Source organism: Lutra lutra, chromosome 1 (genome assembly GCF_902655055.1).
Source record: "Lutra lutra chromosome 1, mLutLut1.2, whole genome shotgun sequence".
In the NCBI taxonomy this organism is placed as follows: domain Eukaryota; kingdom Metazoa; phylum Chordata; class Mammalia; order Carnivora; family Mustelidae; genus Lutra; species Lutra lutra.
The window spans coordinates 198523263-199676695 of record NC_062278.1 but is presented as its reverse complement, the minus strand read 5'-3'; the positions used below and the strand labels follow the sequence as shown (position 1 = coordinate 199676695).

General features: G+C 41.3%; 2 protein-coding genes and 1 long non-coding RNA gene across 4 annotated transcripts; all 3 read right to left on the bottom strand.

The window, feature by feature from the left end:
• Positions 1-167853: 167853 nt before the first annotated feature.
• On the bottom strand, positions 167854-190388 carry WNT5A (Wnt family member 5A). 2 transcript variants are annotated; one of them, XM_047691689.1, is made up of 5 exons: positions 188902-190388; positions 182805-182938; positions 181338-181588; positions 176625-176917; positions 167854-172676 (listed from the first exon to the last, which is right to left on the bottom strand). In XM_047691689.1, exons 1-5 carry the CDS (start codon positions 188905-188907, stop codon positions 172218-172220), a joined length of 1143 nt encoding a protein of 380 aa, XP_047547645.1. In that variant the 5' UTR covers positions 188908-190388; the 3' UTR covers positions 167854-172217. The 2 variants fall into 2 exon arrangements, with proteins under 2 accessions (XP_047547645.1, XP_047547652.1); XM_047691696.1 differs by lacking the exon at positions 188902-190388 and adding an exon at positions 183347-183416.
• A 21034-nt stretch (positions 190389-211422) lies between these two features.
• On the bottom strand, positions 211423-1149183 carry ERC2 (ELKS/RAB6-interacting/CAST family member 2). Its single transcript, XM_047691669.1, has 21 exons — positions 1149050-1149183; positions 1147326-1147400; positions 1146967-1147134; positions 1117141-1117934; positions 973195-973611; positions 870280-870354; positions 841056-841211; positions 823865-824032; positions 760927-761094; positions 711707-711844; positions 705773-705913; positions 702474-702614; positions 698403-698438; positions 687373-687566; positions 681492-681503; positions 649114-649249; positions 577359-577519; positions 428565-428712; positions 426958-427086; positions 394128-394262; positions 211423-213822 (listed from the first exon to the last, which is right to left on the bottom strand). Exons 4-21 carry the CDS (start codon positions 1117795-1117797, stop codon positions 213580-213582), a joined length of 3255 nt encoding a protein of 1084 aa, XP_047547625.1. The 5' UTR covers positions 1117798-1117934; positions 1146967-1147134; positions 1147326-1147400; positions 1149050-1149183; the 3' UTR covers positions 211423-213579.
• LOC125078666 (uncharacterized) lies at positions 1110756-1112002 on the bottom strand. Its single transcript, XR_007120951.1, has 3 exons — positions 1111835-1112002; positions 1111487-1111578; positions 1110756-1110928 (listed from the first exon to the last, which is right to left on the bottom strand). It is a non-coding gene; the product is annotated as an uncharacterized LOC125078666 (long non-coding RNA).
• Positions 1149184-1153433: the final 4250 nt, after the last annotated feature.

The following is a 1153433-nucleotide window of genomic DNA, read 5'->3' as shown; positions in this document are numbered from 1 at the left end:
CTCATATCAGGGAGATCATATGATAGTTGTCTTTCTCCGATTGACTTATTTCGCTAAGCATGATACCCTCTAGTTCCATCCACGTCGTCCCAAATGGCAAGATTTCATTTCTTTTGATGGCTGCATAGTATTCCATTGTGTATATATACCACATCTTCTTTATCCATTCGTCTGTTGATGGACATCTAGGTTCTTTCCATAGTTTGGCTATTGTAGACATTGCTGCTATAAACATTCGGGTGCACGTGCCCCTTCGGATCACTATGTTTGTATCTTTAGGGTAAATACCCAGCAGTGCAATTGCTGGGTCATAGGGTAGTTCTATTTTCAACATTTTGAGGAACCTCCATGCTGTTTTCCAGAGTGGTTGCACCAGCTTGCATTCCCACCAACAGTGTAGGAGGGTTCCCCTTTCTCTGCATCCTCGCCAGCATCTGTCATTTCCTGACTTGTTAATTTTAGCCATTCTGACTGGTGTGAGGTGATATCTCATGGTGGTTTTGAGTTGTATTTCCCTGATGCCGAGTGATATGGAGCACTTTTTCATGTGTCTGTTGGCCATCTGGATGTCTTCTTTGCAGAAATGTCTGTTCCTGTCCTCTGCCCATTTCTTGATTGGATTATTTGTTCTTTGGGTGTTGAGTTTGCTAAGTTCTTTATAGATTTTGGACACTAGCCCTTTATCTGATATGTCATTTGCAAATATCTTCTCCCATTCTGTCAGTTGTCTTTTGGTTTTGTTAACTGTTTCCTTTGCTGTGCAGAAGCTTTTGATCTTGATAAAATCCCAAAAGTTCATTTTTGCCCTTGCTTCCCTTGCCTTTGGTGATGTTCCTAGGAAGATGTTGCTGCGGCTGACGTCGAAGAGGTTGCTGCCTGTGTTTTCCTCGAGGATTTTGATGGATTCCTTTCTCACATTGAGATCCTTCATCCATTTTGAGTCTATTTTCGTGTGTGGTGTAAGGAAATGATCCAATTTCATTTTTCCGCATGTGGCTGTCCAATTTTCCCAACACCATTTATTGAAGAGGCTGTCTTTTTTCCATTGGACATTCTTTCCTCCTTTGTCGAAGATGAGTTGACCATAGAGTTGAGGGTCCATTTCTGGGCTCTCTATTCTGTTCCATTGATCTATGTGTCTGTTTTTGTGCCAGTACCATGCTGTCTTGATGATGACAGCTTTGTAATAGAGCTTGAAGTCCGGAATTGTGATGCCACCAACTTTGGCTTTCTTTTTCAATATTCCTTTGGCTATTCGAGGTCTTTTCTGGTTCCATATAAATTTTAGGATTATTTGTTCCATTTCTTTGAAAAAAATGGATGGTATTTTGATAGGAATTGCATTAAATGTGTAGATTGCTTTAGGTAGCATAGACATTTTCACAATATTTATTCTTCCAATCCAGGAGCATGGAACATTTTTCCATTTCTTTGTGTCTTCCTCAATTTCTTTCATGAGTACTTTATAGTTTTCTGAGTATAGATTCTTAGTCTCTTTGGTTAGGTTTATTCCTAGGTATCTTATAGTTTTGGGTGCAATTGTAAATGGGATGGACTCCTTAATTTCTCTTTCTTCTGTCTTGTTGTTGGTGTAGAGAAATGCAACTGATTTCTGTGCATTGATTTTATATCCTGACACTTTACTGAATTCCTGTACAAGTTCTAGCAGTTTTGGAGTGGAGTCTTTTGGGTTTTCCACATAGAGTATCATATCATCTGCGAAGAGTGATAGTTTGACTTCTTCTTTGCCGATTTGGATGCCTTTAATTTCCTTTTGTTGTCTGATTGCTGAGGCTAGGACTTCTAGTACTATGTTGAATAGCAGTGGTGATAACGGACATCCCTGCCGTGTTCCTGACCTTAGCGGAAAAGCTTTCAGTTTTTCTCCATTGAGAATGATATTTGCAGTGGGTTTTTCATAGATGGCTTTGATAATATTGAGGTATGTGCCGTCTATCCCTACACTTTGAAGAGTTTTGATCAGGAAGGGATGCTGTACTTTGTCAAATGCTTTTTCAGCATCTATGGAGAGTATCATATCGTTCTTGTTCTTTCTTTTATTAATGTGTTGTATCACATTGATTGATTTGTGGATGTTGAACCAGCCTTGCAGCCCTGGAATAAATCCCACTTGGTCGTGGTGAATAATCCTTTTAACGTACTGTTGAATCCTATTGGCTAGTATTTTGGCGAGAATTTTTGCATCTGTGTTCATCAAGGATATTGGTCTGTAGTTCTCTTTTTTGTTGGGATCCTTGTCTGGTTTTGGGATCAAGGTGATGCTGGCCTCATAAAATGAGTTTGGAAGTTTTCCTTCTATTGCTATTTTTTGGAACAGTTTCAGGAGAATAGGAATTAGTTCTTCTTTAAATGTTTGGTAGAATTCCCCCGGGAAGCCGTCTGGCCCTGGGCTTTTGTTTGTTTGGAGATTTTTGATGACTGTTTCAATCTCCTTACTGGTTATGGGTCTGTTCAGGCTTTCTATTTCTTCCTGGTTCAGTTGTGGTAGTTTATATGTCTCTAGGAATGCATCCATTTCTTCCAGATTGTCAAATTTGTTGGCGTAGAGTTGCTCATAGTATGTTCTTATAATTGTCTGTATTTCTTTGGTGTTCGTTGTGATCTCTCCTCTTTCATTCATGATTTTATTTATTTGGGTCCTCTCTCTTTTCTTTTTGATAAGTCTGGCCAGGGGTTTATCAATCTTATTAATTCTTTCAAAGAACCAGCTCCTAGTTTCGTTGATTTGTTCTATTGTTTTTTTGGTTTCTATTTCATTGATTTCTGCTCTGATCTTTATGATTTCTCTTCTCCTGCTGGGTTTAGGGTTTCTTTCTTGTTCTTTCTCCAGCTCCTTTAGGTGTAGGGTTAGGTTGTGTACCTGAGACCTTTCTTGTTTCTTGAGAAAGGCTTGTACCGCTATATATTTTCCTCTCAGGACTGCCTTTGTTGTGTCCCACAGATTCTGAACTGTTGTGTTTTCATTATCATTTGTTTCCATAATTTTTTTCAATTCTTCTTTGATTTCCTGGTTGACCCATTCATTCTTTAGAAGGATGCTGTTTAGTCTCCATGTATTTGGGTTCTTTCCAAATTTCCTCTTGTTATTGAGTTCTAGCTTTAGAGCATTGTGGTCTGAAAATATGCAGGGAATGATCCCAATCTTTTGATACCGGTTGAGACTTGATTTAGGACCAAGAATGTGATCTATTCTGGAGAACGTTCCATGTGCACTAGAGAAGAATGTGTATTCTGTTGCTTTGGGATGAAATGTTCTGAATATATCTGTGATGTCCATCTGGTCCAGTGTGTCATTTAAGGCCTTGATTTCCTTGTTGATCTTTTGCTTGGATGATCTGTCCATTTCAGTGAGGGGAGTGTTAAAATCCCCTACTATGATTGTATTCTTGTCGATGTGTTTCTTTGATTTTGTTATTAATTGGTTTATATAGTTGGCTGCTCCCACGTTAGGGGCATAGATATTTAAAATTGTTACATCTTCTTGTTGGACAGTTCCTTTGAGTATGATATAGTGTCCTTCCTCATCTCTTATTATAATCTTTGGCTTAAAATCTAATTGATCTGATATAAGGATTGCCACTCCTGCTTTCTTCTGATGTCCATTAGCATGGTAAATTCTTTTCCACCCCCTCACTTTAAACCTGGAGGTGTCTTCGGGTGTAAGATGAGTTTCTTGTAGGCAACATATAGATGGTTTTTGTTTTTTTATCCATTCTGATACCCTGTGTCTTTTGATTGGGGCATTTAGCCCATTAACATTCAGGGTAAGTATTGAGAGATATGAATTTAGTGCCATTGTATTGCCTGTAAGGTGACTGTTATTGTATATTGTCTCTGTTTCTTTCTGATCTACTACTTTGAGGGTCTCTCTTTGCTAAGAGGACCCCTTTCAATATTTCCTGTAGAGCTGGTTTGGTGTTTGCAAATTCTTTCAGTTTTTGTTTGTCCTGGAAGCTTTTAATCTCTCCGTCTATTTTCAATGATAGCCTAGCTGGATATAGTATTCTTGGCTGCATGTTTTTCTCATTTAGTACTCTGAATATATCATGCCAGCTCTTTCTGGCCTGCCAGGTCTCTGTGGATAAGTCTGCTGCCAATCTAATATTTTTACCATTGTACGTTACAGACTTCTTTTCCCGGGCTGCTTTCAGGATCTTTTCTTTGTCACTAAGACTTGTCAATTTTACTATTAGGTGACGGGGTGTAGACCTATTCTTATTGATTTTGAGGGGGGTTCTCTGCACCTCCTGGATTTTGATGCTTGTTCCCTTTGCCATATTGGGGAAATTCTCTCCAATAATTCTCTCCAATATACCTTCTGCTCCCCTCTCTGTTTCCTCTTCTTCTGGAATCCCAATTATTCTAATGTTGTTTCGTCTTATGGTGTCACTTATCTCTCGAATTCTCCCCTCGTGGTCCAGTAGCTGTTTGTCCCTCTTTTGCTCAGCTTCTTTATTCTCTGTCATTTGGTCTTCTATATCGCTAATTCTTTCTTCTGCCTCATTTATCCTAGCAGTGAGAGCCTCCATTTTTTATTGCACCTCATTAATAGCTTTTTTGATTTCAACTTGGTTAGATTTTAGTTCTTTTATTTCTCCAGAAAGGGCTTTTATATCTCCCGAGAGGGTTGCTTTAATATCTTCCATGCCTTTTTCAAGCCCGGCTAGAAACTTGAGAATCATCATTCTGAACTCTATATCTGACATATTACCAATGTCTGTATTGATTAGGTCCCTAGCCTTTGGTACTGCCTCTTGTTCTTTTTTTTGTGGTGAATTTTTCCGCCTTGTCATTTTGTCCAGATAAGAGTTTATGAAGGAGCAAGTAAAATACTAAAAGGGTGGCAACAACCCCAGGAAAATATGCTTTAGCCAAATCAGAAGAGATCCTGAATTGTGAGGGGGGAGAAAGGGGATAAAAAGGGGTTCAGAAAGAAAGAAAAAAAAAACTATTAAAAAAAAGAAAGCCAATAAAGAAATAAATATAAAAAGAGGAAAATATATATATATATTAGATAAACTATTTAAAAAACGTTAAAAAAAAAGAAAATGGTAAAAGTTAAAAAAAATTTAGCAGAAGAAGAGAAAAAGAAAAAAAAATTGAAAAAGAAAAAAAAATTAAATTAACTGCAAGGCTAAAAAATCATGGGGAGAAAGCCATGAGTTCCGTGCTTTGCTTTCTTCTCCTCTGGAATTCCGCCGTTCTCCTTGGTAGGTGAACTTGGTCCTGGCTGGGTTTCCCGTAGATCTTCTGGGGGAGGGGCCCGTTGTAGTGATTCTCAAGCGTCTTTGCCCCAGGCGGAGTTGCACCGCCCTTACCCCGGGCCGCGCTGAGTCATCCGCTCGGGTTCGCTTTCGGGAGCTTTTGTTCCCTGAGCGCTTTCCGTAGAGTCCGGAGGACGGGAATAAAGATGGCGGCCTCCCGGTCTCCGGCCCGGAGGAGCCGAGAGCCCGGGGCCCCACTCCTCAGTGTGCCCTCAGAGAACAGTGCCAAATGACTCTCGTCACCCTGGCCTCCGGCCGCGCTCCGAGCTGACCGAGCCTGCGACCGGTTCAAGGCAACCCTGAGCTGAGAGTCACTCCTCGGCTCTGTCTCTGCAGCCGGCTTCCCCGTTCTAATACCGGTAAGCTCTGCGACACTGAGACACCCCCGATCCTTCTGCGACCCTGCGGGACCTGAGGCCGCGCTTACCCCGCCTGGGCTTCACCCCAGTTAAGCCTCTGGAGCGATGTCCCTCAGCAGAACAGACTTTTAAAAGTCCTGATTTTGCTCCGTTGCTCCGCCGCTCGCCGGGAGCCGGCCCCTCCCCCCGCGGTCTATCTTCCCGTCGCTTTGGATTCACTTCTCCGCCAGTCCTACCTTGCAGAAAGTGGTTGATTTTCTGTTTCTGGAATTGCTGTTCTTCTTCTCTTCAATCTCCCGTTGGATTTGTAGGTGTTTGCAATCTTTAGATAAGCTATTTAGCTGATCTCCCGCTACCCGAAGTAGTCTCAGCCTGCTACTTCTCCGCCATCTTGACTCCTCTAAATTGCATAATTTTGACTGAAGTCCTGTCTAAAGTGGGGCAGATAATCAAAAAGACACACTCCATGACTTGCAGATACCCTACTTTATCTAGCTCAATCTACACTGGGGTACTTCAGCTTCTTCTATAACATTCTATTAAAAATGCAGCCCTCCCGGCATTCCTCAAGGAGCTAGAATTACAATAACACTAGCGAGAGCAAATAGCATGGGCAGAGCCTCTACTTTGTGCCTCATGCTATGCCAAACCCTTCACAGAGACACTGTCTTACTCCATTCTCTCTCAACCTCTGAGGCTCACGCTCCCATTATCCTCATTTTCTAGATGAGAAAAACTGACACCAAAGGTTAAGCCTCCTGCCCAAGTTCTGATGGCTGGTATGTGTTGGGTCTGTGATTCTCACTCTACTGGTAACCCACATCTCACTGCCTCTAGGAATGACCATGGGGAGCCCAAGTAAAGCCCTACCAATTCAGGGAAGATTTTTCATTCTACATCTGAGTCTTTCCCAGGGACTTAATCAGGGCCTGGGTGGACTCATAACCTGTAGAAGTGGCTGGGAGGATAGTGAACTGTTCATTCTCAGACATCTTATTGACTTGGTTCCCATTAAGAAGGGATTCTCATTAGGGAAATCTGGAAGAACAAATATTTTCCTAAAAACATTTCCTTCCCCACAGCACTCCAAGAAACAGACCAAATGTCCTCAGGCTAGGGTTGGATTGCAGTAACTAAGGCTTCTAAACAGACATTCACTGCACTTTTTCCCTAAGGGACAAATTAAGAATTTACTGATGCTTCCCCTCATTAGTGTTTCAGTCAATGGAACGCGATTTTGTCATTAATATTCCGGTGGGAATTTTCCAGAGTGATTAAGGAAGACAAATCCATAAACCCCAATCAATGACTGCTCTCAGGTCAGGAAAGGCACAAAGTCTTGGGGTACATTTCTCATCTCCTCTAGATACAGCAGTGTGGGGACCCAGAGTGTCTGTCAACTATCCCTGCCACTATGCGCTCATTAACTCATTTGTTCCTTCTCCCTCACCCGTCATATTACAGACACCCAGAATGGGCCAGGCCCTGTTTCAGGTACCAGGGAGGCAGCAGTGGATAAGCCATAAAGGGTTCCTCCCCTCTCAGGGTTCATAAGGGCATTGTAGGAGACAGACAGACAATACACAATGACCAATGTTACTAAAAATAATTTCAAATGGTGCAATGTCCTCAAAGAGATAAGAAGGGATTTTCAGAGGAACTCTGAGGACCTCTACAACAATCTATACCCCCAACTAGAACATTCCTTAGAATAAACTCCAATAAGGCCATGCAAAGCCCATAAATTATGAAGAGGAGAGGCCATCCTCCTCTTAAAAGTGGGTCGCACGCTGTAGGATTCATTATCCATGGCTTCATACTGGCTCTTTTCCACCCCGACCCAAAAGGAAGAAAGCTTCCATCTGGCCTGGCATTTTTAAAAAATGATGCAGTCGTGAAGAATGAGAAGACAAAAAATAATAAACTCCAAAACTTGCCTTGAGAATGTTTTACCAACAGGATGTGTCATAAATACAAAATGGCAAAGAAAGATATTCCAGGATTTGTCCTTTGTCCTTTGTTAGCGAGACAGATAATGAGTTACCATCAGGGAATTTTGTTTTCTCATTTAAACATAAGCTACATATAACTTCCATACTTCTGTGAAAAGGAACCCTATAAATCACAAGTTATTGTTTCCTAGAAACTGGGATTATACAAGGGAGAGCCAAACAAAACCCTTTGTCTCATGAGCTTGCAACTTTTTAATTAAATACCACTTTAAACTCACACATGCATAAGCCAAATGTTCTCAATCCATTCTGCCCTTCCAGCCTGGTGTCCGAGCTCCACTTTCCATCACTAATGCTGTGGTGGGCTTAGGATCCTTGCATTTATGTGTTTCTATTTTTTTCTATATAAATTTAGATGAACTTAGGAACTCAGATCACAGGACAGGGACTAGTTCTTAGCGTTTTGTTTTTTTTTTTTATAGTCTTCATGACCAAGGACCAGGTTACATATATAAGACTATGAACAAGGAAGGGAAGGAGGTAGAGAAGGGGAAGGAGGAAAGGAAGAAAGGAAGGAGGAAGGGAGGGAGTGAAACAGAAAGAAGAACAAGGGAAAAAGAAGGAAGGAAGAAGGAAGAAGATTCCTTAGCATGTAAGAGGCTTGTAAACCAAAAACACTTCATCCGATCCCTCCAGATCATCGAGGCAGAATCTGATTGGTTTTTCAGCAACATCTCTATTTCCTTCATCTATGGCGTGCTTCTAAACTGCATTTCCCAATTTCCCAACATGAAGACACATGGCTAATTCCCCACAGAATGCAGGCAGAAGGGATGTACGTTACTGCTAGGAATGGCCCCTAATGTCCCCTGCTCTGTTCCTCATGTGTTCTCCCTTCTCCTACTGGCTACAGGCCAAGGCTCAAGTGGAGGTCTCCGAGGCCCTGGAAAGTGGTAGAGCCACACATGAAGGCCCCTGGGTCCCCAAATGACTGCGTGGAGCACAGTGCTCCCTTCACGTGGGACTGGGACATGAGAAAGAAAGGTAGAGGACACCAAGGTATGAGGGTTGTCGCCATATAGCTAGCCAGCCCTGAACAATACATCCCAGTCTTAGTCTGCCTGGGCTGCTGTCACAAAATACCAGAGACTGGGTAGCTTAAGAAACAAAAACATTTATTTCTCACAGTTCTGGAGGCTGAGAATCCAAGATCAAGATGCTGACAGATTTGCTGTCTGATGAGAACACACTTTCTGGTTCACCGGGTGGTCTTCTTGCTTTGTCCTCACTTGGCAGAGAGATGAGGGAGCTCACGGAGTCTCTTTTTTAAGTTCACTGACTTTTTTAAGTTCACTGATCCCCCCCCATTCATAAAGCCCTATTCACCTCCCAAAGACCCCACCTCCAAACCATCATTGAGAATTAGGACTTCAACATATGAATTTGAGGAGGGGTACAAACATCCAGTCTTTAACAATTCCTCTGCTCCATTGTTCTGTCCGTGAAGGTGACAGTAAGAAACTCTGTGGATAAGTCCTCTCTTATACTATTCTCAAACCTTTATGCCACACTCCAGACATCCCTAACCTCACATCCAGAGGACGTCCCTGAACGTGAGACCTGATCCAATGACTCAAGTAAGAAATGGATATTTCTAGCCAGTTGGCAACCTACCCTACCCTACAATTCCTATTTTTTAAAAGGCCTTCAGGAGTGAGTCCATGATGAGAAGTCAAGACAAAAAAGAGTGTTCTAAATCAGGGGTCAGCATTTTTTTTTTTCCTGTAAAGGGCCAGTAGTGAAGATTTTAGGCTCTAAGCGTCTCTGTTGCAGCTCCATAGGACTGTCTCAGCCGCACAAAAGCCATCACAATGAGACCAACACAGTGAATGGGAGCAGTTATGTTTCACTTGGCTGTGATTTACAAAAATGCAGATTTGGCCCATGGGCTGTAGCTTCCTGACCTCTGCTCCAAATCATTCCTACATTTTCACTAAATAGGCCACACGTAAATGCCAGTACTGGTTCCAATTCCCATGTCATTGGTTTATATTTATTTGTTTGTTTTAAACATCATGCCTTGGGGCACCTGTGTACGTCATTGGGTTAAATAAAGCCTCTGCCTTCGGCTCAGGTCATGATCTCAGGGTCCTGGGATCAAGCCCCGCATCGGGCTCTCTGCTCAGCAGGGAGCCTGCTTCCCCCCCCCCCTCTCTGCCTGCCTTTCTGCCTACTTGTGATCTCTTGCTCTGTCAAATAAATAAATAAAATCTTAAAAAATAAATAAATAAACATCATGCCTTGAGTAGTATCAGTTATGACAAACTCAGATGAAGTCGTAAACACCATTTAATTTTCTCTACCCCAGAACGTCACTGTTCCTGGCACAAGGTAGCATGCAGTCAGTTTTCGTTCCTTTCTACTTTCCATAAAGTTTGCCCTTGAAGGTTAGACATGAAGTCAGATCTGAATTTAAGTCCAATCTCTTAGTCTGTGGCTTTGGTCAAGTCCCTTTTCTTTGTAAGCCTTGCTCTCCAAATCTGTAAAATGAGGAAAATAATATATTACTCGCAGGATGCTTCGGAGGGAAAACCAAATAGAATAATGTATATATTTTGTGAAATATAAAGGCCAGTACAGAGGTAAAAGACAATTATTATATAAGCTGCCTCTCCCTTCCTGGATTCCAGATTTACTTTCTTCCCACCTGAAATGTGCGTTGTTTTTTGTTTGTTCATTTTTTCCTGACAAATCCCAAGGAGGTCCACTAAATTTCCATTTAGCCTAGGCCAGGAGGCTGTTGGGATGGGGGCGGGGGGTGAACAGACCAGCTCCACCTGTGTTCTGATTGCTGTCAGAAACCTGAGCCTTCTTTATAGGCACTAACTGGATCCAGAGAAGGCAGCTCTAGCTGCCAGAAAGGGTTGCTGCTTTGAAAAGATAAAATGCAACAAAGATCTTTTTGTAACGGGCATTCTCAGTATGGTTTGACCGGCCAATGACACAAAGCACTTGGCCTTGGATCCAGTGATATTTGAAATGAGCTGGGAATTGAGGTCCTATTCCCATCCAAAGAGTATTACCCTTAGTAGTCCATGGCTAAGACTTTCGAAGTGTAAAAATCAAGATTTCTTTTCATCATGCATTAAAGTGGTAAAAAAAAAATTGTGAATAGGATATTTATCCTGTTGTTGCAAATTTTCATTGTCTGCCCAATTCGGCTAGAAGTTGTCACGTGTATAAAACTCCACACTCTAGAGTAAGTCTTAGTCTTCCCTGCCACAGGCAACTGTATACCATCTAAGAATAGTGCACATTACCACTCTCAAAGGAACAAAATGCTTTTTGGCTTCACTGATGATTCTTGCCCTAAAACTTGAAGGAAAAAAGAAACTTGAAGGAAAACATTATATTTGATTCTTGTTAACTAGTCAATATACTCCAACAGTGTCTAGAACAGTGCCTGACAAGAGAAAGACTTCAAGACAGATTGGCCAACAGATCAAGCCCTACAAGCTGGAGGCTGTCTTGTAACTGATAAGGAAGGCATGGAAAATATCCAACACTGTGCCATACCCCCCCACCTGTGTTCATGGCAGACATCAATAATTACTCAAAACGGCTTTTTCCTGATGAACCAAAACAGAACAACAGTAACATCTCGACCATGACAGCCATTCTGCATTCTGCGTAGTCATGAGTCCAGGATGATGTACGCTCTGTTTGTACTTTGCCTCTTTCTGAAATAGGTCTTCCCACAATCTTAGCAAATCTTAGTGAACTGATCCACTCAAGACCCCAACTGAAAACCTGGTAGCATCCTTAAAAATCCACCAATGTCTACTCAATCAACCAATCCTACACACTCTAATGCCTAAAGCCAATTTTGAATTGCTTCTGTTTATTAGTTCTATCATCATGGACCTGCGCCATTTTTGGTCTCAACTATTTCAACAGCTTTTAATGTTCCCTTACTTCTCCATCAATCTGATTCTCCAGATCATAACCAAACTGCTACCTCCTTTGAGAGGTCTTCCTGTTTTACTCACTCCGCCACCTTTTCTGTCAACTTGATGCTCTGTTCTCTAACTTTCCTCTTTCTCTGAAGACTTGGACTTATGGGGAGTTTCATACACATGGAAGTTGCAACTTTGGGTAAAAAAAGGAAACATCCATGAAAACAGTACTATAGTAATTTCCTAGGAATTATCATGTTTCACAATGTTATTTTATTTTTGTTTTTATGCCATTTCTCTAAACCAATGTGCAATAAGTTCTACTGAGAGTGGGGACAGTGTTTGCCTTGTCAGTGCTAGAGAAAAACAAGACACCACACACACACACACACACACACACCAAATATACCTTCACTTTGTGTGGTAATAAATTCTAAACCATATTGATAGACACCCTTTTTGGCATCTACCTTTCCCAGGAAATCCACATACCTGCAGAATGGACACCCCAAACATAAGAGTAGACCAGATCTCCAAGTCTGAACCATGGGACACTGTCCATGCTCACCATCTGAGCTTGTTATCTGCCATTAACTGCCTTACCCAAGATACCTTGAGGGAAAAGAGCATCCTGGGACTTGAAAATTTTCAAATCTAGCAACTGATACTAGTGGCTGCTCCATAATTATGTTTTGAATCTGTGAAAGGACAGAGCCAGGTAGTGACCCAGACCTCCAACTTTTGTTTATTGGGTGGCCTGGGTTTGGTTTAGGCTCCCAGAATCTAATAAGGGGACACCCAGAAAGATGAAATTAAATCCCTAAATGTCTATTCATTCAATAACCCTAAGATAATTTCTAATAAAATTAGAAACAAAGAACAATTGTGAAGGGTCTTTGTCTGTCCAACCCCCTCCTCAGAGAGCCTCCAGGGGTAGTTTTCAGAGCTTTGGATGAGGTTTGGCCCTCATAAGTCCCATTGTTTGTGGTTCCATTGGAAAAGTGAGTCTCTCCTCCCACAGCCTCCATGAAAGTCTTTGAAAATGGCACTCAGTGAGGGCAATCCTTGCAGAGGAACTTTGCCCTTAGGGGAAAGTTCCAGATGACAGGTCATAAATTTAGAAGGCCCTGGTCTCAGAAGGCATCCTGAGTGATTTCACTGAAGTACAGAAGGAAAAGGTTGTTTTAAAACTGTTCTACCAGAGGGTTCAGAAAGGAAAAGTCTGTGCAGGAATAGAGGCCATTTTACTTCCTAAACTATCCACATGTTTTCCAGTTCCCCAAGTCACATATCTATTTGTATCAGTAAAGAGGATATTTACCTACCCACTTAACAGGTAGGCAGACTGAGTCTGTCTGTTGCTGAGCACTGTGTGTGTGTATATATATATATATATACACACACAAGGTATATATATATACCTTGGGGGAGCGGGGGATGCCCAATATCCCAGGCCATGTACTCTAATATCTCTTCATACTTAAAGAATATGACCTTGACTGGGGCACGTGGGTGGCTCAGTAGGTTAAGCATCTGACTCTTGGTTTCAGCTCAGGTCATGATCTTGGGTTCCTGAGAATAAGCCTTGCATGGGTCTCCATACTTAGCTTGGAGTCTGCTTGTCTCTCTCCCTCTGCTCCCCCATCCCCAAGCATTCATGCTCTCTCTCCCTCTCATAAATAAATAAAATCTTAAAAAAAAATATGACCTTGACTGACATCAAAAGTGCTCAGTCTGAATAAATGGAGACCTCTTGTCTTAGATAAATTAGATGCATTTCAGAGTGAGGGGTGATTAAGTGAAGGCCCCCATAACAGAGGGAAATAGTGAGCTCAGGTACTTTGGATAATTTTCATGAATTCTCCTCTAATTGACAATTGCATTGATCTGTTCTATATTTAAGGCAGAGAACTAATTTGACTTCCCTTTGGGTCTGGTGGGGAGATATAGCGAAGGTACAAATAAGCTTACTTGTTTAACTTCCTTCCTCATTGTACCCTTACTTTATTTTCAGCATTCAGGACACTGCCTGACATAGAGTAAACACTCAAAAATATTTGTTAAATTGCTATTAATGAATGTGATCCATTTACCACCTCACTTTGGCCTCGGACATCCTCTGACATTCTCAGATTCCTATCACTGTTCTAAAATAGATGATTTTTTTTTAAAGCAATATGTCAACCATCATAACCATCATTTCTGCCATTGAAGGGAAATGTTGCTTGAGACCACCCTCGGTCACAACCCCAAGATATCCCGTGGTCCCTCTGAGGCACACTGTGCAGAGATTGGAAATCACAAGCACCCCCATGCCTGGTCTAAAAGGATGAGGGTTCAAACAGCTGAGTATACAACCCGTGGACCAGATCCCAGTGAAGTCACTACTTTGGGGTCCCAGGACTGTCATCACTGTCCTCACAAGTCCGCACTGCTGGATTCTCGTGTGGACACCTTGCACCTGCAGCATCTGGCTTATGGCTGAGTCGACTAAAACAGACAGAATTCAAAGCTTGGCTGTGGGAATGAACTTCTCTGAAGCTCAGTGTCTTTGACTGTGAAATGGGAGAGGCTAGAACTACCTCGGAATGCAAGACAGCAAATTGTGATGTGCACATAAGTCACCTGGAGATCTTGCTATGATGTGGGTTCAGACCCACTGAGTCTGGGACAGGGCCTGAGATCCTGTATTTCTACCAAGCTCCCAGGTGATATGTGCATATGCTGCTGTCCCAGGACCACACTCAGGGTAGCGATGTCATAAGTCATTCAGTGAGATAACAAGAGAACCAAAAGGAGATCATTATTAACATTCATGAGCATTACAAAGACAATTATTCAGAATTATTATCAGAAGGGGCAGTTGGGTGAAAACCCATGAAGTTACCACCAGCAAGGTTTAAATGAGACTGTTTCTGGCCCTTCATCCTTTTAGGCAAGTTTGGCGATCACGTGTGAAATCTCCTTCAAGACCCTCCTCGTGAGCCCTAATGTTACTACAGAAGTCAAGGGCACAGTGAGAAGATATTTTATTACCCATGTATTTATGTATGGGTTTTTGGGGTTTTAAAACTGGCAATTAAAACCTTGTAAATTTGTATTATCAACAAAATAAATGTAGACGGGTTAGTTACTCATTGCTAATAAATTTGATCATTCATTTATAAAACGAATGTTCACCCAAGAATCACAGAGCACTCTATAAATATCGCTCCACTAAGCCACAAACCACCTCGACAAGGAAGGCACACAGCACCCCTGAGGGGTTAAACAAACCCTCCCAGGCCTGGGGGAGGGGAGGGCTGCCTGAATTCCAGCCCCCTTGTCTTCTGGCTGCACTCAGGTTCTGCTTCTGCCCCACAGGGGCCCACTCTTTGAAGCATGATATCCGTTTGGAAGCATTTCAAATCAGCCTGCCTGGAGGCTCCATCCCCAGATAGCCCGAGGAACCTGTCTGTGTGAGTCAGAGAAAACCCTATTCTCTCATTGGCCAGGCTGAAGAGGACTTTCCTTATCATGTGCCCCGGGCAGTTCAGCTACTGTGGAGAACTCACTCCCTGACCAAATGGCCCAAGGATGGAAGAAATGAAACAAAGCTGTTTCATCCCCCTCCCCCCATCTCCCAGTGCAATATCCCCACATCCGGCCAGCGGTCCTCCTCACTTCTCTCCTATCAAAGAACTCAGTAAACCCTTTTGTCAGCCAGTCCTGGTGCCCTCGATAGAGCTGGGCTATGGTGTTTGGCAACACGGCTGTGAATTCCAGCCCCACAGCTGAGCGGGACCACGGATCTCATGTTCTTTGGGCCATGCATTGGGATTTTATGGCCTATGTCATCTGGTGGCTTGTAAGGATGTCCAGAAATGATGTGTGAAAAGCACCTGGCTTGGTTGGGCCTTTGGAAGTGGAATTTATCACTGATCGGCCGGCAGCATGATGCTGGCCACAGACAAGCACCAGGAGCAGAATCTCAGGCCGGATCAGGAATGACTTTCAGGAACCCCAAGCAATAAAAAAGATGTGGCATTCTGTTGACCCCTACACACACACACACACACACACACACACACACGTGCCCATATACATCCTCATAGCCACACCCATCCATCCACACACGCACACACACACACGAATACACACGTCAGCCCTGGGCATCACTCACACATGCCCTCTTCTCGCTTATGGTCACAGACCCTCCCCCCCATACACACAGACACATCATACAAAACAAACTCAGTCCCCAAACCCATATTATGCCAAAATTTCAGTATCATTTTCTGATGTCAAAATCCTAGAGAAACACATAAAAACGGACCTTCTCTCTCTGTGGTCTATCTGCTTCTTCTGTGGAGAGGGGGCACTGGCAGGGTGGCCCCCCTTTTGCTGATGCTCGAAGCAGGGCGTAGCCACCTGGGGGGCCATCCGGCTCTACTAGGTATCACCTCTGGCTTTCTCTTCCCTAGTCTCCACCAGACCGTCTTCCTGAAACACTCGCCTGCTGTCAGCCTTAAGAATGCGGATCCTGTGCAGAGAAAGGGGAACCCTCCTACACTGTTGGTGGGAATGCAAGCTGGTGCAACCACTCTGGAAAACAGCATGGAGGTTCCTCAAAATGTTGAAAATAGAACTACCCTATGACCCAGCAATTGCACTGCTGGGTATTTACCCTAAAGATACAAACATAGTGATCGGAAGGGGCACGTGCACCCGAATGTTTATAGCAGCAATGTCTACAATAGCCAAACTATGGAAAGAACCTAGATGTCCATCAACAGACGAATGGATAAAGAAGATGTGGTATATATACACAATGGAATACTATGCAGCCATCAAAAGAAATGAAATCTTGCCATTTGCGACGACGTGGATGGAACTAGAGGGTATCATGCTTAGCGAAATAAGTCAATCGGAGAAAGACAACTATCATATGATCTCCCTGATATGAGGGAGAGGAGATGCAACATGGGGGGTTAAGGGGGTAGGAGAAGAGTAAATGAAACAAGATGGGATTGGGAGAGAGACAAACCATAAGTGACTCTTAATCTCACAAAACAAACTGAGGGTTGATGGGGGGAGGGGGGTTGGGAGAGGGGGGGTGGGGTTATGGATATTGGGGAGGGTATGTGCTATGGTGAGTGCTGTGAAGTGTGTAAACCTGGCGATTCGCAGACCTGTACCCCTGGGGATAAAAATATATGTTTATAAAAAATAAAATTTAAAATAGTAAAAAAAATAATAATAAATAAAGAATGCGGATCCTGAGCCTTGCTCTGTTGGGAAGAGGAGGCAAACCTCTGCTCCCCCGAAGTCTGATCACATGAATCCATAGTGCGTGTGTTCAGCCCTGGTCGACTTTTCTGCCGCCCTCAGTCCACCTTTGCCTGCGCCCCTGAAGCATCCATGTGCCCTTCAATATACACGAGGCCTCACGGATGGCAGGGTAGAAGGTCATCCTCACTCATCATCTCTTTGGTTACCTACTGACCTCTTCTTAACTGCTGGCCATCCCTGTGTTCTCTCTCTGGATTCAGTCTCGAGAGACAGCAGGACTCATCCTTCCATAAGGAGCTTGATTCCAGCCTTGCATAGAGCCAGGACTTTCGTGAGAACTAGGACTGTTCCATTCCTCACCACTGCCTTGAGGGGATCAACATGAAGAACCAGAGAATTTCTGAGCAGAGAACCAAAAGTAGAAGAACATGTAGGATATTAAGCTTGCTGAAACTTGTCCAGAGAGGGAAGAGGATCTCGAAGCTATTTAATGGATCTTTCTATGAAAGGATTCCTGGCTTGCCCTGAGCTTGGAATGAATCATCTCCACGGAAGGCTCGAAGACAGTCATTGCTCGGGCTACCTGCCCATGGAGGCTCTTGGAGAGAGCAAGTGTCTGTTCTAAGAAACGCTCAGAGACATGTCACCAGTCTGATTTCGGCTTGCTTGTGACCAGCCTGCGTCAGCCTTCCAGCCAAGGACAGAGGCCGATGATTACCGGAAACAGACCTACTAGGCTTAAACTGTTTTCAGTGTTAATGCTTCATAGAGAGCTGCTGGCAGTTGGCAATTCCAGATCCATATTTAATTTCTTCACGGAGGCCACTGTCTATATATTTTCCTTAGGAGAATAAAGGTTGCCTACCAACACACCTTATGTTGTGAACTTCAATTAAGTTTTTGCTTTTTTTTTTTTTTTTTTTTGGTCTATGACTTCCAATACAAAAGTTACCCAAAAGCCAGTTATTTCTGTCTTGGTAGGCATGGTTAAAAACTGTTATGTGTTTCTTTTGTTTAATTCAAAGGACATAGGTCAATGTTTTCTGTTCTTGCCTTTTCACCTCTGGAACTTGGCTTACACCATTCCTTTCCTTTTCGAAAAACAAATTTTATTTTTATTTATTTATTTGAGAGAGGGAGAGAGCACAAATGGAGGAGGGGCAGAAGGAGAGGGGGAAGCAGGCTTCCCGCTGAGCAGGGAGCCCAATGCGGGGCTTGATCCCAGGACCCCAATGCGGGGCTTGATCCCAGGACCCCGGGATCATGACCTGAGCCGAAGGCAGATGCTTCACTGACTGACCCATCCAGGCACCCCTCACAACATTCCTTTCACCTAGAATATCCTTCCTGCATATCCCAGATCTATTTCATACTTTAAGGCACATTTGAGACTCTCACCCTTTCAGGCTCCAATGCCCATTCTCAGGTCTTTGCTGATGTCTCTCCCAGGTGTGCACCCCTTCACCCGAGAAACTGTAAATGCTACTCATTCAGTTTTCAGAAGGCAAGGCATCTTGGCAAGTCAGGCTAGGGTTCTTTTCCATGTTGTTATTAACAGTTTTATTGCATGTAATTTGCATACCATAAAAGCTGCCTTTTTTAAGAGAACAATTCAGTAGATTTGGTGCATACATGGTTGTCCAAACATTATCATAAGCTGATTTTAGAAGCTTCCTATTTCCCCACAAAGAAACCCCAAGGACAGAATGCATTGGCCGTCATGCCCATCTGCTCATCCCAGAACCCTTGGCAACAAGTTACTCTACTTTCATCTCCATGGATTTGCCTGTTCTGGACATCCCATGTAAGCATCCCTGTGTAATACTTGATCTTTTGTGACGGGCTTCTTCTATTCTCAAGTTCATCCATTTGGTAACATGTACCAGCACCTCTTTTTAATCTTTTGTATGAATATGCCTCCTTTTTTTTTTACCCACTAATAGTTGATGGACATTTGGGTTGTTTCCTTTATGGCTTATCTGAATAATGCTGCTGCAAACATTCGTGTGCACATTTTTTTACATGGACGTGTGTAGACACCTAGGAATGGAATTTCCGGGTCACAGGCTAACTTCATGTTGAACATTTTTGGGAACTGCCAACCTGTTTTCCAAAATGGCGGCACCCTTTTACATTCCTACCAGCAATGTAAAAGGGTTTCGGTCTCTGTACATCCTTGTCAACACTGGCCATTGTCTTCTTAATGAGCAGCCTTGCACCCTTCATCTGAAGCTTTATTTCAGAAATGTTTGAGGAAAGTAAGGGTATCTGGAAAACTTATTATTACCAGGCATTTTTTCCCAAAAGACTCTCCCTATACCTCTGACTCCTGAGCAGGCACGGAACGTGGAAAGAAAGATGCCTCCGATGATTTCCTTCTCAGCACTGAGATCTGCAAATGGTACGCCTTTGGTACATTATTGTCCCACACTTGGTCATAGATGGTAATAAAATGAAGATGGTGTTTTCATTATTCATTAAAATGAAAAGAAACGTGTATGTGTAAACATGTCTAGAAGCTCACATGGAATGCAGGAGGCACTTGAGAAAGTTCATTTTGAGTGTTTCTCCCTGAAGTCTTATGGTTTTGTGGTCTTGCCTCTCCACCAACAGACGAAAGGAGACCCCTTGATTAATTTTGGTAAATATTCCATCTGCATGACAAGAATGGGTGTTCTCTGTTGAGGACAAAGGTAACAGATACACATACATCAAGCATGTTCAATGTATAAGTCAAATTCAATTGATCTTTTTCACTTTTTGATCTCCCTGATTAGTTTCTGAAGAAGTGGTGAACCGTTTCCCACACCAAGTGTTCACTCATCCATTTCTCCTCATGTATCTCTCATATCTTCACGGCAGAGATTCCTGTCTAGCCCTCTCCTAGGTGCTCTGGTGCATTCTCTGGACTTTCCTCACAGGTTGAGAGCAAAATAACGTGGGTCTTGGGAAGCAATGGAGGACCGCTGTGAAAGGATGCTTCCAAGACCCACGAATCTGAGTTCAAATCTTGGCATCAGCGCTTCCCAGTTTGTAAACGTGGGGAGCTACCTTCACCTCCCTGAGCCTCAGGTTTGTGTCTATTAAATGGGGAGATTAGAGTGGCTTCTGTTCTGGAAAGCCGGGGAAGATCCATGAGGATAAGGCATGGAGAGCACTTTGCACTGAGCCAGGAACAGGAACGTGGTACGTTTTTAGTAAATGGCCACGTTTTGTTGACAACGACAAACAACGGCAGCAAGGGCAACTGCCAACCTTCCTGGGATGCCGAACATATTCTGGGCACCAAGCCAAGGGCCTCGGCTGCATCGGCCCCTTTCACCCCCACAGCAAATATAGGATGGCAGGCTGATCACCAGCATTTCACAGATGAGGTCACCGGGGTACAAAGGAAGGAGACAGCTGGCCCAAGGTCACCGGCAAGCCTCCACCATGGGAGCCTGGGCTCCTCTTCTGATGATAACGTGGGTCAAGGAACTGACAAAAAGACAAACCACAGAAGGGACTATTTGTCCCACATCCCTTCCTGTGGCCTTCCAGCAGTGCCCCACAGCACCAGGCTACTCTCTGGGTGGCTACTGCGGTTCTTCCTTTGTGTCTGGGAAAGAAGAGAGCTCGATGGGATCCAGCTGCCAGCTCACTGCACCCTGACTTGTGTGTATCCAGAGCAGCTCCTGTGCCTAGGACGACAGAGCCCTTATTAGCCTCCTTGTTTTGAGCATAGTCACCAACATCTGAGAAAAAGCTGTTATGGAAAACCGAATAAACCTTTCAAATGTGTGCCATTAAAAGACACTGTTGGGCCACATGTATGCCCAGGACTTTTTCAAAAGTTAACCCTCTTGGATGCTAGCCCCGGTTCCCCAGTGCAAAATCTTTTTTAGAAACAAATAGACAATACACAAATCCAGTACCACTGTAAAAGAAGAGAAAAACCTCAAACAGTAAATAAGTATGATGAATAAATTGAGAAACTTGCTCATTATGCCCTACCTCCACTCCAAACCCACATCTCTTTTCAGCAGTAACCGCCATGGATGGGTTGGTTGGTCTCCTCCCAAGCTCTTCCCTTTGTATTTGGAGGCACGTCTATGTGCTCATAACCACGCTTCATTTTGGAAAAATATTTTCTTTCTGTACAAATGGTGTTACATTTGTTTGCAAAATAACTTTCTTTGCTTTATTCCCTCAACAATAGGTTGGGGAAATCTCTCTGAGTCTGTGCACACATGTAATGACATCATTCTCACTAACTACCAAAGAGTTTCCCATGGTGTGGCCCCGCCATGAATTACCAAACCTTGTCTTCCTTGGACATTTGGGTCATCACGGTGGGAGCACTCTGAAATGGTCCCCAGTGATCTGGTATTTATGTCTCTGTAATTGTCTTGCTTTGACGGTGGGCTGGTCTGTCGATTTGCTTCTAATCAATAGAATAAAGCAAAGGAGAAGTGATGTCACATCTGTGATTAGGAGAGATTGTCAGCTGACTCTTGCTAGCAGACTCTTTTGCTGGCTTATAGAGAGGCCTGGATGGCAAGGAACTAAGGGCAGCCTCTGGCCACCAGCCCACAAGTAACACAACCCTGCCAAAAACCACGTGATTTGGAAGCAGATCCTTCCTTACTGGAGTCACAGATAAGTCTCCAGTACTGGCCAATACCTTAATTGCAGCCTGTGAGAGACCCCTGAGCTGAGGGCCAGCTAAGCCGTGCCTGGACTCCAGATCCACAGAAAGTGAGATACTGAAAGTGTGTTGTTTTGAGCCACTAAATTTTATATCTAGAGATAGATAATTGGCACGGTTTTTAATTGCCTTCTATCACAAACAATACTAGAACAAATGTTCTGCATATAATTAGTGGCGTATTCTAGGATCAAGTCCTAGACCTGAGGTTGCTCCAAGGGTAAAGATATCCAGCACAGACAAATGCACTAAATTAGCTTCTAAAAAGACTTAGCAAACAGAATGAACATCTCTACTTCTCTGCATGCCCTTGACAAAGCATTGGTTGTTTAAATAATAGCAGTCCGAGAAAATCAGTATTACATTGCTTTGATTGGATTTTCCTGATTATTAGTCAGGGTGAGCATCTTTTTTTAATAAATTCATTGGCTATTGTTTTCCCCTTCCTCTGAGACTTACATCTTGATATCCTTTGCTTTAATCCTATTTCAATTCAACAACTGGAACTGGGGATATGAATATTGCATCTGGAGACCCACAGTTACATCTGCCTCACTGTGGATGTTCGTGCCAATCACCCAAATCTGGTGTCTTCACTGTATCGTCACTACTCTGTCCCTTGCGACTAACTCATAAGCAATTCTTGGGAAGATTCTTTGAGACCGTTCAAATATCCTGCTCCTCATCAAAATATCCCTGTAGACTTAGTGGTGTCCTTTGATGGCTCTTGAATGAACAAAACTTTATTACAGTGGATGCAAAGTAATGATTTCCCAACTCCCACCAGCCCCCATTCAGCCTTCTTTTGTAGATAAGATCTCCTCTCCTCCCCCGTTTACTTATTTATTTGTAGTACAGACCCACTGTTTCCTGTTTTTCTCAATGGTTTATAATTCATTACTGTCCTTAATTATTTTAGTGCCCAAATTTTCCCAGATTTGGCCAATGGAACCCCTTCAAGTTGGCAATGATCCCCTTGCAATATGCCTGCCTTTTTTCTTCGTTGTTGTTGTTCCTTTACTTTCCAGCACTACAAAATGTTCCAGGCTCATCTTGCACAAACCTGCTCCAGCCTCAGAAGTAGCCATGTCTTTGAACAACCCTGGTTTCTTTGAGTGGGCAAAGGTCTTAGAGACCAAGGTTGGGGTACCAAGAACACTTATTACAGTAGACCCATTTTAAGTGCAGTTTGGTGAGCTGTGATGATTGTATGAACTCTCATACCTACCACCAAAACCAAGATATAGTTTCCTTTACTCCTCAAAGTCCCCTGTCTTGCGTGCTTTTACACAATTTCCTCTGTCCCAAATGCCCCATTGTCTCTCCATCGCCCGTTCTGCAAAACCCAGATCAAACAGTCTTTTCTTCTTAGAATTTTGTTCAGCTTCCCCAGCGAAGATTCCTCATTCCCTCTTCTTTGTTCTCATAGAACAGAGAGGAAAAGTGCTCCCTCAGCAGCCAGAGGGCTCTAGTAAAGATGGATTCTTTTGATAGCTCCATGTCCTCGGGAGAGCTAACCAACTTCTCTCTGTCCATTGTTTTCCCATCTGTAAAATGGGTCACCTTGGAACCATTCCCACATCCACCATATGCAGTCCTGTCAGCTTGACCTTTAAAGTATCTCTCAGATCTTGCCCTTCTGTACATTTCCACAGCCACCATTCTAGTACTTCTTTTCAACAGTATCTACATTGGTATTTAGTCTTCCATTATAATGCATTCTAAGATAATGCATTATAATGGATAATGCATTCTCTACAATGTAGCAAATGGCACTATGCCCCTCCAGGTGCTACACATTCCAATCACTTCACATGGCTTGCAAGGGCCTTCTGGGGCAACCTCCTTTGGCTATTCACATTCCACCTTCTCCTGACTTGCTTTCAGTGATCTCATGCAGCTCTCTGCATTCCCTCCTGCTCCCTTCTGCAGGAATACTCTCCCCATCTCACCCGATTAGTTCTCTTCACCCTTCAGATGGTTACAGAGAAGCTTCCTTCAACTTCTCCAAGAGGCCAAACCTCACCCCACCCCCCGCAGTGGGTGCACTCTTCTAGCTCTGTGTCACTTTCTTCGCAGCACTTACCACAGCTATCCCATCTCATTGATATTTTGTGGTATTTTTTGATGAATGTCCATCTCCCTGACTGGAATCAAATATAATCACGGGCACTGTGCCTCTCCTCGGATTGACACTCAGTGGGTATCCATTGACAGAACGAATACCCTGTTGGGTTGATGTAAAGGAAATAACATGTGGGACAGCCGAAACACAGAGCCACATATGCAAAAACACTCAGTATTGGCGGTGCGTTGAGCTGTTGTCTTACCATTTTCTAGACTGAGTTCCTGTTTCGATGCCTGTTCTTTTCTCCCATTCCAAAATGCCTGGAAGGTGGGGACTAAGTCATAGTCCTCTTGTGTCTCCAGCCCTTGGTTCAGCATCTGTGCTTAGGAAGGGCTCCCTAAGTGTGTGGTGAGTCTATGAGAGGTTAAATAGATGAATGAAGTTGTTTAACCTCCAGTTGCTTCTATTTTCCCATGGGGAAAGCTGAAACTACAAGCACCCAACTCATGGGTTAGTCATGAGGATTTTGCTTTGTTGATACCTGCGAAGTACTTGAACAGTATTTGGCAAATTTTTAAGTTCTCTGCTTGTTAATGGAATATATGCAAACACACAAGGCACCAGCCAAATGCAAAGATTTTGAGTTATCAGACCCATCACAGAAAAGTTGTGTGGAGAAAAGGGGAGTTTGAGGGGAACATTTCTCTCTATACACATAAGACAGTGTATGTCTCTGTTTAAGAAAACCCTAAAAAGCTCATCCCTGACTTCTTTTCTTAAACTCATGTCACATTTTCCTCTTACACATTTTTAAGATAGAGTGAATTTTAAGATAGAATGAAATAGAATGAATTTTTCCTGGTTTTCCACTGTTCTTTCACTCCTGTTCATTTAATCAAACCTAAATTGGACTATGAAACATTCAAAGCAAATCAAAGCAAATCATATCTGAAAACTCTGTTTGGACCTTTTCCTCCCAGTTATTTAAGATTATTAGTTTCGACCACGTAAGTGGATTTTTTTTTTTTTTTGCCTTCTCTGAAAAGAATTCTACAGTATTAAGTACAGCCCCTTCTCAAAACCTCGATGTACATGAAAACAAAACTCTATTAATTCTCTGACTTTTAATAAAAATTTGATAAACTCCACATCTTACCAACAAACCTAGTGGCTGGCAGTAGAACAAGTTTGTCACGCTGGCCATTTAGCACCGTGACAGCCAGTGCCTGAGTCACTTATGTCCAAGATGCTTGTCCTTGACGGTACAATGCTCCTTAATGAGTCAAGCATAAGGCAATGAGAAGCCATCAGTGACTCTCTGCTCAGAGTGATCCTTCTAGTTCTGAGTGAGAAATTAAAAAACGGCAGCTGTCTCTTTAGTATTCAGTTCACAGTTGTGAAGCCATCAACGTTTTCCATTTAAACTTTATTGGTGTGAATCCCCTCTTGGAAATTAAATCATGCTTTCAGTTCCTTACATCCCAGAACATAATCCTTTCCCTTCAGAAGTAAATAGGGCTTTTTCTGCACGGCTTGTCAAAGCGAAAAATCCTTTTTTTTAGGGCCAGCATTCATCAGTTGTGCTTGTCTTTTACTCTGACTGAAAAAGAAAATGGCCCAGTCTTCCAACTGGCTATTCTCTGGTTGCCTTAATTCACGGAACGCCAAGAAGGGAAAAATTGGTAGGTTCAACAGTGTTGGACAAGGATAAACAGAATCATATCACATTAACTGTAATTTAGAGCATTTCAACACATCCCTACTTCTGCCAAAGCCAGCAGGATCAGCCCCTATTGGAAAGAAAAAAGAAGAAAAAGAAGAAGAAGAATGGGGTGGGGCTGGAGGTAACATAGAGAATCTGAATTTCTATTTTCTAAGCTGGACTTTGAGAATTAAAGACCCATCAGCACTTTCTTGAATGTTTTGCTCATTCATGCTACAAAAATAAATATCACAAAATATTTTCTGGACTCAGCCTCATCTGTTGCTAAATCCAAAGGCAACATGCTTCCAAACAGATTCACTGAGGCTCATTTCACAAGGACAGACGTTGTCAGGTTGGCAGGCGGCCACTGGAAGAGTCACTGAAATCCAATTCAAAATGATGTACTCTGCATGAAAATGCCCATTTATGAGCATTCAAAAGGATGGAGAATTTCTCAGGAAGATGACAGCAATGACAAGTTCTAGGACCGACCAGGGTTGCCTGGAGATGATTACCTCCAAATACACACGCACTCCCAAAGCTTTGCTGGAGAGCCTTCTAAAGGCTGGGATTGTTTGTGTTCAGATGAAATCTCTGTAGATGAAGCTATTTATTGCAGGCGGAGTAAAGACATATATGCAACAGGGGCTTCGTGGAATTTGTAGCGAAAGTACCCACAGTGGGGTCGAGCTCGTGAATCCTAACCAACTGACTTAGAACACCAGGATCTAGGGATGAAGTGACCCCTTTTCTAACACGAGTGCTCCCCGAAAATGCTCAGGAAAAGAACATCTGGAAGTTACGATCTCTCTAGAGAATCCCAGGAAACACCGATACCATTTTGTCCAGCGCATGACCCAGGAACAATCTTTCTAGCTTAAACTATGGCTACATTATGGATATGCAATTTAACAACTCAACCCGAAATATTAAATTTTTTTAAAAAATTGTCTCTCTCTCCAAGAAGATTGAAAGGATCTCTATGAGGGCAGGGACCTGACCTCATTTACTTCTGACTGCCCAGAGCCTAAACAACCATCCTCAGAAATACCATGTGGTCAAAATGTATGTAGGTACCTACTCCTTTCAGAGTCTGTTCAGGAATTTTATTTGTTACTATTGAACTGGTAAGTGAGATAGATAGCTCCGTAGATTTTAAGAGGAACTTGTGCGAGAGGACAATGTTCAGTAATTAAGAAAAGCCTATTCAGCAATGTCATTTCTCTGCATCTTCTCTCTGCATTGTGAGAAGACAACCAACAAAATATTTAGGGGTGGTAATTTCTTAGGTATTCCCACCTGTATTGAACACCAGCTGGTAGAGGCAAAGTTTGAGAATCATCAGCCTCTGATATTGTTAAGAACATGGGTTTTAGAATGGGGTTATTTGGTCTATTCAGGTTGTCAATTTCTTTCTTTCTTTCTTTCTTTCTTTCTTTCTTTCTTTCTTTCTTTCTTTCTTTTTAAGATTCTATTTATTTATTTGACAGAGGGAGACATGGCAAGAGAGGGAACACAAGCAGGGGGAGTGGGAGAGGGAGAAGCAGGCTTCTCGCTGAGCAGGGAGCCCAATGCAGGGCTCAATCCCAGAACTCTGGGATCATGACTTGAGCTGAAGACAGTTGCTTAATGACTGAGCCACCCAGGCAGCCTCAGGTTGTCAATTTCTTCCTGTTTTAGTCTTGGTGGTTTAAATAGAGTTACCATGATCCAGCAATTGCCCTACTGGGTATTTACCCCAAAGATACAGATGTAGTGAAAAGAAGGGCCATATATGCCCTATTGTTCATAGCAGCAACGTCCACAAGAGTCAAACTGTGGAAGGAGACAAGATGCCCTTCAACAGAAGAATGGATTAAAAAAATGTGGTCCATATATACAATGGAATATTTCTCAGCCATTAGAAAGGATGAATACCCAATATTTGCATCAACCTGGATAGAGCTGGGAGAGATTATGCTAAGGGAAATAAGTCAAACAAAGAAATTTTTATTTGTGGAACATAAGGAATAGCATGGAGGACATTAGGAGAAGGAAGTGGGAAGTGAAGGCGGTGGGGGGGAATCAGAGGGAGAGATGAACCATGAGAGCCTATGGACTCTGGGAAGCAAACTGAGAGTTTTAGAGGGGAGGGGTATGAGGGGATGGGTGAGCCCAGTAATGGATATTAAGGAGGGTACAGATTGCATGGAGCACTGAGTATTATACGCAAACAATGAATCATGGAACACTATATCAGAAACTACTGATGGACTGTATGATGACTAACATCATGTAATAAAATAAAAAATAATTTAAAAATTTCTAGAAAAAAATTTTAAAAAAAAGAAGGGGGTTATTTTATCTATCAGGTCAGATTAGGAAATCTGGTCCCCAGCTTGACTGATTCATGTCAATGAACAACCACAGAATGAAAGCATCCCATGAAGTGATTCCACATAGTTACGCAATGTCCCAAAGCCAGAGACTTTATGGATTCATCCCCGCCTCCATATGGAGCTCAGCATAGCTTTGTATTTAGAGGGTGGAGGCATCATTCATTCATTTGACAAATAGTCTCTCAGGGCATTTCTGTGTGCCAGGTTCTGTCCTGGGCCCTGAGAAGACAGTGGGAATGAGATCAAGTCCCTGCCCTCACGGAAATTATTTCTTTCTTGTAGAAGAGAAAGATAGTCTTTTTTGAAGAATATAACAGAAAGCCAGTTAGCGACAGGAGCTATGAAGAAAAACACAGTAAGATGAGGGGAAGGTGCCGGTGATAGGGAAGGCTTCCCTGGGGAGGGAGCATTTGAACAAATTCTGAAACTTAGTATAGGCATGTGTTATGTGATAATAGGGGCCACGGACATCTGATAAGATCCCAGAGGGCTTTTTGGTCTGAGGCAGCGTCACACAATGATAATCAGATGAGAACCGTCCATTGTGCAACCATGCTTGAGTGCTGAAAATAATTGGAAACATCTTGTTTCTTCCACCAGGCTGGCAGAAATTTAGTGAGGTACCCAGAAAAGGGAAGGGTGTGAGGACACACAAGTAAGGAAAATTCTCAGATCTGTGCCTGCCTAGTCATAACGAAAAGCGATGGGCAAGTTACTCCATGAGACCCAAGTATATATTTGCAGGAAGTCTCTACCACCCTTAACTCCTAAGTATTATTTTTGGGGTTATTTTTCATACTCAACATAAAAAAGAGAGACAGTAGGTGTTTCAGCGAGAAGAGCATCAACACTGGGCAGGGCAGAGAGATGACAGGCAAAGCCTTGATTCTGTAAACTTCCAGTCATGCCACCTTCCCCCATTGTTTCATGAGCCAATCTGCACACTTGGAAAATGGGCACAGCCACGCTTGGTTTGTTGGGTCGTGGCCCTGTTTATAAGGGCCTAGCCCATCCTGCTACTAGTGGCGGATGGATAGCAATGCCCACAAAATTATATAGAAAATCGGAAAGCAAGAATACTGCCCTTAAAAACCCAGAAATAGCATCTGAGGAAAATTTCCTTTACCCTGCCCCAAATTACTATCTCTAAATCCTAATCCATCAACACGACGCCCACCATGCAGTCTACTCGTGGTTTAGGTGTATATCATACAGCTGCTTTTAGGTATATCCTCTCTACTTGTATTTCAGAAATGAATGTCTGTGCACGTAACCTCTGGACACTGTCAAGCTTCTGGATTGTCAGAGAAAACCAACTCAAACCAACCGGAGACTGATTCCAACCTGAATTAATAACATCAACATCCACAGGTTATTTTAAGAAGTTTAACCTTTTATACACCAAGCTCATCATTAGAACAAGTCCAACCTCATGCTACCTAGAGGAGAATGAACTTAATCAGCACATATACATGGGTGGAAAACAAGTGTTTTTTCAGTAAAACATTCATCCTCGATGTGTCCATCTTGATGTTCATCCCACCAAGTGGTATATCCTGAAGTTTTGCCATGAGCCAGGCACTGGTTTACATGGCTGGGTTTTGGTGATAAACCAGATCACTCAGTTGCTGACTGCCTAGAATGTTCTAGCACAGAAGATAAACACAATTAAGAAATAAATTTCCAAGCAATTTGAGGTATTCCTCGGTGTTATGAAGAAATCGTATCCGGGAGAAGAGAGAACAAGAGAAAGCCCAGTGGAGGTAGGTTGGGTATTCAACAGGCTGGTGCCCTGGGAGCCAAGGCCCAGGAGCAATGAGGGAATGAGTGGTGTTAAGATCTGGAGGAAGTTGGGTGCCTGGGTGGCTCAGTCTTTAAGGCTCTGCCTTTGGCTTGGGTCATGATCCCAGGGTCCTGGGATCAAGACCTGCATCTGGCTCCCTGCTCAGCGGGAAGCCTGCTTTTCCCTCTCCCACTTATCCTGCTTTTGTTCCCTCTCTCCCTGTCTATCTCTTTGTGTCAAATAAATAAATAAAATCTTTAAAAAAAAAAATCTGGAGGAAGCTCATTCTGGGCAGAGGGAGCAGCAGGAGCCAAGGCTCTGAGGAGAGAATGAACTAGACATTTTCCAAGTAAACAAAGCCATTGAGGCTGGAGCCCTGAGCAAGGGGAAAGGGTGGGGAATGAGATTCAAGAGGGAGGCAGGACCGTGTCACTGAGGGTCTCATAGGTTATGCTAAGGATCTCATAATTGATTCTCAGTAGGAGTGGAAACCTTTGGATTTTATGTTTGTTTCTTTGTTTTCTCATAAGGGAGGGATTTTGATCAGAATTCCTTTTTGAAAATGTCTCTCTTCACTACGGGAGACACACAGTCTGTGTTCTGTGTGTCCTGCTGCAGAAGGTGGCAGGGTCTGGAGGAGTGCTGAAGGGAGAAGGGAGAAGAGAGAAGAGAAAAAACAAAACCCAGAGTGACCCATGAGGAACTTACTGCTCTGGTACCCTTGAAAGAAACGTCAGGGACTTAGGGCAGAGAAGTACTAGAGGGTCATGAGGAGCAATCCCATTAGGGATTTCAAAATCTCTATTTTAAAACAGAGAACAGAACCTCCCAGTAAAGACCTAAGGGTATGAGGAAAAGAGAGCTATCAGGGACAATGTCTGTTGTTTGCAGCCTGAGCACCTGGGTACATTAATGGAGATGGGGAGCCAGGGAAAGGAGCAGATCTGAAGAGGAAATCAGGAGTTCCTTTTAGAACATATGAATTTGAAATTCTCTTCACACGTCGAGATAGAGACACTGAGCAGCCATACAGAGGGGAGAGAAATATCCATGATTTGTTGCTGACGGGTTCAGTGTTTAAAATTCCAGGAATAAAAACTCAGCAAATATGCCTTTCTCACCCCTTAACCTTTGGGAAATAACTTCATTTTTTTTTTTCTCAAGAAGTAGTTTCTTACCGACCTGACTAATTGAATATACCTAGAAATGATACACTCCATAACTATTGAATACAGATACTTTTTAAAGTATATATAGAACATTCACCAAAACAGACCATATGTTGGAGCAAAAAGGAAATCTCCAAAAATTTCAAAGGGGTATGTTTTTCACCTTGGTGAAATTAAATCAGAAATAAAAAATGGAAAGAAAACTAGAAAAACTCCAAATGCTTGGAAATTAAACAATGTGATTCTGTACAACCTCAGAGTTGAGGAAGCAATTAATATGAAAATTAGAAAACATTTTGAACTGAACAATAATGAAATATGACATATCAAAAGTGCGTGGGATATAGCTCAAGAAGTGTGTAGAAGCAAATTTGTAGCCTAAAAAACATATATTGGAAAAGAACAGTGAAAATAGATTGTCTAAGCTTCCATTCAATAAAGAGATTAACAATTTAAACTCAAAGTAAAAGAAAGGAAGCAACGCAAGAGAGAGCAGAACACAAAGAAACAGACAAAGACACACGGAAACTAACAAAGCCAACATTATCCTTTGAAAAGATAATTTGATAAATAAGCCTTTGCTCCATTGGCAAAACTGGTCAAGAAAAGAAAAGAGATGGGGCGCCTGGGTGGCTCAGTGGGTTAGGCCGCTGCCTTCGGCTCGGGTCATGATCTCAGTGTCCTGGGATCGAGCCCCACATCGGGCTCTCTGCTCAGCAGGGAGCCTGCTTCCTCCTCTCTCTCTGCCTGCCTCTCTGCCTGCTTGTGATCTCTCTCTGTCAAATAAATAAATAAAATCTTAAAAAAAAAAAAAAAGAAAAGAGAAAAAAACACACATTACCAATACCAGGATTTTAAAAGGCCACATTACTGCAGATTATGCAGACATTAAAAGATCATGCCAGTTAATTAAACAACTGCGATGTAATGGATAAATCACTTGTAACAACTTATTGAAACTAACACAAGAAGAAATAAGAAATCTGCTTAAAGAAATTAAAGCTTTAACTAAAAACCTTCCTACGAAGAAAACTCCCAGCTCAGATGTTTGCATGGGTGAAGTCTTCCAAACACGTAAGAAGAAATAATATCAAGTTCGTGTAAACCCTTTCTGAGTTACCAGAAAGGGAGCATTTTTAAACTCATTTTATAAGGTCAGCATAACCCAGACACCAAGATGTGACAAAGCCATTACAAAAGAAAGGGACAGACCAATCCCTCTCATAAACAAATAATAATAGTAATTTCTTTTAAAAAGCACATTTTTCTTAACATCTTCCTTGGTTTCATGTATTTTTTTTTGTTCAGTCAGACTAACTCGTAAGTACATTTGAGACACCTTTGATGGCTCTAGGAACCACTTTAGACTGGAGTTTTGCATTAAAAAGTAGGTGCCTAGGGGCACCTGGGTGGCTCAGTGGGTTAAGCTTCTGCCTTCCGCCCAGGTCATGATCTCAGGGTCCTGGAATGCAGCCCTGCATCAAATAGAGCTATCTGCTCAGCGGGGAGCCTATTTCCCCTCTCTCTCTGCCTGCCTCTCTGCCTGCCTCTCTACCTACTTGTGATCTCTCTCTCTCTCTCTCTGTCAAACAAATAAATTTAAAAAAAAAAAAAAAGAGTAGGTGCCTATAGTTTACCTGATATCCCCAAAGATATATTTGTGTCCGTAGGACAAAATGAATCCTAATTCCTCTTTCTAGATAGAACCCATCTTTTGGTCCTTTTAAAAGAAAATAATTCAAATTAAGAGAGTAAAATGACATCAGGTCAGCTCACCGAAACTCATTTGCATGACAGATACCTGCTAGCAAAGGATGCTAAAGGTGAGCTCTCTCCCCCCTCCCTCCCCACCCCCACTCCCCCATGTGTGTTTCTGATGAGTTGCATTTGAAAACAAGCGCCTAATCACATACCGGGAAGTACTCACATACGAAAGGCTTTTGTAAACTTGGCACTAATCATAGTGAGGAAGAGCTGTGATTTTTCTTAGACAACATAGAGCAACAAACCACCTCGAGTCATTTCTGTATAATAAACTAGTAGATAAAAAGATAATAGCTTAATGTTTTCTTGCCTATAAAGATTCCGAAGATCTTCGTATGCCATCTTATTACTTTCGGTACCCCTGAAATAGGCTCCCCTTGATGTGGCCGTGTTGGAGCGTGAACCAGTCAGGCTAAACTCTCAGCGGTGTACTTAAATAACCAAATTGGCGGATTTAGTCTATTGACTTGATCAACTGTTTCATACGTGCTTATAAACCCGTCAGCTGTGGTGGCCACAGGGCAATGGTACCCCATCAGCCACACGAGCATCACGTGGGAGCTCGTTAAAATACAAATTCTCCAACTCAGCTCAGACCCATTAAATCAGAAACCGAATCAGAAACACAGCCATCCCGGCTCTAACAAGCTTCTGACACGTCCTCAAGTCTGAGGACCACTAAGAGAACCACTGGGGACCCCAGAGTCATCAACTTCTTTAAGTCCTCCCTTCCTACCTTCCTATTCATACACAACTCCTTCCCTAAGACACCGTTTTCAAAGAAACAAAAGGGAAAAGTTCATGGGGGAAAAAAAGCGTACAGTAACTTGAAGTCTCTGTTGATAGGAGATCAATAATTGTGCCATTTTGGCGACAGCATAGATAAAATTGTGTATGGATTTAGGCACGATCTCTCTAGCTTTAATTCCATCCCTCTCTCACTCAAGAGCACGTATCTGAATAGCAAGTTGGTGTGAGGGACAGCGGGGTCCACCGTGACGATCTACAGATGGGGAGAACAGGAGGTGGTTGCAAGACTGGGTGGGCTCTGGGGCCTGAAATTCACCTCCTCCTATTGGTTGTGAAACCTTGGGGATGTCTCTTAACCTTTCTGTGCCTCCATGTCCTTACCTGTAAAACACAGATAATAATTGTTTCTATCGCATGGGGTTGTAAGGATTAAATGAGAGACTATGTATCTTAGGATAGGGCTCAACACAAAGCAAGTCCTCATCCTCAGTAAATGCTAGTAGTCACGGTTAGTGCTGACACTATTAGATCCAACAAAAGTAATCCTTGCGTAAATCTCATTTTGACTGATGGATCAGACTGAGCTCTTTGGACAGCAGGGGACAGAAACTCAGCTAGATTCGGCAAAAAGAGAGAAATGTGCTGGTTTGTGAACGTCATGGAAATGGTGGAATGAGTTGGCCCCAAGGATGCCTGCACCCAGGGACCCCGATTCAGCCAGGACCCTGTCTGTCTCCCTCCCCTCTCTGCTTCTCTGTGTCTCACCTTCATTCTCAACACTGCCTTCTTTCCCAGGGCAGGGAATGCTGTCACCAAGTGCTTCACAGCTCACCATTTTGTGACCAGAGATGATTGGGCTCAAGCACTCCAAGGGGATGACCATGACCCAGCCTGGGTCATTACCCTTCTCGGAACCAAGTCCTCCTTCCCATTCCACCCACCAGAGTCGGCAGCTTATCGACCCACAATGCATCTTGCTGAGGATTTATATCCCCTTCAGGTAAGCCAGGAGCAGACTTCCTGAGACATCTGGCTTGAGAGAAGTAACCAACCATTTTATTCTCTCTTCCTGTTGTTGCTGTCATTCTGACCATTTCACAATCTGGTCCTTGATGACTGTCCCGTCTTTCATGGCTTTTGTTGAGTTTGACCCCAGGCTGAAAATGGGATGTGTGTTTATTTTACCTGACAAAGTACCCATAGCTAAGGCTTGGCATGCTCGAGTGCTGTACTTTCTCCCCCTCCAGATGGGGCTGTATTTAACTGTCTGGGTCCAACCTAAGGTGAGGAAAAGATATATTAAGTTTGCACACATGTTATTCCCCTACACCCGCCCACATCCCTTCAGCTCCCCACATTTCATATGCGACCACCTTTTGGGAGAGGTGTGTGTGTGTGTGTGTGTACACACCGTCGCATTACAATTCTCATTTTGCAAAGTTTATGCAAAAACCAAACACCTGGGTTCAGAGTTTCCTAAAGGAGTCATCTGAAGTAGGCGCTTTATGCCAAAATGTCACAAAGATTTATGTGCTTTCATTTGTGCATTAAATTGAGGACAGGTGGGAGAATGCTCAAGCCTGAGAAAAACTGATAGCTCGTTTCTCCCTTAGAAGAGAGATGGCTGCTAGGACTACTGCTGGATTAGATAAAATAGATACAGACTTTGTGTAAGAAAAAAAAGAAGAAAGAAAGAAAGAAGGAAGGAAGGAGAGAAAGAAAGAGGGGGGAGGAAGAAGAAAAGAAAGAAAGAAAGAAAGAAAGAAAGAAAGAAAGAAAGAAAGAAAGAGAGAGAGAGACAAGAAAAAAGGGAGGGCTCATGTTTGAAAAGCTATATTTCAGCATCAAAATAATTCCCTCTGCGATCATGTTTCTCACAAATGGGAACCCTGGACCAGGATCCCAAGTTGAGTCCTGCCCCCAATTCAAACAGAACGGGCAATCCCTTACCCAAACAGCCAAGAAAATGGCCCGGCCTCCATCCACGCTTGCAGAGAAAGGGTCCCTGGAACGGAGGCAAATGGCGGCCTCAAAACATTCCATTTGAATGGCTTGCAACAGAGTCAGTTACACATATGTAACCACTCATTTTTTAATTTGATTCTTGTTTCAAACACCTTTTCAGGACCCAATACATCTCAAGATGTCATCACTTGATAGGTCGCTACTCTATGCCTAGCCTTGAAACAAGTGATTCGACTTGCTGAGTGTTTGCCTGGATTTGAAACGAGAGTGTGAATTTGCATTTTAGAAAGGGAACACTATTTGGGTAACAGTCAAGCCAGACTTTTTCACAAAGGGAAATGAGAGCCGCTCTTGGAAAGCCTGGTGGTCAGCTTCCCCTGGGAGAGGACACTGCCTGTCCCTGGGAGGGGACATTGCTTGTCCCTGGAATGACCCGGAGGCCTTTGGGATAGATCAAAATGACCTTGTGCACTCGATCCCTTGAGGTCCAAACTGAGCTTCTGAACCAAATATCCATCAAACCGTTGACTGGTTTCTGCAGCAAGAACTTTCTACTTGGAGATGAGAGCTGTGTCCACACTGAGGGGCCAAGAACTTACAGTTAGTCCCTGTTTTTGTATGACTTCACTCAATTACATGGCTACAAATGAAATTTGAATCCTCCCAGTGATTTCTGATCTTTTCTTGTGTGGGCAATTACTACAATTCTAGTGATCTGTCATTTAAAATGACCGCTAAATATAATAACCAGATAGTAAAAAATACTCAATAAGCAACAGGGCAAGCTTTCAGAGAAAATACTCTATGACTCCCAGACATTTTTGGTAGAAGTTTATTCAGCAGTTCAGCTTGTGATGTGTGTGTTCGTGGGGGGAGGGGGTGTGGATAGCTATGACTGCCGAAGGGAGGTAGAGAAAGGAAGACATTTTATAAATTAGAGATAAATGGTGTTAATAGTTCAATAAGATAAATGCTTGTCTTTTAAAGCTGAATTTCAGAAGAAATTGCAACATGGGAACTGACATAACATTTTTTTATGACAGAAAAACACAGTCTTGCAGATTGGAGAGAGGTAGATGAAAGCCTGAACAATATTGGAACGATGCTCTATTTAACTTCTAGAACATTACATTTCTTCTTGTTTTACTTTGAAGCTAAAGGTTTTTTTTAAGATTTTATTTATTTATTTGATAGACAGAAATTACAAGTAGTCAGAGAGGCAGGCAGAGAGAGAGGAGGAAGTAGGCTCCCCTCTTAGCAGAGAGCCTGATGTGGGGCTCGATCCTAGGACCCTGGATCATGACCTGGGCTAAAGGCAGAGGCTTTAACCCACCGAGCCACCCAGGCGCCCTGAAGCTAAAGTTTTGATTAAAATTCCACTGTTTGGTGAGAATAGTCCAAGGTTATTTAACAAGTTAAAAACAAATTAACAATTTGATTCCCTATCTTTTAAAAAAGCATGCCTTGAAAGAGAGCCGGACCTTAAATTTTCACAGCTCTTCGTAACAATGGATCCTAACCATTTTTGAGAGCCACAATCCAAACATACAAATAATTGCTTACATCTATGGACCACTTTATTTGTTTGTTTGTTTGCTTGTTTGTTTTAGAGAGAAGCGTGTGCACAAGAGGGGGAGCCGAGGGAGAGGGAGAGAGAGAATCTTATGCCGGCTCCACACTCAATCCCATGACCCTGAGTTGGTGACCTGAGCTGAAATCAAGAGTTGGTTGCTTACCTGACTGACCCACCCAGGCACCCCCATCTATGGACTACTTAAAGCCCAGTGCTAGACACAGTACACAGCTATGGAGTCAAATTACCACCCTAGCTCTGTTCTTTCTGATACTTGCTTGCCCAGTAGGGATCCATGGACCATGCACTGATGCCAGTGCTGGACATTGAGCAGAGTGATGGAGTCCAGGTCCCACCCCCAGCTCTGCACTTTGCACCTTCATTTACAGTCTCTCTCACTTGATTCAAATAACAGTCCTTGGAGGATCTTATCCCTCAAGCCCAGGTCATGCGTACCTCAAAGAGAGTCTGTGGAGGGGACTGAGAATCCAGAACTGACCACTGCCAACTAGTCCAGAGGGTCTTACTTTCTCTGCTGACTTTGGGTCTCTAGCCTCACCTTCCCAGCTAGGACCATAGTTAAGGCTTCACTATGTCTTGTTTGGGGGGCTGATTGGGCAGAGTGTGAAATACTTATATTTTTCTAAGAGGAAATAGGGTTGTTTAGGTTCCCAGTTTATATCTCCACAATGCCTAGTGGGTCAAGAGTGTTAGTCCTTTACCTCCGCACATCCCAAAAACTCCATGAGACAATTCACTGTGACTCCTTTGGGTGTGAATCTCTTCTTGCCATGGTAACACCAGAAACACACTGTCCCACATCTCTGGAGCGAGTAACTCCTCTATTTCCCTGTCATTGACAATGAGCCCCACCGTGACTTAAAATAATAAAAAGAAGAGCTAACAATTAGTACTGACTTTGTGCCAGGCACTTGACACACATTGACTTAGCTCACCCTTACAACAATCCTATTAGGTAAGTGCTATGATCCTTCAACTTTTACCACTGGGGAACCTAGGTGCAGAGAGGGCTTTTCTAGTTTGTTTATGATCAAAGCCAGGAAACATTGGAACCAGGACTCAAATCTCAGCTCTTGGTCCAAGTTCTGACCACTTGACTCTACTTAGCGATGAGGAAAGAAAACGCGCACATTTACAAATAAACATACATATATGAGGGTTATTGACCAATGTTTTTATTTATTTATTTTTTACTGATGTGAATATGTAGTCAGGAAGACTGGGCATACCCCATTCAGGTGATGGGACATGGAGTCTGAGAAGAAAGCTATGAGGTGTAGGGGTGAGGAGAGTGAGAAGGTGCGATGGACTCGGCATGGAGGAAAGCCATGGAAAGTCAACCTCTCTTCTTTGTCTAGCACCAACCTAGCAGGGAGTTGCGGAGTCACATAAGGAGGAGGGTCTGGGTGGAAGTCAAGGGGTAGTTCCAGAGGATAAGGATCGAGAAGATGAAAGGGAAATGCCACGTGATTCCACTGAACTGTAGCCAAAAACCCAGCATAGCTCACACCCCATGTCCACAGTTCACTGGGAAACAAGTTGGAGGCTGTCCCTGTGTACATACTTATGACCTATTGTTATTCTGTCTGCATGCCTGTGTCATACTGTGTACAGTAAAGCTTACATTAGGGGGGACTTGTTTCTACAGTCAGCAAAGCAAAACTCACCGAGAGTTGACCTTTCCCTGTGCATCCTTCAAACTGTTCATGGAGTAGAACATGCAGATAGCTCTGTCGGTGAGGACAACGTAGCCAGTTTACCCACCAGTAAGGAAAGCGGTTTGTGGTCCTTCCTTGAAGCACGCCAGAAAGTAGTTGGCTTGAATTTAAGGGCCATGTTGTTCCAACAATATAAATTTTTAAGTAGCAGAATCACCTTCACCAGAGGCTGATGCTTACACTAAAAGGTGTACTATGGAACCAGGACAGAAAAAGGAAACATCAGGTTCTTATTTCCTAACTCATGCCCACCTAAGGCATAGCCCAACTGAAGGGGATGAGCCCCAGAATTGATCTGGGTGGGCGTGGTTTCATTCGACTAAGTTAAGCAAGTATAGGAGAGATTCCTCTGATAGCTTCATAGGCAAGGCTGGTGCTTAGTCGTTACTCACTGGTGTGCTGACTTGGCCGGTGGAAGTTCCAACTGGTCAGTGCCTAGGGTGCCTTGCTCTACCAGTTTGAAGTTTTGACTCACCCTCTCTTATAGCATATATGTCCCCCCACATTAACGTGTACCTCCATGTCCTTGCATCTCCATCCCTAAGGCCTAGACTGTATGTCTGGTACTCCCTAGCTTTAAGGCAGGCTTCCTTGCTTCTCTCCAACTGGGCATTACCTCTCCTTCCTTTTACTTCTGTCCTTTTGCCATTTCTTCCACTCCGCCTTTTATAATAGGTAATTAGAGATCTGATATCCCATCTAGATGAGCTCATGGATCCTTAGTGACCCCTTTTCCAAGACCATTAGAGGGTTGCCTTTTACAAAATCAGTGTTCAATAAGTCTTTCTTAGCCAATAAAATATTAATGAATGGTTCCATTTATGTATATGGACCAGAGAGAACCATGGCAAAAAGAATGAATTTAAGTGTGAAAACATCGATTATATTAGCACAAAACATATGACCTTCTGAAGCTTTAATGTGACCAAACCACTCTTGTCTGTGTCCCCCAGTCTCTCTTTCTAATCCCCTAATCCCAGCTGCCACTATTGGAAGGAAAGGTAGAATAGAAAACCACTGAATGACAAAGGAATTAGGGAACTTGGAATTTGGGATCTATCTTAGAGAGATGGGAGGTGTTAAGTCAAGACATCATCTACCGACGAGTTTTTCTCTTAAGAGAAAAGCCTATACAAAATGTCCTACTTTCTCTGTCTTCCTCTCTGCCCACTTCCTCACCATCTAGTTTCTCCCTAACTTACTAATTTCCTAATTATTCTACTACCCTATCAGGAAATAACTTCTTCCCATGGCCCCACTGTGGAGCCATGGAGGGAGTATAATTCTGGTACCACCATCCATCATGGAAGTCAAAGAGCCAGAGCCAGACCCACCTTTCATGGATCCATCATAGACAGGGCAAGGTTCTCCCCTGATGCCTTCAAACTTGGCCTCAGAACTCAAGGGCAAAAGGTCAGACAGTGGAATAGAACCCTGTTTGATCAGGCTGACCTGGCTTTGCTTTCCGTCCTGCTCCTATCTTTCTGGCACTTCCACCAGTCCTTGGCATCCGCCCACTTTTCCAGCTTCTCATCCCGCTCCCTGTGAGCTCCCCAGTACTCCCTAATAAATTCCCCAAGGCTTCAAGTCACCAAAATCTGTTTCCATTGCTAGCAACCATTACTTCTAACCAAGAAGGTGCTTCAGGAAGAAATGTTCTGTACGTGCTCTGATTCCACACGCCAGCAGCCACTACTGCAGGCAAGAGCATCGGGCAGTTCACTAGCCTTGTGAGTCACAAAAAACAACTTCTGCAGGTGATGAGAGGTACTTTCTGTGTAAACGTGCCCACAGGCCAGCCTGGATCTAGCTGTCCCTCGACATCGCTTGCCTGTTTTGTGGGGTGTCTCCTTGCAAACAGTTGAAAGGCTGACTCAAATGAAAATACCCCACGGACTCACACACACACCAGCTACTTCTGTTTTGTCAAAGATGGGGTTTTCACATCATGTTGTCATGGGCCAATCTATTCACTAGAGATAATCAGTTTCTTTCTGTAATGAACCTGACCTTCTCACTCAATCCCCTTGGGAAAGCCCCATTACTATTACTTAACTACCTTTAGGGGGATATTGAAAATGACTCCATTCAATTGGCTCTAACTGGTTAAAGTAGCCAAATCAAAGCTTCAGAGTTCCAACCCAAATATTTCTTTTTTGGTTCTTATACACATAATTACATATGATTTACAGTGACGCACGAAATTTCCGGAAATCAAAGCAGGAGTCTTTGTTCAAAATTTCACCCAATCCAGAAAAAATATACCCAAGCAACAGAAGACATGTCACGAACATGGGACACATGAGGTTGGAAAATTTTTGCAGGGTACATTTTCACTATCCCCTGAAATCCCATAAAGAGCAGGAAGGTGAGATCCCAGTAGTGCCTGGGGGCAGTGGTGGTTGGGGTGGGGGGCGTAGAATAAAGTTCACAGAGGGTCCAAAACCTTTTGTGTTGCTCTGATAACTTCCTCCCAGTGATCCAGTGATTAGAAATATTTCCCTACCAGCATGAAGCTATCTGCAGAAGGGCAAGGTCAGAGCGAGGCTTGTGTGTGAAGGTGGCAGGGGGAGGACCCAACCATGAGAGGGTCTTAGAGAAATCTTCCAGGTAAGCAGTGTGCTGGAAAACATATTGTAGCTACACTGTAAAACCAGATGGCCGCATACTTACCAAAAGGCTGGGGGATTTGCAGCTCAGGACTTGGCCAGTAGGGAAAATGGGAAGGTAGGAGTATTATGTTGGCTCATGAAGAAGGTTAAGCAACCAAATCTTAAACTGCTTATCTGAGCTGAACTTGTGAACTGCTGAGGTTTGCCCATCCTGGGTAATAATAGCTGTGCTCAATTATCAGCTCGAAATAGCAGCCATCGTGGAAAGGGAACTGGGCCAAGACACTGACAGGGGTTTTGCAACCCCAATGGTGAAATCAGCTTCAGTCAGTTGGCCCTGGGCATGTTCTTCCCCATCATCACCCTCGCAAAAAGAGAGAGAGAGAGAGAGAGAGAGAAGATGCCCATTCCAACCATGGACAGATTGGCTTCTTTGAGTCAAGTGGGAGCCCTGTTCTAGAAGGAAATGCTCACAGCCCATATCCCAATTTAAGTAGACAAGCAAGTGGCCTCTGCCTTTGATGTAGAACCTACAAGGTTCCTTGTCCTTGGGTTCATGCATATCTCCTCAGCCCACTTCACACGTCTCTTCCTCTCACATCTCTGGTATACCTGTCGCTCAGCCTTCTACCACTTCCCAGACCTTACTCTCATTACCCCCTTGACCTCTTTGTGTTTGCTGATGCCCGCCTGGCATGCTGTTTCGCATAACCAACTCTTCTCTCAGCTCTCAATTGGTAAGTCAACCTCCATGGGGAACAGTTCTGTGGAGACCCTCTTGAGTAGTTCCCACCCTGTTATCTTCTAGAGCAGAGTCATCCAAGGATGGCCTGAGTGTCCAATCTGGTGGCTCACCTTGTTTCCTAAAGTTTTCTTGGTACCTAGCCACACATTCCTTTACATAGAGTCTGCAGCTGGTTTCATGCCACAATGACAGAGCTGGGCAGTTGTGACAGAGACCACATGGCCTGTGAGCCAAAAATACTTACTACCTAGTTCTTGGTAAAAATTCTTGGTAAAAGTTCAGTAAAAGTTCTTGGTGGAAGTTTCCTGACCCCTTGTCCATAGATTTAACATATAATTATTTTCTCTCTATTTATTTGTTATTTTCTCAACTCAAATCTGTCAGTCCCGGTAGGCAGGCTCTTGCCTTCTTATCTCTAACACCTGGCACGTCACTGGACACAAAGACTGCACACAACACTAAAACGAAGCAGGAATTACTCTTCCTATTTTCAAGATGGAAACACTGAGTGTGAAAGGGAGAAAATGTATCTGGATTGGAGGGGCTCTCCTTTGAGTGGCCTTTTCCTTTTTCTCTGAAAAGTAAAGGCCAGTGACCGGAGTCTCTTGAGAAAAAGAAATGAACCTTGAGACTCTCTTATCCAAATTCTGACTGAGCTAAAGATATACTTTCCATGTTGTACGTTCACCTCTCCTCAGCCAACCTCGCCCCTATAATCTCGGACATAGTGAGTTGACCTTATGAGGTTTTTCTCCATTCTTTTGGGATCCCTTTAAATCACTTTGGCTTGAGTGACACTCGGCAAGTTTTCATGAATGAGACAGAGGAAAACTGTGCCCGAATCACCTGACTAATCAGAGTATATATGTTTTTTTTGTTTTTTGTTTTTTTTTTTTGCTTATGCCACCATAAGCCCTTTTTATTAATGTATTTAGTCAATTTGGGGATTTTTATTAGATATTCATGTTTCTAAGTCTTCATCCTAAGGATAAGGCCAGCAGGAATTTGCTTCCAAAGCAACTTACTGTTGCTACCTTTTAATAACTGAAGGTTTTAATGTGGTGATTTATCCTTAAGCCTCTTGATAATCCCAGCAACCTCTAGGTGTCAGAAAATAGAAGGCAACCCTCCCTCATTTTGCCCTGTATCCAAGACATAGCGTTCATAGAGTCTAGCTAGACTAAAGGCCATTTCAAAACAGGAGAAATAAGACGTGGGCAAACCAAGGATCCCACATAAATCCTTCTGTGGAACCAGGAAATGAGCATCTAGCTGAAAAATGTGCCTGTTTTTCTCTCTCCACACCCCTTCCTACCATCTTAATGTTACTTTAAGATTTAGCCCTAAATAAGTGAAGCATGGGGTAGAGCCACAAAATACAGGCGGCGAAAAATCTTTACTGGAGTGCCCCAACAAAGCTAATCCCTCTAATGCTGATGATGGCCCCATTTTTGTCGCCAGCCTCTCAAAGCCTGACAGAGATGGGGAGGGAGTGGGAACAAACTCCCAGAGCAAATAAAGACCCCTCTTGGGTGTAAAAAATCAGCATCCCCAGGCACTTCTGAAGCCCCAACCCCAGGCAAGCTGGGAGAGACAGTGTACATTTTTCAGACGGGGTACTGCCCTCACAGGCAGTCAGAGCAGAGCCATCCGTTGCCAGAAACCATTCATCAGACTCTGTAGAAAAGGCTGTCAGCTTGGCCTACAGGCCTCAAGCCAGTCTGTCAGGATCTAGGCTAACAGCCAGAGTGTCAGGGGCTGCGGCTGGTAGCCAACCAGAACTTTGATGTCTAAGGGTTGGCCAGCTGGTATGGGAGCCTGGCCGATGGGTTCTCTGAAGCCATATGCTCTGCTCGGAGGTCATGAGTTCTGAGAGCAAGCTGGCCGTTAAGAGGATCTCCAATAAAGACGGAGGTAGGCATTTTCTATTCTTTTTTCAAAAAATTGTTCAAATTATTTCAGTATTTGTTTTGATTTAAATTTCCATTACACATGCTTTTCATTATGCAACTCAATTAGTATATAAAAGATTTTTCTGTTTAAGATGTTTAAATGAACATAATTGTTCAATTTGGAAAGATTACAATGCTTTTATTTAATTAACACTGCAATAAATACATCGCTCTGTAATGAACCCCATACTTTTAGGCCATTAACCATTCAATAAATTTGCAATATGGAAGGTTCTGTATGGAGAAGAAGATAAATAAAGAAATATAAATGAATGCACGACAGCTATGATGGTAAGCAGCAAATTACAGCTTTTTGCTTCTCATCCACCAGAGTTGTACCTTGATTACAAACATATGTCAGTGTAATAAACAGCATACATTTCAATTACTATTTTGAACATGAGGTACACTGGACGTTACAGGAAAAATTCCACACCATTGGCGTGGGCTGTACTCCATGGCATCTTCCCAACAAGAAGCTCTTTCGGAATTTGTCCAAAGGCTCATTGGTCGTTTGCCTTATCAAACTGGGCCCGGGCCCTGCCACACCGCAAGTAATCTATGTCTGGCAGGCAGCCTCTCAGAACCAGCTGGCTCTACGATGATCAAAAAATAAAAGCCGCGTCCCTCACGTGGATGTTCCTGCACAGGACCATTACCTACAGCTTCCCAACCGCTACAGGTCTTGGTAGGTCTTGATGTGGCCAAGGGCACGTCTTCTATGGCCAAGGGCTTCCAGGCCCTGCCTTCTCTTGCCTTCTCCCCGTCTCATACCAGCTTTAGTGAAAAGACAGACTTTTCCATGTGTACCACCCTCTGCCCTCTCTAAACCCCCATCTGCTCCTTCTAACACAGCCCTGCAAGGTCAGCATACAGTAGCAGGTGCTAGGAAGCCCAGAGTTCAGGTGAACCCACTGAAACTTAGAGAATTTAAGTATTAGCAGAGAGTCAGAGAGCCAAGATCAGGAAACCTAAGTTTGTCTCCTACCCAATGCACATGACTAGCATGGGTAGCTATAATATTCATAGCAGCAATAGCTAAAACAAAGTGTTAACACTGAAAATAAGGTCTGATATGGAGTGAGTATTATGTATGTACCAGGGATTATTACGTTGCATTTTATAGATGGAGAAACCAAAGCTTGGATGGTGGGGATCCTGCTTCAAGGTCACAGGGAGAAAAGGGCAACATCAAGCCCAAGCTCTCCAGCTCCCCCGAGGGTTCCTTTTCCAAGGGCTACCTGGGAAGGTCTCCAAAAGCCATCCTTTTGTTCTTAGCACCCTTGTCTCTGCTCTCCTTCATTCCATCCCTGTGGTTTGAGCCTCCTGCAGGGAAATCTCAGAAGGATCACAAGCAGGAGCTCCTCTTTCACCCTCTTCTCCATAGACCTCTGGAAAGGAGGCACCCATCAGCCAGGCGATACCTCCCTTGGTAGCCAGCCGGCCACATTTGGCTCACAAGGGCTTTCAAAAACAGGGGCCAGAGTGCATGTGTCTTTGGAGCCAGGCCTGGTTTTAAGCTCTACCTCTGCTATTTTACTAGCTGTGTAACCAACCACATTAGTTATCCTCTCTGTGCCTCATTTTCCCCAATTCACCCTACTTTCACATAGCTATCATGAGATACAGATCAGAGGACCAAATTTACCTGCACTGGCTTAGTACATAGCGAACAGTAAATGCTTAGTACCTAGCAAATAAAAAAGGCTTAGTAGAAGACTTGGGTCCATGTTACAGGTTTACAAAAGTGTGAGCAATTCAGTGGCTCACTCAACAAATACTTACTGAGCACCTATTATTTCTAGATACTGCTCTGGGCATTTGGGGTAGACAGGTGAAGCTCCCCCTCCAACATGTACTTTGCAGTGCATGCATATATATATACATATATATATATGTATGTATATATATAATATTTCAAGTTGTGACACAAATAAGGAGACGTGAAGGAACTGGCTGATGAGAGGGAAGTGTGGGCCATTCAAGGAGGCCACAGATAACCAAGTCCTGAATGAAGATGCAGTGGGGGTTCAAATCTGGACTTCCACCTCACCTCCCTAGTGTTCCAGTCTGACCAGATTTGTACAATCCAGAATACGAACATTCACAGGACCTTCTGGGTGAGAGGCACCAGGAGAGGCAGAAAACTGGCCTCTGGGCTTAAGCTAGCTTAAGTGGTGGCCTTTTTCTAGACTCTAGAACATTCCAGGACCCAGATCTCTTCTGAGAAGACGAGCATGGCATATGAGGGAGGGGACCGATGGAGCCATGGGACAGATAGGGCAAGAGGACCACTGGCCAGGGATGGAACCCAGATTTGCCTACAGAAGCATGAACTTCTTGCTGAGTCTCTACGTCTCTATATGGAAAATGGGAATACTAGTCTGTACCCCATAACAAGTTAGTGGAATGGTTTTAAATGACGTGTGTAATAGAAACCCAGCAAATCAAATGTGCCACGCTTAGCCGCTGTCGATCCAAGGTGCAGAGTATGTGATGATCGCTATCCTACACTTTCACTTCAACATTTCTGTACATTGGAATCTTTCCCTAAATAAAATATTAGAAACGATATGAAGAAAAACAATACATGCAAGGTACCTGGAGAAAAGGAGACATTAGATTGTTATTATTTTGATTTTTTTTTTCATTTGGAAATAAAGCCTCAGTTCCCACATGGCACCAAGCTCTGCGTTAGAACTGAAATGAAAACAGACCTTCTTTGTCTTTGAGGAATTCATCCCCTCCTGTACTCTTAACCATCACCATTCATGTCTCTTTATATTATTCCTGGACCTGATTCCCTATTTTTTCTTCAATTTTATCATTATCACCTTGTATGTGTTTATGGCTTAAGCCACAAATAATTTGAAGAACCAACCAGGGTATAACTATATGGGTAGAAGGACAGACGAAGGGATGGACAGGTCATTCTAAGGAAAACCTGAGACTTTGCCCAGAAACCCAAGTCGTTGATCAATTAAAAACAAAGTCTGCCTTTGGCTCAGGTCATGATCCCACAGTCCTGGGATCGAGTCCAGCATCAGGCTCCCTGCTCAGCGGGGAGTCTGCTTCTCCCTCTCTCTCTGCCTGCCACTCCCTCTGTTTTTCTCACTCTGTCAAATAAATAAAATCTTAAAAAAAAAAAAAAGAGAGAGAGAGAGAGAGAGAAAACAAAGTGGGATAACTCATTATTTCAGTTGCTGAGCTGAGCTTCCCTTTGCTGGCAGGTCCACCAGCCCTTGAGGATTCCAGCACCTGTTCCTCTGGTAACAGAACCCACCTCCTTGGCCACGTGACTGAGCCAATGACTCAGGCTGAGCCAATCATATTATACCACCATTCCAGCCACATGACCCAAGTCAGGCTAGAGACCTTACCTAGGATTTCCTCCCTGCTCATAGACCTGTTAGGATGTTAACACAGGAAAATAAGACCATATCTTCCCATCCCTCCTTCTTCCAAATTGCCTGAAGGAGGAAGTCAACTCACAGAGTGGGGGAAAAAAGGAATCACATAGTTCCAGGTGCCCTTGGCTCCAGTAATCTCTGAGGCCAGCTAGCTCCATTCACGTCCATTCACAGCGAGTCTCCTGCGCCTGGACCGATAGACTCCTCTTCCACTCTGCCAGTGGGCATGCCTGTCTCTCATCTTCTCTCAATGGAATTCTTCCTGGTAATTAAACCTGGAAGCCTCCAGAGTGCCTGGGCCTATGTTAGAATCCACTGAGTTTAAGGAAATCATTTTCATTCTAGTTGTGATGGTGCTGGGAGGCAGCAAGAGAGCAAGTTATGAATTGAATTGTTAGAATAGGTCAAGAATTCTTAAGCTAGGGGCACCTGGGTGGCTCAGTGGATTAAAGCCTCTGCCTTCAGCTCAGGTCATGGTCTCAGGGTCCTGGCATTGAGCCCCACATCGGGCTCTCTGCTCAGCAGGGAGCCTGCTTCCCCCTCTCTCTCTGCCTGCCTCTCTGCCTACTTGTGATCTCTGTCTGTCAAATAAATAAATAAAATCCTTTTAGAATCCACCAAGTTTAAGGAAACTATTTTCATTCCAGTTGTGATGGTGCTGGGAGGCAGCAAGAGAGTGAGTTATGAATTGGATTGTTAGAATAAGCCAAGATTTCTTAAGCTAGTCCCAAAAAGCACTAGCCATAAAGTAAAAACATTGATAATCTGGATTTCATTGAAATGAAGAACTTTTATTTATCCAAAGACACCATCAAAACAGTGAAGATCCTGGGAAATATATACAAAATAGAGAAACCTAACAGAGGACTTATATCCAGAATATAAAAATAATGCCTACAAATCAATAAGAATAAGTCCATGAACATAATAGAAAAGGTGGGGGGTAACAGTTGAACAGGGATTTCACAGAAAAGCACACCCAAATGGCCAATAAGCATACTACGGAGTTCAACATCATTACTCTTTAGGAAATTGCAAAATAAAACCCCTAGGAGATATTATTACCAACCTACAAGAATGGCTTAAGATAAAAGCCTGAAAATACCAAGTATTAGTGATGATACAGAAAAGTAAAATTCATACCGTGCTGAGAAAACATAAACTGATAACCTATTTTAGAAGAAAAAATATTTAGCTATGTGTTGACTAAATCTAAATCTATGTGTTTAGCTATGTGTTTACTAAATCTATGTTTACTAAATCTAAAACTAATCTAGGACTTGACAATTCCACTCCTGGGTATACATGCAAGAGAAATAAAAATTTACGTACACCAAAGGACATATAAAAGAATATTCACAGCTGCTTTATTTGTAATTGTCCCAAACTGGAGACAGCTTAAATATTTATCAAGAGGAGAATGGATAAACAGTCCTATATTCATATAATAGAATGCTACATAGCGATAAAAAAAAAAGAAAAGAATGCTTCTCGTACACACAACAACATCGGTAAATCTTAGACACTGTGTTGGCAAAAACTAAGCACAAAAGGATACATACTGCATGACTCCATTTGTGTGACGTTCAAGATCAAGCAAACCTGATCAATGGTGACAGAGCTAAAAGAGATACCACGTTACTAGGAATAGTACTGACTGGGAATGGGCCCAGAGGAACCCCGGGGTGCTGGAAGTGTTCTGTATGTCATCATGGAGGTGTAAAAAATGTATACATCAGTAAAAATTCATGGAGTTACACCTCTAGGCACATGACTGGAGCCTATCTACTACTAAAGGAGGAGAAAATTAGGAGGTATGCTATTTTAAGGCCTAATTTTAATGTCTTCCAAGGAAACCCCTTTATAAGCAGGGTAGGACTCACGTATTGGAGGTACAGTGCTGGGGGCGGGGGTCTTACCTGGATGTGTTCTCTCTCCCACAAATCATCACGCACTTCATTCTCGTGTAATGCTTTTGAAGGGCAATTCAGGTCTCTTAGATCATTTGAAATGGCAGCCCTGGGGCACCTGGGTGGCTCAGTGGGTTGAGCCTCTGCCTTCGGCTCAGGTCATGATCTCAGGGTCCTGGGATCGAGCCCCGCATCGGGCTCTCTGCTTAGCAGGGAGCCTGCTTCCTCCTCTCTCTCTGCCTGCTTGTGATCTCTCTCTGTCAACTAAATAAATGGAATCTTTAAAAAAAAAAAAATTAAAAAAAAAAAAAGAAAGAAATGGCAGCCCTAAGTAACAGACAGGACAGGTCTTTTAGTGCCTATTAGAGAGTTGTGGAAGCTGCTGGAAAGACTGGCAAGGGTATGGGAACTGTCCTGACTTGGAGAAACCAAAAGATTGGAACCAAAATATCACGACAAACAATTCAGATGCTGCTCCCTCGTTCTCATGCTCTCTCCCTCTCCCTCCCTCTCTCTCTCTCTCTCTCCCCATCTCTTCTTTCTCTTGTGTGCTTTCTCCCTTCACTATTTTTCCCCTTCCCCGTTCTCTCATCTCTCCTTCTCCTTGCTTTTGTTTTCCTTTCCCTTCATTGTACTCCTTTCCTCCCTTTCTTACTCTAGCTTACCATGAATCTACCACTGTCTACTGCAGACTAAAACTTCATTCAGAGCTTCCCGGGTCCCGTGCCAGCTCTCAGTTCTGTGTTTCCTCACTTGTAGCATCTTGGCATGGAACACACTCATAACCTCTTCCCAAAGCCATCCTGCAGCAGAAATCTATCATTCCATTCCTGGCATCTGTTACCCCCTTTCTGGGAAGAGCACACCACCACTTCTCCTTGAGGAAGCCATATTTTCTCTGGTCTCCGTCTGTCCCTTTCCTTCTCATTCTCCATGGACCTGCACACATCTGGCCAGTAAGAACATTCTGGCCCCCAAACTGCAGTGACTGATTCATAGATGGGCACACGGCCCAAGCCACGCCAACGAGACCCATCCTAGGACGATTTATGCTGGGTTGTGAAGCCAGTGGATGAGTCTAGACCTTTCTGGGATCATCTTTGCCATCAAAGGGGATACATAGCTTGAGAAAGAAACCAACACAGTGGTAAGCAGAACCGACAGGTTATGAAGGATTACTACCCACTTTGAGCACCCCATCCACTCATGACTGAAGTTAGACTACTCTTAGTCTTCTGAACTCTAAAAGCCAAAAATGACCTTCTAGGATGAAACCACCTTAAAGTGGGATAGTCGATTCATCTATAGCTATCTCTAATTTTATTCTTCTTCCTAGATGTGTCTTTGCCTTGAGAATTTGCAGTTTCTCTAAAGAAGCAGAATCTTATTCTCCCACCCCTTGCCCACAGTCATATTCCTAGAAAGTGTGAGAGCCGAGATGTAAAGTCAGGTCTTCTGGTTTTAAGACCCTTGCTCTCACCCGCTGAGTCATGGGAGCAGCAGTTGGGTTGGTGACCGCCGGATCCTCCTGGAAAGCCAAACCCCATGGCAACGGGAATCCCTGGGAAGTTTCATCAATATTTTCTTAACAACCCTACCTGCACATGAGAACAAGAAAACATCAAAAACTAAGGGGTTTTTTTTTAATTTTTTTATTTTTTAACACACCAGGAAGTCTAGACACCTGCTTTTGTATATTTTCTGGAGGGGGAAAAAATAGACTCATTGTATGAAATTTATTTCAGCCATTTGGGGAGGTTTTCGTAAAGATGGGTTGCGTTTGTGATTCAGCGGTGAGACATAAATGTTTAACACAGGGTCTTCCTCCTCACCCGCTCTTCCCCTACGGATGCTTTGAATAATGCAAAGTCTGTTTTAAGCTCTGCTGATTTACTCAAGAAAAGGATCAGCATATTTTGAAATATCGGTCATACGGTCTGGGGCGGACGGGAGCATTAAAACACAGGGTAAAACTCAACAAGCTACTTCCTGTCAGCTGCTTCGCAAGACTTCATGGGCTCATAACACTTAATAAAAAAACATGAGCTGTAAATAATACGTGATTTCAACTGCATTTTTCATCAAATGAACTAGACGTTTGTGAGACAGTTCTGTCCTCAGTGAGGAGCCCATAAACTCGTGGGCGTGAGACATTCCTTTCCTGCCCCTTCCTTGAGGACCGACTCTGTGATAGGTGCTTTACTGTCAACCTAATTCACACGAAGGAACTCAAACTCAAACAGCCTCCCCAAAAAAGGCGATTTCTTGTGGCTCCAGCTAATGGACAGTTTGTACTTCTGTCTATGAGCCAGACTGTCTTACTATCCGTGGTTCCTGAGGAGGTCAGTTCTATGAGGACAGAAACGCATCAGCTCATTTACTTCTAAGTCCTCAGTGTCTAAAACAGGGCCTGGCATAAAGTGGGTGCTCATTAATTACCAGACGGATGGATGAATGGGTAAGTAGACAGACAGGAAGCTAAATCTTAGGGAGGTCAACCAGCAAGGAAGTGGCAAAACCAGACTTGGAACCCAAGTCTGCTGCAACGTCTCCCATTCACCAAGCGTACAGCTGGGTAAAGGGAGAAGGCACCAGCTGCCATCTTCATCTCTAGTTCCATGACTCTCCGCCAGCGGCCTTTCTCTAAAAGTCACACCACGTGTCCGTGGGCAGAAGAACCTGGGCCAGGCCATGGAAACGCAGCCAACTACCTCCTCGGGCCCTCCCAGGACCTGTGCGTTGGGGGCAAGAGGGCATAGCAGAGGGCAACCTTGCTCACAAGCCTTCTGAATGACCCTGATGCTGAAGAACCAGAGGGCAGGGCCCAGCCAGGGCTTGTGTGGAAGGGCCAAAGTCACAGGGGGACAAAGTGACTGACATGAAGCGGAAGTCTGAGGCTTCATGGGAAGGCGTGGGGAACTGTCCACATTCTCCACATCAGCCCGCGATGCCTCGTTTAGGGAGGCCCCCAAGGGTTTACCAGGAAGGTGGAGGGGGGCAGAACAGACTGGGGAAAATAAACCTGGAGGAGGAGGAAGACGGGGAAGCAACTCGGGCTGGAATCATTTTGTTTTATGAATAGTTTATGAGCCGTATCAGGAGTCACACTAACGGGCGAGGGCTGGAATGTTTTCTGACTTTAAAGTGAAAGCCGCCCACCAGGCCAGGAGTGTGGGAGAGGCAAAATATGAAAAACATGGAGGCCCCTCTCGGCACTGCCCTGCTATCTTGTAAAACACAGATCTTGGGGTTGCACACACTAGCAATGTGTCTCTCTCTTTCCATGTTGAAACCGCCTTGGAGCTCTTCACAACCACTGTGCTCAGCTAAATGTTTTCAGGTGGCTTATCTCTGCGCTGGGAACCGTGTCACGGGGTGGACCCTGGGGCTGAAGAGAGATCTGGAAAAGGGCCCATGGGGTGCCCACCTCCACACCAACTTCTTTCTGTACTTGGAATTATGCCTTGTTCACCATGGGGCAAGGAGTTTCACCCAGGGGGAGGCAATCTCGCTGGCAAGGGGAAGAACACACAAGGAGCCTCAGAAAGGAATCTTTATTTGTCCAAATCTGCTCAGTGCCATTAACAGCTCCCTCTCCACCCACAGGCAAAGCCACAGGCGCCCCATAAACTGACCCCTCCATCCAGGGCCTCAGGGAAGGCCTCCTCCTTGCCTTCCCCAAGCCCTGGGCTCTATCTCTCACAGGATGGAGCCCACACCCCCCAGCTGACCCCCAGGTCTGGGTTGTTCCTGTGCTCTCCCCCACCCCTGGAACTTATTCCAGAACCATCCCTCGGTTCTCCAGGCCATGTCCAGGATTCCCCTTTGTCCCATTTCCCACAGTCAGAGCCTGCGCCCGACTGGCTTCTGGACCCAAGCCAGGGTCGGGCTTTAGGCCCCTTTCTTGCCTGACGAACTCAGACATTCGTCAGCAAGAAAATGTAAGGGGCATATCTGTCATTTTCAGCCTCCACCCTGTGACACACTGCCCTCTCCTCTTCCATTCATGGCTCTGAAAATCTGGCTCACCAGGACCTCCCACTCTCAAACCTCTCTCCGTGTCTTGACCCTCAGCAGAAACGCCAGTGGATGTTTCTTCCCGATGAGGTTGTCTCTCAGTCTGACTTGAAAGTCTTGCCCTCCCCAGAAAGTTCAGGCAGTTACTCTGAGGGGCATTCTTGGTGTCCCTCCAATTCTGCATGCTCTGCCCCCGGACATATCATTTTGGGGTTTTGTTTGTTTGTTTGCTTGTCTTTCCTGTAAGATGAAGGTAGTATATCGAGCTGGGAAGACTCTGGTCTTCTCAGTTAATTCTGGGATGCTGTTTGCACAAAATCCCTTTAGGAAACAGATATTAGGATCTTAGTGAGGATATTAAACATGGTTTTGGGCAGGAAAGTCATAGATATCGAATCCTGCCCACTTACTTGCTTCATTCATTTACTATTCGAAATTAATGCCTGCCTGCCATGTGCCACGTCCCATTCACATAACAAAATAGCAGCAAAAAAACAAAACACAAAAAACAGATGAGGTAAAAGTTCCCATTGAGCTCAGAGCTTAGTGAGGGGAGAGAAACACGAAGTGAGTACACAAATAAATGATTATAATCATACAGGAAAGTAACAAGCCCATGAAGATATTACTGGCATTGAACGTGAAAGGCAAAGGTAGAAGGATGAAGAGGGGCAGGGTGGGTTGGGAGGGGGTTACGTATAACCCCAGAGAGCAAAGCAAGGAGAACCAACCCTACCTTCTGGAATCTTTCGTCCCCAAACCCAATACAGACTCCTAGGGAGTTAGTCCAAGCTCTGGGGAAAACACCCTTTCCCTAAACAGGGCTGCTCTGAATGGACAAACAACATTTTATTGGAAAAGATTAAAACCCAGGCACTGATGTTGGCTTTTTAGTGGAAGGAGAGAAAGAGCTCAGTTTCCAAAAAAACAAAGGACTGAGGAACTGAATGAGAGAGGGTGTGTGGGTGTGAAGGTCTACATCATTGGCCTCCCCCATGTGGAAGCTGCTGGATGGTGAGAGGGGGCCCTTCCCAACCTTCCCAGCTGTAGGCCTGGACAGGGGGACTACCCAAAGCAGCTGTTGGGCACCTTCCTAAGGTGGGAAACAATACCTCCCCCTAGAAGCCAACAGATGGACAGATGCCAGCAGGAGGGTGCTGCCATAGCGGGAGTTTTGGAATTTGGGGATATCCTCAAACCTCTTACTCTCTTCCAGTTTGCTTCCTAATTTGGGTTACCATGGAGGTGGTCATACGCTGCATGGTGGGGTTGCAGTGAAGCGGTAGACGGCAGGGAAATGTGAAAATGGCTTGAGTCAAGGGCCTGGCCTCAGGTAAGGGAGGCTGAAGGGTTGTTAGACTTCTATTTCCATGTTGGGCTCGTATTTCTGTGTGTGTGTTAGGGGCACAATCTGTGCCCCTAATGAAAACTTCATTGCAAAAGCCAAACTGTGTTCTAGAAAGGGCTCAATGAAGATAAACCTGTTAGAGAGGGAGCAGAGAGATTTACAATGAACTTTCTAGAAAAGAAGAGATGGTAAAGCTATGTTAGGAAGGAGGAGACACAATGGAAGCAGAAGAAAAAAAAAGAGATGCTAAGAGCAAGAGGCAGTAGGATTTCAAATTAGGGTGATCTAGGACTGAGAGGAAGTAATCCAAGGATTTACTCATCAAAGCAGTCGCTGTGATATCCATAATGACAGCCTGTGGCATCCGTTTAACCTTTACTGGGTACTAGGTGCTAGGTACCACACTAAAGATTTCACACACATCAAATCATGTCATGCTGATGACAATCCTTGAAGAGAGGTATTGTGATTTTCAAGATGCTTCTAGAAGGGAAAACGGACTTGGAGATAATTTGAGTACCTCTCCCGAGATCACACATGTAATAACCAGCACGACATTTCCAAATCTGGACCTCTGGCTTTGGAGCAGCAGAAGAGCCACGACCCCCACCCCCAGCAGGATCCGGTGAGCACATACAGAGAATCACCGAAGGGCCTGACGGACCGGAGATTCCCAGGCCCCCCCGCCAGACATACGGAACCATAGCCTGCTGTGTGTGGAGCCTGGAAACCTGCATTTCAAAAGCCCCGTGTATGATCATTAAGCCCACTCTGGTTTTGAGAAGGAACAGATTCTGGTGGGTAGGATGGGTTGGTTGGAACAGAGGCAATTTGTGGTTCCTAAGAATCCAAGAGATGGAAGTTACCAAGATCATGTAAAACAAAAACAAAAACAAACAAACAAACAAACAAACAAAAAACAATCAGATGAGGGACAAGAGTAACACTGGAGAGGTCTGGAAGGATCCATTTACCCGACAGGGCTAATGGATGTTCTCTTGGGCATGACAAGGTTAGACAAAGACTATCCTCAGAGACCTGCTCCACAGCTAGAAGGCAGGATGGTGGTGGGGAAGGATCTGTGTACACAGAAAGGCCAAAGACACCGACTTTTCAGAACTAAGGTCACACATGCAGCAGAGTTCAGTTTCAGGGAGCAGGAGACAGAAGAATGGAGACAGGGCTAGGGACTCTGAAGGTTACTCCTGTTCCTCTCATCCTCCTTGGCCACAGTCGAAGGCTGCCACCATCATGGTGTGGAAGAAAGAGCAGAGCTCCATTTCTCAGGAGGAGAGGCCCGAAAGTTTTCTGTGGTCAAAGGAAGTCTGAAGAATTCCTTTGAGAGAGGCAACCTACTGACAGGGCCTCCTAGTTTCCAGCATTTTCCTGTTCCCAGGATCTCATGCTAGAGGGGTCTTGGCCCCGGATCAGCCTCTGGGAGCCCTGTACAATGTTCTTTGTGCCATCGGCTGCATCAAAGGAATGAACCTCCACCGTGTGACCCGTAGTGTGAAGGCAGGAGGTGCAGTCAGGGCAACAAGGGAGCGGGCTTTCATCTTCCTACGGAGGGGCTGCCTTTGCTCTGCTCCTGCTTGCCTTGCTGGGGGCTTTGGATAGAATCATTGCGGGGGAGGGGTCACAGCCAGTGGCTGTTAGGCTCCAGTGTGCGGACACTAGGGAACAGACATGAGGCAACAGGCCCTCAGGTCTTTGAAGGCAAGAGGTTGGAGGATGGACAGTTCCCTCCCTGGGCTGGGGGCTGGTGGGAGAAGCAGGACCCACAGACCCTCACCTCCACCTTCTCTCAGTCTCACCAAGTGAGGAGGGAACATCTGGGTTTAAAGAAGAAACATTTTGTGGCTTTGGCCAAGGGCAAACATTGACCCTTGGCCAGGACAGAACTCGCCAAATGGTAGAGCTCGTCCGGCCAGAGCACTTCAGCTCCTCACTGCCACGTGGACACGTACCCCCAGGCATACTCATGCACCCTGCCCTCGAGGGGCACATCTCATGACCCAGGCCCACTGTACCCAGGACAAGAAGACAGGGAAATGCAGACTCATAAGTGAGACAGGATGCTTGTGGGGGGGATGGAGCGAGGGCCGGGTCACCTGGCAGGCACCACACTGTGGTCTGAGCATCTGGTGGCACAACCTAACGAGGGAGCAGATTTGCCCAGAGGTGGCCCCAGCTCCCCAGTGGCCACAGTCCAGCTGCCAGGCACCAACCGACAAGAAGCCCACCAGCTCTCCAAGTTTCTCTGTGAAAATGCCTCAGCCCATAATCGAGCTCAAATATGTGTCCGTTTGGATTCAGTTAACCCCTGGGGCAACACGGGGTGCCTAGCCGGCCTCTTCAGAGGCAGCCCCCTCATCGTCATGGGGGGCTCTAAGTTCCTGTCTATCTAAGAGGCTGAAACCGTCTTTAGAAATAACTCTGTGTGTGTGTGTGTGTGTGTGTGTGTGTGTGTGTGTGTGTGTGTGTGTGTGACAGAGAGAGGTGGGGGGGGAGAGACAGAGGCAAAGAGAGAAACCACGCTGAAGGATGGACACCCACCACACTGACCTTTCCAGAAGTGGCCCACACTCAGACAAACCCAGCACAGCAAATGAAATCCAACCCAGGCGTTTCCAAGGAGAGCAGTGCATGTGGTCACCACAGAAACAAGGCTGCACACAGCAGAGGTAATCCTCTGCACATAGCACACCTGCAACTTTTCCACAGCATGTGTTGTTTGGTTTTGCACACCCACCCCCAATGAGCATTTGAATTAATATAAACATTTCTTAGCTGGTCTTTATGGCAACAGCGGCAATATGGCAGGAGTGACACACTCAGACAAAGCCTGGATAATGCCTTCTTTGTGTCGTCCTTCCCAGTGGAGCAGGGCCAGCGAGGCCGTCCGAGAAGGTTCGGGGGTGGTCTGCCAGTTCCTCAGCGGCCTGGACTTGTGGAAGACGGGGGCCAAGGACAGCAGTGTGTGCAATGACTCTGTGTCTAACACCAGAAAGAGGAGCTTCAGTGTGAGGGGAATGTGAGGATGGCCAGAAAGAACACTGCTTTTGCCAAAAGTGATGCATTCACATAGAACCAGGAAAGGTGGCAGGAGAGAGGATATGGGGGAGTTGGGGGGGTGGAGTGGGCAGAGCTGCTGTGGAAGTAGGGAGGCTGGAAACTCAGAAGAAAAGCAAAACAGTTTTCATCAGTAGGAATGGGGAGGAAAAGTCAGTATCAGAACATACAAGCCTAGTGATAACCAGCGTGTGAGGTTTTGCCGTGGCTGGTAGGGGCAGAAATCTCCCCAGCAAGGGAGGGAAGTGGCAGAGATAAGATGGCAGAACTGAAATGTCTGTGAATGTTGATGACGGCTCAGTTACCTCTATGCCCGAACACCTCCCTTTTATCACACTGTCCATCACTTGCTTCTCACTGAAGGTGCTGGCAATACCCAGGGAATCCCATAGACATGTAATCTGTCCTCTCTCTCCTCTCTCTCTCCTTCCTTCCCTCTCCGTCTCGACAATGAGGAAGCTTTACTGAAGTCCATATATATTTCAGGGGATACAAAACAACAAAAAAGGAAACTGCCGTCCAGGATCCCAAGTTAGGCCTTCCATTGCACTATCAGCCTGCAGCAAATACATAAATAATTTAATAGGATTCCTCCATTCACATACCACAGACAATGGAAAACTGCCAGAGCTTGCCAGCGATCCAGGGATCTCATAGAAAAGTCAGGTAGTCAACAAGTCGGGAGGCATGAGAGAAGAGAATTCCTATCGCATAGAGACGCCTTTCTCAAATTTGTATGGATATACTTGGAAGAATCAAAAGGCCAGGGAGCATCACAAAAGGTCAGATTGTCAAATGGTGTGATAAGCCCTATAATTTCAGCAAAAAGTACGGAAGAGCTGGGAACATGGCATAGAAGTGTGTGTCTCCCAGGCAAGGGTGTTGGAGAGGGTAGTAGTCAGCCAAGGGTTCCCAGGGAAGTGCGCTGCACCTTAGTCTTAAAGGATAAGTTCGGTTTACCCAGTAAAGAGGGTCTGTGTGCAGTTTTGACACAGCAGGGAACTGTTCTAGGTGGAAGGGAAATGGCACAGCCAAAGGCTCGGAGGCTGGGAAGGATACAATATATTGATGGAACGGACGGTGGTTCAGCAGAGGGGATGATACTTAGGAGGCAGTAGCAATCATAAGAGACAAATGCACAGGCCATGTCACAAAGGACCCCATCAGCTATTGTAAGGTGTTTGGGTCTGGTCCTAAGAGAAGGAAACTACTTCTCTCACTTCACTGGTGGGGTAGAGACCAGAGATGTTCCAACTGGGCTGCCCATGTGGCCTCCTAGAGAAGGTAGCAAAGCTAGAGGGAAGGTGGAATTAGCTAAAATCATGGTTTCCTCTGTTTTTTTCACACTGGAAACTTCAAGCCAAAGAGAACCAGACTAATAGCCTGCAGGGCTGTGAGGTCATGGGCATTTCCCCCACCCCATCTCATTTGGCAGCCTCTTGGGAGAAGGAAAGCACTTATGCTAGAGAGGAAGAATGGGCCCCTAGGCAGTCCATGTGGAAGCCGTCCTGTGCAATAACGTGGCATACCAGGATGGCACGGCTGAAGATGGGTTTAATCAATGGAGTGATGGAAGCATCCAGGCAGGCTCTGTGTGATCTCACTTTGGAAGGTACCAGCAGGGAGCAATGCTGAGGGTCAGTGTGAACGGATGGGCTCAATCTCTTCACTCCCATTCCCTTCACTGGCTCAGCACCAGGCTGCTAAGGACTCAGTAGGAGGTCATGGTGAAGAGCAAGGTTCATCTTCAACATGTGCTGTACCATTACCAAGCCCTGGGCCACAAGTGAGAAATGCTAGCTCAAAATCTGGAGTTCAGGAAATCTGGATTATCATGGCAGCATTACCCCTTGCAAACTCCATGAACCTGGCCCATTGACTCCATCTTAACTCAGCATCTCCACCCGTGAAGGGCATTTTTTCATCATACTACTTCAAAGAGATATGTATGGAGAGGGTCAAATTAGATAGCACATATGAAATGCTTAGCATAGGGCCCGGCTCAGCCAACACTCAGTAAGAGACAGATAACTACCACCGCTCCTGTTATTAGCAGTCGCCATTTTAGTGCTAAGTCAGTATTCAGGTCTTCCTAAGTGTAGGGAGACCCACCTTACCAACAGATGCTCGGCTGCGCAAGCAAATGCCGATGCGAACCATCCCACACTTTGCTTGAGAGCTGGGAAAGCCACATCAAAACCACACAGCGGTCATGTCAGCAATCCCTACCAGTAGGAAGCTGTGACGTTGTCAAAGACTGAGTTAAGTTTTCACTTTCTGACTGGCAGTGGTGGTATTAGAGTACAACGTGAAACAGAGTTGTGTGAAGTAGTCAAACACAGAAAATGTCTCTTCACACACCCATGCCAACCATGCATTGTGATGAATGGCAGACTGAAAATGAGCCACACAGAGAGTTAGTTGGCGGTTTGGGGTTGGGGGGGGGGTGTCTTCCCAAAAGCATCAGCAACAAGTACTTTTCACACAACTCAGCACCCGGTGAGATCTTTATGGTGCTGGGAATCCACAGATGATGTGTGTCATGAGGCAAGAGCAAAGATCAGGCTTTTATAGGCTGGCTTCCCGCTTGTTTATGGTGTTGTACAAATGTGAGCTGCTGAGAAGCTAAAATCATGATGCAGTCCACCTAAGAATCAGACACCTGGGACTGCCACGGAGACAGCATCCATTAGAAATACTGCAAGAGGGAAAGATGAGTAAGACACAGCCCAGTGTTTTCGTGCAGATAGCCCCTTACAACTTCATGTCTGGCTTTACCAAACTGGGATCGCGCCATGCTTACTTTTTGGTGTCATGCCTTTTCTACCTAAAAAGATATTTTGGAGAGCTTATATATCAATAAAGATGCAACTATCTCCTCATTTTAGAGGTGCATAAGGTTTTATTGTAGGGTGCATGTAACTTTTGCCTCAACATAAATTACTACCCAGCATTTTAGTCAGGATGGGTATAAATTATGCTGCAGTAACAAACAATTCCAAAGAGCTAGTGGTTTATAAGAGTCAATAATCATAGATTGTGACATTTTACCAACATGAACTTGAGAAAGATTATAGTAATTTATAACCCCAAAGGTGATTCAGGAAAGCTACCCATTTCCCCCACACTTCCATCCTTTAGAAAGGAAGAGCACAAAACCTGGTCAATGAAAAGCATGTACTTGGCAAAGGCATTTAGTTGATGCCTTACCCTCAGCCTCATGTCCTACTTTCTTCCCACCCAAAGAATCCCAGATGTTTCTCTAAAGAAAGCCTCTACGCAGACACCAATCTGTCTGCTAATTATACTGTGTCATGTTGCTTCCAGTCTTGAGGTCAAGAATGATTCCCAGGAGGGCCCTCTTCCTGGCAGGATGCAGACTCTCCAACTCCATCCCCCCCACCAAGCAAATGTGTGCTTCTAGCCAGCAAGATATTTATTTTCATAGCTTTGTCATTAGCTCTGTGCAAAGCTCTGAGTGGGGAAGATGACATGAAGAAGAGGGAAAGATGACAGAACATTCTTTAGAAGCCATCTCCTTTTGCATTCTGAAGTTTTAATCACTGCTGATGACTTTTATCTCCAATGAAATGGTCTCAGTTCCAAAAAGAGATGCTCCTAGCTTCACTTGACCTGTTTATGGCCATGAGAAGATAGGCAGGAACTGGGCTACTGAAGACCCATAAGAAAATGATTTTGCTAGCAGATAGTTATCTATCCACACAAGCCCTGGGAATGTCCTAACCACAGTGACATTTTCCAGGAACCAGAGAGACATAGGCTTATGTTTTCCAGGGTTGAGACAACTGGTGAGCCTCCAATGTGTTTCTTCCAATCATTAGCAAAGCTCGCCTTACAGGGACCAGCAGGAGGCCTGCTACCTATGACTTGCCTCCACCCCCACCTCCAGATGGCTTTCACCTTCCCATTTATAGTTATAGTGCATAGGTTTGCATCCCGATTTATCAGTATCCAAGGAGCATAGACTCAGAAAAACTAGAGTTTCAACCTTAGCTGTTCTGCTTCCTAATGGTGAACTCAGTGAGTTGTTCTTCCCAAGTCTCACCTTGTAAAACATGGATGTTGGCATCTCTCCTGTTGATTAAATGAGGCTATGATATAAAACTCACACAGTACCAGACACACAGTAAAACATTCAGCTATCACCACAGTGTCCTAAGATCTACGTCTACTGTCTCCATTCTAAGCCTGGCCTCCTAACATAATTCGTCTACCTCTGCTCTCATCTCTTGAATTCCACGATGGAAAGATCTTTCATTCACATCATTCATTCAGTAACTCAATCTTATTTTGCGGGAGTGCATCTAGCCTACTGGTTAGTTCTAGCACCTGATAGACCCAGTTTGGTGTATTGGTCCTGCCAGTTATCTAACGTAGAACCTTGGGAAAGCTACTGAAATTACTGAGACCCACCTCTCTTTCCTCACCTAAAAACAGGAGAAAGAAGATCTACCCCATCAGGAAGTGGTTCTAAAATTTGAGTTTGAATAAAACCCATCAGGAAGCTTGTTTAAATGAAGATTTCTGGGAAAGATCTGAGGTACAGCTAGATAACCTTATCTGCAATCAAGCCTCCATGGGATGCACTATCATATTTTGAGAAGCTTGCTGTGAAGAGAAAATCAGAAGCTTCAAGGGCTCAGTCCAGGGCTTTGCACACAGTAGGTGCTCTTACTATTAGTTATAGCATTCAACAGACTTCTGGACCAATCAAAAAATGTGTGGAGCCCCTTGTATGTTCTAGGCACTACAGAAGGTATTATAATGCATCAATAACCCAGAGAGATGCTGTCCTGCCAGCAAGTCTAGAAGGGGAGACAGACACTGGACAAATATTCTAGGTATCACAAAAAGAGAAATATGGGGCACCCTAAATTACTGGGGAAATGATTCAGACATTTCTCTTCCCCCACTGCCTCCCATCCCAATCTTTTAAGATCACCTTCCTAGAGTACAGACACTGGTGTGTTGAGCCAGCTCACACCAGCTAGGAAGAGCCCACTGCTAATATATTTTTTTAATTTTGTGAGCTCAGTGACCTCTCATTGAAAATTGCCCATGTTGGAATTACTGATGCCATGGAAATCCAGAAAGGTTACAAATTAGGGCTCTCCCTCTGACCCCAAAAGGCAGTTGTTGTCTGATACCTAGCACACCACTGCACACTGGTCCTCTTACCATGGCTTCTCTTTCCTTCGCCTTCTCCCACAGTGCTTACACTGGTTTGATCCCCACCCCTCCAGATGCAACTGAGTGGCTCAGAACCACCCAGATGAAATCTTATGCCGTGGTTAGAGTCTTTCCCTGGAGAGTGGTTGAGTGCCAGGTCACCAATCCTGCTGGCAAGGATGTGTGTCTTCATAATGAATTCCACCTGCTGGGCACGCCCTATGCTTCTTGGTGGATCATGGAGGGCAATTTCCCCTCAAGTAACCATGATACCTAATGGAGTTCTTCTCATCGTTCCTCTAAAGGTCCACTCCTTATCCTCCTCCGCCACTGCACTCTCCTGGATCTCAGAACAGGCTGTTTCTAGGAGTCCCTTCCACAGGGTGGGGACATTCAGGTGATATCACCCGCCAGGTATCTCCCCACAGTCTGGGAGGGAGGAGGGGCTGACCCCGGCAGGCCCCTACAGAAGGTCCTCTGATCAGAGCACTGGCTGGCCCGACCACAACGGGAAATTCTTTTCTCTTGTACAGAACATTCTCTCCTCCCCAGATTCCCTCTGATAGAAACTCTAAAGGAGAAATGCCAGGCCATAGAATTTAAACAGAAGGGCTTTAGACAATTTATCTCACACTTCAGCAACTTTGCAGTTTATATTTGTAAACCTCACTTATTTACTTGTCCTGTTTTCGTTAAAGTAAACTCATTTGGAGCCACCACATAAAAGGGTTTTGTTTACGTGGCCCCTGCTTTCAGTTTAGATTCCTGGTTTAGTCTATTAAAATGAGTTCCATTTTATTCTCCCAAAGAATAAGGAAACTCTAAATAAAGTTCTGAGCTTCCCAGACACGGATAACAGGCCCGAGATTTTGTCCAAAAGGCTCAGAGCGTGGCAAGAGAAGGGTGGGGAGGCAGAGAAGGAATTTGTGGGAGGCCCAGGCCTGGAGTCTACAGATCAGGCTTGCCTGGGTGCTGGAGTTTGAGGCTCGAGGCTTGCCAAAGCTTTCTGGCCTGAAAACCATGATAGGGTTCTCTCAGGACGGAGCTGAGAGCTGGTAACTCATGTCGGCTCAGTGGGGCTCACAGGAGGGTTCCCCAAGTCTCACTTTCCCCTTGTTATCTTATATTCAAGGCCCTGAAAGTCAGCACATCACCTTGTGTTTGTGGAAAGCCTCCACCCACTTGCCACACAGGAAACGGTCTTATTACCTACAGAGACAGCTCAAGAAGGCATATTGGCATTCTGTCACACATCTCATGTGTGTGTGTGTGTGTGTGTGTGTGTGTGTGTAGGGTGTTTCTTTCTGGAGCCCTCCAGGCAGAAATCACCACCATGGGAATTATCCACTGACAAGAGCGACAGTTGGAAAGACACTCATCCACTCATCCATTTTTTCCTCCTCTTCTGGCTCATTTATGTTTCTGGATGGTAGGAAAAGTCACCTCCTAGCAAAAGATTGAAGCAGGAGAGACTTGAGAACCATGAGAACTTTCTTACAGATATGAGACTCCTCCACAGAGTCTGTGGGCCACCCTCTCCCTGACACCCTCTTTTCTACCTTCCAGGCGGTGACTGAGCACAACTCAGGGATGAGGGTCTCTGTGCAAAGGGGCTGGGGAAAGGTTTCGCCCTGCCAGCAGTGCCTTGAGGGGAAGCCAGAGAACTCAAGGGTAGCAATCAGTAGGGAAACAATGACAGTGTGAGGAAACTCGTCTGTGACATTCGGGATGAGAGTTAGCATGAATCGGATACATCTGAAGACCCTGAAAGGGGAAGGTCAGGGGAACACTGTCCAGTTTAAAAGCACGTGCAACACAGTGTCACGTATGTCAAAAACACAAAGCCTCAATTTCAACGGCATTATGCTGGGTGAAAAAAACAAAAGAAATAAGATCAAATACCAGGCGCCTGGGTTGCCCAGTGGGTTAAAGCCTCTGCCTTCGGCTTAGGTCATGATCTCAGGGTCCTGGGATCGAGCCCCGCATCGGGCTCTCTGCTCAGCAGGGAGCCTGCTTCTCCTTCTCTCTCTGCCTACTTGTGATCTCTGTCTGTCAAATAAATAAATACATAAAAAAGATCAAATACTACATGATTCTATTTATACAACATTCTCCAAATGACGGAATCATAGCAATGGAGAAAAGCTTAGTGGTTGGCAGGGATTAGGAAACAGAAGAGGGTGAGGAGGTGTGACTTTAAAGGGGGAGGTGATGGAACAATTAGAATAATTTATGGATGGAATAATTCTGTATCTTGATTAGGGTGGTGGCTACACCAATCTACCTGTGATGAAATGGCAGAGAACTATACACGCTCGTTTTACCAACGTAATTTCTTGGTTTTGATACGGTAGTATAATTACATCAGATGTACCCACTGGAGAAAACTGGGGGAAGTCTCAAGACAATACCATATATTTCCATAGATACATTTGGAAGTAAATGAAAACAAACCAACAAAAATGCTCCAAAAACTGAAAGGATATATATCATACTGATTGCTGTGGTCACTGCCAAAACGAACCTATTTTAGATTAAGGGCTGCTCACATGGCTGTTTAGCCTGAAACATTAGAATATTTCCCCAACAGTACGCATTTGGGTATTGTTTTTGGAATTTAAAAAAGCATCGTTAACTTTGTAGAGTCAGCCAAAATGAACAAGTATTGATTGGCATTTGCTATGCACCCGACATTACGGGAGCAGCAGTGAGAAGACCCTGTCCCCATGGAAGGATGGTCCAGCCATGAAAACAGCCATGAAACAGATGGTCACACAGGTGATGCCTGCCAGGATTAAGAGGCATCCAGAGCAGTGAAGGTGTGGCACAAGGACTCACCTCCGTAACCTTCACGACCTCCCTGCGTCCAGCTGCTACTCACTTCTCCACTCATCAAATGTCCAGTATGCCTTTCTGGATTACCCTGCAGAGACAGAGATGAACAACTAAAGCTTCTGACCTTAGTTACAGAAGGCCCAGCCAAGAGACTGACCATTTACAAGTCTGGGCAATGCATCTGCTGTGGGGCGAGGCTTCTCCAAGATGAGAGAAAAATGGGCTGAACCCCGGCAACCTGCTAGAATGAACAGAACGAGACAGTCTTTTGCTGGAGCTGGGCCAAAAGGACCAATTATCAACCTTTCTGGGATTCTGTGAACCAGTGGGTCAACACATTCAATGATTAAAAATTAAATTATAAACATAATCAACTTACATTTAAAACAAACATAATAAATACTCAAGAGCTATCACTTCCTAGTTATTTTACTACATTTGGCCATTATCCATACTCGAGGTTCTTTTTTTTTTTTTAAGGTTTTATTTATTTATTTGACAGGCAGATCACAAGCAGGCAGAGAGGCAGGCAGAGAGAGAAGAGGAAGCAGGCTTCCCACTGAGCAGAGAGCCGGACTCGGGGCTCAATCCCAGGACCCTGAGATCATGACCCAAGCTGAAGGCAGGGGCTTTAACCGACTGAGCCACCCAGGCGCCCCAGTACTCGAGGTTCTTAACAGTTTGGGGGTATCTATACAGTGAAAGTACATGTACCAGTATTCTACTGAACATCTCTTCCCAACTCTCTGTCCAGTGATGTCTTGCCGGTAGCCTGAAATCAGCCGTGGTCAGGGTACTGATGTCATAGAAATTAACAAATGCTACAAAGCAGGTCTCCCTCTCTACACCATCCCTTAACCCCCAGAGAGTTGGTTGTTAAACATTTCCCAGCACAGCACTGGACCAAGGGCTAGTCCTGCAAAGGGTACCTTGGTCATTACTAGTGAAAATGTTCCTGTAGTTTTAGGTCTTCCCCTTTCTTCCCTGACCACAGGGCCAGGAGCTCAGCAGATGCTCAAGAGCTCATTAAGGGGCAGAGTAAAGGCAAGGTAGGACACCAAATGTTTCTGTGATGCTTTCTGGTCCCTTTACACCACTCCTAGTGTTTCTTTGGCAAGTGATATCCTTTTATTTTTCTTTATTTTGTCCAAGGGGTGAGGGGAGACATAACTTCTCTAAGACCCTATGGCAGGCCTCTCGTAATGTGATGCAGACCTTACAAACCCTGATGTTGACACAGCCACAAAAGAAGCCCATGGCCTGTGCAGGAATTCCCACCTGAGCAGCCGGTGACACCCAGGATTAGCACCACAGGTCAGTCCAATTCACGGCTTTGTCTTATCTTCCAATACAGATCCTCCGCCACCACTCCCAGCCCCTCCGCCTTTCTGTGTATAAACCCTCTGCCCTCCACCCACCATTTGGGGCCTAAGACGGGTGCTCTCTTCCATTGCTTATGGATCTCACACTGCCCACTTCTCAGGATCCCTGACGCTCCCCCGTGAAATCCCTCTCGATTAATACAATGATTTTCAAACTTGACTGCATTCAGATTTCCCATGGTGGCCCCCATGAAACAGATAAGGACTGAGTTGCTCTAGTTGAAATGGAGTTTGGGTGAGCGGGCTGTCTGTACAGACTCCACAACATGAAGGGTGCCCCTTGGAGTCGTGTGATTCAGTGGTTAACTTGGGTGCCTGGGTTCCCCTGCATCCTTGCCATCCTGCTTCTCCCTATCTCTGAGAACCCTTCAAGGGGCTCCCCAGAGCTCCGTGTGGGGATACCTTTCTTTTCTTTCTTTTGACTGCTCAGCATACCCTTCCCCATCTTCCGGATTCAGCGCTTTGATTGTGTTTGGGGAAACCACCTTGGTTTTTCTTTCAGTTTCACATGATTTAATGTGGCCAGACTGGCAACCAAGGCCCTAGGAATGGGATCATCAGAGACAATGAGAGGTTCGACTCTAAAACTTCTGTGGGGATTGTTGAAAAGAGGCATTATTTCCACAGGGCCTGTGAGAAAGTTTGGTGTAGCCAGAAGTTGCTGGCAGCCATCTTGTCTGAGAATGAAATCAACACGGAGCAAAACAGAGCTGAGGGAAAGTTTGAATCTCAGAGACATCTTTCAAGCATTTGGACCCAGCTATGCCTGAAAGTCTGAAGCTAGAAACTCCTATACTTTTTTAGTTATATGAGCCAGCAAATCCTCCCTTTTTGGCCTGAACCAGTTTGAGTTGGTTTTCTACACAGTTTGAAACCTGATGCCTTCTAATTAGCCTTGTTGGCATTACCTTGGACAACCAACAATTTCTGATAGAGTTTTGGAAAAATATTGAAAATAGCTCAAAGGAGATCCTGTTTAACCCAAGGGCCTGAGAATGCACACATTTATTTCCATGGCCTCCTTCCCAGCTGAACCCTTCTAAAATGGCCATCAAAGATGAAAGGGGCCATCAAGGATGCAAGGAGCCACCAACCTGCAGGACCATGAGAACAAGATATCAAAGATAAACAAGAGATGTCAACAGAATTGAATGGCAGGAGCTTCCAGATTGAAAGGGTCACCTAGTGCCCAAAACATTGAGTAAAAGAAACATTCACACTCAGATAAAGAGAAGGGCCTAAAAGCTGTCAGAGAGAGAAAAAAAAACAGACAGCTCATGTCTGAGCTGTCAAACAGAATGGCAAATACTGATAGAATAGAATACTCGTGGATTTATTTTTACTAAAACTAGGAAGTAAAACCAGTGACTTAGAGTGGTTTCAGAAACTCTCTGTGGCCCAGTTTTATCATCAGTAAATTGGTGATGAAACAGCATAGAGTAAAGGAAATTACGTCCATGAAGGTCAAGCAGCGTAGCAAGGGTTCAATAAAGCAATGGGTAGGGAGCTCCTTTAATTCCTGATCAAAACTCAGCTTGGTCAGGATACCACCAAAGTAGCCTGTTCCCCTCTGGGAGGGCCCCAGGACTCCAGCTATAAACCAGAACAGCTCAGAAATCTCCTCCTTGATGGAATGAGAATCTAGACCCTCCCACAGAAGGTACCAGACCTTGGGTTGGGCCCAGGTGAAAAGCCCAATTGTGCAATCCTGCCTCATTCCTCAGATGTCTCAGCTGTCCGCATCCCTCGGGGCAGGTTACGGGGAGAATCTTCTAGAGCTCTAACGGCCCTTGGCCCTCCGGAGCCCCTCCTCACAGACCGTGGTTTGAGATGGACAGCCAGCTGCTCTCACCCATGGCGTGGCTGTCAGCACTTGTTCCCGATCACCACCCAGAACTCCTGCTCCACAACGACCCTGCATAATATGTTCCCACCTCCAACACTGTCACTACATTTGTTCCTCTGCATGGGCAGCTTGCTGCCAGCCTCTCCCAATCCACCTTTCACATGTCACACTGCTTTTCATTCCCAAAACACACATCTCACCTTAGCATCTTCTGAATGCTAATCTCCCCATTTCAAAGGCAATAAAATCCCAGCCCCCAGCCTGCCATGTTGCCCCACAGGATGCCCTCTGATATCCCCACTCCAACCACACGGGACTCACCTCCCCTCATGAAACATCTCCAGCTCACTCCCAACAGCAAATCTTTGCTCAAGACGTTGCCCCTTCCTGGAGGACTTTTCCCTCCTATCCCAACGCCCCACAGTGCTTTGCATGTACACCCACCAGGCTTCCTCTGAGTCCACACTTTATGCAAGTTAAGACCAGAAGAAAAGAGTGACCATAGCGCATTTAAGCCTAAATCCCTGGGAACACTCAGCACAGAGGTGAGCATTTAACATCAGTCCCAGAGACTAGTGTTAAGTTAGTAATGTCCAAAGTGGGCTAATAACATTCTGAGCATCTTGAGGCTCTTCGCCTTGTGGTCAGGGCTTGGTATGGTCTCCATTAGCCAGAGTCACTGGGGAGAAGATGCTTTGTTAATTATGTATGAATTGCTATTAGTCACATTGTCTCTCTTGTAGTTAAAGCTTTGTCTCATTTATTTTTTTTCACATGAAAAGCATCATGTCACACTCCCTACATTGGGAACACCAACCATCTAGAGACAGGGAAATTTGGTGAATCAGAAGGTCCTTAAATGTAGGTCGGGTGGGGGTTGGGTGCTCATTCCTTTTGACTAGTGGTAGCTCTTATTAATGGAATTCATTCTGAGCAACTTCCCCCTCCCCATCTTATCACCACCATCTTGCTTACTGCGGGTGGGACAAGTGACTGGCATTTAGGAACATCAAGAGTGGCAACCACTCCCTTCTCATTCACATGTCACAGAACTGGGGCTCACATTATTTGGATCTATTTTTTCAAATTTGCATTCCTCTCTCCCACTCCTTCCTTCCAGAATCTCCAAAGTGAACTGGAGATGACCTGAGCCAAGACAGAAATGAACCAATACCTGCTTTGTAAGTTTTCTTTTAAAGATAACCAACATTATTCATCCCTGCCCAGAGCAAAATTATTAATAATAAGATATGAAAAACAATCACAATTGAATCCCAGTGCAAAGATCTAGAAGACCCATTAAAGACCAAGGTGAGACCCAAGTTCAAGAAACTCAGTAGGAGGAGAAATCAGCAAAACCCCCTGACTTTATCATGGGTATGTAACATGTGTGTACATTTGCTCTCCCTCTGAAATACACCTGGACCCCAGTTCCAGTTCCTTCAAGGCAGAGTGCTGTTCATTTCAGCAGACATTTCCAGGCTCCTTGGCCCTGCAGGGACAAGCCTTGGCAAAGAACCAAGAGGCCTGTGCTCAGGGTGGCTGTAGGGGCGACCCCGTGGCTGCAAAGGGCTGTGGCACACAGGAACTAGACTCTTATCACCTGAGGGGCTCCTGGACTGCAGCAAACAGAAGGGTCTGTCAATGTGTTTGACACTCATCAAGGAATGTGGCCCACTGAAGAATTCTCCACACTGACAAGACCCTGCCAATATCACCACCAGTCTAGGTTCAGCGAGAAAGAGAACACAGAGACAAGATGCCCTCCCTCAGATGCTGGCAAGATAAGCAGTGCATGTGAGGGTCCCAAAAGGCTTCGGCCTAATTCATGCCATGGCCAGGTGTGGTTTAAGACTTGAGTGCTACTGGAAGGTTTGCTGGGTCCCTCCAGGGGCCCCATCTCACCGATTTCCTTGCCTAGCTCACCCAGCATGGTTTCAGCAGCTGCCTTATGCCATTGGATGCTCCAGGGGAGCCAGAGGGACTATCTCCCAATCACTCATATAGGCGTCCGCCAGGCAACAACATCAAAGATGTGGATGAACCACCCTTCACCTTTAAGTGCTCACGCTTGGATGTGTTTCTAACATCTTAGGTGCCCAGGGACTGGTGCTGAGGGAGAGGTGTCAGGTCAGAGCTGGGAAAAGCAGCTTGTCCCCTTGCCAAGCCATCAACTCTAACCCTATCAAGGCAAGAGGAGAGACCATCCCTCGAGTACACAGGTCTCAAACTTTGGAAGAATCAGAATCACCCGTGGGGGCAGGGGACAGAGGTTGTTCCTACCTGCTGGTGCCCCCACCCCCAGAATTTTTGTTTCAGGAGGGATAGAGGAAGGGAGTGCCGAAAGGTGCATTTCTGACAAATTCCCCAGCAATGCTGGAGCTTCTGGTCCAAGATGACACTGAGAATCACTCCAGAGACAACAGGCTGGTTTGGGTCAGCAGCCAATGATGGGTCCAGTGATCCATCACTAAGTGTTCTGGGGGGCGGGGGTCAGAAGTCAATGTAAAGAACATCACAGTTTCAAAGGCAGGGTCTCTCAAAGCGGTGGGGTACCAACTCCATCTAAAAGAAGTTCGCACTTCATTCAGTCCTCTTGTGCCCTGCCTCATTTCTGCTAATCATACCCGGGTGCTAGTTTGTATCTCAAGGTTCAAACTTGGCATGAAATATCCCCAGTATGTCCTGATTTAAAAGCTATAAATTAAGTCATACATGCTTTGTGCCAGACACTTTTATGCATTATTTTATTGAATTACTCACAGCAACACTCTCTAGTAATAACAGTAATATCTAATATTTAAATAGCACTATTTAAAGCCAGGAAACGCTTCTAAATGCTTTAGATCAGGGTCGGCAAACTGCTACCTGTGGACCAAATCTGGTCTATCATCTGTTCTAATAAATAAAGTTTTACTGGAACACAGCCATGCACATTGGTCTTTGTATTGTCCGTGAGTGTTTTTCTGCCAAAATAGTAGAACTGAATAGTTGTAACAGATACCATATCCCACAAAATCTAACATATTTACTCTCTGGCCCTTTACAGGAGAAGTTTGCTTAAACTTGCTCTAGATATATTAACTTACTTAATTCTTGGGACAACACTATCTATAAATGCTGTTTTTTTATTGTGGTCAATATGCATAATATAAAATTTACCATTTTAATTTTTTTTCTTTTTAAGAGAGAGAGAATGCATCCACGAGTGGTGGTGGGGGTTGAGGCAGAGGCAGAGGGCGAGAGGGAATCCCAAGCAGGCCCATACCCAGTACAGAGCCCAATGCCAGGCTCGATCTCAGGACCCTGAGCTCATGATCTGAGCAGAAACCAAGAGTCAAACACTTAACCCCCTGAGCCACCCAAGCATCCCCCATTTTAACTCTTTTTAAGAGTACATTTCAGTGGCATTAAGCACATTTACATTGACATGCAGTCATCACCATCACTTATCTCCAGAACAGTTTTCATCTTCCCACACTGAAATTCTTGGACTCATTAAACAATAACTTCCTCCACCCCCACACTCCAGGCCCATGGAACCACCACTCTACTTTCTGTCTCTGTGATCTTGACTACACCAGGTGCTTCCTATAAGTGTAATCTTACAGTATTTGTCCTTTTGCTCCTAGTTTATTTTACTTAGTATGCCTTGGAAATCTATCCCTGTTGTAGTATGTGCCATAATCTCATTCCTTTTTACAGCTGAATAATGTTCCATCGTGTGTATACCCCATTTCATTTATCCCTTCATCTGTTCATGGGCACTGGGTCATTTCCACCTCTGGCTATTGTGTATTCTCAACATTCACACAGCTGCTCTGAACCTAGGTGTACAAATAACTGTTTGAATCTCTGCTTTTGATTTTTTGGGGTTTGTACCCAGAAGTGGAATTGCTGGATCATATGATAATGCTATGTTTAATTTTATGAAGAACCACAATGCTGTCTTCCACAGCAGCAGTACCGTTTCACATCAGCGATGCACAAGTGTTCCAATTTCTCCACAGCCTTGACGATACTCATTGTTTTTTTGTTTTTACTTGTTTAAAGTAATAGCCATCCTAATGGATATCTCACTGTGGTTCTGATTTACATTTCCCTAATGGACAGTAAGGAGCATCTTTTCATGTGCATATTGGCCATGTGCATATCTTTTTTGGAGAAAAATTTATTCAAGTCTATTATTCATTTTTTAATTGGGTTGATGATTTTTTTGTTGTTGAGTGGTAGGAGTTCTTTATATATTCTGGATATAAATTCTTTGTCAGATATATGATTTTCAAATATTTTCCCCATTCCATCAGTTGTCCTTTCACTCGGTTGATTGTGTCCTTTGATGCACAGGAGCTTTTTATTTTGATGAAATTCAATTTATCTATTTTTTTTCTTCTATTGCCTGTGTTTTGGTGTCATATCCAAGAAATCATAGCAAATCCAATATCATAAAGCTTTTCTTCAGAGTTTTTTTTTTTTAATGACCACCATGATTTACCCAGTACTCCTAGTAATAGTTAAGAGACTTTTTAAAGATTTTATTTATTTATTCAACAGAGAGAGAGATCACAAGTAGGCAGAGAGGCAGGTGGAGGGTGGGGGGAAGGAGGCTCCCTGATGAGCAGAGAGCCCGACTCAGGGCTCGATCCCAGGACCCTGAGATCATGACCCGAGCCGAAGGCAGCAGCCCAATCCACTGAGCCACCTAGGCGCCCCTTCAAAGAGTTTCATAATTCTAGTTTTCAGGTTTGGGTCTCTGATCCATGTTGTCTTAATTTTTATGTAAAGCAAGTGTCCAACTCCATTCTTTTGCATGTGGAGATCCAATGTACACAACATATTTTGTTGAAAAGCTGTCCTTTCCCATACTGAATGATTTTGGCACCTTGTGAAAACCCATATCTAAGAGCTTATTGGGGGGCTCTCTATTCTATTCTGTTAGTCTTTATGTCTTTATGCTGTACTATAATCTTTCGATCACTGTAGCTTTGTAGGAAGGTTTGAAATCAGGTAGTCTGAGACCTCTAACTCTGTTCTTTTTTAAAGACTATTTTGGCTATTTGGAATCCCTTGAGATTCAATTTGAATTTTAGGATGGATTTTTTGACTTTTGCAAAAAATATCATTGAGATTTTGATGAGGATCGCATCGAATCTATAGATCACTTTAGGGAGTACTGACATCTGACACATAGTAAGTCTCCTAATCCATGATACAGTATGTCTTTCCAGTTACTTGTGTATTAATTTCTTTCAGCAGTGTTTTATAGTTTTCAGTATACAGTTTGTCTTGGGCCTCCTTGATTAAGTTTATCCTTAACTAATTTTCAATGCTATTAGAAATAGACTATTTCCTTAATTCCCTTTTCAGATTGTTCACTGTTAATGTACAGTTGTGCGATTGATGTTTGTGTGTTAACTATGCTAAAATTAAGTGCTATTTTCATCCCCATTTTATAAGTAGGAAAATTGTACCACAAAGAGGTGAAGTAATCTGCCTAAGTCACACAGCCAGTAAGTGAAGGAGCCAGGGTTCCAACCCAGCTATTCTGTTTCCAGAACCTCTTCTCTTCACCATTACTCTCAACTGCCTCTTCTGAAAAAGTAAGTAGTATCTTGGCTAAGGTTTCACTTGGAGTAAGTGGCAAATCCAGAATTTGGACTCAAATCTGATTCCACAACTTTGGTGGTAGGGTAATAGCATTCTGACAGTCTTAGGATACCCAACCACAAATCCATCAATTAAATAACTTGGTTACTCAGTGTGGGGAAAATTCAAATTTTGAGGGTTGTTGTTTTTTTTTTTTTTAATAAATTGGGTACATGGAAGAGATGAATGAATTCAGCTAAAGAGCAGCCTGGATGGTACACTAGAAAAGAGGTGAGCTCTGCCCTGATTTTCCTCCAGATAGTCTCAGACGCTTCATTTGGTTTAGATGATACGTTTTGTGGCGGCTCTATCTCTGGATAGTACATTTCCTCAACTGGTCAGAATTTTAAGTTGAATTTTAAAAGGCAAGAAAGGTAAGGTAACAACCTGAACAAATTTCTGCTGACTCTTCCCAGTGTTTATTGTATGCCTCTCTCCTCTAAAGAGCATGGTGGAGTTGGTTGTTTAATGAGGAATTTCCCACTCTGAACTACAAGGTGAAGATTCAAAATCCTTCACCTACAAGGTGAAGATCCTGTAAGAATCCCAGGAGGGACTTCCAGCCTCAAGTGCCAAATAAAATGACACCAAGTGGCCTTGTTTGAATCTGTGGGACTCCCAAGCTGTCCAAGGGTTGGTCATTGTACCTTACAAAGGAATGCCGTGGACACATCCCAAAGACCTTGGGCAGCACTGCTAAAAGGCAATGAACTTGAACTAAATAAGCCTCCTCATTGGCTGCTGCTGCTATTAATGTTGTAAAAGATTCTGCCCAATGGCTTTGGGCCTGAGTAAATGTTGGCTTGGCTGACCTGGTCCACTAAAGTGAATTGGGTATGACTAAGGTGCATGGATGCCAGCCCTTCCATTAACAGGGAAGGCATGCAGGGGCAGCAGAGAGGGTCAGCATACCAAGGAGCAAACAAAGATTCCTTTGGGAAGGGTGAATTACAGGGAGGAGTAGAAGACAGAGAAGACAAACCTTGATGTTCTTGGGGGATGGGCTGCTTAACCAGTCCATGCTGATGACAATGTGGCCTGAGGCCAGAGCCTTTGATGCCCCTAAGCAGGTACATGGACAAAACTATAACATCCATAAGCCTCTGCCTTATGCTCTATAAAATGGGATTCGTAGATCACTTTGCTCCTAATAACTGTAAGGAATTGTCATAAGGATCAAATAATAGGAGACAGGAGAAAAGGAAAAAAAAAAAAAAAAAAGAAAGAAAATCTTTACAGGTAAATTCCCTATAGGAATCTAAGGTATAATCTTAGAGCATAGGTTGGGCTGCTGAAGACAGTGGCAGGAATCAAAGGGGACTTTGGCTTTAAGAACAATGCTTTAACTTTGTGTGGAGGTGGCAGACTCATCTATATTTTCTGTATATTTCAAAGGCATGCAAACATGTACTATAGACACAAATCCCTATATTCAGATAGAGTTCCAGCTCAGATGCCAACACACAGCCCTGTTGTCTTCCCCACTGACCCATTCAAACCCCCGTTGTGGAGTTGATTCTTTCCCACCTCCTGGAAAAAGCCTAGAGATGGGCTCATCGGTTTTCTGGCTGGGGACTCCAAAATGTCCTCTGATCACTTATGGTTTCAGAAGTGGTGTCACTTTGATAAATAATGTACAGTTCCATAATACAGTCACAATTCCACTTAGAGCTCAGGAGGCCTCAGGCTAGACCTCTAATGGGGGAAGAATCGTGCAGATTCTTCATGTCCTTGTTCTGCTCAGAACTTCCTGTCCCCCCGTGGCTGGATTTCCTTTTTTTTTTTCCTAAAGATTTTATTTATTTATTTATTTATTTATTTATTTATTTATTTGGCAGACGGAGATCACAAGTAGGCAGAGAAGCGGGCAGAGAGTGAGGAGGAAGCAGGCTTCCTGCTGAGCAGAGAGCCCGACGTGGGGCTCGGACCCAGGGCCCTGGGATCATGACCTGAGGTGAAGGCAGAGGCTTTAACCCACTGAGCCACCCAGGTGCCCCCAGTGGCTGGATTTTTGACTCCTCCAAGCCTGGGTGGTGATAAGGAGAGAGAGAAGGCAAGAAAGGTGCTTCTGTATCGATATCAGCGCAATGTGACATTGGTTTTCTCGGGCATTGGCACATGTTGGAAGCCAGACCTTCGCTGGGTGGTCTGATTTGCTGGGTGAGCCCACCGTTGCTGGAGCTCTCTTCCCCAGTTCCTTCATGCAAGCCAGGGTCTCCCCACTGGCTGCTCCACTCTTCCCCAAATCCCTGGTGTCCAGGCTCCATACCCCAAAATCTCCAGATGAGCTGTGCAAACCCATGGGGTGGTGGACTTCAACCTCACTCCTGTCTTGCCCATACCAAGGGGTGGAGACTGGGAGTAGGTAAGAATCACAACATGCTCAAACCCTCTCCAAAGGATGTTCTCCCCCAATTTCCCTCTCAGCTTCTCCAATTTTATACCCTCCACTGAGGGGTTAAAGATTGCAAAACCCATCCTCACCTGCCCAATCCGTCTGTCCCTCATGGACAACCTGGTAGACTTTTTTCCTAAGTATTATAAGATATTAAAAGGCAACTCTTTGGGGCGCCTGGGTGGCTCGGTGGGTTAAGCCGCTGCCTTCGGCTCAGGTCATGATCCCAGGTCCTGGGTTCGAGCCCCACATCGGGCTTTCTGCTCAGCAGGGAGCCTGCTTCCTCCTCTCTCTCTGCCTGCCTCTCTGCTTACTTGTGATTTCTCTCTGTCAAATAAATAAATAAAATCTTTAAAAAAAAAAAAAAAAGGCAACTCTTTGGGGCGCCTGGGTGGCTCAGTGGGTTAAAGACTCTGCCTTCGGCTCAGGTCATGATTCCGGGGCCCTGGGATCGAGCCCCACATTGGGTTCTCTGCTCATCAGGGAGCCTGCTTCCCTTCCTCTCTCTCTGCCTGCCTCTCTGCCTACTTGTGATCTCTGTCTGTCAAATAAATAATTAAAATCTTAAAAAAAAAAAAAAAGGCAACTCTTTGCCCATTGTCTGCAGGGGCCCCAGGACAACAGGCATTAAAGACTTTTGGGCTCTTCGCTGAGTAAGACAGACAATTCTCAAAACACCATGTTGTAGAAAAAAATGACTAGAAGCAACTATGCTCCATGTCATTCCAGGGGCTGGAACTAGGGATAACATTTCGTCTTATGTTTCTCTGTATTTTTAAAATGTTAATTTGAAAAAGAAAATAATAAAAGATGAAAGTAAAATTAAGAGGAAAAATTCTAGAAAACGGGGAGAATGCAGGAAACTAACAAAGAAAGAAAGGGAGGAGAGAGGCAAGAGGGGTCAGGAAAGGTGGGTAAAAAGGAGAAAAAGCAGCAGCCAGGGCAGAAAATAGATGCCAGAACAGACACTGCTATCTTCCTTATAAGCACTCCTGTGCTTTTGAAGTGATGTCAGCCTCAAGGCACTGGGGTGGCTCAGTCCCTTAAACGTACCGCTCATGGTTTCAAGTTCAGGTCCTGATCTCAGGGTCCTGAGATGGAGCCCCACAGTGGGCTCCAGCCGGGTATGGAGTCTGGTTAGGATTCTCTCCCCCTGTTTTTCTCCCCCACTGCCACCCTTCCCCACCCCATGCATGCATTCTCTCTAAAAATTATATATATATATATATATATATATATATATATAGAGAGAGAGAGAGAGAGAGAGAGAGAGAGAGAGAACTAAATAAATAAATAAACAAAGTGATGTCAGCCTCCGTGTGGGAAATGCACACATTCATTTAGAGGCAGTATTGTACACACACAGCCCTTGGGAAGGGATAAGAAGGCAGGTTAGAACAAACCATCGGATGCTTTTGGGTGAACCCACTGATCTGTCTTTGCATGAAGCCTAGGGACAGGACAGTTCTGCTGACCGGAAGGAACTCAGAATGGTGATCAATCCGACAGGACTGGTGTGACATCGGTATTCCGCACAGGCCATGATGGAGGAGATGCGGGGAAGTAAAGTTGGAGTAGCTATGTAAACAAGACTGCCGAGACCACCTAAAAGCTCTTCAAGTTGCATTAATTCAACATCATCCATTTGAACAATGTGCTAATCTCCGAAAATCTTCTCGTGAAAGCAGGTGTTGGCTATGCTTTTACTCTAGCTGGAAAAGGCAAGAAAACTCCAAGTATTTTCTCTTTAATTCTAATACTTGGACTTGCCACTATCCGAGACGGGATAGCAGGGATCAGGCCTGCGTGCAGAAAGATGCCATTGGAATGGTTTTAAGCAGAGGAGGTACGTGTGGGATATTCTGATCCACTCTTTCCTCTTCTCCATCTTGTTCCGTACCCCTGGAGAGGGACCTCTACAGAATTTGTCCCCTGGGCCTTTCTGCTGTCTACACTTGAGTTGGGTTTAGTGAGTGGAAGGTGCCGGAAGGATATGGAAAAAGGAGAGAGAGAGATTACGGTATTTATTCATCGTTCATTCATTCATTCTACTGAAGGCCACCTCTCCTGGAATTATGTGTCCTTTCCTACAGCCATGCAGGTCTTGCCGGGGTCTGGTAATTGCCCCTTCTACTTGACCCTTCAGCTCAGACCGGCCACAGAAGACACAGGGCTCAAGGATGGGCAGATTTGGGGAGATTAGTCCAGGAGGGAGATGGTGATGGTTTGGTCTAGGGTGTAGTGTAGAGAAGTAGATCAGTTATGAAAACATTAAGGAGATTAACCGTATCCAACGTATGGTCATGGATTGAACATGAGGGTTAACAAGAAAACTACTAGGTTGTAGGTCTGAGAAATCTGATGGACAACGGGGCCATTTGCACTGGTAAAGAAAACTCAGACTCCATCATTTCTTTCATAGAAACTCACTTTGTGAGTTACTCCGTTGGAGATGGAGGCTCATCTATAAGGAAAGATCCTAATTTTCTTTTTGCCATTCACTATGAGACCGCAGAGGAAGCAGGAGTCAGGACCTCGGGGAGGAGAGCGTTTTAGGGGCTGCAGCTCAGTATGGTTGAAAGAGCCATTTCCACATCACGCATTTGAATAGTGAGTTATCCTCTGCCTCTGCCCAAAAGTCACAGACTGTTTCTCTTACAACACCTAATGAAGACAGATTAGGCAAAACAGCTTAAAAACTTAACTTCTTCTATCTCTCTTAAGTACCAGAAAAATTGAATGTGAGATTTATAATTACTGTGCGTTGTTTTTTTTTTTTGAGAAAGAAAAATCTCATACGCAAAGAACATTTTCATAAATCATGTCTATGATTAAAAAAATATGGTTCGAACAGACACAACTCTGTTTTACCCTGCATCTGTTTCACATACACAAATGTGTCAGGTTTACATAAACCACACTGATACAGATGAAAAATAAGGGAAGAACAAGATAAAAATAGCTCTTACGGTATCAGTCACACATCTTTTATTATTATAATATAGGATACCGTTGCAATCAATCACACTGTTAGATTGCACTGACTAGTGACCTGAAAGCCCATCAAGGAAGAGCTAGCCAACGTTCAGGAATCAATTCTGAACTTCAGCTTGAAAACAAAACAAAACAAAACAAAACAAAAATCTCCTAGATCATCTGTTTGGGTTTCTGGTGACAATATCGGAGATAGTGAAATGAAACCTTCTCATCCCCCTCTCCACCCACCCCTGTTGTCAGGTCCTGGTCTCAGATTCATTTCTTTCGCAGGAGATGCTCCCAGGGCACAGTGGGAAGGGAAACTGACACGCTGCTGCCCCTTTTCAGACACTTCCATCCACAGATCACGCATAACCGCCACCACCCAACCAGCCACTAGGAGCTTCCCAGGCCTAAGAGATAACACTGCAGATTTGCACTTTGCTCAACCCCCTCTCCTACTGTCCCTGACTAGCAGAGCAGACACACAGCTGGAAAACTCAACTCACTTTTTTTCCGTCAACTCAAACATTTAACGTCTATACTACAATTATAAAAATTGCTGAGATCTCCGGGGAGGATTTTTTTTTTTTTAATGCATGTAAACTTGACCCTAGTAAGTAAAACTCTGCTTTCTCATTCATTGACTAAAGCATACTTTTTTCTCACAAACTTTTACTACTTGAGTTTCTCTCAATGCTTTAGCTTTCCTTTCTGTACCCTCAGTGGCTCTCGTCTTAAAGCCTATTGATCTATAAGCAGATACTTTATTGTTCTGCCAGAGGCAATTCTATTTAAGGATAAGGATTCTATTAAGGATAAGCGGCAATTCTATTTAATGTCTGGTGCAAACATTTACCCCAGATATAATATTTAACCAATTTTAACCTTTAAATCTTAAGGTTGCTTAAAATTCTACTTTCACTTTGATATCCCATTTTAAGACATTTGGTATTTTCTACAGGTGTATCAGATTATTTTTTTTTTTCATTCCTCAAGAGAGACCAAGAGTAAACGTGTAGACAGTCTCTCTGTTTTAGGTGTTATATTTATTTCGAGCTCTGTGTTTGCCAGCTGCCCACTGAATTTTCATGACAGGCATGTGACATCTCCCAGGCAAGAAAGGATGAACATTTGAACTCTCCCGTTACCTCTGACTTGATCACATCTACCCAAGATACGTTGAATAAGAAATAGAAACAATCCCATAGAGAAATCCACAGATAGAAAACAAGAAGTCTCCTTCTGGAAAATGCTCTCCCCTCATCCTCTCTAAGAACTGACTCAAGATATGGCTGCTGCAGAGAAAAGTCCCTCCTGACTGAGTGGGTGCTTGGCTTCCTATTAGTACTGGAGGACTCGTCCCCCTATCAGGAGGCCCAATGACAAGCTCCCAGAGACAAGACACTCTGTGCTGTGCCCTTTAGGGATCCTCTCTCAGGACCGAATAAACATGTGGTGGTTAACTGGCAGAGATTTTACGATGGTTTCCCCCCTCTTAATACCTGTTCATCCATGAGAAATGTGGATCATAAATACAAGTAAAAAATAAAAAATGAACACTGAATCCCATGACCTACTGACAGTTAACACATGGGGTGTATTTTGTTTCTGTCTTTTTTCAATGCTTAAACTGCTTCTGTCATGGTGGTATTTTAACACAGTTGTGACTGTCCTCCGGGTACTCTCTTATATCCTCAATTTTCCGATCGGGAACATTTTCGTGCAATAAAATCCAACAAAGTAAATTTTTTCCTCTGCACCACAATGTATCTGTTGTGATGTAACTACACAGGGTCTAATTTGAATTCAGAGCTACACCATCTGCTTCTACAATACCAAGGAAAGGTCTCCATTCACAATGGAGCAAGACAGGCTGATGGGTTACAAATTTAAATCCATTTCATCAAGTCTTCTCCTACTTGTATACCTACTACCATCCCAGTGCTCCTCTGGGCAAACAGGGAAGTCTTCAGTTTCAGTCGTTCTGAGTTTCTTTCTGTTCCCCAAATATAGCATACTCCTAACTCCTAGCTTCCAGGCTTTTGCACAGTCTGTTCCCTCCGTTGGAAATGCTCTTCACTTTTTTGACCCTCCCACCTTCACTGCAACCCCAGTGGAACCTAATAATTTCCTGTTTAACTTTCAGGCCTCAAAAAAATGTCCTCTCCATCTAAGACGGGAATGACTTCTTTCCCATGTACCGCCCACCATTGGCACCTTACACACTAACTATAACAGACCACATTCCAGTCTTCCCTGCCAGGGAAAGGCCCATCTTGTCCAAGAAGAAAAGGATCATCCTTTTCTTGCCCATCACAAGAGTTTTTGTACGGTGCGTCTACACGGTGAGCAATCAGTAAAGCCACTCTGAATCAGTAAATGAAAGCACCATAAATAAAACCATAAAGTTGAAAATTTTTCAAACTCATCTTGCTTATCTAAGATAGCATAGTCAAAGTACCTAAGATATCAAGAGATTCTTCCTAGGCTCCTCTTTTACCATTGTTCCTTCCTTGTAAAGCCAGATGGAAATTGATCACTTGGCAACTAGATCCACAATGACCCACTCCCTAAGAAATTTCACCATCATCTGGACTTTCCCCTCCTGACACCAAGGCCTAGAAGATATGAAAAATATGGACTCACCCAAAAGGAAAAGGTTATCCTCTCTAAGAACTCATGGCTGAGTATCAGGATAATGATCTTCAACTCTGCTATGAAGAAATATTTACAGGCAGCCCCTTCAAAATCACAAAATCTCCTTTGCCAGACATTCCTGGTCAGGGAGGGAACAGGAGAATCTCTTTCCTTCAGGGCTTTTAAAGTCTTTCAGTTCTGAAATATAAGGCTTACAAAATTTTAATTTCATCCCCAAATTCCTAATCCCTGGGATGCAGACCCACTAGGCTGATTCTTCATGGCTAGTGCTGCCCATCAGTGAGATCTTAAGCAGCTCCAGGTAAGGCTGCTGCCTCCATTAGAACCATGGATGTTGTACTTGGACGGGAAGCTCTGGGAAGAGTTCAGTAAGGAAATAACCACACCTCTAATTCCTCAGACCCACAATGATCCACTTGGCAGAAGGACACCTACATGGGGAATTAAAAAAGGAAAACTTTCCAATAGTCTGCGAAATTTATGAAAACCTAGCTCAGTCCAAAATGGCCTCTTAAATATAGTGACACACTTTGGTACACACACACACACACACACACACACACACATAATCCCTCAAGCAAAGAGTAGAAAATGACAAAATGATGAGTTCTTCCGATTTGGTTATTTTTACAAAAGGTCTTACAAAAATGTAAAACTTAAATCCCATTCCATTAAACTTATCAGGAGTTACCTTTACAAAAAGGAAGAAAATTATAATAAATTGGTAATGTCCCAGAAGACCTTCTTTTTTTTTTAAAGATTTTATTTATTTATTTGTCAGAGAGAGAGAGAGAGCACAGGCAGACAGAGGCAGAGGGAGAAGCAGGCTCCCTGCTGAGCAAGGAGCCCAGTGTAGGACTTGATCCCAGAACCCTGGGATCATGACCTGAGCCGAAGGCAGCCACTTAACCGACTGAGCCACCCAGGTGTCCTCCCAGAAGACCTTCTGTACTCAGATGGTTGCTACCCCTCGGTATGGTATCCAATATGAGAAGCAGGAAAAGCATAAAAATGGAGCCAGGGCTTGGGCCCTATCCACTTAAAGGAAATACAAACATCATTAGATTCTTAATTCCATGTAATTCATTAATTCTCAATTATGCATGCCACAAAATGCCTTGACCTTCCATATTGGCAAAGTTAATGCCCCACCACTGAAGATACCCAGTATGCATAATGATTTTCTCTTAACCTATAAGATAACTTTAATCCCAGGAAAGGAAGTACCATGGGCTGATTATCTGTGCCTCCGGCCCAAATTCCTACATTGAAACCCTACCCCTCCCCCAGTAGCCATATTTGGAGATGGCACCTCTAAGGAAGTCATTAAGGTTAAATGTAATAGGATTAGTGTCCTTATAAGAGGAGCTATCAGAGCTTGCTGATGTTTGCCCTGTCATGCTCTCTCTCTTTGTAGGCATGCATGGAAGAAAGGCCATGTGAGCCTTCAGGAACAAGGCCGCAGTCAACAAACCAGGAAGAGAGCTCTTACTAGAAACAATTTGCCAGCACCTTGATCATGGGCTTCCAGTCTCCAAGACTCTGAGAAAATTACTGTGTTGTTTAATCTCCCCAGTCTGGTATTTTCTTGTATTAGACTAACAAAAGAGGGAATACATCAATGAAATCATGAATGACACCACAATTAATCCCTCCTTCTCGTTTTCCTCCCCCTCCTCCCATGACCTCTCATTGGGGTCATTTGTATACTCAAACCATAGCTCTAGTCCCAGGAGCTCATGGCATGGCAGTGCTGCCGGGCAGTTAGGAACCTAGCCCTTCAAATGAGCAAACACAGATTTGAATCCCAGCTCCACCATTTGTTACCTGTGTGATGTTTAGAAAGCCACCTCACTTCCCTGGGTCTTGGCTTTCTTACTGGCAAGAGAATGGTGTCGTTAAGAACAGTACCTGCCCATGAAGATTGCTGACAGTGTTGAGTGAGATAACGTCTATGAAAGGCCAGAGTTATAATTCAGCTTCCAAACAGTGTCTTTGTCGAGAAAGCCTCTTCTTGGAAAATGCTAACCTATGGACACTGGGGAGAACAGATTTGTCTTAGCCACCTGATGTTCTCCCCCAAATTTGAAGTGGTGACATTTCCAGGCAAAAGACCTGGTGATACTTTACTGGGCTGGAATAGAACAGACCTGAGCATGGGTTCTCTGGGGATGACAAATCAGGAATAAAAAGAAACATTGTAAGGAGTTATAAACAAACAAGTCTGCTGTCAATGGGCCATGAACTCAGTGAGGACAGGGGCTAGATTTGTTTTGCTCATCACTGTTTATGCAATGGCTAATGTAGAATGTAGCACAAACAGGACTTGGTCAAGATTTGTTGAACAAAGGGGGGAAAGGAGAAGCAAGTGGTTACTGACCAAATGCCAACTGGCAAGTGAGGGTCCCATCATGGGTAGTCTTGGCAATGCCACCAGTGGAAAAGGCAAGGTTCAATGTCACCTTAATTCAGCATCGCGGGTTGACACTGATGGCGATGAATGGTCTTGTTTATTAGATTCTTCTTCTTTGTGCTGACTGGGTGTGTGAAAAATAAAGTAACAAGGACTTTAATAAATAAACTCACTGCAAGTTTCAAAACTGACCATGACCTAGCATAATTGTCACTCTGTGTGTTTTCACTTGCAATCATTTCAACTGGCTGATGCCTAAATAAAGGAGAACAAATATCTGGCACCCAAATGTTTCCTGAGCACGCAGCAGATACTTCTAATCAATCATGACGTTTTTCTCCCTTGGCTTGGTCTCAGGTTATTTCTCAACATGGCACTCCAGAGAGCCCCTGGCAGTCACCGGAGTTGGCCTTCTGAGGTGGACCCATTCTGTCTCTGCTCTACACGGGTTTCCTTTGACATCATGATGATAGCCCTTCGCAACCTTCCCTCCCCAGCACCCACTCCTCCTCCTATGAAAACATCCTAATTTTCATTTGAGGACCCGCCTCTCTTTTACTTCTAATTTATCAGCATCCGGGGACACGTGACTCCACCCTTGGATCCGGGTCACACACATGACCAGATGGTTCCCTCCATTCCCCTGGCCACAGCAATTGGTTCAGGGTTAAATAAGGAAGATTTGGGTGTTCTGCTACTTACAATCAAGAGAATCAGACTTAAAGCAACGCCCATCCTGATACATTCCTCCAACTCTTCAACGTTGTGGATCTCTAGTAAAGAACCCCCAAGGCCCACCACTTGGCCAACCTTGCCATGTCCTGCTGAGGGAAATATACAGGGTACCATCACTTCTCTGGAACCAGGGCAAACACCAGTAATGCAACAAAAGTCTTGATAAAAGAGCTAGATAGGGCCTTACAGGGACTGAAGACCTGGGGCTTAGACTTTCTCTCCATCCTCCTTGCCATGTGAATGTCCCCAGTCCTGGGATGCTCGCCATCTTCTTGAAGTATCATTTCCACATCTGTCAGCTCTGATGACTCAAAATTCTTCAGTGACTAGAACTTTCGGTGACGAGGGTAGAGCTAACCTTGAACTCTTCATTCTGAACCACACCCCACAACAAACACTGTTTGCCCACTTACTTGTCCACTCATCCAGCTCTTCCTATATTCAGTAAATATTTCTCAGTACTTTGCACACATGAGGCACAAGTCCAGACAGTTGGGAGAAAGCAGTGAAGAAAACAGAAAGAAGCCCTGACTCAGAGCTTACGTTCTAGAGATTTTATTTAATGATCTGTCAGAGAGAGAGCACGCACATGCAGGGGGAGTGGCAGATGGAGGGAGAAGCAGGCTCCCCGCTAATCAAGGAGTCCCATGCGGGACTCGATCCCAGGTGGAACTCACATTCTAGAGAAAGAAGATAAGGGATCCACAATAAATCTGACCACTAGGAAATGACAAGTACCACAGGAGAAAACAGAGTAGGTTAAGAGTGACCAAAGGCTTGGTTTTACCACCATAAATGATGGTCAAGGTGGGCCTGCCTGGCAACAGGACACTGGGCTCTGACTCGAAGGAGGCCAGCGGTGACACATGCAGAAAGCTAGGGGTCCTGTGACTAGTTTTTTTTTTTTTTTAAGATTTTATTTATTTATTTGACAGACAGAGATCACAAGTAGGCAGAGAGACAGGCAGAGAGAGAGGAGGAAGCAGGCTCCCCGCTGAGCAGAGAGCCCGATGCGGGGCTCGATCCCAGGACTCTGAGATCATGACCTGAGCCGAAGGCAGAGGCTTAACCCTCTGAGCCACCCAGGCGCCCTGTGACTAGTTTATTAAAGTTCTTTCCAACTCTCCAACTTCTGAGCTACCTACTCTGTCTCCAACCAACAGTACTTGTTGGTAGCTCAGGGCTGTATCTCTACACAAAACAGTTCAACTGAATTTCCTTTTCTTTTTTGTTTATTTTAAGTGTTTGGGTGGTGAAGGGTGGAGAGCTGTCCAATTTTGGCAGCGAGAAGTTGAGTAATGTTGGTGGGAGGTGGTCCGACCTCACAGTTTGCTCGCACACCCCCCCCCACCCCAGGGGGGGCATTGAATCCATAAATGTCTGGGAACCTGAGTCAGGACTCTGACAAATGCATGAGCCACAGCAACACCTGACAGGGATTTTTCTTCTCCTTCACAACAGCTGGAGATGCTGCCTCTGCCAGGACCCGAGACTGGCTGACCCTGGTGTCCTGAGCCTGCAGAGCAGCCGGGGAAGGTGGCCTTCTTGGCCCGGGGGCTGCCACAGACTGGGGGTGCTGTGAGTCGGCCGCCCTTCCCATCTGTGTTTGGGCTTTCTCGTTCCTGACCTGTCCTCCCACCAACCCTCCCACTTGACTGAGATTTATGTGCTGGCGTCACGCTCACCCTGGATTCGTTGAGGAAAACATAAAACAAATCCCAAGGATTTGGGAGGGAGGGGCCCACCACCGGTTACTGTGAGGAAAGTCAGAGGCAGCCACACAAGACCTCCCCCAGCTCAAGATGCGCCTTGATGTTGGAGCCCAAATCCCTTCGCTCCCAAAGCCGGCCAGGCTGCCTGCCTGAGCCTAGTCCTGGGGCGGCTCTGGAGTGCTTCCCAGTGAGAGGCTAACCGGGGGCACTGTGCATCCCTCCCAGGTGACACCCTCCATCTGTCCCCGGAGAGTCGGGGCAGGGCTACCAGCTCGGGATGGGGTGGGGTGGGCAGAAGCGGGAGAGGCGCTACCAGGGGTCAGGGCTGGACCTCCAGACTCAAGGAGGGGAGGTTAACATCAGTCCCCCTTCTTTCTGTGAGAGCTTGGGCAAGTTCCCACATCTGCACTAACTCACCTGTGACTGGGGCAATGACCGTACCAAGTGTATCTCGGTACAGAGACAGCGAATGATCTAAAGCTTACCGAGTCCTTCGTGCCATTCTTGGCATATAAATGGCACTAAAAATGTCAGCTACCAGCATTATCGTTGATATTATTGATACACACACACACACACACACACACTGTCTGGAACCTGCAGGCTCTCCCCATCTCTGAAAGTTTTTCTCAAGAGCAGTCCCCCTGGAAATATGGTGAACAGAATCCTCCATTTTATTACTTTATCCTCTATTCAATGACTTCAAGGGGAGAAGCAATTTGTACAACTGTGCTGCCTGCCATTTCTTTATGGAGCCTATAAACCACGCACATGGGCACCAGCCCAAAGCCAGGGAGAGATCAGGCTGTAAAAACAAAATCTTGAATGGTCATATTCCTCTCGTCTTCCAAAGTATGACCCGGCCCTCACTTCAGCACCAAGGACACACAGACTCTTTAACCAAGATCAGTGGGAAGCATCTGTCCCATCAAGAGATAAATCACAGAGGACCACGCTCAGTCAGACACACATAGACACAAACGTTCACACAAATGCGCACACAGAGACACGCACTCATGCAGATGCACACACAGACAACACGCACAAATGTTCACACCAACACACACACATACACATTCACATAAACAAACACAACTCACAAATCTAAACACTTAACATGTAAATACTTAACAACTCATCTCCAACTGAATCATCATTTTGATTAGGAAATTATCCCCATTTTACACATGCAGAAACTGTAACTCTGTAAAATCAAGCAACTGCATGATGTGCAGTTGAACTCAGCTTTGCCTGTTTCTGAAGTTCATGCTCTCTTACACATGACACAGTCTCTGTACAAATATTTAGCACACATTGTCCTAGCTACCTTTCAGAATCCGCTAAAAATTGCCAGTTCAAGCCTGGTTTGTGGTCTAGCTTCAGATGGAGGGTAAAGGCAGGAAAATGTTGGGTGGACCAGAGATTCTTTTTTTTTTTTTTTTAAGATTTTTATTTATCTATTTGACAGACAGAAATCACAAGTAGACAGAGAGGCAGACAGAGAGAGAGAGGAGGAAGCAGGCTTCCCGCTGAGCAGAGAGCCCGATGCGGGGCTCAATCCCAGGACCCTGAGATCGTGACCCAAGCTGAAGGCAGAGGCCTTAACCCACTGAGCCACCCAGGCGCCCCTGGACCAGAGATTCTTGACTAGGAGTGATTTTGTCTTCTAGGAGACACTTAGAGGCATTTTTATTTGTCCCAACTAAGGCAGGAGATGCTACCAGCATCCAGTAAGTAGAAGCCAGGGACAGGGTTGAACATCCTATGCTGCCCACGGCTGAGAATTACTCCATCTCAAACGTCATTAGTGCTGACAGTGACAGAAAGTGACAGACAGACGCCATCTTGTCTGCAAGTTAGGTCCGGAGCTCTCCTGTGCAAACTCCTAGCTGGGCTCAGCTTACAGTCACTCTCACATCCATAATTGGTTGGTCACTTTGTTCTGAGTTTTGGCATTCTCCATAAATTTTCAGACCCATATTATTTCTTTATTTTCTGTTAAGAAAATCTTTCAAGTAATTACTCTCTTTCTCTTTCTCTTTCATAAGGTAAAACTAGAATCTTTGCTGGGATGAGTAGCTCCATAGTTCAGTCATTGTTGATACCCATCCCAAAGCCTACTGACTTTCTGCAAGAAAGAGTATGTTAATCCCAACCAAGAAAAATAGCATTTAGGGACTATAAACCACCTTTTGCTACTAAAAACGTATCCTTCCTTTTTTACTGGTTTGAATCATTTTCTCCAATTAATTTCCATCCATGTGAACACTCAAAATAGGCCAGGGGATCCTCTCCCAACCAGAATGATATTTAAGTAGCCCTATAAAGTCTGTAGATCATCTAAGGCTAATACTAGATAAAAGTAAAACAATTATTTTATCAGGGTTCTTCAGAGAAGGAGAATGAATAGGATATAGATAGATGGACATAGAGATAGAGATGAAGATTTAGTATAGGAATTGCATCACACAATTATGGAAGCTGAAAAGTCCTGGGACCTGTTGTCTGCCAGCTTGACAACCAGGAAAGCTGGTAGTATAATTGAGTCCAAATCCAAAGGCCTGAGAATCAGGGGCTGATGATAAGAATCCCAGTCTGAGTCTGAAGGCAAGAGAACCAAGAAAGCAGATGTCTAAGGGCAGGAGAAAGTGGATATTCCAGCTCAAGCAAAGAGAAAATTTGCCTTTCTGCTACCTGTTTGTTCTATGAATGCCTCCATGGATTAGATGATGCCCACCCACATCGATAAGGGTGATCTTATCTTCCTTATTCAGTCCACCGATTTAGAGGCTTACCTCTTGCAGACATACCCAGGAATAATGTTTTACCAGCTACCAGGGAACCCCTTAACACAGTCAAGTTGGCACATAAAACTAACCATCACAGCAAAGAATCACTGACAAAATTCATAGGAACGAGAGTCACATCTACCTTTGATTACAATATAGGGATACCTTGATCAAAACATATCATAACTCTCTAAGTCCTCATTTGATTGAGTCATGAAACTGAAACTCTCTAAGTCCTCATTTGATTGAGTCATCAAACTGAAAGCACCAAGGAAGAATGACTTTAGATATGCCTGGATCCAGGTACTCAGAAAGCATCATGGTGGTTGGGTAGGAGGCATCACCAGGATCTATTGTCTCTCAATTTAACTGCCCTACTTCCTCTGAGTTGGTTCCATTCTCACAAAGACTTTGTCCTAATGGTAACAAGATGGGCACTCCAGCTTCTTCCTATGTCCTTGTAGGTTCTAGTCCAGTGGAAAATAGGATATGCCCCTTCTCTGGCATTCCAAACAAATTTGTTGTGTTTCTGATTGAATCATAAGTCCATTCAATTCACTGAAGCCACAGGAACGTAACACACCACTTGGCTAGGGCCCCTCAGTGTTGTCAGATCAGGTGATGGGGAAAAGAAGGTAGATAATGCCGTCCAAAACCAGATTAACCACTTAAAAGCAAAATCAATATTTTCCAGTCAATAAAGGCTTGATCCTGAAGAATCAAGCACCTGATAGGAGTCCTTACTGTGACATTTTGGCCCTGCCTTGACAGAATGTCTCTGAGCAGGGCACTTGTCCTCTCTGAAGAGACTCCAAAGTAGCATCCACTTCAGAATGCTTTCCTCTATGGATGCCTTCAAAGGTTGCTTCAGGGTGTGTACTTCAAGCCAGTTAGAGACCAAATATTCCACCAAACACAGCAAATGAAGAAAAATAGGACAACGACCAGCAGGATTTTACTGTGGCTTTACGTCATTTTTGGTAGTTACAAACAATCCAGCAAGTCACTTAGGATAATCCACTTGGTTTATAAATTTCATGGTGGCATAAACTGTTCATCTGAGTAGGTTGTGACTGATACCCTTTAACACCAAAAGGGTACTATGCTATGGAAAGCAGGCTAAAGAAGAAGTCCTTCGGTGTCTGACAAAGACAGATAGGAAGAAGGAACAGAGACTAACATGCTTACCAGGCTAGACAGGCTTATCTTTCCCTCAAGAGGGAAAATCATTTACTGGTGCTCAAATTGGGTAGAGGGTGGAAGTGTTATCAATATTATGATAAAAGTATATTCTTTGCTCCAAGCATGAAGCCCGTAATTGTTGATTTCATCCTCTGATGTGACCAATTATGGAAACATATATGGGTAGTAACTCAGTTGGGCTCTTGGCATTACCTACCAGAGGAGCTGGTTAGAAGTACCTGGGTATCTATTAGGCAAGTGGGATAAGCATGAAGTGGGATCTATCGAGGCTGTAATTGTGTTACCACACAGAGTCTGTTTCTCTTGGCCAACCTATTGTCTCTAGGTCTACAGCTGAAAAGACATGGTCTTCCCCTGGAGAATGATGGGGCTTAAAACAGTAAAGCCCATGGTTTCTCCCAATGGAGGCACAGTACTCAATAGTTAAAAGCCGTAACACATGACCACATTTGCATGGTCCTCTGAGCTGAAGAGGAATTAATCAAAAGACAAGAAAGTATTCTGAATAGAGTCAAGAGATAAAAAGATGTACAATAAGCACAAAGGTTAAGACACACAGAAGATGGGGCACCGGGGTGGCTCAGTTGGTTTAGCATCTGCTTTTGGCTTAGGTCACAATCCCAAGGTCCTGGAAATGAGCCCAGTGTCAGGCTCCCTGCTCAGCAGGAAGTCTGCTTCTCCCTCTCCCTCCCTCCCTGCTTGTGTTCTCTCTCTTTCAAATAAATAAATAAAGTATGTAAAAATAAATAAATAAATAACCTTATTTAAAAAAACAAAAAACAAACAAACAAACAAACAAAAAAAACCACACAGAAGATGATGTAAAAAGTTTAACATAAATCTAATCCAAGTTCTGGAAGGTGATAAAACAGAGGCAAAGTACTATCAAAGAGATAACATTATCCATTTTCAGATTCAGTATTCGCCATAGATGCATGATAGTGAAACTGCTGAAAACTAGAGAAAACCAAACGATCTTAAAAGGAGGTGATGATAAAACACAGATCACCTATTAAAGAGTTAGCCTTTGGAATGGGCGGCTGACTTCCCACCCACAAGTGTTCCCAGAGGAGCAGAGTATCTTAAGTGGATGGAGAGAATTACCCAGCGAAATTCTCAATAATGGTGTTAAAATAAAAACACAAACAAAAACTGAGGATTTATCCAAAAAACAGTAACCTCCAAAATATCTTTAAAACTCTAATTCTGAAGGATGTACATCAGACCCAAGAAAAATTATCCCAGACAAAAATGAGATATAAGTGGTAAAAAGCGAGCAAAGGCATTGGGAAATGTGTGGGCTAATCTAATGATTGTATAAAGTGATAAGACAAAGGACAAATGGGATGGAGCAAACAAAAATAATACCTGAAATAATAACACTGACCAACAGTAGTAACAGAACTCCAGCTGGAATAGTAATTACAGATAAGAACAGTCGGAAGGAGGGTGATCTGGGAGTGAAAGTATCCTAAATTTTGAAGACTGTTCTGGAGGAGGGGAAACGTGTTAACTAAATTTGGACTTTGTTAAGCTAAGTGAGCTTATTAAAACTTCTAGCATAACTACTAAAAGAATAAGCATAAAACATTCATCCACCAAAGAGGAAACAGAGAAAAACAGAATAAGAAAACACAATCCTAAAGAAGGCAGAACAGGGGGAAAAAGAATCAGAGGAAACAGGACAAAACCAAAGCTCATGATGAGATAGAAGAAATGAAGTTAAATATATCAGCATTCACAATGAACAGAAATGGATTCATATCTCCACATAAAGGCAAAAACTGCCCATCAGAGCTGGAACCAAAGAAGTTCAATTAAATGCTATAGATAAAAATAAAAATTAACAGACCTGCAAGAAACAAATCCACCAATATAACAGAAATTGTTTCGACACATCTCTCTCAATAATGGACAAGTCAAGCAGACCAGGACGTCATTACAAATTGAAAAAGGCAATTAGAAATCCCGATTTCATGGGTCAGTTGGAGAATCATACACCCTGTTCAAGCATAAAAACTGGCCACCTATTATGCTGCAGATCTGACCTTGGAAAAAACAGAAACTTGACACCATCTATGCCATGTTCTCGGGCCAATATGCAATTAAGTGAGAAAATGTAGGGGGCTAAGGATAATTAGAAAAACTGCATATAATTTGGAAAATTTTTTAAAAACCAAACAACTAATATATCAAAAGAATAATAATGGAAATTAGAAAATACTTAAACCCATGTGAGGCAGCTAAAGCAGTATCACAGGGGAATTATACTTTCCCTTTTTTTTTTAAGATTTCATTTATTTATTTGACAAAGAAAGAAAGACAGTGAGGGAGGGAATACAAGCAGGGGGAGTGGGAGAGAGAGAGAAGACGACTCCCTGCTGTGCAAGAAGCCCAATGCAGGGCTTGATCCCAGGACCCTGGGATCATGACCTGAGCTGAAGGCAGACACTTAACAACTGAGCCACCCAGGTGCCCCAGTATAATTGAATTATACTTTCAAAGCTCTATTTAGAAATAAGATACAGCCTCCAAATTAATGAACTAAGCACCCGATGGACATATTCCGGAGGGAAGATATCAAGATAAAAACAAAGAAAACAGAAGGAAAGCAATAGTAAAGATGAAAGCAAAAATTAATAAAATTAAAAACCAACACCAAGAATAAAGACCATCAAACCCAAAAATTGGTGTTCCGAGATAACTGATAAGTAGAATATTATTGTTAATGTTAATCAATAAAAATGAAGATAAATGCAAATAAAATTAAGAGTGAAAGAAAAGATATTACTAAAGATGCTGCAGGGATATTAATAGTAAGTAATAGGTTATTATGGACAGCTTTATGCTAATAAACTTATAAATTTTGGTAGAATGGATATATTCCTAGAAAAATACCTATCAAAATATCTAGAAAAAGTCCTATCAAAATTGACTCAAGAAAGAAAAAAAGTAGGAATACTCCTATAATTGTTTGAAAAATTAAATAAAAAACTTGAAATGTCACCAAAAAGAAAATGCTGGACCCAGATGGTTTTATAGGCATGTTCTACCAAACAGATAGGAACAGATAATTCCATATTTACACAAACTCTTCCAGAGCATTATTTTTATTAAGCCAACTTAACTTTGATTCCAAACAAGATAAGGACAGTACAACAGACCAATTTCTCTCATGAGCATATGTGAAAAATATAAATGAAAATTGGCAAGTCAAATTCAGGAGCTTGTAAAAATAATAAGACATTATTACCAACTTGGGTTTGGTCAAGATATATAAACTTAGTTTAATACAGAAAATAAATGAATGCAATCATCATATGAAAAAAATTAGAAAAAAACCGCACAATTATTGTAGTAAATGCAAAAAAAAAAAAGAAAGAAAGAAAAGACTTTCCATAAAATTCAACTCAGCCAAATGAACCTATAACAAAACTACCAGAAATAAGATGTATAAGGGTTCCTGGATGGCTCTGTTGGTTAAGCGTCTAACTGTTGATTCCAGCTCAGGTCATGATCTCAGGGTCCTGAGATCCCCTCCACATTAGGCTCGGTGATCAGCACAGTCAGCTTGTCCCTCTCCCTCCCCCTGCTTGCTCTCTCTCTTCCTCTCTCTTAAATAAATAAAATCTTTAAAAAAAAATAGAAGATTTGTATGACAAAAGCTGAAAGTATTCTATCTAAGAATATTTTTAGAAATATAGAATAACTTTATTGCTTCAGTAAGAAAAGCATTTTTTTTGAACTTTTAAATTTTTTTTTAAATTTTATTCTTTATAAACATATATTTTTATCCCCAGGGGTACAGGTCTGTGAATCGCCAGGTTTACACACTTCACAGCACTCACCATAGCACATACCCTCCCCAATGTCCATAACCCCACCCCCCCTCTTCCAACCCCCCTCCCCCCATCAACCCTCAGTTTGTTTTGTGAGATTAAGAGTCACTTATGGTTTGTTTCCCTCCCAATCCCATCTTGTTTCATTTACTCTTCTCCTACCCCCTCAACCCCCCATGTTGCATCTCCTCTCCCTCATATCACGGAGATCATATAATAGTTGTCTTTCTCCGATTGACTTATTTCGCTAAGCATGATACCCTCTAGTTCCATCCATGTCGTCGCAAATGGCAAGATTTCATTTCTTTTGATGGCTGCATAGTATTCCATTGTGTATATATACCACATCTTCTTTATCCATTCGTCTGTTGATGGACATCTAGGTTCTTTCCATAGTTTGGCTATTGTAGACATTGCTGCTATAAACATTCGGGTGCACGTGCCCCTTCGGATCACTATGTTTGTATCTTTAGGGTAAATACCCAGCAGTGCAATTGCAGGGTCATAGGGTAGTTCTATTTTCAACATTTTGAGGAACCTCCATGCTGTTTTCCAGAGTGGTTGCACCAGCTTGCATTCCCACCAACAGTGTAGGAGGGTTCCCCTTTCTCCGCATCCTCGCCAGCATCTGTCATTTCCTGACTTGTTAATTTTAGCCATTCTGACTGGTGTGAGGTGGTATCTCATTGTGGTTTTGATTTGTATTTCCCTGATGCCGAGTGATATGGAGCACTTTTTCATGTGTCTGTTGGCCATCTGGATGTCTTCTTTGCAGAAATGTCTGTTCATGTCCTCTGCCCATTTCTTGATTGGATTATTTGTTCTTTGGGTGTTGAGTTTGCTAAGTTCTTTATAGATTTTGGACACTAGCCCTTTATCTGATATGTCATTTGCAAATATCTTCTCCCATTCTGTCAGTTGTCTTTTGGTTTTGTTAACTGTTTCCTTTGCTGTGCAAAAGCTTTTGATCTTGATAAAATCCCAATAGTTCATTTTTTGCCCTTGCTTCCCTTGCCTTTGGCGATGTTCCTAGGAAGATGTTGCTGTGGCTGAGGTCGAAGAGGTTGCTGCCTGTGTTCTCCTCAAGGATTTTGATGGATTCCTTTCTCACATTGAGGTCCTTCATCCATTTTGAGTCTATTTTCGTGTGTGGTGTAAGGAAATGATCCAATTTCATTTTTCTGCATGTGGCTGTCCAATTTTCCCAACACCATTATTGAAGAGGCTGTCTTTTTTCCATTGGACATTCTTTCCTGCTTTGTCGAAGATTAGTTGACCATAGAGTTGAGGGTCTATTTCTGGGCTCTCTCTTTTGTTCCATTGATCTATGTGTCTGTTTTTGTGCCAGTACCATGCTGTCTTGATGACAACAGCTTTGTAATAGAGCTTGAAGTCCGGAATTGTGATGCCACCAACTTTGGCTTTCTTTTTCAATATTCCTTTGGCTATTCGAGGTCTTTTCTGGTTCCATATAAATTTTAGGATTATTTGTTCCATTTCTTTGAAAAAAATGGATGGTACTTTGATAGGAATTGCATTAAATGTGTAGATTGCTTTAGGTAGCATAGACATTTTCACAATATTTATTCTTCCAATCCAGGAGCATGGAACATTTTTCCATTTCTTTGTGTCTTCCTCAATTTCTTTCATGAGTACTTTATAGTTTTCCGAGTATAGATTCTTAATCTCTTTGGATAGGTTTATTCCTAGGTATCTTATAGTTTTGGGTGCAATTGTAAATGGGATGGACTCCTTAATTTCTCTTTCTTCTGTTTTGTTGTTGGTGTAGAGAAATGCAACTGATTTCTCTGCATTGATTTTATATCCTGACACTTTACTGAATTCCTGTATAAGTTCTAGCAGTTTTGGAGTGGAGTCTTTTGGGTTTTCCACATATAGTATCATATCATCTGCGAAGAGTGATAGTTTGACTTCTTTGCCGATTTGGATGCCTTTAATTTCCTTTTGTTGTCTGATTGCTGAGGCTAGGACTTCTAGTACTATGTTGAATAGCAGTGGTGATAACGGACATCCCTGCCGTGTTCCTGACCTTAGCGGAAAAGCTTTCAGTTTTTCTCCATTGAGAATGATATCTGCGGTGGGTTTTTCATAGATGGCTTTGATAATAATGAGGTATGTGCCCTCTATCCCTACACTTTGAAGAGTTTTGATCAGGAAGGGATGCTGTACTTTGTCAAATGCTTTTTCAGCATCTATGGAGAGTATCATATGGTTCTTGTTCTTTCTTTTATTAATGTGTTGTATCACATTGATTGATTTGCGGATGTTGGACCAACCTTGCAGCCCTAGAATAAATCCCTCTTGGTCATGGTGAATAATCCTTTTAATGTACTGTTGAATCCTATTGGCTAGTATTTTGGTGAGAATTTTTGCATCTGTGTTCATCAAGGATATTGGTCTATAGTTCTCTTTTTTGATGGGATCCTTGTCTGGTTTTGGGATCAAGGTGATGCTGGCCTCATAAAATGAGTTTGGAAGTTTCCCTTCCATTTCTATTTTTTGGAACAGTTTCAGGAGAATAGGAAATAGTTCTTCTTTAAATGTTTGGTAGAATTCCCCCGGGAAGCCGTCTGGCCCTGGGCTTTTGTTTGTTTGGAGATTTTTGATGACTGTTTCAATCTCCTTACTGGTTATGGGTCTGTTCAGGCTTTCTATTTCTTCCTGGTTCAGTGGTGGTAGTTTATATGTCTCTAGGAATGCATCCATTTCTTCCAGATTGACAAATTTGTTGGCGTAGAGTTGCTCATAGTGTGTTCTTATAATTGTCTGTATTTCTTTGGTGTTGGTTGTGATCTCTCCTCTTTCATTCATGATTTTATTTATTTGGGTCCTTTCTCTTTTCTTTTTTGATAAGTCTGGCCAGGGGTTTATCAATCTTATTAATTCTTTCAAAGAACCAGCTCCTAGTTTCATTGATTTGTTCTATTGGGTTTTTTTTTTTTGTTTCTATTTCATTGATTTCTGCTCTGATCTTTATGATTTCTCTTCTCCTGCTGGGTTTAGGGTTTCTTTCTTGTTCTTTCTCCAGCTCCTTTAGGTGTAGGGTTAGGTTGTGTACCTGAGACCTTTCTTGTTTCTTGAGAAAGGCTTGTACCGCTATATATTTTCCTCTCAGGACTGCCTTTGTTGTGTCCCACAGATTTTGAACTGTTGTGTTTTCATTATCATTTGTTTCCATGATTTTTTTCAATTCTTCTTTAATTTCCTGGTTGACCGATTCATTCTTTAGAAGGATGCTGTTTAGTCTCCATGTATTTGGGTTCTTTCCAAATTTCCTCTTGTGATTGAGTTCTAGCATTAGAGCATTGTGGTCTGAAAATATGCAGGGAATGATCCCAATCTTTTGATACCGGTTGAGACCTGATTTAGGACCGAGGATGTGATCTATTCTGGAGAATGTTCCATGTGCACTAGAGAAGAATGTGTATTCTGTTGCTTTGGGATGAAATGTTCTAAATATATCTGTGATGTCCATCTGGTCCAATGTGTCATTTAAGGCCTTTATTTCCTTGTTGATCTCTTGCTTGGATGATCTGTCCATTTCAGTGAGGGGAGTGTTAAAGTCCCCTACTATTATTGTATTATTGTGGATGTGTTTCTTTGATTTTGTTATTAATTGGTTTATATAGTTGGCTGCTCCCACGTTAGGGGCATAGATATTTAAAATTGTTAGATCTTCTTGTTGGACAGATCCTTTGAGTATGATATAGTGTCCTTCCTCATCTCTTATTATAGTCTTTGGCTTAAAATCTAATTGATCTGATATAAGGATTGCCACTCCTGCTTTCTTCTGATGTCCATTAGCATGGTAAATTCTTTTCCACCCCCTCACCTTAAATCTGGAGGTGTCTTCGTGTTTAAAATGAGTTTCTTGTAGGCAACATATAGATGGGTTTTGTTTTTTTATCCATTCTGATACCCTGTGTCTTTTGATTGGGGCATTTAGCCCATTAACATTCAGGGTAACTATTGAGAGATATGAATTTAGTGCCATTGTATTGCCTGTAAGGTGACTGTTATTGTATATTGTTTCTGTTCCTTTCTGATCTACTACTTTTAGGGTCTCTCTTTGCTTAGAGGACCCCTTTCAATATTTCCTGTAGAGCTGGTTTGGTGTTTGCAAACTCTTTCAGTTTTTGTTTGTCCTGGAAGCTTTTAATCTCTCCTTCTATTTTCAATGATAGCCTAGCTGGATATAGTATTCTTGGCTGCATGTTTTTCTCGTTTAGTGCTCTGAATATATCATGCCAGCTCTTTCTGGCCTGCCAGGTCTCTGTGGATAAGTCTGCTGCCAATCTAATATTTTTACCATTGTACGTTACAGACTTCTTTTCCCGGGCTGCTTTCAGGATCTTCTCTTTGTCACTAAGACTTGTAAATTTTACTATTAGGTGACGGGGTGTGGGCCTATTCTTATTGATTTTGAGGGGGGTTCTCTGCACCTCCTGGATTTTGATGCTTGTTCCCTTTGCCATATTGGGGAAATTCTCTCCAATAATTCTCTCCAACATACCTTCTGCTCCCCTCTCTGTTTCCTCTTCTTCTGGAATCCCAATTATTCTAATGTTGTTTCATCTTATGGTGTCACTTATCTCTCGAATTCTCCCCTCGTGGTCCAGTAGCTGTTTGTCCCTCTTTTGCTCAGCTTCTTTATTCTCTGTCGTTTGGTCTTCTATATCGCTAATTCTTTCTTCTGCCTCATTTATCCTAGCAGTGAGAGCCTCCATTTTTGATTGCACCTCATTAATAGCTTTTTTGATTTCAACTTGGTTAGATTTTAGTTCTTTTATTTCTCCAGAAAGGGCTTTTATATCTCCCGAGAGGGTTTCTCTAATATCTTCCATGCCTTTTTCGAGCCCGGCTAGAACCTTGAGAATCGTCATTCTGAACTCTGGATCTGACATATTACCAATGTCTGTATTGATTAGGTCCCTAGCCTTTGGTACTGCCTCTTGTTCTTTTTTTTGTGGTGAATTTTTCCGCCTTGTCATTTTGTCCAGATTAGAGTATATGAAGGAGCAAGTAAAATACTAAAAGGGTGGCAACAACCCCAGGAAAATATGCTTTAGCCAAATCAGAAGAGATCCGAAATCGTGAGGGGGAAGAAAGGGGATAAAAAGAGGTTCAGAAAAAAAAAAAAGAAAGAAAGAAAAGAAACAATTAAAAAAAGAAAACCAATAAGGAAAAAATATAAAAAGGGAAATATATATATTTATTTATATTTATATTTATATTTGTTTATAATATTTATATTTATATTAAATATTATATTAAATATTATTAAATATTTATAATATTTATATATATTATTTATATATATATATATTAGATAAACTAGTTAAAAAACGTTAAAAAAGAAAAGGGTAAAAGTCAAAAAAAATTTAGCAGAAGAAGAGAAAAAAATATTGAAAAAGAAAAAAAATTAAATTAACTGCAAGGCTAAAAAATCATGGGGAGAAAGCCATGAGTTCCGTGCTTTGCTTTCTCCTCCTCTGGAATTCCGCTGCTCTCCTTGGTATTGAAACTGCACTCCTTGGTAGGTGAACTTGGTCCTGGCTGGGTTTCTCGTTGATCTTCTGGGGGAGGGGCCTGTTGTAGTGATTCTCAAGTGTCTTTGCCCCAGGCAGAGTTGCACCACCCTTAGCCGGGGTGGTCTGAGTAATCTGCTCGGGTTTGCTTTCGGGAGCTTTTGTTCCCTGAGCGCTTTCCGTAGAGTTCCGGAGGATGGGAATGAAGATGGCGGCCTCCCAGTCTCAGGCCTGGCGGAGCCGAGATCCCGGGGCCCAACTCCTCAGTGCGCCCTCCGAGAACAGCGCCCAATTACTCCTGTCACCCTGGCCTCCTGCCGCGCTCCGAGCTGACCAAGCCTGCGACCGGTTCAAGGTAACCCCGAGCTGAGAGCTTACTCCTCGGCTCTGTCTGTGTAGCCGGCTTCCCTGTTCTAATACCTGTAAGCTCTGCGACACTCAGACACCCCTGATCCTTCTGTGACCCTGCGGGACCTGAGGCCACGCTGACCCTGCGTGGGCTTTACCTCGGTTAAGCCTCTGGAGCGATGTCCCTCAGCGGAACAGAATTTTAAAAGTCCTGACTTTGTGCTCCGTTGCTCCGCCACTCACCGGGAACCAGCCCCTCCCCCCGCGGTCTATCTTCCCGTCGCTTTGGATTCACTTCTCCGCCAGTCCTATCTTTCAGAGAGTGGTTGATTTTCTGTTTCTAGAATTGCTGTTCTTCTTCTCTTCGATCTCCCGTTGGATTTGTAGGTGTTTGCAATCTTTAGATAAGCTATCTAGCTGATCTCCCACTACCTGAAGTAGTCTCAGCCTGCTACTTCTCCGCCATCTTGACTCCTCCCTCAAGAAAAGCATTTTTAAAGTAAGACATAATAGGGGCACGTGGATGACTCAGATGGTTAAGTGTCTGCCTTTGGTTCAGGTCATGATCTCAGGGTCCTGGGATGGAGCCCCATGTTGGGCTCCTACTTCAGCAGGGAGTCTGCTTCTCCCCCTTACCCTGCTCATCCTCTCTATGTATATCTCTCTCTCAAATGAATAAATAAAATCTTTTAAAAAATAAAATAAGACATAATAATAACAAACAATAAAGGAAGGATTGAAAACTGACAATTTAAAAATAGAAATCTTTTTCATAAGAAACAACAAACTGAGGGAAGATATTTGAACCTGTAACCAACAGAGGATTAGTAGCAAGGATAAGGGATTCCTATATATTCATGATAAAACATCATTACTCAAGAGAAAAAATTCATAAACAGATATTCAATAAGGAGGAAGTAAACAGACCATATACATATTAAAAGTTGATCCAACTCAATTAGCAATTGTGTAAATGTGAGTTAAAACTATATTGAGAATATTACACAACCATAAAAAAGGATGAGCTCTTGCCATTTGTGAGAACATGGATGGACATACAGAGTATTATCCTGAGTGAAATGAGTCAGAGAAAGACAAGTACCATGTAATTTCACTTATATGTAGAATCTTAAAACAAACACAAACAGACTCTTAAATATAGAAAACAAACTGGGAAGTGGATGAGTGGGGTTGGGGGCGATAGATAAAGGGGATTAAGAGGTACAAACTTCCAGGTATAAAATAAGTAAGCCATGAAGATGAAAAGCACAGCATAGAAAATACATTTCCTAACATCGTATGCTGGCAGATGGTGACTACACTTAATGTGGTGAGCTCTGAGTCATGTATAGAATTGTCAGGTTACTATGTTGTATACCTGAAACTAATATCATATTGTATGTTAATTATGCCTCAATTAAAAAATAGTTAAAAACACACAGAGATATAATTTCAGACTGGGAATAATTACAAAGTCTCACAGTACCTGACGTAGGCAAGGATGTGGAGATATGGGAGTTGCCATCCATTACATGGTTGGCATCTAAAATGTCCATCCACCATAGAGTAGGCAGATAAATGGGGCTCATTTCTACAATGGATGGCATCTAACATTTAAAACAAACTCTTGCCTGATGTATAGAACTGCAATCAGGGAAGAATCAAGAGAGAACTTGGGGGCGCCTAGGTGGTTCAGTCATTGGGCATCTGCCTTCAGCTTCAGTCATGATCCCAGGGTCCTGGGATCAAGCCCCGGATTGAGCTCCCTGCTTGACAGGAAGCCTGCTTTTCCCTCTCCCACTGCCCCTACTTTGTGTTCCCTCTCTTGCTATGTCTCTCCCTCTGTCAAAAAAATAAAATCTTTTTTTAAAAAAAAGAGAGAAAGAGCTTGGAAAGTACTCGAAATGTTTGTTTGTTTTTAATTACTGTGGGTGGTAGACACTTTTTTTTAAAGATTTTACTTATTTATTTATTTGAGAGAGAGAGAGAGAGAGAGTAAGAGAGCACAAGCAGGAGGTAGGAGGGGCAGAGGAAGAGGGAGAAGCAGACTCTCCGCTGAGCAGGGAGCCCGATGCGAGACTTGATCCCAGGACTCTGGGATCTCAACCTGAGCCAAAGGCAGAAGCTTAACTGACTGAGCCACCCAGGTGCCCCTTATTATTCTTCTTTAACTATGTAAAAGCATTTTGAAAATGTTTATATATATGACATATTTTATAATTCAAAGAGCATTTAATAGCATTAGTCTTTTTTTCAACTTTAGAAAGACTCTAAAAAGAAACAAGATATTTTGTAAGGAGTGTTTTAAATCCACCAGCAGTACTGTGTTCTTTGAATAAATGCTGTAATTTCCAATGAAATAAAGAACAGCATAGAGATTATATCACTCTTATGTAATCTTTTTTTTTTTTTTTAAGATTTTTGCATTTATTTGAGAGGGAGAGAGAGAGCATGAGTGGAAGGGGCAGAGGGAGAGGAAATATCCAGCAGACCCCACACTAAGCACTAAGAGCCCCCTAGTGGGGGGCTGGATCCCACTAAGGGCTAGATCTCACAACCCTGAGACCACGACCTGAGCTGAAACCAAGAGTCAGACGCTTAACCAACTACCCCATCCAGGCGCCCCATTAGTATGCAATATTCTTTATGCTACAGCCAATGCAACTGGAGGATAACATTAACCAAAAAGTAAACACATTAGAAAGGAGGAGCATAGCTATTATATTTGGCAAGTTATTTTTTTAACATGGAAAATCCAAGAGAATCAGTTAAAAACCAAAACCTCAGGGTGGCTGGTGTGCAGTCTGTAGAGCGACCAACTTCTGGTTTCCTCAGGTCATGATATCAGGGTCATGAGATCAAGACCCATGTGGGGCTCCACACTCAGCATGGAGTCTGCTTAGGACTCTCTCCCCTGTTCTCTCTGCCCCTCCCCCCCTCAAATAAATAAATAAATCTTTTTACAAAAACTAATAAAACCAGAAAGAGGATTGAATAAGTTACTCTTGGCCAAAATAAACATAGGAGAGTAAATAAATTTTATGCAATGTCGTATTTTTTAAATATCAGGAAAATATCAGATTAAAAATAATTCTTAGAGGGTGGTGGGGTTATGGACATTGGGGGAAGGTATGTGCTATGGTGAGTCCTGTGAAGTGTGTAAACCTAGTGATTCAAAGACCTGTGCCCCAGGGCTAATAATACATTATATGTCAATTAAAATTTTTTTAAAAATTCTTAAGAACACAAGATACATAAAAATAAATGAGATGTATTTAGGACTTACCTAACTAAAACAGTAGAATTTTACTGGAGTACAAAATAAAGACAGATAAATTAAGAGCTATGCCATAGATACCCCAGATGGGAAGACATGATATATCAATTTTCTTCAAAACTAGCCCATAAAATAATTTTTAAAAAATTAAAAATTGACATATAAATAAATGCCGTCTCATTGTTCTGGGACTTGACAAAATGTTCTAAAATTAGTCTGAAGAATAATTGGTGAAAATTGCAAGAAAAATATTTTTTAAAAGAACAGTAATGCTGGGGCACCTGGGTGGCTCAGTGGGTTAAAGCCTCTGCCTTCGGCTCAGGTCATGGTCCCAGTGTCCTGGGATCGAGCCCCACATCGGGCTCTGTGCTCTGCAGGGAGCCTGCTTCCCCCTCTCTCTCTATCTGTCTGCCTCTCTGCCTACTTGTGATCTCTGTCTGTCAAATAAATAAAATCTTTAATAAAAAAAAAAAAGAACAGTAATGCTCTAGCAGAGATGTATCAAACTCCTGGATATTAAAATACATCATAAAGCTTTGGTGACTAAAGCAATATGACATTTATTCAGGTACAAGGATAGCATAACAGGACGTATAAAAGAATAGGAACAATACCAATGCCCGTGGACATAAGCCCATCTAATAAATTATGTGACAGTAGTACACTGAAATATTATCTGAACATTAAAAACTTAAATAAAAGCTCATCTACATCTAGATACTTCTCATTAAATTGCAGGACACCAGAACAGAGAGAAAGTCTTAGAAGCAGGTAAGGAGAAGGCTATATTATGAACAAAAAGACAGCCCATTAGCTGGCAGGAAACTTCTCAAAAACAACAGTATCGGTCAGGAGAAGATGGTCTAATATACCAAAAATAGTGAGTAAAAATAAATAGCCAAGAATATTTTCCTTGCTAAATGACCATTCAACAGTGATAGCAAAGGATAAAATGAATGGACTTCCACACAAATTCTTCGAGAACTTGCCGCTAAAAGTTCCTTGCGGAAAGAACTATCAGAAAGAAGGGGTCCGAACCCCCTGGGGGAGGGGGAGGAGACAGATGTGGTGAGCAAACTGGAAAAATCTCAAGCGAGACTGGGGTCCAGAAATAAGAATCACTAATTTTGTAGGCTAAAAAGGGTGAGACGAAAACATGAGACTACAAGAATATATAATCAAAGAGGGGCAACGAGAGCTAACACATTACATATGCTTCAATTATAAGTTAAAATTACAATCATGAAAATAGTTTATGGAGCCTTTAAAAGAGAGAAAAGAAATATATCTTATGGAATGAAAAATACTTTATGGGGTCTTTAAAAGAGAGAAAAGAAATACATACAACATGCAAACCAGAGAAGGGATAAAAGAAGGACTGTAAATGAAAGAAATCAAACAATTCAAAACCAAAAAAAAAAAAAAAAAAATGGAAAGGAGGGGAAAACAGAAGGAATAAACAAGGTGAAGAAAAGACCCAGACATGCATATGTCCTACTCCTGTTTCAGGAGTAGAAGGATATGGATGGAGCATTTCTCTTGGTTAAGAAAGCACCAGACAAAAATTTTAAGCATACTATTCTAAGGAGCTAGTAAAGAGCAGTGAGAAGCCTTGAATCACCCAACTGCAGAAAGAAAAGAGGCTTCAAAAGTGGGGAGAGCATCAGTGTCCGTCTGGGTGCAGATGGACAGGAGTGGGCTTCCGCCATGAACACAGATGACATGCGCAGATAAGAAGAAATGAGCCGAACCTGAAATGCAAGCATTGACTGGCAGGCTGGATCCCAAAGCAGAGCAAATGACCTGTGGCAACAACTCTCGCCCCTCTCCCATACCCTCAAATTGTGCCAAGAAAGCATCAATACAGGAGGAAGAAGAGAACACAGGAACACAGTTCAACACTCTTGCTGGAGGTGAAATGAAAAACACAAAATGTGAAACGACAGCCCAACCTCCTCCTAGCTCAAGACTCAAAAATTCATAAAGGGGGTGATTTGATATGATGCGAAGGATGCTTTGCCTCTGGGCTTTCTCTCTCCCAGATTCCAATCTAATCATGAGAAAAACATGAAACAAATCCCAGAGGAGGGGTATTCCACCAACAGCCCGACCAGTCCTCAACCAGTACTCCTCACAACAGGCAATGTCAGAGAAACTGCCATGGATGATAGAAGACACAAGAGACATGGTGACTTGCAGCATCATGTGGGATCTCAGATGGGATCCTGGATCTGAGAGAGGACGTGAGCAGAAAAACTGGTGCTGTCTGAATAAAGTCGACTTCAGGTCATAGTGATATACCAGCACTGGTTTCTCAGTTGTGGCAAATCCATAACAGTAATGTAAAATGTTCCTACACAGGGGGGTGCCTGGGTGGCTCAGTCAGTTAAGCATCTCCCTTCAGCTCAGGACATGATCTCTATGTCCTGGGGTGGAGTCCCACATCGGGCTCCCGGCTCAGCAGGGGGTCTGTTTCTCCCTCTCCCTCTCCCTTTCCCCCTGCTCATGCTCTATCTCTCTGTCTCAAATGAACAAATAAAATCTTAAAAAAAAAAAATGTTCCTACACAAGAAAGCTGCGTGACAGATGTGCTGAAGATCTTTGCACGATCCTTCCAACTTTTCTGTAAATCTAAAAGTATTCTAAAATAAAAAAGCTATTCTTAAAAAAAGAAAAAAGACCCAACCATTTATAAAGTACAAAACACTTATAAAAAAAATTAACAGAGGAGACACAAAACTGGCCTATGGAAAACTAAAACAATACAGCTCACAAAAAATTTTTAGAACACCAAACTAAATGGAGAGATACACCATGTTCATGGATTGGAAGTCTTCATATTATGAAGATGTCATCTCTCGCCCAAATAGATCAGCTGATTTGATGTAATCCCAACCTAAACTCAGCATGCTTTTTTGTAGAAATTGGTAGACTGATTTTAAAATTTAAAAGAACAGTCAAATGGTGAGTGCTGTGAAGTGTGTAAACCTGGTGATTCACAGACCTATATCCCTGGGGCTAATAACACATTATATATTAATTAAAAAATAAAAATAAATGTAATAAAAAATAAAATAAGATAAAAGAAGAGCCAAAACTACTCTGGTAAAAAGGAACAAAGTTGGCAGACATACACGACCTGATTTCAAAACCTTCTAGTAAGTGAGAGCAAACAAGACACTGTGATGAGGGCATGTCTACACAGACGTGGAAATAGAACAGAAATAGGCATGTATACATATGGCATATGGATTCACCCCACAGGAGTCAAAGTGAATCACCAGGTAAAGGATAGTCTTTTCAACAAATGGTACTGAAACACCTGGATGGTTATCTGTATCTTTTTTTAAATTAGCATCTACCCCAATGTCATACCACAAACAAAAATTAATTAGGGACGCCTGGGTGACTGAGTCAGTTCAGCATCTGCTTTCAGCTCAGGTCATAATCCCAGGGTCCTGGGATCGAGCCCTGCATCAGGCTCCCTGCTCAGCAGGGAGTCTACTTCTCCCTCAGCTCCCTCTGCCACTCGACCTGCTTGTGCTGTCTCGCACACACGCTCTCCCTCTCTCTGTCAAATGAATAAATAAAACCTTTTTAAAAAATTAATCCACAATGGCTCACAGATCTAATTCTAAGGGCTGAAACTATAAAAAATTAATTTAGGAAACAACTTTTTACGAGTGTAGGGTAGGTAAAGATTTCTTCATTAGGTAAAAAGAAATGACTGAGAAAAACTGATAAAATGGAATTTATAAAAATCGGAAACATCTGCTCTTTAAAAATTATCAGTGAGACAAGCAAAAGAATAGACAACATCTAGGGGAAAACATTCACAATGTACACATCTATCAAAGTATTTGTATCCAAAACAAAGAGAACACAGTAACATTCAGTAATAATAAGATTATCGATCCAATAAAAATGGGTAAAAAATTTAAACACAATTTATAAAAGTGTAAAAACATATAACTTATACAAATAGCCAATTAGGACACAAATTAGTATCTTAGGTCATCAACATTGTGTGTCAACTACACTCAAAAATTTTTTAATCCATAGGCACTATAGAAATTCAAATTAAAACCACAATAAGATATCACCACCTACTCCAGAATGGCTAAAATTTTTTAAATTGATAATATTCACTCTTGTCAAGAACATTGAAAAACTAGAGCTCCAGATATATACCCATAATGGTTATATATCCACCCAATGAAATGTTACTCATCGAGAAAAAGGATCTAACTTCCATGCATACAACAATGGGCAAAGATCCCAGAAGTACTATTTTTTTGCAAAAGAAGCAAACACAAAAGAGTACATATGATAGGATTTCATGTATGTGAACTTATGTGTGGAACAGAAATCAGAACAGTGGTCACTTCTGGTAGGAAAAGGATTGTATACACAGGAGGATAAGGAAATTTTCTGGGGTTAGGGAGCTCTTCTAGATCTCTATTTGGAATGTAGATTACATGGAGTATAGATTACATATAGATTAAAACTCATCCATCTTGGGGCACCTGGGTGGCTCAGTGGGTTAAGCTTTTGCCTTCGGCTCAGGTCATGATCTCAGGGTCCTGGGATCGAGCCCCGCATTGAGCTCTCTGCTCAGAAGGGAGCATGCTTTCCCCTCTCTCTCTCTGCCTGACTCTCTGCCCCCTTGTGATCTCTCTCTCTCTCTCTCTCTTTGTCAAATAAGTAAATAAAATCTTTAAAAAAAAAAAAACTTCATCCGTCTCCAGATGTTGTAAGCAGTCATCTTGGGCCTGTTAGCATTTGTAAGTCCCTACACGGTACAGAGCATAACCTATGCACTAGAACCTAAAGAGTGTCTTAGGACATTTGGGCTGCTGTAACATAAGAACACAGACGGGGTCATCTGTAAACAAGAGAAATTTATTTCACGGTTCTGGAGTCAGGACGTCTGAGATCAGGGTGCCAGCCTCATTGGTTGAGGGTCCTCTTCTGGGTCACAGACTTCCCGCTGTATCCTCAAATGGAGGACGGGTTGGAGGGGTCTCTCTGGGGCCTCCTGCATAAAGGCCCTAATCACCTTCATGAAGGCTCATGACCTCCCAAAGGGCCTGTCTCCTAATATCATCACCTTAGGAACTGGGATTTTGACATAGGAATTTGGGGGTGACACAAACATTCAGACCATAGCAGATGGGATCTTCTGACATTTCCTTTCTTTTTTTTTTTTTTTTTGAACTGTGAACGGTTTATTGGGGGGATACCAGGAGAGACAAAGCACAGGGGACAGCTGACATTTCCTTTCAAATCTCTGCCCGCACTTGACTAATACTCAGCTTGCATTCACTTATCCCACACCTCTTTCTGGAGGGCTGGGTACTGTTCTAGGTGCTACGAATACCACACGGAACAAAGGAGCTGGAGATTCCTGCTGTCGCGGAAGCACGTTCTATGAAGACAGAGATGAACGCAACAACTTCAGACCATGAAAAACGCACACATGGGAACCTAGTGAAAGCTTTCAGGGTGACTTGGTGGGAGGGATGCCCCTTAGCGAACGAAGTTGGGGAGTCAGAGACTCTCTTGGTTCGAGCACATGAAGGCACTTTGTGTTCTCATCTGTCACCTCTTTTCCCAACCACACAGCCCAGAAGCCCAGCTCCCAGAGCATTATGTTCCTTAGTTCTTGGTTTATAAGAGCAGCCTTCTACTAGTGTTTAAGAACATGAAACCTCTATTTCTTTCTCTTGCTTATTCACCTAACACCTCCTACACGTCCCATGGGGAGCTGGCACGAGGGGATCTGAGCCCTCCTGCTACTTCACCTGAGGGAAAAAGTAAATGAGATATTAGAAATCACCCCATAGGCTCCACTAGTGAACTGGAAGGCGGCAACCCTTCCCTCCAGGCTCTTTACTTCCTCTTGTCTAAAAGTTGTCATCATCACATAATCATTCCTTTTTTTTTTTTTAGAATAGCACTCTATAGATATCTGACAGAAAATGGAAATAATGAATATCCAAATATACATTTATGCTATAAATGGCATCTCTTAGAAGTGGAACTTCTGTGCAGTACACAATCTTCACAGCCGTATGTAGTGACCTTATGAAAAAAATTCATATAGTCCTAGGGGAAAAGCACTGATATGGGTGCTGGTTCCAGATCTGACCTCATTTTCTCTACGATTTTGGAGTTCTAAATTGACCAAAGCTAATCACGCTCAAGTATTAGATTTTCAGCAGATAACTGCCATCGATTAAATATGGATGAGGGCTAGCCCGACCCCATGACCTTACTACAGAGCACCGATTTCAGCTTACCTCTGCCCCACTGGAAGACCTTTTATAAATAAGCATTAATTGGGAAAGGTTGCACAAAACAGTTCAGTAACCTGCACTCTAAGGTTGATGTAATCCCAGCCCTGGGACTTTTCAGCCACAATGACCAGAGCTTGCGTGAAAGGTTGACTCAAAGCAGATGTTCCAATAGTCTAGAGTCAAGTTGGTGTTGCCTGTAGAGTCAGCCTCACACAAACAATGATGAGCAATCTCATGGAAGGTCAGGCCTCATGGTCCAGCCCCACAAGGAAAGGCTCCAGGAGGGTATTTACAGTCTGTTTAATGTGATAATAAGAAGTTGTCCCTAGTATTTTACAACCAATCCATACATATTGACTACACTAATTTCACCAGTGAGAACCCATTTCTAACACCCATGATGCTAGTGGACAAGCCCCTCATTTCACCAAGGAAAACCCATCTCTCGCATGCTTTATGAAAATCCTTGGAGCCCATGACATGGAGAGAGGAGCTAAAGACAGGCAAATGGACTTTCTGATCAGAATGTTGGTTCACAAATCCTGGAGTACGACTTCCATCTAGGCAATCGGCTGCCTGAGGGTGTGACAATTAATAACACATTCTTTTTTTTTTTTTTAAGATTTTAATTTATTTATTTGACAGACAGAGATCACAAGTAGGCAGAGAGAGAGGAGGAAGCAGGTTCCCCGCCAAGCAGAGAGCCCGATGCGGGGCTCGATCCCAGGACCCCGGGACCATGACCTGAGCCAAAGGCAGAGGCTTTAACTCACTGAGCCACCCAGGCACCCCTTAATAATACATTCTTAAGATCCCACTGCCTAACGTGCATTTAAAATACAGACATCCCCACCATGAGAACACCACCTAACATGCTTTGCCTGTTTCCCCATTCAGTTCACCTCATTAAACACATGCTGTGGGAGAGACTAGACATCATTCTGCCCTAAGGAGCTTGAAAGTCTAGATCTTAGAAGGCAAGTAAATACCATTTCCTATTGCCAACCCATTAGTAGGAGCTATTTAAAGGAATGTCTCAAGAAGAAAAGCTCAGCGAGATAAGATTTTAGGGTTAACTAATAATATTTATTGGGCATGAAATGGAAAATGGCCATACATATTTAAGGGGTATTCCCACACTAGATGTTCCATGATGAAAAGGAGACAGTCTCACCAACCTCTCCAGATATTTACAATAACAAACTACATTAATTAATTCTTGAACTACATTGGAAAACGTCTTAAGAAACGCTGTCAACTTGAGGCATCATTACTACCAGAAGGAGCTGCCAATTCAAGTGGGAAGATGGTACCACACACTCACTTTTAGGGATTTCAAGCACACGAGAGATGAAAAGGGAGAAATAAAAGAGTGGCGAGCTTTACTACGGCAATTTCCTATGAAGAAATGTTAGTACATACCAGGCTATGCCAACATGGCTTCCACTTAGCTTCTCTGAGATGCCAAGAAAGCATCTGGTGGGCAAGACCCCAGCCATTCTCGGCACAAGGCACCCATTCTGCAGTGAAACCACACCATGGGCTTGGGTACCAATGATCTGAGTCAAACCTTAATGGCTAGCACAAGCTCCCCACAGAACTGCAAACCCCCTTTGGAACAAGGGCAGCATTTTACAGAGGCACAGCCAATACCATCAGTTCTGCTAAAACACAGCACAGGCATTCCTAAAAATCACCACACGATGCAAAATTATGCAATAAAAAAACCCACAGGGCCTTTGGGGGAAAAGGTGTTGGAACACAACACTCAAAATCTTCATCGGTGACCCTTTTTTTTTTTTTTAAGAGAGGAACAACATAAAAATGGTAGTACATTTGCTACAGTGTGTTAAACAGTTGAGAAGTACATAGTACTACAATAAATACACCAGTCTACCTGGCATTTCCTTGTGGAAAGTGGTGGGGTAAGGGTTACAGCTTGTGAGTGGTTATTGTGCAGTGGAGAAAGCAGGTTGCTTGTTGAAGTTGAACCAAGACCTGTGGTACTACGTGTAGATTCCCATGGTGTGGTTCACAGCACATGTGGTGACCCTCGGAGGATGGTGAGGGTTTGAGGTGTGTGCATTTGTGTGTTCCTACGTGTCTTTGTTCCGCTTCCCGGGCTCACCAAGTGTTCATCCTGGACAAAATTCAACATATTCAAACATAAAATTTGTATCATGCTCAAATTGCTGCTAATATTTCAATCTGATTGGAACAAATGTGAATTTATAAAAGAAGCATCATCTAGAACTGACAGACTCAAAGTCTCACCCAGAGTGCAAAGGGACTAATTAGTCACAGTTGTCACTGACTGAGAACTTAGTGAGCTCTCAGGCAAATTTTCTTAGTCCAGCATCACAACCAGCTCACAGAAAGGGTAATATTTACAAATAAGGAAACCCGGAGCTCAGAAATTAAACTATTTGCCCCACATTATTCTTGCTATCAGTGGCAAAGACAAGGTTTGAACTGAGTTGGCAAGAGTACAATGCCCATGCTCTTCTCTGTGTCTATTACTGCCTCCCCCAGAGATGATTACATGTGAGGAATAATTTCTTCAGTCATCGATTCACCTTAGCACACCTGCCTACCACAAAATTGTACTATAGCTATCTATTTTAAGTGATAGAAAGATCAGACTAAGAACTAGGAATTGGGACTAGGTTCTTATCTAAGCTCTTGGCCTCACCCCTGAGGGTGGATGGTTTAGCTCAGCACGGAACTATGACGTTAACAAAACCCAAGGACACCACTGCAAGAGCACCACAAAGCCATGGGAGGCGCTTAGGCCGTGCGGGACCTGTCTTCAACAGCGGCACCATGTGGTAGCAAAAGGTAACTGCAGATGCGGCTGTGTAGGATAGCAACAAGAAAGCAACGTAGAAAGCAATGAATCACAGAACACTACATCAAAAACTAATGACGTACTCTATTGTGAATAACATAACATAATAAAAAAATATTTTAAGGAAAAAAATAAATAAATGGACAGGATCAAGTTAACTGGTCCAGTCAATCTGTATCATTAAGCCACATGAATGACCAATAATAAAAAAAAAATCAATTGTGTCTGCCCTGAAAAAAAAAAGAAAGAAGAAGAAAAGGACAAGAAAATTTACCTAAGGCAGCTGTCTCAAAGCTAACCTGTTTGATGCTCCCATTAACACAATCCTGTGTGTCAGGACAGTTATATCAAAATCATACAATGAATAATACTGTGGTGACTTTGGCAAGTCACAACAGAATTTGGAAACTGCTGCTCCTCAAAAGGGTCACCATCAAATGGCATCTTATAGAAAGTGCAAAGGCACAGGGTCAAGCTGATAGGTATACGCAGAAGGCAGACCTGTCTTTGTATGTTGGCTACATCTCTTCAGAGCTGGGTCATCTTGGGCAAATTATTTGGCCTCTCCACGCCTCATCTTATCTGCAAAAGTGACATAATGAGGTGACAAACAATGAGTATAAAATCCTTAAATCAGGTGCTTAATAGCTTTTGCTATTAAGGTATAGCTTTTGCATCAGCCATATTCATCACTGCCATGATGACCACATCATCAGGCAAAAAGGGATCCCAATCCGTCTTGCTTGGGGAATGTTGTCAGAACTCTCTATGCAAATAAGAAACTGGATAAAGCGGGGAGGAGGCAATATGGAGAATTTTCACTGGTATAAAAATACTAGTTTTAAAATGCAGTCCCATCCTTTTCATGGGTGCTTGCTTTCTGAAAACCCTTACTCTACTTCCTCAACTTTGAGAAAACCAAGTGCCACCCAAATACAGAGAGCCAATTCCAAAATGACTCAAAGAACCACGGGAATCAGGAAAAATAAGTTAGCTGCAGTCTTGAAAAAACTTTAAAGCAGCAATTATGGCCTGTTCAGTCATATCCTGTCCCTTGTATTATAAAAAAACAAAGTACTCTTAGGGGACTAAGGAGCTCTGGTTTGCAGTGAAGTCAATCCAGTATTACTCATTTTGACCAAGATAAGTCTTCCCAAATGTACATTTTTTTTTAATGTAAAAGGGTACACAGAATTCAACTCACCATCTCCAAGGTATGTAACAGATTTCCCAATTTTCAGGTTGCTGTAAGTTAGTGAGACAATTCAAGAGAACCAACACGGTCATAAGAAAATATATCCTTGGTGAAGAACATGGCATCGCCCTCCTTAGGAATCGGCCACCACTCTGCCACTCAGCAGCTTCCGTTCTGCATTTGAGGAGCTCCTTAGGTCAACTATTACTTGAGACATGACCAATCAGATCTCATTCTTCTGGCCAGAAGGACTGGCTCAAGGATCAACAAAAAATCCAGTCAGTCAGCGGGACCCAATGAGACCTGGGTCAGCATTGTTGGGATAGAAACCAGAAGTCTTTTCCCTATTCTACTGGAAGCAGAAGGATGGGGACAATGATTCTCCTAGCTACTTTGCCACTAGGAGAGGCATCCCTTCTGAGACTGGACCTCGGTCAGAGAGCAGAGGATGAAAGAAGGAAAAAACAGGATCCTGGTGGCATCATTAGAATATGTAGATCTATCCGTGCCCGCAGCTAGACACTCTCATAGAATACATTTACATATGACCTTAAATCTGTTTCTCACTTATCCCCTAACCTGGGCCAGGCCCACCTCCCTCTAGTAGAGCTTCCTATGTGGAATGCCTTCATTATTCCTCCTCATCTGCTTAAATCTAAACTTCTTTTATAAGGCCAAGAATCCTGTCTCAGCAAAGTCTCCCCCCAACCATTCCAGCCCTATCCAATGCTCCCCACTCTGAGTTGCCAAGCACTGGCCACTGGCCCCATTTCCTACAACATGACATGCCCACATCCTCTGTTATGCTGGAATCATATCAGGGGCCACAGAGACCCTCCCAGAACCTAGCTCAGTTCCTTATACATAGGCATTCTTGGAAAGTATTTGACTAATGAAGCTAATACAAATGAGTTTCTGGAACCCAGAGAGTGGCATTTAGTAAAAAGAGTATTTTCTTTTCACACACATGGAAAAAAGATTAGAACACTCTCTTTCTTTTATAGACTCCACATCCTTTGTCATTTTTATCAAGAACCTCCCTCTACAGCAGTGCCAACTGTGATGAACAGGTGATACTTTCTATGTTTATGGGAAGTCCCCGGTGTGATATTTTAGTCCATCTTTGTCACAAGGTCATGAGCTTATCCCATGACAAGCCCCACTCTAGAAATGAGAAAGCCAAAGCTCAGAGACACAGGTGACTTGTGTGAGGTCACAAGATTACCCAGCAACAGAGCCAGGACCTGAACCCCGGCAGCCTGATCCAAGGTGTTTGCAGTCTCTGCATTGCACCAACTTGACAGTGGCAGCCTGCCATGAACCTGTGCTGTGACCACATCCTGCGAGTGCTGGCTGGTGCATCTCGCTACATGTTCCACAGGTAGATCGTCCATAATCCCTAAGAATGATAGCACAATAATTGTTGTCAGTTCGATGGAATTATCTTTTAAAACATTTCAGAATTATAGAGATTTGGGCTAATTTTAAGATAACTCCTATTAAAGGACTGCATCAGCAAGTACAATGATGACTCTCCTGTAAATGGCCATGTCACTAATGTCCTGTCCATTACTTCCATGTGTGCTGCCTGGGACGTGTATTAAATCTAGGGTCCAATAATAAAGATGAGAAGCCTCCTTCATAACACAATCGTCTTTTTACACAGAGCCACATAGATGTCTGATAAAATCAGATCTAATGTTCCCTGTAAAGATGTGCCCAGAGATTTACCAGGGAACTGCAGAGCCCTGTAAGGGAGGAAAGGAATGGAATCAGTACTGGTTTGGGGACGGCCATCACTGGGGCCAGATCTGTGAGCTGATGCACCCCTGCCGATGTGGACCATTCAGCACACTCTCCTCATCATTGTTAGAGCCCCTGAGGCTAGCTCTTCTGGGTCTGCAGTTTAGACTTGGAACTCCGAGCATAACCCAGGGGACGTGCACACATAGACACTCAGCTTCAGAGACTGCAAGTACGACTATTCGGCAGAAGGTGTTTTTGTTTTGTTTTGTTTTGTTTTCACCATTCCTTAAAAAAAAAAAAAAAAAAAAAGGCTACTTCATGGTTCCTACCAGCTTGCCAGTGGGTACATGTCCTGGGTAACAAAGGGTTGAGATGGCTCTATGTATGACTGGTCTAGGCTCTATACCTGAGAGGGTATAAAGAAGAGGAGAGAAGCTGAGAGAGGGAGGGACTCATTGAAGTGAGCATGATCCTGGCATTCAGATATATATTTCATAAAGACTAGTCTCTAGAGGCAAGGCTAGTCCCCTCCAGTGCTCAACCAAAGAAACGGTCCTCTGCCCAACACTGAAAGTAATGATGACTACTGTTTATTTGTGCCTTACATGCATCTTTTAGGACCTAACTCCTATGTCATATATGACTCTACTCACTTGGGTAGAAAACCTATCCAATAGTCAGCAACGAGGAGGCAGCTCCCATGACAGCATACTATCTTCTGGCTCTCGGTATGTTCAGCACCTCACCCGTGACCATCTACCCATCCTCTATGCTATAGGAGTAATCCAACTGGTGGACAGAGTTCTTCAAAGAAGGGAATGGATCATCTTGAATTCCCTAGAACTTAAGTTCCCCAGAACTAGATAATTGCTTGGCCCATGGACTAAAGAAGGAGTGGAATTTGGGGGCAGAGGGGAAAGGAGAGTGACCCAGCTGACCATCAAAGCCATACTGAAGAGTCTGAGATTCAGTTCCTACAAAAATGTCTACTGTAAGAATTGTCACTGGCTCACTGAAAATTTCCACAAATAACCTTACAGGGACCCTAAAGAATTCCCCACACATTGTTCTCTCTGACATCATCTTCAAAGGTTTATGGGTATTCATAAAAAAAATCATTTCACAGAAATACACAAGAACATACAAAACTCACATATGTGAAAAAGGCAAGCACATTTCTAAAAATGTCAAGAGGAGATATCTCCAAGTTAAAGGATTGTGGATGATTTTTATTTCCTTTTATGGTGCTTTCCTCCTTCCCCACCTTAAACTATGTTTCACATTTATAACTTTAAAAAATAAATTCTTTAATCAAGGCATATAATGATTAAACAATGATAAAATTTCTTAGACATTAATAGAGCAATACAATTAATACAAAACTTGGAAATAATGGCACTGACTAACTCTATATAAACACGGCAGCTCATAGGATTGAAGGAAAAGCTGACCAACAAGGCCTCAGAAAGTCCAGGGCTGGAAGCTGCTTAGGGATCTAGGCAGCAGAAATGACTTAACACTTCAGTCCCTTTCAGTCTCTTTCAATCTCTTGGCTCCAGCATCAAATCCTAGGAAAGACAATTTATGGATCTATCTTAGACCACATGATCACTTCCTTCTCTCTTGAAGGTCACCTAAACTGACTGTCCCAGTATGACTCCATATGGTAGGGGAGGAGGAGCTCCCCAAAGAAAAACAAGGTGCTATTAGGAAAGGAAAGGTCTATGGAAGCAAAGAAGTACAAACAACCAGCATTCATCTTAACAAAGATACTGAATGTCTACTGGGTACATAGTAGGTACCATCCACCCAGCTAAACACTCTTGGCATAGGGGCGCCTGGGTGGCTCAGTGGTTTAAGCCTCTGCCTTCAGCTCAGATCATGATTTCATGGTCCTGGGATTGAGTCCCGTATCAGGCTCTCTGCTCAGCAGGGAGCCTGCTTTCCCCTCTCTGTCTGCCTGCTGCTCTGCCTACTTGTGATCTCTCTCTCTCTCTGTGTCAAGTAAATAAATAAAATCTTTTAAAAAAACACTCTTGGCATAGATTGCAGTACTTAATAATAATAGGTAGACTCCATGATTATTCTCGACTTACAGCTGAGGAAGCTGAGGTTGGAAAAGATTGCATAGCTGATTTATGTAACACAGGTGAGTGGGAGGGTTAGGATTAGCCCCAATCCAATGAACTCTGAATCCCACACTCTCAGCCACTGTACTTATAATGCAGCCAAACCTCCCCATTATTGCCCTGTTATCCGTGCTAAATATTCCACTCCTTCGTTCCATAGGCTAAGTGATTATCTGGTTCTGGGGAACTTAGGTTGGAATGTCAAAGACGTCAAGCATAGTCAACTCAAACACCATCACCACACCATGCCTCATTAAATAGCTACCCCTGGGAAGCAGGGATAATACCTTTCAATATGGGAAGGGCTAAACACTCCCGAGAAGTGTGTTGAAAAGGCATGAAGAAATCATCTCAGGAATCACACCAGATTTCACCTCTATTCTGTTATCAGAAAGAGAGTGAGGCCATGAAATGTGACTGCCAGAGTCCATGGAAACCCTAAACACGTCTCCCTGAGTGCTTCTCCTTCTGGGTCTGGCCTGGGTGTAGTTCATGGAAAGACAATTTGTCTGTTTCTAATCCACTTACATTTAATTTATTAAAACGTTTCTGGCCAGGGTTATTTGAGTCCCAAAAAGCATTATGGGTCTATTTTACAAGACTTTAAAAAAATCTATTTCCTTTGAACAAAGAAGTTCTATTTGCCTCAAGTGGTTTGACCAAAACCGCAAAAAAAAGTAAAATTGCTTCTAAATTCAGAAGTAAAGATACTTAAGCCCATTCTAAACTCCATAAACACTCTTGTCTCAGGCACTTGAACACACTCAGACTGTCTAACCTCATGGGGGTCATCTGGACCCCTCAAATGTTGACTACCAAACAAACAAGAGGTAGCATGATCCAAGAGGGGTTTACAGCACTGGCTTTAAAGAACTGGCCACTTGCTAGCTGTATGGCCTCCACTCATCCAATCCTCATTTTTCTGGGCCTTGGTGTTCCCTTCTCTTAAACATAAAGAGTGCTTATGCTCTTCATCCACAGGCTTTCCAAGGATCAAGAGAGAAAATATACGTAAAGACTTCACCACGTATAAAGGGTCATCTTCATTATTACCATCGCTACAAACTCTACAATGAGAAAGTAGAAATAATCATACTGGTATGGCCAGTGGCTTAACCAAAACAAAGATGATGAATTCTCCAAGTTCATAGCAAAGATCGGCCATGCCAAAAAGATTTGCTCAAAGATCTCCATTTACAGATGTCAGCAAAACTCAACACTCAGGGTGTAGCCCGTGGGCCCATCGCTATGGCAATGGATTGACATGAGAGCATGCGTTTGTGTGTTCAAGTGTCTAAAATAGTCACAGCATAAATTGTGAACAAATTATCCAAATAAATCTGACTCCTGCCCCTCAAGCCCAGCAATAAATATGTGCTGGGCACCGTTTACACAGAACCTTTCCTTGAATTTGATCATGATGTAATTTTTATTGCAGGCTCAAATAGGGAAGGTTAATGATAGAGCAAATGTGAAGGGAAAGAAGCTAATTTGGGTGAAACATTAACTTGTTCAACTTTCAGACCGCAGCAGAAACTATGACGGTTAATTTCACGTCTTTTTGCGGAGCGATGCACGGAACTGTAATGGTTTGAAAATGAACTAGCAAATGAAGAATTAAGTCCTCCAAATACTCAGAAACAATTTGTTCATTTTATTAAAAATGTATAGCAACATATATTATTCATGGACTCAAGTGACATATTTTCCCGTCAGGAAAACCAAATTGCAAGAATTACATTTGTTTCCCAATGTATTCTATGGGACAGAGCCAAGAAGCAAGCTTATGGGTAGGAAACTTCATATCCAGAGGAGATTTTCCACATGTCACTGCTGGTTGAAAGCAGCTCCCCAAAGAGGCGACGTCTGCTCCCGGGGATCACGAAGGGCCATAGTAATGCCAAAGGGGATTTTTATTAAGAAGATTCTCCCTTGTCAACTTTTCTGAAGGTTTATGCTCGTCAAAGGATCTGGAACTGAGACCAGTTGGTGAGGGCAGAGCCGTCCATGATATTTATTCTTAAGAGTTGGAATGTGGATAACCAAAGGTAAACCAGGAATCCCTTCCTCGAGGAATATCTCCCCTTCCACCCAACGCTCTAAACCAGGGCCACTGGGCTTTTTCTGAGAAGGTTGGATAATTAGTATTTTAGTCTTTATGGGCCAAGAACCAGATAGAGGATACACTAGAGTTACCTCACAACCATTTTAAATGGCATCATTTGAGGGACACCTGGGTGGCTCAGTGGGTTAAACGTTTGCCTTTGGCTCAGGTCATGATTCCAGAGTCCTGGGATGGAGCCCCACATCGGGCTCCCTGCTCAGGGGGAAGCCTGCTTCTCCCTCTTCCTCTCCCTCCATGTTCTCTCTCAAATAAATTTTTAAAAACAAAATCAAATAAATAAATAAATGGCGCCATTTGAAATATAAAAATCATTCTTAGTTTATAGGCCATACAAAAACAGATACCTGGCCAGATTCGGCTCATGGGTCGTAGTTTGCTAATCTCAAAGTGAGTTAATAGGCATGTTTTAAAATCTGAACCTCTGAGGCAACTTAATAAGGTAGCATAATGTTTTGAAATAGTGCATTATTCTTTTTTTTTCCCCCCTCCCCACTCTTCCCTCAGCCTTTTCTCTATTCAGGTAAGGCCACCCTGAGTTCATTGCCTCAGGACAAGGTAAGAAATAAACAAAGATCTCTTCCTGGCTTTTGAAGTCCAAAAACCTGTCTTTAGTTCTCCCCCACATGGGGAGATGAGAGAAAGACCCTTGTTTAACAACAGATGGAGACGAGGAGGGGAGCCCCAGTGGCAGAGCTCCTCACCGGAGCACAATTAGAGGCCTCAGTGGTGGACGATGAGGGCAGAGAACAAGCCCAAGCATGGATACTTGGGTGTGTGGCAAGCAGTGTGTCGTCAGAAAGGGCACCAAGCACTAGCATTTCCGCCCTATCCCAGCCTGAGTGCCCCAGAGCGCACTGGCTAATGTGTAGCATCTGGGAATAGGTGAATGCTGGGCCCCAGAGATTGAGTAGAGGCCCAGAAAATTAACAGGACATCAAAGAAAAGGTAACTTCTCAGTGAGGCCAGCAAAGCAAGCTCAGACAACCTCACAGAATACCCTCTACTCCAGCAGGGCACACTCCCAGCAGACAGAGCCCCCATCCTTGGAGAAGAGCAAGGAGGACACGGAACCAGTGGCCGGAAAAGAAACAGTTGGGTGGGAAGGGATCTTGGACCTGGAAATAGGGATGACTCAGCCATAAGCTCTCCAGAGGCAGACCCATGCTCAGACTCTCCATGAGGGACACACACCGGGGTGACAGGATGCCGGTGGAAGGGTGGCAGTTGAAGACCAGAAGATGGGCTGACACCAGTAGGTGCCAGCACAGAGACGTGAGCAAGGAGAGACCATATGGGACTACCTGTGCCTTGCCTGCTGTTGCCCCCAGAACTTGTCATGGCTCCAAGGGGAGAAGAGGAAACTATGTTGTTGCCATTGAAAATAGAAGTGGTTTGACTCAGAAACTGAGTATAGGTGATGGCTGTTCATAGTCATCCCTGGCATAGGATGGATGGTGGCAGACCCAACACATTTGTCCTAGTCCTGGGCAGTGACGTGATCTCTGAGGTGGTTTCTAATTCAGAAAGTCAGCAGTTTTTCAAAATGCTTGATACCCAGAAGTTGTTCCAGAAACTTCTCTTAAGAAACATTTTCTGAGTTCAACTCACTTTGCCAAAAACCAGCTAGGATCAGAGAGGCGAAGGGGCCAGCCCTGGCCCAGCAGGGAGACCAAGCAGACCTGCACACTTGCTTGTCCAGGCTGAAAACTCACAGCGAAGTGGGAAGAGGACTGGACGTGGAGTCTACTTCTCTAAAGCTGCGCATCCCCAGGCCTCTCTGGGCCTCTCTGGGCCTCACTGTGCTTCTGTGATACTCAGCCCCAGAGAACCTCGGGAGGATCAGAAAACGGAGGTTGCACTCATCACACAGCAGGCACTCAGTAATTACCCATTTTCCCCACTTCTTACTCAGGGGATTGCATTTGCCAACAAAATGGCAGTCTACAGAAAAATCCTTTCTTGCCAGGGAGGTCTGGGTGGCTCAGTCAGTTAAGCATCTGTCTTGGGCTCAGGTCACAGTCCTTAGGTCCTGGGATCGAGCCCCGCATGGGGCTCCTTGCTCAGTGGGGAGTCTGCTTCTCCCTCTCCCTCTGCCCCTACCCCCAACTCGTGCTCTCTTTCTCTCTCACTCTCAAATAAATCAAATCTTTAAAAAAAAGAAAAATTCTTTCTCTCTGAATATGAAAATCACTTGTCCTCAGAAAAATTCTTTTTTTTTCTTTTAAAGATTTTATTTATTTATTTGACAGACAGAGATCACAAGTAGGCAGAGAAGCAGGCAGAGAGAGAGGAGGAAGCAGGCTCCCCGCTGAGCAGAGAGCCCGATGCAGGCCTTGATCCCAGGACCCTGGGATCATGACCTGAGCCGAAAGCAGAGGCTTTAACCCACTGAGCCACCCAGGCGCCCCAGAAAAATTCTTTTTAGGCATTCAAAGTACAGAAATTTCACAGACAGTACTTTTTTTTTTTTTAAAGCTGATTTGACCTTCACGTCAGAATTACACAGGGAGCTTCCGAGGAAAGCAGATTGCCAGATGCGGCCATAGACCTAATGAATCAGAATCTTTGGGTGTAAGAGCTGGGACACTATGTTATCATGATTCTGACACCCACTAGCACCCAAGACCAACATTTTAGGAGGCACTTATAACCTCTCCTTATGCCCCAAACTACAAGGTTCATCCTCGCCACCTCCGAGGGGGCCTTCCCTATCCACGCTATTTAACACAGCGTCCCTACCCCCCATCCTGGCCTCCTCATCTTCCTCCCTCATTTCATCTCCCTAACGCTTTCCATGTATCTTGCCATTCATGTATTTTCCTCATCTGTCTTGTCCTACTCTCTGCTCCCCACATCCTGAATGTCAATTCCACAAGGGCAGGTCTCTTCTGGTTCACTGCCCCATCCCCAGAGCAGAGACCAGCAGCTGACTCACAGCGAGCCCTCAGTAACTACTAGGACAGTAGTTCCTCCTATAGCCCATATTATCATTGGAGCTCAGAGGACCCCAAAAGGGAAGATCAAAGGTACGAGAACGTTCGTCTGTGTAAGGTTGCATAATGACATGGTTGAAAACACACCATTCTATAAATTATAAGTACTGATCCAGTGATTTTCAAGATAAGAAAGAAGCAGATAATCCTCTCCAAGGTCTCCTCCACCTTGACAATTTTCTCAATGAAATGGTTAATCTATACTCTGGTTTTCAGCTGCTTGGTTGGGTGAGGGTTGAGACATGTCCTAAATCCAGGAGCAAGGGAAGACCTGTGATTCCCCCTTCTTGGGCCACTCACAATGTCCTCAGGGTCTCCCTGCCTCCCAGCAAGGTGCACTGCTGTGCTGGTCTGCCTGCTTCCTGGTCCATGCTCTTCGCAGCCAAGACTGAGCCCGGCACCCCCTTCCCTAGCCTCCAAAAAAAAATGAGGGTGTGGTTCCAAGCATCTGGAGAGGAGGGGGGAGACTGTTATTTAGCAAAAGAGACACATCATTATTTTCTTGCGCTAGGATCATGTTTCATTTAGCTGACTTCCCTCTACATTTAAACAGCATCCCCCAGGCAAATAATACAATTAAGCAAATGGAGAGGAGATTTAGTAACAATAAATTCCATAGAAGTGGTCATTCTTTTGCATGCAGTTTTAAAGGGAGCAGAGCATTTAGAAGGCTCAATCACCCTGAATCTCATGGGCTCAAATATTATATAGAAACTGCTAGTAAAAGCTGATGAGGATTTGAAGCAGACAAACACACACACACACACACATGTACACAGACACACAGAAACACACTCATGCCTTAGACATACTTTCTTCTTCTTTTTTTTTTTTTTACAGTCCAATAACTAAAAGACAATTATAAAAATAAGCTTAGGATACACATAGAAGAATGCAGGAGGCCAAAATGGAAACAAACTATGGAATAAAATTGATCTGAGAACCGATCAGGGAGGGAGAAGAGGCTGGGACTAGAGCTCTGTGTTAGAGCAGAAGAGGGATTCAACTGGGAACCAGGAGACCTGAATCATCCTATCAGCTCCACCAGGCACATTCTGGATAATTTTAGGCAAGACAATGGCTTCCGTAAGTTCCTACTTCTCTCCATCTGGAACAAGCGGCTCCAAGCCCCCCTTGCCCAGCTATTTACTTACAACTTTCATTTAAGTCAACTCTCCTTTATGTGTATATGGTCACACGCTGGGGAAGGAAATGAGTATTTATTATGCTATTTGTTGCATTTTGCCACAACTTGTACGCATCTCAAAATAAACATATTTACTTGGAAAGAAAATTATTTCACTAATATAAAAAGAAAGCTAGAATTACTGGTCTTAAAATAGAAGGTTAATAATGAAAATAAGTACAATGGACTCCTGCTTTTACTCAGGACAGGCTAGTTTGCTTCAGACCAGCCCCTTTGCCAAGAACAACTAAAAAATCTGGATAAAATACATAAGATGTAAAAATAAAAACAAAGAACTTCTGTTTGAAGGCATTGGGGAGATACTAAAGCAGCTAGGACCTGAAGAGCCAAGAGCCCAGAGAGAAGGAAAACATATTGAAGTCCCTCCAGTATTACCCATCCCCGGCTGCCCTCCAGCCGTTTGCAGATTTGTACATTTCATGGGCCCCAGAGGCTCAAAAGTCAACAGTCAGTCTCATGATAACAAAAACTGAAGCAGAGGATCCACCAAAGAGAGGAGCCCTGGTAAACATTCCAAACTTCCAACTGGAGCAATGCAAGTGTTTCACACTCAGAGGTGAATGTGAAATGGAAATAGCTCAGTCCTTACAAAGACTAAAATCCCATTTTGAGCCAGCTCAAATCCAGATGAAACAAGATAACCTACCAAGGCTCAAAACACCAGACAGAAGCAAAAGAAACTGTAATTCTTTGGAAGAAGGTAATACAAACCAAAGCTTCAAATGGGTTCTCCAATGTGTCATGTTCTATATCCAGCATTGACCAAAAATTACCAGGCATGCCAGGAGACATAACCAAATAACTAAAACCCGGGGGAGGAGAAAAACAGACCTATGTGTGAGCCACAGAGAGTTATCAGACACAGACTTCAAAACATCCATAATTAGTAAGTTCAAGAAACCAAAGGGTAAGATGGAAAATTTCACAAGAACTAGAATCTTTACAAAAGGAAAATGCAACTCTAGAATTGAAATATACAGTCACCAAAAAATAAGAACTCACTAGATTGGGTTAATGGCAGATTAGACAATGCAGAAGTAACCAATAAACAGAAGAAAGGTATTCCATCCCATTAATCATCAGAGAAATGTAAATCCACAAACCAAAACCACAGTAAGATATAACCACCCGCCTACAAGAATGCTTGAAACTGTGTATCTAAAGGAAAGGAATATCTCTGCAAAAGAATGTTCATAGCTACCTATAACTACCAACCCCAAAACTGGAAACATAGTCCATGCACCATAAAATGGCTAATAACTTGTAATGGATTAATACAATGGAATAATACACAGCTATGAAAAAGAATTCATGTTACATAAACAACACAGATGAAACTTGGAAATATAATAAGGCCCCAAAGAAGAAAAAACACAAAAGAATGTATACTGAATAATTTCAGTTACATAAATTTCAAAACTGGAAAAGTTCCTCTAAGCTATTAGAAGTCAAAACAGCAGTCTTCTTTCTTGGAGGTTGGTGCAGGGGAGACACTTATGGAAAAGGGACGTCTTCGATATTTCTACTACTTTGTGTCTTAAGCTGAGTGGGGGTTACATACATATGTTCACCTTGCCAAAGATCATCGACCTGTATTCTTAGGTGTCCTTTTCTGTACAAATGTATATATCAATAAATAAGGTTTTTTAAATAAATCAAACATATAAGAGAATATCTACAATCAACCTAAAGCTTTTCTGAATTATTTGAATCGAGTGTTAGAGTCATTTGGTGCACTACACTAATATGAGTCCAAAGAAATAAGTGAGTCCACAAATAAATACACTTTTGGAATAAATAGATACAGTTAGTGAATTCAAAACTACATTATTAAATTCTAGTGAGATCCTGTTGCTGGCTGAGCTCAAGGCCTGATCTCTCTCGGTTAAATGTATAAATAAGGATGTGTTCAAGAAGTACTTGAGATTTACCACCAAGCAGAGATGCCTCTTGATATATAATGAAATAGGATTGAAAAGGAAATTGCTTTTTCAGAACGTGATATGGTAACATCCATTACTATGTATCATCTGAAACTCTGCCCCTAAGCACCAGGGGCCTCCCCTCAACACTGTGGAATACATTGGCTTATTTGATCTCAAGAGTTCCTTCCTGGATGGCCATCTGTGACTTGCTGATAGGAGCCTGCATACTCACTGAATGCTAAGAATGACACTAAACTCAAAAATGGTTTCAAAGAAAAAAGTGGAATCAAGTCCTTTGGTTACAAAACTTATGAAAGTAGGTAGATGTCTATCTATACCTCTGGTGATTATCATGACCCACCACCCCCCACATGTAACAGGCCTGAACTTGAGAGGCGGGAACTCCATTCTGGGTGGGGGTTGGGGTTCCTCTCCTGCCCCACATCTGGGCTATCAGCAAAGCCATCAGCTCCACTTTCAAAGTATACCTGTAATCCAACCACTTCTTACCATCCTCTGAGTTATCAAGTCACCTCCACCCCTCACCTGGTGGCCTCCTAACTGATCTCTCCACTTTTACCTTCGTCCTCCTTCAACTTGTTGTCAACACAGCAGCCAGAGTGTTTTTGTCAACCCCCAAAGTCAGACCTTAGCACTCCTCTGCTCAAACCCTCCCATTTCCTGTAGAACAGAAGCCAATATCCTTGCTCTTGACCTGACAGCTCATTGCCTCCCTGATATCACCTGCTATTGTTCTTGCCCAAGTCCCTCTGACCCAGTCTCAGGGGTCTCACTGGTGATCTTCAGCCATGCTCAACATGCTCCTGCCTCAGGGCCTTAGCACTGTGCCTGGGACACTCTTTGGTAGATACCCCTGGCTTACTCCCTCACCCCTTCAATCTTTAATCAAATTTCCCCTAACCAACAAATCCTACTCTCACCTTCTCATGCAAACTTACACTCCCCTCCATTCTCCCAGTCCCTGTGCCCTGCTTTCTTTCCTGTTCAACATTCATCACAATCTAATATTCTATGTGTTTATCAACTTAAACCTTATTGGGAGTTGGTTGTCCCACCTCTTTATACCATGAGATTTCTCAGTAAGCAAAGCAGACTGTGAGACCCATGAACTTGAAAAGACACGCACCCCCTTCTAGCTTCAGAGTGGGAACTGTGCCATTGGTCATGGTTACAAAGCCCCTTTCTTTCCCTCTTATTGGGCTGATAAAGCCAGAAGGAGAGTCAAGCTGCTGACAAGACGCTACTGTTTATCCTTTAAACCATGACATTCTGCCCAATCCCACCCTTCCAATTCCAGAGGTCTCCCTGATTCACGGGGGTGGGGGACTGTGGGAGGAGGGAAGGAAGCCTCCACTCTGTCACCCCCTCCACTCTGTCACCCCCTCAGGGAGGGGGACTGCAGCTGTTCATTCAGCAAATATTTATCAATCACTGTTTATGCACCAGTGAACTACGTGCCAAGAACACAGAAGAATCCGGCAGATTCAAGATGCCGACAGAATCCGGCATCGCCTTTGCCCAAGTGAAACTCACGGTCCCGAGAGCAGAGAGGAAGTGACCCTCTCCACAGTCTGATCCAACCTACAGAGCCATGATGGGCACGACAGATGTCACGTGGCTGCCAGCAATGTGTAGGTAACAATCTCTGATCTCTATCCACATTTGCAGTCATTTTGTCTTTATTTGTAATTGAGAGTGGCTGGAAGGTTGTGCCTATGATGATACCATCACACTCTGATATGTTCCTTAACGCAGAGGAAATGCAGTATAGGAAGCTAAACGTAAGTGTAGGGTGTCCATGGAGTGGGGAGGCCATGCGCAAGGTCATGGCAGGGTGCAGACAGGAAACATGAAGGTGAAGATGGGAAACAAGTCGAGAACCTCTGCTAAAAAATTCTTTCCTTCAGTTTATACCTGGTTTAAATTTATGAGTGGCTAATGACAGCTCTTACTGCTGGACCCTGGGACACTCAGGCACAGTAACAGGCACTTGGATTCATTTGATTCACTTAATCTTGACTACAATAAGGGATGTAGATACTAATTTTCCTTTTAGTTGTGTTGAAATGTAATTAATACACACCACTGTAGAAATTTAAGGTGTAAAGCATAATGACTTGACCCATATATATTGCAAAAATGATTACCATAAATTCATTTATCAGCTCATAGAGATGCTTTTTTCTTCGTGATGAGAACTTTCAGGATGTACCCTCTGGTCACCTTCTAAATATAGCACAGGGCAGTGTTAGTGGCTATCATCACATTGTGCATAACACTCCCAGTTGTCTACACTCCAGTTTTCTCAGACCACCTGCCTCCTATTCCCCGCCCCCCACCTATGGCCTCTGGTAACCACAAATCTGATCTTTCTATGAGTTTGTTTGTTTGTTTGTTCGTTTGTTTGTTTTTCCCCATATAACTGAAATCATACAGTGTTTGCCTTTCTCTCCAGCATAATGCCCTCAAGGTCCCCCAGTGATATAGCAAATGGCGGGCTCTCCTTTTTTATGGATGAGTAGTGTTCCAAAGTGTAGGTATTATTGAACCCCAATTTTCGGATGCAGAAGATGGCATTGGGGTTTCTGTTAAATACATTAACCCAAGGTCATTTCGACAGTAACAGGTGAATTTGGAATTCAAACCCAGATTTGTCCAATTCCAAACCTTTGCCTAAAGTCCTCCCGGCACACAACTTGCCAATCAAGCTATAAATCTTCGGAATCAAACTTCCCTTTGAAGATAGCTTTGATGCATTTACGAGCCCATTTTCTGCAACCAAGAACTAAGTAAAATAAGTCATGTAAAGTGGGTAGCTCAGGATCTAACCCAGAGTAAGAGCTGATGATAGGTAAGTTATCATCAGCATTGCCTATCACATTTGTCCTTCTTTCCTTCCTTCTTTCCTTCCTTCCAGCTACCATCTAGTAGCCTACTCATGAGTCTTCTGGTTGCCTGGACAGTTCTGCGGAATGAGGCTGGACTCAGCTAACCTTGCTCCTGTGTTAGCGTGTGAGTCAACTGGGGACTGGCTGGTCTGGGCCAGCCTCAGTCATATGTTTAGAGCTTGGCTGGGATTCACTTTGAGGTGACAAGCCTCAAGCTTGCCTGGGCTTGTGCACATGGTGGCAGGAGTTTTATAAAAGCAGGAATACAAGCATGTCAGGCTGCTGAAGGCCCAGGCTCATGAGCAGTGTTCCATCACTTCTATTCCAATATAAGTCAGAAGGCCAACCAGATTCAAGGAGTGGGGAAACAGACTCCTCCCCCTTAATGGGCGGAGCCCAAAAAAATCACACTTCCAAGACTGCCTCACGTTGACGTGTCCTGACAGTTCTCCCGGTAGACTAACAGACCGGCCCAGGCCAAAGAACTTGCTGCCAACACACCAGTTCCCATATTCGAGTTCAATCTACCTATTGTTTAACGCCAGCCATTCTTAGTTCTCCTCTGATTTACGTTGGCAACATTCTTTTCCCTTTAAAATGGGGACCTACCCACAATATCTTTTCCTCATGGGGTCTAGTAACTATGAACGAGTGAGGCATCCAGAACTCCACTAAGTAGCACTAAAGTTCTTCCCATGTCAAAAGCCCCCATTAAAAGAACTCCGCAGAGCCGCAGACTCATCCATAACCCCGTGCCTTTAGAGCTACCATGAACCTGGCCCAAATCTACCTCCCGCTGCTGGTCCATGTGTAGCCTCCTCCGGGTCCAGCCGCCAATGGCTCCCACAACCCACCATACGATTGTATGTGCTCCTTACTTTTGAACATACTGTTCCTGCTGCCTGAAATAAATGTCCTAAGCCCTCTTCTCCAGTTGGTGCACCCCCATTAATCCTTTATCACCCGGATTATGTCTCATTTTCATGCATGCGATCATTCAACAAATATGTACTGGCCTGCCAGGCCCAGGATGCTTATGGGAATTGAAAACAGACTCACCCCCTCCTTCTCATGGAACTTATGGTCACTCCGCTGTGAAGCCACCCAACTTGTAAGTTCCTGCCTCTGCTCTGTACCCACAAGCACGCACACGCGCGCATGTGTGTGTACATATGCATAGGTATGATTGTATCTATGTGTGTGCGTGCACATACACACACATGTGAACCAACACACATGCCTTTTATACCACAGAATGCATTGGGCTCTGAGGCTTTGTTGGTGAATTTTTCTCTTCCATAAGACGGTGAGCTCTTTACAGTCAGGGATCATACCTCATTATTCTATCATTATGATTAGATCACCCAGTACTTTCCTCTGTCAAGATTCAAAGAAACAGGGCACCTGGGTGGCTCAGTGGGTTAAGCCTCTGCCTTCGGCTCAGGTCATAATCTCAGGGTCCTGGGATCGAGTCCTGCATCGGGCTCTGCTCCACAGGGAGCCTGCTTCCTCCTCTCTCTCTCTCTCTCTCTCTCTCTGCCTGCCTCTCTGCCTACTTGTGATCTCTCTGTCAAATAAATAAATAAATAATTTTAAAAAAAAAAGATTCAAAGAAACATTTGTTGAATAGACGAATGAATGAATGTCAGAAGGAAAAGGTGCTTTTAGAGGGAGGGTTAGCCTCCTTCCTTCCTCTTGCAAATGAGAAACTAAAACCCTGGCAGGTGACACATTTACGGAATCTGTACTGCCTTTACACATGGAGCAATGGGGTCCCCCATCTTTGGGGTTAAACGAAAGGGGACTGTTTTACTGTTTTACATTTTAAACACGTGTATGGATTTAAGGGAGTTGATTTTGCATTGTATAAAATTTTTCGTTGGCCAAAATACAATGTATCATAAGTGACTTAAAAACAAAGAAAAAAGTGATTTAAAAAATTGGGTTTTCAAACCAGATAGCTCTGAAATGAAATTCCACCACTGTCTGACTTTGGGCCAGTTTTTTCTCTACTGGGTCTCACTTTACTCACCATACAATAGAGCTGCCCATTAGTACCTGCCCTGGACATGTCGGGAAGATTTTAAGATTTTGAAAGCACAGAACTTCATCCTCATAAAATGTGCACTATGTGAAAGCTATTCTTTTTTTAATTATTTTGCAACTAATTTGAATGATACCTGGAAAGACAGCATTAGTGAAATGTTTAGAGTTTCAAGTGTAACCATAATTATATTCCAGGGGTCTCCAGAAGTGTTGTTATCTTAAATCGGTCACAGCAAACCTCTCTAAAGTTACAGAAATCTTGGGTGTCTTTTTGTCAGAAATTTCAGATTCAGTATTGTTTTTTGCCACAGGATTTACCTGCAGGAATTAAAGCATTAGCAAGCAAGGTCCCTGAGCACAAGAAAACGAGTGCATTCCAATGTCTAATGGCAAGCCCAATATCGCAAAGAGAGTGATTCAGATGCTGTTACTGAACTAGTAGAACCTGCTTTTGATGGCCAGAAGATGTTCATTTCCTGAGGCTTGGTTAGTATACAGAATAGTCCTTTTTTCCATGCATCAAAATAGAAATGTAAAGGTTAGCACACTATGGCTAAGAGTGGTTTTAAACAATATTTTATGGCATCTGAAAGCAACCCTTTTATCTTTTACATCTTCACTTTTTATTGTCTGGGCTTTTATGAGCTGTGTGCTTGAACTAGACCCAAATCCTGGGTGCCACACTCAAAATCATATGGTACATCTGTTTCTCTGACTGAGGATGTCGGGGGTTCCGCGTGTCGAAATCTTCCCCCCACGCTGAAATCAACACATTCATGTTCAATGGAAGAAAAGGAAAATGTGACCTCTACTCTCTCTCTGGAAAAGGACAGTTTTGTTCACATTCCATGGGGGCATAGGACAGGGCATAGCCCGAATTACCAGAACGACACTTGACATCCTATTTACTGTTGAGAGCTTCCTATCCAGGCATTTCTTTCCCCCGGAATCTTCAGTGCTGGTAGAGCACCAGAGCCTTGGCATTACCAAAGAGGTCTCCAGAGCATTTTGTGTGTGGACCTTGACCTTGGCTGGTACTCTCTGGACAAAAGGAAATGCATGCTCTATCATCATTTCAGAAATCAAGCAAATACCTTTTAGCCTTTTTCCAAATATAGGATAGAGTTTTTAAATGCAAACATGATTATTTTAAATGAATAGAAAGTCAGGAGAGACTAGTGTATTGAAGCCATGGTAGGAGTCCTCCTGTTCTCTGTGGAACTAAGTGAATTTTGTCTGGCAAGCATAGTTTTCCCTCCCTTGAGGAATTTGTTTAGGAATTTGTAAAGGAATTTGGTTGTAATGGGGCGCCTGGGTGGCTCAGTGGGTTAAAGCTGCTGCCTTCAGCTCAGGTCATGATCCCAGGGTCCTGGGATCGAGCCCTGCATCGGGCTCTCTGCTCAGCAGGGAGTCTGCTTCCCTTCCTCTCTCTCTGCCTGCCTCTCTGCCTACTTGTGATCTCTATCTGTCAAATAAATAAATAAAATCTTTAGAAAAAATAAAAAATAAAAAAAAATATCGTGCCAAAATTAACTGAACGCCATCACCTGTATCCCAAGCCTTCCTGTTTCACGATGTCATCCAGAACTCACCCAAACCATGTACCAGAATGGCCGGGGGAAATGTGAGAAACAAGTTGGGGGATCCAAATGGAACCACCGAGAACAGAGTAGTTGGCCTACAGGGCACACTGAAAGCTGTGGTTGGAAATTATACTGGAAAGGTCTGCTAGGGTGAGACGAGGAAAGGTTCTGAATGTCAAGTTTAAAAAAAGGTCTAGAGTTCACCCTCGACACAATAGGAGGCCATTGAAGTTTCTGAGCAGATCGGTTTCTGGAGCTCACAGGTGCTAGCTAGGCGGCTCCTGCCCCTGGTAACCTTCCCGAGTGCCCTCACGCTCACCTGCCGTTAGTGAGAGAAAGCCCGACCCCAGTTTTTTTTTTTTTTATTTTATTTATTTGTTTGGCAGACAGATCACAAGTAGGCAGAAGGGCAGGCAGAGAGAGAGAGAGAGAGGAGGAAGCAGGCTCCCTGCAGAGCAGGGAGCCCGATGCGGGGCTCGATCCCAGGACCCTGGGACCATGACCCGAGCCGAAGGTAGAGGCTTTAACCCACTGAGCCACCTAGGTGCCCCCCGACCCCAGTTTTTAAACACTGTTCCTGAGGTGGCCGAGCATGTTGCCCAGCACATACCTGCTGGAGATTTTCGGGTTCTCCTGCGATCAAGCCTATCACATGCCCTGTAGCCATTTTCCGCCTTCTGCTGTGTAGAGCCCAATACCCTGAGGGCTTTCCAGATCTGGGTGGTTTATCCTTACTCCTACCGTTCTGTAGTTTGTAGGAATACCTTGGATTGGGGGTGGGGGTTGGGGAGTTCCTTTGTGGGTAAATGTTGACCATTTGTTTATGGCTTTGTGACCCAGCTGTCCTTTTTGTACGTGGGAATTTGGAGAGATTTTAAAAAGGTGCATCCGCTGCTCTGTTCCCAGAACCTAGAACTAGGTTTGGTTTGGGTTTTGGGTAGAAATCAAGGACATGGGCTAATTCCACACTGGTTTGACCTGGAACAGTGTGGGGTAATAAGAATATACAGGATGGTAAGATGGAATCTTTTAAAAACAAAATTGAAAAGAAGGAGCTCAGGCCTGTAGATGGGCATGAGAAGGGTAGTCCCTGAGGAAGAACAGGGAGGCCTGTGAGGGCTCTGGGCTTCCTTGAAAGATGCATACTGGGAGCTACCATCTGATCTAGTCCGGTCAGGATCTCGCCAAGGGTGGTAAGGGACAGGGTTGTCTCTTCCGGGGCTAAAGTCTCCTCAGGACTTCCCCACATATCCAGGTAAGGGTTCAGATTCAGCTCTGATGGCCACTTCGTGGGGAGGAGGCCAACGCATGAAGACAAATGACGTGAGAAAAGACGCAAACAAATGGAAGCTGAAAAGGATTAGCTTTGCTCCTTGGGAAATGAATTCTGCAAGGTGCCACTGGGCGAGGGGGTGGGACTGAACGGGATGGGGGGCCTGTATGGGAACGTCTGGAGGGGGTCCCTTCCCCGTCATGGAAGGAAGTATTTCCTCCCTTCAGGGAGATAAATGTCTCTCCTCATTTGTGAGATATATGCCGAGAACCCTCATTCAGGCCCTGAAACGAAGCTGGGCTGCTTCAAACCTTCCTTGCTATCTGTGACAAAAGCCTTTCCGGATGTGAAACAAGGCCCTCTCTTTCCCTTGTTCATGTGGCACAAAGTCCAGGGGCATTTTCAAAACCTGACAATAGGGGAGAAGTCCTGGAGCACCACGCCAGCTGTGCGAGCGACTCTCCCATTCATAACTCTGACCCGTGAGACAGAAAGGCAGCCACGGGGAGGTACAATAATGCAAAGCAGACCAGAACTAGGGCCTCGCGGCAGGCCACACACACGTACCACAGGGTAGAACCCACCGGACCTGCAGATGTGCCTTAAACCCCGGCGGGGAGGCTCATTTGAGGCAAAGCAACAGTGGGTCAGGGGACTTTTTTAGTCAGTGCCCGACACGAGACACCTTCCGGGCTGTAGTCACATCCAATCCTGGCAAAGTCATTAACAAAGGACCACGGATTGTTCCTCGTTCAACCCCACTCTCCCACTCTCCCCTCAGGAACATCTCTTCCCTGACCTAAAGCCTTGAGGGGAGATCAGAGCACGCACTTCCAAAACAGGGACTTGGGGCCTCTTTATTTTTCTGAGCCTAAGCTTCCTTATCTATAAAATGGGGAGGATACTTAGCTTATTTCTATAAACATAAGCACGATCTCTCCATACAGAGGGAGACCGCACAACTCTGTTGATGTACGTTACTCCCAATGTTTGCCGGTTGCCCCGGCTCCCTGTCCAATAAGCACCTCCTTTCACCCTCATAACATCCCCATTTGGATGATAAATTCTTTGGCCACTCTATCTATAAAGTTCCTAACACAAAACCTGGCCAGGAAAAGGCAGGCAGGCTTTCCTTAACCCAAATGTGCTTTCAGAGAAATTTAGTCACAATGAGGTGTAAATGTTTGACAATATTTAAATATTAGCCCTGATAGAAATCTTAAATTAAAAACCTCTCCTGTGGCAGAATCTCAGGTAGCCGTTAAGGGGGGTGGAAAGATGCTAGGGGAGGAGCCGGCCTGGGGGCCATTGTACCTCCCGTGCAGAAGACTGACCCCCAGTGGCCATTCTGAGCTTCGTGACTCTTCTCAGGCCTTACCTGTCACCCCCCAGCTCCACCACCAAAAATACCTAGCAAAAACGGCTAGGCTTCATCAGAGGTAGGGGGTCTGAGCCTAAATAAAGGTTCTATCTGTCAGACGAGAACTTTCTCCTCCAGCTGGTTCAAAGGCTTCTCTCTCAACAAGGATTGCTGATTCTCTGTCTACCTTTGGACCAGCAAGAGGACACAATGCACCACAACCTGAGAGCCACCAGGAAGCAGGTATCTGACCCTGGAGAGCGAGGGATTATTAGGGGTGAGGGACACTGGAAGGACACGGAGCATTACAAAACAAACCTATTCTTCTATATTAAATTAAAAATGTACCCCATAGCTATCCGGTTCAGTCATTAAACAAACATATGAAAGCCTATTATGCACCAAATGGGGGCGGGGAAGGGTAGTCCCCAACCACTCAGCAAGATGGCCAGGAGCCTAAGAACATGGGAGGGGGGTGCAGAAGAGGAAAGGCGCACGTGGGAACCACAGTGCAACTCCTTGACCAGTGGCAGATGCTGCAGCCAGTTTAAAACAAACCCACCCAGAATCTTCTTTTTCCATTGAAGAAACAGGTATATGTTTAAATAATATATTTTCATTGTTTAAAAAATTGGCAAATGACATCCGTTAAGAGGGGAGCAATTTTAAATTCAATCCCGTCAGGTAAATACAACCACTGTGGACTTTCGGTGGTTTCTCTGATCAACATTTTCTTCTGTCCTTAGTTACCTTCGTTCCTTCCTTTTGTGTAAATTTTGCTCCTTCTTTTTGTGACCCCATGGGAGATACCATTTTGAACATTTCTTCTGATCACAAAAGAACATAGATTGTAAGAAAGGTGAGAAACACCCTCATGCCAGAGGATGAAATAAATCAAATACAATTTGCCGACCACGGACAACTATTAGTGAGGCACGGAAGTTCATCTAATCAATTTAAAACTACAAACACACCATTTTGCTGATGAGGGGAACCAAGAAAATAATGTCCTTAATGCTTTGGACATTTATCCCCTTAATAGAGTCTTTGAAAGCCACAATGAGTGAAATTTCTTCTATAAATATGATTTCTAATGTCTGTATCGCATACCATCAATGAACCAAAATAAAAAATAATTTTATTTCATCCCCTGCCTAGACATGGAGGTCTTGTGTGTATCTTTAGTTTTTTTGTAATTTGCAGTTTGCTCATTAATAATTCTTTGCCAAATAAATGTCCACCGTGTGCTAGAAATGGTTCCAGGTTCTGATGATACTAGGAACATGACTGACAAAGGCCTCTGTTTACTTTAAATAGATTTTTCTATAGATACCTTGGATTATTTCCATACAGTACACTTCTAGAAGCAGAAACACTGGACTGAAGAATCATACACACTGAATGCTTGCTCCCAAAAGAAAAACAGAAAAGTGCTTTCTCCTCTCACAAATAATGACTTTCTAGCAGCTTTTGAGCTCGGGAGAAAGGTGACCATTTGTAGGAAGCCTGAAAGAGAAGTTTTAGGAGGCATGCACTTAAAATCTACCAGAGATGAAGGAAAAGCTCCTTATTAGTCAGAAAGTACTAAAATGGAAGATGTGGCCAAGCACCCAACTCCAGAGTCAGACTACTTTAATCCTATTTCTACCACCCATGAGTGAGTGGCTCTGGGAAGGTGTTCTTAGCCTTCCCGTGCCTCAGTTTCCTTCCCATGCCTCAGTTTCCTCATCTTTAAAATGGGAGTAACAACAACACATGCCTCAAAGGGGCATCCTGGTGATTACAGGAGTTAAACACACAGAAAGCACTTAGAATATTGCCTGCCGTGAATTAAGTACTTGTGCGATCTTTTTCCCATAAAGTCTAATCTATAGCACTCTCCACAGCACAACTATTAGGGAAAGCCCAGTCAAGCTAGTTCTCCAATTCCTGAAGATTTTAACTTGCTGATCCAGAAAAATTGTGAAGGAATATAAAAAATGAGGTGTGAACCCCAAAAAAGCTCCAGTTTTGGTCTTCCTTCTATCAATTTCTCTACAGCCCAGGTCCTCATGCAGATCCCAAGGCATCACCAAGCCCTTCTTGGGCCCGAGACCACAGAACATTCTCTATATCCTCAGTCTGAACAGGACCTTCTTTCCACAGACACCAAGAACCACAGACCTCAGTGGGAGAAATGACCTGCCTGGGCTCTCGTCCTGAAGAAAGGCTCTCAACAGAATTGTCTAAAGCTCACAGTGCCGTTGGCTCACAGGAAAGTGCCAGGATCTGGAGAGACTTGGCATTTTGAGTCATGCAACAAATTACCCAAAGAAGGCAGATTTCGACAAGAGCGATATAGCCGACTGTGAATTCTGACATCCGTCCGTTGGTGATTAATGACATCAGGGAAAACAAGCCAGCAGGCACCCATGTTAAGAGAGAAAGCTATTTTAAACATCCCCCATTCTAATTAAATATTTCTTCTTATAACACTTGCAACCTAAAAATAGGTTTGATCTGTCCATTGGGGGGCATTTCATGTTGACAGCAGAAGTTTAATTAGATTGCCTCAAGCAGGAATGTTATTCTCTGAGGTTTTGGATACTGGTGTTAACTCCGGGACTGAAGGCTCAGGGGCAGGTGTGTATGGTGCCTGCTAAAGTAGAAGACAGTAGTTTCTATAAAATCCTGACAGCAGAGGGGGTGGGAAAGAAAGGCGCATTTACACCTGGTGTATAAGGCCTTTAAGAACCCAGCAATGGGTGATCATGACTATACTGAACCATTTTACATAGAAAGAGTTTCATATGCTTAGGCTCCCGTTCAACAGAGAAGCTCCAAGAATGTACCTGGCATGAATGCCTGATGGAACAGAAGACACCATTCCCCCCAAGGCATCATTTTGACTGAATTCATGTCAATTTAGTCAACCTACTGGTAGGCAGCTTGTTAAACTACTGGTCGCTTGGTAACTGGACTGTTGATGTATGTAAGCAACACACCATTGACAAACAGGGAGCACATCTCCAAAGTTTCACTGCTCAAAACATTCTAACATCCTTGGTGTCTATGCAGTGATCCATTCATCCAGCCAGTTCCTACAGAACATCCCTGAGGAGCACACAAGTGGTGTCTAAGCCAGAGTCCCCATCCTAATGTTGACCAAGGAAACAGTATGCAAATCTCAACAGTTAGAAGCAAAACCATTGAGTCTGGAACTTTGGATACATATAGCTATGCTGTCTCACCAATGGTGACCACACACTCATCCTTATTCTTTTTTATGCTCCACAATTTGGCAGGTAGAACCTGGTATCTCAGGGTTGCTGGGGGGAGAGGTGGTTATTACTAAAAAGATTGAACATCTTTTCCAAATACGTGTTGGCTAGTTGAACTTATTTTGTGAGTCATCTGCTTATCTCCTTCACCTGTTTCTCTATTCACATCCTTATGTATACAAGCCTACATATTCTCTACCAAGTTTTCAATTGCTTTTCTGTCCGTGATTAGATCGTTTTACACATTAATGAACTTGAAGCCTGCTTAACATCACTGATCATCAAGGAAATGCAAATCAAAACCTCAAAGAGCTAGCATCTCACACCTGTCAGATGGGCTCTTATTAAAAAGACAAGAGAGAAACTCCAGTGAGGATATGGTGAGACGGGAACTGTCTAGCATTGATGGTGGGAAAATACACTGGGCACAACCACTCTGGAAGACAGCATGGAGGATTATATTGAAGACACCTGTCATCTCATGTTCACTAAAGTGTTATTCACAATACTTAGGGTACATGTTCACCAATGCATGAACAGATCAAGAAAATGTGATGTGTATATACAATGGAGTATTATTCAGCCTTTAAAAAAGAGAAATCCTGTCATTCGTGACCACATGGAAGAACATGGAGGGCATTATGCTAAGTGAAATAAGCCAGACAAAGACAAATGCTACATGTGAAATTTCACCTCTCTGTTAATAATAATAATAAATAAAAAAGGTTCAACTCAGAAACAGAGTAGAAAATTGCTCACCAGGGGCTGGCCGGTAAGGAGAAATAAGGAGAGGCTGGTAAAAGGATACAAACTTTCATTATAAGAGGAACAAGGTCAAAGGATAAAATGTACAACGTGACCACTACAGTTGGCAATACTGTATTATATAATTCAAATATTCAAATATGCTACAAAAGAATTTAAGTGTTCTCACCAAAAAAAGGGGGGTAAATTAAAAAAATTTAAATAAATTAATCCGTTGTCAGCAAATAACTCTATAAAGTTGAGGTTTCTCATGATTCTAACAGATTGGGGTTGGGGACTGGGCTGATGGTTTTTTAACTCCTAGTGATTGTCTTTATATTTATGTTTCTGCTTTCAGTGACATGTTTAGAGACATTCGCATACCCAAAATTATGTATTTTAAATGTTCATCCATCTTTTCTCCTCGATTAAATCTTTAACTCATCCAGGATTTTGATATGAGGTGAGAGGTAGAATGTAGTTATATTTTCCCCCAGATCCAACCAGCTGCCTGAGTTTTCTTTATACTTTCCAAACGTTTCCAAGTGGTGTCCAGAGGCACAGCCCAAACGGGGCCTCGTTCAGCCGTCCAAAGCATCAAATGACCGCCAATGGAATGACCACAAGGCAATAAACAGGTTCCATCAAAAATTATGGAGGAGAGAGCCAAATATTTTCCCTCTGAGAGTATTATTAAGAAAAGTATTTTGTCTCAAAGCTATAGCAGGGGGGACAAATGCTATTAGGAAAAAATCGGAGAAATATTTATTCTGAGCCAGTGGTCAAGGTGAAGATTAAGAGAGACAAATGATACCAACGCCAGATGGGATTGACAATGGATTCTCATTTTCAAAGATCAAGAACAACTTTCTTCATCAAAACAGAGAGAGGTTAATTTGTTGAGCTATTAACTCCCTGTGCCAGGACAAAATGCCTATGACCTCTCAATGGGTTAGAATTCGGACAGCCTGGCTCGGTTGTCAATTTGGATGACTCTTGCTTGACTAACTTGGAAGAATCTCCGAGCCTAGAAAACACAGACCATGGGTGGTCCATTTTTGTCTTGGCTAGAGGTAGGAGGATGGATGTGATGTCCAGAAATTGCTGCTGAAAGGTCTTCAGATGCCTCTCTCTGTGGTTGTCCTTTTTTTGTTCCTCGTTCCTTTAATCCTTGTATTCAGAAACGGGATGGTTCCATGTTTGAGATATGTCTGATCAGCCCCAGATACAGCCTTCTCTGCCCTCCTTTATCCCTCCACTATTTAGTGAGCATGTTCTACGTCCCAGGAACTGGTACGAAGTTGGGACACTGTGAAGGACAAGGCACACCGGCCGCTGACCTCACAGGGCTTACATCCTAGAATAGGAGCCGGCAAACTCCAGTCTGTAGGCCAAAATCCAACCCACTGCGTATTCCTGTAAGGTCCAAGAGCCAGGAATGGTTTCTGTGTTTTTAAACACCTTTTTTTTTTTTTTTTCATCAAAAGGAGAATATTTCCTGACACATAAAAATATGAATTTCAAATGTCTGTGTCCACACTGGAACACAGCTCCATCCATTCCCTTTCACGGTGCCTCCCCGGGCCCTCTCACGTTAACACGGCAGAGATGAATCAGTGTGACAGAGACCGTATGGCCGCAGAGCTTAAAATATGTTTTATCTCACCCTTTACTGAAGAGGTTTGCTCTTTGGAAGGCAGACTAAACAGGAAAATAAGATGATTACAGACTAAGGAAGATTCTGGAGGACATGGTCAGGGTGAGACTCATGGAGGCCGTTGCAGCAGGGGTCAGGGAAGGCACCACGTAGAGATGGACTCCTCCCCCTGTGGGGGACAAACAAGCAGCTAATGAGGGGCCACGGGGACCAGAGTTCCAGGCTGTTGAAATGGCAAGTACAGAGCCACTGCGGTGGGAAGGGTCCGGGAAGGGTGTGAGCTGAGGCACGCGGGAATGTGCAGGGGACAGGCTGGGAGCAGAGGGGAGGCGGGGTGGGAGAACGCCCATCACCCAGGAGCAGGGCTGGAACCATGGGGAGCCCCGACCACCTCAGGGGCTCAGGAAAGGAATGAAGGGGGCTCACCCCTGAGAGGTGGCGTGGAAATGCAGATTCCAGATAGAACCAAGGCCCCTGTTGGAGGCAGAGCCCATCAAACTGAGCACTGACTGGCCTGGTTGTGGGGAAAGGGCAGAGGCGAGGGTCCAGATGGACCTCTGGCTTGTACCAGGCAGGCAATGGTGCCATTCCTGAGAGGGCAGGGATGGGGGAGTTAGTTTGCCAAGGAGTTGAGGGGGACATCGAGAACTCATCTTTAAAATGTTCAAGGAGGGGCACCTGGGTGGCTCAGTGGATTAAAGCCTCTGCCTTCAGCTCCAGTCATGATCTCAGGATCGAGCCTCATATTGGGCTCTCTGCTCAGCAGGGAGCCTACTTCCCCCTCTCTCTCTCTGCCTGCTCTTCTCTCTGTCAAACAAATAAAAATAAAATCTTTTAAAAAATAAACAAATAAAATAAAATAAAATGTTCAAGGAAAGGGTGCCTGGGTGGCTCAGTTGGTTAAGCAACTGCCTTCAGTGCGGGTCATGATCCCAGAGTCGTGGGATGGAGTCCCGCATCAGGCTCCCAGCTCCATGGGGAGTCTGCTTCTCCCTCTGACCTTCTCCCCTCTCATGCTCTCTCTCACTGTCTCGCTCTCTCAAATAAATAAATAAAATCTTCCAAAAGTAAAATAAAATGTTCAAGGAAAGATGTCACACAGGGGTTGAAATTAAGGATCTTGATGTCTGGGAAGAGGCAGCCAATGGAGACAGGAATCTGACGAAGTCTCTGAAGCCGTGTGTTTTACAAGACTCACCCTGAAGAGCCTACCCATGAACTGGCCACGTCTCTGCCCACAGGCCACGGGACTTCTGTGGCGACCAGCAGCCAGATGGTCTAAGTAGGTCCTCCCTTCCAACCAGAGGAATGCTCTGTGCGGATCCATTTGAGCATCTGACAAGCACTGATGAGCACCTCTTAGTCCCATTATCTCAAGTCACACATGTCTGTCACTACCTACAGTCCCCTGGCATGAGGCAGGATTCCTGGAGGGGGAGGACTAGTTTTCATTACAAGAGGTCACCACACCTCGTTATCCAGGGCTCATGAAAAATGTTTCCTACTCCGCTGGAAGCAACTCCGGGCCTGTGAAAACTCACCTCCTGTTTTCAGCAGAAGGGCTCAGCTTGGAAATGCCTGGGTAGTTAGGCAGACAAGGCTCCGGGCTTCTGGGAGCGTTGGGACTTCTTTGGGTCACTGAAAAAAAAACGATTAGCAAGGTCACGTCTCAGGCACCACTGGCACTGGCTCTCCACCTCCTTGGCAAGCCCCATCTTGTAAGTGTGCAAGCATAAAATTACCCAATTTGTACCCTGGAGATCCCCTCCACACTATTTCAGGCTGGGAGTGCCTCCCCAAGTCAGTTTTGTACCAGTGACTACGGGCTCCCAAGGTCCGGTGCAGGTCCAAGGCATTAAATCCCCTCCCCCACTCGGTGGCACTCAGTGAAGACATTCCAAGTACCAGGAAAACCTTCAAGTGCTGGTCTCGACAAAATTCAAGGCTTTACGCGCTGCTGGGGAAACACCACTGGCTCAAAATAAGAAGCTGGGGTTCCTGCGTTGCTGCTTCTAGCAGCAGGCTGGTTGGGCACAGAGCATCCCCTCTCTGGTCTCAGGCACCTCCCCTGTAACAGGAAGGAGTGTATTCCCTATTTCAGAGACATCTGATGAGCGCCGGGACCTGGGGATACAGACGTGGATAGACAGGTGCCCGCCATCAAGGAGACTAGAGTCTAGGTCGGATCCTTGCTCCCGGCGGCACGGACGCCCAAACCACAGCCATGGTCAGCAGTTTACACGCTACACTTGGTGCTCTCAGTGCTAAGCCCCTGACCTGAATGACCTCATTTCCCTCAGCAATCCCATGAAGGGGGCATGTTCCTACCCCCATTTTAACAGATGGGAAACTGAGGTCTAGAGAGAGGAAGGAACTTGCCCAGCAAGGTCACATACACAGCAGGTTAGAGGCAAAGCCAAGACTCAATGCCAAGCAGGGGAGATTCCAGTGCGTTTGCTCCTTCAACATTTGGGGGCTTCTCGGTCAGGTGTGCCTTCCCAGGGAGGGTTCATCTCACCATTTCAGCACCAGCTTTCAGCCAGCCCGGGACTGGAGGACCCCCGGCTGCTCTATCAGTTCTCAAGCTGCTGTGCTCTCCTGCCTTCTTGGATCTGTGGCTCTCAGCTTCCCGAGAAGTAGCTCAAGATGTCCAGTACAGGAGGACCCTCAGATGCCATCAGGGCAAATCCTCTCCTTCTTACAGGCAGGAGAAACTGGGGCAGGGAGCCCGGAATGACTCGGTCAAAGTCTCTCCATGAACGAGCAGGAGAGCTATGGCTGGACCTCTGTGGAGCCCAATGTCAGGGTCACTCTCTTCTCCACTACCACTCTCAGGCTTTGTCTTGCCCTTTAATGCGGGAGACAGCTGGGGCTCAGATGAAGGAATTGGGTTAACCAAGGTCCCCCAGCCAGAAAGTGGCAACATGAGGACTGCGAGCCATTTGTTCCTGAAGGCAGCATGGAGACTGGCTGAGAGCAGGGGCTTCAGAAGCGGTGGGAATTGGGATTGTCTCTTCCTAGCTATGTGACTTAGGCAGTTGAGCAGACATCCCCTCACTAGAGTGACCCCCTCATCAGTGTGTTGTGAGGATAAGCGAGACTGACACACACAAAGGGTTAACCACAGTGCCTGGGAAACCGCAGCCCTCACAAATGTTTATTGAGCACCTACTCCATACCAGACCCAATTCCAACTACTTTTATTTTTCCTAACAACCTACTGCATAGGTCTTATCATCCCCCTCTTCAGATGGGCAAACTGCTTACTTTGAATCCTGGTGAAGTCAGGATTCAAGCCTGTGCAGTTTGGCTCCAGGGGCTGGAATTCCCCATTAAGCTCTTCTCCTGTCTGCACCCACTTTCCTTATTATAGTAAAATGGGGCTCAGGAAGGCAGGAGGCAGTGTTCGCAGGGTTGACAGGAGACTGAATGCATCCCAGCCCGGGAGGTCTCAGCAGCCCAGAGGGAGAAAAGGCCTGGGTCCCCATTCCACAGTCTCCATTCAGGGGATCCCACTCAGGGAAAAAGTTGGTTGGCCGATCTTTGTGGATGGCCAATATCTGGGGAGATCCCTGCTTTGGCAGAGCATGGATCAAAAGACTTGTGCCCAGCCTGGGTTTTCTCTGCCCAGTGGTGGGCCAGGTTAGGAGGGGTCCACCCTGTTCACCCAAAGTGACAGCTAAGTGCCCGGAAACTACAAACCAGATCATGTACAGCAACCAAGCTCATCTGCCATGTCTTCTTCATTTGGCTTCCTTCTAGTGGCTTTTCCCTTCTTCAGAAGTAGATTATGCTATGGTGGTTCTTCTAGGACATTCCACCCTTGTTGCTGATTTGCTCAGGCTCTTAGCTAATCGGTGCACATTAGAGAACTAATAGAGAAGAGAACCATGGGAGGGTCTTCTCTTTCCCACTGAAACACACTTGCAGCCCATTTCCCTAAAAAGGAAGAAAGGGGCACAAATGATAGCTCTGTACTTTTCTGACTTGATTTCTCCCTTCCAGTGTCCTTACTGAGAGTGAAGTAATCCGCTTGAGTAACTGCTCCCATGACTCCGATCTCACCATCACGGGGCGTGCACGAGAACCACCCAGATACCCACTCGTGCAGAATGCACAGAAGCAGACAGACGGTGGAGATCACCTGAATCACACAGGAGCTTGGACCCAGTAATCCCCCGGGGTGATGCCAGTGCGAAGATGCTCTTCCCACCACCACCACCACCACATCATCTGAAGTGGGTAGGATGAGATAAGCATCCCTCTCATGGGTAAGGAATTTGCCAATAATAAGAGTCAGGCCCTGCAACCGTACATATAAGTCATTGAATCCCTACAACAATCATGTGAGGCGGGTAAGAGTATGCTTCTATCACAGGGATGAGTGAGCTAAGTCACAGAGAAGTTGAGTGACTGATCTGAGGTCACACAGGTAGATTATAGCAGAGCCTAGGCCAACAGGCTCCAAGCAGCGCAGCCTCTCTAAGGTAGTCCAGAAAGATAGTGACCTACCCACAAGATATGAAGCCGTGGCTCAGAATCCAGCCTGTGATCTTATCAACCAAGCACACTGGGTTCAGCACTCAGAGTCTGCTGATCTGATGCATGCACTGCACCAGATGGCAAACACCCTTTCCACCAATGTGCCACCAAAGTGCATGCTATCTCTTCTTCCAGACCTGGGAGCCCTCCTGTTCTTAAGCTTGGTACACACATACCTGCCCTTACACCTGGATCACCCCTACTTTCCCTCTGAAACTAAACTGAACCTTCCCTGAACCCTTGACTCCACATCTGACTTTGTGCCCCTACGGCATGTACACATATCAAACTCAGCCCCCCTCACCTCTGCACATATCATGGTAATGCTGGGTGGGGACAGGCCTATGTTGTCCTCTTCCAGACTGTCAGCTACAGGAGGGAGGAGGTAACTCTATCCTTGCCATGTCACAACATCTCAGTCAAGCTCAAGAGTAACTAGAATTTAAGGGTTAGATGGAACTTGTCTCTGTCCTAGCATACCCTAGGCAGAGGATTCATTCAGTCTTCTTTCAGCTCCTCTAGGGTACCATGCTCTCCCTCACCACTGGACCTTTGCACATGCTATGCCTATGTCCTAAACACTCTCTAATACCCTCCTTTTTCATCTTGTCTCCTGTCTCCTAGTCTGGGTCAGGTTGACTTGTTTTAAGCTCTCATAGTCCCAGGCCCTTTTTTACCTTTAAAGGAGTAGTTCCCCAAGTGTGATCCCTGAACCCCTAGGAGGTTTCCAAGACCCTTTTGGGAAGTCTGTGAGATCAAAACTATTTTTGTAAATCACTAAGCACTAATAAATACAGTATAACTAAAACTAATATATTACATGTCCCTTATATGTCAATCAAAAAATAGAATACAAAGTAAATCATAGGAGATGCTCAATAGTCAGAAAAGGAGCAAACCTCTTACTGATGGGTCTGAGGGTCAGAGCACATGCCTTAGACAAAACTCACCATGCCAACACCAATTCTAAATGCCACACATGGGAGGGGGCTGTGGAAGGCTCCTCCTTAGGGAGATAAGGAGAAGAGAAGGAATACTGGCAGCCCTTCCCCAGGGACAGGGTGCCCACTGGCCAAAAACCTTGGGCCCGACACAGTGCTATAAATGCATAACTTCCCACTTGGCTCTGCATTTTTCCAGTTTCTTGCAAACACATCTGGAACATATTAGAAAGGGGTCAGACTGGTTTGGAAAATGTTTGGGTAACTCTGGACATGGGAGGTGGAGCTGGAAACCTGTAGGAAAGAACATGACCCCCAGAGAGAGTTCATGGCTATGGCCAGAGAGCTAGGGCCTGCCAGGCAAGGACAAGCTCCCTGGGCCTCCCCGACTCCTGCCCTACTCTTCTGGAGGCCTGGGATTCCACCCCCTCAGAGACCCCCTTTCATACTTGCTTTGGTCAGGAGACATCCCTCCACACCCCCCACCACCATCCTTCCCCTGTTGCCTCTCCTGACCCAAACCACAGACTCAACCCAGGCCCTGCTCCATGAATAATAACAGCAGTGACAGTAATAGTAACCCATAAATTATTTCCAGTCTACTGAGCCCTCGTGTTCCAGGTAGAGTTTTACATACATCCTCTCATTTTATCCTTTGAACAAACCCTCAAGTGACACGTATTCCTGTTCCTAATTCATAGAGAAAGAAACGGAGGGGCAGAAAGGTGACCTAACTCCCCCACAGGCATAAAGCTTAAAATCTAGCCCAGAATGATCCATCACCAAAGCTTGTAACACACAATATCCACAGCCCACCGATATTTCAGGAACATAAAAGAATCTGTGTAGAAACCGATTCCTTTTTTCTCCCAAATCAAGGAGATGCGGAGGAGTTAAGAGGAGTTTAAAAGCAGGGGCAAAGTTCCCATCCATGGCACCCGTTCACCTGTACCAACTAGACGAGCTCCTGTCTTAAATTCCCTCCGCTGCAGCTCTCCAATCAAATCTTCCCATCAAATTCAATTCCCAGGGGCGCCTGGGCGGCTCAGTGAGTTAAAAAGCCTCTGCCTTCGGCTCAGGTCATGATCCCAGGGTCCTGGGATAGAGCCCTGCATAGGGCTCTCTGTTCGGCAGGGAGCCTGCTTCCCTTCCTCTCTCTCTGCCTACCTCTCTGCCTACTTGTGATCTCTCTCTGTCAAATAAATAAATAAAGTCTTAAAAAAAAAATTTAATTCCCAGCACTAGCCTCACAAGCTTGACCCAACGTCAGCTGCTACAGCAAACTCAGAAACCCCCTTGCTCAGCCCACCCCACTTCTCAGAAGACAAGACTGCTTCAGAATTGAGAGAGGTTAATTTTCTAAAACACTTCTTCATTTGGGCTCTCCCTGAGAAATCCAGGGTTAATGTTTAACTCTGGGCTTGCCGTGGAGTCCAATCCACAGGCTCGACAGAGCAGAGAGAACGGAGGCTAGCAGGGGCACATCCCCTGCTCACGGCTCCCGGGCCAAGGACACCACAGCCCTGCCGCTGGGCGCTGCCTCCAGGGATAGTGGCAAAGGAAACAAAACAGACCCCAGAGAAAAGCCACAACTACAGTCCACGTCACACAAACCTGTTCTAGGTCCAGAGCTGCACTGTCCCATGTAAGCCCTCCACACCCCTGCCCCACCCCGTGTCTCCCGGGACCAAGGCAAATAATCAAGACTTCCTGCATGAAATACACTTTGGATCTTGAAGACTTCTCATGAAGGCAAATGATCTCAGTAACAACGGCCAGATTGATTTCATGTGGAAATGATAAATATATTTTTGACATATTGGGTTAAACATATTATCAGAATTAATTTCACCTCTTTCCTTTTGCTGTTTTTATAGGCTATTGGTCAATTTCAAATTACATAGGCAGTTGGCCTCCCATTTCTATTTGACAGCACAGAATAGACACCCTGGACACAACCGTGCCTGGTGCTTCTTCCTCCCCCTCCCACCCCAGGGCTCAGTCACCGGCTGCACCTTCCTCCTCTCTAACGCCTGCCCCTCCCTTGCTCCGGAGCTCCCCAGGGCTCCCCGTGACGGTTCACAACAACCTAAAGTCCCTCTCCCCAGCCTTTCAGGCAGCCCTGGTGGATGCACTGGCCCTGTGCTGACCTCAGCTAATGCCCCTGAAGCCATCTCCACCCTCTTTCATCCCTTCCACCTTCCTGGCATGCTGCCCGCACAGGGCCGAGAACAACCCCCTCCTGCCCCCACTCCTCATGGTCTTTTACCTTAGAAGTTTGCACGTAATTACTCCTTCCCTCCTCTTTAATGAGCTCCTGGCTCCCAGGGTGCAACAAGGAACATGGGCCCAGACTTGCCCTCCTTCTGCGGCTGGTGGCGGCCCAGCCGCACCCCACTTGGCCCTAGTACTAATGCCCAACAGGTGGGGGCCTCCTGAGCCCAGCCCGTCACTCGTGCTGCACACCTGCCGGGCACTGACACCCAGGCAGAGGGACGGGGACTGGATGCTCCCTGCTCCCAAAGCTTCTCCTCGGGAGCTCCCTTGCTGGCAACCATTTCCCCACTTGCCCTTTCTTCAACTACTTAGGCTCCTCCTCTTCCGGGAAGCTCTCCTCCCACCACCCCAGGCGTCCTTCCCTTCAGCCCAGCAATGCCCACTCTTCCGGCTTTTAGCAACTCCGGAAGCACTCACCACCCTGGCGGAAGGAAACCCCTACTGTCTACGGTCAGACGTTCATCCAGCCCCCGCACCTGTAGCTTTTAATCCTTGCAGCAATTCCATGTCACAATAATCAGCCCAATTTACAGATGAGAAAACCGAGTGATAGAGGGATATTGGGAGTGATAGAGGAGATTGCTCAGGATCAGGCCCAGCCAGGATCTGAAGCCAAGAAATGAGGCTGGGGCGCCTGGGTGGCTCAGTGGGTTAAAGCCTCTGCCTTTGGCTCAGGTCATGGTCCCAGGGTCCTGGGATCGAGCCCTGCATCAGGCTCTTTGCTCAGCAGGGAGCCTGCTTCTGCCCCTCTCTGCCTGCTTCTCTCCCTACTTGTGATCTCTCTCTGTCAAATAAAATCTTAAAAAGAAGAAGAAGAAGAAGTCAGGCTGTAAACTTCTGTGTTCTCTGGTGTTGTCAGAAGAGCACAGACAGACCAAGGTTTGAACGCCAACTTCGTCATTTTCAAGGTCCATGGTGTTGTGCAAGCTTCTTAGTCCCTCTCTGCATCAGTTTCCTCATTTATAAAACAGCAGGGATTATCTCAGAGCTGCCGTGAGAATTAAGTTGAGGAGGGATTGCATTTAAAACAATCCCAGTGAGGAACTTGGCTGGCTCAGTTGGTAGAGCACATGACTCTTGATCTCAGGGTTGTGAGTCCAAGCCCCACGTTGGGCGTAGAGATGACTTAGATATAAAATCTTTTCTAAAAAATGAAATAAATGAGGGGCGCCTGGGTGGCTCAGTGGGTTAAAACCTCTGCCTACGGCTCAGGTCATGATCTCGGGGTCCTGGGATCGAGCCCTGCATGGGGCTCTCTGCTCAGCAGGGAGCCTGCTTCCCCCTCTCTCTCTGCCTGCCTCTCTGCCTACTTGTGATCTCTGTCTATCAAATAAACAAATAAAAATCTTTTTTTAAAAAATTAAATAAATGACACAATGCTAAAAAATGATCAGTGGTGGTGATGCCATTGCTGAAAAGGGATGCAAGCCAGGGAGTGTAGACCGCCTCTAGAACTGGAAAGAGAAGGAACAGACTCTCCCATCAAAGCCCCGGGGGAAAACAACCCTGCCGCCTTTGATTTGAGCCCATGAGACCCACTGCCGGGCTTCTATTCCAACCTGCAGAACTCTAAGAGAATATATGTGAGTTGTTTTGGGACAGTTAAGAACACAAACAGTGCCTACAAGTTCCACATAGTAAGTGCTCAATACGCTTACGTTATTGGTATTAATGAGGACCCAATCTTGTTCTCCACTAGCCTGGGAGCTCCTGGACTATGAGACATGCAGCATGGGCCATTCTTGGTCTCCCTGCCCTAGTCTGTAGTGATGGTCTTGAGGGTGCCATGATAATGAGAGTGAGAGGGAGGGTGGCCGGAAGGACAAAAGTGTTGTGGGCTGATTATTTGTAACTCCCATTCCTATATTGAAACCCTAAGCCCCAACATGATGGGGAGGTAATCAGGGTTAGATGGGTGCAGGAGGGTGGGGCCCTCCTGATGGGATTAGCAAGTCTCTCCTTCTCTGCCTGCCCTCCCTGTCCTGTGAGGACACAGTGAGAAGGTAGTGGTCTACAAGTCAGGAAGAGAGCCCTCCCCAGAAAATGACCATGTGGACACCCTGATCTCACCCATTCAGCCTCCAGAATTATGAGAAAATAAACTCCTATTGTTCCAGCCACAGGTCTCTGTTATTTTGTCATGGCAGCCTGAGCAGACTGAGACAGGAGGTCAGTCCGCTTTCACTCCATGTTTCAAAAAAGCCCAGAAGACGAGAAATGACACAGCCCAGCCTCACAGGAATCTCCAGAGCTCAGTGCTTCATGGCACAGAGGCCCCCATAGCCAGCACAGGAAGACAGTCTTCTCTCCACATCTCTTGGACCTTTCAACCAAGAAAAGAACTGGGCTAGAATAGCCCAAGTGTGAGAAACAAGCCCAGGGGCTTTCATCTGGACACCGGCCAGGTGGGGTGTTTTCTCAGAGCTCTTCACATCGTGTGGGTCCACACCACACTTTAAAATGCAACCACCGGGGTGCTGGGTGGCTCAGTGGGTTAAGCATCTGCCTTTGGCTCAGGTCATGATCTCGGGGTCATAGGATCGAGCCCCACATCGGGCTCTCTGCTCAGCAAGAAGCCTGCTTCTCTTTCTCTGCCTGCCTCTCTGCCCATTTTTTATCTCTGTCAAATAAATAAATGAAGTCTTTTATAAATAAATAAATAAATAAATAAATAAATAAATAAATAAATAAGTGCATGCATGCAACCACCATGATACAATTCCTTCTCCTGATCTCAAAAGGAACAGTGCACATTGCAGACAAGTTTTTAGGTGTAAAAAAGAAAATGGGTGTCATTTCTACTATCCAGAGAAAACACACTATTAATATTTTGTGCATCCCCCCCCACCAATCTTTTTAGGGCCTGTATAAAGAGGGAGACCTCTAAGATTCTCCCACAGCTGAGCTCGGGCTACAGATATGCTTCCGTAACCTTCCTTTCCCTTTCAATCTTAGATCAGAATTATTTTCCCTTCTCACTAAAATTTCTTTGTACACCATTTCATCATCGGGTGGAACCATAATTTATGTAACCATTTCCCTACTGTTAGACGTTGAGGTGGTTTCTAACAGCACACCACCATAAATAATGCCATGAGGCACAAGCCACTACATAAATTTTTATTCACTAACCTACCCTGACCACGTCCTTATGATGGATTGCTGGACGCAAGATGGCAGAGACTGCCCACATGAGCTGCTTTATGACTCGTGACCCACCCTGTGTGGCAGAAGTATGAGAGAGTCTGCCTCACCACATCCTCACCAGCATTGAGTATTATTCCTTTTCAATATTTCAATCACGTACTCGAATATCTGTTTGTGCAGTTCTTTAAATACTAGTGAGAAAGAATCAGCACAGGTTTGATAATTTGGCTCTAGAGGGAAAAAAAAAAAAAAAAAACAGGTCCAGGAATGTTCTACTGAATTTGACACCAGCTGGAATTAGACATTTGTTTCAAGAAATGCAATATTAGGGGCACCTGGGTGGCTGGCTCAGTGGGTTAAGCCTCTGCCTTCAGCTCAGGTCATGATCTCAGGGTCCTGGGATCGAGCCCCGCATCGGGCTCTCGGCTCAGCAGGGAGCCTGCTTCCCCCTCTCCCTCTGCCTGCCTCTCTGCCTGCTTGTGATCTCTCTGTCAGGTAAATAAATAAAATCTTTTAAATAAATAAAAAAGAAATGCAATATTACAATATTTAACCACACTTTGTGATTCTGACTCATGGGTAGCAAAATAACCAAAGCGGAGGTTTGAACAGCCTGGCTTTGGGAACAGACAAGCAGACGGGGAGGCAAATACCAATATTTATGGAGTGCTTTCCAGGAACCTGTTCTTAATATGTAATGCGATACTAAAACTTAAATTCTATGAAGCAACATTATTTCTAGCTCTAAAGACAGGGAGAGACTGAGACCCAGAGAGCGTTTGTGGGTGACCCAGATGACTCAAGCAGTAGCGGGGTATGGGGATTCCAACGCAAGCCTGTTCGCCCTCGGGGCAACCTTGTTCTTTCCACTCGCCCTTCTGGGCTGCGGTACAACCCATGGGCCACTTAATCTGAAGGTCAGCTCTCTCATTCAGGATGAAATACCCACGCCACCTGCTAATTTTACTAGATTCTCCAGCAAACTGTTTCCCATAGAGTAGGAGGGAAAGCCTCATTTATCATTACCCAAATTATCATTGACTGAAAACAGCCATGAATCACAAACAACATTATACATCGGTATGTATTGCATTCCTAAAAATGTATATGAAAGTTGAATGTAAAAAAAAGAGAGAGGAGAGAGACTCCAAAAAGAAAGTATATGTCTTATCAAGGAATTATATTCAAGGAGAGCTAAAAACAAAACAAAAATCCATAGTCTGGGGCTGTGAGCGGCCTACAATAGTCACCCGGGTCGGGCTTAGATGTGGGCATGCTTACTGCCCATACGCCAACACATACAAGACACTAGGTCGCAGGAAATAAAAATCCATTTCTCTGAAATAATTATGTACTGGCACACCTGAGTGTATTCTGAAGTTGCATTCGGATGATGGAAAACTCAGGGCACCTGGGTCTAGTTCAGCAGAGAATCTGCTTCACCTTCTCCCTCTGTCTTCCCCACTCCCCTACCCTAAGCCTCCCCCACCCCCACTCTCTTGTTCTCAAATAAATAAATAAATCTTTTTTTAAAAAAAAAGATGGAAAACTCTGATTTTTAGTTTTGGGAAGAGGAGCTTAATGATGGTTTTCTAGAAGGGGCAGTGCAGATCCCAAGGAAAACAGAACAGGAGTCTGCTGGCACTAATGCTTTTTGCCAACAATTTTGAAAAACTGGGCAAGAAAAGAATTGATTATCCATCTTTCTCTTGATAAAGTGAGCTTTCTCAAGCTATATCCCTTTCAAGAATACCAGACGGGGAGCATAGATATATTCCTGGCCGTAAACGGTTAGCCGGGGGACTTGGAAAGCAAGTGCCTTGTATTTCAGGCTGGGTCTTGCCTTTTCATTGTGAACCAAGCCTGTCTGTCTGTCTGCCAGCCTTTTCCCCTTCCTTCCTTCTCTCCTTCCTTTGACTTCTTTATTATGAATTACAAATAGAAATACAGCATTTCGCTCCAAAGCCCCAGATCTTCAACGCAATTTATAAGCTCTTCATGACCCCAAGCTGACCTTTTCAATCCAGTCGACCACCATCACTGCATTTTTGGTCTTCTTGTCACATGGGCCATCTTTCTGGTTCTCAGAGATGCTATTCCACCCCAGGACCTTTGCATGTGTGTTTTTTTTTAATGCCTGGTATGCTCTCCCCTGACTTCACTCCTCTCAGCCCTGCCTTTGCCAATGTCCTTCCTACTCACTAATCAAGCCTCAGTTTAAGATTCAGCTCAATTTCCATTTCTTTGAAGGAAAGCTTCCCTGATTCCCTAGACTTGGTCCAGCTCTTCATTATAAACTCTCAGAGCACCCGAAGTCCTCCGTGTCAGTTACTAACTGACTATATATAATAAATATATGCACTATATATAATAAATATATGCACTTCTGCATTTATTTGTGGGATAGTTTCCTTGTTGTTCTGATTATCTGGTGAATGTTGTAAGACAGAGAATACCCTGGCTCGTCCCTGATGCCTCAGTATCTAGCACTGAGCTTGTCTGTATGCATTTTGCCAAATACAAGGGATCGATAAAGAATTCTGATTTTAGGGGCGCCTGGGTGGCTCAGTGGGTTAAAGCCTCTGCCTTCGGCTCAGGTCGTGGTCCCAAGGTCCTGGGATCAAGTCCCACATGGGGCTCCCTGCTCAGCGGGGAGCCTGCTTCCTCCTCTCTCTCTCCCTGCCTCTCTGCCTACTTGTGATCTCTCTGTCCAATAAATAAATAAAATCTTTAAAAAAAAAAAAAGAATTCTGATTTTATACTCAGGAATACTCCCATTCAAGATTGCTGGTCAAGTGAAGACATTTTCAACAACATGAAAACTGAGGCAATTCTCAGCATCTCACTGTGGAACTTCTAAAGGCTTCCATCACTAAGGAAAATGAGACACTAAGTCAGTCACTAAGGAAAATGAGTTCAGATCACAGAAGGTCTAAGCGACAAGATGTTGGCAAATAAGTTAGGAAATCTATGGGCCACCTGGATGATTCGGTCAGTTATCTTGGGGTCTTGGGATTGGCCCCACACCGGGCTTCACACTCAGTGGGGAGTTTGCTTGAGATTTTCTCCCTCTCTCTCCTCTGCCCTGCTCTCCCCTGGCTCATGTGCTCTCTCTCTCTCTCTCTCTCCTATCTCTAAAATAAATAGATACATTTTTTTAAAATCTACATACACATTGACCATGTAAAATAATAATTACGAATGTCTACTTTTGGATATTAAAACAACCAATATACTGGTCAAACAAGCATTTACATTAGGAGGAATGCAACTGGAATTAAAATAATCCAGGAACCTCTCCTTGTTTGAGAAGAGAATGGAGGCACTGATTAACATTAGGTTCTATTAAGTATAAGTGTTGAGGCATCTAGGGTATCCACATTTAAAAATTAGATGGACAATATAGCTTCCAAAACAAAAAAGGAAGAAAAATGGAATGAGGGAAAGGAAATAAAAAGTGTCCAAAAGAAGAGAAAGGAAGATAAAAGAAATAAAAAGTAGGGCGCAAAGCTCAAAATCTATCAAGGATCAGAAGCAATGTAATGAATAAGACTTTTTAATTAAAAGTTAGAGATATAAGAAGATGAAAAAAAATTAAAGACTAAAAAAAGTCCCAACTCTAGATGTTTAAAAGAAACATTCACAACCTAAAGACATCGAATAGTTGAATAGAAGGAACGAAAGAGCAAAATACCAACCCAAAAAAAGACAATGGTAGCCATATTAATGTCCAACCCAGGAGATCTGGAGGTTCAAAGCATTGCTAGCTTCAAAGATACTATATAATAAGGAAAGCCTCTTTTTTGCAGAAAGATACTAAGTGAAGAATCTTAAATGAAATTAACACCTTCAAGTCATTGGGAAAATGCAGTCATTGAAAGGGGGCACTCTCTCCAAACAAGGGGGCACCCGTCCATTGGCTAAGGATGCATCACTATGCTAGGGGCATGGGAACCCCCATACCACCTGCCTCAAGCAGAGAGACCTCCCCAAGCTCACCAGGGCTTCATTTCCCTCCACCACTGGCCAAGTGATCCGACTCCTGCTACTGTCCAGCACAGGTCCTCAAGTGACACGCTGAATTCCACATACCTAAATGCCACGTAGCTTACGTGTCAGTGGTCACCCCTCCTTCTTCCAGCCCCAGGGCAGAAACCTAAAGGGACCCAAGTGCTCTGTGCCAGAGAACTCCCTTCTGATTCTCCCTCACCTCCAGACTTTACCATGTAAGTCTGAGCTGAATTTTTTCGTCATTCATTCATTCATCCTATACGTTTGCACACATACCAGGTGCCGGGCAGTGTCTGAGGTACCCAGGAGAAATTCTTGAGAGTTCCCGTCTCACTCAGTAGCTGGCCTAAAAAATCCTGCTCCTGTCACCGCGTGGGGAGGGAGGTGTGTAATACCAAGTACCAGATTTCTGGGCCATCTTCTACCTTTGGAAACCGAAACTGTCCCAGCTTCAAGCACACAGGTGGCCCTCAGTTACCCTTTCCCTCAGTTCCCAAGAGGTCATTTCAAACATGTCAATCCTTATTTCACCTCTCCATTGCTTTTTTAAATGACCTTTAGGGGCATCTGGGTAGCTCAATCAGTTAAGCCTCTGCCTTCAGCTCAGGTCATGATCCCAGGGTCCTGGGATGGAGCCCCGCATCGGCTCCCTGCTCGGCGGGGCATCGGCTTCTCCCTCCCCTTCTGCCCCTCTTCCCTCCTTGTGTGCTTACTCTCTCTCTCTCTCTCAAATACATAAAATCTTTTTTTAAATGATTTTTTAAATTATTTAATTATTGCCAAAATTTATTTAGTTAATTATTTATTTAATTAATTGCCAAAAATTAATGTCCATCAGAAAAACTATAACCTAAAGATTAATAAAATTAAAAAACTGATTCTGCCATTTAGGCATAATTACTGTGAATGATCTTTCGTGTACTCTGTTCAGACTGTTTTCTCTCTCTCTCTCTCTCTCTCATACACACACACACACATCTTTTTGCCCACTGATTTCCATTACGAAGGAATATTTCGTCTCAGGGCAAAAAGACAGTGAAGACCGTTGCATATCACAATGCCCTTAATAATCACATGTTCCCAGGATTAACTACAAGTTCTTCATTGGTAATTGACAAAATCAACAGCACACCAAATAGTAAGAGAAATACCTTTGAGCAGTGCCCCCCGCAAAAGTAGAAAATTGAGATTTTTGTATTAGTTTTCTATAAACCCAGCACAGACAGCCTCGGCACCTGCTAGGCAACACAAGAGAAAACACTGACAATGGCACGGCTCCTGCAGGAGACGAGTCTGTACTCTCTGAACACCTCCAAATCCTCCCCCTCTTTGTAAAAATTGTGGCACGGACCCTTAACAAGAGATATACCCTCTTCACAATGTTTGTGTGTGCAGCGTGGCGTTGTGAACTATAGCCATAATGTTCTACAGGGGAGCTCAGATGTACTCATCCTGCGTGACTGAGACTTTATAGTGGTTGAACAACCCCCTGCCTCCCCTTCCTCCAACCTCTGGCAACTGCTCCTCTACTCTTGGTTTCTATGAATTTGACTACTTTGGACCCCCCATGGAAGTGGGATCGTGCACTATTTGTCCTTCCGTGACTGGCTTATTTCACTTAGAATCATATCCTTCCGTTCCATCCTTCCTGTCACGCCTGGCAGGATGTCCCTTTTTTAAGGATGAATAATATCCCACTATGTATGTATATATGCCTCATTGTCTGCATCCATTCTTCTGTTGATGGACATTGAGGTGGTGTACTGTCTTGGCTGTTGTGAGTGCAGATATCTCTTCGAGGTCTTGATTTCAATTATTTTAGAAATAAACCCAGAAGCTGGATCATATGACAATCCTAGGAACCTCCACGAGTCAGGCTTGAGCCAAGGAGTTGCTGCTGGGCTGATGGGACAATGGGCTACCAGGTGGGCCCATCGGATCCTCCAGCTCCAAACCCCAAATCCAATCGGACAGATTCCCAGCAGGACAGATCACCGGGAAAGCTGGGAGCACAGGTTTCCAGATGGCTACTCCAGGTCACTTGAGGAGCCTAGAAAAATACAGCTTCTCCAGACTCACTCCGAGCCGAATGCATCTGAAGATCCAAAGGCCAGGCCTAGAATCTGTATTTTATGAATTTCCTTGCTGATGTCGGAGCTTTGTCAAATTTGGAAAGCACACCAGAGGGCCAAGTCATGACTTTTCTTGGATTCCAGGAGACATCTCAACCTCTTCCGTCAAGCTTGGGTCAGGTTGTTGGATTAGGTGATGGCACCGCAGAGACCACTAACTGACAGGGCCCGGAGCCGCCGCCGGCGCTCTGAGCACCTGCCAAATTACGACGCTCCGTTTTTATGTTCTGCATCAGCATCTGCCTCTCTCCGGTGTCTTTTCCCACATCTGGGCATTATACACACAAGGAAAAAGGTCCACAGGACAAAGCAGCTGATCTGTGAGTTACAAATTCTAAATTCTAGGGAGACTGCTCTCTGTAAGATGATTTTTCTGACTTAAATCACACTCCTGTTGGCCACAGGGGCTTGTGCTAAAGACAGTGGGGACCACTCTTTCTCCTGCAGGGGCACCTGGAGGCTCTGGTGAGTGCATTTGTGGCTCTGGACCAGCGCTTCTAAGAGACCTTTCCTCCACGGTAGGAAGTCCTATGGCCGCGCTGTCATTTTGGATAGGTGGCTATTGAGTACTTGAAATGTGGCTCGTGGAAGAACTGGGTTATTTTATTTTAATTAATTTACATTTAAAGAGCCACAGACGGCTCCGAGCTCCTGTTTTGGATAGCGCCCACTAAGGCTGGCAGGGAACACCAACTTTGTTTTACAGACCCGTACTCAGAGAGGGAAAATGACACGCCTGAGGTCACCGAGTGAGACAGGGTGAGGATTCAAACCCAAATTCAATCCGTGATACCTGAACTGCTTTGCCACACACATACACACACGCGCACACACGCACACAAAGTGTGTAAGTGCTGATAGGGCATCAAATAAAGCTGAACATCCCGCTTCTGAGATATCAGCTCTGTTTTAGTTACAAAGCCAAAACAAAAAGGAAAGCCACGAAGCAGGACACACACTATCAATCCGCCTCACCATGTAGACAGTCCAGCCAGGGGATTTGGCTGTCTCCGCCGCCAGTGCTGGCTCGAGAGCGGCCTTGTGGTCGAGCATGTTTTACTGCGTGCCCAAAACTCCAAGATAGCTGGGCCTCCCAGCACAAAAGTGATGGCCGGGGGCGCGGGGAAGGGGGCCCAGAGGCAGTGCCGCAGCTCCCAGGGTGAACACCACGTCTGACAGGTCACATTCGGGCCACTGCACGGATAGGGACGGGGCCCCACCGCCCTGGAAAGCGTCCCCGGCTGCCTCCTCTGCTCACCGCGCCCCAGGAAAACGCGGTTCTAGCAGTTACGGTCAGCCATTTAAATCACATTACCCTGTAAGTGGATATACAAATTGTCAGCCCTAATGAAATTTAGGAGGAAGCGGTGGGAGGGGTGAAAACACTCAGAACTGGTTTCTTGGTTTTCGGACCCAGATTCAAGTGGTTTACACTCCTCGCTGGAAACGTGCTTGGAGTGAGGTTTCTCTGCCAGCTCTCGGGGGCTCTCCCGGGGAAGCCAGGGTTGAGTCTTCTCCACACACCACCACCACCCCCCGCCCCGGTTCGCCCTGAAACTGCACCGCGAGGCCGAGCCCCTTGCACACACGGAGCTCCTGCCGGCAGGAGAGGGCCTTCTTCTTCTCTGCACCCCACCAAAGGCCTGGCGCTCGGAGGCATCCGGGAAATGTGGAATGAAAGAGGCCGAGCAGACAGCCCCCATGCACAGCCTGAATCGTGAGAGTCAGAGAGGCCCTCGGAAAGGAAATCCACCGGGCGATGCCAGAAATGCCTCCGCAGAGACTGCGGGGGCGGCGCGGGCGGAGAGGAGGCCCCTTTTCAGTGTCTTCTCGGGGAACACTCGGACTCCCGAGACCGTGCGCTGAGCAGCGAATAGGATTAACTAATGAATTATCTGCCACTAAATAATCGATCAGGCTTCTCTCTCCGGGGCGGACAGGAGAGCTAGTGGAGGGAGATAATAATATGATGGCTTCCATTTATGGAGTGGTTACCCCGCGTGCCTGACACCACGCAAGCACTTGGCCCCGTAATCCTCCCCAAACCCCTGCTCAGTGGATGCCGTCTGCCCTCTTTACAGACGAGGAAATGAAAGCTCAGAAACTTGCCTAAGACTGTGCAGGTGTTTCTGATTCTACCACTCACAGTGTTTTCCTACCCTCCCCGCCCCCACCCCATGCGGGTGAGGCACCTGGAGGATGCTGTGAGCCTGCGGGTGTGTCCTGGAGGGAGATGGGCCAAAGAGAAGCTTTCCCTACCTCGCAGGTCTGCGGGGCCCAAGCAGCCTGGGCCAGGTTTCATTTGCATTTCTTCTATTCCCAAACATCAGGTCTTGAAGTCCTGTTCTCCACCTTGGCACTATTTCCTGGGACAAAGACATTGCTCTGCAGGAAATCAGATTCACTTCCTCGTGTGACCCCTTCCAAACCGAGGTGCATGTGTCAGGGAGTGAAGCCCAGAGAAGGAAAGGAATGTGCCCAAAGTCACACAGTAAAGCAGTGGCCAGCATGGGACCAGAGTCCAGACATTGGAAGTTTTGCTGTGGCGCCCTGCCTAAAACCCAGGTCCAGGATTCTCCCAGCGCTGGTGCACGCACAAAGGGAAACTTTGCCTGACACCCCCCAAGACACAAGAATGAGACCTCTGAGATGGGCTCAACTTGAAACCTAGCACAAGTGACTCTGGGTCTGGAACAAAATGTTAGATTTCTAGCGTGCCTAACTTTCCCTCCTTCTCTTCCCAGCAACGCTGGGGGGCGGAGAGACCTGGCTTTGCTTCTTATCAGCACTATAGATTGGGAAACATATGTGATCTGCTGAAGCTTCTCTTGCTCCTATAAAATAGAGACAGAAACCCTTCTTTGTGTCAGATGCTGAGAGCTCAAACAAAATAATATAAGTAGAAATATTATGTGTTTAATAAATGGGAGCAGTTGCTGATAAATCTGGGCCGTGAATTACAAAATCTTCTTATGCCCACTTTGTAGACAAGAAGACTGAGGCCCAGAGGAAGCTCAGCAGCTTGCCCAGGGGGGCACAGTTTGCTACCCACAGGAAGTGAAGTGGGGCGAAGGGTGTGCCTCGGATTCCAAAGTCTGGGCTGCTCTTTCCAGCCTCAGACTCTTGCTCCGTAAAGAGGAGGTAAGTCCCCACCCTGCTCATGTCATAGTCTCTCCTAAGACATGGGAACACATTCTGCAGAGTTTCCCATGGATGGGGGAGGACTCGGCATGTCTGAGCTGAGGCTAAGCCCATCCTCTGACTCCCCACCCTCTGCTTCCCCAGCCTGAACCTGATCAAGAAACCTTCAGGAGCCCCCTCCCAGTGCCTTGAAGGGAGGGCCCTACAATTTGCTGAATCAGGGAGGCTCATGAGTCATTGAAAGCCAGCAATGGAACGTGGCTGCTTTCTCCCCAAGCCAGTGATCACCACCACCATCATCCCTACTATAACCCGAGTGCCTTCTTGGTACCTAGCCATCCTCACCAAAATTGTATAACCCTATCATACCTTCATGTTACCCATAAGAATACCGAATGAAGCTCAGAGAGGCAAGTAACTGGCCCAAGGACACACAGCTGAGAAAAGCAAAGCTTGGAGCCAGGCTTTCTGAACCCCAAATTCTTCATCCTCCCCTTTGCACCTATGGTGGATTTCTAGGGGTGAGAGAAGGGTATCCTCCTGCAGGTGCTATCACAGGAGAGAGGGGAGATAGACCACCACTCGAACACTCTGGAATCTTGACCCATGGGAGAGACTGATTGCAAAGCTATGGCAGCAGCTAAGATTCTATACAGAACCCCTTTGCAATGTGACGTCGCCACTGCTCTCATCCAGAGGGAGAGTCTAGCTTCTCCACCTTGTGAACACGGGACTCTCCTTGGGATGCTTTGACTCACATAATACTGCAGAAGGGAGACAATGCAACTTCTGAATTCAGGTCTCAAGGAGCCTTGAAGCTTCTTTTCTCACGTTCATGGAATGTGGTACCACAGCGTGAAGGAGCTCAGGCCAGCCTCCCTGAAGCTAAGAGAACACGTCAAGAGAAAAGCCCGGGCAGCAGTCAGAATCAAGCACTGACCTGTGAGTGAGGCCTTGTAGGACTATCCAGCCCCTAGCTGACCTGCCAGGCCCCAAGTAAGGGCGGAGGAACCCCAGCTAACCCAGTCCAAACTGTTGACCCACAAGATCACAAGTCATTCAGCAATAAAGTAATAAAGGGAATGACTTGATTGCTCCTGGCCTCAGTTTTCACATCTGTAAAATGGGGATGACATTCATATCTGTATTTGATGAGCTTATTATGAAGAATGAAGGAGATGAAGCCCATGAATCGAATCTTGGACTGAGTGTGGCAAGGAGTTAACAGCGTCACCATCAAGGGTCACCACTGATATGCACAGCTAGGTCCTGGTGTCTGAGGCATGTTTCATGAGGGGATCCCTTTTGTGGGTGGAGAGAGTATGTACGTAGAGGGCAGCCCTGGGACAAGAGTGTGAGGTAGAACTTACAGCAGGTCACACTAGTGGAACAGAAGTTGGCAAATATGTGGCTAGAATCTTCTCGGTTACAGGGACTTGAAAGCCATCCCAAACTGGGCTAGAAGCCCAGGATTGCAGGGTTTTGAGCCAAGGCGATGCAATACCAAAATGTCCCCAAGATCGTGAAGTCCTTCAGACTCCAAGATCTAAGGAACCGAGGAGGCAGATGTCTCCTCAGGGTCATTAAAGGTCAGTTCTGACCAAGCCCTACCCCTGCCGAATATCTTCCCATGATTCCCCATCCCTCTAAGGAAGATATCTAGGCCCTGGCTAACTACAGTGTGAGCTGCGGTGCACCCCAACCCTCACCATCCCCCTTCCCCTTGACAAGCTGGCATACCCCTCAAATCACAGTTCCTTGGATGGACCACATCTTCTCCTACCCCCGGGCATTTGCACAAGCAGTCCTCTCCTTCTTGAATGCTGTTACCCATGCTTTTCCCACTTAACCTAGATAGCCCCTACTTGCCTTTAAAAGCTTAGCTAAAACATCACTTTCTCTAGGACGCACCCTTGAAATCCATGTCCGGGTTTGGCTCTCCCCCGGGCCCCTTCTGGCACCCCCATCCTTCCCTGATCTCATGTCATTTTGACCACCTGTTACTCAGGGAGGACTGGACCATGTTTGCTTTGCTCACCGCTGTAACCTGTCACCTAAATCCATGCCAGCATACGTAAGTGTTCCTTAAATATCCCTTCCTACTAAGTAAGTGATAATGCAGTAAATGAGTTGGAAGGTCCTTAGAGATAAAACAGCAACAAAAAGGAAATCAGAGGCTCAGCAAAGGGAAGAGATTTGCCCCAAATTACACACAAAGCTATGTCAGAAGCAGGAAAAGGCCCCACCTTTACTGAACGAGGCCAATTTTCTTAGATGGCCGGGAGGAACCCTGGTTGATGGAGGGAGGAGCCCTCCTTGATAATGAACGTGGATGAGTCAGGACCTGTCTGAGCTTCCCAGGGGATGGTGTTCTCCAGGTGAAACTGCATGCTTCTCAGGAGCCGGTGTCCTCTGGATGAGAAGATGTGCAAGGGACCTTCCCAATCTGTGACCCTTCCACCCAGGGACCCCCACTGTTTCTGAGGACTTGGTGACTGACCTGGGTTCTGACTGCAGGAACGTGACAGGTGGACCGAAGTACCAAGAGAAGCAGCCTGCTGGGTAGCATAACTACTTGCTGTATCAAATTCCAAGATGCCTGTCCATTCATAGAAGTTTACAATTTAGTCATGTAACAGTGCGAGGAGGGAGTTCCTGGTGAGTGCATGGCTTTCTTCCCTGGGGTGTAGGGGTCAAGGACCTGGCTTGCTCTGGCTCCATCAACCCCTAGCACGTCAGAGCCCGCTGCCCCCCACCGGTGGAAGGGAGAGATGCCACGGAAGAACTCATCCAGCTTCTCAAAAACTCCGCACTCCAAAACCAACAGATGCCACCTCTGTTCACGTTCCATGGCTAGAAACTAGCCCTTTGGCCGGACCTCGCTGCAAGAGGACATGGGCAATGCAGTCTTTGGAGGGGCAGCCCTCTGGCAGGATCAGTTCCACATCAGGAAAGGAAGAGCATGAATTGTGGGTGGATAGTCGGCTCTTGGGTCAGCCTCAAGTTCTCTAAACTTCCATTTCTTCATCTAGAAGATGAAGACAACAGCATTACCTCAGAAAATTCTTGAAAAATGTTACTGAAATGAGTGAAAGATAAAATGCTTAGCAAGTGCTGGGTACAGAATAAGTGCCTACCCCATTTTTTTTTTTTTTAACCATCAGAAAATAGATTTCTCCAAAGGGGATGATCAGAGGACATCCGGACCCCTTTTTGGCTTCCTTCACCTCCTCTGCTTTATACACCTTCCTCTCTCCCTTTCTGTCCTTCTCTGTTCCCCTTCCTTTCTTCCTTTTCTGCACCTCTGTAGTCTCTCTGTGTCTCTAGACTCCCCTCTTTGCCTCTCTGAGCACATCCTTTCCTTCCTATCGAGCCACACTGAGCAGCAGATGGGCTGTCACTCGGGACCAGCCTCCAAAGACACAAGGACCAGACCCCAGCTCTCTAGACACGGCACAAGGCAGCCATGGACCACAGGCCAGGCAGCTCTGGACTCAACAGCACCTGCCAGAAAGGGGAGCCCTCGGTCCCAGTGCTTCCCATCTCCCCCACGGGTTGGGAGCAGGAGCTCAATGAGCAGAAATCAAAACCTCCGACCAACTCCGAGTTAAGCAGCAGGTTTCTTTCCTGCTGTTCTTTGATTTCAGCATTGCCGATGCACCAGAAAGAACATCATCTGTCCCTCAGTGGGTAGTAATCGGTCGCCCGTCATCTTCCAAACTTGTTTGGTCCTGACACGCTTCTGTTGAGCATCTCCTGGGTCTTTGAGTGATAGAAGGTTCCTTAGAAATTGCAGCTCGAGATCAAAGAATAGAACACGCATGTGTGAAGCTACTGGGGGCAGGCTGGTTAGAACAATTTAGCTGATAATTTATTGTCTTTGTTTTTGATGCTAATCCCCCCTCTTAAGTTGCTACTACTTGGGGGGCTTTGGAGGTGGCCTTCCGCAGGTTCTATCACGTAATTTCAGTATCCACCTCATTGCTCTTATGCCCAGGTTTTAGCTGAGGACACTAAGGTCAGAGATTCAAGAATGGTGTTGGGGCTAAAACTTGAGAATGGGTGTGGATTTCATTCACTCATTAAATAGTTTTTTAGCTCCTGGGGCGCCTGGGTGCCTCAGTGGGTTAAGCCTCCGCCTTCGGCTCAGGTCATGATCTCAGGGCCCTGGGGTCGAGCCCCGCATCGGGCTCTCTGCTCACCTGGGAGCCTGCTTCCCCCCTCTCTGCCTGCCCTTCTGCCTACTTGTGATCTCTCTCTCTCTCTCTCTCTCTGTGTCAAATAAGTAATAAATAAAATCTTAAAAAAATAGTTTTTGAGCTCCTGTGATTTGACCAGAGGTGAAACTTTTTTATTTCTTTGCTTAACCTCATTGGCTAACTTATAAATCCAGATCTTTTCAGTTGAGACCAATGGGTTTCAACCAGAGTGAATTTGCCACCCCTCTCCCTGAGAGCATTCGGTAATGTCTGGAGACATACTTGGTTGTTAGCGATGGGAAGGTGCTATTGGCATCTTGCGGAGAGAGCCCTTGGGATACCGCTAATCGTGCTGTTATGCGTAAAAAAGCCCCTTGCAGCCAAGAATTGGCCGGCCCCACGTGTCAACCTTGGTAAGGCTGCAAAACTCTTGAGTTGAAAAACGCACCTTTAAAAACGATCCCAAGTGCGAGAACCTGCAGGGGTCAGTTAGGCGACGTACGTGGCTGGAGAACTGGATGTGCCCAGCCTGTATCAAAAGGGCAGCGTCTGCTCGGCTCCGGCCAGTTGCTGCTACAGGGGGCTGGTGGTAGGCAGGTGACCAGCTCTTCTCATTTCTCAAGCCAGAAATCTAAATTTGAATGTGCAAATACTCATCTTGTTGGCAACTAATTTGAGCCATTTTTTAAAATATTTTGCCAAACAAAGCACATCTGAAAACGTAGTGTAGACAGTGGGCCACAAGTTTGCAGCCTCCCCAAACACCAAGCGAGAGTGCTTTCCTAGCGCCACACTGACCACTGTTGGGACTGTTCAGCAGAACTGGCTCACACTTCTTGGGTTTAGTCTTCAGACTTATTCTATCCTTCCTAGCAAGCATTTAGTGAGCACCTACTATGTACTAGAACCTTCTCTGAACACTCCAAACATGTTGACTCGTTTCATCTTTACAAAACTCTAAGATGTGGGTATATAATACTGCCTCTCATTTTAAAGATAAGGGGTCAGGGACACAGAGAAGTTATACAAATTCCCCGAGGTAACACAGCAAACGTTGGTACCAGGATCTGAAATCCAAACAATCTATGTTCTTAATGGCTAAGCCAGGCTGCCCTATGGAAGAGGCTGCATCTCCATTTCTACTCAGGAAAACTTGCAAGGGACTTGTCTGACTCATGAGTCAATTCAGGTAAGTGAGTGAACAGTCCCCCATCATACTATACTCCTCAAGTGCTCGGGACGTCAGTCCCTCCAACTAAAGCTGTGGTTCTCAACTGGGGGTGATTTTGCTCCCTGGGGCACATTCTGCAATGTCTGGAGACATTTTGGTTGTCATGAATTATGGGGCGGGGGAGAGGGGTTCCTGCCGGCATCTAGTGATTAGAGGCCAGGGATGCTAGCTAAACCCCCATCACACAGGAGAGACTACCGCAATAAAGAATTCACCCAGCCCCAAAAGCCAACAGTGCTAAGGTTTTGAACACACGGCTCACAGCCGTGCCGCATGGAAAAGCAACCAGCAGAATGTTTCAGGTGATCCAGTCTCTTTATTTTGAACACTATTTTCGCTCTCTCCTCAAATCCTAGTCTTCCTTCTCTTGCCCTGGAATTTTGCCATAATCCCATGTCACTGCGCTCACCTCCGACGATAAGTAATAATGTCCTAACATGACACTTCTAGGTGAGCAGCAGCAGCAGAATGAATTAAGAACAGGCAAAACAAAAATGAGCGTTAAAATACAAAGTGAACCCTCAAATTTCAACCAAACTATCACACACATGCGTGAAACGAAGTTTCTTTTCCTGGATACCCTAAGCCATCATCATGCTCTGTGCCCGCGTGCAACTCTGATGGCCACGGACACCATCTCTGCTAAACACACACGTGACTGCACCGATTTCATAAAATGATTTTAATAGAAAAGTACAAGGTATGAACAAAAATAAATAATCTTTATCTCATGTCTAGCCCAGCAAATTGTACATTGTATATAAAACTGATCTAAGTGGTAATTTTCCTTGTTTCTTTTCTGCTTTTGAAACACTGAGACAGCATTTGAATGAAATCTTCTATATTCAAATCGATACATTATTTGCATTAAAAAAAATCATACCAACCTTTAATCATTCTACATCCATTTTTTAAAGTTGGCTAACAAGATGATGTTGCACTAAAATAAAATATCATCCAATCATCAGGTTTAAGTGTAAAGTTTGTGCAAACAGGTAAATTAGAAGATGCATTTCCTAAGTTTTAATTCCTACACTGCCAAATGTTTCCTGTATTAAAAACTCATTTCATCATCTTCCTTTCAAAACATGACCTCTGGTTTTCCCCATTCCATAGAGAGAAAGGAGGCTAAAAAATACTTTAAAAAAATAAATATTTTAAAAGTATACTTTACAGTGATAATGCGGTATCTTCAACCTGTGCCTTGGTGTGTATCTGCATTACATATAGGCTTCAAGTTATAAGTACCTTTTCTATCTTTCTCCATCTATATTATGCACCACTCAGTCTTTGGGGACAGTTTTTGCTAATGACCTCTTGGAGCCAGTCACTACCAGCCTCTCATTTGGAGCCCTTATCCTACTACGGTATCACATTTGATAATTCCGGTGGCTTGAATAACGTTTTTGCAAAAACAAATTGAAAACTGGTATTGGCAAAATCATAGGAGAAAAGGGTTTCAGGGAGGCTAATAAACCAGTCTCAGGAGGTCAGCAGCTCGAAGAACCAAACAGATAAACCGGACTGAAACTTAAAACAGTTTTCCTTTTCCTTGAGCCCATAATTACTATTTTGAACATGACTCTGTTTGCCGCTGCCCATATATAAATTTTTTGTTAATTTCCCTGTATTGGGAAGATCTTGAATGCACTCCAGGATGAGAAGGGAAAATATGCTGACGTTCCTAAGTGAAGTATATGTTTTTGCAATAAAGAACACTGGTCAATATACAACTGAGGAAAAACTGAAACAGATGTGAGTCCTAGAACCACAAGCGTTTGAATTTACCCAGAAATGCTATTTTAAACACTCTATATGTTGGTCTACTGTTTTTTTGTGGAATAATGCATTCTTGGCATCCTTAAAAGGTTTCAATATGTTACAAGGTTATCCGGAAAGAAAAAAGCAAAGGGCTAACATATCCATCTGTGCGGCGCTGGCCAGATTGCGGGGTACGTTTTCAGAAAGTACGAGAATTATTAATTGCACTTAACACAACGAACCTTTAGTTTCCCATGAGTTCCATCCTCTGCAGACTGAGACTTGCTTTTCATAGAACTACTTTCAAAGGCGCTCCGTCCCTAGTAACTTCAAACAGAGAGGTGCAACAGAGGCGGTGGTAAACACAAACTTTTGGGTGAAAATACTGGTTATGGATAAAAGCATGTGCCTTCTGCATTCTTCTCCGAGATGTTACAACAGCAACACGCTCTAAAACAATTAAGTTACATGCATAATGCTCAAAGAATGTGAGCGATCCTATAACCAGCTTTAAGCCATCTGCTTGACTTTTCTTTTTTTTTCTTGAGGAACATATATAGGAAAGAGAATTCCCCTTTTGTTCCATTACATATAGAAATCTTTTGAAGCTTCCAAAGTTTGGCTTTGGTAAAACTCTGTACTCTTCTATTATTCTGATGTGTAGTCATTCTAAACTATCCCTCATGGTTTCTCAAAAAAAACTTCCACATGAAGTATCTGAAAGACAATTGAAACCACTTACCAATATACAAGTAACGTTTTATTTTTATATTCTATCTTCCATTTGGCATAAGCCTTTCGATGTTTGTTTTTTAAACCAGTGAAATATACAAATCACGCAAGACAGAAATATGTACATTAGAAGTACAGAATAAAGGCCATAGAAGATATACATAATATCTGAATGACAAGTAGAATATCTTACATTAAATAGTTTCTTTTAAAAACTAGGATTGTTAAACTCAACTCTCTTCATAAACATGAATCACTAAAAAGGAACAAAATCTGGTTTAGCAAATAAAAAAATTACTTCATGGTTTTTGTATAATAAAAACCAAAAAAGTGACATTTTAAACTAATTAGTGCTTTATAATTTCAAGATCTTTTGCTTGCAATTCACTGCAACTGAGGGGACGAGAATATCTTCGTGCAATAAATTAAAGAGCCACAGGTGGCGGAGGTCATTGTGAAGGTCACTGAGCCTAGAAGGGTTGCAGGAGATGGGTGTCTTTCCAAATTTATAAAATAGCATAAGTCTGAAATAAGAACACATTTGATGGCACTTTTAGGAAAGAGGTGTCCTTTGCTTTAAAGAAAAAAAATTTTTTTTCTAATTAGCTATGTATGCCATGAGCTTAATTTTCCTTATGGACTCAAACAGGTGCTATTAGGCACCAGTTTCCACTCCGCAAATTGAACCGCGGCAACACAAACGTGGACAATGCTTCTGAGTTTTGAATCTCTCTTCATTTCCACATCCATGGCAAACGAATAATGCCCTTTCAGGAAAGTGTACAGAGATGGAGGTTGGAGAGAAGGGGTTGGCGCAAGGCTGATAAAAGGAATTTTCAAACCAACATGCATTTCGCAGTAAGACCTTCCAGATTCCTCAGAAACAAGGCTGTTTTGTGATGCTCCCTCCAGGTGTGATCGATCGCATCAGGGCCGCAGCCCAAGCTCAACCTGGAAAACTTTTGGAAAAATCCCCATTGGATTGCAATGAAGAGTAACAATGCTCTAGACGGAGAAATCACCTCAGAATAAACTGTAAGTAACTGGCTGCACTGAGATATATTTATATATAGATGTGTGTGTGCATATATATATGTTATGTACAAAAAACTTTTGAGATATCAGGCACCATTAAACCACACCCCCCCCCTTATAAATGCAACTGTTCAAGTACACTAGGAACAGCCTTAAGGTACACCTGCAGTATAATAGGAAAAGCTGGAGTGGATAGTTGACACGCAGGATCACAAGAGTGAAACGCTTGCAACACCTCTGGGAACTCCATTAGCCGTGTAAGGTCATTAAAACCTATAAAACGACTGCTCCTCAAAAATAAAAGTTTGAGGGGGAAAAAATTCCCTAAGTAGCAAACCGTTTCCCAAGTGGAGCTTGTCATGTTTCATTTCCTGTCCCACAATCAAAGGGACCTACTGGAGCTGCCTTTTGGCCAGCATCACATCAAACCAAGGCCAAGAGGAATCAGAGAGGACCTGGGGTTGAGCGGGAGGGCCGATGTCACGGTTTCCCCCTCACGCAGGATTTCCGCTCTGGGGCAGGGCTGATCTGCACCCAGTTCAGTTACCCTGTTGTTTGGGCTGAGGATCTGTGAATGGAATTCGTTTATTATTTTCATCATTATCATTTATTAACCAAGCATCCCTAAGAAAATTACAGTGTAGTTTTTTTGTTGTTGTTTTTTTTTTTTTATTCAGGCCAACCTCCCCACCTCTCTCCAAACGAAAAGGCTAGTACCCAGAATCATTCGGGGATCCTTTTCCAATCTGATAACCTAATTCCTGTAACAGCGTCAGATCAGGATCTTGATATGGGTTTTTTTTAAGGCTTTTAACTTCTGGAGCTTTCCTGCCTGTTCCCCAAGTTTCAGTAGCTACTGGTACAGAACCCTGTGCAGATTGAACATTTGAGGAAAAGGAGACAAATGATACATCTTGGAGGGATGAGAGATTTTTGCTGTTACTTTTTAAATTACCAGTTTGAAAATGTTTCCAACTGGCAGCCCCTAGGGAAGGGGTGGGTCTCATTTCGTGTTTGTTTCTCTCAAGACCCTTCCTCGTTCCCTAGAGCACTGACAATCCATTTTGGTCACAGAAGCTGAATCATGCATAGAGCTGTACCACCCCCTTCCAGCTGGTTGCTACCTGTCCTATATTTGACCCCACAGTTGAGAAAAAGAAAACATCTTTCCTTTCCCTTCTAGATGTGCACACAACTAAGGGTACTTGTAATCTCCCCTCATCCTATACCATCAAAAGAAGTCTTGTCTTACCTTTCCAAAGATGCACAAAATAAATATTTGTCTTGGTTCCCACCCCCCCATTATTGTCAAATAATAATTATAATATTAATAATAAACCACAGAGTTCTTAGATGGGAACAGAAAAAAAATGCTTCCGGTTGCAATGCTGGGGGGAGGGGGGGAATAAAACAATATTAAAAGAGAAACCAGAATCACTGTACGTTCTATAAATAAGTGGGTCCGGGAGCAGGGCTGGGTGACGCGCGGGCAGCGGGCACCCGCTATTTGCACACGAACTGGTCCACGATCTCCGTGCATTTCTTGCACTTGACGTAGCAGCACCAGTGGAACTTGCAGTGGCAGCGCTCCGTCTGCACGGTCTTGAACTGGTCGTAGCCGCGGCCGCAGCACATGAGCTCGCAGCCGTCCATGCCCTCCGACGTCTTGTTGCACAGGCGGCCCTGCGTGCCCAGCGAGCCCGTGCTCTCGTTGCGCACGCAGTAGTCGGGGCTGGGGTCGATGTAGACCAGGTCCTGCGTGGTGGGCGAGTTGAAGCGGCTGTTGACCTGCACCAGCTTGCCTCGGCTGTTGAGGCGCATGGCCGCGGCGCTGTCGTACTTCTCCTTCAGGGCGTCGCCCACCTTGCGGAAGTCGGCCAGCTGCAGCCAGCACGTCTTGAGGCTACAGGAGCCCGACACCCCGTGGCACTTGCAGGCCACATCGGCCAGGTTGTACACCGTCTGTGGGGAGAGAGGACAGTCAGCGCACCCACTCGCAGAGGAGCCTAGAGCACAGCGGCGAAGGGGTGTGTTCCCAAAGCTCCCCCCGTCATTTTCCCCCCAGGGAGCAGTAGCCACCAGCTCCCCCAGGGCCCGGCCTAGTTCCTCCTTCTCCTCCTGTGCTACCAGAAGGCAGGTGTTGCCTTCTTCTTTTTTTTTTTTTTTTAAGATTTTTTATTTCTTCATGTAACAGAGAGATCACAAGTAGGCAGAGAGGCGGGGGGGGGGGGGGGGCAGTCTCCCCGCTGTGCAGAGAACCCGATGTGGGGCTCGATCCCAGGACCCTAAGACCATGACCCGATTGGAAGGCAGAGGATTAACCCACTGAGCCACCCTGGCGCCCAGGTGTTGCCTTCTTTAAAAAAATCTACAAAATAAATGGGCTCTTAGCCTCTCATTAGTATACCTCACCGGAAGCAACAACCAGCTTTTAAATGGTAACAGGAAAACACTCCAGTTGCTTCCTTTTTCCCCAAGGAAAATGTCTTGAACACTGATCCCAGAGACTATCCATAATTCCTGCTTTCCTCACCTGGTTAAATCCCCTCTGCCAGCCTATGAGGGCAAGGCTAGTATCTGACCCATCTCACAGAGAGGAAAAGTGAGCTCCATAGAGTTACCCAGGAAGGGAGGGCTGCCAGGATTTGAACCCAGGTGGTTGGGCTCCAAGCTCATGCTCAGTGACTTGCCCATGGGCACCCAGCTGCTAAGTAGGAGGGCGGGGTGCAGGGGCAGCCCCGTGTGATCAGCGTTCAAATCTCAGTCACTATTATTATTAGTGTCCCAGGCACTATCATCAGAGACTTTATACTATTTATCTCATTAAAGCCTCCCAAATAACATTATAATGGATTAGATGATGGTACAGGGCACAGAGAGGGTAAGTGTTCCGCACAGGCCACACAGCTGGAATGTGGGGAACCAGGTCTGGATCTCAGGCATTCTCACTCCTGTGTCCTGCACAGTTCCTAACCCTTCCCCACACTGTCTAAGAAAGAGCACCCACACCGGACCTAGGCAGATGTGAGCTTTGCCCTAACTGTGCCCTGGCATTGAGGCAACTGGCTGTACCTCTCAGAGCCTCCTCTTTCTATCTGGGAAGGGGAACTGTAATGGTACAAACCTTGCAATATTGTTGTAAGGATAAAATGAGGGGATGCAAGGAAAGTGTTACATGGCATATGGGATGCAATCAGTGAATCTGCTCTTTCTCCAGGGTGATGAGCCCAAGGCATCCGGGTGCTGGTCCTGGGCTCTCACTGGGTCACCTTGGCCTCCCAGTAGCAGCGTCCACTGTCCTGGCCTCACAGCACCGTGCCCAGCAGTCTGGGAGGCGGTGGCTGCCTATTTATAGTCCCCACTGCTCACAGCTCCGGTGCCAGTCACCCTTCACAGTTGGAGTGGTGCCGGCAAGCTGCAGGAAGCCTGTCAAGAACCTGGAGGCTGGAGGGAGCTAGAAGGCGCCTTACACCCAGAACAGCTCCCTTCATCCTCTAAGGATTCATAAAGGGCTTTTTTTAAAAGGGGGGCCAGAGGGCAAAATGTACTCCCTTGGCAAAAGAGATTCAGGCACTCAGCTAAGGTGTAGAAAAGTTTTGCAAATGTATTTAACCTTTGCTCCCCTTTGAGGAAAATAAAAAGCTAATGCCCCCCAGGCGATTCTAATATGATTTCCTGGCACAGGGTCCAAATCTCTTCCTCCCTTACCCCACTGTCCTGGAGGAAAACTGTCTTCTCTGCAACCTCATCTGCCAGGATCCAAGCGCAGCTCACTGCTCCACTTATAAAACCTACCAAAAGAACTCACTCTCTATTTAAAAATGTAGATGGTAAATGACATTCTAATATTAAAGGTGCTTTTCCAACTCCCCAAAACCTCCTCTTTCCACTTGGAAATCCCTTGACCTTCTCTTCTTGGTTGCTAAGCCTCTGATCGTTTCTCTTCATGAGAGAAGTCAAAGAAGTCCCCTCCATGGATGAAAGTACCCAATATGGGCACAATAGGCCCGGAAGAGTCAACCACATCTCTCTCTTGGAGGTGCGTCTGGTCTGAGGCCCTGGGCACTGCTGTTTGCTCAGAGTACTGGGATGTGCCCCCTGTGAAGACAGGGGCAAGCTTTATGGGCTCCCACAGGGAGTGGGGCTGACATGCCCATGATGTGGCCTTGGTCAGCTCCAGAGGGGAGAGACAGCAATGGGAGGCTTGAGAAAGAAGCTCTGAAACTGTAAAGTGACCCCTTACAGCACCACAGGCAAAAATCTACGGAGTTTAGTCCTTTCTGAGCACCTCCACATTTTTAACATCAATGTGAGAAGCTAGGTTAGCTGGAATTATCTAGATAATCTTTGACTTCTCTGTTCCCCATTTCATAACATCTAACAATTAAGTTATGATTTATCAAGCACTCACTAAAGGCGGATGCTAAACTCAGCCCTTGGACTGAACCCTGTGAAGCTATTGTTTTACGGGTCAGAGAGAGTGAAGCACTGGTAACTTCGTATGAACCTACCCCTGTATGATCCCACTTAGTCCTCATATAATCCCACGCGATAGTTCATGCCATGACCTTCCAAAAGATGTGCAAATGAGGAAACTGAGACTCATACATGGGAAGGAACAGAACTGGGTCTTAACCTAGACTTCTTTAATTCTGCAATCGATAGCCCTTTACCCCCTGAGCTGTGACGCATGAGTTTAATAAAAACGTGCCTGGGCTTGTATCTCAATCCATCAATTTTTCCCCCATGGCCATGAAGTGGTTCTCTAGGGCCTCAGTTTCCCAAGCTTTAAAAATGAGGGTGTGTGGTTAGAGGGTTCTAAGACTCCTCCCAGTCCTCTATATTTTACTCTGTGATTATCTTCCCTTTTCCTCACCCCAAAATACAGAAGAGTGAAATCTCTGACCAGAAAGTTCCTGGCACCTACCTTGGGTTCTGTGAAAAAATAATGACCCTGGTTTTCAATGCCGCCAAAGTTAAGGAAAGTTTCACCCCTTCATTTTAAAGCAGCCATAAAGTGCCATGTGTTTAACCGCAGGAAAAAAAGGGTCTTTTTAACTGTTGTGGAGAAGCGTCCCACCAGGGGAAGGAAAGAGTGGACCCAGAAGGCTGGTGAGGGCTTGCAAAGCTGGTCTCTCTGGGCCCTTCTGAGTGGCTCTCTCTTCTATCCAGAACCACCCTCGAGTGGCCTGATGGGCAGACCTATAAAAGTCCACACTCCTAAAAATGCCGTCTTTTTCCTAGAAAAACCTTTTAAACAGAACAAAACAAAATAAAACCCTCAATCCGTCAGGCCTGCTATCTAATGCCATGAGGAGAGGCAAGGAGAAAGCAAGTGAGGGAAAAGCCAAGTCCTGGAAGCTGAGCTGAGGGCTTTCTCCACTGGGCACCTCCCGGGATAAAGAACTCCCTCTCCCAAATTTAAGCCCAACCACAAACATGTTCCAAGGAGGAGGGAGAGCTTTATTCACATTTTTATTTCTGAGCTGGGCTGGCCAATGGCCCTGGGGACTAATTAAAAAGGCAGAGAAAGCTCTTTTTTTTTCTCCGGCGACTGCGACTGCAGAAGCACCTTTGCTGGAGGGGGCCAGGGCGGGATGATTCACCTCCAGGAGGCCTTTCTGGGGCGTGCACCCCTCTCCAGAGGGGCCTGGGTGTAGGTGGGGAGGGAAGAAGGGAAGGAGGCGGACAGGGGAGCAGCGAGGGGCAGAGTCAGAAAGGGAAAGAAGGGGCTGGATGCCGGGAGAGCGACCGAGGAGCAGGTACACCTGGAGGGCGGTGCAGGGCGGCACCGAGGGCCGGAGGGTCAGCGGCCGAGCCTGGGGACCCCAGCGGGACGGGAGCGGGCGGCGGGGGTGGGGGGGGGTGGGGGGGCGTGGCGGGCTGGGGGCGGGGGCGGGGGGGACTCACCCTGCGGCCGGCCTCGTTGTTGTGCAAGTTCATGAGGATGCGCGCGCTCTCGTACGAGCCCTTGGCGTGGATGCGCTCCCGCTCGCGCGCGTCCACGAACTCCTTGGCGAAGCGGTAGCCGTAGTCGATGTTGTCCCCGCAGCCGCCCCACAGCCAGTCCCGCGGCAGGTCCTTGGGGCGCGCGGCGCGGCTGCAGCCGCAGGTGGACAGCTCGCCCTCGCGGCACGCGCGGCTCATGGCGTTCACCACCCCCGCGGCGCTCACCGCGTACGTGAAGGCCGTCTCGCGGCTGCCTGCGGGCGGGACGCGGGGGTCACCCGGCGCCTGCCGGCGGCCGGGCTCCGAGGGCCCGGGGAGCCCCACCCACCCCACCCACCCAGCGGCCCTGGACAGAGGGGCCGGGGGCGCCCCAGCCCTAACACCCACACCCCCGGGGCCGGCCCCCACCCCCAGGGGAGGAGGCAGGACAACCGCCCAACACGCGGCCGCGGCAAGTGACAGGAGCAGCAGACCCCTGACACCTTTACTCTTGACACTGAAGCGGCCACTGCGCTCAGGCAGCGCTGGACTGGTTTTCCCTCCAGCCCCTGAAAATCCTGGAAACTTACTTCCCAAAACGCACGTGAAAGAAGTCATTGAGGGAGAACAGAACGTGGGGAGACCTCCTTACGCTTATGTTAAGGTCTGGTGTCATTTTCATCTTGAGTTACCTCAGGCGGGAGCACAGAATTTGCTAGGCTTAGAGCCTCTGAAAGTCTCTGGCCCTGGAACCCAGAGGCTGCAGCAGCCCTACTCCGGGGGGCCCGGCTCCCCCTGTTCCATCAGGAGGCACAGGGTGCCTGTCTCAGGCTCTTGACATCCCCAGAGGACATTTCTAAACCTGTTCCTAGAGTATTAGAGTGAAAGTTGCCCCTTCTTCAATCCCAAGCTGATGGGCCTGATACTTCTCCTTCCAGAAGATGGAGGTCTACTTCTAACAGCCTGCTATCATTTATGCTACTTCTGCAAACCAACCCCCCCACCCACAGCCTTAGCCTCAGAGCATTAGAATAAATAGCAAGAAGGAAGAAACCACAATCTGAGGGGAAAGGAAAAGTCTTCCTCTTCCTGAAACCCTGTACAACACTGATAGAGAAGTCCCATTCATTGGGAGGAAAGTGGAGGCGATCATAGACTACCTCAACTCCCACTTGTACATGGAGACGTTTCTACGTGTAACAAGAAGCCACTTAATAGAAATGTGGTACCAGAGAGAAAGGGTTAACGCTTTGCCCGCTGAAGCTGGGGCTGAGGGGGTGTACTGGGAGGTAGGGGGCTCACTTTCTTCAACTATAAAATAAGTATTTAACTAGATGCCTGGGCAGAAAAAAAGGCCACTTTTGGTGCTGAAATCCCTGTACCAGAGTAAGTTTTTCTGACACTTAAAGAGCTTCCTAACAATCTTTGGTGGTGGTGGGGGGGGGGGGGGTAATAGCAGCAGAACAGCTGACAACAGGACTCCACCCCAACCAGAAGGGTCCGTCTGAGGAGGACAGCTATATCATTCCAGGATCCCACAGGCTGCCCTCTTCGGGACTCGATCTCTACACTCAATCCACAGACATGTGTGATTCCTCCTTCCAGGAATAGCGAAGGTTCCCAGCTACCACAGACCTTCCCTCCCACAATTTGAAAAAAATGAATAATTTGAGGAGCGTGTTGGTGGTTGGCAGGAGGATACAGAAAGTTCCTAAGGGGTGTTCCGTGTATCTAACTCAGATGAGAGAGGCAGGGCACATCAGGGAGTGGAGAGAAAGGAGGAGAGCAGACAGATTCTGGGGAGTTATTTGAGGATTAATACTGATAGTACAGAAAAATTTGTGGCCCCAGATGGGAGATCTGTAGAGTAAGGCAGCCGCTAGAAGAAGAGAGATAAAGAGTCCTGTGGAGATAGAAGAACATGAGGTACTGTCTTTCCAGGAGACAGCGCATAAAAGGGCTTTCGTACAAAACACAATAATGCTGCTTTTTTCATGGGTCTACCTTGAGCATTTCCTTTTTTTTTTTTTTTTTTTTTTTTTTTTGCCCTGGCACCCAAACCTGGTCAGAATCTCTTTAGCTCATTGGTCACTGCAAGGAAAAATGTCAGTTTGAAAAGTGCTCTTTGGCTAATAGGCTATGGACACAGCTATCCCAGATGGAACACTGCGGGTTCAGTTCGGGTTCCCTCCCTGTGAAATCTACCTCTCTTCAGACCCTCACACCCCTTAAAAATGGAGCCTTTCTTATGTATCTTTTCACAGTGTGGAGACAAAGAAGAGACGGAGACAAAAGCTGAAGGAAAGGATAGCGTGATGAAAAATGAGAAAGTTTCCGAAATGAGGAGTGGGCCCTTCACTGGCCAATTGTATACAGCGCCTCCCAGGCAACTAGCACCCTAGAAAAATGAGTCAAAGAGGGATGGAAGTGGCAGCCTGAGTTTCTCAGACACTGGCCCCATCACAGGGTCAGATTCTCACGGATTGCTCCCCATGTCCCTGGTTGTACTTAGTGCTCTGGAGTGAGTACATACACACACACCCCTTGCAACATCAAAGGTGCCTTAAATTTTCCCTTAGCTCCTTCTCTTCAAACAGACTCATAAATAAGAAAGTGAAAGCCAAGTAAATTTCCCACTGTTAGGGTTGGGTCCATGTTCCCCTTCCACAAAAATCTATTCTGGTTTTTCTTCCCTCCATCTCTTTTTTAAATAAATAGAAGAGAGGGCCCCTATTCCTCCGGAAGCCCAGCAGCAGCTTCCTGCCATAAGACCCCAGGAACCTGGGGGACTTTTGGCAAAGGAGGATGGGGTGGGCTCTCAGATGCCCAGGACGTGGGTAAACTTGACGCTAGTATCTTAGCAGGGTGCCCCAGGAGGAAGTTCGATTCCCACCCACTCGCTACCAACCCAGATGGGAGTACCACACAGCTGAGGACCAGACAGGGTATTTGCAAGGGACAATTAACTATAAGCCTTTGTACCAAAGGTTCTGCTTGTTCCCTGAGGAGGCAGGCTCTTTGAATCTTGGACCACATTTTAAATAAATCTCCAGCAGAACTCATATCCACTTAGCAAATGATAACTTATTCTGAACGTTTTGGCCCAACACAGGCTACATAGGAAGAAGAGGAGAGGATCTTAAATCAAAGGCCTGTTCCAGTGATGACACAGAAAAACCATTCCAATGGCTGTTTTGCTTCCTGGTTACCCATCAAAAATGTATGGCTTGAGCAAACTCATATACACGCAGAAAAGTGCTCCCAGAGTTTGACAGGGAGGCAGTGTAGGGGGAATACATAAGGCCAACGTGAGAAGGGAAAGCTGACAACTTACCATTCTGATACGTTGTGAGCTTGCTCACAACAAGGCAATGCAGAAGGGAATCTCCACCACCCCAGTTTACTATACAGGGCACTCCACGTTCAGGGCAGGCTCCTGTGTTCCTGCCGCTTAACTCCTGAATTCGGATCCCAGTATGCACATTAGCACATTTTAATCATTAACAGGAAGGACAAAGCCCTATGAAACTGCAGGCTGAGAGTTGCAGACCATTTTGCCATTCAATCAGAGGAATGGCTTCCAGTCCTGTATTATTTTAGTATATGAAGTCGCTTGGCTTCTTGGCTCAAACATCCACTGACAACTCTTTTTTGTTCTCAATGAATGCACTTTTCAGGGTTTTTATAAAAGCATTTTATCCATCCGTGACGGATATTAAGCCAACTTTTTTTTATCTTCAGTCCGTCTAAACAGTTAATTGCTTTGATAAATGGCTTCTTATTTTAGGAATCACCGCGGTCATATTAATTATAAGGGCTTGTTTGCATAATACTAAAAGGACCTAAAATATTCACACTAGAAAACACACACAGGATCCCATCTGTCAGATAGTATCCTATGCTATTAAACCAAACCAGAAGCAGACAGAGTTTCCAAATTCTTTGCCTTTGGCCCCATTTTAACGCCACCTCCTCCCTGCATGCACTACCAAGTTCAAGGATACGTTTAACCTAAAGAATCTGACTGTGAGCAATACATTTAAGACTTTTTTTTAAGTCTCTAGGTTGGGATCCGAAGCATGTGCTTGTATGTCAATAGCCAAAATCACAATGTAAATGGGACCACTTCTAATTAAAATTCTTTCTGGGCCTAAAAATAAAGCTTTTAACATATATATCTCTATAGCCTCAGGAAACATCTATATTAGGAAAATTAAAACCTTATTCGCTCCCAACGTAGCCAGCATTCGAAAGATGACAGTATTTAGTTTGATGCGTGGGCCATTTGAATTGTGGCTTAAGAGACTTCTAACCGTTAAAAGAGTTTTGAAGTTTAAAAGGATATAAATGACTCATCTTTCCTCACCTCCTTTTGAGAAACTGAAATAAGCGTTCTGCTTCTCTTCCAAACAGAAGGCATTTTAGAAAAAAGTGCAGTGTTCAGAAAAACGAAGGTGTCTCTGATGCTTCCCTTCTGATTTAACTAAAGAAGCCCCCAGACTTATTATCATCAAGGTGTGGGAACAGGAATTAAGGCCAGGCGCAGTAGTGAGGAAGATTCTGGAAGACTGCCCCCCACCCTGCGCTCATCCAGCTGGAAGACTCCCTCCTTAGCAAGCTCCTAAGTGCTGGTGGAAGCCCGTCTGCAGGAGAGGGCTTAATCTGCATTTAACCAGCTGTTGCACAGTGTCCTACCTATCTGCATGACCCGGCCGAACACAGAGGTGTTGTCCACGGTGCTGCAGTTCCAACGCCGATGCCGGAACTGATACTGGCACTCTTTGATGCCCGTCTTCGCGCCTTCTCCGATGTACTGCATGTGGTCTTGGTACAAGTGGCACAGTTTCTTCTGTCCTTGAGAAAGTCCTGCCAGCTGGCTGCAGAGAGGCTGTGCTCCTATGATATATACTTCTGACATCTGAACAGGGTTATTCATACCTAGCGACCTAGAAGGGGTGGGGGGAGATGTGCATTCAAGATTTACGTGAACTCTCGAGGTAGGCCCCCTGAAAGCATGTCAGCGAGACAGAGTTTTCAGCACACAGATGCTTTTTCTCTCCTGCTTGTCCTCATGACAAAGTAGGAGAAAGGCTTCATAAAACTTCTCTGTTTAAACTGCGCTCAGAAAACGGAGGTATTGTACAATCCCCACCCCGCCATCTGGCTCCTCAGTTAGGTTTTCACTCCCTTCCTTGCCCCGGTTGCCATCTACCTGAACCCACATTTCCGAAATGGGGGAGATGGCGGTTCGGGGGACGGGCCTCTGATATAAGAGAAAGGGGACTCCCTTTGCCCCACAAATTGGACGGATCTGCCTTGAAAACGTATGCATGTGAAAGCAGACAAAATTAGACACGGGGAAGAGGAGAGAGGAGCTCCTTCTGACTGGTTGAAAGAATTGGGACACAAGTAGAGAGACTGAAGAAAATTCACCAGTTTCTGGACATTTTAAAAGGGCCCCTTAAGTGATTGTAAAAGACCCAAGACAGGGTATCCAGTGAACACAAGTCATGTTTGACAGTCAGAAGAAATGCTGTTCATTTAAAGGGAAAAAATATCCAGAACTCCGTCAAAAATAATCCTTTGGATACACTGCAGTCTATCTACAAGGCCCCTAACCAGAGAGAAACGCTCGTTTAAGGACATTTGACTACTTCATGTTCACCTCCTTTTGATCAAATTTCTAGCCCCAGTACTTCCCCACTTGGAGTGCAGCTGTCTTCCTAGAACACTCTGCCTGCCTCAGACCCTGAAGGTTAATAACCTCGAGTGACAGAAAATAAAAGCTGGAACTCGCTTTTACTACCTAGAGGTGGCAAAAGTAAATTTTATAGATAGGCTTACAATTATTAGAGAAGTGAATTTTGGTGCCCTTTTATTACATGATGTACTACAAGCAGACATCTGAACAAGGGCCTCACAGAAAAAGGGGGTAGATTTATAGGGTCCCATTCCCTACGGAGCTAAAGATTAAGCTTGACGATATTAACAAGTTAGAAGAAAATTCTGATTTCCAGATATACACACAAAATATATTATACACATATGTATCACATAAAGGCACTCAGACTCACGATTCAGCTTTAAATACTGCAGCATCGTACCCACGAATCTTAGAAAAAAGAAAATCAAACAAAGAATATGTACTTAGAAGGAACTTACCACCAAGAATTGGCTTCTATTACAACCTGGGCGAAGGAGAAAAATATGGCCAAAGCCATTAGGAAGAACTTGGAAGACATCGCACTTCCAGCCGTCCCCAAAGCAACTCCTGGGTTTAATATTCCAATCGACTTCTGGAGAGGGAAGAAAGGAGCAGATGTTTATTGCCTCTCAGATAATTTTCAAGCATACAAGTTTAAACAACGGAAGCATCCGGGGTCTCTTAAGTTTACTGTTGATTGACTGCGCTTCTCCTCCGTGAGTTTTTTGATGGCAAGATATAGGCCGTTTCTTTTTCCAAATTAATCCACCCACGCAACCTCACCAGGAAATCTGATTTCGCTGGGATCCTGCGTGCGGGGCACGCCAGCGATTACAAACATGTCTCAATGCTGTTGAGTCAAAGCCCCGGTGCCAAGCGCTGCCTCTTTCCTGCTCGTTCGCTTCCCGCACCCCCTCGCTCCCCTCTAGTCCGCGCTGTGCTGGGTCCCTCCTCGGGAATTCACTCGGGAACCCGCAGCCACCCTCGTCCGCTCTCCGACCTGGGCCGAGCAACAAGTGGAGCCGGAATTAATTCCATGGGCGAGAGGAGCGCGAAGGCTAGTGGAGCACGCCGCCGGCGGCTGCGGAGGAGGCGGGGTGGCCGGCGCGGGGGTGGGGGTGGGGGTGGGGGCAGGACGCGGGAGGGAAGGGCAGGGGGTGGGGGGCGAGGCCCCGGGGAGCCGCGTGCGCGAGAGTGCCCAGCTGGGAAATGCAGTTCGGAATTAACAGCGTATGTTTCCTAATCAGTTTACAGGCCGCTTTGGGGGAAGCCACTTCCAGGGGGGGCGGGGGGAGGGCATCCTGGGTTTCCTTAGGACACTGTTCAACTAGATTGGAGTGGGGAGGAGATGGGGGGCACTGGGGATAACGGGGAGAGAGACCTGCTCTCTCAACCCAGGAAACAGGAAAACAGTGCCCCCTCCCCTGCCTGCGGCCTCCTCTTGCCACTCTGCGCACCCCCGAGAAGAGGAGAAGGGATAGCACCCCTGAGGCAAATAGGGGGTCTGTCCTGGGAGAGGATCCCTTCCCTGCCCTCCCACAAATTCTGATTTTTCATTTCACTCTTTCTCCTGTCCCCCTTCGGTCCCCACTCCTGACAGCTGCCACGGAGAAAGAGGAAAGGAAACCAAGGGGGACTCCAGTTTTCTTTGGTCTTGGTCTGGGCTTGTCGGCCACTTCGCCACCACGGCCCTATGAGCCTGGCCTTAGAACACCTCCGGCCACCCTCCAGCCCAATTCAGACTCGGTTCGGGAAGTCCCGAACGGTGAAAGTGCAGGGCGAGGCCACCGTGGGTGCGAGTGAGCCCTCGGCGGGGCCAGAGATGCGCCGGCTCCCACGCCTCGGCTGAGCCCCTGGATTCCAGGCAGCAGAGAGGGCCCCGGCGGCGAAGGTTCCCGTTGTGAAGAATTTCGGGGGCAGGGGGCGGCCCTGGGAGCTTTCGCGGCCGTTCCCCCACCCCCCACTGGTGACTTGTCCACCTGTAGGCGGCGGGGGCGCGAGACAGTGGCCCGTGTGGGCGGGAGGAGCGGGTTCCCAAAATCCCCTTTTACGTTTCTGTTAAGTGTAACCCGGCTGCGCTGCACCGCCGGCAGCCCGGAGGGAGCCCCTTCCTCGGGAAAGGAAAGGTGAGCCTTTTCCAGGCGGCCGAAGGGCCTGGAAAGTGCGCCGTCAAAGGGACAGAGGGGACCTAGGCAGCCTTGGAAAAGCGAGGGGGCCCAGGAGCGTGCCACAGCTTTTCTGTGCCCGCCGTCCTTTTGACCAGACAGCTCGGGGCTTCTCCAAGAGGAAACGCTTATGTGGTCCCCCAAGCCCGCTAACCAGGGCTCTGAGCCCTTGGCCCACTCATTCTCCAAACGCGGCAAAGCTAGGGGCGCATCCCGGAGAACAGAAACCTGGGGTTTCCCCAGCTGAAGATAGAGAAGGCTCGGTCTCGCTCCCCACCCCCGTCCGAAGTGTCAAGTTTCCTCCAGGGGAGGGGGTGGGCTGCGAGGTCTGCCTTCGCGCGCGGCCCAGGCTGCAAAATCGACTCCCCCCACCCCTCCGCGGCCAAGGCCGCGCACGCACACACACACTCACAACACACCCATGCACATTCACACACTCAAACGCGTTCAATAGACACACACGCACCGACGTGCTTCCGAGACGCGGGCGGAGATGGCTGCTGGCCGCGCGCACTTTCCGAGCTTCCCGACGGGCGGGGCACGCGGGGCGGGGCGCGGGCAGCAGAGAAATTGATAACAGATTCGGCGGATTACAGCGGATCTCTTTGTTAGAGGCGAAGCCACACAACCGAACCGACTTTGGGCCCGATGACCCTAGGGAGAGTCCGCCCATTCCTAACTGGGAGTGGGTCACTGGGTCTCTGAAACTCGGGTCTCCCCAGCTCCAGATTAGGGGTAGGCCAGAGGTGTCCCAAAGGGGAACAGCCAGGAGAGCCCTGAGAGTCGCATCTCCACTTAACCCCGCGTGCTTGCCCGGAAACACTTGGCCCTCTTCCCGCTCCAATCCCCGTGCAACCCAAAAAAAGGCCCCACAAGTTTGAAGGACTGAAAGAACCCACAGCGAACTCACTAATAAATACATCGACTCTGAAGGGTAAACACCCCTGCCTGTTTACCAAGAGATCTGATCCCAAAAGACAGTACGAAATGAGACCTCTCCAGAGACGGTCACACCGGGGGTAAAACAAAAGTTCTGGGCAGAGACTGAGTTTACTAAAGAACGGGCTAAATGTTTTCGAACACTTTCAGAGCCACGAGAAGCCCGCTTATGTAAGGTCCTCAGAATCTGTTCCTAGCAAGCGATGGGGTGGAGGGCCGCGGGCGCTTGAGAGTTTCTAGCGCAGGGGAGGGGTGAGGTGGAGGGAGGACATTAGTGCTCCCCAGTTTCCAAAGCCAGAGCAGCTCAACGCAGTGATGCTTATTCTGTCTCTCCTCCGAAGCCTCTGCATTGTTCCTAAACCACCTTTATCCACTGGGGTGCGGGCTGGGGGTGATGAGAGGTGGGAGACAGGAAACCATCACTCTGGTTAGGTGAGGTTCCCAAGCCACAGAGCGGGTCTGAGCCAGCGTCCAGCACCCAAGTCCTCAGCTCTGCGGCCCCTAAAGAGAAATTCTGCAAAGGCAGGAAGAAGATTCTCGAACCTCACCCATGGGCGCTACCTCATTCGGTCTGGGCATCCCCTTCCACTAGGTTTTTTGAGTCTAGGTTCCCCCAAGTCTGGGAGAATGGAAATGAAGGGGGAGACCAGCTAGAAGTCAGAAGCAAGTTTGACCTGGGCTCGAGGTGGCTAAAAAGATAGGAAACTCCAAGAATCCCTGCTCTTGGTAGGAAATAAACTTTGTTTTCCCCACTGCGATCTCTTCCTAAAAGAAACAGAAAATTGTGGGAGATAAAAGACTGCAACCACAAAGTTGGGACGCCCTGCCCCAGGAAGTGCCCAGAGAGAAGAGGGAGCCAAGGGGCCTGAGCCTGGTGAGGCTGCCGGGAGGTCCGCTTTAAAGGGGGTGCGGAGGAGGACGTAGAGCTCCCCTAAGCCTCTGGCCTGGGCTCAGAGGGATCGAGGCAGCCCCTCACCGCCTTGTTGTGTCCACAGCACTACGTGTGTTGTGTGTGTGTTTGGGGTGGGGGAAGCCCTAGAGAGAAGGTGGAGGGAGCTCCTTGCGCCCAGTGATCAGTGCAAGGACTGCCCCGGCTCTGGACTGAACAGCAGGTCCGAGATCAAGGAGGCTCCAAAGGAAGAGCGGTGGCCAAGCCCGGCTGTTCCCGGTCTCCCCACTTCCATCCCAGGACGAGTCTCTTCAGACTTCAATACTTTCTCTCCTCTCTCTCTCTCTCTCTCTCACACACACACACATCACTTACACCTTTTCACACAGGTTAACCTCCAAGCACAGGCTCTCGACTTTATCCAGAGGAAGAGCAGAATGAAGGAGAAAGAAAATTAAAGATCAGTTGAACCCCCACCCTTCAGGGGCAGTTTCAACTCCGGTTTTTAATAGACGAAGAAATTGAGGCCGAGAAAGAGAAAGCAACACTTGTCCCCCACAGAGCAGGGGTGGGAGCGCCCAGGCCGTACCCTAGGCCTCCTAGGGCGACGCTCCTGTTCCTGCGCCCCGGGGACGAGGTAAACCCTTCCTCCTGTCTCCGAAGTCCCGTTTGCTGGATCGGACCCCTGGCCCCATCTGTACTGCGGCGGCTACGCAGAGCAGTTTGTTCTCTGGGGGCCTCTGAGGGGCCCTCGAGAGAGAGGTGGACCTGGTGGTCGGGAAGGACGAGCGGAGCCCGAGGTGGGAGGCAGAGGCGAGCAGCTGACTGCCCACCCCAAGGAGCAGACTCCCAGGCGTCCTACCTCGAGGCAGCCAACAGGGGGCAGCCGGCACCGCACTGCGAGGGTGAAAAGGCAGCGGGAAGAGCTGAGCTCGGTGCGCGCGATGCTAACCCGTTGTGCACCGGGGCGCTCCGGTGGGGAAAGGGAAAGGCCAGGGACTCTCGGGCCAGTCCTCCTGGGGGAGGGTCATCCTTTGTGGAGCCCGGCGGGACTAAGGCTCGCTAGTAAGCCCAAGACTGGAGAACAGCTGACCCTTTACTCCCCTCGCTCCCCACACACAGGGCACGGATCTACACACTCGGACACAGTTTACAAGGCGACTCCACAACTTGCGCGCTTTCAGCCTTGCCCCCACGAAACTCCCCTGGCAGAGGCTGTCTAGAAACGAAATCTCCATATCAGGCTGGGGCAGCAGCGAATCTTGGCGGGAGGGCAGGGGCTGAGGAGATGCGATCCCACCCCCGGCTCCAAGGGACTTCCAAACAGAGGGTTGTCCATTTAAAAACGGGAGAGGAGAAGGGGCCCCGACGCCAAACTGGAATTGGAGAGTAAAACAAGGCCCCAGGGGGCTCCAGATTTCGGGTTCTTTTTAAAACTTTTTTGGGAGGGCGAGCAGGAATTTGTTTGCTTTAGGAAACATCTTAATTCTAATCCCAACCTTGTTTTCTAGAAAAGTAAAATGGGAGAGGATCAAGAAAAGTGGAAATTAAGGATCGAAGCTTGGAGCACAGACAGAGGAGAAGTTGTTTGGAAAATAACAAGTTCTATTGCAGGAAGAAATGTTAACTTTTCGCAAAAGTGAACTCCCGGTGACCCTCGGAGTGTGTGACTCGGCTTTAACATACAACTGACAATTAAAACAAACAAGAGTTCACAAACTGCCCCCCTCCCGCTCTCCCAAAGCGGAGGCCCAAATGTTTCCAAAGGACACGGCAGATTCCGCGCAGGGGGCCAGGGCGCGCTCTCTCAGAGGACGGGATTAGAGCCACCACTGCCAACACTCCCCGCCCCCATCACCCCGGCAAAGTGCCGGAGCTCACCCTGTGGCGGCTAATAATGCTAATAACGCGACCCGGCTCCCACGCCGGGGTGCGCGCTGGCCCCCCACTAGGCACTCTTAAAGGCACACGGGCCTGCAGCGCTGAGATTCCCTGGCCCGGACGAGCCTGCAACCTGGCCTCCCGCAACAGAGGACGAGGGGAGAGGGGGCGGTGCACTGCTCTGGGGTGTAGGCTCCTAGTCCTGCCGTCGGGTCTCCCAACCAAGGAGTCCTCCTCCCCTTTCCGAGCCCCGGCCACACACCCTCTTGGTGCCCGCGCAGTGGGCGCTTCGTAAATATTTGTTGAATTGAATCATTATCCTGTTACTGAAATATACATAGTAAATTACACTGATGTTTCTTAGGGCAAGAACAAAGTCTTCGGTGAACCGCTCTCAGTTCTTCTGCCCTGGCTCTTCCTCACTTTTCCTCCAAAGTCCAAAAGGTTTGCAGAACTTTTGGTGGGACAAGAAGTCTCCCGGGAGACAGAGGCAGTGCGCGAGGGTGGGCGAAGGGGTAGGGGTGCCTGCCAGCTACGCCGGAGTTCTAGCTTCTGGAGGCAGTAGAAGAAACGGAAGGATAGGAAGAGGCATGTATGCGGGGGAGGGGGGTCAGTTAACTTCCAAAAGAAAAAAAGTGAAGAAAAAAAGTGGCGAGCGTCAACAGCGCACAGAACACCTACCTTCATGGCGAGGGGGAGGGGACGCGGCCGCGGGGAGGAAGTCGCCACCAGAGCAAGGGCAGCCGAGGAATCCGAGCGGAGCGGCTGGGTTAAGCCTGGGGGGACGATCCCGCGCAGAGCTTCGGGCTCCTCTTGGGCGCGTCCGGCAGGCGCAGGAAATCGGTGGCGAAGCGGTCACTGGCGCCCGAGTCCGAGGGCCCGAGCCGAAGCAGCGCCGGGATGCGCCCGGGAACCGAGGGGGCGCCGAAGCCCGCCGGCCGGCAGCAGGGGCAAAGCCGAGTCGGCGCGCAGCAAGGGAGCCGCGGGTCCGGCGAGGGCGTGCAGGCGACTGTTCCTCGGCGAGGCGCTCCCTCTCCAACGTCCATCAGCGACGGCGGTAATTAGGGCTTTCCAACCCCAAATGTGGGCGTGATTGTGCAAAAGACTTTACAACAAATTAAAAAAAAAAAATTCTTCACAAGAGGGTGAAAAAAATGCCCCACTACTCAACTCTGGCCCGGGGCGGGGGCGGGGGCGATCCGCGCGCCCAGGTGCCCCCAGTTCATTCACACCACGGATTCTGCAAACTCCCGGCGGCTCACGCCTCCTGATCTCCAGCTCCTCCTCTCCAAGTCTGTGGCCGAAACGTCTGCTTCCAGGCGCTGATCCTGTGGCCGCGAGTGAGTGTGTGGACGTCTGTGTACACACACAGACACACACCCACCCCCCACCCACCCACACACTGAAGCTTTGGGGCCACAGAACAATCAGGCGCGCATGGCTTTTTCTCCGGGAGATGCCGCTGAAAATGCACAAGTCGCCATCCGGACTACAAGAGTCAGCGCCAACTTTTGTCCTTTCATTTTAGGGTTTGGCAAAAAGGGGGCGCAAAATGGGTAAAAGTCGTCCCTCGAACGCTCTGCGCGGCGGTTTCGGGGGCGATGAGCGATTGTCCCGGGGGAGACACTGGCTCCCCCCTCCCCTCTTTCTCTCTTCGGGTTAATCCCCGTCTTTCCCCCGCCTTCCCTAGGGGAAGAGCGAAGAGGGGCGAGGGCACCGCGGGCGTGCGGCTGGGGAGGGGCGAGGGCCAGGGGCTCCGCGGCGGCCCTTCAGCTCTGGCGGTCCATGGCCGGCGCAGCTGCCCACCTCCTCGTTTGGCGCCGAGGCCCGAGGGGCGAGCGGGCGAGCAGGCGGGCGGTCGGGGGCACCGCGCGGCGGCGGCGGCGGCGGCGGGAGGAGCTCGCTCGGCGGCGGCCGCACCGAACCGGACTCTGGGCGGCGGAGGCGGAGGCGGCGCCTTGGAGCTCGCAGCAACCTTCCACGCGATCCTGCGCCCCGCAGCCAGACTGACCCGCCGCAGGGACCGCGACCCCCCCCCCACCCACCCCCGGCCCTCCTAGCCAACTGCCTCACTCTCTCTCCCTCTCTCCGGACTCCTCTTTCCCCTGCTGTTCTTAGAGGGGGGAAAATTTTTTTTTTAAGTTGTAGAACCAAAGGCGGCTGGAAAGAGAGAGGGAAGGGGGGAGAAAAGAAAGAAAAAAACTCAACTTCGCCTATGCGCATGCGTGGTGAGGCCGGCCTATGACAAACTCCACAGGATTTTAAAGCCGTACCACGGCTGGGGTGCAGGGGGGTGGAATACGCTCCCTGCTCGAGCCCCCTTCTCTGGGCTCCCCATCCCCCAGGCATCTGCTGAAAGAGAGAGGTCCACTCTGCAGCGGCTGCCTGCCGATCTTCCAAAGCCGCCGACCCTCCGGAGGATGAACCCCAACTTCCCGGTCTGAACTCCTTGGCTCGCGGGTCCCGGGACGCTCCCACTGGGTCTGCAGGGGGCCTGCGGCCCCAGCACGGAACCTCTGGGAGGACCTCCTCCCCATTATTACCCCGGGGGAGGGTCCCTAAGCCCAGAGGCTGGAGAACAGGGTAGACGCGCCCATCCTGCATCGCCCCAGTATAGTAGATTGGGGACTGGGGCGCGCGATTCAGCCTCTAGCTGCGACCCAGCGCACCCGGATGCGACGTGTGGTGCTGCCCGGTGGATCTAGGTGGTTGCCCTCAGGTGAGAAGCTTGCGAAGTTCGGCAAAACCGGATTCCAGACACTGGAACTTTTGGACACTTACAGACACCTGTGGTCGTCCCTGCAGGGACGCGGTTGGTGGATGTGTGCCCCCAAACCATGCCTCCCAGTGGACCAGTTCTTGTTCTCAGTCCTCCCCATCCTCTAGACATCCCAGGTGGAAGACACACACACACACACACACACGCGCGCGCGCGCGATTCAATTTCCACCATCCAGCAGCATGCATTTGACCTTAAGGCATAAACTCCGCAGCCTGGGTTCTTGGGGGGGGGGGGGGCTGTTCTGTTTTGTTCTTCCATCCCTGACTCCCACCTTGGCTGACCACTACATCGCGCTGGGAAAGACTGCTGAGACTCTGTCCCACCCTCTGCAGCCCCTTCCTGGACCTTACTTCTCTCTGCTGACAGGAATCCTCCCCAGCCCTGGCCTCGTTTGGCCACCCGCACCAAAATGGCTGTGTGGGCTTCCCAGGAACTGCAAGAGATGCCCTTTCTCCCTCCGGCCCTGCTTTCTTTAGCCAGGGCTTCAGGAAGCCTTAAGGAGGGGGAGCCCAAGGTCATCAAAGCTCCTCTCGAGACATCTCCCGTTCATCTCCCGAGTTCCGCGTCCCCTTACATTCTTTAGGCCTTGCCCACTTAACAATAATGACCTGTGGGCATTTTCCAGTTTTCCGATCTAGTCTGAGATCTGCCATTTCCAGGGGAGGGTCTGAACATGAGAGGTCTGTGCTGGGAGAACCGCCCCTTGGCAAGCCCTCCCTGGTTCCCTCTCTCCCTTTTTGCTTTTGACTTGCGTCTGTCTCAGGGCCGGCAACCCAGATGCCCAGAGGCACTGGGCAGTTTCAGGACAGGAGTTCAAGAATAGAGCTCTCAAAGGGTACTGAAACCCCTCCATACCCGAGTGACCCTGAGTCCCTTTAGATGCTCTTACTGCTAAAACAGAAGGTCTAGTCACTTGCTCTCACCCCTACAGCCTGTCCAGAAACCCTGGCTACCCAACACAAACTTTTTTCTAAAATTTGCCGAATTCTGAATTATCTGGATTATTGCTACTTTTCTGCACTTGCCTTTGCTTATGTAGACATAGCCCCAATCGTTTTTATTTCCTGCTTTGCTTCTTTTCTCTAGAAGAAGGTGGTGTTAGGTAGTGGTTGAGGGAAGACTGAATTTCCAACCCTCCTGGGTTACTTTGTAGCTGTCAGGTCTTGGACAAGTCATTTAGCCTCTTGGGGCTTCAAAATCTTCTTCAATACACATATAAACTCACAAACAAACAAAGCACAGAGAAATACAATGACCTGTGGCAGGGGTGCTGTGAAAAGGAAACAGATGACCTTGAAAATCAGGCAGGAGGCAAGAATGAACAGGGGGGTCATGGAGTACTCAGCGTGGGTCACTTGCCAGGCAGTGAGTTGTTGGTTATCTCCCCAGATTTCACTGGCGCCCTTTGCAAATTAAATCATTATATGCCCCCCCCCCCAATTTTATAATTCCAAAAAATCCCCAAACTGCTGACATACGGATCCGGCCCCAAAGATTTCAGAGAGGGGACTGTGAATTTTCTCTGAAGATACTAATAACGGATGTGGTGAGATCTCACCCCACAACGATGCAGGAAGCTCCCTAACAGCGTCTTCCATGGCTAGAACACCAGCACTCAGGACAGGCCTTGGCAACTAGTAGGTGCTCAAAAATATCTGTTGAATGACCAGATGAGTGCGTGGATGAAAGGATTATTTCCATAGAAAGATGCCAAGGGGAACCAACTGGAAATCCACTTTGAGTCCTCAGCCTGAGCTGCTTCTCTGGAAAACCAGGCTGGGTTGCAAGAGCCGGTCCACCCTGGTGTTGATGGAATTGGCCAGGAGAAGAAGGGACACTGACGCCTCCCCATCGGTTAAGGAGGCGGAGCCCGAGGTTCTCAAGGGTTCCTGTTCAACAGACCCCTTGCAAACCGTGTGCATGTGCGCATGCGCGCTCAGATTGAGTCGTCTGCAGACACACCGTGGAAGGCATCGCGGAGTTTCACTCATTAGAAATGCTTTTGAGTCCATGGAACCAATAACTCAATATTCTTGGCTGCTCTCCCAACAAGATTATTTCACAAAACAGAGTGCAAGATGAGGAATTTATGAACGATCGCATCCCTGGGCCGCCTTTCCCAGTGGGAGAAAGCAGAGCCTGGGTTGTCATTCTGGGAAAATCTACCCCCCTTTTATGCCCGGCAAATAATATTTTATGGCCCCGGGTTTATGGTGGTGTTTTAATGATCCACCGTAGAAAGCGGTTTTCTCTCCAGTTGCTAGAATTTGTTAAGAAGGGCTGGAGGCCATAAAAGAGGGATGGGCCCCAGGGACAAACAGGCTCCATCTTCTGAAATAAACTAATAAAGGCCCCCGAGATGTTTACTCCTTCACCTCAGAGTCAAGACCAGCCGGGCTGCCCGCGAGGGGCCCACAGATGGGCACTAAACAGGACAAAGAGGCCGGAAGGGGGTTGGGGCTTCCTCACCACTGCGTGGCCATAGTCAAAGTAATTCCGGCAGGTCGTGAGGCCACCGGCCGCTGGGCTGGGGAGGACAGGGCCTCCCTTGCAGGCCGAGGACATTTTTGGACACCGGCCTGACTCAAGCTTTCCCTCTTTATTTTTTACCATCAGTGGTGCTTTGGGGGGGGGGGGGTTCTGAATGGATGTCTTTCTTTTTTTCTCTCTTTCTCCTTTCTGTGTTAGTTTTAAGGGACATCAGGGTCAAAAAGCCTCGAGTCTGCCTCCCAGCTCTACCTCTTGCTGACTGAGTGGTTGCTTCCCCTTCTGAGCCCTCCTTTTCTCATCTGTACAGTGGAACAGATTAGGGATGTTCTAACAATTGAGATAATGTTCCAGAGGCCTTGGTCCAGCCTCTGCCCACGGCAATAAGTGTTGTGATTATTTCAACACTAGGAATGTCTGTCTCTGGGTGCCAGAGTCAAATCTGGAGTCAAATAAGTTGCCTGAGGAGGGTAGGGGCAGGGGTCCAGGAAAAGAAGAGAAAGGTGGGAGGCAGTTATAGGATTATCTGCAGTGTCTGCGTGATACGATTCAGTAAGTAGGAGGCTGAGAAGTGCCTGATCTGATCATGACTAATGAGTAGTAGTAACGATTGCTGGTAACTTTGCTGTCCTTACTATGAGCCCGATGCCAGCCTGTTTGAACAACATTCATTGACGTGTTTCATTCTTACTACTTCATGAGGTAAATCCTTCACTATCTGCATGATAGGGAGATAAGGAGAAGTTCGAAGAGGTCACAATTTCTATAAACTCAAGCTGTTTTAGTGTCCCAACCCCAGGGTATGAACCCTGATAATCTGACTCGTAACAGAGGCTTAATGACCATCCTCTATCTACCTCTAGAGAAAGACAAAACTCATTTTCAAAAGGGGTCTTCCTGTTTCCTCAACTTGTGCCCACACTTTTCTCCCGGGCCTGTCCCACACAAAGCTTACTTTAGGTGGGAAGAGTCTTTCCCGAAAGCTTGGGAGTTTACTCCAGTAATACCGAACACGAAGTCCGGCAGAATCGGCCACACCAACCAGCCTGGTTGACATCCCATTCGACAGAGCTGTCGAAGATTTGTCCTTCCTTCCTTACCTGGCTTGCAGGGAAGCCCTCACTCCACCACCACCATCAGGAGCCAAGGCCTCCGCACTCAGCAAACCGCCTTGAATTCTGAGCTCCTGTGGGACAGCGTCCTTTGACTTCCCAGGCCTCTGAAGAGGTGGGTCTGGGGCTCCTCCCGTATTATCCCTGACATCATGGTCCATCTCTCTGGAGCACAGCTCAGATTTTATCCCCCTACCTCAAGTCTTTCAGCGACTCCCTCAGTTACCAGATAAAGTCTAAACTAGCCCCCTCCTGCCTGCAAGGCTCATGAGAATGAACCCTGTGCATTTGTTGTTCCCTCAGCCTGAAAATCTGTTCCTCTGACCAGGGCACTTCCCCCCTGTTCAGGTCACCACCTCCGCGTCCATATTAACTTCATGGAACCCCTGCTCCCCCTGCCGATGAGCCTTGTATGATGGTCTTTCATCCTGATCTAAAATTACCTGATTCCGTTTGCATGTACATTTATTTACTTTCTGCTTTCCCTTCGCTACAACGTCCACTCCAGGAGAGCAGGGGTCCTGTCTCTGTGGCTCAGTCCTCTAACCTCTAGTAACTGGCACGGAGAAAGTGCTCGATAAATGAACAAAAGATCATACCCTTAGCCATGTAACTGCTAAGTGAGAGAGCTTGAACCCCGGTAACCTGACTTTAAATAGCAGGGGCTTAACCACCATACTTTATCTACCTATGAAGAAAGGGAAACTGTTTTTTTTAAAGTGTCTCCCGGGTTCCCTGAATGTGCCCACACTTTTTCCTGGCCTCTCCCACAAAAGGCTTACCTTAAGTGGAAAGAGTCTGATAAGAGAAATAGTTTTCCTCTGAAGAAAGACAGTTTTCTATTTCTCTCCCTTCTTGTCATACTGATTTTTCTGAAAAGTTTTCTCTTAACTGGCATTTTTTTTTCATAAAATACAGCTGGCATACTCAATCTCGTTATCCATCCCACATGTGTTCACTGTGGGTCCCTGCATCTAGATACTGGGTTTAGAAAACAGAGTAAACATTTCTGGGGAGACACAAGTCCAGTTACTAACATGACAGAAGCGGACTTTCTCATTTGAGAGAGAGGAAAAAATGCTGGAATTTTCATTTTGTCTTATTCTGCTTATTTATTGTCCACAATTTTTTAGGCATAATTGGGCCTAAATCTGTGTGTTAGGATTTGGGAATCTGATTTAGTATTCTCATTATTATTTTTGTTCCCAAACAAGGCATTATCTAGTCACACTCCTGGGTATAGAATAGCATGTCTGTAAGCTCTTTAGCTAAGTTCCTTTCGCTGAAATGGGGATCTAGAAAAATATAATTATTTTTCAAAATTTTTCGGACTTAGGCATGCTGTGAAACTGACTGGCAGACAAAATCTCATTGGACAACATCTAGATAATGAGCAGATTTTGTTCTTTGTTTTTAAGATTTTATTTATTTGAGAGAGAGAGAGAGAGAGAGAGCACACATGTAAGCACAAGCAAGGGGGAGGGGCAGATGGAGAGGGAGAAGCAGACTCCCCACTGAGAGGGAGCCCAACGTGGGGATGATCCCAGGACCTGGGATCGTGACCAGAGCTGAAGGCAGACGCTTAACCAACTGAGCCACCCAGGTGTCCCAAGCGGATTTGGTCCTAACTAGATGCTAATATAGATCAAATCTTTCCTTTCCAGATGAGAAGCAAAGATCAGCCTTCCTTTCATGACAACCTGGAAAGCCTACCATGAGGACACAATTGGGTGACTGTTAAAAACAGATTTTGCCCAAAGAAGAAAATACATCCTGGCATCTCAAAACTATCTAACAATATGAACATCTCTCTTTGTTAATTTCAGCTATGTGACACTTGCCATTTTACTATCAAACCTAATGGTGGAGAAAAATTTTAAAGGAGAGATATGTTAAACAAAATGCCTAATTACAAAAGACGGAGTCTCACCATTGTTACTTGTCTTCCTGACCCCAGACTCTGCACAAACCATCTAGGAAACTGAGGGCATTTTTAACTTTTCAGGACTGTTCTGACTTACAGTCCACATCTTATTGCATTTTAACTGGAGTGACTCTAATATGATTTTCTTCTTCCATGCAAATATTCTCGACCTCCTTAAAAGAGACCGCAAATAATTCTAAAGAGCAGAATTAAATCCCAAGTCCTTTTAATTTTGTATACTTTGCCAGTATAATCTTCCATGCTTAATAAAGTGACACTGTTTTGACTTCCCAAATCTGTCTCAATAAATCAGTGAATTTCAGATAAAAGTTTCTTTACTCAGTTTAATCCTTAATTCAGTGATCTATAAGTGTCCATGAAGGTCAAGTGACAATTCATTGACTTTAAAACGCATGAGAAACACTCCCAGGGCAAAAGATCCCAATGCCGCTGAATGTATTTAAAGTAAGTGGTTTTGACTTAAGCAAAGATTTCTACTTAACCCAGAAGAAAAGCAGTCACTCCTTAGAAATACCACAGATTCAGGGAACTGAAATGAATAATGGCAAAGGATTAAATTCACCTATTCCAGCCTGTACATATATCTACTGAGTATATACAGGAACATGATGGCTCGACTCACATGTTGTCCATGGACGACCCCCTTCTTCTCAACCCAGGAGCACAATCCTCTCCGTCATGCACATATGTCATAACAGAGATTAGTGGGTCCATAAGCACCATCCCTCCCTGGTTCTGCTTGTTCAATTCAAGAATGCTTGAAAAGATCTCTTTGCCACTTGGAAATGGAATTCAGTCCATATTGATAGCAGGATCTATTTCAAAATTCAACAACAGAAAATAAAAGATCATAAATTTAGAGTCAGTTTGTTGGGATGAAATTACAGCTACAGAACACAAACCGAAGAGCAGCTTACCACATGCCTACGGAATGAATTCATTCATTTGCATTCAATATGCATGAATTCATTCATTAATTCATTCACTCGGTTCACTCCTTGAACACATATCCACGGATTGTCTACTATGGACCATCCGTCATTCGTTTAATAAGCATTTATGGCACACCGTAATCAATTCATTTATCAAATTAGTATTGTATGTGCCAGGTCATGTTGGTTTGTCCAGTGTAGCCAACAGATGATTACTGGGCCCTAAGTGTTAGACCTTTGTAACTTCTAGAAAAAAGGCTCAAATGAATGGGTGAGATGGAAGCCCACACAATGTGTAAACATATCCTGGATGATATTGTCACTTGGGCGATGTCGTTGGGCCTGTGGCTTCTTAGTGTGCGGGAATAAGGCTTAGAGGGCTTAAGAACCAAGTTCAACGTGAGGAATCCCTCCTTGTGCTAGCTGGCCACCCTAGACATCCCAAGGCGGTCCAGCGGGAGAGAGCGGTTGATCCCGGTCTAGCGGGTCGCCCCCAGGAGACAAACGCTCTGTAGCCACGTCATTGCCAGGGCTCCCAAACATTGTCTTCTCCTAGGAGGCTTGAAGAGCCGAGGCATATGGCCTGGGTGGGGGAGGCTGGTTTGAAATCAGGTAAACTTGTAACCAAAATCTCTTCCAGAATCTTGACTACCCCGCAGACACAGAACCTGCCTGCTTCCCTCCCAAAGCACTCACTCTAGTCTGTGTCGAGCATCTTCTAATGCATCTTCTAATGCATAATAGCATCAAACTTGCCTGGATAATAGCAAGGGCTGTTATGGTCCTGAGGTCACAGACAGGGAAAGTAAGCTTGGAGAGGACACAGAGCCAGGATTTAAACTCAAGCCCTGATTCCTCAGGGCAAAAGCAGAAAGTAGAGCTGGAAAAAGAGGCAAGAAAGAGGGAGGAAATCAGAGGAGAGGGAGGTGGGAAGGATGAGAGACAGGGATGAAGAAGAAAATGAGGCCAAAAGGTGCTGAGTCAATTCTCCCAGAAGCAGAGAGAAAGGATTATATCTGCTCTCTGTTCTTTGTCTACAGAGGATTAGCCTCAGGATACCAAACCCCCATATGCAAATCAAAATTCTGATCACAGCATGTTGCCATAGACCCCAGGAATCAGTCACAAGGCCAAAGTTGACTGTTTCTTTTTCCGAGCCGTCTCATAATGGTACATTCTTCCGTTGGCTTCCAGACGTCACTGTTCGTGATAGAGAGGTTTCACTCGGGCCGTAAAACAATGTCCATACCTTTGAACGGGATCACCCACCCAGGGGTTTGATTCCCAGGGGGCTCATCATTTTCTTCCTCTTTTGGCAAACTTTCCCCCAGTTACCTACTGTGCACCGGGGATCATGCTAAGCATCGGTGTTGCGGAAATGAATGAGCCACGGTCCCTGTTCTCAAGGGCTCACGGTAAAGCCGGATATCCAGGCTCCTGCGATAGTGATGCCGAACGTAATGTTTATTCATGCGACACAATAAGGTATCTGGGAGACAGAACAAGGAGAAACGGCAGGCGTAACACTAAAGAGAGGAGACAAGGACTGTGTCCACAGATAGAGCACCTAATCTGGATGCTTAGACCTTTTGTCTGTCCCACACTGACTTCTCCTTCTCTGACTTCTCCTGATTCTCCTTTAAGGATTCACCTCTACTCTCCTTGGAGGCCAGAGGAGTCCACCCTCAAACTCAAGGTACGGCCCGGGCACATGACTCAAACATGGCCCAGCCGAGAAGGGTCATGTGACACAGCTGAGACCAATGGGAGATGGACTGTGTTTTGGCAACAATGCAGTAGGGGAACTGACCTTCCCTGGAGGTTGTGACCCAGGTTGGCTCTACCTGTGTTTTCGGGGGAGGAGTTGGGAGGTCCCCCATGACACAAACAGCGTGGAAAATGAAGACAACAAAGAAGTAAGCAGAACCCAGACATGGAGGAAAAACTAAGACATTAGCCTGAGCTGGTTGGAGCCTTTGGATGCTGTTGTGCCTGAGGTCCTATTACCTTCCTGACTTTTCCTTCATGAAATCATTTTAAGTTGGGTTGTATCACTCGTAATTCAAAAAGTTCTGACGATACAATAATGTTTGGTTGTTTTAGGGAAATACACGTTTGAGTGAAAAAGGCAAAGTCAATTTTACGGTTAAATGCCAAACACACATTCCATTCACTGCTGGGTTTAGACCAGCCCTCCGGAGCCTACAGGAGACTTGACCCGACACCATCCTCTGGCTTCTTTGAGACAGAGCAAGTTGTCAGCCTGGAAAAACCACAGGGGGTCACCGCTAATGTATGGACAGTGTGGACTGGGAGGTGAATGAGTCTATGAACCAGGCAGAAATCTTGGGAGCGCTTTGAGGATAAGCCAATGAGGTCCAAGCCAGGAAGAGAGCATGTGAGGGGTTTCTCTTGAGACAGAACACTGCAGCTGAGTGATGGATGATACAGTCTGTGACCTATATCTACATCTCTGGGACATCTGGCTTTGACATCCTTGGCACAATCATTGCGGAAGTCAGCAACTGCCTTTTATTTATTTTTTTTTAAAGATTTTATTTATTTGACAGAAAGAGTGAGACACAGGGAGAGAGGAAGCACAAGCAGGAGGAGTGGGAGAGGGAGAAGCAGTCTCCCCTTCGAACAGGGAGCCGATGTGGGGCTCGATCCCAGGACCCTGGGATCCTGACCTGAGCCGAAGGCAGACACCCAACAACTGAGCCACCCAGGTGCCCAGCAACTGTCCTGGTCTCTCTGATGCTACTTCATTTGGAAACATAAATTAATTGGTTTAAATAAGCTAAATCCATTGAGGTTTGATTTAGGGTCTTAAAATCGAAATACATGGGGGGTAGAAAGGACTTTAGTTCCCCTATGTCCATTAGGAATAAGATTTTAGATACCTACTTTCTCCGTGTGGATTCGTCAATATAGTCCACCAAAAAAATGCTTTTTGCACCTGGCACTGTCCTGCCAGCAGGGCTGAACTGCTGGGTCCGAATCAGATAAGGTTCTATGCCCTCGGGGAGCCTACACATCTTCCCTGCCTACAAGCCCATCGTCTTCTATGGTAGTGAGTCGATTCGCTCATTCAGTCAGTCAACAGTTTTCCTCTTTGTGTACGTTTGCACACCATACACAGCAGAGATAAAGCTCAGATAGCAGGGTGTTCCAGGAAAGAGCTCTTCTTTAAGGGGAACTAACTGTTTGATTAATAGAGAACTAAAAAGTCACCTCCTAGACTCCCGCTACACTTCTAAACCTCCCCTTCTTACTACCTGTGTTCAAACTGGAGAATCTACGATTTGCTTCTTCCGTAAATGCGGTTGGATGACACTGTCGGACACAATCCTCAAAGAGTCAGGCATGATGGTGCAGTGGTTAGCGCCCCCCTGTGCGGTGCCGTGACCCTGAGTTCAGGTGGCTGCTGAGTACTTGGAAGACAGCTAGTCCTAATTAAGTCAGGCTGTAAGTGCGAGATGCAAACGCCTTTCAAAGCCTTATTATGAAAGCAGAAAAAGGTGGTAAATTTTCTTATTAATAATCTTTACATTGGGGTGCCTGGGGGTCTCAGTCAGTTTAGCTCCTGACTCTTGGTTTGACTCAGGTCAGGATCTCAGGGTTGCAAGATCGAGCCCCTGGTGGGACTCCGTTCTCGGTGCAGAGCCTTTTTGAGATTCTCTCTCTCCCTCCCCCTCTTCCCCTCCAGCTGTGAGCACTTGCTTTCTCTCTGTCTCCGTCTCTCTATCTCTCTCAAAAATAAATAAATAAATCTTTGAAAAAATGATCTGTATATTGACTGTGTTGAAATGATAGTATTTTCAGACATTTTAGATTAAAGACATATCATTGAAATTCATTTCTCCTGCTTCTGTTTTCCTTTTTGGAAACATATGGCTACTAGCAAATTTTGAAATGACCTACAGGGCTCACGATGTTTTCCGTCAAACAGCAGTGGGTCAGAGGAGGACTCTGGAGTCAGAGGGAAGATTAAAATCTGGCTTCTCTGTTTAATAACTGTGTGGCACTGAATAACTTACCCTTATTGGGCCTCAGGCTCCCCCCTCTGTAAAAGGGATTTTTGACAGGCCCCACCTTGTGACCATGATGCAAGAAAGGAGATGCGTTGTGTCCGCACTGGGCCTGGCACCGAGCTGCTTTTTAGCAAATGCTACCTATTCTGAGCTAACCCTCCAGCGTCCCCCCAGGGAAGTTGGGGGACCAAGCTAGATGGGTAGCAAAATATACGATGGGGATTTGGGTAAGTCTTGACAGAGTTGTTCCCTTTTGATTTGTCATTTTCCCAAATCTAGAGTTTGCTTGTAAAATGACGGTATTAATGGATAGCAGCGGCCGGCTGGCTGAAGAAAGACTAGTTCTCCTGGTCGTTCTTTGTGACCCCAGAGGGTACGTGCAGTGACTGTGACACATACTGTTAATTTAGGTGGTTTTTCCTGCGAGCCGACCTTGTGCTAAGCATGTTATCTGTCGGTTGTGCTCCCAACAGCCAGCCCAGAAGCACAGGAGGGCCAAGACATTTGCTCAGGGTCCCCCGGCCAGGAATTGGCAGAGACAGGACTCGACCTATGTCCGTCTGACCCCAAAAGTCAATCTACGTATTGACCGGAGCAGACACATTCTGGGTTATTCCCTGTGGCCGTGAAATTGCAGAGGCTTCCTCAAAGCCTCACAGACTGTTTAGATAGAGGAGCAAATGAGGTTTGCCACAGGAGTTCCAGATTGTTGCCTCAACAAAAGGGAATCAGAGATTTTATAGGAATGAGAAACTGTGCTTTTGAAAGGTGTCCATTTTTTTCATTAGAAGGCAGCAGAGAACCATCTGCAGTCAGGACCCCGTTCAAGACAGTCCTTCCCATCCATGGCTCGAAAAATAGGACCAGCCAGAAACAAGGAAGTAGTAGAACTTTGCCTCTGGAGAATTTTCCGGGACCTTACAAACATGACCCCATTAATCCACTCCATACCCGGATGAGATAGGTAGTTGCGAGTTATTACTATACTCACTTTCAAGATAGAAAACCTGAAGCCAAGAGAGATTAAGCAGTTAGTCCAAGGTCAAGTAGTGAGCTAGACCGACCTGGAAATGAAAAATTATCTTCTAAAATTCCACTCAAATACAAGAACCGATTGGCCAGTTCCTACGATGTGCTGATACCCACTTAGATGCCCTTGCACAGAATGACAGGCTTTTGCCTGAGGTATCTGCATCTGCCTTTGGCCAAATTTGTATGGATTGGTTTAATATCAGTGTCCAAACTGACATCAGATTTTTCCAAAATAATTGGCTGAAGGCAAATACAGCTCCCAGCTCCAAATGTGGTATCCATTTTACCTAGCTCTGTTACATTTAATCACACCTACACAGCTTTTGGAACATAAAGGGAGAATTGTTCTACAAAGAAGTCCTTCTTGTGTTTTCTTTTTCTTTAGAGATAATCTGTAGCACATAAAAAGGTTCTGCAGTTTTACTGTGATGTCTACCCTGGGGAACGGGGAGCATACACTGTCTCCAAATTGTACAAAATCTGGAATCCAGTGTGGCTCACCTTTGAGCTTACTGTCACTCTTCGGTTCAATACCCCTTACTCTTTCAGCTGTGTACCTCTGACAGTAGGTAAAGTTCCATGAACCAAAGTCACGCATGGGCTGGGGAAAGAGGAGACATTCAGGGGAGCTCGGAAAAATCTTTGCTGTGAGCTGACATTGCAAAGGCAGCCCCACGGAGAAAGGGTCCCCTGGAGACAGCACTGGTCGTGATTCCTTGTGTCCAATTTTGCAAAAGGCTCTGCCCTCTGAATGTAATTTAAAAGCAACCATTCTGTTATCAGTTTTGACCGGTCTGGGGCAATGTGAGACATCAATGCACCTGTTGCTGTCAGAAGGAAAACAAGGCCCTGTTTCATGAACTGGGGAGGAGGTCGTCTACATGTTTGGAAATGACAACAGGCTGTGCTGAGCTTGCTGGTGAAGAATTCACAGTGGTTGCTTTGGGATGTGTTGGATTTCAGTTTCTTGGACCAGCCAAATGAGGCACTTAGAGAAATTCCTCTTCCATGACTTCCTAATTTTCCAAATCCAGGAGATGCGGGATTGGTCATCCTAGGAAATTCCAGTTTGGTCTCCCGAGCTGTCCAACTTGTTCAACCTTTCCCGACCCCTTTGCTTCCGTGCTGATGTGGACAGCTCCTTTGAAGATGGAACTCCATCTAAAGCCAGCTTGTTATCTTGCTAATAATGCACAGATACTGCGGGGGCGGTAGAGGGGGGAGGTAATAGCATCATTTACAAACAACCACACTATAAAAGGAACTAAGAAAGCCAGGGCATTATCAAAGGAATGCTGAAAACCAAGGCCACAGATTTTGGCCAGAGGCCAAGGTCCTTATTCCTCACCAACCTACGACTAATCCTAGAGCCCTACCTCTTCTTCCAGCTGTGTGCAGCATCTTGCGGGGAAGGAGAAGTGGTCTCTTCCAGTGGTGCTACCTTGCAATTACTCCTTGTTCGGTCTTCCTCAAGAGGCCCATGTTTCCTATCATATAAATTGGGCAGATCTTTTCTGTATTTTAAAAACCCAGGGTTTTATTGTCCCAAACCCTTGCTCTTGACTTGAGTTCATGTGTTTTGTGGAAGTACAAGTGGTAATTACACAAGTCTTTCCTGCCCTGTTATTGACAACAGTCACCAGGAGAATTTAGAGCCCCCAATCTCCAGATCTGGGAGCTGGTTATTAAATAAGGTCGAGGGAAACCCTGATGTGGCAAATGGGATCTGAACGAGGACCTGCTTGGCAGTAATTCCTGCGAGAGAATGGCTGAGAGTTAGGGACCAACAATTTTATTTCATTAAATATTTTTATCATTTCTGACAATATTGCTACTACTAAGAGTTACCATTCCCATTCATTAAGAATCTATTACGTGGCTGGGGCACCTGGGTGGCTCAGTGGGTTAAGGCCTCTGCCTTCACTCGGGTCATGATCCCGGGGACCTGGGATTGAGCCCCACGTCGGGCTCTCTGCTCAGCAGGGAGCCTGCTTCCCCCTCTCTCTGCCTGCCTCTCTGCCTACTTGTGATCTCTCTCTGTCAAATAAATAAATAAAATCTTAAAAAAAAAAAAAGAATCTATTACGTGGCTGGCATTGTGTTAAGTGCCTGTTTGATCCTTGTTAAAAAGAAGAAAAAAAAAACCCTTCTAGGGGAGGCGCCTGGGGGACTCAGTCGTTAAGAGTGTGCCTTCGGCTCAGGTCATGATCTCAGGGTCCTGGGATCGAGCCCTGCATCAGGTTTCCTGCTCAGCAGGGAGCCTGCTTCTCCCTCTTGCCTCCCTCTGCTTGTGTCCCCTCTCTCAATGTCTCTCTCTCTGTCAAATGAATAAATAATATCTTTAAAAAACAAAACAGAACAAAACAAAACAAAAAAACCCAAAAACCCTTCTGGGAATGTATTACCCTCTTAGGATGAGAAAACACAGAGAAGCTAAGGAAGTAGCCCAGGGTCACTTCTTGGGATGTAGTGGAGGCAGGGTTTCACATTCCCAGAGCCTGCAAGCCCAAATAGGTCCAGGGGTCAGGCAGGCAACACCCCGGGGTATGGCTGGCCAGGTGTAGCCGTTCGGAGAGGAATGAGGACAATGGAGAAACGGAACTATGATTAAGCCTTCACCAAGCTCCCAGCATCCCAGAAAACCTTTTTTGTGCCTTACCGTTTACTTACTCCCAAAGGTTAGCCAGTTATCTTGACTCCTAACCCCGTAGATGAATTTTGTCTGTTTCTGTGCTTCGTATGAATGAAATCACACAGCCTGTTTGCTTGTGTCCTTCTGCTTTCATCTAATATTCTGTGACATTCATCTGTGTTGTGGCATGTAGCAATACTTCCTTCCCAATGACTGGTGTTTTCAAATCTATTGCTCGGTCCAGTCATCCAAATACTTTCCAGCTCAGCAGGTAATGAGGAAGACCTCCTTCTCTGAATATGGGTTCTGAACATTGACACAAGTCACTCTAAGACTTTATAGACTTTCATGTTTAAAACATTTTTTCCTAAACATTTTCTCATTTATGGTCTCCTTTTCTCATATCCCTTCGGGCAATTAAGAGATGTATCATTCCCACTGATGAGATCCGGAAACAGAGGGTGTACCACTCACTTCCATGACTGCATTCACGTGGCAACTTAGATTTTGGTGGAAATGTTGATTGGTTGCACATCTGAGGCTGAACACACATCCTGTGGCTCCTCTCTGGGTCAAAGCTCTATTCGAAAGAAAAATAAACCAGTCTCTAACGTCATTTCATTTCGCTGTACGTCCTACTCCCCTGTGCATTTGATGTTTGCCTCCTGTCTTATTTGAAAATTTGCATTCCCTTTGTGATGAAGAGAACATGAGAGCTTCCTCCAGGGAGAGGGATTTAGGTTCTAGGATCTCACTTGCAACCTTGGAAGTGCTCCAGAATGGATGAACACCAAGAACGTGAAACCAAGAGAGGGAGAGTAAGATGTTATTTGAGTCCCTGGAACAAGCCACATCTGAAATCCACTACCTCTAAACTGTTGGTTGCATGAGGCACTTGTGTGTGTGTGTATATCTATATTTGTTTTTACTAAAGTTATCTTGTGTTCATTTTTGTTGTTGTTCTTTATTTTGGGGGGGGATACTTGCAAAAGAAAAAAAAATCCTAACTAATGCCTTTATTTGAATAAACATTCATATTTCTCCTCCCCACCAGCCACACTGCCTTTATCCAGTGAGTTGCAGGTATGCAGAAATGGAGGTTTTGTCTTGGATGTATGCAAGGATTTTCTCCTGAGTCCTCTTCATGTGGAATCACAGCAGTTGGCACAGACAACATCTGTTTTTAAACTAGAGTACACCAGGCTTTGCCTTAACCCGGGGAAAGGGTCTTCTCTGCCCACATGGATCATTTCTGCTATGCATGCCTAAGCCAGTCAACAGGGGAACAAGGCGAGAGAAGGCAGAGGTACTTTCAAATAGAAGAAAAAAAACGGTCCAAAGGGTGAAGCTGCTGCTTCAATAATTTTGGTCCAAAAGGCTTTTGGAGCTGTTTTCTTCTCTAGCCCGTGTGTCCTCTGCACTGCGAGCAGCGTATTCTGAGACAGAGATCTGATCATCTCTGGATGTCTGCATTTGAAAGTCTGTCACAAAGAGGCGGGTAAAACGTAACTACAGCGGAGAAACCTGCCAAGCACGACCTCACCCAGGTGATCAAGGTCAACATCGAGAGTGAGAAGTCATGTTGATCATAGGTACCGATGTGGTGAGAGTGGCATTTTTCCTCGGTGGTCTTCCTCCTAAAACCCATACCCCTGGTCTGATCCTGAGGGGAAAAAAAAAATCCCAGGAGAGGGGGCAACCCGCAATATTTATCTGACCCACACTCCTCAAAACTGTCAAGGTCTTTATCAAACGTAAGAAGAGTGTGAGAAACGCATGGCCAAGAGGTGCCCAAGGAGACCTGACATGAAATGAAATGCCCTGTCTGGATTGCGATCCTGGAACAGGAGAAGGACATCAGGAAAAACTAAGGAAATTGGAATGCAGCACAGACTTTAGTGAATAGAATGACAGAGATATTTTGTTAATACCATTATATGCATGTTGGTTCAATTAGTGCACAAGTATACTGTACTAATATAGTATGTTAATAATAGAAAAACTATTTTTTGTTTGTTTGTGGGAAGGAAGTTTATATGGGAACTCACGATACTATCTGCTCAAGGTTTCTGTAAACCTGAGACTGTTCTAAAAAATACAATCTATTGGGCTCCTGGGTGGCTCAGTTGGTTGGGCGACTGCCTTCGGCTTGGGTCATGATCCTGGAGTCCCAGGATCGAGTCCCACATTGGGGGGGGGGGGAGTCCATGCTCAGTCCATGCTCAGGGGAGTCTGCTTCTTCTTCTGGACCTCCCCCCTCTCATGCTCTCTCTCTCTCATTCTCTCTCTCTCTCTCAAATAAATAAAAATAAAAAAAAATTTTTAAATCTACTAAAAATGATGTTTATCTTAAAAAATCCATTACTGGATTACTTTTTTTTTTTTAAGATTTTATTTATTTATTTGACAGAGAGAGAAGTCACAAGTAGGCAGAGCAGTAGGCAGAGAAAGAGGGGGAAGCAGGCTTCCTGCTGAGCAGAGAGCCCAATGCTGGGCTCCATCCCAGGACCCTGAGATCATGACCTGAGCCAAAGGCATAGGCTTAACCCACTGAGCCATCCAGGTGCCCCCCATTACTGGATTTCTGTTGCAGCAGGAGGGTTTCCTAAAATTCAGAGCTCAAAAGGGTCCTTGAAATGATTACAGTGGTCCACCCACAACATCTTGAGTAACCATGAGCCACACAGTTAAATATGCCTTCATTGATCGTTTTTCAGTCCTTCTGATTAGTAACAAAGAGGAACTCTTGGTTTAGCCCCGGAAACACTTCTCCAACCATTGCCTAGCTCCCTTTTTAACAAAGAAAGGGAAAGTCCAAGGCTCAGAACTTCATTTTCATTATTTTTACTGTTCTTCGATTTGGTGAGGCCCATGAATAGAAAATGATCCTACTTTTGCCTTTATGATAATGGCATTTTTTCTTATTTATTTATTTATAAGTTTTTTTAAAAAAGATTTTATTTATTTATTTGACAGAGAGAGAGATCACAAGTAGGCAGGGAGGCAGGCAGAGAGAGAGGAGGAAGAAGGCTCCTCGCGGAGCAGAGAGCCCTATGTGGGGCTCGATCCCAGGACCCTGGGATCATGACCTGAGCCGAAGGCAGAGGCTTAACCCACTGAGCCACCCAGGTGCCCCATATACTTATTTAGATAGAAAAGCAAGACCACTTAAATTTAAGAATTACTATATAATTCTTATTATACTATACTATATAATACTTATATATAATAATACTATATAATATATAGAATATATATAATAATACTATGTAATACTTATAATTACTATATAAGAATTACTGTATAAGACCTACTGTCTTCAGCTATAGCAAGGGTCAGGGGAGTGGTATTTACATGACTGAAGTTGAGACCCCATGTACTAGTCTATACTCTTCAGTGTTGTGCTCAAGGCCCTCTCCCAGCTGGGGACACCTGTCCACTGTCTTGTCACCAGATCCCCCACCATGCAAACCCAAAAGCTCCTAGGTCAAGGGTGGTGATGCCCAGACACTTGGGGCATAGAAGAAGTAGAGAGGCCCCTGGATAGCAGGTGTAAATCCAATGTACTGTCGGGGCTCTTTTTTCCCACAAGGCTTGATTTCCACTGGGATCCACAGCCTCGCTGAGTGGCCATCTGTTCTCTCCCAGTATTGGCCAACTGAGGCATTCTTGAAGAACCCAATTCCTTCAGGTCTTTGTGAGCCGAATAGCCACCCTGGAGCCCAAGTTTGCAACACAGATGAACTGGCAGGTGGGAGCGATTAGGATCTGCATCCCGGCCGGTACGTCCCTGGGGCTTGATGCATCCCTGGAACCAAGGGGCTCGCTGAGTGTTGGGTTCAAAGCCCAGCACTACCACATACAATCAGTGGGACCCTGGGTGAGGTATCTAAGCTCCCTGGGCCTCCCCTTCCTTGTCTGAGGAGAATGATGTTTCCTGCCTCAGGAAACGGATTACTGGGAGGACAAGTACACATGGGCATGGCATTTAGCAACAATGCCATGCATGTTAGTCTGAGTGCCCTGGCCCGGTTCCTAGCAAATGCTCAATCACACCCAATTATTTTGATCTGTGTTCATTTACTAGTAGTACAATCATTATTGTGGAGTAGCACTTCGAAGAATTAGAACAGCTCTCCAGTTTTTTGTAAGAGCCATTCACAGATACAGGCAGGGCAGAATTTTAAGGTCCAAGCCTCATGTATACCCAAATGACGTCATACGTTATCGGTGGAACTAACGTGCGGATTGACCCTCAGAGGAGTCCAGCGGTGCGTGGGGTAGTACCTTTCTTAGCAAAAGGAGTGTTTTGTGAGGAAAGAAGCAAAGGCTGCATCTGGCTGGCTCGGTTTACATAATCAAGCTTGAATGCAAGCCGGCTGCTTCAGGAAGTTCTACGAAGGAAGAAATTCTTGTCCAAAGAAAGCTCTTTTTCTACAAAAAGGCAACATAATGAAAAGGGCACGACTGCAGACTGTTCCAAAATGCTCCAGACTGGGAGAATTTCACACATAGTGGCCATGAGCCCGTAAAGCAAATGGTATGTCCCCTATGTCATTAGGGGCCAACTGGGGGGACATTCTGTCCCATCCTCTCCTCCCCAGAGAATCTCTGGAGATATATATTTCTGTTTTGGAGCCTTGGGGACAGTCTTGGTTTGCAGTGAACTTACCATACATGCTGGAATCAGTCGCGTTCTAACTGGGCCTGTTTTCCCATCTGCAAAATGAGACTATTGGACACAGGGCATCTAACATACTTTCCAGCTTTGATAATTAATTACTGTTTGATTTCAATAAGGGTAAGATTTGGTAGTTCATTTCTTGGAATACAATTCAAACCTTTAAAGAAATCAGGAGCTGGTTCCCCACCATGATCCCAGTTGGGCTGTGAAGGCTGGTGAGCCCTTACATGGATGATTTGTGTGTTTTTCTGGATGATTTTGTGTGTGCAACCAAGGGTATCCAGGGCTAACTATTATTGCTGCCTGCCCAGCTTTCTTGTCCCTCTCTTCTAGAATAAAGCCCAATTTTTCCCTTTGGAGAGTGCCCTGCCCATATCAGTGAGGCTGTCAATCACTGGGCCTCTCTCTCCCAACTCCCTTGAATAAGGTAATTGGAAGTGTGATCCAAAAAGGACAGTAAGATTCCCTTTAGGGAGCTAATGTGGATGCTTGAAAGGAGAGGGTCCCTGCCCTTCAACCCCAGAATGCTCAAAGCTATTGGGAGTCATCTTTGCCACCAAGTAGAAAGAACCCAGCAGGAACTGATGTCAACCCATGGAAAGTTAAGAGGAAACGGGAAAAAGAGAAAGGGAGGGAGGAAGGAGAGGAAGAAAGGGAAAGAGAAAAGGTGGGAAGGAGGAGAGGAGGGAGGGATAGAAGAGAGAAGCAGGGGGAGATTGAGAGAGAGAAAAAAAACAAAGGGGATGGGATGGTAGGAAGGAAGGAAGAAGGGAGATCCCGCCAATGACTTAATCTCTTAATATGAACCTCTGGATTCAGCTACGTGTCAAGGGAAATTTGTGCCTTGCTCACTCCTGTGAAGTGAGTATACAACTTCCCTCAGCCATCCTTTTTTCTGCAAGACCTTAGGTTCCTCAAATGAACACCCATGGCCCCAAAAAGATTAGAAACCACCACAATCGGAACATTTATTAGAGATGGAATGAACTCACTTCAGAAAGAAACAAAGTTTATTTGATGAATATAAATAAGGCGATCAGCACAAAGTACTCCTCATACACATGATAACAAAGTTATGAACTGTACATACCTTGTATGCTGTTGTACTTCTACTAGACACGAGGTTACAATGACCGGCTAATACATGCCCACTGGTAGTTTCTGAGGGTTCCTTAGTTTTATGTATTGTTTTCATATCGAAGTCCATAATCACATGGTCAATATTCACAACCTACATGCCACTCACTTGGAGAAAAATTACAAGAAGCACTATCAAACAAGGGTCTCCGGGAATTAGATACACTGACCCCTGGTAGCATTCAAACGCCACTCTACACAAACACATCTCAAAGAGAGCCTATGTCAACACATTTGAGGTCTCATCATAAACACTGTTTAAAAAGTAAATTGAAACCCACTTTCAAATGAAAGTTGACACGCTGTTAACGTGCATACTGGATACACAAAAATCATTAAATACAAAATCGAGACTGTACATCAAAACCAAATGGGGTATAAAGTACAAGCCTGTTTTTGCACAGAGCAAGAAGACCAACTTCTCCTAAATGTTAGCCTCCACTTTTTTTTTCCAACCTCATTATGATTAGAGGGGTACCTGCTAACGTTTGCGCAAAGGAAATATCTCCCCAACATCACAGTGTTTGTTGTAAACCCAGAGACTATTTTTGTGAAAAAGGGAATTTTTTTGGTAACCCCCAAAACATCAGAGAATATTACACGAAATGGGAAAATGTGCTATGTCAGATGGAATTTAATTTTTAAGGGACTAAGTAATATGCCCCCATAATGGTGAGATTGATAATACTTTAACCCAACAAAAGTGGGGCCAAAAAATGCCCCCCCTAAACAACAGCTGTGATAAAATTGGCACATACTGAGAAATAGCTAAATATATGTGGTTGGTTGCTTTTTCTATTTCGAGGACCCTAGTTTCCCTAGTGGGTTTCCTACTCCTACTTCAAGTATTCAGTTGCAGAGTTCAGGTCAGGATCTGGCTGCAGGAGGCAGGGAGGACCGCCTTTTTGAGGACACCTAAATTGTTCACGGGGACACGCTTACGTGGCCTGGGTTTTCAGTGCGACATTATGTCAAAATGTGCTATAAACGTTTGCAAAGAACTCTGCTCTCTTCTCCAGTCGAGATCCTAAAACCCTTTGATAGTTAAAGGACAAACTTTTAAACATGAATGTATTTGGATTGTTTATGCAACATGAAAGCTTTACGTAGTTCGCTATACTTACTGACGACAAGAACAAAGCCAGAAGCAAGAAACCTGCTTGGATATATTACTTCTAACGCACCAAGGATGAACAGTGCAACCCAGACACAGTTTCATCTTCCCCGACAAATAAGGTGTCTGTCTTTTAAATATCTCTATGGCTCACGGGAGAGGTCTGGAGTTCATTGCACCAACATTTTGAAAAGTGATAATAACAACTAAATTCAATGCAAGACTTCAGGAGCATCTGTGTGGAATCCTTCCCACAGCAGCAAAGAAAGACAACTGTATTTATTAAGGCCACTCATGCTTAACTTCACTGTTTATCCTCGTAAGAATGCAGATTTTCATCTCCCACTTGCGTACCTGTGGAAGGCCTTCTTCCATTGACGAGAAAGTGGATCAATGCGAGAGTTGCACATGTTTGCCAGACTGGTTGTGAGTTTTATGCAGTTAAAACAACCTTCCTTATTTTTTCATTTTCAGAGAAAGCAGTAGGAGTTAAATCCTCCTTAGTACCATGTCACTGTATGGAAAAGACCTCCAAATTTGGTCTCTTTCCCTGGCATGTGCTTTACATAATGACTCTGTACCCACACATGTGTTGTGTAGAGCTATATACAGATACACAGCTTTTGTGATTATTCCTCATTCATCAATGTTTTCATGTTTGTTGCTGAAAATGCTTTGGAATCCATGTTGGAGACATTAAAAAAAAATGAGAAATGACCCTTCATTTCCAGAAGATCTAAGCTTACACTCGTTGCACAGCATTTGGATCTGGAAATGTGAATGAGTCCCAGCTTCTCCATGGAGACCTATGCGTATGGGAATGGTAAGAGCCTGAGGCTCGGGTACGTCCCCGCCACAGGGATGTGTGGGCCGCACAGAATAGAAGGGTGCGGGTGCCTCAGGCTTTTGCCACTCTCCAGCACAGAAACAGGGTAGATAGGATCATGAATGATCGATTTGGACATGCCATGCTTTGTCAGAGACACACACCATGTTCTCATAAGGCGATTTCTTGGCAAGTATTAGTGGTTTAAAAAATTGATTTCATTTCCAACCTGGCCCAGAGGTAACTACTGGTTACACCATCAAAATGTGGTTCTTCAAACAGCGGATTAAAGAAATAGAGGAGGGTAAAGGCTCACCATTTTTGGTGTTTTGGTTTCTTCGTCAAACACTCCATGCATCTTGGTGTACAAACACTGCCAACACCACTCACTCACAGAATTTACACTTTTTGATAATCTGATGCCTTAGGAATGACCACTTCGACTGAACCAGCAGCAGAACCGGAGATGAAGCGAGTGGTCCAAAAGAAGCTGAAGCCACAGTTAAAATCCCACGGAGTTCAAGTTTATCCCACGATGTTTAAGGAACATAAATAAAATGTATCAAAGAATGACATTCAGAAGAGATGATCACATTTTGAACACCCAAATCCTGACCCCCCACCCCAAAAACGGAGGATCTGTCATGTTCCCCCTCCTCCTCGTTCTTCCTGCCCAACATATCTGAATCCATGAGAAATGACATGAGACGATAAAGGAAATATCAAGTCGAACAGAACTGTGCACCATAATGAAAATGAAAAGTTCCTCTTCGGTCCCGATGCGTGTTCCAGGTGGTGATGGCCAGTGACGTGAGCCACGCTGCAAGAGATTATCAGAACATTGCTGCAGAGCTGCATTTCCCCTTTAGTTAGCTCTTCTGATAGCTGTAACAAGAAAGCACAACATTTAGCAGGGAAAGCAACTGCCACTGAAGAGGAGATTACAGATAGAGCCAGATAGAGCTGATAGGGCCAGCCTTCCCATACCCCATCCCCGCATGGACCCTCTACTACTCGCTTTGGCTGGGGTTAGTTGGCATGGGGAGGACGTACAGAGGAAGGACAGAGTGAACACTAAGTTAAATTATGTCCTGTAAACACCTTTGAGAAGAGGCCTCTTTCAAAAGATGTCGCATACAGGTGTAGAGGTCTCTTGATAGGCAACAAGAAAGTGAAAGGAAATAGACCAAAATGTTCCAGGGATCACTTCTACATGATCAGAGTACATGTTCAGGGCTTTTCTTTCCACGCTTTTCAACAATGAGTAAGGTTCTTTTTTTTTTTTTTTTTAAGATTTTATTTATTTATTTGAAAGAGAGAGAGAAAGAGAGAGAGAGAGAGGAGAAAAGTCAGCAGGAGAAGCAGACTCCCTGCCGAGCAGGGAGCCTTATGTGGGACTCGATCCTGCGACTCCAGGATCATGACCTGAGCTATGAGTAAGGTTCCTAAACTATTTTTAACTTCACGTTATAGACACTAGAGAGTTAAGGATGGTCAGGACACCAGAAAACTTAACATTTGCTTCCAAACCAGCTGAGACCAATAGGTTCGAAGAATACTGACTTAGCCATTTCCACGGCTAGGTGTGATGCAGAGGAATGGGAAACAGGGACTCAGAGACTGGCACACAGATGTTCACAACAGCGTTGTTAACAATAACCAACAGGGAGAAAAAAACCCACCAGGCATCTATAACCAAAAGGAATGGATAAACAAATGTGGTATATACATACAGTGGAATATTACTCAGCTCTAAAAAGAAATGAAGTTCTGATTCATGTCACAATATGAATGACACTAGAAGACATCATAGCAGCGAAATCAGTGAAAGGAGCCAGACAGCAAAGGACAGACATTGTATGATTCCACTTACATGAAATATCTCAAAGAGATAAATTTGTGGATGCAGAAAATAGATTAGAGGACTGCCAGGGGCTGGAGGGGAGGAGGAATGGGGAGCTACTGCTTAGTGGGTATAATTAAGTGATCTTTTGGGATAGTGAGAAAGTTCTAGAAATGGACAGTAGGGGTTGTACAACCCTGTATAGGCACTGAATGCATCTGAATTATGCTTAAGTTGTACACTTAAATGGTTAAAATGGCGCATTTTAATGTATGTTTTGCTACAGGGAAAACATTTTTAAAAAGGATATTGAATAGAAAAGAACAAAACAAAGTTGGCCTCCCCCCTTCCCCCCTGCAGACAAAGACGTGCGTGCTTGACCCTAAACATAAATGCACACATCCGCATGCATCATGCTCTGGGGCACAGAGAAGCAGGAGCACCCCATGCTTCCTCACGGCCCCATCAAGAGGGCCTGGGGTGGAACACAAGTGCAGCCTGGGAAGAATCAGTAAAATGGGTGCGAAGAGAGGCCTGGCCCAGAGGACCTTCAGAAGATGACTGGCTCCCCCCACCGATGCTCATTATCATTCACATATGGCCTTTGAATACTCGGGGAGTTTCCGGGCACAGGGCAATAGAGCAGCTCTCTGGGGAATATGGCAGTGAGAGGAAAGATCAAACACACACACACACACACACACACACACACACACACACACGTGTGAAGCACCTTTTGTATAGAGCCTGCGCTGTCTGAATTGGTGGTCGATGCACAGAATTTCTCGAGCCACACTGACTAATGAGGGCGCTGGAGACCCCGTGTCCGTACAGGTAGGCGGTTACTCCCAACCCTGGTTAAACAGTAGGAACGAAATATGGCTTGGATGAACTCTGCTAATTCATACTCTGAGGAGTTTGGTGTAACCCTTCTGGTTAAGAAACTTGAATCGGGGCAAAAAAAAAAAAAAAAATGACTTTTGCAGAGCCAGAAAGCTAGGGAGTTCCTCGAGCAGATCATATTACTTATTCTGGCACATAAAATCTCTGCAAACTTCGTATGAAAATTGTAAGTCAGAGCACGCTTTCTGCTTCATGAGCTGTGCATAGCTCTAATTCTTTTGTGCATTAAGCATTTCTTAATCATCCTTTTAAGGGGCTGACCAATATATTAAAAGGCCACATGATTAAAAGGTAAAGAGAAACCCAAAGTAGTACTAAAATGCACCGGTCATATTTTACAGATGGGGAAACGAGTGAAAAATAATTACAGTGAATGCCTGATGTCCTTGATGTTTTTCCAAGATAAAGTAGCAAAGAACAATCATTTATTCAGTTGAGAGAAAGATTTCCAGCTGGGTAGCAGGTCACTAGGCAGAATATAGTGCCTCACTAGGGCTGTGCGCGGCTTTGGGGCAAGGTTTGCGCTGTGGAAGAGAGAACACTCAGAAACGGTTTGCCGCTCCTTCCACTGGACAATCCATTCACCGGGAGGCGGACATGGCTTTAGAGAAAGACTCAGACGACAGTTCCCAGCAGTTAGAAATGCAGATGATCCCTTCCTGGGGGGAAAATAAGCCTGTGCTTAAAAAAAAAACGAAAAACAAGAATAAGGCAATCCAGGCAGCCCCCCACGGTGGGATAATCTCTGGCCATTCTCGCCTCACCCGGAGGGTCACAGCTGCCCACTCTGTTTCCGAGCATCTTCTCCTGAAGCACCCGACTCGGGGTGCTCACCGGTGCCCCCGACAGCCTTGTTTCTAAGGACATCACCTCCATCTTGGGTTCCCTGCGTGCAACCTGCATTCACCATCCCACTGCCCTCAGGAGGGAGGAAGGAAGCTAGCCGTGCCAGCCGCTCTCTCTCCAGCCCCACACACCCCGCTCCACCTGTGCTGGACTTGCTTCTGCAATCCGAAGCTCTCCTTTCTCCTCGCCTCACAGCCCTGCCTGTCTGATGAGTATTTACACCAACCCTCCATGCGCCTGATGCCCGCTCCCTCTCTGGTCTCAGTTTAGGTGTCACTTCCTCCCTGGAAGCCTTGCCTGATCCTGCTGAGTGTGGGATGTAGCACAAGAAGTCTCATGCACACTTCACTGTCCCCTTGTGGTGATGTGTCTGGACTTTAACTATCCAGCATGACAGTCACCGGCCACATGTGGGTACCTTGAAATGTGCTGGTTCAAACTGAGATGTGCTCTAAGTGTGAAATATATACCAGATGTTGAAGATTAAGTAAGGAATTATTTTTTTATATTGATTTTAAATGATTACAAATTAATATATTGAATTTTAGATTCAGTATGAATTTAGGTTTTTTTAATTTTCCTCTGAGTTTATCTAATTTTTAAGTGTTTCTCAAAATTCCAGTTAACATACAGTGTGATATTGGTTAGTATGAATTTCATTTTGTTAATCTTGATTTCATATTAAAATATGAATATTATTATTAAATATTATTAAATATTATTAAAATAATACTTTGGACATACTGGATTAAGTTAAATAGAGTACTACAATTAATTTCTCCTGTTTCTTATTACTATTTTTTTTTAGATTTTATTTATTTATTTGTGAGAGAAAGAAAGAACACACAGTCACAGGGGGATCAGCAGGCAGAGGGAGAAGCTGAGAAAGGTTCTGCTGAGAAAGGAGCCCCATGCGGACTCGATCCTAGGACCCTGGGATCATGACCTGAGCTGAAGGTAGCAGCTTAATCGACTGAGCCACCCAGGCCTCCCTCTTATTACTATTTTTAATGTGGCCACAAGAAAACTGAAAACTCCTGAAGTGGCTTCCTTTATATTTCTATCTGAATAACCCTGGTCTGGGCTGTAAGATCTAGGAGGGAGGGGCCAGGCGGGTCTTGCTCATTTATCATCCCCTGTCCTTTGCACAGTTTGTGGAACAAATTGATTCACTCATGCATCCACAGGTATGAGAGGGCATCCAGAGTAGGCAGAATCCCACCCCGTACCAAGATTTCCTGCTCTGATCCCTAAGACCAAGACTATGAACGTCTCTCCCCATGATTATGCCAGCTTGCAGATGTCACTGGCCGCTGGTAGCTGGCTTTAAGTTAATGAAGAGGGACGATCTGAGGGGACCTAATGTAATCGCAGGAGCTTTCAATAGCAGAGGCTTTTTCTCTCGCGAGTAGTGGGAGAGAAAGGGAAACTTCAAACATAATTGGGGTTTGCTGTGCTGAGATGGAGGGGAATCATGGGACAAGGACTGAGAGTGTCCCACATAGTCAAAATGCAGCCCGCACTGACAGCCAGCGAGAAAACGGGGCCCTCAGTCCTACAACCACAAGGAACAGAATCTGCCGGCAACTTGGATGAACTTGGAGGTGGGTGCTTCCCCAGGGCCTCCGGTCAGCGTTGTCCAGCTTGGTCAACACCTTGACTTTGGCCTCATGAGACCCTAAGGGGAGAACCCAGAGGAGCGCGACTTGGCTTCTGGTGTATAGAAACTGTGGGATAATAAATGGGTGCTGTTTTCGTCACTGAGTTTGTGTTAATTTGTTGTGCATGGATAGGAAACGAACACGGCTTCTCTCTGTGGCAGGCGGTGTGCCTGGTGCTGAGGGCATAGTAGTAACAGAGACTGACAGAATCTGTACCCTCATGAAGCCTGTATTTTTAGGAGTAAGACAGCCAATGAACAGATACACAAATAGATAAGAGAATAAGGATTATTATTATTTTTTTAATCTGTGGCTCAAAGGAAATGAACAGGGATCTGTGTGCAGGCCTCCTTAAGACTTACTGATCAGGGGTGCCTGGGTGGCTCAGTGGGTTAAGGCCTCTGCCTTCGGCTCAGGTCATGGTCCCAGGGTCCTGGGATTGAGTCCCGCATCGGGCTCTCTGCTCAGCAGGGAGCCTGCTTCCTCCTCTCTCTCTGCCTGCCTCTCTGCCTACTTGTGATCTCTATCTGTCAAATAAATAAATAAAATCTTAAAAAAAAAAAAAGACTTACTGATCATATGACAATTATGATATTTTTCTTAACATGGAACGATGTCCATAATTTTCCAGCAAAGAAAGCAGATTTCAATTCTTCATATGTAGTTCAATCGTATTTTTTACAGCAACACACTCATAAACACTTGCAAATGCCTATACCAGAATATTGTTAATAATGATCTCTGGGTGGTGGTTTAAAAGTTTCTTTAGAAACTTTGTTGTTGCTGCCCTTCTTAGATTTTTTTAAACCAAAGAATGTGTAACTAGTCTCATAGTAGAAGTCTATTTCCATTGTGAAAAGTCCTGACTTGGCTCTGAGGAGGGAACCGAGCCTGCAGTTGGTACGCCCGGGTTGGGGGGGGGGCTTCGGGGGTGGGGTGGGGGGCCTGCAGGGGTGGGGTGGGCAGGCTGAGGCCAGCAGTGAGATTCCGGCCCAGGACAAGCGCCCCCAGGAGACCAGGCTATAAACGTGTGGTGTCTCACAAATATTCCTTCAGACTGTTTTTCTTTGGAATAAAGACACCTGCCCGATTATGACTTTCTTCTCCTGCCCTTTCAGTAGTGATTTGCAGAAACTGGCTGGGAGAAAGGGGTCTTTGGTAAACACGGAGGGGTTAAAGGGGAAACTGTTTAATAACAGTAGTAAAACGCAGGCTATTTTTGACATCTGGGTTAATGTCCATTACGCTCCATGTGCTTTCCAAATGTGTGCTGTGCCCCCAGGTACAAAAACAGACACCCATTCACCAGGGCTTTGGACGCCCCTGACATTGCTCACGGTGCCCACGTAACAGCAAGCCTCACAAGCTCATTAACAGCTGCCCTAAGACAAGAGATGTTCATGGCGGGGGTGGGGCGGAGGTGGGGGGGGTGGGGGGGGGCAGCAGGCATCCTGCAGAATCACTCCACTAAGTAATTCTGCTCACAGGAAAACCCAATAGAGTCGTTTCTGCTCAAAAACAGAAGAAAAAATTCTATAACTACATCTGTGTTATTACTTAACATCTTTTAAAACGGGGCGGAATGGGTTTCCCGTTTTTCTCATGAAGATTTATTTATTATTGTTGTGATCAAAGTGGCAACAAATTATGTTAAATCATTTAATTTTCTTGATAGGAGCAACCACCTTGAAGCCATAATTCAAAAATATGAGTGGAGAGCAACATTTTACCTTGCAAGTGGCCTCCTACAGCTCCACAGGGCAATAAAATGTAACACTTGAGAGCCCGAAGGGCTGGGGGTAGGGGGGGTGGGGGGGGTGGGGGGGGTGGGGGGGGTGGGGGGGTGGGGGGGGTGGGCCCAGCCAGCCAGCCAGCGCTCAGCTCAGAATTGCAAACTGCTGTTCCGGATGGTGGAGCTTTCTGGACGGGGCAACAGAGAGACTCTGGATTTGGATTTCAACTTCTGGTTGTGTGTGCTGAGTACAACTCACCCACAGCGTTTTAAAGAAAGGAAATCAAATGCACGGTAGCATAAACTGCTAGGTCTCCTTAGGACTTATTTCTGTAGTTATTATTGTAGTCAGAATTACTCATAGCTAATGTTTGGTGCACGCCATCTGCCGTGGAGCCCTGTGATTTTGCTCCAACGATATCAAACTCGAGAACTCCATGGTTCTAACTGGTGTGACAGCCCCTGAAACGGATGAGGAAACTGAGGCCTCCAGGGACTGAATGCTTTAGGTCAAATTCCCACCTCCTGGGGTCTGACTTGAACCCATATCTTTTCGCTTTTAGAGCCCATTCTCTTTACTATGATGGCAGAATTTTCTAGACCTTGGTCCTTTGTTTTCCACCTTCCCAATTTTTGTAGTCTTCATAACACCTGTCACGTTTAATTGATACTTTTCCTTAAAATTGTTTCTTTTCTAAAAATTTAAATGTCCCTTTTAAGAAAGATTTGTTTTTATGTAAGCGCTTGTTTGTATCATTCTAACAAATAAGGCTTATGATTGAAAATAAAAAAAAAAAGATTTATTTTAATGCTGTAATGGAGTCAGTATTTGTCTAATACGCCTTATAAGAATTGCCTAGCTGTTAAAACTAAAGTGTCCAGGAAGCACCTAAAGCTTTCTTCTCGGGGATATGCAGGGCCCTGCCTGTGCCTAGCCCAGTCTCAGAGACCATTCCCACCGCCTAGCAGCGGCCTCCTGCTGGTGGCACCTGGCTCGGGTCATCGGGCTCACTCATTCTCATCCCCAGGGCCACCAGCCATTCTCAGCACCGCCTTAGTTGAAATTTTAGGCCGGGCTAGGATGGGCCAGCTTTTCTCTTCTCTTTTCAAGGGCAGACAGCAGCAGAAGGGAAGGTCAGAAAACTGCCACTCAACACCAGCATTAGGCACTCTGTGTAATTTTTAAAACATTGATTGAATAGAAATGTGCTTTTAGTTGCAAGTTTCCTTACGATAATACTTCCTCAGCCTGAGGCAGTGCCCGTAAGCCAAAGGGCTTTGTTACTTTACTCCAGGATTTCCTGATGTGATACCAGGGACACTTGGGGCTAAGTCATTCTTTGTAGTGCGGATGCTTTCCACTATGGCCTCTATTCCTCGACTCCTCCGACTCTCCTAGGTAGGACCATCAGAAATGGCTCCCAATATTGCCAATTAGCCTCTGGGAGGGCGGTGGAGGCGGGGGGGGGGGGGGGGACACAAAATCCCTCCCCCTAGATGAGGACCCTGGGAGAATCCATTGTTTTTGTATTTAATGGGTTAACTGTGCTGTTTACGTACAATTATATTTTTGGTAAGTCACGTATCGCATACGTGCATCTACCAACGCATACAAGATGCAAACATTTTTGCAGAAATAAACATCTATTCCAAGATGCCCCATATTATTTCAGACACGGTGGCACAGATTTAGAAGTCCCGTGGAAGAAGGTACAACCTAAGTAATACAAATAATGAAAATGTACAACTTATCTGACATAAAGTAGAAATGCCACAATCCTGAGATAGCGAGACACCTAAGTCACTCGCTGAGCTAAGTGAAAAGGTAAAATCTAGTTTAAATTTATAGCATTCCTTCCGTGTCCCTCTAGGAGTTTGGCACCTTGCCAGGGTTCCTTGTTAAAAATTTGTTAAACGTGTTTGGCATTAATGCAAACACAAAGTGGTCATTTGTTACAAATTCTATTGGAATGCATTCATTTAAGGCAATGAAGTAGTTACTAGAAAAGAAAAAAAAATGTTCATTAAGTAACATTTTAAAAATACAATGATGTATGCAGTGTGCAGCTACGGGCGCCCGGGCGGCTGTACGGTCGCTGACAGAGTAACCGCACATTGTGTTTGGTTTGAAATTGGAATCTTTTAAACATAAGTGATAGAACAAAAACTGGTTTTGTTTGTTGTCAAAACCGATGTTAGTCTTTCTTTCCTGAACTAGTTAAAATAACCAGAAGTTTGGCATACGATTTCTAACATCTCAAATCAGCGAAACGTCTAGGTTAAAATAATGCTTTGGGAATCTCTGGGAGTGCCGAGAGTGACATCGGAGACAGGGACTGTTTCAACAAACAGAACCCCCGGGGCCGGGCCCCTGGAGAGAGGGGCGAATGCCCGAGTCATCCCGGAGAAGCCCGCATGGGGAGGTCCACTACCTCCGTGCTTCCCGCCTGTCTGAGGTTATTAGGTTACCTGGAGAGGGAAAACCATCGGCTTTCATCACGGAGACGATGGAATCCTATGAGCAAATATCCTACGCCTTGTGTCCACCTTCCTATCCCACCCTGAGCTGCTCACACAAAGGAGTTAGTGCCAAGTAACGGTGACTCCCTAACTCTCCCAAGAAAGCGCTCTGAAGCTCAGCTCTGGGAGAGAGGGGTTATTTGTCACCACAGGACATTTGGCCCTGTGACATGGCTGGCTGTGGATGTCCGCGTAGAGCACGCCATCTCAGAGTCCCCGGATACTTGCCAGAGCCAGTCCGAAAGGTGAATAGAAAATTCCCACTTCACAAGAGTGTTCAGAAATTATTCACTGCTTTTTTTCCCTTCCCTCTCTCTCTCTTCCTCTGACGTGTTTGCTGCCAGGGAAAGTGTCCAGATAATAAAATCCCAGTGGTCTGGAGAGTCACGAGCCCAAATCCCCATGTCCCCCAAACCTCTCTTTAGGTTGGCCTCCCTTGTGGTCTGAGTTTGGTGTTAGCGAGTCTGCCCTTGAAGGGCATGGATCCAGGGTATCTTGTCCCTAAATTCTTGAAATCTTCTCCTAGATCAAGAGTAAACTTAGACAAAATGTAGCATCCTGCGTGTGGCCTGGAGAAGTTTGCCTTTCTCTTCCCAAGTGCCTCAAAGGACCAAGAACCATCAGGTCTAAGAACAGGGAGAAAATACTTACTTCCAGAAGTCACAAGAGTACCTGATACAAACGGTAAGACACTCGCTCTGAGTACTACTACAGAGCACTTCTTGGTTTCATACCATTCGGCGGGTCCTCTTACAGAGAAAGAATACACAAATAGTCCCCAGCATTAGGGTCTCTCCCAGGGGTTCTGGAAAAGTCTTTCTGCTCAAGTCCCATTAGCTTCATGATAAATTCCTCTGCCTGCAATTAAAACTTGTTTCTGAGATGGCATTTTCAAATTCAATGGAGAATAAAGCAAAACATGTTTTCAAATCCCCTACTGATAAGAATTCAGAACTTGCCCTACCCAACCCAGCAGACAACAGGGAAATGTCTCTTCAGCCTGGGTGCTGAGAAGGCGGTCCTGGGCAGGAAGGAGGCGCTCCTCCTAGAAAGAGGAAACGCCAAGGCCTTCTGCAGAATTTGAAACATGAAGGAACAATTTGATATCCCAAGTTTGCCGATGAGAAGTGGCTCAGATGACAAGCGTTTACAACAGGATCTTCATAGAGCCAATAATGGCAATTAGTCCCCAGAATTTGAAGCCTCGCTTCCCGCCTCGCTGAGGTGGAATGCCATTTACTCTTGGGCTGGCGACTAATTAGGGGTCTCTTTTGAAGATCAAGGTTTTGTGATCCCTGCTTCTTAATAACATGGTTTGCCTGTCGGCCACCTGGGTCCAGGCGAGACCTCCCTTTCCCCCTCCCCAAACAGCAGGCACAGCCTCAGGCCAGGAGCAAGTGTGGGCAGGAAAACACAGACCCAGCCGGTTGAGCAATTTAACCTCTTCCCCGCCGAGGGCCTGCCCACAGCCCAGGGCTTGATTCCCCCACGCTTGGAAACAGAGAGCTCGGACCTCACCTCGTTTCTCAGAGCGGAAAGGCTGCAGGCGTGCAGAGAAACCCCCCTTCGTGGTGCAAACACTAGGCAGCGCGCTTTCTGGCGCAGGAAGAGAGGCAGGAAGACTCCACTTTTCCAAATGAGTGGTAAATCAAGAGGCCCTTTGCATTCGCTTCAGGCAGAGCTATTTCCAGAATGGATTCTAGAAGTGACTGGCACAAAGGAGGCTGGAGGTCGAGGACCATCAAGTGCACCTTCTGGAGCTCGAATCTAACCAGTCATCAGGCCCAAGAGGCTGAGGGGTCTGCATCAGCAGAGCTCTTGCCAGGGTCCCCATGGCCTTGCCATGCGCTCGCGGGCTGTCAGCTTCGCTCTTTAGTGGGAGAAGCAACACTGCAGGAAAAGTAAGCTGCAAAGAATTAAACTTGTAACAACTTGGGCAAAGCTCTGGAAGCAAGCAGGACTGGTCCTCGGGCTGTTGACACACTCTGGCCTGGGTTGGTTGTGGTCACTAAACCCATTAGCGTTCCGATGTGGCAACAGCTAATGCAGCAAGTTCAATGTGTTTTTGTTTAATTTCTAATGCTGGGTGCACGCTGGCAACATCGGCCGCCGAAGGCAGTCAACCCCACTGCCATAGACACAGTCGTCATTGTCGCTGATCTGAAATTCATATTTTCAATAATTTTTTTTGGCAGATAGGGGCTGAATGGCGTTTTGCATTTGATTAACTGTGCTTTAATTTCAACTTTCTTCAAACTTTTCTGTGTTTTCAAAGCAACCACCAAATCAGAGTTTTCCTGCAACAAAAGGTACTAGCTTTTCATGGGGGTGGGGAAGAACTTTGTGGTAGGTGGAGAGGAAAAGAGGAAATGTATAAAGCCAAGCCAGCAACCAGCTGAGCGAAGGTGGACCTTTTAGAGATATGCAGGGGCTCTGAGGGCCCTCAGAGACCTAATCCACAGCCACCTGCAAATAAGGGACTAGACAAAAAGCTACCTCATTTTAGTCGGCAGAATTGAAAGGGATATGGTCGGCAGAGTTGTGTCTCTTAAATGAGACATGAAGGCAGATTCAGCTTGAATTTGAATTGGTCTTCAAATTATGCTTATGAAAAGTATGAGACTCTTTCCATCCCTCCCTCCCTCCCTCCCTCCCTCCATTCCTTCATTCCTTCTCTCCCTCCTACAATTTTTTAAAGCATCTATCAGGAGCCATGTTAAGTCCTGGGGACATGTGGCCAAACGAGATAGATGCTGACTTCAGGGAAGGCACAACTAGTGAGCATGTCAGACATTACGTTAAAAAAATAATTAAAATGAACATACGATTAACTACTTAAAAATTCGGTAAGTACCAAGGAAGAGAATGACTTCCCAAATTCACTGAGCACAGTCACTTTCGTTCAATGGCATCCGGTCCTTACACTGCTGGAGAGTTTGCAATTATTAGTCCATTACACCGCTCCAGAAACAGGAGCAGAGAGGTAAAGTCACACACTTCAGTGTGTAACAGCTAGTCAGTGGTGGGGCTATGGTGCCATTTGCACACTGAGACATCCAACCCCAATTTAGAGGAGCACATCGGGTCTGGTCTGTCGGGAGGGCTGGAGAGACTCCAGCCTTCCAAGGAAGTAACGTCACTAGTGGGTTCAAACACCAGCTGGAAGGGAATAGCTACTTCTCCCTCTCTTTCTCATCTTCTTCTTCACTGTGCTAACAGTGAAGTCTGTGGATTTCTATGCATTCCTAGGTTCATCCAGACTTTCTGCCCTTTCAACTTGGTGCTTTTTGTCTCTCACCAAGAGCTCATCTACGGGCTCCTTCAAAAGCCTCCACTTCAGAAGACCGAGGTGCATGCATCCTCCTTCCCCTCCAAGAGCTTGCATCATGGCCTTCCAGCGTCATGGCACTGGGGATGATTAATCACTTTTAAATATGAAAAAAATTAATATGTCCGAAGCATTCTTCTCCACTGTCGAATGTTTTGCTTTAACGTAGCTCCAGAATGGCTCCCTTTCCCAGCAGTTCCAAAGCAATACATTTTCAGTTGGAAACTCAACTGCAGAAATCCCATCCAGAAGCCCCAAGCCATATATCTTAACATCTTAATTTCATTTAGGAGGAATGCAGTGATTGATCATTTATCATTCTGAGATTGAGTGAACTATCTAGAGGATTCCAATCTATTGCTTCTATGCAACTGATGGGATATTCACATGTCTTCTGTCTGCATGAGGGCTTCGGGGTCCAAGCTGTCTTTGAAGGAGTGGAATGCTAAAAAGATTATTGAGGGAGGGTCTGCCTTTACCGGCAAAGTATAACTCTAAGGCTTTACTTCTTCCAAATTAGAGCCTCCCCCAGTGATAGCCAGGATGTCTGCTGCTGAGTTACTCCCACTCCTCCATCCCCATACAGGGAATCTTGCCTTCCTGACCTTATCCTTTGATAGGTAACTTTGAGAGGCCTGGGGAAAACCTTCCCATGAAATCCATTGGCAATGGTGGGACTTGACTTCTTTTCCAAGAGATTTCTATTTAACCTAAAGCTGCTTTGTCACAAAGGCATTTTTACTGTGGCATAAACAAAATGGCACCTTGCCGGGGCGTCTGGGCCGGGCCATTGGCATCACAGCTGCTATGCTGGCTTCCACTCAGGGTACCATGATAATTTCTTCATGTTGGGTAGGGATGCTTGGTCAGCAGGGAAATGGCCAGAATGTTATAGAACAAGATTTCTAGAGTGTTTATAGGACCACTAATCTTGCGCTAGATGTGTGGGCAGGAGCAGGCAATGAAAACACGGTCCTTAAGCCTCAGCATGTGTTCTATAGTGGTGGATCCCAACTGAGAACCTACTATGAGTTTCACACGGTGTTGGTTTTAAGAAATACACACAGAACATGATGCCTCCAAAACTGCAACCCTTCTCTGCATGCACACGCAGAGTTTGCTCAGGAAGCCCACTGCTCAATAGACAGTTGCTCAAAGGGAAATGATGATGTCTATGCCCAACAAGGAAAGCAGAGGCGATTTCTGAGGAAATCCAAGGCCGGTCACATTTGCACAGCATTTGAAAAGAGACAGGCTCTCTGGTTTGAATTTACATTTAAAAGTGGTACCACCTCACACCAGTTAGAATGGCAAGAATTAACCAAACAGGAAACAACAAATGTTGACGCGGATGTGGAGAAAGGGGAATCCTCTTCCACTGTTGGTGGGAATGCAAGCTGGTGCAGCTACTTTGGAAAACAGTGTGGAGGTTCCTCAAAAAATTAAAAATAGAGCTACTCTGCGACCCAGAAATTGCACTGCTGGGTATTTACCCCAAAGATACAGATGCAGTGAAAAGAAGGAGAACATGCACCCCAATGTTCATAGCAGCAATGTCTGCAGTAGCTAAACTGTGCAAAGAGCTGAGATGCCATTCAATAGACGAATGGATAAAGAAGATGTGGTCCATATATACACCAGAATATTACTTAGCCATCAGAAAGGATGAACACCCACCATTTGCATCAACATGGAGGGAACTGGAGGGGATTATGCTGAGTGAAATAAGTCAAGCAGAGAAAGACAATTATCCTATGGTTTCACTCATGTGTGGAACATGAGGAATAGCAGGGAGGACCGTAAGGGAAGGGAGGGAAATCCAAAGAGGGAGAAACCAGACAGGGAGATGAACCATGAGGGACTATGGACTCTGGGAAACAGTCTGAGGGATTCAGAGGGGAGCGGGGTTGGGAGAAGGGGTAAAAGGGTGGTGGGTACTGAGGAGGGCACGTGCTGTGATGAGCACTGGGTGTTACACTTAACTAATGAATCACTGAACACTCGTCAAAAACTAATTATGTACTATACAGTGGTTAGCTGAACAGAATAAAAAAAAAGAAATAGAAAAATATTAAAAAGATTAAATAGAAATATCTGTCTGCCCTTCCAGGTGTGCACGTAATCCAAGGCCCAGCCCTCGGTCTCCCACCTCCAGCAACTGCTCAGGGAGTCAGGGAACTCTAGAAGGCCACCGGGACTGATGGGCTCTGGGTAATGGAGAACTAGTAAATAAGGGGCCCCTCAGGCAGACCCATGCTCGCACCTATTAGGAGGCTCCTAGCTATCACAAATATTTCCAACTTAGATGTGGAAGGGCCCTGAGAGGCAATTCCTGTGCTGCTTTTGTCGCTGGTCACTTTGAAGATTAAAGAGGGAAAAAAGCATTTTCATAACATAGGAACTGGCTGGAAATTTCCCTATTAAATCCCACGGTCCTGTCAGGCAGAGGCTGGGTTTAACTCTTCCAAGACAGGCCTGGCAGCCAGAGCGAGGGCTAGGGAATGTCTTGAGGAAGAACCAGGCCAGAAGTCAAGGAGGTGCAGCACAAAAAAAGTGGATATAGTCTGCACAAACGACACTGGAAGGCTCTAGGGGCATCTTTGGAGTCGCTTCCAGAGACCACACAGCATGCCTCCAAAGTACTCAAGCGGTCCCCGTGTGACCCAGGGGTACGTACACCAGAGGCCTTGGCTTTGCTACAGAGACTAATTGCCCGAGGATCCCGTCCTGTGGGATGTGGCAGACCCCTGTAAAAACACGCAGACCTCCTGCCGGGCCGCGCCCAGCTGTGCAGACAGATTCGGGGGCAGAAGGAGCCACAGCGCTGGGTCCCCATTCAGGGCTTTTGCACCTACAACCCCCTCCTCCTGGAGCACCGTCCCATCACCCTTTACCTGAAGGGGCCTTCTGCTTGTCCTCAGATGTTGGCTTAAACGCCACTTCTTCCGGCGGGGCCTTCCCTGACTCTTGTTCCTGGTCACATCCCCTTGCCAAACCCCCCTCCACATTCTCTCCCTCCTCCCCTCTACACGCTCCTGTCTCGGAACAAGCTGGAGTCCTGCTTTTGTGCTAGCATTTGACTCTCCTCTGACTGCAGCCCTCGCTGCCTTCATGAGGACAGGCCGGGGATGCCTTGCTCACCGCGGTATTTCTTACAGGCCTGCCACACAGTGGGTGCTCCACAAACATGGACGTGGATTAAGGGGACAGGGGAAGCCGTCATTGATAACCAATAAGTACCGAATGCTCGCTATGTGCCAGCAATATTCCTAAATGCTTTACAGCGGGGATTTTCAACTCATTCTTGTTTGGGGTCAGATAATTCTTTGTTATGGGGACTGTCCTACACTTGTGCGATGTTGAGCAGCAACCCCAGCCCCTCCCCACTGGATGCCGGTGGCACACGCACCCCTCCCCGAGTCATGACAATCAAAACTGTTTCCAGACATTGCCAAATGCTTCTAGGGCAGGCAAGCCTCCCCCCAACCCCCCTGCTGAGAAGAACTGATGTACACAGATTAACACGCTCCTGTGCACACCCACCCATGAACTGGAACTGTTCTTTACCTCGTGTCAGAGTTAAGAAAACGGGCCCAGAGTGGGTAAGGAACTTGGTCCAAACCTCACATCAGGAGCAGGAAGCTACACCGGGCCCCGGGCGGTTCGGTTTCTCCCCCTGAAGAGGTGCTGGAATGAAAAAGGGCTGGCTCCAGGCCACGCGGGGAAAGAGGTGGCCAGTGAAGGTCCTGGTCTTTCTCGTCTTTGCTCAGTGAGCTTCCTGGCCATGGTCCTGGGCTGCAATTTCAGATTGTCCCACGCCAGGGCCCTTTACCAGGGTTGGGCTGGGTTTCTGGAAGGACTCCTCGTAGATAGGAAGTGGTTACACATCTTCTGCTCACTGACTGCTTCTCTTTCCTGGGTCAGTGGCCAGGGATGCCCAGGCCCTCTGGGAACAAGGCTGTCAGAAACTAGCAAGATGAGGCCAAGGGTACCTCACTCTTAGGCATGCAGAAGGCTCAGTGGAATGTTACTGGGAAGGCGGGCCTCAGATCCAAGCCTGTCTGCAACTCACCGTGGCGGGTCCTTAAGCCCTGGACCACGGTTCAGCCAAACTTGGTAGCAATTCTAATGTGGGGACCGCTTACCTTTCTGTACCTGCTCAGGTGACTCCATTTGTGGACCCTTGGTCTCTCAGCCAAGAATGGAGAAGGAGGATGACAATGTCCACCTCAGAGGGTTACCATGAGACAGGGCCAAACAGAAGCTCTGCACACGTGAACTACCTATCACTTTTTCCCCTTTTTAGTTTGGCTGCCCTCAGGTAAATCACTTAGCCTCTCTGAGCTTCAGCAGTTTTTTTCAGTTTTGTTTTTCACTTACAAAGTGAAGATAATAATCCTAACTTTTCCAGGTGGTTGAGAGGATGAAATAAAATGAGTTTGTTTATAAAACCCCTACACCCGTCCCTGACACATAGTAGATGTCCAATTACCAGTACTTCTTTTCACCTCCTCCTCTACATTCACCCATAAAGAGTAAAGAGATGGGCATCAGGACCAGTTTGATCAAGAGGCTGAAAGTTCCAGCATGGGGTGTTCATGCCTAAGTTATTCATGGGCTGGACAAGGGCCTTGTCACCTTCATGAAAGGAACTATGCAGAACAAAGAAGGAGCACATCACAGGGGTCCGGAAGGAACAGTGCTAGACGAACCCAGAGCATCTCCCAAACTACAAATTCCATGCCTCCAACCTACGGCACCCCTGGCAGCCAGCCTCGTTGGCAGCTCACCCTTTCTCTTTGGGCCCTTCCTGTTGGCACAGCCGACCTGCTTTCCAAAGCTTCGGTAGGACTTTTTTTCATGTCTCCAGCTGGGAGATACACTTTGAAGGATATTTCTGTGGCAGGTACAAACCTGGACAGGAAGCCTCAGGAAGAAATCCTAAATTAATTATATGTCAACATTTAAGCCACAAGAAGGAGCAGTTGTCATAAATTTGGGGGAGGTTAGAATCCAATTTTAGTTGTAAATGCGAGCGAGCTCACTGACTCACTTGTGAACTGGTGCCAACAAAATGATATATTTTACATTCTTTCGCAGCTTGCTTTGGCTAAACCCAATGAAGAGAAGGGTGGGGGGCAGACTGCAGTTCTTGTTCTTCACCAGGCCGATACGGTCAATCATGCAGAAGAACTACACCCCGCATGTGCCAAAGCAGAAGACATAAGCTCAGTTTATCCACTTTTTCGGTTGCCTTCCACCCTCATTGAGAAAGGAAATGGGGCTGAAAAGTCAAAAGAAGGTCTTAAGTACTGGGGTCACCTTGAGCATGGCCCAAGACTTGACATTCCTGACAACAAATCAGGATGCCCCCCAGGAGTCTTGTCCAATTTCTTCAGCCCTCCAAACCCTGGCATGATAATGTCTTCTGAAACGTCATTTCTCTGAGCATTGGTCACTAGTTAAATTTGGTGTCGGGTAGTCATTGGAAGAAAGGTAGCAAAGTCTCTCCAGTCTTCATAAAATTAAGAAGGTGGGAGTTTCGGGGTTGGTGACCAAGTGGAGATTTGGGGAGAGTGACATGCCTGTGGAGGCTATGGGAGCTTGGAGCCTTTTCCTTCTGCCTTGCCCTACTCATCTCTTCCATCTGGCTGTTCTTGAGTTATTTCCTTTTATAATATCCCTGTCATCTACTTCAAAAGAACAGGAAGAAGAAAGAGAATGAGGAGAAGGAGGAGGAGCTGGGAGAGGGAGGCAGTGGCAGTGGAAGTTAGGCTAGGCTACTGTTATGGGTTCTACTTTCTGCTGACTTTCTCATTCATTCATTCAATTGGTTCTTCCAGTAGCATTTATTTTTGCTGAGCTAAGACTGGGGATATGGTGGGGAGTCGGACATGGACCTTGATCTTAAAGCTGGGCAGCCAAGTCAGAGCCTTAGGTGAAGAAGGAGACAAAGGCAAGACAATGTGATGTGTGAGCTAATGTGGGTAGGTAGGAAGGGTGCCCCAGGAGCCCGGGAGGCACCGGATACAGTCAAGGAGGGTCCACAATGACCCTTAGAGATGACTTCCATGTTGAGACTTGAGGAATAATAAGTAGGACTTAGCCAGAGAAGGAGGACAGAGAGGAGTTCTCTGATTACAGGAGAAACCTATGGAAAGGCCTAATAGAAAGCCAGACCAAGGCCCCCTCAGAAGTGTAAGCACTAAGGACAGCTGAACACAGAATGTGAAGGGAGAAGGGTGCTGACAGAGCAGTGAGGAAAGCAAGGCCGGCCACACAAGGCTTTTGGCTACACTGAGGAGACTGGATGATTCCCTCAGGGCAGTGGGATACCATGGAAGGGGTGTGATCTGGCCAGATGTGTGGTTGAGGAGCGTCCCTTTGGGGCAATGTAGAGGCTGGGTAGAGGCAGCTGGCGAGGCTGTGGAGAGGGCTTAAGGGACAGACAACTCCATGGGTGGTAGTGTGGGCAGAACTGTGCCCCCTAAAAGCAGACATCCAAGTCCTAACCCCTAGTACCGGTGAATGTGACCTTATTTGGCAACGGGGTCTTGGTAGAAGGAATCAAATTAAGAGGAGGTTAAACTGAATTAGGGTGGGCCTTAGTCCAATGTCTGGTGTCGTTAGAAAAGGTGGGAAATGTGGACACAGAGACACAGAAAACCCACACAGGGAGAACACCCTGGGAGGATGGAAGCAAAGACTGGAGGGATGGCATCTTCAAATTAAAGAATACCAAAGATTACCAGCAACCACCAGAAGCTAGAAAGAGACAAGGAAGGATCCTCCTCTAGAGCATGGCCTTATGCACACCTTGATCTTGGACTTCTGGACTCCGAAAACATCAGAGAAGACGTTTCTGCCGTTTTAAGCCACCCAGTTCATAGCACTTCGCCATACAGCAGCTCCAGCAGACAAACCCAGGAGTCGTCATGGAGTCTTGCTGTGCTGCTCCCAGGCGTGTGCTGAGCCACCCGCGCCCATCTGGGAGAGGGTCGTCTGAGATCCGAGAAACCTCTATCCTTCACGCTGGCTCCCTCTGACCTGGTTGAGCAAGCAGCGCTTCGTGGACTGCGAGGGGCCTCTCCCAAGCGTGGCCATCCGTGAGAGAGTTAGCACCGAAAGTCAATATTTGTCCCTAGGCAACAGTTGTGTTTGCGCTATGAAAGCCTCACCGGGTTTTTTCGGAGATTTCAGTCCGTGTGGTCTTTAGGCCGTGAGGTAACCTTGTCCTGAAGAAACCCCTGAAGACGAGCCAGGAGGGATGGGAGTCCCAAACAGCGGGCTTTGGCAGGAGCAGCTCAGGAAGCGTGAGGGGACTGGTCCCAGGGCCAGGGGCTTCGGGGGGCCGCAGCACACAATCGCTGTGTTTGTGCTATTAGCAGGACTGACTTCCTCCTGCGGCTCGGCGGAGCCTCCCCAGCCCCCCCGCCTAGTCCCGATCAGCTGTTCCCAGCTGGAAGTTCCCAGGGACACCAGCTGACACAGCTGATGGGACCGTGGGCTAGGCCGCAGGAGTACACGTGTCCCCACATCTCCTGCACAAGGAGACGACTTGCTACCCTGGTTCTGCCTGGGTAGGGTTGGGGGTTAGAAAGCAGCAACAGGCCCCTCAGGGCCTAGTACAGGGCCAGTCACTAGAGGGGTCTTCATAAATGCACATGCACATACACGCAGACCATGGGCTTTTGATCCAACAGAATCTGAGCTCCATCCTGGCCTGGCCCGGGGTTACTTGTGCAAACTTGAACACAGAATTATACTTTTCTGGGCCTCAATGGCCTTGTCTGTGAGATGGAGACACTAAAAATACAGAGGCGTGGAGAGGATTAAGTGAGATCATACATGTGAGTGCTTAGTAGAGGGCCTGACAGTAATAAGGGCTCCTAAACGTTAGCCATCACAATCACGACTGTTCTTCATGCCATCACGTGCCAATGTAACAAGAGTGTTGATATTCGCCAGTTCGAGACTTAGGGGAAAAGGTAGGGGGAGAGAAGAGAGGGTCAAAAAACCTCATGAGAATTCTGTTTGCAAATTCCTTCTATTGCTTTGATCACTATTGGCTGCCATGACAGCTCTATGACATAGGTCAAGGGTTGTCATCTCCACTTCTGATAAGAGAATCTGAAGTTCATGGCAGTTCAGTAACTCAGGCAAATGCTTTCTAGTGATAAGTGGCAGAACAAGACCAGGACCCCGAAGTTTTCCCACCACATCTTGACAGGGCACAGAGGCACTTGATGACCCCTCCTGGAATGAATGAATGAATGAATGAGAGATCCAGTTGGAAAATAATCACAGGTGGGGAAACAGGGGCAGAAAAAGGCAGGATGGAAGCATCTGGAGACCTGCTAGGGTACTCATCTCCCCTTCTCCAACCTCTGTCCCGACACCTCTGCCAATTCTCAAACCCTAGGATGGGTAAAAGGAGGAATGAGAAGCTACTGACTAGCAGTCCTTTAATTTCCTGAGCCTCAGTTTCCCCATCTGTCCGGTGGAGATGACAGCACCCCCACGGTCTTGTTTGGAGGCTCCAGTGGCACATATGAAAGGGCTCTGTGAGCAGCACCGGTATTTAAAAGGATGAAGCAAAATATGATGGCAGATTGGAAGAGAGAACCGGAAGGAAGTGGCCCAAGATAAAAATGCATTAATATTAACCAACAGGTTCCTTCAGAACAACAAAGCAATAAAACAATAATTTTAGAGAAACAAAACCCAGCCTAGGAAAAGTCTGCCAGAGGGAGCGGAAATGAAGGCACAACCAAGTGGCCCTTGGCTTACCTATCTGGAAAACACAAGATGAAAAAGATTCTTTGTAAACCAATATTTGAAAAAGCCCCACTGGGCTTTCTGCCTGCACAGACTGCCTATTATCTTGGCAAAGGATGAAAACAAGGGAATTCTTATTTAAAATGAGCATGAAACAAATTCAGGTTCATGTTATCGGTATCATCTGGAGCTACCATTTACTGAATACCTACTATGTGCTGGGCACTGTGCCAGGAACTGTGCCTAGATGCTAGCTTCAGAAGAAAACTGTTTAGCACTCTTACAAAGCAGACATAGTATTCCATCATTCACATATTCATCTATTTTCACAAGTTTATTTGTCACACAGATATGTCTGGAGTGTCCTTTATGTGCCAGACATAATACTGTCTGTTTCAAATAGAATGAGAAACAGGGGCCAGTCGCTTTCTGTAAGTCAAGGCTTCTCAGTGACACCACTTCTGACTTTTTGGGCCAACGCTTTTTGTTTGATAATTCTTTGGGCAGAGGGTGGGGAGGGGGCACTGTCCTGTGAATTGTATGCCGTTCAGCAGCATCACTGGGCTCTCCTCATAGAGGTGTCTCCATCTGACAAAAACATCTCCAGAACATGCCAAATGTACCCTAGCAGGTGAAGAGTACGATTGCTCCCAGTTTAGAACCACAGCCTAAATAACATGCTGGAGGGACTCCCAGAGAGTCTAAGTCCAAGGCTGAAGCGTTAGTAAGGGAGCTGTATTAAGCAAAAACCAGAGCTGATCTTTGCCGACCTTGACTTTGTTGCTGCATGCTGAGATCCTGGAGGTAGGGTTTTCCAAGCCAGAGCCGCTGTGACCTTGTTTACTAACAATGCACATCTACCTTTGGATTCTTTGGCTTTTCTTTCTCTGTCTGCCACATTGTATCAGTCACAGACATTTAGTTTCTGAACGTTGGAGGAGACTCTAGGTAACCAATGTGCTGAACCCAAGACATCCCTGAGCATCGTTACCAACATAAGCCAGTTCTCCAGTGAGCCCCTGGCTGGACCTTTGGAGCAAAGTTCGTGTTTCAGCTCCTTAAACAGCAACTCTGTGGGGGTGCACAGAAAGTCTCAGGAGAGAATTGGGATTATTATATTCCCAAAATATCTTGAGATTTTTAAACTTCAAAGTTGTATCTCAGTTTCAAGAGTAGCCTAACCTTTGCAAGGGTTACTCTGCAAATAGACCCAAGATAAAGAATTCCCTGGAAGAATGTCTGCCAGGATCCTAAGCCTACATTCATATCTAATTTATAATCGTGCTGAAAAAAACAGTTTCCTTTTTCAAGGAGCTCAGATTACCCCTAGTTTGGCATTGTGCACAAGAGTGACAGGTGCAATTTATGTGAATAATCACTGCAATCAGCTGCCCTTAAGAAGGAACCAAGGACATGCCATTCAGAGGGAGAAACTGCTGAGTCACACCGTCAACCATCGCCCCCCAAAATGGTGCCAAAGCCATTGGTTACTACTGACCCAACTGAGAGGACACTGCTGAAGCAATATAGTCGTCTGTTGTGATCTAAGTTCCCCATCCTGGGCAACCACGGCTCTGGTTCCAACTCGGCCAGCAAAGCATCCTGTCCTGTGGAGCAAGACCTCTCCCTTCACTGAGTCTCAGGTTCCTCATCTGTAAAATGACGTCACTGGACCACATGAGACAAAGGATTCCCCTGGCTTTATCAGTCAATGACTTTCTTCTCCACTGTAGTTGTGGTCTATGTATAGGCTGGGAGGTCCTCTGGGAAGGAGCCAAGAGATGATGCCTTTGATAATCATAGCTCCCAGCCAAGCAGGGCTTGAATGAATGACTCAGTGAATGAGTGTGGGTGTGGTTTTCCTGCAGCCGGAGTGCTGAGCCTCCCCCCACCATCATGTGCGATCCCAAACCAAGGATAACTCACTTTGGGACAGAAGCGATTTTCAGGTTTAGGAAAACCATGGTGTGGACCAGGGGTTGGCAAGATAGTAAAGGGACAGAGTCAATACTTGAGGCCTTGCGGGCCTTATGGTGTCTGTCACAACTACTCCCTTCTGCAATTGTGGCATGAGAGCGGCCATGGACAATAAGTAAATGAATGGGTGTGGCCATGATCCAATAAAACAAATATAGGTGGTGGGCTGGATTTGACCAGGGGCTGGCGTTGCCCTCCTCCCCCACCCCACGCGGCCAACCAACTCACACGTGTCCGCTCTGTCTCCAGCAGCCCCCTGGCTCTCTGGGCCTGGAGAGCCGCACAGCCACTTCCTGACTTAGCTGGTATCACAGCAGCCCCATCCCTCCCTCCGCTCATCTTCCTGTAGTCAGAGCCGACAAAAATCTTGTGAGAGCCAAGCGTTCAGCTGAGGAGCAGAGATCTCCAAGATGATTGGCATCAAAGCCACACCGTCTCCCTGCATTAGGCTGGGACCTCAAGAGCAGGGAAATGAGACGGAAGGGAGGGATGGAAATGCAGCACCCATGCATGGGAACTTGGCTCGTCTTCCCTGGAAAATCAAGTCCAAGTGTTAAAAGAGTTACGATGCCCAATTATCGCAGGCAGCAGTGGGAGGAGGAGTGGGCCTTGCTCCCACCAGAACACCTTTCCGGCTCACACATGAGCACAGTTTGGATTCTAACAGGACTATGAAGGAATAGTTTGATCGTGAGGTCATCACATGGGGCTCCAGAGCCCAACTGACCTTTTGAAGTCTGCTCAGGGAACCTCATTATGTTGCATTTTTGAGTGATCCCTTCTCTGATTTTTCCAAGTCCCTTTGCCCCTGCATTCCTTTGATTAGATTTTTGCCTCGATAGAGAGGCACAGGATGAGGGGAGGGAGAGCTGTGGAGGGAACTAGGAGGAAAGACCTGATTATTAAGTGAATAATCTCCCCGGGGGCCTTGGCCTGCTACTCCGTGGGCTGGGCTTGCTGGCGAGGATGTCTTTAAGGAGCAGTAATTCTCCAGAAGGCAAGACTCCCATGGCTTACCAACACAATTTGGAATGAATTGATGCAACCCTCGAGTGGCAAGCAGGAGCCCTTGCCAAAGCACACGCAAAGTTTCCCGGCTTGTAAAGCAGTCACTGGGAGTAGCTTCTAGAGAAAGGAAGCTGATCCCGCCCCGTGACAAGGCACCCCTTCCTTGCCCCTTGAACATTAATGTGTTTGCTCAGCCCACTGTCTGCCCCTGATGTGCCTTTGTGTCCTTGCTGCCATTTTTCATCGTAATGACTCCCGACTTCCTGCTAGCAGAATGTCAGAGCCCAGAGAGGTCCCCGAAGACTCTCGGTTCCCTTTAAGCAGATGATAAAGGGTGGCTTGGTGTATAACCGTGCACAAATCACCGATACTCAGGATCTAGTCAGGAAAGGAGGTGATTCTCCCTCTGATTTCAATCTGCCGACGGGAACTCGCAGCCAGGCCCAGGCTTCCAGCTCAGCGATGGACACGACTTCCCTGGCCTGGCTGCCTTTCTTAGAACGCCGGGCTTTCCCGGGACCACCCCTGACATTCATAGGGCACGATCCCCCCTCTTGTCTCTCTAGCTTCAGCATATTTGAAGTCACCAAGCAAACCCGGGGTGCTTCTCTCTGTTTGAATGAGAGGCTTGGAAATTTCACAGTCATTCATCGTGGTTGTAAAAGGTCAGCAAATACAACCCAGGGAACTGTCCTCTAGGCTTCAACCTTTCTGTGCGGACACTGCATGTCCCAGGCTGCTGCTTAACAAGACTCTGGGGCCATACAAGACCTTTGCTTGGATCATATCATTCCCTCCACAGGAGTTCTAGAAACTTTTTTTTTTTTTTTTTTTTGGTATGGTTTAAAGTAGTGAGGACCATTTCAAAGTAACTGTGACTTGGGAGAAGCCCCCATATGAATGGAAAGACCACAGGGCTAACTTGTGGTCCTGCCTGGACCTGTGTGCTTGTCCCAGCTTTGACACTGACACACAAAGGTGACCTGGATTAAGTCACTCAACTTTTCAGCACTTTGATCAGGGCCCCTGAGCTGTACAGGTCTCTCCCTCTGACCTATGGACCAACACGGGATGATTACTTTCCCTTTATCAACACAAACCTCACCAGCACTAGGGGCTCCTAGGCGTGTGCCGGGCATGGGCGATACTGGGGTACAAAACTCATCCCTGCCCTCAGACAGTCAGGCAGACAAACCTCTCTAATATGTCAAGTGTGTCATCACGAGGACAATACCTACTACGCACAAACCAGGTGTCGAGTGTAATTTCTAAGGCCCATTATATGTATTAATTCATCAATTCGCCCCAAGTGCTTCTATTTAAAAATTTGTATTTTATTTAAATTCAATTAATTAACGTAAGGTGTATTATTAGTTTCTGAGGCAGAGTTCAAGGACTCATCAGTTGCACGTAACACTCAGTGCTCCCCAAGTGTCTTTTAAGGACATACTCTTCTCCGAATTTGAGAGGTGAGAACACCACGGACCTAACAGGTCAAGACAATCGCTCAGGGTCACAAAGGTACTAAAAGAAGGAGACGGCAGGAGCCTAGCCTGACCCAAGGGCCTTTTCAAGCTGCATGTCCACCGCAGGGCTATAGACGCGCTGTGGGGCTCCTTCCTCCTTTGTGCTGCGCTCCCAGTGAAGCAAGTCACCTTTTCATTTATTCCAAAACCTTTTAATGAACCTGTGGGAGGAACCTGACCCTATGCTAGGTGCTGGCGTTAGGTGGTAGCTGAGAAAGCTGCTTTCCCCGGGCTCAGTGTGGAGCAGGAGAGACCTCCTCCCCCAACACCTACAATCCTTCCTCACTGGTTAAGACCCTTCGTCCCTAGACCCCTGGGGCACAAGTCACAGAATGTCTCCCCAGCTGACTGAACTCGCTAAACCTCGGAGATAAGAGTCAATGCTGGAGGAGCTCAGCACATTTTTCACCGAACATGGCATTGTCTCAGTCAGCAAAAGATCTGTCTCTCAGGGGACACTGTGAGATCTGGCAGGCGCATCACAGGCAGGAGCGGCCAAGGTGACACAGAAGCTTTCCGGGCCTCGAGGCTGAGCACACAGAGAAGCTCAGTGCTTTGGTGATCCTGGAGGCCGGGCCATGGGGGTGGGCAGAGGGAGAAGCGTGGGACTGGAGATTATAACCGGGGCTCATGACTCCTCCCATGCTCCCTCATTTCCATCTCCCCTCCATATCCTTACAATAACGGCAAGATCCGCATTAATCCTATTAGGACCCACCATTTGTCCAGCGCCCTGTGCCAGGCTGGGGGCTAAGCACACGACTTGGGAGTTTGGCATTTGGTCTGCCCTGCCACGCTGTACGGTGGGTGATGATAGCCCAACGCCGGCCCTCCTCTCTGCATGGCCTCTACTGTTGGAGCTGTGGGGTTTGAACCCCAGCTCTGCTGCTTACTGGTCTGGTGCCTGGGGCAAGTTGTATTATATCCCAAGACCCAGTTCCTTCCACTGTTAGAGCGTTAAGAGGAAGGCCTTACTGGTTATAGGGAAGGCTTTGGTAAGAACATGTACTAAAAGGACGTGTCACAGGGCCTGGCACAAAGCAGTAGCTCAATAAACAGTAGCAAGTATTTTAGTTTCCTTCAAATTCTGACTCTTATTCTTAGAGTCAGGCAAGTCAGCACCAAACAATGACATGAGGTCCCTCGGTCCTTTCAGAATGGGGACCCAGACCGAACTGTGTGGTCCTCATGGCTTTGGAAAGAAAACAGGTAAGCAACATGGAAGACAAGGGTGGAGAGGTGCGGTGTCCCCACAGAACAGTACTGCAGTGCAGCACCTGGAACAGCCTGGGGGCATGTGTGGGTGTAACTCCCCACAGGGGGTGTGCAGACCTCAGTATCTCTCCTGCGTGACGTCGGCATGTTATTTCGGTGACTCAGCTTCGTTTCCTCACTATGCTTCACAACCGGGCTGACGCACATTCCCTCTCATCTTGCCTGACTGGGTGTTCCACTGGGCCCTGCTTCTAAATGAACTATCCCCTGGAATATCTGAAAGCAGGAAACTACAAAAATAGAAGGGTACCCTCCACCAGCCTTCCCGGAATCTACGACACGCCGGCCTTCCAGATTCACAGACGGACAGCAGCACAGGTGCAACTCCAGCAGGCTGGGGAAGACTACTTTCAGGAAGAAAGGCAGGGAGCAGGGGGAGGAGAAAGTGGAAGTCTAAGCCACGAGGGAGGAGTGACATGGAGCAAAAGACTTATCCCCAGGACACAAGCGTTTGGGGAAACTGAGTGTCCTGTGACTGGGATGAGCCACGGGTAGCAGAAGGACAATAGAAAGGGAGGGACTAAAATCAATGCCAGGCTCACATGTGCGATGGGGCTGTCGATACCCGCTCCCTGCCCCAGGACCTGGGGTGTGACCATCTCCTCCCGTCCAACGTGGACCTTCTTCCATCCCCAGTCATCAAAACAAAGCAGTAGTTCTCAGTCCCAAATTCCAGTTTGTTGTCCCCAGTACAGCCAGTGTGAACCTGCTGGAACATAAAAGTGACAAGGCTCTCCCTTGTGTAAGAGCCTTCAGGAACTCCCTGTTGGCTTTTGGGGAAAAGGAAGGTGACCATTCACCTCTTCTGGCTTCCTTTGTCCCAACTGCTGCCGCATTCTGATCTAGCTCCCTTCCTGTTACCTCACCGACAAACTCACCCTTCAGATCTCAGCTTAGACAGAAGCTCCTCCCTCAGGAAGCCTTCCAGGAGCCCCTGCTCTGAGTAAAAGGACCCTCCCCCTCATTCCCAAGGCCCCTGCACCCACCACCCGCTCCTTCCTGGTACTTGTTGCACACGCACACATCCATCCTCCCTGTCCTGGTCTTCCCGGATACATGGCGGGCTCCGTGGGGACAGAGAACTTGTGCCCAACAAATGTTTGTTGATCCACTTAGCTGACGAAGTTGGGCCTGGAGTAGTCTTATAGAATGCAAATGTATCAATCTCTGAATTGAAGTCATAAATTAACAGATTGTGAAATGTAAAAATGGAAACTTTCAAAGAGTTCAACAGTAATGAATCTGAACTTCCTACCATGGAGGGCCCAGCCTAAACACGGGTTGGGGGGGCAACGGCTGAGGTGGGGGAGGTCCCTAATATCCAATTCGGTTATGGAGAGACACTGCTTGAAGGGGGGCAGGCCCTAGGTCGCCCTCAGTAACATACTGATGGCCTCCCAGCCCCCTCTGTCAAGCCTCCACTCTGCCCTACAGGAAGGGACTGTGGAACCTCAAGCTTTTGCCTTCAAATTAGAGGCATCTAAACCTCCAGCTTAAGAACTTTTGCCACATGTAATTATTGACCTGAGACATAAGTCACCTTCAAAAACTCTGCGCTGACAGAGGGCAAAAGAAAAGCGTCTAGAATATCAAAAGGTAGAGGGTCCAGATTAAAAAGGGAGATGCAGGGAGGGCTTTTCCCAACTTGTAGCCTTTAATTGACTCCAGTCTCTGCCAAGCACCCTGGCCTCCTTTGTCAGCATGCTGGGAGGTGGGATGGGTTCCCCTGACACCGGAAACGGGTGGCCAGCAGCCACATTTCCCGGAGGAGTCTCCCCTTGCTGCCACGCTGGGTGCCACAGGCCATCAATGTCTGCAAGGGACAAGTATGCTAAAAGAACAGTCTTAGTAGCCAGGCTTGGAGCACAGAGGCGGAGGACTGTTCTGCCTGCCGTTCCTACCCCCACCCCATGGGACAGACTCCAGAAAACCTCTGGAATATCAAAAGGTGAGGTGCCAGGCTTGAGACCTGACAAAGTCTGGGCCAAAGGTAGGCAGGCTGGCTGGCGTTTTTTAATTCAAAGGTCAGTTGAGGAAATTTCATAGTCAGCTCATTCCTCTGGGTCCAGGCTTACCAATCTGTGAAGTGGTTCTAGAAATCTTGCTGTGCCTCTGCCCCCCCCATTCCCACCTTAGAGCAGAGGCACAGTTTTAGTAAAACAAGGCTCCCCTCTTGTCACAAAGGATGCGTGTGTCAGCCTCAAGTTCAGTGTGAACGCAGCTTTGCACCGTCCCAACATAAAGCGGTCATAGGCTGCCTTGGAAAAAAAGCTCAAAAAAGACAAACCAGAGTAATTCCCACAGAAAGCTTTAGAAACCAAAGTCCCGCTTATTCTTCATGGAGAACACAGGGAATGAGGACACATATTTCAGCCTCTTATTTTTTTTTTTTCATGTTTCATTAGCATTTTACTTTTCTGCAAAGAAGTCCAAAAATGAACCAAAGGGCTTTTGAACCACCAAGGAAGGCTGTGCCTTCTGGTATCTCAGGACACTGCACCCCTGCCCCCAGCCCCTGCCAGACTGGGGATGAGCCCCATCACCTTGCATTTGTCTCTCTGGTAGGCATGTGGGAGGCAGAAAGGAGGAGATGCTCTGTAGGACTGGCCTATCCAGGCCTTTGAGTTCAGTTAGGATTAAAAACTGATATCAAAAGGAATGTCAAGCAAAGAAATCTAAATATTTCAAACCTGGTTAGTGGCTACAGACAGCCCATCATCTCCTTGTCTTTGGGTTTCTGTCCTTCGCTTTTTCTTTTTCTCTGAATTCCCCACCAACCCGTGGGACTTTGCCGGGTAAAACCCAGCTCTCCTCTGGTTGCTGGGCTGTGCTTATTAAATGGGGATGAATGTCAATGTCACCCAGCTCATTAATAATTGATTTCCAGCCCTGTCTCTATTTGCAGAGCAGAAGCCACTTACAGAGTCTATTATTCCAACTCTGTGTGTGGGTCACAGGGCCAAAGAGGTTCCAGCAGGGGTAACCTTTGTTGACAGCCATCACTATGGCAACTCCACACATCTCCAGCCTCAGCCTTGATGCCCAAAAAGGTACCGTGTCTTGCCCTGCACTGGGGACTGGGCTGGAGTTTGCTGAGCTCAAACACTATATGAGCAACTCTGCTGGCAAAATGGGATTTTTCCGTTTTAATTTTTGGTCTTTGTCGAACAGCATCACATTCTTTAACCACCCTTTTCGGAATCTGGAATCTGGCTTGGAAAAGGGCATTTTTGAATTAAAAAAAACAAAACTCTGCTTTTCTTTCTGTCTCCTCAGGCAAAAAATAAAGACAAAGTAAATCCCCTCTGGTTGCTTTTAGGTCATTTTAAGTCAATGAAACCTATATAATCCCAGAATAACCGATTGTTTCTTTTCCTCCTTACCAAAGACAGCGAGCTTAGACCAGAAGAATTACTGTTTTGCTTTTAACTACCTATTAATATTTTGTCCTACCAGCCACGCTTCCTCTATCCCTCTGCCCCTCCTTTGGAGATTCCCCCCCCCCCCGCTCCCCGTAAATTAATGTTTAACAATTAAATGAAGCCAACGGAAAGTTTTTGAAAGATCCACACAATTACGGATTGGGTGGGCAAGCAGAGCCTTTAATTTAAGTGGGAAATGTTTCCCAAATTATGGCCTGAGACCTCACAGCTAATTACATAATTTTCTGCATCTGAAAAAACATAAGCTGAGAAAATGCAAACAGAATCACACTGATAATGAGAGAGGAAAAACCTGGAAGTGGGTCCACCTATTATCCTAGAAAACAGAGCTACTAGGTATACCCAGGAAGAGCCCACGAAAGCATCCCAGCACTGGACTTGCACATGGTTTGAGACGTCGTGTCCCCTGTTTGTCAAGCTGAGCCACGGTTTTTGACTCAAAAAGAACAGCGTGGCCAAATGTGTTGGAGAAATAGTATCTATTCCGTCTGTGCTTGGAGATTTTTCTAAGGCACATTTTCATACTGAAGGCTCTACTAAGTCCCTCAAGGAAACAACATATTTAACCTTGTTTTGTCCAGAATTGGCCAAATTCACGTGATTTTCTAAAAGAATCTTTACTTAAGGAATGTTTATTGAAGCAAGTGAAAGATATTTTAAAAAGCCATTTTAAATAAATAATGCTGATTTAATACATCTTGGGGGGAATTTTTTTTTTTTTAAATAAATGTTTTATGGTCCCATGAACGTGTGTTTCTCAGAACAGACTTTGGGGGCGCCTGGGTGGCTTAGTCGTTAAGCAGCTGCCTTCGGCTCAGGTCATGATCCAGGGATCCAGCGATCAAGCCCCCATGTCAGTCTCCCTGTTCATGGGGGAGCCTGCTTCTCCCTCTCCCTCTGCCTGCTGCTTCCCCTTCTTGTGCTCTCTTTCTCTCATTCAAATAAATAAATAAAATCTTAAAAGGAAAGAAAGAAAGAAAGGAAGCAAGGAAGGAAGGAAGAACGAAAAGAATACACTTTGGGAAATGCTAATCGAATCCCATACCTCATAAACAAAGATACAGAGTCCCAGGAAAGGGTTTGCTCGAGGTCCCAAGGGTGTCTTAGGGCGTTCTTAGAAGAAAAGGACAGTGGATCACTGTATTCCCAGGCCAATGTCCTGTGGATTAAAGGTGCCCTACCTTGGAGGTGAGAATACAGCATGGAGACACAGACTGGATGGCCTTCAAGTCCATGATCAGGATAAGCCAATGCACTTCTCTGTGACGTCTCCCAAGAATCACACTTTTAAGTGACAACTCAGAATGCATTTGGGGAACTGGTGCATTGGGAGACTGGGGGACCTGTTCTTTGGAGGAGGTGGCCACTGAGCATTCCTGTGAATCACTTCACACTTTGCTCTTCTGCTCTGGCTGATGATAGCTTGGTATAGTAGGAATGCTCCAGACCAAGAGCTAGAAGACTAGGCTGGTGCTATTTCAGAGGGATCTTTGCTACAAAATGTGCACACTGGGGTGTCTGTGGTTGGGGGCAGTGGTAGGGGTCAGAGGTAGCCTCTCTTCACTTGGGGGCAGAGAATATAAGATTTCATGAAAGCTGGGCCACTGACTTCATGTTTGAGCTCAGGACATGCCTCCTTATCGGAGGTCTGAGAATCTCCATCTGTAAAATGAGGGAGGGGAACCCCAGTAGTATCTTGAAGTCCCCTCCCAGCTTTCACATTCTTTACCCTATGCTCCCTCCTGGGAGGGAGTGACACTCAAAGCCACATTCACACAATGACTGTATCATGAATAGCCGCTTTTAAAGTCAAAATCCTCTTCTCTGGGAAAGAATCTTCTTTGTTCTTTCAAAAAGCAAGGTCAGTTCAGACCAGCACCCCACAGAACAAATGCTTATGCAAAGCTTGTGCCATTTCTGGGAGGCACCTGGGGTAGTCTTGTGAGGGTTGGCTGTCCTTACTCCCTAGGGCCGGCAAGATCCCAGAGAACAGCTTCTCTTGTCTGGCTCCCACCCCCTAAGGAGGTACAGATGCGCAGAAGCCAACAAGTATATATATATATATATATATATATATATATACACACACACACACACATATATATATATGAAGTTTTCTTTGGAAGAGAATTTCAGAAACTCCGAAAACTGAGGTCCCATGTTTGGGTTCAGCTCAGGTCTTCCTCTTGATCAAAAGTCTCCATTCCTGAAATGCTATCTGAGTGAAAACAACTTCATTCAGGATATCAAGCCGTGAAGTCATCAAGTTTTGAAAAAGATCAGCCTCCCAGACCACCATCTGTTATGCAAGCTATATGCAATGTACAAAGTTGCTAATTTTTTTGGCCAGGACTTCAAATTCCATGCTTTTAAAAATTAAGATGACAAACAACTTATTTTTACAAAGACCTTGAGCCAGCCAAAAACAGTCCGGCTCCCCCTCAGGTCCCAGAAAAAACACAGTTTTGACAAGAGCTCTTAGATTGTCAAGTCATGCCACTGGTGTTTGCTGGGGTTTGGACCCCATGTCTTAGCTGACAAGAGCCCTGGGGATGGTGGTCCTAGAGGAAAAGTCATCAGCTTTCCATTGTAAATAAAGGCAAGGAATGGTCGTTCCCATTCTTAACCCTTATCTGGCACACACATCTGACTATCTCTGGTAAGGAAAAGTTCACAGGACAGTTCAATGATTTATCGAGAGCAGCTTTCAGGATCTTTATATTACTTTCTCCAACATAAAAACTGGCCATTTCTCAGCACATAACATCCACAGAATCCAGAAATTGTGCAGCTTAGTGTCTCTGCAAAATGGGTTATCTAGAAAGCCACACAAGAACTGTCGTTAGATTCTAGGTAATAGCACAAACAGGAATGTTTTTGTGCTGCCTGGTTCCAGAGATGTTGAAAATAGTCAAGTCAATGTGCTAATAAGTCATTGTTATTTGAGTCAACTCAGCCCCCCACACACTAAGTTGAGGAACAGATTTGAAAGAGCTTTAAGGTCTTCCTCACTTTCCAAGCGACCCTTTACTGGACATCTATTTTCCAAGCACTGTGAACAACAATGACACATAAGGTACCACCTATAATCTTCCTCGAAATCCTGCATGATTAATAGTATGAAACCCGTTTGTAGTTGGGGGAAGTTGAGACTCAGAAAACCTCATAATTTTTCCAAGATCATGGGGTTTGTATATGATGAAGCCAGAGTTTGAACTCAAGTTTGCCAAGCCAGGTTCTTTCCCTCATCTCCTGTAGAAGACGGCAATTCTGATTCTTTGAGTAAAGCTGTCATGATGGTCACCTTTCCCTTTGCCACCCTGACCCCCAAATTCTAAGACAATGGAAGGTTGTACTAAAAGAGAACATTGTCCAAGATGGCAAATATGTGTCATCTAGAGGGTTGATTGAGATAAGCCAGTCCTGGCTGCCTGGAAAGCTGTATTTACTATGTATTTACTCTGGACCCATGAGAAGAAAGCTGGGAAGCATCACAGTGTCTAGTCATGGGAGAGGAAAAGTGTGGTATATTTGTGTATTTTCTGACTCTGGGCTGTAGGATGCTATCATAACCAAAATTCATCTCTCTCTTTCTCTGTATCTCTCTCTTTTTCTCCCCTTCCTTGCTTTCTCTCATGCTTTGAATAAGCAACCCTTAGTGTGACTCCATGACATATGCCACCAAATTTCAGTCCCCCAGGAACTTACTCCTGCAGTGAAATAGCCAAGAACAGAAAAAAGAAAATGGCAGGGATGCCTGGGAGGCTCAGTAGGTTAAGCATCTGCCTTCTGCTCAGGTCATGATCCCATGGAGTCCAGTGTTGGACTCCCTGCTGAGCAGGGAATCTACCTCCTTCTCCCCCTCTGCCCCTCCTCTCTGCTCATGCTCACCCTCTCTGAAATAAATAAAATCTTAAAAAAAAAAAAAAAAGAAAGAAAAAGAAAAAGATGGCACACATCTACTTTCATGGAAAAATGAAGAGTCCTCAGTGTCCCCCAAACCATTTCCCCTTTTGCCCCTTCTCATTAATAGCAGGTCTGGGTCACTTCTTTCATCAAATTTTTGTCAGCTTCAGGGTGACCCACAGTTTGCCAAATAGCAGATTAGGTAGCTCTTGCCTGACACCAACAGGAATGTTCAAAGTCTTCTCCAAATCTTCTAATGGATTCCACTACGGCTAGTGCTTCTATTTCTTTGGCCTCCTACTTCCACCCAGAAAGTCATCTGGTTTTCCTACAAAATCATATCTAATCACTCTCAGTTTCCACCCCTCAGGGGAGGGGAACCTCTGTGGAGATCCCTCCTGGGCTCTGGCTGCTGGGTGGTCTCCTAGGTCCCATATCTGCTCAGAGCTTCTGCAGCCCCAGTATCCCTCTGCCAGCCCCAGAGGACCCATTCTCCTGGCCTGCCTTCCTGCCTTCCTGCGCCTGCTGTGTTTAATCTGTCCTTCCATCCGTCCCTGAACTCCACTGGACCTCTTCTCTGGGAGGATTGGGAGAGCAGGGCTGAAAAAACACAGGGCTGTTGAGGAGTTGTCTGGGAGGGGAGCGGCAGTGATGGGCTGTCCACGCGTAAGCAGTCAAACATCTGAACTTGGAGGGAGAGCTTCAGGGAGACAGAGCTTCTATCAGCCAGTAATATCGAGGGCCAGAGCTTAGACTAATAGGAAGAAATAAAAAATGGGAATGTTTCGGCTGGACATCAAGAAAAACATCCTGATGAAAAGGGAAGGCTCCCACGTGGGGGCTGTTCTCAGAAAGATGAGTGAGCGGCCAGGTCACTGCTGTGCTCCCCCAGCTCGGCTCCGGCAAGGTTATAAACAAGGCCGTGCTGCCTCGGGTGGGTTGGAGCCTGGCCCCCTTCCAGTTTGCCTTCCCGTGGAGAAGCTCCCGGAGGTGGGGCATGTAGATGAGGCAGCCGATGGTCAACCTGGGTCGTAAGAATCAAGAAGGCACTTAAGCTATGCCATGACCATGGGAGTTTGGGAAAGTAGTTAGCTGGTCTGGAGGAAATGGGACAGCTTGAAACTCCTCCCTCCTGCTTGTGTTGTCTCTGCATGGCACTAGTTTCTCTCTGCTGACCCTCTTCCTCTGGTTCCTTAGGATTTCTTTGTCCTTGCAACTTCTGGTTGCGTGTCATGGCGGGCCTGTCCTCTCTCACCTTGCCAGCCTTGAGGCCTTGCCTCTCTCAGCTAACCAACGCTACCTCTCCACATTGTTCAATTCAGCTTCCCGAGAACAAGAACCCGGCTGACCCGTTTCATCAGTTCCCGAAAGGCCAGGTCACAGGTCACCTTTTGGGCAACAAAGTTGGCTCTTATGTGTTCAGGTGCCTGATCTTTATCCAGTCAGCGGTGGCTGGAGCCGGGCTGGGCAGCTGGGGCCTTCACATGGCCATCTCTATAGCGGAGCTAAGGACTGGCAGAGGTTTCTTTAAAAGTGATGTGAGCCCCAGACCTGTCTGGGTCCTTCCCTCTCCCCTCTGTCAAGCACATAACTCCGTCTTGCAAACTCCATGTTTCAGCCTCCGAGTTAGAGCGCGACCCCCTCCTGAGCAACAAGTGCCTCCTGCTTGGGTTGGGTGAGTGCTCAGCAGATGGAAAAAAGACGACCTTCCCATTCACACATATGGCCCAGCGACTGGCTACCAGGTTTACTGGGCCTCCACAAGGGCCTTTTATCAGTGACTGATGTGCCATTTGTTCCCCCTCCTCCCCAACTCCGCCCCTTCCAGTTTTACCATACCCAGCCCCTTTGCTTCTGGCTGTGAAGAGGCCAACCCCTCCCCACCTGTGATGTCCCCCATTGCCCCTTCCCTCCTATCAATGGAGTGGGGAAGAGAGGGGCATCCTTCCATGAATTGGCCCCTAGGGGGTTATTTGTTTTCCTCTCACTTATCAGCGTCATTTAGGATAAATCTGAATTCCAAAATATTTGCCAAATGCCGGCTCCTTGCTTGCTACTCCTTGGATGTGCTGAAGAATTCGGCCTCACATGGGGCAGCTTAAAGGCAAGGGACTACTTCTGAGACCCTTACCAGGCCTGGGGTGGGAGTGGGGTGGAGAGAGACAACCCAACAATCAGCATCACTCAACACAACAATCTACAAATCCCCATAGTGTGCCAGACCCAGTTACGGCTGTCACCTCACCGGCTCCCCGAACGATCCTGTGAGAGAGGACTCAGGATCTCCATTCAACAGATGAGAAGACATGGTTAACGACTGTGCCCAAGGCCTGGTGACTGGTGCCAGACGTGAGATGCCTGGACACCCATGGACTGAGAGGCGAATTTTGAAAGGCCCCTCCCTTTGGGGTTGTCCGGGTAAGATGACCACCAGTCAGCAGAGAAGAGCCCCTGCTTTTCTCCTAGGCCACGTCGCACCCTCACTTGTACCGTTGGTTGTCATTTTTCTGGCTCTATGAGAGCTTTCACCAAAGGACTTCTTTCCCATTTCATCAGTCATCAAGCCCTGCTGCTTTTTTCTTTAGAATGTCACTGGGAAGTGGCGCCTCTTGCCCATCCTCACTGCCACTGCTGCCACGTCCCTCTCCCAGATTCCTGCCCTGGGCTCCCCGCCTCCAGTCCTGGCCCCTCCTTAGCCACACTCCAATGGCCAAATGGCAGCCAAAGGGCTCCTCCTAAGAGTTAACTCAATTGTGTGACCCCACTGGGGAGGGACTAGAAGGATGAGTGGTGACAAACAGCAAGCAGAGCACCCCGGGCACCCTGGTGTCCTCCTGAACTTCTGCAGAGCTGTGGAAGGCTCTGGGCTGCCGTGCCTGGGATCGGGGGGTAGGTCACAGAGCACATCGGGTCTGAGGCTCTGAGAAGCAGTTTGCCTTCTCAGGGGGAGCTCCTCGGGACAGTCTGCTGCAGTTGGGGACTTTCTTCCCCTAGAAGCGCTCAGTATCAGCAAATCTCTCCGCTCCAGGAAAGAGTTTCTGACTCTGGGGCATGCAGGAGAACCGGATAAAGTGCTGGATGAAGAGGAAAGATTCAAAGGAAGAAAAAACGGGGGTGGGGTGGGGGGTTGGCAAGCTGTGCTCACACCTGCCGCGCCGAGGTCCGGCCCCTGGGCTAGGTCCTCTTGCCCAGAGCTCCGTGGCAGGGCTCTAGTGCGGCGGGACAGCCAGGAGCCCCCACTGTTTCTGGAGGGATTCGAAGGGCAAGGGACTTAGAGAAGCCCATTCAGGGGGCCCCGCGTTCTGCCACCCTGTCCTCCAGGGCCCTCCTTAGCCTCTCTGCACTCACTGGCTCAGAGCTCACACGGGGCACTCAGTAATTCTTTCCTAAGTGAGTAGATAGAAGGAAGGTTCAGCAGGAAGGGAGGACCCGGTGGCCAGGAGCCAGGCGGTACCACCCTGTAAGCAGGTAAGGGGTTGGTTAGGAAGAGTTTCAGACAGGTGTCAGGGGTCCAGACCCCTGGCTCTACTGTTCATTAATATAATGAAAATACGAATAACCACGGAGCCAGGTGCCGTGCAAGGCACTCCACGGTGGTCTCCCTTCCAGACATCCTGGCCTCACTGCTGTTCCTGCAGACCAGCCTTACTCCCACCTCAGGGCCTTGCCCTCCCTGTGCCTCTGCCAGGAATGCTCTTCCTTCATCTCTGTCTAGTTGTTGCTCCAAGTCCCATTCCAGGGAGAGCTTCCTTGGTCACCCTATTAACCCCGTTCCTCAGCCCTACTCCCTACCCCTTCTGAGCTGTGTTTTTCTCCAAGCTATTTACGTCATCTTCTGACACATGGCATCATTTCCTTATTTATCATGTTTATTGTCTCTCTTCCACTGGAATCTAGGTCCCACGAGGGCAGGGATTTTAGCCTACTTTTAGTGTAACATTGTTCACGGCTTCGTCTCCAAGGCCAAGCAAGCACGTGTCTGGCACGTGGAACTTGCTTGATAAACATTTGTTGAATGACTCTGAACCATTACAATGACCCTAATCAAATGACCCTAAACAATGACCCTAATCCAAACTAGGCATTTTGGCTCTTCCCATTTCATTGCTGAGCAAATTGAGGCTCAGCGAGGGTGGGGAACTGGCTAAGGGCCGACAGCCAGGGTGGGGTGAGGGTGGAAAATGTGTGTGTGTGTGTGTGTGTGTGCGCGTGCACGCGCGCCCCTGGGTGTCTCTGATACTGAGCAGTTTCCTCCCCACCCCATGTCTGTCACTTCCAACTGAGGTGGAAAACGAGGACTCTGTGTCTGATGACTTCTGAGGCTCTCCCTCCTGAGTTCTGTAAGTCAGTTTAAGTCCATAACTATTGTCTCAGAGGAGGTGGAGCCGCAGGGGTCTGGAGCGCTCTCTTTGGAGTGAGAGCTTGAGTACTGCTTTTCCCACTCAGCCCTGGGACCTTGGGGCTCTTCTCAACATCTGAGCCTCTGCCTTCCCTGCTACAAAATGGGGATGATGACAATGCCTCTCTACAGGGGCATCAGGGAGCCCGCGTGCACGTCAAGGGCTCCTCGGTGCCTGGTCCACTGTTAATCGTGGCCATTCCGCTGACAATCAGGACCTTTCCCCCCATTACCCCGGCCCTGCTTCCATCCGGGTCCCCCACCCCTGAACCTCCTGGGTGGGGAAGCTCCCCTGACTCATGTTATCCTCTAGATCAGCCAGGACCTATGGTTCCGCCTCAGAGAGGCGGGGTAGGGCCCAGCGAGCCGTGTTTGCAGCCCAGCAAATGTTCCTGGAGCCTTGTTTTTTGTTCTGTGGCGGGGCCATTTGTTTTTATAGCTTATCGTTTCTGCAGGGGGGCTTTGAAAGGCTGCCATTGCTCAGTGGATGTTTCCGGTTCGCCTCCATCAAGCCACATTTAATGAAAACCAGTTTAAGGTCTTCTTTCTCATAAAATGTCTCATTGTTGCTCCGGCAGCTCCTCTTTGGAAATAATGAAGATGAACGCTCCCTCCATAGGGGTAGCACACAAAACCCCGGGCCGCAGGAGAGCTTTGCTCAGTCCCCGAGAAGTTTCGGAGACTGGAAGAGAAAAACAAGCCAGCGCAGCCTCTCCTGAGGAGGAGGAGTAGAAGCAGAGGCCTGGGAATTCGGAATGCTGTGGGTGGAGGAAATGGAACCTGGGTTCCTTGTCCCCTTGAAAGGAATTTTTGCCGCGGAAGGGGGCTTTCTACATGCCCTTCAACAAAGGCTTGCGGCCCAGAGAAGTGCCTTTTCTGCCAGGGGACCTCCTTCAGGCTTGCCAGGCCTAGGCCAGGGTCAGGGGTGCCTGATGAGGATCTGATGGTCTGCAGTCAGGGGTGAGGGTGAGGGGAGGGGTGGGGGGAAGGGAACAGCTTGTGGCCAGTGTCACCGACAGCAGGAGGCTTCCTTGGAATACAAAACACAAGGGTTTTAGATGTGAGTGCCTGAATGCCCAGGGGTCCGTGGTTACACTGATGGGAACCCCCAACGTCCTCTCCACACACACCACACAGGGTGGGTCCTACAGAGAGGAATAATGCTCTTCTGAAGAAAAATGCCACTGGATTTCCCCCTTCAGGATACCTTTGTGGTAATAAAACATCCTGGAAATCTTCTACCAATTGATTATTTTGTCAATTGTTGCAGGGGATAATAGAGTTAAATATAGTCGATCGACCTGGGTCCTTTGCAAAAGGGACTTTCCCCTCTATGTGTGTTTGCATGCTTACTCCTTACTGACACCTCACGCCACCTGCCTCGCTTGCTCTCACCGAAGCCTTCCTCCTCCAGGCAGGAAGGAGAGCAGAAGTGGCCACGCAGGAGACTTCCTTGTGGACTTGGCTGCCCTGCGTCAGCAAGGAGGTGATGTGAGGCATGAGCAGGGTAGCCAATCCTCTCTCGCTACCCATGCTTGCCCCTACAAGCTGTGTGTCCTCTGAGAGGTCACCTGCCTCTCCAGGACTCAGTTTTCCCATTTCGAAAGGAGGAGGTTGGTTTCAAGGAGGGGGTCACAATTGTACAGTGTTTACTTGGGCCCCAGGCCAGCTGCAGTCCCATGGCGTGAGCGGAAGGGAGGGAGGCAGACTGGGGATCCTTGCCCCGACTCGACTTGGGGCAGCCACCATTCCATTCCAGCCGGGGTTGTTTTTCAGAAATGGAGATCCTCAGCAGCCGGATTCTCCATTTCTCAAGAGAAACCAGAACGCTTGGTTTTTATGTGAACCACCAAATTCTTAAATCTTGGCAACAAAATCAGATGTTTAAGACAGTGTGCATGCAGGTTAAAAAAAAAAAAAAATCGATTTGTTGATCCCTAAAGTAACCCCTGGTTTAAAACTCTATGGTCCATACTTATTTATGACAGAAGAGCGGAGTGCGCGTAAAACAGAGAAGCGCCTGGCTGCCCCAGACAGGAGCCGGGGCCCGGATGCAGCGCTGACTCACAGCCCTGAATACCAACGGCCCTCCATCCCTTCGCCTACGAACTGGGAGAAGATCCCAGCGCCGTGTGAGGATTCAGTGAGGTCCCTTTTGCAAAGGGGTACATTGAGGGAGGGTAGAGTGCCATGCCCTGGTTATTCTCATCATGTAAAAATTCTTCTCACCACTGGGGACCCTGAGGCCCAAAACCTGGAACTAAGCTGTCTCACATCTCTGAGGCTGCTCTCCCGAAGCAAATGCCTGAGACGATATGGAAACCAGATGCGGAGCAAACACCGCCTTACCTTTTTTTCCCCCCCCTCAATACTTTTGTAACTTTTTAAAGTCATTCCACGTTCGTGAGCTCTGATATCCCCGAACTCACAGCTGCCCGGCCAGGCTGTCAGTTCAGGGATTATTATGATCCAGATGGGGAAACTGAGGCTCAGAGAGAAGAACGACTGGGTCATGGTCCCAGAGAATGTGAGTGGCATGAGATGGAGTCCCTGTGGGCTGTTGCCTGCTGGCAATCCTTTCTGGGTGGCCAGCTGCTTGCAAAGCATAGCACAAGTTTCCAGACATAGGCTTAATGCTGAGGGCCCTGCCCGCAGCCAGTGTCAGGACAGCCGGAGCATCTTGGTCAGTCCCATTTTCAGTGGCAGTTCTAAGGACACTACAAGTGGCAGCTGCTTCTAGCCACTATCACTCCTGCCCAGGGAAAGGCGGCAGTTGCCCATGGAGCTCCCTTTGTGGCTTCACCACCCCCACAAAACCATGAAGTCCAGGGTCATCTTTGCAGGAATGCTTGCCTCTTCTCTCCCTCTTCAAGGCCTGTGCACTACCTGTTCCCCCTTGGCGCCAGCATCATTGCCCCCCCGGGCCCTTTCCTCCAGGAAGCCCCTTTCCAGTTCATATTCCTTTGCTCTCAGGGAATTGTGGTTCTTTACTTCAAAGCCTTTATCTCAATTTGTGATTGTATGTTCTATACGTTCAGAACTGTGATGATCTCATTTAGTTCCATCTCCTCCAGTGAAGTCAGTGTGAGGGCAGAGATCTCATCTCTTTGCATTCAATGTCATTGACTCCAACACCAGAGATGGTAAACAGGAAGTATTTGTTCAGCGCATAAACAGATATGTGAAGTACGTGATACCCACCATTTCATGTAATTCCCTCTAAACTCCATGAAGTAGATATTAGGAAGAGTCCCTTGTGGTAGGTGGGGAAACAGAATCTGAGAAGGTCAGTGACTCACCCAAGGTCACACAGTTAACAAGAGATGGAGCCTGGATTCAGGCACAGGTCTGCCATATTTCCAAATTTTCAAAAATACACTAAGAAAATAATTGAGTGAACCTCTCTATTAGTAAATGTTCTCCAGAGAAACAAAACCAACAGGGTATGTGTGTGTGTGTGTGTGTGTGTGTGTGTGTGTGAATGTGTGCTCATGCATGTGTATGGAATGAGAAAGAGAGGTGGGAGAGAGAGATTGATTTTAAGGAATTAGCTCAATCAATTCTGGAAGTTTGGTAATTTTACAGTCTGATGGGAAATGCCAGCAGGCTGGAGACTCAGGGAAGAGTTGCAGTTCAAGTCCAAAGGCAGTATGCTGGCAGAATTCCTTCCTGCTCAGTGGAGATCAGTGTTGCTTCTGGAAGGCCTTCAACTGATTAGATGAGGCCCACCTACATTATGGAGGGCAAGTTGCTTTACTCAAAGTCCACAGATTTAACTATTAATCTCATCCAAATAACACCCTCATAGAAACATCCAGAGTAATGTTTGAAAATCCCCGGGCACTATGGCCCAGCCAAGTCAACACACAAAATCAGATGTTACCACCTCCATATACCCATCACTCAGATTCAACAATGATCAAGAAGTTGCTACTTCGGGGCACCTGGATGGCTCAGTCGGTTAAGTGTCAATTTTGGCTCCGGTCATGATCCCAGGGTCCTGGGATCAAGCCCCACCTCGGGCTCCCTGCTCTGTGGTAAGTGTGCTTTTCCCTCTGCCCGTCACCCTGCTTGTGTTCTCTATTTCTCTCTCTCAAATAAACTAATAAAAATCTTTTAAAAAAAGGAAGTTGCTACCCTGCTTTAACTAACCTCCTTTCTCCATTTTTCTCTGTTGGTGAAGTGTTTTGAAACATACCCCTGGCCCCATATTTTCATATACCAACCTACTTTTGAACTCAAGACTACCAACCACAACACATGCTCTTAATTCCCCATATCTCTAAGAGCAGACTCCTGTCCCCCACTTGGAGAAACACAAGCTCTCAAAATGCAGAGAGGGGGCTTCCAGTGCTCAGGGCCCAGCCTCCACTGCCTGAAGGGGAGGTCTGATTTGTGGGACAACTTTCATGGTCTCAGTGAGACATTTCCTCTGCGCTCCAGCAAGTCGGCATCTAAGGTGACCTGCTCCAGGGTGGGGGTGGGGCCAGCCGCAAGGCTTGCAGCTTCCACTTCAGAAAATCACTCTCCGTTTTTCCACAGCCATACTTTTGTTTTCATTTTCATGTTGCGCCTGCCTGCTCCCTGTCTGTTTATTGCTCTCTTCTCTCTCTTCCTCCCTGGGCTCCTCCCCCTCATTCTCCATCTCTGCCTTTGAGGGGTCTGCATTTTTGCACACTAGAGAAAGGGACCCATTTAATCTACCATATTTACAAGCTTTGTAAACAAGGTACAGTGAAATCATGGAAAAAAATGCATTTTATGTGAACAAGTTCATTATACGACTTTGTTCTATTAAAATTGCCTGGTATAACTAACCTCATCCTGTGAATTTGAAAGATAAAAAAATAAAGAGAGAGAGAGAGAGAAACAAAAGGACCCCTAAAAATGCCCCAGTCGGCATTTACGTCCCATAATTTCAAATCAAAATTCATATCATTTCTGTGTTTCAAAACACTCGAATGGAGTTTTCCTCTAAGCAAAAGGCACTCACTTAATGTGGCCTTCCAATAATTTTCCCTTAAAATATTATTTTTTAGTTGTCCAAATGGATTTAGGAACTAGGATTTAAAAACAGACCAACTGAATAAATTCTCTTTTTGACGGCTGAATAATTTGTAATCATTCTACTTTAGTGTCATTTTTTTTTTTTTTTGGCTTTTGTAACTTAATAATTTTGTGTTGTTATGATTGTGGGGCTTCCAGATTTTTCCATTTTTTTCTTGTGATGATAATAACAGCCAGTGTATTAAAATGTACCAAGCACTCTGCCAAACACCCTAGATTAATAATTTTAATTCTCACAAAAGCCCCACCAGGACCGGAAGTTTTCGTAGTGTTAAGTGACTGGTTCAGGGTCACCGCGAGGAAATGACAATCCTGAGACAATCCTGAGACTGAAACCTCACAGCCAAATCTCTGCATCATTTAAAGTCTAATTTTCTAAGTTAAAAAAAAAAAAAAAAAGACAGGAGACCAAGAAATACTAATAGTAATAGAATTGTCTTTAACAGGTAGAGACATGGGTGACTTTTAATTTCTTCTTTAAACTTCATTACAACTTTCAGCTTTTCTATAATGAATCATGGAATAGTGCTTATATAACTGTTTTGTGGGGGAAGTAATGTAAAACCTGCCTAGCCTTATCTCAGGAAGACTGAATGTCTTTTATGAAGTGTTTAAATACACCGGAGAGTGTCCGAATACAAAATTTGCTTGATACTTTGTATACTGGGATAGAATGCAGAGTTCCCAGAGGACCTTGGCTGTGCGGGCTGTTCAGCTCCTCCTCTGTGATTATGTGGGCGAGCTTCTCCCCTTCTCCAGCCTTATTTGCCTCATCTGTAAAATGGGACCAGTAGATTGAAATGCTTTTAAGGGCCCTTCTGGCCCTTAAAACTCATATGCAAACTCATATGATCGCTTTGATTGCTTATGAAATAATCTAGATGGCCTCTTTGTCACCAAATATTCAAAGACACTGCTTGACGGGAGCTCATGATATCCTTAAGAACATAGAAAGGGCTCTCAGGCATTTTCTGTCCTTTTATTAGGGCTTTTAAGACACAGGTGCAGAAAAGGTCTGAAGAGATTAGTAGCCAGGCTGTAGATGGCCTCTTAGGGACTGTGACAGGAGACACAGGCCTGTTTTCAGAACATACCAAATGGATGATACCCTCTCCTAGGATATGGCGTGTCTCAGGCTGCTATGATCAGCCCTTTTTTCTTCCGTTCCTGAAGGCACAGACTTGGAATTGATATCAAGGACAAAGCAAAGCCACCTGGAAATTGCATGGCTGTGATTTTTTTTCTCTGCTGCTTCCCAGGGACTGGGTTTCCATGTATGCGCCCCACATTACAAGCCACCCTTGTTTTCAACCAAGAGTTAGGGCTGAGACCAAGGGCCTGGCCAGCCTCATCTCTGAGCACCTGGGTTCTCGAGGCAGGCAAACATCACTCCGCCCGGGGCCTCTAGAGAGGCCACAGCTGCTCTGTCTGTCTTAAGCCTGCAGCTCACACATGTCCCTGGAAAGGAAGGGAGGGAGCCTTGGGCTACGTGGAGGTGAAGCCCAAAGCCAGCCCAGAGCCCTGGCTCCCAGACAGAAACTCCACCAGTGATTCTGAGGATCCCATTTCCCACCACCACAGCCAGCCACCATAGGGAAGGCGGCACCAGGCGCCTTGGAAAAGAAATCAAAATGCAGGCACAAAAAAATAGGAATAATCCTAATAATCTGAGACCTGCCGCCCTTGCTAACAGGACCATAAAGGGCATTTGTTTCTAATTAAACACCAAAACCCTAAACCTTTCAACTCTGCATCCACAACTACTGTAAATGTTTATGAAAAACGGGAAATTCTCGTTTAATTCAAACCATGCCAGAAATGCGTTTTCGTTGTCTCAACGGGTGGAGAAATCCTATCGGCCCCAGCTTGAGCACATCTGAGCTTTAAATTAAGAAAGGCAACAGTTCTGGGAGCACAGGGAAGTCCTGGGGAGGACCCGTGCGAGGCAGCCAAGGCCCTCATCACAGTCAGCTTTTCAAAGGACCCTGGAGCAAAAGCCGAAGTGTCTTCCAGAAAGAGAAATGGGTACCAGAGGTGCAGGGGAGGGTCACAGACACCTCAAAAATGGATCAACCTGCCCAGAGAAATGGTTACAAGTGAAAGCACTAAAATCAGACAACCTGGGTCAACTTCTTACCACCCGGGTGCCCCGGGGCAAAGTTGGTCAACTTTCTGAGACTTGGGCTCGTCACAGATCCCCATGACAATGAAATGAGAGGAAGTGCTAGGCATGGCAGCTAGCAAATGCCTGGTCCCTGCCCCCAGAGAAGCAGCATTCATGGGGTTCTTAGGTCCACCCAGCTCCGGAGGATCTCTGGGCAACGCTTCCCTACCCTCATCAGTAAACCCTCGGAGTTACTGAAATCGTAGCCCTCACTGAGCTAGAGCAGAGGTTTCAGCAAGAGACAGCAACCCTTGCAACAATACTAACACAGCTCGGCCCCAGGACTCGTGGAACCTCTCGAATGCCTCTCCCCCAGATCCCACGATGGAGATCATATCCCCACACAGATAACCCCACGGGGCTGCAGAAATTCCCAGAACGGGAGGAATCTCTGCCTTCTTAATCAGAGGATGAACGTCCTCCCTTGGAGACAAACATTTCGTTTTGGCTGGGAGAGCAGGAAAGAAGCCTTGGGGACTTGCTTAACTGCATTTCCTAACGTTTCATCCAGCCTTAAAAATTGGGGGATTTCCTCTGCAGGTCTTTGGGGAGAAGGGTTAGGACCTCAAATCTGGGGCTGAGTCATCCTTTCTCTCAGTATGGATACTCCCACTCTAACAGCGTCAGCAGTAGCTTTCCAAAAGCAGGGAGGGTCACCCTCCCACATGACTGCCCTTTAGGCAGGACAGAGGAGGCATGGGGTGTTGTCCCACAGGGTCCAGCTACCCTACCTCCGGAAAGGTAGCCCAAATTCCTATGTCCTCCACTTCTGTCCACAGGGTCCACCCCAGGCCCAGCCATAGAGCACGTGACTCAGCTTGGCCAATCACACTTTCACATCCCCTGGCCACTGGGTCTCAAGTGGATCCAATGAGGTATATCAAGAGTTTTGCGGGACTATTAGAAGAAAGGTACCTTCTCTTTGCCAACAGACCTGAACCTGGAAGGATGACAGATGGTAGCCCTTGTGTTACCAAGTGGAGCCTGAGGAAGTAACCAACCCACACAGAAGTACAGAGACAGGGTGGAGAGAAATCAGGTCCTTATCCTATATATCATTTTAGCCCCTGGGGCCCACCATGCCTGAAGGTAGGATCTCAATCTTCCAATTCCACAAGCCAATACTTTCTCTCATTAGCTTATGTAAGTTTGAGCTGCTTTGTCAAAAGACAGCAGCATCCAGCAAGGACTTCCTGAAAGCCTACCGTGTGCCTGGATCTGGGCTGGGTACACTACAGGATACCGGGACTCAAATACACGCAGAGATCTGGAGTTGACGGTTTCTTAGGAGAGAATGAGACATGAGCTTGAGTGACAGTAATAGTAAAAAACCGCTGTGACAAATGCTGCAAAAGGGGGACATAAAATCCTGATGACATATGAGGAGTGAGGAGAGCCCAAGGGCCAGGAGGAGGTTTATAGAGATGGCATTTTAGCACCATTTTGAAAAGAGTCACACTGACAAGCAGAATTTGAGGTGGAAAGCAGTAAATAGGACCCCCTGGTAGAGGCGACAGTGTGAGCCACGTTGTGGGACACATGTTTTAGAATGAGGGACAAGGACTGGGGAAAACACTGGGCAGACCCCTGGAATTCTGTGGGGGCGTGACCAGGAAACCGCTCCCGCTCCCTCTGCTGCCCCCCCCACCCTTCTGATATCTTCTCCCCGCTCTGAATGGTCTGCCATCCCCAATTTGTGTAACAGCTCTCAGCCTGCAAAGAAATCTAGCTTTTGTTTATTCGGCTTATTCAGGCTCCTCTGGCGGGAATCCTTGATTTACTGAGTAGTTGCCATGTGAGCTCTACTATCCCCGAAAGTTAGCCAGTTCACTTTGCACTCCCCAAAAGGCCGCTTCCAGCATCAAGCCATGCAACGTGGGCAGGAAACCCACTTGGGAGAAGCCTGGGAGGAACACTCCAGTCAACGCCTTTGCAGGGTCTGGCTCTTGCCAACCTCTTCTCACAGGCCACCAGCCCTTTCGCTTTCCACATTCCCCATGGCCTCCAGCCACAGAGCCTTTGCATACACTGTTCCCTCCGCCTAGAACACCATACCCCTACCTAATCAACTCCAACTTATCCTTCAGATCATGACTCAATTGCCCTTTCAGCATAAAAACCCTCCTGGACTCCCAGGGCTCTACTCCTAGAATATGGGTTGAGGGCCAGCATTCCAGAGTCAAAATGTCCGGCTTTGACTTTGGCTCCAGCGCCTCTGAAGTGTGTGATGTTTTCATGCCTCTGTTTTCTCATTTGTAATGTCGATATCATAATGGAGAGGCTCAATAACACCAGTAATGTTAGCACATAGACACACGAGCCATTGTCCTATAACCTCAAAGCACCACATCTTTCTGCCTCCTGAGTCTTCACTGATGTACTTTAATGTATTCACGTGATCTTCTGATTGGCATCCGTCATTGCCAATTGACTGAAAGACCCCCGGGGCAGGGGTGATGTCTGGGTTTGCCCATTGTTCTATCTCTAGCACTTAGTACACTCCCTGGCACAAAGTAGGTACTTAATAAACATTTCAGGAATGCAGGGATGAATAAAAGGATAGAGGCAGAAAAAAGTAAGACCTCAAATATTCTCACCGTTTGCAGGAACTCTGATCTAAAGATGTCCCTCCAAGTAATTCAGGAGCAAGATCTTGAAGTTGCAAACATCTGTGGTTTCAAAGATGAAGAAAACAGATTCCAGAAGATGCTCCGGCCACTGAATTCCGCTTTAGCTATTCATTTCCTCCTTAAAGAAGGATACGAGGCCCAGAGTAAGCACAGCCAGCCAACCAGATGCAACACTCTGAAGTCAGCAGAAGCCTGTCTGATGTGCATCAAATGACTATAATTCCTCTTCTAGCATCCCTAACGGTTCCAGGGAAGTTTCTGCATTTGTGACCTTTGGCCCGGATTTTAAATAATATTATGCTTTCCTCTGCAATGCTATTGTCTGAGAGTTTACATATTTGGGGTATGTTTTTAATATGTGTCTCATACCATATAATGGGCCAAACTCTCCTCCGAGATCCATGCTAGATCTCCAAAGTATGGAATACGTTAGAGATTGAGGGGTAAACGGCAGTTGCAATGCCAAACTTTTGATCCCTCATTTTTCTGTGGCCCTCCAGAAAGGACGGCTCAGTTGCGAATCACCAAACGTGGGCTTGAGGTTTGCGGTAGGGACATTCAGCATTTCTCTCTGCAAAACTCCTCAAATCAGCCCTAAAGAAAGCTTGAAAGAGGTGGATGTGAAGGCTGAGTACTAATGGGAACGGAGGTGGGACAGCCAGACACGGGAGCCTCGCCTCTGCACTGAGCAAGTCATGCAGCTCTGTCTGGGTGCTGGTTTCCCTGGAGCAGGGCTCCTGATGCCTCGCTCCCTTCATCCCACTCACCTGAGCCAGCCTGGCAGCATTCACTTGATATGTCTCTCAACTGGTCTGAACCACAGAGATGTTTTCCTTCCCGGACTGTGGACCCTTCTGAAAGTTTTTCTGCATATTTCTTCCTTCCCCCAAAGAAATGGTTCTCCAACTCTGAAGTTATGATTCCATGAAGCAACAATGGAGTGTAGTTCTGAGCCACAATCCTCCCTTCACAATGGCTACTTACAAGGAGAAAGTGCTAGAGGAACAAAAAATGCAGGTATACACCCAAAACTCACACCCCTCACACCGGGACTGAATTCACACCCCTAAAATCCGCCCTCCCACATCTCACCAGCCTGAACCCCCACCCTTCTTGGGGGTCTTAGCTCAGTACCTCATTTTAGGTCTGAATATCTACTTGTTCAGCAACGAAGTTGCTGGAAATCTATGCTAGAAACCGAACTCGCCTCCTCAAATAAATTTGTGTCCTTGAGTGACCCAGCCAGTGAAATGAGGCTGGGTGGAACTCTCCGATGGTTGGGGCCTGAGCACGGCTAGGTTTTCAGGGTACAACCTAGATCCCTGCAAAACTCCACCAAAGAGACCTCAGAGGACAACACCCTCGGTCTATTCATCAACGTCCTCCTTGCCCTTGGCCTCTCTCCATTGGAGAAGGTGAACAAAGAGAGAACAAAAGAGATTAATCTCTTTTTAATCCTTCCCTCTGAGCGGGGGCCTGACCCCGGGCTTTGGCCTGTTTCAGCTTCATCCCGGGCAAGGCCATATTTCACACCAAATCATTAGTTTCTAGCGGAACAAGGCACCACCCATGGGGTATGGATGGCTTCCTATCTCGCAGGAGCCCACAGGGGCTGCTCAGACATGATCTCATCCATCCCCACCCTCCAGAGCAAGGTGGGGGTAAGGAACATTCTCTTGGCTCTGCTGCTGAAGGAACTCTAGCTCGGAGGTGAGGTGCCTCTCTCCAGCTGTGCCTGACCAGAGGTGATGCCCACGCCAGCCCTCCTTAGCTCCAGGCAAATCCCCCGCAGCCCGGCTCTTCCTGGGTAGGACAGCACAGTGGTGACGAAATCTATACCACAAAGCAAGTCCAGGTAAATGAATGGCCATGGCTGTGTTCCAGCAAAACTTTATTTCCCCAGACAAGCAGTGTTTGCTCTGTGGGACACAGTTTGCCAACCTCTGTCTTAGTGTAAGGCCTGACAGAGCTTCCTGCTCAAGAAATTATCTTAGAATGTCAGATTGGAGCAGGGTTCCTCAACCTCAGCACTGCTGACATTTTGGGTCCCATCAGGGTTGGGTGGGGGGTGTGCTGTCCTGTCCACTGTCTAGCAGCACCCGTGCCCTCCAGCCATTAGATGTCAGTCACACCACCCCTAAGTCATGACAATCAAAAATGTCCCCAGACATTGTCAAATATCCTCTGAGGAGCAAAACTGCTCAGAAGTTGAAAAGTACTAGGTTGGAGGGAACGTAAAGAGATTGTGACATTTGTGTCCCCTCCACTGTTGTCCTGGCCCAGGGTTACCCAGCCTCAGTTTGCACACCTGCCAACAGGGACACGTGAGGCTCTCAACCTCTTTGGTTCAGATGACGTAAAGGAGCACCCTATCTCTTGCTTCCTGGGCATTCCCATGAGCCCCGCTCGCACCTGCCTGCTTCACAGGCATCATCGCAATAACGGCATCATGTGGGCACTGCCTTACTCCCACAGGAGAGGAAAGCTAGATGGGACCTAGATCATATAGCCAACAAGTTCAGAGGCCGAGACACAAATCCATAGCCCATCTGCCCATGCCGTCAGCCCCTGAATCATTCCCATGCTGATGTCAGCTCTCTTCATCTGCCTTCCTCCCTCAGACTTTCTGACACTGGCCGGTCAGCCCAGAATGGAGACTTTCCCCTCTGTGTCTGGGCAGGGCAGTGTAGAGACTAGAGCTAGACTCCTCCAGGTCCACACTTAGTGGCCGCCTCTCAGCCGTGCCCCATCCTCCTACAGCCTCATGTTCCTTGTCAGAGCAGTGGGGATGATAACAGCACCATCTTCAAAAGGCTGCTGGGAGACCAGAAAGATAATGTAGAGGAAAGGCCTGGCAAAGTTTGAAGGCCTAAAGAAACATCAGTATTTAACTGTGACTGGGGCCAATGGTCCTTCTCCATAGGGGTGGCCGCTGCTTCCAGACTGGCTCCCTCTCTTGCTTCCTTCTAAGTTTGTAGGTTTCATTTTGGGGTCTGGACCCCAAGCCCTTCTCGGAGGTTCTCTTGGCCCCCTCTGGAGCATGGCAATTCATCAGATCCTAGGTCCCCTTGTGCCACTCTCTTCACCCAGAGCACCTACGTTTTTATTTTTGTAAATATTGAGCCTCGGCTCAAGACGCTTTTCGTAAAATGGGCTCAGCTGCAAAATAGAGCTAAAAATCATCACTCGAGGGCTGTTTTCTAAGTGTGACTCTTGAATGAGCACATCAGCATTAGGCTTTCCTGAGAGATTGTCAGATATGCTGAAGGTCAGGTCTTAGCCCAGACTTACTGTCTCAGAATCTGCATTTTCACCATATCCCTCCGAGAAACTAGGCCAGGTAAGTCTGAGTAGCTCTGCTCTAGGGATCCTCTGATGCCGAAGTTCCCATTGTTGCACCTTCCTGGGAGCTCCTGCCCTGAAAAAGGGGCGCAGCTTTGGCTAAGTCTATTCAGAACTGCAGTTACAAAATCCTTTGAGAATGCAGAGCTTTCTGTAAAATGCATCGGGGATTGGATCCACGGTGAGTTACTGCATGGAGTAAAGATGGCCTCAGAAGTGAGTTCGTTTTTTCACCTCTTAAATCTGCTCCAGTCTGTGACTGCTTTGACCAGTGGGGTATGGCAGAAGTGATGCTATCGCCCAGCCTCTGCAAGGACTCCCAGCTTCTGACTTGGTCTCCTAGAGCCCTAAGCCACCATGTAAAGAACAGGACTACCTAGATGGAGATCCCACAGGGAAGGCTCTGAGAGGATGTATATGCACAAGAGAGGCCCAGTTGAGCCCAACCTGCAGTCATGCCCAAAAGGCATCCAGCATGTGACTGAAGCCTTCTTGAACTCTCCGGGCCAGCCCAGGCCAACCCAGCAAACCCACCTGCGGAATATCATCAGGTCACATGGAACCAAACTGTCCAGCTTGGCCCTGGTGGAATTCCTGACCCACAGAATTGTGAGACATAAGAAAGTGAGTATTTCAGCCACTAAGTTTTGGTGTAGTTTGCCATACAACAGGAAATAACTGGAATGATTTCAAAGGAAAATCTGTCATTTTGGTTAAAAGTCTTACCAAAGTCAGGTTAGAGATAGGATCAAGTGGGGACCAAATGATCAGAAACCCACTCTTGTGGCAGAGTGCTGAGGTCACTGTCTTGGCAGACTATCAGGCTATTAGCCCCTCGCCTCCCTCTTCTGAGCGCACTGAATCTTATCTCACAGCAACACTCCTGCACCAAAGGAGGGATGGTGATCCAGACCTCCTCCCCAGGGCTTGGGATGCAAATCTGGGAGATTGGCTCATCCACATTATCAGTGGCTGAAGGCAAATATAGTCTCATCAGAAGGTTTAGATGATGTCAGCATGTTCCCAGTAGAAAGTTCACCAAGCTATTGCTTCTTCACTTAAAAAAAAAAAAAAAAAAAGAAAAAATGAGAGAAAGAAACTCTCGGCTAGAAATCAGACACCCTAGGATTTAGAACCGGCTCTGTTACTTTGAACCATCACTGTAAACTTGGAAGGTGACGGGCTTTGCAACCTTGGGCAAAATCCTTTGTATCCCCGGTTTTCAATATTCCTGTATATCCATTATGGTTCTGTATATGTTTTCACCCACAGTTCTTAGAAGTTCAAGGATGATCCTAAGAGACTCCACGTGTCCAGGGGGTTAGCAGAGGTAAGAAGGACACCTCAGCAAACTGAGTGCTGGGTCCTCCAGCTGCATTTCAACCAGAGGAATTTATTGAAATTTGGCAGAACTCTCAATTTGAAAATGAAAACAAAAAAACATTCCTGAACACCACCCGTCTTCAAATTTGTAAGGCACCTTCTAGTACTCTCATCCCTGAATTCTCTATTCCTAATTTTGAGGGGGAGTGGATGTGGCAGTCTGTACATTGATTTCCCCCACTGCATACTTCAGAAAGGTAGGCATGGTGAGTCACTCTTTGTCTTGTTGCCTGGTATTCACCCCCCCTTCTTTTACTAATAGCACCCCAAATTCCTTGGGGAAATCACCCCTCCTCTACTCTCAGTCTAGGCCCATCTTAGTGGGAGCACATGACCAGACATGGTCAGTCAAAATGCAGTGTCCTCTTGGCCAAGACATACTGTTCAGTGATAGATGAGCACAGGTCCCAAACCAGTCCAATGAGAGTCTGTCCTGTCAGAAAAAGTGGCCATCCCTTTACGGAGTTGTAGAATGCCAGGTGGGAGGTCACATTAGTTATCTTGCCACCTCTGTGTGAAAGCCAGCCAAAGAATGACTCCAAACCAGAGGAGAGCAGAGCCAAGAGATGGAGTGAGACAGTATCCGGATGATATCATATAAGCTTCTGGATCCAGCTGAACCTGAGGTCAAAAGATCCAGCTGAACCCCTGGACCTTTTAGTTATTTAAGCTGAAAATTCCTCCTTCCCCCTTACTTTTTTTTTTTCTCTTTAAAGATTTCATTTATGTATTTGATAGAGAGAGATAGCGAGAGGGAACACAAGCATGGGGAGTGAAAGAGGGAGAAGCAGGCCTCCCGCTGAGCAAGGAGCCAGATGTAGGGCCTGATCCCAGGTCCCTGGGATCTGGCAAAGGCAGACGCTTAATGACTGAGCCACCCACACGCCCCTCCCCCTTTCTTTTCATTAAGCCAATCTGAGTTAGGTATTCGTCTCTGAAACCAAGAGTTTTGGTTCACAGAATAGGGGTAAATATAGCTTACTTGAGTCTGGAGATGTCACATGAGAAAAATCTAAGTGTTTTGCATACCCTGACTGCAGAGAAAGCAACCTTCCAGGTTAGTGGCCTGAGAGTTTGTGCAACACCAAAGAACACCAAGCTCGCCCAACACAGTCACCCTCCCATCCCTTTTTGTATTTCTTTCCAGCTGCACCTTCTTTTACGGAGCTTATCTTTCTCCGGCCAAGACATCCAAAATGACATGCTATTGGAAGACATTTCTGCCTATGCTAATACCTGTGTTTAAATTTTTTTGTTGTGGTTTTAAAAAAAAATGATCATGATGTGATAGTAAATGAATGTTGGCAAATTACCAGCTGACAGGCGTAAAATTTTATGAACATGCACATTCCAAAGGAATGTGGAAATAAGCCATCCACTGTAGTCCAGTTTGGCAGAAATATTACAAAAATATAAGTTTGGCATATATTGTAATTCATTTAAAGATGCTTAAAAGCCCATCCATCAACCTTGCATGGAAGGTCAAAGAAACACATGAATCCCAAATAAACAATAACTGATGTACAAGGGAAAGACCTGAATATCTGCCCCGAATACCAGAGAAAACGCACACGTGCGGAAAAGATGGTGGTGAGATTTGAAAGGCTGAGCTTCTAAAACCTTCATCAATGTTTAAAAAAATAATAATCGCTTCTTAGCAATATGTAAGGTGGTCTGTTTCCCCTGAATGGCCATCTGAATTCTGCTCCTCAGAGAGAATTTTGCTAATGGACTGATGGGTATATACCCTTCAACCCTTTACATGTCGTGCTTCAAGGACCATGTCTAAAAGGAACAGAAAGAGCACAATAGATTGCTCTTGCATATCCTGCATCCAGACTTGCTCTATGTCATCAGAAACCCAGAGGGCCTGCCCGACCCCTTCCCAATCCTCAGATGTGCTCCTGACCTGGATCTGGCCAGTCAGATTATTCGTGGTCATAGTGATTGGCTCAAGGATGGCAAGTTCCCCATCTGAGTCTTCCATAAGATCTGATAAGTGAACATATGAGTGAGAGAGAGAAAGAGAGAGAGAGACCCATGATTTTCCTCCAGGATCCTGGGGAGAAAGGACCATGGGATGTGGAGAAATTGCTACTTTATCCCCAGCCTTTTGTAGAAGAAGGGAATGAGGCCAACATGCTGAGAGAAGGAGAGAAGAGAGATAAATTCAAGAGAGGTGGGAGAGATAGATAGCTAGATGGATGAATAGAGAGAGTGTGTGTGAGAGAGAGGTAAATAGATAGATAGATAGATAGATAGATAGATAGATAGATAGGAAGACGGAGGCAGAGAGATATGATACAAAACCACCACCCCTGCCTGGACTTCTAGTAACATTAGCCAATAAATATTCTTTTCCGTTTTGGCCAGTTTGAGCTGGGCTCTGCTACTTGGAACTGAACTAATTTTGACTGATACAGTTAGCCACAATATTTGCAGCATAATCAAGACCATAAAAGAAATTGAACAAAGGACAAGGATGACATGATTATTACTTCAAAGAAACTCACCATTTAATTGTGTTCAGTTTGGTAATGGTTTGCTAAACATCTATTCCATTCCAAAGCCTGTAACGAGAGGCTGGGTGATCCTAAGATGACTAGGACATAAGCTTCACCCTAAAGGATCTCCCTGCTGAGCCAAGCAGTGGCTTTCTTCTTGGTATTTTGGAGACGGGGAGATATGTGGCTATTTGGAACCAGGAAGGCACCATTCAGCACTTGAATAAGGTGGACAAAATCCGGGGAGAGACAGAAAGTTTGTACGATATGGACTCAGAAGTCCAGTTAGAGTGTTTAGGCACAGTGGAAAATTGTGAAAGGAAGATGCTTCTCTGATGTCCTCCAAACCTCCCATTCTAAGTGGCCTATTTTTTTTTTTCACATTTTAACTATTTGTGAAACTGGCTTATGAGTTGCTGAAGTATTCAAGATGTAGCTTTCCCAGTGGTCATGTGGGAACAATACCTAAGTTGCAGAATTCCTGTGACAGAAATACTGCTAGTTGTCTATCTTACTTTTTGTCAGCCATTCATCTTAGTCACAGGCTCTCTGACTTTTAAATGGGCCTCTCTTGCAGCTGTGTGACCATTTGTCTAAATTCTGACTGATGAAATGTAAGCAGACGGGTTACCTGCAATTTCTAGGCTGTGTCCTTTTTCAGTCCTGTTGCCTAGAATACAGCCATGAAGGCTGGAGCTTTGGCAGCCATTTTGAATTAGAAGGCAGAAACCATGTCCTAGGACAGGGATTAGCAAATGTTTTCCTTTCAGGGTCAGGTAGCAAGTGCTCTTGGCTTTGCAGGCCATATGTTCTCTGGGGCAGCTACTCAACTCTGCTGTAGTGCAGAAGCAGGCACAGACAACACATAAATGAATGATCATGGCTGTGTTCCAATAACACTTTATTTACAAAAACAGGCAATGGGCTGTAGGCCACAGTTTGCTAGGATAGAAGAGCAGCAAGTTAAAAAACAAAACAAAACAGGGTTCCTAATGACATCATGGCACCCATTCCCCAGAACATGGACTGCCTCCTCCCAGACTTATTTTATATGAGGAAAAAAAAAAAATCGTGATTTTTTTTTTTTTTTAGAATTTCTGTCATTTGAAGCCAAATGTAATTCCAACAAAAATAGTTGTTTAGGAATGAATAAACGGTGCATGTGAAATAGCCAGAGTACACATTAAAGACAAGTGCTTATAGCATCAAATGGGTATTTCATAACAACAACCAGATAGCTGTGCTCAAAAAAGCTTTAACCACCTGCAAGTTGAGGACCTGGTGGCCAACAGATCTGAAATCAGCAGGGACTAGAGGGAAAGAGTCTACTCCACAGGCAGAGTGTATGGATGAACCCTTCCTGACCTTGGCCATGCACCCCTGCTCTGCCTGGGGCCCAGGATCCCACTCTCCTCTGCACAGTCCTCTAATTCTCCTGCACTGGTATTCCTTCCCACCTCTGAGATGTTCCCATCAGGACAACAATAAACCACTCAGAAAAAGAAAACATGCTAACCTTTATTGACTATAATAAAAAAGATGACGGCCTAGGCCCATGTAAGCTGACTTGGGTTAGAGTGCCCAGGCTTGGCCATAAGTCACCTTCTGGCAACTTGAAACCACATGAAGCACAGTGTTGAAAACTTGCTGAATCATTTGTCACTCACTTTTAAAGTAAAATACTTTCTGAAATAATCATTTGATTTCAGCCTCCAAACTGTGGGCAGCACTGAACTGAATATAAATACTCTCTCTTCACGGGCACATCCAATAGCAACTGAAATCAAGGCCAGTCAAAAGACTTTTGCTGTCAAGTTTCAAATCCATAAATACACTACTCTCAAATTCCAAATTTCTTCTTCCTTATGCCTCAAGTGAACTTATTACATCCAGTGGGGATGCAGAGGTCTCTAAGCCTGGGGGATAAAAAATGTCCTGGCTACTGAGTTTTCTGGCTCTGGATTTGAGTAAATTTAACTTTCATGCTATGAGATGAGATCTACTCATTGAATGTCCTACTGTGTGTCAAGAGCATCTACTATATTCCGACTGTGTGGGTTCAAATCCTGGCTTCACCACTTAGCAACTGTAAGACTTCAGGCAAAGGTGTAACCTCTCATCTGTAAAATGGGTTACATGAAGAATTAAATTCATTCATTCATCATGAAAAAATTTTTTGAGCACCTACTATGTGCTGGGCACTGTTAGATGTGCAGGGAACAAAGTAAACAATGCCATGCATATATTTATGCCTGATGCGAAGTAATTATTCAATTAATTCTCATTGTCATTATGTTGATCATTCATATAAAAAATACAAATGTATGTACATTAGACCGCATTCTAGGTGCTGAAACTCCAGAAGGAAATGAGAGTCCATCTTCTTATAGCACTTAAAGGCAGGCAATATGTAAGTATACAAACAAGATCCTTTACTATGGTTATAGTTGCCATGAAAACTACTAGCTTGGGTTATATGCTGGAGAGTAATCAATGATGTTGTGGACAGGGGAGGTTAGGGGAAGATTGCTTGAACCACCATCTGCAGATCTGGGAAAAAGCACTCCGGGAAATAAAGTGGGTCTGTGTAAAGGCCCTGAGGCCAGAAGGGGCTTGATGTGCATGAGAAATAGATAGAAGACCAATTAAGCAACGGGAAGAGTGGGATAAAGTTCAGGAGGAGAGGTGGGCAAGTCCCTCATTGTATGGGACTTTGAAGCCCTGCTAAGTCTTTCAGATTTTATCCAAATGAAACTAGATCCTTTGGAGGGTTTTAAGGGAGTGCTTAATCTGATTTTCATTTTAAGGCTTGATCCTTTTGAATGTGTAGAGACTAGGGTGGAAGCCGGATGATGGGGGAGGCTGCTGAGGTCCAGCCAGGAGATGATGGGCTGCATGGTGAGATAGTAAGAAATGACATAGTAGGGCCACCATGTTGGCTACATTTGGTGAGAGAGAAGGAAGAGATGACGATTATCCCCAGATTTTCAGAAGGAGGTCTAGAGCTGGAATGAGGGTGAGAAGATACTGTGAAGAATTACCACTGGGGATAGAGACAGCAGTCTGGAGGCCTGCTTTAGGCCTCAGAGTCATCACCCATGGATGGGAGATGAAGCCAGAGGGATGGATGAGGTCACCCCAGTGATTAGTGGAGCAACAGACAGCAGCCTGGAAAATTTCCTTCCGGCCTTGTCCCTCACAACTGTTTTATTGCTATCTGGTGAGTTTCACTTCTGGTGATGGCTTCCCTCTTTGGGCCCTTCTAATCTGTTTCTTTTTAGAAGGTGTCTGTGTTCAGTGGTTTTTCATTTCTTTCTCTGGACTAATTTTATTGCTCATAGCCCTCTCTTCAGCTGCCTTGGCAGGGAGATGCTGTATATTAAAATAGTTATTATTTTATTTTATAGCTCAGTTGAATCTATATTCAACTCATTATAAGTGTACTGGGTCCCACTAGCCAAATACATTTCATAATGGTAAGTTCTTATTGAGAGAGAAATCTCATGTTTTCTTGGTATCTCCCAAAAGGCTGCCCCTAAATTGTGATGAATCGTATGTGGGTATACCATACTCCTGGTTCAACTTGGCAATATTTATAATGCTGGGGCCCATGTGGTCTAAGGTCAGAGTGGCAAGGAGGTGGGAGAAGAATTATACAACATCTCAAAATTAACATTTCCCAAACCAACTACTGATCATCATCAATTCATTCACTTCCATAATCTTCCCTATTCCAGATGGTGGCAACTCCACTTTTGCAGCCTCTCGGGCTGAAATGCTAGCACCATCTTTGACTTCTGTCTTTCACACTCCATATCCAATCCTTCAGCAAATACTGTCATTTCTTCCTTTGAAACCTATCAAAAATCTAACCATTTCTTTTTACCATCGTCACCATCTTGGTCCAAATCCTCAGTATCTCTTTTCTGGATTATTTTACCAGCCTTCGTGGCCCTTGCCTCCTCCTGTCTATTCTCAAGTGGGCCAGAGAATTCTCATGAAAATAAAGTCAGATTATGATATACATCTGCCCAAAACCTTCCAATGACTTCCCCTCTCACTCACAGCAAAATCAAGTCCTCACTGTGGCCTATGAGGCCTTACATGGTCTCTCTGACTCCTCCCCTGCTGCTTTCCCAGTGCTCACCATACTCATGTCAAGTGTCATGAACACAGGTCATACACATTCTACTTCAGGGCCTTTGAATGTACTTTTCTGACAACCAGGAATGTTCTTCCCCCAGATATAAGCAAAGGGTACTCTCTTACCTCTTTTAGGACTTCACTCAAATAGGACTTCCCCACTGAGGCCTTTCCAAGCATCTTTATCTAAAATTTCAATAACTTGGCCAGAATATGCCATGTTATACCACAGGAACAAACAAACTGAAATCACAGTGGCTTTACACAGCCAAGTTTATTCCTTTCTCGTGCTATGTGTCTACTGTGGGTCAGCAAGGGGTCCTGCTTGCAGTCTTTCCTTGGGCTCCATCTCGGCACATGCTCCCACAGCCAGGAAGGCAAGAGGAGAGAGCAAGGTGAATGACACATGGCTCTAAAATCTTCTGTCCAGAAGTAACACACATAACCTCTGTTCCTATTTCATTACCCAGAGCAAGACACAAGATCAAGTCTGACTTCAGGAGGAGAGGAGGTAAAATCCTGCCTTGTGCCCAGAGTGAGATTGGGGAAGGGCCCAAATGACCACCCCAGTCCAGAAGAGCAGAGTAAAACCCCCTTCATCTGTCTCTACTTCTCCTTCCCTGCAGCTTTCCTAGTTCCTCCCATCCCTTCACTCCCAAATCTCCTTCAAAAAATTCTCCTTCCTTCTTTAAGGAATGCCCCTCTCCAGCCTTAACTCCTCCCTGAACATAGACACATATCATTCCCCAGATGCTGTATCACAGAAGCCAAGCCCAGTTCTGCAAAGCCAGCCTCCAGAGAGGGTAAAGTCGGTGGGGGTACCTCGGCTGGCAAAGCCAGAACATTTTCAGCAGGCCGACTGAAGGGCAAGGCTGGAAAAGCTCCCAAAGTGATGAAGCTTTGTCCAGTAGCTCAGGGCATGGCACTCTGCCCATTAGACAGAGCACAGCGCTGGCTGATTTTCACGGGGCTGACACCAAGATTTTAGTGATCAGAGGAAGATCCAGCCTTTTGGCATTCTGTGCTTAAAAAAAAAAATGTTAGATTTAGACTATATTTAAAAATGTATGGAATCCATGAGGGCTAACACGACTCTTTGGCTAGCCGTCCCTGACAACTCCTTTCAATACAGATTTAGTATGTCAATAATTTTGTGAATACTTAAATCTCCATTCATCATTTCAATGATTTCTTTACTGAGTATCTACTGTGTGTCAGGCGCATAGTAAGCAAGACAGAGCTCCTTGCCCTCAAGGAGATTAGATTCCTCTGAGGGGCAACAGACAGTGAACGGGATATATGAGTAGTTGATGTGGTACCGGAAGGTATAAAGTGACATGGGGGGAAGTTGAGGTGGCACAGAGGAAGGGGGCTCTGGAATGTGGCTGCAGGTAGATCCCTGCTCCGGCAAACACAGTCACTCTGCAAGGAAGGTCATGCGAGATTCTGGTAAACTGTCAGGTCACCTGTAGCCCCTGCAAGCAGAATGGAAAGCTAGTGTCGCAGAGACACTGTGGGTGGCTCTCATCACCCACTGGTCTGGGGACCATTGCTTCTTTTCCTCCTCTTCTTTGTAGAGTGATGAAAATGGAATGGGTTCTCCATTTTCCTCACCTTTCACTCATCTCTCACTGGGACCATTTCAGGAACTTCTGGGTAATGTGATTGAGGGAGAGGAGCGAAAAGTTGCCTCTGGACCCACTTCAAGGAAATGTCACTGAAACCCCAGAATTCATCCCACTTCAGTGAGCAGGTACCCCTGTCTCCAAGGAGCTGAGTTGGCAGCAAGTTTCCAACCTAGCTGATTAAACAAATACAAGAGAAGACCACATTTGGCAGCAACAAAGGATTAAAAAAATCCCTCCATGATTATCTTGGGCCAAATCTGAAGGAGGAATCTGCATTCATCCTGATAACACGTTAAAGTTCAGTGGCTGAAAACTGCAGAACAAGTTGGGTCTCGGTGTGGAAGGGGCAGGGAAGGAGCACGCACTCACTAGCTCTGCCAATGAGGAGGAAAAAAATTTTAACGAGGGCAAGATAAGAGCCAGACGTGTGGAAATATTTCTCTTTGAGGATATTCTTTGTACCAATTACTCTTCAAAGATATCACGTTAGCGTTTTTGGCACAACTTGACAATTAAATTAGACGAATGGTTTTCAATGTTTTCGCATCTGATGTGCCTGAAACTCTTCTTAACGCTAACATTTTCAGCCGGTCACACACATTCTTAAAACTTTGGCAACTCACATAAACACTGATTTCAATTAAGTCAAGAATTCAACAACATTTCACTATTTGTCTTTTTAAAAAAATGACATGACAAGTAATTAATTGGGCCTGATTATCATTTTGTGGTGTCTGAAGTTTAGGGATAGAAAGAAACATAGGCAATAAATTTCTGCTTTTAGATGATGACTTCCAAGATGGCTTCATTACTTATATTCATGGACTCTCCTTTCCTCCCAAGGATTAAAGGTGCCTTGAATCACACCCTCCCCTGTTCAATTTCATGGTCCCAAATGGTTCTTGTCCTGGTTGGCTGTCATTATCAGTTGCCCAGGAGAGGAGGAGAATGCTGTTCTGGACACTGGGAAGGAGCAGAGTAACAGTGTGGTCAGAATATGAACCTCAGCCAAAGGAGAAGCAAACTCCAGGTCTTATATCTAGGGTTATGGTTTCCCACTTGCTGATGTGACAATGTAACTTGACGAGATAATGACTTCCAGGTTGGTTCCAAATGGTCTGGGATTGGAAGGTGAATGTGGATGGAGGGCTGGGGAGAGCCGCAGCAGCCAGATAATGCATAGATCGAAAGAGGTGGCCATTCCGCAGGACATCTCTCCCCGGAGTTCAAAGAGTCCTGATGATCTTCTCTAGCTGGTTGCTGACATCCCAGGAGAAGCACAGATGGCCGATGGCCAGATAGGCCAGTAGGACTGGCACGTGATAAGGAAGTTCGAGGAAAACTCCGAAACCTTGCAGCTTCCTTTTCTTCTCCGTTCTTCTCTCACTTCCGGTCTTTCCCCTTATACTGGTCATTTTTTTTTTTCTCTACTTTTGAGATGCACCAATGTTTAATCGGTTTAGAAGATTTTGATCAACATCACTAATGAGAAGTGGTGTGCCCTTTCCATACCCATTCTCTGTGTGGAGAGCTCTTTTAGGCCATCAGGGATATTCTGAAAAATCCCACAGAAACCTGCTCTTTCCCTAATTTATCTCTCAATGCGTTTTGTAACGAATAATCTGATGTCCTCTTCCTTGCTGGATAGAAAATTCCATGAGGACAGGAGTTGGGTCTGTTTTGTGTATCATGTACCTCCCCCCAACCCTAACTGTATCCAGCATGTCTTTATTCTGATGTCTTGACGTTGGGAGCCTTACGGATCTTTAGGGAGACTGATCATCTGAGGGTTCAGCCAGTTCTTAGAGATAGCACATGACTTGCATAGCTTTCCTACGTAAACCAATCAACCAAAGCCCAGGCCCCCCAACTACCTCCTTTACCAGGTACTCACAAGGCTCTTTAACACTCCAGGCTAATATTCCTCTGCCCTAATCACCCCTGGGCCAGGTACATCCACCGCCTCCCCACCCAGGAACTGCCAAAGTTATTCAAACTAGTCAATCCTAAGCCTGTTTACTCTCCCTTCTCTTTTTTTTCCCCCAGCAGAAACCATAATAAAGGTTCTAGCCCACTTTCCCCTTATCTTCTCTGCCTCCTGACTGACCCCGCTGCTTTCCTGTGTGGCCCTCAGTGGCATGGCGTGCCTCCTCTTCTGATCTGTTGGTCTCCCCATACCTGAATAGTAGAACCTCTACTGTCGAACACTAGCGCAGTACCCAGCACACGACAGATGTTCAATCACTATTTGTGGAAGACTGACCGACTAAGTGGATGGCTCTCGCAGCCATGTCTCCAAACTTCAAAGTCCCCAAAAAACTCCCTGTCCATTGTTTCCTCAACCTTCTCCTTTCCTCGCACCAGCTCACTGCCTTGGCCAAAATTCGGGTGGTCCCTCCCACCCCATGGAGTGCGTTCTTCCTGCCACCAGCAGGGTTAGTGTGGCCCAACAAGGCAAGCCTGATGGTGTTGCTGAAGGGAGAGTGGGTTGGGACATTGTAGGGGCTTTTCTTGGCTGCCTGTCATGATGAGATATTCCAGCTAGCAAGGAGAACAAAGACAACAGCCAGGAGCCTCATCTTTTATGGTTCTGTCCTGGCAACATTTCAGGAACAGTCCTGGACTGGGGGCCAGCCAGGCTTTGTTGCCTTCCTTACGCGCACCACGGCCACTGGTCCTCCAGCTAGAGGAGCACCACTGCAGGAGGCATGGGGATCTGAAAGTGAGCACACGGTGGTGGAGGGGACACCATCCCCAACATTAGCCTTCCTTGGGCCCATCCCCAGCATCTCCCATAAACACCTAGGCTGGCATCAGAAAGAAACAACTGAAGTTACCCATGCTGAGATAATAACAGTGGAAAAAAAAAATTTTTTTTTTGTCTCCTGGGGATATTTGGAAGCTTCTATAAAATAATAAGTAATATTTATTGAGCAGTTACTACATGCTGGGCACCATGCTGGGCAATTTCTATGTGAGAGAGCCACACCTCACAGTAACCCTGCAAAGGGGTATCACTGTCTCCATTTCTGGATGGGAACATGGAGTTTGAGGTAAAGGGACTTGCCCACAGTCACACAGTGAAAGTGGGGCCAGACTTAGACTTGAGCATACCTAGCTTCAAAATCTCTCCACTACCCCACATGGCGTCCTTCAAACAGTCAAATTCTGTTAAGCATTCAAAAGCCTCAGCTGGGTGACTGACAACTCAAGGCCTCAGTTTCTCTCTCTCTGCTGTGAAGAGGTCTCTCCAGATAATCTCAGGAAAGGCTTTCTATGCTTTATTATTTTGACTCAACAAGTGATACTTCCAAGCAGTGCAGATGTCCTCTGGGAGCTAAGGAGACTGTGGGCATCTGAAGCCGTTGATACAGGCTTTGCGACCTTAAGCAAGTTGCTCAACTTCTCTGAGACACAGAGAAGGGAACAAAATGGTCCTGAAGCAGGTTTGACTCCAAACCCCCAAGCTCTTTCCAAGAATTCTCTACCTGTACCACTTCCTTCCTCACCAGTATTCCTGTGTCAAAGCAAATATTTCTGGAATGTGATAGAATTACAGGACACGACACATAAAAGTGTGGGTAAGGAATGAGCTTTGATGTTGGGCAGACTGAATTTTACTGACACTGCTTACTAGGAAATATTTAGCTTTCTCTGTGACTCAATTCTCTTATCTGCAAAATGGTCACCGACAGGTCATGGTTCCATAGACTTATCTGAGACTTGCCCGAGATGATGCATTTTGCATGAAGCTGGGCAGCAGAAGCATTTAGTAAGTCTTAGCCATTAATGTGATCACTGAACTTTATGATTTACTCAATTCTTTGCCTGCCTCCCACATCTGGAATGGTGATGTGAAGAGCAATAGATGGGAGGGCAGTCAGGACAAGGGGGGGCCATAGCCGCCATCCGGGTAGCGAGCTGGCAGGCAGCACCAAGAGGCAACACGACAGCTAGCTGGCGGCATTCTATGAAAGGGAAGGCTGGGGTAGCCCGACAACCCACTGGGCTACCCCTTGTGTGAGGAGTAATTGTTCCTCACAGTCTTTACTTCCTCTATTTGCAGTCAGTGTCTATCCGTCCTCTGCTTGCCAGAGTCAGTGGCCTGGACCTGCTTGGGTCCATAGGTCCCCGCCCCATCTTTACTTCGCATGCATGCAAAGTTCAGGCACCCAGGAAGCCTGCCACAGGCCATCAGCCTCAGTAATGGTGGTTCTGTCCACAGACTTTTTGGCGCGAGGAAGAGCCCTGAATTTCCAGTCCTAAAATGCATAATTTTCCTACCTTTAAGGTTTTCCGAAATGAGAACAGAGTTTACATTGGATGAATGCATTTGATGTAGTGTTTCTCCTCATCACCCAAGAGCTGTTGGTAAATGGGAGGGGTGTTCTAGAATTGAGGGAATACAATCATTTGTCCTCGCATTCTGTACAGAGATTAAAATACCATCCTGCTAGGGCTGGTAGTAGTAATTATAATAATTATCATTGCTATTAACAGCAGTTACTTTGTGTTGAGCTCTTACAAAGGCCCAGGACTTTGCATGTACTGTTTTCTGTCCTTATAAATAGCGCTCCGAAGAGTAGCTTCTGTTATCCCATTTGACCGATGAGGGAACTATGGTCCACAGAGGACCTCTAACTCTCTGAAGCAAAGTGACTCTCTCAAGGCTTCAATGCTGTACAGCCAAAGGGCCCAGATTTAAACCCAGGCCCAAATGGCTCCCAAATTCCTCCTCTATCATCTATGCTTTTTGGTAGTGTTTCTCTCTCAAATCCCCAATGAAATCTTCGATAGGAAGTTCCTTTGCCAAAGTCCCTTGACAACATATTGCAATAAAGCAAAATTTTCTCTCCCAAGTCATTGGGCCAATGTATGAACCTAAGTAAAACAAGGTAGAGAACAGACCATCTTTTGGGTGAGGTGCACTATGCTACTGGATATGTCCAAGAGGAGGAAGATGCTCCATGATGGGTGTGTCAAGGAGAATTCCTGTGGCCTTGGTCTGTCACCCATTGCTATGCAACCTGGAGTGAATCACTGTGCCTCTCTGAGCCTCCACTGCATATACTGTGCATATGTGCAATGAGCACAGGAGTCGTTTAGAGTCATTTGAGGATTCAGGATGTTCATGGGGTGACACTCACAGGAGAGCTCAAATGATGCTGACTTTGTTACCATGACTGTGATCATCAAGTCTGGTCCCTCAAGCTCCAAAGTCCCATAATTCTCTCCAGACAGTCAGATAGAGATTAACTATATTACCAGTCCCTACCAGACATAGGTCAGAATGGGTCCTTATGTTTCCCCGGCCAGTTTGAAAGCCCTAGCAGACTCCCACCACCACACAAGCACCACCTTGTCTGTGACAGAGAAGCCATATACCAAAGGAGTGGTAACTTTTGGGGCCCTCTTCTGAACTATTGGCTCATAAAAAGTCAATAAATGGAAGGGCATTTTAGAATTGTGAAAATATACTCATTTATCCCTCAAAAATTGGTACACCTAAAATCCTTCAAGGGAGATTATGTCCTCATCCATATGTATATTTATATAGCTAATTTTACAGATGAGGAAACTGAGGCCCAGAGAGGTGAAGGGGTATGCCAAAGGGCAATGATGCAGCAGGACCAGAATCCAGGTCTGCTGGGCTCCAAGCACTGGTCCTTTGGCATTTTCTATGTCACCACCCTGTATCTCAATCTCCAGAGCAGACACAGGAGATGGACTTCCCCTCTCGAGCTCTCAGTCAAGATGATATGTAGTGAAATAAGGGTCCCATCTTGTTGGCCTTCCTGCTGGCTGACAGCTCTTTTAGTCAGTCACCTTATAGCTTCAGCTGATGGCCTCGTCCTGGTTTCCTGTCCCACTGAACCATGTTGTAAAAGTACAGCTTCGAAGTGGTGACAAGCATAGTCCCACAGCATGACGGGATGCTCAGGAAGAGAATGTTCTTGGGGCTGATATCACACCCTCAGGGCCCCCTGGCCTTTTCTGACTCTGATTCAGAGTCCCTAGACCATGGCTCTGGTCTCTCTGTCCAGAAGAGGGACTTGTCACACTTGGTCCTAGACATTTCAGGTGATAAAAGATCAAAAGGCAAGCCAAAGCTTGTGGCTTGCCAACAGGCCATTGTCTGCCTGGTCTCCAGATCTGTCCTCCAGCCTCAGAGACCAGCAAGCATCCCCTCTCTACCCAGCCACCTTCTCTTTCACAACTGCTTAAAAAAAAAAAAAAAAAAAAATCCCCTCTTGCTCTTAATTGCATGCTGTGTGTTCAGATTTCCTGAAGTTCATGAACTGCTGTGAAATTTAAGACAAGTCTGCATTCCCACTGCTTTGCTACTTTTTAATTCTAAATTCCACCCACCTCCCTAGGAAAAAGGAAAAAAAAAAAAAAAAAAAAGCCAAGCTGAGTCAAAGAAAATTTATGCCAGTTGAAAGGAGAAGGCCAGCCCCAAATAATTCTACTAATAAAAGGGCAGTGAGAGACAGGGTAAAAATAATAAGGTTATATCCTCATAAAGTTCCTTTATTTGTGATTCCCAAGGCACTTGGGGAGCACTAGCTCATCGGGGCAGGGTCCCAAATGTAGCATCTCCTCCCAGTGGTTGCCTCCATCACTCCGGGGGTTCCGTAAACACGGGATTGTAGCACTTGAGAGCCTTCGAGGTGGGTTGGTGGGAAGTGCAGACCAGAAAAATTTTATAGCAGGAGAAAGAGGTGCCAAAAACCCTAAAGACTTCCCCATAGTCACCCGATGAATCAGGCTGAACCCCAAACAGAGCCCAGGCACGCACTGTTCTCCAGGCCTTGGAGAGGAACCCACTGGGCGGCGGCCACAGGTCATTAAGAGATGCTTTGCAATAAAAAAACCATGTCCCAGAGGCTTCATGGGGCCTCCACAGTCCTGTGAAAGAGGGAGAGCACCCCTCCTAAGCCATGGAGTGAAAGGAAACAGAAGAGATTGCACAGGACATCAAGCCTGAGTTAGGAGATCCAACATGCAGAGCAGAGCTTTCCCAAGGCAAGCACTACTCGGGCCCTACTATGTGCGAGACACTGGAGATGGGGAAATGAAGGAGACATGGTTGCCTCATGGAGTTCATCATCGCCCAGTGGTGGCTCCCCTGGGTAAGCAGCAGGCTCCAAACAAAGAAGCCCGTGGTGATGCTGTAGCAGACATAAAGGTGGTCTGCCCACTTAGGGCCATCCTCCTCTAAGCCTGTCTATCTCCTGTCTGACTCCTGCAGTGGTGTCCCCACTGGGTTACCGCAACCAGAGGGTGAGCACAACACAGTCAACCCCCACCCCCCCATCAAAGTCCTCCATGGCTGCTCCCAGCTAGTGAGCCCAAATCTACACTGCATAGCTTCTAGGCCCTGCCTCTCTCCCAGACCTCCTCTCCTGCCATTTCCTTCCTACTTAATTATTCCCGGAACACTGCCCCACAGCCTTCGTCCCTGCTTCTCTCTGCTCCAGAACAGCTCGTGCCTGAGCTCCTCCCACGGTCAGCACCCTTGCCATCCTTCACGGGTCTGCTCACCTGTGTCCTCCTCAGAAAGGCCTTCACCCAGATTCTACAAAGTAGCCTGCATAAGTCCCTCCCCATCATGTAACCTTGGTTTACTTCCTTCAAAGCAGTTGTCTCTTTCTGAAATGAGACACAAGTTGTCTCTATGTATTTGTTCACATAACATATGGCCAATCTTCCTGTACTACTTAGCCAGGTAACAAAGCACCCCAAAACTCAGTGGCTTAAAATAGCGACCACTTACTCTTACTCATGAGTTTACAGGTCAACTGGATGATTCATCTGGTCCTGTTTAGGCTCACCCATGTGTCTACGTGGGGTTATTAGAGGGCTCTGCTGATTTTAGCTGGGCTATCTCACATGTTCGGAGGTTGGCGGGCTATGACCTAGTATAGGCTGGTCTTGGCTGGGACAACTACACTCTCCTATACATGGCCTCTTACACACCCGAAACAAGCATGGGCTTGTTTTCATGTGGCTAGGCAGAGCTCCAAGAGGGAGGGAGGGAGGGAGGGAGGGAAGTCAGGAGAGAGAGAAGGAGTTCACAAGGCCTCTGAAGGCTTAGGCTCAGAACTGGCATGCTGTCATTTCCACCACACTTTGATCGCTAAAGAAAGTCTCAAGACTAGTCCAGGTTCAAGAGAAGGTGAAACAGAATTCCACTTCTTTATGGGAGGAGCTGCAAAGCCACATTGCAGAGGGTATAGATACACGGATTCTGAAGAACTAGGGACATTTTGGCAGTCAATCTACCACATTCTCCTTCTACAGTGTAAGTTCCACAGGAGGAAGGACCTCAATGAACACTCGCTATATACCACACACAGAATTAACCACCCCCTTGCAGAGTGTACATAATTCACAATCTGTGTTTGGCATGCTCATCGATTTTTTTTAAAAAGTGGCACAAACCCCTTTATAACACTGGATTCTGGGAAAGGGTTATATTCTGGCCTAGACAAGCTACAACAGGCATCTGCTGTATGGAGCTGTTCTACACTGGGAGACATATCTGCCCCATGGGATACCCAAATCCACGTAATAACAGGTCATGTTATAATGAGGTTTCGCTGCACATGCCTGCTCTCCATTTAGACAGCAGGCCCTGCTGCCAGGTCTTCCTCCAGCTGCTGGCTTCAGACCTCTCTTTCCAGAAGGATAAGAACTACCTGTCAAAATGCAAAGCTCTAACAATGAAATATACAGCGCATGCTGTGGGAAAGCCCTCGCTTTACTTCCACAGGCTGCAGCTGGTGTGCACGGCTGAAATGATTCATTCCTCCTCCCAGCAAAACAAGTCCGTTTACAGGGTCTCCTAAACAGAACACATCCTCAACCTTTCACATGCTCTACACTCAGCTCATGATTTAACCACCTTTTCGCTGAAGAGCGGCAGACTCAGCGCTGAAGCGGGAGGCTCCTTCCTGCATTGCTCACTGCTCCAAGGCAATATACTGTTACATTTCTAGGAAATCAGAATGTCTTCTAAACCTTGCTTCAAGTATCTACACATTCCATGCTAAGCTGCAATGCTTAATTTAATATCTCCACAGCAGTGGTTGGGGTTTCAACCATAGATCCCACCGCCTCAGGGACGTAGGAAGAAAACTCAAAACGTGATATAATAATTTGGAAATGATTGTGCATTTGAGATGAGGCAAAAAGACCAAAAAGCAAGAGAGGTTTTCACCACAATTGCTAAGAGTGGATGTGAATGCTGCTTGATAGCAACATCAACGGCATCTTTTTTCTTGGGGAAGTTTGAATCCTAGAGTGTTCCATTTGGGGAGGGGGCAGTGCTGCTGTCACTGGACTCAGAGAGTCCAAAGGGAAGAAGGGATTTCAGTCACAAAAGGATTAATAGCATTTCAGTGTCAGGGAAATATAGAAGAAAAGACAGAGGATGGAGACCAAAAGAGGCTGAGTTCATTTCCTTTGGAAATCGCTCCCTGGATTGGGGGTCCTCAGACTGTTAGCTACTCCCACGAGAGCCTTGAAATCTCTTCTCCAAATCAAAGGTGCTAATTGCTTTCATAAGGGTGCTGGCTAGAGCAGAACCCAGGAGCTTGGTGAATGTGATTTTCTTATTTCTCTGGGCCTGAGGAATGCTTCAGTTTGGGAAGATAGGCCTCTTGATTCACTAAAGATAATTCTGATCCCTGAGATGCTGGTTTGCCTCAAACCTGCCCAGACAATAGTGGTCCATTGGTTCATTAAATATGGATTGAATACCCCTAATGTGTGCCATACACTCTTCTAGGCAGAGCAAACAAAATAGCCTATATGCTTGCCTGTAGGGGGCTCATAAACAAAATCTATGGTGAAACACAACAGTATGTTTGATGAAGGTAAGTACCAGATAAACCAGGGAAGGGTTTGTTTGTTTGTTTTTAAATTGGGTGGTCAGATGAGGTTTCATTGAGTAGGTGACATTTGAATAAGGACTTGAATGAGGTGGTATGTGAACCATGTGGCTATCTGGGGGAAGAGAATTACAGGCAGAGAGAATAAGCTGTGCAAAGATCCTGTGGCAGTAGGTCCCTGGCTTGTTGGAGAAGTCTCTATGAGGTCAGTGGTGGAGAGGAGTGATGGCAGTATGAAAGGGATACATTGTAAAGAGGCCTTTTGTAGCACCAGTTTAAGGATGCGTTCCTCTAACTGGGAGGCAGGTCTGCATGATTCCTATCAGCCCTCAAAGGAGTCAACTTCAGGATGAGCAGGGTAAAGGGGAAACAAAGGTACTAACAGTCTTTCTCTTTTCAATACTTGAGCCATAGTTCTCCCACTGCCCCTTCCTTTAGGAAGAAAGTAAGTGTGGGAAAAGAAATAGCACTGTAAAAGTAGATGTATAACAGTATCATTTAGTCCTGCCATGGGCAAAAAGGTGAGATGTTTAGGGTCATCCTTCAGGGTGAGTCTATAGCCTGTGTAATCACTGAAGGCTGATTAACCCAGGGAAGTTACCCAGAGGTGGGGACTTTAGATGTATAAGCAGAAGTCTTGCATGACAGGAAAGATGGCAAGGTTGGACAAAGGACATTCAATGCTTGTATCCAGCACTTGTTTCCAAGTGAAAGTCAAGATGACAGCAGACACAACAGGGTTCCCGGCATCCTTACTTCATGGGGAGGCTTCAGATGGTACCTGTGACCCTTCTGAGATGGAGACATCTTCTATATGTTGTGTGCTCTTTCCTGGGAAAAGGGTCCAGGGATTCTCAGAAATTTTCATGACCTCCTCCAAAATGAAGAACCACTGACTTGGCATAGAGCAACCTCGGTTTACTTCTAGGTCAGTAGATGATCCCCCAGGAGAACTCTGTGATCAGGGAGAGCTGAGCCAACGTCTTCAGATTATAGGGGTCTTCATTCAGGGTCATGGGCAGCTCCATTTTGAACTTAATACCCAAGAACTTGGATAGTCGCATGCATGCTGTCCCCTCCATACTCCCAAATCCAACTGTCCTAAACACTGTCCAGTCATCCAACTGAACACAGGCTCTCACTCCCCTCCTGGCTCTACAAATGCTGTTCCCACTGCTTGAAACACTCTTCTCTGCTTTTAATATTAGCCAACTGTCACATCACTCAAGTCTCAGCTAAAATACATCTCCTGTGGGAGGCAACTAGACGACATGATGAACCCACATAGCATCCTACATGTCTTCCATCATATCCCATCAGAGCTTATTGTGAGCTCTGGTTTTATAGAAGCTTTCTCTGCTAGAACATAAGCTCTGTGAGGGCAGGAGAGGGGGTTCTCTCCCTCTGCAGAGAGCCCTGGATCTAGTAGGCACCCAGTGGATATTTCTAGATGAATGGATGGATAGGTATGCTGATCAATTACTCTTCTCAGAGAGGCCAGTTCTTCTGGACACTAACTTGCTCCCCTCCCCAACCAGTGGCCAGGCTCCATAGAATAGTCTACCACAGCCTTCAAATGCCTGTTCTTACAGACCTGGGTAGTTATACCCAAAAGAAGGCTATCAATCTTTTGAGGTATATATATATATATATATATATATTTTTTTTTTTTTTTTCTTAAGAAAGGGGTAGAGGGGGAGAGGCAGAGGCAGAGGGAAAGAGAGAATCCTAAGCAGGCTCCACACCCAGCATGGAGTCCAAGGAGTGGCTCGATCTCACAACCCTGAAATCATGACCTGAGCTGAAGTCAAGAGTCAGACACTTTACTGACTGAGCCATCCAGACACCCCGGAGGCAGAATCTTTTTTTTTTTTTTTTTTAAATTACTGGTCTAGCTCAAAAACTGAATTTTGCCCAGTTGGTTGATTCCCATTTCAGGTGAGTTTTTTTTTTTTTTTTTAATTAACATATAATGTATTCTTTGTTTCAGGGCTACAGATCTGTGAATCATCCATCTTATACAATTCACAGCACTCATTCAGGTGAGTTTTTAAGCAAGCCAAACTACCGACTGCCTTGTCCCACATCAGTCTTCACAATTCCATGGGGTGGTCCCTCTGCAGGGCTCCACACCAAGCCTTCTCTTATCTGAAGAAGTCAATGCAGAGCCTGACTTTGAGAGCATTTGTTAGAACAGACAGGATGACCTAGGTAGCCTGAGTTCAAATTTATACTTTATCACAAACCAGTTAAGGGCCATCCCTGGGCCTCAGTTTCCCCACCCTTAATTGACTCAGTGCACTGCATGGTGGTTAAGAGTAGAGGGCTTCGGAGGCGAAGCCCTGAGTTTGAATTCTGCCTCGACACTTGCCAGCTAAGTGACGTTTCACAGGTTACCTTTATGGGCTTCAGTTTTATCATCTGGCAAAGTGGAACTAAGAAAGGTTTATTTGCCAAAATATCAACCAAGACTCAACATAGTAAGTACTAACTAGGTACTGTACCGATATCATTATTGTATTACCCTCCTAGCTGTTGTTATGCTATATAGAGTGGAACATAATTGGTACAGCTACTCCTATTGCTAAGCCAGAGGAAGAGGGCTGGAGCCCTTTAGTCGGGCCTACCCAGTCTTTAGAGTCAAAGCAAAATGCTACATTCTTACCCACGAAAAGCTGGACTTTTAGTCTCTTTACCTTAGTGAATATGAATCTAGAGAAATCACATGTGAAGTCAGGCATCTGTTAACTACTGGCTAGTTTCCAATTCATTCATTCATTCATTCATTCAGGGAAGAAGGCAAGAAGTCACCAGGCGATATCAGCTTCCCTAATAGTTAACTGAGCATGGTTCCAAGTCAGCAACTGTGTGGTACTGTGCTGGTGTCAGACAACATGGGCCGGTGGAAACTGGGAGCCATGTGAAATCCTGGCTCTTCTGAGTATCCAAGGACTCACTGAGCTGCTTCTCGCACTGTGGCTGCTTCTCGCACTGTGGCCCTCAAAGGGCAGCAGACGGCCAAGTGGGAGTCGTTGCCAGCAAATCCAACCATACTCCCATTCTCTAGCCCCCCCATCCCAATATAGGCACAGGGATCAGGAGTCCAACCTCTCAAGATCTTCCGGGCTAGAATCTTGACCTCTCCACATATTAGTTATGCAACTCTGCGAGTCACTTAGCCTCCCCAAGCCTTAGTCTTCTTACATGGAAAAGTGTAATAAGCACTGTATCAACCTCAGAGTGACTGCAAGGATTACAGAAGAAAATCCAGGGAAAGCGCCTCTTCTCCCTTGCCTGGCACAAGGAAAGCACTCAGCAGACAGTGGTTCTTAGTAGCAGTCACAGGAGCCTCAGAGACCCCACCGTGTAGCCCACCACAGCAGAGGTCACGCCCTGGAGCCAGATGACTAGGGTTTGAAGTCTAGGCCCTGTCCCTAGTGGGGACAGGGTCCCCTTGAGTACCCTCCCCGTAAGTACTTGCGCCACTGGGGCAAGGTAGTTAACCTCTCACAGACTCAGCTTCCCCATCTGCAAAGTGGAATCAGTAACAGCACCGACCTCCAGGAGCTTTGATAAGGACTCAGTGAGTTAATGGGCAGGAAGCCCTCTGAGCCAGGCCTGCTTTCTATCAATGCTCACTAAAGACGGCTGTGATTACTACTAGCTGGTCATGCCAGGTGTTCTGGGCTTGGTTCCTGGCTCTCCCCCGGCCTCGCTGAGACTCAAAGGAAAGGCAATTCTCATTTACTTGAGGTTTTAAAAACCACACCTTTCTTACCTTCCCGATGAATACGAAGACCCTGAGGCCCCGGGCAGATGTTGTTTGCAGAGGCCCGAAACTGCCACATGTCACTTAAACGGATGATTTCTGCCCCTACTCTTAACAGTATCCCATCCTGGTGAGTAGAAGCAGCCATGGCCCATCTCTCTCTGCCAAAGCTGGCTTTTTCAGGAGATCCCCCAAAGTGGAGTGGGGATCGATGGACATGTGAGGGAAGGATGATGTAAGACAGAGTGTGGCAATTCCTTCCTGAACGAGAAAGACTGACAGGAGGAACTCCACCGGCCGACTGGAGTCACTTGGGCGTTCCCACCCCAAGAGGTTGGTGTCCAAACGAATGGCTTGTCTCAAGCTGAGCAGAGGCCCGGATTTTATCACCCAGTCAGTGGACAACGAGAACCAGACTTGTCTACAAAATGCTTGGGGAGTTACAAATCCAAATACGGTCTTGTCTTTGCTATTTCGGGAGCCTGATGTGTGTCAGTCCCTTTGGTGGGGAGGGGCTCAGGCAAGAACTAGGGTCTTTGGTGCTGGCTGTGCTTCTGCCCGGGTCCCTGAGATTCGGTTATTCGAGGTGACCCCATTTCCTGCAACGTTGAAGGGCTGTCATCTACTCGGTTTAGGTTCTCTAGTTTGTTTGGAGATAAAGGGCCCCCAGTGCGGTCTGTTTGTGCTGTCAACCGGACAGCAGCTGGCAGGATGAAGGAACAGCTTTAGAACTCAGCTTCTAGAAAGAAGATGGGATTGGGAGGGAGACAAACCATAAAAGACTCAATCTCAAAAAACAGACTGAGGGTTGCTGGGGGAACGGGGGACGGGAGAGGGTGGTGGGGATATGGACACTGGGGAAGGTATGTGCTATGATGAGTGCTGTGAAATGTGTAAACCTGGCAATTCACAGACCTGTACCCCTGGGGATAAAAATACGTTATATGTTTATTAAAATAATTAATTAATTAAAAAAAAAAACTCCGTTTCTAAAAAGAGTCTTCATTGGGTCTCCAGTTTCTCCTGTGTTATGGCTCAGGGTTTTTGGTCCTCAAGTGGCCCCTTAAATGGCTAGGCTTACCATCGCTGAACTGGGGCTCCATTCAGCCAAATGCTCCTCCACCAAGCACCTCGACCGTTTAGGACCTTAAATCCAACCAAGGGTCCAGTTATTAAATTTGGAAGAAAATGCCTAGCATACCTGTCTTCTTCCTATAACTGCTAGAGCTCTAGACTTCAAAAAAATGAGATCTTTGTTACAGGGTATTGCTCCAAGATAATAAGTAAGATTTCCACTTGAATTCCCTTGTTAGAGTCAGAGCTCCCTGGGGACTTCACCCTGGAAGATAACGAAACCCCAAACTGTATCAGTACATCTAACTTATCCCCAGTCATCCAGGCCAAGGGTAGGGCTACTGAGGGGCCTCTGTGGGTTTGAAGTTTTTTTGACCCCAGTCTTTCCTTTGTGGCCATGTGAACCACCTTCTTGATTATTAAGAACACAGAATGACCTAGAAAAATCCACAGGTTTCATGGAAATGAAAGATCCACAAACAAACACAGCTGGTTTCAGCTTTGATGCTGATAAACAAAGCAAGGCAGAGCAGAACCGCAGAACGAAAATCAAAAAACCAGACTGAAAACAAGAAAAGAAAATCCTTCTTCTCAGCCTGTAGACATGGGAGGGAGGCCCAAGACAAAACCAAGAGGGGGTTGATACTTCCCAAAAGAAAGCAGATTGGGTGGATGGGACCCTATTCTAAAATAGGAGAATAATATGTTTATAAGAGGGAAAAGCAGATGCCCACAAGCTCTCCTCAGATGCGAGAGGATGACACTGGGATTTAAATGCCCAGAGAATCTCTAGAAAGCCATGTGTGGACGGGCTCTTGGACGATGGGTCTTTCCCTGCATTTTCAATATTAATTCCAAGCCCTTGTAGGCCAGCATGAAGGTGGATTCCAGCCGTGATGCTTAGATAAATGCTTTTCATAGATCCCACTGTACTCTGGGAAAAGATTTATAATTATAGTGTAACTTCGTGTTACTGCATTTGACCATCACCACCAAAAACGCATTACGAAAAGCATCTTACCAGGAGATATCCCCATTCTGTGCTCACAAACAGAAACAGTTGGTGACCTATTTAGCTGTTAGTAATTTTTTTAAGTGCATTTAAAACAAATTTGGTTCTAACTGCTCTCAAAAAAATTGTATATTTTTAACCAAAACTGAAAATTATACTTAAAACACCTAAATACCTACCATCTAGTGGAGTAAATAAATCTTAACATTTTGCCACATTCCTTTCAAATCTTTTTTTCTTTAATTTAAGCCCCTTTCCTTGATCCCCCCCTTCCCTCTTCTGAAGTAAATACTGAAGTAGGAGAGTGTTATTCTAGTACATGTTTGTTAAATGTTTAATACTGTGTGTGCTACATATTCATTCATTAATAAATGTAGAATAAATCTGCAACTTTAAAAGTTTTCAATGTTATCGTACCACATTTATCACTTTCAAACATGCTGCTTTCAGTCAACATTATGTTTTTGCAATTTATCCACATTAATGTAATTGGTTCGAGGCATTTTAATGTCGTGATGTATGCTACGGCATGACATACCAAAATTCTACTGATGCATATTTGGATTGTGTCCAGCTTTTTGCCATTACAGAGCTTCAATTATGCTAATTGCACATGTCCTCTTGTGTGGAGATCCAAGCAGTTCCCAAGGGTCTATACCTACAGGTCGAATTGCTATGTCCTAGTGAATGTCTGACCTAAACTTGACTAGATAGTGCCGAGTTGCGCTCCAAAATGATTGTAAAATCCACATCAGCAGTCGGGGCAATGTCCTTTCCCTGTGGTGCAGGGTATTATCTACCTTGTCTGCTGAGCTGGTGATAATACTATTCGCTGATTTCTCCTGCCAGGCGTTGGGCTAAGCTATTCACACATATTATTCCATTAACTATCCCACGTAATCCTAGCAACGATCTTATAAAACAGGTTTTATCAATCCCATTTCACAGACAGGAATCAGAGGCCGGGAGAGGGAAACCACTTAGGGTCACCTGAAGCAGCGAGTGGTGGGCTGGTAATAATAACCAGCTGTGTCTGGCTCCAGAGCTCTTAAAAAGTAAATATCATTGCCTTCAAAAGTGCAAAAACACCCTTTTTCACTGAGCAGACACATGACTTGAAGCCACAGAGACAATAAAGTTCCCCAAGTGCTAAAACATTGGTACACATCCCTAGGCTGAACCCAGAGCTCCTGATGCCTTACTCTCCAACCTGAAGCTGGCACAAAGGTCAAGGTGGTTTCCTTGGCAGTTTTCCCCAAGGAATCAGCAGAAGGTTCCAAGCTGGGTGGCATCAAGGGCCGACATCCTTGCTTCCGGGCCCGGCTGTAATGGTGTTCACAGACCCCAGCCCCTCCTCCCAGGAGCAGCTCTCCAGCCCCAGACCCCTCACCATCAATCAGGGCTCTGTGGAGCACCTCAGTCATTCGGAGCATTTGGAGCATTCTTCCAAGAGAGGGAACAACCTCATAAAGCCTCCGCAATTGAATCAGAACAAATGGATCCTAAAGATGGCTTTCGACTCAGGCCCCAGTAAGCCGACGGAATGTTAAAAAGACACATGAACCTCAGAAGTGAAAGCAGAGAGTGCGAGGGAAATCCCCTTGGCCTGATGAATCAATTCCAGAAAAACCCTTTCACCTGGTCCCCATCCATCAGCACCAGAGTCCGGAGATGGGAAATGGTGGCTCTCACTCTTAGCACCCCTGTGTTACAGTTATCCATACTCTGAGTGTGGTCAAAGAAAACCAAGCCTGGGACAGAGACCAGGAAACTCTGACTTACGAAGAGTGTACAGCAAAAAAGAAGTGGGTTTCTCCCTTTCCACAGGAGATCCAGGGATGCTGAGCCCCTGCTCAGATTCCTATGGAGCAGACACTATTCTCTGATGCTTTTAGTTCACAGAAAGGCACTGCTGGGTCATAAGGGTAGTTTCAAGTTCATCCCGGCTGCAGGAGTAGTGCCCACTGGCCATGTAGCCTTTCCAGAATGCTGTAGGAAGACCATGGTGGACAGGCCAACCAAACCCAGTGCCTGTACCATCACCATGGCTCAGGCATATGGCAGGGGACTCTTAGGGGACAACTGGATCCCAATACGGAGGAAGGGAAGAGCAAAACCGAGACACAGGCTTTGAGGGCAGCCGGACCTGAGGTTGAATTCACCTATTAACTGTGTGACTTGAGCAAGCAATTTGACTTCTTTGAGACTCCGTTTCCTCAGCTTTAGAGAGGGAGGTAAAATCACCAAACTCAGCAGGCTACTGGAATGATTTTTTTTTTAAATGTGTCCAGGGCACATAGCGCAATGCCCGGCACATGGTTAAGACTTCTACTTGCAATTATAATGACCCTATTTTATAAATTAGAAGTAAGCACCCTTCTTCAAGACAACTGACTGCCATCTGATAAAAATCCTTCCACAGATCTGCGAGGACTGTGCAGTGAACGGTGCCCCCAGAGGTGTGCAATGGACAGCTCGCACCACACCATAAGCGCTGGTTTTGCAAATGGTAAGCACTAAATAAGCAGCAACGAATACTTACCAGTAAGAATAAAAATACCATCACCCAAGGACTCCATGAGGAGTCTTTCAGATGGCACTGAAGCAGGTTATACATGAGTTCCCAGGACCCCAGGAAGTGTGCAGAGCTCATGGATTTGAGGAGGGGTCGTGCGCAGAGAGCAGTGGGAGGCGGTCAGGCAACAGTCCCAGCAGGAGACGAGCAAGTGGAGGCTTCAGATCGCTCAGGTCAAGCCCGAGAGGCGAGCCTCATCAGTCACGGGCAAGTTGAAGGTCTGACAGGCATAAGGTCATCCAGAGCGCAGACTACCTCCCAGAGCGGCACTGGGAGCATCTGGGGGCAATACTACGCTAGAGGAAAAGCCCATGAGCTGCGTTGGACACTGGAGGAGCTCCACCCCCTCTTGCTCACCCATCTCGGCTCCCAGAAACCCTTGTTCTCCCAATAGCCTTGGCGAGGGGGGGGGCTGTCTCATGTTTTCAAAGTACCTTGAAATATATCACTTTATTGGTTGGTTGGTTGGTTTACTAGTTAAAATTTTAAGACCATATAGTTTTTTTGTTTTTAAAAGACAACAATTTCGCTCAAAAAATGGGCCAAGGACACAAATGGGCAGTTCTTAGGACAAAAATGACCCATGAACAAATGGACATAAAATCTGAGAGGAAAAATTTTAAAACGAGACAGTTTTCTTCTCATCAGACCAGAGGGGAAAAAACAAAGACTGATAATATCCAAAGCTGTTAGGATTACGGGACAATGGATGCCTTCCCATCCTACCAGTGTGTGTAGAAGGTCCTTTTGAACATTGTGGAAACCAATCTGGAAGTCTTCATTAAAATTTAAAGGCCCTCTGGCCCAGAAGTCACCCTTCTAGGCGTTGATTCTACCAAAGTAAAAGCGCTAGAACATATAGGAAAGTACACAGTAAGTCTGTAGCAGCCTTCTCGGTAGTACCAAACCCCCCACCAAACAAAAACAACTGGAAACAACCTATTGCCCAACAGAAGGTTATAACCAAATGACTACAGTTTTTCTATGGTGTGAACATTGGGGTGCACTAAACACAGAAGGTAGATTTATTTATACTGAGCTGAAAGGATGCACTTGATAAGCTATCAAGTAAATTGCCAGTTGCAGGTTAAAATTTATGTAAATATGCATGTATATATGTAAATAGGGATATGTGCTATAAACTTAGGGGGAAAAATGGGGAGGACATACACTAAACTATGAACGGTGGTAGCATCTGGGGGGTGTGATGACATTGCCAAAAGTCGGTGGGTGCAGAACACTGACTGACTTCCTACTTTGTATCCTTGCATCTTGAAGGGATAGCATTGTGAAGATTTTCACTTGAGCATAGCTAATTATATAACAGTTGGGAAATACTAACAAGAATTTTTTAAATTTCTGCTCTTTGTTTCTCCTCTTCCTCAGGGTTGTGTTATATTACGAATGACTGCACAGGGGCACCTTTGAGGGACCCGCCACTGGGAGTGGGTGCAGGAGACTCCGGTGCAGAAAGTCTAGTAGAGACTTCTCAGACATCAGGGACAGAACGGCACCCTGAAGCTGGTTCATATTAATTGAAATCAAGTTTTCACCCTTTGTGTTCCAGGTGCAGACACTGAGATCCAGGGTGCAGGCAGGGCCTGGAAGATGCTGTTAACTCACACAGGCCAAAAGCTATTTACAGAGGGAATGAGCACTCAAAACACAAGCATGTGTGTGGTTCTGTTTGAAAAAGCAACTGACCAAGGCCCAAAGCAAACATCCACAACGGTAAACAAACAAGTCTTGCATAGGTCCTAGGGGTCTCTCCAGCCAGGTTCACTGCCCACTGCCGACTTCCTTCTCTTTGCCAGACCTTCTGACAAGCACCTTGTCTCCTTTACCCTCGTCCTTAGCACATCCTGTGAGGCAAGTGTGACTTACCCCATTTTACCAGTGAGGAAACTGAGGCTCAGAAAAGAAAACTCAGTTGCATCAGGTCACTCAGCACACAAGTGGCCGAGGCATATTTTAAACCCAACCATGTCTGTCTAAATGCTCTGACATGTAGCTTCTAAAGAAAAAACGACTCCCCCCCGCCACCCCCACCAAAGGCCTTTCTGTGAGAAACATTTGCGGAAAAGAGCGGTGCCCCCAAAGATGCTAGCCCGAAGCGGGATTGGTGACGGGCAATCCTAGGGTTCTAGGTGACCTAGCAAAACGGGAAGGATAGCCAGGCCAGATGCAGCCTTCCTGGAGCTTATGGGGAGCTCGCTGGTGAGTCCTGCTCGCACACAGGCTGCCTGCTGCCTGAGCAAAGAGAACAAAAGCCGCTCTTGCTGACTCAGTAGCTCGGGCCACTGTGGGCATGTCCCGGAGCCCAGGCACAAGCTCTGCTCATTCCATTTTTCTCATCTGTTGAAAAGTACGTGATCAGTAAGCTTTTGTTTTGAAAATAAACACCCTCTTGGATTCCACACTCTCTAGGCCAATCCCTTCAGCCTTTTATTGATGATTCCATCTCTCCCATCTGCCCTCTCCTTCTGAAGAGATATTTTTCTTTTATTCTTTTGGGATTTGGCTGACAATTGATTTCTCCATGCTGGTGGAGTCGTGGGGAAAGGTAGAGAAAGATCTTATTTGTGTGTATGTGGTGGGGGGAGGGTAGAAAGAGTGGGTGAGAAGGAGGCTCTGCTTCTTTGTTTAGATCCCATTTTCATCTCTCTTTGCCTCCACCTCAGCTTCTTGTTTGTAATGACAAAATGTATGCTTGTGTATATATTTATTTTAACAGCAAGAATGAAAAATGACTAATCACCTTGGATCAGATTACTGAAGGGATAGGGGCTAATTTTCTATAAGCCAAACCAATAGATGTAAGACATGGAGGTAGTTAAATCTGAGCCTCCACCCAGCTCTGCTGAAAGTATTTCCTTTTGCCTGCCTACAAGTGGTGGCTGACAATTCTATTATTAGAGAGTCACTCCTGGGGCTGATACTGTGCTTGTTAAAATGCATGTCAGAATAGTAGTCCCTCACATTTGCATAGAATGATGGGGTGTTTGGAGATCTTTTGTATCTTCCTCTAATTAACCTAGTCAAATTCTATAAGCCCCTACTGGATGGCAGGTGCTAGATAACATGCTAATGTTGCAATGGCAGACAAGAATGGCCTGCCATCCTGTGCTCCAGGAGGGTACAAGAACAGGTTAACCAACTAGACCTGGGACTACACTCCATGCTCTTGACTCCTGGTCCCGTGTTCCTTCCATTTGACTACCTGTCACACTAATGCCTGGGTGGGATGAGATACTACACCTTTGCAATCTTGGTGGAAATCAGTCCACCAGTTCATTTCTATGCGATAATCATCTGGGCATGGACGGAGGAAAAGGGAAGGCCCCATGGTGGGGAGTGGGGATACTGAGGGCCACCTGTGGGATTCCAGGGTGCTTATGGTACCCAGAAGATCCTAGGAACAGAAACTAGGGTGAGAATAGTATAGGAAGATCCAGAGACACACACCTCTTCCCCTCCACAGGGCTCCCTGGCAAATCTTTTCATGATCACTGGTTGACTTCCCACCCATTTCAGAGAGTGGTTCTTTTAAAACTCTCCCCAGCTCCCTATGCCTGCAGAGATCTCTGACTCTCTTTGGAGACCTTACCTTCTTTTAAGAGAAAGTCAAGGTCATTCAACATAAGTCTCCCAGGTTATACTTTTTCTCTCCTATTGCTATCCCCTGAGTGCTCACTGGAGATGTGGGAGGTGGTTCTATTGGCCAATGAATTCTTGCTTCTACTTCTCCCATTTCCTGTAGGACCAAATGCCTGAATCCTCCTGCATTTGTATCTTCACACTCAGCTTCCTCTGGCTCCCTCCTCTTGGTCTAACAAATAAAGCCTGATTCTCCCTTACCACCCCCTCCCCCCAAAGTCTGTCTACTATACAACCTCCTCTTTCTTTAATTTCTATTTCATTTCTTTAATTTCACCTCGTCACCTCCTAGATATTCCTTTACTTTTCTTCTTTCACCATCTCAGTGATTTTGTGTCCAGTGCCAACTCTGAATGTCCAATGCCCAAAGAAATGGTCTTGCCTAGCCTTCCTCATCCTCACTATTTCCCTTATATTAAAAAATACTGAACTTTTCCCTCAACCTGGAACTGTCCCCCTACCCTGCTTCTGTGATACTATACTCAGATTCTGTCCCAACGTCACTATACACCCTTCATTTTCTCCTGCACTGCCTTCTCTGAGTTCCACCCTCATGTATCCCAATGGCCACAGAAAGACAAGCTGGCAAAGAGATGACCAAGAAATGCTCAAGGAGACCAAAGAAGAACTCCAAAACATCCAAGGTCACAGAAGCCAAGGAACGAACAAGGAAGGAAATGGATACCGACAGCATCAAATTACTCAGGGTAACATTTCTTGGCTTTTTCTAAGACAAATCCAGGTCTGAAAACAGAATTGCATGAATGAAATAGGCTTCTGTGGTTTGCAGTCTATAGTAGGATTTTATTCAGAAAAGACCTTCTAGTGACTGGAAGTTCCCAAGTAGAAGGTGGGGGACCATGGGTCAGGTGGGTCAGTGTTAGACAACTCTATCTTTTCTCAGAGTCTTTGATTATGTGATACTTTCCCTCAGACTTTTTCAGGGGACTTCTTACATCCAATTATGACTACCAACCACTGCCATCATCATCATCTCCACCATTATCACCACCATCATCAAATCCTTATCACAACCACCACTACTGCCACCATCATCTTTATTATTATTCTCCCCACCACCATTAGCATCAACATTATCAAATATCACTGAATGGTCCCCTGAATGGTTTTGTGCTGAGGACTTCACATACATTCTCTTATTTAATGACCATATCAACTCTGAAAAATCAATTATTTCAGTTTTATAGAGGAGAAATCCCAAGCTCAGGAAGGTTCAGTAACTCATCCATTATTACACAGTTAGTATGTCCTAGGAGGAGAATTTAAAGGCTAATCTGCCTGATTCATGCCAGGCTCCCTCTCTTGAAATGGAAAGAAGACAAACCTGCCAGTGACATATTCAACAAGCTAATACAGAAGAGGGAGTTCTTTTTAAAAATAAGCAAGTAACTTTGCTGTAAGTTGCAAACATGTTGATTCCAGGAAAGTTAACATTCTCAGGCCCTGGTCATATTAAGACAAGTCTGTCTTTCAACACACACATTTTCCAGCTTGTTAAATTGAGATGACTCTACATTTGTTCATAGAGTTTGGCATCTTCTGCAAAAAAATGTTGAAAATCTAATGGAATGATCAGAAGATAAAAGCTCTCTCTTTTCTTATTTGCTTAGAAGGACCCGGCAGTTTAAAATGTTTTCTCTACTAATATACACAAGAGAGTTTATTAATCCAAAATCAAGATATCTGTTTAAATGTAGAGCAAAGGATTGAGGTCAAAAAGACATAGATACAACTTGCTTATCTTTAACAGGATACATTGAAACTAAATAGTGGTTTAATAGCATCTTTCCAACATTTTGTCTCCTAATGGGCTTTGCAGGATTATTTTACATTGCAATTTTTCCTGTCCAATACCAAAGTTCTTCAAAGTTTCTATTCCCATCCCTCACCCTTTCGGAAGATAGCAGGAGAAGGAGAGGGGGAGGTGAAAAAAAGCCCTCTTGCACATCCTTTTCCAAAAATCTTTGGCTGAACAAAGACTTTCCCATTTAAGAGCAGGTGACAGTAAGATCTCTCCCATAGGCAGCACATTAAGACTCTCTGTAGAAGTAAACAAATCTGTTATGATGAAAGCCGGACATTCCTCAGGACCAGGATCTAATGAAAATGTCAGTGTTTTATGCAGTTTAAAAACTGACAATTCAACAGTTTTACAGGAGCTATTTAATGTTTATCATCACTTACAAGAGCTCAAATGCAGACAAGGAGAAGGGCAACAGAAGAAACCAAGTAACTCCTTGCTTAGAAGCTGCTATGTTACCCATAACCCATGAGGGTTTTACAGTTTGTCAAGTACCAGAACCCTCCGGCACTAGGGCACAGGTCTTGGCAAAGGTAGGCTGGAAATCCACACTCTAAGATATAATCATCACAGCGACCATGCTCTGCACTTTCATTTACACCCTTCCCCATTAAAGCCTCAGCCACTGGGGAGTCAGGATACCAGAGAAAGCTGTTAAACCAACACAAGGCAATGCATTAAGAGTCTCTGAATGTTTGCCAAATTCTGCCTTAGATACTATTCAAATCACTGAGAGAAGAGAAATAGAATATGTAACTTCAAAACTAGTAGGAGGGAATGTAGAAAGAAATAAAGAAAGCACAGTCAATTCAAACAGGGCAGTAGGGGAGAGAAAAGGAAGAAGAAGAAGAAGAAAAGAGCACCTATAATAACAGAACATACAAAAAAGAAGACAAAGTTAAGTCAGGTAGATTAGTCACAATAAATATAAATAGCTTAAATTCACCCACCAATGGCAGAGACCCCAGATTAAAAAAAAAAAAATCAGCTTTATAGTGCTTATAAAATGGACCAGTGTCACCCAAAAGCTGAAAATAAAAAGACAGAAAAAGCCTACACTCCCACAAATTAACCAAAAGGATGTTGCATTAGCAATATTATCAGACAACATAGTAAGTGAGTAAGTGTATTAATAGTGATAAAGGGGGTTGTTAATGACAACAAGAACAAACCATCAGGAAGTTATAACATTAGATAAAGAAATTAAATACATTTAAGATCATAGCCTAGAGACACCTGGGTGGCTCAGTCGGTTAAGCGTTTGCCTTTGGCTTAGGTCATGATCCCAGGGTCCTGGGATCAAGTCCTGCATTGCCCTCCTTGCTCAGCAAGGAACCTGCTTCTCTCTCTGCCTGCTGCTCCCCCTGCTTGTGCTCTCTCTCTTATTTGCTCTTGATCTATCTCTGGCAAATAAATAAGTAAAATCTTTTTTAAAAAAAGATCATAGCCTAGCAATAGATAAAACAAAAACAAATAGAATTACTAAGAGAAATGACCAAATCTGTAATCATCAGGAGTATCTGAATGCTTATCTCTTAGAAAATGAGCAGCTGAACAGCTAAAACATTAATAGAGGTATACAAGATTTCAGTTACATAATTTATAAGCTTTGTCTAAAAAACATACAAAGAATATGAATTCAGAGAGAAAATATACATTCTTTTCAAATACACATGGAATGTTTACATAAAATTGAGCATGTACTTGGCCATTAAAAAAAATCTCAACAAATCCCAAAAAGTGATATCACATGCTTGACATCTGAACTTCCCTGTTGAAAGAATATGAAATTTTAGAACCCTACACATCAAGGCTGTTTCACCCAATTCTTTGCGTAGAATTTTTTTTTCTCATTTTCCAAGGCCTTTCTTGCTTTCACCTCCTCACAGAAGCCTTCTCTGATTAAGCTAGAGTAGTGCCTTCCATCCCCTGTCACTCTAGTATATCGCTCTACTATATTTTCTTCATGCTGTTAACTGGCCTTTGAAATCACTTTATTTGTTTGTTTACTGGTTTACTGTCTCTCCCCACCCCAGCCCTCCAACTAAAATGGACTGCATTTGCAATCTCTGGCTTCTGGAATGGAGCCGGATACATAGTAGGCACTCAGTAAACACAGGCTGGGGTCAGCATGCCTTGGCAGCCTGCAGTGCTCATAGTGTCTCATACAGTACAGATCTCTCCCCTAGAACAGATCACATTACATTAGAATTATTTGCATGACTGTCTCAGTAAGAGATAGTGAGCTTGTCATCGTATCTGTGTACATAACTGATGCCAAATAAATGGTTGTTAAATGAACTATGACCTCCCTTGTGTGCCAGAAGAAGTCTGAAACCTTGAGAAGCCAAGTGACCTGTTTAAAGCCACATTTTGTGCCTGATTCTTGACTGTGAGCATCACTCTGATCCCCTCCAAGTGACCTCTGTACCACACCCTATCATGTGTTGAGGCCACAAATGAGGACAAAGGAGAAAAGTTGGAAATACCTTTTTTCAACAAACTTGGAGTTTCTGTTACTATTACACAGATACTAGCCTTTGCCAATTCTATTACAATTGACTCAAATCATTTCTTACAATAACTACATATCTCTACAAGGACTGGATTTTCTGATTTAACAAGGGATAGATCTTAAAATAATGGCTTGTTGACTCAAGATCAATGGTGTGGCTGAATTATCAGCCAGGCAGTTAAAGAAAGAGGAAATACTGTGTGACCTTGGGCACATCATTTAGTGGATCTAAGCCCAAGTTTCCATATCTATGAAATGGTCATAATATCATTACTTAAATCATAGGTTGCTCTGAAGACTAAAGTAATTCAACAAAGCACTGAACATCTAGTATGTGTCCCAGCGTGCTCAATAAATGTTCCAAAGATTTCAGACCCTTGTGAGTCACCTTGATTACTTGGCATTAGTGGTTTGAGAGTTTTGCTCAAGAAACTGGTTTTTGATAATCTGCCTTTCGGAGCTCTTCCAGAGATGTAAGACTTTTGCAGAATGGGTCTTAAGGTTCTTTTGAATCTTGTTAATTCCATTTCTTATTGTGAGAGCTGAGCTAGAAAAGTCCCGGCCAATGCCACATGTATTGGTTGAATGGCCCTTTTACTGAAGATTTCAGGAAGATGAGGCTGCTAGAGGGGCAGCCAAAGCGACAGCATTGGTTAACAAAGGGGCATATTGTCTGGCACATTCTTCTCTGACCTAACTCTCCTCCTGCCTCAGAAGGAACTGTTCTAGAATGGAAAATTCCCACCATGAACATCTGCTTGCCAGATCTGCTCCAACACTGTAGACACTGGTAAAAGCCATCAGACATTAAGGATTTTCCCTTGGATTGGGAGCTACTTGACCAAGGGCACAGCCAAACTTCAAATTTATCATGGAAGACAGGGACAGCATAATTGAGATGAGCATTCCTTTTAAAGATTAAAAAAAAAAATTACATAGCCCTCCACCTGAGTAATTTTTTTCCTCTTATTTTTTGATTCAAAAAACACTGGTGACAAAAAGCTACTAGGAACTCAGTAAATTTGTAAGTGAATTATTTTAGAAGTCACAGTAGTCTCTAGACGTATGTCAGAAATCGTCACTTGTATATTTACGAAGCATTCTATTCTGGTCCAGGGTTGCTTATGCGTGTGTGCCAGGAGGAGGGGTCGAGGGATGAGTTCTCCTGAGGGGCTTTAGTCCAGGGAGACTATAGTTCACGGACGGGAAATGTAGAATTTGTTCCCTTGAAACCAGGGTTTTTAAACCTCAGCACTATTGATATTTCAGGCTGAAAAATTCTTGGTTGTCGAGGCTGTTCTCTGCATTGTGGGATATCTTGCATGGCCCCTGGCCTCCACTCACTAGATACCAATACAGCACCCTTCTCCCACCTAACCTGAGCTGTGATAACCAAAAATGCCCCCTGGGGGACAAAAGTGCCCCCGACTGGAAACCACTGCTTTCAACTCTCTCCACATACTAGCTCTCTCTAATGAAAGTAGCTTATTGAGGCAAAGCTCTGCTATAGAGGAAGAAGACTGAATACGGGGTAAACACTTTTCTTTGGAATACTCACACTTAATATGTATGAGATTTGGTTAGGCTGAGGATAGTAATGATTTTATCTAATTATTTCGTACCTCAGAGTCAATCTTGCAAGTGGAGTCTTGGAGATAAAAAGAGCCCTGGACTGGAGGAAACCAGAGTTCTCTTCCCACCTCCACTGGGAGCCAGCTCTGTGACCTTTGGCAAATCACATCCTTCTCTGGGCCTCAGTTTCCCCGGAAGTCCAACACCTCATACGGGGCACTGAGGCAGAGGGCCACAGCTAGGATGGAAAATAGAAGGGGGTTCTACCACCCACCACCCACTAAGAATGCAATAATGGACCCACCGTTGACATCAGAAGCAGCTAAGACCTGAATCACCATTGCAGAAAATACCGTCAGTGAAACAAAACATAAATTTGCCAGGTTATCCCAGAATATAGAGATGTAACCCAGGAGGGACAAGATGAGGGACATGGGCCTTAGATAGTGAAGAGCCTGAGGCTAGCAGATGCTCCAGAAGAAAAGGCTAAAACTAAGAAAAGAATCAATACATGTATGCAGATGTAGCAGGCTAAAAGGGCTTAGTAAACACCAGGAATATATAAAGGAAGCAAAGAGTAGACATAGGTTAGCAAAATTATTGGCTTGTTTGTATAAAGAAAAAACAATCCACAAGCATCTCGTAAGAAAATAACAGGCTGCCTTTAAGAAACACACATCAGGCCGGCCTCGGGAACCACTAGACACAGCGGGACCTCCCACGTGTATGCATAAGACAAGGCAAACATTCGTGTCCACCATCTTCCCCACCCAAGTCCCAATTTTTGTTGATATATCTGGGATTTCAAACTAAAACATTTTTGGTTTTGGCATTATATCTCTTTTCTTTCAAGAGCCACTTTGGACACGTGTGCTCTGGCTTTGAATCCATGTTTATGACAGTGGTCTGGGATGCTCAAGATTAATTCAGAAAGGGGACAGGGGCTTCCAAGGGTGCTGATGGGAGCAGAACATCTGTCAAGAGAGCAGGTGGGCTGTGCACGGGTCATGCTGTGGGCTCTCCAAAGGTGTCCACATGGACCCGGCACCAAAGCCCCACCCAGCCCAGAGCAAATGAGTCAGAATCCTGAGGTGGGGCCTGGGTAAGTGGCCACTGCATTCTGACGAGAAGCTCAGGTTGGGGGGTGAGCCACTGACATTGGCCCAATAGGCCCTGCCACGTTGTGACCTTTGGCAAATCACATCCTTCTCTGGGCCTCAGTTTCCCCAGAAATCTAACTCTTCATATGGGGCACTGAGGCAGAGGGCCACAGCTAGGATGGAAAATGGAAGGGGGTTCTACCCCCCACCACCCACTAAGAATGCAGTAATGGACCCGCTGTTGCTGCCCTTCATGTTGCTGCCCACCTCGAGGCCCTCTTCCGCATGTCCTAATCAGGGTTGTAAACTGTGCTGCCAGGAGCCAGGGAGGTAGCATGGAGGAGGGATGCGAGCCTGGTATAAGCAAGATATCAATGGCCGGTAAACCAAATAGGGCAGGCTGGGATGCCGGCGCAGGATGGGGGTGGGGGTGGGTTTCTGTAGCCATCTGTGGGACTATGGCCCAGGGCAGCCAGATCATCCGATTTTTTCCCCCAATCCAGAATGCTGGATTATATGTGATATTTGCAGGTTTGGGGGGAACCCTGTGTGGGTCAGCCCAACTGCCACCTGAACAGAATTGACTCATAGGCTCTGCTTGGGACCCCAGCCTCAAATTATTCAGGTCTTCAGAAACGGTCCCTTCTTTCCACCAAAGAAAACATCTGTCTCCTCAGAAACAGGCTAATAAGCCTTTTTCGGCAAGTAGAAACTCAGATGCCCCCAAATAAGTGTCTTCATTAATTTGATAATTTTTTTTTAAAGCCACTCAGACCACCCTGAAGTTTAACCGCTCTCTGTCATTTCGTGCTCCCAGGCTTTGTGTCAGAGCTCATGCCATGAGCTCCCTCCTATGGGAGAGTCCGGTCTCTCTGAAGAGCCGCAGATGTGCTCAGAGCCTGGTACGCCGCACTGTCACTCCCAAATGACAGGAGAGGGATGCACAGCTGCAAAATTCAGGAGGACAAGAACGCAAAAGTATTGAGAACCCAGAGTTGGCTTAGTACTCCCTCTGTAATAACCAGTATCGACTGTGGGCTTACCGTGCCCCGGGCATCATGTTCCAGCCACATAGTTAATGAACAAATGAATGAATCAGGTGTCTCTTTTATTTCACACTGCTCAAATCGAGTTTCAGCATTGCAAGGTATTTGGATCAGCAGAATCTCTTCTCTCATTTGTCAATTAGTTCAGAAAGCCAGATCCATGCAAAGTCAGCATGTTGGGCGTGTCACACACACACACACACACACACACACCAGACAGAAACCTGCCCTCAAACTGACCGAAATATCTCCCTTAAAGCCACCCAAGAATCTTCCAGAGTATTATAAATGTCCCCTAGAGGCAGCTTTCCTTTCAAGGAGGAGACCAACAGAGGCTGCCCCAAAAGGAGGGGGTCTCAGAGAGACACTGGAAGGGCTGGAGGCCAGGTGCTGCTGTCAGGTTTAGGCACAGTGGTGTGAGTACTGTCACTGCACACTTGGTGATGTCTCTCCTCCTTTCAGGAGGAAGAGCTCCTCCCCTGGGGCTCACTCTTGCAGACAATCTTTGGGTATTTTCACCCATGTCATTGCTCAGAAGATTCTCTGCTGTGGCAGTCTCTGTGGGCAGAATCCCAGCTAGGATGGGAGGTGGTACCATGTCCTCAGGGACACTCCCCCAACCCTCCTGCGCCACCTCCCCTCTCAACGTGCCACCAACCTAGACACCTACCCAAATAAACACCTGGTCATCCTTTGGTTCTCAGCTTCAAACTCGGGTACAAGGGGCGCCTGGGTGGCTCAGTGGGTTAAACCTCTGCCTTCGGCTCAGGTCATGATCCCAGGGTCCTGGGATCGAGCCCTGCATCAGGCCCTCTGCTCAGCGGGGAGCCTGCTTCCTCCCCTCTTTCTGCCTGCCTCTCTGCCTACTTGTAATTTCTGTCTGTTGGGTAAATAAATAAAATCTTAAAAAAAAAAAAAAAGCAGCAGGGACATTTCCTTGGAAACAAACTCGGGTACAAAGAGAAGGCCTCCCAAGGCTAACCAAGAGGGAACCTGCTTCCCTGCTCTCTGCTCTCCTCGCTCTCTTATCCTGCAGAGCACCTTTCAAAGTGTGAAAACACGCCTTTATTTGAGTAGTTATTTGCTGAAGTCTTCTGGCCTCCAGGCCAAGGGCTCCGGAAGGACAGGGACAGGCTGTGTCTGTCTTGTTCACACGTGCATTGTCAGCCATCTGTGGTAGCCCCGTTTTGCCTTCTAAGCCAGGAAGGGCTTCCTGGTGGGCTGGAGTACTTTTGTGGTAGGAGACTTTCCTCTGCTCCGTGGGAGAATGCCACAAGCCAGGTGAGGCCATAAGGCAGCCAGGAGCCCTTTCCACCTCCTCCCCTCCTTGAGGACTCCTGCAAATCCACCTTCCCCTCCTCTGCTGAAGAGCTCAAATGGGAGGTTTTGTAAAAAGCAAGTAACACGCCAAACCAGAAATGCTACGCTTATACGAGTCCGTTACTGTGAAATAGTTGCAGGTCATCAAAACAAAATCAACACGAAAAGCAAAACTAAAAAAATCATTGCCCTAGTTCCTCACTCTGAGTCCCAAATCTTTAAAAACCCCTTTGCCTCAAATTCAAATAAGTTTTTTTAAACAAATCATATTTAAAATACATCTTTCCCCTCTCTCATTATAAAGAGAATCATAAGAGAGCACTATTTTTCACATTCAATAAAAATCCAACCTGCTGCTTTGTTCTGAAATCACATGGTGCACTGACTACACCAAAGATCAAAATTGGCATTTGCAGATAACTTTTTACAAAGACAAAACCTAACAATCATGTCTTTTTACAAAGACAAAACCTAACGATCGTGGTCACCTTCCTTCCTAAATGAGAAGCCAGCAAGATTCCTGCCTGGGCTCCAGAATGTTCTGGTACCATCCAGATGATTTCACACTCAGCACCTTGAACCTCCAGCCATGTTTCTTCAGTTCTCAGTGGTTGGCTATGCCCGCTGGGCCAACTCTCAGACAGAGACATCATTCCAAATACATAACGCTAAGACCAAAGTAAACTACATTTAATGTTTCTTTAATGAATCAGCAACTCCTTTCAGACTTAGCTACACTACAGGATGAGGCTGCTAACCTTATCATGTGAATATATTACCACATCGATACATACAAATATCAATATATTAATATATTAGCCAAGAGGGACATTGTATCATATGAAAAAATACTTCAGTGACCAAGCCTATTACTGAGCCTTTGCAATTTTCTGTCTTCCTTCCCCTTCTCCTACCTTCCTGCTGACGTCACACTCAGCAGGTGTGTTTGAGGATTAGAAAGAGGGCCAGTGTGGTGTGGCAGAGCACCAGAGCAAGGAGGGACTGGCACCAGATGAGGCTGAGCAGGAAGGCAGGGGATGGCGCATGCTGGGCCTTGCAGGTCTTGGCCAAGCATCTAGGTTTATTCCAAGCACAAAGGGAACTGCCTGGAGGCACTTAGGAAGTAAGTGTATGATATAATTTACAGTTTATAAAGATCATTCTGCCAAACTGTCTGATGAATTTATGCCTTGTGCCCAAAATGGATCACAAGCTCCTGGCTGACAAGGCTAAAGGTTTTCTCCTATTAATGACCTCACCTCACATACGCACAGAAGTTTTAAACCGAAAGTTCTTAGACTTTTGTGTGCAGCAGAATCACCAGGAAGTACATTCAAACCCAGCTTGCTGGATGGACCCCACCTGTTTCTGATTGAGTAGGTCCCTGTAGGGCCTGAGAATCTGCATTTCTAGCAAGTTCCCAGGTGACAGATGCTGGAAAGCAGGTTGTAGGCAGGGTACCTGGAGGGCCAGTGCTTAAATCTATATGCCGAATAAATCCGTCAGTGAAGGGCCATGAAAATATTTTTTTCAGACAAAGCAATAGAAACAATTAGTGGTTTGAGTCTGACCTAAAATGGCAACCATTTGTTCTAATTTGTCTTTTTCTGCTCTTAAATTGTTCCCCTTTACCACCTTATGCAATGATAACCAGACAACTAAGCCCTGTGTGCAGAAGTATTCTGAAAGGACATAAATTATTGTGATTATACAAGATGAGACACTTCAGAGACATCACCAAGTTTAATTACAAATCAAATGTCATTCAAAAAAAATTTTTTTAAGGAAAGTATGTGATTTATTTGTGTAGGCAGTAATTATCTGCCTCCATCCAGAAAGGATATGAGGTGGCAAGACATCTGTTGGTGCAATTCCAAAACTGAACTTTTTCTTGGAATTCAGGCACAAAACTCACTATGGCCCATCCCTACCTGATTCCAAGCACACAGCACTGGCGAACACACCTACCATAAGAGGTTGTTCAAACGCTCTTTCTTGAAGGAAACCCCCAAAGATACCAACTGAGGTGCTTATTATGCTAAAGCAGAAATGTAACTGAAGAATAAAAACTAAATAGAGCCCCAGAACCAACTGAGAGAGAATATGCTTTAGACCTAGGGAGTGTGCCCAGGCCACTGTGGAGGAAGCACTCTGGGGCTCTGAGGGTTACTTTTGCCTGCTATATGTGACACCACGGTTTCCACAGGCAAATGTCCATTCACCCAGAAATTGTTACCATGGCCCAATCAACAACAGGCAGACAAATTTAGGAGGTTTAGGTCCTTAATAGGAAGCCCTTTTGCCCAAGGCCTATAAAAGGTCAGAGGTTCATGTTCTGCCTAGGGGAAAAGCTAGTGAGACAGCCCCCAGGCTGTGAAAGGCTATACTTAAACACTGAGGGGTGGTCTCAATGCCAGCTCATTTCTTTGGTAGTTATTCAGGATCTCATGGTCTAAGAGGATGGGGGAGGGGGATTAAAACATCAAAAGCCATAGAATCAAAACGAGAAAGGCTGTCGAAAATCAAAGACCTTGAAAAGCAAATAATAAATAGTCATGAAATAGGAACCAATGAATGAACCCTATTCTTTGTCCACATTGCAAGACACAAACAACATGAAGCTGGTCCAAGAATTCACATCATGTGGATGATGAGCCTGGATTCTTGTTCTAAGCTGGGCTAATCATGGAACCGTCTGGCTGTGATTTCAATACAAAAATAGCCACCTGTATGTGCTAGCAAAATAGAAAGTATGTGTGAGCCCCCAAATCCAAGATCATCGCATAGGTTTCTTATTGAAACCCAGCTCCCCGTGGTGTTTGCAATTACCCACCTCCAAAAGGGTAAAAGTAAACATTGGACCTGCTCTGGTGTCAAACTGCCAGCGGATCCTCCCCGCTGTCTCCCTCCTCCTCTTCTTCTTTACAGACAGGTAAAGTTGGATCTCTTGAAGGAACTGGGGGCTCCCACTCTAGGCAAAGGTTGGACAGGTGATCAATGTACAGCATGAGATTTGACTGTGCCTCCGTGCCTCCGACAGAGCTGGATCATCTGGGGCAATGAAAATTATAAGCAACAAGAAAGCGGTATTAACAGCAAGGGTAGGGAAGCCCAGGCGTCCCACAGCACAATTCTCTAGGACACTCAGCAACCATTCTTCTCCTCATTCAGTCATTCTGGGCACACTCATCAAGCACGGTGCCAGGCTCTGGGGATACAGGGGTGACAAATATCAACACAAGCCTTGCCCTCATGGAGCTTATGGCTTTTTAGGACAACGACACAAGCAATTAAAGGACAGTGGATAAAGGAACCTAGAGGGTGCCGGGGAGCATAAAGCAAAGGCAGGCAAACAAGATTGGGGTGGGGAGGAGTGGTCATGGAAAGCTTCCTGGGAGAAGTGACATTTAACACTGAGCCTAGAGGACCCACGGAGTTAGCCAGACAAGACTATGGTGTGTCAGCATGTGCAAGATTCTGAGATGAGAAAGCATGGCTGATCTGAGGAGCTGTTCTCATCACACGGTGCTTCCCCAAACCCCACAATGCAGTCATGATTTGACCTCTTCTGGTGGTATGTCAGGAAAGAACCTAGAAAGTAGTTTGTTTTATAAGATGATAGGAAAAAAAAAAAAACCAATAATGCAGAGTTGAACTGCTACAGAATAGACTCAACTGCATCTGTCTGTTCTCTACCCACCAGCATCACAGGCGAGTGAGATGCCATACTTAGGACTGTCAAAACAAGGTGCCGGACTGAAATTTGGCATCACCAAAGTGGGAGCCCCACGGCCTCTTCCCTTCCCTTGGGCGCTGTCATTTTGCCCTTTCCTTTCCTCCAAGTTGCTGGGAAATCTCAGAGGGAACACTTTGCTCCTCTTACCCTGGCTGTTGTGATGTCTGAAAGGCTGCCATAGAAATGATGCCTCCCACTTGCCTAACACAAGTAAGGAAAACCGGATAGCGTCTGAAGCCAGTCTTGGCAGGGGGCTCCATGCAGGAAAACAAAACAAAACAAACAAACAAACAAAAAAACCCCTGTGAAAGCCCCAGTATCTTGTGTGTTGCCCAGCATTCTAGCTGCTTTTGCATTATGAAAGAGACCATTGTAAGGGATGGTTTAAGACAGGGCCATAAGCACGTGGTCATTTTACCAAAATGCACAGTCCGAAGTAGCTTTCCTTTGTATTTTCCTATTAGCATATAATTCAAAACCTGCAAACAACATCTCTGAGCACAAGAACAAAACCCTCACTTTTAAAAAGCAGAGCAAGCAGCTATTTTAGAGACAAAGAAAGGATGTCTTTTTAATCTATGACAACACAAATTTGTTTAGGTTTTCCCTCCACTAAGTAAGTAAGCAATTAGGTTTTTTCCAATAAAAATATCCCTGTGCATGAGCAAACACCAGAGGCAATCATATAATTACCCTGCCCAATCACATTCAATTGCTGACAGTTGAGTTCCCACTGCTCATTAACTTCAGATCGCAATGAGGTCTTTACGGAAGCCCTTTCCCGTCTCTTTACAAAGGTTCCTATGATGCTGTAAGTGGCCCCAACACTACCTCATTGCAGGATAATCATCCCAAAATGGCCGGGGCCAAGGCCAGCCTACTCTGACTTCCCCTCTGAAAAAATAAAAAGAGAAATTTGAAGAAACACTGGCTTGAACACCCTTGCTTCATTTGGGGATCTCACCTCTAAATATAATAGTAACCTTTCACCCCCACACTTTAAGTGCCATAATTATATAATTAAAACCAATTATGTCATTTAACAGAGAGACTTTTTCAAGATCCACGGCAAGCCAATTACCTCAATCATTGACCTCAGAAGATTTCCCACACTGACCTGTAACAATGGGGATTGGGATAAATTTAGACACTGGCTTCTGAATGCTGGCATAGACCAGCTGGTTGGTTTGTAGCTGGTCTCCTAGACTCTAGAAGCTGAAATGAATCCATTCGAATCTAATGCCACCACCACTACTTGTTTGCACAAACTTTCCAAAATCTCAAAGTTGATTTTTCACAACCACCCTAATGGTATTATTACTTCCATGTTGTGGATGGGATAAAGGAGGCAGGGAGGGTTATGGAATTATCTCGAGTAATACAGCTAGTTAATGGCAAAAACAGGACATTAAAGGCAAGGGCAGGGCAAGGACCTGAAGCTTCCACCCCAGAATCCAAAGCCTCAGTGCAGCAAGTAGTGTGTGTGTGTGTGTGTGTGTGTGTGTGTGTGTGTGTGTGTGTTTACTCTCCTGGACGTCCAACCCTCCTATTTTGATTATCTTACCCCAATTTCCCTTTGATGCAATACATCTATCCACCTACAGCTCACATGCATCATACCAGGCTCAGCTCTAGCTCAGGAGTGTGCTAGAACCTTGGCCTCAGCCAGTCAGCTCCCAGAACTTCCCTAGCCTTCACTGGCTCAGGGATGAGCACGTGACCCAATAAAAGCCAATGAGACACACTGAGGCTTTGCCGAGGATCTTGGGAGAGAGACTCACTCCTCTTTATTGGGCTTGTCTATGGGAGGAGGTACCGTCTGGCAGTGGAGCAGCCATCTAGCTATCACTGAAGGAGTGAGGGAGGCAGGAGATGTAAAGAGAGAAAATGGGTCCAGGAAACATCCCTGGAATCCCTTCAGGTTGAGAATGGTTGCATTTGAAACATGGGGTAGTTCATTCAATAGCACATTAGAGAAAATATGAAGAATGCCACCACTTACAGCTTGGGTAGGCTTGATTACAAGGATGGAATTAATTGACCGTGGCTCTGAGCAGCAGTTCTGCCTCCCGCTCACAACACAGTTAAATGCCTCTTATTTTTAAGTTATTTAAAAAACATACCATTTTATGGGCAGGAGGAAGCACTTTAATCTGCAAAATGATTTTTATCATAAACTAAACATCCTTGTAACTTTTTGGTCCTATGCTTTGGTCTGAGTTGTCTCTTCTTAGAGCTGAGACAGCTGTTGGAGCTGAGAAGACCTGCCTTGACCTTGCTCTTTGCCCTGCTCAGTGGTACCCTTGTGTTCTCTAATTCCTGGATCTGTGTGGGATGTAGGAATACAGGACACTTGCACTCATGAAAATGGAGCATTTTTCTTTCTTTCTTTCCTTTTTTTTCCCCTCTTGTCCCAGGCCTTGAGGGAAAAGAATAAAAGACCCAGAATTCCTCTAATGCAGGCTTTTCTACTTTGGTATTATTGAAATTTGGGGACAGATCGTTCTTTGTCGTTGGGACTGCTCTATGCATTATAGGCTATGTAGCAGAGTCATCTGGATGCCAGTAGGCATCCTTTCTCTCTCCCCACAAACTGGGACAACCAGAATTGTCTCTTGACATTGTGAAACATCTAGGGGTTGTGGTCAAGATTACCTCCATTTGAGAACCCCTGCTTTCATAGAACATTTGAGATATTTATTGGATTTCCTCACAGCATCTCTGAAAATATAATTCCTTGCAATAGTATGATGTCTTCTACTTAAAGTGTGAGGAATGAGGGAACCACTGCACTCCTAGAAATTTCCACGAGCCTGTAAAATACCAGCTGAGGAGAGCTGACTAAACAAAAAGACCTAAGATAGCAGTATCCTCTGCTATCAGGGCCATGAAACCACAGGAGATACTGACCCATTATGGACCAAGGTGGGGAAAATTGTATTAAATAGAAATTATTTTGGAGTGCCTGGGAAGCTCAGTCAGCTAAGCATCTGCCTTCATGATCTTGGGTCCTGGGATGGAGCCCCACATCAGCCTCCCTGCTCAGCAAGGAGCCTGCTTTTCCCCCTCCCTCTGTCTGCTGCTCCTCTTACTTGTACTCTCTCTCTCTGTCAAGTAAATAAATAAAATCTTAAAAAAAAAAAAGAAAGAAATTTTTTTACCTAAAGACCAAAATGATGTGGAGGAGAAAATTAGAAATGAAGAACAGACATCTACAGGATGAGTTCCAAAGTAGGTATCTGGCTTCTCATTCCCACAGGAAAAAAAATGAACAATCTTAAGATTGTTGCTGGGTTTCCTGAATTCAGCTTCAGCCAAAAAGGTGGAAAAGTTTGGGCTCAAACAGAAATGATCTCTCCAACAAAGGCCTAAAACTCACTCTGCAGAGAAAAAGTCCAAAATGGCCAAGCCTTACTTCTTTGGACAAATGTGGGCAAAGACATTTAAAATAAGAAAAATTGATTGATTCATATAATATTTTTTAAAGGAAGGGAATTTACTGACTTTCTTTCAAATGTCGGCAGTAACTAAGAATGGACTGGCAGAGGTCCTTCCTTTAGGATTGATCTGAATGAAAAGTAAGATAAAACTTATTTAATTAACATATGCATTGCTAACCGTTGAAGAAGGGATTTGAATTGATTTGTCCTCTCAAGAGCTAATTGGTTGTAACTTCACACAGGCAGCTAGAGGATGCCAGCCCCACTCCACAGCAGTGGGGTTCCAATGAGGTTTTGCTTCAAGGCACAGATTTCTGTGAACTTTAAAGTACTGACTTCTGTCCAGAGAACTGGGGTTGGTGTATGACTGGTCTTTGATGGGGTTTTGTTGGGTGAAAATGTTTGGATTCTAGCAATTTCTCTCACTGGAAGTTCTAATGCCATGGGGGATAGAGAAGCGTATCAGGGGGTTTAGATGATCAGATCTTGGACATTCCTGCTTCCTCAGTTCCCAGGCAGCCTCCTCCTCCACCTCTCACCATGCTCCAGCTGTCCCATTCTTCTGGCCCCTCATTCTCTAGTTGCCCTCTACTTCTCTCCTGCAACCAGTGAAACCTGATGGCTAGGGTGTAACCCTGTCTCAAATGGAGGAAGAGCAAGAATAAAGGAGTCCCCAGGCGCCTTGGCCCTCCCTCTGTGCTTTTAGGCTTATTGTTTTTGTTTTGATAAAGAGGTAAGATCAACAATAATGGAAAAAATAGAAGTATTTGTCTGGAGGTTCTAGCAGAAGTCTACAAGGGACTCTGACAAGCTATATAAAGAACTATCTTCATAGAATTTAGTAATTAAATCTCCAGGAGCTAGTCCTCAACTCTTGATACATAAAGTCAGGGCACATTCTTCGCATGGATAAGTATCCCCACCCCAGCCCCTCTTTACTGAAATCATTCATCTTGGCCTACCTGTGTTTCTCAGAATACCTGGGAATGTCAACAGAGATAAAAGAGAAGAGTAGCCCACTCCCAATTCTAGCTGGCATTAAAACCACAGGATGAGTCTTGTGGATCTTGACGGAGGTGCTTCCTGACTAAGTTTACACACTGTCCTTTGAGCATTTTGTTGGTACCAAAGGCTTTAGTCAAGGTGAAAGCACAGGTCCGCTTGAGCAGGCATGTGCCTGTTTCCTAAAACAAGCGAAAACCAAGGCTCTACATATACCCTAAGACAAGGTATGCCTTCCCCATGTCCTCCTCAGCATGAAGTATGAAGCAGGCACTCTCACTGGGATGGCAGGTATAATAGGTCACTGTCACCCTCATAGTCAATGATTGAACAAGACTTCTAACAGCAGCAACTCCTCGTTTTAGCCAGGGATGAACCTTACTCCAAATGTCAAGAAAAGGATCTTAACAGTGTGCAGAATCCAGGTTAAGGTAGGAATTGAGCCTCAGTATATCTAGAAATTTTATACAAAATTTGATCTAGGTGCTTTCATACATTATTCTGAGGAGTGATTTAAGGGTTTTTTAAAATCATATTCTTATATTAGTTTGAAACTCAGGATGAAAAATTAAACAATTGTTATAAAGTCCTCCCTTATTTAAAAAAACAACAACAGTTTTCTGAGGTATAATTTACATACCATCAAGTTCACCAATTTTCAGTGTCAATTTCAAATATTTTGATTAAATGTGTGGAGTTGGGCAACCATCACCACAAACCAGTTTTAGAACATTTCCATCACCTCAGAGAGACCCTGCGCTTTTTTATGGTGAATTTCCTTTAATTTCTGCAACAAAAGTTCTGGAGTTGAAAGAAGGCTCTTTGCTTATCTGAAGAGCTGCTTCATTTTTCTCCTTTCTCAGGAGTTCTTCTAAAGCATAAGTTGTTGTTTATCTGAAATTCAAATATAACCAGGCTACGCTGTATTTTCACTTGTGAAATCTGACGACACTAAGCCAGGATCAAAGCAAATTAAGCAAGTGAATCTTTGTTCATATCTAGAAATAAATGTACTTTTCTAGAGCACTGTAAATAAAAACGCATTATTTTATTTACTTTGAGCCATCTAGGTTCAAATATGGCTAGAACCTAGTGCCAGTTAGAATCCAGGCTAAGAACTATGGCTACAGAAACACCATAAAGAATTCAGGCCCCAACTGCCATTTCATGCTATTTCACAAGGAAGCCTGGGACCTCAAGCATCCAAGTGGTTTATGTGCTACATTTGCCAAGAAAGGTTAAAAAAGTGAATGTAATTGTTAATCTTGCAACTTGCAATCAGAAATGTGACTGTTAGGGGTGCAGATGATAAGTAAATCATTCTTAATTCTTTTGAGGTTCACAAACCCCTTTGAGAGAATCTGACAGAAGTTATGGGCCTTCTCCATAGAAACATTCATGCCCTTTTGCAATTGGAAGCGGTGCACAGAGTGGGTTCATAGATTCTGTGACAATGCTCATGGACATTTCAAGGGTCCAAGAATGCCAGAAAGGTGTGGGCAAGTTGACTAAAGCCATCCTGAAGTGTTTGCTAGGCCTCTTCTTTTCCTCCCACTTGTATAGGAAGGGGAGACGTTGGGGTGTTGATAAATGAACTGGTTAGGGCAAGAAGACACAACCAGGTTGCTCTCAGACATCAATGGTGAGAATTGTAGCATCAATTCAAGGTTCATTGTCAGTAAAATGGGCAGATTGGCTTGTTTTCATATTATATCCCACAGATCTAATTGATAGTTATCTGAGAAGGACATTCTTAGATCCTGGAGCACCGCACAAGATTTTGGCATTTTAAAAAAATGTTTTAAAACCATTGGACTATAGGGGCACCCGGGGGCTCAGTTGGTTTAGCGTCCAACTCTTGGTTTTGGCTAGGTCATGATCTTGCAGTCATGAGATCAAGCCTGTGATGGGCTCTGCACTGAGTGTGGAGTCTGCTTGAGATTCTCTCTCTCCCTCCCCCTCTGCCTCACCCTGCTCCACGTGGGCACTCTTTCCCTCTCTCTCTCAGAAAACCAAAACCAAAACCAAAACAAACAAAAAACTGACTGGACAATATGGTCATCAAAATTATCAAAGTTCCAAGTCATCTGATATCTGATTTTAGAAGCTACAGAGTAGAGGTCAGGAGACAGTTAAGGAAGACTGGGAATTCTTTTTTTTTTTTTTTTTTTTTTTTAAAGTCCATCGGAAAAAGGCAGTTGGCAGGTTTAGGAGAGAAAGACATCTCAGCCCTTACCCCTCCTCAGTTCTGCAACATGTCTCTCCTTTTTTGTGCTTCTCTCCCTTCTGTCACATGGAAAACCAAGAAACTGCCCAGATTTCCTTTGGTAAAATTAAAAAAAAATTTTTTTTCCCCAATTACATGAACTTAATCAATTTTTCTTTGGGTAACAAAGATAGCCAACAACCTATTATATCATCGTATAATGTCCCTAACCATAATTGGAGCTCAAATGGATAAAGGACATGTGTGGTTTAGAAACAGTATCTTTTTTGTGCCTTAGAGCACCTACAAAATATTAGCGCCCCCATTTTTCAAAAGAGAATACTGAGGGGAAAAAAGTGTCTTACACAATTCACCCAGCTAGCCAACAACAAAAAAAGATTTCAAGTCCCAACATCTACATGAGCGACCACCTTACTATGTTAAAAGATTAATTATATAACCTATGACTTAAAAAGAAATACAGACTTCACTCATTTATTTTCTCTCAAAAACAATAGACCATTTTAGGGAAGCTTATTATCATGCCCAATGATATGAACCATAAAACTGTTCTGAATGTTTATTTCATACTTATTGACATCTATGAAGCAGATCTATCACATGCATGCTTATCATCTCAAAGAAAAATACATTATTTCGTTTTGGGGTTTTATCTTATCCATTCTTGGTCCCTGAAACAGCACAAGAAATGTGTACACTCTGTTCTTATTTGTTGTCATAAGATACTAGCGGCATGCTGGGAAGTAATGTTCTACACTTTGTGTTAAGACTTCTCTTTTTTAAACAGAGCTTGTGTAAATCACAGACAAAGTTGACAAATTTCACGGCTTAGTCATGGCTAGCATATCAGATTTCATGGTTTGACAGAGATTAACAAGAAAATCATATTAGAGTTACAACTATTAGTAGATTCTTAGATATTTGGTAAAGAAACTCTGAGCTCTCCAAACTGCATTGCCCACTGCACGCCACCGCCGTCCCCCCTCCTCTGGCTGCAGAGCTCCCAGGATTCCAGGGATCCACCAAGTCACCTCTGGGCTACAGCAGGGGTGAGCTGATGCCTAATGGGCTCCAGAGAAAGGGCTAGCGGCTTGGAATAAAGCAAGCGATTTACGACCCAATTCATAAGAGTGCCGGGAGAAACAAACATGCCGTGTTAGTAAATGACACAGGCATTTACTCGCATCGTATGCACTAAGGAGAGGAATGAATGATCATAGTCGTTGAAACGAAGATATTTTAGGTAAAAATTAAGTTTTCACATCTTTACGAGGGGGCAGTTCAGCAGAGGCCTTGTTAAAAGTGGTGGCGTGTAAGCAGAGACTTCAAAAAGCCTGCTGCCTGCAAGCCATTTGGCCCACGGGCTCTGCATATCCTCTTTCTTTGGGGTAAGAGCCCAACTAGCTCGTCAACTTTGCATAAAAGACAGCCAATTTGTCAGCCATTTGCTTTAATTCTCTTTCCTAGTCTTCTAACGATAAACTCCATACACCTTCTGGTCTTCAATATCACATAGCTGACTGGAGGATGGAAATTCACTTGAGTCTCAGTCCAGTTTCCTTCCCAGGCGATCCTCCTGGGTCTTATAGGATGTCCTTAATCAGAACCACATTACTCGGCTAGAGGAAGTCCTTGCACAGACGCTGGCAAGACACTAGGGCAAATTAGTTTCAGAACACGGAAGGTCAGATTGGGAATAAAAGCTGCAGTCATCTATTGTGTTTTCTTTAGTTGAGAAAATGAAGGCAGGGTGCCTGACTCGTAAGAGACCAAGATTTGGATAAGCAGAAGCCACTCAGGAAAGCAGTTCCCTGGACTGCAGAGCACAATAGTCAGTTGTGGAAAGGCAAAGTCCTCAAACATTCCAGATATTCTGGACAGAAGCAAGGATTTTCCTCATTTTCTCCAGATAGGTTTTTATATTTCAGGATCACCCTAGATCGGTAAAATAACACCAGCTAAGGTATTACAAGTTTCGTCAAGAAATAACTGCCAACGAAGCATGTGTGTGCACGTGTATGTACACATCTCTACATATATTACATGTATTATGTGTCTTGGATGAATAAAGCATATTTTAATAATAGTCATAACAGCTGCTATTTATTGTGCTCTTACGTGACAGGTACTATGCTAAGCAGTTTCCATGAATTATTTCTTTTACTCTCTCAACAAAGTAACGTGGAAGGGGCTATCTTTGTCCCTAATTTACAGTTTTAAAACAAACAAAACAAAACTGGGATCAGAGGGGATTCCAGCCACAAGGTTAGTCACAGAGCCCTACGTTGATCCTAAGGCTGCCTGACTCCTAAGCCTGGGTTTTTAACCACCTCAGGATGCTCAGCCCTGCAAATTCTCATCACTTTCATTGAGATGAGTGCCCAAGCTGACTCTGAAAAAAATACAAATTTCCTGGGAAGCAGGGACAGGGGTTGTATTACTTCATGAGCCATGAGGGCGAAAGAGTTCTGCCTGCAAGGCTCCGGGCAGATGGAGGGGAGCAGGGTGAGAAGAGGGAGAAGTCATTGCAAAAGCCTAAGACCTGGCTTCTCCATTGTTTCGCCCAGGACCAGCCTCCCCGGAGAGACGCAGAGAACCAGAAGGACCAGGAGGCTTAATGGAAATCTGTCCCTCATCCAGTTTCAAACTAGTAGCCTTCCCTTGTCATGAATGGGCTTGTGCTAGAGATTTGGGGCAAATAGCATTTCTAGTGTGCTTCTACCTTAACTCACACCACGGGGGCAGCTAACAATTACAAAAGGAATGAACTTTTTCATCAAACGCCCTTCCATAAAACCATTTCCCAGGAAATGTAACACAGCATGGAGCTAGCCGACTGCAATTTTCCACCAACAATGAGCATCGTGGGGGCACAGGTACTATATTTAAACGATTTTCCTCTAGCTTTTTGGCAAGGCTCTCTCTCAAGGAGACTTAGTTGGGCCGAGGTCTCATTCCCCTCCGGCCAGCGGGATCGGAATGTTTAATACGACCCTGTCTCTTCAACACCCATGTGTAAAATGCCAATAAACAAGCCGGCAAAGACCTGCAGTTCTAATTGCCTTTTAACTCCGCCAAGATGATAAACTCCCAGAGCAAGGAAGGCAAGACTCCCAGGGATTTAACAAGTTTATCTGCCTGCCACTTGAACATTTTCTGTCTGCCTACACTTCAGTGAATTCACCAATAAAAGGATAAAAGGGCCCCGAACCTCAGACCCCTCAATGGTCAAGAAGCTGCAGATTCAAAACGTATGGAAGTAAAAATCGACTGGTTAACTGAGTTTTGTTTTATGTGTTTGTGAGATCTGGAGCAAGGAAGGTGGGACCACTTGCTCATTTCTTGCACCGGCCGCTTCCCTTTTATTGACCAAGGCCTACAAATCTTCACCTACAACAAAGAAAACTGTCCTCATAAGGAAACTGGGAAAGGCGACTCTCTCAGAAACTTCCTACATTCAAGTTACAGGACTGTACCCACAGGGGAAAAGCCAGACGGGCATTGTCTCTGCCCCGTCACTCCCACAAGCACATTCTTCAGCTCTCCCTCCCTACATGGACTTTCAAGTTTAGCATTTTAGCTGTTTTGCTGGGTTTGCACCCTACCACCCAGAAGAAAAATTCTCACAACTCAGTACCAGTTAGAGATAAATCAGAAAAGCAAAGTAAAACAAAACCGAAAGATTGGCGGGGGGCAGGGTGGGGGAGTGGGGTCCCTACAGCAAGGAGGTGCCATTCAAGACATTAAAGTGCTGTGAGGGGTGCCTGGCTGGCTCAGTCCACGGAGCGGGTGACTCTTGATCTTGGGGTTGTGAGTTGGAGACCCACATTGGGTGCAGAGAATACTTAAAATCTTTAAAAAATAAAAGTAGGGTGAAAGGACATAGACTCTCTAGAAAGCCACGTCACAGTATGTATCCATGTAGATGTGCAACTTCCCTTTCAGGAATTTAGCCTAAAGAAATTATTAGACAAGTGCATAAAGATGAAGCTGAAGGAACTATGGCATTCTAATAGGAAATATTTAAATAGAACTAAATGTTCATTGTTAAGGACTGGTTAAATAATAAAAAACTCTGTACTCTGAAGCTATGACAATGATGCTGTAAGTATAATCTATTAATGTGGAAACGTGTCTAGCACACAAAGTTAAGTTCAAATAGCAAGTTATAAAAACATTTGTTACATGGTTTTTTGAAAAGGCGAGATATCAAAAAAAAAAAAAAAAAAAGACTGGGAAGGCACATAGCTCACCAAAATGTTAGCATTTCTGGATGATGGAATTCTTTTGCAAAGACTTTTGAATTATTTGAAATCTTTAATAATAAAAATGCACTGCCTTTAAAATCGGTTTTAAAGTATGAAAGCTACACAGTAAAATATCCCACCACCACTACCACCTGATCAATAGGAAGACAGTCACATCTGAAATAACTTATGGAAAGACCCAGCTTTCCGTTCTCAAGGAGACACGAGCAGAGAATATTAAAGGATTTGGTCTTCATTTATCAGCACATGTAATGGTTGTTCAAGTGTATTCTTCAATGAGATGAGAATGAATGGCAAACCACAAGTGGGCTCAAAACCCCAGAGGGCCTATTTCTCAGGGGGCCCATGCCTGTCCCGTCAGGGTACAAACACTGAGAGCTCCTCTATTAAGCAGACCTGCTCCACTCAATAAAACAACAGCAGCTCTAGAGCAGGGTGCTTGCCACATGAAAAATCTGAAGCACTATTTTCCTATTAAAATCTCATCCATGTTTTTCCTATTGGAACCTGGAAACTGGACAAATTCTGGAGGAATCCAAAGGAATTTCTTTAGAAAAGAATTCTGTTAACTTCTGTTAACACCAAAAGCTCCCCAAGCACTACACAAAGCAAATGCTAGATTGCATTATGCTGAAATGTAAAAGCAGGGGTTCAAACCCAAAATGATGTGTCCTTCGCACCAGGCTTTGTGTATATTGCAGCTCACGCGTTTGTACACTTATCCTCGTACATTTCTGCATCTCCCCTTCTTTATAATTTCATAATCAGTTCCAGATTTCCTATTTCTTCCACGTTGTAAGGCATGGAATTTTGGATTTGGAAGATGCGAGGTTTAAAGGTATAGAAGTACAGTGGAAAGTATGATAAAAATAAAACCAAAATTGAAGTTTTGTTTCATACCTCCGAGAAGTAACGAATTGGATGTGTGTCTCAGAGCCCATTTGAACCCTAGAAGCAGAACATGGACACAGGCAGAACTTTCATGTGCAAACTGGACCCTTTGATTGAGACATGTCCTTGCTAATGGATGAAGTTCTGGGAAGCAAAAAGAGTTCCTCCGTGCTGTACTACACTCGTGATAAGTATGTCTGCCAAAGCACTGTAATGCTACTCTCAAAATTCAGAACTCTGTCCCTAATAAACAGAGGAAACTGAAAGATCAGGTTAATCTAGGATAAACTTCATCTCTAGAGTTCAAAGACAACTGGCCTCTCTATGGGTCCTAATCGGAGGCTTCTTTGAAGGATCGTTCTCAAATTCATTAAAGAATTTTCACTGACTTCACAGACTTTGGCATTAAATAGATAACTTGAGCTCTTCATTGCCCTGCAAAATGACTGTTCACCTTTGAAGCTCTGCAAATTGGGATTAAGTTGGCTGTTTGCCTTTTACCTCAAAGATGACTCCAGTCTACTGATCACTGAGTCCAGGGCAATCACCTGGTTGAACAATGATATCAAATTTTTCCCTCCAATGTGTCTTTTTAAAAACACACATCCTCTTGTGGGTTGGTTTTGTTCTGAATTTTGCTTCAGATGTAATAGTATTGCTTGCTATCAATGCCTTCTCTTCATCCAAAACATCAGGAAATACATCGTGTTTTAAAAACCCAAGTTTCACTTTCAACTAACTTGAAAGACGGGTGGAGCTTTTAGATGCATAAGTTCATTTTAAAATTCTTCCTGGAATTTCACCTACTCACATGCTATACTGGCCCAGGCGTCTCATCTGATCCTGGTGCGCCCTTCGGTGCAGCATTTACTAGCTTTTCACAATGACTCTGCACATTCCAAGGAGGGCTCAGCATAAACACATACACCAACCAGCCTTCAGCTCCCACCTCTAACCCCACCGTCTGCTTCCTGTACACCCCGTAATCGAAAACATCTCTTCTTCGCAGGTATACGGTTTTGGATTTGTCACGGTGAACGCGAGACTTTACAAGGCCAATAAAATGACAGCTGCACAGAGGGGACGGGGTGGCTTTTACGGACTCTGAAACACCACTGCCTTTAACTCCCAGGGATCAGGAACTTGAAAGCACTCCGATTCACTTAGCTCTGTGTTTGTCATAAAGTTAAGGCTAATCAGATTTCGCCCAACTTGCAGCCCTATCTTAAATCCCCAAGCTTCTCCTATGCAAACTTAACTGATGGAAGATGTGATTATGCCTTCTCAGGTCATAAATTCTAGATATTTATAACATAACTGTTGTCATTTAGGTCAATTAAGATGCTTTTACTGGCTCAGAACATCTACCTATGGGGCTTGTCCAATACCCTGACAGTGGTTTATGACCCTTAGGGTGATTTTATCTCCTAAGGATATGAAAGATGGCTGCATGTGAAAATGTTCAGGAGACTCTGGAAGAATTTTCCCCGTACTGTGATCATACCCATTGCCATTCTGTTCCTGGAAGCTCAGACCCCCTGCTTATCCATAAAACCACTCTCTGACTCTAAAACTTCCCCTAGAGTTGGTTTCTTTGATCACCTTTTCTCCCCCAAAAGACCCGAGAGGGGAGATAACACCTCCAGAGACACTCTATGATAAAACTCCCAAGTGGTGGGCTGGCCAAATTGGGAAATGCCAGACTTTTCTAGATGCATAAAATGTCCCCGAAGACTCGTGGGTTTTACTTTGCACATGCGGCCAACTGTTCCCTCATGAAAGGCAAAATTGGGTGACAACAAAGAAAGAATGGAACATATTTGTGGATTTCATGTATATAGGTATCAGCTTCTTCTTTTACCTTGGGGAGTATCACCTATCTCCCATTATCATCCCCTTGCTGTTTCTTCTTTCAGCAAGGCCCCTGGGCATCCACTATATTTCAGGCACTGTACTAGGTGACGCAGAGATCGAGAGACTCCCAGGCTCGCTGGAGACACAGGCACATTAGAACACAAAGTGTTAATAGGTCAATGCACAGCAAATTCTGGAAAGCACTGAGAAGTGCCATTTCCACTTTTGGAATGGAGGGAGATGGTCAGGGAAAGTTCTTTGGGAAAAAGAATTCCTTGTCTGAGGCTTAGAAAATGCAGGCAGATATCTAAGACCAAATGAGGGGAGAAGGGAGAGCCTTGCCAGCAGGGAAAGTATAAGCCAAGACACAGATTCGAGGAGGGCCTAGGATGTGTGAGAATGCCAATCGGGCTGGTGTTCTAGAGCATCGCATGCCCAACAGGCAGTGGTGACAGCTGAGACTAGGAAGCAAAACCAGGACAAGCCCCTGTGGGGTTTGTGTTCACAATACATAGCGATCACCTTTCTTGTTCCAAGGAGACCTGGTACAACAGCGCCCTTTCCCCCAAACTAGCTGGACGTAGTTGATTAAGAACCATGTCTTCTCCTTACCCAAATCTCTTTTCTCCACCAGCATTAACGGCTGTCATTGTAAAGTCCCCCAGTCTCATTTGACAGAGTTAACTCTTTAAAACTCTAGTCACACCTCCCTTGGTGGAAAGCACTCTGCTTTTGACTACCACACCAACTTCTGTTTGTAGAAGCCAGGGAAGACATCCAAAATTCTACCTGGTAAACATCTCCTAAGTGCTGACTCCATGACAAGACACTGCCCCGTGGATTATCCAGAAGCGTGGTTCAGGAGGCGATACCTCAGCATGCAGTGTGATTTTGACGTACACAGCAACACACCCTGGATCTTAGAATTTAAAGATTTTTTATTGGTATGACTTTTTCCTTGCATTTTTGATGATGATAATTTGGTTGGATTTGGCAAAAAAAAAACCAAAAAAAACAAAACCAAAACCCATAAATAAATAAATAAATGCCAAAGCACAACATCTACTAGGCAAAAGGAGAGCCCTAATGTGAAAAATATGCTACAGCAACAGCATTTGCAAGTTTGTAGTATGGGAAAATGCAAGCTCCCAGCAATTTCCCCAAATTAGCTGCTTAAACGTACTACAGAGACCCAAGGTCAGAAATGACAGTCCGACCTAGGCAGTCACAGATTTCTCTAAACCAAATTGTACTTCATTTTCAAGAGTCTTATGGAAGTTTTTGCTGCTGTTAAAATGTTAAAATACTTTCTGTTTGTTTGTTTATATTCTACTTTGTCCCCCAAAAGGATTAAAGCATCTAATACCAATTAGAAAAGGCTCTTATTACTGGAGAAGGGGAGTGAGGGCTTAAGTTACATCTGCCATGCAAAGGTCAGGTTGGCTCCAAGTGGGATTGGACAGTGCTGATATACTCGGAATACTTCTCTAACGCAGAATATTCTGATTTAACACACAATCTGCAGCTGCTGGGTGACAGGGGAGGGAAGGACCTGAGAACCCAGTTCTAGAGGGAGTCTGGGAACCGTGAGCCTCATTAGCTGCATAAAATCCCAGATAAAAAGTTCACAATCTCATTTGTTCTCTATGCCTGGATGTGTGTTTATATGTAGTTGACCCGTCAGACAGCCTAAGACGCACAGTGCTGCGTGGAGACCCTGCTTCTCTGCCTGGTTTGCTTTATGATTTCACCATCTGGGTAAGTGATCTAATCTCTCTGTCCTTCAGTTTCTTCATCTGAAAATGGAGCTACGACTTTACTTCAGAGGATTATTGTGAAGAATAAGAATTAATACATGTAAACATGGCCTGGTGCATATTAAATTCTCAATAAATGTTAGCTACAATTCTTATTTCCTAGTCCTTCGTTAAGCACAGACAGAACAACAGAAATAAACACCATTGCTTTGTCATAAGGAACTTATGGTCTAGCTGGAGACAAGATGGCCAGAGGGGAAAAATGATCCAGAGAAGGGAATCCTGGGGAAAACTGAGTGAGGACACTCTAAGAGCCCCAGGAGGTAAGGAAAAAGAATGATAATGACATTTTCAAAATTTTGGGGGAGGCTTAAAGGGTTAATCTAGGCCAATCCAATAAGCAGGCTTCAGACGGAAAGGAGGGCATTTTGGACAATGGCAAACAATATTCAAGAAGACATGGAAAGAAAAATGAATGCTATATATTTTTAGAAGAGGAAAAAATATCTCATTATCTGGGAGTGGTGGAAAATTCATAAAAACTTCCCCGGGGGACCCCTTGGGAGGAATATGAGACTGGGTAGAGGTAGTTGAACTTAATGTGGTTGGAAACAAGAGGAACTGCCAATCTGTCATCATGGGAGGGACACAGAGAAAATGTTTCAGGAAGGTGAACCTGGCTGAGGCCCTCAGGTTGAGTGGGCTGGTTAAGTTCTGAGTCAGGGAGGCCACCAAGAGGCCACCACAGGGGTGAGGTCCTGTGGGCCACACCAGAGTGCTGAGAGGACAGAAGGAAGTGGAGGATGAGAAAGGCCCTCTGGTCAGTGACTAAACACCTAGACATGAGTTCTAAATGCAGAGGATGCAGAGTTCCATAGGATGGGTTTGAGGCCCAGCTCTGCCATGCAGCGGCCCTGAGCCCAGGGCACCGACTCCGTAAGTTTAGCTTCCTTCCTTGCGAAATGGAAGCAAAAATGCTTACTTCATATGGATGAAAAGCTAAGGTCCACTTAGCATGACACCTGGCTCCTTCCAAAGTGGTAAAAATAATAATAATAACCAATTATTTGGTGTTGGTGTGCTAAAGAAGGAATTAAAAATGAAAGGCAAGAAAACAGAGGTTCTACACTTGGTTCCTAAGCCATTGAAGAAGACACAGGCCTGGCTGCCAGTCTGGTTCACTCTTCAGGAGACCTCATTAACATTTAACATCAGCCTTTACTACCTCAGAAACAAATAGAGGTTTCAATATGAATGGAGACTCCTGTATTGTATCCCCTTTATTATGTACCTAACTCATTTCCATCTCACCATGGAAACCAAGTCTTGCCAAAAATATCAGACCAAAGAAAAATAGTGATAACTTTGCTTCATTTAAAAGAAATAGCTTAAGATTAAAAAAAAAAAAAGGTAAGTATTTTGTACTTTATTTCATAAGAGGGAGGAAAAAAAGATGACACATTGTACCAGTGATTACCTGCCCATTTTAAGCCCTGTCAGCAGCACAAAGACTTGAAGCAAAGCTAAATCCAGGCGCATTATTCCTTTAAGCCCCTGTGATAACTCAAGGGGACTGAAAGGCATGTCTGTGTTTCTACAGGAGGCTTGTGGTGGGTTCAGAAACTTTTAAAGAAGTGCCCTATTATCTCAGGTAGGTGTGTTCTGAAGAATTTAAAATGAATGTACTTTTGTTTTAGTTCCCAAGAAATGTTCCTCATCCACCTAACTTTTCCATAAGTCCATCTTGCACAATGCAAATTGCAGAGGTAAGATGTGCTTGACCTAATAAGTCTGGAATGAACAGCTAAGGAAGTGGGTAACACCAGGAAATTCTTCATCAGCATGCCTTTTTGACCCTTGCAGAACTGTCCTTGATGGCCCCGAGCTTTGCTTCCTTGTTGGGCTGTGGGGTATTTGCCCACAAAGTTTTGAGAAAAGCTACAAAATCAAAGGGGATCAGGCAAAGTGACCTGCTGTTCACCAGTGCCGATGGGCAGCTCTGCAGGTCACCAGAGTAAGGACTTTAGACCCTTCAAGAAATCAGCAGGAGAGAAATGATAGAGTAACTTGCCTAGGTCTGCTAAAGCATACATTCCCTGAAGAATGGACCCGCCAATCCACACACTCTTCTAGACTATGAAATGCAGGAAAAAATTATCCTTTCTTCCATCTTTTGCACATGCAACTAACTCATATTATGACACAAATGAACTTCTACGACTCAACCTCAGCCGGCTTCCTTACTGAATACAGCCCAGGTCAGTGTTTGCTTTGATTACAGAAGGAAATAAATGGCTTCTCAAGGTCCTTTGGATAAGGTGGCATTGGGGGCGCCTGGGTGGCTCAGTGGGTTGAGCCGCTGCCTTCAGCTCAGGTCATGATCTCAGGGTCCTGGGATAGAATCCCGCATCGGGCTCTCTGCTCAGCAGGGAGCCTGCTTCCCTCTCTCTCTCTCTCTCTGCCTGCCTCTCTGTCTACTTGTGATCTCTCTCTGTCAAATAAACAAATAAAATCTTAAAAAAAAAAAAAAGGGTGGCATTGGGAAAGTAACCTCGACCAGATACGTAGTACAGAAGAATTGCTCCTGCTGACCAAAGACATAAAACCAAAAGAGAAATACTTCTGGCTGCCGCAGAAGCTCCACAAGCATGCATGACTTGTTATCTGTGCAGAAGAACAGTGCGTACAGTCTCCCAGACCTGCAGTTCTGTTCAACACCTGAGAACCATGCGGCTCTGGGTAAGTAACAATATCCCTGGGTCGCCGTTCCTAGCCTTTAAAAGGAAGCCAATAGCTACCTACTTCACAGGACATCATACATGTCAACTGGACTAATGCATATGAAGCATTTAGATTATGCCTGGCATGTGGGAATCATTTTATAATTATGAGCTATCACTACTAATGTAAAATCAAGAAATTCACAACTTCTACCTTCACTGGACAATGTTATTATTTAGAGCTATGAGTAAATTCTTTTCAGTGGAGAAATCATCCCTAAATGAGATAGGAATCAGTCATAATTTGGCTTCAGTTCCATGATACTACTGAGTGAACAGTTTCTCTAGAAATTTCCCTTTTCTCTGAGTCTATTTTAACAATCATCATTTGCATAGCAAATCAGACTCATCATAGAGGTGATCTAATACTGTCACTTTAATACTTGGAAGCTGTAAATGTGTAGACAAGATTAGTGGGAGGACAGGTGATTTAGAATCTGGAATCATGGGGCCATGGGACTGTCTAGGCCCTTGGAAACTTTTTAGTTTAACCGCTTCAGGGTAGAGACACCAAGAAGAAAAATGTCTTGCCTTGAGCCACAGATCATGGAAAGGACGGAGGAAGGACTAACATCCTCAATCCAGGACTATGGTCACTGCTGCTTTTAATTCAAGAGATTAGCTGTTCCTTGGAGTTTTAGTAGAACTTGACTGTAAAATTATCTTGACCTGATTTGATGAGGAGAAAGAAGGTGTGGTCATATTTTAGCTATGGGTTTAGGTCCTTCAGTGGTTACTGATATATCCAGGCTTACTTCTCTCTTATTTGGAGTCGGTTTTGGAAATGTTTATTTTTTTCAGGAAATTTTTTAATTGTACCTGGTTTATAAAATACATTGGCACTAAGTTAACTATAAGCCCTTTTATAATAATAAAAAGAGTCCCTTACTCTATCTGTAGTTATGTCCTCATGTTTCTTCCTAACGAAGCATTTTGTATCATCTCTCCTTTCTCCTTCTTATTTGCCCTGGACTAAGGTTAGACTATAGAAGAGATGTCCGCCTGAACTTTGTCCCACAATGGAAATCTTCCGTGATGTGTTTTATACAATATGGAAAGACCTGCACTACCCCACACTGTAGCGCGAGCCACTAGCTCCATGTGGTTATTGAGCCCTTGAAATGGGACTAGTGTGACTGAGGAAGTGAATTTAAAATTTTATTTAAATTTAATTCATTTAAATAGCCACTAGTGTGGCTAGTGATTACCATATTGGACAACATATATATTATATAAAATTCAAAGATTCAGCTTTTGTTTTTGTGAATCATTTCTTGTTATTATTATTGTTTTCTATTTTATTTACTTGTGCCTTTGGCTTTTTTAAGAAACTTTTTGTTTACTCCTTTTTTTTTTTTTTTTTACTCTGATTGTTTTTATGAAGACTAGTCATAGCCAAGAAACAGGCTTATGCAGGGTTCTACTGAGGCCTGAATTCCTTCCTCCCTTGATTCAAGTCCCAGAGGCTTAGTAGGAAAGGTCTGCGAAAAAGTGATTGAAGAGAGAACATGAAAAGCTGAAGGCCTCTCAGATGAAAGCCAAGCCAGAAACCTGGCTGTTAAGAATATTTTCTCTCCTCCGAAAAATGAATTAGTTGAATCCAATGTGACACTCAAAGGAAAATCAAAATGCTTGAAGAGCAGGTTGTGGACTTGAACTCCCATGTAACTGGATTCCTCCTTGGGACTTACAGCTCTGACACATGATATTCTGTAGAGAGTGTCCTGTTAGCCTTACTGAAATCTGGACACCATGGGCCTTTTTTATATGGAGCATTTTTAAGATAAATGGAGTTGAGAACTGGGAGCTAAGTTTCCAGGGATTTCTGCCATTTGGGACTATGAAGTAGGGGTAGAAGCAGCAGGAACAAGAAGCAGATGAACTACTGTAAAGGGACAAAAAGAAATCTTCTTTTGCCTAGAGAGAGTTAGTCTCCAGGCTTGAAGATGAGAACCACCCTCCATAAAATAAGAATTCATTACACTTCTCGTCCCCCAGGCCTCGCTGCACTTTGAGCCAACATGCAATATGTATCAGAGAGCTCAACATCAGAAGGGATGCCAGGGCGGTGAGGTGATGGGGAGGTCGAGTCTCCCAGAGATGATCAGAAGCCACTGAGTGAGTGGTGAACTCTGGAAGGCTAGGCTGCTTCTGCTTTGATGCCTGGGGTGGGGGAAGGAGAGAGGTTTACCCCAAAGGGACTCTAAAATGCCAGAAATAGAGAGAATGACCCCGAAACATTGAGACTTATGGTGAATTGGAGAGCACTTTAGGTAAAGTTAGCCTATGATTTTGAATTTTCCTGGTGATTTTACTAGAGTTATTCAACGTTTCTTATAATATTCCTTGTTTCTTATGACTTTTAGATTGTACTGTAATGGAAAAAAAAATTCAAAGTGCACAAAACAGGAGAATGTGATAAGGAGGGCAGGAAGGGACTTCTGATGATGTGGTCAGGGAGGGCCTCTTCTAGCTGTAGCAGCTAAGCTGAGATCTGTGTGATGAGAAGGAGTTAGTCTTGCAAAGATTCAGGGGAATGGGTTCCAGACACAGGAGACAATAGGTTCGGAGGTCCTGGTGTAGAAATAAACTTGAGATATTGGAGGGCAGAAGGAAAACCAGGCTCCAGGACCACAGTAAACCAGGGCATGTTGATGAGAGGGATGTGGGAGAGGTGCATAAGGGCCAAGGCAGAGGGGCTCCTGAGAGTCAGAGTAAGGGCTCTGGACTAATTAAGGTTCATGAAATATTTGAGACTACTTGCCTAAAGCATCCTGTCAGTGAAAGCAGTTTCTATACTTCCATACTGACTCTCAAAGCACAGTAGACCCTGATGAGGGTGTGTTTTCCCCAAAGAAAGGGTAGATTACATTGGTGCATTTTGCTCAATGAGTTGGGCAAGAAACCAAGGTCTTCCAAGAGCTTTCCATGTGTCTCTGACCATTAAAGCCACTACTGTAGGGGCTTCACAGAGTTCAGGGGCCTCCTGGTGGGCACACAGTCAACTCGGGTAGGCCCAAACCCCTTGGCAACCATTCCTGCTTCCGCCTCTGGGTTTTACACAAAGATTTTTTTTTTCCTTCTGCCACTGGGAAAAGTACATAAAAATAGGTGTGCCACTTGAAAATTAAACAGACAGTAAATACCCAGGGCAGCTGGGCTGTGATCTAGATAACACCAGCGAATCTAAGAGTGGGAAGTCACGTAACATAAGAATAAGAAAGAAAGAAAGAATCATGGCAGTAATGATCGGTTTGGAAAAAAAAAAAAATAGATGGAAAGAATTTGGAAGGTAACAACTTCCAGATGGTCCTGGTGGTGAAGATAGCTATATATAGAGAAAGAGGGGCTAATTAGTTCCTGGGCCGAGGCCCCAGTTTCTGTTAAGTGAGTGATTGTTTCGTGGTGGTTTAGTTCAATGCTAGGGGACACACACCACATCGCGAGTAAATTAAGTATTTGGGTTTTTTCCCAAGCAGTGGGAATTGCCTAACCTTAATACAATTAATTAAGACTCAATGAATGTTTAATTTAGTTCTGGTGCTTGTACCAGGGACACAATGGGCTCTTTGTTTTGGCCAAGACTCCTAAATATTGGAAAAAGAGAGGCAGGCTGAAAGAGAGCAAGAGTTAGTCAATAGCTTTCTCCCAAATGCTCAGATGCACAAGTTGGTTTCCAAATGTAACAGCCAATTCAATGAAACCCAAGAGATTGCCCTAGAAGGAGGCTGTGGACCTTCCAGGAGAAAAGAAAAAATATCACCTCACGCCTCCGGGTTGGCATCAGAAGTTACAAGCTAGTTTTTCAAACACCCTCTCCAAAACTCTCAATCTGCCAACTAAATGGACCATCTTTACAGTGCATGCCCAACTAAATTCTCACTTGGTTTCTTCCTACTTTCAAGTCAGGAGCCCTCGGCAGTGAAAAGAAGGCTTGAGAAAATTTAGGAGCTAGGAAGAGTGGTTGGAAAGCTGACTGCTTCCAGAAGACTATGACCAAATGGACCACTTTTGGGGGGCTACCAATCACCACCTGACAGGCATCTAGACAAATGTGGGGCTTTTTATCATTATTGAATTGACACGCGTGGCTCCTAAGAGAATTCCATGAAGAATAACAATAACAACAATAACAATAACAAGGGCTTCCGTTTACCGCGTGTCTACAGTGTGTCAGCCCCATGTGTGGTGTTCCATGTAGATTATCTCATTCAGCTTTCACAATAACAAGTGGTCAGTGTTCTTATCATCCCCAATGGAACATGTGCAGGAGCTGAAGCTTTGAGATATTAAGTCCTTGCTCAAGGTCGCATAGCTAGCAAATGAAGGAACACGGATTACAACCAAGGATGCGTGACCCTCCAGCCTCCACTAACTCTTGCTCACCGCTGATACTGTGCTGAGGCACTCTCTAGGTGAACTCCTGTTGGATGGATGAGCTAGAGGGACTGCCAAACAGCAAGCTCTTGCGAGGCACAACAGCAGAGGAAGGTTCAACATTTTAGCGAGAGAACAAATGTGTACTCTGTGCCCATTTACACACCAACTTGCAGAGCTGGCAAATGGTGAGAACTACCAGTAAGTCCATAAAACAATGACTTCCCATCCCAGTCAAGTCAGACAGAAGAACTAACTGGTTCAGGAATAGAAGAAGCAAGGAGGCCCAAGGCAGAGATGACTATGAGGCTCAAGCCATTTTTTTTCCTTGAATCTGGTCCTTTTCACTTTTAATCCATTGCTGGAAGGCTGTCAGGCTCTGGGAGACAGGGTGAGATGAAAGTAAGGAGGCAAGGATTATTGGCCCAAATTCCCATCTCTCTATTCTCTTAAGTCTGGTTTTGGTGGAAGCCCAAGGGTTGGCCCAAAGACATCTAGTTTGGCCATGGATTAATTATCCTTCACTTTTACCTTATCCTATAGGAACTTTAGCAGCCTGAGATGATTGTAGTCCTAAACTAAAACTTTAATTGCTCAGAAAATGTAATTCATCTAAACTATCACTACATTATAAAACTTAGAGCAGGTAGATAGGGATAAATTAAGGATCATTTAGACCAAGATCACCTCGCTCCCAATTATCGACTGACCTATAGCCAAGATCCTTAATCTAATTCTGTGGAAGAAGGGGAGGAAAGAAAAGATGGTTCGCTAGCTAAGTTTCTAAGAGCTTAAATGATTTATGGAGCATTACCAGGCTAGTGGCAAAACCAGGACAAGAACACAAGCACGCAAATAGTACATGGCCCTCCCATTATATCATCCTGCCACTATTTTTTCCTGGGTTTCTATAAGTTGTCCATGTATGCATCCATTCAATTGAGAAAATCCTTATTACCTACTATCTGCTGGGCACTGGGAAGTGCAAAGATGAGTAACTCCCCTCTTTTGTGGGCTTTTGTACGATTTAAGATAAGTAACTGGTGTTTAGAACTGTGCTCAGCCTACCATTCAATAAATATTTCCTAAAGAGATGCATAAAAGCACCCAGATAACATAATACTGGGCAGACTGTAAGGAGCTAGAAATATCCCAACAGTGGGAAGAAACACCTGGTGCAAAGAAGGCATTCCACAATATTTGTTGAATGAACAAACGGATGAATAAGTAAATGAAACAGAGCTGAGTCCAGCATAATCAGCATACTGAGGCTTTACGAACACTAGGTAGTAGGGTCTATGGAGAAATTACTCCCTCACATGACCTTTTCTAAGGGGTCTTGTGTTAGTTCAGCACATACCCAGATCCCTGGACTCTGGACTCTTACAGGACTCTGAAAGACTTTCCTTAGAATCCAGCTCTGCCACCTATTCATCAGATGTCCACCGACAAGTCAGCACTTATATCCTCTCTGATTCTTGCTCTCTAGGAGGGCAAAGCAGGAAAACCTGTCTTGTTAGGCTGCTGGGAAGATTAGAACTTGGTACAGTAAAATTCTCAAGAAATACAAGCAGTGCCTACCAGAAATGCCTATCAGTCTTCGTTAAAAGCTTTTTTCTACTACACCCCTGCATCCAGGTATCTGCGTGCACTTGCTGTTTACTAAGCATTATCTTAGTGCCCTAGAAATATTAATGCATTCAATCCTCACGACAACGCTGAGGGTCAGGTTTTATTATCTCTCACCTCACATACAAAGAAAACAAGGAGCAGAGAGGTCAAATGACTAGCCAAAGCCACACAGCTAGAAAGCGGACAAACTGGGATTCCCAGGGAGGCCTGGCCCCAGACTACGGGCACTTGGCCCCCATGTGATGTCACTTGCCAAGAGTGGAAGGACGCCCACTTGCTGTCTCCTGAAAACGTGATAGTCTTTCCACCACTAGCCCTGCATGGCTCAAAACTCAGGGACAGTAATTTTTAGGAGACTTGTACCTTTTACTTAAGAAAAAAAAAAAGGGATCATCTGAAAGGTCATGCCAGCTTGGCAAGATGTAGCCCTGAACTCACTTGGCGGAGGAATGATGTGGCTGACGTGGCTCACTGAGGCAAATAGCACCAGGACACCGGTGACTAGATGCTCACCACCTAGAGCTCCTGTGGTACCATCAGACTGTGACAATATGGTTTCCCCTACACAACACAGCTGGCTTGGTCTGGGACATCAATTTGATGCCAGAAGCACAAGATGTCCAGACAACTCTGGTGGCATTTCTCTCTTTGGAAGATTCCATCACTGCCTCATGCATCATCGTCTGAATTCTGTTCTATATACTCTAATTCTTCACCTTCCTAATCATATTTATAGCAATAATCAAAATAATAGTCCTTATTCTTTAGCACTACAAGCCAAACATTTCACCTATATCATTTAACCTTGTAACAACCCCATTATTAGGTGTTGCTGTCCACATTTTAAAATGCTGTGCAGGGAGTTTCCTTTATTTCTCAACTCATCCATTTGCCTCGCGTTGTTATAAGGCAGGCCTGTGCCAGGCACTGAGGTTATGAAAACCAGCAAAACCCAACCTGCTCCTGATTTCATGGAGGTAATCCACTAAATTCAACAAATCGTGATAACGTGACAAGAAAAAGATACCATGGGCTATGAGACCTTAGAGTGAAGGGACCTGCCCAGGCTTTGTCCAGGGAAAACTTTCCTGGGGAAGCAGAGGAAGGGCATGAGTTGTAATTAATTGGATCAAGGGGGTAGGAATAGGGTGGTAGATATTATTTTTTTTGGGGGGGGGTGGTCGATATTATTATAAAATAATTTTGAAGGGTTAATGCATTACTGATTTTTTTTTTTTTTGGTCATTGTGTGATTTCTCACCCATAAATAGTAAAATTCTTGTCCTGAGAGAGTCATGGGGCTGTGTCCTATACAAAGGACAGGCCAGAATGGCATTGTGGAAAGACTGACCTGCCTGTACTCCTGGAAAGATTAGCTTGTTAACCATGGCCAAGGCAGCAAAGGAACCAGCCCTTGAAGGTCTCATGATTCTTTTTATTGCCAAGCCTGCGTGCATGTTCTTCCCATTGTCTGGATCATTCCATGCCATACCACCCCAAAGATGCCAAGCCCGGGAGTGGAGGGTCTCAGATGGGAAAGGTTACACGTTCTGCTCACCTTCCATGTGGTCTGATAGAGGTTCTATTTATGTTCCAGGAACAGGGGACCTGCCCCTCCAAAGAATCCCCTTCAGATGTGGTAAGTTTTCAGCACTTAATATAGCCAAGATCTCTGTATTAGAACAGTTTGGCACAAAAGGGTCTGGTTCCTTCTTCTACCCAAGTATGTGGTTTTTACAGGAGATTTGAAGGGGTGGTTAGGAATTCCGGTCATGGAATCCTCCAGACACAAAGATGGTTTATAAGAATCTGCTTATGCTGGGGCACCTGGGTGGCTCAGTCATTAAGCGTTTGCCTTTGGCTCAGGTCATGATCCCAGGATCCTGGGATCGAGCCCTACATGGGGCTCCCTGCTCAGTGGGAACCCTGCTTCTCCCTCTCCCACTCTCCCTGCTTGTATTCCCTCTCTTGCTGTCTCACTGTCAAATAAATAAACAAAATCTTAAAAAAAAAAAAAAAGAATCTGCTCATGCTGTAAGTTAACTGACAAGAGCTGAAGTAATTGATTTTTTTTAGAATATTGCATTTTATGTATCCATGCATTCTCTCAGGACGCCCAATCCAGACTGCCTGGAAGCTACTTGGGATGTATGTACACCATACACCCACGCTCCTACTATTTATTGGGACCAGCTTGCTCCATTTCTGTGATCCTGCCTGTATTCTACCTATTAAAGAGTGTCGGACCCGGCTGTAACATAATCCTGGCTGAGATTCACATGCAAGATGTAATCTTGACAAGCCATTTGGAATCTCTTCTAAAAAAATGTAAAAGCCAGCATTCTTCCAAAGAAATGAATCAGTCTGATAAAAACGTCTACAGGAGAAGCCTAATCAGTTCATATGGGAACTTGTCAGTAGACCCTTTACTTGGACTGTGAGATTAAACCATCTTCATAAATTGTCATTAGAAGCAGGCAGGGTCCCTTCAGCTAAAATGCTCTTCTTTTATTTCCATTTAGAAACTCTAAGGTTGCATTTCCCCAGTGGAGACACCAGCAAAAGCGACATCTAGAATGAGCACTGAAAAGATAACAAAATCTGACTTTTGCTCATGAATATGGTCCCTTTCTAACCTGATAAAGCAGGATGCCAGCTCTCTGCTCTCCCTTAGCCATTTAGAGTTCTGAAAGGAAAAACCTGCCTCACTTTACTATTTCTTTTCCCTAAACATCCTTTTTTGACCTCTTATCCAGATAATCACCCACTGATTATTTTAGAGGTATGCTAATATTTAGATGAATCCTCCAAGATGCCTTGGGTTGGAAAAGGAAATGCTTTATGTCATTTTAATGTTTATCAACATTAGTGGTGAAATCATATCATTACATGGGAAAACATTTTCAGATGATTTTTTTTTTATATTATCTAAAGTAATTAGTGTGTGAGTTAAGAACAAGGCGCAAAGCAGAACCATCTCAAAAGAGGCTCTGCCAAGTAAGTAGCAACTTCATTCACCCATCTCATTAAACTGCAAGAGTTTCTGTAGGAGATTTTTTTAAAATAAATTCTTCTCAACATTAATACCTTTTCCCCCCTCTCACAGTAATCCATACTAAGAGGAGAGAATAAGGACAAATGTTATTCTAATCCTGGTTCTGCCTCTTGCTGGCTGAATGATGTTGGAAAAGTCATTCAGCTTTCCCCAGCCTCCATTTCACCATCTGCAAAATGGGATAATAATATGACTGACTCACACAGCTATTACAAGGATTAAGCATACCATCTGGGACACTGTGAGCCTAGCATAATATTTAGAGCACTTTAGATGATGGGTAATTATTTGTTCATTGAATGAATGAATGAATGAATGGATCAGTCAATGAACCTATTTCTACCAAAACTGCAATGTTCTAAGTCAGGGGTTGGTAGATTTTTCCTGCAAGAGCTAGAGAAGAAATATTTTAGGCATTGGAGGCCTAGTGGCCTCTGTCATGACTACTGAGCTCTGTGTTGTGGCAGAATCCAGCCATACACCGTAAAGAAATGAATATGGCGTGTGCCAATAAAACTTTATTTGCAAATACAGGCAGGAGACTGGATTTGAACCACAAACCATACATTGCAGACCCATGTTCTAAAAGCCTAGCCTGCTAATGACAAACCAGACTGACTCTCAAAATAAGTGCTCAGTCATGATTTATAACTTCAGCGTTAGATTAAGTTCTTTGAAGGCACATTAAGAGGAAGTAAGTCAGTCCCTCCCAGCTTCATTGCAAATATTTGCTGCAGCCTGTCACACCCCTCCCACCACTGGCAGGACCCATTGTGGTCCCACAGGTATGCCGGGGCCCTTCTTTCCAGCTGGTGGACTCACTCATCCTCTAAACCAGCCTATTTTACCCAGTTCCTCCTTGAGACCAGGCTTCTAGTGACACCCTGGTAGGCCAAAGGCCCTCCTGGAATGCATCCCTTCTTTTCCTACTCAAACCAATGACAAATCTTCTTCTTACAAAATCCTCAGACACAGAGATAGGAACCTCCTTGTCCATGTCCAAGAAAAGAAATGGAAATGTCCTTCCTTCTCACACTCTAGTAATCTCAGGAGTATAGAATCATGTCGCAGATGATGGAAAGCCATGGGCCAGGATGAGTGAGGGCTTTGTTGAGATAATGTTTCTCTGCACGGAAAGCCTACTGTGTTCAAGGCTTTGCCTAGAACGTCTCCCTGCCCCCACCTCCTCCACCCCTTGCCCCCAGGGTTCAGAAGAAGTAGAGCTCAGAGAGCACAGAGGACTTGCCCAAAGACACAGCCTGGAGAAGAAACTGGCCCCTAAGTTGCTCTGACCCAGGTCTGACTGACTCAAAAGACCAAATTATGGAAATCCACTCTTTGCTTCTGGGTACATATGGCAACTCTAATCTACTGAGTACCCATGGGAGCCAGGCTTTCAAATTCAGCACAATTTGCAAGCATTTTACTTACTGATGTTCTCACTTTTTTCTTTTTCTTTTTCTTTTCTTTTTTTTTTTTTTTTTGACATCTCCCCAACTAGATTATAAAATCCAAAGAACCAATCTGTACCTCCGGCACAGTCCCTGGCACACTAGAGGTGATTACATATGTGAAGAATTAATTAAGAAAGAAGAATAATGAAGATATTAGACAGTAGTAATTGTCTATGGGTCAGGCATCGGGCTAAGAATTTGACATACATCATCTCAATGACCACTCCTATTCCATAAGTGGTTCCCCATTTTATTGATGATAAAACTAAGGTTCTGAAAGGTTAACCCTTCTAGGCTAAGGTCAGAAAGCTAACAAATGGCAGAAGCAATAAGTGAACCCAATTCTGTTAGGCTTTTAACCCAGATTCTCCTTCCTCCGTTCAGTTTCCCCACACAATGATCGCCCTTGTCCCAACTCAGACAGTGAGTCCGTTGGCTCAGGGCCCTGTTCCTTCCACAACAAAAAGTCATCTTTTCTCTTTCTCCCTGACCATGTTTGTTCCTAGTGTCTGGAAATTGCTCTCACCTATAAAACCAGGATAATTTTCCATTGTCAACATACATCCCAACCTCCTCCATGGGGTTTTTGTGAGAAATAACTCCATTTGCAGCCATTAATTAAGCTGTTAAAAGTACAAGTAGCTTTTTCTCCATTTTTACATGGCTTCTCAAATGGTTAATGCTGATTTCTTTCTTGGTGCAAACACAAGGAGCTCATAACTTTTCAATGGATTATGAAAGTTATTCCCCCAGGGGCTCGGCAAGGCAGTCATCGCTGGGCATAGCTTTGACATGACGTCAGTGAATTTAGTCCTTCCCATGCTAATGGTGGTTCTTAATAATATTATTGGAATTATTATTACCTTCAATTAAAAGGTTGGCCATGAATGGCTTACTACTTCAGAGAGATTCCCCAAAGAATCACATTAGAGTTTGCCGTCTTTTTGCCAAAGGGTACCATAAGAACAGGAACTAGAGTCCTTGCCCATCCCCCACATAAATACATTAATTAATAAATACACAGTATTCAAATATTTTATGTTTTTGGCTGCTTACCAGGTTTTAAATTGACTTCCTTAAAGGTGGATAGGGCTGGCTAATCAGTACCACTTTGTTTCAAAAACTAAAAGAAAATAAAAAAAACCTGAACATTTTTTTCCCCCATTTTTACTCACCAAATTACATTAGAATAGTATTAACAGTGCAGCTACAGCCTTCACAAAATGGCCCATCTCTTTCTTATTTTGACAGAGACTAGGCAGCACAGGGGCTGGTTTCAAAGCAACATAAGGAATGGTCCCTGGAAAAAGTAATTCCTATTACATCTCTCTTCACAATACCTGGAGAAAGGCCTTCAAAGCCAGGTGAGTTGCTCATTGGATTCAGGGTCAGTGAGCTGCCTGACTCTGCAGGTGAGAGCTGCAGGTAGTTCTTAAGGAAAAAACTGGAACATGTAAGTTCAGTCAAAAGAGGGCTTTGGCTGTGCCCAGAATCTGATGCTCAATCACCATGGAAATATGTCATCCACCTCTGGGGAAACTAGGTCCAGGTGCTAGGACAGAAACACTACCTTCCTCTTCAGAAGTAGTGTTAGCATGTACCTAGACCAAATGGAGAGAGGGGTGCCTGGGTGGCTCAGTGGGTTAAGGCTCTGCCTTCGGCTTGGGTCGTGATCTCGGGGTCCTGGGATCAGGCCCCGCATCGGGCTCTCTGCTCAGCAGGGAGCCTACATCCCCCTCTCCCTGCCTCTCTGCCTACTTGTGATATCTCTCTCTCTCAAATAAATAAATAAAATCTTAAAAAAAAAAACAAAAACAAATGGAGAGAGATGAGAACTATCTCAAAGGTAAGAGGATGATTCCTGGGGTCCCAGATGCAGAATTTCATGGGAGGGATCTCTGAAATCATGAAAAACAGTGAATTCATACCCAGGAGAGGAGGAAATCTAGGGTTCCCACAGACAGGAGAGAAAGCATAAGCTGGGACCAGAAAAAAAGAAGACACTGGGACATAATATCTGGTCAACAATGGACACATGCATTTATGTTAAATAAATAAATGATAGGGAGAGACCTAACATTCTGCTTGGCCTGAAAAGCTCTGTCAGCTTAAATCTATAGCAGCCAAGAAAGAATATCTGTGTAGCACCTAGGTTAATTTCAATATGTATATTCAAGAATACGCTTCCTTGCTTTTAACCCAACCAAACCGAAGCCTATCAACTTGCATGAATTTATGGTACTTTTGTTCCTGTGGGGTGGGTGTGTGTGTGTGTGGTGTGTGTATGAATGTGTTTAATCTTTGTTTCTAATAAAATTACTTACTTAACCCCCTGGGCTGCTTATGAGTTTATCAAGGGCAGGAAGCAGATGTTTTCACACTTGGACCCAGGGTGAGAGAGAAGAGGTGGTATATCATTCAGATGAGGAGGCAGACCACAGAAGGCCAGAGCCTTAAAGAAAGCCGCGTCAAATGGAGAGGGAGCAACTTTAGGAGGGCTGCCTGGGAAGCCCATGCTGCCTGATACTGGAAGATGTCACAACTTATGAGTCCTGTGTCTGCCTTTTACCTCCCTTGGAGAAGAAATCCATGGCTGTGCTGGGGCAGCCAGGACTTGGCTTTGATTCTCTGTCTGCCTCCTTGGTAACAAACTTGGCCTCCCTGCTTCCTTGACAGCCTGTTCCTCGTCCATCTGTCTTTGTCAATGAATGAGATTCCAGGTTTTTCAACAAGGCTCCCATTCCAGGAATGGCCATGCAGCCTGATTCTGTTCTGGACATATATTATTACTTTTTCTGCCATATCTTTCTAGAGATCCTACCTTATGCATAGCCCTGGAAGGAGGAGCTCCACAAAGAGCTTGATCTGCCCTAACTTGCTAGGGTTGACTGTACCAAGCAAGGAGTTCTGCTTCAGGCACATCCATTGAGAAGGATAGCCAGGGACCTGTAGCTTGTGGCCTAGTTCTGAGATTGACTAATGAGCTGCTTCCCCTATGGATTGAGAAAGAGGGATTCCAATGGACTGAGTCAGTCCATGAAAAGACTGTGGGGACATGCAAACTATGGGGAGAGTACCAAGAAGTTAGAGGAAGTTCCGTGAGAGGGGACAGTACTGATGAGAAAGTAGATAGCTATCCTGAGTTTCCACTCTCCAGATCTAGTCCTGTGTGCTTGGCTCCACTGCCAGCCCTTCAGCTCTGTGACAGTCTCTTGCAGGTATTCAATACATCCCCTGGTTTTCTCCAATACATCTCCTGAAGGTTTTCAATACATCCCCTGCACCAGATGCTCTTTTTGCCTGCTCATTACTCAGTACAGTTTCCTTTTGTAGCAGTATCTTGACTTTTTTTTTTCCCCCTTCAGGGAAATACACTTCACACATTGTAAGACTTCAGGGGAAGGAACATAACATAGGTCTAACCAATCCAAAATATCCTATTTTTTAGCCACACAGTGGTATGTTCATGGAGGGGAATGTGGCAAAAACTGGTGGGATGCGTTTCATCTTGGGACTTTGGCTGTAACTATTAAGAGAGTGAGGTTTCCATGCTTCTGGGGGCATCTATATTATTATGTAAACATCTGGGGCTGTTAGCAGATGTTTTTCTATCTTATGGTGAATCCTTTGGTGGAAGTCTGCTAATGAATGAAATATCTCTAGGGGAAACAGAGCCAAGAGATAGTGAGAGACAGAGTCCTAATGATTTTTTTCTTGACCCCCTGGATCCATCCATACCTGAAGATATTGTACCTTGACTTTTCAGATATAAGGGCCAATATATTCCTTTCTTCCCTTTTAAAAACTAGTTTGAATTGATACAAGATTATTGACTACCACATATTCCTTTTAGATTCAGATAGCCTGGATAGGTCACTCTTCTTTGCAGCATAGGAACCTTGCTTCTTAATCCTGTCCCCTTTTTCCTTCCACTACTTACCTTATCAGGAAAAGCTGTTAAAAGAAGAGCAGAAATTTCTACCTTCCATTAGCTTGGTGACTTTGCAAACTCTATATTCACTATATAGCCATCTTTTCCACCCACTTTTCCGTTCCATTAAGTTTTTCAGTTTGATGTTATCTATACTGTAATTAAAATTTTTAAAAAAGTTTCTCAAATTGACTCAAGTAGTCTTAAGTGTCTTCTGAGAGCACAAGAGGATCATGAGGGACACTTTATACTGAAGAACAGAAGTAGCACCTATCACGCCCATCAAATTTTATTGGCCAGAACCCAGCTGCATGTTGGAGAAATAGCACTGGTGATTAGCCACTTTCTGCTGCACTAAAACACCACTGGCCCAGTATTTGTTGAATGAAAAAATAATGAGCAATGTGTAGAGTTAGGATTTGCAGATGACTCGGAGATTCCTTCCTACACTATCTGGAAAAAAGAAAACACATGGAACCTGAAAAGTCATATTCCACTGTTATGCACAAGTGTGAACTTTCTCTCTCCTGAGAGGAGCCTCCTGAGTTCTATCTCTCTACACATTCACCTCAATTTTTTCTCTGGCTCTCATGCTTTCCACAGAACAGAAGATTAATGGATTAACATTGTTTTCTACCCTGTGTGCACTCCATGAAGTTATATTGCTCCATTCCTCTTCCATCCCGAAGTGTGCCACATAGCCCATCAGATGAGGTGAAGAAGAGAGAGAGGGGGTGTTTGCTTGCTAAATTCACATCGCATATGGATTTAGAAGGACCCAGCAGTTCAGAAATAGATGAGGGTCAATATTTTCCTTGCCTGGAGAAGAATGATATTTTTATACTGAAAGTCACATACATACAGGTGTGTGTATGTGCCTAAAGAAGAAATAATTACGAAATCTTGTTACCATTTCACTTACCTGGGCTTAAGTTTTCAACAGCAAGTGTGGCATAGAGATTTACTCTTGAAAATTTAGAGAGAGTCGTTGCTCAGATTTAAGAAATCTCTCTGCAGAGCTGGTCCGCCTGTGCTTATTGGTGGGCACAATATCCCGATACCATGAAAGTTGGTCAGCAAGTGCACACACTAAGCAAGAGGTTCTTTTTATTACAGGTACAATGCGGGTCTGACTGACAAAGGTTTTTGGCTTTCCCCCTCCATCGATGGATGTCTTTCATTACAGATTAAGCCTTTGAGGTTTTTGGCTTTTATTTAATAATACCGTATTTATCCCCAAAGTAATACTTGCTCTAACGATGGCCTTCTTGTGAAGTTAAATTTTTAACTTCTCCTTAAATTTTTGTTAGGTCAACACAGAAGTCAAAATTATATGTATATTATGCAATAAACTATTTTTCAATAGGATCAAGGTGTTTTGTTTAAAGGAGTGTTATCAGAGAGACATCACAGAGAATTGCCAAAGTAAAACTTAAGATTAGCAATTATCATAGTCTTAGAATACATTTTTTTAAAAATAAAAAGCCAGGCTAACGTTGCCTCAAATACTTTCTTGATGACTGAGATTTTTCAAAATCTTATTTTTGACTCAAGGTAATCATGAGCTTCAATTATCATGATGTAGATACAAAATTCTGGCAAATATAATGTTATATAAAAGAGCCTCTAATGCCTCCTTTACGGATTCTGTTTTCAGGGGACTTATTATCATATCACTGAGTTGAATTTTATGGGATTTTGAAGGAGTTTGCATGCAAATTCCTTATCAGTGCTTCAATCTTGGGCAAATGACTCAATCTCTCTATGCTCCAGTTTCTTCCCCTGTAAAGTGAGGATAACAATAATTCCTACTGCATAGGACTGTTGCAAAGATTAAGCAAGTTGATACACATAAAACACTTAATAGAGGATCTGGCACAGGGTCAACTTTATGGCTATGATTATTTTCTCATTACTTTTCTTTTTTTTTTTTTAAAGGTTTTATTTATTTATTTGACAGAGATCACAAGTAGGCAGAGAGGCAGGCAGAGAGAGAGAGAGAGAGGTGGAGGCAGGCTCCCCGCGGGGCAGAGAGCCCGATGCGGAGCTCGATCCCAGGACCCCGGGATCATGACCTGAACTGATGGCAGAGGCTTAACCCACTGAGCCACCCAGGCGCCCCTATTTTCTCATTACTTTTCAACACACTCCTGGACAAGTGTATCTCTGTAGAAATTGGTGGCTCCCATTTGTAGTAAAATTAGGCTGTAGTCAGCATCTAATGTTGAAGATAAAATATTTAGAGAAAAATAAGAATGAAATTTTAAATAAATTGAGACTCTGAATTATTAATGCAAAGCAGTCTTCACCATAAACATTATGGATCTGGGTTTCAGGATACATAGAAAAAATAATGAGAGCCAAACTCACAAATGCCTCCAGACTTTGGGATGCTAGGGTGGGCTAACAAGTGACCGTGGAGATACAATGATAAAGGAATCTGTAGGGCCAGGATGAAGGAAGTCAAAGAGATGCCAAAAGTAGGTCAGGGTGGGAGAGGCCAGTGTGGGCCTACATGTAGGCTCAGGTCTGGACTAGCCAACCTGAGTGGGAGCATCAATGAGCTGCCCACAGTTGGCTGATCTTGGCAGGTCATTTAAGTCCCCAGTACCTCCACTTTACCACCTGTAAAAATGAGAGGAATAATAACACCTCCTGTTTCTTCAATTTAAAATGAAAAGAAAGAGAGAGAGACAGGCAGACAGACAGAGAGAATGGGTAGCACTTCCCAAATTAGTAGTTAGAATATGTAACTGTTCTACGACAAACACGCATTTCTTGTGCAGTAAAGAAAATACTTTGTAAAACTTACTTATTCAGGAAAAAGATAGTATAAAATGTGAACACATAGAATTGCCTAATGTTATAGAAAAGGTCAGGGTTTAGGCCTTAGAAAACTCTGGTGTTTGAAACGCAAGACCAGTCCCTTATTATGACCTTGAGTGAGTTACCAAACTTTTATTAAAACTCAGTTTTTCCATATGTTAAAATTAGGACAATATCATATCCAATAGGATCACTGTCAGAATTCAAAAGATGAAAATACATAACGTGTTCTGGCACTTAGTAGGTGTGTACGTGTGTGTGTGTGTGTCTCTGTGTGTGAGATAAGTAAATAATATATGACTGGGGGGAGCCTAGGTGGCTCAGTCAATTGGGCGTCCAACTCTTGATTGTGGCTCAGGTCATGATCTGAGGGTTGTGGGATTGATTGCACTGGGTGTGGAGCCTGCTTAAGATTTTCTTTCTCCCTCCCTCTCCCTCTGCCCACCCCCTTCCCTCTCTGAAATAAATAAATAAATACATAAATACATAAATACTTAAATAAATAAATAAGAAAGATTGGGAGACCTCGTATCTATGGACAGACATCAAGAAGGTAGGTGATCCCCTTGAAATTTATTTTGTGCATGTGCATTTTCTAGAAAGAGAATCCTCAGTTATTATGTTTTCCATCCAAGGGGTCCATGACCTTGAAAACCTTAAGCATCCCTGTGTAAATAAAGAGTTAAACTGGTAGATACTTTGTTCCCATGTTACCCACTGCCCCTAATTCAGAGTGCATAAGCAGTGGTCACCTAGAGAAAATCTCCCCCATGCAAATATACCAGGTTCTCCTTACTGGAGAAAAACTGGGATCTGGAGGAGACTGCCTCTTTGGCAGGGACCAAAATTTCATAGTAAATAGTGGGGAAGAGATTTGGGACTTTATCTTTAAAAACGAGGCTAAAATTTTTAAAATGACTTCATATATCTTATTTTTGATAAAGTTTAGTTTGCAATATCAACAACTTGCTAGTTCTTACAAAGAACACAGAATGAAATGTGTGGATTTATTTGGCCCATTTATTTTCCTAACCAGGTTGTATGAGTGCATGATGTGACCTCCTTCACTCCCATGAGCAGAGTTATTAGGAGGGTGGCATTCACAAATATATCTGAGACTTTACCATTTTCCCAAGGATGGATTATAAGCCTCCAACATCCAGTCACTCACTGTGAAGCCCCTGGGCTGTGATCATGCTTATTGACTTTTCCTCTTTTTAACTGATAACACATTATCTTCATTGATTAATAAATTTGCATGTGACACAAACTTGGTTTCCAACATCACTTTCATCAACTTGATAAAATCTTGGGTCTTTTGAAAAGTTAGCTATTTCAATTTCCAGGTGATATAGACTCTATTTTCACTGTACTCCTGGCTGCTAGATAATCCAGAAAAGACAGACATCTAAGGAGCTGACTCAACACAGTGGGAGGCCCCGGCATTATGGGGGGAAGATGTCTGAGTGAGCCTAATTTGATAAGTGGTCAATTAATTCACAAATGTTTTAATGTTATGGTAACTTTGGCTTTCCTACCCTCAGTAAGTGACTTTTTAGATAAAGGGAACCCAAGGAAAACCCTTGTAAAGTTAGTACAAACTGGTAGCGGGTTGGTGAGGGGACAAGAGGGCCCTTGCAATGCATTCTCCCATAAAAGCCATGTTGTGTATAGTGGCTGGCGAGGGGGAAAGAATGCATTTCAGGCAAGTGTATGTTAAATAAGCCCCTTCAAGGGCCAGTCCATGAACTCCAGTCTAGTGGAAAATGAGGCCCACATTCCAAACCAATTTCACAACCAGCCCCCCTTTTTTAATAACAACTCATTTTTACGTAGGGGGTTACTTATTCTGCAATTCTGTAATAGTGAATTTTTGCTTATTGTGTTTCTGGAAAACAAGGTGTGCCTGTGTTTCCTTCTCACATATCAGTTTGCAGAAAGTAATTGGCCTGCAATTTTTAACCCAGCCCCTGCATGCATTCCTTTCTGCATTGTTCCAGTTTGTCATGTCTGTGTTGTCACCTGAGAGCTGATCTTCCTTGACTGAAGTCTATTCGAGAAGCATCATTACCTTTCAAGGTGTCTGGTGCAAAGATGGGCTGTTTTGACTGAACTAGCAAAACATATACAGAGCATCTTTTCCAAAAGTACTCTTATGTTACTTCCCAAAGAAAATCAGTTTGTAAAATAAAACCAGTGGAATTTAGACTCAAGCCTTTGCTTCTTTTTTTGGGGGGCGGGGGGAGAGTTACTTTATAAATATAACTTGAAGAATAATAATATTAATATTTGCTCCTTTTTCCACCAAAGTCTTATGATGTGCCAGATGCTATGTTAGGTATTTCATATACACAATCTATTTTAATCCTTAAATTAATCCTCCCTGCATGTTTTTTTTTTCCTCTGTAGAAAGGAAGTTTCATACAGGGAAGTATTTTCCTCTTTTTGTTTATTGTTGCATTCCCTGGTGCCTAGAACAATGCCTGGAATAGGGCGGGCACCAACCCATATTTGCCAAATAATGAATGGATCCCTATTTTCAGACAGGGAAACTGAGGCACAGCGAAGCCAATTATAAGCAATTTGCCTAAGGTCACAGAGGTAGTAATTGACAAATGGTATTTCAAACAAAATCTAATACAAAATCTACAATCTGAAGCGATACGCTCTCTCCCTCATCTGACACATGCATGCACCGTCACCTAGTCACACCCACCAACACACAAGGACACACACACACACACACACACACACACACACACACACAGGCTGCCCCAGTCCATCTGCCTCCCGGCAAACCATTGGCCAATTGCTGAAAGACAAAACCCATCCCCCCACCCCAAATCCATCTCCAACAAAAGTCCTCCGTGGGCTCTTCTGTCGGCAATTCTCACTAGTATTTGGTGACCTCCTTGCCCAGTTCTCATTGCCTGGGCCACAACCCCTCCCTCCCCAGAAGACTCCTTAATTATAACCACCACACAGTCTATACCATCCGGGAGAGAGGCTGTTTGGCAGCAGCTGCGAAAGCTGAACTAAGTTATTTGCGGATTAATCCGCTGCTGAATGTAGTCTTACAAGTATGGCTTTGGGGGAAAAAAAGATAAAAGGAGCTAATGCCGTTTGTATAAATGTGAACTTACATACAACACAGATGCAGGCACACCCACAAGTACGGGACTAAAAGTTAAAATACGATTATCAAAGGATAAGAAGGACTTACAACTGTAATGTAAAACATTAAGAAATATGTCCTGGCTTTCTGTGTTCTGCCGGGATACAAGTGAGCTCTGAGCCAAGGAGGGTAGGGAAAAAGAGAGAGAGCAAATTGAAATATCTTTAGGTAGACTTAAATATAGCTTCGGAGATTATAATTCAGATCAAGGCTAGAGCTCCGTTTCAACATTCCTTGACTGCTGGTAGTATAACAGCGGCCTGCAGATTGGGAGGTACGTCTGCTTGGGGAAGGGATGCTTATCTGATCTCAGCCCATCTTTCTTCATGTTTCAATCCCAGAACAGCTGCCCTCCTCTTGGTGAGAAACTCAGCAGCGGCGGCCTAAAACCCAACAGGCTGGAAGCCCAGCTGACTGCAATCCAGATGAGGCTGCCTTACCTCGGGTGGGTGTGCCCACTGCTGAATGGAGCAGACGCGGCTGCTGGTGGGAGATCTCGGGGGGCTGCTGGCAGGCAGCTGCCACGCCCCACAATAAGGCAGTGCCCCCTAGTCCCCTGGTGGGAGGAGGTGGCAGGACAGACAGCAACAACGTGGCCTTGAGAAGGTGGTAGCTCCAAAAGCTGTGTCCCCTCTGTGGCCAATTTCCTGAAGCTGGGAATGGGTGGGGTGTCCCTTCCACTATGCTCATTCATTCACTCACTCACTCACTCATTCATTCACTCACTCGTTCGTTCATCCACCTTCCATTCATTCAGATATTAAGAAAGCAATGCAGTACAACAATCATATGTACAGACTTGGGGGGCAGATTTGGGTGAGACTTCCAGACTTCACATGCGCTGGCTGTGAGACTCTGGGGGAGTTACCTGACCAAGCTTCAGGATCCTCACCTGTACTGTAGAAACAATAACAGAGCCACACCTCATAGGGCTCCTTCCTGCCAGGAGACTGTGAGTTAGTGCATATAAAGCTCTTTACATAACACTTGGAGCATAGTAAGTACTCAATAAATAGCAAATCTTAGGATGAGGATGACTGTCATGTCAGAACCATTAGAGGTGTGTCACACAATGGTACCCCTTGCATGGTTGTGGATGAGCAGAAAAACTTAACACGTGAACAACAAGATAAAATGTAAAAAGTTAAAAAGTCCCTAGGGAAAGTTCCAGAGAAAGTCCCACAGAGGAAGAGACATCACTGGACTTAGAGTCTATCTACCAAAAGTGGTTTTCACTGTCCCACTGCCTCAGCATCAGAGCTGTGGCCACTGTGATCTGGGCATCGGGCAGAGAAGTAAGGGGCTGGAGCACATAAAGGGCTCCCAGCAAGTCCCAAGGAGAGAAGCTGTATCCGCTGCCATGCTCCTTTGGAGACAGCCTTTGTGGGTCCCTGGGGGACAGCAGAGGTGGGGAAAGAGGGGTGGAGGGGCACACACCACAGAGACAATGAACGACCCGTTGCTCTGTGTCTTTCTTGAACGAGGCTGAGCAAGGACATAATGGAGGCTCCCTTTCATCTCTAATGTCTCAGAACCTCAGGCTCATCTGACAGATGGGTCCCCTGACAGCATCCTGAGGAGCACAAGTTCTATGAGATGTCCTCCCCAAAATTCCAGGGCCACATACATAAATGCATTTGGGACATGCATCAGACCATACCTCCCTGTTAGAGTCTGCTGGAGCTCATTAGCAGAGTCAAGGTTCTGAGAAGTCCTACAACATTCTGCTTAGCTGAGTTTAGTTCAAAATTATTCAAAATAGTTATTTAATAGAACCTATGTCCCCATCCTCTCATTTCATATATAAAGAAGGAGTGCAGGCCCACGGTGAAGAAGAGACTTTCTCAAGGTCACACCACTCAGTCGGTCAGGGCAGAGCTAAACTTGAACTCAAGCTTTGGTGAACAGCTCTTTGCCTTCCTCCTCCTTTCTCCAGGGAGCCAGGACAGCCCTGGTGTGTGCCACTGCTCCTTGGAGTAGGTGGTGACAGTGCTGACACTCCTGTCAAGCACAAGTCATTCAAAGTGACGGCCCTGGAGCACACTGCTAAAAACAAACCCCAAAAGCCCCCTCTGAAATGTCTAACGGGGAACAGATTTGCAAGCCCAGTCCCTGGAAGACATGCTAGAGGGTGAGGAGGCAGGGGAGAAGCACAGCAGCGCATCCCAGCTTCTGGGTGTGTGCCCAGGCCTTCCACTGCCTCAGCCGGCCACACACACTGAGTCCGAGACTTCGTTTCCTCACTGTGAAACAAAGAGGTGGCTTTCAGTTCTGTCGATTTATGAGCCTAGAGAAGAAAGGCTTGGTAGAATCCAGGTGGACTCCTTGGCATTCTGAGGAGCCCCACATCCCATGGCAACTCTCACCCCACCTTGGTGATACGCTTCTCTGCCTCCTCATACAGCACAGAACTCCTGCTCCAAACCCTCCCAGGGCTCTCTAGTTCTCCTGGGAGGACAGTCAGTCTACTTCCACTAGCCTGCAAGACTGCAGATGAGCTACTGCCTGCCTCTCAGAAGTTCTCTCACTGCCTTCCCTTCCTCTCTTCCTCACCTTCACCCTGGCTTTCCCTGGCTGGCCTCCTCCCAGTTCCCCAGCCTGGAGGGTCCCCTGTCCCCATCAGCCTTCTGGACAACTGCATCTGAGGCAGCAGCCTCCCCCTCAGGCTTTTTTACCACATTACCTCATTTCCTTCTTTGTACCTGTCACTACCTGAAATCATCTTAGGTATTCATTCAATTACTTGCTTAATTTTGACTCCTCCCAAGAGAATGTAAAATGCTTGAGGGCAGAGCAGTGCTGTTTACGGCTCTATCATTACTGCTTGTTTACCTGGCACAAAGACTGGCAAAACGTAGGTACTCAGTAAACTTCAATGAAGTGAATGAATGAATGAATGAATGAATGAATGCTTTGCCAAGAAACAGTTTGCCTAAGACACAGGTCAAACAAAACCGTCTGAGTCATCAGGCAGAATTGAAAAGCCACCTGCTTTTGTTTTCCCAGAGCCCTTTTCGCCTGCCTCTCAGAGGACAGTGAATGAAACTCTGTCATCACACCTAGAGGGCACACATCTGCTTTCAGGGCAGGGACCTGTATGTGCTGTCCTGCAGGTCCTAGGCCTGCACTGGAGGCCAGTCCCCTGCAGGTCCTCCACAGTGCTTAGAGAATCAATGAATTGTTCTTCTAGAACCCAAACATCTCTGTACTGGCACAATCAGGGATTTGCTTCCTCTCCAGGAAAGATAAGCCACAGGAGTTTTAAAGCCTACATTTAAACTGTTTACATCTCCGTGTCCATGTGTGTCCCCCAGGAGAAAGATCATCTGGAAGCCAGGTGGTTTAGCGGGAAGAGCGTTCGGTGGGAGCCTTGCGTCTTGGGTTCTATTCTCAGGCCTTGCTGAGGCATCACGAGTCGGCCTTTTCACCTCTCTGAAACCTTGCTACCTCGTTGTTACAGTCAAGGGGTTGAAAAACCTGGAACCTGAATACTCCCCAGCCTTTCCTTGTCTTGACTTTGTGGTTCAGTCTCCATACTCTCCCTCTAACAGTCCGTACATACAATGTGATAAGAATTGTGTCTGATGTTTGGCCAAACGAGTATTTTGCTAAGAAAAATGTTATGGTCAAACAGACAAACCAAACCAAACCAAAACAACTGAGAGTCATTCGCTGTGCTCTAACTAGTGCTTTAATTCAGGCTGCATCTGCCACGCCCCAGCTTGTACCAAATGAGGGGATTTGCATATCTGTTAAAGGTTCAGGACTTTTCACAGATTGCAAAAAAGTCAGAATCACAGCAGCTCCAAACCCTACTGCATTTCGTTTTACCCAGCCTTGCAGATTAGCTTCAAAGCCTGCTTGGTCAGCAAACATTTCTGCTGGCCTGGAAAAGCTCTTCAGTTCTTCCCAATCATTCCCTACCAGCCCTGGGACACAGAGTGATGAGGAGTGGGGATAAGCCATTTTCCATTCCTGTGAACATTTCAGGGCCCGAAGCCTGCCTTCTTTCAGATTCCATGGGCCTTTGCTAATTTGTATGACAGCTTCAATGTAAATAGGACACATCTGCATGGGTTAAAAAAATAGCCACTCATTGCAAAGGGCAGTGCACTGTGTTTATTTATTATCTACAACTGGAAATCAGGTTCTGTTTCTGGTCTAGAACAGCTGATGGTTTGCGACAACCTGCAAGGCATTCTGGAATAATTTTAGTCAACTATTGACTTTAAAAACCATTTTATACTCATTTTATTTTCCACAATTCTTTCTCAACTACCCAGCTGGGAGAAGAAAATGAGCATCTATAAAGGCAAGTATTTACTGTGTATATCTCATGTATCTCAGGAGGCATACACACCTGACAGATGTCAGCTGTCTGCTGGTGATCATGCTGCTCTTCCTATTATTAATAACCCCTATTTACTGAGCAAGTACTTAGTGCCAAGTTAGGCCTTCTCGGGCCTTCTCTCCGCTAGTCCTCAACCACCTTAGGAAGTGCATGTCATCATTTTGCTCTAAGAAAAGGAGAAAACTGAAGCACAGAGAGAGTTAAGCATACTAAGACTGTATGCTGGAAAGCACTGGAATTGCTCTTAATCAACTTAGCACCTTGTGGTAGCCTCACACTTAGTTACCAAGCTGGGCTACCACTCAAGGAATACATGCAAGTCGAAAGTTAGACCCGGGCACACGGGTAAAGGAGTTCATTCAAAAAAACGTACCTTCAAACTCAGGTTTGAAAACGACTTCTTTAGTTTTAGTTTAGAAGGACCTCTTTAGTTTTACTCAGACAGTCAATTATCTCTTGAAATCGAATACACTTTACACACACACATCACATATATATGTACACATCCAAAATTGCTATTTCTGTAGTTAATTTTTTCATGAATTATTCTATTGTTCACTTTAATTCTATTGAATTCAACAGACAAGATAATAAAAGATTATGCTTACTGGTAAGAATGATAATAGAGTAGCAAGTAACATTTCAGGTTATTTACCAGAGTCTGAAAATTTAGGAAGAAATCTGAGATGTCATCTTGAAAATTGTAACAAATCATTGTAATCTGTCAGGAGAGCACAACGAAGAAATGACAAAGATTCTACTGATGTGGAAAGGTGTCCAGAGTACATGAAGTGCAAAACAGGGAGTTACACAATAATTTATATAATGCAAGCTCATTTCTTATGAAAATGCATGTGTGTGTGTGTGTGCATAAGTCTAGAAGAATCTCTGGTAAGATACAGAAGGGGTGGATTGGGATGTTGAAGAGGAAACTTCTACTTTTCATTTCAAGCATCTCTAGTCTAACTTTTTGTATGCATGTATTTTTAATTTGAATAGAAATCAAGATGACATTTAAAAGCACTCCCAGCCAGCTGACACGGGCAGCCCAGGTCACTGGTGCGCTCTACATTGTGATTCTGCCATCGAGGCCACATCTGCTCTCCTGAGTCATCCGCCCATTAGCCTCACTTGGTCTTGGAAAGCCCACCTCATCTCAGGGTACCAGGGTTGGCTAACCCACCGAAAATAGCTCAAGCATCTTTCTGTGTGATTTGCAACTATTTAGGTCTCCCTCTTTTTCTTCCTTTTCCTGGCTACCTATTCCTATGGCCTCACCCTCTGCATGCAGCAAGGACAAGGTAACCAGGATCTGTTGGCACCCCAGACAAGGGTGCTGAACTTAGTCTTCTTGATGAGTAAGGCTTACTCCAAGCCAGCTGGTCAAGAGGAGACCAAGAGAAACGAATAGGCTTTAGCCCCTCCAGCCAAGCAGCCCCCCACACTCACATACCCCTTTGCCCCGCCCTACCCAGGTGGCCTGCCTATGCTAAGCTCTCAAACTGGTGAGAAAAACTCACACGCTTGGTTTTTCAGAAGGCATGCTGCCCGGCTTATCTGCAGGACACACTTCGGGTGCTGGGTGGCAGCACCTGCCAATCAGATGGCTTTGCCCATGAGCCTACTTCCCCGGAGCTTTGAGAATGCGGTTTCCAATCTGACTTTCATGTTTTGGGGCTGAAGTTTCAAGGACGCATCTGGACAAAATATGCTTTCCATGTAGGCCAATTTATTTATTTATTGCTTATGACATTGTACTTGGCAGCTAAGGAGATATAAAACAATTTGAGCCACTCTGCAGAAAACGGTTGCAGAGTTGCCACTGGAGACCCCGGTGGAAGATAATGGAGGAGAATGGAATCTTGCAGATCTTTCTGTAATTGACAGGCAGAGCCTCGAGAGGCAAGCGTGGCCAGCGGGCATTCCTGTTAGGAGCTCACTTACATCTCTTTCCAGCCTCAACTCCTACTTTGGCACAAGCAGGAGACCAGAGGCATGTGTTGGAAGCTTCATCTGACAGAACAAATGCAGGCAGTATGAAGGCTTTTGCCATCCACCCCTCATCACGGGGGTAGACAGAATGTTTTGAAGTGTCTTTTGAACACTTGCTAATGCAGTGGCTAATGTTGACTACTTCCTTCTGCCCTTCCTCTGCTGACACTGTCTGTGTCCAACTGCTTACCCTAGCCTGCCTTTGACTGAGGAGTTCTAGAGCTCCCAAGGTCCTCCCTACACAGGCTTGTCACAGGGGAGGAGTATGAAGGTACTGTTGCCCTGGGGAAGCAGCCCTAGGCCACTGACTGCTGGGAAGCAGTGTATACATACCCCCAGCTCCCTCTTCCTCCCTCCCAGGCATGTGACCCTAAGGCCTGTGTCCTACACTGGCTCCCAGAGGTCCCTTGCACAATCAAGCTCCAGTTACCAGTTACCCATAGTGGTGACCCCCTTTGTGGGCTGCCTTCTCATTCCTATCCTACTCCTCCATTGCCCTGTTGATGTTTTCCAGGATTTGTTTCTTCCTCTCTCTCTCTCTCTCTCCATCACTTACTCTGCTTTCCTCATATCCCAAACATCATCATACCAGCTTAGCACTTCTTTTTCCAGAACTGAGACTCATTGGGTCAACTGAGACTCATCTGGGTCCTGTGCCCATTCGTGAACCAATCACTGCAACCCAAGTGATAGCTCCCTCCCAGTGATCAAGTCTGGAGGCAGAGAATTCTGAGTAGCTGACTTGAGTCATGTGCCCATTCCCAACACAGTGTGGGCTACTGGTATCAGAAAGGAAGGAGACAGATTATGGGCAGAGGACAGCAGTAGACAGTAGCCATACACCACTACCAGGCACTGAACACATTTCACATACTTGCTCGTGAAAAATCGTTTTCCTCTAACACAGTTATAGGAATAAGAAGAGGACTGAAAAGCCATCACCATGGAAGGGGATCTGAGTAACCCTGACTTGTCACAGGTGTTTAACCAAGAAAATGGTGCAAAGTCCCAAATCCACAGGCTTTTTCCAAGGTCCAGTCCCAGCCAGCTGACTGGCAGCCCTGACACGACAGGTCAAAGCCAATTGTCAGGACACCTGTCAGGTATAACAGCACCTCAGGGCATATGGGGGTGGGCAGATAATAGCTGACCCTTCTCCAAGCCACAGAGCAGCATGCGCCCACCACCTTCAACAGAAAAGCCATTCTTCCCTACAGCAACAAGGACATGGGAAAGTAAGTGAACATGTGAAACCGTGTATCATTTTCTGTTTATTAGGGGCTGGGACTTTGTTTTCTTAAAAACGTTAGTTCTGTCAGCATTTTCAAAACAACCAACAGGAGTCAGCTGCTCTGAAAGCCCCCAGATGCCCATCCACAGGGGTGCTCTTGGCTGCCCCATGCAGCGCGGAAAGATGTGCTTCCTGGCTGATCCCCCTCCTCCCCAGGCCTTCCATGAGTTACAAATTATAACCCCATCTCACCTCTGCAGACCACAGCTCTGGTGTGTCAGGCCAGACTGATATTTGGATGATGATTTAGCCAAGTCAGGCCTGGCTGTCATCCTAGACTCCCTCTACTCCACAACCCAATACAGTTGACTCTTGCTCCCAGATAGCTCTGGAATCCAGCTGCCTCTCTCTGTCTCTAATCCCGCCCTTCCTTTATATATACCACACTTCCCTAGCCTCCAACGGCATCGCTGTATTCACTCCCTTTCCTCCATCCATTCTTGGTAATGCCACCAGAGGGATCCTTCTAAAGCATCCACATCTGATCATGTCCCCAATCAGCTTTTTCTTTCAATGATTTCCATGTTCCCTTATAATAAAGTTCAAACTCCTTAAATAGTAGAAAGCCTTTCTGACCTCAGTCCTTACTGTATCTTCAGCCTCAACCTTTGCCATTCCGCCTCTTAGCCTTCTCTACTCCAGATATGTTCATGAACATATATGTATGTTTCTAGATTAGATCTACATTATGATATTCCTCTGATCTGGGACATTCTCCCCTACCCCATATTGTCCTGGCTAACTCTAACTTTTCCTTTAGGACCCAGTTTAGAGGCCACTATTTCCGGTTTCTGAAGGCGTCTGGTACCTTCTCCATCTCAGGATTTGTTTCACCGGTCCACAGTTGCTTGCTTATCCATTCTCCTTTCTCTAGCCTGGAAGAGTCAATGAACTTGGAATTTGTCTTATTCATCACTGTGCCCTCAGCTTCCAATGCAAACCGGCACACGATAAAAGCGTAGTTCATATTTGTTAAGTACTGGAATATGTGACCGAATCAATGCAAGGGGTCTTGCGTGCTCAGACTTTCCACTGGTTGAATTTGAGGTCACACTTTCTGTACAGACAACTGAGATCACTTTGGCATACTGCCCGCCCCCTCAGATAAAATGTCAGTTATGTCCCACATTTGTTTCACTTAATAGTCCTTTGGCTCTTGATGGTATGGTCAAGGTATTAAAATGTGTCCATCATAACTTTCACCCCTAGAATGGAGTGCCTGATGTGGGGAAGAGAGCACAGTCTTTGACACAATCTAGAGCAAGTGGACCTCCAAGGGTCTGAAGTGAAATGCTTCGGCCTGAAGAGCCCGGGTGTGGAGCGTGGACAGGAGTTCCTATTTCCTTGATCATCCAACTTGGATTTTTTCTTCCTTGCTCAGCATCTGATAGTGTAGTATTCCGAGGGCATTAAAACAAGGTCAAGAAGGCATTCAGGAATGTAACTGTTTGGCAAGAGTTTAAATATTAGTGATTTTGCCCAAGGAGGCATATAATTGCAGGGTGGTGGTGGTATGCTGTGAGACACAGTGTTCACATGCACACACTAGGGCATGAGGGCCCATGGATACAGGTTTGAGTCCTGGCCCTACCATTTATAAGCCGTGTGATTCCTGCCCAGGTAGCTAGCCTCTCAGATGCCCAGTTAGCTCATCTATAAAACAGAGATAATAACAAAATACCAATCTTTGCAATTTGTAAAGAAGAAAGTAGGGAATGCATATAAAACACCTAGCACAGCACCTATCTTATGTAAACATTTAGAAAATGTGAGCTAGGATGCTAGGAAGTAAGAAACATCAGCCTGACCTATGGGTCTATTTCTGCTACATCTAATACACTGACATTGGCCCAGCCCCTGTATTCATTCTCTATTGTTGTCTATGACAAAGTACTATATATTTAGCAGATTAAAAAATCCACCTGACATCTGTCTGCTCTGAGTCTCCCAAGACCAAAATCAAGGTGTGGGTATAACTGCTGTCTTCTCTGGGGGTCTGGCATTAACCTACTTCCAAGCCCATTCAAGTCATTGGCAGTATACAGTTCCACAGGATACTTTCCTTGGTGACGATCCGCTAGGAGTCATTCTTAGCTTCTAGAAGACTCAAGCATTCTATAGCTTGTGGAACAGTTCCTCTCTCTTCAAAACCTCTCCTCACACTTAGAATCACTCTGACCTCTCTCTCTGCCCCACCTCTTTGTCCTCTTCTCTATTATACTGTATCTGTCTGATTCTTTTGCTTTCTTCTACTACTTACTTTTAAGGGCCCATATCATTGCTTTGGGTCCATTTGGATAACCCAGGATACATTCCCTGCTTCAAGATCTGATGATAAGTAACCTTACTTCCATCTGCAAAGCCCCTTCACCCAGTGTCTGGATTAGTTTTTGATTGAATAATGAGGGATAGGAGTCTGGGGGAGAAGTCTTTGGGTTCTGCTTACCCTGTTAGTTTTACTTTAAAATCTGCTACAAAATCCATGTCAGCACAGCACACTCCCTGGGTGTTTAGTTTTGGCTGTTTTGTGCAGCTGGCTCAGCTGGGAACAAAAACATGAAAAAGTTCTTTTCAAAAAGAATAGCCCACCTTCTTTCCCGAGAGAGTAACTGCTCTGTTCAATATGGAGTTTTAAATTCATTTATTAGGGAAACTCCCTTTATTCTTCTTGTTTCCACTTTCTGCCTAATAATATCCATACTATTTTAAGGTATTTAAATATTGCAGCTCTAAGGTTTTTTTAATCTAGGAGGCTCAACTTTGGCTTTCAAATGTCAACCAGCAGTGTCCAAACATAGAAGACTCTTGGGCAATTCTGAATTAATTCAAACAAGACAGCATGGGCTGAGAAACTTGAGATTCAGGTTGGAAGGTATTTGCCAATTGACCACTGATTCCATTCTCATTAGTTTACCAGACCCATTTGATGTAGAAAATTAAAATTCTGGGCCTCAGAAATACTAACAAATATGTCCTAAGATATAGACACAAAATCGTTTACTGCAGCCTTGTTTGTCATAACAAACATGGCAAACAATCTAAATACCCACCAAATGTGACTGGATCAATAAATATTAGCAGGAGAATTCCATGGACTATTCCTATAGCTAACAGAAAAGAATAGAGGTAGATTCATATGTACTTAAATGGAAGGCTTACCAAGACATACTGTTAGGTGAAAACTGCAAACCAGAGAAGAATCTGTATGATATGATCCAATTTGTGTTAGAAATGAACTTTGTAAATGTATATATACTTTGCAAATGTACATGAAGGGCATAGCTACCAATTAATTGGTGTATACTGCTTCTGGGGACAAGTGTGGAGTTGGGGGATAGAAGGAAAGGGGCATTGAGGTTTTAAGCTGTTTACCTTAGTATAGCTTAAATCTTTTACAATGATAATTGAATCATGAATTAGTTGTAGACTAAGAACATGGGGCAAACTGTACCAGGTTGGACATACCACAGAGGAGTAAGGGCATGTGGGACTTCTACAAATGTGACTCGAGACATGATCTTATTTGAAAGTGTTCCAGAACTCAAAGGGGTAGGCTAAAATGAATGACTTCCAGCTGAAAATCCCATGCTTATTAATTGCTGCAGTAGAGCCAAGACTAAACTAGGCTGGACAAGAGAGGACAGTTTCTAGATAATGCTGTGGCTTTCCACAGACCTGGCACATAGTAGGTGCTCAATAGAGACTTGAAGAACACAACAAATGGCACTATTCAATTTGGGGAAGTATGGTGCCCGCTTTGGATTAAGGCAAGCGTACTAAAATTGTAGTAGACATATATGTAATATTCAAGCCAATCTCAAGAATGGATGGGCAGAAGGCAAATGATTCCGTTATAGAATACAGGCAAGGAAGATCTGGACTATAGGCAATCCTGATGTATTTTAAAATAGAAAGAGACAAACAAAGAAGCCCCTGAAAAACCAGATTCCAACCCTATGCAGCCCCCCAGGAGAAAGTTCTTTTTTTTTTTTAAGATTTTATTTATTTATTTGATAGACAGAGATCACAAGTAGGCAGAGAGGCAGGCAGAGAGAGAGGAAAGGAAGTAGGCTCCCTGCTGGGCAGAGAGCCCAAAGTGGGGCTTGATCCCAGGACCCTGGGATCCTGACCTGAGCGGAAGGCAGAGGCTTTAACCCACTGAGCCACCCAGGTGCCCACAGGAGAAAAGTTCTTAAGGCGCAGGTTAGAGGAGCCAGAGAAGAAAAAAAGGGACTCAGAGGAGGAGGAAGTTCTCCACAGTTCCTATCCCTTCATCTGTGGGATTTAGAGGCTGGAATAAATGATTGCTCACCTCCCTTCCAGCAGCAACCTTCCCGTAATCTGTAAATGGCTGTTCTGATGGCCAAGTAGCCTTGAAGGAGTTGGAATCAGTTCCTTCAGCTTCAAAGGAATAGAGGCTTGGGTTTGCTTGTCAAATGTCAGGGTAAACCTAAGCCCAGCCCCCACCTTCTCTACAGATCTCCTGTCAGGGGCTAAGCTGCCAGAGTCAATGTGGCCCCTTCATTTTAAAGGGCCAATTGGGAAGGGAGGCACATTGTGGCGAAATGTTACCCCAATGTCCTCAAGCATAAAACTGTATTATTTTTAGCTCTTAAAATGCCTTTTTTTTTTAAACCCACATTCTTTTTATTCTATTATGGTCATAACATCACTTTGACTTGACCATCATTAAATAAGTGACTAAATAAGTCCATAAAGTGAACACGAGTAACACATTGGCTCTTGGACTCGAAACCGGGGAATTCAGGAACCCCGTTTCTGGAGATGGATGCATCCTCTTTGCTGCTGTTGGCCTGTTTCTGCCAACCACTGAACAATATTTCGTAGTGTGACTATCCTGCGAGCCATCAACTTGTTTCTAAATTGTACCAGATGCTCATGCACTAGCTCAGCCTCATGTTTCCATCACATTTTTTATGTTTTGATGATGTACACTCTTGCCACTCAAAGTGTGGTCCACACACCAGCAGCATTAACACTGCCTGGGTGCAGAGTTGCCAGATAAAATATAGGAAATTCAAATTTAACTGGGTACCCGGCTTTTTTTTTCCCCCTCTACATCTGGCCACCCTACCTGAGAGCCTGTTACAAATGCAGACTCTCAGGCTCCACCCAGAACTGCGGAATCGGAATCTGCATTTAATAAGATTCTGGGTGGTTGTAAAATCCAGGAGGCACTAGTCTACTTGGCTCCTACAATTTTAACCTTTTTACTTTTAGGTCCTGCTGGCAAATTCTGATCTCACATCTGCATCAAATGCAGATGAAAAGAATAATCCGTCAACAAGGTTGGTTTGTGTGTCTCCCTCATTGGACAGTTTTGGAATGTGTTCTGTTTGCAAATGTGTGCATTTTTCAACCTGCGCATACAGGGCACCCCACTTTCAACTACTGATCAGCCAGAGCTGGTCCTGCAGGCTGAGTCCCATCACTCCAGAGGAGACGCCAGGCTATGTTAATTGCTTGCTGGGTGGTGGGGAGGAGGGGAGGGGTTACCATCTCGCCTTTGATCAGGAGGGAGAAGTAATGGTTTTACTTACATCCTGCTTTCCCTCTGCACAGGCTGAGAGCCCCAGGATCCATTTCAGGCTCTCTCTTTCTTCCTAGTATTCTGTTACTGCCTACATACCGCGGCCCAGGGCTTCAGGGGGGAAAACCAAACGCTCTTTGTGGTATAGCCACATGACAGGCTTCAAAATGGAAACAATATTTAAGTTAAACCTGGAAGATCAAGTTTGCTCAAATCTTGCAACACAGGGAGCTTTTGAATACTTCAGCAGCAGGTCTGTGTTTGATGGGGAGAGGCGAGCAGGGATGGAGAAGTAAGGCCCTGTTAACAGACAATGAATACACATGGGAACCAACAGTCCCTTTTATTCTTGATAAGTAACGAGGATAACAATAATGCCCCTAGACAGAATCTCCAGAGTTTCAAGGTGTCTTTCTAGCCACTCTCTTCCTCAGCCTGTAGAATAATATTTTAGGGAAGGGGTGAAGGTGTAGAATGTACCCATCATTAGCCCCATAGGACAGAGAATGTACGACCAAGTAAACAAATTTTAAAAGTCAAAAAAACCAAGACACTTCCCTTAAGTAGCACATTTCTCGACTCTTAAAATAGTTCTTTCCCCCTGTTGATTTATTTGGTCATCCCAAACTACTTGGACTTCAGTAATCCCACATAGGATTTCAGAACTGGAAGAAACCTTACAAAGATTCATGGAATCCTGGTATGGGTTGAATCTTGTGCCTTCAAAATTTGTATGTTTAAGTCCTAACCCCGAGTAACTCAGAATGTGACTGCATTTGAAAATAGGGTCATTGCAGATATAATTAGTTAAGGTGAGGATATACTGGAACCCAAATCCAACATGACTGCCATCCTTATGAAAAGAATATTGGACACGGACGAACCCACTCAGGGAGCTAGCCATGTGAAGATGGTGGGGGAGGTCTGGCGATGCATCTCCGAGCCAAGGAATGCCACAGGTGTCCAATAAACCAATAGAAACTGAAGAAGAGTCATGGGATAGAGTCTGTGTCACAGCCCTCAGAAGGGACCAACCCTGATGACACCCTGACTTCCAGTTTCCAGAACTGTGGAACCATCCATTTCTCTTGTTTAAGCCACCTTGTTAGAGCAGCCCTAACAGGATAGTACAGATCCTAGGGTGGAAGGTGCAATCTTGGCAATAATGCTGATGTCAGGCAGGGGGTAGAGGGCTTCATGTGCATCATCCCATCAAATCTGGGAGGTAAGGACTAGAAATGAGGAGGCTAAGGCTTGGAGAGGCTGAGCTGCTCAATTGAGATGACACAGCTAGCACATGGCCATGCTGAATCAACACTTGGGCAGTCTTGAGTCCAGACCCTCTTCTCTCAACCATTAAACAACACAGCCTCAGGTGGAGTGGCCAGAACAACGGATTCACATCTAATAAGCCCTTCCAGTAAGCACAACAGGCACTTTTAGGAACTCATAATACCACTGTGAGGTAAAAATGAACACTGTCTATGTTTCACAGAGGAGGAAGTAGAAACAATGAGGTTAAAGGGCTAGCCCAAGGTCACATAGCTCATTGGTAGTGGAGCTGAGGTTTGAACCAGGTCTGAGAACTCTAGAGAAGCCTAGAGAGCTTATATTTGCTGGGTCTCAGTGGCAGGTATGTGTCCCTTTCCAAATTACCATCTCCTCCCATGTCTCAGATACATGCCAACCTTCTGTCTTTCTACCCATCTTGCACATCCTGTGATTCCCTTTTTCTATATCTTAATGCACACACAAGGACATTTTCAGAGAGTTCATTTCTCTTCCCTAGCTCTACAAGAGAACTCTTTTTCTTCCAAGTAGTCCAGAAGATGGCTTCATAGCTATGAAGTCTATGACATCGCTTCAGTCTATGGGTCAAACCCTGGTAATATTCTTAAGTCAATTCCAGGAATTCTCCTGGGCCACACATGTAAAGTGCATCTAGATGCAGAGCAGTGGTTCTCAGCCAAAGGCAATCTTGCCCCTGAGTGGGAACATCTGCAAACTCTAGAGTCCTTTTTGGTTGTCACAGCTGGGGTGCAGGGATGCTACTGGCATCTAGCACGTAGAGACCAGGGCTGCTGCTAAACATTCTACAAGGCACAGCTGCACAACAAGGAAGGATTTGCACCAAATGTCAATACTGCTGGGCTGGAGAAATCCTGACATTGCGTGTGCCTTCCAGAGGCAAATGGCCCATGTACAAATTCCAACTCGTTCAACAAATTCAGCTTCCTCATTTTACAACCTGGGACAATTTTCCTAACTTTCTAGGGTCCACTGTTCTTATCTTCAGAATGAGACAAATAAGAGTACCCACGTTACAGGTTTGTTTGGGTCAGGGGAGGAGGGTGCCTGGGTTAGTCCATGACAATACCCTCAGTCAAGTGCCTGGTACAGTGTAAGTGCTCAGGAGAGCCATCCTTATTATTTCCAAAGCTGGAAGTTAGGTGTCTGTGGGGCTTCCGTAGCTGCTGCTCAAATGTGCTATTCTGCAATTTTAGCTGAGATGGGCAGTCTTGTACTTATGAATGCCTGACCCAGGCACTTACCATATGTGGCAAGGTGCAACATAGAAGGAAGTTTGTTTCGAAAGCAAAATCGGGCAGAATAGACAATTTTGGCCATCCCTCTCTAAAACCTTTAAAAGTATTCAGAAATTCCCTTTGAAATCTTCTCAAAGGTCTCCATTTATCTATATAAGTATCATTTACATCACTTTGACAACACAACAGACACTAAATGGTTTAATGGATTTAATCCTTGAAACATCCCCATGAGATGGGCACTGCCTTTCCTGGCTCTTGGAGGCAGTAAACAAAACCACTTCTGAAGTATCAGGACCTAAGATCAATCACTGCCTTATTAAGTTTTCATTCAATATTATTGTTTGTTCTACCACATTATGGCTATTGTCTCCTGGTAGGCTCCCCAATCCTCAGCACAAGCACAGGAATTTAAGCAACATGACATTAGGCTTTTGGGGGTCAGCACCCAGCAAGCACACTGTTTAACATATACAATAGGTTTTCCCTGCTATCTGGAAGTTTCTTATGAAAGCTTTCCTAAGCCAAAATGGTATAAAGAAGTAATTACCCTCAATTTTGCAGAAAAATTTTTAGCATTCCCAGACCCCCAAAAATAACCACTCTTAAGTTTTTCTGATACCTTAAGATACATCTTGCAAACAGAGGCACAAAATAAATCAAGACAGATGCTCACAGACCCAAGTCAAAACTAAGGTGACCTGACACTGGGATGCTGAGTATGGTTCCTGGGGAAGGAGCTGGTGGCCTCCTCTTACTGCACGGGGTACGTGTTGACTCTATAAGGGCTTCCTACAAAACAAATGCTAAATGTTACTTTTGCTTTTTCTATAAAAGTGAAAATACTTCTTGGATTTCTTTTGGTTAGTGAAAACAGGTAGTAATGTAAGTCTTTTGCAAAAGCAAAGTGGTGAAATGCAAACTTTTGAAAAGTGGGGGATACCTGTATCTATTATGTATAATCATGATTTGATTTCCCCACCGTGAGTCAGATGACTTACAAACGTCCGGAACTTTACCCACCTGGGTAGAGACTTCTATATGTGGTTTAAAGAACTCGGTCTGAACAGCCCCATGCTATATGGTGACTGGTGTGGTGGTGGATGACAGAACAATGGGGTTCCAGCCTGGGCTCTGCACCTCCCAGATGTGTGACCTCAGAGGTCTCTGGAAAATGGGGCAACATGAGACCAACATGTTGGGGTTGAAGACTAACCGGAGTTGCACTAAAAGGAGATGTTTGATAATGGCTGCTCTCCACCTCTGAACAAATTCTGCCATCGTCATGACTTGGATTCCATGCCTTACTCACTCCCTACTCTGTGGGACCAGTTAACTAACAATGACCCCACACTTCAATGTTGTTGTGTTATTTCCTTTAGGTCCTTCACGTGTCACCCCTCTCTGCCTCCAGCCCTGGTGTTCAGGGCACATCACACAGCCCTTTATGTCCACTAACTGAATTGTCCATGTTAATCTAATTCTACATGGACTCGATGGCAATACAGACCACACAATGTGGAGCTGCCCTGTGCTAAACTACAGATTCCTTGAGTTCTTCTTATAACCTGCCATTGACAGAGACTTAAGAATATGGCTTCCTTGGGTAAAATCACTCAAAGAGAGCAGGAACCTTATTTGTGCTGTTTCTGTTCTATCACACACAGTAGGTGCTTACTAAATATACGTTGAACTCATTGCTAAACAGGTGAGTATTAGTTAAGTGCTACCTAATGTGGTATGTGGCATTTTTCCTCCCAGTATCTAGTTTCATTTCTTTTCAAATAATCTGAATAATTTGTAGGCAGGAGCACGAGAGCTTAGTTGCTAATCTCATCAACAAAGAATCATCCATAGAGGAGACATGCCTTTGGCCTTGGTTGTTGGCATTTCAGATGTAATTACATTTTTCACCCTAAAATTTCCCAACAAGATTAAGAGTCACACACAAAGTCTTCTTAACCCTCTGCTCAGAAGTTTGCAAAGGAGTTCTGCCCACTTTTCATGGGATTTCTGAAAGATGCCAGCTGCTGGCAACCATGAAACATGAAACACAAAGGACCTATAATCTCCTGGAACATACCCTGCTTACACAATTCCTTGCAAGCCTCTCGAAGAACATACCACAACCTGCAAGCATGTACTTGCTTTCCTGCAGGCAAAAAAGATGCAACATGGCCTTTCCCAACAGGCTGTTTCCAATATTTCCTTTATCTATTCTGGATCAGCCAAGATAAGAGAGTGCAAACCTCTAGGAAAAAAGGCAGCTCTAGCATTTTCTTTGTAATTTCACTTGCTTTATAGTCTCTGTTGGAATGTCTCCTGAAATGTCCCATCATGGTAGTATTTCTTGTAACGACTGAAAAGTTTTAAGCTTCTTCATGAATCTGATTCCAATTGGCTACTCACTCCACTAGCTTTTTGGGACTGTATATTGAGGGCTTTTGCATTTGCAGGAACATATTTTTGTTGTTGCCAAGGCTGTTGGCTTGGCCCTAGGAAAATTACATCCAGTCGTTCTAGGCAAGGGACTTTTGGTCTAAAGCATGAAGATCCCAGGGAGACGGGTTCCATCCACTCCTTTGGTATTGTGTGCTGACGCCGAGTGATCACAGTGGTCAGACTGGTTCTCAGCACCCAAGCTGATTCAGGATGCATTCATTGAGTAAACATTTAAATCTTTACAACACATAGCAGATACTTGATACATAATTACAGAAATATGGAAGCTGCCACACTGTAAGTGGTGATCAGTGAGGAAGACATCAGAGGAGGGGGTGGTGGGGAAAAATTAAAAAAAAAAATACTCTTAAACGGGGCACCTGGGTGGCTCAGTGGGTTGGGCCGCTGCCTTCGGCTCAGGTCATGATCTCAGAGTCCTGGGATCGAGCCCCGCATCAAGCTCTCTGCTCGGCGGGGAGCCTGCTTCCTCCTCTCTCTTTGCCTGCCTCTCTGCCTACTTGTGATCTCTCTGTCAAATAAATAAATAAAAATCTTAAAAAAAAAAAAAAAAGCAAAACAAAACAAAAACGAGGGCTAGTATTCACTGAGTGCTTACTATGTACCAGCACTGGGCTAGTTAGCATTTTACATCATTGTCTCATTTGATCTTCATGAGAACTCCACAAGGAAGGAAAATAAAACCGTATTTTCCCCGTTTTCCAGATGAGGACAGTGAGGCTCAGAGAGATTAAATATTGGGCTGCAGGCCATATGGCTGTGTTGGGGCAGATCTGGGACACAGAGCTCCATGTCTGTTCCATGAACTTCTATGTGTGCCAGATGGACAGTTAATTCAATTCAAGGGGAGGAAAAAGAGGAGGAAGAGGAGGTGATAGAAGGTATGAGCAAAAGGAAGGGAAGAAGTGGTCAATGAAGAAAACTTCTGATATGGAGGGGGGAAATGGCAGAGCCCTTGCTGGCTAAATCACTCTTCTCAGAAGAGCAGGCCCACCTTCTCTTTCCCACGAGAGGGCTGGGCAGGGAGCTTGAAGACTGGAGTGGAGATCTGAAAGGGTCTGGGAAGACCTGAAATGAAGAAACCTATTTAATTCTGTTTAGTCTAGTTTTGTTCAAACTTAGTTGAACATAACATGTTTTTATTATAATTTTTAAAAATAGTGTCTCTTACTATCCAATGGCATCAATGCTCTAAGGAAAAATCCGTAGGGAATTGCTACTACGGGGGAAGGAGCTGGTGACCAAGAGCCGACTTTCTTACTCGGTAAAACAGGCACAGTGCTACCTGCCTGCTACCCTCAGAGAGCGGATGAGGGAATCAGACGGAAATCAGGACAGATGTGGGGGATTTCCTCTAGACTAGGAAGGGAGCTGTGTGAGTGAGAGAGAGGTGGGAAAAGCACTTGGAAAATGTTTCCAGTGATGAGTGGACCAGGCACAAAGCTGCTGGGCCGAAGGACTCCCCTCAGCTGCCCCTGCCTTCTGTCTTTGCTGGGAAAGCAGTGACTGGCCCAGGGGAGCTGGAGAGAGCCCATCTTTCCCTGTCCCTGGCCCCTTCCCATGGTGACAGCCTCCTGGTTATACAAAGTTCCCAGAAAACCTCCATGGGTGGGAGATAAGATGCTCACACTCACCTACGAAGCATAGAAACGGCTTACCAAACAGTCTGGCCTCTGCAAACATGTTAGTGCATTTGTAATTTTTAAAGATAATAATGTGAAGAAAATTCACCTGGCCCCTCTCAGCCCTGCACCCTCACAGGCGGTCAGCCGCCTTCTCTGAGAGACTGGATTTCGCGAGTCCCAAGCCTGTTGTGTAAGGAGGGACAAAGATTGCTCTTTGGCTCTGAAACACTTCCTCATTCTCCCTCTCTCCCTTCCACATTCCACCAGCAGGAAGGACAATGCTTTTCTGTGGCTAATTGTAGTAAATGACCTGTGAGACTGAACTGAACTTCAGATCAGCTGGTGGAGATGCAGTTACCCCAGGTACCTCAGGTAGGCTGCGCCCCTCGCAGAAGAAAACAGGTAAGCTTCCATTTCCTAGTATGTCTTTGTCTTGGGACAAAGAGGAGCAACAAGGATTTCCTCTAACGTGACTTTGTCATGCTCCCAGGTTGCACCCTGGCACCAGCAGATACAACTTTAAAAAGTTAGGAAGACCAGAAAGCAACCAACAACAGCAGTAAAAAGCCCAACATGCAGAGCCTGGTCAGAATCCAGTGCCATGAGGCAGCGGCGAGACTCTCTTTTCATCATGGAGGGCTTTTGGTCTTCTTTGTTGTTGAGGGATTTGTATAGAAACTCCTCTCAAATAATGCAGTTACATCAGAGATCAAGGTACGTTGAAGGAAGAATGATTGCTGGGGAATCGGCAGGGCTGCTAATTCGGCCACATGCTGACTCAGGGCCGCCACAGGCATCCGGGCTCCTGGGCGGACACTTGAGTGAGGAATGATGAAGCCACATACACTGCCAAGAACAAATGCACTGGGAAGTGTTCATGACTCTCACACCCCACCCCCACCCCTCCCACCGGCCAAGCTGCAGTGCGCCTACCCCTCCCTGCACAGGTTCTCCCCACAGCCTGGTGCAGGGGAGAAATCAAACTTACAGACAGATGTCAGCTGTCCATATGGAAAGACAGTCATGTGACAGTGAGTAAATAACAACAGTTGGCCCAGGGCAGCAGCTAAGAGTGATGGGACTGGTACCCTGGTACCTGAACTGGTTTGTGTGCCTGGCGTCCACTCTGGTGCCAGAGTGCTCACCAACCACTTAGGACCGAAGCCTGTGCAAAGTTAGAGTTATCCTCCTCAAGTATATTTTTACATGATCGTATTTGTATATGCATAAAAAGATACCTAAACATGATACTTTCTCTCAACGAGGACTTAAAGAACTTCTTTACTGATTCTTCATTAAAGTTTCTAAGTTTTCTACTGTAAATATAAAAATTAAAAATGAGGAAAATGAAGCCATGGCTTTAAGAAGCTCAGATTTTCCAGTGAAAGAGATCTTTGTGATTTTTATTTCAGAGCCTCATTCTGTGTTTTTCTCTCTGAAGGATGAAGGTACAATGTCTTTCGCCATTTGGGCATTTCCTTTTTATTCTGGGTCTAACAGGTTTCTCTGAGAAATGATTTTGCCTCAAACTGATTATAACAACTTCTCTTCTACATCTTTCTGGGAGCTCTCTTTGCCCCACTTTATGTACACAGTGACTGAGGCACTAAGGAAATGCTTGGAGACAGGCAGAATCTTGACTACCAACTCAGCCATCACAGGAGGGGCCCAACTTGTTTGGGCACACAGTGGCCAGGTTGAGCCTCAGGCTGTGGAAAGCTCAGGAAGGCTGAAAGAAATGGCAGGGCTCCTCTTATGCAGATTCAGCCTCTCAGTGATTTTGTCACCATGGAACAGCCCTGTGAACTGGCTGGTGTGGCCTGGTGTTTGAGAGTATCAGATCTGCATGGGACAGATGGGGGCAGCTTAGACCAGGGTGTGGTAGGATAGAAGTTCTCAGTTGTTGTATGTGGTGATTCTTTGCATTTGCCTGACATTTCCTGGAAAATAAGGCTACAGGGAATGGACATTCCCATCACAAAGTCTCTGATGGACACATTCATGAGGAAGGTGCCTTGTAGCCACCCAGGCAAAATAGGTTTCATGAGATCATCTCGTAGCCAAGTGGACCAGTACTTCTCTGGCAGGGATCATGTTACCCCAGGGAAGGCATATAGGCAAGAGGCCTGAGGACTGAGTTAAGACCCACCTAGACGCGGCCAATATCCTACAGCCAATTGAGTCCTCAATGGCAGAAAAGAAAACAGACATTCTGGTTAATACACTCAATGGTGGCCATAAATATGCACTCTTGTTCTGAATGTTATCATCTCATTTTTCCATTTTGTTGGGGCTGTGGAGATGGTTGAAAAGAGATGAGGCTTGGGCCCCTCTCCCTGAACTACCAAGAAAATTCTGGCCCAGCTTTTTACCACCACCTACCAATTGGATGGCTCCCCAAAGTAGGCCCCTGAGAAGTGCCTACCCTGGGTTCCCAAATTTGGGAAAGAGACCTATGAGTCTTCTCAAGTCCACATTTAATATTCCAAGAGGAATCCCTTGTGCTTTCCCTGAAAATGCCACTCTGGCCACGTGTTTGAATGCTGATTCTTGCCGGGAGTTCGGAATCCACATCCAACATTAAATGGTGCCTTGACCTCATTTAGTGGCTGCATTCTTTAAAAACTCTTTCCACCTTTCTGGTAATAAGGGTGATCCTCTGGAAAAGAGTGTGCACAACATTACAATGTCCCAGATGTAAGACACAATTTATGGGCAGGATTGTCACACATAGTGATGTATGTCCCTCTGGCACCTGCTAATATCTGGACTGTGCTAACTGCCATTGGCACCTCTCTCCCTGCTCTCACCCATGGCTGGATTTCCTGATGTCCGCTTGGCTTATTATTTTTCTTTTAGCCTTCAGTTTTCCATAGTCCTCCCACTCATTGATATCTGTGTTTCAGATTAATTTTCACCAGATGTGAGTGTCTGGACTGCTCCAAGATTTGTTACTCTCCCTCCATGTTCCTAACCTTCTTTGGGCCATTAGTGTGATTTCTCTGACTTTGCTAGTATTCCCAACACCTCCCAAAGTAGTGTCATCTGCAACTTTCTTTCACATGCTCTTCTCTCCCCTTTACAGATCATTAATAAAGAGGTTAAACAAGACCAGACCAGCACCGCACTCTAGAACAAATGACAACGGGGTGGGAGAGGCCAGAGTGCTCCCTGTGCGCCAGCCCTGGCATAGGAAGGATGTAATGTAATGCAAAAACACTCCACTAGACACTTCCCGCCTCCGGCCCATGGTCATTTATCACCACTGTTTGTTTACGATTTCTCAGCCAGATTTCAGGTCCTGAGAGTGTGGTCATATCCAAGCCAACACGTACTGCTTTGCCAGGTAACTCTCACAAACTCCAGAAAAACCCACAAGAACTTATTTACTGCACTTGATTTTGCTTAAAAGCTTCTACTCCAGCCCCTGAGTTCATCATACTTGAGAACAGAAAGAGGTAGACTGAGACATTATTCCCCTTCTTTCTCTTCCAAGTCATCAGCTCATAGTTGTTTGTCAAATATTTGTTGACTTTTCATGTTATACACTCAATTTTTCTTTGAGCCGAAGGAAACCTTCCTCTAGAAACATGGACTAATCTATAGTTTCCAACAATCAAAACTTCCTTTGCTATACCAACATGTCATTAAAATCAAAGGTAACTGAAGAGGATTTTTCTGCTTTAAGACCTGCTAGAAAATGTGTAGATGACTTGGGTAGCTATGATCACGGAAATAGATTTCCCCTTTTGGTTTTCCTTCCTTCTGTCTTTTTTCTTATCCTCCTAATCCACCCATCTCACATTATCAACTACTTTCTTCAGCTGGCTTGTAGAGTCTGCACTTCCAAGCCTGGTAATAACAATAACAATGATACTGTGATGAGGACTGGGCTCTTGCTATGCACCAGACATGGCTAGGTGTCTTACTCACCTCAAGTCATCTAATCCTAACCATAGCCCTGTGAGGTGTACACAATCTTCCCCAAATGAGGAAACGGAGGGATAGAGGACACTTACCCAAGACCACCTAGCCAAATAGTGCCAAGTCAGGATACAAACCCAGTACTATTTAAATGCAGAGACCACATTATGAGCCACTGTAACACATTGCCACCCAATCTCTCATAGATGAGTGGTTTTCCTTTCCTGAGTTACTGGTCCCATGAGCGTCTGTGGAGAATCATAGGTGTTCTCCTTGGAAGATGTGTACATATCCACAGACGAGTCTGTTAGCCACGTCAAAGGATCTGCAGACACATAGGGGTTCATAGACACCAGTTTAAGAATCTGTATAGTACTCTAAATTTTTCCAAGGTAGGAAATGTACTTTGTTCACTGCCTCAATACCAATACTGAGATGGAAGAAATATTTTTTGAATGAATTATTGATTGCAAGGACTTTGGGCAAGACATTCCAGCTGTAGCTCTGAACAATACCTTTACAACATATCTTCCAGAGTAGCAGAGGAGGAGGATAAGAAAGGGCGGGGGAGGGGGGGGAGAAGTAAGATGGGGAGGAGGAAAGAAGAAGAAAGAGAAGGTGAGGGAATAGATAAAGCAAAAACATCTCACTTTGCCCAGGAATGAAGTCTGTACTGGAAAGAGACAGAGTCTTTGTCATGGTGGTTCTGAAACACCTCATAACCATTTCTGGTTACATCTCATCTAAACTCCTGAAAACAGGTTATTGAAAATTTCTTCTGCCAGAAATAATACACTCAGAATTTTAAGATGGGAATCCAATCCTTAGGAGTAGGCAAATATCCCACGAAATATGCCTTAAGTGACAGAATTCTTGATACCTGAGGGTTTTGGGGGGACAGCAAAAGCCAATGGCATCTTCCCCCCATCTGTAGGTCCTTTTCATTCTCCTACAACATCAGGAGCTTGGTTTTTCTATAGATCACTATGCTTCACATTTCTCCCTATTATATGACGGCTGATTTTTCTTTGCAACCTTTGATATTCAAGTTGTTTTCTTGTCTTTGAGAGTTAAGAGGAACTACACACCCTTGAAGTTGGACTTCAGCTATGCTTTAAACTTAGCAGTCTGCATGTCATTGCAATGAGAGGTCAAAGATTCCCATGTCGATACACAGGCAAATAGAAAAAAGGGAGATCAAAAGTCTGTTTTCCTTTGGCCAGTCTGACTGGACACCTGGGAAAAACAGAAGGGAACAGGACTCGTGCTCAGCCCTCCACCTCCAACAATGGCCTGCCCCAGCTTTGTCACCCAAGGTAGAAATTTGGAGGCAGTCTCATGCAGTCCTTTCTCTTACCCATCTATCACAGTCTTGCTGGCTTCATTTCCTAGTCTTATCTCCAATTTATCCACTTGTCCCCGCTGGGCATCATCTTTCCCACTGCTCCCCTTTGCCAGCACCATCAATTATCTTGCAAATGATGGAACAACTTTACCTCTGCTTTTCCTGCCATGACAGTTCAGCCTCTATACCTCAGCCAGGCTCATTTTACAACATAAATTAAATTATGTCATGTTCCTGCATAAGATCCTCTAATTTTCTTCTCATGTTTTCATTTTTCTTAGATTAAAACCCAAACTCTCCACCTTGGCCTAAAAAGGCTTTACATGACCTGGCCCCTTCCCATTTCTTCATCTTCATCTCATCGTTTGAATTTTCTACCCTAGGTTATGGTCTTTATGGTCCATCTGTCCAAAAAGCCCTTTCTCACCCTCTGTCATTTGCATGTCTGCCTGGGACCGCTTCCCAAATACACATTCTGGCCTGAATGCCTACTGACTCTCCTGCTTTCAACGCTTTGCGTAAAACTCACTTCCTTGGAGATATGCTTGCTGAAATCCCTTCTGAAGTAGATTAACCAAGTAGGTTCCTCTTGTTAATCTTGAGATCTTCCTGGTTTCCATCAAAGCAACAATCAAAATGTATAAGGTTTCCACTCCCAGGTAATTCTTTATGGTCTGTTTCCAACAATACTGAGAGATCCACAGCATGGCAACCATGTCTGTCTTACTCATTGCTTTCTTAGTATATAACCAAGAATTTAACCATTTAATGAAAGAATGCATGAATAAGTGGAAAATGAATGGATACATAAAGGAATGAAAGAAAATGGCACAAGGACGAGATGAACCTAATCCTCAGCCCTAGTCTCCTACCAGAGGAGGATATCCCTGTACAGGAGGTATAAGGAAACTTCCATTTTGCAGAGAAAATGGGACTTCAGCTAAAGAGACTGAAAGGCCAAGGATCTTTCTGTGACTTCTGTCCCCACCACTGGATTTCTGTTGTCCCAGTACAAGCCTAAAGCGTAGCATTTAGACCTTTCCTACTAAGAGAAAGCAAGGAAGAAATAAACTTTCCAGCCACAATAAAATATCTCCTTCCTCATTCTTCCTGACAAGAGGCACGACAGGGAGTTCCATCGGCCTCGAGCAGTGCTCCTATGTGTAAGAAAAACCCTTCCTTGTGTCTAAGCATGCTGTGATTCATCCTTGCCCTCCTGTAACAGCGTCCATGTGCTGCTGGCACAGAACTACAATTCTTCATTTTGAACAGGATGCACCTACAAGCATCATGGCCCTTTGCCAAACTTGTTAATGCCCACAGCTGTATTTTTATGAATCAGGTCCTAAAAATTTGCATATGTTTTCAATCTAAAAAGACTTCTTCCTTTCTAGTGGTTTAAGAAATAAACATGATCTTGTGTTCGATGTCTGCTCCATGATGAGAGCTCACCGTAAAAGCTTAAACGTTCAAAAGTCTTGGCAGGTGTGGCACTGGATCCCCCAAGGTGCCTAGATTTGGTCCCTCATTGCTCTGCCTCATTGAATGTTCACAGAACAAAGTACCTCTTGGGGGTCCAAGGAAAGCACTTCCATTCAGTGGAAAGGAAGAGTTATTTGCTGACATAAATGAATGCCACATCAAGTGGATTTTCCTGAAGGAAAATAATGAAGACTTAAGCTGCTTGGTTTTTCTGTTTTGCAAAGCAAGATAGAAAATGCTGTAAGGCTCCCAGAGCACATTTTCACAATCAAAAGTAGGGGGTGAGAGGACAAGGATTGACCACACGTTGCAGGGATACCCATGAGGGCAACAACTTGGCTGGAGAATGTGGCCCTACAGAGTGTCTGCAAGAAAACCAGAAAAACAAGGCAAGCCAAAGCTAAATTCTAGGCATGGGGAAGTAGGAGTGGGGATGAGCCAGCAGGGAGGGAAAGTAGAGAGAAGCTGGAAGAACATAGGAATGTATGTTGAATTCAAGCAGCACAACTACGTAATTTGTGTGATCCATGACAAAATAAATTGTGGGGCCCCCATGTCCAAAAATTATTAAGAACTTGAAGACAGGGACAGCAGAGCATTAGACCGAGAGTGCAGCCCTTCTAAGGCTGGGGTTGTGTGGACTATACAGGTTACACGCTGATAAGGCTGGGCTGGGGGGTGATGTTTATGGGGAGAAAGCCTAGCTCTAGGGGCTGTCGCAACTCTTTAGAAAAGAAACTTTCCCCAGTTCATTTTGCTCTCAGAAAACACCATCCTTGAATGATCACAGTGAGACAAATAAATCATGCCCGGGCTAGTGTCTGGAAGTGGCAAAAGAAGGAGGAGCTGTCAGCACTGTTATGTTAATTCCAATTTGTTGTAATTTTTGGAGCCACTTTTCCTAAACTGTGATTCATTTCAGCACCAAAACACCAGATTCAAGTCACAGACTTCTGATGCTATTATGAGCATATTACTGATGGCTAGTAAAATAACTTCTTGTGATGTTTCTTTTATAAGGGCCATAAATCAAAATATTCAAAACAGTTAATTTTTAATGTGCCACTATTATCCATCTTTAGTTATAAATTTAATGTCTCCTTAGGCCCCACAGACTGTAATATGACTCAAAACATGCAACGGCTGTTCAAATATGGAAGGTCCCCAGTATCTCATTATTTAAATCCTTAAGATATGGTTTTAAAAGCCTGAGGATATCTGAGCAAACTTGTTTAAAGGAGTCATAAAGGAAGATAGGTAGTTTTCCTCAGAAGTCTATAAAATTTATTAGAACATATTAAAGTAGGATTATATATGGAATAATTTTCAGGAGACATTTGTTTTCTGGGGTACATGGTGCTTGGGAAAATTCACGGAAGAATAAAGGGGGTAGGGACTTAACACTGTTGTCTCTATTTGCCTTGAACAAAGCAGTTTCTCTAGGGGCATTGGCACCAATTCTCCCTGAGGACGACAACATAGGTCCTATCTTAGGGGATGGCAGGGTGGATATCATGAATCTTGTGAAACAGCAATAAAAATCTTTATTATTCAGGAGGAGACATGAATACAGCCCAGTATCCTAATACTTATGATGGCAGAAGAGCGAGCTTCATGGAAGAAACCCAAGTAGGACCTGCTCTTCTCAAGGTAACCCCCAGACTCTTAGAGACTTCCTCTGCCTCCCCGTCTCTGCATGCTGTGGGCATGTTTCGCATACTTACTTTTTAACATTATAAAACCTCCATTTCTTATCTAATGCTACTGTAGATCAAGTGACCTGTGTATTAGCCTTTCTGCATAAATAAAGGTGATGTATCCCTTAAAGCTTTTTCTACATAGGGAAAGAGTCTCCAAGATTGGATCTTAGGGATTTTTCTGGTTTCCCCACCTCTTCACACTGACAAGCTTCCCTCTGGAACCACTCTGCTTTTGGAAGAGTTGGTTCCAGAGTTGTTTTCCTCTTTACCCAGGAAAGGGAGAAGAGAGGAAACAGAAGGTCTCATGTGACTGGGAAACAGGTTCTACTCACAGCAAAGGGATCCAGGAGGTGTTACATCTTTACTGTGGAGAAAGATGTGTCTGAAAATCAACCCCTGTGTATTCTTCACAGGACCAGAGAAAGCCATTGGTGGCACTTCCAAAGGTTTAACTAAGCAGTGAAATGCACCAATGAAACTATCACTTGTGGGCAAAACCCACCAGTTATTGTTTTAAAATTTGCCTGAAGCACCACTACCGTGCAGTATGAAGGCAAGGCTTGGGGAGTGGCACACCTGCCAAGTTATCCCACGAAATTGTTACTCTAATTGCAGACTTGTGACATTTCATATTTGTTCCAGAAAAAGAAATGCACATCGAGTACTTCTTGACCATAACAAATGACCATAGCACACAATCGACCACATTCCTTGTTCTGAACAAAATGGCATATACAGTGTCATCAGTTCAACAGCATATTCTATGGAACCAAAGGTACAGTCAACTCTGGGGAGTTTATGACTTGTTAAACAACCTGCTGTGTCCTGGGGAGGTGCGATTTGCAGCAGCAAGTCTCTAGAGCTCAGTGTCCCATTTATAACTTTGTGGTAATTACATGAGCCACTATTCAATCATAATGCAGATAACACAGAAATAAAGAGTGGGTTCTTAATGGGTAAAATATCAGCCTTCAAAAGAGCAAAACCCTCTGAAAAATATGCAATGCATGAAATTTATAGTGTAAACCTCCACAGAAACCCAACTTAAAAAAAAAAAAAAGCAACAGATAGAAGGCCACTAATCTGCCTATACTGATATTTCTATTCTAATGCATATAAAGAAATAGTTACCCATTCACCATTACTATGCCTTGGTCCTTGTGTTTTCTTCAAAACTTTGCCATAGAAGAGATAGTACAATCCATTAAATGGGCTTCTTAGAGATGATAGTTTCAGCTCCACGAAGATACACAGTTTATTTTCCTTATTCCTTGCCAAACATTTGACACAACCAGAAGGACAATGAAAGTCACACCACACTGGCATATCTGGTAAAAGCAAGCTCTTGGCTAAAAACCGCTACTGGAGAATTGTAACAATTTCTGAGTCCACAATCATGCCTTTAAAAAGTGTATATAAATCCTAGCAAAGGCACAGTTTACATCTTAAATAACACAGAAACATCTGAATCGTGCTCAACCCAGCCCCAACACAGCAGAGCAATAATGTGGTTGCGGGGAGGGGGAGTAGGAAGGTGGGGACTCTTAGGGGATGGTCACAGAACACAGAAGCAGACACGGGGCACAGTCACAAACACCAGTGAACACAATTGAGCACACATACAATACAATACGAGAATGCAATTTTTAAAAGAAAAATGATATAAAAGATGGTTTCTCACCCCTCAAAACAAAACTGGAACTTTGGTTTACAGGCCCGGCTATGCCCATATGCCCTCCTCGTCATCCTGTGGCCGGCCCGGGTAGGGAGGTGCACGGAGAGGAGAGGAGGGGAGCACCGGAATGAAAGAAGAGAAGGTTAGTTACACCGTGATGCACTGGAAAGGCACACTGATCTTCACTTAGTTTTTTAATCTTAAAGAGTGAGGAAAAAAAAAAATCTATAGTAACTTAAGTTCCACATCACTGACTTGTCAAATCCATAACTGTATTTGGCATCTATGGGGACCCCCACACAAAACATCCCACCCGCCCAGCTCTGACTCTGTGTCGAGACTGGATTAGAAGATTAAAATTAGTCTACATTAGCAGATGATTATATTTTTGGAAAGCATGCAGTCTGAATTGCATATGCCTAGGAGTAGATTAAACCTTTTAAGTAAGCAGAGAAGTAATTATAGTAATCAAATACCCTTAATTTCTCTTAAGCTTAGAGTGTCAATAAAGGCTGAAGAAGAATTAAAAAAAAACAACTCCATTTACTTGGGTGAAACAAAGTTCTGTAGCATGCAATAATTCACATTGGTTATTTCACAAAGGCTCAAACATGCTGTGATCTCCTGGAATTGTCAGGTTTTATTTTGCTCTCAGCATAAAAAGGATGTGCGCGCCATGGAATGATTATACATTTGTATGGAATGATTGCAATCAAATAAGTTTCAAAGAGAAGAAAGTAAACTTTCGATTCAGTAGAATGCTTGTAGAAAGAGAGTTTCTGTTTAACTTAGAACTGTGCTCAACTATGGATAAACTGAAACTTATTTGGTCTGAATTCTTGTTGAAAATGTTTCCAGAATGGCTCTGGCCACTTTCCTCACTTAGTGAAGGGCCAATAGGCAGAGCAATTGAATCTTTGAAGACAGAAGTAAATCTCCCATCCCAAGGTACTGTTCTGAACAAGAATTCTCACTTTTTACTGCAAGGATTAAAACAAAGTGTAGAAGATTGAGTGGTTCATATCCTGATCTCAAGCATAATTTGGGAGCTGTGTCTTTTAATAAATCCCCAATGAGCTGGGTTTTGCCATGATTTGCTTCTTTGTTTTGAAAACCAGGAACAGGAAACAAAATAACTTGGATCATTTTCTCACCGTTTGGATTCTTATTGCATAAATTGTTGTAATATTTGTTTGAATCATATAAAAATGCCAGTATTTCACCATTTTTGATCTAGAAAAACAGCAATTTCATACAGTTCAGTTGAACCTTGCCAATAGGCTATGGTAATTTTCATCTATTCAAGCATTCAGATCTGTGGTTTTTGAAGTGAGTTTTCATGTAACTTGCTTCTTTTTATTTCTGTATATTTTATTTTGCTCACTTGAAAATGTTATTCTGAGAAGAGAGCCAGAGTTTACCAGACTGCCAAGAGGGAATCTATGGCCCACGAAGGGTTAACAATCCTCAAGTGATTTGAGTCCACCAAGTGATTTGCACAGAGTACAAACTGGACAACTCAGTGTGAATATGCATCGACAGTTTAGATAGGAATATTCTAGCAAAAAAATAAAGTACAATTGATCATTTTAGCTGGGTCTTTTCATATATAACTTATCTGTGTCTATTAACCACTATAGAATCTAGCAATTGCTCCTGGCAATAAACTTCTCTTTTCCCTACATAACTTGAGAAATATGTATTTTTATATTCATTAAACTTCCTCTAAGTTCCTGGAGAAAAGCAAAGTTAATGTCTCTTTTTATGCTAATGAAGAAGGAAAATCTACCGCCTGGGACCCTGGGGCATCCACAAATGGGTTTCCAGAGGTCTTGCCATCCCTTGAAATTCAAAGCAGAATGTTGTGGGTATGTGTGTAATATATTTCTCTGGACGGAAGCCCTAGTTTTCATTATAAGGTTTTTGACCCCCAAGGTCACTGCCATAGGAAAACTCCAGGCACAGAGTGAAGCTATGATTTGCCAAAGTCACAAAACAAAATAGGAGGTTTTCCCTAAAATGCAGCCCACAGCCCCTGCTGACCACTTCTAAATGGCTGTAAAATCACTTTCCAGGCAGAGCACTCTATTTCATTTTGCATCTAAAACCCAACAACATGTATACATTTAGTTTGTTTCAAATCCACTCATAGAGGGTTTTAAATTTTGAAGAAGAAAGGAAGAAAGGAAAGCCACTGCCACCAAAATCTACTACTATTTTCTTAACAGTGAAATGTGGTCTAATGCAAATGAGTTTTAGCAAATTAAATATATTAAAAAGTGGTAATTAATTATGATTGAAACAGACAGGAGTTGTAGGTTGAAAATATACACTGCCAATATCACTACTGTGCCTCGTCCACCATAGGAATAAAAAGGAGCTCCCAGATGTCCAGGGTTATTAAAAACCAGATGTTGAGATCGACGTCTTGTATGCTGGTGAATAAAGTAAAGAAATATGACAGTCCAATATAAACTTTGCTAACATTTAACATGGCAGAAATGTGGATAAATTCCTTTAGTGAACTCGGAATATTATGCATTTTTTTCAGGTTTTTTGTTTCTAAAGTTGAAAGTTTTTAACAGAAAATAGAAAGAGAGGTGGTGGCCATTTCTGGTCTCTCTAATCTTCAAAGCTTAAACATGAATTGACCCTAATCACCAAGTGATCTGGGTCAGAGTGAGTGTCCGCTTAGGGAATAAAAAACAAAAATGCAGGAGCTAATCAGAGGGGGAGCTCCAAGTATTTCCAAACGTTCACAGCTGTCTGACTCCTGCATTACTTACATCTTTGTATGCAAATATTAATTTGTTCAGCAATCTTACTGCACAGAAATGTAAATTTGGGGGCCAAAAAATACAAAACAGATAAATGTCACTTGATCCCTAGCTTCATGCCAAGTTATTTAGAAATTCTTGGGACTTTCAAAATGCATCTATCAGGTCTGGGAGAGTCTGTTTCCTTGTTTTTCTGTTTCTAAATCTACTTTGCAGCGGCTTTTCTGGATGTTGTCTGGTGTTACCTCCCTTGTGTGTCCTTCTTGAGTGATTGCTATGCCAGGAGTTGCCAAAATATAGAGGAAGAAAGCCTCTGCTCCATCAGGCATCTGTGTGTTTTCTTCCACAGCATCTGGGGATGGGAACATCCAAGGTGGGCTGAAGCCCAGAGCCCAGTGACCACAAAACACAGCAAATTTTGAAGAGCAGGGAGGCTTAGTTATCAAATAACCTCAGGATGAATCTGTAGCTCCAGAGATTATATGAGGCCTTGATGGAAATCCTGCAGTCCCAGATGCTGAGTTCTCAAAATACTAAGATAAAACAAAATTCCTCACCGGATGGACCACTTACAGGGCTGTGATAATGACAAGATCTAAGGGCAAAGGGATGAGGCATCACTGACAAGACAGGTGACTTCCTATTGTGGGGAGGGGGACATTTGTTAGCTCCAGCAAAGAAGGTCTCGGAAGGAATATGGCATATAAGCTCTGGGAAAGAATATAATATTGCATGATAAACAGCTCAGTGCAGACTTTTAATTGGTCTCTATTTTCAAGTATTATCTATAGTTAGCTGGCAAGCCCCAGCTCATCACTGGTTGTTTTTTTTTTCCTCCCCAAAACACCTCCATTTCTCTTTGAGTTAACAGCCAGAGTTTTTTTCTTGAAATTGGAAGACCAGATTCCTAATGGGGGCCTTATCATCACACCTGTCCTCGCTGAAAATGAGAGTGAAATGATGGAAGCATCACCTTCAAATCAGCCCACCGCCACTGTGAGAATTCAGCTAGCCATCTCTGCCAGAAAGTTCACCCTGGCTTCCTTGGGGGAAGGGATGCAAAGAGATTGTCCTGGTTATTACAGCGTCTGGAATAAACAGTCACCAGACTTCTCCCTACCCCCACTTCAGCCCATGACTGCTCTGACACTTTCTGGAAACATCGAGCTCCAGGACTCTTCTAACTTTGGCTGCACAATCCTGGAAGCAAGACGGTATGGGATTTACGATGTGCCCTGTGTCTGGGTTCAACCAAAGCAGCTCCTCTTGGCATTTCCAACTGCAGGTTTGGCCAGTGTCGAGGAAGACAAACACACGTGCAAAGGAAAAAAAAAAAATGGGTATGAATCTGGAAAACAGGGGCACCTAGCCTTTTCAGGGCACTAGTAAGTTTACTCTCAGGATCAAGTCCAAATCTTCCCTCTGGAGACCTTCCACCCCTGCTTTTCACCTCCCCTGCCTCCTGTAATGCTTAGTCCATGGATGAATGTTTCTGTTCGGGTGATGAGGGCAGGCATGCCTGTGAACTCTTGCACGATCTGTATTGTTACAGCCTGTGCGGCCCATCTGCAGACAAGTTCCCCCCAAAGAAGAAGAAAGTTCAGATACTTCCTTTATACTCTGTTGAAATATAAATGTTAGTTTATTTCTGACCTGGGCTAGAAATGATCCAGCAGGTATTAGCACCTGTGCAAGGTTAGAGAGTATGACAGCTTTCTGCGTTTCTTCACTGGGTCTCACCACTGCTCCATGACATAGGAGTTGGGAGGCTCTTTGTGCAGATATAAAAGGGAAGTCTCAGGAATAAAGATCAGGTAGCTCACTGAAGGACACCTGGCCAGGAGCTGTGGAGCCAGGGTCAAATTCCAGTCTACCTGACCACAAAGGTATACCTTTCTGACATGTGAACTCTGAAGCCACAGAAGAAAGAGCTCATGTTGACCCTGAAGGCATTTGTTGGTTCTGCCTTTCTCATCCCTGAACTACTTTGGACTTTGCATGGCCCTCTTTCTGAGCTGTTGAAGGTCCTTGTTGGAGTTGGGTGGCACAACTTAGGTTGGGTCTCTCTGGCTCTTGGAAGAAAGAGAACCTCACATGCAAACAGTACCTGTCCTTTATGTGGGCATACATCAGCAGCACCCCAGTGAATTTCATGGTCCCTGAGGGAAAAGGCAGAGACTTTACTCACTTCACACTGCCTCACAATGCCTCAGATGTGGGAATTTAACAAATTATTTCCAAATGAGTAAGTATATAGGATTGGTTCTTGCTTTTCTGAATGACTCAACTCCTCTGAGACAGAAGGCTGCCTGGAGTCCAGAGTTCCTTAGGGTTGCCAAGATTGTGTTTACTCATTTCTCCCAACGATGGCTCCTTCACCCTTTGCACTGCATCAGCTACCTCCCTGGTTTATTCTTCCTACCCCGGCTGGCAAAAAGCTGAATGTCATTGGCTGAGGGGGAATTCGACAGGAGATGTACATATTTAAAAACAACAACAACAACAACAACAACAACACTGGGGTGTTTCTCAAGGAGGAGGTAGAGACTAAAAGCCCATGCAGTCTGTGTTGGTTTCTTCTCAGCAAGTTCAACTCACAGGGCCTGAGGCAGGGCAATCATCTGAGGCCTTTTTCCAAACCACTGAGAATATTACAGAAGTGTGTGTGCCCGGGGGGTAGGGGGGTTCTCCTTCACATCTAATGAAGTATCTTCAGGCACTTTCTTGATTTTGTGGGGGGCCTTCATTGTGGGGCAACTTGAAAAAAGTAGTTTTCTATTTCGTTCAAGCAAAAGTAATTCTGACAAACCAGTCTTTGGTGCATGGCACCAGATCTCTCAGCTGAAAGAGGCAAGGTACCCAGCTGTAGGTAGAAATGCTGAAAGGCTCTAGGTTGGCCAACAATATTGTTTCAGAGCCCAAAGTCAACATCTGTTAAAAGCTGAGCCATTGCCAGATAGTCATAAAAAAGGGGTGAGGGTGGAGACAGGCTTTATATTTGCTCTCTCATCCATCAGTCATTAACACTTGGCTTTGTTAAATACAGTGAAAACTGTGTTTTTAACATGACTCTGGTTCTGCCATTTTCTGGCTAGTGGGCAAACAAATCCCCTAGCATTTTGACTCATCATTTCCTCAGCTGCCTCAAAAAGAAAATGGGATCATATCCTGACCCTGATACTTCACAGGGTGCTGACTGAATTAAATTAGAGAATGTAAATTAAACCACTGCGTAGTTGTTGCAAACATAAACTAGGCATACCACCCGTTGGTAGCATCTGATGGTTTGCTACTATTGTAACAAATTATTTGACATTGCACTAAGGCCAAAGGCAGAAAGGGTAAAAAGGACCCAATATGTGTATAAAATTTCATCCTTAGGCATTTTGGCATCTCTGGGCTGTTCCCAGCTAGAGGTTATTCACATCATTCATATAGAGATGCTGAACCAATTTTTAAAGAGCCATTACTGTGTACATAAGGTAGTTTTCAGAATTGCTGTGTGTGTTTAAAAGATGTTTCCGATTCTCTTTCCTGGGCTGCTCCCGTTATCTTCGGGGTGTTGCAACTGCCTGGTGTGCACAAGTCAAACATGATCCTTATGACATCAGTTCAAGAAGAAAAAGAGGAGCAATGGTGTTTAGCAACAGAAAATGGATCTCTCTGCTTTCAGACGTTTCAAGGTTGGCCACCCTCTTTCCATGGGGAAGCCGAAGTGCTACGTCTTCGACAAATGTGACTGGATTAAAGCAGCAAGTTGAAAAGGAATCAACCCTCCAGTGTTGCCAAGATGAGTTACACCTGCAAGCTGGGGAGTGCAGGCTGTGTCTGAAAACCCTTGTTGACTCAAAAGATACAGCAACAAATCTTTTAATGAAACCCTAATACTGCAAACAAGGTTTAAAAGTAAGAGGAATCAGTAAACCGGGGGACAAAAACTTGACCCAAAATAGAGTAAGACTGAAATCTTCAACAGGCTCAAAGCCTCTGTAAGGCAGAAATCCTTTTCTACCAGGAGGATCCTGCTGCATTAAGCAGCTCTCCTTTTTCCCATGCATGAAGACCCTACCTGGCAGGGTTTATCAGACGTGCCCTCATGTGCTTACATGTCAGGACTTAACATCACACCCAGATTAAAGAGCTTTGGTAACAACCTGCTCATCTGCAAAGGCTGCTTCCCAGCGGCTGTCACCCCGCCTCCCTTGCTCTCCTCCTGTGGCTTGTGATGATTGGGTGAGCTCGAAACTGCTGGTAGGGGAAGGAGAGTTAAGCACTCCCTGAGCAACTGTTCAGACATTTGTTCTCATGTCCTTCTTTACCTGTGGCCACACAGAGAGCCCTGGCAGGGTCATTCCAGAGCTGCTGCTCCTAAAAACAAGCAAACAAATAAACTGCCCCCTTTATTTCCCAACGGTGAGAAACCACACATTCCTCCAGTTTTAGTAGCTTCAGAGATTTTTAATAGTCTTTGAGGATGGAGAAAAAAGTGACATCTGAGCTATCTTTCTATTTCATCTACTTTTAAAAATCTGTTAGGTTTTAAACACAGCGTCTTCCAATTCACTTGTGACCAAAGGAGTGTTGGCGAAGAGGCAAGGAATCACAAGAAAAGAATTTGTGACTGTGTGGTGGTGGATGTTAACTAAACATATTCTGCTAATCATTTTGCAATATGTACATGTATAAAATTATTATATCATATGCCTAAAACAATAAAATGTTACATGTGTTATATCTCAAATTTAATTTCTAATTATCTTTTGGGTTTTTTTTTTTTTTTTTTTCAAAAAAAGAAAGAGACAAATGGCTCACAAAATTTAACTCAAAATGCATCGCAGGATATCTTTGGCTCCAATTGTGAGAGGACCAGCCCAACAGTGGGGACAGCTGAAATCTCTGAACCCTTCTCCCATCCAATCAACTTCAGCCCAACAGAAGCCTTCTTCATGGGTTTTTGAATTTGAAGCCTTCATCCCTACATGAAACCAAAACCCAAGGCCTCATCTAAGAAGTGGACCAGGAAATTAGGCTTGCAGTGTAAAAAACCTAATCGCTTCTTAATCAGGCCAGCTTCAGACATACTACTTGGGTGGGAAACTGATATTAAAAACTGAAGATGTGTAACTTTTCTTATTAGGTTACTGTCATAGGGAACTCAAAATTTGTGCTTTTCTCTCTTGTTCTATAACTGCACTTTACTAAGCTCTGATACATGGTAGTTAATTTTTCTTCTATGTAGGAAACATGAAAACATATTTAATGTATTTACACACACACATATATATGTATATGTAATGTATATTCAAACATGTACTCAGGGGAAGTTAAGGAGAGAAATTTCCAGTTAAACATGATCTTGCGAAATTCTTCCATATGTGGAAAAGTCCTCAGTTCGTCTGACATATAGCGATACATACATATATACACACAGGACACTATGTATACATTTATCCCACATTCATTTAACCTCAAAACATAAAATAAATTCTTTTTTTTCCTCCCTAAGCAAAAGCTAGGAATAACAACTCTATATACAGAATCCATCTTCGGAGGCCAATGGAGCAAGTTAAACCCCTTGTCTGTTTGTTAGAATTCAAAGGGCTGCACTTTGGCTAATCTGTTGGTGAAAGTACAAGGCAAGCAGGGCATCAATCACAGACCCCGTCTACCATTTCACAGAGAGGGGCTGTGGGCAAGTGGGGAATCCAAGGGCCTTGAGTTGGCTTTTTGAGAAGTAACAGGACCTAGGGAGGGGTTGCTGTGACAGCTTTGTTCCCCTGGTGGACAGTGAGACTCTACGAACTCCTTGCTGACCAAACATAAAATGCAGGCCTCTGGGAGAAGGAGGAGGTGGAGGGGGAAGAGCTGGGGACTTTTACCCCACAGATCTGGGACTAAGAAACAGCTGGGGTTTAGAAATGTTGTCATCAGCCTCTAGCTACCACCTCAATGAGGACCTAACTGTAGGGGTAGCTAGACATTCCCCTCCTATGGAAAGGCTCTGCAGGACACTCACTAATTCTATCTGAGAGCAGGTACCTAAGGCTCAGGTGTATGTAGCATGGACAGAGGTGAAGGGGCAAGAGGTAAGAATCCCATTTTTATCTTGAGCTATCTTAGGGTCTTTTCGTCTGTAAGAAGAGGGAAGAGGGGAGATGTTTGGAGACCAGAAATCTCAAAACTAAGGTAGCAAGGGTTGCAGCCTCTGTGAAGCAGAGCACAGGTGGCAGTCAACCTCAGTGGGATCACTGAGATCATTTCACGATGTCCTAGCACACAATCTGTGTATCTACCCCATATACACAGCTTGAAAAGAAGGCCACATCTAGGTTCATTAGTGACCAAGTCATTTGATGGTTTATGGGAAAATGACACGTGTCTCAAGTAAAATTCAATGGGAATTTTCAGCAGAAAGTCAAAGTGGCCATTTCGTGTTCTGAAATATGTCTAGTCATGCAAAAACCAGTCTTAGTGGAGAGCCAACATGTGTCAAGACCACCCAGCAACCAGGAGCAACAAAGAAAGAACCGAAGTTCACTATTTACATCTGCAGGCAAATTCTGGAAATGGCCAAGTAGAGTAAGCAATATTTAGGACTAAGGCAACCAAGTTTCTGGGAACAGATTAACAGAGCAGTCACCCTAAAGTTAAGGATGCAAAATGGAAAATCCAGCTTCTGCCACAGTAAGTTCACTACCTTAAAGTATGCCCCAAGCCCTGGCAGATCTGATAGCAGCCCCTGGCCCTGAGAGGCATCCTCTGCATTGATCTGGGAGCCTGGCTTGTCCTAGGACCTGTATGTATAGACTCCTTTGTGAGTGAGCAAGGGGCTGTGGGCCTTGGGAGTCCACTACTAAGGGCCCTCTGTAACCTGGAGCACTTCCCCTCCCCCTCTGTGCCATGCTCTCACTCTGGTAATTCCATGGCAGCGGGGAAATTGCAGAAAGCTGCATTTTCACTTGCACAGGTTTAGCAAGAATAAAGAGTAAAGGGGAACACCATACAGTACTTCATTAGTAAAATAAATAAATAAATAAATAAATTCAGTTAGTTAAATGTGAGAAACATAATAAAGGATTTATCAAAGAGTAAAGAGGAACAGGTGAAATGGGAGGAAATGAAAGGATAAAGTCACATAACAGAAGAATGTAAATAAAGACGAAAGTTGGGGGAAATGGAAAGAGAACTGAGGAGATGACTTCTTTTTCAACTTTGGAAAATACATCAAAATAGGATAAAATTTACTATAATTCAATGGGAAAGGGGAGAGTACATGTGCACTCTAGAAAAAGTTGATATTATAGCCATGCAACCATATTTAATACATGTGGTTGTGTAAATACATCCATCCTGACATCCTAAGAGGTTTGCCAACGATGTACAGCACTCAGATATTCAGGACCTCATCTTGGGTCTGTCGATTTTCAGGTGTGTGATTCTGAATGATTAACAACATCTCCGAGATTCAGTTTCTTTACATGTACAATGGGGATCCTTCCATCTGTTTAAACTATTCCCCAAAGGTACTTAGGGAATAGCTCCTTCAGCAGACATTTATTGAGTGCCTACTATGAGCCAGACGGGTGTGAATGTGCCTTACAATATGTAATGGAGTATGAATACAACATAAAATTCAGCCAGCTATTCCCATAATAATTTAGTAAGTACTAAGCTTCCATGCTCCTGGACTATGTAGCCCTCCTTTAGAAATAGGATTTCTAGGGGCACCTGGGTGGCTCAGTGGATTAAGCCGCTGCCTTCGGCTCAGGTCATGATCTCAGGGTCCTGGGATTGAGTCCCGCATCAGGCTCTCTGCTCAGCAGGGTGCCTGCTTCCCTCTCTCTCTCTCTCTCTCTCTGCCTGCCTCTCTGTCTACTTGTGATCTCTCTCTGTCAAATAAATAAAATAAAATAAATCTTTAAAAAAAAAAAGAAATAGGATTTCTATAAGAGGAGTATGAAATTTAAACAGGATCTGAAAGTCTTCGAAGTAGTCAAAAGTCTTTGAGCTTCTCAATGCTGTGAGTGAGCACTTCCATCCAAAAACGAGGGAGAGAGAAGAGACGCAAGTTCTGGGCTTGGAAGGTGCCCATGATCTGAGGTTTTCAGACAAAAATGTTTAGGATTTTGTCAATTAGGCCCCTACAAATTAGAATCAGAGTGGCAGATGCTTTAACAAATGGAAGCACATTTTGCACAAAAAAACCAGTGAGATCTAGGTCCTTAAAGACCCAAAGCACACCCTAAGACCCAGGCGCAGGAGTGTCAGTCTTGGATGCCCAAGGGCAGCCCAAACAAGGCCTGGCATTTTGAGTTGGCTGGAGTGTGGAGTTCACTCTGATGGTATGCTTTTCTTTATACCTGGAAGCCATTAGGAGATTAATAAAGTGCAATTTTTCTAGGGACTATAAAAATCATATGATGCCTGGAAAATAATGAAAAGATTTGGCATAATTGATATGACAAAGAAAGATGCTCCTTTGACAAAATAACAGACATCGGTGACAAGTACAGAGGGCATTTAGGAGAAGTTGAGTGTCCACTTAGCTTTTCTAAAATCAATCTTGGTCACTTTACTGAAAATAAATTCACGAGTGTGGTTCCAGCATGTTCCATTTATTCTCTGGTCTTTGTAATTCCTCAAAGCAGCTTATCAGTAGCTTGTGTCATGGGAATTGTTTGTTGTCTCCCCCTGGAAATATCTGTGCCCACCTCTTGGTTTGAAAAGTTTCCTAAAGTATTATTACAAGGATTTGTCTGAATGATCTACTTGGACATTGGAATGGCTGTGGCCATAATGGGGTCATAGGCCTCCAAGTATCACATCTGCTCCTTTCTCAGGTAAGAGTCTAGACTGTTGGACTGCCACATCCCGCTGACTTCTCTTATGTGTTCTCCAGATTGTCCCTTCCCCTCATTACACTCATTTTCAATTTCTGAGGGTCTGTGTATTTACAATTATCCTTACTTTCCTGTGTCCTCACTCTTTTAATGGTTTCCTTAGTTCAGATCCACTGGGTTTTTGGTGGGATGACTCATTCTCAGACATTATAGCCTTCAAAATGGTATCCCAAGAAATGAATGAAAGAGGCAATCTCATTTTCTGCTATGCAGGGCATAGCAGAAATTGCCTCAACACTCCACCTTCTGATGAAAAACACTGCTGGAAACTGGATTAGCTATGTTTTAAACCAGGTAGTCTCTTTCTTCACCTCATACTCTGAGAACAGTATTTCTCAGAGCACAGATGTTTCTAGAAAAGAAAAGAAAAAAAAAGATTCTATGATCAAAGAAGTCTGGGAAATGCTGGATTAAGTAAAATTGGAGATCTTTCTTTCTTATATGACTTTTTAGATCCTTTGATCTGCTAATTGCACCAAGACTCTCTAAGATTGGCTTATAATATGCAGCATTTTCCCAAAATTCTTTATTCACTGAATCTTTGTTTTAAGACTTTCCTCCTGGGACTAATGTTCCAAAAGTTACTTTGGGAAATGCTCGTCTAGACTTATAACCCTTAGATTCAGTTTCTCCTGAGGAGAAAGCAAACTCATAGTGAAGGAGAAAGGGACAGGGAAGAAATGGAAAAAGAATCTAACTCTTCAAGGGCCCAGCAATACTTAAATTGAATTTCCTAAGGAAAAATGAATTTCTCTGGAAAAGTAGCGAAGTGACTGGTTTTCTTATATTTCTTTATTTTCATGTGTTCTGATCTTTTAATAAAGCTCAAGAGACAATGGCAACATTTTGTAGTCCCTCTTCCAGAAGAGGGTTGGTTGGTCAACCCTCAGGCCACAGGAAAAGTCAGAGCTGGAAGATTCATGAAGGAAATCAGAAATCCCTTGGAAGAGACCTTTCCCCTTTAAGTCAGTTAATACAGGTACACTATGGACATTTAGTTTAAATCCCATCCAAATCAATCCATTTTTCAGACTTTATATTGTCACCATAAGGCTGTCACTTTCTCCTGAGAAGTAGCTCCACTCCACACATATCAGAATATATGCTTTCACAATTATATATAGAGTTTGTAATCACCTGGGAAAGATTTCCCAGTCTTCCGATGACTGTGACATTCTGGAACTTAGTTTTATAACAATTTATGAGCTGTTGGTGATTATAATGGAGGGTATGGTTGTCCTAGACCTGACAATCCAAGTCAAAAAGGTCACCAGCCCAGCCATTTCCATCAATGGAGTCAACCTACTCATGCAGGTCTTCTTAGTCAATTCTATTTTCTCTAATTGAAAGAGTGTAGCAAGGAAGACTTATAGCTTTGCTGACTCCAATTTAAAACCACAGAGTTATCCTTCTGGTCAACGGTATGTCACTTTCAAGGTGAACTTCACTGTAGAGTAAGTTCCTAAGTCACGGGCCCCTAGTTAAGTCATAACCATCTTTTCAATGTCATTTTTGATTGACACGATCCAGGAAAAAACTGAACAAGTGTTGAATTTTTGTCTTCAGATTAGACAGCAAACTCCCTGAAGGCTGGGGTCTATCTTATCCATCATGTTCTTTCCCAAGGCCAATGTAGTGGCTGGCATGGAATATGTGCTCCAAGTATTAGTTGACTGAGCAAATAACCAGAAGCAGGACTCAGATCAGTCCACCCCCCCCACCCCCGCCCCAGGGCCTGGATTTCTCATTTGTAGAAGAGGATGAGGTTATCTTCCTCTATGTCAATGGGTTGCTTAGAGTGTCACTGGAATGAAGGATGTGAAAGTGGAAGACCATCACCATCCTCCCAACAGTAGCAATCACAAAGGTATATTAGAGGTCCTGATGACACATCTCAGCCAGATACTTCTCAAGGCTAACTCTTCTGGGAAGGGCATTTCCCCTGAGCAATGATTTCTGCCCTATGACAACTGCTAGTGTTGGTAGACAAACATAAGAGGGCCAACCAAAACAGGAAGACCTCTATTTTGTGTTTAATAATGATCTCTGGAAAAGTAGCAAGAGACTAGATTTTGTGAGAAATATAATTTACCAGGCAGATAAATTTGATCTGGTATCTAGTTTCTAGCAGGACATATTGGCATATGTGTTTCTGTGATTAAACAAACCCGTTTGTTATCTCAGGAGCTCCTTGTGTGAATCCCTCCCCCAGTTGGGCTCCAAATCCTTCATTCTGCCTCTCTGCTCCTATCTCTCCAGGGGAAAGCCTAGCACCAATAAAACTTCACATTTACTCTTCCTGGGAGAAGGTCAAGGAGCAAAGGGCAATGTGCCAAAAGGCAGGGACCAAGAACAAGAATGAAGACGTTCAGATAGTAAGATGCCGGGTATACTAGAATGGGTGAGTGTGGAGAGGTGGTGATGGCAAGGGAAGAGATTTGAAAAAAAAAAAGCTAAATCAAAGCAGAACCACAGGCAGACAAGATGACGACATGAAATTTATATCTCTCTCTACTTTGCTGATCGCCAAATTAAGAACCATTTTGAGAGCTAATAACAAGAATTGGTGCCTTTCTGCCCCTGGCTTCAGAAAACTAGACGTCCTAGAAGAACACCTGCAGTGTTGGGGTCTCTGAGGGCAAATGCTTCCCAGTACAGAGCAAGGAAAAGCTGGGTGTCGGGTCTGGGGGCCTCCAGGTTGGAGCTACTTCACTGTGGAGTTCCGGGGAGCACTTCTTATGTTGCATACTATATAAATGGCCCCCCTGGAGTTGTACTCCTGGTAGAACATCTTGGAGACTTGCCATCTTAACTTCTTCTTTGGGATACTAGTGACATGAGGTGCATAGGAAACAGAGCCATCTGAAAAACATCTTAGGAGCACAATAAGCACCTCCTCCTCCACGGTTAAACCTCTCTTCACGCAGGTAATTCCAGTAAGCCCTCCTCCCTCACATACCCAGAAATATATAACAAAGGCATTCACACTTATCTAGATGATTCTATTCCTTATCTATGGCCCCATCCCTTATAATTTATAAGTTATACTAGGATCACACACACAAGAAGCTCACAGTATAATAAAGGAGGAAATACTGCTAATATTGACTGTATTAACCTGCTAGTTTGCATTTAATTTCATAATTTCCATGACGTTCACCTTTAGGAGTTTAAATCTTACATACTATCAACAGTTTTTATATTTGGTGGGTGAAAGCACGTATCATTGAAGACCACAGGAGATTTTTGTTTTTGTTGATCCATCTTTTCACTTGCTTCATTTAGTCAAGAGAGAAGATAGGATCCAAATCAAATAAACCAGACCCCTTGACTTAACCAGCTAAAATGCAAGCAAAACTGATTTCTCTTCATGTTGTTTTACCCCACTGTTAATTTGCATCACTAAGGAATTTTCTAGGAAAGTGCTCAGCAAACTCAAGGCTTCTCTGGTTGCCAAGCTCATGGAAACAAAGTGCTTTCTCTTAAAATTCTGAAAGAGACATTCCAAAGTAACCCACCATTAGATACCGAGCCAGCAACAGACTTCATATCTATGAAAGTAGAAAGGAGGGGAGGAAAGAAAATGCATAACATAAACAAGAACAGACAAAACCTTAAAGAGGAAGGAGAAAGGAAAACATTTAGACTCTTTGAGTGATGGAAATAAATACCAAAGCTATTAGTTTCAGTTCAAAGGACGTATCACTTTATGCTGTTTATTATTTCTTGAGGATTATTTATTTTATCTTAAAATATCCAAAGGGTAAAAGGGGTCCTGGAGGTAAGCGGCAATGAAACTGACCTGGTCGGGAGAGGGCCTGTGATTGGAATGTTGCGACCTCCCAGGAGATCGGTGGTGGTGGTGGTGGTGGTGGTGGTGGTAATGGTGGTGGTCCTCATCATAGTTGTCCGCCATCAGCTTCATTCTATTCTGGGTCTGCGCAGAACAAAAACCAGAGAAGACTCCATTAGGAGCTGGAAGACCAGCCAAAGAGATTCAGGGCATAATTATAGCACCTATAGGGCTCCAGAAGTTTTCATTTTTAGTCAAATTGAAACTCAATAAAGAATACACCATGCCATTTGGTAAAAGAGGCTTTGTCACATCCTTGAAGCTACGATGTTCTTGAGCCTACCTGAGAGAAATGTACTCCACCCCCCAACCGTGTGATTTAAAAGGGGGGAAAATGGAAATACACCCAAAGGTGCTCTGTTTTACATTATCAAGCAATCACACATAATCAGATAAACTTGCAATCACAAACTGCTGACAATCACATCCTACACTCTAGAGCAAGCAAGAGAAGGAAGCCCCGGACAGAGAAGGTGGGACAGGGCCAAGTGGAGACACAAAACTACAGACGAGTAACGGTCTTGCGAGACAAAGCAGAGGAATCCATTCAAAAACTACCAAATGCAAAAGTAGCAATGGAGGAGGTTTGTAATTCCAACGGCTTCTAGGGAAAGGGCTCTTTGTGGACAATTTAGCTGATGGTGCCCTTTAGGGAAACTGAGCAAAAGGAGCAGAGTTGGTATGAAAGAGCTGATCACTGTCACTTATGTCCCATTGTGTCACACCAGGCAGCGAGGTGTCATGGCTTACATTCCCAGGACAGACAATTGTATTGTTTTGTTAGTTAAGGCAAGAAACAGACCAGCAATGAGTTGACCGAACAAGGTCACAGAATCTAGAAAAATGCCTGAAGACAAGGGGGAAAGGCAGAGAAAAATATCCAGCGCAGAAAGCCAGGCAATGTAGAGAGTACCCGGAAAAGGAGGAAATGCAGCGTACACACGCTTATTTGGAGAGAAGACTGTCTGGATTCAAGTCCTGCTCTACCTCTTTGCGGGTTATGTGATCTTTTGAGGGGTAACTATTTGTAAGCTTTAATTTCCTGAACTATACAATGGGAGTAATGGTGCCTCTCTCCTTGGGGTCACCGTGAGGAGCAAGGGATCTGATGGGCTTCAAATGTTACCATAAAAATAAAAAACTGTTATTATTATTAATTTTGCTATGTTTACAGTAAGAAAACTCTCCTTCTTTACATGTTGTCTCCTCTGCCTGTGGTACTTCCCCCAACCACTATCCCTCACCTCTCCCTTCTGTGTCTGGTTAATTCAGGATTTTTTTTCTCTAGGAAACTTTTCCTGATCCCACCCCTGACGCCAGGACATGCACACCTCCTGCTTATCATATGTGACCTCAGATCTATCTATCCTACCGTTGGTAGACTTGAGGCTGCTTCTTTCACTTGCCTCTCCCCAGAATCTAACAGGGCCTAGTAGACGTAAATGCACTGTGCATGCTGCTGCAGTGAGGGCACTGAAAGAAAGAAGTGCCAGAATTCTGAGGGATGCTGCCATCCTAGAGGCAACTGCGCATTTGTTCTCAGCCAGGGAATGTCACTGAGAGTTGAGGACATCTCATGAGTTGCTACAACCTTCCCACTGGTGGAATGAGATGACAGTGAGCCATCAGCACTTCAAGAAAGCTGGAGATCAAAGGCTGAAGAGCCTCCAACAGGTTGGAATTTTATTATGTAACATAAATAATACTCTGGTAATAATTCTGGACCTAACAGTACATTCTTGTAGTATGTATGTTTCACGTACAATCTAAATTATCTTCAAAACTTTCCAGGGAGGAATAATTACTATCCTCCCTTGCAGAAAATGAAGGCAGAGATTTCAGCCCCAGAGTCTCCTTCTTTCCACAGAACATGGAGATTTCTGGGGTCTTCCAATTCTCAATCTCAAGCCTTTTCTCTTTGCCATGCTGTCAGCAGAAAAGGCAAAGAGCTAAGCAGGTAGAAACAGCGTTCCTATAGATGCTTTGGTTCTGCTAAGTATTAGAAACACTTCATATCCCAATTCAATCTGCCAGAGGTTGTCTCATAATGGACTCCATTTTGTGAAATGTGTACAATATTTGAAAGTCCCCACAGTGGGTATAAAAAAATGCATGTATATGGATAAAAACAATAAAAATAGAGAGAAAGATCCACCTAACAATTAAAGAAAAAATCCCAGGCAACCTTTGGCAGCTGAGAGCAGTTTCATCCTTCTCTTGCCCATTTAAAGCGTCAGAAGACCCAACGGACAAGTTACGGCTTGTGAGAAAGAGCAGGTCATGGGAGCTGTTGCCGATCAAGTACTCAGAGTCCCCTCATTCAGCCTGCCCTTGTGCAAAAGATTCTGAATTCAGTGTTCACACCTAAAACTCCAGTATTGTCAGGAGTTTGTCCTTTTGAACTCATGAGCTAAAAAATCTGAAATTGTTTCTTCTAATAGAACTCGGAGAGCCTGAAGGGAGCTGTAAGACCCGCTATGGTCAAGAAGGAAGGGGCTCACCCAAGACTGAACGACGAAGCCTAAATGAACAAATAATAACTCTGCTATTGTAAACATCATGATGTCCTTATCCTTTGGGGAAGCTCCTGTGATTTTATGAGATTATTTTCTTACCAGCAACAAGCCTAAAGTTCCCTACCTTTGAACTATATCCCATAAAAGAATGTACAAGCTAAATAAGATGCTATATGCAGTCCTAAATGTGTCTGCTGAAATGAGGTGTTGGAGAATAGGCATGTCATGGGATAAAGACTGTAAAGGAATGATGTCATCTTTCCAATTTGGTGCTGAAATATAAATAAACCATGTTGTTCATGTGAATACCAGATCTGGGGGAAATGTACACATAGCAATTGTGAGCGGAAGAGGCTTCTTTTGATTAGTCTGGATTGGAAGAGAAGAGTGTGAAACAGAGATGAATAATGAGAGTTTGGCCTGATACTCTAGACCATTTTTATTTATCTTGCTTGTAACATATCCCCTAAACTGTGACCGATGTCTTACAGGCTGGTTGCTAGTTTTCCCTTCTCTAAAAAAAAGTTTGACCAATCCAGCCTACTTAATGGTCAAATTGAAAAATGGATCTCTCTTAAATTATTACTTTTTAAAATCATCTTTACCTATCTTCCTCCCTACCCAATTATATTGGTTTCCTAACATACCAAGAATGGTCTGCAAGGATAAGAAGCCATGAATATCACTCCTTGAAGATAGACGGAAGAAAAACTGCAGAAATTTGTAACAAGGATAGCATTTGTACACTGAGTAGGTGACTCCATGTACAATGGTTCATATCCCTGTAGTCGTGTGGTTGACATCTACACAAGGTGCCTACCCCAAAGCCTCAAACAGCAGCTCTTCTGGGCAGTCATAACTGGAGTCCCAGGAAAACTAATATGGAGTTAGAGAGAGGGAGAGCTTTCCACAGCACTATACTTGGGAACTCACGAACTCACTTAGCAATGCGCTGAAGCCCATTTTTATTTCCTTTTCAGTGTCTACCAAATGGCTGACCTGACACGTTTGCCTTTGGCTAACTGTGTTATATTCATTTTACTATATTATGTCATGACTGCTGAGACATCTCTAATCAGATTTCATTTTCCACTTCCTCTTTCTTCCAGGCACCACCTTATTTCTCTAGGGCGAAAGACTCTGTTAACAGCTCTCTTGCCGCACTCTGGCCTCCCACTAAACACAATCTATAGCTGGGGTGACATCAGACCCCTGTTAGTCCCTGACATCCAGCTCCTCAGAGACTCCCACTGCCCTCAGGAAAAGAGCCCCAGCTTCTCCAGGCTTATAGAGCTCTTGCAGGGCATTTCCTTGCTGTCCACCTCCCAAACTCACCTCTGATACTCCCTGTTCCCATCCCTGGGATGTTCTATTCCCTGTTCCTGTCATGTTCTTCATCCTCTCTCCCTTTACCCAAGTTATACCCATTTCTCTCCCTTTACCCAAGTTATACCCATTTCATCGTCAACACCATCACCTCAGAAACACCTTTCCTGAGCCTACCTCAGAAGGGATTAGGTGCTCTTCCACTGCCTTCCCCAGGACCCTGTGCCCACCTCCAGGCAAGCCCCCTTCCATCACAACACTTATCCCAATGAAAGGTACATAATCACCTGCTTTCTTGGCTTTCTCCACCACTAGGCTGAAATTCTCTTGAGGGAAGCACTATGTCTGAATCACCCTTGTACTCACCACGTGCACAGAGTCTGGTGTATACATAAGTAGTAAGTAAATGTGTGTCAAATAAGTGAACGGATGTATGAAGGAATGAATAAAATACTTTAGAACAGATGAAAGGGAAAAGTACATCATTAGCCGTTATGATGAGCCAGTTGAGTATATAACTCTTCATGGGACAGTTTAACCCTTCCTACTGTGGATTTGTCTTTGGTTGCTGTTCTTGGGAGTGGGAGAGCAGGTTAAATGTATACTTTTGGAGCTGTTGGAAAAATTGAATTGGTTTTCTTCAAGATATATTCCATTCTTTAGTAGAATGGAACTCGTGAAATATTCCATGTCCCTGGTTCCTTACCTCATTAAGAATAAAAGGTTTGGTGGTGTTATGGGATTCATTTCCTTACTATCCCTTAGACTTTAGAAGAGCAGGGGCCTTTGGAACACTTTTGTTAGCACCAAAAGTCAACCATGGAAAACTGAAACTTTATCCATTAACTAAAATCCCTGATGAACACCATCTGTGAAAAGGTGCCATATACTCCATCTCTTTGACATTTCTGAAGAGTTTATCCAAGGAACTCTTGAAACAAAATGAAAATCCTTGATTGACTAGTAATAGACTCAATAGCTTAATGGCAATATGTAGCTATAAAAGTGTAATATTAAAACTGCCTTTAAAAATATTTTAGCAAGGTGGCAATAATGAACTATGCTTTGATCAGTCATCTGGATCAAGTTAACAATAAAACCTTCATGAATATGGTTTAAATAAGAAAAAAATATAATAAGATTTGTTGCTATGGGATATGGAGATAATACCATACAATAGCAATTACACTTTCTTCTATCAGAGTTTCTTTTCTCCCTCTTTCCTGCCAGGGAAATCTGAAATAGTCCAGAACTCTTCTACTGGTCTTGTTTCTGCCAAATCAGAGCAAGGTCAATAGTTCTTGTCTCAGAGCAAAAGATGGGGAAACCAGACAACAACTGGACAGTGAGGAGGAGAGGGATTTCCTGTATATCCAGCGGCCCACGTGGCAATGAATCATAATTGAGTGGGGTCTGGGTTCCAATGCTTGGGTCACCCCTGGAGGACAAAATGAAGCAGGAGGATGAAGAAGCTATTAGGGGAGTATGCTGCATTGGAGAACGTTATAGGATTAAGCAAGAATCAATGATGGAAAGGCTTCTACCCTGGACATTGCACAGAAATTCATTCAAAACTTACCAACCTTCTGTAACCCTAAAGACAAGAACAGTGATGTGCCAGGTATTTGGCTGGTATGCTTTTGTTGACTCTTTGCTTTTGAAATAGCTATTCTTATGAACCTCCTTTTACAGATGAGAAAACCAAGCCCATGACTGTTCAGTTGGTGAGTGGGAGAACAGGACTGAAACCCAGGTTTCTGACTCCAGAGTCCTATGATAGTGATGTGAAGGGTAAGGTCCTGGGCCAGAGACTGGGGACAAAGAAAAGCTAAACAAGACATGAGGAATTAAAGGGCTCACTATGACACAGTATGGGAAGGAAAATAAAAGTGAAGGGATTGTTTACATAAAAGCCCAGAGGCAAGAAAAGTCCTGTCCAGCTGAGGGCAAGGGCATCAAATAAGGCTCCAAGGGTCAGATGCATTGAGCTAAGACTTAAAAGTTGGGGGGCGCCTGGGTGGCTCAGTCAGTTGAGCATCTGCCTTTGGGTCAGGTCATGATTCCAGACTTCTGGGATCCAGCCCTGCATGGGGTTCCCTGCTCGGCGGGAGCCAGCTTATCCCTCTCCTCCTGGCTTGTGCGCTCTCTTGCTATCTCTGTCACTATCTTCTTTCTCTCTCTCTCTCTCAAATAAATAAAATATTTTTTTAAAAAAAGTTGGCACAGTTATGGGTATAAAGAAGTGTAGGCTGGAGAGATTCATGGTAAATTCACCTTGAGAGGAAAAACAGATCAGTGGAGGAACTGTAATCCAAGCTGTGAGGGATGTGTATGTCTGTGTGTGTGGGCATGTATGTATGTGTGTTGCTTTCTTCATTCCTATATAGGAAGTGAGGAGAGCAGGAAACATTTGAGATGATACTTCATTATTTCTTAAAAGCCCTTATCAACTTGGGACATTGTGGAAGGAATGTAAGACAGAGCCATAGTCATATGCTCATACATGTCAAACTACGACATCTCTGGGAAGATGGGAAACTATAACACTCTACATAATCTGTTGCTACAACATCAGTTCCTTGAAAACTGGTCTGATAGCCTTCAACTCATTCAGCTAATTGGTCCTTCCTGCCAACCCCCTGGCTCCCAACTTTGTTGAAGGCCTCCCCTCAGTCTTTATTTATAAATGGAAAAGTAGTAGGTCACTATGGAGACTTTAGAAGCTATTTTTGTTATCTAGTCATTAAATACCCTGATGTTATTTTATTTTTAATTAGTATAGAGAATGTCAGTGCCCGTCCCATATCCTCTTGTTCTATCCTAGAAGTCAGGTGCAGCTTGAATGGACAGTCCTAGATATGCTGCTGTCTTCCCACCTCAAATCCATGGACCTCTCTGCCTAAGGTCTTCCTCTGGCCACAGGTCCATGTCTGGCCAGGTAACAGGGCGCTCACATCCTCAGAATAATGCTCAATCTATGAGGGAGGAAGGAGGTGATGGATAAATAACTAGTGTCCCCGTCCTTTGGTGGGACCACCCTATGGTGTTTCAGTATCTCTCAGTAGGTCCTTAGCAGAGAGCAGCCCTGGCTGATAAAAGCAGGAAAGCACACATTAATGCACTTTTTTGGGCATTTTCACTTCCTGTCTCACTTCTCAATTTTTTCACCATGCTTCTTGGGATCACCTCCCAAAGAAACTATCTGCACCAAATCTTTGTCTCTGGGTCTGTTTTTATGAGAATCCCAGCAAATGATTAATAAGCCTCTATCTGTCCAACTTTTGCACAGGACTAACATTCTGGTGACTACCAGGCCTTTCCATGCATAGCTCTTGAGATTTCTCATTACCTGGGGAGACAGAGCTCTTGTCTTAGGGGAGTAACATAGGCCTGGCACCAATCCTGTTTCTGCCAAATATTCAGTCTGAGACTCAGACTGACTTACTTTTCCATAAGTCTAAATTCCTGAATCTATAAAATGGACAAGAGAGGGAAGGGTGTGTTTAACATGAACAAAACTCCACATGGATTGATGCTAGTCTACTGTTCTTATTGTACATTTATGTCTTATTGTACATTTTGCAGTTTCTCTTTCCTTTTTCACTTCTAAAATCAAGGGAGAGGAGTTATTCTGATAACTCCTTACTGCTGCCACCTTAGGAACCTGAGGAATTCCTGGATGGGAAAGCATGCTCGCCTCTGTTCTACTCTCAGCCAGTGCAGCCCTTGGGAGGGAGAATTACCTCCAGAGAAAGAGTTCTCTGTGCTCTGCTGATAATGGGGAGGTTAGGATCCTTCACAATGGCAGAAATAAGGCCAGTGTTGTGAGAGGGAGCCACCTATAAATAGCAATGACAACACCCAATACTTACCTTGGCCTGCTGTGCCAAGCTCAGGACTTGGCTCTTGTCACCTAATTTAGTCAGTTACACCAACAGTGAGGCAGGCAGGAGGTGGAGGGCATATTCAAAATAGCTGCTATGACAGGGACACAAACCTGTAGGAATTAAGACGGACTCAAATGCAAATGACCTGGGTATCAGTCCTGGTAGAGGATTTTACTATCCCTACTTTATAGATGAAGAAAATGATGTTTATTTATTTATTTTTTAAAGATTTATTTATTTATTTCTAGAGAGCCAGAGTGAGCGTATGGGGATGGGGAAGGAGAGAGAGAGAATCTCAAGCAGACTCCCTGCTGAGCACAAAGCCCCTTGCAGACTCTGACTCTCTGGACGTTGACCCCAGACCTGAGAAGAGAAGCAGTTCACTTTTGATTTTAAAGTTCTCTGAAAAGAATGAAACTCAGGACATACTATAAAATCTTGATCGAGCTTCAAAGCAGTCCATGTTGCTGACTAACCCTAATATAAATTCAAAGTCATAGGCTAATATATTAGCAACTGCAGGCAACCAAGGAATTTCTAACATCCTGAGCACCATTGGAGGTGGTGGGGTCTGGGGGAAGGGGAGGGCCCTAGAAGTTTCCAGCCCCAAGTTACTCAGTTAAGCACAGGTCTGTTTAATTAAGTAGTGGGCAGCACATGCTATACTTAGCTTTTAAACACTTGTAAAGTCCTCTTCATTCATTTATCTTACTTGTCACTGACAAGCTCTTCAAGGACTGTAACAATATGCAGAGCATGAAGAGCCTGGGTAAACAACGAATATTTTATGTGGAGTCTAAACTGCTTCAACTCGGAGAGTCAATAGAGGGTCTCTGGGAAAAAAAAAAAAAAAAAACAACACAAAAAACAAAAAGAAAAAACCCACCCAGACTGTTCTGCTAACTAAAGATGCATTCTGTGCATATGGTTTAGAAAGTGAGCTTCAAAATCAAATGCTATTTTTTTTTGTTGTTACATAATTGGATTTTTTTTTTTTTAAATTTCGGGGAAATTTATTTATTTTTTTCCCTTTTTTCTCTCTCTTTTTTTAAATTTCTTTTCAGCATAACAGTATTCATTGTTTTTGCACCACACCCAGTGCTCCATGCAATCTGTGTCCTCTCTAATACCCACCACCTGGTTCCCCCAACCTCCCACCCCCTGCCCCTTCAAAACCCTCAGATTGTTATTTGTGGAGCATAACAAATAGCATGGAGGACAAGGGGAGATGGAGAGGAGAAGGGAGTTGAGGGAAATTGGAAGGGGAGGTGAACCATGAGAGACTATGGACTCAAATGCTAATTTTTTAACTAAAAAGAAAAAAGTCAGGGGCAGAAAAGAAGGAAAGAAGGGAGGGAGGGAAGGAAAGGGAAGGAAAGGAGGGAGTGAGAAGAGGGAGAGAGATAAGACAGAGGAAAAAGGCAAAGAAATGAGGAAGAAGGGAACAGAGGAGGTTCTTTGCAGGCACTGGGGTTCAGACTCTAAAACTGTGCTGACAAGGGTGGTCAATGTCTTCATTCAATTCATACTGGCAACCAATATTTATTATCATTGGCCTAGGCAGAACTGGCATCCCCACATCTTCTCCTCAACTAACGAGTTAAAAAACAAAAAAAGAAAGAAGGAAAAAAAAAACCCAACCCAGGGTCTGGCCTAACAGAATTGGCTGATAGACTGGAAACTGACAGTGAGAGACTCTTCTAAGGAGAACCTGAAGGGCTTGAGTAACCCGGCAGTGCCTCAGGAAGGGACCGAGAGTCTTCCGTGCTGAGGGCTAGGAAGACAGGTATGCACATACCTGGAGATGTGCATAAAGATTCACAGGGAGTAAATGGGCTTTTTTTTTTTGTCACTAGTTTTTTGTTTGTTTATTTTATTAAATATAATGTATTATTTGCTTCAGGGGTACAGGTCTGTGAATCATCAGTCTTACACTTACTCGCATACTTACATACATCCTTACATTACTTACTCACCATAGCACATACCCTCCCCAGTGTCCATCACTCAGCCACCCTATCCCTCCCCTCCACCCTCCAGCAACCCTCAGTTTGCTTCCTGAGATGAAGAGTCTCATGTTTTGTCTCCCTCCCTGGTCCCATCTTGTTTATGGATTTACTTTACAATGTGTTTCAATAAATTATAACAAGCACATCAAACACAGAAATTATATACATTATATCATAAGACGTGGAAAACATTGTGAAGGTGGTTCTCAAAATGACTGAAACTTTAGACACCCCCATCAGAAGGAAAGAGCAAAAGCAGCTGAGAATGGATTGGGTTGCAGTCAGCAGAGTCTGGGGATGTGGAGTAGCCCAGGGAGAATGACTGCATCCCCAGGAACTGTCAGAGGACAGCAGGACATTCTCCTCCGGGGGCTTTTGACCTTGATGCAGAAATGGGACCAAATGAGATCTGGGCCTGCTCCCAGTTCTGAAGCTGAGCAGAGGGGCATAAACCCAAGACCTCCTCTGCACCTCACTCCCTTTGAAACAAAAGACAACAAAAGTGGGAGAAAGGGAGGGTGTGAGCAACGCAGAACATGTGGTGGGGCTGCTCGCCTGGCGGCGCTGCATACAGGGAGAGATCCGAGAGGGGCTGTGAGACTAGAGTAGAGGTTTGGCAAGGCGCGGAGCAGGAGGAAGACAGGGAGAGCCAGCTCAGGTCCTGGACCGAGAACAAACCCCTTTCCCCAGCTGCTCTCACACTTGGGTAAAACAACTGAAGAAAATGTAAACACTCTCATTAGTAGTTTTCCAATCAGTTGGAAAACAAATGAGAGGAGAGAAATGGCAGTGGAGTGTCCCAAATACCAAATCTATGAAACATTCCCTCTGGCGTTTATCTTCTCACTGGGTTGCTCGCTGTTTGGATTTCAGTGCCCTTACTAGCTTTATATGGGATACGCTTAACTTACCCTAGCTAGGACCAATTTACTTCTACGTGGAAAAAAGAGTCTGAGTCACATATTCCACTCCGGGTAAGTCTCTGTGGACACCCCCCACCCAGGGACACGAGACACAATAGGCATATCATTCGCGGGTCCTGTCACACGCTCCTTGAGCTAATATTCCCTCAGCACGCAAAAATGAAAACTCATCCACAACCATCACTTCTTCTCCTGTGAAAAATTACCCCCAAAGAAGAGACAAAGTGGAACTCCTGGGTCTGTGGATCTGACAGAAATCCAATTTCCAGAAAGGATGGAATTACGTTCTGATTTCATCTGGAGATGCCTGGTGTGCTGAATCATGTTTCCTCCACCCCCAGCCCCCAACATGTTAGATGAGATTCATCAAATCGATGCATTTTGAAAATCACTTTTTCTTAGTCACCTGTTTAGGGTAGAATCCAAAAAGCCTGATTTTCTATCATCCTGAAGTTGGAAAAGCGTAAGGAGAAAATATCCAAATGTACTTAAACTTGATTCTTAAACAGAAGAAGATATTAGAGTATGTAACTAATGCTTATTTAGAGTACTAGGAGAAGGTGGGTAACTGGAAAGTTGAGATGATCTTCTCAGTGACCCCTTTTTTATTGTATTTTTTTAATTTATTATTTTTTTATATTTTTATAAACATATAATATATTTTTATCCCCAGGGGTACAGGTCTGTGAATCGCCAGGTTTACACACTTCACAGCACTCACCATAGCACATACCCTCCCCAATGTCCATAACCCCACCGCCCCTCTCCCTCCCCCCCCCTCCGCAGCAACCCTCAGTTTGTTTTGTGAGATTAAGAGTCACTTATGGTTTGTCTCCCTCGCGATCCCATCTTGTTTCATTTATTCTTTTCCTACCCCCAAACCCCCCATGTTGCATCTCCACTTCCTCATATCAGGGAGATCATATGATCGTTGTCTTTCTCCGACTGACTTATTTTGCTAAGAATTTCAGGAGCTATCTCAAATCCCTCTCCTACAAATGAGGACTTACCAGAATAATTCAGATTCATTTAGTGTTAGTGCTAGGTCACACCTTAAATCAATGAATCCAAGTTTACTCTTTTACTGAAGGAGAGACTGAGAGGTTCCAAAAGGAATTGAAGTAAATCATAAACCCAAGAGAAAGCCCTAGAATACTCAACCGCAGGTCCCAGGCCCTTGCTTTGCCCCTGGCTGCCTTCCCATTTGATTTGCATGTGTAGACAAGTCCACCAAGCCCATGACCAGTAACACCACAGGACCCCCTTATGTCTTTCGTTTTGCATTCCAAAGTATTATGGTATTAATTTCCATTCTTGCAGTCTGAATAGCATCAAACACCTAATCATTCTGGTCTCAATGTCTACAGATAGGTTAAGGAATTTTCCATTTTCTTTCAGATATGAGTCTTAGTTCCCTAGCAGAACTACTGATTTAGCTTTACAATTTCTTCTTTTTTATAGTATCTATTAGTTTGTATTATATAAAGCATATATACTAGCTATGAAAAATTAAATAGTACAAAAGACTTTATGAAGAGAAAAGTAATATTCCCTCTCTGCCTACCCCAATACCCATTCCCACTATTAAGATTTTTTGCCAGTTTTATCAGACAATTTTTATGCATAATGCAAGCCCAGACACTTGCACATACCCTTTAAAAATAAAATGTCCAGTATCTCTTGGCTACCCTTCCATATCAAGATCATGTAGAGTGACCTCATTTCTAATGGTTACATATTATTTTGTTCATGCATGTACTTTTATTTATCAGTCTTTTTGGTGTACTAAAATGGTGGGCAGAACTCTATTTATTTTGTTCAAGATGTAATTCCAGCACCTAAAATATTGCCTGGCATACGATGACACATAGTAAATGTTTGTTGAATGAGTAAATGAATGAATAAGTGAATGAATGAATGATTGAATGAATGAGGTTCATTTGCATAATTTCCAGTTTTTCATTATTTCAACAATGCTTTAAAGAATACTTTTCTAGGGGCACCTGGGTGGTGTAGTTGGTTGAGTGTCCAAATCTGGTTTTGGCTCAGGTTGTGATCTCAGGGTCCTGAGATAGAGCCCTGGTCAGGCTCCATGCTGAGCATGGACTCTGCTTGAGTTTCTCTCTCCCACTTCCTCTGCCCCTCCCACTCGTGCTCAATCTCTCTCTTAAGTAAATAAATAAATCTTAAAAAACAAAACAAAACAAAAAACTTTTCCAAAGGGACAGTTTTACCTGTCCTCATGTGCTTGTTCTCAACAAGGACAGATGCTGAAACAGGTTATGAAAGCTGTTTCTGTGATGGGCTGGGAAAAGAGATTCATAAGAGATTCCCTAGAATAGGGAATGCACATTTGAAACTTTGAAAGTTATCACCAGTCCCAGATCAGGCTCCTTGCTCAGCGGGGAGTCTGCTTCTTCCTCTCCCTCCGCCACTCCCACTCCCCCTGCTTGTGCTCTCTCTCTCCGACAAATAAATAAATAAACTCTTAAAAAAAAGTAATCACCAAATTTCCCTTCAGAAACATTGGCCAAGTTTCAGTCTGTGCCTCTTTCCCCAGACTGTGCCAATACTGAGTCTCTTCAAACTCTAATCTTCAAAAATCTGACACATGAAAATTTCATATTTCAAATTTCATATTTCCTTAATTATAATTTGAGGCTGAGCTCCTTTTCATACAATTATTGGCTGCTTCTATTTCACGATTTGTGAGTCTCCTTTTACGTCCTTTTGCCCACTTTTGGAGAAGGGTAGGGAGGAGACTTTCTTCTTATTGATTGTGAGAATAATTACATATACGTATACGTACATAAGGAGCTCTCACTATTTATATGTACATATAAATAATGCTTCAGAAAGACAAGAACCCAAGTAAAAGTGGGAAGAAAGCAAGTAGGAGTAGGCTATGTGAAGAAAGGGAAATGTGCACAGACAGGCTGGATTTGAGGATGCCGGGGAACGTCTTGATTATTGGAACACATCAGCATCTGGAATGTTCACTTGAGCAGGAGAGAAAAGGGGGAAGTAAGTATTGGGCAGCTGGTGTGCTGGGGTGCAAACAAAGCTGGCCCCTGTCCCTCTGTGCCCCAGCCCCAGCAGGCAGGCGATGCTTATAGTGGAACATTAGCAGGAGTCCCAGTGTGCTTCACATCTCTGCAATAAGTTTGTAGGCTTCCTCAGAGTCTGGGCCATCCACAGGAGAGTACAGGGCATGTAAATGCCGCTCATCATGCATGCGTTGGTGGCAAGAATGTAATACAACCTTCTTCCCCAAACAGAAATTCCCTGTGTAGCAGTCCTGGTGGATGCATTACCGAGCCGTGGGAAACACAATGCCTTTTGAGAGAATATAGTAAATGGCTTAAAGGGGATGTCCTCCCTCCCCCGTGCCTGACATATTCGGAGCTTTTTGGTGGCAGATTCACTCCAATTGTCCTAATTCTACTTTTTGGGAGGGGGCCCAGGTCTTTAGACATTTCAATACCGTTATGCCTGCTATCTCTAGCTTACCTAGCCTAATCATGCTTTGCCCTTTCTACTGGCCATTCTCTACTTCTCCTTGTCTCCTCTGTGTATCCCATCACACAAGGGGTCATTATAGCGTGTCAGGGCTCCTCTTAGAGAATAAGTCCCTGAACAGAGCCTGAATAATCCAAGTCTTCATATGTGTCCTTACCTTACGTTAAACACTATTTTAAAATAATTAATATACTCCCATGTTGCACTGATCTCTGAACATCTGCTCTGCAAAGATGACTCATATTCAAATTTGCAATTGATTAAACTTGTATCCTGGTGGCCAGTTTCTTTGCTGTTTCACACACACACACACACACACACACACACACAAGACATGTGGCATGTGCACACCAGAATTTTAATTCTAAGTTTAAATTTCATTCTTTTCCTTACTGAATATTTGCTTTGACTTATCCTAACTGAATTTGTGTCTATCATTTCATTCTGCTGATTTCTCAATTCTAACTATGTCTTCCATTGTTTCAAGTAACCTTCTCAGCTTTGAGCCATCACATTTTCAAAAAGTATGTTTTCAAAGACTGTATAATTAGGCCCAGGTACATGCCAGAAGGACAGAGCCCAACACTTCTGGCAACCTCTCTTTGGAGGTGACAGGATTCCCGAACCAACCTGCCTAGGGTAGAGTTGTTCAAACAACTATAGATCTATACAACTGGACCACCATTTAGTCCTTAGTTCGATGGTAAAAACAAAACAAAACAAAAACCAATACAAATACCTTTCTGGAATCGTGGTGTGCTGTGTCTACAGCATTCCCTCAACCTGCCTTTATATTAACCTTATCAAAAAACAAAATGAGTTTAACATTACTTAATCTTAGTAAACAAATAAAGAATCTTAGTAATTGCTGATATTATTCCAGGTTTCATAACCATTGATGGAGTAACTTGTTCTAGAAATCTGAGTGTGGATGGATATCAAAGTTACAGTACCTTATAAACACATTTACCTTTTAGGAATTTAGAAGTAAAATTCTGGAGGTAGGTAAAATTCAGAAAATCTTAAGAAAAAGGGAAATTAGTTTCCCTGTTCATGAGGTGCCTTTTAACCACTGTTGGCAGGACTGTAAATTAGAATAAGCTTTCTCAAGGGCATTTTGGTGCTATGTATTAAAATTCAAAATATGCATGCCCTCGGGTAAAACAGTTTCCTCCTGAAAAGAAAGTCAGACAGGTACACAGGGATGATGAAAGGATATTCACTGGGATATTGATCACAGTAGCAATTAATAAGAAGGAAACAAAATATTCATCTGTCAGGATTTTGTTAAATTATTGAGTATCCATTATATAATGGAATCCTCAGAAACCATTCACAAGTAACATATATTTATATTCCTCAGAAGGAAAGAGTATCACAACATAGAGCTGAATGGAAGGAGGAGCAGATGATAAAACAGCATGTTCATATAAAATAATATATAAATATCTATACTTAAACATATTTGAAGGTTTACATATGTTTGTGTGTACAGCACATACATACTTGCATCTGTAAGAAAGGCCCAGAAAGATGAGCACAAAATATTGATGGTTATTGCCAAATGCTTGGATTTCAGGGGGTTTACTTATTCCTTTATTCCTTTCTAAATTACTTGAATATTCAGTAAATTATAGGAAATAAGAAATGAAACAACAAAAAATATATCTCTGTTCCACATGTCAAAATGCTGAGATACAAATTATTCCTCAAATTAGAAGGAAATTGGGGTTGAAATCATCTTAGTTCAGGGGAAGAGACTCCTGAGACTGGCGCTATGGCCCCGGTCTCCTGCCGTCTTCTGTTTTTGTGAACTTCACAGTCCAGGGTTTAACGGAGTCCTGCCTGGCCTTGTTGGCCACAGCTCTCCTCCTTTCAGATTCCTTTCCTAGAATCCTTTCAGATTCTAGCAAAATAACATAGCAACTTCCTCCAGAAGAGGTATTTAACAAACCTGGCCCCTTTTAAATCCCGAAGAATGTGTGTACTTCACAACTGCTACGAGAGGCATGGCTTTGGCTATGCAACACAGCTGGATGGAAGAGGAGCGGTTCCCAAGTCCCCATCAGGCTCTGAACAATGCACCACTGCCAAACCCAAGTCCTCCCCCAAGAGCCCCGAAGCCCTTAGCTGGATCAAGTCACTGTCCATCTGAGTTGTGCATCATGGGCCAAAGATTGGGTGTATCTCTTTGCTGGGTCCTTTCAAGTTGGGAGAGTTAATAGTACAGCTCCAACTTCAGGAAATTTCTTGTAATAATACGGCATTGCAGTAATGTATAGGGTAAAGTCATGCAAAAAATATTTGTCTCATTCCCACACTCTGTAACTTGGTAATTATATAGGAGCTTGGACATTAAGGACCCAGACATAAAGGAGTGGGTTAAAAAGCATAATTATGGCTCAGAAACAGCATGAGCCTGGGGACATTTCAGGCCAGGTTCTACTCAACAAAACAAAACACAACAAAATAAAACAAAACAGCACCCCAAATCAAATAGTGGGCTCTCTCTCTCTCTCTCTCCCTTTCCTATTTTGGGAAATAACCCATTAACAAAATAACGTACCTATAATGATTATTTGGAGACAGACATGAGATGGAAATTGGCAGCAAAATAAAGTCTTCTTTATTTATATAAGTCTTCTAGGATTTTAAGGTTAATGGCCCAAGGATCTCTCAGGTCCTGAAGCTTTATAGGACATAATTTGAAATTTGTGCTACAGAGGAAAGACGTCAAATTTCCACGTTTCATAGACTGTGTAATTGAAAGAAGCTGTTATGTTATACTTTGTATGATATTGGGGGGGGCATTAATAAAAGACCCAAGTTATTACTGGCTAACTATTCTTAAGTATGCAGAGAAAAGTATATGTCCAGGGAGGCAACCAAGTTACACCAAACCCAATGTAAGAGCTCATAGATAGAAATGACCCAGGAACCTAATCTCAAAAGCCACTCTACCATTAATCAAAAATACTGGTTCCAAACTTATTTCATGTGACATTTCTCATATCATAATCTCCCTTAAGAATACACAATAGCTCCCCATTGTCTTATGTATCTGATAGAAACAATTCATTTGCTGGGCAAGGCCAACCTTTCCCTTTCCTCCTGAGCAATCCCCCTCCTCCCAGCTGTATTCACAGAAACTCTTCCCAAAGATGGTCTCCAATACCATGTACACACAGGTTCATCTCTACCCAGGTACTTCCTTTGCCAGAAATGACCCCTTCCTTCAAAACCAGGTCCTATAGACTCGATCACAGCTAAGGCTCAAATGTACCCCATTACAATAATTTCCATTACTGAAAGCGTCCTGGAGAGTAAAGAGAAGTAGAAGTGGGGTCAGAAGGCCTTAGTCAAATGGCCAAAGTTAAGTCACTTAACAGCTGTTTAACTACCAGCAAGTTATCCAACTACTCTTATTTTGTGCAAAAGGCATCAGGAGACTGCTGGATATCAAAGGAGTTTCCCTGAGCTCAGTCTGTGGCTTCTGATACCTTTTCATAGCCCTGCAGTATGTGAAACAGGGCTCGGATTCTCTTTCTGCTCAGTTAACTCTGTTGAGCAACTCTCTCTTACCAATTACCATTGCGTGCCCTGTGCTGACTGCCTATCTCTAACTCTCATGCTCATTCCTGCTACGTGGTCCCCTCCCAGTGCCCAGGTACACTTCTTCTGGTCACAATTACAGCTAAAAACCATCCTAAATCTTGTCATTTATTTTATGTTTACAGTGCTTGAATTTGCAAGGTGATCTACATAAAAAGAGTAAGCATTTGGGTATCATAGGAGTCCCACCTTTGGTGGGTTGCTGATCTCCTTCATTAGATCAATATCTTCTAAATGCAGATCTGTCAATCAGATCCATCAGCTTTTAGTGATCCTTCCCTGAGATCCTGAAGATGTGGTTTGGAAGGCTGGTCCTAGAGTTAGTATTTGGTGAAAGTGGACAAGAAGCCCACTGCATGTCAAAACAGCCAGGTTTAGGAACTGCCATAACCATTTTTAACACTAACACACACACAAATTGTTTTTGAGAATTTTGCCGTGCAATAGCCAGAAACATTACAGAGAATTGGAAGTTAAAATTATAATCTGTATCATCTTTATAATTTTTCCTTTTATTTTCCACTGTAATTTATGATCTTTATCTATGAGTCAAAACATTGAGCCCTTCAGGAGCTCCAAGCTGGGAATTGCTGTATACTTGGAAAAATCCAATACTTCTTACTATTTCCTCTCAATATGCTACTGCATATTGAGAAAGAATTCCTTCTTCCTTCTTTTCAAGTTTTCTCACTTCCTAAGGGATGCTTCCCTGAGGTCCTAGGAAGCCTACATGCCCATAAAGATCTTGGTATCGTTCAGTATGAAAGCCAGCATAAGCATATATCAATTCTGTCCCTGAATAAGTGTGTGGTTTTTATTTGGTTTGTTCCAGAAGCTCTTTCTTTGATTTGCATTTCAGCAGTGTACAAGATCTGAGAAACATCCTAACCTCCTGGCAAAGTATCAGGAGAATATTGCTTTAACTAGAGAATGAGGTCTCTGCTTTTCCAGAACTTTTCTTTGCATTGTCTGAGTTTGAGAATAAAATATATATTTGAAAAACAAACAAATAAAGGAATCAACAAATAAACAGTAGAGGTTAGATCCAAGACCTTATCCCAGATGGCTGAAGGTAAGGAGGATAATTGCCTACAAATCAATCAACAGATTGAGCAGAGGGGGGAAAAGATGCTGTGCTGTTTCCTTGATCCCTATCTGGATTCCCAGAGTTCCACGGAACATTCCAAAAGTAATTTGGCTTTTATGCACGGTGCACAGGGACTAATGTTTTTCAACAGAATGTCATAAGGAGATGTGGGGATAATTTTGGGTCTTGCTCTCAGCAGAAGCTGAAAATTGGGTGTGGTTAAGAGGACAGAATCAGGCTTTTTTTTAATGGGACCACTCTTTTGAAAAATCACCCCAGAGATGAAAAATTGCCTGCCCTCGCCCCACTGAGAATTCATGCTGGATTTGCCCAAGAGAATTCCCGCTCATAAAAACCTACCAAACAGATCTATTAATACAAACCTGTAATTATGAACAGAATGAGAATCTCACTTAAATAATTTTGCAGTTTTAATACCAACTGATTCAATAACCCCCAAACCTGATTGGACTAGTCAAACTTGATAAGATTCAAGTCCCCTGAAGGTGATTACTGAGTATGGATGACTGATCAGCAAACTATGTGAGATGCTGAAAAAAGAATAAAGAGCAAGACAATGGCTTCCAATCTAAGCAATTTAAAATACTCAACAATGGTTTTCCTTTTTTTTTTTTTTTAAGATTTTATTTATTTATTTGAGAGAGGGTATGTGAGGGGAGAAGGTCAGAGGGAGAAGGTCAGATTCCCCATGGAGCTGGGAGCCCGATGCGGAACTTGATCCTGGGACTCTGGGATCATGACCTGAGCCAAAGGCAGTTGCTTAACCAACTGAGCCACCCAGGGGCCCAACAATGGTTTTCAATGTAAAACTGCTTGGCAAGTAAACAGAAAGAGCCTATTGGCAAGTATACTTTTCGGACCAAACTCCAGAAATGGAAATTAAGTGACAGGATGTGCCCAAGGTCATGTATATATGGGTGACCTGATAAAGGAATGTGGAATGCTTGACTTCCAGCCAATACCTAGCTCCTTCCACTATGGAGGAAGGAAGACCGAGAGTAAGAGGATGCTCTGTAAATTCTGTGGCTGTACCTGCAACCTCACAGACTCTTTCCATGCTCAGTGGAGCAAGCATTAAACTAAAGCATCACACATCACTCTAAAATTTTCCTCGGAGAGAAATTGTAGCTTTCTACTTCCTCAATTCTCTTGGTCTTGGTCAGAACATTAATATTTGTTGGACAGCATGTTTTTTAAGTGGGAAGATATTTCAAAAATCAAATATTCTGGTTTGTTTCAAAGAATATGTTCTCAGCTAAAGTCTGATGCTTTCTTCCTGTGGGGGTGAGCCATAGTTGGCCACAATTCACCAAAGTTTCCACCAGCTAACAATAAAAAATTATGTCCCATTCTAAAGAAACAAAAGAAAAATTATAGTGAAGTTGTGCATTTCCTTTCCCGTCCCCAAAGACAATCTGAAGAACGGGCTCAACATGCCAAATTAAGCCATGAGAATTTATCCATATCTAATAAGGATTAGCAAATGTTACAACATTGAACACGGCCTTGACATAATTTATATTCCAATTTCTAAGGCACTGGGTTCAGCGTGTTCTCATTCCAGCCCTGACATAGGAGGATATGTTGAGCAGTCCTGTGGGGTCCTCTGAGAATCCCAATCATGTGTACGACAAGCAGGAGGGCTCTTCATGTGACAAAAGAAAGTCTTTTTATACAGAAACAGTGCCTTCAGAACCAGAACATGGTAACCGAGCTTACAGAATTAACTACCTAGGGGAAATCGAGGCATTTCTCCCCTTGAGCCCAAGATAATCATTCTGGAAACAGAAAACCTGGTGATGGAACCTGCTTTGCCTCTTTCCAAAGTTGGGTGTCCACCTGCAACTTGGAAAACTTTGGAAACAGTTCTAAGTCACATATTTGGAGTGGAAAAGATTAAGTCTCCTGAACTTTGAGCTAGCCAGCTCTGATTGGGTCTGCTCCATTCCATTTCTCATCCATACTTGCCAAAAGCACAAAGAGGCAACTGGGACATTTGCTCATAGTATCTGCTATTAAGATAAATCAGCAACACTTAAGTGTCTTTTGTTCATAAAAAATAATCCCCTGGAGATGGTTGTTCCCCTTCCAAAATATCAGCTTTTTGTTTCCCTGCCTCACCAAGGATTGCATCACTAGAAAGCTCAAGAACACAGAGGCTCTCCCTGGAAGCCCAATGTCATGTCAAGAAGCCTCAGAAGACCTTGGCTCCAGCAGAACCCCAGCAGCCTGGACAAGAAAGTCTAAGGCTGGGAGGTCTAGAAACACCTTTCCTTGGAAGGAAGATGTCTGAACCTGCACCAAACTGGGTTCTTTCAAGGCAGTGTTTGCCCCTCAAGTTTTCTTCAAGGATGAATCAGGGTCTGCCTCCTGAAAATGCAGAAGGCGTTTTCATGAGCATTGCTACCCAAGTTCTTTTTTCTTCAGCCAGGGGAACAAGTCATGTGAAGTGAGTTTATGTCAATGGATTGTCACCCACCAGAGACAATTTGGGACCATCATTCCTCAGTGCTACCCTGTGGGGAAGAATAAGATAGCCTTGTCTTTGCTCCTCAGAACTGAGATCAATACTGTGCACATCTGTGCAACCCTCAGGGTTTTTTAGGACCTTGCCCTACAGAAGATGCTTCATGGTAATGCTTCTCTGTGAGGTAGGTAGGAAACAAAAAATAACAATTTTTACAGGAAGGTAGGTTGACCTGCTCACCATCATCCAAGTAATTAATGGAAATGAATCAGGATTACATAAGCCAAATGAGCAAACTTCAGAGTCTTCCTTCTTCCCTGTTGTCTTTGAAATCTAGAATCCTCAAATATTCCCTAGTAGGAAAGATGGCAAATGCGTTGCAATGGGAAAACAAAGAGGCTGAGAGTTCTACCCCCACAGACAGACTCACTGAGGGCATCTTGGCTTGACCACCCACCAGTGTGACTTGGTTTCAGCATCTGCAAAGTGGAGGTAAGGATGGTACTACCTCTTCAAGTTTTTGTGAGGATTGTAATGAAACAACAAAAGTACAGCACTGTGCTTAGAATATCATTTGTTCAAGAAATAATAGCTGTGTTCATATCCTATGAACAATGCATCTGTCCTACTCAACCATAGGCTCCAAGAAAGCAAATAACTGCCATTTGCCTCAAAAGTCCTTGCTGTAGATCGAGTATTCAACATACGGTATGTGTGAATGTATTGGAACTGTCTCTGACTACCAAAAATGCAAAGAGCCCAGAGGTCTGTTGGTTTATTCCTTTCATTTTATAGATGAGGAAACTGAGACTGTGAGAGAGAAGCAAAATAAGTTGTCCCAGGTTTCTCAGTGTGTTGGGGTCAGGGCTGGGTGAGAACTCTGATTGTTTGATCTTACACCTTCTATTACTTGCCAAGTCTTCCTTGCTGAGGCGTCATCATACTTTCTAGATGGCTGCTTGCTGTCAGGTATCTCAGACAACACTGGGGCCCCAAACCAAAGAAGACTGACAACAGAATCTGCCTGGCCTTGTGACCCACATGCCTGCTTCCTACCCTAGCACCCAAAGGGGCTTTGGTACACCCAAGGTAGTCCATACCAGTAGGGTTTCTGGTTGGCTTCTAAACTGTCTTTGTAAGTCTAGGTATGCTAAAGGAAATAAACCAGCCTCAAGACGATTGGCTAATTGGAGATTTCTGGGGCATAAGAACCATCCTGGATTATAGCCTTCTGAGTTGTCATTCTTGTTCAGTCAATTTTCATTGTTCTCTGAAATGACAGCCTCTCAGTACAATCTGAACTTATAACCTTTTTGCACAATTCCACTCCCAGACTGCATCAAAGATCATCTGAATAAAGATTTGCTGGCTATGTCCAACGGGCATTTCCCAATGGTCATATCAGGGCAGAGATAAGAGAGTAGGGTTTTGGTTGTCGTGTGCATATTTTTTAAAAATAATCTCATCTAAACATTGGTGTTGTGGGGTTCTGGCTCCCCCACCTTGTCAACTCAGCAACTGCACTTCAGACTGGGACCTGGGAAAAATAGATCCCTACTCTCCTGGCTGTAGTTTATTCCCTCTGAGGACCCCCTCCCTGGACCATGCTCCACATGGATCACCCCCCAATACCCTGTAAGTCCTTGTTCACATGTCCCTTTCTCAAGGAGGCACCCTGGGAACATCCTATTCAAAGTCACCCCCCAAACACCTCATAGAGCTCCATCTTCATTTTTCCCCACAGCATTTGTTATTAAACATGGCATACATGAGATGTCTTTATTTTGTTTCTTGTTTGTCCCCTCTGCTAGAATACAAGCTCTCTTGGGGCAGGGAGTTTTGTATTTTGTACATTGTGGTGTCCCCAGTGTCAGAACAGTGTCTGGCTCATTGTATGTGCTCCGTCAGATTTGTTGAATGAACTGCCCATTTTTCCCCATGCCTTTTCCCCTAAGAAGTTTTAGAAATCTCCCTCTGCCTCTCCCTCTCTTTTACTGGTCACTTGCCCTACTTAGAGCAATATTCCGCTCCAAATCTATGATTGGCGTGTTATCAGAGTATGGTCTTGAAAAACTCAACACAAACAATTGACATTTTTGTAAAAACTTAGAAATGTCAAGTGCTTTGTAGGAGAGAGCCATTTCATAATTCCCTAAAATCCTAAAAACAACTATAACTCCAATATTTCAACTTTTGGGCAACAAATCTTAAGGAAAAGAACAGAAAAAAAAAAAAAGATTTTTACACTGAGATGTTCAAGTATGATTATAAAAGTGAAAAACTAGAAACAAATTAAAATTCCAATAATAGGAGAATGATAAAATTAATTGTGGCAATGATGGAAATCATACAACAAAGATATATGTTTTTGAAGGCTTTTAAGGACATGGGAAAATGTACAACATTAAATGTTTATAAGGCTTAAAAATCTTTATTATGTGGTATGTCATGTCTTTGTTCAAATATGTATGTAGACAATGGAATGTAGGAAACTATAAATCTTAATGACAGTTATTTCTGAATGGCGGGATTATGGGTGATTCAAGATTCTTATTTACATTTTCTAAGTTTCTATAATGAGCATATATTATTTTTATGATAAAACATTTATTTATATGCTTCCACTATGGAAAAGTATCATTTACATAATAAGGATGTTACAAAATTAAATACTTATTAATTTTTAATATCATGCATTACTATAGATTAAAAAAAGCACACATGGAAGATTCTAGAAGTTTTCACTGTGCCTTTAGTAGCATGTTGCAGAGAATGAAAAAAAAATGGCATCTTCCCAAAAAGAATATGTAGTTAAGTAAGAGTAAAGATAAACTGTGTCAGCAATCTATGAGAGGGGCAGGGGAATATCCCTTTTCCTGCCACATTATTATTTGAAAAAGACTAAAAAGATGTAGTTCTGAAGACAGGGAAGGGCAAACAGTTTGCACACCATTGCTGATCAGTGACAAAACCAGCATGATTTACATGCAGTTATGCAAGGGGCAGTGTGAACAAAAAGAGAGGGGGAAAGGACTTTTCTTTCATTTTGAAATTCAGCATCAGGAAGACACAAGGGCAGGAAGTTGGATCTTTTTTCAATTCATTTCAAATGATAAGGTGAAGACAGCCTAGAAAGACTTTTAATTATACGATGAGAGGAAGGAAAGGAGGGAGGGAGAGAAAAGAGACCAGGAGAAACCTGTTTTATATGTGAGATGGTGAAGAAGAAAGTGGAAAATGGGGGGTGGGGGGAAGGCTTCCAAGCAGCTATCCTGAGAAAGAAACACAAGAGGCAAATGCCAAGATTTCAAACAGGGAAGCAGAAAATACAGCACACTTGATCAAGCCCATGGCAACCCCTTCCCCATGGCAGTGGGTGATGCCTGGTGATGCAAGAAAAGACAAGTCGCCCTTCCCAGCCAGCACATGACCTCAGGTCATAGCAGGAGCCGGTGGGGGCCAGCAGGAGGAGCTGCTCGTGGTGCTCAGGGTCACAGGATAAAGCCTTCTTTTTATGCTACTTGTTAGCCCCTTCGCTTGGGGGCTATGACCTAATGAGGTATTGCAGCAACCTGGGAACATGAGAAGAGTATGGAAGAGCTTTGGGGTGAGATCACCTTTACCAGTTATGGTGTCTTTGCCCAGTTCCTGGACCTTAGTTTCCTTATCTCTGAAACAACACCCAATTTTCAGAGTTGTGAAGATTAAATGAGATAATATACTTAAAATCCCCCACCCAGTGCCAGGTATCCAGCAAGAGTTCAAAAATTGTTAGCTTCTCCCACTCTAAAAGGTGAGTAGAAAAACTGTCACGAAGAGCAAGAATGATGTACACATTATACCCCCACTTAAGTCCTCTTGAAGCAATGTCACTCTAAGATCCCTCCAAATCCACCCAGAGCAACAGCTGGATCCCTTCTTTCCCAAAGTACAATGGCTTCTTGGTGGCTGACATTTTGGAAACTTGCCCCATACACACTCTCTGCTTTGGTGGTGGATCTGAATGTTCTCAGAGGTGGTAATGAACAGGTTAAAATCTAGGGGATTTCAAACATGTCTAATCCAATAAGAGGCTTGGTAAAACATGCGTTATCACTTAAGGAATAAATGTTTAAAAATAGAGCACAGATGTGAAATTTGAATAAAAAAAGAGGGAGACAGCGCGTGAGAGATCTTCTTGGCATTTGTATGCTATTCTCTGTTTTGGTCACCTTCAGCTAAGCCTGTTATTCTAATGTGCTCTGCCAACTGCTAGATACTGGGGGCGGGTGGGATGGGGGGGCTTCAAATTACTGAAACAAAGTTGGCAAATCACTCTGAAACTTAAAAGTCAGACCCATCTCTCCCTTTCTGTATTTCTAAAAACGGGGTAACACACTGATGAAGTTGGTCTTTTCAAGTTTTTCTACTCAAAAAGGTATACTTAAGAAGTAAAGAGTAAGCTTTTCTAAAACTAGTATTTCTTACCCTAGAATCCTTAAATACTTAAGAGAAAGTATCATGGATAGGCATCTGTCACAAAGGGTAGACTATGGACTGCTAATCATAAAATTCATACGTGATTCCTACTTCTGTAGGAAACATTCTCTGACCTCTCCAGCAAGCAAACATTTTTGAATGTTGATGGCACATCTGCACCAAAAAATAGCAATTTTCCCTGTTATCTGTTTCATGCGTTAACATCTGCCATACTGGTGGAAGAGATGGTAAAAACCCAAGGCTCAAGGGCAAACTCAGTTATGTCCTGCTGTAGCTCAAGAAGGCCGAACGCAATTTCACAAAGGTATTCCATGAATGTTTAGGGTAGGGAAACAAAGTGGCTTTTAAAATATGACTTTATTCAAATGAAAGACTCAGAAAGTGGACCATCAGAGTCAGCTTGAAGTTCTGGAAAAAGGCACCTCTAACAGAGATTTGGGGAAACCCATGGAATCACTCAGAAAACCTTTGCCTCCATAATCTGAGTGCTGTTTTGTGTTGTAAGTGGCTGGCTGAATGGATACCCTGAGTACTGGAGCCAAGGCATCAGCTGCCAGTAGGGAATGTCTAGGTGAAGAGAGCAGTCCAGTGTCCTGACCAATTACTTGGACACAAAGAGGAAGCTTTTCAGTCACACTTCAGGTTTTACCTCCTTGAGAATGCACTGCCCTTGGCCTGCCAAGGAGGGATCTGAGTATTTCTTTTTTAAAAGGAGATTCTCTAGAACATCCTATACAGACAATTTGCATTGAAATCAGTGATAAATAGAGACGTGCTTAGATCCTACCAGTGGGACATGAACAGCTTAACCCAAAGTAAGTCTGCAGTGCAAACCAATGCATTTGCATTTCAGCAATTTGATCTGGGGCAAGTCTGTGATGCATTACAATGCTGGGATCAAATCAAGCTTTTCTGGAGTTCATCCAACCAAAACTCGAGGCTATGGGAACCCTACTGCATAGAGTTCCTCCACTGCAGTTTAATTGTGCTCACCTCCTGAACCGTAAAGCGTAATTAAAAGCCATCTGCATACAATGCAATGAAAGTGTAAATAGGAAGCACAGCCAAGTGTGGCCTCAAGCAGGAGGGCTGGAATGCCTGACCAATCATCCCACTCAGGTGGTTCCCACTTTCCATGACTGGATGGGTCTGTCTCTGCCGAGGTCCAGTTTGACTAGGATTCCAATCCTACAACAAGCTTCCCTGAAACACTTTTCAGGGTGGCCTTCGCCATCTCCCATTCTTGGCCACACCTATTCGGCTAATTCTTAGGCATGATTCCGGTGACCTGAACAACATGAGCTACCCAAACGGATACACTATGCAGACCTAGCATAGCCTCCAGAATGTTGACCTGGACTAGTCTCTCTTGTTCTTAATGCCTTCCTGTTCCAAAATGCCCAGTATGTTTCCTGGTAGCCAAAAGCAATGCCCAGAACTGGTAGGAAAGGGAAAAAGAAAACCAAGCACAATTTATCTCTGATCACAGAAGTATTCTAACCAGTTCTGAGAAATAAGCTGGTTCTAATTTCAGCTAAACAATACTGTCTGGTCCTCATTTTAAGAAGGCATTTTCATCAAGGATGTGCATATCACTACTTCGGCACACAGGGGAGCATTTGGGAATAAGGCTTAGGGGGTAAGATTTAGTTTTAAGCTTTCTTCAAAAACCCCTTAACAGCAGAAAAAAATCCAATGATTTCAGAATTAATTATTTTGATGTCAGTCCTTTCTTTAAGGGTGGAGAAAAAGAGTTGGGGAGAGATTGGATCCAAAACACAGAAGAAGGAAAAATGGTTATTTTTAATAATATTTCCTCCACATAGAAAGAAAAAAAAATTAACTCATTCCCATTTGAGACCTTCTCCCCAAACTGCAAAAATGTGGAAGCCAGATTTTTTTTTTTTTTTTAAAAAAAGAGCTAGAGTAAAAGTGTCAGACGTGTGTGCTTATGAAGAAATGCAATTGGGAAGAATACAAAAGTTGGACAGACTTGTCTATCTACAACCAAGCTATGATTTATCCTTTATCTTTTTTTATGCAACAGAAAGTTAATTTGTACTGCTCTCTCCGCTTTATACCTTGCTCAGCATAGAACCAACCCAAATGTCAACACCTGAAGAGCGTCATAAAGATTCTTTTGTTGTTAAGCATAGTTGGAATTTCTGAACTCATTTCATATCACCTTCTCTAGCTCTCTTGACAGATGTTTAACAGGAGTTTAGGTATTTCTAGGCAAACTGATTTACGACACTCAGAAGTTTTCAGGGATGAAGTAGAGGGGCTCCCTTCATAACAACAAGTAACTTTTGCCACATCTGGAAACTCAGTGACATTTTATTTAAGAAGAATCCCCAAATTTAGAGGGAAGTTAGACTAAAATAACAGCGAACAGATTCAGAAGAAAAGTTCAAAACGGCCACCATTGCACATAATTCAAGTATGGGAAAAGGCATCTCTGTAAAGTGTCTTGCAATGTGGTAGGACATGACATGACACCATTTGTGTTCATCATTTAGCAAACAAGTCTCATATCTTCTACCAACTCCTATAGGTGGTGGCTGCCTGGAATACTGGGGTGAGAAGAACATAATGCTAAGTTTTGTCTAAAGTCATGATTGATCAATAATGTCTCTTTTTTTTTAACAAGCTGCCCTGGCAATTCACCCACTCATTCATTTACACTTGCAACAAATATTTACTAAATGCCCACTATGTGCTAGCAATTCTGCGAAGCCTGGAGATAAATGGTCAACAAAAAAAAAGTGATAGGGTCACATTCTTAGTCCTCATAGAGATCATAAACTAGCAGGGCAGATAGCTACTATTCAAATAATCACAAAAACAAATGCAAAATTGCATCTGTTACAGTGCAATTAAGTGATGTACATATTCTACAGGCATGGCAAACTGGAGATTTGACACAACTGAGAAAGTTCCGGAAAGCTTCCCTGAAAAAAGTGATGTTGGATTGAGATTGAAGGGGGCATTAACTAGGTGAGGAAAAGAGGGAAATGTATTCCAGGACGAGGGGATTGAATATCATGTACAAGGCAGAGCACATATTGGTTTGAATTTGTCTTTATCACTCCAGTAAAGGAAGCCAGGGAAGATTTTTCAGCAGTAAGGGTTAGAGAGTGATAAGTGTATCATGAGATTTATCTTTAGAAAAGATCAAGCTTCTGCCCATTGAGGTTCGAGAATCTCTGCTTTGGCCTGGCCTGGAGGCAGGGTGCACTTCCCCTTGGCACAGACATCACTCTGAGTAGGCCAATGGCATGGTGGTAGCCATTAATGACCACTGCCTTGTCTCCTTACAGCAAGGAGAGTGCAGGATTTAGACTCTAGTGGTATGTTGTTGAGATTGTCAAAAAGTCAGGGAGGGCATTTTGCCAAAGGGCTCTGTTCTCACTCAAAAATCTCACTAGCTATGACAAGTAAATTCTTGTATTAGTTCTTCCAGTGGAAGTGGCAATGCTTTTTACAAACACAAGCTAAGCACCAGGACTCCTTAGAAGCTGAAGGCAGGGGAGAGTGGGCTCAAGTAGGGCAATCTTAGACAGGGCACTCCAAGTGGTACCTGAGAGTCCTCCCTGCTCTGGGTTTGCATGGCTAATGTATTTTGTTTTCTAACTGCAGAGAAATTCTGCTCCAGAGTGTACCACTCTCAGCAGATCCTGCATAAGAGTCCTACACATCCTATCCCCACCCCATTAATGTTCTGACAGCTCACCTCTTCATCTCCTTGCCTACTCTATTCCAGCCACACTGGTTTCCCTGTTGTTCCCCCAAACACACTAGCATGTTCCTGCCTTAGGGCTTTGCACTGGTGATTCTCTGTGCCAAAACACTCTTTCCCTAGATATTTAAAGGACTCTCCCTCTCTCACCTCCTTCAAGTCTTTGCTCAAGTGTCTCCTTCCCAATGAGTTCCAGTTGTCTACCCTATTTTACATTGTTACCATGTCCTCAATCCTTCCCGGACACTTCTGTTCTCCCTTATACTCGTCTACATTATTCTTTTTTCTTTTTTACTTATTTACTTATTTATTATGTTCTGGTTTATTGCCTTTCTCCCATTCTCTACCCCCCAACCATTAAAACATAAGCTCCACTAGGAAGGGGTCTTTATCTATTTTGATCACTGATGTATTTAAAAAATGTGTTAGGGAAGGCACTCAATGAATATTGTTGAGTTGAATTCCAACAAGGTACTTGGCCTCAGTGAGTTACCCATACCCATACCTCATCCTTGTACCCTTGGGCAGCTTGGGAGCCAGAGGTTGAGGCACTGGAACTTGATTCCTCTGACAGCATCTGTGAGGTATGGGGGCTAATCCATGGCTCACACTACTGCCTTAAGGATGCAGTATCTAGCCTAGTTAAGAGCAAAGTGTCAGCACTCCTACATCTCAGATGCCCAGCCCTCCACTACCAGATATAGGTGGTATGTTATAGGTATGGTAGTTGTGTCATATGGTCTTGGTTTGATCAACTCAAAAATAAGAATGATGCTCTCCTCATTACAGCAGATAAAATAACTGTTATGAATGAATCCCCAGGACCTGGTAGAGAGACTGGCACATGGCAGGCATGCAATATGTTGGTTGGTTGATCATGAGGAAAAAGCAAGATAATGTTTGTAAACTAAGGTATACATAACGCACTTGGCATAGAGCCTGGCATGTGGGAATCATGCATTCATTCACAAAATAAATATTTATTGTGTGCCTACTAAGTTCTTGGCAAAGTGTAATATCTGTGGGGATCTTTGAACTAACTACTAAATGTCATGGGCAGTAGGAAGATCTGCATGAGATGAGCTGAGCAGAAGGCAGCCTGAAGAGGGTGGTATCTCTCATGAGCCAGTCTGCTTCAGTATCCTTACAGAACACTGGGCAGATGAACACCCAGACCCAGGCCTCCCCCTCCCACTGACCTGGACACGTGAAAGACCGTCAGCCATACAGGTGTCAGTCATACAAGTGATGACAGCTGAGGTTTGGGACTCTCCCAGGGGCACCCTCTCTGATTGACTCTATGGGACTGCATACACAAATCAAGCAAATTTAATGAGCACTATGAGCCTCTGTAGTGCACCCCGGGTGCTGGGGTCAACGGTTCCTGATATGACCGCTCACTGCTCCCCAAGTGCTTGGGCTTTAAGGGAGGGAGGACCGGGAGCACTTAGGTGCTGAAGTCTGTCTGTCCCACAGCTCAGGGATGTGTTCTCAACAAGTTATGACTCCCAGGCTTGTGGAAAAATATCAACAATGAAATCAAAATCAAACTACCTCTAAGGGTTGGTTGTGACAAAATCAGTTAGTAATAGCAACAGTAGTAGTAGTAGTAGTAGTAGTAATCATGTCAGCTCACAAATATACAGCACCTATTATGTGCCTGGCGCATGCAAAGCTCTTACATTATACTCACAATACTCTGAATTAGATTATTAGCCCAATTTACAGACAAGGAAACTGAGGTTTATGGAGGTTTAGTATTTTGTCCATGATCACACAGCTAGCTAACAAGTGCTCAAGCAAGAGTAACCCTAAGCAGTCCAACTCTAGATGGCATCTGCAAATACAGTTATGGTTGTGTGCTAAAGGGTCTTTTCAAGCATCGTGGAATGTCCAGCTTTGACGCCTGAGTAGGGCACCCAACCTCTCTGGATCACCAGTTCCTTCTCCTATAAGAGCATCAGCCCTTCAGTTTCATTAGGAGTCCATGAGTCAGTGTATGTAAAACCTTTACACTGATGCCTGGCATGTGGTGAAAACTCAGAAGTATAAGGAATTATTGACATGATCTAATAGCTTAAGCCTAAGAGCTCTAGGCAGAACCCACCCCTTATGAATAGCCAGAGAACATTCTTACACGCCATCTACTTCAAGCTTACAAAGATAAGGGGACCTCACAGTTTCTGCAACACACTTCTGCTTGTCGCTCCAGATTCCTTTCTGAACTGGGTGAGGTATGTGTGGACTCAGGTGGACTAGCTAAAACCTAAGCTCTACAGCTTACAAGCTGTGTGTTTTAGGTTGGTCATTCACACTCTGAGTCTCAGTTACGCCCCCTGGGAAAGGGAGGTAATCCTGCCACCCAGGGCTGCCATGAAGACCAGGGGACGAAGTCCCTGAGGACGCTGGATACACATCCTGGCACAGAGCAAACGCTCAATAAAAAGGGAGTGCTTTTATAAGCTAATTAATCATTATCCTTAGAATCGTGTCATTTACAACAAGGTTACATCAATTCATGTGCTTTTTTTTCACCCCCTCTGTTGCCTATAGGGTGTGGGGAAGGATTTCAAACCTAAATCATCAAGGAGCCCATCCTTCTCATTTGCTGCCTTTTTTTCCCACAACAGCGCTTCAGACCATGCCTTAGTTCAGGCGGAAGCCTAACTCTGCGTGGCTGGGTTTCCCAAATGTGCCCCATGATACCCAAAACCAAGCCTGTTGTGAATAATGAAGGCTTTGTGCAGTTTCCCAGGAGCAAATTGAAGGGCTACACTCAATCCTTCCTGGAATCCAGGAGTGCATTTTCATGATGCTGAGAAAGAAAAAAAAAAAAACAGGCTTAAAAAAATTCCTTATTGGGAAAAGTAGAGGGAGATTTGGGGAGCAAGGTATCTAAGAGACAGAAAGAAAAATATAATCCACTATGCCTGACCATAAGGCCTCTGGCAGTCTTGGTTTTGCAGCAATGCCACGCCATTTCAGAAGAGCTGGCCCCAGAGGGTAGCCACCAAGTCTGGAACCCTTGGCAAATACAGAATAAATGAAATCACATTACAAATCAAGATATAATGCTATCATCTATGGTCACAGGATTTTTGGCCACCAAGTACTAGAAATCATTAAAAGAGGGAAAGGGCAAGGCAGGATGTAGCTGTTATGCACCCTCACCACCTCCTTAGCTACTGACTGACCTGAGACCTTTGGATCATGTATGCATCGTAGCTGGACCCGTGGTCCTTGGCCGTAATATCTGGGCTGTAGCCAGCATCACAAGTGCATGGTATATTCGAGCTCAGGGGCTGTTTCTTAGGTCTATATACCTGTGGGAGAAAGCTACAAGGGTTAGGTGCAGGAGGGGAGGGTGGAGGGTTCACAGGAAAGAGTTAGGAGAAAGCAAAGAAGGGGGCTTATCTTGACTTTCTGTGGCCAAGTGGGTAGAAACCCAGTGTAGAGGATACACAGCCCCAAACAAAGAGGTCAGATGTAAGCGGTTCCCGACCCCCAGGGCCAGCAATAGCGAGGCATGCTGCTCTGTGGAATGACCCCAATGTCTGGCAGTGACTGGGACCCTCCCTCTGCAGGAGAGGGCACCCAGGCATGGCAGTGGTCTCTCTCTCTCAGCAAGGCAGTCCTATGGGAAATGGACTCTGGTTCAGGGCCAAAGGATGACTTTTCCTTCCTGAGGAGGGAAAGAGTTGGCCCAATTGTGAAGGGAAGGGGATTATTTCTTTGGGCTTCCTTTCCACTCACCTTGCACTCTGTGCTCAGACACCCTAGCAGGCAGAGAACCAGTGCTGGCGGCTGAAATTGATGTGGACACACTCCATGTGTACCATGTGGCATTTAGAGAGTTTCAGAGCCACATGTGGCCTAAGCTAAGATGTGACAGCCACCTTGTGAGACCACAGACCACTGAGCCATAATATATGCGGAATTGGTTATATAATGAAGCTAGAATCCAAGGGAATATCTTTAACAATTGCTTCCAAAATCCCCCAAGTTATATATGGAGAAGAAATAAGGTCTGAAGATTTCAGGAATGATTTTGCAATATGCTACTTCCACTCAAGCCACTTCCAGGAAACCCTCCAAAAAGAAAAGAACTGCTTTCTGTACAAGTTAGGTCTTTGCCCCTCCTTCCTTTTTCCCTCCTTCCTTTTCCCTCAGAAGAAATACAGTGGCCTAGAGAGGAGGAAAAAGATGGGATAATTGGGATAATTGAGTAAATAGGTGATAAAAAGAATGTATAGCTAAATAATGGCCAGGGAGGTCTCCAAGCAGTCTGGCAGTGCTGGGGGCTGGGAGATGTCCCTTAGTCAAAAGGTCCTAAAGGAACTAGTTGAAGAACCAAGGTTGGAAGTATGGAGAGAAAGAAATCTAAAGAACTGAATGAGGAGGGTCACTGATGGGGCCCAGAAAGTGAGCAAGACAGAAGGTAACAGGTCCAATGGGAAAGAAGGTGCCCAGAATTTAATTCGTAGGTTCCAAGAAATAGTCAGAAGTCATACAAAGTCCACTGGAAGGAAGAGACCTGAGAGTTATTTCTGGGGAGATGATGTGAATATAAAGGAAAGGGAAACAGCGCTGGCTGCAAACCACACAAGCCCAGGCACATGCACATAAACAGAAAAGCAGTAAAAGGATGTTCCAGCAACAACTTGGGCAATATCATTCCTACCTGGTTTTAACTGTGTGAGCCGGCACGATGGGCATGGGAGAATGAAGAGCAGCTAAACCCAGAGAAAGCACCCAAGGCCCCCAAACCAGCCAAACACACCTTTCGTACAGGAGGCCCCACCTGCTGCTTTAACTGATGCACAAGTCGATCTTTTTCCCGCTTCAGGGCCATAACTTCTTCCTGTGTCTTTTTCTTTTTGGAAGCAGACAATTCCAGCAAGGCAATATTTGCATCTTTTTCACTGATTGCCGCAAGCAGAGCTTCCTGTCTGGTAAAATAAAGATTATTGTGATCATTTTTACAAAGTGTTAAAAAAATTGTCATTTATAGTTGAAATGAACCATGGAGCTTTGTCTTAATGGGAAGGAATTATGGACAATGTTTAAGACAGACATTTGTCTCAGAATGGACATAGTAGTTTGGGTCAGAATCCCTGAGACTCATGCACTGCTTCCTCTGAAGGAGCCATCTTTCATTGGTTTCATAAACAAAGCTGCAAATTAGAAAAGGAGGGAATCAGTCTGAGCATTCACTTCTAGGACACTTTAATCCATCCATCCATCTGTCCGTCCATCCATCCATCCATCCATCCACCCATACACCCGTTTGCCAAGTAAAGTTCTAGGTACTCCAAGACAACCCAACAAAACGGGGCAACAATTTAAATATCAATATCATTTTTTTTCATGTAAGATTTTCTTTTGAAGTCATGCAGAGATATTTAGTAGAGGAGTCCTTTCTATTTTCAACGTAATTAATGATGCTTTCCTGCTATTCTACCTAAAACCATTCCTTCCTCAGTCTTCCTTATCTAGTAACTGTATCACTAACCAATGAGTAGTCCAAGCCCCAAACCTAGAAGTCATCCTTAATTCCTTCCCTCTCTTTTTTTTTTTTGTTTTTAAAGATTTTATCTATTTATTTGACAGAGAGAGATCACAAATAGATGGAGAGGCAGGCAGAGAGAGAGAGAGAGGGAAGCAGGATCTCTGCCAAGCAGAGAACCCCATGCGGGACTCGATCCCAAGACCCTGAGATCATGACCCGAGCCGAAGGCAGCGGCTCAACCCACTGAGCCACCCAGGCGCCCCCTTCCCTCTCTTTTCTTCCCAGAGACACCCCATCAACAACTTCAATAGGTTTTACTCCAAAAGACATTCTTTATCTAAACATTTTTAAAAGATTTTTATTTATTTCTGAGAGAGAGAGAGAACGAGCGAGCATGAGCAGGGGGAAGAGCAGAGGGAGAAGCAGACTCCCTGATGAGCAGGGAGCCCACTGCGGGGCTCAATCCCAGGCCCCTGGGATCATGACCTGAGCCAAAAGGCAGACGCTTAACTGAGTCATCCAAGCACCTGAAAAGACATTCTTTATCTAAACTGATCTACTGCTACCAGACTTGTCCCAACCACCAGCATCTACTCCTGCAGCCCACTGGTCTCCCTAGAACAACACCCAAAATAATCTTTAAAAACATTATAAATTTTGGGGTGCCTGGGTGGCTCAGTCAGTTGGGTGGCTAACTCTTAATTCTGGCTCTGGTCATCATTTCAGGGTTGTGATACTGAGCCCCAGGGAGTGCTCCATGCTGGGTGTGGAGCCTGCTTGAGATCCTCTCCCTCTGCCTCTCTTCACCCTCTTAAAAAAAAAAAAAATTACAATGCTTTGACTCCTTAATCTCTGATTTTTTTTAAGGTTTTATTTATTTATTTGACAGAGAGACAGTGAGAGAGGAGACACAAGCACGGGGGGTGGGAGAGGGAGAAGCAGGCTCCCTGCCGAGCAGGGAGCCCGATGCGGGCCTCGATCCCAGCACCCTGGGATCATGACCTGAGCTGAAGGCAAACATTTAACCACTGAGCCACCCAGGCACCCCCTTAATCTCTGATTATAGCTTACTCAAAATAATATTAGAGTTGCCTCCTCCCATTTTACAGTTCATTTTTCTTGCAAGATCTGTTGCAAATTTCAACATGGAATTTTGGGGGACTATTTCTAACTAGACAGTGGTTCTCCTAGTATCTTTCATTTAGTCCTTCTCAACACTGAGGAAGTCTTGTCCCAATCTGCGTCACTTCTGCCACATTCTAGATACCTTATAAGACCTCACAACCCTGGGAAAGCCTCTGTACTGGGTATTTTCTTTGCATAGAAGACCCAGGACTAAAACCTGGTCATGATCCTGTTTTGTCTTTCTTTAATTCGCAGACCAGGCCCACTCCAGACGAGGCCCCCTCCAGATGTCTGAACAAGATGGTCATTATTTGGATCTCAGATTTTCCCCCTTTTCCCTGCAGGGATTTGTATGGACTTTTCTGGGCCCTGCTAAAGGCAGGCAGTAGGAGCTTCTGTTGGAGGCTCAGTCAGACATATGAGCAGCAGAAATGTCAGGGAATATGTCCACTTTCCAGAAGAAAACCAGTGCAGGCTGGACTATCAACAGCGGCATTCAAATCCAGCTTCACACAGCCTGTCTCCTTCTGGATAACATCTTGAGACAACAGACATGCTTACCATTCACAGCTCATGCATATTTGTACATAAAACCAGGCTGAAGAGGCTGCACAGTCTTCAAATCAGGGAGAGCCCATTCGCTACCTACTCCAACTTAACTACCACACATGTAAGGTGACTGTAATATTTTACCCTACTCTGTGCCAAATTGAAATGTCCATGTGAAGCTTTTTTAATGGAAACAACCTAAGAAATCATTAGGAGGAACATTGGGGGTTGATCATGAATTATGCTGTATCTCATATTTCACTCTTCCTTTTAAAAAGATTTTATTCATTTGAAAGAGAGAGCAAGCATACATGTACCAGCAAGAGTCGGGGGAGGGACAGAGAGAGAGGCAGAAGCAGACTCCCCACTACCTGCAGAGCTCAGTGTGGGGCATGAGGCTTGATCCCAGTCCCAGGACTCTGAGATCATGACCTGAGCCAAAGTCAGACACTTAACCGACTGAACCACCCAGGTGCCCTCCACATTTCAGTCTTTACAGCTAAATGCAGCATTTAAAATGTTGAGGATAAAAGGGGTGACTGGGTGGCTCAGATGGTTAGGCGTCTGCCTTTGGCTCAGGTCATGATCCCAGAGTCCTGGGATTAAGCCCTGCATTGGGCTCCCTGCTTGCTGGCGAGTCTGCTTCTCCCTCTCTCTCCCCTCTGCCCCCCCTGCTTGTGCTCCCTCGCTCTCTCTGTCAAATAAATAAATAAAATCTTCAAAACAGAAAAAAAAAAAAAAAAAGAAAAAAGATCCGTGAAAATGTTTATTTGTTGAGAGACAATTCTCCACGTGTCTCATATTTCAGCATGTTTTACAAGCAAAGGCACTATCTTCTTTTCTCACAATCTTTCCAGAATGTTTGTATAGTGAATAACCTTGGAAGACAGAAGTAGTTTCTCCCTTAGGATCAAAGAGTAGACATGCTTACTGCCCTCATATAATAGCATCTCCTTCCAGAGCAAAGGGCAGGCACGTTACTGCCATTATAAAAGATTCAGGTTTTGAATCTTTTCAGTGTTCTTCTCTTGTAATGTAACCCACTGTAAGCCCAGGGACTTGAGGAAAGGAGAACTGACATAAATACGCTGACACTGTTCTCCGCACCTTGAGCAATGAAGTCCTTTGTTTCTGACCTCAAAGTCTCTGGTCATCTACCTGCATCGATGAAACTGAGGCAGGCTAACCCATTAGCATGCCACTAAGGGAAAATCTCAGAATCCTCACAGTTCTAGATGGGTAGGTGTATATACAATAAGATCTCCCAAACATAAAACTATATTCATAGAAAAAAATTGGAAGGAAAGACATCAAAATGTTAATAGTCATTCTCTCACGGTGGTGAAATTGATAGGCTGGTTTTTGCTTTTTTTCTGCCTATACCGTCCTGCATTCTTCTTCTTTCTCACAAAATACCATGAGAGTAAAATTAACAAACTGTAAATGAAACTTCACAGTCATCAAATAAACTATAGGTGCATGCTTCAAATACTTGGCATATACGAAAATCTGTTCATTTTCTCATCAACGTATTTATTATGTTCTCTCTGTCCCTCTCACTCTTTATATGCAGGTAAGTGCACACACATATAGTTTCACGTGTACACATCTGGTACAATCTACATCATCTCCCATGTGAACAGTTGTAATCATTGCCTAAGTAGGTTCCCTTTGCCAACTTTTATGTCCCTATGTTCTATGGTCCTGTTCAACCCACTTTCCTCTTCCAGGTCAAAATTCAGAATTACACAGCTTTAATAACTGTTAAAAGTCATTATCAGCCGGGGCACCTGGGTGGCTCAGTGGGTTAGGGCTCTACCTTTGGCTCAGGTCATGGTCTCAGGGTCCTGGAATCAAGCCCTACATCGGATTCTCTGCTCAGCAGGGAGCCTGCTTCCCCCTCTCTCTCTGCCTGCCTCTCTGCCTACCTATGATCTCTCTCTGTCAAATAAATAAATAAAATCTTTAGGAAAAAAAAAAGTCTTTATCAACCTAAAGAAGGACACTTCTAAATTCCTTTTACCCTATAATTCTATAATTTAAGCTTTTCATGACTTAATACTTATTTATCCTCTTGTAATATCATTAAAAGTCCCAACAAATTAATTTCTAATTCTCAATTTTCTATGGATTAGAAAACTGCTGATCATAAAACACATATCAATTCCTAATTCTCTACAGATATTATTACTAAATATAGTCCCAAATCCTATTATGCTTAATTATTATATCTCAAGATACATTTAAAATCATTTTTTAAAAAGTACACTTAAAACCACTACTCATCAACATTAAATTGATGCAAAACATCCCATTTTGTTCCTTGTACCATTTTCCTTATTTTTTTTTAATTTTGTTTTGTTTGCGTCTGGTTAACAAATATGTTTAAAAATGCTGGTACATTCATAGAAATCTGAACAAAATAAGTGTAACAAGGAATACATATATATATATATATATATATATATATATATATATATATATGTGTATATATATATATATATATAAAATATACCCTCCTTTAAATGTTGACCATAAACTAATGATAATTTCTCTTAACTTGATTGAAATCTACATTCAATAATTTTAGTCTACTTAAGTCAAAGAGTAATTGGTAGAAAATAAAAGTATATAAAACTAGAAAAATACGAACATTTCACATTTCATACTACGATATCTGGGAAGATGTTCTGAATATGTTAAGGTTGTATCTGGCCACTTCTTACTTAAACAAGGACGCCAGGCAAAGAAAACTCTTAATTGTAGGTTGATAGAACCATTGCATTTGTGGTTTTTTAAACAATAAGCTTTATAAAATGAGTTTTAGATAATTCTTCATCAAGCTGATACATTTCAACTACTAATTTAAATCACTGTGAGCTAATTCTGAAAAGTTATGGGTTTTCCTTATCCCTGCTTTAGAAGTCAGGGGCTTTTTGAGGATGAGAGATACTGAACATAATATTTTTTAAAAGATTAATTTCATTTGCCAGCCCTATATCAGATTCTATACTTTTTGCAATTCCCATAAGGCAATTTGCTAATACATCTACTTAAAGCACCGAAGGACAAATACTTTACTGAAAATTAACAGAGGCCTGTTTTGAGAAAATGGCAAACATTGTAATAAATTAGGAAGCTTAAATGTTATCACTTCTTTTTTCCAATAGGGAATTTTGATTCAGTCTTTAAAAGTCTGGGAAAACAGAAATATTTGCATTTCTAATGCCCTTTTACATCTACATGTTTTTACATGTTATTATTATTTTTTTTTTAATGTGTACCTGTGAAAAGACATTTGGATATAAATTGGAAACGCAAAGAAAAATCCTCATTATTTTCCCTATCAAGTGACTCATCTAGATTCAAGGACAGATTTACATTGCTTCAGAAATTGTTACGGTCCCAACAACCTGAAGAAAGTTTCTGTAAATCTGAAATCACCTTCAGCAGTTAAGCTGTCCTTTCTGTTCATAGAAAATACGAAAAGAACGTATTTCCTCATCTTTAGATAGTTAGTGGGGTTAAGTATATGCCAAAGGCTTGCAGAATTATCTTTAGAACACTGTGATGCTTTAGTATACAATTACTAAGATGATCCGTCTATGCCCCAAAATGTAGCTTAAAATATGAAAAGGAAGCCCAAATAAGCTAGAAAGGAAGATAAGATAATGCACAGAGAAATAAATCTATAAGAGTCTGCTGAATGCCAAGCTAAGAAAGTGGACCATAGACAGCATTTTATCAAAGTGCAGCCTAAACAAACGTCAAGGGGAATAATTTCTTTAACAAATATGGGCAACAATGAAGTAAAAAGAGGGGGAACTTCTGTGCCCTCACGCACATTTAGTCAGGGTTAACAATGGATAAAAATATGTGCAAGAACACATTTAATAACCCTATGCTGTCATTCAGTTTGTAGGAGGTAGTCAAGATACAGCTAATAAAACACCAAAAAAATGGTTTGCGCCACCCTGAAAAGAAAAAAAAACCCTCAATGGAATAAAACAAAAGAAGACTGAAGGGCGTCTCCCACCAAGATAAATGCCTTCTTTTGAGTGTTGCCTGTGGCTAACCTTCACAAAGAGAGGTCCAAAATCCTCTGATGGTAATATATCACTACATCACTTATCACAGTCAATTTAAAAGGGAGCTTTATAAACATTTCTATTTCACTCCCTGTTGCTGTCGCTCTATTAATGATGACTTGAGCTCTGAGAGAGGATCCAAAATTAATTTTAGAAATTGTAAATGAGGCAGACCAATTAGGAACTATTATAAATTGGTTGGCGGGTTGGGGCCGGGTGGGGGTAGTATTAACACATTTTTTTTTTTCTTGCAGGCTCTTGTTTTAGTGAGCTGACCCATCTTTAGGAACACACTCAATTACAAAAGCAGATGCTTAAAAAATGCATTCCATTAAGAAATGTTTGGATAATGGCATGCAAGGGAAAACCTACATTATGTATGGTGCTCAGTCCACAGTCATGTTCTAATCATACTGTGGGAAAAAAAAATTCCGCTCAATCAACTTTTCCCAGTTAATTACTGTTTTCTTTCCCTCATGACCCTGAATCTTCAACCATAAGTTCAGTAGGAGGTGACTCAAGACAGACGGTGACGAAAGATCCTGTTCAAAACAGCCTCTCTCTCACCCCTGGGGCAAGGATAGGTGGAGGTTTGCTGTGATCAACCCTGGAGATAGATGCTCATTTGCCTCAATTTCAAAAGCAGCATTTTTAAAAAGCATCTTGAGAAAGGAAAGTCTTCTGATATCAATTCATATCAACACTACCCACCAGCAGAATGATGTATTGTGTATCCAGAAGGGCCCACGCAGAAAGCAAAGCTGCTCACATAAGGTGGGGCCCACAGGGTGAGATATATTTGAACAACCACAAGTTCTAGCAAGGACAAAGAACAGACCAGATTTGTAAAGGCCAGGCTTTGGCAGCCCAGACTCCTTAATGCGGTTTGCTCTCTGTCGCCCACCTAAAACTGACCTCAAGAAATAGTTTACTCCAATTACGGAGAATTTTGTCTTTGAAACCTAATAGCACACGACTGGAATTTCCTAGCACAGGGGCCATGAAGTCTTGTGGAGGCTCTTTACTCCATACACCAACTTTTACCCCACTACTTACTCAGGGCATGACCTAAGTAGGCAGCTGAGCCATCCTTGGGTTCCGCCAAGTGCAGCTAGGCCAGGAAGCTCTGTAGGTAAGGGTAACACCGTGTGCTTTCAGGACACTGAGATGGCAAATGCCGGCCCTCTTGTCATTTGCTACAAAGGGTGTCAGGGAGTCTGAGGCCAACTGACTTTCCCATATGGAAAAGACCAGAGAAGGATGAGTATTAGGAAGAGCTACTGCCCCCATCCTCAATTGCTCTCTCCATTCCCATCCCTTGGGAGAACTGACGTAAAAAAAAGTCAATGAGGGGCGCCTGGGTGGCTCAGTGGGTTAAGCCTCTGCCTTCAGCTCAGGTCATGATCCTAGGGTCTTGGGATCGAGCCCCACGTCCGAGCTCTCTGCTTGGCAGGGAGCCTTCTTCTTCCTCCCTCTCTGCCTGCCTCTCTGCCTACTTGTGATCTCTCTCCCTCTGTCAAATAAATAAATAAAATCTTTAAAAAAAAAAAAAAGTCAATGAGAAATGGGAGGAGCCCTTCTCTAAGTCCCGGTAGAACACATGTGTGTGGCATTACTGATTGCTGTCTCTCTCTCTCTCTCACACACACACACACACACACACACAAGATAAGAAATTACTTCTTTCGATTTTTAGCCTACTATGATTTCTTTAAACTTATCTACATAAATAAAATAGCAGTTATGTCCTTAAGACTTGATTAACATACTTGATTAGGATACTAATTTAGTGCCTGAGCTTTGGAACTGAATATACCTGGGTTTGAATCTCACTAATTTATCTATTGTTTCTATGACCCTGGCAGGTTCCATAATGACTCTGAAACTTAGATTTCCTCATAACTGAACTAAGAAGGATGATAGTCACTGTCTCTGAAATCTTTATGAGAGTTAAATGTGATAGTGCCTGTAAAGATTCTGTTCAGTGCCTGATACAACCACACAAATGTTAGCAATTACTTATTTTTACATAACACGGATACCATCAAATGTAAAGACTGAAGTTTTGCCTTATTTTCTACCAGGCTCTCCTTCACAGTAAACATTCTAAACATGCCATTGGGTTACTTATTTTCAAGGCTGATTCTCTGAAATTAGTTTCTGTCTAATCACGTATTTGACTTTCATGAGGTGATGTCTGTTTTTCCAAATAAACTAAAAGGAGAAAACAGAGCTTGAGTGTGGACACAATGTGTTCATCATAGAAGAGTTGCATCCCAGGCCAGGCGGGTCTGATTTAGTCAGTAACTGTTCAATATCATTCCATCCAAACTGATAGGAAAGGCCACACAAAAGTGAGCGAGATGTGATTTCATGCCACATGAGAAATGGAAAGGTGTTTTAAAAGATGACCTTTTAAAAGTCAAGGTCAAGTGCAAAATCTAACCAAGGTCAAACAACTTCAAAACAAAAATTCTTCCATTAAAAAAAAAAACCAACTTAAAAAAATAGTAAAATTGGAAGGCAGGGAGGGCAAGTAAAATAAAGGGCTTCTGACCCTTCACGAGGCACACACGAGCACACCAGGCATTAGTGTGTAATTGCTCACTATAGTTCTCATTTGGTTCCATTATTCTAGTTCAGTGATGAGAAAGTTTCTCTGTAGACCACTTCACTCCGCCAGTGCAGCTTTACATGTGCAGTACACCCAGCCAGACGCCCTGGAAGGGTGACTGATGATTGATAGTAGGAAAACGGAATACATCTGGACTTCACTGTGGGCCAGAGCTTTGCTAAACCTATTGTCCATGGATGATAAGTTACTGTCCAGACACTTGCCTTCTCACATTAACTTTTTGGTTGGAAACTAGTAACTGCCAGAAAATGGGTCACTAACTTCAAGATTTAGAAGTTTAGAACTCTGGGTATCTGATCAATTATTATTTTTTTCTTATTGGTAAGATATAGATGTGTATATACATGCATATATGTATATATTTATTTTCTCAAAAGATAATATATTTTAATTTTCCCTCTACTGTATATTTAATGCTACTAAGATTTGTTAGTAAGCCTTGCACAGAGCAGCAAATTGCCCTCCTGTATCTTGAACTAAATATTTTCCCTCTTAATTTGACATTTTTGTGTTAAATCAAACCTCCCTTTACTTATGTTTACAGGGAATAGAATATTCCCAGAGGCTAAATTATAATGAAAAACAAAACAGATTGTCATGTCATTGCTGTGAGAGGAATAGGAGCAGAAGGGGGCACATTCCAGAATTTTGCTAAACATTTGAAGAAAATTGAATTAAGGTTCAGTAAAGCAGATCTTGTAGAGAGAAACACAAAAAAATAAAGTTGCTGGAAGCAGCTCCTTTGTGACAGTTCCTATTCAGAAGAAAGGAAAAGGGCAGTGGTGTCTACACCGGGAAAAGGAAACACAGTGGTGTGTCTGTGTACGCCAAGTAAAAAGCAGGTTTCCAGAAGGAGCCCAAAGGCATCATATCTGATAGGAAGGAGGGCTAACCAGACTCCCCTCAGCTTGAAGCTGCTCTCCCTTGCTGTGCCTGCCATGAAGAGAACGGAATTCAGGATAACCTATAGGAGTTTTCCTTTGGGAATCTGATGGCTTTTAAAGCACGCTCAAAGACATAATTCCTCAAGTAAATCTCTTTGAGAAGTCTGGATTTTAGGTCTGCCATCTCGTGGCTGTTGCAATAAATACTGCACTTTTCCAGTTTTTCCCAAAGTAATTACATCTCTATCATCTATATTCTAAACAGGTACTACAAAGGGTGCTTATTTAAAAAATGAACGTTAACCACAGAAGAGCTCCACAATGTATAAGGAGCTAGGCCATCTCACATTCTCATCCCCTTTCTGCTCACGTTTTTCATGTCTTGATGGAAGCTTAGATTCAAATGATCACTTTTGAAATTATCAAATAAACATTCAGTATAGGGTTAGGCCTGCTGAGAGGTGGGTTCAGAGGTGATAGGCATGTTTTAGGTGCCTTTTTTTTTTTTTTAAAGATTTTATTTATTTATTTGACAGAGATCACAAGTAGACAGAGAGGCAGGCAGAGAGAGAGAGAGAGAGAGGGAAGCAAGCTCCCTGCTGAGCAGAGAGCCCGATGTGGGCCTCGATCCCAGGACCCTGAGATCATGACCTGAGCCGAAGGCAGCGGCTTAACCCACTGAGCCACCCAGGCGCCCTAGGTGCCTTTTTTTAAAAAGAGAAAACTTAATGGACACAGAGTTGCATCCAAATGAATGAAAGTATCAACATTTCTGTACTTGCCACACATGAATTTGCGAGGAGAACATACAGAATAAAGTACGTTGTAAATCCAAAGGGGCTTCATACCTAAAAATTAAGATGATATGTTTTTCTGAACACGCTTCAACAATGTGAGGGGGAAAAAAGTGAGACCAAGTTTATAGCAGTTATATGCTGGGAGGAAAATGCTAAAATGCTGCTATAAAAACACACTGAGTCTGTCTAATGAACACCCACTAGCCACTTGTTGCATGTGTCAACAGGAGAGAAAGCAAATGCGTGTGGCCACTTCTTAGCAAGGTTTCACCAATGTATCATAAGCTCTAAACTAAAGAGAGATGCAAGAGCGTATTCTATGACCATAAATTAATTTCAGAGCCCAAACTACAGAAGTATAGAACTATGCATACACATACATACACCGAAAGGATTGCATTGCTAGGCAACTGATTTAAAAGATACATATATAATGAAGAGTTACAAAAATCAGCTAGTGAATCCAGAAATAATGAGTTATATCTGTTAGTTACCTGAAATTTCTGGATTTGTGAATATAATATAGGGACAGTATAGCATGCTCCTTCTCAGAGGTTGAGGGAATGTGAAACCAGACAGCGGATGCAGAATGAAAGAGTCTGGTAAACTACCTGAAAGCACTCCACATCTGGAAAGAATCGTGGGGGAACCAGCCCAAGACACAATGGTATAGAAAGCAGTCTCAGATTTACAGTATGGGTGGCCTTGTGGCTCATGGAAGTGAAATTTCCACTCTGGGAGGAGCGATCGCTAAGAAGCAGGAATATTTGTGATGTGAAATTAGGAAGTCCACTCCAAAGCAACTGGAGGGAACATGTTCCTCTGGGGTGGCTGTTTACTGACCACGAAGAGAAGAATAAACTAACCAGATAACAGAGCCCAGTTCTTCAACTCCTTGAACACATACTAACTGAGTACCCCCCGCATACCAGGTACCGGGGAGGAAAGGACAAAGAAGACAGGCACAACTCCTGCTGCCATACAGCAGACCCTAGAGACTCTCCATGCACACAGTCATAATGGTTGACCCTGCTTTCCACAGAAATACTATTCTATTTCTGTCAGTAACGAATACCAGATCATTAGCAATACCAGGCAAAGAAGATATCCATGAATCCTGTTTACCAACCCAAAGGCTGGGAATAAGCATTCACATGGCATGTTCCCCCACATGCATCAAATAGTGGGATAATTGATTCAAAAGCTCTCTCCCATCCTGTCTTCTTCATTCTGAATGTCCAGTGTGATGCAGCTGCAATCCAGAAGCTCAAAAATGAACAAATAAACAGAAACCTGACACCTCCTATTCATAACTATTGGCTGAATGATTTGAAGAGCACTTTTGTGTGTGTGTTTCAGAAACTGTCAAGTATCAGTGATCTCATGCAGTTCAACCTAACAATTTTCTCCCATAAAAAAGCAGCTTTACTGGTTTCTTCATCTGCTTGTTTATAATACATGCCCATAGAGAATTATAATTCTTCATCACTTTCTAACCTCGAAGACTTAAAAGATTAAAGCAATTCCCTTTCCACAATATCCAACCACTAATCCTACATGCACCCAAAGACTACCTACTAGAGACAACCCAGTCCATGGGAGAGAGCCTGCTACACAAATCAGAGTGGGAAGCAGGCGACTAGAAGCCCCGAAAGGTGACAGATCCCAGTCCCTTAGTGGGTGCCCCCAGACCTGGAAAACCACTTAGTGAGAAACTTCCTGGTGATCAACTCCCAACCTGATACTGATTACCACTCCCTGAGATACTGACCCGTTGACTGATTGCTTTGAGATCAGATCATCTATCTCCCAGGACAGCCTTGAGGCGGCCCCGCACCACTGAGCAGCAGTGGAGCACCTTCCTTTAGATTTGAACTTCAAGTCATAGGACAAAAGGCAGGAGTCAGAGAAGAATGTGGCTGCAGAATGCTTAAGGGGTTTTCTAAATTCCCATAAGTGAAAGGACCAAGAAAAAAGCATCCTTGAAGAGGTGACACAATCATGAGTGGTGGCATAAAAGTACCAGTTAATGTCTTAATCTGTGTCTTAATTTCTCCACATATGGACGAACACTGTGCTAGAGAGAAGTTACTGTGGACGAACACTGTGCTAGACATTGTAGGGGAACAGTAAGGAAGAGGTCTTGCAAACTCTTCTGATAAAGAAAACAAATGCATATGAAACGTCAAATCACAAAACAAGAGACAAAGAATAGTCTATTAATGCCTCCATTATTAGGATGGAGGATTAGCAATTATTAAGTTATTACTTTGTTTGCTATATGCATATGTGAGGCCTAGGTAAAGCACAGAGTTTCATTTAGTCCCCTCAAATTATCCTCCAAAGAGAAAGTAATTATTATTCATATCATGAAGTTCCATAAACTGAGTCTGTGGAAATTTAAGCAGATTGCCCAAAATCACATTGCTTTTCAATGGTGAAACTGGAATTTGAATCCAGGTCTGTGTGACTTGGTCATTTCACTAAAATGCTTGGTTGTAGGAAGGAAGTAATGGGGGTAGGTTTTCACATACTGCAGAGGTGGTGTATTGGAGGGCTGTACTGGAGGGCTCTAGAAGGAAAAGGGAGGCTCTCATACGGGGATAAGCTTCTGAGAAAAAGCTAAGAGGATTCAGTCATTTAAAATTCTATCTATCTTGTGTATTTACTTCTATTTCCAGCTGTATAATTCCCAGGGACGTTAGAGTATCACCACAGAAAACGCAAGGTCAGATTAAGTGCTTCCTAAGTGCCAGATCAAAGACAGGCACGTGGAAGTTCTCATGCATGCACGCACACACTCATTTACATATGCACATATAAGCACATACACTCTCACTTGAGTACACGTGCACACAGGTGAGGACATGGGCAAATACTGTGAGAATAAGATTGCCAACACCCTTTCCAGGTAATGGCAACTTTTTATTCTGAAATTAGGTAATGTCTTTGCTCAGATGTGGTGTTAAAATGCCCTTTTATCCAATGATGGTGATGGAGTTAACACTTAAATAGCCTTATTTAACTTAATAGCTTAATAAGCTTTACGTTGTTTTCAAAAATATCTTTTCATAGTATTGGTCCATGACATTCAAAATCTAGAAAGCATTCATTTGGTTGCTGAATATTATTATAATTAGGGTGTGTTTGAAGAACATCTGGCCATTCCTTTTTACTCTGCAGAGATGGGGGCTTGTCGTTCCTTTTGAAATGTGCTTGACCTTTCATTAAATACTGCCGAGATTTCCAAGCAGGTGGCCTTAGGAACGTCATGTTGAACCCCAATCATTCTTACTAAGTGACTATTCCTTAGATATCCATTTCAGATATAGTATCCTTAGGATATAGGTGAGGAGTGATCTTTTATTTCACAAATAGTCCCCACTACGCATGATGTCTAGGTCCTTCTCAGGACCCTCAGTTACCAGAGAAGGAAAGAAAAGCTGGGTTGGTCCACATTAACCCTTAGGAAAACCACATCTAAAGGTGGCCAGAAAGTCCAGTATGAAATATGAAAATATGACATACTCTGCCTCTCCTTGCATTGAATTTTCTAATTTAATATGTGTATGTATGGCTATGGATGTATGAATAATCAGTGTCTGGGAAGACTTAGCAACATGGTACTTACTCTTCCAACTATGGGCTAAAGTGAATACAGATAAGGATTGCCTCCAGGGACCCTAAGATTTGAGTTAGGACCAACGGATGGAAATCACAGGTAGACCAGGCTGATGTCAGTCCAGTAACAGAAAGAACTCTGGCTAAGTCACAGCTTCAAACAACCAGCACAAGCTGCCTCCTTCCCATCTCTGAAAGTATCGGTGTAGACATCAGAGCAATTCATGTCAAGCAATTCCCAGAGCAAGAATTCTAACAAAAGAATCAGTTAAGTTTCTTTGGATTGCCAGCTACAGAAACTGACTCCAGCTAACTTAACAAAGAGAGGGAATATTAGGGGCATATTTGGATAGGTTAAGGGAAAAAAAGAGCTAACACGTGAGTCTTAGGAAAGTCAGTGAGAAAGATGCTCCAGTACCCTGGTAGCAGGAAATTCCAAATCTGTCTTGGGAAGACATACCATTTATATAATAACTCTGCTAAAACCTTCAGACTTAATGGAAAAAGGATATTTGACCTTCCTAGAAAGAAAATTAGCCCAATCCAGGTCAATCAGCCATGGGTGGGGGTCTCCCCCCACGCCGCCCCTCCAGGGAAGGTCCCTAGCACTGGGAACCCACCCTAAATAATGGTTTCACATCAAAAGAAAAGGGGATAGCTAGGGTTTAAGGGCCATTCTCATTGGCAGTTACTCTAATAATCTTGGTAGCTTGAAGGGTCTATTTCAGTGGTGTGTTGGAACTGGCTGCTCCTGGCTAGTGAGAGTAAGTTACCTGCATGTCTTTCCAACTCCACCATCACTCGTTAACCTTGGCCATGGTAGGAGTATTTATTTACACTATGGAAATTGGCAAATACTACCAATCAGGGTTTCTCCCTACCCTTGCCCTGTTTCACCCGCACACCACTGGCCTATTTCAAGATTGTTAAACACTCTTGCCAAGACTGTTATCCACCCCAGAGGACTGCCACAGATCCCACAATAGGGAATATTTAGCTAACACTCCCCAGCACTTTTTCTGTGCCAAACACTGTACTATCCTACAGCACGACAGCACTATAGCACTATATGATACACTACACTATTCTAACTCTTCTCTATGTATTAAGTCATTCAATCTGCACAGCCATCTAATGAGGGAGGTGTTATTATTTCCCCATTTACAGATGAAGAAGTAGAGACAGAGGGGTGAATTAACTTGCTGGAGTTCACATGGCTAATAAATGGCAAAGCAGAGATTTGAACCCACAAAGTCTATAATTTAATAAGTCTCAGAATAAAATAAACAACGTATAACTGTTGTTCTAAGTAATGATGCCACTGACACAGAAAAAACCAACAACCCAAACAGTTTGAATCCAGGGAGGACTTGGCTGAATTCCAATAAAAGGATCTCTCTTTAGTCACAAAGATGCTGTCAGTACGAGCAGCCTAGGACAGCTCACAACTAGTACCTGGATGTTCATTCCTTTCATTTTCTGGAATGCCTGTGGACTGAAGCCAAATCTAAACCCGCTACAAATCTCAGAGAAGAGAGAGATTTCACTGTGTATAGTGCCAGAATTCCCCAGGTGAGTGGCAACTGCATTTCAGGACTAAGTGGGCAGTGAATTGGCCATGATGTCACAAGTCCAGTGAGAAAGAGGAATTAAGTCTGAATCTTCAACCAACTCCCCCAGTGGTACTAATGAGAAAATAGAAAGGAGGAGATTCATAGAAAGACAGTCACCTGGTTTTAGATGTGTGCCTTGAACAAGATACTTAATACGACGCATCTTTAAATGAAAATACTGTTACCTACTCCCAAGGTCACTGAGAAGTTCAAATGAGATGACCCTTAGGAAAGCATCTTGTAAACTGAAAAATCTCATGAAATTGCCAAGAATTGCTATGGGCAGTATCCCTACGCATACAGTTCCTAGAGCCCAATCAGCGATGTGCAGCTTGATTTATCCCAAACAATATCTGAGATGGACCCACCATGAGTTGGGCACTGCTTCCATCTGTTGAGCCAAAGTTGTTTAGCCCATTTAAAATCATCAGTCCAAATGGCTGGTGGGAGTTTCACCTGGGACAAATAGTGTAAGACCATGGAGGGAAAACTGCTATCTGGAGGAAACATAGCTTTCCTTTTCCAATGGTTTCTTGAAAGATGTGACCACAATCCACCGGCACGAAAGACAAAGCCTCTTTCTAAATAGAGTTTAAAACTTATCAATTTTTTAAATCCATTGAACAGTCAATGAATATTTGTTGAATGAATGAATGGGATTCATTGGATTCAATGGGATTCAGTGGGACTCCATGGATGTGGATTCAAATCCTATAGTTCAGCACCACTACGATATGTGTGATTTGGGGGGAAACTAATTCTGTGAATCTCGGTTTCTTTATCCATAAGATGAGAAAAATAATATGCACCCTTGTAGAGTATTATAGGAGATAAAATATGTAAACCATTTAGCACATTTAGTTAAGTATAAACAGTTATTACTAATATAAATGCAAGCTGTAGTTATCACTAGTTTAATTTATTAATCCACTATTATTATCAGCTACAAGATAAATACGTTCAAATCTCTAATTGCCAAAGAAATAATATGAATATTCCCAGCTGCTAGAGACCAGAAGAGAAAACTATTTTTTTTTAAAAAGGAATGTTGAGCAATGATATTCTCAGTTTTCTGTGTTTGTATCTAGAGATTTACTACGTTCCTAGTGTTTACCATGGTATCACAATTCCACTTGCACACACTTCAGCAAATGTAATTTGAAGACTGGAAACGAATTTTTCTGTAAGTGCAAAAAGAAAAACTGAATTCCAAAACTGACAGTGTATCCAAGACAACATTTCCACTCTGGATTCTGCCTTCCTTTTTTAAATCACTTAGCAGAACTCTTGAATATCTAAACCCAGTATTTCAATGGATCTTCAGAGCCAAAAAGCTTTCTGCAAAGGATTAAAGAAGTAGCAAAGTGTCATTAAGAATATAAATTTAATTCGCTTGAAGGGAAAAAAAAAGTGTGGCTGTGACAGTTGTTCATTCTTACACAGAGAATTTTAAAACCCCACAAAATTATAAGGGGAAAAATATCAACGAACTGCTATAGTCAAATAAACGAAAGTCCCATCAATTTATTTGTAGTTTTTCTTTGAACTGCAAATAGACACAGGTGCTAAATGTCTTCCTTTGTTCTGTTAAAGAAGTCTGAAATTCTTAGGCTTTTCTATTCCAAACAGCTCAACAGGAGCTGTGACAATTCTTTGTTCAAATCAAATTAATTTAGCTTAAAAAAAAGTAAGTTGTATAATAAAGCAAGTTAACTGCATTGTATTCCTAACTGATAAGTGCCTTCTTTAAGTCTTTTCTTGGCTTAGGCGGAGGGTAGAGGAGACACAGCAATTGACCTGTTCTGAAGACCAACCCCCCCCCCAAAAAAAAGAAAAAAGAAAAATCTATCTCCATTTTAAGACTTTTAAAAACTAATTACAAACAAAATGCTTGCAGTTCTAATGATTGGCTATTAATCTTTTTTTTTTCCGACTTAACCATTTCCTCAAAGATCCATCTGCACTTCATTTATTTATTTCTACGTAAAGACAGCTTATAATTCGCTTATCCCAAATTTGAAATACTGGTTTGTCTGTAAATATGGAAGCCTAGAAGAAGCCCCGGTAATTGGTGCTTTTAGCTGCCTACTTAATCTTGCTTAAATTACCAGCGTTCACAATGAGGAATGATCGAGAGGCACAGGTTGAGTAACCATCAGGATAGCAAATGCAGGGTATGAGGTTAATAAAGATTATTGTCAAGAATCTGAACATTATTCCAAATCACAGTAACCAACGACTCACAAATTAAGAGCACTTGCTAACTAGAAGCAAGGTGACGGCCAAGTGGGGTAGTTAAGTCATTATTGCTTCTGTAAATGCTAAACTAAAAGTAGACGTGTAATCTTCAACTCCCTGAACACCCCAATTTGGCCACTAAAGATGCTGTTTTACATTTCCAAACATTTTCCCCTGTCACTACTTTTTATACTTCAGTTCTCAGGTTGTAAGTATTTGTTACTTGCAAAGCAGCCCTCTTTGAACGCCGAATCATGGGAGGCATTTGTAACTAACTGCCAATGCCGCCTGCCAAACAAAAACTCCCTGCTGGTGACATGACCACCTAGTGACCTCTAAAAATGTTGTAACAATGTGAAAAATAGCTCCCTCTTGTAGGAAACAGCAATTTTTTAAATTAAACGTACATTGAACGTTCGCTTATATACAGATAAATGGTGTTCAGAGTCACCTTCTCTGTTTCCAATTTCAATCTTTTGAAACCCAGCCCAAACCTAAATAAATAAACGTTGATACTAAGAAGAAACTAAGAGCTCAAGAGCCTTGTGATTTGCAAACAGCTTTTTTCCATTTTCGAAAATCTAAACTCTGGGCCAGACATAGAACAGGTAATGAAAAGGAACAGGCTTGGCAGTCCCTCTGTGGTTCTAAGCTGAAAAATACGTCAGGCAGAAATAAGTGGCTATAATTTGGCAGGCTTAATGTCTTTAAAAGTTTGCAGCTTGCTAGAGAAAAAAAAAATTTTTTTAAAACAGTTATAACATTTACAAATTGAAACACAATCACTAAGCTAAAAAGCCACCTTGACATAATTTCATTATCCTCAGACTTTTAAGCGTACTTTTATCATCTTCAAGTATTTTTGCACTGAAATAATAGGAGGTGCGTACATAATAGCAGGCATAGGTAATATTAGGCTACATCATAGTAGGCACTGATAATAATTAAAACTGGGGGCACCAGGAGGCTTTTTGATGCCAACATGATTTTAGATGACTGTAATATTAGTGAACCTGGTTTATGCCATTTGACAACAAAATATTCAAGCCTAGTCTCACTTTAAAAGGTGCAATGAAGCTTCCCCTATATGCCCAATGGGACACAAAAAATGGGAAATTGGACTTGACAGTAAGTATTTTTGATGCTGTGGATCACTGTTTTTCCGGTTACCTTATCTTTCTAAAATTTCAAAATTAAGAGTCTCAGAGCAACAGACGTATGACATGTCAAAGGCTGTTTCACTTTAATGCATCTGTTGTTCATCCTGACATCTCTTTCTGATGAATTATTTCCAAACACTGGCCTGAGCCTCGAAAAATTAAATCACTTGAAAACAGAGTGGCACTAGCAACTGTTTGTTTCCAAGCCATTAAAATGCCTGGAAGATCACTTGTTTTAGAAAAGGTAGTCAGTCCTTCTCGCCTCTTTAAATCTCTCACCTATCACCCCACCTCCCCCTACAAAGGCAAGGAAAACCACTTCAGGATCCCTCCCTCAAACAAGGAGAAAGCCAAAGGACCTACTCTCAACTCTGATTTAAAAAATAATAAGATACAAAGAAGAAAGAAAAAAAATGTATACCCAAATCCATGTTAAAATATGCTTCCACCTTTTCAACTTTTAACTTAAAACCTACTTTGTTAATACACGAACACACCAAATTCAATATGCTTTTGGTAAAAGCGCTCCACATTGAGTTAAAAAATTACTCTGCTTGTAAAGTGAATCCTGGCTATCATTTCCAGACAAGGAAGTTTTCCCTTTATTTTGTGACATTTCCCCCAGCTTTAATTAGCAATTCTGTACTATATAAGTTGTTCCAGAACACTTGCCTTCTACAAAAGAGCACTATGATGTAACTGACCATGAAACAAATTTGGATTTTTAAAGAAATTCAAGCGGTAGCAGAGGACCTGCTTTCCAGACTGACCTCTATCTCTCAGGCTTTGTGGTGAGACAGTTCACAGTAGTAATATGATTTGACTAATGTTATATCCAAACTCATATGATAATTATAACTATATATATAAAATCATTATAATACAGTTATACTTGGTGGATCTATATGAAATTTCTAGTATGCAGGTAGGTTCAACCCACAAGAATGACAATATGAAATTAGGATTCTGCCTATATGAAATTAGTCTAAGGATAATATTCTCATAGGATTGATGTGGAAGTCAATAAATGCCATCTCTGAAGAACTTAACAGAATGCCTGAAGCATGGTAAGCATTCAAAAAATGTGTGTGGTGGGAGGAGAAGGAATTATAAACCTGTAAATATTGTTCATTTTGAATATTCCAATCATTTAGGCTATTGATGCTTACCTACATAAACATTGGCTGTGTGTCAAATAGCTTACAATTTAAGAAATGTAATCACAAGTCTTAGTTACTATTGACTAAGTGTTCTCCGTCAAATAGTTTTTTAAAAAGTCAATTTATTTTAGGCTCAGGTTATATATCTCTTTTGTAAAAGACCATTCTACCAAATTAAGATAAATATTAGATCAACATACACACACTATTTCTTTGAGTTCTTATATTTTGTATTCAAATAACAATAGGGACAATTTTATCACATGGAGAGAATTACATTTGATCACTAGCAGAGTGGCTAAACTACTAACTCTTTTCCAATACCTTGGCTATCTAGTATTTCCCAGCAATTACCTGAGCTGGGCCAGGTGATGCTAGTAATCCACTCCTCTCCCCAAAACATGTGGTGTTTTAAGTTCATGAAGAAGAGACAACTCCATATATTAAATTTGATCTAAAAAATCTTCCAGGTTTAAAAAAAAAACAAACTATATAATACTAAATTATCCATTTCTGAAAGATTAAGGAATTGGAATCTATGGCCAAGATAGTCTAGAATTTCTGAAATGTGTTAAACCACATTAAGTGAATTGGGTTCCCCAACTCCAAACTACCCACACCACAGCCACTCTGTTCACACCCAGTAAGGTCACAGAAACCCCTGCCTCTTCTTATTGTGTGTTTTTCCTAGAACTCCATCATACTTGGACACACTTCTTTGATTTGTATTGTGAAAGGTGAGGGGTGGACTAATAAGGGATGGACACCTGCCATCCTTCAAAGCAACCCCCCCCCCCCCCCCCCACACACACAAGTGGCCCTATACGCCCTTCAGGAATCTTTGGATTTTTAAGATCTCTGCCCCCATTTTACAACTTTCTGAGTTAGGTTTCCTTGTCTCCTAGGACATTGCTGGCCTGCACACTGAGAGCTGGCATTCAGACAAGGTGGGTCATGTCTATAGCCAAAAGAAATCCAGCCATTTAATCTAAGAAATTGTGGATGTTGGATCTTCCCACTCTTCTTATTATACATTAAAAGCCAAACCAGCTCAAACTATATAACATTTTCCAAGAATGTTACAGTGGGTTTATGTCAATGAAGGTGAATGGATCAAATATATTCTTCAGTGAGGTCTCTACCAACAAATAAGACTTAAGCATATTAAAAGAGAGTCCATTTTGGAATTTCAAAACACTTGGCTTGCCAAAGTGAGGGCTAACCACCAAATTCCACCAGATAAGGTGGTTTTTCCTTTTTCTTTTTAGATTACAGACTCTGACTAATTCTTAATATTTTAAGTTCTTTGCAATGGAATTTCAATTTGGAATAAAATTTTACTCCCTAACAATTAAGCCAAACCTCAAAAGCAACTCTATTTTACAACATCTCAGGCTCCCCCAGTTTACCTATCTGTGGAATTCCTCCTTTTGTACCAATCCAACAGAGAGTATAAATTAAAACATATTGGGAGCAGTATTGTAAAGGAAACAGTCCCTGAGTTGGTGCATTGTCGTGCCACTTCTTTTGAAATTTTAAAATTATAATTGTATTAAAACTTTAAGAAACAGCTTCCTAAATTTTTCATGAGTAAAGATGATGACTACTTCACAGTTCACTTAAATCACTCAGGTCTTACTCCATCTTCTCGACATTTGCACAGGAAGAAGGGTTCCCTACTGTCTCCTCCCCCTCACTGGGAGTCAGACCAGCTGGGACATTTTAAGTCTCTTTCATTAAAAAAAGAAGGTTAAGGTCAAAATAAGTATGATAAACATGGTAGTTTCTATTCTCAATACTCAAGGACGAAAGACTAAACAACAAAAAAATGTAACATTAAAATTCACTACATGTATGATGAAGCTTGTTTTTTCTTTTCGTGCAACATAATCATGGAGGAGAAAAAGGGTTTTGGAAAACAGTAGATTTTACCTTTAGCAAATCTAGTCTTTTAAATGGAACTAGTAGCTAGTTTTACAGCTGCACATTCCTTTAATTTTTATGTTTCCAATTATCTGCATGACTGACACGTTCAAGTTTTACAGTTGATCTTGAAGAGCAGTGCACTTAATCTTACATAAAGAATATTTTTACACAAAATAAAAAATAAGGAAACTGTGCTTTACTTAAATGTGTTCGTTTTTGTACATTAGAAGTTTGAGCATTTTGGTTTAAGATTCTTTAAAAGTTAGTCAATTGCAATGCTATGACTTTTCATAACATATACTTTGTTATTGGGTTTAACCTTTTTACTTACAGAGTGTCAGCCCCCCTCCCTGACATAAGCCCTCTACCAAACAGTAGTCCAGTGTCAAGGTTATCACATGAAAACAGGCTGTAGGTTTCAGTCTCATTCTTCTCTAATGGCTGAAAAAAGCAAATTCACAGCCCCGACGGAATAGCATGTTGACATCTGAGAGCTTGCAGTATCATAGGTAAATTATATGCCGCCCACTGTCCAAAGTCAAGGAGCAGACTGGATTCTTCAGAAACACATTCTGAAGCTGTTTTATCTTCCAATCACCTTCTTCCTTAAAGGTAGTCGTCTACTGTCTGTAACGTAAGCCACTATCTCAGTGTGGTTGTAAAAAATTGATTAGGGGCACTGTGGAGATCCCAACCCAGTGTTTTTAATGATTGTTACATGGACCAGCTCTTTACTATTTGCTGTATATAAGGGCAGAAATAATCTTTTACTGTGGCTCAGAAACACTTGAAATAGACTGAGCGGCAAAACTTAATTATCAAATCTAGTTGTGATTCAATATATTATTAAAGTGTTTTCACATATATGGTGGGGAGAAAAATAAATGAACTATGATGTACAATGAAGACATCTCTATTAAATGTTCATTCATATAGAACCCGCTTTCCTACAGGGTGTGTCTCCTGGTCTGCCTGGAGGTGGCTCGGTGCATGAGAACGTGCCATATAAAAACAACCCTCAGATAAAATAATCCAGAAATAATGCTACAATTATTTGACACGTACAATAAGCATATGGAGTCAGTTCACTGAGGAATGAAATGTAGAGAACAGTAGTGGTTCAGGGGTGTCTTGACTTGTTTCTGGAATAGGAGAGCCTAAAAGGTGTGATATAAACCTAAGGAAAAAAAAACGACGCTGAGAGGCAGACTCAGATAGGCACAGGGTGGATGGGGACATGGGCAGACAGGAGATGAATCTTTAGCATCACCACATGCTCACTGTGTGATCTAGAACCTCTGCCAACAGTAACGTAGATGCTTCGGGAATTAGGCGTTATAGAACACTGAAACTGACCATGCTGCTTTGAGGACTACTGCTGTTCTCTCTCCTGCTATTTCTATCATCATCATTATTATTGCTACAGCTCAACCGCAAACTTCTTCTATAAAGAGCCAAATAATAAAGATTTTAGGCTTTACAGGTAGGCTTGCCTGATTTGGCAAATAAAAACACAAGAGTCCGGTTAAATTTGAATTGGAGATAAATAGTGAAATACCTTTTTTTTTAGTATTTAAATATGTCGCATGAGATATTTGGGACATGCATCTAAATGAAGGGGGTCAGTGAAAGAATGAACCGTCTCCTAGGGATGCTGAGGAGACATTAAAAAGTTTGAATGAATTAGTGTCAGGTATTCATTTTAGTTAGGTGGAATGTGGCTCGATTTAAGGAAGAGGTATCTGGAATTGACAGAATGCTGCTCATCCACCGAAGTCTCCAAGAAGGGGGAGAATGGCCATTTTGAAGAGATTGTCAAGAGGATTCCTGTTCTAGAGAGGAGTTTGCACACGTGAGGATGATATGTGGGGTGTGTCTGGCATTAAACACACCCAGATTCAGAGATAGACTCTGCCTCCTACTATTGGGGTGACCCTCGGTTCCAGATTTGCCATCTCTAAATGAGGATGCTTTTATTGCCCTTGCAGGGTTGTTGTGGAATTTAGAAAGAACGAACATCTAATAGCAAGTGTAACTGTCCTGCACATAGAAGGTATTCAGCAAATAGCAGAGATAAAGATTTTCTGACTATAAATTAAAGACATTTTCAAACACACAGAAAAGGAGAGGAGAAACACCCAAAAGCCCACTGCCAAGACTTAACAAATTTGCTATATTTTTTCATTTTTTATTTCAACCAGGAAATTAAAGAAGAATTGAAAAAATTCATGGAAACAAATGATAATGAAAACACAATGGTTCAGAATCTGTGGGACACAACAAAGGCAGTCCTGAGAGGAAAATATATAGTGGTACAAGCCTTTCTCAAGAAACAAGAAAGGTCTCAGGTACACAACCTAATGCTACACCTAAAGAAGCTGGAGAAAGAACAAGAAAGAAACCCTAAACCCAGCAGGAGAAGAGAAATCATAAAGATCAGAGCAGAAATCAATGAAATAGAAACCAAAAAAACAATAGAACAAATCAACGAAACTAGGAGCTGGTTCTTTGAAAGAATTAATAAGATTGATAAACCCCTGGCCAGACTTATCAAAAAGAAAAGAGAAAGGACCCAAATAAATAAAATCATGAATGAAAGAGGAGAGATCACAACTAACACCGAAGAAATACAGACAATTATAAGAACATACTATGAGCAACTCTACGCCAACAAATTTGACAATCTGGAAGAAATGGAGGCATTCCTAGAGACATATAAACTACCACAACTGAACCAGGAAGAAATAGAAAGCCTGAACAGACCCATAACCAGTAAGGAGATTGAAACAGTCATCAAAAATCTCCAAACAAACAAAAGCCCAGGGCCAGATGGCTTCCCCGGGGGAATTCTACCAAACATTTAAAGAAGAACTAATTCCTATTCTCCTGAAACTGTTCCAAAAAATAGAAATGGAAGGAAAACTTCCAAACTCATTTTATGAGGCCAGCATCACCTTGATCCCAAAACCAGACAAGGATCCCATCAAAAAAGAGAACTACAGACCAATATCCTTGATGAACACAGATGCAAAAATTCTCGCCAAAATACTAGCCAATAGGATTCAACAGTACATTAAAAAGATTATTCACCACGACCAAGTGGGATTTATTTCTGAAATATTTTAATTAAGTTGGACAGCAAGACATGTCATCCCTAAATATGTCAGCATGTGTTTCTAAAATATAAGAAATTTCTCCCATATTCCTAATAAAAAATACATATTATTGATACTTAATGCCTCTCTCTTTTTAAAAAAAATATTGATTCTTTGGGTGCTTCTCTGGTTCAGTTGGTAGAGCATGTGACTCTAGATTTCAGGGTTGTGAGTTCGAGCCCTTACGTTGGATGTAGAGATTACTTAAAAAATAGAACCTTATGGGGCGCCTGGGTGGCTCAGTGGGTTAAGCCGCTGCCTTCAGCTCAGGTCATGATCTCAGGGTCCTGGGATCGAGTCCCACATTGGGCTCTCTGCTCAGCAAGAAGCCTGCTTCCCCCCCCCCCGTCTCTGCCTTCCTCTCCGTCTACTTGTGATCTCTCTCTGTCAAATAAATAAATAAAATCTTTAAAAAAAAAAATAGAACCTTAAAAAAGTTGGATTCTCATGATACAGCTTTATGAACATTATTTTACCATATTCACTAACTCACACATGCAGACCTATCTTTTTCAATCTTGTAGGGTCCCCAAACCAATGTCTCAGATATTAACATTCTCAGAAATATTTTCACCATTTCCCTTATCCTATTTAGTTTAAAGTTTTGCAATTCTTATTTTTTGAGCCCTACAATGTTCTCCAAATTTAGAAAACATGTTTATCTCTGTAACACAGATAGTTCTAACTGAAATTAAGTCTCTGCAAGAGCCATAAGGATTAGGAAACAATATTTGTAATTCCTAGTCCCATTTCTTTTTGTTTTCAGGCAATTTTCACTTTCAGGTAAGCACAGACTGCTCCCTCCTCCTTAGCTCTGCTACCCCTTGGAAGAGAACTAAACTTTGCCACATGTACTGTGGCACTTTTTCCGTGTTTACTTGTTAATGGATTCTTGTCTGCTGAGCTAGCTGTATACACCAAGCCTATGGCCATCACAGTGTCTGATACCTGGCCCAGAGCCTGGCAGATGCTAGACCCACAGTAAGTGCTGGCTGAATCTTTAAATGAGTGAATGAGCACCTTAAGGCTCTGATCATGCTGTTATTTTGCTCATCAAACTTTGCTATCCTAGACAGAGCGAAAGCAAAACTCGGCTTAGGGCATATGATCTTAAAGTCTGAATTAATGGATTCTAAATGAATAAGGTTTTTTGATAGTTTCTTAGGCAATCCCAAGATATTTTGGCAATCACTCAATGAATCCCTACTATTATTTACCCACATATCTCCCTAGGATTCAACTGCAGACTAACTAACACCCAATAAGGTCTAGAAACCTAAGAACAGAGGCCTGGGGCCTCCTTTTCCCTGTCTTTTAAATGAGGGGAGTACTTCTCCACTGTATGTAGCTGAATGTGACTATGAACAACGGAATACAAGCCAGGCGGGCCGATTTTTGGTGGGGCTTTCCTTCTTTTTGGCAACACATTGGGTTAGAACTGGCCGCCAAAGTCTAGAGGCCTTCAACTCCGTGCCAAAGTGTCAATTTCAAGAATTACCTATTAGAACAATTTCTAGGAGATGGGTTTTAATCCAACTCAAGATAGCTTCTTAGAAGTTGTCAACGTACCACTGGTTCTTCCAATGGTATAAAAGTAAGTCATAATCAAGTCTCTCTTCATGATCTATTTCTTTACCTTACCCCTTTTTTGACTGAATGAAGATGAAATTCCTAAGATAGAGAATTCAGACCAGGGTACATATGTGACCATACTATCCTCATGAATCAAATTATGTAAAACACATGCAATTACCCACATTACCTGCTTAAATAAAAGACTTTTTTTTTTCCTCTCAAGACACAAGAACAATCTAAAATCTAGTTTTCTTGGCAGATTAAGTTGCCCATCCATCTCCAGCCATTGGTACTTGTTCAAACTAGTGTAATGGCTCTGCACAGGCTGAGCCTCAAGGTCCCCACATCCATATTTAATCTACAGATAAATGCAGCAATCAATCTTTCCCAGGGTCTAAGAGGCTATTGTATTCTACTCGATGACGTAGCACGTGCAACTATTGTTATGGCTTTCTGCCCTAATGACTCAAAATGAACATTTTTAGACAATCTAAACTGGCAGAGGCATCCTCAACAGAGGAAATGTGCATTAGAGAGTGGGTTGTTCCTTAAGGTTTTTCTGGGAGGTTCGGGGAGTAGCTGTCACTGGGGCGATTACATCATGCAGATAGTGCATTAATACAAAACAGCATGAAGCCTGCTTGAAAGAGGAGGCAGCAGACTAGGGGAAAAGCCTGAGGAAATCTTGCACGAGTCCACAGAACTGCTATTCCTCACCTGTTCAGGTAGGTTTGGGTTTTGTGTATTTTGCTGAATAAAATGATTAAATGACCCCACTGTCTGTGTTTTACTTTTCAATCATCTCAGAAAAACATTTTTGTGATAGAATGAGTGTGAGTGGTAGAGTAGTGTGGTCCTTGGAAAAGTGACTCCAGGCCAGACTCCAGACTTGGGGAGAAGTCTGCCAGAGGGCTCAGACCTCTCCACGGGGGCGCCCAGGCTCCGCAGACCAGAGCACTAAGGGAATAGCAGGAAGCTATTTCTACTGCCCACGCCAGCAGTAGAAATCAGAGGCTGATTTCAAAGTCCGGTCCACCCCAAGCCAAGCTAAATCCCAGCAGATCACCAAGATCACTGCTGTCGCTGGAGGCTGGCAATAGGAAAGCTGGGGATGTGGACATTCTGCTCCATTTAAGGTTAGAACATGATTCCTGGCTCTCTCCACAGGGAAAGGAAACAAAGACCCAAACAGAATAAAAGAGGACGTGCAACTGTTTGGGTGGATGATTTTAACTGAATCAAATAACAATATGAAAGCTCTCCCTGCCTAGCCTTGGAAATGACCCAAGGAGGCCAGGCAGGGTTGGCATTTCAAGTGGATGTGGAGAAAATCAGACTGCAGTTCACACCAGGAACACTGAGGAGGACAGGAGATGAGTGGAGCTTTGAGAGATAGGCTGAGATCCCACAAAGGAAGGTGTCTTAGAAGGCAGTGCTTACCCTTGAGTCCCACCTCTTACGTCTGGCACAGCTTGGGAGGGGTTGATGACCCTCTTGGAGACTGCAGGCATGCTGGGATTCGGTTAGATACAGAACTCTGGGACTATTACCCAGAACTCACCTTCTCTGAAAGGCCAACATCTAGGGAGAGAAAGGGCTGCCAGGAAGCACTTTGTATTCCTCCTTTGCCATCCCACCTCCACTTCTTGGAACAGGGTTCCTGTGGGTGAGTCACCTGACAAATCCCCCATGTCATAGCCCAGGTCACTCCCCCATCCCCATCATGTTTGTCCTATCACCCATTTTCTCCAGGTCATTTAGGCAGCAAGTATTTATTTGTTGCATGCCAGGCCCTGGACTGGGCATCAAGGATAAAATCGTGAGCAAAACCAGGCAGGAGCCCGCTATATTCTGGAGCTACGACTTAATGGGGATGGGGGGCAATAATGAGTAAGGAAGTGCTAATTAAACAGTCATACAGATAAAATGTAAATGTTGGCGCTCCAATGGCATAATCAATTGGCATGCAGTACTATAAAATGTAAATTACTCAGAGGGCTTTGGTTTTTTTTTGCCAGGAGTGCCAGCTTCCAAGTCACTAGCACCTTCTTCTATTGCTAATATATCTGCCAGCTCCAAAGTGGCTGGTTCCAGGACCTGTCAAAGACCCCAGAGGCTTCAGTAAGGCAGCCTATTCAATTTTCACTGGCTGTCCTGACTGTGGGCTCCTTGCCTTCAGGCACATGTGTGAGGGAAGTAAAACAGAAAACTCCCTGTGTGATAGATGCCCAGCGCTCCTCAAAGTCACTTCTGCCTCCCAGCCCCAGCTTCATTTATGACGTTTTAATTTGCAGGAGACAAGGTGGCCCTTCATGTGTTAGACTTCTAAGGAGTCTGCCTAATCAGACATGCCCAGATGCAAGAAGACAGCTTAAACCAGGAATGGCAAACAGACCTGCTCTTATCTATGGGTGATGCCCACTGGAATACTAGATTGAAGAGGGTTTTTAAGCTTAGCAAGAAAGGATTGTTTTGAGTGATTACTGATGTCCTCTCCAGACATGAAAATGAAATGTCCTCCCTAGGATAACCAGTCTATGAACACCCCTCACATTAATTTGACAAATATTTGAGTGCCTACTAAATACCAAATGTAGAAGAATGAGAATACGGCTGATTTACAAATCAGAACACCAATTCTGGAACAAAGCATCACTAGGTATTCATAAGGCACACTCTTCACTCCATTCCTTCCTTCCTTCCTTCATTCATTCAACAACTAGTAATGATCACTGACTATATCATAGGCATTGTGCTTGGTCCTGGGGACACAGTGATGAAGTTGAAGGACTAGGTTCTGCCCTCCTGAAATTCAAAGTCTATAGTAGAAAATAAAAATAAACAAGTAAACAAATATCATTTCAGATAAAGACAACCTAAAAGAATTAAATGATAGAGAGGTACAGGGAAGAAGGTAGACTTTAACCAGAGTCTGCTTTGTGAAGAAGACATGTGACTTGAGCCCTAAAGCATGGAGGAGATGGGGTCCCCCGTGGGCAGCTCAAGGGAAGAACATATGCAGCAGGGGGAACAGTAAGTGTAAAAGCTGTGAGCCAGGAAGGAGCTTAGTAAAATCAGATCAGTGGGGCTGGAGCTTAGAAGTGAAAGGGAGATGGATACCAGATGGGTGTGGGGAAGTAGGCAGTGGGCAGAGACAAGCTGCACATTCTAGTGAGGAGTTTGAACTTTACTGCATTTTTTGTGTTAAGTTTGATTATGTAAATGCAGTGATATGTGTATGAAGAGGTAGTGCAGGAAACGGCATGATCTAACTTATGCCTTAAGACAATACCTGTGGCTGCTGTGTGGATGGATTTTAGGGTTGGGATAAGAGGAGGACGATGGTTTCCTCATCTAAAATGGGGGTGTGGGATGTCACAGGCTCCAATGTCCCTTTGGCTCTGAAACTCTAGCATCTGTGATGCACTGGGCTGAGCACCAGGGCCACAGTGAGCCTGTCTGCCATGTTCACTGTGATTCTCCTTAGAATTCTGACCAGGGCCACGTGCACAGGGGAGGTCAGGCAATATATACTGAAAGAATGTCTGCTTTCCACACACAAAAGACCTGTCCCCTTGCCATTTAAGAAGTCTGCCCTTCTGGGGGCGCCTGGGTGGCTCAGTGGGTTAAGGTCTCTGCCTTCGGCTCAGGTCATGATCTCAGCGTCCGGGGATTGAGCCCCACATCGGGCTCTCTGCTCGGCAGGGAGCCTGCTTCCTCCTCTCTCTCTGCCTGCCTCTGTGCCTGCTTGTGATCTCTGTCTGTCAAATAAATAAACGAGATCTTTAAAAAAAAAAAAAAAAGAAGTCTGCCCTTCTGGACCTTGGAGGTTACTATCATTAATAATGAGGTCAAGTCATTCAGTATTTAGTCAGGGTGGGTTAGAGGCTAAGATTCAGTCTAGCCTGGGTTAGGAGCTCTGGGGCACATGAGGCTATCCTCTAATAGTATAGGGATGGCCCCCTTTCCTTCCCTGCTGATACTATTCCCAAGCACATTTTAGGAGCAAAACCACAGAGTCTCTGTCTGGAGTGGGCAGAGGGTGGAGAAGGTACACATAAGCATAGGGAGTGAAAGGAACAAAGGTTTTCAGGTGGAATTACAGAGTATTGTTAGGTAATATTGTACAGTCCAGACGTCAGCACTCAAAGGATAAAAAACTACAAATATATTTGGTTGAGTAATATGAAATTATCATTTTTTAACATTAAAAAAAAGCTGAATACCAGCTATCTCATTCAGTTCAACCTAATAAATAGAAGCCAAATTATGGAAGGCCTGAGTGCATATTTAGGGATTGGACCTTCATCTCACAAGCCACAAAGAGTTACGCTTGTTTCTATGGAAGTCTATATGCAGTCGCAGCTGGATTTTAGAAGATAACTGGCAACAGCTGAACAAAACCCTGGAAAGACAAGTGAATGGAAAGAGGAGGATTGGGCAGAAGGTTCTTGTGGTAGATTATTTTACCATTTCCAATTATTCGCTCCCTACTTTCCTGTAAAAGCAGCCAACATCCCTTCTCACTGCCAGGTGATTTGCAGGACCTTCCTGTAGGAAGAGTGCCCTCTTCTCCTTACCACCCTCAGCCTTGGCCATGAGATCTGTTTGACCAGTAAGATGCAAGAGGAAGTGATACATGTGGGTTCTAAGCAAAAAGACCAAGACCATTGCATAATCCCTCTCTGTCATGCGAATGGTATGTCCCAAACAGAGGCTGCTACTTGACTCTGGATGCTCAAGTGACAATGAGACAAAGAGCCCCAACTGGCCCATGAGTGATCTGAGCTCACTGAGCTGTGGGGGTCATTGGTTATACAGCAAAGCTGACTAATACAACCTATATACTGGCACCCTTCAAGCCATTTCTGACCCACAAGAGCATTTTGTTGGACTTTAATGGAATTTTAAAAGGTTTGTTGTTGTTGTTGTTTTTAACTAGTTACCTTTATTTAAAAATCCCAATGTGGGTGGGGCGCCTGGGTGGCTCAGTGGGTTAAAGCCTCTGCCTTCGGCTCAGATCATGATCCCAAGGTCCTGGGATCGAGCCCCGCATCGGGCTCTCTGCTCGGCGGGGAGCCTGCTTCCCCCTCTCTCTCTGCCTGCCTCTTTGTCTACTTGTGATCTCTATCTGTCAAATAAAATAAATAAAATCTTTAAAAATAAATAAATAAAAATAAAATAAAAATAAAAATCCCAATGTGGGGCTTCCTTTAACAGCAGGAAGAATTAGTAATACTGAGACTGTATTCCTACATGACAGAAATCACCTGGAAATGAGCAGGAACTGCCCTTTCAATGGGGCTGGTGTTCTCGAGTCCTCACTCTGTCCCAGTGTCCCTCCGGATCTGGATCTCTGAGTTGGTTGCCAGTTACCACAATTGATAAACTGCTGCTTTTCTTATAACCAGCCCAATATGGATTACTAAGATTACAAATGGCCTTGATTATTTGCCTTAAAGATAAAATGAAGAATAACATTAGCAACACCTATCCTGCTACATACTTTCCCTGCATTATCCTCATTGAGTCTTCGAGTCAACCCTACTATCACTGCACAGATGGGGACAATGAGGTTTGGAAAGGCTAACAGCTGCTCAGAGTTAGTTCATAAAAAGTGAGGCTGGGACTTGAACCCAGGTCTGTCAGCTTGCAAATCCCATGCTGTTAACCTCTCTTATTACTTGTTTATGGTAGAAAAATTTGAAGATAAAAGTAAGTGGAAAGGAGGACAGGAAAAAAAATGACAAACCAGAACATTATGTAGTTCTTTCTAGAGTCTGCTCTAGAGTGTGCTTTTCCCCCCTTAATAATCTTTCATACAATTTACATATGCCTTTGTGTCCTCAATAATTTCACTTGCTGTGATATTGTTATCCTGAGCTTCCCTAGTGAATGGTGATGGCTGAAGGAATGGCTTCTCTTTGGGGTAGTTAGAAGCAAATTATAAGAAAAGCAATAGATTGAGAAGATTTAATTACCTAATTTTGGAGTCACAGTTTGGATCCTAGTCTGCCAGTGTCCCTGAACACCAGATCTATCTCTCCAGGTCTCTGTCTTTACCCTTACCTGGATGTTGAGGCATAGATCCTCTTCGGCTGGCTGTCTGTAGAGTGCGGAGAATGAGCCACCTAATCAGCCCGGGCTTCCAGCTACCTGGGCTTTCAGCTGTTCCAGAGAGAGTGATGTTTCTCATTCCCATTGAGCTGAGATGACCCATTGAGTCAACCCTACACATCTGACGACACTGTGTCCTCTGCAACCCCTCCGTGTTCCACCACATGCCTGTAGAGGCAGGTTCTCCACTTACTGTGGAAATTCCTGTTGGAGCAGGCCACCTAGTATATCGGTAGTTACTGGTTTTCTCAGAAGTCCTAACCATCCTAGTCTTTTGCTCTTACCCACTGGTGAGTCTCACAAATAGCCACTCACTTTGCAGGGGTGAAATCCATCAGCAACCCAGGAACAACTCAGAAAGGCTCTGTACCCCAAAGCCTCACATCTATGGGCTTCTCTACCCGAAAGAGGGGTTGTTGTGTGAATTAGATAGGAAAATCCATGCTCAAAGATGAGGATGGTGCTCTAGGTGTACAGTAAACATTCAATACTTACTCCCAGAATTATCATTTATTTTTATTACCAAAAAGGCCATTGAGGGATATTCCCTTTCCTTTCTCTCCCCTATGCATTTTCACCCATCAGAACTAAGCCCATTACACTGGAGTTATAAAACCAGCTGAGATGGAGAGAGTCCCTTAGGTTTTAACCAGCTCCTGCTACAGTCATCCTCATTTCAGTTCAAGACAATTCATTCTTCCCATTGCTCAGACCCAAAGCCTCAGTGTCAACTTTAACACATACTATACTCTCACACCCTACACATCTGATCCTTCAGCATTTCTGCTTGGCTCTATCTTCAAAACAGACACAGAGGTGAACCACCACCACACTATCACCTGCGGCCACCACCATCTGGTCTGGTTCTCCATCATCCCTTGCCTGGATCATTGCAATGGCCTCCTAGCTGGTCCTTCTGTTTCTGCTCTTGCCTCTGCCGCCTTTGCTCAACACAGAAGCCAGGGATCCTGTTGAAATGTTACATTGGAGCAAGTCATTTCTCTGCTCATAAACATCCAAAAGGGCTCCCCATTTTACTGAGTCAAGCCAGAGACATACTAATGGCACCAGCCCTACATGACCAGCCTGGTTCCTAATTACTTTTCTAACATCGTTTCTACTCATCCTTCACCCAGGTACTCTATTCCTAACACAGAGACCTTTGAACTTGCTATTCCTTCTGCCTAGAATGTTATTCCCCCAGAAATGCGTTTGGCTGGCTCCCTTACTCCCATCAACCTTTGTTCAAATTTCACGTTTTCTGTCAGGACTTTCCTTAACAAAAAAAATCCCTAACCTCAACACTTCATATTCCCCTTTCTTTAATTGTTTTCTTCTTGGCACTCATCACCATCAAAATACTATATGCTAAGTTGAACCTTATGAAACTGTCAATTTTTAAACTTGCTGACCGATAAAAACAGTACTGTCCTGTGGATCAATCTCATATTTATCTTACCTATCATGTTGATTGTTTTTGTCCCCCTCTAGAACATCAGCTCCATGAGAGGAGAGATGTTGGTTTTGTTTACTGTATTCCCAGCAACTAGAATAGTACTTGACACAAAAGAGTGTTAGCACCCCCTCCCACCCCCATCAATAGTCATTCAATGAATAATGAATGTGGCTGGGTGCTTCAGTTTCAGTTAACAATGAAAAAAAAAAATCAGACGGCTGACAGGTGTTCCTGGGAAAGGCAATTTTGGTTAAAGTATCCTGGGCTTTTTGAAAGTGCAGTGGGGAAAGCTTTAAGTGTATTTTCCGGTTCACTAAACACCCGGGATATATTGAAAGGAACAGAGATTACAGAGGGAAAGGAGGCTGCTTCTGTATATATATTTATCCAATTTGAGATTCTAGTCATTTTATTCTCCTATCCCCCAAATTTGGGCTGCTACCCCTGCCTGATGCCCAAAGGATTCTAACCAGAAGCCCCATAATCATAATTCTCAAAAAAAAAAAAAAAAAGCCCTTTTGGCTGCCCTGCTTAAGTTCAAAGCAGTAATTAACCCCAGAGTCTTTTGTGACATGGGGCATCTTCATGTAATGCACTTTCAATATAATATATTTAGTCTCGAACCAGGCTGGGTGAAACATGTCCTTAACTTTAGGGAAAGAGGAGACAATGGGACATAACCGCAACCAGTGCCCCAGTCGTCCAAGAACCACCTAAGCTGAGTTGGGAAGAAAGCCCGTGGGATCTCATGCAGGGAGGCATTATGTCAACATTCGTTCTGCCAGCAAGTTAAGATGAATTCCACAGCCTAAGCTTGGACCGAGTGTGCATTTAGACACCAGGGAAGTGACATTCCCTGAGCTGCGGCCTGGAGCAGAATGACAAAGTACTCAGGGACTCCCTGACTCTGTGGTCTTTTGTCAATTTTATGAGGCTGTGGTATCCCCTTCCTTGGCTCCCCTGTTCCCAGGTTTCGCTCTCCAGGTCCTTCGCTCTAGGTGCTCTGATGGTCTTCCATGGACATGGTTTACAGGTGGTGATGTCAATCCACACTCTGCAGGTCTGGTTTTATAAAGCCAGGCCTTTGAAGGTGCACATCTCCCCCAGGCCTTCTGTGAACCTGGGTGGCTGCCACCAGGTAAACAGCACAGTCTGGCCCAGCCACAGGGAACATAATATGCTTTTCCAGTCAATTTGCTTTATTTTCCATTTAAAAAGAAAGACCTTCATCAAAATAGCCATTAGTATTAACTAATTACTAATATTTGTTTTAACATGGTTAAGAGAATGGCATGTTTTACAAGTTTTAGAGACATAAAACCCAAGCCCAATTTGGTTCTTGCCTCATTAAATTTTAAATTGTCATAGGTCACTGCTTACACCAACAGTAATTCTAATTCCCTGGTCTAACCAGAGAACAAATTTGAATTCAGTGGACATTTTAGGAGAGTCAGCACCCTCGTGGAGGCCTTTACATAGCTGAAGCAAAAGCCTTGCGTGTCTCAAAAATCCCCAGATACATCCTCCTGCCTTGAACCTCGTTATTCGGCTTTCGTTCTACAAAACTGCAGGGAAAAAGACCTGTGTCTTTTCCTATTTTTTCTTTCCTTCCTCCCTCTTCTCATCCCTCCCTCCCTCTCCATGATGATAAAGAGAGAGAGAATGAGAGAGAAAATAATATAAATAAGTGTGAGAGGATGAGACAAAGAAAAGATGAAAATGCCTTCCCCAAGCTTTACCAGAAAAATTTGATCAGAAAAAGTACTTTCCCCTCCTGATCTTCCAATATTCAGACTAGCAGATAATTAGTAATGACCCCAAACTAACTTTTCTCTGCCAGTCTCTGTTAGTTTCCAGATAATTTGCTTTGTTCTGTGTAAGGCAGGGGCAACTCTAGTTGGATCCTAATTTGCATAAATCCACCTGCCTTTTAATTTTAAAACAAAGAAGGACACCAGAAGTGAAACAAGGATTAGGATGGCAGGTTGGTAGTGGTCCCCCGCCCAGCCTCACTGAGATAAGACTAAGCCTCATTCTACCCCTGAGACAGGCCAAAAGGTCCCCTGGCTGAGGCCCCTGCTCTGAAGGCCTGCATATCAAAACACCTACACATAAATTGCTTTCCTGGCTCTTAAGAAATTTGGTGCTGAAAGTTTACCAACTGACCAAGTGAACTGGAATTACAAAAAAAGGATACACAAGCCAAATGGGGCCTCCATTCATTCTCCCATCCTAGGCCCTGGAAATGTCAGAAGCAGGCCTGTTTGAGTCCATGGAGAGAGGATAAGTGTGGAAATTGAAGGAGAGGTTATCATGCAGAGGGCTAAAGAATAAGAACATACTGGTGATTTAATTCTTTGGCACAAAACAAGACAGAGGGTGGAGAGAGAAGGCAAACGCCTTCTCAGGGATGGAGCAAGGAAGCTGACAAGTGGATGTGACAGGGCCAAAGAAAAGATCTGATGGGACAAGGATTCCCTAGGAACATCAACTGAGGATTCTTGAAGCCAGAGGAACCTAGGAACAGAGGGAGAAGTCCTACACAAAGATATGGCATGAATCTCTGATGGGCATGCTTGATGGACAAAAGGAACCAGCTCAGGGGCAAGCCAGCCTCGGTTTTGGGTACTGGCTTGCAGAACATTCTAGAGATTATAAACTGGAGCTGGTGACCTCAGATGTTTGACCCTGACCTCTCTAACCCTTGAGTTCCTTATTATAAGTGGGGCCTATCCCACAGGGTTGCTGGGAAAAGAAAATAAGAAAGCACATGCAGAAAGCAATAGCACAGTACTTGACATGCAGCAAATATACATAAATATTAGCCATTAGTGCCATGGTGAGAATTAGTGTTAGTATTAGTTTTAGTATTGGTATGGATAGTAGTTTTTCTGTTTAATGGGATTCCATTTGGCTGGTGGGTCCTAAAGAAATACTGTGGACATCTCTAACTCCTTGCCCCCATCTTTTCTGAGACTTTCTTGCAAAGATTTACTTCTTGCTTATGGGGCCCGGTGTCTTCCTCTTCTTTTACCCAAGGCCTTTAAAAATACATTAAAAACAACAACAACAACAACAACAACCTAGCAATATGCAACATCTCATAAAGGAACATGTCATTTCTCCCCAGGGACAAATGGCCTGCCAGGCAGAAGCACTTGGCACCCTATGGTTCACACCCAGTATCCATGTGCCAGTGCCAGAGGCATGGACTTCAGTGAGGCATCTGAAGGCCCACGCATCACCAGTTTCTGGGGCAATGCCCTGGTGGAAGGCAGAACTCTACCCACCTACAGCAGAAACAGCTGTGGCTGTGTTATAGTGAAAATAAAATTTCCCATGGTGTGCTATAGACATGGCTAAAGATGGGTCTCTTTAACCCACACCCAAGGACACTCCCTTCAGGCTATATCTGGATGAAAGTCCAGCAAGAAAAGCAGGCATACAGATGTTCCCCCAGAATGGCAGAAGGGGAAGTGGGGCTTGGAGTCTAATTTGAACTTATTTATAGTAGACCTCCAGCTCCACTGGAAATGTTGCTCATTACCCAGAAAGCCATATTTGTGCAAGTTAATTTACAACTTGAAGACATAATGTTATGGAGTAATCTAGACTTTGATTTATGGTAAATTTCCTACTGGCATGAATTTTTATACACCAGGCTTTAGCTGATCCCCCTAACCGACAAATAATGCTCAGCAATTATACACTATCAGGCAAACATGTTGTAATATACACTTTTACCCTTAATCCTGTATATAAATTTTACTTTTTACACTTGTGTGGTTCTCTTCCACATGTGAATTTCAGAATACTATGCCCATTTAGTGTACTGTTTATCATGGTGAAATGTGACATAATTGACTATTTCCTATATGGGGCAATTTTCAAAAAATCAGCTTTGTGGGGTTTCTTTATGTTTTCTGAAAGAAACAAAACTTTCAGTACATAGGACATTTCCTTGATGATATTTCACATCTGATTAGGTAGGGTTATTAATGCTCACTGATGGTCAATGTGATCCTTTTTCAATGTCATAAATCCAAACACACTTGGGAGAAATACATATTTTCAAGAAGAGATTTTGTTACACGAAAATCCATGTGTGCAAATGCATATGCTTATGCACACTTAAATAGATAGGTGTGAATAAGTATATACGTACATGCACACAAGTTAGGCAGAGTGCAGGTGTTCCTTAAATCCCAAGAGGGCTACTGATAGTAATAACTGTGGAGAAAATCAAGGCCTTTGCTTTAGGTAAGTCCTTCCACTCCACTTTGGGCATGTTTACTCCCCATTCAGAGGATGGGGAGGAGGAGGGGAAAAAAAAAAAAGAGGATGAAGAGGAGGTTGAGGAGGAATATTTTGAGTGCCTACTGTGTTTCATGCACCTCACTGAACATAATGCCCGGTTATTTTATTTCTCAACTTCATTTTCAAAATATTGGCATTAAAAACACTTTCAAAAGACATGAAATCTGGACATTGTAAAGGAAGAGACTGAGATTCATATAATTATACAAGTTTGGGGGAGCAGAAAACAAACCACCATAATAACAACCAAAAAAAAAAAAAAGAACAGCAAATGATTTTACATTAGGAAAAGTATATGATAAATAACCATTACAGATACACATGTCAGATAAAGAATCTATATCTGTAATATGACACATTAATTTTAAAAAGGTCCAATAGCCCAGGAGAAATATGGACAAATATTATGAATAGGCAAAGCACTGAAGAGAGGCACACAAATAACTAAATATAAAATGGTGTTCACACACACCAAAATTAGGAAAATAAAAATTAAAAGAACAGATGACCTCCTTCTTGTGAAGTCTAATCAAGAAAAAAAAAAAGGCGGAAGAATTCAAGCAACTAATTACAAAATGATCAAAGGCAAGAGAATAGAACAGATAAAGAAGAGATTGTAATAAGAACAGTGGATATATATGTTAAGTGAACTGTATAATACTCTAGAACAGTAAAGATAATAAAATTCATTGGGAAAAGGGAAGATAATCTAAATGAACTAACACCTCCCAAATCATGAAATAAATGAAAACTACTACCAAATAATTATCTCCAAAAATGGCACTGGGTTTGGGCCACTTAACAGAATACTACTTCCAAACTTTTAGGAACATATCAATTTTCTTCTGGCTGCTTAAATAGTTCTGGAAATATGGATGGCCTCACAATTTAATTTTCAAAGCAGCCATAATTTGGATACATTAAAAAAAAAAAAAAGAAAAAGAAAAAGAAAGTATAGGCCACTTCCACTTGTGACTATGACATTAAAAACTGCAAGTCAGGGGCGCCTGGGTGGCTCAGTGGGTTAAAGCCTCTGAGCTTTAACCTGAACCTTCGGTTCAGGTCATGATCCCAGGGTCCTAGGATTGAGCCCCACATCGGGCTCTCTGCTTGGCAGGGAGCCTGCTTCCTCCTCTCTCTCTCTGCCTGCCTCTCTGCCTACTTGTGATCTCTCTCTGACAAATAAATAAATAAAATCTTAAAAAAAAAAAAACAAACAAAAAAACACTGCAAGTCGTAATACTTGCAAAAATCCCCCAGCAGCACATTAAAACAATAATATAAACGTGACCAACTAGTGTTTATTCAAGGAAAGTTGGGATGGTTTCATATTAGGAGTTCTATAATATAGCTCATGACATTAGTTAAGTCAAGAGAGATATATGTAATTATCCAAATCAATGTTTCTTTATCAGTGGTACACATCAGATTCATGGATCTGATTTCTATCATGGCAAACAATCCTGCAATATATCTGGAGCAAGTCCTGATATATTTTTTTTAAGTGTTCTTTGGGGATTCTTTTGTCCCCTATGAGAAGCACTGATTTAGAAAAATGTGTAAGAGGTATTTGATAAAAGTTAGAGAATTTTTGATGTAAATCATGGGAAATTAGGAATTAATCCCTTTAGTAAGAATGATCTCATCTGAGTCGTAAACATAATAATGGTAAACTGCTAGCAGCATTCCCATGAAAGCCACATGTAAGACAAGGGTATTTACCACAGTTGCTAGTATTTATTATTGTTCCAGATATTCCAAATGAGCAATAAGACAAGAAAAAGATATTAAAACATAGTTATCATAAAGAGAAGCCCAAGTGTGACTATTTACAGATCATATAATTATCTATTCAGAAAGTGTAAGAGTCAACTAAAACTTACTTGAACTGATAAAATAATTCAGAAAGGTGACAAGCTAAAAAAATTCATGAAGCTCTTCTATAACTTGCATTGCCAGTTCAAAAAGACAATGGGAAAATGTTCCACTCATAATAACCAATATGTATATATAACACTAATAAATAAACCAAAAAATCAATTGAGTCCCAGTATGAAAAATATTAAAATGGAGGAAACTTGCATCCTTGAATTAGACTTACACAATAAGTGAATATGAATAAAATAACAAAATATACTACTACATATTTATTGAATGTGTTATATGTGCTAGTTATTGCATGGAGGTAAGTGTTTTACATGCATTATTTAATTTCCCACTTAGAACAATTCACTCCTCGTTGGGATATGCCAGCCAAATATTATACCCAGTTTGTTCAAGGGCACAAATCTAGTAGGTGGCGTATCCTGGATTCAAATCCAGCCAAATCTGCCATGCTCCTAATCACAAACTATGACAAAGATCTGCCTCCCACTGGATTGGGAGCATCTTCTTCTGCAGTCCTGTGTTGTGTGTCAGTAAATGATATGCCGAGAAGAGCTCATGAGAGTCAAAATCTTTCCACGTCACTACTCACTAAAACTTCGTAAGTGGAGAAAAGCAACAAGGGGCTTTGAAGGAAACCACTGGTAAAGTCCAGGGCTTCAGCTTGTGGTATGTCACCCAAATACATTTGGACACTCTGTCGTGGCTGTTGTTTTGGGCTCTCGCCCAAGACTTTGTGTAAGACCTTGGACAAGCAAGTTTGCCTTTGCTGAGCTGAGTACTCTGTCAACATTCAAAATAATGCTGAGGCAGCCACAGCGCAGGCCAGGAAGGGATGTCCAGGGCCATGACATTTTACAGAGGACATCCCAAATTCATCATTGTGTTTCAAGTTCAGACCTGCCCTTGGAACCTCTTCCAGAGTCTCCAATTTGAGACTGAAAGCAACACTTGAACTATTGGCAAGAGAAGCATTGAGAAGGGAATGAGACCCCACATTCCTAAAACCACAGGCCTTCCCTGCCAGCCCTGCTCTCCAGGGTAGACACTTAGAAAACATTCCCAGACTTCTCCATATGATCTCAATGGAGGCCTGGGGGCGGGGAGGAACATTTGTTGTCTGTAAATTTTTAAGTTTATATAATGCATTCATTTAATTTTTTAAAAACCTTTCTGTCATGCCTTGGCTCCTTGATCCTTTTCTTTCTTTCAGAAGGTCTGAGGAGTGAAATGGCCTCACATACACACCCACACACACACACACACAAACGGGGAGGCATACAAAGGATGAAGGACCCTGTTGGGAAAGCAGCCTAGAGCTACCTTCATTTAATTCCCTGTAAAATGGGAATGATGCAGTGTAAGAAGGGACCCGAGGAGACATCTCACTACTGTCCCCTTAGCTCCCATGCAGATGTCCCTGGACTGTCAGGGAGGGGAACCCCATATTATCCACTGTATACTCTGGGAGGCCCTTTAGTGACTGTAAGGCTATCTCACATCTCAACTGGTATTCCTTTCCTTCTCAACTCTCCAGGAGAGACAGTCCACTGAGGAAGGTCTGCATGTGTCACGCAGACATGTTTGCTGATATCAGAGGCCATAGGGGTCTTATCAAAGAGGCAAGCCAGCATTTTCCTGGGTCCCTTGGATTGTTCTCTCCACTGGTTTTTCTACCTATTCCTAACTCCCTACACCTTTACCTCTTCTTCCAGCATTCCTTTGTATTTCAGCAAAAGATATCATCATCTGGCCATTTAACCGTAACAGATATCCTAACTTTTTTCTCTTACTCACCAGGGTCACTCCATTTACTCACCCTGAATCAGCACTCTTCTCTCCATTTCCATAGGAAGACTGCTACCATGTTACATATCACAACCCCAATAAACTCCTTAGTTAATGTCCCACTTTTATTCATTTATTAAAAAAATACTGAGTCCCTACTATGTTGTAGGAATTATTCTAGGTGCTGGAACACAGTGGTAAACAAACAAACCAAAACATGGAAACAAAAAACCATCTGGGAAAATGGGATGGGAAACAGAGTACTGCATTCCTATCACAAGTATCAGGAAGCCTCGTGATTAAATGACCAAGAGGCTCTTCTGCTCCCACCCCCTCTAATAGCCTCCCCCACCCCACAGGTCAGCCAGAACATCTTTTCAAGACACAAATCAGACTGCCTTACCTTTCTACTAGGAAAGAACCACTGGCGTTTTGAATAACATTCATCACCCTCCATCTTTTTTTTTGGGGGGGGGGTCACTGTAATCAAGGGGCATCAAAAGAGTATTTGACAAATAAAGAAACAGTTTTACCATCACAGTGAATATTTACCCTATGCTCATTGCATGCTTAGTAGCCCATCTGGTATTATGACTGGAAATGCCAAAAGAATTTATAAGACATACGCCTTAACTCCAGGGCTCACAATCCAATCATTGAAGCAACTATGTATTAAGCACTTATTATGTACCAGGAGTTTGATGGCAAAATACAAGCAAATCTCCATTTCATTATAGAATTTTGTTCTCCCAGCTGGTCCACAGCTCCCTTTTGAGCTTGCAATCTTTTCACAGCTATTCGTACGCCGTCTTGTTCATGGTGGGTACTCAATAAATGTAATGAATAAACTAACAATGTGTATGTTTATTTGACAGGATGTTTGCTGCCAAGCCAGGCAAAATGTTACATATTTATGTCTTTATGACACAATATCAACCACAATAAGTACTAGCATTTATTGAGCACTAGATTAACTGTGTTCTTCATGCTCTCTCATCTAATCAGCACTACACCCCTCAGATGGAGGCTATTATTCCCATTTTACAAAGTGGTAAAGAGAGGTTCAGCAGATAGCAAATGGCAGAGTCAGAATTCACACCAAGACTTCAAAGCCAGAAACAGCTGGTGTGGCCAGCCACAGCAGAGGCCACAAAACGGGGGCACTTTCCCCTTTCCTCTAGTCGTATCCTGACATGTCCCACACAGACAGGGCCATACTCTTCACCCACATTATCAACTAATTCCCTCCCAATAGCACCTGGAGGGATACAGTGAATAACTACTAAAGCATAAAATGAAAGATTTCTCTTTTTATAAATACTTGTGCTTCACATGTGCACAAGCAAGGAGTATAGGCTTTGCAGGCTGACTGCATGAGCTCAAATGCCAGTTTGACCACTCCCTGACTGAGTCATCAGTCTGGGCCTCCGTCTCCCTAGGGACAAAAAGCAGAAAATATCTTATAGTGCCCTTAGCATTGTGCTGGGTTTCTTGTTATTTTTTAAATGATTTTGTAAACAAATGACATTTTCCTTAATCCAACAGTCTACCTATCATTGCTGGATTTATTAGTGCTGAACTGATTCCATCTCAAGTAATGAGAAATGTGGAATTTACTTTTTGAAATATTTTGCTCTTTCTCTAGAATGACTGCCTTAAAGAAAAACTTTTCTGGGGGCGTCTGGGTGGCTCAGTCAGTTAAGCATCCAACTCTCGATTTTGGTTCAGATCACGATCTCAGGGTCCTGAGATCAAGCTCCAACCAGTGTGGAGCCTGCTTAAGATTCTCTCTTTCCCTCTTCCTCTGCCCCTCCCCCTATTGCTCTTTCTCTCTAAGACAAAACAAAACAAAACAAAACAAAATATCCCACTTTACTGCTGATGCCATTTAAAAGTATCATTACTACCTACAAGCTGAAGTTAGAGGCAGATTGACAGCATACTCTTGATGTACGTATCACTTAGATGTGTAGATGGGTTAGAAAATGCCCATCCTTGAGAATACAGGAAACATAGTCATCCGCCTTGGGTGACAAAGCACGATAGCTGTCCCTTTAGATGACAACATGAAGACCACCAAACACATTCCCGAAGCAGGGTCCCAACACTGAAAGCCACAGGAAGCCATTAAAAATAGGACAGTAACTAAGAAACCAGGGTTAGCTGTCAAAGATCCAAAATGATATTGCCTTTCATGACATCTCTATATCTTTTACCCTCAACTACTATAGGTTACCATATTTTGTGTTTTTAAATAAAAGGATTTAAAAAAAATTTTTTTTCATGTGATTAAGATATTAAACTGGGATATTTTCATTCTAGAGGACAAAAGTACTGGTTATAGTAGATATAATTCATTTTGGGTTTTTTTTTTTCCTTAAGATTTTATTTATTATTGACAGAGAGAGACATGTGAGAGAGGGAACACAAGCAGGGGGCATGGGTGAGGGAGAAGCAGGCTTCCTGCTAAGTAGGGAGCCAGATGTGGGGCTCAATCCCAATATCCTGGGATCATGACCTAAGCCGAAGGCAGACGCTTAACTACTGAGCCACCTAGGCACCCCGATATAATTCATTTTGAACAGACAGATATAGACTAGGGCCTTTTAGGAGTCATTTCTCATGTAAAAAATGGAAAATCCCATGTCTTCTGGGATCATGTGGCTTTTCTGTTTGAGAGAGCTCTGGTTTGTCTTCCCAGTCTTTGTAATTTTCCCTGTATCTCTACAGAGAATGGAATGAAGCTTGAGAGAGAATGTGACTCGTTTTACAGAAGATTTAAAATTTATAGGTATGCCACAGAATTTCATCATTTTCCATCCTGTCTGAGAAACAAAGAGTTTCAAGAGTTTTTATAGAGCTTGTCAACTTTCTTCATATTGGTTACCAATTTATAGAACTGTGTAAAAAAGGCTGCCTGGTGAGGTCACAGAGGCCAAACCAGTCATATCAACAACAGAACTCCATGAGACTTTGAAATACTTCATAGGAACTTATAAAATAAATCATGTCTATAGGTGAAAAAGCTTCTCATGGTCTGTTCATTGTTTCAAGTCCTTCTTCTAACACAAATGACTTGGAGAGATTTTTTTCACTTTTTATGTTTTAATATCTACTGTTCTTTTTTTCTCCCACTTTTTCTAGGTTCTGTGGATTCTACTCAAATAAAATAGGTCTATACAAATCACAGTAGCATAGGTGAACTCTTCTTTGACTTTTAAATCCTGTTTCACAGGAAGTCGACTGGAAAACATCCCTTTGTCTCTTGGTATTGGTCCTTCACATATGGCTGAAAATTTCTGCCAATACTAGAGTTTCCACAAGTGCCAACAAAAGAAAGCATTGCTCATTTAGGCTTTCATCAAATATTACTTAGCGCTTAATATTGGATAAGAAAGACATTTAAAGGAATAACCAAATATTCCATGACAAAAAGAATCACAAGGGCGGCAACCATAGCCCAATGCTATGGAGGGGTTCAGAACAGTAAAGCTTACTTACATCTTTAGGAAAGACTTCCTGGAAAGTGGTATCACTTGAACTAGGCCTTGAAGGAATGGTAGGATTATTATACAGGGATAGAGCCCTTGACCCAAACAGAGTAACTAAAACAACCACCTAGAGGTGAGGTCACTTAGGGTACACATGGAGAACCTAGAAATAAGTCCTGATCAAACATTCCTGCTTAGCCTGTCAGTGTTTAGATGACAGAAAGGGGCTTCACAAATTAACCAGCACCATCCTCTACCTTCTCACCAGACCTCACTACAAATAATTCTAAAAAAAAAAAAAAAAAAAAAAGATGCTATTAAACTTGTGAAGCTTCGAGGTTTCTGCTACCACTTTTTCACAATTTCTTCTTTTAGCTAACCTCCATCCCACTGCTGTAATTTTGACCCTGTTTCTTCTCCCTGTCTCTCTGGGCAATAGCTGCTTCCTATGGTCTTTACATCAACTGTCTTTCTTCCTTTCCAGACCTTTGCGTTCCTCAACCTCAACTCTTCCCTTCCCATGGATCTCACACGGTACTGAAGTGTGCTCTGCCTTGTGCCAATGACAAGGCAGTGAGAGATACCTCCTGAGCCCCGTGCAGTCCAAATCTTCTCATTAATGCTGCCTTAGGAGTGCCTCTGACTTTCAGCAATGCCTCCACTTGGGGGTAGTTCTCTTAACTGGGGCTACACAAAGCCAGCTCTGCACCACTGGCTGCTCACAGAGTGTGTTTTTCTCGGACTCACTGGCTTCAGTCTGATTGTTTCTGATCACTTCTTTAACATATCAAGGACACAAGGAATTCTAATCCTTTCCTCCAAGGTGCCAGCTACTTCTGAGTGGGTTGCTTTCCAACTCAGTGGTTACAGGGACTTTGAAATCAGCCATGTGTTTAAAATATTGAACAAAGACTTAGATCTTGAAATGTGCACTTATCCTTTCACTTATTTTCTTAATTCATGAATTGACTACCACTTATGGATCCTGCCTATACATCTGTTTTAGATGTGGAAATTTTTTTAAATTCCTTCATCATTTGAGTTAACTCTCCATAGTATGTCACACTTAGCTTGCAATATGCCAACATACAGTGGAACAATTATCTTTTCTTTTGCAAATCTGATAAAAAATGAGCCAAGTCCTGCCCTTCTGTGCAATGTGTGTGAATGGTAGTAGGGTTGAGAATAGGGAGTTCTTTAGAGAAAGCCATAGCCTGGTTTAGCCATATTTTTTGGAGGGGATTACAGTCTTCTATACATTGACTCTAATGCCCTGAAATTTATTCAAATGCTATCTTGGTGCCAAGGTCCATGACCATTAGTTCATTCTAAAGGGATAAGAGTTGATCTCTGACTTTCCATGCTAGAGTCACACCTCACAATTAATTCCATGTGTGTGACTGTGACTGTGGATGTATGCATGAGGCTTTCTTGTTGCCATTGCTGATTACATATAATCATCTATAATTTTGTGACACTCACTGTGAGCCAGGGGCTGTGTCAACTATTTTACGTAAATGTCTCCTTTAGCCTTCCCAATAAGCCTGTTATATGGTAAGTACTATTATTATCCCAATTTATGAATGAATAAACTGAGTTTTGGAAAGGTAAAGTCACACGAACCAAAATCTGTCCACTCCAAACTTTGGTCTCTTGATCAATACCTGCATTGCTGTTCTGAACTGTATATAGCTAAGCCAGAGTCTTCTGGAATGTTGGCTCCAGGTTTTGGCTGTGGCTAGAATAGAGGGTGAGTTGTATAAGCCCTACCAAGGACAACGGCAGCATCCCCCTCAAGATGGTAAATAATGAAAATTATCCCTAGCCTGCATTCAAAAGGAAAGATCTATTCAGCTAATGCTCCAGCCCTTGGAAAGATCACTCCTAGGAAGGAATATTATGCATTGAGTCTAGAATACATATGGATAAAACATAAACTGTAGTATAAGACAGAGCCTTGTTTTAGTATCAGGTCCCCTAAAGACTATCTGATCTTAGGCAAGACCCTTAGTGTCCCTGAGCATCAGTTTCTTCACCTACAAGATGGAAATAAGAATATTGTATGTCTTTTGATACCTAGTTGGGTTGTTATAAGAAATATGTTAGATAAAGCTCAAAGTCTGATTGCTAAAAAAAAAAAAAAAAAATGACTTCTATTTTTATTGTTGTTAGGCACACTCAACCATCTCCATTCAGATATAGGGCTTGACTCGGCATCTTGATTAATTCTTATATAGCAAAATATTCCACTATTTTATGCATTATACCTGATATAAGATCTTTTTTAAATATTCCATTTATTGTAAATGAGAAATAGGAACAAGGAGGTGAGAAGCATTCATCTCTCCAGCAAATCTACCAAGAAACAAAACAGATAGATCTCCATTAATCATAAGAGCTCACTAGAGAAAATTTACCACACCACATCTGACAATACTATCCCTGCAGGTTCAAAAGATTCTCAAGATCAAATATTCCAAGAAGTAACCACAGCTCAAGTGCGAATTAGTCTCCTGAAACACAGAGGCTTTCTAATTTTTTTTTTTTAAAGATTTTATTTATTTATTCAACAGACAGAGATCACAAGTGGGCAGAGAGGCAGGCAGAGAGAGGAAGGGAAGCAGGCTCCCTGCGGAGCAGAGAACCCGATGCGGGTCTTGATCCCAGGATCCTGAGATCATGACCTGAGCCGAAGGCAGAGGCTTTAACCCACTGAGCCACTCAGGTGCCCTGAGGCATTCTAATTCTTTTTTTTTTTTTTTAAGATTATTTATTTATTTATTTATTTGACAGAGAGAGAGAGAGAGAGAGAGAGATCACAAGTAGGCAGAGAGGCAGGCAGAGAGAGAGAGGAGGAAACAGACTTCCTGCTGAGCAGAGAGCCCGATGTGGGGCTTGATCCCAGGACCCTGAGATCATGACCCTAGCTGAAGGCAGAGGCTTAATCCTCTGAGCCACCCAGGTGCCCCAAGGCTTTCTAATTCTTTTTTTTTTTTTAAGATTTTATTTATTTATTTGACAGAGAGATCACAAGCAGGCAGAGAGGCAGGCAGAGAGAGAGGAGGAAGCAGGCTCCCTGCTGAGCAGAAAGCCCGATGCGGAGCTCGATCCCAGGACTCTGAGATCATGACCTGAGCCGAAGGCAGCGGCTTAACCCACTGAGCCACCCAGGCGCTCCTGGCTTTCTAATTCTTAAGACCTTCTAATATCTATGAGCAAAAAGCTATATCTAGAAGATACCTCTCCAACCTTGAGATTTTTCATACAGACCCAGCCCCCAGTCACCAGTATTATTAACTAAGAAATAGAGAACACATCTATTCTTTCAATTGTTTCTTCATATGAACCACAGAAAATAACCCAAAGCTTCTAGAACTTATGTATTAGACTTTTACCAGAAAAAAAGGGAGAGAACTTTTAAGTAATCTCTCATACACTGAATTAAACCACTCACCCCAAATATTATTTAGGCCATGTCATATACTGCCTTCCTTCTCTTATCTGAAGGCAAAGAAGAATGTGGCAGGGGTTAGGCCGGTTTCACTTGGGATGATGAGCCATGTGTCTGCCTGAAAAGATGGTCTAGAATCTACCCTGACAATCTCAGAGTTCCTTAAACCCTGGGCAGCAGGAGCCACTCCTCAAAGAGTATCTTAAATCCTGGCCATCTTCTGGGAAAGGGCCCATGAAATCTTTGTTTCTCCCCAGCATGATCATAGCTACCATGGAAGGACAGGAGGAAATTTAAAACAAGCAAACAAAAGCCACACAAAAATATCTTGATCATTTTTTCCTGTGGGATTCTTGCATTAGAGATTATTTTCCTTAATAACCTTATTAATTCTCAACTCTTTCATTATGAATTCTCACCTGGCTACACTGAGTCCATCATGTAATTAGATGATCCAGAGATAAAAGCAATGACCTAAGAGACAGGTCCCTTTGGGCACCAGATCAATTTTGCAGCTGGGTAGTTGCTCAGAGGCCTTGAACATATCCTACCTCTTCCCAGATGTAGGTATATACAGGCTGGAGCAGATGGTCCTTATGATTAGCTTTGTTCAGTTCCGAGGCCTAAAATTTCCATTTTCATTTTTGTTTTAAAATAAGTTTATTTATTTTATATTATATATTTTTTAAAAGATTTTATTTATTTATTTGACAGAGAGAGATCACAAGTAGGCAGAGAGGCAGCCAGAGAGAGAGAGGAGGAAGCAGGCTCCTGCTGAGCAGAGAGCCCGATGTGAGGCTCAATCCCAGGACCCTGAGACCATGCCCTGAGCCTAAGGCAGAGGCTTTAACCCACTTTAACCCAGGTGCCCCAATTTATTTTATTTTAAATAAATGTATAAATTTATTTATTGAAGGATAACATGCATATAGAAAATTCCATACATTGTAAATATGCAACCCCATGCATTTCACAAAGTGATTATACCTATGCAACCAGTGGCCATCTCAAGAAATAGAACATAACCAGCACCTACTGTCTTTCTCAGTCACCTCCTAAGAGGGGTAGTCATAATCATAAGTTCTAAGACCGTAGATTAGTTTTACTCACTTGGGCTTTATGGGATCATATATTCTTTTCTCCTTTGTGCTTGGCTTCTTTCCCTCAACATATTGGTGAGATTCATGTTTGGTGGGAAGGTTACCCTAGGTCACTGTCAATGCTCTAGAGTATTCTACCACACTAATATGCTGTCTAAGGCTTAATATTTGTGGTTACTACTAGATGTCCCAAATTCTGTCCTATAGCTCATGACCAACTGTGATTGCCTTGCAAAAGAAGCAGGCAAACTGAAGAACATGCCTGAACTGACAAAGACTTTGTTTATTGCATCTTGGGGCCATGGATGCTGTGTTCTTTCAAGTCCTCAGAGGTCTTATGCCCAGAGAAGTTGAAAGCAAAATGCCAACAGTATCAAACTTATTTAAGCAGCACCTTTTTGTTCTTGTTACGTTCCACGTGATCTATACAGGTAAGACCCGAGGCCCCTTAGGAGTTTCCAAGCGAAAAAGAGAACACTGATATATAGAGAGATTATAGAGACAGACAGGAAACCCAATACACAACCTAGTTTAAAGAAAACATATTCAGCATAAATGAAAGAAAATAACTCATGTGCAAGAAGAAAGATAAAGGCATTTTGTGGGGTCATGCCAGGTAAAATCACTACTGTTTTTCCAAACAATTTAGTGTAAGGAGAGCTCACAAGAACACTCAATGAGAAAGGCACAGGGTTGTTGTAATCTGGGGATAATAAACTGAGTAGAGTTAAAAAAAAAAATGTAGCCATGTTTTTAAAAAATGAAATAAAAACCTTCCTATTGCAGCAAATGATCACAGAGGGTAATGAGCCTACTGGTGCTGCAGAAAGGCAAGAGAAGTTCCAGAGCCATCGTCCGCATTGCTTGACAAGGCCAGGAGACCTTTTGGCATCAACATGATTTGATTTGGCAGCTAACGTTGACACTCTTGGGACATGTCAGCCTGAAGACAGGCCATTCTATTGGCCAGATTTAAGGCAGTTACTTCGCCTCACGAACCTGGATTATTGCAACATACTCTTAACTGGGGCTTCCAGTCTCCAGCTGTGACTTTTTCCCCACATTCTCTGAAACGAAGCCCAAAGGATCTTCCCCAAATGCAAACCTGATCACGACAGGCCTCCATTTTAGATCCTTCCACTTAGAGCCTTCTCTATTGCCCACAGGATAAAGTCCAAATTCTCCATTGTGGCTTTGAGTGCTCTTGGAGTGGACCTCTCTCTGCTCACCTTCCTTGCTCTCCCCCACACACTCCAGACATATGAAATGCCTTCTAGTTCCCTCTGCCTACACTTTCCCCCTAGGCTTCACCAGGCTAATCCTGCTTATCTCACAGGTCTCAGGGAGCTGCTGATTTCTCTGGAAAGGCTTCCTGGATGGCCTCTTAATGCTCCTGTAGCAGCACCCCACAACACACTAATTACAGACTGCAGCCCTGTTCCCTGCTGCTGCAGCAGTCCTGACCAGTTTCTCACCCTCATCCCCTTGGCAGTCACGAAGACAGAATTTGCCAACAGAGTCTTCTTGTGTACACCTGCAACTACATCTGATTCTTCTTCTTGGCCTGCATTGCACATAGAGGCTATGAGTACCAGAACTTATTGTTCTGGGGAGTATCCCTCAGCTAAGGGCAGAAAGGAGGAGGGTGAAGAGTCCAGCTTTCTCTCCCTACAAATAAGCTACTTGCACTCAAGTCTTTGCTTTGAGGCCTGCTTCTGGGAAAACTCAGCCTGAGACAGTGGCCCATTTCCCAGTCAGACTGTGAGCTCAGTGAAGCTAGCGACTGAGGTCTTTCATTTATCAGTGGGCATCATCAGTGCCTACCACATTCCTGGCACAGAATCGATATTTATTGAAAAAATGGGGTATGACATTCAGTGAACACTTATCTCATTGTTGGTTTTCTATTTAAAGGCAATATGCAGCAAAAGCAAACACTTTTGAGTCAAAAGACTTGGGTTCATTTTAAAAAATGGAACCCTCTGCTTCTGATTGGTGTAACCTTGGGCAGGGTGGGAGTCGGGGCTAAGACTCCTGAGCCTCAGTGTCCCCTTCTGCCCAGGAGGGGTCTTTATGAGACTCAAGGATTGTTGTTTATTTAAACTGTGGGGAGTTACACAAATGTAAGTTGTCCTTATTTTAGGCGGTTGTGTAATTCTTTATGCCTAAATAGGGGGAAGGAGATTTCATCCCAGATACCACAAACACTTGTGGCAGGAAGAGGAAGTTGATGAAAACAGGGACTGGGTAAACAGTTAATTCCATTTGCAGAGTCTTTAGAGGCTGACATCTCTGTTTTGATGGAAATAAGGGAATAAAATATACTTTTATCAGTCTAGAAGTAATTGCTAACAGTAAATAGACATAAAGGGTATGTCTGCCTCTATCTCTGGGCTATATTTGACAGGATACTTCTAATGAACCATTTTAAATATGAAAAATCTTAGTACTTTTTTGTTTTTCTCCTTTAATAGTTTCAGAATTCCTAAACACAAACACATACATGCTGAAAAATAGCTGAGATTATTTTAGATCAAACTAAAATCAAATGTCATCTTAGTATCTTCATAATACTGCTTTTATTTGAGACATGCCAAACCCTATATTAACCCATGAGGCCACAGTTTTGAATATAAGACTTAATAAGAGAATAAGAATGAAAAATTAGAATGTAGTCTAAAACACTGAAATTTTTAGTGTGCTTAATACTGATTATCAATATGGAACATCAGCTAATGAACATCTTTTGGCATCTTTTTAATTTAAAGACCAGCTTAAATAAGAGCCACAATTTAGAAATAAGGGAAACCTGAACTCATTTTCTTTCCTTCTGTTTAACTGTTTTGTGTTCTAGGTGGATGGGAAAACCCTAATCCATCATCATATTGATTAGCACTATGTAAGAGGGAAGAGTATGTGCAAACTTTTACCCTAGAGTTCTCAAAGTTAGTGCTTCTAGGGCTGGGCTTTCTCTCCAGACCCTCACCCACGACTGTGTATCTTATGTATCCATGCACATGGAGGACATAAAATACATGTCAAACAAAATAAAGCAAGTTATTAAGTACAACAAAACCCTAAATCTTGGTGGAAGTCAACAGATAAACAGACTATAACAGTAGAATAGTCTAAATACACAATGTATAATTCATGGCTAACCCGAGGCTGTGCTTGTGCAATATTTCACCGGACTCCCCTTGTAGGCTTTGAGGTTAAGACTGGGTAAATTGCACTGCCTTTGCTAACTCAGCAAAACTCTGGACACTCAAAAAGGAAAACCCCATCTTTTCCAATAAGGGGAACAGGCAAGAAGGGGAGGGTAAAGAGAGTATTCTCTTAAACCTAGACATTAGAAGGTCGCTGGGCACCAAGCTATGCACTATCTTGTTAATAGGTAATTTCATATGTTTATGTCTTCTTCAGACATTGTGCTGCTAAAATAAAGAGAGTTGACTAACCTCCTTCCCCACACTCCATCACTGGCCCCTGGGCTTACTTCACAGTAGGCATCTGATAAACATTTGCTGAAGGAACTTCTTTTTGATTTCCATTTGTTGTCCACTGGATGCAGCAATGAAATGCACGCATGAATATACAATGCCCAATAACAAGAGTAATAGAAACCTGAATAAAATGAAACATCTTTATGCAAATTGGAGTTTTAGACAATTTCTTAATTATCTTTTCCCAAAATATAGGATGAACTAACAAATGAGTATACATGACTTTCCCAAAGCTCACAAGGCAAAACCAAGTCCTTGGCAGCTCTCCAGTGGCCACAAATGAGGCTCTGTGCTAAGGACCACCATGGCTTCTGGAGTCTAGAAAGCTGAATGGGTTGTGGGATACAGTGTACAAGGCAGTGCCATTTTTGGCAACTAAGAAATAAAAGAGGGAAGACAAATGTCAAGTCATCACCAGCACAAGTTTATGTTCTTACTAATACATGGGAGAACTATGCCTGGTGGAGCTACAAGGCTGGGCTTTGGGCGGTAAACGAATCTGTCCATAAAATAAAAGAATTCAAAAGAATGTTATAAACATAAAAAGGTGAGAACTGGTTTAGTCTTTCTAAACTAATGGATTCAACCAATCAATTGCATCTTCTTTTGAGTGTTTTGCAGTTGATTGTTTGCTGATCAAAAAAGCCCAGGTGAACTTTTCAACTACAGAATGCTGTGATTTATGGTGTCTACCTGATGGTTTCACCTATGAATGAGCAAAGAAGATACGGGGCCTACGAAGTTTTTTTCTAGTCCTATGGAGAAGGTTTTCTCCACTGCCTTTTTAAATGTATAGAGAAGGGGTAGGAGACCAAAAAAGTGTATTTTCGTTATTACACAAGTTATGTTAGTTTGACATATTGACTATATAAATATAACAAAATAATATTGTTAATCAAAAATTTAAATTTAAAAACAAATGGGGGCACCTGGGTGGCTCAGTGGGTCAAGCCTCTGCCTTCGGCTAAGATCATGATCTCAGGGTCCTGGGATTGAGCCCCATATCAGGCTCTCTGCTCAGTAGGGAGCCTGCTTCCCCCCCACCCCCGCACCACCTGCCTCTCTACCTACTTGTGATCTCTGCCTGTCAAATAAATAAGTAAAATTTTAAAAAAATAAAAAATAAAAAAATAAAGAAAAATAGAAAAACCTTAAAGAAGCAGAAGTAATTTACACTGAATAGGCTAAAAGGGATAACACTATCCTTCCTGTGAATTACTATAGAGTTTAGGGCCTCCATCTACACTTCACCAAATTATTGAAAACCTTATTACATCATTAATGAATACAGAGGTAGACCAATAGAAAAACTCAAGTACTAGCTTATAACTTTCAAAATATTTAGAAGATGGCAGTGAGTGGAAAATTTTTAATGTGTAATATACCCAAGAACAAATCCCCAGGGAAATACCTAGCTAGAGAAATGGTGCCAGATTTCTGCAACATAGGCAAACAAATTAGAATTTCTCTCTGGACCTTTAAAATATGCATTGAAAGTAAAACCATGCACCTTTTAAAATATGGAAATAAAACCCAGTGCTGTCACAAAATGTGCCTTCTCGAAGTTGCACTTAATGCTATGGCACTAGCTTTTATTGGGGGTTGTTGCAGGGGACAGCTCTACGAAAACCACATCTGCATTTGCTGGAAAGGGCTGCTGAGGGTATTATCCATTATGTGGTTCAATATTCCTATAGAAAATCACTCACAAGAAACTCTTTTTAATATCTGGTGCCAGGAAAATCTCTATCTCCAGGAACTAGTCTGTTTCTTCCTTTCTAATAACAAAAATGGTACAATTTATCCTGTTTCCCTTTTTGCCCTGGCTGCCAGGGAGTTCAGGGCCAAACTTGATGATCAATCATAGTAATTATAATGGACTTCGTGGTTAGCAGAGTTACTTCCTCCAGGTTTTCAAGGCTTTTATTTTTATTTTTATTAATCATGTATGTGTATGTGTGTGTGTGTGTGTGTATGCACATGTTCATTCACACACACTTGTGACATGGGCTTTATTATAACTTCAACTCCTTTTTGAAAAATGATGGATTATGTTTATTGCATAAAAGTAAAAAAATCCAGGAAGATGTCAAAATATGCTTTTTCTTGGTACAAATAGTTTTCAGACACATGTGTGTGAGCTTAAGTATCTTGTCTCTTTGGGAACAACTACTTTTATACAAGTTAAGAGTTTGTCACTGTTACACCCAGACAAGTTTTATTCTGTTTATGGATTATTTCTTTGATAAAATAATGCATCTTTATTTATAGTTGATACCTTTCAGAACATGAACATCATAATTCTGCAAAACTTTGTTAAGCTCACAGTTATCATGATGTCCTTAAGTTTGGCTCTGATGGCTTGGCTGAACTCAAAGAATCACTGCAGAGAAATCATTTACACTACGTTTACCAAATGTTTGAAATGGACCATCATGTCATTTTCACTTCTCTTCAATGTTTTCTTTTTTCTTAAGTAATACATATGAAATTAATGGTTGGTTTGTTTCAAATGATCTATTTTCCTGCCCTGAACCTATTCTATTAGGCAGCTTACATTTAAACATATTTTAGTCTTACAGATTTTCCACTGACTAATAAGCAAAACACAGCTTTTCAAAATCCTAAGAGAAGTACATTAACTTTCTTTCAAATTGTTGTTTAAAAAAAATGTTCCACACCGAATTCCCTAACTTGGGACAAACCGGAAAGATCCCATGAGTTTTTAAACCATATTCATTTCCCTGAGCATGGGGGCTCTGCCTCCTGGATGGTACAATGCATTCAGTCCTCCTGTCAGTTAGAATTTAGGAAGTCATTTCTCTTTAATAGTTGCCAGACCTCCTGGATAAGCTGGGGCACTTTGCTTTGCCCTGGATCTCCATTGAGACTGGAACCTTCCTACTTACTTTCCCCTTTACCACCATAAGAACACTGGGATCCTGCTGGCATAAAACTGTTTTGACCCCTGAATCATAAATCTGTACCTTAACAGTGGGATTGTTTGCAATTAAGTAACTGATCCTTTTCCTATTTAACTTGAGTCAGTTCATTTGATACTAACACCATGCTTCTGTAACCCCACCTCTCCAACCCCCACCTCTCATTCCCTTGACATGTCTCCAAGAATAGCTGGGTGGCTTTGTTCTTTAACTCTGCACATAATCAAAAATACCAAAAGGCCACAGAGGGACTGAATATCAGCACAGTGCCTGGAATCAGACCAACCTCACATTAAATCTGGGGTCTGCCACTTACTGGTTTCTATGACTTTAAGTTACTTAATTGTATGGGATCTAAGCCTCCTCATCTGTAATACATGAATACTAGTAACAGTACCTCACTCATAAAGTTGCTTCATTCATTCAGGAAATAATCACCCAGAGTACCTCCTATTTGCCAGGAACTGTGTCAGGAACTAGGTACACAGTCAGAATATACACGGGTCCTACCCTCATGGAACGTTCTTTCATCCTAATTGGGCAATTAGATACTAAATCAACAGATGAAAATACAAACTTAGAAATTTTGGTAAGTACTCTAAAGGAAATGACAGAACTCTGGAGAGTAACAATGAGAAGTGGAGGGAAATGTCTTTGTAGAGGGAAATCTTCTTAATCAGGAAGCATTTAGGTTATGATCTGAAGGCTAACGTGGAGGAAGCAGACAAGAAAGGGAATAGCATACACAAAGGCCCTAAGCAGGCAAATCTCGGCTTTTTTGAGAAAGAAAATGGACCATTCTGTTTTCAGGAGACTGTGTGAGAAGGGAGAAACTCAGAAACAAGACTGGTGAGTATAATGGAGATTCAACATGGAAAAATCAAAAACAAAAAACAAAAATGTGATCTAGGGTTTAGAACAGATCAGATATCAGCAAATTACAGCTCATGGGCCCACTGCCTGTTTCTGTAATAAAAGTTTTATTGGCACACAGCCATTCATTTGTTTATGTATTGTCTATGGCTGCTTTCACACTACAACAACAGAGCTAAGTGGCTGCAACAGACCTGAAAGTCTGAAATATTTACTATATGGGCCTTTAAGAAAAAGGTTGCCAATTCTGAAACAGAGTAACCTCCAATAAATGTTTAAATAAACAACAACAACAAAGTAAGCCAATACTGTATGATTCCAACTATGACAGTCTGGAAAAGGCAAACTGTGGAGAGAGTGGAAAGATCAGTGGTTGCCCGGGGTTGTGGAGAGGTAGGAATGAATAGGCAGAGTACAGAGAATTTTTAACGGCAGTGTAACTACTGTGTGTGATACTATAATGGTGGATACATGTCATTATAAATTCGTCCAAACCCAAAATGTGTATAGCACCAAGAATGAATCCTAACGTAAACTATAGACTCCGGGTGATAATGATGTGTTAATGCAGGTTTATCAATTATAACAAATGTACCACTCTGGTGGGGATGCTGATAGTAGGAGAGGTTGTGCATGTGTGAGGGCCAGGGATATATGGAAATTCTCTGTACTTTTCACTCAGTTTTGCTGTGAACCAAGGACTGCCTTAAAAAAAAAAAAGCCTTTTTTTTTTTTTTTTTTAGAGTAATATGATCTTTGGCAACAGATCATATTTCGGCCCCAAATTTGCTTTTTCTTGAATTCCATATAAAATGCAGCAACTCAAACTGAAGTCTTCCCTGAATTTCAAGATACCTGTGTTCTTACCAAAATGTGGATAGATGTAATTTTTTTAACTTAAAAAAAAATGTAAACCATCTTGTATAACCATGGGAATTAGCAAGTAATGGGATTTAACTTGAAAATTTTTGAGAGGTAGGTTAAATCAGAAATTCTGGGATATTGGGAATGCAGGAATATTGTAAAACTAAGATGGATAAGCAAAATATTTAAAGATTACTTCTATTAATAGTGCATGCACACTGATCATATGAAATAAGAAACTTCTGCTTCCAGCATCATGGCAGACTAGGTGCTATGAAGACCTCTTTCAAAACATAATTTTTAGTGGATTGTTGAGCTCATGGGAAGTAGGGAAACCTCTAAAGGACTAAAATAAACAAACAAAACTCCAGAAGTGAGCTGGAACCAGAATATTGTCCTGAAAGCCCACATAAATATGAGGGATTGTTCTGACAGCAAAAACCTAGGTCATTTACAGAATTGAGACACTAAGCCAGTGCAAGTTAGAAGAGCTTAACCTGGAAGCTCTGATTAAACCAGGATTCTTGAGAGAACTAAGTGGTCCTAGGTTGGTAGCAACCTTTCTTGCTTCCAGAAGAAGCAAAATAAATTTCCTCTATAGAAAAGAATCCCTATTTTAGTCACTCAGGGCTCCCACTAAGATTTGCCAAATATAAATCCTCAAAGATTACCAAGCATATAAGGAAACCAATTACCAATGAAGGAAAGATACTATAATAAACAAACAAACAAACTATACACACACACACACACACACACACACACACACCTAATGGCTTCAGATACTTGAGATATTAACTACAGCATGTAAAATAGCTAGTTCTGAAATCTTATTATTTTTTCTTTTAAAGAGAGACACAGAGAGAGAGGGAACAGAAGCAGGGGAAGTGGAAGAGAGAGAAACAGGTTTCCTGCCAAGCAGGAAGCTCAATGCAGGGCTCAATCCCAGGACCCTGGGATCATGACCTGGGCCAAAGGCAGACACTTAACAACTGAGCCACCCAGGCGCCCCAACTAATTATGAAATTTTAAAGAAATCCATGCAACAAGAGACTATCAAAATTGACTAGAAATATTTAAAAAATCCAAATTAAACTATGGAGAAAAATGTATATATATAATGGTTAATCTAAAACAGTCAATGAATGTGTTTAGCCACAGATTAGAGACAGTTGAAGAGAGAACATGTGAACTGGAAGATATCAATGGAAAGAATTGCTCAGATGCAGCTGAGAAACTGGAAGAAGGAAAAGGAGAATGGGATATTAATTGATATGGAGGGCAAAAAGGGAATATCCAACACATCTGTTAAATGGAGTCCCATGAAGAAAGACTAGAGGTGCAGAGGGAAGGTGATATTTAAAGAAACAATGGCTGAGAATTACACAGAATTGGTGAAAGATATGAATTTACATATATAGGAAGCAGAATAAATAAAATAAATTCATACCTATACATCATAGCAAGACTAAAAACAATCAAAGGAAAGCTAGTTACTTACAATTAGATGGAAAGCAGACTTCTCCACAGCAATAGTGGAAGCCTGAAATCAGTAGAATAATATGTTGCTGAATGAAAACAACTATCAACCTAAAATTGGTTGATTCGGGAATGAGGGTGAAATAAAGATTTTTTGAGAGAAAAATTGAAAAAAGTTTATCAGAAATAGATGTACACTAAAAAGAACTGGTAAAAGCATAAAGGATTATAAGCTGAGAAGAAATATTTGAGATGTAAAAAAAATGGTAAAGAACACTATTTTTCAAAAATAGTTTTCTATACAGGTTTGTTTAGAATTGCCAATATATTTTTTTATTAGTATCTAATCCATTGATCAAAAAAAGGGGCATAATTAAAGTACTAGACAAGAACATGTAAATAGGAGGGTGATGAACAGAGTTAACATGCTTTATCATGTTTATATTGTCTGGAAGAGGGAAGTGTCACCGGCTCCCTGGCAGGAATATGGGCCATACACAGGTCAGTCACACAGTCATCTTACCACCAAAGCTGATCTAATTACCACCACAGCTGAGTACCATATCCGCCCATAGCAGAGGCCAATATTGAGCCTTGGGTGGACTAACTAGCTACCTAGGGACATATTGATGACATTAGACTTCTCTGACTTTGAAGTGGTCAATGCTTTGACTTAAAAAGGATAGAAACTTCTGCTTATGGATTTCTCTTCTCTTCTCTCCAGGACAATTCTTGGACATACAAAGTGACTTATATATCATGATATCCTGGGCAACATCACCCCCAACCACGGGACACATTTTACATCAAAGTAAAATGATGTGGGCTTATTACCTAGAAATGCTGGTTTAGTATCCGATGGGGGACAACACCCAAAGAGGCTAGGATACTGTCCTATGGGTATATGTCTTAAATCATAGGTCAATAGATGATGCCACTCCCCCATAGTAAGAATACATGGATCAGGAAACAGAGGAAGAGGTTGCAGTGGCGCTTCTCACTAAAACACCTGATAACTTACTAGGAGAATATTTGTTTCCACCAAAGAACATTGTCATGGCGTGACAAATTAGAAGCTGAGATTGTCCCTTGGCCATTTTGGCCTCCTTACTCCACTGAACAAACAGATAAGGAAGAGGGTCACCATTACTGCAAGGGGTATAAGAAAAGAGATATGTAAAACCCAGGCATTCACTGAGGTACCCTCAAATGAAAATGTAAAACAGTGGTAACCCAATAAATTCAAAACCATCAACAACTTAGATCTTGAAAGAAGGTATGTATAACATTAGCAAGTCAAGAACTCTAACTAGCTGAAGTACCAGCAGAAAGTAAAGGGATCACAGAAGAATTGATGGTAGAGGAAAACTATGATTACCAATGAGGCCTCATGACCAGCTATAGAGATGGAGGCTCCAGAAGTTACATTTTGTTTCACTAAGTCATTTCTTTTCCCCCTCTTATCCTTTGGTGCATTACAAGACTGGTGGTAGCTCAGATTTTAGATACAAATATGACCGAATGACATTTTCTCACAATGATGTGGGGACTGAGGTTGTGTTGCAGACACTAATTTTTCACCTGAAGAAAGGACATGAGGAGATGCCAAGAGGCAAATGGAGTAAACTGAGCCAGATACTGTCCATTTGTCCCTATAGATCTACTCCACTCTTCTCTCCTTGGTTTCTTTCTCATTGGCTGATGTACACAGGTGACATCAGTGTGCTCTGTGTCCTTGGGATTCCAGCAGAATTAAGCTAATTGCAGAAGATGGATGTAGGGAGGAGAGTGACATCAGCATGTCTGTCCTTCTGGTTCCTTCTCTGTGAATTCACTTCAGGCTTGTTATGTCCCTTTCAAAGCAGCTCCAGTTGACCCTCTTCCATGTTCTGTGTATGTCTCCTTCTTTTGTCTCCCTGGGCCTAGGAGTGGTGACATCTCTGCTGTGGTAGTCCTGGGTTCCTGATAAACCCTAACAGTTCCGCCATACCATACTCATACCTTTGCAGCTAATACCTTTGTAAGTAAATGCTTCTTTAGTTACCTTAATTTGAATAGCTGTTTCTACTGGGGCCCTGACTGACCCACGCACTCTGATTTCATGTTATATAACACAATGTCTGTGAACCAACCCCTATTTGGAGGGATTTTCTTTAAACACCCATAAACTCAGAGCTCTGGGTAATTCACTGTGGCATCAAAATTGGTTAACTCTTTGGCACTACGTGACAGGTTCAGAAAAAGTTGTTATAAGAACACTTTCTGGGTAACCAGAAAGAAGAAGGTTCAAGTTGGACATGAAAAGTCAGGAGCTCTCTACCTCTGGCTGTAACTGTTGGGCAATTACTATCAAGAGAATGTTAATAGAACCTAGCAGTAACTTCTCTTAGGACCAACTGCGTTAGTACACTTTGGATAGGCTTTAATTTATAATTAAATGACCAACTAGTCAGATATGCAGAGAGAATCTAAATATTTCCCCAAGACAGAAGTCCTCAAACTCCGAGTATGCATGAGCATCACCTGGAGTCAGGACTGCGTATAGTTTGGCAAGGTTCGGGGCAAAAATGTGGGCCTGTTGTTAAGAACTTATGAAGAATTCCAAGACGGTGATAGCAGAATCATTAAAGCAAGCACAAGGCTCATTAAAATGCAGAGTCCCCATGTTGCTGCAGAAATTGCACAGCCATGAAGCGGCACTGTTTGGAGAGCTTGTTACAACATAGGAGGCTGCGTCCTCCTCCCAGAGACTCTGATTCAGTAGGTTTGGGGTGAGGCCCACGAATCTGCATTCTGAACAAATTCCTGGGTAAAGCTGATCCTGCTGGCCTGGGAACCAAACAAAACCTGAGAACCATTACTCTGGAGAATATAAAAGGAGGGAGGGAATCTCAAGATGAAATGAACACACAACCAACCAGTTCAGAGTCCAATCTGATTATCTGAATAGATTTTTACTGGATATCATAATATATAACTGATTCATAAAAAAATTAAATTTATGCATTTGTAAATTTATAGATACAAATTTAATATCTCAAATAATATTAACGCCTATCTCACATTTAGAGATTCCTTTTCTCAACAAATGCTTATTAAATGTTTACCATATGCTGGGGTACTGTGCTTGCTCACGCATTATCTATGAATAGGTCATAAATAAATGAGGATATTATTTAGAATAGTGATCTCAAGTATGGAGATGTTCAGAGTTGGGATGAGTGAGATCCCCTATGTTAGGAAATCCAAATATGGAAAAATTGTATCATTTTTATAAACATATATTTATTACATGTTTATTGAGAAAATATAGCTGAACAAAAGCATCCTGGCTTTAATACAATTGACACATGATACAAAAAATATATCACAGATGATTTTAAAAGGTAAAGAATGCCTCATTTCAAATAAAGATGAAATATTAGGTGTTTATGGTGACCTATAAGAGTTTATTAAAAATTACGAAGTTTTATCCTATGATGAAATAGTGTATATTTCAGTGTATAAACATACAATCAATACCTTCAGAAATTTTCAAGTACTCTCCTTAGAATAACCAAGGTACCAGTTAAGAATATCAGTGAATCTAGAGTGAAATTTTTTTAAGGATTAACAAAAAGAGGGCGCCTGCGTGGCTCAGTTGGTTAAGCGACTGCCTTCGGCTCAGGTCATGATCCTGGAGTCCTGGGATCGAGTCCCACATCGGGCTCCCTGCTTGGCAGGGAGTCTGCTTCTCCCTCTGACCCTCCCCCTTCTCATACTTTCTCTCTCTAATAAATAAATAAAATCTTTTAATTAAAAAAAAAGGATTAACAAAAAGACACATTCTGTAAAGATTAAACTACTCCACTGTCACTTTCAAAGTCGCACAAAGACACTGCCAATTTATTTCCACAAATGTCCCCTGCATCATAGCCTATAAGAACTATACCAGCTTCAGAGTTCTGGTTTCTCCTACGGGGTATACAGTGTGGTTGACTGTTGACTATTCATCACTATAATTTCAAAGGATGAAAAGTTTGCTCATGTGGAATGTAGGTATTCTTGACCTCTGAACTCCATTGTTCTGAAGCCAGGAAAAAATATGAGAACTCTGGCAGTATTAAACAAATCTGATAAGGTCATGTCTGCCTTCAAAGAGAGATCAGCAGCCAACTGCACAACGGTCTGCAATTTCCAAAATATTCTTCTCTCTAGGCCTCAAGTGTTGATAATTAACTGCCTATATTCTAGGCCAAATTTATTATGTTTCTAATGTAATTTTAGTAAAATTAAATAATTTTAATTGTAAAATTTTTAAATGACACTGAGAAAATAAAATTATTTTTTCCCCCACAACCTTTCTATTCCCCCACTTAAACATGAAGAAGATATAAAACCACATTATAAGAGTTTACTGGGAAGAATGTTAATGAAGGATGCTAAGAATACCTTGTGCTAGACTTATAAAACATAAGTTTTATTTTAAAAAACTTATATAAATATAAGAATAAATATGGGAAACTCTAGTTTCCAATAAAAATCTGCAAATCAAAAGTATTTTCTTTTTTTTTTTTAAAGATTTTATTTATTTGACAGAGAGAGATCACAAGTAGAGAGAGAGAGAGAGAGGGGAGGAGGAGGAGGAGGAGGAAGCAGGCTCCCTGCCTAGCAAAGAGCCCGATGTGGTACTCGATCCCAGGACCCTGAGATCATGACCTGAGCCAAGGGCAAAGGTTTAACCCACTGAGCCACCCAGGCAGCCCTCAAAAGTATTTTCAACAGAGGAATATTTAGTATGAGATTCTGACAATAAATTTTGAAAGGGCCTCTTTTTTTTTTAAGCAGAGATCAAAGAATATTTTGTATCTGGTCTACTGTTAATTTATATCAATTTTACTATCAATATTTAAAAATTCACAATGAAATTACATAAGGCTCAATTTATAAATGTTTATCTATAAAGTTAACATCTGTGAATTGTGGTGGTGTGTCAAACTGTAAACATATTCATGGAACATTGGTTCATTTTGAGAACAGATGTTGGACCATCTCTATAATGGGGTTGATTGTAGATGGTACAGTAATGATATAGTCTCTTTCTTTCTAGAGACATTTAAAACACACAGGTAAATCCAAGGAAAGCAAAATGTGCCCCTGAGTCCCTACTCTATTTTTTGCCACAGTGGCAGACATTACTAAATGATCCTAGAACCTCTCCAGCCCTCCAGCCTTTGTATAGCTCTCATCAGAGCACTATGGCAGTCACTGTCGAGTGACTGGAACTAGCACAAGATCAAACTATTTTTTATGTGTTTAACTCTTGTATCCTGCAGTGTTTCTCAAATGCTTTTATGTGCAGCATATTTTCATGTATTAGGAAGTTTGGTAGCACTCTTAAGGATTAAAAAGTTAAAAGCAATGATTAATAAATTTCAACAACACTAATGATCTAGTCCGTCACTACCTTGCAGTGTCTAGTAAAGCAGCCCCAATGATCAGTTATTCATTTTATATCCAGGCTACCCTTTGGGCATAACTATTTACAGCTTTGGTTCCACCTCTGTAGTAAAGCTCTCTTATACCCATTCGACATGCCATGTTCCTTTAGGCCCTCCTGGTATTCTCTATAGGAGAACAGACTCTTCTATCAAGACAAATGTGGTGCGCCACTATTGGTGTGCCTTTAGAAAGAACACTTTGGCCAATGAGTGCTCATCCAATCCAGAGACAGAGAGAACGGTGAAGAGCCAGCTGGATTTGCCAGATGAAGACAATTAGGTCTACCTGTTTTCTGTGCCTTATCTCATTCAATCTTCTCAGCATCCCATGAGAAAACTGAGGCTCTGAGAGTTTAGCTCCTTGCCACACCATCCACTGTGAAGAAGTAACAGGGACCCAACTCTGGTGAGGAGATATGGCCCACTTCAAAACCAGTGAACTTAGCCTCTCTGCCAGTCTGCCCTCTGGGGAGCAACCAAATCTAGTCACCTTCAGAAGTAGGAGTGGATCTAAAATATTAACAGCAACATCTGGAAGAATGGAGCAGCCACCATTCTTTCCACTGCTTCAGTCAGAGCTTGTTTTATTAAGACAGGCAATCCACTTCCCCTTTGCACCAAGTGTCTGAAAGCATCAGTTCCTTCTACTTCCTTCAGGAGGTCTTCCACTTGAAATGTGATCAGTTCTTGAACATAAAGTGGATGGTAGGGCTTTACAAATGTCAAAGGCTGCAGACAACACAATGTGAATTAATATCAGGATTGCTTATGCTTTAGCCCCCCACTTTCACACAGGAGCAATATTTTCACTGTCACTTTACAGGGGAGACAATTAAAGAAGAGAGGAAACTTACTAACCTGAATTTAGCACCTACATGCCAATGCTCAGGTGATGTACATGAGCTCATTTAATCCTTACAACAAGCACCAAGTATACATTTTCAATTTCCTCTGGTTAATTTTTATTACCATATCACCTACTATATGTTTTATGTATTTATTTTATTATCTGTATCCTGCCCACCCCATTAAGCCCTCTTTTCCTTTTTTTTTTTTTTTTAAGATTTCATTCATTTATTTGAGAGAACGAGCAAGCAAGAGAGGGGGGTGAAGGGGGGGGCGGAGCAAACCCCCTGCTGAGCACGGAGCCCGGACATAGACGGGATTCCAGGACCCTGGGATCATGACCTGAGCTGAAGGCAGACCCTTAACCGACTGAGCCACCCAGGCAGGCCTAGGCCTTCCATTCCATAAAGGATTCAGATATTGGTCTATTTCATTTACAGTCATACCCCTAACAGTGCACGGCATGTGGCAGATGTGCAATAACTATTAACTATGTAACTGAATAGAAGCTCAGCAAGATTAAAAAACTTGCCTAAGATACACATTTTGGAACCGAGCCCTCTATCATCTGTACCCAACTGCTACCCAACACCCCAACTCTGGGCTATTTGAATGACTGAAGAGTCCCACCAGCTGGGGCAGACAGTAAGGATATCACTTGGCAGTGCTTTGTGAATAACAGCACCCTTTGACCAGGGGAGTCCTGATATTATTGCCTCTTCACTTAAAAAAAAAAAAAAAAAATGAAAGAAGCTTAATCCTGAGACAGCAGCTGTATCCCCAGACTTAGGAAACACTAAAACAAATGGTGCTGATAGAATTATACTAGCAGTAGACATTACCCACAATTCCTCCTTGTAGTTCCCCTCCTAGCCTTCAGCCCCTGTCTGGTTCAGGTGGCTGCAATTCAACTCAACAAATACTGACTGAGGTCCACTCTGTGTCACCTACAGTTGGTAATTGGGGAAGATGCGTCCTTGTTCTCATGTAGCTCACAGTCTCCTGTGAGGAGAAAGGCAGTGAATCACATAGGTTTAATATGAAGCATCATGAAGTGTTAAAAAACAATGTACATGAGGAGTGCAGAGAAAGGGAAGGCTGGTTATCTGAAGGCTGCATCAAGGAAGACTTCAGGGAGGAAAAGGCATGTGACCTGGGCTAGAAAGAGCATCACTACCCAAGGAAGGAAGAATACCAAAGTCACCACCAAGCTGAAGCAGGGGAGTAATAGATTACTGGAGTTGTAAACAAAACTATGAAGCAGTAGAATTTAGTCCAGTGGTTCTCATGTGGCCTAAATGTGGAGTTATTTTGCTCCACAGGGGATATTTGACAGTATTTGTCACAACTGGGGGGGTGCTACTGACATCTAGTGGGTAGAAGACAGGAATGCTACTAAGCATCCTTACAATACTCGCTATCTCCCCAAAGGATTATCCATTCCAGAATACCAATGCTTACAGATTGGTAAAGGATTATCCATTCCAGAATACCAGTAGTGGTAAGGTTGAGAAAGCCTGGCTTAGAATAAAGAGCATGAACTTTGAAGGCAAAGAGACTTGGTTGCTGTCCCATCTCTACCCCTAAGTAGCCAAGTGACAAATGGCTACTTCGTAGCCAAGAGGCAAATGACACATTTCTTTTGTGCTTAAGTGTGTTCATCTGACAAACAGGAAATGCTGGCAGTACCTACTTCACAATGGTCAATCCTTCACTCAACAGATATGTCTAAAGGGTCTCCTATGTGCCAGGTACTACATTAGCTCCCACGATACTGCAGTGGGTAAAATGAATGTAAACCCCATGTTCATGGAGCTAATCATGGAAATCAGGCATATAAGCAAGCAATAAATAATAAAGAGGTAGGAAGCTACTGCAGAGATGTATTAGAGGTTAAAGAAGCTCCAACAAGGAAGATTTACCCTAGACAAACGATCAAAGAAGCCTTGTGGGAAGAAATAGCATATAATTGGACATGTGAAGGATGGTGAGGGATTGGTCAGGTGAAGAGGAGCAGATTAAATAAGATAACAGATGTGAAACCCTTACTATGGCACCTGATGTAATGTACTCATTCTATAATGGGAATTATTCTGAATGTCCCAAAGAAAACCACTGTGTATATAATGCATTCTGGATTTCAGGAGTTATCATTTTAATATGGTGGAGATTGCTGTTAACCAAACTGTGCCTTCTCCTTCCTAGGTTCTTGGCTCCCTGGCTAGATACTTCATAGCCTCCCTTAGTTAGACATGACCTAACTAGACTAAGTTCCTGCCAGTAGAATGTGAGAAGTTATGTGTTGATTTTTGAGTGAGCTTTATATCAAAGAACATGACTTCTCAATGACTTACTTTTGCTTCCCTCTGACTGCTAAATAAGGATGTAGTTGAGACCCAACTTCAGCCATGCCATGGATGGGTAAGCAAAGCCACTCTGTATAAGGTCAGATAGTAAATATATTCAGCTTTGTGGGTCATATGATCTCTCTCATAATTACTCAACTCTTCTGTTGTAGCACAAAAGTAGCTGTAATGTGGGTATGGCTATGTTCCAATAAAACTTTATTTATAGAAATAGGCAGAAGACTGAATTTGGCTTGCAGACCACAGTTTGCTGACCCTGTGCTAGGGGATGAGGAAGGAGTAAGATGGAAGGAACCTGGATTTGTGAAGGAATAGAACTGTCCTGTCAACCTGGACCCCTCCCCTTAGAACTGTTATGAGAAAGATACACATATATATTCTTTAATCCCTACAGGTAAGCCTTTCCCTAATGAATACATGAGTTTCTCATGACTCTTTGGGTTTATTTAGACTGTCATGGCAACCTAGGAAATGTGTACATGTAATAAGGTCTTCAGGAGAAATGATGCCTGATCGTGCAGCATTTGGAAGGAAGACTGCATTCAGGCTGGCAGGAGCTCATGCTTTAGCAACGAGGAGTCCAGAGTTCTCACTCCCCATTCAGCTGAAGGAAGCAAACTGAAGACATTACCACCATTTATAAATTCAAGATTTACAGAAAATCTGATTCCTACTGCTGGATGCCTGTTGGTGTCCTCCTGGAAACCACAGTCTAAGTAAACAGCTGGTATCTTCAATCATGGTAGAAAGCACATAAAAGAGGCCATAAAACAGCAAACTCTAGATGCTTCCAGTGGCAGGCCATGCTGGCTGGAAATGGCCTCAGTGACTTTAAATAAAATGAAGGCTGAATTTCTTGTGGGCCTCTGGACCAAATTCACTGGTGGTTTTCTTTATTTCTGGCTTGCTTTATCCCTGCTTTAGTTGGGGAAGTGGGAAAGTTACAGTGTCCTAGAAGACCTCTTTCCAAAAGAGTTCGAAATAAAATTACCATAATCCTTTTTACATTCATAATCCATTTACATTTACAATTATATTTTAGGCAACTCAACCTTCATCAGAAACTAACCATGGCCAAATCTAAATAACCCCTAGACCTTGACAAAATAAAATTAAACCAGCCTGAGGCATGGGAAGAAAGGGTAGCACAGCCAAGATGGCTGAGCTGGAAAGAATTTTAAAAGGTCTACTTTAGTCTCCTTTTCTCATTTCACAGGTGAGAAAACTGAGGTCCAGAGAAGTTAACATTTCAGGTCACAAATCACACTACTGGATGTTTACCCTAATGATACAAATGTGGTGATGATCTGAAGGGGCATGTGCACTTGAATGTTTATAGCAACCATGTCCACAATAGCCAACTATGGAAAGAGCCTAGATGTCCATCAACAGATGAATGGATAAAGAAGACGTGGTCCATACATACAATGGAATACTATGCAGTCATAAAAAACCCAAGAAATCTTGCCATTTGCAATGATGTGTATAGAACTAGAGAGTATTACGCTAAGCAAAATAAGTCAATCAGAGGAAGACAATTGTATTATGATTTCTCTGATATGAGGAATTTGAGAGGCAGGGCAGGGGTTCATGGGGGGAAGGGAGGGAAAAATGAAACAAGATGGGACCAGGGAGGGAGACAAACTATAAGAGACTCTTAATCTCAGGAAACAAACTGAGGGTTGATGGAGGGTGGGGGTTGCTGGAGGCATAGGGTGGCTGGGTGATAGACACTGGTTGGTGTCTGGTTAGGGAGGGTATATGCTATGGTGAGAGCTGTGAATTGGTTAAGACTGATAATTCACAGAACTGTACCCCTGAAACAAATAAGATATTATATGTTAATTTTAAAGAAAAGAGTAAAAAAAAAAAAAAAGAAGACAAAAACATTTCAGGTCACAAAACTAAGTTAGAAATAATGTGCTTCTATGGTTTCAGGTTAAAAAAACTGTGATTTTTTGATATGTGTTTGTGTGAAATTGGGGAGGAAATACAACTCTATTGTCCATTTTCCCTGTTGTTTTCTACATTAGAAAGAGCCAGAGGTAAATGTGGGCCTCAATTTTTAAATCACTTTGTATGAGCAAATTACAAACTCCTACAAAACTTGGAGTTTAAAAAAAGAAAAAAAACCTCCAAAATTTTGACTGATTCCTTAACTTCACTCCATTTTCTAGAGAAAAATGTATGAGTAAAAAAGATATCTACATGTGTTCCTGTCAAGTAAGGATAGTTGTGTGCCTCAATGCACACTTTTTAAAATTTTCCTACTAAATTCTGTGGCTTTTGGAAATAAGATGAGGAAAAAGGGGGTTTGCTAGTTGTCTGAATTGAGATGCTAAAGGGTCATCATGAGCAAAATTCAGTTTTCTGTTCTCAATTTCCTTGCATCGTTACATAGGTCCTTCTCTGTTTTCTAAAACATCTTACAGCATACCCTAAATGTAGAGAAAGGTAACACAACTCTATGTGGTTGGGGTCCTGGATCAGGCTGCCATTCACTGTGGAGTTTAAGTCTCAGGAGCACTTATTCTCTCTTCCTCAGAATGGCCCAGATATTCAAGAAGTCAGGGAGACCCTGGCCCCCAAATTTGATAAAGCATTGCTTCTTTGACAAGATAAAGTTAGGACATGAAAATGTCTAGAATACAGCTGCTGGGCTGTTGACTTTCACATTAGCCATATATTTTATAGTACTTAGTGCAAATATGTATAAAAATTAAATTTGCCAGTGAGATATTCAAAAGAATATGGTTGGCTGTGAATTTCCAGGATTGCAATCCAATATCTGGGAGCTCACACCAGGACCATTTGTCTATCGACACAACTCAAGTATAAAAGTCCCCAATGAGCTTTCTTACAAGTTGGTTGGCATCACTGCCTCAAATCACAGAGGTTTTGTGGTAAGGAAGTAGCAGGAACAACTGCTGGATGCATTTTTGATCTCCCAACTGCAGGGGAAATGCACGTACAAATCTCTTCAACACATTTTCAGAGACACCAAATATGTTACAATCAAGGGTATCTCAGGTAGAGGATAACAGTTCTGCTAATTCTTAAGCCTAGTGTCAAAGAGACTGGGAAGGTTTCCACAGAAAAAGCAAAGATGTATTTCACACTGGATAATCCACGATGACAAGATTTTAAGGAGATAAATCCTTTTCCTCACAAAGTATGTGCAACTCGCTTGCATGTCTGCAAATCATCAGGCAACTACTGTACATTTTAAAAATCTATCCTGATAGTCTTCTGTTCACTCATGCATTTTCATATTCTGAAATGTGCAAAGTTTCATTCCTTTTTTTGTTGTTACATACACAATTCATATCCTAGAGAAAAACTCTAAAGGTATAGATGAGGAAAAATAAACATAGAAAACTATGACCTTACTAATTAAGAATAAATAACTTACAGACACTAGTAAATATTCCTCCAAATATTTCTCTGTTTTTCTCTCATGCACTCATTTTTCCTTCCCCTCTCCTTTACATACATAGCACACAGACATAAACATCTTAAAATGACTGCACACTATACATATTAATCTTTTTTTATTCAGAGATATATGTAGAATCTTTTAATGAAAGTAAATGGATATCTGTATTATCTGTTTTAACAGCTATACTGATTTCCACTATGAGTATTGTAAACACATGTATGTGTATAAACACATCATTATAGGCATACCTGGGAGATACTGTGGGTTCAGTTCTAGACAGCCTCAAAAAAAAGAATATCAAAATAAAGCGAGTCAAATGAACTTTTTTGTTTCCTAATGCATATAAAAGTTATGTGTCTATGATTCTGTTGTCCATTAAGTGTGTGCAGTAGAATTATGTCTAAAAATGTACATACCTTAATTAAAAATACTTCATAGCTAAAAAATGCTAACCATCATCTGAGCTTTCAGCAAATTGTAATATTTGGCTGGTGGAGGGTCTTGCCTTAATTTTCATGGTTACTGACTGATTATGGTGGTGGCTGCTGAAGGCTGGGCTGGCTGTGACAATTTCTTTAAACAAGACAACAGTGAAGTTTGCTGTACTGAGTAACTCTTGCTTTCACAAACAAATTCTCTGTAGCAGGCAATGCTGTTTGATAGCATATTACCTGCAATAGAACTTCTTTGAAAACTTGAGTCAATCTTCTCTAACCACGCTGCTGTTTTATCAACTAAGTTTATGTGATATCCTAAATCCTTTGTTTTTATTTCAACAATCATCACAGCATCTTCACCTGGAATAGATTCTCACTCAAGAAACCACTTTTTTGTTCATCCCTAAGAAGCAACTCCTCATCTGTTCCAATTTTATCATGAGATTGCAGCAATTCAGTCACATCTTTGGGCTCCATATTCTAGTTCTCTTGCTATTTCCACCACATCTGCAGTTACTTCCTCTACTGAAGACTTGAGCCCCTCAAAGTCCTCCAGGAGAAGTTCTTTCGAACTTCTGCTCATATTGGTATTTTGACCTCTCCCCATGAATCACAAATGTTCTTAGTGGCATCTGGAATGGTGAATGCTTTCCAGAGGTTTTCAATTTACTTGGCCCAGAGCCATCAGGAGAATCACTGTCCACTGTCCATGCAGCTATAATGCATTTATTTATTTATTTGAGAGAGACAGAGAGAGAGAGAGAGAGATCACAAGTAGGCAGAGAGAAAGGCAGAGAGAGAGGGGGAAGCAGACTCCCCGCTGAGCAGAGAGCCTGACATGGGGCTCGATCCCAGGACCCTGAGACCATGACCTGAGCCGAAGACAGAGGCTTAACCCTCTGAGCAACCCAGACGCCCCTATAATGCATTTCTTAAATAATAAGACTGTAAAGTCAAAATTTCTCCTTGATTCATGGGCTGAAGAATGGATGTCATGTTAGCAGGCATAAAAGCAACATTAATCTCATTGTACATCTCCATCAGAGCTCCTGGGTGACCAGGTACATTGTCAACGAGAAGCAATCTTTTGAAAGAAATCTTTTTTCTGAGCAGTAGGTCTCAACAGTGAGCTTAAACTATTCAGTAAACCATGTTGACATGGATGTGCTGTCATCCAGGCTTTGTTGTCTCATTTATTATATAGCATAGGCAGAGTAGTTTTATCATAATTCTTAAGGTAAATGAACATTGGCTTCAACTTAAAATCACCAGCCACATTACCTTCTAACAAGTGAGTTGCCCTATTCTTTGATGCTTTGAAGCCAGGTATTGACTTCTCTCTAGCTATGAAAGTACTAGATGGTATCTTTGTCCCATAGGAGGCCATTTTGTCTACATCGAGAATCTGTTGTTTGGTGTAGCCACCTTTGTGAATTATTTGTCTGAATATTATCTGAATAACTTGCTGCAGCTTTCTACATTAGCAGCTGATCTTTCACATTGCACTTTTATGTTATGAGATGGCTACTTTCTTTAAACTTCATGGACCAATTCTGCTAGCTTCAAACTTTTCTTCTGCAGCTTTCCCACCTCCCTCTCAGCCTTCATAGAATTGAAGAGAGTTAGGGCTTTGATCTGGATTAGGCTTTGGCTAAAGGTAATGTGCTGGCTGATTTGATCTCCTAGCCAGACCAGTAAAATTTTCTCCATATCAGCCATAAGGCTGTTCCACTTTCTTGTTATTTGTGTGTTCACTGGAGTAGCACTTTTTTTTTTTAAAGACTTTTTATTTACTTGACACACACAGAGAGAGGGAGAAAGATCACAAGTAGGCAGAGAGGCAGGCAGAGAGAGGGGGAAGCAGGCTCCCTGCTGAGCAGAGAGCCCGATGAGGGACTCGATCCCAGGACCCTGAGATCATGACCTGAGCTGAAGGCAGAGACTTAACCTCCTGAGCCACTCAGGCGCCCCTAGAGTAGCACTTTTAATTTCCTTCAAGAACTTTTCCTTGACCTTCACAGCTTGGCTAATTCTTTGGTTCAAAAGGCCTAGCTTTTGGCCTATTTCAGCTTTTGACATGCTTTTCTCACTAAGCTTAATCATTTTTAGCTTTTGATTTAAAGTGGTCAATGAAGAGGCTATTGTTGTAGGGTTATTAACTGGCCTAATTTCAATATTGTTGTATCTCACAGAATAGGGAGACCCTAGAAAAGGTAGGTGGGGGAATGGCAATCCAGTGGAGCAGTCAGAACACACAACATTTGTCAATTGAGTTCACCACTTTATATGGGTATGCTGCCTAGCTCCTTAAAACGATCACAATAGTAACCTCAGAGATCACTGATTAGAGATCACCATAGCAAATACAATAATGATGAAAAAATTTGAAATATGACAAGACAAGGCAGAGCATCTCAATACAGACAACTAGCAGCCCCCCTCTTCCTCATCTTATTTCCAAAAGCCACAGAATTCAGTAGGCCTCATGAAATCAATATAAAAAACAAAGACATGGGGCGCCTGGGTGGCTCAGTGGTTAAAGCCTCTGCCTTCGGCTCAGGTCATGATCTCAGGGTCCTGGAATTGAGTCCTGCATCGGGCTCTCTGCTCAGCAGGGAGCCTGCCTCCTCCTCCTCTCTCTCTGCCTGCCTCTCTGCCTACTTGTGATCTGTCTGTCAAATGAATAAAAAAAAAAAAAAACAAAGACATGGGTGAGATGGTGTTCCATGCCCTTAATGTGCCAGCAGACTCCAGGAGAGACTCATGAAGTTGAAGTGTTCAGAGGGGGAAATGAGGGCCATTGGAAAAGACCAAAAGAGGGGCCCTTGGCTCACTTATCGTCACAGCATCTGGGTAAAGAGATGAATAGATGTTCAACCTCAAATCAGGAAAATGGAATTCAAGACCACAAGAAGATATCACTTCACATTATTCCAACTGCAAAATTAAGAAGTTGAACATATCAAATGTTGGCAACTATTTGAATCTCCACAGGATCTCACAGACGGCTAGGGGAGTATAAACTGGCATAGTGACTTCTGAAATCAACTGAGAATTTGTCACATACCCATATGGTCCAGTGATCACACTCCTAAGTACATAACCAAGAGACATTCTTGTACATGTATATGTTTACTTAAACCCTACTTGTAGGAGAAGAAAAACTGCAAGTAGCACCAAGGGCCATTGACAGGATAATGGAAAAATAAATTGTAGAGTGCTCACACAGTGGAATATTATGCAGTGGTAAAATTAATAAACCAAAGCCATATACAATCATATGGATAGTTTTGAATAATATCATATTGGCTGGGAAAAATCAAGTGTCAGAAGACCGCACATAGTATGCTATCTTTTTTGTAATGTTAAGCAAATAAAACCAAATTACAGTTTAAATATTCATATATATGTGATTGACTACTTTATGAAAAGCATAAAAACACAAAATCCAGGCTCATGGGCATATATTAGGGAAAGGCCATGGATTAGGAGGGGGAAACCCCTACAGACATACAGTTATAATTCATGATCTGATGATTCTTGGTGTAAGTATTAAGTCTGTGAGTGTGCATGTGTATGCAAGTGTATGAATGTGTCTTGCATGCTACATGGACCAACGATGGTAGTAAGTCATGAATCAAGAATCATGGTTCAACCAATTTTATAATTTGAAATCCATTAAAATATATATGAATGAATGTCAGGCACTATGTTAAACACATTACACTGTCTCATTTGAATTCTCACCACAGTCCAATGAGGTATCTACTTTTTATTCCCATTTTATAGATTAGGCAACTGAGGCATCAACAAACCAAGTATTTTGCCAAGGTTCTATAGCGAGTGAATGTCGGGATTTATACCAAAGCAGTTGACTCCAGAGCCATAATCTTCTTCTTTTTTTTTAAGATTTTATTTATTTATTTGACAGATGGAGATCACAAGTAGGCAGAGAGGCAGGCAGAGAGAGATTAGAGACGAGGAAGCAGGCTCCCTGCTGAGCAGAGAGCCCGACGCAGGGCTCGATCCCAGAACCCTGGGATCATGACCTGAGCCGAGGGCACAGGCTTTAACCTACTGAGCCACCCAGTCATCCCCAAAGCCATAATCTTCTAAACCACTATGCCACAACCTTTTCAGGCTCTTTATACTTACATGTACTGTCCAATATGGTTCCTAGTAGCCACATGTGGCTATCTGAATTGAAATTAATTGAAATTTAAAATTTGATTTCATGTTGCACTTGCCACATTTCAAGTGCTCCGTTGTTCAAGAGCTAGTGGCCACTGTCCTAGAAAGTGAGATGGAGAATTCATCATCACAGAAAGTTCCATTAGACAGCCCTGGCTTAGCTGATTGCAGAACCAGGAACATAGTTCAAGTTGACTCATGCCTGGTTCTATCCTCTTTCCACGACTCCACATGGCTTCCCAAACACAGGTCCCTGATGCTGATGCCCCTTACAGAATCTCAACAATTCAGAAATGTTCTTTGATATCTGCTTTGTGATGAGCTGAAAGGACACCAGGGGACCTGGAAGTGGCTGATGAGCTGGCCAGCTTTTGATGCTAGCCTTGCACTCTGCACTGACCATTTTTCTTAAAAAATGAGAAACTAAAACTTATGAAACACAGAAATGTTCAGCATGTGTAAATAGTTACATAAGAGAAAATAAAAACTTGCTACAACACCTTCAAAGGACTGGCCTTATTATAAACACCAAATTTTTATCATTCCTTCAAAATTATTTCTCCTATTAAATGCAAGTTCTTCCATCAAAGCCACATTTGCTCGTTTAGTCAACCGCTCTCCTAGCCTTGGGCAATGCACACTTTTCCATTTCTTCTCATGTAACCCTCTTGGCTACTGTGAATGCTACAAAACCCACTTCAAAGCATGTGAGAGGCGGGAACAGGATCTACAAGGCCAAGAAGAAAAGATCCCAGGGATGGGATAAGATATGAATTTTGTAGGGCAAGATGAAAGCATTTATGAACATCTTTGCAAATGCACCAGCACAAGCGAGTTACAGAAGAAACAATGAAAAACAAAAATCAAAGTGTATCTTTGGCATCCCAATCAAATGCCCTTCCCAGAAATCTGATTATTTAAGTGTCTCAAAATTCAGGAAGATGTAAGTTAGAAAAATGCCCTTTGGTTGCGAGAAATGCATCATCAAATCTTCAAGATCACTTCACATACACTTTCTCCTTTTGATTCTCTTGACAACCCTGCAAGGTGCACAAAGCTAGTAATAGTATGTTCATCTTGCAGGTAAGAAAACGACAAACCACAATTAGGCTTACAAATTGGAAGAGATATAGGATCAAACAAAGATTTCTTGCTGCCAGTTCTGAAGAGTTTTTGCTATAACATGCTAAATTTTACGTAATTTTTTTTCATTTTACGTAATTTTTTTTTTTTTTGTATTTTGAAATGTGAATCAAATTCTCTTCTCTTTCAATTTAAGCCTACAGTAGCAAGGCTTCAGTAAAGAAATCTTTTGAAATCCATAGTTAGGGCATAAAATAACTCTGAAAAAAACTGGCTGATGTGGTCAACGTTTCTACAAAAGTAGTTATAGTTACACAGCAGATGACAAGGTGTAAGATATATGTGGGCTGGTAAATGTGGGCTACTTATTTACAAGCCTACGTGAAAGCTAGTTGAATATACAGCTCTACTCACCTTTCTCTATGTCTCATATGAGGGCATTTTCCCTGGTCCTCTCCTCTCCAACAAACACACAAGCATACAACTCATGGTAAAATTCAACGGACCCTACGCAATGATAGCAAGTCATCTAAAATAGGCATGGTGTTTGTCAAGAGGTCTGCTCTGCCCTTTGCCCCTTTGTCTGGTTAAATCCTTCTCATCCTTTAGGTCTATGTTCTGGGGCTGCCACTCCATCCAGAAGCCTCCATTAACCCCTCAGAGCTCCATAGCAACTGCCCAACCCATCCTATTGGAAAGATTCACTGTGTTCTAATTCCCTGTTTAGTCTATCTTTGCCACTAGACTGTGAGCTCCTGGAAGGCAGGTTCTTCAAATACTGGAACTGGATCTAACACAGAATGGTCACCAGTAATGTTTGCTGAACAACTATTTGTTGAAGTACATTTGTTTGTCCATGTCATAGATACATGAACAAATGATGTAACAAGTGGTTCCAGCTTTAATCAGGATTCCAGTATGGTATGGATGTCCTCTTAGGCATTTGCTTAAGACACTTGCTCTCTTAGTGGGTGTGATAGGCAGAATTTTGGTTCCTATAACCTTTGTTCTCTGCTATTACCATGAATATGTTATATGATCTGGCATAAAAACTTTGCAGCTGTAATTAAGGTCATTGATGACTCTAAAATAGATTATCCTGTATTATCATGGTAGGCCTGATGTAGTAACTTGGGTCCCTAAGAGTAGAAAAAGAATTCAGAAGAGAAAATCAGAGAGATTCAAAAATAAGAACTCAACCTCCATTGTTGGCTCGAAGACGCAGGGAGCTATGTGAAAAGCATGAGAAGGAAGTTTATTCTGCCAAAATCCCAGGAGCTTGGCGGAGGAGCCAGAGCCCCAGGTAAGAACTATAGCCACAAGTGATATCTTGATGTTTGCCTGGTGAGAGCCGGAGCAGAGAATCCAACTCTGCTGTGCCAGAATTCTAACCTATATAAACTGTGAGGTAATAAATGCATGACATTTTAAGCTGTTAAATTTGTGGTCATTGTTATTGCAACAACAGAATACTAATACAGGGGCTTTCTCCAGAAGTGGCAGACCCTCAGACAGAATTTGACCCCAAGTTTTTAACTGGGGAGGTAATCACCAAACAGTGGTAAGGGAGTGAAGAAGTGAGCCCATGAAGGGAAGAAAGTCAATACAATACAGGTTACCAATATGGGGAACAAGGGCTCAGTACTGCTGGGGACCTCTTGGAAACCTACAGAAGCAGCCTCGGTTATCCTCTTTGAGGGCAGCAAGCCAGAGCACTGTCCACCTGCTCCCACCTGGCATGAGTGGGCCTGCTCCCAGAGGCACTAATTCTCTAGAACCTCTGGTCTTTCTCCCTTACAGTCTCTGCTCCAAGAGAGGAAAGTGATCTGATAAATGAACTTCTTAAAAAGCAGTACAGACTCAACTGTGACCCCTTTGGGATTGCTATGCACTTAAAGGGTGACTTGCAGAGAATGGACGATATTTAAGCCTCTCAACAGTAGACCTCAAAGAAGGATTTGAGGATTTTTAGAAGAGGCTTTCTCAACCTCTCTACTACATCTCCCTGCTACCTCCTCTCCCCATTCCCTTCCCCCGACTATGTCCTCTGGCAAGGCATGTCTGTCCTGAACCCTTCGGCAAGTGAGTATCTACCAGTGACACAGCTTTGTGAATACAGATGTGAGCCCTATCAGCACTGTGCTCTGTGTGGCCTCTCTCTCTCTACCACTGTACACATCTTTAACCACTTTGGACTTCTCAAATTAAAGCCACATTATAAATACAAGGCATTATTCTTATTCTCTGGTAATAACGGTAATAAGACTCAAATCCAAAAGTGAAACCTGGTTCTTGGGGACACTGAGGATGCAGGAGACCCAGGTAGGAACTGTTTTATTTTTGTTTTTGTTTTTGTTTTTGTTTTTGTTTTTAACAGAGGCATAATTGCATCTCTGTCAGATACAATCTCACTCTCCACATGATTTCCATTATTTTTTTTAAAAGATTTTTTATTTATTTATTTGACAGAGAGAGATCACAAGTAGATGGAGAGGCAGGCAGAGAGAGAGAGGGAAGCAGGATCTCTGCCGAGCAGAGAACCCGATGTGGGACTCGATCCCAGGACCCTGAGATCATGACCTGAGCCGAAGGCAGTGGCTTAACCCACTGAGCCACCCAGGCGCCCATGATTTCCATTATTTCAAGACAATTTAAATCCCACCTTTCCTCAGACAAAAAAGTCTGTGATTATAAAACCAGGAGCTTTTTACAGCAAGAATAAGTTGTATTTTTCTACAGAACATATTGTATCAGAAAACAGTACCCTGAGCACCAGAGCTGGCCAGGTGGAAATTCCTTATATAAACTGTAAAGGGAGAGTTGAAAATAGTTTCTGGTGTCCAGTGTGTGAAAGTGCTGGACGAACAACTTGCTTCTCACATGACAGGCAGGATTCCTCAAAATATGATGTCGGGGCTAAAGTCTCGGGCATCACTTAACACTGCATGCTCCAAGTCCCACTCCTCAGATACAAGGTTTATGCACCACGAGGGGCTTTCCACCCGTGCCCAGTACACACGTGCTGTTTTCTATTTTCTAGGCCCTGAGCTAGGCACCATTTATATAATATTCATAACTGTATTCTGCTGTTTTTATTATCCCTATTTTATAGAGGAGGAAAGCAAGGCTCTCGAAGGCTAGGTCACTTGCCTAAACAAAGGTCACAAAGAGCTAAGATTTGAAGCCCACATCCGACCTGCTTCTCGGGTCCCTGCTTCAAACAATTCCTAGCTTTCTGTTTCATACGGTGCCAGGTACCAAACGGCGCAGCCTCCCCACAGCCTCCGAGATAAGCTGCCCCCTGCCAGCCCTGGCTGGTGCCCTAACATCCACAACCAGACACTTCTGGGAGCTCACCCAAGGGATGGGTGTATCTGCAGCTTATCAAGTCCAACCTCACCTCTTTCACTCAAGAAAGCACTTCACTTTGCAAATAAGTAACATTTCTGTTGTTATAAGGATAACCCTGAATTCACTCTCATATATTTAGAAAAAACTCAACCATTCCCCAACCTTGGTTGAGGCAATGGTGCATATGGTTAAGTCCTTGGGCTCTGAAGGCAAAAGAACTTTCGAGTTCACCTACTTGATTCTACCAGTTACTAGCCAAACAGTGTGTGGAGCAAAACAATTAAGTCTCAGTTTCCCCATCTATCAAGCGGGCCATTCTATAGTATCTACACATGGGAGTGCTGTAAGGATCAAATGCAATTCTATACATAAAGAGCTTTGCATCATGCCTGGGACATAACAAGCCCTCAGATGGTCATCCCATCGTAATTGTTATCATACTATTTTCCAGTTTTTTGTAACTAGTGGCAAGCCTCCAGCTGATGAGGACACAGCAACGCCAGCTGAGTCACAAGAATTGCCTTCCAGTTCTTTAACTGGATAAAGTCCCAGACTTGGCCTCTCCTTGTTGACCTTTGAGTCAGCCATCTAACTACTTGTCACCGCCTCTTTCATGGGGCACCACACTTCTGGGGGATCATAAGCAAGATTTAAGATCTGCATGATGGGACTGTCAAGTGGAATTCCTCTTTTCTTCTGGCAAAACTGCCAAGGCTTTCTAAAGCTGCCCTAGAAGGAGACCATACCCTGAATGTTTCAATTCATTACCGTGACAGTCATGAAACATACTCTGTGCACCAAGCACCACATTCAGAATTTGGACCTCACAGAGCCCAATCAACCTGGTCCCCACACTGGAAGAAAGCATGGTGGCATGCTTTCATCTTAGCAGCATAGAGCAGGACCTTAAAAGAGCAAATAAGCCCTAGAAATCAGAAGTAAAAAGCAGAACTATCAGCTTTTATGCCTGGATGAATGCTTTCAACATAAGTTCGTTTCTAGATCAAATAGTGACCAATAGTCAAATGTTATTACCCTGATAAGATTTCTATGAAACACATAGTACAACAGCATAATCATCTTTCTTCTTCCAAAGAAAAAGACAGGAAACAGGAGCTGATCTTTGGCTCAGATGACTCCAGGTTTAAACTCCGGCCGGCTTCTTGCCAGCCAGGCTTCTTAGCAGGTGAGCTAACCATGTAGACCACATTCTCATCTGAACGATGCCAATATCAAGAATGCCAACCTCAAAGAGCTGCTGGGTGTGTAAAGTGTGATAAGGCCGTGAAAGCACTTGGCAACGCATCTGTGTTCAGAGAGCATTAGGAATGCTTTTTCTTAGTGAAGTTCCTCAAAACTCACTGTGTAGATTCACTAGCAAAAATTCAGCAAAGAAACTACTAATGAATTTAGAAAAGGAACAATAGGCTTGTATTTCCTAAAGAAAAGCATTTCAAAGTTAATGCACACACGCAAGCTCCTAGGTGTCCCTGTGTCCACTTGGGCTCATGGGAAGAGATGGGTTTTTCAAGGTCGGTGCTGGTGCCAGCTCACGTGGGTCACCCCGTGGAAATGCAGTTTTCTGCATTAGCTTTTAATGGTCCTCCTCTGCTGGGCATTTGGGGCTATGGCTTGAAGTAAATGCACTCAAACAAACATCTTTTGGTGCCAGAACTGCCATGGACACATACCTTTCTTTCGATGGTCCTGGGAAGTGGTTTGTTAAACTATTGTTCTCGATTAAAAACTCATGTGTTTGTTCAGTCCAATATGGGTCGCTGCTTTGAGTGAAAGATCCCCTTGACATGGCAAAACCTCTACTTGTGACAAGCCAGTGCCAAGTATGTCTTAACCAGATGCAGGCCCGGGTTTGATTAGCAGCCACCGAATTCCATGTAAAATCAGATAATGATGGTTTTTCCCCTCTCTGCTGAGCAAATATCCTCGGCTTTTAATCAAGCCTATATATGAAAAACCTCTATATAAATAACTCCATGCACGACAATGGTTTTAAACCTATGGTTCATCTCAACTTTCCTGACCTCTGACTGTTTAATCTGAGAAGGACCTGTGCAATACCAACTAAAAATAAAGGGACTACAATATTTATTTTGGCAGATACCATAGAGATATAATAGAGGGACATGTGGTGAATGGAAATTCTCTACCACACATGGAGAGAAGAGAAAGAAAAGGCTCTCGAGTCCATTTTTGTTTTCCCACTTGTGGGATAGCATCTATTGGATAATGATGATATTAAGACTGCAAAGACACGTGCCACTTTGGAACACTGCACCAGACTCCGCGGCTGCGCATGGAAACCTCTTTCTCTGCCCCTTTGGATGTTCAAAGGATCCAAACTGCAAACCTGGGAAACATGAGCCTTTTCAGAGGGGCTGAAGTCTCAGCTCGGCTTCCTTTCCTTTCTTGTGGGCACGATTTGGGTGTGTGCTGCTAATTATTTGCAGGTGCATTCTGCTGCATGCAATAGAATGAGCTCCCAATTAGGCTCTTGCAGGTGTAATTAGCAATTTCCACCTCACTTTGAGGGGGCAAGTGGATAATTGTGCCCACGAGGTGGTAACAGTTCCTGACCAGGTTGAACAGAATGCTCTGCTGCACACTGCTGTCTGGATATCCAGCTCTGTGAAATGGAATGCTGAGGATTGGGAGTAAGGGTCAGGTATGCATCTGGAGTTCAGAAGTGGAGCCCCACACAGAGGGTGGGGTTTGGGGTACTCCAAGACAAAGAGGATAAACGCTCTGGGCTGATCACGTTGAGTAATTCCATGAAAACTAGCTCCAAGACTACAGCTACAGAACTAACCTATCATAGAACAAGAAAAACAACTCAATGAGAAAAATAAGTCTCTACTAACTTCACAATGAGCTTTGCACTTAAAGTATTTCCACATAGTCATCTTGTGTGAGCTCACATACTTAAAGTTAGAATATTCAAAATCTTAATAACAGTAACACTCACCGAGTGCTTAGTGGGCCAGGTGTTATTCTAAGTGTGTATGTGTGTGTGGGTGGGTGGGTGTGGGTGTTAAATTAATGCTCTTGATATACCACTTTAAAGAATTATTATACCCATTTTAAAGAAGATAAATTGAGGCACAGGGAGGTGAAGTATCATGCCCCAGGTGACAAGCTAGCAAGGAGGGGAGCCAGATCTCAAAGCCAGGCAGGCTGGCTCCAGGGCACTAACTAGTTTGCCACTTAAGATGAGAAAATTTTCAAATGAGAAGACGGAAACAGGTAGCTAAAGGATTTGCTCTGCAAGACATAGGATCATTCATTGGGTCACTTATTTGTGCGCACATTTATTCACCCATGTAACAATTCAAGGGATATGTAATGAGTGCTGTGGTCCAGCACAAATGTCAGGTAAATGTTTTATAACCTAGAAGTTTCCATAGCTGCTTGTTTCATGTAGGGGAATTTCAAAGTGGCACAAATAAGAAGGAATGAAGGAAACAGGGAGCAAGCGAACAAGAGAGGCAGGAAAGGAGTAAGACATGGAAGGAGGGCAAGAGCTGGACAGTGTGAAGAAAAGGGGGAAAGAGAAGCCTTGGAAATGAGTTTGTCTTCTGAAAACAAATCCCTCTATGAGAAATGGGGAGAAGTCATGTCAACCAACCAGCAGGATTATACTAAGGAATGTTGAAGAGAGAGACTTGTACCTCCCTTTGCGTATTTCTTACTTTAACAAGAGAAGGTATTCAATGGGACTGCCGAAAATTAGTCCCCACATTGACATCTAGAAACCCAAACAAACCCAAGCCTCCCGACCTCTGTGGCCTACAAAGGGGCTATTTCTGAGTGTTCACATTCTATGTAGCCCATCCAATGTATGGCAAGGAGCTTAGAGAATCTCAAGATTCAGTGATGGAGCCCAGGGCCATGGATCCACATTCCGCTGACTGACCAGCTGTATTCCGTCATCTTCTTGAAGCACATTTTAATAACAGAAGAATTACATAATAACCAATCATTGGGATGAGTGTCTCAGACTGAAACAGAAGATTAGCAATAATGTTTCCTAAAGGGTGAATAAAACTTGGGAAAGCACCAGAACTAAAACAAAACAAAACAAAAACCCAAACCGTTGTTTCTTGATGAGGCTGGTGGTCATTAGAGAGAGATCAGTGTGCATGCTAACTTTTTCTCAGGGGCAATCATTCGGTCCTCATGGTGTATGAAGTGCTGTAAATCTACGAATCTAATAATAACAGTACATGTTGAGAGCTTCCATGTGCCTCATACTGTACAAAGCTCCGTATGGAGATTATCTGATGAGGAGGACCATCTCACGATAATTCTTTGAAGTAGATGCCATAGGCTGAAGCTTAGGAGAGTCCACCACTTGCCCAAGATCACACAGCTGGCAAGTGGCAGAACAGAGGGAATTTGTACATTTGGATGCTTTCACATTCCGCAGCCAGCGTGCACATGGAGTTGGTTTGAAAATGATCTTTCCTTTGATGTTTCTTAGGACCTCACTTAAAACTTCAAATATATTTTCTTTTTTGAGATGGTGTTAAAGACATTTCCACTATAAAAGTCGGCCTGCTTTACTGATTTTATTAAATACCTGGGCATTTATTCTACTGGCTTGCTATAAAGTCATGAAAAGAGTATGTGTTACTTGTCCTTTCTAGAGTGCCCTGAGATCTGAACTTTGCATAGGACGGTCACTCAGGAAATTTTGAACTTGGCATGAGGAGAGTCATCATCTTTTGTCATCTTTTGAAGACCCTCACTTATTCTGCAAAGAATTTAGAACCAACTAGTATGTGGGGCCTGCTCCTGAAATTCATACTGTTACAAGATAATCTTCAAGTCACTCCATTAGAGCTAAGACTTGTTACATCTATTTAGTTAAATCACTGTAACTTACCATGGATTGCATGGCAACGAGAGTAAGACTTGAGTGCCCCTCTCAGTGAACTTTCTAAATTGTTTTTCTCATTCTCATTACTGCCTCTTAGTACCAGTTGGACAGTTCTTGACTTGCAGGAATTCTTCATAGCTATCATGCCGCCCAGAATTTCCATAGCAAACCCCTTCCTGCCTCCCTTCCTGCACCAATCAAACATGGCTTTGCCAGGATCATCTCGGCTAAACTGATGAGGTCAGGCACTGTGCCGTTCCTTTCTTTTCCATTTTAAAAGATGTAAGAGTCACTTGGCTTCTTTGTGCAGAGTTAGTAGACCAAAACTGGGTCCATTTTAATGAGACATTTTATGCCCATTATAATTGAGCCAGCCTCTTTAGAAAGCTGGCCATGGGCAGTTACCCATCTGAGTGATTTGAAGTGACCCTGGAGAGTTCAGGTGAACTGCCCCAGGTCCTTAAATTTCCATCATTCAAGCTGGGCCACACATGATGCTCTTTGAAAATGCCAATATCCTTCCAGAGCACGCAGAGGCTGCCTTTGTAGTAGACTGCTCTTGTCTTTGCTGGCCCAGCACCCTTCACACTGACACCTGTTGTCTTCATAATATCTCAAGCATGGGTCCGACTTCTCCCCGAACCCAGGCTGGCATTTTACCCAGCCTGTATCATTTGTAGTGCATGCCCCTCCTCCTCCACCCCTGCATAACTGGTTGGTTCAGAGGTGTGCCTGAAACCCAAGAGATACCCAGTAAGAGGCAACAGGAATTTGGGGTTGTTGTTACCCACTGCATGGAGAAAATTCATCACTAATAGGAAAGAAGAAGGCTGCTATACAGCAGAGAATAGCTAGGTGGAAATAGGAGGAACAGGATCCTGAAGACTGTGCTTAGGCATCATGTCCCTCCAGCTCCTCTAGGGGATGAGGACCAAATAATTTCCTTTCTGCCTTAAGCTACTTTGCACTGAAATTCTGTCAACTGCAGTGTATTAACTAGTAGAATGCTTCATAAGTACTTTGGAATTGATTTTATTTAAAGTTAAAAAGGACCTAAGTGAATGAGAAGAATAACAGGCAAAGGTTGACAGGGAAGGCATATGGCAGGTCTAAATGAGGCCTTCCATAAGTCAGTCTGACAGATCTAGGTCTTGGGGATCAGCAACAGTTCCATAGGGATGCAGCAGGAAGAATTTTTGGAGAGTGGGACAGAAAGGAAGAGCAATATGTGGAACAAAAAGTAAAGTCTTTTGGTACAACAACTTTGGAAAATTGTTTTGTAATATCTACTAAAGCTGTAAAAATATATACCCTATAACCAAACACTTCTACTTCCAAGAGAAATATACTTATAAGCCCATAAATGAAACATACAACAAATAGCAGTATTGTTTTTAATTGTCTCAAACTGGAAACCGCCTAAGTGCCCATCAAGAAAAAAAGGACACATGAATTATGATATATTCATGCAACAAAATACTACACAACAATAAGAATGCATAGTTTAATAGACTGGATACGCACAACATAGGCAAATTATATAAATATAATGTTGAGTCAAAGAGATGGACACCAAACAGTACATATTATATGATCTCATTTATATAAAGTTCAACAGGCAAAACTAATCTATGAGGCTGAAAGTCTAGATAGAACCTGGAGCATAATAAATGAAAAGGTATAAAAGGCTGCTGCTGTTTAGTGCTAGTCTTGTTCTAGTTCATGATCTGGTTGCTGGCTTCCTGGGTAAGTTGAGTTTGTATAAAATTCCTAAAGCTGTACCCTTAGGATTCATATTCCTTTTATATGTATGTTAACCTTAAATTAAAAATTGGAAAAACTCTCCTTACTTAACAATGTTGCAGCTAATGGACTTGCTATTGAAACAAACAATCCTCCCATTTTAGGCTCTGGACCACGTAAATGGTTACTACTCTTGGCCTTAAAAGTTCCATCTGGGTTGCTTTCCTCTTTCTGCCTTTCCTCACTTCTAACAATCAGGTATGCTAAGTTCAGGGACATAGTCCAGAAGCTGTCCCTCTGCGGGTATTTCTGATCTTTGTTGGTACCTACCCACTCACCCCCCAACCAAAAGAAGAGCTTCGATAGGATTGAAGAAGGATGCTGATGATCTGCGCTAGTGAAATTAAGAAGATTTTTCTAGACTCACAGATGAGTGGTCCAAATGCAAAAGAAGAGACAAAATGTGTCACAGACATTATTTACTAAACTCATTTGATCATCTTCTTGGCATATAGCTGGGTTGTATTCTCCAGACTTCACTGCACTTAGGGAGCCATGTGACTGACTTCTAGTTAATGAAGTGTGAGTGAACATAATGTGTACCACTTCTAGGACAATGCTTAAACCCCTACGTGTATTAGTGTGCTGGGGCTGCCACAACAAAATACCACAGACTGGATGGCTTGAACAATAGAAATTTATCCTCTCAATTCTGGAGACTAGAAGCCTAAGCTCAAGATGTTGGGAGGTTTCATCTCTCCTCAGACCTCTCTCCTTGGCACATTCTTGCTGCATCTTCACATGGTCTTTTCTCTGTGCACTCACATCCCTAATGTCTTTCTGTATGTCCAAATTTCCTCTTATAAAGGCACCAGTCATGTTGGATTAGGGCCAACTCAAAGGCCTCGTTTTAACTTAATAACCTCTTTAAAGGCTTTATTTCCAAATATGGCCATTTTCTGAGGTACCGGGGGTTGGAACTTCAATATACAAATGGGGGGCAGGGAGCACAATTCAACGCATAATGCTGGCTTCACATCCAAGTGACGTAGAAGCTGTAAGTTAGAGATGGCCAACCTCCATCATCTTAGGACCCAGAATGATTATATGGGAGCAGAGGCCCTGTTAACTTGGACTCTCCTTGGGCTGTTTACATAAGTGAAAAAAAGCTTCTGTGTGAGCAAGAAACAAACTCCTCTATATTTAAGCATTTATATATTTTGGGGTCTATGTGTTAAAGCATTAGTTGGCTCCAACTAACATAAAAAGCAATGCATTTCTTGACATTTTGCCAAAAATCAGTCTGGGTGGAATTACTATTAATGCTGAAGATTCTGAGAGCTCCCACAATACTTTATCATTTCTAGTATTATCACATGGCTTACATCAACATTTCTCAAAGTGTTGTAAAAGTGTGGAATCCTCAGCCTCAACCCACACCTGCTAATCAAAATCTCAGTGCATTTGGGAGCCTCACATTTTTCAATAAGCCTATATGTCACTCAAATGCATACTAAAATATAAGAAGTATTGGTTTACCTGGTGGGTCCCTTTCTAATTGAATGGGTACAGCAAAGCCATTCTTGCCTAAATGTGTTTAGCTATTGAGATAGGTTTTCAGATTTTCCCAATGGAATTATCAAACATGTTCATTCAATTTTATTTCCTCTCTGTTTTAGGTAAAACTAATAATTCTCTTCCTCCTTTAATCATTACTATTTAATGGTGATTTGTCACTGGTTGAGGTCTTCACTAAATCTACCATTTGTTTTTTTATTATGACTTATCTTAGTAACTCTCAACTGAAATTACACTTACAGTTGACAGCTTTACCCAGAGAGTTCTTTCTTGTGTCCTCATCTCAAGCTGTGAGCAGGGTTGCTTAGTTCTCAATGTCACAAATTCAAGTTCTAAGTCACAGAAGGAGTTACCCTGAAAATTACCCCCACTCCATTTTATATATGTGGGTCTTGGATTGGCATCTTAAAAGTCTGACAATGATTCCCCAGATTTCAATAGTTGTTAACAAATAAAATGGTTCCATGGCCAAAATTATTGGGAAAAAATGCAAAATTTATCAGCTTTATTTATGTAATGATTTTATTTTGAACCTCTACACTTCCAAGAATAGGATATAATCTACAAATTTTCCCAACTTAGTATGCCACAAAATGAGTGTGTGTGTATATGTATCTGTGTAACAACTTAAATTATCGTTATTCTTCAAAAAAACCCATTCAATTAAAAAATTCCTAATAATTATTATTTGAGGTCATATCATGCTAGGGTTCTTTCTGACTTAGTTACTTCTGAATTTTTAAATATTAGGACCAGTAAGTATATATAATGATTCTTTCAGTCCTGCGATAATTTCAGTCCTATGATAACTTACCAAAAGATATTTTAAAGAGAAGAGCTCTTTTCTAGAAAACTAATATTTTATCTGTGGTGATATTACAAACTCCTAAATTTAATATAAAATTATAGAAACTAGAAATCTGCCATATTTGTTGGTGTCATTAACTATTTGGCATAGTGCTTTTATTGAATGGGCCCTCAGTAACTGCCTGATGTAGATGGCAAACACTGGGCAAATGTGCCTTCATTTTACCCTCCTGTGCCATGGCAGGCATCAATAATCAAATCAGGGACTATAATAGTATACTTAGCTAGCATGGACCTCAAAATGACAACAAACATAGTGCTCCAGGGAGCCACCACAAAACAATGAAAATTAGGGCTCCAGCTGACCTCTACTACTGAGTAATTATCAAGTCTACCAGAGTCTAGAGAGAATACATTAATTTGTAGTCAAACTATTTGACTTCAGCAAATCAGTTAGCTGTTCTAACTTCTCTAAGTTTCAATTCCCTCACCTGGAAAAAGGTAATATCAATAGTGTGTATATTACAGTTATATTAGGGTTAAGTCAGATAATCCATATAATGCATATGGCACAAAGCCTGACAATGACCACTGTTCAATAGTTATTTTCTTTTTCTTTTTAAAGATTTATTTATTTTCGAGAGAGAGAGAGAGAAAGAGCACATGCAACAGTGACAGAGTGTAGGGGGAGGGGCTGAGGGAGAGGGAGAATCTTGATCATGACCTGAACCAAAATCAAGAGCTGGATGCTTAACTGACTGAGCCACCCAGGCACTCCTCAATAATCATTTTCAATTCCTTGTTTGCTCTGTTAGATATATCCTTCCTCCCTATTACACAAATGGCTGAAACTGAGGCTCAGAGTATTATAAATTATGTCAAGTTAACAAGTCCACAATTCCTGATTTCTGTTTCATTTTCTCTGTCCTTTGTTTATCCTGTAGAAAGTCTTTATTAAGCTTATTTATCCATTAGCAATGTATGTGTTTTCTTACTTTATCACTAACTACTTGGGTAGTCCCCAAAAGATTTAAAATAGCTTTCAAATAGAAGAACTGGTAAGGCATATTCTGGGCTGGGAAGTGTTCCAGCTCTTCTGCCCAATTTTCCTTGGCACCAATGGCTATCATGGAAGAGCTAGTTGTAGTGAGAGGTCACAGAGCAAAGCACAGCCTGTTTCATTTTAACAACAGCCTCACTTTACTTGTTACTGACAATGCCCTCCTTTACATTAGCTATGACCCCAGATGACTACCTTAACAAGAGGAAGTACATAGTCTAATTGTTCTGGATTCCTCTGTAACAATTCCCTCTTGAGTAAGGAGCATTCCTGGCCCTATTCCAGTATTTTATTCATTCCTTCCATGTAAAAAAAAAAAAAAAAAAAAAAAAAAAAAAGAAATGATAAATAGTCACATGGTCATAATTAACCCCTACCTTGTATATAGAAATATTATATTTGATTATTCATAAATGCCATTGCACATATGGGAAAAGATAGTAACTGAATAATCACTATACAAATTTAATCAGTCGATTTGTCATGGAAAAATCTTCCACATAATATAAATCACGTTGTTGTTTTAATATATCCATTCCCATATAATAAGCAGAAACATCTCTGAAAGCAAGATACTAACTCTCCCATGGTATCTGGGTCCCTATGAATTTTACGTCTCTTCCATCTCCCACACAGACCACGTCTGGGCTTAAGCTTGTGAGAAATGCCAGGAATCAAGGGGAGCCATATGACTCGTGGATCAAGAATAAGAATTCTCACCAGTAGAAAGTTCCGGAATTCGTGATAAATACAGAGCTCCTCACGAGAGAGCACCATTCATAATGTTTACAAACCTATTCCACTCAGAAGCAATGGTGGAAGCCATACAACATTGCCTGTGTTCAGTACATCCATTGCTATGGCCAAAACGATTAAAACCAGCTGGAAAGTTGTCAGCCATTTTAAACATTCAGCTTAGATCACAGTTGTGCTACCAACTGTGACTGTTTAGAAAAATCACTTAAGCAATAAGAGGCAGGAAAGAATAAATTCTGAACTTAAGTTTTAAAGAGCAAAGGGAAAACTTCATAATGGTGGGCAACATTTAACACAGTGAATAATTCCCAGAGACTTCACTACTGGCCAAGATGGAATAGCTCACTACAGCCTATCTCTTTCACTGATTACAACTAAACACTCTGGACAAAATATAAAAGCAATTACCTGAGGACCAGGAAAGGGATATGTTAGTAGCAGCCCACACAACTAGAACTGAGAGAAATCTTGCCTTTCTGGTCATAGAACTGGGGAAAGAAGCCTCTAAGATCCAAGGAGCATAAGGAAATCCTCATTTACCTCCTCTTTTTTCCTCTACCCGTTTTGCCCTAAGGTGGATCATAGTTGCAGAAATGGGCTATAATAGCTGGGGCAGTGAGCATCTCAAGAGAAGTCTCATCTTTCTAACCTTCTAATCAGGGGAATGAGAACAAGGAGAATGTGGAGGGAATCCTGGAGAGGAAAAAGCTGAAGAAGAAAGTCCCATAATCCTATGTATGTACCTGTAAAACTACCAGTCTTATCCCTAAACTGTGCATGTGAAGGATAGATCTAAAGACTTTAAAAAACTGAACTGAACTGATATTGGAACCACCACTCACAGAAGGTGCAAAAGAACTGCAGTGAACCTAACTAGGTAGACTGCCTGTGAAGTCAACAAACAAAGAAAAAAACAAACAAACCAAACCAAACCACAACAACAAAAAAAACCCAACCAATTAACCAACCAACCAAACACCTTCAATGTTCTCCAGAGGATTTTAGCAGGACCTAGAGTCCAAAGTTCATAATATTCAAAATGTTCAGGATACTTGACATACAGAAAACAGGAAAATATTACCAAGTAGCAAAGAAAAAGGTAATATGCGCCAACTTCAACATGACCCAGATTATCAATACAAAAACTTCAAAGCAACTATCACCACTAGGCTCCATAAGATACAGGTTAATGCACTTAAAATGAATAGAAAAATAGGAATTCTTAGAAGCAAAAGAAACTATAAAAATAAGATATCTGAAACTAAAAATCAATGGATCTTTCAATGACAGAATGGAAATGACTAAAGAAAGGGCAAGGAAACTTGGAGATGAAACAATAGACATCATCCAATCCAAAGAAAAGAGAGGGAAAAAATTTAACAGACTATAAACAGATCCTCAGAGACCTATGGGAACAAGATCTAAATGTTTAACATTTATGTCATTGGAGTCCCAGAAGGAGTAGAAAAAAAGTCTGTACTAAAGAAAAAAAAAAAGATTTATTAAAAAAATCATTGAAATTTCTGAAACATTGTAAAATACAATAAGTTTACAATTATGTAGAAGTAGAACAAACTTCAGTAGGATAAACTTGAGGAAAACCACTGACAGTTATATCAAAATCAAACTGCTAAAAACCGAAGACTGAAAAAAAGAAAGTCCTGAAAAGAGCTAGAGAAAAATGGCATGCTACTTAGAGGAGAACAGTGAATGGAACGATCATGTTTATACGTCTTCTCAGAAATCATGGAGGCCAGAAGACAGTGGAACGAGTCCTTTAAAGTCCTGACAGGGAAAACCTGTCAGTCCAAAATTCTACAGCCAGCAAAAATATCATTCAGGAGTGAAGAGAAAAGCATTCTATAATAAAGACACATTTAGAGAATTTATTAACAGCAGACTTGCTCTAAAAAATTCATTAAGTAATAAAAAACAAAAAAGTTGTTCAGGATGAGCTGAAATAAAACCAGAAGAAAACCCAGAAATGCAGAATAAAAGGAAGCTCAACAGCAATGAGAAATACCTGGAAAATACAATAGACAACATTTCCTCCTCTTCGAGCTTGTAAAATATGTATGATTGTTAAATGCAACAATTATAATGCTGTCTGGTGGAGTTTTCAAAAATTTGTATGTAACACATCTGAAACACATAATGTAAGTGGAAAGTGAAAAGAATGAGATTGTTATGAAGTTTCTCCATTTTGCTTGATATGGTAAAATAGTGACTCATAGTAGACAGTGAACAGTTAGTATATATGTTGTACTCTCTAGAGCAATCATTTAAAAATTAAAGAGATATAGTGAAAAACCCAATAGATAAATTAAACGGAAATATTAAAAATAGTCAAATAATCTAAAGGAAGACCTAATGGAGAAACAGAAGAGCAAAAATAAGAGAAGGCAAACAGGGTATACATAACAAAATAGTAAACTTAAATCAAATCAATAATTATAATGAAGTAAATAATCAAAATTAAAAATACAGAAACTTTCGTAATGGAGTGAAAAAGCAAGATCCTACTATATGCTATTTCTATATGAAACTCACATTAAATACAAAGAGAGACATACATTAAAAGTAGTAAGAATGAGAATGATATATCATGCAAAAACTAAAGAAAACTGCAGTGGCTATATTAATATCAGATAAAGTCAATTTCCAGACAAAGAATATTACCAAGAAAAAGAAAAATCTCTGGTAATAAAAGTCATTATATAATAAGAAGTAATAACAATATCAAACACGTATGTACTTAATAACAGACCTTCAAGATATGTCAAACAAAAACTGATAGAACTGAAAGGAGAACAAATTATTTTATTTGGACTTCAACATTTCTCTCAGAGTAATCAACCAAATAAATAGAAAATGGCATAGAAGATCTCTGTAATGCTATTAACCAATTTGGCTTAAGTGACATTTAAAGAACACTACAATCAACAAGAGTAGAATACAAAGGCTTTTCAAGTCCAAATGAAATATTCACCAAAATAGATCATATTCTGTACTATAGAATAAATCTTAAGAACTTTAAAAGAATAAAGATATTGAAAAGCACTTTTTTTCAGCATAGTAGAGTGAAACTGGACATCTATAATAGAAAGATATCGGGGAAAATCATCAATATTTGAAAATTAAATAACACACTTCTATATAGCCCATGGGTTAAAGAGGAAGCCACAAGAGAAATTAGAAAATATTTTGAATTGAATGAAAATGAAAATGCAACAAATAAAAATATATAGAATGCAGATGATGCAATGACTAGAGGGAACTTTTCAGCAATATGTGCCTTATTAGACAATAAGATGAAAAAATTTCAAACCATTGAAATTAAAGCCAGAGAAAATGCAAAAAGAAAACAATGAAACAACAAGTTTTTTTAAAAAGATCACAAGTAGATAAACCCCTAGAAAAAAAGGAAGTAGACAGAAGTTACTTACATCGGGGGAAAAAAGAGACTGTCATTAGAAATCCTAAAACATTAATATGAGAGTTACCTACAATTTTATGTACATAAATCTGGCAAAATTGATAAAATGGACCATACTGTTGAAAAAAATAAACTACAAAATCTCACTCAAAACGAAATGAATAATCTAAGTATCTCTTAAATTTACCCTACCAATCATGAAGGTAGCTTAAAATAGCAACAACAAAAACTACAAACTCACAGATCCAAGAAGAGAAGAACATGAAGAAAACTAAAGCAAGGCACATCACAGTCAAACTACTCAAAACCAGTGATAAAAAGGAATCTTAAAAACAGCCAGAAGAAAACAAAGACACATTACATACAGAGAAATAAAAATAATGATGACAGCAGATTTCTTACCAGAAACAATACAAGTTACAACATAGTGGAGTACTAATGAAAAAAATCAATTCTACATCTAGAAAACAACTTTTAAAAAACAAGGTGAAATAAAGACTTCATTAGATAAACAAAAGATTAAAGAATTCATCAGACTTAATCTACCAAAAAAGTTACAGTCTATAAGGACAAGGAATCAGATGAATATTTCAACCTATTAAAGGGAATAAAGAACACCAGAAATGTTAACTACATGAGTAAATACACTTTTTTTTCTTATTATTACATCTCTCTAAAAGATAATCCACCATTTGGAAATATTTTTTAAAGATTTTGTTTATTAGCATTTGACAAAGTACAGCATCCCTTCCTGATCAAAACTCTTCAAAGTGTAGGGATAGAGGACACATACCTCAATATTATCAAAGCCATCTATGAAAAACCCACCACAAATATCATTCTCAATGGAGAAAAACTGAAAGCTTTTCTGCTAAGGTCAGGAACACGGCAGGGATGTCTGTTATCACCACTGCTATTCAACATAGTACTAGAAGTCCTAGCCTCAGCAATCAGACAACAAAAGGAAATTAAAGGCATCCAAATCGGCAAAGAAGAAGTCAAACTATCACTCTTCGCAGATGATATGATACTCTATGTGGAAAACCCAAAAGACTCCACTCAAAAACTGCTAGAACTTGTACAGGAATTCAGTAAAGTGTCAGGATATAAAATCAATGCACAGAAATCAGTTGCATTTCTCTACACCAACAACAAGAGAGAAGAAAGAGAAATTAAGGAGTCCATCCCATTTACAATTGCACCCAAAACTATAAGATACCTAGGAATAAACCTAACCAAAGAGACTAAGAATCTATACACAGAAAACTATAAAGTACTCATGAAAGAAATTGAGGAAGACACAAAGAAATGGAAAAATGTTCCATGCTCCTGGATTGGAAGAATAAATATTGTGAAAATGTCTATGCTACCTAAAGCAATCTACAGATTTAATGCAATTCCTATCAAAGTACCATTCATTTTTTTCAAAGAAATGGAACAAATAATCCTAAAATTTATATGGAACCAGAAAAGACCTCAAATAGCCAAAGGAATATTGAAAAAGAAAGCCAAAGTTGGTGGCATCACAATTCCGGACTTCAAGCTCTATTACAAAGCTGTCGTCATTAAGACAGCATGGCACTGGCACAAAAACAGACACATAGATCAGTGGAACAGAAGAGAAAGCCCAGAAATAGACCCTCAACTCTGTGGTCAAACTAATCTTCAACAAAGCAGGAAAGAATGTCCAATGGAAAAAAGCCTCTTCAATAAATGGTGTTGGGAAAATTGGACAGCCACATGCAGAAAAATGAAATTGGGCCATTTCCTTACACCACACAAGAAAATAGATTCAAAATGGATGAAGGACCTCAATCTGAGAAAGGAATCCATCAAAATCCTTGAGGAGAATACAGGCAGCAACCTCTTCGACCTCAGCCGCAGCAACGTCTTCCTAGGAACATCGCCAAAGGCAAGGGAAGCAAGGGCAAAAATGAACTATTGGGATTTCATCAAGATCAAAAGCTTTTGCACAGCAAAGGAAAACAGTTAACAAAACCAAAAGACAACTGATAGAATGGGAGAAGATATTTGCAAATGACATATCAGATAAAGGGCTAGTGTCCAAAATCTATAAAGAACTTAGCAAACTCAACACCCAAAGAACAAATAATCCAATCAAGAAATGGGCAGAAGACATGAACAGACATTTCTGCAAAGAAGACATCCAGATGGCCAACAGACACATGAAAAAGTGCTCCACATCACTCGGCATCAGGGAAATACAAATCAAAACCACAATGAGATACCACCTCATACCAGTCAGAATGGCTAAAATTAACAGGTCAGGAAATGACAGATGCTGGCAAGGATGCGGAGAAAGGGGAACCCTCCTACACTGTTGGTGGGAATGCAAGCTGGTGCAACCACTCTGGAAAACAGCACGGAGGTTCCTCAAAAAGTTGAAAATAGAACTACCCTATGACCCAGCAATTGCACTGCTGGGTATCTACCCTAAAGATACAAACGTAGTGATCCGAAGGGGCACGTGCACCCGAATGTTTATAGCAGCAATGTCTACAATAGCCAAACTATGGAAAGAACCTAGATGTCCATCAACAGACGAATGGATAAAGAAGATGTAGTATATATACACAATGGAATACTATGCAGCTACCAAAAGAAATGAAATCTTGCCATTTGCAACGACGTGTTTGGAACTGGAGGGTATCATGCTTAGCGAAATAAGTCAATCGGAGAAAGACAACTATCATATGATCTCCCTGATATGAGGAAGTGGAGATGCAACATGGGGGGGTTAAGGGGGTAGGAGAAGAATAAATGAAACAAGATGGGATTGGGAGGGAGACAAACCATAAGTGACTCTTAATCTCACAAAACAAACTGAGGGTTGCCAGGGGAGGGGTTTGGGAGAGGGGGTGGTGGTATGGACATTGGGGAGGGTATGTGCTATGGTGAGTGCTGTGAAGTGCGTAAACCTGGCGATTCACAGACCTGTACCCCTGGGGATAAAAATACATTATATATTTATAAAAATTAAAAAAAAAGATTTTGTTTATTTATTTGCGAGAGAAAGATTGAAAGAACAAGGGGGAGGAGGGGCAGAGGGAGAAGCAGACTATCTTCAAAGCAGGGAGCCCAATGTAGGACTCAACCCCAGGACCCTGGGATCATGACCTGAGCAATTGCAGATGCTTAACCAACTGATCCACCCAGGCACTTGATAATCTATCATTTGAAACAAACATAATAAAAAATGTTTTGTGGGCTTTATAGAAAAAGTAGAAATAAAATTTATAATAGCAAAAGCATAAAAACTAGGAGGAAAAAATGGAAATACAATGTTTTAGTCTGTGAGATTCTTAAACTTTACATGAAATGGCATAATATCATTGGAAGGTAGATTGTGATAAGTTTAAGATATATATTATAAATGTAAAGCAACCACTAAAGTAACAAAATAAAGAACTATAGTGAATAAGGAACAAAGACAATAAAAGTGAATCAATTAATAATCCTCAATCCAAAATAAGGCAGCAAAGAGGGATTAAAGAAATGATGGGGGGAACAGAAAAGAAATAGCAAGATACGTTTAAAAAACCATAACAAAGAATCACATTAAGTGTATTTGGTCTAATACCACCAACTAAAACACAGTGATTTTCATATTGGATGAAAAAGCTAATCCCAAAAATATGCTACATATAAGTAATCCACTGTGAGTATAAAGACACAAATAGAGGGCGCCTGGGTGGCTCAGTGGGTTAAACCCTCTGCCTGGGATCTAGCCCCACATTGGGCTCCCTGCTCAGCGGGGAGCCTGCTTCCCTCTCTCACTCTCTGCCTGCCTCTCTGCCTACTTGTGATCTCTGTCTGTCAAATAAATAAATAAAATCTTTTTTTTAAAAAAAGACACAAATAGAAAGAAAGTAAAAAGTTGGAAAAACATATATTGTGCTAATATTAATCAAAAGAAAACCAAAATGGCTATGTTAGTACAGGTTGATTTCATAACAAACAATATTAGCAGGGATGGAGTGCGTCATTCCATAATTATAAAGTGGTCATTTAACAAAGACGATATAAGAATCCCAAATGCTTATGCTACAGTTAACAGAGTTTCAAAATAAATGAAGCAAGAAATGACAGATCTGTAAGGAGAAACTGATAAATCCACAATTAGAGATTTTAACACCATTCTCAATAATTGGTAGAACAAGTAGACAGAAAATCAGTAAGGACACAGAAGACTTGAACAACACTAACAGCCAATTTAACCTAAGTGACATAAAACACTCCCACCAACATAACAGAATATATATTCTTTTCAAGAGCATGTGAATCATTTATTAAGATAGTACATATTCTGGGCCACAAAACAAGTCTCAATAAACATAAATGATTGAATTAGTACAAATTATGTTTTCTGATTACAAAGGAAAATGAACAGAAATCAATAACACAGAGATATCTTTAAAAATCCCCAAATATATGGAAACTAAATAAGGCACTATTAAATAATCCAGGATAAGAATTAAGAACATCTCGGGCGCCTGGGTGGCTCAGTGGGTTAAGCCGCTGCCTTCAGCTCAGGTCATGATCCCAGGGTCCTGGGATCGAGTCCCACGTCGGGCTCACTGCTCAGCAGGAAGCCTGCTTCCCTTCCTTTCTCTCTGCCTGCCTCTCTGCCTACTTGTGATCTCTCTCTGTCAAATAAATAAAATAAAATCTTAAAAAAAAAAAAAAGAATTAAGAACATCTGCTCTCCAAAAGATGTTAGGAGAATAAAAAGACAATCCCCACCCTGGAAGAAAATAGTTCTGAATCACATATGTAAGAAAGCAGTCAAACACAGAATATAGAAAGAATTCTCAAAACTCAAAAATAAGAAAACAAACAACCCATACAAAACAGGAAAAATACCTAACCAAATCTTCACCAGAGAATCTACACAGGTGGCAAATAAGCAAATGGGAAGATGCTCAACTTCATTAGTCATTAGATAGAGGCAAATTAAGACCACAATGAGATACTACTACTAGAATGGCTAAATTAAGACTGTCCATATCAAGTGGTGAGGATTGGAAGGAACTGAAATTCTCATATACTGATGTTAGGAAAGTAAAATGGTACAACCACCTTTGAAAACAACTGCCAGTTTCTCAAAAAGCCAAATGTATCCGGCCATGTGACCCAGTCATTTCTCTTAGGTATTAACATAAGAGAAGAGAAAATATTTCTGCATACAAAGACTTATACAGGGGGGCACTTGGATGGCTCAGTCAGTTAAGCACCTGACTCTTGATTTTGACTCAGGTCATGATCTCAGGGTCTGAGATTGAACCCCATGTCAGGCTCTGTGCTCAATGTGGAGTTTGCCTGGGATTCTCTCTCTTCCTCTCCCCACTGGCATAATGAAATAAAGAAAGAAAGAGAGAGAGAGAGAGAGAAAGAGAGAGAGAGAAAGTTTTTGAAAATAAAACATAACAACCCCAAGGCTTGTATGGGAATGAACACAATAATTTTATCTATAATAGCCCCAAACTGGAACAACCCAAATGTCTAACAATAGATAAATGGATAAATAATATGCTAAGATTACTGGAAAAGGAATTGATTCATGCAACACAGATGAGTGAAAACAAGTAAGTCAAAAAAGAATACATACTGTGTGATTCCATTCACATAAAATTCTAGAAATTGCAAGTGAGTTTATAGCCAGATAAAGTAGATAAGTGCTTGACTATGGTGTGGGTTGGAGGGATTGTGGAGAGAAAGGAGGAGTGGATTAAAAAGAGGCATGAAGAAGATGGCGGAGAAGTAGCAGGCTGAGACTACTTCAGGTACCGGGAGATCAGCTAAATAGCTTATCTAAAGATTGCAAACACCTACAAATCCAACGGGAGATTGAAGAGAAGAAGAACAGCAACTCTAGAAACAGAAAATCAACCACTTTCTGAAAGGTAGGACTGGTGGAGAAGTGAATCCAAAGTGACGGGAAGATAGACCGCGGGGGGAGGGGCCGGCTCCCGGAGAGCGGCGGAGCAACGGAGCACAAAATCAGGATTTTTAAAAGTCTGTTCCGCTGAGGGACATCGCTCCAGAGGCTTAACGGGGGTGAAGCCCACGCAGGGTCAGCGTGGCCTCAGGTCCCACAGGGTCACAGAAGGATCGGGGGTGTCTGAGTGTCGCAGAGCTTACAGGTATTAGAACGGGGAAGCCGGCTACAGAGACAGAGCCGAGGAGTGACTCTCAGCTCGGGGGTTACCTTGAACCGGTCGCAGGCTCGGTCAGCTCGGAGCGCGGCCGGAGGCCAGGGTGACGGGAGTAATTGGGCGCTGTTCTCTGAGGGCGCACTGAGGAGTGGGGCCCGGGCTCTCGGCTCCTCCGGGCCGGAGACCGGGAAGCCGCCATCTTCATTCCCGCCCTCCGGAACTCTACTGAAAGCGCTCAGGGGCTCAGGGAACAAAAGCTCCCGAAAGCGAACCCGATCGGATTACTCAGCCCGGCCCGGCCCGGGTAAGGGCGGTGCAACTCCGCCTGGGGCAAAGACGCTTGAGAATCACTACAACAGGCCCCTCCCCCAGAAGATCAACGAGAAACCCAGCCAGGACCAAGTTCACCTACCAAGGAGTGCAGTTTCAATACCAAGGAGAGCGGCGGAATTCCAAAGGAGAAGAAAGCAAAGCACGGAACTCATGGCTTTCTCCCATGATTCTTTAGCCTTGCAGTTAATTTAATTGTTTTTTTCTTTTTCAATTTTTTTTTTTCTCTTTCAATTTTTTTTCTCTTCTTCTGCTAAATTTTTTTAACTTTTACCGTTTTCTTTTTTAACGTTTTTTAAATAGTTTATCTAATATATATATTTTTTTTCCTCTTTTTATATTTTTTATTGGCTTTCTTTTTTTAATAGTTTTTTTTTTTTCTTTCTGAACCCCTTTTTATCCCCTTTCTCCCCCCTCACGATTTGGGATCTCTTCTGATTTGGCTAAAGCATATTTTCCTGGGGTTGTTGCCACCCTTTTAGTATTTTACTTGCTCCTTCATATACTCTTATCTGGACAAAATGACAAGGCGGAAAAATTCACAACAAAAAAAAGAACAAGAAGCAGTACCAAAGGCTAGGGACCTAATCAATACAGACATTGGTACTATGTCAGATATAGAGTTCAGAATGACGATTCTCAAGGTTCTAGCCAGGCTTGAAAAAGGCATGGAAGATATTAAAGCAACCCTCTCGGGAGATATACAAGCCCTTTCTGGAGAAATAAAAGAACTAAAATCTAACCTAGTTGAAATAAAAAATCTATTAATGAGGTGCAATCAAAAATGGAGGCTCTCACTGCTAGGATAAATGAGGCAGAAGAAAGAATTAGCGATATAGAAGACCAAATGACAGAGAATAAAGAAGCTGAGCAAAAGAGGGACAAACAGCTAGTGGACCACGAGGGGAGAATTCGAGAGATAAGTGACACCATAAGACGAAACAACATTAGAATAATTGGGATTCCAGAAGAAGAGAAAACAGAGAGGGGAGCAGAAGGTATGTTGGAGAGAATTATTGGAGAGAATTTCCCCAATATGGCAAAGGGAACAAGCATCAAAATCCAGGAGGTTCAGAGAACCCCCCTCAAAATCAATAAGAATAGGTCCACACCCCGTCACCTAAAAGTAAAATTTACAAGTCTTAGTGACAAAGAGAAGATCCTGAAAGCAGCCCGGGAAAAGAAGTCTGTACCGTACAATGGTAAAAATATTAGATTGGCAGCAGACTTATCCACAGAGACCTGGCAGGCCAGAAAGAGCTGGCATGATATATTCAGAGTACTAAATGAGAAAAACATGCAGACAAGAATACTATATCCAGCTAGGCTATCATTGAAAATAGAAGGAGAGATTAAAAGCTTCCAGGACAAACAAAAACTGAAAGAATTTGCAAACACCAAACCAGCTCTACAGGAAATATTGAAAGGGGTCCTCTAAGCAAAGAGAGACCCTAAAAGTAGTAGATCAGAAAGAAACAGAGACAATATACAATAACAGTCGCCTTACAGGCAATACAATGGCACTAAATTCATATCTCTCAATACTTACCCTGAATGTTAATGGGCTAAATGCCCCAATCAAAAGACGCAGGGTATCAGAATGGATGAAAAAACAAAACCCATCTATATGTTGCCTACAAGAAACTCATCTTAAACCCGAAGACACCTCCAGGTTTAAAGTGAGGGGGTGGAAAAGAATTTACAATGCTAATGGACATCAGAAGAAAGCAGGAGTGGCAATCCTTATATCAGATCAATTAGACTTTAAGCCAAAGACTATAATAAGAGATGAGGAAGGACACTATATCATACTCAAAGGAACTGTCCAACAAGAAGATCTAACAATTTTAAATATCTATGCCCCTAACGTGGGAGCAGCCAACTATATAAACCAATTAATGACAAAATCAAAGAAACACATTGACAATAATACAATAATAGTAGGGGATTTTAACACTCCCCTCACTGAAATGGACAGATCATCCAAGCAAAAGATCAACAATAAATAAAGGCCTTAAATGACACACTGGACCAGATGGACATCACAGATATATTCAGAACATTTCATCCCAAAGCAACAGAATACACATTCTTCTCTAGTGCACATGGAACATTCTCCAGAATAGATCACATTCTTGGTCCTAAATCAAGTCTCAAACGGTATCAAAAGATTGGGATCATTCCCTGCATATTTTCAGACCACAATGCTCTAAAGCTAGAACTCAATCACAAGAGGAAATTTGGAAAGAACCCAAATACATGGAGACTAAACAGCATCCTTCTAAAGAATGAATGGGTCAACCAGGAAATTAAAGAAGAATTGAAAAAATTTATGGAAACAAATGATAATGAAAACACAACGGTTCAGAATCTGTGGGACACAACAAAGGCAGTCCTGAGAGGAAAATATATAGTGGTACAAGCCTTTCTCAAGAAACAAGAAAGGTCTCAGGTACACAACCTAACCCTACACCTAAAGGAGCTGGAGAAAGAACAAGAAAGAAACCCTAAACCCAGCAGGAGAAGAGAAATCATAAAGATCAGAGCAGAAATCAATGAAATAGAAACCAAAAAAACAATAGAACAAATCAACGAAACTAGGAGCTGGTTCTTTGAAAGAATTAATAAGATCGATAAACTCCTGGCCAGACTTATCAAAAAGAAAAGAGAAAGGACCCAAATAATTAAAATCATGAATGAAAGAGGAGAGATCACAACTAACACCAAAGAAATACAGACAATTATAAGAACATACTATGAGCAACTCTACGCCAACAAATTTGACAATCTGGAAGAAATGGAGGCATTCCTAGAGACATATAAACTACCACAACTGAACCAGGAAGAAATAGAAAGCCTGAACAGACCCATAACCAGTAAGGAGATTGAAACAGTCATCAAAAACCTCCAAACAAACCAAAGCCCAGGGCCAGATGGCTTCCCGGAGGAATTCTACCAAACATTTAAAGAAGAACTAATTCCTATTCTCCTGAAACTGTCCCAAAAAATAGAAATAGGAGGAAAACTTCCAAACTCATTTTATGAGGCCAGCATCACCTTGATCCCAAAACTAGACAAGGATCCCATCAAAAAAGAGAACTACAGACCAATATCCTTGATGAACACAGATGCAAAAATTCTCGCCAAAATACTAGCCAATAGGATTCAACAGTACATTAAAAGGATTATTCACCACGACCAAGTGGGATTTATTCCAGGGCTGCAAGGTTGGTTCAACATCCGCAAATCAATCAATGTGATACAACACATTAATAAAAGAAAGAACAAGAACCATATGATACTCTCCATAGATGCTGAAAAAGCATTTGACAAAGTACAGCATCCCTTCCTGATCAAAACTCTTCAAAGTGTAGGGATAGACGGCACATACCTCAATATTATCAAAGCCATCTATGAAAAACCCACCACAAATATCATTCTCAATGGAGAAAAACTGAAAGCTTTTCCGCTAAGGTCAGGAACACGGCAGGGATGTCTGTTATCACCACTGCTATTCAACATAGTACTAGAAGTCCTAGCCTCAGCAATCAGACAACAAAAGGAAATTAAAGGCATCCAAATCGGCAAAGAAGAAGTCAAACTATCACTCTTCGCAGATGATATGATACTATATGTGGAAAACCCAAAAGACTCCACTCAAAAACTGCTAGAACTTGTACAGGAATTCAGTAAAGTGTCAGGATATAAAATCAATGCACAGAAATCAGTTGCATTTCTCTACACCAACAACAAGAGAGAAGAAAGAGAAATTAAGGAGTCCATCCCATTTACAATTGCACCCAAAACTATAAGATACCTAGGAATAAACCTAACCAAAGAGACTAAGAATCTATACACAGAAAACTATAAAGTACTCATGAAAGAAATTGAGGAAGACACAAAGAAATGGAAAAATGTTCCATGCTCCTGGATTGGAAGAATAAATATTGTGAAAATGTCTATGCTACCTAAAGCAATCTACAGATTTAATGCAATTCCTATCAAAGTACCATTCATTTTTTTCAAAGAAATGGAACAAATAATCCTAAAATTTATATGGAACCAGAAAAGACCTCAAATAGCCAAAGGAATATTGAAAAAGAAAGCCAAAGTTGGTGGCATCACAATTCCGGACTTCAAGCTCTATTACAAAGCTGTCATCATCAAGACAGCATGGTACTGGCACAAAAACAGACACATAGATCAATGGAACAGAAGAGAGAGCCCAGAAATAGACCCTCAACTCTGTGGTCAAAGTAATCTTCGACAAAGCAGGAAAGAATGTCCAATGGAAAAAAGACAGCCTCTTCAATAAATGGTGTTTGGAAAATTGGACAGCCACATGCAGAAAAATGAAATTGGATCATTTCCTTACACCACACACGAAAATAGACTCAAAATGGATGAAGGATCTCAATGTGAGAAAGGAATCCATCAAAATCCTTGAGGAGAACACAGGCAGCAACCTCTTCGACCTCAGCCGCAGCAACATCTTCCTAGGAATATCACCAAAGGCAAGGAAAGCAAGGGCAAAAATGAACTATTGGGATTTCATCAAGATCAAAAGCTTTTGCACAGCAAAGGAAACAGTTAACAAGACCAAAAGACAACTGACAGAATGGGAGAAGATATTTGCAAACGACATATCAGATAAAGGGCTAGTGTCCAAAATCTATAAAGAACTTAGCAAACTCAACACCCAAAGAACAAATAATCCAATCAAGAAATGGGCAGAAGACATGAACAGACATTTCTGCAAAGAAGACATCCAGATGGCCAACAGACACATGAAAAAGTGCTCCACATCACTCGGCATCAGGGAAATACAAATCAAAACCACAATGAGATACCACCTCACACCAGTCAGAATGGCTAAAATTAACAGGTCAGGAAATGACAGATGCTGGCAAGGATGCGGAGAAAGGGGAACCCTCCTACACTGTTGGTGGGAATGCAAGCTGGTGCAACCACTCTGGAAAACAGCACGGAGGTTCCTCAAAAAGTTGAAAATAGAACTACCCTATGACCCAGCAATTGCACTGCTGGGTATCTACCCTAAAGATACAAACGTAGTGATCCGAAGGGGCACGTGCACCTGAATGTTTATAGCAGCAATGTCTACAATAGCCAAACTATGGAAAGAACCTAGATGTCCATCAACAGACGAATGGATAAAGAAGATGTGGTATATATACACAATGGAATACTATGCAGCCATCATAAGAAATGAAATCTTGCCATTTGCGACGACGTGGATGGAACTAGAGGGTATCATGGTGAGCGAAATAAGTCAATCGGAGAAAGACAACTATCAAATGATCTCCCTGATATGAGGGAGAGGAGATGCAACATGGGGGGTTAAGGGGGTAGGAGAAGAATAAATGAAACAAGATGGGATTAGGAGGGAGACAAACCATAAGTGACTCTTAATCTCACAAAACAAACTGAGGGTTGATGGGGGGAGGGGGTTGGGAGAGGAGGGGTGGGGTTATGGATATTGGGGAGGGTATGTGTTATGATGAGTGCTGTGAAGTGTGTAAACCTGGCGATTCGCAGACCTGTACCCCTGGGGATAAAACTATATGTCTATAAAAAATAAAATAAAAAAAAAAAGAGGCATGAAGAAATTTAGGCAAGTAATGATATGCATGCTATCTTGATTTTTATATGTGCATCCATGTCAAAATTTATCAAGTTTATATATTAAATAAGTGCAGTTTGTTGTATGTCAATCATACCAAAATAAAGTTGTTAAAACTTTAATAAATTCTTTTTAAAATTATTAAATTTAAAAAATCTGGCAATGACTAAAACAACATAGTAGCAACATTTTACTGAGCATTTACCATGTTCCAGTTGCTATACTAAATGCCCTTAATATGTTCTACCACTTAATTCTTTTGAAAAACTAAGGCAGGTATTATTAAAGGGGGTTTGAGACACAGAGAGGTTATACATTTTGCCTAATGTCACATAATTAGAAAAGGGTAGAACTGGGATTTGTTCCAGAGTCAACGATCTTAGCGACAGTACCATGAGGAAATAAATTCAGAGAAGGTCACACAGACCTAGGGATCCATCCTAGATCAGTCTGACTTCAGAGCACAAGCTCTTCACCACTTCATTATACTGCATGCCTTGCTGGAAATACCTTGCCAGAGACATAACAGAAACAAAACCTGTGCTAATTAAATGTGTACTTCCTGGCCTCTATAGTCAGCCCATATGGGACCCATGTTCATCCTTCCTCAGCGTTCACATAACCAACAACTTTCACATAAATGAATGAAGTGAATAAACCAAGGCTACTGCAAATTTTCCTAATGTTAAAAAATAGAAGCAGGGGCACCTAAGGTGACTCAGTTGGTTAAGAGGCTGCCTTCAGCTCAGGTCATGATTCCAGGGTCCTAGGATCGAGCCCAGTATTGAGCTCCCTGCTCAGCAGAGAGCCTGCTTCTCTCTCTCCATCTGCCTGCCGCTCTGCTTGCTTGTGCTCTATCTCTCTGTCAAATAAATAAATAATAAAAAATAAAAAAAAGAATAAATTAAAAATAGAAGCAACTGAAGTTCCAAAGGAGTTTCAGAAATTCACCTAAAACCACCCAACAAATGAGTAGTGGTGAAACTGGAAGTCAAACTCAGGTTGGCGAACTCCAGAGCTGGATGATTTGTGGCTTTCCGAAAGGGATGCTCAAAATCTGTCTGTCAGAAAACTACACCCTCTAAGATGACCACAAGTGGTTTAGAGGTGTTGAAGGGCTGCAGATGAGCTGAGACAAGCTTACAAAGGAATGTGGGTGTCCTGTTCCAGGGACACACAATAAATGCTCAGCAATCCTTGTCTCTGAAGACAATGCATTCCAAGCTCCCAGCCCTCTTGAACAGTGGAGGGGCTCTGCTATTCAGCTGTCCAGCACCCCTGTTATCTCAAAGTTAACTATTTTCCTTCATAATTCAGTGGAGACTGATAACTATTATTTCCTTGTCTAACACATACCTACATGTGCTCTGGTTATATATAGGTTGTTAGGAATTAGGATGGACATTTTTTTAGCTCAACTTTACCAAGGGTATTTATACTCAGAATTCTAGAACCATCCCAATTACCTCAGAAAAATTAACATATGGACTGGGTAAGACAAAGAAAAATTTTTGTTTTCCCAGACTGTGATCTGGGAAAGAACAGATAGGATCACAGGGTTTGCTGACCTGATTAACAAGGAAAAGCAAGTTGAGGAGCTTTAAGAGATGAATGCTATGCAAGAAGGAAAACAAGTAAGACAGATAAGAGTTAAGAGAGATGAAGAAGTCAGAGACTGTGAATAAAAATATCTGGTATATTTATAAAATCTCTAAACCCACATAGGACTGCTGGTTGTTCTCCAATAGCCATTCTCCCCTTCTATACTTATGGAATTTTCACTGGCCTGTAGCCTTTCAGCTAATGGACAACATTTTCTAGCCTTGCCACAAACTGGATGTGGCCACATGACTAAGTTTTAGCCAAGGAAATGAGTGCAAGAGTGATATATGCAGCATCCAGACTGCTCCCTTGGAGGAAAGGAATATGTTCTTTGCTTGTCTTCTGTTCTTCTGGTTAAGACACAGACTGGACAGGGAGCTGGAGCAGCCATCCTGAACCACGAGATGGAAACCATCATGTGCTGAGGAGGGCAGTAAGATAAAAGCAATAAGAGAGAGGAAGCCTGGGTCTCTTTCACTGTCAAACCAGCAAAACAGTTCTTTGTGATCTAAATAGATTTTGTTTTTGTTTGCCATATAGACCTTGATGTAAGGAAGAAGTAAACTTCTATCTTATTTAAGCTACTGGATTTTGGGATCTCTCCGTTACAGCAGCCTCATCAGAATTTTAACTAATACATCAGATCATATGAGATTGATAATCAGGACAATGATATCAAATATACTGATGGAAAGGAGGATTTTATTTCATTGCAACAAAATTTCTGGAAACACCTCCTCCAACTACCACATGGTATAAATTCAAAGAGAGATCAAAGTGTCATTTATTGCCTTAGACTTAAAAATCTAGAAAATTTAGTCAAGTTGGGCTGGCTCAATTATTACTTGCAGCTTCTTTCTGATGGCCTGAAATATTATGCTTCAAATGTGGAATATTTGGGGGAAGGACTTCCCAATTCTGAAAAGCACAAGTTCCTCTAGTCCCTTAATCCCACTTCAAAAATATGTGGCCCCAATACTTCACGTCAGACCTGTTGGCTCCTTCCTTTGCAAAGACTAGTTGTTACCTTAAAATCACACTGGATCGTATCAGTTCTCCCCTCCCAATTTCCTTTTCTTAAAGCTTGGAGCCTCATCATATCACAATGAAGTATTGTAAAAATATAGGATAACAAATGTTTTCCTCTGGGTTTGGTAAATTGGAATGGGGTAAGGATTGTGCATTTACACCCAATTTACTTCAGACCATATTACCTGTAGAGTAACTTGTGAGTTCTCAGATAAAAGCAAATAAAGGAAACCACGCCAAAGTAAATGAACACTTTTCAATTCCTTTCATATATTAAATACTGATATATCCCCCCAGAAATACAAAAATGCATAGCATCATAGTCTACCTTCACGCAAAATGCAGTATATACTTTCTTCCATCACTTTAGAATATGCCTCCTACCAGTATTTCTACTCCTGGGAATATAAGCAAGAGAAATGTGTGCGAATGTTCACCAAAATACAATTCACACTATTCACAATAGTCCCCAGATGGAAACAGCCCAAATGTCCATGAAAAGCAGAATGGATAAAACAAACATTAAATACTCAAATAAGGGAATACTAAAAGGGAATGAGATCGAATTGACTACAAGTACTCAAAACCATATGGATGCATCTCACAAAGAAGATGTTGCACACAAAAAAAGGAAAAGAATGTATACTTTATGATGCCACTGACATAGAGTTCAAAGCCAGGCAAAATTAATCTGTAGTGCTAGAAGTCAAATAGTCATCTTTGGGAGAATTAACGACTGGGAAGGAAATGGAAGACTTCTGAGTACACATCGTATTCTTTTGTTTTTTGTTTGTTTGTTTGTTTGTTTTTGTCTCGAATATGGGTGCTGGTTACATGTGTATGTTTACTTTATGAAAATTTACCAAGGAGAAATTTATGATTTGTATACTTTCAGGCAGGCATGCTATACATCAATTTCTAAGAAGATTTTTTAAAATACATGAATCCAAAATACCAAATTGGTTATAATACCAAAAGCAAAGTGAGAAGATTATTGAAAGCCTCCATTTGAAACACTTCTGAGAATAAAGAATACTATGGACATATCTATAAAAATGGGTAAGTTACCTCACAGGAGCAGTAAGAAATGCTACAGAGAATAGGCAAAAATGGAAAAGCAGGTAGGACTACCTTCTAGGAAAGCCTGCTAACAACATATGGGTCTAATGCCAACAACATAAAATTTTAATATCAATTGTGTTACCTACAAGCAGCAATGTTCACTCTTTCACCATTTGGTTGACTTAGAACCCATTTTTTTTTTTTTTGCAGTGGATATTAAAAGAAGGTGATATGTATTTTATTCAGGTTATCCGTGGAAAACCAGAGTCTATTGGGCTTATCGATGCCCAGCACACTGCATTCAAGTTCCTTATGTGCCAAGTGATGAAGATGACTCAGTTCACAGGAGCCTAGTTTAATTTCTCTATACAGCAGCCCCCTGTACTAAAGGTTGTGCAAATAGAGCGAGTGGCTGGTGAAGTTCAGGCTGCCTCTTTGGTGTTAAACACCAATCAACTTCGCATAGAAATGCCCCATCCTCTCTGTGTGTCTCCTCCCTCCCCCTCTTCTTCATGAGGCTCCAACTCCATCACCCCTCACTTGGCTCATCCCTACAGCCTCCTAACTTGCACCGGTGTTTCGAACTGACTTTGGCTCCAATTTAATCTTTCACGCTACAGAGCTACCCTCCTATTATACTGTTAAAAGTATTCCACATTTCCCTCAGGCCCCAAATTCGCACTTCTAGTCTCACCTCCCCTGTGCTCGCCCCTCTCTATCCTTGAAGCCCCAATAATTGCTTGCCCTTAGGACGACCTGCCATTCTCTGCATTCACCACCTGTGTTTATATTTCTATGTCATGGGTCATATTGTTTGCTAAAAAGCAAATGTTCCTGTCCATTCCCTGATTATGGAAACCCTGCTTATGTTTCACGATTCAGATCAAATTGAATCTTCTTTATGACCCCCTTCCTGATCCCCCAGTTTGGGAAACCAAAACAAAACCAGAAACTATTTTCTTTCTTCATCAATACTTCATTCTTCTAAGTGTGCCCAGGTCTTTTTACTAAAATGTGGAGCTTTTGTGAGTGGATACTTTTTTATTCATCTTTTTATTCCCTGAAGCACCTAGCACAGAGTTTCCTACATCTTAGGCACTTAGAAAAGAAATTAGAAGAAAGAAAGAAAGAAAGGAAGAAAGAAAGAAAGAGAAAGAAAGAAAGAGAGAGATAGAGAAAGAAAGAGAGAAAGAAAGAAACAATGAGCACCTGTTGTGTGCCAGGCTCAGTGCTAGGTGAATCTGTGTGGTAGGCATGGTCACTCCCATTTTCTGTGGTCAAAGCTGGGGCCAAGAGATTAAGTAATTTGCCAGAGACCATGTGGTAATGATAGATTGGAGATTAGAGCCCTGCACTGCCATCTGACTCAAGGTTCAGTCCCTCCCTCTGCGAACCAGTGTTCCTATACAAAGATATATGGCGCTGGACCAATCTAAATATGCAGGAAGTGCTGGCTCCCACATTCCAGTTTCTCAAATGAGAAAATAGTCGATGTTTTCTCAAGTTATAAAATTTTCAGTTTGCTTTAGGCTAGTTCAAGTGTCATCCATTCCTTGGGTCTGTGGTCTTTTATTTGCTATCTGCCTGAGAATCTGTCCTCTTTACACACTTTTATTTTTGTTCCAGGGCTCATTTTGCCTAGAATTCAGCTCCCTGTCTTTTCTCAAATTCTGATGTAAGAGTTGGCATATATACCAGGAAGGTTCCTTGTCCTCTCCACTGTCAGTCTTTCTATTCCCCTCTCAACAATGGTCTGTGCCTCTCTTCTTTATTTTGTACATTCTGATGACTTCAAATGTAAGCTTTCTCAGAGCCAATGACTGAGAAGGAGAAGGAGCCCACTGACTGGTCACTCACCACCATCAGAGATAATAGTGCTTCTGGGCAGCCTGAGATTCTAGCTGACTTTGTCAATGTGTCAACAAACCTCAGGACTGCCCAGATAACCAAGGACTTATTCTTCACCTTGAAGACAACAGCAGTAATAACACCAATAACCAACTGTATTTGTTTCCTACGGATGCCATAAAAAATTACCTCTGCAGTGGCTTACAATGACAGAAATTTATTCTCTCCCGGTTCAGGAGGCCAAAAGCCTGAAATCAAAATATTAGCAGGGTTGGTTCTTGTGGAGACCCTGAGAAAAAAATCCATTTCATTCCTGTCTCCTAGTTTCTGGTGATGGCCGGACGTCTTTGACATTCCTTGGCTTGTGGATGCATCACTCCAATTCTGCCTCCATCTTCATATGACCTTCTCCCTGGTGTTTATTCTCCTTTTCTGTCTCTTATAAGAACACCAGTCATTGGATTAAGGGTGCACCCTGACCCAGAATGGTCTCATCTTGAGATCTTCAGCTAAGGGAAAGATGCAAAAACTCTTATCCCAAATAAAGTCACATTCTGAGGTTCCAAGTGGATATATTGGTTGGGGGCCACTATTCAACTCAGCACTGGTTGAAAGTTTACTATGTGCCAGGCACTATTTTAAATAATGTGTATTAAGTCATTTTATTTTCATAATAACTAGAAGAAGTAACCATCTTCCCATTTTACAGATGAAAAAGAGAAAGACCTAGAGAGGTCTAGTAGTTGTCCTAAGAACCCACAGGTGGTAAAAAGTAGAATTAGTATTCTAAGTCAGGTAATTTGACTCAGGAATTCATGTTCTTCACACCAGAGTCAACTGCCTCAGATGCATTTACCAGATTCAAAGTGCCTTAATTAACAGAGGGGACCACTTCTACAGATTGTTAATATAAGACCATTAAAATCACATTAATACAAGAGCCGTATATTAAACAATGTTGGGAAATACATAATGTATTCACTATTGCAGCTTATTTCCAATCATGACATCACCTAAGTGATCACAGAATTCTTTCCTGTGGAACCTGAAGATAGCTCAAATGTTCCACATACTGCCTAGCTGTCAGATCAAAGTGGCACTCAACATGAAACCTCTTTGCCATCTTGGTTCTAGGATCTCTCATTACAATTAAAAAAAAAAAAAAAGAAAAAATGAAGAGAATGGAGGGATGAGGGGCTTGGTCTCCTTTGTCTCCTTCTAGCCTGCCTTCCCTTTGGACTTTTATTTGCCTTCCAACTCTGACAGTGCAAAACTGGATCAGATCAAACAGCATGGGGAGCCAGACAGAAGCCCAGGCTCAAAATCCAGATCCCACCAGACTTTGTTTGAAATTCAAAGACTGCAGGGGCTGCCAGCAAATTCTTGGAAAAGCTCTGGACTTCGGAAGAAACTTTGCTTCAACCTCTAAGAAAAAATGCTAGATAATGATTTTTTTAAGCCAACAACGGGGGCTGGTGTTGGGATGAAAATGCACGTGGTAACAGGACAGCAGGTGTACTGGACTGAAAGAGCCTCTGTGTGGCTTCCCCAGAGCCCAGGCTTCATTCTCAACATTCCCTATGATCAAGCTGCTCTTTACATAAACTTTGCTGCAGATAATGGCATTTGCTACAGCTCCTTAGAATCAATTCTTTCCCAGTTGTCTTTCACACACACACACACACACACACACACACACACACACACGGGAATGCACTGAGAAAAGACATAATGTGTTCCAAGGAAACATTATTTCCCAGGTTGTGTGCACAACTTAACAAACTTGAGGATCTCCAGAGTTCTATACTTTGCTTCACGCCATCATTATGCAAGGCACACCAATAACTAGACTCCAGAGCTTTGGGTTTAGACCCTTTGCGGAGAATGTAGTATTTTCACTGGAAATTAGCTTCAGCTTTAACCTACTCATTTATTAAAACCTACTCCTTTATTAAGCAATGTTTAGTCTTCACTTAAAAATAACTGATATAGGGGTACCTGGGTGGCTCAGTGGGATAAGCCTCTGCCTTCGGCTCAGGTCATGATCTCAGGGTCCTCGGATCGAGCCCTGCATTGGGCTCCCTGCTCGGCGGGAAGCCTGCTTCCTCCACCAGCGCTCCCCCACCCCTGCCGCCTGCCTCTCTGCCTACTTGTGATCTCTGTCTGTCAAATAAATAAATAAAATCTTTAAAAAAATAACTGATATACCGGAATGTACTTTATAGTAATTACATCATAAGAAAAGTCACTGATAAAAATTATCCACTTTACTTCATAGATATGCATTTTTCATTGAAATACTACTCTCTCCTTTTTTCTGGTGAGAAAAGTAAGGTCCAAATTGATCACACTGCTTAAGGTCACACAGCTACTGAGCCATGGGACAGGGACAAGGACGAGGCCTCCTAGCTCCAGTTCTATTCCTCGCCACCTCAGTGTAGCCACCCAACCTCACTCCAAGATAATCTGCACAGTAAAAAATCCTAAAAGAACCCATAGCAGCATGAATGAAGTTTTAAGGATATGGATGCTTTTGAATTATCTACTTTTTATGGCTGAAGTCTCTGCATGACGTCAGAAATTCAGTCTGCATTTTTGTTTGTATTGAACCCCCAATATTTAACGTTCTATTGAAGTAGTAATAAATTGATGATGGCATAGAAATTAATTTCAAAACTACTCAATAAAAGTAGGTCCTGAATTTTCCTCCAGATTTTTTTTCCCTGTAAATGACTGACAAGTTCATGAAACCTTGACAAGATTTCTCAAACTCAGCACTATTGACATTTGGACCTGGTAATTCTTTGTTATGGGGGCTTTCCTGGACAGTGCAGGATGTTTGTTAGCGTTCTCACTTCTTTCCTGTAGATGCCAGTACTATGCCCTCCTGTCCCTCCTCAGTTGTGACAACCGAAAACATGTCCCCAGTTACTGTCAAATGTTCCTGGAGGGCCTTCTAATAATCCTTGGTTGAGAACTACTAACCTTTGGTGACAGCATGCCCCTTGTTATTCATGACATACAAAACATGAGGAATCCACTGGAGGCACATTAAAAGACAACATATAGGAAGTTCTCAGAAAATGTAAACTGATTTGTTATCACCTGATCTGCTTATATCAAATATTATTAGCATCAAATACATTATACTGTGTGAAATAAGCCTGTCACAAAAGGACAGAATGCTGTATGACTCTACATAGGAGGAACCAAGAGTAGTCAAATTCATAGAGACAGGAAGTAGAATGGTGGTTTCCAGGGACCAGGGTGAGAAGGAAGTGAAAGTTATTATTTAATGTTATAGAGATTCAGCATGGAGAGATGAAAGGTTCCTGAAAATGCGTGGTGGTGACGGCTGTACAACAATGTGACTGTACTTAATGTCACTGAACTGTATATTTAAAAATGGTTAAAATGGTAAATTTTATGTTATGTGTATTTTACTACAAAATTTTAAAAAATGGTTAAAATTCTTTTTAAAAAGTCATCACAAGACCTAACCCCATAAAGCAAAAACACCTAGACATGCTTCGAAACTCCCATAGGAGAACCCTGGTTTTTTTGGTTATTGCCATTGTGTTTCTTCTTATTTGGGGGGGAGGTGGGAAGAGGCTGTTTTGTTTTGAAAATAAACCCCATACCTAAGGAATCCAGAAACTAAGACAATCTTCCTAATTCCTGACCAAGCTTTCCCAGCCAGAAGCTAAAGCAGCAAGCAGGGCTCCAGTGCCTTCTGCAGAGCAGTGCATATGCATGCATCAGGCCACAGGCCTCAGGGAGGCCCCCTGATTTAAGAGCCTTCTTTGTGTGAAACACAGCAAGTCCAGATCCCAGAAGGACTCAGCCTGTGGGCCACGTCAGCCCAGAGCCCTTGCAATTGCCAGGATGCTCTTGACAAAAGACGGTCTGGTACCAAGCGGCAAGGCCATTATTTTCATTTAAACCATACATGTCATGTCCTGTTTGTGAGAAACACGTTAAACAACTCAGAAACACATTCACCATGGGCTCCAAAGTGGGATTCACATTCCTATGGGCTGGCGTACTATAAACTGCAGGGGGAGGCTACTGGGGTGGTGGGACGGCTCATCCACCCTTGTTTTAACAGAGGGCCCCTCCCCAAAACTCAGCTGTCCACGAGGACCTTCTTTTCATTGTTTGATGGGAGTCTTACAGTTTTCTTCAAGTGCCCAAAGCAAAAAAGCCAGGTTATCTATGGGAGCCCAGAACTTCGGATTCCTTTAAGATTGTCTCCTAACAATTTTTATTTTCCTTAAAAAAAAAAAAAAAAAAAAAAAAGAATAAGAATTCAGCCCCCGCAAAAAAGAATAAGAATTCAGCCCCCAAAAAATATCCCAGAGAAGTTGACTTGCCCTATTTCCATCTAAATTGTAACAGCAGATGATACATCTATCATGACTGAAAGACATTTTGGAGATGTAAGCCACCCCTAATAAACCCAAAATCTGTTCTCCTAACCCACTCCATCACAAGAGCATCTTAGATGGAAATGCACTCACCTATAACAAATAAGATGAGAAATACCTCATTCACCGATGAAAGAAATAACTAATAAACATGGAGAAGAATAATTCAATCAAGTGTAATTTCAACTTATCCTGCTGCTCACCTAGTCACCAAACATATAGTATTTATATGCAAAACCCTAAGAAATACATTAAAATTAGTACCCAACTCTAGGCCTTTGGCCAAGTCAAATAATAAACAGTATAATAACTATGTCTGCTTTCATGCCATGACATTTCTTTACAGGGGAAAAATTTATCATTTAAACTATACATATCACATCCTGTGTAAGTTTTTAAAAAAATGAACTATTTTCTTTAAATGTTTAAAGGCCGATTAACTATAAACAAAAATTGAAACAAACATAATCAAAGTCCTGTAGAATCCATGAAGACTATTTTGAAAGGAATCACATTGTTAGTTAGAACAAAGGTGGATCTAGCAGAATTCTTAAAAGCCAAAATAATACCTTCCCAGTTGTGAAGGTGAATGCTAGGATGCCTTATTTCCCTTCCTCAAACTGACAGCTTTCTTGTTGGAGTATACAAAAGTTCTGCAGCAATTTCAATTTTACTCTGGCTTTATGTAAAAAGATGTCCCCTGGCCTTTTAAATGCAAGTAGTCAATAATAATGTACTTGGCCATCACCCCCAGCAGGCCGCAACATCCTGTTCTTGCCTCTCTGGCAGGTCCGTCAAAGGAGAGATGGACATCACGCCTCTCAGAAAGATGAAGATCATGCTCTTCTTGGCACTACTAGAAAAGAACTTTATCTTTGCCTTTATTACAAATGCAAGAGGATGTCATAGGCAGAACTGATTCTCCTGATATCAGTAATCAGCATCAAAACTGAACTTGGGCCTGTGGTTCAGTTAAGGCATTCTGGTATTTTGTGTGTGTGTGTCGTTGGATGTCAGCCTAAGAGGAGACTTGGTTGAGCCTAACACAGCTGTGATATTCAGTAATAGCTCTTTTGTTTGAGTGATCTTCTCTGCCATACTCCACCCAAAGAATGGCTTGAAAGAGAGGAAGACTAAAGAACTCACTCTGTGGCTCAGGAAGAATTTTGTGGCTCATTCAATATAGAATGCCATTCATTCTTTATCAGCTAATTCATTTAATTGGCATTATGCTAAGTGCTGAAGATACAGCAAAGAATAAGAAAAAGTCCAGGTTCTCCCAGAGCTTACATTCAAACATAGGGACATTCCAAAGTGGACAATGAACAAATAAAGTACATGTAGACAGATATAGATGTATCTACAGCAATTTCAATTTTACTTTGGCTTTATGTAAAAAGATGTCCCTGGCTATATATGACACACAAATAGTGGTGGTGAGTGTTACAAAGAAAAATACCTATACCCTAGAGAAATGAAAACATATATCCACATAAAAACTTGTTCACAAATATTCATAGCATTATTCATAACAGCCAAGGGTGGAAACAACCCAAATGTCTATTAACCGATGAATGGATAAACAAAATGTGTTATATGACTCAATAGAATATTATTTGGCAATAAAAAGAAATGAAGTATTGATATATATTACAATAAAGACGAACCTTGAAAACACCATGCTACAATGAAAAAAGCCAAACACAAAAGGCCACATAGCGTATGATTTCATTTATATGGAATACCCAGAACAGGCAAACCTACAGAGACAGAAAGTAGATTAGTGGTTGCCAGGGGCTGGGGAGAAAAGGTAATAGAGAGTGACTGTTTAATGAGCATGGGGTTTTAGGGGTGCTGAAATGTTCTGGAATTAGACAGTGGTCATGTTTATATAATATTGCAAATATACTGAAAATCACTGAATTGTATGCTTTACTTTGTTAAAATGTTGAATTTTTTGTTATGTGAATTTTATTTGAAGTTTTAAAATATTTTTAAAATGTAGGAATAATAGAGCAGACTAAGAGTGCAGATAGTGCCAGAAAAAGTGCTATTTTAACTAATTTTATCAGAAACGTCTTAGTTGACGCTCAAGCAGAAACTTGAATATAGTAAGGTTACATGCCAAGCAAATATTTGGGGCCTTTGTTCTCTGCTGTTCCTCTCTTTCTCTTCTTCTCCCTTTTCCAACATAAGACTTTTCCTTTTAACCATTTTTAATTATAATATTATGTGACTGTCACTGCCATCTACTTCTAAAAAGTTTTCATTGCCTCAAACAGAAAAGTGCTATTTTTCTTTTAAGGCTACAATTGGGCCATTGATACCAAAAAAAAAAAAAAAAAAAACCAACAAAAAAAAAACAAGAAAAATGGTTTTACAAGAGAAAAGGTGAGCAGGGTGTGTACGTATGTCACTGTTTTGTTTCTCTTCTGTTCAATAAATGATTAATGATGATGGTAGTGGTAACTGTTTAATATGGGATACTCTGCTGTGTTGAGAGAAAATGGTGGGGAGGTCAGGGAGAAAGGGATATCTGGCAAGATCAGCCTTTTGGTGGGAAAAGTCCTTCCTTCATCATGCAACATTTGATTTTCAAATATTTATTTCAAATATTTATTGACTCAGGGAGACATGAGTCATGTCTGAAATATCCATGTGATGCCCCATATCTGTGTGCTTTACAGAATGAATAGCCACCCAACAAAATGCAGGTCTAAAAAATCGACCTCCCCCCTAAAAAATAATAAGAAGAAATTTTAAAAAATTAAAAATCCCAACTTCTGTTCCCTGAATAGTATATAACTTCGAAAAATATAACAGAACTATTTTTCCAAATTTTGGCATCAAATCATAATAATTCGCAGAAAGGGCAGTGCTTTTTTCGCTTAAAACTAATTTGTAATATATGTATGTTCACACGCACACACATGCACACACACACAATAACTAAACTTCTACTTTAAAAAGGAAACTTGTTACTTTAAAAGATAAAGAAATGTAAAGATGGCTAAAATTTTAGCCATCTAATTATTAGCTGAACTAATAAAAGTTGGTTCCTATTAAACATAGCATTCTCAGCTTTATTTTCTCATAATGTCATTCTTATTCTGGTCTGTAATCCAGTTTATATATTATGTGTCTTTGGTACGAAGGAATTTAAATTTACAATGCTGGTAAGAGAAATGGATTTATACACTCAAAAATATAAGCTCCTATTCAACATACTTAAACATACTTAAAACACTACTGATAGTCAGCTGCCATGAGGCAAACTATGAGCTAAACAAGTCTTCGAGCAAAAATATTGAAAGGAGGCTGCAGCGCTTGTCATGAAAGCACACTGATGCTCACAGTGAAACTGAAGATCGGCATCTTGGTCCTGTTGGAAAGCACCCCAACTCCAACAAACAGTGTGTCCTATTTGAGAGTACTCTGATTCACAAAGTGAGACAGAACTCTTTCATTCAAAGAACAAATCTCCACATTATGCAACATGACAAAAGTACTCTGCAATACAACTAGGAAAACACCAGAAATAAAATTGCTGCATGTTCTCCTTTAAACCAGGGACATCATATAGCGGTCAGGACAGGCAGAGTTTAGGCCAGCCTCACTACCACTCCGTGCTTCAGAGCTTAGGGGCTGGATCCTGATTTTCTGGCATGCAGGACCTACATTCTCAATCCATCCACTTGCTGTGGCCCCAAACTGCTAGCTTTCCCACTGCCCTTCCATTCCCTCTGCCCAGCCCCAGCTCCCCTGCTGGCTGCAGCGCTGCATTTCTGGCTTTGCGAAGAACTAGCTTGCCACTCTTATAGCCCCAAGGTGCCCTCAATGCCTTACCATGTTGCACCCAGCAATTCTACTAGTTGGACATGGCCATGCACTTCTTCCAACAAGCCCTCAAGCACTGACCACTCTCCAACTGCCTCAGGCTCTCTCACACTCTCTCTTCTGATGTCCCTATTTCGAATAGAGACACTTGCCATTCTCTGGGGGTACACCACCTGGGCTGCTGGAGGAAAGCTACAGAACCTCTCAGCTGTGTGCTCACTATGCTTTGCTCTACGGAGTTATTTCACCCATGAAATAATTTCTTTTTATTTTTCTCCCCTCTTCTTTTTCCCTTCCACCCCAGCCCCACTCCCACCCTTGGAGTAACTTGAAACTGTTTTAGAACACCTTCATTCCTGCAGAGCTTCAAACAGCCATGCGGCAAGGTCTAGAAGTATAGGGGCTGCTGAAGCTGTCTTCGCTGTTGTCCATGCCATTGGGGCAGGGTGTAGAATGACCATAAGTCTCCAGGCTCCCTACCACGCCAGCCTAGCCAGGCTGCTCCTAATGAATAACAAATGGGCCTTCCCAATGCATTTGCTCAGGACAAGCTGCCATTACAAGCCCTTTTGTTTTTTCAGTGTTGCGGTAATGTATCATCTTGCTTGGCTGGAAGTCATCTTTGAGAAGGTCACCACAGGTACATGCCGCCCTTCCCTTGGACTCCTCTCCCACCCACTCACACCCCCGCCACCATCCCCGCTATAAAGGAAGTCTGGTTAATGTGGACAATGCACTCCACACCTTTGTTCTGACCCGGGGAACCAGAAAATCCAGGACTCCACTCATGGGCCTGCTTATCAGCTATAAATGCTCCCCACTTTGCAAGAGAAGTTTGGCAAAAGATGGTAGATCTTCAGCAAGGTTAAAGGATAAATCACAGGGACTACAGGGGATAGCACTGTGCTTTGGAAATCGACTTGGAAATGGGGCAGGGAGAATGCCCTTTATCATGAAACTGAAAAATCAGATCTCAATTCAGAGTAGGAAAGGTTCTTTTCCAAGCCTCCTACTATTCATCTTCATTTCACAGATATTTAGAGCATGTATTATGTTGCTATGGACAATTAGCCTTTTATCCAATTTTACTTGAGAGTTTAACTCTCCCACCCGAAGGTTTTAATTATACCCTCAGCCCCGTACTTAGGCCTCAGTTCCTACAGCTGGAAATCTGCCCCAGTGATGTTATAACCTTGTTAATGTAACAAAAGAGGAGTTTACTTAAAACTGGACTGACTATGGACGTAAGCCAAATTTACTTGAAAGAGGAAAGAGTCTGTCAAAAATCCTATAGTAAACACGGCAAAGCGGTTCTCTCATTGCCTTCCCTTAATTCATAGCGACAAGCAATTTACATGTAAGTGGATTCATATGCTCTACCGAGAGGCCTCCTCTCCAAGCCCGGCTGGTGTGTGCTCCCCCCGCCAGCCCCCGCCTCCCCTTTTTCTTTTCTTGCCTCCCTTTTAGTTTTTTTTCTTTCTTTCTTTCTTGGTATGTGGAGTAGGCTGTTCTCCTTAGTGCAACAGCATAAATCCACAATGTTTTAATCGCCCCAAAGCATAATTAGAGCCCTCTAAACATTTACCAGACCAGTCGCTCTGAATAAAGGCAGTCGAAATTTCCAAAAGCTACTCTTAGACCTGACTGTTGTCCTGTCAAATACACACTTTATATTCTGTTGAAGCCTGCTTATAAAGAACGAAAAACTCTCCTGCTAACGAGGTAAGAGTTGTAAGCTTTAAAGTGGAAGTTGTTGGTCACATACCAGAGCCCACGTTTTTCTCTGTTGCCAAAATCCTGCAGGGTTTCTTACCTTCTGCTGTTAATTAGATTACCTTTTTTAAGTCCACACACTAACAGAAAACATACATTAGACTAAACAAGAAATGACAACAAGGAAGCGGCTGAAGGGAGAGCCTTCTGAGAAAACATGAAAGAAAAACATCATTCTTAATATCACTGGATAAAGAAAAAAAGAGACTGCAGGTAATTTCAGCCTTCAAGGGGCGGGGGAGGGATCCTTAACATTTTAGAAGCAAAGACCAAAAAATTAATTCCCCCCAAGTAGAACGCCAGGAAGGGGTTTACTTCAGTTACATTATTCACAACTACGATCTTTGACAAAATCCATCCATGGCAAACAACTGGCTAGCACTCAAGTTTCTTTCATGCGCACTGAACGCTTAATTAGTTCTAACTAGATCAAAAGTTGTTTTTCCCCCTTTTGGCATGTATCTGTATCATTTCTGTGCTATTTGGAAGCTGCTAGACATCAAAGGCAGATCCATCATTCTTGGGGAACCTCCATTCCTTGGAGGTGATTCTGATGTACCCCCTTCTTCCATGCTACCGGATGTCATAGCAGCCACGGGCCACTCTGGCAGGGCCTGGTGGCACCCCAAGCCATGCACACAGCTCCTTCTCACTCCTCTGAGAGCACCCAGCACCGAATGGACTAACTGTTCCTAAGAATGCCCCTAGATAACCCCAAACAAACCATTACTATGTGGAATCACGGTAAATCCCTCAAAACGGAGAACCTGTGAAACAAATCTATGTCTGAGGGAATCCAAAACTTAGCATCATTTAGGCCATTAACACCCCCATGATATTGGGACCTATTTCAAGGACTCCAAAGTTACCCTTTTCTTTCCCCTTTATTTTATTTTGGAGGGGGGTTCCTTTTTGCCGTTCATTCCAAGATCTTTAGTTTTAACTGGATTAGCAAATTTATAGGCAAATCAACTACCCACTAAGAGCCTTCTACTTATAGGAGAGCTTTGAGATTATAAAGACACAGGCAGAAGGCCAGGGTTAGCATCCCAGCCCTCCTCCATGTTAGCTGTATGGTTTAGGCAAGTTTACTTAGCCTCTTCGACCTTCAGTTTCCTTCTCTGTAACCTGGAAAGAATATCTTCTTCATCAGGTTATACAAGAAGTAAGATGGAAAGCACTGAGCTCTGTACCTGTGTTCTGTAAGCCACATATGTTTAAAGGACATGCTCAGTAAGTGTTTGACACTGCTCTAATCCAAGTAACAACTATTTGGCAAAGATAGAATTGTAGTGTTGCTTGGTCTGGTTTTTTAATTATGAAGGTGAGCCTGTTTCAAGGTCCATTTTTTAATTTATAATATGTGCCAGGAACTCAACTAGGAGCTATTTACATAGACTATATCTTCATTTGTCAGAGTGGCACGATCTACGGGCTCTACATTCTAGCTTCTTCTGAAGAATATGAGAGAAGTCATGTGCCCACCTCAAAGCTACTGACAGAGGCAAAGGTCCATGGAACGCCATGTCCCTTCACACAGGTGAAGTTGTTTGGCATGTACCCTTCCTTCTGCTGGAATACAGATGTGATGGCTGGAGCAACAGCAGCTATTTTACAATATGAAGTCAAAAGCTGACCACATCAAAGGTTAAGATAGGATGGCAATAGTAAAAATACCCTATGCTTTCTGGACTGCCTACCTCTAAACTTACATTATGTGAAAAAACAAATTATTCAATTTGGGAGTATTCTGTTGGGGCAGGCAAGTACAACTGCAGCTGTTACCTACCCCTGATTTCTCTTTGGCTTAGAAGATGTGGCTACATAGAAAAGAGGATTTCTGGGCACCTGCACATTTGCCTGGGCCTATTTAAGGAAGGATTATATGGCAACCTGAGATGCATAATATCTGCTGCCCAAACTTGTCATATTTCCCTTTCTAGCGGCCCGACCACATGCTGCAGGATCACACAACACAATTACTAAATCATGGTTTTATCACTGTCTGTGATATTTTGGCTTCCCTTGGGTTCCAAAATATTATGTTTAAAAATCTCCATACTTGCCCTTGGTTGTGTTCCAAAAAGAGAAGACATTACTGGCGAGCATGTGCCTTCCTAAGAAGCACTGACGAGAGTACATCTTGAAGTGAGCACATTAATGGGTGTCCTTTAAACCCTCCACTTCCCATTTTCCCATTAGAGCCTCCTTAATTTAGCACCCCAGGATTCTACTTAAATTACCTTCTTAGTCAGGATTAGGGGAGCAAAAGGAGACCACAGGGCCCTGACCCTGACAGTTCAAATTGTCAGCGCCAAGAGACTGACACACTTTTCTCCCCACTAATCCCACACTGCATGGCATGGTCTCAATTTTGGAGAAATCCGAATGCGTATACACTTAGCCAATTCCCAAGTGATTCAGATAAACTTAGTACCGAATAAGTGAGGCATTTATGTATCTTGAATATCTCTACTTGCTCAATGCCAGGCCCTCAATATTTCGATAAAGTGATGACAGGAAGAACACAGAGAACAAAAAGTGAAAGCAAAGAAAATAGTCTAAGTACATGGGAAAACGATGAGCCTCTAGAATTTATTTTGTATATTTGAGAGGAAATATATGTTCATAATGCAATTTTCAAAAGTAGATTTTAGAGACAAGATTGGTTTTCCTTCCCTTTTTTGAGGAAACCAAAGTAGATTTGGGCTCAGAATATTCAAGGGCAATTTCTAAAAGCCACTCGGAATTGTCTTCTTCCTGAATCTGCCAAAAAAAACTGCACCAAAAAGAACTTTCTGTCTGTAGCAGCACAGTCAAATAGAAATATAATATAAGCAAAATTTTCTAATAGCCACATTTAATATGTAAGAAAATATAAGTGAAATTAATATTAATATTTTTATTTAAGCCAATATATCTAAAATATTATTACTTGAATATATAATCAATATAAAATGTATTAGAGATAGTTTATATACTTTTTTTTCCACACTAAGTTTTTGAAATCAGGTATTTATTTTATACTCACAGCACACCTCAATTGGACCTAGTCACATTTCAAATGCTCAATAGCCACATAAGGTTCATGGCTCCTGTACTGGACACTAGTCTATAGTACTTATCCTGTAAACACACACGCACACGGTCAATGGCACAAAGACTGTCATTACAGCAGAGTAACGTATATTTTTTTGACACCTCATGCCCATCCCATACAATTACATACATACAGCATAGCCATTGTATAGCTTAATCCAGATGAAACTGCTGAGATGCAACCATTCTTAACCTATAAATATGGCAATTTCATATGGTTCAACTTAATATTTTAACCCAAAGAGCTCATGAGAGGGTTCATGGTGAGATTCAGAACTTAGGCTTACAGCAAGCCTCCAATAAAATCACTGTCTTGAGTGGTCGCTGATTGCAGAAGTATGGGCCAATGACATTTCAGGTCCAAGTGCAGCAATTCATTAGCTGCTAAGTTGTTTCCTCTTTTCTTGGCCAAAACACAGTTCCTATGAACCTGGCTGAAAGATAATATTTGATCAAAAAGTAAGGCAGTGGCCACTGATAAGTGTTACTGGCCACCATGTGCAGCTCGAGGTCTATGGCTGCAGACTCCTGGAAGCATATCACTTAGAAGCCTCAGAAGCCCCTCAAACTCAGTCTTTGCAAAACCATAACCTCCAAAACCACCACCATCACCATTGTCGTCATCATTGGTACTATCATAATCACCGTCATTGTCTTCACCGCTACTGTCACCAACACCATGACCATCACCACTGGGTCATCACCACCCCAACAATCACGGTCATCATCATACATCATCACTACCAAGAGCATTATCACCATCATCACCAGGCCTATCTATATAAGTCCTTACTTAGTTCCTTTACCCACTTCCCTAAGACATCTTCACTCTTTCACCCAGGGAACTCCTATTCAATCTTTAAGACCTCGTTTAAATATCACCATCAGAGTTCTTCTCATCTCACAGGCTAAATGAATTGCTCTCTCACTTCTGTGGAACCACTGAAAAAGTCCTTTGTACATGTCTCAGTTATACCATAATGACACAATTATGCAATCTTCTCTCCCAACTTTCAGTTCCTAGCACTGGGTCAGGTACTAACTCTAAGATTCAAAATAAATATAAATTGGTTGAATTCAGATGAATAGGTTTCATTACAAGGGCATTCACCATGTAGACATTCCTTGGATGCTGAGCTAAAAAATGATTTTGAGGCTGTAATCTGATATTTCCAATGATTCTATATATATTTTGCCTTTAGACAGATTGTAAATAAATATGGACATGGGCCATAACTTCTGTGTCTTTGTAGATTTTACAGCACTGTGCAGAGTCCCCCACTTTTAATAGCTTTATTGAAATATAATTCACCTATCATACAGTTCACTCATTTAAAGTGTACAGTTAAACGGGTTTCTGTATATTCAGTTGTGAAACTATCACAGTCAAATTTTAGAAAATTTTCATTATTCCCAACCAAAACGCATACCATTACTAGTCACCTTTCATTCCTTCTCCTAACCTTGGGCTACTACGAAACTAATTTCTACCTCTGTGCATTTGCCTATTTGCATATAGACTGGATCATACAATATGCAATCTTTTGTGACTAACTTCTTTTATTTAGGATGATGTCTCCAAGGCTCTTCCATGTTGTAGCATCCATCAGTACTTCATTTCTTTTTATTGTCAAATATCATCCCATCTATGGATATACCTCATTTTGTGTATCCATTCATCAACAATCCACCCATTTTGGTTGTTTCCACTTTTATCATATTATGCGTAAGATAGCTATGGATATTAATATACAACTTTTTAAATAGATGTATGTTTTCATTTCTTCTGGGTATGTACCTCGGAGTGGAATATGGATGTCTATCATATGGAAACTGTGTGTTTAACATTTGAAGGAATTACCAAACTGTTTTCCAAAGTGGCTGCACCACTCTACAATCCCATCAGCAATGTGTGAGGCTTCCAGTTTCTCCACATCCTCAGCAACACTTGTTATTCTCTATTACATTAGTTATCCTTGTGAGTATGAAGTGATAGCTCATTGAAGTTTTGATTCATATTTCCCTAAAATTAATGATGTTGAGCTTCTTTTCATGCATTTAATGGCCATTTGTTTATCTTCTTTGGAGATATGTCTACTCAAATCCCTTGCCTTTTTTTAATTGGGTTATTTGAATTTTTATTAAGTTGTACAAGTTCTTTATATATTCTGGATACAAGTCCCTTATGAGATATGATAGCAAATATTTTCTCCCATTTTGTGGATTGTCTTTTCTTGATGGTGTTCTCTGAAGCACAATAGTTTTTCACTTTGATGAAGTCCAATTTATCTATTCCTTTTTTAGTTGCTTGTGGTTTTGGTGTCATATTTAAAAAGGCTTTGTCTAACAAAAGGTCACAAAGATTTATACCTATGTTTTATTGTAGGAAATATTACAGTTTTAACTCTTACATTTAGATCTGTGATCCATTTTGAGTTAATTTTTGTATATGGTATGAAAGAACCTTTCACACAGCTTAGGGGTTTTGGAAATAAATAGTCCATACATTTTCTTTATATGGATCTCATAACACATTACCAATAGTTCCTCTTCAATGGCAATTAACTCAAGTATGCTTTCTCATGAGCATTTTGAAGAGACCTGGCATTCAAGATGTTCTAAGAATTTTGTACAGGGAGAATCTAAGAAAGCTAAAAAGACTATTCATCATTGAAACATTGATAATGTTGGGAAAATTCCTCAAATTTTGATTTTATATTGTCCTTTGATATTTTCCTTTCATTGTCTTGAGTGATTTCTATATTCTGAATACTGAAAATTCAGTAGATGTTTATGGTTTCTTGGTTTTTAGTGTTCTTTCTTCTCCTTCCTTATCTCCCTCCCCACCTCCCTCAGTTCCTTCCTTCTTCCCTTCCTTCCATTCTCTTTCCTCCTTGCCTTTTTCATTCATCCTTCCTTCCTCCTTCTCTCCTTCCCTCTCCCCTTCCTTCCTTCCTCTCTGCTTTCCAACTAAAGTGTAATCTCACTGAAAATACCTTCTATAGATCTTGATTGTTTTCAAAAACATTTATCAGCGACTACTCCCCACCCCATGCCACACACAGTGCCTAGAACAGGTCCTGGCAATAAATGTTTAAGGGTTTAATTTGAACAGTCAAATCCTATCCCTGAGTTCCAAACCAAACTATAAGGATTCCCTTCACCACAATGGCTGTACACACACTGTTCTATCCATTATCAATTAAAAAACATTTATTTTATAATAATTGAACAAAAAGCATTACTCCATGTAAATGAAAAATATCAAGAGAAAAAATAATAACTGTACAATCATGACATGTAAATTCATGCATAGGAAAACAGACTAGGAAAAAAAGATAATTCAAAATGTCAAGGCTTTTCCTTGAGCAAATTATTTCTTCTTTCTGTTAGCCAACATTTGTCATAATATGCACATTTAATTTCTATTTTTTAAAAAAGAAGTCTCTTTCAAAAAATTATTTATTCTTGATTTTTCAGATATAAGAGGGATGTAACATCATTGCTACCAGTCACTTGAAAATGTTACCTAAGAGAAAGCATTTTTATAATTACAAAGTCCTATACAAATATGACTTACTACTGTTATGTTTAATAATAATATAATTCAATCTGTTATACTGTTAAAATATCTAGCACTTATAGAATTTTTGGTCATTTAGCACAGATAATCTTCTGTATTCATTTGCCATGAGGATAACATACCTCCTTCTCCCCTGCCTTACTGATCATGGGTGCATTTCTACATATTAAAGATTAATTTACTAGCTCCTAAACCTTTAAATGAAGTAGCCTCTACACCTTTAGGGCTTATCAGGAAGCACATGAGTTGTGTGCGGAGGCCATGCACAAACACATGTGCAGAGTCAAGCCCTGCATCTCCAACAGGCAGGCTCTGCTCCTGCTGGTGGGGCAAGATGGCCATAATATGACCTGTGTCTAAGACGCTGGAATCCAGCAGATGCTCATGCATTTTATTCAGTTTGTTGGCTGGATTTAAGAACTTTGGAACCTGTAGTTGATTAGTTCTGCTCTGGGTGCCACTGAGGCCCAGGGGAATGAGGCTAAGAGGGTTTCAGGAGACAAGGGCATAATTCAGTCAGCCTACAAAAAAAGGAAAGAAGCAATCTTGGCAACAGAAGCCTGCCTTCCTTCCCTCCCGGATGATTTTGGAGAGCCCTTGTTCTTTGGACTTTGACGTCAGAGGCCGAAGCTTTCCTGGTCCTTCACTGGCTGCTGCTCAATAAAAACACCATCCCATTCCATCATTTTGATCATCATTATTTCCTCAGTTAATAAAACTTAAAGAAAGCATGTTTTCAGAGATAGCTGCTAAGGGGCAGAGGCCCATTTTGGCTGAGGTCAGCCTTGGCAGAAGTGAACTCTTTTTTTCCTAAGGTTTTATGCTCTTTTGGTAAAATCATATTGTTTCAAAAATTAAAATAATAAAACATTAGTTATGCAATGGAAAGTGGTTCAAGTTTGCTGCCACAAATTTTCAGGTATACACTTTTAGTTGCATTAAAAGCTACACTCCAAGCTGGTGTTTTAAATATTTTTTAAGCTCAATATCTCCCTGAAAAATTCCAGACCAGTTCTGGGAGTTTCTTTTGCTGTGCATTTTATTTTTTAAAATCCTGTCTTATTATAAATATATTATTACTAATACCATCATCAAGGAAGGGCAAGGCTGAAAATTTCATATCCAATTATAGTTGACCAGTGTGAAGGTAAACCACATGACAACACACTGTGGACACAGCATCTCTAATGGTAGCTTAAAAAAAATGACTTAGGTTAGTAGCCAACTTTCAATGGCCAAATGTTAAGAAGAAGGTGAGAATAAAGGGAAAGGGGGGCTCTATCCCTGATGGAGGGAAGCTATTTGTTTTGAGGCAAGGATAAGGCTAGGAGTCGAGGATGTTGTGGTGGAAGATACGCTATCATTGCATCCTTATGGGAGTGATATTTTTGAACCCCTTCCCCCCATATAAATGAGCACTTCCAAGACAATCTCCCAGAGCTGTTTTGGAACAGAATCCAATCTGTTCAACTACTGAGTTGTTTTTATTGGTCATTTGAATATTGTATTTGATTGTAAGTCCCCTATGAAACACTCTTCCTTTCCCCCTTCTGTATCCCTTAGGTCTTGTGTGCACTGTTCCTCCCAATCTCCATGCTTCCTTCCAATCTGGATTAGATGTCCCAATACCCCCAGGACCTTCCTTATCAGAGTACTTACTCCATTTTCCCATCTTCCTCATTAGTATGTGAGTTCTCCTAGGCAGGGACCATGTCACTAGGGCCAGACTCAGTGTCCAGCCCATAGAAAATGTCCAGTGACTAATTGTGGAAGGCATATATAAAGAATATACAGAATACCCAAAGAAGATGGATTAGAATAGTGAGGGCCCTCTAGACCTGTTACAAAAAGAGGAAAAGAAATAACAGGTACTTTCAGATGGAGATGAAATGATTCTGCAGTATAAAGGGCACCTGGGTGGTTCAGTGGGTTAAAGCTTCTGCCTTCGACTCGGGTCATGATCCCAGGGTCCTGGGATTGAGGCCTGCATTGGGCTTTCTGCTCAGTGGGGAGCCTGCTCCCCGCCTCTCTCTTCCTACTTGTGATCTCTCTCTCTGTGTCAAATAGATGAATAAAATCTAAAAAAAAAAAAAAAAAAAAAAAAAAAAAAAAAAAAAAAAGGTATGAGAGAGAAGACAGGAGAATAACTTTAAATACTCGAAGACTATAAAGATGGATTAAATACCTAAGTGGCCTCAAAAAGGAAAATGTAAAAGAACCAAGAGCAAGAGGATAAGATGAAAAAGAAAGTTATTATAGTGGAACAAAGGCAAACATTTTAAGAAAGAGTTTTCTGAAAAGAGAATGAGTTTCCTTAGAACACTCATGTAGATTTATTAAGACTTACTAAGTAGTATAACAGTTTTATATGTATTAACCCATTTAACCATCAGAGAAACCCCATAAGGCAGGCAATGTCATCTCTATATTTGATCAAGGTCATAGTGCAAGCAGAGTGAGTGGTAGGGGCAAGATCAAACCTAAGTCATCTGACCCTTCAAAGTCCAGGTGCTTGGCCCTTATGCTAATGCATTCCTCATCATCTTTTGATACTGGGCAGATACTAAAGGACCCCTTCCCAGAGATGATACAGAGGAGTTAGGGAGCACCACCAGAAGAGATAACAGGCTAGGTGATATAAAACAATTTGTTTCCATGACAATACTTATTGTCACCTCTTGGTCTTGCTTGGCTCAAGGTCAACAAAATGTAATGGACATAAAGTCTGTCAACCAAAATGTAGTAGACATAAAGTCTGTTTTCATGTGGGACCCTAGCTTTGACATTTCTCCACCCTTTTGGAACCATTTTCTCCCTGCCTTCTACTGCAGTCAGCATTGGAATGCTGCCAAATCCCTGGCCCAGCTGTCATGACTCCTTGAGTCATTCCCCCCTAGAGCAACCAGATGTGAATGCCAAGCCCAAGACAAAAATCTGGCTCAACATAATGATGTCACATTGTTACCTAGTAGAGAGAGAGAAGGGCACAGAGGATGTTTGGATACAGAAGCTATCTCACTGCTCCCTCAAATCACCAAGGTTGGATGTACAATAGATATTCCACTGGTCAAAACATCAAGACTAAGCTAAGCTCCTGGAAATCAGGGACTAGGTCTGAGTCATGACTGGATCAGCATCTAGCACAGTGGGAGGTCTCTAGTTATTGGTCACTAAATGATGGTTGAATGACAGTTAGTGCTTGAACATCACAGGGGCTAAAGCACCAACTCCCTGAAGAGTCAAAAATCCTTGTGCCACGTTTGACTCCCCCCAAACTTAATAACTATTAGCTCACTGTTGACTGGAAGCCTTTCTGACAACATAAACAATTAATGCATATTTTCTGTTTTATGTATTATATGTTGTATTCTCTCAAAAAGTATGCTAGAGAAAAGAAAATGTTACTTTAAAAATCATAAGGAAGAGAAAATAGAGTGTATTTATATAAAAAAATCCAGTTCAAACTGTGTTATTCAAGGGTCAATGGTAATTAGTGAACAAAGACTCTAAAATAACTCTGCAGGAGTTAAATTTTTGTCCCAGTGATATGGGGGCTTCTGGGAACAAGCAGATGTGATCATTAACAAAAAAAAGTGCCAGAAGCTGAATGGTTATCTTCAGGACTCACCAGAGATTCAGGAGTTTAACCTCATTACAAAGAAAGCTTAATTTTAATTTTATTCTCTACAGAAAAGCTACCATTAGTCAAGACCCAAGAACCCTTAGGTGTAAAAGATGTGACCAATCATGTTCATGTTCACACCATGCAAGTTATTATTTCTTTAAAATCCTGGAAAGTTACCTTTCAGTAAAGAAGTTGGAAAGAGACGCAATCAAGAAAAGGCTTTCCCTTCCAGTTAGTGTAGAAATGACAATAACTGCTAAGAGATAACAAATACTCCACCCAACAAGTCAGCCCTGGGAACACTAAGACTTAAGCATAAGTCAGGGAGAAGAGAGCTGAAAATCGATTAAGGAATGTGTCAAGTGGTGTAAATCCTTCTGATTTCCCTGTATAATACCACTAAGTAGTCCACGTTGCTGTTTTATAGCAATATTAAAACAAATTAAAATTTAAGCCTCTCACATTTGGATCCCAGGGAATTTCAACTTTATGGGGAAAGGCCTTCAATACAATTCTCGTCCACCGTAAAGTATTTGTAATTTGGTGTCAAAAATGTTTATCAGAAAAAAAGAATATTTATATTGAAATATTTATGGATGAAATAATATAATGTCTGGGATTTGCTTCAAAAAATACCGGGATAGTCATGGGGAATTGCCAGATAGAAAGGAAACAGGATTGTCAATGACTGAATAATTACTGGGATTAGGTAAAGCGTATATGGGGGTTCATTTTGCTTTTGTATATAATTGACCTTAAAAAAAAAGTTTAGCAGTATTTTATCTAAATGCATTGGGCCACCAGTTAAGAAAGAGATGATTCTCAGGGATATTCTTCTCTGTTCCATGGAGGTGCCCCTTGCTTTTGAAGGAAGGGAAAGTACCACTCATTACACCAAACTTACAGTCCTATCTCATTTGAGGGTTTGTTCAGGTACCTGCATGGATCCCACGTTAAAGGCAGGGTTCTCAAGGTACCTTATTTTAAAAATATAACTTAGTAAGGAATTTTTGTCTTTTTTTTAAGGATTTTATTTATTTATTTGACAGACAGAGATCACAAGTAGGCAGAGAGGTAGGTAGAGAGAGAGGGGGAAGCAGGCTCCCCGCTGAGCAGAGAGCCTGATGCAGGGCTCAATCCCAGGACTCTGGGATCATGACCTGAGCCAAAGGCAGAGGCTTTAATCTACTGAGCCACCCAGGCACCCCAGTAAGGAATTTTTAACTGGCCAAAATTCTTTAAAATTCTTCTCTCCTTTAAACATAGGCATTTGGTAAATTCATCTTTCCAAATGAGAAGCTTATCTGACTTCCCTATATTCTTCACTGAAAGACTTTCTGAAGAAATGAAAGTCTGCATAGGAAACCTTTGGGGAAGTTTAGAAAACTGCTGCTCTAGAACATAAGATGCAGAGGTCGCCCATACATGAGAGTGGATCACATTGAAATCAGATGCATCGAACTCAAGAGCCTATGTCCCTGAAGAAAAGAAAATGGCTCTGAATGGTGACCAAGTTTCTAGTCTACCCCACGAAAGACTGCTAGATGAAGGGGCACTTGGGTGCCTCAGCTGTTAAGTGTCTGCCTTCAGCTTGGGTCATGATCCGAGGGTCCTGGGATCGAGCCCCATATTGGGCTTCCTGCTCAGTGGGAGCTGCCACTCCCCCTGTTGTGCTCGTGCTCTCTCTCTCACTCTCTCTCTCTCTGTCAAATAAATAAATAAAATCTTTTAAAAAAATAAATAAAGACTGTTGGATGACATTGTTGAATGTGGAAAGAACTCCTTTCTATACTTTCTAAATCTACCTGGTCTGGTGCCACGTGCCTCCAGATGAGAGAAGGCCTGCATGCTAGACAGCCCAGTGTTACAATGCTACTGGTCCCATTACCACACTGGCTCGAGGTCCATGTATCCCAGAAAGGGACTGAGCTGCTGGTCCACAGTGAGAAAATATAAACATAATGCAGGCTATGACTAGACGAGCTCTTCTCAACCAGGGCTGATTTTACTTTCTAAGGGGCTCTGGCAATATGTCTGAAGACACTTTTTACTCCCAACTGGAGGAGGGGATTGCTCCTGGCATCTAGTAGTTAAAGGCCAGGGATGCTACTAAACACTGGACAATCCATACAGCAAAGAATCATCCATCCCAGTGTCAATAGGGTTGTTGCAAACCCTCAGACTAGAGCTATAGTTGCTACAGAAATCCTCTTACAGCCCCCGTGCTTGCATGGAGGAATAAAAGTGCTAGGGGAGCAGAACACAGAGGAGGCAGGAAGAAGGGAAAGCCAGGGGTATGCATCTCTACCACTCCCAGAGCCAATCTAACCTCCATTGTGTAAATGCAGATTCCTGTGGGTCTGTTGAAATCTTTCACTTCTCTCCTGGGGCTCCACTGCCAAATTCCTAAGACAAGCTCTCTCCCTCCAGAAGACTGCACCACTTCCCAAATAGTATGCCCACACCCAAATCTATCCTCTGTGCAAAAGCTAGAGACAGTATGGTGTGGTGGTCAAGCATGTGGCCAGACTACGTGACAATCCTTAAGAGGTTCAAAATCACCACTGTTATGTGACCTTGGGCTAGTTACTTAACCCCTCTGTGTCTCTGTTACTTCAAATATAAAATGGAGATGATAACAGTACTTATCTTAGAGGGTCATGTGAAGATAATGATTTGTTTCGTGAGTGAATGAGTCTACGATTGAACAAATGCCTGAGTCCATGAGGAGTGCTTAGTTGTACCTCAGGCTAGAGTGCTACATTTAGAGCAGTTGCTTCTCAAAGCTGCAATGCCTTTAGCTTTATGGAAACCCCAAATGCTCTAAACTTAGCTGAAAGGAGGCTACCCATGGCCTGGAGGCAGCTGACTTGTGCTCTGGCCAGGACGTCCTAGAATGCTCTCTTTCCTTCTATCTCAAGAATCTCTTCCCTCCTCAGAAGGCCAACAGCCCCAAGCCTGAATTGTTTTCCCTTGTATGTGTCAGGAGCAGGAGGCTGTTTTCACTAGTCCTAAGACTGAGGCTGACTCTGGGTACATCAGCCCCACATCCTTCTGGGGCTGGGGCAGCAGCCGTCATTCATATTGAAGGGTCATTTAGAAGTCAAGTGTTTTTAGAAAAACCACAGAATGGCAGTTTTGTTTCAGTGTTTTGACTTAAGCATCAAACAATCTGCTTCTTTTTCCAAAATTACTTAATATGGGAAATGTAAACATTTTCTAACAGCACTTTCTCAAATCATCCTAACAAATCTCACACATATGACCATGACACCATGGACTTCCCCACTGTACCAGTCTGGGTCTGGCTGAAGACAGAATTCACCACAGATGGGTCCAATGAGGAGACTTCAATGAAAGGTCTACAGAGGAGAGGTGGGCAAGGTTAATAAAACAAGACATGGTGAGGCACCCAGAAACTGGCAACAGTGGGCAGCCATTTCCTTGCCTTGGGCTGAGGGGCAAAAGGAAACATGAGTTAATCCCAGCTAGCAGAGCAGGGGATGGGGCATTGCTGAGAGGGAGCTGTAGTCATGAAGAGAAGTCCCTACCTCCAGACACATGACCACAAAGCAAGAAGGGAACAGGAAGGAAACTCTCTAGCTTTATTCTCCTCCCACCCTCCCATTTCCAGCACCTCCTATTGGCTTTGAACCCAATCAGGAGTCAGACAGCAAAGGAACTCCAGAAATGCACCCCAGGGTGGGCAGCTTCCCAGGGCACAGCCTCCCCTCCCAAACAATGGCAGGAGGTAGGAAAGAGCATAAGGTTGGCCTACCCAACCCCATGTTGCCTTAGAATAAAGCCTTAGATGATGGAAGTCTTAGAAATGCATCAAAGGGAAAGTTTTCCAAGAAAACTTCCAGAGATAGAGCCAAGAGGAAAAAGAAGCTCCAAGCTCAGGGCTCATGAAGTGAACACACAAACACCAATTTCAAAACAGAATGAAAAGACAGCAATTTAACTTTTATCATAACTGCATGCTGGCACTAGCTCCAGTGCCCTCTGCAATTCTCTCCAAGTAAGCGAAGTGCAGGGTATGAGTAATAACAGATTCTCAAAGTTGGCCACAGCCTTCTGCAGGTTCAAATTAAGATCCCAGGGATATTGGCTTAACCCAAAGATCAAGTCAAATACTGCACTTCAATTTTCACAATCCGTTGGTTCCCAAATGCCGTGACTGGAAAACCAAAGACCTCGGCCATACTTGATTGGCGGCTTGGCTTCAGGCGAGTGTTCTCAATTGTTTTGCTGCTGGTGAACTGAGTAGTTTCCTCTCAGAATCTCATTCTCCAGGCAAGATTGCCAGAGCCAGGCCCTTATCTCCCCAAAAAATGTATGCACATGTATGTACACAAATACAAATACACACACACACACACACACACACACACACACACACACACTCCTTCCCAGGTGCTTGGTCTGCTTCCTTCCCTAACAGTCAAAATTAGAATCTAGCAAGATAATCATTATGCTGAGAAAATCCAGAATATATTTTGGAGGGTACCAGAACATGGGTAGGAAAGGGAGGAGGAAGAAGGGAGAGGAGAGAGGATGGTGGTTAGAAGTAAAGGAAAGAAGGAAGAGGAAAAGGAAAAGAAAGGGGAGGCTGGGTGGAAAAAAAGTCAGGAGTGGCCATGGTAGAGGGAAAGGAGGAAGAGGTAGCTAGCAGGAGGCAGAGTGTAACTTTCATCAGCATTCCTTCATTCCTTCAACACACTTGTATTAAATGCTTTCCAGGGATCCAAAACATTCAAAGCCTTCCCCACCTCCATACAATGCCTTGCCCTATAACCCTATATGTCTTCACTGACTTGGAGCCTTTGTAATGTCCTCTTCCAGCGAGGATGAGGATCTTGATATTTACCTGTTCACCCTCCATATCTTAGGGCTGGGCTTCCCCGATCATATCTGGATTACATTTTACCTATGCCAAGAAGATACTACAAGAAGGCAGAAATCCTTCTAAGTTGGGAGTCCTTCCAAGTCCTGCCCTTCACAGTTCTGGCAGGCAGCTGACATCTGGGCAACAGTGTATTTCCCACTGATGCCCTTAGTCTCTACTCTGACATACATTCTTTAACCTTTGCAGTGTCCTTCTATCCTTTTTGCCCTAAACAACCATTGCAAGAAGTGTTCCCGAGCAAAAGACCTAGCGACCCAGAGGGATGTGGTAATGGAGGGAACAAATAGAAGGGAGAAACAAAGGTGGAGAGAAAGGGGCATTGATTTATAGAGCTGACTAGAGGACTAGCTCATTGAGAAATGTCCAATTTCATACCTTCAATTTATAGTTGGGCAAACAGGGAGACATAAGACAGCCACAGGTTAAGAAATGATGGGAACACCAGAGCTAGAAGGATTGCATGGTCTGTTGACCAGTTGGCATGGATGGATCAGGTCTTTTGTATCTTAGTGAGGATTCATATTTATAGGGACCACAGTCTCCTAGGCATTTGGATCTGAGACCTGTGCCAATTCCACTGGCATGAACCTCCATGGTGAGCTGGTCTACAGTCCCAAGAAAGCGAGTCAGAGTCAAGAATTCAGTCATTTACACTAAACAGAAAATCCCCAGGCCTTCAAGCCATCTGGGTCAAGATCATGATCCTGAATGGGGAAAACATATCCTGTATGAATTCCCTTTGAAAATAAGTCAAATTAGGGCGCCTGGGTGGCTCAGTGGGTTAAGCCTCTGCCTTCGGCTCAGGTCATGATCTCAGGGTCCTGGGATCAAGTCCGGCATCGGGCTTTCTGCACAGTGGGGAGCCTGCTTCCCTCTCTCTCTCTGCCTGACTCTCTGCCTATTCGTGATCTCTATCTGTCGAATAAATGAAGAAAAATCTTAAAAAAAAAAAAAAAGAAAAGAAGTAAAATTAAATCAGAGATGAGACCCTATAAAGCTTTTCTCTCTTCCCAAATTTAAACACACATTCTTTAAAAAGGGAGGCTAGTTATGGGTTTCTCAATGCTCACTATTGGCATGTAGAGGTGGATCATTCTATAATGTTATAGAGGCTGTCCTGTGCACTGTAGGATGCTTAGCAGCATCTCTGGTCTCTACACACTAGATGCCAGTAGCAACTCCCCTTTAATTGCGACAACCAAAATGTCTCCAGACTTGGCTGAATGTCCCCTAGGGGGCAATATTAACCCCATGCTGAAGCACACTGCTTAGAGAATCAGACCACTAATGGGGTCATCTGAGTCCAAAGCTCTGTTCACAATGGGAGAGAGTGGGTCGGGCTGGCCTCAGCTCACTCAGCTATAACTTGCAGATTCAGGCTGTGAACTCAAGTCCCAAGAGCCCTGCTCACTGGACCAGAGAATTCTCATTGCAGGATCTGATGTATGACCCTGGCTGTACTGTCTGGCCCTTGGTTTCTCTTTGTGTGATGTAGCTGTCCCATCCATTGCCTCCTGAGGCTAAACCTGGCAGCACCCCCCACAGCATTAGATCAAGTACTTAAAAAATTCCTCCAACAGGATGTTGCTCTTGGACTGGGAGAAGGACCACAACTGTCCCCTTTGACTTGCCATGCTTTATGAGATTGGAAGATCTGTACATTTCTCTTTCCCTGTTCTTAATGGTTGACCTTCCCTCGACCCCATGGAGCTGCTGTGAGGATGGAGATAACATAAAGTATGGTGGCTGGAATTATTTAAGCTCTACAATTCATAAGCATTCAGATTATTTAACTGCTGATTATGATTATTTAAGCTGAAAGATTACACCACTTTAGCTCAGAAAATGTTTGTATTTCCATTAAAAACCACCAGGCCAAGGGCCCTTTTGACTGACATTTTTCACTATTAAAACTATACATACAGTGCATGTTTTTGGTGAGAAGACAGTGTGTCCCTTATTTTGTTTTAAGATAAGGAAGCTGACTTCAAAGGCCACTTCCAACTCGCTAGCTCTCTTCCAATCCTCCCTCCGAACATCATTCCAGCCTGCTATCTTGCACCCCAGAAGCAAGTTGGAAGAAGCACCCATCTGCCTATTGCCTTCTACTATTTAATCAAAACCAGTCCTGCAATTCCTACACTTAAAATTCTTAACAATGACATCTAAGTTCTTCGCTCAGAGACGGTGTGCTCAGTGGTAAAGATCATGGACTATAGTGTTAAACAGACTTGCATTTGAGTTCCAGGTGTCTGGGACTCAGTTTCTGCATCTACGTAGTGGGAACAATAACATTCACAGGAGGTGGCAGCAATGTGCCCCTGCCTGACAAGTAATGAGCACTTAATAAAAGTTTACTGGCAATAGTAATTCCATCACCCAAAGTCTTACGTGCACTGAACAGTATATATGTCTAGGCTAGTTTAATTCTCTGAAGGCATGTGAATCAGAGATAATATATTCCTTGAGGCAAGGAGAGTGAAGGGCTCTTGATTCTACCCGACATGCAATTTAACCAGTAATTTTTTCCCTGTAATGATTTGTGAAACATGTTTTTGCTTGGCTAATACATTTTACATCTAAAGAGTTTTAAGAAAAATAACACAATGTATAAAACTACAGAAAAATTCTATTGTGGTCCTAATAGAGAAGACTGTGTCCTAAACCAAGCAGTCATTTTGGCTTTTGGCAAGTTTCTGCATTTAAACACAGTTTCTCAAGGGAAGCACAAAGTAGATTTTGGCATCTCCTAAGTGTCATCCACATTTCAGGTCATTTGTTTAGTGAAATTATGGCTAGAATTCCTCATTGGAAGCACTATGATCACCCTGTTGCTCCCTACCTGGGGATGGAAATTCCCTCCATAGCAAGCAGAACAGGTGTTTTTTGCTAGCACAGGAATTGCTGACACACCTTGGGAGCTGCCTTCAAAGGCTACAGAGTCTTCCTTCCTCCTTTCTCCTTTCTGCTGACTGAATGTGGACAGGATGGTTGCAGCTAAGACAAAAGTCTTGCATCGGGGTGAAAGCCATATGCTGAGAAAGGCAAAGCATCAAGACAGGAGAAGCGGAGGTCCCCAGTGACTACACGGCTACTTGTATGAGCTCCTGGAAAGTGAGGTTTTCTGTTCCTTGCATCTAAAGTTAATTAGACCACTCCACTATTCTAAAGTTATTTTCGTTGCAGTTAAGTTTTACTTACGCACTCTAAGCTTTGTGTACAGCAGGTCTTTTCCACTAAAGGCACTAACACACCAACTTCAGGGTTACAAGAGAGAAACAGAAATCATGAGTGATAAGCATTTATGTGACTGTCTGAAGCACAAACCACAATTGATGTTGGATAAGCAGTTCTTAATGACATTTATTTTCCCTCTCTCTGTCACCTGTCCTCAATCAGAGCAGGTAACCTGGAAAGCTGTGATGAGCTTCATCACTAGCTGATTCCATTTACTTTTCAAACTGAGCCGGTGGTAAATAGAAACAACCAGACAAATTAGGACATTCTACAACACATTACCATGGGTATTTAATATTTTTTAAATTGGACATGTTGAAGTTTTTCTAAACAGACTGTTAGATACAGAAAGGATTTCATTGTAGCTCCCCTCAAAATGCTGAAAGCATTAGGGCTAATTTGGAATTTGAAGATAGGATCAATATATGTGAACTATGTGTTTACCTAACATATTAACATGCAACATAACATTATATATTCACTCACACACATACATACATATGCACATACGTATATGACATTTTGCCACTTAAAAATCACTTTTTCGGGGCACCTGGGTGGCTCAGTGGGATAAAGCCTCTGCCTTCAGCTCAGGTCATGATCCCAGAATCCTGGGATCGAGCCCCACATTGGGCTCTCTGCTTGGCAGGGAGCCTGCTTCCCTCTCTTTCTCTCTCTCTGCCTGACTCTCTGCCTACTTGTGATCTCTCTGTCAAATAAATAAATAAAATATTAAGAAAAAATCACTTTTTCGTAAGTGCATAATTTCGTTAAATCCCCATAGCATCTCTGTAAGATGGTGCAACTGAGTTTATTAATTTTAAGTAATGGATGCCTTCAAAACTCCCCTCCCAGGCTTCATTTATCCTGTCCAAATTGCCAGGCACTTAGGATTCCTCTCTAAAGAAATGTGATTTGTCTTTTCTCATGCTGGCATGAAATAAAGAATAAATTGATTTTATCATTTTCTGCACACCCTGCCTCTCCTTTGAAGGGTACTTACCTAATAAGTAGCTCTCTCAAAACGGATCCTAGATCAAAGAAGCCAAAAGGATGATGCCTTGGAAGAAGCGGCTGCCTCACCTCACTATAAACTTCCTAAGATAGCTTAGTATACACAAAGGCTTCTGAGGCTATCTGGAGAAGATGCCTAAAAGGCAACAATACTGAGTAAATTAAGATGGATCTTACATCATCAGATGAGTTAAAAATATAGAGGTTTTCTTAAAATCTTTATGTAACACAAGCACCAGAAACCACCACAAGTCTGAAATACACACTTTAAATCATGTAACTATTAACCAGCTCTCAAAACCCTACTCATTCTGTACTTAATACGAAACTAAACTTATCAGTCAGCCTGCCTATCTGCCTATTAAATTACTATGCTAGTTTAAATCTTCTGAGCAGGCACACACAGATAGATTTTAAGTACTATATCTCATGGCCTTCAATTCCTTTTAGCCACAGATATCAAGTTCACCTGTCACAAATTAAATAATTGAGCTTTGGTTATTGAAATGTAAGCTTATTAACCAGCATTAATAAAACCAAACATATAGAATGATGCTCTAAGTATTATTTTAATAAAATTCCTTTTAAATAGGAGCAAATGTAACAAAGATGAAGCATTAGGAAATGTTGTAGCAAGAGGTTTTAAATATTTTTTTAAGTAAGAGAATAATCTTATAGGGGCACCTAGGTGGCTCAGTGGGTTAAAGCCTCTGCCTTCGGCTCAGGTCATGATCCCAGGGCCCTGGGATCAAGCCCCACATCAGGCTCTCTGCTCGGTGGGGAGCCTGCTTCCCCGCCCCCCTCTCTGCCTGCCTCTCTGCCTATTTGTGATCTCCATCAAATAAATAAATAAAATCTTTAAAAAATAAAAAGAATCTTATACAAAAAGGAAAGTGAATATAGTGCTCTTCTATGAGAATACAGGGTTGGGGCACCTAGGTGGCTCAGTCTGTACAGCAGCTCACTTCCGGTTTCTGCTCAGGTCATGATCTTAGGCTCCTGACATTGAGCCCCACATCAGGCTCCATGCTCAGTGGGAAGTCTGCTTGAGATTTTCTCTCTCTCCCTCTGCCTCCCCTCCACTGGTGTGCATTCTCTCTATCAAATAAATAAATATTTAAAAGAAAAAAAAAAGAAAGAAAATGCAGGTTGGGGACTGTCAGTTCCTTCCAGTGTCAGAATAATGACAGGCAATTAGGATACTAACCAATAAAAACCAAACTAAATGGGGAGGTGTTGGGAGGAAGAATCCCATATGAAATACAGTCAAAGGCTCTCCTCTGACCTAGGTCTCTAAAAGGGTTCTCAGTCTAGGAAATTACATTGAATTTTCCATGTTCCTTTTTCTCCCAAAGACCTACAAGGGTCCTTACCTTTGGATTAGCTTTCTAAGTGGGATTCCAAATTTCCTTGGTTATAGGAAAAAAATATTTTTCTCATCTATCTATTCATTTATTTGCTTATTAGTTCATTCATTTCCTCCACTCATTTTACTAAAGTGCAAGCTTGATCAGGTGGGATTTTTCTGTTTGTTCACTTAGAACAACCCTTGCCACATAGTAGGTACTCAACGAATATGAATTTTTGTGCTAATTCATCCTTTCATTCCTCAAAAGTTTATAAAATGCCTACCACATGACAGGTTCTAGATATCCAACATTAAAAAGAAATTACACTATAAATAAAATAAAACCAACTCATGAGAAATCTTTAAATTAGAGGAATCAAGCAATATTTTCTCATTCTAAATTCAGTCTAAATTTAAACTAAGAAGATAATTTCCTACACTGCTCCAGGAGAATGAGAGGGAAAAATGCAGAAGTTTATGGCACATGTCCTAAAATGATGAAACACAAAACAAAACACCGGTTATAAATGAAACAGCTGGGTTGTAGGGGTAGTTATCAAAAGGTAGCATGAGGGATCTTTGTAATGATGGAATAATTCTATATCTTGACTTTGAAAGTGGTTACAAAAATTTACACATGTGATGAAATTGCATATAACTAAATATATACATAAAACAAGTGCATTTAAACCCAGAGAAATCTGAATAAAGTTGGTAAATTGTACCAATATCCATTTCTTGGTGTGATCCTATGCTATAATTTATAATTATTCAAAATGTTACTATTGAGGAAAATGATTTCTTATAACATATAAATGATAAATGATTTCTTATAACTGCATATCAATTTATAATTACTTAAAATTAAGTTAATAAAATAGAACAGCAGAATGCTTATCAAAACATTCTTTATATTGGCAAAACATTAAAAGAAAAACCAAGACAAGTGGGAATATTACACAGAAAGCCATTTCGGTTCCATATAAGTACCAGTGAGGTATCTGCAAGTGCCAGTGGGAATGGTGTTCACCAGGGCCTGGTGAATTCCCTAGTAGTAATTCCATGGATGGGAGTCTGGTTTATGCACGCTGGGAGGCTGGACCCAGCTGCTTTCCAATTTTAAAACTCTGTGACATTTGATTTTACAACGAATTTAACAGACACCACCTTTCATTTCAAAAGCCCCTTTTATGTTTCAAAGCACTTTCACACATGCTGATCTATATTCATTTTCAGTTCAGTATTTTAAAAAAAAATCCTGTCTGTACAACAATTCTATAGAGTAGGCAAAGGAGTTATTATCACCTCCATGTTACTGAAGGGAAAACTGAGGTAACCAGGTAGTGATCTCCTTCAATATTATGGGTAAGTTAACATATCCCAGCTCCTTTCTCCTGACTCAAGGCCCCACCCCTGCATCCTCTAACACCATACAACCTCTCCCTTCCTACACGGATTGGGAATAGCTAGACTTTGCCTAAAATTGCTTACAGGATGCCTGCCAAGTTGAAAGAAAACCAATAGGGTGCCTGGGTGGCTCAGTTAGTTAAGCATCTGCCTTCGACCCAGGTCCTGATCTCGGGGTCCTGGAATCGAGCCCTGTGTCAGTCTCCCTGCTCAGTGGGAGAGTCTGCTTCCCTTTCTCCCTACCCCTACTGATGCGTTCTCTCTCTCTCTCTCACTTTTGCTCTCAAATAAATAAAACCTTAAAAAAAAAAAAAGAGAGAGAGAGAGACCCAATAATGCTTGTCACAAGTGACAGTAAATACTGACAGGGATATACCCATCTGAGTTTTTCCACTAACTTATGTTGACTCAGTTAATGTCCAGTAACCAATATGTCAACTCAGCTTAAAAATCAGGATTGATCAAACCAGTTGGTTAACTTGAACAGCCCAGGAGGCTCCTGAATCTAATTGGGATTTTTGGTCAATATAATTCCCCATACCTGTGTCCCCATAGTCCTGGGAAGGAGCCCATAAGTTGGGCTTCTGGGCCAGTTAAATAGTGAGTAGGGTCCATATTGGGCTCAATGAAGCAGGGCTTTGTTACTTTTACCAAAGGAATTAACAGAAGAATTCTGTATTTATTTTGCAGTGGCAGAAGATTAAGCACTTGAGCAATAATGTGGCAATTCACCAAAAGAGGTCTTAGTTAGGTGCTATCTGAAATCATGAAATTAAGTGGGAAAACATACACACGGAAAAGGTTTATATGTTTAAGAAAAATAAATCCAAATTTTAGATAAATGATACTCTTCACAAAGTATACTAAACAAATGACATATTTTCATTGGCTGATAGCGTCATTTACGCACATATATCATTTCCTGTGTGCCAAGCCCTCCTGAGGGGCTCTCCTCTCAAACACTCCATGAAAGTCGTTACAGAAGGAAACAGAAAGGCCAGCGATGTTAAGGTCATTTCCCCTAAATCGCACAGCCGCCAAGTGGAAGCAACAGGATTTCAACCTAGATCTGATGACTCCCAAATCGGTGTGCTTCACTGTTACTCACTCTCTCAAAATGCTGAAAGTATATGTCCTTTTTATAAACAAGACATAATGGACATTTCCTTAAAAAGCCGTAATAAATCACTCCAAGAAGAACAGAGTTACCTTGGAGATAGCTGGAGAACAATGAGAGAAACTAGGCTGAACTTCACACATCACAACACACAAGGGGGCAGAAGTGGGGCTGGTGAATGGAAAAGAATAAAAAGCCTGAAGGAATCAATGTACTGCTATTGTTAATAAATTATTGTTCAAGCTGGTAATGTCAGAGATGTTTGAAATACTCTTTCTCTTAGCTACATAAAATCCAGTCTTTGCATTCAATCTATTCACTCATTCGATAAACAATTATTGACCATTTACCATATGCTGGGCACTGTTCTAGGCATTATGATAACCACAGTGACTCAAACTGATGAAAGTTTCAGGCTTGGTGGAATGCACATAAGCTCCATGAGAAAATAAGACAGTAGAAAGGGAGGTTGATGTAGAAGATTTCAGTTTTAATCCTAGCCAGATGGCCTTAAGCAAATTACTTGAAATCTCTCTGAATCTCAGTTCCCTCACTTCTAAACTGAGGATAATAATATCTGTTTTTATTATGTATTATTTATTAGGAAAATGCAAGTTTATGTATTAAAAAAACTACTTATTCTTTGGTCTTGGAGAAACTGAGGTAGTTGACAAGGAATGAAAGTTTTGTTCTCATTATTAAATCCTTCAAAATATTTCATTCCATATTTTCCATGATCTAAGCTTTCTGGGTTTAATGTTAACCATGTGTAAGACTTATGGGGTCAGGATAAGGTCATGCTTCCATACCTAGCCACCAATTTCAAAGTCTATGTTACAGGCTTAAAATGCCATAATTATGTACATTTCCCTTACTGTGGAAGGAAGTTAAATTATATCTTAGTGATTATTTCATCTTAACTTATAGAGATAGATGCTGCTTCTTGCCTACTTCTTTAGGAACAGATCCACAGCCAAGTGATTATTTCTAAAATCTTTGAGCAATTTTCTTCCCTATGTTCTTCCAGGGTGATATTATTTTGTTTTAAGAATGAAATAAGAGCTAGGTGGAGATGGGTGTGTCACAGGACCACAGGAAGTATCATTGCCCAGCATGAGGTCACACTTTATAGATTAAATCAAAGCAAGAGATTGGTTCCTGTCTCCCCCTACCCCTCACCTACCCTACCCTGGGGTGAGGGGGAAGAGGTAGCAGGGGGATTTCCAAGTCTGTTTTTATCAGCCCAGCAAATCAGAGTCCTTGCTTTCTAAACAAAGAGGTGCCAACCTTGAGACTCTATGAAAGCCAACACAAGCTACGCATTGTACACATGTGAAAAGAATATAATTAACAAAGTTATAGTCACAATTAGGAAATACCTCCTCAGAAAAGTTTCCACTTAACTCTGAGCAGCACTCAAATTACTATTGTGCTTAACGAGGCTTCTGTCTCTTGGCCAGCTCAGACCTTTGAGACAAATCTAAGAATAACAGCGCCGTCCGCAAAACACAGACGCACAAAATTTAATGCTGGATTTTTTTTTTTTTTTTTGAATAACAGATATGAAAAATGTGCAAATTGGGACATGGAAGCTATAACTAAAAAAAAAAAAAAAAGAAGAAGCATAGTCACGGAAATGAATAGTTAAGTGCTGGGCAAATTATTCTTTCTTCAAAATCTTTGTCTTTTCTAGCCTTCCTTTCCCCATCCCTGAAGAAAAGTTAGAAAAGAAAAACCAGGAAAACAAAAATGGGTACTCACTTCATCTCCAGGATCTCCTCCAGCTGTTTTCTCCTTTCTATCCGGAGGTTGGCCAAATGGGCTTCTTTTTCAGCTAGAGACTGCTGTGTGGAGGCCAGGCGTGCCTTGGTGGCATCCAGTTCCTGTCTGGTCTTCTCCAATGCACTCATCAGTTCCTCTATCTGAAAGGCACAGGGAACATGGTGTGTTATTTCTCCTTCATTCAAGCACCAGGCCTTCCTTGCTAGCCTGTATTCTGATAGACACAAAGGAATCATAGCCATCCTTGAACTGGGCACTGTATCTTAGAGTCCAATCTTTCTTTGTCACTGGTTGAAGATAAATGTTTCAACACAAGAAATGTCCAAATTTCTCCAGGGTCCTCATTCAATTGGATTATCCAATAACCTTTATAGAAACTATTTAATATATTTATTGGTAGTGGAAGGTATCTGGCTTGACCCAATTTCAACCTGTGTTTGGCAAAAATCTCAGATACTGCCTCACAGTTGGCGGAAGGCAACGCTCAAAATGCATTTGCCCAGCACAATATACTTTTGTGTGTAGGCCCCAGAGTATTCTGACAGGAAGTTAATCTACGTGTTTCAGATTCATTCATGTTTTAACCTATCCAAGTGTTGTTTGGCAAAAGCAATTTGATGTCCAAGGGGCCTCAGGAGCCCCCTCTCACCTCACCTCCCTGACTCACATTCAGGAAGCAAGGTTTGGCCAAAGGTAAACAGAATTCCAGCCACAAAAGGTTCAAGTTTGGTTTGCCCCTGAAGTTTGAGAGGGTTCTAAACTTGAAATAAATGACATGTAACTTTTATAGGGTGCTAATACACCATAGAAATAAGCCAGACTATCAGATATCTAGGATTTTTAGCCAGGTCCCAAAAAACTGGACCAGGGAGCCCCAAGGCAAGGCCTTATTCTCCCTAAACCATTGGGGGCTTTTAAAAGCCAACACACAACAAAGAGTGCTGGTGTTTACGGTTCTGTTCCAGAGACTTCCGTGGAGCGAGCCAGTGAAATGCCATCCTTTGCACAGATGCAGGCCGCATCCACCCTACTGATTTAAAACCACGGTTCCAGGAAGTTTCTAGATTGATATTTGGGTTTCTAAGCCACCCTCCCATTTCCACCTGAACTTGGCAGAATGGGATCATCCATCACTAAAGTCAACAGAACACCCTTCAAAATGTGTCAATGACATGTTAGGTGCCAATTCATAAAGACTTTCTACACAATTTCTTCAGTTTTACATGGAATTTTTTCAGAATAAGCATTATAGTTCACATCCAAGGTAAATTGTATGCTTTTAAGATGCAGAAAACCCTCCATTTTTCCCTGATAAAAAGAGGAATTTGATGACCGTATAATGTAAATCAAAGCCAAAACCAAAAACAGTTTAAAAAGCAAGGAATATGAAGGTTAACCATGAAAGTCCCAGAACCACACCTGCCTAATTGTAGAATAAGTAGCATTATTTAACTTTAGAAATATACAAAATTTTAAAAGCAATTATAATATTTATATCTCATATAAATTTATAGAATATTATAAATATGACTAGCAGCCCTTCGACAAAGCAATGCTTGGTGAGCCTGAAACAGGTATCTTTCCTCTTCTCCTCCCGCCTATTTTTGATAGCAGCATAAAAAAATATCAGAATTATGGTCATTCTAAGTGCCAACTCGGATCCAGTTTGCCTAACCCTCTATGGGATGGACTGTGTCCTCATGACCCCATTTCCTTTCGTAAATTGTTCTCTATTCCAAATGCACTATTGATCTCAGAGAAGAGGGAGACTATCCAGGATTCTCTCCTGCTAAATCCCTCTCTCATTAAGTTGACGCTGACCTGTCTGTAATCCACAGATACAGAGCCACTCAACTGGCTTTCCCAGTGCTTAGTTCACACACCACTTTACTGCTTGGGGCCAGCCCCAGCTAGTTTTGTATTAACCCAACTTTAACAATTATACTTTAGAGTTTAATGACTTGTAGTCTTCCCTGGTCATTTCAGCAATAACCACATACAAAAACCTGGGCGCCTAAGAAATACGGTCCAGAGTTTTACTGATGGAGATGACATTGGCTTCTAGCATCAGTAACTCCTAATATGAGGTAAGACTACTATTCTCAACACCTAGCAAGCAGAGCCTCCAGTAGTTTCCTAGGCCAAGGCCTAAGGCTCCTCCAAATTCATATACCCCAGGCCAGGGAGTATTGTATACTGAGGACCACTGGGGTCACTGGCCTCAGATACATAGTTTTAGTCTTCACAAAGCCACTGTTTCTCTCTGTGACTTTGTACTAATGATCACTTGATTCTTTGAGTCTCAGTTTCCTACTGATGACCATGATACCTCCGGGTTAAACACCTAGAGTTCTGAAAACTATTTCCTTCGCTACCAAAGCAGGACCATTAAAAAACAAGAAATGTTTTCTCTCTTGTGGTGGCCATTAGGGTGGATTAACAATATTCCAGTTCTCCTCTGTAGGGGCACATGGTAGGGCCAAACCTCCCCACTCTGTTTTAATTGGGGTGAGGCTTTGGTCAATAAAATCATTGTCATTTTCAGGTAGAAGCATTTAAGTGCTAGTACTTAAGCCCAACCTTCCCTTTTCCCTGTGATAACAGAAGTGTGTTTCAGATGATGTCTCCTTCAGCCTGAGTCTCCCAGTGACCACAGTGAAGCTCAAGGTCAACCCACATCACATAAGCAAGGTATAAATCTCTCTTGCAACAACTACACCATGAGATGATGGACTATCTGGCTGTTACCCCAGCCTGGCCTGGGCTGTCTTGACTGGTAAACAGTACACTTATTATCAAGTGCCCCAAATCTGCCTCCATCTCCCCACCAGTCCCCTCTCATCAAGAAAGAAAATTGCTTTTCACTTTTGCTATCCTGTGGACACTCTATACTTGCAAGCCATTGGTACCTTCCTTCTCGCCACATGTCTTTTTTTTTTTAAAGAAAGATTTTGTTTATTGATTAGAGAGAGGGAAAACATGAGCAGAGGGCAGGGTAGAGGGAGAGATACAGGCAAACTCCCCGCTGAGCAGGGTGCCTGACACAGAGCTCAATCCCAGGACCCTAAGATCATGACCTGAGCTGAAGGTAGATAGATGCCTAAGCCACTGAGCCACCTAGGTGCCCCCTACATGTCTTTTCTTAATGTACTGTTTGCGCAGCCAACTTCTTTCCCTCACTTGATATAACATTTTAGCTGACTGTGTATATGTACCTTGTGCCTTAAAAAACACCAGATTAGAATCTCAGCTCCATCACTTACTATGTGACTCACACAAGTTCCTATATCTCTCTCAGAGTCACTTTCCTTACCAGGAAACAGGGGACCATGCTGCTTATTCTGTTCCATATTTATGGGCATTAAGTGAGATGATGTAGCCCTATATTTATATATATTATTTATTCTTCTTCTAACTTATGTTAATAAAATGATTTTTCTTCTGATAATGAGAATAAAGTACACTCATCATACAAATTATAAAAGACAGATATAAAAATTTAAAATTTCTCTTTTTATTTAAGATTAAATAATGACATTCTTTTTCATTAAGATCACCCAAAATCCTACCACCTGGAAATAAACACTATACACATTTGGTTATAATTTCTCCTTCTCTCTCCCCGCCCCACACTGTGTGTGTGTGTGTGTGTGTGTGTGTGTGTGTGTGTGTGTATGAGAGAGAGAAAGACTGGGATGCTATACACAATTTTCTAAATAGTTTTCAATAAATGTATCATGAGAATTTTCCCCTTGTCATTAAATAGTCATTTGTAAACACAGTTTAATGGGTAAGTAGGGTTGTATCCACCCACCATTTTCCTAAAACCAACTCTTCCCTTGAGTCCTATAAAGGTCTCTTTTAGACTGAAAACCTAGTTCCCGTGTTTCTTTAGTAAATTCTTCATCTTCCTGCAGTCTATAATTGGATTCTTCCTCTTATTACTCTGTCCTAGAGACATTTTCTTCATCCATGTGGATTCTTAGCAGGAAAATGAGGTCTGTCTCCACACTTCTCACCTATATACAGATTGCTTTCAAACTTTATCTTTTACTACCTTGACCTCTTTCACATATACCTAACCACCTGTTGGTCACTTCCATTTGGATGTCCCAATATCACTTTAGATGTAAGATAACCAAAAGCCAACTCATGATCCATATACACCCACCTAAACCAAATCCCAACCACCCACTTCTTGCTCTCCCAACCTGTCACTCCCTACACTCCCTAACACATCTACAGGTCCAACACCCTGACCTTTACTCAGTTACTCATGTTTAAGACCTCAGAACCTCATCTGTCTCCTCTCCTTCCTCTTTTATTTTCTATTCATCATCAAGTCTTATAGCTCTATTTTGGAAATGCTTCTCAGATCCACATTCTTTTTTTTTTTTTTTTTTTTGAAGATCTTATTTATTTATTTGAGAGAGAGTAAGAGTACAAGTGGGGGGTGGGAGGAGAGGGAGAAGCAGACTCCCCACTGAGCAGTGAGCCTGATGTAGGGCTCAACCCCAGAACCCTGGGATCATGACCTGAGCTGAAGGCAGACCCTTAACTGACTGAGCCACCTAGGCATCCCCATCATTCTTTTCTTTTTTTTTTTTAAAAGGATAGCTTTTTTTTTTTTAAGATTTTTATTTATTTATTTGACAGAGAGAGATCACAAGTAGACAGAGAGGCAGGCAGAGAGAGAGAGAGAGAGAGAGAGAGAGAGAGGGAAGCAGGCTTCTTGCTGAGCAGAGAGCCCGATGTGGGACTCGATCCCAGGACCCTGAGATCATGACCTGAGCCGAAGGCAGTGGCTTAACCCACTGAGCCACTCAGGCGCCCTACCCATCATTCTTTTCTATCACTACTATTGACAACTTAAGCTTAGGTCCCTTTCTCTCCCAGATTTCTGATGGGGTTGAAAGTGTGTGTGTGTGTGTGTGTGTGTGTGTATTCCTAGCCTTTGCCTGTACCCCCTACCCTAAATAAGGACATGGCTTTGCTTGATCAGCTTCTCCCCATCATAGTGTCTCTCTCAGGTCCATTCCTGGATTTTAGGACATGGAATTAACCAATGGGTAGCAAAGTGAATTTGAGAAACACAAGTGCAAAGGTACAGAACTTTGAAGCACAGCCTATGATGATCTATGTGACAAAAAGTGGGAGAAAGAAGTCAGAAGGGAAAGAGGAAAAATGAGCCCTGAGACTGGGGACAGAGACAGGTTTTTGTTTTAAGGGCAGGATAAGGAAATTGTGAAGAAGAGAAAAGGGGAAGGAGGAAAAAGTTGAGAGGGGCTATTCCTGGGGCCCCTTCAATGTTTTCCTAAGACACAAATTGAAGAATTAGACTACCCTTTTGATTTTTGTCAGCTGTTTTGACTATGTGTGTTTGAAAGTATATTTAAACTGGGCCCTATGGATCTGGGATTCAAAGATGTCCCATAGGATTCACTGTCATAACTTATCTCTACTGCCAAGACACTATACCTAAACCACCAATATTTTGTTAAAAATATCACTGGCCTAACTCCATCATCTCACAGAGCTCCCAATTACCAACAGTAGTAGTTTTCAAAATGTGTTCCTTGAGCACCAGATGTTCCCGAGTGCATCTAAGGTCAGTGGCATGAGACGAGGAGTGTGAATTAGCAGAGAAGTTTTTCACCATCCCACACTCACAGGGAGTTGTTCTACTTCTGTTTGACATATAGAATTCTACTCAGGATTTTGAATTTTTTGAAAGAAATTAACATATTTTAAAATTCTGAGAATGATTAAAGCACGATTATGAAGCCAGACTGTACTAATCACACCTGTCTTCCCACGTATTAGTCATAGAACCTGGGAAAAGGTCTGAATATTCTCATCTGGACAATAGTACTTCTCATAAGAGTTACTGCAAGTATTAAATAAAGCGATTAAATTAAATTAAATTAAATAAGTGAGTGTACAGTTCTTAGTGCAGACACTGGCAAATATGAAAACAGAAGAGGCAACACAGCATAGTGGTTACAAAACAGAATTTGGGAGCTAGCTTACCACTTACAATCTGTGCCACTCTGAGTGAGTTACAAAAGTTCACTAAGGTGGGGCGCCTGGGTGGCTCAATGGGTTAAGCCGCTGCCTTCGGCTCGGGTCATGATCTCAGGGTCCTGGGATCGAGCCCCGCATCGGGCTCTCTGCTCAGCAGGGAGCCTGCTTCACTCCCTCTCTCTCTCTCTCTGCCTGCCTGTCTACTGTGATCTCTCTCTGTCAAATAAATAAATAAAATCTTAAAAAAAGAAAGTTCACTAAGGCTCAGGTTCCTCATGTGTGATGGGAGAGCAATAACAGAACTTAGCTCACAGGGTTTCTGTAAAGATTCAATGGGTTAACATCTGTGACCCTCTAAAAACAATGCCTAGGACTTGGTGCCGTAGAAATGTCAGCTTTTATTTATACAGTGCCTGGTAAGTATTCAACCCATTTCATGTTTATTACTGAATTCAAATATTGTGCTTCTTGTCACCTATCTGCAAATGCATATGCATGCATACACAAACACATATACGCATGCACAGTCCTGGATTGCCCCACAATGACCCCCCTCGAGTTACCAAAATCACCCCACCTTTAAGGCTCTGTCACAGAACCCTGGATTCCTTTACAGCCCTGACACTCCTTCCAGTGTCCATACTCAATAAATAGCTGCAGGATGGCAGGAAGGGTACAGTGATTAAAAGCTGGAAAAGCACATACCTGGATCAAGTTTTGGTTTCCCAATAGGATCTCTATGACCTGAGGCCAAGCTTAACACAGTGCTTCTTAAACCTGGTTGCACATTAGAATCCTTTGGCAAGATAGTAAGAATTCTGATGCCATGGTTGCATCTCCACCAATTAAATCAAAATGCTGGAGGGTGGGAGTCAGGCTTTTGTATTTTATTAAAGAGGCAAGTGATTCCTAAGTGATTCCGAAGTGAAGCCTAGGGTAGGATCCCTGGACATTACTGACCTTTCTCTAAGCTTGCAGTTCCTTCCCTATAAAATGGGGAGGAGATAGAAACTACTGCACAGCATTGGCACAAGCATAAAGGGAAACAATACACATAAAGCATCCAGCCCTTTCTGCTGGACACCCTGGAAGTGTCTATGACAGTTACCATTGTCCCTGGGAGGGGTTTCTAGCCACATTACCTCCATCCAACCTAAGTACCAAGAACCAATTCTTACTGTCTACTCTTGACTTTCTACCATTTAATTAAATACCACTTCACATTTCTGCACAACTTTTCACGTGGATGCTAAGTTGCTACAACTGGATCGTAATCCCCTGGAGGGCAAGGACCACACTTCCATCCTCTTTGGAAGCCCCTTCAGCCCTTGACTCAGTAAGTACATGCAGGATGGCAGGAAGGGGAGTGCAAAGGCGCGATTCTGAAACACCCTCCTTTGACTCACTTAGTGAAATGACAGATGAAGTATGAGTCCGAACCTGATACTTTCCTACCCCATAAATCAGTGGTTACCTTGCCATCCTCACCAAACACCCTTCAAGGTCTTGCTCTCTGTTTTCCTCAAGCACCTTCTCCTTGGTATGGAGATGAGGGGGCTCAGTTACCCAGCTCCTGAATGCAAGGGGGCCCTACATTCACTGCCAGCCCAGCAGCCACTAACAGCACCCAGAAACCATGAGTTTCAGGATGGCACAATAAAAATGTCCCAAGCTTTGATCTGGGGTATAAGCAAGGAGCTTTTAATCCTACTCTGCATTCCACATGCTCTGCCCTGGGACCTGGGAAATATGAACTCCCTCCTCCTTTAGCCACCACTTCACAGGACATCTCCTATGTGTCAGGTACTCTGCTGGACACTTGTAGTAGGCTCATCCTCAGAAGCTTTCTGGTTTGGCAGACAAGTTTAAATCAAAAAACTATTTAATCACAATTGTGATTCCAAAAAAAAAAAAAAAAAAAAAAAAAAGAGGCTAAGGATGCCTGGGTGGCTCAATCAGTTAAGCTGTTGATGCTTGATTTTGGCTTGGATCATGACCTCAGGGAACTGGGATCCAGTCCCACATCATGCTCTGTGCTCAGCAAAGTCTGCTTGAGGATTTCTCTCTCTCTTCCTCTGCCCCTCTCTCCACTCGCTGTCTCCCTGTCTCTCCCAAATCAATCAATTTGTTTAAGCTATTAAAGAAAAGTACTGAGTAATGAGCAAGAGTGAAACAAGACCCAGTCCTGCCCTAGACCCCATGGTCCACCTCCCTAAATCAGTTCAATGGAGTAGCTTGTTGAAGAGAAAGGAAAAAATGAGTGCTGTGGGGACTGTGGGGACCTGTGGTCCTGTGCATTAGAGAATCACAATGATTATGAGTCAAAAACCATTTTTGAGAACCTCAGCAAGAAATCAACATATTTGTCTTGATTTAACATAGCATTTGCTTCTTTCAGAGGTATATCTATTGGTTATTTACCAGACAATAATATTTCTGAGGGGGAAAAAAGTTTAGAAAACCGTCTAATTCTTAAAATGCCACCTTCAATGAAAACAGAATTCACAGCAACCTCAGAAATCTTTTATAAGACTCAAGATGTTCCAATTTAAAATAATTTCCTAAAGGTCCCCAAATACATTAAAACTGAAATTCTGATACTCTAGAAAGCTAAGATTACATTTTAAAATACATCAGCTTGTTGTTACAAATACAGAACATAATAATTAAAGGTTTCTTCAAACTAGATATCTGGGATGCCTGGGTGGCTCAGTTGGTTAAGCAGCTGCCTTCGGCTCAGGTCATGATCCCAGCGTCCTGGGATCGAGTCCCACATCGGGCTCCTTGCTTGGCGGGGAGCCTGCTTCTCCCTCTGCCTTTGCCTGCCATTCTGTCTGCCTGTGCTCGCTCTCTCTCACTCTCTCTCTGACAAATAAATAAAAAAAAAATCTTAAAAAAAAAAAACAAACTAGATATCTATTAGGCCACACAAATTTAAAAAACACTTAAATAATTGTGTGTCATTTCTGATTTTACAAGTCATTCCATGTGGCAGATCATAAAAACTGTCTTATAAAATGGTTAAATTACCAGGACTGTTCTATTGCATTTGAATAATTCATAACTCCATATACTTTAAGAATAATGAAGCTGTTAAATGAATTTCTAAAGAGTCTAGTGCTTACACCCAGTTCTGGAGAAACTTTCGGAACTTTTAAAGTGAACAGCAGAGCCTTAAAACAATAAAATAAAAAAACCTGTTTAAGACCTTAAATCATTAACATGTGTCGACTTAAACTTACACATACATTTGTGTTGTTTAACTAAATATTTGAAAACCAGCTTCTCTCTCAGTTATCTGCCAAGAGCCCCACCCCAGGTTCTGCGTGTCTCTTCCCGACACGGGGCAATGTCCTATGCTTTTCATGAGGCTTGCTTGGCAACAACTGATCTTCAAATATTTTGATAAAACAATTTTTTTTCTTAAATCATACGTCAGTATTGAGTTAGTGCTATTTTGCGTTAATGATTTGGAATTTTTAAACAGTTTTATAAACCGTGTATTAAAAATGCATGGTCCCTAACAAATAGCATGGAGGACAAGGGGAGATGGAGAGGAGAAGGGAGTTGAGGGAAATTGGAAGGGGAGGTGAACCATGAGAGACTATGGACTCTGAAAAACGATCTGAGAATTTGAAGGGGTGGGGGGTGGGAGGTTGGGGGCACCAGGTGGTGGGTATTGTAGAGGGCACGGATTGCATGGAGCACTGGGTGTGGTGCAAAAATAATGAATACTGTTATGCTGAAAAAAATAAAAAAAATTAAAAAAAAAATGCATGGTCCCTTCTGTCTTAGCCTTCACCATCCATTCTGGTTTTCTGTCTTTACTCATCCTGCGTGCAAGAGGACGGTAGTTTTCAGTCTGCACCAGAACACACAGCCAGTGAAATCCCCATATCCCAGGTTATAGCCAAACTGGAATGTGAATTGGTCCTGTGGGAATAGCTGGGACCTGGCCCAGGTCTGCTTTGGGCACAGAGAAGGTCACCCAGAGATCAGAGGGTGAAGATAAACGCTGAAACCCTCCATCCTCAACAGTAAGAATTTCGAACTTCTCAGACAGTGATGCTTATGGCAAAGAATCTGTTAAAACGAGGGCTGCTAATCTTATTTTTCCAATTACTCTTATCTGACATTTCTATCTGTACCTCCTTCCCACCTTCCCAGTGCTGCCTTAGAGTGACACCTTTTGGAAAGGTTGAAACTGAAAATTCCCAGACTGCTTTCTGCCTGGACCTGACCACCCTTAAGATTGTGTTTGGGATTTCCTCCCTCCTCACTAAAGTTTAAGCATCTAGGAGATTTGCTTCAATATGTCACCTCTGATCCTTCAGCAGCAAACAAATACCCACATCAAGTGAGTGTGTTTGGACTCAAGCTCTTTGATTTTGACTACATTTTAAATTCCCCCTTTTCCTTCCTTTCTTCCCAGGCTTATTAATAAAACTTCAGACCATAATAGAAGATGGATAGTGAAGAAATGTGTAAACTACATACATCTGACTTAGACTCTGTTAAATCAAATAGTGTTGGAACACAAATGAATAAAAGTTTCCCCACAATGCCCTGAGCACTCTTTATTCCAGATCAGACTAGGCTCAGTGGAAACTCCTTGACAAAAAGGCTGTGTAGATGACCTTCTGTGTATGTTTGCTGTAGGTACTCCTTGAACAATTGGGAAGCATTCTTTACTTTGCCTGTGCACTGTTCACAGCATGGCAAAGAGCTAGTCTTTTCCCTAACAGTCTAGGAAATTCTTGGAAACAGGATAGCTAGTGGTTAAGACTATGGACCCTGAAGCCAAAAGGCTTAGTTCCCAATCAGGATCCAGCCATGTGCGGGCTATGTGACTCCGTAAAAGATTCTTGACCTCTATTTACATGAGTTTGTTTTCTGTAAACTCTGGATAATAACTGCAGCTCCTGGGCTCCTTGCGAAGAACCCCTGAGTACAGCAGTTACATACTGGCACATAGCAAGCACGCAGTAACCTGTCATCATTATCAACAGTGATGTTAGTTGACACACCGGCGCTTAGCCTTCAGCCTAGGAGAGGATAGGTAAGCAAGACAAAGTTACAATTTCCATTTTCTTCCATTTCTCAGGGATACATATTTTTCATTTTCAAAGGAAAGGTGAAATTTTTTACGGAATCAATAACAAACCAAATAAATCACTCTCCAGTATGTGTTGTTCGTATTTTAGTCTAAGTTAACTGAATTCCAAACACAACCATGAAGGAACTCGTTAAGACATTAGAGCAGTAATATTCAATAGAACTTCCTATGATGATGGCAAGGTTCTAACTTGCTCTGTCCTATACACCTGTCACTAACTACATGTGGCTACAGAGCACTGGAGATGTTACTGGTACAACTGAGGAACTGAATTTTTAATGTAGTTTAATCTTTTTTTTTAAACAATTTTATAGGATTTTTAAAAGATTTTATTTATTTATTTGACAGGGATCACAAGTAGGCAGAGAGGCAGGCAGAGAGAGAGGAGGAAGCAGGCTCTCTGCTGAGCAGAGAGCCTGATGTGGGGCTCCATCCCAGGACTCTGGGATCATGACCTGAGCCGAAGGCAGAGGCTTTAACCCACTGAGCCACCCAGGTGGCCCCAATGTAGTTTAATCTTAATTAAAATTAAAACGTAGGGACACCTCGGTGGCTGTTGGTTAAGCGTCTGCCTTCAGCTCAGGTCATGACCCCAGGGTCCTGGGATGGAGTCCCACATTTGGCTCTCTGCTCAGCAGGGAGTCTGCTTCTCCCTCTGCCTACCACTGCCCCTGCCCCTGCTCACGCTCTCGCTCTCTCTAACAAGTAAAATTTTAAAAAATTAAAATATAAATAGCCAATTCTAGTGGCCACTATACTGGAAAGAGACAGGACATCTAAATTTTACAACTTTATTGTCCAATAGTGTTTAGAAATTATTTCAATCTTTAGGGCGACTGGGTGGTGCAGTCAATTAAGTGCCTGAATCCTGGTTTTGGCTCAGGTGGTAATCTCAGGATCGTGAGATCGAGCCCCGTTCAGGCTCCAGACTCAGTGCCAAGTCTGCTTAGGACTCTTGCTCCCTCTGTGCCCCACTTCCCCTTCCCACCTCTCTCTCATTCTCTTTCAAATAATAAATAAAGTCTTAAAAAAATTATTTCAGGGCGCCTGGGTGGCTCAGTGGGTTAAGCCGCTGCCTTCGGCTCGGGTCATGATCTTGAGGTCCTGGGATCGAGTCCCGCATCGGGCTCTCTGCTCAGCAGGGAGCCTGCTTCCCTCTCTCTCTCTCTCTCTCTGCCTGCCTCTCCGTCTACTTGTGATCTCTCTCTGTCAAATAAATAAATAAAATCTTTAAAAAAAATTATTTCAATCTTTGTGGAAAGTTTATCTCTTTTGAATATATGAGAAAAACTTTTTAATTTCTTTAATTTCATTAGAGTTCATGAATTACCATTTTATCCATGATTCCACTTTAGGAATTTATTCTAATGCTATCATAAGGTATGTTGCCAGAGGAAATTATTCTGAGGACATGTTCATCATAGCCTTGTTTATAAAAATCAGAATAAAAATTTTGTTAGTATGGACATATATACACAAATGTATGCATATATACACACATATGTACACTCAACTTTCACATAAATGAGTTAAATAAATTATAATGTGTATGTGTATGTGTAAGTGTTGCAAAGAAATTGGATAGTAAATTAGAGGCATCCAATTGTTGAGAAGTTGGACAGATATTAAACACTAAGTAGAAAGACTGAATGTAAAGGAAAGAGGTTCATGAAATCCCAAGTGAGAAAAGCAAGTAAATAGGAAATACAATACAATCCCAACTATAGGTGGGTTTTTAAATGCATATTCACAGAAAACAAAAAGATTAGAAGGAAACATCAAAGGAAAAATATCAAAATATTAACAATGTGTTTGTTTCTAGGCATGTTATTTCAGGTAATCTATTCTATTTTTCTTTGCACTTTTGCTGCAAATATAAATTATTAATGTAAAAAAAAAGAACTTTTAAAAAATTATAACCAAGGAAAGTCTGCATAGGGTGTACTTCTGCTCCCATGGAACAAGGGGTTGCTGATAAACCAGCCTCCAAAGGAGAGTTACAAAGCACAAGTCCAGAGCAGAGCAAGGCCCTCTGGTGGCAGTTACAGTGGCAGCTACAGTGGCAGCTACCCTCAGCCAAAATAATTTTAACTCAGGCCACACTTCCAGGCACTGCTGCTTTGCTCCTGACACTCATTTAGATTTATGCTGATTATAATCCCCGGTCACCAGGGAGTGTTTGAGTGTTGGTGACTCCAGAGCTGTCAACAATCATTCCTGCCACCTCACCCTACCCCACAATGCACTTGAATGTTGCTCATTTCATTACTGTTCTTTGATAAAGTTCCTATGGGTTTTGGAAGTCCAGTATGGTTGTTTGTTTGTTTGTTTGTTTGTTTTGTGTTTGTGTTTGGGTAGCATTTTATGATTTTGTTATTATTATTTTGTTTCTACATCTCTCAAAATTAGTTGTCAGGCCCTAAAAAGTCACAACCATTTGTTCGTGCCACTAAAGCCACCTCTATTAGCAAGGTATATTCATTACCATTCAACAAATCAGGGCGGTGTTCTCAAACAGGCTACTTTCTTGTGATGTAAGGGACAGTTCTGGGGCATTTCCAAGGAGGAAAGATGAAAGAAGGAGACTTTTTTTACTCTGAATTCTCCTACTGGCTTGGCTTTGCAGAGGACACCTACCGATTATAACGAATTTCAATCAGCCCACATCAAGCCTGACTTTCCCGAGGCCCTCAGGACCCTTGCATCAAAGTTCCATCAGCCTTGAGCAATAGCTAGGGGCCTCTCTGTATGTCAATTTGGCCTTGATCATATGGAGTCTAATGCATCCTTGATCCAACCACCAGACCCAGTATCTTCTCAAACACACAGTATACGATCAGGAAATAATTATGGGACTTGATGCCAAGAGGGAGAAAAGAAGAGATGGAACTATACTGTAGAAAGGTAATCATTATGTCAATCAATATGGTTTCCTGTAACATACTTGGTCCTCACATACTTCTAAAGAATCAGGCCATTTAACTCAAGCTCAGAAAAGGTAAGGGATTTACCTAAGAATTGCAGATGGCTTACTCTTTACCAGAATGTGAGTGTGATTGTCGAGTACAAATATAATGCGACAATTGTTAGAGGGGGCTATCCTGAGATGATGTGGGCCATGAGACCCTCAACAGTAAAAACAAAACAAAACAAAACAAAACAAAACCTTGGCTCGTTCTCCTCAGTGTTCCCAGGCCTGAACATAGCACCTAGTATACAACCAGCCCCCACAGGTACATGGATGAACATAATTTAATGACTAGGCCTGGGTCCCATTTGAATAACTGGAGTAGAGTATTCACTACAGGCATTGATTTCAGCACTGTTCCAAAATATCTTACTGGATTTTTACATTAATTTTCTATTATTATGTAACAAATTGCCACCAATTTGACAGCTGAAAGTTCTGTAGGTCAGAAGTCCAGGCAGGAAGTATGTATGACTGGTTTCTCCACTCAGGGCCTCACAAGGTTTAAACTGAGATATGGCAGGCTGCATTCTCATCTGGAGCTCAAGACTCTCTTCCAAGCTTATGCAGTTGGAATAGACTTCAGTTCCCTAAAGTTGTAGATGTGAGGCCCTCTTCTCCTTACCACTTCTAGCTCCTAGAGACCACTTGAATTTCTTGTCTCATGGCCCACTCAAATCTTTAAAGCCAGCAAAATGTCCCTTATATCAAATTTTTCTCATGCCTTGACTCTTTCTCTTCAGGAATAGCCCAGTCCCTTTTAAGGGTTTCCTAATTAGATCAGGCCCATCAAGAATAATCTCCCTTTCCCAAACTCCGCTATGTCATACAGCATACCTAATCACTGTAAAAATATAAAATTGCATTTCAAAATATATGTGTCAAATATGGGGAACTTCTTTAACATGATAAAGAACATTTACCAAAAATAATCCACAGCTACCATCGTACTTAATGGTGGAAGACTGAATGCTTTCCTCTAACATCAGGAGCAAGACAAGGTATTTTCTCTCAACCCTCTTATTCAGCATAATTCTTGGAGTTCTAGCCACTGTACTAGCAAGAAAAAGAAATAAAAGATATAACAATTGGAAAGAAAATAATAAAACTGTCATTACTTGTTAATGAAATAATTATCTATGCAGAAAATCCTAAGGAGTCTACCAAAAAAAAAAAAAAAAAAAAAGCCTAGGACTAACAAATGTGTCCAAAAATGTTGCAGAATAAAAAGAATAAAAGATCAATACACAAAAATCAATTGCATTTCTATATAATAGTAGACTGTAGAAACCATAATTAAAAAACTAAATACCATTTATAATCACCTTAAAAAATGAAATATTTAAGTATTAAGTTAAAACAGGTACAGGTTTTCTGGGGGTGCCTGAGTGACTTAGTCTGTTAAGTGTCCAACTCTTGATTTCAGCTCAGGTCATAATCTCAGGGTTGTGAGATCAAGCCCCATACTGGGGTCTGTGCTGGGCATGGACCCTGCTTAAAATTCTCTCTCCCCCTCCCCCTCTCCCCTTTCTCCTTACTTGCATGCATGAGTACTTTCTTTCTCTAAAAAACAAAGGAAAAAAACCCAAAATAACAACAACAAAGAAACATGTACCAGATCTATATGCTGGAAATTGCAAAATTCTGATGAAAGAAATCAAAGAAAATTTAGATAAACAGACTACCGAAGGATTATAAGACTAAACATAGTATGTCAACTATTCTAAGACTGATGTGTAAGTTTAATGTAATTCTAACAAAATCTCAGCAAGTTTTTTTTTAAAGATATAGACATGTTTATTCTAAAATTTATATGGAAACACACAGATTCTAGAATAGCTAGACAAAGAAGAATGAAGTAGGAAGAATCATTCTACCTAATATCAAGGCAACTGTATAGTTACAGTAACGAACACAGGTAATATCGGCAGAGGGATAGACATACAGGTCACTAGAACAGAAGAGAACACACCAACAGACATACATGAAAATGCTCAAATGATGTTTGATAGAGGAGCAAAAACAATTCAATGCAGTAAAGATAGATAGGCTTTTCAACAAATAGTGCTGGAATAATTGGACATCCAGAGACAAAAAAAAAAAGAACATTGAACTAAACTACACTAAAGTATTCAACAGTAAAATTTCTAATACAATTCAAAAATAGATAAAAGACACAAACAAACATTTTGCTGAAGCAAATATAGAGATGGCAAATAAACACACACAAAAATGTTCTACATCATTAGCCTTTAGAGAACTGCAAATTAAAACCCCAATGAAATACTGCTATATACCTATTTGAATGGCTAAAATAAAAAGTAGTGACATTATCCAATGCTGGGGAGGACAAAGAGAAAGTGGATCCCTTGTACATTGCTGGTGGGAATGTGAAGTGGTGCAACCACTTGGGAAAACAATTTTACAGTTTTTTAAAAAAATTTAGCACGCAACTACCATGTGACCCAGGAATTGCATTCTTTTCATTATTTACTTCAGAGAAATAAAAACTTATGTCCATATAAAAACCTATATATGACTGTTCATAGGAGCTGTATTACTAATAGCCCAAAACTGAAAACAACCCAGATGTCCTTTAACTGGTAAATGGTTAAACTGTGGTACAGCCATACTGCGGAAAACTACTCACCAATAAAAAGGAACGAAGTACTGATACAACCAACAATCCAGAGGAATCGCCAGTTAATTATGTTAATTGAAAAGAGCCAATCCCTAAAGGCCACATCCTATATGATTCCATTTATTCAAGGTCCTTTAGATGACAAAATTATAGAAACGGAAAACAGATTAATTCTTGCCAGGGTTAAGGGATGGGGAAAGGGGATAAGTTGAGTGAAGGTATAAAAGGACAGGGTGAGGGATCCTTGTGGTGTTGAAAGTGTTCTGTAACTTGCTTGGATTAGTGTCAGTATCTTGGTTGTGATATTATAGTACGGTTTTGCAAAATGTTATCACTGGGGGAAAACTGAGTAAAGGATATAAAAGATCTCTTTCTATTATTTCCTAAAACTGTAGATGATTCTACAATTATCTAAAAATTAAAGGCTAAGAATATTTTAAGTGCCTGTCATATATATTAGGCTCCCACTTCAGCTGGGAAAAGGACAGCAAAAGCAAATACTGGAGGAGGCAGGAAATGCTCCCATAAGGTCACAAGGCCATTCCCATCATCCTGAGGAAGAACAGTCTCCAAAATGTCATAACTATGAGGACGTCAGCAGAGAATGCTCTTGTCCTAAATGTCTTCCAGTCCTGAGGACAACTACATATGCAGGCACAACCTTAAGCATTCAAATCAATGGCTTGACACTTAACTGACTCAGGATGTGAAAGTGACTTCCTTAAGAGTCAAGTGATAAAAATGTCATAACTGTGGTCTCCTTTTTATAAAAGAAACAAACCATCATACACACACACACACACAAACAATTTTAAAATACCATGTTCAACAACAGCTATCAGTGCATCATAGACTAACTCATAAAGGCCATCGGCAGGTACCGGTTTCCTTATAATTATAATCTAGGTAAGTTTTTAAAAAAGTCATAGTAAAGCCTCATTATCCTCAAACTAAATACATCCTCCAGACTTCTGGCTTGGTTAGCTCCTCAGTGGGAGGAAAGCAAAAACCAGACATGAAGTGCCAGAATGAAATCTTCTGCTTCAATTTCTTCTTTATTTAAAACATTTTATAGGGCTTTATGTTGACCCTGTGGCTTCAGGAGAAGGAAATCCTCCCAAATGTGTCCCTGGGGCACAGCATCCCCCACAGCGACTTGGCTCCCTCCTCTCAGAGCGATTACTGCTACATGGAAAAAAAACAATTCTTAATTGGTTAACTTTGGGAAAACTGCTTCATAAAGGGAAGACTTGGAACAAAGACGCCCACCCAAACAGCCAGCTCTCTCCACATACAAAGTGACTGGGGATGAGTTTGAGAGACACCACGTAAGCAGGGCTGACAGACAGAATAAAACTGTACTTTCAAGCTAGATGGAGGGTTTAATCCACTTTCCTTCCATCTCTAAGTGGAATTAAGTATCCACCGAATCCTAAGAGCAGATCCGCTCAACTGTGCCCCTCTTCCAGTCCTCGAAGTCGTCCATGTACTGCTCAGCATCCTCCCTGCACTCCAGAGACTGAGACTTTACTTTCTGGCCATCCAGCTGAACTAATGAGAGTGGGGTTATGACACTGGACTCCCAGGACCAGTTACTCTGCTTCTCACCTGGCTTTGCACCGGAAATTGCCCCACAGCCCCAGCTAGGGGCTGTGTATGGGTCCCAAGGGAGCCCCGCAGACAGTGGGTGGATGGCAAGGGTCAAATCCAGTCCATTCCTATAAAAACAACCAAAGTACACATCCTGCCGAGCATAATTTTCATGCTTAAAAGCAGCAACTTTTGTTTTTCTCGATTACCTGGACACAAGGGAGCATTCACTGTTAATCTGAGCAGAGACAAAAACTACTTAAATCTCAATGTGCGACACTTTGTTCTTCAAAACTTCACAGTTGTGACGGAAATTGCTCTGTCGACAGGACAATTTATACTCATATATTAAATGCCAGGCTTCACCAAGTACTTGTATCAAGGTTTGGAAGTAGATGTCTATGCTTTCTCCATAAGACGTTTTCTATAATGTATGCCTTTGAACTCTATTTTCAAAATAAGTGATTCTCCAAGTAGCTCTTCTCAGATTAAAAACAAAAAACAAAAGAACAAAAAACACCATTTTCATTACCAATATGAGATTACAGTCTAGTCCCATATAAAATGATTAAACATAACCCTGAATCAAACATAATCCTAGTATTAAATAGTCTCAAGACAAACATAAGTGAAAACATTGGGTTCCTTGCTTGAATGCCAAATATTCACTCAAGGGCCTGATTGCTTCAGCTGGGACTTTTTCTCCCCTGTATGATTTCTCAAATATGTAAATTACTTTGTTTAAAAACTACTTCTCCTCTCTTTTCTTGCAGAATTAGTACTGTTATAATTATCTCTAAGGAGATCATGGTATCTCGACTTCACAAGGAGAAACAGCCTTGGTATTTAAAATATCTAACAACTATACATAGATGGAAACGAATACCCCATTTTGATGGGTCACACTCAGTAACCTTAGAGGCGCCTCTATCTGGGCAATAGTTCCTTTTGGACGAAACACAATTAGGCTGTGTAATGTGCTGAATCCCTTCAGATAAACCGTTGTGCGCACAGCCGGGCCACTCTAGCTGGCTTTAAGGCTAGGGCTGTCAGGCCCACTTCTCTGGTTAATGTCAGTAGCACTATGTATAAAAGGTGACTCCAGTGTGTACAAATGTTGATCTTTAGGGAAGTCATGCCTAAACTCACACACACATCCCCTCTTTCGTCCACTAGGTCAACGGCAGGAACAGACGGTGACCCCGCAAGGGGCTTGCCAGGAGCAGAGTCTTACTTGTCAGGTTACATTTCCCCCAGGGACTCCCCTGCCTGAGATTAATCCATAATCCTGTTTCGTGTTTAAAAAACTCAGGTTCTAAAAGCCTGCCTCTGAGACAGTTTCAGAGGCGACAGGGAAATGTTCTAATACACGGTAACAAATTAAGTGCCAATGCAAGTAAGCATAGAAAAGAAAGGGACTGTGTGGAGTAGGTGCCACAAAATGTTTGGCCCTGTCTAAAACCATTTCTTTAAGGTTCCAGAATAGACACTAAAAACATATCTGAATGGCTGGAGTACCTGTAGGTTAAAAAAAAAAAAAAAAAAAAAACAAAGTTGAAACCATCTATGGTTTTTCGGCTTGCTGCTCAAGTTAAGTGAAATAAAGATGCCCCCTGATGGAAAACACAGCCGAGGTTCTGAAGAAATATAATATTCGCTGATGTGACTTCCAAATTAAATTTCATCTGAATACCAAACAGTAAGAAAGCTCTCAGCTCTGAACAATCCTATTTTTATTACATCAAAATTGTTTCTTCCCTTGCCAACCTCATTCTACCCCTTTTTGCTACAAAGTTAATGTCCAGAAAGAGTCCTTTTACAACTCTAGCAGACCTGACCAAAAAAAGCAGCAATCCCCAGTGCTGTAGAAACCATCACGAACATGTTCTCATCTGGATGATTCGAAGAAGTAGAACTCACTCCATACTATGGCAAAGAAAGAGAACATCCAGGTGAACACAGTTCTGGACGAGATGGCCCTGTGTGAACTCCTTGACACTTAGGAGCACTGAGATGTGGACAGAGACAGCTGGTTTGGTGGTATCTTCTGTTCCAATTCAGAGATAAGAAAAGGCATGGTAGCTAATAATGCAAGTTCCCATTTTAATTTGTGACTCAGTCTTTGATTAATTCCTTTAACTTACAACATTTGGCAACAATGCTGACCTCTTCAAAGGCAAAGGTGAGGGTGGAAAGATCATTTTCTACCCAGATGCAACCTCTCTAATGTAAGAAAAGCAGCTCCGGTTTCCAAAGGTTAAGAAAGGGGAGACAAATCACCAACCTTGTTGCTCAGTTTGTTGCTGCCTGTGTTGGGGGGGGAGTGGTGGGGGTGGTGTGTGTGTGTGTGTGTGTATGTGTGTGTGTGTGTCTGTGTGTGTGTGTGTGTGTGTCTGTGTGTGTGTGTGTGTAGCATCCCTCCTGCCCAACCCCATCAGTCCCCCAGTGCATGTTTGTACCTTCAGGGATCAGTGAGGGTGAATTACCACTTCCATTTTTTGTACTATGGGTGGAGAGAGCCCAAACCCTACAATTGAGCAAAGGAATTTTTACACATACAAGCACTTCCAAAATCAAAATATAGTTTTAAAAGAGGCAGTGTGGTTTCTATTGCCTTGAAAATAAAACTCCTTCTCCTGACCGACAAGGGCCCTGTTTTATCCAGCCCTTGCTTGCCTTCTTAACGACATCCCATGCCACTCTGGCCTTCCCTGGAACTTGTAGAATCTGGTCTTTCTCCTCTACCATGCCTTTTTTCTCCCCCATCCCTTCCAAACCCTTCAACCAACAGGCATCTTCTCATCTATCAGGTCTCAACATAAATGTCGCCACCTCCCAAAGGCCCTTCTGAATCCCCTTAGATAAAGTTAGTTGCCTTCCTCCCACCTGTCCCTAGTATTCCTCATCTCAGCTTCAACTTTGTTTCCTTCCAGCATGTATTACAATAAATTACTCTACTTAATAATTTCTTTGTACATATCTTCCCATTTCCCCTCACGAGGGTCTTTGCCTCATTCTAACTTATTCACCAAGTTATCTGTAATTCCCAACTGGGGTCTAGCACATGGCTGGCACTCAATAAATAATCACCTAACTCATAACTAAAATTAGTAAGTCATAACTAGAATTAGTAAAAACAGTAACACCTGACAGTCACACCAGTGGTTTGGAAAGAGGGTTCCCCAACCAGCAGCAGCAGCAGCTTCAGTGGGGAATTTGTGAGAACGCACACTTAATAGCATCCTTTTCCCTGTCCCCCTGCCTCCACCTATGGAATCAGAAACTGTGGGGTATGGCCTAGCTATCTGTGTACAGCAAACCTGAAGATAGATTCTGGTGCAACTTTAAGCCTGAGAACTACTGGTTCACACAATATTCTCCATTTTCCAAAGAGCATTTAAGCACTGATGTCACTGACTTGCCTCTATTTGAGAAAGAAAGAATTAGCACATTTTCACAGGAGATAAATCTTTGTAAGCAAACAGTGACTATAATCATTCAACCCAGAAAAATCTCTAAATTCATAAGTAGCTCTGTGTTTAGGAGAAAGTCAGTAAAAGAAAACCAATGCATTTGCAGGATATCCTTCCTCATTTCTGTTCGTGCAGACAGAGGGATCAGGCTGAATGTCAGGATGCTGCAGGCAAACCAAGGGTGTGGGACTTCTGCCTTATCCGTAGTGATGGCCCAGAAAGGGGCCCAAGATGGTAAGGACTCTTGCCTCTCGAACTCCACCTTGATGGTAAGGCTCTTGACACAGACCTTGCTCTGTCATCTTTGCACCGTGGCCTGACCTACTATCTAATACACACTGGTCACTCAGAAAGTGTCTGCAGAAAAATCAGTGATTCTCGTGTCATCTGTATATCTGGGGAGAACAAACAAGAAGGCTTTGCTTATTGAATTTACTAATGGGCTAATTGCCTTTATATAAGAAAAGTGGTTCACAAACACAAGAGAGCTGGTGGGGGGTGAAGAAAAAATATGAGACTCAGAGTCAAGAAAGATCCAGGTTTAGGGGTGCCCAGGTGCTTCAGTCAGCTACCCATCCGAGCCTTTATTTCAGCTCAGGTCATGATCTCAGGGTTGTGAGACTGAGCCCCACATCAGGCTCTGTGCTAGGCATAGAGCCTGCTTAAGATTCTCTCTCTCTCTCCCTCTGCCTCTGCCCCCACTCCCCTTATCTTAAAAAAAAAAAAAAATCCAGGCTCAAATCCTGACCATTTGATGCTATATGTCTTTGACCAAGGTACCTGACCTCACTGAGCTTCCCATTCCTTAACTGGACATAGAGATATACATCCTGCCACACTGGGCAGTTGTAGGCATTATATGAGGTTGCAGGGTAAATGTCCAGCACAGTATTGGGCATCATTGTCATGAGCCATAATATCACTATCGCTTACTTGTTTAATTGGGGAAAATGGATCAGAATTCTGTGCCTCTGACATAGTGTGTATTCTGGAAACATTGAATGTAAGGGAGTTAGAGAATTATATTCTTGCCTATCCCATAGCTTTCAATGTGTAAGGAGAGATCCATCAGTATAAAACAGGAGGCAACACAGGCACTGACGTTGGGTAGTTAATGGCCTGAATCCTTTCTCTGCCACTTACCAGCAGTGTGACCTTGAGTAAGCCACCTACCCTCTCTGGGCTTCTGCCTTTGTAGATTAGAGATAATAATATACATCACACAAGGTCGTAATGAGGCCTGGAGATTAAAATGTCCATGAAACACTCAGCCCTGTGACCTGTCCTTAGTAAGCACTAGACAGATGATAAGTATTATTCACTAAAACAACAATAAGCAGGACAGAATTCCATATCTGCTATAGAAAAGGCATGAGCAGAGTGTTAGAGGCATAAACAAGGAGAAGATACATTTGGTAAAGCAAGACGGGGGAAAGAGAAGTTTCTCGGAAGTGATGGTATTTAGACAACGTCTTAAAACAGGAGTCACAAACCTAAACACCAGCAGGGCAGAGCAGTTATTAACAAGGAGTGATACTGGCCAGGCAGGGAAAATGCTTCTTAGCTGCCACTAATTTCTACCAGGCAAAAACACAGGTTCTATATGCTAGATCCTCTAAACCAAAGAAGAAAAAGTATCTGAATTTTTCTTGTGAAATGATATTTTTTAAATGGTGCCTCAATTAAAAAAAAAAAAAAAAACCTATCCGAATTCACAAAATACATTTGTTGGCCACGTGTAGATCACTGGCTACCAGTTTTTACTTTCTATTTTATTTTATTTTTAAGATTTTTATTTATTTATTTGACAGACAGATCACAAGTAGGCAGAGAGGCAGGCAGAGAGAGAGGAGGAAGCAGGCTCCCCGCTGAGTAGAGAGCCCAATGCAGGGCTCGATCCCAGGACCCTGGGACCATGACCTGAGCCGAAGGCAGAGGCTTAACCCACTGAGCCACCCAGGTGCCCCTATTTTCTATTTTAAAGGACAGGTAGAATTTTGTCAAGCTGGAGAGTGGCAAGATCATCCTAGGAAGAAAATAGTCTGAGCTAAGGTGGGGGGAGGAGAGGGTGGAGTGGAGGAAGGGGGGAAGGCCAGGGAGATTTCAAAAGCAGAATACTGCTCCAGGAGACTGAAAGGAAAAGGATGAGGAAAAGAAGTGCCAGGAAACAAAAAGCAGGTGGAGGTTTTCAGGGAGAGGTAAGGGCCGGATTGACAGGGTAGGTCTGAGAATACAGACACGGAGAAGGAAGGACTTTGAAATGAAGAATAGCAAACTTACCAGGCCACTGTCTTCCTTTCTTTGGGCTTCAATCTTCCCTTTTGTATGATGAGCTCCTGAATCAGATGAGTTCTAAGCTCCCTTCTGGCCCTCTCTGCACCACTCAGGGGCACCACTGCAATTTCCCCACCTGGGGGACACCATAGGCATCTTCTGTGATCTTGGCTGTAGGGGATGTGACTGTAGCTCACCATCAAGAGGAAGAGGTTCAAGGTTTGCCCAAGCACCACCTTTACTAGCCATAGAGGACAAGCTGTCCCGAGCAACGCAGAAGCAACAAGAGGCCTTAAGTGTAAGACCAAATCCCTAGATAAAGCAGTAATTCAAATAGCAACACAGTCACCTTCACTAAATAAATATCTGCTTTGGGCCAGATGCTGGTCTAGTTACTGAACAGAATTATCTCATTGAATGAGGCAGGTCCACTACTATTCCCATGTTACAGGCCTAGAATAGTTAAACAGACCCAAGGTCCAATAGCTAGAAGTTGCAAGACTAGCGGTCAGGCCAGGGAGTCAGTCTGACCCAGTGCCCTCAGTCAAAGTGACTGCTTTCTAGAGTCTTTCAAATCTCTAACTTGGCCCTGTGTTCCTTTCAAAATGGTGCCAAAATTCTGTGGCAGGATAATCCAAACAGGAATGTTCATTAGTGATGGGTGCATCAAGGAAGGTTTAGGACTAGGATTCCTTCTCCTACTCCAGAGAGGGTGGCCCAGGAGGGTTTGAGTCCTGGAGAGTTTTGTACTTCTCCTGACACAGAGGTGACATAAGAGATTTAGTTTCCAAAAACCTGGATTCTCAGTCTGAGGAGTCAAGTTATCACAATGAGTTTGAATGCTTGGCTGGACTTTAGAGATGTGGATTCTACCTTGGGTGACTGAGGGGGTACTAGATTTCACAAGGCAAGGCAAAGGCCTGCATCACACCCCAAGCAGCTCTCTAGAGGAGGGAGAAAAGAAGCCCAGGACCAAATGCTAAGGGTAAGGGGTTCAGGTAGCCATGGGAAGGAACTATTAGCAACTACCTTTGGCATGGCCCCTGAACACCCCAGAGGCAGTCACCTGAACCAAAGAACTGAAGCCTTGCCTCAAGCACTCTGGGTGCATAAGTTCAGGGTTATTATTAGAACCCTGAGGGAGAGAGAGGGGCCCTTTGTTGCCTGAGATTTTATTTTCTGCTAAGCATGGCTAGGGGGAAGAGTTTGTGACCTAACAATTAATTTGACTGGAAAAAATAAAATATTGTTTTTGTACCCAAAGGTTATGAGGTTAATTTGGCCATTTATATTTATTTACATGGAAAATACTTATATATATTTTTTAAGATTTTATTTCTTTATTTGACAGACAGAGATCACAAGTAGGCAGAGAGACAGGCAGAGAGAGAGGAGGAAGCAGGCTCCCTGCTGAGCAGAGAGCCCGACATGGGGCTCAATCCCAGGACCCTGGGATCATGACCTGAGCCGAAGGCAGAGGCTTTAACCCACTGAGCCACCCAGGCGCCCCTGGAAAATACTTATATTGAGAGGTCTTCATATGTTTGATAATTTTGCCCATCTGATTTATAGAAAGCCTTCTCTCTCTTATGGACATATACACTATGTATTTTTACTGTTTCCTCTTTAAATACTCTATTTTTACGTTGGATCAACAGCTAGTCCAAAAGATAAATATAAAAACATATTTCAAAAAAATTAATGTATTTTTCTATAATTAGAGACATAAATATTTGTTTCTATCTCCACTTAAAACAAGAGACAAACCAAATATTCTAGTATTTTTCCTAAACTCTAATATCAATACCCAATAACAAATTAATAAGTACTAATACGAATTAATAATTACATGGCTTTTACCCTGTACTATGCATTGATCTAAGGTATATATGAATAATTTTTTGCCATTCCATTTTTTTTAAAGTTTTTTCTTTTTTTTTTTTTTATTTGACAGATCACAAGTAGGCAAAGAGGCAGGCAGAGAGAGACAGGAGGAGGAGGCAGGCTCCCTGCTGAGCAGAGAGCCCGACGCGGGACTCGATCCCAGAACCCTGAGATCATGACTGGAGCCGAAGGCAGAGGCTTTAACCACTGAGCCACCCAGGCGCCCCTTGCCATTCCATTTATTTCTTGTGACACTCTTGAGTAATCATTCCCATTTTATAGATAGAGATATTGAGGCACAGAGAGGTTAAGTAATTTGCCCGTAGTCACACAGCTAGTAAGTGGCAGAGCTGGGATTTGAACTCAGGCCATGATGTCCCAGAGTCTATGATGACCACTAGAGTAATTTGCTTCCTAGCATCTGTTATAAGAATTGAACCTAGAATATTAAGCATGTTTCAAGCTCTCTATAAATTCATTCATTAACTCAAAAGAACTTATTATGGCACTATGCCAGGTATGAGGGATTCATTCCCTGCACAGTCTAGCAAGGAACTTGCTCTTAATTTTCTCCCTCCTACCATCCCTCATGTCCCTAGGAAATTACTACAGACTTGGTTTCACAACTTCATCCAAAAGCTCACACGTACCTACCCCAGTGATGTAGCTGAGTCTAATACATGACATAATGGGTCTAAAAGAAAGCTAAATTTTACAAATTTAGCAAAGCAAACCACAAATATTGATCTCAAAACCCAAAGATAGCAGGAGTTGGTCCAATTAGAAATAAACACAAATTGCTAAGACATGGAAGCATGGAGATCTAGAAGGCTTGAAAGATAACATTTGCCACTATGAAGGGATTTCTTTTGCATTCATAGTTCCCAAGCTGAGTGTGGTTTACAAACAGCCTGGAGTTAGAGACCTAACTGTAATATTCCAGTAAGGGAAAGAGGGTTGACTTCATCACAAGGCAGGCCCTGCTGATGGCAGCCTAAGACTGGAATGTGCAGATAATTATCTTTAAAGCTAGTCAACGGCTATATGTCTCCTATAATATCACCTTTAAGATCAAGCCAAGACATTCCAGTCTGAATCAAGGTTTATTTATAAAAGGATTTAACACTTTTAGATCCCATATTGCTTGGAGGACCACCAATTTCCATTCCCAAATATCCAATTTCTTCGATTTCACAGAGCATGAATGAGATTTCAGGTTACCATATGTGGAGGGAAAAATTTAAGACACTAAAATTCCTTTTCTTCAATGAGGTGAATTTCTTTGCTAATGCCTCCACAAAATAAAATCACCATTAGGGGACTGAAAGCAGAGAATACCATACGTCATAATGCCACATTCATGTAGATACAACCAAATTTTCAGGTAATTCTAGCTGAATGGTCTCTCTTGTTCCCCTCAAACTTGAAAGGTCAAAGGAGCAATTTGATTGTGGGTGTTCTACGTTGGCCACAGACGGGGGAAAGAATGGCCCTTCTACCAGCAAGGACACCGAATTTAGAGGGATGCACAGATATCTAAGGAAAGAAAATGGACCCCCATAAATTAGCATGACCTGCTGGAGGGAACCACTTAATCTGAAAGATTGTAGAAGGTCCTTCATTGGTGGTGTTAGGGAATGATCAGATATCCTTTTTGAAGAACTAGCATAAACTGGCTTAAACTACAGCAGAGTTGGCATAGTATGCGGTGTGTACTGAAAAGTGATAGTACCCACTAGGGACAAGAGAGGCAAGCAACCTCAGAGGAGATAACCCAGAGCTCAGTATTTCAGCCCTACATAGTTATTTGATAATTGCACATGCTAGAAAGAAAGAAAGAGAATGATAACCAGGAAGGCCACCAACATAAAAATCAATGTAATTTTTTATAAACATAGGATTAGTTATTTGTTGACATTAAATAATTTTAGTCATTTCATAACCAAAAATAATTCGGAGATTAAGCAAGAAAGAAGTGAAAACCATTTAGGTTGAAGAATGATCAAATGTCTTAACTTCATTACCACTAATAGGCATTAATAATTATCTACTAATTAATAATACAATATTATAATCACCTGTTAATAAATACCTATTAGTGGGTAGTAATATATATGCATGTGTGAGTGTATATCTATTTTTTATATGAGACTCCAACCCTCCTGATGGTCATATCTATTATTCTCAATTAATTAAGGGACATTCTGGTTTTCTAAAACAAAATTATGTACACATATATAGATCTCATACACACAGCTAGAGAAGGCTGTTTAGAAAACTATGTCAGAGAATTAAAAGTAGTTTTCTTCAGCTGTGAATCATGGATACTTTTTTTTCCTAATTCTCATTATTAAAATCCAAAATAGCTTTATCAATTCTTTGACCTCAATTGTCAAATAATACATGATTAGACATTTTTAATTCTGGAGGGAAAGTATGAGACTGAAATAAAAGCAAAATAAAAACAAAAACACAACTCCAGGAGTGCCTGGGTGGCTCAGTGGGTTAAAGCCTTTGCCTTTGGCTCAGGTCACCATCCCAGGGTCCTGGGATTGAGCCCCGCATCGTGCTCTCTGCTCAGCGGGGAGCCTGCTTCCTCCTCTCTCTCTGCCTATCTCTCTGCCTACTTGGGATCTCTGTCTGCCAAATAAATAAATAAAATCTTTAAAAAAAACAAAAACAAAAACACACAACTCCAGGACCCAGAGAACCACTGATGACCATATTTATGGCTTTCCAAACATCCTTTCATCTATGCCCACAGTTTCTACAATAATCAATCATACCATACATATTGCTTTGTGGCCTCCCTTTTAACTAAACAAAATACAATTGACATCTTCCTATCAGTAAATATTATCTAGCTCATTCTCTAGTGGCCACAGTGTAATCTATCACAATTCCCTCCCAATGGGCCTTGAGGTTGTTTCCAGGTTTTCAAATTATATAAATAACTGTACAGAAATGATCTCTGAACATTTTCTCGACTCACGATTCAGTTATTACTTAAGATAAACTCCTGCAAGTGCACTTGCTAGGTCAAAGCGCTTGCTATATCTGTAAGATTTAGAATACACACCAACAAATTGGCCTCCTAAAAGACTATACATATCCCAGATGAGAGGTATATTTTATTTTCCTCTTTGTTTCTCTGTATTTTCTGCTGATATTTTCTGTAACTTACATTTTGCTTTAAAATTCCTTGTGCAAAGGGAAAAATAAGTAATTTATATAAAAAAAAATAAATAAAAGGAAAAGGGACAACTGGGAGGTGACTTTTTCCAACAGAGAACTGTGAACCATAGGACAGGTGTTGCCTAGAAAGAAGATGGGGACACAGGACTCTGACTTGACACTACTGTCCATTAAACTCCTCCAGCTCACTCCCCTTGCTCATGCCCACAATGCTGTCTCCTTTCTATAGGGGAGAGCAAAGTAATCTGCAAGCCTGAGTGTCCAGTGCTTTTAAACGATCCTAGTCATCACTTCACTTTAGGTTTTCAAAACCAAGACAATGGCTCTCCATTTTTCCTGGAATATTTCCCTTCAAGACAGAGATTCAGAAGAATCCTCCTTAGGTTGAGTCAAGACTTTCCAATTCCCTTCCCTCATCCTGAAACCAATAATACACTTGCCTTTTTCTGTTACCTGATTGGTGTTTTTTTTTAAAGAGTTTATTTATTTATTTGACAGAGATCCCAAGTAGGCAGAGAGGCAGGCAGAGAGAGAGGGGGAAGCAGGCTCCCCACTGAGCAGGGCTCGATCCGAGGACCCTGAGATCATGACCTAAGCCGAAGGCAGAGGCTTAACACACTGAGCCACCCAGATGCCCCCTGATTGTTTTTTTAAAGAAGATACAGACCACTGAACCTAGTGGCTGGGGAGCAAGAAGACTGGATACTCATCTAAGCAAAGTCTCCAAAAGTGATACATTTAAAAAACACATTCCCTTAATACTTTGTCATAAAGTTTGTTCACTGTATGATACAGAGAAGATACAGCAGGAAAAGTAATCTTGAGATACATGCAGAAGTTATTCCACAACTGAGAGTCCTTTTTATGGACTAGCTTCTTACCAACAGAGCCTTGGGCTCCAAACTCTCTATTTTAAGTCTCATTTAGGGAGAAAAGGAGGCAGGGACTAGGTCTCTTCTCTTTAAATAATAAATTATTCTTAACACCCTTTACTGGCTAACAATGGAATAGAAGATCAGAGAGCTCAGAGGCCACGAATATCTGTTTGCTTCAGAGGTAATCTTTAACATTTGAAAATATCATCAGCTTTTCTCTTTAGAGTGGAAACTACGTGTGCCAAAATCTTCTTTCTGCTGATACATACCTGAATCTCTTACCACTTCTAGAAAGCCATCACCCTATAGTTCTTTCCTTCAGACATGAGGTCCGAGAAGATCATGAATTCCCCTGCAAGTGACTTGTTGACTAAGCTTTACCTCAGGCCAGGAGACATGATCTGTTCATTGACTGAAGCATTTGCCAACCCGGAGTTGTAAAACATACAAATCTAGACTCACAAAGGAAGCAGCTACATGTTAAGATGATTTTGAGGACTCTCTCCAAGTTCATCTAAAAAAACTAGATACCCATTATTGGAAGGAGAAAGGAAAGGAACCAGATAACATTCTTGCTTCCTGGAGGTGCTTTCTTCTAAGCCCTACCAGTACCTGCAGTCTTCTATTTGGGAACATGATCCATTTTTGGACATATATATATGAAAATAAAACAGGTAAGATAGAACCAAAAACAGTTAAAATGTCAAATGACACCTTGTTGTAATTAGATCCAGATCCAGTTTCTTATGAAACATATACAGCTGTGCCATATTTCAAGCATGCTTTCACCTTCAAATTGTTCCTGATTAAGTCCCATGGGCACTTTCAAGACATTAGTAATTTCCATATTTGTCTTAACTATATCAAGGATATACACTCCATGTTCTTAACTATTATTTTTAGCACTTTTTAAAAAGATTTTATTTATTTATTTGACAGACAGAGATCACAAGCAGGCAGAGAGGCAGGCAGAGAGAGAGAGGAGGAAGCAGGCTCCCCACTGAACAGAGAGCCTGATGCGGGGCTCCATCGCAGGACCCTGGGATCATGACCTGAGCCGAAGGCAGAGGCTTAACCCACTGAGCCACCCAGGCGCCCCATATTTTTAGCACTTTTTAAAATAAAAATAAAATGAGATTAGGAATTTCATATAATAATGCAATCATTGCTGTACCAGCAAAGATTGTGATGTTCTTGTCAGCTTACAGAAGACATTCTCCAAGAACAGACAAAAAAGATCATTTTAACTAATCTAAAAGGAACAAGTGTAAAAGCGGTACATAAAAGGCTGTTGTAGAGGAATGTAAGATAAAAAATCAAACACAAAAAGAGGAACTACTTATATAAATTTATAACATGTCTTGGTTTTATGAAATAAATTACTAAATTTAAATAATTTAGGCCTTTTGTTAAATTTTGCCACTTCTGTAATTTTGATTCTGAGTTGAATTGGTTTGGATTAATAAGAGACACACAATACTTGAGCTTATAAGGATGTGTGATAAGATTTCACTTATTCTTACTGATGTCAATATACCTAGTTATAGGTAACATCTTACCTATTTTTGGATTGGCTGAGGGGTAGAAACAAGATAATAACTCTCATTAGAAATATATGTACTCAGAAAGACATTAAGCTTTAATGAAGTTATTAGAGAGAACTGATTTTTAATTTACTGGGCCTATCCAGAGGTTTGGTGTTTACTTCTTTACTCATTGCTGTAATGCAGATAGGAAAAATGCTAGATAAGTAAATTCATAAAAAATCAGAAGTTGGGGGCGCCTGGGTGGCTCAGTGGGTTAAGCCTCTGCCTTTGGCTCAGGTCATGTTCTCAGGGTCTTGGGATCGAGCCCCGCATCAGGCTCTCTGCTCAGTGGGGAGCCTGCTTCCCCCTCTCTCTTTGCCTGCCTCTCTGCCTACTTGTGATTTCTCTCTGTGTCACATACATAAATAAATTTTTTTTTAATTTTATTTTTTATAAACATATAATATATTTTTAACCCCAGGGGTACAGGTCTGTGAATCGCCAGGTTTACACTCTTCACAGCACTCACCATAGCACATACCCTCCCCAATGTCCATAACCCCACCCCCCCTCCCCCCATCAACCCTCAGTTTGTTTTGTGAGATTAAGAGTCACTTATGGTTTGTCTCCCTCCCGATTCCATCTTGTTTCATTTACTCTTCTCCTACCCCCTTAACCCCCCATGTTGCATCTCCTCTCCCTCATATCAGGGAGATCATATGATAGCTGTCTTTCTCTGACTGACTTATTTCGCTAAGCATGATACCCTCTAGTTCCATCCACGTCGTCGCAAATGGCAAGATTTCATTTCTTTTGATGGCTGCATAGTATTCCATTGTGTGTATATACCACATCTTCTTTATCCATTCGTCTGTTGATGGACATCTAGGTTCTTACCATAGTTTGGCTATTGTAGACATTGCTGCTATAAACATTCGGGTGCACGTGCCCCTTCGGATCACTACGTTTGTATCCTTAGGGTAGATACCCAGCAGTGCAATTGCTGGGTCATAGGGTAGTTCTATTGTCAACATTTTGAGGAACCTCCATGCTGTTTTCCAGAGTGGTTGCACCAGCTTGCATTTCCACCAACAGTGTAAGAGGGTTCCCCTTTCCCCGCATCCTCGCCAGCATCTGTCATTTCCTGACTTGTTAATTTTAGCCATTCTGACTGGTGTGAAGTGATATCTCATTGTGGTTTTGATTTGTATTTCCCTGATGCCGAGTGATGTGGAGCACTTTTTCATGTGTCTGTTGGCCATCTGGATGTCTTCTTTGCAGAAATGTCTGTTCATGTCCTCTACCCATTTCTTGATTGGATTATTTGTTCTTTGGGTGTTGAGTTTGCTAAGTTCTTTATAGATTTTGGACACTAGCCCTTTATCTGATATGTCGTTTGCAAATATCTTCTCCCATTCTGTCAGTTGTCTTTTGGTTTTGTTAACTGTTTCCTTTGCTGTGCAAAAGCTTTTGATCTTGATGAAATCCCAATAGTTCATTTTTGCCCTTGCTTCCCTTGCCTTTGGCAATGTTCCTAGGAAGATGTTGCTGCGGCTGAGGTCGAAGAGGTTGCTGCCTGTGTTCTCCTCAAGGATTTTGATGGATTCCTTTCTCACATTGAGATCCTTCATCTATTTGGAGTCTATTTTCATGTGTGGTGTAAGGAAATGGCCCAATTTCATTTTTCTGCATGTGGCTGTCCAATTTTCCCAACACCATTTATTGAAGAGACTGTCTTTTTTCCACTGGACATTCTTTCCTGCTTTGTCGAAGATGAGTTGACCATAGAGTTGAGGGTCTATTTCTGGGCTCTCTCTTCTGTTCCATTGATCTATGTGTCTGTTTTTGTGCCAGTACCATGCTGTCTTGATGATGACAGCTTTGTAATAGAGCTTGAAGTCCGGAATTGTGATGCCACCAACTTTGGCTTTCTTTTTCAATATTCCTTTGGCTATTCGAGGTCTTTTCTGGTACCATATAAATTTTAGGATTATTTGTTCCATTTCTTTGAAAAAAATGGATGGTACTTTGATAGGAATTGCATTAAATGTGTAGATTGCTTAAGGTAGCATAGACATTTTCACAATATTTATTCTTCCAATCCAGAAGCATGGAACATTTTTCCATTTCTTGTGTCTTCCTCAATTTCTTTCATGAGTACTTTATAGTTTTCGTGTATAGATTCTTAGACTCGTTGGTTAGGTTTATTCCTAGGTATCTTATAGTTTTGGGTGCAATTGTAAATGGGATGGACTCCTTAATTTCTCTTTCTTCTCTCTTGTTGTTGGTGTAGAGAAATGCAACTGATTTCTGTGCATTGATTTTATATCCTGACACTATACTGAATTCCTGTACAAGTTCTAGCAGTTTTTGAGTGGAGTCTTTTGGGTTTTCCACATTTAGTATCATATCATCTGCAAAGAGTGATAGTTTGACTTCTTCTTTGCTGATTTGGATGCCTTTAATTTCCTTTTGTTGTCAGATGGCTGAGGCTAGGACTTCTAGTACTATGTTGAATAGCAGTGGTGATAACGGACATCCCTGCCGTGTTCCTGACCTTAGCGGAAAAGCTTTCAGTTTTTCTCCATTGAGAATGATATTTGCGGTGGGTTTTTCATAGATGGCTTTGATAATATTGAGGTATGTGCCGTCTATCCCTACACTTTGAAGAGTTTTGATCAGGAAGGGATGCTGTACTTTGTCAAATGCTTTTTCAGCGTCTATGGAGAGTATCATATGGTTCTTGTTCTTTCTTTTATTAATGTGTTGTATCACATCGATTGATTTGCGGATGTTGAACCAACCTTGCAGCCCTGGAATAAATCCCACTTGGTCGTGGTGAATAATCCTTTTAATGTACTGTTGAATCCTATTGGCTAGTATTTTGGCGAGAATTTTTGCATCTGTGTTCATCAAGGATATTGGTCTGTAGTTCTCTTTTTTGTTGGGATCCTTGTCTGGTTTTGGGATCAAGGTGATGCTGGCCTCATAAAATGAGTTTGGAAGTTTTCCTTCCATTTCTATTTTTTGGAACAGTTTCAGGAGAATAGGAATTAGTTCTTCTTTAAATGTTTGGTAGAATTCCCCCGGGAAGCCATCTGGCCCTGGGCTTTGGTTTGTTTGGAGGTTTTTGATGACTGTTTCAATCTCCTTACTGGTTATGGGTCTGTTGAGGCTTTCTGTTTCTTCCTGGTTCAGTTGTGGTAGTTTATATGTCTCTAGGAATGCATCAATTTCTTCCAGATTGTCAAATTTGTTGGCGTAGAGTTGCTCATAGTATGTTCTTATAATTGTCTGTATTTCTTCGGTGTTCGTTGTGATCTCTCCTCTTTCATTCATGATTTTATTTATTTGGGTCCTCTCTCTTTTCTTTTTGACAAGTCTGGCCAGGGGTTTATCGATCTTATTAATTCTTTCAAAGAACCAGCTCCTAGTTTCATTGATTTGTTCTCTTGTTTTTTGGTTTCTATTTCATTGATTTCTGCTCTGATCTTTATGATTTCTCTTCTCCTGCTGGGTTTAGGGTTTCTTTCTTGTTCTTTCTCCAGCTCCTTTAGGTGTAGGGTTAGGTTGTGTACCTGAGACCTTTCTTGTTTCTGGGAAAGGCTTGTACCGCTATATATTTTCCTCTCAGGACTGCCTTTGTTGTGTCCCACAGATTTTGAACCGTTGTGTTTTCATTATCATTTGTTCCCATGAATTTTTTCAATTCTTCTTTAATTTCCTGGTTGACCGATTCATTCTTTAGAAGGATGCTGTTTAGTCTCCATGTATTTGGGTTCTTTCCAAATTTCCTCTTGTGATTGAGTTCTAGCTTCAGAGCATTGTGGTCTGAAAATATGCAGGGAATGATCCCAATCTTTTGATACCGTTTGAGACTTGATTTAGGACCAAGAATGTGATCTATTCTGGAGAATGTTCCATGTGCACTAGAGAAGAATGTGTATTCTGTTGCTTTGGGATGAAATGTTCTGAATATATCTGTGATGTCCATCTGGTCCAGTGTGTCATTTAAGGCCTTTATTTATTGTTGATCTTTTGCTTGGATGATCTGTCCATTTCAGTGAGGGGAGTGTTAAAGTCCCCTACTATTATTCTATTATTGTCGATATGTTTCTTTGATTTTGTTATTAATTGGTTTATATAGTTGGCTGCTCCCACGTTAGGGGCATAGATATTTAAAATTGTTAGATCTTCTTGTTGGACAGTTCCTTTGAGTATGATATAGTGTCCTTCCTCATCTCTTATTATAGTCTTTGGCTTAAAGTCTAATTGATCTGATATAAGGATTGCCACTCCTGCTTTCTTCTGATGTCCATTAGCATGGTAAATTCTTTTCCACCCCCTCACTTTAAATCTGGAGGTGTCTTCACGTTTAAGATGAGTTTCTTGTAGGCAACATAAAGATGGGATTTGTTTTTTTATCCATTCTGATACCCTGTGTCTTTTGATTGGGGCATTTAGCCCATTAACATTCAGGGTAACTATTGAGAGATATGAATTTAGTGCCATTGTATTGCCTGTAAGGTGACTGTTATTGTATATTGTCTCTGTTTCTTTCTGATCTACTACTTTTAGGGTCTCTCTTTGCTTAGAGGACCCCTTTCAATATTTCCTGTAGAGCTGGTTTGGTATTTGCAAATTCTTTCAGTTTTTGTTTGTCCTGGAAGCTTTTAATCTCTCCTTCTATTTTCAATGATAGCCTAGCTGGATATAGTATTCTTGTCTGCATGTTTTTCTCATTTAGTACTCTGAATATATCATGCCAGCTCTTTCTGGCCTGCCAGGTCTCTGTGGATAAGTCTGCTGCCAATCTAATATTTTACCATTGTACGGTACAGACTTCTTTTCCCGGGCTGCTTTCAGGATCTTCTCTTTGTCACTAAGACTTGTAAATTTTACTATTAGGTGACGGGGTGTGGACCTATTCTTATTGATTTTGAGGGGGGTTCTCTGAACCTCCTGGATTTTGATGCCTGTTCCCTTTGCCATATTGGAGAAATTCTCTCCAATAATTCTCTCCAACATACCTTCTGCTCCCCTCTCTGTTTTCTCTTCTTCTGGAATCCCAATTATTCTAATGTTGTTTCGTCTTATGGTGTCACTTATCTCTCGAATTCTCCCCTCGTGGTCCAGTAGCTGTTTGTCCCTCTTTTGCTCAGCTTCTTTATTCTCTGTCATTTGGTCTTCTATATCGCTAATTCTTTCTTCTGCCTCATTTATCCAAGCAGTGAGAGCCTCCATTTTTGATTGCACCTCATTAATAGATTTTTTATTTCAACTAGGTTAGATTTTAGTTCTTTTATTTCTCCAGAAAGGGCTTTTATATCTCCCGAGAAGGTTTCTCTAATATCTTCCATGCCTTTTTCGATCCCGGCTAGAACCTTGAGAATCGTCATTCTGAACTCTATATCTGACATATTACCAATGTCTGTATTGATTAGGTCCCTAGCCTTTGGTACTGCTTCTTGTTCTTTTTTTTGTTGTGAATTTTTCCGCCTTGTCATTTTGTCCAGATAAGAGTATATGAAGGAGCAAGTAAAATACTAAAAGGGTGGCAACAACCCCAGGAAAATATGCTTTAGCCAAATCAGAAGAGATCCCAAATCGTGAGGGGGGAGAAAGGGGATAAAAAGGGGTTCAGAAAGAAAAAAAAAAAGAAACTATTAAAAAAAGAAAGCCGATAAAAAATATAAAAAGGAAATATATATATATATATATTAGATAAACTATTTAAAAAACGTTAAAAAAGAAAACGGTAAAAGTTAAAAAAAATTAGCAGAAGAAGAGAAAAAAATTGAAAAAGAAAAAAAAATTAAATTAACTGCAAGGCTAAAGAATCATGGGGAGAAAGCCATGAGTTCCATGCTTTGCTTTCTTCTCCTCTGGAATTCTGCCGCTCTCCTTGGTATTGAAACTGCACTCCTTGGTAGGTGAACTTGGTCCTGGCTGGGTTTCTCGTTGATCTTCTGTGTGAGGGGCCTGTTGTAGTGATTCTCAAGCGTCTTTGCCCCAGGCGGAGTTGCACCGCCCTTACCCAGGGCTGGGCTGAGTAATCCGCTCGGGTTTGCTGGGTTTGCTTTCAGGAGCTTTTGTTCCCTGAGCGCTTTCCGTAGAGTTCCGGAGGGCGGGAATGAAGATGGCGGCTTCCCGGTCTCTGGCCCGGGGGAGCCGAGAGCCCGGGGCCCCACTCCTCAGTGCGCCCTCAGAGAACAGCGCCCAATTACTACCGTCACCCTGGCCTCCGGCCGCGCTCCGAGCTGACCGAGCCTGCGACCGGTTCAAGGTAACCCCCGAGCTGAGAGTCACTCCTCGGCTCTGTCTCTGTAGCCGGCTTCCCCGTTCTAATACCTGTAAGCTCTGCAACACTCAGACACCCCCGATCCTTCTGTGACCCTGTGGGACCTGAGGCCACGCTGACCCTGCGTGGGCTTCACCCCCGTTAAGCCTCTGGAGCGATGTCCCTCAGCGGAACAGACTTTTAAAAGTCCTGATTTTGTGCTCCGTTGCTCCGCCGCTCGCCGGGAGCCGGCCCCTCCCCCCGCTGTCTATCTTCCAGTCGCTTTGGATTCACTTCTCCGCCAGTCCCACCTTTCAGAAAGTGGTTGATTTTCTGTTTTCTAGAGTTGCTGTTCTTCTTCTCTTCGATCTCCCGTTGGATTTGTAGGTGTTTGCAATCTTTAGATAAGCTATCTAGCTGATCTCCCGCTACCTGAAGTAGTCTCAGCCTGCTACTTCTCCGCCATCTTGACTCCTCCCCCCCAAATATTTTTTAAAAAATCAGAAGCTATAGATTATTCCAAAAACCATTTGACTATTTTTTAAAAAATCATTACATTTTAGATTATAGGATAAAAATAAATTATCACCAAATTTCTTCCAAATAGTTCATGTCTTCTAAATAAGACACACATATCCAAAGTATTTGCATAAGAACATCACAACCCACTCACAGCCACTGACCCAGAGCATGAATTCCACCTTAAGGTCAAGCCAGGCAATTCTGAAAGAAGTGCTAAACCCTCTAACCACTGCAAACCCATTCCATTCGCTGTGGCAAAAGCACGGTGAGTATTTTGGTCCCAGTGGCCTAGAAGAATGAGTGTACTTCATAAAGCACCCAATTTATTCCCATAAAATGCTTGACATGCCAGTTGACTTTGGGCTCATTTTACACAAAAATCAGGTTTTTGGAAAGATTTACTCTAGGGTTTCCAAATGTTTATTGCCTCGCTGACAGATTTTTAGACTGGCACTTGTAACAGGTGATTTTTCACACCACTAGAAATCCAGAATATGATTCCAGAACATTGGGCAAAAACTGTCTCTAAGACTTGATATTAAATCACACTAATTCTAGAATCTATGAAAGCAGAGAAATACTTCTTAAATTAATAATCAGATGTGAGATAGTACAATATCATCAAAAGTTATACACTTTATAAAGTCTATGCCTCTAGTATTTCTCTGTTCCTCAGGTATACTGAGCTTGTTCTCCTCAGTGACCTTGCACTTGCTGTTCTTGATGCCTGGAGTCTATTCATCCCAGTGCTTTGCAAGGTTGCTTTCTGCTCATCATTCAGCTTCAGAAGTAGCCCTCCTCCCTCTCCACACCACATTGTATATAATATTGTCTGGTAATTTCCTTCATAGTAAATATTACAATCTCCAGTTGTCTTGTTCATTTTTAATATATTTCTTATTAATGAGAGCAGGGCCTTTCCTTTCTTATTCACAGTCACTTCCCTAGTACGTGGCAAGGTAGATACTAAACATACATACACACACACACACGTATATGTATATATGTATAGACATAATCAATGTATGCTAAATAAATAAGTAAAAAGTTTAATTAATCCAAAGTACTAGGGCTTTTCATGGAACTATAGTTCAAAGCCAATAGGCTTCTATTACATTCTAAGTACTTCATTATTGTAAAAACAAGCTATATTCCAGAGGAGATATATTGAGATTAGGTTCATAGTCTGCAGAATGAAGGTGATTATATTAATTTACTAACTTCCAAAGTTCTATCATGAAGATACCCTGCTGTATTTTTTCTTCCATGATGTCAATGCTTTAAAAATCGTTTGCTTTTCAGAGCGCCTGGGTGGCTCAGTCGTTAAGTGTCTGCCTTCGGCTCAGGTCATGATCCCAGGGTCCTGGGATCAAGCCCTGCTTTGGGCTCCCTGCTTGGCGGGAAGCCTACTTCTCCCTCTCCCACTCCCCCTGCTTGTGTTCCCTCTCTTGCTATGTCTCTCTCTGCCAAATAAATAAATAAAATCTCAAAAAAAATTAAAATAAATAAAAATAGCTTGCTTTTCAAATAAACTTAAATTAAATTGGAAATATGCCCTTATGAACTTTATATCAGGATTTTTGAAAGATAAAAAATGACATGTAGAAAAAAGTGTATAATGAACGTTCACAGCAACTTTTTTCATAATAGCCAAAATGTGAAAACAACCCAAATGTCATCAACTAATGAACAGATTAATTAAAATGTGGCATATCCAAATATCTATACAATGAAATTATTATTCATTCATAAAAATTAATGAAATAGTGACATATGCCATAACAGGGATGAACTTTGAAAACACTGTCTTAAGTAGAAGAATCCAGACACAAAAGGCCACATAGTATATAAATCCACTTATATCAAATGTCCAAAACAGGTAAATCCATGGAGACAGAAAGCAGATTGGTGGCTACCAAGGACTGGGGTTTGGGAGTGGAAATATAAAGTAATTGTTTAAACTGTACAGTGTTTCCTTTTGGGGTGATAAAAATGTTCTAAATTTGATTACAATAATGGTTGCACAACTCTGTAAATATACTAAAAATCACTTAATGGCACACTTTGAATGGGTGAACTGGATGGTATGTGAATCATAGCTCAATAAAGTGTCAGATATATACATATACATATATATGTATACATACTTGGCATGTAGGTACCAATTATATCTTTGGAGATGAAGCTGGATGATTAATTCTCATCTAGACCTGAAGTCTACAAAAAAACATACTATCTGCTTATCCTGGGATGCATTGCTTAAGGAAATGTCAGCTAAACAGATAAACTGAAATTTCAGTGACCAATTATAAGATTATTTTTAGCTCAAATAGATTCCAGTCAACAGTGGGAATGGCATGTGTGTGTGATGTTTACTCTGAGCAATCATTTAGGTTGTTATATAATAGCTTCACCATCTTTTAGTACAGGCCTCACAGTTCCAGTGGATCTCTTTTATCTGGACAAGAAGATAGAGTAAATTATAATTTGGTAATAAATTATAAGAGTAATTTATATGCCAAGTCTGAAATTGGCAACAATCACTTTCATTGACCAAAATTCAGCAATATGGGACACCCCTAACTACAAGGGAATGTGGAAAATGTAACCTATCTGTGTGTCCAGAAGGAAAAGGATTCAGGTTTTGTTGAGATGTGCAGCAGAGACTTAGCACAGTTTACTACCTAAAGGAAAGACAGATTTGGGAGAAGCCTATGAGCATCTATTTTGTCACACACACTGTTTCTCCAAAGATGCTCCCTCTTAATAAATAATTGCTACCAATTAGAAAATAAATTGGTAAAACTTACTTTAGAAAGAAACTTGGCAACATCCAGGAAAGTTGAAGATATGTGAAACCCATGATCCAATGCAGAAGATGAGAAAGACCTGGCCAGAATATTCCGCAACTTCTTTTATCCTGTGAACCTAGACTGGCTTTGTGACTTCTTTTGACCAACACACTAAGGTGGAAGTGATGCTGAGTGCACTCCAGGGCCTAGGACTTAAAAAGCCTTGCATCTTCTGCTTGGATGGATGCCTCAAGAATGCCGTGCTGTGAGGAAGCTTGTCTGTTCCACTGGAGGATGAGAAGCCAAATGAAAGTCTGAGGTACTGTTGCCCATAGATGGCCAGACATGTAAGTGAGACCATGCTGGATTCTTCAGCCATTCCAGTCATCATCTGATCACAACCAGATATGAAAAACTAACAGAATCACCCTGTCTACCCTTAGACTTGTGTAAATCATTATTTTAAGCCAGTAAGTTTGGGGTGTTTTGTGACACAGCAATAGATAACTGATACAGCCAGGAATTTCACCTCTTTATACTACCAATAAACTCTCACACTTTAACCCAAAGAGAAATGCTAGGAAATGTCCACATGGCACTATTTGTAAAAGAAAAAAAAAAAAAAAGGAAAAAATAATATGTCAACACTTACCAAAAAATGTATATTTAATGTATGGTTTAGACATCCAATGGAATGCTATATAGCAATGAAAATGAAACAGAGCTACCATTATTAACTTGGAATAAACTTCAAAACATACTGGGGTGTCTGGGTGGCTCAGTAGGTTAAGCGTCTACCTTGACTCAGGTCATGAGCTTGGAGTCTCAGGACAGAGCCCCGAGTTGGGCTTCCTGCTCAGTGGGGAGTGCGCTTCTCCCTCTGCCCCTCAACTGCTCATTCACACACTCTCTCTCTCTCAAATAAATAAATAAAATCTTAAAAACAAAACAAAACAAAACAATTTTTCCCCAAAACATACTATTGAGAAAGAAAGTGAATTACCCAATGATACACATTTATTCAATCATCCAGAATTTATAGAACACTATGTAAGCTACTGTGATAAAGCAGTTATGAAAACAGACCCAAAAAAAGAAAAAAACAAAAGAAAACAAATGAGCAAAATCCCTGTCTTCAATGAACTTGCATTCTACCGAGGGATACCAACAATAAAAAAGAAAATAAATCAAATGTTTAGTAACCTATATGGCAAAAAATACAAAGAAAATAATGACAAAGGGAAAGGAGACAAAGATTAAAAGGGTTTACAGTTTTAGATGGACTAGCCCAGGAAGGGCCTAAGGCAGTCATTTAAATAAAAACATGAGGTAAGAAGGAAACTGGCCATCTGGATGTTAGGGGAAGGGCAATCTAGGCAAAAGGTAACTGCAAGGGCAAAGGCCGTGATGCGGAAGTAAGACAGGTGTTGCGGAAGTAAGACAGGTGTTTGCAAGGAATACAGAGGAGGACAATGCATAATTGGCCTATTAAGTAAAGAGGATAGTATGAAACAATTCATGTTGCATTTTAAGAATGCATAAAATAATGTCACTTACTACTTATGAATTCATAATGTCTAGTAAAATTATTAAAAAGTCTATTTTGCTTAGAAATAAGTACATATGTCAAGTAAGTATAAAAATAAGCCTGAAGGGACGCCTGGGTGGCTCAGTTCATTAAGCCTTCGGCTCAGGTCAAGATCCCAGCGACCTGGGATTGAGTCCCACATGAGGCTCCTTGTTCCGTAGGGAGCCTGCTTCTCCCTCTGCCACTCTGTCTGCCTGTGCTCACTCCCTCTCTCTCTCTCTGACAAATAAATAAATAAAATCTTTTTTTTTTTTTTTTTTTTTTTAAAGATTTTATTTATTTATTTGACAGAGAGAGATCACAAGTAGACAGAGAGGCAGGCAGAGAGAGAGAGAGAGAGGGAAGCAGGCTCCCTGCTGAGCAGAGAGCCCGATGCGGGACTCGATCCCAGGACCCTGAGATCATGACCTGAGCCGAAGGCAGCGGCTTAACCCACTGAGCCACCCAGGCGCCCCTAAATAAATAAAATCTTAAAAAAAAAAAATAAGCCTGAAAAGATACACATTGAAATCAGGATAGGATTCCTTTTGGGGAACATGAGGTAAATGGGATCAAGACAGGCTATAACAGTATATCTCTTTAAAAACTGTTAAGCAAATATGGCAAATTTTATTTATATACTCATTTATTAAGTAAAATATATTTAATGTGGGAGTTGGGTAAATGCATTTTAATTACAATATTCTTTGTATTTTCTAGGATGTTTGAAATATCTCATAATTGGCTTTAAAAGGAAATAAAGTAATAAATATTTAATCAACAATCAGCAATTGCTTAAAGGAGACATAGTTGGGGACACACACACATACACATAATAAGTGAGAAGGATATTTGCAAACTGTCCAAAAACTCAACAGCTATCTGGGTATGGACTTCACTAAGAAAGACATCCTATCTATCTCGAAGTAATAGCTACCACATACTTCTCATAGAGTATTATGTAGGATTTAATCCATATTTAGTGAGTGTAGTTCTGTTTTGATGATGGCAAACATGGCTTCTGCTTTAATCCTTCAGTTCCTCTGTATCTGCTTCTAATATAATCTCAAGGAGCAGATGCTTGTACAAAACTGGACAGGAAGAGAAGTTAATAATGATAGTAATAATGACAATAATAGCACTAACATTTACTGAGTGCTCAGTACTCTCCTCATTCTTTGAGGTAGGCATTGTTTACTACTTCCATCTGAGCACCAAAGAACAGAGGTGCAGAGAGGTGACTGACTTGCCCAAGGTCACATGGCTGGGCTGTGAAGTGATGAGCCAGTCTTCAAACAGAGCAGCCTGTCTAATGGCAGAGGTGGAACTTTAACCATTAAACTCTGCTGGTAATGAAGAAACCTTGAGCACGCCCTAAAGCTGCTCCCACAACTGGCCACTTGTATATTAAAGTTAAAGCCAGCTGTGAATATGTTTGTGTGCCTGGGTAATAAATTATTAACTGTATGGTTCATATTTGCTTAACTGATGGGATTATAGGCTTCAGTTGAATCAATGTGAACCTTGATTACCCACCAACATGAATTTGAAATCTTGCAGACTCTTGTAAATAAAATTGCATCCAAAGTAGTTGTGACCTTTTAAACTCTTATAAACACTGTCATCCTTAAGATGGTGTTTGGAGAAGTTGGAGGCAGAATCCAACTTAGCTCTGAGAAATGCGTCCTGATTTTCACTGAAAACCAAAATCATTTCCCTAAAGGCTTTCTTACCACATGTGTCAGTCCTATAGAGCTGTGTAGGCCAAGTTTGGAGGTTGCCTCTCAATCAACAATTCTCAACATGGAAGGCCCAAATTCTCTGTTATTGCAAACTGAATGATCAAAACTGATTATGGTTTGGTTTTTTTCTTTCTTTCTTTCTTTTTTTTAGATTTACTTATTTATTTGAGGTGGGCGACAGGGAAGGGGCAGAGAGAGAGAGAAACTCAAGCAGACTCCATGTTGACCATGGAGTCCAACATAGGGCTCAATTTCAGGACCCTGAGATCAAACTGAGCTGAAACCATGAGTTGGATGCTTAACAGACTGCATCATGCAGGTACCTCTGAATATGGTTTTTAAAAAAAGCAACATGCTAAGACCAAATGAATACAACACAAAGGCATCTAAGATCATGAAAATCAAGCCTGAAAAATGTAAATAATTATGCTTTATCTTTAGCCACAAAAAAGAAAAAGAACTAGCATACCACTTTTCTACTGGTTTTGTTTAATAATGGGAGATTAAGTACGTATGCAGTTCATATATGGAGAAGACTATTCTTCATAAATGGAAATAATTGGAAAATCATGTTTGCTAGGAATTACATGCAGTTGGGGAACATCAACAGTATTTGGTGGGATATCGAAAAAACAAATTCAGTGATGGCTAATCACATATTTCAGAAAATTTTTATTATTAATTCACTTAAGATTTTCTCTCGTTAAAGCAAAGCTCTGTTAAATAAGATAAAAAAAACACACCTCTGTCCACCTCCTTGCTAAATTCTAACAATTGTATAGTACCAATTCAAAGGTATTATCTCATTCTACACATTAGCTCACACAAAGAACATTTATTCACAAGCCTTCCCAAACACACCTCATTTACTCAAGTTAAATAAATGAACTAAGATTTTCTGTTAACTGTCCCAGAATGTTTCTGATCCATATAGTTCAAATCAGTGACTTTCAGATTAAAGCTGTATTTAAATTATTTCTATTACTAGAGGCAAAGTAAATTCAATGCCCCCAGAGTGATGTTTCTAACAAAACCAACTCAAACTTTGCTTCACTAAAATATAGCCAACAGGGAGAAAAACACCGTAAACATAGTAATTATGGTAAGATAATCAAAGGCCTCCACACAGAAAAAAAAGTTGTCCTAAAAATGTCACTTGTGGGTTTTGAGGCTTTGGAGCCTTGAAAGAGACTTATTTTAAACAGAAGTCGAGAGGAAGCAACACATTTTGGATCTTTCTCTGTCTCCTCTCCCCTTTTTCTCACTCTTGGGAAGGAGAGAAGATACAAGATTTAAAAAAAAAAAAAATCAAGCAGCTCTTCTCTGTCATCACCACCCACAACACCCCATTTTGTGTCTTCTTTTTTTTTTCTACAGTGGCATCAAAACATCCCCTTTTTACTGAGAGTTTCTTTCCCCTCAGATTTCCCTGGCTTGTAATTATAGTCACAGGGAGCTCCTGCAAGGCTGTCTTCAGGATCTTTCAGCCCTCATACATGGAAATTTCTGGCTGAAATTGACTCTATCCTCTGCTCTTTAAAGAAACCAGCAGTATGAACTAACTAAAAAGATTCAATTTGAATAGACATTTCTCCAAATAAGATATACAATAGGCACATGAAAAGATGAGCTAAATCACTAGCCTTAGGGAAGGACAAATCAACACCACAATGAGAGGCCACTTTCCAAAGACTGAAAGTATTCAAGAAATTGTGGGGAAACTGGAGCCCTTGTGAATTGTTGGTAGGAATGTACAATGGTGTAGCCACTGTGGAAAAGTGTGTCAGTTCCTTAAAACATTGATTGTTGAATTGCCATACAACCCAGAAATTCCACTTCTGGGGATATGCCCAAAGACCTGAAAGCAGAGACTCAAACAGTGTTCATGACAGCATTATTTATAATAGCCAAAAGGTAGAAACAACCCAAATAGATAAATAAAAAATATGCTCATATATGCAATGGAATAGTATTCATCCTTAAAAAGGAAGGAAATTCTGACACACATTACAACATGGGTGAACCCCAAAGACATTACACTAAGTGAAATAGGCCAGACACAAAAAAGACAAATATTATATGATTCTGCTCATATGAAGTACTTAGAGTAGTCAAAATCATAGAGACATAAAGTAGAATGGTGGTTGCCAGAGGCAGGAAGAAGAGGGAAATGAGGAGTTATTGTTTAATGGGTGCATGCAGAGTTTCAGGTCAGGAGATTTAAAAAAGTTCCAGAGATGGATGGCGGTGATGGTTGCACATCAAAGTGAATACACATAACTAAAGTCACAAAACTGTACACTTAAAAATGGTTAAAGTGGCAAATTTCATGATATATTTTACCACAGTATAAGAAAGTTGACTCAGAGGATATAATTATAAACACAGAATGGTTTTCAGTCAACCATTACTTTTATGAATCAACAAGCTGCCATTTTGCATTTCCACAGTAGGCTATAAATATGATGGTTCTGGGTTGCAAAGGCTCTCCTTCAGTGCCCTTCAGTTCAGAGGCTAGACTGTGGTACACTGAACCACAGTCATTCATGCCTTTACATTCTCTACTGCTTTAGGAAGAAGGCACTATCTTAAGACAAATGAATCACATTCTCCTGATGCACTGATCTTAGCAGACATCACTAATCAATCATAGCACTGCTCGGTGCAATTTCATAACCCTTCCTAACATGCAGTTCAGAAAGAACTACTTGTCAAAATGAAATCTATTTGCCATAGTGGTCTGGATGGCAATCTAGCTATTTTTGCCCAAACTAAAATCTTACACATTAAAAAAAAATAAAACCAGTTACTATTAAGCTAAGGATGCCAAATAACAGATGTAAGAAGACAAGTTTGCCCCAATCTCTGTCCATGTCTTTTCACTCTCCCAGATTCTGAAACATACAGGACCAGGTACAAGAAAAGCAACTCAATACAAGCAACTCAAGTAACCAGAGAAAACGAGATTCTTATAGCCTAATAATAAAATGGGGTTATGTCAGTATAATAAAATCTTTCATTATGAAAGCCCTCATTACTTTCTAGAGCAAAGGTTGGCAAACTTCTTCTGTAAAGGGATAGTCAGTAAATATTTTAGACTTTGCTGGCCATGCAGTCTCTGTTGCAACTACTCAACTCTGACCTGGACATAAATGAATGTGCATGGCTGTGTTTACAAAAACTATTACAAAAACAGGTGGCAAGTGGGATTTGGCCTGTGAGCCATAGCTTGCCAACCTGTATTTTAGATATTTTATCTTCGGTCCAGATGTCATTAGGGTCCTCTTTCCCCTTTCCTTTTATCCACTTTCAGAATTTAAAGCCATTTCTATCCTGACCTGAGCACTGACCCTTCTCCCCACAAATAGCTGAATGAAGGAAAACTGGCACAGAAAGCACAGAAGTAAGCAGGAAGTGGAAAGGAGCAGAGAGAGAGAATACAAGAAGTGTGCTATCTTGTGTGGGGGGGGGTATGTAGAATTGAGAACTAAAAGTCAGTAACTAAGGCCCTTCTCCCAGTGGAAGGCTGGGGGTAGATCAGTAGAAGGGAGAAGCCACTCCCCAATTTCCATCCAACCACAAAAGCCAGATGTATTAGAACATGGGATTCAAATCCACCCAAAGCAAATCCTCTCTGGATGTGGTCTTGGATTCTATGTGTAAGCTTGACATGACTAGGACCCCATTTGGTTATGGTCTCTACTATATCTTGCTAAGGGTCATACAAAAAAGTGATGTCCTTATGTCTTCACTCTGGAGACTGGTGCAAAGCAAGTTCAAAGCTAACACAAACTTACTGCATTCATTGCCACTTCCAACAAATTCTGCTCAATAACAATCAGATACAGCAGGGAAAGTATGGAGCAGGTCAGAGCCAAGATAGCTCATTCTTGGACCAGTTACTGTAGTTCACTGATCTTGAGCAAGCTAGTTAAGGTCTATTTTTTAAATCTGAGTGGGAATCCAAATGCTGGTTCTATACAAGGATAAACAAAGAAACGTATTCCAGGTGATCTGCGTTTAGACTTAGACGGAAAGATAACATCTAGTAAAAAGAAGAAAAATCCCTATTCCAGCAAATATCTCGTGATCTGTCTTTAATACAGGGTGGGACTGAAAGAGATAAAGATACTTGGTTGAGAAAGACAAGAATGCAGGGGAAGAGTTAGGGAGAAAAACTGTGACTTGAGAATGGAATTATGGAAGCACAAAGATCGAACATCTAAGTCAGTCTACGGGAACAACATATAGCTTCTTGGAGAATGTGGCACATAAGTGGAGGAATGTGAGAATAAGCAGGAGGTTGTTGGGGAAGGTAAGTGGGAGAAGGGGCATTCTAAACATGAAGAGCCACAGGGACCAAAGCTCAGGGAAGAGAAAGAAGATTCACTGTGTGTAGGGAGTGGATCTGTTCAGTGTTACCAGACTCTAAAACTGGATGCAGGTTCTGGTACAAAATGAGGCTGAGGCTTGGGAAAGACAAGGGAGGGCCTTAAATGTCCCAATAAAAAGCAGGGAGTGTACTCTGCAAGATGACCAAGATGTTGAAGGTATTAGCTAAGGCAGTGATGAGGAAGTATAGAAAGTTAATCAGAACACAGTGAGGCTGGACACAGAGGGGTCAGTCAGGAAGCCATTGCATAATTCATGCAAGAGAAGATCAGAACAAAGGCAGGAGATAGCAGGGATGTAGAGGAGGGTAGATTCAAAATATATTTACAGGCTAAACTCAGCAGGACCTGGTGATCAATTAGAAGTAAGGATAGTGGTATACAAGGAAAGGGAGGACTCTGAGTGAAAGAAAGAGTGACTCTCAGATTTCTGGTCTGGACAGGCCACCCCAATATGATCTTTCCCACTACAGAGAGAGTTACTCTCCCAGGAAACAGGCAATCTGGGGAAAGTTCTCAAGAAAAAAAGATGTAAGGACAAAGCCAAGTTTGGAAATACCCTGGTAACAAGTACTGGAAATCATAATTACACACATATAAATAAAAGGCCAGTAGAGATGAAGGGGTAAAGGATGCCACCATTAAATCAGGTTTCACTGTACACAGTAGTATTTCCACAATGTTTCTTCAATATGTTGTCTGAAAAATACACAAAGCTATAAAATGTATATCACATGTGTGTCTGTGTGTTTTACAACCATACCATGCCTCAGATGAACACTTTCTGTCCTGTAGTATTTCATTAGACAGTGTGTGTAAATAGTAGAGGAAATTTTAGTAAGTATATATTTCAAACTACTCATACAGAAAAAAGATGTGAGTAGGTGGGCATCCATTTACCATTTAGGTTTATAAATTATTGTTATTCTTGTAACTTTAAAAATATTTTCAAGTCTCACAAAACAAACTGAGGGTTGATGCGGGGAGGGGGGTTGGGAGAAGGGGGGGTGGGCTTATGGACATTGGGGAGGGTATGTGCTATGGTGAGTGCTGTGAAGTGTGTAAACCTGGCGATTCACAGACCTGTACCCCTGGGGATAAAAATATATTATATGTTTATAAAAAATAAAATTTAAATAAAAAAAAATATTTTCAAGTAATCTTAAATACTGTACATATCATTAAACAGATGCCGAATTATTAAGGAAAAATGACATGGAATTGCTGGACACTTAACGTATCACAAGTATCAGGTAACTAAATCCAAAAGGGCATGTAGGGTAAGAAAAAACACAAATGAGCAGTGAAAGGTCCAGAGGCTTAGCAAAAACTGTTCCCTGAGAGTAATTCAAGGACTACAAACTGTATCTAAATTCAAAACAAGAACCAGGGTTCTGGCTTCTACACTCCCACTGTTCCCCTAATGGAACATTTTATAAAAACAAGAACAAAAATCCCTGCAAACTGGAGGATACACAAGGATTTTAAGTCGTTTATCAGGGATTGAGATAAATTACTCTCACAATAGACTCCTGATCTTCTAGTTCCATACTGTGGATACAAGCAAAACTCAAAGTTGAATTCTGACTCTACCACTAGTTAATCACACTGCCTTGAATAAGGCATTTTCTTTTATTCTCTTACTTTCCATCTCTACATCTGAAATATGAAGAGGGTGGACGAGATCACCAGGGGGTGGACACAGCCCATGGTAAGTCCTCCTACATGTTTCTCCTCCATAGTATTCAACAAGCTTATGGTTATTTTCTTGCTCAGTGTTGGTCTTCACACCTAGAAGACAGCTCTATGAAGATGGGACTCTTACCATCTTATTGATTCCAATGCTTAGTGCAATGCCTGGCACTCAGGAGAAGTTCAATAAATATTTTCAAGTAACTTACACCAGGAAACTCCCCAATTCTCTTTTAAAAAAATGTTTATAGGGGAACCTGGGTGGCACAGTCAGTTAAGCGACCTACCCTTGGTTATGGATCTCAGATCCTGATCTTGATTTTTGGATCTCAGATCCTGATCTCAGGATCTGTGATATCTGGCCCACACTCAACATGGGGTCTGCTTGAGATTCTCTCTCCTCCCTCTGCCCCTCCCACTAGTGCTCTCATGCTCTCTAAAATAAATAAATAAATCTTTTTAAAAATTAAATTAAAAAATGTTTATGTAGTTAATAGCAATGCCAGGTTAAAATCCAGATCTCCCTAATACAACCCCAAGGAATGGAGGACAACTCAGTTCCAAGCTGGATCCCTGTCCATCCTCTCTTTGCTGTGAGATCATTTGGGGACTTGTCTCATCATAAGCTTTCCCAGCTGGTTCCTCTCTTACCAGACCCTCAAGGGCCATGTTCCTAAACTGCTCTCCAGATCTTCCTGGTTGTTTAAAAAGGAACTATCCCATTTATGTTTGTCTCAGAGTTTACATGAATAACTATAAAGAGGTTGAGACTGGCTTTCAAAAATGGCACATAATAGGGAAGTAGCGTCTCAGAACTAGACCTTGTCTCTCCCAATTCCTCCCCCTTCTTAAAGATCCTTATGAAATGACAGACCTCAGGGAGTTCCACCATCCCCTTGTTCCTGTGGTTGAGAATCAACCTCTGGTTCTCTTCCCATCTCCTTGTCTAGGGCCCCTCTTCCTTGGCCAGCAGAGGGAGGCTTCCACTCTCATCTTCTTGCATTATTCCTATCCACTGATCCTTGATCTCTTTCCCCTCAGCCTCAGGCCCTGCGGAAATGACTGTGGCTCTTTCAAAGGGGAGCTCCAGATTAGAATAAACAAACAACTCATCCTAAAACTCGCTGCTCAGAGCTGGCATCCCACTGTATACATTCTCCAAGTCTCCAAGGCAAGAATTCTGCACCTGGCAAAAGGCACTGTCCTGGTAAGGGGCTCCAAGCCAGCCCTGCCCAGACACCTCCACTCCCTCCCCGGTTTCTCCGAGAATTTTCCTCTTGTGACTAACCCTGGTTGAGCTGAAGTTTTGCCTACTTTTTTCTGATGACTTTGGGTCTTCCCTACATGGCCACTTTTATTTCACTCCAGTTCCTCCAGTGTGGAATTCTTAAATCTTGCTTTCAAATAGGCAAACAAAAAACTGGACAAATCTAATAAATAATACATAGGGATACAAAATTGGGCAAAAAAGTATAAAGGAAAGTAAGGCAATGATTACCACAGAAATTAAGAGAGTGGATATTTTGGGGGGAAGAAATGAGTTGTTTTGAAAAGGATGAGGGATTCTGGGGTAACTAGAAAGTTCTGGGTTCTTTCATGAGTGATGGATTTAAAGGTGTTATAAATTCATTAGCTATACATGTACGTGTTGTAGCTGTTTTCTGTATTTGCGTTATATTTAATAAAAATTGTTGCTTTCTTTTTTAAGCTCCCAACCTCTTTGATTCTACAAACTAAGGATCAACTGGATTTCTGTAAATAGAGAAACATACTAGTCTCTTTCCATGTTCTTGTGAGTTCTCATCACTGCAATAACTGTTTCCAATCCAACTTCCATCTGCTTGTCTCCATTCATGAATCAAAGCAGATCTGTTTGAAGACAGAGAGTATGTCTAAGGAAAGCTAGGCCTCAGAAAACTTTGGATGATGAACAACCTAAGGGAAAGAAGAGGCCTGAGTTGTTCCTAGAAATATAATGTTCCTTTTCTTTTATGTCTGTTAGAGTTTTTTTTTTTTTGTTTTGTTTTGTTTTTTACTTTTTACTCCTTTATTAACATATAAGTATTATTAGCCCCAGGGGTACAGGTCTGTGAATCGCCAGGTTTACACAGTTCACAGCACTCACCATAGCACATACCCTCCCCAATATCCATAACCCACCACCCTCCCCCTACCTCCCTCCCCCCAACAACCCTCAGTTTGTTTTGTGACATTAAGAGTCTTTTATGGTTTGTCTCCCTCCTGATCCCATCTTGTTTCATTTTTTCCTTCCCTACCCTCCAAAACCCCTAAGAATTACTATGTGCAGAGAAGAACTTATTAAAGCAGATGGGGGCAATAATGATGTTATTATTATGATATCTATTGTTACCGCGTGCCTAGGACTAAGTATTAAGTGATCTTCATCAAATTTAATCCTTACTGCAGAGAAAGGGGAACCCTCCTACTACACTGTTGGTGGGAATGCACCCACTCTGGAAAACAGCATGGAGGTTCCTCAAAAAGTTGAAAATAGAGTTACCCTTTGACCCAGCAATCGCACTACTGGGTATTTATCCTAAGACGCAAAGATAGTGATCCAAATGGGCACATGCACCCGAATGTTTATAGCAGCAATGTCTACAGTAGCCAAAGCATGGAAAGAACCTAGATGTCCATCAACAGATGAATGGATAAAGAAGGTGTGGTATATATATATGTGTGTGTGTGTGTGTGTGTGTGTGTACAATGGAATACTATGCAGCCCTCAAAGGAAATGAAATCTTGCCATTTGCAATGACATGGATGGAACTAGAGGGTATTATGCTGAGCAAAATAAGTAAATCAGAGAAAGATAATTATCATACGATCTCTCTAATATGAAGAATTTGAGAGACAAAGAGGGAGGTTGTGGGGGGTAGGAAAGAAAAAAATAAAACAAGATGGGATCAGGAGGGAGATAAACCATAGAGACTCTTAATCTCACAAAACAAACTGAGGGCTGCCGCCGGGGAGGGGGTAGGGATAGGGTGGCTGGGTTATGGGAGTTAGGGAGGGTATGTGCTATGGGGAGTGCTGTGAAATGTGTAAGCCTGATGATTCACAGACCAGTACCCCTGGGGCAAATAATACATTGTATGTTAATAAAAATAATTTTTAAAAAGATTTAATCCTTACAATAGCCCGAGGAGATAGATACGATTTTTCTTAATAATTCTATATGATGTGTAGTGCTCTCCCTCTGAAAAGCCAACTGATGCTCAACTCTGGATCTTTCCACATGCTATTCTCTCTACCGACAATGCTTTCCCCCAACATTTTACCTGACTGGCTCCTGCTCCTCCTTCAGGTCTTATCTTAAATGTTACACACTCCTCATTCCACCACTGGTCTTCTTTCACTTTCTGGTACCCTTTAAAAAATATTTCTAACACATTCAGCATTCATAAAAGCAACTGTCCAGTTCCTCATTTCCTGATCACAACTGTGGTAAAATCTTCCAAAAGTGATAGATTATCTGGATGACTGAGCCATCCTGGAATTCTTTTCAATAAATACCCAGCTGGAATAAGGCAATCTATCTTGAGACACACATATATTTTGACAAGGAACCATGAAAAAGCAAGTAATTGATACATAGACCTGGCCAAAAAAAAAAAAAATGACTCTTGTTAATTACTATAAAGAATAAAGAAAATAATGGTGCCAAATCCCAAGTGCCAACCTTCAGGTTGGGAAGGGAAAAAAACTTGCCCTCTGTGCAAAGATAAAGCCAAAGAAAAGAATCTTAATTTCTCAGCAAAACAGCTATACATGGGTTTTGGTCAGGTCATGTTTTATTTGCAATCTTTAAGCAATAGTAAAGATGGCAAACAAAATGCTTCAGACCGGAGAAGAAAGAATAATACTAGCTGCACACACTTAGTCCAGTGAGGAAGCATACAGAGCATTTCTAGAATTTATTTCATAGTTAAAATTTATGTTTAGCTTGGTTTTGTGGCTGCCTCTGTAGCCTGTATGTGCAAGGCATTATAAATACTATTCAGGGGTCCTGCCTCCCTCCCACACCCCATAGCATCAATCAAATTAACCAAGTAGCCATCAAAGTACTTTTGGAGGGTGCTCTGTGGCCCAAACCGGCTACAGGTAAACCACTTGGCCACAGGAGCCATTCCATTTCCTCCTTAGTCTCCTCGCTCCCATGGCCTCCAGTCTGGAGACAGCGTCCAGCCTCTCGATTTACGGGAACCCCTTGCCCACCTCCTGCGCGTGGGTATGCAAGGCCATATTTAGCTCAACCTACCCGTAGTTCACTTCACCCAACCAGGTGAAGCCAGACACCAATGGAGCACAAAGAAGAAAAGGCTTTCTGTCTCAAGTATCTGTCTGTGTGAAGTTAGTGGCTTTTTAAAGGTTACCACTTTGGTGCCTACGCGTCAGATTCTTTGGGTGTTTAATTTAGAGGTGGAAAATATAGTCATCTAATGCCAGCAAGCAGAATTAAGAAGGTTATGATGTTTCAAGTAGAAAATAAAACAATTTGGGAATGGATATACACGTGTATGTATATATATCTATAGGCATGCATATATACCATATGCGTGTGTGTGCTCAAACAATGAGGATATGGCTTACTGCCAAACATTAAGAAAAGTTTTAAAAATTTATGATGCTTGGAAAAAGCATATGAAGACATAAATCTTAGATTTTCCTCCCAATCAAAGCTAAACTACCAGAACAGGCATGCAAAACTTTAATAATGTATAACCCAAGGAAATGAGAGTTTAACAGAAAACCTAAAATTAACAACGGCCTCAACAATCATATCAGAAAATGACTATTTAGTCAATGTTAACTACAGTATTGGTGACAATGGCAAAAGTGATTTTGTCTGTCACTTCCTGAGCACATTCCATGCATGAAGAATTGAGATTCAATTGACATTGAGATGTCACTGATTCATTCAAACGTTGTGAGGTCATCAGTCTTCTTGTCCCCTTTATAAAGAGGAGAAAATTGAGGCACAGCAACATTAAGAAATCTCAGTGTCACCCAGCCATAAAGTGGAGGGAGGGGGCCTAGATTACAGGCCCGTGTAACTACAGATTATAGAATGAAAAGTGATGGCCATTGATATGCAGCCTCCGCTATGAAATGGGAAGTGGGAAAGGAACAAAAACTGAATCTAGAATAAAAAAGAAAACTAGGAAGAACTCAGGGAATTTTCTAGATAATTTAGGCCTCCAAGGAGTCAATGTCATCCACAATTACGGCATAATCCATAATTACGGCAACAAAGTTTTTGTGTAGTCATAAATGATTTAGCATCATTCATTGTACAGAATCAGTCATTTGAGAAGTTGGAAACTCAATCAGTGTATTAGTCATATGATTCCTAAAAACTAGCTTGCTTTATTTCAAAATTGAAAAATGTGGCCTCAGAAAAAAAGGTCATTTGACAAAATACACCAAAACTTTCCCATCTCCACGCAAATTGCACATTATCCCTAGTCTAAGGAGTCACCTTGGAGGCTGTTACTTATTCCAAAGAGCCAAGCTTTTCTCCAAGACAATTGGGAAACTAGCCTTTGGAATCATTTCCAAAGTCTGGCATATTCTTGTGACAAAGCAGCATAACTTGCCAGCAGCATAACTTAATAGTCTAAAATTGTCTTTTAGAACCAAGTGTGGGGAATAAGGCTGCTGATATAGCAAACTCTGGTTTTAGGAAAGAAACTTGTGCTGTGATTACAAAAGAGTAAGGTCTCTTGTGTGGCTTTTGAAATGGCCAGGGGAGCTCCAGAAAGCTTTTGAGTAATCACTGCCATGCAGGGAAATACACACGAGTTCCACTGGGTGATGGCTGAGAAGGGAAGTATGGATTTGGAGATGACAGTGTCAAAACTAGCCTATGTAAGATGGTGGCAATGATGCAGCCATCACACTCACACTGACTCAGTGCTCCCTCCAGGGTGCCTGGCACAGAGCAGGTACCCACTGAACAGTTAATGAATGACTCCAAGACTCCACCCATGTGTCAGTTAAACAATAAACAAACTCATTCCTAATGAGAAAAATCTCCACTCTTTACAACAGTTATCACATCAAAGACCTGAACACTCACAATGGTATGGCTTCACTGCAGAACTAAAATAGGAAGAAAAACCTGCTCTAAGGGTCTGCTGCTCATTTTGCCACCTTTTTCCAGATGTTTCCAGTCTGCAGGCTATGTTTCCTAAATGTGTGCATACAGGGTGCCTGCCACACAAGGCAGTCGCTCTGAGGGCAGGATGGAATGAGGTTTCCTCTGGCCCCCTCACTATGCTGTCCAAGCTGCTCTCAAGTGCTTATCAGGCACTTCAAGCAGCTTCCAATGAGGACGGCTCCCTTCTGCAGCTGAAGGAAGGAAGAAAAATAACCAGGGCACATCTTCACGTGCCAATAAGAATGCCTCTTGCAGGAAAACCCTGTTCAAAGAGACCTCATGATAAGATCTAGATGATATATCCTCTATTGTCTGATTATTCGGCCATTTATTTATCCCACAGTTATTAATAATTAATAAATGATTATTATCTTATTATCTATTGGCATTGAAATAGCAGCATTAAAATATAGACCATCACTCCCAAGGAGGTCACTCTCAGTTGGAACACACTCCCCCTGCTCTCTCCGAGCTCCCAGCATGCACTGCTGCCTGGGTGGGCAACCCTCTTTCCTCCGGGACACAGCTCCCCAGTTCCTCATTCTCTGTGCCAGGCAGCAGCTCCCAATCCACAGAAATGCTATGGGAGCTTATTTTCCATTCTGCTTACTTACCATAATTCATTTATTCAGTTAGTCAAAAATATCTATTAAATGCCTACGTAGGGCCAACCCTGTTCTAGTTGCCTTCACCTCTGAGCAGTTTGACCCCAGTACTTCGGGAATCCATGTATGAACCACTCAGTGGAGCCCTATCTGAAGTCACAGATATCCATTCACATAACATTAGCGGTGTTTGCTTTATAATTTGGGGGCACATGTGAGTATTTTTTATCTCTTTGTCACATGGAACTATAATTGTACCAGATGATGGAAAAGCCCTTGCAGAGGGTCACTGCCTCTTGCATAAAGAATGCTTGTGAACAGTTTGGGTGAAATTCTGCCAATAAATGCAACAGTGGCAAAAAATGGTAAGTGATTTCAGATATAAGTAATTAAACAAAATAAACATCATAAGTAGACATCTTGGCTATTTTATCTATACTTCCTGTAAGTTTATATATTCAAACTTGAAAAATTTTTGTGAAATTTTTCTTTGAGAAATAGTAGATGGCTATATAATCAGGGTACTTACATTTGAGTATATACAGTGACATTTCCTGACTCATAAATGATGGAAGAAAGTGCTCATCAGAACCAGAGAAAGGGCCCAGCCCTCAACCTGAAGACATTTGCAGGGAATGCCAACAAAGCTGCAGGAACTGGCTTAGGTAGAAAAAGTCAGGCTGCCTTTGCTTAGAATGTTCATCTTCTGAACTTACACTGCTGCCTAGTCCAACCTATTAAAAAAAAAATCTCTTTGGGTTATATTCCCCCATCTCTTAGTATGCCTTACATTGTGATTATGTCTTTATGATTTTTTTCTATCTGGTGAGGGAGAAACAAGAACCTGGTCCTAGAAACCCAAGGGTTTAGTATAAAACCTGACACAAATGGCTGTGGAATGAATGAATATGTAAGTGAAATTTGGCTTTCATAAGCATTGAAAACACAGAGATATGTATGATCTTATTTTTATTTTTATGTGGGATAAACCAAGCCTAAAGAATTAAAAACATTATAAACCCTGTTAAAACTGAAAAGAGGGTCCTCCTATTACCTATAATATACCTCCTAGACTTCCTAGCTCCTAAAGATGCACTTTTAACTACCACCTTGTGTCAACACATTGGATTCTAGTGTACATGTGGCAATTCCTGTGAAGTGAAACTTCACCCAGGCGACCAAGCCACAGTCTAATATGTTCCTAATCCCTCATTTAGAGTAAGGAGCAAAATAACCTTGAAAGATGACTAAAAGGGTAAAGCCATCATTAAGCCAAGTGAAGAGAGGTGCAGTTCATTCAGAAATTACAGGCCCATTTATGATCAGACTCAGGCATCCAGGAGACATACCTACATTTCAAGGTTATATTGTTCAACTGTTAACATGTTCAAATTTGCAGTTTTCTAATTTCTCATAAAGATCCTTTCACAGCCAAAAACTTACAAGCAAAATAAAAACAAGCCTGCTGGTAATGACACAGGGACACTCTGTGCTTCATTTTCAACCCGTATAATTGATTTTGACAGCACAGCAGGAACCTAAAGCGCTATAGTCCACACTGCCCAAGAATGGCTTTAGCAGGAAAAGGGCAAAACTGTGTCCAAATGAGAACTAACAACGGATACCTGAAAAAAAAAATGCAACCTTATATTTAAGGCTAGAATAATTTCCACATCTTCCTCTAAAACATTCTTCATCTAATTTGGATTTGGGGCATAGCATTATGTGAGTTTATAACCAGAAGTCAATGTAGATCCCAAAGTCAAAAAGTGATAGAAGGAAATAGCACTATACCTTTCATAAACATTTTTCAAGTTTGCTTCACATCAACTTTTTTAATGAGGTGCAATTTTTAAAAGGTACATCAGAAGTAGAATTTTCTTGGTCAATCATTCTAACACAACTGCTATTTAATCAAGTGGCAGGCACAAACCCATTGCAAGATGCTCGGGTGAATTCTTATTCAGCAAAGATAATTTTATGCTTAATAAAGTGTCACTACAGAGTTTTTTCAACCTCAAACTGTAATCAAAGAGTTGATTGCATATCTCAGTTATTAGCACTGTGAATTGTCTAGATCAGTATTTACCCAAGTTTTGCAAAATACTAACTCTTTGGAATGTTAATAGATGTTCCAGGAAAATAATCTTTTTGTTAAATGATTGGAGAAATTTTGGATTAAAGAACATTAAACATGACTACAGAACTTCTCAGAGTTTTACTATGCTAATATGCATGGTGGCTCTCCAAGTGAAGAACAGAGTACATATTATTTTCCAGAAGCATTTGACAAATGGAACCCTTTCTTCTAATGGTATCTCATAGAACTTCACTTTGATAAACATGCTTTGGGAAATGCGAACCTAGATAGTATCAACCCAGTTTTTGTCAAATTAGTCTCTTTCCATTTTCCCACAGTTCATTATGACCCACATAGTGGAGGGGGGGAAGTAGCCTCTATGACACAGTGGCTTATTAAAATAATAGTCTATTTCACCAACAATTACAGTTAAAAGCCACATAGCTTTTGCCCTTGAGAAAGAAGTCTGTAACCCAGGTGGCTCAATTCTGAGGAGTTCCTGCATTGTGTATCTTGTGTCCAGGCTGTCACTGTTTTAATCTTTATCTTTTACTTAAAAAGTAGCAACTGGTGGATGTGTTATTATAACCGACTATTCTGAAGAAAGAAAACATAATGTTTTAGCGCACAGTACAAAAGTCTTCTCAAAATGGTAGGCATGGCATTTCAGATAGAGAACAGAAAGAGTTTAGAATAAATGATACTTAGAGACAAATAACATATTACAAGGCTGGTATTGAAGAAGACCAATGGATTCCCAACTGGAGGATGTCCTTGACACTGAAATGAATGCTCCATTAGGGTAGCAGTTGGCCATGAGTTGTCCTCTTGGATAGTACCTTTAATCATCACAGGCAGGCACCCTCCAGTTAGTCTCAGGATGCCAGGATTTCAGAGTTGAAAGGGGCCTTACCCCTTGTACAAGTCCCTTGTTTTATAAATGAGAAAACGGGCTCAAAGAGGAAAAACAACAACAACAAAAAAAAAACTATGTGCCAAAGGTCACATGGCTAAATTAGTGATTGAGCCTAGCCTACAACCGAGATCCCCAATTCCCTGGGTACTCTCATCCCCACTCACTCAGAACCTTGTATTCCATGGAAGAACTTTGATTCGGATAGCCCTCTGGAAGATTCTGCTCTGGCTTGCCAGAGCCAAGGCTCCAGCTGTAGATACATCCTCATGGTTACCTCTTCCCAATGGTCTTCTTCTATTCCAGAGCAAGCAGCCACCAAGGAACACATGCAGAGCTACTCAAGTCAGATATGCCAGGGAAGGACATCTTTGCTCAGAAGAAAAGATCTTGAAATATTCAAGGGTAAAGAATCTTGTCTTACCAACAGTTAAATCCCAGCCATAGCACAGTACCTGGTATACAGAAGTCCTCAAAAAACATCAGTGGGACTACTTCAGAACTCAGGACAGACTTCTGCATGCCTTGAAGAAACATTTTAGTCTATTTCGTTAGTTAAAAGAAACTTATCCACTATCACATAAAATTCATGTGAAGCCTCTTTGCCCAAGTTTATACAACCTAATTTTTTCCATTTTTGGAATAGTTTGACCACCATTTTCACTATTGCCATAGTTACTGGGGCTAGTGAGCATACAAAGAGACAGTTAACACAGGAGAGAGGGGTTTCCCACTCAAGATTGAGACCTGGGAAAGAATGCCAGTTCTTTCTCTTGTTCACATCACCAAGTCTCAATCTTCTCAACTGTACAATGGTTCCAAAGATGATAGCTACCTCATTCATTTCTTGGGAAGATTGAACAAGTCAATATATATACAGAGCTACTTGGCCAACTAAGATTGGTTTTTAATAGCTGTTTGTATTTTTCTTAAGGTTTTATTTCTTTATCTTCCCACAGAGAGAGAAAGAGTCAGTGAGCATACAAGTAGACAGAGTGAGAGGGAGAAACAGGCTCCCCATTGAGGAGAGAGCCTGAAGTGGGGCTCCATCCTAAGATTCTGGGATCATGATCTGAGCTGAAGGCAGACATTTAACCAACTGAGACACCTAGGCATGCCAACAGCTGCTTGGATTGAAGAGAAGTATGAAGCTGGGTAGGTAAGAGTCCTGAGATCAGTGGCGTGTGCCTGCCATGATAAACAAAGAGAGCACCACATGCTTATCAGATACTCATTAGAGATGACATGGTATGCTGCCCAGATTCCTTTTCAGGACTAAGGCATTCCTTCCCCAGCTGCTGTCATGGATGTGCTTTCCAAGGTTTTGCCCTCCCCTGGGGTTGACCATATCCACTCACTTGTTGATGAGATGTAACAAAGGCTCAGCCTTCTTATCTCAATTGGGGTCAGCTCCCTCCAAATGGCCACCCCAACTCCAAAGGGTACGGATGGGAACTGCTGAGTCTCCCTTGCAACTATGTTGCAGTTTAACTTCTCCAGTGCCTCCAGCTTCTCTCCCTTCCTGAGAGTATCCCCCACCACAGTAGGTCTCCTGCATGTTAATCTCACTCTCAGTTTCTTAGGAACTCAACCAAAGACATTACCCTTGGAATAGTTATTTGCTCAATAAAAAACAGCAGCTAGTATTCTAATTGTTGACATATTTAAGCAACCTATACTTCTTTTCCATGAAAGGAGACTTTCTGAGTTCCTTTACAGGTGACATCGTTTTATTGGATGAGGAAAGTGGCAAAGATATAAATAACTTAAACTGATCTTTATTTAGCATTTAAAAAGTCCTAGGCTACGTAGTCTGTTCCCACAATTTTATTCGCCACCGATTTGCTACTTTTTTAGTGATTCTAATTGTAAAGACATAAAAGAGTCATAGAAGATGACAGAATACCCTGTTCATTAGCTTTGCATAAAGCTTAGTTTCTTGTTAGGAATCATTTCATGTCATCTTAAATGGCCAATCTAATATCCATTGCTGAAAGAGCAGAGGCCCAAACGTGGGGCTTATGGGTTAATGGTTCAAATCCTACTGAAGGTAGACATATCTTATGGAAACAGTGGGCTATACAAAGCACACTGGACAGGGAGGCAAAAGCCCTGGGATTTGGTCTCCCCTCTGCCAATAACTCCCTCTGGAAACTTGGGCCATTCATGTGCCTTTTCTGGGCCCTCCTTTCCTCATCAGCAAAGCAAGGGGCTTGTATTAAATAAAATCTAAGGTCCTTTCTAAGTAAGAAAAACTTACGATTGTTTAACCTTGCAGGGTTTTTCCAGGCAGCATAAATAAGATATAGAGGGAAAGTGTAATACCAGAGAAGAAATTAAAAGTGTCATAAATTCAAATTACTAACTTCCCAAATGTGTATTACAGGAGAGACTATTAAATGACCAGGAACAGATTTTTATATTTGTATTTTCCTTTTGCAAGATTTCCATCTAAATCATTGCCCATGTCATTGATTGTCATTTCCTTAATCTGGAGTGTTTGAATATACAGCTTAGCAATGCTTTGGACAAGCCATAAGTCAAAGTTAACATTTTTAAAAAACTAACCATGCCCAGGTCTCTACCTTGCATAGAGACATGCTGAAATACCAACACCCATTAGAAAGAGGTTATTGATGTTGGGGTGACATGCACTGTGATTTGCAGGTGCCCCCCTGGCTAACCTCTGGTAGCCATATCTCAGGGTAAACGTGCCATAATTACCCTGGCCAGGAAGAGCTGGTTTAACTGTACTGGCTCTTTAGATATATGTTGAACGTGACTGCCCTTTAGGGATTTCCAGAGTCCATGTGTGTGAGCTATCATGTGAATTCTACTTTTGACAAAAAAGTAAGGTATGCTATCAGAATTTTTTTTTCAATCCCCTTGCCTTCAAAGTGTGGGTTCCTCAGTAATACCTTCATTGTATCTACTTTGAAAATTATACCACACCACTATAGATTCAAGTAGAATGGAAAGATGTACAGATGCTCCCAAGCACACAACCTAAAGGTCTCATTTCTCAGTGGTTTTTAAAGCACAACTTCTGGTCCAGAAACTTTTGCCTGGGGAAGCAATTTTTTCAGTTTCCAAAAGCTGAGCTTTAGTCTGTCCTTCACAGGAAAGCTTTGCCTCCTCAGAGCTTTGCCTTTAATGAGACCTAAGATTGCAGATGAGTCAATGGACCACTGTCTGAGGCTCAGTTTCCCCATCTATAAAACAAAAACACACAAACTTGCCTCACCCAATCCTCAAGGTCAATGGGAGGATCCAGTCTGAAGATCATCCCATGGAAGCACTTTGAGAAGCACCCAGGGCTCTAGCTAAAATGTGTGGTTTTTGTTATTGTCTAACCTGACCATCTGCAGTAAATTTTAAAAAACATATTAAAATGATGTCTCCAGTTTATGGCCCAAGCCTCACCTCAAAGTAAGCCCAGAGGTCAGAGTTAAAGGTAAACAGAGGGGATCCTGGTGGCTCAGTTGGTTAAGCATCTGCCTTCAGCTCAGGTCATGATCCCAGGGTCCTGGGAGGGAGTCCCACCTGGCACTCTCTGTTCAGTGAGGAGCCTGCTTCTCCCTCTCCCTCTGCCTGATGCTCCCCCTGCTTGTGCTCTCTCTCAAATATATAGGTAAAATCTTAAAAAAAAAAAAAAAAAAAAAGAAAGTAAACAGAGGAAAGGCAGGTTCTACAAAGCAAGTCCCTGCTCTTTTCCTAGAGCCGAGGCACGCCTATGATCACTTCTAAATCTCACTAGAGAACACAGGGGGATGCACGCTGCCTTTCCCTTATCAATTTATATTTCAGGGACCAAAAAGAGAAAATGGAATTATATCTAAAAACTAGTCTGATCCTCTTTAGGAACCTCCTTTGAAATGAACAAGAGATTACCATATTATTCCAGCAAGATTCCTTTCTCCATCCTCCATCCCCTCAAGCTTTGTCATTCCAGAGCATTCAGGACTCTGCTTCCATAATAACAATGATTTCATTTGACAAATATGTCACATTTCATTCTGTAGGATCTTCAGCCTTCGACAAACAAACATTCACTTTGCTGAGGACTAAGAGCCACTAATGGAGTGAAACCTGAAAACCCTTCAGAAAAGAATAATGAACCTCACTCTGTCTCCAGGGGGTAATTTAGTAGGTAGATTAGGCAACACTTGATTAAGGGTAAACCTCTCCTTTCCATAGAAATATATTGTGTCTGTATAGAGGGGCTGTATGAAGTGGAGGATTAGGTCACAAATCCTCAAGAAAAAGCAGAAGACGTTTCTCAGAAGAAACATGCGAGTTACGGCACATTTGGAAAAACAAGTAATACTTTATTGGAAGGAAAGAAGAAAAACCCCACATACAACAGTTTTATTTACACGATTTCACTTAGCTTCTTGGAATGTTTCTAACAAATGGTTAGTTCTCAAATACATTGCGCAGGACGCCTTGTCACCCCTGACAGTCTGTGAATTACTACAAAGAGTAACGACTCAACTCAAGGCTACCAGAACTGATTGTCAAATAAGAATTTCTGAGACTGCCTATAGGGAGCTGCTACAACAAAAAGTCGTCTTTGGCTCATGAGGGATGAGAGTGTGAAAGAAAAACAAATGTCAACATAAATCCCCAAGGAAAGAAAGCACTTCTGTACTAAACCTCAGTCCTACCCTCCAATGTTCTGTGTCCTCTGTAGACCTGCAAGTACTTGAGTATTTCTTGTTGTCTGAAACCGTGAACAGAATCTGGAAATGCTGGATATAGCTCCATCCACATTTCAACAACAAGACAGAATTTATTCACAGTTTAATGGAACATCCTAATCTCTACCCATCAACATAGAAAATGGCAAGGGAAACAAAACATCTCACAGTGTTAAAAAGATCATACTAAATTCTAAAGCAAATTTGAACAAATGTGGATTTTTCTTTTAAACCTGTGTTCAGACGACTTTTCCCATCTTTCCATATGTTAAATAAGATGGCTGAAATGGAGCCTCCCTAAATCACTCTACATTGTGCCTACTGAACAGCCATGAAAAACCATGTACTAAATAAATGTGTTTTGACAATGATGAATCTCTTAACTCTGCTGGTCAGGTTTCTTCTAATGGCAGTACTTAGAAGTATACCATAACACATGAACATAGATCACAGTTTGAGTAACAATTTTAAACTTAGGGAACTGAAAGAGAAATGAACTTAACTCAATGACTTGGAGAGATGAACATAGAGATATGAGGCTTAAAAATTGCTGCTTATGTCACACGTGTCCCTCTGCAAAGAAACAACTTATCAAGGCTTAGGAACTTCATAATGAACTATATGTTTTACTGAAAGCAATACTTTTTTTTTGAGGTTTATATTGTTTGTTACACTTACTTGGTTAGCTGCCTCCAACTCCAATTGGAGAAACAAAGTAAAGGAAGTCCCTTTGGAAAAAAGATATGAACATATAGACTTGTACAAATTAAAAAATAAAATTGTCTTTCTAGCTTTTCTTATTTTTTAGAACTCTACTAAAAGGACAAAAATAAATGGGAACATTCATTTGCTTTTTAAACTGATCACACTCAGGTTTAACCACTGGCAGAGAAGAAACTTTACAGTTCCCTGGGAACCTATAATTTGGAAACGGAAGCACACAAGAACAGACTTTAGTTTTCAGGCAATAAATTGAAGAGAATTCTGCAGACATACAACAGAAAAAGAGCATAAAATATTGGCTTGTGCCTTTCTTAGAATGTTAGTTCATTAACTCGATAACTGCACATGGAAAAATGCAGCCAAACTCTACAAAGATGTCCAATGGGATTTCAAATTGGCATATTTACACAGCAAGAAATAGCTGGAGGTTGGGGGTAGGGGGTGGGAAAGCATTCCATTCTGGTAATGACGATTTAGTGTGAATCTCCGGAAAGACACCTTGTTGAAAAATCTCCATGCAGTCTCTAATGGGACACACAGAAGCCCAAAGCCCCAAGGCCAGACATAAATATCATCCTCCATAATCTGTGTCGTGGGGAATAGTTCTATAGAATTATACAAAAAAACATGATCTTTTACATTTACCTTTCATACACAATTCAACATAAACTTGAAAAACGTTTTAATTTTTCCTCCTTATTGCCCTATATGTTGTTTAATGCTTTATTGGAAACTTTCATTTACTGGTGTGTGCTCTGTATCTGTACTACTCATCAGTATAAAATAGTTGCAAAGGAATTGTTGGACGATACTCCCCATGGTCACTGTCTTCTATGGTTAAATGCTCATTATCAGTCTCTCTGGGGGAAAGCTCTAGTAACTGAACCCCACATAGATCAGGTATGGCGCTAGGCCCTTTCATAAAGCTCATCTTATTTAACACTCTCAAGGCTATAGAGATTGTAATTCCTTCTTATAGATGAAAAAATAGTGAGAGTCAGAGAGGTTCCCTACCTTACTCAAAGTCCTGAGCTAATAATACTAAGGGCCACTATTTGAAAACTGGACAGTTTAGCTCCATGGTTCTTGATCTTTTCCTTCCTGCTCTCCTTGCCAAATTCTCCAAAGTATGATGTAAGAAGTTAATTCAAGAAATTCTCTATTCTTATAGATTGTGAGCATTTCCTCTGAGGAATAATAATTCAAGGTATTTGAGGTATTTTCAGACAAAAAAAGGACTCAGGACAATTACATTAAACTGCCCCCTCTCTTGAATGGATCAAGTTGAGCTAGCCAGGGTGCTAGTCTTTTTACTTACATCATGTGAAACCAATGGGACCAGAGTAAGGGATGCACAGTAGAGGCTACAAGCAATGGTCAATTCATCTGCCCGTGTGTTTCACTAGATCCAGAGTGTTTTTTAAAAATGCACCAAATCTATAGATTTCACATAAAAATGTGTATTTTATGGCAATCGGATGGTCCCTCAACCCTAGGCTCACCTTTCTGGCAGCATTCGGTCGAAGCTTAGTGGTCTCAATCCCTTTGATGAACCTTGGGTCCTTGGGTTCCTTACAGTCCCTACCACCCTTTATCAGATCCGTATACTAACGCCCCTGTAGCTGTAACTTTTCATTATGTTTATATTACTGTTTTTTCTTATGTAGAGAAATGTTTCTCCAAATGTTGTCTCTTTTGATAGTTTCAATGACTGGTCTCCAGTCCTCACCCTTCCTTGTACTTCCTCCCTTTAAAATGGTCTCTTCATGGGATTCCCTAATCCCCACTAATTTGCTCACCCATATGCCTTGCTTTGGCTAGTGGTGGGGCTGTGGTGTGAAAATCACAGTGTCAGTTTAGGTCTAGGCCGTCTGAGACCTTGAGAGTTTTTGCTTACTCTCTTATGCCCTGCTACTGTCATCAGAAGAGTTTCCTCAGTGGCACTGACAGCCTTCAGCCTTAGTCTCGGAATAAACATTTGTAGAATGGGGCTGCCCCAGCCACCCAAAGACCTGCAGTGAGAAACAGAAATGCCCACTTAAGCCCACCCTAGAGAAGCTGAGCACTTGGTCAATCTGAAAAATCTGTGACAATAACTATTGATGCTTTAAAGTCACTGAGCTTTGGGATGATTTGCTACACAGCATTATTATGGCAATTGCTAACTGATACATCTCTACCAAAAATTTAAATTAAGACACGCTGCAAGAATGAAACATCATAATTTTTTCTTACATGAAAACCTGTTTCTTATTTACTCTAATAGCCTAGACCCTGGAGGCATCTGAGTTTGCAATTCCTTCCATAAAACTATAAACCTAAGAACTAAAGAAGGTTGGGTTTGTGAAATGTTTCTTAGCATGACTGCATATCCAGATTGGACTGAAACAGCCCAGTTTTTGCCTGTTGCTGTTATGTCCTGGTTTGAATACATTCATTCAACTTTGTCTCCAATTTTCATAACTAGTTGAATCTCTTCAATTTCTCCTTTGGAACCTCATCCAACAGCTATTATTGTTGTAGTAAATACTGTACCTGAGATTTTTTTTGATATGATAGTTATTTGGTTGATCAAAATCATTAAGTCAGCATGTCCAACCCTTACAAAAAACTAGAATAGAATGAACCAAATTTAGTAGGTGCCAATCCTACTACTAACAACTACTAACTACAACTACTAACCAATCCCACAACTATTAACCAATCAACCAACTTTTCAACCAACCAAACTGGATCCCAGTTGACAGACGTTTATTAAAAGGCTGAAGAAGCTAACTCATAAACAGGAAATACCTAAAACAACAGTGATATTAAAAAAGCAAATGCCCTGAGAAAGTATAGTTCTGTCTTCAGAAGGCAGTAATTACTGCATCTGAGTACATCTGCTTAACAATCCAAGAAAGTGGGAGTTTCACTCTCTATTAACCTTAACCAGAGACATTTTCATCAAAATTAATCGTGATTAGTTTTTATTGCATTTCAAATGCTATCCTTTATTTGGGGTGGTCAGGAATGCAACTAAGCAATTCCAGACCATGCTATCTTTTATGAATAGGTCTATGAGGTAGTTATCAAGAGGCCCCTTATAAAAATATTGCTATGCAAAAGTTCATGAGTCAAAGCAAGACATTAATTTCCATAACTATATGTGTCCTTAGAAAAGAAATGACTATATATAGAAAAGACAGCAAGTCTGATGCTCAAAACATATCAAGAGTAGAACTGTATAAATGCCCACGCATATCATAGACAACAATTTCACAAAATGTTCCTTTTACCTTTTCCTTGTTATCATAATAACAATTAATCATTAATACTTGTGAGCATAGCTTGTGCCGAGTATAATTCTAAATTCTTTATATGCATTGACTCTTTAATCCTCAGAGTAACTCTGAAGTAGATGCAATTATTATTATTCCCATATTACAGATGAGGAAACTGAAATGAGGAAGAGTAAGTCACTTGCCCAAGGATATTTAGCAAGTAAATTCTGAAGCTTGGAATGAATCCTGGGCACTCTAGCCCCAGAGTCAGTTAAAGAAAGATGATAACACTAACCTCACTGAAAACTGACACCACAGTCAGTCTGTTATGTTTTGTGCCCTCCTGTAGCTTGCTCTATGCAGCCTCTACACCTTTGTTGACAGTTCTCTTGCCTGAAGTGCCTTCCCTATGGCTGTGTCCCTCCCATGTCAGCTCTAATCCCACCTGCTCCATGAAGACTCTTTGCCACTCCACAGTTTTCTTGTCACCCTCTTTTAGAACTCTGTTCCCGAACTCTCACCACCTAAAGATGGTCAGATCTAAGTTTTTGAGTCCTGGCTCTGCCACTTACTAGTTAAGTAACTTGGGACAAGTTATGGAACCTCTCAGAGCCTCCTTTTTCTCATATATCAAATGGGATGACAGGTTATCTATCCCATAAGATGGCTATAGTGGATCTCTACGGTTTTACTGTGCAGCACACCTTCTAGTAACACACTCCTTTCTTTCTTGTGTGAGGTCACCAGTTCCCACTTTCCCATAGGATTTGGGTGTGGCTAACCTGTATCCCTTAGGCTCCAGGTGATCACATCCTGGCCTGGCCAATATACCCCTTCTTTTAGTTTGAACTTTTGCTAGAATCACTAAGAAAGAACGTTTCTCCTCTCTGAGCATGACTATACTCACATTGGAGGCTGGCTGCTGGTGGCCATGACTGGCATCACTGTGGACAGCTCTCTTAAGAATCAATGCAACAAAGAGCCGAGCACACTTATGAGTAGGATGGAGACAGATTCCTGATGCCAGTGTGGGAATATCTGAGTGTAGCCTGCAGTCCACCTGGCCTTTTCAGTTAATTGATTCCCATTTTGCTTACTTCAGATTGACTTGTGTTCCTGTCAGTTACAAATAAGGGTCCCAACTCATAAGAATTAAATAGGTGCTGGAGCACCTGGGTGGTTCAGTCAGTTAAGCATCTGCCTTTCTGCTCAGGTCATGATACCGGGGTCCTGAGATCGAGTCCCGCCTCGGGCTCCCTCTCAGCAGAAGCCTGCTTCTCCCTCTCCTGCTTGTGCTCTTTCTCACTCGCTCTGCTCTCTCTCTCAAATAAATGAAATCTTTTTAAAAAAAAATTAAATAGGTGCTGTAAGCTACATAGCACCCAGTATACTGAAAAGTTCAGTAAATGATTACTACAGTGATTATTCCTCTACATTAGTTTCTCGAAGGCTGACCCAGTTTACCAAATGTAAAATCACCAACATTGTGGTGAGGAACAAATAAGAATATTTGCCTGGCAAAGCAATAAAACATTCTATAGGTTTTAGTTCTCGTGATCTCAGTCTCCAGGTTCCAATCTAATATGTCATATGATTGGTGGGAAAACAAAGACCCAAATCCTGGGACAAGAATATTGAAAAGCTGTGGATTTGAATAAGCTACATGCTCAGGTGTTCCCAAGCCTGAACAAAGGACCTGATGCTACTATTGTTCTAACCAAATCAACCATCCGTGCAAAGGGCCTTGATTGAAACCATTAAGGCACCTCTAGGACACAGAGAAAAAAGAAACGAATATTGACTAAGTAACCTCCATGTGCCATGCTCTGTGCAAGACATTTCCTTGTATTTCCTACTCTAGAATAATTATTTATTTCCCTTTTGGTCAATTAAAAAGATGAACTGAATACATACTGAAACTATCTAACTCCTTCTATCTCCAAGGAGGAAACCTAATATATAACTGGAGAAAGACACTAATTAATAAGCAAAATTTAACATGAACTCTGGCCAAGTTGAACTTGAACTGTTCTGTTTAAAGGCACACTGGAATAAATAAAGGAACTTCAAAGCAAATGCCCTGTTTTAGCTTGAATGTTTTATTGAGCACATGAGGAGAGCTCCTTTGCCAAAAATAGGGATGGTTAATGAGGAAAAATTGGTGTTTTCAGTCAGCCAGTTGGTTTCTGAGATAGGGCTGTCCATTCAGAGATAACTATATTACACAGAGAAGACAGAATAATGATCTGTCTGAGAGCCTCAGAGTTTTGAACAAAACAAAACCAGTTTTGTAAACTGAGATCAACTTAATGCATCCTTTTTCAAATACCTTCTGTGATAATACACATACATTTCCCTTCTACTAACGCCAAAACCACTGAAATATAATTCTAAAAGGAGGACATTTCTATGTTTTGAGCTTCTTGCCAACTACATAAACGCAGTCCTTACCTTTTAATGTGAGGTATAGAAACCAATAGACTCTGCAGTATTATAGTTTCCACCATAATCAGCTCTTCTTGGGCACCATCCCGAAAATGATGCCCCACAGCTACAAAGACCTATTAGGTTCTCTGGGACCACACTGCTACTACTGGGCTCAAAGCTAAGGCAAGTCCCCCATTTCTGTTCGTATTTTTCCACAGCAATGGGTATATGTCAGAGACAGTCAATCTTCAATTATTTAGGTTTTAAGAGGAGAAGCCTGAGCTCACCTGCAAGTGTTGTGAGTTGTCAGCCATGCTATCTTCTCGCCTGCGGACTTCTTCCAGTAATTGGGCATTTTTCTTCTTTTCCAACTGTTGGTTGTGCTTGAGGTTGGCCACCTTCTTATTCTGATCCTTCATATGCCTGAGAAAAGTCAGCAGAGTGTGGTTAAATTCAACCACTGGAAGATCATATGTTATCACAACAGAAGTACTAAAGATAGAATATATTGATATGGATTCAGAAAAAAGTTGGAACTTCAGAATATTCCATTAATTCAACCACAAGTATGTATTGAGCACCCACTTAATGCCAAGTGCCAAGATGGCACTGGGGCTGCCATGGTGAATGAGACATGTATAGTCTTCACCCAACTCATGGAGCTTGAAGTCCAGTGGGAGTGACAGACCAGTATCAAGGAGACACAACTTAGGTTTCCTAAAGGAGAGGAAATAAATCACATGCTGTAACAGATAATGATGTGATTGCATGTGTGGACAGGCGTGGGACAGGAAGATGACTTTAGGTACTGTGGCCAAGAAACCTCCCTAAGGAGGCAAGACAATGGGAAACACTCCAAGTGACCAGCCAAGAAATCACCAGTGGAGGTGCTCCCCAAGTGGAAGGAGCAGCAAGTGAAATTCCCCAGGCAAGAAGGGACCAACTACTTTAAGGAACTGGAAGGCTGCAGTAAGGCTAGCCCAGGGCAAGGGGGATGAGAACCCACTCTTCCTGGGAACCTGGGATTGCAAAGGTAGGCAGTACTCAGGGGAACACAGGGCCCCTGGTCTGTGACGGGGCATTTATTTTCTTCTAAGTGGTTGTTCATCTAATTATTATTGTTCTTTTGGATCATGTTCCCATTCTGAGATCATAATCCATTACTTTGATTTTAAAATAACAATTACAAGGCTCCAATCAAATACATTGTCATCACTTAGCTCAAACAGAATAACACTTCGGCTAATCATCATGTTATGTAAAGCCCTGGTGCTTGGAATAAAAGTTCTTAATGAATCTATAGGATGTCAAAGTGCAAAATCATAAAGTGATCAAGTGAGTAAAAGACTAAGGACAAAGGATGGGTTAAAAGAGTGGGAGGAGGAGTTCTAGGCTTAACGTGGACTATTTCACCAGCAGCGTTTAGCAAAACATTCCACAGATTTAGGCAACCATGTCCATGGCAGCTGGTATAAATCTAATCTCACACGTGAGGAGGCAGGATGGCAGTACAGAGGGCTTAGGAGCACTGATTCCAAATAGGAGGGCCGCAAAACAGAATCTTCTGGGATCCTTCGAACTCTCCCCCACCCCCAATCCCCAGGCATTCCTAAGTCAGCCTCTGTCACTGAGCTCTGACTCCCAAAGCAAGAGAAAATCACTGTTCTCAAGGAAATGTGCACGAGATGAGAAGTGCATGATACACAGCAAACATGTCAAATTAAAACAATTACTAATCAAATGAAAGCCATGTTTAAGAAGAAATGTTTATTTGTTGTCCTCATAAAATTATATAGTCCCCTACTCCCTCTCACTCCAAGAAAATGAACGTCAAGAGAACTTATTAAGCTGAATGATCTTCTAAAAGAAATCCTGCTGATGAAAATATTCTGCACATTTTGGTCCTTATGAAAACTTACAGTACTGGCTGAAGCAGTGATTTAACAATTTCTGGTGACATTTATTATGAGGATTGTGGTGAGAGAGAACAGCCATCTATTTGGTCAACATTTGGATTGGATAATTTTTATCTGACATTTCCTCTTTTTTACCCAATACAGTAACATCCACATCTGAAACTACCAACTCAAGTCTACATGCTAATCTTCTTTTAGAAAATTATCTTTTGGTTCCTACAAAGATGTTGAGAACAACCTCTTGCTTCCTAACTGAACAAGGATATAGTATTTCCAAAACTCATACTAACCCGAGGCAAGCACATTTCCCAGCTCAGGAAATAAGGTCCATGTCCAATAATAGGATGTGATGGAGAGGTCAGTGCTATTAATAAGATTGTATAAGTAGAGGACATTTTTTTATAAAGAAATACTTTTTATAACTTTGAAGCACACACTTAAATAAAACCAACTGCTAAAACGTTTTGTTCCCAAGTACCACTGGAAAAAAAAATAGATTATTATTGCAAATATCATTTGCATAAAGAACTCTCCCAAAGCAGTCTGAAAATACATAGATCTTACTTTCGGGGATACTGCAGTATTTTTCAATCCAAAAATTAAAAAATAAACTTCCAAATCCATGCATCCTTTAAAGCTTCTCTGAATTATAAATGAGTGACTAAGAATAATGGATAACTGAAGTTTAGACATTATGATGGAGGCCTATCCTCCATATTCTCCAATCATTCCTTCAAATGCGGCCTGAAGTAGGACACTAGTATTGGAAAAGAAAAGCTGAGTTTTGAATGGCACTGTTCAGGATTTTGCCAATTAGGTGGATGCAGAGCAAGGTGATGAAAATAATCATCTTGTCTTTGTACACAAGAATATCAACAGATACCTATATATACACACTCCTTTGCAGGAGTGCTATGGCTTTCAAATATATTTCTAGCAGCAGAACTCTTTCTTCTAGTAAAAACTTACTTGAAAACCAAAAAAGGAGAAGTATAGCACTGGCAGAGGTAGGAAAAAGACAACGGGTGGGAGAGACAGGGGAGCAGAGCCTCACCTCTAGACAGTCACTCTCTCAGGTACCCCTCAGAAAAGACCCAGGGCTACCTGAAGCATAGGCTGAAACAGCAATTTATGAGGTAGGAAGAGAGAGAGGCAGGTACAGAAGTCATGAAATTTAAAAATATGAGATTTCCTGGTGAAGACAAAGTCTCCCCCCCCGCCAGAAGCTCACTAGACACTTCTTGAGGGAATGACCATTGTGATTTTTGCTAGTAATAATTCCAGCATCTCCAAGAATAAAATATGTCAGTGACCTATCACTCCCTGCATCTCCTCCCACCTGCAGAAGTAAACCCACATGCATAAATAAACTGGGCTAAACTCAGTACAGCTCTCAATGGTGCTCAACTCAGCAAGGCAGAACCCCTGGGGGTACAGAATGCAAAGCGCTCTGGCGATACTGCCTCAGAAGAGAATCATCACTGATAGCCGCTTCCCAAATTCCCACCTACTAGGCAACTCAGATTCCAAAGCTCTGCCAGAAACTGACCTGCTCCATGCTCCAAAATAAAGTCTCCTTGGGATGGCACTTTTCCTTCAGGGAAACACCATTACAAATATATTCAATATGCAAATTATTAAGAAAGCCATTAAGGAGGAGGGGCAAATGGAGGTTAGTGAGAGAGTCCAGTGGTAGGATCAGTTTTCATCATTCAGCTTAGACTGACGAGTTTCATAAAGCAAGTCATGGCACTTTTCAAAATTCAGCCATCACTAAGGAGCTTGGATTAAATAAAAAAAAATTCCAATAGATATCAAGATTAACAACTATGGCTACTATATTAAGAAAGAATGTCAGAGAAGACAGAATCCTGCTATTCACTAGAACAATCCATCAAATTAAAATTAAAATTAGGAAGTATTCCCTAACTTGCTGGTGAGAAAGTATCAGGCTTTGAGGCCTCCAGAATTACAGAGGTGGGAAGGAGTGTGGAGCGGGAAGTACATACATGCATGTGTATATTTTACATAAAGAAGAAAATCAAAACTTCTCTTTTTTTAAATCTCAGCAGAAAAAGATACCATTTTTTTTAACCTATGTACTCTCAAAAACATTAAAAGATTCATAATGTCTATTGTTAGAGAGAAGGCCAGAATCTAACTCTGTCATATGTGGTTAGAAAGAGTATAATTGACAAAAATTGGTTGCAAAATTATAAACCAATTTGGCAGTATCCACCAAAATGTCCATACCTCTTGTCTAAGCAAACCCACTTCTAGGAAAGTAGTCTACAAAAATGCTTGCACATATGCACAAATATTTATGTATAAAATTTTCATTATAGCACTGTCAAAGTGAAAATTGAAAATTGCCAAATTGTCAAGCAGGAGACTGGCTGAAGAAATCAAGTGTATTCATACTCTGGAACTCCAAGCTAACCTAAAAAATTAAGACAAAACTTAAGTATGGACATGGAAAACCCTTCAAGACATATCACTAATCAAAAATGAAAGCAGGTAGCAGAATAATCCATATAGTCTGATCTTATTTATGTTAAAATATAAAAACCTATTTGGATGTATATATACGCACATCCACTGAAATGAAAACTGATGGAAACTCCACACCAGTCTGTAAACAGTGGTTACCACTGAGGAAGGGAATAGATCAGGGAAGAAGGGGGTGTTTTCATGTGTTACTGTATGCATTTGTGTGTGTATGTGTGTGTAAGCGAGGCATAAGTATGTATAAGAAAATGCACAGATATTAAGTGTAAAACTCAATTATTTTTGACCAATCAAAATATAGAGCATTGCCATCATCCAGCCGCATGTCCCTGTCCCCAGACTGGAAGAAAGTGCTATCCCAACTTTTATCTGCATGGATTTGTCTGTTCTTGAAATTCATATACATGGAATTATACAATAAATGCCCTTTTGTGTTTGACTTCTTTGACTCAGCATAAGGTTTCTGAGACTCATTCATATTGTCCCTAAACTCCTTCTTTTGCTGAAATCAAGTGGCATTCCATTATATGAATATACTACAGCTTGATTAGCCTTGTTAAATGAATATTTGGACTGTTTACAGTTTTTTTTTTACTGTTAAGAATAAGGTTGCAATATAAGACAAAATCAGAGAGGGAGATAAGCCATAAGAGGCCCTTAACTATGAGAAACAAACTGAGGGTTGAAGGAGGAGAGATGGATGGGGGGGCAGGGTAACTGGGTGATGGGTGTTAAGGACGGCATGTGATGTAATGAGCACTGGGTGTTACACGCAACTGATGAGTCACTGAAATCTACCTCTGAAACTAATAATACTCTAGATGTTAATTTATTGAATTCAAATAAAATAAAATTATAAAAAGAATAAAGTTATAATGAACATTCTTGTATTAATTTTTTTGTGGACATATGTTTCATATTTCTTGGTTAAATAACCAGATGTAAGTATAATTGAGAGTGTAAAATGGTATAACCCCCCTGGAAAACAATTCAGGGTTATAAGAATCTTCCAGGAACCACTGAAGGGCAGGAGCTAGTGGCATAAACTCTGGAGCCAGGCTTCCTGGGCTCTCATCAGAAGTCCATCACCCTCTAGCCGTGTGACCATGGGTGAGTTTCTTAACCTCTCTGCAACTTAGCTTCTTCATATATAAAATGGAAATAATTGTATATAACTCATAGTGTTACTGTGAAGAGTTGATAGGTTAGTACAGGTAAAATGCTTAGAACAGATTCCAGCATGTTCCCTCTCTGTTTCACTCTTAGCTCGCAATATAAATATGAGCATGTGTTGTGTAATGTTATCAATACATATTTACTGTCTTGCTTCCCACACCAGAATGGCAGGTATTCAAAATGCCTCAAACAATGGACTTTGGAATGCATTATCAAACGCTTTGTGTCATACATTTAGCTTCCAGTATGCTTTCCTTAGTAATAAGATGAGTTGCATTCCTGGAAGGCATTAGGATACTAATGGGAAGTGTTGCAGGAAGGTCACGACAAGAATGGGTAAGTGAGCTGGGATCCTAAAGTGACTGCACAAGTAGATGGGCCACACACACACAATGGAAGCTGACAATGAGTATTGCATGCAGAATTTCTGATAATAAAGGCTTTTACTTTTAACCACTGAGATGATTCCACTTTTTTAAAGCTTGTAAATACCATTCAGTATTCCAGCATACCTATAAATTTTAGAAAGCCATATTAACTATTCTAAGGATACTTTTATAGCACATAAAAATGTGCTAAGTGTCATGAGCATAATATTCCTTCCTGCAAGAAAAAGTATCTGGCCAGCTGTGCCTACTTGAATGCATCTCTCCTCCTGGCAAAGATCAACAAGTAGGGCCAAGGTCTTAGGACTTAGCTCCAACATGACTTAGGACTAAATTCTCCCAACCCAAACCCTCTTCTAGAGGCCATATGCACCCTCCCTGTTACATATGCACCCTTCACTGTTGACTTTCCCGCCCAAGCTGGGAAACCCTAGGAAGCAGGTCACACAGCAGAAGGTGGTCACAATCGCAAGAAAAGGGTTTGTTTTTCTTGTAGATAGTTCACTCTGGAGAAGTTCTAAAGAGCTGACTTCCTTCAACTGTTCTCCATTATTCTGGCCCTGAAGAATCTCCTCCCCCAGACAACAATAGATCATCACCCTAAATAAAAGTGGAACCCAAAAGCTGAGAGCCTATGTTGAAGAGAGTAGATGGTGGGGGTCTCCTATAGAAGACCCCAAGGAGAAAGTCAGGTGCTCACTGATGACCCCTGTCCTCCTCAGATGCATTTGGTAGGACTGGCACACACGCACAGGAAACTCAAAGGGAAATGGGAAAAGGCCGGCCTCTTTTTTCACCCTCTTCAGGACTTGATGTTCAATCCAGAGGCACCTAATAACAAGACACTCTTCCTGGCTAGCAGACCATACACAGTTACAAGGGTCACATAACTAACAAGTCTGGCTCCCATTTACTAATCATCAAATAAATTCTTATCTGTTGGCCTCTCATGTAGGTCTGGTGACCCAGAGAGCACAGACTGGTCATATAGGTCTATCTGTATGAATGGTAGCCCAAGAATGACTATTTTTCCTCAATGTCAAACAATAAATGTACTGTGATGTTCTACATTCCTCTCACTGTAGACTGGACCGTATATTCAGGCCTCCCAGTCCATATGGTCAGAGTTGGCAGCAGATTCACCATCAGGAAAACCCAATGCAGGATCCCCTGCCATCTTGACCTGCCTCACAAACATTCTCTACTTCAGTACACCATGACGCCATCTATCCCACGGTATTTTGATGCCCTGCTGAGAGCTGACTGTGCAGAAATGCAGATAGGGAAACAGAGTGGGCAGACCCCTTCTCTCCATCATTCCTGCTACCACAACACTTCAAGTCACCATCATTTTCTGCCCTAAACCATGACGCTCCTCTCTCCTCACCAGTCTCCTGCTTCTCCTCTTGTGTCCCTTTTAAGTTATTCTCCACCCAGCAGCAAGAGTGAGTGTTTCAGAACAGGTCAGATCATGCCCTTGAATCCTCCAGTGGTTTCCATTTCCCAGAGAACCAAATCACACATCTGTGGATCTCAGCAGCGTCCTCCCAAACCATTTTCACCTTTAGCCCCAGAATCCAGAATCCAGTCTTCTTTCAGTTCCAAATAATGCTAGCTGCTTTCCACTAGAGGGCATAGACATGTGCAGTCCTCTCTGTCTGCCCCCCACCTGTCCTTCCTCTCACAGCCACCGCTCCTCCTACATGGCTGACTGATCCTTCAGGTCTCAGCTTAAATGTCACCTCTGCAGAGGGACTTTTCTGGGCATCAAATCCAACAAAATCCCCTCTCACCAAAACTGCTATGACCACACTCCATGCACCTCCTCGACTGCATGCTCCACAACTTGTAATGATTCATATATTTGCATTTTTAATTATTAGCTATTCTACCACCAGACAGGTATTACTGCCATCACAGGGTCCAATCTGGAGGTATTCACAAGAGTGAAGGAACAACTTCTAACCACATCCTCCTTGGCCCAAGCTACCATCACCTCCAAGTTGGGCGAGGATGCCAGCTCCAACTGGTCCATCTAATTCATTCTCCACAGGACAGGGGACAGAGTGTCTGGTACACAAACAGGATCATATTTCTCTCCTGCTTAAAACTTCTCACTGGATATCTACTCCTTGTGGAAAAGGCCATGCTTCTTCCCATGACTTCTATCAGGTCTACCTCTTGCCTCTCAAAGTCTTATCTCATCCTGCTCCCCCCAGCCACACTGGCCTTCCATTTACACCCTCAATATACCAAGTCCTGAGGATGCCTGCACATTATTTTCCTCTTCTAGAAACCTCTCCACCTAATTCTTATCTCAGCCCTTTCATCACAGATAATTCATATGTATCCCTCTTAGGATATCCTCCTAGAAGCCTTGGTCAATATAGAAGGTTGGATCCTCATGTCATAAATTCCCAAATTACGCTGTATGCCTTGCTCAGAATGCAACACATTTCTGATCCTTTAATGCCTTCCTTGTTCTGCTATAAGTATCGTCTGAAGAGTGATCACAACTGTCCTGTTCTCTTCTCTAAGAACCTAGCACAATTCTTACTCCACTGTCACCAACAGATTTCTGTTGGATTGAATTTAACTCTAAAACCTACAGCTACTTGGTCAAAGGATGAAACAGGTTCCCTTGTGTTTTATGTGAACCCATAAAATTATTTAGGAATGTGTATCTAGGGATTTATATGAATTAATATTGCCCTCTTATATTTAAGAAAGACACTTTCTTTTTTTTTTTTAATTTTTTTATTTTTTCAGCATAACAGTATTCATTATTTTTGCACCACACCCAGTGCGCCATGCAATCCGTGCCCTCTACAATACCCACCACCTGGTGCCCCCAACCTCCCACCCCCTACCCCTTCAAAATTCTCAGATCGTTTTTCAGAGTCCATAGTCTCTCATGGTTCACCTCCCCTTCCAATTTCCCTCAACTCCCTTCTCCTCTCCATCTCCCCTTGTCCTCCATGCTATTTGTTATGCTCCACAAATAAGTGAAACCAAAGACACTTTCTATAAAGAAGAATTTAATCTCATATAATGAATATCAGCTTTTTGTCAATGAAATGGTACCCAGTCAAAGTGAAAAGAAATAAAACTGGACTGCTGGTGAATACAACTGGGCATTATTACCTGATGCCAACACAATAACAATCCAGATACTCCTATATTCCTACAAAGGCCATTTTTTTAAATTAAACTGAAGATCTATAGGGCTATACGAGAAAGAAATGACCCAGTAACTCTTTTGTAACTTAATTCATATTCAACAGATGGTTTTTAAAAGTCTACATAGTTCAATGCAGACTGATGGCTTTTCTCATTTACACTTTCTGAAGTCTAAAAACAGGGATTGCTAAACCTTTTCTCTAAAGATATAGCTAGTAAATATCTTAGGCTTTGTGAACCATGTGGAAAGAGTGAGGGAACAAGTGGGAAGTATTCAACTTTGCCTCAATTTTGTCATTGTACCATAAAAGCAGCCTAAGCATGCTACAAAAATGGGCATGGCTGTGTTCCAATAAAACTTTATTTACATGAACAGGTGGCAGAGCTGGATTTGGCTCATGGTTCAGAGTTTGCTGAACGCTGGTCTAGACATGTTCTAATACTGCTATGTAGTAATGATAACCATAGGCAGAAAATGCTCACATCACATGATGTGCTCTAAGCATCTTGTACTTACTAGCTCATTAATCCTCACAACAACCTTATTAAGCAGGCCTTTTGATTCTTCCTCCTACAGATGAGGAAACTGCCCAAAGTTACAGCATGAGTGAGTACAGAGGCAGGATTCTCAATCAGTCTGGCTCCAGAGGCCACCACCTCGCTCTTAACCTCTGTGCTGTGCCACCCAATTGTGGAGAATGTTTCAGAGCTCCTTCACACAACTCTCACATTCTCTTCTCCAAGGCTGTCCCAGAAAGGTCGAAGGAACAGCAATGGAAATCCTCAGGATACAATCTCTGGTCTGTAGCCCAGCCACTATAAGGCACACCACTCCAAACTTTAGAGGATGCCCAGAGCAGGAACTTGGTTGGCTATTAGAGAACTAGATATACATGAGGTAATTACCCAAGAATATTGGCTTTCCACCAGAGGAGCCTTGGAATGGAAGGTGGGAGCTTAAATGCTTCAAACTTCATGGCGGCAGCCACAGTTACTGAAATGAAGACCCAGCTACGAAGCAGAACACAAAACCAACAAGGACGCCATGCAATTTCCCTGTTAATTTCCGTTCTCTGAACCCGTTAACCTCAATGTGACCACTTTCTGAATAGATTATTTGGTTTTATGGGTGAATCTACACAGAGAAATATTTAGCGTATTTCATATCCTGGAACTTCGCTGCATCATAATGAATTTGGCTCTTCTTCCTGAACAGACAGATTTAATCAGAGACAAAGGATTTGGAGATGATAAAATGAGTGAAGATAAAAATAAGTAGACGCTCAACAAAAAGGGAAAGTAAGAGGAAAACAAAAGGGCAAGAAAAATAACAGATAACAGGTAACAGATCTTAGGACAGAACTTCTGGAATCATGGGGGCAAACCCAAGACAGGGCTAAGACATAAGGTTAAAACTCCTGCCCTGTTCCCACTCATATCTTCTTGCACATCATTTGCTTCTCCTCAAAAAAAAAAAAAAAAAAAAAAAAAAAAAAGAATCTAAACACTTTAAAAACAAAACATTCCTATAATTGCCACAAATCCAGGGAGTATTGTATTCCTGTAAAAGCCTACGACTCCACTGTTAGACATAGGCACATTAGGGCCAATTTGGTAGGGTGTCAGTTGTATTTACAGTTTGGGGTAATATAAAAACATATGGAAACTGTGAAAATTGACCCCCAGGGGGCTAATGTTAGAGGAAACCAACATTCCACAGTCTGGCCAGAGGTTGGGGGCGATTTGCCCAGACAATATACAGCCAAAGCAACCTATGAGCACAGGGGCACTGGGTGTATGCAAGACCTATTTTTATTGCATCCAATCTGGAATGGGTCTGCAGCAGCCCAGACATAAAACAAAGCAGAGGTATAAAAAGATAAAAATCTTATATGCTGGTTTTCCAAATTAAAGTACAGAAATAATGTGTCAGAGTCTATATTATTTCATATCAGAAATCAATGTTAAAATATTGCTAAGTAATAAAACACACTCTGTCTTTGGATGTCATATTAAGGGACAGGAACTATGCTGAAGCACTGTACATATACAGCCTCAGTTAAACAAAACCAAATCCTTACATGGAGAGTAATTTTATCCCCATTCCACAGACGAAGAAACTGAGGCTTAGAGAGGTTAACATCATACATCATACATTAATAAGTGGAAGACTCAGAATCTGAACTCCCATTTCTATGATGCCAAAGCTCATGGGCTTATCTATTATGCCATATGAAAATAAGATAGTTTTATTTTACATTATTATGAGATCTTTGTCACAAAAGTAAATGGAGCATTCTAGCCAAACCTACATGTTCCTTTTTGAGAGTTACAATCTTCTTTTCTCTAAGAGGGAGGCAAAACACTAACATCAATAAGTTATATTCTCTTTAGGATCTGGTCTGAGGTATGGATTACCAAACCAAATGAAAGATAACTCAGACTTAACACTGAACCAGTTTTGCATTGCTGAACAGCAACTTAACACAAACTTAGCAGCCTAAGACAACACTCATTTATTATCTCACAGCTTCTGTGATTCAGAAGTCCAGGCACAGCTTGGTCGGTCCCTCTGATCACAACCTTACCAGGCTGAAATCAAGATGTTAGCCAGAATGCATTTCTTATCCACTGACTTAAGAGGCAAAGGATGTGCTTCCAAGTTCATTCAGGTTGTTGGAAGAATTCCTTTCCTTGCAACTGAATGAAGGAGGTTCCTATCTTTTACTGGCTATTGGCTGGAGCTGGAGACTGCCCTCAGGTGCTGGAGGTTGCTCATAGCTCCTTGCCATGTGGCCCTCTCCATTGGCAGTTCACAGTACAGCTATTTGATCCTTCAAGGCCAGCAAGAAAATCCTTCTAGTCTGCTAAGATCGAATCTTATATAATGTAGAGTAACCATGGGAGTGCTATCCACCATCTCTGCCTTATGACATATCCTATTCGAGGGAGTGGCACCCATCACCTTAGTCACATTCTATTGGCCGGATTCAAGTCACAGCTCACGCCCACATTCAAGTGGAGGGGCCTATATAAGGGAGTGAAAACCAGGGAACAGAACAAAAATAGAATTAATTTTAATTATTTAAAACTTTATTTTACCTGTGCTAATCTTTCAAAAATATTTCACAATCTTTTTACTGTCCATTTCAAACTGTTTACCTTGGTATCTACCTAACAGACTTTATTTTTCCATTTCTCAAACTTCCTCCAACCCATTTTCACCAGTGCAACCCAAGGCACTTGGAAGGCATAACTTAATGGCCAATGAGGGGTTATGGAAACTTTATGCATCCTTAAACTTTCCCAAGTATTTATCCCCATGACAACACACTGCAAAAATAAATGCCTGTTCTTTCCACTCTTCTTCTCATAACTCAAATCTCTTCTAACTCTTAGTCAAATGACAATGAGTAAAACAGAATTAGTGGTGGGTGGCAGATGAAATGAAAATCAGTGAAGGGTAACGAAGTGGCAGAATTATTGGCAAAAAGGGTGTAAGCCACTTCCCTCCAATTATGTGAGAAGACAGAACAAACCACTTCCCCACAAAATTGCCTCAACACAATTAACCACTTCCAAAGTCCATTACTGAGATGCCACCTGTTTCAGTTCCACTTGGTCATATTGGTCTAACTCAGTGGTTTACAACAGTGTTCTGGCAGCACTGGCTCTGCAGGATGTGATTAATTGTTGCAAAAACAAACAAACAGGGGCGCCTGGGTGGCTCAGTGGGTTAAACCTCTGCCTTCAGCTCAGGACATGGTCCCAGGGTCCTGGGATCGAGCCCCGCATCGGGCTCTCTGCTCAGCAAGGAGCCTGCTTCCCTCTCTCTATCTGCCTGCCTCTCTGCCTACTTGTGATCTCTCTCCGTGTCAAATAAATAAATAAAATCTTAAAAAAACAAAAACAAAAACAAAAAAGGGTTAAGATCAAATAAGTCTCGTGGCTATACAAAAAATGTGAACAGGTTTCTTATACTGCAGAAATTTACAGAGCCTTTATTATTACGAAGTACACTATAAATCTCTATAAAGGGACATGGTAGGATGTGTTCATTAAATTTATTTGACCCAAGCCTTTTTCCCCTCCAAGGATGATCCCACTGAATTATTGTTTTGAGGTATAAAGTCCAAGGAATAATAGTGCTAATCAATTTTTCAAGTTTTAGTTATTAGTGTATCATCTCAATGACTTTTGCTATACCATGCACTACCTGTACTTCTTAATATTTTTCTTTAAATATTTTCACTTTATATACTTTTTAGTCTTAGATTCTTTCTAAGCAATTTCTAATGAAATCATGTTTATGTTTGATCTGCAAGTTGTGGGTGTTCTAATACAAAGAGGCATAATGAATAAAATATGTAAGTGTTCACTCTACCACCTGAAAGTATCCTAATTTTTAAACACATAAATAACAACAAAGATTCCTGGATACCACCAAAGCCATGACTAGAAACAACAGAGATAGCACTAAAGAACGAGGAGGAACAAGAGCCAAGTCCTGATCTTCCCTAGATGACTGATGATTGCTCAGAGCAGTTTAGTGGCTTGTACACACATACTCAGATGGTATGTCCAAAACCCTGGGCATCACTGTGAAGTGCCAGGTAAGCTGGAAGGTACAAGCAGTTGTCTCTGGTTGCCCTTGAGCCAGTCCCCAAATTTCATGAGTTAGAGCTGCTTCAAGTGTCTCCTTTTATTCAGTACTAGAGAAAGTCATCCTTTCTGCTGTAGTTCAGCAACTTCATTAATCCCAGGGAGGTACAGACCATGACCTTTGCTCTCTCCTTGAGAAATTTCAGCCTTGACCAACCTGAGGATTCTACTTGGAAGCAGAACAATGCCCTTCCTTTGCTTTTCACCAATGGGCCATCCAAGCTGAATCAGGACAGCCCTGAATCAGCTTTTGGTTTCAAGCTAGAAACAGGTCAAAAGTAACAGTGGGACAAAATGACCTCAAGAGCAGTGACGTGGAGCCTGACTGCATGGGTTCAAACCTCAGATCAACCATTTCTTCACTGAAGGACCTGGGACAGGTGAATTAGTTTTTTTGAAGATCAGTTTCCTTATCTGTACAACAGGATATGAACAGTAAAATAATACTTACTCAAAGGAGAAATAAATGGGATAATACAAGAGTACCAGCATATAGTAAAGGATCTATCACTGCCACCTTACAACCATTTTAATGATAAGGAAAAGAATAACAAGGGTAGTGGCTTCTGTCCTCCATGAATCCAGGCTGGCTCACTGTGGGGCACAGACATCTGTCTTTATTCAATGACAAATGGAAAAAGTGTTAAAAGGAAGGTTCCCATGCCCTCAACCTCATATCCCAGGACTCACAAAGTGCCATGAAGATGGTACCTATCTGAAGTCCTGGCTTAGCTCCACAGTTAAAATCTCAAACCTTAGGAGGCAGTGTGACAGGCTGACTGAGGGGTTCTGGAGGTGAAACCTGGATCACATGTCTGCCTCTGCCTCTGCCTCTACTAGTTGTGTGGCCTCCAATCTGAGGTCCAATCTAAGTGGCTTTAAATAAAGATGTGGCATTTCTTTTCCTCCTGGGTTTGTGAAGCAGGACTTAGCTCTGCTGTATAAGGTATGAAAACTCATAGCCACCTCTCAATCATAAGATATATTGGGCAGCTCTTATCCTTCTTGTGAATTGATAGATTCCTGGTCTCTGGATTGCCCCCAAGTTCTTCTACTTGACAACAGTTACTGAAACCAAAATAATCAGTGAATACCAAGAGCCAGCTTAGACCTCTGTCCATTTCAGGAAGATTCTGAAAAATACAGTGAACTCTGAGGCCTCCTCCAGAGCCTATCTGTAGACTTCCTACCCTTCTCATGCTTCCTTCTTCCCGGCCCAGACTATTTCCGGAAAGGACCCAGTGTTTCACACTGGAGTCATGATAGGATCTTTTTAAATTTTTTTTTAAGATTTTATTTATTTATTTATTTATTTGATAGAGAGAGCAAGAGAGGGAACAGAAGCAGAGGGAGTGGGAGAGGGAGAAGCAGGCTTCCTGCTGAGCAGGGAGCCTGATGCAGGGCTCGATCCCAGGAAACTGGGATCATGACCTGAGCCAAAGCCAGACGCTTAAAGACTGAGCCACCCAGGCACCCCTCATGACAGGATCTTTACCTGGAGGGATGCAGTAAAAGCCTAAACATCCACAGGCATTCTTTTCATGTTTTTTCATGTCCTTTCTAATTTCCACCTAGATGGCAATGCTTCTGGAGCTCCCAAGGGCAAGGTGGCCCAACTTTAAGGAACTGTAATCACATCTAAAATCTAGAGCAGCCACCAGGTGTGAGGTTCCTAAGCAGGCATGCTATAGAAAGTAGCATTTTATCAGCATCTATCTCTCTGCATTGCACAAGGTACATATTTATTCCTAACAACCACTGCATGATACAGGTGTTGTAATCCCCATTATAGACTAGAAATATGAGGATGAGTAAGCAAGCAACTTGCTTAGAGGGCTCTTACAATTAGAAGGAGGCAGATCTGGGTTCCATTTCAACACATTAGACACTACAACTCGGGCCATTTTCCTAACCTATCATTGCTACTCTTGGATTTACCTCACTTGCCAATTTCTTATCAGAGCTAACCACCATAATCCTCCCACCAAGACAAGAACAAAAACAAGAACAAAAGCAAAAACAAAAACAACTCCACCATTATTTGGCTGTAAGATTGTTTTCCCAAAGCTATATCACAACCACTCCCTGTCAGTAGCTCCAAGGACCTTCTCTTCTTACCACAGAAAACTCAGCAAATACTCTGTTTCTTACATCTGGAGATACACACACAAACACACACACACATACATACACACACATATATATTTAGTTCACACACACATACTACTTATCCTTACTACACACAAAAACATACATGTACACATATATATTTATCTTTCTTTTACACATACACCTGAGCAGTGCCTATGAGAGCATCTCTCCCTTAGGCAAAGGCTCTATCCATTGTATAAAACAGATACCACAGGAGTCTTCACCTGAGACTCTGTGAAGACAGACAGAGAGACAAGAGGAAGCCTGCTCTCACATTCCTCACACAGCATTCAAGGAAACCATTTACCCAGTAAATAGCTGAGGTTTGGGGAATAGTGGAAGTTGTATAAAGTTCCTACAGGATGATGACGAATGACTCTATTAAATGTAGCTGTCATGTAATTTAGAAATGAGAAACAATTTAAACTCACATCGTATAGACTAATTCTCCTACACTATTAGGTGATAACTCATATTAAAATTTTTTCACTTTCATGAGAAAAACATCATCAATATTAATTAGATCAATATGAAAAATATTTAAGATTCAAGATAAAGCAGAAGAAAAGGAATCCAAGTGCAAAAACTGAGTGTTTTGCTCTATTAGTGTCTCAACTTCATATTTTTCCACTTTAGGCAATGCTTCCCATTACTAGTAAGCTCATTTGCTAGTATAAATACCAAATTCTTTCTGGTTGCATCTTATAAAATGAGAATTCTTCATCATCCAAAGAAGAAATTGGAAGCAAGAAAGATTTTCCCCTTTCCCAACTGAAGAAACTGAAAACCCCTAAAAATTTAACATATCCAAGTCCAGCCCATGAGAAAAGCAACATTCTATTAGAAAACAATGCATCAGGGCACCTGAGTGGCTCAGTGGGTCAAGTATCTGTCTTTGGCTCAGGTCATGATCCCAAGGTCCTAGGATCCACTCCCGTGTTGGGCTCTCTGCTCAGTGGAGAGCCTGCTTCTCCCTCTGCCTCTGCCCCTTGTCCCTGCTCATGCTGTCTCATGCACTCTCATGCACTCTCTCAAATATATAAATAAAATCCTTAAAAAAAAGAAAATAATGTGTCAAATTCTTACTAATTTTGGTACCACTGAACCCAAGTCCTGTATTTTTAATTAACTGATTTTTTTCCCATTTGATCTTTTGTTTTTTATTTTAAAAATTACCTTTTAATTTAAATCCTCCAGAAAATCAGACTGTTTGTTTATGTATTGTCCTGAATGTAGAAGGGAAATAAAGAACTCTAGCTTTCCTGGCTGTTGAGATTTATTTTCTGTATTGTTGTTTGGTGGAAACTGATTAAAAGAAAAGTCCTGGCAACACCTAAACACATGATGGTTTAAAAAAAAAAAAATCACAAGTTTCTCACTGAACGGTTGGGAATGGAATATTTTATGATACAGATTTACAAATCTCTATGAACTGGAAGCATTTCCTGGGCAATTAATCAAGGGGAACTTTTATGTAAAAACACATCTCGATTGAGCTATTCACAAACGATCCCACAAGCTGCAATGACTAATTGTAAGTCTCAGACCTGGGCAGTTTGTTGAAATGCTTTTCTTCAAGCCATTAAAAATACCATGACAACATACAAATTCAGCAAGAAGAATAAACTAACTACGGAAAGTTACAATTACAGCAAGGAATTATTCAAAGTATGTGACCCTTGTACAAAAAATGATGCACGTTTATTTGATACTGCAGACTCTCTGCTATTTTTTCCCCTTTGATAGGCCTGTTGTAATTCCCCCTAACATTAATGAGAGATATGTGCTAACAATGAAGAGCTGCTAACTCTAGCCATCTGTGCATTCCTGGTACAAATAAAATTGAATGTCATCACTACCCTATTGGATTTCTTGGTAATGCTCTTTGCTGATAAGAACTTTGAAAAAATACCAATGGCTTTTTTTTCTTTTTCTTACTCATACAAAGCAGGCCCATTCCCCTTGCTACATAAAGGGGTCTATTCTACTCCGAATCCAGGCAACCACTGAGAGGTGGGGTGAGATAAATCCCTGCTTATCAAGATAACTGTTTCCCCACTTGGTATAAATGGAGACAAAGTATAGCCAGACTCAAATGATTAAAATGGCCAAATTCTTAGCAGGTTAACTCATTACTTTTCATCCTTCTCTTGCCAGCCCTGAAAGCTAAGTAGCTGTCTTAACAGCCTGCAGCAATCACTTCCAAACAACTCTCCTTGCCCTACAGCTATGCTAAAACGGAGTTAATTCATTTTCCCTTTATGAATTACTGGCTGTCAAGAATTTGAGAAAGGTCCCAGGCTTTTTTTCATGGTCTCTGAAAAGAGAGACCATGAGCTGGAGAACCCAAGAAGGCATGCTGAGGAGCCAGAAAAGCAGGAAGAGTGGAAAGGCACTGGTCAGGAACTGGAATACACACACGTATATGTATGTATCAGAACAGAGGCTCGTGCGACCATCTCCAAACACAGCCAGGTATATCCTCCATGAGAACCAGGAACATAAAGCCCCACAGGCCAGGCCGTTACAGGGTCACTTCCCTGAGCAGCCAGCCAGGCGATGTTCAGCAAGCCAAACTCTTTTAAGGGCCTCTTCGTCCACACTTCTGAGAGCTGTGTGTTAAGTCTTGCTTCAGAAGACCCAAGGGTCTAATGATCAGGTGGATCACTTCTTCCTCTCGAGCTGTACAGAAGGCCGTGGTGCTTGGGATCCTCTCATAGATTTGATCATTAGATCTAGTTTTATAGGACATATGATGACAGAACTGCTAAGAATATTTATTAGCTTGGCTAACAACTAAAGAAAAAAATGGTAATCACAGCTCTCTGGAGAGGCTTTTTAAATTTCATTTTATGGCACTATAAAATGAGGCCATACCCTGAGCATTTAAATGGGCAAATTATTTGGCTGGAAGGGGCTCAAGTTTTGAAGTTCAGTTATATCAACAGACAAAAGCTAAGAGAATATTCAAGGCAAAGTCCATTTCTAAGGTGGCTAAGATATCACCAAAAGAGGGTAAGCATCCATTTGATCAAGTGACCATATGTGTGTTTAGAGAATATAGTGTATGTTTCTGGTGTTAAGATTACATTTTGAAAAAGTCCTAAATATTTCCAAACTGTTCCTAATCCTACCTCAATGCACTCCCCCCAAAAGTAATGTCAATGTAAAACTCTCAACTGGTAATTTATTCACAAGCTACATATTTAATTATAATAATACAAAATCATGTACCTTTCCTGAGACATAGTTTTGTTAAGTCTATCATCCTTCCAACTTACTAAAAAATGTCAACTGTTCTGTTTTTAATAGAACACAGCAAATGCAAGTGTAAAATTACTTGTACACAAGAGAGCATAAGAAATCATATATCTAACAAAGGTCTAGTATCCATAATATATAAATAACTTTTACAACTCAATAATAAAGACTAAAAACATAATTAAAAATGGCCAAAGACTCTGAATAGACATTTCTCCATGGAAGATACACAAATGGCCAATAAGCACACGAAAAAATGTTCGTCATCACTAGTCTTTAGGAAAATGCAAATCAAAACCATAATGAGATACTACTTCATATTTCCAGGATAGCTATGATCAGAAAGACAGGCAATAACAAATCTGTGAGAATGTGGAGAAACTAGGACAATTACATGGTACTGGCAGGAATGTAAAAGAGCACAGCCACCATGAAAAACAATTGGGCAGGGGCACCTGGGTGGCTCAGTGGGTTAAAGCCTCTGCTTTCGGCTCAGGTCATGATCCCAGGGTCCTGGGATGGATCCCCGCATTGGGCTCTCTGCTCAGCAGGGAGCTTGCTTTCCTTCCTCTCTCTCTGCCTGCCTCTCTGCCTACTTGTGATCTCCGTCAAATAAATTTAAAAAAAAAAAAAAAATGGGCAGTTTCTCCAGAACTTAAACGGAATTACCACATGACATAGCAATTCCCCTCCTAGGTATATACCTAAGAGAATGAAAACAAATATTCAGACAACAACTTGCACATGAATGTTCACATCAGGATTGTTGAGAATAGCTAAAAAGCACAAATAGCCCAAAACTTGATCAACTAATGAATATATGAACAAAATATGGTAATATTCACATAATGGAATATTATTCAGCAATAAAAAGGAACAAAATACTGACACATGCCACAATATCAATGAACCCAAACACATCATGCTAAGTGCAAGAATCCAATCACAAAAGACCACATATTATATGATCCCATTTATATGAAATGTCCCAAACATGCAAATCCATATAGATGGAAAGTAGATTAGGGGATAGGGTAGGGGGATGATTGGAGAAATGAGTGTGAGTGCTAATGGGTATGGTGTTTCTTTCTGGGGTGATTAAAATTTAATTCTGGAATTAGTGATGATGTTGCACAACCTTGTGACTACACTGACAACAATTAAATTACATGCCATAAAGGGTATGTTATTGTAGATGAATTATATCTTAATTTTAAAAATTATACATGCTCATAATAAAAAATTAAACAGTACAAAAGAGTTTGTAAAAACAAAGGTTTTATTTTCCCTTCCACCTCCGCAATAACCACTCTTACACGTGAGTGTTTTTTGCCAATCTTTCCAGAGATTTTCTTTGCTCTTATTACAAAGTTGTTGGGATTAGAAAAAATATTTCACATCAGTGTTTTATACACAGAGGCTGGCCCATGGAAAGTACTTAATGAATGGCAGCAAAGTTTTCTAATTCCTTAGAAATTTGGAAATTCAGAATTATCTAAATTATAAAAAAAATAGGGTCTTTAGAAAAGTCTTGTGTGCTTTTTACACTTCACGAAACTTTGTTGATCAATAAAAAGCAATCTACAAACAACACTTAAAATGTAGAGAAGTTGAGGAAAGCTATGCTAATCATTGCACCCAAAACATCTTCATTTTAGAGGACTGAACAAAAGTAAAACATCTACGAGAGATGAGAAGGTAAACCAAAGTGGCAAGCAACAAACAAAAAAGAAACACTACTCTCCCCAGCAGCCCTAAAAACTGAAAAGCTAACACAAATCTTTTCTATCAGGCACACAGACGAAGTTGTTAAAGCTTAAGAATTTAGAATTTAAAGTTTAAAAGTTTAAAAACAAAACAAAGCAAACCCACCCAAACTCTGTAGGAGGAAGACACTACATTTTGATGGCATAATACCTGCCCTCTGACCTAGCCATAATGATGAGGAAGAAATGATTCCATAGTATGATGACTGCCTGAACAGGGGCACTAGTCCATGGGTTTGAATTCTCAGCCTCTGTTATGTGCTGCCAACCCTCCCACATGCCTCAGACAAGATCAAGGGAGATACAGATCCGGTGTTCCAGAGAAGACTCTCTCTCTATCAGAGAGTTGTTTTGTTTGTGCTGTTTTTTCCTTTATTCCAAAAGGAAACCCATCATTTATCACAAAAAAAAGGCCTTCATTGCTTTTCAGCTTTTATGCTGCTGGGATTCTCTGATCACACTGTGTGGGGCCATGAAGAACTGTCCCAAGAATGATTCCTGGAAGAAGCAGAAAACCCCTCCTGGAAATACATCTTTTCTCTTGGCTGCTTCCCCAGAATTCCCCACCGGGAACTGTCTTCAGCAGGCAGGAGGATGGATGGCCTGAGGTCTTCCCCCACCTTTGCCGTGCAGGTTTCCTGAAGCCCATCCAGAGCTGATGACTGTCTCTAGCCTACAAAGGCACTGCTGCCTCCACGGAGGCCCACTCACGAAGCCCACTCCAAGTCACTTCAAAAAGAGGAATTCCACATTCCTGCTCAAGAGAGGGTGTAGACTCAGACCAGCAGCTCAAAAAAAGGCTGTTGAAACTGCCAACACAAACAGCTTCTCAACTTCCATTATAAGAGGTTTTCATCAGCGCTTGGAATCCTTTGTGTTATAGAAATAGTTTTCCACCCCCAAAAGAAGCACATTAGAGAGTGGTCCCTATGGTATCAGGAGTTAGTGGGCCAAACCAATTTATCCCAGCACAAAACTTCTCACTGTGGAATAGGATACGGTCGTTGATTCTGGGTTCTGGAGTCAGAACAGCTGAGTTTGAATCCTGGTTCCACTAATTAATAGCTCTGTGACAATGGGCAAGTTACTTAACTTCTCTGAGCCTGGCTGTCCTCTTTTCACAAATGGGACCAATAATGGCCCCCACGGTTTTGGAGTTGGCATAAAGAAGATGTGTGATCAACTCTAAAAAGTATAGCATCGTGTAGAGCACCCAATACGCACTTAACTAAGTCTTTTGGTTTCTCTGCTACTGTAACAGCAACAATAACTACAGACCTCTTGTGCAAAAAAATCTCTGCCACTACACCTTTATTTTCTTGCTGCTATTAAAGTGGCTAGGTTTTATTTGTTTTTCCCGTCCTGCTGGCTCTAGTTAATTTCCTGTCAGTTTCTTCTAGAAACTAAAGGATAGATAGAAACTAAAGGCTGATGATTTTTGTGTTTTGTCTGTTTGCTTGTTTTATTAATTCTCCTTGCATCTCTTAAGCCTGTTCTTCCCCCTTCAACCTCTAGTACAACCACCCTCTTTTAGCACCATTGTTCCTCCTAGCTTGGGCTACTGCCTACCTCTCTAGCCCTGCAGTGCTACAGAGCTCATCCTCCTTCCTGGAGGATACTCTTGCCTGCTATTCCCAGACTCAACAAGTTCAAGATCTTGAGCTAAGCACTCAAGGCTTTCCCTGTCCTGACAAACCCTTAACTGTCCACGCTTCTCCTTATTCTAGAACTGAAGCTACAGAATTCCCTACCCTCTCTCCTAGGCATTGTACCTTCTCACTTCTGTTGCCCTTGCTCATGCTCCTCACCTAGTTCTACATCTGATAAAATTCTTTCCACTTTTCTTGTCCAGTGCAAATACCATCACATTCATAGAAACTTCCCTGAACCCTCCATCTTCTGAATGCCCATGACATTCATACTGAATCTGGCACACTCTGCCACGAGTAATGCCTCTTTGTCCAATTCCAGATTTTCATTCCTATCTGCCTAGTAGAAAGAACTACCTAGTTGTCCCAAAGCATCTAACACACAGCTTGGACAAAACCTCTCTGTTCTTAGCTCCTGCCATACTTTCCACACCTGTTCCTACATCCTGCAACTGTTAGGCAGTGATCTCAATCATGTAGGCAGGTCTCACTAAACCCAGGGAAAGCTGAGAAATTAGACTTCCTAAGAAGGAAAAAAAAAAAGGTATTTCTGCTGAGTCTCACAGCGAAGGGTATGGGAAAGCCATCCAGAGTCCAAGGTAACTCTAAACACAGGCTGTTTTATTGTCCTATATAAAAATAGCTATCTAATCTTCCACCATTGTGTTGACTTGGTTCCCCTCTATGTCAGCTTTGATGGCTCACATGCTACCTGCGCATCTTTCCATAGCTTCTGGTTATTCATAATTTCTATCCTCTCATAAGTTCAGTTCTTTACAAGTCATGTTATTAATTCATTATACAAATATTTATTAAGTGTCTACTATTTTACAGGCGCTGGGTAGATAAGACAGGTCCTTTCCAGATGGAAGTTCCACTCTAGACTAGAGAACAGACATTGAACAAGAATTAAGACTGTGCTTCATGTTCTAGTGGGAAGTTACATAAATTTATAAAAGACAAACCTAACCTGGGCTGGGCTAGCTCCAGTGAAAGGCAAACAGAGGAAGTGACATTTAAACTTCACTTGACCTAGAAAAAAGTAAAGTTATATCCATACTTCATACTTTATAGTAAGATAAATTCCAGATGGTTCAAAGACTAAATGCAGAAAATCAAACCATAACCCCCCCCCCAAAAAATTACAAGACAACTGTTCTTATAGTATGAAAGAGGTTTCTAACTATGACACAAAATTCAAAAGCTATAATAGGAAAGACTGAATAAGTTTGACTATAAAATGGTAATTTTTTTAAATTTCTGTATAACCATTAGTAAAATTTAGAAAAAGTATATTGGCAGGAAGGAGCATTTTAAACTCAAATCAGACAAATGGGTAATCTTTCTAATATATAAAGAACTTCTAAAAACAAATAAGAAAAACAACAAAAGAATATGACAAATTATGGACATATTTAAAGATGCCTCATCTTTACCTGTAATGAGATAAAAGCAAATGAAAACTACATTTAAATGCCTTTGTTCTCCTTCCATATTGACAAAGATAAAAATGCTTAAAAACTACACTGCTTTGAAAGAGTTAATGGGGAAAGAGGCACTCATATATTACTGATAGGACTATAAATGGATTAGTCTCTGTAAAAGGCAACTAGAAAAATTAGAAAGGTATTGTCCTAGCAATTCCACATCTAGAAATTTATCCTACAGACACTGTCATATACATATGAAATTAAGCCTATTCAAAGTTATGAATTATAGCAGTCTACATGAGAGGAAAAAATCTGAAACACCTCAAAGTCCTTCAGGAGGAGACAGGTACAATGGAACTGTATGCAGAAGTAAAAAGGAATGGAGAGGTATATATGGATATGGAAAGATCTCAAAGACATAAAAAAAAAAAGAAAATCAAGATGCAGAACAGTGTGTATTTCATTATACCACTTGCATTAGTATCATACTATAAATCCTATCCATTTGCTTCCATCTTTCTAGATGCTGCTTCTAGGAATAGTTCAAGTTACACCACAAGGCCTCTACAGATCATACGTACAATTACTATTCGATGAAGGGGAGTAAGTTAATGAATAAAGTAAATAAATGGCTAAAGGAACAAACTTGGGTACTTGGACTAAACTCAACATAAGGTCCTTATATGCACAAATATGGAAAACTTGTGGCTGAAGTAATCTTATTGAAAAGACTATTTTTCAATAAACACAAGGATGGAATTTTCTAGATTTAATTATTCATATCCCTCAGGAAAGAAGCATTAAGCAGACTAAGGTTCTTTTCAACCCTTCCCTCAAAGTCTCTCAATGGCTTAAGAGGAAAAAGCCTTAAAAATCATTATTCCAGCAACTGAATTTTCTAGAATTTTCTAGGAAAGCCAAGGAGGCTGCCTGAACAGATCACCTTCCACTTCTCTCTTGCATAAACCCCATACTCTTACCCATTATTCTTGTCATGAAACCCTTCATCACAACATCACCACTTAATGAACATCTGCTGTGGGTCAGACTGTGCTCCATGCCCAATAGTTCATGTGCCCAAAAGCCTTCTGAGGGATCAGTATAATACACTGTCTCCATTTTATAAACACAGGGAGAGGCTTAAAGACCTTTGGATGTGTACCCAACATGCCACAGCCATGAGGGTGTTCCTTTTAAAGATGGGAGTTTAATTTTCTACATGTAACATTCTGACAGTAGCAGTTTGAATAACCTGGATTATAAGTGAAATACTAATATAAAGTAGTAACAGGTCTGGGATAGATGACACACATGAAATCCAAGAGCACTGCTATTTTATCTACTCAGGAATGCCTAAAAAGCCCCCTGCTTTGCATGTATAGGTGGTGGAAGAGCACCCACACTCACCAGCATGATAGGACACCTATGTGCCAATTGCCCGGTGAGTGTTTCTCACCAAGGCCCACTCATCACAGGTTATCAGAAGATTCTCCAGCTATTCATTATTATAACCAACTCATTCTCTCCAAGGTAATTATCTGTGAGCAACATATCATGCTGTCCTTGGAACCATCAAACTGACATATGATTAAATAGCAGAGGGCTCTGAAGTTAAATTTAAAACCACTCTCTTACACTTCAACTCACACATCACATCGAGATCTGTCCAGCCATGGGAATATTCCAGTTGACCAACACCAAAGGCCACTGAGAGACTATTCCGTGACTTCATGTTCCCATCTGGGAGAAGTAATGGCTATGTTCTCAAAGCTATGTAAAGAGATTTTCCCAGGGTCTGAAGTAAAATTTTGCAAAGCAATTCACTGCCTGAAGTTCTGCTCCTCCCACACATTAAAATGTCTCAAGAGTTGCTTATGCTCATGGTGTCTCTTCACAATTACGTGCGGGGGTCTCACAAGAAATTAGTATAATTCATCCACACATGGTGAGGATCACACACTCTTCAACTATCACTGGAAAAATTATTGCAAAAATAAATTATTATACACTCTGCTTTGTGTATACCAATAAGAATAATTCTTATATTAACAATGTTACCAATTAGAAAAAAAAAAACTGGAAGAGAAGGTCAACGGGCAAGCTAAAGTTAAAAGACAAGTCTCACTGCTCTTGGACTATAAATAAATAAATAAATAGATAAATAAATAAATGCAACAAGAGATTCTTCAAAGGGAAATTTCTTTCCATTCCCTGACTCACTCTATAATTTCTAGAATTAAAGTTTTTCTACGAAAATAATTCTATACAGTTTATTTTTACAGGAACTGTAAATTAGAAAAAAAACAATTTTTTTCCATCCTCAATAAAATAGTTGCACCCAAAGCAAAATCAGCCAATTTCTATCTTCTTATTCTAGTTTTCATATTTCTTTAGCTTGATACTGCAATTAATCTTCACCTGTATTGTACTCATTGAATTTAAAGTTTTAAAAAAACAGCAAATATTAAAATTATCAAAATTCCTTACAAAGAAATTTCCAAAGCCTTTGTTAGATACATCAACAATAAGGTATTTTGTTCAGAAAAAGGTACACAGTACCCACTCATTTTTAAATAGGTCCCTCCAAAATGTAGGCTTCGCAAAAATGTGAAATTACACAGTGTGAAAATTCCAAGTACCTTTACCCAATACGGAAGAGAGTCCCAGTCACTAGTTGGATAAATTTTCCCTACAACTTGAGCTGGTATTGTGGGTAATGAAGTGATAGAATTCACATTTCATAAGAAAAGCTATATAAAGGAAATAGATATTATTTTTCTAGAAAGTGATTTATAATAATACTGAGAAACTATTTTTTTAAAAAATTCCTTCCCCTTCTCAACATTTACAGAAAGGGCTAACATATCTTGAGAGATTTACTATTTGCTGATATTCATCCATATGGTAGTACCAACGAAAAGCCAGGAGTAGGTGAGAAATAAGGGGTCGGTTGGGGGAGGGGGGGTGGGGGGAAAGGAATGGTTAACCCTACCACCTTGGCATCTCTTCTTCTGGAGCCAAGACTTATTAGGCCCACCCGGGACTCTCTCTTGATTTTGCTGTTGTTGTCACTGTTTTAATAGATCTGCAAGTTCAGAATGGTTTTACTCATCTCCAAGGAACCTCAGAAGCATTCTGTACCAGAAAGCATTTCAACTACAATGCAAACTGTATTCCTCTATCTTCTTCACATTCTAGAGGATGCAGAGAGAGAGCCAGAGCAGCCACTCAAGCAAAAGTTAAAAAGTAAAAATAATACAGAGCATAAAGACCTAGCTGTACAAATCGGAGCTGGCTCAGCAAAACATTAGCCATGGCAAGTCTTACCAAGGCCAGGTCGGAAAGATGCAAGAACCAACCCCTGGCTACACCTCAAAGGTTCAAAAACATTTCCAAATATAGAATCCACTTTATGTTTGCAGGAGTTGTAAATCAGGGAAAACAACTTTTTCCATCCCCAATAAAATATCTGCACCCAAAGCAAAATCAACTGATTTCTGGCTTTCTACCAGTTCTGCTTGGGCATAAAATTTTCTGACACTTCACCAGAAATGTCAGCATTAGTGTAAGGCAGCTAAAAGAGGGAAATAATTTTCTGACCTGTGGATAACCCCTTCAACCCCAACAGGAAAAGGAATTTTAAAAAACACCTGAAACCCAGCTTTTCCAGTTATTAGTATAAATGGGACAAACTATTTTTCTTAGTGGCCAAATCCTTCCTTATAGGAAGTGCTGGTCTTTGAATTCAGTGAGGGGAGGGGTCATGTCTGTTTTACTGCTATATTCCCAACACCCAGATCTAACTCCCACATGCAGAAGGATTTCAATGAACAGCCAAGAAAAGAGGGGGAAGGGGAGGGAGGGAGAGAGAAAGCAAAGGAAAGGAAAAGAAAGGGAGGTGGAAAAAAGGAATGAAAGACAGTAGGGAAGTAGGGAGATAAGAAAGGGAGGAAAAAGGGAAGGAAGAAGGAGCAGAAGAAGGAAAGAGAGAGAGGGAGAGAGGGAGGAAGAAAATGAAATAAATTCAGAAGGAGATCTTTTCTCCTTTCCTTTTATCTGTGTCTTTATGTTTCTTGAACTTTCAAGCATCTGGCTCAATAAAAAACTGATCATAGCTTTTCTCAGGGCTTCCTGTCTGAAGCTGTAAGATCACCAGTGCAGTCAACTCTGCTACCAGCAACTCTCCATGGGGACCAAGTAGAGGGTGGGAGGGGTGAGATGAAGTTAATGGAAGTTCCTCTCTTCAAGAGTCATTTATTCAGCACACAGGAGTGTGACTTCCAGCACCTCCAGTGTGTGGCACAACACCCCATGGAGCTGGAGACCCAGACAGTGCTCAAGGAGGCCACCATCTACTAGGAGACACAATGCCTAATTCAAGGTAGGCTTTAACACAGGCCAGGGAAAGGGTCAGATAAAGCTCTAAGAAGATCATGGCAAAGGAAATTGCATCTATCTGAGGAGCTCAGGGAAGGTTGGAGAGGTGACACCTGAGAAGAAACCAGCCCAAAGAGGGAAAAGGGAGGGTGGACATGAATCTCAGGGCAAAGACAGAGGCTGGCAGCACAGCAGGCAGGACAGTATTTCCCCAAGTGCTTCATGGGGTATATTCTATGAACCTCATATTTGGGAAACCATGGATCGCACACAATTGCACAGTTGTCCCTACTGTGAGTCTTCTCAAAGATTTTAATGCAACTGGAGCAGAAGTGGCAAAAAATTCCATTTGCATATCAGAAAGGACTGGCTTTTAGGTGAAAAAAAAAAAAACAATCTAGTCACTTACTAGCTGTATTAACTTGAGCATAATATTCAACTTTGGTGAACTCTAGTTTTCTATTCTCCAACATGGAAGAATTGGTGGTCCTAACATCATACAGTTGTTTTGAGTAAATACTATATAAAAAGTGGTTAATTCAGTGCTGGCACTTAGTTAATGCCCAGTATTATTTCTACTGCTCCTACTTCTACTTTTGTTATTTCCATTATTATTAAGATGGATGTGCATCATGAATGTAAAAATTAAGAATGTCATATACATTATTTCTTCAAAGAATTTGTCAGTTTTTCATCAGCTATTTTTTTCAGAAATGCCAGGTCAGCATATAGTACCAGGCCTAGCACACAGTAGGTGCCTACTAGGTGTCTATGGAGAGAACGGAGCAAGAACTGACCCTAGCAAAGAGCAAATTGCAGGATAGCAAGGGAATGCTCTAAGCAAGTTGCTTCTCATTATTTCTTTGGGCAACAGGCCTCTGAGGTCCAAGAGTAATGACTTCATCCTTTGCTAGAAGAATGAGAGATTGAGAGTGCAGTACTGAACTCTGGGGAAACATCACAAAGAGTTTATTTTGGTGGAAATGTTTGAAGTGACTCTGTAACAATGAGCTCATGCCTGCTGCCAGGCCCCAGACATGAGCTGGAGCCTGCTTGCCAGGGAGATGCACACAGCCCATCACCAATTCCACTTCTGTGGTACATAAAAAGGGAGGATCCCAGAAGCCCTACTCCAAAAGCAGCTCCCTCCTCTCCAAGGAGGGATACTGAGGCACAAACAAGGAAGTAGCTGACCCAGGATCCAAAGCAAATCAGAGCCTGGAATAGCCCAGAAAGGCCCGAGCCTTCTAGTTTTACTTGGTCAACTCTCTGGCAGGACTTTGAAGTGAATCCCAAAGGATACTATTTATTTATTTATTTATTTATTTATTTATTTATTTATTTGGTCAGTTGCTGTATACATTTATCTAGATGACTTCATCTGCCATAAGTCACATGCTAATCTCACAAATACTTCTTAGAAATGAGCAAACTTCACATAAGCCCTCCCCTCAGAGTGCAATACAGGGATCCTATTATATCCCTACAGCTTCCCACTGGTTTTTGTGCAAACAGATTCTTGACAGAAGTGGAGTTTTCTGAAGTGAGAACGTGAACAGGTCTGGAATATGACATTTGCATTTTACCAAACCAGATCCTTATTATATGTCCACCTGATTTCAAGTACGGAGTCTATATAGAGTTTGTAAAGAAAATGAGGCCATTTAAAAAGGTAGCTGGAGGGGAAGATTTCCTATAGAGTCTAGCACAGAACAGAAGACCCAAGAGTTAGTCAAGTTTTCAAACTTCAGATTGGGAGGTAGGAAGGTCCAGGACAGACTACAAAATTCTATAGTAAGAAAGACCATACATTTTTTTAAAAAATATATACGTGTTATGTGTATACACACACATATGTATATGCATACACACACAAATATATGTATCTCAACTGTGAGCCATATAAAGAAAGTGCATGGGTCAGAGATCCTGTGTTCAATTCAATTGTTACATTTGTTTTCCCTTAAATATTCTTTTCTTCTTCAAGTTTTTATTAAATTCCAGTTACTTAACATACAGTACATTAGTCTTAAGTGTAGAACTTAGTGACTGATTCATCACTTACATACAACATCCAGTATTCATCACAAGTGTCTTCCTTAATACCCATCATCTAGTTAGCCCATCCCCCCATCCATCTCCTCTCCAGAATTGGTCCATTTCATTTTATTTTAACTGGTAAACTTGGAAGTGGTGGAAAAAAAAGCAGAGTTAACTCCGGAAACTTGTCGAAGCTCAAGAAAGCTTCCAAGACCTATAGACATTTTTGTTCCAGGAAAGTAGGGTTGCCCAATTCGTCTTACACTAAAAATATAACAAGAGGCCGTTGACAAGGATTGCACATTTTCTCCATTGTGTTCATTTGGGGCAAGAGGTTAAATGATATTGAAATGATCTGAATCTTAATTTGACCATATAGTTCACGCAACTAGACTTGGACTGAACATTTTACCAAACCTAATCGACATACCAAGCCCCTTGTAGAAAGACCCCTTGGTACCCACAACCTCTCCCAGCCCTAATAGCTGCATCCTGTCTTCTGAGAGTCACAGTTCATGTTCAATCGCCATGAAACTGAAAAAAGCTAAATACTACACAGTACAGGTTTCTGACACATAAGACACAGCAGAATGCCTGTAGAACAAATCTAAAGGTCCTGGCAGGGAGTTTTAGGTGTGGGAGCCAAATTGGCCCCTGGTCTCAAGGGCTTCAATATCAACAGGAGCAGCAGAGGGAAGGCAAAATGAGAAAGAAAACAAAAAATACAGGCAAGAGAAAAGCTTAAAGCTTCATTAAAGGAGTGCATCCAAAGCTTAGAGGAAAGATTTGGATGTGATGTGGCCAACCTCCTCCTCTCCAACCTTCATTATGATGTCTGTATCTCCACACAGGGGCACCAGAAAGTGAATTAATAGTTATTAGATTTTGGGTGAGAGCAGTTCTGTAGGACCATGATTTTGACCCCTGTTTAGATCACAGGAGAACTCTTGAGAATGGGCTTCCTTCAGTGAGATGAAGTTTGTGGGACACCCACTGTGGTATGTGGAAATAACAGAGATTTGGTTTCATTTTCAGGGACTATGCACCACAGGGATTGGGAATAGGCAGTGGGACAAAACTGGTGTATGGACAGGAGGACTCACTTTACAATTATCTGCTGCTGGCATAAATGAATTGGTCTGGTGCCTTAGGTGCTGAGCAGTGGATAGACACACAGGTACAGATACTGAATAAAGAGAAGAAAATAACATTGCTTGTCTCTCAAAGAGAAACTGCACTGGCTATCAGTTTGAGTCTTTTCTTTTCTTTTTTTTTTTTTTCCCCAAGACTTGGTAGCCCAAATTATACCATGAGCACTGTCTGGTAAATGCATTGATTAAATGAAGAAATCACTAGATAGTACTGCATATTATTATAAGGAGAAGGTTTGCTTGACTTAAAGGAGAACCAGTTACTGACTTGGACTCCTATCTAAGAGGAATCAAATCTGGGATGCATTTCTAAAACAAAATATTCATTTTGCTTCTTAATATCAGGATGCACATAGTGAATGCTGAATCTAGTTTTACATTTGGTCCCATATGCTATGCCCTAGATAATTAAAGTACGTTTTACGGCTAATAAAAATGAAGTTAAAAAGTCAAAAACCAAAACAATGACAGGAAATAACATGTGTGTACAATATGTTACCAACACACTGATAATTTTCAAAAGTGACTTTAAAAAAGTATCATAAATCTTTCAAAACACAGTGATTTATTAACCAAAAAGTCTGAGTGGTTTGCACTATTAAATTTAGCTTTTGAGTTTGAGGCAGATCTTTTGTTCTCCTAGGTTAAATTTAGCATCCTGGATTTTGTTTTTTCCACTGCAACATGTTTTATCATCACACAGTCAATTTTCTGAGCTGCTTGGGAGAAATGCTCTAGAATTTCACTCTGATTTCTCTTAGTCGTTGTATAATCTGGGAATCGAAGGTATCGAATAATCCAACGTGATTTACTTCCCATCTTCTTCTTTGCCCTTTCCACCTATATGGCTTTCTCATAAAACAAACCTTCCCTAGGCATGGGATGAAATGGGAAAAAAAAAATGCGGTGGCCAGAGGAAAACCATTTCAGAAATGTGTTTGTTAAACAAGTGCAAGCAATAAATTGAGCTTAGGAGGGAAAGGCGGTTAGAAGAAAAACTGAAAGTACTGACCTGAGAGTCAAGCTGATTGGAGCAAGGGTGAAAGCAGCGATTTGGAGGATAAGCAGAAAAGAAAAGGGATAGCAAAAGAGAATAAAAGGAAGGAAATGCATTAGTCTTAAACATACAGCCAACAGATGTTATATTAGCAGGTTTTATAACCAAATGAAGGACAATAAAGCAACTTTTATCTGTTATAACCCCCAAAAGCCCTGGGCACACACTGTAAACTGTTCTATTAAATATTACACATAGGAAACCAATATCTGCTCTCATGCATTATCACTGTAAGCACTGGTGTGAACCAGAGGTGTGTTGTAGCAACACAACAGCAGAATTTGCCCTCTTCTGGTGGAATATTCATAGGGACAGTTCCTATCTGTGTCCATACAAAATTCTATTATTATAATAAACTGAAATGAAAGTTACTAAGGCATTAGAGCTAGTGGTAAGCACTGATGTTGGAAAGATTTTATTTGAACCAGTAAGTTGGACTGTTACATCTTATGAGATGTTCTTCCTTCCTCCTTGAAAATCAAAAGGAGCTGAACAATTTGGCTTTCCATTCAAAGATTTACATTTTACATGCTCACAAAGCACTTCACCTAGCAATGATCAAAGACACTGTGAGCAGGGCTTTGGGCGAGGAGCTGCCTATCAGTCTCCCAAGAGAGGACAGAGCAACTTCCAAAGTTGAGAGTAATTTTTTTTCAGTTGTAAAAATGAGGATCATACTTCCATCCCTGAAAATATCCAGATGCTTGATAACTTATTTATGCAAAAATATTTAAGATGCCCTTCTTATTGGTCAAAATAATAAAGTCCCAAATCCAAGCAAAAATTAAAAGGAAAAAAAAAGTGATGATCTTCAAGCTACCACAGGAGCATACAGTGAACATTTATTTTATAAATCTATTTAATGCTCTTTGTAAAACAACAAAGTGAATGAACAAATATGATACCAGTGATCTGCTCAAGGGGACCCCACCATTCCATACTATTAAAAAGTACTTTTAGGAGCACCTGGCTGGTTCAGTGAAAAGAGCATGTGATTCTTGATCTTGGGGTTGTAAGTTTGAGATCCATGTTGCGTGCAGAGATTGCTTAAATAAATGAAACTTTAAAAAATTTAAAATAAATAAGTAGTTTTAAGCATTTCACAGAGGAAGGAAAAACAAAATAAATCCTCAGACGAAAGCTTAAACAAGAACATTTCAAATGAAAACAGTGTTGATCAAAATGATAAAAATCAAAGAGAAAATTCAGGATTAAACACACGGTGCAAGCATTGGTCAAATAATCCCTCATATCTGAAATCCCTCCGCACAGTATTTTGTGATCATGAACACACAACTGATTAAAAATAAGTTAGATCAAGCCATGATTATTGTGGGAACTTTGGCCCCAGCTGTTGCTTCAAATTCTTCTGGATCAGAGCGGTATATCAAACTGAGGTCTATGGCCAAGCTTTAGAGCATCCTAAATTGAAACAGCAAATAAACATTTGAAATTAGTTGACTTTTCCAAGGATTCCTAGTTTTCATCAAATTCTCAAAGGCATCCATGACCTTCCCCAAAGGGTTGGTAGGGATGGTGCAAAACTATCTGCCACTTGTTTCATTGAAATTTCTTCAAACACTTTATCAAATATAAATGGATATTTCTCAGCAAGAAGAGTTTATATCAAAACAAACAGAACTGGTATCAGGTTTCTTCAATGTATCATGAGACTTCTAGAACACAGTATCCCATTTTTCTAAATAAAGCTTTAGTTTACATTTTGTTAAAAGTGTTCTGAAAGGCATCAAAGAAATTATGTCATCACATTATTGAAAAAATTCAGAAGGAAAAATAATAGTCTGCTTCTCAACCTCAGATAAGGTGCTTTTAGGCATCTAAGATGATTGCTCAAGTGTCCGAATGTCTGATGGCATTAGTCAGTGATCCAGATAATTAAGGGCTACCTGTTTTCTATTCTGACATTATGTCTTATGAGCAGAACCCCAAAGGATGCATGCTGTTCTCCACAGTGGGGAGGGATGTGATCAAGGGCTTGATTTGGACATTTCCTGTCCCCTAGACAAATACCAACAAACCCCCTACTATATTTAGGATAATTACATGAATGGTCACCTGACTGATACGTTTTGGTGGCTGAGATGCAGAAGCCTAGTGGCAGCAGACCTTGTTTGACAAGAGATCTGTTAGCCTCTCTCTTTCCCCTAAGGCAGAACTAATTCTGAAACTCTAAATAAAACTCAGAGCCGTTGATGGGCACTGACACAGAAAGACATATTTCAGTCCCTTTAATGTTTGATTACCTATCCGATCATACAGCAGATGTGGTATCTAGCACCAGCGATCAAATAAAGACTTCAGCTTGATTTGCACCAACACTTAGGGGGTATGCTCAAGGCCCTTCACCCACTTTGTGTCAACCTTCCCCAGAGTCCATTCACTTGCTGTCCAAGGCAGAAGCTCCCTGCTGAGCCATCAGCATCAAGTGCAAAAGTTTATAGGAAAAACTGCACATGGGGACCACACTGGAGCAATATGCATTTTGAAAAGCAAAATCGTTAATGGCTGATGTAAAACATCCTTCACGTGGAATTTAAGAGGTAAATGCATCCTTATAAGTGCCAGGCATATTTGATTTGGAATGTATACATTGTGAAAAAAATAAAAAATGGGAAGATTAGCAGAGTAGAAAGCAAACAAGAACTGCCCTCTGAGAGAGAAGTAGGCCAGCATCAGTGTCATTTGAGTTATGCTATTCCTAACCCTGAACCTTTTGTTGCACATGACTGAAGTTCTGGAATATTTTAGAACACTCATTGCTTTTAGAAAGAAGTCTTTTCACTCTGGTAGGTCACGTTACAGACCAGAGACCACAAATTTATTTCAAGTTCAATTTTTTGGTTTTCAAAATCACAAACTTAATTGCAAACACTCCTCTATGAGTCCAAAATGGAGATATATGTCACACTGCTAAGAAATCTTTAGTTCCCCACGTTACGAGGTAGGAATTTCATAGTTTAAACCAGAAAATGGAGATATTGCCCAATTTGAAAAGGGCTGCCTGACAAACAAGAAAGATGTTTTGGTCAGAATATACATGGAGCCCAGCAGATAATGATTCAGAAAGTCAGGCCGAGGCTGAGCTCTTCTTTTCCCAAGAAACTTCCCCTCTTACTTTCCACCCCCGCCCCCAACCTCCTTCAGGCCTGGACTGGGGCTGGATCTCAGACATTTCCCAGACTATGTTCTGCTGCTGGACCCAAGACACAGGCAGGCAGAGAACTGGGACAGACTCAAGTCTCACCACACGTTTTATGAATTACAGTGCCTGGGAGGCATCAGCTTTAAAGAAAGGCAAAGGCAGAGATAAAGAAAATGTGCAGAAAGTACATAAAGATAAATGCCTGTAAAATCACTGTTGTTTTAATACATTCCATATTGAGGATATAAAAATGTGAATATTCTTGATGATTTAATGGCACTAGTGTCCAGCTAAGACCTGTTTGTCTAACTAGATGACTACACTATTTTTATGCAAATATTTATAGTAGCTGATCCTGATTTTTCAGTTACAGTTCTGGGGAGCTTCAAAATGTGGGGCACATCACTTTCTCTCATGAAAGCTAATAAAGATGAGACAGATCTCCTGTGGCCCAGCAGCAATGCCTCTCTTTCTCTCTCTCTGCAGGCTATGTGGCTGTTCAGTGCTACTGGACTAACTTCTTCCTTCTGGCTCACTGTTGGACAGGATTGTTCTCAGTCACGAACCTGTTAGACCTGGGTTCAAATTCTGACTTTGAATCTTATAAACTCTGAAAGCTTTAGGAAGTTACATATAGTTAATTAATCTGTGTGAGTCATTCATGTAATATAGTTTTCTCATCTATGCAATGAAGATAATGATACTTCCTGTGTTGTTGGTAAGATTAAATGGTATACAGTATTACAGGTCAACTGCTCAGCAGAGCAGTGAGCACAAAAAATACATTATTATCATAATTACTATTCTAATATTATCTAAGGCATAGACAATATTATACTCTTCAGAGGCTCATAGCTTCTCAGAACAATAGACTAGGAGTCAGGAAACATACATTATAGTTTTGCCTATTTCTGACCACAGGACCAATCTCCAAGAGGTAATTCAACCTTTCAGGGTCTCAGTTTTCTTAACCAATAAAAGAGATGTGATGGTAACGTCCCTGTGATTTAACATCAGCTTTTCAGGAAAAATTTTGGTCCTAATATACAATTCCAAAGTAGACATGTAGATATATCTAAAGTTAACTGTGTTTTTAAGAACCAATAAGCTGGCAGAACATTCCCACATTTTAAAATTAATATTAAGGCTTTAAGGATTTTAATTTGTACACTTATCTCGGGAAAAGAAATTTCTGACTTAATCACTAAAATTGGTCACAGTGTATAAAAATCCAGTTATCATCAAAGTAATACTAAGGTTTTTAAGTGAAATATTAATTGATTTAGAGTTTGAATATATTAAATACTATGCTTAAAAATGTTGAAAATTTGGGGCGCCTGGGTGGCTCAGTGGGTTAAGCCGCTGCCTTCGGCTCAGGTCATGATCCCAGGTCCTGGGTTCTGTTCAGCAGGGAGCCTGCTTCCTCCTCTCTCTCTGCCTGCCTCTCTGCTTACTTGTGATTTCTCTCTGTCAAATAAATAAATAAAATCTTTAAAAAAAAAATGTTGAAAATTTGAGAATTGACCTATCCATTTAATACCTGGCCACTTAATACTGAGAATTTATTTGTTTTAGTATTCAATTATTCCTAATGATGTAACTATCCCACAAGGACTTGGCACCTGAAAAGTATAATACATTTTAAAAGTATAATACATTTTAAGGGCACATGGCTGGTACAAAGCAGAAGCAAAATTTGAACCCAGATCCTTCTGTCAGTAGAGCCTATGCTCTTTCCACAGGCCACAGGGAGCTATTCTGCATATGTCTTAAAGTCCTGTCAGGCCGCACAAGTGTCTTGATCAGAGCTAGCAAACATTCACTGATTTATTCAAAATTTTTCATTTCTTCCATATGGACTGAATCTAGGAAAGACAAATTCTGCCTTATTGCTGAACCAATAAGAAATCCTCAGAGGTAATGGAGTTATGTAAGATTATTCAGAAATTCTTTCCTTATATGAAATATAGGAAAATGCATTGATAGAAAGCTTATTTTTAGAGTCTATCCTATATACAAATACAATATGGATATGAATTATCTGAAAATCTAAATACTCTGGAACCCTGATATAACCTTCTTTGTTTTTAGACAGAATTTGCTATCAGGTAGGCCTGCCTTAGACCCTATTCAAACATATTTATTTAACAAATGTTGTAAGGTCCTCTTAAAAGATACATCCCAGATGAATTTGTTGTGGTGTGCCAAAAAACATCGAAAGGATTGAGCTCCTTTCCCTTTCTCCTATCTTGAATGAATTGCCAAATACATTTTTTGCTTGAAACAAACCTAAACCACAAATGCTTGTCTTTCATGGGTAAAAACAAAACAAAACTAAACTAAACTAAACTAAGCTTCCAAGTAGTCAGAGCCTCAGTTTCTCACACACTTTGTTGGCACACATGCTAGATGAGGGACATCACTCAAGAAACTTGGCCATTACTTTCTTAAACACTTAAGAAGTACACAAGCCCTCAAAAGATAAGCCAATTGCCTTCTTGAGTATCCCACAAAAACATAACGTCATCCCTAACAGGCCTGTTCCTCACACATCACTCGTTTCCAATTTGAAATATGAATATGCATTCCAAATCCACTACAACCTGTGATGGACAACTAAGCAAACCATGTTCACTCACTGCTGACAACTCACAACATGGCTGCAAAACTTACCTCTCAAGTTCTGCAATCTTCTTGTCCTTGTCATTCTTTTCATTCTCCACCTCCTTGAGGATCTCCAGCAACCGGTCAACTTCCGCTTGGGCCTTGCCGCACTCATCACGGTAGTAAGAGGCCTCTTTATCAAGTTGTTTTATTCGGTCTGCAAACTCGGGGTTCATCCTGGAGTCATCTTCAATATTATGAGCCTTCAACATTATATTTTTAAAGAATGTAGTTAAGACAACAATTTAGGACAATAGGTAGTGCAGTCACCAATGGTCCAGAAATTATCAATGGAGAAAAAATAATCATCATCAAGAATTATGGGCATACTGTCAGTTAAAAGGCAAAATGGAAAATCACATAATTCGGCTACTTCAGAAAAATACTGATTTTAAATTATATTACAGTTTCACAGGAGAGGGTTTTTTTATTGTTAATATTTTGTTGCATTAATGTTATTACTTTTGGGTTTTTTTTTTTCCCCACCAAGAAATGGGGGATGAGTGTGGGGAGAGACTGACATCTTTATTCCTCATGCTTTGGCAAGCAGAACTAAAACAATTCAACTCCTCACAGTTAAGGAGGTGATTCATACCAACAGCTTCCTTTTCCAGTAGAGAAACTGAGATAAAACAATATTTAGTTATTTTTCCAAAAACTATCAAGGGTATATTTAAAGCCAGGTAACATGTAAGAGACTGGTTAACTGATGACTGAGTACTTCATCCCACTGAGAAATTTCAGCAGAAGATGTAGGTTGAAAGAAAGACTCACAAGTGAGGAGGGGCTTTCCAGCTAACAGTCATACCCATAAATTCTTGTTCTCTTAAGTAAATTTAACCTGAACCAGGAGGAGGATGAGCTAATTCATGAACAAGCACACAGACAAGAATCTGCAAACACATGCATGGGTGGGTGGCAGCTTCTCACACAAGAACATACACAGGCAACAACACAGCAACAACACTGCAGAATAATTTGCAGCCAAAGTATTTGTGGTTTTGTGTGTCTGAAAGTGTGTTATGGCTTTTTTTTTTCCCAAAATAAACTTTTGGCTGAAATATTCTCAGACAGATGAAAATAACACTGCACTGCAATGTTTTGCCTACCCCTTGTTTCCCATTATTCCTAAATGACTTCTTCAAAGAGTAGGCAGGGAAAAAACAAGTGTTTAACAACAGTGCACATTCAACAGAGAAAGTTCAGAGAAGTCATATATGTATGTATCTCCAAAATCCATGTGTGAAATCATACAATGTTAACAATTTATTAGGACTTAGGTTGTTCTGCTGTCTTGCTATATAGAACAGATGTTCATTGTGTTTTTTTAACTTTTTGTTTAATTTCAGGGAAAAAACAGGCAAGCAAGCTACAGCTACTGTGGGGTTAAATGAATCATGCATGGTTAGAAAAATTAATACTAATAACTACTATTACAAGGTTAACAGTTTTTGCAATGAATTTAGTTGAAAAAAATTAAACAATTGGTATAAAAATAAATTTATTTATGACAAAATAATCATTTTTAGAATAATATTCTTGCATGTAACATATTATTTAAGCATGAGGATAGGAGGAAAATAATTTGCTTTCATGTTCTTTAACCTAAGATTTCTTTATCTAAGAAATAAACTCAAGTATGCAAAAAGAACTTGGAGAAATTTATCAATTCAACATACTACTATCAGGTACTAGTTTATTCCCTTTACCAATATTTCTCAGAAAGCATTTATTTTTATTTACTTAGTATGTACATTAGACTTCATTCTAATAGATTAGTGAGCTTTTACAGTATAATTAAAATAATCTGAAAGAGAATCCTGAGCTAATATGCCTTTAGAAGTTTATTCATCTAACAATTTTATTTTAAATTGAAGTAATGAAAATTTTAATTTGTTAATTGTCACTTTTAAAACATAGGGTCGATATTCTAATTTAAAAGAAAATACTTCTATACCTATTTATATTTGTGATAAGTATCAATTCATTACTCTTGTATCAGAAAAGCACTGAAAATATAGTTTTAAAATTCCTAAGAAAAAGAAAACAAAATATTGATGTTAATTCTTTTCCACTTTTATGCCATATTACCATTATTTTATGGCAGCTAAGGAGCATTTCATGACATTATCTCAAACAACCTGACCAACAATACTAAGATCTTTAAAAAATAATTCAGGAACTGAACTAGAAACACACAAAACAAATATAAATATGCTTCCATTGCATGCCTCTGATTTAAGATTCCTTTCTTGACTCTGACTTAAAGGTTCACAAAATGCTAGCAGTTCAGTTAACCACTGTGCTTTATTTTGTTTTTTTTTCTTATGATTATGATTATGACTATTAATAAATGGGTACATAATTACTATTCGTGAGACCTAGATTCTAAATTTAGCCCTGTGTCTTATGACTACTGTAGGCAAAGGAGTTGGCCTTGCCAAGGACAGAAAAAGCTACCATACAACAAACATGGGGAAGGTATTATTCATTTGTATTCTTATTATGAGTATTATTTTATGATATGCACTCCGCTAGTGGGGCTTGTTATACAGCTAAGTTAATAGGTTTATTTAGTTTCTCATCAAGACACTACACATGTCTTAGAGAAGCCTCCCTGTAGGCTTACAGAAAAAGCAGTCTGCTGGTAAATGGGTATCTGAGCACATTCTTTATTTTAGCTCTATGAAGAGAAGATAACCCAAGGCCAGCTTTTGACACTGGGTGAAATTAGATGGGTTGGTAGTCTTTTCAATCGAACAAATGACTCATGGGATGTTTAGAAGTACAGAAAGCCTACGAAAAGACATGCCTGAATCTAGGCCACTGTTGGCCTCATGTGATATTAAAGTTAGATCATATTATTAAAAGAGATCATAGCCACCTTTACAGTTAGCCTGGTATCTTTTAGATAATACTTGTAGGTGCTAATGATTCTCCCTCTTAAAACAAGAATACCTTTGAGTTAAATAGATCTCCGTACCAATGATAAGTGCCAGAATTCCCTGAAGGGTTATTAAATAAACATGTAAACAGATACCATTTAAAAACTGTTAAGTCAATAGAAAGCTTTAAGTAAGAGTCATACAGAGGTGGATGAGTAACATCTACTTCTGGGTCATCACTAGTGTCCAAGCGAAGACTCAGGAGAGGAGTTTCTCATGACTGAACAGCTGGTGAATCCCTGATCCAACCTGAGTAGTGGGGGCAGAAGTCTCCAGAGAATTTATAAATGATATTGCAAGTAACCACTTCTATTCAGCTTGAATCATTACTTTTCAGAGGATGGGCTGAAATTGTTAGGCAGTGTAGCATGAGTGTGATATACTATGATCTACAAACATGAGAGTTATACTATACTAAAGAAATACAGGAGGAAATTGAGCTTATAAAGCAACACTTCCTTCCAAGTTATAAGGTCAGAGCCTCCTCTAAAAATGAAGTGAAGGAAGCACTTTATTTGCATTTAGCAATGCTCTTGGCTTTTCAAATTATAACAATGGGTTCTTTAACCTAGAATGGCAGCTCCTAATAGGGATTAAAAGTAGGTAACAGAATTGGACCTAATATACTTTAGACACTGCAGAAAAAATATAGATATATATTTGAATAATCATTATCTGAACAAATTCCTACCATGGCATTCTCACCCATTCAAGGTTTAAACTAAAAATACACAGCAATTATTTCTCCTTATGGATCTTGAATTAGCTCCCCCAAAAGGTGAGGAAGCGACTGCCCACTTCATTCTAAGGCACATCAGCTTTGTCCCCTCTCTTCATTAGTCAGGAATCTAACTCTTGAAAATGCAGATTGGTGTGGATTTAATGGTTTTAGAAGCTACTTATTATAAATATAAGGTAGAACATTGTCACTTTCAAAGACATCCACCAGTCATAAAACGAACAACAACAAAAAAAAGTCAATGAAAATCCTTTTCTTAATGTAGAGATTTAATTTTGTTGATTAAACCAGTCAGTTTAAAGGCAAATCCAGGTATCTGGTTCTGCCTCAACATTATTTCTGTTAACTTTTGGAGCAACTCTCAAGCATCTCACAGAAACACAGAAAGTTGGGAAAAAAATATTTCAGAAATGACTGTATTGCATATTAGATCAGTAAGTTCTGAGGATCCTCCAATTATGTTTTCCTACATTTATAAGGAAATTTCCCCCATAAATGGGAACAATCAAAACAAACTTTGGAGACTCACTGATGTGGGCAAGCCTTGGAATTTTACATGAACTGACTTTGAAAGCCTGAATCAAGCACAAAAGAGAAATTTGGCCATGACTTAGGACAAGTAGTACATAACAATACCTAGGGGCTATTTTAATTATAGAATTTAGAACTATTTCAGGAAACAAAGCAAAGTTTCAAGTTAATATTATATTTAAATTAAAGTTAAGAGCAAAAAGTGATTTAAGCCAAACCAGGGATTGATAGTATCAATATAAAAAATCACAAGCTTATTAATAATTTTCTTATAAATTTTGGACATTGATTATTTTCAATAAAATTCTAGTTCATCATTCCAAGTGCCTAGAAAGGAAAGCATTAACTTTGGCCCAGAAACCTACTGTGAAACTGGGCAGGGAATATCCAATTATAATATTGTATAGCATTCTTTCTTTGAAATGGGGCCTAACAATTTAAAAAATCATTTCTTTCAAAATAAACGAATGATTAGTCATGATCATAAAGCACAAGCAGAACACTAACTAATGAGTCTGATGGTTTTTCTTCCCTGTGCTTATGGGTTTTAGCAATAATTTGTTAAATTTATGCACAGTGAAAATATGATTCTTAATTGCAGCACTTTTGGGGGTTTAAACATTCCTTTCATATCTGAGCAGCGGAAGAGGGTATGTAAACTACTTTAAACATTATATTTTATTTCAATCTTCTAAAAGAAGTTTCAACCTTCACATAATTCTGAGTTATGAACAAACCTTACTTTTTAAAAATAAAGGTTTGAAGGGTAATTATAGAACTGTTACATATTATAAAATTTACATTTTATCTTAAATCTAATTAATTAATACCAAATATAAAAGCTGAGCCTAAATGATACATTCAAAATCTAATAATGATAAAACTTTGAATCTTACCCTACTTAGTTCTAAAGGAAACTTCTTTTACAATTCTAGCTAAGTACATCCAGAATACTCACAATTTTATATTACAACTATTCCAAAATGAAACTTTTCTTATAGATGGAATAAATAGGATATTTTTAGTATATGTGCTGCTGAAGCAAGCACCAAATAGGATATTTTTAAATAAATGAAAAAATGTTCAAAATAATTTTTCTTATATCACACATATACAAAATAAAAAGAACCAACTGTATGCTTAACAGTTTTTAAGACCATTTAAACAAAAATACAATTATATGTACCCCCTATTAACTACGGAATTTCATAAAATTAGCAAAGTAAAGAACTGAACTAATTATCTGGATGTTCTGAAATAAAACATGTGACTTCAAATCTTAAATGTCATTACGAATATTACCTGAGTTCTTTAGCTACTGAAAGCCTGGAGCAAGCATGACGTGTGCATTCGTGTGTGTGCATATGTTTGTACATGCTGTGTGCATGCTGTGAATTCTCTCTTAATATTTGCAATTTTCCATTGTGTTGGGGGGACTAGTCTATGAGTGAATCAAATAATTTTCCATAAACAGTCCCCGAAAATCACAAAAATAAACCACTGTACCTAAACAGGGACTGTGAAAGCATTTATAATGCAGTGCACCATGTCCTTTGGATTGCAGAGTCCTATGATGACCTATAAATCAGAGAGACCTCACTGAACATTAACAAGACTTTTTTCTCTCACTACAGTGGAAAAATGCTTGGTCTTTTTCTTGTAAACTGTTACATAAAATGTGAGCCCTGCAAAAGATGCGTTTGCAGAAAAGACAGGATTTCAATGGATAGTGACCAGGCAAGGGGCGGGGAGACTCACATGTGTGGAAGTACATTAGAGTGTTCTCAATTATCCCCTGGCCAGTCACAAAGTTGTCCTCAGTGCTTCCAAATCAGTCATTTGCCTTGCAGCAACAAGGATATTATACAATGCACTAAATTTAGGAGCCAGGAGCACTAAAGTTTTATTAAAAATTTATAAGAGACCTCTGGATACCATCTCTGGGCATAATAATTACTTGAGCTATGGCAAAGACGGTATTTGAGACTGATGAATAAACCATATTATTTGTCTGGAATTAAGAACTAAGGGAAGAAAAAAAATTCAACTGAAGATAACCTGCATAGTGTTTATAATGACAAGACAAAACTCCTCCAGGAGTAGAGACTGGTAGTTAAGCTGCAGAAAGGTTATTATTATGAGAAATAATAAGGATACAAAGACAAAATTTTAGATTCCTAAGAAATGGCATTACAGCATCACTTAGTACCTGGTGACTAAAGTACAAGTAAAGGAGTTTCAAAAGTAGGTTTATTTCTACTCCAGGAAAAAAAATGTTCCCAGGAAGACTTCAAAGGTCAATCTTTATTTACTCTCATTTGGTTTAGATTAATGGATATAGATCTGAGTGTAAAATGATCTTATTTAACAAAAACAATTAATTCACCAGAATTTATACAGGGGCCTTATTCAACATAAACATACAAAAATTAGAAGAAATTTCCTAGATACCAATAACTGGTTAGAAAATGAAAGGAGAAATATAGCATTCACCAAAAATTACCTCATATAAATTTTTAGTAACCTAAAAATCATATTTATATATATACACATATCTATATAGATAGATATAGATACATCTATATAGATAGAGAGATATAGTAATATATATATACTAATACTTAGAACTATCCTTAAAATATCATACACCTATTAACAGGAAAATGTCAAACCTTTACTGTAAAAGATCTATGAAATAAAGAAAACTGCATCAAGTTCATGAATTGGAAGAAATAATATTGGAAAGATATCATTCTAAAAATTATTTTATAGGTTGAGTATAATTCAAATTAAAATCACCAACAGTTGTGCTTTTTATTTGACAAGGTGATCCTAAAGTTTACTTGGAATAATAGAAAATTAAAGGCTAAGAACACTACAACAAAATGAAATAAAAAGCAGAAAGAATTAGGGTGGAATTTGCTTCATTAGATACTTAAAAATATTGTAAAGCCACAATACTTAAAATTCTGACCCAAAAAGCAACAGACATTGATAAAACTGAATAGCTCAGAAATGAAGACATTCATCCAGATGAGAACTTACTATACAATGAAATAGTATGAAGAAAAATTGTTAAAGAATTATTTGATAAATGGTGCTGGGATAATTAGTGATCATTTAAAAATATATAATGTTAAAACTTCACCTCTCGACAGGAATCAAAATACACTAAACACAGATAAAGGGGTTAAACTGATGTAAAAGGTAACATTTAAAAGTTTTGGGGCGCCTCAGTGGCTCAGTGGGTTAAAGCCTCTGCCTTCGGCTCAGGTCATGGTCCTGGGGTCCTGGGATCAAGCCCCACATCAGGCTCTCTGCTTGGCAGGGAGCCTGCTTCCTCCTCTCTCTCCGAGTGCCTCTCTACCTATTGTGATCTCTGTCTGTCAAATAAATAAATAAAATCTTTAAAAAATAATAATAATAAGATAAACAAACAAACAAATAAATAAAAGTTTTAAATATAAGTGAGTGTCTATTCTTCAAATCAGAGAATGGCTTCTAAGCCTAAAGAAAACGAGAAAATTCTAAAGAGAAACACAGGTCAAGAAACCTAAAAATAGTTAGTTTTCTTAATTAAAAACATTTAGGGGCACCTGGGTGGCTCAGTTGTTAAGCGCCTGCCTTGGGCTCAGGTCTTGATTCCAGAGTCCTGGGATCAAGCCTGCAATCGGGCTCCCTGCTGGGTGGGAAACCTGCTTCTCCCTTTCCCTCTCCCCCTGCCTATGTTCCCTTTCTCTCTGTGTCTCTCTCTGTCAAATAAATAAAATCTTTTAAAAAAAATTTAAATGAGGCATGCCTAGATGGATCAGTCAGATAAGCGTCCTGGGATCAAGCCCTGAATCTGGCTCCCTGCTCAGTGGGGAGCCTGCTTCTCTTTATCCTTCTGTCCCTCCCCTCTCTAGTGCTTCCTCTTTTGCTCTCTCTCAAATAAATAAAAATCTTTTTAAAAAATTTAAATGAAATGAAATATTGCCACAAATCTGACAGTTTCTATACAAAGTATAGAACGACTCATTCAAACAAATGAACAAAACAGCAAACTCAAAAGCAAGTGCTGACATGACCAAAAGAAACAATTTGCAGAAGAAAAATACAAGCAGATAGAAAATGTTTTAAAAACCCCAACCACTCTAGTGATTGAAGAAAATAAAGTTAATGACAAAAAAATTCCACCTGTGCACTTGTTCAAGTTATGAAAAATGACATTTCTTGGTATTGGTCAGGGTGTGGCAGAAAGGCTACCTTTATTCAGTGCTGAAAGAAAACTGTCATGGTAGAACTTCTCTGAAATGCAACACAGTAAGAACTACTGGGAGCTTTTAAAAGTCATTGGCCAGAATTCATTCCATGACAAACATAAAAATGTGGGGAGATTAACATGGGAAATGTTTTTCAGAGCATTATATACGGGCAAAAAAAGTGGGGGAGAGATGAGCCACATTTGGGGAATGAGTAAATATAGTGAAATATCAGATAATAAGATAGTGTTTTGGAAGAATCGTTACTGGAGAAAATGCTCAATAAACACTGACACAATTTGGTGAAAAGAAAAGAGCATTAGATGAGGAAAAAAAAGAAAGGAGAGAGAGGGAAGGAAAAATGAAAGACGGGGGAAGGGAGGGAAGAGGGAGAAAGGAAAAAGAGAAAGGAAGAAAGAAGAGGATAAAAATAACAAAAAAGATGTCTGGGTAGGGAACCCCCCAAATGCTCTTAGTGATTATCTTTGTGCCAGGCAATGTTCTGTCATTTTATTTTCTCCTAAACTTCCCTACTTTTGCAAATTCTCCACTGTGACCATATGTTATTTTTATAACCAGAATAACATGATTATTTTTTAAAAAAACTATTAAGAAGAGAAAATCCATCATGCTACATCCCTATCAGTCCAAAAAAGAACTAGACCCTGAGAATATCTCCAGACAGGGAGAGTCAAAATAATGAGAGGCTGGCTATACTCCCAGATGCCAAACCAGTGGGTTAGCTTAATTAATTCAAGGAGAAAAGTTTGTTTTTGCTTCCTGGAGACCCACCACTGTGGTTGAAAAGTCTAATAAGTGCCACATTACCAATATTTCTGGAAATAGTTTTAAAGTTAACGGAGCTATTTCTTTGGTCCTACCTACTCTGACAGAGATGCTGAAATCCTGTTGTGGTTCTGGTAACTCTTTGTTGTTACAGGAAAAAAAAAGCCCTCCCCGGTTATCCTGCACACACCCAAAATGTGACATACTTAGGTTTTCTTCCTGTCCCCAACTAGTAAATGTGAAACAATTTCACTGGGTTTATTTTACACCTTTTAAAAATGATCTACTCATTTTTCCAGGGTCAATTTTCAAGCTTAAAGATATTCCAATCTTATCTTTCTTCACATACCCATTGCCTAGAACCTGCTTATGAACAATCCCATTCAAGGGGGCGCCTGTGTGGCTCAATGGGTTAAGCGTTTAATTCTTGATTTCAGTTCAGGTCATATCTCGGGGTTGTAAAAAGCAGGCCCTTAGTCCAGCTCATGTGCTAGAAGTGGAGCCCGCATAGGATTCTCTCTCTCCCTCTCCCTCCCCCCATCCTCCAAAAAACCTAAATAATAATAAAGAGCATTCCCATTCAAATGTTAAGGGATAGGAAATTTAGATTATTTTTCCTGCTCTGCTAAAAATCATATTTGGGGAAAGAGGTTAATAAAGATGCACCAATGGAAATTGAGAAATTCAGTTTGCAAAAATAAAATCTGTTTTAAAGAATGGAATGTAGAGGTTGAATCTATATAGACTTTTTAAAAAATTTTTTTAATAAACATATAATCTATTTTTAGCCCCAGAGGTACAGGTCTATGAACTGCCAGGTTTACACACTTCACAGCACTCATCAATCTAATTAAATACACCCAAGCATCTTGTGTATCATGTCGTATGTATCCTGGAATAGCAGCTTAACAAAAAGTTGTTGGCTGAATTGTTTCCTTTATCTATGCTATTCCATTTTCCCATGATGGGAATTCATAAATAGGACATAATTAGAATGCATGATAGCACAGATCACATCTGCCAAATGACAAATTCTGGTCACCTTGAGGTACTATTTCACCCAGTTAAGCCAGTTGAGTTGACAAAACAAAAAGGTCTTTCTTCTTTAATAAGTTAAAGAAGCAAATAAACTGCTTCATATATATGCACACCTGTCATTAGGATAAAAAAAAAATCAGTGGTGGCATCTGGGCCAGCCATTTTACATATATTTTTACTAGTTACCTGTTTTGTGTACCATTAAGCTATAATCAGAATTGTTACTATCTGTTATTAGGAGGCTATATTTTAGTTTGTCCTCAGCCAAATGACATGTTTTTAACTCTTACAAAACCCACAATAATGTTAGGCATTTACCATTCTCAAAGAGCATAGCCCTATTTTTAAATCTAAGCCTATTTTAACTTCTATCATTTGAATGTCATTTACATCGACTTACTTGCTACTTTACAAATGCTATCCTTTTTCACATAGATAGCTCTGAGTTAGAAGGAACTAAGAAAGAGTTCCAAGAGCCTAGATCTGCCGCTGACCTCTGCTTTTCCATAGCCTTAAAGCTGAAGTTAAGAAGGAGGCAATATCAGAGCTGGCATTATTTTCTTGAGCTCTTAATTTTTAAATTTCACATTCAAAAGAAATGGCAGTGGCCTTTGCACAGGTCATTTCTTTTGAAGAACGGGAATGGGAAGAGACTCATATATATTTTTGAAACCTCCCCAGTATGGCACACCATGACATGTGATCAATGGATCCTCATGCTTTGATATGTTACAGCGGCAACGTTCAGAAATGACTTACTGGGTTGTACATCTGATTGAACAACTGCTCAGCTTGCTACATTGCAAAGTTGGGGAGGCATTGAAGCACAGACAGGGAAAGAAGGAAAGATCCGGAAAAACAGCATTAGCTCAACAAATCCAGTGCATTTGCACAGACGAACTGGTTGTTAAAAAAGAAGAAATTTCAGTTTTTAAACATTCCACAGTGAAAGTGAGAGGCTCTAGGGAAATAGAAATGTTGACTTTGGCTCCTAAAAAAGAATAGCTGGAATAAGAAATTTAAGGTTTGTGTTACTTTCCCTTTCTCAAGTTAAATAGCCCATGAAATAAAGAAAGCTGTCCACTTTTGATGATACATGAAGTGCTGGCCTCTAGCAATGAATCAGAAGAAGTACTTTTGGCCAAACCGGCAATTTATTACCTGAACTTCAAAGATGGTAATAATAAAAGATTAATTAAATCTTATCATTGAATTTATAGCTCTTCTTTTATATTAACACAAGCCTGAAGTTTCTATTCAGTCTAATTTTAGGAAAATATAGATCAGCAAACAGCAGGTTAGCAATAGCAAAATATCAGTAAGCAAGACATTACAAGATTAACAGTAAATGGGGAGAGGAAAAAAATTAAGTCATCAGGAAGAAAAAAGGAACCAAAATAAACTGTTATCCATTGCCCATTACCAGTTCCTACTATTAGTTCGTAATTAATAAAAATGTAATTTTAGTGACTATCCTATTATGTTCCAAGTGCTTCAGAATTTGTAAAGTTCTCCAGTCTATTTTGTGTAGAAGATTTCAATTTTTGTGGATTTAAATGTACTGAATATTATCTAAAATATCAGTCTCAGGTTCTACTTCTTAAATACCTACATCATTAACTTGGGGTTCAATGTCAAGTTGTAGAAGGTGAAATACTGTAGGAACTTTCACTTTACTTTAAGCTGAGACATGTGCCTTTAAAGAGCCTGAATTTTTCATTTGTTCAGCTTTGATGAAGTAAATGATAATTTTACCATGGTTTAAAAAAACCCACTTTCCTCAAGGATGATATTAATTGGAAAACTACCAAATCATAACATTTTGATTTGTGGCTTCTCAATTGATTTCTAGTTAGATAAGGTAAAATTATTTCTACATATTGAACGACACCTATTTTTTTGAAAGACAAAATTATCCACATGTCACTAATGAGGTTCTTCTCAACCTCTGAGTGTCTACTTAAGATTAACGAATACAATAATTGATAAAGCACACTCAAAACTTGTTGCGCTATGTGGTTACTATTATTCTATCAACCTCATTAATATCAGGAAAACTTTCCTCACATATGAATATTTGATGGCATTGTTTTTAAGATGTGGGATGTGAAGTTTAAGGAACAGTTCCTTTTCTGCCTATAACCATTTTTCATCATGAAGTATTTGGAGACTTAAATTAACAGTGTAATAAAAAGTAACTAGGCATGTGAAAGTTCTCCACAAACTTTTATGTAAAAACTCACCTTACCAATGTCAAGAATTGTTCATAAGACAAAAATAAATTTAAATCCAATGTGGATCTCATTGTCACTGGCAAAACAAGGTTTCTGTTCAGCTAAACACATCTACGATGTTGTGTATATTTTATCGCAAAAATACATGGACGCTCACAAATCTTGAGCAAAATTCCATAGGGAATTCATGGTTTATTTATGACATAATAAAACTATTATGTTTTCAGCTTTCATTTAGTAAACCTTTATATTTTATTCACAAGTCACATACCCTTTTATTTAAAAGGAGGCCCAGACACTCCTTAAGCTTTTATAGCTGCTTATTTTTCCATGAGTAAATGATGTGTTTATATGTATATTCACATACTGTTGGCTTGTATTTTCAAATATTTCATGTAGATCTCAATTCTTTTTAAGGTGATGGGTACTTGAGGTTTTTACGGAACTATTTATTAGCAGAAATTAAAGACTACTAGAAAAGCATTTAAAACTTTTGAATTTAGTTGATGTTAGAAAGCCAAAAATAACAAAATAGCATCTACAGGTTAGGTATGAAAATATTTAAATTATAATTACCTTATTTAATTTCACTGTACTATGCATTTAGGAGATAATATAAGCAAACATTATTTATATACTTAGAAATAAGTTATCTTTTCATAAATTAAATAGATCCCTACAGCAAGACAACCATTTTTGTTACTTTAACCCTGGTGATGTGGCAGAATGTTAAAATATTGTCAGGAATAATGCTAAAATGCTTGCAGGATTTGCTCTGTGAGTTTTAGCACACAATATCAACTGAGAGTTGGAAATGACATCCTCTGAGTGACTCTTTGGGCAAATCAGGCATGTGAAACTAAAAAACTGAAAGAAACTAAAAGAAACTAAATTGAAATGCATAGACATTCACTTATTAAACTAGTCAAGTCATATACATGGAAACTGTAAGTGTCAATATGGGAAACTTCTCCTTTTAATTACTAGAGGGTTTCAAATTCCATAGATGACCTACATTAAAAGGGAGTATATCAAGTATGTATCTTCAGAAATAATATATGTGGTGGCCTCAGCTCCACAATGGCCACAGAGAGTTGATGACCGTATCTTTTGTGGCCAGGTCTAATTGAGGTCCTCCTTCAGGACTCAGCACAATGCAATTGAGGTAAGCTAATGCAAAGCAAGTCAATCAAGTCTTCTCACAGTTATCTTAGAGCTGCTTTGTGATCATGAAAGTGCTCATTAACCTAGAAGTACCTTCCCTAGGTTCATTTCTTGATACGTACATGTATGCATAACATATTACAGAACACATTCATGTATGTGTCAAGAATGTATTATCATACACCCAATGCATAAATAGCCAAGTCAACTGCCACTTAAGCACCCTCAAATGGGCCATTTAAATTCTTCTATTTATTGTTTGAGATTTTTGCTTAACGAGATATTGCTTGAAGAAAGCGAGACACAGAGTGGATTGAAAAGTAAATTTTGCAATACAGAGATTTTTCTTGCTGTTTTGCTGTACAGGGATTTGATCTCTATCTTTTTCAGTAAGGAGACTTTCTTTACTAGTGTGAAATATCTCAGGACAATTTCCTAAAATTCTGTGAACAGATTAAATCACATTTCAGTTATATATTGTACCATATAAAATAGTAATATTCAATTTTTAAATATTCAGAATAATTTCTCTACAGATATATGATGCTTTAACATCCTTATCATCCACATCATGTATTTTCATAACTTTAGCAAATAAATCTCCATTCCAGTGTGCTATAAATTATACACAGTCAAATTTTATTATATGCTTTGCTTGATTATTTAGATTCTTATTATCTCTTTTGAATTAACTTTATAAGTTGTCAAAGGGAAACAAAATGCTTAAACTCATAAAATTATGAGTTTTATATGAACAATGAGTGCAGACGTACCAAACAACACAGGGAAAAAGTCAAAGGAACGATGCATGACTAGAAAGGTACTCCACAAAAATGTCCAGTTCAGAGAAAACATGTTAATGCTGCAATGTAAAGATCCTGTTTTCTTTTACAAAGTCTTCTACATTCAACAAGCTTTCTAAGATATTAAGGTCATTTTTGGTTAAGTACAAATAGTCATCCCACAGATATTCTAGGGACTTTGACTATTTGGGTGGACTTCCAGAAATTGAATATTGTCAAGTAAACTTTTACAAAGCTCCAATATAAAAATTAACCTACTTCTGAAAGTAGTAAAAGTTTATCAACATATAATGGGAACCCAGATTCTTTGATTTGTTACAAACATTTTCACTTTTGTTTTTATAGTTGAGATTTACCCAGAGAGTAGCAGCTTATTTTTATAATTTTTTTTTTTTACTTCCACTATTATTTAAATCTGTTTTTCAAGTTCTTTTTCAGACAGGAAACCTAAGATATTTTTTCAGGTTCACTGGCCAATTTGATGCAGACTTCATGAGTTAAGAGTGCCTAATTCTCTTATCACCAGACAGCAAAAGATAAGGGGTTTGTTTCTTTACAAAATATCTCTTCCTTTTCCATTTTATAAATTCATTGTAAAATGAGCATTTTTTTCCTTGGACTTCACTTACCTTTTTTAACTGTGCTTCCAATTTGCTACATTCTTCTTTCTTTTGTTCAATGGCTATTTCTAGAGATTTTAATTTGGAGTCCCTTTTCAGCCCTGCTGAGGCTAATGAAGATGCATGTTCCTTGAGGTCAATTAAACTAGACTGAAAGGAAAGAACACTAGTAAGTAAAACACCGCAATTTCTACTAGTCTTCAATTTGATTACATTGATTCTCTGCATAGTAGTAAAGTGTGCATTAGACAGAAAGGGTAAATATAGTCTTACTAAGGTAACAATAGCGGCTCTGGCCAGGAAATTAAAATTGGCCAGCTTACAGAATCGAGCAGGATCTAATTGCAGTAGAATCAAATGTGACCAAATGGTGTGGTCAGTAAATGCGTGTTTCATGTCTCAAAGTCATGCTGATGATGTAAGTCCCAAGGTGGTCTTTACATGTCATGGCAAAACAGACACCCCGAACCTTCCATTTACATTTATTGCTGTCAAGTCGTGCAGACTCTAAGATAAATAAGAAAGAAAATACTAACTCTAATGCTTTCCCCCCACAAAGGGCAAATTAAATATAAAAGAAGCATCTTGTTAAGTTTTTATCAAATTCCACTTCTTTAATAGAAAAATAACCAACAGTTTCTAAGATATCTTCTATAGAGTCAAAGATAAAATTATTTTAAAATGTAAAGTAGACTTTACATCCCAGTCCTTTGTAAATCCTAATTCAACAGAGATAATGAATCTCCCCATTTCAGACATGGGTTTGCCTACATTGTTCCACTCATCAATCACGCCCAGAAACCAAGAGTTCCCCTGGATAGTCTGAATTTCAAAAAGTAAAGTAAATATGTGCATATATCATGGAATATAAATGTGCTTAGCTAAGAAGGCAATGTCTATTACCAAACATGAAATGATTAGCAGCATCTAATAATGTATCCAAAATATTCAGGTATTATCCAAAATTAGACTTTGTGAGTTTCCTTTATATCCCTTTGCAGCATCTAGAAGGACATTAAGCACACAGTGGCCACTCAGTAAATGATATTACCTAATATTTTGTGTCTGAGCTACTTACTGGGCCCTGGAATAATCTTGTTGATGATAATATCACCATCACTCAGCAAACTATCCAGCTCCTAACAACCCTCTGAAGGACAGAGCAGCCACTCTCATCTTTCAGATCAAGAAACTGAGGGTCACAAGAACTGTCTTTTCTAAGGTTCCTGACCTATTAAAGGAAGACAGAGGTCTCAAACCCAGAATTCTGACTCCAATTTCAATGCTCTTTATCATACTACTCCCACAAAAAGAATAATAGACCTTGCAATCTAGGCATTTTGTCATGACGAAGGTGATTATCACCCCAAATAAATTATAAGCTGACAACAATTATATGTTGTTTTTCTCTATACATTTTAAATTGCCAGGTCTGATAGCTTTATGTGTCAACTTTGCTAGGCTATATAGTCCCCAGTTACTCAATCAAACACTAATCTAGGTGTTGCTATGGAGGCATTTGGTAGATGTAACTAAAAACTATCATCAGTTGATTTTAAATAAAGGATATTATTCTCCAAATCTGGGTTGGCCTGAGCCCATCAGTTGAGAGGCCTTAAGAGCAGGACTGAGATTTCCCTGAGAAGGAAGAAATCCACCTGTGGACTGCTGTGTCAGTTCCTGTCTGGAGTGTTTCCAGCCTGCCCTTCCTGATGACCTACCCTATGAATTTCAGACTTGCCTAGCCAGTCCCCATAACTATGTAAGCCAATTCCTTGCAATAAACTTCTTAACATGGTTAAATTTCTTAAAACAGTTCTGTTTTTCTGGTAGAACCTTGACTGGCACACCCATCCCACTGGCAGGCACATTACTATACAGGAACAATAAATGTTTGCTGAAATGCTTGTCTGAAATCATACAAGGTAGGCATTGTTTACAAAATTATTTTCATTTAAAGCTATGCTCCATAACATCATCAAGATCTCTTTTCAATCATATATATCATATGTATATAGTTGAGATACATATATATATATATTTTTTTTTTTAAGGTCCAGATCCATGAATAACACAATCAGTTACTCAAATTGCAAATGAGATCAAAGCTTCTGTGCATTCTGTTATATACCAACTACAGTAATTACAGATCCCCTAAGTCAGATTTAGCAGTGAAATAGTAGGAAGAGAATTTACATTCTTCATTTTCCTATTAAAGAAATAATCTCTTTTGTAAAACAAAAACAAAAACAAAAAACAGTGCACTTACATTCTAGGGAACTTGCATTTTGTTTCTATTACTCATCAAATCTCCCAAACTTAGATTCCTCATTTAGACAGTACTTTAATTTGTACAGAATTACCAAAACCAAAGGCTGAGGTAATAATCTGATGCTGGAAAACAGACACCTATGCGTGATACAGCCCAATAGGAGGAAAGAATCTGTGATAGCCCTAAAGGAGATGGACATTTCCTATGGACAAAAATAAGTGTGAAGGGGCCAGTTGTGGACAATAGCACATATCTCAGAGTTCTGGAGACTGAATAAAATAACATGCAATGCTGCTTCTCAAACTTCTCCATCAACGTATCCCCAAGTAAACTAAAGGAGGTAGAGGTATCTATCCCTCAGAGCATGGGGAGTATAGCCCTACCCATCCTCTCCATAACCCCCAAGCAAAAAATTTCTTTGAAATATATTGTTTTACTTAAAAAATGCAGGTAAGATTTGTATTCTGCATTCATGTTTGCTCTAGCATGAAAACATTGTTCTAAATTATTTACCATAATGTAAAATCGATATTCCAGAAGAATCGTCACATTTAACATATACTTTGTGTCTAGCATGGTACTGTATCCCCCAACCTGGAAGTATTCAGTGATCTGGTTGAGCAGCACAGATCAATGTAAAGCATGTAACACAAGGACTGGCATGTAATAGACCCTCAGTAAGTGCAGAAGTTGTTGTTGTTGTTGTTGTTGTTGTTATTGATATTGTTGTTATCCCAAGCAAAACATCATGGCACAGTAAAAAAATTACAGAATCCTCTAAGCCACACAAATGTGGTAAAACATCAAGAAAACTTTCAAGGAGCTACATTGTATCCAGTGAGTAAAGACGAGGGCATAAGGCATCCTGATAAAGGGAGTTAACGGTAAATATTTTCCTTTGAACTCCAATGGCTTTGACAAGGAAAGGTAACTATGTCCCCAAACCTTCACACAGACCCTCAAACTCACTCTCTAGTCTCTTGAGGCTCCCGAGAATGGGACTATCAGCATGGTTCATTTGTTTTTCCAGACTTACCTCTTTTTCAGTCAGTTCGGCTTGTAAAGCATTGACCTTCTCTTTCAGATCTTTGTTCTCTTTTCGGAAAGATTCTATCTCTTCTAGTCTTTCCCGATCATCTCTCTCCCGCTGTTCTTTCAAACGCTCAATTATTCTCTCCTGTGAGGCGATTATCAAAAGAGAAGGGAGAAGCCATCAGTTGTATGTCAAGGCACACTACAAAAGGAAATGGGAGGCAATAAATATAAGAAATGATCTACATGAGTCAACACACGCAAGACAGTTAAACTTGGGTTTGTGAAGACAGGCTGTGCATAACAGCATTTGGAAAAGACAATCAATATGGCTTTTGGCTTACTAATAAAAGTCAGCATCACAGCGTTGCAAGGAATCTTAATGTTCAAGATCTGAGGCTGTTCTTGGTTCATGGTGGTACTTGGGAAATTCCAAAAGCAGTTCCAGAAGGTTTAGGCACCAAGACTCTAGATTTATGAAAGACTTTAATGGACGAGTAGAAGAAGGACAATTAACCTCTTGGTTCAACCTTCTTTGCTTGGTTTTCCTATTCCTTTGCTTGGTTTCCCAAAAAACTTCCTTGATTTCTGAAGATTCTGCTGTGGCTAGAAAGGGGGATCTAAGCGGGGCAAGACGTAGGCCCTTCAGGACTTAGGTCTGAACTAATAGCGAGAACTTGAAACAAAATAATGAATGAGCTCATTGGATAAGTGATTTGCCAATGTACCTAGAGATGACCATTTTTCCTCCATATTTTTCCAATGGCTTCTTGGCAATCAGTAGAGACTCCAACAAAACATTGCTTTAATTTGACAAAGTTCAAATAGCAGCCTTCCTTTACTGAGAGTTTCTTACATGCTAGGCTCTGCGATGTGCCTTTCTTCCTCTAGACTTCATCACAACTGCACGGTCTGAGCCAGTGCTACTAGTAACAGTATGGTAGGAAACCCAGGCCCAAAGACCGGCTAACTCATCCAAGGTGACCCAGCACATAAATAGAAGGCACAGCCTAGCATCCAGGGCTCTCTGAGTCTTAGCCATGTGCATGAGACCACACTGCCAAAAACAGATGCATGGTGCCGGTTAAGGAGATCTGAGAACCTTGAGTCCCCTGACTTACATGCTGAAATGAAAGCACTGGTCTGATAGACGTGTTCTCCAAAAATGTGAAATCTAACCAGTATCAAAATAAAAGCCTTCTTCTTTTTAAGTAAAATTGCACTGGGGTGAAGTTTGAGCTAGATTTCTAAAATTTGTTTCAAATTACCCAACACATATTTGAACTTCCTTTAGGATGGCAAAATAAAAAAATACTGGTGTAATAATTACTCTTAAGGATCCTGATATTATCTTTTATATTCTTATAAGTATGTAGTATTAGACAAGGCCTGATATGTAAGAAACATAAAACAGTATATGATTCAGAGAGAGGTTAGTTTGAACACTTAGCCTGTGATTTAAGTCCCCCCAGGGAAGAAACTGTTCTACCCCAATGACAGTAATTTATGTATCTAATGCTCTCAAGGAAAAAAAGAAGTATCATTATTGTTTTGTAATTAGCTAAATCACTTTAAAATGAAGTATATTATTACAATAGTGGGGGTGGATACAGAACAAATCTGTCTACTAATTGTCTACATTTGTTTCTTCTTGATTCCGGTTATAGTCCTATTTGACTGCCTGTGACACTGGTGAGTGGATAATTATGCCATCTACAAAAAAAGAAAATGGCCTCAGTGCACAGGAAGTCTCTCAAGGGCTTTTAAAATTTTTCAGCAGCTGAACCCTCACTGCCTTATGCCTACACTCATTGCAAAAGCATCACAACTGGTCACCCGGCCACCAGGCCCTGTCCATGCCATCACTGCCACCACATGAGCTGTTGGAGTGACATTTTTTTAAGTCCCAAACTGTGTCACCTCGCTGCTTGGAAACTTTCCCAGGAATTGGTCTAGCTGGATCATGTGGCCTTTATTCCCATTCAGTGCCCTTCATATGGTTTTACTGTATGTCTATCCTCCCAGCCTAGCTTTCCAAAGGGCAGCACTCAACTCCTAAAGACTCTTTTAACTCAGGGCTGAGCAAACTGTCTGGCATACAACAGGCAATTAAAGAAGCTGAAGGAAGGAATAAGAGGAGTGAGAACTCAACTTAGGGACTGTCTTAGCTTCAAAGGAAGGGAAATAAAATTAAGTATGCATGTTAACATCCAGAAGGTCTCAGAGTCATTTGGTAAGTAGGTTGATTTGCTCTAAGCACTTGTACTATTGACTGGGCATCGATGACAAAAAAAATCAGCAAGCACTATAATGTTTTTAAGTGTTATTGATGATTCAATACTACAAAATATTTCTCCGTCAATCACAAAACTAATTTAACTGTCAGCTACGCAGGGCCAGATGTCAAAAACATGTGTTAAAAGGCCCTAATATGCCATGATCTACTTGATTAACAACTAACTTGCAGAAATTCCAACAACGTGTTCTTGTTTTAGTCTTATTTGCATTGGCAAGTATTTCTTGCGCACTCATCTGGCTCTGCACAGGTCTAATCTATTTGTGCTTTATCACTGAGCAGGAACTGAATTACAGCAGCCTCCGGCTCTGCTATCTGCCTTTTTCAACTGCTTATCTGCTATGCGGCTACAGCAACGCTTGGCGAGACCAGCTTTATAAATCCTGTGGGTTCCGTCTCTTGAGCTTCTGTGTGTCGATCCTAGAACTAAGTCATACTCAATCTTAACTTGCTAAGTGGCATTAGTTTTTGCACCGTGAATATGTATATAAATTCTCAGAAACTAAAATGAATAACACACTCCCCAAAGGTCATAATTCAAGTGGAATGGTGAATAGTGCCTAATAGGTTCCATTCATCAGCCAAATGACAGCAAATAATTAGATGTTCTTATGAGTCCATGATTTTTAATTAATCATTTTATTTTTTATACCATATCCTGTTCCAGGGGATCTGTTCAATTAAATGTGGATAAAACTGGAACTTGTGAAGGAAGGGCCACTAAAGGTGATCATGATGTTGTAAAAACAATAATTACTAGAAGGTTTGAGTTTCAGTCACATTCCATGACGGGTGAGCTCAGTGGCCTTGGGACAGTCCAGGAAGGCAACAAAGTCCCAACATAGGGCAACTTAGATGAGAAGTGGCTTCCTGGAGCACTGGGTTGAGAAGTTAGCATGCACCACAGTCTATCTATGACATCTACCTAGCACCCAGAAACAGGGAATTGTGCTGCATCTGTCGAAAATTTTCAGTTCTTTAAAATGGAAGAGTATAGGTTTGGTATTTCTCAAAGTGTGGTCATTTGACCACTTTCATCAGAATCACTGGCATACTTTTTTAAAAAATCACAGGTTCTGGGGCACTGAGGTGGCTCAGTCATTAAGCATCTAGGATCCCACAGTCCTAGGAATGAGCACCACATCGGGTTACCTGCTTACTGGAGACCCTGCTTCTCCCTCTCCTCCCCGCTTGTGTACTCTCTCTCGCTATCTCTGTCTCTCTCTCAAATAAATACATAAAAAATCCTTTTTAAAAAAGTCACAGATTCCCTGGACCCATGGAAAAGCAACTGAATCAGAACCACTAGGAAATGGGACCCAGGAAACTGTATTTTACGAAGCTCCCTAGATGGTAAGATTATTTGGATACACACAAAAGTTTGATACTGGAATAAATACTTACAATGAATCTACTATTCTCCCATGATGAAGAACCTTGCCAGTTCCTATCCAATGTTTTTGTCTGTGCTTTTCAAATATACTAACATCCTGATTTTGTTACCATTTGAAAATTCCCTTCAAATGAATTGATCTGTATTTGCTTTTAATCTTCATTACTGTGAAAGACTAAAAGTCAGATGCAAATAAAATTTGAAAACTAAGAGCTCCAGGCCAAAGCTGGCCTACCTCACATTTGGTTTGAGCATCATGATATTTTAAAACCTGAAGTTGAATGGCTTGAGGTAGGTCAAGGACTCTGCCACTTGTCACAGTTGCCAGCAGTCCCTACTGCCTCACACCAAGCTCAATTCCCTCATTTTTGTTCTCTGCCTGACTCTTAAAGGTATCTAACTACTCAACTCCTCATCTACTGCCCAATTCAGATTTCATGCACCTGAGATTGTGGATCAGCAAACTGAATAATTATTATCAAGGTGGTTCCAAAGAGAAACGGAACTTGGATGTCAGCTAATTTAAATGTGCATTTTGAAAATAATGTACTAAGAGAAGAGGCTTGCCCCCACGTGATACAACTCTCAAGTGCTGGCATGAGTATAGTGGGGGGCAGACTCCCACAGACCTCAGTCTTCCTTCCCAGTCATCCTCTCAGTCTCAAAGGAAGTGTTTAAATAAAAGATATAGTTTCAGATTTGGGAATTGTTTGGGGATTTAAACAAGAATAAATCAAATCTTAATAGGGCCAAGGGAAAAAAAAAAGATAAAATCCTGCCAAGTAATCCATGACATGGAAAAATTATATGGTATATGTTTACTTCCGTAAAGCTGCAGAAAGAAACTGAGAGGTAGTAATGCACTGACATCATATCACTCAAAAACTGCAAACAGGATACATAATCATTAATATTTTTGAACGAACATTCCCTCATTCAAATTTTTACAAACAAAATTACTACAGAGAGTTTTGGTAGTAAATTCTTAAGAATTTTAAAAAGAGTATTTTCCCAGAAGAATCATCTTATTTATTCTTTTATGTTTTCAAGTAAAATCGCATATCTTAATAATTTAATATTAAAGTTATAATGTTATCATTTCTATCTAGACATAGACTTATGGCTCTTTTAGCATCTCTATATTTTTATGTACTGCTGTGGCTCTCAGACTAGAGTGAACAATCACCAATGACGGGATGTTCACTCCTGGAACTTGCTAAAGTACAGAATCCCAGACCCTCTCAAAGCTCTGGTTTAGTAGGTATAGATGGAGCCTAATGATTTAGATTTCCAACAGGCACCTTCTGGTGATTCTGACACAGAAATCAAAAAAGCCTTCTTTAAGATACACTGGCTTTAAAAAAAAATCTGTGGGCCATTTAATTTAATACATTTCTTTCCACAAATTTGAGGTGCTGGGAAAGAAAATTACTTGCCAAGGTCATCCAGTTAGTGGCAGGGCTGGGACTAGCTCCAACCCAGGTTTCCTTCCACTTGACTTCATTACTACAGTTCATGGACTATGATAATGGGGAATATAGGAGACAGGCAGTATAGCTCCCAAGTCCACATCCTTGACTACTGTGTAATACAGCTTTTTAGGAAGCTGAATTCCTAGAAGAAGAGGAATTAAATCTGCAGAAAGTAAAGAACATTCCAGGCTAGGTAATAGTGTGGACAAAGGGTCTGAGAAAAGAAGGAACATGGCAAACTTGAAGATCTAGGCCAGCGTAGCTAGAATACGGAAAATGAGGGAAGAGAGATGGGGGATGAGTCTGGGAGAGAAGGACGAAAGACAGAAAAAGAGGGAAGGTAGAGGAAGGGAGGGAGGGAAAAGCAAAGAAGGGAAGGAAGAAAAATAAGGAGAAAGGGAAAGAGGATGGGAGGATGGGAAGGGGAGAGGAGTAAGGCAGGCAGGCAGAGAGATAGCTGATCAGATACGAGCCAGATCAGATGAAGGGGTGGATCGTATGTGCCAGGTTAAGGATTTCAGTTGTCATCATCCTAAGAACAGTAACAAGCTAATGAAGGTTTTTAAGCAGAGCCAAATATGATGGGATCAGTTTTGCATTTCAAGGCTCTCCTGGCTTATTTAATGTGCCAAGTATACTGAGGAAGGCTAACATGGGAGTGGGAGGTCCAGCTGGGAAGGCAGGTAGTGTGAGCACAAAAGCGGGCACATTTAGATCACCTCCTCCCAACCATGCTTCCCTAAATCCTAACACCCCCATTTTTCAGCCCAAGCTCACCTTTTCTGACAGAGCCTCTTCGAGTGTTGCTAGCGCAGTATCTGTATTACTGGAATCCGTCTGCAAGGACTTCACTCTGTCTTTCAAATTGGTTAGTTGTTTGTCTTTATCCCTAAGTTGTTCTTGTAAGTTTTCAATCTAAAAATAAAGATCACCATACTTAATGCATATTTTATAACATATCCAAGGCCAAGATTCCTTAACTGGACCTGTTTTTAAAACATAGACCCCAGGGTACATACATTGTCAGCACTGAAGTTACAGAGACTTAGAATCAAGACCATTTTGATGAGACCTCATCCTTCCATGTTATTAAACTTTGTATTTAAATGGTGATACAGATGAGCAGACTACCTCTTTCCATACTGATGCAAGCCCTTTAGGCATGTAAACATTGCTATTTCTACCTATTTCTGTCCTTCCTACCAGACTGGTCCCTAATCTAATCTCCATTACAGTGAATCAGAGAAATACATTAGCAGGATTTTTTTCATTCAATGAAAAGCCATGCAGTGGGTGCCCATTCTGCATCAAGCACCATATCAGTATATGGCAGAACCTATGTAGTCATTCACTCACTCCTTTATTCAGTAGTAAATTTTGTGATATGCCAAATGTTGTCAAGTGGCTGTTTCAAAGTAACCACATGAAAAGCCAAGTAGGTTATCATCAGTAGACTGTTAATGGGAAGAACTTGTGATATAAATCAAATGTAACAAGTACTAAACACTCCATTTGGCAACTAAGTCATGTGTTGGCAACCAACCAGCCACTTTTATCCACTATCTGCAGCCTGAAATAAACACACCAAATAGCTGATTATAACGCCTGCCCATGAGCAGCAGCAAGGACCTTTTCTGGGCATTGCGTACATTACCATTCATTTTTTTATTCTCTGCTTGCAAACCATGTATTTCTTATCTAAAGATTTTAAAAAGCCCACTATACAAACAATTTATTCATATTAAGGGTTTTAAAGTGACAAGTAAAAAAAGCAGTACAACTCTAAGATAAGTCCATTCAAAATATTTGTATTCTGCACCCAGGCTTTCACAAGAAATCATTCCAAATGCATGTTTAACAACGTGTGACTTAAGCAAATTTTTGGATTATTTGATTCATTTAGCATAAATCTGGAATGCAACACAAATAATGATAGCAATGCAGCAAAAACGAGAAGGAGAAGAAGGTGACAACTGGGGTGGCAGTAGTAGCAGCAGCAAAATGAACCCAAAAGCAAGGACCCCGCTGACCCTCAAATGGCAGAACATGGGACTTGGCCAATTTTTCCAATGGCTACAAGCAATTTGAACTAACAGAGATGGACTTTTTCTCTCCCCTCCTTTCTTCTCCCTCCCCTCTTCCTTCTTTCCTTTCTTTTTCCCACCAAAGTATCTTTTTAATAAGACATGTTTTTTGCCTTGAGACAGACATCTTGGAAACTCAAGTTATACATCAAATAATTAGCTTTCTCTTTCAACAAAATGCAATGTATTCCTGCCCACCTACTTCTGTGAGAATTCACTCAAAAGGCATAATCACCTGCAATCAAACCAAAGGCTTTCTCCATTCCAGACAAGTGTTCACCTGGTTACACAACACCATAAATACATATATGGGTGAACAAGAATATGGATGGTTACATGTCAGAATGATACTTGTTATATAAAAGAAGCCAACAGCTGAAAGGACTGGCTCTTTAAGGAGAGGGAGTCCTATTATTTTGAGTACACCCACACCCACAGATACATTTATGTACACGAATATATGTAAATCCATGGTGGTTCCAAGCAAACTCATTAGGCACCCCGTCACCCTAGGAGACAGTGCCCTGGACAGGACAGAGGATACCTTCTCTCAGGGTATCAGCCCTGGGTCAGTGGTAGGCCCTGATTTCAAGGGATTTGGGGGACTGGAAATAGGGGCTAAAGTAGACTATAAGCCTGTGAGAGACTCCTTGGGACCTCCCCAAATCACAGAGAGGACTGAAGAAGTTTAGGGCCAGAGTCCTACCGGGTAACATAACACTTTGTATTTTCTGATTTTCTGATAGTAGCCATCCTAACAGGTATGAGATGGTGTCTCCTTATAGTTGATTTGTCTCTTTATAGTCTCCTTATACCTTGATTTTCATTTCCCTAATGACTAATGATGTTGAGTGATCTTTTCATGTGCTTACTAACCATCTATATATCTTCTTGAGAGAAATGCCTATTCAAGCCCTTTGCCCATTTTTGAATCACACTGTTTGATTTTGTTGTTGTTGCTGTTGAGTTTTAGGAATTCTCTATATATTCTGCATATTAATGGCTTGTCACATATATAATTTATAAATATTTTCTCCAATTTTGTGGCTTGCCTTTTTAATCTGCTGATATTCTTCTGATGTGTAAACTCCCCCATTAATACTACTTTCTCTACATGCCATAAGTTTTGGTACATTGCACTTTTGTTTTCATTCAACTTTAAGTATTTTTTCATTTCTCTTGTGATTTGTTTTGATCCATGAATTTTTTAAAAGTGTGTTGTTTCTGACTTAAAGTCTGTTTTGTCTCTTTCAGTTACTACTTGCATAGAACATATTTCTCCATCCTCTCACTTTCATTCTGTTTGTGTCTTTGGATCTATAGTGACTCTCTTACAGATGGCATGTAGTTGGATCATGGTATGAGTGGTGGGGAGGGGTTGTTTGTTTTCTTGTTCTTAGTCCATTCTGCCAATCTCTTTTTTTCAATTAGATTTTAATCCACTTACATTTAAAGTAATTACTGAAAAGAAGGGGTTTATGTCTGTCATTTTCCTATTTGTTTCTGTAGACCTTATAATGTTTTTGTTCTTCGTTTCCCGCATTACTCACCTCTTTCATACTTAGTCGATTCTTTGTAGTAAAATGAGTAAATCTATTATCATTTTGTGTCCGTGTATGTGTATATTATTCTACAGCTATTTTCTTGTGGTTACCATGGGGATTACTTGTAACATCCTAAATTTGTAACACTTAATTTTAACACTTTGAATTTATACCAGCTTCGCTTCAGTAACATACAAAAATTCTGCTATTTTACAGCTTCATCTCTAGCCCTTTTGGTTGGTGATGTCACAAAATTCTGTCTTTATACACTGTGGGTTCCCAAACACAAATAATAAATTCTTTTAAATACATTAACATCTTACCTAATGTAGAAAATGAAGCATGAAGTTACAAACCAAAGTTCCAATAATACTAGTTTTTAGACTAATAGTTTTTGTAAGTATATTACTCTCTTAGGTCATGTAGAAAACAGAAAATGGAATCACAAACCATTATTACAATAATACTACCTTTGTAATTGCCCATGTACTTACCTTTATTGAGATATTTTTCTTTTCACATGGCTTTGGGTTATTATCTAGTGTCTTTTCATTTTATCCTCAGTGACTCCCTTGAGCATTTACTGTAGGACAGTTCTAGTGGTAACAAACTCCTAAGCTTTTATTTATCTGGGAGTATCTTAATTCTTCTCTCACTGTTTTTTTTTTTTAAATTTTTTATTTAAGTTCAATTTAATTAACATGTAGTGTATTCTTAGTATTATTAGTTTTCGGGGTAGAATTTAGAGATTCACCAGTTGCATATAACACCCAGTGCCCATTACATCAAGTGCCCTCCTTAAAGCCCACCACTTAATTATCCCTATACATCCCCCTTCCAGCAACGCTCAGTTTGTTTCCTATAGTTAAAGAGTCTTTTATGGTTTGCTTTCTTCTTGAACAGCTTTGTTGGATATAGGATTCTTGGTTGACAGAAGTTTTGTTTTGTTTTTTCTTTTAGCACTTTGATTATATCAACCCACTGTCTTCTGGCCTCCAAAGTTTCTGATCAGAATTCTGCTTATAATCTTATTTAGGATCACTTGTAAGTGACACTTTCTTGATGTTTTCAAATGTATCTCTTTGTCTCTAGATTTCAAAAGTTTGGTTATAATGGATCTTGGTGTGGGTCCCTTTGAATTTATCTTTCTGGGAGCTTACTGAGCTTCCTGGATGTTTATATTCATGTCAAATTTGGAAAGTATCAACCATTGTTTCTTCAAATATTCTCTTTGCCCTTTTCTCTCACTTCTCTTTCTAGGACTCTATAATATGTGTATTGGTCCATTTCATGATGTCCTGCAGATCTCTTGGGTTCTGTTCATTTTTCTTCAATCTTATTTCTTTGTTTCAAGTTCATTGATTCTTCAGGCTGTTCAAAGTTGCCTTTAAATCCTTCTAGTAAATTTTCATTTCAGTTATTATATTTTCCAGCTCCAGAATTTCCTTTTGGTTTCTTTTGAGTTTTCTATCTTTACACTGATATTTCCATTTTGCTCATACATTCTTTCATTTACTTCTCCCACATATCCTTTTTGTTCTTTGAGCATCTTTAAGAGTGTTGTTTTAAAATCTTTGTCTATTGGGCGCCTGGGTGGTTCAGTGGGTTAAGCCTCTGCCTTCGACTCAGGTCATGGTCTCAGGGTCCTGGGATGGAGCCCCGCATCGGGCTCTCTGCTCAGCGGGGAATCTGCTTCTCCCTCTCTCTGGCTGCCTCTCTGCCTACTTGTGATCTCACTCTCGTCAAATAAATAAATAATCTTTAAAAAAAATAAAATAAAATCTTCATCTAGTAGATCTGCCATCAGGTCTCAGGGCCAGTTTCTGTTGATTTTTTTTTTCTTTGATTCCTACTTTCTGTATGCCTTGTGATTTTTGTTGTTGTTGAAAACTGGATGTGGTAACTCTGGAAATCAGATTCTCCCAATTTCCCAGGGTTTGTTGTTTTTTCTTACTGTTTTTATTGTTTCAGTTTGTTGTTGTCATTGTTGTTGTAGGGTATCTCTGTGGCAAAGATCAGTCTGAGGTATAAATATAAGGTCTTCTCAAGTCTTTTCTGAGCCCATGTCTTTTCCCAGCTAGGTGTCATCATTTTCTAATTTTCCTTATATATGCAGCTACTCACGAATGTCTTAATTTTCAGTGTATGGCTCTCAAAAGAGAAGAAGAGAAAATGAATGAAGAGGAAAAGGACTGCCATTCCTTTTAGTCCCCTGGAAGTCAGTTCAGCAGAGGAGCAGGAGCTTGCCCCAACATGGGGAGGTACAACAACAATGGCTGCTGACTCTGATGGTACCTCAAGGTCAGAAGCAGTAAAGATCAGAACACAGAACCTTGATAATTGGGAGGTGGGGGTTTTTGTTTGTTTGTTTGTTTTTATTTGTTTTTGTTTTTTGCTTACCCTGGCTCTTCCAAGCTGTGTGTAGGCTGCTTCAGGCACACATGTTCGGCTGCTTGTCACTTGGTTAAAGGGTGGGAAATGGTTAGCTTCCATTGTGTTAACAGCTAATATTGACCAAAATTAATGCATTTTACCATCTCAGCCTTCCTCTGGAACTTGCAAGCCTTCAATAGACTCTAGAGTTCCAACATAGTTACATCAGTCAGATTCTGACAGTGCAATCATTGTCTAGATGGAGAGAGATATTCCGGTGCCTCTGACTCCTCCATCTTCCCAGAATCCTCCTCCAGAAATACTCTTTACACACTGAGGAAAAGGCAAAACTCGTTGCTAGTATAGGATCCACTAAATCATGGATTTAAATACAAAGTTTTAGGGGCACCTGGGTAGCTCAGTCAGTTAAGCATCTGCCTTCGGCTCAGGTCATGACACCAGGGTCCTGGGATGGAGCCCCATGTCAGGCTTCCCTGCTCAGTAGGGAGTCTGCTTCCCCCTCCACCTCTGTCCCTCCCCCTGCTTGTGTGCCCTCTCACTCTCTCTCTCTCAAATAAATAAATAAAATAAAATCTTTAAAAATAAAATAAATACAAAGTTTTAAATTAACCCATTATATTGGGTTTCTATTACTCCATAAAATATTAGCATAAGTTTTGTGGGTAAAAACAACATGAATTTACTGCCCCACAATCTATAGAGCACAAGTCCAAGCATGGCATAATTGGTTTCTCTGCTTATGGTCTCAGAAAGCTGATATCAAAAGATCAATCAGGGGCGCCTGGGTGGCTCAGTGGGTTAAAGCCTCTGCCTTCAGCTCAGGTCATGATCCCAGGGTCCTGGGATCGAGCCCCGCATCGGGCTCTCTGCTCGGCAGGGAGCCTGCTTCCTCCTCTCTCTATCTGCCTGCCTCTCTGCCTACTTGTGATCTCTGTCAAATAAAATAAATAAAATCTTTAAAAAAAAAAAAAAGATCAATCAGGCTGAGCTCTCATCTGGAACTTGGGGTCCTCTTTCAAGATAATTCACATTGTTGGCATTACTCAGTTCATTGCTGGCTGTTAACTAACAGATGCTCTCAGCAGCTAAACCTGTCTTAGATCCTTGCTACAGGACCCTCCCCATCTTCGAAGCTAGCAACAGAGCACTTTTTACATGTCAAATTCCCTCCTCCATGCTCTAAGTTTTTATGACTTTTCTGTCTCTGACCTCTAGACTCAGATTTGCAATGCTCAAGTGATTAGTTCAAGCCCACCCAGATAATGTCCCTTTTGGTTAACTCAAGGTCAACTGAATAGCAACCTTAATTACATCTGCAAATTCCCTTTTGCATAAAACGTAATCCAAACATTGACATAACACCAGGGAGCCCATGTCATGAGCGCCATCCTAGAATTCTGGGTACTATATCCATATATTTCATCTATACTAAAAAAAACATAATAGTCTTTTAAAAGATTCCTTAAACAAAGTATTCTACAAGAGAAATTTATCCAGATCTGAAGAATTAATTATAATGGGATGTGTGACATTTAAACATGGCATTTCTGCTGCAGCCATTTTTACATGGCCTAAAGTTAAAATAAAAATAAACTTTAAGCTTATAAAATAGTTAGGTACTATATGTACCAGACCTCTTCACTACAAGCCAGGCATTGTCCTAAATACTTAGTTTTTTTTTTTTAGAACATTTTATAATGAGATAATTGAGATTTCCATGCAGGTGTAAGAAACGATATAAAGAGATCCCTTATACTTGTTAGCCAGTTTCCTCTAGTAGTAAAATCTAGCATAACTATAGCACAGTATCACAACCTGGAAATTGATGTTCATATAATCCATTGATCTTACTCAGTTATCACCATTTTTATACACACTCATTTATGTGTATGTGTGTATTTCTGTGTACTTAGTTCTATGCAATTGTATCACTTGTACAGATTCATGTGACCACCACCAAAGTCAGGATACAGAACAATCCCATCCCCCAAAAGATTCCTTGTGATGTCCTTTTATAACTCTACCCACTTATCTCTGTCTCTGTCCCCATCTCTAACCCCTGCCAACAATGAATCAGTCCTCCATTCTATAACTTTATCATTTCATAAATGTTACATAAATATGGGCACATTGTATATAATATAACTTTTTGCATTGTTTGTCTTTCCCACTCAGTATGATTCTCTGGAAACCCATCCAAGTTGTTATGTCTATCAATATATTTTTTTTTTAATTACTAAGTAGTAGTCCATGGTATGGATCTACCAGCCTGTTTAACCATTTACCTGTTAAAGGATATTTGGGTTGTTTCTGGTTTGGGGCTATTACAAGTAGGCTACTATGAACATTCATGCATAAGTGTTTTCTATGAACATAAGTTTTCATTTCTCTGAGATAAATGCCACCAGAGTAAATTTCTGGGTCATGATACTTGCAATTTGGCTATATAAGAAATTGCCAAACTGTTTTCCAGAGTGAATGTACCATTTTACATTCCCACCAGCAACATAGGAATGATCTAGTTTTTCTACATTCCCACCAACACTTTTGGTGTTGTCATTACTTTTTGTTTTAGTAATTCTGATAGATGTACAGTGACATCTCATTCCAGTTTTATTTTGCATTTCCCTAAAGGTTAATGATTTTGAACACCTTTTCATTTGCTTATTTTTCATCTATATATCCTCTTCAAAAAATACCCGCTCATGACTTTCAGCCATTTTCTAATTGGATTGTTTTGGTTTTGTTTTACTGTTGACTTTTCAGGGTTCTTTTGAGAGTATTCTAGATACCAATCCCTTGTAAGATATATGGTTTACACCATTATTTTCTCCCAGTCTGTAGCTTGTCTTTCCATTCTCTTAACAGGATGTTTCACAGAGCAGAAAGTCCAATTTAGAGTTCATGCTTTTTTTTTTTTTTAAGACTTTATTTATTTGACAGCTAGAGATCACAGTAGGCAGAGAGGCAGGCAGAGAGAGAGAGAGGAGGAAGCAGGATCCCTGCTGAGCAGAGAACCCGCTTCGGGGCTCGATCCCAGAACCCTGAGATCATGACCTAGAGCCGAAGGCAGAGGCTTAACCCACTGAACCACCCAGGCGCCCCTAGAGTTCATGCTTTTAATGTCAATTCTTTGAAATCATTACTTAGCCTTAGATCCTAAAGATTTTATCCTATTTTTCTAATACATTTATAGGTTCATGTTTTACATTTAAATCCATGGTTTACTTTGGGTTAATGTTTTGTATAAGATGTGAGGTTTAGGGGGGCACCTGGGTGGCTCAGTGCTTAAGCCTCTGCCTTCGGCTCAGGTCATGGTCTCAGGGTCCTGGGATCGAGTCCCACATCGGGCTCTCTGCTCTGCAGGGAGCCTGCTTCCTCCTCCTCTCTCTCTCTCTCTCTGCCTGCCTCTCTGCCCACTTGTGATCTCTCTCTGTCAAATAAATAAAATCTTAAAAAAAAAAAAAAGATGTGAGGTTTAGGTCAATGTTCAATTTTATTTCCTATAGATGTCCAGTTGATCAAACACTATTTGTTAAAAACAAAAAAAAAAATTGATAAAAAGCTTTTCTTCCTCCATTGAAATGTCTTTGCACCATTGCAAAATATCAATTAGGCATATTTGTATATCTAGTATATCTAGATTCTCTATTCTGTTCCATTCACCTATCTATCACTCAAATAATAGGAGAGTATCTTGATTATAATAGCTATATAGTAAGCATTTATATCACCTTTTTTTTTTTTTCAAGAATGTTTTAAGTTAATCTAGGGCTTGTACATTTCCATACAAAAAAATTATAATAAGCCTGTATATGTTCACCAAAAACCCTTGGGATTTTGAAAGGAATTTCATTAAACCTATAGCTCAGTTTGGGGAGAAGTGACACCTTCAATATGCTGAGTTTTTCAAACCATGAATACAGTGCATATCTCAAGTTGGTTAGGTCCTCTTTGATTTGTTTTATTAACATTTTATAAATTTCAGCATACAGATCCTATACATGTTTTGGTAAATTTATTTCTAAGTATTTCATTTCCTTTGGAGTTATAAATGAAATTCTGTCTTTAATTTCAGTTTCCACATATTCATTTTAGTATATAGAAATGTAATTAATTTTTGTTTGCTGATCCTATATCCTCAGATTTTACTGAACTTACTTTATGAACTCACTAGGAAGTTTTTCTTTTTTTCTTTTTAAAGACACTCTGTGATTTTCTATATAGACAATCATGTCATATGCAAAAAAGGATGGTTTTATTTTTCAATTTTTTTTCTGGACACAGTGGTGAGAACTTTGGAGTACTGTGTCACAACCTTGCCTTTTGCCTCAATTTAGGGGAAATATATTTAGTCTTTAGTAGTGAAAGACAGATGTTAGCTGTAGATTTTTTTGTATAAATTGCTGACCAAGCTAAGATGGTTCTCCTCTATTCCTAACTTGCTTAGTGTTTTTAATCATAAATGGGTATAGAATTTTATCAAATGCATTTTCTATGTTAAATAATATGATCATATTATTTCTTCTTTATTCTGTTCATATGGTGGATTACAATGATTGCTTTTTTTCAAGGACTGATTTTTAAATGTTGAACCAACCTTGTATACCTGAAATAAATCCCACTTAGTCATGATATGGTATTCTTTTTATACATTTTTGCATTTGATTTTCTAATATTTTGTTGAGAATTTTTTATTTAAGTTTATGAGACATAGTGGTCTGTGGTTTTGGTTTTGGGGGATTTTGCTTTTGGGTTTTTTTTAATTGTATTTTTCTGTTTTGGTATCAAGGTCATAGTAGCCTCATAAAGTAGTTGAAAAATATTCTCTCTTCCATTTTCAGGAAGAATTTGAATATAATTGGTGTTAATTCTTTAGCTGTTTGGTAAAATTATCCACTGAAGCTATCTGGGCATGGAAATATCTCTTGTACGAGCTTTTAAATTGAAAGGTCAATTTACCTAATGGTTATAAGATTATTCAGGTTATGTATGTCATCTTGTTTCAGTTTTGATAGTTTGTGGTTTTTGAGGAATTGAACCATTTCTATTAAGATGTCAAATTTCTGAGTATAAAGCTGTTTGTAATAGTCCTCTATCAACTTTTTAAAAAAGATTTATTTATTTATTTTAAAGAGAGAGGGAGAACACACATGTCTGTGAATTGGGGGAGGGGCAGAGTAAGCAGACTCCTCACTAAGCGTGGAGCACAATACAGGTCTCACCTCAGGAGCCATGAAATCATGACCTGAGCCAAAACCAAGAGTCAGACGCTTAACTGACTGAGCCACCCAGAGTCCCCTCCTCTATCAACTTTTTAATGGGTACACAATCTGTAATATTTCTTGCCTCTTTTCTGATATTGATGATTTTTATCTTTTCTCTTTTTCATTATTGCTGGATTTTCCTGATTTTCTCTATTGTTTCCATGTTTTCAATTTTATTGATTTCTGCTCTACTATTATTCTTCCTTATACTTGCTTTGGGTTTATTTTGTTCTTTTTCTGGTTTATGGAGGTAGAAACCTTGATTATTCATTTGCAACATTTCTTCTTTTCTAATGTAACCATTTTAATGCTACAAATTTCCCTCTCAGCACTGCATTAGCTGCATCCCACAAATTTTGATATGTTGTATTTTCATTTTCATTCAGCTATATATATATTTTTTTCCTTTTCACTTTATCTTTGAGGCATGGATTAATATTCACTGAGAATCTTTGTGTCTTTTAAGGATTTTTACTTTTTTTAAGTTATCTTTACACCCAACATGGGGCTCAAACCCACAACCCCAAGATCAAGAGTCACACAATTTACCAAGAGAGCCAGCCAGGCACCCCTACTTAGTATCTCTGAACCATGGATTACCTGTAAATCTCATATCCTTCTATTATTGAGTTCTAATTTGATTCCACTATGGTCATAGAATATACTGTATGAATTCAATTCTTTTAACTATGTTCAGGTTTGTTCTACAACCCTGAATATGCTCTATCTTAATGAATGTTACATGAACACTTGAAAAAAATGTATAGTTCACAATTGTTGGGTAGAGTGTTCTACAAATGTCAATTAGCTCTTGCTAGTTAATAGCTATTCGGTTCATCTGTATCTTTGCTCATCTTCTATATTTATTTCTTTTAATTGCTGATAGTAAGGTGTGGAAGTCTCATCTATAATCATGAATTTGTGCATTTCTCTTTTCAGTTCTATCGGTTTTTATTTTATATATTTTGTTTGGTGCATACACACTGAGAATCACTATGTCTTCTTGGTGGATTACTTCTTTTACTATATAATTTGTCCTATTGTTCCTAGTAATTTTCTTTGCTCTGAAGTCTGCCTAATCTGATATTAATGTAGCTATTTCTCCTTTTTAAAAATTAATGTTAGGAGCACCTGGGTGGCTCAGTTGGTTAAATGTCCAACTCTCGAGTTTGGCTCAGATCAAATATGTAAGATTTAGCCCTGTGTTGGGTTCCATGCTAGGCATCCAGCAGCTTAAGATTCTCTCTTCCTCTCCCGGTGCCTCTCTCCCTCACACTCTTTCTCCTTCATACTCTCTCTTAAAAAAATAAGTTAACATGATATATCTTTTTCCATTCTTTTATTTTCAACCTACAATGTCATTGTGTCTGAAGTGAATTTCTTATAGACAGCATATAATTATTCAGGGTTTTGGGGAGTTTCTGTTTGTTTTGGAGTTTTTCTGGATCCAGTTGGATAATCTCCTTTAATTGGTATGTCTTGGCCATTTACATAAAGTAATTATTGATAAATTAGAGTTTAAGCCTGCCATTTTATTATTTGTCTTATGTTGATTTCCTCCATTTCTTTTTTGCCTTCCTGAGGGTTACTGGATAAATTTTTAGGATTCCATCTTCATTTACTTATACTATTTCTGACCATATAGTTTTGCATATTTTCTTAGCAACTGCTGTACAATTTACATATGAAACATGTCATAACCTAATACAAATGTTTTACCACTTCAAGTGAAGTACCAAAATAGCACTTTCTTAAGGTCGTTTTTATCTTCCTCACTTTCTAAATCCAATTGTCTCATTATTTCCTCTACATACACTGACCACAACAATATTGCTATAATTTTTGCTTCAAATGTCAAATGTGATTTTTTAAAATTATAAGGATGAATATAGTTTAAAATATTTAGCCATATTTTTTCCATTCCACTCTTCTTTCTTCTTTTCTGAAGTAAAATCCTGCTTTACCATTTCTGGGCTGTTTATAGAGAGTTTCCTTCAGCAATTGTTCAAGGGTAGAAAGGTTAGTGACAAATACTCTTAGTTTTCCTTTGTCTAAAAATGTCTTTATTTCCCTCTTCATTTCCAACCGATAGTTTCACCAGATACAGAATTTACGGCTGGCAGTTTTTTCTTCTGTACTTGAATAATATACCAATTCTGTCTGGCCTCCATGGTTTCAGATGAGAAATCCAGTCATTTGAATTGGTATCCATCCCCCTATAAATACTGAGTAGTTTCTCTCTGGTTGCTCTAAGATTTTTTTCTTTGTCTTAGTTTTTAGAGGTTTAATTGTGATGTGTCTTTGCGCTTATACCATCTGGGGTTCACTTATCTTTTTAAATCTGTAGGTTTATATCTTTTGCCAAATTTGGGGAGTTTATACACATTCTTCAATATTTATTAGCCCCATATTCTTTCTAATCTCTTTCTGGGGCTCTGATGATATGTTAGATCTTTTATTATAGAATCACAGTTCCCTGAGCTCTATTCTTTTATTTTCCAGTTTAGTTTTCCTCTGTTGTTTAGATTAAGTTCTACTGATCTGTCCTCAAGTTCACAGACTCTATCTTCTGTCATATTCACTCTACTATGGAATCCTTCCAGTAAGGCTTTCTATTTTTTCAAAGGAATATGTAATTACTTGTTCAATCAGTTTTATGATAATTGCTTGAAAATTTTTTCAGATAATTCCAATACTTGATTCATCTTCATGTTGGCATTAGTTGTCTTCTCTCATTTAAATTGTAACTTTTCTGGTTCTTGGTATAAAAGTAATATTCTATTGTATCCTGGACATTTTGAATATATGTTAGAAGATTTGTTTTGTTTTGTTTTCCTATTTATATCTTCTATTTTAGCAAGCAGTCACCTTGTTTCAGTTTAGCATGTGGGTGCTAGCTGACCTTTCTGGCTTGTTGACATTGCTGCTAGGGACAGGGCAGCTCACTGCTACCAGGGACTTGGGGGCTGGAAATAGGTTGACCTGCCTTGACTCCACTGATGAAACTGCTGTGGGCAGCTTGAGCCTGCCACTACTGGCAGGTGGGAGATGCGGAATGTGTTGATTCAATGTACTCTGCTAGCAATGTGATTGTGGGCAGACTGGCCCAGTGCTAAGTTCCAGCTGGGCTTCCCTTTCCCAGTCCTTTGTCCAGAGAGAACAGGCACTTCCTTCTTCTCTTCATCCCTTCTTCCCTCTTTCATTCTAATCTCTCTCTCTTCCTTCATCCTTCCTTCTTTCCATCTAATTTCTCTTGGTAGTTCAGGATTACAGGGCTCTCCAAGTTCCAGGGGATATATAAAGAATAAGAACAAAACCCAGGGAACTCATCATGGTGTTCTTCAAATCCCGAGGCCCCTACCCAATCGTCCTTCTTCTTTCCCAACTTTCAGAGTTCTTTTATGACTGTCTGTTGAATTATTTCCAGACAATCTAAATTTAAAGTTATATTTAGAGAGAAGAAGAAGGAAAATGTGAGTTTATGCTATCTTTTCCCAAAACTGGAAGCCACTAAACACTTTTTAGAAATGAGCTGTTTAATTTGCTCTTCAAAATCCCATCAAAGATTTAAAAATGAAAAGAACCAAACAAACCTGTTAAGGTGACCCAGTGGTGAAGGAAGGGGGAATTCATATTCAAGCTGTCCAACTCGGGGCCCCAGCCCTGCTTCAGCCTCCCCATGGCTATCTCAGAAGCCTTTACAACAGGAGTAACTCTCAGCTCCCTTCCTGCACTGTGACCCCTAGGGATCTATTCCCTCCAGATGATACAAGGAAGAGAGCCAGAAGCTGGCTGGGCAGTTGAGTAGTTTCCAAACCTGATCCTCCATTTGATATTCATTCCCAAATGGCATGAAGCTACAAAGCATGTAAATTCAAACAAACTCACTATGTTGGTAAATACTCTCTTGGCCAAAATGACAAACACAAAGTGAAGAAAAGGATTACATGATACCATTAACAGCTACATTTCTTATCATGGAGCTCTCACATAGTCGGTCCTCCATAAATAATTCTTGACTATAACCAAAATGAACCAGCCCTTTAAATACTGGATGAGGCTTGGCTCAAGCTACTTCCCACTAGACACTGTTCCTGAGAACAAACAACCGTATCATGACACCCTGTGGAATATTTGAGATACTGCATGCTTCAAGTTCTACCAAAGTCCAAATTCAAAAGGACAGAGGGAAAGCAGGAAAGAAAACAGCTCCCAAAAATGCATAATCAATATTAAAGGTCTAAGATGCTTTTTTATCATCAGCAGTCTGACCCCAAAGGATAAGCCCTCTAAAATAAGTGTCTGCTTCCCAAGCTTGGTGCTTATCTGAATTCCAGAGCATTTATATGATTTCCTTTCCTTTAAAACTAATTTTAAAATGTGATCCAAACCTTAACCAAGACAGCATGTTCCCAAATAATATGGAATTTTGTGTAATTTTTCCTTTAGACATAAAATGAATAGGCAGCAAATTTAAAACATCCCCAAATTGTTCTAAAATGGAACATCCTGAAAATGTTCAATGATAAAATGACAGACAAGATCCTAGGTTGCATCCAGAAATTCTCATGATGTAAAAATACTAGTAAGTCATTACTATGGACAAGATCTCCATGGTTTGCTAATCATGGCTAAATCTACTGAGAGGACAGCAGGGTGGTGAAGAGGTCTGGAGCCTCCTAAACAGAAAAAAATTCTCATACTGTGCAAACTCATTTCTGCTGAACGTCATCATAGTCAGAAAGAAGATTTTACTTTTGTTTTCCACATTAAAAAAAAAAAAACCCTGAAAACCCATCAAATTTAGAGTCAAAATATTCCAATGTTTTAATATTTTGTACTCCCTCAAATAAAAGAAAAAGCAAAGCATAAACAAGGGAATCATTATATGTAGCAAAAGTACATTTGCACACACAATGAACAGGAAACAATTAAGAATTTTTTTATGACACTAATTTTATCTGAAAGTCATAGCTATACACATTATATAGCTTTTGTATCAAGTTTCAACCATGCATATACCTTTCATATTTATGGACTTTTTTATTTATTCGAATAGTAGCTGACATCAGAAAAATTGGTCTGCTTCTTAGAACACACAAAACACTCATAGAAAACAGGAATTAAAGAGGAAATAATGGGACAAATAAAAAATTTTATGAAATCTTTAAACTCTCATGAAAACCATATATAGATAATTCTGATTCAGAGAAAGACACAATAGATCTTTCATAGACTTCCATTTACTCATTTTCTTTTAATACTTATAGATTCATTTTCCACTCTCTAACTCTGTTCTAAACTTAAAATTCAGTTACCAAGATACTACCTGCCTATAATGCTTGCTTTGTTGCTTTTTAAATCCTAGGCTACAATTCAACTGCAACTAAATTTAAATTTTAAGTGTATCATATAATCTTTGGCTATTTAAGTAATTAATATTTTAGTAATTAAAAATTGCCATTAAGATCACAAAAAAAAATTGTTAAACTCTTTGGGATAAAAGTCTTTTCCTGTCCACACACTGCCAATAAACAAAGTGCTAATCTTGTCACATTTTTGGCCACTGTCTCAGGAATGCTTCTTAAGTACTCAAAGGATTAAATTAAATCTCACCTGCAGACAGGCTTTTCAATTCAGCTGAAAACCTAGTTCTCAAAGGAAAATTACTTTCATCATCTTAAGTTAAAACCAAAGGTTCCATCCTTTGGAATTTGCAAGAAAATAGCAGCATCAAAGAAAATAATTCACTTCAAGAGAGTTTGTTCTTCAAGACTCTGTCTAAACGAATTATTTCAGAGAGAATTCATTTTAGGAAATATTTTCTCAAGGCCATTGTATGAGAGCCATAAAATTGTGTCACTTAAATTACTTCAAGTTGACATCTTTTCACAATTTTGACTGCCTTCTTGGGGGTTTTAGGAAGCTATTTTTTTTTTTAAGAATTATTTTATTTATAGTCTTTGTTTTGAATTCTAAATCTGGTTTATGGTCTTTTGTTTTTTTAGGAGATTATATAATTTTATGAGTTAAACATTTGAAACCCATGAAGGGAATTTAAAAAAAAAAAAAGATTTATTTCCTTTGAGTTCAAAAATGAAATAATAGAAGAAACTGAATTTGAGATTAAAAGTATGTATACATTCGGCGGGGGGGGGGGGGGGAATGACAGCATTCTACCTAGTACTCAAGCAACTATTTTCCAATGTAAAGTATTCTATGTTCTTTAATTTAATTTAAAAGATACTTAATAGGATAAAATACTCACATTGCAGAAAATTTCCTCCTAAGAAGAGGTAGCATTTCAAAAAGTTCCCCCACCATGTTGTTATAAGAGCCACTGGGGGGAGGATTAGGATGCAGTTCATTTTTGGACTCTTGCATCTACTTCCTAAATAAACAAATCCTGGCTCTTTCTCCCCAAATCAAATACAAACTCAGAGGAAGGACAAGGAGATGAACCACTACACTGAAAAATAGGAACATTATGTCAAAGCACCCTATATCATTATTTGCAGACAATTTATTTTGTTATTGGTTAGTATCCTTCATGCTAAATGTTCTGTCCGCTACAGCAAATGTTCCATTTCAAAAACATAGTAACATGTGCTGGAAATAGAAACCACCAAAAGCAATAGTTCTGGTAGCTAGAGAATGTATTTATGGTAGATTAGAAAGATGAACATTAATCCTGAAGCTCAGTATGTATGAATCTTAGTATCAATATAATTTGTAAAATAACCCAACTGTCTACCAGAATTCTTTTTGAATTGGAATAAAAGCTTTGTGAAACAAATTAAAGGGCTATCCCTAAAACAGGCCTCTGTTAAGTACAGGTATTAAAGGCAAGATGGGTAAATTCACTTTTTATTTTCATCTTAGAAACAACAAGAAATATAAAGGAATATAACATTTCTTCAATTAGGCACATAAGCATGACCAATTGGATGATTGCTGTGTAACTTAGTATTTTTCCTTTGATTTTTACAATTGGTTCTTTCAACAACGTGCTTTATCCGTACTTGGCAAGAGTTACCCCACCCTAAACCTTCCAGAGCCCAGTCTTAAATGGCCTGGCAGGACCTGAAAGATATATCTTACTTGTTCCCCCGCTCCTCTTCACTTTAGGTATATTTCTTTAGGGACATAAAATTTTATGTGTCTAACTAAATTCATAGTATCCTTCCTGAGCTTCACAAATGTTATACAATAATTATGGGCATCTTTAAAATTTATCTCAAATATTTTGGAAGCTAATCATGAAAGGATCTCTGGAAATGAAGAGTTTTTATGAGGTTAAGACCAAATTCCTTCTCAGTAATTTTTTGTGATACAATGACTTATGCTCTTCACTAGACCAAAGGGATGGTGGACAAAAAGTCCCCAAGAATGTAATCCAGCAATCTCTGAGAGATACCAGCATCCTAATAATTTATAGACTAAATACAGTCAGGGATCCAAAAGGGATCATCTATTCATATCACTCATTATGTTGTGATGAATCAATCATACATCTGCAAAAATGTACTCAACTATTAAACTATAAAAATGATCCAAAATCGTGTGGCTTCCAACTTGGCCACATACAATAATCCTCTGGATAGCTTATAACGCAGATTCCTGGGCTCCAGGACCAGAAGTTCTGACTCATTGGGTCTAGAGGTAGGTTTGGTAACCCACATATTTAACAAGAGCTTCAGGTCACCTTGATCAAATAGTCCATGACCAGAGTTTTAAAAAATACCGGCATGGAAACATTGTACACCAAACTTCATATGGAAAATAATTTCTCCCTCAATCACCATTCTTCTCCAAAAAACCAAAAAAGTGGGTAAGGGCCGCCTGGGTGGCTCAGTCAGTTAAGCGTCTGACTCTTGATTTCAGCTCAGTCACAGTCTCAGGGTGGTGAGCTCAAGCCCTGCCTCAGGCTCTACACTGGGCGTGGAGCTTGCTTAAGATTCTCTCTCCCTTTGTCCTTCACCTTCACTCTCTAAACAAACAAACAGATTGGCAATATTTTCCCTCAGTCTCTCATAACTGAGGTTATTTTTCAAAGGCCTGAGAATTTAAAAATCATCTCTAGAACATGGATCCAGGCAGAGGCTTGGAAGGGTGGGAGGAGGGGAAAGAACCTTTTCCCTCGTACCTTCCTTCTCTCAAATAGAATATACATCAGTGGCGTTTGCATTTGATAGGATCATCTTCTATGAGGAAGTAAGGGCCCAGAAAGATCTAATCTCCCTATATGGCTCTCTAAAGGGGAAGTCATCAGCTACTTATGACAAATCCTATCCAGGGGCACCTGAGTGGCTCAGTCAGTTAAGCTGCTGACTCTTGATTTCAACTCTCGTCATTATCTCAGGGTCCTATAATTAAGCTCTGAGTCTGTGCACGCATTGTGATGAGCACTGGGTGTTATATGCAAATAATGAATTGTAGAACACTGCATCAAAAACTAACAATGTATTATATGTTAGCTAACTGAACATAAAAAACAAAAACAAAAAACCATGATTGACACCTCCTTAGAAATAAACCTGGCTGGCTCTAACATAAATATATATATATATATATATATATATATATATATAATAAATAAAATAAATAAATAAACTTTTTTATATATATATAAAAGTATATATATATACTTTAAAAAAAAAAATAAAAGGCCCCAAGTCCAGCTTTGCATTCATTGGGGAGTCTGCTTGAGGATTCTCTCTTTCCCTCTTCCTCTGCCCTCCCCAGGTTTCTCTCATTCTCTTTCTACAATAAATCATTTTTTAAAAAAATCCTATCCATAGCTCCTTAAAGGTTGAAGACAATACAAAGAGGCTGAAGATATAATAAGTCCCCATAAAAATAATAGGACTTGGTAAATGCCACTGAACAGAGCTTCAGCATAAAGGAAACAGATTCTGTATATTCTCTTCCTCTCAAATTGCTGGTAAAATAACTTCATGGGATCTTAAAGGTACTGAAAGGAAAAAAAACACAAAAAGATTATGCCTGTGATTTAAACACTGGGGCTGGAGAGAGGAGCTGAAATGGTTAAGCAGGCCTTACATTTTTCTTCTTTTGAAAGTTTAACTTCATTCATTCCTTCCAGCAGTAACCATCTGCATTTGAGTGGTCTGATTATAGCACATGCAGAATTTACAAAATAAAATAATGACGCAGGCCCCAGATTCATTCAGCTAATGGAAAGAAGTCTGTCTTCTGCAAAGTGTCAAAAATTCAATCTCATCTGCTAGCCTGACACTAAAGAAAATGTAAACCCGCTTCTTTTCCCAATTAGATTCAGGGTTCCTTAAACTTTCCTGGGAGGTTAGTCTTGTTCTGAAATTGGATATTTAAAGAAGCAGTCTGTTTTTGTTTATGCACTTTTGTTTCCTATTAAGATCTCAAATGTGTTTTGTCCTTTTATTGTCCAAGGCAGCTTCTCCTCATGTAACTTCTGAACCTCACAGATCAGATCGATGTTTCAAGATGGCCATCGACAACTTCTATCCTTTGTTAACAAACTCCTCTGGTTTCCTAATACCACTGGATGCTTTCCTTAATCACAGAACACCTTTAGGGTAAGTGATTCACATCCAGATGTATCCTAAGGTACCACAGAGCAGATCGCTGCAAAATTCCCTGCAAACATATATTAAAATGCAAGAGGCTGCTACAAGTCAGCAAGGGATCTTCCCAGAGGAAGATGGATCAGAGTTCATGAGTCAGATACTTTTCTAGTAATTAGTTAATGTGTAGCATAAACCAAACGTGAAACCAAATGCAGCACGTAAAACACACAGCATATTTAAATAAGCCCTTAGAATAAAATCAATAGGAAAACTGGGAAATATCTGAAGTGTTCCACCCCAGGAAGGGTACATGGAGTTGCTGACAGGTCCATTCCAAGGTGGCTCACATACTTTCAAGTGCTTTTTTAAGAAGAAGATAGCTGTAACTTTTACAATATAAAAGCAATTGGCCTTCATGCTTAAATTTCCACAGGCTCTCCCCTAAGGCTTACTCTTGCGTGATTCCATAATTGCTGGCAAGAGGGGCCACTTGCACCTCAAAATAAGGGGCAAGTGGCTAATTATTTCTGTACGGGCCCATCTGCAATCTCAATCAGTTGCAGATGTAGAACTGAACCCAAAAAAGGAAGCGGCTTCCACACCATAGGGCCCTAGATGCAGTAGAACTTGGAAACTGTGTTTCCAAGAAAGGAAACACAGTAACACAGCAACTCATGGACGAATCCCTACTTAGTCACCCAGATGGGCTGCCTTGGTGATTTTCTTTGAGGCAAAATAACACAAACAGCCAAAACAACAGGATTTAAATATATGCAGGTGATATTCTGATGAGCAAGTCCAATCAGCTCTCAATAGTTATCTTCGTCTAAGTATGAAGGCTTAAGTTTCTTCAGTGTTTTGCCCAGCTCTACCTCAGTCTTCCTTTAACTTAGAGGAATGCAACAAGGAAGAAACCATATCCAGAGGGAAGCATCCCATGCCAGGTACTGTGTTTGTTGACTGAATCCTTATGATGACCCTATGATTTGGTGACAATGATCCCTATTCCACAGACAAGAAAACAATCACATTTCTACTAGATAGAAAAGTAGGACTTGAACCCAAGTCTTTCAGCTTCTAAACACTGTGCTTTCCTTCTTTTTTATTAACCACTGTCATCTAGCTACTACTTTAATGTTTATTGTTTTAGCATTTAATATAGATTAGACACAGCATGCTCAAAAATAGCTTTTCTATAATCATTTGTTCTTCACTGATCTGACTACATACTACTTTGCCTGCCTCCCATAGGTAGTCTCAGTAAAAATCAAACATGTATAAGACAGTAAATTGTTCATTAATAAGAAAATTAAGGTATCCTTTTTGCCCAATATGTCTGGATAGATAGATAGATAGATATAGATATGTACATTTTTAAAATTTGTTTTTTGTATATTTTAGTTTTTTCAGTATTAAGCTAATATTTGTATGCCAGGTACCCTTGCAGACGTAGTAAAGAAGCCAGAGAAGCTGCCAGCCTCCAAAAGAGTTTATGTACATTAGGGGATAAGTTAATAAACCAGTCAACAAAGTATCATAAAACAAAGTTCCTTCGGATAGTAACAAGTACAAAGTATATTTGAAAAATTTAAACAGATCAGGGAATAAAGAGTAGCAGAAGTTAGAACAGCACTGTCAGATGGGGTGCTTATGAAGACTTCTTGGAGGAGGTGACATCTGAGTGGGGACTTAAATACTACGAAGAACCAACTGGGGAGAGATGCAGTGCAAAGGCCCTGAGGCAAAAAGGTGATGAGGGAGTTCAGGAACAGCAAGAAGGCTTCACAAACCCAGACCAAGAGACAGCTTCATATCGCCTAGTAACAAAGCTTTTAACTTCCAAAGAGATTAAAATGTGATTAAAATCTATATTAAGGGGCACCTGGGTGGCTCAGTGGGTTAAGCCTCTGCCTTTGGCTCAGGTCATGATCTCAGGGTTCTGGAATCGAGCCCCGCATCGGGCTCTCTGCTCAGCAGGGAGCCTGCTTTCCCCTCCCTCTCTGCCTGCCTGCCTCTCTGCCTGCTTGTGATCTCTCTGTCAAATAAATAAATAAATAAATCTTTAAAAAAAATCTCTATTAAGAACTGAGGCAGTCACCCATTCTTCCGTTATTTATTTATTCATTCATTAATTTAACAGATAATTACTGACTGCCTACTGCACAAGGGATATCTAATTAGATGATTTACAGAGCCATCCTCCCTTGGGAACTCCCAATGTAGAGGTCAATTCAGCAATAACATGATCAGAACAGACTCCACAGAAAGAGAAGAGAAACAAAACCTCATGCCTAGAGACCCAGACAGAACCTTCCCCCAAAATCCATAGAGTACCAAGATGAACTTAGTATTAGATTGGCAACCCTCCAGGATCCAGCTGATCAAGTGGTGTTCAGTCTTACCCACTCCAGTTGGGATGCGGAAACACGTTCCTGAACCTCAGAGAAGTTAGAGTTCTATTTCTAGGGGCACTACAAGGTTTCAACCAAGGTTGAAAGGAGTGGGGGAAGTACATGCAGCAATAAGACATTGTGTAATGCAGAAAATTAGAGAGGTTCCCTACACTCTGGAGTCATATCACATATGACAGCATAGATAGAGCCAAGAGAGACTGAGATTCCCCCAGTTAGCTGAGCATTCCAAGCCTCAGTGTTCTACTCTCTATAGCTGGAATGATAATGATGTTTCCCCAGCCATCCTCATTTACTCAACGGATACTAGTTGAATACTGGCACCCACTAGGTATTGGGACATAGCAGTGAACAACACAGCTCCTGTCTTCAAGGATCTTCAAGGATGTATAATGGGAGAAAACCCAAAAATAAACAGGGAATTACAAAACAGTGTGATGTTATGAGTAAGTATACAACCATCACGACACTTAGGAAAAGAGTACCATCTCATTCTGTGGGGTCAAGTAAGATGTCCTACAGAAAGTGATAACTAAGCTGACCCAAGGGACAAGTAAGAGTTAACAAAGTGAGAAATGAGGTAGGAGGAGAAGGGACTATTCCAGTTAGAGCGGGAGAGTGTTCAAAGGGTCAGAGGCAAGAGAGAGCAGTGTGTTGTTCTGAGACGTAGAAGTAGCTCCAAATGGCTGTAAGAGAGAGTGAAAGGGGAAAATGGTACAGATGAGGCCTCAATTACAAAAGACTGTGAAAATGTTAAGTACCATTATCCTGAGGCAATGGGAGCCTTTAAAGTTTGGAGCATGGGATGGCATGACTCAACTTGTGTTTGAACGAGATGATGCTGGCTGCAGCGGTTGAATGTACAGGAGGATAGAGTGAAAGCAGCAAGGGCAGGCAGTTCCCACAACCATGCAGGCAAGATGACTGTGACGGGCACCCAATATGGCAGTGACTGGACAACTTCAAGGACAAACAACTACAGTTCATCCACACAATGGAATACTATTTGGAATGGACTACTGGTGCCCACGACTGCACAGATGAACCTCAAATGTATTATGTCAAGTGAAAGAAGCCAGACCCAAAGGGTTTTTAAGTATGATTCCACTTACATGATATTCTGCAAAAGGCAAAATTACAAGGACAAAGCAACAGATTAGTGGTTGCCAGCGGCTAAGGCTGACTGCAAAGGGGCACAAAGGAATTTTGCAGGATGATGAAACTGTTGTATATCTTTTTTTAAGATTTTATTTATTTATTTGACAGACAGAGAGAGATCACAAGTAGACAGAGGAGGGTTGGGGGAAGCAGGCTCCCTGCTGAGCAGAGAGCCCAATTCAGGGCTTGATCCCAGGACCCCGAGATCATGATCTGAGCCAAAGGCAGAGGCTTAACCCACTGAGCCACCCAGGCACCCTGAAACTGATATACAACAGGTAACATGACTATATGCATTTTTAAAATATTTTAAGACTTTACTTTTTTTTTTAAGATTTTTTGTTTATTTATTTGACAGAGATCACAAGTAGGCAGAGAGGCAGACAGAGACAGAGAGAGGGGGAAGCAGGCTCCCTGCTGAGCAGAGAGCCCGATGCGGGGCTTGATCCCAGGACCCAAGGATCATGACCCGAGCCAAAGGCAGAGGCTTAACCCACTGAGCCACCCAGGCACCCCAAAACTTTACTTTTTTAAGAGCAGATTTAGGTGCACAGCAAAACGGAAAGGAAGGTACAGAGATTTCCCTGTACCTTCCTTTCAAGCCTCCCCGTTATCAACATCACTCACCAGAGGGTCCATTTGTTACAACTGATGAAGCTACACTGACACATTATTGTCATCCAAAAGTCCATAGTTTGCATTATGGTTCATTCTTGGTGCTGCACATTCTATGGGTTTGGACAAATGTATAATGATGTATATCTACCATTATAGTATCATACAGAGTATTTTCGCTACCCTAAAAATCCTCTGTGCTCTGCCTATTCATCCTTCTCCCCGACAACCTTGGCAACCACTGGTCTTTTCGCTGTCTCCATATTTTTGCTATATGCACTTCTTAAAATGCATGTTATACACCACCTATGTACCCCAAAGAGGGCAATTTTACCATATATATATATCATATATTTTTTAAGTGACTGGACTAGTAAAATGTGCTTATATATCTAAAGTTTGAACCACTAAAACTCAAATGAGAGTCAGAGCTCATGGCCTCCACCGGATGTTTCTGCACAATGTCCTCAGTGTGGAATGCTTCAGATGGTTTTGGGATCTTTAGGAGATGAGAAGCCAGCTGGTGGATTGTTGAGGCTTCCTTGCCTTAGTTTCACATGCAAAAAGAGGTGGGAAAGTGCTGGGGTAAAGTGTGAAATCTATGCATGCGTACAAGACCCCACTGCCACCACCACCACCACCACCACCCACTGACCCTGCTTACCTGCCCAGCCTCCTCTCAACCATGCCCCACTGAAGTCTTTGAGTTGATAAGCTCCCCCAACTCTACACTCTCTAGCTTGGCAAACATTTTGTCTTTTTTCCCCTTGCTGTGAAATGTCACAGGTTTTCCTGAGACCATCCCATCCCTGTCAAAAGAGCAAGCGCCTTCCCCTGCCCAGCTCCTGCTCTTCTGCTCTGGGCACCTACACTTCTTCATGACACTCCCTGCAACTATAGTCAGGTCATTAACTCCCTAACCATAATCACAGTTTGACTTTTGTTTATTGACTGCCATTTTCCACTGAGGCTCCCTGGGGTCAGGGACGCCATCTCTCTGATCTCTTGCTATATCCCCAGCTCCTAGCACATAGTAGGCTTCAATACATATATGTTAAATAAATCTCAGTAATTAGTCATTAAAATTATCAAGTTTGTAAAAGATATTTTGGAACATTTTCTTGATTCTTCTAATGAGTAATAAAGAGGGAAAGCAGGTGAGAAACTTCTGTAAGGCTTTGCAGAGAAGAAAACCCCTTCCCCACTCATTTCCCTGATGCATGCAGCTGAAGTACTCAAGATAAGACCCATGCAGGCAGGACCTATTTACGGTTCAGAATGAGGCACTTCTCTAGGCTGTAGTCTTCACAGGAACTTTGCTCTGCAATGAATGCAATTCATGATTCGTAGATTCAGGAAGAGGCCCAGGAATAATTTTCCAAGGGCCTGTTGGAACTCAGATAAGTGCTAGAATGAAAACATTTACCAACAGATTAAGGTGGTTTCAATGTTTCCATTATAAACCCCTATTTTCAGGGACTTACACGATAAGCCAGCAGTAAAACCTAATTCTAAACTGAAACTTGCCAAATAATGATGGACTGTCTTCACAATATTTTTTTCTTTTTTAAAGAAAGAGAGAGAGAGAGAGAGTACAACCCTTAGCCATGTGTAAGTTACTGAATTGCCAAAAAAGAAAAACTGAAAAGCAGTTTGGGTGTTTCTTTAAATCATCCTTATAGAGAGAAAAAGTCTTTGTTTTCAACATTAATCTTGAGGACCAGTGATCAGAGATGAAACCACTACACAAACATGGGAAATGTTTTTATGGGAAAGTTGACTCAGGCAAAAAAGGGTGTCGACTTCTATCACCACAGTACACTGGGCAGCCATTTAAAAACAAGACAAATTTAACCTGGCCACATTTATTTGTCAGACTTAGTGTCCCAAGATGTAGGAAACAGCAACTCCTGCTGTTCCTCAGACACAATAAATGGAGCATAAACTATGCTCTCTTAGGTCTCTCAAGGCCCCAGAGAGAAAACCAGACTTTGAGAAATATGGGCAGGGCACGCACTGTCCATTTTGCTTAAAAGGAAGTATAAGTAACTGCCACAGGATTCTAGCAATGTGCCCTTGGCCCAGACTGTAAAATCCCAGCATGTCTCCATCGAAGTTCAGAGGCAGCACCATTATGGATGCCCTATGGATAGTTTAATGATCACCACAAACTTGTTCACTCTACAAAGCTACAGATTTGCTTTCAGCAAGAAAAAGAAAAGGAGCTTGAAACGATGTGGCCATGTGGATTCTGTTCTCAATCCACTTTAGGCTTTAAATTAGAGACATTAAATAAAGAGCCGGTATTATGGGAAAAGGCAGTACAATAAAGTGCAGGGTCGGCAAACTCTGGTCCGCAGGCCAGTTTCCAGCCCACCACCTGTTTTTGTAAACAAAATTTACTGAAACCCAGCCATGTCCATTTGTATACATAATGTCTATACCTGCTTTACTGCTTTGTTAGAAATGCCAAGATTGCAGAGTTGCAACAGAGACCATCTGGCGCTTTAAGAAAATACTTGTTGACCCCTGAAGCTGTGGATATGAGATTAGATCTCTGTGTGACCTCAGGCAGTAGCTAATCTCTTTGAGCCTTGGGTTTATCAACTGTAAAATGGGATAATAATAATAACAACAACACATACCCCACAGCGTAATTATGGTGGCTATGGGAGTTAATGCATCTAAAGAAACCTGGAAGGGAAATGGAATTTTAAGAGCTAGCACCTGAATTTTATTTGGAGGTAAAAACTGGCCTTGCTTGGGGAAATAGGAAATTAGTGCATGTCCTTTTCATATAGGAAAGACAAAATGTTGGAGGTGTTGTCCACAGGGAGACAGAGAAGTACACTGAGACCTGAACTCCACTATACTCAGGTGGGCTGGGGCAAAGGTGTAAAGGAATGTAGTTAAGTGAGCCAGGGAGAGAAACAGGCAAGATACAGGGATGAGCAGTTTGGCAAGCTGCTGAAATGAGCAGACAAAGGTTACCAGTCAGAAACTCCACAGCGTTAGGCAGCACACATTTCATGAAAAATCAGGAAGCCCGATGCTCAGTTTTCTCAAGTCTGGCCTATTGAGGCTAGTCCTCCCACCTCAAAGCTTCAGGAAGCACTGCTCACCCATCACATGCCTTGTGTGAGTGGTTGAGAGTGGAAATTAAGTGGCAGGGTGGGGATAGGCAAGCTGTGTTCCACGACAGGTAGACAGAACAACCAGACCCACCAGGGGAAGCAGGTGTGGGCAAGCTCAGCAGTGCCACAGGGGAGGAAATTCACAACTGAAGGGCATCCTTAGAATAGGAGGCTGTGGGGGATGTTAAGGGCTCTTAAAGAGGGATGGGCTTCTTACTGGATGTGGAATAGGGCAAGCAAGTTGTATAAACTCATCTCAGAGGACAGGGTGACCGCAGATGGCATGTGAGTTACACACATCAGGAACTGAGCATGGAGGCTGACACATAAAACATTTCCCTCATCTTTCATATGCCTTTGCCAGTATGATTACTACTGGTGTGACAACTTATTGGGAATCAGAAAACTTGATTCATATTGCTTTTCTGTCTCATGATCTCAAACTATCTAACTACTTCTAGATCTCAGCTTCCTCATCTATAAAAATAGGCATGATAATAGCTGTCCTGATGACCCCACAGAATTATGGAAGGGATCAAATGGGATATGTGCCCCATGAACATTGTAAAGCCCCATCCCGGTGTAATGTGGCATTATTAAGAAATAGTTGACTTTTTGGTAAAACATTAACCAGTCTGACCCCTTAAAACCAAAACTTCAAAGATCTTGAAGCAGTTCACATTTTCTCCCCTCTTAATTCCAGGCAATAAAACTGCTGACTCCCTCAGAGCTGCCTTAGGAGATATGAAGAGGTAGACAGGCCAACTGCAGCTCATGGTCCCCCTTTTCCAATAGGCTGAGAATAAATGAGACCATTTATTTTTAACCTTTAAACCATCTTGAACCTTTCCTTCAAGTTCCTATTAGGTTAAACTTTGCTAACAAGCTTTCAAGTATATCACTTTGTTTTTAGAATTAAAATCCTACTCCTTTAGGAAAACAGATGAGAATAATATAAAGTCATCCTTGAAATAAAGTTGTAAACAGTACCTGCATCTTTACCCGGGGATGTAGGCTCGTTCTTTAGGGGATGTCAGGTAGTGCTTAAAGAGAAAGAGCAGGGCTATGCTCACCCATGGTCCGAAGTGATGACCCTGCCTTGAATTGGAATAAGCAAAGCAAACACTCCTGGGCAGGAGAAAGTGACTTCAAGGGTCTCAAAAGAAAAATTCAAGAGAAACTCCATTTCAAACCATAATAGCCAACTTTATTTTGAGATAACAAATGAGTGAAGCCCAGACATGGATTATGGTAGGTGAATAATACCATGGAGTAAATGACCAAATAAATGCCATTCATACATCCCTCCTCTCATTCCACTCTCATCACAATCCTATGGGGGGAAAAAAAAATCCTATGGGGAAAAAAGTGCTTTTATTTTTTCATGGAGAAAACTGAGGCCTGAAGCAGTAAAATAACTGGACTAAGTCCACATAGCTAGTAGGTCACTGGTTCAAGATAGAGTCTGTCGATAAAAACACAGCCCAGCTCCTTCAGAACAATGGTTAAAATCAAATGATTTTGCCGACACCCAAGCAAGCAAGTAGGAAAAATGCGTGCGATGACATAATCAAAAGCCTGTTTCCAAGATGCTTCGATTTTTATTACGTCGTTCAAAATTGCCCTCATGCTTAGTATTTATACTTTTACACCAAAAAGCAATTAAGATCTGACGTGGACCAAATGTTGGTCTTCAGAGGTTCACAGCCCTCACCGCAGTGCAATGTAATCCAATACTCCAAGGCAGTGGCTCCTAAAGACAATGCTAGTGTTGAGTTACAGAATTTGTTACCTCAGGCAGGCGAGACACAAGCCCTCTGTGTATAAGCTATCAAAGCCCTACTAAACTTACACCGAAATGCCGAACACAGCAACCCGGGCCTCTCTACTCAACATCTGCTCAACAGTTTGCCTCTCCACGAGCCAGCAAAGGGAATGTGATATGGCCTTCTTGCTATAAAGCCTGACTAAGCTGAGGGAACAACCTGAGCTGGTGTGTTCTAGATGAGATGGCAGTGTTCCCTGATGGGAAGGGCAGACCTGGGGACAAAAGACAGGCATTGGTTGCCTTCAAGGTTCAGAGATTTTCTCTCCCAGCAGAATAGCATATGAAGCAAGTCATCTTCCTCCCTTCCAAGGAGTGATTTCACTTTTTTCAGACAATAAAATTCATGGAAAGTGAAGTGGTTTGATTATCTAGCACCAGTAAATTTTATTTTAATCCATGGCCAAATATATTTATGTCTGGTTCTGATATACAACCTTAGTGTCTATTGTTCAGAGGAAACTTGACTTAAAAGACATTAGTCATCAAGTCTGCCCCAAAGAGCTCAAGCAGTACTTTTCCTACTAGAATGTCCTGCAGAAGAGGTGAGGCAGACAGACTGCAAAGGTAATGGAGACTGGCTTCCAAATCTGCCACTCTCCAGGGGCCCATCAGCCCCATCATTAGAGTACAACCCAGCTGCAGAGTCTTCTTTTTTTCAGCAAATTCATTCCATTTCCACCTCTTGGCCCACCCTGCTCTGAGTCTCTCCTCTCTTTACTTGCATTTGTCCTTGTGTGTTGAGAACTACCATATTATGGTTGGTACTGTCTGCCTATATTTCAATAACAATGACACAGAAGTAGATCCAGATTTTGTAGGGAGTGAATTGGGTGGGGGTAGAGGAGGTTCTTACAAAAAAAAAAATAATAATACAGAAATATCTTAATTTTACGACACTTACAAAAACATACAAATATGAGAACACAATGCCAGGGCTTTGAAAGAGACTTGCAGAAGGAAGGGGCCATGAACTTGACTCATTAGTTTTCCATAAGTAATAATGCGTGCTTATCGAGCAATGTCCAGAAAATCCTCAGATCATCCTGCCTAGCCAGTCTACAACCTTAACTATTTGCCATATAATAATCTTCCCTTCACCTGAAACCAAACACTTTCGAAAATCTGTCCCTGAAGGACAGAGGGTTCGATCTGTTCCATTCCTAAGAGATCATTTATATCCGTTCCCATAAGGGGAGAGAAGGATGACATGAAACATCACTGGGTCTTTATAGCTTCCTTAATATCATAGAAGAATGCTTGCTATGACTTTCTGAGGTTTCTCTTAAGAAACAGGAGAAATCTACTTCTCAATGCCTCAAATAAGAAAGGAAGAATTGCAACTCAGGAGCCCCACTGTCCACCATCTCAGAAAGAAGAGAGAGATGCAAATTAATAGCACTGACCAGATAATGTCCTTGAGGCTAACTTGGAATAAATCTGTGCACTTGGGCTACATCAGTACATAAAACAGACAATGATCCCTGCCACTGTGGAGCTTCAACTCCAGCAAAGGCATAAAGGACAATAAACATAATAAGTAAAGGATAAGAGTATATGGATAGGTGAAATATGACCAGTAAAAAAGAACAAGTAGACCAAGGTAAGAAGGATAGACTGTTGGATGGAACAAGCAGGCTGCACTGTTGCATGGGGTGATCAGGCGGCCTCACTGAGAAAGTGACAGTAGAGGAAATACTTGGAGCTGGTAAGGAAGTCCCCCTTCTAATATGTAAAGTGCCTAACACCCAGCAAAGGAGCTGCTTAATAAATATTAGCTGCTGTTGTAAAATAAAATAATAATCACAATGATGTTATCATTGTTATCACAAATACCTTCTTGATCTTGCCCCCAGGAGGTCTGGAAAAGCTATAGAAGTAAAAAATAAAGCTAAAAATCTTTTACTTTTCTTTCTAAATTCTCCTCTAAAGACTGATTTCTAGTTATCAGATATCCTCAAAGTGATGTGATCAACATGATTTTCAAAGAAGTTCTTGTAAAACAAATCATCAATTCAGATTACAAATTTCTGTATTAAGATATCCTGGACTTGATAATGCACTGTCCTTTGATCATAATTTCCAATACTCAAACATATTCTATAAAGTGGAGATTATCCAGAAATCCAAATTGAACCCACACTTCTCTTTCACACCTAAAGAGACACATACCCTGGCAGGCATAGGTACAGACCTGTGACTGGCGTCCATTAAGTGTTGTGACCTATGGACTTGGCTCTTGGGAAACTCGTGATGTTGGAAAAATTCTACCTTCAGATTCACAATCTTGCTATTGCTCACCATACCACCAAGGTATCCACCAAGTGCCTAACACCTCTGCCATCACCCCTTATCACCTCTTTGTACAGGGGAAGCTGCTCAGTGCTCTGATTTGATGTGAGGGTCAACTGATGTGATGTCAACTTGGCTAGACCACAATCTCCAGATATTTGGGCGTATTCGACCATACTCTGAATGTTTCTGTGAGAGTGTTTCTGGATGAAATTTACATTTAAGTCAGTGGTCTTTGGCAAAAGCAGATTGCCCTCTGTAATGTGGGTGTACCTCACCTAATCAGTTAAAGGCCTGAATTGAACATAGAGCTGATCTCTCCCAAGCAAGAGAAAATTCTCTAGCAGACTGCCTTCAGACTTCTGCAACTTCAGCTCTTCCTGGTTCAATAGCAGATTGCCCTGGACTCAAATGGAAATTCCTTCCTGAGATTCTAGCTGCCACCTCTTCCATCAGATTTTGAACTCACCAAGTCTCTACAATCACATGAGGTGATTCCTTAAAATCTCTTTCTCTCTCTCAGTGTCTCTCTTTCTCATGTGTGTGTGTGTGTGTGTCCCCTATTGGTTCTGCTTCTCTGGAGACACCCCGCTAACACATTTGGTCTTTCTTTCTCCACATAGACACTTGGGTCTAGGGCCTTCCTACCCTGCTCTAGCCAAAATTGTTTCCTAAATGATAGAAAACTATTATTTAGATCATACCCTTTCACATTTTGTGATACTATTCTTTCATTGTCTTTGAGCTCTTTTAAATTGTAGATAACTCATAGCAATGAAAATAATTCTTGCTTATAATCATACAAATTCTGACCTGTGTGGCAGAGGCTATATTCGCTTCCCTCCACACTTTGAGAAAACCAGTTTTATCCCCATCTGCATATCCATTTCAATATTTTTGATCTACAAATATTTCTGGCTCTCCAGGTTCTCTAGACGGTTCTAACATCTGCCTGGTTCCTTCACTGATTAATAAGATAAGTAAAATCTTTAATGTATATTCATTTTGTATCTGTACCAGAATCATTACATTACCATTTTTTATTGTGTTATGCTGGTCACCATGCAATACATCATTAGTTTTTGATGTAGTGTCCCAAGATTCACTGTTTACGTATAACACCCAGTGCTCCATGCAGTACGTGCCCTCCCTAATACCGACCACCAGGCTTTGAAAATTATCTTTGAATAGGTTCTGTCTCTTCTGCTATACCAGGAATTTCTTAAGTGTATTTAAGATGTTTACTGAATGAATGAACAACTGAATGAATGAACTAATGATTAATCATGTTTTCTCCATGAGTACATAGGGATACTATATGCATAGTCAGTAATTAAGAGTAAAAATCAGACTACGTCAGTTCATGACCTATTGCAGCTACTAATCAGCTACATCACCTACCGTAATTCTCTATACCTCACTTTTACCATCTTCAAAATGGAGGGAAAAGGCTCCCCTCAAGCATTGTCAATAGGATTAAAATAAATAATCCATGAACAAGGCTTAGCACTATGCATGGCAGCTCTGTAAGTATTCAATAAATTGTACCAATTATCTTCATTTTTTAAACAGGTTGACCATTTGGACAATTGTACACAGTCTATCTTCTAACAGTCCCCAGAGTGCCCCATACCCAACAGGTGCTTCATAAAGGCTAATGACAGTGGTGATGACCACAACAGTACCAAAGCCTCCCGGCCTGCCAAGCTTAATAAAGTGTGTTATCCATTCTTCCAGACCACTGCTGGAGATGTTACAGCCTGACCTTCTATTGATCCCAACATCGTCCCAATGGACCTTGTTCCATTGTAATTTATTACAACAGCCAAATTGAATCCACATGACAGTGCTCAGAGCCAATTCTCATTGAGGTTCTCCCCATCCCCTGCCCCCACCCTCACAGCCCCCAAAGATTTGTGGAGACACTGAATTAGATGATTTACTCAATTCCAGATATTACAGCTATTGAATTCCTTTCTTTAATCTTGCACGTCCACCTAGAAAACGATAAAGATGGCCTGGCATGATTTGTTCTGTACTCTCGTAAATTTATTATTAATGTGGAGTCAGTAACCTTTACTTGCCTGCTCAATTCTTCCCAGCCATGGTCTTTATCTTGAGGAATTCAAGTTGCTTGTTGCTACTGACATCTCCTATATTCCTCAAGCCTTTACTCTCAGTTAGGAAGAGGCAAGTCCAGAAAGATAGCTCTCTGGCAGCAGGCATTACTGTACATAAATAACAACAGGATTGAGCAGATCCTATACGCAAGTTTGCCAAAAGATGTCTGAGCAAATTAGCGCCTCCCATGCACTGTGCAGCAATTTTAATAGCTAAAATTGATGATCTTGATTTTTCCTTCAATGCAACAGACGGACGGTGTCTCAAGCCCTCTCCCTGTCACAGCTCATCACTTTTGTAAGCATTTTGGACATTATTTTCTTCCTTCTTCCTCTCTCCCTGGGCTAGACTCATCCACCCTGACACTCCAATTGGGAGACTTATCTAACCAAAATAGTTTGTCAACTACCATAACACTTAGTACAGTCTCTGCTTAGTTCCCACATCCTTGATCATAGAGACTCTACAGAAGGAGGGAAGGGGCTTTCGGAGATGAATTATTCAAAGAAAAAAGGACATTCAGTTTAAAATTCTAAGGAAGGGCTGGTGGTACTGATGTGAAAAAATATATAAACTACACAGAAATGTGTAACAAATGCTTGAACTATAAACGGAAATGAAATACTAAACCAAAGACACAATTATAGTTCCTCAAGTACTGTTTCCGAAGAGTTTAGATTTGAACATGGCAAATAGCATGTATTTCCTTGTGACAACTGCCATGTTTACCATAGACTTAAGTCAAAGTTAGTGTAAACAGAGCAAATATATACATTACTTTGGACACGGAACTACATTCTATGTCTGTGATACTCAGTCAACTGCTATGCACATTTTTCTAAAGAAAGGTTTAAAATAAGACAAAGGAAATACTGATATGCATATAGACATGGATTACTGTGAACAACCTAAATTAGTGAATAAATGTTTCATGTTAGTGATAGAAAGTTTTTTTTCATATTATAAGCCATAAATCTAAATTTTCCTTAAGGATAAATATTCATTTTAGTTATTGCATTATGTAATAAAAATAGATAAATATTCTCTATAGATTTAAGAAATTCCATTTTTTCCGGTTTCTCAGTTTTTATTTAAATTCCAGTTAACATACAGCGTCACATCAGTTTCACGTGTACAATATAGTGATTCAACCCATCCACACATCACCTCATGCTCATCACAAGTACACTCCTTAATCCCTATCACCTATTTAAAAACCTAATTTGACTTTTAAGAAAGAAAAAACTATTTTGTTATTTCTTTTAAGGAAAGATATAAATATAGTACTTACATGTAAACTAATGATTTAAAAATAAAGCAGTACTGTGCATTTACAAATAAAAGAGAAACAAGATAAAAAAAAAAACAAAGGATAAAAGGACTCTTTCTAATTCAGGCTTGAAAGCAAACCATATACCTCCACACGTTTCAGAATCTAATGTGAGCTTTCTGTGGGAATCTGGTGCTCACCAAACTCACATGTTTAAAGGAACTGGCCATGAAAGCAACACCTATGACACCTGCTGGCCAAACCAGTGCTTACTATGAATACTATAGTGGAGGTAGATTAACACAAACTCACCCCTATTGCAAAATAATAATGATAGAAGACCTTTTTTTCTCATTCTAAACACACAAAAAAGTGCTAGTTTGTTTTCCTTCTAAAAATAATTTAATGTCATCCTTTCAACACAACATAGCAGGCCATACACACACACACGTGCACACACACACAAACTCCACATCCCTTTCTTTATTCTTTGGGGAGTTTTCCTTTAGTCCAACACCAGAAGGATTTATCCTTTCTGACTTCCAATGTAACTACTAGTTTAGCATCAAGGCTCTGGATTCTGGTCTTAACTCTGACTGGAGCTCACCTGGGGAAATGCATGTCATTTCTGGCTCTCAAAATCCTCACCTTCTCAACTGAAGCTAAGTTGGACTAGGCTGTCTCTCAAGTGGTCTTGCAAATCTGACTTCAGCACAACTTCCCAGATAAAAGACCTGGGTGGTTATGATACAAAATGTTTCATAAATAATAGCACTTATCTTTAGAATGAACTATTGATAAAGACTATAACATGAATGAATTTCAAACGCATTATGCTAAGTGAAAGAAGCCAGATCCAAAAGGCTCTGAACTGTATAATTCCATTTCTATGACATTCTAGAAAAAAGCAGAACTATAGGGATGGGGAACAAATTGGTGGCTGCTAAGGACTGGGGGGATGGGGACAGGGACTGACTGAAGAGGAGGCACCACGAGAGAGGTTTCTGAGGTGACAGACCTGTCTTTATCATGATTGTGAAGGTGGTCACACAACTCTATGCTTTTGTCAAAACCCACAAGAACCATACAATACAAAGAGTGAATTTTACTGCAGGTAACTTAAAAATCAATTTAAAATGATTTTTATAAAGTCCACTTTCTTTCCAAGTTCTTTGGAAGAGTTGATGGATCTAGCATTAAACTCTGATTTTTACATAAAATAATAATTTTGTTATGTACCAACAGGGCTGGGCACTTTAGTATGTGTGCTGCCGAAGCGAGCACATGGGCTGGGCACTTTAGCCACTCAACAAATACCTCTTGAACACATAGTATTGTTGAAAAGAATTGAGACTGAAATTGAGATGTAAGCTTATCCTCATTCTAAAGATAGGGAAAATGAAGCAGAGAAAAATGTAAGTAACTTGCCTAAGTTTAAAAAGCCCATAAGCTGAGACTCAAAACCAGGCCTATCACAGTCCATGTTCTTAACAAACTAATTCTGCTGATGCATGCATGTATATGTACACGTATATGTGGTATATGTTTATGTATAAATTTTAAAAACAAAAATAGATCATACTGTGGTAGTGAAGGTATGAGAAAACAGGCATTCTCTGATCATCTGCTGTACATATGTATCAGAAACAGTTTATCTCAATTAACAAATTAATGTGAATATCTTTCTATGTCCTTGAATATCCTTCTATAATATAATGTCTATTGGCTAAATTTCCATGTAGGTATATGCCACCATTTATTTAGCCACGCCTCTACTTTATATTTTCACTGATTACCAGAAAAAAAAAAAATTAGAGAACCAGCTATGAACAAAGCTGTGGTTAAATCTATGCCAACCTCCTTAATTTTTCCTTAGGATGAATTCCTAGGTGAAGAATCAGTAAATGGTAGCTTTGGTCAACTGCCCCACATTTGTGCTCCCCAAGCTACCTGACATTTCATACCTGCTTCTATCTCTTTCAAAGAACATTCTCCTGCAACCTCTAAAGAGAAGTTGGTAACATGGAATGGTAGCAAAGGATCCTTGCCTCTGCTCCCACCTGGCCAACCTTGTCTATGCCTCTACCTATTCACAAGTTCACTAATATTCATAATTTGGAGAAAGCCTCAGCGTACGTATGATACTCTTCACACATTTTTCTAAGTCTGAGTATCATTTGCAACCTAAAGAATGTAACTTCACATTTCAATACTACAGAAAGACATATCTCTACCACAAATCATATGACTTCTTCCAAGTCATTCAGTACTATTCATTTGAGCACATCCTGTTTGCTTGGCTTTGCCCTATTCAAAATTTACTCACAAAAAACTACCAGAATGCAATAAAACTGGGGAAGACCTCACCCTTCGGAGCAAATTATTTACTACCTACCTAGACAAGAGGAATGTCTAAGGCAAACAGTAAATAAAGCCTAGAAAAGAAGTATACTTTGTTCACCTCCATCAAATATTTGGAATATATTTCTTAAAAATTTCAGTTGCCATGTAGATTGTTAAATGGTAGAATTGCTGCTAAGCTATAACTTATGATCTACACCAGAGCTCATCAAACTATAACTCATGGGCCAAATCTGGTGCACACCCTGTTTTTGTAAATAAAGTTCTACTGGAACACAACCATTCCTATTTGTTGACTTGCTCTGAACTGTACCAGAATTTTGGACAGATTTGTTCTCCCATTACATTTCAATTTTCCAAATAACACATACTAAGCACCTGCCACATGCCAAGCACTGCGCTTGGTACTAGTAATAAGAAGAGTATGTCCCGTTACTTCCTTTGCTGAGCTCAGGGTTTAATAAGGAAACAGACACGAACATAAAACATCACATTTTTAAAATCTTAGTTATGCAATCTGAAATAGCACAATCTAAAAACCAATAAGGGCTCACGCCTATACATTTTGAAACAATGCAAATCCCCCTACAATTATAAAAATTCATCAAAACTCCCATGGTTTCTAAGCTGAGCAGTTAAAGGCATCGGAAACTACTTTTATTACAGTTACAAGCCACACCACTTTAGTGGGCCAACACTCCTTGTCAGGCTCCTATGAAGTCCACTACTGTTTACTTGCCTCTGGATTTCTGTAAGAGATTTGTTACTACTGAACAGTTATATCAATATGCACTCATATTGGTTTTCTCTTGCTGTGTAACAGAATATCGATTTAATAGCTTAAAACAACTTCCACTTATCAGCTCACATTTCTGTGGGTCAGCAGTCCAGAAGTCCAGCACAGTCTGGTTGGGGTCTCTGTTCAGGTTATCACAAGGGTGAAATCAGGGTGTCAGCCAGAATGAGTATTTTTCTGGAAACTCTACAGAAATTTCTACTTCCAAGCAAAATTTAGTCTCTTGTGGTCTCAGGATTGAGGTCCTTGCTTCCTTGCTGGATGTCAGCAGGAACCACTCTCAGCCCAAGGGCTGCCCAAAGTCCTTGCCATATGGCCCTCTCTATCTTCAAGCCAAAGAACTTTTTACACAGTGAATCCCCCTCATATTTTGAATCTCTGACTTTCCCATCTCTGAGCGTAGGACCAGATTTAAAGGGTACATGTGATTAGGTCAAACCCACTTAAATAATATCCCTTTCTTAAAGTCAACTGTGCCATATGGCACCATGTAATCATTGGCGTTGAATCCACCATATTCATAGTTCTAGGCATTATTCAGGAAATGCACACCAGAGAGGTAGGAAATCTTGGGGACCATCTTAGAATTCTACCTACCATACACTTTTGTTAGAATTGTAAATTACTTTTGTAAACTATAATTATATTATATAAGAGCTGATTATACATTGCTGTTATTGCTCATTCTCAAAAATCAGCAATCTAAAAAGGAGGTAAGTGTGATAAAAATACTATGATGAAGGCCCCAAAATGCCATAAACTGGGCCTTTAATTTAAAATTCAGTTTCTGTGAAAACAGTCTTTTTAAAGCAGTTAGATCTTTCAGTTTGCAAAAGGTACAGTATAATCAGGTAAGGATAAAGCAAAAACAAAAAAAAATAAAACAAAAAAACGGCAAGGAGACTGCAATATCAGAACAGTATTAAGGTGCCTTTTACCACAATGACTGGCATCATATGCCCCAAGAACATATTACCCCTAATTTACATTTATTCCTATGAGAATAAATTCCTATGGGAAAGTTTTTATATATTATAAAAGTTGTGAATTAGGAACTTCTCCCTACAATACAACATGATAAATGCTAATACAGATATGTGCAAACTCTTCACAGCAAAGTAGAATCCACTGCCAAACACAGGATAAGTAAAAAAAGCAGACAAGAAAATGTTTCTTCCCACATAAATAAGGTTGATTTAAATCAAATGGCCTGGGGAGTATGTGGGAAGACAAATGGAATCATCTCCAGACTGAAATATGTGAAGGCTCAACTACCTCTAATCCCATATCACAAAAAAACAACAGCTGACAGCTGAGATTGACAGATGTGTCAAGATGCCTGTACCCACGAGCAGCCACTGTCACGGCACTCTGAGCATTTTTATTTTAAATCTTCAAGGGATTTTGCAGGTAATTATAAAGAAACCTTTAAAAAAAATCCATCATGCTGAAATTAAGTAGAGCAATAAGATCTTAACCCAGAAGCAAATATTTATTTAAAAGAGAATTTGCCTCCCCTGGCTCAGGATCAGCTCTCTCATTGAGTAAGAATCAGTTCTCAGCATGATCTGGCCCTGAACTGCATTTTGAAATAACAAAGATAATCGCTCCTGCCACTTGCAAGTCACACGGGACTGGAAGAGAATATTTATAATATGGAAGTCAAAGTGACTCTCAAACCTTAATTATAAAATGTATTTTATTGTTAGAAGACATAAAGAATAGAAAAACTTCTAACTGTAAAAATTTTTCCTCAAATGGGGCAGGGGAGTGTGGTCCATTTATATTAAATTACTTTTACTTCTAATTCCACCAAATGCACTGTGATGCCTCTTCCACTCAAATCTTTGCAAATGTTATTCTCACTGCTTTGATGGACAACATCTTGTAATCCCTCTGCTCTTGATTTAGTCATCAACTTTTCCAGAAGTCCTCCTTGACCATTTCTACTCCCAATACGTGAGGAACCCCTCCTATGTACACCATGTACCTGGCTGGCATTGCACACAGCACACACTGCCCTGTAATTGAATCTTTGGTGTGTTTTGTTTTGTTTTCTGAGTGTGAGCTCCTAAAAGGCAGAAATTATATTTTCTCCGGTAGCTTATGTAATCCCCAGTGCCTGTAGGGCATCCCAATCATTACAGATGTTGAATATGTTCTGTTGGATGACTGGATGATACAAGGGGAGAGAAAGCAAGCTGGCCAGAATAAGACAATGGTACCTGAGGCCTCAGATGTCACAGGGGAATGAAGAGAAGAAGGAAAACTGTCATCAGAGCCCAGGTCCTGTCACTAATTAGCATTGTGACCCTAAACAAGTCACTGTTTCTCTCAGGACCTCTGAGTCCTGAGTGGAAAAATGAAAACACCAGACCAGAGGGTCCCAGGTTTTCTGCTCTCTCATATCTTTCTGTCTTTAGTGTTGTCCATGCTTCATCAGCATCCCTACTTTTACATATCTTTTTAAAGTCCAATAATATTGGGTTGTGTTCAGTAGAGCCAGGGGATAGGGGTACCTGGCTGACTCAGTCAGTTAGGCATCTGACTCCTGATTTTGGCTCAAGTCATGATCTCAGGGTCCTGGGATCAAGCCCCATGTCAGGCTCCATGGGATTCTCTCTCCCCTCTCCTTCTGCCCTCCCTCCCCCCACTCACACTCTCTATTTCTCCTAAGATAGATAGATAGATAGATAGATCAAACCAATAAGTCAGGGAGTAGAAAGATCCACCTAACTGAGGACAGTGACTGTAGTTGATGAAGGAATGCATGAATGAATTAGCAGGCTTCCTTAAAATTCTTTACTTGCTCCATCGCAAGGATAACTTTCTAGTTCGTTTGATAGCAAAATATCATGTCTTCAATGTCATTGCTAAGAGAAGGGCAACTTCAAATCCCTTAGCAATCCATATGAAAAAGAAGGCTGGTAAATTTACTGCTTCATAAAGAAGCATAGGTTTACCAAAGAGGCCAGCCACATCTCTACTCAAGAGATGCAAAGTGATCTTTAAAACATAACTTCATTGGAACAAAATGGACTTTCTTTTTCTTTTTTAAGATTTTTATTTATTCATTTATTTGACAGAGAGATCACAAGTAGGCAGAGCAGCAGGCAGAGAGAGAGTGGGAAGCAGGCTCCCTGCTGAGCAGAGAGCCCAATGTGGGGCTCAATCCCAGGACACCCAGACCATGACCTGAGCCAAAGGCAGAGGTTTAACCCACTGAGCCACCCAGGTGCCCCTGGACTCCTTGCCAATAGAATCAATTGGTTAAAACCGCCAACCTGGTTTTTGCCTAGGTCATTGCTAACATTGGGCAAATAATTCCAACCAAGAATAGGAGGCACACATGCTTTCTGATTCCTTGTTCTGTGAAATTTAATTAGTACTAGAAACTTTGTCACCAACTTCAAGCCATGATAAAGATACAATATATTAAATGATGCCAGAACAAAGATGTTCTGCTGAGACCCACCAACATGTAAACACCAATAACCATACAAACACAGAATACATGTAGAGGCTTTGTTACATAATGCAGTAAGTTAGCATTTTCTTATATTTTCTAGACTGAAGAGGTACTTTTCAAAAAAAATTGGCAAATCACAAACACTAATCTAGACAATACATTTTAGCTGCAAATATTTAAGCAACATATTAGTTAAAACTACATTCAGCCCACAATGAATAATATTTTCTCATCTCAAATTACTAGATAAAATATATTAAAAAAATACTAAATGTGAATAGATACATCAGATTTTTAGCCCCCAAGGCAACTAAAATCAAGCACATTTAAAAAGATTAGCCTTAAGGGTCACTTTTCCAAATGACTAGAACACTGGCATTAAGCCAAAGAAATTTAAACTGGGTGATACCTGCTGGGTGACCCAATATTGCTCTGTCCAAATAAGATGTTTTATTTCTATTATATATTCCCTAGACGACAGCTGACCAGCACCTCTCCCTAAATTAGTTGATATGATCAGTGTGGTCAAAAAAGTTTTAATAATTCTTTTTTTTTTTTTTATAAACATATATTTTTATCCCCAGGGGTACAGGTCTGTGAATCGCCAGGTTTACACACTTCACAGCACTCACCATAGCACATACCCTCCCCAATATCCATAACCCCATCCCCCCTCTCCCAACCCCCCTCCCCCCATCAACCCTCAGTTTGTTTTGTGAGATTAAGAGTCACTTATGGTTTGTCTCCCTCCCAATCCCATCTTGTTTCATTTACTCTTCTCCTACCCCCTTAACCCCCCATGTTGCATCTCCTCTCCCTCATATCAGGGAGATCATATGATAGTTGTCTTTCTCCAATTGACTTATTTCGCTAAGCATGATACCCTCTAGTTCCATCCATGTCGTCGCAAATGGCAAGATTTCATTTCTTTTGATGGCTACATAGTATTCCATTGTGTATATATACCACATCTTCTTTATCCATTCGTCTGTTGATGGACATCTAGGTTCTTTCCATAGTTTGGCTATTGTAGACATTGCTGCTATAAACATTCGGGTGCACGTGCCCCTTCGGATCACTACGTTTGTATCTTTAGGGTAAATACCCAGCAGTGCAATTGCTGGGTCATAGGGTAGTTATATTTTCAACATTTTGAGGAACCTCCATGCTGTTTTCCAGAGTGGTTGTACCAGCTTGCATTCCCACCAACAGTGTAGGAGGGTTCCCCTTTCTCCGCATCCTCGCCAGCATCTGTCATTTCCTGACTTGTTAATTTCTAATAATTTTAATAGTTCAGGAATGCTATGTATACATTAGAAATATAAAAGGAGAAAGTAATAGTAATAGTTCAAATATTATACATGCTCATATGCACACATACAAGATGTCTACCTCTATAAACTTCTTATAATGATGCCAGAGAAAAAGTATAGCTAAAAATGTTAATTAGAGTAGCTGAGATAATATTCAGAAATAATAGAGAGAAAAATGTCCATTAAACAAAGTAAAAATCATTTTAAGGAATACTATCTCAAGAGAGAGCCAAGATGAGTTGGACAGTCCATACATGGGAAGAAATGGATTCCTGTAGAGTCCTTTTTGGATTGGATAATTATTTGCTTTGGAGGGCAGATGTCTCTTGTGCATTGCAGGATGTTTAGCAGCACCCCTGGACTCTACCCACCAAATGCTTGTAGCAATCCCCCGCTGCTGTGACAACCAAAACTATGCCCAGACATTGCCAAATGTTCCTGGGGGTGAGAAGGTTGTAAAGGGTCTCCCAGCTGAGAACCTTGCCTTAGAACCACAAGGACCCTAGTTGCAGCTCCAACCCTTGGATGCCAGCCCAGTTCCCGGCTTTAGATGCAGAGTGAGCCCACCTACACCAAGGTCAGATGGTAGGTGAACAGCTTACTGCAAAGTGGAGCAGCCACCCAGACTACTTCCTCTTGGGACTAAGTGAGGAGTCTCTCAAATCATGAATTCATCTGCGACTCATCCTGGAAAGCTGCTTAGAAGCCTCTAATCACCTTTTGGGGTCTTGTTCCTTTAAGTCAACTACCAAAACAAAGTGAAACTACTATGATGGCAAAAATGTTGCAATCCTTCCAAAACGAAGCAGCAAAAAATATCCAATGGCTTAAAATGGTACATAAAGAATCTCGTGGGGGAAAAATAAACAGAAACTGAAACTGAAGGTCATCACAATCTTTTTTCTAAAATACAGCTTAACATATATATTAACATATATTTTTAAATTCCTGAACTGATGTTGTATTTTATTAATTTACTTGATTTCCTATTTTTCATCACACTACTTAGTAACTTCATCTCTGTTCATTTGGTATTAAATATAGGCATCCTTGTATGTTAACCTCAGGTAAATTGCTCAAATTATAGTTTAGCTAATCTCTAAAAGTTAATGATCCCACTTGCTTCATGAGTGGGGCAGGATCATAAAATAGAAAAACACCAGAACAGTGTGGTGGTTAAGAATAGCTCCATCACTTCCAAGAGACAAGGTACTCTTTAAACCAGTCTCTCATTTTAAAAATAGGGAGTATGATAGTACCTATTTGCCATTAGGTTTGTTATAAGGACTTATAACCTAGGGGTGCAAAACTCTCAGGACAGTGTTTGGTGTATAGTAAGAGTTCAATCAGCAGCAGATAATCCTTTTGTTATAAAAGATTATCATTTGCATGGTCATAATTAAAAATGATCATGAATAATCAATCAATACCTTCATTTTTTCACTCTCACCAGAATACCATGCCTCTAACAATCCAATAAGTTAGAAGTGAGAACTGGAGGAAGAAGCAGTATTCTCTGCAAAACAAGACAGTATTCTTCATAAATGCTACATTTTCTTTTTATTAAAAAGGAAAAGGAAGCAAGAGTAGCTAGTTCCCTTACTCAAGCCTTAACACCTTGTTTATCTTGTCAGGGTAATGGAACCAAGGTTTGCGATGTGGATAGGACACCAGTCATTTCCCCATCTTGTTTTATTACCCATGGGATGGTTCCATCTTGTAGCCTACATAGAACATACTGTCCTGGAAACAAGGAATGAGTCTGACATTTCACTGGGACAAAAGACTCCTCTCACAGCTAACAATATTCATGGGTCAGGAGTGGATCTCAAAGTAATTTCTCTTTCCCCAAGTACTCATTCATTAAGAACTTGCTGATATAATTTTCACCCAATGTGTGTTGATGGAGGACCACAACCTGCCAAGAACTCTGCAAGAAGCTGGAGGTATCTTGATGACTACAGTTGGGGCACTCACAGAGATTAGCCATGGAGTGAGGCCAACATTCAGTAAAAGGATGCAGAATTTCAAACTGAGCCAAGAAACAGTTCTTTAAAAGTATAAAACCTCCCCCCAGCCTGCAATGTCAGCAAAGACTTCCCTGAGTAAGTGACACAAGAACTGAGTGGAAATCTCTTGGAACCACATTCCCAGATTCCTTTTGTGGCAGGTCTGGTTAGATCCTGCCAATGAGAGGCACCTGTGTGAAATCTAGAGCTCTCTCCCAGGACTTTAATCTTAATCAACAGCATGATGTAAGAGCATTGGGAGGAGGGGGAAAGGGGAACCATCAGCAGAGAAGATGCCTGACTAGACATTTCTGGTTATGAGATCATGGCACTCTCTCCTTTCTCTTGGTCTCCTACAGTTGTCCTGATTCTTCATCATTCCTAATCTGGTTCCACGGACCAGATACTGGGGCTCTGGATATCCTTGCCATAAACTCCTTTTTGCTCAAGGTAGTCAGAATTAGCTTTTACTATTTGCATCCACCAAGCAATTTGCTTCTAGTAATACACGATGTTGCTCTCCATTATGCATGTCTATCTCCCCAACCACACTGTCAGGTTCCTGAGAACTGGAGAATGTCTTATTTCCCTTTGAGCCTCTACGATGTAGAGTACTGACTGCCTGGCACATAAGAAACACTCAGTAAATGCAAAAAGAATACAATTTTCCATATGTTCAAAAAATAAGTGATTTGCCAATAATAAATATAAAAGTGCAACTGGATGTTTAAACACCAAGCAAGAGCTCAGTTCAGTTAAAAAGTCCTCCATAACTTACACCAACTTTACACTAACATGGAAATCTCTACGTTCTAGAATCATCTCCTCAGATACTGATTTTTGATAAACTTCATGAAGAAACCCAGTATGCTAATAACCATACTCCTGTAGCATCCTTGCCTCTGAGCTTATCATTATTTAGAATTTTCACTGCCATACTTCCAAAATGGCAGACTAAAGCTGCTAAAGTAGGCAAGTCCATAGACGCCACCCCAGAAGCCAATTCCACTCACCTCTCCCTGCCCTTTCCAACCCACAGGGCAATCCATGAAGCCACATAGGCAGCTAGTGAACTTGGCTTCCAGAGAAATCACCATCTGTTTTTCTACTAATAAATAAAGTACCTCTGCTCTATAAAATGGGACTGAAACCTAGAATGAAAATGGAGATAGAATTTTTGTCCAATTTAATGGCTTTTTAAAAATTTCTTAGGTAGTAAGTTTATGTTGCATGAGCTACGTAACAGTCTGAGTTTGATCTGGTTCAAATAATGCTACCACGTCCTATAATCCTGGGCACTATACACTTTCCAAATGCACACTGTCATCAAGGTTTTATGACATTTCCTACAAAAACTCAATAGCCAGATAGCACTTCATCAGCTGAAGTCTGAATTCAGGTATGAGAACAGAATACAAAGGCTGCAGCTTAAAAACTGTACTGCTCCTCTGACTTCAGCATCACAGCCATAAGAGGATACTCTACTGAACAATTTTCATACCTGTACATTTTTGTCCCTTACTAAAAGAACTCCATGGCTGGGAATTATGGAGTAGAGCCAAAAGTATGGCAGTAAAACCAAAATCCATGCTCAATGACTGCTCTTTTCCTACAAAACCTTGCTCAGAGATACTCCGTCACCTGGTTCTCTGTTTATTCAACTTCACTTCCTTCTTCAAGTAACAAAATGCTCTGAGCACTGTGTTCATGCCTGCTGCCTAATCATGTGACCTATTCACGTGGCTTATGGAGGACACAAGATTTCTGAGACCCAGGACTCTAAAGGCAAGACTGTCAGATACGAGGTGCAAGCCTAGCTTCGCCAGGTTAAACATGGCTATGAAAGGAGCATACCCATTTCTATTGGCATCAAAACACAGTGCTGGTTGCCAAAGAGTCTATAAGAAAGAAATATTAAGTAATACTACATGTCTGACATTGACATAAGTTTATTATTTCTTCCATGCCAACACACCCTAATCCAAAGCTTATGCTGTTCCAATCCAGGCCTGCCCTAAAACAGCCAATTATGCTGAATGTGGTCAAAACTCGAAGGAGTCTCCAGTCCCAAAGACAATGTTTCATTGGCCCATTAGCTTCTGTATTAGTTTCACATTTTGAGTTGGTTTCTGAATTGTGTGCATTACTTCTTTGGGGATTATCTCTCCTTTACATGGCAGGTATAATAGAACTCCTTCCCCCACACTAGGTTGTCAGTGGTATTATTTCCTTCTCAAATGGATTGGTTAACACTCAGTGAAAAAAAAAAAAACCCTGAAGCTAAAGAACTGCTCTGAATACACATGAAATATTTCCTAATCCGTTATCTACATGGTTTAAATAAGTGGGATTATAATCATGTTCCCAAAGGAGCCATAATATACCATTGGCTTTGTTCTAGAACTTCCAAACTAGTCCCACACCTTTGAGCCTTGCTTTTGGAGCAAAGTATAAAATTTTGCAAAATGTGCACATCAGAAATGTCATTTGTCACTTTTGCATTGAAAGTACCTTCCCAAATTCTTTACCAAGAACATCAATGTCATTTATTCCTCAAGAGTCAGAGCACTTAGTCTCAACTCCTTGTAAAACAAGCAATTGTGATGTTCTTCATTGATTGACACCTGGTATCATCATAAAACTTGAGGTCCAAAGGAAAATGAGGCTTATTCTCTCAACTTGTTATAACCACTTTATTCTATTTTCTCAAAGACAAAAAACCAAAAAACTTGCATCTAGGTTGCATGACCTTGGGCAAGCCTACCATAGGCTTCAGTGTCCTTCAGTTTCCTGGGGTTAATAACTATACACGCCTCAAAGGATTATGGTAAAAAAAATAAGTAAACATTGCATATAATGAGCATAGCAAAGTATCCAGCATACAGTGTTCAACGTAAGTTCAATAAATGTCAGCTTTCATCATTATTCACTGCTGGGGATTTTAAATGAAAAGTTTTCTTTTGAATCCTTAGTACCTGCCCCAAGAATTGCCATTCTGTCTCTCTGTTAGTCCTATCTGCCCTTGATAGCCCCATTGATTCAAGGGTCCTTGGTCACATCTTCTGAGCTCTCTTCTATATGTCTGTACCAATTAGCTGGAGCTGCAAAGGGAAGATCAAACTACCAGAGCCTTGTCTGTAAAGATTTCAACAGAAATGAATTAATAATATGATCCATCAGATCACCAATACCCTGAGAGTGAGGATGGAAGCCACAGGGGCTGGGGGTTGCTTCAGGGGCATGTGACTTATATAGCAGCACAGGGAAGGCCCCATGCTCAGAAGAGCCCTGGGCTTGGTTTCATGCTCATCCAGAAATTCTCAATAAAGTGTGAATGATTTTCATTTTGCAAAATTATGTAGGTGGTTACTATGACTGGAGAGTTTTGATCAGACTGATATAAACTGTTTCATGCTTTAAAAGGCCTACTCCAGCTTTTATGTTCAGAACAGCCTATAGGAAAGGTACGGGTGGAATAGAAAAACGGCTAGGATGTTGCTGGTATAAACAGGGTGGGAGATGATAGTGGCAAATAACACCAGAAGGAGGGGCCAATTAGAGTTCATTTGTCAGCAGCTATAGCCTGGGTGCCCAGCAACATGCCTGTTTATGGCAGCGTCCCAGCCAGCTGGCTCCTTCTGCCCACCACCGGTTCCTACCCAGTTTCCATGCTGGTAGAAAACGGGAATTAAAAAAAAAAAAAAAAATCAGGGTGGATTCCCCAAATCTGGATCCCTTACAACAGAGAAAATGAGCTGCTGAGGGAAAAAAGGAAAGAAGGGCCCTAGCTAGATCAAGCGTCTTCTGTGTTAGGTGACTGTAGTCGGGAACTTATTATATATTGTCTCATTGATTCCAGTTAAGTAATAGAGGTAAACAATAGTCATCACTCACACACACACACACACACACACACACACACACAAAATCAGTATGGGTTCAACAAGAGTAAGATGTACTAAAACATACATAAATAAAAAATGCATCTAAAATAACTTAACGACCCGCAGAATACATTGCTCAACTCTCCATAAGGAAAAAAATAACTAACTTTTCAGACTTGTAATTATTAGACGTATATCTAAATTTGTAAAATTATCTCTATATTTAAGCTGGAAAATATAGAAACAATCATCACTATTTAGTTTTCAGGTAATCAAATAGAAAATTCATCAGGCTATGCTAAAAACGGCATGATACAACAAACTGTAAGTTAAATACCAGTAAGTGAAAAGTTTATACTTCCTAATCTAAAACTTTAAAAAAAATAGTTTCTTCTCTTCCATGTGCTCAAAAATTTCTCTGAAATGACAGAACGTGGATGATTCCAATTCCCAAGCTAAAGAGCTTATGTCAGCTACTCACCTTCTTCTGAAGAACATTGATTTTTCTTTCCTTCACTTCTAACATATCCTTCATGTCTCGAATCTCTCCGGCCAATGTCCCCTTCTCTTCCGTGAGGTCCTGCAGCTGTTTTGTTTTTTTATTGAGAAAAGATTCTTTCTCCTCCAGTCGTAACCTCAGCGCATCTACCTGAAGTCAGGAAAAAGAAAGAAGGGGGCAGTTTTACACAGTGGTCATCAGTAACCATCAGTCATGCCCTGGGAGGGAGTGGGACAGCAGTGTGCCTTTTCAGCACAGCATGGTCGTACCATTGCTCATGCTCATCTCAATGCCATGTGTTTTAACAGCCTGTATTTACCTTAAAGTCCCATTGTGTGTGTATCTGAACAGTGATGCTTTTTTTAAAATCAAAAGTTTTTATGAAATAGTAGTATATCTCCCTGTTATGAACCCTAAGCTGGAAAACAAAGCACATTGATAATCCATTGTGCAGGGAGGGTACAACCTTGCTCAGGCTCTGCAGCATCCTCCAAGAATATGGAGAACACAATGAGCCATGCCACAGACATCTGGAAGAACAAGACTGACAAGTAGAGAAACACTCATGAATTAGAAAAATACAGGTTGCCAAGAGGAAGGAAATGCTATGGAAATGACCATTCTCCAGTGTTATGAAAGACTGCTTTCCAAATATTAAAGAAACAAAAAAGATACAAAAAATCCTATTTCTACCTTAGCTCAAAAATTAGATTATTACAATTCCTGCTTTTCAAATTCAGTAATAAAATGAGGAAACATAAGCTTTATTTTTCACACTTAATATTCCAAAGACCAAGTGCAAAAAAAGTTTATGTGGGTAATGTGAGATTTGGGGGTGATGGGAGAATTTAATCCTCACCCTCCATACCAGAAATTTGATGGATAGTAGCTACAGCAACAATCAAGAAATAGTGAGTTGGCTAACTGAACATAATGAAAACAAACAAAATAATAAAAATTAAATTATGTTTGGGGGAAAAAAAAAGAAGAAGAAGTAGTAGTAGTGAGGCAAGCTTGCTACTTAGAGATACCAAAATAACCAGGCAAAAAGAGTTAAAATAGGTTGTCTTGGGGAAGAAGAAATGGGATAGGGGTAAGTAGGGGTCTGCTGCATCTCATCACAAGTCTTGTTGAGCATTTGTCTATTATACTACCAGCAAATAAAATTTGGACCAAAAAAAAAAAAAAAAAAAAAGACAAAAATGTTAAAAAGAAAAAAGAGGCAGGAATACCATAATAAGCCAAAATAAATAGATATATAAATTCTATCAGGACACAGATTCAAAAGGCAAGTTGGCACATTGGAAAAGACACTTTGGTTTTAGGCTGGGTTCTGTTTCTACCTAGCTATGAGAATTAAGACAAATAACTCCCCTACCAGCCCTCCAGCCTCAGTTTCCCTATCTATAGAACAAAAAGGTTGGAACCCCCTAAGTGTCTGACATTTTTTTATGTTAAAGGCAAGAATCAGTCTTAGGTAGAATACATCAGGAAAGAATGATGATATTAGAAATAAAGTTATCAGGGGCGCCTGGGTGGCTCAGTTAGTTAAAGCCTCTGCCTTCAGCTCAGGTCATGATCTCAGGGTCCTGGGATCGAGCCCCACATTAGGGCTTTCTGCTTAGCAGGGAGCCTGCTTCCTTCTCTCTCTCTGCCTATTTGTGATTTGTCACTGTCAAATAAATAAATAAAATATTTTTTTAAAAATTAAAAATTTTTTTAAAAAGAAATAAAATTATCAGAGTAGAAACTCCCTTTTTTACCTCTTTCCAAGAAAGAAGCACTAAAGTTGTGTTTCTAAAGGTCAAGGGTGATGGGAGGTTGATGAGTAGAGAGTTTTTCCAGTTTTTGTCCTAGAAAGGAGGTCCCAGCAAGGGAAGGGGTGAAACAAATGCTTGAAGCCCGGTTGGTAGAAGGACCCTGGCCACATTATGAGACAAGATGGACATTCTGTGACCACACAAGGTGAAAACAGCAGATTCCTTAAACATCTGATGGCCATGCCTCTTCTTAGATAAGAACCATAAAAATCTAGATGCTGGGAAGTGAAGGGGATATAGCCACTACTATAATCTGGAGTGCCATCTTTTATGTATAAACTAAAAATTGCATTTCTTTTTTTTTTTTTTTTTTTTTTTTGCCAGATAGGATGAAACTCCAAAGAGATGTTATTCTAGTTTGGTAGATGGAGAGGACTTGAAACAAAGTTAGGTCATTTGAGAATCCAGGATGCTTAAGCTTTAGTGCAGCTGGCGTGAATTTTCATTTAGTCAAGGGAAGATCCCTAGGACATGAATATCCCCTTCACTTCCCAGCCCCTAGATTTCTATGGCCCTTACATAAGAAGAGGCATGGCCATCAGAGGTTTAAGGAATCTGCTGTAGTGGCTAGAAGAGGTTACATTCAATTGTAGAGACTTCCCACAGGCTGACCAGGACTCAGTGTGAATCTGAGAAGAAACTGTGGTCCCATTAGTCCTGCATTCTAGCTGTCAAAAATGGATGGTCTATATCTAGAGTAGAGGAAACACTCAACATTCAAAACTAGATATAAATAAATTACAACATGGGAGGTAGTAAATTGTGCTGGAGAGAGTTTAGAAAAAGACACTCTGGGGGCGCCTGGGTGGCTCAGTGGGTTAAAGCCTCTGCCTTCAGCTCGGGTCATGATCCCAGAGTCCTGGGATCAAGCCCCGCATCAGGCTCTCTGCTCAGCAGGGAGCCTGCTTCCCCCTCTCTCTGCCTGCCTCTCTGCCTACTTGTGATCTCTCTCTCTCTCTGTCAAATAAATAAATAAATAAATAAAAGAAAAAGACACTCTGTAATGATAAATAATATGCTTAACATTTACTGTGCCTTCTTGCCACAAGTGATCTATTAATGTCCTGCCACATCTTTCTGAGCCTAGAAGAGACACAACCCTAGGTGTAAGAATATTTCTCCAGGAGTAAGATAGAGAGTAAGGATGGCCACAATCAACACACTGCTCATAATACCCAAACTCTAAATGGTAGGAAACAGCCTGTGCCAGCTAAGGTTTTCTGTTTGGGAATTTATTTTCTATGCGCCCAAATGCATTTATTAGTTTCAAAGGAATTTTAATCATGACCTTCAATCACTTCAGCCTACCCTTATAGCTTTGCAGTCTCTTAGAATCAAGACATGAGGTTTAAGGGTCTATTTTTTAAAAAATAAAACTTTGACCTGAACTGCATCCAATTCTAAACCAACATTAGCCCAGTTTGCAGTAAGCAAATATGACATCATTTCTAAAAATCAAATTTTAACTTCCAGATGGTGCAAAACCCCAAGCAGGCACACAGGCCTCCTGATACACAGAAGTTTAAATACAGGGAAGATCAGGAAAGAAAGAATACAGTCAATTAAAAATTTGAATATGTATTTCCAAATTGGGTTCTCCTCACAAATGTCTGGACTTCACTCAACAGTGTACATCATTTATAAAAGAATCAGAAAAGCCTTGACGGTTAGATTATATTCCAACATCAGGTAGAGACATAAAAGTTAAAATGTTTGGGAATATGAAATACCTTTCTCTGCCTCTTCACTCAACACCAAATAATTTTAAGGGCCTTGACTCTCTCTCTCTTAAACTTTGGCAGTTGACTCAATAATAAAACTTGGCAAGGCAAAGAGCACCATCATTTCCCAGAAAACAAAAGAAAATTAGAACTATATGATATAGTCAGCACACAAAGACCCATAGGCTGAATTTCCAATTTTTACATATGACTTAACCACATGGGAACTAGTCACCTAAAGTTAAAACTAGGACAATCCTTTCATTTAAGGAGAATTACTCATTTCCTTCTGATCCAGTTGTGTGTGTGTGTGTGTGTGTGTGTGTGTGTGTGTGTGTGTGTGTGTAAGAGCTTGTAACTTATGAAAATTTAACCTTTTATCCGGCAGTATAAAAAATGAAATATTTGTTATCACTTCAGCTCCAGGTACTAACTTGAAAGAAAAGGACCATGGTAATAAAATAGGCAAAAATTGCCAAAATCAGAGTTAAATATTATTAATCTTTATGTCAGCACCCAGGAATTATAAGCAGTTCCAATGGTGAGGTATGTTTCTAGAAGTGCTATACATAAGCTTCCCGACCTTTCTGCTGTATTTTGCATAGGCTTCGGAAACAGTTTCAATGTTGTGACCAAACACTAAGTGCTACTTGATGTGCCATAAATAATTTTTAAAAAATCAAACGTAAAATGACTACAGCACAACTTGAGAAAATTAAAAAAAAATTTAAAACCCTTGAGAGGGGAAAGGAGCCACTTGAAAATTTTTGCAGATTAAATACAACTTACTTGACAACACTTCAGGAATTGAATAAACACACTATCACAAAGAACAATTTTAAAAGAAAATGAAACTGGAACACTCACAAAACTCCCAATATAGTTTTATTTCACATTCAAAATTTCGTTTGTTTGTTTTTCCTAATAGCAGACTTGGATTAAGGGTATATTTGAATTTGATTCAACTTGCAATCATTCAAATGGGGAGAAAGTTTCAAGTTGAAAGTATGTATAATGTACACAGCCTCCAAAGACCCAAACACTAAAAATAACCTAAAATCGAAAACTTGCTATTGTGGTAACCACTAGTTCTCACTCACATCCAATTCTCCTTTCCTTCCTGAACCCAGGGAAGATCTCCCTTCCCAGCCCCTTGCAGCAAGATGGGGGTATGTGTTTTATTCATGAAATGTAAGCAGAAGGGACATATGTCACTTCCTGTCCATCCATCCCCACATTCTTTCCCTTACTCAAAGATCTTGAAAGCTACATTTTCCAGATGGTAGAGCTGTAAGATGGTAGAACCCCCATAAATCTGGATCCAAGTGACCATGAGAAGCAGGGTCACTCCCTACCTTCTGTTGCTCTAATCCTCAACCCTCAACATGGGCTGGATTTACAGTATCATGTGTCAAACTACTCAGAAATTATTATAATTTCCACTGGTTTTGCTAAGGAGTGGGTACATTAAAACTAGAAAGGTCTTAGAAATTGCTACAAACCTAAAAGAAAAAGGGCCATTATTCCTCCCTTTACTCCTTCTATGTGTAGGACCTCAAAATCTATTTTCCCCTAGCCTTTCACCCCAAATTCAAAGAAGGGGGGGTAAAGACAGAAAGCAAGGACAGAACTAAATGGAGCAAGTAGCGGAACCCTGGGGAGTGGACACTAAGGTCAAATGTCAAGATCTTGGGAACAGAGAGAAAAAGATCAAAGAGGAAGAATACTCTGAAGCACATTGGTTTGAACTTCCATTTGTATAGTAAAGTGACCCAAGTGGACAACTCTGTTTTGCAAAAGTCTCTGCATTGCAAATATATATGTTCAAGACGCCCATGGTAATGGCCACGGACTTACCCATAGGCCTTCCAAATTTCAGGAACACAGTAAGGTGTTAGAAGCAAAATGAGGATGATAACAATACCTCCTTCATCAAGTTATTTTGAAGATTAAATTAAATTAAATGTAATGCACTTAGCACAGTGCCTGGCACCTAGAAACACTCAATAAATCTTCGCTATTGTTATTATACTCTTCTGCTTTCTACAACTACTAACTCAGTGATTTATATACTGTAGGAATGCAATAAAGATTGCTAATCAGCAGCCCTCAGGAAAAGTGGAGACTCAGCAAATAAGATTTTGTGCTCTGACAAGTAGCCTGGTGTTATATTGTCTGTCATTTACTTTAAAATATTTCAGCATACACTGTATAGTGTGTGTGTGTGTGTGTGTGTGTAGGGGCTTAAGGGTGGGTGGGTGGATGGGTGTATTTCCCAACTGGAAATAAATTCTCTAGGGGTAGTTAATTAGCCTATGAAAGACTTTAATTAAAAGCTGGCATGCCATAGTCAGCTACCAAAAGTTCCAAGATACTCTTTATATTTGATGAACACCTGAAATCTGGTCAATTAACATAATTGATGTGTGAGGAGTGATTTTTCCTTGGTGATGTGAGTGGTGTTTGAGATGTGTAGATTGGCTAGAAATGCTACACAAGTACTCCTACTCTCCTAGGAACAAGATTTGAGATGGTTTGTCCAATGTAGATATGATGTAAGCCACATCTGTAATTTTAAATTTTCTAGTAGCCCTGTAAAAAAAATAATAAAAATAAACAGGTAAGATCACTTTTAATAATGTATTTAATTTGGCCCACTATATCCAAAACATTATTTGACCTGTAATCAATATGAAAAATATTAATGAGGCATTTTACATTCTTTTTTCTTCAAAATCCAACATGTATTTTACCCTTTCAACATATCTCAATTAGGACAAGCCACAATCCAGGTGTTCAATAGCCACATATGGCTCATAGCTATCACTTTGGACAGTGCAAGTCTATGACTAGTAAGCACAAAAGTTTCAACCTTTAGATTTCAATATCCCCTGCATAAAAATGCTTTAGGGTGGATTCTGGCCCAAACAAGGTTGGCTGAGCTCTACCCAGAAAATATCATCGCATCATTGAGCCAGCTAGTAAACCATTTTTGGCCTCAAAAGGATGGACAGCAGGAACTTGAAGGAGCACTTTGAGAGGTTGTGAAGTACTACATAAAGGCAAGGTCATGGGGCATGAATCCTACAGTCTTCCTTGTCTAACCATCCCTGATCTTTGTCAAAGAGAACCACATAACTGTCAATGACCTAACTGGTTGGTGATTCTGTTAGCACAGTCTTTCTGGAGTCTTGTTGAAGAGAAGAATTTAGAATAATCATTGCTTTTTAAAAACTCTTTTTATACCAATCCTAATTATAGCAAAAGTTACCTTTCAGAAAAATGTCCTTCAGCAGCTGTACCATCAAACACCAGCTATATAGATGAGGTTATGTCTATCTCTTACACTATGCTTGGTTGGGTTATGCCCTTCTACTCTTGGATTTCTGCGGCTATTTTGATTTCAGATTTTTCCTCTCTCTAGGAGTTTTTAAAAAAATATATAACTAGAATACACATTCATTTAATAAATATTAAGAATCAATTTTGTACTAGGCATTGTTCTAGCTTAGACATACAACTTTTTAATAAGGCCATCAGGTCTATGACTTATTGAATGAACCATATATTGGTAAAGTTGGAGGTGAGGTAGAGAAAACAATGATTATGTCAATATCATCAGTAAACACAATTTTTAGAGTAAGTGGGAAGTAATACAAATATAAAATCTAAAAGCTTACATAAAATACTTATAAAAATGGAATGACAAAAGGCTGATTTGTGAATATTTGTGTTTATTGGTGAAAATGTATATGTTTGTGCTTGTATGCACACAAAATTATAAAATTCATGATTTAGCAAATATCAGCTATTGTAAATCAAACCTGGAAAGATACTTTGGTATTCAGTAAAATGGTATATTTAACCAATAGTTGCTCTTTACTGTGCAATCTTAGAACACTAAATGGTCTTCACTGATCTTTATGAACAGATGATGTATTTTCTCTTTTAAAAAATTATTTTCTAGCTCTGTCCATCAAAGAGGCTTCTTTAAGAAAGGAGAGTCTGGGTGACTCAGTCAGCTGAGCATCTGCCTTTGGCTCAGATCATGATCCTGGGGTCCTGGGATCGAGTCCCAGACTGGGTTTCCTGTTTAGCAGGGAGTCTGCTTCTCCCTTTGCCCCTTACTCCACTCATGCTTCTCCCTCTCTCTCACTCTGTTTCTTTCTCTAATAAATAAATAAATAAATAATCTTAAAACAAAAACAGATTAGAAAAAGTGACTACTTCTGTGTCAATGAATACCTAACCAAAATGCTCAGACCGTGGTCTTTAAAAACCGTATCTCACTAAAAGAAATCGGTTTCATGGTAGAAATGATTAATTTTAGATTTGTAGCAAGAAACATACAAGGTAAATATAGTGTACTTTGTTGAACCAGAAAGCATGGAAATTATTAAAGGCCAAATAGTCTTTTTATTGGTCATGAATGGGACAATTGGATGCTGTTATACGAATAGACAGGAGGCAGGAATGGAGTCTGGGGACAGGTAGAGAGCTACAGCAGTCAACCAGAGGAGAGACAGTAGCTGCCACAACCAGGATGGAGGTGATAGAGAGGAAGACCTAGGCTGTACTTGAGACATATTTTGAGATACAATCAGAAGGCAGCTGGCAGAACTAAGGGTTTATATGTATAGGGATGAAAGGAAGGAAGGAATCAAAAATAATTCCTGGCTGAAGAAACTCTTTGGATAATGCAACTATTGCCTGTGCAGGGAAAGATTAGGGAGAATCAGACTTAGGGGTGGGAAAACAAGAGTCTGAGATTAAGTTACACATAGTTTGAGAAGCAAGGAAGCATCCAAAAGGTAAATGGTTATATAATTTGGAAGACCCTGACACAACAGACCTGAACTACAGTCTAATTTATGTATGGATAAGCAGTCCTGTACTTTTATTTATATTCCTCCCAAAGACTAATTAGGACATCTACTATCCATTTAAAATTAACTCCCACTTAAAAGCAGCAGTTTGAAATCAAGTTAATAAACACTTGTAAAAAGATGACATCAATACCACTGAAAACCAAGAGATATCCCTTTCCTAAAAAGATTCCTTGTTTTTTATCTTTATTTTTAAGGTCTCTCTTCTCCACACAGTTATGAGTAGCAAGAGATTTGGTCATTTCTATTATGCCTTTAAGCTCCTCAAGGGGAATGTCAATGATGTATTTACTGTCATATTGCTCACTCAGTCAGTAGATTGATAATGACTGGGAATAATTGGACTACATGGTTCTGCTTCTGTGGACTGGCTTACCTTTAGCAATCAAAAGCTTATGCATTTGACCAAGGCAAAAAACCTATATTGTATTTTAAGATATTTAGATAGCACGAAAAGAAACAATAATAGCTATATTATAAAGTGCTTCATACTTTACAATATACCTTTCTCCTAAATTATAAGTCTGTGCCCTTACACTATTTCAACAGAAAAACTAAAATTCAGGGATATTTAGTATTGGATAACCACATGCTGTGGTTATAAAAGTTAAGTTACAATCACCAGCTTGTTAATAACACAGTTGAGATTTTCAGGTTGTAAAGATGCATTTTGTCTTACCTACCTGTCAAAAAATTTTACTCAAGACCCACATGCCACCTACTTGAAGAAAACAATGCTTGGTTAAGAGTGCTTCGTATCACCCACATGGAAGAATTTGTATCATATGTGGGTTAATAATCCAGCCAACTTTATAAAGCCTGTTTTCATACTTAAGTTTTTGGCTACTTCTTACACTAAAATTAGGTGGTTTTAAGTGACTAGTCCAAAGTTCAAAATTTAATGTTCAGTTCAGTTCCAGCAAATTTCTGAAAACACATGGGAATTGTAACTCATGTGTTAATACTTAAAGTTTTTGTTAATAAAACTTCCAACACTAACCTTACCTCATTGAACTTACCTCACTGGTTTTTATGCTCACTATAAAACTATAGCTGTCATAATATTTTTGAATTACTACAAAAGGAAGTAAGCCATTCCAAAGTCAATGTTATTTTGCAACATGATGATAGTTATAAATTCAAAATACTTAAAACCAATTTGCAAAGCTATCAATCTTAGTACCTTCTAACATTTAAAAACCTCATCTTCAAAACATTCACTATTATCAAAAAAACAAGTTTAAGAAAACACCATGTATCATTCATATTGCACCTTCCCTTCAAGTAAGCACTTTATATTTAAACAAGAAGATGCATTTTAACATGAAATTTTTAAATACTGTTTCTATTTAAATATGCCATGAACTTTGTAAACTGTCACTGAAGCCCAAAGAACTAAAATCACTGATAATTTAGTACCTAGATTAAGTAATAATTTTATGATCTCAAAGTCAGTGCTTTTCAATAAATCCAGATAAGTAATCTCCATCTAGGTATGCTTGACATGTTTGTTAATGACTGAGAAATAAGGAACTATAGTCATTTTATTTAAAGGATAATTAAACCCATATTTTAAAGTCATATCACTCAAATCAAGACCCAGACTCCAGGAGGATGGGCACTGTGATCAAGGGTACATTAGTTTGCTACAAGAATTGTTTTATGTTGTCTTTTCTTTTTGGTGATTATCTCAAAAGTTAAATCAATTTATTCTGGATCAAAAAATAACTCATTATAAGCAAGAATTGTTAAAAGATTTCAATATCTGCCTTTGTGTTTGCATTTAAGATTCCTTTGGGGGTAAAATGGAGAAAGCACAAAAGGACTTCTTATTTCTCTGATATGTTCCCTTAAAATCTTTGCCATCAGACATCATGGTGGCCATGCAAACAAGGGGTTCACCAGAACTACAGAAACAGCAATCTGAGAAAGCACGGTATCTCACAGAACACCACTATGCAGACCTCCTTTACTAGCACCTGAGCCATAGTGGTTGGCACCATATTCATATCAAGTATAAATTAATGTCTAGCAAATAATCTTTTTCCATATAAACTTAATATCATTAGTTTAAATTTTATACACTTTGGCACTATATTTTCATTTAGTGCATGATTTTGATTTGGCTTCATAGGTCTGTAAGTTATAGGCATGCCTAGTCTTCTCTTTGTACCTAATTAAGTAACAAAAGTAATAATTATTACATTAAGCAATACTGAGTGTCTACAACATTCTTTTCATTTTTTTTCTTTTAAAAGGAATTTATTTTTCTTCTCAAGTGTAAAACAAACTTCTCTAAGTAAATAGTATTTATTCTTTGAAATCTTCCTGGGTGTTGTGCAAATATTAAATGGAGAAGTAGAGTTGTGTTCCATGATCAAGCTAACTGGGGAAATGTGGCTAGCTTTCCTAATTTATGGTAGACATTAGTATACTAAAGTTTTGACATCCCATAACAAAGATCTTACCTAACTCGCCTTTTCCTGCATCTATTTCAGCACAAAAACCTTGATTTTCTAAGAACACATAATATCTTTCAGAAGTGTTTCGGAAAGATTGTTTATCGAGTATCTTTTAGCCATGAAATTTTAAGTCATGGCATAGATATGAAATGTTTGAGTGTGGTGAACTGAGGACACACCACTTAATTAGACTCAGAAGGCCCTAGCTCAGAGTCAACTGAATATTTTCAAGATGTCCCCTGTACCTCATAGTGTGATGCACCAGGGTGTCTTATGCATTCCTCGGGGCCACCTGGGAGGGAGTTATTGTTTACAAGTAATAACACTGAAGCTCTGAGGGCCTGTAGAGCTATCTCAGTAGACTGCATTAAAGCCCCATCTTCTGGTTTAACATCCACTCCACCAGGCTGCTTCCAGGTTCATTTATGGCTCTGCCGGCACTTGGAGGTGCCAGAAATCACTTGCAGAAATCACTTGCTTCTCAGGGACTCAGGTACCACCTCTATAAACCAATACAATTTTGTTCAATGGCCTCTAAAGTCATTATCAACCCCAAATTTTTATGATGTCTGAAAGTGAGTGATCCAGATACTAAAATATATTGGCTGATATCCAAGATCTATTAAGAACTCCTCAAACTCAACAACCAAAAAACAGATAACCATGTCGAAAAATAAGCAGAAGACATGAACAGACACTTCTCCAAAGACATACAAATGACTAACAGACACATGAAAAAAATGTTCATCATCATTAGCCATCAGGGAAACTCAAATCAAAACCACACTGAGATACCACCTTACACCAGTTAGAATGGCCAAAATTAACACGACAGTAAACAACAAGTGTTGGAGAGGATGTGGAGAAAGGGGAACCCTCTTACACTATTGGTGGGAATGCAAGTTGGTACAGCCACTTTGGAAAACAGTGTGGAGATTCTTTAAGAAATTAAAAATAGAGCTATCCTATGACCCTGCAATTGCACTACTGGGTATTTACCCCAAAGATACAGATGTAGTGAAAAGAAGGGTCATCTGTACACCAATGTTCATGGCAGCCATGGCCACAATCACCAAACTGTGGAAAGAGCCAAGATGCCCTTCAACAGACGAATGGATAAGGAAGATATGGTTCATATATACAATGGAATATTATTCCATCATCAGAAAGGATGAATACCCAACTTTTGTATCACATGGACAGGACTGGAAGAGATTATACTGAGTGAAATAAGTCAAGCAGAGAGGGTCAATTATTATATGGTTTCACTTACTTATGGAGCATAAGGAGTAACATGGAGGACATAAGGAGAAGGAAAAGAAACATGAATTGGGGGAAATCTGAGCAGGAGACAAACCATGAGAGACTGTGGACTCTGAGAAACAAACTGAGGATTTGGGAAGGAAGGGGGTGGGGGAATGGGTGAGCCTAGAGGTGGGTATTTAGGAGGGCACATATTGCATGGAGCACTGGGTGTGGAGCATAAACAATGAATCTTGGAACACTGAAAAAATTAAGTTAACTTTAAAAAAACTTTGGTAATTAAAAGAGTTTGGCATTGATTCAGAAAGACAAAGAGGAAATCCAAAATAGATTCACACACTTATGGAAATTCAAAGACTTATTTATTTATTTGAGAGAGAGACAGACAAGATCAGGGGGAAGGCAGAGAGAAAAAGAGAACCTCAAGCAGATTATGCAGGGCTTAATCTCATGACCCTGAGATCATGACCTGAGCCAAAATCAAGAGTTGGACACTCAACCAACTGAACCACCCAGGCACCCCATACTTATGGAAATATATTTTATATGATAAAAGTGAGATTTAGATTCAATAAAGAAAATATGGATTTTTAAATTAATAATGACTGAAAACTGACTGTCAACTTACAAAAATAATAAAAATAAAGACTTAACTAACTCCTAATCACAAAAATAAATTCCTAGTAAAGAGTTAGATGTAAAAAACTTAAACCATGATAATTCTAGAAAAAATTATGGGGGCTCTTCTTTTTATTTCCAAAGTATAGTAGTCCCCTCTGATCTGCAGAGATATGTTCCAAAACCTCCAGTAGATGCTTAAAACCATAGATAGTACCAAATTCTATATATACTATGTTTTTTCCTATACATAGATAACTATGATAAACTTTATAAAATTTATAAACTAGGCACAGTAAGAGATTAACAATAACTAATGTCAAAATATAATAATTATAACAATATACAATAATAAAACTGATGTGAATGTGGTCTCTCTCCTTCTTCCTCTCTCAAAATATTTTTTCTATCATACTCACCCCCTTCTGTTTGTGATGATATGAAATGATAAAATGCCTACATAATGACATGAAATGAGGTGAATGACATAGGCATTTTGACACAGCATTAGGCTCCTACTGAATCTCTGAAACCATGGAAAGAAAAACTGCAGATAAGTGGGCGAATACTCTATAGAAGTACTTCCTAAGCAAGAGAAAAAGCTCAAATACCATAAAGGAAAAGATATACAAATAAGACTAAATAAAAATGAAAATGCCTTCATGAAAAAAGACAAAAGGCAAATGAGAAAATATTTGCAAAAAACAAATATAAAATGCAATGTGAGTTCCAGTATAATAATGTTTCCAACTTAGAATGATAGAAGGAATATGTGCTTATGTGTACATAGAATATTTCTGGAAGAACACATAAGCAAATAAGTAAGAGTTTGTTGAATATCTACCATATGCTCAGTTACATAAGTGATAAAAACAAGGATTAAATTAAGATTAGTCAATTACAGTTGTAAGTTAACTAGGGCACCCCACTGACTGTTCTGGGGAGCTCAGAGTAACATAAATCCAATCAGGCCCAGAGTTCCCAGGAAATCAACTGGTCATCTGCCTTTCCAATTGACCACTTCTCAGGGCAGAAATGCTGCAGTTAGAGGAGAAGGCAGGGGCACAATCTTTCCTGAAGAATTATTTATGGCAGTACATATTATAACTGCCAAGACTTTATCTAGTATATTATTAATACATTGTTCAAAGCCAAGTAAGAGTAATAGCTGTATAGAGAAGCTCTTAAGCTAGACTCCTCAAATTCATATCTTAGCCTATTAATTATATATAATATACACTTACATATAAATAATGATATATGATAAAAAATAAAATACATTATTTGCAGCCATATATTATATTACACAGTGGCAAATAGTAACTCTATTCTCTGTCCAATTCTAAAATGCTCTGGAAACTGGAGCACATCCAGAGAGACAGCACTCAGAGACACCTCTGGGAACAAAGGAACTGGCTGATGCCATTTCCCTCCTATGCCCCTCAGCATTACTATAGGCCCACTTGTGGGAACCAGTTCAGTACAGATACTCGCTACTTAATACAACAAGCCCCACACTCCACATTCAGTGGAACCACACCTGCTAGTCATGCTTGCCTCAGTCCCAGCACACCAGGCCCCCTCCCCAAGAAGATCAGCCTAAACCCTTGCTCACACCAAATCTCTCTATGGGGAAGTTCCAGCAGTGATGGTGACAGGTCTCATTTCACAAGTAGACCAGACCACACCTAGTTAAAACATGTCATTCAGACCAGTGACCAAACACTGCCCACAACAAGCAAAAAGAGCCTCTGCAGATGACTGGCTTGGAGGATAAAGTGGCCAGGACAAAACAGGAGAACACAAGCAGCACACATTGGAGACATTCCCAGAAGTGCCAGACCCTGGGGAGGAGGGGACGCCACATTGCAGGAAACTACTTCATAAGGCTATCACTCTCAAGAACAGGAAATGTAGATGACTTTCTTAACACAGTAAACAGGCACAGAGACTTAGACAAAATGAGAAGACAGGGAAATTTACCCTAAATGACGGAATAGGACAAGGTCATGGCAGAGATCTAAGCAAAACAGATAATGTAACATGCCTGATAGAGAATTTAAAGTAATGATAATAAGAACACTCACTGAACTTAAGAAAGAGTGGAAGACATGAGTGAGATACATAACAAGAGAAAAAGAATAACCTAACCTATCAGAGATAAAGGGCTCAATAAAGACATGAGAAACAGATTGGGAGGGAGACAAATAATAAGAGACTCTTAATCTCACAAAATAAACTGAGGGTTGCTGGGGTGAGGGGGTAGGGAGAGGGTGGCTGGGTTGTGGACATTGGGGAGGGTATGTGCTATGGTGAGTGCTGTGAACTGTGTAAACCTGGCGATTCACAGACCTGTACCCCTGAGGCTAATAAGACATTATATGTTAATTTAAAAAAAAAGACATGATAAACATGCCTGATAGAATGAATCACAAGATGGAAGAAGCAAAGAATGAATTAGTGACCTAGGAGACAGAGTAATGGAAAGTACTCAAGCCGAACAAAAGAGAAAAAAATAGAATTATGAAAAATAAGAACAGACTTAGGGAACCCAGTGACTCCATCAAACACAGTAACATTCATATTATACGCGTGCCAGAGAAGAAGAGAGAGAAAAGGGGGAAGAAAATTTATTGAAAGAAATAATAACTGAAAACTCCTATAATCTGGGGAAGGAAACAGATATTCAGATCCAGGAAGCAGAGAGAACTCTCATCAAAATCAACAAAGGCAGATCCACACCAAGACATTTGCAATGAAACTGGCAAAATACAGTGATAAAGAAAAATTTTGAAAGCAGCATGAAAAAAAAAAAAAAGCAGAGAGTAACTTACAAAGGAAAACCCACAAAGCTAGCAAGGGATTTTTCAGCAGAAACTTTCCAAGACAGGAGGTAATGGCGTGATATTCAAAGTGCTGAAGTGCTAAATGGGAAAAATCTGCAGCCAAGAATACTCTAGCCAGCAAAGGTATTATTTAGAATAGAAGGAGAGATAAGGAGTTTCTCAGACAAACAAAAATTAAAGGAATTCAAGACCACTAAACCAGCCCTGCAAGAAATATTAAAGGGGACTCTCTGAGTGGAAAGAAGAGACCAAAAATGACAGGACTAGATGGCTTTATAGACAAATTCTAGCTAACACTTGAAGAAGAATTAATATCTATTCTTCTCCGACTATCCCCGCCCCAAAAGAAAAGGTAAAGGAAGGAAAACTTCCAAATTCATATTTGACAGCATTACCCTGACACCAAAACCAGAAAAGACACCACTGAAAAAGAGAATTACAGGCCAAAATCTCTGATGAACATAGATTTAAAAATCCTTAACAAAATACTCATAAACAGAATTCAATAATACATTAAAAAAATCATTCATTGTGATCAAGTGGGATTTATTCCTGGGTTGCAAGGGTGGTTCAATATTCACAAATCAATCAACATAATATATCACATCAATAAGAGAAAGGATAAGAACCATATTTTCAAATAAAATCTTTGAAAAAAAAGGTGGGGTGTCTGGGTGGCTCAGTGGGTTAAGCTTCTGACTTCAGCTCAGGTCATGATCCCAGGATCTTGGGATCAAGCCCATCGGTCTCTCTGCTCAACAGGGAGCCTGCTTCCTTCTCTCTCTCTCTCTCTCTCTCTCTCTGCCTGTCTCTCTGTCTACTTGTGATCTCTGTCAAATAAATAAATAAAATATTTTTTTAAAGAACCATATTTTCATTTCAGTAGATGCAGAAAAAGCAATTGACAAAGTTAATATCCACTTGTGATAAAACCCTCATCGAAGTAGGCTTAGAGGAAACACACCTCAACATAATAAAGGCCATATATGAAAAACCCACATCTAACATCATCCTTAATGGGGAAAATCTGAGAGCGTTTCCCCTAAGGTCAGGAACAAGACTGGGATGTCCAATCTTACCACTTTTATTCAATATAGTACTAGAGGTCCTAGCCACAGCAATTAGACAACAACAAAAAAATAAAATAAAAGGAATCCAAATCAGTAAAGAAGAAGTAAAATTTCCACTATTTGCAGATGACAAGATACTATATATAAAAAACCCAAAAGACTCCATCAAAAACTTCTAGAGCTGATAAAGGAATTCAGTAAAGTCTCAGGATATAAAATCACTATACAAAAATCTGTTGCATTTCTATACACCAATAATGAAGCAGCAGAAAGAGAAATTTAAAAACAACCCATTTACAATTGCACCAAAAATAATAAGATACTTAGGAATAAACCCAACCAAAGAGGTGAAGGACATGTACTCTGAAAACCATAAAACATGATGAAAGAAATTAAAGAGGACACAAAGAAATGAAAAGACATTCCATGCTCATGGATTTGGAGAACTAATATTGTTAAATATTGTTAAACTATCTATACTACCCGAAGCAGTCTATACATTTAATGCAATCCCTACCAAAATATCAACAATACGTTTCATAGAACTAGAAAAAAAAATCTTGAAATTTGTATGAAAACACAAAAGATCCTGAATAGCCAAAGTAATCATGAAAATAGAAACGCAAAGCTGGAGGTTTCACAATTCCGGACTTTAAGTTATATTACAAAGCTGTGTAATCAAAACAGTACAGTACTGGCACAAAAATGGACACATAGATCAATTGAACAGAACAGAAAAACCCAGAAATAAAACTGCAACCATATGCTCAATTAATCTTTGACAAAGCAGGAAAGAATATTCAATGGGAAAAGAACAGTCTCTTCAACAAATGCTACTGACAAAACTGGACATCAATATCCAAAAAAAAAAAAAATTGGACCACTTTATTACACCATACACAAAAGTAAATTCAAACTGAGTTAAAGACCTAAATGTGAGATCTGAAACCATAAAAATCCTAGAAGGAACATAGGCAGTAACCTCTTTAGCATCAGCCATAGCCGCTTCTTTCTAGATATGTCTTCTGAGGCAAGGGAAACAAAAGCAAATATAAACAATTGGGACTACATCAAGATAAAAAGCTTCTACGTAGCAAAGGAAACAATCAGCAAGACTAAAAGGCAACCTATGTAATGAAAGAAGATATTTGTATATAAAATACATAAAGAACTTGGGGCACCTGGGTGGCTCAGGGGGTTAAGCCCCTGCCTTCAGCTCAGGTCATGATCTCAGGGTCCTGGGATCGAGCCTCACATTGGGCTCTCTGCTCACTGGGGAGCCTGCTTCCCCCTGGTCTCTCTGCCTGCCTCTCTGCCTACTTGTGATCTCTCTCTCTGTCAAATAAATAAATAAAATCTTAAAAACATACATAAAGAACTTATAATACAACTCAATACCCAAAAAATAAGCAATCTAATTAAAAATGGCAGAAGACATGAACATACATTTCTCCAAAGAAGACATCCAGATAGCCAACAAATACATGACAAGATGCTCAACATCACTAATCATCAGGGAAATACAAATCAAAACTACAATGAGATCTCACAATCACACCTGTCAGAATGACTAAAATCAGTAAGAAATCAATCAATAGGAAACAATAGGTATTGGCAAGCTTGTTGAGAAAAAGAAACATTGTGCACTGTTGTTGGGAATAAAAACTAGTGCAGCCACTGTGGAAAACAGTATGGAGTTTCCTCAGAAAGTTAAAAACAAAACTACCCTATGATCCAGTAACGGCACTACTGAATATTTATCCAAAGAATGCAAAAGCACTAATTCAAAGGGATACATGCACCCATTTTCACAGCAGCATTATTTACAATAGCCAAGATATGGAAGCAGCCCAAGTGTTTACTGATAGAAGAACAAATAAAGAAAATGTACACACACATGCACACACACACACACACACACACACACAGGATATTATTCAGCCATAAAAAAGAACGAAACCTTGCCATTTGAAACAACATGGATGAAGCTAGAGTATATTATGCTAAATGAAATCAGAGAAAGGCAATTACCATATGATTTCACTCATATGAGGAATTAAAAAAAAAAAGAATAAAGGGGGGAAAAGAGACAAATTAAGAAACAGACTCCAATTAAAGAAGACAAACTGATGGTTACCATAGAGGCAAGGGTAGGAAGATGGGTTAAATGGGTGATGGGGATTAAGGTGATGAGCACTGGGTAATGTATGAAATTGTTGAATCACTATATTGTATACCTAAAACTAATATAACACTGTCTATTAACTAACTGAAGTGAATGAATGAATGAATGAATGAATTACCCTGAATAAAATGTCATCAACAAGAAAATTCTGCAAAATGTCTACAGGTATATACTATTTACTCTATATATTCTTATTTTGCAATGTTTCAAATTCAGCCAAATATTTACTACTGAAATAGTTATCACAAATTTGCCTTTCAAAATATGAAAATCCATCCTAAGATATTCAGAAACATGTTTTACACACACAAATAAATGAAGAAAAGGAAGATTCACTACTATAGCACCATTGTAACGCACCCCACTAAAGTGTATACTGAATTTACGAACACATTTTCACTTTTAAGCCAAGTTGAAGCTTCACATCATTGACTTTTAGGAAAAGCATAAATGATTCTGAAATGGGTGTTAACACCAAATCCTGTGCAAATTTACTTCGGCCAGAGCAAGCAACCGTTTCTCTGTTGGGACTTTATACACACTCTTCCAATTTACAAGAATTTTGTTACTAAGGAACATGGAGTTGGAAATAAACACAGCTCCAGGAGTGAAGAAGACAATTGATCAATCATGATAAAAACCAATTAAGCTAGACACAAGAACTGCCATGACATTTAAAAAATTCAAGTCATGCTAAATAAATATACTCTTTGCTCATTTTTTTTTTTCATAAAGAAAAACAAACAGCCATCTCTTTCTAGGTTCTTCACCATCATTGCTCCTGAAAATATTTACCATGATCACAGCATTATTACAGCAGGAAACATTTTGGTATGGAAAATGTTTCATCCTGCAAATTTTCTCTCTGTGTGTGTACATGTGTGTGCATGTGAATGTGTGTGTGTGCATGCACACATGAGCGTGTGTTGTATGCATGTAAATCAATTTATCATGTGAGCAATAAGTCAACAATATTTCATTGTATTACTCTTGCAGCAGTGCTTTCTTTGTTGAGAGTCCTAGGATTTTAAGAGAGAAATCAGAAGTGGCCTGCTCAAAGAGTAACAATTAGTGATTAGAAGTTCCCACCATTTTCACATCTGTAAAATGAGGAGGTGGAACTCACTGATCCAGTTCCAATTCTGACATTCTGTGATTTTATGATTCTATTTTGTTAGTTCATACTCTACAATACTGGAACTCATCAAACCGCCCACAAACAAGGGATTGTTGTTTCTGAGTAGCCTGATATCCTATAAGCAAACCCAGTTACGAGGGATTTACCCATTTAAACAGTAAGCATTTTCAGCGCAATCTAAGGGAGGAATACAGACAGCACTTTGCATCACATTTAATCTTGCAAACAAAGTGTCTGGGAAAGAAAATAACTAAAAATCATAGCCCTACCTTTCACAATTACCAATTTTACAGAGAGGGAGGGTAAATGTGCTGACAGCACTGTATCTAAGCGAAACAAGAAATACCCAGAAATGAGAGAAGTAATCTAAAACGAAATATTGCCTGAGCCAGAAGGGGAAAAAATATGTCTAGAAGCTACTACCTTTTGATGATGGAAAAACCAAATGCATCAAGCAAACTTGCCACTCTACTGCATCTCAAATAGAAGTAAGTTTACACAAAAGATAAGATGACTAAGGATGTTGCCAGGACAAACGTACTGCCAGACTCCTTCATATTCATATCCAGGCAGAATTTGGGTCTTTTAGAAACTGTCAACATTAACCAGATTAGTCCCGATTTCTCCTGTAGACTAGGAAGTGGAACACAGAGGGTATTTCTTCCCTCCTGAATTTCTTCACACCAGGCATTGTGGGGAAGCATATAAAGGCCTAGAGGCGTGCACAAATATCCTCACCCTATTCCCGAAGCATTCCCTAGAAGAAATACATGCTTCATGGATAAAATAATATGCTTGTGTCCCATTTCCTTGGTCTCTTTGGAACTCTTTCAATAAGGCTGCCCATGCCTCTCAGAAAGTCTGCTCTGTTCATCATCTCAAAGTTCTGTTTGTACACCTCACAGGCCCACTCTGGGCAACTAGAAGTAGCTTTATAGAGCCTGGTGTTAAGAAGGATCCTAAGGCCACACCCAGACTTGGTAAGAAGATTGGCAGAATGAAGAGGTAATGAATTGTTAGATACAGAGCTATAGAGTCCCTCTGATCTAGAACACTCAACCCTGAATCTTCATCTTTACATGCATGGCTGACCCCCTGTTCTTGGAGTAGGCTTTTCTTATGCATCTTCTGATCTTGAAAAACCTACTTCATATCTGTAGTGAGTTTTGGTTCCCCCCCCACCGCCAAAATATGTCCCTCTTACAGAATTCGTGAATGTGAACATATTTGGGGGAGGGGGAAGATCTTCTCGATGTAATTAGGGATCTATAGATGAGATCATCCTGGATTATTTCTGGATGGGCCCTAAATGCAATGATAAAGATCCTCATAAGAGACACACGGAGCAGAGACACAGACAGAAGAGAAGAAAACCACACAAAGATGGAGGCAGAGGTTGCAGTTATACAGTCTGAGGGAAGACATGCCTAGAGCCACCAGAAGCTGGAATAGACAAGGGAAGATTCTCCTGTAGAGCCTCTGGAGGGAGCGCAGCCTTGCCAATACCTTGATTTTGGATAACTGGTTTCCAGAGCTGTCAGACAGTATTTTGTTATTGTTGTTTTAAGCCACCAAGGTTGTTGTAATTTATTACGGTATCCTTAGAAAACTAATACAGTATCCTCTTTTATTCATCCACTCACTACCAACAACAAATGTTCATTATTTTTTATGGGAATCCAAAGATAAATACTACCCTTGCTCTCCAGAGGCCTATGTTCTAGAGGAGTGGCATATAAAATAACAACCATGACAGAGAAGTGCAGAACTCTCCCAAACAAGTGCTGAAAGTGTTCTCAGAGGATGTAAATTCTGACCTGAGCTCTGGGAGAATAAGTTCGCAGGGGAGAAGGGGTTGCACAGGATGTCCATCGGGTGGGCCAGCAGGACAGAGAGGAAGTCACCAGAGAACGAAGCCATGCAGTGAGATAGCCAGATCCTAAAAACCATGTATACCACGTTAATGAGCTTGGCATGTTTTCCTGTAGGAAAGACAGGAAATCTGTAGAAAATGTCTTTCCTGACCATGTAAAAGATATATGAAGGTTTCTTTTCCTATCTTGGTCACATTCAAGAATTCAAAGTTCAAACTCATTCCCAATATAAACACAGCCTTTCTGTTCCAGACCCTGGATTGCCATTCCACCTTTTGTTTGTAAGAAGTTTTCTTCCCCTTAAAACTCTCTGCTATGTGCAATCCTAGGATTCCTAAAAGAATTTCTAGAGCAAACCAGCTCTACAAGTACTCCTCTTGGGGGTAAAAAGGTCTGGAAGTAGGGTGGGGTCAAATGTTCTGCCATGAAAAAATTATGGGAAATGTTTATCCAAGAATTTATAAAATGCTCTGAGAAGTCCACTTTAATTTTGGTTAATCAGCATTACCCAAGCTTACTTATCTCTAACACTCTCTTTCTTATAACAGCCTATTAATATTGAAGGAACATACTGTAGAAAATGTTACACTAGAATAATGTTATTTTTCAAATGTAAGTTTAATATTATATTCTATACTCAGCAGGTTCTCAATATACATTGTTAGGCTCATACCTACCCAGAACTCAACACCTTTATCAGAAAACATGGGCCAAACAAATGCCCTCCAGACCACTGAGCAAGCACGGACTAAGCACCCATCTCCAGAACACAGTGGTAGGCCCTGGAAACATAACACGTAGGAGATGGTGTCTGTCCCCTCAGAAGTTTGACATGGCCACACATTATGCAATATGATTTAATTCTACGCCTGACAAAATCACCACCCAATAAAAGTGGGTTAGAGTAACCCCAACGGAAGGAGTTTTGGGGTTTTTTTTTAAGATTTTGTTTATTTATTTGACAGACATCACAAGCAGGCAGAGAAGCAGGCAGAGAAAAAGGAGGAAGCAGGCTCCCTGCTGAGCAGAGAGCCTGATGTGGGGCTCGATCCCAGTGCCCCGAGATCATGACCGGAGCCGAAAGCAGAGGTTTTAACCCACTGAGCCACCCAGGCGCCCTGGAAGGAGATTTTTCATTTTAATTACTAACAATTCCAAGTATTGTTTGCACAAAGGGACAAAATAGTCTATAAAATTACCATTTTCAAATGCCGAATTTTGTCAGACTCAAGAATCCCCACGAACTTGAAAAAAGGCATTTTCTGAAGTATCTCTCTTCAGAAGACCAGGGCTGAGGTTTACTCCCATGCCATTTCTATATATCCCCGTCATCGTTAGTTACTTTCATTAGTATTACTAAGTTGCAATGTATTTATGCTTGCACCACATACAATAAAAGCTGTTAAAATAATCTCTTGGTATTTCATGACTACACATGCTATAAAAATTACAAGGAAGATGGAATTACAAGGAAAGGAGCCTAAAAACACATTCTCTTACCTCTGACAATAATTCTCAATATACAAATTTTGGAGTAAGTCAAATTAAGGATGGGGGAGGCGGGGTGGGGGGCGGAGAGAAGTTTCCTCTGTTTTTCTCTTCTTGGTTTAATTCTGAATGCAAAGTTATTTTCCAGGCAAAGATGAATGGAATTCTGCTCTTTCTAATCTCTATAAAAATTGTGAAAATAAAGATCCATTTCATTGGATAGGATGATGCCTGCTCTGAAAAGCAGCCATTTTCTGACATGTTTGGAGATGAGTGGGCAGGCTCTGCACTCTTGGAACTGTGGGCATGTGGACCTCCAGCCTGCACCTCCATAATCCTTTTCATACCTCAGGAAAACAGATCCTGCTAAAGGGCTCTCTGTCACCAATGAGGACAAGAGTGCTTACTAGTTAAATGATAACAATATTATAACCAAAAAAAAAGAGACTATCTTCCTTCAAAGAAATCCTATTATTCATATACATGCGGTCATTATTCCTATAAGTTTCTGAGGGGCTACATTCTAGTCTCTCTTTAAAACAACATTGTGATAGTAACAAAACCTGCTGCTATTTATTGAATGCCTGAAGTACTACATGCCAGCCTATGGGTGTGATGATGAGGTGGAAAGCATCATTCCTCCTGATTTCAGAGAAGGGAAGTGAGCCACAGGAAAGGGAAGAACCCAGTCCATGATCCCACATCCACTCAAAGTCAGAACTGAGGCTCAATCTGTCCATCAGAGTAGCCTAAACACTGGGAGACATAATGATAGACAAACAGGATCCAAGAACTCAGTTTTTCTGCCTCCCAAATCAAGGCCCAGAGAAGTCATTATAGTTTTAGTGCCCCGATAATGTAGGGGAGGAAGTCATTCATTAGAGAAGAAAATGCACTAGGTTGGAAATACTCTAACCAGCAGAAGGAAATTGGGTTGCCCTGAGCCTCAGAGGAAAGAATCAAGATGTTTGTGTTCAGATCTGCTGAGCTGAGGAAAGTAGACTGTTCATGCCTCAGCCAAGGAGCATCACATCGTCCCCTCATCCTCTGCAACCTGTATTAGTGTTAGAAGCATAAAAATGGACTTTGATTGGGCTTCTTTTCAGAATAAAGTTTAAATCCAGTAAAACGAGGCTCTTTCAGTAATAATTGTTAACAGATCCTTGTCACCTGGATGTTCTTACACTCATATTTTATTCAAATGTTCACTGGCTAACCTTTCCCTCCCTTAACTTCACTTACTCAGCAGAGTAAACACTGGGACTGCAAACTAAATGCCAAGGAGGTCAGGCCAGTGACACTAAAGAGTAAGTGGTTAGGTGGGGACTGGGCAAACTGGGAAGCACACATCTCATCCTAAGGGGCAGCCAGCCACTGCCTCAGTGCCCACCCAAAGTCATTGAGAGGAAACTATGGCGCTGCTGAGAGCTTTACCTTACTCAAGAGAAGCTAGAAATCTACATTATTATGTGACATGGCATGATTTTTTCACATCTAGCAACTTTTTTTATTTCCGAAAGGGGGAAAAAAAAAAAAAAAACACAAAAGAAAGGACATTGGGTGAGCCCAGAAAACTAAGTCTGGATTGGATTCACCTTGTGGGTTTCCAGCTTGTAAAACTTCCGCTAAACATAAGAGTTAAAGAATGAGAAATAAGTTAAGATCATTTCCCTGTTAAGCGGAGACAGCTTAATGGAGTTATGTTTTCCAAAGAAAAGGTTTACTCTGAATTTACAATGAGACAAAGAAGAAATATGTAACTTATGTTCTTTCTATTGATACTTTGATATTCTAAACTTCTAAAAGGTTCAGGGGAAAGGTTAGGTTGAATTTCTTCCAACGAACCTGTTAATATTGCTAAAAACCTATGTATTATTCACTAAATTGTTACATTAATACTATTTTCAAAAATTAGTTTTGTAACTTTTTTTATCAATATTGACCAAGTTCCAGGCTTTATGCTGAGTTTTAAAGAAACAAACAATGGAATGAGATAGTCGTATCTTTTTCACTGGGCTGATAACCTAGCAAGAATGACAATTTAAATAGCAATCCCAATAAAGTCTGGCTACCTCTTATGATAAGGAAGGTAGACAGTGCTCTGGGACCACTTAGGTTAGGATAATTAGTTAGTTAGGATAAATTAGGGAGAGCTACCTGGAGGAGGAAATTGAAGCTAATACCAAAGGGATGAAGGCCAGTGAAAAGAAAGAAATAATTTGAGATGGAAAAGGCTTCAAATCTAGAGGCAGAAAATAGTGTTACTGGTTGGGGAAACGCAAAAAGGGCTTGATGTGCCCACAGAGTTCAATTGACAGGGTTGAGTTGGGGCCAGTGGAGAGATGAGAAAGGTAAACAGAGCCATGCTGTGGATTTGGGGTTTTTATCCTGATGGCAATAGAAATGGCACAATGATACATTCCCTTAAGAAGGAGCACTCAGTAAAAATGTACTGGTGCCAAAGTATCATGTGTGCATAGATGTACACTTCCCTCCTCTAAAGGGGATAAATTCTCACTTGCTGGGTCAGCTCTCAGGCTCCCATTTATTGTACAAAATCCAAACAATGAAGCAAGCTAAAGGCTCTCAACCAGGACAATCTTGCCTTCCAGGGGACACTTGATAAAGTTTGGAGACATCTGGGGATACAAGGGCATGATACCTAGTAGGTGGAAATCTGCAGCCCAAAATGTCAATAGTTTCAGGGTTGAAAAATTCTGAAATAAGCTACTAAAAGAAATTAAAAAAAAAAAAAAAAGAAGTCAATCTATATATATTTTGTAAAGGGGCAGGAGGAGAGAGGGTGAGATCCTAAAAAGCTGCATGACATTGATATCAACATAAGTTTACAGGGATATTAAATAAGTGAAAAGATTCAGAATAGCTGAGTGTTAAAGAAGGAAACTGAGATAAGAAGAATGGTCGATAGGAAGCTCTGTTGCACTACTAGCCTCGTGTTGGCTCACTGCAGGAAACTCACTGCAGGAAACTGCAGGAAACCAGTAAGTATTTTTCAGATGTATGAATTAATGAATGAACAAATAGATAAATGAATGAGTTGGATCTTTTTAAAGAGTCATAAGAATTGTGGATTGAGACTATGTTTGTCATTATGACTCTGAAATGACAGTAGAACCCATGTCAACATCTTAGCTGTTTGTTCCAGGAAATCTTGTTCCTGTAAGGCTATAAACCAATAAATTGACTATTAGCTTCAGGAAATTCCCATTGATCATCTTACTGGGGACAATAATCTACTCACCTGGTCAAATGATTTATTTATCAACCAGTCATTTATCAGGATTCTCTTCAAGACCCTCACTTTGCTGCATTGATCAATCTTATAATATTCCGAATTTTGGCCAATTCCAATTAGTTCTGCCTAAAAGGTCCATCTTAAACCATTTGAGCCCAAACCTCAAAGGCCTATGAATATTCCATTTCTAATTTCCCCTTCTGAGACACTGCAAAGGCTTTCTTTGTCAAGGTGGTGTGCTTCCTCCCTAAAATAAGTTGTAATAAATTTAGCTGGTGACATTTGGGGGAGTTCAACAGAATGGAACTATGTTTTTTTATTACTTAAGTTATTGGGCTATGTATCTTTGAATGTGACAGGCCTGGATCACACAAGATCCTAGATTTTTTTTTAATATATTATAGGACCTGTTTGAAATTTTGACCCAAAGCTTAAGTACCCAGCTGCGCCATATCTTAAAACATCCCCATAGAACTCCATCGGTTTATTTTAAAATATTCATAGAGTACCTACTGTTTTCTAGGTCTTATGTGAACAAAATAGCTGTCAGTCTAGTAGGAGGAGGGAAGATGACAGGCGAAAGACAATAAATGGTAAAACACAGAAAATAATTAAAATTATAGAATGCTAGAAAATTATATAGAGCAGGGCAAGGGGAAAAATTAAAGAGGGTGGCCAATGCAGGCTTCACTGAGAAGGTGGAGGATGCAAAGAGAGTTGGCAATGTGGCAAGGCAAAGGAAAAGAGTACTAGGTAAAGGAAACCAGTAAAAAAGACCATGGGCAGGCACATACCTGGCATGCTGGAACAGCAGCAAGGAGGCCAGTGTGGCTGGAATTGGGTGACTCAGGGGACAAAGGCTAGAAGACTTTGGACAAAGACTTTGGACAAAGGCAATGGGAATGGGGTAGAGCAGGGGTGAAGAGAGATCACATTGGCCTGGATGTCACTGTGAGAACTTTGGGCAAAACAGGGAGCCCGTGGAGGGTCTGAGCTGAAGAGAGACAGAACTGGACTTACATGTTAACAGCTTCATTGTGGGGAGGCACTGGGAAAGGCAGAAAGCAGTTAAGACGCAACTGCAACAATCCAGAAGAGAGATGATAATGACAATAAGAATGGTGGACCAACTCCAGGAAGAGCCAAAAGGACTGACAGGTTGGTTAAGGGATGTATTAAATAAAGAGCAGTCAGCGCTTTAGCTAAGCAGATACTTCAGCATAACAGCTGGACTGTTGGATTGACGGTATGTAGGAATCAGGGTCAGTCTGACAAAGCAATCCTATCCTTATAGTACAACCTCAAAGAGAAATGGGGAAATGATAAAAAAAAAAAAAATTGGCACATAATTTTAGAAAGAATGTTCAATCCAGTTCTGGATTCTGAGACATAAAGAAATGGACAAGGCAGTTCACTGACTGAGACAATTTTTCAGAAGTCCTTTATGAAATTCCAAAGTATATTTAATTTTTACTATAGTACTTATGGGCATCCAGTTTCTTAAGAAAATAAGGTCCCTTTTACAGTAGGGGTGGGTGGGACCCTTGAGAAGGGCCTGTTGTCGAGGTGCAAGGTTCCTAAGGAGGAATCACAGCAATCACAGCCAAGCTCAACCTGGCAATACCTTCAGGTGCACAGGAAAATTACACTGGCCCCTGCAGGAAGAGGAGAAAAGACATATGTCCTCCTGTAACCAGAATGACACATTATTTATCAGATCTCTCCTGTGTGGAGGTCTACAACTGGGAAGAAGGGACCAAAATTATTAATGTTTCACATGAATAAAATAGTAAATGTGTTTATTCTTTACTTCTCCTCCCTTACCTGAGGCATTGAAGGGGGATTATACTCTACAAAACAGAGGGAACATAAAACCAGCCCCAGATATTAGGTCCATGTTTGGTTGTTTTTTTGTTTTGTTTTGTTTTGTTTAATGCTGCAAGGGCAAAGAGAGGAAGGAAGAAAGCCACATAGTTTAGAGAGTAATAAGGAGAGAGTAACAGTAGTCCTGAGTCTCCTTTTAAAATGGGAAAAATATTGCTATTGTTTATAAACTGGCAAGCTTGTTATACTCTTTAGGATATACAAGAAAAGATTAGTTTTTTAATAACTTTGGTTGTTAGAAGTATTTCATTGACTATGACTGAATCAACACAATAATCTGGTCAAAGGTGCTCAGGTAATTAAGCCAAACCAATTATAGTGCTTCTTAGAACCATTCAGTGCACCCACATTTATTCTGTTGAAGTTGCAAAAATGGGAGGACGTGATTCTGGGTCTGTTGGTGGCCCCAAATTCACACAGGATATAGCCAAAAAACAAAAGGTCAAGAGGCTAAAGGGAAAAATGAAAGAAGAACAATGATGATGTTTCATTCCCTGAATCCAGCACTGCCTGAAGTCAGTATAACCCTGAAATTCTCTTTTTCTTTCTTTCTTTTTTTTTTTTTAAAGATTCTATTTATCTATTTGACAGAGAGAGATCACAAGTAGACGGAGAGGCAGGCAGAGAGAGAGAGAGAGGGAAGCAGGCTCCCCGCTGAGCAGAGAGCCCGATGCGGGACTCGATCCTAGGACCCCGAGATCACGACCCGAGCCGAAGGCAGCGGCTTAACCCACTGAGCCACCCAGGCGCCCCTGAAATTCTCAATAGTACAAATCACTAAATCCCATTTTGCCAAACTAATTTGAAATGGGTTCTAGCACTAACTGGTAGAAACTGCAGGCCATTAAACTTCCCAACCCTTCTTTAAAATCCTCAAGCTTAATTCAATAATTTCTGACTCATAGGTTATGCTTCCAAGGTCAATATGGGATTCCAGATTCACTCTCCCTACATCCTGCCTGGTAGCCCATATAGCCAACTTCATATTTCCTCCATTCATAAAAGACAACAGATTATAATAAGAAATCTAGATGAGGACCAAGGGACTTTGGGTCCAGGACCCAGTTTTCCCATGATAGACAACTGCTGATTTGTTCTGATCAAGCCACATTAACCTATCTGTGCTTCAGTTTCCTCATCTGTCCACCTCTATTACACTGCTTTTACCTTATTTTGATTTTTTAACTACACAAAAAATTTTTACCTAAATAAAGTATAATTAAGAAAATTAAACACATGCTAAAAAAAAGTCATTGTCCAAACTTCTCATTCTAACAAAGTAAGGGTGAAACTTGAGATGTAGTCTCACCCAGAGAGGAAAACCTAAACTGATAGAAAGTTATTCCTTCTAAGATAGCAACTAGAGATTTTTTTTCAAACTTTCAAGGATAAAATAATTTCCATATTAAATTAAATTTTTAAAAAGCCTACTCAAGAACATAAGGAAAAAACATTAATTTATACTACCAAAAGACCCCACTAATTTTTACTACCAAGAAATAGATTCTGATTTTAAAACCAAGCTAGTAATATGTATAAAATCTTCCTTGTTAGTATAGATACAAAAGTTCTAAATAAAACTAGCATATGTAATTTAAAATACTTTACCTGCCTCCTTCACCATGAGAACTTTTGTTAATAGAAATACCAAAAAGTAGAAAAAGACAATGAGCACTTTAATTGTTGTTAAATCACCATTTACTAAAATGCAACTTTCATTCCCATAACCTTTTTAAAGGAAATAAAAGGTCTTTCAATATTAGAAAATGCAAAGCATAGCGAAGAATCCATATTGCCATTACTACAGAAACTCTAAGCTTTTTTGGAGAAAACAAAAACAAAATGATTTAAAATTATCTTGAAGTATGACTATTGCATAAGGATCCACAAAAAAGGCTTTTCAAAGTATAAATACTAACAAAAAAGGGGACAAAATATTATTTGCCTTAACATTATAATATGAAAACTGAAATGACCAATAATTTTTCATAATTCTTTTAATTTTTCATAATTATTAAAGTAAAAGAGTAAGTGATCTGAATACAAATCTATATATACACATACATATATACTTCACATAAGTATATTTGCATAATAACATCATGAAAGATAAAGCACATAGGAATAAATTTAATAAGGTTCATAAAAACCACTAAAAGTAGGGAAATAGTTGATCAAATACTTATTTACTTAATTTAATTAATTAATTTGATCAATTCTCACCAAGTTAATTTGCAAGTAAGTACATTTACATATAGGTTTTTAGATGACTCTTCTTAGAAATACATAAACAAAACAGTTCTAGAAATAAATTGGGAAAAAATCAGGTAAGCATATCAAATATCATTCTGAAAAAGCCTGGATTGAGAACAGTCTCCCTTCCTTTCTAGAACACAAAGTAGGGGAGCTTGATGCAAGACACAGCAGTAATCATCAGGCTGACAGGACAGTGAGGCTCAGAAAAGCTAATTATATATAGGAGAGAAGATGAAGATAGAATCAAAAACAAAGAGGAAAGACCATTAAATGAGTATAAATTAGCCAAATGAAAAGATTTTACTTAAATTTATACTTCGAGAGATATGCAAATAGACTGTAGATAGATTCTACAGAATAAGTTTTTTTCAAATAAAGGCAAACTGGCTACTTAATTATATTCTATGCACCTAAGGGAATATGATGCAATAGTGAAAAGCATGAGGACAACTCTTTTTGGAGGGGGCGGAATGAGTCCTTGGGCATATCACTAACTGAAGTACATGAAGGTACACAACTACGGACATAGGACACTTCAAAAATTTGATGTTTAAATTATCTTGACCTTATACTTGTACCCTGCTTTCAATCAATTTAGATGTACACATAAAATTCCATAAAAATCGTTATAGTCTTTGATCCAGCAATCCAAGTGTTCAAAGGCATTCACAATGAAATATTACCTCTACCAGTAAAATTTTAAAAACAACTGCAATGACCAAAAGTGGGAGTATGGCTGGGGAAATCACAGCATCCAATATGATTAAGAATAAAAATCAGAAGGTTTATCATCACACAGGCATACTTCTAATGACATTATATTAAATTTTTTTAAAAAAACTAAATTTTAAGTAAATTATAAAAGCAGCTATGCCAAATATAATATGAACACAGTATAACAAAGATGAGAAGGGAATATGGGAACAACTTTTTAAATTCTGTCATAATATTAAAATTGTGATTGATTTAAACATTAATAAGATCATCAGAACATATTAATAAGACATTAAAAGTGGGAAGAAGAAGGACTTCTGGAAAGTGGCCAGTAAGTAGTATTAAAACACATAAGCATTTTTCAAAAACTTCCCCAGAAGGATGTGACATATCAAATACAGTTTTATTTGACTCTACAAATCTAAATGAATAATCAGAGATTTATCCAGAAGGAAAGGCTACGGGAAAAGCCTTTGAACTCATATCTGCCAAAGTCACCTCCGGAGTCCAGGACACATACCTGCCCATGCTAGGATCTCCATGTGTTCATGTGGAATAGCCCTGCCTCTTTGGATTATTGAACTGATCATTACCATCAGATGCTTTCACAGGGGCGTTGGGGGGAGCCCACAGCCTTACAAGCACTCCAGGACTCCAGCACTCTCTCCAACTGAGAGCACATGGTCTCTACAACCCCATTACAGACCCAGGAACATAACACATTACACCTTTAATTACTAGAAAAATCAACCAATAAAGGGAGGCATGTGCCATTCTCCCACACACAACTTATAAAATGTCCAACAAAGAAACGTAGGCGTTGCATTTGAAAAATATTTTTATAGGAAAAATTTGTTTTTCTGTCATGAAGCCCAACCCAGAGCCCATGCTAAAGGAACAGGCCGCTGAGCATCCTCTGACCAGTCCCCTTTGAACATCTCCTTGAGGATCTGTCCCAACTGGAGTCCTGTGTTTCAGTCTTAGTGTCTGAAAGAGATTCACTATCAATCAAGACCAGGAGGTGGTTTTGACAAAAAGAAGAAGACAAGCAATCAGCTCGTTCTCTCCCTCTCTTTCAATAACTCCAAGAGTGTACCTTCTTCTGGTTTTGGTATTGATAATGTCCAAAAGCACCAAATAAGGGGAAATCATAAAAACAGCAGCTGGTTCAGAAAGACAACCAGCATGTCTCACAGAGCAAACCCCTCTCAGCAGCACCCACACAAGAAGACTTAGTAAGTCAGCCATACTCATCATTAAACCATCTAAGCCAAGGAGAAACAAAGATGATGGTCTAAAATCCATTCATAGGATTTCAAGACAAAGATGGTTTTACCTAACTTTACAACAGCCAGCCTCCACTGAACCATGTCACGGCTCCACAAGAAAGGCCAAATGGTTCATTACAAGAAAAGTTCCAATGACTGTTACTTAATGTTTAGCAGCGGTTGCTTGGCTTGGCCACTGCAACAAATATTGCTGAACTGTTTAACTTACAAGAGACATTTAAAAGCTAAAAAGCCCAAATTCTAAATATGTAATTCATAAAACGGCATATTTTCTTTAATTCATTTTCTCAAAGTTTACAATATCTGTACTAATTCTCTGTAACTAGATATGTTCTGGATACATTCTCAGAGAATCTGTGCAGAATAAAAATTTGAAACATCTTAAAACTAACTAAAAACATCTTTCCAGTATGCTGCAAGGCAAATGCTTTTTAGATGTTTTGCATTTTTATGCTAAACAGTGCAGCTGCAATTGATAAAAAGCAATCAAGCTAATTTAAGTCAATCAACTCCAGGAGGTTCTCATCACTTGGATAAAAATGCTCTCTCACTCCCTAGAAAATAAATAAAGATTTAACAGAATGAATGTATTTTTTTTTTACTCTGTTTTCTTGCCATTCCAAAGGCAGCATATAACCAAGAAATTATGTTAAGCAATTTCTGTCACTAGTTTAAAGCATAATGCAAACTTTTAAGTCATGTTTAATTAAGCAATCCTGGGCAATAGCATATTAGCAGAGAGTAGGAAGCCTTGGGTGATAGAATAAAACACAGACACACACACACACTATGAAAGGTACAAAACTGCTGTTAGAGAGGCTATCAATTCCTCTGTAGTCTCTAAGGAGAATATCGTATTAGACGACTTAGTTCTGGCTGGTTGTCATTATTAAAAGATGATCCTGGAGTTTTAAAATCACAATTTAAAATATGTAGGTTCAGGGATAAACTGGAAAGCAGAGTTCATGCATTTAACTAACTTCATATATTATGAGAAAACCAGTAGGGATGGTTACAAAGGACTTTACCATGATAAAGATAATACACATTTAAGACTCAGGACTGGAAGGGGAGGAGAAAGTCTAAATTTCCCATTTCCACTAACAGCTCAACACCACACTCCTCTGACTGCAAAATTCTAAGATGCCTGCAAAAGTGACCCAACAAGTAAACCCAAAACAGTATCTGATAAAAGACCCATCATCAGAGATATTAGCTACCTGGGCAGGAAAAATAGACCAAAGTCATTTTCTCTTTCAGGGAAGTGGTACCCAAAAGACAACATGAAAAAAAATCAGGAAAAGCTTCTCTCCCTCTCCTTGGTATAAAACCTGGAAAGTTATGGGGCAACCCCAAATATGTACTTCTCCATTTTATAGAGGGGATGCTAAAAACTGTTTTGAGAATTAAACAACTTAACAGGGCCCAGCATACAAGCTCTAGCTCACAGGAGACACCAGTTGCTGTACGAAAGCCTCATGTGAAGGGATTAGAAGTCCGAAGACTGATTGCGAAGTAACCGCTTGAGCTAAAGCCGACCCTGAAAGCCTCATGTGAACACAAGGTTTCTTTCTTAGTTTCCTGAATATACAAATAGGGGTGCATTAAGGAAAAGGCAATGATGATTAAAGAAATGAAGTTGAAAACATTATTCTAAAAATCTTCTATGAAATTAATTGTGCAAGTAATACTGAAAAGATGAATCAGATGTTTTTTTATGGTGCTTCAGAGGGTCAGTCCCTTCTGCCCATGAAATGCCTCATGCCTGATCCTGAGCAAGCAGGTAAGAAGATGTTTTCCTGGAAAAGCTCTCTGTGATGGAACGCCAACATCCTGAAACCATACTTTTCAGTGCTGTGTGTATATGTGTGTGTGTTCTCTTTAGGAATGTCAGAGTTTCTTTAAACTCCTAAAGGACACAATTTCCTTGCATTGTCAATGACATAAGTATATTAATTATACCTTTTCATTTCTGTATGCTGATGTTTTGACACCTGTGGCCTTGCTGATCCCAAAAGACTGTCCCTCCCAGAGCAGGCCAATTCTTAAAGACAGTAAAAGACTCATGTGCCTTTCAGGTGCAAACCAACCAATCCAGAGCCCATACTCCTACCCCACCTCCTCCATTAGGCTCTCATACTCAGCACCAATCTTCTCCCCATCCAATCATCCCAGGCAAGGTACCAGGTAATTAGGGACAGCCCCTATGCCCCCAGACACCTCTGAAATTATTCTCACCAGTAGTCCTAAAACTGCTTACCCTGCCTTATCCACTCCTTCCATGAAAACCACAATAAAGCCTCTTCCCCAAATTTTCCCCTCACTCCTTCTATCTCCTGACCAACTTTGTTGCTTCCTTGTGTGGCCCCCACGGCAAGGCATGGCTCCTCCTCTTAGGAACTGTAACAAACTATCTATCCAACGGCAATTGTCTCCCAACCTGTTGGCCTCACCAGACCTAAGTAAAAATAAGATCTACATTTTAAAACAATTTTAAAAAGCCATGCTTCACTGTTTTACCCTCACCTAAGCAAGTATGGCCCATAAGCCTGACTTTAGGAACATTTATAGTCATTGGGGTAGGGTAGAGGGGTGATACAGTTTCCTTCCATGTTGTAAAAGCAATTGTATCTCTGGTATTGAACTTGGAAGGGACAAACTTGTCCTGCCACATGTGATGTTCAAGGCATTAATGTCTTGAGAGCAGAATAGCAAGCTTTAATATCTTCTTTCAGGAAAAGGAGATCACTTTGCAGCCTCTAGGAATGGCAGGCATCCACAGAAGAACAATTGCACATTCACTGGGACAACACCACATGCTTGCAATCATGTGTTCCAGAAATATTTCATTCAATATTCATAAAGTCAGACTCTCCACATCTTTCCATTTGCCTTCCCATTTCCAGCCACACAACACCATGAAGAATTCCCTGAGCACACCTTTTCTATTGTCTCTAGACAATAGAAATGGTTCCCTCTTCCTAGAATGCCATCTCCTCTGCTAGCCATTTTCCCACCAGGATTCTCTTATCCTTCAATTGTAGTTTGCCTCCATGATGGAGCTTTCCTCCATGTCGCTCAGCCTAGAGGAAGGAAGGGATTCCTTCTCCTCCTCTCTGACATCTCTTTCATGTTCCCTTGTTTGGTCCTTCTTGGAGGACCATGTTTATCTCTATTATAGATAATATGTAGTGATAGCTAAGACTTTATTGAGTGTACTGTATGTGATGGGCACTGCACCAAATGTTTTACTGCATCTTATCACTGAATGCTTATCCTAACCTTTTCATACAGGTATTCCTTTTGTTCTACAGTTGAGAAAACTAAGTTTCTGGGAAGTGAGTTGAATTACCCATGATCAGAACATTTATTTGTCAAGCAATAGAGTCTGGATTGGAACCTGGGTCCCTCAGACATAATGTTTGTGCTCTTAATAGATGGTATTGTCTCTTCCTGGGCTATAATCTGCCTAGGAGGGTAAGATTGCCCCAGGCATTTGCAAATACCCTAAGCTCAGCTCAGTGTTTACTCACAGTGAATAATGGGTACTTACTCCCTGTTAAATAAATAATTCTAGTTATGTTTGAAAACCATAAATTGCAACTGTTCATCCTTTATGCTTTGTCACTTAATTTGGTAATGGGCCATTGCCTGGATTCTTTATGTCAATGTGATATCATATAATCCTCAGATGGGAACCATTTGGACTCCATTCCATTTATGTAGTTGCTCAGTCAAGGACAACTGATCCATGCACAGACCTGTACCCCTGAAACAAATAATATATTGTATGTTAATTAAAAAAAAAAAAACACAACTGGTACAATGGACATTTTCTTCCTTAGTGGATATCCTCAACAGTCATGAGCTGCAACAGTAAAAAGGTCAGCCAGGGGGTACGCTCCTGTACTTCATACCCATTTCATCCCTCCCTAGAGAGTAAGCTTGGGCCAGCCTCAATTTCTACATCTGTAAGCCAGGATAGGAAGTGAACCCTCTTGCAGAGGTGCTATGAAAATGCCATGAAGCCTGACACATATAAAGTGCTAGCAAGCTGTTCAAAAGGAAGGAGGATGAAGAGAATGATAATTGCAGCTCACTGAGTACATAGGAAAAACCACAATAAATGAGTGCTTGCTCTGTGCAAGGGGCTCATCTTCGTGTACGCTGCATTGTCATTTCAGCATCCAATGAGCAATTCAAATGTTCAACACAGGCTGGAGGAAGGACAGGTCACTATGGCAATGAGAACCAACTTCTCCAAGACACAGGGGTTTCGAGGTGAGCAGATTTCAGACACTGGGAAGCCAAAAGGAAGACTACTCTGAGCAGAGGAAATGCAATAAGGAAACTGTCCCAAGGACAGTTGTCCCAGCCTGGTGACAAGAGTGACTGAAGCAGTCCTTTTACACTGTACCTGGATTACCCATGGTAACATAGTAATGGAGAGTATGTTCAAGGGCTCTGGTACTAGACAAGCTGAAGTTAGAATCAGAGCCCTTCCACTTCAGAATGTGGGGCTTAGAGCAGGTAACCTACGTTTCTAAGGCTCAGCTTCCCATTCTGTCAGATGGTATGGTTTTGCAGGGACCTATGACTTGTATGAGCACCATGTTTGGGCATGGAGTAAATATTCAGCCAACTTTATGTTTCATTTATGTTACTTTTTGCTTGTTACATACATGAACAGAGCCTGTAAAAGAGGGATACTTCTATTTAAGAGAACCATTGTAAAGGTTCAAGGAGATGATAGACAATGCTCCCAGACAGAGCTTAAAACACTATAGGTAAGCAATAAATGCAAGGTATTATTGTTAGTATTGGCAGCTATAATATGTATAAGGCTCAGCATTAAGAGCAGAGATTTCTGAAAAGAAAACAACAAGAAAGAAAATAAAGTTAAGAATAATAGGGTCACCTGGATGGCTCAGTGGGTTAAAGTCTCTGCCTTCAGCTCAGGTTGTGATCTCAGGGTCCTGGGATCGAACCCCGCATCGTGCTCTCTGCTCAGCGCACTGCCTGCTTCCCCCTCTCTCTCTGCCTGCCTCTCTGCCTACTTGTGATCTCTCACTGTCAAATAAATAAATAAAATCTTAAAAAAAAAAAAAGAATAATAAATAGTAGTAGTAGTATATTACATGCCGGGCACCAAGCTAGGTTTTTTCCATGCACTATTTTTTTCCTTTATACAGTCTCATGCACAGGTAGTATAATTTCCAGCTTTCCCTTGAGGAAACCCCTACCAATACTCTTAAGCAGGAATTGGAAATTCGGGGGGTAAAGGGCAAGGTAGTAAATATGTTTGGCTTTGCAGGCTGTGTAGTCTCTTTTGCAACTAATCAATTCTACCCTTGTAGTGCAAAAACAACCATAATAATATATAAATGAGCAGGCATGGCTGTGTTCCAATAAAAATTTATTATAAAATCTGAAACTAATGTAACCTGTGTGTCAACTGTACTTCAATTAAAAAGGGGGGGGGCGCCTGGGTGGCTCAGTGGGTTAAGCCTCTGCTTTCGGCTTGGGTCATGATCTCAGGGTCCTGGGATCGAGCTCTTCTCTGCTCAGAAGGGAGTCTGCTTCCCCCTCTCTCTCTGCCTGCCTCTCTGCCTACTTGTGATCTCTCTGTCTCTTTCAAATAAATAAATAAAAATCTTTAAAAAAAATAAAAAATAAAATAAAAATAAAATTAAATTTAAAAAGCTGACAGCAGCAAGAGCTGGCCTGTGGGTCATGATTTGTTGACTTCTGCTTGTAGCCACTGAGATTTTTGAGGTTGTTACAGCAGCATAACCTGGACCATACTATCTGATATAAACACCACTACACTTGACAAAGAGAATCCTGCTGGAGAACAGCAGAGAAATAATGGCATTTTCATGTTTCTCTGAAAGAACATTTGCTAAAACAGAACCATGTACAACTGACTTGAGTTCAGATTGTTATTTAACCTGGTTGAGGAACATCAGAATGATTTTTAATGCCTTGCGAAGAAGGCATACATTGGACCTTTGGTCAGAAATGCTATTCCATCCCCTTCTCACCTGGCTTACTCCAACTCATCTTTCAGATCTCAGATCAAGTATCTCTTCCTCCGGGAAGCCCCACCAAAAACGAGCTTGGGTTTTCACTGAACACTTGGACTCCATTTCTCATTATAACTGTATTACTGAAATTATTTGAATAATATCTTTCTCTTCCACTAGATAGTGAGCTTCAAGAATGCCAGAGCCATGTCTGGTTTTGTTCACTGTGGCATCCCCAATCCCTAACCTAGTGTTTGGTACATAGTTGATACTCAATAAATATTTGTTGTGCTGCAGAGCAGTTAAGCAGATTAATGGTCACCTTCTACTGATGACTCACAGAGTGGCAATGACCCACCCAAGGTAACAAAATTATTACATGATAGACCTATAATTCAACCCAGATTCAGCAGAAACTCAAGCCTTGATCTTAAGCAGAACACCCCCCATTGACTCCCAGGGATCTTGGGATAACATATGTGGGAAATAAAAGTACTAAAGAAAAGATCACCTTGACCAAAAGGTAGGAAAGTATGGAGGGAGTTGATTGAATACCTTCAAAATAAGAAAGTTCAAAATTTTTCTTTGGTTTATTAAGAGATTCCAAGCGATATCTAACAGATGTGTTTTGTTTGCCCACATGCTATTGCAAAATAATCTTATAATTAGTTGCCAGCATTGCAAAGAGAGAGCAAAACCCTGGATTTCCCACTTTTCTTAAAATCAGAGATATGGCAACTCTGGACCTCTAATTCCTGAGGGCAAGAATTAACTCTAGATTGAGCTGCTCCTCTCCAGTTACAGCAGTCTCCACTCAGCCAACCTCTCCACATCAAAATCCTACCTGGACCCTCTCACATTGATATGGGTAACCCTGGGTTATATGGAGACTCAGCAGAGGTGATTTACAGGAGGAGGAGGGCTACAAATGGAAATCAATTATTTCATTTCCTTTGGAAAGGTTATCAAAAGGCAAGAAGGAAGGAATGGAGAGGAGAGAGGCGAGAAGAGAGGGGAAGAGAGAAATTGTAGTGGTGAAACTAGAAGCCAAAATATAAATACTGAAGAAGTGAGAAGTTTTCACTTTAGCTGTAATATTGTAACTGTCTAAACACAGGACCTGGGCGGAAAGAGAACTCAGCTCCTGGAGCACATGGCAGTGATGTTGGGAACATCCACACTGGTTCCTGCCAGAATGATCTGATTTAGTATCATACGATACAAAGGCTTGTGAATACCTAAGAGAGTTATCCAGTTGCAAAATCCTAGAAACTATTTCATTCAAACCTACCACATCTGAGAGCTGTGCTTAAGTGTGGGGATCAGCAAATTACTCTGTAAAAAGGTGTTCACCATCTTGCTTACCAAGTCCTCTGATACCCTCGGGAGTTAACCTAAGACCTTCAGGACATAAAGGTCTATTTTATAGTCAAGGTTGGCCAGTGAATTCAACAATCATGATACTATATACATCACAAGGAAGGAGAGCTATTTCAGTTCCAGAGAATAAAAGCACTGACTAAATCCAAAAAAGATAGGGGGGATGACCCCAGAATCACACAGCTGAAAAAGTATTGGAAATAGGTCAGCCCGAGGTTAAAATGCTACACTACTATCTTTTAGTGATATGTCTTTGGGACACTTACTTTACTTCTCTGTGCCTCAGTCTTCTTATCTGGAAAATGGGGATAGCGCCATCTGTTGTACATTCTACACTAAGACTAGGTTTATAAAGTCTGTAATATACCCAGGTTACTCCTTCTCAGCCCTTGCATCTCCCAGAAACAGGTATAGGAACATTTACCATTTGCATCATCTTACTGTCCTTACTTTTGAGAGTACTAACAAAATGTATCATTATGATATAAGAACAATGAGAACACTAGTGAGTGTTCAGCAAGTAGTATCTTTCAGCAAGTACAATGTCTTTCTGTAAAACAAAAGTGTATTCCTTCAAAGAAATCATGGCTTCTGGGATGCCTGGGTGGCTCAGTCGGTTAAGCATTTGACTCTTGATTTTGGCTCAGGTTGTGGTCTCAGAGTCTTGAGATTAAGCTCTACATTGGGTCTCATGCTGGGCATGAAGCCTGCTTAAGACTCTCTGTCTCTTTCTCCCTCTGTCCTTCCCTCCCTGCTCACTCATGGGCTCCTGCTCACTCTCTCTTTCATGAAGGAAAAAAAGAAAGAGAGAGAGAGAAAGAAAGAAAGAAAGGAAGGAAGGAAGGGAGGAAGGAAGGAGAAAGTAAGAAAGAAGAAAGGAAAAGTAGGGAAATGAAGGGAAGGGAAGGGAAGAAGGAAGAAAGGAAGGAAAGGGGGGAGGAAAGAAGGAAGGGAAAGAGGGAGAGAAAGAGAGAAAGAAAGAGAAAGAAGAAATCCTGGCCTCCATTAACCTATCTAAAGAAAGCATATAAAGTAAGACTGCCTAAAAGACTTAAATTACTTCATATTTTAGATTAATTTTCAAAAACAAGAATGCTCTAACTCTTAAAGTTCAAACATCCAGGCATGCAATGCAGTTAAATATTTTTTTCCTTCTTAAGAAATAGTTATTTGCTTCTTAAGGCTGAACTTTGAAGATACTGTTTATCCTCTGCATGTTTAATTAAAATTCTTAAATTTAATTCAGATATTCTCATTAAACTTGTTTCTTTAGAAGATTATTTTAGCAAAGTTAATATTTTCTTTTACTAGGTGTTAATATAAACAGGGTAGTTTACTTCGAGCTTTCCTTGAGGAGACTGCAACATTGGAGTCTCACCCTGCCATCCCACCCCTGTCCTAATTCCTCCCCGCAGCAACAGAATTTGAAGAAAATTGCTGCCACATGTGCCTGACTTACAACTCACACAAGCTCCATGGATTCTGCCTGCAACTCAGCACAACCCAGGGCCACAATGAACTGCACAGCCACCTAATGGCAAAGAACTTCACCCAGAAGACTACTCTGGTTTTGCCCAAATGGTGAAAGGTCACAGAGTATCACAGCCCACCTCTTAAAAATAAGTCTGTAAAGGGGAGATGAAGGGAGAGGAGAAGGGAGTTGAGGGAAATTGGAAGGGGAGGTGAACCATGAGAGACTATGGACTCTGAAAAACAATCTGAGGGTTTTGAAGGGGCGGGGGGTGGGAGGTTGGGGGATCCAGGTGGTGGGTATTGGAGAGGGCACGGATTGCATGGAGCACTGGGTGTGGTGCAAAAACAATAAATACTGTTACACTGAAAAGAAATAAAAAATTTAAAAAATAAATAAACAATTCATTCTGTTCTAACAAAAAAAAATAAGTCTGTAATAGCAGAAACATTGGAAACAATCTAATTGATCATCTATAAGGGAATGATTGACTAAAGCATGGTCAGTGGAGTAATGGGAAGCCATGGACAGTGAGGCAGGTCTGTGCACTGACACAGAAGAAACTCTAAGAAACAGTAAATGAGAAAAGACAATGATTGTTTTCATATCCAATATGATCTCATTATGTTTGGAAATCCTACAATAACTATAAATACATACATATATATACACACATATTTGGAAGACTATACCCCTAAATGATAAGGGTTACCCCTGTGGGGGACATACTTCAGTGTGTCCAGAAAGATAGAAGTGGAATTTATTCTGTTTTCATTGTTTATTCTATATTTTTAAATTGACAATATAAATGTATTTTTACATTACTTTATAAATTAGAAATAAAAATCCATTTGTAATAAAAAGTATGTGGGATCCCTGGATAGTTTAATTGGTTAAGCATCCAACTCAGGGTCATGAGTTCAATCCCCACAAGGGGTTTTGGGCTGAGCGCGAAGTCTGCTTGAGATTCTCTGCCTCTTCCTCTCCCTCTGCCCTCCCCCTGCTCTCTCTAATAAATAAATAGAAGTTCTAGGGGTGCCTGGGTAGCAAAATTGGTTGAGGGGCTGACTCTTGGTTTTGACTCAGGTGGTACCCTCAGGGTCATGGAATCCAGCACTGCGACGGACTCTGCACTCAGCCTGGAGTCTGCTTGGGTTTCTCTCTCCCTCGGCCTTTGCACCTCACCCTGCTTCCACTGTGCTCACTCTCTCAATTAAATAAATATATCTAAAAATCAATCAATCAATCAATCAATAAAATCTTTTTAAAAAGAAAGAAATACGTGTCTTCTAACATAAATAAAGAGAAGTAATTGTACTATTTTGGCACATCAGGTTTAATGAGTAGACAACTCTGGGGTTTTCCAGGTAGAAAAAGCTCATGGGGAAGAAAGGAGGGCCAAAAAATAGTAAGCAACAGTACAGCCAGTTTTGGGGGTAATGGAAATTCCTTTCTTGATATCCAAGGAGAAGGGGTGGCTCAAGAGTGATGCCAAAACACCCACTGCTCTTGCAATTCAATCTCATCGCCGCTGCTTCTTCTACTGTTACCAACACCCTCCTTTTCTCTCCACCTTATGGTTTCTCATTGCTCTTAGGCTCGGCTGCCTCATGGCGTCTGGTAAGTTCCTTCTCTTTAGCCTTCTCTCAACATCTCTGCCACTTTATGGGCTCTGTGTCTTTTTACCTTGGGTTCAAACACCCCAAGAGAGCACAGAGCATATTTAATGAACTCATCTACCATTCCACATACCTCTCCCACCACATTTAATCCTTGGAACAGCTCTCTAGAATTCAAGGAGACAAGTGAATTGCCCATCCAGTTAGTCCAATCTCAAATCTCAGAGTTTGTCCTTAATTCCTCTCATTCTTCACCTCTGCCTCCATATCCAATTCTTACATGTCCTGACAACTATCCCTCCAAAATGGATGGCAAAACCATCCTCTTTTCTTCACCTCCACACCGTCACTGGACCCAGGCCACCATCACTCCTTACCAGGATGTGTGCAGTAGCCTCTCAGGCCATTCCCATACAGCAGCCAGGATGGTCTTTTAGGAATAAAAACCAGACAACCTACCACCTTGTTTAAATCCTGCCAGTGGCTTCCCATTGCACTGTGAACCCAATCTTATTTCTTTGCTGTGGCCAGCAAGAACTTCTTTGATTGGCCATCTCTCCAAGTTCACCTTCTTCTACTCTCCTCTCATGCATTCTACTTGGGCCTCACTGGTTTCTCTTTGTTCTGTACACACAAAGCTCACTTCTGACTGAGGGCCTGGGCACTTGTGCCGCCCTCCGTCTGGGATCACTATCTGATTTAGCATACTTACTGTTAAATGGTCATTTTCATATGTGTTTCTTTACTATCATTCCCCCCAATTTACATTTGAATGTAAGCTCCATGGTAGGCAGGGATTTTTGCCTATTATGTTCACTGCTCTGTCCCTAGTACACAGGGTAATGTCAGCTTCATAGAAGACATCAATGAATATTTGTTGAATGAATAAATGGGTAAATTTTTAGTTGACACGGCACTAGGAAGACACAGGTTTGGAACTCTAAAGCAGTCTTTTCTCTGACCCCAGAACTGATGAGCTTATCCTCTATGTTATATAGCCAAACCACCCATCCCATCCCTATTTCTCTTCCCTACACACACACACACAAGTGGGATACACCAGTCACAAATAATGACTCACTGTTCCTTATACATACAGGCTACACTTTCACCCTCTGCACTATTTCTCCTGCTTCAAATACCCTTTCTGTCACCCCTTTTTCATCACAGTAAACACTGATCTTCCTTCTGGGTCCATCTGAAAGTCCTCTCCTCATTAACACCTGTCCTGACTCCCTCCCCCACAGACACGTGAATTCCTGGTGTTTCATACTTCTGTTTCTGCCTTTATTATTGAACACATTCCAAGATATTATTTTTGGTTCTGAGTCTCTACACATGGAGACCTTAAGGACAAGGGAGTGTCCTTAATCTAACTAACTTACCCTGAGATTTCTCAGTCAATATGTATTATAGATAATTATTAAAACCCACTCTAACTATGGCCATTTTGCACACATAAAAGTTTTATAAAATAAAAAAGGCTATAAGAAGTACCAGGTAGTACCAACTTCGTAAGACTACTATAAGGATTACATCACAAATGGGTGCCACATCTGGGAAGTTTAATAAATATGATATCCTACCACTGTTTTGGTTAATAATACATAAGACTTCTTGTTAGCAAGATGTGTCAAACTGCATTAGTAACTTCATTCTACTGATTTAACCAAGTGTAAGCACCTAGGGGAAAAGCATTTTAATTATGTTTATCATCAGTATAAAGCCATTAAATGGCCAATAAAAATAAGAACTATGTGCTTTAGAATTGTTGCTAATGTGAATTATAAATTTCAGCTTAGGAAATAGTGCAATGTTCAGGATAAGACTTGGCATAATAATCTCTCTCAAGAAGATTGGCATTATAGCCAAGTACGATAAAAATGAAAATAAAGGTGGGACGCCTGGGTGGCTCAGTGGGTTAAAGCCGCTGCCTTCGGCTCAGGTCACGATCCCAGGGTCCTGGGATCGAGCCCTGCGTCAGGCTCTCTGCTCAGCAGGAAGCCTGCTTCCCTTCCTCTCTCTCTCTGCCTGCCTCTCTGCCTACTTGTGATCTCTGTCTGTAAAATAAATAAATAAAATCTTTAAAAAAAAAATGAAAATAAAGACAAAGTTACATTCACTTTCCCATAGTGGTCACTCAAAGCAACATCTTCCCAGGCTGGGAAACTTTCCCAAACCTTGTCAAGATTCTTTGATAAAACCCACACCTACAGTTGCTAAAGAGAAGGAACTAAACAAAACTAGATTTTGCAGAAGCAGGAAAACAAATAAGTTAGAATGGCTCCATCCTCAAGAAACTCATAGTCAAGTCAAAAAGCAATTCTGAAAACTCATTGGCAAGTACTATGCTAAGAGAGAGCAGAGAAAGTGATCAAGGCCACAACATTCATGAGCAGGAACAGACTTCTGCCAGCCCCTAAAGATACCTGGAGAAAGGAAGATGAGAAATTTGTCCAAAACCAAAGAGGAAGGGGGAAAAAAAAAAAAGGAAATCAGCTTGCCAGAACTTATCTATACAAGTTCTAAAACTGAAGAAAAGAAATATTTCAAATTGCCCATGCCTTAATTCTCTCTCAAATCTTCCCTAAATTAAGGAGCATTCTTTTCTTCTTTTATGTTCTCAAATTCACTCTACAATACATCGAGATATCTTGGTAACAATCTTAGCTCTATTGTATTGCACCCAACATGTGGTATCACTTTGAAACTCACTTATTTTTAATGATTTTTTTTTATTTTGTTCATTTATCTGAGAGAGAACAAGAATGAGAGGGCACCAGCAGGGAGAGGGAGAAGTGGGGTCTTGGGGCTTGATCCTGGGACCCTGGGAATAGGACCTGAGCCAAAGGCAGATCTTTAACCCACTGAGCCACACAGGCACCCCTAAAACTCACTTTCTAGAGAAAGACCGGCGAGAGCTGGTTCAGTTCTTCTAGACTGGGATTTAGATAAACTCAATTTACAAAACACACACCAGCACACTCTAACAATTCATTCCATAATAAATGTTGTTCTCCTTTTGTAGTATTTGAGAGGTTTCAAAACCAGGACAAAGAATAAAATTTATAAAGTTTTATTATCTATATTTCATTTTTGATATACTTTCTCTTTCTAAAATATGTAAGGTGAATATTTAGAATTCCTTGAACTAGATTTATGTTTTACTAATAAGAAAACACCACGATTGTAAATGAATAGAAGAATCCAAGCAGGCAAAATAAAGTCTTCTAAACTTCTAGACTGAGTGTGAAATAGAAATTAGATCTTCTGATGACTGATACCCACCAATGTGGGTAAAAGAAATGATGTCAAGCGCAAATCATGTGGCATAGTCTGTCCCTGGCAACCCAAACCATTTCCAGGGAAGTTCTGGGGGACAGACCCTGCCTAAATGGAGTGAGTCATCAGCAGGTCCCTGACATCAGCCAGCAGTACTCTCACAGCAACTGCCTGGCTGAAAAAAGATTTCCAAACCTTCCACATAAAAAAGCTCAACCAATTCAGCTCCCCTATCAGATTTCCCAATGCCTTCCTCTAGGTCTTTTACATCCAAATTACCTTTTCATAAAAACAAAGACTTAGAAAAACTAGAAAAAGTTAAAAGAAGACTTTTTCCTTCTAAAATGTGTAATTTCATTGATTCAGTAAAAGGTCTACAATCATATTCAGGGTCACCATCAAGTTTAAAATAATGTAACAGAAAAAGCATCTGTGTACATAAAGACATAATGTGCCAGGGTAGGTAGGTAGGTAGAAGACATCTTATACCATGTCGCTGGGAATGAAATTCAAAGAGCCTATGCAGGCCACTACTCATTTATTTTTATTTTGTTTTCAATGTTTTCTTACATAAATTTCAAACATATACAAAAACACAGAAAATAGCACAATGAATCTCCAGGCACCCACTTCTCACTTTACATGTATCCACTCATGGCTCCTACTCCCATTTCTTCTATGGACCCCAACCACACACGTTTCCCAGTTCCCTTATTATTTAAAATCGAATACCAGACACTGTATCATTTCATCTATAAATGATTTAGTATGTATCTTTTTAAAGATTTTATTGACTTATTTGACAGAGAGAAAGAGCACAAGCATAAGTAGGGGGAGCAGCCAGCAGAGGGAGAAGCAGGCTCCCCACTGAGCAAGAAGCCCAATGCAGGGCTCAATCCCAGGACTCTGGGGTCACAACCTGAGCTGAAGTCAGACACTTAACAGACTGAGCCACCCAGGTACTCCTTTATTATGTATTTTTCAAAAAGATAAGAACTCTACATTAAATTTTAAAAATTCCATCATCACACTTAGACAAATTCACTAGTGAGTCTTTACTATCAGTTTAACCTAAAAATTCCCCCAGCGACTCACAATTTTACCATTTTACTTATTCAAATCAAGATCCAAACAAGGTTCATACATTATGATTGGGTGATATGTCTCTTAAGTTTTTTTGATCTACAGTTTCCCTCTCCTACCTCTTTCTCTTTTTCCTGGAAAACTTTTTTGTTGTTTTAAAACAAAAACAGAGTAATCTGTCCTACAGTAGTTTCCCATGATGGAGAACTTGTCCACTGCAGCCCTTGGAGCTGTTTCCCAACTTCCTCTCTGTTCTATTTCCAGTAAAATTTGGTTTCATTTTTCTGACAAGACTCTAATTGCAATAGAGAATACTTCCATCTGGAGGCATGTACTATTTGATGTGACATCCATTAAAACTCAATTACCAGGATCCACTAATTAAACATTAGAGGATACAAAATGGTGAGAGTCTAGCATTCTTCATTTATTAGCTGGAATACTTCTACCTTGAGAATCTTCTCTTTGTCAACTCTTGACTACTCTGAGATACAATTTATATAAAAGAGTTACAATAAATGCTCATTTCTTTCCCTTTATTTGCGAGGTTCAGAAATAATGTATTGGTTCCCCAGAACCTAAAAGAGCGCTTTTTTTTTTTTTTTTTTAAAGAGTTATCATTCTGAGGGACGCCTGGGTGGCTCAGTCGTTAAGCGTCTGCCTTCGGCTCAGGTCATGATCCCAGGGTCCTAGGACTGAGCCCCTGAATCGGGCTCCCTGCTCAGGGAGAAGCCTACTTTTCCCTCTCCTGTTCCTGCTGCTTGTGCTCCCTCTCTCGCTGTGACTCTCTCTGTCAAATAAATAAACAAAATCTTAAAAAAAAAAAAAAGAGTTAACATTCTGAGTTCATGGATTTAAGCAAATCTTGTGCGTTACTAATGTTCAAATTCTTTGTCCAGTGGGCACATTTTTTTTTTTTAATTTGTTCCTGAGTCTTTTTGACATGCCCTGTCTTTGATATCTTCCTCACTTTCTGATATGACATGCTGGTCTAGGCATCACTCCCTGCCCCAGACATAGACTTTTCCATTTCTACAAAGGCTTTTCATGGGAAAACAGTAAATCTGACACTAAGAATGTTCATTGCTACCAGATTGGTCCTTGTTTCTAGGGCTTTACAGAGCCATGGCTAGAATATAAATATAAAGCACTTATCTATATAAATTTTTATGTTGTTAAAGAGGAAACACAACTTAAGACTACAGTCACCTCTTTTCTTAACTTCATCAGTCTTGCATTGTATTTTTTTTTCTCCTAAGCTCTTAATGAACAAACAGAAACACTCATTTGTTTTATCCCAGTTTTCACACACACACCTGCCTTAGAATAATAATACCCACATTACAATCAATAATATAATTACTGAAAAAGGTTTAAGATTCTTTGCATATTTTTTTGTCCTGGGCTGTATGTCTACCACTAGAGATGTACACTCAAAGTACTCTATTTTAAAGCCACTTGGAATAGATCCTCTCTGTGTGGTTATGCTGTCCCTCAGAGACATAGATAGGTTTGTTTTATTTTCCTTTTAACTTTCTAGGGATCGCCTTTTTAGATTCAATTTTGCTTTTTAATTATGTATTTACATGGCTCCAAAGTCAAATCTATAAAACAAAATATATTCAAAGTCTGGGTTCTCTCAATGTCCACTCATTCTACTATAAAACTAGTAATATTATGGCTTGTCCATCAATTTTTTTTAAATATAAGCAAATACATACATTCATATATATATTTGCATTCCCCTAATCTCTTAGGTAAACAGTAGCATACTCTATATACTTCTTACCAACTTCTTTTTTTCTTTTTTTATGTAATATGTTCTAGAGGTCACTCCATATCAGTATATAGAGATATTCTTCATCTTTTACACAGCTATAAGTAATCCATTTTGTGGATCACAATGAGTTATTCAATCAGTCCCCTCCTCGTAGTCATCTTGGTGGTTCCCAGTCTTTTGCTATTACAAATAGTGTTGCAATGAACAGTCTCTAGTATTTTGTCTTTCTACAAGTGTATCTTTGGGATCTAGAGATTCTGGGAAGAATTGAGATTGCAGTCAAAAGTAAGCATGTGTTATTTGCTAGATGTTGCCAAATTCCTCTGTAAAAGAAGATATGCCATTTTGCATTTTTTACCAGCACTGTTATTAGAAGACTATTTACTTCCACAGTATTACCAAGAGATGGAGTACATTTCAAGTCTTTGGATGTTTTTGCCATTCTAATAAGTGAAAATTATTTTTCAATGTAGATTTACTATGCACTTCTGTCATCCTGTGTCAGGTTGAGCATCATAAATTAAGCACGATTTACATTTATTTTTTCTTTGTACTATCTAGGTATCAGGTCCATGATTCTGTATGGTTGTTGGTTCTTCAGTTCTGTTTTTAAAAAACTTATTTATTGGGGATATGAATCCTTTATTTGTAGCACAGCTTCCAAATATGGAGCCCAGGTTGTTATCTGCCTTTTACCCTGTCTGATAGTTTTTGTCACACAAAAATTCTTTACTTTATGTCATCAAATTTATCAATCTTAAACATTATTGCTACCAGATATTGACTCATAGTTAGGAAAGCTTTCCCCATACCTAAGTTATAGTGCAGTTCAATCAGTGTTTTCTCCTACTACTAACACCAAAGCATCATCTGAGACTGGATACTTTCATTGCTAGTGTGATGTGATTTCTAATTCTCTCACTACACTGCCAGTGATTTAGGAGAGCAACAATAGATCCAACGAACATTTTTGGAGTTCCTATATTATGCTAGGCACTGCTCTCAGAGCTCATAATTCTCAGTTTAAAAAAAAAAAAAAAAGGTCCTTTTCCTATAAGAAGTTTATAATGTGATGAAATTTTCCTTCTATATAAATATTTGGTTAATAAAGGGATAAAATAAAGACCTAAGTGCAGCACAGTAACGAAAAACCCAGCTAGGCCACAATGTTCCTGAGGTATAAGATTATATTTTTGTGTCCTATACAACCTATATCAAGAGACTTTATCCAACAACATGACCATTAAAAATTTAAGGATTTGTAAATGAAAAAGCTCTAAGCATTAAAACAATTTCTCTTTGTAGTTCGGTATTTTCATAGACATACTCAGAGACCCTATTGTATGCCCAAGGTCTTTATGGGTTCTGTTAAGCAATCAACAATTCACTAAATTGAATCTTTCATGAATCAACCCTAGTGAATCCTTAAGGACAAAAAGAACTACAAATAATATTAAATTTTTTCAATAATCACATTATGGGTGATAATGGTGGCAATACTTATCTTATTTACTTCTGTATTCCTGGCACCTAGCCCTAAGTCTAACACATAGTAGGTACTTTATAAATAACCTACTGGTAGGTGTTGGTGATGATGCAGAGAAAAGAGGAATCCTCCTACACTGTTGGGGGGAATGCAAGCAGGTGTAGCCACTCTGGAAAACAGTATGGAGGCGCCTCAAAAAGTTGAAAATAGAGCCACCCTATGACCCAGCAATCGCACTACTGGGTATTTACCCTAAAGATACAAACACAGTGATCCGAAGGGGCACATGCACCTGAATGTTTATAGCAGCAATGTCCACAATAGCCAAACTATGGAAAGAGGCTAGATGCCCAACAGATGAATGGATAAAGAAGATGCAGTATACATATACAATGGAATACTATGCAGCCATCAAAAATGATATCTTGCCATTTGCAACAATGTGGGTGCAACTAGAGGCTATTATGCTAAGCAAAATAAGTCAATCAGAGATAGACAATTATCATATGATCTCTCTGATATGAGGAATTTGAGAAACAAGACAGAAGATCATAAAGGAAGGGAGGGAAAAATGAAACAAGATAAAACCAGAGAGGGAGACAAAGCATAAGAGACTCTTTATCTCAGGAAACAAACTGAGGGTTGCTAGAGTGGAGGGAGGTGGGAGGGATAGGGTGCCTGGGACATTGGGGAGGGTGTGTGCTATGGTGAGTGCTGTGAATTGTGTAAGACTGATAAATCACAGACCTCTACCCCTGAAACAAATAATACATTATATGTCAATGAAAAAAAAAAAAAAAAACTCCTTGGACAGAAGAAAAATAATAATAATTAAATTAAATTAAATTAAAAAAATAAAAAATAGATAACCTACTGGAGATCCAACAATGAAGGTTACCAAAATGATACTATACACCTAAATTTCATCTTAGTGTTCTGTCTCTCTCTTTTACTCATACATACATGCATGAACAGCAAGGTGCAAGTGATTAAATTTTTCCAAATTTAAATCTTTAAAATTCATGTACATTTTTCCACAAATGCACACTTTGGTTTTGGATGGGAGTGAGGATGAAGAGTTGACAAAGCCTAAGCTCTAGATCTCTGGCAGTTCTAAGCTGTTCTCCAAGTCACACCTTTCCCTTCTTCCTGTACTGCCCTCAGAAGAGCTGTCAAAGGTGGTCATCACTATGGAGAGAGCTGACACCCAGCTTTGCTGGCATGAGGTTAAGGAGTCACACTCAGTTAAAGAGAAGTTAGATCTTCTCTTTTCCTTCACATTTGGCAAGATCTTAATGACAGAACTTGGGATTTGTCCAGTTTCAAATTATTAACTGTCAAGTAGTATTTTATCATCATTCTGTTATAATCATAAGGATTTAAGAAATCACTATATTTGAAAATAAGAAAACAAAATACAGGGGAACCTGGGTGGCTCAGTGGGTTATGCCTCTGCCTTGGGTTCAGGTCATGATCTCAGGGTCCTGGATCAAGCCCTGCATCGGCCTCTCTGCTCGGCTGGGAGCCTGCTTCCCCCTCCTGCCTGCCTCTCTGCCTACTTGTGATCTCTTTATCTCTGTCAAATAAATAAATTTTAAAAAATTAAAAAATAAAAAAAGAAAGATAGCAAAATACAAAATAATTGCAGGAAAATAAATTTCATACATTTCAAAACAGAAATGCTTACAATAAAAATGAACTTCTAGGGCTAAAGTGATCCTCAACTACACAACTTTTTACTTCAAGTTGTATTCTCTCTTTTTTAATAAAACAAGAGAGGGAAAGTATGTGTCTGTATGGAATAAATATCTGTATTTCATTTAAAAAGAATAAAGTTCATATGAAAATGGGTAAAAGATTCTTGCAGAAGCCCTGAAATTTAACTTCACTCTTTACATTTTGGTTTGATATGTAAATATACACATAAAGAAACCTAACCACAGCAAATATTAGCCTTTTTCAGAGGAATAGAGGTAAGTGTTACAAACGTGGGTCCAGTGTCAAGAGAACATAATCATAATGTAAACTGGTTATTTCTAAATGGTGCCCCCAAAAGGAAGAAAATGAATGGAAGTACTTAATAAATTCTGTTTTCCATAAAATTCATACCAAAAAAAAAAAAAAAAGAGAGAGAGAGAGAGAGAGAGAAAGAATGTGAGCTTGGAGGTCAGTGAGAGTTTTGTTGAATTTCCCTCCTCCTAAATTCTGTCATCTCCTTTTTAAAGCGGCAAGTCAGCTTCCCACAGACATGACAGAAATACGTTATTTTTTTTCCTACAAACTATTTACCAGTAAGTAACACTTACCAGAGGACATGTACCTTCCCATAGATGATTATTTAATTGGATATTGTTTCTTCCAGTTGCAGCTTAATATAGTATAGACAATGGCTTTTTTAAACAAAAATATAACCAAACAAAAGTAATAATGATCTTCTTTTTTTGTTTCAAAGAATATAAAGGGCTCTGACTCCGCATCTCTACATTCCAAAGTAACAGACGCAGATTATAAAGGGATCTAATGTAGACATTAAAGTGATTCAGTTATCTTAATTGCATGCTTAGCCACACAGGTCAAATAACATCCCAATGAACTCAAAAAGAAGAGCCAAATTCTTTTGTTTCACTAGAAAAATAAGTTGCTCAAAATAAGTTGACAATGGGCTAAGGACTGGAAAGTTTTTGATTAAAAAGGAATTTTTGTTGGAACACATAATGAGATTTGAGTTGCAGTAACAATATAAAATTGAAAGCAGAATTACATAAAAAATGAGTACTGTAAAATATCATTATTTTAGTACAATGGAAAATAAGGTGTTTGTGGTTTTCCTCTATAAATTCTGTGTTGTCTGCTCAAATGCATCCCTCCTTGGCCATCCTCTCAATAGCCATTCTGATTTCAGAGCCTTCTGCATCAACATTCATTTGTGGCAGGGGGAACCCACACAATCAGCATCTCCTAGGCTCTACTTTTTCCCTCTGTTTTATTGGCTTTTCAGGACTGATTCATGCCCACGCATCACATTGGTGTTCAGTTACAAGGCAGACAGTGAATTTTCCTAATCCATTTAGCGTGCTGACAGAGCCATGTTCACAATTTATAGAATTTCCTTTTAGACATCTACCTATTTCACAGTTCATTAAGATTCAAACTGAACACCTGTGTTTATGAAGTCAAAAGCAATTTTATACTAACAAGGTGTTAAATAAGGCATTCTCTGAAAGCCTGAACAACAGTAACAACAACCGAAGTACTAGACTCTTGACCTATGGAATGAAATAATGTCTGTGGCTACCTGCATCATCCTTTAATAGGCCAGAATTTGCTATGGAACTGCAGCCAACAGCCATAACACATTTTAATTCCTCCACCACAGGTCTTTTATGTTTTACCTTAAGAAAGCAAGAGTATGAGGCTGCCTTGTACATTTCACCCGGATATCTAAAATCTGCAAAACAGCTCAAAATCATAGGAAGTAAAATGTGGCCCCTTTCAACAATGTCTTGATACAAGCTAGATACAAGGACATTTTCAGCATTCTGGGGCCCACAAAGCCTGACCTTGGTTCATTTTTACATAACCCCAAAGTTTTCACATCATTAATAAAGAGAGAATCAAAACAAAGCCCACAGACATTAGGGGAGGGAAAAGTGTGTAGTTTGGCACTGCCATCATAAATACCCTCAAAATGAAAAGGGAAAAAAATAAAATGCATGTAACAGAGGTGGTGACCCCTATAATGACTGTGGTTCCCAAACAGCTTTTTTTCTACTGGTAATAAACCATTTTGCAGACCTCCCAATTGTGGCCACCATGATAGTTACAGCTTTGCAGGTTTATGTCTTTTTCTTGCAGTTAAGAGTGTTATCAATAAAAATTTCAAATGATGCCTTTCCCACTCAAATAAAAACATTTTAAAATGTGAAGCCAACAACAGGATTAGAATGGAAAAATACAAGTGACACCAGAATTTTCTTTTGTATATTTTTTTCACCAAATCCCTTAATTTATTAATTCTAAAGACATTCCTCACAAGTCTTGAAAGTGAAACAATACACCCTAATGCAGCACTGGGGTAATTTGACAGTCCTAAAAATTGGTTTTTATCATATACTAATTACTTTTTCAAAGAAACATCTCACTTTAAATGCCATGATGATGACGTTCACTTAACAAAAGTCTATGTCAAAAAGGTTATTTCAAATACCCTTTGAAGCCTGGACAGAAGCGATTAAAAAGGACTTCACTGTTTGCCAGTCAACCGCGACAGGAGGCAGAAGGAAAACTGAAATTACTGGTTAAAAGTAAAGGAGTACTGGGTAATGGGCACTTGAGGGAATGAGCCCTGGATATTATATGCAACTGAGGAATCACTAAATTCTACCTCTGAAACTAATAATATACTATATGTTAATTAAATTGAATTTAAATTTTAAAAAGGTAAAAAAAAAAAATAAAGGAGGACTGCTTGTAAATCCCACCTTATATATTGTGGCAATTATTATTTCTACACACTTAAAAAAAAACTCCTTTGCCCAAAACATGTGAGTTCAGAAGAAAGAGTGGTTCCTTAAGTATCTGGAAAAGTTTGCAAAACCCTGTATGAATGCATGTAGTCCCAAGGTCCCTGGAGGCCACAAAGCATCCCCAATTCCTGTCACAGTGACCTGTATAATCAAGAGTCTGGGCTCATCATGAAAATGAGAGAGGGCCCACCGCAGTGCAGAAAACCAAGAAACAAGGAGTCGTAAATTGTGTTCTTTTCTCCATGTAACAACAACATTTTCATTGTCAAAAGCTTGATTTTTACGATCCACCTTGAAACTGACAGCCCAAGTCTGCTTTCTGGTTGTGTTATCACACTGAAACATCCATGACTCACTCACAAAAATATGCCACCACAGAACCCAGAAAACATCTCCTCTTACTCCACCAGCAGCTCCTTACTGAGGAAACAATCTCCCTGAAGAAGTGATCAACACCCCTTCTGTTAAAATGCATTTAATTTTTTACCTTACAATTGTACACAACATATGTATATCACAGACAATTTAAATATCATCTGAGTTTCCAACACAAAGGGAAACACAGCAAAGGTACAGTTGTCCATTCTTTTACTTTATTTTTTTAACAAAGTATGCATGCATGCATAAGTATAGGTATGTACATATAATCATAAACACCTTTAAAGAAATAAAAAGTAAATATATAATAAATTCTTCTTAATATACAAGAATTCTAGACTTCATGAAAAATGGTCCCGGCCCAGAGTTTGGGCAATATCCTTCATTATTATGGCCAGTATGTAATGGTTATTATAGCTATAGTAATACTAAGAGGATTTTTTTTTTTTTAAGATTTTTTATTTGTTTATTTGACAGACAGAAATCACAAGTAGGCAGAGAGGTAGGCAGAGAGAGAGGAGGGGGGGAAGCAAGTTCCCTGGCGAGCAGAGAGCCCGATGTGGGGCTCGATCCCAGGACCCTGGGATCATGACCTGAGCCGAAGGCAGAGGCTTTAACCCACTGAGCCACCCAGGTGCCCCAATACTGGGAGGATTTAAGTCACAGAATTATTCGTTCTTAACTCTTCATAGCCAATACAGGGTTTTACCCATTAAGCATTGAACAGCAGTGAACTCAGCTGTTAAAACAGGATGATAGGGGTGCCTGGGTGGCTCAGTGGGTTAAAGCCTCTGCCTTTGGCTCAGATCATGATCCCAGGGTCCTGGGATAGAGCCCCGCAGCGGACTCTCTGCTCAGCGGGGAGCCTGCTTCCTCCTCTCTCTCTGCCTGCCTCTCTGCGTATTGTGATCTCTGTCTGTCAAATAGATAGATAAAAATCTTAAAAAAAAAAAAAAGACAGCATTATAAAACTTGCTGTGAAGATTAAATGAGACAATGTATGACAGCTCCTTGACACAAAGAAAACACTTATTCCACAGGGGCCCTATGGAAAGCACTAGATTTCTGTTAAGAGCTCAGGTTTTGCAATTCAAGCCCCTGTCACTCGCCGCTGTATGACCTTAAACAAGTTCTGAGGCTCTATCTCCTCATCTTGAAAATGGGGTTAATAATACCAGCCTCGCAAGTTGTGAGTCAAGTTTAAGATAAAGTATCACATGGGAAACATTAAGCTGTATCTCCTGAAACTCAGTATAGCAGCCACAAGACACTCAGTAGCCATTTGAGCAATAGAATTAAATTAAGAAGTCTAAGACCAATAGCTCATGAGATTATGGGTCCCACCTTGTTCAGAACCTTGCACATGATAGATACTCAATAAAATATTATCAAATGACACCTCATTCATCTAGACAAGTCTAGGGAAGTGTCTAAAGTACAGCAGATCGAAGCATTTCTAAGTAAATGCAGTAACTCCTGAAAAAATCCAGCAGAGTGTCTGTAACCCCATAAATACCATTCCCTTTCTCAAGAAAAGCCAAGTTGCCTGAGTGTGGATTCAAAAAGGATAAGCTTTAGTCAAAACATAAAATCTTAACATTATCAAAGTAATCACCTTGGCAACATTAGCCTTCAATTATATGAGATATAAATGGGACATTTCATACAGCTTACATGCTTTATCTCCAAAGGAGCTAAACATGTATTTCCTTCTATCTTCTTTCCTTCCTTTCCTTATCTGCTTTAAACAATAGAAGGAAAATAAAATCCAATTAAGATTTTGTGTGGAATTATTATCAACCAGTGATAACGAAATCACTGAGCATTCATGGTACTATAAATCAGTTAGTTATCTATCATATATCCATATGCCCAATGAAGTGTTGGCTGGATAAGGGCAGGCATCATATCCAGCAATAGTAATCATTCAAAAATTATGTGTTGAATGAAAAAAATGCATGGAATCTACAGAGCAGGAATCTTTAATTCTTGGAAATTCTTGGAAATGCTTCAGGGCATCTCTAAACTGCCTAAAATTATATACATGATTGCAAGTGAATATAAATGTATGTATGCCAAGGTAAATTTTTCTAGTAAGTGAGCCTATAGACATGAAGTTCTCTTCCATACTGATTACATTTTTTTTTTTAACACGAGCTTATTTGATTTTTTTTTTTTTTTCTTGACAGAGAGATCACAAGCAGGCAGAGAGGCAGGCAGAGAGAGAGGAGGAAGCAGGCTCCCCGAGAGAGCAGAGAGCCCGATGCGGGGCTCGATCCCAGGACCCTGAGATCATGACCTGAGCCGAAGGCAGCGGCTTAACCCACTGAGCCACCCAGGCGCCCCGTATACTGATTACATTTTAAAAACAAAAGCAAGGGATGCTTGGGTGCCTGAGTCAGTTAAATCTCCAACTTCTGATTTGGGGTACGTCATAATCTCAGGGTCATGAGATCAAGCTCTGTATCAGCTTTACAGTCAGTGGGGAGTCTACTTGAGATTCTTTCCCTCTGCTCTTCCCCCTCTCCCTGCTCTCTCATTCTCTCTATCTCAAATAAACAAATCTTTAAAAAACAAAAACAAAAAGGTTATGGACCTTTGCTATGGAGATGTGACTAACCTAACCTACGTTTGCTGCTCCTTGCCTTTATGAACACAAACCCCTACATATTTGTTAGTAAGTTCTCAAGTGTTTATTTTTAAACAAGTAGAACTCCTCCCTGATCTATTTGGAACAGAAATGAGTATAAGAGCAAGCATTATATGCCACTGTCATATAACACATCTTCCAGAAAACATGCAAAAGTGTTGTCATGCCCGGCAGTTTGGGAATCATGCTGGGCTGGGGAAAAGTGGACCTGCCAGAAAACTGAAGGAAGTCTCTTAATTTGGGGACACAACAAAATAGATGACACTTTCATATTTTCTTCATTTCTCTGTATCATTCTAAGACACAAAAATGTAACTCAATTTAAAAAAAAAAGTCTTGGGCGCCTGGGTGGCTCAGTGGGTTAAGCCGCTGCCTTCAGCTCAGGTCATGATCTCAGGGTCCTGGGATCAAGTCCCGCATCGGGCTCTCTGCTCAGCGGGGAACCTGCTTCCCTCTCTCTCTCTCTCTGCCTGCCTCTCTGTCTACTTGTGATCTCTCTCTGTCAAATAAATAAATAAATAAATAACTTAAAAAAAAAAAATAAAAGTCTTGGCCTGATAAATGCAGACACACAAATTCAAGAGACCCACAGAGGCAAAACACACAGAATGCATGTTAAGAAAAGAAGTAACATAGAGGATTCCCTAAACATCCTGATATACAATAGTAATAATAATAACAGCAGCAATGATGATAGCGCAATTTACAACTCGAACCCCTGCACCCCCCCTGCAGTCAAAGCACTTTTCAGACAGATGCGTCAGGTTGGCACAGTGACTGACATTTCATACATCAAGACATGACGACTCAGACAGGTTTAAGTTTTATTCATGTTGCAGTTATATAATGGGGAAGCAAAGGCATGTCCATACATCTCTCACTTCTAAATGCTGTGTTCTTCATTCATTTTATTTAAGATCATAGAATAATAGCTAGGCCTTTCTTCTTCCTAATTTCTGAATATGTTGATAATTATTCATTGAAATCTAGAAAAATCAAGGTGCTAAAAAAGCCAATTCATGATTATCGCTGCTGCCACTGAATTAATGTGTTGGCAGATGGGGCTAAGTTGGTACACAGAAAACATCAAGGGAAGTAGCAAAATAAGAAACTTGGCCTTGGGGTCCTTTGAAGCTATTTTAAAAAGTAAAATGTTATGTTAAGAGCTATGTGGTGTATCTCTGTGTATGTGTAATTATTATTCCATTGATTTATTGCACACATGTCAAAAAGCGTCTGGGCATTTGTACAAGTTAAAACAAACCAACCCAGGAGCCAAGCCACATAGCCACAAACCCAGACAAATTGCCTTCCACTCCTCATCCTACCCTTCATCCTACTACCTCCTAAACCCAAATACCCTGGTAGCAAACGGCTTCCTTGCAGTGATGAACCTTTAAGCCAGAGGTATCTGTCCTTTATACCATATTCTAAGAGTAGCCAAACCCAGTTGATGGTACAAATTTTCCAAATAAGCCAACATGCTCTTCCCATTCTAGGGAGAGCCCTCTCCTGTTTTAACAAGAGCTTACAGGAATGACTCAGGAATCTAACTGGAAGGAACGATCAGGTATAACCCCCTCCAAGAATGAGCACCATATCTTTCATATGAGTGTAAACTCAGGTCTTTCATTATAGGGCACAACAAAACATAAAATATCTCACTCACTGACTCACTAATCTACCACATGTTAGGTAGGGAGATTCTTACTTCTGTCTGTTTCTCCAAGAAGCAGGAAAATTTCTTTAATGTACTTTACTCTGCTGTCAAAAATCCTTTGCTTATAATCCAACAATTAGAGCTAATTTCAACCTCAACTGCTTCCCCTAAGAGATGGAGATCATTAGATAACATTCTCCATTTCGATTTACAAAGATTTTAAAAGAAAAAGGGCAAAAGAAATTTCCTTGGATGTTTCCAGTTAATAAAATCATTAATCTCACACTCCCAACTTCAAAGCAGGAAACTAGAAAAAAACCTCACTTTCTCTGCACACAGAGAATAATTTTTTCTACTTCAAAGCACCATCTCTTTATTGGGTCATTTTAATTATTGAACATGGGATGGAAGCTAGTCACATAATGCTACCACTGTCTTTTTCATGAAAAATGTATAGGTCTGATTTAGACTACATTAACTTGAGAAGAGTAAGATACAGGGGAGAGTATAAGGAAAGGGAAAGAGGCCAGGGGATACAGCACTCATCAGTATAAGGTAATGAGAGGAAGGTAGTAAGACTTTTTGAGCTGACTTTTCTTTCTTTTCTGCTGGAAAGGAACCATCAAGAAGCCTGATTCCCAGTTCAAGTAATACCACAACAGATTGCCTTGCTTCTCAAATTTCCTTCTACCTAATACACAGCAGCAGAATTACACAGCATTATTAGTAATGCTAGTGTCATTGCCAACCCAAGACAACCATGTGTTGTGAATAATCACTGTGAAAACAAATTGACCCTTGTTCTACAACAGGGGTCAGCAAACTATCTGGTTCTCTTCAGACTACAACTGGTAGGAAAAGGACATTTCAATTCCCACTCAACCCTCTTCCCACAAAATCACAATCCTATGGCTTGGCAAACTTTCTCTGTAATGGGCCAGAGAGTAAATATTTTCAACTTTAAGGACCAGATGGCCTCTGTCGCTATTAAATTCTGCTGTTGATGCCCCAAAAGAGCCAAAGACAACACACAGATGACAGGGTGTGGTTGTGTTCTAATAAACCTTTATTTATAAAGAAATGCAGTAAGTGGGCTTTGTCCTATAAGCCATAGTTTTTAACCCCTATTTAGATAAGTGCCAGATAGCAGAAATGTTCTATGGCTTACTTTCTCATACACTAGTCACTAGCCACATGTAACTATCAAATACTTCAAATATGGCTAGTGTTTCTAAGAAACTACATTTTAAATTTTACATAATTTTAGTTAAGTTTGATTGGCCACCTGTGGCTAGTGGCTACAGTATTGGCACAGTTCTGGACTAGATACACTGTAGCCTCTTCAAGAGAGACACAAGCTGTCTTCCAATTTATGGCAGAGCTCAATTTTTTTTTTCTTTTAAAGATTTTATTTATTTATTTGACAGACAGAGATCACAAGTAGGCAGAGAGGCAGGCAGAGAGAGAGGGAGGGAAGCAGGCTCCCCGCTGAGCAGAGATCCCGAGCAAGGGCTCAATTCCAGGACCCCGAGATCATGACCTGAGTCGAATGCAGAGGCTTAACCCACTGAGCCATCCAGGCGCCCCCAGAGCTCAAATTTTGACCATGCAAAATAAAATATCCATGCTTCCAATTTCCCAATGAAACCACACAGAACTGAAAATGATGTTTTTTAAATGTGAAATATCTACATCACTGAGGTCAAAGTGACCATTTGGGTTTGCAGTGATCAAACAACTGCCTACGAGCCAGTGTCAAGTGCACAGGGGCTGAGTCACAAACATGCCAAGACCCATCCAATCTGGAGGTTGTCTCCTTTCGCCTCAGGACACTCTGCTGCACCTGGACTGAGGGCATAGGCCTACTCAATGGCCCCCTTAACTCCAAGGAAAATTTAAATCTCCCCACAGACCCAAAAACATATACAAAGGCATGGCTTAAAGAGCACAAGAGAGAACGTGCAACTCAATTACACTGCCTTCTCTCACAGAAACCCACAAAACATACTACCTTAACCCCCCAAATCAGGGAGATTCACCACATTCTTTGCTATTGTCCACATGCAATAATTTATTTTCTGGCAACTGTCTTACTTACATAACTAGCTTGTGTTTTGTTTTTCTTAGCACACCCAAAGATATAATCCAATGAAGAGAAGCAAGGAAATAGGAGAGTAACATGTATTTGGTTTTCTTCTAAGTATGAATAAGAAGTAACAAACCAACATTTCTTTTAAGAAACTCACACAAATATCAACTTTCTTCAATGGGTAAAAGAATCTTGAAAATTGAGGATACTCTTTAGGAAGTAAAAAACCCCTAGAATCACAGAGAGGGACCTATACAGATACACAGCAAGTAAGGCAGAGGACATTGCAACTTTTTTATGATTTTGAAAATACCATTATAGATCCAACCATTTATTTATGGTTCCCAAATCCAAAAAACTCTGAAAAATGAAAAAAAAAAATTCCAGTGTAAAACAAACTCTTTGGGGTGGCACAACCTGACATGAACTAATAGGATGCTACTTACACAGTTTTTACTTACCCTACTTTAGTGTGAGCAATTTTTTTTTTCTGCAGAAATAGTCATTTGTTTGTTATAGGGTGTTGCTATATCCCCACTGTGAGTGTTATGTGATCTGTGGTATGGGTCTTACCTTTCCAAAATCCCTGGAACATCTGATATCCAAAACACATCTGGCCCCAAGGGTTTGGATAAGGGATCTTCTAAAGAAAGCTGTCCAGGTAGGATATTTTCTATCAACTCAACGTCTGCTGCCTGGAATCCTGAAACAGTGGCTTACCTCGGTCTGAAGGATGGCAGCCCTCTGTTCTTTGGCAGTAAGCGACTCTTTAAGCACTTCAATGTGTTGCTTGCAATCTGAATTTTGATTGCTAAGGGTTTCAAGCTTTGTTTGTAAGGCAAGAAGTTCTGACTCCTTCTTTGAAAGCTCCTGCTTCAGCTGATCAATCTGTAAAACAACAATATTGCAAGAAATTAGAAGCCACAGTTCCTACTCTTTACATTTGTGAGCTGCTGATTTCTCTTAATTTTCAATAGCTAATGATCATTAATCCAACAAGGCAAACCAACAAGCTTGCCTGAAAAGATGGCCTTGGAAGTTCTTATGGGTCTGCAGAGGCTCTATAAAGGTAGTCAAGAGTATAAAAAAACAGAAAAGTAAGGTCAGCAAACTGCCTTCCACCTTCCATCCCACTGAGGACCAAGAGTCACAGTGGAATGAAGGCTTCCTAGCCAAATCCACTCCTCATCCACGAAGCAATATAAATTATTCACCAAAATCCTCAGAAGGGTCAGCAGGTTGCTAATAAAGGTAATGAACCCAAGACATACCCTGGTCCTTTTCTGCTACTCGACAGTGGAAATGATCATTCAAAGCAATCATTTGGCAAAAAAAGAAATCCTCACTCCCCCCTCCAAAAAAGTAAGTATTAAAGGTTTTTTGTTTATATTAAATACTGAAAAGACACAAAAGAACATAAAATTATAGAAAGTATAAGGAAAAATAATATGAGAAACATTCATCATTCAAATCACCAAAAAAGATCATTAGAATTATCTACATCCCAACCCATTTCTATCTCCTTCTCTCTTAATGCAGAAATAATTACCACCCTAAATTGTGTGTTTGTCATTTATTTGCTTGTTTTTACATATGTTTTTTGACTTTAAACTTCATTTGTTCTGTATATTTTTTTAGTACCTAGCTTTTTTCTACTCAATCTTATGTCCTAAAGATTAAATCATGTTATTGTACATACAATTTGCTCATTTTCCCTGAAGTACAGAATTCTATTTTAAGACTGCACCACAATTTGTTTGCCCATTCTGCTGTTAATAGACATTTTGGTTGGTTTCCAGGTTTTTTGCTAGAACAAAAAATGCTATTCTGAATATTCTTATATATATATCACCTGGTACACATAGCAAAATGATCTAGGAGTTAAATTGCTGGACTACATAGTATGCACATCTTTAACCTTACTAGATAACACCAAAATGTTTACCAATGCTGTTATACTCATATTCAGGGTCACAAGGAGTGTGTAAGTGTGCCAATCACTCCGCATTGTTGTCAACATCTTGCGTCACCAGACTTGTACATTTTTACCAGCCTGATAGTTGTGGTTGATGATCTCCAAAGATGACTGTCACCAAGTTCTTCCTGCTTGTACACACATGGGGTACTCACAACGAAAGGTGGAGTCTGTTTACTCTCCCCTTGAACTTGGGCTAAACTGTGGCTTGCTTCAACCAGTAAATGCAGCCAAAATGTTAGTTCTGGTCCTTGTCTGTAGGAGGACAGGCACATTTAGTCTCATCCAGCTGGAAGCCGGCCACCATGTTAGAAATCCAGCCACCCTCTGACCATGATGCTCTGAAGGCCATACCAGCCACATGGACAGGCCATGCAGAAAGACAGAGAGGCCTAGAAGAAACTGTGGCTCATTTTCACCTTGTTTCTGGTCTTGAAGGCAAGAATTTCAGTGTTTCATCATTAAGTTTGATGTTTGCTTTAGCTTTTTATAGGCACTCTTAAGTTACAGAAAGTTCCCTTTTATTACAACTTTGCCAAGAGTTGTTTTTTTTTTTAATCATTAAGGAATGCTTAATATTAATTAACATTTTTTCTGCTTCTCATGATTTATCACATTTTTCACCTTTAATATGTTATTGAAATGAATTACATTAATGAATTTTTAAAATACTCAGCTCTCCTTGCACAACTATGAAAAACCCTACTTGGTCATGATGTATTATATTTTTATATGTTACTGGATTCAGCTTACTAATATTTTGTAAGAATCTTTCATCTATGTTTATGGATGAGACTGGTTTATAATTTTCCCATTTTGTGCTGTCTTCATCAGGTTTTAGTACCAAGTTTGCCTTCTAAATGGAGTGCTCACTCTTTTAATGTGTTCCGAAATGGTTTGTGTAAAACTGAAATTTTCTTACTGTTAACTTTCATTTACAAATCACCAGTAAAGCTGGCATTTTCTTTCTCCAAAGAGTGTTACTTACTTCATCTATTTAAAGGTTATAGAAATATTTGTGTTTCTAATTATTTGAGTCAATTTTGATAAGTTTTTTTCTCCTAAGAATTTTTCATTTTATCTAAAAATTCACCTTTTCTTAGCAGAAAAATTTTCATAAAACCCATTTATCTTTCAATACCTATGGCATCTATGATTCTTCTATTTCATTCCTAATATTCTTTAATTTTACTCTTTTCTTTGATGCGGCTCTGCAGAGGCATGCCACATTAAATAATCTCTTCAAAGAGCCAATTTTGGCTGTGTCGATCATCCAACATTCTTATTTTCTTTTTTCTTTTTTTTTTTTTTTAAGATGCATTTATTTATCTGGGAGAAAGAGCACATGAGAGAGAGAGATCACAAGCAGTGGGAAGGGGAGGCAGAGGGAAAAGCAGACTCCCTTCTGAAAAGGGAGCTCTACCTGGGACTCAATCCCAGGTCCCTAGGATCATGAGCAGAAAGCAGACACTTAATGACTGAGCCACCCAGGCACCCCAAACATTCTTATTTTCTATTTCATTAATTTGAGCGCTTATTTTTTTAATTTCCTTCCTACTGCTTTCTTTGGTTGGATACTTATCTCACTAATTTTCACTCCTTTTTCTTTCCATATATGTGTCTTAAAACTATAAATTTCCCTGTAACATTTTAGCTTGATATGTAGTATTGACATTTTTATTCCATCATAAATATTTTCTGATTTCCATTATTATTTATTCTTCAACTCACAAATAATTTGGAAATTTGCTTCTTACTCTAAAAATATATGGACGTTGGGGTGCCTGGATGGCTCAGTGGGTTAAATAAAGCCTCTGCCTTCAGCTCAGGTCATGATCCCAGGGTCCTAGGATCGAGCCCTGAGTCCGGCTCTCTGCTCAGCAGGAAGCCTGCTTCCCTCCCTCTCTCTCTGCCTGCCTCTCTGCCTACTTGTGATCTCTGTCTGTCAAATAAATAAATAAAATCTTTAAATATATATATATATGGATGTTTCCTAGTTATCTTTGTGTTTTTTCTTGCTTGTTTGCTTTGTGAATAGACAATAAGGTCTGTTTGATACTAATTATTTGAAATTGGTGTGATTGCTTTATGACAGAGTATGTGATCATTTATCATAAATGTGCTTTGTATACTGTGTGCTAGAAAAGAATCTGTATCTAAAAATTATTGAGTGCAATAATCTATATTTATTGGCTTGAAAATGGTTTCCTTGCCATAAAGTCTATGACACCTTTCTTAAGTTAATATTCGGTTGGTGTATCTTTTTTTCACTTTCAATGTATCATTAACTTTATGTTGTAGATGTCTCTTGTAATAGCATATACCCAGATTCTTTTGTCCTGTCTGATAAAATTAAATGGAGCATTTATTATCATTACAGATATATGTGATTTTATTTCAACCATCTTACCTTGTGCTTTCTAAATATACTGCCATTTCTATTACTTCTCTTTTAATTCTTGCCTTTTGAATGAATTTTTTTCCAATTCCATTTTTTTTTTCAAAGATTTTATTTATTTATTTGACAGAGAGAGATCACAAGTAGACGGAGAGGCAGGCAGAGAGAGAGAGAGGGAAGCAGGCTTCTTGCTGAGCAGAGAGCCCAATGTGGGACTCGATCCCAGGACCCTGAGATCATGACCTGAGCAGAAGGCAGCGGCTTAACCCACTGAGCCACCCAGGCGCCCCTCCAATTCCATTTTTTATTCTATTTTTTGCCTCTACTCATTTAAAAGTTATACCTTTATTTATATTTATTTTATGTTTATTTCATTTATTTCTAATCCTTAGGTTACTACCTTAGAAAGTATAGCATACTTACATTTTTTTATTCACTCATCATATTTAGTATTTTAAGTCCAGTAGATTTTCTCATACATGGTTTACCTAAGTCAAAAGTCAACCTATGCTTACATTCTTTCTGAATAACAAAAGGATCTTAAGACACTTTAAGTTCAGCCACCATCCCCTTGACATACACATTACTGTCATGTATTTCGGTTCTTCCCTATTTTGTTTTTAATTCACCATTACTTTTTTACAGTCCGTGTTTGTTTAGATTTACCCCCACATTCGTCACTAACTTTGTTACTTGTTCCTGCATCTCAGATATTGTCAGAAATCTCCTTTTGCCTAAAATCCAACATTTAAAATTCTTTTAGTAGGATTTGGGTTGGTGGCAAACTCAATTTTTATCTAAAAATATCTCAACAATTTTTTAAAATATTATTGCTCATTATTAAAAGAAATTTTCTAGGTTAAGAGATACTTTTCTCAGCCATCTTCTGGCTAAAAAAGCTATTAAGAAGTCAAGCTATCACTCCAAATTCATTGCTTTATAAGTATTAGGACTTTCTTCCATTAGCTGCCTTTTTAAATAGTTTTATTGAAATATAATTTATATGCTATACAGTTCAACTGCTTAAAGAGTACAGCTGATGGTTTTTAGTATATCAACAGAATTATGCAACCGTCATAATCAAAATTTAGATCATTTTCTTCATCCCAAAATGAAAGCTGGTAACAATTAGAAGTCACTCTCCATATTTGCCACCCTCCAACCCCAGCCCTAGGCAACTAATAATCTACTTTCTGTCTATTCTGGGAATTTTATATAATGAAATCTTACAATATACATACTTTGTGACTGCCTTCTCTCACATAGCACAATGTTTCAAGATTCATCCATGTTGTAGTATGTATCTGTACTTCATTCCTTTTTATTGTTGAGTAATAAATAGCATACTGAATGAATATACCACATTTTGTCTATCCATTTACCAGCTGAGGGGGACACTCAGGTTGTTTCCATGTTCTAGCTATTATGAATAATGCTCCTAAGAATATTCATATGCAAGTCTGTGTGGACATAACGTTTTTATTTCTCTTGGGTGTATATATGTGTGGAATTGCTAGGCCATATGATATGTTTTCCAAAATGACTGTACCATTTTATATTCCCACTAGCAATATATGAGGGTTCTAATTTCATCATATTCTTACCAACACTTGTTAGTACATCTTTTTAATTATTGCCATTCCACTGGGGATGAAGTAATACCTCATTGTGGTTTTGATTTTTCTAATGACTAATGATATTAAGCATGTTTTAATTTACTCATTAGCCATTCCTATATCTTCTTCAGACAGGTGTTCTGTTTTTAAAAACCTTTTTATTTTTGCATCTGAGATTTGATGGCTTTACTCTCATGCAAACAGACAGATTTCTTTTTATTTATCCTCTCTGGGGTACTCTGAGCTTCCTGATTTTATGGACTGGTACCTGTAGCAGTTTTGGAAAATTCTCTGCTTTCTGCTCTTCAAATATGTCTTCAGTGTAGTGACTCTGTCCCCACTCCCCACCTCTCTTTCCTTCTGGAACTCTGATTAAACATATGCCAGAGCTTCTTATTCTGTCTTCTATGTATCTTAACATATGTTTCATGTATTTCATCTTTTTATTTACTTTATTCTACTCTATTTTCTAGTTCATTACAAGTCTTCTCTGCTATGATCACCCTGAAGTTAAACCTAGTCATTAAACTTAAATTTCCATTTTTTTTTTTTAAGATTTTATTTATTTATTTGACAGAGAAAGATCACAAGCAGGCAGAGAGGCAGGCAGAGAGAGAGGAGGAAGCAGGCTCCCTGCTGAGCAGAGAGACCGATGCGGGGCTCAATCCCAGGACCCTGAGATCATGACCTTAGCCGAAGGCAGCGGCTTAACCCACTGAGCCACCCAGGCGCCCCTAAATTTCCATTTTTATATTTTCCCATATCTAGACATTTTGGGGGGTTCTCTTTAAATATGCTTGGCATTCTTATAGTTTCTTGACCCTTATTCATGTTTTCAATCCTCTGTTTTATTTACTTAAACATATTAAACATACTTATTTCATAGTGTTTGTCTTGAAATTCCCATCTCTGAAGTCCTTGCCTTCTAATTCTGCTGTTTATTCTTTGTACCAGCTATCAATTATGATAGTTTGGTTTCGTTCCAGTTTTGTGATTCTTAAAAAATTTTTTCTGTGACTCATGATTTTTAGAACTTTATCTGGAGAAAAACTTTGAGGTCTAAGTTGAACTTGTGGCCCTTCAGAGCATTTGTCTCTGCCAATACCTGGGGCACTATCAACTAAGGGCCCCATTAAACTCCATTCTTTACTTGATGTTTTTGGATCCCCTTATACTGCACATCTGTGCAAGAGCCATCTGCGGTTATGGATTCTTAAAGCTAGTTTTTTTAAACTTTCACTTGGCTCAAAGTCTTAAAATAGGTAATTTTCCCTGGATTCCCGTAATCTAGGTGGGAGGAAAGTACAATGGGGAGATTTTTAGTTTACCCTGTACTAAGAGTCTCTGGGACCCCAGTTTAATGTGATAGTGGTAGTGGAATTCCTATTTGACTCTTCATCTTCAACAGACTCAGGCTTCCATCTCTTTCCTTCAATGTTCCCATAACTGTAGAAACTAATGCTCAAGTTCACCTATCTAGAAAATGCCAATAAGAAGATAGAACCAGTGTTCTGTTATCACTCCAGCCCCCTGCTTTGGCTTAGTTTGGCTCTTGAGATTTTTTTCTGACTTGAGAGTTCATAAGTACATTTTATTAAGATTTTATTTATTTATTTGACAATGAGAGAGAGAGAGAGAGCATGAGAAGTGGGAGGGTCAGAGGGAGAAGCAGACTTCCTGCCGAGCAGGGAACCCGATGCGAGACTCGATCCCAGGACTCCAGGATCATGACCTGAGCAGAAGGCAGTCACCTAACCAACTGAACCACCCAGGCATCCCCATAAGTACATTTTAAAATATATGTTTTAGGGGCACCTGGGTGGCTCAGTGGGTTAAAGCCTCTGCCTTCGGCTCAGGTCATAATCTCAGGGTCCTGGGATCGAGCCCCGCATCAGGCTCTCTGCTCAGCAGGGAGCCTGCTTCCCTTCCTCTCTCTCTGCCTCTCGGCCTGCTTGTGATTTCTGTCTGACAAATGAATTAAAAAAAAAATCTTAAAATAAAATAAGTGTTTTGAAAATATATTTTATCCAACATTTTTTGTTCTTTTCAACAACTACATTTGGCATAAAAAAGAACCAATCTACTGACTATAACTGCTGAGAATGAACAGAGCAGGATGCTTACAAATAAACAGGACCCCCTTTTTTGGAATTGTTCAGGTTGTGCAATTCACTAGAAAGGTTGAGGTGGAATCCCATTTGCAGGATGAAGTCAGACTGGAGCAGGGGAGAAATAGGTTTTATCTTGCTTGCCAAATATAGAGATTTGGTAGTGACCAGCAGTCTTGAGAAGGATTCTGAATATGTTTAAAGATGCACTGAAAAAGAGTTGTGATTGATTATCAATATGCTCTGGGTATGTGTGAACAGATGGTGGCACTGATCAGGTAGATGAAATCCATGAAACACATTTCTTCTTTATAATTTAATGAATCATGAGTCTATGATCATTTTTACCTGTAATGAAAGTAAATTCTGTCTTTCCATTTTTCTCTCTCTCATACAGTAAGAACAGAGTATAAATTTAAAAAGGGAAAATCTGGATTAAGATTAACTAAAATTATAAAGGAAATAAAATCTGTTGTGATCAGCAAGCTCAGCATTCTTCACATGGGGTATGGTTCTAAATCACATGCAACTGTAGCTGCCAGCACAGTCTAGAGTTGATTCCACATATGAAACTGATTCATCTTAAAGTAAAGCTAAAAAAAACTTTGAACTTTATATGCTTAAGCAAAGATGATGTTTATAGTATAAAAAAATGATTTGAGCTAACTTCTACAAGTATCAGGGTAGAAATTTAGTGTGGGAATGGGGTATTAAGAGAGGAATTTGAATGAAATTAAGTTCATCAACAGAGTGGTATTTAATAGGAAGGAAGAACATGATAAGTTCTACATACACCTACTTTATTCAATAAAAATAGATTGATAATGATAGAACTATTTCAGTCTATAAATATTAAATAGACAGTTGCTTTAAATAGCTTTCAGACTATCACTGCCATGAGGTAAATTTCAAATAAATATTTTACGCAGACAATAACAGAAAAGGGCTTTTCTAAGGGGAATATAGTTACAGGGTAGAAAATCATATTCGTCCATAAAAATATGCTTTTTGCTTCTTTTATAGCCATAAACTCAATAAAAATGGAAAGTGATGCAATCGAACATACATGAGAACTGAGGCTGGGGAAGGTCTGTCTCAGTGATGGCAAGAAGAAAAGCCAATCAGAATTACATCACACGCTTTATATGAAGTCCATGTGGACATCAGGAACACTTCATCTCGTCTGAAAGTTCTTCCACCGCTTACGTCTGTGACACAACCAACACCCTTAAAACACTCCCTTGCCAAGGAAAACAGCTTCTTTTTCACTGCAGATATGGCCCTTGTCTAGATAGTGATATGCTTATTATCATGCAGTTTGGGTTATGAGGTTTGTAATCCTTCAGAGGTTAATAAGAAAATGTGTTACAAATTCAGAATAAAAGAGGAGCTCTAGGACAGCAGAGTGGTGTCAAACTCCTAAAACAGAGGGAGTGATTAATACAGAAGTACTGAGATCAGTAGATGAAAAATGTGTTACATTAGGAACAAAGCCTTGTATAGAATAGGGGATGCCATCATTCTTTCCCTACAGAAAAACAATTATTTATATGGTACATTCCATTCTTAAAGGCTTAACAGTGCTCTGAAGGTAACTCATGGCCCATAGATTCTGTCTGCACAGTCTGAATCCTCCAAGTTTTCAGGATTGAATCTCAGTTCTCAGGGAAAATGTGCATGTGCCAAAGGGATTAAAGATTTCCATCCTGGCCAACTATATCTCGTATTTGTGCCTTCGCACAAGTTGAGACTCTAAACTGTACTTTTACATTTTTGCAATTCACCTTCCACCTTTGCAAACATGTTATGTCACAGTTTTTCTATGACACATATTTATTTTTTTAATTTTTTTTTTTAATTGACTCTCTCTGCTTGACTTATTTCACTCAGCATAATCTCTTCCAGTCCCGTCCATGTTGCTACAAAACTTGGGGATTCATCCTTTCTTTCTTTTTTTTTTTTTTTTTCAGCTTTATAAACATATATTTTTATCCCCAGGGGTACAGGTCTGCGAATCGCCAGGTTTACACACTTCACAACACTCACCATAGCACATACCCTCCCCGATATCCATAACCCCACCCCCCTCTCCCAACCCCCTCCCCCCATCAACCCTCAGTTTGTTTTGTGAGATTAAGAGTCACTTATGGTTTGTCTCCCTCCCAATCCCATCTTGTTTCATTTACTCTTCTCCTACCCCCTCGACCCCCCATGTTGCATCTCCTCTCCCTCATATCAGGGAGATCATATGATAGTTGTCTTTCTCCGATTGACTTATTTCACTAAGCATGATACCCTCTAGTTCCATCCACGTTGTCGCAAATGGCAAGATTTCATTTCTTTTGATGGCTGCATAGTATTCCATTGTGTATATATACCACATCTTCTTTATCCATTCGTCTGTTGATGGACATCTAGGTTCTTTCCATAGTTTGGCTATTGTAGACATTGCTGCTATAAACATTCGGGTGCACGTGCCCCTTCGGATCACTATGTTTGTATCTTTAGGGTAAATACCCAGCAGTGCAATTGCAGGGTCATAGGGTAGTTCTATTTTCAACATTTTGAGGAACCTCCATGCTGTTTTCCAGAGTGGTTGCACCAGCTTGCATTCCCACCAACAGTGTAGGAGGGTTCCCCTTTCTCCGCATCCTCGCCAGCATCTGTCATTTCCTGACTTGTTCATTTTAGCCATTCTGACTGGTGTGAGGTGATATCTCATGGTGGTTTTGATTTGTATTTCCCTGATGCCGAGTGATATGGAGCACTTTTTCATGTGTCTGTTGGCCATCTGGATGTCTTCTTTGCAGAAATGTCTGTTCATGTCCTCTGCCCATTTCTTGATTGGATTATTTGTTCTTTGGGTGTTGAGTTTGCTAAGTTCTTTATAGATTTTGGACACTAGCCCTTTATCTGATATGTCATTTGCAAATATCTTCTCCCATTCTGTCAGTTGTCTTTTGGTTTTTTTAACTGTTTCCTTTGCTGTGCAAAAGCTTTTGATCTTGATAAAATCCCAAAAGTTCATTCTTGCCCTTGCTTCCCTTGCCTTTGGTGATGTTCCTAGGAAGATGTTGCTGCGGCTGACGTCGAAGAGGTTGCTGCCTGTGTTCTCCTCGAGGATTTTGATGGATTCCTTTCTCACATTGAGATCCTTCATCCATTTTGAGTCTATTTTCGTGTGTGGTGTAAGGAAATGATCCAATTTCATTTTTCTGCATGTGGCTGTCCAATTTTCCCAACACCATTTATTGAAGAGGCTGTCTTTGTTCCATTGGACATTCTTTCCTGCTTTGTCGAAGATGAGTTGACTATAGAGTTGAGGGTCCATTTCTGGGCTCTCTATTCTGTTCCATTGATCTATGTGTCTGTTTTTGTGCCAGTACCATGCTGTCTTGATGATGACAGCTTTGTAATAGAGCTTGAAGTCCGGAATTGTGATGCCACCAACTTTGGCTTTCTTTTTCAATATTCCTTTGGCTATTCGAGGTCTTTTCTGGTTCCATATAAATTTGACACATATTTATAAAAGCAGTCTGTGTCTTCACTTCTACTTAATTTAATCACAAAGCTTTCAAGAGGTCCTACCAGTCCTAGTCATCTGTTCAGCATCAAAATGGAGGTGCATGCCATTTCACAGGGCCATTTATTTTTTTTAAAATTTTTTTAATTTATTTTCAGCGTAACAGTATTCATTGTTTTTGCACCATACCCAGTGCTCCATACAATTCATGCTCTCTCCAATACCCACCACCTGGTTCCCCCAACCTCCCACCCCCCGCCCCTTCAAAACTCTCAGATTGTTTTTCAGAGTCCATAGTCTCTCATGGTTCACCTCCCCTTCCAATTTCCCTCAACTCCCTTCTTCTCTCTAACTCCCCTTGTCCTCCATGTTATTTGTAATGCTCCACAAATAAGTGAAACCATATGATAATTGACTTATTTCACTCAGCATAATCTCTTCCAGTCCCGTCCATGTTGCTACAAAAGTTGGGTATTCATCCTCTCTGATGGAGACATAATACTCCATAGTGTATATGGACCACATCTTCCTTATCCATTCATCCCTTGAAGGGCATCTTGGTTCTTTCCACAGTTTGGCGACTGTGGCCATTGCTGCTATAAACATTGGGGTACAGATGGCCTTTCTTTTCACTACATCTGTATCTTTGGGATAAATACCTAGTAGTGCAATTGCAGGGTCATAGGGAAGCTCTATTTTTAATTTCTTGAGGAATCGCCACACTGTTCTCCAAAGTGGCTGCACCAACTTGCATTCCCACCAACAGTGGAAGAGGGTTCCCCTTTCTCCACATCCCCTCCAACACATGTTGTTTCCTGTCTTGCTAATTTTGGCCATTCTAAGTGGTGTAAGGTGGTATCTCAAGGTGGTTTTAATTTGAATCTCCCTGATGGCTAGTGATGATGAACATTTTTTCATGTGTCTGATAGCCATTTGTATGTCTTCATTGGAGAAGTGTCTGTTCATATCTTCTGCCCATTTTTTTATATGATTGTCTGTTTTGTGTGTGTTGAGTTTCAGGAGTTCTTTATAGATCCTGGATATCAACCTTTTGTCTGTACTGTCATTTGCAAATATCTTCTCCCATTCCGTGGGTTGCCTCTTTGTTTTGTTGACTGTTTCCTTTGCTGTTCAGAAGCTTTGGATTTTGATAAAGTCCCAAAAGTTCATTTTCGCTTTTGTTTCCTTTGCCTTTGGAGACATATCTTGAAAGAAGTTGCTGTGGCTGATATCGAAGAGGTTACTGCCTATATTCTCCTATAGGATTCTGATGGATTCCTGTCTCACATTGAGGTCTTTTATCCATTTTGAGTTTATCTTTGTGTACGGTGTAAGAGAATGGTCGAGTTTCATTCTTCTACATATAGCTGTCCAGTTTTCCCAGCGCCATTTATTGAAGAGACTGTCTTTTTTCCACCATATGTTTTTTCCTGTTTTGTCGAAGATTATTTGACCATAATGTTGAGGGTCCATATCTGGGCTCTCTACTCTGTTCCACTAGTCTATGTGTTCACAGGGCCATTTAAAACACTTCCTTTCCCTCCAAACCTACATGCTTTACTCATTTTAATAACTAATGCAAGCAGCACTCCCTTCACATTTCACAACACTGTTTCTATTTTAAATTTTCATTGAGACATTTAAAATTATCTATTTCAACATACTTTTATATCTAGAAATGAGTTCACATATAAGAATTATTATTAGCTACCTTTATTACCTACTTGGAACAATTATATATTGAGATTGATTTGAGGTCATGCCCTGTCAATGAAGAGCAATCAAATTTTGAGTCAATTTTATCAGTCAATGGGTTATAAAAACAATTTTTTACTAAAATTTTAAAAAAAAGTCAAATGAGAATGTAAATATGTGTTTATCCAATTTTAGGAGCTTTTTTCATGATCAGGTTGAATTTTTTTTACCTTGTTTTTATTTTTATTTAGAACCATGATAGAATTCATTTTAGATCTCAAAGGCTGCTGCCTTTGCAAACAGTTATCACTCTGAAGGCACCTCTCCAAAACACCAAGTAAAAAAGAAGTTTCCAGGCTCTTTTAAAAGCTTTCTACATATTCATTGCAAACAGCAAGAAGTAACAATATTTCCCTGTAATTTTAGATTTGGTTCCTAGAGTTCCACTCCCCTCTGTAGGCAGCATCTCAAAAGAATTTCTGAAATGTTCTACCAGGACTCTGAGTCTGTATAAACTGTAACAATTTTTAAAGTCAACTATGCCTGCATTTTTTTTTGCTAGTCCAGATCCAAAGTTGCTTTCTGATTTCCATTTCTATCACTGCCTCACTAAACCCTTGAGTTTCACAATTACATTTCTATTTCCCCCAGGTAAGCTTCAGAGCCTCTAGGTGTTTGCAGCTGAAATCTAACATTTCCTTCCTTTTTTGGACAACCTGCCATTTCAATTGAATGGAGTTCTTACCACTTCCTTTTCTGTGTGGGGTTGGGGTGGGACAGAATTTTTACTTACCCTTCTTGGTTTGCTCAGTCACTGATTTGAGTTTGCATTCCTCACCAGACCTGTCATTGCTATTTTGCCAATCTGGTTATTTAGGCCAAAAAACCACAACAACAACAACAACAAACAAATAAACAAAAAAAAAAAAAAAAGAACAAAATAAAAAAACACTAAGCAAACTTAAACTACTTGTATTATTATTCCAACCAGAAGTAAACTCTCCTCTCATCAAATCTTCAGGGTAGTTTGTCCAGGACATTTCTTACTTTCCCAATTAAGTGGTCAGTATTGGCTTTGAAGTGAGAAACATTTTGAATATGCACTACTTTTAGAGCCCTTCAGTAGCTAGCTCAATGTCATGTGCTAAAAACAAGATTTAGTAAGTCTTTGGGAACCACAGAGTTCAAAAATCCACCATTAAAACCTTTATCCATGGGGCACCTGGGTGGCTCAGCGGGTTGAGCCGCTGCCTTCGGCTCAGGTCATGATCTCAGGGTCCTGGGATCGAGCCCCGCATCGGGCTCTCTGCTCAGCGGTGAGCCTGCTTCTCCCTCTCTCAGCCTGCCTCTCTGCCTACTTGTGATCTCTCTCTCTCTCTGTCAAATAAATGAATAAAATCTTTAAAAAAAAAAAATCTTTATCCATACAATTCTGTGCAAATGAAAGAGTTCAAGACTGTAATGATGACACTAAACAATTATTTTGTCAGTGTGTACAACCAACTATTGCAAAAATTAACGCTTCAGTTATCTGTGATGATGTTGACAAGCAACAAATTCATATAAATCTTGTAGAAAAGTTATCCAGGTGTGCCTGGGTGGCTCAGTTGGTTATGTGTCTGCTTTTGGCTCAGGTCATGATCCAGGGTCCTGGGATTGAGCCATGCACCAGGGTCCCTGCTCACCAGGGAGCCTGCTTCTCCCTCTGCCTGCTGCTCCCCCTTCTTGTTCTCTCTCTCTCTGTGTCAAATAAATAAAATCTTTTTTTTTTTTTTAAGTTATCCAGATAGGCCACAACAGACCATAAACTATGTTAATAATCTAATTTTAGAGGACATCAATCCATGCCTCTAAAATTTAATAAATTCCATGACAAGTGATTCACCTGACTGGAATCAGTTCACACAGCCTCCAGGATCCCACAAATCACAAAACACAAGCACTCAGGACTAAATGTTTAGCAGTAGCTATGTTTTTTGTTTTGTTTTTATTTTTTTTAAGTAGCTATGTCTTCATAGACTGGCTCAACCATATCCATGCTCCCCTCTCAAAGCAGAAATAAGAAAAATAAGCAATTGAAGTAATGATAGAAAGTATAAACAATGAATTTTAAGAGTTAATCCAATAAGAACATTCTTTCAATGGAGAAGATATAAAAAAATAATTCTAATACTTTTTGCTATCTTTTATCAGTCTGACTTTATAAAATCTTATTTTTATTTGTATTCTTAGAAATCAATTTTCCCCATTAGTCAAGTCAAATATGACATTTATTATTATTATTATTGATATTATTATTATTGTTTGGTTATACTTCTTTAATAATAATGGGGATAATTATTAGCTACTTTTTTGAACCAAGCATTTTAATTACATTATTTCATTTAAGCCTGTGAGTCTCCCGCTAAGGTTTGTCATGCTGCCCCATTTTATAGAAGAACAAAGTGGCTGAGTGATATAAGTTACTCCTCAAAACCATGCAACTAGCAATGACAGGCTAGAGATTGGCCAGAGTCCTCTTTATGTGTTAGCCTATACTCTTTCCATCTTACTCCATTTCTCTCCTCAAACATCCTTCTGACCTGACAACTTTTGGAACTCTAAAAAGTAACCAAACATTAAAAATTAAAACAAACTCAAAGACCAATGGTCTCTCAGACACCTGTCAGCTAATAAAGGCCTACTTGCTGAATGCTTTATTTACCTAAATAAATTTCATGGTATTTTTAGCTGTAAAAGAGCTATCTCCCACTGTTGAATGACAGGACAGAGAGGAAAAGTTTAAGCCAAAACAATAATTCTGCCCAAACGTTATGAGTTCACACTTATCTTCATAGCCTAATCCCAGAATGAATGGTCATTGTTTGGTCAACAGGCCACCCTACCACTGGGCTTGCTACACCTCAGGTCAACTTTCTGAGAGGGAAGGACTGCAAGAAAGAAATTGGAAGAGAGGCTGAACAGGGAAACCCACTTTGCCTTTTGTGGAACTCCTTGAAAGGAAAAGGTTACATTCAAATCCACTGGACGTTCTACTGAGATCTCACTCTACTCCTTCATCTAAACTTTTTGTCATAATCTCAACATCAATTTACAAATGTAAAGTTGGCAAAAGTAAGCAAAATTTTTGTTTTTCCTCTAGAGAAATGCACATACACGCACACACAGACATGGTGAAGTAGATGTTACGTATTACTTCTTCTCTGTAATTTGTAAATTCTCTGCAATGAGTATGCATGTATTTCACAATGATAAAAATCATACCATCATTTCAATATTTCCTCTCTCTACTTCTACTGGTTCCTCATAGAACTCTCACCTCTTCTGCATTTTATAAGGCAATAAACAAAAGTAAAACTTGGAACAAGAACAGGGTATTTAAGAGTACATGGTAGAAAAAAGAAAAAAGAATTTTAATTCGTGCGATTATTATTTCAAAAGCAAAATAATTTCAATCCAGGGATAAATAAAAGCTTTTCAAAGTCTCAAAAGAACTACTTGGGGCTATTAAAAAATTTAGTAACTATGCATGTATCAAAATAATAGATATTTAGGTGTTCAGTTCATTTGTAGCCCAAAGTTTGTTTAATTTTGAAAGTAACAAACTAAATTCTTTAAAACTGGCAATACCAATATAAATTAAAGGAATAGGTCACAATAATTATGTTGTATAAATATTCCACAGCAACAGATACCAATAATAATAACACTATGAGGGCGCCTGGATGGTTCAGTTGGTTAAGAATCTGCCTTTGGCTCAGGTCGTGATCTCAGGTTCTAGGATCGAGCCCTTCATCAGGCTGCCTGTTCGGCAGGGTGTCTGCTTCTCCCTCTCACTCTGTTTTTCCCTCTCCTTTCTCTCCATCTACTTTCAAATGAATAAATAAAATCTTTAAAAATAATAATAATATAAAAATAATAATAACATTATCAATAACAATGCCGACATTTATTGAATGCTTTTTAGGGATTAGTCAGGGGCTAAGTGCTTTAAATGCATCATCTCTTGGAATTGTCAAACCAACCCAATGATAAATGTACTTTCCTATATCCTATGCCTATTTCATGGATGATAAAACTAAGGTTTAAAGAAGTTGAATAATTTAAGCAAACAGTAGTATTAGAATGCAAAGTCAGTTCTACCTTAAGCACTATACTAAAACCAAACTGTCTTCATACCATTGAAATCAGTTACATTGACTTCCAAGATCAATACCTTTGGAGACAGTTATCTTATTAGGGATGGGCCAAAATTTGGCAATGATACAAACTTCGCAAAATAGCAAACTTATGAAAACTTAGGAAATTTGGAAGAGAGGAGACTATTAAAAATAAATGTTAACTCCCAAGACACCAAACTTACTCATTAGAAAATCTTGAACACCTTAGTAAGTAGAAATTTGACAAAGATGTTCCCTGATCTCATATTGGAATCTATGCTTCTGAACGAAAAATCTTCTGTGTTCTTCTTTACTGTCCATAAATTAGATAATATCATATAAAACAGGTTATGTGGGTATTTGGGGAAAGTATGTATGTAAATCATAGATTTTCAGTCACATTAAGAGTATAAAAGTTTATAACTTTGGACCATACCTTGGTTTTCATGAACTTGGAGTGACTTTTGTAAACCTCTATTTGTTTGATCTCTTCTTCACGGTCCTCAGTGTTCAGCACACCGTTGGCTTTTAACATCTGGATCTCATCCTCCAGATCCCTTATGTTTCGCTCCAATGAAGCGATTTTTGTGTCCTGTTGTTCAAAAAAAAAAAAAAGAAAGAAAGAAAGAAAGAAAATTGTTTTTTCAGTATCATCAAAACAGAATTCCAGAAAGTTTTTTTGGGTAGTAATACATTAATTATGGTATAGGCATAACCCTAAATTCAGAACAATTTATATTTTTAACTTCTGAGGATCATTTGTGAGATTATTTTTTATTAAAGATTTTATTTATTTACTTGACAGAGAGAAATCACAAGTAAGCAGAGAGGCAGGCAGAGAGAGAGGAGGAAGCAGGCTCCCTGCTGAGCAGAAAGCCTGATGTGGGGCTCGAACCCAGGACCTGGGATCATGACCTGAGCCGAAGGCAGCGGCTTAACCCACTGACCCACCCAGGCGCCCCTGTGAGATTATTTTTTTAAGCTCCCAATAAAGATCAAGTGACAATACAACATGGAGAGTTGCTTAGATATTTTTATCTAATATCTGGAAATCAAATTACTAAAGGAACAGTGACAAAAGTGATTGAAAGTGTTAAAAAACACCACTTAAGTGGACAAATTTGTAATTTCAGATATAGTTTGCCAGCATACAATTTCTAGTCTACTTGTAAACAAAAAAACTTTGTTCATATGTATACTCTGTGCCTGGTTTTATAAGGCACACTTGGAATTGGACTCTAAGAGACAAGGAAATTAAAATCTACTGAGGAAAAGGAGTCTCATCTAGAATACAGACATCAATGAAATTAAATAACTGAATCCTGATTTAGTATGACTGATACGCTAAATATTGAAAACTTATAGCAACTGAAAATAATCTATCACAATGTCATGATTTATTTTGCAAGCAGCTCCCTTTGTGACAAAAAACATTTCTACTTTGCAGGGCATTTCTAATCCACATGACTTACAGAGTTGAAAAAACTAGAAATATTACACTCAAATGTGGGATTGAGAGGGGAAAAAAAAACAATCATAGAGAATTTTTTTAAGGAAATGACAGACGTCACACACAAGATAGAGCACAGAGAGAAATGATGCATTGAAAAGAAGAGAAGAGAGAGCTCTTATAGAGAAAACCTATCCCTAACCTGAGATGTTAAACTCCAACCAGTCTTTGAACTAAAACAATGAAAGTTTGAATGCAAGTTTGCTCCCTGACACCATATACCTGCCCTTTTATTATAAAAATCCAAAGAGCTGATACTACATTTGTAATTGAATGTTAACTAAAAACAAACTACTAACTAATTTTTTTAAACCAATTCATTATCAAGAATCTAAAAGACTATTCTCTCTCTGTCAAATAAATAAATAAAATCTTTTTTTTTAAAAAATCTACAAGACTAAATAAAGAGTTAGAAAACTAAAGAAATTGAATGGCCTATTCCATTTATAACTAACTCATAGGAAAAACTTTCTAACAAATACATCTGTCCTAATTTTGTGGATATGTTCCATTTTAATTTCCTATATTCTATGGCATATCTTTCCTATATTCTACTCTATTTGATGGCATGGTTCACAGGGCAATATAATCATCATTAATATTACAATTTAACATTGTCATCATCATTAAATGGAGGAAAATGAGGAGAAACAATTTCTTATTGAGTGTCATTACATGTGAACATTCAAATGCTCCAAGTATTGAAGACGTTTTCATTAATTCTAAGGAAACCCCAAAAAGATGAAATAAAAGATTCTGAAATCTGCAAGATTACTATTGAAGGTTATAGTCTCTAGTACTTCATTTTCCTTTAAAAATAATATTTATTGTTATTTTTTCCAGGTAAAAAAGGAATGCATCTTAAATTCCTAAAAAATGGAGAAAATCCCCTCTAATTTTACCAACAAGATATTAACATCACTCATGTTTTATGTACAGCCTGCCAGTCTTTTTCTATTCTAGGAGCAATTTCTAGAAATCCTGTATACTGTCAGTTTGAGTGAAAAGAGTATCCAGACTAAATGTCTATATGCCTCTAAAATTCCTATGTTTTAGCTCTAACCCCTAATGTGATGGAGATGAGATGGTATTTGGAGATGAGGCTTTTAGGAGTGATCAGGGTTACATGGGGTCATGAGGATGAAGCCCTCATAAGAAGAGACACTAGACTATTCTCTCTTGCTCTTGACCACGTGATGTCACAGCAAGGAGGTGGCAATCTGCAAGCTAGGAAAAGAGCTGTCACCAGAACCCAAACTCGCTCTCACCCTGATCTGGGACTTCCAACCTCCAGAACTGTGAGAAAATGCATTTCTGTTTTTTAAGCCACCCAGAAGTGGTATTGGTTATAGCAGCCAAAAAAGGAGAAATGTATGGAGGTATCTTTAGTTACTCTTTTGAGCTCTGAGCTATGAGAACTCTGTAGATAAAAAGAGCAGCCATAATAAAAAGTATGCAGAAAAAGAACTTCTAAACGTTCATAAAAGCCTCTTAAATAAATGGCAGTCATTTTATTTTTTTTTTTTTTTACTATCAAATTAAGACATGCACACTATAGGATGCCTGGGTGGCTCAATCAGTCAATCATCTGCCTTCATTTCAGGTCATGATCCAGGATCCTGGGATCAAGCCCCACACTGGGCTCCCTGCAGAGGCTTCTCCCTCTCCCACTGTCTGCTGGTCCCCCTCCTTGTGCACACTCTCTATCAAATAAATAAAATCTAACAATAACAACAACAAAAGACACACTCACTATAGGAAACTTAAAAAGCTATGTGGACGGGGGAGCAAGACAGCACAGGAGTAGGAGACCTAAATTTCATATGGTCCCAGGAGTTAAGCTAGATATTATTAAACCATTCTGAATACCTACAAACTCAACAGGAGATCAAAGAGAAGAAGAGCAGCAATTCTAGAAACAGAAAACAGACCACATTCTGGAAGGCAGGACATGCAGAGAAGTGAATCCAAAGTGATTCAGGGGAAGAGAGTCTGCAGGGGGAGGGGCCAGCTCCTGGCAAGTGGGAGAGCAATGGAGCACAAAATTGGAACTTTTAGAAGTCTGCTCCACTAAGGGATGTCACTCCAGAGGCTAAGTGAGGTGTGGACCCCTTGCAGGGACAGTGTGGTCTCAGGACCTGCAGGGTCACAGAAAGACCAGGGGCGTCTGAGTGCAGCAGATATTCCAGGTATCAGAGCAGGGAAGATCAAGGCAAAGAGAGAGCTGAGGAGTGGGCTCTCAGCTCAGGGATACCTTAAACCATGATCCAAGGCACAGTCGGACCACTGATTTTCGAGCAGGGACCCCATAAGTAGCATATCCAGGGAGACCCTCTCCTTCCTCCCCTGGAAAGAGTGGCAGGGGGAGCACATTGCAGGAATCTGCTGGGTTTGGAGACTCCGAACGGAGCCATGCGCTAGAGAGAGAAATGCTTGGTCACAGGCTGGGTGAGCTTGGAGCATGGCTGGAGACAGGAAGACGGGAGGGACTGATAGCTTTTCTCTGAGGATGCACTAAGGAGTGGGGCCACAAGCTCTCAGCTATTCCAGGTCAGAGATTGGGAGGCTGCCATTTTCATTTCCATCCTCCAAAGCTCTATGGAAAACGTTCAGGGAACAAAAGCTATGAGAGCAAACCGGAGCATATTACTTAGCCCAGTCCCCAGCAAGGGCAGTGCAAGTCTGATCCGGGCAAAGACATTTGGAATCACGGCAATGGGCCTCGCCTCCAGAAGATTAGCAAGAACACCCAGCCAAGACCAAGTTTCTGATCAGTGAGAACTGTGGAACTCCAGAGCTAGGAGAATGGAATACATAGAACTCATGGCTTTTTCCCCCATGATTATTTAGTCTTTCAAAGTTATATTTTTTTAATTTTATTTTTTCTAATTCTATTTTTTTAATTTTTCCTCTTTTCTATTTTAATCTTTTTTACCTATTTTACTTTATCAAAACCATTTTAAAAATTTTTTAAATTTTAATTGTTATAGTCATATTCTATCCCTTCATTGTACTTAATTTTATTTTCTACGTACATACTGGTTTTTCTTCCTTTAAAATTTTGGGATACAGTTTCTTCTAACAGACCAAAATATACCTAAATCTAGTACATGGTTTTGTTATAGTCTCCAGCTTGACCACATTCTTTTCTCTTTTTTTTTCTTTTTTCAACCAACTTTTTAACTTATCATTTCCTTTCTTAAACTCCTTTTAGGGGTGCCTGGGTGGCTCAATGGGTTGAGCATCTACCTTCAGCTCAGGTCAAGATCTCAGGGTCCAGGGATCAAGCCCCGCATCGGGCTCTCTACTCAGCAGGGAGCCTGCTTCACCCTCTCTCTCTCTGCCTGCCTCTCTGCTTACTTGTGATCTCTGTCTGTCAAATAAATAAATAAAATATTTTTTAAACTCCTTTTAAATTTCATCTCCACCATCATATTCCATCCCTTCATCATGTTTACCATTATTTTTGTATGTGTATACACACACACACACACACACACACACACATATATATGAGATTTTCTTTCTGTAAGATTATGGGAGACAATTTCTTCTAACAGACCAAAATCCACCCAGTATCAGGTGTGTGGCTCTGTTCTATTCACCAGCCTTTTTTTAATCCTCCTTTCTTCTCTCCCTAGTTTCTGGTCTCTTCCGAACTGACTACTCTATCTTTTTCTAGGATCATTGTTACCCTTATAGTATTTTGTTCTCTCATTCACCTATTCTTATCTGGATAAAATAACAAGGTGGAAAAACTCACTTCAGAAAAAAGAACAAGAAGCAGTACCGATGGCTAGGGACCTAATCAATACAGACATTAGTAAGATGTCAGAACTACAGATCAGAATGACAATTATCAAGGTGCTAGCTGGACCCAAAAAAAAGCATGGAAGATACCAGAGAATCCCTTTCTGGAGAAATAAAATCCCTTTCTGCAGAAATAAAAGAACTAAAATCTAGCCAAGTTGAAATCAAAAAAGCTATTAATGAGATGCAATAAAAAATGGAGGCTCTTATTGCGAGGATAAATGAGGCAGAAGAGAGAATTAGGGATATAGAAGACCAAAGATGGAGAATAAAGAAGCTGAGAAAAAGAGAGATAAACAACTACTGGACCAGGAGGGGAGAATTTGAGAAATAAGTGATACCATAAGACAAAACAATATTAGAATAGTTGGGATCCCAGAAGAAGAAGAAAAAGAGAGCAGGGCAGAAGGTATATTGGAGCAAATTATAGCAGAGAATTGCCATAATCAAGTGAAGGGAACAAGCATGAAAATCCAGGAGGCACAGAGAATCCACCTCAAAGTCAATAAAAATAGGTCAACACCCCATCATCTAATAGTAAAACTTCTAAGTCTCAGTGACAAACAGAAAATCCTGAAAGCAGCTTGGGACAAGAGGTCTATAACATATAATGGTAGAAGTATTAGATTGGCAGCAGACCTATCCACAGCGACCCGGCATGAGAAAGGACTGGCATGCTATATTCAGAGGACTAAATGAGAAAAACAGCCAAGAATACTATATTCAGCTAGGCTGTCACTGAAAATAGGAGAAATTAAAAAGCTTCCAGGAAAAAAAAAAAAAAAACTAAAAGAATTTGCAAACACCAAAAGAGCCCTACAGAAAATCTTGAAAGTGTTCCTCTAAGCAAAGAGAGAGCCTAAAAGTAACAGACTAGAAAGGAACCAAGGCAATATTCAGTAACAGTCACCTTACAGGCAATACAATAGCACTAAATTCAAATCTTTCAATAGTTACCCTGAATGTACATGGGCTATAAATGCCCATTTAAAAGACACAGGGTATCAGAATGGATAAAAAAAAAACAAGACCCATTGATATGCTGTCTGCAAGAAACTCATTTTAGACCCAAAGACACCTCCAGATTTAAAATGAGGGGTAGTAAACAATTTACCATGCTAATGGGCATCAAAAGAAAACTGGGGTGGCAATCCCAGTTAAAGGGTCTGTCCAACAATAAGATCTAACTATTTTAAATATCTATATCCCTAACATGGGAGCAACCAATTATATAAACCAATTAATAACAAAATCAAAGAAACACATCAATAATAATACAATAATAGTAGGGGACTTTAACAACCTCCCACTGAAATGGACAGATCATCTAAGCAAAAGATCAACAAGGAAATAAGGGCCTTAAATGACACAATGGACCAGATGGACGTCAGATATATTCAGAACATTCCCTCCCAGAGAAACAGAATACACATTCTTCTCTAGTGCACATGGAACATTCTCCAGAATAGATCACATCCTGGGCCACAAAGCAGGTCTCAACCAGAACCAAAAGATTGGGGTCATTCCCTGCATATGTTCAGACTAAAATGCTCTGAAACTAGAACTCAATCACAAAAGAAAAGTTGGAAAGAACTCAAATACATGGAGGCTAAAGAGCATCCTACTAAAGAATGAACAGGTCAACCAGGAAATTAAAGAATTGAAAAAATTCATGGAAACAAATGAAAATGAAAACACAACAGTTCAAACTCTTTGAAACAAGATGTTCCTGAGAGGAATATATATAGCAATACAAACCCTTCTCAAGAAATAAGAAAGGAATCAAATACACGACCTGACCCTACACCTAAAGGAGCTGGAGAAAGAACAGCAAAGAAAGCCTAAACCCAGCAGAAGAAGAGAAATAACAAAGATCAGAGCAGAAATCAATGAAATAGAAACCAAAAGAACAATAGAACATATCAACAAAACTAGTAGCTGGTTCTTTGAAAGAATTAAAAAGACTGGTAAACCCCTGGCCAGACTTATTAAAAAGAAAAAAGACCCAAATTAATAAAATCATAAATGAAAGAGGAGAAATCACAACAAACACCTAAGAAATACAAACAAGTATAAGAACATATTATGAGCAACTATACACCAGCAAATTTGATAATCTGGAAGAAATGCAGGCATTCCTAGAGACATATGAACTACAAAACTGCACCAGGAAGAAATAGAAAACCTGAACAGACCCATAACCAGTAAGGAGATTGAAGCAGTAATCAAAAATCTCCCCCTGCCCCTCCCTAAAAAAAGAGCCCAGAGCCAGATGGATTCCCAGGGGAATTCTACCAAACATTTAAAGAAGAATTAATACCTATTCTCCTGAAACTGTTCCAAAAAATAGAATGTAAGGAAAACTTCCAGACTCATTTTATGAGGCCAGCATTACCTTGCTCCCAAAACCAGACAAAGACCCCATCAAAAAGGGGAATTACAGACGAATATCCTTCATGAACATGGATGTAAAAATTCTCACCAAAATAATAGCCAATAGGATCCAACAGTAATTACAAGGATTATTCACCACGACCGTGTGGGATTTATTCCTGGGCTGCAAGTTTGGTTCAACATCCACAAACCAATCAATGTGATACAATATATTAATAAAATAAAGAACAAGAATCATGTGATACTCTCAATAGATGCTGAAAAGGCATTTGACAAAGTACAGCATACATTCTTGATCAAAACTCTTCACAGTGTAGAGAGAGGGTACATACCTCAATATCATAAAAGCCATCTATGAAAAACCCACAGCAAATATCATTCTCAATGCAAAAAAACTGACAGCTTTTCCACTAAGGTCAGGAGCACAGCAGGACTGTCCACTATCACCACTGCTATACAACATAGTACAAGAAGTCCTAGCCTCAGCAATCACACAACAAAAAGAAATAAAAGGCATCCGAATTGGCAAAGAAGTCAAACTCTCATTCTTTGCAGATGATCTGATACTTTATGTGGAAAACCCAAAAGACCCAACCCCAAAACTGCTAGAACTTATACAGGAATTTAGTAAAGTGACCAGATATAAAAATCAGTGCACAGAAACCAGTTGTATTTCTATACACCAACAACAACACAGAAGAAAGAGAAATTAAGGAGTCCATCCCATTTACAATTGCACCCAAAAACCATAAGATACCTAGGAATAAACCTAACCAAAGAGGAAAAGAATCTGTACTCAGAGAACTATAAAGTACTCATGAAAGAAATTGAGGAAGACACAAAGAAATGGAAAAATGTTCTATGTTCATGGATTAGAAGAACAAATATTGTGAAAATGTCTATGCTACCTAGAGATATCTACACATTTAATGCAATCCCTATCAAAATACCATCAATTTTTTTCAAAGAAATGGAACAAATAATCCTAAAATTTATATGGAAGCAGAAAAGACCCCGAATAGCTAGAGGAACATTGTAAAAGAAAACCAAAGCTGGCAGCATCACAATTCCACACTTTAAACTCTAATCCAAAGCTGTAATCATCAAGATAGAATGGTACTGGCACAAAAACAGACACATAGATCAATGGAACAGAATAGAGAGCCCAGAAATCAACCCACAACTCTATAGTAGCTAATCTTCAACAAAGCAGGAAAGAATGTCCAGTGGAAAAAAATCTCTTAAAAATGGTGCTGAGAGAATTGGACAGCCACACGCAGAAGAATGAAACTGGACCATATCCTTACACCACACACAAAAACAGACTCAAAATGGATGAAAGACCTCAATGTGAGACAGGAATCCATCAAAATCCTTGAGGAGAACACAGGCAGCAACCTCTTCGACCTCAGTTGCAACAACTTTTTCCTAGAAACATCGCCAAAGTCAAGGGAAACAAAGGTAAAAATGAACTATTGGAACCTCATCAAGATCAAAAGCTTTTGTACAGCAAAGGAAACAGTGAACAAAACCAAAAGACAACCAACAGAATGAGAGAAGATATTTGCAAATGACATATCAGATAAAGGGCTAGTATCCAAAATCTAGAAAGAACTTATCAAACTCAACACCCAAAGAACAAACAATACAATCAAGAAATGGGCAGAAGACATGAACAGACGTTTCTGCAACGAAGACATCCAAATGGCCAACAGACACATGAAAAAGTGCTCAACAGCACTCAGCATCAGGGAAACACAAATCAAAACCACAGTGAGGTACCACCTCACACCAGTCAGAATGGTTAAAATTAACCAGTCAGGAAACGACAAGTGTTGGCAAGGATGCGGAGAAAGGGGACCTCTCCTACACTGTTAGTGAGAATGCAAGCTAGAGCAGCCACTCTAGAAAACAGTATGGAGCTTCCTCAAAAAGCCGAAAATACAGCTACCCTATGACACAGCAGTTGCACTACTAGGTATTTATCTTAAAGATACAAATGTAGTGATCTGAAGGAGCATGTGCACTCCAATGTTTATAGCAGCAATGTCCACAATGGCCAAACTGTGGAAAGAGCCTAGATGTCCATCAACAGATGAATGGATAAAGAAGACATGGTATATATATTTATACAAAGAAATACTATGCAGTCATCAAAAAATGAAATTTTGCCATTTACAACAACATGGATGGAACTAGAGGGTATTATGCTAAGCAAAATGAGTCAATCAGAAAAAGACAATTATCATGTAATCTCTCTGATATGAGCAATTTGAGAGGCAGGAAGGGAAAAAATGAAACAAGAAGAAACCAAGAAGAGAGGGAGATAAACCATAAGAGACTGTTCATCTCAGTAAACAAACTGAGGGTTGCTGGAAGGGAGATGGGTGGGAGGGATGGGGCGGCTGGATTATGGACATTGGGGAGGGTATGTGCTATGGTGAGTGCTGTGAATTGTATAAGACTGATGAATCACAGACTTGTATCCCTGAAACAAATAATATATTATATGTTAATAATAAAAAAAGCTATGCAGATAATTATGACAATCCCATCACTCAGATATACCCACTATTAACACTTTTATCTATCCCCATGAAAGCCTTAAGATTGTATTACTACTTTAAAACATATAAAAAGATAGTTATCAATTAAAACTCTAATTAATATGACATAGATTTCCTCTTTTTGAGATACAATCTTTCAGCATTTACAAAGATCTAAGTACAATCTTACAAGAGTTTAACTGTAAGTTAAGTGTAAAAGGCAGGGTCTATATCTGTGCTATTCTAATACAAAATCTTCTGGGATTTTAGACCCAAGTCTAAAGTATACAAACATATATACCTATAAAGACGTTTGTGTGTACAATACACTTTTGTGGTCCTCGTGTCTTACACCTTAATTTTTGATACACTTAGAACTTCAGGTCTCAATCACATAGGCAGAGGTGGGCGTGGGTGGGTAGGGGTGTATCTTCAGCTTTCCCCTCAGTCAAATCCTGAGGCTTTAGTTAGCAATAACCACAATCACCAGCTTCTAACTGGGTTAGAAGGAGCTTTTTACTGCACTTTAAAAAATTACATACTGCTAAAGAAAGATCAGAACAGGGTCAAGATAGAAATTTCATAACATAAAAAAATTAACCTATATGCATCTGAGTTAAAATTTCACCAAATAGTGAAACACATTTTAAAAATAAAATTTTTAACTTTAACTAATTTCCTTAATCAACTTCTCTTTTTCCTCATAAGCTTTGTTTTCCCTTGAGCCACAAGTATCCCAAAATACTAAAAAGAAAGAAATGAATGAAAGAAAGAAAGAAAGAGAGAGAGAGAGAGAGAGAGAGAAAGGGGGGTTGTTGTGAAGTCACTTTAAAAATTACCTATTTTTTTCCTATCCTGATTTGTTTCTGTTCTTTAAGAAGTAAACTTTAAGGACAACAGAACTCATACCTGAAGCTTTAAGCATAGAGAAAAGGAAATAGGAGAATATCATGAAGTTCTAGAGACGAGAACAGATACAAAATACATAGATATATCAGATGGTGTATTGACTGTGCCCAAGAAGATACTCAAAATGCTAAGGCAGAGAAAGACATTAGGAAGTTTGGTATGAAATATAAAGGTAAATAAAATGACTGCCCTGGTCACAGATGCTCTACTGCCTCAGTCTGAGGAATTCAGGGAGAAGAAATTTCATTTTTCCTTTTTTGTCAAATCTCGAAAACTAAGATTAATTACTCTAAACTTCTATATTTAAGAACTATGGAAGGAAACCGCCTCACAGTTCCTAATGTGGTTCAATGTGGTATATGGATGTTGCCCTTCAAAACCGAGGCTCACTGCAGATCTCAAGAACTCTAAGCACTGATCTGAAGTGAAGACATAATGCTGTAACATCCTGAAAAGCGAAGTTCCAAAAGGCAGAGCAATATTTACCTCCAATCACCAGAATTTTCTTCATCTAAACATCTTCACATGTTACTTACCAATGATACTTCAAAATAATGTATGTTGTGACTTTCAAGTATTCATTTTGATTATGTTTCAGAAATAAACTCTCAAAGCAGATCATTATGGGCCTTCCTTGGAGATGGAGAAAGTGAAATTCAACATACAATAGCTTTTCCCAAAATCCACAGAACACAAAAGCTCTGTGAAAAGGGCATTTCAAGGTCAAATAAATCTGAGAAATGTTTACTGGGGATTCCCTATGCACTTTAGCATTAATGACTCTGGGGAAGTCCTACAGCAAAGTATTCTATTTAATTTCATTTTTCCCAGTATTATTCCTCTAGAAGTCAAGTCTTAAAAAAAAAAAAAAAGACTTTAATGACCACATTAAGCTCAGGGTTATATACTAAAGTGAAGACCCCAAACAATGATTTGGATTTTTCAAGGGGAAACTTAGCATTATTACCCTCCATTTAAAATAATTAGGTGCTTAAATATCTAGATCACCTTGTTGGCTTCTGTAACTCAAAGTGCTTTACTGAGAGCCTTCTCTGAGCTCAGAGCAGTGAAATAACATACACTCCCATGCTCTCAGAACCTACCACTCCATGTCTCAGGTAACATTTTTCAAATTGTCTTGAGATAGGTCAACCATTAAATTGTTTTGTTTTATACTATATTTTCATTAAGGACTGTAAGAATGTGGAACATGAAGTTTCAGGAAGGAAAAAAACAGCTGAAATGTGTTTGCACATTCCTCATTAGTTAGAAAAAAATACCTAAATCAAATATCTTTTAAATAATTTCTTTTTGGGGGGTGCCTGGGTGGCTCAGTGGCTTAAGCCTCTGCCTTCTGCTCAGGTCATGGTCTTGGGGTCCTGGGATTGAGCCCCACATCAGGGCTCTCTGCTCAGCGGGGAGCCTGCTTCCCCCCCTCTCTGTGCCTGCCTCTCTGCCTACTTGTGGTCTCTCTCTGTCAAATACATAAATAAAATCTTTTAAAATAATAGTAATTAAATAATCATTTCTTTTTTTATACTTCATTAATTATTTTATTAACATATAATGTATTATTTTCCCCAGGGGTACAGGTCTGTGAATCGTCAGGCTTACACATTTCACAGCACTCACCATATCACATACCCTCCCCAAAGTCCATAACCCAACCATCCTCTCCCTACTCTCCCTCCCTCCAGCAACCCTCAGTTTGTTTTGTGAGATTAAGAGTCTCTTCAGGGTCACCTGGGTGGCTCAGTCATTAAGCTTCTGCCTTCAGCTCAGGTCATGATCTCAGGGTCCTGGGATGGAGCCCTGCTGGGGCTCCCTGCTCAGTGGGAAGCTTGCTTCTCCCTCTCCCACTCCCTCTGCTTGTGTTCCCTCTCTCACTGTGTCTCTCTCTATCAAATAAATAAATAAAATCTTTAAGAAAAAAAAATCTCTTCAAATCATTTCTTTCCACACATTCATAAAATAATACTTGTAAAAATTTTATATATCAATTACAGATCACTCCTACTTAAAGATTCATATTCAAGACTATTTTAAATTTATCATTCAAAAGACATAAAATAGTTATTTGATGGGCAATTAATAAATAAACTACTGGAATTGAATCCCTAGCAGCCATCCAGCCTACAGGTCCACCTGCTGATTCTTAAACCAGCCATAAGTATTAGTACAGGTGCTGGACTACAGCAATGAAAATAAAAGTCAGAGGGAGGACTGAAATAAGTATATCTCTGCTTTATCCTTTTTTTTTCCTTTTCTTTACTAATTTCTGAGTTTTTCTAAGACATGTCTGCTACAGTTGATAGTAAACTTAGGCACAGGGAGTTTTCTCATTCATTCAACAAATACGTACTGAGCATCTCTAGGTTATCAGTCACCTAGCCAGGTATGTGAGATAGTAGATATATCTCAACAAGATTCATGGGTACCCTTCTTTCTCTAACATGGAGTACAATCTAGATCACTGTTACTCCAAGTGTGGTCCACAGACCAGCGGCACAGATATCACCGGAGAGAGTTTTAGAAATGCAGAATCTCAAGCCCCAACCCAGTCCTACTGAATCTGAATCTGCATTTTCACAAGGTTCTCAGGTGATGTGGGTGTTTTAAATGACTACAGGTGTACAGCATACACGAGGGAGAAGACTGACCAGTGCAGAAGAGACCAAGACAACTTTGCAAGCCAAGTACATTTAGAAAAACATTAACCTACTCTCAAGAGCTAACCATCTTGGCCTAAGTGTATACCCACTCTAGGAGTAAATTTTCTGGAGCATCTTTTCCAGTCCAGATGCCTTTATTACCCTTTTTGTATTTACTGAACATTATGTTCCCCTTAAATAGCAAGAAAAAGATTTCTATTCCTCTCTAGGAACTGTGAACACTGAAATGATGAGTAGGTGGACCATCAAAAAAGCAATATCATTTAGTCACAAAAAGGAAAACTATCTTATTACTAAGTGTCATAATGTGATTTTTTTTCCAAATACGTTAGGAATTACTGGTTTCATTAATATCAGGCCAAGAAGAAAATACAAGCAGTTTTTACAGAGTTTGGAACTCACCGTGATCATGTATTGGTCTACGGACATTGATCAACACACTTAGGGCAAATTTGGTTTAAGGAAGAAGCCGTGATCTAATGTTCAGGAAACATCCCAACCTAATTATATTACACTTTATTTAAAATAAAATTGTAGACTATTATTACTGGATGCCATAGAGGCTCCTAAAGGCTTAACTTTTAAAACTCATCTAATTGTAGCTGCAAACATAACTGAGCTTCTCTTGGTCTTAGGCTATCTGAGGAACGCCCTGACTTTGGAAGGGTTTACTGTGTGGGATTAACCGCGATTTTGTAAGTCCAAGCCAAGCACTCCAGAAAGAAGTCAACATGGGCCTAAAGCATGTTAGAAGGAAAAACTAAAAACAAAAAAAAATTAGTGACTCACTTCTTGGGCCTTATCAAACTGTAAAAAGATGGTGACCTAGATGAGAAGATGACAGAGGGCATGCTGCTTTTTGGTGAAAGTATTGATTTTTGTTCATATGGTACCTAATTCTTTATGGCAAAATGTACAAGCACAGAATCAGGTCAAATTCAAAGCAATTAGGGTGCTTCAGTGTTTCTTTCCATGGCTTCATTTGCCTACTTCTGACTCGTTTTTCATGAAGCCCATGCCTCAGGAATGCATCCTTCCAGTCATCCTGTCTCTGTGCACATTGCTAATGACCCATGGGCAGAAGATATGTTTCTTTCAGAACACTACACAACTATTGAGGTTCTGGTCTCCATATATGAATTTGTTGTTGTTGTTAATAGATTCAAGTCAGGAAAAAAAAGAAAGAAAGAAAAGAAAAAACAGCTGAGGATAAAGGAATATTCCTGACCCTTCGAGAGTCACAAACCTGGATGTAAAACCTGGTTCGGGCATTTACGTCTTTGGGCAAAATGCTGAGGCTCTATGAAATAAGACCATGCTCAAGAGCATGTCATGAAAACCACAATATATGCATGCATATATTGCATACAAAGTACCTGTCATGGAACCTCCCCCACAAGAGTAAAAGAGTGCTATCATTATTATTATTAGCCAAGAACAGTTTAGTACGTTCCCACCCATTCCCCAGTTCTGTGAGGTGACCATGTAGAAGACAGTAGCTTCCACTTTTAGTCTACCCCATCTAACTATGTGAACGTGTTCCTTAGGTCGCTAACCCTATCACCTCAGGTTGTTATAAGAATTACATGAATGAGAACATGTATGCCTCCAGAATAATAGTCAACACACAGCAGATGCTCTACAAATATTACCTTCTTCCCATTTCTAGCTGGGAATTTATCAATTGCTTTTTTATTTGTCTGCTCAGCTTCTTTTCTTTTGGGGAACTACATCTCTCCAGTTGCCTATAGTTTTAGTGGGGTTTTCATGTGTGCCCCTGCTCAGTGACAAGTACCATGGATTCTCTGGATGCAGATTGATCTGCAGTGAATTCCTTATGCCATCAAGGCCAATCAAGAGTTCTTTTAGGGGACTAACATAAATTCAGAGGCCTCTCCTTTTCTGACCCTATGTTTCTCCTTTTGATATTATGAATGATAAGGAAAAGATGGGCCTGTGGCTGGTTATGGCCTTTTTTGATACCATGATTAAGAATGTGGGGCACCTGGGTGGCTCAATGGGTTAAGCCTCTGCCTTCGGCTCAGGTCATGGTCTCAGGGTCCTGGGATCAAGCCCCGCATCAGGCTCTCTGCTCAGTGGGGAGCCTGCTTCCCCCTCTCTCTCTGCCTGCCTCTCTGTCTACTTGTGATCTCTCTCTCTCTCTGCCAAATAAATAAAATCTTTAAAAAAAAAAAAAAAAAAAAAAGAATGTGCCTGAATGATGGGGCACCTGAGTGTCCCAGTCATTGAGCGTCTGTCTTCAGCTCAGGTCATGATCCCAGAGTCCTGGGATTGAGCCCCACATCAGGCTCCCTGCTTAGCGGGAAGCCTGTTTCTCCCTCTCCTACTCCTCCTGCTTGTGTTCCCTCTCTCACTGTGTCTCTCTGTCAAATAAATAAATAAGATCTTAAAAAAAGAAAGAAAGAATCTGCCTGAATGACTGGGCCCTTTTAACATCATTTGACCAGCTAGGTATAGCTATATCTGAACCATCCACTCCCCCAGAATACCAAAATACAATGGCAATCAGAAGAGTAAGCCACAAAAGTAATAGCATGAAAGGTAACACCAAAATACAGTTAGATACAATAGTTTACAAATCTACAAAGAGAGGTCAGCAATGGGTAAGACGACCATAGAGTAGTCAACAATCTCCAAAAAGCACAGAGGCCTAATACAGGGTCTCAAGATGAATAAAAATAAGATTATCATAGGGAAGATGAAATTCTTTCCAGCCAGAAATAATAACACATACAAAGTCAAGAGTACTTACTCAGCATAGTGTCCAGTACATAATCTTTAATTAATATAAGTTGAAAGAATAAGATAATAAGTATGAATTATGTATGAAGAGGAGTAAGGAGACAGGACTAATTGAAAAGTGTAGATCACTTTTTGTTGCAGAGGAGTGGGAAAAAAAGAAGGGGCTGAATGATAAACACTCTTCAGAATCAAGCTAGGAGTTGCTTATAAGCTGGTCAAAAGAAGGCAACAAGATGGCCTTTGAAAAGTTAATAATAAAAACAGAAGCCAAAATGGGAGTTGAGACAGGAGAGATGATAGATCATCAGCCTAGTGGTGAAGGAATTCTCAGACACAGTTAGGAAAGGAGTATAGAGAAAACAGCACAGGAATCACCAAAACGAAGAGGTGTAAAATTGATGGAGATCATGAAAAGGTCACAAAAATAAAAGAGTAATGTTTCAAGAAAGGAAGAGAGTCAGAAAATATTTGAGCATACTTAAATCCCATAGAATCAGGGTGATTGCTGAGTCACTCAACAACCAGTACAGCACTGGACAAGAACCAACCAGAACAGATACCAGAGCAATGGAACCAGGTCTGGGGAGTCTCTGAGAGGCCAGGGGTTAACTCCTTAGTTGCTAGAGTAGGGGAGGATAGTCTGGGGATTTGAGATAACCACAGAAGTATTTCAATATTTTAACAACCAGTGTAGTTGCACCTGTGCCTCTCAGCTAACTATTGGCCCTTCGTAGAAAGTTGCTTCACTATTCAGATAGTATTCTACATTTCCAATGCACAGAAGGGAGCACTGGCTAATCCAAAATCAATTCCATTTGCCTGTGAAACACACTAAAGCAGAAGCTCCCCAGTGCCAGTCTGTGGACTAGGTGCATCAGATTCATCTAGGGAATGAATAAAAAGTACATGACTTGGTGTCACCCAAGGACATTTTCTTTCAGAATACAGGTGAGCAAAAAACTCTCTATTTATTTGTAAACTTCTCAGGGGGAACAAAGCCTCATCAAAAGATTTCTTTTTTAGACCTATGTTTTCTCCCTTGTTTATGTTGAAGATACAAACATATTTGCATTATCTGAAAATATAGAAAAGAATAGTATAGGACAGAAGCAATGCTTCCCCATTCCAGCATTAAAAATGCAGTTAATAACAACAACAGCTAATGTGTATTGATCACCAATGCAAACACTGTGCTAGAAAATATCATTTAATCTTCCCTATAACCCTATGAATTAAGTACTTATTTTACTCATTTTATAGGTCAGGAGATTTTTAGAAGGCAAATAACTTGCCAAAGATTTTCCCTTTTTTGCAATAACTTTCTAGGCCCAAGATGGCTCAACTTCTGCTTGGGGTTCCTTGTCAGCAAACCAATACTTAGTTAACTTTCATGGCCCTGTAAACGTTCCACTTGACAAGAAATGCAGTGTATCAGGTCAGTCAATCCCCATATGCCAAGCCAACTCTGAGTTCTAATTTCCTTGTTTCTTCTCACCTTAAACAAGTTTGACTACATGGTCCCAGCCAATCTGATATTTTCTGTTTTTTTCTTCACTGTTCTTTACTCTTTATCCCCTAAAAGCTTCCTTCCTTCCACCCCATTTTCCAGTTCTCCAAATGGAGACTGTTCCATGAAGTGCTAAAGCTTGTTTGTATCTCCTACATTGTCTTCTTCAGTCACTTTTTAACACCTTTAATACACTGGAATGGTTGCCTCCACATGTAGAAGAGAGGAAGACACACAGTGGGACCTTGCTGTCTCCAGGAAAACCTCAGGAGAACTGGCTTCAGAGAAGGTGTGCCACCTAGCAGCTAGATTATTTTGATCCTTTCTTCCACACAGTATGATTAGCCTTTAAAGATCACAGAGCAAGGTCAAAAGAAAATAGTGAAGAGGTTGGGAAGAGAGGACAGGGAGGAAGAAATTTCAGAAAGTGCTTCCGAATGAAAGGGTAGCCCCTCAGTGTGTACTGTGTGCAGCCCCACCCTCCCTAAGACTTGGTCAAAGTCATCTTTCACATATACATATAAATACAAAGAGAGTTTGAATTCCCAGAGATTCAGAGAAATACTACTTTGCAAAACAGTGACTGCATTTCAAAAAGTAATGAAAAGGTGGACATCTGACCCCTCTATTCTCTTCCAGTGCTCTTTAGGAAAAGATCAGGTGAGGAAGCTCTTTTCACTGGACTCTAGCAACCTGAACTTGCTCTTCCCATTCCTTTTAAACCATCCCCACAATGCCTTCAACAACCCTGGTTTGGAGCCTCATTCTTAAGATCTCCAAAACAAACCACAAATCCTTCTATGTGCAACCAGTTTGTCTCATGGAAAAAGCAACAGGCGGCAGAGGAATTCAGGCCACCCCAAGTCACCAGCACAGCCTGATGGATGTGGAAACTGGACCATGCCTTAGGGATGAGGCATGTGACAGCCAGTACACTGTCATTACTGAAACATGAAAGGGGAAGTTCACATGAGGCCTGTGGTTGACTTCTCAACACTGCTGGCGGAGGCGCACGCCAGTAAGGAAATTGCGATCCCTAAATAAACAATAGACTGGGAACCTGAGCACCAACAAGGGAGAATGCAGGGGCTGCTGGCCTGGACAGGGCTGGCCAAAATGGAGCAAACAAAGCAAAGATTTAAACTTTGCAAGAATGTCATGTCAATTCAGACTCCGCAGGCAGGCCCTTTGAGACTCCAAATTGCCAGTCACCAACCCTCAAAACTTGGTAGAACTTTTAAAGCAGGACTCTTGGTCCAATCTCTTCATTTGCCAAATGAGAACAGTGAGAGCCAAGTGACTTGCCAAAGGCCCAACAACCAGAAAGCCAGGTCCCTAGATCATTTATTATGCCACAGGCCTACTGGGAGTCGCTATTTTTTTCTCTACTGGTTTCTCCTTGCAAAGATGCTTTTAAAGTCTTTCCACATGCCACCTATGTATGTATTCTGAGCTAAGGCTGCCTGAAGTAAACTTCTTACATTCCTTCTCTGTCCTTGCTCAAAGGTACCACCTCTTTTTTATAGGTAAAACTCAATTTCCAGACTGAAAGGGAATGGATAGAGAAGCAAAGAATTCTGTGAGCATTTATTATGTACCAGGATTTTCCAATGCCTTAGTTCATTTTAATATTCTCCACAACCCTATGCAGGCTGGTATCATGGTCCCATTTCACAGATGGGAAACTCGGAGCAGCAGAGCCAAATTATCAATTTCGTAAATAACCTAACCTTCTCTTCTAACCAAAAATAAATAATCTAGCCTTCTCCTCTTTGGAGCCTTCTCTGTTCAGCAAAAGAAAATCAGAAAGAAGAAACTATACAGCTTTAAGCTTTTTTCAATGAACACACTGCTGTTTTTCCCAATAATTCCTGATCATTCCTGTGTAATGAATGCACATTATTGAAAATATAAAAATTTAGAAAGAAAAAAAAGAGGAAAAATTTCTTTATAATCAACTCATTCAGAATTAGTGTCAATATCTTGGTACATTTTTTTCCCCAAGCTTTTATTCCACGTTGATAAATATATCTTCTTTCATATTAAGAATATTAAGTCTCTAACTACTATTAACCTTAGAAATACATCTCCTGATTATAGTTCTGTTTATATTTTTAGTTTTTAAGTAATCAAAGTCATTGATCCTTTCCTTTGGAATATCTTTATTTCTGAATAACAGCTTTACTTATATACATTACATGTGCCACAAAATTTATCCTTTGACAGTGTGCTATTGGGTGGTTTGTGCAACCAACACCAGTATCTAATTCCACAGTATTTTCACCACCCAAAAGCCCTGCACCCATTAGCAGTCACTCCTTTTTCTCCTCTCCCCCATCTCCTAACAACCACTAATCTACTTGCTATTTCTACAGACATACCTATATTGGACATTTCATATAAATGGAATCATTTAGCAAAATGTTTTCAAGGTTCACCCAGGTTATAGCATGTATCAGTACTTCACTTCTTTTCATGGCTAAATAATGCTCCACTGTGTGCGTATACCATATTTTGTTTATTCATATAAGATAATGGACATTTGGATTTCTTTTTAGTTTTTTGGCTATTATTAATAACGGTGTATGAGCATTTGTGTACAGGTTTTTACATGTTTTCAGTATGGTTGGGTGTATACCTAGGAGGAGAACAGCTGAGTCATACAGTAATCCTACATTTAACATTTTGAAGAACTTCCAAATGGTCTTCCAAAGTGGACTGAACCATTTTACATTCCCACCATCAATATGAGAGTACGGTTTTCCACATCTTCCCCAACACTTGTTAGTTACTGTCTTTTTTTTTTTTTTTTAAGCCATCCTAGAGGAGGATAAGTCATATCAAATTGAGGGTTCAATTTGTGTTTCCTCTTAGAATATATTTTCATATCCTTATTGGCCATTTGTACGTTTTCATTGGGAAAATACCTATTCAAATCCTTTGCTCAATTTTTAATAAGATTATTTGGGTTTTTCTACTGGTGAGTTTTTCTTCCTTTACATTTAAATGAACTTTTTACTTAAAGTATATTATACAAAGATATTAGCCAAATCTTAGGTTCTCAGCATGATGAATTATGACAAAGTAAACACACCTGGCACAAGCAAACCAGATCATAAAACAGAATACTACTCGTACTCCAGAAGCTTCCCTCATGCCTCCACCCAGCCTCCATAACCCTGAATTCCTCCAAATTATCCACTGTCCAGACATCTAACACTATTCATTATTTTTTTAATCTTTTTTTTTTTAAGATTTTATTCATTTATTTGACAAGACACAGCAAGAGAGGAAATACAAGCAGGGGGAGTGGGAGAGGGAGAAGCAGGCTTCCTGCCGAGCAGGGAGACCAATGTGGGGCTCAATCCCAGGACCCTGGGATCATGACCTGAGCCAAAAGCAGATACTTAACAACTGAGCCAACCAGGCACCCTATTATTCATTATTTATGTCTATTTTTGGAATACACACATATAAACAGAATCATATTGTATGTGTTCTTTTGTGTCTGGATTCTTTCAATGCTGTTTCGGGGGTATTGAATTATGTTGTTATATGAAGCAATAGCTTGGTCCTTCTCATTGCCATATAGCATTTCATTGCATGAATATTTCACTATTTATCCACTCCATTGTTGATAGCTATTTCTTTTTTTTTTTTTCAAGGTTTTGTTTATTCCACATTTAATTATGTTTTAAATCTTCTATTTAAATTGGGTCTTGTACTACCATTGTTAGATTTCCTTCTAGATATTTTGGGTTTTTTAATGCCATCGTAAAGGATTTTGTTTTCAAAATTTCATTTTGTAAATGTGTGTTACTGGCACATAGAACTATGATTCATTTTTTTAAATACTGACTAGCTAAATTCATTTATTAACCTGACAAAATTCATTTATTAACCTAATTGTTTCTGTATGAATTCATTGAGATTTTTTTTACACGTATAATTATGGTGCCTGTGAATAAATGTGCTTTTATTTGTTTCTTTGTAATTTTTATACTTAGGATGTCCAGAACATTATAGAATAGAAGTGAGAGTAATAAGCAGTTTTGTCTTATCTTTTATATCATAAGGAAAACTTTCAACATTTTACCATTAAATATGATGTTGATTATAGTTTTCTTATAGCTGCTTCTTATTAAATTAAGAAAATCCTCTCCTAATCTGTTTGCAAAAAAAGCATTTTTTTTCTTTTTTACATGGATGGATGTTGCATTTATCAAATGTTTTTTCTGCATTTATTGAAATTACATTTATGTTTCTCCTTTATCCTATTAATGTAGTAAATAACATTGATTGATATCCGAATATTAGTCCAAACTTGCATTTTTGGAATAAGCACAACTTGGTCATGTCATTTGTTACTTGGTCATATCATTTAACTTTCAGTTCAGTAGGATAATTTGCATCAACATTTATGAAATTTTCCTTTCATGTAATGACTTTATTGGATACTAATACCAAGGTTACACTGGCCTCATAAAATAAAATGGGAAGTGTTCCCTCTTTTTCTATTCTGTGGAATAGTTTCTGTATGACTAATGATAATTCTTCTTCAAATCTTTAGTAAAATTCACTGAGAAGCCATCTGGGCCTGCAGGTTTTTTCTTCTGGTTGGTTCTTGGATTTGGGGATTGCTTTTTTTGGTGGTAAGATTTTAAATATAGAATCGTTGTCTTTAATATTTGGTACTACTCAGATATTCTATTTCTTCCCATGCAGTTTTGACAAGTTGTATTTTTAAAAGAAATTATCTAAAATTTGAACTTTATTATCATAATGTTGTTAATAAAATTTCTTCATATTTTTAATGTCCATAAGATTGACAGTGATACCCCCTTTCAGTCCTGATACTGGCTATTTTTCCCAATAATTCTAAGCAGGATTTGTCATTTTTGTTAATCTCTTCAAAGAATCAGTGTTTGGCTTTGGTATTCCCTTCCAGTATATGTTTGATTTCTATTTCATTGATTTCAACTTTTTTATTATTTCTTTTCTCCCACATTCTTATAGTTTTATTTGATCTCCTATTGTTTTTTGAACTTAAGTCTTCTCTCAACCAAACTGAAAGACTTGCTCTTCCCCAGGTATTCTTTTTTTTTTTTTTTTAAAGATTTTATTTATTTATTTGACAGAGAGATCACAAGTAGATGGAGAGGCAGGCAGAGAGAGAGAGAGAGAGAGAGGGAGGGAAGCAGGCTCCCCACCGAGCAGAGAGCCCGATGCGGGACTCGATCCCAGGACCCTGAGATCATGACCTGAGCCGAAGGCAGCGGCTCAACCCACTGAGCCACCCAGGCGCCCCTTCCCCAGGTATTCTTAATACTTTCCAGCCTCCTTGCCTTTGCTCCTACAGTTCCCGCTGTTTATAAACCACCCCTTTCCCCTTTATTAAAATCATGCCAACTATTCAAGGCCCTCCTCAAATGTTACCTCCTCTAAGAATCCTTTCCTGCCCCTCCCTCATTTGATATCCTCTGAGTCCCTGCAGTCCAGTTTGCCATTCTTAGATCCTGACTTATGTACTTCCTTCCATTATCCCCTTAAAAACTGAGTGCTCAGTTTTTCTGAAAGATCTACCATGATGCTGTGCACAAAATAGCTACTATGTCCACACAGGTGTTTGTGATTCAATTTCAAGAGTTAAATTCTCACAAACTAAACCTGTTCATAGCAGGAATCCTTGACTGGCAAGTCAAATATTCAAATAGATCATAAGAAGAGTTTGGGTAAAAAAAGGAAAGAAGTCTCATTTTTTTTTTTTTAAAGTCTTCCTTGCTTCCAAATAACAACTATATATCATCCAGAGCTAACATTTAACTTGACATTTTGCTTTTTCTGGCTATCACTTAAAACCCACATTTTTCCCCTTATTTAAGGAAAATAGTTAAATGGGACAGTTTTTTTTTTAATGTTGAAAGATGAGAAGATGAAGAAATTTCTCAAGAAAAAAAAATAAGCTGAAGGATAATTTCTGGTATCGTAAATGGATAGCACAAATCAAAAACACAGGGCTTTGCAAGTTTGAATGAGTTATGCTCCAACTGTTATAAAGACTTAAGGGCAAGACTTAAAACTCAGGGGGGGAAATATAGGGCATACGTTGGCAGTAGAGTACATATTTGGGGCCCTACTTGGAGGGCTGGTAACACTTACATGTAAAAAGGATCACCCTTATCTTGTAGCACAAAGCACATACACCTTCCCCCAAATCCCCGAGATCTCTCCAGCTTTCAAGAGCTGCCTCAACCCGTTCTACGATACAAACTCCAGGGCATAATTTCCAAAGTAAGTTTTGAAAGAAAAACCAATTGACCCTATGGTCTGTCTTCAGTAAAAGCAGACTGAAGGAATAGAAAGTATAGGAATTCTGGAGGAAAAACCTGTATTCAGATCTCAGTTGCTAAGTGCCTAGCTGCCTATCCTCCCTAAAACACAACTTTCTCATCTCTGAAATGGAGCTAATTAGGCCTGTTTGCAGGTTATTATATGTCAGGTGCTCTGTGTCTGGCTTCCCATGCATAGTTAGTGGTGTTCAGGTTGTGGGGTGTCACCAAAGGTGCAAGGTGCTATTTTTATTGTTATTGCTCATACTGTTTTTAACAGCCACAAACAGAGTGAGGCATAGTCTTAAGGCCTAAAAGCCATCATAATGGCTTGGCTAGAAAACTAGGCTTGAAACCAACTTTCTATGAACATCTCATCCTAAGAGAAGAAATCATTCTAAGTAGAGTGCGGTGTTTAGACTCAAATAGGTAAGAGTTTAAAAAATGGAAGAAATAAATATAGGAAGGCCTTATAGCTGAAGAAAACATCTCAGCCACAAAGTGGTATTCTTGATTAGATTCCAATACTTGAATTAAGTTCATACTGGGAATTGGGATGCATTCAGTGACCTAGGTTTGAATTTGAAATAACTCCTTTCCTAGATGTGTGACCTTGGGAAAAGTTGCCACTGTAGCTTTCACCTTCTGCATGTTCCAGTGCATCCTTTCCATACCTAGTGGAACTGAACTGGCTGAACTTGACGGAACTATCAGCCTATCTTTTAAAAGAAACTTAACCCAACTGCAGCTCACCTCCACCCCAGGCGGAAGAACAGCAGTTATCTGGTGGAGCTTGAAAACAAGCCTTGGTCTTTAGTTTTAATAACAAAAGATCAGCCTCACAACTGGAGTTTAGCACCTGAATGCAAAGCCCTGTTCTTTGGTCCACAGCACAATGACAAGTCAGCAACTTAGTTAAGCTCGATGTTGAATTGCTCAATGCTCATTTCCCATAGAAAAGACTGGTGGGAACAAATGTTACTCAAAAAGCACCACTCAGGACACACAAGTGCCTGGCTTGTCATGTGACCAGAAAGCGAAACACCCACAATCCCCACGTTACTTACCACAGAAACACTGTCACCTAGTGACATTACACTCCTAGCTTCTTAATTCACTTTAGATAACAAGTTCACCAGATCAAATACATTTTCTGCAATTTTTACTAAATCCCTTATGGCACTCACAAGCATAAAGTTTGTTTTTCTTCATGAATGAGTGCCATTTAATTTATTAAGCAAATGAGAACTAGGAAACTTTGTGTATTTTCTTTTTAGCCTAGGCTGTTAAGTTTAGAGTGAAGTTTACACCCCATCCCAGTAATTATCATTATTCTGGGGTTGGTTTCTTTTTTGCATTTTCTTAAAACACAAATTTCTTCCTATCCCTTCTTTTTGTGATTATTAGAGCTGTTAAAGCCATCTTACTCAGATGGGCAGACAGTGGCTGTCTGAAAATAGAGTTTACATGAGGGAAGTCAAACTGTAGAATGGAATGAGAGAAAATGGGATCATTAACAACTTTGGGGCCCCTGGATCAAGCTGTGCCTGAAGAAATATCCTGTTTTTCTCTAGTTGAGTGAGCCAATAAATTTCCTTTTGGTTTTAGCCAATTTGAATTAGATTTTCATTCACCTGGAAGATTTAACTAGCAAAGAAAACAATTTTAAGATTATCTGACTAGTACCATTGTTACTGTAATTCATTTTCTTAAAAAGAAACTAGGTACAGCTTTATGAATGAACCTGAGAAAGTGAAATTTTGGACATCATTTTATGTCAAACCAAATTTATAATAAAAGTAGGTTAAAACATTCTTTCAAAGGAATTAACATTAAAGAAGAAAAGAGGGAAAAATCTTTTTAACTACCATTTTTGTTGACAGTTCTCCATAAAAGCAGAAAAGAGGAGCTAGTAAAGAATCTTGGGACACGGGGCACCTGGGTGACTCAGTGGATTAAGCCTCTGCCTTCGGCTCAGGTCATGATCTCAGGGTCCTGGGATCGAGCCCCGCATCGGGCTCCCTGCTCAGCGGGAAGCCTGCTTCCTCCTCTCCCACTCCCCCTGCTTGTGTCCCTTCTGTCGCTGTCTCTCTCTCTCTCTGTCAAATAAATAAAACCTTTAAAAAAAAAAAAAAAGAATCTTGGGACACAAAAGTAAGAGAAGGAAGAGCACTGCACCATCTACAAGCAAACTAATTTCTGTGAGAAATACACACAATGTTCTAGTGCAAACCTGGAACATACCTGCCAGAGCAAATCGGGATCAAAATTAAAACTTGGAGCTTCCTGCAAGAAGATAAATCATAAATAACTTCATTCACTTTGCTTCCTTTCATTGTCATTCAGATGACCTTAAGCCCCCTGCTCAACTGGCTGTGGTAGATATGATGGCTGCAAGAGAATTACGCCCGCTTTGATGCTGGCAGATGGCCCTCCCCAATGCTTGCCCACAGACATATTTTCACAATGTACAAGCCCAGAGGTGCCCATAGAGATCTACGGAAACTACCAAACCAAGTTTCTAAAGCTGCTTGAATTAAGGCAAGTTTTCACAGATTTTCACAATTAACAACTTTCTCAAGTTGATGCAAAATGTATGTGTGGAGAAGATGAGGGCTCAGAAGTTGACCCTCAGTTTCTCTCAGAAGCAAGGGACTAGTAGAGGTAATTTGTAAGCCCTTAATTCATGTCATCTCCCTGAAACTACAGGTCAAATTTTCTCTAGGAAAGTTCCTTTTAACTTTAGATTTTGCCAAGGCACCAGATGATACCGATGTTTATCCAGAGGTATTTAAGTTAAAACACAACAATGTCTTAAGTTCCACCCCCCAGGTTTAAGGGTCAATTGTATTTGAGAGTCAACCCTAAAGCTTGTAAAATATGGGTTTCTAAAATTCCCTCCAAATTCGCAGGAGTGTAATATACAAAACTGGATAAGATCACAGCCTCTGTCACAAGCTACAGACATAGCTGAAAAGATGAGCCTCTAACCATCTGCCCCCATAACTCAATTTTTACATAGTGAGTATAGATGCTAATGGGACCCAGACTTCTCCACTGACAAAACAGAAGGCTGTGGTTTGTAAATTAATACACATCCAAAAACAACAGAAAAACTCCAGGTTCAATTCCCTGACAAGTATATTGATTATCATTTTTCCTAAAAACATGTTCTATAAACCAGCATCTTTGGCATCCACAAAAGAAAAACTCCAGGCTCAATTTACTGATAATATATGAATGTGAAATTTGCCCTAAAAGTCATGTTTTATGCCTTCCCATACAGAGAGCCTAAATGAATATATTATTTTTTGTTTGTTTTCTAACAAAACATATGATACTAGAAACTGTTATAAGTAAGCAGATTTTTTTTTTCCTTCTAAAAGTCACCAAAAGGTATTAATTGTATTTGAATAGAGACCTTTACAGGAAAAATATCCACTGCTCTGGAAGAGAGTCACTCCTGGTTTCTTAAAAGATTGCTGGAATTCACAATTACTTTTTTTTTTTTTTTAAAGAAAGGATAGTTTGGAAATTGATTTTATGTACATCCTCTTCTCCATTAGTAAGTGCCAGAGACTGGGGTGGTAGGCATGGAAGTGGGTGGAAGAAAGACTGACTCTGCAAAAAGGTAAAATAAAATCTTTAAGATAAAATATTTTGTCTTTTTTCTTTTCTTAAGAAGGAAAGAAAGTGAAAGAAAGGAAGGAAAAAAAGAAAGAAGAAAGAAAGGAAGGAAGGAAGGAAGGAAGAGTGAAAGAAAGAAAGAAAGAAAAAGGAGAAAAGAAAAGAAAAAAGAAGAGAGCCCCAACCAAGTTTCAAGTTTGGTTACACTATAAAGTAAGGAAGAAATCTGTTATGAAACACTCCCCCACAAATGTAGAATGGTAAGTTTCTTTCAAAACAAGTTCAAATTACATAAATTCAAAATGAATTGATGAGGCAAGATTAGCAAGGATTATTCAATCTTATTGGCATTTGGTTCCTTTGACAATATTTTTCAAACCAATTTGCTGCAAACGCATTATGAGTGCCTCAACTCATGTAACCTCATTTGGGGGACACAGTTTTAAAAGCAAATGCTCTACATTATTTCCACAAAAATTCACTAGGATGAAGACACTGTCATGACCAAAAAAAAAAAAAAAAAAAAAAAATCCCAAATCAAAATTGTACATGCCAAATATTCAATAGCTGGTGTTACTTTCTTTATCCCCAGGACTTGGGAATTTTTTGGCAGACAGTTCAAAATCATGTGCTATAAGAAAGACAGAAAAATCTTTATCCTATCCTATCGGCAAGCTACAGAATTCTCTTGTAGGCTAATGGTGATCAGAAAATTCTTAAGTGTTAAACTCTGGAATACCAGATTGCAAACATCATTGTTATGAATTGTTTTTCTTCATGAAACAATTTAAATCAAGAATTATTTACTCTTACAATAAACACTATTTACTTCCTTCTGGCAAGCACTGAAAGCAAAAAAAACCCCTTTATTTACATTTCTAGATACTGACAAAGCAACTGGGTTTCATTTAGATTTATTTCTTAATCATACATCATGGCTTAGCCATCCCCATTTATTTCATTATTCTTTAAATCCTCTAAATTTATCCAGGAGGATCTCTGATTCTTTTAAATAGCATGTTCGATGCTTCCACAGCTAACTAAGATAACATATGAGTATTTAATAAGTTATTATTACTTCCAGACTTGGTTAGGAGAAAATAGTGGAGACCTAGGAAAGTATTATTCTTTGAAAAGTACATTTTGCTGATAGCATAATTTTAATTATTTAACAACTTCGCTGCATATAAGGCAACTTCTCTTTGCCAAGTCCTAGTTTTTTAAAAGTGTCTTTTCATTGTAATGTGAATGAAAAGGAGAAAAGAATTATTCGAGCTTTAGAAATATCCTTTTAAAGCACACACAAAACCTCCCCTAGGGTTGAAAGCATTGGCCATGCTCTGGAAATGAACCCAGCTCTTTTCAGCCAAGGGATACTTGAGCCCTTTATTCTTTTGCCCAGAACAGACATCCTAATTAAAGGGCCAATAAATTAAATGTACCCAAGAAGGCAAAAAGATCCAGAAGAAAAGGACCCACCAGGGTGCCTAGAGAAAAACACAAGGTTCATTTCAAGTGTTTATGTTAGGCAACATCAAGTCAGAACAAACTCCGGAGGCACAGCTGTTTTTGAAAAATGTGAACAGCTCCTACCTTCATTTCAATGACAGTCTGGAGAGCCTTCGTCTTGGCTGGCTCCGGCTGAAGTTGGCTCCTTCGGTGCAATTCCTGGGGAGGAACACGATAGAAATAAGCCTGACGGTTCATCCTTCCATCACACCATGACCTTTACACAGGTACCACACAGCCCACTAGGTGCCGGCTCGCTGTGCACAGACATAAACAAGCCACAGGTGACTCTTCCCCCACCCTCTTTAGCATCCCTCCTGCCTGGAGCCTGCGTTCCGGTGAAAAGCTCCTGGCACATGCGCTATTTCTGAAACTTCCATCAATAATTAATGTCAACTGTGACAAAGCCAGCAAGTAATCATAGTCCAAATACTGTTCAACACTGGGGCTGTTGCCCAGCCATCAAATCATAATTTACTAAATTACATTACTCTGTGTTCCCAATACAAACACAGCATGGAAACGGAGGAAAGAAAATGACTAACGTGGTTGCAAATCCACTGCACGCATGGCATTTTGCTACTGAGGTAGGTTTGAAATGAGCAATTTAAGACCTTTTCAGTACCACTGTGTCACTTTTGGAGTGAATAGATGTGATGAAACCCTGTGAATATCTTGCTTCCTAATTTACAGTTTCTGTCCTTATTCAAAATCACATCTGTGTGTGATATGTTTATGCACTCACGATACCAAGAAATTAAAATTGGCATTAATATCAACAGTGTTAGAAAGGAGACAAAAATGGTTAAAGCCAGATGTAGACCCAAGAACCTCTGGAATATGACAAATACAACTTTAAGTAAAACACAAACAACATAATTACAATTTTAAGCTGAAAGGCTCACTTTTTGCATGCCTCGTCTCTAAAGAACAGTTCTGTTAAGACTTTGAAAGTTTCCCTGGCTGAACAGAAAAAGATAAGATTTGTTCATTTTTGCTTTGATTTTCTTAATAATTAGCAACAGTTTTTGTGAAAGTAGCCAATGAGAGGAGTAAACAGAAGTACTCACATATGTCCATGCTGCTGAAACAAATCACCTACGGAATAATTCTGTAAGACTTATTTGCTTGCAGAAAAATCATTTAAATTCAACATGAGGTAGTTCTAGCCCTTCACATTCCATTGGGCCACAAACATTAAAAACAAAAAACAAACAAACAAGCAAAAAACTACTTTGGGCTTTACAGAAGAGAACCAACATGACTTCTAGCTCTTTTCAAGTGGAGATATTAAAATTAACTCTCATCCCACCACTATCATCTGCTACCATCACCATTTCATAAAGACAGAACATATCAATGCAAATATTGCCAGAAAAACACAGTCCCACAATAAAAGATAATTCTTCTCAGGATCATAAACAAATATTCTTTTGCCCATATTCTATTAACATTGTTCTTACTTGCCAGCAGCCCAAGATTTGGTCATGGGAGGCTGTGTACATGTCTAGGGCCCAGCACTGAAGAATCACCCCTACAGTTCTGGAATATAGCATATTTTCTTCCCAAAGTCATCACTGGCACAAACCAGCAAACCTTTGCTAAACCACTTCTCAACCTCCAATTTGAGAAGAATTTGAATTAGTACTTCCAAATTATTCAAAGTAGTCTCACATCACTTAAAACTTTTTTTTCCCTAATATATCCTTGGAAGAGATGGAGTCAAGTATTTCTGAATTCATTTGATGAACAGAGAGACAGAAAGAGATCTTCCATCCTTTTGGAGGCCCTAGACTACAATAAAATACTCCAACAACACTGGTCATTTTTAGGCTCCGCGGAAATGGCAGAGAATTTCTAAAGGAAGGACCTTAAAAGCAGCTTCCCTTTCTTGACTATCTACAATATCCCTGGCACTACATGTCTCTGTCAAGCCTCAACACTACCCGATGAAGAATATGACCTGTGTGGTGACCACTGGGCTACTGGTAAACATTTAACAACCAACACCCACCATGGTCAACTTCAAGCTACCTAAGTGGTATCACTGAATGCAGAGTTGGGAAGAGAGGCACAATATCACCCCATTGTATAGTATTTCTATCATCTGGGGAAAATAAATATAATAACCTCAAGAACATTAATAATAGTAAAATGTAACCCAAAAAATTAGTAAATTATGAGGGTTTTTTTTTTAAGATTTTATTTATTTATTTGACAGAGATCACAAGTAGGCAGAGAGGCAGGCAGAGAGAGAGGGGGAAGCAGGCTCCCCGCTGAGCAGAGAGCCCAATGTGGGGCTCGATCGCAGGACCCTGGGATCATGACCTGAGCCGAAGACAGAGGCTTTAACCCATTGAGCCACGCAGGTGCCCCAAATTATGAGTTTTAATACAATGTCTTTAATCATGAGTTTGTATATTTAATTTGTAACATTAGCTGTTAGAACAAGTTTCCAATTTGGACTTTCATTGACAAGTACAATCCAGTTCCAACACACCATTGGGTCAATCACATCAGGACTTCAACCTCCAAAGAAAGCTATGTAGCCTTCAATGTACTTCCAAGATTGTTGGAGTTCACTGGACAAATAAAATTTCATAGATTAAAAAATGGAAAGTAAGTCACTTGTCAGAGTTGCTCCATGGTAGGTGGTAGAAGAAATACATTTCATGTCACCAATTCTGATACCATGAGGCATCAAAAGCATCTTAATGAAAAAAGCTGAGAATTGAATTAATGGTAATTTCATACCATAGCCAAACCCAGTTCCAAAATAAAAATCGTAAGATAATTTGAGGAGAGAGGTTAAGCTTCCATAAGACAAATACAAATAATTAAGAAGCAACTAAGTAACACAAATAGAAAATAAAAACCATAGGGTAAAGGCATGTGCTATTATAATTTCTGCCAAGCACAAAAACATTTTGAAGGGCAAACATGCAAGAGCAAAGCTAAACCTGTAGCAATAGTTTTACAAAAAAGGAAAGAGAGTTTTCTTTGCCATAATTATGCAAGTTCCATTATAGTGTAAACCAGCCAAAAATCCAGATTGGGCCCTTAGACTCCTTAAAAAGTAAAACAAAAATCTCCAATTACCTGAAAACTGCAATTTTCCTGCCTTCACTACACTATATTTCAATCAATCCTGACTTCACAGTTACTGAGGAATACCTTAATTCCTAAGGTGTCGGGTAAGTGAAGATCGTAATCCACATATAGATATCATGGACAGTCTGAAAGTTCTACCTCTTATCTATTTCTGAGATTTAGGATCCTTAAAATGCTCAATCTGATTGTGGCAGACAGAAGTTGCCTGACCAAGATTTGTGCTCCTCTTCTTTAATGTAGAGTGTTGTTAGGAAGCACCACCACTACTGCCGTTGTATCAAGATAGTGCCAATGTGACTTATTTCTGGCCACTGGGATATGGTCAGAAATGGAAAACTCAACTTCCATAAAAATCTCTTATTTTGTCCTCAGTTCTTCCTTGTTTCCTGTCTGCTGGCTAAAAGTAAAGAACTCTAAGACCCAAGAAGATGGTAGAACTCCAAGATAAAAGGAGCCCAGGTTCCTGAAATGTCATATCATAAAAAAGGCCAGTGAACACCCACATGGGCTGGTCTAAAACTGCCAGCAACTCCAGGTGACCAATACGGAAATATATCAGGAACCCAGAATTTTAAGCATGAAATCTCAAGTGGTTTACTGGAATGACATTTCTGGGAAGTTAATGAGTACCTAGAGTCTAGTGAGTTAATGTGGATGGACACTACCTTCCAAGATGAGCCTGGCAGAGTAATGTTTGCACACACATCATCTCTTCATCTCTTCAGTAGGAAACCACGCATACACACACACACACACACACACACACACACACACACACACACCAAAAAACCTCAAAACTTAACTTTCTATTCAAAGGTAATTCACTATATCTGACCTTTTCCCTTTACTATTCTGGTAATCTACGCTATGGAACAAAGCACCCCAAATTTAGTGGTGTCAGACCACCACCATTTGATTATGTTCATGAATTCTAGATCAGGAATTTATAAAGGATAGACTGGGCAAGGCTTCTTTCTAAAGCATGTCGGGGACTAGAACAGCTGGGCCTGGTGGATCCACTTCCAAGAAGGCTTCTTCACTCAGGTACCTGGTGTATTGGCCAGAAGAAGACTTGAAAGCTGGGTTTCACTAGAATATCACCTATAGATGGTGACACCTGTATATGGCCTCTCCGTGTGGCTTCGGTTTCTTCACAGCAGGGCAGCCTCAGGATGTCAACTCTCACATTTAGGTGTAAAGACTCCAAGAGCAAGCACTCCAGCAAATAACCTGCATAGCCTTTTATTACCTAACCTCAGAAGTCCCATAGCATAACCTCTGCCACGCTTTGTTGGTTGAAGCAGTTACAAGCCTGCTCAGATTCCAGGGAAGAGTGCCAAAGAATCTGAAGCCATATTTTTAAATTACCACTTTTGAGGAACAAAACCGGTTGAAGAAACTGACAGGAAAGTAACACTAGAATCTCAAACATCAACTCACATCAGTCTTAAGATATGGCAGATTCAAATATTCAAATAATAATTTGATGCAGGGCATATAGGAAATGCAGCAGTGCACCATGTAGACAAATACTCCAGCCCTTATGGGTTTTTAATTTTAAATTCCAGTAAGAAAGACACACAGTAATTTTAAAAGGAGACCAAACTAGTTTGTTAAGTGTTTTAAAGGAAAATAAGTCAGAAAAGTGGACCAGGACACATTGTGTGAGGGGATCAATTGCAACTTTAAAAAGAGTGATCAGAGAAAGTTTCATGCAAAGGTAACATTTGAACAAAAATCTGCAGGAAATGGAGGAACCAGTTGTGCAGACATTCTAAGCAGAGGGAATAGCAAATGTTTAACAACCAGGTTAGCACTGGATAAGGGATGGGGAAAATAGCAGGAGAGAGAAGTATAAGGGTGTAGGCTGACACACTGGGCCCAAATTTGGAGTCATTGTCTGGACAATGGTTTTACTCTGAGGAAAATGGGAAGCCTCTGGAAGGTTCTGAGCAAAGAGAAACCATGATATAACATACATCCTTAAAAGTTTGCTCTGGCTGGGGGACTGCAGTATGATTTGGGTTGAGGAAGGAGGTAATGGCAGAACTACAGGGACTAGTTATAAGCAACTGGAATAACCCCAACAAGGGATGATAGAGTCTGGGACCAGGGTGACAGAGTGCAGGTGATGAGAAGGAATTGAGTTTGGATATGTTTTGAAGGTGAGGTTGACCTGACTTCCTGACAGATTGCCTGGAGACAATAGAAAGAGAGAAGTGAAAGATGGCTTCATGGTTTTTAGCCTGGACAACAGAAAGAATGCAGGTGGAAAACCAAGATCGGGAAGATGGAGAAGGATAAATGAGAGTTATGGGAACCAAAAGTTTGGTTTTGCGTATGTTAAGTTTTCGATGCTGTAAGACATTCAAGTGGAGTTGCTGTGTGGGCAGGTGGATAGAAGAGTTGGATTTGAGGGGAGAATTAAGAGCTACAAATATAAAATTTAGGATCAGCCAATAAATAGCTTTTAGCTAAAGTGATAAGCCCAGATGCGATCAACTGGGGATTGCACACAGAAAGGAGAGGAGAGGAAAGAGGACTGAGCCCAGGGATGACCTAACATTAAGGGGTCTGAGAAGTAAGGAGGAAGCAATAAAAGAAACTGAGAAGGAATAACCTGTGAAGTAGAAAGAGAACCAAGAGTACAGCATCCCAGAAATCAAATGAAAAAAAAAATGAGTCCAGGATACAGGAGTGACCACCTTATCAACTGACGCTGAGAAGTTAATAAGGTGAGACCAGAGGATGGACCACAGCACTTAGGAGCATGGCAGGCCATTAGTAACATTAACTAGAGCAGTTTTGGTGGAGTATGTGAGTGAAGTTTGATTGGAATGTGCTGTGGGAGAATGGAAGGAGGAAAGAGCCTCAGGCTACTGTATTTCCACAGGGTACTATTTAACTGATCATTTATTTCATCAAAACTGTGATCTAGATTTGTACACTCATGTTTATAGAAACATTATCACAATAGCCAAAGTGTGGAAACAACTGAAATGTCCATCAACAGATGGATGGATAAACAAAATCTAGTATATAATTACTGCGGAATATTACTCAGCCTTCAAAAAGGACAAAATTCTAACATAAGCTGCAATATGAATGAACCCTGAGGGCATTATGTTTAACAAAATACAGCAGTCACAAAAAGACAAATACTCAATGTTCTTACTTATATGAGTTATCTAGCGTAGCCAAACTCAGAGAAACAGAAAATAGAATCCTGATTGCCAGAGACTAAATGTAGGGAATGCAGAGCTGTTGTTTAATGGATACAGAGTTTTGGTTTGCAAGATAAGAAATTTCTAGAGGGGTGCCTGGGAAGCTCAGTCAGTTAAGTGTCTGCCTTCGGCTCAGGTCATGATCCCAGGGTCCTGGAATCAAGCCCCCTTTGGGCTCCCTGCTCAGTGGGGAACCTGCTTCTCCCTCTCCCTCTGCAGCTCCCCCTGCTTGAGCTCTCTGTCAAATAAATAAAACCTTTAAGAAAAAAAAAAAAAAGAATTTCTAGAGATTGCTTGCACAATGACCTGAACATAGTTAACATTACTGAACCGTATGCTTAAAAGTGCTTAAGATGGTAAAGTTTATGTTGTATGTATTTTACTACAATTAAAAAAATTTGCAAGCCATAAACATAACAGAACTTGTTGGAGTCCCACAACCCTCACCATCTCCATTCTTCTAGAAAGAAACTATTACCTTAAAGTTGATATCTTTCTCATGCATGTTTTTGTGCTTTGATTACATATGTATGCCTTGATAAATAGTATAAATTTAACAACAGAGCACATTCTTTTTTAATTCACATAAATGCCAGCTGTCTGCCCTACACAAAGCTTTTGCATTTTGGGCTTTACCTCAACAATACTTATGTTTTTAGAATTTATCTGTGTAAATAAGTGTTTCCCCACTCTTTTTATTCACTATAAACAATGTTGCAATAAACATAGTATATTTTAAAAATATGATTTAGATATCTTTCATTCTTAACTGTGTAACAACTCTTCTTCCTGAAGCAGTCAGTTTCTTCTGCTTGGAATAATCCTCTACTGTTTTTGTTCCCTTTTTGCCTACAAGGATCAGCAAACTACAGCCCACAGGCCAAATTCAGCCCACCATCTGTTTTGGTAAATAAAGTTTTATTGAAACACTGTTATATCCACTAATTTATATATTGCCTATTGTTGTTTTCATGCTACAGTGACAGAGTTTGGTAGTTGTAACAGAGACCATATGGCCTTGCAAAAAAGCTGGAAATATTTACTATCTAAGAGCCTTTTTTATAAGAAAAGTTTATCAATCCTGGTCCAGAACATCTTCAATATTCATCCTAGCCATCTCAGAAAAAATACCAATTCCTCATATGGTTGTTTCAAATCTGTCCACAAATTCTTTGACATTCCCTTTATAGGATGAAACCTAAATATCTTCCCCTTGAAAACTGACTGAACTTAGTAACTCAGTCTAACAAATAGAATACGGTAGAAGTGTCATCTGCAACTTCAGAGGCTCAGTCATAATGACATTATGGCTTCCTTCTTGCTCACATTCTTAGGTCACCTGTTCTAGGAGAAGCCAGCTGACACATCATGAAGATACCTCCAGCTACCCTATGGAGAGGCCCATGTGCCATGAAAACAGGCCTTCTGACAAAAACCATGTGAGTCAGCCATAGCAGAAGTGGGTCATCCAGCCTCTGCTAGGTCTCCAGATTCCTGCAGCCCTGCCCAACAGCTTGATGGCAACCTCATGAGGAACTCTGGACCAGAACCATCCAGCTAAGTGACTTGCACATTCCTGACATACAGAATTTGTGTGATAATAAGTGTTCATTGTTTTAAGCCGTTAGTGTTTGGAGGTATTTGTTACAAAGACATAGATTACAAATATGTCACAGAAAGGCCATTCATTGACTCCAGACTAGTCTACATCCTGCACCACCACATATACTCTCATAGCATTGTGTACCTTTCCTTCATATCACTGAAAATGGCTGCAATTTTTCACTAACTTATGAAATCAATGGATTCATGTCTGTGCTCACCATTGGGTGGTATACTCCATGAGCACAGGGACTCCATATGTCCATTGTATTCCCAGTAACTAACACACTGCCTGCCAAGAATAAGTGCTCAATATTGACTAATAGAATGAAACAATCCAAATGACACTGTAAGTTCTATAATACCTTTAGACCAAAAAGGATTTTTGTGTGAAGGATGGCAATAGCTAATAGTTATTTATACATGTGCTAAGCACTTTGTAAATATTAAGTTATTTAATCATCACAATAACCTTTTTTAAAATTAATTAATTTATTTGACAGAGAGAGAGATTACAAGTAGGCAGAAAGGCAGGCAGGGAGAGAGGGGAAAGCAGGCTCCCCACTGAGCAGAGAGCCTGATGCAGGGCTCAATCCCAGGACCCTGAGACAATGACCTGAGCCAAAGGCAGAGGCCTAACCCACTGAGCCATCCAGGCACCCCGACAATAGCCTCTTTAGGTAAATACTATTATTATCATCATTTTTCACTCAAAGACATGGAAGCTTAGAGAAGTTAGTGACTTGCACAATCAACTGAATTGCACTACTAGGACTTGTCCTAGGCAGTCTGGTCCCAGGGCCTCTGCTCCTGACCACTGTGCTAAACTGCCCATGTTTCACCATGTAGCTTTGATTTGATATTTGAAGCTGACATCTAGCTCTCCATTGGCTTCTTTCATTGTAGTCACCTCCCTATTTCTCCATTGATCCTGTCTTCCATTTCTCACTCCTTTCTTGAGGACTTGAAAATTTAAAGAGACTTCTCTCAACAGCAGTTTTCTGGTACTGATAACCATATTAGATATTAAAACTTAAATGGCAAACATGGTTAAGCATACAGAAATAGAGGGAAAAAATGATTACTTTCAAATATTAATATCCTTCTCAATCTTTGACAGATCAAACATTAAAGAGTGACCTAAAAGATTTAAATGATATAATTAGTAAGATTAAATTAATAGACAATTACAGTGAACTTTAGATCAGACCCCCATTTCAAGACTCCATGGAATATTTAAACAGAATGATCACTTACCAGACCACCAAGAAAAACCTTAATCAGATTCCAAAAGGCAGAAGTGATATAGGCCACATTCTTCGTCCACACACAATAAAACAAATTAAGAACAAAAGTTAAAAAATGAAACCTTACTATTTGGAAGGTAAAGCTCAGAAAGTCTTAAAATTCATCCTATATAGTTAAACAGATCCTGTCCTCACATACCTACCAGGTGTGTGACCTTGGGCAATTCCTGAATTTTCTCTGATCCTCAGGGTAGTAAAGTTGAAGTGAGATAAGCATGTGAAGTTCTTAGCTGGGCTGGCACACAGTACACTCTCAATAACTGAAACTTATCCTTATTATTGTTGTTGCTCCTGAATGATTATTAGTATTCCTGAAAGTACATCAGAGAACGCAGCCTGGCAGAATGCATTCCCTGCCCACCTATTCTACAGTCTGATACTGGCTACCATCAAAGCACTGCCACTAGGTCTGCCTGAATAAAATTCAAAAAATACTTGCTGGAGGCCCACTATATGCCAGGGAAAACACACACAGAATCCCTGTTTTTGTGAAGCTTACATTCTAGTGCAGGTATTCTCAATGGAGGTGGCGTTATGCTTACAGGACTCTAGGGACAGTTAGTTGCCCAGTGCTGCTGGAGTGTAGGAAGTGATGGATACAGTATAAGGAAATGAGACCCAAAGGGTAACGGCTAGGGAGAAGACAGACTGTATAAGGCACATAGGCCCTCATTAAAATCTTGGTCTTATACAGAAGCCTTCAAATTCTAGAGATGTGGGGAAACAGTTTCTATGGAAATACATAAATATAATATAAACTTAGCATTAAATTATTTTTTTAGTCTTCACCAAAAAAACAGACATTTGGGAACACATATACACATTTCCCTTAGTTTGTTTTAATACATAACCTACTCCTTTTCCTAAATTTGCATTAAAGATTGTTCGGCAGATTTATCTTGGTTTTTTGGATGATATGATCCTGGGAACCATAGAAAGTAATAGAATAAGATGCTGGGTTCCAAATATTTGGCCAGTGGCAATAACAATGGCCTAGGAGTAACAATAGAGTTTAGTGGGACGCCTGAGTGGCTCAGTTGGTTGGGCAGCTGCCTTCGGCTCAGGTCATGATCCCGGCGTCCTGGGATCGAGTCCCACATCGGGCTCCTTGCTTGGCGGGGAGCCTGCTTCTCCCTCTGCCTCTGCCTGCCACTCTGTCTGCCTGTGCTCACTCTCGCTTCTCTCTCTATGACAAATAAATAAATAAAATCTTTAAAAAAAAAAAAAAAAAAACAATAGAGTTTAGTTATTTTATTCAACAATTACTAAGTGCCTAACACATGCTAGACAATGCAGAGATAACAAAGATAAATGAAATACCATGCCAGGTCTCAAGGAACTTGATTTTTCTGGTGGAAGAGGAATATATAACTAGGATACAAGACTGCAATTAATAACAGAAGCCACCACTTACAGAGTGCTTCCCATATGCCAAGCCCCATGCTACCTGTCTAGCCAGTGATTGGATCTCTACAACATCCCTACAGGTAGGAGTTACCACCCCCATGGGAAATCAGCAAACAGTCAGACTCAGAGGGTAAGTAACATGCCCAAGATTACAGTGTAGTAAGACTTGAGAGTATAAAAACGTTGTCTGACACCTAAACTCACATCCTTAATTACTAACATAACACTTGGTTTATATTGCTATTTGTGGCCCCTTCATGCTCTACAAACATCTAAGATTTTAACAGGTAAGTAAATCTAACTTCTGATTTGTTTCTTAGTTCCCTGTTAGGACCCCACCAGTTCTGAACAATATGTTGTGGGGGAAAATGAGAGGCAATCATCTACTTCCTGAGGAGGGAAGGATGAGGTGTGGAAAACTTCATGGAAGAGTACATGTGGGTGGTCCCAAGTCTTTCGCTGTAAGCAGTCATTATGCTGTCCACTACGTATATGGCACAGTGTTAGCTGCTATCAGCAGCATCCTGGTCATTCAGCCCAGCCTACACACCTGATCTTTTCTGCTCTTGGACACTAAGCAAGTTTGGGCCTGGTTAGTACTTGGATGGAAGAGTACCTGAGAAAATTAGACGCTATAATCTTTTAGTGTGGAGCCAAGAACTATAGATTATTCCCAGGCCTCAAAATCTAGTGCAGTTTGGCCAGCTGGATTTTGAAACTGCATTAGGCTACTGACTCCATTTTGCCTTCCATTTCTCCCATCTGAACTGGAGTGACTGTAACTGTTATACTTGCCTGCCTCATCACTGTCTATTGGGAGCAGATAAATTGTTTCTTCAGTGTCACAGGTCCATTGATGACAAGGAATTGTGCCTCAGGAGTTGAACTTAATAGATTACACCCAGAGCCTCATCCATACATAATTTAAATGATTTAGATGATGGGATTTTTGAAATGATGAGATTTACATGAGATTTGGGGCTTTGAGTTGATGTGGTCATGGGATAAGAATTTTGGAGACGGTGGAATGGGGAGAAGGAACTTTTTTATTTCGGAAAGATATGCATCTGTGGGGGCCCGGTGGTAGACTGTAGCCAGCAGAATAGTGCCCTCTACCAAAGATATCCACTCCAATTTCCTATGAATATGTTATATTGCATGGCAAAGGGACTTTGCAGATATAATTAGGGTTATAGATGTTAAAACAGAGAAATTATCCTGGATAATTTGGGTGGGTACAACCTAATCATGTGAGCCCCTTCAAAGTTCAGAAGCTCCTGTGACTAGAGGCAGAAGAGAGATGTAGCAGATGGGGAAGTCAGAGATCCTAAGTATGAGGAGGTGTCAATGTGCCGTTGCTGGTTCTGAGATACAAAGGTCATGTGCAAGCACCAAAAGAGGCATCTCGGGAATAAGGATGGTCCTCTAATGATAGTCAACACAGAAATGGGGACTTCAATGCTACAAATACAAGGAACTAAATTTGGCCAACAACCTGAGTGAACTTGGAAGCAGATTGATCTCAAGAGCCTCTAGAAAGGAGCAGAGACCTAACAACAGCTTGGTTTTGGCCTCAGGGGCCTCAAAACAAAGAATCCAATTAAGCCATGCTGTACCAGGATTGCTGATCTGTGAACTCATAAATTTGTGTTGTTTTAAGCTGTTAAATGTGCAGTCATTTGTTATGACAGCAATAGAAAACTAATATAAGGTGGTTAATCTTTCACTAACCTTTGGACTCCCCTATTATACAGCTCTTCCTACACTGAGGTGACACACATGCCCCTGAAGCTACTATATACAGATCTTCATTCTATTCATTCAAGGACAAAAGAACAAATCATGCTCCTCTCACATGAAGACATCTTCATGGTTCAAAGTCTTTCTTACTAAAGAATCCTATTCACTCCACTGTTTCCTATAGGGCATGGTATCAGGTGCTCTGAGCAGTACCTAGGCCACTTACCTTAGTCTACTTCTATGTCTAGGTCATATTCCTGAGAGGCCAAGCCTGAGATGAGGACTTTTATGCAAGTAATTTATTAATGGAAGGCTCACAGGAGAACCCATACGAGAAGAAAACAAATCATATAAAGAAGAGAAGAAATTAAGCAAGGATGTTGTTGCATAGAAAATTTAGCCTGAGCCTGAGCCTGCAGGGAGCTCTAGGGGCTAAACTTGCTGCAGAATCTGTCCCACTGGAGGCAAGGGGGTCAGCTCCCTATATTCCTGTTCTAGTCAGTCACTACCTGTGGGTTGCCTGGCACTTCTGGGTAAGAAGTTTGGCAACCCTAGTCACTCAAAAGCACACCTTCCAATAAAGATCACAAATGTGAGTTGTTAGCAGCAGCACCCACAGCCACTGGAAGATGGGTACACCTGCCCAGTTACCCACAGGGGCATTCCTGGATCTTTACACATTTTTCCTCATGTCCCTTTCTCTCTCGAGTACTTAGAGAAGGTGTGGGAGAGGGAGGGCTTGGCTGCTTCACACCTCCAGCCAGAGGGCCCATTTTAGAGATGCCAGCAGGGGGTGGCATGTGAATCAACAGTGTGTTCCCTGCACACCCCCACAGTCCAGATGGCTACACATCCCAGAAGCGGAGGGCAGCTCCTACGCAGACAACTTCCCTGGCTGAAGATATGCACCACACTTTAGACCATGAAGGAACACACTGCAGTAGTCATGGTGACATTTTCACCAAAAAAAAAAAAAAAAGGCCACGGTCTTTCTTTTGCTGCAGATTTTCATTTCAAGCACCCATCTGTAGTAAAATCTTAGAGTGTAAAATACCAAAGGCTTTCCATAGAAATGGAAAGCCCAAAAGACTAGTTGCTGCAGCTTCTCACTCACAGGGTGAATTCCTTCCTTTCCCTGATGTGGGTCACTGAGCTAAAGTGTGAACAATCTCAGATCTGTGCAGTCAACCTCCAAGAAGCAATTCTGATAGTTGGGAAGTTCTCTCCTTCCAGAAGTTATGTCAAAATCTGCTCCCTCTAACTCCTCCATTAGGTCTGTTCTGCATTACACAGAATTTGATAACACCCATGCTGACCATTCACTGAGGCTTTGCCATGTTGCAAGCATTGTGCTAAGTACCTGACATGAAATATCTCATCTAATCCCCCACACTTGGGAGGCAAGGACTAATCTTATCTCCACTTATCAGGAGGAGACCTAAGTCTCAGAGTGGATAATGGAGCAGCCCAAGACCAAACCACTGAGAAGCAAAGCTGAGATTTGGATCCTTAGCTGTCATCCTCCAAAAGTTCAGTCAAGCTCTTGACGTGCAGCCTCCACTCAACAAATTCACCTCTTTATCATAAGATGGTACTCCAAGTATCAGAAGCCTCTCTCCCATGGACTTTTCTTTCTATCTGAAATATGTCCAGGTCCTTCAACCACTCTTGATAGAACATAAGAGCCAAAATAAGAACCACCCTGGTGGCTCTTCTCTGAAAAGTTTCCAGGTTCTAATTTCTTTTCTAAAATGTGGTGCAAAGAACTGGCCATTCCACACACAGCCTCTACCATAGCAACAGTAGATCCATCTTTACACATCTTATTAAGCAGACAAAAATTGTGTCACCCATTTCGGCAGCAGCAAGCTGACACTTTTTTTTTTTAAGATTTTATTTATTTATTTGATAGAGAGAGAGAGCAAAAGAGAGCATGAGAGGGGAGATGGTCAGAGGGAGACGCAGACTCCCCGCAGAGCTCGGAGCCCAATGGGGGACTTGATCCCAGGACTCTGGGATCATAACGTGAGCTGAAGGCAATCACTTAACCAACCAAGCCACCCAGGCACCCACAAGCTGATACTTTTCTGCATCAAATGAAGATGCTTCTGAATTAGAAATGGTGTGACCATAAAGCTGTGGGACAAGGAAGGGGTCTCACATGCTGAGGCTGGGACCAATCTCCCAGAGAAGTGCACTATACATAGGTGGTCCTTGCAAACATCTGGCTTTTGGGAACCACAGATGGAGCCTTTTAAACCATCATCCATACAGTGAACTGTAATTTTAAGGTTTCAGATGGTGAAAAAAACCTGTTGGTGCTATTTGCAAGCCAGTCCTAAACTTGCTCAAAATCCTTACCATCTAATCCTTACAGCAGAGTCTATGAAACTCTGGAATGTTCTTGTTGCATTTCCCTTTATTATTTTACTAAAATTAGTGGGAAACTGAAGCAAAAGGACTGACAAAAGTGAAAATAAGCATAAGCCAAAGGACTAAGAGAGGTGGCACCCGTGCATTTTGCAGCTCAAAATGGCTCATCTTTACCAGGAATCGGATACTTTAGCCAGAAAATTCCCTTTTGAATGTGAAGCTGAGTAATAAAACCATTAATGCCACCAGAAAGAGATCCCTAAAGATGGTATCTAAAAAATGAAAAATAAGATTTAAGATTATTTTTACATTTATGGGAACAGTGATCCCTTCCTCCTGTACACATTTAAGTGTAATCTGATTTGCAAATTACTTTTGGCTTTACCACCAGCCAGCTGGGAAACCTTGGACAAGGCGCTAGATCTCTCTGTGCCTCATAGTCTCATCTGTAAATGGGGACCCCATTTGTTATAAGGACATGAAATGGTTAACAGATATAAAGCCAGTATGCAATGGTTCCTAAATAGTACCTGGAATGTAGTTCAATAAATGTTGGCTATTTAACATTTATTTAATAGTGTTGCTCAAGTGAAGAGCTTGTACCCTCCTATCTGGAATTCGGAGGGCATTTAAGATAAGCCACTGCAGGAAGAGCAGGGACATGGAAAAGGGTCCCTCTGGAGGGAGGCAGGAATGGTCACAAAAAGAGAATGCTCTCAGGATAGCAGATTTTCCCTTTGGAAAACTGTAATAGGTGAGAGGCAGCCTAGGCAGAAGGGCAATGTGGGTCTCATGTGGAGTTCAGACACAGGCAGAACTGGTCAATGGGAGGTCTTGGCAGAGACCTGGTTGGTCAAGCTGGCAGCAGGGGGAAGCCCTGGGACAAGATCTAGTCCTCAGGAGGTCCAGGGGAAGGGGAAAACAAACAAACAAACAAACAAACAAAAAACCCACCCAGGTCCCAGTCTAGGAGCAAGGAGAGACAGGATGCCAAGCCAGGAACTATACTATAAACTGTCTGTGGGCAAGCTGAGTCACTATCTAGCCCCTCAGCACCCAGGACACCCTTCAGCACATGGCTAAAACAAGAGAACCTAACATCCACTGCAAAGTGCTTTCCCTGTACCTGACCCAGTTTAGATCCTCTTCATGGTCTCTCTCACACAATCCTCTCCCACAGCTCCCAAGGTCCTATAATAATTCTCATTTTACAGATAAGGGAACTAAGGCCCAGTAAGGTGAAATGAATAGCCTCAGTGCTCAGATGAGGAAGGGATGATGAATAGACAGATGAAATTTAAGTTGGCAATGGTCTCCAACCTAAGACAAAAGTCATTTCCTAGAAATGTTTCACATCACCCCCCCCGCTACAGGTCATGCTCATCCATCCACACTCCCCCAACAACACAGTCCCCAGATTGTCCTTACTATTACAATCCCTTATTCATTGCAGTCTCTCAGAAGCCCAGTTCAAATCTCATCTACTGCAAAAGGCTACACACACACACACACACACACACACACACACACCTATTAATTCTTCCCTCTCATCCTGCACTTTGCTTTAATTTCCATTAGAACACTGACCATGACAGCCAACATTTATTTATTTATTTATTTATTTATTTATTTATTTATTTATTTTAAGATTTTATTTATTTATTTGACAGAGAGAGAAATCACAAGTAAGCAGAGAGGAGGCAGGCAGAGAGAGAGGGGGAAGCAGGCTCCCTGCGGAACTGAGAGCCCGATGCGGGACTCGATCCCAAGACCCTGAGACCATGACCTGAGCCGAAGGCAGAGGCTTAACCCACTGAGCCACCCAGGCGCCCTGACAGCCAACATTTTAGTGTTGTCTCTAAACCTGTACAGGTTCTACATCCTTCAATCTTCACAAGTGTTTCCATCATATAGGTCAGGAAACTAAGGAACCAAGTGGCCTAAGAGAATATAATTCTGATCCAATCCATAGCCTGTGCTCTTAGCCATTAGTATCCAGATATTTCCAAAAGTCTTCATGCATGTATATATGTATGTCTTCCACAGAGGGCCATGGAGGGTAGGGTAGAATGTGGCATCCCAATCCCTAATGTAACTTCATAGTATGTGCCCACTGTTGACACTCACCACTGTTCGCTAAATCTAGTTGACTTATTTAAATTCCAACCATGTTTAAAATGAGGTTAAGATCTTTAAAGACCTTCTCAAACTCAACACCCAAAAAACAAATTCAAGTCCAAAAATGGGTAGAAGACATGAACAGCACTTCTCAAAAGAAGACATACAAATGGCTAACAGACACAAGAAAAAATGTTCATCATTATTAGCCACCAGAGAAATTCAAATCAAAACCAACTGAGATACCACCTTACACCAGTTATAATGGCAAAAATTGACAAGCCAAGAAAGAGCAAGTGTTGGAGAGGTTGTGGAGAGACCTCTTATACTATTGGTGGGAATGCAAGATGGTGTAGCCACTTTGGAAAACAGTGTGGAGGTTCTTCAAAAAAATTAAAAATAGAACTACCGTTTGACTCAGTAATTGCACTACTGGGTATTTACCCCCAAGATACAGATGTAGTGAAAAGAAGTGCCATATGCACCCCAATGTTCATAGCAGCAATATCCACAATAACCAAACTGTGGAAAGAGCCAAGATGTCCTTCAACAGATGAATGGATAAAGAAGATATGGTTCATATACACAATAGAATATTACTCAGCCATCAAAAAGGATGAATAATGCACCACTTGCATAAACATGGATAGGACTGGAGATTATGCTAAGTGAAATAAGTCAAGCAGAGAAAGGCAATTATCATATGGTTTCACTTACTTGTGGAACATTAGGAATAGCATGGAGGACATTAGGAGAAGGAAAGGAAAAATGAAAGGTGGGGGGGGATTGGAAGGGGAGACAAACCATGAGAGACTATGGACACTGGGAAATAAATTAAGGGTTTTAGAAGGAAGGGGTGCGGGGAGGATGGGTGAACCACATGATGGGTATTAAGGAAGGCATGGATTGCATGGAGCATTAGGTGTTACATGCAAACAATGAATCACAGAACACTTGTCAAAAACTAATGATGTGGGACACCTAGGTGGCTCAGTGGGTTAAAGCCTCTGCCTTCAGCTCAGGTCATGATCCCAGGGTCCTGGGATCAAGCCCCGCATCAGGCTCTCAGCTCAGCGGGGAGCCTGCTTCCTCCTCTCTCTCTCTGCCTGCTTCTCTGCCTACTTGTGATCTCTGTCTGTCAAATAAATAAATAAAATCTTAAAAAAAAAACACTAATGATGTACTGTATGGTGACTAACAAAATAATTTTTAAAAAAGATTAATATTTGTAACAGGACCTGGCATATGGTAAGATAAAATAATAAGCATAAATAAACAAGCAAAATTACTCCATGAGAGATGTTATACATAATCTCATTTATAATCTATCCATTGTTTCTACTCAGTGTAGTTCCAGGAGAGATTTAAGGCAACACTTAACCCTTATACCAATGCTCTGAGGGATGCATTATTATTTCCATCTAACAACTAAGGAAACTGAGGATCAGAGAATTCATAAACCTTTACTCAAGTCATGGGGCTGATGAGCAGGTGAGATAATTTGAACCCAGGCCTCCCTAAATACACACACAATGCTTTTCTGTTATATGGTGCTCAGGCTTCACACAGGAGAGGGAATCACTTCAAGGTGGACTTGATAGTGTGTTACCTGAATCAGATGACTTCCCTTCAATGAAAGGGGCTATGAGGTCTTAACTTGGGATGGTGCTCAGCCTGAAGAAAGTGACCTACCAGCCTCAGCAATGGCTCAGTGAGGGAATTGGAGAGCTTTAGAAACTGGGATACAGGCAGACCCCAAACCTAGACTCCAGGAAACACACTCATTTGACATTGGGTGTCAGATAGTTTCCTATAAGGTCTCCTTCCCACTAAGCAGTACAGCCAATGTCAGTAGCTACCTCCCAACGAAAGGGGCCCAAGCGGCAGGGGTATTCTTTGAGCTGCTTGTAGAACTATCTACCCCATTTTTAGTTACCTCTGTGTATAATTATTTAATTAATTTAAAAAACTGGGTATATAATTTACAAAACTGGCATATGACAGTTAGCAGCCTACATTAATGATATTGGGGAAGAAAATTTATTAATACAGTAAAATGTTCACAATAAATTAAAAGAGTTGTTTACAAAATAGTACATATTTTTGTGAATCTACTTTCTAAATTGCCTAAGAATAAGAATTTATACATACTTATCTTTAAACTGCCAATGTATAAGCTCATTTTATGGCAACAAGAACTCAGTATGGCACTATTATTATCCCCATTTTGTAGCTTAGGAAACTGAGGCTCAGAGAGGTTAAGTCACTTGCCCAGAGTCCCAGAATCTTATGATAACACAGAATTTGAATCTAGGACCCAAAATCCAGACGCCAAACTTTGGGGCTCAGAGGAATAGCATGAACAAAGTCATGGCAATAAAATAGCCAGGTCAAGAGAATTCCACACCTGTGGTCTTCTTTGATCTTCATAATTTTCTTATGAATTAGGCAGGGCTACCACCTTTGTCCCCATTATGTAGACCAATAAACTGAGACTCCAGGAGCTTAATTACCTTGAGAAGGGCACCCAAGAAGGTAGCCATCAGGTCTGGTCAAATTATTAATTTCCTAGTATCTACATCTTCTACCAGGTCCATATGGTTCCTAAGGTAAGTGAAGCATCCGTCATGGTCACAGCTATATTCTAACACATAGTAAGTGCACAGCAAACAGTAGGCATCCAATAAAGATTTGTTTAAAGAGTGAAAGAATGAAGTTCAGAAGTTGCATATGGTAGGTTAAATGGTGCCTATCGTCCTGCGAACCCCAAGAAAAGGTATTATCTTCTTGGAACCTGCAAATGTTACACCATATGGGAAAAGTATCCTTGCATATGTAATTAAGTTAAGGATCTTGAGATGAGATCATCCTGGATTACCTGGCTGGGCCCTAAATCCAATGAGAAGTGTCAGTGTCCTTATAAGAGAAAAGACAGAGGGAGATTTAGGACAGAGAGAAGAAGGGAAGACACAGACACACAGAGGAGAAGGCAATATAAAGACGCCTGAAGAGACTGGAGGGAATATGACCACAAGCCAAGGAACACCTGGAGCCACCAGAGGCTGGAAGAATCAAGAAACAAATGTTCCCCTAAAGCCTCCAGATGGAGCACAGTCCTGCTGACACCTTCATTTCAGACTTCTGCCCTCCAGAACTGCCAAAGAATAAATTTCTGTCATTTTAAGCCGCCCAGTTTGTGGCAAATTGTTCTATCAGCCCTAGAAAATTAATACACAGCACTACCAACAGCAATGTGGGTGTATAATACACCTGCATACACATTACTTCACCTGGCCTTCACAACAGCTGCAGGGAAATGCAAGGTTGTTTGACCCATGTTTCAGATCAGCACAATGAACGACTAATAGTTGGAATTATCCTGGCATGGGGGAAAATGAAGGGGTGCAGTGAAGGTAAAGGGGTAACCAATTCTAATGAGTCTTAAATGCTGACTGAGTTGCTCAAGCTTGGCTGATGGGTTTCAGGAATCACAAGATCAGAAATATGCTCAATGAAGATGAATCAGTCCGTACTCTGAAGACCATCAGGAGCTCTTTCAATAACCAAGGACATGGGGGCTGCAGGGACTGGGCAGAGGAGAGGGACAAGCAGCCATACTGACGTGTCCAGAAAAGTAACAACAGCTGCTATTTCCTGAACGCCTACTCTGGCCAGGTCCCATGCTAACTGCTGACAGATATTACTGTATTTCTAATCCTCACAAGGTAAGAGGCATCACTTCCATTTTAAAATGAGAATTTGGAGATTAAGGAGCTTGCCTAAGGTTACCCAGCTTGGAGCAGAGAAGGCAGGCCCTGAACACCTGACTTGAGCACCCACATGTCCCAAAAGAAGGTATGGCTACCCATACAATAGTTGGTAAGCAGCTTCCAGAGGAGGGAGCATAAGTTAAAAAAAATGCGTATCAGAAGAGACACCACCAAAAATAGTGGGTGGTTTCTTTTTTTTTTTTTTTTTCAATAATGAAAAATAAATTATAAAAAATAAATTTTTTTCAATAATGCTTAGAAAAAAGTGAATTTTTACCTATAATCCTGCTTTGAGAGATAATTGCTTTCAACAGTCTGGTATAAACATGCTTTCCAGACTTTTTCTCCATGAATGTGTATACATGTGTATATGTAGGTATGTATATGTGTGCACACATGCCCATGCACACATGTGTTCTCCTTAATTAAAAGAGGACAATACTATACATGCTGTGGGGAAGTCTGCTATATGTCCTTAACGTAAAATCCTAATTACCTGGTCTTTTATATAAATTTACCAGCAGAATGATAATGAGTAAAGGCAGCCAGGGAAGGCAGTGACAGTGGTCCAGCCTCTGGGTAAGAGAATTTAACTCTAGTATTCTTTTTTTTTTTTTAATAAAGATTTTATTTATTTATTTGATAGAGAGAGATCACAGTAGGCAGAGAAGCAGGCAGAGAGAGAGAGGAGGAAGCAGGCTTCCTGCTGAGCAGAGAGCCTGATGCGGGGTTCGATTCCAGAACCCTGGGATCATGACCTGAGCCGAAGGCAGAGGCTTAACCCACTGAGCCACCCAGGCACCCCTAACTCTAGTATTCTTTATGAATACCATATCATTGTGAATAATAGCACACTGAATTTTAGTCCACTTATTATTGTTTCTAAATCCTCCACAAATGACTCTACTACCACCTGTGCCTAGAAGGGGCAGTATCTACTGTCCTGCCCCCTTTGGCAAGCTGCTGCACTAGGGAAGATGGGGACTTGGTGAGGAGTGGAGGTTCTCAGAAACAAGGATGGTTCATTGGCTGTGCCACACATTGAAAGGCACACCAAGAGCAACACCATGCTCTTGTTAGATAAGTAGGAAAACTATCCTCTCTCGCTCCTCATGGAGATCTTGAGGAAACCTACTAGCAATACCCACCATGTTCTTTGTGATCTTGAGAGGAAAATTATAAGAAAAGGTCAATTTAAAGTATATTAAAAAGACAGCCTGTATTCAGTGGAGTCTGGCAACTCCTCCACAGTCGGGCATTTCCCTTTAAATTCACTGCTGAGTAGCAGGTCAGATGACTTTCTTTCTTCTCCTTCTTTAGTCTTTCTTCCTTTCTTTTTTTAACACATCAGAGACCAAAACTACTTGAGATGAGTTATTGAGAAGATATAAAAGAAACAGAATAAACTGCTCTAAAAACAATCCAGCTGTCCACACAGACACAATTGGAGTTTAGTTTCTAAAAACTATAATGGTATAATTTTCCTGTTGGCCATTCCCTTAAAATAATAATTGAACTGGCAAATCCATTCCTCATAAACACTTTCATCATCTTTGGCTTGATGAGGGCTAGCTACTGAGCCACAGATAAAAGTTTCTTCAAGATAGTAAATCATGAGCCATATGTTAGAAATTACCCTACACCCCTATAAATGGGACTATACCCCCCTTTGTCTTTTCCAAAACAGTGGAAGGGATTTTTGGCAGCCAGACACACATTAGAATCCTTGGGAATAACACTGCTAATCCCCAACATGACACTTTGAAAACTTCAGGGTCATATTTCACAATGGTATTTTCACAGTGTCTGGAGAGATCACATTTCTAAAAACAGATTCAAAAAAACAACAAAAAGATAACCAAAAACTGAGCTCCAGCCACTCAGGTGTGAGAATAGCTCTTGATGTTGGTTGTGTCTGTGCATAAAGCACGGGCATCATCATGAGAGATAGCAAAATGTCACAATGGACAACCCGGGCTCTGCAGCCCAGTGGCCTGGATTCAAATCCTGACTCCACTAGCTGCTAGCTGTATGACCTCGGACAAATAACTTAACCTTTCTGTATATCAGCTTTGGTATCTGTGCAGTGGGAATGGTAATAGTACTTGTTTCACATGGTTATGAGAATTAAATGTAAAAATATAAAGGCTTCCAAAAATTTTCTGAAACATCCTTTAGAATAGGCCTCCTACTATAACAAACAACTTGAGAGATAAGTTGAGTTGAGGTTTTCGTAGGCCATGCCTGAAAGTGGAATATTCACTTTTGCTCATACTGGCCAGAACCTGGTCATATGGCTGGCTATACATGAAAGGCACCTAGAAAATGTAGTCCAGTAGCGTGCCCATGAAGAACCGGGGAATGGGGTACTGGTGACAACAGCAGTCTATACAACATGGGTTTCACAGAAATGAAAATTTCATGAAACATTTCCTGTACTTACTAAACATGAAAAACTCTGATATTTCTATTCCATTCAATTCTAATCTTTTTCATTTAAAACATGTTGGTCATGACCCAATCAGTTGATTGTCACAATTCACTAAATCCACTAATATTCTGTTCAGTAAGTGTTAGTTGCTATTATGGTAGTGGCAGTGGCAGTGAGCAAAATGGCAAACTAGATGGATGCTGTTGAATTTTTCAGAAAATTCTTGGTATTTGGGTCCACAAGACTACAGTGATGACATGCTTACATTCTGACTTTAGGTACGAGAAGTCTAAAACATACATCTAGAAACACTGATCAACACTTAGCCCAGGCTGCCTCTGGAACACTTAACTAATTACAATCATACATTGTAGAAACTAACAGAAATAAACACTTATACATACACACACATGTGCACATAGAAATGAGAAATGACCACTAAATGGAGATGGGATAATACATAACGAAGAAAGAGCCTGACAAGAAAAAGAGATATTTGTCCTCTGAATACACAAAAGCAAGGACAGAGCCCAGGTACTGCTTTATCAATGATATACAAGTGGTACATGGTACACTAGGTTTTGCTCTTCATATCCTTGCCCTATAAAGTCCTTGCAGTTTGTGCATCAGAGTACTATGTTCTCCCCCCAGCCCTTATAATGTGCTAAGGGATTTCAACTTCCTCTCAAGAGTCATGGGAATCTATGTAAGAAGCCAAGAAAGGTATGACATAATCAGATATGTATTTCGAATGACTACCTTGGGATATACTGGTGTTAGCCTGACTTGAAGCAGGGAGACAGTGAAGGGGTTGCTGTAGTCAGAGAAGGCAATGGCCTGAGCTAAGGTAGAGAAAGAAGGGCCCTGAATCAGAGGATACACAGGGATTCAAACTGGTAAATTCTGTGACTGATTTACAAATAAGAAAAGTCTCCAAAGAGGAAGCACAAGTTTCTGACTTGGACAACTGAATAGATCAAGTGCTGTTTGGTGAGATGAAGAACACAGAAAGAAAATAGGGAATGTGATGAATTCAACTTTGCACAAGTTATGTTTGAGGCACCTGAGGCTCAATCAAAAGATGCCCAATCAGCACTGGAAATGTGAGCTAAAAGTGAGATAAGACTGCTGTGGAGACCCTGATTTGGGAATTAACAGCAAATGAATGATGGTTAAAGTCAGGGGTCATCCTGGGACTGGATCTGACTATAAGACACCACACACCAACCCCCACCCTCAGTGCCACCAGCCCACCATACACAGAAGGTGGGGGTAGGGATGGGGAATGGGAAGGAACTTGAGTGCTTACTAGACAGAAGAGGCAATAACATAACACCCAAGTGACCATGGACTATGGCTCAGTTTCTTTATTCATTCACCAGCTATTTATTGAGCCTCTACTATATGAGAGGCACTGTACCAGGGACTGAAGAAACCATGATAAACAACAGAGACCAGGTACGTACCCATGGTCTCATGGGCAAGGAAGCTGAAAACAAGGAAGCAGATAAAAAAACAAGAGAGCATGCCATGAAGAAAATAGGTGCTGAAACTGAGAATATCAGGGAAGGGGAAGGACCTACTTGAATTATAAGATCAGAGAAGTCTTCTCTTGGTAGGTAACATTTAAATGGAGACCTCAAGAATGAGAAAGAACCCAGTGTGGAGAAGGTAACAGAGGGAACTGGGCTTTAGAGAAGGGCGAAGCAAAGATATTGGAAGTTTGAAAAACTGACAGATCAGTGTTCTAAAGCTTGGGAAAAAAGGGAGCATGATGAATAAGGGTTAGATCATGGGAAAGAGTTTGGATTTCACTCTAAATGTAATAGAGCACTATCAAAGTTGTTTTAAGCAGGAGAATAACATGAAAGATAAGACCCATACTTTTAAGAGCATCACCATAGCTGCCATGTAGGAGATGGATGAAGGAGGAACTGTGGACTCAGGGGAACCAGATCAGAAGTGAACAACAATGGTGGCCTAGACCATGGGGTTAGTTGGGGACATGAGGAGGAGTCAAATGGCTTTGAAATATAATTGGAGGGATAATCATCAGGACTTGGTTATAAATAGGATAGAGTGGGTGAGTGGAACAATCAAAGATGATTCCTAAGTTTCCAGCTTCAGCAGCTGAATGGATTTTAGTATTTCTCTCTCAGGTTTATTATGAGGGATGAAGAAATAACATGTGTCCATCACTCAGCACCAAGGCCAGCACAGTAGGTGAGCAGCTATAAACAGGTGTCTTCCACATCATTATTACTCTTCCCACATAACAGACCCCTACCCAAAACCAGATTTCAGGATTGCCCTGTCTTCATGTCCTTCATTTCCTACTCTCCTCCACCACACCAAACCCTGGACCCTGGAACCCTTAAGTTCTTTCCTGTACATTTTACTTACTCAAACCCTCATCAGGAGAAAAAAAAATATTTAGTATATTTTGCTCACAAAAATATCTTTCCTCACAGCTTAACTTTCTTCCCAGCTCTAACAAGTGACTCACATTAGTCAGTTCCTCCCACCAGGGCCACCCTCATCCAGCTGAGAATCAAAAACCATTCCTATTCTCATGTCTAAAACTCCAAGTGGCTCTTGGCCAAAGATATGAATCTAGAAATGCCCCCAAGCAAAATTCATATCCCAGAGCCTACTAATTATTTCCAGTAAAACAGCTCACATTAATACCATTTGTTCTTTAGGGGTGCCTGGGTGGCTCAGTGGGTTAAGCCTCTGCCTTCGGCTCAGGTCATGATCTCAGGATCCTGGGATCAAGCCCCACATCGGGCTCTTCACTCAGCAGGGAGCCTGATTCCCCACCCCCCTCTCTCTGCCTGCCTCTCTACCTACTTGTGATCTCTCTCTCTCTCTCTGTCAAATAAATAAATAAAATCTTTAAAAAAAAAAAAATTTGTCTTTTAGTAGCCGAATTAACTTTCTGCTGCTTAGGCCAGGATTAATGAGCGAATACCCTTCAGATAGAAAATAGGGGCTGCAGAGATCTCAACCATTACACATAAGAAGGAAGAAGTCAGGGGCACCTGGGTGACTCAGTAGGTTAAGCATCCGCCTTCAGCTCCAGTCATGATCTCGAGATCCTGGGATAGAACCCCAGATTGGGCACCTGCTTGGCGGGGAGTATGCTTCTCCTTCAGCCCCTCTTCCCACTCCCATCTTCACACCTCCACCCATGTTCTCTCTCTCTCAAAAAAATAAATAAAATCTTAAAAGAAGAAGAAGAAGGAAGCAGTCAGTGGTGTGCTGGAATCAGCTTGTTACCAGCTTGAAAGAGCTGATTGCGCATCTCTTCTCAACTCCGAGTTCAAAGACAACACACTGGTAGACTGAAATCAGCCACAGTGAAGGTAATTACACCACAGACCCCTGCAAATGATACAAATCAGGAGTTTCCCTCCCTTTTAAGAGCCAGTTGTTAAACATTGATGAGCACACTGCTGGAAAGAGCTTTCGTTTTTAAGTTACTATTTAATAGGCACTTGCTCTGTACAAGGCACTGTGCTAAGTGCCTTCTCTAGTTACTTCAGTTGGCTCAGCAACCCTCAGATAGGACACTGAACTTGTCCTGTCATTCATCTTGCTGCCTCATTCCTCCTAGCCTAAACTGCCCTCAGTCCTTCTGTCTCCTTTCCCTTCTCACTTCACCCCACTTTCACTACCATCTCCCTAGTATCTGGCTCAGTAATCCTCATGAAACCTTTGCTGGATCACTCAGGAATTAAATTCAGCAAACCACCTACCATGAAGCAAACAAATGGAACTGTTACTCCTTCTGTGTTCCTTCTGTGCCATGTACAGACTTCTCTCATGGAAGTTTATATTTTGGAAGTTCATCACTATTATTATTTGAATATATGAAAATGTTCATATTCATTTTTTTTTTACCTACAAAACATTGGATAGAGTCATTTTGAGTCAGTCTGCTCTTCTTGGGAGAACTAGATATAAATCAGAACTTTATTCCAGAAGTATGAGAAATCAGCACACTCCAACCCCTTTTTCCTTAATTTTTAAGGAACTAGAAGTAGAATCAGTAAAAGAGAATGAAGCAATTCTAAGCATCCCATTAAAACACAAATTAAAAAAAAAAAAAAACACACAAATTTAGCAAAGTATCCATTCCCAACTCTATAATCCTTTATCTAACCAGACACAGCCCAGCGACCGGGAAGGATTGATGAAAAGCCATTTGCTTCAGTGGGTGCAACAGGTTATACCGTCAGTAGAAGCCCAGTTTATTAAGTGACTTCTTTGAAGCAAAACAAAACAAAAACACTAAGAGAATATCTAAACATCAGATACATACACTTTGTTATCAGCAAAGAATAAAAGTTTAAGAACATGCTTTATTCATAATAAATTAGTTCTTGTGGAAAAATTTCTCCTTTTCAACACCAGGAATATAATGCCTTAATATGTTTCTAGAGAGCTCCTCCTTGCTTCTGGAAGCCTGTTCTCTGGACTGCTCTCAGAATGGATGCTATAGTAACATGCTTGGCTACACAAGAAGCAAATGTTGCCATTAACTCAGTCAAATTACAAAAACATAAATGCTTCCAGTGCCTGGATCAAAATAGTCATCAGAATGTTGGTTTGGTATTCCATCATTAGGCAGGATACCACAGGCCATATGAGTGAAGAAGAAGGTTTTAGCCTACTGGCAATATCCAAAGTCTGCAGTCACCCTAATAACCACTTGTAACCAAGAATGTCCTTAGGTGAAAACTCCCTTTGGGTTTTGAACCCTCAAGTTACCTTACCCATGACTTGCACTGCATTTTAGGGGGACATAAAAATGATTCATATGGACGATCAAAATTGGTTTCTCTTAATTATCCTAAACGCATTATATACTCCTATAAATAGCTGTAAAGCTAAATTAAAATGATAAAATCTGATTATAATGATTTTATGTCTGTATAAAGCCTCAAGAAATGTCCTAATTGAGGAGCTCATATGTAATTGTACTGCAATCTAGAGTGAAAAACAGTTGACAACCATAATAGAGAATTTTGACTATCTCTAAACTCAACCCTTAAGAGGCAATCGAGCCTAGGCTACTAATTGGTTTAGAAAAATAAAATGCATTTCTCAACCACTGACATTGAAATCACACATGTTTTTTAGGTCCAAATTATTTTAGGCCTTTAAGGAAAGAAAACACTTGAGCAAAAGACAAGATGATATTGCACCTGGGCTCATATTTCCTGAAAGACAGTGTAGAAGTTTCTTTGTACAGCTGAAACCTAAACTTCTTTGGGAAAACTTTTCTGGCCATTACCAGCTTATCAGAGTCCATCAAGAATGGGATCACCCAGCATCTCCTTCTTGACTTGATTAAACTATGATTAAGTACCTGAGAGAAGGAGAGTAGCCTAACAGCCTCTGACCTTAAGTAACTCTAAGAGCTATTTGTAGTAGCTGGAGAAGGCTAGATTTTTCTGGCCACTTTTGTATTTCTTGACTTCTAGCTTAAAAGAGGTACAATTAAGTCCTATTCATCCTAATTAGGACAAAAAGAAGAATTATTTCTTACTTGAGGAAAACCCAATTATCAAGTTATGGTATACTCTTGAATTATACATAATTTTACAGCAATTCATTTTTTTTTTCAAGATTTTATTTATTTATCAGAGAGAGAGAGAGGAAGAGAGAGCCAGCACAGGCAGACAGAATAGCAGGCAGAGGGAGAAGCAGGCTCCCTGCAGAGCAAGGAGCCCGATGTGGGACTCGATCCCAGGACACCGGGATCATGACCTGAGCTGAAGGCAGCTGCTTAACCAACTGAGCCACCCAGGCGTCCCAGCAATTCATTTTTTTTTCCTTTTTAGAGAGGGGCAGAGAGAGAGAATCTCAAGCAGGCTCCACACCTAGCATGGAGCCTGATGCAGGGCTTGATCCCACAATCCTGAAATCATGACCTGAGCTAAAACCAAGAGTCAGACATTAACCAATGACTGAGCCACCCAGGCACTCCTTTACAGCAATTTCTTCCTTTCTTAAAATCCGCATCAGGACTCTTTTTTTTTCAATGATTTAATAAGTAAAGTACGAACTGAAAATGTTCCAGATATGAGAAAAAGGCACATTTCCCTATCTATACTGTGTCTATAACACATCAAAATGAGCACCCCCTGAATCATCCCAATTACTTTGTGACTATCCTCCAAGAAAAACATTGAGACTGTGGGAATAAGAATTATAATATTTATTTACAATGAGCTTGGTAAGTGCTAAGTAAATTCCATCTCATGATAAGCTCATAGACTAACCCAAAGAAGAACCTTGTCTAGAGGACCTGATGGGAGATATTTTTATTGTCTTGAAGAAACACTCACAATGCAAACGTGGGTGTATTAATCAGATTGTTCTAAGTTCATGAGGGCAACAGTGGTCTATGAAAATTGTTTACACCATTGTGCTCCATCTCCCAAAATGGGGCATGGCACAGAGTCAGCATTCAAAATATATTTGTGTAGTGGAGGCATAATTTAATTTTACTTTTGCTCTGCTAACTCCACTTAAAGTCTCATTTTTATGAAGAGACATGCAAACACTTGTAATTACATCCCCTGAAGCTTTTAAAGTGACATATACATTTAATTAGATATATATTTAGAAACCATTGAAAAATCTTACATTTACAGTTTAAAAAAAACATAATATGGCCCCCAACTTACACTCTGCAAAACAGGTTTTTGTTTTTTTTTTGAAGAATGGCATGTGTGTTCGTGTGCATGTGCTCATGCGTGTGTGTGTGTGTGTGTCATTATGAAGCCACTAAGTCAGATTGAGGTTGTCTTTGAATTCTGTTCCTTCAAAAGTATTTGCACATAATTCTTAAAATCCTGCCCTCCATAAAATCCTGCCCTCTCTTAACATAACTGCTTGTCTCTTATAGAATTCCCCATTTCTCTGAACAACAGCAACAACAGTTTAAAAACCCCGATCCTTACTATCTGCCACCCAGGCATCAACATCTCCTCCATTGAAGACATTATCAGGGAATATGGTAACCAGGTTCCATCTGCCCTCAGATTTTATTTTTCAGACTGCAGACAACTAAATACTTAATTAAAGCGGTAGGAGCCTTTGTTCCACAGCTGTGTATGACAATACTTAAAATTGCTATGGAAATTTTCCTCATTAAGCCCATCTCCAAATCCTTGTCCCCACATACAGGGTGCTCTCTTAGAAAAGGGGAGTATCTTCTTACAATTTGAGTCATTTGGAGTACATTGTATTCTGAGCAGGACCCCAATTACTCAGCATCTGATTAATGTCTGTCCAAACTCTTGCCCAGTAACAAGACCCTCTGTAACTCAGCTAACCACCTAACAACCCACATCATTAGGGCCCATTATCTTTTATAATGTTGATTTTTGGTATCCAAGGACTGTGGTTCAGACAGACTATTTAAAGGCATTAAAATAACAACAGCCTTGCCAGCTGTGGGCATGGCCACCAAAACTACCATCAGGTCACAAGGCCAGATACAACAGATGCCAGAAGCAAGACTAAGGCAAAGGGAGCACACATTTAAGAACACAGATCCACTTGTTTTCCCAAAGGACACCATATTCCATGGGTATGGAGAATCAGTAGCTGGCAATACAGATGACGGAACCCCAACTTCCTTGCCTAGCTCTAGTTGATATCTATTTTATCTCCTTTCTTGTCAAATTTCACCTTGGACAAGGCTTAAAGCTTTCAAATCTTGGATAAATTTTATTTCCTTTTTTCTAGCCATAACAGTCAACTCTATAAAAATAACCTTTGCAGTTTCTTACAGAAACTGCCACTTGATGCTGTTCTTTCAAGTTAACCCACGACTATACGCTTGTTATGGAACAGGTACCATCATTAAGCCCTCTCTACTTTTCAGGCACTGTGAGGGATTTTGCCTGTATTATTTAATCTCATAACAATAATTTGTTTCACAAATGTAGAATGATGTCAAAGAATGCTAAGTAACTTTCTCAAAGTCACAGCCAGAAAATGACGGAGCCAGGGTTTGAACCCAGGTCTCTCTGACACTAGGATTCAGGTTCTTTTTTTTTTTTTTTTATGTTCAGTTAGTCAACATATAGAAAGTCATTAGTTTTTGATGTAGTGTTCAGCAATTCATTAGTTGCATATGCTCATCATGACACGTGCCCTTCTTAATACCCATCATCTGGTTACCTTCTCCCATCCCTCTCCCTTCTGTAACCCTCAGTTTTTTTCCCAGAGTCCAGAGTCTCTCATGGTTTGTCTCCCTCTCTGATTTCCTCCCATTCAGTTTTCCCTCCCTTCCCCTGCAGTCCTCTGCACTATTCCTTATGTTCCACATATGAGTGAAACCATACGAAAATTGTCTTTCTCGGCTTAAGTTATTTCGCTCAGCATTATCCCCTCCAGTCCCATCTATATTGATGCAAATGGTGTTTATTCATCCTTTCTGATGGCTGAGTAATATTCCATTGTATATATGGAATATATACAATCTTCTTTATAGGATTCGGGTTCTTAACCATGACACTACACTGCCTCAAAAACTTTTGGGTCTTAGAACTTATACTAGACAATCTCAGCCAGCAGTTCCCAATTATCCAAGAATGAAGACACCTTTCTGATGACAAAATAACATTTTATAAGGTTAATATGTAATGAAGAGCTTAGAGTAGAGTTTGACACATACTAAACACCCAAGAAATGTTAGGTGTGTTATGACCGTTAGTATTATTATGAAGGACTCGATAGTAACTACTTTTTGGATGAACTGATGATGATGCTAATGAATAAATTTCATATCCATTATAACAGCATTTACATTCACTTGAAAAAGTAAAGTACTGATATATAAAAGATATGATTTGTAAGTATAAATAATACCTATAAAAACATAAAAAATACACAGCACATATGTATACACAGAACACACACACATGCAAAAACACACAGGCATATATGCAAATGTGCCAGATTCAGAACACTTCTTGAGATCCCTACTTTTCTCTAAGTGGCATTCCAGAATCCTCTAGCAATCCTCTCCCTCCCAACAGTGAACAGTGTATTCATGGTATCCTATACCTCCGAAGACACCGAGTGAATTTTCACATCATGCATTATCTTTACTTAATTTCACCACTTTTAACAGATGTTAAGTTCTTGCCTAGGCTCGGTTTAAGTGCATGCAATTCAGCAGATACGTCAGCCTATACCCAAACCATAATAATTTCTCCCATATACCAATAATAATCCAGTTAAATAAAATCAGAAGAACTGAATGAAGATAAGCAAAATGAAGGGCAGCTTCAAGAAGGGAAGTATAGTGTTTAGAATACAAGCAATAGGAGACAGGAGAATTCTCATCAGTTGCTATTCTCCCTGTTACAAAAAACCAGAAGATGTTTGCTGCAGGCATCTCGATGACAATAAAATGTCTATTTCATTGTAATTCAAGACTAAGATTATTTTTAATAACTTTTTGCCTGGTTATAAAAGACATGTTATTTTTGAAAATAGGAAAAACACAGAATAGTTTAGGGAAAAAAGTAATCACTATGCCAATGCCTACACATTTTTCTGTATTTCCACCCATCCTCTTATCTATTTATATTTCTATAGTTTTTTATAAAATGAAACTGGGATCATGTTATATTAAGCTTATATTCTGCTTCTTTCATTTCGCATTATGTCCTAAGGTATTTTCCATTAAATATTCTTCAAAACTATTATATGCAATAGCATTAGAATGTTCCATTTTACAGACATAAAAGATCTTAAAGATCACAATTACCTTTTATTAACATTTAGAAATTTGATTATAGGGTTGGAAGAAAGTAAATTTTCTTAAAGAAAAAAGCTTTTAAAAAATGATTTTTACATTTAGCAATACAATATTGTATTGTATAAATATAAATACAGTATAAATAAATATGAGAGGGGGAAAAAATGATTTTTAAGGGTGCCTGGGTGGCTCAGTGGGTTAAAGCCTCTGTCTTCGGCTCAGGTCATGATCCCAGGGTCCTGGGATTGAGCCCCACATTAAGCTCTCTGCTCGGCAGGAAGCCTGCTTCCTCCTCCCTCTCTGGTTGCCTCTCTGCCTACTTGTGCTGTCTGTCAAATAAATAAAATCTTAAAAAAATGATTTTTATGGTGTTCAATTACTTGGTAAACAGCAAACAAAAGGATATATCCTGACCAAGGCACTATGAGATTAGGGACATTTCTGTCTTACCCACATCATGATATCTTCAGGGCCTAGAAAAGTACCTGGTACAATAAACATTCATTTAAAGGGAGGGAAAATGCTGGGGGCTAGGTATTAGAGCCTGGAGGTTATACTTACAGAGTCATATACTTGGAGTTTCTAGAAAACTCAATTCCTCAATCACTGTGAGCCCCCGATGGATTAAGTGAAGCTCAGGAAGTAAAGACCTTGCACACATAATTATGTTTTACTGTTTCATAGATGGCATTTTTAGTAAGTGTAAACTGCTTCCATTTTGCAGCATGCAAACTAGCTGGCAACACAGCAAAGTCAATTGTGGTAATTTGATTCCAAAATGCATAAGGGTTTATCAGATCCAGACAATGTGGGAATAAACTGATGCATCTTCAAGCAGATTTTCCAATCAATCTCTTCGGGATGTCAGCTTGGGCAGGATAGAATTTCCATGATTCGGCCTATCAAATCATAAAAATGTCAGAGGGACTGCCACAAATGGATCATTAACTGTTGCCAGGAATACTAAGTTCATTTTTTCTGACTGAAAAGATGGCCAATTCCAAAATTCATAGGGAGATTCTGAACAAATATTTAAAACTAAGATTGATTGTTGCCCACAATTTAAACAAAATTAATTCTAGCAAGTTCTGCCTCACTCAACAGGTCAGGAATTCAGGATACCTGCTCATTTTACCTATACTTGTCTCAAATTGTAGTTTTAAAGCACAGATTTACTGTATTTTATCATTTTGCAAATGTAATGTCAAACAGTGCATTTTAAAATGTTATAAATCGGGGCGCCTGGGTAGCTCTGTGGGTTAAGCCTTTGCCTTCAGCTAAGGTCATGATCTCAGGGTCCTAAGATGGAGTCCCACATCCAGCTCTCTGCTTGGCAGGGAGCCTGCTTCCTCCTCCTCCTCTCTCTCTGCCTACTTGAGATCTCTCTCTGTCAAATAAATAAATAATATCTTTTAAAAAATAAGATAAAATAAAATGTTACAAATCCCCAATGTTCAGAGGAGCTAACAAGGAGGAGCAACATCTGAGGAAAGGGGAAATATGTGCTGTTCTTCACCCTTAAAAACTCTCTTGTCCTTAGACTCTGTGACCAGGAACTGACAACTATTCAGAAGTTGACTCAGTAAAGGACATTAGAAACAAGAGAATGGTAGATTCTAAGCTCTCAAGCAGGAAAGAAAGTATGGGGCATAAGAATGTATACAAGCCCAGCTTAGTGGTACAGGGCAGGAGCCGCTCTGTAGATAAGGGGGACATCTATTAGATAAAGCAAAGAACTGGAATGTTGCAAAGAACATTGGGGCCTCTCTGCAAAAACTGAAGTTACAACAGCTTCCACTGAAGTTGCCAGGGGAAACAGGGTCTAGAATAGACAGGCTAGGAAATTATAGGATGGCCACAGCCACAGCTACCTTAGGAACTCAGGCTCAGAAAACGAGGTGCTTGGTGATGGAGCTGGGCCCCAGAGTTCACAATCACCCTCCATCCAGTTTCCACAGGGCAGCCATAGGGGTGACTTGATCACTCATCCTTCCCTACTTAAACCCTTCAAAGGCTCCCCAGTGCTCAATGGGTGCTTGATGTGCAAGCAACTTAAGGCAACATTTAAGGCCTTTTGCTGACCTACTGAGCCTCCTCTCCAACCACCACCACCAACAACCCTACCCACCACCACCCCTCCCTGACGCCCTGACCTTCTGTTTCATTAGAAAAGAGAACCTGGGGGCACCTGGGTGGCTCAGTGGGTTAAGCCTCTGCCTTCGGCTCAGGTCATGATCTCAGGGTCTTGGGATCGAGCCCCGCATCGGGCTCTCTGCTCAGCAGGGAGCCTGCTCCCCTCTCTCTCTCTGCCTGCCTCTCTGCCTACTTGTGATCTCTCTCTCTCTCTCTCTCTGTCAAATAAATAAATAAATCTTTAAAAAAAAAAAAAAAGAAAGAAAAGAAAAGAGAACCTGACTGATTTCAGTACCTGGAGAACATCATTCAAGCTCTTCCTTGTCTCAGATCTTTACTCCTGTGCTGCCTCCCTCCTATACACGTCTCCCCTTCTCTACCTGGCCTACTTCCAGTCTCTGTTCAGATCTTCAAGATGCTTTGTCAAGCATCCCAGACTAGGCTGTGAGGTGCTATCCAGCACACTTCCTCTTGAATTCATTCCTCATTCCAGAAGTTTCCTTTGAGGTGCCTTTTAGACTGTCCCATGAGGACCTAGACAACTTCTGTCAATTCACTACTCTATTTCCAATTCCTAGCAGAGTATGCAGTACATAACTAGTGTTCAGGAAATATTCTTTTAAAAAGTGGACAAATAAACTATGTTGTTCCTCTTTCAAAGGTACTCAAAAGGAAGACTATGAAGTCTTGCCTGGTGAGGGTAGCCCCCAAATCCTCTCAGAGGCAGAAACAAGGTAAGTCTGTCTGGGGGCCCAGGCCCACCTTGGTGGCTGACTCTTATCATAATGAATGGGGTCAGTAAGCCCAAAGATCATCCTCCTTATTTTCAACCTATATACAAGCACCAGTTCCAGGCCTCAGAGAATTCTCAAGTGAGCTGACCATGAAAAAATACAACAGAAATTTTTATAAAGTCATGCAATAAGTCCCTTCAGACAGAGGAGCACTGTTCTGTGGAGTTGGGGGGGAGTATTTCCCTTCTTTACTTCATTCTTAACAACATACTGCAGCATAAAAACATATACTTTAGGCACAAATTCCAAGCACAAACTTTAAGAGTAGTTTTAGGATCAGCAGATATTATCCCAATATCATCAGGAGGACATATGTAAACACGTATTATTGCTAATTAAATTGCAAGTTCCTGATCTTATTTCTTTCTCCTAATTAACTGACAATAGTTTTCTTTTGTGTAAGAATAAACTACCTGGGGGCTGATAAATCAGACATCTAAGAAGAGAACTTGGCAAGGGATTCTAATCAGTTGCCATGGAGATGTGCATTTGTGGTGTTTCCTTTACTAAAAGTTATTATCTATGGGAAAGATAATTTGTTGAACCTATCTAAGTGAAAAGAAGGGAACATGCCAAAAATGGCACATTTTAATATTTATGACTCAAAATCTGTTTTGAGGCCTTAAGAATGCATATATAATAGGGTTAAACTGTTTTTTACATAATTTAATTATTGCCTGATGGCATATTCTTGAGAGAATTCATGTAGGTGTGCTTTGTACTAAACATTACATTTTATCTTCTAAAATGAATAATGCATCCACATTGTAGGTGTGGGCTTTTACTTTGTGCTTAAGTTACACTATCAGACATTCCTTAGGAAATTCCACAACTGAAGACACAAAATTGAATTAAGCTAGTAAAGGACAGAAATCTCCATTAAATAAAGAAATCTTGGACAAACCTATGTCTTTTCAGTGATTACTATTTTGTTTATATCTCATCTTACAGATTTGCATATTATATACACTGTAACATTAACATGAAAATTATTTGACCAACTGAAATCATCCTTGATATTCAATTAACATTTAATAAAAGATACCCTGAACCCATATCTGAGCATCTATAATAAAACAAGAACTTTACATACTGACACTTTAATCTTCACAGAAACCCTATAAGTTAGATATTCCTAGTTCTATTTTATAGAAGTTGAAACCAAGAAGCCAAAGGCTTAACCCATCCATTCTTGATGGGTTGATAATGTCACCAAGGGGGTAAAAATCTATTCTTAGGTGGCTAGAAAAACTTAGATATTACAATGGTCGGTGGCCCTCCAAACCCCAACCCTACCCCATAAAATCTTATTCAAAATTATTTGATTTCTCTCACTAGGGAGAATTTAAATTTAATTTTTCTTCTTAGGTGGGGCTATAAAGAAAAGAAGAAGATAGAAAAACACTGGCATAAACTCTAGTAAGTGACAAGCCATTCATTTATTAAGTGATATTTAGGAAATATCTATGGGCCAGGCACTGTGCAAGGACTAGGATAACAGTGGTGAACAGAGCAGACACAGACTCAAGGTTACCAAAGCTTACAGCGCCATGGGGGATATGAAAGCAAACCAAGTAAACCACACAAGTAAAGATACCATTCAAAACCATAAAGAGTACTGTGATAGAAAAAGGGTTCTGGAAACACGACTGGAAGACCAGAAACTGTGTCTTTTCAGAAGTGACTTTAGGTTGAGACCTAAAAGGCAAGAAAACTCAAGTGAGGCAAAGGGCATTGAGAGAGTGCTGGGCTTACACAACCATCCAGAACAACCACCATAATGCCTGGAAAACAAGGGAGGTAAAAGAATCTATGCTCCCTGATTTGAGAGACACTTCAGGCTTAGGGGTCAAAGAGTAGGGACTCCACAGCTTTACTTCTGGTAATCTTGGGCAGTTTACTTAATCTTGTTGTGCCTCCTTTTTTGTGATTGAAAAACGAGGAAAACATTGCCCACACATGATGATTATGAGGAGTAAAATGCAAACTACGGAAAGTGCCTGGCATATGGTACGAGCATAAAAAATTGGTTGTCTACTATGATTATTTATTATTACTATTATAAATAGAATAATATAACAAACAAAAGCAGACTCCTCTGGATGGCACAAAGAACAGAACTGGGTCTGGCATCAATCTGCAGATACTAGTAACTGCTTACCTATTTACCCCCTACAATACCTTAAATTGTGATTATAAAACTTTCTGCAGGTATGACTAGCTGCAGACACACACAAGGACTTTCTAATCATAGTCCTTTTCATAATTTGGCACTATCCCCAGGTTTTGCCATATCATGCAATTCTACATTTCCCAATATGTTTTCCAACATAGTAATCCAATGAAATGCTTAATGAAAAACAGGTTTATGGACAAATGGTTTTGGAAATACTCTCTACAATACAGGTCACCTGTGGTTTGGGTTGTAAGCCAAATATTGGTTCACTGGGTGGGAATGTATTGAAAAGTTATATGGGGCAGCTCCAGGATCACTGGGATGCCTCACAGCTAGGATCTCAACCCAAAGTACCACCATGTATTTAGCATGGTGGTCCCAACCATGACCATGCACTGACCACTACACATTGCCATTGGCTTCCTGATAATTATTCCCAGAGCCTATATGCGTCGGACTTTACTCTGCCATAGAAAGTATCTGTCCCTAGCTTCTTTTCCAATTCCAGAATTAATGCAACTGATTGGCTGAGTCACTTGCTTGTACATGTATATATAAATTAAATTTATACAATACTCTAATATTATGTTGGCTAAGCAACCTGTTGGAAGTCACACACATAAACAAGTGTCTGTTAGAGATACTCAGTGAGGTAAGGAACTTCAAAGTCTAATTTATTTTGGCACTTTGGCAGCTGTTACTAAGATTCTCTTTTTTTCTGCTTCTTATCAGGCTAACATTAGGTACTGACTAAGCATTAGCAACTGACAATAACAAAGAAGCCACCCACTTCTGCAAAACTGAAAAGTGAGTTCAAACAATGTTATTCTGCTGGCTTTGGTTACAGAAGTCAAGGGATATTATTTCAGAGCCTACAAAATTACCAGCTTATCAAAAAAACAATGGTGACTCTTATTTATTGAGAACCTACTATGTAGCATTCCCTGTAGAATATTAAGCACCTTACATTGAGTTCAGTTCAGCTGCTTCATATTCTGTTAATGAAGAAAAAACCAAGAGCCACCCATCAGGTTTGAACTTGCCCAAAGCAACGCTCCATTCCAAGGCTTGCTACCTACCCCTGTGGCAATATCCTGTCATTTTTGCGAAAAATCTAAGAGGTATTTCAAAATTCCTGGAACAATCTGCATGTAGTTTAGTGAGAAGTTCTGGAATCTTCTGATTAAAAAAAAATTGAGAACACAAAAAGTTATGATGAATCACAGAGGAAGCTTAGAAAATTCACTCACTAGTACAAGGAGAGGTACCATATTACTTTGTTATTTACTGTCAACAGCATACTGAAATGTTTCAGTAATCAAAGACAGTGTTACTAATAACCCATGGTGGGACTGGAAAAGCTAAAAATTATTGAGGATGCTGAACCCAAATAAAACCTCTCTGTGCTGAAAACTGCAGATAATATAAAAGGTATCCTGGTTTATTGGAAGAATATATCAGGTTATGGTTACAGATTATATCCTCTGTTTCATATTTGTGAGAAATGTGCACAATGTAGAGTTTAAACCAGGGACCTGAGTTCTCTTAGCAACAGCCAAGAATTTTCTACACAAATAATTTCTCTCCTTTAACCTGACTTTTTGCAGGTGATGCCACTCTGCATGAAATACTATGGACACAAACGGACCACTGCCACCACCAGCGTCCTCCATCATTCACTGGCCAACTGCAATTCCTCCCTCAGTTTTCAACTGCAGCATCACTTGCTTTGGAAGGCATTGCCTGACCATTTAAAATAACTTTAGGTGTCTTCACATAACTCTCCCCATATACTCTGTCCTTCCCATTTCCGAACCAACACCACACTTTTAACTATTTATTCAGTTTTTGGCTCCCCCTAGAATGGGAGGTCAAAGTTCAGGTACCATGTAGATCTTCTTCATCAATAAATTCTCTCTACCTCCCCTATAACTAATGATCAACAAATACTGAGTAGATGGATGAATGGACGGATGGATGGATGAATAGCAGCTAGAGAGGAATGCAAAATACGTCACAGTCATATTGTTTCTGTGGTTCAAATAACCAAACAAAAGCCCCCTGGTCTGACATGTCAAATGGAAAAAAGGAGACCTAAAAGACAGACTCCTTCAAGAGACTAAGAAAGACTTCTCCCTAACTGAGTTGCAGGCAATGCCTAAACCTTTCTTCCATCTTGGGAACAATCAGTTCCCGGAACAAGCTGGCTTCTGACTGAGGCCACCATACTTCTCCTTTCCTTCATATTTTCCCAGTGAGCAGCCATTTCCCAATTGGGTGCGTTTTGCCATGCTAGGAGTGAAGACACACAGTGCACCACCATAGACCAAGCTCAGAGAGAGGAATTTAACTGGTTCCCTCCCAAACACAAGGCAGCTGTCCATGTCTGTTGACAAACGGGGCTCTGTGGAATCTGGACTGTCCTCACCTCTTCACATTTTATTTTTCAAAGGAATCTTTGTGACTAAATTGAATATTTTGGAAACCAGAAATAGAGCATCCAAGTAGGTCAGGATGAATGATCCCATTTGAGGAGATTCCTTTGCTGGGAGGGTAAGACTTGTCAGCATTGTGGTGGGACTCCTATTAACCACTGTCCCCATTTCGCACCACACCAACTAAATTATGCTTCTTGGACGGGAAAACATTTTCTCCAAAACCAAGATGGCACACAAATCTGCTAGGAAATGCTACCCATGTTTGTCAAATAGACGGGAGCCAAATTAAGAGAGGGACAACAAACCCAAAGGCCATCAAAGAAAAATAGTTGAAAAATGACCACCAGTAGTTGATTTGGCAGGATAACCATACTTATTTCTGCTGACATTTGAACACTGCAATTTATGTAAATCTCTCTCTCTTTTTTTCAATCCACTGTTTCTTGGCACCTGCACCTTATCTACTAAAGCCGTTTTTGGGATCTCCCTATAATAACTAATCATGTTCCAGCCCCAGTAGTTGACTTCTCTAAGAGTCTTGGCCCCTTGAGTGACCATTTCTATGTTAAAATTTATTTGCACTGTTTCCTCTCCCCCAAATACCTTCCTTAAAGAATTCTATAAAATGTCATCACTAAAGGCTAAAAGCTTCCAAATATACATGTTAATTCACCCATATATTTTGGTACTGTGTTTTTAAATAGCCTTATGTCAATAGTATTTAAAAAGATATCCATAGCAACTTAGAATATGAAGAATGGAAAGTGATACATAGATTTAAAGCTTTTGTATGTTCACTACATGTCAATTATACTTACTAGGTCATATATACATATACATACAAAGGGTTGCATATAATCATATTTTTAGATTCAGATCAGCAAACATGCCAAGGTTTCCCTGGCCAACACTGGCCAGAGTGTGGTAAGACAGGCCTTCTCAAATCCTGTTGGTGAGTGTCTAAACAGGCACAACTCATTTATAAGGTAATGTGGCAAAATTTTAATTGACTTACCCACCAATCCCTCTGCTAGGAATTTGCCCAACGGATTTATTTACACAAGACCTTAGTGTTTTTGTAAAAGGACGTCTGAGGTAGCATTATTTATGACCAAAAAAAATTTTTTTAAAACACCCAAATGTCCAAATCCAGAATAAAGAGGAAATAAGAAAGGTAAAAAAAGATTAGAAATCTTAGAGCTATGGCTTGGCTTGTGTAGGGTGAGGGGGTTTTCATGGTATTAGGAATAGGGACAATGGGGCAAGAGAAACACAAACCAGGCAGTAGGTGTGAAGTGGTATCTCACTGTTCATTTTTATAAAGAAAGTATTGTTGTAATCTTATGCTTCTTATCATATTTGAGAAATTTAACTACAGAACTTTGAGCTACTTTGAAATTATTATTGTAGTTACTAGATAAAGTTACCATGCAAAGACTGGACCACACAGGTCCAGGCCCTTTAAAAAAGACAAAAAGAATGAAAAAAAAAAAAAAAAGGCACATGCATACACACACACACACACACAATACATACACAAACACAGAGACCACCATTCTACTTTCTGACTCTGTGAAGTGGACCATCCTAGGTACTTCATATAAGTAGAATCACATAGGAATTGCCTTTTTGTAACTGGTTTATGTCACTTAGCTCAGTGTCTTCAAGGTGTGCCCATGCTGTAGTATGTATCAGTTGTCCCTTACTTTTTAAGGTTGGATAATATCCACCATGTATACTCCACATTTGTCTATCCATTCATCTGTCAATAGATACTTGTGCTGTTTCTACTTTTGTCTGTGAATAATGTGAATAATGCTGCTATGAACATGGTATACAAATATCTGTTTGAGTTCCTCCTTTCAATTCTTTTAGGTATACACACAAAGGGTACAGACATTTTTAAAAATCCATCAAACTGTATGTCTAAGATGTGGACACCTGATTTGTGCACTCTACATTAATGAAAGTGTAAAAGAACCTAAACGTCAACAAAAAGACATCCCCTGAAACAAGCTCCAGGAAGACTTAGATGGTCTGCTGGCTCTATGTTTTCCTGGGATAGGGAAAGGAGACACCAACCACCGGTTTTTTTAGTGCTCTGACTACAAATGTGCATAGGTATTGAAGAGTCTATATCAAACCTATTTTTCCTATAAGCCCCAATACTTTTAATGTATAATTTTACAAAGTGCAATTTTTAAGACTGTATATATTTGTTATATGGCTTGACAATATGTGTAACATGTTTAGGTAACCTATGCTTCTCAAGTGCCTACCATGTACCAGGGATTGTTTCCATTTATTGAGGAGATAGCAGTGAACAAAACAGACCCAAAAAAGTCCCTGCCTTTCAGGAGCTCACATATTAATATACAAACAGATTGTTTTAAATGGGACAATTGGTGGAGATATTCATGTATTGATTTATCACCAGTTCCCCACTGGTGATATGATATGACAATAGCCTCCCAAGTGACACTGTTAGTATTAAACTTAACAGAATTTGGGTCTCCTTGTCCTCTTCTAGAAGTTTTTCAGTACAGGACAAACTAAAAGAACTAAAGGTACTTGAGTATAATATTTAGGTACAAAGTCTGAAGTGGTTTGTCTTTGCCAAAGAATCATCTAAGAAGAAAAACCAAAAACAGTAACAAGCTAAAACATTCAAGGAAGATGAGGCAGTCCTTGCCATTTCCCCAGAATATTCTAACCTTATTATAATGCTTATTAATAACCTAAGCAGAACACAATACTGAGACATCTCCAATGACAAATAGAAAATGAGAATAAGCTTCATCATTTTAAATAGTTCTTATCACACTGTTAAGCCTTACTTTTGTTAAATAAAATAATTTATCATACCCACCACTTGAAAGGGTGATAAAGGCAATTTGAATAAGGCAAGACATCAGCCATAAGTCCCCATAGTAAAGTGGTTTAAAATCATCCAAATTATGATACAGTAATAGAATGTTCCCTTAGGATCCTAGAATTCAAAGTCATTAAGGCAGGAAAAAGAAAAGACTTCATAAATCATGTATGCCACAATTATAAATGTCAGAAAATACTGGCTTCTTTAGAAAGCTAAAATAATTGATATTTGTGATTTTTAAGAATCTTATCGCTAAAGTAGGAAAAGAAAGGTGAACTAAAGATTATGTCATAAAATTAAAATAGCCCGGGTGGCTCAGTTGGTTGAATGTCCGACTCTTGACTTTGGCTCAGGACATGATCTCAGAACCTGGGTCCCTGCTTGGTGGGGAGTGGGCTTGTCTCCCTCTCTCTATGCCCTTCCCCCTGCTCATTCTCTCGGTGTGTCTCTCTCTCAAATAAATAAAAATCTTCTTTAAAAAATTAAAATGCAGGGCACCTGGGTGGCTCAGTCGTTAAGTGCCTAACTTCAGCTCAGGTCATGAACCCAGGGTCCTGGGACTGAGCCCCCTATTGGGTTCCCTGCTGGGCAAGAAGTCTACTTCTCCCACTCCCACTCCCCCTGCTTGTGTTCCCTCTCTCGCTGTCTCTGTCTCTGTCAAATAAATAAATAAAATCTTTAAATAAAAATAAATTAAAATGAATCTTGGAACACTGAAAAAACTAAATTTAAAAAGGGGAAATAAATAAATATTAAAAAATTAAAATAGTACCAATGGCATTCAAATGTTCTTTACCAGTTCTCCCAGCATCTTCAGGACATATGCTACCTTTTACATCAATTATCACAATAGTTTTTAGGCATATTTTACCCAAATGATAAGACCAAGATTAAAATTAAGATAACAACATGTGTTGCTTGATGACTAAAGGCAAACCACTATGACATGAGTTTTGTTTATCTTCTTTTAATCCTCAAGACAACCTTAAGAGGTAGGAACTATTACTAATCCCATTTTATAGATGTAGAAACTGAGTTTTAGGCATACTTAAGTTATTTGCAATTCAAATCAGGACAGTCTGATTTCCGGGTTCACACCATTGAGCATCATACTATATTATACATACACTCTGAATTCAAATTCAAAGCTTTTTAAAAGCATGGTGCTCCAATAACTTGATTGTCACCTTCTGTATTAAGAAAAATATTATTTTATTAAGGCTTCAAAGCCCTTCCTGCCCTGACCCCATATCTATCTTTTAAGACCTGTCTCTCACACTTCAGTCACTGAACTGAACATTCTTTCCTCAATACATAACAGATTTTCAAGCCCTTCACCTGTGTACACATTCTTCTCTTAGGAATGCCCCACCAATTAATCTGTTCCAGTCAAAAAACTCCATGAGAGTCTATGTGTAAAACTATACACAATACATTATAAATTAAAGAGGTTGAGCTTGAGGTAATTATGCAGGGGTTACAATTATGACACATTTATCTGCATTTGACATATTTCTCTATCTTTTTTGAACCACAGAGAACCAGGTCCGACCTGACAGCCTGAATTTTGCAGTCAATCACCACCATTAGCTGTTCTCTTCAAGAACAATGTTATTCAAATTGTCAACAGTGTCCTCAGTAACAGACACATGGCCTAGTTACTGCAAATCAGACCATTTCTCTCAGAGAATGCTTAAATAAGGAAGGGAAAATCATTCTAAATAAATTAACTTTTCACTCTAAAAATACCCTTTGGGGGACGCCTGGGTGGCTCAGTGGTTTAAGCCTCTGCCTTTGGCTCAGGTCATGATCCCAGGGTCCTGGGATCAAGTCCCGCATCAGGCTCCTTGCTCGGCAGGGAACCTGCTTCTCTCGCTGCCTCTGCCTGCCTCTCTGCCTGCTTGTGTAACTCACTTGCTCTCTCTCTCTCTCTCTCTCTCTCTGGCAAATAAATAAAATCTTTTTAAAAATAAATAAATAAATAAATAAATAAATAAATAAATAAATAAAAATAAAAATAAAAATACCCTTTGGCCACACAAAATAAGCATTATACAACATACACTAGAGAAGTTTCTTTTATTTTTTTAAAGATTTTATTTATTTATTTGACAGACAGAGATCACAAGTAGGCAGAGAGGCAGGCAGAGAGAGAGGAAGGGAAGCAGGCTCCCTGCTGAGCAGAGAGCCCGATACGGGACTCGATCCCAGGACCCTGAGATCATGACCTGAGCCGAAGGCAGCGGCTTAACCCACTGAGCCACCAGGCGCCCCAAGAAAAGTTTCTTTATAGAACATAAGATCTAGACATATTCCTTAATTGTAAACCAAGACAACCAAAATAAGAAAATTCTCTCTAAGCTAGATACTTGAGATTAAAAAGACTAGCTTCAGGATTGTTTCCCAAATCAAGCAGGGTCTATCTCAGAGGGCTTTCTCCTAACAATCTAGAATTTCCCTCCTTTTATCTTCCAGGAAACATCCTCCCATGCTCCAGTGACCTCCATTCCAGAGAAGCCATGTGCAATTATCAGTTCTATGGATGCTTGAGACTTTACACTTGCACAATTTACACAATTTACAATTGACAATTTGTCAACTTACAATTGACAATTTACACAAGTCACAATCCTAATGGAGCACAAGCATAGATAAAATGCTCACCCACTGTACAGTCTTGTCTCCTTTGCCACTGATTAATTGACCATATACATGTAGGTTTATTTCTGGACTCTGTTCTGTTTCATTGATCTGTATGTCTATTTTTTTGTGCCCATATCATACTGTTTTGATTACTACAGCTTTGTAGTATATCTTGAAATCTGGGATTGTGATACCTCCAGCTTTGTTCCTCTTTCTCAGGATTGCTTTGTCTCTTTGGGGTCTTTTGTGGTTCCATACAAATTTTCAAGTTATTTGTCCTAGTTCTGTGAAAAATGCTGCTGGTATTTTAATCGGGACTGCATTCAATGTGTAGATTGCTTTGGGTAGTATAGACATCTTAACAATATTAATTCTTCCAATCCATAAGCACAGAATACCTTTCCATTTGTTTGTGTCACCTTTGATTTTTTTTTTTATCAGTGTTTTATAGTTTTTAGGGTACAGGTCTTCCACCTCCTTGGCTAAGTTTATTCTTAGGTATCTTACTCTTTTTGGTGCAATAGTAAATGGAATTGTTTTCTTAATTTCCCTTTCCGCCACTTTGTTATCAGCATATAGAAACAGTACTGATATCTGGGTATTAATTTTGTATCCTGCAACTCTACTGAATTCATTAATTACTTCTAGTAGTTTTTTTATGGAATCTTCAACGATATTGTAATAGCATTATACAATAACAGGTGGTAGCCAATGATATTGTAATAGCATTATATAATAACAGATGGTAGTTATATTGGTGATGAGCATAGCACAACATTTAGAGAAGCTATATTGTTGGACACCTGCAACTAATGTAACATCATGTATCAGATAACTCAAATAAAACGGTTTTTTAAAGTACCCAACCAGCAACCCAAAGAGAAAAATGAAAGTGAAATCGCCAAGGCTATCCTTTATCACACATTGCAAGGAGGACCTCTATCCATCAGTAGTGAGCAGTGTCTACAACCAACATTTACAATGGACGTAGGGGACAGATACTTGCAAAATGAGAGTGGTGAGGAGACATTTAGGAATAAACTTTAGACTGCAGAATAAAACTGAAGTTTACTGATGAGATTGCAAAGAAAAGAAAGGAAGAAACACGCTGCTTGACAATGAGAGAAGGTCATCCAAAGACACACCACAACAAGGCAATGCCTCATGGTTGTGAACATTGCTCCTCCGAATCACAGTGTTTACAGATCTTACTTTGGTAGCAGTCTTCAGTTTGAAACCTGGCTTACCAGCTCTGTGGCCTGGGAAGCTTACTTTCTCTCCTTGACCTTCAACCTTGACCTTGACCTTCAACTCCCTCATCTAAAACATAAAAATAACACCTCTTCCAAGGATCCGGGGATTGAGAGAACACTTAGAATGTAGATAGCACAGTGACTGACACATAGCAAATGCCAAAAATTATAGCTGCTGCTATCATCATTTGATTTTTATTATGTGAAGACATTAAAACAAAGGCTTGTTTGTCTAAAACTATGCTGCCAACACATTTTGTGATGACTGACATGTTCTATAGCTGTGCTATCCAATGTGGTAGTTACTAGCCACATGTGGCTATTGAGCACTTGGAATAAAGCTAGTCCAATGGCAGAACTGGATTTTTAATTTTACCTAACTCTGATTAATTTAAATGTAAATAGTCACAAGTGGCTAGTGCCTACTGTATTGGATAGCATGAGTTTAGAATAACTATAATACCACTTTCCTTTGAAAAGAGAATGACCTAACCCTATGGGTCTAAAAATCCTAGCTCATAGACCAGTGCCAATCTGCCCTCAAATTTTCACTAGTCTACAGCAAAACAAACCAGAAAAGTTTAAGTCTATGAATTTTTCATAAAGCCAAATCCATTCCAACTAAAGGACTATTGCTCCTTTTGAAATTGATGATTCAATCTAAATTTTTTATGAAATTTAGTCATTCATTCAACAATGTCTTGTAAGTTCTCCCTATATGTCAGGTATTATTCTAGAGATATAGAATAAATAAAAGATTCTCTGCTTCATGGAGCTTACATTCTAGGGGAGGGAGAAAGACAATAAACCCACACACACATAGACGCACACACCCCTACAAGGAAAAAGAAAGCAAGATGATAGAGAATAGGACGGGGAGGAAAAGGGTCAGGGAAGCCCCTTCCCCTACTGTACCATTTGAGTAAATACCTAAAGGAGGTGAGAGAGCTAACCATGTACTAAAGAAAGAAAACTCCATGCATAAGGCATAGCCAGTACAAAGACTGTGAAGCCAAAACAAATTTGGCAGATCCAAGAGGGAGTTTAGTGTAGCTGATGCAGATAAATTACAGAAGACAGGGATAGAGAATTTATCAGAACTAGTTCACATAGGGCCTAATAGGCCACTGTAAAGACTTTGGCTTTTATTTCTTAATTAAAATTTTAATTAGGTTTGTAGAATAGTTTCGAAAATAGTTCAGAAAGAATCTCTCAGCCAATGGGAAATGCTGTGAAGTGTGTAAACCTGGCGATTCACAGACCTGTACCCCTGGGGCTAATAATACATTATATGTTAATGGAAAAAAAAAAAAAAAAAGAATCGCTCAGCCAGTTTCCCTAAATGTTGGACATCTTACACAACTATGGTATACTTATCAAAACTAAGAAAATAATATCTATACAATAGTATTCATTAAACTCTAGACTTCATTCAGAGGTTGCCAGTTTTCCCACCAATGTCTTGTTTTCTGTTTCAAGATCCCGTCTGGGATCCCACATTGTACGTAGATATGTGTTTTTAGTCTCTTCCCCTCTGTGACAGTGTCTCCGTCCTTCCTTGTTCCTTGTGCACTTGCTCTTTTAAAGAGTACTGATCAGGTATTTTGTAGACTGTCCCCAATATAGATTTCTCTGATATTTTCCTCATGTTTATCCTAGGGTTATAGGTTTGGAGAAGAATACCACAGAGGTGGAGTATCCTTGTCATCACATCCTATCAGGTGAGGATATCATATCCACATGATTTATCACTGGTAAAGAACTCTGGCTTTTACTCTGAATGATATGGGAGCCATGGGAGAGTTTCGAGCAGAGGAAGGACATGTCCTCAATTTTATTTTATTTTATTTTTTTAAGATTTTATTTATTGGTTGATTGATTGATTTGACAGACAGAGATCATAAGTAGGCAGAGAGGCAGGCAGAGAGAGAGGAGGAAGCAGGCTCCCTGCCAAGTGAGCAGAGAGCCTGATGCGGGGCTCGATCCCAGAATCCTGGGATCATGACCTGAGCCGAAGGCAGAGGCTTTAACCCCACTGAGCCACCCAGGCGCCCCATGTCCTCGATTTTAAAAGGATCATTCTGGAGCTGTGTGGAGAATAAGCTAGGCAAGAAGCATGGAGACCAATCAGGAGACTATTGAATTGGATTCAGGTGAGAGGTGATCATGGTATTTTAGGCTAGAATAGTGGCAGGTGAGGTGGTAAGAAAGGGATGCATTTAGACATACGCTGAAAGTAGAATCCACAAGATTTGCTCATGAGTTAGATGTGAGATGTGAGAGAGAGGCCAAAAGATAAGGATAAGGATTTTGTACTGCACATCAGATGGGAAATACTGAAAGAAGACCAAGGGAATGGAGGGAACTAAGAATCTAGGCTGGCCTCCCTGCATTTGCAATGCCTACTAGACATACAACCAGAGAGGTGGAGTAGTGATTGAACAGATGATTCTAGAATTCAAAGGTGAGACTGAGGTCAAAGATATAAATTTGAAAGTCATCAATAAACACATGGTATCTAGAACCGTAAACAGGATGAAATCATGGGACTGAATGCTGAGAAAAGAAAAAATCTGAGGTTGAAAATGATAATGGTAGCTGATGATAGCTCTGATTTTTTTGTTCAATTTCTTATATTGGAAAAGTTAAAAGCTAGCAACCCCATGGCCACCATCAAAGGCTTGGTGTTATATATGTGAATAAATATACACATACTCGCTCATTTTAGTGTATCTAGTTTTTTATTCTGAAGTTCTGAGAACCTTAAGTCTAAATAATATCTCCAGCTCCCTTTGCTATCCTTAGCAATTTTTCAAAGATTTTCCTGGAAAGCAGCCTTTTCTTGGACTAGAAGTTTATACTCTGGAGAGGAGAGGGGAGGCACAATTTTAAAGAGTTCAAGAGCATGGATCCTCTGACAGCAATGAGGTCCAGAAAGCAGTAATTATTTGGTGCTGTCTCATGACACTGGTGAGGCAAACATGTGGTGGTTAAGAGCAGAGACTTTAGAAGGGGTGTGGGTGTGCCCCAGCTCAGCCACTTACTAGCTACAGAGCCCTAAGTGAGTGGCTCCCCACCCTAACCTCTGCTTGCTTCTCAGCACAAGGGGTTTCCTCTTCTAATGCACTGAAGCCCTATGCACAGTGCTATGCCCAAGATTCTTGGCCAGCTGCAATTTTAATGCAATGCTATCCAACACAGAACAAAAATAAATCTTCCTACAAGCAAATCTCTTTCAATTAGGGAAGGAGGTGTGAGAGAACTAATTAATCTCACAAGCAACCATTTATAATAATTTGTTCAAATACCTGTATTCTATGAGCTGCCTTCCTAATAAAGAATAAAATCTTTCAGATATAGCATTGAGATATGCAACTCTCAGATTCAAAATAAATAAATAAATAAATGAACAAAATCCCAGAAAGATGACCTTCTTAGAGGAAGCTCAGAGAAGGAGCTAAAGAGAAAACCAAGGTTTATTCCAGGTCTTACGTAACAAGTATATACAGGAGGCAGGGCAATTTCAAAGATTATTTTCCTCCATCTTCTTAAGCAGTGGCTATCAAGCTTTGATGTATGTAAATCAGAATTAACTGGATGACTTGTTAAAAGGTAGATTGCTGGGCCCTACATCAGAGTTTCTGATTCAGTAGGTCCAGGGTGGGCCCTGCAACTTTGGATTTCTAACAAGTTCCTAAGCAATGCTGATGCTGCTTGTCTGTGGACCACACTTTGATAACCACTGCCCTAAAGAATACCTATTATGTCAAAGCCATAGCTGAGATTTGTATGGACATTAATCTCTTTTATTTATTTCCAGCAGGGTAATGACTGATAGCCAATGATGCCTGCAAGATTTTAGCATATGATTTTAGCATATGATTTGCAAATCCAGCCCTAGATATTTATTGTGTGAATCATTTTCCAACCATCCAGAACTTCCAGGAATGCATGGACACCAAACCACACAGTTCTAAAAGCCTTCCCTAAAAGGAAAGCTTAAGAGAAGCCCAGAGAATGTGAAGTAAAGACATTCAAAAATAAATTCAACAATTACTTCATAGCAACATTATCAAACCTTGACATAACCGAAGGCCATATGAAATACACTAGAAATTGACTACACAGCAAAATCAAAGTAATTCAGGAAAAAATAAATAAATAAATAAATTTAAAAAAAAAATCAAAGTAATTCAGGAAAAAGTAAGATAACCCAGCCAAACTGTGGGGGAAAAAATTTTAAGTACATCTTAGAACTCTTTTTAAAAACTATACCACAAGTGAGGACTGATAGGGAAAAGGTGGAAAATTCAGTTAAAATTGCTCCACATTGTAAAATTATATATATTCTAAATATATATAAATATAAATATATTATAAAATATAAATAAAAATTCAGAATTATATCACCTACTCAAAAAGATTTGCATTCACAATTCAATGAATTAAATATCTGTTGAACGTATACTCTGGGCAAGGCACTATTGAAATGAAATATACCCCTCATGGACTCAAGGATGTCCACAGCATGAGCTGATAAGTATCATAATAGGAAAATAAATATTGTACGGAACGCAGAGGGAAAACAGACCATACATTGGGGAAGTTAATTCTGAGATGGACCTGTAAGAATGGAAGGGCATCCCAGGTGAGAGCATGGAAAACACCAAGTTCTAGAAACAGAAATAGTTCAGAGAATATTGGGGAAAGCTTGTAAAATATGCCAACAGTAGAAAAGGCCCTTGGGATTATAGTGAAGGGTGAGACTACAAAAGTGGAGGTGGGAAGGCATGACCATGTGAGACCCCCCAAAGGTAGCCTATAAGAGCATTTAACAGCACTAAATGAACAAAGCTTTATCCTAGACAGGAACCAGAGCAACCCTGTCAGAATGCAAAATGTAGGCATAAATATAGTAATACCAGATGTCAAGTATAAAAACTTTCTTGAGGTTCACACAAAAAGGTAGAACAGGTAGCAACAGAAATCACATTTTTTATTGCAAATATTCTTACTCTTTCCCCATAATCAGGCACTAGGTAAGAGTCCGAGGAGGATCCACAGGTGAGATTCTCTGGCCTGAGTTACAGGGGATTTTAACATGGTGCCCCCTATCGGAAATCACTGTCAAAAACCAGCAAACAGGGGCGCCTGGGTGACTCAGTGGGTTAAAACCTCTGCCTTCAGCTCAGGTGATGATCCCAGAGTCCTGGGTGGAGCCCCACATAGGGCTCTCTGTTCAGTGGGGAGCCTGTTTCTCTCTCTCGCTCTCGCTCTCTCTCTCTCTGCCTGCCTCTCTGCCTATTTGTGATCTATGTCTGTCAAATAAATAAATAAAATCTTAAAAAAAAAAAAAAACAGCAAACAGCTCAACATTATCCAGTACTCGTGGGAAAGGCAATGAAAACTTAGGCATAGGTTTAAGAAATCACAGCTTTCACCCAGGAAACCAGGTTGTCGAGTTCCATGGCATATATCTTTGTTGCTACTTTGTGGCCTGCTTGCACGTGGTGTCTCTTCAGAGGTGAGACCCATGTATTCTGTGGCAGTAGGAAGAAGAAAACAGGTGGGGTGGAAACGAGCTTGTTCACAGAGGCCAATGTACAAAACAACCACAACTGTTTAAAATTATTTATCTACAAGTTTTTTTTTAACTTTTTTTTTTAAGAGTTTATATATTTATTTGACAGAGATCACAAGTAGGCAGAGAGGTGGGCAGAGAGAGAGAAGAGGAAGCAGGCTCCCTGCCGAGCAGAGAGCCCGATGCGGGACTCCATCACAGCACCCTGAGATCATGACCTGAGCGGAAGGCAGAGGCTTTAACCCACTGAGCCACCCAGGTGCTCCATTTATCTACAAGTTTTATTCTAGTATCAAATGAACATAAAAGGCCAAAGAAAAAATAAAGTATATTCTAATGAGGTTCTCAAGGGCCCATCTTCATGACCACCACCTGGTCCAGGCTACCACCACTCTGGTTCACCTTGAGTGTACAATATCCTCCTAGTGCCCAGTTTGCTTGGGTCAGCCCTTGTTGATGTTGTCCCAGTAAGTATTAAAAGCACTTCCTCTCCCTCTCGGAAATGTCCAGTTTGGATGAGGTATGGTCACTTCTCATTTATTCCCACCTCACTTCAATTCTTTCTCCCCATTACAGGCAAAATGATACTACATTACTACAGCCCTTGATTCCTTCCAGCTTAAAAACCTTCCCGGGCTTCCACTGTGTTGACGTCCAAGGCCTACCCTGCTAGGCTCATTCCTGCATCTCCCTTCTATCCACACCAAAATTCTTTTGTTCCCCAAGGACACTGGAGACTTCTGCCTGGGATCCTCACACACGCTGTTCCTGCTACCAGGAATCCTCTTCCCCATCACCTCCCTTTCCTTGCCAATTCTCACTCAGTGTTGGGGCGCTCAACCAAAAAAATCACTTCCTCTGAAAACCCCTTCCTGATTATCTATTCAGATTACTCACTTGCACTTCTATTTATAACACTGTATGACTAAATACTTGCATGTCTTGTTTAATGTCTGTCTCCAGAGAACACAGGTCTCTGAGGGCAGGGACTATGATGGGGTTTGCTCATCACTGAATCCCCAAGTGCCTAGAACAGTGTCCTCCATATGGCACGTGCTTAGTTAATACCACTGGATAAATGAATTCACTTATCAAGATCACAAGTCACAATTACTGGTGTGGAAAATAAAGCTAACACTTGTAAACAGCCTGCATTTTGTGCACTGGTATAGTAATTTCCCATTGTTACTGCCACAAATTCCCACAAATATAATGGACTAAAAAACAATACAAATTTTCTATACTGTTCTAGAGGTAAGAAATCCAAAATGGACTTCATTGGTTAAAGGAAGGTGTCAGCAGAACCACATTTCATCTGAAGACTCTGAGAGAGAATGCCTTCCTTTGCCTTTCCAGCTTCTAGAGGCTACCTGGATTCCTAGTTCATAGGCACATTCCAACTTCAAAGCCAGGAATCACATTACTCTGGGCTCTTCTTTCATCAAACCATCTCCTCTGACTCTAACTCTCTTGCCTCCTTGTGATTACAGTGGGCTCACCCAGATAATCTAGGATAATCACCCCTTCCCAAGACCCTTATTCAGTCATACCTGCGAGATCCTTTTGTCATGTAAGGCAACATAGTCACAGGTTTCAGGGATTAGGATATTCATATCTTGGGGGCAGTAGGCATTAATCAACCTATAATTGGCTTTAAATGTACCTCTTTCCTTGTAAGAATATTAATAACAAAAACAATAACAGGAATGAGGGACGCCTGGGTGGCTCAGTTGGTTAAGCAGCTGCCTTCGGCTCAGGTCATGATCCCAGCATCCTGGGATCGAGTCCCGCATCGGGCTCCTTGCTCATCAGGGAGCCTGCTTCTCCCTCTGCCTCTGCCTGCCATTCTGTCTGCCTGTGCTTGCTCTCTCTCCCTCTCTCTCTCTGACAAATAAATAAATAAAATCTTAAAAAAAAAAAAATAACAGGAATGAGAGTCTATTACAGCTCTACATCTTAGAGAATCATTATGAAAAGTCATCTATAGACAAAGAAAAGAGTAGCAGCATGAAAATAAACACAATTTGCTCTCTTGGAATAATTTCTTATCTCAAATGATTTCCTCAATCTAAAGCAACTACCTTAATAGCCAAATGTGGGATGTAGGAAAATGGCACACACAACTGAAGAGGATACTTTCCTTTGAGTGGGCTTTTTTATAAACTCAACTGGATAACTGGATAACAGATAATTTAATTCAGTTAAACTTCCTAAGTTTTATACCAACACTCCACAAATGCCAATTCCATGAGATAGACTATTACTAATATCAAAGGTCTTGATCCATGGTTCTTAATAAATTTTAGACCATGAACCCTGGAATTTCTAGGATATTCAGGTAGTTTGAGATATGAAGTCAGAATAGTTTCAGTTGGGATACAGACGCCATGACACAGCAGCAGCAGCAATATTTTCCCTATAGTCTTGAAACAATTGATTCTTCCTTTTGTCCTTTAGAGTTTACAGTAGAGTAAGTGCTTTCACAAAGAGCCTCCCCTGTCCAGTCTTTTGGTCTATCCCACTCCTCCCCTCTTCTCAAGCAACAAGGCAGACTCAAGTCACATACTGTGTTCTAGTAAGATCTGATCTCTTTCCTTAAACCCACTGCCACGTAGTGAGTTATATCCAGAAGACCTTTCCCATCCAGGCAATTGCTTATCCATGCAGAAAAGCAAGCTGGACTTCATCCAGAGACTACATTCCCTGTCTTTTATTTCTTAGGTTTGGCTTTTTTCCTTCTGATTTAATTTATTTTTATTTTTATTTATTTTTACCTTATGCATCCAAAAATCATTCAACAAATATCACTAAGTGCCTATTCAATACTAAACTGAATATTGAGTCATAATAGTGAACAAGATAGGTATGGCCCCTGTCTACATGGAGTTTACAGTCTATTGAGGAGAAAAAAATTAAGCAAAAAAGATACTAGCAACTGTAATAATAATACTTGCCATGGAGAAACCATAGAAGTCACAAAATGGCTACACCTGGGCAAACTCTGACCAAGAATTTTGGACAGCTGCCAACATTTTTTTTTTTTAAATAAGGAAATTTCACAATAAAATAAGGATTTTCTGTTATACTTCTTAAAAATCAGCTAGAGCTGAGAAATAGCTATCCTTTTTTGATAAGGTACCTGGTTTCTGGTTTTCCACATTCTCAGGACTCCTTTCTGTCTCCTTGACACTGAGCCCAAGGTTCTAGTCACCGTCATCATATTTGTGCTCCTTTTTTTTTTTCCTATAGATCTGCCTGTGCTAGTCTATTGGAGTAGCCACTAGCTACATGCAATTATTTAAATTTAAACTTAAATTAATTGAAAACTAAATAATTACTAAAAGTCCAGGTCTTCAGTTGCACTAGCCACATTAAGTACTCAAAAGCCACATGTGGCTAGTAGCTACCATAATAAACTAGGCAGATACAGAACACACCCATCATCACAGAAGATTCTGCTATCAACAGTCCATTTCATCCTTGGCTCCTACAGGCATAGCAATTTGCAAGACCCGCTATAGGATGATACGAAATTGATTAAAGAGGAGAACCAGGGTGCCTGGGTGGCACAGTCAGTTAAGCATCCAACTCTTGGTTTGGCACGGGTCATGATCTCAGGGTCATCAGATCACGCCCCATGTTGGGCACCACAATCAGTGTGAAGTCTACTTGAGATTCTCTCTCCCTCTGCCCTTCTCCCCAACCCCTCAAATAAATAAATCTTAAAAAAAGGAAAAAGAGGAGAACCAAATTGGATCTAAGAATTCAAGGAAGGCTCCCCAGTGGAAGTGACCACAAAGCTGGGATATGTAAAATGTACCAACATTAGTTGTCTGAAGGTAGTTGGAAGAAAAGTGATCTGGGAAGAGAGGACAATGTGTAAGGAAATGTAAGGTGGGCATTTATCCTTATAGAAATCTTTTCTAGGGACACCTGGGTGGCTCAGTGGGTTAAAGCCTCTGCCTTCGGCTAAGGTCATGATCCCAGGGTTCTGGGATCGAGCCCCGCGTCGGGCTCTCTGCTTGGCAGGGAGCCTGCTTCCCCACCCCTCTCTCTGCCTACTTGTGATCTCTGTCTGTCAAATAAATAAATAAAATCTTTAAAAAAAAAAAAAAAAAAAGGAAATCTTTTCTAATGATCTCAACTCACTTCATGTATCCATACTAAAAAATATCCTTGGTTAGCACATATCTAAGCAAGAGAGGGCCATATATAAATTCAGAGCTTCAGGTAATAATGGCATACTTTTTTTTCGCCTAGTTAACACTCAAGAAATCATCTTCATTTGAAGAGCACATACCCAGAAAATCAAATTTTCTTTCTCTCTGTTTCAGGATGATCGTTTCCAAACCTGAGACTATCAAGGCCCTAAATGTGAAGGCCATCTGCTGAGCAGGCTGTTTCCAAGGGAACAGCAGATGTTTCTCTCAAGTGGATTGCACTGTGATGCTCTTCTGTTCTAAAGGACAGTGACTTCTCTGGAGAGGAAGGCATCCTCAATTTTCTTAGAATTTGCATCTTGCATTTTTTTTTTAAGAATTTGCATTGAGAAAATGATGTGCTTTGGGAGTTGTTTTAGATCTCCCACTGCTAAAGGCCATGTTTTTGTCAACAGCTTCTCAAGTGCTGGGGTCTATTTATTATTTGAGGAATTTCTGGACCCTGGCTGATAAGAATATAGATATTTCCACTGAGGGAGACCTTGCCTTTCTGGTTCCATGCAACCAACCTCTACTAAATAACAACTTGCCCAAAGTTTCCTTAGTTCTTTTGGGAACAGGGAGAAAAACAGATGACTAAGCACTGTCCTGAAAAGCTCACAGCCCAGGGGTAAAGCCAGACATGTAAACAAGCATAATCCCTCCAATCAATGAAAAAATAGACATATGTTACAGGTGTTAAATGAACGACCAACACACATGTTGGTAAAAACATGAAGGCGAGGCAACATACGAAACCTCCAGGGGAACAATCTCTTAGACAGTTCTTCCACTGGCCCTCTCACAGAACATCCAGGTGCAGTTATTTGAAGCAAAAGCAAACCCAACCTGTCACTCCTCAGTGTAAGCCCTTCTGCCCACTTGTTTCTCCCAGATCCTTCAGACCAACAGGATTTAAGATTTTATTCCCCTCAACAGACTCCCAAACCCACAAAATACCTGCCTGTGCCTAACGCTACATTTCATACTTCATTAACCTGGTATTTTTCCAGCGTCGGTGGGGATCTCCATCACCCCACCAGATGACGGCATCACCCTTCCTGGACTCCATATGTGTTTATTGCAAGAAGAAATATAAAATCCTCCACACTCGAGCCCTTCCAGTTGGCCTGTCTAATACTTGTTTGTACTTTCATCTTAACTGTGAAGCAACCTTGTTAAAAATTTATTTTTCAGGTGCCACCATGGATAAATCAGCCTTTTGATCAAGGAGAAAGCATACATGAAATTGAGAAAGGACACGTTTTCCGTTTTCTGGGAAGGTTTTGGGGATGTCAGTCACTGTAAAAATCTTTTCTTGGGAATGCAGTCCACATCTGCAAACTGTTCCTGTAAGGTCTATGCAGAAATCCATTTCAGTATATAGCTTTGCTCCATGATAAGCAATCTTCCCTGGAAAACGCCAACCCTGGCCTCCTCAGCTGAACTATAAAGTCATGTTGCTTTTTTTTTTCTTCTATGACAGGACAGAAGGAAGTGATTCACACACCTGAATTACCTGAAATGGAAAATTTCTCACAGGAGAGTGTTTTGATAGCCTTTCTTTCTTTCGAAGTCACAATGTGCGTGTGAGTTTTTAAAGGTTCCCTAACAGAGAAAGAAAACTTGAAATGGAGTAATGATAATGTGAGTAATACATTATTTAAATGATTTCTGTCTTTTTCTGTCTTTCCATTTTTCCTCCTTTCTGTACTTTATCAGAAGCAAGCATGTTTGTAAGTCATAAGGTAGATGGAAAAAATTCGTAGTTTCTAAAGAAGATCATAATGCCACAATAACCACTAGTTAGCCGTGTAATATTGTCCAAGCCCCTAGACCTCTCTTAGACCTAGGACAGAGGGGCCCTTTTTCTGGGCCACACACTAGAGGACTCCACACAGGAGAAACTCCAAAATGCAATTTTTTTTCTTTTCAATATTATAAGAAAGTTTTGTTTGTTTGTTTGCTTAATTTGTTAACTGCCCAAGCCTACAGGAGGGACTCCTTAGCTGAACTTGGCCCCTAGGCCAAAGGATACTGAGATGAGAGCCCATGAGAGGATGAACCACAGATTCTGCCCTTGGAAACCAAGGACAAAATAAGTATCTCCCAGATAACTCTGTTCCCTCCGTTCCCCTTGCTCAGAGGATGTATGAGAGGCACACAGAAACCCCTGGAAGGCCTGAGTCTGACAAGTAAGGCCTGGAGGTAGAATAGTTGCCCAGCACACCTCCCTGGAGAGCTCAAGCAGATCATCCCCATTTAGGGATCAGAGGGTCCAGGAGTCTTAGGCCTGACCCCAGCTCTTACCCTATCATGCTCTTGCAGATCCACAGGGCAGCCCTGGGGGACTGAGGTCCCTGCTGCCTCCAAGCAGCACTGGACTGTAGCCCTCAGGGCAGAAAGCAGGCAGAGCTTGATTAGACCTTTACCATATTTAGACATTTGGTCTGTGGGTCTCAATTAGCATTTGCCCTGGCCCCACAAAGGGTAGGGGCTGCCTGACTCTGGTTCCTGTGTAAAAATAAGAGGACTCAACTAAATTGCTCTTCGGTTTGGGCCTGTTCTACAAAGTCTTTATATTTTTCACTTAAGTACTTTAAGGTAAAGCAAGGTAAAAAAGGCAATTCAAGATGTCAGGGAAAAAAAATAATAAAACTTATTTTTCTGAAGTTATTTCAAGAAGAAATCTTTGAATGAATTGCAGCCTCTGGCTTGCTCTTTCCTACCTCTCAGGTTGCATGCTTTATGAAAAGAATGTCATTAAGTAAAACTAGTTTGAAATGCCTCAGAATACACACACACAATACCACAAATACCACACTGTAAAATTCTCCATGTGGTATAAGAATTACAGTTTATCTCTCTCTAATGACCAACTGGCAATTAATATTTAACCACCTTCTTGCACTGAAGACCTTTTCTAAAATACACAAGAAGAAAAAACTACATAGAGATTATTTCAAGACTCAGCATTCAAATAATAACTTTAAAGAGGACAAATAAATGAAAACCATGCCAAAAGGAGCCAAAGACCACTAAAACTGAAGAGTATTTACTATTATTACTCAGGAGGATTAACTTAGAAATATTTAGAGCTGTCAATTGTGAAATACTAATCTGAATTTTAATTTTTCTGATTTTTTATACTAATTACAAAGACAGATGTGCTTACTATCCACACTGACTAAACTATAAGCACAGTGTAAGAAACAGCTTTCCTCTTCTGATAGGGGCCATAAATAATGTTTCTATATTATGTTGTGTTCCCGTATATCACAGAACTGGTTGAAATGTATCTCTAGCTACCGTAAATCATAAATACAGTTAAGCGGAACCTCTTCCCTGAATGTAGAAAATAAGCACACAGCAATAAAATCCAGAGTTACACATGATTTGAGTGTGAGTTTCTTCATAGTCCATTTTAATTGATTTATACAGACAGGAAAGAGAGGGAACATTAAGCCTTTTACAAACCTTCCCAAGCTCTCCTAATTAGGCCAGTCCTGCATAAAGAACTTCGTAGTTTTAGAGAATCTGAGAGCAATGAAATAAAAATGAGATAAATTGGGGGAAAACACATATATTCCAACACCTGTTCTCAAATTCTGTGCTTTTCACAAAGCGAATGTTATAGGTAATAGACACAGTGGGCTACGACCAGGTTCCTCACTAGACCACAAAATGTATTTCTGAAATTTTGGTCCATATTTTACCTTTATGAAGGGAATCTGAATCTGTGAAACAAGTTAAAGAAATCAAAGAGCACAGGAAAAGCTGTGCTTGACATGAGAAGTTTATTTAATAGAACGTTAACTAAAACATGTGAAGTAGCCAATCTCTTTCAGGACATAAGTATTAGCTTAAAAAATGTATTTCCAATCTTTATTTGAAATGTTCTCATAATCTTTGTGTCTAATAAGTTGCTGAGTAAAAGTAAAAGTAAAAACTAAAATATATATAGTAAAGACCCTGTTTAAGGAAACACTAAAAAGCAGTGCTAAAGCAGCTACCATATTTCTTCTCAACCCAAGCCACCAATAATTGTAAGGCACATCTTAATTTATACCTTCAGAGAAAGGAAAATCTTATAATAACACCATCAACTGTGAGGTGCATCCCAATTTCAGAGATGCTAACGTGTAAAATAAGTCATTAAAATATGGAAAATACATTCAACTCTTATACTGGACAAAGTGAGAAGGAACATTTGTCTATAATGTCCACTTAGCAAATACTTGTAAAATACATGAGAAAATTAATAACTTCAAAAACAACTTTCTTGGGACACCTGGGTGGCTCAGTGGGTTAAGCCTCTGCCTTGGGCTCAAGTCATGATCTCAGAGTTCTGGGATCGAGCCCCACATTGGGCTCTCTGCTCAGCAGGGAACCTGCTTCCCCCTCTCTCTCTGCCTGCCTCTCTGCCTACTTGTGATCTCTCACTCTGTGTCAAATACATAAATAAAACCTCTTAAAAAATTTTTTTAAATAAAATTTAAAAAAAAAAACAAAACTTTCTTGATAGGAAAGTGGAACAAAGAACAGTTCTATATATGTGACCATAGAGACAAACAGGTAACCTTCCGTCATCAAGCCTCTCCCCTACTACCCTGGCCAGCCTTCCCTCCCACCTCAGTTCCTACAATGTTAACAGTAAAAAGTACATACCTGAACAACTAGTTTTTTTTTTTTTAAAGATTTTATTTATTTATTTAACAGAGAGAGAAATCGCAAGTAGGCAGAGAGGCAGGCAGAGAGAGAGGAGGAAGCAGGCTCCCCGCTGAGCAGAAAGCCCGATGTGGGGCTCGAACCCAGGACCTGGGATCATGACCTGAGCCGAAGGCAGCGGCTTAACCCACTGAGCCACCCAGGCGCCCCCTGAACAGCTAGTTTTATATGCATACACACATCCACATATATATACACTCACCCACACTCACAGCAAACTGTGACACACAAGCTAAACCAGGCCATCAGCTTGTTAATAAAGTTTTATTTGAATAGTCATGCTTATTTATGTATCGTCTATGGCTGCTACAACCACATTACAATGGCAGAACTGAGTAACTAAAAAAGACTGAATGGCCAGCAAAACCTAAAATATTTGTCATCTGCCCCTATGAGAAAAAGTTTGCTTCGCCGTGTACTAGAGCACATGGCCCTAGAAGACAGGGGTTATATTATAAATTGGGTCTTACTCTCCCAGTACCCTCTGGCACCAAGTGAAAAAGAGTTAATGTATGCTAAGTGTCATAGACTTTTAGAAATCTAAGGGGAGCATACCTCTAAATCAAGCTAAAAGGTCTTCTAAAGGCTAATTTCTCTCTATAGAGGAATCTCTTTGACCTCCATCTTACTCTTTCTTTACAAGTTAAGATCTAGTCTATAAATCAGTCCCACACTATCTATATGACTAATAGAGTAACTCCATTTACCTCCCTAATTAAGTTCATCACACAGACACTAGGAGGACCATCAACTGCCTTTCACACAGCAAACAATATATAACAAAAAAGCATTAGCCACCTAACAGCAATTCAAAGCATCAGTCATTTCAGAGACATCTGTTGGAGCATGCTCTCTATGCTACTCTAGATAAGAAACTACCAAATAGAATTAGACACAACCCTACCCTCAGGGAGCTAAAAGTCTACTGAGACTTCATCTCCTTAGTCTTATTTCAAAGTAAACACATTGTAATAGCATGATAGCAAACAGAACCTCAAGTTGATGACAAGGGGAAGACCCACTGAGTAATTAATCAGAACTTGGGTACATTGTGCAAAAGTCCTGTGGCCGATATAAGAATGCACAGCCATGGCTTCTTACCCTGAGCTGTATACAATACAAGGACAAGGGTATTGCTGTGACCAGACCCAACAAATGGAAGAACACAGTCTTCTGGGCCACTCAAGAGGGAGAGATTAATTCTGATAGAACTGGGTTGAAAAACAAATAAGAGAAGATCTTGTGAAGAAAATTTTTGAGTAGATTTTAAAAGAGAAGATACATTTCCATAAGAAAATCTTTTGGGATGAGGGAGGAATAAAGGCACAAAAGGCACGGCGCTAGTATTCTGTACTTTGTCAACAAAGAGAGTTATTATTATGTATTAATCAAATGTTTATTTATTGAGTGACCACTCTGTGCTAAGTGATATATCTGGGAGCAAAACAAGTTCTCTTTAGGGACAAAGAAAAAAAAAACCCTGCCCCTAAAGTTTGACTTCCTATTATCATCACTCTGGTATAAGAAGTGCACAGTGGGGGTGAGGAATATGGTGGGAGACAAAGTTCAACAGATAGGTTGGAGATCGCTGCAAAATACCTGGGATGCCACGTCAAAGAGGTTGGATTCTATTTTTTTAAATATAAGATTTTTTAAATATTTATATAATAAGGGGAGCCTGGGTGGCTCAGTGGGTTAAGCCTCTGCCTTCGGCTCAGGTCATGATTTCAGGGTCCTGGGATCCAGTCTTGCAACAGGCTCCCTGCTTAGCAGGAAGCCTGCTTCTCCCCCTCAGACTGCCCCTCTCCCTTGCTTGTGCTCTCTCACGCGCGAGCGCTCTCTATCTCAAGCAAATAAAGTCTTCTTTAAAAATTATTAAAAACAGGGGCGCCTGGGTGGCTCAGTGGGTTAAGCCACTGCCTTCGGCTCAGGTCATGATCTCATAGTCCTGGGATGGAGCCCCGCATCGGGCTCTCTGCTCGGCAGGGAGCCTGCTTCCTCCTCTCTCTGCCTGCCTCTCTGCCTACTTGTGATCTCTCTGTCAAATAAATAAATAAAAATCTTTAAAAAAAATTATTAAAAACATATAATAAATTAAATATATATTCAACACATTGTAAGTTCTGCCTCTGTTCTAGGTCACTAGAGATCATTCCAACACTAGATTAGTCTTCTAAACCAATTGTATTCATAGTGAAATACAAAGCAGAATGTGAATTCAACTCATAAAAAAAAAAAACCACTACTCATTTTCAAATGTTTGAACCTGACTGTTTTAAGATATGCAGAAGGGACCTAGGATATGTCAGTACACAGCCAATGTACTGCTGGCTATGAATTAGAGGTTATTTCCCAATAACCTTAATTTAATACTCCACATAATTTACCAGCCATATATTCATGTGTGTGCACATTTGTGTGTATTAATGAACACATTACTTTTAGTTTTATTTTAAAAGCAACAAAAGTTCCTCCACTACCTGAATGCTTCTTTATAAGACAGCTCCAGAAGTAGCAGGAAGAACATGCCTTTTAGCAGCTTAATCCCTAAATAGTGTCCCCATGTATTTCTCAAGCTTATTTCACTGTCTTACGTCCTATTTCCTAAAAGCAAACCTCCCTTACTGTTCCTGAGGGGCATTTCTTCCCTAGCCATCACAGTAAATCCATTCCCTAGAGTCTTTTTATTTTAAGATTTTATTTATTAATTTGAAAGAGAGAGAGACAGCGAGAGAGCATAAGCAGGGGGAGTGGCACAGGGAGAAAGAGAAGCAGACTCCCCACTGAGCAGGGACCTTGAGTGGGGCTTGATCCCAGCATCCTGGGATCAAAACCTGAGCCAAAGACAGACGCTTAATTGATGGGAGCCATCCCGGCGCCCCTACACCCTAGATTTTTTTTTTTTTTTAAGATTTTACTTATTTATTTGATAGATCACAAGTACGCAGAGAGGCGGCAGAGAGAGAGAGGAGGAAGCAGGCTCCCGCTGAGCAGAGAGCCCGATGCGGGGCTCGATCCCAGGACTCTGAGATCATGACCTGAGCCGAAGGCAGCGGCTTAACCCACTGAGCCACCCAGGCGCCCCTATTCCCTAGATTCTTAAATGAAACATTTATCTTCATGAATTGCCTTCTCTTAATATACCAGGATATTTTAATATTTCAACTCTTCTTGCTGATTTATCTTCACTTACTTGTGCTTATTAGGCTCTAAACTAGGATTTCTCAACCTTGACACCATTGACATTGGAGGTTAAATGATTCTGTATTGTAGGAGCTGCCCTGTGTATTGTAGGACATTAGTAGTATCCCTGACCTCTACCCACTAAATGCCAGGAGTACACACACACCCACACCTGCCACATTGTGATAACCAACACTATCTCCAGTCATTGCCAAATCCTCCTGGGAGGCAGAATCATTCACTGTTAATAGCTAGTGCTCTAAATTTATTAGTTCCATTTGATACTAATACTAAGAGGTAATATATACTGACGTTTACAACTGGCCATCCACTATTTCAATCATGTTTATAAGTTAACTCACTCAGTCTTCACAACATCCTATTTTAAGGTGAGGAAATACTCACAGAAGATAAGTTGCTTGTCTAAGGCCACACTGTTACTAAATGGAATAACCTTTCATTGAACCTGTGTCCACTGATGTCCTTAGCTCTTAACTACTACTGCACCATTTTGCCTTTCTGGAAATGCACAAAATTGACAGTAGACCAGGTACAGTCTCTCTCCATGACTTCCCTATTTTATGATCTAGAGCCATCCAGGAGATCTACCACACATTTAGGAATATATCATTTGCATAGCAGGAGCTCTTGGATCTTCCCAAGATTAAAAATTCAACAACAACTGGTGTGGCTTGGGCAGGACCAATCCCACAGATGTGGATCATAAATAACCTATATGAATATGACTAGCCATCTGATATCCACAGGATGAATGTGAGCTCTACATTTTCCTCAACTGAAGTTTTGTTTTGCCCAAGCAGGCACTGCCTTAGTCATAAGCATGCATTCAGAGAGCACCTGCAAGGTGAAGGGCACTAAGAAATGGGCATAAGTAGGGGCGCTTGGGTGGTACAGTCAGTTAAGTGTCCAAAGCTAGGTTTCAGCTCAGGTGGTGATATCAGGGTTGTTAGATCTAGCCCTGCATTGGGCTCCATGCTGAGTGCAGAGTCTGCCTAAGACTCTCTCTCCCTTGCCCTCTGCATTTCCCCCACCCCACACTCTCTATAAAATAAATAAATAAATCTTCAGGAAAAAATGGGCATAAGTACCCCAAAAAAGTAAGAGATGAGATCTTTAAGAAATCTGAAATCTCATGGGTTAGGCAAAACACCTAGCTACAAAATGACATTATAGTGTATCACACAGCAAAAGCTAATTTCAACTAAAGGTGAGAAAAATCTCAAGTTGACTACATCAAAAGTTACAATTACAGAATATTTTTCTAGTTACAGAACATTTTTCTAAAGCAAATAATCAGGTTAACAAAATGTAGTAGATGAAGAGTGCTTAAGTTTATTTAACAGACATTACAATGACATGAAATTCACCTATCAATTTGTTTAGAATTAATACAGTTTTCAATTATGCATGAAAGCTATTTGTGCTCTTTAATAGAATAAATGTTTCCTTTATGCTCCAGTGTCATCTATTAATTCACTTAGCAAATTCTTTGCAAAGGGAAACTTTTGCTCAGCCCATACAAACTGGTACGAATTTTGAGTAGGTTATGAATTAATTAAGCTTTTACATGAGAAGTAATTGACCTCACAACTATAAAAGCTGACCAGGAATAAAAGGTGTGTGTGTTGCGGGGGGTGGTTCTCAGCCCATCTTCTCTGCAGAGTAAAATCATCTAGGCCTCATTTCCAGTGATTCTGACTTAATTGATCTGGGTGCGACTTGCATGTCTGCATTTTTAAGCTCCTTGGCTTGTTCTAATAAGCCCCAAAGCTGAGAACAAGCATGTTAAAGGAATGTCAGTGAAAAGGGAGAATCAGGGACGCCTGGGTGGCTCAGTTGGTTGAGCAGCTGCCTTCGGCTCAGGTCATGATCCCAGCGTCCTGGAATCGAGTCCCACATCGGGCTCCTTGCTCAGCAGGGAGCCTGCTTCTCCCTCTGCCTCTGCCTGCCACTCTGTCTGCCTGTGCTCGCTCGCTCTCCCTTTCTCTCTCTGACAAATAAATAAATAAAATCTTTAAAAAAAAAAAAAGAAAAGAAAAGGGAGAATCAGAAAACACGAGGCACACTGCAGTACAGACTACAGGCTCTTGCACCCCAGAATCTATCAACTCTTCTGTCAATTCCTACTCTGTGATCTTGAGCTGGTTACTGCATCTCTCTGATCTCTGGTTTCTTCATCTGTAAAATAAAGATGTCCAATGGAATAAATGAGAAAACAAATGTAAAGAGCTTAGTGCCCTTCCTTAAAGTGCTCGGTATATTTTAGAAATTATTGAGGCTTTCCAAAGAAGGGACTTTTGAGTTGAGTCTTGGCCTTAAAATAAAAACAAATTTATAGGCCTCTAATAATGCACTCATTCTACCAATTAATTTCTTCAAAATGAGAGAGATTCACAGAATTCAGTGCTATGCTGCCTGTTTATAACTGACATACAAGTTAATGGTCAAACTTTGTATTTGCCCTTCAGACAACCAGAATCCAACTGATTGATGTGTTACTCTTTGCCACTTGAATCTTTGAGGTCCCTGAAATACTTCCAGCATCCCTCCCATCCTTCACAACAATTACAAAAATATTTGCACCACCTCCAACTGCTAAGACAAAGACACGTTCTCATCTACATGCTTCCTTGCAATAACTAATTCTGCAAACACAATAAAGTAAGTTCCAGGCAGGGCTGAATTTTTTACAGTATTAGTTATAAACCCCTAAAATAATTTATAATGGAAATTATGAGATGTCCTTCGCTATGGAGGATATTGGTCGTAGGCCCAATGACAGAACATGTGTTCACGGGGCACACAACTATATGTACGCAATACACATACACAGAAAAGTGTTCTGTTCACTTAACTCAAATTTATTCAGAACAGTTTTATGTTATTTATTTTCATGAGTTTTAGACAAGATCTTTTTTAGCACATTACAGAGGCCTGGAGGGGCTTTCTGCATAAAAGACAAAGCCAAGCACTGTTAATGCAAAGTATAGTAACTCAGTGTTTTGAGAAACATGGCCAAACATATTTGAATATGAAGCCATCAGGCCAAGAAATCTTGGTGTCTAGAGCTGAGAACAAAATTGGCAGTTGAGTTCTCATTATCAGGAGATCCTTACTAACTTGTGGCCACTTGGCCCAACCTATCTCTACCTTACAAAGATTCATACGCACTTTCCACAAAATATTTGGAAAAGAATATTATTATCTTTCATATGGTGGTAAAACATAAGCCATGAGAAAATGCCATAGAAAGGACATCTGCCCCCACTTTCATCTGAAAATGCCACAGAAAAGACATCTGTCCTTCTCAGGTTGCTCTGAAGATTAAATGAGCTAATACACGTAAAATGCTTGCCTGGCACAGTGCCTGGAACAATAAGCACTCAATACACACCAACTATGATTAGTATTTTTTTATTTATTACTTTTTTAACTATGATTATTATTATGTTCAACTGACATTTTCATTATAAACCACAATCACAAAATCTGCATCAAAATCCTCAAAAAGATACTGTAACAAAATAAGAGTGCAACACACAAATTATGCTAAAAATCTAAGACCCAAAGATTAGCTAAAAACTAGGGGCTATGCCATGCTGAACACGGTGGAGGAAAAAGCTAAAGGAAAACACAAAACAAGAGATGATAGCAGGTCTGAGAGTAGAGCTAAGAAAATCCCAGTGCAGACAACTTACCTTTGGGAAGTGTAAGAATTTTAATGTCTTCAGGGTGCTATTTGGGGTTCAGAAAGACTCTTTCACTGGAATAAGATCTAACAGGCCTTACAAAGATTTCACCTTCAAAAAGTAGCATTGAAAGAGCAAGATAAAACTCCAGTCAGAGTTTGGGTTGTCACCCCTACCCCCAATATACACTTGTATTTCAGGTAATTCAGGAAGCTGTTTGGGAAGCCTCTTCATTATACTTTTAAAAGCTCCCTTTCCATCATTAAAAAGGCACACATTTCTAATAGGTAAACATCCTCCAGTTGAACAGACTCGAAGCATGACTATTCCTAAGTAAAGCTGCTTTCATTTTCCAAAACTCCTGGGCACACTTAAACCAACGTGTGAAATTCCATGAACTCCAGGGAAGGGGTGCGGGGGATGCTAATATGCTTAACCTTACAACAGTGAGACCCAGTGAAAGACAGACTAACTGACTAACCCACAGACCAGCAAAATCTTAATGCCTAATAGCAAATCATTTTTAATAAAGAACCAATCAAAAATTTACTAGAACATGAAGCAGACTTTAAGAGACCACTTACCACAGCCTGCCTAGAGAGTCAGACCTTCTGACGTTGGACTGCCATCTAAGCACAGTAATATTTCAGTAATCTCTAACAAAACATACACGTGTCACAGCTGAAGACACTTCTTACCCATCATAGTAACTAAAGAAAGTCCCCAACTGCCACCAGATTCCCTGACAGTCTCACAATTCCAGATTTCAAGTTGATCGGTAGAACAACCCAAATGTCCAACTAAATTTTGTCTGGCTAAAGTCTGACCTAAAACGTGAAAAAATAAGACACATCAGTATTGTTCAAGTCATATTTTTTTTACAAAGTTATTTGCTCTATGTTGTGAATTGTATTAAGACTAATGAGTCACAGACCTGCACCCCTGAAAGAAATATTATGTTAATTAAAACAAATAATAATAGTAAAGTTATTTGCTCTAGTGAGATCAAAAACATATATTATTTCAAACTTGGTTGTTATTTATCCCTACAGTTGACACAACTGTTTTATTTTAAATAGCTGGTAAAATGTTACCAGAATGGCCTTAAAATCAATTTCATAACTCTTCTCTCCTAGTACATGGGAAAAGCGATGTCCGGAAAGGTCCACAGAGAAAACTAGTTGAAAATAAAAAGTAAATCTCATTCAAGGGTGCCATCTAGTGGGAAAATCAAGTGGTTGTCATGTTGCTAAGCAACCTTTGGATGGCATGTTTAAAACCCCAGAATCTTGAAGCTTGGAAAAAACGTAGTTCAGTGTTTCCCAAAATATGTTCCTTGCTAACAGGATTCTGTCATCAAATGTATTTAAGTCATGCTGGGTGAAACACTGGAAAATATGTCTTTACTACAGAGTATCTCACAGCCTAGAATAAACTCACATACATTGGGAATCTCCAAAGGGAAATGTGGCATTTGTCCCATGTATTTGATCAGGGAAACTCTTTACTTGTGGTCACCTCTCAACTCCTCAGAGAGCACTGGAGTTTCTCAAAACAATGTTTAGGAAATGCTGATTTAATCCAACTCCTGCCTCCACATTTTACACATAAGGTTTCCAGCAATTTAAGTAACTTGTCCTGGTTCCCAGTACTGCCTGTAGCCTGTCAAGCAGAAGTGACCTGAAGGAGGTAGACTATAGGACATTTTCCTCTGCCCCTCTCCTCTAGCATTAAAATTCTACTGTGGAAGGTCTGGAGGCTTCATTTTAAGTGCCTATGAGGCTGAAGGACACCCTACTGCACTTAGATAATACTAAGTATTGATTTAAAAATCTAAAATAATATTCTCCTTTCATGTTCTCATGTTTATTATTTTTAAAATCTGGCTATGGATTGATCCTAATGTTATGTATCAACATGGGTGGTAGTTCATCTTTATTTATAGTTATATTTTTGCAGAAACAATTTCAGAGTGTAAAAGTTACGTCTGACGTCTCCCATATATGCCCCATTTGAGTGTGAGCCTAAAGAACAACCACAATACCTAGTAGTGATTATGGAGAGCAAAAATCAAAGAATTAGAGGCTAGAAAAATAAACTCAAAGAACGGCAGACTTTATATAGCACCCCCTCCCCCAATATAGCAAATATTACATAGGATAGTAAATATTATATAGGATTACAAAAGCAGCTTCCAAGGATTGTTGCTACAATTTATCCTGAAAAACTAAAATATATTTTCATTTATAAATAAATTTAAAGTTTCAAGAACAACAACAAGAAAACAACTGTGGCTGTTATGTTTATGGGTATCCCAAGGAATCAATGAAGTGTCAGCCTCACAGCTCTTCTCAGAGTACTTCGTTCACCTGCTTCAGTATTTGTCACTGCTATACCTTAGAAGCTGGTTATTCTAAGAAAGAATTATGTGTTCACAAGACTGAAAAATGGGGATAATAATAACTTCAATGAAGATTATAGAGTAAACACAAGTAGTAAGAAATAAAGTACCTTTGGTACTATTGTTTTTTTAAGTAAGCGTCAAGCCTAGCATGGAGCCCGGTGAAGGGCTTGAACTCATGACCCTGAGATCAAGATCTGAGCTGAGATCAAGAGTCAGACACTTAACCCATTGAGTCACCCAGGCGCCTCTTATTTGGTAATTTTCAAATCATTTTGGTGGTTGTATAACATCACTATAGTTTTATATTTGTCATATCTGTCAATAAGATAAGTTTTATCTTATTTAAAAGTTTTCTCTTATTGGGGCACCTGGCTGGCTCAGTTGGTTAAGCATCTGCCTTCAGCTCAGGTCATGATCCTGGGGTCGAGCCCCACATAGGGGGGGATCGAGCCCCACGTAGGGTTCCCTGCTCAGCAGGGAGTCTGCTTGTCCCTCTCCCCCTGCTCTTTCTCTCTTGCTCATTCTCTCTCAAATAAATAAAATCTTTTAAAAAATAAAAGTAAAAAAATTTTTAAAAGGGAGAAATTGCTCTCAATATCTTTGGGCATAAAACTGTTTCTGTACTAAGAATTATCTCTAAAGGTTAGATTCCAGAAGTAGAATTACAGAATCAAAGATAAGACGCATCTACATTGACAAGCTTTTTCCCCCCAATATGATTGTCTTAGTAATTTATACCAAATATGAGACTTCTTATCACACAATTAAAAATAAGAGGCTTGAGAGATAACTGTAGGGGTGCAGACAACTCTAAAAGTCCAGGTGGAACGTAGACAGCATTTGGAAGGCTCTGGAAATGCTCAGTTGTTTCCACACACACTCAGACTTTAGAACACTCTCCCATACATGGAACACAAATTCTAAAAATGCCCCAAACTCAAAAACCATAAGTTTTCAAAAGGACTTATGCTTCCGGTAGGTGAAAAAAAAAGCTCTCAATTAGGACCCCAACCTTAAGATATTAACAAGAGATTTAGCACCTACATATAGAATTGGTGTCTTAATCAAATTAACAGAAACCTACATGCAAAGTGGAAACAGACAAAAGGATTGTCAGTTTGCTTGGACAGGTTGGGAGAAGCCTGGTGCCCAAGTTTGAAATTGGCACTACTCTGCACCAGAGAACTAGCCGTAATTTCTTTATATCTGCCCTGGAAGCTATCCACTCTGATTCTGTTCATGGATTACAGCAACGTGATGGGATGTTGTAAAGCAATTCTAAGAGGCATGAACTGAAATGAAATATTTTCTTGGCCCTTCACATATTCCCCCCATACTATACTCAGCCCGACTTAACTTTCCTCAGGAGTCTCTAAACCACAAAACTTTTTTTTTTTTTTTTTTTTTTTTTTTTTTTACTTCTAAAACTCTTTTGCTTGCTGTATATTTTCTGACAGGACCCACGAGTATTTCCAAAGTCTTGGTTTGGAGTTAGAATGCACAGCACATTAGGGACTGAGAGGAAGATCCAGCTCTGACTAACTTTTCTTTCCTTGCTTTGCTCCAAACAGGATTCCCAACATACCAACTGGCCAACTGACTCTGCCACACAACAGAGTAATCATTCATTCATTCAAATATTTATTGTGTTCTTATTATGTGTCAGACCCAATGCCAGGTTCTGAGAGTCCAAAATGGATGTTGAATCAATAATTCTAGCTTCACTCATTTACCAGCTGTGTGACCTTGGCCATTTCTCTGAGCCTCAGTTTCCTTAACTATAAAATGTGGGATAATAAGGGCCTGTCTCACAATATTAAATAATTGTACACGGTTTCCAACCCCCATTAAATATTCAAAAACTACAATTTAGTCGTTAACGTGAACAAAATTAAAAGCATAATTAATTTAGTTGATTTTGGTTAAAAATCATAATGGCAACTAAGAGACAATGTGCAAAATATATGTTATATCTTTATATCTGAATTTCAAAGTAGCCTCCAAATTCCTAGTTATAACCCCTAGTAAAGAACAAAGGTACAGTAACTTAACCTGGGCAATTAGAAGTAACTCAGTCACCACTACTTAAACATCAGTCTTTTAAAATTCTCTTCTTTCCTATCTTCTCATTTATCCTTAACTTCCTAAATGGGAAATAGCCTCTGGGGCATAGTGGCCACCTACAGGTAGTGTCTGAATAGCTGTGCCACCTTGGATTGGGTGTTGATGTCTGGCATCAACTGATGACTGGAGCCCCTGCCATGGACTTCAACAAGGTCCACATAGTCTGAGCCCTTCTCATCCCTGCCCCAGGACTTCCCAAGTCTTCCAGTGCTCTCAGCATCTGACATGGCTTCCCAAGAGAGTTCAGGACTTCTCTGCTTCTTTTCCCATACTACACTGGAGCTTGGGTCTCATAGGGCTGTCCTCAGCCCACTGCCACTTTTCCACCCACAAGTCCAGTTGAATGTGCATCATCGAGTCTCCTGCAGCTCTGGGAATCAAGCTAAGTTCCTCCACTGCTTTAAATGCCTCCTGAATTATCCTCAGAAACTTCTGGATCTGAGGAGACCATATCTAATTCCCCCTTCCTTCACATGAAATGGGGCTGGGTGCAGGGGAGCTCTTCCCAGACATGCACTCACCTTCCAATTCAAACCACAACCCCTTGGAAAAACATTGGGCCAATATGCTTAAGGACTTGCTGGTTGTGTGACCTCGAGAAGTGCTTAATTAATAGTTTCCATATCTGTAAAATATGCATAATAGTAACCATCTCACAGGAACACTATGAAGATTAAATGAGATAATAATATATGCAAAACCTCTGGAATGAACCAAGTACTAACCAACCCCTACCACCCTTTCTAGATTTTCCCTTCTACATGACTTCTGGTCACTGCACCACATGTATAAATTGTGCTTGTTCCACCTGGCGATTCACAGACCTGTACCCCTGGGGATAAAAATATATTATATGTTTATAAAAAATAAAATTTAAAAAAAATTGTGCTTGTTCCAATAATAAATTCCATCCTCCTTGATCTAACACCTTGAAAATTCATTTGCAAATATATGCCCCAAGTTTCTGCCCATATAAATTGGCAAAACTTTGCAATTGTTTTAGCATATCATATACCTTAATGCATCATAGTTTAAAACCTTCATCAAGCATGGCAAGCTTGATAAACAACTGCAGTTCATGTGGTTTAATCTAAGCTAAACCAAATGGCCTTATCCTTATTGCCCCAATCCCAAGGTTCCATTTCCCACCCTGAGTAACTCTTGCAACTCATATTTAGATTTTCACCTAAGTTACAAAAATAGAAACACTTGAGGAAATTAGCTAAGTTAAAGGCTATTTTCCATGGCATCAAGTTCAAGGCCAAATTAATATGTTGATGCTTTAAGAATAAGAGCCAAAGTTGAGGATCTGGCACATTTTACTTTGAAGCCATAGCTTTGTGAGTATGAACTTCCTCCCTTCATCAGCTCTAGTCATATCTTCTTTTTAAAATATGATTGCAGGGGCGCCTGGGTGGCTCAGTGGGTTAAGCCGCTGCCTTCGGCTCAGGTTATGATCTCGGAGTCCTGGGATCGAGTCCCGCATCGGGCTCTCTGCTCAGCAGGGAGCCTGCTTCCTCCTCTCTCTCTGCCTGCCTCTCTGCCTGCTTGTGATCTCTCTATCTCTGTCAAATAAATAAATAAAAAATCTTTAAAAAAAATTTTTAAAAAAATAAAAAAAATAAAAAATAAAATAAAATATGATTGCAGCACAGAAAGAGGGTTGGCATCTCTGCCTATAAAAAGGGAAAAAACCCTGCCAGAGACTGAAAAGCAATTTCCAACAAGTCAGTAATTACAGAGGTCCATCTCAGTGTCCAAATTCCCATCAAGGGTTTTGTTTTGTTTTAAGTTGAAGACATCTTTTCAAGGCAACAATCAACTCAGCTCACGATGAAATAATCAGACATTCTCAGAGAGATACTCTCCATTCTGAATGCCTTCCTGGGCTTTCAGCTCAGTAGTTTTGATAGCATTCTGAAGCAAGACAATCCTTTCTTTCTCCAGATCACATCTTACGCAGACACCCAACAAAGCCAAACGACTCTGGATGAAAACAGGACTAGGGGCCCAGATTCCTTGCTCTGCTAGGTCTCACCTCTTGGCTGATCCCAGCCTGCCTCACAGAACTCTAAGACCCCTCATTGCCACTTTAAAAGCCACTGCCTCAGATTATCTAAACCAGGGGTCAGCAAACTTTCTCTGTAAAAGGCCAGATAACACACATTTTCTGCTTTGCAGGCCATAAATGGTCTCCAGTTGGAACTACTCAACTCTGCTATTGTAGCATAAAAGCAGCCACAGACAATATGCAAACAAATGGCCATGCCAGTCCTCTGATAAAAGTTTATCTAAAGAAAGAAGTGACCAGCTAGATTTGGCCCATGGGCTGTAGTTTGCCAACCCTAAACTAGAGACATATCTTTTAACTGTCTCTTGGTTCAACATGTTATTCAAGATGGAGAAGTGGAATATATCACAGAAAGCACCAGAAACTCCACTTTGTACAACTTGAACGCTGACTTATTTTCCATTTACCTCTAATATTTACCAAATTTGTTAAAACAAAAATTCTGTCTTAGGGGGAGGTGGCTTAGTCAGTTAATTGTCCAACTCTTGGTTTGGGCTCAGGTCATGATCTCAGGATTGTGAGACTGAGTCCCAAGTCAGGCCACACCCACTTAAGATTCTCTCTCTTCCTCTCCCTCTGCCCACCTACTCTCTCCCCATCTCCTAAAAAAAAAAATCTGTCACATTCATTTATTGCATAGCTGTTGAGGGCTTTAAAACTATTTTTTAATTCTATGAATCACGATCATCTCAAATGTGATCTTTCATACACAGTGAATTTTAATTCTTGGAAGATGTTCCCTGAAATTCTTCCTCCCCACAAAATTACATCTCCTATAAGCATCATATAAAATAAGGTTTTGCCCTTCCTCCCTTGTGTATAAATAACTGATATCAAGAAAAGGCAAAATCAAGAGTTCTTTCATAATAAGCATTACACCACAGTGGCTAAGGATATAACAGACATAGGGGGAAAATGGGTTTTGGAGTAATTTTTAATATAATATCTAAGGCATAGCTTAGAAAACTATTACTTATATATGTATGTATATTATATACTTATTATATGATATGATACTATAGTAACACCATTCTGACAACATCCAAGCAGAACTCCTGTCCTAAGCATCAGGAAAAGAATGCCCAGAAGCTATACTTGTTCCAGGAGGTCATTCCTAGCAAGTCAGGCTTCACTGGAGCCAAGGATGAACAAACTGAGGGTTTTGGAGGGAAGGGAACTGGAGAGCTGGAGGTTGAGTGAGCCTGGTGGTGGATATTAAGGAGGGCACATATGGCATGGAGCACCGGGTATGGGGCCTAAACAATGAACCTTGGAACACTGAAAAAAAAGTAAATAAAATAGAATTACCCAAAAAAAAAAAAAAAAATGACCCAAGCTGGGCCCTCTCACAGGTTCCAGTTATATCTATAAAAGATAAATTCAAGGGCTTAGCATTGGCTAACTGACCATGTGGACCAAGATGCAGGACAGATAAAGCCCGTGCTCAGAAGAACTGGATCATCCTTTCAACCCTCAGGTCCCCCACAACCCACTCCTACTGCCAGCCCTTCCTCAGAATCAGTAGCAACCAGCACTTGGATTCCACACACTGCCCTTTCAGTAAAGACTCCTTTTCTAATTGTGCTAGCTAAAGTTTTTTGCAACGGAATCTTAATTTCCACATATGCTATCTGTTCCAATTCTCATTCTACCTCCCCAGCCACACCTCTCAGTCTGCTCCAGAGAGAAAACAAATTTGCTCCATCAGTCTGTTTGGTCTGCAATTGGGGAAAGCAACCTCTATGAGAATATCGTGGGGGACCTTCAGGAAACCACTCCTCTCCAGTAAGTCTTGGGACTCTCTGCCACTGCCAAACACTTCTTATGGGAAGCAGATGAGAATAACAGACTTTCCATAAAAGTTTAGTGAAAAGCTTACCAAATAAGGTAAAAGAAGATTGAATAAGATGTCACCAAGGACCCTTAATTTCTGCACCAAGTGAAACAAAAAACAGGAGAACATCGCCCCTGTGCTCCACCCCCAGAATGGCAACGCACAAGGGCTCCCAGAGGCTTACTGCAAGCTCAGATAGTCCCCCTTCCAATCTTCCTATAGCTGTGTGACAGAGGCCAGCTCCAGTGCCAGGTACTGCTCACAGAGTTGAAGCATCCTTGTGAAATCAAAGACGACAGACCCAGATTTTGGCTCTGGCAATTAGGCTCTAGAGGCTGCATTATTATTATTATTATTATTTCATTTGACAAATCCAGATCACAAGTAGGCAGAGAGGCAGGCAGAGAGAGAGAGAGGAAGAAGCAGGCTCCCTGCTGAGCAGAGAGCCTGATGTGGGGCTGGATCCCAGGACCCTGGGATCATGACCTGAGCCGAAGGCAGAGGCTTTAACCCACTGAGCCACCCAGGCACCCCGAGAGGCTGCATTATTAACCACTATGCTGTACCTGTTCCCCCTCCGACCTCTGCAACTCCCTCCCTCCCCTGTCTAGTCCATCCCACACTCCAGTCCAGATCAGTTTTCCTTAGGAACAACTTTATTACTACCACTTCCTTGCTCAAATCTAGCAGCAGCATCTTGTTCTCAGGCCAACTGCAGAATATCAATTTGATTATGTCCCACCCTTACATAAAATCTTTTAGTGATTCCTTAAAGTTCTAGAATAAAGTCGACTGCTCACCATGGTTTACCATACTCACAAAATCCCTCCCTGATGGTCCTCTTCAGCATGAAAACCTCTCTCTCTCTTGTCCTCTCTGTTACAGGTATTCTAGACCTCTGCTGTCCACTATGGACACCACCAGCCAGGAATGTCTAATTCAGTCCCTTGGTTGCAAGAGCCACATTTCAAGCTACATTTCATAGTAAGATGTGACTATGGCTACTATAGCAGACAGCACAACTCTAGGGAGCCTCCAGATTTGACTTAACTATGCTCTTTGCCTCCAATTCATGCCCACCATCCCCTCCAACCCTCTCTTTGACTTTCTTTTGATCTTTCAAGGCTCAGCTTAAACACCACTGATCCAGAGTCCTTCTTTGCCTCCTCTGAGTAACTGTTAAACATTCCCAGGAATATTTAATAAGTGAAATGATTTAACCATGTGTAACCTGTTGTTTCCCATAAGGATCATCACTGTCTATCTTATGAACAGCTGTAGCTACAGTGTCTGGTGGGCAGTCGGTAATGACTTCCACCTACTAACCTCATTCTAGCATATAATACCTTGCAAGAAGGGGAAGCCTCACCAACCTTCCCTCCCAAACTGCCTCTGATTCTCAATGCCTTTGCTATGCCAAATTACACAACCCACTGCCCTGTGGACTTGTCCTGCGTGTTCCTACCTTTGAGCTTTTGCTTGGTTATGCCCTGTCTTGCTATCCCATCCCATTTCATTCCCTGAAATCTGTCCCCTTTCAAATTCTACTTCCTATAGGAGTTCTCAATACTTAATGGAAACTGATCATTCTTTGTGCCTTTTGTAGACCATGTTTGGTATTACTACTCTTCAAGTGTCTGCTGTATGACTAGAAAAGCTACATCATCCCAGCACCCACTACTGTGCCTGGTACACATCTTACACTCAGTGAAGGTAAGGTGGTAGGGAAATACCGAATCTCAGAGCCACCAACAAGTGACAATCTATGAACTGGGATGATTAACAAGGATGATAGCAGGACAGGAACTTCAAAAGAAAATTATCTGAATAACAACAGATTAAACAGGCCGCTGGGAAATGTGAAGAAGCTCTTTAGCATACTTTCGGCAAAATGACTGTTTTTTTAAAAATAGCAGTGTGAAGGTCAAATGTTAACTGACAGATATTGTATCATACTAGTTGTCGATTCCATCAGAAACATTTCATACCAAATCAGAATTGATATTTGGATTTCATCCTTTGTTTTTTCTAAAAATTACCTACACTTGTCACCTACATTTTGTCAAGTGTGAGATTCAAAAATTTCCTTTAATTAAATACCATTTTATTCCAATTGCAAGATGAAACTCCATATTAAATTTATTAACTTTACTCATTATTTTTTATAAATTTTGATCTTAATTTGGTCTCAATATGGACATCCTCATGTAAGGATAACCTCCTTCATGGAAGTTATAACCCCGTAAATATCTTCCCAGCCATGAGCTAATTACCCTAAAACAAAATTATCCTATTACTACCCACAAGGAGACTAACTAGAGAAGGCATTTTCAGAACAACAACAACAACAACAACAAATCATGGTACCAAAAAGAAAGATACAACAATACTAGCCCATTTCCATCCATTTTATGGTCTTTCAGGCAGAAGAGCCTTTAACCTTTTACTCTTGGGCTTTGTGTAATTTATAAGACTCTACCAAGTTCAAAGTGATTTTTATTTTTAGCCTATTAATCCAATCAGCTTTTGATTTTCTCACTGACTCAGAAATACAAGAGATTTCTAACATGCATTTTTGTTCTAGCCCCCTACATACTCACAGAAAGGGAAAACTTGAGAAATTTTCAGTAGGCCAGAAAAATACAGAATTTTTAGTTTGTAATTGAAAACTAAAACAGATTTTAATTTGTTATATTATATTAAGCCTAACTTGTATAAATGACTTAACTTTCCCACTTAATCCAAAGGAACTCTAATTACTTTTAAATTTCAAACAAACACTAAAAGACCAAAATGGACAGACTAGCAACTTGATAAAATTTACTCTCATAGTCTAATAAAACAAGCTGAGGAAAACATACTGCTTAAAAAGTTTGATTTTTTCTTCTCCCAGACCCTTCCACACTATATGCTGCTGACTTCCTCAAGGTATTAAGGAATATGAATTTTAACCTGCTGTGCAGCTTCTCCAAATTTGGTTACTAAATGGGATGCTGTTCCTATTTCCTAATTATACCCAGCTTGGTTGAGGATAAAGATGTAAATAGGAGGCTAAGTTATTAAAGATAACAAAAAAATTCAGGATCTGTCATTAGCAAGAAAACAAGGGAGATTTCATAAATCTTTGGCTACTTTGGCTAATATAATAAACATGCCAGATCCAAAGAGTGCAAATAACACTCTATTATACATCCAGATGAAAGAACGGGTATCCAAAAAGAGAGGGGCACCAGGGAGGCTCAGTCAGTTAAGCATCTACCTTCAGATCAGGTCATGATCCCAGGGTCTGAGGATTGATCCCTACATCAGGCTCCCTGCTCAGGGGGAGCCTGATTCTCCCTCCATCCCTACCTCACTGCTTGTGCGCTCCCAAGCTCGCTCTCTCTCTCTCCCTCCCTCTCAAATAAATAAGTGAAATATTTTTTAAAAGATTTTATTTATTTATTTGACAGAGAGAGAGAGATCACAAGTAGGCAGAGAGGCAGGCAGAGAGAGAGTGGGAAGTAGGCTCCCTGCTGAGCAGAGAGCCCCATATAGGGCTCGATCCCAGGACCCTGAAATCATGACCTGAGCCGAAGGCAGAGGCTTAACCAACTGAGCCACCCAGGCACCCCATAAATGAAATATTAAAAAAAAAAAAAAATGAAGAGTTGAGAGTTCCCAGCACCATCCTCACTAAAAAGTAGTGAAGTCAAGTTAACATTCTGATGCATGAGAACCTTCCTGGATCTGGTCTCAAGTTCTCCACAAGTTTTATTTCACCATTGTCAAAACCCACAGGAGATATCTAAACATACTTGCACTAAAATTATCTAGAAGTCCTAACTTAGATAATTCAAGTTCAACACACTAAGACACTCAACTTACTCATAGGTGAATCTGTTCAAGTCCTACTTACTCTGCACACTTCTAACAAGCTTGGCATTCTAATTCCCATTCTCCAGATAATTAAGAGTAAAAAGATGGAATGTGAATGAAGTGCTAGAGACACCAATATTGTTAACAAGGATAGATATCCTCTAACACCATAGGAGGAACTCTAAAAAACACCAAAGTAGACACGAAAATGAGATAATCTGAGACCACTTAGGAGAGTGGCAAATAACCCTATATTCCCAAGGCCATCCCAAGGCAACCACCGCTTCACAGGAAAGAAGAATAATAATAGACACTGCTAATCTTGACCCTGAGCTATGAAGAAAAGTCTCCAATCTGCTGGGGACATTCTGTATAAGAAAGCCAAGAAGTATTCAAATAGCTGTAATCTATAAAGACTTTCCTCAAAGTGGTTAATCATTTTTGAAAGTGTTGACACATAGAGGGCGAGGCTCTGGTCACTTGGGGAGCTGTCTTATAAGAAAAGCTCCCTTCTCCCACACCATCAGTTAATGAAGCACTGCATATATACACTCCATGTCGGAAGCCGTTCCAAGGACAGCATTCCAAAGTCAGCTATAACAACAAACAACAGATGTCCTGAAAAGGCACAGATATTTCTTCCCCACACCCAAGCTGTTTAAGGAGGGGGGAATAAATAGACCAAAAAAAAAAAAAAAAAAAAGTGTGTGACCAGATAAGCAAACTATCAAGGAGTTGAAAAACAAAATTTCAAGTTTCCAATGAAGGCAAAAGAGCACCAAAAAAAGAAGAAGCAATCATTCTCATTTCTTCATTTTTACAAAGAAGGAACCAAATAAAATTCCCTTTGTATAAATGCCAGGTCCAGAGACAGCTCTTCCACCATGAGATGATGAAACCTGAAGAACTTCCTCAAGGGAGTAGACACTTCCAAGTAGCAAATTTCCGTTTTAAAATAAGCATATTTAATGCTATTTTCTCCAGTTACAACATTGTGAATGGCTGTTAAATACTAAATTCTAGTTTCTAAATCCTGTAATGGAGGCAAAACAGCCCACATTCAGGGTAGGGTCAGGTGAGGGTATGAATCCTCCACTTCCAGCCCCCAGTACCAAATTACTAAAATCCATCAGCTTAGTGCAAAACAGGGCCAAGACATCTGGCTGAAAGGCAACCACTGTGGCCAACCCTGAAGTGTCATAAGTGTGTTTCCCACCATCATAGCAGGCTATTTACTTATGTATTTATTTATAACTTCTTCTTCACCTGCTTCTAGAAAGACCCTGAGGACCCTGGCTGATGAATGGCCTAAAAGACCAGCCCTGCAATTTCTTCACACGTTTACTTTACAACTGAAAAAGTTTAATGGAAAAACCACACTCTCACCCAAACTGTCCAGAATACATGTAATGATAGCAAGAAGGATGAAGCAATCCAGTGATTCCTACCTTATCCTCACCTTGTCCCTACCATGGCATACATGAATAGGGTGGCCAACTCCTCCTGATTTGCCCAGCACTTTTCCAGTTTAAAAACTGGAAGTCCCACATCCCGGACCCCCCCCTCCTGGGCAACTGGAGCAGTCAGTCATCCTACATGGAAACAGTAACATTCATACATCCCATACCAGTCCAGAAATGTGGTTACACACAACCCCTTGACTTTTTAGTTCAGGGACATTGAACTGTGAATGGAAGTCTGTCAGTCAGACTTGGGTTCAAATCCCATTCCCTCCACTTTCCAGCATTGTGAAATTAATACAGATAATAATAGAAACCTCTTCAGAGAACTGTGGGCCCAAACTAAGCTTTCGATTATATAAGGTATCTAATATTGCATCTCTTAGTTATATCATTTTATCTTATATCATAGCCAGGCAATTTAAACACATTATTTGCAAATTTCATGATCCTAACTACCAAGAACAAATCATTTCCCACAAGGCTCACAACTTAGACACACAGTTAAGAATTCTAGCATTAGGGATGTCTGACTGGCCCAATCACTTACATCTGCCCTTAGGCTCAGGTCATGATCCCAGGGTCTTGGGATCAAGTCTTGCATTGGGCCCCTTGCTCAGCGGGAACCCTGCCTCTCCTTCTGCCTGCCACTCCCCCTTCTTATATTCTCTCTCTTTCCGACAAAAAAATAAATAAAAATCTTAAAAAAAAAAAAAATGGTAGCACTAATAACCAAAAAAATGACATCACCACCAAAAAATCCAGGTGAGGCCCTTCTTTGCACTCCAGTCAAACTGACCAAGAAAAATAACCCAGAAGCTTACCACTTGAACAAAAAAGTAAATTTCCTTCCACTGGTTCCCTGTCAATAACTGCATTCTCTCTTTTCTGCTTTGCACAGCCAGAAGAGCTCTCTGTTATCTGCGTCACCAACACTGCTGCCGACATATGAAGGCACCGAAGCAACCTAAGTGTTTATCCACAGACGAATGGATAAAGAAAATGTAGGGGGCGCCTGGGTGGCTCAGTGGGTTAAGCCTCTGCCTTCAGCTCAGGTCATGGTCCCGGGGTCCTGGGATTGAGACCCACCTCAGGCTCTCTGCTCAGTGGGGAGCCTGCTTCCTCCTCTCTCTCTGCCTGCCTCTCTGTCTACTTGTGATCTCTCTCTCTGTCAAATAAATAAATAAAATCTTAAAAAAAAAAAAAGACTGTAACGTACTAAAAAAAATGTGGGATGATAGAAAGATAGATAAAGGGGCGCCTGGGTGGCTCAGTGGGTTAAAACCTCTGCCTTCACCTCAGGTCATGATCCCAGGGTCCTGGGATCGAGCCCCGCATCGGGCTCTCTGCTCAGCGGGGAGCCTGCTTCCCTTCCTCTTTCTGCCTGCCTCTCTGCCTACTTGTGATCTGTCTGTCAAATAAATAAATAAGATCTTTAAAAAAAAAAAAAGAAAGATAGATCGATAGACAGATAATAGAGTATTACTCAGCCATAAAAAAAGAATAAGATCTTGCTCTTTGGGTCAACCTAGAGGGTACAATGCTAAGTGAAATAAGTCAGTCAGAGAAAGACAAATTCCATTTGATTTCACTCATATGTGGAATTTCAGAAACAAAACAAACAAATTAAAAAAGGGGAAAAAAAATGGACACCTAAATACAGAGAGCAAACGGATTCACCAGAGGGGAGGCAGGCATATGGGGATGGGTGAAACAGGTGAAGGGGCTTAGGAGTACACTCATCTTGATGAGTACTGAGTAACGTAGAGAATTGCTGAATCATTATACTGTACACCCGAAACTAATATAACACTGTATGTCAACTATACTTGAACAAATAAAGAGGCCAAGTTAAACAGACATTTTCCCCTCTTCCCAGTTCATGTAAAACAGCAGACTATCTCTAGATGGTGATAAAAGTAGAATGAAATAAACAGAATAAATAGAAAAGTAGAATAAAAAGTATCAATCCAAGGCATGACACTAGATAGCCAACAATGCTCACATGACCAGTGCCAAGTTATGTGAACAGCCCTCAAGTCCAAGAAGCAAAGTCCTGAAGAAAAACATACACTAGGTATAGTCTCATGTATAAGAGGAGGAGTATCCCCGTCCCCATCTTTCTAGCACAAACACTGTGTCACACCTTCCTTAACTCCTTAAATTATTTCTCCTTCACATGGTAAGGATGGCAACATACACACAGGCATTCGTGCTAGCTTCAAGATGAAAGTAATGTTCAAAGACCTCGTTTATGGGGAGATTCTTTTTTTCGTATGCATGAAATGTGGAAATTAAACAAGTTGTACTTTTCTTATGGCTCCCAGTCACATTATGACTTCTGGGATAATTATTTATATTGTTTTGCACACCAGAGCAGATGCTTCCAAAGAAAGGTGAGAGGGCAGGGCTGTCATTAGCTCATATGGTACCTTTGTATAAATTATAAAAGGAAATCCCTTCCTCAAGACACTTTACTTCTGACTGCCAGACAACTGTTGCTCTATGCTTTTGTTGGAACAAGGAGCTGAGCTGCCATCTTTTAACAAACTCGTAATATATATGCGAATCTATACTGTCCATGATATACATGGTACCCCCAGAGTTGTGCTGTACCTAATCTACACAACTATACATTGATTCTGGACAATGTCCCTTCATCTTCACTAAATCAGAGTACTTCAGATAAACTACTTGCGATCTGCCTAAAAATTGTCCTGACAAGTCAGATTTATATATTGCCTGTGTGGGTGTGTGATTGCATGTGTGCATGTATGTACCCATGTTATATATTATTTTTTAATGAATTTTGCAAAAAATAAAAAAGACAGAGAGAGAGAGAGAGAGAGAACTGTCAGGTTAGATTACTGGCCCAAAGCTATGAGAACAGCTATTCCTGATATATCAGGATAAGAAATTTAAAAATACATGCTTTTTTATAAGGCAGTGTCATGGTGGGAGAAAGAGGAAAGGGGGAAAATCAGGAGTCCCATAGCAATCAATTTATTCCCAAGGCAAAAATATTTGTTCTTACCATGAATGATCAAAAATTTTTACTAACAGTCATAAAAATAATTGCCCCATTTCAAAATATACTTGCTATATAGCACAGGAATAAAGTTTACCATGTAAGCTTCTTTAAATAGTTTTACATTAAGCTGCCATCAACTTCACCTTTCCCACCTTTAGATTCTGGCCTCTAAGTGAGACCATTAAGAGTTTGCAAGGTCCAGGATAATGGGTTTTCCAGTAATGGGATCCCAGCTTCCCAAGCATCAGGAAGGCCAGACCACAAGAGCCACAGCTTAAAGAAAGTAAATAATTCAAAAATGAAAATCTGTAAACAGGCAGATTTTTTATGGTCCACTCTACTTACAGAGCACTGACTCAGACATATTGCTTTTCCTCATCCTCTTATATCATCACTACAAATAACAGTAAGTACAACAAGGCCAAGAAAAACAGCTTTATAAAGAAAGGGAGGGAAGGCAGCCCAGTGAGAGTCTAGTAATGGCCAGGTGCCCGTTTCCCTGCTTCAGGTGGATTCTCTCCCTTTATTCTCACAACATAGGTTTTCTTAGTCCCATTTTACAGAAGAGCAAGCTGAGTCTCAGAGAGATTGAACAGCTTGCCCAAGGTCACACAGCTATTAACGATAAGGGATGTCTGACTCCACAGCTCTTGACTTTCTGCTATACCACACTGCCCTGAGCAGAGTTTTAGGTCAGCACTTCTCAAAATCTTCATGTGCTCATAGGTCTCCTGCAGATTTTGTTATAAAACAGATTCTGATTCCAGAGGCCTGGAGCAGGCCTGAGATGCTGTATTTCTAATTGTGGTTGTTGGGCCACGTTTTGAGTAGCAAGGTTTTTGACCAGTGGTTCTCAAGTAGGGACAGTTTTGCCCCCCAGGGGACATCTGGCAATGTGTGGGGACATTTTTGATTGTCACAACTGGGGTGGTGATGCTACTGAATTTTGTAGGTGGAGGACAGGGATGTTGCTAAACATTCTACAACATACAGGATCCCCTCCCTCCCAGCAAAGAATTATCCATCCCAGAATGTCAACAGTAACTCAGTTGAGAATCTCTGCTTTAGAGGTCCTAAGCTCGTTTAAACTTCTTCCAGAGCTGCTGTAGTTTTGCAAACTTGCACCGGTGTCAAAGGTTGCTCCAGTATTTCATAAATTCTCCTTGAAGTCTGATAGAAAAGTTGATACCATGCAACTGATGGCTAGAGTCTGACGAAGTTTAATTTCCTCACAAATATTCCACCATCACACTGAAGAAAATCAAGTCAGCTGATTACAAAGAAGGGTTTCATAGACTGCCTGGAGTTTCTGTAAAGGTCCTTGTTTTGTAGCACTAGAGTTCACAATTGAAAAACTCAAAGATGAGGTTATTTTTAGGTGCAAATTTTATAATTTCCTGTTCTGACAGTTCAAACATTTACCCTGTTGACAAGGATCACACGAAACCGTCTGTTATTATTCCGCATTAGTTATTGCGACTGACCATCAATATTGCTGGGAAACATTCAACTCCCAAAACTCAGTAAAGAAACCAATCATTCATCTAGATCTTTAATATTCATGGCACCAAAAAACTAGTTCAATTTTAATTTTTGTTTACTGAAATAGCCATACTTTATTGTCTTCGAATGCCATTGTTCGATTATGGCATATGCTTTGAGAAAATGGCACATTTGAATATAATGGGGTGTTGAATATAAATTAAGGTGTGGTTAAAATCATATAGCTTTTCGGAGGAGGCAGGGGAGGTCTAAAAGAATATGGTATGTGTAACAGTTTATAGGGTTCCTCCCATACTCTGAGGACACGCTAGGTCCTGTGGATGTTCTTCATCTGGATATTCACAGTCAAGTAAATGGATATTTAATAATTTCTATAAGAAATAAGCACAGGCAGGGACCCTAATTCAGTCTAAGGTGAGAGAGAGTAAAAGTGAGGACTTCTGAGAAGGTAATACCTGAGCTGAATAATGCAGGACAAATAAAGGTTGGTCAGGTAAAGGTGGAGGAGGAAAGGTGCCCCAGACACTAAGAGGAGCTGCACAAACACAAGCACAGAGCCCAGAGGCCAGTTATTGAGCAAAGCAGTTGGAGTCTGAGGTGACTGGAGCAGAGGAGAGAGAAAGAACAAGAAGACTGGGAAAAACAGGGAAGGGCCTTATGAGCCAAGTTCAGAAGTTTGTACTTTGTCCTCCTGGCAATGGAGGATATGGAAAGGATAGACTTGCATTTGACAAAGATGGTTATGATAGCAGTGTGAAGAAGGAACTGCAACAGGTACAAAGCAAGGAGACTAGTTAAAAGGACCAGACCAAAGGTAAGAGCAATGGTAAAGAAAAGCAACAGCGAGATCTAAAAGTCTGTAGTGAGATAAACAAGACTTAGTGATATAATAGATATAGGGGATGTGGTAGGCTGAATTAGAGTCCCCCAAAGATAGCCATATCCTAATCCCCAAAACTTGTGTATACATTACCTTACATGGCAAGAAGGACTCTAAAGATATGATTGTTAAGGATCTTGGGAGGGGAAGATTATCCCAGATTATCTGGGTGGACCCAATGTAAGCACAAGGATCCTAAGAGGGAAGTGGGAGGGTCAATCGGGGCAAGGAAATGTAACAACAGAAGCAGAGGTCATAGAGAGAGAGATTTAAGGCTCTAGGCAGGGGCCATGAGCCAAGGATTGCAGCTGGCCTCTAAAGGTTGTGAAAGGCAAGGAAATGAATTCTCCCCTAGAGCCTTCAGAAAGGACACAGACTTGCCAACACACTGATCTGAACACAGTGAAATTGATTTCAGACTTCTGACCCCCAGAACTGTATGAGAATAAATTTATGTTGTAAACCACTAATGTTGTGGTAATATGTTACAGCAGCAATAGGAAACTAATACAGGAGTGATGGAGACAGAGAAATTGATGAAAACTCCCAGTATCTAGATTGGGTAGGGAGCTAAAGAGTGGGGGACAGTCAGCAAGACAGAGACACAGGGGGAACATCAGTTGGGAGGAAGCAAGTAGTTTCATTCTGGACAAGCTAAATTTAAGATGTCTCTGCAACCCACAAGATGCTCACTAGAAAGTTACACATATGGCCCTGATACTCGGGAAAGGGGTCCAGATTGGGGATGGAATTTTCCATAAACTTGGTATTCAGTATATGTTTAATAAAATCTACTGTATTTTCATCTTCTTTTGATATAAAGGTTGCAGGAAAATTACCATTCCTACTGTAATGAATATAAAACACACTATGAAGAGTAATTATTTCTATAGGCAAGAATAGGATAGTGGGGGGAGGGAAGAATAGGAGAGTGGAAAGAACTCTATTCAAATTCTAACTCTAACATGGTAGCTATGTGACCCTGCAAAAGTCACACCTCTTCTGTGCCTAAGTTTCCTCATCTATAAAGGGAAAATAAGTCCTAACTGAGATTGAATATATAATGAGTGACCGGCACTTAGTTGAGTGTCAAGTACAAAGTAAGTGCTCAATAAAGGGCAGCTATTATAAGTACTATATATGCATAACTCATTAAAAATATTTTGATGAATCATAAGAATTTTTGTGACCTCCCAAAAGTTGTAAAACTTCTAATTATTTCATGCTTTCTTTCCCCAGTCATTCTCTAGATACATCAAACACTTTGGTCATCTATTATATTATATTAAATATGTGTAAGAGGATCTCTTCTCCCAAGAGGCAGATGTGTATCAATAATGATAAACCTGATCTGTCAGCATCTACTGTGTGCCAGGTGCTTGTAATACTAAAGATGAGTAAGATGTGATTCCTGCTATCAAGGAATGCCCAGTCTTGAGATACAGATAGGTGGATAGACATATAGCTATATAGAGATAAATATATAACCATAAGTAAACTAACATTCATTGAGCACCTACTATGTGCCAGCCCTTATACGTAATCATGCATTACATGTAAGTTACCTATTACATGTATTACATTTAAGTTTATTCCAACCCTGTGAACTAGATATTTACCACACAATATAATCTACTCTTAACATTCTGGAGCAATTACAAAGTGAACCTGGGATGGTGGAGAGAAGGTCACTCTGGAGTTTGCACAGCTTGATACAAAAACCTGTGCTCCAACAAGTGACCTCTAAAATGTCACCAAGTGAGGTTTAATTCTTAAGAGAGAACTCAATGATTTGTAAAGGGAGTAAGGACTTGCTTTACAAGGAGACCAGCTGATGTGACCGTAACTCCATAATTCCTGCTTCTCCTCTCCTCACCTTTCTTCAAAGAAACATAAATGACATTTGTTGAGCCAAGCCTTGTGCAAAGTGCTTTGTATAGGTCATTTCATTTGAGACCAAAGAATAAACTTGCACAGGTGGATGAAAAGGTTTTACAGGAAGCAAAGAAAACTGCTGATTAAAATTATATTAGGCCAGAAGTCTCCTGTAAATTTCACTAGCATTCTTAGGTCTCTTGCAAAAGCCCAGAACTTCTACTTGGAACACAACAAGAAAGACAATTAACCCCATAAAACAATGCAGATAAAAACAAAAAGGGAAGAAAATGATTGAGGTTAAAATAAAAGAGAAGGAAACTGACATATTAAGAGAAAGCGTTTATATGAGGATTATAAATGAAATCATAATATAAGTCAGATCAGAAACCTAAATAGAAAAGGAAAGTTTCAAAGAAAACAAATCAGAGACGGAGAGGAACTGGGTGGGAAGAAATGACTAGAAGTTATTCTGACTTTCTACAGAACAGTAGATACAATGGTTCTCAACTCTGAGGTCAAGTCCCCTGTGAGGTCTTAGGCAAGCTACTTAGCTGCCCTGATGAAGTAATGGTACAATGTCAGCACCTACACCTCACAGGGTTGTTTTGAGGACTAATTGAGTACAGCACTCAGCTCTGTGCCTGCACCAGAGAGTCTTCTATTTTTTACAATGGCGGCAACAATGATTTATGCTGTTTACAGCACCCTGCCGGGGCCTCCCATGACACTCCTTCAGCCTTTCTCCAAGTGATGGCCCTCAGACAGACCATGCCACATAGATTTCTCAAGAGGCTGCCATGATTTCAGAGAATGTGGTCATTTTAGACCATGCTCCTTAAGTCCTCTCACATTTGTGTCTGTGAGGCAACCAACCAAAAAACCAGCATGCAAAGATAACCACAGCCTACAAAAAGGGAAAAACATAATGAGTTCTTCAAAGAGATTTCATGTATTCTGGAGAATCCTGTGTCATCATGTGTCAGAAGTCCCCATTCAGCATAAGCATCCTCAAATTTCTACTAAACTCCCATGATCCCTTTCCCTGTAACAGTTGCTCAAGAGGCAGCCTAAGAATATCCATTGAGGTTAGCACCTGGCAGGTTTTTCAGGCATCTCAAGCTTCCAGTGTGGAACTGGCAAAGATCCAGTCATGTGCAACATTCTGTCTTTTAAAGCAACTAAGGCTTGAGTCCTTAAAACCAGCTAAATCTTGACATGCCTCATAAAAGTACTGCAACAGAGACTGTTGGCAGGAATAGCATTGGGTATCATGAAGCCATGGGGGAATACCTACATTAAGTGTGATTTCTGCTGTCTCAGGCACAATCAGGTTCTGCCTCTTCCTTGCTGTATGGACTCTGACAGAAGGAAAAAGATCTCCACTGCCCTTTAAAAGAAAATCACCCAGTAATGCATTCCTATTTGGATGTGGATGGAAAAAGCAATGCTTTAAAGATCATTTGTCTGAACCAGGATTAATCTTCAGCATGCTAAAAAGTGCTCACAGGTGGTGAGGGAGCTCTTGATTTCAGGTTCAAGTGATTAAATCTAAAGAGGTGTTCTTTTTAGCAACTATTTAGAGAAATATGTTTAAGTCTGGCCAAGAAATATAAAAAGAAAGTGGCACTAATAAACCCAAAAGAACCTAAGGTTAGAGAAGCAGCTAATCTCCATAAATAGGTTTCTGAGTGGGGGAGGTGTTGAGTGGTGATAAAGCATTTCCTTTGTATATGATCAGTGGACCCAATGTGTGGCACTTAGAGAACACAGAAACTCTGCCACTCATCAGTGGAATTCTCTGGGAGAAGAGAACTTTCCCCCATTAATAACTTTTAAAAACATGCACTAATTCATGTTGACAGTCCAAATCCTCCCATCAAACTTCATTAAGTGATCAGGCTGAGTTCAAACATATATGCAGGATAAAGAGAAAAACTCAAGTCTAGAGAAAACTGGAGAAGGGGGAAGGATAGTGAACAAAATCCTATACTCTAAACTTAAAGTTTTAGAGTCAGGAAAAGAGGGCAAAACTAGAGAACTTGGTCAAGTGGGTCAAAAAATAAAGGTTTCAGTTGCAAAAAAAGCCAAATATGAGTTCAGACTCTGTAGTGTGATATACATAAATACTTGCTGCTATTTTAATATTTGCCTTTACTTGAGATTTAGTAAGAATCTGCCTGAGGCAAGATTTTTTAATAGTAATAATAAAAATACTTAATAGTACTTATAGCAAAGCATGTGTGGTCATGATGTTTTAAAGGAGAGAAAGAAAAGGTAATTCTGAACATCTGTACTACATTTCCACAGGATAAAACTACCACACTCCAAAATTATTCTGAAGTTTTGTGGAGCTAGGGAAAGGGTGGATAGCAGTTCATGTAGAGAAATGTTTATTGAAAAAACAGAAAGGGAGACTCGGAGGCCATTTGGGGGAAAGCAGGGACGACAACCTTTACCGTAAAATAGAACCACTGATTAATAGTGAGAGTCCAGTAGTCAAAAAAGTGAAGTTATGTGTCTTCTCAGATCCATAATTATTACCTCCATTAATACTCCTGAGAATCAAACATCTTTTATTTTCACAAAATCCAGCATTCCCACTTGGTATCTAAGATCAGAACACCATACCCAACCCCTCCCTTAGATTTATTTTCTAGGACTTGCCTAATTCCCAGCCCTATGTCTCCTGAGAGGGAAGAGGGGGTAGTCAGAGGTAGCTTCTCTTTCAATTTCTCTCTCTCTCTCTCTCACACATACACACACACACACACACACACCCCACTTCTGTTTCTTTTCAGACTCAAGCCCCCATCTCCCCTCAGCACATCTGTTTCCTAGTTCAATCCCCTGCAGGCAGTCTTTGGGTCAAGAATTATCATGACTGGGCTGCCCTTCCTCAGTAAAACAGAGCTTCAAGCAGGTGGGGCTGGGAATTACTGTATTTTACCACAGCCACAGGCCAGCCACCAGAAGGATGTGTCAATCACTTTACACCAGTTCAACCTGTGTGATTTTGCCCCCCAACCCCAGGAGACATTTTGCAATGTCTGGAGACATTCTGCATTGTCACAACTGGGAGAAGGGGAAAGGTACTACTTGTACCTACTGGATAGAAACCCAGGGTACTGCTACACATCCTACAATGCACAGGACAACCCCTGCAACCAAGACACATCCTATCCCAAATGCCAATAGTGCTGAGATTGAGAGACCCTGAGCTACACCAAGGAAGCAAAATTTCAAAAACAGACCGGGTCATCCCCCAACACTAAATATGCTCAAACAGCTGACAATCCAACCCCCATTACCCAAACGGATATTACTGCCTTAGAGGCTGAAGGAAGGGCAGAGGGTGGTAAGGGGACTTCTCAGTTGTCATCCTGACCAGGCCCTGGCTTTATCTGATTAAGAATACTTTCCATAGGAAAACCTAGCAAATCTATGGTACACCAATGATTACTACATGTAAGTATCTTTTAACACAATTTATATATACACAGACAGTTTCTTTTTCAGGCCAATTCCTTCAAAGCAGCCACAGATTTAATAAAGAATTGCACAGGCCTAAAAAGTGTCAGAAAGCACAGGCATTAAAAAAAAAGAGGAGGAGGACTTGGAAGCTGTGTTTTAATTAAGTCAGGAATTCCCCCTTCCTTTGGAGTTTGAATGCCAGTCTCCATTTCTCTGGCATCTTAATAGGTTAGTGAATTCTCCCCACACAGCCCCTTTGTAACCCACAGGTTACCTCCCCAACACCCACCGCTCCTGAAAGAGCTGCAGACTTTCACGATAACCGGCAACGCCCAGGGTGCTACAACTCTAAAGATGAGAATCACCAGCCTAACCCTTGTAAAGGAAATATGGGCAGAAATCACAGAAAAATATACTGTCCCCTCATTTAAGAAAAATAATATTCAAAAGCTCTACAAAAATAGTCAGATTTGATGCTCTAAACATAACTAATTGCACATACGCTTTTTACCAAACATCTTGATTCAAAAACTGTTTACTTATCATCTACTTCAGGAGTCACCACACTTTTTCTTAAAGGGCCAAGCAGTAAATATTTTAGGCTTTGAGGCCCAGGAGGCAAAATCGAAAGAGGTTTTCTTTTTACCAACTATTTAGATATTATATACATACATATACATACTTAGGATATTATATACTTACATAACCATTTCAAATACAACCATCTAAAAAGGTAAAAACCCATTCTTAGTTCCCAGGCCATAAAAAAACAGATGGTGAGCCACGTTTGCCCCACAAGCTCTAGTGTGCTCACTCTTGATCTGAGTAGTAAGTCTTTATGTTTATTCTAAAGGCTCACTCATCTTTCTTTCTTTTTCCTTTCTCTATAAACCGTTCATATGTAATTATATCTTTGCTTTATTAAGGAGGAGTTGATTCTTTCTTTGTTGAAGTCACAACTGCTGTGCTATAAGCCAATCGTAGGAATCACCCAGCAAGCATTCACATTGCCTTATTAAACCCTCTACCCAAAACATTTAAAACACTCTTAACATATGGCCAGACTAAAAACACAAATAAAGTTTCCCCTCTCACATCCAAGCCGGAGTGGGTGGGAAACTTTTCCAAAGTTTAGCCACCTAGAAGAACAATGAAATGGAGTACTTATCGGAGGTTATAAATACAGATTTAATGTCTCACACTGACATAGAGAGAAACCCAAAATACCCAACAAAAACTAAATAAAAAGAAAGTAAATTTGGGAAAACAAAGCATTTCTTTTAAGCAATGAAATAATGACAGAGCTAAAAAATTGAAAAAGAAAGCTAAATTTGAACAGACAAAATGGGGAAGGGCCAGCTCTTAGCACCTCCTGTTTTCCTTACTCTCTGTTCACAAAAATTCATCTATTTCCTAGGAATTCATGGAGGGCCTAGATGTACAGTACCATTCTTTGTATTTTAATTTAGTACTTTAACTTTCATGAGCAATAAATGGGCTAAGGAGATCCAGCTGTGATATTACATTCTGCATGGCACTGTTTAACCCTTCTACTGCTCAGTGACCTCATACATAGACTTATTGTCCTGGATTCAACAGGACTAAGATGTAGCAAGGGGAAAAAAAAAAAAAAAAAAAAAACAGAGCCTTCTGCATTATTTTTCTCCTTTTTTCCATTGATCAAGGAAATATCCCTAAGCAAAAAGTCAGAATACCAGAATTCTAGTGTCTGCTCTACTCAGGCATCATCCCTGGCAATGTCAGTGAGTGGTTAGGATCAGGTGCCTGGAAACAGCAGGCCTAAGTTTGAATCCCAGATCCATCACCACTTGCCCTAAGAAGCTGGACCAGACACATCACCCCTTTGGGCCATAGTTTCCTCATCTGAGAGACAGGAAACCACCATCCATCCCAGAGTATTGTTGGAAGGATAAGTGGCACTCCCTGGAAATTGATTAGCACAGCCTGATGCTCTTGAGTGCCCAGTAAATGTTATTTGTCATTACTTCTTAATGTCTCTGACCTTGTTTCCTCACAGGGTTACCAGAAGCATCAGAGGAAAGCATTAAAAGAGTGTATTCTATAAACTATGAAGCCTCCTTCATATGTAAGGTATTAGCTGATGTTCCATCTAAGACAGGTAGGCCCTTGGTATAGCTAAGCTGTCTCAACTTGCCAGTTGCCACAGTTTGTGATATACTGAAGTAGCCACAGTCCTGGTACTTGGAGAACTTCCTCGACACTGAGGTTCCATTTGTGGTGCATGGTTTTACCAAACGTGATAATAATAAATCAGGTCAGCTACCAAAAGAATATTTTTCTAAAAGCAGTAACACCTAAGGTAGACCAAGAGGACAAGGCAGTGAGGAGAGTAATGAGAGTCTCTCCCAGCATAACCACCTGACATTCTCCCCAATCCCTATCACTTCCCCTCACCTCCCTCTACCCTGCCACTTTCTTTTCTCAGCAGGTTCCAAAATGCCTTTTGCCTAATGGCTCCCTGGGGCTCCACCAGTCTCTTTTACTATAAAAAGCAATCAGTGGCACTCATTAAAATCAATATGGGGTAAAACCTGAACCATTTCAAATTAGCATGCAGTGTTCAAACTTTAAAGAGTGTATTCGAATTCAAAGATAAGGCAAATGATACTAAACATAAACAGGAATAGGTGCATTCCCTTTGCCATCAGAAATGTGTGGGTAAAAGTTATGAAATCCTGGTTTTGAAAGTGTTGTTAATAGGGGTTCAGAGAGAGTACTTTCCTGTAAAGATGCTTCATTGGCATTCATCCTGTACAGAGTGCTTGGAGAAAATGGAACTCGGGGAGAACAAAGGGAACCTTGATACAGGTCAGTGAAAATTCTATGTAATTTCAAAGGATATACCCAAGTCAAAATGACATCCTTACTCAGAAAAGAGGCATCAAAGAGAAGTATGCAGTCCCTAAGGTCACTTTTTAGACATAGTAGGGGTGAGTGACAAGGCAAACTTTGGAATGATCACACACAGTGGGGACTTGGTAGCCACAGATGATCAGGTGTGTATGCAAACAATAGCAACAACGATGTGACCAAGAGTCAGACATGCCTTGTGCACTTACGCAGAACTTCATAGTCATTTCCTCAGCCATGTTCTCAACTCTGGTTGGACAGCTCCACCAGGATTTCATCAAACTCAACACATCCAAAGTCTTTCCTCAAGCCTCTTACCACTTGGGCTGGCCCACTATCCGCCCACCTGTCTGCGTCAAGCCCAAAGAAGCTATCTGCTCCTCGCAGCTCCCAGCACTCAGTTCCCAGGCTGTCAAGGTCAAGGTAGAGATGAACTTTCCCTTCAATTCCTGTGGCTACCACCCAGATTCAGACTCTTGGTGACCTGAACAACCACAGTGTCCTTCTAACTTGTCTCCATACCCCCTCCCCAATCCACTACCAATTAGCACTAACAATCTTTTCTGATCATGCCATTTTCCTGGGAAAATTCCTTCAAACGCTGCCCAGAGCCTACAGAGGAAAATTCAATCCCCTGTGTCACATGATCCGGGCCTTGAGTGATCTGACCTCAAATCACCTTTTCAGCCTTATTTCCTTTCCTCCTGGCAGGTGGAGTTTCAACTGCTCCAAACTCATGGCACCCCCTCAACACCTCACAGTTCCCACCTCTGATGTTTGGCTCAGCTGCCTCTTTTTTAATCATACTTCACCATCATTACTGTGTGTTAAAATTCTTTCTGCCTTTGAAGACCAGCTCTGTCATGGATGAATTCAGCGGTCAGCCTCCTACCTCTAAGCTGTACACCATTTTAGTGCCATTCGATGTTCTCTTAGTACACCATCCCGAGAAGTAGTAGCATGTGATAGTGACAGGTATAGACTCTGCACCCAGATTTCCCAGGTTCTGATCTTCACTCCAGTATTTGCTTTGTGTGACTAGAAATAATTACTTGCTTCTTTGTGCCTCAGTTTCTTTACCTGTGTGATGGGGATGATAGCAACAGTATTTATGTAGTATAGAACCTGACACAAAATAAGCCTCAGTAAATGTGAACTGTTTCTCCTACTGCCCCACCTGAATCCTTTAACAAGACCACAAACTTGCCAAGAGTGCTCCCACAGCATCCTGCATATGGATGTGTTCTATGACATCCAACATGGTTTCAAAAAAATGAAAGAAAAGTTCCAATTAGGGTTACACTCAAGTTCTCACTCCACAACAAGCACAGAGCAAACATAAGAGAAAACATAAAAGAGCATGGCACTATAATCATTATGAACCACCCCTCGAATATTGACAAAATAAATCACAGAAAAACTCTCTATTGTTTTTTTAACTCTTTTTTCACTCTCAAATATTTACTGAGCACCTGCAGGCAATATATGAGGCCTGGGAATATGGATGGAATGTACTGATCAGGTAAGAAACTTACTTTATTAAAAAAAGCAGCAATTGTTAGGTTCTATAATATATTAGGAAATAACTCTTGCAAGAGAGAATTTGTAACATTATATTAATGTGGTCACTCGTGTTTAGGAATATTTTCCGTGATAAGCTTTGTTGGTAGAAATAGACAGGTTAAATCTGTAGAATCAGAATTAGAAATGCCTCCCTCAGCAAAATCATGGTTCAGCCAGCAGAACTGGAGACAAAGTCATGTTACACAGAGAGAGCCCATTTGGTTTTGAGATGGGGGAACTATGCTGGAGTTTAAAAGTTTGGGCAAAGAGCTATAGTGGAGGTTTGAGCCATCAGGAAAAGGTTTATGAGCTCAGGAACTTCTAGGTCACCAACTCTGCCGTGGTGGATCTTGGTAAATAAATGAGGAAAGTAAGAATTCATGTTGCCTTTCCCTCCTCCTCCCTGCCCCAACCATAGCATAGTGGGAACCCCGGGCCCAGTCTCCTGGGTTAATAGCAACTGAGGCCCCCAATGCCTTGATGGCTCTTCAGCCCTTGCTACCAAGGGCTCTTCAGCCCTTGCTACCAAAGATGGGCAAGCTGCCCAAAGTTTTAGCATAGAAAATCAATAGTCATGTCAGCAGAACATATACCCCTCTCTTCAAACATCCTACAGTGCTGAGTCCAGAGACTCCTGACTCTCTTCTAAGGACCAGCCAAGAAAATACTAAGGAGAGTGGATCTGGTATATAAACCCACTTTTTCTTTAATGAAATCAATAGCATTTTAGGTACTTGATTACCAAAACCTTTACAGAGAACAATATGTTCTGTGCAGAAAAAGCTAGAGAACAAGGTAAACTATTACCACATCCAATAATGTCTTATCAAATCAACCGGTATCCAAAAACATCCCCCGACACTAGTGAGTAATGTTCTGTTGCAGCCAACACTTTGGCTCACATTAGCACATCCGCTGTAGTTCTTGGACAGTGGTTTTGGTCTTCCAAATAAGTTGAGATCATAGTCTTTTTGTTGCTCTTTCCTGCCAGGCAAAGAAGTGGTTTCGCCCTCAGCCTTTTCCAGACCACCGAAAGATAACAAAACACTAAAGCAACCAGCCCCTCCCCATGTGCAACTCCTGCCAACTCAAAATCTCCTCAAACAATAGGCTAAACAAGACCAGTATTCCAGGAGATGGGGTTTATGAGGCCCAACACCTCTGCCTGAGAATGAATCATAAAACCACTAGCACTCTTTTCTCCAACATTACGCCATCTAGCCCCAAACTGGGTTGAACTGTGCAAAATGAAAAAGAAATCAGGAACACACTGAACTTAAAACCTCAAGTACATTTTAAATCCTGCTTTAGATTCATTTAAATTAACAGAGGTCAGGCTACTTCTTTATTCAAGCTAGGCTATTCTTACTGCTTTAATACCAAAAGCAGTCAGCCACATTTTTCCACTAAAAAAGTTAAAAAAAAAAAAAAAAACCCTGACAGAAGAACATTCTAAAACTCAGTAGAGAATACAGAAACAGCTTACAATCAACTTTGCCTTCTAGAATAACTAATGTAGGAAATTACCCAGTTATTTGGCCATGGGAAATAACTATTTATATATTTTTACATATTTTGCAGGTCACAAGTTAAAAGCACACTTTTTATTTTCTAGCACAGCTTTTTTCCAAAGTGTTTTATGAAGAGCACCAGTGCAACAAGACAAAAGCAAGTTAAATAAGCTTGAGAACCTTCCCCTTCCTGGGAATGACTGATACACACATGCGTATTAAGGAGTCTAAGGAGTCCTACAGTAAACTCTGTGGAATCCAGCATTTTCCCAAGTTCATTTGGCCCTGTAGCCCTTTTTCTCTCATAGCACATTATTAGCATCCCACAAAATGGCTGTTCTGCAAAGCACATTTTGGGAAAGATTCCTCTAGAAAAGGGATTTCATGAAATGATTTAATGGCTGAAAGTCTAGTCACCCCAATTCCAATACCAGCTTCACCACTGGGAGGCTGAACAAGCTTCTTAGTGTCACCTCTTCTTCAGTTTCCCCGGGCAAAATGGGCCAAATAATAGCACCTACCTCCCAGGCCTGGGTCTTTCCACATGACTGGAAGTCTTCTGAGAGCTTCACATGGCCGGTTCCTTCTTATCATTCAGGTCTCAGTTCACAATATCACCCCCTCCAAAGAGGCCTTCCCTGACCACCCAATATCAAGTTGGCCCCACCCAGGTCACTAGTTCTTCATCCTCTTCTTTTCTTCATGTTACTTCTCTGTTTAACTATGAAATTATGTTTCACCCCTACAGAATACAAGCGTGATGAAGTCAAACTTTATTAGCTATGATTGCTTTATCCCAAAGCAGATCCTCAGTAAGTGCTCACTGAATGGATGGACAACCAAATGCACCAGGTAGTTTTGAGAGTTAAATAAATATGAATCAATGAAAAGTATTCTTTGAAGTGTCTGACACATAAGCATCTATCCAGATGCTGTTACGAAAACTTCTAATGAATGATGAGTGGTTAAGATACTCATAATTCTTGGGGCACCTGGGTGGTTCAGTGGGTTAAAGCCTCTGCCTTTGGCTCAGGTCATGATCCCAGGGTCCTGGGATCGAGCCCCACATCGGGCTCTCTGCTCAGCAGGAAGCGTGCTTCCTCCTCTCTCTCTGCCTGCCTCTCTGCCTACTTATGATCTCTCTCTGTCAAATAAATAAATAAAATCTTTTTAAAAAAAAGGATACTCATAATTCTTGCATTATTTAACTTTCCTCTTCCTGCTGTATTGTGGGTAAACAGTTTATGGCATTTATTCAGAGACGTGTTGGTAAATGGGCTTCAGGGATGGGGTGGCAGGGGCGTAGGCCCTGGGGGTAGCATTTGCTAATTTCCATGGTATAAATACTCCCACCATGACTAATTTCAAGTTATCAATGGTTTAAAAGCAGGCTCACAAAATTTCTGAAAATGTAACAAATGGCTCTCAGAAGATAATACAATCCTTCTCTTGGGGAACATCCTTTCAGGCCTCCAAAGTCTTTTTGTTGAGTTAAGTTTAAAATGAGATTTTTTTTTTTTTATAGAGACACCTTTTCCACATTCACCTTCTTGATAAGCCAAGAAAAAGGCAATCCACTGACTTTCATTTGATGCCCAAGGAAACTAGCTGAATATGTTGGGCTGCATTTTCTGTACCACTCTCTGTGGGCTCTCAGACTGATGGTTAAGGCTCTAAACATGATCTATTTCCTGGCCAGACCACTGTGAGGGCAAACTAATCTTGTAAAACTAACTGAATTTTGTTTAGAGTCATTTAAGTGGAGGTATCCACACAACAGAATCAAGGCACCATCTACTTAGTACTACCAGTGAACAGAATCTAATAAGAGAAAAAGAGTGACTCTGCCCTGACCACAAGACCCCAACATGGAGTGAAGGTCAGTGCTGCAGATGGAGGTTTCTCTGGCATCGTTGTCCTGCTATACATGCAACATGATCCCTTGGCACCCAAAATAAAGCAGCAGATTTTTTCAACTATGTTAATCTCCAGCCACAGTTCTAAAATAACACAACCAAAATTTCAAAATCCATGGTTGCTTTACATGCAAGTGACTACTGCCAGTAGTTACTGTTTCTCTTCGGAAAACTCAATGTAAAGTCTATGGAGTGAGGCAGGAAGAGATTAGTCTCTGCTCCACTCTATCGGTTATTTATTGCTGTGTAACAAATCACCCCCAATTCAGCAGCTTAAAACAACACACATTTATTATCTCACAGATTCTGTGGGTCAGGAATCCAGGCACAGCTTAGGTGGGTCCTTTGCTTTAGTTTCTCACAAAGCTGCAGCCAAGGTGTCAGCCCAGGGCCTGTCATATTATCTGAAGGTTGCACTGAGGAAGGATCCACTTCCAAGCACACTAAGTGGTTTTTGGCAGTTTTCAGTTCATTGTGGCTGTTTGAGTGAGGGTCTCAGTTCCTCATTGGGTATTGACTGGAGGCTACTCTCAGCCCCTTACCACACGGGCCTCTCTCACATGAGCTTGCTTCATCAAAGCAGGCAAGTTGAGAATAAAATAGAGTGTGCTAACAAGATGAAAAGAACAGTCTTATATAACCTAATCATGGAAGTCACACTGGTATCCCATTACCTTCACCATATTTTGTTGTTTAGAATCAAGTCACTAGGTTCAGCCTATACTCGAGGACATGGATTTACACAAGGGTATGATTTCCAAGAAGCGTACATCATTAGGGGCCATCTTAGAAGCCTAAGATGACATTCAGCCTCCTGGAGTATGGACGGGAAGACCCAGTCCCAGCAAAACATCTCTTTAAGCATCTCAATCCATAACCAAGCCATGTGGCTTCCCAAACATGCTGTTAATGTCTCATGAAAATAAAACAAGGAAGAATAAGCATGGAGGACATTAAGTCTAAAGATACAAAAGTCCATTCAAATTTTCTAAGCAAATACAATCTATATCAGAGGAAACTCCTGGGAGCATCAAGCCCCATCATGGAAGCCATGTTTTCTGAACCAATAAAAAAATGACTCACAAGAACTGCCCATCTGAAAAGGTATATAATGCCAAGAAATCTAATTCTGAAAGCAAATATCTTTTGGAATGTTTATTTATTGCTATAGAAAACTTTTAAAATAAACTTAATGCCATTTTATTGCTTCCTATTTTCTGTGAGATCTGTGCCTCCCTCAACATTTTGCCTACAGGGTACTTTTGAGATCCACATCCACCATAACGGCAAGGAACTGCTGTAAAAGTTTCAAACCTTGGCTATCACCCACATTTTTTTCTAAGCTCTATCCAACTACATATTCTCAGATATCTGAGCATCTCAGTATTCAATAGTGGTGGCAGGCCGGAGAGCCTCTGAAGTACTTCAAATTATTTAATCCACTAAGTGCCGAAATGCATATTCAAGAAACCTGGGACAGTTTTTCCTAGCCAAAAGAAAATGCAGATGAAGATTATCTTAAACCTAAATGTTCAAAACTGGTCTGCCCATTTTACCGTTCTTCCCAGAAATATCCATATGCTTTACTTTCTGCAAATGCTGCCCCAATTCAGCTATAAAAATATTTAGGTTTATTGTTTTGCTAATCACCTATTTGTTTTGCTCCTATAGAGAGATGTATCTGATAAACATCTAAAACTTAGTACTGTACTTAAAAAACCCTGAAACTGGCCATCTGTGGGAAAGTAACGGTAAACCACCTTAGAGCTGGCATGTGCTGCACACACTTGGGTCCTGAATATGTGTTAAATAACAATGGAACATATGTGTAGTGAGCAAAGAAAAAAATCTAATGCAAAATTCCAGTTTAAAGGTGATAAACAGACAGGAAGATTATAAAACAGAGGCCATGAAATTTTGTTAAGGCTGCAGATATCTTCCAACCTGTGAAAATAACTTGGTAACATATTTTAACTTATAAAATATGGGTTTGGGGCAATAGAGGGAATGTCCTTACCTCTCTAAGATGTATGTTTTCCTTCTCCTTCTGGTCTAAAATCACTTCTAAGTGACTGACTTGAGACTCAGCCTCTGCCATCCGTCGTGTTCGTTCATTGTCATCCTCGAGACTTTTAGAAGGCAACCCTTTACTTTGCAACATCTCGAGAAGCTTTTTAATCGACTCGTCTCGGGCATTGAGGGTCTGTTTCTGTGTTTCAATTCTCAGCTCCATTTCCTCCAAGGTCTTCCTTAAAAGGAACAGCTCTTTAGCTTGTCTGTCATGTTCAGCTTGGAGCCGCCTGAAGTTCTCCTCAGTCAGCTCAATGGTGAAGTGCTCAGCTCCACGGTTGCCACTCTCTTGCTGTAGGAGGTGATTGAGGTCTCTCTGGGTCCGAAGCTCATCCTGAAGGGCTTGGATTGTCAACTGCAGGTGCTGTGATAAGAAAGATGGAGCAGGAGAGGAGAAAGAAGGGGAAAAAGTCAATGGAAATGCCAAGCGCTATTTGCAACTACCAGACTATGAAGATGGAATGTTAATCATGAGGTAGGTCCAGAGGGCCAGCCGTTAAGTCCTCCAGGATGACTTCAGAAGCATGGGACAGCACATGGAGAGGGGGAAATTAATTCAGTGATGCTTTCTGAATGTCTCAGGAGAAGAGAAATGTACACATACACAGAAACAATATATTAGTGTCAGTCACAAGGGAAATTATACATCTACAGAGTTTTAACTGAGGAAGTGGAAAGGGTTAGAAGGGAAAGTCTCACAAACACACCTTCTTTAGGCCCGCAATGCTCCAGACTCAGTATTCCTTGTTTCCTAAGGTGTTCTTTATTCTACTATCCATACTTTCGATGATAAATGCATTTCCATTTAAAAAATGAAAATAATAGCATCCACTACAAGTAGACACAAACAAGGACTTTATTTTTTACAAATAAAGCTGTGAACAGGTTTAGTAAACAGGATTACTGCATCTGCAAGCAAAAGGGAATAAATGCAGACAGACAGACACAAACACACAAGGAGGTGAGGCTGTGCAGAGCAAAACAAACAAGCTGCAAAGAGTGGACAAACCTTGGTTCTTCTGGCATCCAGTAACTGAACAGCATGGGAAATGGAAAAAAAAAAAAAATGAAGCAAAAAATCAACACAAAGAAAAGTCCAGTGCAAGCAAAGGATATTTAACAGAAAGAATCAACATAAAATAACTTCACAGAGGAAAAAAAAAGAAAAAAGAAAAACAAATTCTTATTACAGCAAAGATCCATAAGATACACAAAATCTATAGCACTGCTGTTTGATAAACATGATCAAAAGGAAAAAAAAAAAAAAAGAAGAAGAAGAAGAAGAAAGTGAGGTTAATTCCAGCTTTTGTTTTCTTAAATCTCACTGACCCAGGAACCCAAAGTCTTCAGTATACTACCAGGGAAGAAAGAACAACACTCCAGAAGTATCCACATATTATTCCAAGTCACCATTTCAGCCAAAATCAGAGTGAAAACACCAAAGAAACAAAACAGTTACCGGTTATGAGAAAAGAAACAATTGCATGAGGATAGTTGGTGAATTCTGCAACACCTTCCCCACAGGGTCAACCCTCAGGCTGGTCAGAACAGGCAGTCATAAGCTAGAAGGCATTTTTGTCCTAGGAATAAACCAGGGCACTTCCAAAAGAGTTCATTCAATCACCAAACACACACTCCTGCCAGCAGACCAGACATAACACTAAGCAAGGGAATCAAAATGAACACAAGGCATAGCTCCTGCCCCCAGGTACCTCACAGTACTATAAGCCATAAATAATACTATGTCTACGTTACATAAATATTGGAGTGCCCCACATTTTGAAATCTTTCTGAATTGCTATAGCTGGCACCCAGAGGTGTTGAGATCTTTCTGAGTCTGGTCTATGCCCAGAGATTAGCACTGAGTATTGCAACATCTTGATTAAACTATTTGTGGATCTATTTCATCTTCCATTTAAGAATATCCATTGATGGGGCCCCTGGGTGGCTCAGTGGATTAAGCCACTGCCTTCAGCTCAGGTCATGGTCTCGGGGTCCTGGGATCGAGCCCCGCATCGGGATCTCTGCTCTGCGGGGAGCCTGCTTCCCCCTCTCTCTCTGCCTGCTGCTCTGCCTACTTGTGATCTCTCTCTCTCTGTGTCAAATAAATAAATAAAATATTAAAAAAAAAAAAAAGAATATCCATTGAGACATTCCCAGAGCACAAAGAACAAGTTTTCTCTTTCTCATCCATGTGCCACAGTGTCTCACCGGGCAGTGACTGCGAGTGAGCAACTGGTATGTATTTAATGATGGTAATTATGAATTTTTTAAACAAAATTCACCCCTGTTAAGTGTAAAATTCAGTGGTTTTTAGTATATTCACAGTGTTGTGCAACCATCCACACGATACATTTTAGAACATTTTCATCATTCCAAAAGAAGGTGCAGGATACAAAATTAATATAAAGAAATCTGTTGTGGGGTGCCTGGGTGGCTCAGTTGGTTAAGCATCTGACTCTTGATTTTGGCTCAGGTCATGATCTCAGAGTCTTGAGATCAAGCCCCACATCAGGCACTGTGCTGGAAGTGGAACCTACTTAAGATTCTCTCTCTCCCTCTCTCTCTTTTTCTCCCCCCACAACCCTCCTCACTCTCTCTTACTCTCTCCCTCCCAAAAAAGAAAGAAATCTGTTGCATTTCTTTAGACTAATAATGAAACAGAAGAAGGAGAAATTAAGAAAACAATCTCATTTACAATTTCACCAAGAATAAAATACCTAGGAATAAGTTTGACCAAGAAAGTAAAAGCTCTCTACACTGAAAACTCTAAGACACTGGTGAAAGAAACTGAAGGCAACACAAAGAAATAGAAAGATAGTCCATGCCCATGGATTGGAAGATTTAATATTGTTTGTTCATTTGTTTGTTTGTTTTAGAGAGGGAGAGAATCTTAAGCAGGCTCCACAACCAATGTAGAGCCAACACAAGGAATGATCTCATAACCCTGAGATCACAACCTGAGCCAAAATCAAGAGTTGGACATTTAACTGACTAAACCACCCAGGTTCCCCAGGATAATTATTGTTAAAATGTCCACTCCACCCAAAGCAATCTAGATTCAGTGCAATCCCTATCAAAATGTCAATAGCACTTTTTCTCAGAACTAGAACAAATTATTCTAAAATTCATGTGGAACCACAAAATACCCCAAATAGCCAAAGCAATCTTGAAAAAGATGAATAAAACTAGAAGTATCACAATCCCAGATTTCAAGATATACTACAAAGCTATAGTAATTAAAACAGTATGGTACTGGCACAAAAGTAGCCATATAGATCAACTGAATAAGATAGAGAGCTCAGAAAGAAGCCCATGCTTATATGGTCAACTAATCTATGACAAAGGAGGCAAGAATTTAAAATGGAGAAAAGACAGACTCTTCAATAAATGGTGTTGGGAAAATTGGACACCTATATGAAGAAGAATGAAACTGAAGAACTTCCATACTGTTTCCTATAGTGGTTGCACCAATTTACATTCCCATCAACGAGTAGAAGGGTTCCCTTTTCTCCATATCCTCAGCAACCCTTATTTTCTTCCTTTTTCTGATAATAGCCAGTCTGACTGGTATGAGGCAGTATCTCAATGTGGTTTTGATTTGTATTTCCCTGACAATCGGTGACTTTGAGCATCTTCTCAAGTGCTATTGACTGTCTGTATGTCTTCCTTAGAAAAATGTTTATTCATGTCTTCTGCCTATTTTTTAAATCAAGTTGTTTGGGGTTTTTTGGCTAGTAATTTATGAAAGTTATCTATATATTTTGATATTAACCCCCTATCAGATAATAGGATTTGCAAATATCTTCTCCCATGAAGTAGGTTGCCTTTTCATTTTGTTGCTGGTCTCTTTTGCTGTGCAAAAGCTTTTTATTGTGATATAATCCCATTTGTTTATTTTAGCTTTTGTTGCCCGTGTCTGAGGAGACTGACCAGAAAAATATTGCTTGATGTCTAAGAGCTTATTGCCTATGTTTTCTTCTAAGAGTTTTATGATTTTAGGCCTTACATTCAAAGCTTTAACCCACTTTGAATTTATTTCTATATATGCTGTAAGATAGTGGTCTAGTATCACTCTGGCATGTAGCTGTCCAGTTTTCCCAACATCATTCATTGAAGTGTTTGTCTCTTCCCCATTTTATATTCTTGCCTCCTTTGGAATAGATTAGCTGATCATACATGTGTGGGTTTATTTCTAGACTCCATTCTATTCTATTAATTTATGTGTCTGTTTCCATGTCAGTACCATATAGTTTTGATTAGTATAGCTTTGCAATATAGTTTGAAATCAGGAAGTATGACTCCTCCAGCTTTGTTCTTTCTCAAGACTGTTTTGGCTATTTGGGGTCTCCTGTGGTTCCACACAAATTTTAGGATTCTTTGTTCTATTTCTGTGAAAAGTGCAATTGGTATTGTGTTGGAGACTGCACTGAATCTGTAGATCACTTTGGGTATGGACATTTGAACAATATTAATTTAACAATATTAATTCTTCCAATCCATGAGCATCTTTCCATTTGCTGGTGTCATCTGAAATATCTTTCATCAGTGTCTTACAGTTTTCAGATTACAGGACTTTCATCACCTTGATTAAATTTTATCCTAGGTATTTTATTATTTTTGATGCAATTATAAATGGAATTATTCTCTTAATTTCTCTTTCTGATAGATTATTAATATATAGAAAAGCAACTGATTTCTGCATGTTAATTTTGTATCCTGCAACTTCACTGAATTAAATAAGTTTTTCTCTTTTTCTATTCGTAATATCACATCATCTACAAATGATGACTGTTTTACCTACTCCTTACCAATTTGGATGCCTTTTATCTCTTTTTCTTACCTAATTACTGTGGTAATTATATGTTAAATATATGTTCTAATAATATGTTGAATAAAAGTAGCAAGAGTGGGCATCTTTGCATAGGCTTTGACAATTGTTTTCTTTCTTTTTTGCAGTGAAAGTGCCTAACTTAAGATTTGATTGCCAAGACATTCACTTTAAAGAGGCATCCACTTCAATGATGGCTACCTTGAATAAACATATTATCAACCACAGGACTAGATAAGAGACAGACTGCCTGCCCCAACTGAGGCTCCTTTGTTTTAGAAATTTTGGTTGATTTCAATAACTGACCTTTTGAGCCACTTGTTTTTTCTCTTCCCACGCTTTAAATCTCCCCTCTTGTGTTTTAAATTCACCAATAAAGAATGAGCCCACAAAACCCCCCATCCTTGACCCCAATAAAAGCAGAACCAGACCCATGCACTCTATACCCATGACCTCACTGTATGGCCCCACCTCTGCTGCACAATTTCCAAGTTCTTTAAATGATAAACCTCTATTTTTTTTTTCAAAATTTCTTGATGGTTATTGCTGAAGGGCATCTTGCAATCATACTAAGAACCACAAGGATAATCCAACCACAATACTGGTTATTGATAAACTGAGACCAGTTCAAAACAGATTTATGAGATGATCTAGGTTTATTTGGAAACAAACATGAATTGGGATGATGAGACTGGAAATCATCCTTTCTGAGAGTGACCAAAACTGACTGTTTTTCTTTTGTGGTTCACAGACTGGCCAAAAGGGAATTCCAAGGAAAAATTGCCAAAATGTTTTGAGCACAGACAGCAACATTGGAAGACAATTCTGTAAGCGGTCTGCCCCTTTGGATGGGCAAGTTGCCTATCACCCTGATCCTGTTTCCACACCTGCAAAATGGGGATAATCGTGTTTATCTCACAGAGTTCCTGCAAGGAATAACTAAGATAATACATCAAGGGCCAGGTTTGAGAGTGAAGGAAGAGAGGAAGTTTGGTAGAAAGGAAGGAAGAAGGAAAGAAAGTAGAAAAGAATGAGAGGGAAGAAAGAAGAGAGAAATGGAGGAAAATTGATTCATTTATCCGTTCAATATATATTTACCTAGTATCTCCCTTAGACTCACAAAATTAGAAAGAAAGAAAGAGAGAAAGAAAGAAAGAAAGAAAGAAAGAAGAGAAAAGAAAAGAAAAGAAAAGAAAAGAAAAGAAAAGAAAAGAAAAGAAAAGGAAAGGAAAGAAAAGAAAAGGAAAGGAAAGGAAAGGAAAGGAAAGGAAGAAAGAATAGTCGATCCATGTTCATGGTCCTTGTAGATAAGTAAACTGATAGTAGCTTTACTATGTCATGAGGGCTGTAACAGAAGTCACAGCCAGATGGCTAGAAATTCAGAAAGGATGTCACCCAGCCTGGAGACATGTGGGAAAACATCCCAAAGAGCCACCACTGAGCTACATCTTGAAGAGCAGTTGAGAACCAGCCCCATGAAGAATGATGGAAAGAGAAGAGAACGTATAAAAACCCAGAAGCAGGGGCGCCTGGGTGGCTCAGTGGGTTAAGCCGCTGCCTTCGGCTCAGGTCATGATCTCAGGGTCCTGGGATCGAGCCCCGCATCGGGCTCTCTGCTCGGCAGGGAGCCTGCTTCCTCCTCTCTCTCTGCCTGCCTTTCTGCCTGCTTGTGATCTCTCTCTGTCAAATAAATAAATAAATAATCTTAAAAAAAAAAAAAAAACCCAGAAGCAAAGACAGACCAAACCTATCAAGGAATAGTAATAGCAAAAACCTGATTAGAGCTTGCCACAGGCCAAACAATGTTCTAAGCTTTGTTAATCCTCACAACCACCTTGTGAGGTAGCCACTGTTTAAGACCTCCATTTAATTGATGAGAAAATGGAGATGCAAAGTGGTTAAGTAACTTGCTCCAGGTCATCCAGCTAGGGAAGTGGCACAGCCAGATATTCATCTAGGTTGTCTGATACCAACTCCCCTGCTCAAACCACTATACCATCTAGCCTCTGAACCGGCACAAATACTTCAGGATGCTGGAAGAAAAGGATGTAGGTAAGGGGGTAGAAGCTGTGAGAGGAGACAGGCAGGTAATTATGACAGTTACAGCAATTCCTAAAACTTAAAGTTAGCCATCTAGGCTGTTCCTCATTCAAAGATTGTAACAATAGATGCTTCCAGGTTGTATATTTATTAATAAGCAAAATCTACTTTCTAGGTAGCCATTTTATTGGTAACTAAATGACTTCAGCATGACCAAATACAATCTGATAATCAACCTAAAATTTAATGTTCAAATCTTTCTCAAGTTCATGTGTCATTTAGTTTTCATTCTTTTTTAAAATATTTAAAATTAAGCAGAGATCTGTTCCTAAAAAGGAATTATTGAGCTAAATGCATGTACCTTAAAGAGTCCTGATCATCTTTCTGCATCATATACAGGAGGATGGGGAGGGAATCTGAAGCAACCTCTCCCTCTGTCTCTCTCCTCCCTCACTATTCTACTTCTAAGAAATTCAAATCAATCAAGTTTCAAAATTCATTTACTAGATAGCCATTTCTAGTTAGATATTTAACACAGGCAATTTCTATTTTAAAATATAAAACCACATGTAATAATCTATTGAAAAGAATATCCTCTCTTTGTCTCAGTTTCCTCATTTATAAAAGGGGGAGGAGAGTAATAATTCCTAATACACAAGATTGTTGTGAAAATTAAATGAGTTAACACATACCTAGCTGTAGAATGTACCAAGTACAGAGTAATCACTTATATCAGTCAGGATAAGCTAGGATATGCTGCCTTGACAACAGCAACAAAAAACCATGTTCTGAAAGACATAATCCACTTGACACACTGATGACACAGAATCAGAACTTGAAGATCTCAAAGAGACCTTAAAGGTTAGCCTGTTAACCTCATTTTACAAACAAGAAGATCAAATCACACAGGTTAAATGACAGACCCAAAAGAGCAATCACATTGTCAAAGCCAGAATTTCAGTTTCTGGAAGCATGAAATCTTGATTTCTAGGATCCTGAACTCCAACCTTATATATATTATAGTAACCCTAAGAGTAGACCAAAAGGGGGTGGCTCTCTAATTTAACAGATTAGGAAATGGCAATGGTATCTCCTACAGGGAGGCTGAAAGATGACCTAAATCATTTTACCGGGTCCCACCCAATAGTTTAATAGCATGGGACCTCCAAGAATAATTTACTGAGACTTCCTTTCTACATCTTTGAAATTAGACAGTTAGCTAATTAAAATTGGCTAACAGTATACAAGCTCAATAAAAACTAGCTCTAAAAGATCCAGATAAAATACAAATGAAATCTCTAGCAAAGCCAAACACCTTCTCTAAGGGCCAAAAATTAAGAAAAAAATGCACAGTTTTCAATTCTGCCCTTCCCAGATTATTCAGTCCCTTCAGACTGAATCACTTTCCCCTTCTCAACCATGAAAGCACATTTCTTTTAAGGCTGTAACCCAAACCCTACTGGATTAATAATCAAGAACATTCATTTTAGTTTGTTACCTACATCAGGTAGCTACCTACAGACCAGCAACCTGTAAGGTTGTATTCCAGGGCCATCTCTTTGGAAACTCCCAGTGATCATTATGGTCTCAGTTTCCCAAAACTTCAACCTCTCCTTCTGTGACTTCCATTCTACTGCATCTGGAGAGGAAAGCCCTTCCAATGTCCACCTGCACTGGGATAAAACATTAGCAGGTGATCCAAACTCATACCTGGGTCCCACTCAAACTGCTATCAACTTAGCACTTATGCAACAGGCACATGTGCAATAGGTGGCAAAACTGTTAATTCCCTTTAAGTACAAAAATCAGTCTGTAAGTGGAAGGGCATTCAGAAAACTTTTTACGGCCTACTCTACACTCTAATTCTGGGATCATTCTCCAGTTGTTCTCAAAGAATCAAAGCTCAAAAGGCAAACTCCCTTCTCCACAGCCTGCCACTGAGGACACCACAGAAAGAAGCAAAGCAGGTGTCACAATGTCATCCAGACTACTCTTCATAGTCACTCTGCTAGGAGTACAAATAGTACAACTAGAACAGTATTTATCCTGATACCTGGCCTTCAACCCAGTTCTTTTTAACCTTTTCCCTGACACTTAACTGCATACTTTGAAATCTGCCCTGGACAGTAAAGCCTATCCCCATCTCCAGTCCACAAAAGGAAAACAAAAGTTTGGAATCATTGGTCTATCCTATTCAAAAACAACAACAACAACAACAAGAACAGGTAAACAAAATGGAAGCTTAAAAAGATTAGTCTGTCTAACTGATTCCAAGTCTCAGACAATAAAGGAGGTCATAATGACTTCTGCTTCTGGCATCATGAAAGGCTATATCTTCTGATAAGCCCTCCTACTACAAAACAGCTAGACAAAAGCAAATAGATCTTTCAGAGCATTGCTGTGCTTACAAGAAAGTAAAGAGTATCTCCAAGAAAGAGAAAAATTGAGAGAAAGAAAGTGAGCTTTTCAAGGGCACATTCTGGGCCAAATTTGCATTATACACCCCCCCCCCAAATCTAGCACATAATAGGTATTCGATAAACAGTGAAATATGGACAGAAAGGGAAATTGTCTCACCAGATGGTCGGCACAGGGGAACACTGTGAGAGTGAATATGTTTCCATTCTTCTTTGCTTTGCTGTACTAGACTTGGGGTGGGAGAGTGTGGGGCAGGCGGGGAGGGAAGGGGTGTCCTTGACCTCAGATTACTCTGTCCTGTTCTCTCCTCCAAAACTCAAAATGCCTCACATCCACCAACTCACTCATCTGACAAGACTGCTTTGACGCTGCCAGCACTATGTCCACTTCACAAGAGGATAAATTGGACTGGCTTAAGGGATTTGACTACAATCACATTGTTAGCAGATATGGGCCATTGTCTAAAACTGAGGTTTCCTCCAGCCAATTCTAAAGTCACCCCTGCTATAAAAAATACAGAGAACTTCATTATGCACAACTCTCATAAGCTCCCATAGTCACTTAATCTTGAAAAAAAGTAGACAATAAAAATATAAGAAACTAAGCCATACTTGAGTTTATATGGAAAAGGGGGAAAATATACTTTGCCTTAGCCAACATTCAGAAGAATGACTTCCAATAGCTACTGGAGTCAGAATCTAATCCAGATTTCTGAATGTCTAAAACACAAAAAGGTAAATAGAATGAAAATATAATTATATATGTATGATGTGCATGGAACACACAATTATTTAAATAGGGACTAGCCAGATGTTTAGAATCTACTGTGTCTTATCCCCAAACATGGAAAATATGAGTTCCTGGCAAATTTGAAAAAATTTGTGACCTTAAGCTCTTTTCCACACTATGGGGAAAAAAAAAAAAAAAGATAAAGTTTTGTACTATAAAGCAGTTTAGGGTTTCATTGCTATGAAAACCATCTCTGAGCTATATAAAAATATGAATTGGCTTATATCCAAAAGTCTTGAACTTTTTTTAATAAATCCATACTCCTTCTCAAGCAAGGGCTTAACATAACTCTTTCAAAGAAAACAGAATCTCTTTGCAGACAACTTGGCCTGCTCTGCTTCTCCTGTGACTTTATTTCCCTATTTATCATTTTTTAGTTTGTCTCTAATCAAATTGTAAGGGCAGATTCTCTGATCCCTGTTCCCATAATCCCATGTGCAGGATGCACAGCACTCCTCATGGCTTCAAACCTTCCACAGACTGTGTCATGTGTGTGAAAAGACAAACAGCAGACGCTGGCTAAAAAAATGTGGCCCCAGTGTGCTGTGGAAGGGTTGCTCTACTTAAGAACAGTATAAAAAGATTAATATTTAGACATATGGTCCTAGGCTTTCTCCTTTAGGATAGATGGAATAAGCACCTACAGCTAATTGAGAATATTGATGGGCAATTTTTTAAAATTACCACAGCGTGAGGATCCTGGAATCCTCAGACACATCAGTGATAACTGCAGAATCCGCTTTGGTCAATAACATGACATTTTGCCAAATTCATAACACTAGTGTGGAAAAGACCTACTGGCATTTGCTTTTGTAAGCAAGGAGTTCTGGTTCTCATACAGAAGGATACTATAAGGTGGCACAGTATTGGAATATCGTACCAAGCTAAGAGTTAAGGACTTAGCTTTGCTAAGTAGCTTTGCTACTGACCAATTATATGATCTGGGGGAAATCAGTAAATTTGTCTGGGCTTCCAAGAACAGTGGTGATGAGCTGGGTTTTGAATCCTCATCTACCTATTATAGCCTATGTCACCTTGGACAAATTACTAAAGTACTTTAAGCACTGAATTATTCATCCATAAACAGGAAATAATAATTGTAACTAATGTACAGGGTTCACACAAAGACCACATGAGATGTTCCTCACATAAGTGAATAGGTTCCCATAAAGCATAAAGCATGGGCCTGGCACATAACGAACATTCAGTAAATGTTCAGTATTATTACTATTGACATAGTGGTGGTGGCCAGAGGCCCAGAATTAAAATTTCTCTCCTTCCTCCCATTTGGGCAGGGAAACGAAATGAGTATAATGAACATAAATTTTTGATCATCAAATAAATGCAACAGTGGGAAACAAAATGCTAAGCACTTTGGCATTTTTTAAATAAGGGAAACAGGAAACATTTGTTTTAAGACCAACTTAAAGATGGCTAAAATTGATTTCCCATTAACTGGTCTATAAATAACTCTACAAGGGGCTCTCGGAAATAACAACATTTCTGTTTTGAAAGTCAGGGTTTTTTCCCTACTAGTAGACAGTAATACATAAGCAACTATAGGATAGTGGCATCCCCTGCTGTTGACATCATTCAACGTGTTATAGGATGAATGAATGGATTAATTAATTAATTAATTTAAAAAACAACTTTAATAAATATTGATATTTTTAAATATGTCTATGGAAGCAACCCAAAATAGGTAATCATGGAAACAATAGCTAAAATTGTAGCTTTTCTATTATTAATAACCACACACAATTAGAGGACAGCTTGTTCATTTTAAGCAAATCTTTAGTGTAAATGACATTTTAGTATCCTGATTACAATTTCCTTCTCTGTCCACAACATGTTTATTTGGCAAAACTGCTAACCATCTAAATATTTTTAAGACAGGTAAGAGGTTTTACCTAAATTATTATCATCTCAAATGGCTGAGTGGCATGCACTGAACTATTAATTTTTCCCTACTCTGAAGCCACATGGTTCCCTCAGCCAAACTGTAGTCCTTTTTATTCAAAATTTTCACAGTAAGAGATTTTTCCTAAATACTTTACTCTCCTGCTTCTTGTGCCACTTCTGGGAAGGGGGATAACTGACCTCCACAAAATTCAGAAAGTGGTCCTTGGACTAGCAGCATTAGCATCTTATAAGAAAGGTAGGATCTCAGGTCCCACCTGAGCCCTGCAGTATCAGAATCTGAAATTTCAGGTTTGAGAAGCACTTCTCTAGACTTAAAAAAAAAAAAAAAAAAGAAGAAGAAGAAGAAGTTTCAGCCTTACTACTGTTTTAAGAAATAATTATTTGGAAATAGGTGGGGAAGGAAAACATCATGAAAAGAGTATTGTGGTATAGTCCTCAGAAGTATATTGAAAACTTAGTTTGTGTGAGTCATAAAATCTCAGTAAACTATGAGTTGTGCTCCCCAATATAAGACACTACTAGATAAAGCAGACAAAATGGGATTTTTTCATTCATTCAATCATTATTGAGCTATGTGCTATTTAATGGATATACATACTAAGTGTCCTCTCCAAATCAAAAAAGAAATCCTGCCAGCTTAAATATAAGTAAACATTATACATGTAATATATTTTATTATATACATAAAATACATAATTATATGTTATAAATAATATATATTGCTACATATACCCTTATTTTTAAGAAATATATAATATCTGAATTTTAATTCTGTACTGTTATTTACTGTTATTATTTAAAAGGATCTAAGGGAAACTTTCAAGAGTCATCTGAAATGAAAAAACTAGGCTTTACAATCAACTGTTTTATTCATTTTCAGTCTTTTTTTTAAATATTTTATTTATTTATGTGACAAAGATAGAGACAGCGAGAGAGAATACAAGCAGAGGAAGGGGGAGAGAGAAAAGTAGGCTTCCTGCTGAGCCTGGGGCTTGATCCCAGGATACCGGGATCATGACCTGAGCCGAAGGCACACACTTAACAACTGAGCCACCCAGGCACCCCTCATTTTCAGTCTTAAATAGCATTTCTGTATGCATGTCTGCGCTCTTGATGAAATTTTAAATGACTGGGAAAACCATGAGGAGTCTGAGATGAATCTTCTTTTTCATATTATAACTTGAACTTGTACACTATAGAGGAAATGTTAATATATTGCTTCCTAAGTATCCTAATCACTCAAATTCTCTAAGTGTTTCCATTTTATCAGTGCACTAGAATCAAGAGTCTGAACCTTCATTTCTTTCTCTGGTGTGAAGCTGAGATACCTACAGGATCCAGACAATGTTTATGGTCTTTAATATTCTACATGTAATATAAATATATATGTAAAAAAAATGTATGTGTATACACATATATATATATATAGAGAGAGAGAGAGAGAGAGATAATGAATGAATGAATGAATGAATATTCCATAATCCACAAACAAAAAAATGGCCAACATAATATAGGAAAGTAGTATGACTAGACAAGGAAAAAAAAAACTAGGAAATACATCATAATGATCATTGCTAAGGAGAGGGGGATGGGGAACTACTGCTAAAGAATATGAGGTTTAGGAGGTGATGAAAGTGTTTTAAATGTATATACTAAAAATCACTGAATTGTATACTTTTAAAGGGTAAATTCTATGACACATGAGTTATACCTCTTTCAAATATTAAAAATGATATGAGGTGGGAGCATTAAGATGCCTTTCTTGGGGCACCTGAATGGCTCAGTAGGTTAAACGTCTGCCTCTTGATTTCAGCTCGAGTCATGATCTCTGGGTCCTGGGATCAAGTCCCATGTCAGGCTCCACACTCAATGAAGAGTTGCCTTGGAATTCTCTCTCCCTCTCCCACCCCCTCTGCTGCTCCCCCCCACTCATGTTCACTTGCCCTCTCTCTCTCTAAAAAAATACATAAATCTTTTTTAAAAATCTCACTTAAAAGACGCCTTTCTTTGTATTTCCCATTTTTATTTACCAAATATTTTTTTCCAAGAATAATTTTTGAATTCCTACTGCTATGTTTATGTCTCCCAAAAATGCATATGTTGAAACCTAGTCTCCACTGTGATGATATTTGAAGGTGTTACCTTTAAGAGGTGATTAAGTCATGAAAGTGGAGACTGGGAATGGGAGAATGCCCTTATAAAACAAGCCTCAGAGAACTGCTTTGCCCCTTTCACCAGGAGGACACAGTGAGAAAACAGTTCTCTGTGAACTAGGAAGTAGGCCCTCATTAGACACCAAATCTGCCAGCACCCTGATCTTGGACTCCAGACTCCAGAACTGTGAGAAATAAATGTTGGTTGTTTATAGGCCATACAGGCTATGATATATATATATATTTTTTTTTTAATAGCAGCCTTAAGGGACAAAGACACAGGCCTCATCACTTCTAGGCTAGTTAATATTCTTTGAGTTTCAAGCCAACAGAAATTGACTTGACCTGTCTTAAGCCAAAAAAAGGACTGCATGAGAAGATATCAGGGTATCTCCCTGCATCAAAACAGCAATTGTAAAAACAAAACCCAGAAAAAGAAGGGAGCAGGACACAGCAGGAAACTTTGTAAAAAGTCTGCAACTCAGTTTCAACAACTCCCTAATCAAAACTGTAAATATCCAAGAGCCAGATATTCACCATGAATCAATCAGTTGTGGCAGCTGACCCTGCCCACCAGGAGCTACTCCAAGGGAAATTTTCTTTAAAGCTAAGTAGAGATCCCAAGAAAAATCTACCACAATTGCTGTTATAATTAAAGATCTTAAAAGAAGTAACATATGAAAAATATAAAAGTGCTATAGTTATGTTTATTCAGGGTAAGGGATTCCAAAAGAGCAATATATACAAGACTCGGGTGAACTTCTTGGTACAGACATAACCATGCAAGTTCAAGTTTCTAATATCCAGCAATGAACATTGGGAAATTTAAGGAGTATTAGAGATTAACAAGACTTTGGAAATACAAAAATAATTAATTTGACAATGAAAGTCCTAAATATTTTATTGAGAATAATATCTCCAATTGAAAACCCTCTCTTTGATGTCAGAGGCCTTGAGCTGATCTCCAACTCAATCTGATCACACACTAGCTGCGGGGTCCCACAGCCTTGGGAGGACTGTATGACACTAACAGGTTACTTCTGTTTTCTAGGTCTCAGTTTCCAGCTCTTTTAAAAGCTGCTAAAAATACAAACATCTTTACAAAACCATGGTAAGGTTAAACAGATAATGCATATCAGATATTTAGCAAGTCCCATTTTAGCCCACAGGAAGTCATCATTTTTAAAAGCTACTGTTATGAATATACAAACCCAGACTGCAAACCCTCCCCAAATGCATGGAAAGAAATAAAAGTAGAGTAGGGGAAAAAATGTAAAATTATGTTTGCCTGTATAATATACAGAAAAATCCTTTCACCCAGAGGAACTTTCTGGCTTGGCTACTTTGTATTCTAACCTTTTAACAGCAAATAAAATACTTTGAAAGAACCACCCAAGATTTCCTACAAGCTCGTATATGCATTTTAAAGACACAGCAAATATTGAACAACAGAAATCACTGAACACTGGTGATGAAAGGGATCAGAAAGATAATCATCTTTGCTACTTTTTACAAGAGGATAAACTGAGCCCCAAAGAGGGGGCCTCTTGTCACTTGAAGCCACAGCGGAGATGGCAGCACTGCCAGTTACAAAGCCCAGACACCAAACTCTCAGCACACTGCTGTGTTCCGGTCTTTCCCTTCTAATCCTATGCACCAGTTTTATTTGGTCACTGAACTGCAAAAGGATTCTGTTACCACATAATTAGTGTTAGGGTATGTGCAACAGCTGCCACGAGCCAGATTTCCACACTGGAGTCAAACATCTTTGGCCCAGACGTATCTCTTCCACCACACACCACCGATGGTACAGCTGCTGTAACCACAGTCCATACCCCAGCGGCTCCAATACTTCAGGAGTTGGAACAAATTATTAATTCCAACCAGGATGAAGTAACTCTTCTCTCTGAAAGGACTTCTTAAAGAACACCTTTAGCAAATTTGAAAGATTTACCATTCTTCAACCTGAGAGCTTAAAGACTTTGAAAAGGGTTTAGAGGCATTTTTTCCCCAAAAATGTATGTGGGATAAATGTCAAGAATGGAGGGGGCCACTCAGAAACCTGGAAAAGATAATGATAAGTCACAGGAGATCCATGCTATCGTTGGGCAAGCCAAAGCAAAAATCAGAAAGAAGAAATAGTTCTTTTGCAGATACCATCATTGGAAGAACATGTTATATGGCTGAGAAATAAGATCGTTTGATATCAATCCGGAATAATATCAATTTGAGATTATTTTCATTTTATCTGGATAATTTTGGATATATTATTAAGAATAAGAGTTTTCCTTAGCAAAGACTCAGAAACCCACACATGCATTCATGAGCATACAGATACATTTCATATGCTTTAAGATTCTTTCTCAAATCCTTAAACCAGTAAAAGAGAATAGAGTTTTCTCCAAAAGAACAGTAAAAAGTATTTTTAAACAAGGACTGCAAAGTGCTTTTTTCATCCCTGGATATTTATTTTGTTTTATAATTCATTTGAGACTTTTAAAGTCAGGAAGGGAGAAAAAAATGGCTTTCAAATTTGAGTCTGGAACAGAGCTAACCTATCAAGTCCAACAGGGACATAAAGAAAGTATCTAACAGCGCAGACACTGCTGGTGCATGGAACAAAAGCATTATTGAATGGAAGAAGAATTTAAATTGAAGCAAACCCTAAGATACCTTAGTAACTTTAGGTCTTACTGTCATTTTTCCTAATAAGATGAACTGTTAGTCCTGGTTTACATAAATTTCAAAATACCAGGGCCCTCAGCAAGCTACAGGGAAGCCAACGGCCCTCTTGAGTCCATACATCTGTAACACTATTTAAAACGTGATCGTCCCTCTCACCATCATCTGGGTCCTTAACTGTGAACCATACAAAACCAATAGAGACTGGGCCCCACAAAATGAGTGAAGTCTCTTGCTGTATCTTTGAAGGTTTTCTTTCTTTAGTTTAAGAATTCAAAGGGAAGGGGCACCTGGGTGGCTCAGTGCGTTAAGCCTCTGCCTTCGGCTCAGGTCATGATCCCAGGGTCCTGGGATCGAGCCCCGCATTGGGCTCCCTATTCCGCAGACAGCCTGCTTCTCCCTCTCCCTCTGCCTGTCACTCTGCCCACTTGTGTTCTCTATCTCCCTGTCAAATCAATAAATAAAATCTTTAAAACTTTTTTTAATTAAAAAAAAGAATTCAAAGGTAAATAAGAGTGGAAAGAATTACAAACAGGCTTTATGGTTTTATAAAGGAGGAAAAAGTAAACCTAGGATTAGTTTAGAGTTTACAGTCTATGAAGAGCCTCCTCCACCGTTTATTCCTTTAAATAAACTTTTCAATCACCTTTTAAAGGGATAAAGAAAACTCTGTTATTATAGGAATTGCTGAAATTCAGGATGGGAAACTAGTTAAGAGCTGAGTCCTAGGGCGCCTGGGTGGCTCAATTGCTTAAGCGACTGCCTTTGGCTCAGGTCACGATCCTGGAGTCCCAGGATCAAGTCCCACATCAGGCTCAGCAGGGCATCTGCTTCTCCCTCTGACCCTGGCCCCTCTCATGCTTTCTCTTTCTCAAATAAATAAATAAAATCTTTTAAAAAAGAAAAAAGAGCTGAGTCCTACACTCAAGCAAGAATTGGTCATACCACCATTTGTCTATACTGTTTAACCCCTGGCAAATTATTTGCCCTCAATTTCTTTCACTATAAAATGAGGATGAGGGCGCCTGGGTGGCTCAGTGGTTGAAGCCTCTGCCTTCGGTTCAGGTCATGATCTCAGGGTCCTGGGATCGAGTCCCGCGTTGGGCTCTCTGCTCAGCAGGGAGCCTGCCTCCTCCTGTCTCTCTCTGCCTGCCTCTCTGCCTACTTGTGATCTGTCAAATAAATTTAAAAAAAAAATCTTCAAAAAAAATAAATAAATAAAAATAAAATGAGGATGATACAATTATAAGTAAACACATTTAGGAATATATAAAAATATACTTATAAATAGACACATAGCTTATTATAGTCTATGAATTCAATAAACAACTTCTCTTAATATTATAATTAGTATTAATAAAACCACATTATGCTGGCATATATCTTTAAAAGTTATTTAGCAACTCATTCAATGAACTCTAGGCCAGATAACATTTATTTGCTCACTTCCTCAGAAAGAAGACTTTTTCCTTTTTTTGAAAGAAGTTTTATTAAGGATATGACACAATCTCCCATCAAACCCCCTATCATACAACCATTATGCTACAAAGAATTCTTTCATTTGAGGTCACTCAGAGGGTTTGAAAGTATAAATTAATCATTCATTTCTTCCATAAGCAATCCCAGGTAACATTCACTCAGCTCATCACATGCTAAGCACCTTGATAAAGCATCAAGGATATAAGGTCAGAAAAAGCATGAGACATTGTCCTTGGCCTTGGGACGCTCTTAGTTTAGAGAAAGTGACAAATGTGAAGACCAATAATCACCACAGAAAGGAATGTGAACATAAGGAAGCACGTACAATGTGCTGAGGCAGCAGAGAGGAAGGAGGCATCAGTCTGGTCTGTGCACAAGCAACAACTCCACAGAGGATGCAGACTTTGAGAGGGGGCCTAGAACAAAGAATTTCCTAAAGGCAAAAAGGGAAGATATTCCAGGCAGGATGAAGGGAATGGCCAAAGGCACAGAAGTGTGAGAAAATCGTGACATGTTAGGTGGGAAAATAATACAGAGCTTAGGGGCGCCTGGGTGGCTCAGTTGGTTAAAGCCTCTGCCTTCAGCTCAAGTCATGATCCCAGGGTCCTGGGATCCAGCCCCACATCTGGCTTATGCTCAGCAGCGAGACTGCTTCCCCCTCTCTCTCTGTCTGCCTCTCTGTCTACTTGTGATCTCTGTCTGTCAAAAAAATAAATGAAATCTTAAAAAAAAAAAAATGAATTCCCTGTTTAAGAAAAGAAGAAGAAGAAAAGAATAGAGAGCTTAGCCAAAGGAATAGAAGTCTGAAAAAATCATGACATGTTGGGTAGGAAAAGAATATGAAGCTTAAGAGCCGAATGTAAGATCAAGAGTGACAGGAGACAGCTACAAAAGTGGTAATGCTCATCACAATAAGACCCAAATGCCATAGAAAGGATGTGAACTTCATTAAGCAGAGAGTGATGTAAATGGAGTGTTTAGTACTGCACATTCCAAACTGGACTAATGAATACATTCTGAGAGGTCTTCAAGTTTTATAAACATTTGAAATTTCTTTTTTAAATTTTAATGATAATTTAAAAATAAAATTATTTGGAAATTAAAATACAACTTTTATTTGTACTAATAATTTATATTTCATTAATTTTTTCAAAAAATATCGACTGGATATCTACTATATGCCAGGAGCAATCCTAAGCATTGGGGATATACTAATGAGCAAAAGAGAGTGCCTGACCTTGACAAACTTAGAATCTCATAAGGGGAGACAATCAATAAACAAAAGTATAGCATATCAGGAAACAGTGCTACACAGATTAAAAAAACATAAACATGGTGAGATGGTGTTAATTTTATACAGGGCAGACCAAACTAAGGTTTGGTAGAAAAATAAAGAAAGGGGAGGGCGCCTGGGTGGTTCAGTGGGTTAAGCCTTTGCCTTTGGCTCAGGTCATGATCTCAGGGTCCTGGGATAGAGCCCCACATCAGGCTCTCTGCTCAGCAGGGAGTCTGTTTCCCCCTCCCCCTCTGCCTGCTCTCTGCCTACTTGTGATCTCTTCCTCTAACAAATAAATAAATAAAATCTTAAAAAAAAAGAGAGAAAGGGTATTTTAGAACTGGAAGATAGCATGAAAGGCCAGGCAATTAGAGGCAGAGAAACGAAACAAATGAGAAAGGTATTAGAATAATCCAAGGAACATAAAGGACTGTGAGGGCCCAGAATGTAATCTGCACTTCGTTTTCTAGCAATATGGAAAAAGATAACTATAATCACTTGGAAATGTTGAGAAAATACAACAATATCGCTTTGTTTGCATAGATGAACATGCATGAAAATAAAGATTCTCAAGGGCCAAAAACAAAAAGGAAAATTAAAAATCAGATAGGTGAGAGGAGCTGAGGGTTTGGCTATCAAGATACCAGATGGGGGCAGAGGGACGTAGCTAAGGTTAATAGCCTTGGAAGTGGGTTAGAACAGGCTCTAAGCAAGTTAGAGCTAGACCTTTCCATAAAACCCAATCAGTGAAATGGTGGACACAAAAAGATGATAGCCTGAACTCTGGGCTCAGGATAAGATAAAACTAGTTTCTCCAAGGATCTACCTTCATGTGAATTTGGGATTCATTGTATAGTGCCTAAAGGTCTGAGAACATCCAAAAAGAGAAATGAAATTATATATAAAAATGATCCCCAAAATGCCAATGATACCTGGCAAAAACAAGCACAAAAGTGCTCTAAAGGAACAGTCTCCCAACCCAGACCACATGGAATGCCAGAAATCAAATGATATTCAATCAGAGAATGTCAAAAAATCTCTAAAACTCATTAAGGGGTACAAAATGGATAAGTAAAATTAAACCCATGCCTAAGTATAGCAAAGTAAAACTACAAAATGCTAAATACAAAGAGGATTTTAAAAGCAACCAGAGAAAAGGAACAAATTCACTACAAAAGAACAACGTACAATGACAATGGACTTCTCAAGGAATCAACAGTATTATTTCAACAACAATAGCTTGAAAGTGCTAAAAGAAAATATCGCTCAACCTCAGAATTTTATTCCCAGTTAATCTGCCATTCAATAATGAAGATGAAGGGGTGCCTGGGTGCCTCAGTGGGTTAAAGCCTCTGCCTTCGGCTCAAGTCATGATCCCAGTGTCCTGGGATAGAGCCCCGCATCGGGCTCTCTGCTCAGCAGGGGGCCTGCTTCCCTTCCCCTCTCTCTGCCTGCCTCTCTGCCTACCTGTGATCTCTGTCAAATAAATATATATAATCTTAAAAAAAAAAAAAAGAATGAGGATGAAATAAAATTATCTCCAAACAAAAACAGTTTACCACTAACATAAGCCACCTGAAATAATAATTTGCTTATATTGGCTCATAAGAGCCAAATTTTCAGGAATTTTGAGTTAGTTGATAACATGCTGGTAACTTGAATTGAGCCTGGTGAGAGTATTCACACCACAGAAATCAGCAAACATGAAAAACCAGGCTTTTTTGCCCCCCAGGGAACCAGCTGTTAAATATTTACCAGTGCCCTACTAAACTTAAAGGTATTTCTAGAATATGTACTTCCAAGAAAGAAGAAAAATGAATCTAGAAGGAATAGTTGATATGAATGAAAGGTAAGCAAATAAATATGGTGAGAGTTATAATTCCTTTTTTTTTTTTTTAAGATTTTATTTATTTGACAGACAGAGATCACAAGAAGGCAGAAAGGCAGGCAGAGAGAGAGAGGTGGAGGCAGGCTCCCTGCGGGGCAGAGAGCCCGATGCGGGGCTCGATCCCAGGACTCTGGGATCATGACCTGAGCTGATGGCAGAGGCTTAACCCACTGAGCCACCCAGGCGCCCCGAGAGTTATAATTCTAAATAAGCATTAACTATATGACTAACTACAAGACAATAACAATGACAACTAACTTGGAGAATCAGGAGTTTATCCATTACGTGATCACTATATGCTGTGGTACAATCCCAAAATCTCTGTGGCTTAAAACAATAAATGTTTATTTCCACTCATGTTAAATATCTTTCAGGGGTTAGTTGGGGACTCTACACATTGTAGCCCCTAAAGAATGACCTAAACCTTCTTCAACAACTACCAAAGGTCACATAGTGAATTATAGACTAGCTCTTTAAGCTTCCAGTTCATACTTCACAGGCCAAAGCCAGTCACATGGCCATGCCTAATTTCAAAGGAAACAGGTAAGTACAATACTACTATATCCCCAGAGGGATATAAAAATAAAAACTCGTAAGATGAGAAGCAAATGGTTAATGTTAAAATGTTCTAAATTCATCAGTTTTTTTGGTTTTTGGTCTTTGGTTTTTAGAAAACAGAGATAAATAAATTAACTTTAGACAAATGCTAGTGGATATGTTAAAATTTTAAGGGGAAAAGCTAAAAGAATAAAGAGTAGAGTTACAACTTTCAAATCTGTAGGAAAGGAGAATAAAGAAAATACAATAAAAAAATAGGAAATAAGCCTAGAAAAAGCCAGGTAGGGGCGCCTGGGTGGCTCAGTGGGTTAAGTCTCTGCCATCGGCTCAGGTCATGATCCCAGGGTCCTGGGATCGAGCCCCGCATGGGGCTCTCTGCCCCTCTGGGAGCGGGCCTCCACCTCTCTCTCTCTGCCTGCCTCTCTGCCTACTTGTGAATTCTGTCAAATAAATAAATAAAATCTTTAAAAAAAAAAAAAAAGAAAGAAAAAGCCAGGTAAATAGGAAGCACAAAATAAACAGTATATAAATGGAATAAACTTAATAGATAGAAAATAGAAATCATCTGTTTTTTTTCTTTTTAATTCTCCTATATTTACTTATAAGAAATATGCTTAAAACATAAGGGCATAGAGTTGAAAGTAAAAGTATAGATTTAGAGCACAGGTATGATACCACATAGGCATGGAAGTCACACATCCTAGGTATAACCTCAAGCAAATCACTTAATCCCTGAAGAATGGCCATATCCTCATCTATAAAATGAGCTTTACAACATTACACTTGTTCCACATGTGAACAATGTTATACAACATTCACAACCCTTCACAATGTTATTCAGTTTAGCTGTACTGTGTGGGGGCACCTGGGTGGCTCAGTCAGTTAAGTGTCTGCCTTCAGCTCAGGTCATGATCTCAAAGTCCTGGGATTAAGCCCCATATTGGGCTCCCTGCTTAGTGGGAAGTCTGCTTCTCCCTCTCCCTCTGCTCCTCCCCCCTGCTCATATGCTCACACTCACTCATTCTTAAATAAATTAAAAAATAAAAATCTTAGGGGCACCTGGGTGGCTCAGTGGGTTAAAGCCTCTGCCTTCGGCTCAGGTCATGATCCCGTGGTCCTGGGATCGAGTCCCATGTCGGGCTCTCTGCTCAGCAGGGAGCCTGCTTCCCTTCCTCTCTCTCTGCCTGCCTCTCTGCCTACTTGTGATCTCTGTCAAATAAATAAATAAAATCTTTTAATAAAAAAATAAAATAAAATAAATAAAAATCTTAGATGCACTGTGTGTACAGTGCTTCATACAAGGGCTGGTTCATAGCAGCAGCTCGACAAGTGATAGCTATCATCTTATAATTAGCCTACTTGCCCACACAATAGGGTAAAATGTTTGTAAACAGGGCTTCAAACACTCCTCCCAACCCTTTCCACATGCCCCTTTACAATATGACTTTACTACTGTTTCTATCAAGTCCAGTTTATATCTTCACCCTTTGAATCCGGGCTGGTCCTGGGCTTGTTTTGACTAACAGAATTCAGAGGTGACATCTATGAGTTCCAAGTCTAGGCCTCAAGACGCCTTGCCACTTTTACTTTTATCTTCTTGAGATTGCTACTTCCATTCTCTTGAGACTTCTACTTCCAGCCAAGATGGAGTTAGAGAGATAGAATAACCTCCTTTCCTGAAACGACTAACAAAACAGATAATATATATGAAACAATGGTTTCAAGAAAAGTAAGAGATAAAAACCAAATATAGTGAGCACTATAATCCGCAGCCTACTGCCTGGTGACAATGTCCAGACTGCAGCAGAGGGAGGAGAATCCCAGCCAAAGATGTATGGTCTGCCTGATTTGAGGAGACGAAGCTGGGAGTCTAAAGAAAACAAGTCAACAGGAGTTCATGTGCAGAGAGCTTCAGAGGGTCCCCCTTGAGTATTCAGCTATTAATCTTCCCATGCATGTGAAAAAACTACCAAATTCCAGGGAAAGAACCACCCAAAAGGACAGAGGAAACTATACCTGGAGCTACACTTTAGCCCTCTTGATCTGAAGAAGCTCAAGCTACCCTATTTGAAGATAACAGACCATGAGAAGAGAGACCCATCCAAAACCCAACACCAACCATCCCCAGAAGAGATCAGCAGAAGAACAGCCCAGCTGAACCCAACCAAGGCAAGAAAAAACTAATGACTCAGAATTAGGAGCAAATAAAAAGTTGCATTAAGTCACCAAGTCTGGGGCTGATACAGTACACTACAATAGAGAGCTGATATGTAAGATGTCTAAAAAAATGTTGTTTAATAGAAAATGAGCAATAAATATTCAGTAAATGACCCATCCCTACCCCACCAGAAAAACAATACCTAAGGGCAGGCAGCTCCAATGTAGCAAGAGTCACAACCTTCTTCACTTGCAGAAAGTTAGAACCATTGTGGAAACATGTTTTGAATCAGAGAATCCTGAAATATCAGAGCTCAAACGTCACAACCACTGTGAAACATTCTGCTGAGGGAAATACCCACTTCTTCTTGCTTGCTTCTATGGAACACTGAGGATCGCCCTGACCTATGTCAGTGTATTTTATGGATCTCCTATCCTCAGTAGCACCTGGTCCAAGGCACAGCTAAGCAGTTTACCTCTTACTCGTGGTGATTCACTCAGCCCAGTTTCTGTCCCTAAACATAACTACACTTGGTGCAGCATGCTGGGCTATTTTAATCCTGGAGAAAGAGGTCAGAACACAGAGATAGGATTAAAGGATGACTAAGAAAGCAGCTCTATAGTAGTGATGACAGAGGGAGCTGGCTATAACTTTATCAGATCCCCCTCCATGCGTGACTCACTCTACCCTGGTGGGGAGAAATGCCAAGCACAGTCTCAAGTCTCAAAAGCCAACAGCCTACAACATAGTCAAGCTGCTTCAAAATGAGCATCTGTCTGCTGTCCTTGATCACAGAGGAAACTGAGAAGCCAGGAGGTCAGGCTGATCCGAGAAAATGATATGAGCCACAGATACCAGATATACCACATATAACAGATACCAGATACCAGATATATAACCTGATGGAAATCACCTCTGCCTTCCTTAGAGACCTCAATTCCCATTGCTCTCACCTTTACTCACTAGGCTCCAGTCACCTCAGCATTCTCGTTATTCCTCAAGAATACCAAGTACAGGTGATGCCTGAGTGGCTCAGTGGATTAAGCCTATGCCTTCAGTTCAGGTCGTGATCCCAGGGTCCTGGGATCAAGCCCCACATCGGGCTCTCTGCTCGGCGGGGAGCCTGCTTCCCCCACTCTCTCTGCCTGCCTCTCTGCCTACTTGTGATCTCTGTCTGTCAAATAAATAAATAAAATCTTTAAAAAAAAAAAAAGAATACCAAGTACATGCCTGCTTAGGAGCTATTGCCTTTACTCTTCCCTCTGGAATGCTCTTCTGCCAGACGTTTAAATGGGTTCTTCCCTCACTTTATGTAGTTCTCTGCTCAAACATCACTTCCTCAGAGAGGTCATGGGCCACTCCATCTAAATTAGGTCCCTATATACACTCTCTCATTCTCTATCACCTTACTCTGCTTTTTTTCCTCATAGTTCATAGCACCATCAAACATTATATAGATATATTTATCTATCTATATCAATATATATATCTACATATAGAGATATATATATAAATATCATCATATATCTATCTATCTTTAATTAGTGTGTGTTTATCTGCTAACTATAATGTGAGCTCCAGAAGGGCAAGAATTTGACTATTTGTTAAAAAACTGAACACTCAGTACTAATACCTAGTAGATGGTCAATAAACATTTGTTCGTATATTAATTTCCTAACTATAAGAGGTCTTCTATGCATTGTAAATGTGTTAACAAGAGTGCTCTATGTGACCGGCTCATGAAAATTATTTCCTTGTTAGACTGAAATCTCTATAAAGACAGATACTTTTTATGTCTTATTTATTTATGGACCATATGTAAAAATAATAATTAGCATTTACAAAGTGTTTACAATGACACTATGCTAAGTGTTCATATGCATTTTCTCATGTCTCCTTTGAAACAGCTTCATAAGCTGAGTACAATTACCATTCCTTTTTTTACTAATGAGGACAGTAAGCCTCAGAGAAAAGGTCATCGGCTCAAGGTCAAGCCAAGATTTGAGTCTGATTCTGGAAACTGGGCTCTTAACCCTAATCTACACTACCAAGTAGGAAATGGAAAGAATGAATGAGTGGATTATGAGCTAGAGATGTCCATCAGGATTTGTTCTGGTTGCAGCCTACTCCAAGCCACTCTATCCACAGCCAAGTTCCAGGTCAAAAGGTCCTGCTCCTGGTTCTTCCCATTCCAGGGGCCAAAAAGACCAACAGATGAACCTTTTACCCATGGCCTGGTTGGGCTGTCAGATGCCTCTCTCAGACAATTTGAATTGGAAACTGAGAACCTGAGCCAGTCAATAGAGGAAGCAAAGTTGCAAAGAATTCCTCAGGAGGATAAAGGCCTTGGCAAACCAAAACCCCAGGGAACCCCAAGTTCTGAGGAAGCAAAATGGACATGGAGAAGGCTGTCGAAGTAGATCATGAAGAGAGAGCAAAACAGAAAAGCTACAGAAATGCCCTAATAGTGCAGCTGACTTAGATCACAATAGTGTGTCAGTTTCATTTCCAGTGAATCCCTGGCCTTCTCAACCCACACAATCAACCATACTGCAATAGATTGATTAGACCAAAACAAAGTATAGGATAAGATATTCCTGTCTAATAGGACCTATCTGGACCTGTTATTCAGAATGACCTTGAATTACTAATCCTGCAGATGCAGGAATGAGTGTAGAGATCCAGATTTCAGTTTTTTCTCTCTCTACCACCACTGATTTTCCCCAGGTCACCAACTTCTGCTCCTCCTGGACATTTCCTCAGCAGGACTGGTGGGCTCTAAGTGACTCATTTCTCCTTCTTTATCCCCAGTCCTCTCATTCCCAGGAAGCAGCATGCTAGACGCTGCCTTGGCCACAGTTAGGTACCTGCCCCGCCACTCCTCTACTCCTTTGAATTTTCCCCATTCTTGGTTTCTTTTCTCAAAAGTCCCATGATCTCTTTCAGAAAGATCTGTCAGATACCTCTCAGAAGGCAATCTGGCTTTCTCTGGGGATCCTTGGATCATCAAAACAGGGCTACCTATGCCTGGATTCCACTTACATTCATTAAGAAGAGCTCAAGTTCTTTCCCACAAATGTTCCATGACACCTGGAAGGCCTAGGAGCATACAAAGGGGGTGCTGCTACCCAACTGCACCTGCTGAGCACTCAACCCAGTTCCAATCAAAATACACCCTTAGAAGACCACTGAAAGATAATGGACCCATATTTACACGCCACTACTATAAGCACCCATTCATGCTGACATCTATGCAACATATATCTTCCTCCAGATTTCCTCAAGGGAATCACAGAAATCCTAACTAGAAGGACCCTAATTCAATCCTTCCAGTTTGCATATGATGAAGCCAAGTTACAAGGCAAAGAGGAAAGGACTCAAATGAGTGAAGTGTGAGTAAGGAGAATTCCTTTGTAGGATCTACCCTCCTCAAAGCACAATTGGTCAAGTTTGGAAAACATTAACTGAAGAGCCATTCGAACAGTGTTATATAGGAAGCACTGACTACACAAAGATAATAAGGACTAATTTTCTTCTTCAAAGTATTTGCAGCTCAGTGGGAGAGAGATTGACCCACATGTTTACATGATAAGACACACATTTGCACATGCTCTACTTGAGGCAAAAATAAAGTGCTACAGTTACCGAGGTCAGGGGTGTCAAAGAAAAAAATGTGATCAGGGGGCACCTGGGTGGCTCAGTGGGTTAAAGCCTCTGCCTTCGGCTCAGGTCATGATCCCAGGGTCCTGGGATCGAGCCCCGCGTCGGGCTCTCTGCTCAGTGGGGAGCCTGTTTCCACCTCTCTCTCTCTCTCTCTGCCTGCCTCTCTGCCTACTTGTGATCTCTGTCTGTCAAATAAATAAATAAAATCTTTTTTTTTTTTTTTTAGAAAGAACTGAGGGTTTTCTTTCTTTCTTTTTTTTTTTTTAAAGATTTTATTTATTTGACAGAGAGAGATCACAAGTGGGCAGAGAGGCAGGCAGAGAGAGAGAGAGAGAGGAGGAAGCAGGCTCCCCGTGGAGCAGAGAGCCCGATGTGGGACTCGATCCCAGGACCCTGAGATCATGACCTGAGCCGAAGGCAGAGGCTTAACCGCTGAGCCACCCAGGTGCCCCAATAAATAAAATCTTTAAAAAAAAAAAATATTTCAAAAAAAAAAAATGTGATCAGGAAGGGTTCCAGGAAGAAGACAGAATTTGGTTAATCCTTCAAGGCCCTCCTCATGCCTTGGGTTTCACCTAAAATGTTCCATACTCACAGAGCCTTCCATGACATCACAGGCTGGGTTTGTGCCCTGGCTATACAACCCCACAGCACCCTGAACTTTCTTCCACTTTCATAACTGACTCATTTTCTTCCATGTTTTTCTCACAAGATGCAAATGTCATAAAATCAGGAATCTCACCCTCAGTACCTACCAGAGTGCTTTTCACACTCCAGGTACTAGTAAAGAAATATGTGTGCGAGCATGTGGTGTGTGTATTAAATGAAACTGAGCTAGAAATCAGTAGGCTACCCTATACTCACACCAGGAAGGAGAAGGTACAAATGGGAATCTTCAGAATAGTCTACTTCTAAAAGCAAAGAAGTAACAAAAAAGAAGAAAGAAGGGACAAAGGAAAGGGTAACATAATAATAATATCAACTAACATTCACCAAATCCTCTCAACAAGGCCTGCACCTAGATTACCCTATTTAATCCTCCCAACCACTCAAGGAGGAAGGCAATATAATTGTACCTGTTTTAGTGACAAGGAAACCAGGGTATATAGAAAGGTCAAGTAATCACCCAGGGTCACATGCTGAAGAGTAAGAGCCAGGCTGAAACCCAGCAAGTCTGATCTCAGAAACTGAACTCTCCTTCAACATCTGACAATGAATTTGGAAAAGAATAAGTAGACTTTGTGAGATGAGAGAGAAAGAAGCCTAGATTTGGTGTTTGGAAGAGTACAGGATTATCTTCTCTGAGAGCTGCTTCTTTAAAGATGCAGCCCCAGCCATCAGCACCCTAAAAGTAATCCAAGAATAGGTGAAAGAGGTGAGCAATGAACAAGTCCATGGACACTGAAGCTTAGATACTTTCCTATTTCTTCCCACTGTGCCCCACGCTCCCCACTCTTGGTCACCTTCTTTTATTTTCCAATAACAGGACACTTACGGATCCTGCCAATAATTAAAAGCAAAATCTTTTTGCAAATTACAACATGGGGACATGGACTTCTAATGTTTAAAAGACTTAAAGGGGTGCCTGAATGGCTCAGTCATTCAAGCATCTTACTTCAGCTCAGGTCATGATCCAGGGGTCCTGGGATCAAATGCCACGTCGGGCTCCAACCCTGAGCGGGGCTCCAATCTTGATTCGGGCTCCCTGCTGAGCAGGAAAGTCTGCTTATCCCTCTCCCTCTGCCCCTCACCCCACTTGGGGTCTCTCTCTCTCTCTCTTCACTCACTCAAATAAAATCTTTAAAAAATAAATTAAAAAATAAAATATTTCAGTATAAGCAGATTAAGTATAAATTGGGGAGAGTTACAAATTTATCTTTTAACTTAACTCTATTTAGAACATAAAACAGAAACAAATCCAGTTATACAAAATGCCCAGCAATTAGGGCTGCCTGGGTGACACAGTCAGTTAGTTAGCGTCTAACTCTTGATTTCAGGTAAGGTCAAATTCAAAGGGTTGTGAGATCAAGCCCCAGATAGGTCTCTGTGCTCAACAGGGAGTCTGCTTGAGATTCTCTCCCCCTCTCGCTGCCTCTCCCTCCTACTCTCCTGCACATGTGTATTCGTGCACTCTCTCTCTCAAATAAGTAATCTTTAAAATGTCCAACAATTAAAATCATTCAGCACAGTGGTACTTCTAAGAAATAATTTAAAGAACCTTCCAAAACAATGAGTGCTTAAATAATTGTCTGATATTTAAAGTATAACAATGGCTTCTATGACTTTCCAGCTTTTGATGGATTTTTGAAGAGTCAACTATTCACAGGTTTCTGTTTAGTAAAATATCTACTGTCTTACTATCTGGATCATTTCCAAAAAAAACCAAGACAGGTGGTTTGGTCTTTTTATCCACACCCTTTTCCTTTTCTATCACACTTCTGATAGAAGCATCTGACTATAACCACAAAACAGTGATACTTTTGCTGCCAGCTAGGATCAGCTATTATTCATTCTAAATCCTCTTCCTATGTCCAATCTATAAATGGACAGAACAAAGAAAGAAAAATATTACTATTTTTAATCTTAATTTTTTAAAAGTTAGTTTTTAAAAACTCTGGGGGGGGGCAGTGTTGGTGTCCCCAAACACACATACATTCATGTGTTTTATCTTCAGGAGGCCTACCAGGTTTTCACTGGAAATGGGAGGAAAAATCTCCTGATTTTTCCCATAGGGGTATGGGCAAAGCAGCCACTTTGAAATATTCCCAGAGCATTCTGTTCTTTTTAGCAAGGTCTGCCTTCAAAAGAAACTATCAGAACCTAACTGACTGCAAGAAGGGAAATACCCAACTCCAGCTCTCCTCAGACTTCTTGTCTCTCCTAAGGGGGAAAAAGCAAAAAGAAGTGAGAAGCACCTGTAAAGGTAAGAGCCCAAGGGCACAAGCTCACTCACAAATGGAGACCTAGCCATTGGACTATTAAGAAACAACATTAGACAAATATTAGTTAAGTGCCAAATACAGTCCTTTCTAAGTTTTCCAGGTACTTTCATGTATATTTTCTCACTTCATTCAACCTGTGGGACAGGAAAGGAAGAGGATATTGTCCCATTTTATAGATAAGAATCTAAAGCTCTAAAAGGATATTAAACTTCAGTGGACCCAGATCTTATATCTAGCTCTTCAGACATTCAGGCCAAATCATATCTAAACCATACCTTCTGGATTACTTAATTAGAAAGTTTCATTAAATTAAGTTTACTGAATCAAAATTTACAGTCCCCAACTTATAATGTTAATTCCATTTATTGAGCCCTTATTTTAGGACAGACATTGGGACAGCCTTTCCTGTGCATTATCTCATTGCGTTCTCACCACTTTCCTTATAAGCAAGGTACTATTTGGTCCATTTTCTGGAAAGGGATTCAGGATCTAGAGGCCAAGTAACTTGCCTAAGATTGAACATCAAGCAAGAAATGAATCTTTGGAAGAATTCATGTGTCCATTTCTCACTTGCCATTTGTGCTTCATTCTAATCATGGCAGGTGACAAAGACTGTCACCTGGACCAAACTTTACTTATGGTCTTCTGAGCCCTCTTGTTCACCAGACCTTCACCTTGGCATCTTCTCTCTCCTTGCCAAGCTTACAGAGCCCTGTCTTAGCAAGAATCTTGTCAGTTCAGAGCAAATCCCCAACCCTAAATATCTGATGATGTTCTTCATCCCTCACTTTTAACGCCTAACTCCTTGCCCTACTTTTCACAAGAATCCTGTTAGGTCAGTTTAGCAAGAAACCTCCATGCTTGATGTCTTTCCTTGGTAATTTTCCATTCACTGAGCCCTCACTCTGCTCATTGGCTATAATTCCCAGCTGTCTTTGCTATAATCGGAGTTGAATCCGGATTTCTCTCCTCTATTATAATGCCTCTACTGAAATAATCCTGAATAAAGTCCTCCTTACTATTTTAACAACTATCAATAATTTTTTCCTTGAACACAGGAATGATACTCCAACAAATTAACAGTTCTTGGGCTTAGGAGCCTCTAGAACTAAGTTTCTACCACCCAGAAAGCTCTGAGGACTGTACATACAAGGATATTCAAACATATTTTAAATCACTATTTGATCTGATGGGTGGAAGAAGTGCAAGAGAATATAAGAGCACCAAGAACCTAACCATGGGAGGTCATAGCTGATGAATGCACATAGAATAAATCACACTCCAGTAGCCATCCCACTGCCTCTGCCAACCCAGCTAGTGTTTTGTGGGCATGTGGCTTTGAGGGACATCACCTCCTCACTCTCCCTCATCACCAAGGCTTGCCTTCTGGACCCAAGAAATCATGAGGATAAAAAAGAAAAGGCTTCACATCTAGATTTTCGGAGCCAGGCACCCTACTCCTAGACACTATATGTCAAAGCACAGATTATGCAAGGCCTGATCTCATGCTAAATGTTCACTGAGGACCTCTCACTCTCATGTGTCTCCATCCTGAGGAGCTTTGAGGGTTCAGAACATAGAACAGGGAGGATGAGAAGTGAACAGCTGCCTATAAGAATTCTTCTGATACAGGCTCTGAGGAGTGATTCCAAGGGAGAGACTTGCCATATTGCACACACAAGCACACATATATGCAAGCACATACATTAATGCACAGAGATGCTTTTGCTCTACAAGGAAAGCTGCTTAGGAAGGTATTAGGAACTACTGTCAAAGCATCCAAGTTCAGATAACACCTGAGTCATCATCATAACAATAATAATCTTAACAAAAATAAGAGCAGCCACCAGTTACTGAACACCAATTGATGCCATCAATGTACTAGTAAATTGAATCATTGTATATACTCCTCACGCCCCTCTGAGTTGGCTAGATTTCCCAAATGAGGAAACTGGGAGTTAATCTGTGCAATTGCACCCAGCGCAGCCAGGATTTCTACCCAGACCTATCTGATTCCAAGCCAGTGTTCCTACCACTTCACCCATAACTTCACACCAGTAATCATTTCCATCAAATAAGTGGGCAGAACACAATAACCACTATCTCAGAGTCCAATCCTTTCGTGGGCCAATTAATTTCACATGGCAACATACTACAGCCACAGAGTAGGTGCTCCATAAATATTTGCTGAATGAAAAAATCGTTTTTATTTTTCAAACCACATTTCCAGTTTATTGAGGTCTATAACTTTCACTTCAGGGTCCTTATCAGATTTCACTGCTTTTGTTGGTCAACAATGGAAACTACTGCATCCTTTTGTTATGGACTGATGTCTGTGTCTCCCCAAAATTCCTATGTTGAAATTTAACCCCCAATATGATAGCATTAGGAGGTAGGGCCTTTAGGAGATGATTAGGTCATGGAAGGAGAACACTCATGAATGGGAACTGATAAAAGAGACCCCAGAGATCTCTCCTGTTCTCTCTCGCTCTCTCTCTCTGCCATGTAAGTATAAAACAAGAAAACAGCCATCTACAACCTAGAAGAGGGTCCTCATTAAACCCTGACATCCCGGCACCCTGATCTCAGACTTCCAGCTTCCAGAGCTGTGAGAGATAAATTTCTGTTGTTTATGTTTATGTTTATGTCTGTGGTAGTCTGTTATAGCAGACTCAACCTTGATCCCATACTTGCACTTCTAGGAATCAGACCCAAGAGGATAATCAAGAGGCTCCTTTATTTTGACAGAGAGACAGAGACAAAGAAGAAGAAAAATGAAGAGGAAAAGAAAAGAAAAATACGGACATTGGACTTTTCACTTACTTGGCTTTAACAGTAAAAATACAACACTTTTTAACAAGAAATTATTCATTTGGAGGAATTAATATTTTCATTTCTCACTTAAAGGTTAAGATCTTCATTTCATGCTGCCAGAGCCTTTTCCAGTATCCAACACATGATCACACTTGGTTCACACGTAGTAGCCCCTCATAGATAGGATAAAATCAGTTAACTAGACAGATGAGCTAATTGTTAGAGACAGGCCATTACATTTGTAGGCTCTCTCTCCTCTACAGCTGGTAAGAACATAAACTGAAAAAAACCTCTCAAAGTGCATAGTGGCCATCTGGTTCCAGAGACTTAAATGCGTGTCTTTCCTTTGATCTCCTGCATCCACTTCTAGGAATGAAACCCAAGGAAGTCATCTGAAAGGCAGACAAGAATTTAGGTGCCAGCACATTCTTCACATTTCTCATGCTGACAAAATTCAGCAAACAACTTCAATGTGCAATAGTGGAAAAATGGTTAAATAAACCGTGTTTCAGCCACTTGGTAGACTATGAAGCAGAGAATAATAAAAATCCTATCTCTAACAAATATTTCATGGTAAGGGAAAATGTTCATAAAAATTAAATAAAAAGCCAGATTCAAAACTGCATAAACAGTATTAAGCCAGTTTGTCTAAAAAAGTAACAAATTATTTTATCTTTACATATATGCATATAAAAGACATAAAGACATATATGCTCCAAAATGCTAACTAATTAACCAAGCTATCTCCAGATATTAGATTTTTCATTTTCTTCCACATACTTTATCTTTTACAAATGGACATATATTCTTTTCATCGTCAGAAGAAAAGGAACTTCCGCAAAGAATAAATTTTATGTGGAAAACCTGAAAGACTCCACTCCAAAATTGCTAGAACTCATACAGGAATTCAGCAAAGTGGCAGGATATAAAATCAATGCACAGAAATCAGTTGCATTTCTATACAATAACAATGAGACAAAAGAAAGAGAAGTTAAGGAATCAATCCCATTTACAATTACACCAAAACCTATAAGAGACATAGGAATAAACATAACCAAAGAGGTAAAGGATCCACTGGACATTATATGCAACTAGTGAATCACTGAACACTAAATATATATATATATATATATATATATATATATATATAAAACAATAAATTATATTTTTTAAATGTTTAAAAAAATGTAAAGTGTCTGTACTCTAAAACTACAGAAGACTTAATGAAGGAAATTGAGGAAGGCACAAAGAAATGGAAAAACATCCCATGCTCATAGATTGGAAGAATAAATACTGTTAAAATGTCTGTGCTACCCAGAGCAATCTACACATTCGATGCCAATCCCTATCAAAATACCATTGACATTTTTCACAGAACTGGAACAAATAATCCTAAAATTTGTATGGAACCAGAAAAGATCCCAAATACTCAGAGGAATGTTAAAAAAGAAAATCAAAGCTGGTGGCATTACAATGCTAGACTTCAAGCTCTATTACAAACCTGTAATCATCAAGACAGTATGGTACTAGCACAAAAACAGATACATAGATAAATGGAACAGAATAGAGCAGCCAGAAATGGACCCTCAACTCTATGGCCAACTAGTCTTCAACAAAGCAGAAAAGAATATCCAATGGAAAAAGGAGAGTCTCTTTAATAAATGGAGCTGGGAAAATTGGACAGCTACATATAGAAGAATGAAACTGGACCATTTTCTTACACCATACACAAAGATAAACTCAAAATGGATGAAAGACCTAAATGTGAGACAGGAATCCACCAAAATCCTAGAGGTAAGTACAGGCAGCAACCTCTTCGACCTCAGCTGCAGCAACCTCTTGCAAGACATGTCTCCAAAAGCAAGAGTAAAAAGGCAAAAATGAACTTTTGGGACTTAATCAAGATAAAAAGCTTTTGAAAGCAAAGGAAACAGTCAACAAAACTAAAAGGCAACCTACAGAATGGTAGAAGATATTTGTAAATGACATATGAGATAAAGGGCTAGTTCCCAAGATCTATAAAAAACTTATCAAACTCAACACCCAAAAAAACAAATAATCCAGTAAAGAAATGGGCAGAAACATGAACGGACATTTCTCAAAAAAAAAGATATACAAATGGCCAACAGACCATGAAAAAAGGCTCCATATCACTTGGCTTCAGGGAAATACAAATCAGTCACAATAAGATCCCACCTCACACCAGTCAGAATGGCTAAAATTAACAAGACAGTAAACAACAAATGTTAGCCAGGATGCGGGAAAAGGGGAACGCTCTTATACTCCTGGTGGGAATGCAAGCTGGTACAGCCACTCTGAAAACATTATGAAGTTTCCTCAAGAAGTTAAAAATAGAGCTACCCTAGGACCCAGCAATTTCACTACGAGGTATTTACCCCAAAGATACAAATGAAATGATACGAGGGGGCAACTGCACCCCCATATTCATAGCAGCCATGTCCACGAGAGCCAAAATGTGGAAAGAGCTAAGATGTCCATCAACAGATAAATGGATAAAGTAAATGTGGTGTATATATATATACAATGGAATATTATTCAGCCATCAGAAAAGACGGATATTTACCATTTACACTGATGTGGATGGAACTGGAGGGTATTATACTGAGCAAAATAAGTCAATCAGGGAAAGACAATTATATGGTTTCACTCATGTAGAGTACACGAAACAGCAAAGAGGATCATAGGGGAAGGGAGGGAAAATTGGAAGTCATCAGAAAGGGAGAAAAAACATGAGAGAATCTTAACTATAGAAAGCAAACTGAGGGTTGCTGGCGGGGGTGGTGCATGGGGGTGGGGTGGGGTAACTGGGTGATGGGCACTAAGGACAGCATGTGATATGATGAGCACTGGATGTTATACACAACTGGTGAATTATTGAACACTACATCTGAAACCAATGATGTGCCAGATGTTGGCTAACTGAATTTAATTTAAAAAAAGAATAAATTTTAAAATCTATGTTCACCTTTCAGGAAATTGATTTATGATATCTGTAATAGTCAAATCACCCCGAGAAGTGACAATTCATTAAAACACAACAAAACAGGGGCGCCTGGGTGGCTCAGTGGGTTAAAGCCTCTGCCTTCAGCTCAGGTCATGATCTTAGGGTCCTGGGATCGAGCACCACATCAGGCTCTCTGCTCAGCGGGGAACCTGCTTCCCTCTCTCTCTCTCTCTGCCTGCTTCTCTGCCTGCTTGTGATCTCTGTCAAATAAATAAATAAAATCTTTAAAAAAAAACCAAAAACACAACAAAACAATAAATTCTAAAGAATAAGATGACTAAACTCTACCTCTGAAACTAATAACACACTAAATGTTAATTAAATTTAATTTTAAAAGAATAAAGAAAATGCATATATAATAAAACTAAATAATAAATAAATAAATAAATAAATATTTTTTTTTTTTAAAAGCTAAGATGACACACATTCCAAAATATAACTCCAAGCACTGTCAGGAGACTTTCCATACATTTAACCCATTCCCTAACACTGTAATTTATGCCATTTAACTTGGTTTATAATCTCATTATTAGTCTTTGAACCCCTAGAGGATAGCACAGTGTCTGACACAGAGGTAAAGACTTGACACAGAGACAATAAATGTTTATTTAATCACAAGAACAACAACCAGTGAAGTGTGAAAATCATGGTTTCATCATTCCCTCAAATGTTCTTATCCTCCTTCTTCAAGAAATGGTGCCCCTTTGTTCTGGCTAGTTCATGGTCCTTCTTCCTGGCTCTGATGGGGCTATCAATTATTCATAGCCCCCTGACCAGACATTGGGACTGTTCAGGAAGAGGGAATATGGGCCAAGCAGCATCAAATTCTTCCCTAAATATACACATGGGAATTCTAGGGGAGAAAAGTACTACCTCCCAACATGCCACAGGTGCCGAAGTGTGAGAAGGTGCCTGGAGCATCGGGGGGGACACCTTCTCCAGCCACACGAAGGAAGCCATGTCCACAGGAAAACAAAAGGAGGCCAAATGGCAGAGGGGAGGAGGGCCATAAATGAAGAGAGACAAGGGAAGAGCTAGACAATGATGCCATAGGCCAAGAAGAACTGAGACCAATCATGGCACAAAGAGAGAGAGAGAGTTCTGGAAGTCTTGAGAACACAGTTCCAGGCCTGATGACCCCATTCCTGCAATTCAATATCAATTCTGCCTTTGCCAGCTATGGCAAGACAATAAATTCCCATTTTTCATAAAGCTGATTTGGTTTAGGTGTCTGTGTTTGCAACTAAAACTAGCCTGACTTCTTTGTGTCTCTAATAGCCACAAACATGTAACATTAAGTCAGAAACCTTAAGAAATATTACATAGAAAAAAAATACTGCTTTGTTTCTAAGAGACTAGGGAAAGGCCATGTCTGATAAACTTACTTATTAAAATAGCTGAAAACATTTGAAAAGTTGCCAAGCTATGATTAATAGTGATTATAAAGATGATAAAAATCTCTCATAAAAAAATTTAAATGTAAGGCAAAGCTTATAGGATTGGAATACAAAAACCTACATATTTATAGATGGACGGCATTTATATTAGCACGTTAGATTAAAATGTGATTTCTAAAAGGCTGGTAGATTCTCTATTGAATTAGTTAATACAAGAAGACCAGTTAACATGCTCACAATTAAAGAACGAACTGAAATCTCATTTCATCCCAGGGTCGCATCTTTTCTCAAGTTAGCATATAAAGGCCCACATGGGACATATAGATGTCAGTTGCAATTCTTCCAAGATTTCTCCTCTAAGAGGTCAGGATTTTCACAGTACATGATTAAAATGATTGTTTTAAATCAACTGAGAAAGTTGTCATTAAAAAAAAAAAAAAAAAGGTGGGGGGGATATTCTGATAGGCAGAAGCTCCAGTGTGCACTATATACAGATTAGAACATTCTGCCTAAGTGTTATTAATGACCCATAAACCATAAGATGAAACACAAAACCATGGGCAGGACACCTTTAGCTAATGGAGCCTTGTAAACTAGAAGTAAACTAGATGGCACCGTCTGAAGGAAAGTAGATTGAGAACTAAATCTACATATTAAAAATTATTTTTTATATATATACATATTAAATATATACATATATATATATACATATTAAAAATTCAGATCAATTGGGCATCAGACAAAAAAAGGCATCTAAACAATAATTAGAAGCTGTGTTCGTTTAAGTTTGGGCATACTTGAAAACAGTATCTGGGCATAGAAAAACAACTCTGCCTTTGTTACTCTGCCGTGAGCCATGCTTCCATTCATTCATTCTTCCACTCACTGAATGAACACCTCCAGTATGCAGTTGTGTGCTCAGCATGGGAGACCTGGGGATAAACACTGTGGGTGGGCCTCAGCTCTCATGGAGCTTATAGTCTACAAGGGAAAGCAAAACAGCTGACAAGTAATTATAATGGCACAAAGTATTTCTTTAAAAAAAGAAGCATTTACCTTAGTTCATAGGCAATTCAAGCAAGTACACTGAAGCTGGGTTCTTGAGGAGAAGAAATACTAATTAGGTAAGGAAGGGTGAGGGAAGAGCAGCTCAGATAAAAGGAATACCAAGTGCAAAATCCCTGAGGAGAGGAATAGGGTGTACTAAAGGTACTTAGATAAGTTTACAAAAGAGAGACAACATAGAGCAGAGGGTGAGATTGTAGACTCTGGAGCCAGTACATGTGGTTTGAATCCCAGCTCTGCCTGACATTTACTAGCTGTGTGACCCTGCACAAGTAACTGAACCTCTCCGTGCTTCCTATATAAAATAGGAATAACAATTTCTATACAATAGAATTATTAGAACAGGACCTTTCACATGGAAAAGTGTTGAGTATTGTGGTTGGAACACAGACAAAACAGGAGCATAGCATGAGGCTAGGGAAGGATAGCTGGGGCCAAGTCACACAGAGCCTTGGTGAGAAGAAACATAAGCAGACTAGATCTTTGTAAAGATCCCACTGGCTGTAAAAAGGATGACTGGTGGGGGTGTGATGATGAATGAAGACCTACCAGCCAGCCAGTAAGAAAGCTTCTGTGGAATGTGCCTTAAAAAAAAAAAAAAGAAAGAAAAGGTCAATGTAAACAGTGCTGAGGCTTTAGATAATGTTTGTAGAACATCATTACTCTACGTGTCTAAGCTTTTGATTTTATCACTAATTTTAAAAACTTAATAAAAAAGCCAAATACTGAACCACTGATCATTTATTTTTTTAAAAGCTTTTATTTATTTATTTAATTAATTTATTTGAGAGAGAGAGAGAGCTCAAGCAGGGTGAGGGGCAGAGGGGGAAAATCTGAAGCAGACTACACGCTGAGTGGTAAGCCTGATAGAGGGCTTGATATCAGGACCTGAGCCAAAACCAAGTGTCAGATACCTAACCAACTGAGCATCCAGGAGCCTCCCATCAATCATTTACTACTCTAATTCCTGTTAGAAAATTTCATGGATATTTTATAGCCTCAGAATCTTAATAGGGCCCTGGGAGGTATGATCAAGGCATAGTCTTAGGACACTCCAAAAAACCAAAACAAAAGGAATTTGAATGGATTAATACTTGAGGCAAAGTCTGAGGCCCTAGCCCAGCTGAGCCTGGCCCTAATGGTGCATAAACCAAAGACAATAAATGCTTCAAACTCCCAGCTATCTCATTTTCTCCCATATTTTTTCCTTCTGGAAAATAAGATCTTTCTTTAAAGGAATGACTGACAACAGGCTTGATCCACATCTGTAGACCAGGAAGGCACATGTCCAAAGTGCCAAACCATAGTTCCCACATTCTCACTACCAGGTAAATTCCAATCTTTCAGCATAGAGATAAGTGCTCAGGTTTTGGAGTCAAGGAGCTCAGAACAAGGTTAGGTCCTGGCTCTACCACACACTGTTATATGACACTAAATAAATTACTTAACCTCTCTCTAATCCTCAGGGTCCTCATCTGCAAAATGGAGAAAGCAATTTCACTTGCCTTCAAGGACTGTTGTGAGGATGATTTAATATACTATTTATAAAGCACATAGCATAGATTCTCATACAGAGTAAGCACCTACTAAATGGCAGTTACGATTATTATCCATCTGTGGTTCCTGTGATGCCACCAAAATTGGGGATTAGAAGAGGTAGAGAAAGAAAACACTGCTGGTAAATTGGTCATCTGTTTTGGAAAAGTGGCATATCAACTAATGGTGAAAATAAACCTAACCCCATGCCTCAGTACTTCCACTCCTAAGTGGGCACCCAAATGAAGTGCATCCCATGTGCACCAAGAGAAGAATGAGAAAGCTCACAGGAGTATCATTCATAATAGCCCAAAGCTGGAAACAATTCAAATGTCCATCAACAGTAAAATGGAAAAATAAATTATAAAATGATGGTATATTTATATAACAGAATATCATATGGTGCCAAAAATGAAGAAATTACAGCTATACTCAACAAAAGGATGACTCTCTCAAATCCTATCCTAAATGAAAGAAGCCTAACACGAAAGAATCAGACTAGATAAGATATATTTGTAATAGTTCAAAAACAAGTAAATTATTAACTCTAGAGTTTAAGGACACATACGAAGGTAGTAAAAGAATAAAGAAAAGAAGGAGATAACCATGAAGTCAGGGTAATGGTTGGCTTTAGGGAAACATGGGGCTTGTGATTGGGAAGGAGAACATAGAGACTCTGAGGTTCTATTTCTTGACCTGGATGATGGTTATGTGCATGTTATATTGACTCATCAAGCTGTATGTTTAGGTTTTATATACTTCCTATATGTTTTTGATATAGCTGAAAATAGCTGAAAAACTAATCTGCCTGCCCCATCTAATCCATGTCTTCTTTTCAGGAGTATCAGAAGACTGGGGACTGTGATTTATGCAGCTAGCTCTGACTTTCTGAATCCTATCTACTTGAGCCCAAGTCTTAGTGGGGGTTGATAGGCAGGGAGGATGCAAGAGAAGTGAGGAGGCGAGCCCACCACCAACGACTACCTTGATAGAACTGTCTAACCTTTCCAACCCAGTCTCTAGGGATACTCCCAGGGTCAGCCCCTGTCCTGTGTTATGTCACTTTTAAGACATGAAACAAAGAAAAGTGAACGAGGAAGCTTACAATCAGCATAAGCGAGGAATTAGGGACACAAGGAGTAATGCCACATGGACTATTCATTCAACACTTACAAAGTGTCACGCTGCAGTCATTGTTCCAGGAATGGGCATATTACCCAAGCAGAGCCAAAGTCCCCTAAAATTCACATAGACATATTGTGGGAAAGAAGCACCTTTCTAAAAACAAACAAACAAACAAACAAAACAAAAAACAAACAACAACAACAAAAACCAGAAGCACCTTTCTCCCTGAGGCTGCAAAGTTGCCAGAACGCAGAATGAGTTTAAAGATTCTAAAGGCCACTTTCCCCAAACTTGTAGGGGAAACCATGTCTGCAAATAGAAAAATAATGCTCAAAGAGGGAAGGAGGGCTGAGAGCTGGAGAGAGATAAGTCAAGGCCCTGAGAATGAGGCCTCATCCCAAGAAGAACAGAAGCCAGCAGAAGCTGAGACCATTTGGAAACCTTGAGTCCCCAGTTCCACCGCTGATGCTGATTTCTGCAAATTAACCTCAATTCTATCCTTCCCAGCTACACAGAGACAACATGGGTCAGCTCTTGTGCTCATTTCTCATAACACAGAGGTAAGTAATAGACAGGAATTCCTCTTAAGGATGTCTCAGTTTAATTAGGAAAACAGATAACAACAGTCCAATAGCACTGTGAGAGTCATATGGATGTGGAACATCTTAACCAGATTGGGAAAGGAGAGGGAAGGGTCAAGGGAAGATTTTAAAGGCAGTCACCTATTGACTGAGAATGCTTTGGGTTCATTAGGGAAAAGAGGGGAGAAAAGGTGGTCAAGGCAATGGGAAAGGGGCAGGGGTACAGCTTGAGCAAAGATGAGGAGTAAGAAAAGGAGTTTAGGGGTACACCAAGAGCACTTCGGTATTGCTCGAGTGAGGTGAGGTCGGCAGGAGAAGCCAGAGTGACGGATCATAAGGGAGCTGAGAGCACTTAATAGAGTCTAGACTTTGTCATATGGAAAAGGAAGCCTTTGAAAAACTTTAACTGGAGGAAAATGGAGTCCAATTTCCCTTTTAGAAAGAGCAAGATGTTTCCTAAGGCCACTGAGAGCAAGAAAATGTCTCCCTCCCTCTCTTTCTCTCACTGTCTCGCTCTCCCTTCTATCTCGACCTCTCTCTCTCTCCTCCCTCGCACCTTCCTTCTTCCTTCCTTCCCTCTCCCCTTCCCAGTGTCCCAAATCTCTAAAACCCCCATCGGTCAAAATGTTCATTTCTTGCAATTGTCACCCTATTATGTAAGCAATAGGGATGGCATCAGCTAATAATAAGAGCATCAGACCAACTGTCTTGAGAGCTGGGTTCTAATCCTGCTACCAGGATTCTAACCACTACCAGGCCTTGTGAGCTAGAGCAAGCCACCCATGCCTTTGGTGCCATCTTCTCCATAGGCAAAATGAGGAGTAACAAAATCAGCTGTACACACCTCAAAGGGCTATTATGAGAAGTGTAAATGAGGCGGGTCAAAAATCACATCCCCAGCATCTCTGAATCTGCCAAAGGACTTTGATGCGGAATAGCATTACATCACATAATTTGTTTTCTTATTAATAAAAAATAAATCCTGCCACTTGGTAAGTATGTACAAACATGGCACCTAGATTTTATTTAAAATAACTTAACAAAGACTTCTCAGACCTGTAGGTACCCAAAATTATATTTGTAGCAATCTATTTTGACTTTATTATTTTCTCTCTAAAGGACAGCATTAAATACTCCCACTAAGCAAACTGACAGATACCTAATATTTAGCTCAAGATGAAAAAAAAGAAAAGAAAAATATGTTAATATATATTGACAGAAGTCCTAATAAAAGAACACAGATAACCAAAGTTCTCCACAGGTAATAAAACACTGGTACATCAGCAGGGTATCAAAATCCCTTAGGAAGAACAAAATGTTTCCTGAAATTAGGTAACAATTTTGCCTCTAAGATGAAGCTGCACAAAACTAGTGGGAGAATCACTGAGGCTTTGGGTTTTTTAAATCTAATTTACAGAGCGTATTTTCCAAGCATTATTAATTGCCTAGGGGCAAGTTTTCTTTTAATGGTATGCATAATAGTCTGACAATTGCCCACAAGGTGGCACCAAATTCATGTTCAGAAGACAACCAAGGGAATTTTTTTTTTAATTGTAAAGTAGGCGTTCCAAATACTCAACAGACGGTTTCCTTTATAGCTTATACTCAAACAATGAGCCAGATTTATAAGCATTAGCTTCCCCTTATCCCTATATGATACAAAAGTTAAAACTACTGCCAACTATAAGAAAACTTTAAAAGTAGACAGACCTCCTCCTTTCAAGATAGAACTGTTCTACTTCTGTGCAGAGTTTTAAACAGAAAAAAAAAAAAAAAAAAAAAAAAAAAAAGTATTTAAGTCCTAAAAATAAATGTCCCACTTCTTAGTAGGGAAAAAATCCTAAAGCTAATTTAATACACTGAAAGATACCCAGAAGTTGATCATTCTCTCCTTTGTTTTACATTTTATTTGATTGAGCTTAGATGAGCCAGTGTAAATCTTTAAAGAGCTGAATGTTATTTAAAAATTGAAACAGATCTGCAATTAATACTTAATGTAACAGGTCATGGTTATTTTAAAATGATGAGATCTATTATAGGAGACTTTCTCCTTCCTATACCCTCCATCCTCTTCCATCTTGCAAAGGCTAAACTAAGGTGAACTGGCCCAGGCTGGTATGAGCTTTGGGAACCTATAATGAAAGTCATTCTAGGAACAGACACAGTGCATCACTGTTGTGTTAAGGGATATTTCTGCCAATTAAAAATGGAGTGCTCTGGGCCTAAGCCCCAAGGAGCCAAACCTTTCATTTTGAAAAAGCAGAGACTGTGCAGAGCTATAGATAATCCTCAAAGGGCCCAGCTTCCTGTTAGCACGAGAAGACAGAACTACCTATAAGGAAAAGTTTATTTATTCCCATTTGCAACACCCACCACAGATAAGAGTGACCTTTTGCAAAGGGCTTGTGACCTGAGGTCATCCACCTTTCAGAAGAAAAATCTGAAAGAAAAGAACAAGGTAGACAATCCTATCCTGAGGCCACCTAGATACCTATCATGAAGTATCAACCCACTAGCCATGCCCAAGAAGGTTCTCTAATCCCATTAGCAATCCCAAATCATTTGTTCAGCTCCCAGAACATTGTCCCAGGAGGGAAACATCCTCAATTGCAACCTCTTGGCTTCTAATTAAGAGTGATCCCTGGGGAAAAAAAAAAAAAGAGTGATCCCTGAAATCACAAGGTAAACTTCCTGTTAACTAATTTATTTCCTAAGCAAGTCATCACACACCCCTACACCATACACAAGTGGTTTGAGATCTCAGGGACAAGGCCATCTGGGATGCTTATGAAGGTGCTTTCTGCAGGTCCTTTGCCCACCTAGGCAAACACTCCCACAGACTGGCTGGAAGGCAGAGAGACAAAGGGTAAAAAGGGTATGGTCACATGAACGTAATCATAAAGCTGCTCATTTGTCACTCTGCATTCTACAAACCTGCAGTCCTGACTCTGCCGCCCTGCCCTATCCCTCTATGTGAGAAACACAGAACCTCAGCTTCTCAGGGATACAATTCTCTTCCAGTCTGAGCTCAGAGCAACCTGACAGACATTTTAGGTCAAATGTCCCAGACCATTTTTAAGATGCTGCACAAGCCCTTTCTTGCTCTGATTTTTAAGCAAACAATACTACTAACTGACATTACAGAATTTAGAAGAAATTCACACAATAAAATACTATAACCACAAAAACATGTATCACTTCTCTTAATTCACTAAGCAATGTAAGAACTATAAGACTAAGACTTTAACAGGGGAGTGGTATAATGAAGCTTCAGTGTTAGAAACCATAATATTAAACAGCCTTAGTGAGGCAGCATTTAATTAAAATAGGTAGGAAACTGGTATTCATTAGACATTTTCAATTTGCCGGCTACTGTGCTAAGCATGTGTCAATTTCCATTTAAAACTGATTTCATAACTGCAAACTTCCAAAAAACTCATGGCAAATCCTTGGGTGTGCCCCCTATAGCACTCAACACACATTAATCACCAGGCTGTGTCAAGTACTACGATGAACATGCAGGTGAAGTGGTTCTGGTCTCCTCTCTCAGAGGACAGACACTGCACTAGGAGAGGATAACTATCACAGCGCACCTGTGAGGTATGTGTCAGGTACTACTAAGGAGGGGCAGATTATGCACCCATGTATTCTAGACCTCATCTTTATTAGAACAATCCTTAATTGAAGAAAGAGGAATTAATGGAATGCAAAATTGAGTAGAGAGGAGTAGAGAGATGTCATTATGAACCTGAAGAAATGATTATCCGTGGGAAGAGGAAATGATCTCTGAGGATTTTTAGATCTCAAGGAAAAATAAATTCTCCAAGAAAGGAAGAGTTCACTCCGATAAAGTTCAAGACCCTTGGCCTGTCTGGGGTTGATCTTCCCTCTGTTCTCGTTCAGGCCCTGGGGCTGCTCACACCCTTTCCTTTTGAAATTTACTACAGCTAAGCACTTGCCAGGCCATCCCAGGTTTTCTTGCCTTCATGCTACATGCTCCTTCTCCACCAGGTTCATCTTTTCTTCTTTTTTTAATTGTGTTATGTTAGTCACCATACAATACATCATTAGTTTTTGATTAGTGTTCCAAGATTCATTGTTTATGTACCACACCCAGTGCTCCATACTATACGTGCCCTCCTTAATATCCACCACCAGGCTCACCCATCCCCCCACCCCCTCCCCTCTAAAACCCTCAAGTTTGTTTCTCGGAGTCCACAGTCTCTCATGGTTCGTCTCCCTCTCTGATTGCCGCCCCCCCCCCGCCTTTATTCTTCCCTTCCTTCTCCTAATGTTCTCCATGCTATTCCTTATGTTCCACAAGTAAATGAAACCATTTGATAATTGACTTTCTCTGCTTGACTTATTTTACTTAGGATAATCTCCTCCAGTCCCATCCATGTTGATGCAAAAGTTAGACATTCCTTTCTGATGGCTGAGTAATATTCCATTGTGTTTATGGACCACATCTTCTTTATCCATTCATCTGTTGAAGGGCATCTCAGCTCTTTCCACAATTTGGCTATGAACAGCAGGGTGCATATGGCCCTTCTTTTCACTGCATTTGTATCTTTGGGGTAAATGCCTAGTAGTGCAATTGCTGGGTCATAGGATAGCTCTGTTTTTAACTTTTGGGGGAACCTCCACACTGCTTTCCAAAGTGACTGCACCAACCTGCATTCCCACCAATACTGTAAGAGGGTTCCCTTTTCTCCACAACCTCTCCAACACTTGCTGCTTCTTGCCTTGTTAATTTTTGTCATTCTGACTAGTGTAAGCTGGTACCTCAGTGTGGTTTTGATTTGAATTTCCCTGACGGCTGATGATGATGAACATTTTTTCATGTGTCTGTTAGTCATTTGTATGTCTTCTTTTGAGAAGTGTCTGTTCATGTCTTCTGCCCATTTTTTGACTTGATTATTTGTTTTTTGGGTGTGGAGTTTGAGAAGTTCTTTATAAATCTTGGATATCAGCCCTTTGTCTGTAGTGTCATTTGCAAATATCTTCTCCCATTTTGTGGGTTGTCTCTTTGTTGACTGTTTCCTTTGCCATGCAGAAGCTTTTCATCTTGATGAAGTCCCAAAAGTTCATTTTTGCTTTTGTTTCCCTTGCCTTGGAGACGTGTCTTGAAAGATGTTGCTGTGGCCAATATCTAAGAGGTTACTTCCTATGTTCTCTTCTAGGATTTTGACGGATTTCTGTCTCACACTGAGGTCTTTCATCCATTCTGAGTTTATCTTTGTGTATTTCACCAGGTCCATCTTTCTGTCCTTGAGGTACCACCTCCTTTGGGCAGCCTTCCTAGATCACACACACAAACACACACACACATACACACACACACCATAGCCAACATTCCCCCCACTAGACTGTAAACTCCATGACAGCAGGGACTGCTGCTGCTAATCATTGTGTCTCCAATGCCTGCCATATAAAAAGCACTTAATAAATAATTGTTCAGATTACAGAATTTTAAGTTTTAGATAATTTTCTCTCCCAAGTGACTGTAAGCTCATAAAAGACCAAAAGTGTCTGGCTTCCAGAAAGTGCACCAGAAATGTTCACTGAATAAATAAACAGCAAATATTCGGCAAAAACAGAGCTTTCTAAATTAAATTATTGTTCCTTATTGTAAAGTTGGGTTTTCTAATCATAAATTTCCTTCCCTCACAAAGTCTTACAGTCGTTTGCTTTGCAAATTCTGTTTGTATTCAAAAGCCACAATATAATGCCAGACTGAAGTTTCAGTAACAACAAAGGAAGGATTACTTATTTCAATAATCCTATCTGTTGAAATTTAACATTCTTTTTTCCCTGGAGAATACACAGCATGATCTCTGGCTCCTAACCCAGCTACGCCTGTGTTACTAGGACTTATCAGAGTAAAAAAAAGAGAGAGGTAGATGGGTATTTCAAATACCACATAAAATAAAATATCCTTTCACATTTGTAAAATAAATACAATTTCATTGCTCATATATCCTAGATAAAGCAGCAAGAAAAAAATGGCAAAGAAAACAAATGTAAGAAAAGGACCCAAGGCCTCTCAAAATATCTAATAACCTGGGTTGAGCTGACCATTTGAGCCTTCAAGACCTGGAACACAATCAGGCCTCCATTGCCCAGGGAAGAGCTTTTCCTTCATGCTCCTTCTCTTCTCTTGCACCCTCCCTGATTAGCACACTGAGGACCCCTGACAGCAATATGACTTCATATGGTCTACTGAGCGAAAAGCTCACAATTACTGTAACCAAGTGCCCGAACATTTGCCTCCAGTAAATGTCTGCACCATCAGCCAGAATGAAGAGCCAGGAGCTTCTCCCTACGCCAACCCCTCCACACCAAATCTTAAGAAGTAAGAAGGACAAAAATACCACCCTTTAATAAAGTATTTTGGAAATGGGTTAAAGTTATTCTCTCAGTAGCTTTTTTTCTGTTACCAAGCCACCCATCACAACAATAACCCCAAACAAGTAAGCAGTCAGAACTGGAACATTTTCACTAATGGCACATCAGTTGATTTCATCATGTTCTGGTGACAGTGGGTCCTCCACTCCACAGCAACTGAATGCCTACTATGTGCCAAAGGTCATACTGTATCTTCTGTTTACCAGTTTGCTATTTCAAGGCCAGAGCCCTGTATTCCCAGATCTAAGCACAGTACCTGTTATTCAAGAAGTGAAGAGATGTACAACAAATCTTTGTTGGATGTGTTGAAATCCTTGAGGGATGTGTTCATGGAAAGCCAACATACCAGTTCCCAGTATGCAGATACATTCTCATCAAGGCCACTTACAGCACCAATCCACGCTTTGAGGATCCAGTTTACATTCTCCGAAAACAATTAAATCTGAATATAGGCTTGACTCTAATGTCCTTTGTTCAATCATTCATTCAACAACTTTTATTGAACATCTACTTTATGTCAGCCCATGGAGACACAAACACTAAGAAACAAGGGCATAGCACAGCCCTCACGGAGTTCACAATCTAGCTCTAGGGGCAAGCAGTCAGCCAAATGTTAGTCAAAGAAGTTGCAGGGGCTGTGAAGTTAAAACACGGGTGCTCTGGTTCCACTGAGGCAGGGACATGAAAACAACACATCTATGGAAATAATCATTTGTAGGGTAAAAGAGAAAACTACACAGGGCTAGTACAGAGGTGAGGCAAATTGTCTAAAAATAATGAGACATTTATAAAAAGAGGAAGATTGCATACTCACACTTGGGAGTGCTATGAGATAGTTGAGCACACACAGGAGAGTCATCGGTAAGTACATATCATGGCGCTTAGAGGGTTTATTAGGTATATGAGGCCCTGAGTGGCCTCTCGGTAGCTGGGAATTCAGCATCACTCACTTCTCACCCTGACTACTGCCTCTGCCAGTCCAAGAGGAGAAAGTAATCTCACACAGCTTTCAAAGCCTCATTCTCTTTATTATTTAGAGACCTGCCTCTCATCCCATAGAGGAAGGCCAAAACCACTCAAAGGGTTATCATCTCATAGGAGGAATCACTGACTCATAGGATATGAATATTTCTGTGACTTTTGATATATTCTGTCCATTTCATTTTGGCTCCTTATATTACTAAAAATCTCTGTAGAAGAGAATTCAGTGAAACACTTGGAATAAAAAAAATTACTGTGTATATTAAAAGAACTACCCTTTCTGAATTTGCTAACACAGTTTTAGAGTCTAAAATGTTGTCTTCGTGACTATGTCAGTCATTTTTAAACTCCTACTTAGTAACTGGAACATTTTTAAAAGTGGCATTGGTCAATTACATGTGATTATTAAAATAATATCCCTCACCCTTTTATAAGACCATGACAATAAAAAATAACTAACTTTTCACTAACACTGATTAAAGAGTATTTCAATCACCTAAACCCTTGCTAAAATATAAGGTCTTTGATGTGATGCCTGCCATCCTCCCCAAAAAGAATGACAACCATAATCTTAGTAAATTTTGCTACTAAACTAAAATTGTTTGTCATATCTCATTGCTTTTTATAATTTTTTTTTTTTTTAAGTACAGGGGACACACAATGTTACATTAGTTTCAGGTATACAACACAATGATTCAGCAAGTTTATACATTGTACCTTGTTCATCACAAGTGTAGCCACCATCTATCCTTTATATCACTATTACACTACCACTGACTATATTCCTTATGTTGTGCCTTTAATTCCCATGACTTACTCATTTCATAACTACAAGCCTGTTTTTCCCACTATCCTTGATTCATTTTGCCCCACCCACTTCCCCTCCCCTATGGCAACCATCAGTGTGTTCTCAGTATTTATAGGTCTTATTCTGCTTTTTGTTTATTTGGATTTTTTGTTTGGTTGGGTTTTTTTGGCTTCCACATATAAGTGAAATTGTGTCACTTGTCTTTCTTGGTCTTTATAAGTCTCTCTAATTGTCTTCATGTTGTCTCAAATGGCATGATCTCATCTTTTTTATGGCTATGTAATATTCCATTGTGTGTATCCCACATCTTCTTTATCCATTTGTCTATTGAAGGACACTTGGGTTGCTTCTGTATATGGTTATTGTAAATAATGTTGCAATAAACATAGGGGTGCAGATATCTTTTCAAATTACTGTTTTTGTTTTCTTTGGGTGAATACCCAATACTAGAATTATTGGATCATATGGTATTTCTATTTTTAATTTTTTTTAATTTTATTTATTTATTTGACAGCAAGACAGCGAGAGAGGGAACACAAGCAGAAGTGGGAGAGGGAGAAGCAGGCTTCCTGCTGAGCAGGGAGCCCAATGTGGAGCTTGATCCCAGGACTCTGGGATCATGACCTGAGCCGAAGGCAGACACTTAACAACTGAACCATGCCCAGAGCCCCGACTATTTTTAATTTTTTGAGGAACCTCATACTGTTTCCACAGTGGTGTGTACCAATATACATTTCCACCAATAGTGCGTGAGGGTTCCTTTTTCTCCACATCTTCACCAATACTTCTCACTTTTTGCCTTTTTTATTTCAGCTATTCTAACAGGTATAAGGTGATATCTCACTGTAGTTTTGATATGCATTTTCCCGATGATTAGTGATGTTGAGCATCTTTTCATGTGTCTGTTGACCCCCTGCATGCCTTCTTTGGAAAATGTCTATTTAGGTCCTCTACCCATTTTTTAATCAATTTATTTGGGGTTTTTTGCTGTTAAGTTGTATAAGTTATGTTTGTCTTTATTTTATAAAAACATTTATTCCTTATTTTAAAGTAAAATAAATGATTCATTTAACAATTACTAACCACCTATATGCTAGACATTCTGCTAATTACTTGGGCCAAAGTGGAAACAAAATTCAAAAATTGCCCTCCAGGGGTACATGTGTGGCTCAGTTGGTTACGCTACTGCCTTTGGCTCAGGTCATGATCTCTGGGTCCTGGGATGGAGCCCTGCACTGGGGTCCCTGCTTGGCGGGAAGTCTGCTTCTGCCCCTCCCTCTCGCTCAGTCTCTCTCTCTCTCTCTCTCTCTCTCTAATAAATAAATAAAATCTTTTTAAAAAAGGAAAGAAAGATGGGGCGCCTGGGTGGCTCAGTGGGTTAAGCCGCTGCCTTCGGCTCGGGTCATGATCTTGGAGTCCTGGGATCGAGCCCCGCATCGGGTTCTCTGCTCTCTCGGGGAGCCTGCTTCCTCCTCTCTCTCTGCCTGCCTCTCTGCCTGCTTGTGATCTCTCTGTCAAATTTAAAAAAAAAAAAAAAAAGGAAAGAAAGAAACTGTCCCCAGAAGATGACAATCTAGTAAGAGAATCAGACCTGCGAGCAATTATGTCTAATATGTTAATATATGTAAAGAAGTTTGTACAAAAAACAAAGAATCTTCAAAAAGGAACATCTAAGTACATTTGGGAAATTCAGAAAGGCTTCATAGAAGAGGTAAGTTTTGAGTTAAAACTTGGAAGACACAGGGATTGGAAAGCAGACAAGAATAAACAGAGGACACTAAAGGTAGTCGGGGAGGCCAGCACACAGAGAGGGTATATCAGGGTCCTGGGCAGATCATGGAGAGGCTCACCCACCATGCTGAGGAGTCTGACTTTCTCCCAGGTATATATAGCATAGAACCCATCCTTGAGAAATGAAGGGACAAGATCTAATTTAGGTATCCTTTAAGAGATGGGATAGACTGGGATAAGATGATAAAAAGAGCAAGTAGTTAAAAAATAGTAGTTCAGGAGAGAGGTTATACAACCCTGAAATAAGACAATAGTGGTGGGAATCAAAAGAGATGTATAATACATGTGGAATTAAGGAAATAGAAACTAAGGGATCTGATAATAGACTGGATATTAAGAGCAAAGGAAGATAGAAAAGAAAAAGATAATTCCCAGGTTTCTGGCAAGTAAACTTAACTGTTGTGCCATCCCATGACCTAAGAAATAAAGAGGTGGCAGACAGGGAAAGTAAAATAATGAGTTCTGATTAGACATGTATTGGTCAAGACAGATTAGGATAAACAATGGTAACAGATAATCCCCAAATCTCAGTGATTTTTTTTTAAAGACTTTATTTATTTGACAGACAAAGATCACAAGTAGGCAGAGAGGCAGACAGAGAGAGAGAGAGGAAGGGAAGCAGGCCCCCTGCTGAGCAGAGAACCCGATGTGGGGCTCGATCCCAGAACCCTAGGATCATGACCTGAGCCGAAGGCAGATGCTTTAACCCACTGAGCCACCCAGGCGCCCCAAATCTCAGTGATTTAAACAACAAAGACTAAATTGTCACTCATGCTACATGTTTCTTATGCTCCAACAGGTTTTCTCCTTCTGGGGTCCAGACTGATGGAGGCCCTACAATCTGGACAGTGCTGCATGGAAAAGCAGGATAAGGAAGCACTAAAGAATCACACCCTGACAATTGCATTTTGACCCAGAATTATCACACATCACTTCCACTAACAATCTACTGGCCAAAAAGAGACATAAGATTGTGTCTAACTTCAGGAGGCAGAATGGTTGCAATTCTTTTAGAAATAGCCCAGAAGTAGAGGAGAACCAAATATTAGTGGTCAGCAGATGGATTTAACAGATATATTCAGAACATTCCATCCTAAAGCAGCAGAATACATATTCTTTCCAAGTACTCATGGAACATTCACCAGAATATATCAAGTATTAGGTCACAAATTAGGCCTCAACAAGTACAAATAGACTGAGATCATACCATGCACCTTTTCTAACCACAATGCTATGAAACCACAGGAAAAATTTGTAAAGTCCACAAATACATGGAGGTTAAGTAACATGCTATTAAACAATGACTGGGCCAACCAGGAAATCAAAGAAAAATTTAAAAATACATGGAAACAAAAGAAAATGAAAACATAATGGTCCAAACCTTTGGGATACAGCAAAAGTGGTCCTAAGAAGGAATTAAATAGCAATACAGGCTTACCTCTAGAAGCAAGAAAAAATCTCAAGTACATAACCTAACCCTATACCTAAAGGACCTAGAAAAAGAAACACAAATGAAGCCTAGAGTCAGCAGAAGGAATAAAATAATAAAGATCAGAAGAGAAGTAAATGAAAATAGAAATGAAAAAAAAAATAGAACATATCAATGAAACTGGAAAGAGGAGCTGCTTCTTTGAAAAAATTAATAACACTGATAAATCTCTATTCAGACTTACCAAAAAGAAAAGAGAAAGGACCCAAAATAAATAAAATCACAAATGGGAGAGGAGAAATAACAACAAACAGCACAGAAATACAAACATAGAAACTACCAAAACTAAAACAGGAATAGGAAAGTTGAACAGACTGATAACCAGCTAAGAAATTGAATTAGTAATCAAAGAACTCCCAATAAAGAAAAGTCTAGAACCAGTTGGCTTCACAGGAGAATTCTACCAAGTTTTTAAAGAGTTAATACCTATTCTTTTCAAGCTATTCCAAAAAAAAAAAAAACAAACAAAACAAAACAAACAAACAAACAAAAAACAGAAAAGAAAACTTCCAAATTCATTCTAGGAGGCCAGCATTACCCTGATACCAAAACCAAACTCCATTAAAAAACAGAAATACAGGGGCGCCTGGGTGGCTCAGTGGGTTAAGCCGCTGCCTTCGGCTCAGGTCATGATCTCAGCGTCCTGGGATCGAGTCCCGCATCGGGTTCTCTGCTCGGCAGAGATCCTGCTTCCCTCTCTCTCTCTCTGCCTGCCTCTCCATCTACTTGTGATCTCTCTCTGTCAAATAAATAAATAAAATCTTTAAAAAAAAAAAAACAGAACTACAAAAAAAAAAAAAAAAAACAGAAACAAAAAAACAAAAAAAAACCCACAGCACTACAGGCTAGTATATCTGATGAACATGGATGCAAAAATTTTCAGTAAAATACTAGCAAACCAAATCCAGCAATACATTAAAAAAATTAAAAGAATAAATAAAAAATAATTCACAAAAATCAAGTAGGATTTATTCCTGAGTTGCAAGGGTGATTCAATATTCAGAAATCAATTAACGTGATACACCACATTAATAAAAGAAAGGATAAGAACCATATGATCATTTCAACAGATGCAGAAAAAGTATTTGACAAAGAACAACATTCATTCATGATAAAAGCCCTCAACGGTTTATTTTTTTTTTAAGATTTTATTTATTTATTTGACAGACAGAGATCACAAGTAGGCAGAGAGGCAGGCAGAGAGAGAGGAAGGGAAGCAGGCTCCCCAGTGAGCAGAGAGCCCGATGTGGGGCTCGATCCCAGGTGCCCCAACAAAGTAGGTTTAGAGGGAACATACTTCAACCTAATAAAGGCCATATATGAGAAACTGACAGCTAATATCTTCTTCAATGGGGAAAAACTGAGAGCTTTTCCTCTATGGTCAGGAAAAAGATAGGGATGCCCACTCTCTCCACTGTCATTTAACATAATACTGAAGTCTTAGTCACACCAATCAGACAACAGAAAGAAATAAAAGGCATCCAAATCAGCAAGGAAGAAGTAAAACTTTCACCATTTGCAGATGACATGATACTCTACATAGAAAACCCAAAAGACTCCCCCAAAAAACTGCTAGAGCTAATAAACAAATTCAGTAAGGTCTCAGGATACAAAATCAATGTACAGAAATCTGTTGCATTTCTATACACCAATAATGAAGCATCTGAAAGAGAAATTAAGGATTCAATCCCATTTACAGTTACAAAAACAATAAAATACCTAGGAATAAACCTAACCAAAGAGGTGAAAGACCTGTATTCTGAAAGCTATAAAACACTGAGGAAAGAAATTAAAGATGACACAAAGAAATGGAAAGACATTCAATGCTCATGAATTGGAAGAACAAATATTGTTAAAATGTCTATACTACCCAAAGCAGTCTTTACATTTAATGCAATCCCTATCAAAATATCAACAGTATTTTTCACAGAGCTGGAACAAACAATCCCAAAATTTGTATGCAACCACAAAAGATCCTGAATAGTCAGAGGAATATTGAAAAACAAAAAACAAACCTTGAGGTATCACAATTCCAGACTTCAAGTTATATTACAAAGCTGTAATATTCAAAATAGTATTGTTCTAGCACAAAAATAGACACACAGTTCAATGCAACAGAATGGAAAACCCAGAAATGAACCCACAACTGTATGGTCAATTAATCTTCAACAAAGCAGGACAGAATATCCAATGGGAAAGAGACAGTCTCTTCAACAAATAGTGTTAGGAAAACTGGACAGCAACAGACAAAAAAATGAAACTAGACCACTTTCTTACACTGTGCACAAAAATAAATTCAAAATGGATGGAAGACCTAAATGTGAGACAGGAAATCATAAAAATCCTAGAGGAGAACACAGACAGTAACGTCTTTGAGAATGGCTGTAACAACTTCTTTCTAGATATGTCTCCTAAGACAAGGGAAACAAAAGCAAAAATGAACTATTGTGACTTCATCAAAATAAAAAACTTCTACACAACAAAAGAAACAATCAACAAAATTAAAAGGCAACCTATGGAATAGGAGAAGATATCTGCAAAGGACATATCTGATAAAGGGTTAGTATCCAACATATATAAGGAACTTTAAAAATTTAACACCCCAAAATTAAACAATCCAATTCAAAATGGGCAGAAAACATGAATAGACATTTTTCTAAAGAAGACACAGAGATGGTCAACAGACATATGAGAAGATGGTTCAATATCACTTACCATCAGAGAAATACAAATCAAAACCACAATGAGATATCACCTCATACCTGTCAGAATGGCTAAAATCAACAACAAAATAAACAACAGGTGTTGGCAAGGGATGTAGAGAAAAGGGAACCCTCTTGCACTATTGGTGGGAACGCAAACTGGTACAGCCACTCTGGAAAACAGTATGGAGGTTCCTCAGAAAGTTAAAAATAGAACTACTCTATAATCCACCAATTGCACTACTAGGTATTTATCCAAAAAAATGCAAAAATACTAATTCTAAGGGATATGTGCACCCTGATATTTATAGCAGCATTATTTACAATAGCCAAATTATGGAAACAGTAGAAATGTACAATAACTTGTTAGTGTCCAATCACAAAACAACACAAATGTGGTGGAACAGGCCTCTAACAGTCTTCTGAACTCAATATTCTTTCCACTCCATTGCAGGTGCTTCTAGTGAAATGCCCAATTTGGACAGATTCTGTCCAAACAGCTATTATCTGTTCAAGAAAGATGGCATTATCTTGACTTTATTAGCAAGTCAAAAAATTGGCTGCTCTCTGAGAAAGTCAAGGTAAATTTTGATGATACACACTCACATTTGGACAATGTCTTCATTTTTTCAAATAAAGACCTAACCTGTGTGTTTGGTTTTGACAGTGTGAGAATTAGTTTTCTAAACTTAGGTATCACAGTTCTCTGTTTTAAATCAGAACTAAGGAAAAACTGAAATTTACACTAGAGGAGTGTGCAAGGAGTATGTATTTTCCCAGTAAACAAACAGACATGGCTGTATTTCAGTAAAATTTAATTTATTAAAACAGACAGTGAGCCATATCAGTTTGCCAACCCCCTCACTAAAGGACAAAATCAATTAGTAACAATACTACTTTGGGGTACATCATAAAAAGATCAGTAATTAAATGCCAAGTTGGAAACCAGTCTCATACAAGATGAAGACATAGAGATCACAAGAACAGTGAAACTCTCCGAAATTATATTTATGAAATTGGAACCATGGTACTTTTGTGTGGTACTTATAAAGCCCTCCAAGTTCAATCTCAAAATTCCTTATTGGTTTAAGGGACACTGAACCTGTAATTAGGCCACTGTTTCTCAGCTCCATACTCATCTTTTCATACCACCTCTGTGAGGCTAGGGCTGGAGCTCTGTGAACCACATTTCCACTTTGCCAGCTGCTGCCTGTCAGGCTGTGCCCATATGGGTGCTAGATGGAAGCCACGGGACTGGAGGAGGGGTGGAGCCTAGTCCTTCCTGTCTGCTTCCTATTGGCTTCCAGCTCCTGTCGATGTATTCCTTCACTCTAACAGAAGCACTTCCTTCCTGTGGCAACTGCTGAATTCAGTTTTCTGTCTCTCTGGAACCAGCCTCATTGTGCGCCCTCAGGGACCACAGTCCCAGCCTCCCCACTCCAGGTCCCAGTCCTAGCCTGCTGCCCCACTCCTGAGCTCAGGGACTCCAATACCAAAGTAGTACCACCTCTTCAGAGTTCTGGATACTAGGACCTCAGCTTTCCCGCTCCTTTGCTCAGAGGCCCCAGCATCAAGCATCATCTTAGAGATGGGAGTTCAGCCCCACAAGGCCCCTCCTGCAAGCTTCTAAATCTTAACAACTCTAATCCCAGTAGTGGCAAATGCCTCCTTCACACCTTAGTGTTCTCTTGTTGCCTTTTCAGTTCTTCAGTATCAAGTGGGTAACTTTTAATATTAAATTCTCTTGGTGAAAATAACTGGGTGTGGTTTCTGTCTCTGACTCAACCTAGACTGACAGAAACACAACCCAGCAATTTCAAAATAACTCAAATCCTAATCTGTCTTTCTTAAGCACTATGAAGTAGACACATGATTTTGAACTTTACTTAAAATCGAATCTGTCACTCTCAAAGACTACAGCTGCTCCCAGGGCTGGCTCCTCGGGAGTCTCCCCTTCCCCTGAAATTCCTTCTATCCTTTGCTTCTTCTTGGCCTCTTGTCTTCTTCCTCAACCCTTTTCCTCCTAATTCCCCATCACAAATCCCCAAGGACCAGTCTTCCAAAAAGGATGAGCTTCGGAGGGTGGCAAAGCCAAGAAGTCTAGAGTCTAGAGTCCAGAGCACTTGAGCCCCTTTCCTCACAGCAGAGATTAGAAATGGAAATGTCCACCCCAGACTGAAATGGGAAGGTGGGGGAACACAGGAGATAAGCCTACCACGCATATGAACTCTGGGACGCCAACATTGCTATAACGAAAGCACATTCAGCCTCACAGAGAAATAGGCAGTTGTGGGGACTGCAAAGTATGTGTTCTGTGTATATGTCAGAGCTTCAGTTTTTCAAAGGAGGCTGAAAAAAAATCAAGATTCTTATGTGAAATCTCTAAGTTTCTAAACATTGGTTCAGTTTTCTTTAACACTCTGTGCAGATTAAATGAAACTTGCCCAATCCCACCTATTTGCCCTATTTGCTAATTAACCCATGTTGGCCCTAAATCCATCCAATATATCCCATTTTCTTTACAAAGATTTGATGATTAAAACTTTATTTTTAATAGTTACCTACAGAACTCTAAGCCATAACAGCAAACCAAAAATAGGATTCTTTTCCCTGCCACTTTTCCAAGTTACCACGAAAATGAAAGCAAGAAAGAATTGAGTAACAGAAGACACTACTTGATGTGAACCCTCAGAAAACATGGGATTCAATTCTTAAAAAAAAAAAAAAAAAAAATTAAAGCTCTCTAAGGTAAAGCTTTTAAAGTTTATTTTAGAAGAAGATAACAGTGCACATTATTTTTTAAGTAATATTTACAGAACAGTTTGTTCTAGTGTTCTAAATGACACAAAGAGAGTAGGCCTGGTATACACACACCAAAATGGTGACAATGAAATTAGAGCTTGATCTAGTGGTAAATTACCCTTTGCTCATCTCACCAACACCTAAGGCTCCAAAATGGAGAAGGTGTCATTTGAATCAGTCGACCACTTGGGTACATATGAGGCCACACACCCACTTACCTCCCAACACCACCCCCCCAATTACCCAATCTGCAAAAGAAAGACACACTGGCTCTATAATTACTAGATCCGAACAAAAAAACCATGCCCTTTTAAAAGCTTAGCTACATTTCCCAGCCACACTCTATCCACCTCAGAGCAAACTCCAAAGCAGTATGAAGCCTGCTGCCTAAAATGTCAAACAGCAAAGAACAATGTGAAATCCACCATTTGAGGGACAAAGCAATGCCAGTAATGCTAGAGTTGGGGAAAGAGGTGGAGAGAATGGGTTAATTTCTTATTTCTTATTCCAACATGTCCCTGTGTGTTATTGCTACAGAAGGAAAAAAACACAATTTCCCACAGTCGACTTATGTTGCTTCACCTCTACGGGTGCTTATTGTCAACTACAATGAGAACCAACCAAATGAGAACCGACCTATCTAAAATCCACAACCTCACTCTCCAAGAGCCATAAAGGAGTAATAAAAGGCTTCTGCAGAGCTCAGATGGTTGGCACAAAGGCCATACCCTAAAGACTCCTTGGAGACCCATTATATCTTCAGTCCATTAACTTTTACTTGACACAAAATTCTAACTAACCTGTGTGATTTCAAAGTTCACAGATCAGACTCGGGAAATTTCAGTATGAAGACAAATCAAAGGCACTTGGGAAAGAAAAGGACATATATACTGTGAGATGCCAGAACACATGGGATAGACACCAAATGCAGAAAAGAAAGGGAGATGTGTGAAAGAAAAGAAAAGGAGTACATAGCCGAAGAGGAGGGCACAACCCTTTGCTCAAAGTGGGTCTTAAAGTGACAGTGCCACTTGTAGAAAGGCTGGAAGAGACTGTGAAAAAGGAGAGGACAAAAACAGGCAGTACACTGGAATCAATAGGAAGGAACCAATTTGAAACAGCCAGAGGCACAAAAATATCATGAGTCTCATAGTTGTCAGAGTAGCATCTGACATTTATTGTGGACTTAGGCATTCAGGCTCAATGCCAAGTACTTCTCCTCCTTTTTCTTACCCCAACCCTCTCAGTAACCCCGTTTAGTAGATATTACATCCATTTTACGGATGAAGCTACAAAGGCTTAGAGACTTCAAGCCCAATGTCACCTAACTATGAAAGGGCATAGTGGAAGTGAATTCTGGGTCTGTCTACTTCAAAAGCCTGCCCTGGGGAGAAGAGGCAGGGGTAAGGGAGAAAAAAAGAATGATACTCTTCAATGATCCCCCTAGCTCTCTGTATTCTGCAGCCACCACAGCTCTATAAGGGGAGAGACCATATCTCTCTAGCACAGCGTCTGGCCTGTGCTCTTGGTATCTGATGAATGAGGGTATGATTATTTTCATAGGACAACTCTATAATGTAGGTATTCATATCCCCCATTTAACCATTAAAGAAAACAAGCAATTCTTTAAAACATTCATTCTAAAAGAGAAGAAAAAACCTTCCTGGTGAAAGATAAAACCAGGAGTTGACAGGCCAAATGATTGCCCTTGTCCAAACAATTGACAGAATAGTGGGATGGAAAATAAAGCAGAACTAGTAGGAGATGGAAAATAATAGACATCTTGACTATTCCTTTTTCTTTACTTCAATATTTGAGATAACATAACTTGCAGTAAGACCAATAAAGGAAATAGCTCTCTTTGCAACAGAATTTCGTTTATAAACCATACCCCTAAAATGTTTGCCCATGACAATTCTGCAGGACACGATGACTTGAAACAAAGGAAAGGAAAAAAAAGAGAGAGAGAAAACTAACAACCCAGAAAACTAAACAGCTCATCACGTGTTTTCTTCCAAATTCTGCAGAATCACACTTGAAGTGACAGATGTGAAGAGGAAGAAGGTTCACACCCAGAAAGGCAGGAGAACTATTTTGGGGAGGTTAGAGGAGGTGGCAGGGTGCCTGGAGAACTAGTGCACAGATGTAGCCCTGGCATGTATATTCATTCATTCATGCATGCAACATTTACCAAGCCCCTACTATGAGCCTGGCTCATCAGCAGAAGCTAGAGATATTGTAGAGAACCAGACATAGTCCCTACCCTTAAGAATCTCGCAATCTGTTAGAAAATTTCAGGCTAGTAATAAGTCAATTAATACTACCCATGATGGAGAATGTCCCGGGGATTCTAAAAACTCAATATGGAAGACTCAGGACAATTCAGGAGGAGGAGTTGAGGAAGTCTTCTCAGAGGTGACACATAGTTCTGAAGTGAAGGACAGCCAAGGAAAGAAGAAGGAGGGTCAGAGAGGTTATTAGTGATAGAGCTTTGCCCGCCATGGGGAATGGAAAGCCATTCAGTGTTCCATTATCAGGGGGATTATATGTCCAGACTGGCATTAAAAATAAAAAATCTGGAAACAATGTGGGAAACAGATTGGAAAGAGATATAGACTAGAGGCAAAGAGATAAGTCAAGAGACTATTGCTACTGTTCAGGCTAGAAATACTCAAATCAAAACTAGCATAAGGGATGGGGAAAATGAAAGGAGGGAACTGAGTCAAGAGACACTTTGGGGGAGAGAATAAGTAGGAATTTGGGACCAATCTGAATAAAGTTTACGACGGGGGAAAAAGGAATCAAGGATAGCTTCACAGTGTGTAGCTCGGTTGTACTGGGGTTGGGATGCTAGAAATATACCCTAAGAAAGGGATAAGATTGGGGGAAGGCAGCAAGTTCAGACTTGGACATGTTGACTCTGAAGGGTCTTGGTCTGGTGAGAGTTCCATCCATCTCTATATCCATTCACTGTATTAGTTATCTATTATTACATAACAATAGTCACACAAATTTAGCAGCTTCAAGCAACACATATTTATCTCGTAGTTTCTGTGGGTCAGGTATCCAGGTATGACTAAACTGGTTCTTCTGCAAGACTGCAATCAACGTGCCAACCAGGGCTGGGTGCTCATCTGAAGCTCAGCTGGGGGAAGACTCCATTTCTTGGCTCAGATGTCTACTGTCAGCATTCAGTTCATTGCAGACTACCAGAGTAAGGGCCTCCGTTTCTTACTGGCAGCAATCGGTACACAGCCCTTTCCACAGGCACCTGACAACTTAACAGTGTTCTTCAAAGCTACCAAAAATGACCGTCTCCTTTTAATACAGGCATTACAATCTTATATAGCATAATCACATACACACGGTTGCATACATACCATCACCTTTGCTGTATTTTATTGGTTAGAAACAAGTCACAGATCCGCCCCGCCCCCCGTCAACCTTATTCAGAGGAAAACACAAAGGCATGGATCCAGGAAGTGGGGATCATGAGGACCACCTTAGAGTCTATACAACCACACGCAATTTTAATCCATCTCCACAAGATGGAAATTCCTGGACCCACCCTCTTACCTCCTATGGCCCCATGTCCTAAGCAAGCAAGTAGATACTGAGTGCTATGCAAATACAGTTCCATAACCCTCTATCTCTCTCAATTTGATTTCCTTCATGAAAGCTTCCCAAAGAGGCTATCTGCCCCCCGCCTTCCCATTCTGGGCTCATAGCACTTAAAATCTAAACTAATGGTTTCTAGAATTTGAGAGTCAAAACACTGCGTATCTCCTAAAATATAGAATAGCTACCATTTCCTAAATGCCTACTCATTATACTGTAAACGATATATGAAATATCTCATTTAATCTTCCCAATGATACTAAATTAAAAGCAAATATTACTCCTTTTGTACAGATGGGAACATTGAGACACAGGCTAAGACACTTATTCCAAGTTGGAGCTAATTAAGTGGCACGTACTGGGCAGTCTGACTCTGGAGCCCACAGTCAAAGCCAGACTAGACACTTAAACAAACCCAGCTACATTTTTAGTATCTTCCAAGTGAGAAAATATGAAATAGCCAAAAGCTACTTTGAGTTCAGTAACAGTTTTAAATACATTTGCAATTTTTTCCCACAATAGAATCTACAAATATTTGCAGAACACAGTACATACATGTGCAAACATTTATTCTCTCCACAGATAATGTGGATTGGCAACCATTGCAGAGCTTCACAGCCCTCCCCATATGGCTCCTCAGCTGGGCATCAGTGGTCCACGTCACGTTGCTTGGTACTTCGATTATAATCTTCGTCAGCAGTTCTCAACCAGGGGTGATTTTGCACTCTGAAGGGCATTTGGCAATGTCTGGAGACATTTTTAATTGTCATGACTAGGGAGGGGGTGTTGCTGGCATCTAGTGGGTATAGGCCAGGGTTGCTGTTAGATCTCTTACAATGCACAGGGCAGCCCCCACAACAAGGAATTATGCAGCCCAAAGTATCCATAGTGTGTCAAGTTTAAGATACCCTGATGTGTATCAAGATAAAAGTCTCTAATTATTTTGTATGTATTTGTCCTAACTCTCCAAAGATAGGCCTATATGCCATCAGAGTAAGGCTTCATGAGCTCCTCATCACCTTACCTTTCCCAGCCTACGCCTAAGATCCAAATATGGTGAGGTCCAAGAAATGCTTCTTGAATCTAAATTTATTTCAAAGACATAGTAGGCCTTATTTCTACAAGAGTTATTTATTCAACGATTAACACATTCTGTCCAAATTAAGAGCTTCTACTTTGAATTTGCTGAAGGCTAATTTACTTCTGAAATTAATACAGCCCTACACAGAGCAGCCTCTAGCACCCATATAGTTGAATTAGCAAACAAATCTTTGGTTTAGAAAAATTAGATAAACAAAACCATATGCAAGATCAAGACAAATAGACCCAAAAGCTTCATCAAATGCCAAGGACTAGAAGGTGTTTATTACCTATACAAACACTCACCCTTAAACAAATGAAGGCATACTTGTGGAGCGTAAGGAATAACATGGAGGACATTAGGAGAAGGAAAGGAAAAGTGAATTGGGGGAAGTCAGAGGGGGAGAAGAAGCATGAGAGACTGTGGACCCTGAGAAACAAACTGAGGGTTTTGGAGGGGAAGGGGGTGGGGGGTCGGGTGAGCCTGATAGTGTGTATTAAGGAAGGCACATATTGCATGGAGCACTGGGTGTGGTGCATAAACAGTGAATCTTGGAACACTGAAAAAATAAAATGGAAAAAAATGAAAGCCAAGGATGTACAAATGGACTAGATTCCAAAATGATCCTTTTTTTAAAATCACAAGTCATCATGAGGGAAGAGAATATTACTCTACAGCATGTCAGATGCATTTACTGAATGATGAAAGAGTCCCCACTGTTTGTTAGTACAAGCAGGAGCTGTGTGTATATAATTCTAGGAAGGAGTTATTATTTCATTTTTCAACATAGAAATCTAAACCTTCAATCCAGATAGTGAAATGACCATCCCAATGAATTTTCTACCAAGTAGGGAAATGCCGCATTTTATATTTCCATGCCTCTCTGACCCAATCTCAGGGTACAGTCTGGTTCCTCTTTCACTCTCAGATAAACAAAAGCACAAGTCCACTGAATCCCAAAATAACCTAAAACCTTTGGGACCATGCCTACACTGCTAAGAGGGCTCCAAAATTGTTCTGTCTGCTCCAGCAATATACTTTCCATGAGGAGATGAATCAGACTGGACAGGACAATGGCGTCTCTGAAATTCCTCAGGAGTGTCTTGATTACACCCAATTAGTGAGGCCGTACACAAAAGCCCAGTGAATCAGACAGCCTTGCAACCCAGCAGAGTCAGCAGGGCTGGAAAACCAAAGCCATTAGCTCCTGCTGTTTCCCACCTCTCAGAGAATCAAATCCATGCTGGATGGGAAAGACAATGGCTGCTTTGTACAATCAGCCACAGACTATTTTTAATGGGGGCATGAGAGATTCAAAGCAGTAGGAAAATCCAAAATCACTAATAGTCACATTCGGAATTCTCTGAAGATTGTTCTTTAAAAGAACAGACCTAACTTCACAAATATAATTTTCCTAGACTAATTTGAACATTACCCCTGAGTTCCCTGAGCACATGACAAACAGCATCAGAAAACAGCAATACCGGTATATACCAGGGCCTGGAGTAAGGTTGCCTGGGGGTAAAGTTCATCTGAGCATTAGCCTGGTTCTGTGGAGATAGGTGAGCTTAAATGGGTGCTTAAATGGGCTATGATCTGGTCTGGAGTGTGAGTAGGCATCTAGATGGCATCTGTCTATACCCTTTCATTCGTTCACTCACATCTGACTCCTCAGCCCAGACCTCAAAACCTACCAAGATCTACCACTCTCTTTATTCATTCCACCTACACTGGCTTAGATATTACTGTCACTGAAAGGTCCCCCAGTAATAGGTCCGTGATCAAAGGAGCAAGACTGATACAAAGCAAAGTCAAGCAAAGCTTTATTTCGCGCCAAGCCTCAAGAATCTACCCGACCGTTCGGGGCCACACCTCTTACAGAGAGGGCGACCCCTCCCTGCCTCACAGACTAACTTTTTTTTTTTTTTAAGATTTTATTTATTTATTTGAGGGAGAATGAGTGAGAGAGAGCATGAGAGAGGAGAAGGTCAGAGGGAGAAGCAGACTCCCCAAGGAGCTGGGAGCCTGATGTGGGACTCGATCCTGGAAGTCCGGGATCATGACCTGAGCTGAATGCAGTTGCTCAACCAACTGAGCCACCCAGGGGCCCCAGACTACCTTTTATAGAGCAAAGGCCATGTGGTTGACCCTGGCCACACACAGGTGGCCAATGAGTTGCAACACACAGAGAAAGCTGCACAGTCATGTTAGGTCACACACAGGTGGCCAATTGAATTACAATTCACCCCATAGTAGCTATTTGACCTAGCCTATCACCTTGGTCAGAATTGGTGCCCAAAAGGCAGGGCCCATGCTCCTTGGTAACTAGGGAGACAGTATGCATGCCCCACTGATTGGATGTCTCCACCTGGCCCGACCCATCCCTGCATCTGACTCATCCCTGCAGCCGGGCTCTGTTATCTGTACCTGACCTGACCCACCCTTGTATTTGGGCTCTGTTTTCAGGGGCTGGTGGACCATATTTTACTATATAAACAACACAATGGCTGTTTAATCCAAGAGATGGAATCGCTCTGGCTAAGTAGACCCTTACACTCACATGCGGGATGTTTATTATGACCTTCCCTTTCTTTCTTGGTGTCTGCTTATCCAGATTCTGTACATTCTCCAAAACCTAGTGGACTAAATCAAGCTCTGCCTCCTCAAAGATGCCAACCCTGACCAAATTCAGTATTCTCTGAATAGTAATTATCAGGGCAGTGTTTGTTAAGCTCTTATGATGCTCCAGAAACCATGCCCAAATCTTTATAGAACTGACCGGATTTAATCCCTATGCCATATCATTACCCCCACTTTTACCTATGAGAATTGAGGTTAAGAGAGAAGAAGTTAAAAAACAACAACAACAACAACAACAAAACAGAGCGAGACAGACAGACAGACTGAGAAAGAGAGGAAAAGTAACTTGACCCAGATCACACAGCTAGGAAATGGTGGAGCTGGAACTTAAACGCCTATGTCTTTCTTAGGCACTAAATCAGGTCTCAGTGAACTTTTTGGTAAGTGGCCAGATAGTAAATATTTCAGGCTTTAAAAGCCACACATTCTTTGTCTCAACCTCTCAACTCTGCCTGCAATTATAATGTGAAAGCAGTCATTTAAAAATGAAAAGAAAAAAAATTTAGCTCATCAGCAGTTATGAAAACAGGTTGCCTCACAGGCCTGTATGAAACTGTATATAGTCAATGGGCTACAAGACCATGGCAATGCCCTTCCCCACACTATACATAGTCTAGACCTACCCACAGTAACAGCAACCTGTATCAGGAGCTTGTTAGAGGCCAGACTCTGTCTATGTTTCCTGAAGATCTTACAATATTCCTCCCACAAGGCAGAGGCCAATATTATTCCTATTTGAGTAGAACCCTTTGAGAAGTGAAAAAATTTCACAAAGTTACCTTGCGGTTTACCTTGGCTTGTAGGCTAAGATTTATACCCAGGCTGACTCCAGAGATGCAATTTTCCACCTGCACAACCTGTATATGATTAGGATAACTAAAGCTGGAACAAATACCTTTCAAGTATGAGCACCCAGGATGGAGTCTTGTATCTTGGCTGCTCTGCAACCCATATGTGTCCATGGAGGTATTTACAAAGCTACAGCAGCTTCCCAATGGAAGTCTCATAGAGAGTGTTGCCACTCACTGCTTTGAGCAGACAGAAAACATTTCAGCAAACTAAAGATCAAGGGTCATTTCAGAAAGCCTGATTTTATATTTCATTGTTAAACTTTAATGAGGCATGACATTCAGCAGAATGAATGATCCAAGGGATCCAATATATCATGTCCCATAATGTAATTTTTTAAATTATAGATAAATATTGCAAGCACCAAGGAAATCACTTCCCCAAACCCATTTCATTTATAGCCCTCACTCCAGGTGTGCCTGATTCTATTCTGAGGCACCAGCCTGTCATATTAAACCACATCCTCATACATTCCATCCTCCATAAGACTTCTTTTGCCCTAATTCTGCAAATACTAGACAAAGACAAGGCTCACGCTAGCTGAGCAGAGGAAAGGGGAAAACAGGTCCTGATTAAAAAGGAATAAATCCTTGTTCTCCTATGGGCTGAACATGAGTTTTAGAGCCAGAAAACTAGTTTACTGTTGGAGTGACCTTGAACTTCACTAATCCTCAAGTTTACTTCTAGAACATGAGAACAAAAATGACTTTGGCACCAGTTCTTGATTAAATGAAATTAATATTTCTAAAGTGACCAGCCTAAACACTAGTCCTCACCCTCTTCTTCCGTCCTATATAAGGATTTTTTTAAACCACATGAAACAGAATACCTGCCATAGTGTCTATTGTTTTGCTTTACATACACATTCTTTAAAAGTTCCAAATAGGGGGGGCACCTGGGTGGCTCAGTGGCTAAGCCTCTGCCTTCAGCTCAGGTCATGATCTCAGGGTCCTGGGATCGAGTCCCATATCTGGCTCTCTGCTCAGTGGAAGGCCTGCTTCCTCCTCTCTCTCTCTCTCTCTGCCTACTTGTGATCTCTGTCAAATAAATAAATAAAATCTTCAAAAAAAATCATAAAAAAAAAAAGTTCCAAATAGTTATTAGCATAAGGTAAAAGACATTGTGATACATTTAAATTGGAATTCTCTGAAGTGGTAGTCTTTTTAGATTTGTTTTTGATCCAAAACCAAGTGTACAAAATAGTTAGTAGATCAAAAGCGTACTTCAATCTAGCTTACATACTCAGTGGAGGTAATATAATACAACTACCACCTAATTGGACAGACAACAGCTCAGTTTCCAAAAAGCAATTACATCCAAAATTGTGCAGTAAATGTGCCCTCAAACTAATGGCATGAGCCAATGGCAACTAAAGCCAGGTTCCTTGGGTCCCCTCTCAACTCTGACACTTAGTAAGTGTGGATGTGGGCAAGCCACTAGCCTCTCAGAGACTTGTTACCCTGATCTACAATATGGCAGGAAGATGCCCATCCCATGAGCTTGTTATGAGGGTAGAAGGAGATAATCCATGTAAATATATATTAAATCCATGTAAAACCATATAAAGTGTAATTTAATATGCTGCCTTGTTCCTTGTAAGAATTCAATACCTATACTGGGCGCCTGGGTGGCTCAGTGGGTTAAAGCCTCTGCCTTCGGCTCAGGTCATGATCCCAGGGTTCTGGGATCAAGCCCTGCATCGGGCTCTCTGCTCAGCAGGAAGCCTGCTTCCTCCTCTCTCTCTCTGCCTGCCTCTCCACCTATGTGATCTCTCTCTCTCAAATAAATAAATATTTTTTAAAAAAGGATTCAATACCTATAGGTTATGATATTAATATTATTATTAATGTTAGCTTGTTGTCATTGAGAAGATTCTAAAGAACATGCAGCTCTGAAAGGAGAACTCAAAGAGAATGCTGAGCAGCATGGACCAGAAGAATAAACATTGTTAAAATGTCTATGCTGCCCAGAGCAATCCATACTTCCAATGCCATCCCAATCAAAATACCAATGGCATTATTCAAAGAGCTGGAACAAACAATCCTAAAATTTGTATGGAACCAGAAAAGACCCCAAACTGCCAACAAAACATTGAAAAAGAAAAACAAAGCTGGGGGCATCACATTGTCTGATTTCAAGGTTTATTACAAAGCTGTGTTCACTAAGACAACATGGTACTGGCATAGAAACAGACACATAGACCAATGGAACAGAACAGAAAGCCCAGATATGGACCCTCAACTCTATGGTCAATTAATCTTCAACAAAGCAGGAAAAAATATCCAATGGAAAAAGTTTCTTCAATAAATAGTGCTGGGAAAATTGGACAGCTATATACAGAAAAATGAAAAAACTGGCCATTCTCTTACACCATACACAAAGATAAACGCAGAATGGATGAAAGACCTCAATGTGAGACAGAAATCCATCAAAATCCTAGAGGAGAACATAGGCAGTACCCTTTTCGATATCAGCCGCAGCAACTTCTTTCAAGACACGTCTCCAAGGCAAAGGAAACAAAAGCATAAATGAACTTTTGGGACTTCATCAAGATGAAAAGCTTCTGTATGGCAAAGGAAATAGTCAACAAAACAAAGAGACAACCCACAGAATGGTAGTTGATATTTGCAAATGACACTACAGACAAAGGGCTGATATCCAAGATCTCTAAGGAACTTCCTAAACTCCACACCCAAAAAACAAATAATCAAGTCAAAAAATGGGCAGAAGATATGAACAGACACTTCTCAAAAGAAGACATACAGATGGCTAACAGACACATGAAAAAAATGTTCATCATCATTAGCCATCAGGGAAATTCAAATCAAAACCACATTGAGATACTACCGTACACCAGTCAGAATGACAAGTTAACAAGGCAAGAAACAGCAAGTGTTAGAGAGGTTGTGGAGAAAAGGGAACCCTCTTACACTATTGGTGGGAATGCAAGTTGGTGCAGCCACTTTGGAAAGCAGTGAGGAGGTTCCCCCCAAAAATTAAAAACAGAGCTACCCTATGACCCAGCAATTGCACTACTAGGTATTTACCCCAAAGATACAAATGCAGTGAAAAGAAGGGCCATATGCACCCCGCTGTTCATAGCAGCAATGTCCACGATAGCCAAATTGTGGAAAGAGCTGAGATGCCCTTCAACAGATGAATGGATAAAGAAGATGTGGTCCATATACACAATGGAATATTACTCAGCCATCAGAAAGGATGAATACCCAACTTTTGCATCAACATATATGGGACTGGAGGAGATTATCTAAGTGAAGTCAGTCAAGCAAAGAAAGTCAATTATCAAATGTTTTCACTTACTTGTGGAACATAAGGAATAGCATGGAGGACAACAGGAAAAGGAAGGGGAAAGTGAAGGGGGCGTGGATCAGAAGGGGAAACAAACTACAACAGACTATAGACTCTGGGAAACAAACTGAGGGTTTTAGAGGGGAGAGGCATGGGGGGATGGGTGAGCCTGGTGGTGGGTATTAAGGAGGACACATATTGCATGGAGCACTGGGTGTTATACGCAAACAATGAATCATGGAACACTTGTCAAAAACTAATGATGTACTGTATAGTGACTAATATAATATTAAAAAAAAGAATGCTAAGTAGTAAAATTGCTGGGAAAGGCGGATGATCTAAGGTGACATCCTGACAAGGGGTTGACTCGGCAGAAATTCATTTCAACATGCACATGTACATGATTTTGCAAAGATGTGTGTATGTGCAAATTCTGGCATAATTCCTAAAAACAACCACATGATCATCATGCCTCATGCATCGAACCAGACTGGGGAGTCTATCACAGAACAACTGTCAAGTTAAAATTAGATTATCACTGCCCAAATGAGGGCAGTTTCTCAATTTCCTTTTTTCTTTCTCCACTTCTCATCACCCTCCCACAAACGAACCTGCTTACCCATGCCAAGAATATACATCTCAGAAATGAGTTCAGGAAAAAAGTAAAAATAAAAAAGAAAGACCTAAGAGAATGAGGATGTAAGGGAAAGTGTCAAAGAGCAGCATCATTTGATTATTCACACAACAGAACTGTGTGCTGCCCTACACCAGATACACTTACTATCTGCTTAGTATTATTGTTTCTAATCTGATAATCAACATGTAAAGTACATATCCTTATTCCCATTTCACAAATCAGGCCAGGCTTTTACAGATGAAGTGACTTGCCCAAGGCCACAAAGCTGGTAAGTGTAGTCAGGATCTAGACTCTACCCTTGCTGGTAACAAAACTCTTACTAATAGCCCTTGCCACTTCTTCACACTAGGGGGCCCTCTATAAAGAAACGAAGGTTTGCTCTTGTCCTCAGAGAGATATAGTCTTCTTGTCCTCAGAGAGATATAGTCTAATGGGAAGGAAAGATAGAAGCAAGTAATAATGATACAATGTGAAAACGTGTTTTCCAGGACTAAAAACAATGTGTTATGGGAGATTCAAGGAGGAAAGGATTCAGTCCAGGAGCGAATACGCAATGTTAAGAGTTGGGTATTAAAGAATGAATAAGAGTTTGTCAGCCAGAAAAAAAAAAAAAAGGAAACATGCATCCAGGTTTGGGATTATCATGCAAACAGAAGCACAGACATAAGGAAGATCCTTGCATGTTGAAGTAGTAAGGTAAGAGGTATATAACTGAGCTGTGAGGGAAATGGGAGCAACCTAGAAGGGAAACCTAGGGGCTGATAGTGAAGTCTTGTCAGCCATGCTATAGAATATGGAATGGATTCTGTAGACCAGTTGCAGGCAAAAGGAGACCAGCAAGGGAGCTGCTGTACAAGGACAGAGTAGAGAGGGACCTGCTTGCTGTATAAGGGCAGAGTAGAGCTGCTGTACAAGGACAATGGGGTGAATTTAAGGCACACTAATGGGGTGGAGAAAAGGGAGGTAAGGCTATCAAAGGCTGATATGAAACACATGGTAAAAAGTTGATGCCTTCTCAAAGGAGGTCTAACCAGGCAAAAATACCCCACAAAAGAAATAAGAGCAGTATAGGATTCTTGATATTTAGAATACGGAATTGAAAACAAAACAAGCCAATAGCATATTTGGTTTAGACCCTTATGGAAAAGAGAAAGTTTCAAAAGTGAAAGTGATGGAGACTAGCACAAAGTCTCTAACAGACATTAACAGAAACCAAAAATGTAAAAAATAAGTCTCAATATTCTATGTGTTAAAAGGAACTTAACTACATGGAATAAGAAGTTTCATTGAAAGTGACCAAAAAATAAAAACAAACACAATTAGTTTGGTTTGTAGGTGATACCACTGGACCACAGGATACTCGTATGTAGGATATCGAGAACTGATCCAGCACTCTCAGAGCAATCATGGTCAGTCAAAACAACACAAGTAGTAAAAATGTACAGTAGTAAAACACAACACAAGTAGTAAAAAAAAAAAGGTACATATTGCTACAGGGACAAAGGTCATTCACACAGGGTCAGTTTTCCGTATTTTCCTCATAAATCATAAATCACATATAGATGAGAAGCATGGGTTCCCCGGTACAACCCAGAAAACAGTAAGACCTAAAATAACAGCACAACTTCCTTGTTATCCTCAAGAATGCTCTCGTGATGCTGGCTGCAAGTCATGACTCATACTCAGAAATTAAAGGTCTCAAAGAAAAAAAAAACTTCTCCTTCAATTATACAGACCACTTCTATAAAAAGGAAGGTGATATATTTCTCCTGATGCAGAGAGAACTTTAAAGTCCAGCTAATCCCCTGTCAGGGGGATTTAGGAGAGTTCCTATTCCTAACTCCTTTAGATCCTAAGACTAAACATTCTTCTCTCCTGCCAAATAGAAGGAAGGACACTGGTCAACCAAAACCAGAGTAAACACAGAAAGAAAGGTCTGGTCCACAAGCTACCAGGAAACCAAGGAGGGATTCGTGTTAGAGCTGCCAGATTCCTCAGAGACCATATTGCCCAACCTCCTCCTGCTTTATTGATCAGGAAAATAAAGACCAAAATATGGGAGATACTCACAGCCTCATAAAGAACTTTGGAGTGGGGGTGGAGAGGGAGGGAAAATTGGGGAGGGGAATGGGAAACAGGGCTTCTTACACCTTTCATTCCAAGATGCTGCTTTTCCCAAGGTCCAGAACCCAAGTCCTCAGGTAAATGAGCCCCTTCCACACCGGTAGGCTCAAACCCCTCTTGAGGAAAGAAAGATCAGAGATAAACCAGCCACACTCTAGTTCTGGACCTCTCTAAATCACTGATTTGGGTGATGGATAGATGGTTCTTACAGTGCCATTCTCAGAGCTCCTGTTGTGTGTTTCCAGTGTGCCTTGAATTATCTTTTCTCCAACAAAAATTCAGAAACAGTTACATACAAGCCTATTTGGAAGGGGTTAGTTATTTAGACTGTAAATTAGGTATTTATATCTGTAAGGAGGTGACAGTGGGCTCTTCCTAACAGATGCCATCCTCCTCCCATGAGAACGCTTGCCCCATTGGAACAGAGGGATCCTGCTCTGGAAGCTCCACCTAACAGCTGGGAGGCTTCTCCTTTCTTACAGTATGGGTTTTCTTAGGGTATCGAGCCTGAGCTTTCTAGGTGTCTCAAGAATCTGCCCAGCTATTGGCAGACCCACCTAATGAAGGATGTTGTTCTTCATAGCCTGGTCTCCTTTGCGAGAGAAAAACAGGAAAGTTGCAATTGGTTTTTAGGACAGCCACATATAGAAACAAACAGTAGTCAGTCTATATAGCAGTATAATGAATATCATTTCTGCATAATACTTTTATGATACAGGAAAAAAAGGAACTGAATTTATGGATGGTGTTTCATTAAGGAGTAGAAAGAAGAGCAGAGTAGGATGGACGATAATGAGAAATAGATTAAATGTGTAATCAAACCTTGGGAATAAACTCCTCATGAATAAAAATGGCCATTTTTTAAAAAAGATTTGCTGAATTTCAATTTGAACAAGCCATCCACAGCAGGAAAAATAAATATACAATATTTCAACCTTAGAATTTAATCCCTTGTTTTCAAGTCACTTAATTAAATACTCATGACTGTCAACTCCAGCACCAAATACCAGGACATAGGAAGGAATGGTAAAGCAGGCTCCTTGCACAAAGTAGTGTGAATCCCATTTGGTACAAGCAAGATGTACATGACTGAATTAATGAAAAAGAGAATTTCTACAATTAGAGGCGGAAGTCATCAGGCAGTGACACTAAAGCATCATGTGTTTCTTCCACTCAAAATAAATCCCCAAGTGCTAATATTCTTGCCTTAAAAATAAGCCACAGAATGGCTTTTGCTTCACTTTAAATAGAAAAGCATTTTATCTATCATTGAAATTTTTTAAAAATTGGGAAAAACTACAAATTAGTCTTCCAACCTTTAGTCCAGTAGTTCTCAAAATTAAGTCCAGGAACATCTGCCTAACAACCAACCACGACACGGGTTTAAAATGCAGGTTCCCACGCTCAGTCCACTGAGGGAGGACTCTAAAGTGGGGCCAGGGAATCTGCACTTTTAGAAACAGAATGAGCAACTCTGTTTACTTAAGTTTGAGAACTAAGGCTTCCAAAATCACCAAGTCCCAGGCCTCTTCCATACCTGTGCCAGGGTGCTCCTTCTGAAACAGAAATCTCATCATGTCATCCCCCTGCTTAAGAAAAGAACGAGAAAAAACTTTTGCCATTCCTTCATTGCCCACAGGAGGAAATCCAAACTCTACAGCATGGCTTATAAAACTCAGCCCACTCTTCTTCTAGTCCCTGCCTAACCAGGAACATTTTCACAGCATGCTGTTAAATTAAAAAGTAGGCTACAAAACAATATGTACATCTGACACATGCTACAATATGGGTGAAACTTGAAAACATTATGCTAAGTGAATAAACCAGACACAAAAGGACAAATTATATGATTCCCTTTATATGAAATATCTAGAATATGCAAATCCATAAAGACAGAAAGTAGATTGGAGGCTAGGAGAAGCTAGGGAGATGGGAAGTAAAGTTACTGCGGAATGGTTACAGAGTTTCAGTTTGGGGCAATGAAAACATTTGGAAAATAGTGCCTATGGCTGCATAACACTGACTATAATTAACACCATTGAATTATACACTTAAAAAAGGTTAAAATGACAAATTTTGTGTTATATATATTTTACCATGATTTTTAAAATTTAACAATGTAACACTGAATTGTATACTTTAAATGGGTGAATTGTATTATATGTATATCACAGTAAAGCTGTTAAAAAGATGTACAATATGTACCTAAAATACTAGCGTGAGAGAAAGACAGGAATGAAATATCCTAACTACTAACAGGAATTAATTCTGGATGGCAAGATGCAGGCAATCCTATTTTCTTTTCTGAGATTTTCTACATTCTCTCCATTTTTCATAATGAGCTTGTGTCATGCTGCTTTTATATCCAGAAAAGGAAGAATAATTGTCATTAAAAAAAAAAAAAAAAAAAAAAAAACTTTAGGGGTCCCTAAGTGGCTCAGTCGATTGAGCACTAGACTCTTGATTTAGGCTCAGATCATGATCTTGGGGCTATGGAATCAAACCCAGAATCAGGCTCTGCACTCAGGGTGGTCTGTCTGTCCCTCTACCTCCCCCTACTTGCACGTGCTCTCTCTTGCTCTTGCCCTCTGTCTTGATCTCTATCTCGCCCTAAAATAAATAAATAAATAAAATCTTTAAAAAAAAAAAAAAAAACTAAAACTTTAAACAAGATAAAAATAAGATATAAGCAGCGATCTTCTCCTGTTGGGAGTCAGGGCAGATCGTGGTAGCATGGCAGAGGGGTTCCCTAGACATAGTGCTGCCTGCACCCTCCTTCACTGAGTGAGCCCCTGACCACTTAAATGTGTCTGTTGATGACGGTGTCTCTTGGTGGCCAATAGAGCTAATAATGCAGTCAAGGATATGGAGGAAGACTCCCAGGGTTCCACCACTCACTGAGGCCCTCTCTGAGCCTCTGTTTCCTCATTGGAACAATGGGAGTAATAATGGTACTACTTCATAATGTTATCAAGAGAATAAATGAGATAATTTATACGAAATGCTTAAAACCACAAGTGACACCCAGGACTTTGACCGAAGTGTTTAGTCAACTACTGGCTGTTTTTATTTCTACTATTACTATTGCTCTATTACATCCATGTGAGTATTTATCCATTCCCTACTAAGCAGGGAATAGAAAACTATGTATGGCCCAAGGGCCAAATCCAACCTGAATGGCCCATAAGCCAAGAACAGTTTTTACATTTTTTAGTGGTTGAAAAAAAAAAAAATCAAAAGAACAGTGAAATTTTATGACATGGGAAATTCATATAAAATTTAAACTCCAGCACGCATAAATAAAATTTTAATGGAACACAGGCTCTCCTATACATTTATATATTATCTGTATCTGCTTTCATACATTTGCAACAAAGATTGTCTGGCCTGAAAAGCCTAACATATTTACTATCTGCGCCTGTACAGAAAATGTTTGCTGGCCTCCAGGTGTGATAACCAAGGATGTCCCTTGTGCCTGCTACTCATGGTTGTCAATGTGCTAAATCAGCACTGGGTCTGAACACCACTTTCTTTGCACTGAGTTCTTGGCTATTTATTCTCCATTTGGTAATATGCAGATTTTGTTCTTGGTTCCCATTTGTTTTGAGGAATCAGGCCATTCTTTTTTTTTTTCTCTTTCATCCTTCTATTCTGTATTGTGCTATCTAAAAGTATTGTTTGTCATAAAAAGAATCACAGTGTAGAAGACAGGCACTGGGCCCCATAAACCTATTATTTGAGTCAGTCTCACAGACTGGTGATAGTGTGGTTCTCACCAGACCAGTGGCCATTTGGACAAGCTCTTCTGTAAGTCAACAATGAAACTGGATTCTCCTTCCATCTCCATTTTTGGTCCTAAGAGTTTGGTTTCAATACAGAAAGATCATTCTTCTCTAGTTTTCCTACTAGGGAGGCATAAACTATCATGTTTGCAATGGAAGGCAAACAACTATCAGGTTGAGGTCCAAGACACTAAGTACACAGGCACCACTTTTCAACCAACTGTTGCCAGCTCTCATGGGGTCATCAAAATCTAATTCCTCTCTTCATCCAGGAAAAGCTCCTGCTTCTTACATGAACTTTCCTTACAATTCTAATTCTTGCACCCATCTTACCTCCTTTCACCAATGTACTTCTTTATTTTTTTTTTTTTAAGATTTTATTTATTTGGCAGACAGAGGGACCACAAGCAGATGGAATAGCAGGCAGAGGGAGAGGGAGAAGCAGGCTCCCCACCAACGAAGGAGCCCGATGCAGGGATCATGACCTGAGCTGAGGGCAGATGCCCAACCGACTGAGCCACCTAGGCGCCCCCACCAATGCACTTCTAATGGACAATCTAGAAAATATCTGATAAATAAATAAAATTATTTATTTTTTTATTTGAGAGGTGCCACAGGAAAAAAGGGGGGGGGGGAGGGAATAAGATATTTCAGGCCCAATGGGCAGCAGTTTTTTTAATGAGCTGACATAGAAGAAGAAAAAAAAGTTCTGAGTGATCACTAAGGTTGAACAACACTTACTCTACAGTTCCAAAGAGAACTTACGGTTGTTGAGCAGTTAATATACATCAAGTGCTACACTGTATGCATGTTACCTTATGTAATCTTCTAAACAGAGCTGGGTGGTAGGGATTAGAATTTTCCATTTAAGGGATTTAGAAACTAAAACTTCCCCCAGATTACAGGATCCAGTATTGGTTGGGTTTTGAGGACCTCCTACATTTGAAGGCTTTGTTAGTGTGTATGTGTGTGTATGCTGTACATGAATGCATGTGTGCTGGTGCACTTGTGTTTACATGTGAACATGAAAGAGACAAGAAAGAAAAATATACATACCTATTTTGGGCTCTAACATACAGATTTGTTCCTCCTTCTTAGTCCTCATCTCAGTGAAGGCAACAGATGTTCCAGTCGACCTAAGTCACTAAGTGTTCCTGCTCACTTGGCTTCTTAGGCCCTCCATGGATCTCTGCCCTCACTGGCCCATCTAATAACATCTTCTGGGGCTCCAAGCATCACCAACGAGGGAAGGCTTCCTGCCCCACCCAGTCTACCGCATAGAATTGAGCGACCCTCCCACATGCTCCCACAGCACTAGAAGCCATCCTTACACAGCAGCATTTTTTATTGGCAGGCGGAGCCCTCCAAACAAAATTCTGATATAAAAATTGCCACTAGGGGCACCCTGGTGGCTCAGTTTGTTAAGCAACTGCCTTCGGCTCAGGTCATGTCTAGAGTCCCAGGATGGAGTTCCGCATCAGGCTCCCTGCTCTGCAGGGAGTCTGCTTCTCCCTCTGACCCTACCCCCCCTCCATGCTCTCTCTCATTCTCTCTCTCTCAAATAATAAATAAATACAAATCTTTAAAAAAATAAAAATTGCCACTAAAAGATTTTTTGATCAAAGTTAATGAATAATTTAATAATATTAAGCAACAACAAACTAGATTCGTGTCCCTAGCAAACCTCCGTCCCCAGTCCTCCACTTGTCTCCCTACAACCAGATTTTCCTCTTCCCCCTTACCCTTCTGCTCTATCTGCACCTTTGTTATTTCTCTTCCCCTTATCCAGACTCTCTACCTTTTCCCAATGACCCCAAGATGCCAGTTGTGTCTAAAGATCCATTCCATCCAAGAAGTTGGTATTTAGGCAACTACAGAATTTAAACCTCAGACCTAAGCTGAATAAGAATCATAAGTAAGGGTTTTCCTAAATCTAGACAAGATCACCAACTATTCACAGAAGAATTTAGAATTCTTTTTTTTTTTAAGATTTTATTTATTTGACAGAGAGAGTGATCACAAGCAGAGAGAGAGAGAGGAGGAAGCAGGCTCCCTGCCTAGCAGAGAGCCCGATGTGGGACTCGATTCCAGAACCCTGAGGTCAGGACCTGAGCTGAAGGCAGAGGCTTAACCCACTGAGCCACCCAGGCAGCCCCGAATTTAGAATTCTTTTGAGTACATATGAGCCAGGGTTACCAAGCTTTTACTTGTACACATGTTTGTTGGAATCTAAATTCTGAGTAGCAAAATTAAATTGGACTGTCCCAGGAAAAGACCCACAGGATCTCTATTTTCACAATAAACTTAAGGGTAAAAAAATATATATAATAAAAGGCCTGAAAAAAAGGGCAAAATCTTCTAAAAAGCCATACCCAAAATTTTTTGAATAAAAATATACTGGACTATAGTTCAATCATGCTGAAGATGAAAAAAAGATGAAACTATAGGAGACTTTCAAATAGGCTGTAAAATAACTGTCGACAACATCCAGGAGTTAAAGAAGCTGCTGATCTAATAGTGGCTTTTTCATCTTGGCCAAAGGTACTCCCACTAACACTTATGGCACTGTGGTCCACTTCCTTAGGGACACATTATTCTCCTATGAATGAATAACTAAAAGGCCCACCTGCTTAGGGATCTTACTTCAAATACTAGATTCTGCCCTGCTGCTCACAGACATGGCAAAATCACAAGAGACTCATGTACTATAGCCAGCCCTATGTCCAACAGGTGAAGGCCTCCTTTCTACATCTTCCTAAATGGCCTCTCCATGATCTTCAACAAGAAGATTTCTCAATTGGAAGAAACATCAGAGAAAAACTGCTCTTGAACTTTGCTGGAGAAGACATTATCTGGTACTATTAACAAATACAGTAGTGAAACTGCAAGGAGTCCCTGGGCTCATGCTTCATAATTAGAGACACAGAATTCCACAGAATTAGGATGCTACTCCAACATGGGTACCTCAAATTCAGGATTCTCTAGGACCCTCTAGAAGTAGCTGATTTTTAGAAGCAGACAGCGGACCCGAAAGTTCTACAACAAGCTTACAACCTCTTCTATTCAAGGCTACTTCCAGAACCTATCTAATTCGTGCTTTGTTTTTCACCTGACTCCTTACAATCATTTTTCCTTCTCTATAGACCCCTAGTTGTTGTCCACACATGATAGCATTTTTTCTCTTCTCTTTCCTCTCTATTGTAATTGTTAGGAAAGAAAATATTCATTCTTAGATAATCCTATACAGTAACCACTGCCTCAGTGTTACTAACTGCCATCCATCACTAGACATGCATGATATAATCCTCTGGACAATTTCAGTCTCATCAAATTAGACCACTGGGAGTTACAGTGGCCAAATTATGTGGCCAAATGACCTTAAACAAACCACTCTGATTCTACTAGTACCCATTCTCCCGAGGCGGGGTGGGTAAATGGAGAACCAATTATTACAATTTGGTGTTCCAATCTTAGGTAATTTCACATTTGAAATCAACAAATTTCCCATAGTAAGGGTCCAAATACTTGCCACCTGAAGGAAACTCTTAGAATTCAAATATCTAACCCAACTAATACGATGCTTCATGTTATAAACAACTCCTTTTATCTTGTATCTTCACAGACACCTGCCACTCCTTCTGCAAGCCAAAAGGCCTGATCCTGTTTGCCTCAGACTAATACCTCATGCACTTTAGGAATAATATTCCAAGACCTGTCCATGCATAGAGCCTATTATTCTATCTATCACCAAGGCTGGACATGAGCTCCAAAATGAGGCCACCCTTGATTATTCAGGCACTCTACCTGGGAAAATGACTGACTCATTGTTTACGCAAACAATCAGAGCAATGCTCCCAATGATGGGAATCCTACAAATAGAAACATCTGTAAGAAATTAATGACTAACATTAATTATAGACATTATTAATAATACCACTCCTACCCCAGATGGATACAGATCAGTCTCAACTCAACGGCATAAACAGTGATGAAATTGCATTGCTCTAGATTTCTTTTCGGCTAAGTGATGGTGGTGTCTATGCCATTGCCAATGCTGCTTGCTACACATGGATCAATGAAACAGAAAAGGCAAAACAGGCTAAACATTGCCATAAGGAACAGTTACTTGCCTTTCTAAAAATTGATTCTCCTAACCTATGGAATTTGTTCTCTTGACCTGGGTTGAGCAATCAGTGTTCCTGGTTCTGAAGCAACTTATAGGGACTATTAAGTGTTTTCATTCTAATCACAGTGGTCAAATGACTGCTCTAAAAAATGCAATTGTCTATGGGGACAACTTGACCATCTCTGATAGGGGAAGGTCTGAATCTCTAGCCTCCCCCGAACTGTCAGCAACTCACAAGCAAAAGAATGATGAAAGAGAGAAATGAAAGACTGAATATATAAATGGACATGGGTGTGGCCATGACAATAGAATTCTGACTCAAAAACTCTGTTGCAACCAACCTACAACAGTCAGGCTTGGTCAATGAATGCCAACTTCCTTATTTTTTATTCTGGCTTCTAACTCAGGACCAACCAAAGGAAACCAAATATTCTCCCCAAAACAAATCACATAGGACGCCTTGCTTCTAGTTAGCCTGCCTGCAGCTTCCCCATGCCAACATCCTTCAATAAAACCATATATAACTGAAGTCTCCCCTTCTTTCACTGTTGAGATTTTCCATTCTACCCACTGCCTCTAAGAATCTTTACCAAATTCAAGTGATGGTGACTCCATTCCTTGTTATAGCCAGCTCTGAATACACAGCCTCTGTTTGCTCTCATTTAGGTGATCTTTTATTTCCACACAAACCAAGCCCCATACACACATACACAGCAGGAACATGTGCAAGACACTAGAAATCCCAGCAGCCGTGTAAGGACAGACACTCTGCTATGACTCTTCTTTCTCCACTCTCCCCACCAAAATTTTAGGTCCAATCGCAACCACGCACAAATACACCCTTATCCTGTAGGCAAAATTGGCTTCCTTTGATAGCCTGACATCCTATTGCTACACCCAGACTATGCTCAGAGATGGAGCCTCCTAACCATACACCATGGCAAAACCATGTGGTTGTGGGTTACCAGTGTATTGAGAAGTCATTGATTCTCACGCCACCACCCCAAGGCATTTTCAGCCATGGACAACATTAGCCTCTCACTCTAAAATGACAGGGAAAGATTACAATTTTCTGAATGTGCCATGGCCTCAGAAAACTGGAAAGGCACTCAGAAGTTTCCATACCACACAGCCCTTGGATCTCTTGTGCTGTATGCTAGCTTTTGCCCTGGGAAGGAATCTGTGTGGGCTGATGATGGGGCTTTGGCAAGATGCCCAAAATGAGAGAAACATGAACAGGATGCTTTTGATGGGTGAGAGGGTCACTCCCCAAGGAAATGAGCTGAAGAGTTCTGTACCTAGGAAGTGCTCCATGCTTTTAAATTCTAAGAGCTATACAAACTAAAAGCTACAACATGGCTCCAAACAGGTAGTGCCCACAATGTTCTCACATTCCCACTGATGGCAGAACATCTAAATTACATTGATTAACATCAGCAACATTAAATAAGATTATTTCATAACAGGGGCGCCTGGGTGGCTCAGTGGGTTAAGCTGCTGCCTTCAATTCAGGTCATGATCTCAGGGTCCTGGGATCGAGCCCCGCATCGGGCTCTCTGCTCAGCGGGGAGCCTGCTTCCTCCTCTCTCTCTGCCTGCCTCTCTGCCTGCTTGTGATCTCTCTCTGTCAAATAAATAAATAAAATATTAAAAAAAAAAAAAAGATTATTTCATAACAATACCTGCAACACTCAAACTTTCACTATATTCCATGCACTATTACCAAGTACTTCCCATGTTTTTTCTCAACCTCACAACAGTTTGATGACATAATTCCATGACTGAATCCATTTTACAGATAGGGAACCTGAAGCTAAGAAAATTGGAGCAAGGTCACAGAGCAGAACATAAGCTAGGCCCAACTATAATCTATTAGACTTCATACCCTGAGCTATTAACCTCTAATTTAAAAGGCTACATATAACCCATACTTGATGGACCACAAATCAGCAACCCAGGAATGACTGCTTAATATGAAGGAAAACAAATGTATAATTCATCATTACTCAGCAACTGATAATTAATATATAAAATCAAATTTATATCAAGTCAGCTATTACTGTTATGTCAATTCTAATTAGACATTTGTATCACGCTTTCACAAATACAGATATAAATTCCTATAGTGTTTAATTTCCTATAGTTTTAAAATAGACTTTGTGTCAGCAATTGTCTCCCAAATTATTTGAGATGATAACAACTAAGGTAATTTCATACATTGTAATGGTCTATTTTATGCACCAGGCCAGCACTTAGTTTGCATTTTTCAACCTAGTTTGCAATTTAATGGAAATTTAACTAATAAATTTTAATCATAACAATCCCATAAACTTATATGGAAACCAAGCTAGTATCAACAACAACAAAAAACTATCATACGAATGTGTGTGCTATTTCAAAAGCAGATTCAATAACTTGATATTTTTATACAGAGTCCATTTCTATAAACTAAAAAGAGGAGGGAATTTGAAACTCATTTAGTCTATTCAACTTCAGGATGTGTTACTTCCTAAATCTGAATATGGTATGTGACTAATCTGGGACATCACCATATCATGAAAGCATACTTAAGATTCAATAAGGGATTAGTTGTAGAGGTTTTTGGCTTCCCCATCTCACCAGCTCCACCCCTTCCAACTTTATGCTAGAAATAGACAGCAGCATATTGGTCTAAAGCAAGGGTCGGCAAACTTTTACTGTAAAGGGATGGATAGTAAATACTTTAGTCATTGCCAACCATAGTCTCTATCACAACTACTGCAACTCCACCAATGTGGTAAAAAATCAGCCTGACACAATGCTGAAATGAATGAATGTGGTCATTAAATAAACTTTATTTTATTTTTACTCAATTTTTTATTTTTAAATTTTATTTGTTTTTAATTTATTTTATAAACTTTATTTTTGGATATGGGCATGGGCATTAGTGTTTCATGTGCTCTGAAATAATGTCCTTTTGATTTTTTTCAACCATTTAAAAATGAAAATCCATTCTTGCTCACGGGCTTTACGAAAACAGGAAGTAGAACTGACTTGGCCCTCAGGTCTTAGTTTGCCAACCACTGGTCTAAAGCAGAATTGCCTGATTTTGTTTTGTTTTTTTATAGTCATATCCTCAATCAAGTTCACACATCACATCTGCACTTCCATACAGAGAGGTCATCCAGTAGTTGTTTTCAAACAATGAATACAGCTAATGCCTATCAAGTACTTACTATATGCCTGGCCACATATGAAGCCCTTGGAGTGTAACATTTCATTCATTCCTCTCCCTAACGTTAAAGGTGGCTTCCATCATTATTTTCATTTTACAGATAAGAAGACTTAGAGCAGTTAAGTAACTTGCCCAAGGTCATGAGACTGGTAAGTGGTTGAGCTAAGAAGGCTAACTCCACAGTCCCTGCTAGTATTACCCCACTATTATACACCTTCCTAAAAAGGTTTCTGTGGGCCAGAAGGCAGGAGAAAAAAGTAAAAGTCAACCAGGAAGGGGATAAAAATATACTATATGTTTATAAAAAATAAAATTTAAAAAAAAAAGTCAACCAGGAAGCTTTTAATATGAACAGTAACATACAGGAGACATTAACAGGTCAGAGGTCACAACCACCAACATATTAAGAAAAGCTTCTATTTCTAAATTTCTTTTGAAAATAACTAGTCTCTGTTTTTTATTTAATGGTGAACAATATCAGTTTCAATGTAGCAATATTTATCACTGAGTGTGAATATGAAGAATTAAGGTCTGCCAAAACCTAATGGTCCAGAAAGGCCACCTTCATATTTTAGCTTTTTGAAATGGATGAGAGCAGCCATCCCTGTATGTTCTGCCTTGGTATTTACATCAAAGGAGAGACCCAGGATGCTCCTAAGGTTACCAATCATACCTTACCAGGTTACAAACCATAACAAGAGAGACTTAATTCACTCACCAAAATCTTTCCCTCTGGGAAAGAGACTCCATACTTCTCTTCCTGGAATGAGAAGGCCAGGACCCTGGAGACTGGGTTAGTGTGGGGAAAGGGCAGGAAAGGGAGAATAGAGGTAAGAATGAGGGAGCTCTGGGGCGAAAGGAGCTCCCAAAAAAACGGGTCTGAGGGGATGTAAAGAGATGCAAAATTAGGTCTAAAGTCAAGGTTGACACTTGCAGCCAAGCAAACAGGGTGGGTCCAGGAAACCCAGCAGAAGCAAGGAGCTGACACTGGTGAGAAGTAAAAGTTTTTATTGAACTTATGGCCTCTTCCACTCCTTCATACTGAACATCACTTTGTGCCACAAACTTAAACCTTGGGGGTATAATTCACAGACAACACAGACATAGTCCCTGCCCTTACTAGGTTACAGGCTATTGATGGAGGGCAATCCACTAAAATAAAGATGGGGGAGCTGACGATGAGGAAACACTGAGTCCTATGTGAATACGAACTGGGAGAGAAGCATTAAGGATGTTGCACTAGGCAGCTTCTTAACATGGTTTCCAGTGATCCCCATCTCCTGATACGCAAGCCCTTCAGAGTGGCCTGCACCTAGCAACTTGCTTCGATTGAACAAATTGCAAAAATATTGCCAAAAGGATGGGATGTCACTTCTGAGATTAGGTAATTAAACACTGTGACTAAAGCCTTCCTTACATTCTTTCTCTTTCTTGCTCTCTCTTGCACATTCACTCTGAGAAAAGCCAGCTGCCATGTGTGAGCTGCCCTACAGAGAGGCCCAAGTGGCAAGGAACTGAGGACAGCCTCCAACAACAGTCCATGAGGAACTGGGGCCCTCAGCCCAATAGATTGTGAAGAACTTAATCCTTCAACAACCTCTTAGACAAGGTTGGAAGCAGATCCTCCCCCAGTCAAGCCTTCAGATAAGACTGCAGCTTGAGCTGCACACTGATTACATGATAGAGCCCATGAGCCACAGGACCCAACTAAGCTGCTCCCAAATTCCTGACCCATAGAAAGTGTGAGATAATAAATATCATTGTTTAAAGCACTAAGTTTTAAAGAAATCTATTATATAGCAACAAATAAACTAATACATACACTAGACCAGAAAATATCTACCAAACTCTTCTTTTCAAACTTCTCATTTCCCACAAAAGAAACATTTTATAGGGTATTTACTGTCAAAGTCCAGAAACTCTGATATGGTAATATTGATATTAAAAATGGAAACCATCCCCCCCAATGGGATGGGCTAAAATGGCTCCAACAATTCCATAGAGAATCTTACTTGCTCCCAGAGAAGAAATGGGAACAAAGAAAGTTCCTCTTTTGCCAAAGGACTGGGTATAAGAATTGGAGCAGAGTAGGGAGATTCTAGTAGAACCAGAATGCTAGAAAAGGACAGTAAACAAAGAAGTCATAATAAACAGGAGGAGGCTATTTCTAACATATCATTCAGGAGGCAACAGATAACTAGCTTCCCCTAGATTTATTTTTTCATGTGTAAGATGCACATATGATTATAAGACAGTATTTCGGTGCTCCCACAGCACCCCATATTTCCCCCAACAAATCCCTTAAGATGGGGAACTGCAACCTAACTGCTTACTGTCTAGTTTCTCCCATTAGAGTGGTGAGCCAACGTCACTCTCAGTCACCACTGTATCCTCAGTGCCTAGAACAATGCCTGCCACACAGTAAGAATTTAAAATATATTTTTTAAAGATTTTATTTATTTGAGAGAAGAAAGAAAGAGCACAAGCAGGGGGAGGGGCAGGAGAAGGGACAGCGGGAGATGCAGACTCCCACTGAGCAGGGAGCTGAACCAAAGGCACACGCTTAATTGACTGAGCCACCCAGGTGCCCCATGAATTCAACATAGTTTTGCGAAATAAGTAAAACATGATCTCATTTCCATAGTAGGATATATTCATAGAAGAAGACTGGAAAGAAATACATTGAAACATAAGAAATCATGGAATTTCACTAAATGGAAGAGTATAATCCTTTTTTTTATTTTCTTTGATAAACTTGTCTGCATTTTCCAGAATGTCTTTAATGCAGAAAGAAATACCAGAGAAGGGGCGCCTGGGTGGCTCAGTGGGTTAAGCCGCTGCCTTCGGCTCAGGTCATGATCCCGGGTCCTGGGTTCGAGCCCCACATCGGGCTTTCTGCTCAGCAGGGAGCCTGCTTCCTCCTCTCTCTCTGCCTGCCTCTCTGCTTACTTGTGATTTCTCTCTGTCAAATAAATAAATAAAATCTTTAAAAAAAAAAAAAGAAATATCAGAGAACACATAAGACAGACTTGTTGGACCCTATGCTGTTCACTTTTACAATTTTATAATATCGAGGCTGCTGCCATAACTTTCCAAGTTTGAAGAATTATTTATAATAGATTGTCATCTCATTTGTCAACTTTTCAACCTGACAACTGAATTCTTTTTTTTTTTAAGATTTTTCTTTTTTTTTTTAATTTATTTGACAGACAGATCACAAGTAGGCAGAGAGGCAGGCAGAGAGAGAGAGGAGGAAGAGGCAGGCTCCCTGCTGAGCAGAGAGCCCTACGTGGGACTCGATCCCAGGACCATGGGATCATGACCTGAGCCGAAGGCAGAGGCTTTAACCACTGAGCCACCCAGGCACCCCCTGACAACTGAATTCTTAACCACCATGTAGAAAAAATATAAATTAAGAAATCAACACCTGCAGAGCAATATTATGCATACAGTTACCACTGCTTTTTCATCTTTAAGTAGAATTAATCATTTCACACTTTAGGCCCCTAAACAGATATAAAATGAGAGAAAATACTGTATTTCAAATAACACATGAGAATCTTTGGATTATGCAGTACATTAGCTACAACCAGTCTTTAAAATGCATTAGAGCATCCAACCTACAAGACAATTACCCCCAAATGTAGTCTATTAAGTAAAAAGAGATTTTGCACATATGTGTGTAAACTTCACATTTTTATCATGAACCGCTGGGCTAAATCACAAAAGTAGCAGAGGGACGCCTGGGTGGTTCAGTGGGTTAAAGCCACTGCTTTCGGCTCAGGTCATGATCCCAGGGTCCTGGAATCGAGCCCCACATCAGGCTCTCTGCTCAGCAGGAAGCCTGCTTCCTCCTCTCTCTCTGCCTGCCTCTCTGCCTACTTGTGATCTCTGTCAAATAAATAAATAAAATCTGTAAAAAAAAAAAAAAAAAAAAAAAAAAAAGTAGCAGAAAACAGAAACTCTCCCAGAGCTCAATACCTTCCATTTTGGAAACAAAAGGCAGACACATTGAACCATTCTCCAGATGTACTTTAGATTTATACTGATAGAGAACATTTCTTCCATATAATTTCAAGTTCCAAAGAGAGCTCAAAATCATCCACATGTCTCCAGTTTACAACTTCACCAAATAAGCCAGATGAAGTGGACTTTGAGATGGGCTCCCATTCCTGCCTCATCATGACTATACCTATGGTATGCCAGTAAAAGTTATGGGACATCTCCACTGCAATAGGGGAATTCTGAATCTGGCATATGCACCTCCATTCAAGAGGTCCTGCCCTGGGGCACGTGGGTGGCTCAGTGGGTTAAAGCCTCTGCCTTCAGCTCAGGTCATGATCTCAGGGTCCAGGGATCAAGCCTTGTATCGGGCTCTCTGCTCAGTGGGGAGCCTGCTTCCTCCTCTCTCTTTCTCTCTCTGCCTGACTCTCCACCTACTTGAGATCTCTGTCTGTCAAATAAATAAATAAAAATCTTAAAAAAAATAAAATCCTGCGTTTTAGGTTAGCTCTGCACAGTCTAATGGAAATATAAAGAAAGCTGCATACGTAATTTTATATTTTCTCGTGGCCACATTTTTTTTTAAGATTTTATTTATTTATTTGACAAAGAGAGATCACAAGTAGGCAGAGAGGCAGCAGAGAGAAAGGAGCGAAGCAGGCTCTCTGCCGAGCAGAGAGCCGGATGTGGGGCTTGACCCTAACTAAGCCACCCTGGCGACCCAGGTAGCCACATTTTTAAGATGTAAACACAAACAGGTGAAATTAATTTCAATTTTTTTATTTAACCCAATATATCAAAAGTAATATCATTTCAACATGTAATCAATATTAAAAGTTGCTGACATACTTTATAATCCTTTTTCTGTACTGTCTTTTTTTTTTACCTTTTCCCCAGTTTTATTGAGAAATAATTGATATACATCACTACGTAAGTGTAAGGCATACAAAACACTGGTTTGATTTGCATATATTGTGAAATGATTGCTGCAGTAAGTTCAGCTAACAACTATCTTCCCATACAGATACAATTAAAAAAGAAGAAGAAAGACTAAAGGAAAAAAAAAAAAGAAATTTCTCCTTGTGATGAGAATTCTTAGGATTTACTCTCTTAACTTTCATGTATATCATAAGGCAGTGTTAGCTATCACCTTGTAGATTACGTTCCTGGTAATTAATTATCTTATAGCTGGAAGTTCATATCTTTTTTAAAATTTAATTTTTTCAGTGTTCCAAAATTCATTGTTTATGCACCACACCCAGTGCTCCATGCAATATGTGCCTTCCTTAATATCCACCACCAGGCTCACATAACCTCCCACCCTCTGTACTGTCTTTTGACCCCACGTGTACGTCAGACTTAAAGCACATCTCAATTTGGATAGCCCACATTTCAAATGCTCAGTCACCACATGTGACTTTTTTTTTTTTTAAGATTTTATTTATTTGACAGACAGAGATCACAGGTAGGCAGAGAGGCAGGCAGAGAGAGGAAGGGAAGCAGGCTCCCTGCTGAGCAGAGAGCCCGATGTGGGGCTCGATCCCAGGACCCCGGGATCATGACCTGAGCCGAAGGCAGAGGCTTTAACCCACTGAGCCACCCAGGCGCCCCCCCCACCACATGTGACTTATAACTACTGTATTGGACAGTGCGGGGTTAGTGCATTTCTTCTATCTTATTAATCTGCAGAGAACTTTTTTCATGTTGTTATTACCTACCAAGATAGCTCATCTATCCTGAATTTAAACTAAAGCCCAACCACATAGAGATAAAAAAAAAAAGCAAAATAACCTGGTGCAGCTTCTATTCACTCACGAAATAACAGAAATAGTGAGCACTTTCTTCATGCAGACATTGAGCCAAGTACTTTACATAGCTCATTTCATTTCATGCTCACAACAACCAAATAGGAAGGTACAATGTAATCGCCATTTTACAGATGAGAAAACGGAAACACAGAAAATTAATAATTTGCCTAAGGCACTTTTCTAGCAGGTGGTATTCCTTGGATTTCAACCCAAAAAGGCTGACTCTAGAATGTACACTCTTATTCATCATACTTACTTAATCGGAAGGACAGGAGATAAATGGTTAAGAAATCTTAGTCTGGGGACGCCTGGGTGGCTCAGTTGGTTAAGCAGCTGCCTTCGGCTCAGGTCATGATCCCAGCGTCCTGGGATCGAGTCCCACATCAGGCTCCTTGCTTGGCGGGGAGCCTGCTTCTCCCTCTGCCTCTTCCTGCCATTCTGTCTGCCTGTGCTTGCTCTCTCTCCCTCTCTCTCTGACAAATAAATTAAAAAAAAAAAAAAAAAGAAATCTTAGTCTGATGTGAGTGTGCATAACAGAAAAGATTCAGGGAAGTATTTGAAAATGCTGGGACAGAAATCTAGGCTTGAGGTACAGGGATAAATTCATCTACAAGGTAAGGAAAGGAGAGAGCAAAAAACACGCAACCAACTAAAAACTCTTGTACCGACAACAATGATGACAATAATAATGACAATGATGTTAATGATAAGAGCTACCATTTTTGGAGCCTCTGTTCTGGGCCAGACATTGTGCTAAAATCAGAGTTTCTCAACCCCAGTACTACTGACATTTGGAACTAAATAAAGGTTGTGGGGCTATCCTTGTTTTATAGGACATGTAACAGTATCCCTGGCCTCTACCCACCAGAAGCCAGTAATCGCCTTCCACCCTCACCATGCATGTCAATCAAAAATGTTTTTAGACACTGACAAATGTCCCCTGGCAGGCAAAACTGCCCCCAGTTGAGAACCCTGGATTAAGTGCTTCCCATACATTATCTTACTTAATTTCTTCACAGCAGCCCACAGGAAAGAAATATTATTGCTTAGGCCCCACTACTAATAAAAGAAAGACCTGGGACTAGAACCCAGGTTTGTCTAATTCTAAGGCATATTTTTACTGCTGGTCAATACAAGTTCCCCTCTTGCCTCTGAGTCATGCATGGGTTTGCACGCTCTCCCACTCCCTCATCAGATCCCAAAGAGGAATATAAACAAAACATCTTCAGGGCTCATTGCTGAGAAGTTCTCCTCCTACTATAATCACCTTTAGCTTCCCTTTTCATCTTATGCTCTTTGAGCTCTATTTGTACCCATGTTTTCATGGCTAATTACCCTTTAGGTCAGCTTGGCATGAATGAACAAATAAATGTTTATAGCCTGAATACCTCCTTATGGAGAATGTGTGTTCATGTCCTTCATACAAAACCTAACCAACAGCAATTAAAAGCCACAAATATGTTTTTATAAAGAAATTAAGCTATCAGCATATTACCTTTGATATAAAGTGAGATGTGACTAAAAAATGTAAACTTGACAAATGGAGCTTAAGTTCAAATTGACACAAGTTGCAAATTTGTTCTTGAAGTATTAAACACATGGGAAACAGAAGCTAATCATTTTGTCCTATTTTAGTATGTGAAAATTACTTATAATCTGCCTGTTAAACAATTCAAAATTATTTTAAATGATAATTGACTATCAAAGTAGGCCAATTTACACCTACAATCCCTCTGAAACCACCTAAAAATGGGGACAAAGCAAAAGAAAAGAAAAACACTTCCATGTGTGTCAATTTCTGTTTCTTAACCATCAGTCCCCAAGGCTAAAAGAAGGAAAATCAGAAAAGTTTAACTAAACACAACTGATTAATAAGGTAGCACTTTTCAAGCTTTGCAAGTTTCACCTTATTTGACTTGACTACGCCAAGGAAAATCCTATGACTCACACTTAAAAACAAGTCCTTATTCCAATGTGGTTCATGGGAAATTTCAGGTTTTTTTAAGTAAGAAAAAATGAGAATTTCTTCTAACCACATCATCAACAGTATTTTTAAAGAACAGCATGATTTTTTTAATGCCTTTATCCCATGCCAAAGAAGGAAAATGTATTTGCATTCATATTATTTAGTTTTTCATCGGAATGCTCAACATCAGTCAGCGTCAGGGAAATACAAATGAAAACCACAATGAGCTACCACCTCACACCAGTCAGAATGACTAAAATAAACTCAGGAAACAATAGATGTTGGCAAGGGTGTGGAGAAAGGAGAACCCTCTTATACTGTTGGTGGGGATACAAACTGGTGCACCCACTCTGGAAAACAGCATAGAGGTTCTCAAAAAGTTAAAAATAGAACTACCCTATGACCCAGCAATTGTACTCCTAAGCATTTATCCGAAGGATACAAACATAGTGATTTGAAAGGGCACATGCACCCCAATGTTTATAGCAGCAATATCCACCATAGTCAAAATATGGAAAGAGCCCAGATGTCCACTGACAGAAGAATGGATAAAGAAGATATGATATATACATATACATATATACATATATATATGTATATATCATAGTGATGGAGATATATATATATATATATATATATATATACATATACATATCATGGAATATTACTCAGTGATCAAAAAGAATGAAATCTTGCCATTTGCAATGACATAGATGGAACTAGAGGGTATTATGCTAAGGGAAGGAAGTCAGTCAGAGAAAGACAAATACCATATGATTTCACTCATATGTGGAATTTAAGAAACAAAAAGATGAACATAAGGGAAGGGAAAGAAAAATAAAATAAGGTTTAAAAAAAAAAAAAAAAGAGGGGCGCCTGGGTGGCTCAGTGGGTTAAAGCCTCTGATTCGGCTCAGGTCATGATCTCAGGGTCCTGGGATCGAGCCCCGCATCGGGCTCTCTGCTCAGCAGGGAGTCTGCGTTCCCCGTCTCTCTCTGCCTGCCCCTGCCTACTTGTGATCTCTGTCAAATAAATAAATAAAATCTTAAAAAAAAAAAAAAACAGAGGGAGGTAAACAATAAGAGACTCTTAACTCTAGGAAGTAAACAGGGTTGCTAGAGGGAAAGTGGGTGGAGGGATGGGATAATTGGGTGACCGGCATTAAGGAGGGCACTTGATGTAATGAGCACTGGATGTTACATGCAATAGATGAATCATTAAATTCTACCCCTGAAACTAATAATATAACATACGTTAACTAAATTGTATTTAAATTAAAAAAATTTTCCACCATTTCCCCAAAAGAGCTCTTAGCAATTTTGAGGTCCTCATGCTCTTTATAAGTCAACAATTTTCAGTTCCAAATAATCTGATCTGAAGCTTCTGAAACAACTGATTATGTCCTGCATTATGAAATACTTTTCTTCACTTGACTTCAAAGATACCTACCATATTCCTTATTTTCATTCCAGCACAACTACTTGACCTCTTAATGTTACAATATCTGAGGGCTCAATTCTTGGCCATCTTCTCTTCTCTGTTTATACTATATAGTTTATATTGTACTCGCACTCTTGGTGATCTGATCCAGACTTCTACTGATCAGTCCCAAGTTTATGCCTTGAGCCTGACTGTCTCTCCCTTGAATTCCTAACTTACAGAGCCTAGCCATCTCCACTTAGAAGTCTAACAGACATCCCAAGTTTCACATTGCCAAAACCAAACACCTGGTTTTACCTTCCAAACGTGCTTCCCTGAAATATCCCTGTCAGTAAATAACAACTCCATCTTACTGACTGCCCAAGACCCAAACCTTAGAATCATTCTCAATATGATATACATACACAATGGAATATTATTCAGCTGTAAAAATGAATGAAATCTCGCCATTTGTGACAACATGGATGGAACTACAGAGTACAGAGCAAGTGAAATAAGTCATTTAGAGAAAGACAAATACCATATGATTTCATTTATATGTGAAATCTAAAAAACAAACAAAATGAACAAACAACAAGAGACAAATGGATTCATAAATATAGAGAAAAAACTGGTAGTCGCCAGAGAGGAGAGGTAAGGGAATAGGCAAAATAGGTGATGGGGATTAAGAGGTACAAGCTTCCAATTATAAAGTAATTAAGTAATGGGGATGAAATTTATAGCATAGGGAATATACTCAATAGTATTATAATAACTTTTTATGGTGACAGATGGTAACTACACTCACCATGGTGAGCATTTCATGATGTATGTAATTGTCAAATCATTATGTTGAAATTAATGTATTAGATGTAAAATACACTTCAATTAAAAATTTTTATAAGGGGCACCTGGGTGGCTCAGTGGGTTAAAGCCTCTGCCTTCAGCTCAGGTCATGATCCCGGAGTCCTGGGATCGAGCCCTACATCAGGCTCTCTGCTTAGCGAGAAGCCTGCTTCCCCCTCTCTCTCTCTCTGCCTGCCTCTCTGCCTACTTGTGATCTCTGTCTATCAAATAAATAAATAAATAATTCTTTAAAAAAATTTTTTTATAAAAGAGGAGAAAGTAGGAAGGATTGTTTATTTTGACTAAATGAAGACTCCAAACTACATCATAAGAGTGAACATACTCCACAAAAATTAGAAATCTACTGGAAATAATTAGGAAAATAATGAAACAAAGGCTTGTATCTACACTGTGAAGCCCTAGATTGCTTGGTAGAAGAGTGACCATAGGTGGAAAATCAAGATATCCCAAATTCAATAACAGCAAAAAAAAAAAAAAAAAAAAAAGATGATTTCAACTTCAGAATATTCTAGAGTAAATAAAATATTAATGCTTAAGTCAGAGTGAAACTTTCAAGCATTCCAGATTCCTATGACTCTTATTCCTGGTACAGTGCTCATAGAAAGCAGCTCTGATTATAATTTTCTCTTAGTTTATTTTTTTTTTAAAGATTTTATTTATTTATTTGACAGAGAGATCACAAGCAGGCAGAGAGGCAGGCAGAGAGAGAGGAGGAAGCAGGCTCCCCGCTGAGCAGAGAGCCCGATGCGGGGCTCGATCCCAGGACTCTGAGATCATGACCTGAGCCGAAGGCAGCGGCTTAACCCACTGAGCCACCCAGGCGCCCCATGATCTCGGTGGGGAGGGATGGGGAGGGGCACGCCTCAGGCTCCATGATCATAAGGGAGTTTGCTTCTCTCCCTCTCCTCCCCTGCCCCTCCCCCTACTGATGCACTCTCTTGTCCTAAAATAAATATTTATTTATATTATAAATAAATAGAGAGAGAGGGAGAGAGAGAGAGCATGTGTGTGAGAACAGGGCAGAGGGGCAAGAGGGACAGGGAAAGAAAATCTGAAGCAAACTCCATGCTGAGTGTGGAGCCAGATGTTTTGTTCAGTTTCACAACACTGAGTTCATGACCTAAGCTGAAATCAAGAGTTGGACACTCAACCAACTATGCTACCCAGGTGGCCCAGCTTAGTTTATTTTAATAGAAAGACCCAGATCACAGAATTATCCTCAGAGCTTCCCAAGTCTGGAGATCCTCCACACCTTCTGGAGATATTTTAGAAATACAGGCTCCAGTCCAGACACTAAATCAGAATCTCTACTGTTGGGTGTTGTTACCTGTTTTTTCTTATTGTTTTTTAAACTTCCCCCCTGGTTGATTCTAATGATAAGTGGAGCTTGGGAACTGTTGGTCCAAACCCCACACCTCTACTGGTTTCCCATGCTGGAGAGATAGCAATAGTAATTGGCTCGGTCAATGAACAGGGCACCACTGTCACTGGGAGATAGCTACTGCTATTAAAGATGATGAATTCTAGACCACACAGAAACATGGAGAAGTACATATAATATAATGCTAATTATAAAACAAACACCAAATATAAACTGTTTACATAATTTAAAGTTGTGGCCTAGTAAAATAATAAGTACAACATAAGCTCTTTTATCCAACATGAACAGCATATAAAGGTGATTACAACAGAGCCTAAAGCCTTCTGTTGGTAGCAAGGAGTTGTCTAGAACCACCTATGGGAAGGATTCAGGTGGTTTTCAAGTGCTCTCCTGTCACAGATATCCCTTAGATGAACAGAAGTTCTGCCACAGGCATTCTCCATCAGTATACCATCCTTACTTCAATTCAATAGCAACAGACATCCAACTGCACTGGTCACAACGAACAAGTCTTTTTTTTGTTTGTTTACAAAATAAGAAGTCTGGAGGTAGGTGGTTGCTGGCATTAGCTATGCCATTTAATGATGCCATCCAAAACCCTGATTCTTTCAGTTTTTTTTTTCATTTACCTTCAAACTTATATCACCAGAACAAAATGGCCACTTCGGTTCCAGCATCAAGTCCAGGTTCAAAGCAAAAGGAAGAGGAAAATGGGAAGGCATCAGCTTTCCCAGATGCTCCCTCCAGCCTTCTTCCTCTTATGTGTCAGTAGTCCATGGGTTACATGACCACTCCTAACTATAAGGGATGCCAGGAAATAAAAATTCTATCAAAGAAAGTAGGATTATCTTTACCAATTTATATCAATCCTGGTTCATCTTCTGGGCTTGGATTTTGTTTGGTGATCCAAACAAAATTAAATTCTGTTATCAAGAAAGATGAATAGTAATTGTTGAGTAGAAATAGTTTCTACTACAACTTTCTTGCCTCGGTTTTGAAATAAATATCACAACAACAAAAGAATTGACATGCTTTGCTTTAGAACTATAACAGGCCAACCATTACGCTAGTCACATCAAGGGCTAAATCTGGATCAGACAATGGCTCTGTCTGAAACTTAACCCAGCTGGGACTTACAGTAAAGCCACAGAGATAAGGCCTGACCACAGACAACCAGAATCGAGGTATGTTAAGATTCCTAAATATGTATTATTAAAAAGGTACCCAAAATGTGCTATAGCGAAATAGCATCCAAAGTCCCTAATCTATAATAATTTATTACTTATATTAAAATTTTAAGTATGTGCTAATTTCAGGTAAATTAAAAATACAATAGAGACATTAAGGAATGTCAAATTAACTTTAAAAAATGCAAAAGAGGGCGCCTGGGTGGCTCAGTGGGTTAAGCCGCTGCCTTCGGCTCAGGTCATGATCTCAGGGTCCTGGGATCGAGTCCCGCATCCGGCTCTCTGCTCAGCAGGGAGCCTGCTTCCCTCTCTCTCTCTCTCTGCCTGCCTCTCCGTCTACTTGTGATCTCTCTCTGTCAAATAAATAAATAAAAATCTTTAAAAAAAAAAAAAAAAAAAACACACATTTGGGTGCCTGGGTGGCTCAGTGGGTTAAGCCGCTGCCTTCGGCTCAGGTCATGATCTCAGGGTCCTGGGATCGAGTCCCGCATCCGGCTCTCTGCTCAGCAGGGAGCCTGCTTCCCTCTCTCTCTCTGCCTGCCTCTCTTTCTACTTGTGATCTCTCTCTGTCAAATAAATAAATAAAATCTTTAAAAAATAAATAAATAATAAATAAATAAATAAAATAAAATGCAAAAGAGGTGGGGGGGGTGGGAGGTTGGGGGAACCAGGTGGTGGGTTTAGAGAGGGCACTGGCTGCATGGAGCACTGGGTGTGGTACAAAAACAATGAATACTGTTATGCTGAAAATAAATAAAAAATAAAATAAAATAAAATAAAATGGGATTAAAAAAATGCAAAAGTGCTATCAATTGAAATCATTTACAATTCCTGTGGAAGATTTAACAATTGTTATTATGGCTATAGAGAAATCTCTACTATGAAATTCAATAGTTTTGACCTCCATCTAATTTTGCCTAAGCCTCAAGAATTCTCATCACACTGTGGATGTTCTTGGTTTCTTTAACCCATACAATGTAAAGTGATTTTTTTAAATCCTCTAAAATGGACATGCCAATAAAATGGGCAGTGGACCATACTAAAGATTACTTCCCTGCTGTCCCTCCCTTGTTTGACTATTCAGAGTCTCAACCATTTTGTGTCCGTGAAACCTGGGATCAGGTCAGGCAGGTGCAGAATAATATTCTTTCACCATGACAACACCATCACCTCTGCTAATGCATCCAAGCCTTCAAAAATGATGAGAAGATTTTAAAACCTCTCTAGTTGGGCTCTTCTCACTGCCTGAACAGAGGAGAGGCTAATCAAATTCCATTTCAAAGAAAAATATCATTGCCCTTCTGCCACCTCTTTCTTTTCCAGGAGAGTCCTCACAAGAAGTTTATGACCCAGCCATCAATGCTAAAGAGAAATGATTGATTGGGTAAGGGGACAGAGAAAGTATCACATTCCTGTCTCTCTCTTTTTCAAGAAAGGCTGTCTGCCTGTGACTAGAATCATTTGGTATGTAGACAAAACTGGAATTAACAGATGAATACCACATCTTCTTATACATTTATAGATGTAGACATGAACCTCATAGATGATTCCTGTTTTCGTCTTCCAATCTTATTCCTTCCCATAATCACTCCTTTCCTTTGAGTAAAACTTTTCCAATGTCATATTTACACATCCAAATCTCAACTCATGATTTTCATAATAAAATATTTATGGAGCACCTATTGTGCGCTAAGGATTATGCTCAGCCCTAAGCATACAATGGGACACAAGAGTCCACAGAACCTGCCCTCACGGAGCTTAAAGTCTGGATTTCCCATGGCTATTTCAAATGTCACCTCCTCCAGTCCTTCTATGGTTACTTTCCTCATTCTACATCCCCACATCTATATCATTTTCTACTTTATATGGCAATTGTATACACATCTCATCTCCTCTGTTCATCTGGAAGAAGCTGAAGCCTTCATTCATTTTTTAACCCCCAAAAGCACCTCACTTAATACCTTGCTTATAAGTGGAATCCCCCCCCAAATTATAAACTGGATAAAAAACACAAGGAAAAAGAAATGTGGCAACCTTCAAAATCAGCACTAATTATATTTCCAGAGTTCAAAGAGAAATTACAGATAAGAAGAGAAACTTATGAAAATTATGAGGCAATAGAACATTCATAATATTGGGAAACTCAGAGTACAAAAATTATAGTGCACATATTATAAGTCTTCTTATAAGGATGGAGAAGGAATAGCTCACTTTCTGGTCTGACCACACTCTACCTGGGGAAAACAAAAAAATAAAAGCCAGCTAAGCAATAGATGCTAGGTGTTGAATATTGATCACAGGGCAAACAACTGAAAGGGAGGAAAGAAATATATCAAGGAGTTCATTAACAAATACAGAAGAAACTATGCCAGTCATCCAGAGGCGAGAGTCATACTTCACGGAGAAAGAGAGCTAACAAAATACAAAGAAAAAGCAGGTGTCACTGTGGAATGATCTGTTTTCATTTTACCAGAAGAGTAAGTGAGGCACAGAGAAGTAGCCTGACTGAGCAGTGTTCATGATCTCTAGACCCACATACATATTATTCAGTTATGCTGACAGGGGTACCCTAGTTCATGTCAATGGCACAACAATGAGATAAATCACTTCCAAATGAAATGAAATCAACTCACCTACAATGGCTGGTGAGGTCCACACATGTTCTTTCTAGTGCCATCTCAGAAGTTGTGCCACAGAAAGAATAATGTCCCAGAAAGAAAGACCAGACATTAGGTTGAGCCTGTGCTCTCTATAGCACTGGTCTATTGTTTCTCCAGTTGACTTTGGCTGGAGTCAACAGAGATAATAAATCATGTCATTGTCTAGTCCCTTTATCTCACTGTGCTACTCTTTGATGTTGTGCTTGAAACAAAACCCTAGAAATCAGGAAGCCTAAGCTGAAAACCAACAGATGTCATTCTGTGGGTAAAGAAAGGTTCAAAGCATTCAAGAAATCTGCAGAAATCTGTTGTCTCTTGACCTAGAAGTGCTAGATCCATCTAGATGGAGGTTAAGAACAGGAAGTTAACAACAACTAACCACAGCTCCAAAAATCCAACTTCACAAAGCCTGCTAAGTTTTGTAGTTAAATCTAGAGCTGACTCTGAAAGGGAGACTAAAATAAGGCTGAAATTTTAACAATGAAAAATGATCTTAGTTAGTAATTCCTTTTTCCATTCAAAACCAGTGACAGTCAATAAATAAATGCCCATGTTGAACTCAGGAATGGAATAAAGTGTTCTTACAATGAAAAATTTAATCCTTTTCTCAGAACCTCTCTCAATAGGATAAAATGCCCTGATTAGTAACTTTGTTAATTAGCTTTTCCATCAAGTGTATTTTACCCTCTACAAAAGATCTATCATTCAACTTCTTGGAAATCCTCCTGCTGAGTTTCAGGGGAAAAGATTACAACCAACTCAACACTAGGTTTCTAATAACTTTCTTATTCATACAACAAAAATAGAATTTCGTGACTTTCTTCTCATAGCTTGCTTTTCAAACTAAACTGACTCTATGTGATTAAGTAATGAGAACATTATAAGCTACATTAACAATGAAAAGCGAAAGACAAGAAAAAGAAAGGAAGAAAGAAAGAAAGGAGGAAGGAAGGAAAGAAAGAAAGAAAGAAAGAAAGAAAGAAAGAAAGAAAGAAAGAAAGAAAGAAAACAGCAAATGATAGTGACTGGTTACCTTGGTGCCCTGGGTTTAGAAAGATTCCAAAGCCAAAACTAGTTTTAGTGTAGTGGGAAAAGTGTTATGATTGATTAGTGATTTCTGCCATTGGAGTCAAAATGGAGAGCAGCAGTACATTTATCACTGGGGCAATCTATATACACACTACTTAGATAATAAGAGGAAAAAATTGAGAAATATTTCCAATAGGAAGAAGATTATTGAGTTTTATTTTTAGGATTCAGCTAGTTCACATGCCACATAAAGAGTTCAAAGACCTGATCTGATGAAAGTGGGGGATTATCATGCCACAGGATGCAATCTTAACGCTCGCTTGCTTCCGGCCTAGGTCACATCCAGGATTAGCAAAGTACCATTCACAAGGACCCCTCCCAGTTGCAAGAGTCCATTCATTCTGTTTTACTCCGACATCCTAATAGAGCTATGGGCAAAAGGGTATGAAGAAAAAGCACTGATCTTAGAGCACCTTTTCAATTCTGAAATGTGACTCAGACTATATCAGACTGACCCCTGAGCCTTAGTTTTGTCATCAGTTAAATGATGATAATGGTTCTTGCACCCATCTCATCCCTTGTGGAAATTAAAATGAGAACCTGAATGAAGCATTCCGACCACAACATGCTTTAAAAACTTTTTGATCTCATATCTAAAAGACATTCCAAAAATGTGTTAAATTAGATTCCCAAATACAATACCAACACTGCAAATTACTCTCCACCAAAAGACTACCATAAGGAATAGGAGGTTGAGTCCCCTGCTGTCCCCTGGATGAAAGCCACAGTGTCACTCCACCTAAGCTGCCTACTCCCAGCATGCAATGCACAACACTGACTATACACCCCTCATCAGTGAGGGCCTAAGAACAAAATAATGTCAGAGATTAATGTCCATCTAGAACTTCAAAGCTTATCAATCACTGACCACATACACTAGAGATATTACCATCATTCCCATTTTTGGAATAAGGAGCCTGAGAAAGAGAAAGATTAAAGGACTAGGGATTAGGGGGCAGGGAGAGAGTTGTAGTCTTGATTCTAAATGTCATGCCATGTCTACTGTTTAAGGTAAGAAGTAGCAACTTTAGGGGCACCTGGGTGGTTCAGTGGGTTAAAGCCTCTGCCTTCAGCTCAGGTCATGATCCCAGGGTGCTGGGATCAGCCCCACATCGGGCTCTCTGCTCAGCAGGGAGCCTGCTTCCCTTCCTCTCTCTCTGCCTGCCTCTCTGCCTACCTGTGATCTCTGTCTGTCAAATAAATAAATAAAATCTTTAAAAAAAAAAAAAGTACCAACTCTAGTAAGTAGGTATATTGTGACAGCTGAATGATGATGACCCCACATTCTTTCTTATCACTTAGAAAGAGACAGAGAAAATGAGTTATTTATAGAGGTAGAAACAGGTTTCATATAAGGTAGAGTGTACTGACTCATGCACAGGAATGGGTTACTAATGACACTGTGGAGAACATCTCTCCAGGGCACAAAAAATATGGCTGTAATTAGATACTTTTTTTATTTGCCAAATTAAAATAGGCCTATGGGCTTTAGAAAAAATACTAAAAATAACCTCTCTGTCCCCTGGGCATCATACTATCCCAAATCATATCTGATGGAAGATTAATTTTTCCACTCCATGAATGCTATTCAATTTTAAGTCAAATCAAATACGTACCATGCACCTACTGTGTACAAAGCAGTCTAGCAGATGACATGCTATACAATGTGTTCAAGTAAACGTATTAGAACCATGTACTAAAACCATTAGCAAAGATACTACCTACCCTCTGCTAGATAAAGGTGAAGAAACTTCAAAGAAACAATTTTAAAGAAATGTTTCAAATATCAGTATTATCAAGATGCAAGCAAATTCCTCCAAGCAAGAGTATGTATGTGTGTATATACAAATGTCTATGTAACATTTGATTCCACCACACAGTTTTATTTCCTTTATGTTTTCTGTCCATAAACTGTGGAAATATCTCACTTATATCTTGGCTCTCCATCTTGAACCAAGTTAACTTCATGGAATGTTTATGTCATCATGATATTTGCTACCAACAAAAGCATCCTCTATCAATCTCATTGAGTCTTACAACATGACAATTTCAAAAAGAAGCTGTGGGCATGTACACAGTGACTCAAAAATCACTGCTTCTACAAGGAGATGAAAAATATTTATGTTGACTCCCTTACTGAAATTCATTTTGCCCAAAGGTACTTGTACTCATTAACGGAAGGAGATCGTCCTTCCTTGACCATTATGCTAGAATTCACCAAAGTATAAAGTCCTCTTTCAGTACAAACTAACAGAATGGGAAAGAGTTAACTAGCTTTCCATGGAGGTAAGAAGGAGGAAATAAAATCCTTGAATACGTTTCATTTTTTTAATATGTATTTTAAAGTATGTATTTTAAAATATGTATTTTAAATATGAGACTTTTATACAAAGTTCAAAAGTAAATGGCTTCCAATAAAGACAGTGGTGGTTACAAAGAATGTCAATGACCAAGGACCTCAAATCTGTGACCTTTTCCTCACTAGCCCCTCACTGTGACTAGAAAAGCCCAAACAAGCTGCCCTGGCCCAGGAAGTCCTACCTAACAGTACTACTATCAACCTTCATAAACTCACCTAAAACCACCCTCCCTTTAGCTCACTCTTCTCCAAAATTCCCTTTCATTTCCTCCCACTCGCCACTTTCTCAAGGTCTCCACACCTGCTATTCCCTTTGCCTGGAACATCCTATACCTTCACCCTCCCCCAGTGATCCTTTATATTACAGCTAAAATGTCATTCCCTCAGAGAAGCTTTCTCTGTATCCTATACGGGTGAGACTTCCATTATGGCCCCTAGTTATGCCCTCTTTACATGCCACTTAACATTACTGTAATTCATTATTTGTACAGCTATTTAGGAGCTATCAGGCTGGATGGACTATTAGTTCTTGAAACCATGGATTAAGTCTGTTTTTTCACCTCCGTATCTTTAATAGTCAAGACAGTTTCTGGCACAGAACCTAATAAATTCATAGATTAAGTGAATGAACTGAATTAAATAATTAGAAAGTTCTCTAACCAAGAAAACTTCTCCTTTCATTATTTCTCTAAATCAAACACCATCTACTTAACTGAAAGCCAGGATCAGCAAACCATCGGTTATAGCACCATAAACCTCAGTAAAGACCATAAAAGCATCATAGCACAAAGTTCAGTAAGCCATCAAACAAAATTTCTTTTTCAGGAGATGAAACATTCTAAAATAAATTGTGGTGATGTTTGTTCATCTCTTTGAATACACTAAAAAAAAATCACTGAATTGTCCACTTTAAATCGGTGAATTGTATGCTATGTAAATTACATCTCAATAAAGCTGTTATTTTAAAAAATTTCAGAATTTAAGCTATAAAAACCAAAGTGCCAGGGTCTTTAAGTACTTTATTTCAAACCTTAAGTTCATTAAGTTGTCTCTGGATTCAGTCTTCAATTGTTAAAAGAGAAACTGGAGTTTTTTATGGCTTAAGAAATCCAGCTGGAGACTGCTATATTTTGAGTGGGAAGTTCATGAAAGAATACTTTTTACCAGTGAGCTAAGGGTCTCTCCTTTCATAGAATGGACAGTTCACTAAGGAGAAACTCCAAATGGATGCTAAACTAATCGGCTTACAAATATTTTTTTAAATGCAAATTAAAATGAAATCTAATTTTTTTGCTTATAATTCAGTAAAAGTCTCAGGATTGGAAAATGTGTAGTTAACAAGGAATTCATACTCGCTATTGGAAAGAGTAGAAATTTGCCTAACCATCCGAGGGACAATTTGGCAAGAGCTATTAAAATTGTACATGTTGGGCGCCTGGGTGGCTCAAAGGGTTAAGCCTCTGCCTTCGGCTCAGGTCATGATCTCAGGGTCCTGGGATCGAGCCCCACATCCGGCTCTCTGCTCAGCAGGGAGCCTGCTTCCTCCTCTCTCTCTGCCTGTCTCTCTGCCTACTTGTGATCTCTGTCTGTCAAATAAATAAAATCTTAAAAAAAATAATAAATAAATAAATAAATAAATAAATAAATAAAATTGTGCATGTTCATATCATTTTACCTTGATACTCTCTCCTACTGGCTCATTCTTCAGAAACACTTGCTCAATTGAGAAATTACTTGTAATACTGAAAAACTAGAAACAAACTGGATGTCCATGGTAAGGACAAGGTAAGGTAGATAAAATAGTCTGTCTACTCAAATTGAGTATTTGACAGTTATTAAAAAGAATGAGTTAGGGGTGCCTGGAAGGCTCAGTAAGTTAAGCATCTGCTTTCGGCTCAGATCGTGATCCCAGGACCCTGGGATCCTGTGGGGAGCCTGCTTCTCCTCCTCCCTCTGCAGCTTCTTCTACTTGTGTGTGCAAGCTCTGTCTCTTTCTAAGAAATAAATAAAATCTTAAAAAAAAAAAAAAAAAGAGGTAGGGGTGCCTGGCTGGCTCAGTTGGTGGAGTGTGCAACTCCTGATCTTAAGGTTGTAAGTTCGAGCCCCACATTGGTTGTACAGATTACTTACAAATAAAATCTTTTAAGCAATACAAATGAACATAGGATAAGCAAAGGTAAAATAAAATAAGATAAAAACAGGGAGGCAAACTGTAAGAGACTCTTAACTATAGAGAACAAACTGAGGGTTGCTACAGGGGTTGTGGGTAGAGAGATAGGTTAAATGGGTGACAGACATTAAGGAGGGCACTTGTTGGGATGGGCACTGGGTGTTGTAAGTGATGAATCACTAAATTCTACTCCTAAAACCAATACTACACTATATGTTAACTAACTTGAATTCAAATAAAAACTTAGAAGAAAAAATAAAATAATTTTTTTTAAATTAAAAAATAAAAAGAATGAGGTGGTTTGACATGTACTTACATAGAAAAGTGTCCAAGATGTATCGTTAAACAAACAAAAAAGAAAGCTAGACTATAAATGCCTTTATAATGTTAATACATGCATAGGAAAAATATGAAGGAATATACTCCAAATTTAATGGTAGTTATCTTAGAGTGATGGTATTTCACATTCTACCTTAAATATTTCTATCAACTTTGAATTTTTTACAATTCAAGTCTTAATCGTATTACTCTTGCAAGCAGAAAACAGAAAGTTGTTCTTTGTTTTGTTTTATTTTAATTTTCCCTTTCCTTTGTTTGGCTCTCTGGAGAATGGGGGTGAGGGGAACTAGGAAGAGGGGCAACTTTCTAACTTCCATTGTGATAAATCATTCCCTTCCCCTTTTCTTATTCTCCTATAGCCCTTCCTTTCTGGATTCTGGAACTTAACAACTTTTTACCTCAAACTGAATGGATCAATCGATTCTCATGCCTTTACCCTCCTGTTGGAGCACAAGCTCCTAGAAAACAGAGGACTCAATTCCTCTCTAGGCCTCCACAGCACAAAGGATAATGCCTGTACTCAGTGTTCTGGGGAGCTTCAGCAAGCATATCAGAACTTTTAAAAAACTATTTTTATTGTCAAAGTTTTTTAAATGGCTTGGGTTTTAAAATTCAATCAGTACAAAAAAAAAAAAATGTCTGTCTTCCTCTCATTCTGGATTCTCAGTTCCCCAGAAAATTATTTATTTATTTATTCTTTATTATTATTTATCACAAAGAGCCTGGAAGTCAGTATTATACGGCTGTTCTGGTACTCTACCATGTCAGGCACCCATGTCTCTCTTCTCTTATTATTCTACTAGACATGGCCTCATTTCAACCAAGTCCACTGCATAGTCCAAGATGGTGGCTCCAACTCCAGCTACTATGTCCATATTCCAGTCAATGAGAAGAAAAAGAAAGGAGAAAGGCACACCTTCCCTTTAAGTGCACTTCCCAGAAACTGTACGTACTACTTACACTTACAACTTAGTCATACTTTGTTCCAAAGAAAGCTAAGAAATGCAGTCTTTACTCCAGGCAGCCACGTGCTCACCATAAATTACCAATTCTTTTACTACAGCGTATGGGAGAAAAGAGAGTCGGAAATAACAGTCTCTACCAATCTTCCAATCTTTAGAAAGTCAAACAAAACTGCAAAGAACATCGTTATGTATCTGCCTAAATACACTTATGTGAGAGTATCTTTGCACAAATTATAAGAGCAACATTAGAGACCCTACTCCAGTTCCCTCATTTTACTGATGAGGATTAAGATTCAAAGAGGTTAAGTAGCTAATCAAAAGTCATATAACTAGCTCCCAGCAGAGTAGGGATGCCAGATAAAATTTAGAGCATACAGTAAAACTTGAATTTCAGGTAAACAAACAATTTTTTAGTATAATGTCATATGTAATATTTGGGACATACTTACACTGAAAAATTATCCCATGCTTATCTGAAATTCAAATTGAACTGGACATCCTGTATTTTTATTTGCTAATGCTAGCAACTCTATAGCAGAGCTTTAGAATTTAAATCTCTTGACTTTAGCCCACTGGTTCTCCTATATACAATGTGGCTATGTCACACGGACACTCAGTTAATAAATGAAATAGTACACCAATAAATCACAGACAAAGAATATACCTTCCCACCAAAGATTAGCCTTTATAAGGGATCAGACATGGTATTCATGCAGTATGCTTAAATTAACTTGAGTTTTTCTATGTCATCAATACAGAGATAACAGAACAACTGTTCCACGGAGGTTACAATAAATCCAACAGCCATTAGAGCATACATGCTCCTATTCAAAATAAAATTAGCCTTAAATTAATGCAGATATCCAAAAGCTGAAAGTAGGCAAATCTTGTCAGAGTTCTGCTTTTTTACACATATAGAGAACACAAGGATGGAATACAGACATGCTACAGCACTCAGAACGCCTTTGAAATTCAGTAGTCACTTCATAGTAGTGATAATGGCTGGGAATGGGGAACTAAGCCGAAAATTACAATTATGCCAGCAAATATATTTCATTTCATTCTCTATATATGGTTTAAAAATTTTAAACCTAACAAATTAAGACCTCTTCATAATCTCCTCCTGATTACAAATAAACAGTCTGCAAAGTTTTTCATCACAAGATTTTACAGGCACATCCCCCACATCTTATAACAAAGAAATCAAGAACTGTAGCTCTAAGCATATTTTTCATGCTAAGTTAGTATATCATTTCCCTAAAAGAGAATCACCTGAAAACTTAACTTCCCAAAATTTAGCAAACTGTATTTAAAAAAAAAAAAAGAAAGAAAAAGAAAGTGATTGTTACCCAGTCTCTAGATTCAGCTACCAATTTCCAGAAAACACAAAAAAAGCAGCATTTTAAACTCTGCAGGGATGCAATCAACAAAATCCAGGCCACAGGAATCTCAACAGGACAAACAACCTGGTCTCTTCAGTATCTAAATAACAAATGGAAAAAAAGTAAATGACACTTAAAAAGCATCATCCAATCACAAAGTGTGATCCTTATTTAAACCCTGATTCAAACTGTTTTTAAAAAACAAATCAGGGGCACCTGGGTGGCTCAGTCAGTTAAACAACTGACTCTTGATTTCAGCTCAGATCATGATCTCAGGGTCTTGAGATCAAGCTCAGTGTGGGACTCTGTGCTTATTAGCACAGAATCTGCTAGAGATTCTGTCTTTCTCTCCCTTCTCCTCTGCCCATCCCCACCCCAATATGTGCATCCTTGCTCTGTCTCTCAAATAAATAAATACCTTTAAAAACAAAACAAAACAAAACTATGGCACCAATGAGAAAATTAAAAATTTGGACACTGCCTGGATATTTGGTAGTAGTAAAAAAGTATTGTTGGGGCGCCTGGGTGGCTCAGTGGGTTAAGCTTCTGCCTTCAGCTCAGGTCATGATCTCAGGGTCCTGGGATCGAGCTCCGCATCGGGCTCTCTGCTCATCGTGGAGCCTACTTCCCCTTCTCTCTCTGCCTGTCTCTCTGCCTATTTGTGATCTCTCTCTCTGTGTCAAATAAATAAATAAAATCTCAAAAATGAAAAAGTACTGTTAATTTTTCAGTGCGTGTGATAATGTTACAGGATTTCTATTCCCTTAGAGCCAGCAGTTCCTGGTCACACCACTTCAAAGAATGAGGAGGTAGACCAGTCAAAGAGTAGTGGGCAGCAAGGCACAGTTTACTGATAAATAGTACAAAGCTCCCAGAGAGGGAGGGGACTCAAGAGGGTTGCCGTTTTGCCATTCACATCTAGGGGGTTTTATAAGCTTTTTTGCAGAACTATCTTGAGCATCCTGAGTGTGGGCCTCCTGTGGATTGGCTGCGAAGCTGTGCCAGTCAAGGCTTTGATCACACACCTGTCTACCTATCGGCTTATTGTTCGTGTGTTGACGGCCTCTTGAGCTGACATTTGAAGACTAATTGCCTCAACTTGTGATAGTGACTAATGTTTTATGGATAACTGTTTTGTTTCAGGATGTTTTGCAAAAGTCACTTCTGTAGAGGCTAATAGATAGAAATGCTATTGTGGTCTTGTCTAAGCTGTAAAACAGGATGCTAGTGTGATTTTCTTAGCTGTCCCAGTTCCCTGATTTGTTGTTGGGGATCTTGGCCTTGACTACCTAATCGTCCAACGAACTCTTAACAATAATAGCATTATATTAGAACTTAAGATCCTTATCTTTAGAGATAAAACTAAAATATTTACGTATGAACTGACAGAATGTCTGCTTCAAACCAACAGAGAAGGAGGAAGTAGGTGTATGAGGATAAGGCAGGAGTGTGCACAGATTGGTGGATTAGGAAAAAATGGTAAGTACACAGGGAGTCATTATGCTATTTTCTGTTTATATTTCTGCATGTTTGAGATTCACCATAATTTTTTTTAAAATGTCTTGCACATGCCAAAAACATTAAACTAAAATCTGAGGATAGTTGCAAATATCTGAAATATGATAATGTTCCATCAGAAAAAATAACTTAATCCATTATTTCAGATCTTATTGTGGATAATGCATTAATTCAGATAAAAATCTTGTCTTGAATAGTTTTCAGAAGGGCTTGACTCACCAGTTATGAATTAAATGAAGAAAAATATACATTAAGGTAATTTCAAACATACAAATTTCCCACAAGCCAGCAAAATCAAGACTCTCTCCTAAAAAGCAATTACTGTTTTCCACCAAAAAAACCTGTAAAAAAAACCCTAACAAATAATTTTTTTAAATATTTGTTTTTACTATGTTCAGTACTCTGTGATCCAATTTTTAGTCTGATATATAATTAGAACATCTATCAAATATCAAGAGAAGGATGGGGCGCCTGGGTGGCTCAGTGGGTTGAGCCGCTGCCTTCGGCTCAGGTCATGATCCCAGGTCCTGGGTTCGAGCCCCACATCGGGCTTTCTGCTCAGCAGGGAGCCTGCTTCCTCCTCTCTCTCTGCCTGCCTCTCTGCTTACTTGTGATTTCTCTCTGTCAAATAAATAAATAAAATCTTAAAAAAAAAAAAAAAAAAAAAAAAAAATATCAAGAGAAGGATAAGTTAGTCTGATTTTAATAGAAGCTAAGAAACCTAAGCTCCAAGCCCTTTTTTAAAAAAAGGTTCCTAGTGAGAAACCTCAACAGCCATACCCTGAAATAATTTTTAACAGCCTTATCAGCCATAACCTTGAAAAAAATAAAAATAAATAAAAGCTGCCCTACTCTTGCATGTTCTTTCAGTTTGTTTTCTCTCCCTAGCAATTACCTGAAAAGAGGGAAGAAGGCAAGTCCCAAGGTTGTGCAATCTAAACAATGCCTGGGGGAAACAGCCTGTGCATTCTTCTAGCTCGCTTAAACTTTTATATCACAAAAGCTCAAATAATTTCAAATTAGGCCAGTGCCAACCTGGAGGCATTAAACACAGAGTGCCTTTTTGCAAACAAAGCATCAATTTCAGTCTAGGCATCTTGTAAAAATGAGTAGACTGCTCAGGAATTACTCTCGCTTTACACATGAAGAAACTGCAACACTGAATTAACAGATTTGTCAAATGAGAAGAGTCAAGGAGTAGCTGACTTAAACTCAATCCCCTGACAACTAGTCCTAATTTTTCCCCATTCCTCCCAAATGTAAACACATGGTCATACGTGCATATCTTTAGCAAAATAAAATACTATTCCATAACCTGACCAATATTTTTTTCTATCATCAAAATCCTTCCATTCATCAAGGTCCACCTTACTATACGAATGACTGCAGAATATTCCATGGCAGAAATGTACCATGATTAATTTAGCCAATCCTTTAAATTGGACATTTAGTTTCTTGTCAGTCTTTACCATAATAAACAATGCTATATAATGCATGTCCAAATATGCATATCTATGTGAATCTGTTCCATTATTTCTCCAGGATAAATTCTTAGAAGTAGCTTGTGGGCAAAGGGTATGCCCTTTTAAAATACGGATTTTAACAACAAATTGTTCCCAGGAGGGCTGGGGTAACTTAGAGCCCCCACTAACAGTGATTAAGGCCCATTTTACCACTCTGCCCACTACTGAGCATTTTTTCCTTTAAACTTTAGCAATTTGAGGGGCATCTGGGTGGCTCCGTGGGTTAAAGCCTCTGCCTTCAGCTCAGGTCATGATCCCAGTGGGATCGGACGCATCAGGCTCTCTGCTCCGCAAGGATCCTGCTCCCCCCCCCCAACCCCGCCTGCCTCTCTGCCTACTCGTGATCTGTCAAACAAATAAATAAAATCTTTTAAAAAATAATAATAAAAATAATAAACTTTGGCAATATGATAACCAAAAATAATCTCATTATTTTAGCCTACATTTGTTTTTATCAGTAGTAAGGTTACTATCTCTCCCTGAATCTTCTTCCCTCCTAGGAATTGCCTATCCATGTTTTTCACTAATTTCTCTGCTTCATTGTTAAAATTATTATTGATTTATAAAAGCTCTCTATATATTAAGGCAAGGTTCCTTCACCTCAGCATTATTGACACTTGCAGCTGGATAATTCTTTGTTGTGGGGGACTGTCCTGAGTTTTGCAGGATGTTTAGCAGAATCCCTGGCCTCTACCCACTAAATGCCAGCAGCATTCCCTCCAGCTGTGACAACCAAAAATGTCTCCAGGTGTTGCCTCTGGAAAGCAAAACAGCCCCTGGCTGAGAACCACAGTGTTATATAGATTAACTCTCTGTTCCAATTACATGCTATAGCCTCTTGGGTACTAGTACTCCCCAACACCCGTCCCATAGGAGTATCCCTTCTTCAGTATTCTTTGAAGATTCTTTACAGACTTGATTACTAATTTTCCAGGAAGTTGTCTCAATACTGAATGACTACAATTGCTCCAAAACTCATAAAACTAAAATGAAGTCTAAATCCCTTTAAGTTCCAGTCATCAATTTTAGTTATACTACCGAGAACTGTACTGTTTAGTACAGCAGCTACTAGCCACCTATAACTATTTAAATTTAAATTAAGTAAAATTAAATAAAATTTAAAATCCAGTTCCTCACACCAGCCATATTTCAAAAGCTCAATAGCACATGTGGCAGGTGGCTATCATATTGGACAGCACAGATATAGAATACTCCCATCATCTTAGAATGTTCCACTCTACAGAGCTGCTCTAGAACATTTGCCACTCAAAGTGTGGTCCAAGGACAAACAGCATTGGCATCATATAGATGCTTGTTAGAAATATAGAATCTTGGACCCCACCCCAGACCTACTAAATCAGGATCTTCATTTTAACAAAATCCTTAGGTGATTTACATACACTCATAAGTATGAAAAGTACTGCATTGGGATACTGAAACATCTGAGGTCAGTTATCAAAAGTGCTTTCATTCCACAAATATTTACTTCTCCAGACTCAATGATATGATGCTTTTCATCATATGACCTAGTTTCCAAATTTCTACTGATCCAACTCTTGACTGGCCTCTATAATCTTCTTGTCTATAAAGGACAGAAGGTAAGGCTATGCTTTAGGAGAGGTCAGAAAATGAGACATCGCCTTCTTCGAGCTGAATATCAGGTTCCTTTCAATGTTGTCTTAGTGCACATTAGTTTTGTCCTTATTTAGTAATTTCCCATTAGTTAGATCACACTAGAGGCATGTAATAAACTTATGGCCAACAGGTTCCTTGCCTTCTTCACGGAACTGCAGTGAAGTCACACATTTCAGAAACCTTTACAGATGCTTGTTTAAATTGATGTTCAGAAAGTACAATTATCTGTATTAAATTTAACCTTGTTGGCTTCTTTTGGTTTCATCTACCAAGTTCCTAATGTGTCCCAATTCTTTCATCCAACTTTGAAAACTTGACGAGCATACCAATTTCTTCTTCCAAACACTCAAAAATGTCAAGCAGAAGGAAATCCCAAATAGTGACCTAGAGTCCCACAGAATCTTCTCCCCACTGCCTATGTGAATCTACTGAGATTCTTAGGTATATTTCTAGACCAGTCATTAATCCGCCTAACCGACCTGATACCTGAAATCACTTCCTAACTCCAGAGTGCGTTGCTTCAAAAACCAATAGAATTCTTCTACCAAAAGAAAAAAATTATGTTAGATTTCTATTGTTTTAAAGACTGAAAACCAGGTAATATTTCCCAAATCCTCTCTCACTACCAATACTTTATAATAAAAGCATGACACTCTCTTTTCTATCCAGTCCCCAAATTAGGTCGACCAAAACAACCACCTTTTCATCAAGATATCTTCATTTACAATGAAATAAATAATCAAAAGTAATCTTAACACTTAACTCGTATCTGTGATGGGATCAACTCTCCACTGCACAAATGTGGTTTACCCAAAGAATCTCTCATTACTTACATCAATGACTCAGTTGTCTTTAAGTCTTATAATGTTCTCCTCATTATTTTTACAAATACATTCCACATAGATGAATGAATGATGTACCAGTGAAGAAAAACACTAGACATATGAAAACTGTGAGATGGCCTCTTATTTTCAAATATGATAAAATTATTTTTATTCTTCCACTAATTTAATTTAATTTAATTTTAAACTTTTAAAATTTGTATATCCCTAAACTTTTATCCTTTTCTCATTTTGCTGTATCTTTTCTGTGTTAGAAATTTCCTACTCATGTTGCCCTCATCATGCAATTAATTGAACATATGCACTAGGAGATTATATATCAAATGATTCCTACAAGGGAGATGACTTGGGTGATTCAAAGATCCAAATACAAGAATTCCTCCTTGAAGGACTAATAATCCAGTGCGGGGGGGCACTTGGCACCAATAATTATGATAGAAAGCAATATACAGAGCATGCCATATAAGTAATACAATCAATAAGCTATTTAAAAAATAGAGGAAGAACGATTCAATGTCTGGCTGGGATAATTAGAAGGGGGTTAGAACCTCTCAGAGAGAACAGAATTGGTAATTCTATTTGAAAGATGGATAGGATTTCAAGATATAGATAAGGAGATCTAGAGATTAGTCCTGGCCAACCAAGCAAAGGTGCAGAACAACAGAGGTGCAAATACAAATGCATCTACTTTGGCCAAAGTAATGGATAGGTGGTGGAAACAAGGCAAAAAAGGCCACAGTTCAAGTGGTGGACACATCTGATGATTAGAAAAGAATGAATCAATCTTGACTGGGCAGTAGCCCTGAGCAATGTCACTGTCCCTACAATATCTAAGTGTGTCTATTATCAGGGATGACTGAAGGGGAAGTATCAATGACCATTTATTTATAATATATGGCATAAGATACAGCAACTCCCATGTCATTAAATATTCTTCAGCTTTTAAATGTCTGGTGGGCATTTAGTAATATGATAACACTGATATCCTTTACTGCTGGATATTTAGGTTAGTTCCAATGTTTTGTTAATAGAACAATTGTGATGAATACCTTTTTATTTTGTGTGCATATAATTCCTAGAAGAGGAATTACTGGTGGAAGGATAAGAATATTTTTAAGAATCTCAATACACATTTACTAATTCCATATCACAAAACAGGTACCCATTTAAATCTCTAACACTGGTATGTATGTTTGTTCAGTATATGTGACTATATCCATCTCACCAAAAAAAAAAAAAAAAAAGAAAAGTAGGTTTCTCAATACTCTGCCTTCTTCCTCAATGGTGTGAGGAATCAAACCAGAGAGAAAAGGGTCTACTGCCCCAGGGAGGTGCAAAAAGGAGCCAAGTTACAGTTGATTCTGCTCTCTCCATATGACTGTGACTCCTCAATGGGCACTGCAGAACCTCACACCCAGGCTGACTTCTGGGTATAACCTGTGGAGCCTCATAGAGCCCCAGGCTTAGAAGATCCCATGCTTAGTTTAATGTCTGTTGTCCAATAATTTTTAACAAGGTCCTGAATTTTCATTCTGAGCCCCCAAGATTAGCCAGTCTTGTTGATACCCCACAGCGCCTAAGAGGGTGTGTTGCACATAAGAGACATTCAAAATTTTGCCCAATTAGCACAATATTATTGTGTTTATGGGAAAGGGGGAGGAGAAAAATCAAAGTAAATCCACATTAATCGCGTCTCTAAAGAGTATGCATTTTTCAAAAAAGTCATTTTCAAATTACCTTTTAATTTCATTAGTTACACAGTTCAAAGGAATAATTAAGTTAAATCAAAGTCACAGAAATGCAGAAGAGTCACGAAAAGAAAAAAGTAAACAAAGTTTTAAAAACCTAGAGAGACAATAATTCAGAAAAACATTAAATTCAAAGTCAATGAGACTTTGGCATTTGCTATAACTATATCATCTTCCCAGTAGGTTCTTGAACTAAATAAATGTGATTTCTGCTTGGAAATTTTCCTGGAGGCCATCTGGAAAATTAAGACAGACAGGATAAGTGTCTTTTTATTATTCTGAGCCACATAAAACAATTGGTCTCAGGAGCCGATAAAAACTATTCCAGAGGAACCCAGACCACTAATATTGCTACCCTCAACAACTTTCCCCAACTTCCAAATTTAATAGGCCCTTAGTATCCCTAGTGTGAACACTGCCCTTTTCCAAAGTTTTATTTAAAGCTTAGATGATCAAAAAGTATTTGAAATCTGCAGATGGATTCACCGAAGGGAGGCCCCAGACTTCACAAGGCCAGAAGCAGTTTCAAGTTTAAGTTCAAGTCCACATCCTTCTCCCCTCCTTAATCCTACCTTAACTCCCATCCTGACAGTCAAAAGCGTGTTCTTAAATCTGGTCTTTGATCAATTGCTTCTGAACTACATTCTTAAGAATGCTGATTTCTGGGCCCTACGACTGACCTGAAACAACATATCTGAGAACAGAATGAAGAAACCGACTGATTCTTTTGACCAACATTAGGTGAATCTATGTACAAACCAGAGCTTCTCCCCTCATTGTGCACACATGTCACCTGGAGATCTTGTTAAAATGCAGATTCTGTCTGATTCACCAGATCTAGGTAGAGGTTTGAGAATCTGTATGTCTAATAACCCAAAAGCAGTAGTTCCCACCACAGTTGCACATTAGAGTGTACAGCCCAATTCTAATTCCCAGCTGAATCAGAATCTCTATAATGGAGCCCAGGCAACACTCTTGAATGAAATTCTGGGTAGATAAACCCTGAACCTCAGTTTCCCTCTCTATAAAATGAGAATAATACCCACACGAGATATCACTCATCACTAGTCATCTCACAAACTCCCTGCTCTCCCATCATGCTGTCCTTCACTTCAGAGCCTTTGCAGACACGATTCTTCCACTGCCAGCTACCCCCTCATTGTGGGCCTCGTTAAACCCTACTCTCTTGTCTTCACACTGAAGCTCAAATGTCACCTCTGCTGGGAAGACTTCCTGACCAGCCCCCAGTGCAAATCCAAATGAGGTTCCTGCATTTATACTGTTCACAGCACCTTGAACATCCTTCAGAGCCCCACATATTTCATAACGATGTATTTTTGTGCAAGTAAAGGAATAATACCCACCTCATCCCACTAGTCTTAGTGGGTCCCAGATTCCAGTCCTTGATTTATCACTGTAACCTCCACAGCTCCCCAGCACTTCACCCTAACAAATGTTAATGTGGGTTGAGCTACCTTACTCTGTGCCAGCTTCTGCTCTCAGCATTTTACAAGATTCAATTAACTTCATCTTCACACACTCGTACAGGACAGGTGCCATTATTATCCCTATTTTATGGATGAGAAACTGAAGCCAAGAGAGACTAAGTTGCTTGCCCAAGGAGTCACAACTGGAGGCCCCCAGTGGAGGAAACGTGATTTGAACCCAAGTAATCTAGGTTAAGAAAAGCAAAAAGTCACAATGAGGGACTACAGAAGTTCCTTGGATATTCTTCCTTTTCTTCCTTTCCTTTTCTTTCTAGCTTACTTTCCGTCCTCCTTCCCTCCCTCCTTCCTTTTCTCTCTCTTCTCTCTCTCATACACACACACTTTATAATAGTCACTATGCAGGGGCAGCCACAGCTCATTTGCATCGCAGATACCTTAGTTCATGCTCATTCTTTGAAAACAAATGTACTGACAAGTCCCTGCTCCGATGGAGGTATTCCAGAAACATGTAACACACTCGATGTACCTTTACCGGACAGCTAACGGGAATAAGCAACCAACGAAACTGGTTAAATGCACGGCGGAACTAAATGGGGTTGTGAGATGGAGTCGGCAGGCTCCTTCACACACCGTCAGGAAGGCGGGCCTCTCGGAGGAGGTGAGGTCGAGCTGGAACCTGGAGGGGACAGAAGCCAGCTCTTCCCCCGGGAGGAGAGGGCAAGGTGGGAGAAGCAATGCAGGCAAAGGCCCAAAGCACCATACTGCGGCCATGCCTGAGAAGCGAGGGCCATCCGTGACGGTCGCTGGGGGACGGAAGGGACGGTAACAGGATAAGGCGCGCGAGCCCCCCCGGCCACTTCGCACCTCGAGATTCACTAATTTTCAGCCATGTGATCACCAATCTAGTCACCAAAACCTTTACCAGCGGGTTCACATACCCTCCACAGTGTTCTGGTCCCTGTCCGCTGAAAGAAAGCGCGGGAGCTTGCGGGCTTTGCCGCCAGGACCCACCTGCTTTCGCTCATTGGTCCAGAGGCTGGCACGTGACCCGAGCATATCCAATTCATGGCCAGCCCTCAACCCGAGGTAACGCTGAGCGCAGGTCTTTGGCTCACCCAGGGGGCGTGGCATTTGGAGGAGCCCCTCAAATTCCACCGGGAACTTAACCCCAACAGTGAAAAGAACAAATTAGTTAAAGGTGAGGAGAAACGTGCTTGGAGAAGAGACGTTAATAAGAGAACTCGGGTAAATATTTAAAACCCTTATTCCTCTGCCTCTAGTGTGGCCATGTATTCTCAACTCCAAGCCCCAGCTAGACTTCGGTTCTTATCATCAGATTTCTGGAAGAAGCTAGCCCTCTTAATACCACTTGAGTAATAATATCACTTATTAAACACTTACTCTGTGCTTTGCTTTAGGGACTTTCCATGCTAGCTCACATAGTCTTGCTAGCAGGTACTGAAGCCAGAATCACTATCCCTGTGATTATACCTAAAGAGTCATCTCCAAGAAGTTGAGTTACTTACCCAAAGTCATAAGAAAGCTGTAATGGGCAGACCTGGGACTCCAAAAGTCTGTTCTATTAACCACTATGATTAACTGATTCTTATTTTTCTTAAAACAGAGCCTCATTTTCTAGAGTTGGTCTGAGTGAAGCTCTGTTTCCTAGAGATGAAACAGAATATCCTTCTCAAGTGTACAAGTATCTATTGGTGCTTGTAATTAGAATGATGGGGTTTTTTTTTTAATTATGTACAACGCTGCATCCAAAATGTCAAATTTCAGGATATATAGAGAGCAAACTGATTTTAATTTGTGTCCATGCGATACAGAATATCAATTAGTAAATGAGCTTTGGCAAAAGATTTAAAGACGGATAATAGAGCATTCACTCATTAAATGTACCATGCAATGTGACGCATAAATAAATATCAAGCCATATGAATAGATTAACAAAATTACTCCATAGACAGTTCTTCCCATGATTCTTTATTCCTATAGTAATAATGACTAACATTTACTGGACACTTGCTATGTGCCAAGTTTCATGATTAAGCACTCTGTATATTATCTCATTTAAACCTCACTATTGGGAAAATAGTAAAATAACCCCAGTCTACAGATGTGAAAATAGAAACTCAAAGAGAGACCAAGTGGCCAATTTTTATTTTAGAGAGGCAAAATTTAAATGCAGATATATCCGCCTCCAGAAGACTTGTCCTTGACTACTTCAAGCAATTAGCACACCTCAATCAGAGCACCTATCATATACTATGCTGTGATGGTTTATTTGAAGATCTGTCCTCCACTACGAATCCACCTTTGAAGAGCTTATGGACTCTCCTATTCACCTCTATCTCCTCCTTGCTTAAAACAGAAGAGAAATATAATATTTTTTAAAAGATTTTATTTATTTATTTGACAGAAAGATAGAGAGAGAGAGAGATCACAAGTAGGCAGAGAGGCAGGCAGAGGTGGGGTGGGGAGCAGGTTCCCTGCTGAGCAGAGAGCCCAATGCGGGGCTCGATCCCAGGACCCTGAGATCATGACCTGAGCCGAAGGCAGAGGCTTAACCCACTGAGCCACCCAGGCGCCCCGAGAAATATAATATTAATACAAAGCAATTAGCTCATCTATTTTTAAAACAAAACTTAGTCCAATAATCACTCCTGCTCACTCTAGGCTATTGGATGAATTTTGCAAGGCACTGAATTATCACAGAAAATAAAATCAGGACCAGAAAACTAAATTTCATTTTAGATACAAAAAACTGAACGGCAGCCAGTCTCCACACAGGAGACTGCTAAGTTCTTCAGCTTCTTATTAACAGATTGATTTGTGACAACTCTGTGCCACTCAGAGATGAGGGAAAAAACTGAGCATCTCTGAAAATTTCTCATAAAAGTTATCTGTAAATAACGAGAAAGATGTTGAAATATTAACGCCTCCTCCATGAGCACATCAAAATGCTCCCTCCGCCACCTTCCATCTGCTTGCCCGCCTCTTCCAACGTGAGCACAGCCACGCTCCATTTTCAGCTTATTTGACGTCTAAAAAGATTAGCCAAAAATTGTTTCAGGAAAAAAAAATTGTTTCAGCACGCTGGAAAGTATAATCCTCACATTTCAGACATATTTGGACATCCTAATTTAAAATATGGTGGAAAAATAGCATACTTGTGGGTTGTTCCTTGTCATATTTTAAATGCATTCCTGTAAAATATATTTCTCTATTAAAACCATGGGCATAAACTTAACTTCTAAATGGATGTAACAACAGCAACAATAATAATGGCAGCTAACATCAATATAACATCGTTCTAAATACTTTATGGTCATTCACTTAATGATCCTGAAATGTTTCTATTACTAGCTCCATTTTACAGAGTAGAAATCAGAGGCCCAGAAGCATTCAGTGACTTGTTCAAGGTCACAAGGCTGACGGTAGCAGAGCCACTGCTTGAAACAGGGGTCTTGACATACTATGTTCTTACCCACTATATCAATCTATCCAGGAGGCATTAGCCACTACCTAGCTTTAATCCTTCTTTTCTAATATCTTTTGTCATTGTCATATTGCAGCAGATAAAAAGCTGGATCATGACTGTCGTGGGTTAAATAGTGGCCTCAAAAAAGATATGCCTACATCCTTACCTCCCAAATCTGTGAATGTGAACTTATTTGGAAAAAAGAGTCTTTGCAGATATAATTAAAGTTATAGATCTTGAGATGAGATCTTCCCAGATTTAGGATAAGCCCTAAATCCAAATACAAGTGTCCTCATAAGAGGAAGACAGACAGAGATTTGAGACACAGAGACACAGGGGAGAAGGTGATGTGAAATCAGAGGCAAAGACTGCAGTGATGTGTCTACAAGCCAAGGAATGCCAAGGGTTACTGGCAGCCAACAGAAACTAAGAGAAAGGCATGGTATGCATTCTCCCTCCAAGCCTCCAGAGAGAACCAACTCTGCATATACCTTGATTTCAGACTTCTGAGTCCTACAGGTATGAGAGAATAAATTTCTGCTGTGAAATTAAGCCAAGTTAGTGGTCATTTATTAGTAGCCCCAGGAAGCTAATAAAGTGAGTCTTGGGCCCAAAAACCCTGAACAAAAATCACATCCTCACTTGATAGATCAGGGAAACAGGTTCAGAATGAGGAATTCATTAGCATGCTGTCAATCACACAACAGGTTTGTGGCAGAGCCAAGCCAGGCTCTAAGGTACATGCTGGCATCCCAATTCCTGGGCCAGCTCCCTCTTCTTAACCCATGTCTTTGAGAGACAGAATTATACATGCACTTTAGAACCTGACTAGTGTCCTTGTTCTGCCCTTTGCTAGCTGTGTACCTCTGTTTTCTCATCTGTAAAATGAGAATAGAAATGACAACTACATCATTTTGGGGAACAAGTGAGTCAATATATGTGAATAGTATGCAGTAGCTCTCAATAAATGTTAGTTATTACTCTTATTTTATTCCAATATCTATTTAGCTATTGATAAAGGGCAAATTATGAAATCAAGAATATGGGAGTACCTAGGAAAAAAAGAAACCTGATAGACACATTAGCAGGGTTTATCATTATGTGTGGAAATTTGTGACAAACCTATTTCCCAGTTTCTTATGAAGGTGTTGGACATCAAAAGGTAATGTCCATCACCCTTGACTTATACCTCTCTGACAGTCTTCACTGGCCCCACTCCCAATGTGATTGACCAGTGACCAGGACATTGACTAGAATGTGGTGCTAGCAAAAGGAACACAGGCATGCCCCACATCCTCTTTCCTACTTGTGCAGCCCCGAAAGAGCAAGCGGCCCCACGCCTCCCATCTGCTTCCTGCTCTCCCACGGTGACCACTCCTGAAAACACTGCTTTCTTAGGCAGTTCTGCCATCCACCCAACTTTCCAGCTATGGGAGCCTTGCCCTTCCTGGAATGACAGGGCCCCGCCCTTTACCCTTCACTTCTGGGTATCTGTGTGGTAAGCACAGCAGGACCTCCTCCTCTCGCTAACCTTGATTTCCCCCTGAACTTCGTGGCTACCTGGAGTCAACATGCAGCAGGCATAGCCATCTAGAGGTCTGATGGGACGGAATGGCAAGGTCTCTCATCTAGTCAAAAAATCCCTGCATGGAGGGATATTGAGCCCATCCTTGGGCATTGATAAAGCCATACTATGTTTCTCTTTTGACTTCTAGTCCTTAGGTGTATATCCCTTTTTGGTCAGACCCTGGATAGGGGCAGAAAGAACAGTAGCACTCAGACACCAAAACCCCACCCAAACTCCTAACAACCTCATATTATCTTCTGATGGAAGTGTACAATAAGCTCACTTTTTTCCAAGAATAATACTCATTATAAAGTGCCCTCCAATGTATTGAACTTCCTACTAGTCATCTGAATGATAATGCACACTTGCAGAATACCAAGAAAATGAAACACTTGGGGAAATTAAAGCCATTTCTCCCCCAAATCAAATAACCATCAGTTTTTTGTAATGGTTATCCTGCTCTAATTATAGTGCTGGATCTACACACACACACACACACTCTCTCTACACTCCTTGTCATATCTATCCCTATATAAAATCTAAGCCAGCTGCTGGAATTAAGCTAAATAGTATTGGAATCAACAGTGTCCTTAGGAAACATAGGGCTGGGATGCTGATTTCATCACAATTCTATCGCCTGTACTTTTTCCAGGAAGTTCGAGAACCATGAGCAGCTGTAGAAATCCAAGTCATCAGAAAAGCAAACAAAGGCAGTGCCTCTCGTGCAACGCAAGTTCCCTAAAAGGGCCCCAGCGTCTGCCTTCTTAGCATAAAGGCCAAGCCCTTAATCTACGGTGAATTTTTAATACTTCTCTTTTTTTGCTCCAGTCATTTGGGAAACAAGATCCCTTTTTCTCCAGGCCAGGTACCAGACTTCCACCATTACCCATAATCATGTCATTTGCCTCCCACTCTCAAGAATTAACCAATGCCTGACACACCTGACCCATTTCTCCTTCCCCCAACGGCAAAAGGAGGTCCTGTCCCATTCCCAAGCCTGGGTGGAGATTACCATGATGCTTTCACAGTAGGGTCAGGATTTCATCCAAGTCTCTGAGACCAAAAGATGCTCATATCTTATTAATATCTCGAATTTGAAAATGTTCTCTATTTCACCTTCAAACTAAGAATCTGTCAACCAAGGGGTAGACCAGAACAACTTGGAGATACAACATCCCAGCTAAGGCAAGCAGTAACTCACTCAGTCCCAGCTCACTCAGTTCAGGGCTACCAGATGTGCCCAGCGTTGAAAAAAATCAGAAATCCAGGTTTTACATAAATTCTCCCAGTTTTACAATGCTGGCAACTAGTTCCCAAGGTCACACGGCCAAATTATGGCCGAGTAAGGACTAGATCCAGGCCGCCTAACTTCACAAAGCCCAAGAGGTCTTGACTTGGTATATACTTGTGTATTTTACTCAACAGCTATTTATTAAACAATTACTATATTGAGGGATATTATTTTAACAAGTAGATGAATGGATGGAGGGACAGCCAGATATTTATTAAGGAACTAAAGAATAAAGCAAAAGAAGAAAGAAGGAAGAAGGAAAAAGAAAGAAGGAAGAAGAAGAAGAGGGAGAAAGCAAAACATAATTCCCAAGTTTACAACATACCTTTTTAAAAAACTGAGATACATGGGGCAGCTGAGTGGCTCAGCTGGATATCAGCTCAGGTCATGATCCTGGAGTCCCAGAGTCCCAGGATCAAGCCCTGCACTGGGCTCCCTGCTCAACAGGGAGTCTGCTTCTCCCTCTACCCCTCACCCTGCTCATGCTCTCTCTCTCAAATAAATAAATGAAATCTTAAAAAGAAAAAAAAAACTAAGATACAACATTTAATTCATAACTATCATTTTCCTTCCAACAATAATTGTATTTGCAATTGATGTTGAATAGGGAATAGATCACATAGTCTGAAATCTAAGAGTAAGGCAAACAGAAATTCTGTTTAAGCCAGAGCATCTTCCACTAAGAAAACCATGACTGGGGAAGCACTGTAGCTTTAATCCACAGGTAAAACCTCTTCTTGGATTATTTAAGAACAACCTCTTTACTCCTCTGCACTACTGGGAGCACAGGGTATATTTCTGCAGCGTTTCTATCAGGATGGTAATTAGTATAGCTGAGAAATGCCATCAACAGCAAAAGTAAAATTAGCCTTTACTTGTAAAATGTCTCCTGGGACATACTGGTGGCTCCTGTCTCCACCAAGCAGAGTTTTGGGCTTGCTGTGTCATCCCACAGCAAGCAAATTGCCCCATTAGCAGCACCTGAATAAAACCACCACACATCATACTGACCACCAACATGTCTTCTTTTCCTTATTTTTTTTTTTTTTAAGATTCACCCATTTATTGAGAGAGAAAGAAAGAGCATACAGGAGAGAGGGACAGAGGGAGAGAAAGAGAGATAATCTCACATAGATTGCCCACTGAGCGTGGTGCCCAAACTGGGACTCAATCTGACGACCTTGAGATCACGAAGTGAGCCGAAACCAAGAGCTGGACGCTTAAAACACTGCACCACCCAAGCACCCTTTCCTTTACCTATTTCAACCACACCTGCCTCATCCTAGCCACATACTCCCATCAAATTGCACACATGACCTTTTTTTTGCCACCGGGGCACTCCTAATTTCCCTGAAAATTAGATTAGACCTGTAGCATGTGTTAGCCAACATGAGTTTTTGAGACCATTTTATTCAACATAGTGATGCAACAAGGAAAACAGGGACTAAGGGAGAGGAGATGATTTGGAGAGTATCACATCCTGTTTGGCATCAAAGTGAAATGTAAGCTAATTCCTAGTCTGGAGCATTCTCTTTTCACTGAGCCAAGCAATCTCTTTAGGTTTAATCTTTTTACTCCACACCTACCATCTCTTTATCTGAACCTTTTCTGACCACCTCTTCCCTGGGTTTGAGGAAACCTCACCATCCACCCACAGCTGAACTCTTCTCCCTCCCCTTTCAGACTTTGTTTCACCAATAACCCTTTCTCTATTGCCCCATTCCCTGCATGGTAAGAATATGGTCAAATGTGTCACATATTGGTAAGAGAAGATTCCCCAAACTCTGCATCTCCTCCAGTTACCATATTCAAAGCCAAGCTACCTGCAGAAAGAATACAAAAATCAACATTACCACTTCTAACCCACTACAGCCCAATATCTGCTCTCACCACCTTCATAATGTTCTAGCAGAGGCCACAAGACAGCCAGCTCCACCAAACCCACATCTCTACTTAGTGTCACCACTTGGATGAATGAGGCTTTGCAACAAAACGTGATCAAAGAACAAACTCCTGATCTCCCCTCATACTAAGCCTGTTTGGCCTCAATCTTCCCCAGGGGTTCAAGCCCAAAACTTAACTCCTTTTGTTTCCCCCAATAGAATGGAAGCTCCAAAGAGGCAGGAATTTTTGTCTATTATTATACATTCAGCACCTAGCCTAGCACATGGTAGAAGTTCTATATTTGTTGACTTGATCCATTTCAGCCATTCAATCATCATCTTGCTTGACCCTCTTGGGGACACCAGTGACACCTCTAGTGGAAAATAAGTAAACACATCTAAGGCCAATGAAGAGATTTGGGTTAGAGAACTTTGTCTGATAGATCATTCCTTTGGTACAAACTGTTAAAGTGTCATTGTAAGAGTTTTAGTTGGCCAGAGATAATGCAGCAGATGGATTTAGTAGACAAAGATTAGCAAAACAGGCCAAAGTTTACAAAAATCAATCAGTCAAACACTTCCTATGAGTCCTCAGCTTTCTAACTGGTTGGATTAATGTATGGAATTATCTAGACCTGGAAGCCATGTGAACTTTCTTGGGCAACTTGAGAGTCTGCCTTTCCCAAGGGTTCAGACAACAGCTTTTACTGGGAAGTTATCTTCATCTTTTTTTCTCTATTACTCCCTATAGCAATACAAAAATTTACAGTTTCCATCTTATGCTGCAGAAAATATTTCAATTCAGCCTACCAGGAAAATGTAATGTGATTCTTTTTTTTTTTTTAAAGCATGAGAAAAGTCTGGCTATGGCCCAAAATTTTCCAGAGCAGCCATCTGCAAAACAACATGAACTGGCTTGGATTCAGCTAAAAAGGTCAATACCTCAGTCAAGAAAACTCTCCTAGCCACCCCTAAGAACAGAACAACAACAACAAAACTGTTCCCAAGATTGTGATTTGGTATTTCCTTGGAATATAACAATAGTTACACATTCAACACGATAATCTGGAGACCTTCTCTCTCTCTCTCTCATACACACACACACACACACACACACACACACACACACACACACATTAATAACAGAAAAGGAATATCAAAGAATTAAGCCAAGGAAAATTAAACTATTCTCAACCCAATAGACCCATAGCTTCTGCTGTGTATAATAAGCACCTTTCCCTTTTGACCTTTGGTGTATTACAGTGGAGCTCTTAAAGTCATCCTTGTGCTGTACCATGGCAGTCCCAGAGGATTTCACAGAACCAGAAACATATAGGAAAACCCATAGAAACAAAATACAGTTTGTCCCAACATATGCCTCTGTGCCTATTATGTGCCATAGTAACATCTCTTAAATTAGAAAAGTTTAAAAAGTGATCTCCAAGGGCCAAATTCTTTCTCCTCTTTAGATAGAAGTGTAATACTTGGGCCACTACTTTGCCCTATCTCCATATCTAGGCTTTATGAATAAATCTCTAGTCATCTAGTTTTTCTTGGCCATTCCCTCCATTGAGAACTTGGACCTCTACAACAAACCCCTGCTCCCACCTACTATTCAAAATGGTTTTGAATAGTTTTGGATAGTTGTCCATCCTCAGGGACTATCTCTAATGTCACCTTCTCTATATCAAGCCTTCCTCTTTTCCTTCTCCGGACTCCTAATCAACTTAATTATATCTTTGAATGGCAGGGACAAATTTCTTCCTTTTTTATGGGTCTTTTTTTACAAGTTTTTATGAGTACAGCATTTTCTCTGCTAGACTAGTTTCTCATGGCAGGAACTGGGACTTCCTCATTTTTGTAACTATAAAGCTTCTAAACAGCGAGCCCTAAATAGTCATGGCTCTATTAATCGAGATGCATTGAGCTATTAGTAACAAAGCCTGAACTCAAATTGGCTTATACAAATTAAAGGAAAATCAGAGAAAAGACAATCTTCAGGTATGGCTCTGATTCCATTTCTCTACCATTCTTTTAGCACTCTACCTCCCCCATGTGACAACTTTGTCCTCAGACTGGTTTCCCTCATGGTTATCATCATCATCATCTATTATTTGGATATTTACTCATGTTGGCATGGTGCTAAACTTTACCTGGACTCTCTCATTTAATCCAATTAAACTTAAGTCCTATTAAATTTACTCCACTAGCAGTAAATTTACCCCTAGAGCAGGTACTATTATTACACTTATTTCACAAGTGGGGAAACAGTTTCAGAAAGATAAGGTTGCCTGAAATCCCACAGTTGGAAATGGAACCCAAGCAATCCACCTCCAAACCTGGTGCTCTCAACCACTGTCAAAGATAGTCATGCAACACCCAAGAAGACAGCCCCCACTAAGGCCACATTACCAGCCTGCTCACAGAAACTCTAAACAGATAGCATATCAGATACAAAGTAAAACTGGGGCTGCCAGATTATGATATAAGCATCATTTAGGAATGTCACTCCACATCCTACAATAAGGACAGGAAACACCTAACAGGTATTAGGAAGGTGATCAAGAATGGTACCAAGTTGAGACTTTCTCACTGAAGTTCATCAGAAGTACTAGATGAGATTTGGAAAGGCAATGACTTTTTCATTGTAACGCCCAGTGGCTTGGGCCTCTAAGTTGTGTAATGCAGAGTCCATACCTGTCCTAAGATCACCTTGTGTACACACGGCTGGCCACTCCATACTACAGTCAGGGATGACTGACTGGAGACCAAATTTGGAATTAATTTGGCTGGGCTCAATTCCCTCTCTGCCACTTACTAACTGCAACCTTGGACAAGTGATCTCTCCTCTAGCTTTGCCTTACATCCAAATGAAATAGTGATTTTTTTTTAAACAATTTTGTTTATTTATTTGTCAGAGAGAGAGAGAGAGCACAAGCAGGGGAAGCATCAGGCAGAGGAAGAAGCAGGCTCCTGCTGAGCAAGGAAACCATGCAGGACTCAATCCCAGGACCCCAGGATCATGACCTGAGTTGACAGCAGTTGCTTAACAGACTGAGCCACACAGGCATCCCAAAATAGTGATATTATTAACAGTACCTACTTCACAGGATCATCATGAGGATTAAATGAGATACCATATGTGAGCCCTTCAGCACAGTGTTTGAAATATCATTATTTCATTTAGGGTATATGTAGGAAGTGCTTTATAAGCTATACTGATCATCTTTATTCTTATCAAGGGAACATATTGTAGTCAGGTGGGTGTGCTAGATGGGAAAGTGATTCACAGGCTCACATGCTTGCCTGAGAAAGGCAGGAGCCCAGACTTTCTCCAACTTCCCCTCCCCAACCCCTTCCAGAAGCCCTACAATATCTGGGTGTTGGAAAGCTGCTGTGCCCACTCTCCTGGGCTCTGGCTAGGCTTCTACAGAAGAGAAAGCTCACATCAAGGGCTCTTCTCAGAAAGAGAACTGAGAAAGAAGCTTCCTTCCCTAACCCAAATGTCATGCTCAAGTAAAGTTCCAAGGTAGAGTAAACTGTCAAGGTACATCACTGCTATGCTCCTTAGTTATGTTCCACATAGGGAAAAAAAAAATGGTCCTCTAATGATTTTCCAAGATAGTAAGAGTGTCTTACACTTTATAGCCTTCTTCAGCCCTTAGTCTTTACTGGGAACACAGTAGGTACCCAATGACCCTGACTTTGTAACTTCCAAAATTCCTTTTTTTCCTATCACAAATGTCTACAGCACAATTTATCTGCAGTGTTCAATTTTACCTGCAATCACAAAAAAAAAAAAAAAAAAGGGAAACAATTATCTGCAGTGAACTGGGAATTTTGGAACCCCAAGACAAACATAATGAACTAAAAGTCCTTAATGAAAATATGTGAACATATATTCAGTATGACACCCAACCCCATACAAACGCTTCAGTCATAACTTATTCCTGAGTGTAGACTAAAATCTATCACCTCTAGGATATTGTACTTGAATACGTTTAGTGAATGTAGTGCTGTCCATCTATCAGTTTCCACCCTACCAATGTACACACCTTTTAACTCATCAAAATCCTGGCACATGTCCCCTGCTTCTCAGCAAAAATTGAAGAGCAGTGAGCTGAAGACATGTCTCACGTTACCAAGAGCTCATTCATTTCATTAACTACCAGGAACTACTTACTCCTAAAACATGTGCAATATGTAATATTAAATGGCATTATCTAGACAGAGGTTTTACCTAAATATCCTCAGATGCCCTTGGGGTTAGAGTGGGGATAAGGAAGTGAAATGCTGTGCACAATTCAGGTTATGCATATTTTTCTAGAAAAGATATAAAAGTTTTCATTGGCTTCTAAAAAGAGTACATGGCTCACCAAAGTTAAAAATCACAAACAGAAGTTTAAAAAATTTGAGAAAGCAAACTTTATTATTTGCTACATTTCTAAATTTGAGCAATTTCTAAATTTGGTCATCATGTGCACTGTCCAACTATCCCCCTCATATATTTACTTATTTCTCTGGTTCTAAAACTCCTTGGGAACTTCTATATTATTTTACATGGATAACTCAGAAAGCTCACCCAAGGGACGAATCAGTGAATTTTAATTTTATTCAATTCCTTTTTAGATAATATATGCTCAGGAGACAATACTTTTTAGAACTCAAGCTAACTGTTATAACTTAAAATAGAAGATGCCAGATTATAACACGCCTAGTTCTGGAAGTTTATAACTGGCATCCTAGTCTCATCCACTTTGGAGACCCAATTCTTTAATAAGACTAAAGGAGTTTATAAAAAGTGGAGAATTTTTTTAAGTTCCATAGAGGATGTGATCTGACATTATATTAAAAAAAACCACATGGGTCCACTAAGATAAGACAGCATGATTTGATCCTGCTGTCAGTTAATACCATCTCTAGACTTTCTCCAGTGGGCACCATCAGAGATAAGGGATTGACAACGTGGGTGTGAAGGTCAGGAGATCCCAAAAGGCTACTGATGTTGCTCTTGAAACAGCTGTCTACAGACAGAGGTGAGAGTAGTTACCTTTCTCTGCTTGTGGCCTTCTTAAAAACTGAAAAAGGTAAGCTCCCATTTATGTGTTGCACAAGGGTATTTCCCAGCAAGGGCTATTCTCTCCTCCTTACCAACTTAACCTTATGCGTCCTCCTTAGAGAATCTACCCATCATGATCCTTTCTCAGAAAGATTCTTTCCGTAATTCTGCTGAGAGACTGTGCTTCTCCTGACTCCCTTGGGCACAGCTGACTGGACCTAGCACAAACTCTGGATTCACGCTGGGCCAATGAGATTTTTGGTTCTCTGAATTTGAAATTGAAACCAAGCAACTCTAGGCAGTCTCAGTTAAGCACCTGAATGGAGAAGATGCTTTCCTTGAGTGTCCACTTTTTCATAAGCAGCATATAAAAACAGGCATCAAGAAAGAAAGTAGAGAGACAGGAGGCAAAAATAATGAACAACTGACTTTGTCTTTTATACCTGATTATTTTCCAACTATCTTTATTCCAACCCCCAGGGACACCTGACTGCCCTATCTACATTTAGGGCCTGAAAAGAACTCTTCTATGTTCCTAGTAAATCCCTTCCTTTTCCCCTTCAACATGTTTGAATGGGCCTCTGCTAATTGGAACTACATTTTCCCTTAAATAAGTGGTGACTGAATCAATTATTAAAAAAAAAATTGAGCTGGATTCTCAAAGAAGACAAAGAAGAGGTTTCATAGGGGAAAGCTGCTGGGAGAAGTGGAAACCAGGAATGCTGGGACCCAAGAGGGCAAGATCTGACTTGGACACACAAGATTGAGGACAATCCAAAGACAAACTCTGAATAGGTGTAACCATTCCCTGAGGTCAGACAGAAACCACCTGAAAAGGATGCCTAGAGCCCCAGTTGAGCGGAGTACTGGGTCAGGAAGCTATCCATGTACCTTTAAATTCCTGTAGAGAGAGGCAAGTTCAGAAAGAATTCTATCTAGATTAATGAGACCATCCTCACTGGATACAATAATCCGTAATAAAGAATTTCCCCATTCCTGAAGCCCTGCCCTTAAGGATCCAGTGAATTTGTCAAAGTCATAACTACCTCAGCAGATCTGCCAGAACATTAATGAGCATTCTGAGAGATGATCTCTCTCATTCTTCTGCCACCTGCAGTTTTAATTTTCCAGCCAGTCCCTGAAGTTGCTTCCTCCCATCCTTCTGGGTGGGTTTCCAAGATAGGATTTTTCCTCTGGCATTCTCCTCTGCACATGTAATTAACAAGAATGCATTTGGTCTTTCCTGCTTCCCTCTCTCCTCTGTTGTTCTTGAAAACATGCTCCCTTCCTTGTTCTGGCTTTCTGTTCTTCCTGTATAACTTCTTGACAGCATCCTTAAGATAACCTTCAAGCAGTACATTCCTACTTCCACTCTATATTAGGGCTTCCATTTCCACACCAAATACCCTGGTTTTCAAGCAAATCTGTTGTTTTTCTCATTAAGACAATAGAAAGAACACATTTTTGAAGCTAAAGCATACCTCAGATTCAAATTCCAGCTCTACCTAAGGGTGAGGCCTCTGGCAGGCCATTTAATCTCTCCGTCTTGTTTCTCATCTATAAAATGAGGGTACCATGTTTTGCAGGGCTGTTGAGCTCACGCACACAGAAAGCAACTACTAAATTCCTGATACATAATAGGAGCTAAAAAATGCTTATTCTCTCTCCCTTTCCTTTCCAAGATCAGTATCAGACATAGTCAAAAAACACCATAAAAAGCCAGTAAAGGGGCACCTGGGTGGCTCAGTGGGTTAAAGCCTCTGCCTTCGGCTCAGGTCATGATCCCGGGGTACTGGGATCGAGGCCTGCATCGGGCTCTCTGCTCAGTGGGAAGCCTGCCCCCTCCTCTCTCTCTCTCTCTCTCTCTGCCTGCCTCTCCGCCGACTTGTGATCTCCCTCTCTCTGTCAAATAAATAAAATCTTAAAAAAAAAAAAAGCCAGTAAAGTTATAAAGAAATGATGGTTTAAAAAATAGGTTTCAGGGTGCCTGAGTGGCTCAGTCGGTTAAAGTGTATGATTCTTGATTTCAGCTCAGGTCATGAACTCAGGGTTGTGAGATCGAGCCCTGTGTAGGGCTCTGCATTGGGTGTGGAGTCTGCTTAAGATTCTCTATATCTTCTTCTGCCCCTCCCACCTTCTCTCTCTCTATCTCCCTCTCTCTCTCTTTAAAAAAAAAAAAAAAGTTCATTTCCTTAAAGGAAATCTGTCTATTTCCTTAAAAGATTAATCTCTATTTACCAAATATCCACCTCCAAAAGAATCAAGGTATTTGAAGATTCATGGTTACTAGTCCAGGTCATTATTTTTTTAAAAAAAGAAAAAAGAAAAAAAAAGATATCATTTACAATTAATTCTTTCCCACACAATGTTGAATCAGGTTTTACCTTTTATATGAATATTTTTGCATAAATACATACATTTTGATCATCACTCCACAAAGTAAAAGAATTGAGTGTAGGCAAGGTATTAAAAAAAATGAAGATACAGTAATCACCCAATTAACTCAGGGTTTCTCATCATTGTAGGTATTGACATTCTTGGCCAGATAATGTTGAGCTCAATTCTATGCACTTTCAGCTGTTTAGCAACATCCCTAGCCTCTACCCACTGGATGTCACCCCTTCCAGTAGTGACAACGAAAAATGTCTCCAGACTTTGCCAAATGTCCCTTGGAAGGCAAATTGCCCTCACCTGAGAACAGGTAAGTTAACTTAAGCAGTGTACATAGCCAAACCAGACAGTACAACCCCAGCCATTGGTTTATAAGACAGGAAGTAGCTGTACTTTTTCTCTCCAGAATGTTCCCACTGAAAACAAAATCGCTGCACATCACTTCCAAGATATAAACAAATGCTGGCTTCACAGAGAAATAGAACGTGCCAGATTTCTGTTTGTCGAACTGCCCTAGCTCTTGGCTACATGCCCACACTCTGCCTAAAACCTACTTCCCAAACTTTTGAAAATGCTTTCCACAGCTTTCAGAATCTGACCTTTAGAGCAGCTGTGAGTGTGTGTGTGTGTGTGTGTGTGTGTGTGTGTGTGCGCGCGCGTGTATGAAATAGATTTACAATTTTCTATATTCTTGCAAAGCCAAAACCACTTATTGAGTCCAAATGCCAACTGGGGGTGGTGGGAATTTGCACACAGATGTCAGTGGACTCCTAAACAGCAACACAAGAGCTCCACCTGCAACTAATTATAGAAACTGAAATTGCACTCTGGCCAGAGGAGGCTAGGTTCAGAAACCACCCCATCTGCTTTGGCCAATAAAATCACTCTGTTACTTTTCTCCTGTCAACATAGACTTGCTTCTTAAAATCCTCTGAGGATGTTGTCTGTAGGGAATTTTATTAGGCAGTGAATTTTTTGAGGGTGACCGCTCCCTCTGCCTTCTCCCCCTAGAGCTTGGTTTCAAAAAGTGCCTTGGCACAAGTGAAACTAAAATAATCTATCCATTGAAATATTCCAAAATGTTTTCTTTAGTTCCTGGTGTGCTGTTGCTACCCCTTCGCCAAAATAAAATGATCCAGAGAGAAAATGGAAGATGGAAGTCATTTAGCTCTCCCAAGGTCCAGCATATAGGAATGTTTATATTCCTCCCCCCATTAGCCATGTCTTTCATAAAATAAAACCTGGGAATAAAAAATCTGTAAGGCTCCTAATGCAGTGCCCATGGCTGATTCTAGGGCTGACTGCAAGAGATTACGGAGGCAAAACAGCTGACATCTGTGACAAAGATGTGTGTAGCTCACTTCAAATCATTCTCCTACATTCTAGCAAACAAAGAAATCAACTGTTGGCTCTGTGCCATCTCATCTATCTTCAGAACCAAAGGAAGTTTTCACCTACCCAGGAAAGCCATTTAAAATTGTGGTTTCAGTCTAAGTTGGTCATTGCCTAAGTCTGGACCAAAGTTTTTCCACCTTTCTGGAAAGGTAGACAAAAGCTACAGTTCTCTGAAGAGCTGAAGACTATTTCAAGATGAGGAAGGTGAACTTTTGTTGTTGTTTCCTTGTAAAATTCAGGACATGTCCTTCCAAAATTCAAGTTATGCTGTGGTGCTAAACTGGTTTATATTATGCAGTTCTAAATCTGTGTGCCTATGCAACATTGGGGAAGGCATACATAAACACTCTTACTTTAAATCAGAGTTAAAATGAAAAAAAGTTATATACCTAAATGACATTTGATTGACTTAATTTCTCAGGTCTCTTTTATTTATTTTTTTTTTAATTTTTTTTTACTTATTTATTTGACAGAGAGAGAGAGATCACAAGTAGGCAGGGAGGCAGGCAGAGAGAGAGGGGGAAGCAGGCTCCCCGCTGAACAGAGACCCTGATGCGGGCCTTGATCCCAGGACCCTGAGATCATGACCTGAGCCAAAGGCAGAGGCTTTAACCCACTGAGCCACCCAGGCACCCCAGGTCTCTTTTTTTTTTTTTTTTAAGATTTATCTATTTACTTGAGAGAGAGAGAGAGAACACAGTGTGGGAGGGGCAGAGGAAGGAGGGAGAGAATCTCAAGTAGACTCCCCACTGAGTAAGAAAACTGACACAGGGCTTAGTCCCATGACCCTGAGATCATGATTTGAGCAGAAATCAAGAGTCAGACTTAACCGACTGAGTCACTCAGGCACCCCTCAGTCTCTTAATATGACTTATGAACCCTTAAGATATTTGAAGAAAGAAGGTGACTAAGGACAACTCAAGTCAGTGCAATAAAAGTCTGTTTTTTTCCTACAGCATCCCTTTGTCCTTCATCTCAGTTCCTGTAAAGAACCTCCCCTCTCCCAATGCCTGCAATCTAAAGGGCTCACCAGTCACAGTAACCCCTTCTCACATACCTATCCCTTGCCCCAGCTGTACACACTCACCAAGTCCTGGAGGCAGGATATGACTAAGGTGAGACCAAAGTCCTGCAAATTTTCCAAATGGGAAGTAAAGACATAGGGATCCCTTAACCCTTCAGTTATGACCCTGGGGTACAGGCAGCCAAGACCACCCAACACATCAAAGACAAAAATGAGGCTTACACGTAGATGGAGGCAGATATCAAGAACCAGAGATGAACAATAGTGAGAGACAAAATCCTGCTACAGTTTGAGGCACTGGATCTAGTCAACCCCAAGTTCCATATCCAAGCCTTCCTGCAACTTCATTACAGGAACTAATAAGTCTCCATTTTTCATCTATATAGGCTTTTTTTTAGATTTTATTTATTTATTTGACAGAGAGAGAGATCACAAGTAGGCAGAGAGGCAGGCAGACAGGAAGGAAGCAGGCTCCCCGCTGAGCAGAGAGCCCGTGCGGGACTCCATCCCAGGACCCCGGCATCATGACCTGAGCCAAAGGCAGAGGCTTAACCCACTCAGCCATCCAGGAACCCCACATCTATATAGGCTTAAAAACTTTTCTGTCACTACTTTGGAGTGTTGCCCAATACTATTAGTAAGTAGGTTTTTTCATTCTAATGTGTAAGGTCCTTTAAGATCTCATTTCACTCCACTGAAATGCACCTATTTTTCTGGTTATCATGACTTGTAATTATTATGAAAAATATTATCAATTAATAATTTTTTATTTTATCAGTTAGGAAGGTATTGAGCTGCCCAACCAACAGTGAATTAGACCACTAGTGGTTATTTTCTCATATGACTAGCAGGTTGGAGGCCAGTCCCTGTGGGTGCTACTGCAAGTGCTCAGTGAAGGTAAGACATAGTCTCTGTGCTTTAGTCTCTGTGCTTGGCATGGCCTTTCTTTCATGGTTACTACACAACTGTCACAGCCCCAGGCAACAAATCAACACTTAAGACAAGAAGAAGGGGGAAGGAACATTGCTGGTAACATTTACAAAAAAAAGCTTTCCCAGAATCTCCCACTTGGGTTTCATTGGCCAGTTACATGAGGCAGAAAGGGAGAAAGAAGCCTGATGCTGAGCCATTAAATAGGCATCATGAGGGCACTCTGAAAGGCCCAGCCACTGAAGGAACTGGTTACACTGAATGTGCCATCTGCCTTCACAGGTTTCAAACTTAATATCTTGCTTCTAGAGCTACTCTTGAAGCAGTCTTTTCCAAAGTGTGGCCTTTATTTGCTTAGTTTAAAGAATATTTATACTTTATGACAAATAAGGTTATTAAAAATATATATTAAACTATGTGTGTGTGTGTGTGTGTGTATAAAATAACATCCATATGTTAGCCTATATAACTATATATATATGAGACTTGGAAGGGAGTATATTCCCCTGACCCCACTGACTTTGGGCTTGGCCATGTAACATGCTTTGGGCAATATGTGAGTTGACTTAATATAAGCAGAGGCTTTAAAAGTGTTCTGTGTGGTTTGGTTGGACTCTTGGCATCTATGATCCATCATAAGAGGAATTACTGAATAGATTCTGTCCCAAGGAGAATGTGGACACATGTAGAACATATCTGAAGCCAACTTTCAACCTCCAGCCTGGTGTCAAAAGTCCAGCCCTGCCCAACTAAGTTGCACCCAACCTGCAGATACATGAGGGAGAGGTAAATGCTTATCTTTTTAGGTCAATTAGGTTTTGGAATGACTTGTTACACAGCATTACTACAGCAACAGCAGCTCAATATATAGATGCTCGGTTTAAGATAAAGTTTCATGGTCTTTGCTGGGGTTAAGCAAACTTAATAGATTTTTTTTTCCTTTTTTTAAAAATTTATTTTGGAGGGGGGCGGCAGAGAAAGAATCTCAAGCAGACTCTCCACTGAGCATGCAGCCTGACACGTGGTTCAATCTCACGACCCCAAGATCAGGATGTGCACCAAAATCAAGAGTCGGACACTCAACTGCTCAACCAACTGAGCCACCCAAGTGTCCTCTTAATAATCATTTTTTTAGGGGCGCCTGGGTGGCTCAGTGGGTTAAGCCTCTGCCTTCAGCTCAGGTCATGATCTCAGGGTTCTGGGATCGAGCCCCACATCAGGCTCTCTGCTTGGCGGGGAGCCTGCTTCCCCCCTCTCTCTCTCTGCCTACTTGTAATCTCTCTCTCTTTCTATGTGTCAAATAAATAAGCAAATAAAATCTTTAAAAAAAATAATCATCATCATCATTTTTTTAACTGCAAGAGTTAGAGCATTTCATTTCACATGCTGATATATCGTATGTGTTTGTTAGGGCTGCCATAACAAAGAATCACGAACCAGGTGGCTTAAACAACAGAAATTTATTGCCTCATAGTTCTGGAGGCTAGAAGATCCAGATCAAGGTATCAGTGGGGTTGCTTCCTTCTGAGGACTGTGAGGGAAGAATCCAGGCCTCTTTCCTTGGATGATAGGTAGCCATCTTCTCCCTGTCTCTTCACATGGTCTTCCCTCTGTTCATGTTTATGTCTGTGCCCAAATTTCCCCTTTTGGTAAGGACATCAGACATATTGGCTTAGTGCCCACCCAAATGACCTCATTTTAACTTGATTACCTCTCAAAAGGCCTTATCTCCAAATAAAATCACATTCTGAGTTACAGGGGATTAAGATTCTGACATATCATTTAGAGGGGAACATAATTCAACCCATAACATTATGCATTATGGATTTCCAGGATAGGAGTATCTAGTATGTCATTTCTCAAGTTATTTGACTGGGAAATCCCCTCTGGAAAGTATTGCTTCCCTGGAAAAACTTTGGAAAGGTGGCTTTGATGGATCAATGGATCTCAGATTCAGAGTAGCAGGAGGGATGGAGTCTGAAAGAAGGCACAGGGATAAAACGGGTCTATCTGAACAGTGAATATAATTAAGTCCCATCGCCAGACTGGATGGACCTGGACACTGCAAGGCTGAGTCCTTGATTTCACAAACACCCGGTACTCAAGGGGACTGCGGCTGCATTTAACTGTTAGTGGATGCCCCCTTCACAGTGCAGCTACCTCGCCATCTTCCCAACAGGAAATAGAATGAATTCTACCACCTTCTTCCAACTGGCACAGCTCTTCGTATCTGGACACTCCCAGTGACAGCAGTATTTCAGAACAGAGTTTAATGACCCCTGCTGAAATGGCCCTAGAGTTAATCAAATAAAACAAAAAACAATAATAAAAGAAACATGGAAACGTGACCTATCTCGACCTGTTCAAGTTATAAGCTCAGAATGAGAACCAAAAAAAATCATACGTTGACACTAGCTAAAAAAAACTCATCAAAACCCCATACTAATATTGATTAGAGTAGATTATTTCCTATTGTGTTAAGCCAGAAATAGAAATGATCACATAACCATTGCTTCAAAGCCATAAACTCCCCAGGCAGGTTTACTTACACTTCTTAGGTTACATTTCCCAGTGACCTTGTCCCACTTCTTCGTGCACAAGATGGGTAAATATTAGATCGAGTACAATCTCCCAGTGTGTGATGCTATTTATATTCAAGCAGATCCTTGGCTAGCCATGCACAAGTTAGGAAAACATCTCAAAACTACTTAATACACATCTAATTTAGAAAAAGTAATCTATTAGAAATATAAAGTTAATAAGTACCCAAAAAAATCCAGGAATATGAAAAGTCAATAACTTATACGCATCAAACTGCAAGACATAAGTCCTTATGAACTTTCTGAAAATTTCTTCTCTATCATGTTTTCCCTCTCTGATCTCTATCATGCAAGTAAATAGAATGAAGGGGTAAAGAAAAGACAATTGTATAAACTTTAAGAGAAAATTAGGTCACTTAACTTTCCAGGAGTTGGATTCTCCTGCCCTCAATATCCACCCCAACTCCACAGGCTATTACAAATAATAAGGGGGCTACCTCAAGTGGCAGCCAAACACCCACTCCAAATCTTTTCTTCTCACCTCTCCCCAAATCAGTCTACAGGGGTGACATTGAGAGCAGAGGCTATGGGTTCACACCATTTCAAAGAATTAGCCATCATAATACTCCACCACCCTCTTCCTCCATTCACGAAAGTACATCATGAAGCAAAAAGCACAAGTGATAACATAAGGGTAACTGCATCCATGCATTCCAGTGATTCCAAATGCCAATACTACAACTCTTAGTGGTCCCAAATTTATTTCTGTTCATGCAGATCTACGTGGCTGAGAATTAGCACCTTGGAGAGAGTCTAGGGGATAGAAGTGAGGAGTCTGGATAGGTGTCTGGGATGGAATACCCATCCGGAACCTGAGTATCTATCCTTTGCCTGTATGATATGTGGTCACAGCTCCCTACCCAATTGCCCCCAAGGTTGCAAATGTCCTGCCCTTTCTATAACACAGGAAAGGTGTTCAACATCCTCTCTTGATCAGGAGTTGGGTTCACCTCCCCTGGACAGAATCACTAGAACTTCAAAATATAGTGCAAAAGAACTGATGAGTGGTTTCCCTCTTCAACACTGCACATAAGAGTGAAAGGTTTGTATTACTGACCATTAAGTACACAGAACCATGAATCTCATACACAAGAGCACTTGAGCTTCCTGACCTCTACCCTATGATGGACCTGCTTCCCATTTGTATTCACGTAGTATAGTTCAAATTGTTTTAGATCACCTGAATTTATGCTAGCAAACTTCTAATTATCCAAATAGACACTGGTTGAACTACATTTGTAGATGCAGTCTCTGGTTGCTGTGCATAAGAAACCACAGTCAAATGTTCCCCATTGGCTTCACATTTTTTTCTTTCTTATAGAAAAATTTTCCATGATTTTTTCCTCTAAAGGGAAATTACAGTCAGTAATGGTAAATGGTCGGAATTCTAAACAGGAAAAAAACCTCTTCTAGGAAAATGAAATAAATTCCTAATTAAGAATAAAAATCCCCCCCCCTCCAAAAAAAGAATAAAAATCCCTAGGGACACCTGGGTGGCTCAGTTGGTTAAGCTGCTGCGTTTGGCTCAGGTCCCCAGGGGTTCCCGTCAAGGAGTCCCGCATTGGGCTCCTTGCTCAGCAGGGAGGCTGCTTCTCTCTCTGCCTCTGCCTGCTGCTCTGCCTGCTTGTGTTCTCCCCCTCCCTCTCTCTCTGACAAATAAATAAATAAATAACATCTTTAAAAAAAAAAAAAAAAAAGAATAAAAATCCTAGGGCACCTTGGTGGCTCAGTGTGTTAAGCCTCTGCCTTCTGCTCAGGTCAGGATCTCAGGGCCCGTCAAGGAGTCCCGCATTGGGCTCCTCGCTCAGCAGGGAGCCTGCTTCCCCTTCTCTCTCTGCCTGCCTCTCTGCATACTTGTGATCTGTCTGTCAAATAAATAAATAAAATCTTAAAAAAAAAAAGGAATAAAAATACATTAAACTAAATCATATTCTTAGTCACTCTATCAGAACAAGTCATTTTTTTCATCTAACATATACAATCTTCCCATTAAACTAAGATTACAGTCACAGTTCAGTGTTCCTGTAAGGAGTAGGTGAACATAAGTTAAGTCCTAGACATTTCCATGAACTAGACCAAAGCCTTGAAGGCCAGCTCTCATTAACTAGCTGTGTGAACTTAGTCAAGCTGCTCATTCTCTCTACATTTGTTTTTCATCTGCAAAACAAGAAAAAGTCTAGCACCTACTCAAGGTGACTAATGCAAACAGTAAATAAGCTAATATACACAAAGCTCCCAAGAACAATGCTTGGCACATAGTAAGCCCCCAAAAGAGGTATACTGGTCGCAGTAGTAGTAATAATAGAAACAGCAGCAACAGCAGGAGTCTAGATTGTTCCCCAAGCTTTATTCCATCTAGCTCCACTTTTTAACAAATACCAAAACCCCACTGGTAGAAATTTCTAGATGTCCTTCGTATCTTACTCTCCTCCCTGGAAAAAAGAGAGGACTATACTATAACTCCCAATCCCTTGCAATTGGGTCACTTCCAGCCCAAGGAACTGAGGAACCAATGTGCCATCTCCACACACCCTCTTCCTCTGGTGTGACAACTCCTGAAGCCATGTGCCAAGATGCAGAAAGCTTGAATCCTGAGTCACTGCCTGGAGGAGGGCTGCCCTGGAGTCACCTGACCTACTTCAAATTTCCAGTGAATAAGAAGAAACCTTGATGTGTTAAGCCACTGAGATTTGATTGCTGCAGAAGGATCTACCCCATCCTGACCAATAGGTACTCATATACTCCTAAAACAGATCCTGACATAATTCCCACAGGAGAAGGAGAAGTGCTTCAATTTTTAAAAAATAACTTGCTTTTTGTCAATCTTTATATTCTTTACTTTGTAATACTACCTAATACTGCAAGTAAATTGACTTTTCAAACTCTCCATGCTGCTTCCTCCTTTTGCATTTTTAGCCTAAAAAAGAAAATGATTACAGGGGCGCCTGGGTGGCTCAGTGGGTTAAAGGCCTCTGCCTTCAGCTCAGGTCATGATCTCGGGGTCCTGGGATCGAGCCCCGCATCGGGCTCTCTGCTCAGCAGGGAGCCTGCTTCCTCCTCTCTCTCTGCCTGCCTCTCTGACTACTTGTGATCTCTCTGTCTGTCAAATAAATAAATAAAATCTTTAAAAAAAAATGATTACATTTTAATTATATTTAATAGAAAGGTTAACACTGGAGCTTTTACTGGATCATATGTCACATGATCATAGGGCACCCATAGTACCTAAGGTAGCCTATGATCATAGTATTCTCCAGAACTAGGAAGGGGTACTAGGAGCCTCCTCAAGTATTCACTTATTTCTGGCTTACAGCAACTTGGGACAGTTAAGTAGGATTATGGATATTTAAACTAAACTAACCCTTACAAAATAGACAAGGGGTTTAAAATGCTTTTACAACAGCATGAAGGTTTTGTTTGTACATTAAAATGTACCTCAATATGTCATTTATTTTATTTTGTCAACAACTTCCATACATATTTAATTCTGTGTGAGTGTCGGAAAAGACACATAATAGATTGGCATAATAGCACATCATGTAATTTATAAGTAAACATACATGTGTAAGTGAGAGTCTGTGCTCAAAAAAAAATTTAATGATAGCAACATAAGATAAAAGTAATTTTTGAGCTGATAGTTTAAAGAATGGCTTTCAAACTTTTTTGTCATTACTTGCATTATTCCTAAATAGCTGAACCATTTTTCCAAAACAACTAAATAAGAAAACCAGTACAGAATTAGGGAAATACACATAGCAGTGACAGGTTCATAAAGACATCACGAACCAGCAAAGTCAGGGGGGAAAAGCAGAAATGATAGTAAAGAGCATTAATTTGATTTAGGACCGAAGAACAAAACTTTCTGTTCCAACTAAAAATCACACTTTCACATCTGAAAACCAGCAAAGACTCTGTCAGATAGTCAAAAGGATAAGGTGATTGCTTTCTACACACAGAAGAGAATGAAGAACAGATTCTCACAAAGATCAGAAATGCTTCTAAAGATACTTGGACTCCAAGGGGTGGTATCCAGGGCAACAGATAGGAGGGCCAGTAGACAACCCCAAGAAAGGCAGAGAGCTTCGTGAGGCCAACATCAAGACCAATTATCAAAGAATCACAAGGTCAGCCAAGTTAGAATTATCTCAAATTTCTACAGAAAGTTAAATGATACCTGGAAATTTTTCCACCAAATGCCACAGCACTCTACTCCCCATCTCCTAGCACTTATCTCACTACTCGTAAGAGGTGAAGCTGGGATTTAAACCCAGGAATGTCAGACTCCGAGGCCCTTATGAAAACAGGAGCAGATAAATGAGCCCCACAGAATAGGTAGGATTTGGAAATGGAGACTAGCCAACTATAAAAGGGAAAAGGAAGGGAGAGGCTTCCAGAGAAGGGAAACCTTACTCTGGTAGAAAGCTACCAGAGAAAGGGAACAGAAAGAGCAAAGAACTGAAGGGGTAAAACCCTGAGTAAGTGCAGGAATCACCAAGTGGGAGTGCAGGTAACACAGGAGATGCACAGGGAGGGGGTATGAGATAAGGCTGGAAAGCCTGGCTCAGGCCTTCCAAAGTAAGGTGCTGTTGGCTCAGCCAAATGGCAGAATTCACTCTGAAGCCAATAAGTAATTATTGAGGTCTGTAAAGCAGAGAAATGGTGTAACTGAAAGTAGACACAGGGAAAACTAATCTTGTTATAACATGGAAGATAGATCAAAGAGTAAGAAGGTGTCTTGCACTAGTACATGCTTATTTAATACCCAGTGTTACTTAATATTATTTGGTTTGCTGTTTAGAGAATAAACTCCACTCATTCTAGAAAGAAATAAAGTTGCTCTCACTTCAAAAATAAATCAATTCATCAGTCAAATGTGGCTCTTTAAATGTTGCTGTTAAAGTGTCTACTCTTGCAAAAATTAACATTTTCCTCTTCGATGCAGAGGGAAGTACATCTGAGCTGCTGTTGTTACTGCTGAAAAAGAAAAAAAAAACCAAGTATAAAAGTTAGGCAATAAAGAATGATTCCCCCTCTTCTGCAACAGTGTGAAAAAGTTAATGGAAAATAAGATCAGAAGTTATAATTTCATATTGCTTGTATGACCTTTTGTAGTCTCTAAGTCAAACACGTCCTAAACCATAGCTTTCTTGATGATGCTGAACTTTCTTCCGCATAGGTCGTGGTGCCATCTGCAAAGCATCAACTACTCAGTGAAAAGCCAAGGCTGAAAAACACAGAGATGAGTCATAACCTACCTGATTTTCTTCATGGGACACCCTCATCTGTTCCTTGAGAACGGACATTCGGGCTGCCTCTTCTTTCCTCAAGACTCTCTCCTTTTTGAGCTCAGGACTCCAGAAGGTCTTGATACTGTTCATGGAAGATCCTAACTTGCTGTCTTTGATGTCTAGTTCTTTCCGGAGGAGGTCATTCTCTCTCTGAAGTTCCTTGAGCTGAGCTTGAAGGTCTAACATTGTGCTGTCCCTTACCTGCCTCAACATGGAAGGGACCTGATGGTGGTGATGATGGGATGAGCTAGTCAGACCACCATGTTGATCCGTGTATGAAAGAACATCTGTGTGGGAAAGTCCAGCAGAAGCAATATTGGGACTACTCCCCATGGCTGTGACTCGGCCTCCATATACAGCTCGATTTGTGGCCCTTCCCAGAGTCATGGTGCCCTTTGGGTAAGTTGTCGAAGCCACCCCTTCATGATCACTCAGGTACATAGGTCCAGATGTAGCATAGGCTGCATTAAGGGACTGGATGTTCTCCATGGACAGTGTCTTGCCTGCTCCTCCACCTCCCCCACTGCTTGTTCTTCTGTGGCCCAAACGAGGAGACCTTGGCAAACGAGGAGATCTGGAAGGACTACCTTCCAGATTGGTGATTGTTCTTGCACTTCCATACATTTTTCTTCTATTATGAGGTGCTATTGAAGAGAAGGAATTTTATACTAAGTTGGGGGTTAAGCCAGTATTTCCACTATTGGCCAGAATTTTCAATGCATTCTTTTCACAGTCTGTTCCAGAAAATGACTCCAGAGGATCTGAAAAATGAGAAAAAAAATAATCAAAACAAACTCCTTTAGAACTCTGACTTTATTGTATTTTTAAAAATATATTGATAGGTCAATGATGATAATGACAGATACAAGAACAATAGATAGCCACACCCATATTCATTTTTTCTTAAGTAGTCCCAAACTTTATTTACTACATGTAACATTTTATCTATTTCCCTCACCCAATCCCAAGCAAGCTCAAAAGTTCTCAGAGCAAAGAAGCAGCTCATTTTTCCTCAGGAAATGATGCTCTGCATTTGGTTTGTGCTAAGTGACAGCTGGGACTTCCAGAAAATTCACCATAGAATTCCTCATCATAGGGAAATTTGCTATAAAATACTCCATCCTAGGGGCATGGCCCCCATACACAAGTGGCTTGACAGTGACTCTGAGAAGCTTTTTCTTCCTAGGACGTCACATAATAGTCAAGCATGTTGTTACTTCTCACTGCTGTACACATTCCAGACATCACTAATCCACCACAGTCCTCATTTCCGCTAAGGCAGGAACTCTTCTCAACATAACACTCTAGAGGGTTTACCACCAACCAACTCGCACTGGCTCAGGAGTGAACCTATTGGCCATTTTGGAGCTAGAAGAAAAAAAAGAAGGCTCGACCATCAAGACTCCTGTATATCTAGCCAGATCCTAAATGCTATTAGCAGAGAAAATGGTAGTCCTGTCTTTTTCTCCCTTCACACACTTCTTTCAGGCTGGTGTTTTGGGACTTTTTTTTCCATTCTGGTTGACCTAAATAATCACTCCACACTAATTTACACCTGAAGAGAAATGGCACAAGGGAATAGTAGACCATGTTAGAGCTCCTGGGCCCATACCCCCTGGAGAAGAGTAGTAGAAGCTCCCTGTCATAGTCACTCAAGAACTTTGTTGAAGAATTTTATGTAGCTGGGATACAGAGTTGTGATTATCCTTTCAATGTTGGGCCCAAATGGCCTTATTGTGGTGCATAATGGCCTCCCGCTCTTCCTTTGAGGATATGTTTAGTATACTTTATTTTTCTTCACGTTTTAGACACTAAGACCACAGAATTTGGAGAAGGGCAAACCAGGGTTCAAATTTCTATTCTAACACTGACTACCTTAGTGACCTTAGGTTAGGGATAGGCATGTGGTCCACACTGGCCCAAAAAGAGTTACACCATACTTTAGTTGGAATTGGGAAAGACAAGCTCTTTTGCAGCTAGAATTACTTGCTTTTGAGATGGAGCTTCAGAGGACCTCCATATGGAAACGGCTGCCTAGGGAGTGAAGCTAATGCAAAGGAAAGCAGAGCCAAATTTTTTTTTCCCCAAGATTTTATTTATCTATTTGACAGAGAGAGAGAGAGAGAGCACAAGCAAGGGGAGTGGCAGACAGAGGGAGAAGGAGAAGCAGACTCTCCACTGAGCAAGGAGATACATGCAGGGCTCCATCCCAAGACCTGGGGTAATGACCAGAGCTGAAGGCAGTTGCTTAACCAACTGAGCCCCCCAGGCACCCCAGAGCCACACTTTAGATAGTATGAAATCAAACCAAGTGACATCACCTGATACCCTGAATCCAGCACTCACTGAAGGTACATCTACTCCAGACCATTTTAGCTACACATGCCAGGCAGACTGACTGAATTATTGACCCCAATTCATCACTCCTTCTTGCATCTATGTCCTTGGCAGTGCCCTCCCAATCTGACTCTGAGTTCACTCATATGATTTGTTCTGGCCAATAAGGTGGTAGCATATGTGAAGGAAGCAGAGGCCTAAAGCAGCTCTTGTGTATCTACTTTCTTGCTCATTTTCCTCTGCAATAGTAATTAGAATATGCCCAGTCTTGCTTGCTGGAAGATGAGAAATACGAAATAGAGTCAAGGTGTCCTGGCCAACAGCCAACCAACCCCAAGACATTTAAGCAAGCCCACTCAAGATGAGCAGAGCTGCCTAGCCAACCCGCAGCTGACCACAGAGGCATGAGCAAGTCCAGCTGATATCCAATGAGCCCCATACACTAATGGAAAAAACAAATACTTCTTATTATGTCAATGATGTTTTGCAGCTGGATGTTCTGCAGCATTACTGCAGCAACAGACAATGTATACCTTTGCTCATAAGTTTCTTTTTTCATTACATTCAATTCTACTTGGGGTATCTGTGCTTTACACCCTAAAAAGTCCTCATATACAGTATGAAGAAATATTTTCCATAAAGTCTCCTCCTTTCCCTAAAAAGTCCCAAGAGTTACACTCATTTCTAACTAAGGAACTTAGTTTCAAATGTTTACATTACTTAGAGCTATATTTTATTTTACTTGAAAATACACAAAAATCATTTTGTATCTAAGATTTTTGCACGATAATCTGTTCTGTAGAAAAGGCAAATCAACAGTTCCAACAATAGGATTCAGTTACTGATGAAAGAGACAGACTGACAGTGGATAGAATAATGTAACCATAACATGAATAGTTAATGAGATGGAAAGATATTCATGACACACTCGTCGGGAACATTTTTTGACTTACATAAAACACACATACATACACACTACTTAAAGAGAAGCCTGGGACAACACACATAAAACGTTATCAAGTGGTGGGATTCCAAATGGTTTTCATTTTCTTTTGTTTATTTGTATGTGTGAAAATTTCTATAATAAAGATCTTTTAGATTGTCTTTTTAGTCTCTATTTCATTTGTTTGGCCTTGTGACTACTTAGACCAGCATCTCCTGCAGAAGTGACACTGTTCCAGCTCTGAGCCTGGCTCTAAAAGGCCTAGCAGCCCTAAAAAAAACAACAGAGATTTAAGGTCCAAGCTATCTTACTGGAAAGAGAAGTCACACAAAAAGATCCCAGAAGAGAACCCTCCTACACTGTTGGTGGGAATGCAAGCTGGTGCAGCCACTCTGGAAAACAGCATGGAGGTTCCTCAAAAAGTTGAAAATAGAGCTACCTTACGACCCAGTGATTGCACTACTGGGTACTTACCTTAAAGATACAAAAGTAGTGATCCAAAGGGACATGTGCACCCGAATATTTATAGCAGCAATGTCCACAATAGCCAAACTATGGAAAGAGCCTAGATGTCCATCAACAGATGAACAGATAAAGAAGACGTGGTATGTGTGTATGTATATATGCATATGTACACACACACACACACACACACACACAGAGAGAGAGAGAGAGAGAGAGAGAGAGAGAGAGAGAGAGAGGAATACTATGCAGCCATCGAAAAGAAATCTTGCCATTAGCAACGATGTGGATGGAACTAGAGGATATTATGCTAAGCGAAATAAGTCAATCAGAGAAACAATTATCATATGATCTGTCTGATATAAGGAATTTTGAGAGGCAAGGTTGGGGGGGTCATGAGGGGAAGGGAGGTAAAAAATGAAACAAGATGGGACCGGGGAAGGAGACAAAGCATAAGACAATCTTAATCTCAGGAAACAAACTGAGGGTTGCTGGAGGGCAGGGGGGTGGGAAGGGTAGGGTGGCTGGGTGATGGGAAACTGGGGAGGGCATGTGCTATGGTGAGTGCTGTGAATTGTGTAAGACTGATGATTCATAGACCCGTATCCCTGAAAAATACATTATATGTTAATTTTTTAAAATCCCAGAAGATGAGACATCACATGAAGAGAGCTACAAGAAGGAGAACCAAAACATCCCAGCTAAAAGCTAGCACCAAGACACCAGAATGGTGAGACAGGCCTCTTAGACCATCCAATCCAGCTGCCATCTAAAATTAGGCATATGAGTGACAGCCAAAACTGTGTAATAGAAGGACCGCCCAATCAACCCGAAGAGTGATAGGAAATACAGAAGATCAAAATAATGACTGGTTGGAGTTCTGACCCTATTAGAATAAGAAATAAATATAATTCTGTATTTATTTTGCAAACACTTAACAGAGAAGTCAGAATGTCAAAAGGAATACAGGTCCATCATCATTAGTCTGTGTGTCTAAGAAATGAAGAAACAGGTAGAAGTTGGTTACTCCCAGAGCACACCAGACAAGAGTTATGTACAATTCCACAGAACTATTAATCAAAGAGGAATTTCAGGGACCATCAAAATGATAACAGAATAATTTCTTTACCAGTACACATCTTCTTAACAATAAATCATCATTAGCAACCTAAACCTGAAACTTTATTTGGAAATTGCTCTCTTTCGCCACATTTGCAAAGAGTGGGATGGTTTCCTGGAACAATGTTGCCCTTATACGTAGCTGCAGCACACACAGTGATGTTCTTCTCACAGATGAGGCAGGCCCAGTTGACAAGGTAAGGCAAGGCGAGTTCCCATGGCTGTCATGTCCTCCTAAGCCTCATGATTCTTATTTGTTCTACTGAGTCACTCACAAACCCCCCACCCCCAGCTGTGTTTAAGTCTCCTGATATATTTTTAGGTACTTTGTTTTGACACTTGGGCTTTTTTGGGTTGTAGTCTCCTAATTCTCATCTATCCTAATTCTTGTCTAATTTTTTTTTTCATTCTGTAAAATGAATCTCTGAGAGACAGCAAAGAGATCAACTTTATTCAGCAATCAATAATGCAATAATGCCTTCTATTTCCAATGACTGACTTCAAGGTAACCATTTCTAAGCTTTTCCCCCTACCTATGAATGCATTACAGAAAATAAGGTCAAAGTTAAGCTCTTACTGTTTCAAATACTATTACGAAGCCAAGATAGGCTCAGTCATTGAGCTTTCTTGTAAACTCTTAAAAACACCTGCTTTCTTATATAGTTGTATATAAGGATAAATTATTAGTTAGATTAAACCAAGCACAGAAACAGACAAATGCTGCTGAATACAACACCAAAGAAATTAATTGCATGACACCTTTCACTTCAAAATGACCTCATGAAAAAAATTCAAAGTTTGAGGGTAAGTTCCATTTAAGGCTCAAAAACAAAATCAAGTCAAAGATGCTATTATAAACCTATATGAATACTTTCTCTAATTGTATATGGATTCATAAATAAAATATACACTCGTCCACTCATTCTTTAAAAGGTTTATGGACTCTTGATCTCTAAGCTCAGGGGGAAACAAGGTGGAGAGAGCCTTGATTTCTGTCTACCTCAAGTGTCTCAGACTATCATGGTCTGGAATGGTCTATTTTAAGACGAAAGCACTTCCTGCTATCTGCTCTAAATTAGGTTAAGTTTATTTCCACAGATCTCAGCCTCAGCCCATCACCTGAGCCCTGCTGACAGACCGTGTGAGCTGAGATCATCAGTATCTCCCAAGATTTAGCCCAAATTAACATATCCTTTTTTTTCTTCTCAGCATCCCTAAATTTTAAAATATTTTGTGTCACAGAGTACAGTTACTTCTGAAATTCTTCTAGAGGAAGACAGAGTGTAGGAAAATATCTCAAGCAAGACGCAGCTGCCCAGGAGCCAGATGCTGCCTGCAGATGTGTTATATATGGCTAGCCCCGTGTTCTTTAGGATTTTGATCTAGTTGCCAACAGGGAGAGATACGGACATTTCACATTAGAATACAGATTGCAGCATCTCCTGAAAAGCCCGAAAATCTGACACCATGAAACCCATTTCACCACATGACAACAACTGGTTAGAGCCAGCCAGCAGCTACCCCTTCAAGGGAGACCATGCCACCTCTAGTTTGCCACAGTCCCCTCCACTCCTAATGGCCTTATATTAAGTCTGATTCCCTCTTTTCATGTTTGTCCCTCTAGGCATTTACATTTTATCAATCTTACCCATATAAAATATCTTTTTTTTTAAGAGTTTATTTATTTTAGAGAGAGTGAATGGCGGGGAGGGGATGGAAGAGAAGGAAGGGAGGGAGGGGGGAATATCAAGCAGACTCTGCACTGAGTGGGAAGCCTGACATGCGGCCCAAACTCAGAGCCCTGAGATCATGACCTAGACCGAAACCAAGAGTCAGACACTTAACTGACTGAGCCCCTAAAATATTTTAGAAAATAATTCATTCTCCTTCACCACCCAGTTCAAGTCTGTTACCAAATCCTATCAATTCTGCCTCCAAAATCTGTCTTGATCTGCTCTCTTGTTTGCACTTCTACTGTCTTCACTCTATTGCAACAATGTGACTGGCTTCAGCTCTCCCATACACCCCCCCCCAAAAGCATCTCTCCTCTTCTATTCCTCCTTCTGTCTCACACCGCATTCTAAAGTGCAATTCTTAATCACAAAATACCTCCCCCGAATCTGACCCTCTTAAAGCCCTTCAAAGCATCTCATTGCTCTTTGGACAAAGACCAAAATCCTTTCCATGGCCGGAGGCCCTACAAGATTTGGCCAATGCCAACAGTTCCAGCCTCCTTTCTTTCCATTCTAATCGCTGACTCTGCCTGAGTCTTCTCTCTGATGTTCAGTTGCATCAAGTCCCTTCCTGACTCAGAGCTTCAGGTCTCATTCCTAGTCATCACTTTAGATCACAACATCCAATAGCACACTCTCTACAAGTCTATCCCATCCAAATCAGGTCTCTTGACTACATTCTCCCAAAGCATAGTGTGGGTTGTTTTTTTTTTTTTTCACAGTATTGAAGACCCAATCAAGGCTGTACCTCCTCAAACTCTTGGTTTGCAAAATACGAAACTGTGCTGAAGAGTAATCAATATGCACAAAGGATTCTGGAGCCTTCAGGGAGGAAAGTCAGTGACACTCTAGTCACAAAGCCCAAGATCCAGAGTAAGGAGATGAACATGCTTACAAGCAACACTACAGCTTCCAGGAACAAAATAATTACCTCAAGATAAGAGGGTATCCAGGCTGGTGATGGGGACTCAAGACAAGTGACCAAGGAGTCATGGAGAAGCCTGTATGGGCAAAGCATGTGGGTGAGGTGGGAAACTCCCAGGCACCATGCCATACTGTGTGGAGTCTGTGCAGTGGGGCACAATGCTATGTACAAGGAGGATATGAGCCACGAGGAGGTCCAAGTGTTCCAGACAGGGCTCCCCACAATCAGACACTGAGACAAGGATTTGAGTATAGGTGGTTCACTCAGAAGGTAATTCCAGGAAGCACTCAGGGGAGAATTTGGCACTAAAACATGGAAGTGAAAGAAGTCAATATGGGGTACATTTTCGAGGGCGTTTCTGCTCCAGAAAACTGGTTTCAGTCCTGCTGAAGGATCTCTGAGAACAGTGTAAAGCCTGCCTCACAGTTATCCCTCCATAAGGGTAAGATACCCAATGACCACTGGCAGACATCTGCTCCCCTGGCATTTCCTGCATCACTGCATGGAGGCCATGAGAAAGCCTTCATGTTCCAAGTTCCAAGTACAGTCCGTGAGCACTGCGATGTGGGCAAGGCACCAACAACACCTGCTGCACCATGCAAGGCACACCAGTGGCTGAGCTGACCACTGAGAGACTGGGTTGGCCTTCCCTTGCGGGACCATATAGCAAGGACCATAGCATCTTTCTGTCTGAAGACCAGTGTCAATGGCAACACCTGGTGGCTCAAAGATGCAATCATATAGCAGGACAGCTGGACTTAGGTATGGGATTTATAGCCATATCCCCCTCACTTTGGGGCAGTGTAACTCTGGGGTAGGGAGTCAGGGGAGAAGACAGGGAGAGGTAGAGAGGTAGGCGAAGCCTCGAATGAAAGATCTGGAACTTCCTACAAAGCTGGCAGGTGTGTTCCAGCATTTTTGGTTTAATTTGAACAAGTGAAATTTGGAGCAAGGTTTTTGAACAATCCATATAAGACCCAAAAGCACTTCTACACTTTATAATTCTATATTACTTTATGTGATTATTTACTGGGGCCTCTGTGGCCTCCTACTTTAAACCCTAACCCTGTACCCCAGGGTTTAACATTTCTTCTAACATTTGTAGGGCCCAGGGGAAGGGTACAAATAGACACCCAAGTATGATATGTCCATACATTTTACAGTCATAAACAAGCTAACAAACTGGTAAATAAAATATATTCTATCTTCCTTCTTTGACAAACATAAAAATGTGGAAGGTGAAGTTTGAATTTTAAACCGAGAATTCTTGGATTCTTCAAAGTTCTAGCCAAAATATTGTGGCAAGAGGCAGGCCTGTCTCCAGCCAACATCCTTCTCTCCACACCCCTGGCTTAGACACACCTCAGAGGGTCTCACATACAGGAATTTTGCAGTCTGCACACGAGGCTAGCTCTGTCTCGACCAGAGGCCAGCCAACTTTTTCTATAAAATACCAGATAGTAAATATTTCAAGTTTTGTGGGCCATCAGTCTTTGTCACAACTACTCAACTCTGCATTTCAGCACAAAGGCAGCCATAGACAATCTGTAATCAGATGAGTGTGGCTGTGTTTCAATAAAACTTTATTTATAGAAACAAGCCTTAGCTGGATTCAGCCCACAGGCAGTAGTTTGCTGACACCTGGTCTATACTTTTATAAATAGGTACCCCTCAGCAACTCCAGGCCTAAGGGTATACACACAGGTAGCATGATTTCTCCTCAGGAGGACAGACCTGGCAAAAAAGCCCAAATAGACCCTGGAAGACAGCTCGAGGTCATTTAGGAAGGGAGGTCTCAGGCCTATGGGTACTGAGTGGACCCTAGAAGGCCGACTGGTGGGCACCGCCACTCAGCAGTGCAGACTCCTCCCCCACGGGGAAGACCCAGTCAGATGAGGGCCAGAGAGGGCCCTCTAGAGCCTGAGGCCCTGTGCAAGGGCTCTTCCTGACCAGATCTAAGGGTACACAGGAGATTCAAAACAGTTTTGAATATTTGAAATAACATGTTTAATATTATGACATTTTTATCATTTCACTGAAATCACTTCCATGACAACTGATATAACAATTTTGTTATCATAGCCAGGAAGGTGAAACATAGTGTTTGCTTTTTATTTTTATCTATTTATTTTTAAAGATTTTATTTTTTATTTGAGAAAGAGTGAGCAAGAGAGAGAAAGAGAGAACGCAAGCAGGGGTGGAGGGTGCATAGGGAGAAGCAGTCTCCCCACTGAGCAGCGAGCCAGATGCAGGACTCCTTCCCAGGAGGCTGGGATAATGACCTGAGCTGAAGGCAGATGCTCAACTGACTGAGCCACCCAGTGTGTTTGTTTTTTAATAATTTTTTTAAAGATTTATTTATTTATTTGAGGGAGAGAGTGCACCCACCTGTGCATGTGATGGGAGAGGGGCAGAGGGAGAGAGAGTGCCAAGCAGACACCATCCTGAGCATGGAGCCCAATGTGGGATTGATCTCACAAACCTGAGATCACGACCTGAGATTAAATCAAGAGTCAGATGCTTAACTGACTGTGCCACCGAGGTGCCCTGACATAGTATTTTTTTTAAGACTTTATTTATTTATCTGACAAAGATCACAAGTAGTCAGAGAGCGAGGGGGAAGCAGACTCTACCCTGAGCAGAGAGCCCGATGCAGGGCTCAATCCCAGGACCCTGGGGTCACGACTTGAGCCAAAGGCAGAGGTTTTAACCCACTGAGCCACCCAGACGCCCCCCAACATAGTATTTTTTTTAAAGATTTTATTTATTTATTTGACAGAGAGATCACAAGTAGATGGAGAGGCAGGCAGAGAGAGAGAGGGAAGCAGGCTTCTTGCTGAGCAGAGAGCCCGATGCGGGACTCGATCCCAGGACCCTGAGATCATGACCTGAGCCGAAGGCAGCAGCTTAACCCACTGAGCCACCCAGGCGCCCCCCAACATAGTATTTTTAAAAAGGGAAGAAAAGACCTCAAAATCAGATCTGATTGGAGAGACATCTTTAATTTCTTGATGTGCAGCCTTAAGCAAATTATTTAACTTCTCCAATCCTCACTTTTCTCAGCTATAAATGGGGATAATAGCAGTCCTTTTCATAGTGATTTGGGAAAGATTAAATAAGATAATAAAAGAAAAGTAATTAGCACAATGCCCAGCACACAGCTAATGCTCAAATAAAGCTGACTGTCATAAGCTCAAGGCTACCAGACAGGGCACACTGGCTCCGAAATTCCAAGTTGTCTTAGAATTCTCTCATTCCACGAAGCTTGCCTCGTCAGACACTGCAAAGACAAACTCAGCCTACTATTCAAAACTGCTCAATCAAGATATCAACCATTTTTTAAAACTGGAAAGAAAAATGGCCATTTTCCCAACATCTTCAGGCTACAATATTCCACATCTATCGATACTGAAAGTCCCAATAATAAGCCATCATTTTAAATTCCACAATGATATGAATTGGGGGGGGGGAGTCAAGCTTGATGTGGCAGAAATTTTTTTTTTAATATTTTTATTTATTTGCCAGAGAGAAAGAGAGTACACACATCAGGCAGAGGGGCAGGCAGAGGCAGTGAGAGAAGCGGGCTCCCCGCCGAGCAAGGAGCCTGATGCGGGACTGGATCCCAGGACCCCGGGGTCATGACCTGAGCCGAAGGCAGCAGCTTAACCAACTGAGTCACCCAGGCGTCCCAATGTGGCAGAGATTTTAAAAAATGCTTTCCCATCATTCTCCCAGAAGCACGCTGTAACTCAAACACATACATCCACACATCACCACTCTCTCCTTTAGTTCCCTCAAACTCGTTTTATAATTACTGTTTTCCATACGCAGATTTAGCATGATTACATGTTCAGCTGCCTTGGCTCTATTTTATGGTAAGGTACTTACGTGAAAAGGCTGACTGTGTTCTGTACTACAAGGTAAGGACTCTGTATATCCATGTATTAATTAACTGCGCTCTCCATTAACCATTTCCATAGTTTTAATTTCAAACTCTGTCAATTTATTCTAAAGGATTAAATTTAAAACCTGAAACACCTAAAAACTTTGTTAAAGGAATAGACCGCAATCTAGTACACAACTAAATCACAAGTTAAAAATACAGCAAAATTTCAAACAATAAACAGTAAAAATAGAAAAGCTGAGATGCTAAATCAAATAAAAAGACAATTATGGTTAATATAATACTACTGACTATAACAACATATTCATTGCCTCATAAAGTTTCATAATGTAACAAATGAAGCTGGTTGCACCGAAGAGATAAATAGGTTTTTAGATTCATTTTTAAAACATCTGTGCATTTTCTTTAATCTGCAAACATAAAATGTCAATTGGCAAAGCTTTAGCTATAGTGAACTTGCAAAAAAAGAATAGTCAGGGCACCTGGGTGGCTCAGTGGGTTAAGCCACTGCCTTCGGCTCAGGTCATGATCTCAGGGTCCTGGGATCGAGTCCCGCATCGGGCTCTTTGCTCAGCAGGGAGCCTGCTTCCCTCTCTCCCTCTCTGCCTGCCTCTTTGTCTACTTGTGATCTCTCTCTGTCAAATAAATAAATAAAATCTTAAAAAAAAAAAAAAAGAATAGTCAGGAATTATTGGGTTCACACTAAAAAATTCTCCATCTGTCAACAGATGTTCCAGAGAAAGTGACAGAAAGGTAGAAGAATAACAACTCTACCCCTACGTCCTTAAAAACTCAATCACACAAAAATTTTTTTACATTTAAAATCAACATGAAGGATTATGTCTAAATAGGCTTTTGCTAGAAAAGAATATACATATAATCACACACATAAGGTAAAATCCTGGCAAAGATTTTAAGCTATTCCCAAAAAAGAAGGGAAAAAAAAGGACCACCATCAACAGCAAGAGATGGGAAAGGGCTTCAATGTGCACATTTTGGAGACAAGCATTCATCTATGTATTCTGCAAAGAAGAGAAGATAAATGCAGTATCTTAATTCTGGGGTCTCTCAAAAATATGACTGATTACCGTGAAGGAGTCACATGAGCCTTTAGCAAGGGCCAAGTGCAAGGCAGTGCTGAATGGTACTCAAGAAATGCCTCAAAAAACTGAAATTACAGTGAATGAGAGTCCATATCTACATAAGTCATCAAGAAAATCTCTAAGTGCACAGATAAGGGTGAATTATCAAATATAAAAATATATTTGAAGGAAATACAGCACCTAGTTCAAATCTCTTCAACAGTATTTCTAGAGAACAAGTCTGTAATATGGTTTCTGACCTTCCAGAGACCCAAATCCTCCATTTCAAAGGGGGAGCCACAGCCCCTTTATTCAAGTACCATGAGCAATAACTCTAGTTACTGTGCAGGGCTGCCAGGGTGTTGGGAACATTGGCAATAGATGAGAGCCTCTCTAGGGTACAGGGTACTGCCGCAGATGGAGAGTCTTATGACAGAAAGACGGAGTAGTGCTAGAGAGACAAACCCAGGTTTTTTTGTTTGTTTGTTTTGTTTTAAGATTTATTTATTTGACAGAGAGAGAGAGGATCACAAGTAGGTGGAGAGGCAGGCAGAGAGAGAGAGAGAGGAGGAAGCAGGCTCCCCCTGAGCAGAGAGCCCGATATGGGGCTCGATCCCAGGACCCTGGGATCACGACCTGAGCTGAAGGCAGAGGCTTTAACCCACTGAGCCACCCCAGGTGCCCCAAAACCAGTTTTTTTAACCTGGGCAAGTACTGAGAGGGGGCAGATTCATAGCTGTGTATAAAGAATTATAGGGGCTCCTGGGTGGCTCAGTCATTAAGCCTCTGCCTTCGGCTCAGGTCATGATACCAGGGTCCTGGAACTGAGTCATTCATTGGGCTCCTTGCTCAGCTCAGCGGAGAGCCTGCTTCTCCTCTGCCTGCGATCCCCCTGCTTATGCATGCTCGCTCTCTCTCTGTCTCTCTGGTAAATAAATAAATTCTTTTAAAAAACTATCGGTGTTCCTGGGTGTCTCAGTCAGTTTAGCGTCTGCCTTCAGCTCAGGTCTTAATCTCCTGGTCCTGGGAGGGAGCCCTGAACCGGGCTCTCTGCTCAGTGGGAAGCCTGATTCTCCCTCTCCCTCTCCCTCTGCCTGCCACTCCCCCTGCTTGTGCTCTCTCTCTCTCTCTGTGTGTCAAATAGATAAAATCTTAAAAAAAAATTTATAAATCTCGTGACAACTTCAGGTTGTTTTTTATTTTAATACTCTAAAAACAAATAATGTAAGGATACCCTTGATCATCACAGCAGCCATGCCCACTGTGTTTGAGCAACAAGCCCTACCCTCAGGAATCACCTTGGGTCATTGAGAAAGGAAAAAAGATGGACTTGGGAATCTAAATGATGTGTTAAAGGTAAGGGAGGTCAAGCTCCTCGGCGTGAATCGAAGTTTTGCAGAAGTTGCATATTGAGAATGTGATGGGAGAACTAAGTTACCACCCAGTACATGGCAGGGTAGAGCAGCTGACTGCCAAAGAACCCACCCAGAATAGGAAGCAGTTTTTTATATGTTTATCCCACTTATTACAAGCAGTAATTTAGTTAATGTGGTTAAATTAATTTTGTCTATTTGAATTAGTAATATGAAGTGTACTTAGTTTCTTTTGTTAAGTTTACTTATTTTTAGTAATCTCTACACCCAGTGCGGGTCTTAAACCCACCACCCCAAGATCAAGAGTCACATGCTCCACGGACTGAGCCAGTCGCATGTCCTGAAGTATATTTAATTTCCAAATTGACTAAGGTTTTATAAAGGAGAAGGAACTAAAAACAAAAAACAAAACAAAAAAACCTCACCTGCAATTACCTTACATCTTAACATTACAATCATTAAACATTACGTAGTCCAATAATTACAATACAATGATTTAAGTCAACCCTGGGGTGCTACAAATCATTTCTTTATTAAGGTATCTCATCTCAGCACCTAGGTGGTGCCTTCAGCTCAGGTGAAGATCCCAGGGTTCTGGGATGGAGCCCCTAGTTGTGCTCCTGGCTCAGAGGGGAGCCTGCTTCTCTCTCTGTGCCCTCCTTCCCTCCCCTCAACCCGCTCATGTGCATGTGCGTGTGCCCACCCCCTCTCAACAATAAATAAAATCTTTTTAAAAAGGAAAAAAAAAAGGATCTCATCCAACTTTAAGAAATTCTGTTTAAGTCCTGAATCCCATATTCATTAGCTGTGTTGAGTCTGAATCCACATTTATTATCTTTTAACCTTGAGCAAGTAACAAACCTCTCTGAGCCTCAGTGAATAACAAGGGGCCTCTGGAGCAATGGCTCCATTACTCCTTGGAGTAATGGAAGATTGGCTACTTCACAAAACTAAGGTGAGTCCTGATTAAATCAGAGAAAATGCAAGTGCTCAGCACAGTGACTGGAGCTTAGTAAATACCAGTACAACCTAATCTTCATCAATATTCTTGTTGTTAATAGTTAGTTCTTTGCTTTCTATTAATTTCACATATGACTATGAAAATCATTCGAATTTTGAGCCTTATGTTCTCTTTAATCTCTATAATGGGTTCTTGAAAGACAGTAAATTGACCGAATTATTAGAAATAATACTACTACTTATGTGCGTGGTTTTACATGGATTCCAGGAAGAGAGCTAGACCTTTAAGCACAATGTGTTATGTATAAAAGAGGAATAACAATATTAAACATGTTGCAATGGCTCTACAAAGATTGGCTGATTAAAAAGGTTGCTAAGCAATTTGCTCATGAAGGTAAAATTTTTGCCAGGGCAGCAAATTGCCTCAATTGTTCAAAATACTCACTGTCCCTCTCTAGTTAGTTCATTCCCACAGTCTGTTTTCCGTAAGAGGAGAATCCATCCTGCCCCTCTGACATCGGCCTTGGCCATGTGTCTTGTTTCACCAAATGCAATGCAAGCTGAGGTAACACATGCCATATCCAAACAGAAGCTGTAAGAGCCATCTTATGCGCCATCCATTGGTTTCTTCTTCTTCCTCATCCAAGAAAGAGACCACTCCTTCAGCCCGAGAACCAGAATAAAGACAATGTAGGGCAACACCAGAGACAACCCACGAGAGAGAAATAAACCACTGAGATTTGGAGGTTGTTATCTCAGCATAACCTAGCAGTGTCTGATTAATACACTCAGCTCCCACAAGTGCAGTCCTAAAACAAAATATTTAACATTTAGGTTAAAATATAGAGCAGCATTTTCTCACCGATTTATTTCTCATATCTTTCCTCCTATTGCCATAATACCAATCTGGTAATGTCATTCCTTCAGGGATAAAATATCTCATGTTAGGTCTCTAGATAAATGCAAATCACTTGTAAATGATGTATTTTGAGGCACAGATATACATACATAACCAACCATTTTAACTGCCTCCAAATGTATTCTTTTTATCATTCCTGGGCTCTGATTTCTTTCCTAACAAATAGCTATTCCTTATGCTTGGACATCTAGAGGAAGACAGTGGTTGGAAAGGCTTAAAGGAGGATAAACCCTGCTAAGATAATATAGTTATGCAAACAGCTCAAGTGAACAGCAGGAAACATCAATGGGTGTAGGCTGCAACTCGTAACACCAATGGTCTCCACATGTGTGAGTGCCTGCCCTGGAACACAGTCCCATGAAGCGTCCAGTCATGTCTGGTCCAAGCATGCCTCACCATAGGATGTCAAGAGAAAGGTCCCATGCACCTGTTATCTGTGATTCCATCTTACAGTGACTGGTTCTATAAGTTCCAGATTGTACTAAGTAATGCCACCGTCTTCCCAGGAACCTTCTGCAGACAGAGGATTCAACCCTGACAGATCCTTAAAGGCGATAACCATGTCTCATTCATCTTCATATCCCAGTGCTATTATACTTGTAATTAAAGGCAGCTCAGTGCAGAGCAATGAAAAGAATGGGCTTTGGGCGCCTGGGTGGCTCAGTGGGTTAAGCTGCTGCCTTCGGCTCAGGTCATGATCTCAGGGTCCTGGGATCGAGGCCCGCATCGGGCTCTCTGCTCAGCAAGGAGCCTGCTTCCCTCTCTCTCTCTCTGCCTGCCTCTCTGTCTACTTGTGATCTCTCTCTGTCAAATAAATAAATAAAATCTTTAAAAAAAAAAAAAAAAAAAAGAATGGGCTTTTAGTCAACAGCTCCAGATTCAAATACTAGCTTCTCCATTTCCTTGTATAACAACCTTATGAATAGATGCTGTTAAGTGCCCTACTAATGTCCCTCCGACTTGAACATTCTAGAGTGCTCCAAAGGACTTCACATCGCCAACATCAGCATCTTTACCAAGGACTTCTTTTGAACCTTGGAAAACTACTCTGCTCTTGCAGGGTTCCAAATAGAGTGCAAGGGAATTAATCACCCTCAAAAACAACTGGCACAGATACTTATACACCAACGTCCACAGAAGCATTATTCACTATAACCAAAAAATAGAAACCAGGTTCCCATCAATGGGTGAATGGGTAAACAAAATGTGGTATATAAATACAATGGAGTCTTATTCATCCTTAAGAAGGAATGAAATTCTCATTCATGCTATATCAAAGATGAGCCTTGAAAATATTATGCTGAGTGAATTAAGCCAGACAAAAGGGGACAAATATTGCATGATTCCACTTGCATGAGGTACCTAGATTAGTCAAATTTGTAGAAACAGAAAGTAGAATCATGGCTGCCAAGGAGCTGGGGGCAGGAAGGAACGGGGAGTCATTGTTTAATGGGTGTAGAGTTTCCATTTGGGATGATGCAAAAATTCTGGAGATGGGGTACCTGAGTGGCTCAGTCGGTTAAGCGTCCAACTCTTGATTTCGGCTCAGATCATGATTTCAAGATTGTGAGATCCAACCCAACACTGGGTCCTATGCTGGATGTGGAGCCTGCTTAAGGTTCTCTCTCATTCTTAATCTCTCCCTCTCTCTCTCTCTTTCTCACTCTCCCTTACCAAAAAATTAAAATAAAAAAATAAAAAATTCTGGAGATGGATGGTCATAATGATTTCACAACATTGTGAATGTACTTAATACCACAAAACTATAATTTTAAAACGGTTAAAATTGTAAATATTATGTTATATATATTTTACCACAGTAAAAAAATAAAGTTAATAATAAAAATAAGTTTAAAAAAATAAAAGAAAAAAAAAAACAAACTGACAGAAGCAGGTGGTACACATCCCTGTTCCCTCACCACTCTGTGAGATCATCTAAAGGAGGTGTTTTACACCATCTCCAGAACTTCCTTGTGGAGCTTAAACTCTAGTCACCACTGTAGCAGCTTACTGACTAAGCTACTGCCGCCTTGTCCTGCCTTCTCCTCCTTCACAACCCTTGTTCACCTACTGGTGATACCTGTATGCCCCCAAATAATTATGTTCACAAGTATGCTTGTCTCAGGGTTTGCTACTGAAGGCAAGTTTCTTAACTTCTCTAAATATGAATTTCCTCATCATGAGAAATAATACTTGGATCATGGACTTATTGTAAAGATTAAATGAGATAAGTCTTGAACATGCTTAGCAAAGTGCCTGACACATAGTAGCTACCTGTAAATTTCTTGAACTTCTAATCCAATAGTTACTGAAGATAACTGAAGTTAACGAAGATAAACTAAGTCCTCTCAGTTTCAGAAAAGACTGAAAGTCCAAGAGCTATTGAATCCCATCTTCTTACCTAATTAGCCCTTCCATGATTTATCATTCACCATTTTAACACAAGAGGCATCAAAAGGAACTGGAATTGTTGCATCCCATTCAGTCCTTTGCTTGGAAGTGGGCTAGGACCACAAAGTAAGTTAGACAGCTCCCAGATATCAACCAGATTTTCCAAAACAGACAGGTCACCACCATATCCTTTCCGTCCTAAAGAATTAGGGTGAGGTTAACTACACACAAACCTTAATGCCTACCCTTGCTCTTTGCCTCCAAATATGCCATTTTAGCATCATAAGGCTTATGATGAAAACTAAGATGCACTTTAGTCTTTTTCTGTTCTACAGTATACCAAGTGAAACCAACAGAATCATGAAAAAATCCATTGAAGTGTATCCTTTGCTAAGTACCATTTTATTTGCTTTGGTTTCTCTTTACTTGCTTGCCAAAATACACAGAGAATTTGTGTAGCACAGCGATCACCCCATGCCCATTAGCAAACCAGAGAAATAGGTTACTGACTCTGGTGAACATTCCTAAATAAGACTGGTGAGAAATTCAGTTTCTGTCCCCATTTTATAGAAAATGGCTCTATGAATATGTTTAAAAAAAAAAGTGAACAAATTCGCTAAACTTACATGTTAAAAAGGGAAGCTCTGTTACCCAATTAAATAATCAAATCCCAAATTACAACTTGCCCTTATCATAATCCCCAAAGCTTGTTTCTAACATCTCATATATGCATAGCCTTTAAATTTGTTCTTATCCTTCACAGATATACAGGGGCGACCAACTTACACCCAAAGCCTCTGACCAAAGGTAAACCATCCATACTGGACATGTCTAATGGTTTCCATCTTTGCCTCAACTACATTAAGTTTATGAGGTTCGAACTTCTCCCTACATTATTGCCTATATTTTTCCTTTTCACTTACTTTTTATAAAACAATGACAAGATTCAAGAAATATTCAAATAATCACACAAACTGCTACACAAATATGATGATGGTGCTGGTGAACTAAAACATTTGTAACGAGGTGAGGTCATGATTACAATAGCTTAGAATGCTGGTTCACCAGCTGAAGCATCAAAGTCAAGATTAGTGTATAAAAAGCAGTTTAGCCATGTTACCATCTGATGTACGAAAGTGGGTAAGTCTCACATCAAGTCAAGTCGCAGGCGTATGGCTGGTATGCATGGGACACTGGATGTGCTGCAGCACACTCAGTCTTGTAAATTTACAGGAGTAAACCATTTCCCTCCCTGAACGCTCACACCCCACTTTCAGAAGCTTCACACTACGATTGCCTTCTATTATCTAAAAAAGGCGGTTTAATGCCATCCATTAACTGCAAACATTTGCAAGGATTTTAAAACAAGCGCCATACTCTCTGGCTCTGCTCAAAACTCACTGAAAAGAACTTGGTCCCTGGCGACATTTGGAGAGATTCTCAAAATCAACAAGCAGTGTGGAGTCCCACTACAGATCAGGAGCAACTTCACTTGGAAAGCGGTCTTTTAAAGGTAGGAAAGTTGCATAAATTGTGTTTGGTCAATGGAATCGGAATGGGCACCGCTAGGATTCCCAAGGCCATATTCATAATCTTCCTATTGCTTTCCAGGCCATTCTTCCACTCGCCCACCCCAACTTCAAGCCCCACGTCCTCCCACAAACACCAAAAGCAGGTGTTATTGCCATGAACGTGGAAGGGAAGAATAAAGAGAATTCAGCATCTCTGTTTATGTCAGCCTCCTACTGAAACCACTTAGTGATTAACTTCAAACCTCATCTCCTTAGTGGATCATAGGGTCTTCACACCTGCCACTCTATCTAGCCCCTTTCATCAGCCCCCATCCCAGCCAAGCTAATATCCAGTTCCACAGGTCTACTTTCATTCTCCAATCCCAAAATCTCCCATGCTCCTTCTTGCTCATCTTGGAACCTAGACCGTCCCCTCTGTTATTTGCACCATCAAAACCAAGAGCACCCAGCTAACACCACTTAATGCTCTGCCTCTCCCTAGGTGTCACCCTCTTCAAGAAGACCTCCTCATCCTTCATCCATGAATCTCCTAAGTCCTCCATGACAGCCTGGGTGCCCTGCCATAAGAGTTCCCATTACAACAGCCTGCTTACTGTCTAGTGCTCCACTAAAGGCTACATACAACACCTGAGCCCCTAAAAATCACTTGCTCGTTTATAATTGCACCCCCATCGTGCCCAGCAGAGGACTGGCAAGGAGCACACACACATTTGGTGACTATATAATACAAACACTTAACTCTTTGTTAATTAAGTCCATCATGAAAGCACACTGGCCGTTCTTGTTTTCCAGGATAAAACAGCTAATACAATGACAGTTGCTCCATCAATTCTTTGCAGGAAGAAACTGTTGTAAAAAAATATATATATATATCACTTTAGATGCTGAAAGGACCAGCCTGATTTGACATATACCAAGAGATTCCCCAAATAAGGAGAAAGCTAGTGGCAAAGCCAAAAATGGAACTTGGGTCTTTTGACTCACAGGTCAGTGCTCACGTCTCTTTATCCAAAAGAATCTGCTCTGAAGTTATTCTAAGCAACTATTTGTGTTACTGAATTCAAGATGGGCTGTCAAAGTATTTGAAGCCTGTGTATGAAAAGACAGCTTTTTCTTGGACTTAACAAAAAAGGTAAAGAATTTCCCTTGTGTACCCCTGCTAACTGCTCTGTGCTTGCCAGCCTGATGAACAGCAGTCCCTGAAACTCAGTTGCCTTTGTATCAACCCAGCATCAAACAAGATCTATTTTCAAAGAGTCCATAAGAATGCCAAGCTATCATCCCATTCACAACCAAACCTCCTGCATCCCCCCATGGAGAGGTTCCAGGAACAAGATGGTTAAAGGGCCAAAATGCAAAAGAGGGGGTGGGAGGGAATTTTACCTAGAAGGAAAAAGACACACGCATCATGGGAAAGAAAGAAAATACATCAAAAGCCGTCTCCTGAGAGCCAAATGTGAGTCAACCACACTGCTCCCAGGATCCTGCCCTTTTGAACCACGGTCTTGCTCCTCCAGGTGGTAAGAGTTAATGTTGAGCGGGCTTGCAGGAAGGCAACCTGCCTTAAACCAGCCTTAAGAAAGCCATCTTGGTGGCCACGAGGATCACCAAGAAAATAACAAGATCACAGTACCAATCCAACCATGTATCTTGCAGAGCAGCTCAAGCCTCCACCTTCAAAGCAGAGTTCACCCCCAGAGCAACTCCCAGACGTCACCTTCAGTCACCTTGGACCCACAGAAGATGAACTCCAACCCCACCACAACCACACCCACCTTGTTTCAGAGAAACTTGCTACAAAGGAGCTAGTAACTGCAATGCACAACTAGGTTTAGTTTGTTGTCTAAAACCCTGCCCTTTCTTACTATAATTAGCCACGCTGCTTTAGGGGAAAGTCTCTCTCAGTCTGTATAAAGATCGGAGTGTATTCCTACAGAACAGACACATTGCTCAATTCCCACTCAAGCTCCTGTCTTCTGAGCCACTAAGGAGTTGCCTTGAATTAATAGTTTGCTCTTAATACATTTACGGGGAAGGCACTTTGCTGCCTGTAATTCATTCATACTCCGAAATCATGTAATGACAACTACCTTTAAGGGTGGAAGCTGTAAGGCAAGGGGGGAAAAAAAAAGAAACACTATCAGACACCCCCCACACACACACATACGCACAACGCACACACATGCGCAAACACGCTGCATACATACGAGAGAATCAAATGAGCAAAACGTACACTCTAAAGAATAAGCCACGGTAAGTAAAGCTGCTTCTGCAAGGCACCAATGACTAGCGTCTCACTGGCCTTCCATCTACAGGGGTATCCCAGGGATGCCCTCTGACCCAACCCATATTTTTCATCTGCTGGGGCCACAGTCTCATTACTGACTTCCAGGAAAAAGTAATCCCTTAGTTTCTTCCTGAAAGTGCTGGCAGCCTTTCCTTCCTTCTCTCTTTTTAATTTTGTTGAGTGCCCACTAGGTGCCAGCAACCAGATTCCCTGGACCTTCAAAGCAATAAATCTGAAAGATGGAAGTGGAAAGGAATACCCAAAGTTAAATGCAGAACTCTGAAGCACAACACATGGGAAACAGAGCCAGCCAAGAGCTAAGAAAATCGACTACGTTAGAAGTTGAACTGGCCCAAGAAAGGGGTGACCAATTATATCAGCAATTAAGTCACTGAGGTTGTAGCCTTGAGCTTCCACAGCTGAGGCAGAATAGCAACTCACACAGAGGACTTAGCCCTAGCTGTGGAAGAAAAACAGCCTTGCTCTTCATGGTGCCTTCCCACTGACAACAGGAGCCACTTGTTGCTTCTATTGTAATCATGGAGCCACACACTGCTCTTTCTACAGCAAGCAATAATTTACGACCTTGAGAATCAGGCAGATGGGGGTTCAAATTCCAGATCTGCCACGGCATTAACTTTGAGCGAGTTCTTCTGTTCATTCGTTCAATCAACAGATATTTATTTGAGCATCTACGTGTTAAAAACTCTTCTTGGGGATGGGTACCTGGGCATCTCTGCCGATTAAGTGTCTGACTCTTGATCTCAGCTCAGGTCTTGATCTCAAGGTCGTGAGTTCAAGCCCCACATTGGGCTCCATGCTGGGCATGGAGTCTACTTTAAAAAAAAAAACCTCCTCTTGGCACTGGGGATATAGCAAAAAGCAAAAGCAATTGCCTTCATAGAACTTAACAAATTCTTCGAGCCTCAGTTTCCTCATCTATAAAATAAGAATAATATTACCTACCATTACAGGTAGTTTGAAATGAGGAATACAGGGGCGCCTGGGTGGCTCAGTGGGTTAAGCCGCTGCCTTCGGCTCAGGTCATGATCTCAGGGTCCTGGGATCAAGTCCCGCATCGGGCTCTCTGCTCAGCAGGGAGCCTGCTTCCCTCTCTCTCTCTGCCTGCCTCTCTGTCTACTTGTGATCTCTCTCTGTCAAATAAATAAATAAAAATCTTTAAAAAAAAAAATGAAATGAGGAATACAAAGCACCTAGCTCCTAGTAAATGCTCAGTAAATGGTATCCTTCACAGAACAGAGTTAACTTACCTACAGTTTCCAACTAGAGTGTAAGCTCCAAGTAAAGAACTATCTATGGCTCACCTCTATACCTCCCCAGTACCTATCACATAGTAGATGCTCAATAAATATTTCAATGAATAAGTACTCAATCAATAGTAGCCATTATTATGGTAACTGATATTCATTATTCTTCTCCAAGACACTGAGCTCTATTACTTAAAAAAGCAACAGGTCATTAAAGTCTCCCCCCTTTTTTTAAGGAAAGTAAGGTACACTACACAATATATCTTCAGGTTTGTTTTTTGTTTTTTTTTTTTTAATTTGAAAGTGAATGTTACTAAGTATAAGTATTCCAATCCAAGGACTCTCTTAGTACAGAGACCTGCATGGACAGCTAATATAGATGCCTACCCCCTGCTTTCCCAACCACAAAGTAAGGACAAGTTGGACAAGCTTCAGGTTGATCCAGGAGACATGTAAAAAGTAAGTTAAATGATGGGGCACCTGGCTGGCTCAGTTGGTGGAGACTACAACTCTTGATCTCAGGTAGTGAGATTGAGTCCCACATTGTGTATAGAGATTACTTAAAAATAAAATCTTTAGGGGTCCCTGCATGGTTCAGTCAGTCGATTAACCATCCAACTCTTGATTTTGGGCTCAGGTCATTTTCTCAGGGTTGTGAGATCACACTCTGCACTGGGCATAGAACCTGCTTAAGACTCTCTCCCTCTCCCTCTGACCCTCCCCTCTTCTCTCTCCCTCTCCCCTGTCCCTCCCTCCCTCACTTTAAAAAATAATAATAAAACCAAAATAAAATAAAATATTTTAAAATAAAAGTAAAGTAAATGAAGTTTGCCACATGTACTAAAAGATGATCAGAAAGGTTAAGGTTTTTAAAAAATGCCACATAAACAAACAATCACAAAATCTCAATGGCTTAAAACAACAAAGGTTTCTTTCTTGGTCACATTGTATATCCAATGCCAGTTGCTCATTCACTGACTCAGGGACCCAGGCAAATGGAGGCTCCATCTCAACACTTGTTTCCATGACCATCACAGCAGAAGTGAGCACTGGATGGTCTCACACCGGAAATTAAATATTCTAGCATGGAAGTGGCTTGTGTCACTTCTATGTGGAAGGAAGGAGAGAAACATAGCTAGGGAGAATATGAATTATCTCCACTACAGGTGATACAAAGACCAACAAGCTGTGGAATAACAAAGGGATTGGTTAAAGAAGATGCTCCAAAAACACAACTCCATCGCTCTAAGGTTCTCAAATTCTAGACCTGGGAAGGTATATAGGGAGCATTTGAGAGCAGCGACCTCAATATGAAGGCATCTCAAACCACATAAACCTGGACTCTGACTTTTCAGAGCAGCTCTGCTTTTTTCTCTAACTGTATGGAGGATCCAGATAAATTTTTTTTTTTTTTTTAGGAAACACGAGAAAAGTTTCTACAGCTGAAAAACCTATGAAAACCACTAATGTAAACCAAATCCTTTGTTTTAGAGATTTTAAAAAAAAAGCAGAGGGGCACCTGGGTGGCTCAGTGGGTAGGGCCTCTGCCTTCGGCTCGGATCAAGATCCCAGAACCTGGGATGGAGCCCCATGTCCAGCTCTCTGCTCGGCGGGGAGCCTGCTTCCTTCTTTCTTTCTCTCTGCCTGCCTCTCTGCCTACTTGTGATCTCTGTCTGTCAAATAAATAAATAAAATCTTTAAAAAAAAGAAATGTAGGGAGAGAGGAGGGAAAGAAGAGAGACCCAGGAAGTTCAAGTGACCCCACCCCACCCCCAGGAAAGTTCCGGAATGCTTAGCAGCTGTCCTTCAACGGATTTGTAGTACCGTTGCACCACCCTCTGGTCTTACCCTTCTTCTCTGCTCCCTTTAACTGGCACAAGAGAGCCAGACCCAGACCAAGATCATGTCACACAACGAATGGTATGGACGATAAGTAGTCCCCACCCTACTGCACTAAATAATGATTCACATCCCATTAGCAATTCTCTACATTACTCATTCCCCACTTCCTGGCAAATGTGAAGCCATTAGTAGACGTTAATACTAACCTTCAGAAGACTTTCATTTTGTTCTCAGAACAGGTTAACAGCCACCTATGATTTGCATTCACTCAATTCCATTCTCTTCTCATGTTCCCAGCTCTGCTTTGTGCCCAGCTATTCCTCTACCTTCATTCACACTAAAGCACTAGGTGTCACATACTTAAGCCTCAATGGTCTTCTAACCTCCAGTCTCTGTCTTTTTCAAATCATCTTATACTTGCTAGCCCATGAAATAAAACTAACACTTTTCAACCGGGAATCCAGTTACCTCCTCAATTTTCCCCCAGCCTATTTTCCAACATTATCTCTACTGTAGTACTTATCCTGCCTAGCCAAAAGCAAGATGATGAGCCTGGACGTCAAAACGACATAGTAATAAATCCTAGATTTTGAGCTAGTTCCTTAATCTGAGTTTCAATGTTCTCTCCTACAAAACTGGTATGATGGTGTCTACTTTGAGAGGCCCTTGAGCGAGTGTAACAGTGAAGATTATGTTTGACTACAAGCAACAAATAGTGGCTTGCAAGTAAAAAGGTTATTGGTTTTGGGCAATAAGAAGTATAAGGAAGGGGATGCCTGGGTGGCTCAGATGGTTAAGTGTCTGACTCTTTATTTTGGCTCAGGTCATGATTTCAGAGTTCTGGGATAGAGCCTGGCATGGGCTCCATGCTGGGCATGGAGCCTGCTTAAGATTCTCTTTCCTGGGGCACCTGGGTGGCTCATTGGGTTAAACCTCTGCCTTCGGCTCAGGTCATGATCCCAGGGTCCTGGGATCGAGCCCCCGCATCGGGCTCTCTGCTCAGCGGGGAGCCTGCTTCCCCCTCTTGCTCTCTGCCTGCCTCTCTGCCTACTTGTGATCTCTCGCTCTCTGTCAAATAAATAAATAAAATCTTAAAAAAAAAAAAAGATTCTCTTTCCTTCTCCGTCTGCCCTCCCCCTCCAAAAAAAAGGAAAGAAGAAGAAGTTTGGGAAAAGTCATTTAGGCTGGTACTATGGCTCAACAAGGTCATTAAGATTAAGACCCTTCCAAGTTCCAACTTTGCCATTTTTAATACATGGTCCTATTTCTGTTGCTGTAGTTGGCTGCTGTGCTTTCAGGCACTGCACCTAGGTTCCCAGCAGCAAGAAGCAGAAAGGGGCCAAAGCTGTTGGGGTGTACTAGCCAAGTGTGTCCTCCTCATTTAGCTTTCAGGAAAGCCCCCATCCAAACATCTACTTATATCATTGTAAGACCTGAGTCTCATGACCGCTCTAGGCTGTTACAGGAGTCTTGGAAAGTAAGATGGGCATATTCCCATCTCAAGCAAAATTGGAGTTCTTCTAGGGCGCCTGGGTGGCTCAGTGGGTTAAAGCCTCTGCTTTCGGCTCAGGTCATGATCTCAGGGTCCTGGGATTGAGCCCCGCATCAGCGTCTCTCCTCAGCAGGGAGCCTGCTTCCTCCTCTCTCTCTCTCTGCCTGCCTCTCTGCCTACCTGTGATCTCTATCTATCAAATAAATAAATAAAATCTTTAAAAAAAAAAAGGAAAAAAAATTGGAGTTCTTCTAGTTAGAAAAGAGATGAGGAATATTGGATAAGCAATAAGTAATGTCTATCCCAGTATTAAAGTACGTATTTTATATAAAGTGCTAAGCACAGTAGTTAGCTGCTCAATCAAAGTTGAGCTGTAATTACTGCTATTATTATGATTACTGTTGTTATTATTACCATTTACCTATCTTACCCTCTGGCCAAATGGAATAACTCATTATATCTAGATGTTCTTTTTACATTTCTACTATATATGTATCTGTATATGCTATATGTATCTCCCACAGTATCTCTGCTGCAAGGTCCAGGAAAATGCCATTTAATCCAAGAAGTCTTTCCTGACACCTACTCCTAATAATAAGTTCTATGGTGGCAAAACCCACATCAGACAAAAACTCCTGTGTTCATTATTCCATTGAGCATAGTCTCTTGGAACATGGTAGGTCCTAATAAACAGTGCCTTGATAATTTAAGTAATTCATGTACATATTTTTTTTAAGATTGTATTTATTTATTTGAGAGAGAGTGAGAGAGAGCATAAGAGGGGAGAGGATCAGAGGGAGAAGCAGACTCCCCACTGAGCTGGGAGCCCAATGTGGGACTCAATCCTGGGATTCCAGGATCATGACCTGAGCCAAGGGCAGTTTAACCAACTGAGCCACCCAGGCACCCACCATGTACATATTCATTTCCACATTTACAGTCAGTCTTCTAGAATCAAATATGGTATATTCCTGAAATGTCAAAGTAAAACACTAGCGTGATATGTCATAAAGTTAGTTGTGGGAGTGAGGGGATGAAGACCGTATTCCCCAAGAATAAGAAGAAAAAAGTAAAAAATTCTCTAAAACACCATACGTTTTACATATTGTAGGAGTTCAGATTATAGTTCATCACATATTCCCTCCTCTACTATGGGCAGAGTCTACTTTTATCCATGGATTTGATCTTCACCATGTGACATGCTATATCCAAAACGGTTGTTTGTGAAGATGACATTGCTTGTGCAGTTTGACTCAGCTATCAAATCCAGTTATCCGCCATGAGAAGGGTATGCCTCAAGTAGCTGCTATCCCTTCCACTTGGGCCCCAGAACACATGTGTAGCAGACCAAAACCAAGTGCAGCCAGCAGCAGAGCCATCCGGGAACCCAGCCTCGATCAGTCAAATTAGAGTCAACCTAAAAACTCAGGAGAGTGAGGGTCATCTGGGTGGCTCAGTGGGTTAAGCCTCTGCCTTCAGCTCGGGTCATGATCTCAGGGTTCTGGGACTGAGCCCCGCACTGAGCCCCCCACTGAGCCCCGGATCGGGCTCTCCGCTCAGCAGGGAGCCTGCTTCCCCCCCTCTCTCTCTCTGCCTGCCTCTCTGCCTACCTGCGATCTCTATCTATCAAATAAATAAATAAATCTTTAAAAAAAAAAAAGAAAACTCAGGAGAGTGAGAATTAATACCTGTTGCTATAACTCAAGAAGTTTTGATACACAACTAATATAACTTTATCAATTGACATATCTTAGCATTTCTTATATATTAATTTACTTTTTTTCCTTTTCTTCATGGAAAAAAAAAAAAAAAAAAAAACCCAGACTGAAGAATCTCTGTGCTTGGTACATTCAATGATGATTGGATCATTTGGATCAACTGTTTTAGATATAGGACCTACAACTATCATTAATATCAGTCCTTTTTCATTTTCCATTTGTTCTATTTTTCTAAAATAAGGAAAATCACAATAAAGTATCAAGGAATAATTGCTGAAATTAAACCACTGGCTGGCAAGTAGGTCTCCCATATAACAGCCAAAATGTTAACTTCTTTTTTTTTTTTAAGATTTTATTTATTTATTTGACAGAGAGAGAGAGAGAGAGAGAGAAAGAGCACAAGCAGGAGGAGCACCAGGAAGAGGGAGAAGTAGACTCCTCACAGAGCAAGGAGCCCAATGGAAAACTCGATCCCAGGACCATGGGATCATGACCTGAGCCAAAGGCAGACACTAAACCAACAGAGACACCCAGGCATCCCCAAAATGTTAACTTTTTAGCTGATAAAAGAGGTTAAAGATTGTCCCTAGTAAGATAAACAAAAATGTAGATTATACAAAATTAACCTCACCGAACTCAAAGACTATCTGTTGAGGTGAATTAATGGATTCCAACACCATTCATTCAAACTAATATTTGAGTATATGTCTTTCAGCAAATCAGGATCATTGAATTTCACCAAAGGGAAAACACTGATAAGGCTTAAGTCTTCTGGCTTTTCCAACATAATAAAACAAGAGGGCCACACTACTTCAATAGAATAATTTTAAATACAATTATATTTTATCACTAATGAAAAAGAGTCTCTTTGAAGGTGAAAGAGAAAATAAAATTCTAATCCCTTAGCAAAAGAAAAAAAAAAGCCAAATGGATGATAAGAGCCCATATTCAACCTATACCTATTCAGAACTCCAACTGGAAATATAAGGTATCAGTAAAAATAAAAGAGTATGGATTTTGTTTTGTTTTACCTTCTTTTAAATAATCATCATTACATTCGGAACCAAATTTCCACTGGGCCAAAGCTGACTTACTAGAAATATACACAAAGTTACTAAATTTATCTACTGGTGAAGTGATGGCGTTCAGAAAGTCAAGGCACACATTAACATCGCAGTGGATTCTAAACGGAATAGAACTTATGTATGCTGGAAAAGTCCATACTTCAGAAGACGGTATAGACGGTACAACCAAAATTTGAATTCAAGGCCATAGCCAAGGTCACAGGCTCTGGGTCAGAGAAATGTGCACTCAAGTGCTCACTCTTACCCTAAACTGTGGCAAGATACATAATCCCTTTTAGCTTCCTTACCTATAATTTGAGGGTAATAATAACCCCTACCTCAAAGGAGCTCTGAAAGTTTTAAAAAAGATAATGCATGTAAAATACTCCACAAAGTGCTAACATTTACAAAGTGCTAGCATTCACAATAGTAATAATACTACCTTGACAAACCTGGCTTATACATGAAAACCATCCTAATCAGTGCACTCTGGCTTACAATCTGTTCACGAAACAGCAAAGGCACAGCTTTATATTCACATCCACATACAGCTTCTATAAGGTAAAAAGAACAACCAGTAATTTTTCTACTGAATTCAGAGAGAAGGGCACTGAAAAAAATAAGCCTTTCATTTATAGAGAATGAGGAGGAGCTGGTCCTGCTGCCCACACTCCAGCCACCCATGAAAGTCTTGCTGATGAAACCATCACCATCCACACACCGCCCTCCCAAACTGTGCAGGGTTTTTATTAAAGCACAGAGGCAGACAGACAAGATGGCTCACCTTAGAAGCAAACTCACCTTAAAGGCAAACTCTTCTACCCTCCGGAAGGGATCTGTCTTGACCTCACTGCCACATCCAAACTGACAGCCAAACTGTAAGTGAAGAAGGCAAGCCCTCACTTCCAGAAGTTGAGTCACACTGTCAAAAACTACAGGAATCCCTTCTATTCATGGTAATCCTAATAAAGTATCCTTGTCTGCTTGAAAAATATCTTATAAATCCATTAATAGAGCCAAGAGCCAATTACAACTGTATACTGAGAAAACAATGTGACTTTACAAGGACAGGAGTGACCGTAGGAGACAAAGTGCCACACCCTTTTCCCAGAGAGCTCAACAGTAAATGCTGTCTCTTATAAAGGAGCCTGCAATTCCAGAGAAATAGGTGGACGATTCTAACCTCCCAATACGTACCCCCATCATTGCATTTTTTACACAGATCCATTTCATTTTCATTTTTAAGCCAATGGCCTGAGCATCCCCAACTACAACTAGTGAGGAGAGAAAGAGGAGAGAAAAAACAAACACAAGTCAAGCATACTTGCTTCTAAGCCCCTTTTCCAAGAGTTTCCTTCCCGCTTGTCTGCCTCTCACAGCTGGAGCCTCATACCTGGTGGAAACCAATGGTTAAGTAAAACCACTGATTTAAAAAGCCAACCAGGAAACTAACCATGACAAGTGGGAGCTGCCCTCCTCTCCCGAGCGTTGATTGGCTCTTGAGGTTTTACCGGTCCCCGTTCTGCCCACATAAGTGGCAGGTGTGACTGTCAATCACAGAGGGACCTGACAATTCACCACTCCGGGAGTAAACTGCCTTTCATCCAGCAAAGGCAGGTAGCCGCCTAAAATCGATCCGCTCATAACAGAGCGGACCCTCCCTCTTTGGCAAGAACAGAGACCCCTAAGTACAAAATAAATAAGGCCGGCCGATCCGCGAGTTTATGAGCGCTGTTTTATTATCCCGCACCAAAGCAGCCCTTAATCTTCACTGTCCTAAGATGATCTTTCAAAGGCTCGGACGAAATTTTTTTAAATGAGAATAAAAAATTAGGTACCACCTTCTAAGTACGCCTTTTCTTGTAAAATTCGGAGATGGGGAGGGGGAAGAAAGGAATGTCGTTCCGTTTAATTTCACGTCGTATTCGTTTTCATATACCACCACACTCTACCCCTCCCCAATAAAGCCGGCTTCATTTTTCTTGACACGGATTTTTTTTTTTTTTTTTCCTTAACACGCTCCCCTCGGAGCCCACCGAGGCAGCCAGGCACCCCACCCCCCTGGACTGGGGCTCCACCTTTCAACACTTTGTTCTGCTTGGGGTTCCCCGAGACCCTTGCCCCTGAGAACACCCACCCTCGAGGCAAGAGGGGAAAAGCCAGGAGAAAGAGAGGAAGCTGGAGAGAAGAAAGGCGATGGCCGTGAGGGTGGCTGCCGGAGAGGGACTGCGGGAGGTGGCCCGGGCCGCCGGGGCGAGCGAGCGGCGTCCGCGCGCCAGTGCAAGCCGTGCACTTGTTCCAATCCGGGGGTTTCTACATCAAGGCAAATCCGCCCTTAGGCCGCCCCATCCTTTCCTCCGCCCCAGAAAGCCCCGGTGGAGGCGGATGGTTCACCCCTCGGCTCCCCGCGATAACGCATTGCAGCTCCCCACGAGTGAGGGGGACCCGGCACGAGGGATGCCCGGCACGCGCGCCCCGAGGGAGCCGGGCGCCCAGCGGCCCCGGCCCCGGCGTCGACGTCTCACCTTTCTGATGCTCGCCCCGGGGCCGTCCCACATGGATTTTTACAACCTCACGTCGCCCTGGCCCCGGGCGGCCGGGAGGAGCCGGAGCCGGCGCTGGAGCCGGAGCCCGAGCGAGCCGAAGAGGGAGGAGGAGGTGGAGCGGGGCGGGGAGGGAGGGCACGGCTCCGAGGGCCGGGGCCAGGCGCGGGGCCGGGCGGGGCTGACGGCCGAGGGGGCGGCACCCGCCGCAGTCCTGAGACGCGCGCTCGCGCGGCGCTGCCAGAGCTGCGCTCTGCCGGGCCCCCCGCCCGGCCGCTCCGCGCGCTCGCCTGCTCGCCGCGGCCCTGACTCACATTCCCAGCATTCCCGAGGAGCCGCTGGGGGGGCCGGGGCTGGGACGCGGGCGCCTCCGCGGGGGGCAGCAGAGAGCGCCTTGCCCCGCGCCGCGGGGGGTCTTCGAAGCGCCTCCTCCCAGGTAGCTGCCTTCTCCAAGCACCTGGTCCTCATCTCCTCTCCCGGACTCCTCTTCCCGGGTACCCTCCAAAGGCTGCCAGGCACTCCTGGGACTGGTCAGGTTGCTTTGGCGACAGGGACAAGGAAGGCACTCGATAGAGGGGATGCAACTGTTTTAAGTTAAGCTTGTGGGGGGGGGGGGGGGGGGGTCGGGATTCCCATACCCTGGCACCCTCCTATTAGCTTAATCTTGTTTAGGAGAGTGAAGGGATTTCGTAAGATTTTCACTTTCCTGTTCCCCTAAGGAAAAGAGAGAATGGAAGATGAAAAAGGGAGCAGGAAAAAAAAAATCATCATCAACCTCATAGTTATCATTCATTGAATGCCTTCTCTGTTCCCTCCAATGTGTGTGCATCGTCCCATTTAAGGTAGAAAGATGGCGTCTGAGTTCATTCACACACACACACATACATACACACCTCAAGATAATGTGCAGCAAGAGTTAGACACGTTTTTCATTGGAAAAAGCTACCACACAACAAGTCTGGAGCCCCAGCCACTACCACTTTATATTGGGGAGAAGACCTCACTGGAATCTCCAGATTTGGTCTCACACTGAGTAGTCAATTTGCAAGACTAAAGAAGTGATTTCCTTCCTGTCCTGATGAGTCTGCTGCTGGCAATGTCAGCGACCAAACCTAAATGTCTCCTGCTGGGAAGCTCCAACAAATGAAGCTGAATCCAGCCATGGATGTCTGGACCAGCAGAGGTACAGAATCAGCACAATGATTAGGGATGACTCCTTCCTTCCTCCCACGATGGGAATTGAAATATTAAATGAAGGAAGTAGACTCTACTCAAATGCCCTGTTCCTTAAGCCTTCCTTTTACACCTGTGTTCATAGTTTTTCACAGACTCATGGCCCCTGATGCCTCTTTGCCCTTACCCTCTTCTTTCTCGCAGTCACAAAGAAACCAGCACTCATTCTGTTGACTTGGCTGCTCCAGGGTAAAAGCAAGCTACACCTGTTGTGTTTAGTTCTCTTTGTACCTCCTTGACAGCCTCTGCTAAAATGGCCTGTTAAATAGATGGATGGACGGATAGACAGATAGATGTACTTTGTTGAGAGTGCTTTAAGAAGTCCTAAAATCCCTCATCTTTTGAAATGTGACCAGCTTATTGACTACCTCCTATGTGCACCACTTACATTTCCTCCACTACTCTCACAAAAACTTTGTAAGATATTTACTCTCTTTCAGAAAGTCAGGTAACATATCCAGCTGGGAATGTATTTAAATCTATGCCTAAAGTTCACCACTCTTGGCCATCCATTCTCTATTCCTTTGATCCATGGGTTCTAAACAAGAATCGCTGGACTTCGTGGGGACAATTTCCTGTTTGTATGCCTATGTGCATTTTTCCCCCAGAGAGAAGATCTATGGTTCTCAACAGATTTCTTTGCATTGGGTCCTTGAAAAACTTAAGAATAATCACTTTAGGGGCGACTGGGTGGCTCAGTGGGTTAAGCCGCTGCCTTCGGCTCAGGTCATGATTCCAGGTCCTGGGTTCAAGCCCCACATCGGGCTCTCTGCTCAGCAGGGAGCCTGCTTCCTCCTCTCTCTCTGCCTGCCTCTCTGCCTACTTGTGATTTCTCTCTGTCAAATAAATAAATAAAATATTTAAAAAAAAAAAGAATAATCACTTTAAACAGAAAGCAACTTTATGTAGTAAAACAAGGACTGGAAGTTTAGGGATCTTAAGTCATCTTTATCCTCTCTGGGACTTAGTTTTCTCATCCGAAAAATTTTAAAGCTGACCTAAAGGATCTTAAGTACACTACAGTAAGGGAGACAGGCAAGAAAACAGGCCATTACAATATGGCTTATGAAGGAACAATGCTGGGGTGTCTGGGTGGCTCAGTTGATTAAGCATCTGCCTTCAGCTCAGGTCATAATCCTGGAGTTCCAAGATCAAGCCCTGTGCCAGGCTCCCTGCTCAGCGGAGAGAGCCTGCTTCTCCTTCTGCACCTCACCCAGCTCATTCTTTCTCTCTCTCTCTCTCTCTCTCTCTCTCTAATAAATAAATAAATAAAATCTTAACCCCTCCCCCCCCCCCAAAAAAGGAACAATGCTCTAGGTACTCTAGGAGCATATGGGAAAGACAGCCAGCCCTTACCCCAGGGCTCAGAAATGGATTCCCAAGGAAAATGTCATCAAATTTGCTTGCTACATCCACCCTCCCTGTCCCACCCTGTGCTCAACCCAGAGCAGCAGCCTGCGTACTCTGTGAAGCCAACCATAGAAGACTGAATCTTTGGAGAACACCTGCCCCTGGGTGGGCTGTCACAAGCTCTCCCCACAGTATTTCAAACTAGGCCATTGGAATGAGTCAGCCAGTGGGTACTGAGTGAGCTTGTAGCCCAAATCAGAACTAGGGCACCCAAAACCATGGTGCCAAAGTCACCAAAAAATGAGCTCTAAGACCTTTGCTCATTGGCAGAAAGGAGAGTAGACAGCCAAGTAGACAGAAACTGAGATTCCTAAAGGTCTGAAAGATTTGAATATGTACCTGCTTACCTGATAACACTGATGTGGGTATCTAACTGGCATCTCAAACTTGATCTGTTCTAACAGGACTCTGGATTTGTGTATACCACATCTCTTCTCTCCCAAGGTCACTCATCAGATTAATGACACCACCCTTTAACCAGTTGCTCAGGTACAAACCTAGAAGCATCTTTGATTCCCCCTTTTGCTTATACCACACCTTTATCCCATCAACCAATTTTATCAGCTCTGCCCAGGACCATATTGGAGCTTGAAATCAAAAGAAAACTGTGTACTCCTATATATATATATATATATTTTTTTTTAATTTGAACCAAGTAGAAAAAGTTAACAAAATCTCCACATTGAAAAAAACACAACTGTATCTAAAGCCCCATGCTCCCTAATATGTTTGGTCACTACTGCCAACCCTCATAAACCCAGCCAGCAGGTAGACACAATGGCCAAGTGGCCCAGGAACTGAGCACTTGTTAGAAATGATTATTCTTATTGCACGATGATACAGAGTCATAAAATACAGCAACAGCCACCTCTCTCTCTTTTATACATATACACAACTAGGAAGTTGCAGGACTGAGATTCAAATCACAATTCACAATTCACAAACTGGCTCCCTTACTTGGAGGGCAAGGAGAGACCAAGAAAGAAGCAGACCACTCCAGATTGGTAGGTGGCAGGTTTAATAAGAAAAGGAAGGCTTATCTCCAGTGATTCCAAGATGAGTAGATCTCTGCACCTGCCCATCAGAATCTTAAAGTTTATGTAGAGGCCCTAACTGCATTCAATCATGTGTACTATCCAGATGGTCTCAATGACACCTTACTCTCTCAAGGCTACGTCCTTAAAATGGTTCCCACTGTAGGAATGGTGAGCAGAGTGTACATTCTAAGGACTGGGGAGTGGATGAGGAGCTTCAAATTCCCCACCTCCAGCTCGTGGCTAACTGGTGAACACATTCTCTCAACTACTTGCTCCAACACAAGGCAGTCTGGCTCAGAATCAACACAGCAAAATCAACTAGACTTGGTGAGTACTTGGACATGGGACATGAGGGAGGAGCCAAGAGTGCTCCCAGGAGTCTGGTTCCAGCAAATGGTTAATGTGCCATTCACTAAGACCAGAAATAAAGTTGGGGGGGGGTGATAAAGATTTATAGAAAATTTGTGAATAATTTATGGGTTCATTTGGAGCTTTCTGAATTTTCAGTGCCAGGGACCTCAAGGTGGAAATATCCAGAAGGTGACTATTTCAGTGTGCTCTGAAGTCAGATGAGAGATTCCACACACTGAAGACAGTGTGTTGAAGTCATCACGTTTGGTCATTAGAGCTATGGGCATGGATGAGTAACCCAGGACAGTCATTAGCCATGAGAAGAATTTAGTTAG

Excerpts from the sequence above, each read along its gene's own strand:
- WNT5A (XM_047691689.1), bottom strand. Across the intron at positions 176,918-181,337 it reads CGGCCGGGTCATGCAGATAG|GCAGCCGCGAGACGGCCTTC; the intron begins GTAGGACACTGT and ends TCCCGCCCGCAG. Across the intron at positions 172,677-176,624 it reads ACAACGAGGCCGGCCGCAGG|ACGGTGTACAACCTGGCCGA; the intron begins GTGAGTCCCCCC and ends CTCTCCCCACAG.
- ERC2 (XM_047691669.1), bottom strand. The coding sequence starts at position 1,117,797 with ATGTATGGAAGTGCAAGAACAATCACCAATCTGGAAGGTAGTCCTTCC. Across the intron at positions 841,212-870,279 it reads AGACTGTCATTGAAATGAAG|GACACAAAAATCGCTTCATT; the intron begins GTAGGAGCTGTT and ends TTTGAACAACAG. Across the intron at positions 213,823-394,127 it reads ACAGGCCCTCTCCCGACCAG|CTATCAGAAGAGCTAACTAA; the intron begins GTCAGTTTCATT and ends TTCTTGTTACAG.